The sequence below is a fragment of the Myotis yumanensis genome, unplaced genomic scaffold, assembly GCF_028538775.1.
Source record: "Myotis yumanensis isolate MYYU_CA2020_CCGP unplaced genomic scaffold, mMyoYum1.0.hap1 SCAF_2, whole genome shotgun sequence".
NCBI classification, from domain to species: domain Eukaryota; kingdom Metazoa; phylum Chordata; class Mammalia; order Chiroptera; family Vespertilionidae; genus Myotis; species Myotis yumanensis.
In genome coordinates, this window is record NW_027223753.1 from 120,465,404 (window position 1) to 121,618,836 (window position 1,153,433).

At 38.1% G+C, this 1,153,433-nt stretch overlaps 1 protein-coding gene and 4 pseudogenes across 7 annotated transcripts; 1 reads left to right on the forward strand and 4 right to left on the reverse strand.

The window, feature by feature from the left end:
* Window positions 1-5,568: 5,568 nt before the first annotated feature.
* On the reverse strand, window positions 5,569-77,436 carry LOC139002571 (phosphatidylinositol 3-kinase regulatory subunit beta pseudogene; annotated as a pseudogene).
* Window positions 77,437-105,542: 28,106 nt separating this feature from the next.
* Window positions 105,543-108,980, reverse strand: LOC139002070 (small ribosomal subunit protein eS4, X isoform-like; annotated as a pseudogene).
* Window positions 108,981-262,365: 153,385 nt separating this feature from the next.
* ROBO1 (roundabout guidance receptor 1) lies at window positions 262,366-832,271 on the reverse strand. 7 transcript variants are annotated; one of them, XM_070406016.1, is made up of 29 exons: window positions 832,004-832,271; window positions 621,218-621,544; window positions 415,889-416,046; window positions 385,328-385,448; window positions 384,838-384,976; window positions 381,237-381,364; window positions 354,148-354,272; window positions 351,410-351,581; window positions 340,653-340,858; window positions 336,499-336,580; window positions 336,156-336,324; window positions 335,902-336,068; window positions 328,550-328,671; window positions 327,671-327,902; window positions 326,637-326,758; window positions 322,898-323,069; window positions 318,992-319,189; window positions 314,724-314,750; window positions 313,302-313,344; window positions 306,855-307,009; window positions 301,510-301,680; window positions 299,441-299,548; window positions 295,609-295,753; window positions 291,901-292,149; window positions 283,367-283,773; window positions 279,996-280,148; window positions 271,607-271,915; window positions 265,633-265,829; window positions 262,366-264,061 (listed from the first exon to the last, which is right to left on the reverse strand). In XM_070406016.1, the coding sequence occupies exons 1-29, from the start codon at window positions 832,269-832,271 to the stop codon at window positions 264,047-264,049; spliced, it is 4,887 nt and encodes a 1,628-aa protein (XP_070262117.1). In that variant the 3' UTR covers window positions 262,366-264,046. The 7 variants fall into 7 exon arrangements, with proteins under 7 accessions (XP_070262117.1, XP_070262119.1, XP_070262115.1 ...); XM_070406014.1 differs by having other exon boundaries at window positions 262,367-264,061; window positions 301,510-301,845; XM_070406019.1 differs by lacking the exon at window positions 832,004-832,271 and adding an exon at window positions 707,504-708,187 and having other exon boundaries at window positions 262,367-264,061; window positions 301,510-301,845.
* LOC139004420 (cytochrome b5-like) lies at window positions 516,656-517,040 on the forward strand (annotated as a pseudogene).
* Window positions 639,577-640,301, reverse strand: LOC139004421 (large ribosomal subunit protein uL6 pseudogene; annotated as a pseudogene).
* Window positions 832,272-1,153,433: the final 321,162 nt, after the last annotated feature.

Below are 1,153,433 nucleotides of genomic sequence, written 5' to 3' on the forward strand. Positions count from 1 at the left end.
AGACTAAATTGTTTTCTAACTCTTTCTTTGCAGTAATCAAATGCTGAGCTGACGTCTCTTTTATGAAACCTCATCATGCCTACGTAGTTTATCTAACATTATGTACTGTGATTATTTCTGGTACTACTTGACTAGTACATTCCATAGCTGCAGCTTGTCAACTTGTTATATTTTTCCTAAAGAGGTGTGTTTGGGTTTATTTGTTTTTAACTTAATTCAAAATAAGCATGAATAAGCTTTACCTCCCTCTCCCCATCCCAAGCAGAAAGTGTGGAAGACCAGAGAGTAGAAGAATATTTTACTAAAGGATTTCCCCCCTCCCAAACTAATGATAAATAGCAGACTATGCCACTCCAAAATATACCTCTCTGGCATAAGAATTATTTTGAGCTTGATAAGAACAAAAATTCAACTGAGTAAATCTAAAGATCTACTTGGCTTTATTGAGTGGTTCATGAAATGGGCAGCATTCCTTCTAGAAAATAGAGAGGTGCTCTGAGAATTTGTACAAAATAGAAGGTCTTCATAGGCAAAGCCTGGGCAGGACAAGAAAATTATTAGCAAAAGAAAATAAAGGATTGTTTCAGGGGTCACCTTTCTTTGGGGGAAGGGCAGCAGAAATAGTCTTATCAAGCAGGTTATCTTACTAGCTTTGATCAGGAAATTTCAGGCTGATTGGTTTAAAATTTCATTCCTAGAGAGGCTGAAACTGCAATTAGGTTAGGTATTAAATCTTGGTGAGGCTGAACAAAAGTGACTCCATTTTTTAGCTTATTTTTTTTCTTTATAACAGCAGAATTTTTTGAGAAACTGCAGACATAGGAGAATCTGAAAACAGAATAAAAGTCACCCTTCTATAAGAGTAATTTGCATATAGAAAGATTGTTAGGGTCACCAAAGGAGGAACTCAAGAGGCCAAAAGGAATAAAGAATTATAAATTTAATATTACATCTGCAAGCAGAAGAGTTGAGACCAAAATGGCATCAGCAGGGCAGAGTAGGGGGAATGGGATACTTATGTCTCTTGTAAGGGCCAATCAGAACCTGTCCAACCAGGTGCAGGTGGGGGCCAGGTGAAGGCCATCCACTGGAAACTGGGTGAGGTGGTTTACTGGAAACTGAAGGCCATTAATCATGAGACCTATAATGAGAATAACAGAACAATTGCTGGGAGGGGCAAGAGCCTCAAGCAGAGCATAATGGAGTGCAAGAATGTACCAAACTAACATTCCAGCCTCTCTTGTTTTTTTTCTTGTAAGCTGAGGTTCCTATAAGCTGGGGTTCCTGCAAGCTGGGGTTGATGAAGGATGACTGTCTCATTTTTCTGTAGTTTTTTCATGCTTAGGTGGAGTATAGAAATGTCCCTAATTAGTTGATGATTGAGGGAGGGGATGATATCTAGTGTAGGTTTGGAATAGCATCATTTCCCCTATGGCTCTATTGGTAATTGCCTGAATGCAGTTTTTGAGGAAGGAGGAAAGGGCTATGAGGATGCAAAGGCCAAAGATGTGTGCTAGGAAGAGCATTATGAGGGATCCAACTAGAGATAAAAGCCAGGAGGTCCAGTTAAGATTCTGTAGCCAGGTGCCCCAAGATTCTAAAAGCTGATGTTGGGCTTTTGAGGCCCTATCAACTAGTGTTTGGCCCCATCCCTTACTATGCCAGACTGGTTGACTTAAAAACAGCATTCTTCCTCTAGGACTAGGCATAGCCCCCCTTTCTCAGCTATGAGGAGGTCCAGTCCTTGCCAATTTTGGAAGGTAACTGCTGCCAGTGAATCTAGCTGGTCCTGTACTGCAGCAATACTTTGGGCAATTTCCTCTAAGCTATCTGCAAGGTCTTTGGATCAGCTCTGACAGTAGGAAGGGGAGGTTGCCAGTCCCCCTGTCCCAGTGCCTAGGCCTGTAGCTATTTCTAGGCTGGCAAGAAGAGAAGGAGGGCAATACCCCTCCTGGTCTGAGAGTAAGTAGTGAGGAGGGCAATGTCTATTTTGAGGGTGAGATAGATTAGGGTGCAGGACCCAGTCCAGTTGGCTGGGAGACAGACATAGGTATTAGTGCCGCATAGAAAGAAGATTCCTTGATTTTCTAAGCAGAAAGTGTTCTTAGTGGTGAAGAGGTGAGTGACCTTGTTGTTTTCCTTTCCCCAAACAGAGAAAGTTCCAGCCAAGGTTGTTCCTGTAAGGGGCTGAAAAGGACCTTTGGGATTGACCTGTGTAGCCCTAGTAGTTGTATATATGTATATATACACACACACACTAGAGGCCTGATGCATGAAATTCGTGCAAGAGTAGGCCTTCCTTCCCCCAGCTGCTGGCACCAGCTTCCCTCTGACACCCAGTACCCAGGCTTGCTTCCCTCTGGCCCTGCCTTCATCCAGAAGGACATCCAGAATGACGTCCAGAAGGATGTCTGGTCTAATTAGCATATTACCCTTTTATTTTTTTTAATTTTTTTTTAATTAAATCTTTATTGTTCTGATTACATTTGTTCCTCTTTTTTTCCCATAACTCCCCTTCTCCCAGTTCCCGCCCCACCTTCCGCCGTCACTCCCCACCCACTGTCCTCATCAATAGTGCACGATTTTTGTCCATTCTCTTCCCGCATCTCCCATTCCCCTTTCCCCCCCCCCAAGAATAGTCAGTCCATTCCCCTTCTATGTCCCTGATTCATTGTAATCACCAGTTCATTCTGTACATCAGATTATTTATTCACTTGATTCTAGATTCACTTGTTGATAGATGCATGTTTGTTGTTCACAATTTGTATCTTTACCTTTTTCTTCTTCCTCTTCTTAAAGGAAACCTTTCAGCATTTCATATAATACTGGTTTAGTGGTGATGAAGTCCTTTAGCTTTTCCTTATCTGTGAAGCTCTTTATCTGACCTTCAATTCTGAATGATAGCTTTGCTGGATAAAGTAATCTTGGTTGTAGGTTCTTGGTATTCAGTACTTTGAATATTTCTTGCCATTCCCTTCTGGCCTGCAAAGTTTCTGTTGAGAAATCAGCTGACAGTCGTATGGGTATTCCCTTGTAGGTAATTGAGTCTCTTTCTCTTGCTGCTTTTAAGATTCTCTCTTTGTCTTTTGCTCTTGCCATTTTAATGATGATGTGTCTTGGTGTGGTCCTCTTTGGATTCCTTTTGTTTGGGGTTCTCTTCGCTTCTTGGACCTGTAAGTCCATTTCTTTCACCAGGTGGGGGAAGTTTTCTGCCATTATTTCTTCAAATAGGTTTTCAATATCTTGCTGTCTCTCATCTTCTGGCACCCCTATTATTCTGATATTAGTGTGCTTGAAGCTGTCCCAGAGGCTCCTTACACTATCTTCACACTTTCGGATTCTTTTTTCATTTTGCTTTTCCAGTTGGGTGTTTTTTGTCGAATCTTTGGTTTGATTCTTGTGCTCCTCTGGTCTGCTATTTGGTATAATATTCTTTATTTCAGTCCGTGTATGCTTACTTTCTAATTTCTTTATCGTAGCATCGAGGGTCTCATTAGTTTTCGTGAGGCTCTGCTCAAGTTTATAGCAAGCCCTCAAAATTGCGATTCTTAGCTCCATATCCTCCATTTCTGTCATGTTTTTTTGTCTCCGCATCTTTTATGCTTTCTTGGTGCACCTCCTTGTGGTCTTTGTGTGCAGTCTTGTTCTAGCCAAGCCTTAATTGTTGTAGTTAACACTAGAGGGATTTGACCACCAGGCCGACTGGCTGTAGGAATCAGCTGTGTGGAAAACGTCTGCCTTCTGGGGAGGCGCTAATCCAGCCTTTGCCTGAGGCGATCGGCAAATGGCTGTGCGCAAGGTTTTGGGTGGGGCGGGATCAACAGGGCGGGCGGAGGGAGCAGTTATGGCCGCTCTCAGACCCGTTCCCAGAGGCTCTGCTTCTCAGAACCCCGGCAGCCGCTGCAAACCTTGGAGAGAAAGCTGCCCTCAGGTTCCAACTGATGCTGGATAATCCCGCTTCTCCCGTTTGAGTCTGGGTCCCTAGAGACTCGCCCAGATCTGGAGACCAGAGTCTGAGACTCACTCCCGACCGAAAATGACAACCACGCCCTCAGCCACCAGCCCGCTTTCGCGCGCACCTCGGTACCTTTGTATTTTCCACACTGCGCCTCCTCTGAGCCTCGGTTTGCTGTTCTCTTTCCTTCTAGTTGTAGAGTCTCTCTTCAGCCAGCCTTCCTGTGGTTCTGGGTGATGTCCGTTCTGTCTTTTAGTTGTATTTTTGAACTGGTTGTTTGCGGCAGCGGTCTCTGGTGTTTACCTACGCCGCCATCTTGGTCTCCCTCCAATAATGCAGTTCTACCCTTTTATTTTTATAGATATTTCCTCTGTCTCCACCCAAAATTCAGAATGTGTGAGACCATGGGAGGGGAGTTGGCAGCAGTTAGATTGTAATTGGGAATTGCAACTCTGTCATGGGAAATAGCTAATGCAGGATAGAGGTTGACTTAAACAGAACTGAGAGGTATCAGTAGTTGGGAAGGTCACTGAGATAATGGGCCAGGCTGAGAATCAAACTGGTTTCAGAAAAGGTGCTGTTTGAGTGACAAAATAGTTATCCCAGTTGGAAGAAGGCTGAAGGCTTAGAGTAAAGTCGCATAAGTGTTGATCAAGCTGTCCTAAAACCTTTCCTGCAGGCAGTGTTCTATTGATGCAAAGAGGTGACTGATATACTAGGAAAGTGTTGGTTGTAACTGGTCCTAAGATGGGGACTTTGTTAGATGAATGTTCAGTTATGTTGTTTAAATATGACTGGAGTAACTGAAGTGCTCTTCCTGTGAGTGTTCCTCTTGTCATTTCTTGTCTGTGATTTGGAATTTATAAAGTTCATCGAGGTGCATGAGTTGGAACAGAGGCTCTCCATGTATCTTATAATAGAAGGATAGACTGGAGTTGGCCCATGTGTGTAAGGAGATGGGGGCTGCCATATAGCTAGTTGATGAGAGGGGAAAGCAGAGCCAGCTGTCCTGTGCAAAAGTGGGGTTGGTGGTATTGAGGAGGTGATGTTTTAGGTTGAGGGTTCTGGCAAAATAGTGAGGACTTAGAAGATGTTTAAGAGATATGGAATGGACCTGCATACACAATAAGAGGAGGAGAATGTTTGGGGGAAGGGGGCGGTCATTGTAGACTCTAACAACGATGGGTGTAATTCCAACAAGATGGTATAAGGTAATGGAACATTAAAAGCAAAAATGACGAGGGATATCACTAGGAATACTGTCAGCCAGAATAAAGGGTGAGAAAGGGCTTCCCAGACTAAATTCTAGTTAAGTTAATCCCCAGAGTTGACTTCTAGCCAAGAGGTTATTTGGTCCCAGGAAAAGTCTATGAAATATCCCTGAAGATAACAATCCCACAAGAAAGTCAGTAACTGTGTATCAGTACTAGAGACTTATTTGAGTAAGGATAGAATAAGATCATAGAATTGTTCTGTAGTAGGTTGTTGTTTAAGGAGGGGGCTGGCTGAGGTGGGGGCTGAGAGACAGGGACCAGCACAAACAGAACAGTGAGGGCAATTGGGGAAAACTAGCTCATAGGGGGTTAGGGTAAGGATCTGGGGCTCACGGTTCCTCAGGAATTTTTGTAAGTTTGAGACAAGTCGGTCTGAGGCTGATGCTCCAATACAAGCTCATTGGCAGTGGAGCCTGGGGTATGAGGACTTGCTTCAACTTGGAGGAGTGGACCCATGGTGGATAGCCCTGTAACCTGGCTGCTGTCAGAGTGCTCAGGAGTACCTGGTGTGGGCCTATCCACTTGGGCTTCAGTGTTCCTGTGCTGTAGGATGCCTGGAGGACTGTTCCTAAATCCTTGTGGCAGGATAGTCCAGGTTAGTTGCTGTGATATATTGGAATCAGGGTCTGTCCCTGTGAAAACAAATAGGTTTGGGGAGTCTTCTGCAAGGGAAATAGAGAAAAAGGCATTTTTGAGGTCTAGGATGGTGTAGTGGATGGTGGTAGCTGGGATCAAAGAGAGGAGGGTGTAAGGTTTGGGGACTACTGGATGTATGGGAAGGACAGCTTGGTTGATGATGCGAAGATCCTGGACTAGGTGATATGAGCTGTCTGCTTTGTAGACAGGAAGAATGGAGGTACTATAGGGAGAATTGGTGACCCTTAGGAGGCTGGACAATCAAAATCTGTTAATGATGGGCTGGAGGCCCTTCTGTCCTAATAGGATCGGATATTGAGGTTTGCAAGGGTCAGTATTAGGGTCTTTGAGATGAATGGAAATGGGTTGGCGATGGGTTGCAATAGAGGGGTGAAGATGTTAGGAGAAGGAGAAAGGTCAAAGCTGACAAGTGGGATAAAGGTCAAGGGAAATTAGGGTGATAGAGGCATGAAACTCGGAGAGAATATCCCTCCCTATGATGCAGGTTGGGCACTGAGGTAGAACTACAAAAGAGTGGATAAAGGGGGTGTCTAGTAGGATTCAGGTCAGAGGTGAGGTGGCTAATGGCTGTCAGACTGGTCCATCAACCCCCATAATAGAGACTGAGGAGGTGACAAGGGTCCCAGTGAATTCGGGAAGGGCAGAATAAGTGGCCCCAGTGTCACTTAAATGATCAGCTTACCTTCCACCACAATTATTACCCAAGGCTCTGTCCTGATGCTGTAAATCTGTGGGGACTTGTCAGGGCCTGGGCAGCTTTAGTCTTCTGTGGCCAGTCCTAGGAAGTCTGGGAGCTCCAAACTGAATCCAGAGAGTGGCTTTGCTGGACATCTGACCTGGAGGGGCCAGACTATAGTTTGATTTCCAGTGGCCTTCCCTTCCACACCTTGGGCAGGGGCCAGGTGGGGGTCTCCAATTTGGGCAGGACTTGGCCCAGTGTCCTTGTTGCTTTTGAAGCATGGGTCAGGAGGAAGCTTAGCCACTGACTTACCCTTGGAAGGAAGACTGGCACTTCATTTCAGGTTCATGAGAGCGGTGGCTAGGAGCTGGAAGGCCTCCTTCTGGGCCTCAGCCTTGGCCTGATTTGGCCTTTGTTTTTGGGTTTGGATCTCCTCATCTCTATTATTAAAAGCCAGGTTAGTGAGGTCTTTTTGAGTGGTTTGTGGGCTTGTGTCTATTTTTTTTTAAGTTTGCAGCCTATGTCATGGGCTTATTGGGATATAAAATGGGTGTTCAGAATAAGGGTTCTCTCTGGGGAGATGGGGTCCAAGGTGGTAAATTTCTGTGAGGCCTCCATGAGGTGGGAGAGGAAGAGAGCTGGGTTTTCATAAGGTCCCTGAGTGATTTAATTAAGTTTGTCATAGTTGACTGCCTTAAGGACAGTCTTTTTGAGTCCAGCAATGAGACAGGTTGTCATATGGCTATGGAGCTGGCACCCTGGAGAATTGACCTGATAGTCCCATCTTGGTCAGTTTGGGGGACTGTATCAGTGCCAACTGGGCTGGCTGCCATGTCCTGTCTCTGGAGGGCATTGGCATGGTCCTGAGCCTTTAGCCAAACATGCTCCTTCTCCTCTGGAGTGAGAGAGGAGGACAGGATGATGCCGGGGTTCTTGTTCCGGCATTAAGAAGGGTTCAGCAGTCTGGAAAAGGGGCTGGTGTAACTTAAGTAAGAGTCCAGAGACAAAATATAATTTTGAAAGGCATTTGGGGGTCAGAGGAACCTAGCTTAAGAAACTAAGATCTCCTCATCTCAGGACTCCATGCTTTTTATTAACACAAATTGTCCTGAAGTGAGGCAGAGATAAACACTTCAAAGGGTAGGGTTTCTATACAGAGTCCATTGTCAGATTGGAAGAATTAGCCTACAGCTGTTCAGGTGTTTGGCCAGTAGGAGGCAATAACATGTAGATTAAGATGCCCTGAGCTGTCTGGCAGCAAACAATCAATTTAATGCATTCTTTTCAGGTTTGGGGAAATGCCCTTCAGCCACTCCAGATGATTCAGCTCTGCTGTCATGCTTGAATTGGCTTCCAGCAGGAAGACATAGATTTCATGCCAGGTTAGGTCATAGGACTGGGTCAGATACTCAAATTCCTTAGTAAAGGTGGTGGGGTTGGTGGAAAAAGACCCAATATGCCTCTCAATCTGTGCGAAGTCGGACATGGAAAATAGGATATGTGCCTGGACAATACCTTTGGCCCTGGCTACCTCTTAGAGGGGGAGGACAGGGGCTGGAGGCTGGGATGTCCAGGAACAAGTAAGAGGGGGGCTTGGTAAGGAGGTTGAGGGGATGGATGAGGAGAGGGCAGTTGGAGGGGCATAAGGAGGTGGGTTCCAGGAACCTGGAGGGGAAGGGATAATTGAGTGATCAGAAGGGTCAAAGGGAGGGTCTGAAGGACCTGACAGTCAGGGAGGGAGGGATCAGAAGCCTCAGGGTGTAAAGGTATGGGGTTGGCAGAAGGGGGTTTTGAGTGGAGACGTAGGAGTTGCTAGGTAGAGCAGGTTTGACACAGAGAAGCACAATTACAAAGTGTGAAGAAGGCCTGGACATAGGGGATCTCTGACCACTTCCCATTGTGGTAACAGAAATTGTCTAAGTCCTGGAGAATGTGCAGAAGGCAGCCAATCAGTGATTCTCTCTCATCATTGATGTTTCTCTCTCTCTCTCTCCCTTTCCTTTCCTCTATGATATATATATATATATATATATATATATATATATATATATATATATATTAGAAAGTTCCATTCTCGGGCCAATGTAAATCATTGTCTAATTTATCTTATGGCCAGGCAGTATTACAATAGAAGATAAGGCGCTTTGGCCAGACCTCCATGAAAAGGCTGAGTGTGTTAAGATTATGAAGGAGACATTCCAGAGGAATGTTTGGGGGCGGGGGGGCAGAGAAAGAATTCACCACGGTGTAAATTGGGAAGAGGAGGTCAGCAACAAAGGGACACCTGGTGAGCTAGACTAGAGGGATAGCATCCCCACCTTCTAGTCTAATCCATGGAGAGAGGAGGACAGTCTAATCTATGTGGCAGGTGTCCCCTGAAATAAGGAAGACTGTGGGACCTGGTCCCAGGGCCAAGGTAGGACTGGAGAGGACTTCTGGCCTAGCACTAGGTCTTTTGTCTGATACAGCAAATCAGAAATCTGGAGGGGTGGTGATCCAATTGTCACTTACCAGAGATGAAATGAGCCAGTGTCCAGTGCCAGGTCAGCAATAGAAGGAGAGGTCCCCAATCTGGCATCCTTCTTGGCTGGTTCCAGAGGGCTTGTAAGGGAGGAAGGCCTAATTGAGGTCGGCAATCATGTCACCTGAGTAGGATTTGGAGGGAAGCCCAGGTCCAGTTGTCACTGCCTACTGCTCTCCAAGTAGCAAACTCAGGATGACCGAAGTCAGGGCAATGGCTCTCCTTCCCTGTGGAACCCTCCCGGGTTTGGGCACCAAATGTTAGGATTGCTGAAGAAGGAATGCACGAGGCCAAACAGGGTAAAGAATTATAATTTTATTACATCTTCTAGAATAAGGGCTGAGACTAAAATGGCATTAGCAGGGCAGAATAGGGCAAGTGGGATATTTATGTCTCTTGTAAGGGTCAGTCAGGGTAACCAGTTGGACCAGGTACAGGTGGGGGCCAGGTATAGGCAGTCCACTGGAAACTGGGTGAGGTGGTTTACTGGAAGCCAGAGGCCATTAATCATGAGACCTATCCTATATAATAAAAGTGTAATATGCAAATTGACCAAACAGTGGAATGACTGGTTGGTGGGGGTTGGAGCCAACAAGCAGGTGGCACCAGGACAGCCAAGGCATGTGCCAGCAGGCAGAGGAAGAGGATGGCAATCAGGGGGCAGTGGCGACCAATGGTGGTGGAGGGGCAATTGGGGGAGGGGGCAGGGCCAGCCTCTTGCTGGATGGCACCATCCCAATTGGCCTGCCCTGTCACCTTCCACAGAGAGAGGCCACTGGCAGCAGTGGCTGAGGCAGCTGGCTGGCTCCATCCCCTGATCAGCCCACCCGGTCGCCTCCTGCAGAGGGAGGCCAGACTGCGGCTTAGGCCTGCTCCCCATGAGCCTAAGTCATCAGTTGGACATCCCCTGAGAGCTCCTGGACTGTGAGATGGTGCAGGCTGGGCTAAGGGACCCCTCCCAAGTGCACAAATTTCCATGCACTGGGACTCTAGTAATGAGAATAACAGAATAATCACAGGGAGGGGTGAGAGCCCTAAGCAGAGCATGATGGGGTGCAAGAATGTGCCTAACAAAGATCTCTATATGTAAGGGCATCTTTCTCTTTGTTCCAAGTAATAAAGGATGACTAAATCATAAAAAATTTAATCAATGGAAAAGGCATCTACTTAAATCTAATAACAAACCTTGCTCTTATTTACTACTAGTGGCCCAGCGAACGAAATTCATGCGCAGGTATGGTCCCTAGGCCTGGCCTGTGACCAGGGCCATCTTTCCAAGCTGCCTGCAGCCAGCCCTGTCCCCCTCCCACACCCACTCCCAGTTCCCCATTCACCATCGGGTGATCGGTGCTTGACGGCTGGGGGAAGGGACCGAATGGTCAGCTGTTCCCACCTGCTTGCTGGCCATGGCCCTACAGCAGGTGGTCATCAGGCAATTGAAACCTGCCAGCTTGGGAAAGGGACCAAGAGCTGGTCAGTGCTCCTCATAGTGACTGGTCCAGCGGTCGTTCTGGTCGTTCTACCATTAGGGTTGATTTGCATATTACCCTTTTATTATATAGGATTATTATATAGGATGCTTCTCTTTTTTTTATAATATCCCATAACTGTACCCCAAACTTTCTTTTGTCCTTAGCTGAAGATGGGTTATAAAGTGATGGATTGATCCATCTGAGAGTTACTAATTTTCCTTGGGTATTATAAGGGTTCAGAAGTAGTCAACCCAAGATGTGTCTTTGTGCTATGCAGATTATTTTGAGCTAAAGGCAACATTAGCCATCAGCTCTGGAGAAATTTCTGCCCCCACCCCTAACTGCCCAGAATAATTTTAATCAGAGACCTTGCCTATAAAAGATAAACTTTTAGACATGTCAAGTCACACTTTTACTTGCTAAACATAGGTTCATCCTTCAATGACCCTTTGAAGCCTCAAGGAACTTTACCTTATCATAGCTCAGGACATCTTTTATACCTCCATCTCCCTTTTCTATATCTCAACGTCATATACATGTGGGGGTCGCTGTAGCTCCCATACATGTGTATGTACTAAATTTGGTTATTTTCTCTTGCTAATATGTCTGATGTCTATTTGATTATTAGATCAGCCAGAAGAACCTTGAGGGTAGAGGGAAGTTTGATCCTCCCCCATGTATCTCCCATGTATATCTGAGATTTATATGTTAATATATTTCTATTTTCTCTTGTTAATCTGTTTTTTTATTACAGGGGCCTCAGCCAATAACTCAGAAGGATAGAGGGAAAATTATTTTTCCTCCCCTATGTCCACATAAGAAAAATTCAAACCTGTAGAGAATTTTTATGAGTTTATTTGAGCCAAACTGATGACAATGACTGGGAAGGAAAAGCTCTACAGACTGAGAAAATGCTCCAGAAAATGGCCATTTTTTACCTTATACATTACAATCAAAAGAAAAGTTGTAAGTGGGTTACATGAAATCCATTGGTGATAGATTGGGGAGGTGAGAGTAAGCAAAGTGGTGGTGGGAGTGGGTTGGGGTAGGGTAGGGGGTGAAGGGTGGAACCTCTGGGATTGGATAAAAAGTAAAATTATAGACACATACTTCTTTTACATAGGTGGGTATAGGATAGTTAACAGTCAACAATGAACTTGATAACAGTGAGGGGGGTTGTGGTCTCTGTTCGGGTGTGGTGCCTGTTTTTTGAGGTGTCCTGAAAAAGGGGGAATTACTTTGTTATTGCAAAGGCATGTTTATCAGATTTGTTATCCTAGATGCAAAAATAAAAAGATATAGGATCAATTAAGGTGAATATTGACCTTTTTTAAAAAGAAAAAATACTGCCCTATGACATGACTATCTGCCATGAACTGCTTCTAGTCATTAAAAAAAAGTTTAATTTCAGGCTATGTAGTTACAATGCAGGCTTCCCCTGAGCTTGTCAGGTTTAGTGTGCTGCCCCTTTCTGTACATACCTACACTAATGCCTGGCAATTAACAGTCTTCTGCCAACCTAATGCCTTTATTGTTATATTTCAGGATATAAGAAGAAAAAAGAAGCAATTGGTTCAATGAAGCTTTTGCTGAAAAGAAATAAATATGAAAACATGTCAACCATCTATTAGGCTAAACCAATTGAATAGAAAGCTAAGAATGCCATCAAACAATATAATCAATGCCAAAGAGGGAACTTATTAAGGTTTTAGTTAATCTTCTGTTTAGCATTGTATTTATAGGACCTATTTCCTCTTTAAAGTAAAATGTATTTAAAATACTTGATACAGAGATTTAATAAATTTCCTAATAGTATTGGAAAATAAGTATTTCACCATTAAAGGGCTAACAAGATATAACACACATATCTTATTAAATAGACAAAAATATAGATAATTCACCACAAGTGAGAATGAGTAATAACAATTGTTATCAGAGAAATGCATGGATGGCCTTTCTCCATTGTTAGTGGGAGGGGGGTTCTTGGGGTACTGCTGGAATAAGCATTACTGGAGGCCCCCACAGGAGGATGAGATGTGATAGGGAGCTTTATTTGTATGGATTTATATCCCTGGGTTTGCAAACTCCCATTTCCTTTAAACCAGTTCTGGTAGATGTGTAGCTGGGATTCAGCTGAGCTAGAAGCAAAGCCAGTGACCAGAGTTTCCGTTCCATGGTGGAGCTGGGTCTGGTGTAGCATCAGGCTGGTCATGGTCCTTTAGTGCATTGTGTAGGGTCTACATGGCTATGAGCTATGTGGGTGAATTCAGGGGAGCACACGCCCTGCAACAAGAGAGCCAGGAGCCCAGTGTGCAAGAGACAGAACTCCTTTGTTTAGGAGTTTAAGTATCTCAGACTTTGCACCCTTGCAGTGGCCATATCTATCCTGGACAATGACCTGTTCCCACGTATGGCTGACATATCTTCCCTATGTCACCCAGACTTTACTGGGCATGCACATAATACGGGATTTTTGGACTGGACCCGGATTCTTTGTCTGCCGGAGTCGAAGAATGAATCCACAGACAGAAGGTGGTATAGCAAAGGTGGAGATTTATTGAAGAACAAGTACAGACTTCCATGTGGGGAGAGGGAAAGAGTCCCACCAAATGGACTCCAACATGGGGAGGGGGGAAAGGGTCCCACCGACTTCCGGTTTCCATGGTTTATAAAGGCTGCAGTTCCTGTGTCCTGATATCCCCTCTGATCGGTCAATATCTCCTTTTGAATTGGTTACTATAGTGACTCCTGAGCCCCTCCTCCCTCATTGTCCTCCTATTCCTTCTGGGCTTTCTTCCTTCTTTATTTTGTAAATATAGACCTTTTGGGCTACTTCCAGTTCCCTTGTCTTATGGAAATATACCTGTTGCTGCTTCCTTTCTTATGGAAATGTAACTGCACCTGGCTTCCTTATCTTATGGAAATGTACCTTCTCCCCATCTGTAGCCCTATGTTTTTTCCATGGACCCCAATTCTAAAAATTCCCTAAACCTGCCTATGTATCCCTAAAATTCCTGTTTCACCTATAAACTGCAGCTCCTTTTCTGTTCATTAATAATCAGGTGAGAGCAGTTAGCTTGAAATGCAGGCAAATAGGGCAGGGATCCAGCAGAAAACAAAGGCAGGTAGAACATAGACAGGGGCAGACACAGCAATTTGAACAAGCCTAATCACAGAAACCAACCAAGCAGAAATAATAAAATGTTTTGGGAACCCAAGAGAGGGCCTGCAGCAACAAGGTGTAGGTACATATAGAAACAGAGAAAGTTCAGGTCCATTGCTGGGCAAAAACAATAAGGGAATCAATCAGGTGGTGACACAGGTAGATATAGAGCAGGCTTATAACACAGATATACCACTAGAACAATTTGCTTTGCTGCAACCCATTTTGGGGGCCCCCTTTCCGCTGGGAAGTCTGAATCTGCTTGTAATAAATTTTCCATGCTTTTGCTTAAATATTCTGGTCCTCAGAGCTTATTCTTTGGCATTGATATGGGATTTTTGGACTGGAACACGTGGTGTTCCCCTGGGCAGGATGGTTCCTGTGCTCCATCGGACTCAAAAAAAGGTGGAAATTTATTGAAGAACAAGTACAGACTCCCACGTGGGGAGGGGAAAAGAGTCCCACCCAACCCCTTCTTCCACAGTTTATAAAGGCTACAAGTTCCTGTGTCCTGATTCCCTCTGATTGGCCACTATCTCTCTTTTGATTTGGTCAGGATGGCAACTCCTGAGCTCAAAGGTCAAATCTCACATGTGGGGCCCAACTCCCTCATTGTTCTCTGATTCCCTCTGGGCTATATGCCTCCTTCTTTATTTTATAAATATAGACCTTTTGCTACTCCATGTTTCCTTATCTTATGGAAATGTAACTGTTGCCTCTCCCTTGTCTTATGGAAATGTAGCTTCTCCCAGTCTGTAGCCCTGTGTTTTTTTCCAGGGACCTCTTTAATTTTTTAAAATTTTCTAAACCTGCCTATATCCCCCTAAATTTCCTATTTTAGTATCATGAGACATGACCCTAGGAAAAACGCTCCACTCACTTTTCCAGTTATCACAGGTTATTTGCAACAGTATCACAACAGCAACATTACCAGAAAATAATGACAAATCAGACTGTTAACATAAGAAACATTCAAACCTATAAAGAATTTTTGTGTGTTTATTGAAGCCAAACTGTTGACATTTGCCTGAAAGTAGAATCTCAACATATTGAGGTAATGCTCTGGAGAATGGCGGTTTTTCACCTTGTTTTATACATTACAATTAAAAGAGGAGACATAAGTGGGTTACATGAACTCCATTGTGCTGGGGTCCAATCCCAGCAGGTCCAGGGGTCCCCAAAGGTGTGGACGGAGTCGGCGAAGAAGGAATGACACGAAGACAGCCTTCAGTTGGTCAGCAGCCTAGTCAGGACCTATAGCCAGGAATTCCAGCCAAAGTTCTGGTCGGAGTTCTGGTCAGGAACTGATGAGGATCTGATGTTTATTGTCTTGTTACATCCGTATTTATACCAGCCGATTTTAATCCTGTCAATTTCTATTACAAGGTGTTTCTCATCTTCATTCCAGGGAGTAAAGACCATGTAGCTTAACTACCCGCCTGGCACTTAATTAAGGGGTTGTATCCCCTCCCTAACCTCAGGGAAAGATCCCCACCTGGGGAAACAACCTTTCTCGGAGAGGTGACCTTGGTTAAAACACATGGCGCTAAAGGGAGCAAACATATTAAAAACAGTATGCTACATACGCCAGGTCCACTGAAACACATGCTGTGCAGATGCCTCTTTCCTGCAGCGACTGCGTCAAGCAGCAAGGATGGACCGGCCTCCGGCACCATTGGTGATAGATTAGGAAGGCCAGAGAAAGGAAAATGGGGGAAGCTCTGAGATTGGATTCAAAAGACAAATGATAGACACATACATCTTTTTTCTTAGGTGGGTGCAGGACAGTTGACAATCAACAGTTAATGGATACCAAAAACAATGAGGGACTCTGTGGTAAGCCCCCTGGAGTTCTTTGTTGTGCCCTGAGGGGTCTGGGTTACCCTGACATTCCACAGTAGGTTATCTGTGATAAAAAAAAAAAAAAAGACAATAGGCTCAGTAAAGATTGAAGTTGATTTTTGTCAAGGAAGATACTGGCCTAGGACATGACTACCCACTATAAACTGTTCTTTAATTAAAAGCTTTTAATTTCAGACCATCCTTTGTGGTTACTTTAGGCTTCCAAGTTTATAAGGCCGCCACGAAGGCCTTCCCTAGTTAGTCAGGTTAGCATGTGGCCCCTTTTCATCCATAAGACTCACCTTAACAGTGTCTATAGAGGAGGAAACCCCTCCCCCCCCCCCCCCCCCCCCCACACACACACACCCTCCTCTGCCCCGACTATCCTAGGTTCAGTGGCAGGGAGTGCTGTGAATTAAACTGACAAAAACAAAAACAGACTAATAAGAGAAAAAATATATATATATTATTTCAAAGGGGGAAAGAATGTGAAGAAAAGTCTAGAGGAAGAAAAAGGGATTTGGAGTTTCTGGAGGAGAGTAATGGAAAGGTGGAAAACAAGTTTTGTTTAGCAAGGTTTCATATGCAGATTCACTGAATGTCTTCTCCATTGATAAGAGTTGTTAAGAACCATCCTATTCCGGCTAGGGAGAAAGAATCATCTCTACAAATGACAATGTCCTTTTTAATGTAAATTTTCTTTACAAAAATGAAACTTATGCTGTGCTTTTAGAACTTTTTCTTCATCTGCTGTTCCTCAATTGTCTTTGGCTCAAAATAATCCTATGTCAAAATGGCATGTTTTGGAGTTTTGTTATGCCCAGATTTCAGGATCCCCAAGAGGCCATCAGGGAGCCAGCCGAGTCTGATGCAAAAGCATAAGAGTCTTTATTCGAGCTAGCTCGGGCTCCCCGTCCACCACACTCGCCTACGCAGAGGCAGGGGGCAGAGAAAGCGAGCTTTGTGGGTAGAGGGGTTTATAGGGGCGTTGAAGTAAGGGGAGGAGAGAGGACTGTGGGCCCTGCCAATTGGCCAGGCACAAGTCAGTGTCTTGTTACACAGGATGTGGTCGTATCTATGGCGTGCACTTCCCTTGATTATCATTGGTTAGTTTAAAGAAATCCTAGGTGTGGCTAGCAGAGGCTTGGGCTTCGGGGAAGAAGCTCCTTGCTGAGCACATGGCTGCTGCCCAAAAATAGAGGGCAAGATGGAGGGCGTAGCCCTCACCCTTTCAGTGTCATATTCTGTTTTGTTTGTTTTACTTTTTTTAAAAAATATTTATTTCCAAGCCCTTTTTGTCTTATTACTGAAACAGGAATTTTGGGGAACATAGTCAGGCTTAGAGATTTTTTAGAATTAGGGTCCATGGAAAAGCATGGGGCTGCAGACTGGGAGAAGGTACATTTCCATAACACAAGGAAGCCAGGTGCTGTTACATCTCCATAAGACCAGGGAGCAGCAACAGTTGTATTTACATAAGACAAGGGAACTAGAAGTAGCCAGGAAAGGTCTATATTTACAAAATAAAGAGAAGGAAGCCGTTTATCCAGATGGAAAAAAAGAAAGCCCAGAGAAATGGAAGGAACGGGGAGAACCTCACACATAGAAGGGGAATATTGACCAATCAGAGGGGATATCAGGACACAGGAACTGCAGCCTTTATAAGCTGTAGAGAAAAGGGACTCAGTGGGACCATTTTCCCCCTCCTTACTTGGGAGTCAGTTCTTTGGGACTCTTCCCCTCTTCCCATGTGGGAGTCTGTACTTGTTCTTCAATAAATCTCCACCTTTGCTATACCACTTTCTGTCCGTGGATTCATTCTTTGATTCCAGTGGACAAAGAATCTGGGTTCCAGTCCAAAAATTAGGTATCATTACGATTAGCTGTGTTTCCTTCCTGTGGGGCAGGAAATAATATATCTTTTGTCCTCCACACTTCCAGGTTTTCTTGCTAGACCCCTGTAAATTAATCTGACAAAAGACAGATTAACTGGGAAAAAAATACAAATTCACTTAATACAAAGTTTTAAGTGACATAGAAGCCTTCATAAGGAAATGAAGACCCCCAGGAAACTGTTAAACCTGAGAGTGTATATAGTAGTGATACGGGATATTTGGACTCGAATGCGCGGTGTTCCCCTGGGCAGGATGGCTTCCCAGCTCTTTGTCCATCGGAGTCTAAGAATGAAACCACTGACGGAAGATGGCATAGCAAAGATAGCAAATGTGGAAATCTATTGAAGAACAAGCACAGACTCTCCCGTGGGAAGAGGGAAAGAATCCCACCGAGTTCCTTCCTCCCCCCACTCCCCCCACCCCCGTTTATAAAGGCTGTGCTTCGATATCCGCTCTGTTGGTTGCTATTCCCCTTTGATTTCGTCACTATAGTAACTCCTGACATGTGAGGCCCTCCTCCCTCATTGTTCTCTGGGCTCTTCTTCTTCCCTCTTAGAATGAGGGGCTGCCTTCCCTTTATTTTGTAAATGTGTATCTTTTGCTACTCCCAGTTCCCTTATCTTATGGAAATGTAACTGCTGTCTCTCCCGAGTCCCTGGTCTTATGAAATGTACCCTTTTGCAGCTCAGTAGCCATGTGCTTTTCCCATGGACCTCCTTAATTAAAAAAAGTCCCTAAACCTGCCTATTTCACCCAAAAAAGCCCTATTTCAGTAGGTTTGATAAAAAGTGGAAAGTTGTGGGGAAATGTAATAGGATAAGTATGAGCTTAGGGAAGTCAAATGGCTGTAAGCAGTTACACAGGCATGAGCAGAGCAAGGATGATGGGCCAGGGACAGAAGTGCATCAGGGTGGAAAGGCCCAGGTGCCCTGCAATGGACAATCAATAATAGAGTGGGACCTTGCCTTCAGGGAGACTTTCCCTCCCCTAGCATATGTTGGTCATGAGGTTTGGACTCCCTGACCTTTCCTCCCTAGAGATAACATCTATGGCTCCAGTTGTATTTCAGCTCCAGGCCCAGATAAACAACAAAGCCAGCCTTAGGACCAGCTGCATTGAATAATGACCCCTGGGCCAATCAATTAAGTGGGCCAATCAATCAGTGGAGACCACAACCCTAAATGGACAAAGCTACTGAATATTCTATTAAGATCTTTCCCTGGGACCTTCCCTAAAATCTCCACCCTTACAACCCTTAGGAAGGAGAACCTCCCTCCCAGGAGCATGCCTGTGCCTTTTCTTTCTTTCCTTTTCCCCTCTCATCACCCACCCCCTAACTGGGCACATTTCCATTAGCTTCCTCACTCCCAAGCTCCATAGGCACCTCCTTTACTTCCATAGCTTGTTTTCTAAGCCCATTTCTTCTAGGAATTATTTTTTCGACCTCTGTGATTTACCCAATAAATGTTCTCTTACATTTTGGGTCTTGCCCTGAATTCTTTCCTAGCATCCAAGTACTAGAATCCAAGTACCAAGGTTGCCAAACCCATGTTCGGTCTTACCCCACCGGTCAGACACCTGGTGCTGTTCCCACCATCTACAACAAAATGGAGGAAATCAGCAAGGCTCATTCATTGGGATTTCTCTATTGTCCTTCTGTCTTTGAAGGTAAGGATGCTCATGTCTTCTGGGTATAGAGAGAATATCTTTGAGTATTTTAATATTATAATTTGGTGACCAAATATCTAGACTTTTCTGCAATTTGATCTCTGGCCTTCCTTAAAATATTACCATACTTAGATAATTATTAATGGCAAAGGAAGCAAGGAGGGAGTCAGACCTCATTGAGCATACTCAGTTGGGAAACAGACAGTGTGCTTCATCAGAAAGCCACAGCTTCACACCACAGGGAATCACAGCATTGTTTCTTCAAGGGGATTAGTACCCCTTTCTTTCCTCCTCCAGCACCAGATTGTATGCTGTATGCAGGGGTGCCATGGGAGATAAGGACATGCACAATTAAGTCAAGATGGCACAAGGGGAGGTACTAAGCATAGAGGACTGTCAGTCTAACCTGGGAAAAAGATTGCTAGCCAGGAGGTAGACCCCAATGCAAGCCTGGGGAAACTTAGGAAGTTGACTCATTATTTTAAAAAAAAGGCTCTTGGTTATAATCCCAGGAGATTATTTTCTCCCTCTCCCTCCCCTGCCCCTCCCCCTCCCTCACCTGTTTAATGGCACACTGTCTCCCTTGGGAGCACATGACCATGTGGGTCTAGTGGCCACTTGGGGCCCACAGCAGACTGTGTGGGCTCCACAGGACTAAGCTTTAATATGAAGCAGGAACTCTGAACATCGGCTTTTATTTTGGTGCTGCTGAAAACACGATTGGACTTTTCCATGGTGGGATGGAGTGAGATGGGACATTGGCAGCTACAACAAATAAATCACCTTGTCACCACATCACAGTCTCCCCTGTATGGATCTTTGAAATGTTTTTCTCGTGATCCCATGGAAATGCCTAATTTCCAGCCACAGCAGAATGACTAAGCACTTCGGCAGTTTGAACTCTGACTCTGTCTCTGTGGTAAACTGCACTCCCTGCATTGTTCATTTAACCATAGGACTTGTTTTAGCAGTTTGTCTTGCAGGCTCCTGGGTAAATTGGGATGTTGGTCCATTCTTGTGATCTGGCCCCCTCAGCTTACCATGCCTATGACACCAACCATTGCCCAAGTCTCCTGATCCCACCTTCTGATCCTAAGTTAACTAAAACCTGAAAAGCCCCTTTTCCCAAGCCAGTAAAAAAAAGTGCAATATGTACTGTGGCTTTGCTTTCTTTATCAACCAATTTCCTTAAAGATCAGGTCTTGGTTGTTTTTTGTTTAAAAACTCTGTCCCAAGTCTCTCTTTGGAACATACTTTTGGTTTATGCCAAAGACTACATCTCCTTGGTTTGCAAACCATATATGAATAAAACTCTCTTTTGCCTCTCAAAAAAGTCTTCTGGGATTTTTGTTGACATCTCTTACATGAGAATCTTAAAACTACTTCAGGAAGAAAGGAGAGGTCAGGGGTCCTTCCTGCAACTGCTTCCAAGAAAATTCCTTCAGCTACACACATTCAGTATGCCACGGCACCATCCGTTGGTGTAACATGTTCTGAATCTCATCTTTTTTTTTTCTTTCCTTTTTTAATTTATTTCCTCTAAAAATTCTGTCACTATGCCAAGCCAATTTAGAGAAAGGGTTGTAAAAGTTTTACTTCCTCTCACTCTTTCTCACAGGTTCCCTGTGCCCTACCTAATAAATTTGAAGACAGTCATTAAGGGGGTCGCAAATTATTCCAATATTTTGCTGTTATTTTTCCTGTAGTTCTTTTCTTATGTGGAATCTCCTCAAACCCTTGTGCTTCCCAGTAAGAACAAAGCTTTATTTCAGTTATTTTAAAAAAGCATTCATTACAGAAACTCACATTTAGGCACTCTGGCACATAATTTTGTAAGTGGATTATACATTGATATGACTTATTAAAGAAATACATTTAATATTTAAATTTTCAATGAAAATAATGCTTATTTTTTAAAAAAATTTTAAAACATAAATCATTATTATTTATTACATAAATTTTAAATAAATATATTATATTCAACACATAACACATATTTTGATTTTATTAAATTAGGAATGGAAAATATATTTTATATATTAAAGCATTTATCTGTTGAATTTCCATAACTAAGGTTTTTACTTATCAGCAAAAATGTTCATTCTTATCTCCTGCTTTATCTTGCTAGTGGAGAGCAATGTTTGCCTGTACATGGCTACCCATCTACCTATCCTCAATTTACATTTCCTTTTTTTTGTTTTTAATTTATTTTTATAAATCTTTATTATTGAGAGTATTACAGATGTCCCTCTTTTTCCCTGCCATTGTCCATCTCCAGCCAGTTACCACCCATCCCAGGCCTTTGGACCTTATTTTCTGTGCCCATGGGTATGCATAGTTGCATATAAGAACTTTGTTTAATTTCTTCCCGCCCCCACCACCCCCTTCCCTCTGAGAATCATTAGTCTGTTCCATTTCCATGCCTCTGATTCTATTTTATTCACCAGTTTATTATATTCATTACATTTCTTATTCATTTATTTTGATTTTTAGATTCAATTGTTGATAGATATGTATTTATGGGCCTTTTTATTGTTCATATTTTTTATCTTTCTTTTTTCACTCTTCTTCTTCTTCCTCTTCTTAAAGAATACCCTTCAACATTTCATGTAATACTGGTTTGGTGGTGATGAACTCCTTTAGCTTTTTCTTGTCTGTGAAGCTCTTTATCTGCCCTTCAATTCTAAATGATAGCTTTACTGGGTAGAGTAATCTTGGTTGTAGGTCCTTGCTATTCATCACTTTGAATATTTCTTGCCACTCCCTTCTGGCCTGCATAGTTTTTGTTGAGAAATCAGTTGACAGTCATATGTGCCAGTGGTCTTGATCCAGCATCTAGAAGTGTTCAGGAATCTGGAGAGGGCGCTGTGTGTAGATTAAATAAGAGTCCAGAGACGAAACATAATTTTGGAAGGCATTATGGGGAGTCAGAGAAGACTTAGCTAAAGGAGCTAAATTCTCCTTGTCTCAGGACCCCTTGCTTTTTATTAACACAAATCATCCTAAGGCATACACTTCAAAGGGTAGGGTTAGGTATACAGAATCCATTGTCAGATTGGGGAAAAACTGCCTACAGCTGTTCAGGGATTTGGCCAGTAGGAGGCAATAACATGTACATTAAGATGCCCTCAGTTGTCTGGCAGCAAGGTATTATTTTATGCATCCTTTGAGGTTTGGGGAAATGCCCTCAGCCATCTCCAGATGATTCAGCCCTGCTGACATGCTGGAATTGGCTTCTGGTACATACAGGCACTCTCCTGTAGGTAACTAATTGTTTTCCTCTTGCTGCTTTTAAGATCCTCTCTTTGTCTTTAGCCCTTGGCATTTTAATTATGATGTATCTTGGTGTGATCTCTTTGACTTCCTCTTGTCTGGGATTCTCTGTGCTTCCTGGACTTGTAAGTCTATTTCTATCACCAGGTAGGGGAAGTTTTCTGTCATTATTTCTTCAAATAGGTTTCCAGTATCTTGCATTCCCATAATTTGGATGTTGGTACACTTGAAGTTGTCCCAGAGACTCCTTTCACTAACTTCATATTTTTGGATTCATTTTGCTCTTCTGATTAGGTGTTTTTTACTTCCTCATATTTCAAATCGCTGATTTGATTCTCAGAATCCTCTACTGTACTGTTGAACTCCATGTATATTATTCTTTATTTCAGTCAGTGTTTGCTTAATTTCTGACTGGTCCTTTTCCATCTTTTTGGCATTCTCACTAAGATCCTTGAAAGTATTACTAAATCCCTTTGAGATCTCAAGAAGATTCTTCAGTAACCTTACAACTGTGATTTTGAACTCTATATCCAGTAGTTTGCTTTCTTCCATTTCTTTCATTTGTGACATGTTTCTTTGTCTCTGCATTTTGGCTGCTTCCCTGTGTTTGTTTTTATATATTGGGTAGAGCTGCTATGTCTCCTTGAGTTTGTAGCCTGGCCTTGGGTAGTAGGTGTACTAGAGGGCCCAGTGGCTTAGCTTCCCCAGTCACCTGAGCTGGGAGCGCTGGGTGCACCCCTTTGTGGACTGTGTGCACAGTCTTGTTGTGCTTGAGACTTGATTGATGTTGGTGTCACTGGGAGGAATTGACCTCCAGGCCAATTGGCTGTGGGGACCAGCTGCAACCACAGTGAGAGAATTGCTGTGCATGAGACACCCCTGTGGAGCAGGACTTGCTTCAGTGGGCCTTTGGTGCTCACCAAGTCTGCCCCTTGAGTGTGTTGCTTATGGATGTGCAAAGTTGTAATCTGGTATGATCTGATGCTGACCAATGTGTCTCAGGAGGTGCAAAGTCAGCCACTGGCTAGGGCCACCTGGCAGGAGCTAGAGAGATATGCAGATTCCTCCTATTTGCATCAGGTTTGGAAGTATCCAGGCAAGGCCCAGCTACGAAGCAAGGCAGGCTGGTGCTAGTGCCAGGTTTTGGGCCTTTTATTGATAGATTTGGAGCTTCCTGACCCAGCTGTGGCTTGTTTGAGAAAATTTAGCAAAGTCTGAAGCCTTAGCAAGAACAGGCCAGTCATATGCAAAAGCTACTGTTCGGTGGGGCTGCAAATTGGATGGGGCAGAGTCTCAGGGAATAACCAGGGCAGAGCAAACAGAAATGGCTGCCAGTCAGCACTATGACTAGGGAGGTTCCAGCACAGGAACAATGACCCCTGCAAGCACCTCTGTCTGAGAGAAAGCCATCCCTCAGTTCCTGTGCTGATGCCAGACAATCCAGTTCCTCCTCGTATGTGTCTGGGTCCCCCAGAGCCTCAACCTGGTGCTGGAGCTCAGATGCAGTGGGACTGTGTAAGTTCAGTTCATGTGCTGGCCCTTTAAGAGGATCAGCTATGTCTCCAGCAGCCTCTGTGTCACTAAGCCCCAATCTCCAGTCGTTTTTATAGCCTGTAGTTATGGGAACTTTTCTTTCCAGCTCTGGGAGCCAGGATGGGGGTCTGGTTTGGGACTGAGGCCCCTTGCTCCTCATGGAGGGAGGCCTGCGCTGAGAAGATCTCCCAGACTAAAAAGGCAGCACATGTGGATGCCAGTCCAGCCTGGTCGGCACTTCTGCCCCTCCTACTGGTATCAGTGTTCTTTCTTCTTTACTTCTCTAGTTGTAGGATTTGCTTTCAGGCAGTTCTGGATGATGCTTGCTCTGTATTTTAGTTGTAATTTTGATGTGGTTGGGGGAGGCGGTGAGTACAGGCATTTAGCTACGCCAACATCTTGGTTCTCCTTTCACCTTCCTTTTTTAAACATTCATTGTCATGGTTTCAGGTAGCTTTTAATGTTTTTTCAGCCTCAACAAAAGTCAGCCCATACATAATCCTTATTGCATGGGCTCTTTCTATTATTCAAAAGAGCATGGGAGAAAGTAAAAAAGATATTACAGAGGTAATTAAAACATTTTCATTAACAAAACAAGTAAATCATTTTAAAATTACCCTTGTAATATTTTTCATTCCAATATAGTCTTAGAGCTTTAGCTAAGATTAGTGATACCACTGCTGATGACAATGCACCAGTATAAATCACACTGTGAGACACATTGAGTCCCACTGCTCTACCAAACAAACTAAATCACAACCTCAGCATGAGAGCCTGGCAGAATATTTTGAGAAATGCAGGTCACATTCTTGTCACTGCTTCCTCCTTTCTATTTCTCCACTCCCCATTCAACTGCAATCTAAGGTCTACTTCCAACACTTCACCAAAACTCTTTGGCTTAAAGTCTTAATTTACATTGCCAAACACAACAAGCATCTTATACACTAAATACAAAGTATATATCACTTTTTATACTATCGACCACTTATCCTCATGACTTCAGCTTCAATCTGAGTGTTCATGATTCCAAAATCTATAGTTCTAACTCAATTCCCTCTGTTGGCACTTAAAAAAAACTCATACATTTAATAAGCATTTACCGAACATTCACTATTTCTCGGACATCCCATAAGCTTCTTAGACTCTAATTAATCGTGTTTATTTTTTCTCCTTTTCTCACTCACCTCCCAAAACAACAACAACAAAAACCAGTAACAACAACAAAAATAAAAAACAAACATGGCAAAACAACACAATCCATCTTCCAACACAGAAACCTAGGGTAATTTTTCTTGGTTCCTTGCTCTTATTACCAAATACAATTGGCTATTAAATCATATATATTCTAACTTGTTAGTACTCTATAATCTATATATTTTCCTTATTTTCAATGCTCCAAATAATAAATTATATTTTTAAATTTCAAAATTTGAATAACAGAGAAATCAGGTGCTTATTCTGGTTTTGTGTGCTGTTGTTTTTAAAATTTTCCCAACTATTTTCTAACTAATCTCCAAAGGCTTAAGAATCATCTGCCTCCTATTCTTTCTAAACACAGTCACTGCATTAAACTCTTTAAAGCAGCGGTCGCCAACCTTTCGGACCTCATGGACCACCAGTGGTTCGCAGACCACCGGTTGGTGACTGCTGATATAAAGTCTCTCATTCCCAGATTTCTTGGTGGGATCATTTGTTTTTGTGATACATTAATATGTGTTTCATGAAAAAAATTAATATTTTTCTTCTTACATGTAAAGTATATGTGCTAGAAAACTACTATTATCATGTTTTAATTAATTTGGGGAAATGGCTTTCCAGTGTAGAAAACATTAGGAAATTGCATAGGAAATCATTTTAAGTATAAAATCTCTGCTCTGAAGGCCAAAGCAGCAATGTCTTATTAATTGTTATATATCACATTGCCTATTTGGTTATAACTGCTTATATTATGCATTTTAATATTTCAAAAATATTGATATTTAGAGTTTATATATATATATATATATATATATATATATATAAGCCCAGCGACTAGAATGGTGGAATAACCAGAATGACCAGAATGACTGGTAGCTATGACGCACACTGTGGCAGCCAACCAGCCTGATCCAGGCCCCAATCAACAACCCCCCACACCCTGAATGGCCCTGCCAATGATTGGCTCCCAACACCCTGATTGGGGGTGAAGCCAGCCAGCCAACCGCCTGTGGTCCCGCCCCTCTGCCAACCCAGCCTAATTGGCCCCTATCAGGGCGAGCTGGCCAGACCCCACCTGTGCATGAATTCGTGTACTGGGCCTCTAGGCTTATCTAATAAAAGAGAAACATGCAAATTGACCATACCTCCACTACACTCAGAAGCCATACCCACCAGGCATGCCCACCAGCCAATCAGGAGCAAGTATGCAAATAAACCCAACCAAGATGGCAGCATCCACAGAGCTGGAGTGAACAGGAGGCTTGGGTTGCCCCTGGTGATGGAGGAAGCCAAGCTTCCCGCCTGCCCTGGCTGGCTGCTCAAGACTACAAAGTTTCAATTATAGAAGACAAACAAATCTCAGATACCTGATTCCAGCCTCTGTGGCCTCCGCTCAAGGAGGGTCTGGAAGCCTGGGTTGCCTGGGGCCATGGCCAGCCTACAAACAGCCATAAGCCCCTCACCCAGGCTGGCTACTCCCTCATGAGTTGAGGGTCCCCGCTGGGGGCTTGACCAGCTTGCAAACAGCCATCAGCCCCTCACCCAGGCTGGGCACACCCTCATGGGGTTAGGGTTCCTGCTGGGGGGCTTGGCCAGCCTGCAATCAGCCATCAGCTCCTCACCCAGGCTGGCCAGGCACCCCAGCAGGGACCCCCAGGCTGAAGGGGGTGTGGCCAGCTTGAAACAGCCCTCAACCCCTCAACCAGGCTGGCCAGGCACCCCAGCAGGACCCGTCCTCCTGAAGGGGATGTGGCCAGCCTGTACACCGCCCTCAGTCCCTCACCCAGGCTGGCCAGGCACCCCAACGGGGACCCCCACCATGAAGGGGTGTGGCCAGCCTGCAAGCAGCCATCATCCCCTCATCCAGGCTGGCCAGGCACCCCAGTGGGGACCCCCACCCTGATCCAGGACACCTTTCAGGGCAAACCAGCCAGCTCCGACCCATGCACCAGGCCTCTACCCTATATAGTAAAAGGGTAATATGCCTCCCAGCACCGGGATCAGCATGACAGGGGGCAGCGCCCAAACCCCCTGTTTGCCCTGCAGCTCTGTGTGTGACAGGGGGTGGGGTCACAACCTCCCTATCTGCCCTGCTCTGTTCGTGACAGGGGAAGGTGCCCCAACCCCCTGATCAGCCCTGCTCTGTGCCTGATAGGGGGGAGCTCCCCAACCCCCTGATCACCCTGCAGCTCTGTGTGTGACAGGGTGCGGCGCCCCAACCCCCTGATCAGCCCTGCTCTGTGTGTGACGGGGTAGAGCCATAACCTCCCCATTTGCCCTGCCCTGAGTATGACAGTGGCGGCGCCCCAACCCCCTGATCGGCCCTACTCTGTGGGTGATAGAGGGTGGCGCCCCAACCCCCTGATCTGCCCTGCTCTGTGTGACAGGGGGCAGTGCCCCAACTCCCCCCCCCCCATCAGCCCTGCCCTGAGTGTGACAGTGGCGGCACCCCAAGCCCCTGATCCTCCCTGCTCTGTGGGTGATGGAGGGCGGTGCCCCAACTCCCCTATCGGCCCTGTACTGTGAGTGACAGGGGGGAGCTCCTCAACCCCCTGATTGGCCCTGCTCTGTGCGTGACAGGGGGTGGCGCCGCAACCTCCCCATTGACCCTGCCTTGAGTGTGACAGGGGGCAGTGCCTCAACCCCCCAATCGGCCCTACCCGGAGCGTGACTAGGGGTTGCATCTCAACCTCCCGATCCGCCCTGCTCTGTGCATGACAGGGGGCGGCACCCCAACTTCCCAATTGGCCCTGCTCTGAACCCCACCAGGGGCTGCACCTAGGGATTGGGCCTGCCCTCTGCCACCCGGGAGTGGGGCTAAGCCAGCAGGTCATTATCTCCCGAGTGGTCCCAGACTGCGAGAGGGCACAGGCTGGGCTGAGGGACCCCCTCCCCCCCACCCCCCGAGTGCACAAATTTTTGTGCACTGGGCCTCTAGTCCTATCTGATAATAGACAAATATGGTAATTAACCATACCTCTGCTATGCTTCCCATTGGCTAATCAGGGTGATATGCAGATTAACTGCCAACCAAGATGGCAGCAGGCAGCCACGCAGCTGAAGTGAACATGAGGCTTGGTTTCCCCGGCACTGGAGGAAGCCAAGGTTCCCTGCCTGCTGTGCCCGGCTCTGAGCCTGAAAGCAACAGCTCAGAAATGCAACTAGGTTTCAATTATAGAAGTGAAACAAACCCCAGATACCTGCTTTCAGACATCCCGGCATCAGAGCTGGAGTTGCAACAAAGTTTCAATTATAGAAGGTAAATAAATCCCAGAATGAAAAAGAAAAAGAAAAAAAGGAGAGACTGGAAGCTTCAGTTGCAGGCTTGGCCCACCTGAAAACTGCCCTCAGCCCCTCATCCAGGCTGGCCAGGCACCCCAGTGGGGACCCCTACCCTAAAGGGGGTGTGGCCAGCCTGAAAACAGCCATCAGCCCCTCACCCAGGCTGGCCAGGCACCCAAGCGGGACCCCCACCCTGATCCGGGACACCATTCAGGGCAAACCAGCCAGCCCCCACCCATGCACCAGGCCTCTATCCTATATAGTAAAAGGGTAATATGCAAACTGACCCTAACAGCAGAACGACTGAGAATGACTGGTCACTATGACACACACTGACCACCAGGGGCAGACGCTCAATGCAGGAGCTGCCCCCTGGTGGTCAGTGCCCTCCCACATGGAGGAGCTCTGCTCAGCCAGAAGCCAGGCTGATATCTGCCAGTACAGCGGTGGTGGTGGGAGCCTCTCCTGCCTCCTCAGCAGCACTAAGGATGTCTGACTGCAGCTTAGGTCTGCTCCCCGCTGGCAAGTGGACATCCCCCGAGGGCTGCCGGGCTGCCAGAGGAATTTCTGATTGCCAGCTTAGACCCAATCCCCTGGGGAGCAGGCCTCAGCCAGCAGATGGTCATCCCCTGAGGGGTCCCAGACTGTGAGAGGGCACAGGCCAGGCTGAGGGACCCCCCCCCACCCCCCAGTGCACAAATTTTTGTGCACCAGGCCTCTAGTTTTATATAAAATAAAATTTTTATTTCTCAGAGTAAATAATTAGTTCTAATGACCATTTTTTTGCTGCATGTATATTATCTCATATGTGGTTTTTCCTTCAATATGTTATTTTTAAATATTTCTATGAACAAATGAGTTTTTCAATATTGGCTAACAATATGGAATTCAAAGGTTCTTCATTCTTCGTTTGCCTTCTGGAATAGTTAGACTTTGCACAATTTCCGATTTCAATATTTCATTCTCTTCCCTTTTTGCCTGTGACATTCTCCCCACTTGGTACTCTTGGGTAGCATGATCGTTTAAGTCTAATTTGGTTTCAGTTCAAAAGCCAAAAGTCTCAAGAACTAACAAGAGCCAATATTTTAGTTCCAGTCAAAGTCCAAAGACCAGAAAAGAACAATGTTTCAACTTCTACAGTAAGGCAGAAATTCTCCCTTTACTCAGTCTTTTTGTTTTATTTATGTCTTAAATTGATTGGATGGGCCACCGGCATTAGGGAGCATAGCCTGCTTTACTCAGTCTACTGACTCAAATGTTAATCTCACCCTGAAAAACTCTCACAGACATACCTAGAATAATCTTTGTCCAAATAATGTTTGGCAAAATCTCCTGGCTTAGTCCAGCTGACATAAAATTATAACCATAACGCTAATTTTCAAAGGAGCTGAGATGAGATAAAGGGAAAATAACAAAAATAAATTAATTAAATAATAAATTACATTTTTACATTTCAAAAATTGAATAACAATTTAGCAACTTGAAATTTTACCCAAGATGAATTGGTCTCATTTTTGAGAAATCTCCAACAGCAGTTTTGTTTCTTTTAAATTATTAATTTTATTATTTCATTGATTCTATTTTAAGTATCTAGATTTGGGGAAAATATGTCTATCATATTATTGGTTGGTTATTGCTTAAGTTTCTATGAACATTTTCAAATACTGTATCCATTTTTCTCACATGCTACAAAATAAGAGAAACTCAAGTATGGCTAGAAGAGTTAAGGGTTATGTTTTTAGCACATAGTTGATGGCATGTGCCTGGTAAAATTCCAGTCTGCATTCCTAGACCAAACATTTGAACGTAAACTGTGTTATATTAATTCATCTCACAGAAGTCTTGCTCTCCACAAGGCACAATTTGTGGGTGTAGGTGTACTTGTTTATTGGCTGAGTATCCCTCTGAGATTCATGGGGCAAAGGTCATGTCTCTTTTGTTCATTTTCATATATCAAGCACCTGACACAGTCTCTGGCATGTAATAGGAACTCTGTAAATATTTGTTGAATGACCGAAAGAATAGGATGAATTATACATTGTCTAGGTGTCCTGACTCCTATTTCTCCCCAAGAGCAAAAAACATAAGGCAATAACAGCACATCTAACTCTAATTCATTTCAGCCATTTGATTTAGAGTTTAGACTGGCTTGCTTCTTGCTGTATAGATCCCAAAGCAACTTAAAATCTACCAAATAAGTGTTGTACATCAGGTACTGTAATATAAGATATAAGAACAAACATAAAGAAATCAAGCAAAAGAAACATGTAAGGAGGGAGTAATAGATCCTGACAATGTCTGCAAAATCTCATGATTCCTATTTAACATGGTCCTAGGAATGTCTTGCTTTCTAATTTGATTGAAGTGTAATGCTATCATCATTTGTGTTACTGCCCTGTTACCTGGAAGCAAACAAATATGCAACACTACAAATTGACTGGAAATAGAAATCTTCTCATTTTTTAATTGCATTTTTATGTTTAATTATATATATATATATATAAACTCACATATACTGAAAATTTAATAAATTGGTTTACTCTATAGTCTATAGGATGTTATTAGATGAATTATCTGACATAAAAATAATAAAATCAGGAATATCTGATTTTATAAAAATTATAAAAAGAGACAGGCAGCATGGACCAAACATAGAATTAGGACTTATGCAATCTCTGTTAAAAATCTTTTTCATTTGGTTGATCTTGGTTAATTTCTTATCTTCCCTGAATTTTCCTATTTCAAAATGGGGCTGTAAAAACATGTTGAAAACTGAAAAGTATACTTGTATGTGAATGTAACTATAATTACTGATCCCATTAACTGATTATTGTACATAGCTTTTAATTTAACCTGATTACTATAGATTTTTAAATGTTTTAATGTTTATTTTCTAAATAAAGAGGTGGGTGGGAAAAATTTAGAAGGTAATATTTTAAAAACTCATCTTAGACATTTTATATTAATAAAAGATCCAATTTGGATAAAGCAAGCAACACCACCATCCCTAAAAACATGTAGTATTTTTCAGAGTTTTTCTCATCTTTACCCAGAAGGCAAATAATGATAGCACTACTAGTAATAAACTAGATTATAAAACAAGTTCAACAGCATAGAGAGCAGGGCAGAGATAATATAATGTAATATAGAGGAACTAGGTCATTTTTTTTCTCTGCGTTTTTATAGAGCACTATGTAGCTCTCTAAGAGCTCTTAGAACATGCCAATTCCATTTTATGGCAATTATTATAAGATTATAATTATAATCTTTTACTGTGTACTATTAGGCAAGTGTCTGGACCTATGCAGAAAAAGAAAAGTTATATCTTTGGAGATAATCAGAAAAGGAAGTGGTTATCTTTATCCAAATTTCAATCAAGGAGTATTCTGTCCCTAGTGCATTATATTTCCAGTGCACAAAATAGCAACAGTTGTTCTATCGTGCCCACACATAATTAGTTATTTCCATCTTGAAATGCTGAGCAAGGTGACTTAGCTTCAAGGGTCACCTTCTATTCAAAAACCATCTTGGCTACATGTTTGCTAAAGCTATTAACTCACAGCAAACAAAGGCTGCACTCTTGTATAAATGTACAGAGCCTTGAAAAAGCTTTCAGTTTTGGAAAGTCACAATTGAGTTATTTGTATGGGTGTAAACATTCATCAAAGACCACCCATCTCTCTCCATAGCACAAGGCCAAACAGTTTAATGGTTGTTAAATCTGAGTAACAAGAATGTTATTAGCAGCTCTTGTGATTGTACTTCCTTTATTGTTTGCCAAAATGTGCTCAGAATTAACTAGGATGATTATTTAGATATGAGATTCTGATACACAGAATGGAAGTGACCCACTTTGAATAGAAGAAAGTGTAGAGATATTTGGCAAAGGCTAAAGAAGGCCCTTTTTCTCATCTGCACACTGCTCTATATAGTCATTAACCTTTTAATTCAGCATTAGATATGGCAGCCATTAATATGGAATTGTTTACTTTTCTGCAATCAAAGCAACAAATCCACCTATATTATCTTCCTTCTTTCCTTTTCTCACTGTAGTTACAACAGAGGAACTGTCCTTTTTTCTATGAAAGGCCAGAGTTTCCACCAAAGCTCTGGATCTCATCTCCCTTAGTTGTCACAAAATTAGCCATTCTTAACTAACCTATATAGAGCTTATTATCAGTGTCACAGGACTAACCAAAGTTGGCATTATTTTGCCTACGTGTCTTTTTTTCCCCCTGCCTAGAATTAAGCTTCATGAGGACAGAAACTGTCTCGATTACTCTTTCAATACGTTTTTCTGTGAATAGAGGCTAAAGATGGGTGAGATTCCTCTGTGTGTGTGTGTGTGTGTGTGTGTGTAGAGAGAGAGAGAGAGAGAGAGAGAGAGAGGGAGAGAGAGATATTCTTAAAGGGGATTGGGACGAGTGAAAAGCTATAAACAGAGAGTATTGCACAGTAGAATCATGTGTGGGTGTTATTAAAACTCTGTTTACACATAGTGACTCATTTCATCCTTACTTCAACCCCATTAGGTAGATTTGCTATATTTTTCATTTTACAGACAAGGAAAATGAGGCAGTGAGTATTTAAATGATTTGTCCAAGATTATATGCTAATAAGTGGCAGAGCTGAAATTCAAATCCAGCCTGTTTATTACTTTAGAATCCACACTCTCACTTACTAGTAATTGTGTTGGCTTTGACAGACTATTAGTTCTCTTTGACACCCACTTTTTTATTCTATTGCTTTTTAGTTGACATAGACACAGCTCTTGGACTTGGAATGCAGTAAGAAGTGGAACTTCAAAGCCAAGGGTTTGATAATAATATAACATTCAGATCTATATTATATTCATATCTATAGTCTTGATCCTGGCAATTCTGATAATTTTTTTGTTTGGGTCAGTTTTATAGGTTTTATAAAAGCTATACATGTTTGGGCCTGTTCTGTAATTTTTAGAGAAAAAAAATGATACTTAGAATGGCCTTGGCCTCTTCTTCACTTGTTATAAGTTGTAATTATCTTTTTAATAATTAGCAGGAAGAAGGGAAATCAGCTGTTGAAGGGTCTTCAGGCAGCAAGGAGATTCAGGCATTGTCTCCTGACAAAATAATTTTTACAGACATAGAGAAAATCCTTATAGGACCTCAATTTCAGATGAAAAAGAAATAGCCAGTCCAGACTGCTGTTAAATCTTGTGTTAGAACATCCTCATTGTTGCTTTGTCCTGAACACACAGACACACACACACACACACACACACAGCCTATTTGTGAAGCTCAAAAGCAAGGTTGAATATATCCTATTAGAATTTATGATGACAAATATCATGTGTGTTTCTATGTGTGAAATATATTTGAAGCAGAACTAGCAAACTAGTACAGAAGACACCTTATTCATCTTATTCAGTTAGATCTCCCACTTACTGGCTGTGTGATCTTTGGCACATTCCTTAAATTCTCAGTGTCTCAATTTCCTCATTTGCAGAAAGTAATAATGAGTATCTATTTATTCAATGTAGGACATAGTTAACATTCTAAATTTATACTGAATGAACAAAAGATTACATTTGATATTTCTTAAAAACACCACATACCAGACACATACACACACACACACACACACACACACACAGAGTTTGACCTTTCCAGATATGTCTTACTCTAACCAATTCTAAGTCTCTCCTTCTTTAAAGCATGTACTATCTTAGTAGCAGTTTTCTGAAAGCATGCTTAACATATTGCTTCTTCTTTACTCAACAACATATATTACCTTTTCCATCATCTACATCAAATCCCTTATATTCTACCTGTATTTTAAGATCCCCTCAAATTTGAGAATTACTCTATTTCATGATCTTTAATTCCCTTTTATGCAATTTGGTATTTTTACTTTCCTACCTATATAATGTTCTCACTATACCACTAACTTACCTCTATTTTCTTCTCAAATTTGTTCTGTAGAAATATTGGTCATGTTTCTACAACAGTTATTATTCTTTGTATAGACTAAGAGACAGGAGTTCCTTGTTTGCAACAGCAGTACCCACCACTGAGTAAGTGTAATGATCAGGGTACAGGATAATCCAGAGATTTAAAAAAATGAGACTCAACGTTGTGGAAAGTAGTTGGCAGTTTCTCAAAAATTAAGTTTAGAATTACCATACGACCCAGCAATTTCACTTCTAAGTATATACCCAATATAATTAAAAATAATTAAAAATAGATATTCAAACAAACACTTATACAGGAATGTCCATTGTAGCACTATTAATAATAGCAAAAACTTGAAAGACAACTCAAATGCCCACCAATGATGAAATGAATAAACACAATGCAGTACACACACACACACACACACACACACACACAAATGACTCATAAAAAAATGAAGTACATGCCATAATGTGGAGAAATCTCAAAAACATTATACTCAGTGAAAAAATTCAGACACAAAAGGTCATGTATGAAATATGTAGAATGGGTAAGCGAGGTGCTGATAAGCTGAAAGCAGATTGGTTGTTGCTGATTAAAATGTTTTGCAACTAGATAGAGGTAGTGGCTGCACATCAGTGTGTGCTAAATGCCACTGAATTGACACTTGAAAATGGTTCATTTTATTTTATGTAACTACAACCCCGCCCCCCCCCCCCCCCCCGAAAAAGGTATATCTGTCACTTAATACTTCTGAGATAGACAGGTGTTCAGGGCATGTAAGTGACTCAGTTTGATGAGGTGTTTCAAGATTATTCCTAAGATGCCATTCTCAGTGGTATTCTTGATATTTACTAATCTGCCTAGTTCAAGTTGATTGATTAACATCACTTTCTGTCCTAGCCTTCAAAAATGAGAAAATGAAAGCAGTAAAGGCGAAAGCTTTCTTCTTTGAAAGACATAACCAACACAGTTGCATACACACATCACTGCTGCTTGTATCTCAGTGACCGGAGCATAGTCCTACAGCCATAACAGCAAGGAAGACCAGGAAAAGTAATCTATGTTAGGCATCCATGCACCCCTTTAAAATTCAGGATATTTTATTACCAAAAGGAAGGAGAGAATGGATAATGGAAAACAATTAGCAGTTTCTGCAGCAGAGGGGATTGATAAATATTTTGCAACAAAGTAGAAGCTGATGCTTTCAGTTTAGAAAATAATAATCTAAAGTTATATAACCCTCAGATTTTATTTTGAATGCCATATTTATAGTGTAAGATTTCTTGTCAAGGCCATGACACATTTCAAAACTACTTCTCACTAGTATAGTACTATAACAGTAGAAAATTCCCTATTTCTCTCACACACAGAGAAAAGCCAAAGTTACATCTGTTGGTTGAAATAAGGGGTATAATCCACTTTCTAGATACTTTTATTAGTATAGAATATATCAGAATCTAAAGGCCAGTAATGTTTCCACATGAAATATGACTACTTGAGAATGTGTTTGCTGTTTCTCTTCAGTGACTCCAAAACCACCCAGAACCATCTCCAGAATCAGCTCCACAAGAAAAACAAACAAACAAAAAACAAGAGATAAAACATTAGAGCCCTTAGTGCCCCGATTTGATTTACAAGGTACAAATGCTGTGGATTTAGAACCAATCTCCTTTTTCTCACTTCCAATTAAATTTCTGATGTACTGGCCCCCTGATATTTGTTCATTCCAGGTTTATGGTTTTCATTTTTACATTTAAAGTTGAAAATGTATAAATATAATGGAAGCAATAAAAACCAAGGTATCCAGTTTTAGGAGCCAAACACAAGTTTGGATTTAGCCTTGACTTAAGGGCTTTTGATTGACATTTCCATTGCTAGAGTTCTCCCAAGTTATTTCAAGATCCAACTAAATTTCATTTTACCTTATCTGTAGGTTATCGTTCTTGCAAGAACCATATCATCCTGGCAGGATCTTGATTTAAGGCTTTAAAACTCAGCGTGGCTCAAAGAGCTTTTGCGAGGTCACAACAGGTAGGGTTGTTTGATAATACAAAACCTGAAGGTGGAATGCCATCCAGTGCAGGATCTCAGCAGTGGTGAGACATATCCCATGCTGCATACTTATTCACAATCAGGATGACTTTGAGGCTATCTGCTTCAGTTTTCTCTTACGGCCAATTTCAATATTTCTTCCAGGTATATACTTCTCTCTCTCTCTCTCTCTCTCTCTCTATCTCTTTCTCTCTCTCTTGTTTTAAGAGTATATATATACATATATATATATATATATACACATATATATGTGTATATATATATATATATGTATATATATGTATATATATATTATTTAATATTTAAAACCACTAGGTAAGAAAATAATTATTGATGTTGGCTTGTAGATATGAAAACTGAACTGAAATATCAAATTAATTAATCATCAAGCATTATACGCTCTCTTTTCATTTTTTTTAATTATCATTCAGACACTTATTGATGATCCTCTATATGACAGGAGGCCCTCTCTAAGTACTGGAGGCAAAACTTGTACGAAGTCTTTTAATTTTCTAGTTCACTGTTCTTTCCTGATGCTATTTTCCATATCTCAAATGCAGCTCAAAATTATTATTTAGGAAATTACTTTTTGTCTATTTTGTTCAGATATTAAAACAAGCCTTTTTACAAAGCAGAGTTTTAAATTTGCTTTTGTTTATTTTGTAATAGATATATTTTCTGTTAACATTTTTTGTGTATAGGTATTCTATAATCATTTTTTCAAATGTAAATGTTTATAAGACAAAAGTTTTGTCCATTGCTATATCAAATTATACTTAAAAATGCAAATAATATCTCTCTCCACTTGGTATTAGCCATTGAGTTCCAGTACAACCTTCTCCTTAAACCTACCAAAAATTCACCAGGAGAATTGAAGCATTCCTCTTCTGTGCAGTCAAGTCTGTTGCACACATTTTCTCCCCTTTGTAATGTTAGTTGTGTAATATACAATGAATCTCTTCCCAACCAGATTACAATGACATTAAAAGCAGGACCTGAAGCTTTTCTTTTTGTTTATCTTATAAAGTATCACATACCACCTACTGTGATACTGAGTAGACACTCAAGAAAAATTAATTGAGCTGTATTTGGAATTTTCTTCTTTATGCCAATGTATATTACTGGTGACTAGCTGTAATATCCTTTATTTCTTACAATGGATGCTTTCATCTACTATTTCTAAATACTGGCAGATTTGTAAATATATAACTCTGTCATTTTCTCTAACGGTAAAAAGTCAATTAAGATATATATATTTTGTCCTAACTGGTTTGGCTCAGTGGATAGAGCATCAGCCTGCGGACTCAAGGGTCCCAGGTTCGATTCCGGTCAAGGGCATGTACCTTGGTTGCGGGCACATCCCCAGTAGGGAGTGTGCAGGAGGCAGCTGATTGATATTTCTCTCTCATCAATGTTTCTAACTCTCTATCCCTCTCCCTTCCTCTCTGTAAAAAAAATCAATAAAATATATTTTTAAAAAAGATATCTATATTTTTCATTAAAGTAATTCAGGTAGTAATGAATTAAAGGGATTAAGAAATAGCAGTATGCACTTCTGACAAAATTTTACTGGTCTTCAATTTACTGACCTCAGGATAGGCCTATCAGAAAAGTCATTAGTACCAGGGTACCCTCTAAAGTTACATTTTCTTTATCACATTTCCCCCCCATCAGATAAGTTTTCTCCTGTGGAAAGTGGTGGTTTTCAGTGTGATAAATAATCCTATCTAATAAAAGAGAAACATGGTAATTAGCCGTACCTCCGCTACCCTTCTCATTGGCTAATCAGGGCGATATGCAAATTAACTGCCAGCCAAGATGGTGACCGACAGCCATGCAATGAAGCAAACAAGAAGGCTTGCTTGCTCCAGTGACTGCAGACTCCAACGTTCCCTGCCTGACTTGCTGGCCTCTCAGCTGCAACTCTAAGCAACTATGTTGCAAATATAGAAGCTAAACAAAACCCCAGACACCTGCTTTAGTCAGCCGGGCTTCAGCCAGCCAGACCGCAACATTGTATCAAATACAGAAGGTAAACAAAGGCCAGAAATCTGCTTTCAGCAGCCGAGGCCTCAGAGCTAAAGCTGGCCCAGAATAAAAAAGAAAAAAGAAAAAAGGAGCGGTTGGAAGCTTCAGTCACCCGCCAGCCTGAAAACGGCCCTCAGCCCCTAACCCAGACTGGCCAGGCACCCCAGTGGGGACCCCCACCCTGATCCAGGACACTCTTCAGGGCAAACCAGCCAGCCCCCACCCGTGCACCAGGCCTCTATTCTATATAGTAAAAGGGTAATATGCCTCCTGGCACTGGGATCAGCGTGACAGGAGGCAGGGCCCAAATCCCCTGATCACCCTGCGGCTCTGTGTGACAGGGGGCGGGGCCACAACCCCCTGATCGGCCCTGCTCTGTGTGTGACAGGGGGCGGTGCCCCAACTCCCCTATTGGTCCTACTCTGTGAGTGACAGGGGGGAGCTCCTCAACCCCCTGATGGGCCCTGCTCTGTGTGTGACAGAGGGGAGCTCCCCAACCCCCTGTTGGGCCCTGCTCTGTGCGTGACAGGGGGGAGCTCCCCAACCCCCTGATGGGCCCTGCTCTGTGTGTGACAGGGTACGGAGCCCCAACCCCCCTGATGGGCCCTGCTCTGTGCATGACAGGGGGCAGTGCCCCAATCCCCTGATCCGCCCTGCTCTGTGTGTGACAGGGGGCAGTGCCCCAACTCCCCTATTGACCCTACTCTGTGTGTGACAGGGGGCAGTGCCCCAACTCCCCTATTGGCCCTACTCTGTGAGTGACAGTGGGGAGCTCCTCAACCCCCTGATCAGCCCTGCTCTGTGTGTGACAGGGTACGGAGCCCCAACCCCCCTGATGGGCCCTGCTCTGTGCGTGACAGGGGGTGGCGCCGCAACTTCCCTATCGACCCTGCCTTGAGTGTGACTGTACCCTGAGCTGACTAGGGGTGGCATCGCAATCTCCCCTTCTGCCCTGCTCTGTGCATGACAGGGGGCAGCACCCCAACTCCCCAATCGGCCCTGCTCTGAGCCTGACCAGGGGCTGCACCTAGGGATTGGGCCTGCCCTCTGCCACCTAGGAGCAGGCCTAAGTCAGCAGGTCATTATCTCCTGAGGGGTCCCAGACTGCGAGAGGGCACAGGACAGGTTGAGGGACCCCCTCTCACCCCTGAGTGCACAAATTTTTGTGCACCGGGCCTCTAATATCATATATAAAAGCATCTAAAGGTATGCAACTTGGTCATCACCCTTTCAGAAAGTTCAGTGGAATAGAGAATTGAGAATATTCATGTAGAATTAATATGTGTGTAATATTTATAGACAACCGAATTTCTTGCATGCATGTAGACATGCCACTTACCTGTTTTTACAATAATATTGTATGGGGCATTTGTGCAAAATGTTCTCATTTACTTTCAGGATGGATGATGTTGTATTTTAAGCTATCTGTAATTCACATCCATATTAAAGGTTTCAAAACATTTTGTGAGAATTATGGCAATATTTCATAAAACACAAAGAAAAGTTAATCATATACAAAAACATTTGTAGGTTAAAAATTCATCGTACATTTTTGCTGTGTATCGTGTGCTGCATAGCATGGTGAATAAGAAAATACATTTGGAATCATATTGAACTTGAATCCAAATCATATTTAGAATTTACAAGTAGTGAGATTTGAGTTGATTTCATAAGCACTGTGGCTGCTGCTTTTTCATCTAATAATTGGAGATAATAAAATATACCTTATAAGATTATTGTGAAGATTAAATAAATTAACATATAGGTAAGCCACTTGGCACTTAAAGGGTATTCATAAAGGGGACAGATATTTATTTATTTATTTATTTATTTATTTATTTATTTTTAATCCTCACTCAAGGATATTTTACTATTTATTTTAGAGAGGGTGGAAGAGAGAGTGAAAAACGGAGAGAAATATCGATGTGAGAGAAACACAATTGGGCCAGGAAGGAGCCTGCAACCAAGATATGTGCCCTTGACTGGAATCGAACCTGGGGTCTGCAGGCCCATGCTCTATCCACTGAGCCAATTCGGCTAGGGCTAAATGCAGATATTTTTATATTTCTGATAAAGCATGGTCATTGTAGAGAGCCTAAAGTAATGTCTTTGATAATGGTATGTTTTAATCAGTGGTGGGATGGGTAATAAGTTATTTGTTATTAAAAAATCTTCTAGCCCGGCTGGTGTGGTTAAGTGGTTGAGCCTTGACCTATGAACCATGAGGTCATGGTTAGATTCTGGTGAGGCACATGCCCAAGTTGCAGGCTCAATTCCCAGTAGGGGGATGTGCAGGAGGCAACCAATATATATACTAGAGGCCCGATGCATGAAGATTTGTGCAAGAATAGGCCTTCCTTCCCCTGGCTGCCAGCATCAGCTTCCCTCCGGCACCTGGGACCCAGGCCTTAGCTCCAGGCCAGAGCTGGCCTCCCGCCTGCTCTGGCTCCATGACCGCTGCCCAGAGGCCAGCCCTCAGCAGCCTCCAGGGGCTTGTGGGAAGCCAAGCGTCCCACTCAAAGGAAGCCAAGCGTCCCACCAGCTCCAGCCGGTGCCGCCATCTTTGTGGCTATGGGCGTCTCCATCTTTGTCGTGGAATGATTGTTAATTTGAATATTACCTTTTTATTAGTATAGATTTTTTAAATGTTCTAAAGTTGAGAAATGTTTTTCTTTTTTATGTATACAAACAAATTTACAATTATAATCTACACTTATAATAATTTCATTCACTCTCATTTCAAAATGCTTGTATGAATAGCAGAGAAAGCTGAGAAGAGGGTGGTACATGGGCTTGTGTTGTGCTCAAGGAAAGCAATTGTAAAGTGACTACTGGCTAATGGGGACTGAGAGGAGGAATAAGCATATGAAGAAACAAGTCAAATATAGGAGGGGAATTCCTTTCCACTGATATGGGAAAGAAAAGGTAAGAATGGACATGAATGCTGATTAATAAATATTACATCATTATTTGACTCTTTACCCTCCTACCACATACCTAAAAATGCCACAATTTTGGACATATACCCTCAAGTATGGACATTATTTCATACTTTGGATCCAAAATTTTTATGCAACTTCTGGTGGGCATGAGCTAGATTGAGCCTCATGGATTTTTGTCTAGCCTGAATAGATTAAACAGCTACCCTATGCTTATACATGTACATTCTAGGTGCAGAGAGTCTTAAATATTTGTGTGGGTAAAATGAGTTGCTTATTATTTGCTAAGGAAAGTTTGTGTATTGACATAAATTACTCATGTTATCTTCAAAACAACAGATGGCAGAAGGAGCAAAGAGATGCAAAGAAAGAAGCAATCTAATTAAAGAAGGTTATTTTTTCAATAGCCCACTAATAGGCCTATTCCTTTCTAGGAAATTATAGTCCAGTGGAAGTGTTCTTCTCACACAGGAAATAGTCTGGGAATGCTTACCAATAGACATTTGAAAAGACAAAGAACACAGAGGAAAGATATCTTCAAGGAGAATGCAAGAGAATAATTTAAAAAAAGTGAATCTAAATACAGCAGTGGTTCTCAATGGGGGCAATTTTGTTCCTTTCTGTACACCTACCCTGCCCTGTGCCCTATGACAATGTCTGAAGACATATTTGTCACAACTAGAGTTGGGGTTGCTTCTGGCAGTTGGTCACTTGTAAAGTCCAGGGATGCTGCTAAATCCTACAGTGAATAGTCAAACCTCCTACCAAAAAGAATTATCCAGCCCCAAATGTCAATAGTGTTGAGCCTGAGAAACCATGAAATAAAACATGACAGTTGAATATAGTAGTTTTTTATTTGTAGCCTCAGCTGTTGAAAGCTCTCACTCCAGGCATCATTGTCTAGACTTAAGTCAATACTTTGTGTGTGCATGTGTGTGTGTGTGTGTGTGTGTGTGTGTGTGTAGATGGTATAAAGAAGAGAAAGAAGGCTATGAGCTTCGAGTCAGAGTGTGACATTAGGAAATAAAAAGATATTATTATTAAGGTACAACACACATGATTGAGATCATTTGTTTGAGCGCATATTATTTTTTTTGCTATTATTATTGTACCATGACCACAAACTGCCTATTTTGTAATCTCTAGAGAGCTTGCAAATGTGTATTTGGCTCTAAGGGCATTATCTATTGTCAATTATCTATTATTTCATTCACCTTTGTGAAGTTCTCTTTTCTTTTGCCCATCATAATGCTTTCTTTCTCACTATCTTTTTAAACTTTTCTTCTCAATCTTTTTGACTTGCATCTTTTTTATCTGTTTTTCTTCATCCAATTAAATAATATTTTTGTTACTTGGCAGAATATTTTGTATGATTTTCCTTTTTGGTTAAATATTTTCCTTTTCATTCTCACCCAAAGCACATACAAGCACATGCACACTTTTCTAAAAATTTAGTTCCGAGATTCACATTGTTATGCATGGGATAAACATTTTCCAGAATATGAGTCTGTCCTACTGCCTGAAAATGTTGCCAAGGCGAGGTAACTGAAACTAGGCTGAAACTAGGCCAATCAGAAGTTTTTCTGAAATTTTTTAGGACTGAAACTGATATTGAAAGTCTCCAGAATCATCATACTCACATGGATCAACAAAATGGAGAGAAAATAATAAAAGGTAGATAAGGGAGGGAGGGAAGGAGGGAGGGACAGAGGGAGGAATAGAGGGAGGGAGAGAGGGAGAGAGAGAGAGAATAGATATGTATGGAGGAATAGTTAAAAAATACCAAATAGAGATAAATATTCCTTATGATGTTTGAGTCACTGTCTTTAATTATCAATTTTCCTTCTGGTCCAGGCTTATACCTATCCCTGAATCTGTTAAGAAAACCCCATAACATTCTTTTTTGCATAATCAATTTTGAATCTAACTTATATGTTGTGGAACAGAATCACTTTTTTTAAAAAAATATTTTTTCTTTATGGATTTTTATAGAGAGAGGAAGGGAGAGGGATAGAGAGGTAGAAACATCGTTGAAAGAGAAATATCATCCATCAGCTGCGTCCTGCACATTTCCTACTGGGTATTGAACCCACAACCTGGGTATGTGCCCTGACCAGGAATCCAATGGGTGATCTCTCAGTTCCTGGGTGGGCGCTCAACAGAATCACTTTTAAGTCACTGCAAGACATGATTAGTAATAGAGCCATCCTTTTCTTTTGAGCTTTCCATTGTCCCTTATACATTGCCACCTTCACTTACACTTTTAGACCACTGTCAGGGTTTTTCTGAGCTATTGAAATGTCCTAACTGCTCTCCCTACCTAGCCTAAGCCTTTTAGTGTTTCTTTACCCACACCTTTCCCCTAAGCAATTTATTCTGCTCTGATGTTTTAAGTTATCTTGAGGAAGCACATTTCAAGCCAACTGATATCTGAGTACCTTCATATCATATTCAAACAATCATCATATTTCATCTGCTTTCTAAAAGTTCCTCTTCCTTCTATATTTCTATTTTAGGGCAATCTAACTTGCTCATTCTCCTAAGCCAGAAACTGGATCATCCTCAATCACTCCTTTCTTTTTCTTCTTCTTCTAAACATAAATAATACTTAGTGAAAATTTTCAAAATCAAACATTTTTAAATTCATAATGAAGAAAACTCCAAGTATCTAATAAAGACATGATTAGCCATCCTTTTCTTTTGAGCTCTTCATTGTCCCTTATACATTGCCACCTTCACTTACACTTTTAGACCACTGTCAGGGTTTTCCTGAGCTATTGAAATGTCCTAGCTGCTCTCCCTGTCTAGCCTAAGCTTTTAGTGTTTCCTTAATTAAGCCAAAAAAGTCATCTTTTTAATATTCAAATCTGATTATATCCATGCCCTGCTTAAAACCTCTATAATGGCCTACATCTACACTAATAAAAGAGAAACATGGTAATTAGCGTACGACCGCTACCTTTCCCATTGGCTAATCAGCATATACTTATGCAAATTAACTGTCAGCTAAGATGGCGGCCGGCAGCCAGGCAGCTGGAATCGAACATGAGGCTTGCTTGCTCCAGTGACTGCAGACTCCAACGTTCCCCACCGGACTTGCCGGCCTCTGAGCTGCAACTCTAAGAAACTTTGTAACAAATATAGAAGCTAAACAAAACCCCAGAAACCAGCTTTCAGCCAGCCGGGATCTCAGAGCTGGAGTTATACATTATTTCGATTATAGAACGCAATCAGCAGCGGAAGCCTCAGAGCTAGAGCCAGAGCTAAAGCTGGCCCAGAATAAAAAAAAAAAAGAAAAAAAGTGGCGGTTGGGAGCTTCAGCCAACAACTGCCAGCCTGAAAGCAGCTCTCAGCCCCTCACCCAGACTGGCCAGGCACCCCAGTGGGGACCCCCACCCTGAAGGGTGTGTGACCAGCTGCAAACAGCCATCATCCCCTCATCCAGGCTGGCCAGGCACCCCAGGGGGGACCCCCACCCTGATCCAGGACACCCTTCAGGGCAAACCAGCCAGCCCCCAGGCCTCTATCCTATATAGTAAAAGGGTAATATGCCTCCCAGCACCGGGATCAGCGGAGCCGCGAGGTTTCCTGGTACCGGATCAGCGTGACAGGGGGCAGCACCCAAACCCCCTGATCACCCTACAGCTCTGGGTGTGACGGGGCGGTGCCCCAACCCTCCCACCCCCACACACACAGGCCCTGCTCTGTGTGTGACAGGGTAGAGCCATAATCTCCCCATTGGCCCTGCCCTGAGTGTGACAGTGGTGGCGCCCCAACCCCCTGATCAGCCCTGCTCTGTGTGTGACAGGGGGCGGTGCCCTAACTCCCCTATCAACCCTACTCTGTGCGTGACAGGGAGGAGGTCCCCAACTCCCTGATGGGCCCTGCTCTGTGCGTGACAGGGTACAGAGCCCCAACCCCCCTGATGGGCCCTGCTCTGTGCATGACAGGGGGCAGCGCCCCAACCCCCTGATTGGCCCTGCTCTGTGCGTGACAAGGGGTGGCGCAGCAAGCTCCCCATCGACCCTGCCTTGAGTGTGACAGGGGGCAGTGCTCCAACCCCCCAATCGTCCCTACCTTGTGCGTGACTGAGTGTGGCATCGCAACCTCCCAATCCGCCCTGCTCTGTGCATGACAGGGGGCGGCGCCCCAACTCCCCAATCGGCCCTGCTCTGAGCCCGAACAGGGGCTGCACCTAGGGATTGGGCCTGCCCTCTGCCACCCAGGAGCAGGCCTAAGCCAGCAGGTCGTTATCTCCTGAGGGGTCCCAGACTGCGAAAGGGCACAGGCCGGGCTGAGGGACCCCCTTTCCCCCCGAGTGCACAAATTTTTGTGCACCGGGCCTCTAGTTTTTATATGTTCTTGAACATGCTGCATAAAGCATTTTGTGATCAGGTCTTAGCCTAAGTCTCCTGCCTCATCTCCTCCTACTTCAGTCATCCTACTCTACCACAATTCTGAACTTCCTTTGGTTCTTTAAATGCATCACGTCAGGTCACTAATCTCTGTATTTTTTAAAAATATATATTTTTATTGATTTCACAGAGGAAGAGAGAGGGAGAGAGATAGAAACATCAGTGATGAGAAAGAATCATTGATCAGCTACCTCCTGCACACCCTATCCTGGGAATTGAGCCCACAAACCTTGGCATTGTGCCCTGACCAGGAATTGAACTGTGACTTCCTGGTTCATGGGTCAATGCTAAACCACTGAGTGACACTGGCTGGGTTAATCTCTGTATTTTTCATATGCTATGTCTTTTGTCTGGATTGACCTTTATGATTTATCCTCAATCAACTTAGTCAGTACTTGCATCTTTCAAACCCATCCCCAATTTACTCCTATATAATAAAGAGGTGATATGCAAATTGACTGTCACACCTTCGCACAAGATGGCTTCCCCCATGTGGTCAAAGATGGCCAGTAGGGGAAGGCAGTTAGGGGCAACCAGGTCTGCAGGAAAGGGCAGTTGGGGGGGGGGGGCAGACTGGCAGGGGAGGATAGTTGAGGGGGGAGGCCAGGCCTGCAGGGGAGGGCAGTTAGGGACAACTAGGCCTGCAGGGGAGGGCAGTTGGGGGTAACCAGGCCAGCAGTGGAGGGCAGTTGGGGGTGACCAGGCCAGCAGGGAAGGGGAGTTGGGGGTGACCAGGCCAGCAGTGGAGGGCAGTTGGGGGTGACCAGGCCAGCAGGGAAGGGGAGTTGGGGGTGACCAGGCCTGCAGGGGAAGGCAGTTGGGGTGACCAGGGCTACAGGAAAGGGCAGTTGGGGGGGACCAAGCCTGCAGGGGTGGGCAGTTAGGGGCAACCAAGCCAGCAGATGAGGGCAGTTAGGGGTGCCCAGGCTTGCAGTGGAGGGCAGCTGGGGGCAACCAGGCCAGCAGGAAAAGGGAGTTGGGGTGACCAGGCATGCAGGGGAGGGCAGTTGGGGTGACCAGGCCTTCAGGGGAAGACAATTGGGGGGGTCAAGGCTGCAGAGGAGGGAAGTTGGAGGGGACCAGGCCTGCAGGGGTGCACAGTTGGGGGCAACCAGGCCTACAGGGGAAGGCAGTTGGGGGGCAACCAGGCCAGAAGGGGAGGGCAGTAGGGGATGACCAGGCCTACAGGGGAGGGAAGTTGGGGGTGACCAAGCCAGCAGGGGAGGGCAGTTGGGGGCAATTGTGGCAGCAGGGGAGCAGTTAGGCATTGATCAGGTTGGCAGTGGAGTGGTTAGGGGGTGATCAGGCTGGCAGGCAGAAGTGGTTAGGGGCAATCAGGAAGGCAGGCAGGCAAGCAGTTGGGGGCCAACAGTCCCAGATTGTGAGAGTGATGTCCAACTGCCAGTTTAGGGCCACTCCCTGTGGGAACGGCCCTAAACTGGCAGTCGGACATCTCCCGAGGGGTCACAGATTGGAGAGGGTGCAGGCTGGGCTGAGGGACACCCCCCTCCCCCGCCCAGTGCACAAATTTCATGCATCGGGCCTCTAGTATTAGGTATTATTGCTCTGTAATTGTCTGTTCTAAACCCTTCTCTCTCTCTCTCTCTCTCTCTCTCTCTCTCTCTCTCTCTCTCTCTCTCTTTCTCTTTCTCTCTCTCTTAGCATTATACATTTTCTCCCTGGGTTATTTCAACCAATTTTCATATCTTCAGTTGTTGATGACTTCCAAAGTGAGGGTTGATCCCTCCTTATGAACATCACACACATATATTCATTACAACTTGTATATAAAACAGCAGCTCAAGTTCATATTCCAAAAATGAAATTTTATTCTCCTTTAAATTGCTTCTTATCCAAGATCTCTGTTTGAGAAAATTGCACAACCATTTATGAAAGAAAGAAACCTGGAAATCATCCTTGACCCTTCCTTCTCCCTCATGTTCTGTATCATCCTCCAAGGTGCAGGACCGGGAAGGCACCCCAGCCAGCATGTTGGTATTGCCAGTGTTTACAACTTTCCCAATGCCATGGTCACCAATGTTGTTGCTAATATTGTTGCTGTCATTTAAATAGTGATCACTACCAATGCCATGCCCCAACTGTGCTGCTAACACCATTAGCACCAATGCTGCCAATGCCTATGTCTCACATCAATTATAAAGCAATAGCTCTTGGGGAGAGACCAAGATGGCTGCATAGGTAAACACCGGAGATTGCTGCCGCAAACAACCACTTCAAAAATACAACTAAAAGACGGAACGGACATCACCCAGAACCACAGGAAGGCTGGCTGAGGAGAGACTCTTCAACTAGAAGGAAAGAGAACAGCATACCGAGGCTCAGAGGAGGCGCAGTGTGGAAAATACAAAGGTACCGAGGTGCGCGCGCAAAGCGGGCTGGTGGCTGAGGGCGCGGTAGTCGTTTTCAATCAGGAGGGAGTCTCAGACTCTGAGCTCCAGATCCGGGCAAGTCTCTAGGGACTCAGACTCAAATGGGAGAGGCGGGATTGTCTGGCATCAGTTGGAACGTGAGGGCAGCTTTCTCTCCGAGGTTTGCAGCGATTGCTGGGGTTCTGAGAAGCAGAGCCTCTGGGAATGGGACTGAGAGCAGCCATAACTGCTCCCTCTGCCTGCCCTGTTGATCCCGTGCGACCCGCCCCGCCCAAGCCCCCCCACGCAGAGCCATTTGCTGGATAGCCTCAGGCAAAGGCTAGATTAGCACCTCTCCAGAGGACAGAAGTTTTCCCACAGCAGACACAGGTGATTCTCACAGCCAGTCGGCCTGGTGGTCAAATCCCTCTAATATTAACTACAACAATCAAGGCTTAACTAGAACAAGACTGCGCACAAAGACCACAAGGGGGTGCACCAAGAAAGCATAAAAAATGCGGAGACAAAAAACATGACAGAAATGGAGGATATGGAGCTAAAAAACGCAATTTTGAGGGCTTGCAATAATGTGCTACAAGCTGCCAATAAACTTGATGAGAGCCTCACGAAATCTAATGAGACCCTCATGAAATCTAATGAGACCCTCGATGCTGTGATAAAGAACCAACTGGAAATTAAGCATACACTGACTGAAATAAAGAATATTATACAGACACCCAATAGCAGACCAGAGGAGCGCAAGAATCAAGTCAAAGATTTGAAATGTGAAGAAGCGAAAAACACCCAACCGGAAAAGCAAAATGAAAAAAGAATCCGAAAGTGCGAAGATAGTGTAAGGAGCCTCTGGGACAGCTTCAAGCACACTAATATCAGAATTATTGGGGTGCCAGAAGATGAGAGACAGCAAGATATTGAAAACCTATTTGAAGAAATAATGGCAGAAAACTTCCCCCGCCTGGAGAAAGAAATGGACTTACAGGTCCAAGAAGCGCAGAGAACCCCAAACAAAAGGAATCCAAAGAGGACCACACCAAGACACATCATCATTAAAATGCCAAGAGCAAAAGACAAAGAGAGAATCTTAAAAGCAGCAAGAGAAAGAGGCTCAATTACCTACAAGGGAATATCCATACGACTGTCAGCTGATTTCTCAACAGAAACTTTGCAGGCCAGAAGGGAATGGCAAGAAATATTCAAAGTGCTGAATACCAAGAACCTACAACCAAGAGTACTTTATCCAGCAAAGCTATCATTCAGAATTGAAGGTCAGATAAAGAGCTTCACAGATAAGGAAAAGCTAAAGGAGTTCATCACCACTAAACCAGTATTATACGAAATGCTGAAAAGTATCCTTTAAGAAGAGGAAGAAGAAAAAGGTAAAGATACAAATTATGAACAACAAACATGCATCTATCAACAAGTGAATCTAAGAATCAAGTGAATAAATAATCTGATGTACAAAATGAACTGGTGATTATAATGAATCAGGGACATAGAAAGGGAATGGACTGACTATTCTTGTGGGGGAAAGGGGAGTGGGAGATGTGGGAAGAGACTGGACAAAAATCGTGCACCTATGGATGAGGACAGTGAGTGGGGAGTGAGGGCGGAGGGTGGGGCAGGAGCTGGGAGGAGGGGAGTTATGGGGGGGGAAAAAAAGGAGGAACAAATGTAATCTGAACAATAAAGATTTAATTTAAAAAAAATAAAAAATAAAAAAAATAAATAAAGCAATAGCTCTTCTAACGGCCACTTTTAAGTTTGTTTCAGCCCCCTAGCCTGAGGGTTCGTGTGGGACATACCCAGATCTAGCTATGTCATCATCTCTAGACACAAACATGCTCAGGAGCGTTCCTCTCTTTGGTGTTCAATATTTGCCAATAATCCTTCAACCAGTCTTGCCCTTCTTGACCCTCTTTTTCCCTAGGATGAATTTTTACTTTTCTAGGCAGCTTTTTTATTCTTCCTGTAAACATACCCCTGGCTGCTCTTCACCAGTCCTCCAAATTATGCCCTAACACATGTGAATCAGACAATAAATACACACTAGGCTCATGTAGTGACCACTGCACACAGATTAAGGGCTCAGTCCCACAAGACTGTCCCACTTCATATGCTAATTATGAGTCCCAGGCAGTAATCTGTACTCTGACCAAGTGGCTATAAACTGGGGGTCTTAACAACCCCCACTTCAGGTTTAATAATTTGTTATAATGACTCACAGAACTCAGGGAAACATTTTACTGATTTACATAAAGGGATATAACTCAGAAATGGTCAGATGGAAGAGATATTGGGGCATTTGTGTGGAGTGGGCATGTGTGGAGCATGCATATCCTCTCTGGACATGTCACATTTCCAGGATTTTCTCAACATGAAAGCTTACAAAGTCTTATTATTTATAAATATTTTCAGACTGCAATCTCTACACCCACCTCCCCTTTCTTAGAAGTCAGTAGCTGGACCTGAAAGTTCCAACTCTCCAATCACTTTTTCTTTCTACTGATCAGCCCCATCCTGAAGCTATCTAAGACACCTATCCTATGTCTTCACCTTTAGCATAAACTTAAGTGTGATCAAGAGAGGTTACTTATGAATAATAGAAGATACTCCTCTCACTCAGAAAATTCCAAGGATTCTGTGCCAAGATTTGGGGACAAAGTCCAAATATACATTTTTATTATACAATATCCTCATGTTCCTTTTTGGGTATGTTAGAAAATAACTTGATGTTATATCAAATTATATGATATGATAATTAAAATTATGTGATATGACAAAGATCATCTATAAAAGAACCTTAAAACCAGGTGAAATCTAATTCAAGTGAGAAGATATACTAGTCATTTGCATCAAAAAAAATACCATAGACATTAGAAAACATTCTTCTCTTTCTGTTTTCTTTGTTGTTTTTTAAAAGATATGTAGTTGCAATATCATCCAAATCTCCCAATGAAGCACAATAAAATGAATTCACTGAAAATAAATGTATATGCCACCATTTAATTAGTGCTATTTATTTGAGGTGATGTGGTCCTAGTGACATCATGATTACCCAGAGTGCTTATTAAACATGAAGATTCCCAGGGGCACTGGGAATTTTTCAGGTAATTCCAGGTAGTATGCCAGGTAATCAGGTGCACACAAAATTTAAAAGCTACTGATTGAAGGAACTGATAATAACAATATAGATTGTATGCTGGAAATACTTGGTACAGATTTAATTAAGTTACACTGAAAAAAATAAATTTAAATTAGCATTGAATAAAATATAAAATGCAACTGCTAGTCAAGAAGAATTTGGTTTGGTGATATTATTGCTTCTGTCCAATGTCATGCCTGTTCCTTTCCCTTGAATCAAGATTTTACTTTATGTGCCAGCTAAAACTTTTAATGACTGTAATAACTTTCTAGATATATTAGTCAAATGTTTAAATCATCTCTGGTTAAAACTGCATGAGGCAATCCAGATGAGATAAATGGATATTTATATTTAAGTATGTAATAGATAAAAGATTGTGAAAAGAAGTGCTTTGTTAATAACTTCCACCTTTGTTTTTTTAGAATATTCTTTGGTGTAAAATGTAGAATAGTAATTTTCTTTTTCTATGAAAGAAACCTATTTCATACAACCTTAACCAGCTTTCACTCTGTACAGTCTTCTCTCTTTTCACTGAAGCATTCTTTGTCCTATCTTCAGGTTTTAAACTTTAAAATGCTTAAGAAAATTTTTTTTAATCTTCCTTCTCATCGGAATACAGAACACTTACCTGACTCACACTTAGAGAGTATATGAATTACATATGCAAAAAAGGAATCAGTCCAGTGAAGCAACTCTTTTCCTTCTTTGTTGGATATCAGTGTAGGTTCTAATGAGCTCAACTTCCTGGGGAGCATTTTAATGGTTTTCCCAAACTCCCCTGATGACCATGTTTATGCTGTGTTGATACAGAATACAGGACTTGTGTAGCAATTAGCATTCAAATGGATCACTGATTTCCCTTTTACTGAGTGGGTTGTCTGCTTCCCGGCTCAGAAATGGAATCCAATGAGTTAGAGCTTGTAATAATCAAGATGTATTAACAATTCAAATCCTAAATTAAACAATACAAGAGAGAGTATGCAAAAGGGTAGCATTATCCATGTCACAAACTTGTTAAACCAACAAAAGGAGCAAAATAATAGAGAGGGCAAATTTTCATGGCTAATGGTCTATTAGCAAATGTGAGTAGCAAGAAAATAAAATGCTATATATAATTCAACATGATATTGAATAATGGAATATGGTGATATTTAGGTTTAAAATTTTGCGATGTCTTTAACCACTGTTTATATTGTTTCCTACATAGTCATTGATAAAATTCAAGCAAAAGAAAAATGAAGTTAAATTTCAGCGTGCCTCATTGATAAATATTTTAGGATATTTTGGAATATGAGAATCACAAGTGTTTTGCAATCTCCTTAAAATCTACCATAGCATCTAAAAACATCTAACATTTTATATGAGAATATTGTGAGTCATTGATCCCCTGCAAAATCTCATGAAATGCTTCTCCGTACAATCCTTAGAGAAATGTGTGTCTATTTATACAAGTAAGTAGTAATACTTTGCTTTTCATCATTAAATTGAAAAGATGGAACAAATAAAAGTGGGATGATTTTGCACTTCAAGTCTTTAACAAATAACACTTATATAATTCATATACATATTATTGGTCTAATTATAATTTTCCTTATTTCTTAGTCTATGTTCATACCGAATGGTTAAAAATTAATGAAGTAACAAAGAACTTGAATTGAAAAAATAAAGAAAGAAAACTAATTTTACCGAATATCTCTCTCAACACTTACAAAAAAATAAAAGGATAGCATCTCGGTGAGCAATAACTTACCAGATTTGCAAAAGAACAAAATAGTCATTATTATTCATATCTACAAATGAATGGGAAAGCAGAAAAAATTAAACTCACAGTATTTTATTTAAAGAAATATTTTTGCTACATTTATGCTCTACACAAATAGCATGAATATATTTTTAGCACAATTAACCAAATACCCTCGAGCCTACTTTTCTGCTCATGGCTTTAGGCTGGTTAATGTGAAACTTAATTTGTGCTAATCTTCTCAAGGTTAGTAAAGTGTGAAATATACTGTACATTGGATTTACCCAACTTACAGTAGCATTGAATCAATGTAAAGTTTTAGAAAGTAATGTGTTATAGTTTTTTAATAAAATAGAGACTGCAACTAAGAAGAGCTCTTAAAATAAAGGTAGGAATTACAGGATGACACTAAAGTTGCATTTACAAACTATTTATCTTAAAGCTGGAACTCGAGAGCTTTGGAGAAGTCACCTGAATGCGGCCCTTAACAAATGTTTGTTCTGTTTTCAGAACTATCTCATCTAGTAGTGAATAATAATGTAATTGTCTAGGTCCAGAGAAGCCAAAATTTGAAGTTTCTCTTCTGTATAGGAATTAACTTTCCCAATTATCTCAAGCTAAAAAAATATGAGTCCCCTTATATTTAGGGGACTCTGAAACCATTAAGTGGCCTAGTTAGTTACATACCTGGTCTAGTGACATACCTGATTCATCTAAAAAGCAGTAGTGGCATGTAAACAAGTTTTAAATGCACAGTAGTTGGTAAGAAAAATGGGTGTGGTATACAATTTGTATTCTGAACGCGCAAGGCTATTACACTGAAAGAAAATTCTACAAAACACTTAATGGATTAAACTTGAAAAGGAGTAATGATGTGAAAAAAATATATAGGAGAAGAAGCAAATTGCATGCAATAAGGCAGAAAATAAAATTCAGTGAGATTTAGGTTTATACAAACAGAGTTATCTCAAATATGCTGCAGTTTGCATTATTTTCTGTGAACTAATAACAAAGCTATAGAAATGTGCTAAGGGTTGAATAACTTAATCCTATAAAATTAAAGTACAAGTGTGTTTGCATGTGTATGTATCAATACCATTTAGCTACATGATATTGAAAGTCATATTCTAACCATACACCAGCATTTAAAAGAAATGAAAAGCAAAATAATTTAGGAATTCATTTTAAAAAATGATAGCAGCCCTATTAATCTCTAATGATCTAAATGTGGTTGGATAAAATATACAAAATTCTTTGAAATTTAAAGTTATATGCAATACAAGGGGCTATGACATATACTTTACATGGCAAAGGCAGAAAAAATAATGTATTGTGAAAGCAAATTTAGTCTTTTATATGACTATGAATACCCATTTGTGGGACAAATACACATGTTATTATTCCTTTATGAAGACGATAGTATGAAACCACTTTTATTATGATGAGTTATTCATTATGGAAGCTAGTCAAGCTGGAAATAGAAACATGGTGGAAAAAATGTCTTAGTCATATTTAGAATGGCTTTACTTAAAAGGGAAGAATTTAGAGAGGGAAAAAAAATTCACAGTTTAAATTTTCTTTTTCTTAAGGAAATTTTATCTCCTGATTTCAGAAAAGGCTTATATTTCAGATCCATTTTCTAACAGATGCAAACATTTCTCTATAATTTGTAGTATTGTAAATAACTTGTCTAGAGAAGATTTTGAATAACACACCACTGGTATCTTTTAAAATAGTCTGGAAAACACATCTAAGAATGTACGGTAGAGAACTTTCTATCAGGTGGGTGGAATAATTCTATTGATTAGAATTAGAAAAATAATGTACTACCTCAAGATAATCAATGCTTAACTATGGCTGTACTTTTGTTGTATTCATAATTATTCATGTATAATGAAACAGTTAACACCCTATTTATTTGTAAGTGTGTGGTAATCATGTAATTTTCTACCTTAATAAGTGACTTAAGTTTTCATATCACCAGTTACATGGGATTTTAGTGATCCATCTTTGCAGGACTAAGTCATATATATATTGCATCTTCTCAGGCATGATTCCAAATTTAAAAATGTTATAACTTATCTTTACCCATTCAAATTCTAATCTTTCTTCAGAAATTAGCACTGGGTTTCATTTTCTTTATGAGACATTTTAATATTTTTAGTCAACACTGATTTTTCTATTTCTGATCATCTAGATCACCTGATTTAAACATTTTTAAGACTTTTTATTATTTTTTAGAAATACTAGGAGAAAGTTTAGGGTCAAGTTTTGCAATATCATGGTAGAAAAATATATGCTCAAATAAGACTGGCAAACAAAAAGCTTTAAAAGAAAAAGAGACTTTTGATGGCATAAAACTTGTCAAAGGAGATCATAAAGTCAAAAGTCAAAAGGTAAACAAACTTAGGGGAATAATTTATAATGCAATTGCACAAGACTAAAATGAAATGTCAATAAATGTATGAAAAGATATCAAGCTGATTAAGAGTTGATGATTTACAAATGAAGTAACAATGAGATTAATAGTATGGCTACCAATCTCTATTTCCCTAACTTGACTAATTTTTTCTTCATAGCACTTAACATCATCTGACATATATTTGCTTTTTTACCTGTTAATTATTTGTGTTTCCCTCCTAGAATATAAGCTCCATTAAAACACACCATGTGTCTTTTGTTTACTGTTTTAATATAATACTTACAGCAGTTATGATATACAGGAGGAACAGAACAAATATGAATATAAATTATTACTTTATTCTCACCCACTGGTAAAATTGAAAAAAATAATAATTCTATCTATTGCTGACTAGAATGTGGGGGAAATAATAGTCTTCACATTGCTAAAAAAAAAAAGTGTGAATTAGTATAGTCATTTTGGAGAGCAATTTTATAATAGCTGTTAAAATGAGACACTAGATCTAGCTCCTGGATTTCTTTCCTAGAGAAATGAAAGCACTGGTATGTAAGGATGTCTAGAAAAGTCTGCATAATGCATCACTATTGCTAAGTACAAAATGCAGAAAGAAAGAAAAAGATGAATAGTAACCAACAGGGAAAAGGAGTACATTTCTGTACATTGATGTTATGGAACTTTTTGCTGACAAAAACAAACAAAAAATGAGTCTAAGCTTTTCTAGATGATTTGGAAGAATTTCTACTAATATTGGGTGTGTGTGGGGGGGGTGCGGACAGGAAAACAAGTCTATATCTTTCCTTTTTAAAATAAGAATGACCCCAAACTGTATTGTACCTACACATGTTTGTGTATGGCTACATGAGCCTGGGAGAAAAGCAAAGTCAGCAATATTTGTTAACATGGATTATGTATGAGGATCGTGATATGGGAAACTAAGGTAAGAATGAATAAGGGAGTGGCTGGCAAAATAAGAATAGATTTTTAAAAGAACATGCTAACAAAATCAACATTGATTCATTATTAAGTTGATATATTTATATCAAATTATACATGCAAATATATAGAAATGTAAAGTGTCTGAATGAAAAAAAAATCTCATAGAATACAAATGATCAGTAAATAAGATTTAAGAGGAAAAAAGTTACAAAAAATAATGTGAGAGGGGATGTCCAGGGAAGCAAACACACTCAGAACTCGCTATTGTCTATTATCTTTCATCAAAAATCCAGTTTCACATTTGAGCTGTAGGTTCCATCTTTAATTTTTTTTACTACAAGTATTTTTCCAAGTGGTATTCTAAGCATGGTGTTTCCATCTCCTCTCATCCAGCTTTCTGCAAACTCTTCTGCAATCTGAGAATCCCACGAATCTGCCCCTTCAAAGGCTCATCCTACTAGTCCACCTGCATCCTCCCCACAGTGAAACTTGCACCTCCCATGACTTCTGATGAGTTCCCTTGTGTTGCTTCCTTCTCACAATTCACATATTCTCAGTCACGTTTTCTAGTTTTCCTTCCTCCACACCTTACCTAGAGTTGTGTATGATCAATAGAAAATGTTTATTTATAAAAAGGAAAAGAGAATAGTAACTTTGTGAGGCAATAGCGATGTTAATTATTTTGATTGTGCTGACCATTTCACAGTATACACATATATCAAAACACCAAGGTGCACAGCTTAAACTGTATATATTAAAATGTCTGAATGAAAAAAAAATCTCATAGAAGACAAATGATCAGTAAATAAGATTTAAGAGGAAAAAAGTTACAAAAAAGAATGTGAGAGGGGATATCCAGGGAAGCAAACAATATACATATAACTTGTATGCATCAATTATACCTCAAAAAAGCTGATAAAAAGCAAGCATGTAGAAGCATTTGCTCTGAACTCTAAGGAAAGAGATACAGGTAAAAGGAGATTATACAACAAAAACAAGAAACACATACTTCAAATTTCAAGGCCAAAAACAAGTTTTCAGGAGCATTAATTGCAACCCTTTGCTTAAGAAAATGAATAGATCTTTTTTTCCTAAGGCTCAACATGAAGCTAAAAACTAGCTTGAAAAAAATGCAGATAGAGTAGTTTAACTAGCTTTTTGGTTTAGAAAAAGAGCTCTGAAAAAAGAATATTTTTTCATGGATCAGTAGAAGCAAAACACATAGTTCTAACGCATTTTGGAACAGAAGTTAGTGAAAACTAACAAAGAAAACTGTATCAGGACAATAGTAGTTAATGAGATTGAGGTAAGGAGGAAATGAAATTCTTCAACTTCCTTTATGTTTAGAATGGTATTTTGTATTGTCTGTACTATGTTATTATTGTAATTTAGCATTTAACTTAGGTAAAGAAAAATTATAGTAAGCAGTGCAGCTCCCCTTTTGATATGTGATGAAAAACTCAGTATTGCTTTCCTCTAATAAATATTTTAATGTCCAATCAATCTTCTGGAATTGGGAACTTGGCTTTATTTTGTTCTTAGCCCCAAATGTTTCACTTACCACCCCCTTTTTCTAGGCTCTCCTTCATTACCTAAATTAACATATTCCATTATTTATCTACTTATCTACAGCTTCAGATAATGCAGAATGAAGGCCAATGCTTTCACAGAAAGTCAAGATATTTGTTCTGAAATTATCCCTTAGTACTGCACAAGTAAATTTTTGGAGTTAAAAGTGAAGCGTAAAACAAAAGGTGAAGCAGTTTTCATATTGAACACTTTTGTTCTAGACTGTTTGCTTTACATTATTGGCCAATATGTGTGGATATTTTTTTGGAAAAAGCAACAACAAACAAGTTAAAGCATTTTTTTCGTAGCACAAATTCTGGTGCAGAACGAGGTATGGGCAGACATGACTGATTCATGGCCAACTTTGGAAACAGATGGTCTCAGAATAGCGTCCTATTCCCATACCAGGTGTTTGATGACTTCATGATGTTCCCCAGATGTTTAAATTCCTTCTGTTATATAACTTTACAAGAAGACACCCTGATCTTCTAAACATACCTAAACTCCCATGGTGCAATGAAATCACTCCATATTCTGTATCTTTTTCTCACTTTTTAAAGGTAACAACTGCTAATCTGACCAAGTAAGTCGTTTTAGACCAAAAGTCACTAAATCTATTTTTTGGAGCAAAGCAGAGTGCAGTTCTTTAACATGAATAAATATAAGCAATGCAGACCAGCTACCTGACCCTTCTCTCTACTAGCACCCATAACTTATGGCAAAGTGTTTTAACTTCATACAAGGTTTGGGTTGAACCTGCCTGAAGCCAGCTTCACTGGCATAGAATATTCTTTTCTCTCAATCTTTGCCCCTTGTTAATGGGTCCAAGATGATTGAAGATGGTGAAGGTATTGAAAACAATATCGCTGGTACAGACGCAGCACTCCCACGCTACAATCACATTTTAAAGAAGCAGTATATATAAGTAGTCTTTCATATGAAAGAAATTCTCAGAAATTCTGAGGATCGTGTGTGTGTGTGTGTGTGTGTGTGTGTGCGTGTGTGTGTCTCACTTTATTCAATCTTCAATTTATGTGGTGCAAGTCAATATCCTCTCCCAAATTGAGTATTCCAATTTGAAATGCCATAAATTTATTTGCACTATTTTTTATTGTCTAATAAGTGGCATTACCTCTGGTGGGGCATAGTTGTGTCAATGTATGAGCACTGGTTTTTAAGAGAAAGGCTCTACTATTTCCTTGAAGAAGATGAATATATTATGAATTTCAGTTAAATATTCTTTCATTACTCATTCTTAAGAGAATTTGAGATTATCATTCTTTATCCCTTCACAAGTTCTGTTGAGAATTGGAACTTGCTTAATTCATTTTGATTTTTGAGATTTTATTCTCAAAGCAGTTCAATGACAAGGAATAGACTGACTTCTTTTTCAATTTTAAGAATTTTTGGTCATTAAAACTATTTTTAGTTGAAGTTTAGAAGTATTGCAGATATAGGTTTCCTTTTGAAACATGGCTTTGAATGAAATGAGAGTCATAGAACCCATCCGTAGCATTATTTTATGCTCTCTCTTCTGTTTTAAGATTTCCAAAGAATTAATTAAAAGTTGATAGGATTGCCCCTTAAACCAATTATCCCTTTAGTATGAAATGCTGACTATACATTACTGAGTTTTCAAATAAGTTGAAAAAAATTTCAGTTAGGCAACAGCATTACCTTAATTTATAAACATTAACACAAAAAACATCTGACTGTTTAAACAATAACTCCACACTGTATTATCAGTATTATCTCTTTCTGCTGTTCATAAGTCTACCAGATACATCGCCAATCTATAATAACAGTGCACAATCATGCATATTTTCTCTGATATTGAATAGAGTGTTCCAGCTGATGTGTTTCTGAAATCTAGAGGCAGCATTTCACCAGATTTATACTGTGTTTCAATTTCTCAGTTGATGAACTTCCCTAACCTGTTTGTCTTTTCAATCTTGCAGTATGGAGGACTGATGGCTTCAGGGACTTTTGGCCTTTAACCTTTAAATCCATTTTCTTGTTATTGTATCATGACTGTCCCATTTTCCATATACACATTTAATTTTTTTCTTCCACATATATGCGCACACACACAAACAATATGAGATTAATAAAAGTTACAGGCAGTGATTGAAATTACTTGAATTGTAAGGATTTTGTTTTCATGCTATCAAAAAAAAAATCTTTGAAAAATAACAGCTAGTATTTGTATGCTCTTATCATGGCAAGTATTGTTGCTAAGAGTCTAACCGAAATCCCTTCATTAAGATGAGGAATTAAAGCTCGGAGATGTTGAGTAACTTTCTAGATTCAAATTCTGGCTGGAAAAATTCACTCTCCCTAGTAGATTTAAGTTACTCAACATCTCTGAGCTTTAACTCCTCATCTTTAAATGAAAGGCTTGAGTTTAGATTCTTAGCAACACTCCCAAGAACAATGGAAACAAACTCATGGATAAGAGCAGGCAGACAGCTCTGGTGGGGGGTGGCGGGGAATGTGGTGGCACTGAGTAAAAAAAGAGAGAGAGAGAGAGAGAGAGAGAGAGGGAATTCATGGACATAGACAATGGTGTGGTGATTGTGGGGGGTGGAGAGGAAGAGGACATAGAGGGGATAAATGGTGATGGAAAATAAAGTAAAATACCTCCAGATTCCAAGAATAATGAGAGGTCACTAAACCTAGTTTCTATAATAAAATGAAAATGTTTTGGCTCAATATAGATTGCTAAATTAGTGAATAATTGAAGTAAGAAATGAGCTCTCTCTACAGGCAATTCTCATTTTAGGAACAGATTTAATTATTTTTTAAAAAACCATTGACTTGCACATTTTAAAAAATATATTTTATTGATTTTTTACAGAGAGGAAGGGAGAGGGAGAGGGATAGAGAGTTAGAAACATCGATCAGCTGCCTCCTGCATACTCCCCTACTGGGGATGTGCCTGCAACTAAGGTACATGTCCTTGACCAGAATCGAACCTGGGACCCTTCAGTCTGCAGGCCGACACTCTATCCACTGAGCCATACCGGTAAGGGCAGATTTAATTCTTAATGTTCAGTAATAGCTCTACTATTTGAACCTCAAATTCATTTTCTCACAAAGGCTTCAGTGACCAGAGAAGATTATTGACCTCTCACTTAAACAACAGATCATTCTCTTTTTCCCTTATTTAAATTAAATTTATTAGGGTGACATTGGGTCATGTGATCACATAGGTTTCTGGTGTGGGTTTCTATGTTACAGATCTGCATATTGCACTATGTGCCCACCACTCAAGGTCAAATCTTCTCCCATCACTATATATTTAGATTGTTCTTAAATAATTTAATATCTCTATTAATAGTATGATATTGTTAATATCTTAACAATTGATATTTTAGAAAATATCACATTTTCAGTCTGCGACCTTACATTACAACTCCCTGAATACTGGCACATCACCTAGGTGATGTCTCATTCTCATTTGAGAATCAAAGTGATAGATCAGGGAAAGTCAAAGTAGCAAGAATATAACCTGATGAAAATTCAGTAAAAATGTTTCTATTTCCAGTCTTTATATAGTATTATGTATTAGCCTATACAATTGTTTGGGTATAATTTACTGGTTAATTCTTGTTTTTCCTTTTTAGTTTGTTCTTTGTAATTGATGGGTAAGGTGTTGTAATATTTCTTAGTAGTTCTATAAACCTTTCCGAAAATAAGTTGAGAAAACAAGAATAAAACTTGCCCCAATATGTCACTAAATATTCATAGTTCCTTATCTGCATAAAACGTCGCCATAAATCCAATAAATCTGCAAAATTTTGACAACAGCATGGTTGATTTTCATAAATACATTTTGTTTCCTAAAAATGGGCAGGAGAGGGGATATTGCCAAACTTTCCAGTTTGTCACATCCTAAATTTTTTCAATGTATATCTCCATTTTTAAACATTGGGGATTTTAAATATAATTTAGTTGTTTCTGGTATATTTAGCATTTTTTTTTGAGCCACCTGAGAATTGCATCGATGTGCTATTTCTGCACACTAATGAAAATGTCAAAGATCAGGCTTAAAAATGTTAAATAAAACTGAGCCAATCAGTCCCCTACTGTTGTTCATTTTGAGGCCAACTTTATTCAAAGACTGCTTTACTCCCTGTTGTTACTTCTTAGCTAAGCCTGTAATTGTCAGTAAACATTATCAAACAGGTTTTGGGATTGACACTGTGAAATATATGCTCTTGACTATGATCAAAAGTAACCATTCAAAAGCAGGATTAAGTCAAATATCATTAATTTGAACTGCTCACAAGAGGAGTGCTGCAAATCGCCCGACACCAAAGCACCCCATCACCCTCACAAATGTTCTCAGATGCCCTCAAGGATTTATTCTAGTCCATATTTCTGTGAAAACCACCAGGAATTTAACAAAAAATTTAAAAAAATTTTCCTAATTGAAAGGATAAGAAATATTTCTTTCAAAGATTTTATAAATTTAGGAAATCACACTGGTAGAGACCACTATTAACATCATATTTTCTTCCAAATAGATTTCATAAATTTGATATTGTAGCATATTTGAAATTTTGTGTTCATATCCTGATGTTTTTCACTTAACATATATACTGTGATATGATTTAAACATGTTTACCTTACATTTCCCAGAAGTAATTTCTCTAGTTAAATTTTAAGTCCACATTTCAATGTTAGTTTTTGTTATCTCTTACTTTTAATGATAAAACACTTGATCTGCCATTTTATTTTTATAGCAAAAAACAGACCGAGCAACTTCATGATACCCTTTCTTCTCTGTCTGGAATCCGATCTACCAAAATGGAGACTCACACTTGAGCCACATTCTCGGAACTCTCCTGGCTGCTCGCATGTTGATTCTCTTAGCCATCATTTTTTATCCTTTTGTCAATACTCTAAACTGTAAAAAGGATAGGCAGATGCAGTTATCAGAAAGAAAATATTACTGTCGTATCATCAAATATAAACATTGAACCAAGAGGGAATGCAAAATAATTGTTTGCTTTGGACATTAAGTCCCTCATCAGATCCTAACAAGGCATCTATTTTCACTATTATAATAACAACACCGGCTTCACTTTTTTTGCAAAGGCCCTCTTCTGTTAGCTGGGCCAAATGTGAGCCAGGGCCCCAGAATGCGCTTAACACCTCACCTCCCGAAATGAGGAGTGCTGAGGGAAAACTCCACCTTGCCAAGTTTCATTCAAAAGATAATGCCTGCCATGCACAACACCCTTCCCAGCCATAATGATATGAAGTTAATTAAGACACGGTCTTTGCCCTCAAGAAACTCACAGTCTGATGTGAGATAGAGATAAGTCCCTGGTTACATAATATCATGATAACAAATGAACAAGTAATACAATGGATGAGCCTAAAATCAGACTATGAGGTAAGAAACGGATTCCTGGAGGTGTCGTTTTAGCAACTAGGAATTAGTAAGATAAGCCATATGTATCCTTGTGTGTGTATATGTGTGTGGTTTGTATGCATGGGGACAAATTACACAGAATATTCCAGGAAGAATAGAGGTGAGTTTAGGGAAACAAAGGACTCATTATCCTAAGTAAATTAGGTGCTAGGGGAGGGGTATAAGATAAAAGAGGTAGACATACATTAGAAGAAGAAAAACTTTAAACCTCCCCCCAAGATGTATATCTGAAAGCTCTAAAGAGAAATTTAACAGTGTATAGAGGGAATGTTACATGTTTAAATTTATATTTCACCTGCAATATGGAAGATGAATTAGACAAAGGGAATATACTGGAGGCTGTAGACCATTTCATGGATTTTGATATACTAAGACTGCAGTGGTGGCAGTTGGGAGTGTTATGCCCAGATTCCAAGATCCCCAAAGAGCCGCCAGGGAGCTAGGTCAGATGCAAAAGCATAGAGCCTTTATTCAAGCTCGAGCTAGGTCCCTCCGCTCCACCAACGCAGCGGCAGTATGCGAAGAGCCCCGAGTTTCAAAAGAACAAAGGTTTTATAGGGCTAATCATTTGGGTGGGCTTAGGTGGGTGAAGTGGGCGACAGTGATTGGTCTGTTCCAGGTCAGGGTTTTATTCCAGGGTTTTAGAGCAGGGACTTACAGCACAAAAGGAAGGAGGTGGTCAGCATACTTTTGGCCTTAGGTTAGTTCCCCTTGTATTCCTATTGGCTGATTTAAGGGCGGGCTAGGCAACTGACACATTCTGTGGTTTTTCTCGGAAGAGGGGTCATGTCAGGGACACAGCTACACAAGATGGAGGAGTCAGTCCTGCTCTGCCCTTTCAGGAGCAAGACTGGTTCAGAGAGAAATTTAAGATTTTGAATCCTCAGTTCTACATCCTACATCCTGAATGTCTCAGCAAGCTGGAGAGATAGGTAACCACTTCCTTTTACTTAAGGTGCCTATTTCCCCGTATAATGAAGCTGAATTGAAACCACCTTATTCTAGTATCTTCACATGCAGTCACCAATTGCACTGATACACTCCTAATCGGAATGCTTTTAAGGACCATTGTTGAAAAAGAAAAATCAAAAGGCACAGTGAAGAAGTCACAGCAGGAGAAGGTGAACAATGTGTACATTGATGGTGGCCGTAGAAGGGGGGTAGGTCCATCATTTTACCCTAGTGTTGGTGGAGGCGGGGAGGCTGAAGCTACATCAAGCTACTCTCCCCTCCGGGGTCATCATTCCTCCATCAACAACCTGAGGCTGGGACCTTGACCCTTGTTCATTCTGCTGTATGGAGAGCTCTTGCTAGAGAGCAGAGACAGTTCTTGCATTGAAAAGACCAACCAACTGTCCTTTTCAAATTTCACTGCCCTCCACACAGCTCTGTCAGTAGAAAAGCAAATACCCCTCCCAGCAAAGCAAGGCCTGGAGCTCCTGGTTAGGTTGACATATTGGTGCTGAAATCAGATGGCTGGTAGAGGTGTAGTGCAGGAAGTACAAGAAACAGTCCAAGGAGTGGAATCTTGAAGAGAACAACATGAGAAGCTAAACTGAAGAAGCTGTAGAGTTATAAAGAATCTTAGTGGAAGATAGCAATCAGGGACACCAGAAAATGCACTAAAGTTCAAAGCCAGAGAATTTGGGGCTTTTAGAAAAATGTCCTGATTGGAAGAAATTACTGGAGATGATGCTTTATATAGGGAGCAGGAAGCCAACAAAACCACTAAAGGTTCCAAAGAAAATACCCATGATGAAGTGGAAAAGTCCCTCCATGTTCACTTTTCTCTATGTATCTGGGTGTTTGGCATGATAAATAGGAAATCCTCAGACAGCTGGCTGATTTTTCCCATATTCATCTCAATGTGAATTGTGATGCAGACAGGACTGAAATGTAACCAGTAGTTTATTCTTGATATTAAAAGAAATGTACTAGGAAAAATATCTGTATGCTTTCATCCAGGTGCTGGAATTATCATAAGCATTTGTGAGACCTCCTCTTGTCTCTGATGGATAGTATAAAGAAACAATCGACCTAGTTCGTGGGAACCTTATACACTTCTGGAGAGATGTAAAAATAACTTAAAAAATTAGCCCACAAGCTTGTGCTTCAAAAAATAGGACACACCATGGTTAGATTTGAATGAAAAATAAAAACAAATATTGTTAAGCAATGTCTACACAAAGCCACAAATCTCAAGAGTAGATACTTTTTTAAAAATGTCCTGAGTTGGGAAACTCAAGATGGGTTCCAACAGATTTGCTTTCTCAAGGTACCTTTAGACCTGGAGACAATCATAGGACAAAAACAGACCTTTTAAGAAGAATACTGATGGCCAAACACTCCCCTGTTCCAGACTCATAGTGCAAGATCATGAGTCCAAAAGGAAAATAATAGTACACAAGCACTTTGTCAAGAACTCACCATGGTCTGGCTCTTGCTCTTGTCATGTCTTGTCATATCACTCCTTAGCTCATCTTTATATCTTCTGAAAGACATAGCAATCCACAAAAACTCTTTGTTCATTTTATTTGCTCAGACCTTTATGCATGCCTGCATGTGTGCATGCACACACACACACACACACACACACACACACACACGAGCTTTGAACTCCAAAGCAGAACACAGCTCTACTGTTGCTATTTGTTTCTATTAAGAGTATAATCAAAATTTATCCAAGCATTTCAGACATTCTTCTAATTAAGATTTTGTAGCTTCTCTCAGTAATGTATTTGTTTCTTTCCTGACCTCTCAAGAGTATTTTTAAATGAAGGTTATTGTGATTATACTGTGAGAAAGCAACTTTCTTCTATTTCAGCCTTATTTATCCTACTCAGAGCCATTTCTAGGCTATTGTCCAAAATAGCCTCTAACCATCTAAGCTGTTCAATGAAGTGTATCAGAAAGCAATCTTTGAATTAGCTCTCAAAATATGTTCTCTTCCTTCATTTGAACATAGTTGCATGCCAATCAACAGCAAAGCAATTAAAATTCTGCCAGGATCAAAGAACGTGCCTTGCTACAGCCTTGCCAATCTATAAAAGCATTTCCTCATCTCTTTTTGTTAAGGCTCTGGTGATCTGCACTACAGAAATATCCAAGAATGTACTTATGCTTTTCATAATTCTTTATCTATTTCCAAATATATGTCAACAAATTTCTTATACATGCTGTCAGTTTCCAGTTTTCCCCACCTTAGGCTGCTCTGTTTGACATTTCCCCTCCTTTGCAAAGCACCTGTCTTTACTTCAGTATTCCTCCTTTCATCTTGGAGGTGCTTACATTTGACTTTAATATCTTCACTGAGGCTACACTGCTTGAGGACTCATCACGTCTTCTAGCTATTGTGCATATTAGTTTTCTTTATGTGTTCTTCTTTTGTTAATAAGATCATCTTTTTGCAGATTTTTTATGCAATCTATTGTATCCAAGCACACTCTGATATTAACTCCTTTGAATTAGTCAGAAAATACATTGCTGTGGGAGGCAGGCAATCTCTTTCTGGATTATTCTGTCATCTCATCAATAATTGAAAAGACCAGCTAAGTAATTTTCCATACTCTCTCCTAATCCTTTTGTTCCCCACTGAGTGCATTTGAGATGAACTCACACCATTTCACTCAAGAATTTTAAAGTTTTTGGGGTGTTCAGAGCACAGCTGTGACAGAATTATAAGAAGCAGACCAATCAATTTCTGTGAACCCCAAACTGTCTATAAATGTAAAAAGACATGGAGAATTGCTGCAATTAATATAAATAATTTAAGCAAAAACTATGTCAGCTAAAAAACCTAGGTAACTGAGGCAAACCTATGTTTTGGTTTAAATGATATAAGTGATTACCTACATTTAACATTTTACTTTGCATAAAATTATTGGACAGGGTCATGCATCTATAAAACCTTTATCTCTAATTATTATGATATTTTTGCTTTAAATGTAAAAATATGTGTGAGAAAATTTAAACAACTACTAGTTGAAATCTGGGAAATTCAGGTCTTATATTTAATCTTTTTCACTTTTTTCTATAGACATCATCTCATTTATGGAAGTGCCAAACCCTAATATTTTATTCTCTTCCACTTGTCCCTCAAATAGTTTCTTCTTAGAAGGTCAATATTTTAAAAATTATATTTCTCCAGAGAAGTTCCTTTGTCAAATCCATCCTGAACTTGTGACATTAGAAGTTCTCCATGGCTGCTTTCATTTCTTTAGAGGCTAAACGTAGTTTCTTGTCATGTCATGGATGACCCTTTCGTGGCCATTGGTTTTACAGAAAACATCAAACTGCTCAATAAGTGCCATATCTGACAGTACTCACAATTTTTAGAAAAACTTAGACTTTCCTTTAAAAAGCAACTATAGTATAGCTTACCTAGTATACTATATGTTTTTGTTAAAAATTTCATGATCATATCTTATTCTACAATGTACCATCAATATTTTTAAATTCTATTTTGAGATCAACCAAATAATTCCATTTTTTGGTGAATATTAATAACAAATATGGCATCAACTTTTTTTGTGTTTCATGAATTTCTTTTAAGATTTGTGTTTATTTTTTAATGATTTAATTAAAAGGCAGCAATAACTTTATACTATAGTATAAGATATTATCAAGTGAATTTTACTTTTTTTTGAATTTTACTTTTAAAATGAATCTTTAGATTTCACTGACCCAACAAAGAATATCCTATGACAATTGCAATGATTGACAGTCGGATACCTAAATCACTAATACATAGGACATCAAACATTTATTAAATTCCTCTCTATATAATGATACTATCCTAGATAATAAAAGGTTAATATGCAAATCGACCAAACAGCAGAACAACTGGTCACTGTGACTCACACTGACCACCAGGGTGCAGACGCTCAATGTAGGAGCTGCCCCCTGGAGGTCATTGCACTCCCACAGGGGTAGCACCGCTCAGCCAGAAGCTGGGCTCATGGCAGGCAAGTGCAGTGGCAGTGGCTGGAGCCTCTCCCACCTCTGAGGCAGTCGGATATACCCCGAGGGCTCCCAGACTGCAAGAGGGTGCAGGCCAGGCTGAGGGACAAATTTCGTGCACCAGGCCTCTAGTTAATAATAATTGAAGTTTTTTTTTTACCAGGTAATCATATGCTTGATATACACAATATGTGCTCCTATGATGGAGTCTGTTATTCCCTAATTTGTTTATTCATCCAGTCAACAGGGGTGAAGCAATCACTAGATTCCTCCACTGTTCTTTATGGAGGAGATACATGAACAGAGACCTAAACAGCAAAGGGGGCCAGCTGTGTAGTGATATGGAGTAGAGTGGGGACTATAAGAAGCAAAGAAAACATCTATATCATCTAATGTGAAGGCCATAAGACAGAAAGGAGTTATGTTTGAGGAACAGAAAGAAGACAAGTGTAGTTGAAGCATAATATTTCAGGAAAAAAAGTATGGCAAAAGAGATCAGAGTATAGGCCTTGTAGGCAATAGGAAGGAGTGTAAAGGAATGATACACTCTAAAATCTAGGTAGAGAATAGGGGAAACAACCCTTGTAGCAATATCAATCAAAATGCATTTACATATCTACTTGGTCTACTAGCACATATGTGAATGAAGTTTGAACAAGGTTATTTATCACAGCATATTAGCAAAATATTAAAAACAACTAAATTAGTATAGGAGGAAAAAAGAAAAGAAAACAGAAAATAAGTGAAATAATAATAATGAATTTATAATGTAGTGATAATGGATAAAGATATATAGAGAAAAAATAAAATGGAAAAAAATGAGAAGAAAGGGAAAAACAAAACAAGGAAAATTAATAACAATAAGAATAGGCAAAATTAGAATAGAATCAAAGGAAAGAGAGAAATTAGAGATATGCAAGAAAAGAGAAGAAAGAAAAAAGGGGGGGAAAAACAAACAACAACAATAAAAATATCCACTCACACACACAAACAAAACAACCAAAGCGCACACACACACACACACACACACACACATTCACTGAAAAACTTTTGGGTCTGCCACTTGGTGCGTCTTTCCTGGGCCCCCTGGAAGCTTCTCTGATGCAGGTCAATGTGGGTTACTCTCCCTTTCAGCCCTGGGCAACCTGATTGAGGTCCAAGGGGTTGAAGCCCCTAGTAATCTAGTGGGAAGGAACTCCTTAGCCCACAGGGTGAGTCTGCCTTGAGTCTCATGACTTGATTGTCCCTGTTCTAAGCTGTACTCCCTTCCCCCATGGAGCAGGGCTCTGCAGCGGTATCCTGGTCTTGGCCCGGTGGTTTGATCAGACTTGTGTTGGCGGTGGTGCCAGTAGCTTGTAGGAAAGTGGTGGGGGCAGGCCTTTCCTCTCCTTTTAGTGCCTCAGCTCTGTCCTGTTTGCTGGCATCTCCTCTCTGTCACCTACAGGGGCACAGATTTCCTCCCAGGGGTGCCCCCCTTGCCTCAGGTTGCTGTAGGTGAGGTCAGAAACAGCTGTTTTGCTGGTGGGCAAGAGGGGGACCTCCCCTGTATTCCAGGTGGGCATGATCTCCTTCCAGCCCCCTTTCTGCTCACCTGCATGAGTTTTTACAAGAAATAGAAAGCCCCCCAGATTCGATGTTAAATGTGTCCTTCAGATCCCACTGGTGTAGCTGACCCTGAGCTCCACTGAGTGGCCCTTCCCACTTTTCAAAGGAGCTTCCTAGGCTGCAGGATGGCGGGAGCTAGTGCTACTCTATCCAGGGACTTCAGCCCCAAGCTTCCACTGCTGCACCCACTCCGCAGTCTCCACAATAAGTGCCTTCAGGGCCTCCTCTCACAGGCCCAGGCCCTCCCATCTCACCTACAGATCTGTAGCCTCTTCAGTCTCCTCAGGTCTTCAGTTTAATAGGTCCAGGTCAGGGGTGGCTACATCTACCAGCAGGCCTTCAGTATGGTTCCTCTCCCCGAGCCCTGGTGGTGGAGCCAAGCAGCTGGGCTTTAGGGTGGCAGTGGCAGCATAGTAGCAGTGGCAGTGGTTGAGTACATGGCAGAGGCAAGAGCCCTGCCAGGTCAGTGGTGATCACACGGCACTGGCACAGTGTCCAGGCTGGGTCCTGTTGGGTGCACAGGTTCAGGCTGGGTGCGAGCCAGGCACACAGAAGAGCCAAAGGTGTCTGTTGCAGGCTTGCTGGCCTGCATTGTGACCTCTGTGGGCACATGGGGACTAGGGCGGAGTGAGTCCAGATGGTGGCGAGGCTTGATTCCTAGCCACTGCTGCTCTCCAAAGCCTCCTTCCAAGGAGAACACTGTAAAACTTTCAAGATGGCACAGTCTCAAGCCAGAGCCCAGCCAGGGGAGTGGCTGTGGTGGTAGCAGAGGCTCCTTGTGGTCTGAAGCCGTCAGCTGCAGACGTGTGGGATCTGGCTGCTGTTGCCTTAGGTGCAGGGCCAAGAGCTGTCTGTGGCAGGTGTGCTAGGGCTCTCTCTGCTGCTGCTGCTACTGTTTGCTTAAGTGCTTGGATTGAGGATTGTGTCCTTGGGCACCCACTGGGTCGGGACAGGGCTTCCCTTGGGTTCAGGTCCTGGGTATGGCTAGTCTGGGTGGTGGTGAGGTTGGGTGCCTAGCCACTGCTGCTCTGCCGCCTCCTCCCAAGGAGGACCTTGTAAACCCTTCAGGATGGCATTGTCTCCAAGCCAAAGCCCAGCAGGGGGAGGACCTGTGGCAGTAGCAGAGGCTCTTTGGCCAGCAGAACCCCCAACTGCCCACCCCCAAGTCTCTCTCTTCTCTCTCTCTCTCTCTCTCTCTCTCTCTCTCTCTCTCTCTCCCTCTCTCTCTCCCTCTCACTCCCTCACTTACTGACACTCTCTCACTCCAGTGCTGTCAACAGCCATGTTCTGAAAATTCCTGGGCCATTTCTGAAATGTTAATGTGACCCAGAACTCTGTCCATGGTCCTGTTTTTACTTTTATATTTTTCTTTTGAAAATCTTCCCTTTATCCATAGTTTCTACTATGTGTTTGTCCTCAGATGATTTTCAAATATATATTTTCCCAAACTCATCCTTGTATTTAGCTTCAGAATTCTTTGTCCAACTCCCTAATATGCTATAGACCAATCAAACTTAAGCTCACTTAAAATAATCACCATTAACTCACGTTCCAAAGTGAAAAATATTGGCTCATTTCAACCTTCCTAACAATTGAATCAATCACACAGCTAAGTATGTTAAGCCACATCTTTCTTTCAGGGTCTTTCCTCTCTCACCTGATGTATTATAGTAACTCCTGACTAGTCCTTGTTTACTTTATTTACTCCCCTTTTTTTACTTTATTTCATCCTGTAAACTTCTCCCAATGTTATCTTTCTTATATATTCTACTAGAAGGCCCATGCACAAAAATTTGTGCACTGGCAGGGAAGGGGGGGTCCCTCAGCCCAACCTGTGCCCTCTCACGGATCACGCTGCCACTCGCCCTGCCCACCCACCCAGCCCACGACATGGCAGGCCAGGATCTCGCCTTGGGCGGCGCAACGGGATCTGTCTGCAGTATGCAAATTAGCCACCATCTCTGTTGGTGGTTAACCGCCATCTTAGTTGGCAGTTAATTTGCATATTGCCCTGATTAGCCAATGGGAAGGGTAGTGAAATTACAGTTAATTACCATGTTTGTCTATAATTAGATAGGATATACTAAATAGGAATGCCTTGGACTGGCAGCCCAAATACTTCACAACTGACTTCCTTCCAGTTGGTCGCTCTTCTGGCCATGATGTTACACCCAGGGTTTTTATATAAGTAGACTAGAAGCCCAGTGCATGAAATTCATGTGTGTGTCTGGGGGGGGGATGTCACTCAGCCCGGCCTGCACCCTCTTGTAATCCGGGACCCCTTGGGGGATGTCCAACTGCCGGTTTAGTTGGACATCCCTCTTGCAATCCAGGACCGCTGGCTCCTAACTGCTTGCCTGCCTGCCTGCCTGATCGCCCCTAAACCCTCGTCTGCCTGCCTCATCACCCCTAACCACTCTGCCTGCCTGCATCATTGCCCCTAACTACTCTGCCTGCCTGACTGATCACCCCTAATCCCTCTGCCTGCCTGCCTGATCGCCCCTAATCACTCTGCCTGCCTGATCACCCCTAACCCCTATGCCTGCCTGCCTGATCACCCCTAACTGCTCACATGCCTGCCTGATCACCCCTAACTGCCTCTGCCTTGGCCCCTGCCACTGTGGCTTCGTCTGGAAGGATGTCCAGAAGGTCGTTCAGCTGTCTGGTCTAATTAGCATATTAAGCTTTTATTATAGACTAGAGGCCCGGTGCACAAAAATTTGTGCACTCGGGGGGAAAGGGGGGACCCTCAGCCCAGCCTGTGCCCTCTTGCAGTCTGGGACCCCTCAGGAGATAACGACCTGCTAGCTTAGGCCTGCTCCTGGGTGGCAGAGGGCAGGCCCAATCCCTAGGTGCAGCCCTTGGTCGGGCTCAGAGCAGGGCTGATTGGGGAGTTTGGGCGCCGCCCCCTGTCATGTACAGAGCAGGGCGGATTGGGAGGTTGCGATGCCACCTTCAGTCACGCTCAGGGTAGGGCCGAATGGGGAGGTTGCGGCGCCACCCCCTGTCACGCACAGAGCAGGGCCCATCAGGGGGGTTGGGGCTCAGTACCCTGTCACGCACAGAGCAGGGCCAATCAGGGGGTTGGGGAGCTCCCCCTTGTCATGCACAGAGCAGGGCCAATAGGGCAGTTAGGGCACCGCCCCCTGTCACACACAGAGCAGGGCCGATCAGGGTGTTGGGGCGCCGCCACTGTCACACTCAGGGCAGGGCCGATGGGGAGGTTATGGCTCTACCCTGTCACACACAGAGCAGGGCCTGTGTGGGGGCGGGGGGGGGGGGGTTGGGACGCTGCACCCTGTCACACACAGAGTCGCAGGGTGATCAGGGGGTTTGGGCGCTGCCCCCTATCACGCTGATCCGGTGCCAGGAGGCCTCGAGGCTCCGCTGATCCCGGTGCTGGGAGGCATATTACCCTTTTACAATATAGGATAGAGGCCTGGGGGCTAGCTGGTTTGCCCTGAAGGGTGTCCTGGATCAGGGTGGGGGTCCCCAATGGGATGCCTGGCCAGCCTGGATGAGGGGATGATGGCTGTTTGCAGCTGGTCACACACCCTTCAGGGTGGGGGTCCCCACTGGGGTGCCTGGCCAGTCTGGGTGAGGGGCTGAGGGCTGCTTTCAGGCTGGTGGTTGTTGACTGAAGCTCCCAACCGCTCCTTTTGTTTCTCTTTTTTTTATTTTATTCTGGGCCAGGTTTAACTCTGGCTCTAGCTCTGAGGCTTCCACTGGTTTGTTTGCGTTCTATAATCGAAACAATGTATAACTCTAGCTCTGAGATCCCAGGGTTTTGTTTAGCTTCTATATTTGTTACAAAGTTTCAAACTGCCAGCTCAGAGGCCAGCAGCACAGGCGGGGAACTTTGGAGTCCTCCTTCACTGCAGCAAGCAAGCCTCATGTTTGCTTCCAGCTGTCTGGCTGCCAGCCGCCATCTTGGCTGACAGTTAATTTGCATATACTCACTGATTAGCCTATGAAAAGGGTAGCAGTCGTACGCTAATTACCATGTTTCTCTTTTATTAATGTAGACTAGAGGCCCAGTGCACGAAATTCGTGTGTGACGGGGGTGGGTCCCTCAGCCCGGCCTGCATCCTCTCACAATCCGGGACATTCCTCTCGCAATCTGGGACTGCTGGCTCCTAACCACTCGCCTACCTGCCTGATCGCCCCTAATCGCTCTGCCTGCCTGTCTGATCACCCTTAACCGCTCACCTGGCTGCCTGATTTCACCCGTAAAACTCAAGCTTCTTCTTTTTTATTTTTAATGTTTATATTTCTTCTTTATTTTTTATTTTAAAAGTCAAGTTTCTTGAGAACATGAGGCATTTAACATTATTTCATATTCCTTACAGAGAGCTAAGCATGGTAAACACAGCAAATACTTAATATTTATGGGCTTTTATATAGTTTCCAGCCAGGAATGTTTTAATAGGCAGTCTCCAAAAACTTGAACTGGAAAACCTAAAAGCAGAGTGCTCTGATTTCAGGCATCAGGTGCTATTAGCAGGATATCTATCCCAACTAAACTCAAATTCTTAGCTCTCAACAGTCTGGACAAACTGCCCTTCATTGTCTCCAAAGTTTCTTATTAGTCACTATCTAATTTTCCTTTTTTTGAGTTCAATGTTTTATATCCACATCAGTATCAATATACCACACAAAACCCACCTGCCAGCCTAGCTGGGCAGGCAGGAGGGGAGTCCATGGCAGCATAGAAACCCGGGGTTCTTGTCCCAAAAGAGGAGAAAATGGGTTTACAGTCAAGGAAACAAAATCAGAACCCAACCATATCAAGGAGAAGCCTTGAAACTGCATTGAATAGAAGTGCTGTGGGCAGCAGTGCATCTCAGCTGGCCCAGCAGTACCTGCAGAAGCCTTGGTTCCTGGGAAGCCTGGGGTCAGATAGGGCCCAGCTCTTGAGGTTATTTTTAATAATTTTGCTTTTGTGGGAGGAGGGCTTCTGGGCAGCAGCTCCATATGGGGGTAACCGGTGCGGGTTTCACTTCAGGGTTTGGAGGGGAAGTTGGGTCTGTGGGGCAGGACCAGCTCCCCACCCCCCACCCCTGGCCCCCGCCCAACCCCAAATATCACAGCGGAGGTTCTTGAGAGTGGCCCAGTGCAGTTCCTTCCTGCCTTCTTCCTGCCCTGACCCCAGGTCTATGGCTTAAAAATCAGGGCACCAGGCTGGGGCTGAGCACCCCAGGGGCCTTTGTAAACATGGCAGGTATAGGCAGGGGGTGCTTGGGGGAACTGTAGGAACTGGTGGGGGCAGCCAGAGCCAGGGGTGGACAGTGCCCATGGGGAACGGGGGCATGGGATGGAGGAGGTATGCTCCTCTAACAGAGACTTAGAGGTACAGAGACTAAGAGACAGAGAGGACAGAAATGGGAATAGAAAGAGTGACAGGAAGAGAAAGACTCAGAGAAAGCAAGACAGAGATTGAGACAGAGAAAGATTCACAAAGAAGAGAGACAGGCAGATAGAAAGATGGAGTCCTGTTCTGCATGAGTCAGCGGGCTTTGGGGAGGGGAGGTGGGGGCTCGGGGCTCGCAGGGGATGTGCCATTGTGACAGTAAGCTTATCGTTGTGTTGCACGATGGAGGTGTGCTGGTAATGCAGCACCAGCTCCTTCAGAGACCAGTACAGGTTGTAGGGCTCCGCAAAACCCAAGCCAGTGGCCATGTGGTAGATGACACAGTATCGCTGTCCACCACCACAGAGCAGGCATAGCAGCCCCGCTGGCTGCTCTCACGGATGAGGAAGGTACCATCCCGCTTGCTGTTCAGCATTTCCTCAGTCTGCGTGCGGCTGATCTTGCCCACATACCAGGTTTGTTCCTCATGGTAGGGGAGGTCATCCTCATCCTCCATCAGTGCATACTCGTCTTCAGTCCCATTTGTGATTCCCAACCACTCGTTGATTTTCTTCTGCCGGGCACCTTTCTTGGTGAACCATACCAGGTACTGGTCTCGGATCTTGCACAGCTGCATGAGGTCTGGCTTCAGGCTATTCATGCACTTATCTTAGTTGTCCAAGGCCTGTGTCCGCAGCTCCTGTCCCAGCTTTGTGCGGCTCTCATGGATCTCTGCTATGCAAGATTTAAGCCGTTCTGAGTTCAGCAGGATTCTCTGCATCTCTTTTTCATTGCCCTCACGCCGGAAGTGCTCCAGATACTCCTTGCTGCACTTCTCTTGAGTCTGGCCCTGCTCTTTGAAGATCTTGATGGTTTCATTGAAGGCTTTGATTGTGGTGCGCTTCATCTACAGTTCCTGGGAGGTGCGTGTGTACTCCTCCTAGAGCTGGTCTTACTCGCGGCTCTTGTCCTCTGCTTCAAACCACGGTAACAAACACAACCTTTAATTCTGATCTTCCTCACCGCAAGGGAACATCAAACCTCAATAGAAATAAATTCTCGCTTGAAGTCACGTCCAAATACTGTGAGACTGAGGACGATAGGGCTGATTATGCACATGCGCAATAACAGGCTCACGTTCTAGCCATAGGTGCCCAGGCATCCTCCACAATCCCACAATCCTCTAGTCACATACTTCTGGTTTTTCTAGCTTCTCCTTAAACCGTGTTTCCTTCAGTCGTATTGCAAGTCCAGGGCCTCTAGTTGGAGAGAATTTTTCCTTTCTTTGACATTGATAGCTGTTTACTATTTGGAATCAGTGAAGTTTCAGGAGTACTGCCACTGGCATGAATATGTCGGTCCCAAGCACACTCATGAAACAACTGCCCATTCAGTCCACGACTGGCGCTGTCCTTGTTCACAATGAGAAAGGTACTGTGCTGAGCCGTTTTCCAATCGGATCTTCCTCTTCCTTCCCCAGCACACTCCAAACCTACCCCAGGCTGACCACCCCAACCCCACAGACCCTTAAGACCTCCCTTTCTATATCTTCCACGTTTCCCCATCAAACTTGCACCCTATCGCATTGCCTATGGGGGCCCTAACCACTCCCTGGGGGGCGGGGCCAGCCTGGGCGAGAGGCCGTGGTGTTTTTGTCTCTGGTCATTCAGGTCATTACAGTAGCTGACTCTTTATATATATATAGATAGATAGATACCATATTCTCATTTTTATTATTTTATATACTTCCTTTCCTTTTACAAAATCTCTTGTTGTTTCCCTTTAAATATTTCCACTACAGATCATGGAACAAAATAAATTGTTTTCTTAGTCTATGTGGTCCATACACTAACTTTTAATTAAATTCCAGCTCTTTCCCACATCATATAACTTCTATCAGTGCTTTCAAAGGTAGACTACTCCTTATCCCACACAGTGTACATTTGATTGAACAGATATGTGAAAATTCTTCTAGATTTCCAGAACTGTTTCCTCATTTCTGTGTAAAAATTCCTGCTTTTCTGCTCAATCTATACTTACCTTTGTCATCTCCTAAGGTTCTATTCATATCACCATCACACTCTCTGTTACCATCCATTCTCTTCATTTCAATTATCACTTATACGTTAATGGCTCTGAGTAGAAATCTAGCCCAGACTACATTCTATGTTACACATTCATATAGCAAATTGCTTCTTTCTTTCTAAGATTCACATCCATATCTGAATATACTAGTGAATATGTTAAATGAATATTTCCAATGCACTTTTATATCTATTTTTGTTGTATATTAATTTAATAAATATACTAAATGACTACAACATTCCATAAATTGTGCTTGTCACTATATATATGGTTATTAACAAATTAGATTTTAACCTGCCCTCCTGAAAGTTATAGTCTTCGTCTAAAATCAAACTTGACTTGAGGTGGTAAACACACTACCCTCTTCATTCAGCCTGTGGCCATCACTGGCCCACTGTAATGTTTCAACCTTGTAATTCAGCTCTCTTACTTTGTATATTGTACCAAGAAAATTCAATTCCTAACATACTAGAAAAATGATGTATCAAAATGCAAATATAATTGTACTGCTTATCTATTAAAAAAATTTTATTATTCATTTTTCACCAAAGAGTAAATGTCAACCTCTCTGACATGACATTAAAAGTCTTTCAAATCTGGCCCTTTTTACTCTCTGATCTTATCTCTTACCACTCTCTGTATTACAATTTACACTATGTTAATCATATGTGCACCATATTTAGTAAAGTTTCTAACTTTATATCTTTATAACTGTATTTTACCACATAGGTAACATCTCATCCCAACAATTCTGAATTCTCTGTGCATCAAAACACCATTCACATATCTCTATACCTATGCATATTCATAATAATACATTATATTGATCTCTGTGTATGTCTGTTGTCCCAATAGAAGCGATTAAAGACAGAGACTGCATTCAGTTCATTTTTGTATTCCTAGAAACTAGGGTGCTTACCATGACTGTTTAATAGATTACAGTTGAAGAAATGAGTAAATCAAGTGCCATTCATCTTTCATAATATTTTTTTAATTTTCTGTTATATTAATTCCTTGAGTACACAAACCATGGCCTATTTATCTTTATAATTCTGTTTCTTAGCACAGTGATTTATACATAATAGATAATTAGCAAGTGCTTGTTCCATGAAAAGTTGTGGATGAAAATCAAAAGCATTCCATGTGGCAAATATGACATGATATAGAATTTTTTTAAAAAAAGTCAGCACTGAGGGGGAAAAGTAAAACATTTGAAAAAGGCAAAAAGTCCTTATTGGAGATATTAATTATTAGAAGTCAGTATTTTATTATATTCTAAAAATAATTCTATTGTTCTTATTGTACTGAAGAAAGTTTAATAAGTCACAAGAATGTCTTCACCTAAACTAAAACTGAATATTGCTTTCAAATCAAATCCATTCACTATTGTTAATATGTATGCATCCACCATGACAAACAACAATAAAGTTAAAGACAAAATTTGTACTGACATTGATAAAAACTCATTGTAGCAACAGCAGACACTTACAAGCTGCTTGCTATGGAGAGCATCAGTGCTTATGGCTACAAGGAGTCTGAAACCCAGAAGTGTATTAACTGTCACAGTATTGACAAACATAATAGTGAGGTAATGAATCTCCTCCCTGACTTTTCCAAACAGTAGCCAGTGATTGTTAGGATTGCATTTCTGGTGACAAAACAATTTTTTAAAAAAATCTGGGATGTATTTGATAAAAGCAAAAGAGCAGTATTTTATTTATGATATTACTTTTTAAGCAAGCACTAAAGAATTCAAACAAACATTGAAAAGACACCACTTTATAAGTTTTAAATACTGTTAGATACAAGAAATATGTTGTAAACTATAAAGCAAACCAATGTATTTATTGGAAAACTGACTTGAGAGCTGAAGGAACTGAATTCTAAAACAGAATCTACCATTTTCTAGCTCTATTTACATTAAACAGATCCATTTATATTACTAAGCTTCTTTTTTCCCCTTGTATATAAAGAGTTGGGCAAATGATTTTCTCAATTATATTTCAAATCTCATATTTTATAATTTTATGAAAAGCCTGTGAAAACCTATATACCAGGTAATACCTTCTCATTTGGCTCCATGATATTTGAAAGGAGAGGATGAGAGGTAAAATGATGAGAGGAAAAGAAAAAAAATGAACTGCCATTATAAACCTTCTAAATAAAACATTTAGGAGAAACAAGATGGTGGCATAGGTGAACACTTAGACTCACTGTCTCCCACAACCACATCAAAATTACAACTAAAATACAGAACAACCATCATCCAGAACCACCTGAAAGCTGGATGAATGGAAGTCCTACAACTAGAGAAGTAAAGAAGAAAGCACATTAAGACTGGTAGGAAGGGACGCTACCCACATGTGCCACCGTTTTAAACATGAGGGAGATCATCTCTGTGGAGGCTGCCAAGGGGTCACAGCCCCAGGCTCTCAGAGCTTGGAAAAGAAGTCCCCGTAATTACAGGCTGCAAAACCCAGTGGGGATTGGAGCTCAGTGTCACAGAGGCTGCTGGAGACACTGCTCGTCCTTTTAAAGGGCTGGCACACGAAATGAATTTACAAGGTCCCACTTCCTCTGAGTTCCAGTGTCAGGGCAAGGCTCTAGGGGACCCAGACATATACAAGGAGTAACTGGATTGTCTGACATCAGGGCAGAAACTCGGGGGGCAGATGTCTCCCAGACAGAGGTGCTTGCAGGGGTCATTGTTCCTATGCTGGGTCCTCCCTGGGCACAGGCCTGATTGGCAGCCATTTATGTTTGCTTCACCCAAGTGATTCCTGAGACCTTGCCCCATCCAATTTTCAGCTCTCTCAACCTGTGGGCAGTAACTCTTGCATATGAATGGCCAGTCTTTACTCAGGCTTCAAACTTGCTAAAATCTCTCAAACAAGCTACAGCTGGGTCAGGGAGCTCCAAACCTATCAATAAAAGGCCCAAGACCTGGCACTAGCACAAGCCTGCCTTGCTTCACAGCTGGGCCTTGCCTGGGCACTTCCAAACCTGATACAAATAGGAGTAATCTGCAGATCTCTCTAGCTCCAGCCAGGTGGCCCCAGCCAGTAGCTGATTTTGCACCTCCCTGGAGACCCATTGGTCAGCATCAGATAATACCAGATTACAATTCTGCACATCCATAAGCAACACACTCAAGGGGCAGACTTGGTGAGCACCAAAGGCCCACTGAAGCAAGTCCTGCTCCATAGGGGTGTCTCATGCACAGCAGCTCTCGCACTGTGGTTGCAGCTGGTCCTCACAGCCAATTGGCCTGGAGGTCAATTCCTCCCAGTGACACCAACATCAATCAAGTCTCAAGCACAGCAAGACTGTGCACACAGTCCACAAAGGGGTGCACCTAGAGCTCCCAGCTCAGGTGACTGGGGAAGCTAAGCCACTAGGCCCTATAGTACACCTACTACACAAGGCCACTCTACAAACTCAAGGAGACATAGCAGCTCTACCCAATACATAGAAACAAACACAGGGAAGCAGCCAAAATGCAGAGACAAAGAAACATGTCACAAATGAAGGAAATGGAAGAAAGCAAACTACTGGATATAGAGTTCAAAACCAGGGTTATAAGGTTACTGAAGAATCTTCTTGAGATCTCCAAAAGATTTAGTGAGACTTTCAAGGATCTCAGTGAGAATGCCAAAAAGATGGAAAAGGACCAGTCAGAAATTAAGCAAACACTGACTGAAATAAAGAATAATATACAGGGAGTTCAACAGTACAGTAGAGGATTCTGAGAATCAAATCAGTGATTTGAAGTATGAGGAAGTAAAAAACACTTAATCAAAAGAGCAAAATGAATCCAAAAATATGAAGATAGTGAAAGGAGTCTCTGGGACAACTTCAAGCGTCCCAACATCCGAATTATAGGGGTGCCAGAAGAAGAGAGAGAGCAAGATATTGAAAACCTATTTGAAGAAATAATGACAGAAAACTTCCCCACCTGGTGAAAGAAATAGACTTACAAGTCCAGGAAGCACAGAGAACCCCAAACAAGAAGAAGTTAAAGAGACCACACCAAAACACATCCTAATTAAAATGCCAAGGGCTAAAGATAAAGAGAGGATCTTAAAAGCAGCGAGAGAAAAGCAATTAGTTATCTACAAGGAAGTACCCATATGACTGTCAGCTGATTTCTCAACAGAAACTACACCGGCCAGAAAATAGTGGCAAGTAATATTCAAAGTGATGAATAGCAAGGACCTACAACCAAGATTACTCTACCCAGCAAAACTATCATATAGAAGGTCAGATTAAGAGCTTCACATACAAGAAAAAAACTAAAGGAGTTCATCACCACCAAATTAACATTACATGAAATGTTGAAGGCTATTCTTTAAGGAGAGGAAGAAAAAAAATATTAAAAATATGAACAATAAAAAGGCAATAAACACATATCTATCAACAATTGAATCTAAAAATCAAAGTAAATGAACAAGAAATCTAATGAACAGAATACGCTGGTGAATAAAATGGAATCAGAGGTATGGAAATGGAACAGACTGAAGATTCTCAGAGGGAAGAAGGGTGGGAGCGAGAGAAGAGATTAAACAAAGATCTTATATGCATATATGCATAACCTATGGACACAGACAATAGGGTGGCGAAGGCCTGGTGTGGTGCAGGAACCAGGTCAAGGAGGGCAATTGGGTGAAAAAGAGGGATATCTGTAATACTCTCAACAATAAAGATTAAATAAATAAATACACACATAAAACATGTAAATAATAAAAGGTATTTTTTAAGCCCTTTATCACTGCAAGGAAATATCTGACCTTCATTACTTTCATTCCTGTGTGAATAAATAGGTAGCTTAGTCAAGAACTGTGGCTGTGACAAGTAGTAATGGACTTAGAGGGCAAATGTAGTGTGGCTACCATGAATACTGTAAAAAGCCTCAGAAAAAGAATGATGAATCCTGTCACCCTATTGTCTTTCAACCCTATGCTTTGTGTCAACCATACGCTAAGGAAGTTGGGTTTTATTCCAAGCATGATGAAGTGCTATTAAAGGGTTCTTCTTCTTTTTTTTTTTTAAATCCTCATCTGAGGATATGTTTTCATTGATTCTAGAAGGGGAGAGAAACATCGATGTGAGAAACATCTATCTGTACCTCATGTACATGCCCTGACCGAGAATCGAACCCGCAACCTGGATATGTGCTCTGACCAGGAATTGAACCTGCGACCCTTCAGTGCATGGGATGATGATCTAACCCACTGAGCCACACTGACCAAGGCTATTAAAGAGTTTTAAGCAGTAGTTTATGATTTCATTGTTTAAAAGATTGCTCTGATGTTGGGAGATAGGCTTGCATGGCTATGGAATGAAGTAGCTGAGATACTGCTGAAATGGGCCAGGTGAGAAGTGATAGTGGCTTAGAGTAGGGTAGTTTTAGTGAGATGAAAAGAAGAGGACTAATTCTGAATATATGTTTCAGGTAAAACATGCTGTTTATTATCTCAGTTTGTCCTAATGATCTCTCAAAGCTTTTCATTCTTCTTTGCTGTATCCTGAAGGCAGGAGGCTGAGCATGCTGACTGAGTCACCCATGCTTTCTTTCCAGTATTCTTCCAGCTGGGTTTGGCCAATGGGAGATGCCAGTAGGAAACTGGAAGGTGTGAAGGAACTTTGCATCCTCACACACTACTCATTTCCAGCTTCAGGCTTGAATCTCTGAGAATGCCTGCATTTCTTCAGGAGTGTGGTTTCTCCCATAAAGGCTCCACTCCACCTTCTCCGGTCTTCCTGATACTGATAACAGCCCTTTCTCCCTTTAGCCCCTGGACATTTATGGCTTCCTGTGGTTGTTAGTCCCTGATTGCCTCACCATTCCCTGTTTGTCCCATAATTCTTCTCACATCACTATAAGTAGTCCCTTTATTTATTTTTTTTATTTGAACACTTTTGGATGAATTCTGCTTCCTTTGGGGACCCTGAATAAAGGAACAGCTGGACTTGTTGATATGCCAGATGTGGGGAAGTGAGGAAAAAGCAGAGTCAAGGTCAACTCTCACATTTCAGGCTTAAGCAACTGGATGCATAATGGTTGCATTCAGTGCAGTGATGGAGGCTGGGACAAAAATGATTCATTTATGAAACCAATATGCCATCATACAACAGTGTATGTATCACTAATATGTGCCAGATGAATAGAGGAGGCTAGCAGCTGAGCACCATAGCGCTTAGGTTCATACTTAGTTTCAGAAGAAACCTAATATGAGTTGATATGATTACTATACCAAATGTTTCATATGTGTAATTTTATGTTTTTTTATATTATATTATTTTCATAGAATCCTAACAATATTAGAATTAAGCATTTGATGAAAACATAAAGCAAAATTTAATTGTAATTACATAAAGTTTAGAAAGACTTTTTTTCACATGATGTAAGTTAAAGGGAAGTGTAAAATTGTTGTCAAACACAAAGGTTGAAAAGGATAGACACATCTTTACTAAAAAGATATTTAGTTCAACAAGAATCCCATGAGTCCCTTGTATCTCCAAAATAATGACAAGCATCATTTCTAACTAAAATATTTATTAATACAACTACAGGTCTCTCTCTCTCTCTCTCTCTCTCTCTCTCTCTCCTTATACTTGTTTGTCTGATTTAGTCTGTTGAAACTATTCTATCAGCCCTAATATCTTAGACATTCATATTGAAAATGATCTAGATTTCTAACCTACACATTTAGCTAGTGATGTTTGGTATCATATTGTGACAATTAATATTTACATAAGCAGGGCTTACAGTATTATAGGAGAATAGTGGAAAAAAGTATGTATTAAAGAGCCTTAAAAAAGTTAACCTCCAAATATAAATTCCTATATTTTCATTGTTTTCTAAGCTTTCAATACAAAAGTTATCATCATCTTAACATCCAATCAGAAGCCCAGTCTAGCTGTGAAAGCCTGGAAATTGACTGAGAGCACTATATTATCCTGGAAAATGCTCAGTATATTTGGTAAACGCATGAAAATTGATGATGGCCATATCGCATCTACTCCTCTAACTCTGACCATCACATATAAGCAGAGAACCTAGATCAAGTACCACTCACCCCGACAGCTATCACCAGGTTTATTGTCAGCAGATTTCTGTATATAACAGGTTGTTTTGTCAGTTGAGTTATAAGTACTTGGGGTGAAAATCACCATAAATATTTGCTCAAGGCCTTGTTGAGGGCTTTTTTTATGGTCTATAAATACATCTAAAATTCTGTTATATTCAACAATAGTGGCCAGTGGCTACAGAATAAGTGGTATTTTGAGATCTTTTAAAACTTTACCTGGCAAGAAGTATTTGGCAGAGTAAATGTAAGAATATTTTTGTTTATTTTTTCTTCTGCTTTCTTCAAGATTTTTGAAAGCTTTAAACAAAATATATGTATAAATCTGCACATAAAATAGAATTCTTATAACTCAAACTCTTGTCTTGTTATTTGAGATCCCAGCTGGGTCAATAATGGTTCTGTAAGAAAAAACTTAATATTTTCCCAATTCACATCAAATAAACTAACAAGAGCAATGCCATCAGAAGCTTCACTTTTTTTGTTCTGCCCTTCAAATGTTGTGATTTTGCATGGGCTTTTCTGAGATGGTTAATGACAGGTGTGACTGGGAGAAGTAATTATAGGGAGTAACTGAAAGTTTAAGACCTTAGGGATGAAAGTGGATGATGTGAACATGAAAGTTTTAGTGATGAAGTCAACTTCTCACAGGCACAACATGCTCATGGAAATTTTGAAATAGAATAAAAGTCTAAAAAGTAAGTTTGAAATGGAAGAACATAATTTAATCATTAACCTTTTTACTATGGAGACTAATGGCATATCCTGTGTTGAAAACATTTGTGATTTGGAAAGCTAATTATTCAGATCCCTACAATTTTATGATATTTCATGTCTAAGCTTCTGGTACATTCTCATAGACTGTGAAATTTTCTCTGGTATTGAGGTTGTGCGGATGGTTGTTCACATTGTCTGGAAATTCTAAATGGAGCACTCAAATCATTTAATTTTATATCAGTTGTTCATAGGCATCAAATAAACTCACATGAAGAAGTCCAGAGTGACAAAAAGCAATTCCAAGCATCTATTGACTTTCTTCTTGGTTAGTCCTTTTACAGCACTGAAAATTTACCAAAATTGTAAACATCTGGAAGGCAAAAATCATATTTTATATACTGTATCTCAAATAGCATCTAGCTTTGTGCCTCATAAATAATAGCCTTAAAATGAATACATAGAATGACTCTGGTAGAGTCATAGAATCCTTGGAAGAAGATTTAAGAAGGAATTGAGGGGTGTATATCTGAGCATGAACTTTAGAAAAATGAGTTTAAATAATTTGAAAAACAAGTTTGCTTTATCTATTTTGAATTTGCCAAGGACAAGGCTACTTCTCACTTATTACTTTACTTAAAGTCATGAAAATAGGTATTCTTCCATACTAATCATTTTCCACTGATGCAAACTTAAAAAGAACATAAAACATCAAATTTATTTTTTCCCATTTCATAGCTAATGTTCAATCACTCTCGTTTATAAGTCTACCTGATTATTCTACTTCCTTCTGAATATCTGTTGTTTATGCCATCTGTATCTATCCATCCTACTCCTTGAATTAATAAATATAATTTCTCTGGAAACTGACATACTTTACATTTTTAATCAAAGTAGTTAGCTAATGTTTCACTTCTAGCTCCAAAAATAGAAAATGTGAATCAAGCCTTGCTAGGCAGTCCATCACATCCCCAGTCTCTCTAGTTCTTGGACGAAGTACTAGTATGTCATCAAATCCAAGCCAATGAAACATGTTTTTTGGAAATTGTTGGGGAAAATAACAGGCTGGACCCCAATGAATCAATTACTGCTGACACTACACAATGCATAATAAAAACAAACAAACAAGAAACAGGTTCTGATCACATTATTTGAACCCTGGTTCCAGCTGTGCCTGAAATTAGAGCTATTCTTATCTCTTTCAGTTTTATAAACCATACATTTCCTTTTCTTCATTTAATCTGAGCTAGATATTCTATAAATCAGAGCTGAAAGTATTCTGACATTGTCTTGCTCAAAGGTAGCATGGCATGTAGTCTATTTCTAGCCAATACCCACAAACAATGTCGACTGCAGACATGGCTCAATAGCTATGATTTTCTAAGTGAAGGATCTCCCAGAGTGAAGCTCCATTTGTCATGTTCCTTGTAAACAGAAGCTGGAGAGAAGGAAACTGCATGTAATTTATTAGATGTAGATGAAAAATAGCTCCTTTTCTTCAATGTTAATAATACTCATCTGTCCATTATCTTTTGCATAAGAAGTAGTAAGCAGTGATTGAATTGTTGGTGGTCACTAACAATAGTGATTTTAGAAGCTGTGGGCTTTCCAACAGAGTCAACTCATGAGCATTCAGTCAGAGGAGATTAAATCCACAGGACAGGATGTAGAGCAAGTCACCATCACCATCAACAGATGCCCATGACCAAGGATCATGTGTAACTCCAATAGGAGACATCTACACTAATAAAAGACAAACATGCAAATTGACTGTACCTTCACTATGCCTTAAGCCATGCCCACCAGCCAATCAGAGCGACTATATGCAAATTAACCCAACCAAGATGGAGGCTGGCAACCATGGAGCTGGAGCAAGCAGGAGGCTTGGTTGCTCCAGTGATGGAGGAAGCCAAGCTTCCCACCTGCCCTGGCTGGCTCTGAGCTCCACTCAAGGCAACAAACTTTCAATTATAGAAGATAAATAAACCCCAGATACCTGATTTCAGCTGGCCATGACCACAGAGCTGGAGCAAACAGGAGGTTTGGGTGGCCCCTGGCGATGGAGGAAGCCAAGCTTCCTGCCCACTCTGGCCGGCTCTGAGCTCCACTCAAGGCTAACAAAGTTTCAATTATAGAAGGTAAATAAATCACAGAATAAAAGGAAAAAGGAGAGGCTGGGAGCTTCCGTTGCCGGGGGGCTTGGCCAGCCTGAAAATGGCCCTCAGCCCCTCACCCAGGCTGGCCAGGCACCCAAGTGGGACCCCCACCCTGATCTGGGACACCCTTCATGGCAAACCAGCCACCCCCCACCCATGCACCAGGACTCTATCCTATATAATAAAAGGGTAATATGCAAACTGACCCTAACAGCAGAACAACTGGGAATGACTGGTCACTATGACACACACTGACCACCAGGGGGCAGACGCTCAATGCAGGAGCTGGCCCCTGGTGGTCAGTGCGCTCCCACAGGGGGAGCTCTGCTTATCCACAAGCCAGGCTGATGGTGGTAGTGGTGGGAGCCTCTCCCGCCTCCTCAGCAGCACTAAGGATGTCCAACTGCAGCTTAGGCCTGTTCCCCGCTGGCAAGTGGACATCCCCCGAGGGCTCCCGGGCTACCAGAGGGATGTCTGATTGCCAGCTTAGGCCCAATTCCCCAGAGAGTGGTCTTAAGCCAGTGGGTGGTCATCCCCCGAGGGGTCCCAGACTGTGAGAGGTCACAGGCCGGACTGAGGCAACACCCCCCTCCCCCGAGTGCACAAATTTTTATGCACTGGGCCTCTAGTTTATTAATATGCATTGTTGGATCAAGTGGAAAAGCAAAGCATGCTAAATTAAAATTTAGTCTATAAAGATTTCAGAAACCCACAAGTTTATATATTCCTCAACTTGAAGTTAAGACTTCACCTTTTCAAAGGGTTCTGATCAGAGACACTACTTCTTCAAGGCCTGCAATAAAAATTGAGGACAGAATCAATGTGTTAGCCCAGTTATGCTGCAGCGAAATGCAGCCAGTGGCAGATAATTCAAGGCATGAAGCACATTTTCATAGAACTAGAAGTTCTTTGTCTATGATAGCTACATATTGAAAGCAGAAATTAGACAACAAAGTAGAGGGTAGAACTAGCCTGTGGGTTTTAGAACTTAAAGCCAGGAGTTCCTAAAAGAGAGTTTGGTGATAATCAAGCTCAAGAACAAGATCATGCCAAAAAAAACCCCACAAATCTAAACAGTAAGTAAGACCAAAGCTAGATTTGAAGTTATAGAAAAGCAAGAGGAGCTACCAGGATGTACAAAGCTGGTAAGACAGAGCTGTGAATAGCAGATTCTTAAGACTCTTAAATATGGGTGCAGATAAAATTTTATGGAGATTTTGAGACAGCATCCATGCTCTGGGAGGAGCTAGCAAAGTTGTATGACTACTATTAGCTCTAGATTATTATTCTTTGGGGATTTGAATTAGAGTCACAGTAGTAGTTTATCTCATAGCTCTCCTATATATTTATTTAAAATTTAAGTATCCACCATGGTCCAGTCAGGATGGCAGTATAGGTAAACATGGTACTTGCCTCCTCCCACAGCCACATCAAAATTACAACTAAACTACAGAACAACTATCATTCAAAACCATCTGAAACCAGGCTGAATGGGAATCCCACAACTAGGAATTTAAAGAAGAAGCCACAACAAGACTGGTTGGAGGAGTGGAGAAAGAGAACAGGCTGGTCCTATGTGTAGTGGATAAAAATTGGGAGGGCTATCTCAGCTGTGCAGGTCCACCTGAAGGAGCAGCCCCACACCAGTCTCCTGAGTCCAGGGTTCCAGTGCCAGGAAGAGAAGTTCCCATAACTTCTCACTATAAAAACAAGATTGTGGCTGAGTGAGATAAAAGGCTACAAGAGTCCCAAGAATTCCTCTTAAAGGGCCTGACATTTACTTATTCAGATGCACCTCCTCTGAGCTCCAGTGCTGGGGTAGCAGCTCTAAAGGCACGAGGGACATAATGGGGAGGAAATGCATTGTCTCGCTTTAGGACAAAGGCTACAGGGGCAGCTTTCTCCCAGGCAGAAGTTCTAGCAAAGACCATTGTTCTTTTTCTGGGCCCTCCCTGTCCAGAGCTGGTAGGCAGGTGTCATATCTGGGTCTCCATCAATCTGACTAACAATTTTCACCTAGTCCTAGTGATTCCCTGAGACCCCTCTGCACCAAATGTTCAGGCACACCCAAGTTGTCTCCAGTGATTCTCCCATATCTTGGCTCTTGCTTAGGACTTCCCTAAAGTTTATCAAACAAGCAGCCTCAGCATGTCCCATACTTTTTGCTAAGTGGCCTCAGACTTGGTACTAGTGGCAGCTGGCCTTCGTTTGCAGCTTGGCCTCATCTAAGCACCTTCAAGCCCAGCATGAGTAGCAGCCATTGTCAGATACTTTGTAGCTCATGCAAGTTGGCCTGGGCCGAAATGGGTCCAGCTGAATTTGGCCTACACCTCCTGGGAGGCCCTAGAGCAGTGGTTCTCAACCTGTGGGTCGCGACCCCTTTGGGGGGTCGAACGACCCTTTCACAGGGGTCTCCTAAGACCATCGAAAAACACATATATAACTACATATTGTTTTTGTGATTAATCACTATGCTTTAATTATGTTCAATTTGTAACAATGAAATTAGGAGTCACCACAACATGAGGAACTGTATTAAAGGGTTGCGGAATTAAGAAGGTTGAGAACCACTGCCCTAGAGCCAGCATGCCTCGTAGACAGCTTCAGACCAAATGGAAGCACCATTCAACCATCTCCATAAGCAACATACTCAAGAAGCAAACTGAGTGTAAACCAGAATCTCAGTGAAGTAAGTTTTTCCTTGTACAGCTGCTTTTTCATGGTAGTCACAACCTTGCACAGCTGCTTCTCCATGGTAGTCACAATCAGTTCTCATAGCCTGTGGGTAATTCCTTCCCACTAAGGTGCTAACAGCAATCAAGGCTCACCTACAAAGGAGCCTATACAAACTTACATGGGGGCCACACAGTTTATTGAGAAGGCTAAGCCACTGGACTCTACAGTATACCTACTACATAAGGCCACTCTTCCAAGCTTGGGAGACATAGTAGCTATAAATAATATATAGAAACAAATGCAAGAAGTTAGAAAAAATAAGGAGGCAAAGAAACATATCCCAAATGAAAAAAAACACACAATAAAATTTCAGAAAAAGAACTAAACAAAATAGAGACAGTCAATCTATCAGATGCAGAGTTCAAAACACTGGTTATAAGGATGCTCATTGAACTTAGGGGAAGATAAGATGAACTTAATAAGAATTTCAACAAAGAGACAAGAAACATAAAAATGGAGATAGAAAACATTAAAAAAAGGTCAGAAACAAAGAATACATTAACTGGCCCTAGCCAGTTTGGCTCAGTGGATAGAGACTCAGCCTGCAGACTAAAGGGTCAAAGGTTTGATTGTGGTCAAGGGCATGTACCTCAGTTGCAGGCTTGTTCCCTGGCCCTAGTCGGGCATGTGTGGAGGCAATCAATCAATGTGTCTCCCACACATTGTTGTTTCTTTTCCTCTCTCTCTCACCCTCCCTCCACTCTCTCTAAAAAATCAATAGAAAAATATCCTCAGGTGAGAATTAACAAAAAAAGTGTACATTAACTAAAATGAAAAATACATTACAGGGAACCAACACTGTTGTCAATGAAGCAGAGGATCATCAGAGATTTGGAAGATAGGAAGCAGAAAATAAACAATTAAAACAACAAAAAGAAAAATGAATTTTAAAAAATGAGGATAGTATAAGAAGGCCCTGAGGCAATTTCAAGTGTACCAACATTTGCATCATAGGGGTGCCGAAGGAGAAAAGAGAGCAAGAAATTTCAAACGTATATGAAAAAATAATTCTGGAAAACTTTCCTAACCTGGTGAAGGAAATAGACGTAAAAGTCCAAGAGACACAGATAGCTCCAAACAAGATGAACCCAAAGAGGTCCACACCAAGACACATCATAATTAAAATGCAAAGGTTAAAGACAAAGAGAGAATCTTAAAAGTAGGAAAAGAAAATAATTTACTTATCTACAAGGGAGCACCCATAAGACTGTCAGCGGATTTCTTAACAAAAACTTCATAGGCCAGGAAGGATTACATTCAAAGTGATGAAAATGAGGGAGCTACAACCAAGATTACTCTAGCCAGAAAACTATCATTTAGAATAGAAGAACAGATAAAGATCTTCCCAGACAAGAAAAAGCTAAAGGAGTTTATCACCATCAAATCAGTATTACAAGAAATGTTAAAGGGCCTTTTTTAAGAAGAAGAAGGAAACGAAGAAGAAGAATAAGGAGGAAGAGGAGGAGGAAGAGGAGGAGAAGAATGAATAATAAAATTCCAATAAATAGATATCTATCAATAATTACATTAAATGCAAATGAATTAAATATTGCAATTAAAAGACATATGAGGCCATAGGCAGCCTGGCTCAGTAGTTAGAGCATCAGCCCTCAGGCTGAAGGGTCTTGAGTTCCATTCTAGTCAAGGGCACATACCTTGGTTGCAAGCTCAATCCCTGGCTCTGGGCAAGCATGTGCAGGAGGCAACTAATCAATGTGTCTCCCTCACATCAATGTTTATGTCTCTCTGTCTCTCCCCCTCCCTTACATTCTTTCTAAAAAATCAATGGGAAAAGATATCCTTGAGTGGGGATTAACAACAAAAAAGACATATGGAGGCTGCTGAATGAATAAAAAAATAAGACCCTTACATATGCTGTCTATATAAAGCTCATTTCAGATAGAAAGACACACCCAGACTGAATGTAAAGGTATGGAAAAGGATACTTTATAAAAATGGAAACAAAGCTGGGGTTGCAATACTTGTACCAGAAAAAAACACAAAGGCTATATAACAAGAGACAAAGAAGGACCCAGCACTTCCACTTCTGGGTATTTATCAGAAGAAACTTAAACACTATATTTGAAAGACATATACATCCATATGTTCATTGCATCATTATTTACAATAGCCAAAATATGGAAGTTACCTAAGTGTCTATGGATGGATGAATGGATGAAAAAGAAGTGGTGCATATATATGATGGAATATGACTCAGCCATAATAAAGAATGAAATATTGCCCTCTGCAGCAATATGAATGGACCTAGAGGGTATGGTGCTGACTGAAATAAGTCAGACAGAGGAAGACAAATGTCATATAATTTCACTTATATGTAAAAGCTAAACAATAAAATAAATAAACAACCAGAGCACAAATAGACTCATAAATACAGGAAACATTTTGATGGTGTCAGATTGGAGGGGAATGAGTGAAAAATGTGAAGGGATTAAGAAGTACAAATTGATAGTTACAGAATACTCATAGGAATGTCAAATATAGCATAGAAAATATAGTCAATAATATTGTAATAACTATGTATGATATCAGATGAGTACTAGATTTATTGGAGTGATCACTTAGTAAATTATATAATATCCAATTGCTGTATATCTGAAGCTAATATAATATTGAGTGTCAACTGTAATTTAAAAATAAAAAATATATATTTAAAGTAAAAAAAAAAAAAGGTGACTGGCCAAGATTTGCAAGCAATCAAGTGCCTATAAGTAGACAAGTAAATTTAAAAATATATATAAATAAATAAAATAAAAAGCGGTGGCACAGTTACACAATGGAATACTATGCAGCCATTAAAAAGAAAGACATCTTACCTTTGGGGACTACATGGGTGGACCCAGAGGGTATTACACTAAGTGAAATAAGACAATCAGAGAAAGACAAATACTGTGTGATTTCACTTATAATGTACTAGAGGACCAGTGCACGAAATCATGCACGGATGGGGTCCAGCCAGCCCAGCCCCAATCAGGGCAGATGGGGACTGGGTCTGTCGGGAGGAGGAGATGGTGGGAGGTTGGCTGGCCAGCCTGCCCAGATCGGGCCAATCAGGGCCCCAGATCAGGGCCGGGCTGGCTTGGGGAAGGGACTGCGGGTGATTGGCCAGCGGGACCTGCTCCCGATTGGAATTGGTGGTTCAACTGGGGGTGAGGCCAGCCATGGGGAGGGGTTGTGGGCAGAGGGCCGGCCAGCCCCACCCCCAAATGGGGTGGGTGGGGGGTGCTGATTGGGGGCCAGCAGCCTAAGGTAGGGGCCATGGGTTGTTGGCCGGCTAGCCCTGCCCCTGATTGGGGGGGGGGGGCGCGATCAGGAGTGGGGCTGGCTGGGGGAGGGGTTGTGGGCCTATCAAGGAGGTGGGGCCCATCAGGAGTGGGGCTGGCTGGGGGGAGGGGCTGTGGGCTGATCAGGGTGGTGGGGGCCCATTGGGTGCCTGCAGGAGGTTGTCTGGCCAGCCCCACCCCCTATTGGGGTGGGGTGTGTGATCAGCAGTGGGGCAGCTGGCAGGAGGGAGGGGGCGTTTGGTCAGCAGGCCCCACTCTTGATCGGGGTGGGAGAGTCCAATCAAGGGCAGGCCAGCAGGGGGGAGGGGCCGCAAGGTTGGCTGCCGGCCCCACCCCCTGATCGGGTCAGTTTGCTGGCTACAGTGGGCATCATTGCGACCGGTTGTTAGGTCGTTGTGGCCATTATGGTAGCTGCCTTTATATATATACTAGAGGCCCGGTGCACAAAAATTTGTGCACTCGGGGGGGAGAGGGGGGTTCCTCAGCCCAGCCTGTGCCCTCTCGAAGTCTGGAACCCCTCAGGAGATAACGAACTGCTGGCTTAGGCCTGCTCCCGGGTGGCAGAGGGCAGATCCAATCCTTAGGTGTAGCCGCTGGTCGGGCTCAGAGCAGGGCCGATTGGGGAGTTGGGACGACGCCCCCTGTCATGCACAGAGCAGGGCGGATCGGGAGGTTGCGATGCCACCCTCAGTCATGCTCAGGGTAGGGCCAATTGGGGGGTTGGGGCACCGCCCCCTGTCACACTCAAGGCAGGGTCGATGGGGAGGTTGCGGCGCCACCCCCTGTGACACACAGAGCAGGGCCAATCAGGGGGTTGGGGCGCTGCCCCCTGTGACACACAGAGTAGGGCCCATCAGGGGGGTTGGGGCTCTGTACCCTGTCACGCACAGAGGAGGGTCGATCAGGAGGTTGGGGAGCTCCCCCCTGTCATGCAGAGCAGGGCCCACCAGGGGGTTGGGGAGCTCCCCCCATCACTCACAGAGTAGGGCCGATAGGGGAGTTGGGGCACCGCCCCCTGCCACACACAGAGCAGGGCCAATCAGGGGGTTGGGGAGCTCCCCCCATCAGGCACAGAGCAGGGCTGATCAGGGGCTTGGGGCGCCTTCCCCTGTCATGAACAGAGCAGGGCGAATAGGGAGGTTGTGGCCCCGCCCCCTGTCACACACAGAGCCGCGGGGCGATCAGGGGGTTTGGGCACTGCCCCCTGTCACACTGATCCCGGTGCCGGGAGGCATATTACCCTTTTACTATATAGGATAGAGGTCTGGTGCACGGGTGGGGGCTGGCTGGTTTGCCCTGAAGGGTGTCCTGGATCAGGGTGGGGGTCCCCACTGGGGTGCCTGGCCACCCTGGATGAGGGGATGATGGCTCTTTGCAGCTGGTCACATCCCCTTCATGGTAGGGGTCCCCCACTGGGGTGCCTGGCCAGCCTGGATGAGGGGATGATGGCTGTTTGCAGCTGGTCACACACCCTTCTGGGTGGGGGTCCCCACTGGGGTGCCTGGCCAGTCTGGGTGAGGGGCTGAGGGCTATTTTCAGGCTGGCGGGTGACTGAAACTCCCAACCGCTCTTTTTTTTTCTTTTTCTTTTTTATTCTCGGCCAGCTTTAGCTCTGAGGCTTGGCTCCAGCTCTTAGGCCTCGGCTGCTGAAAGCAGGTATCTGGTTTGTTTGGGTTCTATAATTGAAACAATGTTGCGGTCCTGCTTGCTGAAGCCTGGCTAGCTGAAAGCAGGTTTCTGGGGTTTTGTTTAGCTTCTATATTTGTAACAATGTTTCAAACTGCAAGCTCAGAGGCCGGCAGCAGCAGGCGGGGAACGTTGTAGTCCTCCATCACTGAAGCAAGCAAGCCTCATGTTCGCTTCAAGCTGCCTGGCTGCTGGCCGCCATCTTGGCTGGCAGTTAATTTGCATATCGCCCTGATTACCCAATGGGAAGGGTAGCAGAGGTATGGCTAATTACCATGTTTCTCTTTTATTAGATAGGATATATAGATGTGGAATCTAATAAACAAAATAAACAAGCAAAACAAAAACAGAATCATAGTTCAGAGAACAGACTGACAGCTGTCAGAGGGAGGGAGTCAGAAGGCTGGTTATAAAAGGTGAAGAGATTAAGAAGTACAAATTAGTAGTTGCAAAATACCACAGAGATGTGGATTGCAGCATGAATAATAGAGTCAACAATATCAAGGCAATTGAATATGGACCAGGTGGGTGCTTGGGCCAGCAGGGGACCACTCTGTAGAGTGCATGGTTTTCCAGCCCCTTTGCTACACATCTGAAACTGGTGCAAAATGATTTGAATGAAACTGTGGTTGAAAAAAAAAATGTGAAGGGATTAAGAGGTACTAATTTGTACAGTAGGTCCTCACGTTATGTCGGAGATCTGTTCCTATGATTTTCGCCATAAGTCAGAACCCACCTACATAAGCACCTACATCACTCACATGGAGCACATACACAGCAGTAATGAAGTGAAACAATAAAAAAAAATTTAAAAGAAAGATAGCAATTCCTGACCTTTACTTGTGGTAAATAATAAAAAACATAAAGCACATATGTACATACATTGAAGTGATGGAACTTTTTTTTTTATAATGTAAATGGGAGGTGACAATGTAACCATGAAAAATGTATATCGAGTCTGACGTACCCAAGGACTGCCTGTAGTTGCAAAATAGTCATAGGGATGTAAAGTACAGCATAGGGAGCATAGTAAACTATCCTAATATACATAAAGAGCAAGGGTTTGTCACAACCGAAACATCCGATGGATGACCGAACAGCAGGCTAGGGTCCTGGCTGGTGCAGCAGGAGTCAGTCCTGGGTCCTGGCGGCCCGTGGCGGAAGTCAGTCCTGGGTCCTGGCCATGGGAGTTGGTCCTGGGTCCTGGCTGCCTGCAACATGGCAGTGGGAGGGAGCTGTGGGAACGGAGCCATTTTGCCATCAGACTCTTGGTCCCTACCCCCAGCCTGCAGCTCAATCTAACCAACAGGCTCCCTCCTCCCTCCTGTCTGGGTCCAGTGTGCAGATGAACCAGATTTGGGGCTGTCAGGACTCCAGCAGCATGCTGAAATCAGACTGGCCTCTTGGTCCCTCCCCCAGTTCCACAGGCCCAAAGAACCAGAGCCATGCTGCTATGGAACTGGACCCTATCCGAGGGGTCCTGGATTGTGAGAGCGTGCAGGCTTGGCTGAGAGATACCCCCCCCCCCCCAAGTGCATGAATTTTTGTGCACCAGGCCTCTAGTCTATATATATAAAAGCCTAAGTGACCCTTACAACCAAATGACCAGAACGACCAGAATGACTGGATGACCAGACGGTAACCGTGATGCGTACTGACCCAGATCTTACTGTTGGGGCCCTGACAGCCCCAAATCTGGTTCATCCGCATGCTGGACCCAGACAGAAGGGAGGAGGGAGCCTGATTCCTCAGGGAATCGGCTGTTGGTTAGCTTGCTTCTGGGGCCAACCTCCCCTGGTCCCTCCTCCCGGCAGGCCACCGCCCCCCACCCCCAATTGACCCTGATCACCTGCCAGGCTGAGGGACCCCACCCATGCACGAATTCGTGGACCAGGCCTCTAGTATTATAATAACTGTGTATGGTGCCAGTAAGTACTTGAAATATCAGGGGGAACACTTTGTAAAGTATATAATTGTCTAATGATACCATTGTAATCAACTAGTTATTAAAAATAGGAAAGGAAGAATGGGGAAGTCAGACATTATAAGCATATCATTTGGGCAACTTCACCAAGAAGCTGCAGTTTCATACTCTCCAGGGATCCAACAAAGAGGAAACGGATGCATTCCCAGTAAAATTGGGCTGACTAGAGAAGGTACTTGTCAACCAATTACACCTGGGGACAGAGATGCATTGTCAGAATGGGCATGGCCACTGCAAACTCACAAACATTTGGGAATACACAATCCCCTAAACAAAGGAGATCATTCCATTGGGTGCTTTTGGGACTTTTGTTGCTTGTGTGCTTCTGGCTCATCTTGGCTTCCTTGCATTTGTTCATATGACCCACAGCCATGGGGACACCACACAATGGGCTAATGGACTGCAGCTAGCCTGATGTTGTATTGTGCAATGCAAATAGAGAATGGAAACTCCGGACTCTGGCTCTGCTTTTAACTCTACTGAAACCCCAGTTATAATTCTTCTATGACTGGACTAAGGGAAATGGGACTTTAGAAACCCAGAGGTACAATTCCACAGAAATAAAGCTTTCTACTCTATCCCATCCTCCCATGAGGGCTTTCGGAAGTGCTTACTCCAGCAGTACCTCAAGAAGCTCACCCTCACAAGCAACTGGGGGAGACAAGGCACACTCCCCTCCAAAAACATAACCACCACACAGTACACCTGAAACTAATGCAAAATAATGTGGAATGCAGACTGTAATGGAAAAATAAAATTTAAAAAATAAGTGCATCTACAAGAAAAGTAGAAGTATGTGAAGAGATATGCTTCCTGCAAAATGAGCTCTCCAGCTATTCTCTGAAGGGTTAACAGTTTAGGAATAGCATACCATTGCTATTATATATTGCTTATTTTCCAGTGTTGTGATTGCTATCAGAAATATTTCATTTATGTCTCTTGTTCAGCAGTCCTTGGTGAAATGGAAAATAAGAGTAATAAAGTGGGGTTGTCACAAACCTAAAAAGTATTGAATTCAAAGGAGAATTTAGGATTCTGAGATAATTTTTTTCTACATTTTAATATTAAAATGTCCTTTTTTGTAAACTAATAAAAAGTAGTAGTTGCCGCCAAAATAGTCTTTGCTGTGAAAATAGAAGCTGATAACACTATATTGGTTTCCAACTCCTAGACACACACACACACACACACACACACACACACACACGACACACCTGTACTCTTACACATGTACACACACAACCTAACAAAAACATTGTAAAGATCAAGGTAACACAATGGTATAACAGAGAAAAGGGATTCATAACTGGGATATTGACTTATTCTATGTGAAGTTGGTAATTATGTTTTGAAGTAGAATTGCCAGTCATCTTGGAGGTCAGAAAAATTGTTTGAAACACATTCCTCCAAAGCAAGTGAAATAAATCTCCACCTATCCCCATATAATGACACAATATGTATTGAAACCAGTGTTGCATAAACAATATATTCAATTGGCAGGCTGTGAATATATTCACAAAGTTATTGATGACCTTTCATCATGATTTTCTAACTTTGTTTTGCTCTACCACTCCTGAGTTATAAGCTCATCAATAACACATTGAAAAATGGTATATATATAGAGTCGGTAAACAAATGATGTATATCTAGTTAGGCTAGCTGGTAGGCAGCAACATCTCTATAGACTACTTCTGACATAAATTTGCACGCCATGTTGAGCACCCTCTTTGTATAAATATTATTTCATCATCACATGTACTGGTTTTTTATTTTAAAGTATTTTTAAGGTATAATGATTTGAGAATGACAAAGTGAGCATAAAACCTATTAAATATATTTTCTGATACAATGAAATTTTATTTTCAATTATTAATTTTAACTAGTAAATGATATAAATGCAAAAATTAATAATTAAGAATATTTTTTTCTTTAGCCTGATATTTTTTATTCATGTAGATACAGCTCATGTACATTATATTTGTAATGTTCAATGATTTTATTATAAAAATTGGAAAAGTATATTTTAAGTTTGTTTTTTGAAATCTTGTAGTATTAGAAAATAGAAAAGTCAGAAAACTATGAGAGTATATCAAAAAATGGAAATGAGAATAAATCAATTTCTAATAACCAAATGTGGATCAAATTGAGCAGGATAAATACTGAAAATAAATATTAATTGTAATAGACTGTAACACTTAGAATAATATAGATAAATATAAATAAATATAAATAAAATAACACTTAGATAAATGTAAATATCCTTGAATTCAGTTGAAGTAAATAGATTATAAGTAGATAAATGATAGGTAGATAAGTAAATGAATGGATGGATGATTTGCTTCTTTACAGTAGAATTCTGATTAACAAGTGTAGCAAAAATGATGTAAATAGAAAATCACTATTTGGCAAACACATCATCAATAGTGATGATTTCAAGTTTGTGATTTAGAATCATCAGTAGATGCTAAAATTAGAGGGTTAAAGCATAATGAGAAACAAATATTTGCATTGGCCCAAGCATCTCATCACATAATACTTATTCATTATAATGGGGAAAATAACTTTAAGTCAGAGAAACCTGGTAGATGCCACCTTAACCAAGTGATCAAGGTTAATATACAGTAATTGGACTTACTGATATTAAGAACCATAAGATATGAAACAGTGAGAAGAGTAAACATCACTTCTTGAGGTATTATCGCCAAAAAATTATAGCATAATTTTCATCATGAAGAAATGTGTCAAATCTGAGGAGACTAAAGTGACATCTAAATGCAATACGTGACCTCCATATGATCTTGGACCATCAATAGAACATTTTTTGAGAAAATGGATTCAGATAAGGTCTGTAGATTAGTTAATAGTATTTTATCAATATTAATTTCCTGGTTTGGATAATTGTCCTATGTTTACATAAGATGTTAATATTTGGAAAAGCTGGGTGCACAAGAATTCTTTGTACTCTTTCTGTAAGTTTTGGTTAGTTGAATTCAAATTGTACATAAAATAACAAAAGGTATTTCCTACTTGCTTTGTAAATAAGTTTTAAAGAATATTAATGCAAAGTCCACAGGTTCTTCATAGGTGAGGATCTTGATACGAATTTAGAGGAAAGAATCGTCATGTTCAGCTGGGCATGCCAGACCTTGCCTATTGCCCAGCCTCTAAGGCAGTGGTTCTCAACCTTCCTAATGCCTCGACCCTTTAATACAGTTCCTCATGTTGTGGTGACCCCCAACCATAAAATTATTTCGTTGCTACTTCATAACTGTAATTTTGCTACTGATATGAATCATAATGTAAATATCTGGTATGCAGGATGTATTTTCATTGTTACAAATTGAACATAATTAAAGCATAGTGATTAATCACAAAAACAATATGTAATTATATATGTGTTTTCCGATGGCCTTAGGCAACCCCTGTGAAAGGGTCATTCGACCCCCAAAGGGGTCGCGACCCACAGGTTGAGAACCGCTGCTCTAAGGCCTTCTTACCTTAGCATTATCTGCAAATCCCCCCAGGCCACATCTTGAGAACCAAACCTTATTTTAGACAGTAGGTGGTAACTAAATGAGCACAGCCAGTTTTAGCAGCACAGCAATTAGACGGTTAGTTCTGTGCTGACCCTGCCCTCTTGTTTTAGGTATGAAAACCTTGTTCCACTAAACTCCAGGTGACCACTTCAATTCTTCAGTCCTTTTAGCACAACAGTCCTACCTTCCTCTTGCACTGCCATCTATTACTTACTGATAGATTTCCCTGATGCCAAATAGTTGCCAGCATGTTTGGGCAGACCTGGTCCCGCTCATATGCCATCACCTCTGCCACCTCCATCATCTCACATTAACCTTCACCACAAATCAGTTCCTGCCTACCATTCTATGTTATTTCTTTTCTACCTTACAACTTATGAATGCTTGCCTTACAACTTATGAGAATTTCCTGGAGCCTCATGTGCTTCGCCAGGTCATGCCTATCCCAGCAAGTAGGTTTGCTCTGGCTACTTAGTGCCCAGTCAAGTGTTACTGCCTGATTCCCTGCCTTCACATAGGTGCTGTGGCTCTTCTTACATGCAGAATGTGTCCCTAACAACCTAGATGTACAGCTCCCACAAGATGACAAAAACTCATCATGACTACTCATGAGGAGCCATTCTGGTAGTCAGTGGGAAGAAATTTTGTGATTTTACATTATTGGTTACAATCACACTACAAGACAAATAGCTGTTGTTAGTGAAACAAGATCTAGGATTAGATAATTGCCAATACAATCAGTACCAGGTGAGAGTCCTTCTCTTGTCATCAAAGAAAAATGTATTTTTCCATATACAAATTGTATTCAATGATGAATTTAACATTCTCTGTTTGGACTAACTGTTTATGAACAACTTGAACAGTAATTTGTATTTTTTCTAGATTATAGAATGTATGATGCACATAAACTCAACTGACTGCCCATTCCCTGCATCCCAGTATGACTTTGTTATTCTTTTTTTTTTAAGTAGGCATTTTGTTTTATTTTATGTTATTATTATTATTTTATTTGTTTTTTAATCTTTAATGTTGAGAGTATTACAGATGTCCCTCTTTCCCCCCCCATTACCCCCTTTCTGTTCCCATCCTGCCCCAGGCCTTCACAACCCTATTGTCTGTGTCCATAGGTAATGCATATATGCATATAGGATCTTTGGTTAATCTCTCCCCATCCCCCACCCCCTTCCCTCTGAGACTTTGTTGCTCTTTAGTAAGCAGTGTGTATGCAACAACTCTCATGAAAGGTTTGAGGGGTAGCATGTTGCTCAGAGATGCTCTAGTGAAATTTAGAGACTCAATTATTTGTTTTAGGCCTATTTTGGAAATGAGAAAATAAGAGCTTTTTCTTATCATAGATGTTTTATGAATGGTGAGAGCTTTGTGCTTGATGGTGAGAGCTTTGTGCTTGGCTGTATTTTTTTTTCTTATTTTTATACATAGATATTATTTTAATTTGACTTAATTTTATTCAGAGGTCAAAGGTCAATAATATGAGAGGCACTTTCACCTATGCTGCTACACTGTTCAATATATTAGCCACCAGCCATGTGTAACTATTTAAATTATAATTTAAACTAATTAAAATTAAATAAAGGTACAAATTAGAGTCCTTAGTTGCTCTAGCCATATTTCAAACACTCAGTAACCACATATGGCTAGAGGCTACCCCGTTGCCAGTGCATTTCCAAGACTGGTGCAGGTCTGCTGGACACCACTGCACAATCTAGAGCAGAAAGAACTCCAAGGAGTTTCTGATGGTGATATGTATGAAATATTTGAATTATGTCATGAAGAAATGGCTCAAAAGTCTTCAACAGCATCATAGTGAGAAGCAGACAAGGTTATAGAATGCCAAAAGCCCATTTTGTTTTTACTTAATAAAATATCCATGCCTTGTAAATTGAATTATGCTAAATTTCTATATAATGCCATATACTACTATGGAATGGTTTTCTCTGCAATGATATGAATCAAAGCAGATCTTTTACTAGAAGTTTTAAACATCCAATCACATTTTTCCCCTGATTCATTAGTACCCCACAGTAGCTTGGAAATATAAGGTACCTATCTTACAATATCATGGTATAACTTTTAATGCCCCATTTAGAAAAGTGTATCTAGATTTTGTTTCATATAAAATGTGTGTAGATCAATTTCCCAGTCTTTTCAAGTGTTGAATTCCATATACATTGAATTAAATCAGATATAAAAGTAATAGCTATAATAAAATACTATCTATTCATATGATCTTATCTGCAAAAAGAAAATTTATTTCACACACATAGTTTAAAATGTAAAACACATTGAAGATGAAAAGTAAAGCCATTAACATAAATGTAAAACTAAAAGAAATATTTTTATTTTTAAAATATATTTTATTGATTTTTCACAGAGAGGAAGGGAGAGGGATAGAGTTAGAAACATCAATCAGCTGCCTCCTGCACATCCTCCACCTGGGATGTGCCCGCAACCAAGGTACATGCCCTTGGCTGGAATTGAACCTGGGACCTTTCAGTCCACAGGCTGACGCTCTATCCACTGAGCCAAACCGGGTAGGTCATAAAAGAAATATTTTTAAATATACATATAGTCATGCCCTGGCTGTACTAGAGAAAAATCATTTTGGTTATATACCACTTCTCATCTACCTTTAGTTTTGCAAAACACATATGCCGGCCAATCTCTTGGGCTGAGAGTCACAGAGGTGAATAACATACAGAAATACCTGTTGAGAAGCTCAAAGTCTGAGAGAGACAGACAAAAGTGAAATGTTTAGCACAGTTTGTCTGTTCAGCAATGCTGGTATGCCATCTATGAAAGTCTGGTTAACATACAATCTAACAGTTAGCATTATTTTGACTAGCTGCAGTGTTCAAGTAATGCTAAGAATTGGTGAGTCATGCCTAATATGTCATGTCTCAACTGCAGTGCTCAATTGTTAAAGAGGAGAATGATGATAGCATTTTCATTGGCCTTGGCCTGTCTATAAGCTCTGGCTTCTAAAATTTCCAGTTGTATTTCTTTGTCATTGCAATTGTACTTTTCAAAATTTTATATTTTTAAAGGAGAATTTTTCAGATATTCTAACAGTCATTGCTCTTTGAATTCTTAACTATATTATTTATCTCATAGACAGTTCATTTAGTTGCTCATAAAGGTGGATCAGCCCCCCTCCCCAATTAACAATTTGGTCTTACTTTTTTATTTCAGAATATATTTGATAGATACATAATATACCATATGTTTAAATTTATTTTAAATATCCCACAATTTTATTTTTTTATATACTAAGGGCTTAATAATTAAGGAAATAGACTTGCAGTATGTCATGGTGCTATTAAACTGGACAAAGCTAGCTTGAATTAAATAAAAAGTCATATTAAAGAAATAAAATTTTTATGTTGTTATACAGATTCTAATATATATAATATTAATATATAATTCTTCTTACCTATAAAGTGTAGCATAATGCATTTAAATAATATTTAATAGTTCAGCACTGACTGGGTAGCTCAGTTGTTCCACAACTTAAAAAAATATTTTCACTTGTATTTTCAAAATCATCATTTTGGTTGACATATATGTTTCCCTGATTTGACTGTGAACTCCTTGAAAAAAAGATACATCTTTTTATTGTATCTTCGAATCCTCACTTTGAATCCTCAGCATATAATTTGATGCCTATAACATAGTAGCTGTATATAAAGTGTTCAATGAGAGAGAGAACAAAGGGGCAAATAATGTACAAATAAATATTAGGTTTCCCATTTCAATTCAGGGTCTATCATGAAAAGATATGGTTTCTGGAAGTAATATTTCACACTTTACCAATTCAAAAATTAGGAATAGTGAACAGCAAACCATCCAATAAATATGCCAACAAATGTCTTCATGAGAACATCACTTGGCCTGGTGGCTAGTGTGGATCAGTGGTTGAGCATCAACCCACAGGAGGTCATGGTTCAATTCCTGGTCAGGACACATGCCTAGGTTGTGGGCTCGATCCCCAGTAGGGGGCATGCAGGAGGCAGCCAATAAATGATTTTTTTGTCATTGCTGCTTCTATCTCTCTGAAATCAATGAAAACATATTTTAAAAACAAAAAATAAAAAAACACATCCTTTTGTTCCTAATTATTATTAATTCTGTGATTGCATTTGGTTAGGAGTTGGGGACAAAGCAGGCTGGTCAGGTAGATAGCAAGTGGCCTCCAGATAATTAAATAAACATACCCTTTATAGAAGTTCATTTGCATCTTATATACAGAATTTCTGTTTCCCTATTTTATTTTTTAATAGGCTTTATTTTTTAAAGTAATTTTACATTTACAGAAAAATTAAGATAGTACAGAGCTGTCATGTACCTGGCATCAGTTTCAGCAATTACTAACATCCTACAGTGGTATGCTGTATTTGTTACATTTCATAAACCAATATTAATACATTACCATTAACTAAAATCTGTATTTGCATTTTAATTACAATTACATAAAGTCAAAACAAAACTACTTAATTTGCCAGAAACCTACAAATTCAAATATATGCTGAAAATACATCAGAGTAATTGCCCATGCAGCTATGAGATAGGAAGTAAGAAATGTGACTAAAAGGGAATAAACAAATAAATGAAATAAGAGCTTTTCAGGAGCAGATAGCTGGTTACAAACTGAAAAGTACAATGAACTAACTCGGGTGTCTAAAAAAAAGAGGAGGTTGAAGTGAGAATGACTTTAGGGGAAAGGACTGTCATACTCATTTAGCTGTTAAGTCCCATAGGAAAAGGGAATGAAATTTAGGTTAGGAATTATTAGCATCTTAGTGGGAGTGTCCATTTTCCCCATCTTCCCCCCCCGCACCACCCCCATACTGCATTATCTTTAATTTAGTACAAAGACTCTTCTAATCATGTCACCTCAGCTCATTTCACCAACTGTTTGGCCGCCAGTCTCTTGTCACTCTCTTCAGCAATGGTGAGGCGAATACCCTTTCCACGGGGAAGGGAAATCCATGGTTTATTGCCTTTGCTGATAACAAAAATATTGGAGAGCCGGGTGGCAAAGCTATTGCCATTGGTATCTTTGACATGGACTACGTCAAAAGAACCAGGATGTTTCTCTCTGTTGGTGATCACACCAATTCTTCCCAGGTTGGCACCTCCGGTGATCATACACAGGTTACCTGTGTCAAACTTGATGAAATCGGCAATTTTGCCAGATTCCAAATCAATCTGAATGGTGTCGTTCACCTTGATGAGGGGATCAGGGTAGCGGATGGTATGAGCATCATGGGTCACCAGATGAGGGATTCCCTTTGTGCCCACAAAGATCTTCCGCATTTTGCACAGCTTGTACTTGGCCTCCTCAGGTGTTATACGATGAACAGCAAAGCGACCCTTGGTGTCATAGACCAGACGGAAATTCTCTCCTGTCTTATCAATGCTGTTGACATCCATAAAGGCAGCAAGGTAGGTTATATCGGTTCAGACTTTGCCATCCATCTTAATGAACCGCTGCATGCATGCTGGGGTCCAATCCCAGCAGGTCCAGGGGTCCCCAAAGGTGTGGACGGAGTCGGTGAAGAAGGAATGGCACGGGGACTGGGTTCAGTTCATCAGCATAGCGAGGTTCTCCCTCCAGGATCTCCAGGCAAGTTCTGGAGCCAGGTTCTGTCCAGGATCTTTTGCCATGTTCTCTCCCTTGGTTCTGTCTCTAGGTTCTGTTTCTAGGTTCTGTCTAGGATCTCCAGCCAAGTCCTGTCTCTAGGTTCTGTGTAGGATCTCCAGCAAGTCCTGTCTCTAGGTTCTGTGTAGGATCTCCAGCCAAGTCCTGTCTCTAGGCTCTGTCTCTAGGTTCTGTATAGGATCTCCAGCCTAGTCCTCCAGGATCTCCAGCGAGGTTCAGTCACCAGGTTCTTTAGCCAGGTTCTATCCAGGTTCTTTTGCCATGTTCTGTCTAGGTTCTCCAGTGAAGTTCTGTAGCCAGGTTCTGTCCAGGATCTTTTGCCATGTTCTCTGGCTAGGTTCTGGTTAGGGTCTGATGAGGATCTGATGAGGGTCTGATGAGGATCTGATGTTTATTGTCTTGTTACATCCGTATTTATACCAGCCGATTTTAATCCTGTCAATTTCTATTACAAAGGTTAGGGCGTTTCTTATCTCCATTCCAGGGAGTAAAGATTATGTAGCTTAACTACCCACCTGGCACTTAATAAAGGGGTTGTATCCCCTCCCTAACCTCAGGGAAAAATCCCCACCTGGGGAAACAACCTTTCTCGGAGAGGTGACCTTGGTTAAAACACATGGCGCTAAAGGGAGCAAACATATTAAGAACAGTATGCTATATACGCCAGGTCCATTGAAACATATGCTGTGCAGATGTTTCTTTCCTGCAGCGACTGAGTCAAGCAGCAAGGATGGACCGGCTCCCGGCAAATTCCCCCTTTTTTATTTTTTAAATGATGGCGCATGCAAATCAGCGGTCACCTCTCAGATTGGGCTGTTTAAGACTTGGAAGAAGACTGGCAAGCAATGACAACAAGCATAGCTATAAACATAGTGGATGAAGCGCACAAGGAGCCCCGTTCCTTAGGAGGTTGCCGGCCTCTTCAGTCAAGAGATTTCAGCTGTCCTCAAGTTGTTGGTTTGGTTGTCCTTGTTGGTCTGGCTAGCGGGCGGCATCACTGGCGACGGGCTTCCCGATGTGTCAGCGAGTGGAAGGGCTGCATCAAAGGGTCCATCAGGGCCGTGCTTGATGGTGGTGTCGGTGTCCAGGAGGAGTCAGCTGTGCCCTCTGGGTCGGCTGATATGGATGATACCGGGGAGAAGGAGGATGAGGAGGAGACGGAGGGTGGTGTGACATAAGGTCGGATTAGACGGTCTGGAATCCACACAGGTAAGTCTGCATCCTGTGGAAATATACAAGCATCTCCTCTCCCCCAGGTTAAAAGTACATCAGGTCCCTTCCAGGCTCCTGTAAGTAAGTCTTTCCATTTGACGAAATAGGTGAGTTTCTGCTAAATGAAAGTTTCTTGTGCTGATTTACTCAGAGTCCTCGAACTTGGCTGAGAGAGTAGCTTCCACTTCTTGCTTTTCTACCATCTGTTGGGCCTCAGTTGTTAACTTCTTCGGCTGACCCCATGTTGGCACCTCAGTCCCTTGCATAGCCTTTCTTCTTCCTCTTTTTTCTGAACGCTTCCATGCCTTGTAGTTCTTTTGCTTTCTTTTCTTTTTCTCTCTACTACCCTCCATCCTCCATAACAGCTGACCCAGAGAACACAGCTTGCTCCTCCTTGGACGCCGACGCCACCATCAAGCACGGCCCTGATGGACCCTTTGATGCAGCCCTTCAACTCGCTGACACATCGGGAAGCCCGTCACCAGTGATGCCACCCGCTAGCCAGATCAACAAAGACAATCAAACCAACAACTTGAGGACAGCTGAAATCTCTTGACTGAAGAGGCCGGCAACCTCCTAAGGAACGGGGCTCCTTGTGCGCTTCATCCACTATGTTTATAGCTATGCTTGTTGTCATTGCTTGCCAGTCTTCTTCCGAGTCTTAAACAGCCCAATCTGAGAGGTGGCCACTGATTTGCATGCGCTATCATTTAAAAAAAAAAAAAGGGGGAATTTGCCGGGAGCTGGTCCATCCTTGCTGCTTGACACAGTCGCTGCAGGAAAGAAACATCTGCACAGCATATGTTTCAAGGGACCTGGCATATATAGCATATTGTTCTTAATATGTTTGCTCTCTTTAGCGCCATGTGCTTTAACCAAGGTCACCTCTCCGAGAAAGGTTGTTTCCCCAGGTGGGGATCTTTCCCTGAGGTTAGGGAGGGGATACAACCCCTTAATTAAGTGCCAGGCGGGTAGTTAAGCTACATAATCTTTACTCCCTGGAATGGAGATAAGAAACGCCCTAACCTTTGTAATAGAAATTGACAGGATTAAAATCGGCTGGTATAAATACGGATGCAACTAGACAATAAACATCAGATCCTGATCAGTTCCTAACCAGAACTCCGACCAGAACTTTGGCTGGAGATCCTGGCTAGAGGTCCTGACTAGGCTGCTGATCAACTGAAGGCTGTCTTCGTGGCATTCCTTCTTCGCCGACTCCGTCCACACCTTTGGGGACCCCTGGACCCGCTGGGATTGGACCCCAGCACATGCAGATCTTCTTTACTTCATCTCCTGTTAGGGCATACTTAAGTCTGTTTCTTAGGAAAATGATGAGAGGGAGACATTCTCTCAGCTTGTGGGGACCGGTAGATGGACGAGGAGCAAATACTTGGGTCAGTTTATCCAGCATCCAATGCTTTGGAGCTGCTACACGCTTCAGGTGCTTCTTGGGACCACGAGCCATGGTTGTGCTAGGCACGGAAAGAGGACTCTCTTCTTGCTAGTAAACACGAAATGAAGTTTAAGAAAGTAGTCACCCGCTGCACCTCGGTCTCCAACACAATGGTGTCGCACGCAATGGTCTGTTTCCCTATTTTAAAAGGAGGGAAGGAATATTACTTAAAGACCGTACTGTTAGGAAGTTACTTTTTATCCTGTGAGTTTTCTCATCTACTCCAGTTCCATTGGTCACTTCCTCAACTTTTTCTACTGATGCTGTTCTTTCTGCTGCATAACCCATTTCCCTACGTTTGAAGGTTACCTTTCTTTCATTTCTCTTTAAAGTCAAAGACCCTTTTTTACTTCAATTTTGAACACCATCCTCAGTTGCTCATTTCTAAGATTTACTAAAAGAGTGTGTCCTCTGAAGACCAAGAGAATTGTATCTTCATATACAGATGCTAATGCATTAAACACAAAATTTAAAATGTAGTTTAAAGATTACTTTATCTTATTTCTGAGTTGTATGGCTTCCTTATTATTTATGTCCAGAATTGCATATGTCATACTCAAGCATAGATAGAGTGTGATTAAATTAATAGATTGAAGGAGGTGAGGAACTATGTCTTATTTCTTATTTTTAGAGTCCTCAATGTAGGTCATGAATATGCACACATTTAATCATAAATCCACTGCTTTCCAATTACTACCTTATGACCCTGAGGTATTATTTAACATCTACATGGTTTAGATGCTATGCTGAAAAATTGATATTAACTAGGGTAACCATATAATGTATTTTCCAAACAGAGACACTTTTGTGAATGGTAGATAATGCTAATAATAATTTTACTCTTGAAATACAGATATAAATTTGGGTTGTTCAAAAGAATACAGGACATATGGACATCCATGCTACTAATAATAGTAGGCAACATCAAGAGAGAAAACATGCAGACATATAACTTATAACTGTAGATGCTCAATAAATGTTAAATTATTGTTATTAATATATTCATATATTATTATTAACTTAGGAAAACACTTGGGCCATATTTGGTCAATACCAGGTATTACCTTACAAAGAAAATTAAACTATCTGGGGCATTGTAGTTGATATCTCACTTTTGCTTCTTTTACATTTTTTGGATAGCATATTTCCAAGTTAAACTAGTCGCACCATCAGTAAATTTTTGTAATCTGAATGAAATAAACAAAATACTTTGCTGAACTCACGTTTGCTTGGCAGAATTCAGTCCTCTGTAGAGATTTAGAAGGGCTGATCAATTTTTTGAATAAACTCTGTAGGATCATTTTGAAACTAGTCTTAACCTCTTGTTTTAAAGGCAGAATCATTTCAATTCCTCTAATTTCCATTGAGGAATTATGAAGACCTTCATAAGTATAACTTTTCAGCTCTTTCATTTATGCAGATCCCCAATGAATCCTACACAAAGTTTATTAAACTCCTTACGAAGCCTCATATTGGACACTGTTCTCTAAGAAAGCTATAATGTTGCGTATAGCAAGAGGATAACATTGAAATTCCTATATGCCAATTTGGCATTCTAGTAAAACATTCTTATGTGTAATTTAGCATTGTACTTGATTTATTACTTTCTACTGAAATAAACATAACCTCTGTTTCCTAGGAACTTAAAAAACAATAAAATACAGACTTCTTCAGGCCAGTACGATCTTTATGATGGTGTAGATATTAGACAAAGTTCCACAAGGACCAAGTTGGTGTTACTATACACAGTATATAGCAAGCTCCTAGCAGAGGACTTGACACATAATAGACTGCTAGTAAATATTTGCTGAATAGATGAATGAGTGTATGAACAAATGAAGATAAACATAGATGAGAGTATAGTAAATGTAGTGAGTCAAATATTATGTACAAATAAAACTATCAGATGCTGCCCAGCTGGCATGGCTCAGTGGTTAAGCATTGACCTATGAACCAGGAAGTCACAGTTCAATCCCCAGTGTGGGGCATGCAGGAGGCAGCTGGTCAATGATTCTCTTTCATCATTGATATTTCTATCTCTCTATCCCTTCCTCTTTGAAATCAATAATATATATATATATGTATATATATATATATATACACATACATATACATATATATATATAATCAGATGCTAGAATCTGTTTATTATTTACTCAGGAATATTTATTGAACACTACTTCTGCTAAATACTAAAAATACAAAAGAAAATTAAAATGCAGTCATTGTTAACTTATAAACATAGAAAAATACTATCAATTATATAAAATAATAGCTAACAATCCCAATGTAGAACACAAACAATAAAGTTTGTTCCATAAATGCAAACATGGTTTAACAATAAGAACTGTTTTCTTCATTACATTGTTAATTAAAAGGGAAAAATGTCATATGGTCATAAAAATAGATGACAAAAAGTATTTTGGTAACATCTAAATATTTCTGGCATTTGTGTTGACAAACTTGGAATAGAAAATATTCTTAACACAAGCAGTATAAATTAGGAATGATTATAGATATTATTATAAAAGGGTGAATCACTAGAGTCTCATTCAAGTCACAAACAAGTGCCTTGTATTGTTACCATTATTCTCCATTCTATAAGCTGTAAATTAAAAAAAGAAAAAATGGTAGAGATACTGTAAAGAAAGAGATAAAATGATAATGATTAACATATCTGCGTGTGTTTGTGTATGAAAAATTAAGCAAACATGTTCATCAAACTGTCAATGTGCTATCTTGAAAAGAGATAAAATTGCAGGAATGATAAATTGCAGCTTTCTCATGTTTCTGTTTACAGTTCTGTATTGGCATGATGGGGGTAGTTACAGCACTGAATATATAAATAGAGGCACATTCCCTGCCCTCTTGGATCTGCATGGAGGAAGAGAGACATAATTGCCTTGTGAAACCAAGCACAGTAGAAGTCCTTACACGGACTTTAAGAGAACAGAGGAGAAAGGAACCAATCCGGTTTCAGGGAAGACTTTGGAGAGGCACAGTGGTAAGAAGAAGAAAAAGTAAATACTTTCAAGGCAGTGAAAATAATGAGTGTGAGAAATTAAGGACTATAAAGACATAATTTATTCTGTGAGAGCAAATCTTTCCAAGCAGCTAAGAGCTTAGGGTGTAAGGGAAGAAGGAAATGGTGGGAACAGCATGTTGAGAAAGGGGGTTTTGACTAGATTCTAAAACTTGGTTATCATGTCAAGGAGATGAGGTTTAATTTCATAACAATGGTAACCATACATTTCATTCATGTATACCCAAATAAATTATTAAAATCTATTTACTCCTTATAATATGTATATGTATATTATACACTATTTATAATAATATAAAATAAAGGTTACGTTGTTGAAAAACTATACACCTGTTTTATATTTCTACATTGCCACCAAAAGAGTTTTACCTAATTGTTTAGCAGTTTCAAAAGATACATTTCTAGCCTGGTATATATTGTAAACCAAATGACAAAAGAATTTCTTTCAGTAAAACCCATCATTGCCCTTCCAGTGGGGCTCAGTGGTTGAGTGTTGACCAATGAACCAGAAGGTCAGGGTTCGATCCTCAGTAGGAGGCATGCAGGAGGCAGCCAATCAGTGATTCTCATCATTGATGTGTCTATACCTCTCTTCCTCTACCATCCTCTCTCTGTAATGAATAAAAACATATTAAAAAAACAAAACCATCATCTACATCAGAATTTCTATTGAAAAAAATAAATTACCTGGTTGAAATAAGATACAGCCCCCTTCAAAACTCTCAGAAGCTATGCATTCTTGAAATGTCCCTTTGTTTATAAGCCTGGAGATTTTGTACCTGGGGAATATGCAAAATACTATCCAGGATGGGTGAGGAAAATGGACAAGAATAATTGTGAAAGGAGTGTTAGGAAAGGAGGACCTGTGGACAGCAAAATTGTTCTCAGGAAGGTCTGTTTTAGGATAAAATGTATATGGAAATGTATTTCTTTAAAACAAACTATCTATGATCTCATATTACCTAGAAAGTCTTTCTGTAGCCAAGAGGGAAAAGGGTGTCAGTTTGTAAACCACTTTCATTGAGAAAAAAGAGTCATTTGTAAATTTGTATATTTATTTTTTTCTAGTAACTAATTTTTTTTTAAATTTTGTTTTATTGCTTAAAGTATTACAAAGAGTATTATATATGTCTCCTTTTTTTCTCCCCTTGACCTTCCCCTGGCCTCCCATACCCCCCAGTGTCTTGTATCCATTGGTTATGCTTATATGCATGCATTCAAGTCCTTAGGTTGATCCCTTACCATCCCACCCCACCCCCGCAACCCTCCCAGCCTTCCCGCTATAGTTTGACAGTCTGTTCGATGTTGCTCTGCTTCTGTATCTATTTTTGTTCATCAGTTTATAATGGTTTTAATTATCCATAAATGAGTGAGATCATGTGGTATTTTTCCTTCATTGACTGGCTTGTTTCACTTAGCATAATGCTCTCCAGTTCCATCCATGCTGTTGCAAATGGTAAGAGTTCCTTCTTTTTAACAGCAGCATAGTATTCCATCGTGTAGATGTACCACAGTTTGCTAATCCATTCATCTGCTGATGGGCACTTAGGCTGTTTCCAGATCCTAGCTATGGTAAATTGTGCTGCTTTGAACATAGGGATGCATATATCCTTTCTGATTGGTGTTTCTGTTTTCTTGGGATATATTCCTAGAAGTGGGATCACTGGGTCAAATGGGAGTTCCATTTTTAACTTTTTGAGGAAACTCCATACTGTCTTCCATAGTGGCTGCACCAGTCTGCATTCCCACCAGCAATACAGGAGTGTTCCTTTTTCTCCACATCCTCTCCAGCACTTGTCGTTTGTTGATTTGTTGATGATAGACATTCTGACAGGTGTGAGATGGTACCTCATTGTTGTTTTGATTTGCATTTCTCGGATGATTAGTGACTTTGAGCATGTTTTCATATGTCTCTTGGCTTTCTGAATGTCCTCTTTTGAAAAGTGTCTATTTAGGTCCTTTGCCCATTTTTTGATTGGATTGTTTATCTTCCTTTTGTTAAGTTGTATGAGTTCCCTATAAATGTTGGAGATTAAACCCTTATCAGTGATAACATTGGCAAATATGTTCTCCCATGCAATGGGCTTTCTTGTTGTTTTGTTGATGGTTTCTTTTGCTGTGCAGAAACTTTTTATTTTGATGTAGTCCCATTTGTTTATTTTCTCTTTAGTTTCCAATGCCCTAGTAGTTCTATCAGTGAAGAAATTGCTTCAGCATATGTCTGAGATTCTGTTGCCTTTGGATTCCTCTAGTATTTTTATGGTTTCCCATCTTACATTTAAGTCCTTTATCCATTTTGAGTTTATTTTTGTGTATGGTGTAAGATCTCTGGTGTTAGCAATAACAATTTTCTGATTACCTTACAGAGAGATACAGATAAATTTAATAATTAAATTTTCCATAGTTTTGAGGATCTGCAGGAGATCTCTTTATCATTTCAGCATACAACAGCTATTCTTCAGAACTATAATCTGCCTTTGTCTTTGAAATTTTGAATCATATAAATATTTGAGTTTTTCTCTTTGTAATGATTAATAAAAGGATTACAACCGAATTATTCATCACTAGAAAAAATAGTGCATGCATACTTTATGTAACTTTATCACTAGCTTTATCTTATCTTCTTATCCTCATTTTGCTTTAGTCCTCATGAATTTTTAACATTGAAAAAATATTTTGTAGAAAGAAATAATTGGTTAGGTAAATAAAATTATAATACATATAAAAGTGAAAATTTCTCTTCTATTCCCAACTCACCGGCCTCCTCCCCACAGTCAACCACTCTCACCAGTGTCTTGGGTATCTAGTGCATTCCTTTAAAGGTAATTTATACATTTCCAATTGTATATGCATTCTATATCACTTCACATAAATTACAGTTTAACCACTATTCTGTCTTTATTTCCAATTTGGGAAAATACAGTGTATATTTATATAGTACATTTGCATTCTCTCTTTTGTAATATCTTTTTGACATATTTTGATCTTCTTATTCTATTTTCCACATTTCTCAACTCCTCTGCCACATTAATAATCTGCTCATCTCTTTTCATTGCTTTCTGGGAAATTCTCTCAGCTCTCACTTTTTGTTCATTAATTAATTCTTCACCTGTGTCTAATTTGCTGTACAAGACCTCTATGAAATTGTTTAACTTTATTGACTATATTTTTCATTTCTAGAAATGATATTGGATTCTTTTGAAAATCTGCCCATTTTCCCATATTTAATAGATATAACATGCAAAAGGTCATCTCAATTATCATATATCCTTATTTAACTTAAATTTCATTGAACTAAAAAAAAAGTAGAAACTTCATAGGATTTGAACATATAATATTTGACATTTTAAGTTAACCTGAACCTGAGTTAGCATAAGAATCTAATAACAATTTCAAACATTTTAATATTGTTTCTACAAAAAAAAAAAATCTGTCAGTTATAGAGAAAGGAAAAAAAAGAATTTTTTCATTACTCATTGTTATGGCAGCAATTAGTCCATGGTGTGAGAAGTTGCTTTTTCATTCAGATGCTTGTTCTTTTTCCACCCCTTTATTTAAATAAGAGGTGAGAGTGAAATCATTGTAATTAACCTGGTTATTAACTGGTGACATAGGAAAGATATTTGCCAGTCAGTCACACCTGGGAACAGGTCATTAGCCAGAATGGGCGTGGCCACTGCAAGTGCTTGAAATCTGAGATAAATAAGCTCCTGAACAAAGGAGTTCCTCCTTTTGCTCTGTCTTGCTCTCTTGGGACTCTTGTTGCAGGGGGTATATTCTCACGAGCCTGTATTTTCCCACATGGCTCATGGCCATATGGACCACACATACTGGACTAATGGACTACAAATAGCCTGATGTTCTGACAGACTCAGCTCCACCATGGAATGGAAACTCTGGACACTGGCTTTGCTTTTAGCTCTACTAACTCCTCAGCTGATCTTTTCCAGGACTGGTTTAAAGGAAATGGGACTTTGAAAACCGAATGATGTTATTCCATGCAAATAAAGCTTTCTACTGAAGCATAGTAACCTCCATCTTGTATAAAAACTGCTGCTTGAAATTTTCTGCTATTGTTAGATAGTCCCTTGTTCTGTAATATCTGTCACTGTAAACTCTGTCATTTTTAGACAGTCTCTTATTCTGTAAAATGACTTTGTTTTTTAGCTCAAATAATAGAGAAGATAAAGTAAGCTGTCTGACCTTGCAAGTTAGCCATCTAATGTAAGGAGCTAATACTGATAATACTCCCATACTCTTATGCCAGGTATTTATTAGATATGATATATACTCAAGGTTACAAGCTGTCTGCAAAAATAACTTACACAAAGCTCTTTGTAAAGTCTGCAGAAGGTCCAGAAAAAACATATTTGGGAGACAAAGAACTGGAAGCATATAAATAGAGAAAGCTTCCTCCATGTTTTTGTTCAGAATTTGACAGAGATATTCTGCTCTGAGCCTACGCATAATAAAGACTCCTAATTAATTGGCTTGTTAAGGCATCTTGTATCTAACTCAATGATTTACCATACAATACTACCACATATCATCTTCCCGTGGAGGCTTCCAGAAGTTCTTATTCCAGTAAAGCCCCAAGAACCCATTCCCACTGGCAATCAAGAAGGGCAATCCATGCAATTCTCTGATAACAAGACCATAAGAAAATCATTCATGGATTTTTTTCACATTTATATGTCTTCTGTTGTATTTTTAATTCCTATGTTTACATTTCAATTTAAAGATCCTACCTTGTTATTTAAATGAGAATTAATTTATAGAAATAAATATACTTATTTTATAGTTTTATGTGACTTTTTAGAACTTAAATTCTCCTATTTCCCCATGTGCTCTATGATTTTGGATTACCACCTTATCTTCAGTGGGGATTTAAATGATATTTCTTGTTTAACCTGAGGTAAGACCATACCTTCAAAAGTAATTTTGCATTTGTGTTTTCCAGCTATTTACACATATCAACTACTTGGAATCACTTCTTATGTTAAAATAAGTTTAGAGAAATGTTTTCCTCAAAACTTTCTTTCTATACTCGCAGACATTTTTAATTTTTTTCTAACTCACATTTCACACAATGTACAGCCCTTCTGGGGTCCTGGTTTATGCAGAGGTCTTTGATTTCCCTCTTTAGTGCTGCAATACCTTGTTTCTTGTCCTCATTTTGGAAGTAAAACCAAAGTCAGTTGGTTCCCAAGACAATAATTCCTTTTTCTCACCATATACTGCTTACAACCAAGCGATTGAAGCATCAACTCCTGCATTTACACTCTGGTTTTTAATTTGCTGATTATTTTCTTTGTATTTGGCACCTAGACATTGCTTTCCTTTTATGTTTTCAAGATTAACAGGTATTCAAATGAAATTCTAGTGCTATTTTATCCAGAATCTCTATGCGTTTATATTGGTAGAATAGGGAAGTTATTTCATTCTACTATGGTGTTTTACATCCTGACTCTTCATACATGTTAACTCTTCCATATGAATTTTGCAATCAATTTGTCAGAAGTGTTTTTAATTCTATAGATTACTTATTGAATAATCTTAAGAGAATTGGGTAGAGGCAGTACATTGATCCCTAACAAAAATTTTCCCATGTTGCATTTTCCCATATTGTAAATTGAAACTTGGAAATAATTAAACTAACCATAAACCTATAATTAATACCACAGATCTTCATTTAAAAATAAATTGTTGATACTACCTTTAAATAGAAGCCCTACATTTTTCTCTTCACCAACATTCTTTCTTAGGTTTCCTGGTTCCTCAAAACAGCAGTGAACCTCATTTCTACTTTGAGGTTTGCCATGTAAATCATAGTAATGATGCCTGACCACTTAAATATGTGTTCTACAAAAAATGTTTAATTCCCAGTTTGCTTACTAGATTCCAAATTTAGGTTGGCCCATTTCTCATTAATTATTTCTAATCATTAAAACTAGAGTTTTAATTAATTCATTAGAAGATGTTCTATTTTAGTTCTGGCGTCACATTTTTTTGTGTGTCTGATAAAATTAACAATTAACTATTTTTATTTTCCAGATACTATATCTTTGTCTACATTTGTATTCCAATTTCCTTTGACCTAACTTGCTGCTTAAGCTATCCTTTTCTTAGCATTGTAAATATTTTCTAGTTATTTATGCACTGTCATGATCTGCTTTACTTCCCCTTTTGAAAATGTGGTCATTGCTATTTCAAAATTTTAGTGTTTTATTTCCACTTCTAGGTCTCCCAACTATCTCCTGTTTTGTTTTGTTTTTTCTCACCTGAGGATATTTTTCCATTGATTTTTTAGAGAGAGTGGAAGAGAGAGGGAAAGACAGAGATAAATATGGATGTGAGATAAACACATTGATTGGTTGCCTCCTGCACAAGCCCCAAGCAGGGCCTGGGCCAGGGAGGAGCCTGAAACAGAGGTAAGTGCCCTTGACCGGAATAGAACTGGACCTTTAGGTCTGCAGGCTGACGCTCTATGCACTGAGCCAAACCTGTCTGAGCTATTTCCTGCTTTTTATGTATGAATATGGGATATTTTATTCCTTCATGCTAAACTCAATTTTTTTACTCCCATATAAGGAACAGATCCTTATTTGATTCTTTTACTTACCACTAAATTCTGTGCCTCAACAATTAATAAATGCCCAAAAGAAAGTCATAATGTTGTATTCATGACAGGATTCATTAGAGAGCATTCATTATTATGTGCATTTATCTGGGCTGGATATCCAAAATAATTTGAGTCCTGATTTTAGAGACTTCTAGAACAAAATGGGAGCATGGATAATTTATAGATATGCAAATTTCTGCTAGTAAAATATTTTTTTCCAAGATTTTCTTAATATAAATAAAAATGGTAAGCAATTTCAGGTCAGGAGTCATGGTTTATACATATATTTTCCACATCACCAACTTCATTGACATAGTTACAATCACACTTTAATAATATTTTATTGAATTAAATTATATTAGAATTATCCCATCAGGCATTGCCCACATGCTCCAGGTCCCTGAATCCTTCACCTTAGGGGTGTTGAGCTCTTAGAAAGGTCAGTTCTAAGGTATTTTACATTTCTCTCTGGATCACCATAACATCTTTTGCAAATCTGAGACTGTTAAGAACTATCAGGAAAAAATTTCCTGAAATACTCCTGAGTAGCTAGAAGGTTATTTTCCCCCAATATGCCCAATATGTTGGACAAAAAAAATGTTTGACAAAGAAATCCAGATGAGTGATAATGTCTATAAATAACTCAATCTGGGGTCCCCAGTTCACACCAAAGTTCTTCTTTTTTAGTTATTTCTTTCCATTAAGTCAAAAGTCTTACTCTACTTTCAAAAACTTTAGTTAACATAACTTTGATTATGTTAACTAAAGTTTACATATAGAATCGCCTGGAGAGCTTTGAAATATAGATTGCTGGAGCCCATCCTCAGAGTTTCAGGTTCAGTAAATTCGGGTTGGAATTGAAAATTTGCATGTTTAACAGGTTCCAAAGTACTGCTGATGCTGCCGGTGCTGGTGGCACAAGTTGAAAACCGCTGTACTACACATGCATGAGTTTTTCAAATTTGATGTTTAAAATTCTTGAACCTCCCTAAATTAATTTATTTTATACTGCTGTACTTTTTATTTTAATATAACATCTAGGACCCCGTTATTCTAAGGTTAGCACTTTTTTTTCTTTCTCTTTTGAAAATACTCACTTATTTCTTAGCATTCCCTCCCCCCGCCCCCCCCGCCTTTTTTTCCACATTTTTGAGATGACTGGCCAGTGTTCATTATGAAACGGACCAAAGATGACTGTGGATCAGAGTTTGTATTACGCACTTATTTATTTATTTATCTCAGGTCTTCTTCCAAAAAGAGTTGAGACAGATCAAAACAAAGCTAATTAGACCACAAAGTTATTGACACCCGGGCCTGATTTCTTCAGCCCTTTGTTTGGGATGAGTCATCTTGGTCCTAATTACCTTCCCACAACTCAAGAAACCACACTAGCCAAGGCAAGAATCGTAGTGAGGATGGTGAGACAATCCCAGACTCTGGTCTCATTTACTGACACATTCCAATACACCCTCTTCAGAGTGCCTGGTTTTACTACACTTAGGGCTTCGGTCCGTCTGCTGCCTGCCTTGGAGCAGCTGCAATGTATTTACCGTCAATTGAGAAAGAAATCTATATTTATCCGGATGTGGAAGATGCTGAATTTCCCAACAATTGACAAATTAGTCTGCAAAGAGAAGGCATATAGAAATAGCCTACAGTATGCCATTATGTTGTGACATAAATTTATGGTCTCTTTCCTCAACTTATGCCAGAAGCAAATGAACAATGTTTCTGCAACATGAGTAATCTCTCATCTACATTAGTCTGCCTTCTTTTCTTTTCTCTCTTTGAGTTCTTAATAGTGATAAGGGAAAATCAGAACAACCATAGTGAAATTTATACTTTGAAATTTACATCAGCAATTAATAAAGTCTCCAAATGCTATTTGTTAAATTATTAATTTAATGGAAATTTGTTTATTCCATCTCTCTCCCTCTCTCTGTATATTTAAATGTATGTATGGGGGGGAAGGTATACATATGTATCTGTATAGTTCTTTCAACAATATACTATACATCTTAATATAAACTGATGAGGCTTTTTATATGTAGTCAAATTTTCACTGTAACTGTAAATAGATTTATGTCTCCAAATTTAATCATTTCTAATAAGGTGGTAGAGTCTAGCAATTAGGAACATAAATCAGAATTTCTTATATTAAAAACCAACCTTGTTCCTTGCTCTCTACATGATGTTTGATCAGATACTATCCTCTCACAACCTGCCTTTCCTTACTTTTAAACAAATATCAGACATGTGACCTTGTTTTAGGTATGAAATCCATATTATATACAAAGCCAGGAACATTGCATTTAATATTGCTGAATTTTAATAGGACTATTGTAGTAATTGCTGAGTATTAGTGATAGAATACAGATAGTAAAAATGTGATATTATTCAGTATATTAGTCAACCATCTTGGCATGAGCCCAGTGTAGTGCTGAAAAGGATCAACTCTTTGTAACAACTCACATACTCACCATATGAAATAAAAACTCATAAAATTTTAGATATTGCAGAGCTTTGTTCAATATATAAGTATGTTTATATATAACTACTCCTCCTCCCATGACCACACACTGTACTCTTCTTGACCATCTACTACTTCACAAATCATTTCTAAAGTTTATAAGAGCTGCTGAAGATCAGAGAGACTGGCCCAGTGGGTGCTCCTTGAACACTTAACTGAATAATGGAAGCGAGTTAAAGTCCTCACAAATCAATTATATATAGGAAAGGTCACACATTTTACTTTTCTTGTGCACAAATGTATTTAAATTGTCACTTCACAATTGGAGAAGAGAGCATTTCAGCATCCTAATGGTAGTCAATAGTCAATTTTTTTTCTGTCTGTGGCAAGACAGTTGCTAAATCTCAGAATAATTTATTGTCCATAAAATGTTTGAATATAGAAATGATCTTTATTTGTCTCTCTTGCTCTCCCTCTCTCTCTCTAAAATCAATCAACACATTTTTTAAATGTTTAGAAATGAGACATTCTCTAGAGAAACAGTTTATCTAACCCTTAGCAGAAGGATTATGTCTATATTTTGACACACTTTTGCAAGTGCTTTCAAATCTCAGACAAAGTTTACAGTAGTTCCTAACTTTGAAACATCTACCCTCTGTTGATTCAGCTCAGCATGAATTGATTATTCTCAAAGACCAAAACAAATTTCAGAAATTGGTATGCTATGTTTAGGCAACTCTAAAAAGTCAGTTTATTTTTATTCATATTTTAAAATATCTATGTTTATATTTTAAAACACATTTTATTTTTATTGATTAAATATAAATAAACTCCTCAAGTTATCTTATCAAAAATGTATGTGGAGGGAGAAAAATCTAAAAAATAAAAAGACCTTTCCAGCAGACTTAGCACTCAGAGCTTAGCCTCTAATGTCAGTCTCCAACACAAAAACCAAGGACTCCATGAAGACATGTCTGATCCTACAAGTGGGCAGGAAATGTACAAGAAGAACCCTGAGCATCTTATAGTTCCAGAAAGTAAAGAAGTTAAAGACAAAAACAAACAAACAAAAAACCCCACACAATAATGGGATACATAAAACGGATATATGTGCCAACTGGAAAAGCTACCCATGGCCAAACCTGGAAAAATTTCAGTGAAAGAAAGAAATAAAAACAGTTGGGGGTGACCAGGCCTGCAGGAGAGGGCAGTTGGTGGCGATTGGGCCAGCAGGGGAGGGCAGTTGGGGGTATTGGGCCTGCAGGGGAGCAGTTAGGTGTCAATCAGGCTGGCAGAGGAGTGGTTAGGGGGTGATCAGGCTGACAAGCAGAAACGGTTAGGAGCAGGCAGGCAGGCAGGCAAGCAGTTGGGAGCCAGCAGTCCTGGATTGTGAGAGGGATGTCTGACTGTTGGTTTAGGCCTGAATCGGGCCTAAACCAGCAGTTGGACATCCCCCAAAGGGTCCACATTGGAGAGGGTGCAGGCTGGGCTGAGGGACACCACCCCCCACCAGTGCACGAATTTCATGCACCAAGCCTCTAGTATTTCTATAAATCAAAATGTTCTCAAATAAAATGTTATTTTTAAAAGACTAATTTAAATTATATTTGAGCAATTTAATATGAATTTCATGAATTTCAAATTCAAGCAATTTTCATCAAAAGAAAAATTTTCTGTCATTTTCTAAAATCACACAATTATATAGTTTGATATCACTTACTTCCATATATAGACTCTGACATAATGATATTTAACAAATTATTTGAAGGTGGTATAATTAAGCAGAAATGGTGTGTGTGTGTGGGGGGGGGGGGGGGGGGGGGTACATTTTAGGTATCACAAATGAAATTGCAATTGATTTCCAGTAATTCTCCCCCTGGGCAGAGTTGGTTTTGCATTTGAAAATTGCTCTTAGAGGAAAACTAAAGCCAAAAACAGACCTGCTATCTTATAATTGATATTTTAATGGAGAGGTAACCCCTGAAAAATTACAATTAATTGAATTTTCTTTCTCCATTCTTTTTCTCAGCTACATTGAAGGTAAAGGTGAAAGTGTAAGTACTTCTATCTGGAGAACGTTTTAGGTAACAATTCATAATAATTATTTTAACAGCAAGAACCCTTGTCTATATTACTCATTTTCCTGGAGCAATTTCTCTCCATATTTGGCTTATACAATTAACTAAAATGATAGTGAGCATTATGCCTTTAAAACAAAACTAAATTAAATGGTAATGCAGTAATCCATCAATTACAATGGGGCTACTGATGGATCCAAATGGCTTAGTATGAAAATATTTTGTTGGATTAATAATATATTTAAAACTATGTACTCGCCATTACAGCAGGGACTAAAATACTGTTTTAGTTAATCTCTTGCTGTCAGTGCCTGGAAGTTTTTACAATCAAAAGGATTATTCTTTGCCCACACATAAAGATGGGTGACATTATTTGACAGTCCCATTTAAAATATCTGAAATTCCTGAGTAACAGTTACAGTAAATTGGGGATGGGGTGTCATTTGAATTTAACATCAGCTACCAAAATGACTATTTATGAGCAAATGTATTATGGTATTACATCCACATTCCTGTTTTTTTTTTTCCATTTTAGTTTTCATAAGAAGTACTTTCAATGATTTGTGTATATATGTAACAAAATTCTAATATTTCGAGTATAGCTCTATAAACATATAACAATAAAATTCTGGCCTTAAATACGCTTTAGCTTAACATCAACCCAAAATACCTACCCATGCACATATTACATTTCATCCGTAGATAAAATGGTTTTATTAACATTTCCCCATTTCAACTAAACAACGGTCATTTTCATCAGAATTCTTTTTATTAATTCTAAAAGGTAGCACAGCTCAGCAAATGCTAAATAACATCCCCTACAGCCTAGAATTCCCGGGAATATTCAAGGTCCTAAGTTGTTTTTAAAATATCTTTACTCCAGAATATTCAATACTTAAGGCCACATCTTATTAGCTCTGTTACATTTCCTGCAAAATTCACATGGTGATGCTTCAAATAGCAAACCATATGGTCTGCTCCACATTTAGAAGTTCTTTTTCATTTCCAGAGGAATTTCTCTACATCAAATATGAACAGAAATATCTGAATGTACTTATTGTCCAGGAAAAAAGGCAAATTTGTATTTCTTTGCCCCTTCTTAACAATAAGACTATGGAACATGGGTGGAGAGTCCGGAGGAGGGGGATAGACTTACCACTTCTTCCCATGGTTCCTGCCAGCCTTGCAGAGCCCCCTCACCCACAGGAATAGACAAGCTCTGGACAGCATGCTCATGTTTTTTGTTTTTCCCCAGTGAACTCCAATCATGGGTCACTTACAGTGAGATGAAAGAAAGACCTTTTCCTCCTTAATTGAAGAACACCAAAGGAGGAAAGGAGACACAAGAAAAATGACCACCATGGAAAGGAAGTTAAAATTATTTTATTGAACTGGCAGCATTGCTAGCCACCCAGTGTATGAAGTAATAACCATCAGTCACATTATCACACATGATTAATAATTATGAGTGATCCTCAGCTCCCCCACCATCCATCCATCAGCATCTCAAGGAGACATTATTCATACTGCTCTCAGCATGACTCTCTTCTGTGGCAAAGCTGTCAGTTCACCTTCCTGGTATCACAGGCTGCAAAATGCAGCATTGAAATCCATTAAGCTTGGTAGAGAGTGGGGCTATTTTTAAATAGTGCACATAGCTTTTTAAGAGACAGTGGCAAAATCAAGTAAATTGTAAATCCAAATTATTTTATTCTGAGGTGCACCTGAATTATCACACATGGATAAAATGTATCACCAAAGAACATAGTGAGAAAAAAATAAATTTTTTAAAATCTAAGTTTTTTCTTCTAAGCCCTCACAAAACACTCTTGCCTTTGTTGTAGTAAAATTTCATTTTTAGCAAAGTAGGGATTTAGGAATAGGTTTGCAGTTGTCCTGGGTGTTCAGGATGCAGCATTCTTTGATATTTAGGGAAATAGCAGCCTTTAATATTTGGTCAAATAATAACCCATAAGTTATGGGGTAATGATATTAGATTTCATTCTTACAATGCTTAAAGTTTCACAGTACTAAAAATATACTATCTGATTTGGAAGCTAGGTTTTATTTTTTCCCATTTTAAGTATGAGGAAAAAGAAGTTGAGAGATTATACTAGTATAACTAGAAAAGAGTGGGTTTGTACTAGATCTCAGATCTTGGCTATAAATTTTGAGTTATTTTCACTCCTTGATTTTTTTATGAACTGATAGAAGAAAAGCATTAATTTTCCATAATCTTTTTAAATTCAACAAAGAAATTTCTTCTGATTGTTCAGTATTTGCACATTGATTGAATTACTTAGGGAATGATCCAATTTTTTAAATCCTTCCTTTTATTTTATTTTATTTTATTTTATTTTATTAATTTCCATCCCATTTATCCCCCATATACCCTCTTCCACCTTCACCCACCCCTCCAACCCACAGTCACCATACTGTTGTTCATATCTATGAGTTCTTTATCTTTTTACCCAATTATTAAAGAAATACCCTATTCCATGATTAAAGATAGAGCAATGAAAGTAGAAAGACAATGAAGAACCCAGTTTCCTACCCCATGGCATGGACTTCTGCAAGTTTAAGGAAAGTACTATTATTCTGCTCTCAGCCTCTCCTGAGAAGCCCTGCTTCCTCCCAGAAGAACTGTCCAAGAGAATAGGTGGTCAAAATGAGGAGAAAAAAAAAGGTACATGAAGTTCTAAAAGCAAGTGCTTGCACATGTTGCATACAAAGACTTAAAATAAAATTCCCCTACTTGTTTTTTAAACCACTGTGAAGAGCCCAAGTCACAATTTGCTCACTCTTCCATTTGTCATCACTGTAGCTGTGGTAATGTTGTAGCACAATGCATTACTCATGAGTTTGTGGTGATGCTGGTGTAAACAAATTTACTATCCTGCCAATCCTATAAAAGTATAGCACATGTAATTATGGTAGTAGCTATACCATCTAGGTTTGAGTAAGTACACTCTATGATGTTTGGAAAATAATGAAACTGCCTAATGATGCATTTCTCAGAATATATCCTTGTTGTTAAGTGGCCTGTGACTGTAATTTTTGTGAATGTTGTAAGCTCATAATTGAGATTCATTTTCTTTTCATAAGGCTATTCAGTTTCTCCAGCACCATTTGTTGAAAAGACTATCCTTTCCACCATTGACTTAATTAACTTAGCACCTTTGTAAAAAATAAGACAACTGTATATGTGAGCAGTGGTATGATGGTAAATGTTTAACAACTGGCTCTCTGGAAAAGGAGGGTCCTGATCTGTAGTCTAATTTCCTGATATAAATACTTGCACATGGATGACTTCAAGCTACTGAAATTTTAACAAATGGCTCTGTGAGCTAGTATATACCAGCTCCAACAACTACTGTATGCAATGATTTATTTCTGAATTCTATTTTTCTTCTTCTTCTTCTTCTTCTTCTTCTTCTTCTTCTTCTTCTTCTTCTTCTTCTTCTTCTTCTTCTCCTCCTCCTCCTCCTCCTCCTCCTCCTTCTCCTCCTTCTCCTCCTTCTCCTCCTTCTCCTCCTTCTCCTCCTTCTCCTCCTTCTCCTCCTTCTCCTCCTTCTCCTCCTTCTCCTCCTCCTCCTCCTCCTCCTCCTCCTCCTCCTCCTCCTCCTCCTCCTCCTCCTCCTCCTCCTCCTCCTTCTTCTTCTTCTTCTTCTTCTTCTTCTTCTTCTTCTTCTTCTTCTTCTTCTTCTTCTTCTTCTCCTTCTTCTCCTTCTTCTCCTTCTTCTCCTTCTTCTCCTTCTTCTCCTTCTCCTTCTCCTTCTCCTTCTCCTTCTCCTTCTCCTTCTCCTTCTCCTCCTCCTCCTCCTCCTCCCTCCTCCTCCTCCTCCTCCTCCTCCTCCTCCTCCTCCTCCTCCTCCTCCTCCTCCTCCTCCTCCTCCTCCTCCTCCTCCTCCTCCTTCTTCTTCTTCTTCTTCTTCTTCTTCTTCTTCTTCTTCTTCTTCTTCTTCTTCTTGTCTGATGGCTGTGGCTAGGACTTCAAGTACTATGTTGAATAAGAGTGGTGAGAGTGGACATCCCTGTCTTGCTCCTTGTCTAAAGAGAAATAGTTTTAGTTTTTGCCCATTGAGTATAATGTCGGCTGTAGGTTTGTCATATAGGGCTTTTACTATGTTGAGGTATGATCCCTCTATTCCTACTTTGCTGAGAGTTTTTATCAAAAAAAGAGTGTTGGATTTTGTCAAATGCTTTTTCTGCATCAGTTGATATGAACATGTGATTTTTGTCTTGCAATCTGTTTATGTGATGTATCACATTTATTGATTTGCTAATAATATTGTACTAGCTTTGCATCCCTGAAATAAATCCCACTTGATCATGGTGTATGATCTTTTTAATATATTGCTGTATCCAATTTGCTAATATTTTGTTGAAGATTTTAGCATCTCTGTTCATCTGGAATATTGGCCTATAATTCTCTCTCTTTGTAGTGTTTTTATCTGGTTTTGGAATTAGGGTAATGCTGGCCTCACATAAAAAGCTTGGAAGTATAGCTTCCTCTTGAATTTTTTGGAATAGTTTGTGGAGGATAAGTGTTCTTTGAATGTTTGGTAAAACTCTGTTCTGAAGCCATCTGGAGCAGGGCTTTTGTTTGTTGAAAGTTTGTTCATTGCTGCTTCAATTTCATCAGTGAAAATAGCTATTCAAATTTTCTGATTCTTCCTGATTGAGTTATAGACAATTTTATTTTTTCAGGAATATGTTAATTCCATTCATGTTGTCCAGTTTGTTGGAATATAGTTGGTATGGTATTTTTTATGATCCTTTGTATTTCTGGGTTCACTTTTTACTTTGTCTCTTTCATTTCTGATTTTATTTGGGCCCTCTCTCTTTGTTATTTCTTGATGAGTCTGGCCAGAGTTTCATCAATCTTGTTTATCTTTTCAAACAACCAGCTCTTGGTTTTATTGATATTTTGTTTGTTTGTTTGTTTTCTCTAGTTTAGTCTCTGTCATTTATTTCCACTCTAATCTTTATTATTTTCTTCCTTCTACTTACTCTGGGATTTTCTTGTTGTTCTTTTTCTAATTCTTTAAGTTGTAGGGTTAGATATTTTCTGAAAAGTTGTTCTTGTTTTTAGAGGTAGGCCTGTAGTGCTATGAACTTTCCTCTCAGGACTGCTCTCACTGTGTCCCATAGATTTTGGTTATCAGGTGTTCATTTTCATTTGTTTCCAAGATGTTTTTTTTTTCTTCTTTGATCTGTTTGGTTACCCATTTATTGTTAAAAACATTGTATTTATCCTCTGTCTGTTTGAATATTTTTTAGTGCTTTTATTGTATTTGCTTTTTCATTTCATGTCATTGTGATCTGAGAAGATGCTTGATAAGATTTCAATCTTCTTAAACTTGTAGAGACTTATTTTGTGTCCTAGCATGTGGTCTATCATTGAAAATATCCCATGTGCACTTGAGAAGAATGTATATTCTGTAGCTTTGGGGTGAAATATTCTGTAAATGTCAATTAATTTTATCTGATCTGGTGTATCATTTAGGATAGCTGTTTCCTTGTTGATTTTTTGTTTAGAAGATCTATTCAGTGATGTCAGTGGGGTGTTAAAGTTCCCTATTATGATTGTATTGGTGGTGATGTCTTCCTTGGTATCCTCCAGAATTTTTTTATATATTTGGATGCTCCTGTTGAGTGCATATATGTTTACCAGTTATATCCTCTTGTTGTATTGATACCTTTACTACTATGAAGTGGCCTTCCTTATCTCTTATTATGGCCTTCACTTTGAGGTCTATTTTGTCAGATATGAGTATTGCTGCCCCAGGTGTTTTTTTTGTTTGTTTTGTTTTCATTTCAATTTGACTGGGAAATTTTTTTCCATCCCTTCACTTTCAGTCTGTGTGAGTCCTTTGTTCTGAGGTGGGTCTCTTGTAGACAGCATATATATGGGTCATGTTTTCTTATCCATTCGGCTACTCTATGTCTTTTGATTGGAGTATTTAAGCCATTTTCATTTAAGGTTATTATTAATAGGTACTTAATTATTGCCATTCTTATTCTTTATGCCTGTGCTCTTCTCTTTCTCTTTCTTATTCTTACACCAGTCCCTTTAGCATTTCTTGCAGTTTTGGTTTGGTTATACTAAACTCTTTTAGCTTCTTTTTGTCTGCAAAGCTCTTTATTTCACGATTAATTTTGAGTTATAGCCTTGTTGGAAAGAGTAATCTTGAGTTCAGTCCCTTGGTTTTCATTACCTTGAATATTTCATGCCATTCCCTTCTGGCCTGAAGTATTTCTATTGAGAAGTCAGTTGACACTCTAATGGTAGCTCCCTTGTAGGTAACTTTCTGTCTCTCTTTTACAGCCTTTAGGATTCTTTCTTTGTTTTAATTTTTGCCATTTTCATTAATATATGTATAAGTGGAGGTCTTTTAGGGTTCATCTTGTCTGGGACTCTGTGTTTCCTGGACTTGAGTAACTTTTTCTTTCACCAGGTTAGGGAGATGTTCTGCCATTATTTCTCCAAATATATTCTCTCTTTCTTTCTTGGATTCTTCTCTTTCTGGTACCCCCTATGATATGAGTGTTATTATGTTTCATGTTGCTCCAGAGCTCCCTTAAACTCTCCTACTGCTTTTTAATTTTTTTTCTATTTGCTGCTCTGAATGGGTGTTTTTTCCTACCTTGTCTTCTAATTCACTGATTCAGTCCTCAGCTTCTTCTAGTCTACTGATGAATCCTTCCAGGATATTCTTTATTTCAGCTATGTTGTTCCTCATTTCCAATTGATTCTTATTTATTCTTTCAATCTCTCTTTTCATGTTGGTGTAGCTGTCATTAAGTCACTTAATATCCTCATTAATTTCTTTATAATTCTTTTTGAGTTGCATTTTGTTCTCACTGAATTGTTTGAGCACCCTTATTACCATTACTTTGAATTCTTTTTTTTAATAAATCTCTATTGTTCAGATTATTACAGTTGTTCTTCTTTTCCCCCTCATAGCTCCCCTTCACCTGGTTCCTACCCCGCCCCATGCCCTTACCCGCCCACACTGTCTTCGTCCATAGGTGTAAAATTTTTGTCTAGTCTCTTCCTGTTCCCCCACATCCCCCCCCCCCCCCCCCGAGAATTGTCAGTCCACTTCCTTTCTATGCCCCTGATTCTATTATATTCACCAGTTTATTCTGTTCTTCAGATTTTTTATTCACTTAATTTTTAGATTCACTTGTTGATAGATATGTATTTGTTGTCACTTTGTTGTTTATAATTTTTATCTTTACCTTTTCTTCCTCTTCTTAGAGAATACCCTTCAGCATTTCATATAATACTGGTTTGGCGATGATGAACTCCTTTAGCTTTTTCTTGTCTGTGAAGCTCTTTATCTGACCTTCAATTCTAAATCATAGCTTTGGTGGGTAGAGTAATCTTGGTTGTAGGTTCTTGCTATTCATCACTTTGAATATTTCTTGCCACTCCCTTCTGGCCTGCATAGTTTCTGTAGAGAAATCAGTGGACAGTTGTATGGGTACTCCCTTGTAGGTAACTAACTGTTTTTCTCTTGCTGCTTTTAAGATTCTCTCTTTGTCTTTTACCCTTGGCATTTTAATTATGATGTGTCTTGGTCTGGTCCTCTTTAGATTCCTCTTGTTTGGGGTTCTCTGTGCTTCCTGGACTTGTAAGTCTATTTCTTTCACCAGGTAGGGGAAGTTTTCTGTCAATATTTCTTCAAATATGGTGTCAATATCTTGCTCTCTCTCTTCTTCTGGCACACCCATAATTTGGATGTTGGTACGCTTGAAATTGTCCCAGAGACTTCTTACACTATCTTCATATTTTTGGATTCTTTTTTCCTTTTGCTTTTCAGGTTGGGTGTTTTTTGCTTCTTTGTATTTCAAACCTTTGACTTGATTCTTGGGATCCTCTCGTCTGCTATGGGATCTCTGCATATTATTCTTTATTTCAGTCAGTGTATACTTAATTTCTAATTGGTCCTTTTTCATATCCTTCAGGGTCTCACTAAATTTCTTTGGAGGTTTCTAGAAGATTCTTGAGTAACCTTATAACCACCGTGGTTTTGAACTCTATATCAGTATTTTGCTTTCCTCTATTTCTTTCATTTGTGAGTAGTTTCTTTGTCTCTGCATTTTGGCTGCTTCCTTGTGTTTGTTTCTATGTACTGGGTAGCTGCTAAGTCTCCTTGAGTTGATAGAGTGGCCTTTGTGTGGTTGGTGTCCTATAAGGCCCAGCAGCTCAGTCCCTAGTCACCTGAGGTGGATGTTCTTGGTGCACCCCTTTGTGGGATGTTTGCACAGTCTTGTTGTAGTTAACCCTTGATTGCTGTTGGTATCACTGGGAGGAATTGACCACCAGGCCAATTGGCTGTGAGGACCAGCTGTGTCTACACTGGAAGATTTGTTGCACAGGAGACACCCTTTTGGGGCAGGACTTGCTTCAGTGGGGCTTTGGTGCTCACAGAGTCTTCCCCTTGAGTGTGTCTCTTATGGATGTAAAGAGTTGTAATCCATTATCAACTCCAAGGAGGTGCAAGGTCAGCCACTGTCTGGGGCCACCCAGCAGGAGCTTCAGAGACATCTGCAGATTCCTCCTCTTTGTATGGAGTTTGGAAGTGCCCAGACGAGGCCAGCTGTGACACAAGGCTGCTGCTGCTACCAGGTGTTAAGACTTCTTTTGGAACCTCTGGGGCTCTCTGACCCAGCTGCAGTTTGTTTTAGGCAAAAGGACAGGCAATTCATATGCAAAAGCCAATGTGCACAGTTTGAGTGGAGTTGTAAATTGGGAGGGGCGGGGTCTCTGGGAATCACCAGGGCAGAGCAAACAACAATGGCTTCCCTGAACTGAAGAAATCCCAGTTCTCCCCATCCCACGAATCCGTGTAGGAACAATGATTGCTTTGAGCACCTCTAAGAGTAAGCCACCCTCACATTCCTGTCCCAATGCCAGACAGTCCAGTTTCTCCCTGTATGTATTTGGGTCCCCCATAGTCTTGCCCATAACTGGAATTCAGGGCAAGCGGGAGCTTGTATCTCCCTCCTGTTTAAAGAACAGCACATCCAGGTGTGCTTTCCATGCCTCCGCACCTCTTACTGGTGTCAATGTGCTTTCTTCACCTCTCTAGTTGTAGAATTTCCACTCATCCAGCTTTCCCGCGGTTCTGGGTGGTAGTTGTTCTGCCATTTAGTTGTAATTTTGGTGTGGTTGTGAGAGGCAGCAAGTATATGTGATTACTTATGCTGCCATCTTGGTTTCTCCCCTACTTTGAATTCTTTATCTGACAATTTGCTTGCCTCCATTTCATTTAGTTCCATTTCTGGCAATTCCTCCTTTTCTTTCATTTTTTTCATTTCTCACCCAATTTTTTGCTGTCCATTTTTATTTGTTTCTATGTATTAGATCATACTGCTATTCCTCCCAGATTTTGTGTGGTGGTCTTATGTAGCAGGTGTTTTGTGGGACACAGTTGTGCAGTCTCTTTGATCTTGTTAGCTGGGGGCTTTAGGATAGCCCTTTACCTGTGTTATTTAGGTTCCCCTATTATAGTTGGGTCTTGAATTCATGGATGGACTCTCCCCTCTGACTAACTATGTGGCTCACCCTTGACCACATCTTGAAAGCTGTTATAGAAGTGCTGAAAAGGAACAAAATACAACCAAACAAAACACTAAAGGGAAGAAACAGAACAAAAATGTATATAAGCACCAACAAAAGAAACCACTAGAAAAGAGAGACTTAAGAGAAAGAAAAGAGAGCAATGATAGAAAATAAGAAAGAAAAAAAAATACAGGGAGAAAATAATGCAAAACAAACAAACAAAAAGCACAAATAAAAAACAAGAAAAGGAGGGAAGACTATGTACATGCAGAGCTGAAATAAAGAAGATAAGAATTAAGAATTAGAAGAATAGAGGAAGGAAAAAGGTTTAAAATAAAGGAGGAAGAAAAGAAATGAGAAAACAAGAAAAATTTTGAAAAGGAAAATAGAGGAGAAAGCAGATAGATCTAAAATAAGAAAAAGAAAAAAGATGAGAAAGCAGGAGAAAAGGAAAATAGAGGAAAAATGAATAATAAAAGAAATAAAAAAATTTGAGGAGGAAAATTAGATGTATGAACGAAACAACAGACTAGAATGAAAACAAATCAATAAAGCACATAGATAAAGAAGATAAATTAAAAAGGAAAAATAAATAAAGGAAAGACTCAAAAAGGAAAATAGAAAGAAAAGGGAGGAAAAAGTAGGAAAAAAAAGAAAAAAAATGAAGTGGTGTTTGTTTCAGCCAAGTTTAATGTCCAATGGGAGCTGGAGTTGGATCCCACTCTTCTGTTCTGTCTGCCATTTCTGGGCTTCCTGTTAGGTAGTTAGTTGCTAACCACTGTCGGGAATTGGCTTTTGGCTTTTGGCAACCTGCTTAAAGCTCCAAGTCATCCACTGATTCACCATTTGTGTCTGTCTCCACAAGACTTGGCTACAAGCAGGAGGGGCCAATCTGCCCTCTAAAGTAAGTTTGTTAGCAGCACAGGGCCCAAGGCTGAGTCAGCACACTTCCCCTGGTTCTCTGGGCTCCACCTTTGCCTGCCTTTGCCTGCTAGGCAGCTGTCAATCTTACTCACTCAATAGTCTGTTTCGAAAAGGGCTTTAGGTCGGGGAGGTGCTGTTTAGCTTTCAGGGAATGTGGTGGGTGTGTTTCCCTTTCCCAGAACTATTCCTCCGTGAGTGGCCCAGAATATTACTCTGCCCTTGCCTGGACAGAGATCCTTGTATGGAGACCAATGGGGTCAGCAGGAAACCGGGAGTTTTCATCAGTTCTCTCATATAAGGAAAATATCAGTCTGGTTTCCAGGATATTGGGGTGCACAGCCCCTCCCCCAATCCAGTCACTGTAATCTCCTTGAGATGGTTCAAACCCACAAGCTTGGCCACTGCTTTTGTTTCCTCTGAAAAGCTCAAAATGCAGGGTGTGGCATGCAGAGCATCTGAGACTGTAGCAGGCTGATCACCCAGGGTTTTTTCCCTTTTACCTGCTCTCTGGCGGGTTTGGAGTGGCTAGCTCCTCTCAGGAAAAATGGCCACTTTAGTTTTGGGACTACAACCAAATGCTCCTGGCTGCTGCTGTTCCGCCAAGTCTCCCCACAATGCTTCCCACCCAGCCTTTCCCCGGGCACCTAGAGTGCACATCTCCCTCCCTGCACCAAAGCCTTGGGTGAGTAGTTGCAAATGAAAACTCCTGGGCTCTGGGTATAGAGGGGAAAAAAGAAATACAAAAGTAAAAAATAAAACTGTCACTTTCTCTCCCACCAGCTCTGGTCTATAGGCTTCAGGCTCCACTGCAGCCAGCAGCCCTGCCACCTTTCCTGGCTGGATGCTATGGGGGCTGCGGGGTCTCAGCTCTGTTGCTCAAGGCTGTGGAGCCCAGCCAGGGCTCTGGCCCTCTACCTTCTGAGGGAACAGACTCTCCCGTAGTGGAGACTTCCCTCCTTCCTCTCGGCCCACTAACCTGCCACCACTGGAAGCTGGATCAGCTCCTCTCGCGACCTCGCCCTTCCTACCAATTTCCAGGTGTTTTGTGTCCTTCCTTGATTTGTCTCCTCAGTGGGACCTCACTTGGTAATTCCAGATAAATGTTCTCTAATTTAGTTATATTTCCAGTCTGGCCCTGGGACAAGGTGCATGACAAGTCTGCCTATTTCGCTGCCATTTTCTCTCTCTCTAGTGTACAATTTAATTTATCATTACTGTATTGGACAGAGCAATTTTAATTAAGTAATATATTACTAGAAAAATACTCTTCATGTTTAGTGAAAGTATCTAGATGAACTGCTTTCTGAATCAATAACAATGATTTTTTAAAAAATCACAATTTTAGATGTTGAAATGTCATTTGGTATGCTATATTGCATATATGTTTACTAATCAATTAAAAGAATGATATATTCATTCTTTTTAAAAATAGTTTATTGATTTTAGAGAGAGAGGAAGGGAAAAGAGAACCTGCAACTCTGACATGTACCCTGACTGGAATTGAACCAGCAACCTTTTGGTGCATGAGACAACACCCAACCAACTGAGCAACACCAGCCAGGATGGTGTCTTCATCATTTTAAACATCAGGGACAATTATCCTACTTTAAAAAATCATTTTCATAAGATGTTGAGATGCTTTGGATCAGTGAAACAGTTATAATATTCTGACTCATGAGTTAAGGCTTAAAGTGGACTTATATCTATGATCATAGGAGGATGCATGCATTTATTTTTTTATGAGAGCAACTAGTTGAGGGTTTTTTTTTGTCTTCCCTAGTTACTTCAATTATTTTTATGCAAATAATGAGTGTGATATGATAAATAATACCGTCTCTAATTAACTGTATCTTGAAGTAAAATATTGTGATAATTTTCTAAAGTTAAACTTGCTTCAAATATTGCAATTGGAATTTTTTCAGATGTAGAGTCTTATGGAATAGACTCCTTTTGAAGAATGTGTTTCCAGTTTATAATGCACTCTCATTTTTCCCCCAAGTGGCACTAAAAGCCACTTCCCTAACTCAGCAATGTGGTCTTGGCTGCCTTGATTGTTCTAAATGACCCTGAGGAACAGAGATGGGTCAGAAGTTGGAGGAGTTTCCAGAAAAACTCCAGTATGCTTTTTTGAAGAACAAGAGACAGAGAGCTGAATAGAAAATCAATTCAATATTGTGTACTTTAATGTGGGTCTGGTTGACATTATTGACGATACATTGACAGTTTCTCCATTGTGTGATCCCCGCTCCCACCTCCACCCCCACCCCGCCCCCACCCTGGCCCCAATATTATACATCTTCCCAAAGCAAGCACAGAGAAGACAGATATTTGATTTTCTTTTGGTCATTCCCATGAACATGACTATCATCCACAAACTCTTTGAAAACCAGTCATGTCATCACCTTAGCAATGTATATTATTGCCTTTCCTTTCCTAATATTACAACTTCAGTTCACACCCTCATAATATTCACTTTACTCTGACATTCTATCTTAATTGGTATCGTTTACTCTTCACTTACCTGCCCCTAATTTGTCTTCTGTGTAGCTTTGTCATCTTTTTAAAATCAAATCATTTACTTTATTCGCAATTAAAACCTATATTATATACCTACAGGAAAAAGTACACATCCATTAGTATGACATTGAAGACTCCTATCCAACAGACTGTTCTTTCTTCTCCCTATGCCTTTAATTCTAATGCTCACTCTACCTCGATTATCTTGATCTCCACTCTCAAATCTTGGCAAATAGCAGTGCACTACTTAAGACTCACTGATACCAGCTCCTTTGTCAGTGGTGTGTTTCCTGGCTACCTCCAACCTTTCCTTCTGTCAGGCAGTGGCCAACACTGTTCTTTCAGTCTCCCCTCATACTGAGCAAAACTTCTTGTGGCACTGCATTGTACTGACTTATTTACATGTTTTTTCCCAGCTAAATGGCTCCTTAAGTCTTAGAATTTGTGTTATACAACATTTGACTTTGAGTACCTAGCATATTATGTGACAGTGATAGAAACTCAAAGTTCTAAAGGATTCCTTAAACTGTGTAACAACAGGACAAAGGAATGTATTCAAATAATTTGAAGCCTATGACTCTGGAAAAGACACAGTGGGTTTGAAGTAATGTGGAAATTAAGAGATGATACTGACTTGAGGGGTAACACAAGTGCATTAAGGCATTCTGAGTGTGTGGACATAGAAACATTTTCAATTGAATAAGAGAGAGCTCCAAACCTCCTTTACTTCTGGCTCAGCACTGATGGTGTTGGACAGATAGAGAATGCAAGGTGTCCGAGGCAATCAGGAGGTCCAAAACAAAGGAGTTAGTAATAGAGTTGGGTGAATGCCTTTTTCTCTGAGACACTGGATATAACAAGAGGAGAAATGTTACCCCTTCCTCAATTTAAAAATCTCCCAGCTAATTATTAATTATTTAAACATGCTTAGTATAGATATAAATAGTCAAGATATTTTATGTATGCAGAAAATTTAATTTATATCATTTTTTTGGCCAAAAACATGCTTAAAATTTGAGAATTATTAGAGTCTACAGAATGAACAAAATTAATCCAATTTCCAATTATACTTTATAACATTTCATATATATATATTTAATCATTAAAGCTAATATAGAACCAAACAACTCCTTTTTTTTCAGAAGATGTTAATAGAAGTTCTGGCCAAAAATAGGACTCAGAGCTGAGCTATGATTAGGTAACTTCAGAACTCCCTAAGTCAGTGGTTCTCAACCTGTGGGTCGCGACCCCTTTGGCGGTCGAACGACCCTTTCACAGGGGTCGCCTAAGACCATCCTGCATATCAGATATTTACATTATGATTCATAACAGTAGCAACATTACAGTTATGAAGTAGCAACGAAAATAATTTTATGGATGGGTCACAACATGAGGAACTGTATTTAAAGGGCCAGAAGGTTGAGAACCACTGCTAAGTGATCTTTTATTTTACATTCTATCTATCATTAGGAAGCATCAGGCAAATAATTACAATTATTCATTTCTTTGATGTTTAATGCTTGTTGTTGGAAGTTAATCAAAATAAATTAATTTTCTGCTGTTCTTCTATTGAAAACCTAGTTTTTATGAAATGAGCCTGTTCTGTTATGGAGAGAACAATTTTGTTTTAAAGTATTTTGAAAAGTGCTGCTTGTTTTGCACCATAACATTGCCTTTTTTTCACTTGTATTGAAATGAGACAGAGAAAGAAACAGAGAGATCTATATGTATTTGAAAAGGCAATGTTTGTTCTTTTTGATTCAATTTTAAATGGAATTCTTTTCTTAATTTATCTTTCTGATAATTTGTTATTAGTGTACAGGGACACAACAGATTTCTGTATATTAATAAATACCTAGAAATAAATTTAAGCAAGAAGATAAAAGACCTGTATTCTGAAAACTATAAGACATTGAAGAAATAAATTAAAGAAGATACAAATAAATGGAAGCATATACCATTATTAAAATGTTCATACTACCCAAAGAAGTCTATAACTTTAATGCAATCCCTACCAAAATAGCAATGGAAATTTTCTCAAAACTAGAACAAATAATCCTAAAATTTATGTGGGACCATAAAAGACCCCTAAAAGCCAAAGCAATCTTAAAAGAGAAAAACAAAGTTGGAAGTATCATGTTACCTGATTTTAAAGTACACTACAAAGTTATAGAAATCAAAGCAGTATGATACTGGCACTAAAACAGGCACATAGATCAATGAATGGGACAGAATAGAAAGCCAAGAAATGAAACTACACTTATACAATCAATTAATCCTTGAAAATGAGGCAAAAATACACAATGGGAAAATGAAAGTCTTTTAAATAAATGGTTTTGGGAAACTGTTCAGATACATGCAGAAAAAGAAAAAAAGAAAACTGGAACACTTTCTTACACCATGTAAAAAGATAAACACAATGGATTAAAGATTTAAATGTAAGACCTGAAACTATAAAACTCCTAGAAGAAAATATGGCAGAAAACTCTGACATTGTGCTTGGCAATATTTATTGGACATGTTACCCCCAACAAAGGCAACAAAGGAAAAATAAACAAATGGGAATACATCAAACTAAAAAGCTTTTGTACAGAGAAAGAAACCATCAACAAAATGAAAAGACTACCACCCACTGAATGGCAAAAGATAATTCACAAATGATATGTTCAGTAAAGTGTTAATATCTAAAATATATTTTTAAAAACTCATATAACTCAGCATGATAAGAAATAAACAATCTGATTTAAAAATGGGTAAGGGGCCCTAGCTGGTTTGGCTCAGTGGATAGAGTGTTGACCTGTGGACTACAGGGTCCCGGGTTTGATTACAGTCAGGGGCACAAACCTTGATTTCAGGCTTGATCCCCAGCATGTGGGGTGTGTGTGGGAGGCAACCAATTGATGTGTCTCTCTCACATTGATGTTTCTCTCTCTGTGTCTCTCTCCTTCTCTTCCACTCATTCTAAAACTCAACGGGAAAATATCCTTGGGCGAGGATTACCAAAAATGGGTAGGAGGCATCAATAGACATTTTTCCAAAGACATATAGATGACCAACTGATACATGAAAAGATGCTCAAAGTCACTAATCATTAGGGAAATGCAAATCAAAACCACAATGAAGTATCACCTCACACCTGTCAGAATGGTTATTATTAAAGTCAACCAAAGAAAAGTGTTAATGAGGATGCGGAGAAAAGGGAAGCCTCATGCTTTATTGGTGGAATTGTAAATTGGTGCAGCCACTGTGGAAAACAGTATAAACACTCCTCCAAAAAATTAAAAATGCAACTACCATAAGACTTGGAAATTCCACTTCTGGTTACTTATCTGAAGAAAACAAAAACACCAATTCAAGATGATATATGCACCCCTATGTTTATCCCAGCATATTTACAATAGTCAAGATATGAAAGCCACCTAGATGTCCTTTGATAGATGAATGCATAAAGATGTGGTACATATACACAACGGAATGATACTCAGCAATAAAAACTAAATAAATTTTCCCACTTGTGGCAAGTTGGAGGGACCTAGAGAGTATTATGCTAAATGAAATGTCAGACAAGAAAAACAAATACTATATTCTCTCACTTATATGTGCAATCTATAAAAAACAAAACAAACAAAACAAAACAGAAGTAGATTCCTAAATAACAGAGAACAAACGAATGGTCACCAAAGGAGAGGGAGGTGGAGGAATTGGTAAAAAGGTAAAGGGTAATAAGTGGCACAAGCTTCCAGTTGTAAAACAAATAAGTCACGGGGATGTAATGTACAGCACAGGAAATATAGCCAATATTACTGTAATATCATTCCATGTTGAGATGGTTACTATACTTATGGTGATCACATTGCAAAGTATATGAATGTAAAAATGACCATGTTGTACTCCTTATACTAATATAATATTGTATGTCAACCACACTTTACTTTTTGAAAAAAGTGGAGACACTTGCAAATAACCAAAAAGGCGGAACTTTGAATGATAAAACCTAACTATATATCCTGGAGACAGAAGTCTAATAAGATGTAAGGCAAAATTTTTAATATAAAAAAATAAATGACACTGTGTGTCTTATGCAATAAAATTAAATCTAACTAAGACAAATATAAGAACATCAGTCTCTTCAGCTGTTCAGATGGATGCAAAGTGATTTTATATATTGCCATGCAAAATTCAATTAGCCTGCCTTGTTTTTGTATGCGCTTAAGGGCTTCAGAATTAAAGTTTAATCACTTCCAGATTTTAAGCATTTGTTTTCACATGCCATTTATTTTTTAAAACACACATTTTAGAATTATTTCACTGCTTTTCTAATAATTAACCTTCACATCAAGATCAGCTGTTTGACATGGTGGAGGAACACGGCTTTCAGAGTAAGAAAACCTGGCTCAGCTCTTGCTTTTGTTTATCATCAGCATGTCAGTTGGTTTATATGAAACACAAGTTCTTTATATTTAAAAAAATATGACAGAGTAGAAAAATGGTTGCAAGGTGGCAGAATGGTTGCAAGGTTTTTTAAGTGCATAGGATAACATAATGAATTAGCTTTGGAAGCTAGAAATTACTATAGACTTTAGTTATTATTGTCATTCCAGAAGCAAAAATTGCACAGAAAAGACAATGCGATAGTTGAAGACCAAACAATGAGCTTTGAATTCTGGTTCTACTTCCAGTTAGCCGCGGGCCTCTCAGCATTTGTGTCCTCAGTGAGGATGCTTGTAGTACTTATTTTATAGGTTCCTGCAAAAATCAGTTACTTATTTGTGACAGGACAGTCATTCCCTGAAGAACATCTTAGGACCTCTATGACTAGCCAGGACTCAGTTTTAGGAACAGTACAGCTAGGTGGAACTCAATTTGAAAGCCACATATTGAACTAATTTATCAAAACTATAACCGATTTTTTAAAGTTTAAAATTATTTTTAATAAAATATGAGAATGGTCCACCAACAATATAGTCTTACAAATAAAAGAGATGATTGTTGAAAATAAAATATTAAAAGTGCTCTATGTACATTTCAATAGATTTATTTCACTCTCTTTCGCCTGCACACACAAATACACACACAAACGTGCATGCATACGATTTATTGTTCCTATACGCTGCCAAAAGTGGCCTGCTCTGCTAAGGCAAAAGGCAGAGGCAGCCTATTGTAGTTTCAACATAATACCCTTGAGCCATTTCATTTTCACGGGTCTTTTAGATGCCGTCATGGGGGATTGCACAAGCCAGCCCAACATGCAGAGCTGTATGTGCTGCTGAAGTGCCCCTTTTGTTTCCTAATGTGTATGTCTATTGTCTCTTTTGCTTGTAGCATCCTCTCCCTGGCGCAAGTTCGCCATGTTCACTGGATAGCTTTAGGTCCACAGTGACATGTCAGCTGGTCCTATTTGTCTCATTAGTATGAATCTGAGCAGCATTCTTTAAAGGAATAGAAATAACAAAGTGTTAAAATACTGCTTTGACTATCTCTCTTTTCTGTTTACTTTCCACACACTCTCATAGTCTTTCGTGGCAGATGCTTTAAAATGATTTTTTTTGGTAATTGATGTTTGTAATAAATTAATACAATGCTATTATAACTATTGTTATGGCATCAAACATTGGTACTATCATCCCTATAATCACAAATACTAATGCTGAACTACATTAGCACAGATGGTATGTTTAACTAAATGTTAACACTACACTATCATTCCAAATCAGTAGCATAACTATGTTTTTCTGACCCTCAAAACATATGCCTTCATTTCATCTTTGATAACTGCTTAATAGAATTTGAAAATAGTTTGTCCTCCACTATTAAAATGCACATATCTGTGGAATATAAAATCATATGCATATTCACTTATTCCAGAACTGAGACAGCTGATCCCGTTGCTCTAATAAAAAGCACTAAGGACTTCTGTGAGCCCATCTAAGACAGTGTTCAAAAGGCCTAGACAGGGCCAGCAGGTAGGACATGTCCTGATGATGTGTCACTGAAGGGCCATGCCAGCATCTGCATTTTAAGAGAAAGCCAGAACAGAGCCAGAGAGAATTGTCTGAAATAAAGTCATGAAAATTAAAAGAAGAAAGTGAAGGGCAAACAAAGAAACAGAGTGGTTAGGGGTTAGGGCTTGGAGGGGAAATAGCTACCGAGCGCAGATGACTGAGATTGCTTTTATACCTGCATAGAGATAAACGGTGAGGCCTACTGGGAGCAAAGAAAAAAATGGGAAGCAGATAAATCTGGAAGAAAAAGTGTCCAAAATATATTACAAGAAAGTGGAAAGGTCAGAAAAAGAAATTTAGATGCCATAGCTAGAAGGTAACTTCATTTCCCAGGATTGCCCAGTGTCTCAGGCCCCACTGAAGATTTCCCAGTACTGCTTTGTCCTCTGACTTCTGGACCCCGGTCAAATGCAATGTCTTTTTTATTCCTCACCAGCCCCTAGCACCACCATCAGAAACCATGGGGCTTGAGTCTTAACCCAACATGTTCAAACAGCCCCGACACCCAACAAGATTGATTTGACTCTGTAGATCCATATACCAAAACAGCAAAGATGAAATAACCACTAACTGAGAAAGACTGAGACCTCTGTTACTCTGACATAAGTATCAAATTCTCTATAAAAATTGTATGAAATATTTCTATTATTCAGTCTGTCTTTAAAAAAGAACAAGAAAAACCCCTTTGTAGCTCTTGAGAAGGAAAATGCCAAAAATAAGTGGGTCAAAAAAAATCAAAGGGAAGCAAAAATATGTTTTTATTAATTTCAGAGAGAGGGGGAAGGTGAGGGAGACATATCAATGTTAGAGAGAAACTTTGATCAGTTGTCTCCCGCAAGCACTCCAAACAGGAACCAAACCCACAACCTGGGCGTGTGCCCTGACCGAAATCAAACCTGGGACTTTTCAGTGTGCAGGATGATGTTCGACCAACTCAGCCACCGGCGAGGGCAGAAAACTAGATTTTTAATATCTAGTCCTTCACAGATGTTGTTCCCAGAGGAACTCCCTGAGAAGCTACCTGCATACCAATCTTAAGTCTCAGAGAATGTTTCATTGGGAACCTGACAGGCAACAATTGGTCCCAAAAATAGTACCACGAAGCAAACACTAAAAGAGGATTTTGGTGATAAATCACCCACGTCCCCGCTATTATGAAGACATGTTCACTCAGGTGGAACACTGAGATTACCTGGCACGTAACATTATACACGATTAAAATTAAAATGATTAAAAGTTTCACCAGTAATGAACTGGGGATTGATACCAGTGGAAAGGAAAGGATTGTTTATTGTTGCCTCAGGTGTTTAAGAAGTGCTGGAAAGAAGAGGAATTATAAGAACAATGACCTTAGAGAATTATTTTTGGGGGTAATCAATGCACTGAATAAAAACATTAAAGATTGAGAGTGATTAATAACCAATTAAAGGCTAAGTGTGAAAGCCAGCAGAACTTCCTGGCAGGATAGAGAAACACTCATTTTTTGCAACCAGATGATTATTTTTCCTGCTTGGCACAGAGGACACTGTTAACCAAAATAATAAAGAGTGCTCTGGTGAGATGTGCACCAGAATCACCAAGAAACTCAGTTGCTGTGATCCTTCATAGGGCAAAACTAACCATATGAGATGCTTTTATAAAACTAGGCTCAAGCAGCTTGATGGGTCCTCAAAATTCTAGAAGCCAAGTGGTGTACTTAGTTGGAAAAGTCAGGTGTGTGCAATGATCTTAATGAGAGATAAGATTGCAGTGACAGTCATGGGGCCTGACCTTATTGCTATGGGATGATTAATAGGACTAAAGAAACCTAGGTTGCCAAATAAATGTTTGTTCAATTTGTACAAACATAGGAATTCATATATAGGTCAGAAGGCTAAGGGAAGCCTTCCCATTAAAAATTCATAGTCTTTTCCTAATATTCAGATCAGAGCATTTTTCAGACCAAGACTCACTGAATGAAACAGAGACTTTGTCCCCAAGAATGACCCTATATACAGTAGTTATTTTCCCAAACCTATTTTAAAGAGCAAGTAATGGTATTGGGGAAAGGGATATACTCATACATTTCAAAGACCATTGGACATAGAGTTTGTATCATTGCAGGTTGAATTCCCTAGAAAAAAAATTATGATAACATTTAATGTACAGTTTATTTAGGGTTACTGTATAAACCTGTGGGAATGAGAGTGAAGAAGCAAGAGTGTCAGAGTACAAGTTGAGTGTGGAGACAGCCCATTGACAGATTTGACCTACCCTACAAGGAGTTCTGGAACTAGAATAGCTCTTTAGAGTTGTCCTAAGTTGTGCTAATATGGTGGCGTCTTTATGCTCTCTCCTTAATGAGTCACTGGAAGTGCACCACCCTAAGAATGCTTATTAAAGGGGATCTGCATGACATTTTACCATGTCCACCATAGAGTCAACTCTGATACTTGGTAATGATCCCTCAAGTCCTTCCAAACCCAGCTAAAATATTCTATCTCCCAACGTAATGTTAAAATTGAAAAACAAAAAATGAGGAATAAAAAGAGGGATAAAGTAAAATATCAACTTATAGAAACAACCATCGAAGTATGTATGCATGTACTCATGGGTGTATTATGAAAAGTGGTGTAGTCTAAGGGTTCAATGGGACTGGGCAGGAACCCAATGTCTTTTCCAGTGCCAGTTTCACATCTCCTCTCTAAGCAATTCTGCCACTAATACCCCAGTATATAAAATTGGTATAATTGTGTCTGTCAGCTTATAACTACCAGCTTATTTTCATATCACAAAATAATCTGAGCTTAATGTCACTTTTTTAGTGTAATATCAAATATTGTAGCATATTTAAGTATAAGATTTTACTAGAAAATCATGCTCTGAGTCTCTCTGTGCTCAGGGATTTTTGCAAATTCACAGGAACCTAGTTCAGTTAAGTCTGTTATATATGACCAAGTCCATCTTAATTTTGCAGTATCTACAGCCTGTATTACATCTTTGACTTCTGTTTAGTTTCATAATTCACTTGAAATATGGTTATGAAATGAAAATCCATCCTGTAATATTCCAATACTAATTAAGTAATAGCCAGCTTCTTCTCCCAAGGATGTTTTTCACCACTGATTGATACATAGGTCTCTGACAGTAAAATGATTAAGCCCAAGATTTCGTCTCTCATTCATCCTTATGGGTAATTCATCAACAATCAGTGAAGTCTTGATTGCAACACTGAGAGTGGGCCTCTTGGTTATATTCATTGTGTATATTCCAAAATATAGATAAAATACAGTAAATAAGCCACGGGAATAAATAACGAAGTTTATATACAGTATTCTTTAGTTACCTTTCACCCAGTCCAGTAGCTTTTCAGTAGTATTTTATTAAAACTTATGGTAAGAAATTCAGTTTCCATTGCAACCCAATATGCATAATTGAAGCAGTATTTTGATGAAACTTATTCCTAGAATAATACATACAAAGCACTTTAATATTTTCATTTCTGTAGTTATGAAGTTAAAAAAAGTCCCTGTGACTTCTTAGTGAATTTCATCCTGTAGTTTGAAAATATCAAGCAAAGTTATGTAAAAGAAAGTTATAGACTGTGAAGGAAAATTTCAAAAACAAAGGAAAAACACTGAGTGGGAATTACTCACTGGAAGTGGGGATTACTAATGTTGAAAACTGTAATAAATAGTTCAACATTTTCTCAATGTTATAACTCCTTAAAAACTCAACATTATGTACATATACTTTTTAATATAACAATTATGTTTCAATTCCCCATAAGGTGAGGTACTATGCCAAATATTACATTTTACATTATTGTTAATATTTTCTAAAGTATTTGGTATTACCAATATTTATTTACTCTTGTTTACTCATACAAAAATTTGAAAATTGAAACATTAAATTTTTCTTTTTCATTTTGACTTGATATCTTTACTACTTGTAAGTATAGTTAATAAACCAGTTATAACAATATTTATTAAGAAACACTTAAATACTACTGAAAAGCTACTGGACTGGGTGAAAGGTAACTAAAGAATACTGTATATAAACGTTGTTATTTATTCCAGTGGCTTATTTACTGTATTCTATTCTGTTACTTAAGTGTTTCTTAAAAAACATTGTTAAAACATTGTTAATAGATACATCCTCAATGTTAATTAAGAAGGTTCCAACTTATAAAATATGTGATTGAAGAATGAATTGTCTTTGACTACACAAAATAATCCTTATGATACACATCTGAGAAAAAAGCTTATCAGTTTGTCTTATATAAATAAAGATATTTGAATAATAAATGGTTACATTTCATTTCATATAACTGATATTCTATTGTGAATATTTTAATTGAATATGAAATATTCATCTATCCTAGAGACAGTGTTCCACAAATAGGTTGGTATCATTACTGAAATTAAATAATATTATTTAATTAAAGATTTTTTTCTTTTATTGGGTGTAAATATAGAAATTAACCATATAACTATTTCCAAAAGAACCTAATTATAATCATGCAAACAGCTTACAACTAGCTGTAAATAACTTTCTTTTATTTAAATTCTTACAGTATCAAGCATTGTGTGTGTGTGCATGTGTGTGTGTATGTGTGTGTAATCACAGGATGAAAATTACCTAAGAAAGGTCAGAGCAAAAAAAAAAAAAATCAATTTTTATCAGCAGCTTCTTAACATTCATTTTAATTTAGATCAATCTTTTGAAAGCAAACTACTGTCTTATCCTCTGATTATGAGCCTTTTTTCCTTGGGTAGATTCTCTATAACTTTTATGACTTCATACCTTTCTATGGATTTGTTTTCCTTTCTTCATATCTTCATTTCACACTAGAATATTTCTCCAGGGTAACACCAGATTATCCAGATAAAACCTTATGAAAATTTAAATGATGTTTTAAGAATGGCTCACTTTAATTACTGAGGGAAAATCCAAGGTGCTATTTGACAGAAGTCCAGGTATTCATCTTTTTGCTTTTTCTGTTATAAAACTATTGAGTTATTTTTAAATGTAAAAAATATATATTAAGAAGTCAGCATTTGTACAAGTTTAGATGTACAAATCCCATTGAATATGAAATTATTAATTTCTATATGTACACTCAATAAAATTAAAATTCTTAAATACTATTATTTAATTTCAGTAATAATGCCAACCTATTTATTGAACACTTTCTCTGGGACAGGTGACTATTTCATATTTAAGCCAAGTCCATCTGAAAATTTGTGGTTTATGTAGAAAAGAGAAATCCCTAGGTGTAGAGTTTGTCATTTTTGTACAGAAATTTAAGAATACGTTTCCCTGCCGAGACCGGTTTGGCTCAGTGGATAGAGCGCCGGCCTGCGGACTGAAAGGTCCCAGGTTCGATTCCGGTCAGGGGCATGTATCTGGGTTGCGGGCACATCCCCAGTGGGGATGTGCAGGAGGCGGCTGATCGATGCTTCTCTCTCATCGATGTTTCTAACTCTCTCTATCTCTCTCCCTTCCTCTCTGTGAAAAATCAATAAAATATTAAAAAAAAAAATACGTTTCCCTTTAGCTGAGAATTTATTTAGAGTAAGATAAAGGATTTGAAGGTAGACTAACTTTTTAACAACAAGAAAGAATATATATATATATATATATATATATATATATATTTCAACCTGTATTCAAAAACAAAAAGAGAACATTAGAATATCCAAAAGCAACCCATTTATTTGGTACAACACTGAAAATGGTAAATATTATGTGAGCCTCCAGAAAAGATGTCACTATTCTTAGACAACATACTTAAATATACTTACAATATTATGTGTATTTTAAAATATGTATATGTATTTATATTAGCCTTCTCTATTTTGTTTTTGAAAGATTTATTGCTTATTAGTTCATAAGTTTCAGGTGCTTTCATATTTCAAAATATACATTTGTACTAAAGGTAAAAGCTGATAACCAAGGCGTAATTTCCTCTGGCTCTTAGGAGTAATGACTTTTGACCTTTGTATAACCTCTTACTCTCAAGACTTTCACATACACAAACATGGAGTCAACCTCTGTCATCAGTTCCTCACTCACAACTCCAAAGCTGATTGGGCCCTGAGCTGCTCAAACTGAGATTCCCCAGCGAGTCAATTAGAATTACATGACCACTGAGAGGGCAACATCTGGACATGGCATTTTTCCTAAGTTAGTGGCAGCTGGCTTTGCCCTAGTTCGTCCATATTGCTGTCACTACTCCTGACAAAGCATGAGGTAAGGTATTCAAGTAATTAAACTCGGTTTGGAGCTCACATTTGAAAAGCAAAGAAGCTATTTTTAAATTACTATAATTTAATTCACTAATTTCCCCCCTGTTAATTTATACAGACAAACCAATCTCAAAACTTCAATGAAAACTACTGAATTTAGTTAGATAAAAAAATTGCTTTGTCCATGTTAAAACATAAAAGTTTACTAATCCAGCAGAGACCAGCCTATGTTGCATAAAATCATTTGTGGCAACTCAACTTAGTTTTCCACACTATCAAGATTACTTTTGTCTGATTTAAGTTTAAAATTTATTTGTTTGGCATATAACTAATAGTTTAATTCCATTTAATAAAGTCTTTACATTTTATATATTTATTCAGAAATTCTTATGTTCTTTAGAGAGAGAAAGGGGAAGGGAGAGTGAGAGAGAGAGAGGCATTGATTTATGCATATGTTGTTGTTTTTCTTGTATGTGCCCTGACCAGGGACCAAACCCAAAACTTTGGCATATTGGAATGATGCTCTAACCAACTGAGCTACCTGACCAGGACAATTCAGAAATAATTTAACTATAAAAAAACTAAAGCATCCATGATTGAGGTAACTAAATTTTTTAGTTGGATATAAATATCCTATATAATAAAAGCATAATATGAAAATCGACCAAACGGCTGAACAGCAGAACAACCATCTGGATGACCATCTGGGACCATGCTATGACACCCACTGGTGCCAGGCCAGCCAAGGGGGGTGCGATGCAATTGGTCGGGGGCCCAGCCATTGCCCCATGATCACCCTGCAGAGGGAGGCCCAGGCCACCAATGACCAGCGGGCTGCAGCGGGTGGGTGGAGCCTCCCTCTGTGAGGGAAGCCCTTGTCCTCGATGATGGCAGCCTGAGGGAAGAAAGGCTTACTCTTGCACGAATTTCATGCATCGGGCCTCTAATATATATATATATATATATATATATATATATATATATATATATATAAATCTCCTCAACTTTATCTGTTGCAAATTCAGCTTTCAAAGATGGTGATCACAATGTGCACAAATATTAATCTCTTTCTTCATTCAAGTATCCCCTTTTTGCTGATACTTCCCTCATAATCCTTTTTAAAATTGCAATGCCTCGTCCCACTGCACTTCAAATGACCAGACTCCTCATTATTTCCTTTATTTCACTTACCATCATCTGACATGTTACATAGTTTTGCCTGTATATTGTCTGTCTCCTCCCATTAGAATGTAAACACAGTGTGGGCAAAGATCTTTCGGGTCTGTTCATTGGTACATCCTCAATGCCTAAAGCAGTGGCAGTAGAAGGTGCTCAATAAATATTTAATTGAATACATAAAAGATTCTCTTTTACAGAAAAGAATTTGCCTAAAATAAGGCATGCATGATTGATGAAACTGGTAATTAAAATTTAGCTCAATAACTCTCTTAGTAGGTAAGATGAAGTAAGCATATTTTACCCATTTTCTCCTAATGACTGCAGATATAAAATTTGTAAAGAATGCATGAAGCAGCCATTTGAAAACTCTGAAAAGTAAATAATAACAGGGAAATATCAGTAGAAGGGAATTAAAGTACCACCAAGTCATTAGTAAATATACCTTCCCCCCACCCCTCCCCTTCAACATCTTCAAGCTTGGACTCAAGGCAGCAAAAACAAACAAAATAAAAAACAGAAGTAGACATTGGCACTGAGAGAGCACTAAGAGAAGCTCTAGTACTGGCTTGATGCATGGAAAATGCATGTTATTTTCCAGTGTAGATATAACATTCACCATAATAAGTAATATCCTGGAGATGTAAAATAAACCTTGTCAGAGACAGCAGGAGCATTGTTCAGCACTGCTGCTCTGAGTTGCCTTAAGTTCATATATTCTTCTACATTCTTCCCAACTATGCCAGAGCTGGTTCCTTCTCGAACCCTGGGCACTGTACTAACTGTTGGGAACTTAAAGTTGAAGTTCTTCCTTTATCTTCTGCTTACTAGTTACAGGTGTCAGGTCCAAGCCCCTCTGCCTGGGACTGGATCTCCTAGGACACCGGGTCTTAGACGGAAGAGCCATGAGAAGTTGTGGGTGTATAAGAATGAATCAGTTTGGCTCAGTGGATGGAGCATCAGCCTGAGGACTGAAGGGTCCCAGGTTTGATTCTGGTCAGGGGCATGTGCCTTGGTTGCGGGCACATCCCTGGTGGGGGGTGTGCAGGAGGCAGCTGATCGATGTTTCTCTCTCATCGATGTGTCTAACTCTCTGTCCCTTTCCCTTCCTCTCTGTAGAAAAAGTCGATAAAAATGTTTAAAAAAAAAAGAATGAATCTTTATTACAGACGCCGGTGGCCATATAGCCATCAGACAAGACAATTCTTCATAGCAAAGTCCATACAGGCAGGCAGCCAGACACCGGCTGGTTAACATCTACATCTTTCCGACAAAGCAGCATCAGTCTCTGTACCCACAGCTATTATTGAGCACCTGCACACTGCCTCTAAACCAGCGGTTCTCAACCTGTGGGTCGCGACCCCTTTGGTGGTCGAACGACCCTTTCACAGGGGTCGCCTAAGGCCATCCTGCATATCAGATATTTACATTATGATTCATAACAGTAGCAACATTGCAGTTATGAAGTAGCAACGAAAATAATTTTATGGTTGGGTCACAACATGAGGAACTGTATTTAAAGGGCCAGAAGGTTGAGAACCACTGCGAGTCTAAACTCACCGCCTTACATAGTCGTGGCACAACCTTAGAGTTACAACCTCAGCAGCTTTTCTTGCCTCTCTGGCTCAGTAGCTTCTCCTGTCTCCCCTGCTCAGCACACTGGCTGGTTAACATGGTGGCTATATCTGAGCTCTCTATGAGCTCTTAGCCTTACATCATGGCAGTACCAACTCTCAGCTCAGTCTGAGCTCTCTAGCCTCTGCTCAAGCTCAGCTGTCTGCTCACTCTAGCAGACTCCTGGTCAGTAACCTGTATGTTACTCCAGAGACAAAGAAGGCTAGCTGCCAACAGTGACATCAATCATTTGGGTTACAGAAGGGCACAGTGTACTGTGTGTCCTTGCACCCTATCATCGTATCTTGGTCTTGGGCACCACATTTTGGCTCAAGCTCAGAGCTGCTTTGGCCATTCTGGTGTATTGACAACAAGGCCTCTGTGCTCCCATTGGCCTTGACTATCCAGGAACACTGGTGTGGTTCCCACAAACCTTAACACATTTAAAAGAACTTATGTCAAAGTATGGTCTTAAACCTTAAATGGAATTAAATTTGAAATCAATAACAAAAGATATAGAAAAAAAACCCTTAGAAATTAAAAAACATTAAATACCCATATGTAAAAAAGGAAGTCTCAAGGGAAATTAGAAAAGATTTTGAATTAAAAATGCAACACATCAAAATTTGTAAGGTGTGGCTAAAATAATGTGTACAGGAAAACTCTGTTTTTTAAAAAATCAAATGCTTATGTTACAAGAGAAAAATGTCTCAAATTAATAACCTAAGCTTCCACTTAAAAAAAAAAAACTAGAAAGAGACGGGGAAAATAAACCCAAAGCAAGCAAAAGAAAGGAAATAATATAGATAGAACAGAAAAAAATGAAGTAGGTGTCTGTATGATTCCATTTATACATCATTTTCAAAAGACACAGTGATGTTGAGCAGATCAGTAGTTGCCAGGGGTTATGGATGAGGAAGGGTATAAACCAGGAATAGTACAAGAGAGTCTTGTATGATAGAATTTTCCTGTATCCTGACTGAGGTGCCAGTTACCCAAATCTATACCTGTATTAAATTTCATAGAACTGTACACCAAAAAATATCAGTTTTGCTGTAAATGTAAAAAACAAATTTAAAAATAATATTTCTTTAAACACCCTTGTTCCTATATTCATTCTGTTTAAAAGAGGGTATAAGAAATTTATAAATGTAAAAATATGATGTTAATTTTATATTCAAATGCTGGCTTTCAAATAGCTAACTTTAGAACCTTTCTGCATCCTTTCACTCATTCTAAAGCAAGGGTAGCACCACTTGCACATAGGACTGTGATGAGCAATCCTGACATAAATGCACTCTATTGAATGGAATTTTACCTCCTGCTACTGCTCAAGAAACTGACTTATATCTTCCTAATTTATCAGAAAATTTATATTGAAATCATAGCCTAGAAAAGCTCACTTACATTTACTTTAGGGAACACACTTGTAATATTTTCAAAGAAAGTTACAATAAGGATGTTTTGCCAGTGTCTATCAATATATTTAAGAGATAACCACCCACTTTGAAGTTTGTATAGCCACAGGTGTGGCATAGATCAATAAAATATGCTTCTGCACCAGGAAGATGTGTAATCAGAAACAAATAGGTTCACATAGGTGGATTTTTTTGTCTGAGACATTATTTTGCACCACAATTATAGCAGCACAAGTCTTTTATTCATTTACTAGAGGCCCGGTGCACAAAAATTTGTGCACTCGGGGGGGAGGAGGGGTCCCTCAGCCCGGCCTGTGCCCTCTCACAGTCTGGGACCCCCGGGGGAGATAACGACCTGCTGGCTTAGGCCTGCTCCCGGGTGGCAGAGGGCAGGCCCAATCCCTAAGTGCAGCCCCTGGTCGGGCTCAGAGCAGGGCCGAATGGGGAGTTGGGGTGCCGCCCCCTGTCATGCACAGAGCAGGGAAGATTGGGAGGTTGCGATGGCACCCCTAGTCACGCTCAGGGTAGAGCCGATTGGGGGGTTTGGGTACCGCCCTCTGTCATACTCAAGGCAGGGTTGATGGGGAGGTTGCGGCACCACCCCCGTCACGCACAGAGCAGGGCCCATCAGGGGGGTTGGGGCTCCATACCCTGTCACTCACAGAGCAGGGTTGATCAGGGGGTTGGGGAGCTCCCCCTTGTCACTCACAGAGCAGGGCCAATCAGGGGGTTGAGGAGCTTCCCCCGTCACTCACAGAGTAGGGCCGATAGGGGAGCTGGGGCACCGCCCCCTGTCACACACAGAGCAGGGCGGATCAGGGGGTTGGGGCGCTGCACCCTGTCACATTCAGGGCAGGGCCAATGAGGAGGTTATGGCTCTACTCTGTCACACACAGAGCAGGGCCCATGGCGGGAGGGGGGGGGGGGTTGGGGCACCGCACCCTGTCACACACAGAGCAGGGCCGATCAGGGGGTTGGTGCGCCGCATCCTGTCACACACAGAGCCGCAGGGCAATCAGGGGATTGGGGAGCTCTCCCCTATCAGGCACAGAGCAGGGCTGATCAGGGGGTTGGGGCGCCTTCCCCTGTCACGAACAGAGCAGGGCGGATAGGGAGGTTGTGGCCCCGCCCCCTGTCACTCACAGAGCTGCAGGGCTATCAGGGGGTTTGGACGCTGCCCCCTGTCACGCTGATCCCGGTGCTGGGAGGCATATTACCCTTTTACTATATAGGATAGAGGCCTGGTACATGGGTAGGGGCTGGCTGGTTTGACCTGAAGCGTGTCCTGGATCAGGGTGTGGGTCCCCGTTGGGGTGCCTGGCCAGTCTGGGTGAGGGGCTGAGGGCTGTTTTCCTGAAGTGGGTGACTGAAGCTCCCAACTGCTCCTTTTTTTCTTTTTTTTTTTATTCTGGGCCAGCTTTAGCTCTGAGGCCTCCCTGCTAAAAACATCGATACAGTGTTGCGGTCCGGCTGGCTTTCAGTCTGGCTGGTTTCTGGGGTTTTGTTTAGCTTCTTATTTGCAACATAGTACATAGTTGCTTAGAGTTGCAGCTGAGAGGCTTGCAGCGGCAGGCGGGGAACGTTGGAGTTCACAGTCACTGGAGCAAGCAAGCCTCCCTGCTCGCTTCAGTGCACGGCTGCCGGCCGCCATCTTGGCTGACAGTTAATTTGCATGAGGATATGCTGATTAGCCAATGGGAAGGGTAGCGGTCGTACGCTAATTACCATGTTTCTCTTTTATTAGTGTAGATAATGTTACCATAGAACAAATCCTGACTCTCAATATTGCTTTTCGTAATTTTGCTTATCTATAGGTTCTATAAGATGTCTCTTCCTGAAAGTTCTAGGCACTTCCCTGATAGATATTTTTAAAATGGCAATAATAATGCCATACTTCAATATCCTCTCCTCATATTTTTCAATCCTATCCCAAGATTAAAAAAAAAAAAATCTCTGCCAGCAACCTTTTTAAAAAAGTGAAAATTTTTTGTTTCCTCAGATTCTCTATGAAGTTTTGGTTTCTTATTGCCCTTATTGGGTTCTTGGGTTATTGCCCTTATTGGGTTGTCAGGACCTCTCATTGCTTATCAACTAGAATCAATAATAACCTATATTTAGTGCATGGATGAATTCAACCTACCAAAAACCATATTGGTATTAAGTCTCTTTTATCAAAGTATTTTTATTATGTATATACCAGCATAAAATCCTAATTATATGTGTTGATTGAACTTTATAATTGATGTAGTTATATAAAACATTTTTTATTTTTCTTTAAAAACATGTTCAAAATTATTAATTCAAATATTTATTGAGCATGTACTATATGTCATTCACTATTATGTGTGCAATAGGTATAGTAGTGAGCAAAACAAAACATCTGTGTCCTCATAGAGCTTAGATCCTATGGCAAGGGCAAGGGATATATATATATATATATATATATATATATATATATATATATATGTAATTATTGTCCTGATGCATGGATTTGTGCACATTGAAAGTAAATTAATTAAAAGAAATATTTTAATATTGCTATTCACCCTTTATCAATAATAGAAATGTCAACCAAATTCACGATCAACAATGACAGATCGAAACACACAGGTGTGCGATTAGTGCCAGTGAGAGCTTTATATGTATCACACATGCACTAGTCAACTTAGCTTTATATATATATATATATATATATATATATATATATATATATATATATAAAAACAAACTTGCTTAATTAGACCTGCTTTCTGATTTAGCTAAACTTTTTCCAGCCCAGTGAACACCCCAACTTCTCTTTCAGGTAATTGTCAGCAGCACAGCAGTAAATATCAACACAAAGCAGATTATTATTGTAGTTCACACAGAGAGAAAAAAGGGTAAAATATTTAACTACAGCAGTGTTTGACTATATTCTGCACAGGGAGAAAATCTGAAGTCATTTTCAAGTTCCACCATTTCTTACTTCTTTTCAGTCGGGTCAAGTTTTTAAATTTTCTAAATCTCCATTGTCTTGCTAAGAAAATAGGATTCTACTGACTCTCCTATCTACCTACTCCAGGACTTCTGTGAGGATCAAATGAGATGAGGTATGGGAAAACATTTCACAGACATTTGGTTGAACTATAAAATGTTTGCACCTGGCTATAAAGCAAGTCATGTTCCTAGGCTGAAGAAACTCCAAGGAGGATAATCTCTAGGGAGAGGAAGCCAGGTGTTGCTATGTGACATCATTACCCGGTGACCACAGCGACCTTTTCAGGGCTGGGCTGGGCTGTGGGCTGTATTTTGCACCATAGGGTCTTGACAACATTGGCTGTGATTTGGTGGAGTGTTGCTCCGGGTTGGTGGTGGGTCCTGTGTCCCACTTGGGGGAAACCAAGTGTTGGTTTGTCAGTAACAGGTCTATGGTGCCATTAATTTTTTAACTAGAGGCCCAGTGCACAAAATTTGTCCAAGAGTAGGCTTTCCTTCCCCTGGCTGCTGGCACCGGCTTCCCTCTGGAACCTGGAACATGGGCTTCCCTTCAGCTGCCAGTAGCACCCAGTACCTGGGCTGCCCTCCAGCCATTGGTAGGCACCTGGGACCTGGGCTTCCCTCTGGCTGCTAGCAGGCACCCAGGACCCAGGCTTCCCTCACAGCCCTGGCTTCATCTGGAAGGACATCCGGAAGGACATCAGGTCTAATTAGGCTTTTACACTTTTATTATTATAGTCTGAGGCCCAGTGCATGAAATTCGTGCATGGGGGGGTCCCCTCAGCCCAGTCTGCACCCTCTCCAATCTGGGACCCCTCAGAGAATGTCCTACTGCCTCAGGATTGGGCCTAAACCGGCAGTCAGTCATCCCTCTCACAATCCGGGACCACTGGCTCCTAACTGCTCACCTGCTTGCCTGCCTGATCACCTCTACTGGGCCCCCTACCAGCCTGATCACTCCTGACCTCCTCTGCCTGCTGGCCTGCTCACCCACAACTGCACCCCCTGTCAACTGGTGACCCCCAACTGCACCCCCCTGCCAGGCTTGTTGCCCCTAACATCACCCCCACCAGCATGGTCACCCCTTACTGCCTCCCTCTGCTGGCCTGGTTGCCCCATGTAGCCTGCTTGTTCAGTCATTTGGTTGTCCCTCACTAACCCCCCCTGCCGGCCTGGTCACCCCACACAGCCTGTTCGGTCGTCTGTTCGGTCGTCTGTTCGGTTGTCTGTTCGGTTGCAATGGCTCCTGGCTCTTTACATATATATAGATGGCCAGTGTGCATCATGGCAGCTCCTGCATTGAGCGTCTTCCCCCTGCTGGTCAGTGCACATTATAGCTACTGGTCGGAGGAAAGAATGGACACTTAACCTTTTATATTCTAATACTAGATGCCTGGTGCACAGATTTGTGCACTGGTGGGGTCCCTCAGCCTGGCCTGCGGGAATCAGTGGACCTCCGCACCACCCCAGCCTGGCCTTACCCGCCAGCTCGTCGGGCTCCAGCCTGCTGTCTGTGTTGATCCTTCACAGCACAGCACAAAGTAATGCGCAATAGGCAATCAGCTGGGGAGGATCCCGAGCCCGGGCTGGACGCTATGCCCACCACTCGAGCTCGCAGGGGGAGTGTCTGTGGGAGAGGCTCTTGCTGCCGCAGCTGTGCTCACCAGCTGTGAGCCCGGTGTCTGGCACCCACCTGTCAGTTGAGCGGTGTTCCTGCTGTGGGAGTGCACTGACCACCAGGGGGCAGCTCCTGCATTGAGCACCTGCCCCTTGGTGGTCAGTGCGTGTCATAGCTACTGGCCGGTCTTCCGGTTGCTTAGGCTTTTATATATATACTAGGGGCCCGGTGCACAAAAATTTGTGCACTGGGGAGGGGGTTTCCTCAGCCCAGCTTGCCCCCTATCACATACTGGGAGCCCTAGGGGATGTCCTACTACCTGCTCCCTGCTCCCCTTGGGGAGCGGGCCTAAGCCACAGTCTGGCCTCCCTTTGTGGAAGGCGACCGGGCTGATCAGGGGAAGGCAACAGCCCCATCACCCCGCTGCTGCAGCCACTGCCAGTCACCGCAGCCACCAAGGTGTTTTCATCAACACAGACTCCAGTCCCTTTACCATGAAAAAATGACAACTTTCTTTAGGCATTTTCAAGAAGTGTCTTTCATAGGATATGACATTTCTTTCTTTCTTTATCCTCACCTGGGGATATGTTTCCATTGATTTTTAGAGAATGTGGAAAAGAAAGGGAAAGACAGAGAGAAACATCAAAGTGAGAGGAACACTTTGATTGGTTGCCTCCTGCATGAGCCCTGACCTGGGCCGGAGCCAGGGAGGAACGTGCAACCTAGGTACATGCCCTTGGTCAGAATTGAACCCAGAATCTGCGTTGGGCAGGCCGAGGCATTATCCACTGAGCCAAACTGGCTAGGACAGGATATGACATTTCTTAACCCTCCAGCAGCAGACCTTCATTTTTTTCTCCAGGAGTGTGGTAAAAAAAAACCCTAGATCACTTTTTGGACTCTTATTACCCAAGTTACTAAGAATATTACCAGTGGCATACAGAGAGCTTAACCAATCAGAGGTCAGAAAAGGTGTTTCCTCTGTAGTTCACACCAATTGCTGGTTTGGCCCCTGCCCAGGCCTAACGCCTCTGGCGAGTCATTAGCCCTGGGCCAGGGCACCCTCAGCTCCAAGCCACCGTGGCCATCAAGGATCGCTGGCTGGCTGCGCCCGGGTTCGGGCCGCCACCACCATCAAGGATCACTGGCTGGCTCCTTCCTGGCCCAGGCCTAAAGCCTCTGGCCCAGGCATTAGGCCTGGGCCGGGGCACCCCCAGGTCCCCGCCACCCCAGCCATCAACGATCCCTGGCTGGCTCCTCCCTGACACAGGCCTAAAGCCTCAGGCCGAGGTTTTAGGCCTGGGCATCTCCCCGCCGCGGAAGATCGCTGGCTGGCTCCTCCCCGGCCCAGGCCTAAAGCCTCTGCTCGAGGCTTTAGGCCTGGGCCGGGGCACCCCCAGCTCCCGCCGCAGCCGATCGCTGGCTGGCTGCTCCCTGACCCAGGCCTAAGCCTCAGGCTGAGGTTTTAGGCCTGGGCCAGGGCACCCCCAGCTCGCCGCCGCCGCCGCGAAAGATCGCTGGCTGGCTCCTCACCGCCCCAAGCCTAAAACCTCTGCTCGAGGCTTTAGGCCTGGGCCGGGGCACCCCCAGCTCCCGCCGCAGCTGATCCCTGGCTGGCTCCTCACCGCCCCAAGCCTAAAGCCGGCCACCATCTTGGCTGACAATTAATTTGCATAAGGATATGCTGATTAGCCAATGGGAAGGGTAGCGGTCGTACGCTAATTACCATGTTTCTCTTTTATTAGTGTAGATATAAAAACGCTGGATGCACCATGACCAGAGGCTCGACCAACCGAAGTCAGTTCTGCAGTCAGTGCTGGGTTGCCTTGGTGACCCAGCGCTGACTGCTGTGGCTGCAGGCACAGTGACCCAGCACTGACTGCTGAGGGTTCTGCAAATCAGGCCCAGAGAGAGGCCTGAAGAGAGAAGCAGGGTCTGATCCATAGCCTGTGTGGCAGCTGTTGATCATCACTTGTCTCTCTCTTTCTCTCCCTTCTGGGCCAGCAGCCACACCTCCATTTCTCTCCAGGCCTCCACCGGAGCTGCTGATCAGCCCCACCTTTCTGATCAGGCCCCATTGATAGGCCCAGAGCACTATCAGAACTGACCAGTCAGAACCAAATCTGGGTGAAGTGTGGGAGCCAATGGATGCCTAGGAGGCAGAGCTTTTGACACTGACTGGCATAGAAACTGCCTAATCAGAACCAAATTGGCAGGCAGAGGAAGGCAATTGAGGGCGAGATCAGGCCTGCAGAGGAGGGCAGTTGGGGGCATGACCAGGCCGGCAGGGGAGGGCAGTTAGTGGCAATCAAGCATGCAGGCAGAGGCAGTTAGGGGTGATCAGGCAGGCAGGCAGGCAGAGGTGTTAGGGGTGATCAGGCAGGCAGGCAGAGGCAGTTAGGGGTGACCAGGCAGGCAGGCAGGTGAGCGGTTAGGAGCCAGGGGTCCCCGATTGAAGAAAGTGCAGGCTGGGCTGAGGGAACCCCCTCTCCATGCACAAATTTTGTGCACCGGGCCTCTAGTATATAGATATTTGTTGTTGTTGTTGTTAATCCTCACCCAAGGATATTTTTCCATTGATTTTTAGAGAGAGTGGGAGGGAGAGGGAGAGACAGAGAGAAGCATTGATGTGAGAGAGCTACATCAATTGGTTGCCTCCTGCACACACCCCAAACAGGGTCAGGGAACCTGCAACCAAGGTATGTGCTCTTGAGTAGAATCAAACCCACGACTCTTAAGTCCATGGACTGATGCTCTATCCATTGAGCCAAAGCGGTTAGGGCAGTGGTCGGCAAACTGCAGCTTGCAAGCCACATGCAGCTCTTTGGTCCCTTGAGTGTGGCTCTTCCACAAAATACCACGTGCAGGCGTGCATGTACAGTGCGATTGAAACTTCGTGACCCATGCGCAGAAGTTGGTATTTTTTGGAAGAGCCACACTCAAAGGGCCAAAGAGTCGCATGTGGCTTGCGAGCCGCAGTTTGCCGACCACTGGGCTAGGGCAAGGGTTATATTTTAATGAATGAGTTAATTGTGTTGACAAAGATATTATATAAAAACCTGAAATTATGATGAGCTTTTGAAGATGGCCAGTCACTTAACACACCTTGCTAACTTTGTTAGTAAATTTTCCCTATTAAAACTCTGAAATTCATTTATTCATTGTTTTAACAAATACTTTTTTTAGACTTACTGTGTGTTCAAACATTCTGCCCAATCCTAAGTAAACAAAGCTGAGTAAATGAACAATGTCTTTTTCCCCCCAATAATAATGGCTCGAGAGAAAATATATGTTCAAAAATTTTTAAAAATTATAAGTAATTGTATTTGTTGAAATATTTCAATTTTTTAAAAAGTAATTGAAAATCTAAAAAATTAAAATTGTGACCTTATTAAATATCATATATACTAGAGGCCCGGTGGATGATTTTGTCCACTGGGAGGGTGTCCCTCAGCCCAACCTGAACCCTCTCCAATCTGGAACCCCTCAGGGGATGTCTGACTTCTGGTTTAGGCTGGATCCCACAGGGACATCCCTCTCACAATCCAGGACTACTGGCTCCCAACTGCTCACCTGCCTGCCTGCCTGATTGCCCTAACCACTTCTGCCTGCCAGTCTGATCACCCCCTAACCACTCCTCTGCCAGCCTGGTCAGCCCCAACTGCCCTCCCCTGCTGGCCCAATCACCCCTAACTGCCCTCCCCTGCTGGCCTGTTTGCCCCCAACTGCCCTCTCCTGCTGGCTATCTTGTGGTGGCCATTTTGTGATGACATTGGGGCAGCCATCTTGTGATGACATGGGCTTGGCCATCTTGTGACCACATGGGGGTGGCCATTTGTGAGGGCATGATGGTCAATTTGCATATTACCTCTTTATTATATAGGATGATATATATATATATATATATATATATATATATATACATAATGTATTTTTATGTATAACAGAAAATATATGCATATATGTTTACAGCCCATGGATTACTTTTATATGAATGTGGTGTCTCAGCTATTCACAAACAAACCCCACACCCCTTTCCCTAAACCCCTGTGCATCCATATGTACTACATATGGCAACAGTCATGCTAAGACAAACATTGGCAGTCATGGCACTTGTAAAGGAATTTCCAAAACAGTCTCTTGAGTAGACTTTTTCTAAAGGAAAGTAACAGAAATTTAAAGTTAAAAAGTCAGATTTTAATTTTTACGAAGACTTTGAAGTTGGACACAAAAAACATTTTTCACCTTAGTCCCATTAGCTGACACTATGTTCAGGAGATCAAAAGATTAGAACTTGTGAATTATCTATTTATACAGCTGTAAGTTTTAAATTAAATATACTTAAAAGTCAGAAAAAGGTCATAAAGATTCTGTATGGATTAAAAAGGTATATCATAACTTATTATAAGTTAACAAATTGTATATTCTTTCACGAAATAAGATGCAGCCGTTAAAAAGGAAACATAGCCCTGGCTGGTGCTCAGTGGTTAGAGCATTGGCCCCACAGACCAAAGGGTCAAGGGTTTGATTCCCAGTCAAGGGCATGTACCTAGTTGCAGGTTCCCCAGCCACAGTAGGGCATGTGAGGGAGGCAACTAATCGATGTGTTTCTCTCACATGGATGTTTCTCTCTCTCTCTCTCCCCCTTCTCCCTCCCTTCCACTCTCTCTAGAACTCAATGGAAAAAATATCCTCGGTGAGGATAAAAAAAAGGAAACATAGATTTGTATGTGCTGAAACATAAATATCTACAGGATATACAGAGTGGGGCAAAAGTTGTTGTTTTCATGGAAAATAATACAATAATTAATAAATAATAATACAAGAATAAACTGTTTCCCATACTCACAACTATAAACCTACTTTTACCTCACCCTGTATTAGTAAGTAAAAAAGGCAAACTGAAGAACAATATATATATGAACCACTATATTTCTCGTTATAGAGAGAGAAGCAAGAAAAATTTATAACTCTAATTTATAACTCACAAGAATAAGTTATAAAGACAGAAATCAATAAGGAGTGGAATTAATTATACAAGGCTTTGGGACATTAGTGGAGAGTTTAGGGTTAACAATAAGGACAAAATGAGGCACAGGAAGGTTTTAAAAAGAGATTGATATAATCTGATTAGACTTTTTAAAATACATTTTTTAATTGATTTCAGAGAGGAAGAGGGGAGAGAGAGATTGAAACATCAATGATGAGAGAATCATTGATCGACTGCCTTCCACACTCCCCCTACTGGGGATTGAGCCCACAACCCAGGCATGTGCCCTTGGCTGGAATTGAACCCAGGACCCTTCAGTCCACAGGCCAACGCTCTATCCACAAAGCCAAACCAGTTAGGGCCTGACTAGATTTTAAAAGAAAATTTTATGAATTTGACTCACGGGCAAGTTTGCAAAAGAGTAACTGGGTGTAGTCTCCTGCCTAAAAAAAAAAAGTCAGCATATATGAATCAACAGTTTCCAGACAATGGACATCAGTGAATAAAACACAGTGATCCCTGAGAAACAGGAATTGTTCAAATTTCACCCTATGATTGCCCTAGCTTGCCACCTCCAGAGGTTCCAGGCTATAGTGAAGAAGGGAAGGAAGGAAGAGCCAGGCAGATTCCTTGCATTGAGGAAATTAAGATGTGTATTTAGGGAGAACAAGGCAGCTAGAGTTTGCAGGACAAAGTACAATAATTTAACAATGGGGTACATTCTGAGGAATGTGTTATTAGGCAATTTTGTCCTCATGCAAACATTGTAGAGTACACTTAACACAAACCTAGAATGTATAAGCCTTTTACACACCTAGTCTATATGGTTTAGCCTATAGCTCCAAGGTTCCAAACTCATACATCATATTACTATATAAAATAGTGAGATTAAATTAAGCACAAGAAAAAATCACACAATCGAGACTTAGTAAACGAGATGTTATGAGGCTGCTGCTGGTGTAACATGACATATCTTTTACAACAAAATTTTTATATAAATAGAAAATGTACACTCTAAAATAATGATAAAAAGTATAGTACAGTAAATACATAAAACAGTAACATAGTTGTACATTATCATTTTCAAATATTATGTACTGTACATAATTGCATGTGCTCTATTGTTATATGATGGCAGCACAATAGGTTTGTTTATACCAGCATCACCACAAACCCTTGAATGCACTATGAGGTTACAATGGCTACAATGTCACTAGGTGATAGGAATTTTTCAGGTCCATTATAATCTTATGGGACCACCAGCATATATGCAGTCTGACATTAAACAATATGTCATTATGTAGTACCTGACTGCTGGGTACAAGAGGACTTCATATAAAAACAATCCCAGAGATTGGCGGAGTCCCTTTTCAGTTTTCAGCTACATATTGATCACTTATGCATGAGAAGAAACTATTCAAGTCTGGGGTAAAAGCAACCCCAAAACACAGAGGGAACAACGACCAGAGATCATACAGGGCTGTGAATAGTGGGAAAGCCACTGTCCACTCTAAAATAATTCATAATTCATGGAGCTGAGTATTCTAGGTCTTACCTTAAAAGTGGGGAAATTAACTTCATACTGATCACTGCTCTGGAAATGCCTAAAAGTAAAAAAAGCAAAATTTCAAAGGATGAAATTATTTCCTAGATAGTTAACTGCACTTTGAGCTCAAGAATAAAGGAATACAAAAATATCAATTCCCCAACAAAATACATTTCACCATGTCTTACATCTAATCAAATATTACCAAGCATTCAAGGAAGCAGGGAAATACAACACATAAAGAAAATAATCAATTATTCAAAACTGAGCCAGAAATGACACATGTGTAATAATTAGGAGACAGGGAAATTAGAAGTTACTATAATCAGATTTCATGTTCTCAAAGTTAGGAAGAGACACAGAATATATAAACAGCACTTATATAAAACTTCTAGAGATGAAAACTATGAAGTTTGATGTGAAAAAATGATGGACACAAATAATAACAATACAGACAAGTTGTAAGATTAATGAACTTGAACACATAACATTAGGAAATATGCAAAATAAAGCAAATAAAACAAAATTAAGTGCATCAGTCTCCTGTGAAACAACTGTAAGCATCCTAATATACATATAATTATAACCCATAATAAGAAGAAGACAGGAGGATAGACAAAATGTTTGAAGAAATAATTATTCCAAATTTGATGAAAACAATAAACCCACAATCCAAGAAGCTCAAGAAACCCCAATCACAAGAATGGGATTAAAAGCACAACAGGCACATCATAATCAAATTGATCAAAATCAATAATAAAGAGAAAATCATAAAAGTAGCAAAACAAAAAGACACATTGCACACATAGGAAAAAAGGAAGGACTATAGCTTTATCATTACAAATTATGTAAGCCCTAGCTAGTTTGGCTCAGTGGATAGAGTGTCAGCCTGCAGACTGAAGGGTCCCAGGTTCGATTCTGGTCAGGGGCACCTACCTTGGTTGCAGGCTCCTTCCCGTCCCGATGTGTTTCTCTCACATCAACATTTTTCTCTGTCTTTCCCTCTCTCTTCCACTCTCTCTAAAAACCACTCTCTGGAAAAATATCCTCAGTGAGGATTAAAAAACAAAACAAAAACCAAACAAAAAAGTATGTAAGCCAGAAGATAGTAGGGCAAAACCTTAAAGTACTAAAAACATATTGTCAGTCTAGAATTCTATACTCAGAAAAAATATCTTTCAAGAAGAGAGACCAAATAAATATAATCTTAAATGCAAAAAAGCTAAAACAATTCATTGTCAGCAGACAAATATAAGAAATATTAAAGGACATCCTCTGGCAGGAGGACAATTATCCCAGATGGAAATATGAATCTAATACAAAGGAATGAACAACTATGACATGATATCTTTGTGAATAAACACATAATATTTTTTCTTATTATTGAAATACCTTTAAACAATAACTGACTATAAACAAAATGTAACATAATGTGAAGATTATAACATCTATAAAACTAAAATTTTTTACAATGGAACAGATGTTGAGAGGGAAGAAATAGAAGTACGTTATTATAAAGTTCTTTTTTTGTTTATTTATTAATCTTCACCCAAGGATATTTTTTTTTCATAGATTTTAGAGAGAGTGGAAGGGAGAGAGAGAGGAGGAAGGGAGAGACAGAGAGAGAGAGAGAGTCAAAGAAAGAAACATCTATGTGAGATAGACACATCAATTGGTTGCCTTCTGTATATGCCCTGACCAGGCCGGGGATCAAACCTGCAAACCAAGTACGTACCCTTGACAGGGAATTGAAACCTGACCCTTTGGTGCATGGGCTGATGCTCTAACCACTGAACACATTGGTCAGGACAAAGTTCTCATATCTTATATGTAGTGACATCTATTCTGTGAAGAAATACTGTGAAAAGTTAAAGATACACATTACAAGTCAAGTAACAACCACCAAAATAGCAAAACAAAGAATTATAGCTAATACATTGACAAGGAGATACATTGAAATAATAAAATATATGCATTTCAAAAGAGAAAGAAATACAAGAGAATCCAGAAAAGGGGGGGGGGGGGGGGAACAAAATGGTAATGGAACAAATTAAAAGCAAACAGCAAAATAATAAATTTAAAAGCTAACCATATAAAAAATCACATTAAATGGACATGGTCTAAACACTGGATACCTTTGGGGATAATGGACAGGTTTAGTACCTGAACTGTGGTTGTGGTTTACACAGTGTACTTTTCTCTTCCCACGAGGACTCTATCAACGCCATTTTTATAAATAGAAGTTAGTATAAAGCTCCCCTTCTTGGATCCTATTATAAATGCAGTTTATTTTATAAAAATATACCACAATAAAGATGTTTTCTTTAAAAAAATAATACAGAAGGAACTATTAATGATAACTAACGAGGATATGGAAGTGGGAGCAGATATGACTAAAAAGATTTCTGCTGATCTTTTTTAGAATTTATCTTTCACTTTATACATTTGAAAATAAGTTATAAAATATATAATTTATAAAATGTTTAAACAGTACAGAAAAAGCAAAACAAATTAGTAGTATATCCATAATATAAAGGGCTGTATATTACCACATATATATAATAATCACTTATATAAAACAATCTCATTGTAAAAAATGTCCTTATAAATTAATAATTAAAGAAAAGCAACATTTAAAATAGACAAAGAACACAAAAAAAGCAATTTAGCAAGATAGAAGCAAATGGCCAACAAAATTAAGAGAAAATCACCCTGCTTTCTTCGCACTAAGAATGTATATTATGAAAATAGTGAGCTCTAGCTGGTTTGACACTGTGGATAGAGTGTCAGCCTAAGGACTGCAGGGTTCTGAGTTTTATTCTGATCAAGGGCACATACCTAGATTGCAGACTCTATCCCTGGCCCTGGTGAGGGTGAGTGTAGGAGGCAACCAATCTCACATCAATGTTTCTCTCTCTTCTTCCTTTTCCTTCCACTATCTCTAAAAATCAATGGAAAAATATCCTTGGGTGAGAATTACAAAACAAAACAGGACAAAACAAAACAAAACAAAAAAGAATTATTTAAAAATGAAAGTAGTGAAATAACTCCTTTAATCTATGAGATTGTCAAAGGCTTAAAAATAGATCATGTCCAGATACTAGGGAAAGAGTAAAATATATATAAAAACAATATAAACTTTTATAACAAAATTTAAATAAACGAACTGACAAATCAACTTCACTTCCAGGAATTTGTAGAAACTAATACAATAGCAATAAAATGTATACAATCCAAGTATTCATCAATAGAACTTGCGTAAATAAAATGCAATATTCCTCCATCCATAATATAGAACACTGCAAGTTGTTAAAAAAAGAAGGGTAGAACTAGGTCTCCATCTGTATACCCACAATCCTATATAATAAAAGAGTAATATGCAAATTGACCCTAACAGCAGAACGACCAGGAATGACCAGTCGCTATGACGTGCACTGACCACCAGGGGGCAGACGCTCAACACAGGAGCTGCCCCCTGGTGGTCAGTGCGCTTCCACAGGGGGAGTACTGTTCAGCCAGAAGCAGGCTCATGGCTGGCCAGCACAGTGGCAGTGGCAGGAGCCTCTCCTGCCTCTATGGCAGCACTAAGCCGTTAGTCAAACATCCCCCAAGGGCTCCCAGACTGCCAGAGGGATGTCTGTCTTACTGCCAACTTAGGCCCGATCCCCTGGGTGCGGGCCGAAGCTGGCAGGTGGACATCCCTTGAGGGGTCCCAGACTGCAAGAGGGTGAAGGCCAGGCTGAGGGACCCCCCCCCCTCCTCCCAAGTGCACAAATTTTTGTGCATTGGGCCTCTAGTATACTATAAATTTCCATTCCTAGTCAAGGTACATGCCCCAGTTGTGGGTTCAATCCTTATAGGGAGCATGCAGAAGGCAGCCAATCAATGACTCTCTCTCATCATTGATGTTTCTATCTCTCTCTCCTTTTTCCTTCCTCTCTGAAATCAATTTTATATATATCTACACTAATAAAAGAGAAACATGGTAATTAGCGTACGACCGCTACCCTTCCCATTGGTTAATCAGTGAATATATACAAAGTAACTGTCAGCCAAGATGGCGGCCGGCAGCCAGGCAGCTGATGCGAACAGGGAGGCCTGCTTCCTTCAGTGACAGAGGACTCCAACGTTCCCCGGCGGCCTCTGAGCTTCAGTTGGAAACATAGTAACATTTATAGAAGATAAACAAAAGCCCAGAAACCTCCTGTCAGTCAGCCGGGATCTCAGAGCTGGAGTCGCAACATTGTTTCGAATACAGAAAACAAAGGCCAGAAACCTGCTTTCAGCCGAGCCTCAGAGAGAAAGCCGGCTCTCAGCTCCAGTGACAGCCATAGAAGGTAAATAAATGCCAGAATAAAAAAAAAAGAAAAAAAGGAGAGGTTTGGAGCTTCAGTCGCCCGCCAGCCTGAAAACGGCCCTCAGCCCCTCACCCAGACTGGCCAGGCACCCCAGTGGGGACCCCCACCCTGAAGCAACAAGATGGCGGCTAATTTGCATACTGAAGGCAGGCGGCAGCAGGCAAGGCTGTCTGCGGTCTGGGACCCGGATCTGTGACCCTGCCGGGCGGGATCAGCGGAGCCGCGAGGCTCCCGGCACCGGGATCAGCGTGACAGGGGGCAGCACTCAAACCCCCTGATTGCCCTGCGGCTCTGTGTGTGACAGGGGGCAGCGCCCCCAAACCCCCCCCCACGGGCCCTGCTCTGTGGGTGATAGAGGGCGGCGCCCCAACCCCCCCCCACGGGCCCTGCTCTATGTGAGATGGGGTAGAGCCATACCTCCCCATCGGCCCTACCCTGAGTGTGACAGTGGAGGCGCCCCAACCCCCTGATCGGCCCTGCTCTGTGTGTGACAGGGTGTGGCGCCCCAACTCCCCCCCCCCCCCACGGACCCTGCTCTGTGTGTGACAGGGGGTGGTGCCCCAACTCCCCTATTGGCCCTACTCTGTGCGTGACAGGGGGCAGTGCCCCAACCCCCTGATCGGCCCTGCTCTGTGCGTGACAGGGGATGGCGCCGCAACCTCCCCATCGACCCTGCCTTGAGTGTGATGGGGCAGTGCCCCAACCCTCCAATTGGCCCTACCCTGAGCGTGACTAAGGGTGGCATCGCAACCTCCCCATCCGCCCTGCTCTGTGCATGACAGGGGGCGGTGCCCCAACTCCCCAATCGGCCCTGCTCTGAGCCCGACCAGGCGCTGCACCTAGGGATTGGGCCTGTCCTCTGCCACCCGGGAGCAGGCCTAAGCCAGCAGGTTGTTATCTCCTGAGGGGTCCCAGACTGCGAGAGGGCACAGGCCGGGCTGAGGGACCCCCTCTCCCCGCCCCCCCCCCCCCGAGTGCACAAATTTTTGTGCACCGGGCCTCTAGTATATATATATATATATATATATATATATATATATATATATATATTCAATTTTATATATATAAATGCTAGTTTCCTTACTTTTAATGCCAAGAGGATATCATTTAGTGTCATCATTAAGTCTAAATAATCAGGGTATTTCTTAAATATCTGAAGTACACCCAGGAAATGTCTGCACAGTACACTTGAACTTTCTGAGAATGCCATGCTTTAGAGATGAGACAAGGAAATCACTTTACAATGTAGCATTCTGATATTTCAGAAACTATATCTGGAAAATGGGATCCAAGAAGGGGGGCCTTACACTAAATTCTCTCTGTACAAATGGCATTGGGCAGAGTCCTCCCTCATGGGAGGAGAAATGGTACTGAATTCTCACAAACTGAATATGAATAAATGAGGTGCTAAAACTACACAAATATATAACAAAAAGCAAAAGAGTTTATTTTTTCCATGGGCATATGCCCTCTTCCTGCTGTCACCCACAAGCAGGCAGCACACACTGGTACAGGTGGTCCTTTATAATTGTGTCTGCATAATAAAATAACTGAGTCATTTTCTGATTGGTAAATAATATGCAATGTCAGTCTCTCCACACCATCTGTGTCACTCACCACCACAGTTTTTTGCAAAACTGCCAGCCGCACGAGCCCAGCACCTCACTGTTGGAGAAGTCATAGGAAGAAGTACTTGGCATCCTTGGCAAAGCTTAAATCTGTTCTCAGTATTGAACCTGACATATGCCTCAGAGCAGAACGTGTATGCTACCCTAATGATCTCTCCTGCTGTTTTATAATCAGAGACATAGATGGAGGGAGTGCTGCCATTTTTTCTCTTTGGCACTGGTCAGCCTCCTGGGCTCTCTTTTTGGCCAAAATATGCTTTCATATTTGGTAGAATTAATGTTTAGATTGCTAGCACAACTACCTCACTATTTCTATCACTATTTCCTAGATGTAAGATCATGCTTATTTCTAAATCCTTGCTCCAGCTTTCTCCAATTTAGGGATTTCTTGTCTATATCATTTGAAAGAAGAGTTGCTAACTGACAATTCAGACAGACTCCTTGAAGTCTGGAAGAGCCTGGCTGGTAGTTGCCTTGTCAAATTCTCTTTTCATCGAAGAAAAGGAGCCCCGAGTAAGGGTGCATATCTTGGCTTCATTCTCAAGACTTCTGGCATTGACAGAAGCTAAACATCAGAGCCGCAGCATGCACCATACAGTGAAAGTCCTGGAAACACTTCTTCCATCCCTCTTTTTTTGTTGTTTCCTTCCATATTATTTGCAATGAGCCATATCCATCTGGTGGTAGCCTCAGATCCAGGAGTAGTTAGATTTTGCCAAATCTCTTACATAAGGGCTTTCACTTTTATTTTTTGGTACAAAAAACAGTTTAAAGTGTTAATGTGCCTTAGAAGACCCCATGATTTCAGTAGAAAAAAGCTCCACAAATAAGTTAATTTAATAGAGGGGGAAAGAGTTTTAATCATAATTATTTTTCAATAATCTACATAGAATTAGCATGATTCTAAACTGTAGGTAGATTCCATAAGCAAGCACTACAGCTAAATAAAACTGATGATCTAGATCCAAGAAAATAAAAAAAAATTAAAGAAACAGGGGACACATATACACTCCCACAAATCTGATATAAATAAGCTTGCTTTAGGGGTCACTATTTACCTTTTTTTCGTGTGATAAGAGTAAATGTCATGATTATTATTTTAATCCATCTAATACTCAACATGATTTGAAGTGTGTTTTACTAAAAATAACTGTTAAAAAATAGAAACCATCATGACATTACTGTAAGAATACTATGTTTCTTATAAATATGGACTAATCTAACCAAAAGTAAGAAAATAAAATTAAAGCTGCAATTATAAAGTTAAAACAAAATGCACACAAAAGCTATAGCCCTCAGCTTTGTAAACATAAACTCAATACCACACTAGTTATAATTTACATTTTCCCATATAAGTCAGTAGAAATGATCTTTAGAAAGTATACACTCTAAATACAGAAACCATTAGGCTCACATTTCTATCAGGCCATGGGATGGTGTCCTTGACTATATGTTTTTATGAAAATCTAGCTCCTACATTCTTTTCCTTTCTCTAAATTGCTGGGATTTGTTGTTGTTGCTGCTGTTAGTTTGTGATTGTGGGTTTGTGCAGTAGCTTGCCCAGTGCCTGTCATTTAATGACCTGCTGTGATGATTCACTGAGTGTCAGCACTAACTTGCCCAGGTTCTAACTGTCTGCTTCTCTAGGGGAGCTCATTGGAGCTGCTCCTACTCCACTTCATACTCTCCTGCTGCTCTTGGCTCTTCAGGCAAGTACCTCCGGGCAAGGATTGTCTGAATTAAGGGTGTAATTAACCACAAAGTTTTAGTGCATGTGGATATAGCTCTTACAATACAGCAGTCTACAAGGGAAGATCAGGGCCTGTGCATCAACCCTGTGTGATACAAAGAGGTGAGTAAGAGCCATCAACAGAGAAAAGTGGGGAAAGTATTCCATTCCTCCGGTATCTACAATAGCAGGTGAGGTCATTAGCTCCCTCGGTACCTCTTTGAAACCTAAACAGGTACAGCAACTCACCATTAAGATCAATCCATTACTGAATTAGAAATACGATTGAATTTAGCAACAAATTTATGCCAACATTACTTCTAGCAGCAGTAGGTTTTCAGCAGCAGATTGGCACCGTGACAGGGTCCATAATTTTCACAGTATGTGTTTCATAATTTGTCATGCACACTCTGATTGCTAGGCATATTGGCAGAGTCCACAGTGCTCTCTAAATGTCACCAAACGCATTTGAGGATTTGTCATGCACGGTCTGAGCAAGTGACACAACACAGTGGAGTGGCCAGGTTCAGAGCTGATTTTTGCACTCACTGTAAGTGAGTGTGCTTGAGCTCAGCCACCGGTGATGAGGGCCAGGTGGGGGCCGCACAGCACTGCTCTCAGAGCGGCTGGTTTTTAATTCTGTGTCAAGTGATCATATGGATGCTGCCGGCAGAAAATACTATTACATGGCAGGTGCAACATACACAGCACAGAATTTCTGCCTGCTAATATTCTTTTCAAATCATTCTTTGCAGTGTAGTTTACATTTTCTTCATATAAACACAAAGAACATTTCACAAATTTGGAGTAATAAATAAAAGAGAGTAATAAATATAAATAGAAGGTGGAGAAAGCTATATTCAAGACATTACTAAGTTAATAGATAAAAAACAAAACAAAACAAACACCAAGATGTTTGCTGTATTTTACAGAAAGGTGGACCGGTGACGGGATCAAAGAACCCTGGGCTAGTTGTTGTTCACACCTGGTTCCTGTAGGAACAACTTCTGAGTTTAGGCAAACCATCCATCCTATTTTTGGCCTCAATAAATAAGGAGGTTGAATGAGAGCACCTCTAAGGGTGCTTTCAGGTATAAACATTCCATTGTTCTAAGAGAGAAGCTTGAGTGTATTAATATCTTCCAGTCATCTCCCCCATTTGCCTGCAATGACTGCATAATGCTTTCCCAGTGTTTGGTAAAAGCTTCAAGAGCTACATCTGCTGGAAGCTTTTAGCTGTCTAGGATTCCAGCCATTATCTTATCACTTTTAGTCACTGTCTTTTAAGAGAATAAAGGAAATTAGTCTTTTATATATTTGGGTTCCATGGATGCACCTGTTACTATGAAATCTGTTTGATGATAAATAACTCACATATGCTCAAGAGCGTTGTCTTGACATGTGCAGGGAGAGACCTTCACAGACATATGTTGTATAAAGCAGTAGATGTGACTTTGGATTGGCTCACAAATCAGCGTGAGCAGAGGAGTAAGTGAAGCCTAACAAAGACTGTTCGGCAGGGAAGGAAGCTGAGGATTTCACTAGGAAATTTTAAAAAATTTATACCTATTTACAATGCACAAAACACACAAATGTAAAAAGTATACTTGCATACACTGTTCGAAATATACATACACCTATTAGTCAAAGCTGTACTATATAAAAAGTCATGTGAAACATATGAAATTTATAATTTAAAAAAGTTCAGAATAGTAGAATAATTTGTTGTAGATCTGTAGCTGTACTGGTAAAAAGTATTATCTCTTCTGAAAAGACCACCAAAACTTTGTTTTTATTGAAAAGGTTGTTTCTGTGGTCAACTTGATTGGGGCAAGGGGAATCATCACTACTCTTTATCTCTAAGAAAAAGTTGTTTTTCCACTAAGCTTTTTATGTAGACAGTTTCCCACCATTCATACACACTACCAGCCTCTGCTGCAATCATGTGGCTGTTGAACCCTGTACTCAAATCTCATCATAGCACAAAACAGTAGCTGATGGTTCAATTAGGTCCTATTATTTTTTCCCTCTAGTGTGTGATGAAAATTGGGTATCTTACTTCTCAAATTTTGTTAGATTGATTCATATAACTGAGCCTATACTTAAATATAAATATAAATATATATATATATATATATATATATATATATATATATATAATTTCAGAGAGGAAGGGAGAGGGAGAGAGATAGAAACATCAATGATGAGAGAATCATTGATTGACTTCCTCCTGCATGCCCCATACTGGGGATCGAGCCCGCAACATGGACATGTGCCCTGAACAGAATCAAACCATGACCTCCTGGTTCATAGGTCGAGGCCTAACCACACCAACAGAATTGATCTTGCACCTTTTATTAATGAACTTTTAAAATTGATTTTTCCTGATAAAGAATCTGCAATTTACTACCATTCTCTTTTTAAATATTCTTTTAAAATTATATCACAAAGTAGAAGACTTTATAACTTTCATACAGACATAGATACTTTTTATCTGCAGGCAGTAAACTATCTGTAAATAATATTGACCTGAGTGTAGTAGTAAAAATAGGTTTAATATTTTTATGCAACAAATATCTAACCTAATCCCTTCTCTGAGGTACCATCCTCATAAAATATTTGTGAAGACACCATATAGATTCGTAACTCCTACTCGATTAGCCACACAAAGCCCTTATGTGAATGAAAATATTTTCATAATGCATTTATAAAAAATACTCATCTTCACTTCTGCCCTAAATGTGCATACACACGCACACACACACACACATACACACACTCACACGCACACATGCACACACACCTGTCTAAAATTAACAAATTAAGACGTTGAAGTATTTGCTTGATTTGAAATATTTTCTTTTAACTTTTTGCAATTTGCTCTATTCATGTTGCCTAGACAATGAACAAACAGAAATCAGAAATCAAAAATATTTTAAGTGCCCTAGCTGGTTTGGCTCAATATAGTAGCCACTGACCACCTGTGACTATAAAGCATTTGAATTGTGCCTGAAGCAAATGATGCACTGATTTTTTATTGTATTTAATTTAAATTTAAATAGCCACATGTGACTAATGGTTATGTTATTAGACAACACAGGTACCAATCAAGATATTTCCTTAACCCTCACCAATGATTTGTACAGGAATGGATATTTGGCACAATTTTGGTTATCAGCTACTAGAAAGACTCAGCCAGAAGGCTTCTGGCAAATGTATCCCTCTTTAAAAGGGTAAAGAAGAGAAAGACATTCTTCTCTCCTCTGGAGGTTGTGTGCTGATACAGTACTAAGAATTAGTATTGCTCTCCATCCATGAGGAGACAATCTTGAAGGCAAATCCTACAACTGAGAAGTTTCAATAAAAAAATAGGGAAATAATCTGAGTGCTTAAAAATCACACCTAAAATAGGCTCCTGTATGTTGGAATCTCTTTTTTTTTCTGGATTTGTGTGTATGAGATAATAAAGGAGTGCTTTTCCTTCACGAAACCCATACCATGGTTTGTAAGAAATATTTAGTTATTTAGTTGTATGCTTTTTGATCATCTATCCCCACACTAGCTTTTAGCCTCTGGACAACAGACATCAGGCATATGTGGCTCATCATTGCTTACCACATGTTTTGGTAGTATATGGGTGCTCAGCAAATAGATACTGACTTAATTAACTAGTTAACTAATTAATTATAAAGTAGTTCTGATCATAATTCTGCTTTTTTAAATGCTTCCATTTTTCTACATAGATTATAGGATAGTTTCAAAATTTCCTAGTCTTACCTATACAAAGGCACTCACTGTCTGGCCAGGCCTACCTTACAGCCTCTTCAATCTGAGATTTCCCGTAGCTTTATGAGCAGTCTCAGAAATCACTTACTCACCCTTCTCAGATTATCCAAGAATAACTCAAAGACATTTAGGAAGTGATTCTGCAGGCTGCTTAAGTAATTTGCATACAAATTATTTACTCACATGTGAGGGACTCATTCAAGGAAAAAAAAAAGATAAAGACAAGGTTAATAAGAGGGAAAGAGGAGATGGGGGTGCTGTATGTAACCAGGGAATAGTGAACTTGTTTATTTATATATTTTATTAAACTGATTATTTTGCAGCTAGCAAAGAGGACAGTGTGGAAATTATGTCCTTGACTAATCTAAGGCAGCGGTTCTCAACCTGTGGGTCGCGATCCCTTTGGCGGTGGAACGACCCTTTCACAGGGGTCGCCTAAGACCACCCTGAATATCAGATATTTACATTACGATTCATAACAGTAGCAACATTACAGTTATGAAGTAGCAACAAAAATAATTTTATGGTTGGGTCACAACATGAGGAACTGTATTTAAAGGGCCAGAAGGTTGTGACATTTATTAAATGTTTATTTAATAGACATTTTCATTTGCTGATGATTCTCTAAAAAGCCTTGAGAGTTTAGTTGTAGGAAAATACAAGAGGCTGACTCAATGTAGATGCCAGGGCCCTCCTGTCGACACCTCAACCTTAGTAAATCCAAGTTTCCATCATTTCTCTATCAGGAATTCTTAAGATTCATTCTTAATCTCTCTTTCTGTGGAGAAGACACACTTCTCTTTCTATATCTAGTACTTTTCAGCTGTAGATTTTGGATATTTCATAGCTGACCTCTAAAATCTCCATATCATCCTTCATATAATCATGCCCCACATAACCAAGGTCCAGTCAATGACGGACTGCACATACAACGATGGTGCCATAAGAAGCTAAAAAATTCCTAGTGCCTGGTGATGTTGTAATGCTACATGGTGGTCAGGTGTTTGTGGTGATGCTGGTGTGAACAAACCTACTGTGCTGCCAGTCATGTAAAAGTGTAGCACATACAATTATGTATAATATATAATAGTTGACCATGATAAACAACTATGTTACTGGTTTATGTATTTACTATACTATAATATTTGTCATTATTTTAGAGTATACTATTTCTACCTATAAAAAGAAAATTTTCTGTAAAACAGTATGCTGTGTTTCCCATACATCTCATGTTTACCATGTCTCTTGATTCCATCATTTTCTGTTGTGCTTTATTTAATTTTGTTTTGTTTTATACAGTAACATGCTGTACAGGCTTCTAGCTTAGGAACATTCCTGTACAGCATGTTATAGCCTAGCTGTGTTGTAGGCTATATATACCTTTGAGGCTTGTGTAAGTGTACCGTATGATGTTCACACAAGGACAAAATCAGCTAACAACACGTTGCTCAGAATGTAACCTGCCCTTAAGTGGTGCATGACAAAATTGCCTAACAATGCACTTCTCAGAATGCATCCCCATCATTAAGCAGCATGTGACTGTATTTCTTTTTATAATATACAACATGGTTCAACAAACATTTATTGAGCAACACTTAAAGTCTAGAATTCAGCTTAATGCTGGGATGCTACAGTAAACTAGGTGAATTCAGTCACTTACAACCTAGTGGTGGATAAACCCAATTTGAAAGGCAATTAAGAGTGAAAATAAGCCATAGTCTCACACTAGTACAATCTACTGGTAACAGCAGAGTTAGTGTAGTTAAGTACTGAGAAAAAACAATTAATAAGAAATTTTCAGTCTGGTCAAAATGTTCAGTCTGATAAGATCAGAAAGACTGTTCTGCTATTCAGTGAAAGCTAACTGCAGGGCTTAGGAAGTAGGTGAGCCTCCAACAAATAAGGTTGTTCTTCTTTTAGCCTGAGTTCCATGTAGAAAGAGAATCCATGATGACTTCAACAGGTTCTTGGATTTCAGCACAAAGCCTAACTTTTTTAAAATGATTTAAGAGAGAGAGAGAAAGGGAAGAGAGAGAGAGAAACATCAATTTATTGTTCCACTTATTTATGCAGTCAATGGTTGATTCTTATATGTTCCCTGACCCCGGATCGAACCCACAACTTTGGCCTATTTGGTGATGCTCTAACCAACTGACCTCCACAGCCAGAATGGCACAAAGCCTGCCTCTTAATAAGTGATGAGTTAAGTGATAATCTTTATTCTCCAAATATCCTTTACTACAAATTCTTGTAGGTGTAGGGCAAAAAGGATCTATCAGGTGCTGGAGAACCCTAAGTTGAGTTTCTGAGTCATTCAAAACTGTCTAGAAAGCACAAGTATTCTCAGAATTTATAGACTAAATATATCTCCCTCACAGCCATCCCATTTATGTTACTGCCCTCAATTTTTTTCTGTTGTTTTATTTCTAAAGTTTTTCTACCTCAAAGTTTGGGGTCACTGTCATAGGTGGTATTAATTATGCATAATTATTCATTTTATTCCTGACTTTATTATACTTCCTCATAGTTGGAATTTGCTTTGGCCACCTCAATGGCTTTGTTTGGGTTTGGTCACATGACTTTGGCCAATGGGACATGAGTATCCATGGACTTACAGGATTTTCAAGCAGGAACTTTAAATGTACTTTTGTGGTTTGGCTTTATCCTCTTGAGCTTCTGTCATTTGCTTTGAAAAACAACATGGCCCAGAGAGTGGCTGTTCCTTCTCTCTGAAGCCTGGGATGAAGGAGGGATGAAAGCCAGTGGTAACATAGAAACCCACACCTGAAAAATATGTTCATGTTGACCAATGTCACCCCAATAAATTTAATTAATAAATAAATAAAAATAAATTTATTAAAAGGCCTGTGAGCCTAACAGTGGCATAGTTAACCCACCATTCTCCTTAAACTTGTCTGACAAATACATATAAGGTGTCCAAAATAATGTATACAAGCACTTTTAATAATTATGAAGGCAGTTTTTATTAAAATACATTTCATTTTCAAAATTTAGCTATCAGCTTTTTAAGTGTGTATACATTTTTTGGGGACACCCTGTATTTGTTTTTACAACCATAAGACTTTGGAGTTGTTTATTGCTTCAACAAAAACTATTATAATTTTCCATTTTTAAAAATCTGCTAATCAAATTAAATAATTATTATGCTTCACTTAAGCCACTGTTTTTTCCTATAAATTTTACACATAATTTGGGCTGATTAGCAATACGCTTATTTTTTTTTTGTAAGTAGGCCTAATACAGTCTATTTTTTTTAAAAACAATCCAGTGTTTAAGGAGATAAATTTTTATGAGTCTTTTAGACAATGTTAAATTCCAGGCATATGATATTTGAGGTATTTAACAAATCACGATAAAACAATCACATTGCATTCTTAAGATGTATGCTTTCTATCGATTTCCTGCAAATAAGCACCTTCTAATGCCTAATACACCTTTCTCTGAGCCTAGTCTTAATCCTTCAAATCTTGAGATCAGTCATCTCCCTCCTAAACCTTCATAATTCCTCTCTAGGAAATCATGAAATTGACCATATAAACACTTTCCGCTTCCTTATCTCCCTTAACCCACAGAGAAAGGTAATATCTTTTAGGTGTTGACAAAGGTTGAAGTATTGAAATATTTGGGAAAATGTGATGACTCTGCAAAGAACACTCATCAAAATACCCATGAAACACAAACCTCCCTATAATTAGTCATCAGAAATAATAAATCGTCACCATGCATCAACCTTTACAGTCTCCGGCAGCACTGACCTGAAACATCGCCCATCCCCTGTAACTGCCAATCAAAGTGAGACAGCCCTGTCAGAGAGCTGAGCCAATACAGCAAGTGTGGAGACAGAATTGGCGGCACATTTAGTCACAGAAAATGCTCCAGAAAAGAGAGATCAAAATGTGGCAAAAGTTAGCCTAAAACCAACAGAAATGGCAACTTTTAAACACACTGTTGTGACCAGGTACTGATCTGAAGCGTCTGGGAAAAAATGGTCTACTTAGGAGGGGCCTGGGCATTGTTTTCCTTCCCTTTGGTTCCCTCAAATTCACTTTCATCTTCCATTATCCAATGTTCATGGGAATACTAGTGAGTACTTAAGAACTAAAGTTTAGCCATAAACAAACACACACAGTGTGAATGCAAATTTCCTCCCTTCTACTGGGACTTGAGGACCATTGCCCCCAGGCAGCTGTCCTGCTGGAAGAATGCAGCCTGCTGTGTCAGAGTAGGAGTTTACTTTGAAGTCTGACACCTCACCTCAAAAATCTCCAGCTCCCACTACCTGAGCCTCAGAATTAGTCATTAATTTGGTTGGGACAATCTGAAGTGCATATGAGCATTATTACATACGTGCTCCTTTGTCCTGGTTATTATGGTAATTTTAATGGAGAGCGGTTAACAGCAGGGATATTTAGGTTTGAATATTCTAATGATTCTTCCCAGGAACTGAAATAAGATTTAAAAGAAGCTAGATCTAAAACTGACAGTCCTGAGGGTGTACTAAATTTGACCTTGACTTATTTTGCAACCTAAGGCTAGTGACAAAAGCTTTCAATCTCTGTCAGGGAGATGCTATAAAATTTTGATGAGATGCTATTTTACAAAGATTCTGAGAAATTAACCCTTTATCTTTCCCAGATATTTGCCAATTAATCCCTAATACCCAGTCCCCATCCCAACTTTCAGAGTTTTACACACACACACACACACACACACACACGTGTTTAGGCCTGCCTTGGTTCCAAAACACAGAAGCCATACGGCAAGAATCTCTGAACCACATGGAATGGACCTCAGTCCTATATATTCTCTTAGCCTTTTTCCTTACAAGCAGACCGGATGAACCTAAGAACAACTCCATCCCCCACTCTCTGGTTAATTGATTAGGTCAGTGCTTCTGATGGCATCTACTTGGGTCAGAGAAGTAACATGACTTTGTGGTTAAGCTTAGGAGCTTGGAGCCTTCTGCTGGCGTACAATCCAAGCATGCTCATTCATGAGCTGTGACATTCTTTAGTTTCTGAACAGGTAAACTAATGGGAAGAATAAAAATAATGGAACCTACCTTTTGGGCTGCTAAGAGTCTTAAATAAATTAATATCTGGAAGATCACAGAATAATGCCCAGCATATGACAAGCTCTACATGTTTGTTAAAGAAATGCGGTGACCATGACTGTTAGCTCTGAATGGCAACTTCCCACTGGACACTAAAAGCTTCCTTTTACCTGGGACACTCCATGAGGCTTTTACTGATTTCAAGTTCATATTGCCTCTCTGAGTTCACTATAGATGTGGGCACAGTGCCTCACTTGCCTCTCTGTTTACTATACCTGAGTGTCTACCTTAATCCTTTGTTACACAACCAACAACATTGACATTACCTGGAAGCTTGTGAAAAATTCAGGATTTCAGACCCCACCTAAGACCTACTGACTAAGAACTAGAGTTTAGATGCTCACCCAGGTAACTGAGGTATATGTGAATTTGAGCAACACTGTCTTAGAACTTCTTTCCTAGTCCAGATCTCCACTGAGTGAGTCTAAATAGGCAATACAGCTCTTGCCGGCATGGTTCAGTAGTTAGAGCATTGGTCTGCTCAACCAAGGGTCTCAGGTTTGATTCTGGTCAAGGGCATATACCTGGTTTGCAGCTTCCATACCTGGGTTGTAGTTCGTGTCCCCACCCCGTTTGGGACATAAGCGGGAGACAACCAACCGATGTGTCTCTCTCATATTGATGTTTCTCTCTCTTTCTCCCTTCTCTCTCTGTCTCCCCCTCTCCTTCCTTTCCACTCCCTCTGAAAATCAATGGAAAAATATCCTTGGGTGAGAATTAAAAAAATAATAATAATAAAAAGGCAATGCCTATTTGTCACTAATAATATAATATCAAGTTTGAAAATAGTCCTGAGAAAATAATTAGAGCTCATATAACTTATAAAATGTGGCCATTCTCCTTTCTTGCATTCCAATATAAATTTTCTTGAGTGAAGAGGAGAGAAAGAAGTAGAGAAATAGCTTGCCTACTAAGAACTGAGGTTAAGCCTGAGGACATTCAAGATGATTTGTCGGAAATGAATGCTGCCCATTCCACATCTCTCTCTGAAGGGCAGTAGAAGGGTTAAGAGGTGCTATCCTTATGTATGAATATCAATCTCTAGATGTTACAAAGAGTATCATTATTCAAACCTGGTCATAAGAAATAGCACACTATTTATTTCCAAATGACATTTTCTACTCTTAAAATGGTTTCCTTCTCCCCCCAAAAATAACATAGGATTTACATGCTCATTTTTGAACGTTTTTAAGAATAAACACAAGAAAATATAAATATCACTTATATAAAAATAGATGTCAGATAAAACTTTATTAATATAATTATTCTGATGTAAATATACTCTGGTATCTATTTACATATATTTATATAAAGTAAATTCATGCTGCTTTGTTATAAACTACTTTAAGGATTTAATAATGATAAATGCTTGGTTATCTTTTTAATATAAAACCAAGGTGTTTTTATAAACTATGCTATACCTACAAAGGCTAAAGTCACCAAGCAAAGTATTAGAGAAAAAAACCACACAGACTATTTGCACATTAGAATGTGTTTATTAACAAGGAATATCTCCACATATTTCATTACTTTGTAATTCATCATCCTCAAGATAACAAGGGAATTGCAGTTACTGCTCAATATCAGACTAATAGAAAGTTTGACCACAGAAAAAAAATTACCTAAATTAAAAAATGACAAGACTAATTTGACTCTAGCTTCTAGTAAAATCCTATATAATAAAAGGCTAATATGCAAATAGACTGAATGGTGGAACAACCGAACAATCAAGCAACTGGTCGCTATGACATGAGCTGACCACCAGGGGGCACGCACAGAACATGGTGGGCATTGGCTGTGGTGGGAGGGTGGAGCAGGTGACCAGGGGCACCAGACCAAAGTGGGGCACTGGTCGCTGTCATGGGGGTTGGGGTCCTCTGGTGGTTACTCAGAATTCTTTGTTCCTGCACACTGTGGTCCCACCCTGCGCTTGCACCTTCTGCTGGTGCTGGCCCCACTCGCACTCACTATAGGCGCCCAGCGCAGGCCCCAATGGCTCAGCACTGTCAGCAGGTGCGAGTGGTGGCTGCCAGCCCCAATCGGCCCTGAGGGCTACTCCACCTCCCCCTGCTCCTGAGGGCTGATCAGGGCAGCAGCCACTGCTCACACCCACTGCTGGCGCTGGCCCTAATCTCTTTGCACCATCAGTAGGTGCGAGCGGGGCCCGCACTGTCAGTGTGTGGGAGTGGCAGCGGTGGGAGCAAGGCTGCCTACAGGAGAGCAGGGCTGCCCCGGACCACGGTGTGAGGGGCCAGGTGGGGGCATGGAGGATGGGCTGAGACCCTTCCCTGTGCCTACTACAGCCTCATAGCCCACAGTTCCTTTCAAGGTGCACAAATTCGTGCACTGGGCCCATAGTAAACAAATAAATGTATAATATAAAGAATGCCTTTCTCTCAAGCAGCAGTTTTGTGCACTAAATTCTACATTCTTTCCTGGAAAAATAGTTATGTTTGACTCACTAACCTGTAAGAGGCAGTATCAATAGAAAAAATGATGACAGGGCTATCATTGTAGTTTTAATATAGTATCCCAACAACTTGCTGCCAGGAAACTGTAATTCTTTTTAACGACAATAAATGTCCTGGTTGATCAACATGTCTTTCTTCCTTGGTCTACCATGTTGTTAATAGTAATTTCCCTGCACACTAAAAAGCAAACAAACAAAAAATCCTCCAGGCAACATAAACAAGGAATACTTAAAATCTCCTACAAATAGAAGTTTTAAGAGAAAATTATATCTGGATTGTGGAATTCAAAAGGTCAACAAAAATTCATCAGGTATGCAGTTTGTGCTGATTATTAGTTCTGCCAATTTTAATATGTTAGCTTAACTGTGGTCACAAGATAGCGACTACCCACCACGGTTTACCAACTGAGAAGGAACGCGCTGCAGGCCCATGCCTAAATCAATCCCAGGTGAAGAAAGGAGGCGTTCATAATTGGTGCATTTTAATGATGTTTCACTGCCTGGGCCTGTGTCACTGTTGCCCCATTTTCCACCCCACCAGAGCACTGAGCTCTGCTTAGGAGGTTGAATACACAAGATGAGGTATCTGTTAGGAAAGAGGGAAGGTTTTGAGTAGTTGTTGGAAGACAAGCAACTTTACATGTTGCTCAGATGCCCAGCCCTCCACATGGGAACAGAACACACTCTTCCTCAAACTGTTCATCTTCTGGACTAGGAAGTTTTTCACTCTGAAGCTGTGATCTGAACCAGGCTCGAGGAGGTACTGTGCCTGGGATACAAAGAGACCGCAGAACATTCACTTATTCATTTAACAATTGTTTATTGAACAATCATTGTGGCAGTTTCTGTAATAATGTCAGGGTTTTTAGCTTCGGGTATTTTGTGGCCTAATAGGAAAGACAGGTGTGGAAACAAATAAAGATTGTTTGCTTACCAACTATACATAATAATAAAATAATAATCGTAATGAATTACTAGAAATAATTAATAAATCATGGTTATCCAGTGTTTCCAATATTCCAGGAACTATTGTAAATACTTTACATATAATAACACATTTGAACCTTACAGTAATGCTATGAGATTGCAAGGAGCCAATTCTTTACAACAAATTTTTGTATATACACACATTCTATCAATTCTGTTTCTGTAGAGACAGCTGACTAGTACAAATAGCTAATATTTATTGAGCATCTATTATGTGACAAGTATTTTTCCAATTGCTTTACAGAGGTATTAATTACTTCATTTAATCCTCACAACTAAGAAGTGGCTAGTTAAATAACAGTTAAAGCCAGCTCTACTTTACAGAGGAAAAGGAGGCACTCCCCAATTAATTGGCCAAAATTCCACTTTTTGTGGCAAATTTGTTATGTAAACTCAGGCAATCTGATATTAGAGCCCATGCACATAATGACTGTTTCATCCCTTGCCAAAATACAGGGAATTAGAGGAGACATATTATCAAATCTCTCAAAAACGGACACTGGTCAAGTAGAACAATTTTCTTATTGCACTCAGGAAATGCCAATCTTGGAAATATATATTTATGTTGTTAATTAATAGGGAAAGGATGTTTTGTACTAAGACTGCAATCAGCCTCATTCAAGACTTTAAAGTTTAGAGCCTGAATGGAGTTGATTGCAGGCAAGACTCGATGCTCATCAGACAATCAAATCATTCCATTTTTCCTAGACATTTTCTTACTTAACTGAACCATAAGTGACATCTTCAGAACAGATGATATTTCATTTTTTTCCTCCTAGTTATGCCCAGTTGAGTCATTGTTGGCCAGCAAATGAGTCTCTACAACCTTGAAAAAGTCAATGACCTTATTGTAAGCTCTGACCTTGCTCGCAGCATCTTCCCTGTTGATTTGTTAGCTCTGAGTGTAGCATATTGTTTCAGTTGGGCACGGTCTTTGAAGCTCCACTTTTGCCACCACTCCCTCCCTAATGATTTCAAGCTGTTCAAAGAACAGCTTTGAACCACAGGCGGGAGCCAAATGTTTTATAGTAAAGCTGATCTAAAACAAGACTTAAATAAAGCTCGCTTTTAGGGAACTGAAGGGGGGTAGGATATGAATAAATGGACAGTACACGCTCCAGAATGTCCCCTTTGCTTGATCACTCAGAGACAGGTTTGTCTTTCATTATGTGTAGCGAGAAAAAACACACAGACTTCTGGAATTTATAAAAAGGCAATAATGTAATATTTGCTTTACTAAGATTTAAAAGCAGTGCACATGAGATTTTATAATATGCAAGCATTTTCAAGGCAACTAGGATGCCAGCAAAAGAATAAAACTATTTCTTTGTATTGATTTGTTTTTCTTTTGACTTAGGGAAGCCTAGAGGGCAATACACTTATTTCTTTAAAAGATGCAACATAATTGGAATTTAATTTGTGTAGATAGTCCCAAACAATTTGGGACAATAGGGATATCACTATCATATTACTTTTATTTAAAATACTACTAAAAAATAAATATTTACAGCAAATGCTTTCAAAACCGATATACTATTGCATAGATTTTGTTTCTTAGAACCTATCAATTAGGTTCAGATGTTATAGAACCATGGTTCTTCTATCAGCTCTGCAATCTGATTTCTTACACAGTTATCTGTAGTGATACATAACATTAGGCCTTGCATGTATTAGATAATAAATAATTATTTCCTGAATGAATGATGTTAGACAAAATAAAAACATACTTTTTTAAAGCCACAGGAAAACAGAAGGCTTTCCCATTAGAGGTATGTAAAATCAGAAGCAAGAAAAAAGAACACATTAAAAAAATAGCTAATGTTCATCATTAATCCCTACATGATGTGTCTGGGATTGGTAAGAATTACTTTTCTTTAGGTCCACAAATTCAATGTAGGGAAGGGCAGAGTAGAATTAGAGTGACTGAATCTCATGGGGAAACACACACACACACACACACACACACACATTTCCATAAAAGCAAAAAAGTAAAAGACGAAGGGAAGACATGAGAAGGAAGGCGAAGGCATGAATGAAAGGAGAAGCACACGGTGCCAGCAGTGGTGGCACATAGAGGGCATATCAGTTTCCTATTGCTCCTGTAATAAATGACTGCAAACTTAGCGGGTTCAAAAAAACAAAATGTATTACCTAATAGCTCTGGAGATGAGAAGTCTTAAGTGTGTATTACAAAGCTAAAGTCAAGGTACCAACAAGGCTGCATTCCTTCTGGAGGCTCCAGGGGAGTATCTGTTCTCTGCCCTTTTCAGTTTGTAGAGGCTGTCCATATTTTTGACACATGGTCCCACTTCATCTTCAAAGCCATCAGTGGGTTGGGTTTGTAACATAAGAATAAAAGTCAAGTGATATTTGTTGTTTGGAAAGACTCTCGAAGATCATCTGGTAGTAGCTGAAGTTAGTTCCAGAGGAAGAAGAAAGGGGATTGGGCACGTGGTTATTTCTATCTGTTTCATCTGTTTATTTTCTGTCTCTCCCCAGTAGAATATAATCTTCATGAGAGGTCTGGCATGGAATAAGTATACAATAAAAAGTGTGGGGATGAATGACTTGATGAGGACAAAGCTTTTTCTTTAGAGTCATAAAATAAGTAGAGGGAGACTAGATGTCTCCAGGTAGTCAGCTTCACCATATCATGAATGCTCGTCTGCAGTAGGAAAGAAAGAGACCAATGGACCAACAGAAGCTGAATAAAGAAATGAAGGGAGCCTGGCCAGTGTTGCTCAGTGGTCATGTGTCAGCCTATGAACCAGGAGATCATGGTTCGATTCCCAGTGAGGGCACATGCCCAGATTGTGGGCTCTGTCCCCAGTGGGAAACATATAGGAGGCAGCCAATCAATGATTCACTCTCTCATTATTAATGTTTCTCTCTCTCTCTCTCTCTCTCTCTCTCTCTCTCTCTCTCTGTTTCTCTCTTTCTCTCTCTCTCTCTCTTCCCCTTCCTCTCTGAAATCAATAAAAATTTATTTAAAAAAAAAGAATTGAAGTGAGTGGAAGATAACCTTGTTTAGATCCTAAATCTCAGTTTATCTGAAGTCAGCCAATTTTTTCAACTCCCAAATTAAATGTACCAGTAAGTTATATTTCATGATTAAGTTTGTTGAGTCGAGTTTCTGTCTTCTATAACAGAAAAACATCTGCCATGGCCCTACCAAATCTCTCTCTTTCCTGAAATTAACTGTAGTTTTCTGTTTCACTACTTTAAGAACACACAGAACCTTGTCAGTTAGAAATAAATGCAGCTTTTTCTTCTCTTGCACAATGCACTGGAAATTTTAAGAAAAGGGAAGGTCTAGGCTATTTTATTTTATCCTCATAGGATTTATTGAATGTCCTGAACCTCTATGAATGTGTTAATTTGCATGGTTGCTACTGCAATATATAATGGTGATTTAAAATGCGATAAGAAATGAGCCTAGATTGAATCCTGGTTCAGATTTCAGAAGAGAGACTGGATGGAATTAAATACCCAAGACTAGGTCTCTTAAACTTTAATTATGTGTCTTGGTGAAAACACCTGAATGTTTTCAGACCCTAACCAACCCTATCCTAGTTGTGACAATGCAAAACAAAAAAATCCAATCAGCTTAAATATTATTCTTAATAACGGTGCCCAATAAACATGATACTTTTTTAATCCCTCTGTAAATATGTCAGCACCTCAGCTTCTACTCTTTTTTTTTTTTCATCATTCCAGGCACCAAGGCCGATAAAACATTTGGAAGAAATGAATATGTTGTACACATAGAAAGATATACTGGATGCAGCTGAACAAAAGACTTGTAGTGCACCATTTTATTGAACTCTTATTTCATTTCAAAAGCTGAACGGAAAAGAGGACCACTGCAGATCTATCAAGGATGTGGGCTTTAATATTTACTTTAGTCATAAAGAGCAAGTGACATGATGAGGACTCACCAGCACAGTAGAAACTCAGGTTGTCAGTACCAGAAAATGAAATTTTTATTTATGGAAGTTTTAAGCTCTAGAAATGATATGTATTATTTTTCTGTTCCTGCTGATTTATAGATTAAATGAATTAGTAGTCACTAAGTTGCAGCTTCATATTTTTTCTCCTTAGAAACCAAGATTTAAAAAATGTCTAGGTAGAAGACTCAGAGAGCAGGCTGATAGCTCTTGGAGGAGGGGGGCTGGGGGCTGGAGAGATTAGGGAATAAAAAAGAGAAAGAACTCACTGATGCGGACAACAGTGTGCTTGGCGATTGCAGGGGAAGTAGGAGGTGTGTAGAAGTGGTGGAGGCATAAATGGTGATGGGAAAAATAAAGTAAAAAAGAGAAAAATGTTTAGGTGGAAAGTTTTTCAAGAGACAAGAGATAAACTGATTAAAATGCCTAAGCTTTCTTTAAAACAAAAGGACAGATTTACCATGAATGCAGACTTGCAGAGATATAGCTATTATGCTTTTGTTTTCCAGAAGATGGATAACATTAAATAATCCTTTCTCACATGTAATATGTAAAATAAATGTATTTTCTTTGGAAAAAATGGGATTCATTTTATGAGTCTCTTGAGTTTAAAACAATGTATCCAGGTTACAATGCCTATATTATCTCTATTTTTAAGTGAATATTCAAACTAAGTTATTAGGCACCCTGCTTAAATAAGGGAATAAGAAGCAAAGCACAATATATGCTTCCATTTTCTTATTTTGAAGTTCTTTTTATAAACCATCCTGATTTAATACCTGTTTGTACAAAATGAATATCTGAAACCAGTTTATTAAATACTGTATTTGCTATAAAAATACAAGAAAATACACTGAAAACAATTGTGTTTCTACTTATTCAAGTTATTAATTTCATCAGAAGTATTTGTTGATCTCCTTATCTAATATTTCTCAAAAAGTGCAATTATTATTAATTAATTTTTAGGGAGAGAGAGAAACATCAATGTGTTGTTCCACTTATTCATGCATTCACTGCTTGATTCTTATATGTGCCCTGAATCAGGATCAAACTTATAGCCTTGGCATATTGAAATGACACTCTACCCAACTGAGCTATCAGACCAGGGTTTCTTTCACTTAATTTATTAATGGGATAGTGGGGTAAAAGGTTTCTACTATATGCCAGGCACTGTTTAAAAAATTGGAGATTTGGTGATGAGTAATAGACACAGTTTTTTCCTTCATAGAGAACATTGATTAGAGGAGGTAGTAATAAATAATACATAAATAAACAATATAATTACCAGGTTTGTTTTGTTTTGTTTTGTTTTTGTTTGGTTATTAAGAACCTTTTATTCAGGAAACAAGTGATGATGATTTCATGGGGAGTGAGGTGTTTTATTTATTTATTTATTTATTTTTATTTATTTTTTTTTCTGTTCCATATATTTTTTTCTTTATTGATTAAGGCATTACATATGTGTCCTTATCCCCGCATTGTCCCCCCACACCACCTCCCATGCCCTCACCCCCCTGTTGTCTGTGTCCAACGGTCGTGCTTCTATGCATGCATACAAGTCCTTTGGTTGATCTCTCCCCCTTACCTCCAACCTCCCCTACCTTCCCTCTGAAGTTTGACGATCTGATCAATGCTTCTGTCTCTGGATCTGTTTGTGTTCATCAGTTTATGTTGTTCATTATATTCCACAAATGAGTGAGATCATGTGATAGTTATCTTTCTCTGACTGGCTTATTTCGCTTAGCATATGCTCTCCAGTTCCATCCAAGCTGTTGCAAATGGTAAGAACTCCTTCTTTTTTACTGCAGCATAATATTCCATTGTGAAGATGTACCACAGTTTTTTAATCCACTCATCTGCTGATGGGCACTTAGGCTGTTACCAAATCTTAGCTATGGTGAATTGTGATTCTATGAACATAGGGGTGCATATATCCTTTCTGATTGGTGTTTCTAGTTTCTTGGGATATATTCCTAGAAGTGGGATCACTGGGTCAAATGGGAGTTCCATTTTTAGTTTTTTGAGAAAACTCCATACTGTTCTCCACAGTGGCTGCACCAGTCTGCACTCCCACCAGCAGTGCATGAGGGTTCCTTTTTCTCCGCATCCTCGCTAGCACTTGTCATTTACCAGTTTTAATAATTTTCATGAAAGAAATGATCCAGGTGATATATAAGAAAATAATGGTTAGAGTGTAAATAATGTTAAATTGTATGAGGCTAGAGAGAGAAACTTTTTGAAAAGGTGACATTGAAGCTGACTCATGAAGAATAAAAGGTGGCCAGGCATCTGGTAAAGAGGTGGAAAAAATTTCAGTAGTTGGAACAGCAAGTGCAAAGGCTCTGAGGTGAAGAAAAGCTTGGCCAATTTCCAAAGCTTAAAGGATACTGGTGATGAGAGGACATCAGAAAGGTGGGCTTCACCAGATAACACCTGGTGGCTATGGCCTGAGTGTCTCTTTCTAAAATTCATGTGTTGAAAGCTAACCTTCAATGTAACAGTATTAAAATGTGGGGATTTGGGGAGGTGATTAAGTCATGAGGGCAGAGCCTGCACAGCATAAGGAATATAGTCAATATCATAATTATAGTGACAGCTGTTTATACTTACTGAAGCAATCATTTCCTAAGGTATACACATGTTAAATCACTATGTTTTATACCTAAAACTAATAAAATATGTCAACTATAGTTAAAAATTTAAATAAAAAAATTTTAAAAACTCTTCCCTGGCCAGTTTGGTCCAGCAGTAAGAGCATTGGCCCACAGACCAAAGGGTCATGGGTTCCGTTCCTAGTCAAGAGCAGGTACCTCAGTTGCGGTTAGATCCCCGGTCCTGGTGGGGGCACGTGAGGGAGACAACCAATGCATATGTCTCTCATTTCCAAGTTTTTCTCTCTCTCCTTCTGCCCCCCTCATCCCTCCCTTCCACTCTCTCTAAAAAAATCTATGGAGCCTGGCCAGAGTGACTCAGTGGTTGAGTGTCAACCTATGAGCCAGGAGGTCATGGTTCGATTCCCAGTCAGAGCACATGTCCAGGTTTTGGACTCACTCCCTAGTGCAGGGGCATATAGGAGTTAGCCAATCAATGAGAAATATTAATTCATATAAAATTTTCTAAACTTTGGAAAAGAACAGTGAGAGTCTGTGACTTTCTTGCCTGAAGCTGCTGCCATACTCCCTCAGCACAGATGATGCTGTAGCTCCAAAAGGGTAGGGCTGACCTAAAACCAGGAGGTTGCCTCTGAAGGGGCTAATTTGATTTGGATCAACCAGAGAAAAATCAAGGAGTCTTGTCAGCAAAGGAAGAAAACTTGGTAGTATATTAATGAGAACAACTCATAGCTCTTGAAGCTAAAGGTTTTGTACTTGGTTGAGATCAGTAGAAACCAGTGCTTTCATATAAATTTAACATGGAAATCCTGAAACTGAAAGAACTATAGAGGGGCTAGATAGGCTGTCCGCATATCCCTGGTGGACTGGAAGGCTGTATGCATATGCAGAGGAGACCTGAAAAATCCCAAACTCTCTACACAGTCTTGAGTGCCTGGGAATCTGTTCACATGCACAGGGAAGGCCTGGCGGTGGGGAGGGTGCAGAAAATCATGCTCTCCAGCCCACACACAGACTCATTGGCAGAAGACAGGAGTCAAAGTAGTTGAGCACAACCTCTGACTAAACTTTGGCTGGCTATGAAGACATGCAAATATGGAAGCTACCTCTATGAATCCAGACTAAGACATAAAATTAATAAAAACACCAAATGCTGGTGAGGACAGGAAGCAATAGGAACTCTCATTCCTTGCTGGTGGAAATTCAAAATGGGATAGCCATTTAGGAAGACAAATTGGCTGTTTTTATAAAACCAAACATACTCTTACCATACAATCCAGCAATTGTGCTCCTTGGTATTTATTCAAGGGAGTTGATACTTATGTTTACAAAAGCCTGCACATGAATATCTATAGCAACTTTATTAATAATTGCCAAAACTTGGAAATAACCAAGTCCTTTCGAAGGTAAATGGCTATATAATTTTTGCTTCCTCCAGACAATAGAATATTAATCAGTGTTAAAAAGAAATGAGCGATGAAGCCTCAAAAGGACATAGGGGAACCTTAAATGCATATTCTTAACTAAAAGAAGCCAGTCTGAAAAGATTATATACAGTATGACTCCAACTTTATGACATTCTGGAAAAGCTAAAATGATGGAGACAGTGAAAGGATCAGGGGTGGCCAGGAATTGTGGGTGGGAGGAGATTGATAGAGCACTTATTGCCTAGTGACAATGCAGTCATCATAAGATTGTAGAACAGTGCATTACTCAGGTGGTTGTGGTGATGCTGGTGTAAACAAGCCTACTGCCCTGCCAGTCATATAAAAGTGTACCACATACACCATGTACAGTATATAATACTTGATGATGACAATAAATGACTATATTATTTGTTCATGTATTTACTATACAATACTTTTTACCATTAATTTGGAGTGTACTCTTTCTACTTATAGAAAAATTTTGCTGTAAAATTGTATGCTGTGTTAGGAGGCAACAGCCTCATATATCTTATATTTTCCACATTTCTTGATTGCATCATTTTCTTTTGCCAGGTTTAAATCTCGTGTTGTTTCGTACAGTTATGTTTGCTATAAGCTTGTAGCCCAGGAACAATAGGCTATACCATATATGCTAGGTGTGTAGTAGGCTATACCATCTAGGTTTGTGTAAGTGCATTTTACGATGTTTGCACAATGATGAAAATTGCCTAAAGACACATTTCTGAAAACATATCCTTGTCATTAATTGGCACATGACTGTGTCTTATTTTCAAATTGATAAGCTGATCCTAAAATTGATATGGGAATCCATGCAATTTTAGAAGAATTAATTTTTGAAAAAGAACAAATTTGAAGCTCACACACCACACTTACAAAACTTACTAAAAAGCTATACCAATCAAGACTGGATAATAGTAGCATGAGGATAGACATATGTATCAGTAGAACAGAATTTAAAGACTAGGAATAAACACATTTATGTTCAATTTATTTCAACACAGGGCAGTTAAATGCAGAAAAGACAATTTATTTTTAAAAATCTAATTCTCCTCAGATTGTTGTTTGTTCTTTAAAGTTTAAAATTACTTTATATTTAAGCATGGTGTGAGATAATGAGGAGTCAGAAGCAGGTAGGCAGTTAGGGAGGGGCCCACGGGGAGAGAAATGTAAAGGGGAAATGAAGCTGAACTCTGCAGTCGTGAGCAGGAACCAGTTCATCAGCCACACTCTGTGTCATGTAAAATCCCAAGAACAAAGGGCCCTGGTCCTGGTCTGGGCACACAGGGAGGGGAAAATGAGCAGGAACTCTGAAGTTTAAAATGTATGGATCTTGCTAGGGCTGAATTTTTCAGACCAACCAATGCATAGTTAGCAGGGCACATATTAACCCCTAGACAAAGAAGCTTTGGCAGAAACCTGCTCAGGTGCCCTCCCTGCAGCAGGGAGCTCTTCTATAATAAAACTTTGCTTTTGCTCATCTCTTTGTCCGTGAACTCATTCTCCAATTTTGTGAGACAGGGAACTTGGACCGGCACAGAAAATTGGTATCAATAAGAGGCAGAGTTCATTTTTCCTCCTCACCTCATGCATAAATATTAAAACTCACTATATAATTATTTACAGTAAAAGAAAAAAACTATAAAACTTCTAGAAGAAAACTTAGGAGAAAATTTTGTGACTTCATGTTAGGCAAATATTTGTGAATATGACACCAAATGTATAACCTAAAGAGGAAAAAATGAAAAATATGGACTTCATCAAAATTAAGAAAATAAAGACAAGTCACAATCTATAAAAACTATTTAAAAATCACATATCTGATAAATGATTTGTATACAGACTTAACATTCAATAACATAAAAATATAGAAATTAATTTATAAATGAGCAAAATAATTAAATATACATTTCACCAAATGACATATATGAATGGCTAATAATCCCATGAAAAGATCCATAATATAATTACTCATTAATGAAATGAAAATTTTAAGCATAATAAGATACCACTACATATCTACTAGATTTGCTTCATTAGAAACAAAGAGAATTCATGAGGATGAAGGGAAATTGGATTCCTAGTGAGATTGCATATTCATGTAATAGAATATTATCCAGAAATAAAGATGAATGAAATAATGGTTCATGTAACAACATGGATGGATGTGATATAGTAGGCAGTTAGATAGGCATGAGCAGAGTACGACCAATAGGCCAGGTACTGAAGGTCACCAGGGCAGAAAGCTCCTGGAGAACAAGGACCTTGCCCTAGTATGTTGCTAGCCATGTGGTAGATGCCCTTAGAAACAAGGAGGGCCAGAGAATAGCCTCATACAACTACCATAGAAGTCTTTGCATGAACAATCCCTTAAACATTAAGCCCTCAGCACATCAAATAATCTTAGCACCAAAACCCAAGTATGTTGAGCACAGAGTCAAAGTTTTGGTCAAATTAGAGATAACATTTAGGCATCAGTTGTGTTTCAGCTCCAGGTCTAGAAAAGCAGCAAGGCCAGGTGAGGTAACACCATGGCTGACATCAGGACCAGCAACAATGATCAGTCAGTGGAGACCACGACCCTGAAAGGAAACACCTGGAAAGCTGATGAATATTTTGTTTAGCTTCTCCCCTGGGACCTACCCTAGGTCCCTGTTCTTGGAAATCAGATAAAGGCCCTCAAGTCAAAGGCCATGCCTTTCCTCCCCCTTGCCTTTGAGGCATGTACCTTGGCTTTCCTTCTCCTAAGCTCCAGGGGCCCTTCTTTTGCCTCTATAACTTCTTAGTCCATACACCCCAGCTGGCTCACTTATTCCACTGTCCACTTCTCCTAACCCTGTGACTTTCTAAAAACAAAAAACAAAACTAAAAAAAAAACCCAAAAAACTTTTAATTGTATTGCGTTCCTTGGCTCTAAATTCTTTTCTTAGCCAAATTCAAGGACTGAGATCTAACATCTGGTGCCATTTGTCTTTGACAGTCATGCCTCAAAAGCATTATGCTAAGTATATCCACTATTTTTTGTGTAATACATGTATTTAAACAACAAAATAAATAATTAAGTAAAAAAATTGCATATATGATGCTTGAAAACAGCAAAAAATGTGGGAGTGTTATGTGACTGACTGAAGTTTGGGAAATATGTATATTTTAATGTACCTGTCTTCAAGAGATTGTACAAAAATGAGCCATAGCCAGCTATTATCCTCTAGGTTTTGTCCCTTTCTTTTTTTTTTTTTTTTTTTTTAAATATATTTTATTGATTTTTTACAGAGAGGAAGGGAGAGAGATAGAGAGTTAGAAACATCGATGAGAGAGAAACATCGATCAGCTGCCTCCTGCACATCTCCTACTGGGGATGTGCCCGCAACCCAGGTACATGCCCTTGACCGGAATCGAACCCGGGACCGCAGGCCGACGCTCTATCCACTGAGCCAAACCGGTTTCGGCGGTTTTGTCCCTTTCTTACCAGCATACCAGTCACTTATAATGGAACATGGAATTCTTTGTTGCTAATCCTAAACACAATTTTACTCCAAAACTAGGCCCCCCTAAATCACTACTAATGTGCAATATTTGATGTGGAAGTAAAATCTATTTGTTACGCTTAATATAAATTTGCTTTTCAACACCATGGCTAAGAAAAAAATTAATGTAGAGATGTGGAAATGAAGGGCCCAGCAGAAAAATGGCTGACAGAGTAGTCTGCAGCTACCAGCCATAGGAAGTCAAAAGAGGTACAGTGAGGGTGCTGGATGTCCAAGGCAATAGTCTAGAAACAAAGCAGAAAAAAAGGCAAATCTGACATACATCTGACAATGTAGCTTTCCTGATTCCACTACCAAAAGCCATGCTGTTTTTCAGAGGATAAAGTCCAAATCCTTTAGCTGATATTTCAGGCTTTCATGATCGGACCATGGGCTATCTAACCAACCATTCATCTTCAACAGACACCCATATTACTTTTCTCTCATATTCAATTTCAGAACACTTGGCCATTTCACAACATTCTGTGTATGTTTCTGTTTCTGAGAGTTAACTCAGCATTTCTCTATGAAGAGTCCTGCTTCTGCTACTCTCTTACCACACTCCAATCTATTCTATTCTACCCCTAGAAAAGTCTGCTATTTACTCAAGGCTTATCCCAGACATGAGCCCACAGGAAACCCTCAGGTCATGTGCTAACTCCTCATTGTTTTTTTGTTGTTTGTGTGCTTTTTTTTTTTTTGTAACAGCTACTCATTTTATTATGACATAAAAATTCTCTACAGAAAAGGCACACCATTTCTTTTATTTCTCAGATTAAATTTTTATTGTTGAAAGTATTATATATGTCCCCCATTGATTACTCCTACCCCTGCTCCCCATCCCAGGCCTTCACCACCCTATTGTCTGTGTCCATGGGTTATCCATATATGCATACAAGTTCTTTGGTTGATCTCTTCCTATTCATCCATCATCCCCTGCCTTCCCTTTGAGATTCCACAGTTTGTTCTATTCTTCTATGTCTTTGGATCTATTTTGTTCATCAGTTTATTTGTTCATTAGATTCCACATATGAGTGAGATCATGTGATACTTGTCTATCTCTGACTGGCTTATTTCACTTAGCATAATACTCTCTGGTTCCCTCCATGCTGTCTCAAATGGTAAGAGATCCTTCTTTTTTATTGCTGCATAGGATTCCATGGTGTAAATGTACCATTGCTCTTTTATCCACTCATCTACTGATGGGCATTTGGGCTGTTTCCAGATCTTAGCTATTGTAAATTGTGCTGGTATGAACATAGGGATGTATATATTCTTTCTGATTCATGTTTCTGATTTCTTAGGATATTAGTATATTCCTAGAAGTGGGATCACTGGGTGAAATGGGAGTTCCATTTTTAATTTTTTGAGGAAACTCCATACTATTTTACACAGTCTGCATTCCCACCAGCAGTGTACTAGGGTTCCCTTTTCTCTACATCCTTTCCAGCATTTGTCATTTGTTGATTTGTTGATGGTAGTCATTCAGGCAGATATGAAGTTATACGTCATTGTCCTTTTAATTTGCATCTCACTAATGATCAGAGACTTTGAGCATTGTTTCGTGTGTCTCTTGACCATCTGAAGGTCTGCTTTGGAGAAGTGTCTATTTAGGTCCTTTGCCCATTTTTTATTTGGATTGTTTGTCTTTCTTTTGTTAAATTGTATGAGTTCCTTATATATTTTGGATATTAACCCTTCATCAGATGTATCATGACTAAATATGTTCTCCAATGCATTGGGCTCCCTTTACATTTTGTTGATGGTTTCTTTTGCTGTGCAGTTTTTTTTTTTAATGTATTCCCATTTGATTATTTTCTCCTTAGTTTCATTTGCTCTAGGAGATGTATGGGTAAACACATTGCTACAAGAGAGGTCTGAGATTTTGCTGCCTATGGTTTCTTCAAAGATTGTTCATGGTTTCATGACTTATATTTAAGTCTTTTATCCATTTTGAATATATTTGTGTGTATAGTGTAAGTTTGTGGTCTAGTTTCATTTTCTTGCATGTATCTGTCCAATTTTCCCAGCACCATTTATTGAAGAGACTGTTTTGACTCCACTATATGTTCTTGCATCCATTGTCAAATGTTAATTGAGCATAATGGTTTAGATTAATTTCTGGGGTCTCTGTTCTGTTCCTTTGATCTATATATGCCTGTTCTTGTGCCAGTACCAGGCTGTTTTGATTACAGTGGCTTTGTAGTATAACTTGATATCTGGTATTATGATCCCTCCAACTTTGTTTTTCTTTCTCAAGATTGCTGCAACGATTTGGGATCTTTTTTGGTTCCATATAAATTGTTGGAGTGTTTGTCCCAGATCTGTGAAATATGCCATTTGTTTGTTAATAGGGATTGCATTGAATCTGTAGATTGCTTTGGGTAGTATGGACATTTTATTGATGTTAATTCTACCAAACCATGAACACTTGTTTTTATCTTCCTCTATCTCTTTTTTTCAATGTCCTGTAGTTTTCTGAGCAGGGGTCGCTAACCAGTGGTCCCTGGACCACTGGCGGTCCATGAGGTCCGAAAGATTGGTGATTGCTGTTTCTGTGTACAAGTCTTTTACCTCCTTTTTTTTTTTTTTTTTTTTTTTTTAAATATATTTTATTGATTTTTTACAGAGAGGAAGGGAGAGGGACAGAGAGTTAGAAACATCGATGAGAGAGAAACATCGATCAGCTGCCTCCTGCACATCTCCCACTGGGGATGTGCCCGCACCCCAAGCACATGCCCTTGACCGGAATCGAACCCGGGACCTTTCAGTCCGCAGGCCGACGCTCTATCCACTGAGCCAAACCGGTTTTGGCGTCTTTTACCTCCTTGATTAAGTTTATTCATAAGTATCTTAATTGTTTTGTTGCAATGGTAAATGGGATTGCTTGTTTAGTTTCTCTTTCTGAGAATTCATTATTGGTGTATAAAAATTCCATTGATTTCTGGCTATTAATTTTGTATCCTGCTATATTGCCAAATTCATTTACTAAATCTAGTAGTTTTTTGGTGGAGTTTTTAGAGTTTTCTATTGACAATATCTTGTCATCTGCAAATAATGACAGTTTTACTTCTTCATTTCAATGCAGATGCTTTTCATGTTTTCTTCTTGTCTGAGCACTGTGGCTAGGACTTATTGAATAAGAGTAGTCAAAGCGGACAGTCCTGTCTTGTTCCTGTTCTTAGGGGAAATGGCTTTAGTTTTTGCCCATTGAGTATGATGTACACTGTGGGTTTGTCATATATGGCCTTTATAATATTGAGGTATGATTCCTATATTTGTACTTTGGTGAGAGTTTTTATCAAAAATCAGTTTTGGATGCCATCAAATGCCTTTTCTGCATCTATTGATATGATCATGTGATTTTGTCTCATGTTTATTGATTTGGGAATATTCTACCAGCTTTGCATCCATAGAATAAATCTATTTGGTCATGGTATATGACCTTTTTAATATATTGCTGGATTCAATTTGCTAATATTTTGTTGAGGATTTCTAGTTACATCAAGGATATTGGCCTGTAATTCTCGTTCTTTGTAGAGTCTTTATCTGATTTTGGAATTAGGATGATGCTGGCCTCATAAAAAGAGCTTGACATTGTTCTTTCCTCTTGGATTTTTTGGGATAGTCGGAGAAGTATAGGTGTTAGTTGTTCTTTGACTGTTTGGTAAAACTCCCCTGTGAAGCCATCTGGGCACGGTCTTTTGTTTGCTTGGAGTTTTTTGATTAGTGTTCTATTTCATCAGTTGCTATTGGCCTATGCAAGTTTTCTGAGTCTTTCTGATTCAGTTTTGGAAGATTGTATTTTTCTAGGAATTTATCCATTTCTTCCACATTGTCTAGTTTGTTGGCATAGAGTTGTTCATAGTATTTTTTACAATCCTTGTATTTCTGTGGTGTCAGTTGTTACTTCTAAGTTTTTGTTTCTGGTTTTATTTATTTGTGTCCTCTCTCTTTGTTTCTTGATGTGTCTGGTAAATAGTTCATCAATCTTTTTTTTAACTTTTTTAGCAACCATTATCTTTATTTCCATTTCCATTATCTTTATTATTTCCTTCTTTCCATTTACTCTGGGTTTTTCGTATTGTTCTTTTTCTAATTTCTTTTTAAGTTGTAGGGTTAAAAAGTTTATTATTAATTTTTGTTGTGTTTTTTGAGGTAGGCCTGTAGTGCTATGAACTTCCCTCTCAGAACTGCTTTTACTGTGTCCCATCAATTTTGGGTTGTGTGTTCATTTTCATTTGTTTCCAGGAAATTTTTGATTTCTTTCTTGATCTCAATGGTAACCTATTCATGATTTAATAATGTGTTACTTAGCCTTCATATATTTGAATGTTTTAAGTGTTTTTACAGTAGTTGATTTCTAATTTCATTCCATTGTGATCTAAGAAGATGCTTGATACAATTTCAATCTTCTTGAACTTGTAGAAACTTGTTTTGTGTCCTACCACATGGTCTATCTTTGAGTATGACTCATGTGCTCTTGAGAAGAATGTATATTCTGCAGCTTTGGGTGAAATGCCCTATAAATGTCAATTAAACCCATCCAATCTAGTGTGCCATTTAGTGTCACTGTTTCCTTGTTAATTTTTTGTCTGGAAAATCTATCCTGTGAAGTTAGTGGGGTATTAAAGTTCCTTACTAAGAATGTAGTCTTGTTGATCTTTCCCTTAAAGTCCTCTAGAAGTTTTTTCTATATTTAAATGCTCCTATATTGGGTGCAATATGTTTACCAGTGTTACGTCCTCTTGTTGTATTGAACCCTTTAGTATTATATAGTGACCTTTATTGTCTCTTGTGATGGCCTTCTTTTTGAAATCTATTTTGTCACACATGAGTATTGCCACCCAGCTTTATTTTCATTTCCATTTGCATAGAAAATTTTTTTCATCTCTTCACTCTCATCCTGTGTGAGTCTTGTTCTAAGCTGGGTCTCTTGTAGACAGCATATAATTGGTTCATTTTTTTATCGTTTCAGTTACACTATATCTTTTGATTGAAGCATATAATCCATTTACATTTATGGTTATTATTGACTAGAGGCCCGATGCATGAAATCTGTGTGTGTGGGGGGGGGGGGGGGCGGGGAGGGGGGCGCGTGTTCCTCAGCCCACTCTTCATCCTCGTGCAATCTTGGACTCCTCGCTCCTAACTGACCGCCTGCACCCTCCTAACCGCCTGCCTGCTCGCTCCTAATCGCACACCTGCTTGCTCCTTACTACCCGCTTGCTCGCTCCTTACCACCCACATGCTTGCTCCTTACCACTTGGCTCACTGCTCCTTAGCACTGATGAAGAGGCGGGAGAGGCTCCTGCCACCGCTACTGTGCTCCCAGCCATGAGCCCGGCTTCTGGCTAAGCTGTGCTCCCATTGTGGGAGCACACTGACCACCAAGGGGCAGCTCCTGCATTGAACGTCTACCCCCTGGTGGAAAGTGCACATCATAGTGACCAGTCCTTCTGGTTGTTCCGCCATAAGAGTTGCTGGGCTTTTATTATATAGACTAGAGGCCCGGTGCACAAAAATTTGTGCACTCAGGGAGGGGCGGGGTTCCCTCAGCCCGGCCTGTGCCCTCTCACAGTATGGGACCCCTCTGGAGATAACGACATGTGGCTTAGGCCTGCTCCCGGGGGGCAGAGGGCAGGCCCAATCCCTAGGTGCAGCCCCTGGTCGGGCTCAGAGCAGGGCTGATTGGGGAGTTGGGGCGCTGCCCCCTTCATGCACAGAGCAGGGCGGATTGGGAGGTTGCGATGCCACCCTCAGCCACGCTCAGGGTAGGGCTGATTGGGGGGGTTGGGGCACCGCCCCCTGTCACACTCAAGGCAGGGTCGATGGGGAGGTTGCGGCGCCACCCCCTGTCACACACAGAGCAGGCCCCATCAGGGGGTTGGGGCACTGCCCCCTGTCATACACAGAGCAGGGCCCATCAGGGGGGTTGGGGCACTGTACCCTGTCACACACAGAGCAGGATTGATCAGGGGGTTGGGGAGCTCCCCCCTGTCATGCACAGAGCAGGGCCCGTCAGGGGGGTTGGGGAGCTCCCCCCTGTCACTCACAGAGTAGGGCCGATAGGGGAGTTGGGGCAACGCCCCCTGTCACACACAGAGCAGGGTGGATCAGGGGGTTGGGGTGCCGCCACTCTCACACTCAGGGAAGGGCCGATGAAGAGGTTATGGCTCTACCCCATCACATACAGAGCAGGGCCCTTGGGGGGGGTGGGGGGGGAGTGCCGCACCCTGTCACACACAGAGCCGCAGGGCGATCAGGGGGTTGGGGCGCCTTCCCCTGTCATGCTGATCCCGGTGCTGGGAGGCATATTACCCTTTTACTATATAGGATAGAGGCCTGGTGCATGGGTGGGGGCTGGCTGGTTGGCCCTGAAGGGTGTCCTGGATCAGGGTGGGGGTCCCCACTGGGGTGCCTGGCCAGTCTGGCTGAGGGGCTGAGGGCTGTTTTTAGGCTGGTGGGTGACTGAAGTTCCCAACCGCTCCTTTTTTTCTTTTTCTTTTTTATTCTGGGCCAAGGCCTCTGCTGCTGAAAGCAGGTATCTGGTTTGTTTCGGTTCTACAATTGAAACACTGTATTATCTCCAGCTCTGAGATCCCGGTCGGCTGAAAGCTGGTTTCTGGGGTTTTGTTTAGCTTCTATATTTGTTACAATGTTTCAAACTACAAGCTCAGAGGCCGGCAGCGAAGGCGGGGAACGTTGGAGTCCTCCTTCACTGAAGCAAGCAAGCCTCATGTTTGCTTCCAGCTGCCTGGTTGCCGGCCACCATCTTGGCTGGCAGTTAATTTGCATATCGCCCTGATTAGCCAATGGGAAGGGTAGCGGCAGTACACTAATTACCATGTTTCTCTTTTATTAGATAGAACTAGAGGCCCGGTGCACAAAAATTTGTGCACTCGGGGGGGAGAGGGGGTCCCTCAGCCCATCCTGTGCCCTCTCGCAGTCTGGAACCCCTCGGGAGATAATGACCTGCTGGCTTAGGCCTGCTCCCAGGTGGCAGAGGGCAGGCCCAATCCCTAGCTGCAGTCCTTGGTCGGGCTCAGAGCAGGGCCGATTGGGGAGTTGGGGCGCTGCCCCCTGTCATGCACAGAGCAGGGTAGATCGGGAGGTTGTGATGCCATCCCCAGTCATGCTCAGGGTACAGCCGATTAGGGAGTTGGGGCACTGCCCCCTGTCACACTCAAGGCAGGGTCAATAGGGAAGTTGCGGCGCCACCCCCTGTCACACACAGAGCAGGGCCGATCAGGGGGTTGGGGCGCCGCATCCTGTCACACACAGAGCCACAGGGTGATCAAGGGGTTGGGGAGCTCCCCCCTATCAGGCACAGAGCAGGGCTGATCAGGTGGTTGAGGCACCTTCCCCTGTCATGAACAGAGCAGGGCGGATAGGGAGGTTGTGGCCCCACCCCCTGTCACTCACAGAGCCGCAGGGTGATCAGGGGGTTTGGGCGCTGCCCCCTGTCACGCTGATCCCGGTGCTGGGAGGCATATTACCCTTTTACTATATAGGATAGAGGCCTGGTGCATGGGTGGGGGCCGGCTGGTTTGCCCTGAAGGGTGTCCTGGATCAGGGTGGGGGTCCTGCTTGGGTGCCTGGCCAGTCTGGATGAGAGGCTGATGGCTGTTTGCAGCTGGTCACACCCCCTTCAGGGTGGGGGTCCCCACTGGGGTGCCTGGCCAGTCTGGGTCAGGGGCTGAGGGCTTTTTTCAGGCTGGAGGGTGACTGAAGCTCCCAACCGCTCCTTTTTTTCTTTTTCTTTTTATTCTGGGCCAGCTTTAGCTCTGAGGCTTGGCTTCAGCTCTGAGGCCTCAGCTGCTGAAAGCAGGTATCTGGTTTGTTTGAGTTCTATAATCGAAACACTGTTTCAACTCCAGCTCTGAGATCCTGGCTGGCTGAAAGCAGGTTTCTGGGGTTTTGTTTAGCTTCTATATTTGTAACAATGTTTCAAACTGCAAGCTCAGAGGCCAGCAGCGGCAGGTGGGGAATGTTGGCTTCCTCCGTCACTGAAGCAAGCAAGCCTCATGTTTGCTTCCAGCTGCCTGGCTGCCGGCTCCCATCTGCTGGCAGTTAATTTGCATATCGCCCTGATTAGCCAATGGGAAGGGTAGCAGAGGTATGGCTAATTACCATGTTTCTCTTTTATTAGATAGGATAGGTGCGTATTTAATTCTGAATGCCTATGTTTTTCTCTCTCTGTTTCTTCTGCTCATTACAGCAGTCCCTTTAGCATTTTGTACAGTGTTGGTTTGGTGGTAATAAACTTTTTTAGCCTTTTTCTTTCTTTTCTTTTTTTTTTTTGGTCTGGAAGCTCTTTATTTGACTGTCTATTTTGAATGATAACCTTGCTGGGTACAGTAATCTTGGTTTCAGATCCTTGCTTTTTATCCCCTTCAATACTTCATGGCATTCCCTTCTGGTCTGTAGAGTTTCTGATGAGAAATCAGCTGACAGCCTTATGGGAAGTTCTTTGTAGGTAAGAGTTTGCTTTTCTCTTGCTGCCTTTTAGATTCTCTTAATCTTTAATTTTTGGTATTTTAAGTATGATGTATCTGGGCTGTTTGGATTCTTCTTGCTTGGGACTCTCTGTGCCTCCTGGACTTTTGTGACTTTTTCCTTCACCAGGTAAGGAAGTTTTCTGCTATTATTTCTTCAAACACATTCTTGATCTTTTGCTCACTTTCTTCTTCTTCTGCACCCCTTTTTATGTGGATATTGTTACATTTCATGTTGTTCCACGGCTTCCTTAAGCTGTCCTGTTTTTTTAAATAGTTTTTTCTATTTGGTTCTCTGATTGAGTGATATTTTTCTACCCTGTCTTGTAATTCATTGATCTGATTCTTGGCTTCCCCTAATCTGCTGTGTATTCCTTCCACTGTAGTCTTTATTAGTGCTATGTAATTCTTCATAATTACCATAACTTTACTCATGCTGTTTAGCTTCTTTGCCATAATTATTATGAACTTTATGCTTGATAAATTTCTTATCTGCATTTAATTTAGCTCTTCTTGTGGAGATTTCTCTTGTTCTTTAATTTGGGATTTTTTTTTGTCTCCCCATTTTGCCTGCCTGTTTGGGTTGGTGAATTTGTATTTGGTGGATGTGCTATGCCTCCCCATCCCTAGTGTATGATAGTGTGAAATGCTATTTCTGACTAATTAGATTTGGCAAAGTCTCAAAGCCTCCAGAGTCCTACCTCTGCCTGCAGACTGATTGGATTCAGTCTTGAGTAATTCTCAGGCAATTGTCAAGATTTGGGTGAAGAGCTTTACCAACAAGGTGGGGCTATTGTTTGTGCCTGGAGACTAACTGTTATCTCAGTCTCTTAATGGGCCTCAGAAACTCCACATAGTGGTACAAGGGTTGTTGTTGTTGTTGTTGTTTTTTTTATCAGGGTGGGATAACTCTCTTCACCCAGGCAAAAGCTGCCTGGTAGGTAACGGTCTGTCTGAAGAAGATGTCCTCCACAGTCTGAGGGAATGAATCAGCAGAGGAAACCATGGTATCTGCCTTCTGAGCTCTACTGCCAGTGCCCCCAACCCTGGCTTTTGCTCACACAACTCCAGTCCACTCTGCCTGCTCTCTGCTGGAGCCAAGGTAAGTGGCTGCACCCAAAATTGTGTGCATTGGCCCTTTAATAGGGTGCCTACATTTCCATCTGTCTTTCCCTGCCAGACAACAACCCTGCTGCTTTTCACAGACAGATTCTATGTGGACACCTTTCTCAGTTCTGCTGCTCTTGGTCAGGGTGCTCAGGTTGGGGTTTAGACCCCAGAGTTCTTAGTGGCAACCCCCCACCTCTGAGATATCTCCCTGGAACTGGAACTGCTATCTGTGGGTTCCCAGCCAGCCCTTTCATGCCTCTGCCCTTCCTACCAGTCTCTTTTCGGCCTCCACTTTCCTTCCTTGGTTATCATGGTTCTCTCCAGCTAGTCTTCAGTTGATTATTCAGGATGGTATTTTTGTACTTTAGTTTTAATTCCAGTTTGGTCCTGCAAGAGTGTCAGTGTAGTATCTACTTAGTCTGCCACCATTTTTAATCCTCCATCTGCTCCCTCTTCTGACTTTTGTAGCAATTTGCTCATTCCTCTGGTTTGACAACTCTCATTTTGCATATGGTTATTCATTTGTTGGTTCCTAGCTCAGGGAACATGACTACCTCTAAATATCTAGAACCATTTACTGGTCATAGCACTAAGCATGCTTTTTAAATCAACATCTGTCACAGTTTCAACCAGGGACGACCTTATTTTGATAGTAAATGCTTTAATAATAATAAGGAATGATTCAAATTTTATAATATAAGTAGCTCTCCCCCACTTTCCACCCCCACTCCCACATCCATATAGGCTGTAATGTGCTTCACTAAGTGGCAGCATAAGACTTGGTCCATTGTAAGAAATCACAAGTGGGCCTGTCAACTTTTATGAATAATGAAAACATGCATAGGAAGATATCTGAAATATAACAGTGAACAGGACAGTCATTTCTCCATGTTAAGACAGAAGAAGAATTATATGAAAGGATAATTCCAGAAATAAATGAGGTAGTCATTCAATGAGGTTGATTAATAGATCTGGCAGATTGCAACATATTTACCAGTGTAGCAAGGTATCAAGCAACAGTGCAGGAAGTGAACTCTTTAATTTGACTTAGGTTTGATTAAGTTTTTTAATGACTAAGAATGGTTGTTTAGCATCAGAACTTATTTTGTTCTCTAAACCCATCTCCTTTTTCAATCTGTATTTACAGCATCCATAATAATTCGATGTAATGGGAAGTTTAAAGTGAGCACACTATATTACCCTTCATGGCAGAGCTTTTGCATTTGAATGTACCCCTGTGCGTTTTACTGCCTCATATGGAAGTCAGATACTCTCCTATTGTTATCAGAGAATTGCTGCATGGATTGTCTTTCTCTGTTGCTTGTGTGAGTGGGATTCTTGACATGAAGCTGGAATAAGCATTCCCAGGGGCATCCACAGGAGGATAAGATATGGCATAAAGCTTTATTTACATACCAGATTTCAAAAGTTCCATTTCCCTTAAACCAGTTCTGGAGGAGGTGCAGCTAGGGATGCAGCAGAGCTAAAAGCAAAGCCAGTGTCCATAAGTTCTGTTCCATGGTAGAGTTGAGTCCAGCACAGCATCATACTAGTTGCAGCCCATCAGTCCAGTGTGTGTCAGGTCCACATTGCCATGAGCCATGTTGGCAAAGGCAGGAGTATGAGAGCATACCCCCTCCAACAAGAGTCCCAAGAGAGCAAGAGAGATCAAGAGAGGGACCCTTTGTTCAGGAACTTATGTATCTCAGATTTCCTGCTCTTGCAGTGGCCATGCCCATCTTGGCCAATGACCTGATCCCAGGTGAGACTGACAAGTAATCATCTTCCCTATGTCACCTAGACCTCCCTGGGCATGTCTACAATATTTGGCCTTCCCTTTGTTCCTTTCCAGTTAATTAATAACTGAGTTAAGTACAAGGATATAATTCTACACTGACAAAAAAGGAACTTCTGGTAATGTTACAAAGGAGAAATAGAAAGAGTTCCATTTTCTTGTAACTGCTTCCTGCTGTTGAGGGGCGTAGATATGCCCATCCCAAGGGTCAGAGGTTCACCCAGTCTGACAGAGTAAGGGGGAAGCAAACAGGGAAAGGAGTCTTTGCAGGGAAGAGGAATTCTATGAAGTCCATGTCAGGCTGGTGTCCCTGGGAGGTGACATGAGTGATGTTCAGAAGGATGACACATTGAATAAGCTGGTATCCTTGTTGTATTTTAGAAATTGCAAATTGACAAGAAGGTTAAAAAGCACAGTTCAAAAGTGAGGAGACTTATAATATCTAAAGGTCTAGTAAGAGGTAAAAATCCTTGTGATAAAGGGAAAGATTAACTTACAGTGTCCCCAATTAGGTTGGAGAAGTGGCTTCCCTGAAAGCAGATGTGCTGCATCTGTCTGAAGCCCTTTAGTCCACCATAATGAATCTAAATTAAGCTAAAGGAAATATTCCAAGATTTCCCCCATGAGAAACTGGGCCTTTCTGACCTATTTGGGCAGAAAAGGGAAAGCAGATTCAAATGAAGCTGGTATACCATCCATGTTTCATTGACTCAACCGTAAGTCCAGACTGCTGAGTCTCATTTCAGGAAACAGTTATGCATATGACTTCTATAGTGAGGCCTATATTGTGTGTATAAGCAATCAGGTAAGCAAGGTCATAGGCATACATTCTATGAAAACAGAAGCAAACAAAACATAAAGATTACTGCATGAATCAAATCATAAACCAGTTGTAGAGATTTTAAAATGCAAGGCTTTTGTTAGAATAAAAGCAAATAGTGACATTCTGAAAGATTGTCTGTAGTTAGAACATCTCTGGTGATTTATCAGGTGCTGAGGTCTGTAGAGCATATACAGACACAGCCTTAAAAACAAAACTTTGAAGACAATTAATTGCACTGGAGTTCAATACCCTCAATTGGTCATTGTGGTTTTCACTGAAACATTTTTTTTCTTCCTAAGACTACTCTTAATATTAAAGAGACTGTATTAAGTCCAGTTTTAGTTTGGCTTGATTATTTGCATAAACACAATAAGAGCAGTAATGATTAAATTCATTGTATAGACGTCCTCAAATTTGCTTTGCTAGAATTGCTTTCATTCATAAGGACTCTTTAGATTGACCTTTTGTCAGCAGTCAGCCCCTCAGGGCAGAGAAGGCAAGGCTACGGTTACTATCAGATTGTACCCAGAACACCTGTAGGTTTGGATCAAGTCCTTGAAATCCTCAGAGGTGTCATGAAGTTCATTTCCTGCCATCTTTCAGGAAAGCAATCTTTTTTCCTTCCCTCTAAAGATTGTCATGAACCACATGAGCAGGCCATTTTTGCAGGTGGCTTTAAAAAAACCCACAACTTTATTGTTGAAAGCATTACATATGTCCCCTTTTTTCTCCCATTGACCTCTTCCAGCCCAACCCCGCATCCCCTACCCCAGGCCTTCACCATACTATTGTCTGTGTCCATGGGTTATGCATATATGCATACAAGTTCTTTGGTAGATCTCTTCTCACCCACCTACCCTCCCTGACCTTGCAGGAAGCTTTTGATTGGCTTTATCAGCTTGAGACTCAGTCTCAATTCTTTAAGGCTTTCTGGTGACATTCACAATCTAGACATGTCTCTCTTAGACATGGCATTCCAGAAGAAGTCTTAGTCAATAAGACCACATAGTTTAGAACTGGTCTTATTGGATTTATACAAAAAAATGCATTGCCATGACTCATTAAGAACTGCCAAATTATGAAGAGACTAGAGGCCTGGTGCACGAAATTTGTTCACGGGGGTGGAGGTGGGGTTTGTGTGTGTGTCCCTCAGCCCAGCCTGCACCCTCTCCAAACTGGGACCCCTTGAGGGATGTCCGACTGCCCATTTAGGCCTGATCCCAGTGGCTCCCAACCGCTCGCCTGCCTGCCTGCCTGATTGCCCCTAACTGCTTCTGCCTGCCAGCCTGATCACCCCCTAACCACTCCCCTGCCAGTGTGACCTACGCCTAACTGTTCTCCTGCCGGCCTGATTGCCCCTAACTGCTCTTCCTTCCTGGCCTGGTCCCCCCAACTGCCCTCCCCTGCAGGCCTGGTCACCCCCAACTGCCCTCCCCTGCCGGCCATCTCGTGTCCACATGGAGGCGGCCATCTTGTGTGTTGGAGTGATGGTCAATTTGCATATTACTCTTTTATTAGACAGGATAAGGTAGAGAGAAAAAGCTAAAAGTGAGTAATTAGTATTCCCTAGATAGGCAAATACATTTCATAACTTTTAGAAACACTGGCTTCTTTATTGGCAAAAACACTGACATTTCAAGAGATATGCTTCCATGGAGACAAGTATACAGTAAAATTCACTGATATAGCAACTCACAGGTGAACTGAATTAAATTGATTGATTAGCTTAGGTAGCTTAGGCTTAGATAAGATCTATTTCTCAGAATCTGTGTTCCAATAGATGACTCAGATAAGATTACTTCAGACCAGATATTAGCATTACAAAGGCAGACAGTTCCTTTTGACCAAACCAGAATAAAATTTCATGTCAGAGTGGGCATTCTCAGGAATGGAAATTGCATTACTGTTGATCTTAGGGAGAAAAAAACTAAAAGTTGAGGGAGGCATTACTGCTGTCTATCCTCCTGATTTTCCAGCCTAAGCCTCCTGGGGGAATTTACCTGCCCTCGCACTCTGAGTCCCTTCCTATCCCCAAGATAGAGACTCTCCCTGCAACAGTAATACAATTTTCCAGCTGTGGGGCCTTAGCTCCAATGGAAGCTTCTGATGGCCTCTGACCTTACTAGAGGCTTTTACCCCTGTGTCTGCCTTGGGTCTTTTAAGTTGCTCCTAACAGCCTTGGTCCCTTAAGAGCCTAGGTAGCCTGAGACAATTTCCCTTAAGGAAGGAATGAGCATTTTCTGTTAGTTTGATTGGATAGAATTTAATGCCCTGGGTTTGGGTTTATATTCTATTTCCAATCACTTTCCAAGATTAGGTAACAAAAACCTTCCATTTCTCTGAGCACCTGTACATTTGAAGCTTTTTTCTATTAGCTATACCTGTGGGAAAAGCATTAATTGACAGGACATAATATTTGTATGAATTTAATAATCATTAGATTAAAAACACTTGCAGCAGTTTAACCCCATTGTCTTTTTATAACTTATCAGAGGCCCAGGGCATGAATTCATGCATGGGTGGGGTCTGGCCAGCCAGGCTCCAATCCCAATCGGGGCAGATCGGGGCAGGCCTGTTGGGAGGAAGAGACAGAGGGAAGTTGGCCGGCTGCTGGCCTGCTGGCCCACCCTGGTCGGGGCCAATCAGGGGCTGCAGGTGATTGGCTGGTGGGCCCCGCCCCCGATTGGGGTGGGGGCCAACTGGAGGTGGGGCTGGCCATGGGGAAGGGCTGTGGGTGGTGGGCCCCACCCTAATTAGTGTGGGGGGGACAGTGGGGGGGACAGCTGGCTGGGGGCAGGGCTGAGAGCCAACCAGGGTGGTGGGGGCTGATCAGGGGTGGGGCTGGATGTGGGAAGGGGCTGTAGGTGTGGGCCAGTTCCACCCCTGAATGGGGTAGGAGGACCGATGCGTCGGGGGGGGGGGGGGGGGGGGAGGGGGCGCGGGGGGCAGGCAGTGCCCTGGGGGAGGTGCCATGGGTGGTTGGCCTGCTGACCCTGCCCCCAATCAGAGTAGGGGAACTGATAGGGGGTGGAGCTGGCTGGGGAGAGTGGCCATGGGCCAATCAGGGTATTGGGGGCCCATCAGGGGGGATGGGCCACAGGCGGTTGGCTGGCTGCCCTGCCCCTTATCTGGGTGGGGGGGCTGATCTGGGGTTGGGCTAGGCAGGGGGAGGGGCTGCAGGAGGTTGGCTGGCCACCCCACCCCTTATCTGGGTGGGGGGGGCAATCAGGGGTGGGGCCAGCTGGGGGGAGGGGCTGTGGGCCAATTGGGGTGGGGTGGGCCAACTGGGGGGTGGCCGGCCCGGGAGAGAGCTGTGGGGGGGGGGGAGGGGGGAGTTGGCCTGCCACCCTACCCCCGATTGGGGTGGGAGAGGCCAATCAGGGGCGAGGCTGGCAGGGGAGAGGGGCCGGGAGAGGTTGGCTGGTGGCCCCACCCCCTCTATTGGGCCAGTTCGCTGGTCGCATTGGTGTCACAGCGACCCTTTGTTCTGGTCACTGGCTTTTTACATAAATAGATGTCCCAAGTAAGATGGTCACCAGGGGTGGGACTTCCACCTCTAAGCAAGATGGTTGCCAGGGTGGCTTCCATCCTGGCAACAATGTCCCTCTCAAGCAACCTGGTGAAATAGTAACATTGTGTTTCCTACCCTCAGCAACCAGCCCAGAGAGGGCAGGGCCATCCCAGCTGGTAGAATCGGTTTACCAGGGAACTGCATTTCCTGCCGACTCTCCCCCCTTCCCCAGCATATATCCAGGAGGTCCTATGCCCCAGCCCTGCCAGGTTGTGGGGGAAGGGGAATATTCCTAGGCAGCCTCCTGGGGGAATCTCAGTTGCTTGCAAGCATGCCATCCCAGTGAAGGGAGGGGTGAGGGAGGTAGATTCCTCATCCTGTGTACCACAGGGTTGGGGGTGGAGCTCCTGGGCACCTTGGCTTGGAGCTGCACTGGTCTGTGAGCCACCTTAATTCCTAGGCTAGGGGGTGGGGTTTGGTGGCCCCACTTGGGCCTAAGCAGTCTGGGGGCACTTGGGGTTTCAAGTCCCCTGAGTAAATTTTAAGGCAGTAAAGAGTGCACTGGCAGTCATTTGCCTATTGCCCTGGGGTTTTCCCAAGCTGCAGTCTGAGTCGTGCAGGGTGGGAACAGGGAGAATATAAACCCTTTGACATGCAGGCCACAGCAGAGAGGTGGGGAGTTTTGCAAATGAGAAAGAGATCTGGGGAGTGCTAGGTGCAAGCTCTGTGGCTACAGGGGACTCTGTGCCTCCCCAGGACTTAAAGAAGGTGGGAGCCAGTGATCACTCCAGAGCAGGGGTCCTCAAACTACAGCCCGCGGGCCACATGCAAATACAAATATTGTATTTGTTCCCGTTTTGTTTTTTTAATTCAAAATAAGATATGTGCACTGTGCATAGGAATTTGTTCATAGGTTTTTTTTTAAAACTATAGTCCGGCCCTCCAACGGTCTGAGGGACAGTGAACTGGCCCCCTGTTTAAAAAGTTTGAGGACCCCTGCTCCAGAGCCTCTGGAGCCATCTGTGAAGGCCTCTTCTGTAGCAGTCCCCTTCCAGCCCACACCATGGGCTTCTGTGTGCCTGGCTGGGCACATTTGAACCGGCAATGCCAGAGGCAGTGCAGGGCTGAGACAAGGAAATGGACCAGGACAAGAAAGAGAGAGATAAATGAGTGACAAAACCCCCAGTATAGAGAGGGGGAGGTTTTATCTCACCAGAATCCAGGGAATCCAGGCCAGGTTTTCATCCTTCCCTGCAGGCCAGATAGGGGCGGGAGCTGCTCCAGTTTAGCCTTTCCAGGGCTGGTCAGGAGGCTGCAAGAGGATATGTTCCACAAGTCCATTCTCTCTGTGCATCCCTTCATGGTTGCCATTATGTTATCAGAGAACTGGCAATTGTCCGTTGCTAATGGGAGTGAGGTTCATTTCTGGAGGCCCCCACAGGAGGATGAGATGTGGTAGAAAGCTTTATTTGCATAGAGTTGCATTCTTGGTTTTCAAAAACATCCTATTTCCCTTAAGCCAGTCCTGGAAGATGTGCAGCTGGGGATCCAGCAGAGCTAAACTCAAAGCCAGTGTCCAGAGGAGTCGAGTCCAGCACAACATCAGACTAGTTGCAATCCATCAGTCCAATGTGTGCGGGGTCCACGTGGCCATGAGCCATGTGGGCGAATGCAGGAGCCTGAGAGCACAGCTCTTGCAGCAAGAGTCCCAAGAGAGCAGGAGTGAGAACCCCTATGTTCAAGAGCTTATGTGTCTCAGATTTCCTGCCTTTACAGTGGCTATGCCCACCTTAGCCAATGACCATCTTTCAGGTGTGACTGACAGGTAATCTTCCCTTTGTCACCTAGACCTCACTGGGAATGCCTATAATATTCAGCCTTCCCTTTGTTTCTTTCCAGTTAATTAAAAACTGGGTTAAATACAACAATACCATGATGACCTATATCACCATGAAGACATTTGTAAAATTCAGAATAAATTTTTGTTTGAGGTTTTACTGATCTAGGATTACTTTTTTTAAAAAAGATATGTTGTTATTGATTTCAGACAGAGAGAGGTAGAAACATCAATGATGAGAGAGAATTATGCCTCCTGCATGCCCCCTACTGGGGATCGTGCCTGCAACCTGGGCATGTGCCCTGACTGGAAATTGAACTGTGACCATTGAGCCACACTAGCCAGGCTAAGATTAAAGGCCATTTCAAATCATCATTTGGTCTCATAAATAACAACTTCCCTTCCTAAAATTAAGCAGACTAAGCAGCACATTCCATACTGTGATCTGCACTGGCTAGTCATTTGCTCTGTGTGCATTTCCAAAGTGATACACTATTTTAATGAATGTAACCATATATTGTTAGAACTCTGTCCTACTCTGCCTGAGGTTCCTGCTACATTTCTCACGAAAAAAGTAAAAGAGTAATTTCCAAAGTTGGTGTATGTCAAGACAGTCCTACTATCTTGAGACAAATAAACCTATTTTGTTTCTCCTTTTCTTGTGTATGGTACATATTTGGGGGAATCATAGGGCCTTAAAATCTAATACAAGAATATAGGTAGAACGTAATATCAGAGTAATTGTTCAAAAATCTAAAGCAGTTGTTACTTTTTAATTCATTTATTGTAACTGAGGCTGAATAATAATGTTGGGAAATGATTAGAAAGGCCATTATACCAAAAATACCAGAAAATATATTGCTTATATGACTGAATAATACAACCAATGAATAATGATCACTTATCTTTCCTACAAGCCCTGGTTCCTGTAGAATATATATATATATATATATATATATATATATATATATATATCCATGTGTGAAAATGTAACCAGGGACACAAGGTAAAAATAGAATACACTAAAATACACTCCTGAGACTTGATTTTAGCATTTATGAAAAGCCCTGAAAAATCTTTTTCTATGCAGTAAAATTACTTAAAGAGAAGCATAACTGATTAGCCTCCTTTGGGAGATTCTAAACTTTAATTTTTTTTTTTTATTTTGTACTCTTCTAGTTTCTCCTGTTTCACCTACAATAATCACTTCATAAAGAGCTAAAATTACAAAATCATAAAGAGCTCAGAAGATAAAAGTGGATATTTGTCACTTCCCACTGTGCATTTGAAACTGTTAATCCAAATTGAACTGTGTGGAACATTCAAGAAACTGAGGCCTGCCCTCTTCCTTCCTGCCATGATGATAGAGTGCTTTAATGATGACCACAGGTAAGTGCTGTCACTTGTTTTCATTTTATCAACCAAACAAATCTTGGAGGGTCAAGACCAGATAATGTTATGAATTACCAGTATGACGAAGATGAGGGATTTACAATCTGTGGCCTTTGAGCCAAATCTAGTCACCCACCTTTTTTGTATGGCCTGAAAACTAAGAATGTTTTTTACATTTTAAACTGGTAGCCATGTAATCAAAAGAATATTATTTTATGACATGCAAATTATATAATATTTACATTTTCTTTTCCATAAATGATGTGTTTTAGAATACAGCCTCACAAATTTGTTTGTGTATTAGATATGACTGATTTTTTTCAATATGGTGGGAGAGTTGAGTTCTTACAACAGAGAACTTGTGGGCTTCAAGCTGAAAATAGTTATCACATGGCCAGTTATGGACTGAAGTGTGTTTCCCTAAATTCAAATGTTAAAGCCCTAACCCCTAATGTGACTGTATTTGGAGATAGGGACTTTAAGGAGGTAATTTAGGTTAAATGATGCCTTGGAGGGAGGGGTCTTAATGCAATCAAACTGGTATCCTTGTAAGAAGAGAGAGAGAGAGACACTGAGAGTTTGAGTACACAGAGGAAAGGCCATGTGAGGACAAAGCAAAGAGGTGGCCATGTGCAAGCCAAGAAGAGGAGAGACTAAACATATAGGCACCTTGATGTTAAACTTCCAACCTGCACAGCTGTGAGAAAACGAATTTCTGTTGTTTAAACCCCACAGGATGTGGTATTTTGTTATGCTACTCCAGCAGACTAATACAGGGCCCTGTACAAAATATTTATCAATGCCTAATCAAGATGGAAGCCACAAAACTTTAAATTACAATCCGAAGGCCTGAGGAACTCATGATATTTATCTGTTACCTTACAACAAAAAAGGGGAAACCTAAAACATACAATTCACACAGAAAAAAAAAAAGGATGAATACAAGGAAAGTTCCTTTCTCTTGGCACTTCATTATGGAAATAGCAAGTTTGGGATGGAGGAGCTTCTGTGATTAGGCATCTGAAGTCTAATTTAACCCCTCTTTCCATGTCTCTCTTGTTTATGCCCTGCAAATGTGTGTGTGTGTGTGTATGTGTGTGTGTGTGTGTGAACTAGAGATTTGTTTGGTGGTTTTTATTGCAAACATGATAGGCAATCTTCTGAGTAGGAGATTTCTATTGTTCCCTCAATTATTTTGCTGCTGCTTATCTTTAAAAACTTCATTCATGTTTGAATAATTTTTGGTTCTAATTTTTTTGGTTATGTTTAATTTTTTAAGAAATCAAAATTGAATTTCAGATGGTTTCATTTTGTTGTTAACCAGATGTAATATTTTCTCCTTTCCTCAAAAAATTCACATCTGTGCCAGGAAGACACGGTAATGTATCTCAGAGCTGGTTGATAACAAATCCAATCAAAGCTAAGAATCTCACACTCAGAAACTAACAAAAGTTGTGAGAGCTAAATTGGCCACCAATGCCTAAAGTCAAACAAAATGTGTCCTATTCCAAAATGATGGTTTGTTATCACAAACAGAAGCTTATGTAGAAATGCCCTCTCCCACACCCTTTAGATTTTATCAAGTCTATGCTGAGAAGGAGACTTGGCTTAACTAACTGGCCCCAAATCACACAGCTATTAAGTAGCCAACTCAATGCTAGGACTCTAGTGTCCTATAGTTCAAGGTTTTTTTATTATACTACTAGAGGCCAGGTGCAAAGATTCTTGGACCAGTGGTGTTCCTCGCCTGGCCTGTGCCCTCTCGCAATCCGGGACCCCTTGGGGGATGTCAGACTGCCTGTTTTATCCCAATCCCCACAGGCCAGGCCGATGGACCTCACTGGTGCATGCCTCTAGTATGCATATAAGATCTTTGGTTAATCTCTTCCTCCCCTCTCCCCTCCCTGCTTCCCTCTGAGATTCATCAGCCTGTTCCATGTTTCCATGCCTGTGTGTTGAGTGTCTGCCTCCTGGTGGTCAGTGTGCATCATAGCTACCGGTCGAACGGTTGAACTGTTGAATGTTTATATATATATATATATATATATATATATATATATATATATATATCTTATGTTTTAGCAGTTAGCTGAGTAATGCCAGCAGGGTACTAATCTATGTCATTTATGAAAAGTTTCAAGAAATGAAGTCCTGTAACTATATTGATGGAATTTTGTGCCAGTATAAAATATAGATGACTTAACAGATTCACAGGTAACATTTTTGAAGATTTCTGTGAATCATATCATTGCAATAGCTTTATCATTGTTCTGACAGTTTATCTTCACTTCCTCTTAGTATATTTATTTATTTTCTAGTACATAGTAGGGCTAACAAGTAATTTACATAATGTGGTTTTCCAAGATACTCATGTAGGTGTGCATTACTTTCCTGTGGCTGACCAAAACAAATAACCACCAATTGGGTGGTTTAAAACAACATAAATTAATTCTCTCACAGTTCTGAAGAAAAGTTAAAAATCAAGATGTAGGCAGGACCACACATTCTCTGTAGGCTCTAGAGCAGTGGTTCTCAACCTTGGCTGCACAGTAGGATCACCTGGGAATCTTTTTAAAATCCTGATTTCTGGGCCTCATCCTCCGGAAATTTTGTTTCTTTGTTATGGGGTGAGACCACAACATTAGTAACAAAGAAACAGAATTTCCGGAGGATGAGGCCCAGAAATCAGGATTTTAAAAAGATTCCCAGGTGATCCTACTGTGCAGCCAAGGTTGAGAACCACTGTTCTAGGATAACTTTCCTTGCCTCTTCCAGCCTCCAGTGTCTGTCCTAGCATTCCCGGCGGTTCCTTGGGTTGGGATCACAATACTCCAATCTCTGCCCCTATCTTCTCATCACAGTCTCCTCTCATGTCTGTCGGATCTCCCCTTCGTGTCTCCACTTGTCATTGGATTAAGGACCCACCCATATAATTCAGGAAAATATTTTCATCTCAAAATCCTTAATTATATCTGCAAAGACCTTTTTTCCAAGTAAGTTTAATATTCACAGGTTCAGAACATGGACAAATCTCTTTGGAGACCACCATTCAACTCACTACAAGGTGTTTATCATAGCATGATTTTGTCTTTAATCAATTGTCATCTTGGGGGTAAAAGACAAATCTGTTTGTCAGACTGATTACAAATAAATATTTGGAGGAGGGGCATGAGGAAAAAAAGCAAATCCAAATAAAATGTATCAAAATATAATTATTTGGTTCTAAATCCTGAGTTATTGTGTAGTGTGGATTTATGAAAATGATTAAAACAAAAAGAAACAGCTAATAAACCATTGATGAGAACCAAGTGATGTGTTGATTAGGGGCAAATTGAAAGAAACCTATTTGATAGCTTGTGAAACTCTAGGAATGTGTTTGCATAGGAAAGTTAATGTACTTCCCATGAATAGTGAACATTTGTAAGACCTATTGAATCTCTCTCTCTCTCTCTCTCTCTCTCTCCCTCTCTCTCTCTCTCTCTCAGATTTTGAAGAAAGCAAGCTCCTCCTACTTTGATCGTACTATTATTAAAACTGACACTAAAGTTGAATCTTTCTCTCCAAAGAAATGTACAAAGGCTTTGAGTAAAATTTTAAATTTTGGAAGGACTACCTAAAAGTTAGTTCATTATTATCAAGCTTCAGTTTGACATCTATATAATGTAGACTATAATAATGAAGCTACTAACAATAATAATTATGATGATTATAAATATTGGCTTTTTAGAGCTTTTTAGGCCTAAATGAAATGATCTATAGAGAATATTTATCCTGTGTTAACAAAAGAATGCTCCATAACTGTTGACATTATTATTGTTATTATTATTGTCACCATTATTATTATAACTGAGATCTATATAAGCTAATATATATATATATATAATATATATATATATATACACACACGCACCACACACACACACACACACTGAGTGGCCAGATTATTATGACCACCTGACGTTTGCAGGCAAATTAGCTATAATTTCGAGCTGAAGTTACTAGAGGGCCAGACAATTATAAATAGGGAAGCAGATTGTTTACCATGACAGTAGAAGTGATTTTTTTCTGAAGATATGGGTAAACAACGTGATTTAACAGCCTTTGAACATGGTATATATAAACACTGAGTGGCCAGATTATTATGACCACCTGACATTTGTAGGCAAATTAGCCATACACTGCATTGCATGGGATATGGAAACCAAAGGCCTGTTTGAAACTTTGCTGTCTGCAGTTACCAAGATAAAACGTCTCCAATTCGCACAGGAACACACGGTTGGACAGTCGAGCATTGAAAAAAAGTCATGTGGTCCCATGAATCACGTTTCCAGTTGCATCATGCAGATGGCAGAGTGAGAATTTGGAGGAAACAGCATGAAAGCATGCACCCCACATGCATGAGTACACCCTTCAAGCTGGGCAGTGTTATGGTTTGGGGCCTGTTTCATGTTTTCCTGGCATGATTTTGGCCCTTTAATTCATGTGGGACAACGTCTGAATAGCACAACATACCTAAGTATCATTGCTGATCAAGTTCATCCTATCATGTTGATGGTGTATCCCAATGGAGATGGCTTCTTCCAACAAGACAATGCGCCATGCCACAGTGCTCGTATTGTGCAGGAGTACTTTCAAGGACATGAGGGAGACTTTATCTTGCTTAGGTGGCCCCCATAATCACAAGATCTCAATCCAATTGAGCATTTGTGGGACAAAGTTAAAAGAGCCACCAGGCAGCTTTTTCCACAACCATCAAATCTCACAGAACTGGACAGTGCTATTCATCAGGCATGGTGTCAGATTCCTTGCATCACCTTTCAACATCTCGTGGAGTCAATGCCAAGAAGAATCGCCACAGCATTGAAGGCAAAAGGTGGCCCAACGAAGTACTGATGGGGTGGTCATAATAATCTGGCCACTTAATATATATATATATATATATATATATATATATATATATATATACTAGAGGCCCGGTGCACAAAAATTTGTGCACTCGGGGCGGGGGGGGGGGGGGTCCCCCAGCCGGGCCTGTGCCCTCTCGAAGTCTGGGACCCCTCGGGAGATAACGACCTGCTGGCTTAGGCCTGCTCCCGGGTGGCAGAGGGCAGACCCAATTCCTAAGTGCAGCCCCTGATCAGGCTCAGAGCAGGGACAATTGGGGAGTTGGGGCGCCACCCCATCATGCACAGAGCAGGGCGGATCGGGAGGTTGCAATGCCACCCTCAGTCACGCTCAGGGTAGGGCCAATTGGGGGGTTGGGGCACCGCCCCCTGTCACACTCAAGGCAGGGTCGATGGGGAGGTGGTGGCACCACCCCCTGTCACGCACAGAGCAGGGCCCATCAGGGTTATTGGGGCTCCATACCCTGTCACGCACAGAGCAGGGCTGATCAGGGGGTTGAGGAGCTCCCCCCTGTCACTCACAGAGTAGGGCCGATAGGGGAGTTGGGGCACCGCCCCCTGTCACACACAGAGCAGGGCAGATCAGGGGGTTGGGGCGCTGCACCCTGTCACACTCAGGGCAGGGCCAATGGGGAGGTTATGGCTCTACCCTGTCACACACAGAGCAAGGCCTGTGGAGGGGGGTTGGGGCGCCACCCTCTATCACCCACAGAGCAGGACCGATCAGGGGGTTGGGGCGCCGCCACTGTCACACTCGGGGCAGGGCTGATGGAGAGGTTATGGCTCTACCCTGTCACACACAGAGCAGGGCGGATCAGGGGCTTGGTGCGCTGCACCCTGTCAAACACAGAGCCGCAGGGCAATCAGGGGTTTTGGGCGCTGCCCCCTGTCACGCTGATCCCGGTGCTGGGAGGCATATTACCCTTTTACTATATAGGATAGAGGCCTGGTGCATGGGTGGGGGCTGGCTGGTTTTCCCTGAAGGGTGTCCTGGATCAGGGTGGGGGTCCCCACTGGGGTGCCTGGCCAGTCTGGGTGAGGGGCTGAGGGCTGTTTTCCGGAAGCGAGTGACTGAAGCTTCCAACCTTGTTTTCTTTTTTTTTTTTTATTCTGGGCCAGCTTTAGCTCTGAGGCCTCGCAGCTGAAAACATCGATACAATGTTGCTAAAGCCCGGCTGACTGAAAGCCGGTTTCTGGGCTTTTGTTTAGCTTCTTATTTGCAACATAGTACATAGTTGCTTAGAGTTGCAACTGAGAGGCCGGAAAGTGAGGCGGGAACGTTGGAATCCGTAGTCACTGAAGCAAGCGAGCCTCATGTTCGCTTCCAGCTGCCTGGCTGCCGGCCGCCATCTTGGCTGACAGTTAATTTGCATATACTCACTGATTAGCCAATGAAAAGGGTAGCGGTCGTACGCTAATTACCATGTTTCTCTTTTATTAGTGTAGATATATATATATATATATCCCACCTTCAAAGGCTGTTAAATCGCGTTGTTTACCCATATCTTCAGAAAAAAATCACTTCTACTGTTGTGGTAAACAACATGCTTCCCTATTTATAATGGTCTGGCCCTCTAGCAACTTCAGTGTGAAATTATAGCTAATTTGCCTACAAACGTCAGGTGGTCATAATAATCTGGCCACTCAGTGTGTCTATATATATATATTTAATATTTCAGCACTCCATTTAATTAGAGGGCAGACGTTCAGCAAATTCACAACCTTTAGAACAAGGTTCTTAACCTTAAGTACACATTCTGTCAGCTGAAAATCCAGACCTATGCCCAGACTCCACCCCCAGAGTTTCAGGTTTATCTGTTTGGGGATATGACCCTTTTTCCCCCTGTCCTCTTCCTCTATTTTTCTACAAGTTCTTCATGTGCTTTTAATATGTAATCAGAATTTAGACCCACAGCTTTAAAGTCTTTCCATATAAAGCATGTTTCACAGACTATCTCCTAGGAGCCAACCAGAAAAGCAGAACCTTGAGGCTTACCCTAGACCAGCGGTTCTCAACCTGTGGGTCATGACCCCTTTGGTGGTCGAACGACCCTTTCACAGGGGTCACCTAAGACCATCCTGCATATCAGATATTTACATTACGATTCATAACAGTAGCAACATTACAGTTATGAAGTAGCAATGAAAATAATTTTATGGTTGGGTCACAACATGAGGAACTGTATTTAAAGGGCCAGAAGGTTGAGAACCACTGCCCTACACCTCCTAAATCAGAATTTATATTTTAACAAGGTTCCCACATGACTTACCTGTACATTTAAGTTTGAGAAATACTGCCTTAAAGCAGTGGAACCCCAGCCTTCTATGTTCCTGCCCTGAAAACCTTTAGCTACACTCTGCTATTGACATATGTTTTAGCAGCTTGATTTATGTACCTAATACACTTTAATTATCTTTTAAAACAATTAATTGTATCTTTAATGAAATAACAGACATTCAGAAAATATCAGAAAGGTGTTTTACAGTACACATTTTCAGTAACTTCATCCTAACTGTAGAGTTATTCAATAAAGTTCCAATGTATGCACAAGTTGATTATATCTCAAAGAATTTAATTCAACAGAGCTTGAAGAGGAAGAAGCCCTTGAGAAAGAAACCATAAATCAGTAAAGTCAAATGCAATAAGCTGGTAGTATGATGCAAGTAGAAGAATAATTGTAAGCACATTTAATAAGTAGATTAAACACAAGGAGGAAATTGTTAAGGCATTCTTAATGATTCATGTTGATGGAATGCCTGACTAACAAAGCAAATAATTAATCAGAGACAAGGGGCAATTAATGTTTGTGATTTGTGGCATGGAGTCGGAGGTCTAGTAAGAAAGAAAAGGGGAATTGCCTCATGAAGGAAAGAATGACAGAAAAAAGATATGGAATGAATATGATTGTTTTCCTTAAAACAAACAAAAAAATTGGTGGGCTGCAGAAAATCTCTAGGTCAAAATAACCTATTGCTAGCCATGAAACACAAGATAATTATTTAGAATTATCTGGTTGCCACAATAAATGAATACAAGGCATGGGAAACGTTATAAAAGGTCTGCAATTACAGTACAGCATTTGTAACATTTATCTGGCTCTCCATTGGTTGAGGCATGGACTGAGTTCTGCTCAGACACTGGTGGAATAGCTATGATCAGCTTGAAAGACTTTCCCTATATGTACTTTCATTTATTATTTTCTAAATGTCCTCTCCTAGAATTGTGCATTTTACATGCACATATATTATACAAATACATTTAATTATGCTCCTGTTCTATTGAGATAAACCTAAATTTAAATATATATATGAATTGTCAATGTCAGAACTGTAGAGACTTTTTATAAGTTTATTTGAACCAAACTGACAACACTGCTGTGAAGCAAGTTCTCAAATGATCCTGAAACTGACAATTGTGCAGTTTCTTTGATACAGCTGGAATTCAGGAGGGAATGTACGAGAGGTTACATGAAGGTTGGAGAAAACGAGGCAGGCATTGGATTACAGGATAGTTAACGAGATTATGTGCTCTCTTGAGGGTGGTTACACTTGAAGGGGGCTGAAAAAGAAGCATTTCAAATGCATAAAAACAATGAACAGGGTTTGCTTAAATAAAAGTTAAAACTTTTACTAAAGAAGTTATATGCCTGTGGTGTGACTACCCACCATAACCTATCGGGTTGGGAATTTATGATCAGATCACCTGTGATGTTACATTAGGTTAGATTTATTATAATGCCCCCTTTTCAGTCACAGAATTTTGACAGAAATCAGAAAATAATATACAAATTCCATCATTTTTTCAAAAATCAATGGGCCCTTTATGATAGATGATCTCCTAACTGTTGAGCTACCATTCCATAAAAGAAAAATTCTGCCACATTTCTGCAGCAACTTCTTTCCCTGGATTAGAAATTTTGGGGTCAGATTTAGCTGAAGAGTGGAGATAGATGCACAGTGAGAGTATCAAGAACTATGCTTGTCTCCCTGGACATTTCTTTTCTCTTTTTTTTAGACATGATCCTGGGAAGGAAGTGTGAATTTTTGTTTTGTTTTAATTATTTTACTTAAGCTCCAATTTCACTGGGATTCAAATATGTTCCATTGTTCTCTCCCAAAACTTAGGAAAAAAATGTCCTGTTCTAACTTCCCCCATCATCAACCAGGGCAACATGGCCTACACCATCCCCTATTTTTACACTTTCTTTTTGAGAGTTTAAACTGCTCCACAATGTTGCTGCCCCAATACATTTTATGTGGCCTAGTGGCCTGCAGGGGACTTAAAGTGACACAAGTACCTCCGGGAGTGTATGCCCTAGTCAGTGGTTCTCAACCTTCCCAATGCCGCGACCCTTTAATACAGTTCCTCATGTTGTGGCGACCCCCAACCATAAAATTATTTTCGTTGCTACTTCATAACAGTAATTTTGCTACTGTTATGAATCGTAATGTAAATATCTGATATGCTATATGTGTTTTCCGATGGTTTCGACCCACAGGTTGAGAACCGCTGAGGCCTAGATAATAACTAAGGTAAGTTCCTGATATGACTCCTTAACCACTCTTGTGATAAGCATTCTCCCCACCTCCAAGGGCCTTCCCCTTGTATAACACTTAGATAAGATTCCCCCCCAAAAGTTTACCAAAATGCAGCTCTTTTTTATTTGAAGTAACCAACCAGCCTTAGCCTAGGAACTCCAAAGTACTGTATCCAAGGACTTTTTTTCCTCCCCCTTGCTTAAAGCCCCCCTCTCTCTGCCTACACCTTATCTTAACTTGCCCATGTGACCCCTCAAGGCACACTGTGTACCTGTGCCAGGACCCATGAGTAAAAAACTTCTGTATTTCACTTTCCTTTCAGTCTTTGTTGAAACTCGGCCCACCATCCCATGCTGACACCCAGGGGTGTTACTTAACATAGGTTATTTTAACAAAATCACACTACTTTATGCAATTTTAATAATCACCATGTTCTACACATCATTTTTTTTAATACAGTTTTGTCCATTGAACATGTGCTTAAGAAAGATCTAAATCACATAGAAATATTGAGAATGTCTAGCTTGTCCTTCTGTGTTCCGTCTCTGTCCTATAAACAGATGCCAAAAACATTCTTCAGATTTCAACTATTTCTTACAATCAAATTAACCACCTTTCTCTCTTAATTTGTTATAGTAAATTCTGTATCATTCCTGAAAATCTTATGATGAAGTCCAGTTCAAATATTACAATATTATGGTATCTATGTACTAGTGATTAATTTTTCTAGATCCTGGCCCCCCCCAAAAAAATTGTACTCTCAACACTGCTTCCATAATACTATGAATGTATCTATTGTTGTATGAATCACTGTATTATCAGTGTTTGTTTATATGTCTGTGTCTACCACTAAACTAAGAACTCTTTGAAGGCTAAGGAACAGTCTTAGGCATCTCTAAGTTCCCACAACCCAGACCACTTCCTGGCAAGTTATCCAGTTCAAAAGAACTATTGAATGATTAGGCAAAGCTGACTGAGAGCATATATTAGTAGTGCTTTCCTGAGATAAATATTATTCAATGCTAATAAACATTTGTCTAGCACATTAGAAGACCTCACATATAACCTATAAAATTTGTATCATCATCATAGAACTGTGCAGCTAATGCAGCACTCATAGTTTTTGAAAAGACTCAAAAAGATTTCTTAAGGTCACCATGTTAATCAGTGGTGAGTCAGAGCTTGTTATTATGTCTTTATCCTTTGTTTAATCCTGTTCTCTATAATCCCCTTTACTCTAGTAAACAACACATCCTCTTAAGAAGATTTATAAAATTTCTTTACCAATTTTGTAGTATTTCTGTGAAGCATTTGCCCTTGAATGTTATACATAGTCATTGCAAATTGTTCCTTGTACATTATATATGAGTCCATTTTTTTTTCAAATGAAATTCTTTGCAGGAAGAGGAGCACAAAGCTCTTCCTATTGGAATTTTTTTTATTGGAAAGAAAGGCGATTTGGACAGAGTGACCGATAAAATGAAATACCCACCTTCAGAGCAAATGAGATTTTAGAATACAAGGTTGGGGTTCTTAAACAGTTATAAGATCAAATGGTCAAGAAAAAGAATATGAAAGGAAAGGTCTAGATAGAACAAGGTAGGGATGTGAATACTTATCTCAGCTGTGGGAAATTCAGAATATTTTTAGATGAAAGATGGGAAGCAAGAGAATGCATTGGAAAAATTTTTTCTGTACTTTGTTTTCAGGGAAACCACAACCTTCAGGGTAACTTGCCTTCCTTCCTCATTCTTAGATCATATGTTGAATCCACCCAAAGCTCCAGGACGGCCTCAGACAACTGATACTAAGCTAATTGATGCTTTGCATGCTTTTGCTAAAGTGACTGGTTCAGAGATTGACACATGACCCAAATTGGAACAATAAGATCAACGAGAGCCAACAATGAGACTTTTGTGTGAGCAATCAGAGTGGTGGACATTCCTTTGAAGCATTCTGAGTTAAAATGATATAAATTAAAGTGGACAGGTAGTACTACAAGGAGTCTTAGAAATGGGCCAAACTTGGGAAAGCAGAACTGAAAAATGGGGATATCTTTGAAGCCTTGGTTCGAAAAGCCCAAACATACCGAATTTGGACTATGAAGTTAAATGGATCTCCTATTTATTATTATTACTGTCAGGTTGCATTTTCTGATAGTTTTAATTAAAATGACATAATCAATATGCCCTGAGATAAGAGTAATCCTTCTGGATTGTGTATTGATAGAGATGGACTAAGTAAAACTTGGGGAAATGGATAGGCATGATATCAGAAAGTTAGGCTTGAATTTTTACATAAAATTACATGAGTCATGTATGAAAATAATCTTAGGATGGTGCTAATAATAAGTACCAGGGTTCTAATAACAGGAATTTAATAAATGTTAGTTCTCTTCTCTTTCATAAAATATGCCCCCTTAATTAACTAGAAGCACTTAATGATAAAGTAAAGGAAGGCCTTTCCGCATGCTCTTATCACATCCATTTACTTAATGAATGACCTGGCTGATCTAAGGCAGAGCTTTCCAACTGGGACACACCATTTGCTGTGAATGTGTTACAGGTGAGGTGAAAGAGTGCTCATTTTAGTCCTTGAGGTGTGTTTTAGTTAAGATATTGTTGGAACTTGTAATAAGACCCAACATTCATTGGTGTTTTATGTATGTACATAAAGCACATTAGTAGTTTATTTCTTGCTTATGTAACAGTTGAAAGCTAATGTTTCTGGTCAGCAGAATGCTTTTCTCCATGGTGTCATTTAGCCACCAAAGCTCTCCTTAGGGCATGAGCCACTAGCCTGTTCTTTCCAGCTATTAACAGACATACCCATTTCCCCAGCTGCACATAGTATGATCTTTTGTGCATGCCGTAATGTAAAGAAGTTTGACAAGCATCAGTCTAACACACCACTCATTGGGACCCATGACTTTCTTTTTCTTTGCTTGATGGTCCTCAATCCTCTAATTCCTCCAGGTACAAAATAATTGTGGATTAGGCTCAACTCCATTTATGGCACTTCATTCTGTTCCTTTTACCATTTGGGTTAACATGCTACCACTTTAGTTCTTTCTGTCTTCAATGTGTCTCTGTCCATTAACTAGCCCATGCTTACCCATTTCCTTTTATCTTTAACTTTCAGGACCCTGACCTTCTCCACCAAAGTGCATTGCCATTCATGTCATCATGGGAACTCACAGCCTCTTGAAAAGCAAATCAATGGTAGTGATGCAATTTGTCAGATACAAAAGAGAAAAATTACCAATCCAAGTTTAATGTCAAAATCTACTCATTTTTTTTAACATTAAGCAATTATGTTGGAAGGAATAGATAAAACACATAGATACCTTTATAGAAGTCTCTCCTATAAAAATTAATTAATTATTTGAAAATTCTACTCTTTATCCCATTTCCCTTTTTCTGTGTATCTTCAAGCACATCACACTTCTAAATATTTCCTTTATGCAGAAGAATGGACATGTAACATATTCTATTGTGTGTATTAGCTAAGCTAGCTACCTCCCTATAACATACACTTATAATTCCTGCGACTAAACACACTATAGAAGATTATTTTTTGTTCATATATAGTCCAATGTTTTGTGTTTCTTGTTATGAGAGGAGGCGTCATCTTCACACAATCATTTCATCCATGGATTCAGGCCTCAGGTATTGGATCATCTTCAACATTTCACTTCCAAGATCATTCTGAACATCACTATCCAACAGGCAGCCAAGGGAAGAGCATGGATGATCTCACAGAGGAAGTTTTGCAGGCCAGGCATGGAAGGAACACATATCACTTCTTTTCTTCTTCCACTGGCCCAAATCCAGTCCCTTCACAACACCTAACTGCAGAGGAGGCTGGAAATGTGGTTTGGTTGTGGAAATGGGTTTGGTGTACAACTAGTAAACTTTCTACATTATGACAGTTGGCCTTTATTTTAACTAAAAATTTTATCCTGGCCATTGGTCTTGCCTAGCCTATTAAATTCAGGCTTCAGATTATTCACCTCAATATCAATTCCTACCTCAATTTTAACAAAGTAATTTCTCATTGTACCCAGAAAAAGTCCTTTCTTTTTAGTTAAATTAATTTATTTTCTGTTATTATTCTTTACATAGATCTTTTCAATTCATTCCATCTGGATATACTTCATTCATGTTTTATCAACCTCTACTCCCCACATCCACATCCTTGAAAACATGACTCAAAATTAAGTTTTCTAGAAGATTTTTCAAGTATTCATCCTGAAAGCTGTATCTTTGACCACAGTCATATATATGGCCCACAGTAATATATAAATTTCCTCTCTCCTTTCTCTCATAATATCTCTGGGAGCCTGGGGAAGGGTAGGTGTTAGGGATGTAAACTCATAAACAAGTTATAAAATCTGTTTTGCAGCTGAAGGTGAAGTCCTTCATTAACACTCGTCTGGTGGCATCTTATTTTCTTCATCCAATGGCTATAAACTTCTTCATAAGCTAATGCTATAGCTAGTCCTAGCCTATCAAAAAGTCTGGGTTATTAATTAATCTTTCTGTGGATCTGCTCATAATTCTATTTTCCAATTTATATTATTTAGAATAGGTAGAAACTTTGGAGAAAAAAATAAGTCACAAAGTTTTTAAATGCATTGAAAAATCTAAAAAAACCTTTTTATTGCCATATTAAAGTACTCAAGAATCTATATATCCTTTTAATAAAAGCCTAATATGCAAATCAACCAAATGGCCAAACGACTGGTGGAACGACGGATCGCTATGATGTGCACTGACCACCAGGGGGCAGATACTCAATGCAGAAGCTGCCCCCAGCCCCCAGGCCAGCCAAGGCGGGTGCCAGTGGGGGCCGCCTTCCCCTCCCCCCCCCCCCCCCCGATTGCCCTGCTGGTTGCCCTGCAGAGGGAAGCAACCAGTTGTGGGGGGGGGGGGGGGCAGGGCTGGCCAACAAGTGGCTGGCAGCAGGGGTCAGGGCCGGCAAGCAGGCAGCACCAGGTCAGCTGAGGCGGATTCCAGTGGGGCCCCCCCTATTGCCCCACCGGTTGCCCCACAGATCGGCCCTGATTGCTGGCCAGGCCTAAGGACCCTACCTGCTGGGGTCCAATCCCAGCGGGTCCAGGGGTCCCCAAAGGTGTGGATGGAGTCGGCGAAGAAGGAAGGACATGGAGACAGCGTTCAGTCCATCAGCATAGCCATGTTCTCTAGCAAGGTTCTCTCTCCAAGTTGTATGTCCATGTTCTCTCGCTAGGTTCTCCAGCCAGGTTCTAGCCCGGATCTCCAGTCAGGTTCTGTCGCTAGGTTCTATCCAGGTTCTGTTGCCATGTTCTGTCTAGGTTCTCCAGTGAAGTTCTGTAGCCAGGTTCTGTCCAGGATCTTTTGCCATGTTCTCTCGCTAGGTTCTGTCTCTAGGTTCTGTCTAGGATCTCCAGCCAAGTCCTGTCTCTTGGTTCTCTCTCTAGGTTCTCTGTCTCCTGTTGTCTTGTTACATCTGTATTTATACCAGTTGATTCCAATCCTATCAATCTCTATTCCAAAGGTTAGGGCGTTTCTTATCTCCATTCCAGGGAGTAAAGATTATGTAGCTTAAGTGTGATTGTTTGTAGTTAAAGTGATTAACTACCCGCCTGGCACTTAGTTAAGGGGTTTTATCCCCTCCCTAACTTCAGGGAAAAATCCCTACCTGGGGAAACAACCTTTCTTGGAGAGGTGACCTTGGTTAAAACACATAGCACCAAGAAGGTGAACAAACATATTAAGAACAGTATGCCATATATGCCAGGTCCCTTGAAACAGCAAGGATGGACCGGCTCCTGGCACCTACCCATGCATGAATTTCTTGCACCAGCCTCTAGTATTACATAAATGAGTACACACTTGTACACATATTAATTGTTTGAAAGACATATCTGAGATACCTCTTTAAAGGTATTTATTTTAATTTTTGGTTATCTGTTTTTTACTTTTTTAAACTAGTTTACCCAGAAGAAATGTTAATATTATTTTTTTACATATTCTAAAATCTAATTCTGTAAAATTATGGTCTATGTTAGAGAACCTATGTGTGAATGTAAATAGAAAATGAATAAAACATAAGATTATACTTAGTAAAAAAGCAAAGTTTAAACATGCCAAAATAACAAAAATGAAGCTTTACTAGTGCAACTAACTTCTTCAGAGAACCATAGGGATTTTGTGGTACTAATTTCTCCCTTTAAATTATAATTTTTCAGGTAAAAATATTTTCAGTATCATACACATGAATTAGGGGTACTTTTTTTAGTCATGCAATATATTTCCCTGTTCCAAATAAAAATGTTGCAAAACTCTTCCATCAGATTGAATTTTCTGATGTAAATCTCAAGTTCCAATCTATCACCTCAAGATTGAGCCCCATGTTTACCACCTTCAATTAAAATGAATGCCTGTGATAGGATTTTCTCTGTGGTTGTCTTGGAACTCAACAGCCTTCTTAAAGAAGAGGCAGCCGCTCCTCCCCAGGATAGTGGGGAAGAACAGGGCAAAAACTATAGCTGACTGTCCCAGCAGCTGGATTTAGTTGTGATCACCACACTGGGTCCTAAAACAAGCTTATGTTAAACACATTTTTCTTTCTCCTACCGAGGGGAATCATCATCCTATTTCCCATTAGAATTGATACACAGAATGGCAAGCTCGGACTCCCTCATTGCAGGTTCTTCTCCTATGAAGTTTAAAGGATAAAATTCTTGGACTAAACGATTTTAGGTGAAAAAGTGGAATTTTATTGCAAGCATATACAAACTACCCCAAGGGAAACTCCACTGGGGAGGGGTCCCCAAGTGGAGAAAACCTGATCTGTCTGGGAAAAACCTAGTCCCATGAGTCTCTGTCTATGGGTTTATAAATGCTGGTAGCTTTTCATCTCTTCATGACCCTTCCTAATTGGACCTTTCCTTATTTTATGTCCCCCATGCTTTCCTAACTGGTCACTTTCCCCTGTTTCCCTGTATGGTATCAATTTCAAAGTTTCAAAGCTCACCCGGTGCCCCTCTCTTCTGCTTATCTTGTAACATTATTGTAAACTGGCAGCTTGGAGCTATCTCTGCCCATCATGTATGCATTCCTATCCCTTGGACCCCCTTTCCCTAATCTGCCTCTCCTTTCTTTAAAATCCTTTCAGAATCACCTGAGAAAACACTTATAATGCTGAATCTCAGGGCTCTGTAAAGCCCAGGTATACATAATATCCCCAGCTCACTGCCTGACTCAGAGCCCCCCAAGGTCCTAACAGAGCAGCCTGCCCTTGCTGTCCTCTCTGCAGAGTGGCCCTCTCAAAGCTCATTTAATTCACTTATCCTCAAAGCTCTTTAGGCCAAAATGATTTAAAGCTATGAAGCAATTTTCTTAACAAGTCACCCCTAAAATTGTCTTATTTTCAATTTTCTGAGTGTGACTAGAAAATGGGCCAGACATGCCCTGGCATTGTCTCCCCCCGCCCTCTCCCGCCCTATGGTCCTTCCCTGGCTGGCCAACCTCCTGTGTCCCTCCCTGGCTCTGATCGCGCATCGGTGGGGTCCCTTGGCCTAGCCTGCACCCTCTTGTAACCTGGGACCCCTCAGGCAATGTCAGAGAGCTGGTTTCAGTCAAATCCCACAGGCCAGGCTGAGGGACCCCACTGGTGCACAAATTCGTGCAACAGGCCTCTAATATTAAATACATTTTTATGCTTTCTTCTTGTTTATCAATCTTTGTTAGAGCAGACCCAGTTGAGAACTTAGAAGGTTAGAAAAAAATATTGTTTTCTGACCCAACAGGATTTTATGATACTAATTTTTTCAATCCTCTATTTTTCCATAAAGTAGATACTATTGTCCCCATTTTCCAGAATAAAAACAAAAACAAACAAACAAACAAACAAACAAAAGCAAAGAGGCATTCAGGCATGCAAGGCTGGTTCAACATTCAAAAACCAATTAATGTAATCCATCACATCAAGGGAAAGAGCATTTGACAAACTCTAACACTCATAATTTAAAAAAACTCTCAGTAATCTAGGAATAAGGAGAAACTTTTTTTTGATTTGACAAAGAACAACTACAAAAATAACTACAACTAATATCATACTTAATGTCAAGAAACATTTTCCCACTAAGGCCACATACGAAGCAAGTATATCTCATTTTGTTATCCGTGGGGAGCTCTCCGTGTCCTCACCTGTTGCCACAGGATACGGGTTACTTGCGATGTCACAAGGAAAAATAATTTTCTGAGATTCACACAGGAGAATGAGTAGCACTCATTTGTGTGGAGTTAAATACCTGAATTTCCAAGGTCCCATTTCCCTTCATCCTGCCAAGGAAGAAGTCCCATTTTGCTTTTAGCAGACCTAAGATTAAAGCTGTTGCCCTGAGTTTGTATTCTATGTCTTCACAGTCCAATCCAGGATCAGGCTGGCTTTGTGTTTCTAGCTGCATCCATCAGTCCGTTGTATGTGGGTGTGCATAGCCATGGGTCATGTGTCCTATAGCTACACATGGCTAAGGAGGGAACATGGGCAAATGCAAGAGAGTGGAGGGATGATACTACCTGCTTTACTATAAAGCTCCAGTAATCAAGACAATGTGGCATTGGTGAAAGAATAAGCAAATAGATCAATGGAATAGAATGGAGAGCTCATAAATAGACCCACATAAATATTAACTGATCTTTGATAATGAAGTAAATGCAATTCATTGGAGCAAATGGTGTTAGAGCAACTGGACATCCACATGCAAAAAAAAAAAAAAAATCTAGACACTGACCTCAGGCCCCTTACAAATATTTACTCAAAATTGAGAACAGACAGAAATGTAAAATGCAAAACTAGAACTCCTAGAATATAACGTATAAGAAAATCTAGATGACTTCATATATGGTGCTGACTAAACATGTTTACTCTTCAAAAGATACTGTCAAGAGAATGGGAAGTAAAAACAGACTGGGCCAACATTGCAAAAGACACATCTGATAGAGGACTTTTATCCAAACTAAAGATCTGTAACAACTCAACAATAAGAAAATAAACAACCTGAATTTTAAAAAATGGACCAAAGATATTAAAAGGCACCTCATGGAAGAAGATAAATAGATGGAAAATAAACATATAAAAAGTTGCTCACTATCAAATGTCACCACAGAAATTTGATTTCAGATAAAAAACACATGAGATCACACTGCCTGGCTTCTTGTTGATTTTGACCCTTAGGTATGTTACTTCAGTATGGAGTTAAACAAGACCAGTCATGAAGTGGTTTAGACATGTTACCAAAGGTAAAGAGTCTAATCATAATTCACAACAAAAAGGTCTGTGAATTACTGTGAGTGGTGGTAATCTGGCGTGGACTCTGGTGTGTTTTAGTTTTTCTAAATTAAAAATTCAACAGACTTATATCTTGAAGAATATGGAACCCCCCAAAATCAACCTAAAAGTACCTACATGAGGGTGATAAGAGAAGGAAGATCAGGTAAAGAATAGAGGAAGTCTTTGGGACAAATATAGCAGCCCCCCCACATTACAATGTAGAATATGAGGAAACATGGAGAATCACATGCATTCATTCATTTCAAATAGCTCCTCTCAGTCTGGGTTCAGTGGCTCTGTTCTACATATTTTCAGTGATAAGCTAAGTAAAATATTTTCTTTTTCTGTCAATTTGGTGTTTGGAAATGATCCTATTTGGCACCATCTCCTATGAAATAAAGACAGGACTAAACAAGCTTTCTAGAGAAATTAGTTGACCTTGGCAGAGTACTGGGTTTGCAATATCAGCTGCTTATGGGTCTATGGTGTAATGATTAACATTTGGCTTCTTGTTCTTTCCTTTATCACAGTACTTTTTAGCCTTCGATCACCTTTGTGTTTCACCCACTGACCTTTAGTTCCACAAATTATTCACACACTCCATTTGGGTTTTCTATTCATCTTTGTCATCCATTGTTCCTTCTTTCCACTAGCTAACATTCATTGAAATATTCAGTAATTTAGGATGACACTCTAAAATGTAATGCTTTCCCAGGATCATTTTTTTTTTGTCACAAAAGTCCATAAGGATAACATTAAAATTTGCCACAAACCACCTGGTCATAAATCTTGTTTTTAGATCTACCATGCTCAAAGTTAATATTAAAACTGTGTGGAACCCATTATCACTATAGGAAGTATTTTGAGGTCAAAAGAAATTGATTTTTAAAAAGTTCTAGAAGTATTAAATGTTGTGATAAGAGACTATAAAGGATAAAGGATAACAGATAAAAATTAATTAAATAACGGGATATCATTGCTGTTTGACTTAAACAGAGATAACGTTAATTATTTGTTTGAAAAATTAGTTCTAGGAAGACACTCTGAACAGTTTAGCCATAGGCTCGGCCATACCATGAATTCTTTTAAAAGTATTTCATACATTTTAAACATCAAACAATATATCAGATACCATGTTAGTTATTTTATCAAATTAATACTCTGTAGCAGCGGTTCTCAACCTGTGGGTCGCGAACAATGAAAATACATCCTGCATATCAGATATTTACATTACGATTCATAACAGTAGCAAAATTACAGTTATGAAATAGCAACGAAAATAATTTTATGGTTGGGGGTCACCACAACATGAGGAACTGTATTAAAGGGTCGCGGCATTAGGAAGGTTGAGAACCACTGTTATGTAGTCATGTAGTATATTTTATCATTACACACTTTACACAAAAGAAATCAAATAATAAACCCAACTCCCACAATGGAATCTGGGTATCAGAGATCACATGAACCTCCCATTCCCATTACTCCACATTGCCTCCCTTAGCTAAATAGTACCTACATCAGAATATCTTGTAGCTGAACTAGAATTTTTTAATATTGTTCTCTTTAAACTTATTTTTTACATAATGGTACTGAAAAACTTGTATTTTATTATATCTTTTCCCTATATTTTATTCCAGTGATTAAGTGTACAATGTTCTGATACTTGAATGATGTTCCAGGGCCATAAAAACAACAAAATGCAGTACTTTACTCATACTCACCCCTACCCATCCAAGTCCCACTATAGTTGTTTTTTTAAATTAATGTCCATATTTTAAATTATATGTTTATACATTTTTACCTTTCAAAATTGAAACATTTATTTTGCCTTATGAATAGGAGAGTTTAGTTCTCTCACATCCACCACTTCCTAACCATACACACTTCTTTCTCCATTCATTTTCTGTTTAGATGAAACTTTTAAATGAATAATTTATTTCAACAATGGCCATATTGTTCATATGAGATATAGTAAACTAGAACATTCTGTTTTCTTATACAATTTTTATATAGTTTTACTGTAATTAATGGTTATTAATGATGACGACATTTTCTATTTTTTAAAGTTTTCTGTGTATATATTATTGTGCAGTATGTTGTAAACTGTTGGTTTCTCTCTGAGATAATATAGGTTCCATATTTCTTACATGTGCACAATCGGCTCTCATCTGCTTTCTGGGTTTACAGAGCTGCTTGAGATCTGTTGTTGGCCTTTGTCTCTCCCCTATCCTTTGCCCTGTGGAAATGTATAGGTAGATAGATACCTACATATATGTTTCCTATCCATTTTACTTTTATTTTGGTGGGGATTTATGGGGAGGTTAGGGATAAATGTGTGTTAAAGCAGCCTTCTTTAATCACAAGTCCAGTATACCCTGAAATTATCTTTAGCACATGATTTAGCAAACAGTACAGCAGCAGCCAGTGTTTTCTTATATGATAATTTGTTTTTACAACATGGATCAGGGAACTTCACCATTTTTTTTTTTAGATCTACATTTGTGGTGAGCACACCACATTTTGAAGAGTAGCCACTTTATAAATAATTGTTGGCAATCAATGCAGCAATCAACCGATTGATTCTGCCATTCTTTGAATCTGAAAGAAAGATAATGAGACGGCTGGTAGTAGAAAATGTCCTTCTTAATTAATTAAGTACAGTTTTAAAGTTTTTCTTTTAAAAATTATAGTTCTTAACATTTACATTGTATACATTTTTTTTTCATTTTTAAATTAAATCTTTATTGTTGAAAGTATTATATATGTCCCCTTTTTTTCACCATTGACCCCTTTTAGCTCACTCCTGTTTCCCACTCTGGGCCTTCACAACCCTATTGTTTGTGTCTATGGTTTATGCATATACGTATACAAGTTCTTTGGTTTATTTCTTCTAAGCCACATATCCACCTTCATCTTCCCTCAGAGATTCCGCAGTCTGTTCCATGCTTCTATGTCTCTGGATCTACTTTGTTCATCGGTTGATTTTGTTCATTAGATTCCACATATGAGTGAGATCATGTGATACTTGTCTTTCTCTGACTGGCTTATTTGCTTACCATGACTCTCCAGGACCTCTCAAAGGTTAAGATATACTTCTTTTTTACTGCTGTTTAGTGTAACATGGTATAAATGCACTACTACTTTTTTTATCCACTCATCTACTATGGGCACTGGGGCTGTTTCCAGATATTAGCTATTGTAAATTAGCTGCTATGAACATAGGGGTGCATACTTTCTTTCTAATTGGTGTCCCAGTTCTCTTAGGATATATTTCAGAAGTGAGATCACTGGGGCAAATGGAAGTTCCATATTTAATTTTTTGAGGAAACTCCATAATATTTTCCATAATGGCTTCACCAATCTGCATTTCCACCAGGATTCCCTTTTTTCCACATCCATAGCACTTGTCATTTGTTGATTTGTTGATGATAGCCATGCTGACAGGTATAAGGTGATAGTTCATTGTCATTTTAATTTGAATCTCTCTGGTGATCAGTGACTTTGAGGATTTTTAAAAATATGTCTCTTGGCCATCTAAAGGTCTGCTTTGGAGAAGTGTCTATATAGGTCCTTTGCCCATTTTTTAATTGGATTATTTGTCTTATTTTCTTAAGTTGTATGAGTTCCTTATATATTTTGGATATTAACCCTTTATCAGATGTATCATTGCCAAATATGTCCTCCCATGTAGTGGGCTCCCTTTTTATTTTATTGATGGTTCTTTTGGTGTGCAGAAGTTTTTTTACTTTGATGTAGTCTGATGTGTTTATATTCTCCTTAGTCTCTCTTACTGTAGAAGATATATCTGTAAACATATTGTTACATAAGATGTCTGAGATTTTGCTGCCTATGATTTCTTCTAAAAATTTTATGGTTTCATGACTTACATTTAAGCCTTTTATCCATTTTGAGTTTATTCTTATACTGTGTAAGTTGGTGGTCTAGTTTCATTTTTTTGCATGTATCTGTCCAATTTTCCCAACACCACTTATTGAAGAGATAGTTTTGACTCCACTGTATGTTCCTGAGTCCTTTGTCAAGTACTAATTGAGCTTAACGGTTTGGGTCAATTTCTGAGATCTCTGTTCTCTTCCTTTGATCTATATGCCTGTTCTTGTGCCAGTACCAGGCTGTTTTGATTACAGTGGCTTTGCAGTATAACTTGATATCTGGTATTGTGATTCCTCCAACTTTGTTCTTCTTTCTCAAGATTTCTGCAGCTATTTGGGGTCTTTTTTGGTTCCATATATATTGCTGGAATGTTTGTTCTAGATCTATGAAATATGCCATTGGTTTGTTAATAGTGATTGCATTGAACCTATACATTGCTTTGAGCAGTACGGACATTTTAATGATGTTAATTCTACCAATCCATGAACACAGTATATTCTTCCACTTGCTTTTATCTTTCTCTATCTCTTTTTTCAATATCCTGTAGTTTTCCAAGTACAAGTCTTTTACCTCCTTGGTTAAGTTTATTCATAAGTATCTTAATTTTTTCTGTTGTAATGGTATATGGCAGTGGTCAGCAAACTGTGGCTCCTGAGCCACATGTGGCTCTTTGGCCCCTTGAGTGTGGCCACGAAGTTTCAATCGCACTGTACGTGCACGCCCGCACGTGGTATTTTGTGGAAGAGCCACACTCAAGGGGCCACACAGTTTGCCGACCACTGGTATATGGGATTGTTTGTTTAGTTTTTTTTTCTGAGAATTCATTATTGATATATAAAAAATGCCATCAATTTCTGGGTATTAATTTTGTATCCTGCTATATTGCCATATTCATTTACTAAATCTAGTAGTTTTTTGGTTCAGTCTTTAAGGTTTTCTATCATGTCATCTGTGAATAATGACAGTTTTACTTGCTCCTTTCCAATGTGGATGCCTTTCATGTTTTCTTCATGTCTGATCACTATGGGTAGGACTTCTTGAATAAGAGTGGTGAAAGTGGACATCCCTGTCTTGTGCCTGTTCTTAGGGGAAATTGTTTTAGGTTTTGCCCATTGAGTATGATGAATGCTGTATGTTTGTTATATATGGTCTTAATTATGTTGAGATATGATCCTTCTATTCCAACGAGGTGAGAATTTTCATCAAAAATGGGTGTTGGATTTTGTCAGATGCTTTTTCTGCATCTATTGATGTGATCATGTGACTTTTTGTCTTTCAATTTGTTTATGTGATGTATCACATTTATTGATTTGCAAATATTATACCAGCCTTGCATCCTTGGAATAAATCCCCTGTGGTCTTAGTGTATGATCTTTTTAATATATTGCTGGATCAAATTTGCTGATATTTTGTTAAAGATTTTCATATCTATGGTCATCAGGGATATTGACCTGTAGTTCTTTCTTTGTAGTGTCTTTATCTGGTTATGGAATTAGGATAATGCTGACCTCATAAAAGAAGCTTGAGGGTGTTTCTTCCTCTTGGATTTTTTTGGAATAGTTTCAGGAGTATAGGTGTTAGTTCTTCTTTGAATGTTTGGTAAAATTCCCCTGTGAAGCCATCTGAACCAGGACTTTTGTTTTCTGGGAGTCTGTTTTAATACTACTTCCATTTCCTCAATTGTTATTGGCCTAATCAGGTTTTCTAATTCTTCCTGATTCAGTTTTGGGATTGTATTTTTCTAGAAATTTGTCCATTTCATCCACATTTTCCTGCTTGTTGGCATATAGTTGACGTAATATTTTCTTAGAATCCTTTGTATTTCTGTGGTGTCAGTTATTCACTGCTTCTGTTTCTGATTTTATTTATTTGGGTCCTCTCTCTTTGTTTCTTGATGAGTCTGGATAATGGTTCATAAATCTTATTTATCTTTTCAAACAACCAACTCTTGGTTTTATTGATCTTTTTATTTTTGCCTCTATGTCATTAATTTCTGCTCTAAAATTTATTATTTCCTTCTTTCTACTTACTTTGGGCTTTTCTTGCTGTTGTCTCTCTAATTCTTTAAGTTGTAGGGTTGAATAGTTTATTATTAATTTTTCTCGTTTTATGAGGTAGACCTCTGGTGCTATGAACTTCCCTCTCAGGACTGATTTTGCTGTGTCCAATTGATTTGGGGTTATTGTGTGTTCATTTCCATTTGTTTCCAGGAAGTTTTTTATTTCTTTCTGGATCTCATTGGTAACCCATTCATTGTTTACTAACATGCTATTTATCCTCCATGTGTTTCAATATTTTTGTGTTTTTACTGTAGTTGAGTTCTAATTTTATTCCATTGTGATCTGAGAAGATGCTCGATATGATTTCGATCTTCATGAACTTGTAGAAACTTGTTTTGTGTCCTAACATGTGGTCTATCTTTGAGAATGTCCCATGTGCTCTTAATAAGAATATATTCTGCAGCTTTGGAGTGAAATGTTCTATAAAAGTCAATCAAATCCACCTGGTCCAGTGTGTCATTTAGAATCTCAGTTTCCTTGTTAATTTTTTGTCTGGAAGATCTACCCTGTGAAGTCAGTAGGATGCTAAAGTCCCCTACTATGACTGTATTGCTGTTGATTTCTCCCTGAAAGCCTTCTAGAAGATTTTTTACATAGTTAGATTCTCCTATATTGTATATATATAGAAATATATATATATATATTTACCAAGGTTATATCCTCTTGTTGGATAGATCCCTTTAGTGACCTTTGTTGTCTCTTGTGATGGCCTTTATTTATTTATTTATTTAATTATTTTATTGATTTCAGAGAGGAAGGGAAAGGGAGAGAGAGAGAGAAACATCATTAATGAGAGAGAATCATAGATCGGCTCCCCTGTGCACACCCCACCCTTGGGATTGAGCCCACCCCCCCGGGCATGCACCCTGACCAGGAATCAAACCTTGATTTCCCGGTTCACAGGCTGATGCTCAACCACTGATCCACATAGGCTAGGCATAATGGCCTTCATTTTAAAGTCTATTTTGTCAGATATGAAGATTGCTTTTCTTTTTTTCCTGTTTTCAGTTTTCTAGACGATTTCCTTCCATTTCTTCACTCTCATCTGTGTGAATCTTTTGTTCTGCTCTGTGTCTCTTGTAGAGAGCATATAATTTAGTCATGTTTTTGTATCCACTCAGGTACCCTATGTCTTTTGTTTGGAGCATTTAGTTCATTTACATTTAAGGTTATTACTAATAGGTACTTATTTATTGCCATTTAATTCTGTATGCTTATGTTTCTCTCTCTATTTCTTCTCATTCCAGCAATCCCTTTAGCACTCCTTGCACTGCTGGCTTGGTGGTAATAATCTCCATTCGCCTTTGTTGTTTGGGAAGCTCTTTATTTGCCATCTATTTTGAATGATAGCCTTGCTGGATATAGTAATCTTGGATTCAGATTCTTGCTTTTTATTACCTTGAGTACTTCACTTCATTCCCTTCTGGCTTGTAGAGTTTATGATGACAAATCAGCTGACAGCCTTATTGGAAGTTCTTTTTAGGTAACAAATTGCTTTTCTCTTGTGCCTTTAAGATTCTCTCCTTGTCTTTAATTTTTCATATTTTAATTATGATGTGTCTGGGCATGGTCCTGTTTGGGTTCTTCTTGTTTGGGACTCTCTGTGCCTCCTAGACTTGTGTGACTTTTCCCTTTACCCTGTTAGGCAAGTTTTCTGCCATTATTTCTTCAAACATGTTCACTATTTCTTACTTACTTTCTTCCCCTTCTGGTACACCTATTATGAGAATATTTTTACATTTCATGTTGTCCCACAACTCCCTTAAGGTGTTCTCCTGTTTAGACCCCAGAGTTCTCCGTGGGAACCGTGCCCACCCCCTCCCCCAAAGCTGAAATATCCTGCCAGAACCTCAGCTGCTGTCTGTGGGAGTCCAGCCACCTGTTTTACACCTCCACCTTTCCTTCCAGACTCTATATGGTCTCCACTTTCCTTCCTTGTTTATTAGGGTTCTCTCCAGCTAGTGTTCAGTTGATTTTTCTGGGTTATTTTTCTGTATTTTAGTTGTATTTCCAGTTTGGTCCTGGGAGAGTGTCAGTGTAGCTTCCACTTATGCTACCTGCCATATTTTCAAAATAAACTTGAGATTTTAAAATGCTTCGTAAGAAAGTATATTGTAAAAAGAATTTCCATTTTTGTAACATTAAGTAACTAAGCTTATTTGATTTTTAGCCAACTTGCCACTGAGTCAAGTTTCAGCAGGATGAATTATTCTGCCATTCAGTAAAATTGTTGGCAATTATGTTAAAGGAGAACAGGAAGGATTAAATAAAAATTTCTTTACAATTTTTATTTTGAAGTAACAGGGCCAGCTTTTATAAGAAGCAAGTCTGAAAGAACTTCATTTTGTATCAATATATGAAGCTTAAATCACAACTTGATTATAAAACTTAATTCTCATGTTTAGAAAAAATATTTCTCCCCAAATACAGAGAAAGGGGTTGCATCTTGGAGGAAGCAAGATGGCGGCGATATAGGCAGACGCGTCCCAGGTCTTGTCCCGGAGCAAACGGAGTAAGCAGCTGAAACTAATAACACCCACCCCGAATTGGCAAATTTACTCAGCTGGTGAGACGGCTTGCAGCCTGGAAGGGCAGACCTCCCCTGGAAAGGTTAAAAACCAGGGATCTGGGCAGGAAAGTTTGCCAGACCTGAGCCCAGAGGGTCGGAGGGAGACCGCATGGCAGACAGCCGCGTCTCTTGGGACAGACACAGACCCTGACCAGGGTAAGGAGTTCCGCGGGTTTGCTGGCGCCAGGAGATTTGAGATTTGGATTTTGTGATTGCGGAGAACTGAGACTAAAGGGGGCATCCTGAGGAACTGATCAGACCGTGCAGTGCCCATAAGAGAGGAGCGTTTCCCAGACCATGCAGTGCTGGTAAGAGGAGCGTTTCCCAGACCGGTAAGAGGAGCGTTTCCGCGGCCGGCCGGCGTTTGTCTGTTTCTTTGTTTTCACTGAACCCTGCTCATAGGACAGTTCGGATACAGACACTCACCTGTGCTGAAGAGAGGGTGAAGGTGCAGACGAGGGGAATCTGGGGAGAGGCTGAGGAAAGAGGGGGAGCCGGAGGAGGTGGCAGCGAATTGAGTGCTGAGACCCCCCTGGGCCCAGGACTGGGGCAGCCATTCCTCCAGAGGGTGGAATTCCTCCCCCCAGCCCCCCAGGCAAGGAGCACAGCCACACCCAGATTCCACCCTGTATGAGATAAAGGACTAAAACAAGCTGATTAGTCCCTGGGAGTTACCAGGGTCTGGCCTATAGCGGGATTTTCAGTCCCACCAACAACACAGAGCAGGGTAAGGATTAAAAAAGGATAGAGAAGCTGTATAGCCTCAGAGGCCAACCCCAAAACACTGCCACCCAGAGGTTGAGCCACAAACTGACTCTTAGGGGAATACAAATTAAGGCAGACTGGATCACAAATACGGCCTGCTTTAAAATCAGGACTGTGATTTACAACACGGAGGAACAGTGTATTGCAGGCAACACTCTCCTAAATACCTGGCAGGACCAAGGCGAACCAGGCTGAAGAGTAGAAGAACCGAAAGACCATCACTACTGCAAATTTTTTCTTTTTAATTTTTTCACCTTTTTACTAAGAAACCAATTTTTTTTTCTCTTTTTCTTCTTTTTCCATCACCTGATTTTACCCTTTCAATTACCACATTTTTATTTTTAACCAGTATTATTACTCCTACCATTTTACCATTTTTTAAAGTGCCATTTTATTTTCTCTTTATTTTCTTTTGGGATTAGTGTTCTCCATTCTATTTTCATCGTTCCTTTAGCATTAATTTTCCCTATCTCAATTCCACCTCTTTGCTAAAACCCTCTTCCTTACTTTTCCCCTTTTGGTGTCCTGTTTCTCTTACCCTATTCCTGCTCCAGACCTTCCCAATTCCCTCTTTTTACCCCCTGTCTAATTCCACCCTACTTATATATCCTATTTCCAATCTACTGCTCTAAATCCTTATACACCTATTCTTTATCCTTCTTCACTTTCCAACCATTTTTTTTCTCTCTTATCTTTCTATTGTTTTCTTGATTGTTGAATATATTGGGCTTTTTTTTTTTTTTTTTTTTTTTTTTTTTTTTTTTTAAATTTGTTTGTTTGTTTTGTTTTGTGTTTTTTCTTCTTTTTTAGGACTGGTTGTGAGGTTGTTTTTCTTTTTCTTTTTCTTTTTCTTTTTTTTTTCTGCTGGTTTTTCCCTTCCCTCCCCCACCCCACCCCAGCTATTTTTGTGCTTCTGTTTTCCCTTACCCCTCTGGATATTATTGGTGGTTTGTAGTTTGCATTCATCTCCAGGGATCTGTTGCTGGAATTTGTTGAGATTAGTGGCAGTTCTATTGGAGTTTGCTCCTCATACGGGGAGGCTCTTCCCCACTTCTACTTCATTCTCTTTTTTCGCTCTCTTTTTTCCCCCCTCTTTTTTCCCAATTCTATTTTTGCACTCCTTTTTTGTTTGTTTTTTTCTTATTTTTCTTTTCTGTTCTCTCTTTTATCTTCTTCTCTTCTTTCTCCCTTATCCCCTAATTCTCTTAATTCGGTTGGTCACCTTTATTTGGAGTTATTAATATTGTGAATATACTTGTGTTCAGTGCCTGGTATGTTGTGCCTTGCTCTGTTGTATTTTGTGCCTTTAAATCAACGCAGCAGATCCAAGCAACAGCAGCCCCCTGATCACCGCAGCCTCCTGATCACCACAGCCTCCTGATCACCACACCCTCTGTCTGTGGAACAGCAACTGTACGTGAAGCCTCCCCCGACCAGCCAGAAGAGCCAACACAGCTGTGAACAACACCCACCAGAGGAGCTGCTGCCAACTGGAAAGCAGCTGCTACCGCAACCGTCTGAGCAGCAACCACAACCCAAGGAGCCCCTGCCACCCAGGGAGCAGCCACTGAACACCTCAACATCTACATATGTCAGCGAGATCAAACATGGGTAGGCAAAGAAACCCCCAAAGGAAAGAAAAGGAGGACTCGCCAGAAAAGCAGCTAAGTGAGACAGAGATATGCAACATGACGGAAAAAGAATTCAGAATAAGGTTCCTAGAGTACATGCACCACATGTTCAAGAAGCAAGAAGAAACAGATGAAAAACTCAACTACTTATGCAAGAAGCTAGAAGAAACAGATGAAAAAATCAACAACTTAAGTAAGTCCCAAGAAGAAATGAAGAGTGACATAGCTTCAATAAAAAACTCCATTGAAAGTATCAACAGTAGACTGGGAGAAGCGGAGGACCGAATTAGTGAATTAGAAGACAAGGAAGCAAAACACACTCAAACTGTACGGCAAATGGAGAAAAAAATTAAAAGACAGGAGGAGAGCCTAAGGGAGCTTTGGGACAACATGAAACGAAACAACATACGAATAATAGGGGTGCCAGAACAACAGAAAGATGAACATGGATTAGAAAACCTATTCGAAGAAATAATATCAGAAAACTTCCCTGAGGTGGGGAAGAAAAAAGTCACACAAGCCCAGAGAGTCCCAAACAAGGTGAACCCGAAAAGACCCACACCAAGACACATCATAATTACCATGGCAAATGTTCAGGATAAAGAGAGAATCTTACAGGCTGCAAGAGAGAGACGGAAAGTAACATACAAGGGATCTCCCATTAGATTATCAAATGATTTCTCAACAGAAACACATCAGGCCAGAAAAGAATGGACGGAAATCTACAAAGTGATGCAAAGCAAAGGACTGAATCCAAGAATACTCTATCCAGCAAGGCTATCATTCAAAATTGAAGGGGAAATAAGAAGCTTCACAGACAAAAAAGGGCTAAGGGAGTTTATCACCACCAAGCCAGCCATGCAAGAAATGCTAAAGGGACTGGTGTAAAAAGAAGAAATATCAAGCTCAGAAAGAAAACAGCCACACACACACACACAAAAAGAAATGGCTACAAACAAATACCTTTCAATAATAACTTTAAATGTAAATGGACTAAATGCTCCAACCAAAAGACATCGAGTGGCTGAATGGATAAAAAAACATGACCCATACATCTGCTGTCTACAAGAGACCCACCTCATTAGAAGGGACTCACACAGACTGAAAGTGAAGGGATGGAAAAATATCTTTCACGCAAATGGAAAGGAAAAGAAAGCTGGGGTAGCAATACTTATATCTGACAAAGTACATCTCAAAGTGAAGGCCATAACCAGAGATAAGGAAGGCCACTTCATAATACTAAAGGGATCAATACAACAAGAAGATATAACCCTGGTAAACATATATGCACCCAATGCAGGAGCACCCACATACATAAGAAAACTTCTGGAAGATATCAGGGGAGAGATCGACAACAATACAATCATAGTAGGGGACTTTAATACACCACTGACATCACTGGATAAATCCGCTAGACAAAAACTCAGCAAAGAAACAGCAATCCTAAATGACTCACTAGATCAGATGGACTTAATTGACATCTTCAGAACACTTCACCCCACAGCTGCGGAATATACATTCCTCTCAGGTGCTCATGGGACATATTCAAAAATAGACCACATATTGGGTCACAAGCAAAGTCTCCACAAATTCAAGAAGATTGAAATCATAAAAAGCTTCTTCACAGACCACGATGGCATAATGTTAGAAATAAACTACAATAAAAACAACCCAAAATACTCAAACACTTGGAAGCTGAATAGCATGTTATTAAATATTGATTGGGTTACCGATGACATCAAAGAAGAAATTAAAAACATCCTGGACACTAATGACAATGAAAACACAACAATCCAAAACCTCTGGGACACAATGAAAGCAGTCCTGAGAGGGAAGTTTATAGCTCTACAGGCCTATCTCAAAAAACAAGAAAAAATGGTAGTCAATCATCTAACTCTACAACTCAAAGAATTAGAAAGAGAGCAACAAGATAACCCCAGAGTGAGCAGAAGGAAGGAGATAATAAAGATTAGAGCAGAAATCAATGAAATAGAGACCAAAAAAACAATACAGAAAATCAATGAAACCAAGAGCTGGTTCTTTGAAAGGATAAACAAGATTGACAAACCCCTAGCCAGGCTCACCAAGAAGCAAAGAGAGAGGTCCCAAATAAACCAAATCAGAAATGATAGAGGCGAAATAACAACAGACCCCACAGAAATACAAATGATTGTTAAACAATACTACGAGCAACTCTACTCCAACAAACTGGACAACCTGGAGGAAATGGACAAATTCCTAGAAAAATACAACATTCCAAAACTCAATCAGGAAGAATCTAAAAACCTCAATAGGCCAATAACTATGGAAGAAATTGAAGCAGTCATCAGAAAGCTTCCAGCAAACAAAAGCCCAGGGCCAGACGGCTTCACAGGGGAGTTCTACCAAACATTCAAAGAAGAACTAAAACCTACCCTCCTCAGACTACTACAAAAAATTCAAGAGGAAGGAATGCTTCCAAGCTCATTCTATGAAGCCAGCATCACCCTAATACCAAAACCAGGTAAAGACATCACAATGAAAGAGAATTACAGGCCAATATCCCTCATGAACATAGATGCCAAAATCCTCAACAAAATCTTAGCAAATCGGATCCAGCAGTACATCAGAAGGATCATACACCATGACCAAGTAGGATTCATCCCAGAGATGCAAGGATGGTACAACATCCGTAAATCAATAAATGTGATACATCACATAAACAAATTAAAAGAAAAAAACCACATGGTCATATCAATTGATGCAGAAAAAGCATTCGACAAAATCCAACACCCATTTTTGACAAATACAGAGAAAGGTATTAGGAGTGAGTTACTATATAAAATTTCTATATTTATCTTTTTGTAGAAATACAGGCTCTCATTCACTTATTTCACTTATCTATATATGTAAAAGCCTAAGTGACCAAACGAATGACCAGAACGACCAGAACAACCAGTCACTATGATGCGCACTGAGCACCAGGGGGCAGACACTCAATGCAGGAGCTACCCCCTGGTGCTCAGTGCGCTCCCACAGTGGGAGTGCCGCTCAGCTCACCAATCCATCCCGGTGGCCCACCAGCCTAGTGGCAGCCACTCACACCCTCAGTAGTCCTGCAGATCCAATCTCTGGAGAACGGGGCAGGCACTGACAGACCAGCACCACTGGCATGATCCTGACAGCATTACCAGCCTCCTGGAAGTTGGTTTCAAGCACAGTGGCTGCTTCCCCTCCCTAGATGCTCTGCAAGGAAGAAATAATATAAAAGGGGCCTCCAGGTGGCTCCTGACAACCAGCGCAAATGTCAGTGGGACAGATCCAGATCCTGGGCTGGTAAGCACCTGCTCGGAGGGGCGATTGCTTCCTGGCCTCCACCCCCCATCTGGACCCCACCCATGCACAAATTCATGCACTGGGCTTCTAGCTCTATAATATTATGGCTCTAGTTAAAAGAATTTTAGAATATAAGAATGAAGGAAAAGTAGAAATCTTAATAAAAATTCTTTTTTTTACCTTTTAATTGCTGAGGATTATTTTATAATATAATTTTATTTTTTATGGTTTTAGACTCATCACCCTAAAATGTATTCCTAGTAAATCTAGTAAACTGAACTCTTCTTTAAAAAATATAGATTTTTTTTTATTGATTTCAGAGAGGAAAGGACAGGAAGAGAGAGATAGAAACATCAATGATGAAAGAGAATCATTGATTGGCTGTCTCCTGTGGGGATCCAACCCACAACCAGGGCATGTGCTCTCATCAGGAAACAAACCATGACCTCCTGGTTCATAGGTAGACACTCAATCACTGATCCACACCAGCTGGGGCATAAATTGCCTCTTACAGGTTGGCCACAAAATGAAAGGTAACTCCTTCCCTCTATCTGGAGTTTCTTACTTAAGCAACATCTACACTAATAAAAGACAAAGATGCTAATTGACCGTACCTTTGCTATGCTCAAGCCACGCCCACCAGCCAATCAGAGCTACTATATGCAAATTAACCCAACCAAGATGGCTGCCGGAAGCCACGGAGTTGGAGCAAGCAGGAGGCTTGGTTGCCCCGGCGATAGAGGAAGCCAAGCTTCCTGCCTGCTCTGGCCTGCTGTGGCCTCCGCAAAAGGCAACAAAGTTTCAATTATAGAAGCTAAATAAATCCCAGATACCTGCTGCTTCCAGCCAGCCTCCACTGGGAGCTTGGGTGGCTGGGGGCTGTGGCCAGCCTGCAAACAGCCATCAGCCCCTCACCCAGGCTGGCCAGGGACCCAGCAGGACCCTCCACCCTGAAGGGGATGTGGCAAGACCCTCCACCCTGAAGGGGATGTGGCAAGCCTGAAAACAGCCATCAGCTCCTCACCCAGGCTGACCAGGAACCCCAGCAGGCACCCCCACCCTGAAGGGCCTGTGGCCAGCCTGCAAACAGCCATCAGCCCCTCACCTAAGATGGCCACACCCTCATGTGAGGGTCTCCACTGGGGGCCTTGGCCATCCTGCAAACAGCCATCAGCCCTTCACCCAGACTGGCCAGGCACCCCAGAAGTACCCCCCACCCTGAAAGGGCTGTGGCCAGCCTGAAAATGGCCCCCAGCCCCTCACTCAGGCTGGCCAGGCACCCCAGCGGGACCCCCATCCTGATCCGGGACACCCTTCATGGCAAACCAGCCGGCCCCTACCCATGCACCAGGCCTCTATCCTATATAATAAAAGGGTAATATGCAAATTGACCCTAACAGCAGAGAGACTGGGAATCACTGGTCACTATGACACACACTGACCATCAGGGGGCAGACGCTCAATGCAGGAGCTGCCCCCTGGTGGTCAGTGTGCTCCCACAGGGGGAGCTCTGCTCAGCCACAAGACAGGCTGATGGCTGTCAGTACAGTGGTGGTGGTGGGAGCCTCTCCTGCTTCCTCAGCAGTGCTAAGGATGTCTGACTGCAGCTAGGCCTGTTCCCCGCTAGCAAGTGGACACCCCCTGAGGGCTCCCAGGCTGCCAGAGGGATGTCTGACTGCCAGCTTAGGCCCAATCCCATGGGGAGCAGGCCTAAGCCAGCAGGTGGTCATTCCCTTAGGGGTTCCAGACTGTGAGAGGGCACAGGCTGGGCTGAGGGACCCTCCCAAGTGCACAAATTTTTGTGCACCGTGCCTCTAGTTACTAATATCAGGCTGACATGTTTCCAAATATTGAGAGAAAGAGATAATTGGAATCACCTATCATCTTCTTTGCCCACAATCATATTAAAATTAAAAATGATTTACTTTCAAAAGTGGATGAGAGTTAACTAAGTTCAAGAGAAGTGCAGTTCTTCTAAATACTTGAAATGTGGAATATTGTAATTTTTAAGAGACTGAGAATATTTTAAGCAAAAGGCCCTGTATAGAGTAGCATTTGAAAGTGTGAGCCATGTAGACAGAAGGTCTTGCTGCAAATCCTCTTTCTGCTACAACCTATTGCTGTGACCTAGAACAACACTGAACCCCCCTACATCTCTCTCCCCATTTACAACATAAACTAAATTGTGCCAAGCTCATAGGATTGTTGGTGGGATTAAACAATTATACATCTGATTAAACAAGAATACATATGATTAAACAAGAATACATATGAAACAACATTCTGTCTAAAACCTAATAACTACTGAAGAAATGTTAATTATCACACTTAACAGTTCACTTATTAATTCAAAAGTACTTTTTGAATGCCTTCTATATGCTTCACAGTCACTGTTCCAGGTGTTGTGGATATAGTACTGTTAAATTAATTAAACAAGGAGGCCATTAGACTGAGGTGGCTGTAATGCCAGGGTGACTAGTGTAGCAAACCAAAACCTAAGTCTGTAAGTCACAGACAGCCAACTAGGGTTTCACAAAAAAAGGTAAATGTTTGAGCCATAGGCAAAAAATAATTTCCTTTCTTTATTTTCTGCAAAAAGGTGTGGGTGTGGGTGTGGGTGTGGGTGTGGGTGTGGGTGTGGGTGTGAGTGTGAGTGAGGTGCAATTTTAAATAGGGTGTTTACAAAGGTCTTATTTAGAAAACTAAGACTTGAAGTAAGGGAGTGGGTTACAAAGATGGTTAGAAGAATGTATCAAGCTCAGGGAATGTCCATGCAAATATCCAGACGTGGGAGTTTACCAGATTTATTTTGGAGCAGCAAGGAGGCCATACAATTAGAGGCCAATTGTAATAAATAGAGGTAAGGGGGAAGAGGGCTCAGGTTGCGTGCTTTCCATGACTGGTGAGAAGCCAGGGAAGCTTTGAAGGGGAGAAAAGATCAAAATTATTCTAAAAGGATCATTCTTGCTGCTGTACTGAAGACACCTGTTCCCTCTCATTAGAAGGTCATGAGAGTTCTTTGGTGTGGACCAAAGACATTATCGACAAAAGTCTAATGACAGAGGAAAATAGGACTGTGGGAATTTGGGAAATCTGGGCTGGAGATGTTAGTTCAATCACTAAAGGTTATTGACAGTGAACTATTTTTAGGTCAACATGTTACTAATTCTGGAAACTCCATGGAATCCCGTAAAAAACAAACAAACCACTAACATGACCTATTTTCTTGACAATGAACGTAACAATGTTTCTTGTTCGGGGCAGGCTCCTAGAAAGTCGACATTGACATGGGCTTCTGGTGCAGAACCCTGGGACTCAGTTAAATTTCTGCTAAGCTCTAATGTCACAGCAACCCAAATTCATCATTATATTCTGAAATTAGAAAATAAAATCAGGTGGCAGAGAACTTGAATGAGAGCTTGTCTGATAATCCCTGGTGCTGTCAGCTTTGGCCACTTACTACCACCCATCCGCAGTCATCCTCCTCTTTCCCCTCTGCCTTCATTTGATGTTGTAGTGAAGATTATACTTTAAAATATACTAAAAAAAATTGCCCTAACCGGTTTGGCTCAGTGGATGGAGCGTCGGCCTGCGGACTGAAAGGTCCCAGGTTCGATTCTGGTCAAGGGCATGTACCTTGGTTGTGGGCATATCCCAAGTAGGAGGTGTGCAGGAGGCAGCTGATCGATGTTTCTAACTCTCTGTCCCTCTCCCTTCCTCTCTGTGAAAAATCAATAAAATATATTTAAAAAAAATAAAATATACTAAAAAATGCATTATAAACCGCAAAATTCCATAAAATTGTAAAGAGGCAGGGAAATATGTTATAATATTTTAATTTATATTTTCCCTATTAAGCCTTTATTCCCACAAAGGGAATGAAAAGTTAGTACATTGTTTTATTCCTGTTTCCATTAATTTTCCTTGCCTTGGTGAAACTACAAATAAGGAATAAACAAAAAGATTAAAAGTAGGAAGAGAAAGCAAGAACAATAATTATTGTTATGACCTAAGTGAATGATTTTGGTCTTGATTATTAGCAGAAGAGCTGTTGCATGGATTTCAGAATTTTATTCACAAACCTCTATAGCTTCTCTAGCACATGCAATCACAGGGAAGGACCCTCACAGTTCTGTTTTATGAAGTAAAACCTGAGAACCAATGACTTGATGTGAATGTTAGGAGCAGCAGATGTACTGAATGATGTACTACTAGGATCATTAAAGGTGATACTAGACAAACGTACAGTACAAGGGTTTTGTTTATCATCATCTTATTTCAAAAACATCATTCTTCCCTCTCAATACATATGTTAATGCTTAAATGCCTGGCAACTCCTTTTAATTCCAGATCTTTTTTTCTGCTTCCAAGCTTATGGATTTCCTACTCACTAAAGACATTTAAGCAGTCCCAGTTATATACTGCTATGTAACAAACCACCTTGAACATACTGGCATTAGGTAACATCAATTTTATTATACTCATGGATTATTGGGGTCAGAAATTCAAAGTACAGCTGGGAGGGTTTGTCTCAGGATGTCTTCACAGCTGCTCTATAAAATCTGGGAATTTGTGAGTGGCTCGGGTGATTCAAATGGCTGAGGTTTGGAATCATCAGCTGGGCTCAGCTGTAACTGGTGACCTACACAAGACATTTGTAGGTGGCTAGGCTTTTTACAGCATAGCAATTGAATTCCAAGAGCCAGCTTCTGCAGAGCAAATGTTCCAAGAACCAAGAGGGAGCTGTGTGGACTTTAATGACATACCCTCAAAAATCAATAACCTTACTTTATTGGTCGAAGCAGTCAAAATCTTACAGTAATTCAAAGGATGTGAGTCATAGACTTTGCCTCCTGATGAGAGGAGTATCATAGAATTTGTAGTCATTTTTTAAAATCACCACATAAATTATGTATAAAGGCTAAAGAGAGAGCACGAACTAATTGCTAAATGTATGAGTAAGAATGTGTTGGGTGTGTTCCATTATTCATTCTCTTTAACAAACAGTCCACGCACTTCAGGGCTAATATCACTACACTCCGGTGGCACCTGAGAAGTCTAAGGGAATCCAGGGTTAAGCCACATGGTACATGATATTGATCTGGGCACAGGATTGGTCCTAGAGGGAGCATTGTTACACATGCTGGGATTACTGGGATGCATTTTTGGAGAGTATTGAATTTTCTTGCCTTTGTCTCTTGGCCTCTGGATATTATCATGTGTGGCTTTAAGCTTCATCTGTTACAGCCATCTTGGTAACAGCTGGAGAAAAAAAGCAACATGTGGAGCAAAGCAGAGCAAAGAGATGCACAGACAAATGGAGTTGGAGCCTTAATTGAAGCATGTCGGCTCAGAGCCCTATTGTTGTACTTTTTTCAATGATATTATGCCATAATTTATTTTTATTGCATTGCCACATTGAGTTGAATTTTGTGTGTTTTATGTATATAACTTGTGTTTAGAAGCATCATTACAGATACTCTGTCTATATGAAAGAGAGAAATTAAATGAACAAAACAATTTAATCCCAAATCCTCTTAACATTTTAATCAGTTAATCCTTTCATAATTTTTTATTGATTCTTTAAATGTGTGTGATTCTAAAATTATTTTAATTGAAGATTGATGGAAACTGGTCCAAAACAAAACAAACAAACAAAACAACCCAAATAATCCAAATCACAGTTCTCAAACATAATTCTGAATTGGTTGCCTAAATGTATTCAATCTGCATTTTGTAAGTAGAGTAGAATTTTGAGAAAAAACTAAACTTTATATTTTATAAATGAATGGGTGACTTCCTTTCAGCCTCATAACCCAGACAAAACATTTTTTCAATCCCCATTTAGAGTTTCAACAAGCTCCTTTATTGTCATGAATTATAGTATGAATATTTGTGCCCTCCCCAAATTTATATGTTGAAACCTAACCCTCCATGTATTGGTACTAAGAGGGGAACCTTTTGGAAATGATTAAGTCATAAGGGTGGAGCCTTATGAATGGGATTAGTGTCTTATAAAAAAGACATCAGCAACCTCCCTTTTCTCGTCAGACATATGAAGATACAGCGAAAAGATGGCTGAATGTGAGCCAGGAAGCAGGCTCTCACCATAGACCTAATCTGCAGGTGCTAGTTCTTAGAATTCCTAGCTTCTAGAACTGTGAGAAAGAAATTTCTTTTGCTTATAAGCCACTCAGTTCAGATATTTTTGTTATAGCAGCCTGGACTAATTTGAACACCATGTAAATACTTCTATCCCTGATTCACACTCTGTTGTGCTTGTGTCTGCCTTCCATTACATTGTGAGCCTTCTGGAGTTCATTCCTTTCTTTTTCTTCAAACATAGTAGATGCTCAGTAGACTGCTGAATTAATAAATGAATGCCTAGATTCAAATCAGGTTAGGGAAACAAAATAAACATTTAAAAGTAACAATCAAAATCTTTTGATTACCTTATAGAGGGTGACTTTTTTTTTCTAGTCCAGTAGTTATATTTTTGTCATCATATTATATAGCAGGATAAGAAATTAAGTTTATTCAAAATGATCATTTAATTATGCATACTTGAAACACGTGAGGCTTAATTAACAATGGTTGATAGTAAATCATCCAGATAAAATATATTAGCTTCTGAATATATGCTAATCCCATGCGTAGGTAGATTATCAATCTAAGTAATTTATTATTTTTCTTGATTTCTTTTTCCCCAAAGTATTCAAGCATTCAAAATGGTAAGATATTACTTATTATAAATGTCTTAGCCCATTCGAAAGAGACAGATTTTTTTTTTAAAAAAATGTTAAAACCTCTCCAAAAGAGTCCTCTTTCCGATAGAGAGGCAGAAGTGGGAGCAAAGAGATGGCTAGGTTAGGCAAAGCAACTAAAAATTCTGACTTAAAAGGCTATGTTCTATGTCCTTGAGCAACTTCTCAAGTCCTTCTGATAAAAAAAATGTACATATTCTTGGAAGGGTAAATTGTCTTTAAAGCAATATGTTAAATTCCTTTAATATTGGGAGTGTTAATATGGTATTCCATATATACACATACACACACACATACATACTCACAAACACAGGTATGTGATTATGTGATGGAAATGATCATTTATATTTTTTATTTTTAAAAATTATCCTTGGAAACCTAAACAATATATTAAGATTTATATATTAATTAAAGATAGTGGAGCTTTAAAAATATTTGGTGGTAGCCGCACCTTTAGCACCCATCCATCTTCCCTATTTCCAACACAGACACCTTTTGTTATTTTCCATTTCAGTTATAATTAATTTAAGAAAGGGAGTTGGGTATTGTTTGTAAATTTTATTAACTGGGATCTCATTCCCAAGAGGTAGTTTTAATTTCTAAAAAGAGCACTAGATTTGAAGCTGGATTCATATCTACACTCTGTTTATATCTCCTTATGGATATTTCAGCAAATTTCTTAGTCTTTCAAAATCTTGGTTGCCTTATCTGTCAAAAGGAATTAAACCTATACATTTCAAACCAATTTTGGTTAAACTTCAATGGGATACAGATTTAAATCATAGAAGGTACACAGTAAATTACTCATTGTTTTCTGTTATTTATTCATAATTTACTTCCTATGGTATACCCCATGGTAGCTCTTTCAAATGCTTTTCATTCTCCAAGCCTTCACTGACATGTTGCATAATTTTGTCTTGTAGGTTTGAAAACAGAAGTTAAATAAAAAAGCACTAACAACTGATTTTTTAAAAAATTCTAAAGACATTAAATATTATGACTAGTGGCTAAATCTCAGGAACACATGTAAATGCTCACTGTTACACACAAAATGAAGAGGCACTTTAAAGATGATTCGCACAAAATCTTTACAGAGAACATGTAGAAGAGCTTGCGTATATAATAGCTAAACTCTCAAATTGTGAAAAGCATACAGTAGTCTATTAAATAGGCATTCCATATAAAAACTCAGTTTTTTTTATTAGATAGGTTTTAAAATCCGCCTTTTTCCTATGCTTCAGGGCTTGCCTACTGTGACAGCCAGAGAAAATACTTCTGCAGGGCCCTTGCTTATATAAACAGCCTTAGTCAGGCACATCAGCACCATTTTGACAACACAAACTCACTCAATTTTATGAAAGAAATGTGCCAGCCAGTGTGAGCAATTCACTAACCAGGCTGCCCTCCTGGAACCAGGTGGCCAGCTCAGGGCCCCCCGAGATTCCCGCAGACACTAGTCTGCATTCTGGAGCTCCTTGAGTACCAACTTCACATCGGTCCTGGCACTAGGCCCTGACAGCACTGCTGGCCCTGGGCAGAATGAGGCGCCTGGAGGAGGATTTAAAACGTTTGAAGAAGGCACTCCAAAGTGCAGGAGATTCCGAAGATGCAGGGCAGGCACGGAAGTCCTAGTTGTTCAGGTTGCTTTTGTTACTTCCTGCAGCAGAGCAGGTTACAGGGGTCACTTAAGAGGCATCAAAAGCTCTGCTTTACTTAAAGTTGGAGAGCTCAGAGCTTTTCCCAAATGGAAGAAGAATTTCTAAAAGCTTAAAATCTAACTTCAGCCTTCATAAGTGGAGTTACTGATTATGTCAAGGATCTGAATAAAAAAATGTACCACATGTATGTAAATATTTTGAGTCCAATTTATTTAAGGCAATGGGTTTGCATAAGTGTTACGATATTTCATTAAATGTAAGATTTCTTTTACTATAACGGCTTTATGTGCCACTGTGAAAATGCTTCCAATCCTAGTTAGGATACAATACAATGCATCAATGATAGTTTTATGGGAGACATAAATGGGTTACATAATCCTCAACTTTGAAATTTCTTTTATGTTATTATGTGAGATTTGGTGATTTTGCTTTCATTATTTGGTGTGTGTGTGTGTGTGTGTGTGTGTGTTATAAGGCACAACTTTAATTACTGTGGATCATTTTCTTTCTTTGCTTAGGTACCATAAAATGCATTGTTTTGACAGAAAATGCACAATTTTGGTTATCCTAACAATCCAACTCATGTCTTACTGCTGTTTCCATACCTTTTCTCTTTTGGTGTTTCAATACTAATCGTGTAAACATTTTCAAAATATGTTAAATGGCAGTGAAACTGAACACCCATAGTACCAACAATTGATAATTGATAAGAAATCCACCAATTTGCAAATAATATGAAAACCCATGTTGAAATTCATACATGCACAACATGAAAGAAAATGTACCCTAAATTTGGAGAAGGGTTGTTTGACTTTGATAGCAGGTTAAAACATTTCACAATAATCCTGCTCGTAGCATATGGCTTTGAGGACTCTGTTGTGGCAGACAGTTCCCTTTGAGCCCAGGCTCACCTCATCTTTGCGTTTTCCCATCTCAAACACCTGCCATACGCATGTCCACTTTCGGCCTCCAGGTCTGCTACTCTCACTTGGTTGCTCACTAGTGCTTGGAAGATAAACCACTCCCTTCTCCCACTCCACCCTTGCCCACTAGCAACCTGCAACCAATGAGGAACCAGGAGCAAACTAACAATGTTCTAGGCACCTGTCACCTGTCCTTCAGTGAAGGAGGCATTCTGCATGCTTCTCGGAGGAGCCAGTGAGTCGTCTCTGGAGGCATCTTTACCTACTGCGAAGGACCTGTGATGATAGCTTTCCTCATTCCCCTGCTACTCCTACACCCATTTCCTGGAATTACCTCCAAAATTAACTGCACCCAAGTCTTTGTCTAAGACTCTGCCTCTGGGGAACCATAGACAAAACCAAGTCACTGTTTTACCCTCATCAGATTCTTTTGGGGGAAATGTAAATTATCAAAGTATATTTTTTATTAATTGCAAATGACAAAGATTCAGATTTCATGTAGCTCTGAAGGACAGTGATTTTTTTTTTTTAGTTTGAAGAAAAAGGTGCTATGACTAGCTCAATAGATGTACTAATGTCATGCATGGATTGTCATATGGAAAGTTAACAAACTTAGCAATCATATCATATTTACATTTCTTCCACAGGTGTTCTTTACAGTTTCTTTGTTGTCCTGATGATTCCATTATTAATGAGGTAAATGAAGTTTGGCACATGCTCACTCTGTATCAGACGTGTTTTTTTAACAACAGGCAATGAACACTACATCAGGACCACTGCATGGCTGAAAAATACTTCTGACTATAAGATTCTTTCCGCTTTCATTTACAAACTGCAATAAAATTGCATTTGTTTTGTTGGGGTAATGGTTTTCAATTTTTTTAAACATAAAATTACCTGAGATTGTTTCCAAAATGTAAATTAAGCCTTGTCTATTGGGACTCTGATTCAGAAAGATTGGACAAGAATCAGGAATCAACATTTATAACCAGAAGACAAATATCCATAGATATCACTTTGAGAAACTGGTTTAGTGCCTCTGGAGAAAAAGTGTCGTTGAAAAAAAATTTTTAAATACCTGTGTGAAGATTAATAAATAGAAACCTCATTTAATGGGTGAAAAAATGTGAAGGTATTAAGAATCACAAATTGGTAGTTACAAAATAGTCACAAGGATGTAAATTATATGAAATACAGTCAATATCGTGATAACTATGTATATTCCAGTTGTGTGTTAGATTTATTAGGGTGATCACTTCATAAGTTCTATAAATGTCGAAACACTGGGTTGTACACCCGAAACTAATAAAATAGTGTACATCAACTGTAATAAAAAATAAAACATATTCTTTTTAAAAGAAACCTCTTTTAAATTGGAATTGGGAGTGCCTGTAGGGAGAGCTCTTGCAACCTACCACTTATCATCAATTACACTATAGAGCAGTGGTTCTCATTCGTGGGTCGCGACCTTTTTGGGGGTTGAACGACCCTTCCACAGAGGTCGCCTAAGACCATCGGAAAACGCATATATAATTACATATTGTTTTTGTGATTAATCACTATGCTTTAATTATGTTCAATTTGTAACAATGAAATTAGGGGTCACCACAACATGAGGAACTGTATTAAAGGGTCGAAGCAGCCCTAACCGGTTTGGCTCAGCGGATAGAGCGTCGGCCTGTGGACTCAAGGGGCCCAGGTTCGATTTCGATCAAGGGCATGTACCTTGGTCGCAGGCACATCTCCAGTAGGGAGTGTGCAGGAGCCAGCTGATTGATGTTTCTCTCTCATTGATGTTTCTAACTCTCTATCCATCTCCCTTCCTCTCTGTGAAAAATCAATAAAATATATTTAAAAAAAAAAAGGGGGTCATGGCATTAGGAAGGTTGAGAACCACTGCTATAGAGGAAAGGATATTCTTCTCAACTCCAGCAAAAAGATGCTTTTCTATTCTACAATTTCTGCAGGAAGAAGAGTTTCTCCTCCCTCAGCCACCACTCTGCCAATGAAAGGCTGTTACAGTTCAGCCAATGAAAAGCCACTACACTTCAAACTCCCAGTCTCTCCCAAAGGATTATTTGTTTACAACAGCCCCTCTGAACACCCCCTTTCTTCTATATAAGCACATTCCTTTCCTTTGTTCTCCGGACGTGCTTGTGGTTCACCATTAAAAAGCATGTCCCAAATTGCAACTCTTTGTTTTTCTCAAATAAACTCATTTTGCTAGTGAAATACCTGGCTAATTTGGGGCATCTGGCTAGTTTAAGGTCAACACCGGTTTATTGTCTTCTCTCTCACTAGCATTCAAAATGGAATAAGGGAAAGAGAGAGAAATACAAAGAATTTAACTTTCTAAACTACTTTAATAGCACTCTAAATACTAATCAATCAGTGTCATTTATGAATGATAAGAAATTTTGGTGATAAAGGATTTTATCTACCTTTTGAAAAGTAAACCAGTATTTGCTTTCTCATGCAACCTTTGAAATAAATATCTAAAAACGGTACAGGATTTGATTAAAGTCAATTTATTAATTCAAAATAATTTTACATATTTGTATTCCTAATGTGAGCATCTTTTATTTTTAAGCTCAAGATGTCTAATTTCTTACATTCTATTCCCATGTATTACACATTTTTTATAAGTGTGTAGCAATTTCTTTAAACCATTACATTCAGAACTTTACAGCTGACACATAAGTGTTAGGCAAACTGTTCAATTTTGCCAGTGTTGGCATCTGTCTTTGTCATGTTATTTGAATAGTTCATGTTTTGTCTTTTTATAAAAATGAGGGAGTAACAAAAATAAAAATGCTGATAAAAATTATATGCTTAGGGTAGAGATGGTCGTCATTTGGGGTGTTACAGACAAAATGTGGTCTTAGTGAGAGGACACTGGATTTTGCAGGTGGAGTATGTTCACATATGAAAAAACAAACTTCAGCATTGGTACCACATAAAGCTGAGCCTAGGGATCCAAACCTGGAAGGTCCTTAAGGTTCTTGGTTGAGAGTATTGCTACAGACTCTTTTTCTAAAAAAAAAAGTCAATGTCCATATTTTTTTAGAGAAAACGTCCCTAAAACTAAAGTGATCTTTACACTCTATGTTCAATGTTTAGCTTAGTCTGCTGCCGAATCCATTTTTCAACATTTAAATTTCTCTGTTAAATTCTCTTAAAATATGCTGAGAAAACTATCATTTGAGATAACTAGATTAGAAAAGTTGTTTTTAAAAATTAACCTGTTTTATTGTTTTTAAAAATCATATGCTTTTGTAACAAGATCATATTTTGAAATATTAAGATGTTGCACCTGTTATAACTATTTGCTGCTATCCCTCCTCTTCAGGCAACTGAGAGGGCTTTTCTATAAATACTGCCCTCAGATGGTTACCAGACAAATGAAAAGGGATGGTTACTACAGAAAACCAATTCAACACTTCTTTTGGGTTTCAAAATAGGTTTTTGAAATTGTAGCAGAATGAAGGCTCAGTTGCAAGAGTTAAGGTATTGCAAACCAAAGACTGGAAAGTAAGAAAAATGCCCATTTTTGTATTGCTTTCTACCTCCTTTCTTTCCCTGTCTCTCTCCCCCCTTCTCCATCTCACTGGGAAGAATTAAATGTAAGGTTGGGGATTTAAATACGGTGAGTGTGTCACTGAGGTTTGATTCTTGTGTCCCCTCACCTTCTCATCAAGTATGGGGATCTAAAAGTATAGCAACCTATTCAGCACTTTCCATTTCAACACCAAGGGAGCCGTGAGTATTACCCAATAAATATTGAGCATGTACCATCTACTTCATATATATCAACTTATTTAGTTCCAACAACCTTGAAAGGTATGTGTCATCATCATCATCATCATCATCATCATCATTTAAAAACTGTAGAAGCAGCAACCATCCTCTCCCACAACTCAAACACAGCCCAAATGTGACAAGCAGTTTAGAAGACAGAGGTTTCTTGTGACGTCCTGAGGAAGGGCCCCACACCCAAGTCTCCAGAGCACCAGCAAGGCACAGGAGAGCCTACAAAACTCCCATGCCCACTTCTCACACCCAACACATCTAAGGGCTCAGAAGTATCAAGAGAGGATCAAAGGATAATAAGGGACATTGGAGTTGGGGAGAGGAGGGTGCAGAATAAATATTCTAACCAAGGGGGACCATTGGAAACTTGGACAATAACCATAATGCCAGAAGCTCCTACCACCTGTACCCCACAGCTGATGTAGACAGCAACATGTGAAAAGGGAAGTGAGGGGAAAACAGACTATGTCAGAAATGACCAAGAAAGTCAGATATGACACTAAGCCCAGTTACTGAGATGTCAAGTGACATACTTGCACACCTGAATGGTAAAATATGTTTTAAAAGTGCCATATCACCACCCATTGTACGGCCCTCAGGAATTCACAAGCAAAAAACAAACAAAAACAGCAAGAATTTATTCTATGATTAGGTATTTCACAATGACTTTTACTCACCAGAAATGGAACCACCCCATCCTTGTACCACACTTATTCTTTGACTTAAAGAAAAAACAACCCCTTTGCAAGTTTTTGGGAACAAACTATGTGTGCAGTGAGTATAATATGTGTACAATAATTTCAGTCCATGAATACAATATCTTGTATTGTTTGGGAGGTTTACAGAGTCCATGTCATAAACATTAATGCACTAAATCATGACAATAGCTCCATGAGGTAGGTATTATTAAATTTACAGGTGAAGTACCTGAGACTTAGAGGTCACGTGACATGTCCAAGGAAACATAGCTTATGACAAAACAGGCTCAAAGCCAGCCCCTCTGATGTACATAATTTTTATGCATAACACATACTATAAATAAAGAGAGAGAATAACTTATATATGTTCAACTCATCAAGGGAAACAGAAAAATTAGGTCATTAAACATGTCCCATGAATTTTTTGCTTGAAATACTTGAAAGCTGAGTTTTTTTACTGATAGGTCTGTTCATTTCTAAGTAAATGCTGGTGATTACTTCATTCTTGTGAAATTATATTTCAGATTAAATCTCCCTTTAAAAAATTTTCCTAGATTTTCAAATTGTGATCAACACAAAAATTGTCTATGTATATGTCATAGGAAAAAAATGTTCACTAGGTTCTATTGCTCTTGGCACTTCCAAGACATGATGCCCATCTCCAGCACCCAAAGCTGAATACTTGAATAGGCTGACTTAAATGAACAACAATGTGTTAAGTATTGCATTGTAAAATGTCACATGAATTTGTAACAAGAAAGCAGATAGTTACTGATAAATATTTTGTAGTTATATAATTTACTTGTTGACAGGACACAAATGGCTCAAACTTTACAAATCTGATTTATCGTAGTCAAATCCTATTTCAGAAATAGGTTAACTGAAATTCAGATACACCTACATAAATATTTCAAAACAACCTTAATAGTAAAACCTTCCTCTCTGATCAAATGACTTTTAGGTTTTCATTTATCTTACATCTTTAATTTCAGTGGAGAAAAGGAGCATTTTTCCTTACTATAAAAAAACAAAAACCTGGTTGTTCATAAAACAAAATGTTTAACGATCTGATAATATAGTAGTGAAATGTTAAGACAGCACACCTTGTGATTAAATGGAATAATTTGATCACACAATGAAAAAAAAGAAATCAACACAAGAAAGAATGATGTATTTGAGAACATTTTTAATAAATAATGTGACAAAATTACTTTTTTGATTACTGGATTTTCAGTATGCAAAATTATGGCTAAAAATAAGAGGCTTCTTACATGAACATAATGAAAACATTAATCACATGGATTGTTCCCTTAGTACTGCACACCCTTTCTATGTAACTTTTCAATTATCTAAGTGAACACATTTAGTTTTTGGTGAATACCAGCTTTTTTTTTTTTTTTTTTTTTTTTTTTTTTGTGGCTCCGTTTTGTTTGGCTTTGTTTTCCAGTGGGTCAGGCCTGATACCTGTGTAGAAATAAGTGTACATTTTTTTCTTCAAATAGCACCAATTACAAAGTCAATAAAATTTGTATAATGACAAAAAAGGACCATACAGTCAGAGGGCATCATTTGGCAAATCAAAGCACATAATGCCTCTATTTGAGCTTATAAGGAAATCTTGTAAGTTTTAACATTGGCCACAACAAACTTAAATCTCTTTTTCCTTAAGTCCAGGAAAAGTAAGAACCACTGGGTTTATGGCCCACAATAAAGTACGCACGTTACTTCACCATCTGTCATCATTCAAATATTCCAAATACAAACATAGAGCATTAACAAAACAGGTTAAAAACGCTTCTCAACATTTTTTTTTCAATAAGACAAAAAGGTTAATAGTTACAATGGTTTACAAATAAAGTTTAGTGATTGTGCTTTTAAAACCAAAAAAAAAAAAAAAGTTTAAAAAACAGTGCATTACAAAAACAAAAATCAGACTTCCTTAAGTGGCACTTCTGAAAGTTGAACTGACACTACCAGAAGAAATTTAGGCCAGTTAAGATAGCGATGTTCTTATTCAATTGGTCATTAAAAACATCCATTTGTTTGTAATATGCAGTTTTAATTGGTTTTTAATTGAAAAATAGAGTAAGGTTTTTGCTAGGCTTACTTATGACTATGACTAGACAACCAGAGATCCAACTGGCTTCCCCCTACTTATCGAAAGGACGAACATTTCCAATAAGAATATACTTCAGTGATTGAAATGAAGTGAAAAAAAAAGTATCACCAGGGGTTGCAAAGAGAATATATTTACAATGTTTCTACCCCATTCAAATTAATTGTGGTTATTCTGCATTTGCTATATTTTTATTTTCTCCCAGGAAAGGGTGGTATGAAAGACTGATTTTAAAATCACGTGACAATGAAGTATGTTTTAATTTGCATTAGCAGTTGGTTATAGAAAGATTATATCTTCAGAGCCCTTGGCATGAGGTTGATTAATCAATTTTGTATCTTTGATCAATATTTTGCTATAAATTGGCTTGGTATATAAGCAGTGCAATGCCATTATCTCAGGGGCAAAATGCAGAAGAACTATTCTGTTCCTTTCTGCTGACTGATGACGGAAGCAAGAATTCAAATACTTCCCTTGCTGGAAGTAAGTGTAATGGTTTGTTCCAACAGTGAGAGGACTAGGGTGGTTCCTCATAGAGATAGGGATCAAACAACAACAAGAAAACCCCAGTAAAATTTTTAAAAATGGTATTCCAGTAAGAGGACAATTTGTACACTCTGATTGCACTGAACATTTTATCTGGCGTCATGTGTCATCAGACATGAGGCATCTTGAGTGACAGTTTTCACATTAGATCTCGCAAGCCTCTCTGGTTGTCTTCAGCTTTCAGTTTCCTGTAAGAGATAAGTTCTTTTTAAGTTTGAAAATAAATCTTAGAGTATTATATTTACATGGTTTTATTCTTATGGTTTTTGTTTTTCATTCTTTCACTAGCATACATTGGAAAGAGTTCATGGCAACCGATTCATTTGTCAACTTTAATTGGTTTTGAAAGCAAATCCAATAGTTCTGTAACAAGTACCAACTGCGTTCCACACAGTGTCTCTGTGTTGCGGGTGTGGTGCTGGGGAGAGAGGAGCAGTAGTAGGCTGAGTTCTCTACTCCTCCTATCCCAACTTAGCATTATAGCTAAACTTTTACTGTTTTTAAATATTGGAGTCATCTATATACTCATCTATATTCATCCCACAAAAGGGCTCTTCTTTAAAAAACAAAAAAACAACACAACACTTGAATAGCAACTTCTATAACAGTATTTGCAGGAGGAAAGTATTCTTATTCTAAACCTCAAAATCCAACTACATTGTGCATGATGAGAAATTTAATCAAATATAATTACTTATAATTTTAATCTTGTATTATTTGAAGTTACAGTTTAACACTCCTTTAACAATATACTTGTGATTAAATATACAGTTGACCCTTGAGCAACATGGGTATGAGCTGTGTGGGTCTATCTATACACAGATTTTTTTTCAATAAATACTGTATAGGTATTTTCTCATCCTTATGATTTTCTTAATAACATTTTATTTTCTCCAGCTTAATTTACTCTAAAAGTCTAACTTATAATATATATGGCATACAAAATATGAGTTAATTGACCGTCCATGCTATTGGTAAGGCTTCCAGTCAACAATAGGCTATTAGTAGCTAAGTTTTGAGGGGATCAAAAGTTACACATGAATTTGTTCACTGCATGGGCAGGAGGGTTCGAAGTCCCTAATTGCCCCGTTGTTCAAGGGTCAACTATATCTGCAAAAAAAAAAAAAAAAAAAAAAAAAAAATTTGTCCTCAACTTGCTTTCTTATGAAATGGAGGAAACACAATCTTAAAATGGGAGGTGATTTTAAATATTATAAGATTGCCAACTCTGTTTGATACCTTTTTATAGATTCCAACAAAAAAACTCAAGAAATGTTCTCTTCCACATGGAAAAGTCAGTGTCAGGACTGTAGGTGAAAAATATAGGGTCAAATCAGCTGGATTGACCCCAGTGATCACTAGGGTGGTAGATAACACAGGCAGAATACCCTCACTCACATCATATAACTGTCAATTACTGGGTTTTTATAACTTACTACAATACTATGAATTATAATTATTTTTAGATCAATAGTTCTTATTTCCTAAGAACATGCTTGCCATGTAAATTTCTTATCTGAATGAATACCTGTAGATGAATGTGAACACTAGATCTACAAGGAAACTATTATTACCATTTAAAACTTTAGAATGCATTTCAAGAAAATAATTATTTTTTTCAGAATTACAGTTTCTGGCATCACTGATATTAGGGTTTGTGATAAAAAATAACATTTCTATAGACTGATAGATGCTCCTGACTTTAAGGCTGATATAATAACTAGTCTAATGTTGAGAGATGAAAAAAAGTTATAGATACCTCTAATTCTTCATTATTATCTCCTCCTCTTTCATATCCTCCAAGAACTTGCATTTCTGCAATATTTCTTCGACCTACATTTGCTTGTTCTCTTTGTCTGCTTCCTGATCCCCTTGATGACATTGAGCTTGAAGAACTAGGATCTCTGGGATTATTGGATGTCGGAAAAGTAGGTCTACAGTAAGGTAGAATATCCTCTGTGTAATGAAATATGACAAGTGCATATGAAAATCATTGTACATCTTTGTTCTATAATGTATCACTCATGTCTATAATTCTGAAGGGGGAAGCATCAATGTTTTTGAGGACTAACTAAAAACATTTTATAACAATAACAAATAAGTCAGCACCGGATTTTGTAAATGAAAATAACAAATCTTGCTGTTTTCTTAGTAGGGGTTGGATTCCACTCAAAAGCTCTTGTCCACCTCAAAATCACTTGAGAACAACATCTTTAAAGAAGTAAACCAAACCTGGAGTCAAATTTGGTTTCCAGTTCTATATTTCACCATGTGATCTCGGGTTGTTTCAGGCTTTAGTTTTCATTTTTCTAAAAATACCCTCAGGAGCTTTTAGTATTCATTTGAAAACAGAAGAGACAGTAAAATACCTATGTAAACTCTGAAGAATTATTCTAGGGCACTTAATAGAAACAACGCCCAGTCTCCTCTAACTTCAAAAAACAAGCCACTCCAGATAAATATCACATGATCTCACTCATTTGTGGACTATAATGAACAACATAAACTGATGAACAAAAACAGATCCAGAGACAGAGAAGCATTGATCAGACCGTCAAATCTCAGAGGGAAGGTAGGGGAGGGTGGGGGTAAGGGGGAGAGATTAACCAAAAGACTTGTATGCATGCATATAAGCCTAACCAATGGACACAGACAACAGGGGAGTGAGGGCATGAGTGGCGGGGGGGGGGGGGGGGGGGCGCAATGGGGGGATAAGGACACATATGTAATACCTTAATCAATAAAGAAATTAAAAAAAACAAAGAAACCCCAAACAAGTCACTCCAGTTAACTGACGTCTCCTGAATGTCTATCTCCATACTCCTTTAAATCTGTTTCTAGTTCTGTTGATGCATCCTCCAACCGCTCACTTAGCTCCAAAGCCTGTCCACTCTACCCTTTGGACACCAAACACATAAAAAAACAACAACTCTTCTACATGTAGTTTTGTTTTCCTTCCCCAAGTACTTCCTCTGTTGACCACATGGTATGAATGAAATCTGGTTTCCACCGAAGTTCTCTCCACAGAAAGGAGGATGGCTTGCCTGTAGCTCACTAACACCAGCTCTAACTCATTGTATAAAAACATTCTCTTCTGGTGAAAGCCAAACCATATCCTTATGGAGCCTGTTTAGGCTCCTTAATGCCACCTTTCTCCTTCCATTCTATTCATCACAGCTTTCACTCCCGAAACAGACTTCTGACTCACTAAGGTTTCACAGTCCATGAGGACCACTTCTTCTGCAACTTAACTTCATAGAACTTGGTCTCCTATAACCTTCACCTTTTGTCCCTAGCAACCTCTTTACCTCTATTGACTTTAGTTTTTGACAAACTACAATATGATAAAAGCCTTCTCTTGCTAAAAATTTTCCCCTTAAGCTTGTGTGCTACATCAATTAATACCTCTTTCGTCATTGCTCAGCAAAGCTTCTTGAAAAGTAACTTGAACTCTATTGGTAGATGCAATTCCCATTCACTCTGTATTCCAGGGAAATCTACTCATGCCCACATTACTACAATGAAACAGAAAAGTCACTGTTGACTTTGATAATGCTAACCATGCTTCATTCTTCTCTGGCCTTAATCTGGAAACCACTATCAATTTAAACATTACTACTCTCTTAGCTTATGGTCCTCCTTCCTTCTTGGCCAGACTTCTGTGGGTTTTTCTTATGCAGTGCCTCTTCCATATTGATGCCCTGCAGATTTCTACTTTTAGCCCAGTGTTTGTTCATATACATATTCCCACTCTGGATGATTTCATCCATTCTCACAGACTATAACCTCTTCTGTAATATAACTGTCATGAGAGTGGGTATTTTTATCTGATTTTGTACTGATATACTATCAGCTTGACATATGACAGGTCTTCAATAAGTAGTTTTGAGTGAACAGGTGAGTGGCTTTAACTACTATTTATTATGATGAATCATTCATTTATATTTCCAACCTGTGAACTATGCTCTGAATTTTAGGCTCCTACAGCCAGGTCAATTGAACATTTCCTCTTGAGTGTCCCTCAGACTCAACACATCCAACATTAATTTCATCATGCTCACTCCCCTGAGATTTATTCTTCCTCTGTGTTCTCAAGCTTAGCTAATAACATCACTAATCATTAAGACATCAAAAACAACAAAAAAATGGAATTATTTTAGACTTTTTCTCTTCCTTCCAATAACCTTAAATGGACAATTCCACACATTCCAGCTTATAACAAGTGAGGCTGATTTTGAACTCTAAAAAGTATCTTGAATTTTCTCTTTCAATGATCCCTGTTCTGATAGCCTGGTTTATATTCTCTACATCTCCTGTCCAGGAATTGTAAATATCTCTTAACAAGTCTCTGCCCTTTGAGTTATTCCCTTCTAAACCATTTTCATTAAGCCACCATTTTCTTACAAGAACTGCAGGATCTCTATGACTTAAGCAAGCTTACATTTACCTCAAGAGTTTCACCTTTACTATCTAGTGGTACTGAATTTCTTATAGTCTCCTCAATGTACCTCAAAGCTTTTCTCTCTTTTTTTTATATTTTCTTTTACCCAAGGATGAGTTTTTATTGATTTTAGAGAGAGGGAGGAAGGGAGAGAGAGATGTGAGAGAGGCATATTGATTGGCTGTCCTGACCTGGGATTGAACCCACAACCCAGGTATGAGCCCTGACTGGGAATTAAATCTGCAACCTTTTGGCATACAGGATTATGCTCCAACCAACTGAGCCACCTTGCCAGAGCTGTACCTCAAAGCTTTTCATGCTGACTTTCTCTGCCTGAATACTCTATCCACTCTTCTCACCCAAGCTAAATTTCACCCATCCTGAACACTCAGCTATGTATCATTTCTACCAGGAAAGATCAAGAAGTTTTTCTTTACACTTCCCAAAAGATTGGGATAATTGTCCCCTCTCTGGACTATCAAGCATCATGACACCATGAACATTATACCAATTATGAATATATCTGTGAATCTATAGATAACCTGTCTCCCTCTCTGATTATAAGATCCCTGAAGTCAAGGTTCATGCTTATATATAAATTTCAGGACTAGTATGATGTTTAATAACACAGTTGATGTTTGATATAGGTAAAAATAAATTGAACCAATTGAGTAAATGTCCGCCAAAAGACCAGACATTCTACTCCCTTTAATTAAAAACAATCATTTGTTACACATCTAACTCAGGGTGCTTCTTTCATTATAAATAATTATAGCAATGCATAGAAATATTAATTTAACGACACACAGAGGTCTATGGTTCAAATAAGACTTTGGGAAAGCAAGACATATAAAATAGAAACTGGTCATATATAACAGTGTTTTCCATGGAAAAAGGCTTCCTTATTTGTAGAGTGATTGTTCAAGTGTTCTTTCATTAGAAATATTTTTACAAGATAGAGGACAACTTAATTGAATTTGTGAAGATTGATAAAAATAACTTAGTCCTTTGTTCTAATTCTGCATACACCAAGATCTTTCTGGGTTTATAAAATTATTTCCTGAAGAAAGCCAACTACGTGGGAGGGAGCTTGTTTATGAGCAGCAAATTGGTCCATACTTTCAGGAAAGATACAAATCTAATAATTTAGAGCATGATATTTCGTTTATGAATCATAACTTGGAGTATAGTTACCATAAGTCAAAAATTCAGATAATCTTTGGCTTAACTGATAAAAAAAGTTAAGTGTTTTAAACTGATATTGTGGTGATGTCACCAAGTACTCTGTGAACATGTAGTAGAGACATCTGTCTGAAATGCACAGCTTTGCTCAGCACTTCACTGCCAAGTCTGGCCCTAGGTCAAGAGTTCAGGTTTCTGTCACAGAACAAAGTGAAACTGTCCTCCATATGGAAGGAAGTTGCTAACGGCCCAGTGCCCATAAAAAACAGAACAACAGATTGATGTCTGATCTTACCAAAATATATCTATTAAAAGAGAGCAGTAAAGTGCCCTTTTAAGCTTTTTGAGATTCATTTCCCTATCACTTTTTCCTGACTCCTTCATCAATAACCTTCCTTTTCTTGTATCTCTTCCTCTAAAATGTTTTTTTCTTCTTAGTCTATAATAATGTTCACATACCTTTCCCTAAAACATTCTCACAGATTCTGCCTTCCTGCCAAACCCTTTCCCCACCTTTTTTTCTCTCCCCAACCTTCTAAAAAGAGCCTGTGCTCACCATCTCCCTTCCACAATTTCCATTCACTTTCACACCCCTGCAGTCTGTGTTTTATTCTGACTACTTCACTGAAAATAGTTCTTCTGAATGTCACACATAAACAACATGTTGCAAAATCTTTGTATTCTCCCCTACCTAAACCGTGGGCCACCATTCACATTCCACTTTTATTTTTGTGGCATTTCATATTTCTTCCTATCTTAAAATTTCCTCCTCCATTCTTTCTAGGATATTATTCTCTCTAGTTTGGATACCTTATCTATTTTATATCTGAGTGGGTCCTTCTCAGTTTGCATCATAGAATTTTGTTCCTGTGCCTACTCTTTAAATATGATCATCCCTGACTACTGGTGTGCACATTCTCACAGAGTATATTGTACCCATCTCTTTCCAACTTCACATCCATTTCATATAAGTAGCTTGAAACCAGCCTTTTTGGAAGTAATTACACAAAAGAAGGATATGGCTACAAATTAGGGTTTTGCTTTGTTTTCCTCCTAGAAAATCGATTACTATACATTAACTAGTATGTCGCTGTTGATAATGTGGCCTCTGTAATTCATGCAATTTTTACCTTTGTAATAGTTCTCACATCCTCTCTCTAGTTGTAACCTTTCTCCCGATCTTTAAACTTAGTTCTCTAAAGTCTTATTGATTTTTTTCCATATCTGTATTCTTGACAGCATCTTACTCTATTCAAAACTGAAATTTTTTCCCCATCACATCTCTGATTTTCCCTGTTTTGTCTAAATTGCTTAACACAATTATGTTCCACTAATCTTACAGGCCATCTAATTAACACTTGAGTAACTTTTTTTCCCCACTCCATTATTTTATTTTAGTTTTCTATATTCAATTAGTCACCAAGTCCTATGGGGCCTATCTCTGAAATACCTATGTAGGCTGTTCTCTCCTCTTTATTGCACAACTGATTTAACTCAATACTTTCATAATTTATATCTAGAGTATTTTCAATTTTCTGATATTTTCATTTACCTGATTCTAGTCTCTTCCTTAACTATAACATGCTGCCAGTTATTTTTCTAAAATACAAATCTGATTATATATTTTATTACTCAACATTATTTGCTGGCTCACTGCTGCTTATATTATATATCCCAAACTCTTTAGCATAGTATTCCTGGCCTTCTCACCTGGCCCAGCCACCTTTCTAGTTTTATCTTTTGCCATGTGTCTCTGGCCCCAATATCCTATTCTCCAGGCAAACTGGAAAGGAGTGCTCACTAAACATTCAATTTCACACTTCTATAATTTTTTCTACCTATTTCCTTTACTTGCTCTTCCCTTCTCCCTATTTAATCTGTGGAAATCATGTTTTCTTTTTTTGAAATACAACTCAAGTGGCATCTAAGGAAGTCTTGTATAATGTATTGGAATGAATTGTTAAAAATTATTTGGGTATATGCATATCTCCTCCATTAGAGAGCAAATTTCTAAATCTTACTGCTTTTCATATGGCCCTGGAGAACCTAACAGCATACCTTGCAAATATGTGTTCAATCTATATATGTTTGGTGCTTAAATAATCAGTACCTTGGATGAGATGAGTCTTTGCTGGTGGAAGGTCCCGTTTTGCTGCCTTGTTTCCGCGTCCTTTCCCATCATTTTGCTGTTCCTGTGCTTCTCTGGGTTCACCTGGATTTGTTCGCATTTCAGCAACTTGTCTTCCATCCAATACTTCCCTCCCCTTATAATTGCCTCCTTTTCTATCCGATGATCTGTCTGTTCTTGCTTCTATACAGGGAAGTTTTGGCACCATGACAGGTCGTACTTCCAGCTGTGCCTTGGATTGGACAGTGGGTGACTTTATAGCAGGTGGTGGCACAGGAGGAGGTGGAAGATCTAAAAAGAAATGTTTAAATACTGTAAAAGTCTGCCATTTATAAAATAAACAAATATTAGAAATATCATTGGAATTACATTCATCTGGGACTAGAACGATTGAAGGCAACCAAGGAATAAGAAGACCAATGATTTTAATGTACTTTTTATGTAGCACAGAAATATTGATTCACAGAGCTGAGGCTTATAGATTATCTAGTCTTAGGGTAGCTAATATAGGCATAAATGCTGTAATATCCCCAACCTCCCAACCACTACAGATCTTCCTAATTGATTTCAGCATAATGTTGCTGATTCCAAATACATACCCTTAGTCCTTCAGACAACCACTTCAAATTGATTGAAGTTGGCACTTGAGTTGAGGCGTATTTGCTATCTCTAATCTAGCCTAAATCCTTTCTTATTTTGAACAGGGAAACTCAACAACATGGATGTTAAATTATTTTCCAACCTCAAAGGTAGATGTGACCAGAACCAGGACTAATGTCCGCAGATTCTTAATTTCTGGCTCAGTGTTCTTTATACTGTTTCATTCTATCACATATTTATAATCCACCATTCATTGATAGGAATCTCTTAACTTTGTATATGCAACCATAGGTTTTAAATCAAATAATCACTGGAATAAATATAGAATAATTTCATCTATCTATCTATCTATCTATCTATCTATCTATCTATCATCTATCTATAGTTATAGCTATATGTTAATGTTATATATAATAGAACATTATATATAATTCAATTTCTTATATTATAAATACAATTAAAAGATACTTAAGTATAAAATTTGAAATTTAGAAAATTTATTTAAGTGGTATTATTTTTTTAAATAACTCTTATGTATACTCTAGGGAGGAGAAATATGTATCCTTATGATAGTTGGTAAGTTAGAAGAATATGAAGAGATTATAGTTTTAGGTTTTTTTGGCTGTTATGTAGATGATGGATTTTGAATCCAGTAGACTATTAGGTTGTTCATAATAGTTCATAAAAATAATAACAGGGGATAGAACTATATTAGTGGCTATTCAGATGGCTGTTCAGATGTCTTTGACAGAGATTAAGGAAGAAAAGTCAATATTATTTAATAATCAACCAAATACAGTAGGAAAGGGAAAGGAAAGAACCTATAAAACTTTTAGGTTTTTTGTCATAGTTGACTAGGTAGATGAGAGAACAATCACTGAAGATAAATAATGCAGGGATGAGGAAGCGGTGTTTTATGAAGAAACACTGTAAATTCAATTTCATTTTATTTTATTACTAGTGACCTGGTGTACAGATTTGTGTACATTGAAAGGAAATTATTAGAAGGTGGCCAGAGGGGTGGGACTGGGTGAGATGGGCCAGACACACCCTGGAGCCAACCTCCCGAGGTCCCTCCCCAGCGTCGCAGAGTGAGCGGGGTCCCTCCAGCAGGTGGGGTCCCTTGGTCTGGCCTGCACGGGTCGGGCAGAAACCGGCTCTCCCACATTCCCCCAGGGGTCCTGGAGTGCAAGAGGGCACTCTGCAAAGTTGCTGTCATACAGGATGTGGAACACAAATGCAAGTGTGCAGTAAACCAGATTCAGGGCTGACAGTGCCCCAGCAACAACATAACCCATGGCTGAAGGTGAAATCACGTGGCCCCACAAGGAATCGGGCTCCCTCCTCTCTGGTTTCAGGGTGCGTCACCTGAGAACTGCTGCTGCCAAGTCACTGCAGCTTGGCAGCTGCTGTGTTGAGCATCTGCCCCCAGGTGGTCAGTGTGCATCATAGCAACTGGTCGGATGGTTGGACACAGCATATTAGCCATATATACACACACACATACATATACATATATATTATTATTTTAAAAAAATATTTTTTATTGATTTCAGAGAGGAAGGAAGAGGGAGAGAGAGAGAGAAACATCAATGATGAGAGAGAATCATTGATTGGTCACCTGCTGCATGCCCCCCACTGGGGATTGAGCCTGCAACCCAGGCATGTGCCCTGACCGGGAATTGAACCATTGACCTCCTGGTTCATAGGTCGATGCTCAACCACTGAGCCATGCCGGCCGGAATGTATGTTCAATTTTAGAAAAGTGAGTAGGAGAAACCTTTGAAGTACACAGATAGAGATATCCAATAAAATCTGAATTTCAAGAAAGGCCAAAACCAGAGATACAGAGATTTGGGAATTATCAGCATAGTTATGTTCTTTCTTAATTCATGACTTTAGAAATGGTATTTTTTTTAATAAGCATAACCAATGGATGCAGACACCAGGGGGGTGAAGGCATGAATGTGAGTGGGGTCGGGGGCAATAGGGGATAAGGCCACACATGTAATACCTTAATCAGTAAAGAAAGAAAATAAAAGAAATGGTAATGTTTTTACATTTAGATATTTAATGTCTATGTGATAGAATAAATCAACTAAAACATTTATAAAACATCTATTAAATGTTTAGTATTATAATATTAACTATAAAATTTTAAACAAAAAATACATATTTACGTGGTAAAAAATTTTAAAGTTTGTAAGATCTTAAAAGTATGACCCCCTCAAACCTCCCAACCTCCATTTCAAACACTCAATATGATTATGCAGAAATGATGTTTGACTAGTTTTTTTATAGATCATTCCAGAAATTATTTATTCACATAAAATGGGAATAAACAAGTCAAATAACATCAGGGAGCACCTTTCACTTCTGAAACTATGGGATTATATACAACACAGTGGATGTCTGCCCACTGATCAAAAGTACCAAAATCAAATACACAGCCTTTCTTTCTTATTAATATCAACAGAATTGTACCTCTTTTAGCTAATTGTGTAGTTGTATACATTTCCCTATATGTACATACAGCTGTATTTCTTCTTTTTAAAGTTCATATAATGCTCTATTTAATGAATATATCATTATTTATTTTGTCAATCCCTACAGAGAAATATTTAGGTTGTTTCCGGATATTTTAGTATTACTGACAATGATCTACTGACTATCATTTACATATACCAGCATGAGAAGCTATTGAATATTAAAATTTTGTATTGAAAATTCTTAATAGCAAATTAAGGGTCCAAGGAAGCATCAATTTTAACCTAGTGTTTCTCATTCTTATATTATTTAAAAATAAATTAATCCTTATTTTGTCCCGTAGGTAGGTTTAAATTTTTTTGAAATTAATTTTCTTTTGCTATTATGTGCTAAAGCTAAGACATTCAAAATCATTGTAATGGTCTTTGAAAACAAAAAAAAACTTGAAGTACCATCTTATTACCAGTTGTTTTACTCAGGAATCCATTATTAAAACTTTTATTTACATTTTTGTTGTTGTTAGTTTTCATGGCTCACCATGTTCTTTTTTTCATATAGAATAGCCTCAAAGTTTCATCTAAAACAGTGGCCAAAGTACAGCCAACAGCACTAATTTTCCCCAGATTCTAGAAATTCGAATGATTTTAGTTTTACAACATATATTGCCATTGTCACTAGTGCATGACTTTCCTCCTCTACTACTTAAAAAATAAATTTAAAAATAATACTTAAAAAGATGTAATATCATGAAAGCACCTGCCACATCTGCTACTTGTTTGTTAAAAATAACTAGAAAGAGAGTGTTCAAAGAAGGATGATACCACATTGCTTAAAGCCAAGAAACCCAACACCACAGAGTCCTGAAGTTCAGACTGAAACTGTAAGTTGAAATGGGAAGAGGGGAAAAGTCTAATTCTGAGCACATCAGGAAGCACAGGGAAGAGTGCCTACAGTCTCATTTCTATACTGTCTGCTTCTATACACTTAAACTGGATTGCAAGCAGATTATCAGGAAACTGAGGACTGCCAGTATTTTCAAGTCAAAAAATGACTGGGCTTAATAGATATTAAAACTGATGGTAATGTATGACTCTCAAGACAAAATCTATTACAAGATGCTTTATATAGGTGCTATCTATAAAAAAGGTAAAAAAAAAAAAAGAGAGAGAGAGAGAGAATCAGAGAACCCAATGGTTATTTTAAAAGTTCTAACTTCCTGTATATAATTGCTACTGTATCTAATTGATAATTATAGGGATATGCAGGGAGTTTTTATTTCTTATATAAGCAGATTACCAAATAAATTATTTTTAGGTGTTATAAAATAATTAGAATCAAATCAGAGATTATCATAGTACAAATAATTCTGTATTTGATATAGTGATAAATAGTACTTTCATCCAATTCATACCACTAATAGCTCAAATTGGATTTAACAAATGGATCATGAACCTGTTATATTTATGTCTAGGCTCTTTATATAAAGAAGTAAAAACTATTCTTTACACAAGACTCTCCAAATACCAGTATAATGCATGCAAAGTAGTATGTAGGAGCATGTGCATGCAGACAATTCTACTGCATTAACTTGCTAAGGAGACCAGCACTCTATTTACTTAACTGCCTAAAGTCCCAAGACCTTGTAATTAATGATAAATCAAGTCAAAATAATGTCATTCCAAAGAGGGTGGTGAATTTATAATTTATGAAAAGTAGGGCTAGAGAAATAATGTAGATTTGGTTTTTAAATCAAGTATGCAAATGCATTGGAAAGGGTTGAAAGAGGGGGTGGGAAGAATCTATTAGAAAGTCCTAGAAATGCACTTATGCTTGGTTTTAACTTGATAGGATGCTGACTGATAAATATTCATATATTTTCATCCTACCCTTCATCTGGATGAAACTTGTAAGTGGCAAATTTGAAATAAATAGTTAGATTATGCCTGTTACTGTGACTATAGCGTGGAGCACTTGGCTTTGCACTGGGTTCTTCCTAGGTGCTATGAGCAAGATATGGTCACAGTGTCACCAATCAGGGGCTAGAGCGTTGTTATGGGCTAAATTGTGTCTCCTCAAAATTCCTATGTTGAAGTCCTCACCTCCGTACCTCCTAATGAAACTATTTGGATTTAAGGTCTTGAAAGAGGTAATGAAAGTAAAAGGAGATCCTTAGGTGGGCACTATTCCACTCTGACTGGTTTCCTTATAAGAAGATGCTAGGACACATACATACATTGAGGAAAGAAAAAGTAAAGACATAGGGAGAAGATGGTCATCTCCACGCCAAAAAGAGAGACCTCAGAAACAAACCCTGCCAACACCTTGATCCTGGACTTTTAGCCTCCAGAGCTGTGAGGAAATAAATTTCTGTTGGTTAAGCCATCTAGTTTATGGTACTTTGTTATGGCAGTCCCAGAAAACTAAGGCTAAGAGTCCAAGAGAGCTTACTGAAAAAATCATTAAAAATTACTCTTCATCATTGCAGACATAGCCACACTTTATCCTTCTTTATGTAGTTTACAAAAATTCTGCAAAAAATTTATAATTTAAACAAAATTTTCTAAGTAAAGATGTTACAGTCTCAAGACTGATATATCATTTTCTGGAAAGAGTTCACATAAAAAGTCTATTGACAATAATCAAACTCATCCATCATAGTTAATGTATATTTAATTATTAAAAAGCAAAAATTAAAAAAACATACCCTCCATGTTTTGCTAATAGATTTAATCCAGATTTTAACAATTGGTAGCTCTTTCAATTAAATCCTCCTCCCCTTTCTCTCTTTTAAAAAAATATATTTTTGTTCATTTCAGAGAGGAACGGAGAGGGAGAGACAAACATCAATGATGAGAGAGAATCATTGATGGGCTTCCTCACGAAAACCCTCCACTGGGGACCGGAGCTCACAACCCAGGCATGTGCCCTGACTGGGAATCGAACTGTGACCTCCTGGTTCCTAGGTCAACACCCAAACACTGAGCCACACTGGCTAGCCCACCCCCCTCTTTTTTTTTTTTTTTAACAATTGTACAAACTGTGTCTGTCATTGAGTTTCTTCATGAAATAGTCTGAGCATTTTTTCAGAAAGTGCAGTATAGTAATTTGATAAAATAATTTCCGAGAAAATTACTTTTGTTTCAATGTCCATTGTTTCAATAACCACTGTTATCAGGAATATGTGCATTTCTTCTATTTGGTGCATTAAGAAGAATATGCATTTACATAATTTTAGTCAATCAATATGCATTATGTGGTATATATAAAATAACACATAGTTTTGTTATTTTTCTCTTTACCAAATTAGAAAGCATCCAGAATTCAATTTAAGACTTGTTAGGACAATAAACATAACTAAAAAATACTTGATTATCAAAATGCTGAAAGGAAGTGAAAGGTAAAATTTAAAAAGTAGCTTTAGTCATATATCCATTTTGTCTGTTTTTGTGACTTTGAAAAAATAAATATCGACTTCTACATTATTATATATACTATGATAATTTTACATAATCACTTTAAGAAATAAACAATTAGAAATCCAAAAATATTTCAAATTAACTTTTTGGCTTTACAAATATTTAAATTATTTCATTGTTATTTATTTCTAAAATAGACTTGAAAAAACTTGGGTGCTTCATTGTTCAGTTTAATAGTTATTATTCTGGGATTAGTAAGAATTTAAATTTAATTATTAAATATGCTGAAATAAGTACTACAGAATGTGGGACAATACATATAGATCACAATTTTCAAGCACAGTGCAACTTATAACTATAAATTTATGCTATGCCCTTTAAGTTGGCATTACATTATTTAAAGTATTTTTAAAAACCATCACTCAATGCCAGAAGCCTCTCAAACAAGTATAAATAAGAGGCAGAAAGAGCTACACACAGCTCTAGGCCAGATTTCCTCCCTTATGAATTCAACTTGGATGTGTTTACATCAAGGTTTGATGCTTGACCCAATTTTCAGTTAGGGGCATCTCTCTTCTAGGTAATAAAACTAATACAACAGCTATAAAACTTGGAAAATGCCATTAAAGGAGTCCCATAAATGTAAAAGTGCTGATAGAGTTTGGCGATTTATACCTAGTGCTGTCCCTTCACAGAGGCAAACATGCACAAAGCCACTGTAATAACCCTTCAAAAATCAGATAATATTCTGGCAGCACAGCTTTACTGACAAAAGAGTCCTGGGCAGCAGCCAGGAGGCCCAGGTGTGCCAGGTCCTGCCAGTATTTAATGCAGCCTAATATCAGATAGATGCCAGTGAGAGAAAATACTCTGAGTAAAATAGAGATAATAGCATGGACAGCCACTCATTGCAAAATTACTTGTGCTCATCATGCTGTGAGCTTTGTATTAAATTTTTCTGTCAAGTGGCAGGAATCACAGGGAGAAGTGCCTCAGAAAACCCTGCTTGTAACCTTGGATAAATATCTATAATATTAGGCTTTCATATGATAATGGCAAATGATGCCCTTTTGAAAAATTGCTGACTGGTAATGAAAGTCCTAATCAGATTTCGGTGGGAGAGGACCGGGAGGTAGGGAATGCCGCCTGTGACACCCTTCTTCCCCCGCCCCTTCAGCAAATTTAGCAAACTTGACAAGATGGGTGAGTCTGCGAGAATTTATCTTACATGAATTTCCAACAAAGCCCTTGGGGTTGTTTTAGAAAACGAGAAGGTGGCAGTTTAATAAACGCTGGGCCACCTGAGGCACTTTCATTAAAGACGTTTTTTAGACAACATCCCAATGTTTGCATTATTCTCCTGAGCTCCCTTGTGAATACAAGCCTTAACTCTTCATCGAGAGTCGGTACTGTATGTAAAGGCATGAAGAAAGATGATTCGCTTTGCCTCTTGGTGTACAACCTAACTGTTGATAACACTAGAGTTAGAATAAATATTCATGAGTTAATTGTCTTCTATTTGAATGCAAAATTCCACATGGGGGAAAAATGAGAAAATGTGGAAGATTTATCAATGAATCTGATGAAATTTTATACTATACCATTATTTCAACTACATTGATGTTTACTTGTTTGATAGCTTTAAAAAATATTAAAAGTATCCGTTGTTTATCAACTTATTAGAAAACTGCAAGGACCAGAGAGGCCTGACAAGATACAGAAGTCGGCCATTCCTATAACTATTATAAGGCTTACTGAGAATGAATGCTTAATGTAATTTCTAATGTCAGTAGATGTGTTTTCTAGTCATGAAGAGCCGGATAAATGTGCGAGATTCATAGATGTTTTCATCATTTCAATGGACTTACCATCTGTGTAGGCTTCTCTGCGCAGATGTCCTGGCTGGTGTTTTGGTTTCTTGGCTGGCCTGGCCTTCTGCATCACAGCGGTGCTCATGTTGCTGTCCGTAGAAACAGGACTTGTGGGCCGAGGGCACTGGGATGCATGGAAGTGTCGGCGGCCTGAGAAAAATACATCAGAGCCAAGCTCATCAATAAATTGTAATAATAATAATCATGAAAACTAGAAAGATCCCAAACTTTTAAAAAGCTTTAGTAAACAATTTTAGCAAATAATAAGATTTCTGACACTCTGCTTGCACTGTCCATTGGGAAAAATACTTAAAGGGCATTTTCAGGCTGTTTTTTCCCCCCCTCAGTACTTTTAACCTATTAAATATTTTTTTTATTAAAGAAAAAACATTCCAATTATTTTTTGCAACAAACTGCACTAAAATTATTGCTAAATATATACTAATTAAAATTTTCATAAAACACTCAATGTTGCTTTCTCAAGGAATAGACAGAGTCCTTAAGAAATTCATGTACTCAGAATGAACAATACTAATTAAATCTTCTATTTTAATTAAATATGTTTGTTATTCTTTGAAGGTAGATTCCCAATATCTTAATATATTCTCCAGTATCTTCTCTTAAAGGGGCCTGGTATAAAGCTAACTCAAATATTTAGACCTACCCAAAATACTCACACCTCTTTTTTATTACAAGATAGAAACTTGCAGGTTCTGGATACTTCAAATGACCTCACCTGAGACTTTTATTTTTCTCAGTAGTGGCAGAGGTGGGTTTTGATTATAAGTATACCTCAGAGATACTGCAAGTTTCATTCCAGGCCACCAGAATTAAGCAAGCATCACAATAAAAGGAGTTGTAATCTTTTTGCTGGTGGCGGGCCTTGCCTTCAGTTTGTAAAACACACATCAGTGAAGAGCAGCAATACATGGAACCACAATAAAATGAGGTATGTCTTTATTTGGTTTTGGAGAGACAATATTCACAATCAGATCAGGTGCAGGTGAGTGCTCTCATAGTCTCTGGCTGTCTTACAGAGATGTTGCATTACAGTGGCACCGCACACACATTTAATCCATCATGGCAATGAACATCTATTGGCCCTGTACTTGACCCTCACTATTTTGGTTTCTAGAAATTTCAAAGACACAAATCCAGAACTTTTTGTTGTACCACAAGAAACTTCCAACAGACCTAAACATGTTTTTGACTATAAATAGGAGAATCCACATATAGTGAAATCAACATATTTAAAGGTGCTAAATGAAGCATATAAATAAGACATGAATGCGGCCAAGTGAGAAGCAATGTGATAGGATCATTCATTCACATTAACTTAAGTCATATGATATGCAGCACCCTTTCATGAGAAGAACATTTTAATAGGCAGATACCAGTGCACGTTTAGTTCATTAAAATTATGAGCCAAACTAAAATCAGGAGTGCTACTAAATTACGATAAGATATTATACCAAACTCTCTTTAGCTATGGTGGAGACTATTACAATTAAAGTTACATATCCATGAAAAGAGAGAATCAGGTCTGAGAGTAAACCCATTATTTATTCTATTATATAAGGCCATCTACTGCTATAGATTCTAAGGCATAAGGTCTTTTCAACTTGAATATGAGGAATTTTTAACGTATTTCTATGTTTCATTGATTTAATGAACTGAAACACACCCTTAATGCAATCTGAAAGCAGTAGTTTGAGATGTTTAATTTTATTTTTTATAGAAGATTAAAAATAAGGAGAAACAAATGTTACATATGAAATTAGAATGTTATATCTGTATTAGAAAAGATAGGCAGGTTTGCCTCTTATTACATTGAGCAGTTACTGGGATGGGGGGAGGAATTTTGTTTGCATATAAACCTGAAATAAATATACATTCTACTAGAATAGGTTGAAAGATATTAGACATGTTTTTTGCGACATATTTTTGATAAATAATATATAGAAATAACTTTGTGATGTTAGTTAAATTTTCTTTGAATATATTCTACACTGATAAAAATTAATGACCAATTTAATATATGAAGAGAACATGAAAAATTCCCAATGCAAAGTAAAACAAAAGATAGCAATTCTTGATTTGTTGTGATAGTCTTTTTCTTTCTTGTTGACCACATTATTTTACTCTTGACTACCAGAAATATACACACAATATGTATATGAGCGTGTATATGTATATATCCCATTCTATTAAAAAATCACGTGATAAATGTATGATTTAAATTATTTTAGTAACTATTTACTTTTTAAACAGGGTCAGGAGTAGGAGATAAACAAAAATGGGTTAAAACATCAGAATGGATATATGGTTATTAAAAACAGGCTACTGGCAATGAAAAGGAAATTATATATAGAAAAATATATATGACTAGAGGCCCGGTGCACGTAATTCGTGCATGGGGGGCGGGGGGAGAGTCCCTCAGCCCGGCCTGCACCTTCTTGCAATCTGGGACCCCTCGGGGAATGTCTGAATGTCCTGTGGTAATCAGACATCCATCTTGCATTCCGGGACCGCTGGCTCCTAACCGGTGGCCTTCTTGCCTACCTGATCACCCCTAACCACTCTGCCTGCCTTCATCATCACCCCTAACCACTCGCCTGCCTGCCTGCCTGATCGCCCCTAACCGCACTGCCTGCCTGCCTGATCACCTCTAACCACCTCTGCTTCAGCCCCACCACCGCGGCTTCATCCAGAAGGACGAACGGAATTACTTCCGGAAGGTCATTCAGCTGTCCAGTCTAATTAGCATATTACGCTTTTATTATTATAGATTGCTTGGTTTAACTTGAAAATTATTAGATTAACAATATTTATTTTATGTATGGAGCATATTTATGCTTGGAAATGTATGTCTATTACAAACATCTTTATATCTGTCCAATTAAATTAATATTCTAATTGAGAATGAAGAAAATGGGGGTGAAAGAGAAATAGCCCCATCTCCAATGGTCCCTCCTGGATATTAATCTAGTTCTCTTAGGGGATTTCAAATTAAATGGGATAAGAATTTTTTGATGACTTTTGACACCTTAATAAAACCCCTATAATACAAACCTCATTTAATTATCTATATGCCTAAATAAATAAAATATATATTTGTTATGACTATCTTAAAAATAATAACTTCCAAGGTAGCTTCACTCACATTATATATGATTTATTTAATGGGAAAAACAATATTTAAAAATCCTTGTCAAGAGAAAGAATCGAGCTAGGTCATATTCTTGGACCTTCACTTCCTTAGGCAGAAAAAAAGAGAAGCGTAGTGAGAGGGCATTTCCACAGGACATTCCAGGAGATGCCCAGCCCCTGATATATACACGTTGGTTGGTGAGAAGGGTGTGGCTTACCCGCGGCGTCCTGCATTTGACGTCGTGCCACTTTCAGACCAGCATACTCTGCAGCTGCCGCCACCGCCTGGGCGAAGTCAGCATCGGTGAAAAAAGAGCCGTCAGAAGAGCTGACACTGGAGCGCCCGCTGGAAATGTTGTCCTCCTCTGAGGCTGAGCCCCAGCCATTGATCATGGACCCGGTGACGGAGCTCTCCAGGTCGCCAACACTGGAGGCCGGGGTCTGCTCCAGCCCACGCAACAAAAGCCTTCTGGTCTGCATCTTCGCCACTTCCATGTCGGCTTCGTCTTCTTCCTCTTCTGGCGCATCCGTATCCATATCTGAGACCAGGGGGCCTGAAATGTAGCCGTAGGTGTGCGGTGGGGAAATGGGCCGTGGCGGTGGCAGGGGGCTCACAGGCTGCCGTCTGCAGGAAGACAAACAGGTATGGCTCAGCTCCCAAAAGGATATATTAACCAAGAAACTCACAAGTATACCCATTTAATCTTTGCTTCTGTGGATCTAATTTGTTCGGAAAACAACAACAACTGGAAATCAGAGTATGTCTAAGTTTTGAGTTGTAAGAAATTTACCTCAAAACCAGTCATTTTTAACCAAGCTGGACTATTTTTAGTTTTTTTCCTTTTTTTTAAATCCTCATCTGAAGATATGTTTTTATTGATTTTAAAGAGAGAGGAAGGGAGATGGAAAGAGAGAAACATCGATTGGTTGCCTACACACTCTGCAGACCAGGGATCAAACCCACAACCTGGGTATATGCCCTGACCTGGAATCGAACCCGCAACCTTTCGGTGTACAGGACAATGCTCCAACCAAATGAGCCACACTAGCCAGGGCCAAGCTGGATGACATTTTGATTAAAGTTTAATATAAATACACTCAGCTATCTATAAGTCTCCTCAGGCTTTAGCATATGGTTAGGTTCAATTAAAAAAGGGGAAGTAGTACTTATTTTGACATTGATGTCTGTGTGTTTTTCCTAAAGCATACTGGATAATTATTGGTAGCTTATTATTACCAAAAACAACAGACATCAGTCCTGAAGCAGACTATTCCATAAACATATAAACATGTTCCTCTCCCTTTCTTTCATTGCCACCCCTATCATTTTAGGTAGACCAATTCATTTTGACCATAGACAGTAGAATTTTTTAGGATTAAAAATTTATACATTCAGCATATGGCATAATTTCCTTTAGATTTTATTCTATTTTTTAAAAAGGCTATGAGCTTGGCCAGTGGGGCTCAGTGGTTGAGCGTCGACCTATGAACCAGAAGGTCACAGTTCAATTCCCAGTCAGGGCACATGCCTAGGTTGAGGGCTCTACCCCCAATGGGGGGTGTGCAGGAGGCAGTCGATCTATGCTTCTCTCTCACCACTGATGTTTCTATCTCGCTCTCTCTTTCCCTTCCTCTCTGAAATCAATAAAAATATATTTTTAAAAAATAAACAAGAAACATGTATTAAAAAAATAGAAAGTATACAAACTACAAAATAAGGTCTAATCAAAACCTAACAAAGGGACCTACTAGAGAGAGAAAAAGGGAAGTCCAATATAGAACAGTTTTTAAGATGGGATGGCAATTGTTCAAAGAAAAATGTTTTGAGCTTTTTATCCCAATGAAGTGAGATACTTCTACAAATTTGTTTTATTAACACCAATGTAAAAGCACTAACAATAAAGGATTATTAAAATACTATAATTAACTTATTTATTGAGCACCTACTTTGTAACTAAGTATATTTTACAATGTTAACTCATTTAATTTTCACGACAACTTGCCAAACTACTTCTTTTATTATCATTTTATAGATGAGGATACTAAAACTCAGAGGAATTAAGGACCTTGACAAAGTTTCCACAACTAGTATGTATCAAATTTTAAATTTAATCCCACATTTCATTCCCAGGTCATGAACATCTTCTAGGAATGATATTACATATATATGGACATATAACACATATATTTACATAGATAGACATATATGTAATTATATATACACTTTTTATATATAGACTTAGAGTTATTAAATATAATGTGTTGTTTTTTATTTGTGGGTGGTTTCTAATGTATCTGTGTGTGGCACTAGAAGAAAATTAAATGAGCTAAAGTTGAAGTTATTTAAAAGATTAAAATGGATAATAGTTTCAATATGGAGTGTGTTATACACTTAGGAGGAAAACCTTTGTTTAATTTAAATTGCAATAAAATGCCATCCTTACATGTTAATTTACAGTTTTCTGTCAGCATGCACAGCCAAATACCACAAGAAACCTCTTTTATAAAAGACATATAAGACTTTTAGCACAAAAGGGACTATTTTGACCACCAATAAAACAATGTAGAAGAGCCAACTTCACTATGAAACGATGCCAGCATTGTTGTATTTGGGTAATTCACATTCTGTAGAGTGAAAACAGCTTCATGTTAAACAAGGACTGGCTTTTAACTATTACCACCCTGTGCAAATCATCTGTAAATAAGGCAAATCATCTGTAAATAAGGCATGATAAACATGTACAGTTTGAAATATGTAATATATTCTATTTGAAAACAAAAAGCCATTTCAGGATGCTGCACTCAAGTGGGACTTGCCACAAATGACCCTCAACCCTCTAGATCACCCCTCCCCCCAGGGGTTTCGATGTCTCTGAAATAATGTACAATATAGACTGTGGATCAAACACTCTAGGCTCCTGCAAAAATAATGCCTTCATAAATATGTGTAAGAAAAGAAGGAGACAATGACATTGATTTCTGAAAGCAGGTGTTTATATAGTTTACCACATACCATTTACCAGGTATAGGACAAAGGGGGAAATGCATACCTTTAAGGCTTTTTTTCTGAAACTGTTGTTGCTTCAATACTTTGTATAATAAACCATTACCTGGTTTGTAAATAGATATGATATTTAATTTGCTGTTACCTTCATACATTTTCCCTTGCAAATGTATCATATTCCATTTGCCCATATTACTAAAATATCTCTCCCTCCCTCTCCCTTCCTCTCTAAAATCAAAGCAGCACAATTTACAATAGCTAAGATTTGGAAACAGCTAAGTGCCCATCAGCAGATGAGTGGATTAGAAAACTATGGTACATCTACACAATGGAATACTATGCTGCTGTAAAAAAAGAAAGAACTCTTACCCTTTACAACAGCATGGATGAACCTGGAGAGCATTATGCTAAGTGAAATAAGCCAGTCCGAGAAAGATAAGTATCACATGAGCTCACTCATTTGTGGAATATAATGAACAACATAAGCTGACGAATAAAAATGGATCCAGAGAAACAGAAGCATCAAACAGACCGTCATCAAACCTCAGAGGGAAGGCAGGGGAAGGTGGGTAAGAGATCAACCAAAGGACTTGTATGCATGCATATAAGTATAACCAATGAACACAAACAGTAGGGTGTGAGGGCCTGTGATGGGGGGGCGGGAGCAGGCAGGGAGAGGTCAATGGGGGGAAAAGGAGACATATGTAATATTTCAACAATAAAGAATTTAAAAGGGGGGGGGGAGATTTTAGTTCTAGACTCCTGAATCCTGTGGCTTCTCTGACCAATGAATGTGGCAGAAGTGAGACAATGTTAGAAATTCAGCTAAATAGATATGTTCCTTGCCTGGATGGGCTTGCAGCCAGTGGAGGAGACAAACAATTAATTAAATATGCAATGATAATGCAGTATTCATGAATCTCCATGACAGAGGTTGTTTAGGGTATTGTGGGAACACATAGAATTGGTCCCATCTCAGAGGTGGGACATCAGAGAAATACTCTGTGGAGAGTATCTGCCACTTAATCTTAGGTCTAAAGGATACACAAGTGTTAGCTCCAAAAAAGAGAGGGGATAATGTGTTCCAGGAAGATGGCACAGCATGAGGAAAGACCTCAAGGTGGATGAGAATACTGGCCATTCCAGGAAGTGCAAGAAACAGAGTGAAGGCAACCAACGGGAACAGTGAGGAGGGAGTGGCAATGAATAAGGATGAGAAGGCACACAGGTCAGATCACAAAGGGCTGTGATTGCCATGTTAAGGAATCTTGCTTTTACTCTTAGGGAAATGGAGAGCTACTGAGAGATTTAAGCAATAGAGAGACTTGATCAGTGTTGCATTTTAGAAAATACCTCTGCAAAGTCTGCAGCAGGAAGATTCGTTTGAGGAAGGGAAGGGGCAGGGCTAGGCAACAAGCCACTTACAGATCATTACAGAGATACAGGCAAGAGACAATGGTTGTCAGAAGCAGGAAAGTGCCTCCATCACTGGAGATACATGTATCGCTCTGATTGACATTTAAGTACTAAAAATCTATCATAATGAGAACTTGGAATAAGGGTCTGATGCTCTAGGATGAAATCTGTAGAGAAATAGCATGTAATTTTAATGAGTGCATCAGCAGAGGAGTGGCAGGTGATGGGAAACAGAAGTCATCTACTGAGGGGCAGGTATCCAGAGAGGTCACGCCTTTGAGAAGAGACCTTAGAGTGAACTAGATGCGGGAATTACAGCATTGTACTAGTATATAGCATTGGAGAGGTAGCCCGACTTAGCTGTCCAACATTAAGAAACTTTAAATAAGTTACAGTGCACATTTGTTTAAACTGCATATCTAAATAAAAAGTTATTACATGGAATAATACACTGTTCACTGAAAAAAGTAGCTTATAAAATAATGGCATATCACAAAATCAAACCAATGAGTATGTAGAAAAATGAAAAACAAAACAACTCGTTACTGAGATCTTAACAGTGATTATTTTTGACTACATAGATCATTAGTATTTTTATTTTTTATAGCTTTATTTTCAAAAATTTCTATGGTAACCATGTAGATTATAGCTTCATCATAAAAGAATGGTAATAGTATTTTTAATAGGCTTTCATCTACTTCTTATTAGTGTCCGTGTTATTTCCAGCAACAATCCTGGAAATAAATTCCTTAATACCTTTCTAGACTAAAAATCATACTCTTTTTTTTAAAGGCTGAATTTAGTCAAACAGAATTTTGAGTGAATTTCTCAATTACACATGTCCACATGGAGTTCATACGAGTATTCATCCTCCTAAAACAACAGGGGTAGGTCAACTCCAAATTCTCCTGTAGTATCAGATTCCATTAATCAAATAGTTACTGAAGAAAGCTTTGTGGAACTTAACGACAGGAATAAAACATTAGATCTTCTGTCAAAGAGCTTTTAACTTAAACAGGGAAACAGAGATACAAATAGCAAATGCTAATGCAACCTGGAATCTGATTAGTGTGATAGCAGAGCTGTGAACAGACCATTGTAAGAATAAAGAAAAGGACTGGTTCATTCTGCCAGGCAATCAGAGAAAGGTTTCACAGAGAGGTACATTTAAAAAGGGCTTAGAAAGATGAGAAGTGCTTGCCAGGCAATCAAAGAAACAGCATGTGCAAGACATATGCTCATAGTGAGGACACTAAGCAAGTTGACCATTTGGTAATGGCCACGTGAGGCAAAAGTGGCCTGTCCCTCCTGCTAGCTCCAGAGCAGCCCTCTGTGGGCCGGGGAGTGGCATTGCTCACCTGGATGTTGGTGAGTTTAAGACAAATTAAAGGAATTTCAAACAGGCTAGTTAGAAAAGTGTATATGTGCAGGAATGGGAAGGGTGGAAGGAAGTAAAGGGGGAAGGATTGTGAAAAGCTTTGAATACTGGGCTGAACAATAAGACTTAGCTCTGAATGAGGAGTAATGTTACTAGATCTGTGTGCAAAGGAAGACGTGGAGCGTGGACAATAAAAGGGGAGAGAGAAGAAAAGTGAAGTTAGTTCAAAGATATGACAGTGTTTCAAAGGATATATATGTAGACTGAGGGTCTGGCCTAGCCTCTGTAAGAATGTTAACAAAGGAACAAAATTAAGATAAATTTTGGAGTAGAACTGAAGGGACTGGCCACTAATTTAATTTGAGGAATGGTAAGAAGACAGCAGAAAAAAAGTAAACAGTGGGATAATTAAGCTGATTTAAAAATGAAGTGTGTGTGTGTGTGTGTGTGTGTGTGTGTGTGTGATTTTGCGATTTTGGCTATTCCTCTGGCTATTTTTAATGTGTTGGCCAGATAAATAAGGATTGACAATTCTAAATAAGATAGTCATAAAAGAGGAGAAAAAACACATTTAAAATATTAAATGCAAGGAAAAATATTTGGTTTTGGACACGTGCAGTCGGAGATGTCCAAGTGAAAACATCACAGTGTTCACTAATATTGTGATAGGTTTACTACTAGAATTAGTGGAGCAATCACAGTGTAAGGTATAGAAATGTCGAATCACTATATTGTACACGTGAAACTAATATAACCAACCTGGCTGGCCTGGCTCAGTGGTTGAGCATCGACCTATGAACCAGGAGGTCACAGTTCAAATCCTACTCAGGGCACATGTCTGGATTACAGGCTTAATCCCCAGTAGGGGGTGTGCAGAAGGTAGCATATCAATGATTATCTCTCATCACCTAGGTTTCTATCTTTCTCTTCCTCTCTGAACTCAATAGAATATATTAAAAAAGGAAACTAATATAACCAATAGAATATTATGTAGCAACTATACTTAATTAAATAATTAGAAAACAAAACAAGGAAGAAAAAAATATCACAGTGGTGCTCAATAAGAAGAGCTAGGCTGGCTAAATACAGTTGAAGCCATCAGAATGTAAGTAATAGTTGAAACTAGTGATGGGGTGATAACATAAGGGTAAGGGCAGTAGGGAACTTATATTTGTTGGATAGTTACCCTGCTTCAGATACTTCACATACATAAAACTGCCATCACTGAAGAAAGCTTAAGTTTGATAGCGTTTGAGAAGCCTTTGACAAAGGCTTCAGTGGTTCTCAACCTGTGGGTCGTGACCCCTTTGGTGGTCGAACGACCCTTTCACAGGGGTTGCCTAAGACCATCCTGCATATCAGATATTTACATTACGATTCATAACAGTAGCAACATTACAGTTATGAAGTAGCAACGGAAATAATTTTATGGTTGGGTCACAACATGAGGAACTGTATTTAAAGGGCCAGAAGGTTGAGAACCACTGCTTTAGATTGATCATTAGGAGGTTACTTTCAGTAGACTGATGGCAGCAGAATGCAATGGGCTGAGTATGAATACGATTGGGAAGACAGAATTAATTACACAATCCTAAAGTATAGAAGGGAAGAAGAGCATGATAACTGGAAGTGGTTAACAATGAAGACAAAGATGGATTGGATAAAGAGGAAGAGGCTGAGAAGTCAAGATAGATGAAGGGAAACCAATTTTGTAGTGTTTTGAACGAGGTGGAGAGAATGACATAAGGGACAGAAAGAAAGAAGCTTGCTAAGAAGATATTGGGTATCAATGGTAACACAAGGGAACGGTGAGGAAAGGTAATTGGAGAGAAGGAAAGAAGAATACGCTGGTATTTCAGAGCTAAAAACATCTACTAGCCTCTCATTTGTTTTGAATAAGAGAGGCAGAGATGGTTTGTGACCTTAATAAGGAAAAGAGATGCCTTATTTGTTCTCAATTTTCATAAAGTTCCATGGGTTAATAATATTAAATTTAAATTTATGACAATCCAGCTTCCCCTTTTTTCACATAGCAGAGGGTTTAGCTACTTCTTCTATTTTAGCAAATATATTATTTGAATTTGATAATAACCTCTTACTAATAGAATAGTTCATAAACATTGCAAGTTCTGTTTCAATTGACAAAATTCAAGCAGCATAAGCTAGAACTTGTTATTCATTCAAGAACATTGAAGGGAGATCTTCTGAGGGAAATAATATACTCAGTTTCAAATGACATTAGGCATATAGGAAGCAATATATGTATAATATACTGTGTCAAGGGCAATAAAATAATACAACAAAATCATCAACACTAGGAGAAGAACTCAGATGATGCAGTAACAGCTTTTATGTGGTAGAAATGTCAAGTGAAGTATTTGTATATAATGGAAATGTATTGGTTTGCAATGTTGAATATATTGGTTTAAAAAAGTCTAACACATACATGCACAAATTACTTAGTAACCAGGACAAAAAAATGACTCCAACTTAATGTCAACACAAAATGAATATACCAAACTCATTCTCCTGCAACATTAGGAAACAAATCATCCTGTAGACTTAATTTAAAAAGACAGGAGAAAATCTATTTTCCACAGACCAAATGCATAAGGAAAACTAAGATACAAAAACAGCCACCGTCTATAAAATATTACAAGATTAGTAAGCCATAAATTTACTACATATTCTCCATGTGTTTATAAATGCAATTATCATAAGTGGGTTAGTATTGATGCACATTATTTTATGGTTGCAAGTTCACTGGGATCAATTAATTTAATGTTCTGGTCAACAATATTACTTGATATGTTAATTACCAGGGCTTCCTGAGTGATGATACTGGAAAAAAGGCTCACGTGACATGAAAATAACTTCACGTAATAGCATTCTATAAACGCTTCTTAGGAGTGGAAATTGCGTGATATGAGCAAAGAAAGCTAGTGAGCACGCACCTCCTGTCGGGCTGGTGCTGCATGTGGCCAGTCTCCTCAGGGCAGTCCTGTAGCATGGGCTGGAGCTCCTCTTGTGGAGATGGGGTCAGGGTGGCCGTGGACTGGTGGCTGTAAGACACAGCGGCCGGAGAAGATGCTGCTCCTCGGATGGGGGGAGTGGGGCCTCGTTCATCTTCCTCCTCTTCTAGTTCGTTTTGTTGTAAATACATCCTCGCTGGTGGCACTGGACATGGCATTTCTTGGTCATAGCTAAAACAGATTATAAGGATACTTAGAATTACTTCAGGTTATTCAAATAAACTAACGGAGTATCTGCCTTGAATTGTTTCTTCAATCTGAATGTTCTGGGCCACATTAAGGAGGTATTGTTAAAAAAATGGTGAACCATCACATAGGTTTGTGAATTGCTATACATACATTATATAATATATATTATATATGTAACATATAAGAGCTTTTCTTTGAGAGACTATAATTTACATTGGCCTATTATAGGCCCTGAGAAGTCATGCAATAAAAGAAAAATCTATTTAATGTAGCTGAACTTAGGACTTCTAAAATGTGTCTGATATTTTCTTTCCCTCCTATTCAACATGATCTCTAAAGGACAACTCAAGGATGGTCTTGCATGTGACCACAAAATGATATGCTAAACTCTCAAAAAAATACTCTTGAAAATTCTTTGAAAGGGAAATATATTAGAGATCAACTTATTTAATCCAAAACAACTAATTTTTCCACTAAAATTATAATTGCTCACTCCTTTAGTTGAGCACAAAATGAAGTCGTTGGATTGTATTTAGAATAATGAAAGAAAAAACACAATAAATAAAATATTAACCAATAAAATACCCACTATTCTTCTCATAGAGAATGTAGAAGCTCTAGAATGGATCTGAAAAGAATTCATGCCTTTCGCTTGTCTCCTGCCCAGTGCATATGGTTGTTGATTAGAATGGTAGTGATTTACTGCATTATACGAACTGTGCTCTTGTTACTCCTTTCTCTAGTTCATTTTTCACCACCTGCCTTGTTTCCCTGAACTCAGGAAAGTTGAGGTTCATGTAACATTATTTTTTTGTATCTTCTTTTACTTTACTAATCCCACTAAGATGTTTCCTGTGTGAACAAATAATACTAGAAATCTTGCAGTCTCTTTAAATTATTTATCTCTCTTCTATCTCAAAGTATCCCCAGTTCATCTCTAGTCTATCTCTAAAAATTCCTTAGAAGCTATACCTCTTTTTAAATCTGCTGTATGTGCTACTGCAATAACTTTTTAATCCATCTCTTGGCCTCCAGTCAATCTTTCTTCATCCTCACATTGCTTCCCAAATTACTTTATTATAAGACACATCACTCCCTGGTCATTCATTTGCCCTGAAGTAATAAATGACTCTCATTGTCTAGAGAATAAAATATAAGTGCATACAAGACATTCAAGCATTTGCATATCTGGCTTACATTTGCCTTCCCAGCTTCCTTTCACTCCCTACAATGTGTTTCTTGTTAGTTCTCCAGGAGTCCACATTGCTGTGTGGTCCTCATGTCCACAATACCCTTCTCTTGATTGAGAACCTTCTCATTTGTCAAGGACAAGAACAAAAGCCAGAAGCCCTGGAAACCTCATTCTTCCCAGTTAGCCTCAGTTGGAGCACAGAGGTGTCTACTTTTGTTTTGTTACTATATCCACTTATTTCATTTCAGTTCTTTTTTTTTTTTTTGAGGACTAAAATACAAATTAATGTCATTATCATGGTCTAGAAAATGAATATTTAAAAGTACAGTCAAACATCATTATTTGCAGATGCCATATCTGCAAATTTGCCTACTCACTAAAATTTATCTGTAACCCCAAAGTCAATACTTGTGGCTCGTTCACAATCAGTCAACAGACGTGTGCCAGGAGATAAAAGAGAAGAGTCACCTGATGAGCATATCACTAGCAGAGTGCAAACAAGGTGACACTCTGCCTCCTCGTTTCTGTGATCATACTGTAAGTAGGTGTCATTTTCATATTGTGCTCTCTGTATTTGCTTTATATTGGTGACTGCCCTGTTTAAAATGGCCCCAAGTGTATTACTTAAATACTGGCTAGTGTTCCTAAGGATAAAAAAACTGGGATGTGTCTTAATGAAAAAATATATTAGATGACCTTTTTTTAGGAATGACTTATAGTGCTGTTGGCTGTAAGTTCAATGTTAATGAATCAAACATATATACTATATATGATGTCTTTAAACAAAAACACACATATAACAATAAGTTGTTTAGGTTTGGATCATTTAACAAAAATGTGAGCAGAGTCTTGCAGGAATCTAATGCTGCATTTGCCCTGGGAACAATGGGTCAGTATTCTATAATTAAGTAATTGGAAAATAAAACTACAGAGACTTTATTTCCAGAAGAGTTGGAACTATAAAACTGGTATGTGTGTGTGTGCAATGAAAGAACAATGCACTTCTATGATAGTCACTAAAAAGAATGCGTTTTCAGGTAGATTCTGTAGGGTTTCTTTGGGTTGTTGTTAATTCCCTACGTCCAGTGAGTTCTCCTCTACTGATCGGATTAGTGAAGCAGCTGCTTTGTTTTGTTGGGAGGTACCATGTCCAGTTTGACAGAATCTGAAGTGTGGATGAAGTACACAAATTTTCTAACTGCTGCCATATGTAATATTCACATTTGTTAAATCCTTGTGAGAGACAATTCAGTCAAGTTTAAATTTCCATAGTTTTCAGCATAATGTGATATAATAACAGAGAGTTTTCAGGATGCTGTGGGTAAGACACAAATCCACATAATTACTTTATGAAAATTCAGAAATGTACAATAAAAGTTCTGATATTTGAAAACCTGAAATCATATACGTATATCCTATCTAATAAAGAGGGAGTATGCTAATTGACCCTCACACCGTCGCAAAGATGACAGCGCCCACAGCCAATAAGAAGGGAATATGCTAATTGACTGCTCACCCTCAAAGATGGCGGCACCCACAGCCAATAAGGAGGGAATATGCTAATTGACTGCACTCCCTCAAAGATGGCAGTGCCCAGTCCCCTCAGCCCCCCAGCCGCCCAGGGCCAGCCCAAGGCACAGGCAAGACTTGGTTGTTGGCTGCCCAGCGCCCAGAGCCGTCCAAGGCTCAGGTAACCAGGGCCAGACGAGGCTTGCGCTGCCAGCAGTGGCAGCACAGAGGTGTGATGGGGGCGTCGCCTTCCCCTGATCACCGGGTCACCTCCCACCACTGAGGGCTCCCGGACTGTGACAGGGGGCAGGCCGGGCTGAGGGACACCCCCCTCCAGAGCCTGAATTTTCATGCACCAGGCCTCTAATATTATAATAATAGATATGTGATATCATTATATATTCATGCCTATATATATAAATTGTATGTATATAATATAAAATGTATAAGTAAATTGTGTATATATATATATATATATATATATATATATGTTTGTGTTTATATTTATGATTCATGATTCTTAGCTCCAAAAGAAGTTTCCAAAGCTCAAGTTCCTTTTTTTGGCAGCACTAAAGAGGGTTTATAAGTCCTGCTGACCTATCGTGATACAGTTTTATTCAGAGACAAGTGCTTTTGGACTTTAGGAATCAGTCTCGCCTTGGTGATCTAGTTTAACAATTACTTAATATGGGCTTAAGAAGTCACATATTCCACTTACATCCATCTGAAATCCCTCTTACCTTTCATCCACAGAAATACTGAACTCTTCGCTGTTGCTAAGAGGAGGAGGATGCGCCGGGGGAGGAGGAAGCAGATCTGCCCAGTTCATGCCGCCTTGTTTTGGTACTTTGGGTGTCCGTGCCCCTTTCTTGTGCCCTTGACTCCCTTGAAAACAAATGAAATTCAGTCTTTTATTTCTGGCCTCTAAAATTTTTCCGTTGTCTATGGGTTAATTATTTTCTGTAAATAGGATCTTATTATAATTCATATATATAGAGAAAAACACACTTTTCTTCATTAATTTTGAACAGAACTGTACAACAGAAGATGTACAATTTAACTGCAAAATAAATAGCAAAAAAGCAATAAAACCATAAATGAATTTTATAAGTCATATCATTAATAGCAATCTTCTTACAGCAATTAATTGCACTATGGATTATCATCTAAAACAAATGAGCTGTAGACATACTTTCTGAAATTCCTTTTTAATATTTAATTACTGGAACTTTAAATACAATATGATACAGATACAATCTATTAATGTTCCACTGTTGCACTAAATCACTGAATATATATAATTTGTACTTGCCCATTGAAATGTTTTAGGCACAATAGAATTACTAGTTTTTGTCAGAAAAGCAGGTGCAGATGAAAATAATTGCTGGAAGAACTAATATAACTAACAACAAAAGAAGCATAAAATTATTTTTAAAAAGGGAGAGAAGTATATTTAGCCATTGTTTCTATAAATTTATGGCTTGGAGTAAAATGATATTTCTTGCACATTCTTAGAAATTGGAAATAGCCCAATTATTCATGTACCCAGGTGTTCATATTTTAGATTTGGCATATTCTTTAAACATAGGTAGCTGAACATTTTAGAGTATTCATTTTAAAATAACTTGGGTCAAAATTTATTTTGAGATAATATGGTCTTTATCCTCTCCCTCCAATATGATGCATTTTAGATTCTTATATAAATTATAGACAATGATCCTATAATTATTTTTCACACATGATCCCTCAAATTCTGTCAATTGTGTTGATCTTAATTTTTAAAACCCCTTTGAAACAGCTCCAAGTTACATGGGGTCTGAAACAGGTCATATGAGCCTCATTTATTTATTTATTTATTTTGTCACCTGGGAATTTTCAGTCAAATCTCAGTGTTTGTTAAGCCAGCCATTCTTGCACTGGTATGTTACTGCACCAAGTATGGGCCCAGAGACAGGCTATCACTAATAAATTATGATTGTCTCCATTCTTTCCTCCTGCCCTCACTTGGCCTGTGTTGGAATGGCTGAGCACGTACTGTGGAGTTGACTATACCCAAAGCTTTCCTCTTGATTTACTGGCACATATCTACTTTAAGAACTCCATCCGTGTCCTCAGACCTAACATCACAACAAAAATCTCTCCTACACTTTATTTGCTTGCTTTCTTCTCTCCCCTAATTATCACCAGATTTGACATTTTTTTATCTATTCATTGAATATTCACAGAATACCTAGTAATAAATAGCTGCAGAACATCAGGATCTAGACATTGAAGCTGAGGGATAGAGAAAGTCATTTGAATATTAACAACCCAGAATTATATTTTCCCCATATACACTAATAAAAGAGAAAGATGCAAATTGACAGTATCTTCATGACGCCCACCAGCCAATCAGGAGTGAATATGCAAATTAACCCAACAAAGATAGTGGGTTAATTTGCATACACCGGCGCCAAGTGGCTGGGGGCGTCGCCATCACAATGGCAATGACGCAGGCATTCTACACCGCCCCAGCCGCTCTGGGCCTCTGGGCAGTGTGGGAAGGCAGAAAGGCAGCTCCGGCCGGAGCAAAGGCGGTGCCGGCAGCCAGGGGAAGGAAGGCCCATTCTTGCACGAATCTTCATGCATTGGACCTCTAGTTAAGTTATGATTTTTTAAATGGCTAAGAATTCAAAGATGAAATGGCATGAGATATCAATATTAACATTTTTTCTATGGTTTTCACAAGAGTAGATCTTTGAAGAATTTCTGTCAATTCAGGGTTTACTTACTTTAAAAAAAGTAATTTGATAAGATTTTAATTTTTAAAAAAATCAACACATGGTAGAATAAAAATAGATATAAAAAATAAAGAGCTATTTCTCAGCTTCTTTAATTCAAATAGGAGAACACAGACTAGAAAATACCCAATCTCCATATCTTAATCAAGGAAATATGGGAAAATGCAAATACAATCTACACTAATAAAAGAGAAACATGCAAATTGGTGTCACTCCACTACATCCACCAGCCAATCAGAGCGACTATGTAAATTAACTCAACAAAGATGGTGGTTAATTTGCATACTCAGGCGCTGAGCGAAGACTGAAGACTGAAGACTGAAGTGGCCATAGCAGAGAAGCCAAGCCTCACTGTGGCCGGAGGGGAGAAGCCAAGCCTCACTGCGGCCGGAGGGGAGAAGCCTAGCTTTGAGGCTTGGCTTCTCCACTGCAGCTGGACCAAAGGCCTGGGTCCCGCGTGCCAGAGGAAAACTGGTGCCAGCAGCCAGGGGAAGGAAGGCTTATTGCGCAAATCTTCATGCAACAAGCTTCTAGTCTATATATATAAAAGCCTTAGCAACTGTCATGGCGGAACAACCAGAACAACCAGTTGCTATGACGTGCACTGAGCAGACAGGCAGGCGAGCCTTTAGGAACAAGCAGGAAGGCAGGTGAGTGGTTGGGGGTGAGCCGTCCCAAATTGTGAGAGGGATGTCTGACTACAGGGATCGGGCCTAAACTGGCAGTCAGACATCCCCCGAGGGGTCCCAGATTGCGAGAGGGTGCAGGCCAGGCTGAGGGTCCCTCACACCATGCACAAATTTCATGCACTGGGCGTCTAGTATTCATTATAAAAGAGAGGTAGAGACACTTGTCTAAAAGCACCTAGCAACAATTTTAGTCCAGATGTTTGGAGGTGATATTTCTACCCTGTCCTGGGGAAACATAATAGAGTCAAGATCAATTGGTTGTGTTCTCATTGTGGTGTGACTTGCCACATGTTACTTCTAATAATGAACTGCCTTTAATTAGAAAAACAAAACTTAAGTACTAGCAAGCTCCCATCTGCAGGCTCTATCAGGAAAACAGCTGGCAAACAGCTGCAACAGCATAAAGACCACAGAGAAGAGGCCTGAATGTGATTTCTGAGGTACTTGCAGACTTAAGTTGGGAGGTTGCTTAATGAGGTTTTACAGCAATAATTGAAGGAGTAGAGAGTTTACAAACTGAGGCAGGTTCCTATTGAACCTAGATCTCACAATATTGTTGCTGAGGCTTTTGATTCTCAAGTGTCAAAATTTTATGTGCCTTCAAATGGTAACATTTAGCAGATCAACTATATGTGCAAAATTTTTTAAATTATATTTTGGCTTGGAATTGGTGAAGGTGTAACAGCCTTTAAAGACTACTTCATGCTTCTGGCTTTATGAAAGCTCCCCAACAAGGAGGAAAATAAGATCCTCAATCTTTGTTAGCAAATAGAACATAAAATGGTTTTGTGAATGGAGAGTCCTTCAAATTACAGAGACAAGACCCATATTTGAAAGATTAAAATTATGTGCATATAAGCATAACCAATGGACACAAGACACTGGGGGGTAGGGGAGGCCGGGGGAAGGTCAAGGGGGAAAAAAAAGACATATGTAATACTCTTCATAATACTTTAAGCAATAAAACAAAATTTAAAAAAATTATATGACGTTAAAGACATGTCATATATGCACTTCAGTTCATTAGCATTCAATTCATAATCTTAGAATGCAACATCTTTTGAAAAGAACTGCTGACTTTCTCTTTCATTTCCCTTACTTACCAGATGTACTACTGCCCCGGTCGGAACTATTGTAGGATCCTCCTGTATTCTGGTCATATGATTGGTTGTATGGGATAGTTGGAGGAATTGTGTCATTTGCTCGATAATCTAGACATTTTGGATGAAAAAAATTAAACATTTATTTTCTTTTTGGTGCCTCAATCATTTACCAACAATTAGGCTTTTTAAACCATCATGTTGATCACTTGCTAAGACATGTGTAAATGTTCCAGAGGAAAAGTCAAGAAAAATTAAAGACCTTTAAACATGTATCCTTTAAGATTTATAAGGAGATTTGACTTGGGGTGGTAAACACACGATACAATATACAGATAATGCACTGTAGAATTGTATGCCTGGAACCTTATTTATTAACCAATGTCACCCCAATAAATTCAATTTAAAATATTTTTTAAAAATGATTTACAAAATACAAATTCTTTGCATCATTTTTTTCCATGAATTAGACTAAACACAGATGTGAACAAATCCTATGAGAGACTCTTTCTTCTCTTTAAATTCTTTGTAAATCAAGTTGGACAGAAATCAGATTTTCTTAACTTCTTACCTTTATAAATATAGTAACAAAATCATTTAAACAATAAGAAATCAGGAAATACCATGTCTTTAAATCATAAAAAATAAGTAAAATAAAAAATAAAACTTGTCAGCAAGATTATATCTAATAAAAATATATCCATGATAAGAAAGCAAAGTATTTCAATCTGCCACCAAGGCAAAGGGAAAAGTCCAAATGATAAACTCACCACTGGAATGTAATGAGTAATAATCTGTCAGTCTAGTTGCATGCCAGGGTCTTTATTATAGTTTCACATACCAAGTCTGTTTACAAGCAGTCTAAACAATAAATCAGAGTTCTGAAATATTTGTACAGAGGGCTGTCAAACCTTTCCACAGTCCACAGTAAAGCCATGTACTATAGAGGAATACTGTAACAATAGTTTGAATCCTCACTGCAAACTCTACGATTGCAGAACAGTCTTATTCATCTTTGTCAGCCTTTGCCATGAACTTGTGCAAGAGTCTTAAGAAATATTTATTGAATTGGGTTATTATGCCAATCAAGTGTTTTCTTAAACTTAGAAAAAAGCAAAATGCGAATTATTAAATTAGAACATATAACACTAACTTAATCAAACGAAATAGTAGGTTTAAGCTGTTGTGTAATCTCTAACTGTAATCTGTTTTATTTTTTAAAAAAGAAGTCCCAACTCAAGGCTAAAGAAAATAAGTCTATATCTCTAATTATCTACAATAAAATGTATCTTTTACCTGGACATTTATACAAAATTGCCTGATCTATTCAAATAAAAGCAATCATCTTTTTTTATGACATAACTTTACAAATCATGTTATTAAAGCTGTAGCCTGAAGGACTACAAAGAAATCAAATACCAGTCTCTTCAAGCTCACACATATTACAATAGAGAAACATTCCCCTCTGGCCATAAAATACCATTCTGCTGCGACAAGTTAACACTAAACTCAATTTATTTTAGGTTCTATCCTGACAGACTTCAATCAGGTCAACCAAAGAAACTTAGGTTCTACAATCATACAGTAACCGCATGAGGTGAGAGAGAGACAGCAAACTGAACCACTTCTCCAGTTCAATTTAATTATTTTTCTTCAGTTTGATATAAAAGTGCCATTCATTTATATGACCATATAGAAGCAATTATCTTCCATCCTTGACTGGGAAAATGGAATAGTCTATTTATTTAAAATGTGAGGTATTGTGACGGTTGTACATCTGCCTTATGAATAAAAGATCGTCTGTCCTAAGCAATCCCTCACCTACGATTAAATTTAAATTAATCTCAAAACCATTTGAAAATACTTATATTTATTTTAAAATCAATTTCCAAGGTTATTGTTGTGCTAATTAACTCTTTGACACTGGACGTTTTGAAACCAAAGAAATAAGAATACTTTAGTGACAAAGGAAAGGGTTCGCTTGCTAGTGCCGGATGAGTTTCGGCACATAGGGCAGAAGGGTTAAGGGTACCGATACAGAAAAGAATGGGAATGAAGGCAAAGCTCTTCACCTTTGTTCAATTTGTTTTGCTCCATGATGTTATACTGAATTGGTGCCATTTCTTGTTTCTGCTGCCCGGGCGGCTTCCAGTGCTTCTCGCCGGAGTCCCCACTGCCATTGTTCATATTGTTGCTGAGGTTTGACTGGATGAGCTGGGTGGTGGCATAAGGAGTGGGCTGCCCTGATGGATTGACAAAACGCCCATCCTTCAGATTTGGGCTATTGAAGGTTTTCATCTCATTGATTTTGTTACTAAGGTCCACATCACCATAAACAGTTGACTCAGGGAGCATCAGATTTGTTTGTTTGTTATCCAGTTGGTTGTTATAATTTGCTATACAATCAGCTATGTGCAACGAAGAGGAAAAGGAAAAAGTCATTCTCCATGGTTATTCGTTTTAAATTTCTTTGTAAGTAGCTTTGCGAGTCACAGTAAAATTGTTATGTAAAGAACAAATAGGCTCACATAAGATAGAAGGAAAGGGCCAAGTATTTACATGTACTTTCTAAAGAAAATAATTAAAATTTGAAGAAATAAGAGAGGACACACGGAATTTATGTAGAGGGTAAATAATTTTGAACTTCTGCTACTAGTGCTATATAGTAAATAATTTTCCCAATTTAAGATAACTTTTCTTTAACAACCCTATTAAGAGAAATACTACCAAAATAATACATACATGAATATCTTTATGTGTCAAATTAAAATTTTCTAGTCTGTAGTGATTGAACTACTTGAAGCTACTGGTTAGCTATTGAAGCAATAGAACAAAGTGTATAAGTTCAGAATCCAAACAAAGAAAAAACAATGTTGCCCCCCCCCCCCCAATCAAAGAACATGAGATTTAAGTATTTTAGAAAGTACCTCTGCTCAAAAGATATGAGGAACAGAGGAGTGATAGTACATAGTGCTCAGGAAATTTTATTATTCTCCTGCTCATGTAGGATAATCACTGTCAGGGAAAGATGCTAATTATTTTTTCATGGTTTTACAAAGTTGGAGGGACCACAATACCAGATATTAAGTTATACTACAAAGCTACTGTAATCAAAACAGCCTGGTACTGGCACAAGAATAGGAAGAGAGATTAATGGGACAGAACACAGATCCCAAGAATGACAATATTGATGGCAAAAGGAATCATAAGTAACTGGGGTAATTTAATAAAATAAAATATGAAATAATATCTATTATGTCTATTATCTCAATTTCCCTTTAATTTTTCCTTCATTGAAATATTTGAGAATGAAATAACAGATATATTTATATAGAAATATTTAAAGACTGCTGTTAAAATATTTATAAAGTAGGAGAAAGTCAAATCATAATTTAAATTTAAAATTTTTTTAAAAATTAGTGAAGCTACAATGATAAAAATACCATTATGTTATTCATGCAGTTCCTAGTGGCACCAATATTAACAGGTCACCTTGAAGATTGGATATCTTAAAAAATGATAAATGAACATGGTTGATATTAAAGATGTAAACTTAAATATGATCTTAAGAAAAATTGCAACTCCCCTATATACTAAGTTCGATTACTTGTCATTTCAATAATAAATGATCAGGGAGCAGAAATATTTTATTCATCTGGCCTTTAGCAATTCTAATTTCTAGGTATTAACTTTTGTTGAATAGTCTTTAAGAAATATTATTAAAGGCCACACAGATATGGCAACATCATTTCTCTTCACCAGTCTTTCTAAGTGAGTGCTAGGTCTTTCTGAGATGAAGGACATGTTCTGTTCTGCATTGTGAATACAGTAGCCACTAGCCACATGTGGCAACTGAGCACTTGATTGTGGCTGGTAAGAATGAAGAACTTTAGCAAATCTGATCCAGAAATATATTAGATCATACACCATGACCAAATGGGATTTATTCCAGGGATGCAAGGCTGGTACAATATTTGCAAATCAATAACCGTGATACATCACAAAAACAAATTAAAAGACAAAAATCACATGATCGTACCAATAGATGCAGAAAAAGCATTGGACAAAATCCAACACCTATTTTTGATAAATACTCTCAGCAAAGTGGAAATAGAGGGATCATACCTCAACATAATAAAAGCCATATATGACAAACCTACAGCCAACATAATACTCAATGAGCAAAAACTAAAACAATTTCCCCTAAGAACAAAAACAAGACAGGGATGTCTGCTTTCACCACTCTTATTCAACATAGTACTGGAAGTCCTAGTCACAGTGATCAGACAAGAAGAAAACATAAAAGGCATCCAAACTGGAAAGGAGGACGTAAAACTCTCATTATCCGCAGATGACATGATATTGTACATAGAAAACCCTAAAGACTCCATAAAAAAAAACAAAACAAACAAACAAACAAAAAAAAACACCTACTAGATTTAATAAAGGAATTTGGCAATGTAGCAGGATACAAAACTAATACCCAGTAATCGATGGCATTTCATAGACCAATAATGAATTCTCAGAAAGAGAAACTAAATAATCTCATTTATGATAGCAACAAAAAGATTAAGATACTTAGGAATAAATTTAACAGAGGAGGCAAAAGATTTATACTCAGAAAGCCACAGGACATTGAAAAAAGAGATAGAGGAAGATATAAACAAATGGAAGAATATAACAGTTCGTGGATTGATAGAATTAACATCATTAAAATGTCCATACTACCCAAAGCAGTCTATAGATTCAATGCAATCCCTATTAAAGAACCAATGGCATATTTCACAGGTATGGAGCAAAAATTTATATGGAACAAAAAAAGATCCTGAATAGCCATAGCAATCTGGAAAAAGAATAAAGTTGGAGGGATAACAATACCAGATATCAAGTTATAGTACAAAGCCACTGTAATCAAAACAACCTGGTACTGGCACAGGAAGAGGCATATAGATCATTAGAACAGAACAGAGACCCCAGAAATTGACCCAAGCCATTATGCTCAATTAATATTTGACAAAGAAGGCAAGAGCAATCTCTTCAATAAATGGTGCTGGGAAAATTAGACAGTTATGTGCAAAAAATTGAAACTAGACCACCAACTTACACTATACACAAAAATTAAATCAAAATGTATAAAAGATTAAAATGTAGGATGTGAAACCATAAAAATCTTAAAAAAAAAACCATAGGCAGACAAATCTTAGACATCTCTCATAGCAATATGTATTCAGATTCATCTCCTAGGGCAAAGGAAACTAAGAGGAAAATAAATAAATGAGAATACATCAAAATAAGAAGCTTCTGCACAGCAAAAGAAATAATCAACAAAATGAAAAGGGAGCCCACTGTATGGGAGAACATGTTTTCCAATGATACATCTGATAAAGGGTTAATATCCAAAATATATAAAGAACTCATACAACTTAACAAAAGAAAGACAAACAATCCAATTAAAAAATGGGCAAATGACCTACATAGATACTCCTCCAAAGCAGACCTTCAGATGGCCAAGAGACATATGAAAAAATGCTCAAAGTCATTGGTCCTCAGAAAGATGCAAATTAAAAGGACAATGAGGTATCACCTCATATCTGTCAGAATGGCTACCATCAACAAGTCAAAAATGAGAAGTGCTGGCGAGGATGTGGAGAAAAGGGAACCTTAGTACACTGCTGGGGGTAATGCAGACTGGTGCAGCCATTATGGAAACATTATGGAGTTTCCTCAAAAAATAAAAAATGGAATTACCATTTGACCCAGTGATCTGACTTCTAGGAATATATCCTAAGAAACCAGAAACACCAATCAGAAAGAATATATGCACCCTTATGTTCATAGCAGCACAATTTACCATAGCTAAGATCTGGAAACAGCCCAAGTGCCCATCAGTAGATGAGTGGACAAAAAAAGCTGTGGTACATTTATACCATGGAATACTATGCAGCAGTAAAAAAGAAAGGATCTCTTACCCTTTGAGACAGCATAGAGAGACCTGGAGAGTATTATGCTAAGTTAAATAAGCCAGTCAGAGAAAGACTAGTATCACATGATATGTGGAATCTAATGAACAAAAAAAATGATGAACAAAATAGACCCAGAGACATAGAAGTATGGATCAGACGGTTGAACCTCAGAGGGAAGGCTGGGGTGGGTAGTGGGTGGGTGGGAAGAGATCAACCAAATAACTTGTATGCATATATGCATAACCCATTGGCACAGACAATAGGGTGGTGGAGGCCTGGGGTGGGGTGCGGGGGCAGGCTATAAGGAGTCAATGGAGAAAAAAGGGACATACATAATACTTTCAACAATAAATATGAAAAAAAATAGAATTCTTCATTTTAAATTATATTTTTAAAATTTAAATAGCCACCTATAGCCAGAGGCTACCATATTGGACAACACAACTCTACATATTAATTTAAATGACTATTATAATTTTTTTTCTCATATAGAGCTCAGCATGGTCTTCCTTTTATAATTATGTGACCATCTGCCTGAAGGACAACTAGCATATGCACCTTTGGAGAACATGGACTTGGGTCACCGGGTTATGTTACATTCCTATCCATATCTATTGGGAGTTCTTTCCAGGTCAGAGTTATAGATTACACTACGATTGCTCTTTATATAACATATATACCATCTTTACTTAAATGCCATGTTCTGTTTCCCTGTTCTTAATTCAATGGGTTATGAATTATTTTACTTCTGTAGTCATATCTTCTGATTCTTTACGATTCTTTTAATATTCACATATTGTGAACGTTGAGGTTTTTTAAAATGAAAATAATTTATAATTTTTTGTTTAACCCTTCAAATTTCACGTACTACACATTCATATTTTAGCATGACATTTTAGCAAAGTATTTTACTTGCATAAATTTCTGAACCAAGAACGTACAATACAAAATAAAAGATGAATACACATCTGCAAAAGATATATATTTCTTATGTCACCAGGATTTACTTCTATACTATAAAAATGTGAATTTAAATTTCAGTTAATTAAACATTTTTATTATTGTTACATAGTTGTTATTATTACTGCTATTAAGAATTTGGTTCTCTCAAACTATAGATTTATTCACATTTTGATGTTTTATTCCCAAAATGTTGAAAATAATTAATTACCATTAAAAATTATAACTGCAAACATTTTTATGAAGGTGAAAACTTTTAGATAATTTCATTTGTCCTAATTTGATTCCTATTCTGGAGTTTATATTCTCCATACTCCCATCAAACACTGGGAATCATTCTTGTGGGAGAATAAACTGTGAAGATGTAGGGATGGAAAAAGTAAATAGGCCAGACAGCTAAACCATACTCAGAATTTCACGAAAATGTTGATCAAGTTTTCCCTCCCAATGTAGGGAGGGAAAGAAATTTATCAAGATGTCTCTGGGTCTCTAACCTGGGCGACTGTAGGTGGTGAGGTTGCTGTCGCTGTTCCCACTGCCTGCTGTACAGCAATTGATGGAGCAGTCATTGTGATTGTTACCAGTGTTAGGCCACGTGTCTGCCAGCCAGGGCTGGGCGGCAGGTTCACTGATGTTGAGAAGTCCCGGCCTAAAGCAAAAAAATATATTAAGCAAATGTTATATAAATAGCAAATAATATTTCTAATTCAGATTTGAATGAATGATTTATTTCATTACTATCACAAATAATTTGGTCAACTATACTGAATGACATTATTATTCCTTTTATTTTACAGACAAGGCAACTGTAATGTAATATTCTGTGATGCACCTCAGTTTATATAACCATAACTTTGAAAACTGGCAATGCTCTACTCCATCTTTAGTCACTGACTAAAATCAAACATGAAATTTAAAAATATAGAGACATGTATTTTTTAGTGTTTTAGTAGCTTAAAGAATTCCATAGTTAAGATGGTTTGCATTTTCTCATTTTTGACCCCTTAAAAAGTCATGATTCTTCCCACAACTTGATTTGAAAAATGGAACAAGCATCTTCACTTAGACAATGGATCCTGCACAGTAAGAACATTTGCATATTTTTTTCACGACAGTGTTTCAGAAATAGTGAGTCTGGGGTCTGTGACATTTCGCAGAGAGCCCATCAATGTTCCAGTGCACAGTTCTTTAAGCTTGCCAACATTTTCTGATGGGGACTATGTGAAACGCACAAATCCCTATATCAACAAAGGAAAGCTATTGAATTAAACCTGGGAAAACAAAGATGTCCACTATAAGAAATATCAGTGTTCTTTTTCTTCTTTGGCACAACAGATGTTAATCCTCTTTCATTATGTGTTGGGAATGCAAAGCACAGCAGCAATTATTAATGGGAGCCCTGGACCAACAGGGCCAGAGATGCAAACTGGAGCCCCCGAAAGGCATTCATGACGTCCTTTTCCCAACACTGTCAGTGTTTGCTAACTCAGCAGAGGTGATGATGCAGATGTGCTGTCAGACCCACAATAAACAGACTGGGACTACAAATTCTGCAAAGATGTTCTTCATGGTTTCATTTTCTTTGTTTCAGTGCAATAAACATGCTTCTCATTTACCTGGGAAGCAAGAACCTGACATCCCACTCTCCATGGTTCCTATGCTGACACAGTGACTTGAGAAAAATTATTATGCAAATGATCATTTGAGGAATAATTCACTTTATTTATTTATTTAATTTTATTTTTAATCCTCAACACAGGATATTTTTTTCATTGATTTTTTTTTTTAGAGAGAGTAGAAAAATCGATGTGAGAGAAACACATTGATTGGTTGCCTCCTGCATGCACCCCGACCAGGGCCCAGGCCAGGGAGGAGCCTGCAACTGAGGTACGTGCCCTTGACCCGTTGAACCCGGGACCCTTTGGTCTGCAGACTGACGCTCTACCCACTGAGCAAAACTGGCTAGGGTGAGAATAATTCACTTTAAATGAAGTATAAGGATTTAGCATTTATATATCTATCCATATGTAAATATATATGTATATATATATATAATAAAAATGAATATTTTTATCTCTTTGCTTACAATGTGTGAGGCATTGTTCTGAGGTCTTGACATGTATCAACTCATTTAATCTCACAAATTTTCTACATGGAAGTCACTATTACTCAAACTTTACAGATGAGGAAACTGAGACTCCTGAGACAGGTGAAGAATTTTGTATTTGGTTATACAAAGTGAGGGAACAGCAAAGCTGGGGTGCAAACCCAAGTAGTCTGGCTCTAAAATCTACATTTTAATCTAGAATATTATAAACACATATATTGGAGAGTGCTGAAATTTCTTCAAGCCCTCATATCTAATCTAATAATAGACAAACAGGGTAATTGACCATACCTTCGCTACACCTCCCATTGGCTAATCAGCAAGATATGCAAATTAACTGCCAACAAAGATGGCGGTTAATTTGCATACGCACGCTGAAGGCTGCTCTGGCCAGAGCAAAGGCCTGGGTGCCAGGTGCCGGGGGAAAACCGGTGCTTGCAACCAGGGGAAGGGAAGGCCTATTGCAATAATTTTTTTGTGCAACAGGCCTCTAGTATTCTTAATAAAAGAAAGAGTGAGGAAAATGTCTGAAGTCTTGAAATTCATAGTAAAGCTGTTAAAACTGAGCAAACTTACTATAAAAATTATTGATAAAAACATGCTTTGAAGAGCAATGTTGCTGAACTGTAGAAAGTTAAAACATTTAAATGCAAGCTGTTTCACAGATATCTGGGGCCTTTGAAATAAATGTTAGTTATAGAAATTCTGCATCCATTAATCTTTTGCTTTCCTTATTTTATTTTCTCTTGAACTTAAACCATGTGTGTTATCACTGGAGAAGTTATTAAAAATAAATCTCTATATTTGGCACAGTAGAGATATAACAGGATGTTTAAAGTATGGGTCAAGTGGAAATTTTCCACAGTCTGTTTTACATTTTTCAAAAGGAATAGACAATATTTTTATGCTACTCTGATTCCCTCAGAACAAAACTTTCAAGTTAATGTTTTGATATCATCATAGGCTGAAAGCACTCTTCATATGTATGGATGATTTCCAATGGGAAGTAGGATTAACAACTCACATCCTAGTTTTCAGTTTAGACTTGCGTTTGGAATGCTAATTATTTAGGAAAGAAGGTTAACTGTGCTTATTAGCTCATAATGAATCTGAAAATGCCATGTGCGTATTTCAGAGGTCTTTGAGGAAGTCAAGGTCATATGCAGCTACTCTGATAAGGGTGTTACGGGGTCTTTTTAAACTAATAATCTCACAGGCTATCTTTATGCATTTAAGATGGTCTAGTGTGCATAAAACAGAGCTAGCAACCCAGCAATAAGAAGTGAAGCAGAAGCAAACCCAATGCCAGTTATAGGAATTAATATGTGCCTGAAATGTTAGCATATAATAGATTGCCATACAATGTTAATTTGTTATATTTTCATGCTAACATTTCTGAGTTTTGCCTATTTCTTCCTTGTTTTCAAAAAGACAGTATTTATCAGGAAAAGGAAGACACAAGGGCCTACAAAAAACAAAACAAATTTATCATACAATTTATATTAGGGGGATAAATTTGTGTCATAAAGGAAAAGAGAACAAATGAACTTAAGTAACCAGGTGGCAGTTACCTTTAATTTCTCTGCTCCTTTTACTCCAAGTATGCCAATCGTTCACCAAAATCAAAACAAAACAAAACAAATACCTACTTGTACTCATAAACCACAAAATAAAATACTACATGGTTCAGGTGCTGGAGAAAATGTTGAAGGAGCCCAGTGGTAAGAGTTGCTTTAGACTGTCTCCTCTTTCCATTGATAACATGAAAGACTTTTGAAGCCACAAAGAAGGGAAAGACAGATCTAAGAGTGGCCAATATTTTAAAGAGAAGCAAGCCTGAACTCAACTCCCATAGCAAAAAATAAATTAAAAAAAAATTTTTTTTAAAGTGGGATTGGCATTTTCCACCTGGTTAGCCTGACTTCCCAACTCCTTTTTTTTAGACTTTGTTTGCTTTTTCCTGGTTTATGCTGTGGGTTGGTCTTAAGTAGGTTTTTTTGTTTGTTTTTTGTTTTTTTGAAGAGGTGACTGGGATGTTTGAGGTAAGGAAAGCAAATGAATAGGAACAGTTACTTAATCTTTCCAATATATTCCCCTGAGTTACATCACAAGTCTTCTTTTTCAAGCTGAGAAGAGGTCTCTTTACTTACCACAATCCTCATTCACCCTTCTCTGGGAAGAGCTAAATTTACAATATTGAAAACTGGAAGTGATTTTTAGCTAAACCTTCTCCTTTATGGGAGGGAAATGTCCAGCACCCCAAATTTTCTTTAAAGTTGACTGAACTTAGGTCTTCTGACATTCATTTTTTTCAATAACTCACACATCCCTTCCCCTTTTAGATAGTTTTTGATGATTATCTTTCAAAGATCAATAATACTTCAGCCACTGAGAGACATGATCATATGCATTTCAAAATATTCTGGCTCCAAAAGGGCAAAGGGAATTCACATGAAATAGTCCAAGTTGAGACAGATGAAAGCAGGACTGCTGAGAGCTTTTGTAATAGATTAGGCAAGAAAGAACAAGTGTTTGAAGGGAAACAAAATAGTGATAGTAAAGGGGGTAAAACTTAGGCTCAACAAAAAGCAGTAACGGATTCAGGGAAGAGCATGACTGGAACATTTTGACTTAGGTGTCACTAAGCAGATGAGGTAGGAGGTTCAGTGAGGGCTCATGGAGTCTGAGATGCCTGAGGGAAGCAGGGATTAAGGAATGGACATGAAAGAAATGAGTGCAGGAGTTTGGTTCACTCCTCATTCTCTTACCATACTGGGTCTTAGACACACACACATACACACATACACACACACACACACACACACTCAAAGTGGCTAGAAAGTAAGACCTCTTCCTAATGTCCTCCTGATCTCTCTTATGCTGTTCTATTTTTCCCATATCACTCAACTGCTAATATTATAAAGTTGATTTTTTAAATGTTTATTATTTATCTTCTATCTCCCTCACTAAACGTAGGTTTATGCAGACAGAAATTTTTACTGACTTTGTTCACTGATATATCTCAAGCAACTAGAACAGTGCCAAGTTACATGTTGGGTAGTCAATAAATATGTTTGATTAATAAATAAATTTAAAATTGTGTGTATGTATACACAAAACTGTCATTTTGAGTGCTGACTCTAATATACCTATTTAGCTGCTCTCTCTGTAACATTTCAGCATCTTTTATCATTTCATGGGGTATAAAGATGATTTCTATTTGGTACTTGAAATAAACCGGTTTTACTGTTATTCTATTTTTTAGATTTAAAAGGTTAATTTTGCATGGTTATTGGTGAGCTTTCCAAATAGAAAAATATTCCAGGAACTTTGTAAATTTTCAGCCCTTCCACATAAACTAGCATTTGATACCTATGGGCTCCTGTCATTATTCTGATTTGATAAGTTGGTCTATTTAGGTTTTTAATTCCTTTTCAGCAGAAACCAAACTTATACTGTGCATGTGTGTGTGTGTGTGTGTGTCGCATGTACTCCTCTGTGCCTGTGCTCATGCAGGGGCTAGTGCAGAGAATATAGAAGCTGCTCAATAAGCACTTTAATATGCTTTGATTAATGAGAAAACTGAAGTCTGGAGTCATAAATATACACAGATAGAGAGGTGGTTTATAGTCAGGCATTCCAGATTTACTCACGAGAGAATGTTCTTATGCCAGAGGCTGTTTCATGAATGTCTGGGCTATGATTTAGATGGAAATCCCCTGGACGCAAAAACATGCCCTGTTTTAATTCCTGAATCAAGTGGATTTATTCCTTAAGAAGACCTCCCCAGCTTTTGGATCTTCCAGCGGCTGGCTTTGTTTCACAGGTATGCAAACAGGAAGCTGCAGCAGTACCTAGTAGTGCTTGTTGCTGTATTTGTACTGCATTGGTTAAAGGTTATCAACATTTCCATTTAAATCACTTTGTCATATACTAATTCAGTGATTTTGTATCAGACATACGTTCCTCGATTTCAGGAGCAATATCTTACTCATTTTTGTCCTTTCCAGGAGCAGTCACATTACCCATCTGTACAGAGCATGGCAACCAATAAATTAATTAAACTTGAATCATAAAATGGTTTTTGTTGGAAGATTTTTTTTTTTACACCTTAAGCAAGATGTCAGTTTTTGAAAAAGAAATAATCTTATTGTAGAAAATTCTGAAGTATGGCTCATATAACTTATATATTATTTCATCCCCTTTAAGCCACTTCTCACCTCAATTTGCAATTTCCCTGTGAATATATTAAAGTTCACTGAATAATAACAAAAAAATCATAAACATAGGATTGAGGTTCATTTTTATTATAGAAAAGAAAGCTCTGTGTTAATAAGCTACCTAGGTTTCTTCTTTTATTTCACCATATTTCCCTGCAATATGGACAGCTGAACTAGGCTGAATTCATAACAAGAACAAAAAACAAACATAACCTACAACTTATGAGCAAATGCTGTTATCAGCAGGTTTTAAATGAACACTTTTTGTTTGATAGTATCTGTTAACTAGTTATATTTCTTAATCTTCATAAATGCCGTCACTTGATTACTATAAGTCCTTTTAATCATCTGCTAAATCAGCAAGTCTGTCTTTCCTGGTTCAAGTTCTCCCTCTGGTGGTCACTGACTTTGATGCAACAGCTCTAATTAGGAACTGCATTTGTGTGTAAACAAGCTGGTGTCACAACACAGAGGAGTGGAGTATTTCTGAAAGATTTGAACAAATTTCACCTTTAACTTAAATCTTTTAAGCAAAGATAGTGATGTCATCAAGGAAGAGAAGAAGAAATATCTGGAATTCCCCTTAAAATCTACAAAACAAGCAAGATATTTACCTCCCTCCACTGCTCACAGCTTCGCCTCCTCTCTGATAAGTTACTAGGATGTTACCAAAAAAAAAAAGAAATAAAAATTAATAGACATGTTTATATTTGTATATCAAAAGCTAGTACATTTATGAGCATCTTTCTAAAATGTAATGCATTCTCCCTTTCTACTTAGAAACAACACAAAAATCATCACAGGAATTAGCAGATTTCTGATTCAAGTAGTATTTTTTTAAACATTGTATAGAATTAAATAAAGTTATTCTTATCAAAGTATCCACAAGGTTGAGAAGTAAGCAAAAGAAAATGTCAGTACACTCTTATTAAATACCTCTGTCATACATTTGTACAGTTGAATTCCCATAGATTTATATTTTCATTTTATTATTATATCATATCATTTTATAAATTTAAGTAAAATCTTAAATTGAGGGGGAAATCCCTATTAGACTATTTCCCCAGAAGTATGAGTAACAGTAAGACAAAGAGAAATGTTTAAATAACCCTTCTCTCTCTCCACACACAAAGATGTATATAGGCCACACTGTGACTATCAATTAATGCAATGTTTTCCTTATTGTGGCTTTCATCAGGAATGTATATATAGCAAACATATATTTTAATGCCCTTGAAAGCATTCTCAGCTTAATAAAGTATGGGCATAAAAATCTAGCCACAACAAAACAAGATTTGCACATAGGCAAATGGTTAAGGAGATTAGCTTTTCTATAACTACAGACACATTTTCTAAGAAGAAATGTGTTTCTAAAAGCTGCCAAATTCTGCTACTTAGAAGAACTCCAAACTGGGAGTCTGCAGAGGAGAGATAACTGCTTCCAGTGATTACAATAACTGGATTAGCAACGAGGAGGCAAGGCTCCAGGTACATCTCTCACTGGAGGTGATGTGAGAGTGGAGGACCCACTTTGAAAGAAACAGAAGAGAACAGAACATCAGGATTCTGACTTAGGGAAAATGAAGTTTTATCTTCAGGTGTGCTGGCTATTTTGGTTACCTTCAAGAATGTTGATTCTATGGACAGAGAATTGAAAGGGAGAGACATTTTTGTTGGAAAACCTGAAAGCTTAAGTTAAGGAAAAAATGTACTGCCAAGTATGAAATCATCAATAAGATCATTAACGTGTTAAATCATGCCGAGGGTAGCTACAGTGTGTCTATCTAATGAAACACATGCATACAAGGCTGATGTGCAGTGTGCAATATGAATAAATAACTGCATGAAAGGCATGAAAAGCAACACCAACCATTTCTGCTTCAAAGGCATGCCTGACATGAGTAAATGAAGTATTATATTCCATTTAAGCCCTCTCCCCCAACTTCCTGCAGAAAATGAAATAAAAACTGAAACACAATAGTACAACACATGCTGAACTAACAAAGGAAAGGAGGAGGGTAAGTGCAAATATATACCTGTTGGTGTGAAGGTAAAAGACGGGACTGAAAATCAAAACAAAATATAAACCAGTTATTAAGCTGAAGAGAGAAAGGGAACATATCACATTAGTATAAATCAAGCAGACAGCTGAACATAAGACAAATGTAAATAACTAAGCCAGCAGCTCTGACATTCTGATATATGAACAAAACAGAATCTGAGGTTAAAGAGAGAACTTGTCTCTGCAGGTACCATTTTGAAGTGTCTGACATTCTAGTACGGAGGGGAATTGTGCTGGGTTAGCCTGTGAATGACCCTGCATTTGGTAACAGATTCAGCTCATGGCTTTAGTACAAACAGGACCCCTCTACTATAAATCATTTCCAAACAGTGGATGATGGATTCTTAAACAAGCATGATGGGGGTCTCGCTTCAACCTTATCTAGAAATCTGAAAGTAAATGCTTATTAAAGCGGACTAATAGGCTCTTAAGTATTCATCATTAAGAGACAGAGACAAAGATTGAGGGGAAAAGAGAGAAAGAAAGCACGGAAGGAAGGAAGGAAGGAAGGAAGGAAGGAAGGAAGGAAGGAAGGAAGGAAGGAAGGGAGGGAGGGAGGGAGGGAGGGAGGAAAAGGAAGGATGGAAGACAAAGAATAGAAGAAAGGAAGAACTGGAATAAAGAGAACCATAAAATTGAACTATTTCAATGCCAAGTAATGCCTGACGCCTTATTATATAAACAGTGTAAAGCTACATTTTTATCATAGAAATTTGTGAATGGACAGAAGAAATGGGGAGTTTTAAACTTTAATTTTCCTATTTTAGTTTGTGTTTAGAAGCTTTCTAGGAGTAAGCTGAGCAATTTTTTTAATGCCACACTCTGGAAGCTAAACAATGGAATAACACCTCTCTGAAAACCTTCGCTCTCTGCAGCTATAAATCTTAATCTAATCAATAATGCCTGGAATGGAGCTGCAGACCTCAAAAGTAGCAGCCTTGCCTCCCCCATTTTCCTATCGTCTCCCATTCCTCGGTGTCAGGTTACACTATTGCTATTTCCAGGATATTTCATGGAGGATGACTTATTTCTAAGCTCTTCACACTGCCCTGGTGAGGAAAGCAAGGACATCTATCTTACTCCATGAAGACTAAAGTTTGCTTTTACGCAACCCTTAAACACACAAACTATAATATTGGTTAGCTATTGTGGATTAAAAAGCTGCCAAAAATGTATTTTCCACTTCACATTGGAACATCTCCAAACAATTGACTTTAGGATTAGAGCATGTGGGGAAGCAAACTGGAATGCTACACCTTTACAGCTGTCACTTCTTACCAAATCACTCTATCTCTGGGCATACTAGAAAGAATGAAAACAAAAATCTCAATGCTATGGACCCAGTTTATACACTGGCCTTCGTCTGCAGCATGACAACCCCTGTTTTAAGAATCTATTGTTTTCTTTAAGATGGGTCTTGTCAGAGAGTCAATGTAATTCAGCTACAATAAAAAATACAGAGCCATAGTAACAAGTCTCCATTAAAAAAAAAAAGGTACATTAGAAAGTAAAGCTATTCAAGCAAGAATAGAGTGCCTGAACATTAATTTTCTATCACAAGGACATAGGGAAAATATGAAAGGTCCTTGTCAGTATGCCTAGCTAACTGCTAGCCCTGGTTTAAGGAATTGAAGAAGAGATGAAAAGAGGTTGGTCTATAAGTGAACTTTTAACAGCATATACACCAAAGAACAACTTAATTCTCAAAGCTTCCAATAATATAGTACATTCTGTTTGCCCAGTGATGGCACAATATGAATGTGGACGGGGTACTGAGTGTTACAGCAGAGGAAATGCCTACAGATAAATGTATGTGTGGTGTGGAAGGGGGCAGGGTGGGGGGAGAGAGCTCCCTATTCCCAGTCACACTCTGAATTGATGGTTTATAAGCCAATAGGCTCTTTTACATTTATTTCTTTAAAATACTTCACTTCCTTTTTTTGTATAATTACTGGCATTGTTTCTGACATAGATAGTTTAAGATTTCAGGAGGCACCTTTTTTTAATTGCATAGAAATAGAATTATGAAAAAGTGCCGACAAGGCAAAATGAAGAAAGCAGAATCAAATGCTCACCAATTACATTTGTAATTATGTTCTACGAGTTCTGCTAGTTAAAAGGACAATGACATTAGTTTAATAGGTTTTGCAGAAAGAGCATATAGGCGTTTGCCAGCATGCATAAAGAACATTAGTACAGGAAAAGAAACATTTCAGGAAGAAAGCTTTTCATGTCACATATTTAGATTTCAAGACAATACAAAACATTAAATTGCTGTAACTACACAGCTATAGCACTCTATTGCAATAAGAAATACAGGATTCCTGGAGAATTCAAGAGACTCTACATCTATATGTTAATTAGTCACTTTTCCTCATTCAAATCAGATATTATCTCTTCCCCTCCCCCCTAACACTCTACTCTGCTCTTTCCAGGCTCCACAACACAGACACTGCAAACCCTTCTCTGCATTGTTTTCAGTCGCAGGCTTTTTATGGTAACACCTGATATTGTTCTACTTTGTATAGAAATGAGCACCAGTGCTCCTTGTGTTTACATCTAAGCCAGCGGTTCTCAACCTGTGGGTCGCGACCCCTTTGGCTGTCAAACGACCCTTTCACAGGGGTCGCCTAAGACCATCCTGCATATCAGATATTTACATTATGATTCATAACAGTAGCAACATTACAGTTATGAAGTAGCAACGAAAATAATTTTATGGTTGGGTCACAACATGAGGAACTGTATTTAAAGGGCCAGAAGGTTGAGAACCACTGAATTCTAAGCTCTCATTTTCCATTTCACAAGAAGGGATACTGACATTTTGCTTCATCTCTAGAGTGCATACATATCTAGAAAACATTTGGGCATGGTAATGCCATGGCAAAGGTATGTACATGATGATTGCTGTGCAGCCCCAGGCAAGACGCACGTTGATTCATTTTACAGGGTGGGTGATGAATTCCGTGCTGACTCTTTCTTGCCAAGCCCCTCTGTGACGGGCAGTACAAACATGCAAGGCTGCTCTTCAGACTGTTTATAAGTGTATAGGGACATTCTAACTGGCACTGCAAATTCTTACTTTGCCATTTAATGGGTCAGAGAAATGACTTGGCCAACACATGTAGGAAATGGTCACTTAGGAAATATGCACACCTTTTATTTTATTTTTTTAAGGTTGGTGATGGTAGGGGAAGGAATGTGTCTTTGATAATTCTCTTTAAATTTGCATTGCGGCAAAGCAAAAGTGTTGTCTTAAATTAAGCAAAGGCCCTTAACCTAGGGTGAATGTACTATTTGTCATCCAAACCAGGGCCATTTTGAGAGCAACAGGAGCACTATAAAAATTTAGTTGGACTAAAGACATAAATTGGGACCATCCCCTGAGAACTGGGCCCTGGATCATCTCAGCCATGGCCTGTGTCTGATGCCCAGAACTAATGAATATATTTGGGAGTGGGGGAGAATTATACATCCGCAGTGTTATCAAATCTCCTCAGAGAATAAAACGTAAGTTATCAATCTGCAGAATTTAAGGATATGTGGCAAAGGTGTCTGTGCCACATATTTGGTTCATCCACAAAATTATAAATAATAGCAGACAAGTAAACTTTATCTTCTAAAACTGTAAACATATTTGTAACAAAATCACCCTCACTAATTAACAGCATATGCACAGTCAAATCTGCAACTTTAAATATAACAATGAAAAAGTACCACACCTCCTCTCGCTGCAACCTGAAGGACCTCATTCAGTCACATATTTCATAGTCACAAGAAATGACTATTTTATAAATAATCAGAAACAACCATAAAAATAATGATTTTACAAGTAACCTCTTCAGCTTCACAAAGGCAACAATGCCACCTTAAAGCTGTGTGAGACAGTTCAAAGCTTGTATTTATAACTTCTGTGGCAAGGAGATTAAAAAGTTTCCTTGAGAATATAAAGCAAAAATGTCATTCCCTAAGAGAACCAGGGGATGGGCGAACACCCAGGCAGACCTACCTGGGAGAAATACATTTTACGGGAACTGGGCCTGGAACTGATTAGTCCTATATGTAGCATTGCTACTCAAAGGAGTTAACATGAGAAGTCATGATAAAATAAAAGCACTATTGAAAATCCTTATGTATTAAAATGATTTAATAAGTATATATACATACATAATTTGCATTCACATATTAAGACAAGAGTTATGTCAACATAGTAAAATATAAAAAACTTAGGAAAGCTAGTACCTTTCCTGATACCCGCGTAGGTACTGGTCAGCCCATTTCTCTTCTTGCGGTGCCGATAGAGCCAGATGCTGAAGACCATGAGGATGACCCAGCAGGCCGCCCCGAGGCCTGCGATGAACGCCGGCTGCTTCACCACGTCCGAGATCTGCTGAGCGAGGCTCACCTGGTCCTCTGGTGACACGGGGTTGCCATGAGAATCTGAAAAGCCATCTTCAGATTAATTTGGGTTTAAAACTCAATAAGATAATGAACTCATAAATTATATAACATAAAACTGCCATCATTATTTTGTTAATTTTTGGACAATAGCTTCCATTTCTTAATTTGCAACACCAGCGTTGTTAGTTAAAATAGTTTGTGAGATTTTCAGCAAAACTATATTCGTTTTATTTATTTTAATTCAAAACAAATATGATATAATTTTATGGAATTTATTTTAAAGCAAAGGCAATGGCACACAATTTCCATTTTTTTTACTCCAGAAAACTCTGTAGCTCATTGCTTATATTAAGTTTCACAGGAAAGTGCTGAGGTTAACACAAAAGTACAATAGTAAAAAATGAAATACTCTACTGTAAGTATACAAATAAGGGGTCCCCGATAAGTAAGTATAAGAAAGATATACTTTCTCAGACTTCCATAGAAACCCTCAATTATATGTTCTAAAAAAGGTAAGTACATTTTATTACCTGTATAAGGTAGATATTGAAAAAAAAATACATGCTGTGTCTTCCATCTCTCCCATCACCACCCACACACCCCACCTGCACCCCACACAGACTATATTCTGATTCTTAACTGTCTTAGAAACACATTATTTGAACCTATGTTCAGAAGGGCCTATAAAATTCAGGATTATTAAAAAGCAATGATAAATGAAGATAATGCTACCATGAACAAACTATAAATAATTTTTCTTTTGAAATAATAACCACCACAAGGAACACTAAATATGGACAAGAATGATCATGTGTTACAAAACAAATAGGCTTATGTTTTCTGACAGCTATTTTGATTAAAAAAATTAAAAATTGATGGAATTTATGGCTATTAAAATTTACTTATTTTCTATTTATGTTTAAACCTACTAAGATATTAATTTTTCCAGCCCACCATTTCATCGTCACACAGAGCCGTCCGGAATTCTACAGAAAACTGGAAGCTGTTGCTCTGTCATCAAAGCAATGCCCTACTCTGCTGGCACCGACTGCGGCCAGGCTGGAGGACGGCCAGTGGGCAGCGTTCCCACTCTGTCTGCAGTGTGAATGTTCTTCCCCGACAACATCTGGAGAAGCAAGAAGGTGTTTGCCCACTTCTTTACGATGGGGCTTTCTTATGACTGTTATATCATCTGACTCTGAAAATCTTCTGCTATTACAACGTGCTTTAAAATAGAAACATTGGTTCCATCCCCCAATTTTTTTTTTGTTCAGAAAAATAATTGGTATAACTCATCATACCTGAGTAACATTTCTCAAACAGAAAAATAAATCCTACAGATTACCTTTCCTTATTACATGATACTGCATTCCAATCTGACACAGTCGGAAAAAGCAGCAGCATTCAATGGGTAAGAAAAACAGCCTTTGGAAAATAGCAGCGGCTTCTATGTAAAATGGCTAAATTGCTACTTACATGTGTGTGTGTGTGTGTGTGTGTGTGTGTGTGGTTTTTATTGATTTATTTTTCTCTCTTGAACAGAATTTCAGATTTTATTCTATGGAGGGTCAAGGCTGAAAAACCTATTTTCACAAGCAGTTACCTGCCTTCAACTGTTTGTTGACTGAAAGTTTTATTTCATGTTCCAGACTCTTTTATCTATGGTTACCTTAAGAGCACTTCATCTTCTGAAAGTTAGCCAAGCAGACCTATTCTTTTATTCCTAACACACCCTTTGTGTTTGCTGGGCTTGTGAATTCCATGGCTATTGGTGCAAGGTTAAGGTGGGAGGCTGTGGGTTTAATGGAGACAGTCAGGAGAGGTTTCACACAAGCAGCCAGATGGGCTTAACAGAATACAATGCAGCGTGACTAGTGGATTAAAACAGCCCATCTACCTCTCAGGCTTTGCCTCACGGCAGCTGAGGCTATACTGAGATATGGAAAAAACCTGGAGCACATTTATGATTTCAAGCAAACCATTTGTCCCATAAATCCTATGATTTAAATCGTAAAACTAAAATTCCAATTCATCTTTGAAAACCCAGGACTATAAGTCATATGTTATCAAAATAGGTAAATGACATCAACAATAGGGTTATCACAATGTAACTCATAAATTCAATTTTAATAAGTTAATACTGATATTTCACAAACTTGGGCAACAGTTTGAGTAAAAAAAAGTCCATATTTAAATTGTTTTCCCTCATATCTTATATAACACTGTAATTTTGCAATAAATGAACCAGAAATAAATCATGAAGCTATTTTCACATAAAAGTTTTATATATCAGCACTGTTTTCAAATGCACAAAGTATAAAAGGTAATCCAAAAAGCAAATGCTGGCCCATGGTTGTGGCAGACAGCAAGCTATCCATTAAGGGTGTGAGTGGGACTCCCATAGACTGGAGTTGTTGAGAGGTAGTTCCCTAGCCAGTGACTTCTTTCTGTGATGTGCCCATTCATCTATTTGGTATCACACGGCTGAGTTCTGGGCAGGAGCCATGGGCACCATCTCCAGACCTGCACCATTAAACCGTCCCACAAACTGTGTTTCAATACTTCCTTTCTGCTCACCCAGGATCAACCTTGGAAGCCTCCTCAGCCATGTATGTTTGGAACGGAGTCGCTCCCCACAGCCTTTGGACTGCAGGTGGACTTCATTGTGTTATGCAACCAGAATTCTGCAAGTGTGTCTGTTACAGCAGCTAGCACCGTCTTAACAATGGAACATAAATAAATTTCCAAAGCAAATGGAAAGTTCCTTATGTTCAGCATTTAAGTTTATTCAAAGCCAAATGTTTCTTAATTTTGTTGAGAAATAATTTCTAGGGTACATCGACATTATCAACATGCAAAAATACTATGTACTTATTTGTTAAGTATAAAGATTCATATATCTGATTCTTTTTCATAATTTAGCAACTGACAAAATATTACTAATGCCTAACTTCTGATCTGGAACAATCTAACACAAAGTTGACATATACGTCTCAGCATCTTTCACAAATTAAATGTCGCCTCTTAATATCTGACCCTCTCCTCTTCCCTTTCCATTTGCAATAGTATTTTGTGGCTGTTTTTGATGTTTGTTTTAAGTTATATTGGTAACCACTTCCTAATTTGTATCTTATTCCATGCCGCATTTTCTATAGTGAATTTTTGTAATGAAGGATTTTGTCAGTTTTTTTCCTATTCATCTTTTAAAGCATGCACTTAACTTGATAAATAATTAGCATATAAACATATTTAAATGTACTCTGGCATCTCAATCTACATTTTCTTATAAGAAGCAACCATAATTTTAAATAGACGAAAATGGTAAATATAAATTGCATAATGCTATAAACTTCTAATACCTAGTATAAGCTTTACATGGAAGTTTGTTTTATTTTAATCCAAACAATTGCAATTTTCATGTGTCTTGTTCACTGAGGTAACTTTGGTGCTCAATTATATTTTTTGACTAGATGAGAAAATTTAATAGGACAGGATTAGGATCATACTGAATACTGACAGTGTTTTGCTTGGAAAATCATTTAATGTGCACTTGGATAAATTTAAGGTTAGTTGTCCTATGTATTAAATCTAACACCATCATATTGTAGCTGCATTGCCACAATCCACATTCTATTCAACTTACAATGGTGGCTCCCCTACATAAAAATAAATAAATAGGTAAAAAGAAGAAGAGGCCAAAGGGAAGAGTGATATATGCTATCAACCTGAATCTGCGCCAGCACTTACCTAGTTGGATAAACTGCGGCTCGCTCTTCACCCCCGGCCCAGCCCCAGTGCTGGCTGCCACCTCCACACTGTACCGGATCCCGGGGACCAGCGAGGGAATGACCACAGAAAATGTGGAACCATCCACCGTCTTGTTTATATGGTAACGAGTTTCATTTCCCAAACACCAAACCTGTCAGAAGAACACAATGAGTGTTAATCTAGCAAATTCTTTAAGTTAATGCAAAGATCAACATAGTATTGTGGTTTTAGATCTAGTCAGATTTCAGATCTATCGTGAACCTAATTCGGGGAGTTTCCAAAGTCTATTTTGCCTAGGATCTAGTTCTCAAAAGACTCTTCTGGGAAAACCTAGTGTTAGTAGAATCTTCAAGACCTCTTGAAACTTTCTCAAATACATTGTTTTTCCTTTTTCCTTTAAGCATTTTTAAAAATATTTTTATTGTTGAAAGAATTACATATATATCCTCCTCTTCCCCTCCCTCATAGATCCCTTCTAGCACGTCCCCATCACCCAACCCAGGCCTTCACCACCCTATTGTCTGTGTCCATGGGTTATGCTTATACGCATACAAGTTCATTGGTTGATCTCTCCCCACCCACCCCACCCACCCCACCCACCCCCACCTTCTCTCTAAGATTCGGCAGTCTGTCCCATGCTTCCGTATCTCTGTATCTATTTTTTTCATCAGTTTATTTTGTTCATTAGAGTCCACATCATGTGATAAGGTGAATCTATACATTTTTGCTTGAAGACACTAGTTGCTATTATAACATGTTTTTTTTATAAACAAGAAATCATTTGCAAAGGAAAATAAGTTCCTAGCAAAAAGCAAAAAGCTGTGCACATCTCGATAAAGAACAATAACTAATCTACCACCAAGCAGCATTTGCACTCCTACTGTGGGCTAGGTGTGATACTAGATTACCAGGTATCACAAAATAAAGATGAGGAAGAAACTCCAAATCTAGCACTTTACTTCAACAGTTCTCTGGGATAAAATTACCTGGAGCTATCACCTTTTCCAAATAACCAAAACCAAGAAGCAGTGATTTAAAAAGAGACAGAGCTTACCTTACATAAATATGGTTATTAAAATATAACTAGTCCTGGCTGGGTTGCTCAGTTGGTTGAGCATTGTCCTGTATACCAAAAGGTTGAGGGTTCAATCCCAGGTTGGGGCATGCATGGGAAGCAACTGATTGATGTTTCTCTCTCTCTCCCTCTCTTAAATCAATAAAAACATATCCCCATGTGAGGAATTTATATATACTGAATATAAGAAGAATCATCCCAGGATTTTATTCAGCCTATGATATGTTGAACTATTAACAATGGGAGAAAATTAGCACACTGATCTTGTAGTTAATGTGAATATTAATTAGTCTTTGATAAAATATTAGATTATAAAGAATAACATCTGACATAAAAGAAAAATGTTCTTATAAGAAAATTATTATATATCTCATTAACTTTGATAACGGCATTTGTTATAGGAAATTATTTTCAGGAAATAAAGATTTCTGCTCTACATTATAATTCTTAATTTAAATTTCACACTAAAGGATTATTTATTCATAGGGTAATCTTTGGCAATGTCCAAAGATCTGGGTGTGGTGCATGACAGTACTTGAACTCAGTTTCCATAAGGAAATGATCTAGGAAGTAGTAAAACATGCCCTATGTTATTTATGAAGCAAGATGTGGGATTAGCTTCAAGTATGCTATTGTCTAATAGGAAATGGGATTTAAAATAAATATAAGCATATCAGTGTCCTCTATCATGAGGGCAATAACCTTTACTTTATCTTTGAAAGTTAATATTATTTTAATATAGCTTCAATGCATAACACCAGCAAATGGTCAGATTCTATACCAGGATCTGACCATTTGGAAATAAAGAGTCCTTTGTGATTTTTTTCCCCCCAATTACATTACGCAGCTGAACCAAAGCCACAGACCGATTTTGTACCAGTCAATCAGGTTCAGAAAGGCATTTTATTATTTTAAATTGACCGTGAAGTTAAGTGAAATCCACTCTTTCGAATTTCTTCAGGAGAGAAATGAGTTCTGACTCTTAGGGGAAAATGCCTACATTACACAATTTTGCTGCAGAGCTGAGACATCACCTCATTTTAAATCCTTAAAAACCTTCATAACTGTTTATTTTTCTGGAATGAACTGTAGAATCCTGACACTCCCGGTATTAAAATAACCTTGAAACTCACAAGAAGGCACTTGAAACTGTCGAGACTTTTACGTTTTAATGATTCAATTACCCTAGAAGATCTAATTTAAAATATTTAAGAAATCACTTGCCAAAAAAGAAGTTCCTTGCAAAAAGTCTTGAGAAAGAACAACTTATCTATCATCATCCAGCATTTGCATTTATGTATTTAAGTATTTTAAATACTTTGAGAAAGTTTCCCTTTTAAACGTGTGCACAAATTTTCAGTTTATATATTTTTTAAATAATTTAAAAATAAAATATTATACCTAAAATTAAGCTCAGTATATATGGTTATTGTGAAAATCATTTGCTACTCCAAAGAAAATTTATTGTCTTTATTTGGGCCTTAACCAAGAGCACACAGCATAAACACTCAGAAAGATCTACCAAGATATATATGAAAGGGCCCTATTACGTAGACCTACTAAATCAGAATTTCTGAGCATGGTAGACAGGCATCTATATTTAAAAAATAAGCTACAGTGATTCAGATGTTAGCATGTAATTACCTGTATAAGGTAAATGTGTTTACCTTCTTAACATCAGTTTCATTTCAATAGATACAGTATAAAATATTTAGATATGAAATAATCTACTAGTAATTAGAAAAATACTCAGGCATCATAGAAATTTTAAGCAGGATCTAGAGAAATAGATTTTTTCCACTAAAAATGTGTTTATATAAGTGTTGAAAAAATACACATAATATCTTTTCTATTGTGATTGTCTTGCTTCTAATTCATTTATCTTAACTCATTTAACTATCCCATAATACAAAACAAATTCATTGATAGTATAAATGCCATGTCCCTAACTTAGTTTTTATTCTTTCTTGGTATGCTTAATATATATTTGCACAAAATGATTCTATATAAAACTCTCTAAATGCAATAAGTAGAGAGGATGACTTCACAGGTAAAAATAATTATTCATAATCATTAGATTAAATCCCTTAACACTATATCACATTAAAAAAATTCATTTAAACATACAGAAATTTATATTTGAATTTCCTCTGAGACATGAAATATTGCTTAGAAACTAATGTTTATAGATAAAAATGATTTTCATGTACAGTAAATAATTTTTATCTTATCTCTAAAGTTCTAAAATTTCAAGCATACATACTAAAAAAAAAATAAGAACATATTTGATAGAATGTGACTCATAGCCAATTCTATAGGGTAACCTATACAACATATATTTAAGTTATTTTTAGGGCAAAAAAATTAGCATTTCATTCGTTTTTTATGTGGTATTACATCAACCTAAATATAATGAGATGAAGTAGATTCTCTCTTTTAAATTAATGTTTTTCAAATAGTTTAAGAATTAGTATTCCACAATTACTGAATAAACAGGAAAATGTTTTTAAACAATTTTTACATACTGCTATTCAGACCAGCAGATGGCGCCAAATATCCATGCACAATGTAACCAAGGTTTCTTTTTCTTTTCTTTGTAGGGGAAGAGGGATGTCCATCAGTAAATTACTATATAGGGATTACCTTGTACTCTTGGACCATTCCATTTTGAGTGTCTTCTGGAGGAGGCTGCCAACTAACAAGAATTGCAGTTCCATTTCCATCATTCTTTGATACAGTTACACTTTGAGGTGGGGCACTGGGTGCTATTAAATTGTTTCAAAAAGTGAATATATTATCAGTGGCATTAGAGGACATTAAAAGCAGGCACTTGAAATGTACAAATAATAACTATATAAAATTTATATCAATATATGCATATGTTTTAAAGAGGCATCTCATCCCAAACTAAGTATTTCTCAATATTACTAACACATTGTTACTGTGAATGTTTCATAACCAACATTACAGAGATTATCTCCACAAAAATTCCAAGGGAAATCCCTATTTCTTTTATCCTGCTACCTTAGTCTCATGTTCTCTAATAAAGAGTTTAAAAAGTATGAAGATGAATGCGTCATCCATAATATTAACTATATTCCATCATTTATATATTCAAAGTAATAAAGACATTTTAGGGAATGTTCTGGAGAATAGTTGTGACATGTAACCTTTGACCTTTATTTAAATATTAACTTTTAATTTCCAGTTATAGGGTGGCCAATCATACTGGTTTGTCTAGAACTGAAGGGTTTCCAGGGACATGAGTCATAAGTATAAAATGCTAACCCTGGAAAGTCCTGGGCAAACCAAGACATTACTCACCTTATTTACAAGTCATTACTCAAGATAACATTTAATAAATGAATAGAAAATAATGCAAAGGCAAGCAAATTGAAAACATTTCCATCTTTAAATGTGAATTTTATTTCTGAATGATTAAATATATCTATATACGATATTAAGCAATACAATGTTCCAAATTTGCACATTTTTCTATAAGCCTCTACTAAAGCAATTTATAGTAGTTCTAATGAAACAAATTCTATTAGCAAAATATGATGTTCAATATAAAAAGTTAATGTCACTATTAACATAAAAAATTTTCAATCGTGTTAATAAAAGCCTAACAAATGTACTGTGCAATACATAGAAATCACACACTTCATTATACTTGCCTTCTTCCAGGGTTTTGGCAAATTTAATTTCACTGTCTGCTCCTTGAAATTCATTAAAAAAAGGACGAGCCTTAATTTCATAGTTGACTCCCTTTTTGAGATCAGGGATAACCACACTATTTTTGGTTGGCGTTCTCACGTCAAACACTAACCACTCTGACTCCCCATGGGTGGCTCCAGATGGCCGATAAAGAATTTTATATCCCTGAATATACTGAGACTGTTGGTCCACCTATTAAAATGACAAATAAAAACGTAATCATTAATATCTTTCTGTTGGTTTATTAGAAAATTATGAAAATTAAGTGTAAAAAATATAAAAAATTATATTGGACTTCATTCTGTGGTCTTCAAATTTACACAAAGCAGAATACTAAAAACAGAGCATTACTTTTGTAATGTATTTCATTTTTCACCTTAATAAATAAATTAGGTATTAATTTTGATGCTTCATGCAGAAATGTAAGTCATTAAAGAACTTCTGTGACAATATCTGAAAAGATGTCTCTCAGTGTTAGGGGAGACGAAGAAAAACGTGTTTATCCACTTTCTAATTTTTAAAGCCTAATTAATGCTTAATGTGGAACTATTTATAAGTGAAAAACGTGATCATCCTATCACAAGTTTTATCTTCATGATTAATACTCTGTGTCTTCCCTCTAAGACTGGTAAAGTCCATTATTGCAGCATAATAGATAATACACACAAAAATAAACTTTTCTCTGTTTAAAGCCAGTCTACAGATACCATCATAAAAAGATTACATTATAAAGTTAATGGTGGAGTGAGCAACAGATGTTTTTTTCACATAATAATTTCCCAGAGGTCACCTGCATATTAAAACCGTGACCAAATACTGTAACAACGATGACGACTCACTGTCCAGTGAACTTCGATTGAAGAGGAAGAGAGGATGGTTGGGTTGTGGAGGTGCAGTACAACATCTCCCAGTTCCCTCTGGACCTGCTTGTGATCCACCCCCTGACTTGTTGGGGGAACATCTGCAAAAACCCAAGAATACTGTGTCAGATCTTACACAATGTTACTGACTTGAGGGAAAACTCGGCAAAACGATCCTCTCATTCATTTCAACTCTCAGAAAAGAAGAATCATTGTGACTGGGAAGCCAACCTGTGATACAGAATAAAATAGGAAAAAAGTGACCTTTTTATTAGGAGGATAGGGAGGTATATAGATGATGTACATGTAGATGATAGATATAGATATAGATATAGATATAGATATAGATATAGATATAGATATAGATATAGATATAGGTAGGCAAAAATAATAGTGGCAAGCAACAGTATTTCAGAGCTCCTCTTACCAGGTAATGCTTGTTTTCTCTGAAATTGAGCAGCCTAGTTAGTGCAATCTCTACTTAGTTTGTTATAAACTTCTGTAGTGACCCTAACTATGAAAGAAAGAAAGAGCCTGAAATTGCAACTATGGGTGGGTAATGTAAAGAATGGAGATAATAAGCGAAAGCAAGCACAAAAAAGAAGTCAGACACCTTACATCTTGTAAGAAGAACCTGGATGTCTCCCAAATTAGGTGATTAAGTTAGTGGCTATGATGGGGGAATACAGAAGCCACCAGTAAAACAGGATAGGATAGGATAGGATAGGATAGGATAGGATAGGATAGGATGGGATGGGATGGGATGGGATGGGATGGGATGGGATGGGATGGGATGGGATGGGATGGGATGGGATGGGATGGGATAGAATAGAATAGAATAGAATAGAATAGAATAGAATAGGGTAGAACAGAACAGAACAGAACAGAATAGAATAGAATAGAATAGAATAGAATAGAATAGAATAGAATAGAATAGGGTAGAACAGAATAGGGTAGAATAGAGTAGAGTAGCGCAAATCTGATGAAAAAAGGTACTTATGTTTCATTGATGATGGTTTGGTTTAGTTTAATTATAGTGCCACTGCAAAGAAGGTTTAACAACAAGTTTTTAATCTGAAGTACACCAACATTTTAGAAAGGAGACCGAGAACAGAGTAAAAAATAGTGTTCATTTATGCTGCATTTTTTCCCAACAAGAAAGGATTGTTGTTTTTTTAATCTTTATTGTTGAAAGTATTAACATATGTCCCTTTTTTCCCCCCATTGACCTCTTCTAGCCCACCTCCTCCCTCCCCATCCCAGGCCTTCACCACCCTATTGCCAGTGTCCATGGGTTATGCATATATGCATACAGGTTCTTCGGTTGATCTCTTCCTACCCACCAACCCTCCCCTGCCTTCCCTCTAAGATTCAACAGTCCGTTCGATGCTTCTATGTCTCTGGATCTATTTTGTGCATTAGATTCCACATATGAGTGAGATCATGTGATACTTGTATCTCTCTGACTGGCTTATTTCCCTAAGCATAATACTGTCCAGGTCCATCCATGCTGTTGCAAATGGTCAGAGGGTTTTTTTTTCTTTTTTATTGCTGCATAATATTCCATTGTGTAAATGTACCACTGTCTTTCTATCCACTCATCTGCTGAAGGGCACTTGGGCTGTTTCCAAATCTTAGTTATTGTAAATTATGCTGCTATGAACATAGGGATGCATGTATTCTTTCTGATTGGTGTTTCTGGTTTCTTAGAATATATTTCTAGAAGTGGGATCACCGGATCAAATGGGAGTTCCATTTTTAATTTTTTGAGGAAACTCTATATTGTTTTCCACAGTGGCTGCACCAGTCTGCATTCCCACCAGCAGTGAACTAGGGTTCCTTTTTCTCCACATCCTCGCCAGCACTTGTCCTTTGTTGATTTGTTGATTATAGCCATTCTGACAGGTGTGAGATGGTACCTCAGTGTCCTTTTAATTTGCATCTCTCGGATGATTAGTGACTGAGCGTTTTTTCATGTGTCTCTTGACCTTCGGTCTGTCCCCTTTGGAGAAGTGTCTACTTAGGTCATTTGCCCATTTTTTAATTGGGTTGTTAGTCTCCCTTTGGTTAAGTTGTATGAGTTCCCTGTATATTTTGGAAATTAACCCCTTATTGGATGTATCATTAGCAAATATGTTTTCTCATGCAGTGGGCTTTCTTGTCATTTTGTTGATGATTTCTTTTGTTGTGAAGAAGTTTTTTTTATTTTGATTTAGTCTTATTTATATATTTTCTCTTTTGTTTCCTTTGCCCTGGGAAATGTATCCATAAACATATTGCTATGTGAGATGTCTGAGATTTTGATGCCTGTGGTTTCTCCTAAGATTTTTATGGTTTCACGTCTTACAGTTTAAATCTTTTATCCATTTTGAGTTTACTCTTGCGTATGGTGTAAGTTGGTGGTCTAGTTTCATTTTTTTGCATTTATCTGTCCAATTTTCCCAACACCACTTATTGAAGAGACTGTCTTGACTCCATTGCATGCTCTTGCTTCCTTTGTCAAGTATTAATTGAGCAAAATGGCTTGAAGAAAAGATTTTGTTAAATTTAATAAAGTTATTATTAAATAAAAATAGCCATTTCTATAGAGATGTTCTAAATATAGATGTTTTGCTTAGTTTATCATAGCTAAAGAGGACACTGGTGAAAAAGAGGAGAAAATAAAATTTTGTTTTGCATCCAGAATTCTCCAGAGAATATTGTATGTGGCACATATATTCTAGATTAATTGCCATCCATAAACAACAGACACAAGCATTTTAGTTTTCTGAAAGATTAAATACTTTCAAAGAGCTTACTGTATAGATGGCAAAAACATGAATTGAAAACGAGGCTGGTGAGTATCTTTGATGGAGTCCAGGGAAGACAGGCAGATGGGAGAGAAGACCGACCACGCGCTGTCCAACACTCTGATAAATAATACCCTGAATAAATGGTCCTTCCCACCATGGAAAACAGTATGGAGGTTCCTCAAAAAATTAAAAAATGGAACTCCCATTTGACCCTGTGATTCCACTTCAAGGAATACATCTTAAGAGGCCCGGAATACCAATCAGAAAGAATATATGTACCCTATGTTCATAGCAGCAAATTTACTGGGACCATAAATTTAGAAAAATAACTGAGATGATTTTTGTTTTTCATACTTTATCCTTTCATAGAATACCTTTGGCTAATGCGGGCCCTCAGGCTACCTATGATCACAGCCTATAGATAGAAAGCACTTGGTTGTCAGCTTTCCATCTCAGGCATATTTCATTCTCTACTGTCTCATTTGCTCCTGTAATGTCAGCTCTCTCCGATCTCCAGGGTAAGACTAAATTACTTGGAATAAGACAGACTAGGGCTTGCATCCCAACTCAACAACTTTACAGCTATCTACCACTGCGAAGATTTTTGGACTTCACATATCTTCTTCACACGTTAAGGTGATGTTGATGAGCCGCTTCTGAGGACTGCATTTGGTAAGGCATGTAAAGTCCTTTCTTTGAAGGCAGGTATCTCTACATACAGAGTGTGCTCATTAAACATTGGTTGAGTTAAAATGATTTAGTGTATGGGAAAGACACACATTATTTCAACATCTGAACATATTCTCCCATATGTAAGCTCCATTCTCAGGGACCTTCTACCTTTTAGGAAGTTTCTTTAAACAGGTACATAAACCCTTTTTAAAGGGTTTAAATACTGTGATTTAATTGCAATCTTCAATTTCTCTAGTTTGAGATAAACTTGTCAATTAATACCTTCTTGGAAATAACTAAATTCCTTGGCCTAGTGTAACCATTTTGACAACAGCAGTTTAGAATATTATTTTAGAAAATTTCCTAATAGAGAAAAATGGAAAATATTCCCTAATAAGGTAATATTGAAAAGTTCACAAATTGGTCCTTTATTGTTCTTGTTCTCCTCTGCCACCTGGAAGAAATATATTGTAAATGGTCCTTCCCAATATTCAGAATTACAGTTGGAGGAAATCTCCAATGTGATTCTATCCAACTCCTTCCCCCAAATGGGAACATACACACTCTCTGAGGGGACAGTATTCAGGCCCACTTCGTCGTGTGTAGTTAAGGTCTCTTATCATCTCTACCATACCTATTCTGCACATTTGGTGTTCGTGTACATACTCCTTACAAAATAAGGGTCACAAATACTGTGTGGACAGGATGTGCAGATGAAGAATAGCAGAAACAGTGGCAACAACTACCCTCACCGGAACAATGACCGCCACCACCCCTACTTGCCAGCTACTCATCTCATCTTCCTTGTGTTACCAAATTTTGTCTTTGGGAAGATATTTTGATTACCCTGTGGATGTGGCTGTAACTCCAACTGTGACAAAGGTCTACCTGACTCCTAACTGGAAAGCGTGCCCTCTATTTTTGCAGCTCTTACTTTTGACCAGCTCATTCATGGGAATAACATTTTTGCAGAAATGGTTACAGAAATTATGTTTGCTCCTATGAATTAATTTTCAACGTCTTTTCTGAATTCACTGTAACCTTGGCTCTTACCTTCCTGCTTACATGTTCTGTACCCCCAGTTATAGTTTTCCTTGTTCTTCCCCTGATTCCTGCTATAGAAAATATTAGTGTGGCCCTCAGCTGGGCTTCATTGTATCTCAAAAGCAGTCTGAGAATTACACAATGAAATCTTGCCCAATTTTACTCCCAACTCATTGGTCCTGTTTTGTTGTCTGAAGTTAGAATAAGCATATCTTTTTCACATGATAATCTCTTTAAATGTAATGAAAAAAAACATCATGCCTTCTCTAACTTTATAATCTTGAGGGTTAAATCCAAGATGCTTGGATTTCTTTTCAAATATGTGATTTTTACCCTTCATGCAGACTCACCAACAATCCTCTGTCCTCCTCTTAAAAGTCTACCTGAAAATGCGGTGCTCAAAAAGGAACACTTACTCCATTCGTGATCTGACCTGCTCAGACTGAAAGGGGAGATTACTTGATCCAGACATAATTCTGCTAATGCCAGTTAAGACTACATTTATTCATTTGGCGACTACATCACTCAGTTGGCTCAGATAGGTGTTTTAATTCACTTCAAACACTGAAGTTGGCCTGTCCCCCGCCACCCTCTCACATACTCACAAGAACTCCCTTTAAGTTCCAAGTCCTCAGCCTGTCCGTCCACAGCTAGTTTTTAAAATCTAAAGTCAAGCACCAGACTTTTAAATTTGCTCCACTGATTTCCATCTTGTTAGTGCTGGCCCATCACTGAAGTCTGCCAACATATATTTAACTCTGATTCTCTAATTCAGCACACTAGCTAGCTTTCTCATTTTTATGATATTTGTATATTTTATTAACTTATTTTCTTTTTAGTCCATACAGTGAAAGAAATACAAATCCAATTACAAAGTCTAATGGCAAAATAAAATAAAAGTCTGAGTTTTGTATAACCATACATTGATTTGTGGATTTAATCCTTGTTTAATCCTGTGGCGTAGGTATTTTTAGCCTCATTATATAGAAGAGGAAACTGAAGGTCAGGACTAACTTGCACAGGGCCATGTAGCTGGTAGGTTAAAGAACTGAGACTAAAAGTTCTTTGATTTCAAAATTATATGCCTGTTTTGCTATATGTCTAGTCCACCTCTTGACATAGCTATTCATGTACAAAGGTATGTTGATTAACATTTAAAAAAACATATTCAGATAAATGTTAACTATATACTTACATTAAAGATAATGTATTACAAAATTATTCATATGCATTGTCAATCAAAACTCCATGTGGCGTTTGTTAGGTAGAGACCACTGTACTGGGGTCAGAACTAGGAACTCACTGTACAGCTGCATAGTTTCTACATGCTTTACAACTGCACATCTAACACTGAAAACCTCAAAGTGCCTTTAGGCAGCTCTGAGAATATGAAAGCTCTTGTTGAGGTGACTCATGATAGCAAATAGAGGCATCTGGTTGTGTTGAATTCACACAGCAAGAGGCAGACGTGGGCATGTTCTACAACTTGGTTTGCTTTCACTGTGAATTCTGAAACAGAAAGTCCTTCCAAAAAGATAGTTTATATACTCAGTGGAGAAGAGCAAACATGCAGCATGCTGGCAGACCCTCTCCCAAACCAGGAAAAAAAGCAGTTGAAGTGTTTCAGTAATTTTGTGTACCGCTTGTTTCTATCACTATAACTAAGTTATAGAGACATTATGATTCCTCTGAATGTTGATAAAAGAATTTAGAGACATTATGATTCCTCTGAATGTTGATAAAAGAATTTTGCATTTCTAGTCACTATAATCTAAAAGTATCCTTCTTTGTTAATATAAGAGCAATCATATTTTAATTGCAATGATAGTATGTTCCAAAAAAGGTACAGGATGATTTACATTCATCTCTTTTATTAATACATAAATTTACTCTTATTAAAGTATTAAAATAATAAGGTGAGCAAGAAGGGGACTAGGAGATAATGTGACCATTGAAAACTAAAAAATAATTTCTATTCATAGGAGACAATAAACAACAGTGTGTCCAGAAAGCTGGGGCACATTTACACAATGGAATACTACTTGACCATAAAAAGGAAGAAAATTTTACCATTTGGGACTGCATGGATGGACCTGAGAACATTATGCTAAGTGAAATAAGGCAGTCAGAGAAAGACAAGTACCATATGACTTTACTCATATTTGGAATCTGATGAACAAACTGAACTGACAAGGAAAATAGAGGCAGAATCATAGAGAGAAGGCAGACAACTCTCAGGGGGCTATAAAGGGATTGAGCAAAAAATTTTTTAAAAAAAGAAAAACTTCATGGACATGGACAGCAGTGTGGTGGTTGGGGGTGTTGGTGGGGGTGGAGGTAGAAGGGGGCATAGAGGGGATAAATGGTGATGGAAAAAAAATAAAGGGAAATGCAAACAAACAAACAAACAAAAAATCAGTTAAGCTTATCTTTCAAATATCTCTTAAATTTGCATCATTTGCAGGAAGGATCACTTGTAAAATTTACTCAATTTTAAATACAAGTATTATAAGATTAATATTTTATATTCACATATAACATTTTTTACTCAATTTTGTGAATTGAATACAATATTTTTGTCTCATTAGATTTGTAATTTATAAGATCAGAAATATTTCTGTTATTAATTTTATTTTGAAGTGCTTTGTCCAGAAAATAATAGTTTGCAAATATTGTGTTTGTGTGTTAAAAGTTAATTGAGCAACATGGACAACAGAACTATGTTAAATACCCAGTCCTAGCATGTAGTACAAATGATGTACCTGTATTATCATAACATCTAAAGAAAAGTAGGTGTCACAGGGTGAGTAAATCGACACGTACCTTGTGTTTTCACTGGATCTGATATCTGGCTTGGATCACTAATTCCATATGCATTAGCTGCCCTCACAAGGAAAAGGTAAATTGCATTAGGTTTGAGTCCTTTAATTGCAAATGTTTCTGTTTTCACATTCTCTGCTACAGTCTGCCAACTGCTACCAGATGCATGGCTAAGGAGAGAGACATGAGTTAGAACTTACATATTTAATGGTAACTCACAAGAAAGAACAACCAAGAAACATCATATTTCACTCTACCTGAAGGCTTCTAGAATATAAGATGTCGGAGTTGCACCTGAATTCAAGTTTGGTTGCCATGACAATGTTACTGTATTTCTGCTGACATCTATAACTTCAGGTTTGGAGGGGGCACTAGGGATTAAATTTGGGTCAGTGGGTCTTGGAGGCTGAACTGGAACTCCAAATTCTAACAAAGCGGAAAAAGACAAAAGATGTTTGCACATGTACAGATAAGTACATAAACAAATGTAGATAACCTATCCACCCACCTAGGCATCGGAACATCTACTTTATCTATTTACCAATTAGTAAAGAACTGCATCTGAAGCTTTATTTTAAGGTAAAACAGTATCTAATTTACCTTGGACTTCAATGTAAGCACTCCATGTTGCTTCACCACTGGGGGTGGTTGCGATGCAGGTGTACCGGCCAGTGTCACCCAGCTGCGAAGACAGATGACAATACATATTTGGAACAATCAAGAGCTCAGTGGGCTGGAAAAGCAATTATAAGGTTTGTGTACGGCCCATGAATATGAATCACTGCATTAAAATTCACTAACCAAAAACTACCTCTTAATTGATTATATTTTTATTGAATGTGAAGGAAAATATTGCAGACATAATATATTTTATACTAGAGGCCCGTTGCACAAAAATTTGTGCACTCGGGGGGGGGAAGGGGGGGTCTCTCAGCCCGGCCTGTGCCCTCTCGCAGTCTGGGACCCCTCGGGAGATAACTACCTGCTGGCTTAGGCCTGTTCCTGGGTGGCAGAGAGCAGGCCCAATCCCTAGGTGCAGCCCCTGGTTGGGCTCAGAGCAGGGCTGATTGGGGAGTTGGGGCGCTGCCCCCTGTCATGCACAGAGCAGGGCAGATTGGGAGGTTGCGATGCCACCCTCAGTCATGCTCAGGGTAGGGCCGATTGGAGGATTGGGGCACCGCCCCCTGTCACACTCAAGGCAAGGTCGATGGGGAGGTTGTGGTGCCACCCGCTGTCATGCACAGAGCAGGGTCAATCAGGGGGTTGGGGCGGTGCCCCCTGTCACGCACAGAGCAGGGCCCATCAGGGGGGTTGGGGCTCTGTACCCTGTCACGCACAGAGCAGGGCCCATCAGGGGGTTGGGCGCTGCCCCCTGTCACGCACAGAGCAGGGCCCATCAGGGGGGTTGGGGCTCGGTACCCTGTCATGCACAGAGCGGGGCCCATCAGGGGGTTGGGCGCTGCCCCCTGTCATACACAGAGCAGGGCCCATCAGGGGGTTGGGGAGCTACCCCATGTCATGCACAGAGCAGGGCCCATCAGGGGGTTGGGGAGCTCCCCCCTGTCACGCACAGAGCAGGGCCAATGGGGAGGTTATGGCTCTACCCCATCACACACAGAGCAGGGCCCGTCGGGGGGGGGGGGGGGGTTGGGGCACTGCCCTCTATCACCCACAGAGCAGGGCCAATCAGGGGGTTGGGGCGCCGCCACTGTCACACTCAGGGCAGGGCCGATGGGGAGGTTATGGCTCTACTCTGTCACACACAGAGCAGGGCCTGTGGCGGGGGGGTGGGGAGGAGGTTGGGGCGCCGCACCCTGTCACACACAGAGCAGGGCCGATCAGGGGGTTGGGACGCCGCACCCTGTCACACACAGAGTCACAGGGCGATCAGGGGCTTTGGGCACTGCACCCTGTCATGCTGATCCGGTGCCAGGAAGCCTCTTGGCTCCGCTGATCCCGGTGCTGGGAAGCATATTACCCTTTTACTATATAGGATAGAGGCCTGGGGGCCGGCTGGTTTGCCCTGAAGGGTGTCCTGGATCAGGGTGGGGGTCCCCACTGGGGTGCCTGGCCAGCCTGGATGAGGGGATGATGGCTGTTTGCAGCTGGTCACACACCCTTCAGGGTGGGGGTCCCCACTGGGGTGCCTGGCCAGTCTGGGTGAGGGGCTGAGGGCTGCCTTCAGATTGGCGATTGACTGAAGCTCCCAACCACTCCTTTTTTTCTTTTTCTTTTTTTATTCTGGGCCAGCTTTAGCTCTGGCTCTAACTCTGAGGCCTCGGCTGCTGAAAGCTGGTATCTGGTTTGTTTGCTGTTCTATAATCGAAACAATGTATAACTCTAGCTCTGAGATCCTAGCGGCTGAAAGCTGGTTTCTGGGGTTTTGTTTAGCTTCCATATTTGTTACAGAGTTTCAAACTGCCAGCTCAGAGGCTGGCAAGGCAGGCGGGGAACGTTGGAGTCCTCCTTCACTGAAGCAAGCAAGCCTCACGTCCGCTTCCAGCTGCCTGGCTGCGGGCTGCCATCTTGGCTGACAGTTAATTTGCATATACTCACTGATTAGCCAATGAAAAGGGTAGCAGTTGTACGCTAATTACCATGTTTCTCTTTTATTAGTGTAGATAGTTATTCTGGTTATATAATAAAAAGTAATTAATTAAGTTAATATTTTTTACAGTGACAATAAATAACTCAAAGGGTTAATCTTGATCACTAAATCATATCTTTACTAGAGGCCCGATCATGAAATTTGTGCAAGAGTAGGCCTTCCTTCCCCCGGCTGCTGGCACCGGCTTCCCTCTGGCACCTGGCATCCGGGCTTCCCTCACAGCCCTGGCTTCATCTGGAAGGTCTGGAAGGACATCCGAAAGGACATCTGGTCTAATTAGCATATTATGCTTTTATTATTATAGACTAGAGGCCCGGTGCACAAAATTCGTGCACGAGGGGGGGGCGGTCCCTCAGCCTGGGCTGCATCCTCTCCAATTCGGGACACCTCAGGGTATTTCCAAGTGCTGGTTTAGGCCTGAACCCTGTGGGATTGGGCCTAAACTGGCAGTCGGACATCCCTCTCACAATCCGGGACCACTGGCTCCTAACCGCCCACATGCCTGCCTGCCTGGTCGCCTCTAGTTGCCTCTGCCTGCTGGCCTGATGACCCTAACTGCTCCCTCCTGGCCTGATCGCCCCCTAGCTGCTTTCCCCTGCCAGTCCGATCACCCTAACTGCTCTCCCCTGCTGGCCTGATTGCCCCTAACTGCATCTGCCTCAGCACTCTCCACCGTGGCTTTGTCTGGAGGACGTCTGGAAGATGTCTGGTCTAATTAGCATATTACCCTTTTATTAGTATAGATATTTAGTAAGTCACATAATGAGGCTGATGAAGTTTAGTCAATTACTATTATTTCCTATTTTATCAGAGTTACAATTATATTGATACTTGAGATAAACAGATATTTATGAAAAAAGGAAGGATATAAAATGAGTTGTTCTTATTTACTCCTTTCCCACATTTTAAAAACCTATAATTTAAGACAGTTTAATAAGTGTGAAGCCAAACCCTAGCTGAATGAATACTCTCTCTCCCTTCTGAAGACTGAATGCTGGAATACAGCTCACATGTTTGACTTTAAATTTCTCAACAGCATGATGCACACACATGCCTCTGCTTATTGTAATTACCTTATCTTCAGGTAATGTTTGATAAAGCAAGAATTTTGTCATCTTGCTCTGGCGATTACAATAACAAACTCACAATATTTTTCACAAAGAAGTACAACATATTCACTTTTGGAGCACATAAAATGAACTGTTAATGCAGGTCTAAAACTCCAAAGAAGCCACCCACAGTAGGCAATAAAGCAATTGAAATTTATGTTTATTTCTGACTAGGCTAATCTTTCATATGCCTCATGAACTTGTCTGAACTTGACCTAAAAGAAAAATCAAAACAACACAGCCCTGAAAGAACAGGTATGGATGTAATGCCCTGGGAAAGTAAATCCTTAAATAGTTCCCACAAACCTGTGGGCTTTTCACCATTTAGCATTCTGATTTAAATGTACACATTGCTTTATTGTTTCTGTTTGCATATATAGCATTCTGTAATTGCAAAATGCTAAACCAAATACTTAAAACAGGAGAACTGTTCAAGTACGTTGCATGTAAAATGGTACTGGAAAGTATCTTTGAAAAAATGCTTTATGCCCTAGCCGGTTTGGCTCAGTGGATAGAGCATCGGCCTGTGGACTGAAAGGTCCCGGGTTCAATTCTAGCCAAGGGCATGTACCTTGGTTGTGGGCACATCCCCATAGGAGGTGTGCAGGAGGCAGCTGATTGATGTTTCTCTCCCATCGATGTTTCTAACTCTCTATCCCTCTCCCTTCCTCTCTATAAAAAATAAATAAAATATATTTTTTTAAAAATGCTTTATGGAATGAATGACTGCTTCATACCATGACTTAGAGAGTATTTTTCTCCCACAAATTCTCATCTATTTTCCTCAATAAGTCTCAAAAATATTTTTTCTCCTCCTTCTAAAACCTTAAATTACTTGCCATGGGCTAAATTATGAGTCAAATCATGTTAAATACACACAGTGGAATGTCTGAAAGAATAAAGCATCTAATTTAAAGTATATTAATACTGTTATTTGGCATTTCATTAACTCTAAAACTTGAGACTTCAACACTAGTTGCTGGAGGCAAAAATAAAGTGAAACAAAATGGGAAGCCCAGGTTGTCATTTCAAGTTACCTTCGCATATCGGATCTGCAGAACTCCAGTCTCGAGCTGTTTAATTCGAGAATCTTGAGTTGAAACAAGAACCCCATCCTTTCTCCACAGAATTGTGGGCACTGGACTGCCTGTGGCCACACAGCTGAGCACTAAGGTACCATCCACTGCTACCGTCTGATTCACAGGACCTTGTCGAATGACAGGGGGAGGTCGGTCTGCAATCACTGCCGGAAGAAACAACAGGAAATATATTTCTGCAACTGGAAGCAATTTTCTAACCATGGAAGCAACAGCAGTTGCTCTAGGCTTTGAAACAAGTAATTAAACAAGTAATTAAAGTAGGAGATATGCATTATTCAGAATGCATTTATATGATGCACTGATTCAGAATATTAAAATAAGATAAAATGTATTCCTTTCAAATGACCAACTGACTTAGTTTGCCACATTGTTAAGGTTCCTACTTAACTTAAGAGTTCAGGGATTAAATAAGGATTGTGGGTAGTGAAGTAGATGTACAGTGGTGAGAAGTGGAATGCTGTACTTTTAAAAATTTAAAATATGTAAAAACTAAAGATAACAATAACAAAACATTTACAAAAAAAAAAAACTTATGAGAGAAATTTTCATAAATGAACCAAAGCCAACTTGATATTTGATCATTGTTCTGTGTCACACAGAAAAAAATGCTTGTATCATACCAGCATATTTGACAGTTTTGGATTTAAAAAGGTGTTTGGTTTTTCATAATTTATAAATCAATACGGTTGAGCTTCTTTCATATTGGAATTCTTTCTATTAAAATAACATGTGGGTAAAAATTTCCCAGTCCTCATGAAATCAGAGAAACTAGAAAACTTCCCAACTATATTGTTGGTAGGCTAATCCAAAAACATAACTCAAGCTGATGTTCTGTCCTAGGCAATATCAAATTTCCATATTGAGATTATAGGAATGGGAAAACACTTTTGCCAATTCTATTATTTCAATAGTTTTCCCCTGACCTAAGCAATTTAGGTGAAATGGAATAGATATTTTTAAATAAACAAAGAATTAAAAATAGTTTAATTAAATTTGTCCTTATTAAGCTTTAAAATTCTAAATATTAGTTTAAAAATTGTAAAAGTTACAAATATACAGAAGACAATTTTACAAAATTGCCTGAGTAGTGGAAACTGGTTTCCAGAATAACTATATTTTGGATGCAACAATTTGTAAAGCTGGATGTGTCATGTTCCAAGTTTTCTGAACCAAAGATTTTCACAAGCTGGGGTCATACTTCAATTTGTTCTTCATTTATCACGCAATCATTACTAGTTTTGTGCATTCAAACCGAGAAAAACAAGAAATCACAGGAGTGAAGCCAGCAACTGTGCATTTTTACTCCATCCTTCCAATCCCCTTTCCTCTTAGGTTGCTAGTGTGAAATTTGTTAATGCCAGTGGTGGTGGATTAGAAGCTGGAGTTTAAAACTTGGCAGGAGTGTTTCTGATAGTTCAGGGATGAAAAATACAAGCCAATAATGCCTCTACTTAGAATGATTTAACCTTTTCTACTTTATCTGTTGAGATTGGCTAAAGTCAAATCAGAGCCCCCTCCTGAAAAGTATGAAAAAAGAATGAATGTGTTTTATTGCATTTGGATTTTATAAGATTCTGTCAAATGTGTTCTATTGATTATAAGAATACGTGAATATTATTTCCAGGCATTAATTAAATTTGTAACAGAGCACTTCTTTATAACTGATTAGAATTAATCAGTTATGGAGTGGATTATGTTGGGTAGTCTTGTTAAATTTAGAAACAATCCAATGATTAAGTCAATATTCCATATCTTTACAGTACTTTGATATTTGCATATTTAACATCCACACCCCCTTACCCCATCCCAATACAGTTTAATGATGCTATTTCTGTGTCATTTATTTTTTCCTGGTTTGCATTGGGCAGTTTACAAAAATAAAGGAAGAAAAGAGGAGTAGGGTCCATTATCAGTTCTACCATCTGTCATATGCCTTTGGGCAAGTTCCTAAAATTCTCAAAGCCTCCGTGTTTTTTGTTTGTTTGTTTTAAATCTGTAAATATATATATATAGCCAGAGACCATAATGCCATCATGACCATAACACATCCTAATGACCAGTTGCTATGACACACACTATGGCCAGTGAACGGGCTTGATCCGGGCTGCATTGCCCCAACACCCTGAAGAGGGCAGGGCCAGCCGGCCAACCACCTTGGCTGGCAGAAATCTGGGGTCTGGGGACCTTGGAGTTGCTAGGTCTCAGTCTCAAGCAGCTGCGCAGGCCAAGCTCTCCTTTGGCAGAAGTGGACCTGGGATCAGGGTGCTGGAGTTGGGGATGGGGTGGGGAGGCTTTCCTGGTGGCCACAGCAGTCCTTGCGGGCCATGCACAGCACCTGTGCATCTGGCCCCAGTTGGAACAGCGAAGGAATAGGGGCCGTGAGGCGCGGGGGGGCAGCAGCACACCCCGCACCAGCAGGTGGGTCATAATGTGCAGTGAGGCACTGGGCCGCAGACGTGAGGGGAAGCAAGCCAGGAGGGCAAGGCCCCGTGCCAGACAGAGCCCTTGTGTTGTGGGTGGGGAAGGAGCTGGAAATCCTAATCCTGGTGGGGTGGGCAGGGCTGCAGCCCTGTGCCTTTTCGGCCTTGGCCTTGGAATTCAGAGGTCAGCCCCACTTCAAGAGAGAGGACGTAGCAGAAAGTAGCAAGGTTACAGGAGGGATAGGAAATGTGGCCATCTTTGGGAAACACAGCTGCCACAGTCTTCAGTAACTATGAACAGATAATCTTTGGTCTTGGTTCTACAGAAGAGGAAGCTGAGACTCAAAGAAGGGAGCCTTCCGCAACACCTCACCCACTTCTCAGACCTGACCCTGTGCAGCATTGTTTTTGTTGAAAGTAGAGGATCCAAAATGTTTTTATATCTTTGTTATTTTAGGCAGAAAAGAATTTAGCACAGGGAATTGGTGTTTGGGAAATCATCGGAAAGCTGGAGGAGGGGGTATTAGGCTGGGCCCCCAAGAAAGACTCCCTGCCCAGCAGGAGGAGCTGCCCCCTCAGCCACAAATGAATTCTAGGACACTCTGGCACAGCTGTGACCCAGGGATCAGGAAACTGCTGCCCCCGCAAGTGCCCTCCAGCTCCCACAAAACAGGTCACTGGACACTGCCTCTGCCACAACTGCTTGTGCACAGCCTGGATTCTGCTGCAGAAAACCTTCACATCTCTGCAAAAATGATCACCAGCAGCAAACAGCTCAAACTGCAGGAAGATGCCTCTGCCCCACTTCTGCCTCCAAATATTGTGCAAGCGCATCCAATCAGCAGAAAGGAATTCATATCCAGAAACCTAGCTGCAAAGGAGTTTGAGCAACTTCAGACTTTTGTCTAGGAGTGAGATCTTGCCAATACCTCATGTGCCTGGTATTGATAAAAATGGGGCCCAGCTGGTGGGGCTCAGTGGTTGAGCATCGATCTATGAGCCAGGAGGTCATGATATGATTCCTGGTCAAATTTCGGGCTTGATCCTCAGTAGGGGCATGCAGGAGGCAGCTGATCAATGATTCTCATCATTGATGTTTCTATCTATATCTCCTTCTTCCTTCCTCTGAAATCATTTTTTTTTAAGTGGGGTCATGTTGTATCTATGTGTTATTAAGAGTTTTTCACTTCATAGATCACTAATGTCTTTCCTGTTAAAACTATACTTAGAGAATATTATTTACTTATTATTCATTTTAATTGATCTCAGAGAGACGAAGGGAGAGAGAGAGAAACATTGTTCTGTTGTTTCCTGCACTCACTGGACTGGGTAATGAATCTGCAACCTGAGCATGTGCCCTGACTGGCAATCAATTCACCACTTTCTGGTGTATGTGATGATGCTATGCTGGTACCCTCACCCCAAATTCCAGCCTCCAGAACTGTGAGAAAAATACATGTCTGTTATTTAAGCCACATAAATTTATGATATTTTGTTATGGCTGTCTGAGTGACTAATCTATACTAATAAAATGGTAATATGCTAATTAGACCAGGTGAACCAGACATCTTCCAGTCATCCTTCTGGACAAAGCCATGGTGGTGGGGGCCAAGGCAGAGACAGTTAGGGGCAATCAGGCCAGCAGGGGAGAGCAGTTAGGGGCAATCAGACAAGCAGACAGGTGAGCAGTTAGGAGCCAGCAGTCCCAGATTGTGAGAGGGATTGGGCCCTGTGGCATCAGGCCTAAACTGGCAGTCAGACATTCCCCCAAGGGGTCCCAGATTGGAGAGGGTGCAGGCCAGGCTGAGGGACCTCCCCCCCATGCACGAATTTCATGCACCGGGCCTCTAGTATAATAATATTTGAGAATAATAATACTTGTTCTAACCATCTCAGAGGATAGCTATGAAGATTTAAATGGACTAGATGTGAAAGTGCTTTGCTAATTGCAGAAAGCTAGCCATATATGAATTGTCATTACCACTAAACTTGTTTGTAAAAAAAAAGAATATGCAAATCAGAGCTAAATGCATTCAATTAAGCAATTTCACATTTTTGATAGAAAAAAAATGAAACATTTTGCTGTTGTCACAGATTAGAATAAAATACTGATGAAATGTTTAAATTTACTCAAAGAAAGAGGGCAGTCCATTTATGAATCAAAACTAACTTTAGGATTCATGAGATAAACCTCAAATTATGGTTCTAATATTTTCACATTAAGATTATTAGAATGAATTATCAGGTTGATACAATAGAAAGTTTAAAAGAACAGAAATAACTTTAACAATGTGAGAAGTACATAGACTTTGGAGTTAGAAGATGAAGCTCTGTAACAGGAAAAAAATGCCTTATCTGTGTTACCCAATACAGAAGCAAGAGTTCAAATGGCTACTGAGTACCTGAGTATGGCTTAGTGTGATTGAAGACCTGGGTGTGTAATTTTATTTCATTTTAATCAATTTAAATTCCAATTTAAACAGCCTCACATGGCAAGTGGCTACCATTTGGACAGTGCAAAATGTTGTGTTAAGTCTCAGTTCTGTTGCTTGTTATCTGTATGATGTGGGCATACCTTTTCTCGCCCTCCTTTTCCTCATCTGTAAAATGAGATGGTGTCACATTTGAACTTGTTGATATGTGAGAAGTCCTTAGCCTAGTGTACACCACAAAGGAAGCACTGAATAACTGCAACTTTTTATTATCAGTAGAGTGACAACAGCGGTGGCATAAGCAGTGTGACAGGTGGTGTAACACTGTCACAGCAGAGTTTATAAAAGTTTGCCTGTCTTTTCCCCACATTCAATGAAAAATTTAAAGACCCTAAAAAATGAGGGCATAACACTGGATTAGTATTTTCTCACCTCAAAAATAATGATCATGAAGACAATGTCAATACATACAAATATATCTATAAAATATTTTAAGTGGAAAATAATACAAAATAACAAGCAAACACTGATTGGTTTAAATATGAAAAGTTCACATTTATACACTAAAAAAATATCAGTTCTAGTATGTCACAGTTGCTATCAGTTTGCAAAAATATCTCACAAATCCATAACTTAGGCTGTAAAGAAATTATGCCATTTAGGAATTGGGGAACTGAAACTTTGAAAGTTCAAGTGATTTGTCCAAATCAAATATTAACTGGCAAATCTCACTTTTTTGAAAATTAAAGTTAACCCACTTTCCACTGTGTATTAATATCTTTTGAGTGTTAAATGCAAATGATTTTAAATTACTTGCATAATTTAATACCTACTATATTTTCTTATATTCTAGTAATAAAGAGAAGAAATATTTCAATTAAATTGGTGATATGAATTTCTATTTTACTGAGTCAAATGCTAGTTGTGGTAGGACACACGTTCAGAGAAAGCAACAGCTCAAGGGCAGCGGTTACTCCATTTTCTGCGCCTTATGTTTTACTCTGCCGTTGCCTTTGTGTTTTGCAAACAGTAAATAAATAAATTCAAAAAGCTAAAGTCAAATTGTATTCAGAAATTATTCTGTCTACTAGCCTATGCTCTTGACTTGACTTGGTAAAGTATAAATACTGATATTACCAGCACTCAAGATAATTATAGCTTACCTATGAAGAATGAGTCCATAGTTAGAGGTTGTTTGTACAAAATCAATGAACTCCAAAATAAGAAAACAAAACTAAAAATACAGTATCACTATGGCAAACACAAAATCACCTTATATCTTTCCAGAGATTGTAAGAAGAAACAAGAGTGGTAGGAGTGAATTCTTACAAGGGATAAACCACAAATCCACAAATTTAGAGTTTTTGTTTTTGCTTTAGTTTAGCAAAAGTTGCTATCTCTGATCTATTTTCACTAATATAAGAATTCATGATATTGCCACACCAGATGGCACATATAAAGCTTTGCTTTCAAATTATTAATTATGAGACTAATGAGAGATACTTAAAACTATGTTACCATAATTTTCTTTGGCCTTTTTTCATGTATACCTGTATATGAAAATTGCTTTATAGAGTTGAAATTATAAATGTATGTGCAATTCTATGTTCTATTTTTTCCTGCATACTGATTATATTGATTATTGACAAATTCATTGCATGGTCTTCAAATCATCATTTAATATCTGTAATTAATGTAAGAAATTAAAAAAAAACTTTTCAGGTTATTCTCACTTATCTGAGCCAGTATGTCTATATAAGGCTATCCTATCTAATAATAGAGAAACATGGTAATTAACCATACCTTTGACACGCTTCCCATTGGCTAATCAGGGCGATATGCAAATTAACTGCCAACCAAGATGGCGGCCGGCAGCCAGGCAGCTAAAGCGAACAGGAGGCTTGCTTGCTCCAGTGATGGAGGAAGCCAAGGTTCCCCGTCTGCCGCTGCTGGCCTCTGAGCTGCACTCTAAGAAACAATGTTGCAATTATAGAAGCTAAACAAACTCTAGAAACCTGCTTTCAGCTAGCCGGGCCTCAGAGCTGGGGCTGCAACAGTGTTTCAATTATAGAAGCCAAACAAGCCCCAGATACCTGCTTTCAGCAGCCGAGGTCTCAGATCTGGATCCGAGCCTCAGAGCTAAAGCCGGCTCTCAGCTCCAGTGACAGCCATAAGAAAGTAAATAAATCCCAGAATAAAAAAAAAAAAAAGAAAAAAAGGAGAGGTTGGGAGCTTCAGTCACCCGCCAGCCTGAAAACGGCCCTCAGCCCCTCACCCAGGCTGGCCAGGCACCCCAGTGGGGACCCACACCCTGATCCGGGACACCCTTTAGGGCAAACCAGCCGGCCACCACCCATGCACCAGGCCTCTATCCTATATAGTAAAAGGGTAATATGCAAACTGACCCTAACAGCAGAACAACTGGGAATGACTGGTCACTAGGACACACACTGACCACCAGGGGCAGACACTCAATGCAGAAGCTGCCCTCTGGTGGTCAGGGTGCTCTCACATGGGAGGAGCTCTGCTCAGCCACAAGCCAGGCTGATGGCTTCCAGTACAGCGGTGGTGGGGGGAGCCTCTCCTGCTTCCTCAGCAGCACTAAGGATGTCCGACTGCAGTTTAGGCCTGCTCCCCGCTGGCAAGTGGATATCCCCCGAGGGCTACTGGGCTGACAGAGGGATGTCTGATTGCCATCTTAGGCCCAATCCCCCGGGGAGCGGGCCTAAGCCAGCAGGTGGTCATCCCCTGAGGGGTCCCAGATTGAGAGAGGGCACAGGCTGGGCTGAGGGACCCTCCCTCTCCACCAAGTGCACAAATTTTTGTGCACCGGGCCTCTATTAATATATATAAAAGGCTATATGCTAAGTGTTCCACTGGTTGCTATGACACGCACTGACCACCAGGGGGCAGACGCTCAACGCAGGTGCTACTGAGCTGCAGTGACTTGGCAGCAGTGGTTCTGGTGTGATGCACCCCGAAACCAGAGAGGAAGGAGCCTGATTCCTCATGAGGTCACGCAATTCCACCTTCAGCCGTGGATTATGTTGTTGCTGGGACACTGTCAGCCACGAATCTGGTTTACTGAACACTTGCATGTTGCATTTGTGACATCCTGTATGACAGCAACTTTGCTCCTGAGGGACAAGGCTGGCCTAAGTCACCCTGAGCGTTCATGGCAGGCCCAGCATCCCAGCAGGAGAAGCAGAATGACTCTGGTGCTACCTGGACCTGGCTCTAATCCCAGTTCCACCATTTAAGCTGGAAGATTGGTCCCTGAGCCTCAGTTTCCTCACCTGGGAAATTAGCCTTGGGGGACCTGTGGGAGCAGAGTGTGCAGTGTCTGGCCCTGGCCATGGGTCCTACCCTAATATTTCACCTGCTGCCATTTCCTCCTGCAACACCCCCAGCCTAAGACAGAAAGCTGGCCTAGAGAGAAGGTGGCTCTGGTCAGGGCACTGGCACTGCAGGTGTGGTGTATGACCTCGGGAATCTCTCTCTTCTGGCCTCAGCTACCCGTCTATAACTGAGGTTTGCAGAGTGCCCTCTCACATTCCAGGACACTGAAGGGGATGTCGGAGAGCCAGTTTTGGCCTGATCCCCGCAGGCCAGGCTGAGGGACCCCACCTGCTGAAGGGACCCTGTTCACTTCACAGAAGCCTGGGAGGGACCACCGGAGGTTGGCCCCAGGGCATGTTCAGCCCTTCTCTTGCAGTCCTTCCAGCCGGCCACTTTCTAATTAATTTCCTTTCAATGTGCACGAATCCGTGTACCGCGTCACTAGTATATAATATGTATCATGGACAGTGGTAGGAGTTCAGTCTTTTAACTGACCAACCTAATTTTGAATCTGACTTAACCAATAGTAGGTATTTCTTTCTTTCTTCTTTGTTTCTTCCATTCATGCCAAAAATATTTACTCAATCTCTATCATGTGTCAGACTTTAGAGGTTACTGGGAATATATTTAACTTAATTAAGTAGACATGGGCCCTGCTCTCAAGGAACTTATTGTCTAATGAAGATTTCAGGAAAATAAGTAGGGAAAGTATAGAATTCGATAGATGATAGAAAGATAGATAGATAGATAGATAGATAGATAGATAGACAGACAGACAGACAGATAGATAGATAGATAGATAGATAGATAGATGATAGCAGCAGTGAGGACATCATACCCATACTTGGGGAGTTAAGGAATGCTTTTTGAAGGATCTAAAATTTCAAGTCAGTAGAAACAGCATGCACATAAGTGTTAAAACAAAGGAAAAACATAGCAAACACAATAAAACTGGGGCATGTGAGCAACTCAATATCCACAGATAAGCCTGCAAAGGTGAAATCATGAATTGTAAAACATATTAAAGAATATAAACTTTACCCTGAGTGTACTGGGAAACAAAATAATAAAATTAAGGTATTCAAATTATTTCAGAATCATTTTCAATTTCAGAAGGATATCTATAAAATTCTAACTACTTATTGATAAAATAGTAAATACTTTTCCCTTGAAGTTAGGATTAAAAGAATATATCTACTATCACCAATCCTACTAATTATATTGGTGGTCACACACCATGCACAAGTAAAATAAATAAAAGGTATAAAATAGATAAATATTGGAAAAAAGTAAAATTGATTTTCTTAATAGTTGACACATTTTGTTCATAGACATTTCAAAATAATCTACCTATAAACAATTAGAAATAATGAGTGGATTTAGTAAAGTTGCTGGATACAGACTCAATATACAAAGTCAACTGTACATCTTACTTTAAACAATAGCATAATGAAATTTAATGTCTATATCTGCAATCACACAAAAAGTCATAAAACATCATAGGTATAAATGTGTCAAAATATGTGCAAGATGTCCATCCTATAATATAAAACATTGTTGAGAGATTTAAAGATCTAAATAAATTGAGAGATATAAATGGAATATGCCATTCCTCTAATTTAAAAGACTCAGATTATTAAAATGTTAATTTCCCTTAAGTTGTTCCATAATTTAAGTGGGATGAAAATTATTTAAAACTCAGATTTTTTTGTTTGTTTGATATGTGTGTGTATATGGAGAGAAATTCAAAAGTTGTTTTTAAAGCTTATGGGAAAATGCAGAGGACCTCTAATAGCCAGCCCAAAACAAGAAAACTAAGTTGGAGACTTACACTACCAGTTTGTAAACGTACTATAAAGCTACATTTATGCCATATATATGCTGGCATAAAGTGATGAACGGAACAGAATAGAGAGAATAGAAGTAGGCCACACATTGATGCTCATTTGAATTATGATTAAGACCCCACTGTGATTCAGTGGGGAAAGGACAGTCTTTTATTATATAGGATTACCCACCTAATAGTTTGGAGGTTATTTCCATCACTGTGTCACTGTAATGTATTTGCCATTAATTGATCATGTTTAGGGAAGTTATAGACAGGACAAAAATCACATCACTTAAGAAAAAAATATTCATTATCATGAGTTGTGAGTTGAATTTTTCAATAATTCACTTATCTCTTTAACTTGGAGGAAAGAGAAAGGATGGATTAAAAGAGATTTTTAAAAATGTATATTTTTCCCAAAACTTGGCAACATTCCTATGTAAAGCTATTCAGTACAATATTTTCTGTGCACAACTGCCATGCTTTTATGAATCTGACAATGCTAGAAATTTACATTAAGGATAATTTTAGACTTAACCATTGTATTAATATCCTCTTTAGCTTTACACCAACATTGCTGTAAGGATACAAAATTGAAAATAAATACTTTTACTGGCACTCCCATTAGACCCTAAGCAAAACTTGGACATTTTGAAATAAAATGCTCTACTTTACCATCGGTAACTTCCAAATATGCTTTTGTGATGATACTTCCGGCAACATTTAAAGTCTGGCAGATATAATAACCAACATCAGATCGCTGGACATTAGTAATAGTGAGGTCACCAGTCTGGGAGACTGAAAAACGGCTGGATGACTGTGGTGGTTGATATGAAAACAGTAGATTCTAGAACCCAGAATTTTGGGGAGGGGGGGAAGAATAACCATAGGTTAATTGCTGGGTTCCAATAATTTGCGCATATATATATATATATATATATATATATACATGTATATATATATATATAATTTATAGATATATACACAAACACACACACCACATACATATATATACACAAGTAAGCTAAATATTCTTTTATCACATGCTCATATATATAGATGTGCACATACATAAACACACAAATACATGAAGTTTAATGATCTAACCTTAAAAAGGATTATTAAAAATTCTAAATATTGATATATGCTTTTATAATTATCAGTTTCCAACAATACTAGATATAAGAGGATATTAGGTATCATTAGAGTTAAAAGTTTTACATACTCAACCAAGGCAGAGTCAAAAGCTATTTCATATATATATGACTATTAGGATTATAAACACAGTTTTTTATTATATAAACAAAATGAAAATTTAAGCATATTCTGACAAGTAAAGTTCAAGAACATTATGTTAGCACCATAACAATATCTCTGCTAGCCTTCCATTATAAAAGTTCAGTAGCCTCTATAAAATTGTTAATAATTTCTTTTTTATCTTGCTAAGTGGTGACACATAATGAGTGTAAGAATTCATAATGGCACTTTATTTCTGCAAAGTTATCATAAACACAAAAGAGACAAAATGTGGTGTTATCTTTATGGTACAAATTTCTACTATGAATTGAAACATAATGTTTGTCAGAGGGAGTGTCTATTTTATGCAAAATAACATATGTTATTGTTTTTCTCATGAAATAAAATATATCAACATTTCTTCTAACAAAAGGAAGTTACTCCTTTTTCAAAGTTCAGTTGCCTTTTAATATACATAAATTCATAGAGACTTAGCTACTATTCGATGATATATCTCCAATAACAAAAAAATTTCTTAAAAGTAAGTTCCATCGCCCTGGCTGGTGTGGCTCAGTTGGTTGAGTGTCATCCCATACACCAAAGGGTTGTTGGTTCAATTCCAAGTCAGGGCACATGCCTGAGCTGCAGGTTCAGTCCCCAGTAGGGGGAATATGTGAGGCAGCCAATTAATGTTTCACTCACATTATTGTTTCTCTTTCTTCCTCCCTCCCCCTTCCTCTTTCAAAAAATCAATAAAAAAGTAAATTGTATCATTAAACAAAACAAAACCAAATCAAAATTATTTTGAAATTTGATGTCAAGTTTACGTATCTTAAGGAATAATTTCTTTACATAATTAAATGAATTGCTTAAATGTTACTTTATTAAGAACTTCTAGTGGAAGTTCTAGAAGGAACTAGTGGATTTACCAATATTGCTACACAAATTTTCTTATATAATACACTTCCAGTTCTTTCTGTTGTACTAAAATATTTTGTTTTTACTTGTCTGTCAGCAAATTTAGTCTTTTGAGGCCTAATGGAATGTGTTAGAATCAACCAAGTTACTAGAACTCGAATGATGTCCTACTTACCATAATCAAGTTAATATTTGCTTACCAAAGGACAATGGTAAACTTGATGTTACTGCCTACAGAAGATTACTGAGTACATTGAGGAAACTACTTATATGATATTTATTAGCACAGTATAAGCAAGACCATGAAACAACACACCCATGTGTGATTTAAGGAAACAATGAAAGAGGTTAGGAATATATATATATGCATTAAAAATGAATGAGAACCCTTCTTTTACAAGTATCAGAAACAAAAGAGAAAAAGTTCCCTTTATTGAAGAAGGCAAGTTATTAAGAGATAAGAATAAAAGACTTCTATTTTAAAAACTATTTTATTTTAAAGTTTCCTATTATTTTAAAAGTGAAATTGTTTCAAAATTTCCTTTTCATTAAGCTGAAGTCCAACAGTTAACTTAGAGTCTGTAAGGGCATACATCTCTATATCATAGTTTCAGGGTATATAGAAAATTATGGTTTATGAAATGTTTAGATAGTATGATTTGATAGTAAATGTTGATCACATAGGATCATTTTGAAAGAATTAGAATATACTGAGCTATATTTAGCATGATATCTATGTTAAAGAAAATTCCATATTGTCTGATAAAATTTTAATGGATCCATAAAATAAGTGAACAAGACACTTCTAATTGCTGGTGCTTTCATAGGTATTGCACTAAATAATTGTCACCTCTGTTTTAAATGTGTATAAATATAATTTAACATATAATTATAGATATTTGCATAATATAAATTATAACTAATTATGTTGAGAAGAATATTTTTTAATGTTGCTGAATTGGAAATAAAAGTAAGTTTTATATAATAAAACAATTACTATTCTATATACCACCCTGTGTATCAGGCAGGAAAATTGCTTTGAGAATTAAAACAATGAAGAAAATTTTGTCTTCTCTCTCAATGTAAAAATTTCTATGACACTGAGATTTCACAATTTCTTACGGTGACAGCTATATGACTAAATAATATATTATACATATATATATATATATATATATATATATATATACACACATATTTATACATATATACGCCTGGCTCCTATTTTTGCTGATTGAAATAATAGACCAAAACCATACCTGACTCCCCTCTCTCCTCCAAAAAATAGCTGGTTGAGGATTTCCGGTTGCTTCACACTGAAAAGTTACAGTTCGCCCCAAGGCCACAACCTGGTCACGGGGCTTCACAACGAAATGCGGCGGTTCTAAAGGAGATGAAAGAAATCACACTGAATTAAAAGCATGTAGTTATTGTCTTAATTGAGAAATCTGCTGATATCCCAACTGCTGTTGTTATCTTATACAACTTGTTAAGTACTGTAGTCCATAATGTGCAAATTTTCATCCTTAATTCAATTGATGCTTAATTGTAGTATATTTATAGAATGGAATAGGGTTGTTTTGTGAAGAGGTGTTGGTGTTTTCTTATTTTTATTACCTGACCTTCAAAGGTTAACCTCCAAATTAAAGAGAGTTCTTGAGCTACAATTTGACCCCTTACATTAATTCTAAGTAATCCTGAAATTTGATTGAATAACTATCTTTTCTCATTTAGAGTTGCTTAAAGGTGAATGGACTGTAATCATACACACAAGAACCTCCTGATGTAGGCAGGTCCTAAGATTACATTAACTCAAAAGCTCCTGAAATGCTACCATGCAAATTATAACCCTTTAAAATCCTTAGTCCAATTACTTGAATAGAAATGCATTTAAAGCAATAGTAGAGTCCAATGCCTCCTTCATTTACATAGGCAAGGGCATGTTCAAACAGAATATATATGGAAATGAGGGCAAATTTGAAACATCTGCTCATCTTGACACTATAAATACTGCCAGCTTTGTCCAAACTGTTTGATTTATACAGACTTAAATGGCCACTTCATCCAGCAGTAAATAGACTGTCAGAAAATTGTCTCAGTTACATCGAGACCAATGGCAGCTGAAAACATTAGGTGTGCTGATGGAGTCACTCCTGGGGGGTGGGGGAATGCTTGTTTGGGCTGTGCTCTATGCTTGGAAAAATGTGCACTGAATGTAAGTCTTTCTACCTTCTGTTTACACTTTTCACATTCATTTCTTATCAACTGTCTGAAACACCTAACTGTTCTCCTCTCGTCTCAGTTCAAATTGAAGGGAATGCTTCCAGCCAGGCATTTGACAGTTTATACAGGACAGGGTTCTCCTAATCCACTTTTTCAGACTGTTTCATTGTTTCTAACATTTTCCTTAAAAGTCCTTTTAGTTACTTACGTCAGTCACTTAGGTTACCTCTATAAAAATGATATTCAGATTATTTCTACTCTGAATATGCTTCCACTCGGCTCACAAGAACATTATTTGTTAATGAAGGTGAAGATTTGAAAGGATCTTTTTCTCTAGCTGAATATTCCTGGTCAGTTAATCTAAGATACACACACACACAAACGTTTATAATATATTTCATGTATAAATTATATATATATTAATTGAAATAACTCTTCAGGAAAAGAAATATGTAAAAGAACTAAACTGAAGATAACATGATTGCAAAACTGAAGGAAGCAATTACATCTCCTAACTTCTTCTATACTCCCTTTTTATTTTTAATTGAGGTTTAGTAGAAATTATACCATTTGACTAGAAAATTATAGGAGAGCTGAAAAATCAGGCCAAATGCCTTCAAAGGTTTTGTAACTTATAGGGAAGAAAATACGAAGTTAGGAGATATAGTTTAGGTTCAATTTGGTAACGCTAAAGTTCTAGCTTATAATTTTTTTAAAACTCTGATTGTAATTGAATGGTTTACTCATGAATTTAGCAAACACTATCATTATCCAGGTATAATAACATGGACATCATCGCTTGGGGATTTTCCTCCATACACATCATTCATACAGGAGCATTGGATTCCTTCCTTAAGGGTTGGAGTGATTAATTGATGTAGATATCAGAGTAAAACTGAAAGGACTGACTGGATAATAAACCAAAGCCAGAAGAGACTTTAATTTGTTTCAATAAAAAACACCAAATTATTAATTAAGTGAATGGGAGAATATAACTTTCCAATATGCAGGGAATTTGGGTAGGAAAATATAAATATTTTAACCATTTAGACAAGTAAAAACTTCGGGTGGTCTTTTTCCTATTTTCAGAAGCATGTTTAATAATGTGTGCCAGAATCCACGTTTCTTTCATAAAATGCCAGCTCTCCTCCAACCTCAAAGACCTACTTGGGAACAAGGGATGCAAACCCTTATGCTAACTACATTTTCCTGCAGCAATCCTTCCACACAGGATACTCAACTGGAAATGAATTTACTACATTTAAAGGTATATTGTTGAGCCAACATCAACAGTGATATCAGCCACAAGATATGTCTTAGAAATATAACAAAAAATGTACAGGGGTTGGCAAGAATAGGTTTACAGTTAGTACATGAAACACAGTTTAATCTTATGTTATTATGTATTAATTATTGTATTATTTTCCATTCAACTATAAACCTACTTTTGCCCACCCCTGTATGGTAAATAGCAGATGTAAATATATCTCTAATTCATTTAAAAACGATTTAAATGAATTAAATACACCTATCAATCCATCTTAATCACCTATCCATTTAGATTGAGAAGGACTTTCATAATATGCTTCTACTTGATGTTTACAATAAAATGTTAAAATATTTTTCAAGGCTATAACATTTAAACTTGCTATAATTAAAAATAAATAATCATGGTACTAATGTTACATATGGTCAGTGTTGAAAATTTAGAAAATTAGACAAGCAAAGAAAAGAAGAAAAGCAACCTGTAATTCAACCATGCAAACTGGACCATATTGTATTCACATGCAATATCATTTTAATGACTCTTTAATAATCCATATACAAGTTACCTTAAATTATTTAACCAATCCATTAGTTTTAAATTTGGATTGTTTTCAATTTTCACTATTAAAAATAGTGGTAAGATTAACATCTTCTCAATTATATTCAAAATTATTTCAACTCACACTTTCTCTAATAGGGCATTTTTCTTGGAAACCTCACAAACACCGAGCATTAACATCTCAGCCAAACTGAACTTGGGATCTCCTCTTATTTAGCATTTTTATGTCAATTTCATTAAGCACTTATTTTCATATCACCTTGTTGTTGAGATCCTTTTTGTTGTAGATTGTGTTCTACGCTTATCTTTTTCATTTCTAAGAACTATTTATAGACTAAGATTTTATCTACTTCTCAGATATATGGCAGAGAGCTTTACATTTTGTTAAATCTTTTTAACCTGGTTAGGTGTTATTGTTATTCTATCAATAATATTATATAATATAGATTATATAATACGTAATATATAAATATGCAACTCCATTCTTATCCTGTACTTTTGTCTTTATTTTTTATGTTTAAGTTTTAATCATCTATATCTTTGTATATAAAGTTGTTTAGAGAAAGCTATTTTTTTTCAAATAGCCTATTATTATATCACCATTATTGAACAATCCAATCTATATGTATTAATATGAAGTGACACCTTTATAATATCTGTGCAGCTTTTTAACTGAAAGAAAAGATAGGAGATATTTTTAGGGTCAAAATTATTTTCTGGCATAACACTTAGCATATGCATACAAAATTCTCCAAAAATGGCATTCCTGTACCCCTTTAAAGAGTGAATGGGCCTTCCCCAATGTACTGACCATGACAGTATTTAGGAACCTAATGACTATTTATATGAGAACAAATGTTTATCAAAGCAAACTTTAATAAATTTTGGACATAACATATAGTTATTCCTTGCACAAAATGAAGTCAATCTGACACATAGATATGAAAATGAATGCAAACAACTTGAACTGCAAGGTTATTCACCAATAGGACTTTTAATTACCATTATTGAACACAGTTATAAAATCTCAGATAGGTAAACATGAATACGTAAACATGTTTTGAACAAAAAAGTCCAAATTGTTTCCTGGGCACCTATTTTGGTTTGTTTATCTTATGAGATATAAATTGAAACATTAAGTCAACCAAGATACAGACTATCACGTATTTTATCACTCATAAGAGAAAAAAATAAAAGGACTCAGATCACACATCATTCAATAAGACATAAAGTTAGCAACCCATTACCTTTACTCTTTGTCAGTTACCCATACTTCCTGCAGACTTTATTCTGTGCAGTCTGTCTTTGTGGCCAATGACAAGTGAAACATGGAGGCTGATTGGTTGAAGGACATGGAAGGGTATGGATGGAAAGGGGAAGAGAAGTTCCAGTCACAGTGACACGATGATTAGAAGATGGCCAATAAAATGTCAACTTACCAGACACAACTAAAACGAAAAAAAGAAAACATGGAATAAATAAAAATAAAGAAACAGAACGAAACAGAAAAAGTAATAAGATTTGACTTAACAATGATCTTTCTTTTAAAATAAAATAAAGAACACATTAATATTTGAATGCATGGTTCATACTGTCCATGAATGAGTATATTTTGTTAGCATTTTAAGTATAATCATGAATAATTTAAGAAAATTAGAAATGAATATTAAAATCTCTTCAATGATTAGATGACAGAGCTACAGTGGATGACAGCTATAAAATTATAAAACACTTTTCAATGACTTTACATTTTTTTACTAGATGAAAGGATTAGATAACTATATGTTTAAAGAGGGCTTTTTTTTAAAAAAAAAACACTATAAATAATAATTGATAATGTTATGTAGATTAGATATCAAACATCTTAATCAAAGATAAAGAAGCATTAAATTCTATAACTCCACCATCAGATTATTTTGTAAAGGTTTATGCTGCTAATAATATTATATTAAACTGTGCTTCTCATACTTGAATTAGCATACATAATTATCCTAAGGCCTGTTTAAAATACAGATTATGATTCTATAGGTCAGGAGTGTGGCCTGAAATTTTGTGTTTCTAAAAATCACCCGGATGCTGTTGGCCCATGATCACAGGTTGAGTATAAAGGCTATTAAGAGGCCTTACATTTAAATTATTGCATACTTTTAATTGAGAAGACATAAAAAATGTGAACACATTATGAAAACACAGAAAATTTTATAACACTATCTAATAAAGTCATAATCATATTATCTGTTTTCAATGATGAATCATCAGGAATTTTAACATATCAATTAATACATATTTTAAATACTGGAAAATGATTGTTTTGTTTCATTCTTTTAGAAGCAATGGCAATTCCTACTGTCAAATGTAGAACTTTTTCACAAAAGCCCAGTAGACAACCACAATACATTTTATTCAGATAAGTAATTCCCATTTCAGCAAGTTCAAATTAAAGACTCTTAATATACATTCCTGTAGTTTAAGTAAATGAACTATGCTAAGCACTGCTGCAGTGAAATGATAAAGTTTTAAAAGAGACAAAAGTTCTTACCTATTGTTACCACATATACAAAACTTAAAGGTAACTCAGAAACACATTTTAACTCACACTTTACCTTTAATGTGAATTAAATAACTTGTCTTTATTTTTTACTTGAAAGAAAAATACTTTAAGCATACTTTTTCATTCACTTAGGCAAGAAAAGGGAAAATATTTCTCATTTACTCAAGCATAATGTTTATAATAGAATCACCTATGCTATCCAGATTTGAAAACACAAAGTAAAGCAGACTTGGTTACACTTCTTGAAACCTCAAAAATGATGTCTGTTAAATGACAGGAAGGAATTCTTGGAAACTATGAGAGAGAACCTGACAAACTGTAGCACAGGATTTTGCTTTAAAAAGCCTCTAAAAGTTGCAGAATCATATTTTTGGGTGATTTGTGAAAATATATTTGATCTAATTATACTTTTACAAATCAAGCTTATTTAAAATTGAGATATATGAGGGATGATTCCTAAATGTTTTCTAGTATATTTTCAGTAATTTAAAATTCCTTAAACATTTCAAAAATATCCAACATGTTGGAAATAAGAAAGTTACTGGAAGGCAGCTCATTTAAAATTAAATAAGTGCCTTTTCCTTGCGCATAGGTTTTACCAGCAATTAAGTCATAGGTGTTGAATCTTTTATTAATTAAAATCCAATGTGTTTAAGAATTTGCCTGACTGGCATGGCTCAGTGGTTGAGCATTGAGATATGAACCAGGAGGTCACAGTTGGATTCCAAGTCAGGGCACATGCCCAGGTTGCAGGCTCAATCCCCAGTGTGGAGCATGCAGCAGGCAGTTGATCAATGATTCTCATCATTGATGTTTCTATCTTTCTCCCCATCTCCCTTCCTCTCTGGAATATATATATATATATATATATATATATATATATATATATGATTTCAAGACAATCATTTGCATATCGTGTCAATGACAATAATTGGAAAATATTTCATAGTCTCTTAAGGACACTAAAAGTTACCGAAGAACAACATCTAACATAGAAGCTTCTGAAATATAAGTTTTTGAAAGGACTCTATGCTGAATAATCATTTTAACTTTTAGCAACCATTATTTTCAGGAAATGATTCCTCTTATCCAAATGAAAACCTGTCACAATTTAATCCCCTTTTCATTTGTTCTAGTTTCAGTAAACAAATAAATGCATCAATATTCTCCACATAAAATCCTTTTAGTCATTTGAAGGAAATTGTCATCCCAAACTGTCTTTTCTAAAAACTAATGGTAGAACTGTCTTTAAATTTTTCTCCTTGTTCTCTCAAGGATTTTCTTTCCATACAGAGTGGGGAACTTCTCTACAATAGTTAATGCCCATTATTGTCCAGTTAGGTATGTCCAGAAACAATCAGAGAAAAGGAAGAGTCACTTGATTCCTGTTCCTTCATTATATACTAACTATAGTCCCAGTGCATGAAAATTGTGCACGTGGGAGGGGGGTGTCCCTCAGCCTGACCTGCACCCTCTCACAGTCCAGGAACCATCAAGGGAAGTCCAACTGATGGTGTAGGCCCACTCCCTATGGGAAGCAGGCCGAAGGTGGCAGTCGGACATCCTTAGTGCCTGACTCGGGGCTTCTGACTGAGCTGCGCTTCCCCTGTGGAGGTGCACTGACCACCAAGGGGCATCTCCTGCATTGAGCGTCTGCCCCTTGGTGGTCAGTGAGCATCATAGTGACTGGTAGTTCCACTGTTTGGTCGATTTGCATATTAGCCTTTTATTATATAGGACTAGAGGCCCGGTGCACAAAAATTTGTGCACTGTGGGGGGGGGGGGCCCTCAGGCTGGTCTGTGCCCTCTCACAGTCTGGGAACCCTGGGGGGATGACCACCTGCTGGCTTAGGTCCGCTCTCTGGGGGATTAGGCCTAAGCTGGCAATCAGACATCCCTCTGGCAGCCCGGGAGCCCTCGGGGGATGTCCACTTGCCAGCAGGGAGCAGGCCTAAGCTGTAGTCAGACATCCTTAGCGCTGCTGAGGAGGCGGGAGAGGCTCCCACCATCACCGCTCTACTGGCAGCCGTCAGCCTAGCTTGTGGCTGAGCAAAGCTCCCCATGTGGGAGCACCCTGACCACCAGAGGGCAGCTCCTGCATTGAGCGTCTGGCCCCTGGTGGTCAGTGTGTGTCATAGTGACCAGTCATTCCCAGTCATTCTGCTGTTAGGGTCAGTTTGCATATTACCATTTTATTATATAGGATAGAGGCCTGGTGCACGGAGGCGGCTGGCTGGTTTGCCCTGAAGGGTGTCCCAGATCAGGGTGGGGGTCCTGCTGGGGTGCCTGGCCAGCCTGGGTGAGGGGCTGATGGCTGTTTGCAGCTGGTCACACCCCCTTCAGGGTGGGGGGGTCCCCACTGGGGTGCCTGGCCAGTCTGGGTGAGGAACTGAGGGCCGTTTTCAGGCTGGCCAAGCCCCCCGGCGACAGAAGCTCCCAGCCTCTCCTTTATTTCTTCTTTTTTTTAAAATTCTGGGATTTATTTACCTTCTATAATTGAAAGTTTGTAGCCTTGAGAGGAGCTCAGAGCTGGCCAGGGCGGGTGGGAGGGAAGCCTCCTGCTCACTCCAGCTCCGTGGCCACGGCCGGCTGAAAGCAGGTATCTGGGGTTTATTTATCTTCTATAATTAAAACTTTGTTGCTTGGAGTGGAGCTCAGAGCCGGCTGCAGCAGGCGGGAAGTTGGCTTCCTCCATCATTGGGGCAACCAAGCCTCCTGCTTGCTCCAGCTCCGTGGCTGCCGGCCGCCATCTTGGTTGGGTTAATTTGCATAAAGTCAATCTGACTGGCTGGTGGGTGTGGCTTAAGGCGTAGTGAAGATATGGTCAATTTGCATGTTTGTCTTTTATTAGTGTAGATGTTTGTGATTTATGGGTGGCTTTTCTCTTATCCTTGTAACTCTTCTCAAAAACATTTCTTTCTGCTTTAAAGGCTGAGGACACCTCTATTCCAACTCCCTTTTCCCCCACAGAAGGAGGAAAAGTCTGTTTATCTCTAATCTATACTAGTAAAAGGATAATATGCTAATTAGGCCAGGAGACCTTCTGGAAGACCTTCCGGACAAAGCCATGGTGGCAGGGGTGAGGCAGAGGCTGTTAGGGGCGATCAGGCCAGGAGGGGAGGGGAATTGGGGGTGATCAGGCTGGCAAGGGGGGCAGTTGGGGGTGAGCAGGCCATCAGGGGGGCAGTTGGGGGCAAGCAGGCCAATGGGGGGCAGTTGGGGGTGATCAGGCTGGCAGGGGGTGCAGTTGGGGCCGAGTAGGTCAGCTACGGGAAGTTGGGGGCGAGAAGGCCGGCAGGGGGGAGGTTGGGGGTGTGCTGGCCAGCAGGCGGAGTGGTTATGGGTGATCAGGCAGGCAGGCAGGTGAGTGGTTAGGAGTCAGAAGTCCCAGATTGCGAGAGGGTTGTCCGACTGCCGGTTTAGGCCTGATACCTGTGGGACATCCCCCAAGGGGTCCCACATTGGAGAGGGTGCACCGCCCCCTGCACAAATTGCGTGTACCGGGCCACTAGTAAAACAATAAAACTCAAAAAGGTTAGTGCTGGAAGTGACCTTACAACTTATCAGTCTACCCTATCGTTTTTGCAGGAGAAACAGAGAACCTAACTTGTTAAATAACTTTCTCAAGGTCACAGATGACTAACCAAAGACTGCATTCCAGGCCACTTGACTAAATCCAAGTCTCTATACAAATGTTTCAACTGGTTAATCCATTCAGGGAGAACTACATATGCAATAGAACACAAAATATAGTTGATTTTACATTTAAATTGTCATAAACTGTTTAACCTAAAGTCATCACTACTTACATATAAAAACTATTTTTAAATTCTTTGTGATATTAAAAACCTTTTAAGAATATTTAGCTATTGTTTAAAAAGACATAGAAAACTAATAGGTGGGAAGAACACAGACTTAAAGCCTCTTGAAAAGTTCCCCTTTTGATGAAATAAGAACATATATATATATATATATATATTTCTAGGATGTAAAGTACAGCCTAGGGCAGTGATGGTGAACCTATGACATGCGTGTCAGAGGTGACACACGAACTCATTTTTTTGGTTGATTTTTCTTTGTTAAATAGCATTTAAATATATAAAATAAATATCAAAAATATAAGTCTTTGTTTTACTATCGTTGCAAATATCTAAAAAATTCTAAATGTGACACGGCACCAGAGTTAAGTTAGGGTTTTTCAAAATGCTGACACACCAAGCTCAAAAGGTTTGCCATCACTGATTTATATAAGACATAAGTTATATGACTATAAAACTTTTTTTTGCATCTAAAAGAAAAAAAGGATAACTTTCATTAAAGACAGTTAGAAATAATACAAATATTATATACTTGACTAATAGAGTTTTTTTCCCAAACAACTGTTGAAAAGTTTGGGAGAATTTAGCCTTTCTCTCTCTCTCTCAAATATATATATATATATATCTTGTATAAAAGACTTTCTCTTTTGAATATTACAAGTTATTTAATTATTTTGAAATCTTCTTTCTAAGAATATACACTGTTCAGACAATAATCTTTAGTTATAAATAGGATAAACTAAGAGAGAAAGGAGTTAAAATGGAATGAAGAAAGAGAGCAAGGAAGAAAAGAAGGGAGGGAGGGGGCAGGGAGAAAGAAAAGACTCATTTTTTTTTCTGTTTGTAATATTTGGGAGACAGAATTCGGTCAGATTATAAATGTTTGAAAAAATTATTCAGAAGCTGGAAGAAGAGACATTTTTTGGTCTGAGAAAATAAATTAGCTGGATAGATACTTGAGTCTTCAAATCAGGTCTATAAATACAAGGAGCAGCCAGTCTTGATAACTACTTAGGCCAGACAAGAAGATAATGGGCCTAAATAATAGCACGAATTACTTAGGCAAAGTATAGAAAAGAAGCAGTTAACAGTAAAGGTCAGTGAACCATGGATTGGTTGCCAACTGTGATGTCTCCAGAGGTCTTTAAAAATGGGATTTATATCCACTTGGCAACAACAGCTTAGCTATATCCCCATCTGGTAAAGGAATAGAGCAGTTGACTCAAAGAGCTTTCTATGCTATGATTTTAAGAGTTTGGAAATTCAGAGTCAGAGGAGGAGAATGGATATATATCCCTCTGCTCCCAATGTTTTCCCATGATTATTTATATACAAATGCATATTCTACAAGGAAATGCCCTCAAAAATATTCTTTTTAGTTAATATGACATTATGCTGATGAAGTACTTTATACATATAGCTCATATGATAAATTCAGCAGATAACAAATATTTCAGTAAAGTAAAATATTTGCATAATTGGCACAACATTATGACTAAGGTTGTGGTGTTTCTACATTGAGAACTAAATTTTGGAAGGTTAATGGCAATTTGAGTTTATACTTACAAGTTATACAAAATGTTGAGATTTTTCACTGTTGGCTTTGGCAATACAATTATTTTAAAATGTAATGACAAAATATATATGGGTCATGTTTTCTCAATGGGCAAAAACTAAAACCATTTCCTCTAACAATAGGAAAAACAGGGATATCTGCTTTCACCGCTCTTATTCAACATAGTACTGGAAATCCTAGCCATAGCAATCAGACAAGAAGAAAAAATAAGAGGCATCCCAATTGGAAAGAAGGAAGTAAAACAGTCATTATTTGCAGATGACACGGTATTGTACAAAGAAAACCGTAAAGACTCTGCCAAAAACAATTACTAGATTTAATAAATGAATCTGGCAATGTAGCAGGATATAAAATTAACAGTCAGAAATTGATGGCATTTTTATACACCAATAACAAACTCTCAGAAAAAAATGAAAAAAACAATCCCATTCACCATTACATCAAAAAATTAAGATACTTAAGAATACACTTATCTCCTGGATTTATCATATGAGCTATGTGTTTGAAGTACTTCATCAGCTTAAGGTAATACTACCTAAAAGGAGGTAAAAGACCTGTACTTGGAAAACTATAGGATGTTGAAAACAGAGATAGAAGAAGAAATAAACAAGTGGAAGAATATACCATGTTCATGGATTGGTAGAATGAACATCATTAAATTGTCCATACTATCCAAAACAATCTATAGATTCAATGCAATCCCCATTAAAATACCAAAGGCATATCTCAGAGATCTAGAACAAGCATTCCAAAAATTTATATGGAACAACAACAACAAAAAGACCCCGAATAACTGCAGCAATCTTAAGAAAAAAGAACAAAGTTGGAGGGAATCACAATACCAGATATCAAGTTATACTACAAAGCCACTGTAATCAAAACAGCCTGGTACTGGCACAAGAACAGGCATATAGATCAATGGAACAGGACAGAGAACCCAGAAATTAACCCAAGCCATTACGCTCAATTAATATTTGACAAAGGAGGCAAGAGCATACAATGAAGTCAAGACAGTCTCTTCAACAAATGGTGTTAGGAAAATTGGACAGATATGTGCAAAAAAAAAAAAAATGAAACTAGACCACCAACTTATAACACATACAAGAATAAATTCAAAATGGATAAAAGACTTAAATGTAGAACACAAAACCACAAAGATCTTAGAAGAAACCATAAGTAGCAAAATCTCAGACATCTTTCATTGCAATATGTTTACAGATACATCTCCTACAGCAAAGGAAACTAAGGAGAAAATAAGTAAATGGGACTACATCAAAATAAAATGTTTCTGTACAGCAAAAGAAATCATCAACAAAACGAAAAGAGAGCCCACTGCATGGGAAAACATATTTGCCAATGATACAATTGATAAAGGTGTAATATCAAAAATATATAAGGAACTCATATAACTTAACAAAAGGAAGACAATTCAATTAAAAAATGGGCAAAGGACCAAAATAGACACCTCTCCAAAAGTAACAGACTGAAGGCCAAGAGACATGAAAATGCTCAGTCACTATATCATTGGAGAAAATCAAATTAAAACCTCAATGAGATATCATCTCACACCTGTCAGAATGGCTATCATCAACAAATTAACAAATGGTGAGTGATGGCGAGGATGTGGAGAAAATGGAACCTTAGTACACTGCAGGTGGGAATGCAGACTGGTGCAGCAACTGTACGGAGTTTCCTCAAAAAATTAAAAATGGAACTCCCATTTGACCTAGTGATCACACTTCTAGGAATATATCCCAAGAAACCAGAAACACCAATCAGAAAGGATATATGCACCCCTATGTTCATAAGGGGTCCACCATAATTATGTTCACCATAATTTACAGTAGCTATGACTTGGAAACAGCCCAGGTGCCCATCAGCAGATGAGTGGATAAAAAAGCTGTGGATCATTTACACAATGGAATACTATTTGGCAATAAAAAAGAAAGACCTCTTACCATTCGCAACAGCATGGAGGACCTGGAGAGTATTATGCTAAGGGAAATAAGCCAGTCAGAGAAAGACAAGTTTGACATCATCTCACTCATATGTGGAATCTAGTGAACAAAATAAACCGATGAACAAAATAGATTCAGAGACATAGAAGCATGGAACAGACTGGAATTTCAGAAGGAAGAGGGGGCTGGGTGGGGATTGATTTACCTGGAACTTACATGAATATGTGCACAGCCCATGGACACAGACAAAAGAGTGGTAAAGGCCTGGAAGGGGCGGGGGCAGGGTAGAGGGGGTCAATGGGGAAAAAAAACACACACACAAAGGGCATTTGTAATACATTCAACAATAAAGATAGATTTAAAAAATGTAATGACAAGAGCTGTGCACATTATTTGTGTCTAAAATAATTTAAGTATTCTAAATTCCTAAGAGGACTCTATAGAAGATTTCACAGTTAAGTAAATTATCTATGTTTGTAAAAACCCATCCTACCAGTAAGTATCAGAGATCAGCAGTTTTCTTGAATGGGCTACAATTGAAATCTCCTTGACACAGGAATTCTTCTGCTAGTTCATAGATATTAGTTTCCATTATTAGTAGCTAAATAATAAGGAATCCTTAAATTGATGTGACTTTTTTTTTATCATTTTCATATATTTTTGAATAGCAGAACTCAATTAACAATATGACAGAATTGCTATGTAAACATCACATTCCAGAAGAATGTGAATAGAGTAAAAGTAGTTAAGTTACACGATTTGGGGGTGGGAGGATGAAACACATTTTTATTAAAATAGAGGAACACTTAAATTTTCAAGCAATGAAGCTATCTACATTTGAACTGACAAAAACTCAGTCACTGTTAAGCTAGAGCAATTATATTCATACATACTGATGAATGATAACATCTCTAATAATTAAAAACCTTTAGAATATTTGAATACTAAGATATGATTTCTTTTTTGGGAAAAGATTAAGTTTAACATAAAAGCCTGTCATTCTGTCTTTCACCTTTTTAGACATAAAAATAGAGCAATTAAGATGGCATTTTTAGAATTTATTTAATGGATCTATAAAATACTATGAACTTTTCTCCTCCATTCAAATCTTAGATTATTCTGTAGATCGATAGTTCTGGAGATAATTCTGGTTGTTACAACTGAAGGGGTGGTGCTACTAGCATCTAGTGGACAGAGGCCAGGGATGCTGATAAGTATCCCACAATGCACAAGAAGGCTCCCTCAATAAAGGGTGACCCAGCCCATAATATCAATAGTGCCAGGACTGAGAAACCTCACTGTAGATGATCTATTCAGCCAAAGGTTTAACAGAACACTAACAAATAATAATTCCCCCAAAGATTTAAGAAGTGCCCTGCACAATATCGGCATATCATCGGTACTCAGAAAAAGTTAATATTCTTCCTCTTTTATGTCAGCTCCTAAAAATGTGTCTGTACCAAAAGCAGTTAGTAAATGGTGCAACTTAACTGTTTACCTACTAAAGATAATAAAACACAACTATCTAGCAGTCTATGACAATTTGTCTGCCACCTGACAGAATTTCAGGATCATAATTCGAATGGTAATATTACCTAAATCAATTTAGAAAGTCAGAAACCTATATCTTTTCTCTCCCTCCTCCTTGAGATACACAATCCATTATAAAATTCCATAGCTTTTATTTTCTAACTACATAGGATGATACATATTAATTAATTAGATTTAGTCTGGTAATCATTTTGCAATATATACAAATATCGAATCGTTATGTTGTATACCTGAAATTAATATAATGTTCTATGTCAATGTAATTATTTAAATGCATGACTCATAATTTAATATATTAAATTAACATAGATACATAGTTATTCAGCTAATATATGAACAATTTTCAAACATAAAAAGAATTTGGGGAGGAAATGACTCATGCAATATTTTATTTTCTCAGAGAAAAGCAATGTCAAATAGCCAATATCATCTCTAAAAAATGATGTGATGCAACCTTTTAGGAACAACCACAATAAATGTCAAATATATGTAGTCAGAAATCAAAATATATGTTCACAGTTTGCTATGTCGTATAAAGACATATCTGACCTCAATTTTCTCACCTATAAAACTTGCCAAAGTAAATGATTTGTAAGCGTCATACATGTATAACATTCAAGATCTCAACACTGCAGTACAGAAATTATATAATTTAACATTAATTTCCAAGAAAACTAAATCAGGCCAATTTATTTATTATCAATTATATTTAGTAATTTAGTACATTTGGGAAAAGCACAAGAGCACACCTCATCTCTTTATTAATGCCCTAAAAAGAAGACTGTTTGAAATCACTATTCCACCATCCACAAAGATAACTTTTTAAAGAATATCATATATTTTTAAATATGTTTTTATTGGTTTTGGAGAGAGGGAGAGAGAGAGAGACAGAAACATCATTGAAAGAGAATCATCAATTGGCTGCCTCCTGCATGCCCCCTACTGTGGGAATTGAGCCCACAACCCTGGCATGTGCCCTGACAAGGAATTGAACCATGACCTACTGGTTTTTGGGTCGATGATCAACCACTGAGCCATACCAGCTGGGCAGGCATATCATATTTTTAAAATTACTGAAATAAGGCTCAGAGGATGCCAGCTTCTGCATAATTGTGAAGTACTCTAATAATGACCCTGATGCTTGGTATGCTGGAAGGATTTGTGAATCTACTGGAATAAGTACTGTTTAGCATAATTATTACTGTCTTGTATACCTATAAAATATTTAAAATAATTAAAAAATCAATACATATGGATACATAAAAAGTCAAATTTTCAATTATCTTTCATCCTTAATTTATGTAGGGTTCCCCATAGGAAGAAATGTATCCTGAATGGCAAATAGTCAGCTTTACCAAAAATTTGCTTTATGATAATTTGCTTTACGATTATTCTCTTTTAAACAATGAATTATCTCAATCACTATGTCCTAACAATTTTACATAAAATAGAATATAGTAATGTGAAATAAGGTAGAATTAATTATTTTTACATTAAGTTATACACAACATTACAAAATAATTCTAAGTTATGTGAGATTAAGTTATGTTAGCAATGAATATAATGTTTTAAAATGAGCTACTTGTCAATGTCTAGAGGGAAAAAAACAATTTACTTTTCTAAATTTCATCCTCATACTGAGTATTCAGATTGTACAGACACACACCACTCAATTACATATTTCTATTTCCACATCGATGCAGTTATTTGAGCATGTAGGTTGCTAAAGACAGTTGCTAAGTCATATATCTATAGCATTGGCCCCAGAAAGCCTTATCCTCTGTTATGTAGATGAATAAATCACAGTAAAGCTTAGAAAATAATGGAAGGCCCATGGCGTGCTATTTACTGGTGTGGAGCAGTGTCATTATTTGTCACAGAGTCATCTTATGTATCAATTATTTCCTGTAGCTGACTGCTCTACTTTTTTCTTCAAGCACTTGCTTGGCACACACATTAAGAGAGTGCTTCAAATTCTCTGTAGGAAGGCCATGTGGTGAATGCCTTTCCTTTGAATAATTTTTAAGATTTACATCAGTTTGTTTGAAATAACTGAAAGCAACCAAAAACCTTTATGAGTGAATGAAAGAAATCTAAGATAATGTCACATCTTCAACAGTCATTAGGGCTAAAACGGCTATTTCTGAAAGGCTATAAGAACACAAGAAGTTCTTTACTTTGTCCTTCCTACAGAAAAAGAAAAAGAAAAAGAAAAGAATCATAGGCCATAATGCTGCTGAGTCTCAATCAAATCAAATAGCATAAAAAACCAGCAGGAGTGGAGCTCAGCATCCTATTTACGCCCCTGGATCAGAACAGTTAGGAGAGGGAGCCATTCTCACAAATCATTCTCTTGTTAAATTCTGCAGTGGGACTTCATTAAAGCTCTTGGCTGATGGCATTTCACTCTCAGCCTGCTCACAAAGAGCTCAGCTTGGCAACACTGATTCTTTAAAAGTCTCCACACACACACTGTCTCCTTGGGTTTTCTTTTTACAACCACAAATCTTTTTCTCCTCAGCCCTTCAAATCACCTACTGATTTTTTTTAAATCATTATTTAAACTAGAAGATAAACAACTGCAGCAACAATAACAACAAAAAAATCACAAAAAATCTACTACAACAAATTCTATAAGGGAGGTTTTTTGAATAAGACTCTTGAGTTTAGCATTAAAAGTTGCAGTAAAGGGATGAACAAAATAGGTCCAGAGGCATGGATGCATGGAACAGAATGAGAGATCTGAGGGGAGGGTGGGGGCTGGGAAAAGATTAACCAAAGAACATATATGCATATATGCATAGCCCATGGACATAGACAATAGAGTGGGGAAGGCCTGGGGGGTGGGGCGGGGGCTGGGTATAGGAGGGCAACGGGGGAATGGAAGGCATCTGTAATATTGTCAATAATCAAAACAAAGTAGCAATACATATACCAGGAGGTAGCACATAAATATAACACTGTGATACATAAACATACATTATAATTATATATGAATATAATTACATATAAAATTATATATATATCCCCAACCTCCAAAGCACTATTTACTATAGCACCACGGGCCTCTGTAGATTATAGCCACATGTCATGAAGAATCATTCCCCAAAGAACCAGTCTACTCCATCTTGTCAGAATCTGGCACAAATGTCACATACATATCAAGGTTCTTAAAGTATTCTAGTAAAGCTTTTGGGGACTTACAATATGTGTTTCATCAAAATGCTGATGAACTCACAGTTCTTAAGCAGGACCTTGCATTGTAGTAAACCTAACTTGAACCTGCAAAAAGGCCCCTTGACACAGTTAGTTTTGGCTTTGACTCAAATAGCCACATTAATAGTCAGAAACAATGAACTATTATACTGTCAGCTTTTCCGAAATCAGCAATTCAAGGAAACTGTTCCAACAAATGATTTAAACAAAGTCTACATCAAAGAAAGGAAACTCAGAACTGAAAGCCCAGCTTTTTCTCTCGTTACTTCTTTTATGCCTAGATATCACACAAGCTCTAAAAAGTCATATGACTCTTACGCAAAGATCTCATATGCTGATAGGAAGCTGAACATAGCAAGCCCTATGTATAGAAACCATAAATTTATAAAACGTGCCTTCTTTCCCCCATAGTTTGTTTTTGAATGCAGGTTTATTAAATTTTATCTCCTACTACTGGCAATGGAAGTCACAGCAATCTATATTTATATTCTGCAACAGTTATTTAGTGACCCATGTGGTTTGGTTATCTTCACAGTTGTTACTTCACATCTTAGGAAACGGTCAAAGGCACAGACACATATTTATTTTCATGGATTATGCCTTCGGATCCATTTTCAAGACTATTAAAGTTTTAAGTTATATGGAAGGTATTACTGGGGGCCATCTATCCAAATTATTTTTATCTCCAATTAATTCAATTGTTCCAATATATGAATTATATTTATTCAAGGAGCAGGGAAGGGATTCAATATAATTGATTCTATCAGGAAATTTACCAGCAGTGAACATACCAGGAGGGATATTAATTATGTTTAGAGGTTAAAGAAAATCATGTTAATTATGGACCTGTTTAACAACAAAAAAACCTTCATTATTTGGGTCTCAAATGCATATGTATGTATGTGCATCATGTAAACATAATCAACACAAACAAAAGTATTTTTAACTAAATACAGAGTTCATGTAATATAGTTGAGTTATCTGTTGTCTGAGGCAACTAGAATAACCATCTACCACAGTTGCAGAAGCCTTGATAGTCGTGGCTTATTGAAAAGTATTCATTGTATGTATGCCTATGCAAAATACTGTGGGAGATGCACACATAACCCAGGCCCTAGTCCTTTTCTACAGCTAGCGATAAGAGCACTGAAGGCACATGAAGTCCTCATTCCGACACATACAAAGAAGCACGCTGAAGTGACCTCCTCTGTCTTTCTATCATCATTGCTTCTACTTTTATTAAGCATTTCAATGCTTCAAATAATGTGCTAAAAATGTCATATTTAGTAGCTCATTTAATCCTCAAAACAAACTTATAAGTTAGACATTTTCACACATTTTACTGTTGAGAAAACTGAAAACCAGAAATTAAATAACTAGACATTCAGCATTTAAATCCAATTATGTCTGCCAGAAAAGACTGTGCTATTGATTTGGTTTTACAGAATGTTTGCTAAAAGCAGCCACAGGGGGGAAAAAAAAAAAAGATTTCTCTTTTAAAACACTTTCCAAAGAAATATTGAGGAGTAATTTTCAAAGTTAGATCTCAATATCAAAGAGACACAGAAATAATCTTTGCAGAAAAATGAAACAATTACCAAACTCTACATTAATAAGCTAAAAAAAAAATTAAATCTTCCCTGGCCAGGTGCTCAGTTTGTTGGGCCATCATCCAGTATACCAAAGAGAGGTTGCGGATTCAATCCTCAGCGGGTACCAATTGATGTTTCCGTCTCATCTCTCTCTCTCTCTCTCTCTCTCTCTCTCTCCCTCTCCCACCCCCCCCCCCCCCGCCTTCCTCCCTCTATCCCTCCCTCCATTCCTTCCTTCCAGTCAAGTGAGGCAGACATTAAAATTCAGTAAAGGTGGCAATAGTATCCGATGGGTACATGAATGGAGCAATTCCTAACATGCATTGGTGTGGGGACTGTCTGCAAAGCTTCTTGAAGGATTCTTACTTGATCTGAGTCCAAGGATAAGAATAAGTAGCAAGTAGAAGAGGGGCCAAGGCATTTTAGACCAACATAAGGAAAAGCCCAGAGGTAAGCTACATAACATGTGCATGAAAATATGTAAACAATATAGTGATCCTAGGCTGAAGGGAGGCCCCTTGACACAGTTAGTTTTGGCTTTGACTCGAATAACCACATTAACCGTCAGAAACAATGAGAGAAGAGGTCAGCAGCAGAGTGCTATCAAGCATTTTGGATGTTATCCTGGAGAGATGGGAAAATGAGAACTTTTTTGGATAAAATTAATGTAACTAGATTTATGTTTTAGGCAGATAAACATGTTGTGTGGAGAATGGAGTCCATGTGCCAAGATGGAGGAAAGGAACTGGTTAGAGGTTAACCATTCACTGTTAGAGAGAGGATAGAGGCCTGCATTAAAGCAATAATAAGAAATAAGTGAGTAAAGGTTGGCCCCGCATTACCCAAGCTATTTACTGACGAACATCTGCAGTTACACTGCCTTCAACTGCATGTAGAACATGAGACACTTGAGCTCTGATGCCTCGTCTCCTCCCATTTTCACTGCATCGCTATTATTTCCTGAGAATAAACAATCACATTCTGAGTTAGTAGAAACTTAAAAGCTTAGCCGGACCCCTGATAGCTGCTTCTTGCTTCACTGAAAGTTCTAACTGCTGTGCAATCCCCAGTTTATTGACATCTCATAGGAGTCAATAATATACTTCAGTCCCCAAGTTATTTCAGCAAAGCTTCTTGTATGAAGCATGAGGTTCTCTTGCAGCAAGGAGAAAGGCTCTAGAAAACATCCCATTAGTAAAAGAAGTCAGCCAAAAGACAGAAGGAGTCTTTTTTCCTACCACAGTGCCTCTCTGGTCTCGTGTCAATCTCAGACTCTAAGGCTCAGCCTTCCAGAAGCTGTCAGTGGCTAATCAGCCCCAATGACGAAGGCTCTGTCCCTTCACTGTACAGTAGACATAAATACTGATGGGAAAATAACAACTCTCCAGACAGAAGACAATGCACTTTCTTTGGGTCATTCATTGGAACATTCCTTATTGTATGTCTACAATATCATTTAAAGAGATAGTGACATCCTCATGATATCATATTTTGTAATTTTAGAATTAAAACAGGTGATGACATTGAGAGAATGGAGCAATATCACATCAAGAGAAGAAAGATGAAGCACTTAGGAGAAAAGAGCTGGGATTGCACAAAATCCTATTTGTCTAGGAACAGAGAATCACCTGGTTCAGAGATGCTTGGCATCTGCCTTTTCTTTTAACAGAGCAGTTGCTGAAAGGGCATAAAAGCAACTGTTTCTTGAGCTACAAAGAATCACTGGTCCCTGTGAGAGGCCTGCAGAGCAGTGCAGTGGGGTGTGGAGTAAGATCTGAATGTCCAGCTTCCAGTGTCTGACTGGCCCAGCACTCGGGGCTACAGGGCAACGGGAGGACTAATGTCTTTTAGTTTCTATTGAAAGAGAGAGAGACACAAATGGGATCAGGTTTTCTTAGTGTTTCAACACAGCGGAGATAACATGTGATTGCCTGGGAAGTGACTGGGGTATGGAAGTCCGTTTTCAGTTTGGTTTCCTGTGACAGGCATGTGGAGGGAACATGATCACTCTGGTGAGAGAGAGACACAAATTTACTCTGGAAATGAAATTTTAACAGTAATAAGAGCTGCTTTATCTGTAAAATTGCAAAGGGAATGGAAGGATTAATAATGCCATCTAGTTTGCCTTGTTTAAGCAGTGAGTATCACTGAAGCAAAGCGGCACAGGAATTCTCAGAGACAGACGGCAAACTTGGAAATGGGAGAAATGTAGAGTTTCAACTGTATGTGGCCTTATCATCTATGTTTCTTTTGGGATGTCACTCCTCAAAAATGAAATTATTTAAAATGCTATCAAAATGATTGTCATAATAAAGAATAATTACTAGTTTAAAGGATTTGTTACCAATACTATAGTAAATAAAATTAATTTTCTTCCTATATTTTTCTTTTAATTATTTTGAACCTACATCTATTATGCTTTTCTTAAAGGCTACCGGCAGCCAAAGAAAAAACAAAACAAAACACAAAAAACCCGCACAAAAAAACCCACTCACCTTTTAAATTAACCATGAATTTGGTTAAAAAGTAAAAATAAAAACAAGTAACAAATTTAAGTGGGCTGTCATGTAATTCCAAGAAGAACCCCAAGGCCCACGTGGCAAGCATATAATAGAGGTCTAGTAGGTTTCGATTAAGATAGTAAAATATAAAACAAACCTGCTACAATTCTTGGAACACCAAGCAGAGGCATAAATTTTAAGTGTTAGTGGCACACTGTTTAAAAACCTGGCAGGGCACCTCTATGCATCTATTTTGTTCTGGTTAGATTTTATATTTTATAGGCATGTCACAACCTATAAAATGGTTATAAATACCACAGTCTATATCTTTTCTGTACGAGATGGAGCCTTATGCAATATGAAACACTAGTTCAGAGGATAATTCTTTCCTACCAAGACAGAGCCAGCAATCCCAACACTTGTCAAAATGAGACATTAAAGTGCAAATATTACAATGAAATAAAGCAAAACTGAGGTGACATGTCTTTACAAAGATGTCTGATTCTGTTTGTGTATTTTAACTTCACCGAGAGAATTCTTGAGGAGGTGGGTAGATATTATATCTATGGAGGAAAAATCAGGATACACTCTAAGTATAAATACAACAGCACTGATGGTTTAAAATTATAGGTAATAAACCTTTGACTTTTCCAGGAAATAACAGAACATAATATGCAGGTTAAATGAATTTTCTGATTAGCAGGGATTTAAGCAGAAAGACTTTCTCTGTTGTAATTATTCTGAACAGCATTACTTCACCATTTTTTATTGGTCATGTAACAGACATTATTTTTTAATAGGTCAAGTTACTGCACAGCCTCTGAGTCTCCTCTGACAGTTTCAACGACACACCAAAATTGACATGAGAATTAAAGGAATCTGGATGTTCCTTTTATTGACTAAACATTAACAGAGGTCTGGATGCATATATTTTAAATCAGAAGCTTCCTAATAGTATCAAATATTACCAAAATTTACCTTTTTTCATCTTCTACATTATAAATAATTAATATTTTTATTTTATTCAGTGGCTTTTGGATTCTGCCTCCCAAGAAAAAGTAATCCAAACAATGCTATGTGAGATACGTATGTGGTATAGGTTTTAGGGGTGAAGTGACTTGCTGTTAATGGGATGTGACCTCATATTTTACTGACAGCTGAATTGTAGCTTCCAAGTAGTCATGAAGGAGAAGAGCAGTTTTTGAGGATATCTGCTCCTGGATAATCTTACTAGTCCCAAAACTAATTACCAGGAAACACCCCTAATTTATAGAAAGATAACCTGAAATGCTGAGAATCCAAACAATTAGAAAACAGTCACTCTTTAGAGTTAAGAGAACCAGAATAGGGATCAAATATCTGCTGCTGAACATTTTTCTATAACAATAACACTGCATTGCACATAAAATGTAATTGTTTTTATTCATTTCTGTTCCCAATGGTCATAAGTTTCATTATTTTATATAATTATCTTGCAAAACATCAGCATAAATCTAGCACGAGTTTTGATGGCACTAACAAAATCCAACACATTTACTATAAAATCTACTAAGGTGTTTTTTAATGAAAATGTAATATTTTATATTAGAAAAGTGTTAGTTAATGTTATATAATAAATGATCATTGCTATATTCTCATTTAATATTTCTCAGTTACAATAGCAAAGAAAAATAATCTGTCTAGAGTTATATGAACATTACTATTTTCCTTACAAAATAACCAATAATTATTAAAATTAAGCAATAAAGCTATCAATAATAACACTAATCCTATATATAATAAAAGCCTAATATGCAAATTGTTCGACCAGGAGTTTGGCCACTCGCTATGACATGTGCTGACCACCAGGGGGCAGCACAGATAATGGCGGGCACTGGCAGCAGGCAGCAGTAGAGGCGCTGCCAGCCTTGATGGGCCCCAAGGAGAGTGGGACCGTGGAGGGATGGTGGAGCAGGTGAGTGGGCAGTGCCAGGCCATGGAGGGGTGCCAGGTGGGGCTGCAGGGCTGTGAGGCTGGGGGCGAGAGCTGGGGCCCGATCCCCGCAGGCCACCCCGAGGGACCCCACCTGTGCACTAATTCATGGATTGAGCCTCTAGTATGAATATGATCCTCTTTATAAAACTCTGTAACAGATATGTTAACATTTTTACATATATATTTTAATTTAATCCTTATAACAATGCTGTGAAGTCGCATTACTATACTCATTCTATGCATGGGGAAACTGGGGCTCAGGAAGTTTAAATCACCTTTTGTAGGTCACACAGTTGGTAAACGACATGACAGCAGATTCAACTAAATTCTGTCTGACTCCAATGTCTATGGCCCTTGGTTGCACACTTCTCTGTAACACACTTTGAAACTAATTCCCAAACTCTAAAGAAATGTTTTAACGCCCTTTATTCTTGCTATTAGTTCATCAGATAACTCTTCGATCCAGGGATTCATAAACTTGCTTATCTAAAAAATAATTTAAAATGTCTGCACACCATTTCAGATTTTCTAAATCAGGTGCTCCAGAAGCAGGCGGATAATCTGTGTATTTAACAAGCTTCAGATGAGTTTAGTATTTAAGTTCAGATAACAAACTTCAGGTGTGTTTAGGAAACTCTGCCTAGTCCTAGGTTTTACTTTGCTCCCTTTTAAACACAGACCACCAGGCAGCTATCATAGATACCATCTATTCAATTTGACCCAAATGAACCTACTGTTGGTCCTCAGGATCAGAGTCCCCAGAAACTGCTTGGATTTCCTATAGAATATTCCTATATCCCTGGGATAGTTCTACCACTCAAGTAGAAGGTTCAAGTCCATAGTCATTTCACTTGTAACAAGTACTTATTAGATAAAGTGCCCACTAGATTCTCAGTACCATGCTAAGCATTGTGAATAGTATACAAGTATAAAAACCAAGAAAATACTTAGAATTAAAGAAGAACTATTTAAGGCAGGCATATTTTAAGAAAATATATGAAGGTAGTCTCCAGAAAAGCAGAACTGAGATACCAAGAAAAAAAGGAAATAAAAAGGGAAGTAAGTCTCAAATTAAGTTATTTATTTTTAAGATTTCCCCATTGATTCTTAGAAAGAAAGAAAGGAAGGGGGAGAGAAAGAGAGAGAGAGAGAGAGAGAGAGAGAGAAAGAGAGAAACATTGATATGAGAGGGAAACACTGATTTGCTGCCTCGCCCTGGACTGGGGATAGAGTTAGTCCATACACTGAATGACACCAACTGAGCCACACAGGCTAGGGCTCAAATTAAGTTATTTTTTAAATGTTGGAACTAATCACGTCTTTACTAAGGGTGAAAATCACAGTCACTTTTATTTAAGAGGTTTTTTTTCCCCTATACTTTCTATCTGGAAGACAGGGTTTTGTTGTCCAACATATTCATTGTATGAGAAGTGAGGGAAAGGAAGATTATTTATAATCCCATACTGATTCCAATAGTCCTTTCTAAAAATGAACCACAAATAAAACACAGACATCAAAAGCTACACTACTGAATTTCTTATTATAATTGTTTCCTGCTATCAAATTCATTTCTGATTAGTTTCCTTTGTAGTACCTAGTATATTTCTATTATCACTCTGAAATGAAGGAAAAGAAGATATAACTTCTCAAGTTTCCTTTAAAAAGTTTCCTGATTCTCCCCTCCTCCATCCTTAGTTACCTTTTACAGTTGCGAATCATATTGCTTTCTTTGATGTGTTGTGTACATTATTCTAGCTGTTAAAGATATGTTAACAGTGCTGTTAATATGCATATTTTAATATTTGAATCAATTACCTTCTTAACAATATACAACTCTGTCATAAGTTTATAGAAAACTCAATGCAGTTGAAATAATAAAATTCCTAAAATAGTTTCTGGATTTGATCATTTGTAACCAATTTCCATTGAAATGCAAGCTTAGGGAGCAAAAATTCCATATGGAAAACTTAAGGCTGAATTAGCTTTGAAATTGAGTTTAAAATTGCAGGAAAAAAACTATTTTGATTTCAATGTCTACTGTAGACACAGCAGAATGGCTATTATTTATAAAAGCATCATGCTCCCAAGGTAAAGGACTTTAAAACATAAGTGAAACACTACATCTCTCTGAGTAATGTGATAGACAATCAACCTTCCTGTCACAATTGCCTGGAGATAGACACACCTGTTCATGCCTTATATTCATCCTGGGCTACTTTCACTTCCTCTGGGGGACTTTTGAACTTGGATTTGACATCTCTTAAATTTATGCTTTCTCTAAATGTAAAGGGGTTTCTTTTTTTACAGTTTTAGCCTTACATGGAGTTCAAGTCTAACTTAGATTAAAGAGAAGTAGTCTAGGTCTTAGAAATTCAATGTTTGCTCTTGATCTATTCTTTTTTTCTCTTTTGTTTTTATGAGGTTCAGCTAAAAACCCCAAAGTGGGACATAATAGCTTTAAAGACAGGAAGGAAATAGTCTTTATTCTTTTTTTAAACTGTAAAAAGCCTCCAAGGCTCTTTTGTAAAAAGCCCACAGTAGAAGCACTCCCTCAAAAGCCACCTTTTTCTTCATAATAGCCTTAGAGGAGACAGTGCTCAGAAGAGATGACAGCACCAAGTGCAGCTGATGTCAGACCAAGAAACAAGCTAAGTGGTTTATGGCCAAGATCCCTGATTACTCTATGTACTTATCGAAATAGGGAAGTTTTTTCACCAACAAAATGTTTTTTAAAGGTCATTGTCTCTCAAATGCAACAATAACCAACTTGTCCACTCTAAAATGGAAAAAAATGAGAACAATTCTCAGATGAGACAGAGTGAGAAATAATCCTATGACATCATGGAGAAAGGAGAAAAGGGATTATGAGAATGAAAAACATCTGGATTATGATATAAACGTGACAGAATCATTTCTGCACATCAGTTTAAGATAAGACATTGACATTCAAAAACTTATAGCCATAGAATATAATTATAAATCATAATAAATCACACCAAATAATAAATCTTTATCAAAATTAGCAGAGTACAAATGCAATTAATTCACAAATATTTATTGAGCATTGTTAGATCACAGGCAGTGTGTGCACAAAAATATACTACAAAAGTCCCTACACGTGGATGACCTTACATTCTTGAGGGGAACTGAATCCTCTCATTTTTGTGTTCCACGCTATACAGATCCTTGAAAGTGCATGACCTGAAGGAATGGGCGATTTGCTTGCATGCACAGGTTTTGGTAACAGCTGTCATTTAATTAAGAGATTAGAAGGGCTCTATGGTTGAAGACCCAGAGATTACAGTACATTCTCCTCCTTTACTTGACCAAGACAGAACGCTTCCTAATTTTGAAAATTTAATTTAATTTATTTTAACAAATGCATATAGACTTCCCATGAGCAAAATAACAATTTCCTTAAAATGTTTGAAGTAAAATATTTCTAGCACCACTTAAAGCCTATATTTAATATATAGTACTTTATTAAATGGTGTTTTCTTTAAGTATTAACATTATGTTTCAGATAATAAAACAACCACAGCCAACTGTTCCCCAAGCCTTACCTTGGACAGTCAAAGTAGCTGATGCTTCAGCTTTTCCAACCATATTTTCTGCAACACAAGTATATGACCCCATGTCACCAGCCATCACCTTTCGGATTTTCAAGGTATGATCATCTCTGATTTCATATCTAGTGACAGAACAAAAGAAAGCACAATTAAGTGACCTTCTATTTAAAGATCTCATCATTACAAATAACATATATCTAGGCATCAAATCACACATAACATTCGCTTCAGGAAATTTTAAACAATAGTTAAAATACACCATTCCTCTAAGTAAGCACACATAGAGAAAAGAGCTTGTTTTTATTTATATTTTAAATGTTTTTATTGACTTCAGAAAGAGGACAGGAGAGGAGGAGAGAGATAGAAACATCAATGATGAGAGAGAATCATCACTTGGCTTCCTCCTGCACAGTCCCTACTGGGGATTGAGCCTGCAACCTGGTCATGTGTCCTGACTGGGAATCAAACCGTGACCTCCTGGTTCATGGGTAGATGCTCAACCACTGAGCAACACTAGCCAGGCGAAAAGAGCTTGTTTTTAAATTTATGTGGGCTAAAATACTGAACTACTTTTCAAAAAAATATTTTTTTAAAAAGATGGAAATACATTGTTTGTTCCCTCAAGCTACTGTACTCATACTAAAATTAAAAGATAGTGACCAATTTATATATGCCAGATGTAATTTATAGATTTTTATCTTTTAAAATTCTTATAACCATTGTATGAAGTATTATGCTCATTTCCATTGTGCAGATGAGAAAAGAAAGCGAGGCAGCAGGGGCAAGGTGACCTGGTTGGTGTTGGTCTCAGCTAGTTTAGCAGCAGAGTTGATAACTGAACTCAGTCTCATTCTAGATGTCATTTGCCTTGCCTCATTTTCCTTCCCATTAAATGTTGGGTTTCCCTTAAAGTTTCACTTTAACCCTCTTTCACTCCACATAATATCCCTGAGTTATATTATCTACTATAGTTTATATATTCATTAACCACCCAAATATTTCCAAGTCTTATTTTATCTAAGCTCCAAATTCATAATCCCTGCTGATTAATAATTACACATCATATCACACAGGCACCTAATATTTTCTGTCACATAAACAAATTCCTTTTCCTAACACAATCTACCCATCTTCCTTCACCAGTTCCCTATAACTAACAAATCATCCAATTCATCAATTGAGTTTCAGAAATTTCTTGCCACTATGGACCCCTATCTCTCTCTCATCTCCCCATTCAGGCAATTTACATCACTTACAGGGACAACAACAATGGTGACCCTGATACTAGTATCTCTATCTCCTCACATACATGTAATATCCATAGTCCAAAAAAGCTATTCTCTCTAAAAAGTAATCCTGTTCATAGTGTTCTTCTTGGGTCATCATTGTGCATGTAATATGATTCAAAATTCTTTAGTCTATTAATACAAGCCTCTGATAATCTGGCTTCAGTACTGGTTGTACCGGTTAATAATGTGGATTTTGTAATCAAAGAAAACACGATAATTTCAAGAGAAACATCAAAAGTGCGTTATTCAAAGTAATGTCCATCGCTAGCTACACATTTCAACCATATTTCAGGTAATTTGTGGATACTGTCCCAATAGAACTTTCCTTGTTTTAGGCAAACCATTCAGAGACCCAATTTTCCACTTCTTCATACGTTTTGAAGTGCTGCTCAGAAAGTGCGTGTGTCATCTATCGGAACAAGTGGTAATCTGAAGGAGCAAGGTCTGGTGAATACGGCAGGTGGGTTAATACTTCCCAGGCAAGATCTTTTAATGTGTCTTTTACTGGTTTTGAAGTATGTGATGGTGCATTATCACGAAGCAAAATTACTTTGCTGTGTCTTCTGGCACATTCTGGTCATTTCAAGATCAAAGCGTGGTTCAGATTGATTATTTGTTGTTGGTGGTGATCAGTATTAACAGTTTCACCTGGTTTTAGAAGCTCATAATACACCGAAGCGATTTGGCCTTGCAGTCGGTGTTGATGGTTGACCGGGATCAGCCCATGATTTTGTGCGTTTGGGATTCTCAAAATAAATCCACTTTTCATTGCCAGTCACAATTGAATGCAAACAAGACTTTCTTTCATGCCGCTGAAGCAACATTTTATTGATGACTTTTCAGTTTTCCATTTGTCTTTCGTTCAGTTGATGTAGCACCCATTTTCCTTCCTTTAAAATCTTTCCCATTGCTTGTAAATGATCGGAAATTGTTTGCTGAGCAACGTTTAATCTTTCTGCAAGTTGTTTTTGAGTTTGACATGCATCTTCATCCAATAATACTTGTAATTGTTGGTTTTCAAACTTTTTTGGTTGACCTGGACGTACTTTGTCTTTCACATTAAAATCATCACTTTTAACACGTTTAAACCAGGGTTCAGAAGTATCTTGAGATGTAGCATGTTCACCATAAGCTTCCCGAAGTATTCAGCAGCATTTTTCTTCAAAATAATGAACTAAGACTTCCCACAAATGCTCTTTTTTTGGCACAAAATTCGACATTTTTAATCATAAAAATATCTATGATGTTAACACCTTCAGCAAATTTGACATATGAAGTTTTGAAACTTGCTGTCAATACAACAAAATAGCATACATATCAAATTGCATATATATCAACATATGTGCAACTTCATCTATTCAAAAAAATCCGCATTATTAACTGCTACACCTACTATTTCTAACCTAATATCCCTTAACTTCCTGCCACATGCCCTATGCCATAGCCATTCTAAACTTCCCACCATTCAGAACATGTAATGTTCTTTCTTAGCTTTGCATGTCTGTTGTGATGTCTCATCCTGGAATACTCTTCTCCTCTTTCGTGCTTATCAAATTTATATAATTGCTTACATGTCACTTCCCTTTCAGAAGTCTCTTCTAATTTACTGTTCCTAAATGTCTGCCTTTATGGGACCAAAGGGTTTGCTGGGTTATTCTGATTCTATCCAGACATGCTTCCTTCTGTGAGCTCTTGAGAGCAGAAAGTATGTTGAAACCACTACTCTAACCCCAAACGTAGCAGGGGGTTCTCTATTGTAAGAATAGACACACTGGCAACCAAAGCCTAAAAGCAATTCCTGAAAGCTTCATTTTGTTGCCTCATTCCTTAAGGCTATGAGCCTATCGCTGCTCCTAGCCAATTTCAGGACTTGACAGATACCAGGAAATCCTGACCTCTTCTTCTGTTCCCTGGTGATGCTGTAGCTAAGAAAAAGGAAGCCTGATTTTTAATTGGTTCGCAGCTATATTATTAATGCTGTACCTCCCTTCCTTACCCGACCAACTCCCATACAAGAAATGAGTATTAACTATGGTCTGGTTGAACAGAAGAGAAACCTGTGTAAGGAATATTGCATTTTAGAAGAGTTCTCCGGGCAGCCAGGGTCATGACTGTACAGTTTTTGTCTGCAATCCTCAGAGAAAGTATGGCAGCCTCCTTATTCTAATGATCTCTAGTACTGTGTCTCACCCTGGGTCCAGAAGTCTGGAGTCAAAGATTCTAATGACACGCATGTAAATCATGTTCTGATGAACACCGGAGACTGTCGGAGTAGGCTAATGACATCATTACAGTCTGATCTCTACCTGGATTTGGGCAGTTCCCCGTCATCTTTCCTCCACCGCACTGTAGGCACAGGGTCACCTCGGGCCTCGCATTTAAACTCCGCGCTGTCATCCACAGTGATTGCCAAGTTACTGGGTCTCTTCACAAATGATGGTCTCTCTAAAATTAGAAAAAGCCTTCTCAAAAAAAGAAATATAAACTAAGAACTATTTTATATGTTTAGTCAGAACAGACTTATAATTTAAAATCTTATTTCAAAATTTTTTACATATAGTTTCCTACTCCTCAAAGCTCCTCCTCAGGTTTAGTGTTTCCCCTAGTTTTGCCCCCTTGTCTTGCCTATGATGTCTTGGGCAGCATGCTTTGCTGACTCCTTCTCTCCTCTTCCCACCCCCACAAGGTTGGTTAAGCTTCTTAAGAAAGGTCATTTCTTTCTCCCTTGTATAAAGATACTAAATAATACTGAGGGAGAAGCTTCACAGGGGGCCGATGAAATAGGATCCCACTTACCTAACACGGTCAGCTCCGCCACTTCACTCTCGCGTTCCCCAACCATGTTGGTGCCGACACACACATACTTTCCAGCATCACTCTTGCGGGTGTAAGTAATCATGAGTTTTCCTCCTCGTATCTTTAAAAAAAGTGTCACATGCATACAGTTAAAATCACTTTATCTATGTTTACGTGACAGAGGTTGTCCTAAGTGAAGTCTACTGCCTAAGCACACAAGCAAAGCTTAATTATATAAAAAAAGCCAGTGTGTAGTATTTGTTATAGTTATAGTAGTAACTTTAAATAGAACTTATTCCAAAGGTACATTACAGAAGAGGCAAAACATTTCTACTTGCCTACATTTCTTGTGAAGTTATTATAGTCAATATAAGTAGAAATTTGTATTTATGAACAGGCCAAATTCTTTTCATATTATGTAGTTAAATGAAAACAAAAAAATGTATGAATAATTTAGTTAGGAAAAATGGAAATTCCTAGTATCTTCTGACTATAATTAATATGGAAATGAATATTAGCTATATATGATTTTAAGAAAGCATATTCTAGTATTATAAGATGTGGAAATAAAAATGTCTCTAATTATTCAATTTGCCAAAATTGCTTTGAAGGGATATTTCTTAATTGCCAAAACATTACAGAACCTGACATCCTAAAAAAACAAAGAAATTGCTGCTGCCCAAGCAGTTTCTTGGGGACTCAGGAGGTGAAGGCTGAAGAGATACCAATAAATCATCTGGAAAGTCATTCTGGTACACTCTTGAACATTTAATTATTTGAAGAAGAATTCATTACAAATGTAAGCAGATTTCCAGTACAATAAGTAGGCTGAAGCTAACCATGAATGAAGATTGGGATGAGGAAACTGAACTATTTTTACTTAATTTAATATCTTTTTGGTGGGGAGCTGCATTTCAATTACCCATGAATATCTCTAATGCTCTGAACCTGAGAAAGGTTTTATCAGAGATAACTTCCAAATGTTTACTCATAGAGGTTTTGACCTTAGAGTTATTCTGTGTTGTGTATCAATTAAACAAAGAAGGGAAGAAATAAAGACAGAAAAAAGAAAATGCTGGAGGTGGTAGGAAACCATTCAGACAGAATTATTTCTCATCATGCACTAGGAGTCTATTGAAACTACTACTTTACTATTTTGGAATACCTAAAATACCTTATTTCAACCCAAATTAGAAATTATGTATTGGACAAAACAATATTAACAGAGTTATTTTAATTCCTGTGGCTTTAGAACTTGAAATTGTTTTCAGTCATGTTTCTTAGAAAATGATCACAAGTTCCTAAGTACCATTATAAAAACCACCAAAGGACCTTCCTCTGCATTTTTTTTTCATGACTCTGTTCTGCATTCAGAGAGTAATGCCTGCATATAGTAGTCTATCAAAACATTTTTGTTTAATGCCACCTGCTTTTTATAGACAAAATCTAGTCTGGTATGGAATGAAACATTTCTATAAAGGTTTGTAGCAACTAATGGGATGTGACCTCATATTTTACTGACAACTATATCTTTTCTCACTTGGGCATCATCTCCTTAAAAGGTCTCAAAGTGAGATTCTTAAAAGTATACCCAGCTTTAAGGCTATTGGGTTTCAAAAAGTTGCTTTTGTGTGATATATCATTAAAATGTTGGTCTTTAGTATAAATCTACTATGAGACTGTGAGGGGAAAGTGTTATAATTCATTTATCACTTAAGGAATGAGCAGCTCAGAAAAGTATAACTCTCCTTCCACATGCCTCCCCTCTGCCCACCAACACAATATGTTTTAATTATGCCTTCAACTGTCAGACTTCCTCCCTGACTGTGAACTCTGAGGCAGAGAAGCATGTCTGATTCCTCTTTATTGCCCTGGGACCTGTCACAATGACGAGTAAATATTTGTGAAAGGAAAACGACTTGCCCAATGTCACGCAGGACGTTGGAAGGGAGCTAAGATCGTACTCAAGATATGTGATTTTGGCTATATGAGATGCACAAGAAACGACAAGAAACGCACAGCCCCAGAGCTCACAATTTGAATTGAATGAACTTTGAGTTCTTGAGGTACAGAAAATTTAAGTACAAAACATCAGGATCTTTCTAAGAAGATTCATTGTAATCTTTCACCATGTATATATTTTGAAAAACTCACAAAAACATTTCTAAAATCTTGAGGGAAAAAAATCATTCCAGAAAAAAGATAACAAACTCGATTATTTATTTTATTATATTTTTAATTTCTATAAGAGTTTAGTTAAGCCAACTGACCACATGCTTGAAAGCAAAATCCAGAGAATGACAATTTTGCAGTTGCTTTTATTTTTATTTTATGGTGGTTTTCTTTAACTTATCTTTATTGTTCAAAGTGTCACAGATGTCACCTTTTGTTCCTCATTGACCCCCTCTACCTCACTCCTGCTCCCCACCCTAGGCCTTCAATACACTATTGACTGTGTTCATGGGTTATCCTATTTAATAAAAGAGAAACATGGTTATTAACCGTAACTTCGGTACCCTTCCCATTGGCTAATCAGGGTGATATGCAAATTAACTGCCAACCAAGATGGCTGCCGGCAGCCAGGCAGCTGAAGTGAACAGGGAGGCTTGCTTGCTCCAGTGACGGAGGAAGCCAAGGTTCCTTGCCTGCCTTGCCGGCCTCTGAACTGCTCTCTAAGAAACATTGTTGCAAATATAGAAGCTAAACAAAACTCCAGAAACCTGCTTTCAGCTGTCAGAGCTGGAGCGAGCAGGATCGAAACAGTGTTACAATTATAGAACCCAAACAAACCCAGATCCCTGCTTTCAGCAGCCGAGGCCTCAAGCTGGAGCCGAGCCTCAGAGCTAAAGCCGGCTCTCAGCTCCAGTGACAGCCATAGAAGGTAAATAAATCCCAGAATAAAAAAAAAGAAAGAAAAAAGGAGAGGTTGGGAGCTTCAGTCGCCCGCTAGCCTGAAAACGGCCCTCAGTCACTCACCCAGACTGGCCAGGCACCCCAGTGGGGACCCCCACCCTTAAGTGGGTGTGACCAGTGGCAAACGGCCATCAGCCCCTCACCCAGGCTGGCCAGGCACCCCAGTGGGAACCCCCACCCTGAAGGGGGTGTGATCAGCGGCAAACAGCCATCATCCCCTCATCCAGGCTGGCCAGGCACCCAAGTGGGACCCCTACCCTGATCCAGGACACCCTTCAGGGCAAACCAGCCAGCCCCCACCCGTGCACCAGGCCTCTATCCTATATAGTAAAAGGGTAATATGCCTCCCAGCACCGGGATCAGCAGAGCTGCGAGGCCTCCCAAACCCAGGATCAGAGGAGCCGTGAGGCCTCCCGAACCCAGGATCAGAGGAGCCGCGAGGCCTCACTGCCCCGGTGTCAGGCGGAGCTGTGAGGCCTCCGAGCACTGAGATCAGCGGAGCCTCGAGGCCTCCTGGCCCCTGGAGCAGCATGACAGGGGGCAGCGCCCAAACCCCCTGATCGCCCTGTGGCTCTGTGTGTGACAGGGGGTGGGGCCACAACCTCCCTATCTGCCCTGCTCTGTTCCTGACAGGGGAAGGCGCCCCAACCCCCTGATCGTCCCTGCTCTGTGCCTGATAGGGGGGAGCTCCCCAACCCTCTGATTGGCCCTGCTCTGTGTGTGACAGGGGAAGGCGCCCCAACTGCCCCCCACGGGCCCTGCTCTGTGTGTGACGGGGTAGAGCCGCAACCTCCCCATCGGCCCTGCCATGAGTGTGACAGCAGTGGCGCCCCAACCCCCTGATCGGCCCTGCTCTGTGGGTGACAGGGGGCGGCCCCCCAACCCCCTGATCCTCCCTGCTCTGTGTGTGACAGGGGGCGGTGCCCCAACTCCCCTATCGGCCCTACTCTGTGTGTGACAGGGGGGAGCTCCCCAACCCCCTGATCGACCCTACTCTGTGCATGACAGGGTACGGAGCCCCAACCCCACTAATGGGCCCTGCTCTGTGCGTGACAGGGGGCAGCACCCCAACCCCCTGATCGGCCCTGCTCTGTGCATGACAGGGGGCGGCGCCACAACCTCCCCATCAACACTGCCTTGAATGTGACAGGGGGCGGCACCCCAACCCCCCAATCGGCCCTATCCTGAGCGCGACTGGGGGAGGTATTGCAACCTCCCGATCCGCCCTGCTCTGTGCATGACAGGGGGCAGCGCCCCAACTCCCCAATCGGCTCTGCTCTGAGCCCAACCAGGGGCTGCATCTAGGGATTAGGCCTGCCCTCTGCCACCCGGAGGCAGGCCTAAGCCAGGAGGTCGTTATCTCCCGAGAGGTCCCAGACTGTGAGAGGGCACAAGTGGAGCTGAGGGACACCCCCCCTCGCCAGTGCACAAATTTTTGTGCACCGGGCCTCTAGTCCTATGTAATAAAGAGGTAATATGCAAATTGCCCGACATGCCCTCACACAAGATGGCTGCCACAAGATGGCTGGCAAGAGAGGGCAGTTGTGGGCAACCAGGCCTGCAGGGGATGGCAGTTAGGGGCGACCAGGCCAGCAGGGGATGGCAGTTAGGGGCAACCGGGCTGGCAGGGGAGGACAGTTAGGGGGACCAAGCCTGCAGGGGAGCAGTTAGGCATCAATCAGGCTGACAGGGGAGTGGTTAGGGGATGATCAGGCAGGCAGGCAGAAGCAGTTAGGGGCAGGCAGACAGGCAGGCAGGTGAACGGTTGGGAGCCAGCAGTCCCAGATTGTGAGAGGGATGTCCACAGGGATTGTGCCTAAACTGGCAGTCGGACATCCCCCAGGGGTCCCAGATTGGAGAGGGTGCAAGCTGGGCTGAGGAAACCCCCCCCTGCCAGTGCATGAATTTCATGCACCAGGCCTCTAATATATATATATATATATATATATATATATATATTAATAGGTTAATCTCTCCCACCCCATTCCCAATTATGTTCTTGATATGGAAGTTAAGTGATCTGAGATGTCCTGCATGCTCCTTTTTTGGTTAACTAACTTTGGACAGAACATTGAGCCTCCTCAATACCTCAGAATCGAATCTAAATTTCCTTGCTTATTTAGGTGGTCAGTTCATTTCTGAAGTGATTGCACATTAATAAATAAGAACTTTATCAAAGTAAAAGAAAATAAATGCTTTATTATTTTCTAAAAGTTAAGTCAATGAATCTATCTACAATAAAATATAAGGCTTTAAGAATAATTTTAAAATATATTCAAATACCTAGAATGAGTGAAAGAAAGATAAAATATAAATAATTTTCAACAATACAGATTTATTTTTATAGCTTCAGTGTAACATAGTACTAATTTATTTTATAAATCTTAAGTACTTGGGGATGTAGAGTTTTAAATCATCTTGCTTAAGCACATGTGGGACACCAATTAATATTATATATTACAGCTCACTGCTGTTATACTTTGAAAGAATCTGTATAAATGGAGAAGGGGAATTTAGTTACCAAGAGTTATGAGGAGACAGCCAGGAGATTCTCAGTCATGGTAAAATTCCTGTGCTGAGATGAATGGGAGGAAACAATAACTGAGGTGAACTAAAAGTTCAAAGACAGCTATTAAGTCCTAAATAGTGTGTTGTACACACCCTATTACCATTGCCCCAACTATATATTATACTTGGTTCAATCTTGGAAACATTTTCGAACTCAATCTATCAGGAGACTTATGCTTTGGGAACGCATAGCTATATTTTTGTTTTCAGTATAAATAAATTGTTATTGTTTCATGTAAATTTAGTTTACAGACTTCTTTGTTAAATCACATCTACTGTTCAAATTAAAAGTAACTCATCAGGCATTGTACAAAATATTTTCTCTGTACATTTAAGTAAACAAACTCTAATAGCATGAGCCAGCATGACAATTTTTTTCTACATGATTTTTTTTTTTTTAAATGAATCAGGGGTATCTTGAGAAGTTTTTTTTTTCCCCATAGCATCATGGTATGATTAAAAGCAAACATTTGTCACAACTGTGTACATTTATATATAAGTTGTACATGAATGAGAAAAATAAAATAACTAATTTAGTTTTGAAAAAAATTAAACTTAGAAAATATTTTTAGTATGAAAAATACATTTTTTTTGTCTTGTAAACCAGCATAGATATTAATCATCATGTCTAAATGAAGTCAACTAAATTGCACCTTTGTTTTTCTACTCAAGCTATTTTTCACCAACATTATCTAGGTTCAAACCAAATTCAAAATCTAAATATATGCCAAAAATTATTTTAAAGATTTTTAAATCCCAGATAATCTTTCAAATTGATCAAAAATAGATACAATCACGTAGCAAAACAAAGTGAGCATGGGCCCTGGAGTCAGATGCCTTGTATTATACTTTAGGTAAGTATTAGCTTCTCTGTACCTCTGTTTTCTATCTTTAAAATGGAGATACTATCAATACATATTTCCAAGGATGTTATGAGGATTACATGAGATTAATCATCTAAAGCGCTTAGAAAAATGTCTGCACATTATTATTATAATTATTAATTTAATAATTTAAGAGATATTTGCTTAATGAAAATAATACTTTTGTTCGCTATATCCAGAAGCTTTTCATTAAAGTTATTACTAACAAACACATTTCCATAGGTTTTTGTCAGAAAAATGTGTATTTAAATCAAGAGAGCAAAACTTTAAAAACATGTAATTCTGAAGCTAAATATGTTTCTCTTATTTCCCCCAAAAGCATGACTGGCCAGGCCAGTTGTGGCTTAGTGGGTGAGCCTTGGCCCAGGAACCAGGAGGTCAGGGTTCAATTCTGAGTCAGGGCACATGCCTGGGTTGTTGGTCCATGCCCAGCAGGGAGCATGCAGGAGGCAACTGATCAATGATTCTCATCGATGTTCCTATCTCTCTATCCCTCTCCCTAAGATCAATAAAAATTATAACAAAAACTTAAAAAATATAAAAAAATAGTGATTCTTTGGGGAAAATGACCCTCCCTCTCCCAGGAAAGTTTTGGCAATTATATTTTCTGTTGTCACTACTGGGAAGAGGTAAGTATTGACACTTGGTACAGGACAGGGAGGCTACTAAATAGCCTACATTGCACTGAGGAGTCCATCACAATGAAGAATTATCACACCCAAAATGTAAATAAACCCAAGGCTGAAAAACTTTGTCCTAAAGACGTGGCTCTCTAGCCTAAGAATAAATGCTGGATTAAAATGAGGAAAGGAAGGAGGGGTTAAATTTAAATAACAGAATAAGTGTTTACTAGAGAACTCGTTGTCTAGACTGCCCAGATTGGTATAATTACCTGCATACAACTTCAACCTCATCAATAAGACACTTTCTTATAAAATGGTATATTCCACTATATACTCACTGGCAATAATGGCTAAGGATCCCAAAGTAGATGTTACAGCTTAAGTGGAAGACTAAACAGTGTCAACAAACCTGGAAAAAATTTATAGTCCCAGAGATGACAGAGGCAGAATTTAACAAAAGTGGTAGAAAAAATAAATATGGCAGAGAAATAAATTTTAAAAAATGAATGAAAACGAGTTTTAATTTTTATAAATTCAAATTGATTTGGCTTTATGCCAATGGCTAAATTGAATCAAAGCTAACCAAAAGCCATAATTCTATTGTCTACAGTCACAAATGTGGACTACATGGTGGCTTGTTCTTTTCAATAAAGAAAAGAACAGAAAAACATAGTACCATAATCCTGATCAAATGTAACATACCAGCTTTCAAGAAGTAGATACTACAAAAATTACATTCTATGTTGAGTTATATAAAAATACTGATTGTAAAGGGTGGCTTCATACATTCTAAATCTTAGTGCCTCCTCTGTAAAGCAAAATTTGATATTTCCCCTTTTTACATAGAAAAGAAAAATACGTTTAACACATACAAAACACTACAAATGTAAAAACAGCACTATTTAAAACAAGCTAAGAAATATTTCTTGGCAGGTCTCTTCCTGCAGCTGGGTTTGACAGCCAAATTGTAAACCTATCAAAAACGAGTTTGTATAATGAACAGACACAGTGTTAAACACTGCACTGCAGCCACACTGCTTCAATTAACATAATCCCGGTCGTGGAGAAGCAGAATTTGTTAAGCCTTCAGACAATATGCTGGCATCTAGCTTATGTCAAAAATCCAAAGCAGAGGTTCTACTTTCTCACTAGCATAAACACCTTACCAGCCCACAGTGGTAACCACATTAGAAGCCACATTTCCATAAGCTCTAGACAGTGCTCGAAGGGGGGCCTCAGCTATCTACATACTTGATAAAAACAAAACAAAAAAAGATCTCAGTGGTCCTGCTCCTTTTGAGGAAGGAGACAAGGAGGAGAAAGGAGGAAAAAGTGGTAAAATTTTTAAAGTTTCAAACAACTGTACACTTTATTTTCCCCTCCCCCCAACCTGAAAATAGGTATGGAATACCTCAATGTATTTGATATATATAGGATTCTTATATGTTAGCATTTCCATTTAAAAACTTATAAATGATTATTTTCCTTAGGGGTAAAAAGTATTCTCTCATTCTCTCTTACTTAAAGGCTTTTCTGAAGCAGTTGAAAATCTCTTTCCAGATACTTTCATCTCCTTTACTGAGTTGTTTCCTCAGTAACAAGATAATGCAGAAAAATTAGGTATAAGATGTAGCTTTTCAACCCAAAATGAAGAGAATCATTTTATATTTCTGGTAGGCATTAAAAAAGTACAATCAGAATTCTTATTTCCAGAATAAAGAAATAAAACTTATTTTTCTTTGCACACAAACAAGCATGCCTTCTTTGCAACAGTAAATTAGGTAAGCTTTTTGTCTGCTTGTTCTATGGAGTATGCAGTTTACACTGCAATCAGTACTTAAAATCAGAAATAAAGATGAACTTCAAATGAACTCCTTGGTGTGTCTTCATTTCTACCCTAAAGCAAGTCAGATGATTTGCAGTATCTGTTACACAGGATTTTTTTTCAGGAATCACCCCCACAATGCTATCCATACACCTCTAGGTTAACATACTAAACCACTGGGGCTAATTAACTAGTTTGGCTACACAAAATCTTTTCTGCTTTTAATTACATTAACCTAATGTGACTTGAATTCAGCAGACCAAAAACGAAACCACTAATTATATTAAGGACTTCAAAGATGATTTCAAATTGCCAGCCACCAAACTGTCATATAATTTATCTCATTCCTTTAATAGATTTTTGCATTCAAAAATCTGAGTTCCTTACTAGAAATACTATTTTTTAATTTTATAATTTTTTATTGATTTCAAAGAGGAAGGAAAAGGGAGAGAGCTAGACAACCTTCAATGAGGAGAGAGAATCATTGATTGGCTGCCTCCTGCATGCCCCACACTGGAGATCAAGCCTGCAACCCAGGCATGTGCCCTGACCGGGAATCAAACTGTGACCTGCAGGTCATAGGTCGACACTTAACCAGTGAGCCATGCTGCCGGGGCAAAATACTATTTTTAAAAAACACCATAACAATGAATTAAAAGAATACTGATTTAGAATGCTAAAGGAGAAATATATTTAAATAAATATATATATGACACAGTGTCATCATACAAATTTTTACAAGATTAAAGGCTCAGAAATATTCATTTACAATAACACTGTTTGATAAACAGAGTTAACATGATGAGTAATATTTTTAGAGTATCAGGGTTTAGAAATTATTTTTTCTTCTGAAACACTTGATTATTTACCACTGTTTTCTACTATTTTGCAAAGTAAATGAGATGAGAGGTTTGGAATTACAGCCTAGTGTATCATCTTTAAACAACTCACTAGTAAGTCTTTTGGCCAGAATATCTCTTCAGAACGATTCTGTCAATTCTGCTGGATCTTTGACCTACAGAACAGCTATCAAGCTGTTGTAAACAGCAGGAGAAGTGCTTCCCATGGGTTTAAGACTTCCTAATGACAATGAGATGCAGGTACCCAGATGGCCCGTCACAGCCCCCAGACATTCTCCTTGTTGAAATAAACTGCAGGACAGTTTTCGATGGTCCCTAAGGACTCCTTTCAAAAGAGACATGCAAAGAAGAGTCACAATAACAGCTTTTATTTCTTTAAACTTATAGCGTGAATTCAACAACAACAATAAACCAAAAAAGAAAGTTATTTGAGCAGAGAGAGAAAGTTGGAACAATACCCATTCCTTTACAACCTGGCTGCAAGAATATCAATCTTCAATGTAAACAAATCAGATTAAAGCATACCTTCTAACATACACCATAGTATCTTTTAAAACAATCATGCTTTATTGCATTCTAAATTAAGCAAAATCATGGGGGGAGTGTAATTATATTGTATAAATGATAGACAAAGGATTGAATAAAATACACATCTCATAGCAATTTAAAAATATATAACCAAGTAAAACAGAATTCATATAATTCAAACCTTACACAATAGCAAAGAAATTACAGTCTCTCTTATTTGCCAATATTTCTAGCTCACACCTTCAGGTAAGTAATTCAATATGGATACTTAACAGAGAAGCCATGTCTAGAATAAAATAATTTCATGTTTTTAGTAATTATGGTTTAATATCACGAGATACTTTATATTTCTGAATCACACATTCATAATTTTGTTGTTGTTTCACTCTTTGGAACCTAAATTTTTTAAAAATATATTTTTATTGATTTCAGAGAGGAAGGAAAAGGGAGAGAGAGAGAGAGAAACATCAATGATGAGAGAGAATCATTGATTGGCTGTCTCCTGCAAGCCCCATACTGGAGATAAAACCCACAATCCAGACAGGCCTTAAATTTTAATGTAGTTGGTAATTAGAGATTCAAATTTTTGACAAATCTTCATTATAAAAAATCATTGATATAAAACAATTTATATCTATTACTCTAGTACCATTTTAGAACCACTTTCAAAAAATAATTTTTATTTATTCTATTTATTTGTACTAATCTTGTCACACAAAAATATTTTTTTAAAAAATAATACCATGCCCTAGCCGGGTAGGTCAGTTGGTTACAATGTTTTTCCAATACACCAAGGAAGGTTGCTGCATGTTTGATCCCAGGTCAGGGAACATACAAGAATCAACCAATGAATGCATAACTAAGTGGAACAACAAATCGATGTTTTTCTGTCTCTCTCTCTCCCTAAAAATCCATAAATAAAATTTAAAAAAAAATGATACAGGTATCCATTACCTAAGGATTTTATGCTTAAGTCTCAAACATAAGTTTTATTTAGGATAAATATATAAACAATAAACCAAAGTCAGGCAAATCACCTTTCTTCTTCCTGGATAACAAAGTTTATTATTCTTTCTACTTTTCATAAAGGCTACTATCACAATGAATTTTTTGAAAAATTGTCACCTCTCCCTATTGTTATTTCATTCTGATTCACAGAGACCTTAAATTGAGAGAGATGGAAGTGGAGGAGGAGGAGAAAGAAGAGGAAGAGGAGGGAGGGGGAATAAATTATTTTAACTATTATTCACTCATTCTTTTGATTAGATATTATCTGCCTTCATGCTGCCCATCCAAAGGCTTAGGCAAAGCTGCCATGCACTTATGACTAGCTCCGTGTGGACTTGTGACACAAACTGAGCAGCTGTACCCCAAAGGATTAAACTAAGAAAAACAGATTCTATGCTAATATTTACATTTTTTAACTATAGATTTAAAAATTATATTGATTCAGTAAGATTTCAATCACATTGTAAAGAGTTTTCACTGGGTGTTACTAATTCATTTAATTTGTCCATCCTTATGCAAAGCTCATTTCCTCTTTTAGAGCATACTTAAAGTGTAAATAATGTTCTTGGAATTTGCAAAAATAACACCTTATATAACAAAAGAGTTTTGGGGTAATACATATTCATTGTAAAGAAAATATGAAAATGACAAACTGAAAGCAATTAAATGACCATTCTACATTTTTCTTGGTGACACTGAAAGAAGTGGCATTACAAGAAGACAACCATTACTTGTTATAGATCTTTCAACTGTCCTCTTAGGAGTGGAATTGACAGAAAGAAATAGGCCATTAAGATCTCTCCAATGGTGTCCCATATTTGCTTGGGCTCCATGCATACAAGAGAACATGATCCAATTTCATTTGTTTGCTGGCACCCTTTACAAAACCATTTAAAAACCAACATGATTTCAGCCAGGAGTTTAAACACACTTGATCATCAGAGAGAAGCAACAAGAGACTTAAGCAGAAATAGCAATTATCCCAGTGGGAACACATGGCTTTGTACACAGCTTGGTGAGCTGCCAGCTGAGAACGTGGGCCTGGGAGAATTGCTGCCTAGGACTATGGCTGCTGCCTTTCTCTGTTATTTCTAGTTCTCCTACAAAACTTTGCATTTGTTCCTTATAGCAACTTGTAAATTGGTAGTTGGCTGTTTGCTGCTGCAGAAGCACATCTAGGATAATCTGATTATAGACTACATGGGGAGGAGCTGTGTTGCTAATTGCAGGTAAGCGGGAGCCACCCTACAGAGAGACATAGTAAAGTTAAAGGGAGAGGATGATTTTCTCTGTGGAACTATATATTACCACCTTTCTATCTAGTTTATATCACCAGAAGACCTTTTCATGAATCCTACTTTTAGCAAAGGAATAAAAGAAAGAAGAAACACAGTCTCCTTAAAACACGCCTATTTTGCTTAAGTGTGGCTCAATGTCCATAGGAAGACATGGATTTGGCATTTTCTCCTGAACACCCATTTTGTGGAGCCAGTCAGGGTTATGTAGCCTAAAGCAATCAACCCAGAAAGCCCTCTTTATCGTATTCCAAACCAGGAGCAGAGCCTGAGTGCTGGTAAAATGGAGAGCAGACAAAACAGTGAAGGCTTTCTGCTGATTCCCCAGGTGTCTGGTTCCCAAAGTCATTAAGATCAGAACCCAAAAGTGCATCCTATAAAAGGAAGGCAACATAAAGAATGGTTTTGGAAGGAAATAGCCTTTGCTATCTAGCTCCTCAAAGTAAGAATGTTGATTGCTCTTTATCTCTGTAAAAATTCTGGGTATAACATGGTAGTACTCTGCATGCATATGAAAACTTAATTTAACTCATAGCTATTAAAGTTAATGTATTAGTTCCTTCACAGGTCTCATGAAACAATGTCCTGCTGTTTTAAAGGTAAAAGCAAAGTCTTATGGGCAATTTTCATTTCCTACAAAACTAGGTTTGCTTTTTATCACCTCCTCCAACCATCTGGCTATAATTCTGAATTTACATACAGTCACTGTTAGGACAGCCTGAAATAAAAACCTACGGAGGAATTATGACTATACTCAAGAAATAAAGATGATAAATGCTCATAGTATTTGAAGGGGAGAAAAGCTCATTTTCAAACACTTGGCTCTTTGGAGTTACAAGTACACCAGCTGAAAATACTTTCCAAACAGTAAATCCCTTTTTCTCTCCACGGATTTTTATGTTTAGTTCTTCTCTATAATTTTGGTCCAGTGTGAGAATTTCTCTCACTACCAAATGCCTTGCTAAGTTAATACCTTTTCCAGACACTGTATAATTTGTTATTCTTGAAATTTAAATTCACTTATATTCTGAAGAAGACATATAACCAAGACAGACAAAGTCAAATCAAGGTTGAGTATGCAAGAGATTTATAGATTCAGAATGAATTTATGGAAATCAAGTAAGGAAATTAAGAAAGGATAATTACTTTATGGAAGCATTTTTAATTTGCAAAAAATCAATAAAACATTTAATACCACTTATTACGATTCTATACAAGTAAGAGTAGATACAAATTGAAGTAAACATTCATTCCCAATCTTCGCTATTTTAATTCCTAAGAATCAAAGGAGTGGAAGAAGAAACTTAATTGATTAATCAGAGTCAAGGCTCATCAGACCAGGGTCAGAGACAATATCCATATGACCAGTTGCTCACTAGCTCAGTTATTTGGTAAATGTGTGCTTCGTTTCATAAGGGATGACACACAATAAGATAGAGATAAAACATCCCTCTTCCCACCACTTCAATATATCTACATACTTCCTAAGAGCAAGCAAGTAGGATAATTTATACATGAGAAAGAGAATACAATCTTGGGAAGAAAAATTTGTGCTAGAGCTTTAAACAAACTCTTTTTGGGTTACATTAAACTTCAGAATTATCCACATGCATTTCCCAGTATTTCCTAAGAACTCACGATTAAATCATGGACAAAAAACAAATAAAAGTAAGTGCAGCCCTGTCTAAATGGCTCAGTTGGTTGAGCATTGTCCTGTGCATTGAAAGGTTGCTGGTTCTATTCCCAGTCAGGCCACATACCTGGGTCACAGGATCAATCCCCAGGAGCAAATGGAAGGGTCAATGCTGTTCTCCCTCTCGCTCTCGCTCTCGCTCTCGCTCCTCCCTAGTATGTCCTCAGGTGAGGTTTTTAAAAATGTACCCTGCTGCCTTATTTCTATAGTTACCTGTGAAAATTTTTATTTGAAATAGTCTTTCTCAGTCATAGTGGTTCAGTATTTTTAATTCCTCTAGCCTTAAGTCTGTGAGTTATATTGTTTGAGCTTTCAGTTGAAAATCAGAATTTCATGAGTCCCAGGTTGCTTGCATACAAACCTAATTAGGAGGTTCCAGGATTAAGTGGTGGAAAATATTCTGAGGGAAGTCATGTCAATCAGTGGAAAAATTAAGGAACAAGATAAAGTCAATTAAAAAGAAAGCTTGATCTTATGTTCTTGCCTTTCTTCTGCATAGAATATAAATTTTATGATGGCAAAGAACTTGTCATATCTAATATGTAGCACAACACTGACAGAAGGCACACTAAGATTTTTTAAGGTTTGAGAAACTAGATACAATGTATGGGATTCTTTCATTTCAGTCATTATCTCTTCAGAAAAAGGCTTGATATTTTATAATTTGTTAGGAGTATACTATTTTATATTTCCTTGTAGAAGACAAATTCAAATTCTGATAACTTCATGCCAAATTAAAAAATACATTTAAATTAAATTATCTAATGTTTTCAACAGAAGTTTTAAAGGACATAACAATTGCAAAACATTAAACAATCTGTCCTAAGTGTAAAATGCATTTGATAGTTTTCACCATAAACAGATAAAAATATGTCAATGAATCTGTGGTAAATTTCATAAATGTACTAACATTTAAACACAATGTGGAGGACTATTGTTTTCATTAGTGAAAAGCACTCTGCATCAACTTGTGCCTTATAAATGACATGGCTGCACATGCCATCTTTCACTTTTATAAATCCCACAAGGAGAGAGGTAGCTTCCTATTCTGGAATGAGAAAGCTAAGGCTCAGAGAATATCAGAAACTTGCACCAGATCACTTAGTAAATGGACTGGCACTCCTTTTATATAGACCCGAAGTAAAGCTTATATATAGAACTAACTTTTGCATAGAAAACTGGAGCTCATATTTTCTTTGCTTCCTTCTTCACAAACTACAAATTAGCAATATCTTGTGAATGTATAGCTACTGAGCCCAGACCCAAGGCTTAGGGAAGAAATAGGCGCTGTTGGTGAACCTCCCCTGAGGTTACTGATGGCTCTCCTTCCATCCCCGGGACTTAAGCCTGGCTGATTTGGACATCCAACCTAATTGCTATTGTCCATCCAGAGGGGGTAAAATGTGCAAGTTTACACTTCCCACCTGCATGTTATTTTTAGGAGAAATGTAGTTAGGTAAATTCTTACATTAGTTCCTATACAGAGGAATGACTCTTCCCATATAAACATGTGCTTATTATCATGGCATGTTTAAAATTTACACAGAATATTTATAAGCTTCCCTAATAAAAATGTGGAGATCTTTTATATGAGCATGATGCAGAGGGCGATATGGTGATGTGATACATCTAGGTAAGAGACCAGTGACTCTGTGAATGTTAAAAGGCAGAGAAGTAAGAAATAATGGATTCCTTGGTAAATTATACTTTATCCACTCAAGGAGACACATTTCCATTATTTTCAACCAGTATTATATAGATCAAGTTCAAGTGCTCTTAAAATCTTCCCATATAAGAAGATGCTGCTAAAGGTGCCTTCAGCATAAGCCTGTTTCTTGTGTGATCAGCCTTTAGCTTTGTGATCACCTAGACTTGTAGGATTTAAGAAGAGAAAACTGGTGCCATCTGTTAGTAATTTTGTTAATGCACAGCAGATTATTTTACAAGTGTACAATTTATCATATCAAATTCTTTGGGTTTAAAAAGATAAAAATTGAAATGGTCAGATGTTACCAATACTACCAATTAGTACTTTAAAGCAACTAGCTTTTAAACAAAATACAGAATCTGCCGCCTTAGATTAGACAAGACATCACCCTCAGCATAAGATTTGGGATTATTCTTTTCAAAAGCATCTAAAGAAAGTGACAATATGGACAAGATGAAGAGATAAAGTCCATCTTACCCAATTGTAAATAATGGAATGAAAATGCCACCCCGCTTCAACGTGCTCAGATTTAAAATAACTTAAAATTTAAAGGCTGAAAATCATTTCTTTGATTTTTGCATTTGGGGCCATGTTTTAAGGAAAGAATGCCTTGCACAATCAAGTGCATTTTTGAATCTATGTGTTTTTTTTTTAAGATTACCATTCATTCTGCCTGTGGTAGACAGAAAAAATATCTGGGCCATTACGAGCAAACACAAAAATTACAAGCAATTTGAAAAGTAAACTTTTTAAAAACAGAGAATTTACCAAAAATATTTTGATATCATTTTCTCAGATATTTTCTAAATTACAGGTAAAATTTATAAGCAATGTTTTAAGATAAATTTTAAAACTATATCTTTAGAGAAACATTTCATCTGTAATTAATTGAACACTTAAATAAACTGGTTAGAATGCCATCCTTGAAATCACAAAAGATTGTACCTTTAATTTGGCAAACTACTTTAACCTATAATTAAACAAAGTGTTCCCAAACAGTAGTAAAATTCCACTAGTCCTTGGCAAGTTGGTTAAATTTAATGGCCTAAACAAGTAAACCAAATTGCTTGGAAAGTGAAGAAACACAGCTGCTTAAAGAACACATATTATAAGGAAAAAAAAATAGGTGAAAATAATATTTGTAAGTGTGCTTTCTATGTCAGAATCTGAAACTAATCTGAAATTCCTGCAGGCTTTGGCATATGACCACATTTGTTCCTTTTCTAGTTATAATACTTCGGTTGGTATACTGTATTGATAATTTGAATTATGAGGTACCGCTTTTTTGGTTGATTACTCAAATTTCTGAGACTTTCAACTTTCTGGAAGTCTGCTGACTGAAGGATCATGGATCTTAAACAGCAGCATACATAGACATCAGGTTTTGGCTCAGTGAATTTCAGGAGCTGGTGGGATTCCACATGGAAGGCAGCTTAGGCAGATCTGCTAGGCATTCCTCTATAGTCTATAGTGTAATGTTGCTTTGGCTGAATCTAGCATTTTGGTGGGACTAGATTTGAGGGAATATATTCAAAACTGTTTTAGAGAAAATTTACTTGGTAAAATAAAAATCAGAAGGCCAGAATCAACTCAAAAGATTTAAGACTACTGACAATTAATAGACAACACAAAACAGAATAAAACACCAACATTGTACTTTACCAAAACTTTATAAGATTATTCTGATGTTTTACATATATTAGGACTTTTACTCATACTGAAGTTTTTTACATTACTTAGAGAAAACTTGAAAATTTTTTAGTATATTGTTTCCTAAAGTGCCAAAAATTGTTTGGTGAACTAGAAAAGATTTAGCCTTATCTCTGCATCCAAACATTCTTGCACCATCTCTGCAATACTTGAATCAGTTTACAGTTTACAGAGTTGTAAGGACTTTAGTAGGAATTGCAACTAGGTGTATCAAGGAATCCAGGCAAAAATGGGCATGCAGACTAAAATTATAAAGATCCTTAAAGGTATACACTGAGTGGCCAGATTATTATGACCACCTGACGTTTGTAGGCAAATTAGCCATACACGGCATTGTATGGAATATGGAAGACAAAGGCCTGTTCGAACACCTTTGCTGTCTGCAGTTACCAAGATAAAACGTCTCCAATTCGCACAGGAACACAAGGATTGGACAGTTGAGCATTGGAAAAAAGTCATGTAGTCCGATGAATCACGTTTCCAGTTGCATCATGCAGATGGCAGAGTAAGAATTTGGCAGAAACAGCATGAACGCATGTACCCCACATGCATAAGTACAACCCTTCAAGCTGGTGGGGGCAGTGTTATGGTTTGGGGCATGTTTTCCTGGCATGATTTGGGCCCTTTAATTCGTGTGGAACAACGTCTGAATAGCACAACATACCTAAGTATCATTGCTGATCAAGTTCATCCTATCGTGTTGATGGCATATCCCAATGGAGATGGCTTCTTCCAACAAGACAATGCGCCATGCCACGGTGCTCATATTGTGCAGGAGTGGTTTCAAGAACATGAGGGAGACTTTACCTTGCTTAGGTGGCCCCCACAATCACCAGATCTCAATACAATCGAGCATTTGTGGGACGAAGTTAAAAGAGCCATCAGGCAGCTGGTTCCACAGCCATCAAATCTCGCAGAACTGGACAGTGCTATTCATCAGGCATGGTGTCAGATTCCTTACATCACCTTTCAACATCTCGTGGAGTCAATGCCAAGAAGAACCGCCACAGTATGGAAGGCAAAAGGTGGCCCAACAAAGTACTGATGGGGTGGTCATAATAATCTGGCCACTCACATTCAAATATATCCCACGTTCAAAGGCTGTTAAATCATGTTGTTTACCCATATCTTCAGAAAAAAATCACTTCTACTGTTGGGGTAAACAACCTGCTTCCCTATTTATAATGTACACTTATATGGTCTTTTCATTTATTTGGGACAGTTGAAATTTTTATCACATAAACAGTTTCCTATTTTCCTTTTCCATTATTGTTTTGATGACTAAATATATCCAGAGTTCAGGCAGGTATACAAATAACAATCAGAACCAGAACACCCAGTACTTAATGAGTGTAGAGTGTGCTACCATTTACAATGACAGTTAACATGTATTTCTCACTGGATCCCCACAATGAAACCATGAGCCGATATAGGGATTATCAGACAATTCATCTCACAAATGGAAACAATGGAATTTTCAGAGATCAAAATGTCCATAAGGTCATGAATTTAATAGATATTGAAATCTGAAGTTATAATGTGATCTTATAGTACCTAGGATTCTAATTTATTCTACTAATCCAGAATAAACATTTAATATGTTTCCATCATAAAATTTTCAAATAAGGAGGCTAGGCCATAAATTTACTTTTTAACTCAATTCTACAGTCCTGTGATTAGATTATAGATTTATACCGATTTAACTTAAATTTAAATAATGATTAACATTTTTATTTCTTAAAAATGCTAACATAAATAGTGTGTATTACTTCATGTAAGATGGACAAAAAAAATCTGGTTCACTACATCAGTTTCCTTTGACCTTTGTACAACAGAACTACATATTTATTTTGCAGAAACACAAATTTAACTTCTCAGGGAAAAGGGGCTCTATGACATCAGCTGCATTAAGTATGTTCATTTCCTCTAGGGGAGGAGAGAGGAAAAGGAAGCAGCAGGCAGTGAACAATGAAAGAAATTGGAAAACCAGAGGAAACCACTAATCGAAGGAAGGGAGGAAGAGCAGATGGCTTAGGAAGGAGACATGTGGGAATTTTGGTGGAAGGAAGCCATTGGCAAGGAGAGGACTGAATGCCAAATTTTCGAAGGATCTGGAGGACACTGGGGATTTGGGTGGGATGTGAATCAGCTGCTATTTACCTAAATATCTCACTAACAAGGGAAATCAAAGAAACCTATAAAGACACGCAGGAAACAGAAAAGTACTGGAATAAGAACTGATGACATGTCGCATTTTAACAATTGTACCTCTTTAGCATGGGAATAGGAAGTGTTAAATTATTTTTTTATATACAACTGAATTTTTCTCCTAGTTTCACTATGATTTTCTCATCCTTAACTTGCTTATGACAGAAATTACATACTTAAAACTGTTCTACTTATTTTAACTACTTTTTACTTACCTTGTATGAATGTGATTTCTCATTCACATATAAAGCAATTCCTTTAAGCTATCCAGGCTTAGGGTGACCAACTGTCCCAGTTTTCCCAAACCCAGGGTTTTTCCCAGAACTAAGGATTTTCAGTGCTAACACAGGGCAGTTCCCAGCAAAGCAGGATGGCTGATCATCCCATCTAAGTAAAAACCTAAAGAAAAAGCTACTAAATATGCTGGCTCATCATGTTAAAGCACATTAATGCTGTAAAATTTTTGCACACATCTCAAAGAATAAATTAAATCTTAATACACTTACATGATAAGTAGGTGATATTGACAATGACATGTTTTCTGGTTGGACTATGGTTTTGAGAGAAATAACTTATAATAAAATTATTTTCCCATCACCAAATTATTCTTTTCAATTAAGTAAACGAAAAACAAAATCTGTTAAGACACAAAATATTTGTAGCATGCTCTGTTGAGGACAGGTAGGAAAAACAATAAAAAAATTCAAGACACAGCTTATAACAAGGAATAACACAAGTCATTAAAAAATGCTTATGTCACAAAGCCACATACATAGAGGATAAATAAAGCATATAAGAATTTCCAACATGAAAAGATGAATGTCTTTTAAGCTCTGCTATCTAAAATACTAAAATAAAATTATCTATATATATAAAAGCCTAAGTGACTGTCCAACCGGTAGCAAGGATGCACACTGACCACCAGGAGGCATGTACTCTGACTGTCAGCTATGATGTGCACTGACCATCAGGGGACAGACGCTCAACACAGGAGCTGCCAAGCTATGGTGATTTGCAGCTTTGGTTCTCGAGTGACACACCCGGAACCAGAGAGGAGGGAGCCCGATTTGGGGGTGCATCACCTGAGAACCACCCTCTCGCAATCCGGGACCCCTCAGGGGATGTCAGAGAGCCGGTTGTGGCCCAATACCTGCACGCCAGGCCAATGGACCCCACTGGTGCACGAATTCGTGCACGAGGCTTCTAGTACATGATAAATGACACTCAAAGTTTATTATGAAGAAAATAACTCTAAAATTTGAGAACGAAGTTCAGATAGATCTCACTATTTACATTGTATTGTTACTGTGTTAGTGTTTGTTTTGTGTGTTTTTTTAAGATGTTTTTATTTGTTCCAGAGAGGAAGGGAGAGTGAGATAGAAACATCAATATGAGAGAGAATCATAGATTGGCTGCCTCTTGCAAGCCCCACACTGGCGATCGAGCCCAGAAGCCAGGCATGTGCCCTGACCAGAAATTGAACTGTGACCTCCTGGAATCGAACCATGACCTCCTGGTTCATGGGTCAACGCTGATCCACTGAGCCATGTCAGCTGGGCACTGTGTTAGTTTTTAGCTATATTTTACTGTATCTATATAAAATTGCCAAGCCACTACATCAATAATGTTGTTTTTTTTTTACTGATTTTAGAGAGTGAGAGAGAAAAAGAGAGGAAGGGAAAGTGAGAGACAGAGAGAGTGAGAAACTTCAATTTGTTGTTCCAATTGTTCATGCATTCATTGGTTCTTTTTTTTACTAGCAGCTTTCATTTCATTTTATTTTTAATCTTTATTGTTGAAAGTATTACACAGGTCCTCCTTTTCTCCCCATTAACTTCTCTCAGCCTGCTCCCTCTCCAACCCCCAATCCCTTACTAGCCCACTGTCTGTGTCTACAGGTTATGCATATATGCATACGAGTTCATTGGTTGATCTCTTCCCACCCACCATCCCCTCCCTTCCCTCTGAGGTCCAACAGTCTGTTCATGTCTCTGGTTCTTGTATGTGCCCTGACCAGGGATCAAACCCACAACCTTGCTGCATCAGGACAATAATCTAACCAACTGAACTACCCAGCCAGGGCCAATAATATTTTCTTTAACTCACTTTCCCATTATTATACAATTTCTCTTAATTCCTTAATTTTTCAGCAATAACTTTTGAAATGTGTACAACTGATAATATTAAACCTGGCTAATCTGCAATTTGGATACATAACATTCAGTTGATTAACTGATTTATAAAATCCTCGCCGAAACCGGTTTGGCTCAGTGGAATTATAAAATCCTTTTTAATATAAATCCTCTTTCCCTAAATGCCACACGGTGACCAATTATCATCCTCTCTAGATAATCTTTTAATGTATTTTAATGTAAGATTTCTAGAGTCCATAATAAATAATTTTAGTTTATCTGAACTATAATCGTTGGTCAAACTTGACCATTTCTATGCCATCTTTTGTGAAATTACTAAACTTCAAATTTTATAGATCTTTTATATGTTACACTTTTCACTACTGGACATGATATGGACTAATTCTCAAATATGCCAAACTTAGTTTAAAGACCACCATACCGCCACTGTATGAACTGAAGTATCCAGACCCTTGTAAACTTAAAGATAATGTTTCACAGTGGGAACTAAGAGTTCCTGTCATTCTGATTTAAAATTTGCATTGGTAGCAAATCAGAGTCCCTATGTGTGTAGCAAAATCTATAGGACTCTGTAAGAAATGTGATCAGGGAACAAAAGCCAGTTGCCCCCATAATTGTCCCTCCAATTTGGAGTTAACCACTACATTAGTGAAATTTTAGCATTTCTCTGACAGAGTTGTTGTCAGAATTAAGTGGGTCAATATATATAAAGTGCTTAGAATAGGATCTGGTGCATAGTAAGTGCTACATTAAGTGTTCACTATCATCAATCACCATCATCCCACCATCATTGTCGTCAGTTGTCATCATCATAATCATCATCATCATCACCTTCTTCTTTATCTTTTCCAGAAGACTGAATTGACTGATATAAGTGTGCCATAATGGAAAAAAAATGGCTTATTGAGTTTTGACACATTTGCTTGAAAAATCTCAAAAAAAAATGGAGTAGTTATTTTTCTACTTGTTTTCATGGTAGACTTAAGCAGAAGAGCTTGCAACATTTCATAAACATTTACAGCATATTTACTATGTTCCAGGTATTGAAAAATTACTATTTGTTTCTATACATATATATTCATATTCTATACATATATATATATTCATTTACTAATCCAAATCAAAAGGCCTAATTGCTAGCCATAAATCATCAGATCTCATATATAAATACATACAACTATGATTTGTTTTATTAAATTACTAGAGGCCTGGTGCACAAAAATTTGTGCACTCGGTGGGGGGGTCCCCCAGCCCGGCCTGTGCCCTCTCGCAGTCTGGGACCCCTCGGGAGATAACGACCTGCTGGCTTACGCCTGCTCCCGAGTGGCAGAGGGCACGCCCAATCCCTAGGTGCAGCCTCTGGTCAGGCTCAGAGCAGGGCCGATTGGGGAGTTGGGGCTCCACCCCTTCATGCACAGAGCAGGGCGGATCAGGAGGTTGCGATGCCACCCTCAGTCACGCTCAGGGTAGGGCCGATTGGGGGGTTGGGGCACCGCCCCGTCACACTCAAGGCAGGGTCGATGGGGAGGTTGGGGCGCCACCCCCTGTCACGCACAGAGCAGGGCCCATCAGGGGGTTGGGGCGCTGCCCCCTGTCACTCACAGAGCAGGGCCAATCAGGGGGTTGGGGCACTGCTCCCTGTCACTCACAGAGCAGGGCCCATCAGGGGGTTGGGGCACTGCTCCCTGTCACTCACAGAGCAGGGCCCATCAGGGGGGTTGGGGCTCCGTACCCTGTCACACACAGAGCAGGGTCGATCAGGGGGTTGGGGAGCTCCCCCCTGTCACGCACAGAGTAGGGCCGATAGGGGAGCTGGGGCACCGCCCCCTGTCACACACAGAGCAGGGAGGATCAGGGGGTTGGGGCGACTGACCCTGTCACACTCAGGGCAGGGCCAATGGGGAGGTTATGGCTCTACCCTGTCACACACAGAGCAGGGCCCGTGGTCGGGGGGAGGGGTTGGGGTGCCGCACCCTGTCGCACACAGAGCAGGGCTGATCAGGGGGTTGGTGAGCTGCACCCTGTCACACACAGAGCCACAGGGCAATCAGGGGATTGGGGAGCTCCCCCCTATCAGGCACAGAGCAGGGCTGATCAGGGGTTTGGGGCGCCTTCCCCTGTCATGAACAGAGCAGGGCGGATAGAGAGGTTGTGGCCCCGCCCCCTGTCACACACAGAGCCGCAGGGCGATCAGGGGGTTGGGGAGCTCCCCCCTGTCACACACAGAGCCGCAGGGCAATCAGGGGATTGGGGAGATCCCCCCTATCAGGCACAGAGCAGGGCTGATCAGGGGTTTTGGGCGCTGCCCCCTGTCACGCTGATCCCGGTGCCGGGAGCCTTGCTGCTCCACTGATCCCGGTGCTGGGAGGCATATTACCCTTTTACTATATAGGATAGAGGCCTGGTGCATGGGTAGTGGCTGGCTGGTTTGCCCTGAAGGGTGTCCTGGATCAGGGTGGGGGTCCCCACTGGGGTGCCTGGCCAATCTGGGTGAGGGGCTGAGGGCTGTTTTCAGGCTGGCGGGTGACTAAAGCTCCCAACCGCTTCTTTTTTTCTTTTTTCTTTTTTTTTATTCTGGGCCAGCTTTAGCTCTGAGGCCTCGCTGCTGAAAACATCGATACAAAGTTGCGGTCTGGCTGGCTGAAGCCCGGCTGAATGAAAGCCAGTTTCTGGGGTTTTGTTTAGCTTCTTATTTGCAACATAGTACATAGTTGCTTAGAGTTTCAGCTGAGAGGCCGGCAAGTCAGGCGGGGAACGTTGGAGTTCACTGTCACTGGGGCAAGCAAGCCTCCCTGCTCGCTTCAGTGCATGGCTGCCGGCTGCCATCTTGGTTGACAGTTAATTTCCATAAGGGTATGCTGATTAGCCAATGGGAAGGGTAGCGGTTGTACACTAATTAGCATGTTTCTCTTTTATTAGTGTAGATGGTATCAATCTGCTCTCCTAATTTATGTTGATGTAAACCATATAGTTGCTATTGTTTTAGGTACTATTGGATAGCTTAATATTTTAAGTTAGGAATACATTTGGTCTTATGCTTATAATAAGTAATTAAACAAGTTTTATTTATAAATTATTCTCTATGAGAAGATGGCTATATTTCCTTCCATCTCTATGCATGCCATTCCTGTAGGATGTTCATCTCAGAGACCCAGTAGAAAGCTTTGGGAAACTGATGCCTCAGACTTTGTGCAATTGTGAGTGATTCCAAAAATGGTGCTGATTTATAACACACTTAACTTTCCACTAAGGTCACAATATTAAAATATCCCAGGTCAACAAATACTAGTATAAAGTAAGTGGCAAATTTGAAAATAAATTTAACACCTTTTTACAATGTTTTGGCATCAGCAACTTTCTCTTCCTTCATTACCAATGACTATTCATTCCATTCAGAAATCCAAAAATCATACTGAAACTTTTATTGGGCCTTTTTGGGTCTACCTGTCAGGTTTTATTCAACATAATCCTTTTACATGATTAAGGCCTTTTATAGTATAGGAAAGTATTTGTGATGTCAACTTTCAACTGTATTTAACTTTCTCATTAATTCAAGGACAATGTTAGGTTTTATTTTTGAACATGAAAATTTCTTTCAGTATCTGGTATTACTAGTAATTTTCTTCTCAATAGCCTCATTTTGACAACCTTACAAAATAAGATCAGTACAATATTTCCAAAATGTAATGTAATAAAATAAGTATATCACTTTTGTAAGGTATATCTGAATATTCTGTATAAAAAAAGAAGTCTTTGGTCCTCTGATACATCTTTATGAGAAAATTTTGTTTATTAGTAATAATGGTTATGACTGTCTCAGACATCTGAAGTAAATCTATTTGATCCAGCCTGCCAGTTAAGCAAACTACTTCTAACTCTAAATATAAATACTTACATTTAGAAAAAAGACAAACATCATCTAAGGCCTCCTTCAAATTATTCTCAGAAATATGTGCCAGCAGAGTTCTAAAAGATTCTTCTTCAGGTAAAAAATAAGAAAATGCTATTTATATATCCCTCGTTTGTAATCATCATAGATCTAAAATTTGGCTCAGAATCCAGGTCAATGTTTAAAAAAATGACTTAACATCAAAAAATACAGGTGCAGCTACAATTCAATTACACATTTTCCCTTTTTTGTAGGGTGTGTCTTTGTTCTCACAGCTGGGAGAGTCATACTTTAAATTTTCAACAAAGAAAGCCACCACATTAAAGAACTCTAGAAATTCCTATAACCAAAACTGTAGCAATAACCATGCAATCTTCACTTGCCTTTCATAAGGATATTATGGACTTTAATCTCCTGTTCGTCTGTACTCAACACATTTGGCAAAGTACGCGAACAATAAAAATGAAAACAATCATTTGAAAGCAAACCTTAGGAAAGAAGGCTCACATAAAATATCTAATAACTAACATCTCTTAAGAATTTACTTTCAATTAAAAAAATGAAAATAATATTGGGTATTCTGTTTCTATTTTAAGTGTTTGCTTTGATTAGTTTTAATTTTGCCCAAAGGAAGAAAATAAAACAAAAACAATTACGATCTAAATAAACTGTCTTTTTAAACCCAAACTGCTGATTTTTGATCTATTAATTTCCCTGCATATATAAATGTGCATTTTACCTCTAGTGTTTTATCAGTTTAACAGTCATAATTTACACAAAACACACAGATGGTCTTAGAAATAGTAAAAGTTTCAGATGTTACAACTTCCTAGCATATGGAACACTATTGTGAATCATCATTTTGGAATCATTTAAATGATTTTAAAATTATTTAGACATTAACATCTTGGCATCATTTCATAGTCATAGGTTATATTGCAATTTTAAATTGTTTTATTCCTGATTGGTGGCGGTTCTTATAATATTGACTCTAAAACGACTAATATGTGGAGGAACTGGTACTGGTGTCGACAGGATAGCACCCTCTAGACCAGGGGTGGGCAAACTTTTTGACTCGAGGGCCACAATGGGTTCTTAAACTGGACCGGAGGGCCGGAACAAAAGCATGGATGGAGTGTTTGTGTGAACTAATATAAATTCAAAGTAAACATCATTACATAAAAGGGGAAGGTCTTTTTTTTTTTTAGTTTTATTCATTTCAAATGGGCCGTAGTTTGCCCACGGCTGCTCTAGACAGGAAAGACAAATGAAGATCCTATAGTAATTTAATCATTAATGCACAAATCTTAACATTTATTCAAATTCAGTATATGATACAAAAAGATATCTCAAGATTTTTTATTTTAATAAAATTTACTAGAGTGGTTTTAAACTGTTAACGTCACAAAAATGCAGATACAAAATAAAACACACACACCCAAACCAAAAGCTTTCTGGTGAATTCCATTCTCCCATTTTTCAATAATATGTACATGCTGATGATTCCCATATTCCTCAAAATGAGCTACATTAGTCTGTGGTAAGAACTACTCTGTGACTTAATACAAGAAAGATTTATTTCTCATTCATTCTACATGTCCATCATGGGGAGCCAGATGTGGAGTGGAAAGTTCTGGGACACATGACTCTGGGGCCCAGGCTCTTTGGGTGGCCTTCCTGTTGTAGCTTCACTACCTGGAACATGTGGACTCCTTGGAGGCCACATGGAAAAGAGCGTGCTGGAGGCTCCCTCACTAGTATTTAATATCTTTAATTTCCACTCACAGCCCATGAAGCTGAACTAGTCAGAGTGGTCTGCCCTACAGCGAGGAAGCTGGGAAGCGAAGGCTTTCATCTGCCCAGAAGGAGGGGAGGATTGCACAGCAATAAGTACTCGTTATATTCACCACAACACAATTTTTTCTGCAGCCTCAACCTCAACTCTGAATTTCTGACTCATGTTTCCACTGCCTATTTGACAGTTGTGGATATCTAATAAGAACTTCAAAATTACAATGTCTGAAACTGAGCTCTTGATAACTTCTACCCTGAATCTTCTTTTTCTATAATTAACGACATTTCAGTTAACAGCATCTCTATCTTTTCTGCTGCTTGGACCAATGCCTAAAGGTAATCCTTGATTCTTCTCTTTTTCTAACAAGCCACGTTCAATCTGTTAGCAGATTCTGACAGCTGTTGCTTCACAGCAGATCCAGGCTCTAACCACTGCTCTCCCTCCCCTCCTACAGACTAATCCAAACCACCATTTCCTTTTTGCGGAGATTACGGAAAATGCTCCCAACTTGTCTCCCTACTTCTGCCATTACCACCCTTCCATGGATCCTGCTAAAACCCCTCGATGCTTTATACGTCTCTTGGGAAAAAGCCAAACTATTTGCAAGGACTGTAAGGTACTACGCAGTCTGGCTTGTTGTTATCCCTGATGCCATCTGCTCCAAATCTCAACTTTCCTCAATCCACACCATCCGCTTTGCTCCTTTTTTAATGTTAGGTATGCCCTGCAATAGGATCTTTAACCTTATAGTCTGTTCTACTTAGAACACTTTCCCAGATACCTGGAAAGTTCCCTCCCTCAATTTTTTTACTTGTCTTTAGGTGAAGCATTCTCTGGTCATCCTATTAAACACTGAGATTCTTCCCAATCCTATCTGTCTAGCCCTGCACTGCTTTATTGTTTATAGAACTTACTATAGCCTAATGTACCATATGTTATACCATCTACTTTCGTTTTATCTGAATACTCAGTCACAGAATATAAACTCCAGAAGGGCACTCATTGAGAGCTGTTCAATGCTGCATCGCCAATGCTGACATTTTTATTTTATTTTATTTTATTGATTTTTTTAGAGAGAGAGAAGAAGGGAGAGGGAGAGAGAGATAGAAACATCAATGATGAGAAACATCATCAATCAGCTGCCTCCTGCACGCCCCCAACAGGGGATCGAGCCCACAACCTGGGCATGTGCCCTGACCAGGAAATAAACCAGTGGCCTCTTGGTTCCTGGCTCAATGCTCAACCGCTGAGCCACACCTGCTGGGTGCCAATGCAGAAATCTTTAACATTAATTTGTATTAAACACAAATTGGTCACCAGGAAAGACATGAGGGAGAAAGATAATGGTTTTAGTGTGTATGAATCATTAGGTCAGAGAAATGAGTTATAGGCAATTATCATTAAATGACTTAAAATATTTTTTTCAAGAAAAATATTATCTTGATCATGCATACATCTAAAGGAATCTGTTAACAGTAATAAAAGAAACATTTGTTCCATTCCCCTGTGCTCTTGACTTCATTTCCCAAAACCAATGTTTCCACATAGTTCACTTTTAGAACTATAAAAGAACGATTAAAAGTAGAGCTAGGCTATTCTTACCCCAATTCCTCAAATTATAAAAACCCTTTGAGATATTCATTTTTATTCAGTTCAATACAGGAAAAACACTTGATATTCTTTCAAGGTCCCTAAAACTTTGTCTCCCATAAACACCTCTACCTTCTTCACTACTTAATTCTCATGCTAATCTGTAAATAAGTAGTGCAAGCATTTATTAGGAATATGTGGTCTCTGTTATAACCTTGTTCTTCTACAAGTATAGCACACAGATTCTCCAGAGTAACTTGACCAATGACTTCACAATGGACAGAGAGTGTGTGCAGAACAAAGAAAATGCCAAGGAGAAATACTGTACAATCATAGGGTCAACAAGAGCTTGGTTATTCAGGTGGCTTAGTAAATACCTTTCACAATACAAAAATGCAAAGAAAAAGTAGTCGCAGAGAATCACTGATGGCCAGAGGAAAATGTATCATTACTTACTACAGATCTATTCTGCTTATATCACAATAGAATTTTAAATCCAATAATCTAGTCACATGATTTTATTTTGGGACTGAGTAAATCCATCACTAGGCATCATTTAGATGAGATTTTATTGTTCAGAAACAATATTGAACTATTCTATAGAACAGAACAGCAATTTAAAAAGCAGAAACGGAAAAAATCCTGAAGTGACTTTTAGAAGGCCTACTGGAAACATACTCTATGAATGACCTGATATTTTTAAAAATAACTTTTATTGTAACACATGGAAATTTGATATACCCTGAGTTATGATAATAATTAAGTCATACATAAAACTATGTATTAGTTAACTTTTAGACATTACCACATAAATTATATTTTTCTTTTACTAATCTTCAAGCTAAGTGACATGCATTTTCCTCACTTATTTTCATGTTATTACAGGGAGAATTAAAATATACTTATTTTAAAATAAAAATAAAAATGGGAGATATTGCAACCTTTTATTTTAAAAAATCAAACAATGCCGAAACCGGTTTGGCTCAGTGGATAGAGCGTCGGCCTGTGGACTGAAAGGTCCCAGGTTCGATTCCGGTCAAGGGCATGTACCTGGGTTGCGGGCACATCCCCAGTAGGGGGTGTGCAGGAGGCAGCTGATCGATGTTTCTCTCTCATCGATGTTTCTAACTCTCTATCTCTCTCCCTTCCTCTCTGTATAAAAAAGCAATAAAATATTTTAAAAAAATAAAATAAAATAAAAATAAAAATAAAAAATCAAACAAAAAAAAAACTTCACTTTTCTCTTTTTCTTTGGTGGAGATATATACAGCGAACTCTGGAGGTGACCCCACTGCTGAACGCGGTACTCACAGTTATCCTTTCATCTTTGTCGTCCAGTGGAGAGCCATCTTTCTTCCAAGAAATGGTGGGCTCAGGATGGCCTCGTGGCGGCTGGCACTCCATCACTGCGGGCTCCCCCACTGCCACCATGACATCGGAGGGATTTTGTCTGAAGTCATCCCGTAGTACTGCAGGGACAAGAGTAACTCATTATAGGCAATAGTAGATATACAGTCCTTATCACTGCAGTTCAGCAAAAGAGACATTTATTATAATAAACTATTACAGATAGCTATCTCCGTGCATCTTGGAGAATCTATACCTACTTACAAACATATGCAATTTAATGGAGATCTCAGAGCTTACGCATACACAGCAGGGGCAGTTGGATATTCTTCATAGGCCAATGTGAAAGAGTATTTTGCTGTTTAGTTCCCTCACAGTTTGGATTTGGCTTATTGTTAACTTGCTTTCTTCTCTGACTGCATTTTCTCACCCATGTGCTAATGAATACAACAGAATCTTCCTTTTACTTACATAACACATTAGGATGATGCTTCCTATTATTAAATGAATTACATACACATGTAAATCAAAATATTAAAAGGAAAAATAAATATATTTCCAAATATTCATTTAATTGAAATATTTTAAAACTATCTCAAATTAATGTATAATATATCATCTTTACAATTTAAATACGCTCAATATAACAACTTTAGACATATTTACAAAGTGAGCACCTTCAAAATACTGTGTTTTTTTCTGTTAGCACTGAGTGAGGGCAAGTATTAGAAGGTAACAATGATGATAATTGTACTGCTACCAACAATATCACTTTATATGTTCTGTATTTAATGGTTTTGAGTGTGTGTGTTTTTTTTGGGGGGGGGGTGTAAATATTATTTCATTTAATTCTTAAATCTGTTCAGGGTGAGAGACATTATTAACCCTATTTACATTATTAACCCTATATTTTAGAGGAGGAAACGATTTATTACTGGACTACTAATGTAATATTAACATACATAAAGTTAGCAGTATTATTCACTTAGTATCTGTTGGAATAAAATGTGGAAAATAAACCAAATATGCATTTCAAAAATAGTTCTCAGAATAAAGTTGTCCTGTGTATCTTATTAACATAAAGAAGTCATGCCCTGGCTGGGTGGCTCAGTTGGTGGGAGCATTATCACATACACTAAAAAGTTGTGGGTTCGATTCCAGGTCAGGGCACGTACCTGGCATGCAGGTTCCAGTCCCAGGCGGGGCATGTATGGGAGGCAGCAACCGATGGATGTTTCTCTCTCACATTTATGTTCTCTCTCTCCCTTCCCTTCCTCTCTCTAAACATATCCTCAGGTGAGGATTAAACAAAAATAAAATAATAATAATTAAATTAAATTAATCATGAATGATTTGGCATCAGTTAATATCATACCATAACTCTGTTGTTTACTAGGTAGGCAATCTTGAACACAACCTCTCCCTATTTACAAAGCAGGCAGGGAGATACATACCTCAATACAAAGTCTAAACATGTTAGTACCTTTCTCCTACTCCATTATTCCCCAGTGTACAATAAAATCTAAATAATTTTAGTAATCTAATTTGAGGTAGTACTTAAAATGTTTGTTACTATGTTAAATGCACAGATTTGAAGTGATGCATTTTAAAATCTACTAAAATCTGCCGAAATCGGTTTGGCTCAGTGGATAGAGCATCGGCCCGGCGGACCGAAAGGTCCCAGGTTCGATTCCGGTCAAGGGCATGTACCTGGGTTGCAGGCACGTCCCCAGTAGGGGATGTGCAGGAGGCAGCTGATCGATGTTTCTCTCTCATCGATGTTTCTAACTCTCTATCTCTCTCCCTTCCTCTCTGTGGAAAATCAATAAAATATATTTAAAAAATAAAAAAAAAATAAAATAAAATCTACTAAAATCTATTAAATTGAATATTTGATACTATAATTTTGTACTGGAATGGGTGTCTTTCCACCCAATGAAAGTATTTTAAAAATACTTTCATGGAAAATGTACAATACTGTGAAAAACTTGTGCTGAAACTGTTATTTCAAAAGTCACTTAAACTTTGGTTTCAAAACCTCGAACAAACTTAGAGGCTGACAAAATTGTATATTTTTCTCTTGGAATTCTCTACTTTTCCATCCTCTATACCAACTAAGTGTGTGCATAATCTGATTAAGCCTTAGCATCCACTCAGACAAAAGCACTTTTGTCATATATTGAGAAAACTTGGGTACACTATGACCATGTGAACACTGGGAAAGTACTACTTCAAAGAGATGGCTTATGTTCTCGTTTTTGGAAAGAAAAGTAAAAGGAAGAACAGAAAATATGACTGTACCACACTAGTAATTCTAACTTCAATGCTGAACATTATTAATAAAATACATAGACACAAAGGTAAACCTAGTTGAACTGCTGTTACCACGTAATAAAAAAAAAGAGTAGGAAGACTTTCACTATTTATAAATTTATATTACAATTAGATGTTACAAATGCACCACAAATAAAACGTAAGGTTTATACAAAAAGCAAATGGACTGAATTTTACAGTGTGTGTCTTTGCTGTATCACATTATTAACCTAAGATATCACCATTGAAAAATTTTAAGGCCTTTGAAAAATACAAAAGTAAAATACTTTTCAAGTAAAAATAAATAATTTGCACAATGTTTCTACCTGATAAAATTAAAACCAATGGTAAAACTATGTCTTCTTTACAAATTGAGATTAGATCTCAAATAAACCAATGAATAATAAAATGTCTTTCAAAAATATCAAAGGTCTAAGTCAGATAAATCAAAATTTCTTTTCAATTTACTGTTATTTGAGTTTTTCAGTATATAATGAAAAGCTAACAAAATGTAATCCATTAAAGATTGTTGCTTAGATAACGTTCATGTAATTATTTTTGCAGCTGTAAAGCATAAAACTCTAGTATTGCCTATGGCTAAAGGCAACCCTGCATACAATTGTGAATTTAAGATTTTTTTTCCCTTTTCTATAAAAGCAACCTTTCTCCTTAAACTTGTCCTGAACATATTTGGGGAAAAACAGTATGTGTCACATTATAAAATGATATGAACTTTTAGTTAAATTACCCAATTTTCTTAATTAATGTGTGTATTTAAGTAATTAAAAATTGAATTCATCCCGGCTGAAGTGGCTCGGTGGTTGAGCCTTAGCCTATGAACCAGAAGGTCACGGTTCCATTCCTGGTCAGAGCACATGCCCAGGTTGTGAGCTTGATCCCCAGTGGGGGGCGTACAGGAGGCAGCCCATCATTGATTCTCTCTCATCAATGATGTGTTTATCTCTCTCTCCCTCTTCCCTTCTCTCTGAAATCAATAAAAATATATTTTTTGAAAACTGAATTCAAATGATTGGCAGCAGCTTGGCAGAAAGACCAGTGAAATCTGTAAGTATTCTTAAATATGGACCCTTTTTGGAAAAATGCCTCTCCTTTTCTTCTCTAACATCCCTACTAATCAAAGCATATATTATGCTAGTATGAAATTGTATGAATAGCATGAAATTCTAAAATTTGGAACTCACTTTTGAAATAAGGATTTAATATAATTTGAAACAGAGCAAATAACATCTATAATGTGTCCAAGTAGATACCGCCTAAAATGGTGATAAAACAAACCATAGTTCACTCTAATATTGCTTCCATATTTATGTAATTGTTTCATATTTACAGGTTTTACATGTAATTTGGCTCAACCATTTCCTAATGTTTTTTATTCTGTTAAATTAGAAGAAGCATAATAAGCTTCAATGAATCTTTTAATTTTCTGGGAGCTTTTTTTAAAAAAAATATTTTTTTCTTGATTTCAGGAAGCTGCCTCCCACACACTCCCCACTGTGGATTGAGCCCACAAGCCGGGCATATGCCCTCACCCAGAATCAAACCATGACCTCCTGGTTCATAGTTTGAGGCTCAACCACTGAGCACACTAGCCGGGCTCCTGGAAGCTTTTGTCTAAAAAATTGGTCAATTGTCCTGGCTAGTGTGGCTCAGTGGTTGGAAGGTAGCCCTGTAACCGAATAGTTGCAGGTTTGATTGCAGGTCAGGGAACATTCTAGGTTTCGGTTTTGATCTAGGGGAGGACCATGTGCAGGTGGAGGCAACCAATCAATGATGTTTCTCTCCTTCCCCCCTTTCTCTCTTTCAAATCAATAAAAACATATCCTCAGTGAGGACTAAAAAAAATTTAAAAATTAAAAAATATTAAAAATTGGTAATAAAAATTATCATTTGAAACAAAACATATAATCATTTGTGTTTCTAAAAAGTGAAATATAAATTTAATACAATTCTCAGAATATGTAAATGTGTTTGCAGAAAAGGATTCTAAAATTCAGTGGCGACTTTGAAATTTATTTGGGTAATATTGAGAAGACAGGAGGCAAAGTTAAAAAATGTTAAAGACAGATTATTTCAAGTATAATGGAGACTTTAATGTTTGTAACAGTCTTTAAAAACACTATGAAAAGTTTTAGAACTGAATGAAATATAAGGTTATTAAACAGGTAGAGGTCTTTGACAACATCTAATCCATCCCAAGAAATAGAGGCAACTGAGTTCCAAGAAACATTATTAGATTGTGTTATTTGTCAGGAAGAGACCAAAAGAACATGTAGATATCCTGATTTGTAATGAATTGCTTCTATATATATATATATATATATATATATATATATATGCACACACACACACATGTCACCATTTTAGCATATAATTCATTGTATTTCCAACAAATCCACTCCATTATTGCAGAAGGCTCAGTATTCTGTGGATGTACCTCAGTGCACTACAGTCTCCTAATTACTCAATATTGATAAGGCTCAAGTGTTTCTAAAATTAATTTTGTTCCCTAATCATGTGGTGAACATCTGTAACTACAATGCTTTCGACTTCATGAAACACAGAATCTCAATGCAGTCAGGGGCCAGAGGGATATTTCCAAACTTTTTCTTTTGGAAATTAAGAATCTCAGGCTCCTCAGAGGGCAGTGGAGCACACTGCATAAGTAATAATGATAGTAATGTTAACAATATGATAAAAATGTTAGCAATGGCCAATGTTTATTGAACCTCTACTACGTACAGAACCATGCCAAGCATCTACTCACTTAGTCCAAATCACAGGTTATGATAAAGTGAGTTTATTCATTTCATTTTATGGATGAAGAATTTGTAAATATTTAGCAGGAGAGCTAGACCACAGATCTCCAGTCCACCAAGGACTCCTGTCTACAAATGTAGCCACCTATCTGGTCTTAACAAGACAATGTTCACAATTGTAAATAGATGATATAATTTATGTATCAGCCTCTTCCCACTGGGAAAGTTCAGTGAGAAATTTCCATTCTGATGGTCAACTGCCTAACTCTGAACACAGTCTGCATTCTTGTGCTTCCCCAGATTTTTCCACATATGGAAGAGGCCACTTCAAACTTTCATGGGCATGTTAAGAATTACAACTCATCATTCTGATAATGTATGTCATGCTAATTCTTCTCAAAGATTCTACTTTATTTCAGCAACAAAATGACTAAAAATTTTGCACAATAATAAGTGTTTTAATTAAATACAGGCATTTTAATTACTAGCAAGTATCTGGGAAAAACAAGAAGAAGATCAGATGCCAGTGATGGCGAACCTATGACACGCGTGTCAGAGGTGACACGCAAACTCATTTTTTTGGTTGATTTTTCTTTGTTAAATGGCATTTAAATATATAAAATAAATATCAAAAATATAAATCTTTGTTTTACTATGGTTGCAAATATCAAAAAATTTCTATATGTGACACGGCACCAGAGTTAAGTTAGGGTTTTTCAAAAAAAACTGACACGCCGAGCTCAAAAGGTTTGCCATCACTGTGCAGTACTGAATTTTTATTTATTTTTCTACTAAAAGACTACTTTGTCCATGAAAACTTGCAGCAAATAATAATAAACTGCCAACTTGGAAAAGAAAAAATCAATGAGATTCTTTAAAAATAGGGTATATTATAGGAAAGAAATAAATGAAATATATTCCCAAGACAAAGAAACTTTAGAGATACTCAGTAACAGCTTAACTTTGTTACAATGGGCCACTTTAATGACTTTCAAAATTATTAATCACTTACTTAGTCTTTAGTTTTGAGTAGAAAATTACTCACATCTATGACATTGAATGCCCTTGCTGACATAAATAGATGCTATCTAATTTCAAAACGACTACCATCCTTTCATTTAATACATCTGTACTGAGCATGTACTTTGTGCCTGGGATCATGCTACAACTTTGTTGTCTTCCCTGAAATGAAATTTATATAAATTCTGACATCTGTCAAGTAATAATCTTTACCCTATCACAAGATGGCAATATAGCAGGGTTTTATTGCAAGTTGTTTTGTATTAAGTTTTGGGAGCAAGATAAAAAAGTGTGTCATAGAGGCTTTTATAACTATTGACATTCCTACATTGTAAGCTCACAGCATTATCCAGAAGACCAAAGTGTTATCTGGGGTACAAATGTGTTCAAATTCTTTACCATTTCTTAAAACATAATAATAACTTCAAACTTTTAAAAACATTACGACCAAAAGGGTGATTACACAGAAATACACCTTAACTTGTTGAAGAGGCAAACTAAAATGATATGTAAAATAACATTTCATCAGGTATTCTCCTCTTATACCATCATCATCTAAAGCTAAGGAATTTGATTTTTAAAACGGTGCATGCAAACATCAATTCTGTATAAAGTTAGTAATTAACCATGACCATTTCTTAAATATACATATTTACTTTTTAAAAACTGATACAATATATCTATAAATGCTCTTCAATAATTATGTCATCTCTACTTATGCTTTTTATAGCATGCAACTTTATTTTTAAACATTAAATTATGCTGCGGTTAAGATCTTAGGAGAAAATATGCTAGCAGAAGCACTCATTACTAGAGCTTTGAAGATGTCACAAACCTCCTATGCCCTACCCTAGGAAAGTAGTACTTTTTTCTTTAAAAATATTATACATTCTGAAAAGTTATATATTATAGAAGGATGTCAGACATCAGTCAACAGGAACATGAATAAATAGTGTAGAACATCGCAAATAGAGGGAGAAACTATTGCCAGAATAAAAGTAATTAGCAATAATTTATTTGCTGGCTTTCAAAATAACATATACACTCCATTCCTGGTCTTTTAATGGTTAGAATTACCTCCAGATTGTGTCCAAGCTTAAACCACATTCCCATTTTACAGAAACATTAACACCATAAGGGCACTTCCAATGAAAAGCCCTCTTGGCTATCTGCAGTCAGTTTTCGTTTCATAATTTCACTTCCGGAATCAGCAACACTTGTATAAGATACTGCTAAGTGTTCATTACAATGGTACTAAGTCATCAAGACAAAGACAAAGTAAGCTTGGCATACTAGATTTCAGTTATAATCTGTAATGTATCCCAGAGAAAGGTGTATGTCAATAAAGATCAACATATATATAGTTAATAGTCAGCAGACTTGAAGTCTGGGAGATCATAAAAAATGTACTGCCAAAGTAAGTTGAGTTGCTCACATCATATGTTCTAACTTAAAGATGTTAGTAGCTTAATACATGTTTGTATTATACATACTTTAAACTATAAATTAAATAAATTTATTAATGAAAAAGTGCAGCATTCATAAAACACCATTTTATGTTACTATTTAGGAGTAAAAAAAACAGTAGTTTAAGAATCACAACACACATCCTTCCACTATGCTGTGATTTTAATAGATACATTCCCAATGACTCAGTTATTTCCATTCAAAACAGAATGTTTTACACTATATCTTGTTAGGGTTATTATGAAGACTAATTATTTAGTGTTTGTACAGGACTTGCCATTTATATGGAGCATTACATCTGCAAAGAAGTATTACTATTAGTCACTGTGAGGAATTGCCAAATTTCTCAGCTGCCAGTACAAATGGAAAGGAGGACAAAGAATGGCATTGACGAGGGTTTCCAAGTGCCAGAGCAAAAGTCACACTTGGGAGTAGCCTGGCAGGTTAAAAAAAACACAGACAGATGAGGCTATCTGAGACAGGGTCCCTGGTTGGGGCAAGACAGACATGTGCTCTTTTACAAAATATAATCTTCTGCTTAGCGCCCTGAATCAAGAGAGTCCTTTATCAAAGGGATATACTTATTAATTTGTTGTCTGGCTTTTTGTATTATAATGCCAGCTCCATGAGAGCATGGTCTTTGCCTTGATCACTCTACATATCCTGCATCCAGAACAATGCCCAAGACATAGCCAATGTTTATAATACACCTTCTGTGTGCTAGGTATTATATATGGGACAGTACTAAAACTGGCATGAATCCTATACTCACAGTGCTCAGTGCAAAGGGGAATAAACAGACAATACTCAGTCCCACATGTTAATATACAACTATAATTGCAATGTGTGCCCTGAGGAAATGCAGAGGATGTGTGTGAGAAACTAAGGAAGAACATTCTTTAGACTGACGGTGAAGGAATGCTAAGGATAACAGCTAAGCTGAAGCCTGACACAGTAAAACTTGTCCTAGAAAAGTGCACTGCAGGCAGAGGAAATCACTCAGGTTGAAGAAAAACATGGTACAGTAAAAATGGAATTGAAAAGACTTGAACCCTGTGTAGTGGGACAGGTTGACAGCCTTACAACAGGAGGTTGGCAGGGGTAAGGGGCCAGATCTGCTGGACACAGCAGCCATGATCAAGGGTCACCTTTAATTTTAATTCCCATAGGAAGCCACTTCAGTGGCTATTAAGCACAGCTGTCTCAGGATGGAATTATCATATTTAAATATTCATTATAGTTGTTCTTTGAATGAAATGGAAAAGAGACACAAGAATGGAAGTGAAGAGTCCAATTAGGCTACTGCAGTAATTAAAGGGAAACTGATCAGGATTTCATACTGTTACGATGACACGATTTGGGGCAGAGACAGAGTAGACGTGTGTGTTGGAGTTAAAATCAAAATGATGTCTTGAAAGGATGAATTGACAAAAAGAAAGATGTCAATAATGATACCCAGGTTTTTCGGTGTGTTGCTGTTTTTTTTAATTTGAGTAATTGAACATGGTATTTTTGAGGTATAGGAGGGTAGATAGACAATATACAAATGAACCCTCCCAGAAAGAATAATAGGAAAACATATATATGGCATAATTTGAGAGTATAAGGATACTATGAAAACCATTTTATTGATAAAAATATGGTTTCAAATTCTGCCCCTTAGTATTTAACCTGTTTAGACATTATACTACTATATTCCAAATCTTAATTGCTAACTGATTACCTTTGATCAGTTAGTCTGCATTATATTTTTAGGATGACAAATTTTATTTAGTTTGATGCACATCAGATAATTTTAACTGATTGAAAAATTAAAAAACTAATACATTTTTATTATATAAAAACAAATATGATTAATGGGTATGTGTGATTAAATAAATTTATTAATGAAAAAGTACAGCATTTGGGACAGTACTAAAACTGGCGCGTGCGCGCGCGCGCGCACACACACTCACACACACACACACACACAGTAGGTCCTCGGGTTACATCGGAGATACGTTCCTACAGTGCAACGTAACACGATTTTTTCCATAAGTCGGAACCCACCTACATAAGCACCTACGTCACAGACATGGAGCACATACATACACAGCAGTAATGAAGTGAAACAGTAAAAAAATTTAAAAGAAAGATAACAATTCCTGACCTTTACTTGTGGTAAATAAATAATAAAAAAAACATAAAGCACATATGTACATACGTTGAAATGACGGAACTTTTTTTTTAATATAAATAAATGGGAGATGGCGACGTAAGCACAAAAGGATGTATATTGAGTCCAACGTAACCCGAGGACTGTCTGTATATGGCCACTAATAACTTACCAGCAAATTATAATAAAAATTCACTCAGTCATTGAGTTTGGACAATAAAAACAACTCAAAACATTATAGGGTATTTCTCAGGACTGTCATGGATTAAGCTGAGACTACTATTTAAGTGTAAGAAAATCAATGACATGTTAAATGCCATTACATAATTAAAATAATCAGAGGGTTCACATTGTCAGAGGTTTTCGAACTCTAAAGCATAATCACATTCCCTGGAAAATGCTGGATCACATAATTCATAAGAATTTATTCATTCAGTAAAAGCATTAGGTATTGTGTTAGGAGGTGGTGGCTAATAAGATAAATAAGACAGATCTTAAAGGACTTATTTCAGGGTGTGTTGATGTTTGTGGGTGTGTGTGTGTTTGTCCCTTTTTTCCCATTTGTCACAGAGTGCTTTGTAATCAATTAAAATTTTAGACAAAAGTTTAAGATACAAAATAGATAAAAAGCAATACTGTTTCACTTCCCCACGTGGGGCTGTCCTGCAGAAATATTAAATACAAAGGAAAGTTTAAATAAATTTCCCTAGCTCCTAAAGCTTTATTCTATGCAGCTAGTAATTGATAAATTGGGATTTGGAACTGAAGTCAGCGGGATACCAAAGCCTGCACTTTCAGTACTGAACTCCATTGGCCCCTAGAAGAGAGATTGTCAGACCTGAGCATCTCCTTGGCGGTGCATAAAACAACTTCACTGTGGTACATTTTAAAATACACTTGTAACAAGAGAGTAAGAAGCTAGGAAAATTACTGGGCAAGCAGAATAGTGGAACTAAGACAAGTAAATTAAACAAGGTCAAACAGTTTGGGCAGCTTGCAGCCAGTTTCAGCAAGACTTTTATCTTCCCCAACCAAGGACACTTGAGAGCAAATGGCTAATGCCTCCCCTCCCTAACCAGAGAATACATAGCTTAAATAACCATGGAACTGCTAAGGCGGGAAGAAGGGGGAAGGACACTAGGGGATTTTATCTCACTCACTAAACAAAAAAAAAGTCAGGCATCTTAAGACTTGCCAAGATAAGCAGGTGTATGTACAAACATCCCAAGAAAAGCCACAACAGCCCTGACCGGTTTGGCTCAGTGGATAGAGCATCGGCCTGGGGACTCAGGGGTCCCAGGTTCGATTCCACTCAAGGGCATGTACCTTGGTTGCGGGCATATACCCAGTTGGGAGTGTGCAGAAGGCAGCTGATCGATGTTTCTCTCTCATCGATGTTTCTAACTCTCTATCCCTCTCTCTTCCTCTCTGTAAAGAATCAATAAAATATATTAAAAAAAAAAAAAAAGAAAAGAAAAGCCACAACAAAGTAAAATCTAGTCAGTGCCCAAGATATCTGGCAGAGGAACCTTGAAACCTGCAGACAGAAAAGTATAAAAACCCTTGAACTTGCACCAGGATCACACTCAGATTAGGTGAGAGCCCATCTGCACTTCATGCCAGATGTATTTTGATAAATTTGCTTGCCTTGCTTCTTCCTGTTTTTCTTTTTTGCTTTTATTTATATTTTTAAATTTAATTTATTCCACCACCTTTTATCCTTTCTCTGCCATCTACAACCTCCACCCTTCCTCCTTCACCTCCCGAAATCACCACATTGCTGTTCACAAGTTCTTACTCTCATTTTTTCTCTTTTTGCTCAATCCCTTCCTTCTTAGCCCCAACCCTTCTATCCCTAAGCTGTCTATCTGCTCTCCATCTATTTGGCTTGGTAGTTCAGTTTCTTCATTAAATTCCACATATGAGTGAAATCATATGGTATTTGTCTTTCTCTGACTGACTTGTTTCACTTAGCATAATGTTCTCCAGGTCGCAAAGTTTAAAATTTTCTTTCTTTTTACAGCAGAGTAGTATTGTATTGTGTAAGTGTACCACAACTTTTTATCCAATCATCTACTGATGGACACTTGGGCTGCTTCCATATTTGGGTTATTGTAAATAATGCTGCCATGAACATAGGGGTACATATATTCTTTTAAATTAGTATTTTGGGTTTCTTTGGATAAATTCCCAGAAGAGGCATCACTGGTTCATAAGGCAATTTCATTTTTAATTTTTTTGAGGTAACTCCATGCTGTTTTACACAGTGGCTGTACCAATCTGCATGCCCACCAACAGTGCACAACGGTTCCCTTTTCTCCACATCCACACCAACACTCCTTGTTTGTTGATTTATTGATGATAGCAATTCTGACAGGTGTGAGGTGATATCCCTTTGTGGTTTTAATTTGCATTTCTCTGATTGAGTGACACTGAGCATCCTTTCATATGTCTGTTGACCATCTGTATATCTCTTTGAAAAACTGTTAATTCAGAACTTTTGCCCATTTCTTAATTGGATTTTTTTTTGGTGTTGAGTTTTATAAGTTATTTATAAATTTTGGATATTAACCCTTATCAGATGTATCATTAGCAAATACATTCTCCTGTTCTGTAGTTTATCTTCTCATTTTGTTGATGGTTTCCTTTGCTATGCAAAAAACTCTTTAGTTTGATGTAGTCCCCTTTTTAATTTTTTATTTTGTTTCCCTTGCCTGAGGAGATATATCAGAAAAATATATATTTCTAAGGGAAATGTCAGAGATTTTCTTCTAGGATTTTTTATGGTTTAGAGTCTAACTTTTAAGTCTTTATTCCATTTTGAGTTTATCCTGTATGCAGTGTAAGAAGGTGGTCTAATTTCATTTTTTGCATGTATATTGTCTAATAAATTTGCTTTACTACAATGCTGCTGTCTGTCACTCCTTTGAATTCTATCCTACAAGACTGACAAAAAAACAGCTCTGGTGTTTCTGGTGCCTATAACCATCACAGCTTTCACCATCACATGAAACTGATATGTGGAGGAGTTCTGAATCCCTCAAATTTAAAATAATGCCTTAATATAGGCCTATATCTCCTGACCGGTTTGGCTCAGTGGATAGAGTCGGCCTGTGGACTGAAGGGTCCCAGGTTCGATTCCGGTCAAGGGCATGTACCTTGGTTGCGGACACATCCCAGTGGGGAGTGTGCAGGAGGCAGCTGATCGATGTTTCTCTCTCATCGATGTTTCTAACTCTCTATCCCTCTCCCTTCCTCTCTGTAAAAAATCAATAAAATATATTTTTTTAAAAATAGGCCTATATTACTTTAGTTCATCAATTTTCAACCAGTGTGCTGTAAATAAATAAATAAATAAATTTAAACATGCAATATCTGACTATTTAGCCAGGGGCACTGACCTCTTTCCCCTTAGATTATCAAATTTTAAAAAAAAAGTGAAAATGGCCAACTCAACAATAGTCATCTGGTATGAATGAAAAAAAAATTATTTGTTTTGTCAGATCACACAAAAAAATATTTTGATGTGTCAAAGAATCTTAGTAATTACTTTATGTGTGCAATGAGATGAAAAAGATTGCAAATCATTGCTATAACTTATAAAATCATACATTATATAATCTAAGTACAAACTCCCCACTTGCACCCCCAATTGCAAATGAGCACTTGAAGCCAATAACTAAAGGATTCAAGGTTGTACAATCAGTTACCAGACATAGTAGGAATAGCTCTTGAAATAATTGTTTTCATAAACACATAATTTAGAAGTGCCTAGAAAGACTTGAATGTTCTCTAATTAAAATACTTGCTGGGGGGAAAAAAGGTGGTTGGAAAAAATATACATCAGGTGTTTCTTTACCCTCTCAAGCTCAAGATGCCAGCAGCTGAACAGGACAAGGGCTCAAGGGCTCAAGGGCTAAAAGGAGTTTACATGCTTTATGGGGAGTCTAATGGTAACAGTCTCAAGGGAGGAAAATCCTCACAGTTTAAAATGATCTCATTAAAACCTCCCTGGCAATTGGAAAGGGCCAGAGAAAATTGCTATTGGATTCATAATAATAATGTAAAAAAATATTCTCACTAATGTACCTTTGTGCAGCATAAGATGGTCAATTATGCCTGGCTGACTTGGCTTAATGGTTGAGAGTCGACCTATGAATCAGGAGGTCACAGTTCGATTCCTGGTAAGGGTATATGCCTGGGTTGCGGCCTTCTCTTGTGGGGCATGCAGGAGGCAGCCAATCCATTAATGATTCCCTCTCATCATTGATGTTTGTATCTCCCTCTCCCTTCCTCTCTGAAATCAATAAAAAATGTATATATACATATTTTTTTAAAAGGATGATCAATTATAACATTCCCCCCACCAACTGAAAAGAATATTTAAGTGATAGGAAAAAGTAAGTCTAAATAGCACAGGAGAAATGCTACCAAGGCCTGACTAACGGTATTAGGGATTAAATTAATACAAAAGCAAATTGTTTTATAACCTTATTTATGACCCTATCTTTGCCAGTAACACTGTTTATGCAATATAAAATTTATGCCTCTTCAGGAAGTATTAGAATCAAAAGAAAAAAATACTGCACAAGATAAAACAATAAAAATGTTTTATCAAAAATATTAATATTTAATTATAAATCATTGCTGAGTGTTATTTGTGCGTTTCTATTTTTATATCAGATAATGGAAATGGAAACTGATTACAAATAGAGGCTGATTCCATGCTACAAAAAGCACATCTCCCACAGCTCTACACCTGTACCTCAACGTTATTTCAGCCGAGTTTACTGTATGCAAAACACCTTGACTCAGCAAGCCAGCCAGTGAGGCAATGATAAGAAATTCTGGCCAAAGTTGACTCCTAAAGGCAACAACTAAAGAATACTTTATACTTATTATTTTATAAGATCATTAACTCTTTTAGATATTAAAAATATTTCATGTGCTGCTGGCTAATTATACCAGAGAAGGCCTTATCCGTTGGTCCTCACAAGCCTTTTACTGGTGTCCCCTCCAATAATTTGAAAGACCATGTTCTTTTCTCTTACTAAAATTTTATGTGGTTGCAAAATTAAAAGTATCTGGCATATCATAAACATTAAATTCAAAATAAAATGGTTGTTCCCCTTCTAAGTACATCTGATGAATAAAGTCCACCATTAAGTTGATGCCCACCAAGGTCCATTTAAATATATGTGTAAGTAAACTCTTTTTTAAGTTGTAAATGTTGTTATTCATTTTTCTCTTTGAACTTGTATTTACAATTCCCACTCAAGATTATCCTTATGAACTATGATTTTATGCTTGAAAGGTTTACTGTTGCTCTTTGTTGATCAGCCTATACTGTTTTTAGCTTTGAAATAAGGAACCTAAAACTGAAGATCCTAATGACTTTGATTAAATTTTGTTTAAGCCTTGGCCAGTGTGGTTCAGTTAGCTGAGCACTGTCCTGTGCACCAAAAGGTGGTAGGTCTCATCCCGGGTAGATGTTTCTCTCACATGGATAGTTTCTCTCTCCCTAAAATCAAGTTTTAAAAAATATGTAGTTTCAAATCCTGGCTCTAGAAATAATCAATCTCTCTCTCTCTCTCTCTCTCTCTCTCTCTCTCTCTCTCTCTCTCTCTCCCTCTCCCTTCCAAGTCTTTTCCTCAGATAAACAGCAACCCCTCAGTCAGCAGAGGACAGGAGCCCAAGCCTGACAAGGTCTGGACCTCTGGCAGGCTAGAGATAACATCTTGACCTAAGTTATGTTTCAGCTCCTGAGCCCTAAGGAGGAACCACCGCCTTTGGTACTTTCCCATGAGACTTGGCAGAGGGACTCTGGAATAGACCTCAGAGCTGTCCTCAAGACCTGAAGAGATGTTTTATTATTCTTACCTCCCCATTGAGCAATCAGCTTCCAGTACATGCCTGAACCCCCAACCCATGGTGCTTTGTGATTCTGCCCTATAGAATCTGGAACCTCTAGGCCATCAAGGAGTTTGGGCTTCTGAGCATCAGCTTCCCATTCTCCTGGGTGGTGCCATTCATTATAAAATAGCATCTTTCTCCACTGCAATTCTTCCTCTCTAGTGTTTGGTTCCCCCAGCTCTGGGCAAATGACCTCTTTCTGTTCCATAAAAAACTGTGGAACTGCTCCTATATTTGAGGTTTTTATACTTCTGCAGTTGCAGCATAAATATTCTGGATATCTAAAAAGTATGAATTTTGTTTATAAAGTGAAGGAAAGGTAAATAAGAAAGGAGATGGGACAGGGGAATCCCACAGCAAGTATATCTTCAGGCCCACCAGCTTTAGAAGTGATATATAGTAAGTGAGAATCTGAAAACTGCAAAGGAACAATGAATGCTCCCATACACCTTGGAAATGGACAGGCATTCTGGTTTGAAGACCACTGTCCTAAATAAAGCCCCCACTCCCATGAATCTGGTCATCAGCTTGAAGAATTTAGCAACTCATTCTGCCATTCAGCCAATGTAAAAAGCACTATAGAACCTCATAAATGAACACGAATTTAATTGGCTTAAATTAAATTTGTTAAATTTCATAAATTTAACCTGATTATTCTATGTTTTATATTATTGATTGTAAAACTGAAAGAAAAATAATCCACACCAAATATAACTACTAACCTTATTGAGTTCAGTAAACTGTCTAAGGCCCAATGGAACAAAGTATAATCTTAAATAATCAAAACAGAATCAAATAAGCAAAAATGCAGTCTAATGAGTAAAAAGAGCCAAATGCTTTCTCTGGAGATTTTAAGATCTCTGCTTATAATGAGGAACAAATGGCTCTTGGTACCAGGTTAGCTACCAGTTTTTTTTGTGTTGTTTTTTTTTTAAATCCCACAACCAACTTAAAACAACTATAAAATCATTAGCAACTTCAAAAACTTAAATAAATACAAAGAATCCTCTGAGTTTCTCTACAATGCTGTCAACCCTTGAATTATTTTTCTTTTTAACAGATCCCCTTTGGACCTGCAACATTTCTTGTAAATTCGACAAATATATAAGGTTTTGTTTTTCCATAAGGAGCACCTGGAACTCCTAATTTTTTCACTATTTTTTAGATCTTTTTTATTTTCTAGGTGCAGAACTTGTTACTATTTTTATTGACCAAGTAGTTTAGAACTAGTCAATTAAGTCTCTGATTATCATAAAGTTCTTGTCAACATTTTAAATATTTTGATAAACCTGTTTGTTAAATATTTGCTGTGTTCTTTGACATAAATGAAATACAAGTTCCCTCTCGTTATCTATACTTCTTTAAGTATTGGAACAAAAACTAAAAAGACAACTTTAGCTATGAATATTTAATAATATATACTTTATCAACTATAGAAAGGGCATATAAAAATTGTTACAGTGTAACATCTAAGTTGCAATTAATGATAATTCATTTTGAAAAAAAGAAACACACTTAGTGACATTATAATTTCAAAAGCCTCAGTAATGTTTGATACTTAGAATCAGTATTATTTAAACTTCCTATGGAGAAAACTAAGTATTTTTCACATTGTGAATTGTAGGATTTTTAAAGTAAATTTGATGCTAAGTTAATTTTGTGTTTCTGTCTTTAATCATGTATAATTGACTTAAAAAGCTTAATTCCATTAAAAATCTACAAAACTGAAATTTATGTTTATTTTCAAAATGAGGATAGTTACTTTATCAGTAATAAGGAAGGTTATATTTTCCTGTTAAAGAAGTTATAAAATATTTTTCTACATATAAATATGCTTTCTTGACTCTTTAGGATATATCTTTAGGTAAGTAGCAAAAGGACTCACTTTATTTTTAATTAACAATGACCTGCAATTTAATAGAAATGAAGTTCTGAACTTAAAGTCATCATGAAACAATGAGCAAAAACTTGAGTCATATAAAGGGTTATTTTTTATTTATTTGTTTAAGTCTTTATTGTTGAAAGTATTACATATATCCTCCTTTTTCCCTCATTGACCTCCCCTAGCCCACCCCCCTCCCACACCCCTGGCGATCACCAACCTTGAATCCTTGGAAAAAATACCACTTGGTCATGGTGTATGATCTTTTTAATATATTGCTCGATCTGATTTGCTAATATTTTGCTGAGGATTTTAGTATCTGTGTTCATCAGGGATATTGTCCAGTAATTCTCTTTCTTTGTAGTGTCTTTATCTGGTTTTGGAATTAGGATAATTCTGGCCTCATAAAAAGAGCTTGGGCCCTAGCTAGTTTGGCTCACTAGATATAGCATAAGCCTGGGGACTAAAGGGTCCCCAGTCCAATTGCAGTCAAGGGCAAATGCCAGGGTTGTGGGCTCAATCCCCAGTAGGAGGTGTATAGGAGGCAGCTTGTCAATGATTCTCTCTCATCATTGAGTTTCTATCTCTCACTCCCTCTTCTCTTCCTCTTTGAAATCAATAAAAATCTATATATATAAAAGCCAAGTGACCAGAACACAAAACAACCGGAACGACCAGTCGCTATGATGCACACTGCAGTGGCCAATCGGCCTGTTCAGGGCCCCAATCAGCCACCACAACTGCTGTGGCCCCTCCCCCCGGCCAGCCCCGCCCCCGATCACCCCCCAATCTGGGGCAAGGCCGGCCAGATGACCGTGGCCCCCAGCCTACTGGGCCGGCTGGACCATACCCATGCACAAATTCATGCACCAGGCCTCTAGTATGTATATATATTTAATAGAGCTTGGAAGTGTTCCTTCTTTTTTGGGTTTTTTTGGAATAGTTTGAAGAGTATAGGTGTTAGATGTTCTTTGAATGTTTGGTAAAACTCCCTTGTGAATCCTCTGGACCAGGACCTTTGTTTGCTGGGATCTTTTTGATTACTGCTTCTATTTCCTCAATTGTTATTGGCCTATACAGGTTTTTTCATTCTTTCTGATTCAGTTTTGGGAGATTGTATTTTTCTAGGAATTTGTCCATTTCATCCACATTTTCCAGCTTGTTGGCATATAGTGGTTCATAGCAGTTCCTTACAATCCTTTGTATTTCTGTGGTATCAGTGGTTATTTCTCAGCTTATGTTTCTCATTTTATTTATCTTGGTTCTCTCTCTTTGTTTCTTGATGAGTCTGGCTAACGGTCCTTTAATCTTATTATCCTTTCAAAGAACCAGCTCTTGGTTTCATTGATTTTTTTTTTTTTTTTTTTTAGTCTTTGTCATTTATTTCTGTACTAATGTTTTTTATTATTTCCTTCCTTCCTCTTACTCTTGGCTTTTCTTGTTCTCCAATTTTTTAAGTTGTAGGATTTAATAGTTAATTATTAATTTTTCTTGTTTTTTTGAGGTAGGCCGATAGTGCTACGAACTTCCCTCTCAGGACTCCTTTTGCTGTATCCCAGAGATTTGGGGTTGTTGTGTGTTCATCTTCATTTGTTTCCAGGAAGTTTTTTATTTCTTTCTTGATCTCATTGGTAACCCATTCATTGTTTAATAACATGCCATGTAGCCTTTATATGTTTGAATGTTTTTGAATGTTTTTACTGTAGTTGATATCTAATTTCACTCCATTATGATTTGAGAGATGCTTGATATGATTTCAATCTTCTTGAACTTATAGAGACTTCTTTTGTGCCCTAACATGTGGTCTATCTTGGTGAATGATCCATGTGCATTTGAGAAGAATGTATATTTTGCTTTGTGATGAAATGTTCTATAAATGTCAAATAAATCCATCTCATCCAGTGTGTCCTATAGAGACACTATTTCCTTTTTAAATTTTTGTCTGGAAAATCTATCCAGGGAAGTCAGTGGGGTGTTAACATCCCCTATTATGACTGTACTAGAGGCCTGGTGCACAAAATTTGTGCACTCAAGGGGGTCCCTCAGCCCAGCCTGTGCCCTCTCACAGTCCAGGAGCCCTCAGGGATTGTCCAACTGATGGCTTAGGGGAGCAGGCCTAAGCTGGCAGTCAGACCACGGAGGCGGGAGAGGCTCCCACCACCGCCACTGCACTCACCAGCCATGAGCCCAGCTCAGGGCTTCTGGCTGAGCGGCGCTCCCCCTGTGGGAGTTCACTGACCACCAGGGGTCACCTCCTGCTTCGATCGTCTGCCCCCTGGTGGTCAGTGCAAATCATAGGGACCGGTCATGCTGCTGTTCGGTCTATTTGCATATTAGCCTTTTATTATATAAGATTGCTGTTGATCTCTTCCTTAAAGTCCTCTGGACATTTTTTATACATTTAAGTGCTCCTATCTTGGGTGCATTTGTTTACCAGGGTTTTATCCTCCTGGTGGAGGCACGAGAGAGATAAAAGGTAGGCAGCCTAATTTTCTCTATGATCTTATTTTATATGTTTATCTTTTTGAATAATGGAATGTTTCAGTTAGAAGAAACTAAGAGATCTTTTTAGTCGAAGTCTCCTTCATTTTACAGATGGGAAAACTGAGTTCAGCAAGGCTAAGTAATTTGTAATTATTTATTGACAGCTAGAACAGAATCCAAAGATAACAAAGAGCTTTTAAGTTAAAATAAAGAGAGAGAGAGAGAGAGAGAGAGAGAGGGAGAGAGAGAGAGAGATGAAATTGAGCATATTTCTGTAACTGCTCTAACTGGGGCTTTTTCTTTGAAAAAGAAATCTATTTAAAGTTAAATAGAAAGTCCTTGTAAATGACAAGATTTCTTCAAGATGGTTCACTGGAGAGGGGCTGTTTAAGTCATAGATTTCCCCCTATGCCAGCCCCAAAAACCCAATTCTTAGAAAGAAATTATATTAATATACTAAATAATATCACTGTATTAAGCATTGACTATTTCTATTCCTGTAACAGCCATTTAAATTTGATACTACATCTGTTAGTTTACTTTCAGTTTTGAAAACCATTCAAGCTTAGGAATTTCATTCTCAGACTCATGAATTTAGGTTGAAGAAAATGTCATCATAATCTCTGCCTGTCTCAGAGATATAAGGCCTCTACTGATAAAATAAATGGCTCATTCTGTCATTGTGACAGCTATAACAAGTGACAGCTCTCTTAAGACTGAATACTTATTTTAGTAGAAATAGTAAAAAAAAAATAATAGTAATTGGATGGTTTAGGTGATTTTTCTTTAAAAATAAGAAAAGACTTAATATACCAAGAAAAGTATAGTTGTAATTTGATTCCAATCTTAACCCCTCATCAATGAATCAATGTATACTTTATATTTTTTCCAATGTGTATTTTAGACCAGTGTTTCTATCATTGATATTTATATAAAACAAGGAACTCCACGGTTTAAAGAGGAGCATTTCCCGATTAATATTGATATGAAAATTTCAGACCTTCCTTCCAGGTATGTACATGGAGGTCATTGTGGGATATTGTTGTTACCTACTCTAAGCCTTGAAGGGAAGGCAAATGATTTAAATGTGGAAATGAGTCAAATCAAAAATTTTGATTACATATAGAAGATACAATAAACTTCACAACGGGGTTACAATAACTATTTAAACGTAATTTTTTAAAATTTAGAAACATTAGCCTGACCAGAGTGACTCAGTTGGTTGAGTGTCATCCTGTGCACCAAAAGGTTGCTGGTTTGATCCTGGTCAGGCACATCCAGAAAGCTACCAATTGATGTTGCTCTCTCTCTTTCTCTCTTCCCCCCTCTCTCCAGTAACAATTTAAAAAATTAGGAACATTAAATTTATTATGAAAATAAGTTTGCATTTGATCAAAAGTACTTCTAATTCTACATATATTCATCTCAGTTTTACAAATAATAAACTAAAATTATTTTTAAATGTAGAAAAAGCCACTTCATGAAGACGGTTCTTTTTACTAAGGGAAAGAATAGGAGAAAAATGTCTTAAGTTATCCAGGTAAAGGTAAATAACATACATTTTTAGATTACTATAGTAAGCATTTATTTCTATCACAGTATCACACTAATAAGGTAGTCATGGGAATGGTGTATAGTGTAAGATATAAGCGAGCCAAGGAGATCTAGGCTCATTTTATCATGTACTATAATAGAGGGCAAAGCTAGTTAAACAGATGGCACTCAGGATTTCTCAATGAATTCAGCATCTGTGTGTACATGTTGTATAAATGCCAATTAAAATCTGTCCGACTAAATTTACATCCCTTGCTGATAGAAAGTAAGCCAATCTTGCTGGCTCAGGATCAAGGTTAAACTTAATCAACTGCTGAACTTGCAGCAAGTTGCTTTTGACTGTGCAGAAATTCCCATTGAAATAATAAAAACAGAACTCTTATTGATTTTTATTTACTTACCTTCATAACTCACTTCTAAAGCCTTGGATAAGAGCTCAAAGGGAAAAGTTATTATCTGTATGGCTTGGCCTACTACACTTTTAATCACATGTCTAACAAATACCTCTTTGATTAAAATGTCTGCCTGAATAAATTTTTCTGTCCCCTCTTTGCAACTTCCTAGTTGAGATAATTTTGTTTTAAAATCATTGTTTCAAAATGAACTAAAAGATAAAAATACATGTAGCAAGCAGTCTATCATTTATATAGGAAAAAACAGGTATTTATTCACTCTACTTATATTTATTTCTTAAAATTATGCATTTAAGCTGTTATCTAAAAGTGTGATTGCCGGGCCAGCTCTTTGAGCTCTTATCCAAGGCTTTAGAAGTGAGTTATGAAGGTAAGTAAATAAAAATCAATAAGAGTTCTGTTTTTATTATTTCAATGGGAATTTCTGCACAGTCAAAAGCAACTTGCTGCAAGTTCAGCAGTTGATTAAGTTTAACCTTGATCCTGAGCCGTATGAAGCAGGAGATCATGGTTCAATTCCTGGTCAGGGCATATGCCCAGGTTGTGGGCTCCATCCCCAATGTGGGACATGCAGGAGGCAGCTGATCAATGATTCTCTCTTATCATTGACTAGAAGCCCAGTGCACGGATTCATGCACTGGTAGGGTCCCCAGGCCTGGCCTACGCCCTCTTGCAACCCTTGACTCCTTGGGGGATGTCAGAGAGCAGATTTCAGCCCAATCCTCGCAGGCCAGACCGAGGGACCCCACTAGTGCACAAATCCATGTAGTGGGCCTCTATAAGATCTTTGGTTAATCTCTTCCCGCCCTCCCCACTCTCCCCTTCCCTCTAAGATTTATCAGTCTGTTCCATGTTTCCATGCCTGTGGTTTCAGCTCCTGCATTGAGCCCTTGCCCCCTAGTGGTCAGTGCGTGTCATAGTCAGCCAGTCAGCCAGTTGCTTAGGCTTTTACATATATAGATATTTCTCTTGCTCTCTCTTACTCTCCTTTCCTCTCTAAAATCAATAAAAATATATTTTTAAAAAGTGATGAAAAAATCCATTATCATAAATATACTTAGATTTTGATATTTAAACTTCTCACAGAAACATATGTTTGTAAAATAAAATGGTTAAAGAAGGAGTTTACGGTGTTACTATTCTATGATTTTCTGACATAACAGATTTAGACAGAAAAAAAAGTCATGATGGGTAGGCTTATACCACACTCAGTGTGTGTAGCAGACAAGCCCCAAAACTCATCATTTTTTTTTTATCAGTTATATCTTCCTCCCTCTACTCACCCTTACTAAACTGTATCTGGAACATAGTAGGTACACAACAATGCTGGATGCTGAATATCTCTATAACACAGTTCAGGATACACTACCCCAAAATATAGCACTTTGATATTAAGCTGAGGAATTTGAGAAATAGTAGCCAGTTTCTCTGACCTTGCCCTTCACCCCTGAAACAAGTCACAAGACCCTCATGTGAGGGGTGTCCTCCCTGGTCCTGGAGGAAAGGAACATCATCATCTCTATAGATGAAGGGCCACCAGGAGGAATCAGAACAAACAGGCCTTCCCTCCTCTCTCCTCTCCTGTTTACTGTTCTCACTTCATACGCTTCATTCTATCATGGTTTTCCAAGACTTTCCACACTTCACTAACCTAGTATAAACATGCTCAGATTTAACTGCTCTTTTGGTTCTTCATTTTCTGATGATGTCTCCCATGTCATATAAAACTTATATTAAATTAATCTGTCTTTTGTCAATCTAATTTATAGGGACCCAGCTGGAGAACCTAGATGGGTAGTAAGAAAAAGAATGTTCCACTCCTACACACATCTTATTAGTTTTAGGACTGAATTGATTTAATATTGGGTCTCATTTCCATCTTGGTATATTCACTAAGCTTCAACATCTTCTTTAGCTCTGCATACCTGGGTTCCATATTGCTTCTTTCACAGGAAGGAGAGACAAAGATGTTTTAGAATGAACAAAATAGCTCTGGCTGGTTTTGCTCAGAGGTTAGAGTTTTGGCCCTAACAGACTGAAGGGGATTTCCAGTCAAGGGCATGTACCTTGGTTGCAAGTTCATCAGCCCCTGTGGGGACACATGTGGGATCCAACCAATGAAAGTATCTCTATCACATCGACGTTTCTCTCACCAACTCCCCCCGCCCCCACTCCTCCCTCCCTTCTACTCTCTCTAGAAATCCATGGAAAAAATATCCTTGGATGAGGATTAAAAATTAATTAATTAATTAAATGAAAGCAATAAATAGAATGAACAAAATAATCTAGTTAACCCCTAAAACCTTGCAGGTGTGGTAATTTTTATGTTCATTTTCTAAATTAATAAGTTTGCCCAAGGAATTGTAGCTAGTACAATTATGATAGGGTGGCCTAGCCTAGGTATATGATATTGCACAGCCAAGTTTTTTCCATTTATCCACTCACTATCACTTACTTCAGCTCTGATGCTACACCTGGTCATGAAAGCTACAACAACAGAAATTGCACAATTTAAATATCCCTACCATCTTTACTGTTTTCAAGGATCACGGTGATCCTTTAAGCAAGGCTTAAATAGATAACTTTTTAAATGTTTTATTCTTTATTGTAACAAAGATACTTGCTGCCGAAACCGGTTTGGCTCAGTGGATAGAGCGTCGGCCTGCGGACTGAAAGGTCCCAGGTTCGATTCCGGTCAAGGGCATGTACTTGGGTTGCGGGCACATCCCCAGTGGGAGATGTGCAGGAGGCAGCTGATCGATGTTTCTCTCTCATCGATGTTTCTAACTCTCTATCTCTCTCCCTTCCTCTCTGTGAAAAATCAATAAAATATATTAAAAAAAAAAAAAGATACTTGCTAACACATTCTTTAATGGGAAATCTTAGTCTATCACTGGAAAGTATCTGAGGAAACTCACTTTAACTTCTGTATCCTGATAAACATTAGTTTTTATAAAATAAATAGGAAAATAAATATGCAGTTCAAATTTCATCATTTGCTCAACAGAAGTTTAAAAACAGTAATAATTAATGTCAATAGTTGCTAAAATGACTAAAATAACTCTATTTACTATGTGAAGGTAAAAAGATTCAGAATAAACCTATTTGCTAAGTATGAATGATGTAAGAATGTATTAAGTATTTTCCATTTTAAAAAATTCTGCCAAATATACATTTAGTCAATATCCACTGGTTATTTAAGTTTTATAAGACAAATTATAAAACTTAAACTTTACTTAAAATTTTCATTAATTGAAGAGTGGATTTTTTTCAGTTTTCCTATGTTTAGTATGTGATATTTCTGATTCTTATGTGTTCTATGATTTGAAGAAATGCATTTATATGTACATATCCCTTTGCACAGAATGCCAGTTTGTTCCCATCATGAAACAAATCTGATTAATTGGTAAACTATCCAATAAAATTTTATCTTTTAGTCAGCTTAACCTAACAGTTTTTTCCACTAAATTACCCAGATGAACACAAATCTTGGACAATTATGTCCTCCTAGCTCATGTGAGTAGTTACTAGGGTGGAAAATTGCATCAAGTATGAAGGTGCAGATGTTCATTTTCAGATGACCAGACAAAATGGGGGGGAGGGGTCTGTTCTTTTCCACACTGAATTTTACTTACATAATACATTTTGCTCTATTTATACTTTTCTATTAGAAACACCTCTTTATATTTCTGAAATATAAGCAAAGTAATTAAAATAAAACGAGACAGGTGAGACTATTAAATCATGCATTAGAGTACTTGAGTTATTTTCTTTGAGTTAGCACTTTACTCCACATCCAATAATGCAGTCACCACTCTGTACAAAGAGGCAAAGTTACAGCATCTGGCCCCATATATGAGCAAAGATTGTTCTTCAACTTCCCAAGAACAAGACACACACTATCCCAGCTTTAAAGTGCTCAGGCTTTTCTCTTGAATAAGCTTGCCTTGTTTCCTTTGGTGTTCTTTCATGCTACTTCACTATACTTTAGTATTCTGGCCCTAGTTTTGCTGTTGTTCACTGCAGAACCAGTTTTGGCCTTACTTTAAAAAGTGTTTTGTTTTGTTTTGTTTTGTTTTTCTCAGCTGCCTTGGCTATGCATTAGCCAGTTTCAGTGGGCAAGGCTGGTTCCACAGTTTTCAGTGGTTGAGAACTTAGCATCTGTTTCATAGGACTGAGGGAGTAGCTAAGTACAGAACCAGCATTTCTGTAGGCTTGCCGTTTATGCACAATTCTACCCTTCTGAACTTAAAACACTAATGGGGTCAAAATCTTATCCTATGGTTACATGTAATATTTCATTACACTATATACATGTTATACCCATTTATTTGTATCATCTCTATTCCCTACCCATCTAGGGTCACAAGAAATCCTTAGTCCATAGCACCTAAAGTAGCATCAAAGACATAGTAGATGCTCAATAAATATTGTTCAATGAATGACTGAAGGAATGACCTTGCATTACCCATCAGGGACTCCACCTTGTGAAGGAATCCTTTAACAGAGTTTCAATGAGGAATTCACCCTTGGTGGCCTTTAAAGATAATTATACAAGCAAATAAACCTATGGTTACTACTGGCAAAAATACACTCACCAGCCAACATGGTATTCCCCCCCCCTACAAATCTACACTAATAAAAGAGAAACATGGTAATTAGCATACGACCGCTACCCTTTTCATTGGCTAATCAGTGAGTATATGCAAATTAACTGTCAGCCAAGATGGCGGCCGGCAGCCAGGCAGCTGGAAGCGAGCATGAAGCTTGCTTGCTGCAGTGAAGGAGGACTCCAACATTCCCCGCCTGCGCTGCCGGCCTCTGAGCTACAACTCTAAGCAACTATGTACTATGTTGCAAACATAGAAGATAAACAAAACCCCAGAAACCGGCTTTCAGTCAGCCGGGCTTTAGCAACATTGTATCGATGTTTTCAGCAGCCAGGCCTCAGACCTAAGCTGGCCCAGAATGAAAAAAAAAAAAAGAAAGACAACAAGGAGCGGTTGGAAGCTTCAGTCACTCGCTTCGGGAAAACAGCCCTCAGCCCCTCACCCAGACTGGCCAGGCACCCCAGTGGGGACCCCCACCCTGATCCAGGACACCCTTCAGGGCAAACCAGCCGGCTCCCACCCGTGCACCAGGCCTCTATTCTATATAGTAAAAGGGTAATATGCCTCCCAGCACTGGGATCAGCATGACAGGGGGTAGCGCCCAAACCCCCTGATCGCCCTGTGGCTCTGTGTGTGACAGGGGGGAGTTCCCCAACCCCCTGATCCGCCCTGCTGTGTGTGTGACAGGGGGTGGTGCCCCAACTCCCCTATCGGCCCTACTCTGTGAGTGACAGCGGGGAGCTCCTCAACCCCCGGATGGGCCCTGCTCTGTGCGTGACGGGGGGAGCTCCTCAACCCCCTGATCAGCCCTGCTCTGTGCATGACAGGGTACGGAGCCCCAACACCCCTGATGGGTCCTGCTCTGTGCATGACAGGGGGTGGCACTGAAACCTCCCCATTGACCCTGCCTTGAGTGTGACAGGGGGCGGTGCCCCAACCCCCCAATTGGCCCTACCCTGAGCGTGACTGAGGGTGGCATCGCAACCTCCCGATCCGCCCTGCTCTGTGCATGATGGGGTGGCGCCCCAACTCCCCAATCGGCCCTGTTCTGAGCCCGACCAGGGGCTGCACCTAGGGATTGGGCCTGCCCTCTGCCACCCGGGAGCAGGCCTAAGCCAGCAGGTCGTTATATCCCGAGGGGTCCCAGACTGCGAGAGGGCACAGGCCGGGCTGGCCCCCCCTCCCCCCGAGTGCACAAATTTTTGTGCACCAGGCCTCTAGTCTATATAATAAAAGCCTAAGCTACCATTATGGCGGAACGACCAGAACAACCAGTTGCTATGATACACATTGACCACTAGGGGGCAGACGCTCAATGCAGGAGCTGCCCCCTGGTATCAGTGTGCTCCCACAGGGGGAGCACTGCTCAGCGAGAAGCCGGGCTCACAGCTGGCAAGCGCAGCGGCAGTGGTGGGAGCCTCTCCAGCCTCCTCTCCGCGGCAGCACTAAGGAGTAGCAAACCAAGTGGTAAGGAGCAAAGGGTCCTGGACTGTGAGAGGAATGTCCGATTGCCGGCTTAGGGGGAGTGGGCCTAAGCTGGCAGTTGGACATCTGGTCACTCTGGTCAGATATCTGGGCCCCACACCCAGAGATTCGGAAATAAGTGTGGTAGGATGCAGCCCGGTGTTTCCACTATAGAGCCAAACTTGGGAACCACTCTTCTAAACCCACAATATCTGAAATAAGTGTGCAGCATTCCAGGTCTACATAAAGCAATCCATTGGTATGGGAGAGTAAAATCATTCTATTGATATGTATCTTTAATCCTTAAACTGTTAAATAAATTTCATATGATATTTTAAAATATACCTAATACTTTAGCACCAGTATACAATAGTACACAGTAAGTAAATTTATAAAAACTGTAGTGTACTTGCAAATATTTTTTACTAAAGAGGCATGTGAAAATTAAAAAGTTTGAAAATTTCTGCTATAAACTTTGTAGATCATCCTCTCTCAATTCACCTGTCTGCACATTGGTGTCCTTTCACCCTGCCTCCCCATCTCACTGGGCCATGTAATTATCCCACTGTAGTTATTTTCTGAAACATAAAATATGATCCTGTCACTCCCTTGCTTTAAAATCTTTATTGACTCCAAATTCTTTATTGATTGCCTCATTTAACTTCAAGTTGATCTTTTATCTAAGTAACCTATATATAAAAAACACACAAGTTAAATACTTAATATGGCTTACAAGTGCCCCCACAGTGTCTCTTCAAGCTCCACAGCCTCACTTCTCACCTCTCCATCCTCACATCCAATGCTGCAATATTTTCTCTGTTATATACATATATGCATGTCCCTTTGCACACTTGATTTCCTCAGTCTACAACAGGTTTTTCCTTCCTTTCCACCTCATAAACCTCTGTTTAATATGCAAAAGACAGCTTAAACAGTTCTGTTCTAAAAGATTCTAGGATTTCTCAAGACAGTATTAAGTAAATGTTTACTGGAGTATTTATCACACTATACTACAACCACTATCATGCATTTCTGTTAGCTCCTATTAAATATTGAGATCCTCAAAGACTAAAATTGACTGCTTCATCTTAATATTTTCTCAATATTTTGCACTGAGATAAGTATCCCCTGGTGGCTTTACGTGTACCTACTGAATCAACTCATTCAGTTTTTCAATAAATATTTTAATTGTTCACTATATGCCAGGAATTATAAATATATAAGAATGAAAAATTATTCTGCCTAAATAAAATAAATAATGAATTTGAAAAATGAATGTTTGTTATAAGTAAAATCACAAAAAAATAGCCTTCGCTAAAACAAACCAATAAAAAAATCAATTCTGTTTTCTTCCCCATAATAGGAATTCACTATTTTTTTTTTTCAATTACAGTTTACGTTCAATAATATTCTGTATTAGTTTCAGTGTACAGCATAGTGGTTAGATAACCATACATAGCTATTACATTATTATTGATTATAATAGGAATTCACTATTAATAAAAGCTCTTCACAGCTACTGCACAATGATAAATTATTTTCATAATAGCAATTTTGAGGAAATTCAAGATTCTAAAGTGTTATCTTTATCCAAGATTAAATTATGTCTATTACACTTTTTGTTTTTACTGCATTTTGGGATATTCTAACTGCAGGAAAAATTCAGACTTAAAGGAATAACAGTGTGAGAAGAATAAATCCATCACTTTATATATGGAAAAACAGATTAATAACAGTAAAATGCCTGTCCTTTTATCATGCAACTAGTTAATAACTAAAGTGCTGGTATCATATCTCCTAAGATTGCACTCCTTAGATCAACCAAATGACTTCTCTCTGGTGAACCAGTATATCTGGTCCCAGACTAAATCATGCTGAATTATAGCTTGCTGTTCAAAAACAGAACATTATTATGAATAAAACATTGTTCTCTCATTGTAACTTGAGAAATATAAAACATTATTATGGCTCTATGAAATATTAAGTGGTTTTGAACTAACTCAGGTTTTTAAGCATCAAAAACAAGAGTGGGGGAGGCAGCCAATTAGTTTTTCTCTCTAATCATTGATATTTCTATCTCTCTCTCCCTCTCCCTTCCTCTCTGAAATCAATAAAATATTTTTTAAAAACACACACAATAAAACAAGAGTGATTGCTAGAGAATGGTACCTAATTAAACAGAAAGATATTTCATATAATAGGTTTATAATTCTTTAAAAATGCTAGCATATGTAAGCATTATCAGTATATAACAACTGTAACCAAAACATTAATGATCAGTCATACAGAGATTGAGAGTTGTAGCTTAGGTTAGCTGAGTTTGAGCGTGGATTCAGGGTCCAAACACCTACTTACTACTGACTGCCTCAATTTCCTAATTATAGAATAAGAAGAGAAATAGTAATTATTCATTGTTATAACTAAATGAGATACCCATATAAAGCCCCCAAATCATTGATGGCACATTTCAAAACATTAAAGAAAGCTTAGCCATACTTATATTTATTACCAAACACAAAGAACCAGAATAGACAAATGATGAAGAGCACAGGCATTAAGTTCAGACAGGCAACAAGTCAATTTCTGGTTTAAAATGTTTAGCTATATGAACTAAAAAAATAATACTGTCTAATTATACAAGGCATAATAACTATATATATATATATATATATGTGAATTAATAAATGATAATGACAATGAATAAAACTGACCTGGAAATTTCTCACGATCAAGTTAAAAATGAATAAGGAACAAAATATGTATTGTATGTGTACAAAGAGTACCAGCAAAAAATTCTTATAAAAGTTATTTTATACAGATTACAATTAAAACTGAATATTAAATTAGCTTTATGCCTTAATTCCTTATCAAGTGACTCTGATGCCATTAGCCACTGGAGATGATCAGGGTTACTTAGTCAATAATTTAGGGAAGTTTTATTGTCTTTGGCTTCACTTTCTCATCTACAATGTGAGCATATTCACCTAGATAATTATTAAATTTCATTCCCACTCTATAATGTTTCAAAAGTTACTACAGCAGGGTCACCAGGCACAACGGCACAGGTGACTCAAAGCACAGGTACACCCAGCAAAGATAGAGAATGGGTCTGGGATGTGGCTTGAACTCCACTTGCCAAGTTGTGCTCAGGGTATGAACTGCCTAGAGAAGGAGTGTTTTGCATATATTGCAAAGGTACAAAATATTAAATTATAATCTATATTATAAAAGGCCAGTGGCCATAATGCTGTAACGACCAAATGACTGGTCACCAGAAGGTGCACTGATGGGTCTTTCGGGGCGGCAGGGGGCGGGGTCTTGCGCAATTTCACACGCTAGGCCTCTAGTCCTATAATAAAATGTTTGAGGTACATTATAAACACATTCTAATGAACTCACTCTTATGGGTTTATTTCTCATTCTTTAATCTGTTTAAAACAATTAACAAACTGTTCTACATTTCTTTATTTCTTAATTATTAAACATTTAATTTTCTTTAATTTCTGTATTTACCCCCATTCAAACTGAAAATAGTGCAATAATGCCACAATCACCTGTGAAATGGTGTCCTTGCTTGTGAAGCTCCAAATTCTCATAAACTTTCTTCCTTCCCCTATAAATGTACTGCCATTTATCCTTTTACTATCACTCCCCTCCCCTCAAAACACTGCAGAGTGTGTTGCTTATTTTTTTTTACTGTCTTTGCTTTCTTCTTATTCCTCCTATTCCTCAGACAGACCTGTTTTGTGTACTTGCCAATTACACAAATCTTACAAATTCTGCCTATGATTCAATTCCTCCTTACTTCACAATAACTAAGGAAATTACTTTCTCCCTCCCTTTTTTATTTTTACAATCTGGCTTAAGATAAACCTGATTCTGATTATTCCATGGATTTCTTAGCCCTAGTAATTTCCACATCCGTCCACCTCACGGTTTCATTGTAGCAGAATAATGTTAACAGTGTAGATTTATCCTCTGTGTACCTGCACTCATTTAGCTTTGTCCACAAAGCCTAATGAGTATATAAATGCCCTTTTCAAATCACAGATCTTTTATTTTGCTTCCTTCTTACCTCACCACAACTCACACAGGCAGTAGGCCAAAGAGGGCTGTTGGGTTTCAACAACTATATCAAAATCAGAATCAATATTTTCTTAAAGTGCCAATAAAAACAGATAGTTCTTATTATAAAACCCTTATTCCAGCAAATGTGCATAAATTAAATGAATGTGAACTACATTTATTTTGAAAATACACAAAATCGGCAAAGAGAAACAGATAAGAGCTCAAGACCTACTAGTATAGCCAGACTTCCTGATATGAAATTGGTTCCAATATTTACTACTTACTTTGTTCTGTTTGACTTCTCTTATCCTTCAGCTAAGGATAACTTATCCTTCTCCTCTTTTGAAAAGTAGGGTTAATATAATAGTGTTTATCCCATAAGTTTGACGGCATATATCTTTAAAAAGTGACATTTTTATGGCCACTTATTTAATGTGATTAAGTTTAATATGGTGCAGTAAATATCAGGAAAATATATTTATGAAACTGTTTTATAAAACAAGATTCAGTTAATTTCAATAATTATTTATTGATACTATTTTTAAAATTATCATTGAGTGCTTAGTATGTGTTAGGCCCATTGGGATCGGGCCTAAACGGGCTGTCGGACATCCCACTCACAATCCAGGACTGCTGGCTCCCAACTGCTTGCCTGCCTGATTGCCCCTCACTGCTTCTGCCTGCCACCCTAACCACTCCCCTGCCGGCCCAATTGCCCCTAACTGCCCTCCCCTGCCAGATTGGTCATCCCCAACTACCCTCCCCTGCCAGCCTGGTCACCCCAAAACTACCCTTCCCTGCCAGCCTGGTTGGCCCCAACTGCCCTCCCCTGTAGGCCTGATTGCCCCCAACTGCCCTCCTTTTCAGGCCTGGTCCCACCCATCTGCCCTCCTCTGCCAGCCATCTTGTCCCCACATGGGGGCGGCCATCTTGTATGTTGGAGTGATGGTCAATTTGTATATTACCTCTTTATTAGATTACTAGAGGCCTGGTGCACAAAAATTTGTGCACTCGGGGAGGGGGGGTGTCCCTCAGCCTGGCTTGTGCCCTCTCGCAGTCTGGGACCCCTCGGAGGATGTCCACCTGCTGGTTTAGGTCCACTCCCTGGGAATTGGGCCTAAGCTGGCAGTCAGACATCCCTCTGGCAGCCCGGGAGCCCTCGGGGGATGTCCACTTGCCAGCAGGGAGCAGGCCTAAGCTGCAGTAGGACATCCTTACCGCTGCTGAGAAGGTAGGAGAGGCTCCCACCACCACTGCTGTACTGGGAGCCATCAGCCTGGCTTGTGGCTGAGCAGAGCTCCCCCTGTGGGAGCGCACTGACCACCAGGGGGAAGCTCCTGCATTGAGCATCTGCCCCCTGGTGGTCAGTGTGTGTCATAGTGACCAGTCATTCCCAGTTGTTCTGCTGTTAGGGTCAGTTTGCATATTACCCTTTTATTATATAGGATAGAGGCCTGGTGCATGGGTGGGGGCTGGCTGGTTTGCCCTGAAGGGTGTCCCGGATCAGGGTGGGGGTCCTCACTGGGGTGCCTGGCCAGCCTGGGTGAGGGGCTGATGGCTGTTTTCAGGCTGGCCGCACCCCCTTTAGGGTGGAGGGTCCCCACTGGGGTGCCTGGCCAGTCTGGGTGAGGGGCTGAGGGCCGTTTTCAGGCTGACCAACCCCTCCCCCCCGGCGACGGAAGCTCCCAGCCTCTCCTTTTTTTCTTTTTTTTATTATTCTGGGGTTTATTTACCTTCTATAATTGAAACTTTGTTGCCTTCAGTGGAGCTCAGAGCCATCCGGGAAGCTCGGCTTCCTCCATCACTGGAGCAACCAAGCCTCCTGCTCGCTCAAGCTCTGTAGCTGCCGGCCGCCATCTTGGTTGGGTTAATTTGCATATAGTTGCTCTGATTGGCTGGTGGACATGGCTTAAGGTGTAGCGAAGGTATGGTCAATTTGCATGTTTGTCTTTTATTAGGTTAGATTAGATAGGATTCGATCCTCATGACATCACTGTGAGGTAGGTATTATTATCTTATTATTGTACAAATGTGAGAGCCAAGTCTTAGAGAAGTTAAGGAACTAAATCAAAGTCACAGAGTTAATAAGTGAACAAACCAGGATTTGAAATTAATTAGGCTTATGTAATTCCAGGGCTAGAATCCTAAATTAGTGGCTCTTAAACTTCAGCCTATGATCAGAACCACCTAGATGGCTGGATCAAATACAGACTGGGACCCATGCGGAGGGCTTTTGATGGAGTCACTCCTAGAGGAGGACCTAAGAATCTGATCTCTAAGAAGCTCCCAGGTGACACAGATGCTGCATCCACAGAACCAGGCTTTGAGAATCAGTGGCCTAACTTATTAAACATGATGGTTTGTTTAATTAAGTAACATATAATAAACTCATTAGCACTCCTATAGGCATACACCAGTATTTTAAGTTTGTTCTAATAAGACTATTCATAATGTTATCTTTTTTGATCTAGCATCTAAAAATTAACTATATAAATTGAAATTAAAGATAGCAAGTACATCGATGACTCCTTGGAATAGAACATACATAAAATAATATTTAATATAGTCAAAACCAAATACCATTTATTTAGTTGAAGTATTTCAGAATTTTTTAAATAATCTCATATGATTTTTGGAAGGAATATGTTACTGATTTATTAAAGGGAATGAGTTCATCCAAGGTACATAATAACCATAACTACTTTTACTTTGATGGGGTTGATTTTTGTCTGTTGATTCATAGTAAAAATCTGATTTAATACAAGTTGTTACTTATATGTGGGTTTCATCTACAATATTCACATGTACTGATTTTAGGACAAGTTTAAAAAATAGACTTCAAAAGGTCACTCTTAGAACCTGGAATATCCAGTGTTGCTAATTAAAATAATTAGATTTCTGATATCCAAATTCAGCTTCCACTTTTAGTCCAATTATATTGCATAGTTTTTAAGAAGCATTTACTACATTAATTTCTTCTGAAAACAGTACTGTCCCAGTTACTTACAATTGGAAATAACTCAAAATTATCTTATTGTTTACTATTTTTGGTTTTGTGCTTTTGTTTAAAACAAAAAAGCAATGGAAGTCTTGAGTACATCTGGTTCTACAATTATAAAATATTAGGGTTTATTCAAATTGGCAAAACTGACATAGCTAAACAAACCCTAAATTATCAGACATTAAACAATAATTGAAGAATTAGAAAAATAAATCTCTAAGCTACTCTATAATTTCATCATTATATAAATATATTACAGTTAGAATTAGACAAGATTTCACACTATAAAATTTTAATGTCATAACTAATTATAATATTTAGGAGAATAGGAAAAGAACTTACAGGGAAAGAACTATGAATGGACTCATTTCACTAACATAATATGGACTGGGCCCAAATACCAAGATATGAAAATCAGTATTGTCATCCAAAATAATAAACTTACTTAATAAGTTTAAATAAAGTGCTAAATTTGTTTCTAATGAGTGGTGATCAATCTTGGCAAACTAGACCACACATAAACAAAATTCAACAAGTCCTCACTGGCTTTGTGTTCCAGGGGACTGAAATGAATAAGAGCAAGAAAATCACTTTTAATGATGAAAATAAAGGTAGAAATTAAAGCTAAGATATTGATAATAGAATTCTCATTTCAAAAGCATTAATTTGGGCTTCAACTTTTGGCTCAAATTTGCCAATGATATTAGGGTTCAAATATGAGCTAATCTTTTAATGAATAATAATGAGTAGTTTTCCATAATCTCTCAGCATCATGGAATAAAGAAGCAATGGATTCATTGTCACTAACGATTTGTGCTGACATTTTAAGCAGACTAGATAACATTTCACATATAAGTAAAAACAAAGCACACCTTTAAAACATAAATTATAGGTGTCATTATATAGTATCAAAAATTCTCCACCATCTATTTTTACTACATCCTTTGGGAAATTACACATGGCTTGCCCTTTATCTTCAACACTTTCACACTCTTCATACCCTCTTGTCTTAAATAAAATCTAGTTAACCTGAGAGAACACTGGAAGGCTTTCACTCAGTCATCTTTCTAATGCTAGGAAGGAGTGCTAACATTTCCTTTTGAGCTCTCTGAGACTTTTAGTTCATTAATTTTATACTCTCAAGGAAAAAGCTTTCCCTCCCACTTTACAGCTCAAGCAATCCATTCAGGAAACTAGATACCTATTGCTTCTCATCATACTTTTAACCACCCCATCTGTTGTACCAGGAGTTGGACAACCCAGTCACATATATACTCCCCATACCTTCCCAAATTTTATCAATAGCCTGTTCTAGCTCAGCAGCTAGCTAGACAAATGACACATGCAAAAGTCCTAGCTTTTTGTTAAACTTTTATAATTATCTTAATCTCCACTCCATTGCAGCCTGTCCTCCAATGTCCACAAACCATAAACGTTGAATAGACTGAAGGCAGTTTGAACTTTAAAAGATAAGTTATTAAACTTATGACAGACAATCTTTTTCCAGTTTATTTCTCTCTTTATACCTCGTGTCAGGACACTAAAAGCTATCAAAACATCCAGATCATAGATGCCACTCCAACTCTTTTCTTTCTTTTCATATTATTCCTCTCCTAGATTTATAGTTTCTCCTATTCAGATTAGAATTCATGGTCCATTGCCTTAACTATTTCAATCAGCAAGGACATTCAGCTCCAAATTGCCAATGTTCCCTGCTGTATTGAATCAATCCACAAGGAAAGAGTATTAGCAAACCAAACAGAAAGTCCTGCAGTAAGGAAACTCCAGTACTAGACCATTCTCCATTCAGCACTGTCCTTGAGCATGCAGGTTCCTTCATCTTCACATTCTCCAATAGTCACCTTTGCATTTACTTCCCCATTATCATTGAAAGATGGCTGCTGTAATTTTAGGTTGCATAAGTAGAAATGATACAAAAGGGATGCCATCTCAACCGTTTAAAGTAGTGTCATCAGACATTTCTTTCTATTTCATTATTGAAAAATGGGTCAACCTCCATTTTTGTGACCAATTTTGTTAAGAAAATGGGATTTACCCTAGAGCCAGTGAGAGGACTGTCTTTCCCAAAGTTCTCTGGTGGAAGGACAGACACACCAAATCAAAACTGAAGGTCTGTCAGCAAGATTGAAGGGCAGAAATGCTGGCCAATACATAGCCAGCAGGGCCTGCTCTCTACTTCCTTGCCAGTACTATTCCCCCGGAAAGCGCCGCTTTCTTCTTACATTCCTTCATTACAGGCACACTTCTGTATTAAGCACAAGATCAGAAGAATCATGATAATATTAATAGTTGTTTATGATACTACCTTGTAGATTGATATTAAAAATATATTTAAATGCTAATTTATCTAATAAGAAGAGCAACATAGCACAGAAGAGTCCTTTGCTTCAAATAAAAAATATATATATAAACCTCCACAATCACAACTCAAGACCTGACTCTGATATTTATGCTTTGGGAAAACCACCAACTTTAAAAACCAATGATGAACAGTGGATTTGTCCTAATTCCAATAGAGTTTAAACTTCAAGGCCCTTCGCTGACACAAGCTCCATCAACAGCCTTGAACATCCATTCTTGTACTGAATCATTTTTGTTAACAAAGACTCTGAAAATTTCATGAGCTTCACACTCCTAAAATTCTGAATCTGCCTCTGCTATGTCAACCTTTTGTACTCATGTGTTATTGAGCATGTCACTAACCTCTTTATCCATCCATTTCCTTATCCTCAAAATTGGTTTAATAGAAGGAGCCCTATCTTGCTTGCAAAACTGTGATGAGGATCAGAAATACATACATAAAAGTTTTATGTAGCTGCATTCTATGCAATTGTTATAATCATCAATATACAGTGTTCTCTTGTGGCTGTAATTTCCACCTAGAGGCTGCTGGTGCATCTGCTCCTGCCAGCTTGTCTCCAGGATACTACAAGAGCTAAGCTCTAAATGAGCTGAGCCATCCCTGATTGCTGTCCTGAATGCCCCTTCAGCTGCAGGTGTGCCCCAGCTATCTATTGTGACGTTGCATTGCTTCAGGGTGTGCTACAGGGGATCTTCACAGGGTTTCATCTGCTGGCCATGTGCTCAACTTCCCTCCAGCCCGGGGGAGTTGACTTTCATGTAGAATGTTTTCAACTTCTCAGGATTGCATGAGTCCTGGGACCTGGCTGTGGAAAATATGCCCTACCATCTGCTGTAAAGCCTGGTACTAGGAGATACTGATAGAATTTGTCTCATAATTGAATGTGGTGATGGTAGGTGTCATTTCCATAAACAAGACTAGACAGCACAATAGCTGCAGAGGTTAACTTTGGTTTGGAATGTGTTTCTTTGTTTTCATCATTCTGTCATTCTTGCAAATGTTACGAGTTTTAAAATACGATTTTATCCACTTATGTGGCATTATTAAATAGAGAGCTGCTGAAGTAGCAAAATTCGGTAACAAGCAATTTTACAAGTAATTATGCAGTCATGGATTCAGTGCATCCAAGTGCTGCCAGGGCTGAATGGACAATAACAAGAGGAAAGCTGTCAGGCAGTTCGGGTATGAGCAGCCTATGTTTCAAAAAGAAGGGAATATTCTTATCCTGGTCATCACTACAGCACTGATGAGTACAATCACATAAACTGGGGATTCCACCAAAGACAGGTCCTAAAGTGGCCTCATTCCCTCCTCAACATTTTGTATCAATTAAAACAAATCAAAATCAATATTACATATCTTTACCATTTATTGAGCATTTACTCTATGACTTGCTTTGCTGAGTTCTTATTGTATATGAACACGCTTAATCCTTGAAACAATCTTATGAAATAAAGTAATTATATTAATATTTTATATGAGAAAAACAGAGGCTTATAGGTGGCAAGTTTAACTTAGTTATTAGTGTTAGTAACTCATGGAGGTAGAATTTAAATGCTAGTTCATCAGAGTCTAAAACTTCATTTTAATTCATTGCTTTTTTAGCCATGAGTGCATAATGAAAACTCCTACGGAGTTTAAAAGAAAAAAAAGATACTCATGCCTATCAAAGTTACTACCTATATACTATCTTGGGATTGGAACCTGGTTCCTGCATTTAAAAAAAAATTCTATAGGTAATTTTGATGAACACTTTAATTGAAACCCTCAGATTATATTTAGAATTACTAAAACTAATCATTGATGGTGTGTAGGAGGAAATACACTTGCTAACTGTGGTGTCTAACTGCAAATAGAAGATTCACTGATCTTTTTTTTTTTCTGTTCAAGTATGGCAGATCAAGTTCTCCCCCTGTTCTGTGTGACAAACAAATCATTAATAGTAATTGGTTTAATTACTTACCCCTACTAAGAACATCAGAGTATGTGAACATGTTTGTGGCAAAGATATACTGTATTTTATTTTATTAAAATTTTTTAAAATATGTTTTTATATATTTCAGAGAGGAAGGGAGAGGGATAGAGAGCTGGAAACATAAATTATGACAGAGAATTATATATTTAGGTCCTTTGCCCATTTTTTGATTGGATTGTTTATCTTCCTTTTGTTAAGTTGTATGAGTTCTCTGCAAATGTTGGAGATTAAACCCTTATAGGAGATAACACTGGCAAATATGTTCTCTCATACAGTGGGCTTTCTTCATTAAAATGTCCATACTAACCAAAGCAATCTATAGATTCAATGCACTCCCCATTAAAATAAAAATGGCATATTTCAGACCTAGAATGAACTCTCCAAAAACTCATCTGGAATAAAAAAGACCCCGAATAGCTGCAGAAATCCTGAAAAAGAAGAACAAAGTTGGAAGTATCCCAATACCAGATATAAAGCTATATTACAAAGCTACTGTTCTCAAAACTGCCTGGTACTGGCACAAGAACAGACATATAGACCAATGGAACAGAACAGAGAACCCAGAAATCTACCCAAAGCACTATGCTCAATTAATATTTGACAAAGGAGGCAAGAGCATACAATGAAGTCAAGACAGTCTCTTCAATAAATGGTGTTGGGAAAATTGGACAGATACATGCAAAAAAATGAAACTAGACCACCAACTTACACTAAACTCAAAATGGATAAAGGACTTAAACATAAGATGGGAAACCATAAAAATCTTAGAGGAATCCACAGGCAGCAAAATCTCAGACATATGCCAAAGCAATATCTTTACTGATACAGCTCCTAGGGCAATGGAAACTAAAGAGAAAATAAACAAATGGGACTACATAAAAATAAAAGACTTCTGCACAGCAAAGGAAGTCATCACCAAAACAAGAAATCTATTTCTTAATGAAAATAATAAACTCTTTTCTAACATATTCTCAAGGACCAAAATTGTTGCTTTCCCCTCCTGTAACAGAAATGTGTAACTTCTTGGCTTAATGAACATGGTTTTTGATAGAAAACTTGAATACTTCATAGCCTTCATAAATAGTTTTGCATATTTAAATAACACCAAGACAGGGAACCACACACCATCTTTATTACAATATCCCATAAAATATTATGAGAAGATAGAAAATGCTAAGGTCACTTCCTTCAAGCAGCACACATATTTGGTGGGAGACACAAATATAAACATGAGCGTGATTTATAATCCTATCTAATAATAGACAAACATGGTAATTAACCATACCTCCGCCACGCTTCCCATTGGCTAATCAGGGCAATATGCAAATTAACTGCCAAGCAAGATGGCGGCCGGCAGCCAGGCAGCTGAAGTGAACAGGGAGGCTTGCTTGCTCCAGTGACGGAGGAAGCCAAGGTTCCCTGCCTGCCTTGCCAGCCTCTGAGCTGCTGTTGAAGAGCAACCTCTTTAAATGCACTGATGGAGGCTAAATAAAATCTGAACTTCAAATCCATGGAATAAATTTTGACACATAAGTGGTCTACATTTAAATCCCACCTTCACCACATATTAGCAATGCAATCTTAAGTTACACTACTCCTTCTATCTATTCATCATTACCAAATGCGGATGATAATGATAGTAGCTACCTCGTGTGGTGGAAATGAGTATTAAATGAAATAATTAAGGTAATATGTTTGAGATAATGCTTGCCACCTGGCAGATATTCAGATGTTGGCCATTTATCATTATTTCTCTAATTATTAGAGCAGAGCACACCAAAATAATAAGAAATACGTTCCTACAGATGAAGGGAGGAGACATTAGTATTATTCACCATCTGGCTAAAATACATGACTAATGAGAGTCTGAAAATTCAGTAACAGAACTCTATATTGAATTAATGTACACACACTGTGTGTACATACACTGTGTATACATGCACACACACACACACACACACACACACGTTCACGCTTAATTTATAATGTAACAAACTACTACCAAACAGAGAACATGAATATCTCAAGCCAATTTACCTAAGAGCTACTTTACTCATCCTCATTTTAATGTTCCATAGGCATCTCAAACTAACTGTATCCAAATCTCTACTTCTAATCTTTACCACCCTCCTCCTCATCTAGTCCTCCAATCTTCCACTAATTTTATTGTACTAAATATTGCTCCTCTTCTAATCTACTGTCTGGTCCCCTCAATCTACTACCAAATCCTGTCAATTTTAATTCTGATCAACTCTCCATTTGTCCACTCTGCTGAAGCTCCACAGATGCTCGTAGCTCCATTCTTTCTCCTGACTGGCTTACAGCAACTACCTCCTTATAGCTCCAAAGTGTGCCCTCTAAGTTCTCCTCGCTGCTACAGGAGCATGCCATCTAAATGCATATTTGAAAAATATCACTACCTTGTTAAAATCTAAATGACTTTTCATTTCATTTAGAAGAGAGTCCAATGTCTACAACAGGGGGTGGGGAACGTTCGGCCCGTGGATGGTATAAGGCCCATGAAATCACTTGGTCTGGCCCTGCCAAGACATTTAGGGGTGAGTTAATTAAATGTTTGACTAAATATAGCAGGCTAATTTTTAGGTTGGCAATTCTGTATGGCCCGTGAATGTTGTTATAAATATCCAAATGGCCCTTGGCAGAAAATAGGTTCCCCACTCTTGATCTACAGCATAGTTTATAATTGATACAGTGACCTTTCTTATTACAATCTAATCTTTCATTTTTCCATCCCTTATCCTGTCCAACCAACTGAACTACTTTTCACCTCATGTGATCCTTTTGCTTAGCTTGCTAGCTCTTACTACTATTCCCCTCCACAGCCCTGGCAGCATTCCCCTTGAAGGATTCCCTCCCTCTCTAAAAGTCTGGGACAGGTACCCCTTCTATGCTATATACTCTGGAATCAGCCAGGATCCTCCTACCTAAATTTACATCCCATAACTGTAACATGTTTAAATGAGGCTCCCAAAGACCAAAACTTTCAGAAGTTAGGGACATGGTCATTGTTCATTGGTAAATTCATAATTCCTAGTCCAGTGTCAATTAAATACAAATGCAAAAATAAGTATAATTGGGGTTATACTTTATAGTGTTTTCATTCAACAGTATTGGTTCAGTTATTTTCAATAAATCCATCTATTATCTTTAGTTTAAAACTCCATATTGCTATCGCTTCCTGGCCTTTTGGCTAAGATCAAGTGTAAAAACTCATATTGCTATAAATATATACATTGAATGGGAGGGCTTATAGCCTACTGTAATTAGAGTTCTGCTACCCAACACTGTTATAATGGAGCAGTACTACCCCTTATAACCCTACACTGACCAGCCATATTTCAGTCTGTTTCTGAACCTTCATTACCCAAATGCAATATTGAGTATGTCCCCAAAAGAAGATGTAATTAATCAGGAATAACTAGAAGTCACTCTTCAGCCACTTTTCAAAAAGCAGGTATTTGGAGGCAGGGAGGAAGAACAGTAATGATAATAGTAATTAAGTAACCTAATGAAATGTTAAATTCTATACCCAAAAGGATCAAGTTCTTTTTAACCAATTTCTCCCAAAGACCACCATTATGACAAATTAGAAACATAATCTTGAAAATACAGGGCAGGTCAAAAGTAGGCTTACAGTTGTTCTTTTGGAAAATGACACAATCCTATATAATAAAAGCTTAGGTGGCATCACGCGGCATCGTCACAAGATGGCCGCCGCATTGTCGTCACAAGATGACCAGCACAAGTTGGCTGCCACAAGATGGTCACCACAAGATGGCCGGCAGGGGAGGGCAGTTGGGGGCAATCAGGCTGGCAGGGGAGGGCAGTTGGGGGTGATCAGGCCAGCAGGGGAAGGCAGTTGGGGTGATCAGGCCAGCAGGGGAGTAGTTAGACGTCAATCAGGCCGGCAGGGGAGCAGTAGGGGGTGACCAGGCTGGCATAATATGATGAAACAGAAAATAGCAATATAATATGTTATCAGGTATTATGATTTTTTAGTCTTTCTTTCTCAAAAATCGGTTAGGGGCAAACAGGCAGGCAGGCTGGCGAGCGGTAAGGAGCCAGCAGTATCGGATTCTGAGAGGGATGTCCGACTGCCAGTTTAGGCCTGATCCAAGGGGTCCCAGATTGGAGAGGGTGCAGGCTGGGCTGAGGGACCAGGCCTCAAGTATATATAGTAATGAAAAATGAAATCCTTTTGAAATCACACAATACCTGGCATGAGATAACAAGCATGACCTCTGCATATATTATGACTCTTCTTCATGATATGATGAAACAGAAAATAGCAATATAAAATGTTATCAGGTATTATGATTTTTTAGTCTTTCTTTCTCAAAAAAAAACCATTAAATAATCTAAGTGAACCATAACTTTCTAGATATATGTATGTGTTATTTTCCTTACATTTTACATATCACATGGAATTTAGTAAAAGAAGATATATGTTATTTAGAAAACATTGTATGAAATCAAGGCAAGTACAAGTGAATGCAGTTTTTCAAGTATAGACTATTGTATATTATCATTTCAGTAACTGTTATTTTTCTTGAATGGCTAATTAGTAGGCACTGCATATAACATTTTCACTAACATATCATATAAGCATGTTAGAGCAGATGCAACAATTACACAAAATTACTAGGTAGTATGCATAGATGCTATCAAAATTTTTGATTGACTCATACTTTATTTACTCTGCATTTAGTTACCAAAGCCACAAGCTTAATAGTTCACTTTATAAAAACAAAGTTAGGCAAGCTGAATGCAAAGAAGAAATATATGTGAACTCATTTTTAACTTGTAGATGCATGCATGCACACACATCTTTTTATTATCAGCATGCTCCCAAATTAAAATTGTTACCACATGCTAAGTAAACTTTTTCAGATGTTCAACAAAGGAGATCAAAAAAGATTTCATCATATTTTTTTAGATCTCTGACCAGTCAAACATAGGAACACAGACATGTCAAAACATCAAGTAATTCAAAGGTACAACAATTTGGAAATTTTCAGTTCAGTGAAACTCATGAAGAGTAGTTTAGTGTATTTTCATACTTTCCTTACTGACGTCTTACAGGTGAAGCTATTCGTGGAAACTTATTTAGTAGTTATTTGGAGTTAAGACTCGAATGGGGACTGAGATGAAGTATAGAACACAGCTAAGTTGAAAATGCAGGTTCAGCTTTCCAGGAAGAGGGAAAATCACAAAAACAAGGCATGCTGGTGAAAAGGAACATGTTATATTTGGGGCCATGAGAAAACCAGCGTGGATGATTTTTCTACTAAAGTTATGATAGTGATGAAGGGATAGATTAATATCACACAGAGGGGTCTAATGACCATTCTAGGAATTCTGTTTGCCAACCCCAAATTTTCAGTTTTTGTAGTTAGGAGGAATATAATGGATGTGTGAAATCTATTCTCTAGTGGATAAAAACCAAATCAATTTTATTCTTTGTTCCATTCTTAACCTTAAACATCCAGAGCAGTAACTGAGTTTCGATCTACTTCTTTATCCAAACATTTCTACTCTCTTTTAAAAATTGAGTTATTTTATTCTACAATTTTTGAATGCTTATGTGTCTTTGTCTAGTCTAGTACCTAAATTCTTGTCTTCCTTTAGCTAATCTTCTGGATTTCCTCTACCCTCAGCAGCCATGATTGGATTACCATTTTCCACATGCAAGCTTCTTTTGGGATAATCCTTTACCAGCCTGGACCCGCACCTTGGCAGGCTCTCCTGATGCCATACACTGCTTGCCTATTCAACAGTACTTTGGGTCACTTGCACAGTTTCAACCTTGCTTTCAGCTCAAGGATTCACCCTTTTATTCCTTTCCCCTGATGAGCCTCTCAGGGCCCTGGTCACCTTAGCCTGACAAATATTGTGCCAATTCATTCCAGTACTTTCCCAGAGCACCTCACTGTCTCCTCTTTTGTAATTGGTTCTAAAGTAGGAACTCTGCACAGATGTTTTGCTAACAATAGAAGTATGTTGTTAATGTTCCCAAAGGATTTTATAGTGGCATTCCTAATAGCTGGCATTAACAGTTCTCATTTATCCTCATAGTGGAGTATATTTTGTTTATTTTGCTATTCAAATATATCTTAAAATACTGCAAAATTTCTGGGACAAAAATTGATTTAGAAAGCAGCCCAGAAACAAGTAACAAAATGATAGCTAATTCATTTGCCAAAATCGGTTCAGTAGTAAGCAATGAAACCATGCTAATTTGGGGATTCTTTATTAAATTCTTAAAAGGCATTCGCCTAAATATAAAATGGAAGAAATGTAATAAACAATTTTAATGTGTATGCTCAAGAAAATCAATTTGCAATGAAGTTGCAATGAAAAGGGCTCCCTGAAAGTCATCAGCTTTCAGTCTTAGAACAAATGACTTACCCTTATGTTGTAATACTAAACATATTATTAATCTCACATGAAGATGATATGATAAAGGCTTTTTAAAAAAAATGAATTCAGCCCTGGCCAGTGTGGCTCAGTTGGTTGGAGCATTGTCCCATGCACTGATGGGTCTAAGATTCCATTTCCTGTCATGGCACATAACTGGGGTGCAGGTTTGATCCTGGTTAGGGTGTGTATGGGAGGCAACAGATCAAGGTTTCTCTCTCACATGGATGTTTCACTCTCTCCCCCTTCCCCTCCTCTCTCCCTAATGTCAATAAAAAATTTTAAAATGAAATTTAATCTATAAATTAAAAGTTGAGGGGAATCTAATTAAAAAAACACACAAACTATTTCATGACTCGAACATCCTCTTTGCTTCATCACAGACTGAATGCATCAGCACTACAGTTTGGTGAGTATAAAGTACATTATATTACTCAATTGAACACAAACTTAGAGCATGCACCATTGTTAGATACGGTATGGCTAATAATAAGCAATTCACATGAGGTTTAGGACTAATAAGTTATAAATCCAGAAGATACTATTAAAGGAAATTAGTGACTTTCCCAATCTGTTTTGTAAAAGGAATTGGAATTTATAATTGCTATGGAAATAATTCTGATTGACATGAATTAATGTTTAATATTTCCTTTGTTTTTGTGTTCAGGACAGATTCAGTTATGACTTTTCCAATACTCTAACATTAAAATAGGCTATATTCTATGAATCATTTTAATCTTGAACCTATTATCATATCAGATACATTCAACGTATCCATATACAAAAGTTTATAATAAAAACATTTAGATATCAAAAGTCTAAAATTGCAATGCTATCTTCTATATTAATTCTCTTTTAATTAGGTCACTAACAAAATGCATAAATGCTGAATTTTAGTTACAAATATTTAAATAGGAGAAAAATTCCTGTAAACGTGTTACGTAAAATATAAATACCAGCTTTGGGTCAAGAAACAAGCCAGAGAAGGTAAATGCAGTACCCACATTTTCCCTCAACCACATAAAAATTACAACTACAGAACAACTATCATTCTCAACTGCTTGAAATATAATTTAATGGAAGTCCTACAACTAGGGAATTAAAAAAGAAGTCACATTGAGACTGTTAGGAAGCTTAGAGACAAGCAATAGGCTGGTTCCCCCAACCACTCAGGAGAGATATCTCAGCTGCAGAGGTCCCCATACTTCTGGCTGTAAAAATCAGTAGGGATTGTGGTGGAGTGAGACGGAGGGCTATTGGAGTTCCAGGCATTCATCTTTTTTTAAAATATATTTTTATTGATTTCAGAGAGGAAGGGACAGGGAGATAAACACATCAATGATGAGAGAGAATCATTGACTGGCCGCCTTCTGCATGCCCCCTCCGGGGGATCAAGCCCACAACCTGAACATGTGCCCTGACCAGGAATCGAGCAATGACTTCCTGGTTCATAGGTCAACACTCAACCACTGAGCCACACTGGCCAGGCTCAGGCATTTATATTAAAGGGCCTGCACACAGACTTACTTAGACTTGCTCCCTCTGAGATTCAGCACTGGGGCAGTAGCCTGTTCTATGAGGAACACACAGAGAGGAACTTAATTGTTTGGCATCAGGGTGAGAGCTGGAAGGGCAGTTTTCTCCCAGTCAGAAGTGCCAAACTGGCAAACACTGTTCACTCCTCCCTAGTGATTCCCGGAGGTGCTGACCCACTCAACTTGCAGGCCTACCCAAGCTGTTTCCAGTGGCTTTTCTATAAGAATGGCCTTTCCTAAAATCTCTCAAACAAGCAACATCTAATCTCAGTATTCCCTATACCTCTTGCTAAGTGGCCTCAGGCCCAACACTAGCAGGAAGCAGTATTAGTTCACAGCTTGGCCTTTCCTGGTCACCTCTCAGCCCAGCACAAATATCAGCCAGCTGCAGATTGTTTTGTTGCTCATGCATGGTGGCCCTAGGAAGAACTCAGAAAGTGGCTGAAATTGACCTGCAGCTCCCAGGAAGCCCCAGAGCCAGTACATCCAGTGGACAACTTCAGACCACATCAAAACACCACCAACTACCTCTACAAGCCACAATTCAAGGGGCAAATTAGGAAGGCTCCAGAGTCCCACTGAAGTAAGTCCTGCCCTGTGGGGCAGGCCATGAGTACCTGATCCTCCATAGTAGTCCCAGGTTATCCTCTCAGATGATAGGCCTGTGGGTAAATCCCTACCACTTGTGTGCCAAAAGCAAGTAAGACTCAACTACAACAGGAGGGTGTACACAACCCACATAGGGGTGGGGGCAGTTTCACTCCTGGAGGGCCCAGCTTGGGTAAATGGGAGGCTATGCCACTAGATGTTACAGGACACCTAATACATTAGACCACTCTACCAAGCCCGAGAGATGTAGCAGCTCTTCCTAGTACACAGAAACAAACACAAGGAGGCTACCAAAATGAGAGGACAAAGAAATGTATCCCATATAAAAGAACAGAAAAACACTCTAGAAAAAGAACTAAACAAAATGGACACAATCAATCTACTAGAAGCACAGTTGAAAACACTGGTTATAAGGATGCTTAATGAACTTAGTGGAGAGTAGATGAACTTAGTGAGAACTTTAACAGAATTTAAAAGGACATGGAAACCATAAAAAACAATCAGTCAGAAATGAAGGATATACTAAATGAAATGAAGAATAATTTACAGGGAATCAACAGTAAAGAATATGAAGCCTAGAATCAAATCAGTAATCTATATATATAAAAGTGTAATATGCAAATCAACTGGTCAGGGGAACAACCGGTTGCTATGATATGCACTGACCACCAAAGGGCAGAGGCTCAACGCAGGAACTTCCCCCAGCCCGTAGGCCCCCATCACCCAAATGGGACCTGCTGTCCAACCTCTTGGCCCTTCCCCCCTGGCTGGCAGTCTCCAATAGCCTGATGGGGAACATGGAATTAGGAGTAGGTGGCAACGAACGCAGGCAGCACCAGGCCAAGGCCCCGACCCCAACAGTTGCCCCACACACAGAGGGTGACTGGAGGTGGGGGGCAGGGCCAGTGAGCGGGTGGGAATGGCCAACCTCTTGGTTCCTACCCTCGGCCGGCAGACTCCAATCGCCCGATGGGGAACGGGGAACTGGGGGTGGGTGGCAGTGGACACAAGTCCCACAAACAGAGGGGGGCCAGTGGCAGCAGCGGTGGGGGGTGGGGCGGGGCGGGGCTGGCTGCTGGCAGCTGGGAAAGATCAGCCCTGATCACCATGCACCAGGCCTCTATTCATCAATAAAGTGCAACATATTAGATCAGATGCTACATGTATTATATACTTTTCCCTGAAGAAGGCCAGGGATGCAACACAGACACTCTTCCATGGTGTCAGTCTGAGTCTCATCAGAAAAACGGACCCACCATAAGTATAACAAAAACAACACATTTTGCCATAACCGGTTTGGCTCAGTGGATAGAGCGTCGACCTGCGGACTGAAAGGTCCCAGGTTTGATTCCGGTCAAGGGCATGTACCTTGGTTGCGGGCACATCTCCAGTAGGAGGTGTGCAGGAGGCAGCTGAATGATGTTTCTCTCTCATCGATGTTTCTAGATCTCTATCTCTCTCCCTTCCTCTCTGTGAAAAATCAATAAAATATTTTTTTTAAAAAAAGAAACAACACATTTCCTAAGGGAATTAGGATTTACACACATGCCAGAGCTGGGGGAGTGGGCATAGAAGGAAGGAGGATCAGAGAAGCGGTCACTAAACATTTCAGCCCCGAATGCTGGAACCGATAGAGAAGCCTGAGCTCATGGGAAATCTAAGATGCCACTAAAATGACATTCAGTCACCAATGTGAGAATTCGAGGAGCACTGCAGACAGCCACTGTGAGAACAATGGATCCTGCTTTGCTTCACTGTCCAAAGCTCCTGCAAGTTCCTCTCATTGGAAAGCTGCCGAGAAAGGGATCCTCGGAAACAAAGTTCCCAGCAGTGGATGGGAATGGTACTGGTGCCAAGTTGACAACAAACAGTCCTGCACGCTGTCCCCAAGGTGGCATTAATCACATAATCACAGGGATGTGTATACCAGCATGTGCAGAGTGGTGTGAGAGTTTCAGCCACCTGGCAGGTATGGAAGGCTTCCCCTGGGAATGTACAACTGGGCTGGGGTCAGATGGAAGGGACAAGGTCATCAAGAGACCCTAAACACAATGTCACATTTATCTCTCTGTCCCACCACCACAGGAGGCCCTTCTTCCTTCTGGCATGGTTCAAGGAAAGATATGTCCAGGTCTCCCCAACAGCCCGAGGAAAGGTATATTGCTCTGTGGACAAAGGGCTAACCCAGTTTTAAAAAATTCTGACCTCTGGAGTAATAAGTAGAAGCCCCAAGCCAAGCCAGGCCTGGGGTCTTCACCGTTAGGTGCACACCGGGACCATCTGGGGCACTGAGCTGACCTGGCCCTGGGTCCCTCCCCTTCCAGTGCTGCAGCAAATGGGTGAAAAATTGTATCATTAAACTCTCTGATGTTCTCCTGTCTAGTTGAACCTGTGAAATTTCCTAAGGTTCTCCAACCTCTAAAAATTCAATTTTCCATGTAATGCATGGTGACATGTCAATAAATCATGTTATAAAATAAATGCACAGATTCTTTTGTGCAGGAGCAAGTGAGGAATAACCTTTTGTAATCTACATAATAAAAGCCTAAGCGACCATTATGGCGGAACCACAGAAACCAGGTTGCTATGATGCACACTGGCCACCAGGGGCAGACGCTCAACGCAGGAGCTGCCCCCTGGTGGTCAGTGTGCTCCAACAGGGGTAGTGGACACTCAGCCAGAAGCCGGGCTCATAGCTGGTGAGCGCAGTGGCAGTGGTGGGAGCCTCTCCTGCCTCTGTGGCAGCACTAAGGAGCAGTGAGCCAAGTGGTAAGGAGTGAGTAGGCGGGTGGTAAGGAGTGAGGGATCCCAGATTGAAAGAGGATGTCTGACTGCTGGCTTAGGCCCGATCCCTAAGCCAGCAAACGAATATCCCCTGAGGGGTCCCAGACTGCGAGACGGTGCAGGCCAGGCTGAGGTAACTCCGCCCCCAGTGCACGAACTTCGTGCACCAGGCCTCTAGTTTAGACTATAAGGAAACACAGGACAATCAGAAGATCAAAAGGAATAAAATAATTTTTTAAAAAATTAGAATAGTGTTAAGTAAGGAGCCTTTGGAAAACCTTCAAGTGTACCAACATTCGAATCATGGGGGTCCCAGAAGAAGAAGAGAGATAGCGAGAAATTGAAAACCTATTTGACCCAAATAATGACAGAAAACTTTCCTAATCTGATTAAGGAAATAGACATCCAAGTCAAGAAGCATAGAGAGTCCCAAACAAGACAAACCTAAAAAGGCCCACACCAAGACACATCTTCATTAAAAGCAAGAGAATAGCAGTTAGTTATCTACAAGGGAGCTCCCATAAGACAATTAGTTGATTTCTAACAGAAACTTTGAAGGCCAGAAGGGATTGGCAAGAAATACCATATTCAAAGTGATGAAAAGCAAGGACCTATAACCAAGATTGCTCTACCTCCTCTAACCAGCAAAGCTATCATTTAGAATTGAAAGTTAGAGAAAGAGCTTCCCAGAGAAGAAAAAGCTAATGGAGTTAATTACCATTAAAACCAGTATTACTGGAAATGATAAAGAATTTTTTTTTTTTTTCAGAAAAAGAAGGGGAAAAAAAAGAACAAAAACATGAACAATAAAATGGCCATAAATACTTACCTATCAATAATAGAATCTAAACAACAAAATAAACAATCAGAATAGAAACAGTCTCATACAAAGAACATTTTGATGGTTGCCAGATGGGAGGGGCATTTGGTAGGATGAGTGGAAAAAGTGACAGGATTAGGAAGTACAAATTGGTAGTCACAGAATAATCATGGTGTTGTGAAGTACAGTATAGGGAATATAGTAAACAATATTTTAATACCTATGCATGTCATCAGATTGGTATGAGATTTATTAGGATGGCCACTTAGTTATATAATGTTTAATCACTGGGGCATACACCTGAAAGTAGAATAATATTATATGATAACTGTAACTTTAAAATTATAAAAATTATTTGAAAATATATAGATTACAAAAATACCTAAAACAGAAATGCAAAACAAGTGACTAGTTGTAGATAATTAGATAACATATCTGGAAGTAATTTGTGTTATAAATATAATATAGGATGCTTTCTATAAGTTACTTCACTAACAAATGACTATTTTAACTAATTTATACGTCTCCATACAAATATAGCAAATGGGAATGAAATTGGCTTAAAAATGAAATGCTTCTAAATAATTTAAAAACAGAAATATTCAGGCAACATTTGGTGATACATTTACACATGTGATATATATGACATGACGAAACCAGGAAAATAAATGCTTCCTGTGGGTTTTTGAAGTGTTTTTTAGTGTTTGATGTCACCGTTGTAATGAATGTATTCACTTTTTATTGTGATTACATTAGACTACACTTAGAAAACATTTTCCCATGTTCATCATTCTCCCTAAAGAGGTCTCATAAATGTCAGGACCATCCAAACAGAAGGCAGCTTTTCGGGTCATTATTTCCATTACTTTGAAATAGAGATCAGATGATTCAGCAGACTAAGAAGTTACACTATGAAGAGAAGTTCCTGAGAGCCAGAGCAGTTTTACAGGCACTCAGGGGTGGATCAGCTCGACTCAAAAATTTTTCTTTGTTACATAATTTCTTTAGTTAATTTTCTATAAAAGTACACTTTCCATATTCTATCTGCTTCTGAAGAATGTATGGTTTATGGGTGAACATCCCTGCAATGGTATACAGACAGTCCTCAGGTTATGTCAGACTCGACATACGTCATTTCGTGGTTACGTCGCCATCTCCCATTTATTTATAAAAAAAGTTCCGTCATTTCGACATATGTACATATGAGCTTTGTGTTTTTTATTATTGATTTACCACAAGTAAAGGTTAGGAATTGTTATCTTTCTTTTAAATTTTTTTTACTGTTTCACTTCATTATTGCTATGTATGTGCTCTATGTGAGTGACATAGGTGCTTCCCACTTACGGAGAAAATCATGTTACATCGCACCATAGGAAAGGATTTCTGACGTAACCCGAGGACCTACTGTATCATCATTTGTGATACTAGTTGAAAGAATATAAAAACAATGAGCTTTTCATGATATACCATTCAAATTAATAAATACACAGAAATTACATGTCAAGATCTTCAGTATATGAATAAGCACACCGTGAAATCCTTCTTAATCACTGGAATATTTCTTTACTAAGTTAAAGCAAGAATACTCCAAATGTATAACTAAGATATGTCAAAAAATTGGCGAGGTTCCTCAAATGATCTGGTAAAAAACAACAAAACACTAGATCTAAATTCAGACATATACCTGCTTTATCTTTATTAAACCTACTTAGTTAAGTTTAACATAACCAATAAGTGATTTCAATCATGTAGAAGACTTTTAGGTAAAGGATGCTATAGAAAATAACCCAGGGAAATATCATCATTGACACCATTGGCAGCAGCAGCAACATCACCAATAAGACTTACACTTTAAAGCATTCTACAATGTGCTTTAAAATTTATTCTTTCCTTTTAAAATTATAATCTATATATATAGAAGCCTAAGCAACTGAACAACCAAATGACCAAATGACCAAACAACCAGTCAACTGGTTGCTATGACACGCCCTGACCACCAGGGGACAGATGCTCAATGCAGAAGCTGCCCCCTGGTGATCAGTGCGCTCCCACAGCCAACCTCCCATGGCTGGCCAATCTTCTGCAGTCCTCCCCCCACCCCAGCCAGTCGGCCCCCATTGGTCCTGATCAGGGCGGCCGGCCAACCTCCTGCAGCCCCTCCTCCCAGCTGGCCAACCTTCTGTGGTCCCTCCACCCAGCCAGCCTGCCTTGATCGCCCTGATCAGGGCAGCCAGCCAACCTCCTGTGGCCCCTCCCCCTGGCCGGCCAACCTCCCATACCCCTGCCAGCCCTGATCACCAGCCAGGCTGAGGGACCCCACCCGTGCATGAATTCGTGCACTGAGCCTCTAGTGCCTCTATAAGTAGGCTGACAATATAGATGTTTTTATTTTGTAGATACAAAAAATTTAAAGATAGAAAGGTATATAAGCTTTTCTTGATGACTTGACCAAGGAAACATAGCTAGTAAGTATTCTGAATAAATACTGCCTGAAATAAAGGCTTACTTTACTTCATATTAGAAAGTATTTAGCCCTACCTGGTTTGACTCAGTGGATAGAGCATAGGCCTGCAGACTGAAAGGTCCCAAGTTCGATTCCGGTCAAGGGCATGTACCTTGGTTGTGGGCACATCCCCAGTAGGGGGTGTGCAGGAGGCAGCTGATCGATGTTTCTCTCTCATCGATGTTCCTAACTCTCTATCCCTCTCCCTTCCTGTCTGTAAAAAATCAATAAAATATATTTTTTTTAAAAAGAAAGTATATCAAACCTACATTTAAAAATAATGAGTCATCTCTGATCTATGCAGTCATCCAATTCAAATAGAAGAAATTGTGCCATTTTGTAAAAAGAGCAGGGCCTTGAGCATCAGCCACATGTGGGTTCAAAGTCCCACTTCATTTACTAGCTGTATTTCTTCGGTAAACTAATTAACCTGCTTGACCTTAAACTACCTCATCTGCATACTGAAAATAATGCCTCTCTTTCCCTCCATCACAGGGTTACTATACAAATTAAATGAGATATATATGACAAGGGCTCAGTGCAAAGACTATAATATATATACCATGTGCACACAAACACAAAAATAATTATTTCTTTCCTTTCTGATGCTAAGCTAAAGAGAAAATTTTATGGTCCCTGTACTTGAGGAAATGTTCATTCTTGAAGAAAAAAAATTTAAAATAAAAAACACACTGAAAAAATATGATATATTATAAAAATGAGGAATCAATTACATTCATTATAGAATATAAGACCAGAGAGACATAAAGTGATCTGGATTACTCACTTTCTACTAGGTATTTCCTGCTAATAATTCTAGTTCCAGTATAAGTAGTCTTTTACTCTTCTTCCACATACACTATTTTTCAGAGGCCACTATATCTGGCCTTCTTTTTTAGATACTTCCATGAATAACAATAAATTCATAAAAACTTCTTCCCCATTTTTGCTCTGTAAGCTAAGAAAGGGTTACTGTTAGCAGCATAGTGATGGTACAGGAATAGATCAGCCAATGGACTTAACTCTGGCTTAGGAAACTAACAACACACATGCAGCTTATTTTGCAGAAAACCAAAAGGAATAAGGAGAAATTGGGCTACTGGGACTTCCAATAAAGAAAAGTCTTAGCACTGTATCTTGAGAGTGATCACTCGCCTATTAAATGTGCATGCATTTTTCAAAATATTTGAAATTGTGCAATGACACTGTGTGTTGCAAGATGTGCTTAGAAGATTTTTTTCTCTCCACAAAAACCATATGCACCTAAAATAAACCCTGCATGTCTTCTGTACCATAAAGTTTCTTGTCTTTTAGAGTGTACAAAATCATTCTCCTTCGAAGCCCGTATTTTGCAGATTTCACTGAAATCAATAAACAACCACCACGAATCAGTACTTGGAAATACTCTTTCAAAACTAATGATACTAACTCATCTTTTCATATAAATGATTGCAATTAGGTTTGATAAATATGTTGGACTATTATGAGGAGACCTTTGCTTATTTTCTAAGAGTTCCACTATTAATTCTGTCCTAAATCTGAGAATTAATAAAAATGGAATATTAAGCAATGATTTAATTATTTCTCTCAAAGACATATTAGATTTTATTCTTATATTAAAAATTAAGCTAAGCGAGTCTTGTTTCTAAAGCATTTTAGCTTAGGTTTCTTCTTCCACTGAAACATCTTCTATGTATACAACATAATTGAGGAAAACCACAACAGTTGTTTTTCACCAGTGGGAATGTTTCAAAAACTATTACATCCAAGTTGCTTTCTTTTGTTCTACTATTATTTTCCTGGCAAAAAAAAAAAGTCTTTTATTAAACCCACTGCTCCTCTCAATCATTTCCTCCAACCTTTTTTTTTTTTCACTCTGAAAAAAAAATCGTTCCGGGGAAGTTTGTTGTTGTTTTTTCATTGATGAATGGTCTGGAATCTAGCAATTGGATGGGAAATTATCTGTTCCTTGACTCAACTCACTGTAGCAAAAGCAAGAGAGAAAATACTCAAGGTTTGGGGAAAAAATTTCCTCTGGACATATTCCATTGGTTTGTGGCACAACTGCTGTACATCTATTAAGAGTTCCAAAGTCTATTGGTTGGACTCATGTGCTTTAGTCATTTCTCTTTTAAGCTCAGCACTTCTTGCTCTTGTAAGAGCTCCTCCAAGGCTCAGTTTCAAAAACCACTCTTGGTCACAAGAGCTCCGTCTGCTTGTTCCTTTATACATCTTCCTGTTTGTGCCTGTTTATTAAATGCCCTTTTCCGAGTAGCCATTGACTGCTGGCACTCATACAAGATTAATAATGATTCACTTGATCTTCAAATGCTTGGAAAGAATGAGTGTTGGTCCTATGCTCTTTCTACCACTTGAAAGTCTGTCAGCCCAATTAACACATTCTCACTCATGCACTACTAGGGCTTTTTGTGGGAAAGTCTCTACCAAATTAAGAAAAATTTAAAATGTATGTATGCTTTTTTTTCCTTTCCAAATATTTGCACTTTCAAATCTTGAGAAATATATTTGCTGGAAGATTTCTTGTGACTAATTTTATTTCCTTCCCACGTTTGTTTCTTAATGACAACAAAGCACATGAGAAAATAACTAAAAAACATGGAATTATAAATACCTTCTTAAAGTGTGCATTTAAATTACTTATACAAAAATCATTGTCAGTTAAACACATTTAACACCACTTATATGCTGGTCCTAAGGGCCCTCTGTAATAAACATTCTTCTCATAAAAATAACAAACACAAACAAAAAAACACCTATATGATTATTTAATCTACTAATGGTAAATAAATATTTATTTAATTCTAAACTTGGTCTTAAAATTTCCATTGCTTAGTTCTTTTTATAAGCACAATAGCATCTAAATATAATTACAATTTAGAGTTGAAGAATGAATAATTTTAATAACATTATTTACTGGATCTATTTTTAGAGTAACTGACTGAGTCTATTAAAGAAATATATACTAATTAGATGATAAGTAAATTTTCATAGATACCACTTAACACTATCAAAATATTTTTAATTCATAGTGTTTTAAACCTAAAGCTGTGGTCCCTGTATTTTGAAATATATCCTGAGGTATCTTTTGATCTATTAATAAGTATATTATATTATAAATTAAAGGATAAAATATATACATGCTGTATAGTATAATCCAGTGATGGCGAACCTATGACGCATGTCAGAGGTGACACGCAAACTCATTTTTTTGGTTGATTTTTCTTTGTTAAATGGCATTTAAATATATAAAATAAATATCAAAAATATACATCTTTGTTTTACTATGGTTGCAAATATCAAAAAATTTCTATGTGACACGGCACCAGAGTTAAGTTAGGGTTTTTCAAAATGCTGACACGCCGAGCTCAAAAGGTTCGCCATCACTGGTATAATCCATCTATTTTAGCCAGTGGTATATTTGTAATTATTATATAGCTTGTTAATAATGTAATAAATAAAATTTTTCACAAGAAATTTAAAAAATATTATTTGCTATCTTTAGTTTTAGAGTTATTTATAGCTGACCCTAATCCTAACCAACACAGCACTTGATTCAGTGAAGGTATCAGTGAAGGTTCCGAGAAGGAAGTGGTGTCTAATTTGAGAAATGACAGGTGAGGGGAGAGGATTGGGGTAAGTGGTGAAAGTGTTTCATGATGAGGAAGTGAGAGGTGCAAAATGGTAAGACAGAGCATGGCCTGCTGTGTACTAAAGAATATTTGGAAATACAGTTAGTGTTTGTGGAAGTGGAGAGTGTAGACGTGAGATGAGACTGTAGATACAAATAAAGGACATAGTGTAGGACTTATAAGCCATATGAAGAAGTCTGAAGTTTATATTTTAGAAATTGGGACACCCCTACAGTTTGTCTTCTGTTTTGTTTTAAGCGGGGTAGTTACAGAACCAGATCTGCTTTGCAGAAAGATTATTTGGGCAGAAGATATCTAGAAGGCACTCCAATGACACTGGTATCCTTGTACAATGAAAAACTTATAAAAGCCCACAGCATGGAAAATAAATTTAAATAAATAATTTTATACTAAAACATGTGGGTTTAATATTATAAATCTCTGTTTAATATATTTTTGTTTTAAAATTACTTTTTAAATTATTTTTATTTTTTATTATTGACACTATTACAGTTGTCCCCCATTTTTCCCTTCCTTTACCCACCTCTGCCCAGGCCCCTATCCCCCTGCCTCTGGCCATCACCACACTGTTGTCTGTATCCACTGGCTATGCATATGTTCTTTGGCTAATCCCTTCACCTTCTTTCACGCAGTCCCCTAAAATGGCTTTTTTAAAAAATTTTTTATTGTTGAAAGTATTGTAGATGTCTCCTTTATCTTTTAATTAGCCATTTACATGTGCATGAGTTGTTAGCTGGGATTCCTGTATATGGTATCTTTACAGACCAAAATAATATTAATTGTTAATTTATATAGTATTTTATAGGTACAGAAGCCATTCAAATACTTGCTAAACGATTTGGATCTTCTAGAATAGGGCAACAAAGGATTTTTTAAGGAGAAGGTCTTTCTACCTGGATTAAGGAACAGTGGAAAATTAACAAGACAATGTAATTCTTTTCCAAGAGTTTCTCAAAGAGCAATCTATAAGACGGTATGTACAAACAGTGGTAGAGTGCAGGATTCTGTAATATAAAGGAAAAAATGGAAATTATATTCATTTGGCTATTTTTCTCATAAGAAAAGAATTTATAGTTTAAACATCTTCTTAGAGAAAACAAATGACATTTCCCCTATTTTTGAACTTTTGTTTCTTATTATAAGCTGTTTTTCTGAAGAAACTAAAAAGCTCTATGTCATGAGGAATAATATAGAAAACTGGCTTTCAGAGCAAAAGGAGTTTTCATCCCATGGGCAAAATGAGGCTTTGCTATTATTTTCCCTTATAGTAAAAATGTTGTCATAATTCATTGAAACTAATATGCCATCAACTACAAAACTGACCCTGATTTCAGGGTTGTTAAATGGGAATTAAAGAGATAGTACTGCAAGTGATGAAAAACATAAAAGTGACAAAAAAGGGGAAATTACTATGGAACTTTCTTACATTCCTAGCAAAATCAAAGCAATATTGAAGATAATAAAGAGTTTTTGTATAAAAATAAAATCTTATAAGAACATGTGGTGGCATCCTTTTACGATCTAATTTAAACATTTGTATGCATATATATTGTGTGTGTGCGTGTGTGTGTATGTGTGTGTGTGTGTGTGTGTGTGTAAGTAAGGACTGAAGTTCCAAAGGGAAACTAAACCAGGGAAGGAAGAGGAGAAAAGAACAGGGCACTGAATAGCTGGCATGCCATACTACAAAATGGAAATGAATTGAGTAATATTAATATACAAGAAAGATTTGCTAAAACTTTGCAACACATTAAGATTTGTCATTACAGTTCTGTCACACAACAGTGATAGAACAATGAATCATAATACTTTCAAAATGCAGAACCCAAAGCTTGTTCATTTTCCTCGTGAAGGTCTTGAGTTTATCTACACTAATAAAAGAGAAAGATGCAAATTTACCATACCTTCACAATGCCCACCAGCCAATCAGGAGTGTGTATGCAAATTAACCCAACAAAGATGGCGGGTTAATTTGCATACGCAGGTGCCCAGCGGCCGGGGGCGGGATGCTTGTGTCATCGCCATGGTGATGACGCGGGTGTTCCACACTGCCCCCAGCTGCTCTGGGCCTCAGGGCAGCGTGGGAAGGTGGAAAGGTGGCTCTGGGTGGAGCAAAGGCGGTGCTGGTAGCCAGGGGAAGGAAGGCCCATTCTTGCACAAATCTTTATGCATCAGGCCTCTAGTTAAGTAATACTAGATACATATATTATAACTAGAGGCCCGGTGCATGAAAATTTATGCACTGGAGTGGGTGTCCCTCAGCCCGGCCTGCCCCTTCTCACAGTCCAGGAGCCCTCAAGGGCGGGAGGTGACCTGGTGATCAGGGGAAGGCGATGCTCCCATCACACCTCTGCTGCTGCCACTGCCAGCAGCGCAGGCCTCGGCCGGCCCTGGTTATCTGAGACTCGGGTGGCCCTGGGTGGCTGGGCAGCCAACATCTGAGGCTTGCCTGCACCACGGGCCAGCCCTGGATGGCTGGGGGGCTGAAAGGACTGAGGGACTCCGGAGGCAGGGGGCCCGGCCTTGCCATGTGCCTGCCGCCCCGGCAGGGCTGAGGGGACTGGGTGCCGCCATCTTGTGGCTGTGGGCGCTGCCATCTTTGAGGGCGTGGCAGTCAATTAGCATATCCCCTCCTTATTGGCTGTGGGCCTGCCATCTTTGTGATGGCATGAGGGTCAATTAGCATATTTCCTCTTTATTAGATAGGATAAGGACGAGAAAATTTGTTGTACAAAATAAGTTATTTCATAGGCTATTATATGGTTTTCATCTCCACAAAACTCAGAAAATCCTTTTCTAGACCAATGCTGGGTTTAAACTATCCCAAATTAGTGCTGTAATGGATATGTTAAATGTCATACCTAGCTAAAGCCAACATCATTGAAATCATAATGCATAATTAAAGTAAAAAGATTTTTAATTAAATTATACTAATAATCAAAACAGAGAGGTGTAAATGCCATAGCCTCAATGGCTAAAAATATATTGTTAAAAAATCCTGATCTTAAAAACGGGTTTCATAATTCAGTACTCATGTTCCAGCAACTGTCCCAGGTTGGAGAGAGATGCAGGAATATTTGGATCTAAAAATGAAAGACATATGGTCTTGATTGCCTCTTGCAGCTACATTAAGAGTTCAGTGTAAAGAAAAGCTTTCCAAACGCCAGCTTGCAAACTAGGTTTTTATGTGAAACTCTAATAAAACAGCAGCAGATGTTTCTATGCTATTAATTTGTTTGGGACATTTTGGGTGGGTTCATTCCAAATCAACTGCTATCTCTTGTCCAACAACTGCAGCTCTCAGTTCTTTTTTACACACAGAGAAAGGGGAAAAGGATGCTTCTCCTTTGGAATAGATATTGTACCAATTTGCTGTATTAGTGGGAAAGTGCCAGTACTTGTTTTGTTTTTTCTGAAGGCCTTTAGAAACTGATAGAAAGTGCATTTATTTATTTTAATTTTATTTTTACAATTGGGGTCAGGGGTGATCAGTCAAGGAATTGCTGATGTAAAAATGAAGTGCATACTCTTGGTGAGTAAACATATTGAGTAACAGCATGGGTTATATTTTAAAGACTAATCAAACAAATCTTGATTGATAGACATTCTAACCTGCTTATATTTAGGTGGATGATTGACCGATTTAGTCTGGGGCTGATTTACATGACAAAAACATCATTAGCTAACTCTCAAATATCAGAGTCATTTCACTTCCATTGCTCTTCCCCAAACCCTGCAATCCATTCTTGCTGCCCCAGAGATATTGAAATCATCATTCACTAGATGTAAACATATCTCCGCGTGATTTTTAGTAGAACAATGAATGTGTTTTACTTCGGAGAGAAATAATGTTTTAAATATTTATGTTGTTCTTTAACTTAGTCATTTCCCCAATTAGGTATTAATCAATTTTTCCTAGCAAAGTGGGAGGGAACAACAGGTCCAATTGATTCTGGGGAGGCCAATGGGTTCATACCTATCCAACTATCCTCTGTCAATGTGCAGTGCACTTTATCCGAAATTATGTTTTCTGGCTGGTAATACTGAGAATATGCTCTTAAAAATCACTCTTGGTCCATACAGATTATTAATACCTTTCAAAATTATACAGAAATCCTTAATGAGATTCAAATGGAAGCCCTAAAGCCTATTTATGAAATTACTCAGGCTGCTAGCTAAAGTGCCAAAATAATTTGGATTTCAGTTTTGTTTCTAAAACAAATGTAATAAAGTATCGTTAACAAATTCAACTAAAGTTGGTTCATGTTCAAAAAGTCTGCACTTTCTAGTGTAATTAGAGACAAAAAAGTTTTAAAGCCCTAATGGAATTTTCAATAATTCCTTCCTTAATTGGGAACCATTTGCTACTTGGGAGTATTTCCATGATATAAGAGCCAACTAAGAAAGCAAAGTACCTTACAAGACTTTCTCAACATGAATCTAGAGATCTTTTGACATTATTGCTGATCTTCCTGCCCACAGAAACAGCTAAATCCCACAATTTTCTCAATTGCTCTAAGAACAGAATCCATGTTTCTGTTTGATGAATACCTTTATAATCTGACTACTCTCCTGCTCACCTGTCCACTTCACCTACTGCCACTCTTAACCTCCCTGCCCCTCTTATTCCAGGCCAACTGAGCTAATTTCAGTTCCTAAACTAGTCATTATCTCTTTAGTTTAGATGCTATTATATTATTTTCTACATCCTAAATTCTTTAACAGTTAATTACTATATATTCTATCAGTCTCAACGTTGATTTTTTTCACATATAAATTTTTCCTAATTCATTTCTTCCTACAGCATCTACCTGCCCATCACTGTCTTCCTAACATAACATAAGGAAAATCTCATTTCTATGTGTCCACCTGGAACAAGACAGCCCTTACCTTTGTGAAAGCAGAATACATTACACCTGTCAGTTTCACCCAAGCTCCTTCATAATAGGAACTGTTTCATGTTACCATGAAATCCTCCTTTCCTACATGGCACTTGAATTTTAGAAGCTGTGTGATAATATGCTTGGAATTGAATACTCTTAGTAACTCCACATCACCAGCAAAGAATTTGTTATGTAGAGGCCATGTGCCTGCATTTCTTGAATCTGCTAATTCTGCTAAATAAAAAATGGATCTTCTAAACTTAGTTTCAAACTCAGTCTCTTCTCTGAACTCTCTCTTCCCTTTAGTCCTTCTATTAAACCATGCTTCTCCCATACTCACCCCTGACTCAAAAACTCTCCAATTTTCCCATCTCAGAGTAAAAGCCAAAATTGTTATAATGGTCTACAAGACCCTGCCTACCATTTGCTCATCCATTACCTCTCTCACTTCTTTTAATACACTTCCAACTTATTCACTCTGTCCCAGCCTTTGAAATAAACTAAAATAAATACACTAAAATCCCGGCCTTATTGTTTATAATTGCACTATTGCAATTATTCACATGATAGAATTAAAAACTAAGAATAAAATACAAATAGATTATACCTAATGTCTAAAAGTACTTTTATTTATTCTTGCAGTTTTACCAAAATTGATAGACGAGTTCTAGTAAATTTTTTTCTTTAGATCTTAGAAAAATATAAACTATAAACTGTTCCAAATTCTTTAACAAAACTAACACACACAGCTATTTTGTTAGTCATTATATGATCTAATCTTTGGAAAGATAAAACTACATTATAACCAAATTTCAAATAATCAGAAAGCAAATAGGTTTGTTTGCTTTTTTACCAAATATTACCCATTTAGAATCTTTAAACACACACACTGCTTTGGTAACAAAATGAATATAGAAAATCTTCAAAGTCATAAACTTTAAAATTCACATTGTATACAGGCAAAAGGCTCATGTTTATGAAACATCTTTCAAGTTTAAATCATTTCTTGAAATTGCTATTATTTAAAAGCGACAAGTATGTGTATAAACATATAAGTATTTATGTATCTTTATTCACCTGGATATAAAATAAATATGTATGCCCCAACTTATAGTGAATTTATTTTTATGCAGAAGCATCGGTATGTTGGACTCCCAGTTAACCAGAAATCAGTTAAAACAAATCCTTAGAAAAATTCCATTTAATCAAAATATACTTTTGTTGACCATGTTTTAAAAACAGTTATATTTTATGCCATGCACACCTGTGTATTTATTTTCAAGGTGGATCGGTGACCTGGACACCGCAGCCTTACCTAGAACCCAGTCTTAATAACCACTCTATACTAGTTCCCTGTAGCACTGGTCTAAGGCTACTGACATTCATTTCTGCTTTCACCTTTTTCAAATAAGTAGTTGTTACTTACTGAATGTCCTTCACAAGCAATGCTTATTTGAGTCCTAGTTCTAAGCTCTAAATTATTAACTATACTAGAGGCCCAGTGCACGAAATTCTGCACTATGTTTTTTTTGGGGGGGGGGTGTCCTTCAGCCCGGCCTGTGCCCTCTCACAGTCAGGGAGCCCCGTGATGGATCACTCCTGCAGAGGGAGGCCCAGGCTATCTGCCACAGCGCTGCCAAGTGGGTAGCCTGGGCCTACCTCTTTGGGGCAATCGATCACAGGGCTCTGCCATCGATTGCCCCAAAGAGGTAGGCCCTGCCCACTGGCCGGGGCTCCAGGATGGATCGCCCCCGCAGAGGGAGGCTCCACCCACCTGTCACAGCCCACGGGTTGGTGGCCTGGGCCTCTCTCTACAGGGCGATCATGGGGCAATGGCCAGACCCTGACCAATCGCATGGCACCCGCCTTGGCTGGCCTGATGCCAGTGGGTGTCATAACGTGGTCATCTGGAAGGTCGTCCAGACGGTTGTTCTGCTGTTGAGTTGTTCAGTCAATTTGCATATTACACTTTTATTATTATAGATGGGTGTTGTATTGTTAGGCTGGATCCACAGTAGAGAGATTCATTTGATGATTCATTAATTTTTATATTTAAGTAAGTGTTTTATACTACTCAGAACCTAGACCCATTAGCTTGCCAGGCTATTCACTTAAGTGTATGTCAATTTTTTTCTTGGAAAATTGCAAGTGTATGCTTCTGAGGCAAATGTTTAAAATAGGGTACAGGAAGCTTAAAGCAAGGCTATTCCACTACTAATAGACCTTTCTCTTTTTTTTAATCTTTATTGTTGAAAGTATTACATATGTCCCTCTTTTTCCCTCCACTGACCTCTCCTAGCCTGCCCGCTGTCCCACATTCCACACCCCAGGCCTTCACCACCCTATTGACTGTGTCCATGGATTATGCGTATATGCATACAAGTTCACTGGTTGATCTCTTCCCACCCACCCTGCCCTGCCTTCTCTCTGAGGTTTGACAGTCTGTTAGATGCTTCTATGTCTCTGGGTTGTTTTTTGTTCATCATTTTGTTGTTCATTAGATTCCACATATGAGTGAGATCATGTGATACTTATCTTTCTCTGACTGGTTTATTTCACTTAACAATAATGCTCTCCAGGTCCATCCATGCTGTTGCAAATGGTAAGAGTTCTTTCTTTTTTATAGCAGTGTAGTATTCCATTGTGATAACAGACCTTTTCTACTCTTAATCAGCTAGTGGAAAATATGACTTTAAGACTTTTTCTTACATTATTTCTGAGGACAGACATGAGGAGAAAAGTGATTTATAACTCATAAAATATAAGAGATCATGTCAAACTGCTAATGATCCAGAAATTCAAGGTTGGTTTAGTATTAGAAAATGTATACATGAATTCACTACATAAATAAATAAGGTATGAAAAACACATATGCCATGCTCAACAGATCCAGAAAATTTATTTCATACAATTTGAAATTCACTCATAAAAAAACACTCAGAAAATTCAGAAGGTACATGTGGAAAGTTTAGAGCAAATATTATATTTAATAGGGAAATATTAGAAGCAGTCCCTTTGAATCAGGAATAAGAAAGGAAAGCTTGGTATCACTGTTCCCATTCAATCTGGTTCTAGAAATCCTAAAAAATAAAGTTAGCAAAAGTCACGCCAAGAATTCCTACCTTAATGTCGCTACAGTCATAGTATCAATTATCATTGTTCCACTACCATGGTTTCTAAGTGGAACCCTGTAACTAGGACCCATAACAATGATAAAAAGATAGGAGCCAGGGTGGACATCTCAGATTGACATGGGTGAGCCTATCTGCTGTTGAAATGTTTTTCAGATCACATTTCAATGTCTTGATTAATTCAGCATTGGAGGAAATAGACCCCAGTGTTCAATTAAAATACAGCTAAGCAAAAGCTGTGCACAAAATTTCCAAACAAAACCATTTCAAGGGCCAGAGCAGGTGAGTCCAACTGCAATATGTTGAGTATTCTTTCTTATCTCTACTTCCTCAATCTAGGTCTAGGATGGTCCAGGTAAGCCAGCATTAGGCCAGATGGTTGTCCATGTAGAGAGAGTCAATATAAGGCTTGATTGAATCACAGAGGCCCCACGCTGGCCAGACACTCAGCTTGAATGTAGGTGGCAGACTGTACCATGGAGTTTAGGAGGCCCGGGCTCTGTGGGGTGTGAGGCAGAGGTGACCTAGGTTCCTAAGATTGCTGCAAGTGTCAACCTCCCTCAATCCCCTTAGAGGCTAAAATTATCAATGACAGTTTGTGGAGGTTATGCTCCTGCCACCATCATGGCAGCTCAGGATGCCTGGTCTTAGATCCAGGACAGGGGCCTGCTATTCTGAACAATGGAAGACAGTGTCCCCGAGCCCAGTGGAAGTAGAGGCCATTAGTGCCTTGGAGACCCAAGCAGTGGTGAGAGGACCTAGGTTCCCACACCCACCTTTCAAGCCTTTAAGTACTGCTAGGAATATGGCTGTGGGTGCTGAGGGCGAATGAGCTTGAGCAGTTTGTACATGTTTCTTAACCATTTGTGGTGCAGCTCCCAAGAAGGGCCTGCTCAACACTTTGGCCACTTTTCAGTTGGGCTATTTGTCCCCTCCTGCACACATGTGGGACACTCAAATAGATGCTAATAGTGTGTCACATGTGTTGTGAAGACCTCTTCATTCCTGTCATATGTTTTATGGTGTGTTTTTTATGTACTATGGATCCTAATTTTAATGTCAAATTTAGTGATCTTTTTCTTTATAATTAGTGCTGTTTTTCTCTTATTCAATTACCCCAAAATTACAAAACTTTGTTCCTATATTACTTTTTTGTGGGAGGGATGGGGGTGCTCATCTTTTTCAAATTTTATTTTTCAATTACAGTCTACTTTCAATATTATTTTGTATTAGTTTCAGGTGTATAGCATAGTGGTTAGGCAATCATATACTTTACAAAGTGATCCCCTCGATATTTCCAGTGGCACCATAAGTTATTACAATATTATTGACTATATATTCCTATATTGTTTTATAGTTTTTTCTTTTAACATTTAGAACTTTAATCTGTCTGAAACTTATGTCTTTGTAGAAGGTGGAATAAGTCTACCTTTATTTCTTTTCCCTATAGCAATAACCTATCCTCATAGCACTTTTTACTAAAAAATATCATCTTTCTTCCCAAACTGTAATATCAGCTGTAAATCAAGTTGCATTTGTCTTTGGGTCTGACTCTGGGCTCTCAGCCTGCTGTTGATCTATTCACCTATCCAGGCACCAATCTTCATTACTACAGCCTTAGAGGGAATTTTTATATCTAATAAAGCAAGGCCTCCTACCTAATTCTTATTCTTAGACTTGTCTTAGTTATTTTTGGTTTCTTGCCCTTACATAAAAATTTTTATATCAGCTTGTCAGTCAGACACACACACACACACACACACACACACACACACCTATTTGATGAGATTTTTATTGTAATTGAAAGAAAAAGAGAAAACAGAATCCCTTCTCAAAAGGTAAAATGATTCCCAGCTAAGATCCACCATGATTACTTATTGCCTAATAGGATAGAAGTTTAACAACTTTTTATTCATTCCACTCTTTCATCTCTGTAACAAATCTTTATAATGTAGCCAGGTTGCTGGAATGAAATCGAAAGAGTACAATCTAATGGAAATACAGTGATTCAATTTTAAACTAAATAATTTTAGAGTTAGCTTCCATTCAACAAATTATTTGCTGTATTATTTTAGTGCATGCATTATTTGTATGATGAAAGGCAAATTCCTTAAAGATAGAGAACAATTTGCTCAGTCCAATTAAACACTTCAGTACTTATATTTTACCCAGTTGTCTTAAATGTTTTTTCAATTTTTTTAGGCTATATAGGTCATGCACAACAAAGAGTTAATTTTTTTATGTTTAATCATTCATCTTTACAATAATCGTATAAGCTAGATACATTATCTTTACTTTTATAGCTACAGAAACTGAATCTTAGAGAGGTTAAATAACATGCCCAAGGAAAAACGCCCAAGAAATAGCAGGACCTGGATTGAAACCCAAGTTTTTCTAACTCTAAAGTAGGCTGAATAAATGTTTGTAATATGTATAAAAATGGCTGTAGAACTCATATTTACAAGACACCAATGTGGATGTACTGCAAGTGATTAAAGATGTATGATGTTAATTGAGTTTTATTTACTTAAATCATTCATTGTTGATAGCTCAAGTCTACACAAGACCTTGTGATTCCTACTCTGGAATTATTCCATTTAGCTGTGGCTAGATCTACACATTTTTTCTCTTGCCAAGAACCTCAGCCAGTCCAGGAAGCCTCACATACTGATCTATAACTAGATTTAAACTTCTGCAAACAACTGCTTAACAGACTGTCTTTCATATCATTCAAACCAGAAGTCCAGTGGCAATATGCCACCACAACTTCTTTCTAATTTGGTAGCTATAAAATTTGCTCTAGCTTCATTTCTCTCTCTCTCTCTCTCTCTCTCTCTCTCTCTCTCTCTCTCACACACACACACACACACACACACACACGTATAATCTAAACTGCTCTGTGATCTTTCTTGACTTAAAATATGTTTCAAATTACAGTAAAACTTCTTTGGTCCACTAAACACACACACACACACACACACACACACACACACACACACACACACCTCAGCCTGGCCAGTGTTACTCAGTGGTTACAGTGCTGGCCCTCAGGTTTGATTTCAGCTCAAGGGCATGTACCTGGGTTGCAGGTTTGATTCCAGGCCCTGGTTGGGGCATGTGCAGGAGACAACCAATCAACGTGTCTTTCTCATTCCCCTTCCCTCCCTTCCACTCTCTCTAAAATAGAAAGCAATAGAAAAAAATTATCCTTGGGTGAGGATTAACAAAAAAACTCAGTAGAGTTAGCTACTTTTCCCTTTTTTGTACAAAGTATGTAAAGCAAGTTTAACCTTTTAAAATGAAAATGTCAATATACAGCGGAAACTTCAAATTATATGAAAGAATAGATAACTGCTAATATCTGCATTTGATGGTGTTTCAGCTTCACCCTATGACAGTAGTTCTCAACCTTGGCTGCACATTAGAATCACCTGGGAGTCTTTTTAAAATCCTGATTTCTGGGCTTCATCCTCCGGAAATTCTGTTTCTTTGTTATGGGGTGGGGCCACAATATTAGTAACTAAGAAACATAATTTCCAGAGGATGAGGCCCAGAAATCAGGATTTTAAAAAGATTCCCAGGTGATTCTAATGTGCAGCCAAGGTTGAGAACCACTGCCCAATGACATATCATCCATAAAGTCATTTTACTTGTTCATATGTGCCTATTCTTAAAACTTTATTTTTTTCTCTAAATTGGCAGCTTTTCACATACAATAGGTTTTAGGTACCAGACTATAAACTCCACAGTTAATACTGTTTATGAGTTAATTGTCAACAGAGTCATAATAACATGCCCCACCCATTTCAAATAGGTATTTGAATTTGGCCCACAGAAATGAGGTTGCAAGATAATTTGATTCAGTTAAATTTTACATGATTCAGTTTCTTTCAAACTTTTGCAGACATCTGTGGCTACTTCAATACTCCAGGAACCTAGGTTCCTGCCCCTTGTTCCAGAAGCAGATCCTGTGACAACGTTTTGAGTGCCATCATGTTTAAGGGAGAGGGGATACAGACATAGATAAAAGGAAGCCAACACAGAGTGTATTCAAGAGCAGATAGAGAGCCCTTGTACACAATGGTCAGTCCCATTGGGTCCCTCCAGGGCAGTGTGTGGAACACCCCTCAGTTATCCCATCAGAGAAAAAAGCTGAGGTACAATTATGCATCAAATCCTGTCAGGGGAAACAAAATGAAACAAATGCCTAGAGTTGATTGAGGGCTACTTCCAGACATGCCAATTCCCAGAGTACCTACATGCACAGCCCAGCATGGGGCCCGAGGAAGAGTCACAGGTATATGCCGAAGGACATCACTGGCATGTACAGAAGCAGTGAGTACAAAGGGGGTGTGGTGAACCTGTAACATCTACTATAACGCCCGAAACTGCATAAGGAGAAAATCTAGGATTGTTTCTCTGTTCCTGGTTCTGTTGCTGCCCTGAATCAAGGAAAAATGCTTCAAGTACCTTCTGTGCACAAACTCTATAATGGGCATTTAGAGAAAAGCAAAGGGGTCCAGGACAGGCTCTGCCACCTCAGGAGCAGTGGTGAGCTGTGCGATCTGGAGGAAAACCCGCACTCTAGGAACTAGGTTTTAAATTCTTCAAGAAGACCATGGGCAGATGGCCTGTTACATATTCCACCACACCTATCACAATACAAGTTTGCTCCTGAAGAATCACATTTCCATTGGTTAAAAAGTATTTCTGCCTTCCTTATTCGGCTCCAGTTTAATAAGTCTATGCAAAAGGAGGCCAGGGGAAAAGGAAACAAATCAAAGGAGAGGCGTCCATGTTGTTGTTTACGCTTACGAAACATGTAATATATTCCAGTGGTTGAAAGTTAATGTTTACCAATTTGGTAGAATGCGCTTTGTCCCTGCACAATAGTCCATTTGTTAACAGTGACATATTTATCTGGCCTTTCCTGGTCCTAGGAAAAAATTATGTCAATTTTCCCTTAGATTGCCTTCCTATTCTGTCACACAAATTATTTCATGAAACATGAATCCAAATGCTCTGTTCTTTTTCAATTTCCTTTCACCACAAATTCCAGAGTTCTGCATTTCATGGCTTTTCAGTAACAATTCAGTCTTTTTATTCTAATAGCAAAACACAATACTGCTGTCTTTAATCAAGCAACTTTTGACATGTCTTCAATAGTAAAGATTCAGGCTTTTGTGTTAAAAGAAAACTTTTAAAGATAATTACAGTGATTTAAAATATGATTTTGCTGATGCATTCTCCACTCTAGGATCCTCATGCCTACATTTCCCATCCTTTTGCTGCCACCCTTTTGCTCCTTATTTTTCAATGCAACACAATTACTACATATACAGAGAACGTCCTGTCTTAAAGATTTCTCATTAGACAAGCAAATATTTATAACATACTGAAGTATCTAGAAATTTTAAGATAACAATATCCTATGTCTTTGCTAAGATCTAATACTAGACAAACATCCTCATGAAGTAATTCAAAGCAAACAAATTAACAAACTATAAAATCATCCATATAAAATTAAGTGTCAGAAAGAATGTTGTTCCCTTTAAGTCATCATCCAGGCAATACAAGTCTGCAAAATGATGGGGTCTATAAAGGCCTCTGAGGTCTGGCCCTGCCTACATTTCCAACCCAAACTCACATCATCTTCCTTAGTCTGAATATGAATAGCTCTTTCCTGCCTCTAAAATTTTAAACATCTACCTGGAACACTCAGCTCCAGTCATTTACCTGCCTAATCTATAGGCATCCTCTATGTCTCAGATATCTTTAACCTCCACAGAGACTTTCCCACTGACCTCTAAATAGAAAGTAGATCCTACCAGCATTGTCTCTCAGATTATTCCTTCTTTCCCTCATAAGCTTAGTCACAATACGCATGCACGCGGGTCTTATTGATGGCATGTGTGGCTATGAGACCAGGAAGCATTTCTATTTTTTGCATTATCAGGTACCCATCATCTATCACACTTAGTGACTCCCCAATTAACATTCATCAATTAAATGGATAAATGAATAACAAATTTTACTCAAAACTTTGGCATACAGATCTGCATATTTATTATTCATTGAGATTAATGAGAGACATGACTTGCTGATTCCTTGAGGCTGCATTACACTAGCTTTTCAGGAGCACAAACTAGAATTTATTGGCTTTAGTTTCCTTATTCCTAGAACAGGGTTTGGCATACTGTAGGAACAGAAAAAGGTTGTAGCATTAAGTAAATCAATGAGCATATGATAGTTTCCAAATTTTCGCATTAGTCAGTGGCAGGGAGTATATCATATTATCAGTGCTCTTTATCTTCCAGTCTCTAAAAACATTACATTTGATTTTGAAATTTCTTTTACTGTTTGATTAAATAAAGTCAATATAAAATATCGAGTTAGGATGGATTCATTGTTTGTGGTTTTTTGCACTACTCAAAGCAGATTGTAAAACTCTTCTGGATTTCGGACAAAATATATTTGTTAAGCTAAATGTCAAATGTTGGCTTAAGATACTACTTGGAACTATCATTTATAATAACAGAAGCCAGGATGTGATAGAAGCCAGGATATAATAGTAAGTTATGAGAAAACAAGCTTGGAATCAAATAAACCTACAGTCAAATCCTAATTTAGCTACCTGAAAAATACATGACTTTGGGAAAATTATGTAAGACTCCCTAGCAGTGGTTCTCAACCTTCCTAATGCTGCGACCCTTTAATACAGTTCCTCATGTTGTGGTGACCCCCAACCATAAAATTATTTTTGTTGCTACTTCATAACTGTAATTTTGCTACTGTTATGAATCGTAATGTAAATATCTGATATGCAGGATGTATTTTCACTGTTCATGACCCACAGGTTGAGAACCGCTGTGCCTAAAGGAAGACTCCTTTTCATAAATCACTTAATAGGGATAATTGTACTCATATTTTTGTAGAGATTGGAAGAGCCTAAATTAAACAAGTAATGTGATGGTGCACATACACATGCAATTAGTAACTTCCTAATACAGGATAGCTATACTAATACAAATTATATTATTAATTATTATTTTGTTGGGATATGTGTTTAAATTCCCTAATCTATTATTAAGTCCCCTTTACTTCTGTTTATGCACCTACTGTCTGACACTTGTTCCACCTCAGAAATTAGTTTCTATTCCTTCACAAAGTTATTTCTTTTATCAAAATTCTGCATTTGGCTTTTTTCACTCTCTTAACATTTCTTTCTGAATAACCCTTTTTTATCAATAAAACCCAAGTTGATCCCATTTAAGGCTATCATTCTTACAAGACAATGGTTTCTTCAAATACATACATAACTAATTTGTTACAAATAGCTGTCTTTAATACAGGTAAATATTTTCTAAATAGCAGACTCATGTAGTTTGCATTCATACTTAGAGAGGCAGTTCCAATACTATAAAACTGCTAGCCTAATAGGAAGAACAAGAGTATGCAAAGAAAGCCAAACCAGTTTGATGCATCAGGAAATATGCCCTGTAGCAAATGGGTCTCTGGCCAGATGATATTACTCATCAAATGAGACCTGATTTAGAATAGCTGAAGTCAAAAAGGAAAGAGTGTCCTCAAGCAATACATGTGAACAGCGCAGCTGATGACAAGTTGACCAAAATTTTTCTCAGTAGAGGCACTAGAAATGTCCTAGCCCCAACCAAATTCTATTCTAAGACAGCCAAGTATGTCTTTCTTCAAAGAGAAGCATTCATAAAGACTTGCGCCATCAGTTATCTAGAAAGCAAAGAGAGCATCAAAATACATTGTCAGCTGTTGATTCTTTTCTGTCCCTTAAATCAAATCATTGTGAACAAAGAGACTGGGTACATGTACCCCTAGAAAGTGTCATTGTTCAACATAAGATGTTTAACAGAGACCCTACACTATAAAATGTATTATGTACATGTCAGCCCTGTTTCTAATTCAAAGGACTGTAGCATCATGTAAATCCAATTTGGATATCAACTGCAAAAGTGATATTCTCTCTGGGACAATCATCTCATATAAAATGTGCTGATACTGTTCAATTTCAGTGCCTTAATTAAATATGTCATATCCCAAGGATTTTTATTAAATAGAAGGAGTGATGAGAAATGAGGTTTCCACAAAGATCACATTGCTGTAGCTGTTATTGGAAATAAACATTCTACATTACAAAATGCCTACCATCTTGGACATCAAAAAATCTCAGAATCAGCATACCCATGTGGCTGTTTGTAGTACAGTCACATAGCTGTAACATTTTCTATTTTCCCTCATCAGTTCCCAGTCAGCTGTAATTCATTAAGAAGTTGTTCAAGCCAAATTAAATTTTCCAGAAACTGCATCATCTGACATAAAGGAACTCTGCTTTGGTAATAGAGTCAGAAAAGACCAGCTAGTTTTTAAGCATTACTCCTTTAATCTCATGTAATCCTGCAACACATACACAATGCACATTATATTTTTCTACAATAATCAGTGCACACGAGCACATTATTGCTTCAAGCAACTTTGTGATTATTGAACAATATAAAATGTCTTTCTAAAAATGGTTTTAGCTGTAATTTGCCTCATTTTGAAACAATAATATGCTAAGATTTTTGGAATGAAATTAACAATTTTTGAGAAAAGCTGGTTGTTTATATGCCCTTTCAACATCTATGGAAAAACCTGAGTTTGCTAGAGACTGGTCAGAGAGGCATAAACATGTGCTTAGTGTTAAATCTGAGAGATGGTTGTATAAGAAGTTCATCTTTCACCACAATTCTACTGGAATCAATGTAAGAGATGAAGTTGAGAATGGAGACCATATGAAATCTGTACTTCTTGGACACCGACATGTTCCACTGAATTATTTCAAGTGCTACTAAAGGAATAAAGATATATAGAGTGGCTCTAGTTCTCCAATTCCTATTACCATCAAAGCAGTTCTGTTATAGTCCTCAACTTTGACGTATTCCTCTCTCATACAACCTATGCATTCACACATTATATCGTGACATCCTCAAACTGTTCTTTGTATTGTGAGAACCTTCAACTGAAGTAATGATATGGTGACACAACCTGATAGCTGGCATTTTAAACTTGGCAGTTATTGCCATGTTTTTCTGGACAGTAATTTTCTCTATATTTATATGATTATGTGTGTGTGTATATACTAACACATAATCTTACTCTTATTTTGTAAAAATAAAGAAGAAATAAAAATAATAAAATGCTGACATTAGTAATAAGCATTGGCCTCAAGTATAATATAATTATAAATCTAAACTGGGCATATAGAAAGGGTTCATTTTAATTTCAACTGAATACTTCAATGGAAATGTTTCACTTGGGTAGGAAAATATGAAATAAAGGGACATGTATGAATTGTAAGAAAATATTGTCAAATATTATGTTAAACAGTAAGATATAATTATAAATTACATGTTTTAGCTTTTTTTTGGACTGGAACTTCTTGCCTTACTATATGTAAGACTATTCATTTTTTTTCCATTGAGGGGGTTGTCTAATGTTCTACACCATAATATTCTATTTCTGAGGCATCAAATGTTACCAATGACATATCTTTTCCAATATCCTGAAGTAATAATTAAGAAATCTAAAGTCCAGAAAGTTAAAGAGACTAATCTAAGAGATTATTATAAGCTCACGAAGCAGGTATCAGTGGACTTTCTACTACTTCTCAATCTATAACTGTGAATCATGTCCTTCTAGTGCAGGGGTGGGCAAACTTTTTGACTCGAGGGCCACAATGGGTTCTTAAACTGGACCGGAGGGCCGGAACAAAAGCATGGATGGAGTGTTTGTGTGAACTAATATAAATTCAAAGTAAACATCATTACATAAAAGGGTACGGACTTTTTTTTTTTTTTTTTTTTTAGTTTTATTCATTTCAAATGGGCCGGATCCGGCCCGTAGGCCATAGTTTGCCCATGGCTGTTCTAGTGTGTAGGGTTCTCGAAAGAAACAAAACTGGTATGTGCTATGTGGTGTGGTGTGTGTAAGGAGAGAGAGAGAGAGAGAGAGAGAGATTGAGATTTTAAAGGAACTGGTTCATGCAATTGTGGGGGCTGCAACTCTGAAATCTGTGAGGGGGTGGCAGGCTGGAACCAGGCAAGAGCTGATGTCGCAGCTAAAGTCCAAGCAGTCTGGAGGAAGATTTCCTTTCTCAGGGCACCTCAGTCTTTTTCTCTCAAGGCTTTACAACTGATTTGATAAGATACACCCACAATATGGAGGGAAATCTGACTTACTAAAAGTCTACTAATTTCAATGTTAATCTCCTTTAAAAATTACCTTCACAGTAACATCTAGAGTGACGTTTGACCAAATATGTGGGGACCATGGCATAACCAAATTGGCTCATAAAATTAACCATCAAATGGTGCTAAAATATTCAATTTATGAAATAAATAAAACCAGATGCTATCAACATTCTGATATACAAATAGCCAAGGGTTTAAATAAAACCGAAAGTCTGTAGCTAGATTATTTTGCTTCCTATCCAGAGAAAGTTAAGCATAGAAAGTTGGCAGGTGGGCTAGCTTATCCAGTAGCTAAAAAATCTGCTTGAAATATAAATTTTACTCATTCTTTTCAGCATAAAATTAATTTTCTCCAAGTTGATTTTCATTGATGTTACATTTTTCAGGTTCATGTTATGAATATTTAGTCTTCCAGAATGTAATTTTATCTTTTCTAAAAAGCCAATTTTTTAGCAAGCTCCAGAGAATTTCCAATAGGGCAAAAGGTGGTCAGTGGAACAGTTTGCCTGCTAGAATATATTAATTTATTACTGTAGCATTCATTTGAAAATGTTTGTTTAATGACCTAGGAAAACGTTGCATAGATCCAAGAATAAGAACAATAATTTACTGGCAGACAAGTTTCATGCTACCATACTAACCCTAAAATAAATGATTCCATCATGTACACATGGGGAGGAAAAGATAGGTACATGAATTTAATTACAAATAAATTACAATTTTATTTAAATCCTAAAATACAGTTCCACATGACTTTAATCACTGGGGGTATATAAAAAATCATAGAATATAGCAATTTTAAAGGCATCTCAGAATATTTCTAAACTATGCTCCTCATTTTCCTAATGAGCAAACTATTGCCCTTGACAAAGGTCAAACAGCTTGTTAGGCATGAACCATGTCAGAAAACTTGGTGTCTTGTGTTTTTTTCCACTATAATAGGTGGTTTCCCAGTGGGAAAGCTCTTTATCCAAGATTACATTAATCAAGTTTGTAGAACTACCTAGTAACAAGCACGCAATCTGGTAATTTACCTACTAGCTAACTATAAAAAAAGAACTATCATATATTCTCAAAACAAGCTTTTTTAATGAGAAAAATAATGTGAAATATTTCTCATGGAAACACTAGGTCATGAAACAGCATTAAGGAAACTTCAGTTACATAAGAACCAGGTGGCATGTAAGGAATCATTCACCAGGAAAGAATGAATATTCTAGTGTTTTTTAAGTAGTATAATGAAACTATACATTTAGCTTCCAGGTACAATATGCTGAATAACAAATTTGCAATTATATTGTATAATTCCCTTTTAAACAAACCTAAAAGAAAACTTAGAACTGTATCTGAAATAGAGTGTGCCCTCAATAAATACTTGATAGGGTTGGAAAAGGTTTTATAGTATAGTTATAATAACACTAGTCATTTTCAAAAGCAAATGTAATTCTTAACATATCTGGATAAACAAACATACGTTCCCTCCCTACAAGTAGCATCATCAAAATCTAAGTGGACAAGTCAGGATTAATTCTGTTACCATGGTCTTTCATCTTTTTGTGTGTCTAGTCCATTTTTTGTGCCCTCAAAACATCTATATAGCAGGTAATAAGAGTTAGTGTTTACATGCTCCCCCAACATGAAGAGAGATCCGAGATAACATGAATATGGCCATGTCATCAAGAGCTAATGATTTTCCTAAGTGGCCCTTAGATTTGGGCCTGTTTTCACCCTTTAAAAAGACCATAAGGCTCCCTCTTGAGATAAGAAGAGGGCTGCAGATAAGAACAGTTCTAACTTCCCCTGAGAGGGAGAGATTCCACTTAAAAGTTGATTGTGTAACTTGTGTCTATGTATAAATAAGGGCCAGGTAATTACTTGCATTACATATTCATGATGGAAATATTAGTTGTCATTATCGGAATGTTTGAATGTCCTTTTCCTGGGTGTGTAAGAATCATAAAAAATAGTAACTTTAAAGTAAAAAATTAATTGAGCAGCATGAATAAACACAAAGTTAGGGGTAGATTTTACAGTTTTCTCTCCAATTTTCATAGACATGGTCTGGATGTATAAAATAAAGGTGACACAAATCCAAATGTAGACTTGTTTAATCATCAGCCAATCTCCATTAAAAGTCTAAAAAACAAGTCCACCCATGGTGCAGGCAAGACTCAATCAGACATCCAGTTCTATTTTTCTTTCTATGTAGGTCTCATTTATCACTTGGTCCTTGTTAAATGATTAAAATGTCTGTCCCTACATTTCTCAGCCTCAGATTATAACAGAACAATAACCCACTACAATATCTGAGGACTTCACTCCTGGTACTGCTTGTCAACCTGCCATTGCTGACACTGCTATGCTACGTCATGACTTCAACATGTATGTTGCATATCGTTATGATGGGAGAAACCTTGGAGATCATAATCCATACTTTCAGATTAAAAATGGAAGGCTTTGGCCAGGTGGCTTAGTTGGTTGGAGCTTTGTCCCATATACCGAAAGGTTGCTGGATCCATTCCTGATCAGGTCACATACCTGGGCTGTGGGTTTGATCCCTGGTCGGAGTGGGTACAAGAGACAGCCGATTAATACCTATATGTCTGTCTCTCTCTTTCAAAAAAAATCAATAAAATATATTCTTGGGTGAAGATTTAAAAAATAAATAAATAAGAAGTAGGCCCAGAAAGAATGACTTACTCAATCTCTCTTTTAATTAAAAAGGGCAACAGGAATAGAACCTGGTTCTCAGGAATTTCTGGCAGACAATTTCAGAATATAAATCTAAAAATATATTTTGAATGTGGCTGGAATATTTACTGATTGATGCCACCCTACGACTCCTTCTGTGGCGCACCTGGATTCTAATTTTAAAGCCATATTCATTGACAAAGTGCTTCCTAGACACATGGGCAAATCTGATTACAAACAACAGTAATGACTTCTACCACGTTGGTGACATAAATACCAAAGCTAAGGCATCTTATAAATGGTATTAAAAGTTATTCTATAAATATTGAGATAGATGGATGAAAACATTTTGCAAATAAGTTTTTTTAATATTTATTTTAATGTGAACTGCATGTAAAAGAGGAAATAAATGACTATCTCTATTCTATTTCTCAGTATTTCCTATAATATTTTTAAATAGTTAAAAAATACACTACACAAATGTTCAATTGTGCACAGTATATAGAGCAGATAGCAGATTATTCTACCCAACAGAAAGTGACTACTAGGCAGTATTTTATTTTTTAAGTAGTTTTGTTATATATATAATTGATGTACAAAGAAACTGACCATGTTTAATATACATGATTTGATAACTTTGGGCACCTGCAAACACCCATGAAATCATTACCACAATCAAGTAATAATCACATCCATCACTTTCAAAAGTTTCTTCCTGCCCCTTTGGTGTTGTTTTCTTGTGGTAAGAACACTTAACATGAAATCTACCCTTTTAATAAATTTTTAAGTATGACATACTGAGTTGTTAACTATAGGCCCTATATTGTACAACAGATTTCTAGAACTTCCTCTCATCTTGTATGACTGAAACTTTACACCTGATGAACAACTCCACACTTGCTCCTCTCCCCCAGTACCTGACAATCACCATTCTATAGAACTCTGTTCCAATAAGTGTGACTATGTTAGATACTTCATGTAAGTAGAATCATGCAATATTTGTCATTCAGTGCCTGGCTTATTTCACTTAACATAATGTTCTCCAGAAACTCACCACTCAGAATCACTCTCTAAACATGTGTCGTGTGTCTGGGGATAAGTGAGGCAGGTGATGACAAAAGAAACTGGTAAACTATTGATAATGCTTGGTTGTGGATACATGGAAGTTAATTATACTATTTTTCTGCCTTTGAGGTTGTTATACATTTTCAAAAAAATTTAATAATCACTCAGTAAACCTCATCCATCCTTCCATTCAGTTGAAATAGATTCTTTTTCCCCCCCATTCAATAGCTCATAGATAATCCAACATTAGATACTTCTTAAATTTATGGTCTCACTCAGTAACCTCTCTCCACAGTCCTTTTTTCTCTCTAAACTTAAAATATTTTCTTTGATTTATCCTTTGTTCTTTTGTGTAAACACAGATATTTATGCAGGTGCATAAATGCCCCACCTTTAAAGCAGATTTAAGCCAAAATTACTCAGCAACAGAGACCTCAGTTTATCTTGCTCCTTCTCCTTTATTCAAAGGAGGGCGAACCTCATGGATTATCTAACATCTGGCTTCTAAATAGTGATTTTGAGGATAAATGATTCAGTCATGCTTTCATCCTCTCATTTATTCAACTAATGTTTGTTGAGTATGAAGTAAATGCTAACATTGTGCCAGGTACACAAAGAAAAATAGGACACAATTTATATCTTTTTCACCCAATTTTTCACCCAATATAGGTAGCAAGTCAATAATGGATTCTTTAATATTCTTGAAGCAGAAAAGAGGGATACCTAAGGTAATTAGATGAACTGGAAGGTTAGGTAGGGAAAACATCTTGCGGAAGTACTTTATGAGGATAGTAGTAAAAAATAAATACACAGATGGCAAGAGGCACTGTAGGTATAGAGCATAATCCAAAGAAAAGCATAAAACAAACAAGGTAGTGTATTTCGAGAACTATTAACAGTTAACTTTTAGTACAGCATGAGGTGAGAAGCACGGGATGGCTGGAGATCTAGCAGGAGCAAGATAACAAAGAGCTTCATATCACATGTTAAGGATCTTGGACTTTATCCTGTTGGTAATTAGAAACCAAATGTTTAAGCAAGTAAATGATGTGATCAGATTTCATTCTAGATAGATCATGGTGGCCACTCTAGGCAGGATTGATTTCAAAGGGATATCAGTGAAAGCGTTGTTATAATAGTCCAGATGAAAGAGCATAAGGGCTTAATGTAGGGCAGTAAAAAATAAGAATAAAGAAATGGGTGAAAATTGTTTTAAAAGTTAATTTATAAATTAAGCAGTGTTTCATATCTAATTAGATGTGGGGAATGAGACAGGAGTTCAGTGAGGGAAAAGCATAGGATTACTATTAATTGAGTGTGGGGTTTTTTTTTAGTTTAGTTTACCAGGTAAAATGGTTGTGCTAATAAATAATAAAGAAAATACTAGAGGAAAAAAAGCTAACCAATTATACAGATTATTTCAGTTAGAGATTTTTAAATTTTTTTTTTTTCTCAGCAGTGGTTCTCAACCTTCTGGCTCTTTAAATACAGTTCCTCATGTTGTGATCCAACCATAAAATTATTTTCATTGCTACTTCATAACTGTAATGTTGCTACTGTTATGAATCATAATGTAAATATCTGATATGCAGAATGGTCTTAGGCGACCCCTGTGAAAGGGCCGTTTGACCGCCAAAGGGGTCGGGACCCACAGATTGAGAACCGCTGGATTAAGGTATTACATATGTGTCCTTATTCCCTCATTGCCCCCACCCCTCGCTCGTGCCCTCAACCCCTCAGTGTCTGTGTCCATTGGTTATGCTTATATGCCTGTATATAAGTCCTTTGGTTGATTTCTCCCCTTTCCCCCACCCTCCCCTGCCTTCCCTCTGAGGTTTGAAGGTCTGATTGATGCTTCTCTTCTTAGTATTGTTTTGTGTAATAAGACCTAGTACTAGGCCTGGTGTACAGAAAATGTCCCATACACACTACTTATGATGTAGGAATTTATGGTGAATAAGCAGAAAATGACCATAGGCAGTTGGCTGCAAAACTTTTGAGAGAATTTGGAAAGGTCTGAAAGAAGATTCGGAAGTCAGCTTTATATTTGATATTATGATCCTAAATAAGCTAAACCAGGAAGAGTATGTAAAAATATCTATAATAATAAAAGGGTAACATGCTAATTAGACAAGACATCCTTCTGGACGTCATTCTGGACATCCTTCCAGACAAAGCTGGGGCCGGAGCAAAGCCCAGATCCTGGGTGCCTGCTGATGGCCAGAGGGAAGCCGCCCAGGTCCCGGGTGCCTGCCAGCAGCCAGAGGGAAGCAGCCCAGGTCCAGGGTTCCTGCTGGCAGCTGGCCAGAGTGAAGTGGGGTCCCGGGTGCTGGAGGAAAGCCGGTGCCGGCAGCCGGGGGAAGGAAGGCCTACTCTTGCACGAATTTTGTGCATTGAGTCTCTAGTAAACACATAAAGAAAAACAAAATAACAACAAAACAGCAGGGTAAGTTCAGATCTTTGGCAAACACCAATTCTGAAGAAGCAGAGAGAAGGAACAGGAAGCTAATATCAGAGGATGAAATGTCATGGAATCTAAGGAAATAATATTACAAAAATGCAAAATAAAGTGGTGAGATCCATTAAGATGACTGAAATACGATCACTTATATGCTTGTATATAGGAGAACATTAGTGAGCTAATTAAGAAGAGTCACAATGAAGTGATGGTGATGGAAACCAGATTATAGCAGTTTCACTGACAATGGAAGGTTAATAACTGGAAATAGTTACGGTAAACCAAACTTTCAAAATGTCTTAATAAGAGAAGAGAGAGTGTGGGGAGAATGGGGCGAGAACAGATTGCAGGATTGAGAGATATCTTTCATTGCGGAGGTAGTGATTCTGAAAGTGCAAGGCTGGGGTATATCTATAGAAGACATTTAACAGGAAATGAGAGTTTGAAGTGGCAGAGGAAAGGAATAACTTGACAGAGTTGAGGACCAGAGGAAGGAGAAGATGAAACTGTGTAAGGAAGGCAAACGAATGTAGAAAAGGACACAAATATAAAGTGAGTTTTTCATATTTGATTATTTGAAGTATACCTCCAATACTTCCACAGTCATATCATTAGCTCCAATTTGTATTATCTTCATTATCAAGGTATTAAACTATTTAATAATCAAAATTATTAATAAGTAGACAAGTTAATTTCTTTGAAAAATATAAACCAAGTATTAAAAGGCAAAATTATTAAATCTATTCATATTGTTCCTTATCAAGCCTTGAATGACTACCCATGAACTGTCAAACTGAGCTAATCTAAGGGACTGACCTGGTTTACAACTGAAGTAGCTAAATTTTTTTAAGTCATTATCGGACTTGATATTTTAAAACCTGCCCTGAAAATATTTTGAAGAGTTATATTCCAAGAATATTATAATCATTTTATAATAAACTGTTAGTACAGAGTAATTTCCCTCTCCCATATTAATTATGGAAATATGTATATTTTTTTCTAAAATGTAAATGTTTGTATACATAATGCCATGAATTAAAAAGCCAACTAAAGCTTTAAAAACAATACAGTGAACTTATTTACTAGTGAGATGTAACCGCTTTCAGACTGATTATTTATGAGACTGATTATTTAAGAAGATAATCAATGCCATTTCTGTATTAAACAGATGTTTTCATCATCCAACTTTTTCATATTAATCATACAGAGGAGCTTCCATTAGAATCATCCCCTCAAGTCCCAGATTTCAAGGAACTGAAATAATTTTTTCTTCTGAGTAAACTCGCTACAAATTATGTATTTAAAAATATTATCCAAATTTTGTTTTACTTTGTTTTTCTAGATGAAACAAAAAGCAATCAATAGAAATGCAAATTATCTCAAGAAAACACCAAGATTAGTATTTGGTAGTAAAGGAACAGAAAAGTGCTCAGAGATGAGATTTATAACTTGGCAGACAGGAGACCTGAACGAGGCATTTTTAAAAGAGAGTGATTTCGTGCCGTAGGTTTGTAAGAAACATTAATGCCTCCAAATGAAAACAACACTAAGAAACTGCTATGACACAGTGGCCTATATTCTTCACATTACAATACTGCCTGCTAAATTTCCTACAGGGAGCACTTAAAATTGCATTACAGAACGGTAATTTTTTGGCAAAAATCCTACTGTGAATCCTACACCCATAGTTTTATGCAGATGATATGTCTAAGAAATTATATAAACTTACAAATTATAAATTCCCACATTTAAGCTACTGGGCAATGTACATCCATTGTATTTCTAAGTGCTATATCAATCTTCTACATCTCGGTATATCAGACAGGCAAAATAAATATTTTTAAAGGCATAGTCATATATTCAGATTTTACATGAAAACTAATCCCATTTTAGAAAAGTATGATTCTAATTATAATCTAAGCATGGCATTTTCCATATCGTGCCCCCATATCTTTTTTAAGCACTTAAAGGGAAAATTTTTAGTTAGTTCACCTATTTTTGTCTTGGGTAAAATCATTCTAATTGAGTTAGACTCAATTTACTTTAGATAAATTAGTGGTGTAGGGTCAAAAAATAAACTATATAATTGTGCAAACAATGTTTCCTAAACCAATTGATAACTTTTACCCTATCAAATATCAATGGAATATGTTTATGATAGATGTTTTTATAAACCAATGCTTGGAAATACCTGTATTTCCCTATTTGACTAGTAAAAGAGAAGTTTCATTCTTTTTCAAAGCTTTTGCAAAATCTCTTATGAAATTTACCATTTAGGAATTCTTTTTGAAAGAATAAAAAACACTCATGTTTAACAGATTCAATTGAAAACTAACACACAATTATTGACAATAATAATAATAACCTATTGCTGAGGTTAAGCCAAGAAAACGCAGAATAATCATTTGCTGATTAAAAGTGCACATTAAGCTCTTTAATGGGATGAGCAGGCCTGCATGATCATAAGGGAAAGAGACATACTCCTCAAAAGCTTTCTTTCTCTCATAAAATTTAGTTATAAAAATGTCTCTTTTTTATGTAAGAAAGAGACTGAAATATTTCAAAATAACAATATTTAAATTTCAGGGCTCAAATCTAATAACTTCTAAGATCCTTTTCTTTTACATCAAAAAAAAAAAAAAAAAAAAAAAAAAGGAAAGAGCATAAGCATCATTTGTGAGTCACAGAACAACAGAAAAGGAAGTCAAAATGGCATCCATACAACTCCCTGTCAAAATACTGAAGAATATATCCATCAGATTAGGTTCCAAATGAACACATGATTATTCTATCAGAAAAAAATGAGAAATTAAAATAATACAAAATAGATACTTTAAAGGAATTAAAATTGACAAATGACTTGACATAGATGTAAATAAATGACATGAAACAATTACTCAAAATAAATGTGGGTTTATCAAAGTTCAATTAAAAAACACTTATTATGATTTGTTACATTTGGTTATAATGTTGGCTATATCCAACTCCTAGTTTGAATACTGAAGCTCAGGTAAAGAAAAAATATTGGTATTTTTATTGAATTAGTAGACAAATATATAAGAAAAATCCTATATAATAAAGCAGTAATATGCAAATTGACCATCACTCCAACACACAAGATAGCCACCCCCATGTGGACACAAGATAGCCAACAGGGGAGGGCAGTTGTGGGCGATCAGGTAGCAGGGGAGGACAGTTGGGAGGAACCAGGCCTGCAAGGGAGGGCAGTTGGGGCAATCAGGCCTGCAGGGGAGGACAGTTGGGGGGGACCCAGGCCTGCAGGGGACAGCAGTTGGAGGGGACGAGGCCTGCAGGGGAGAGCAGTTAGGGGCGACTAGGCCGGCACAGGAGGGAAGTTAGGGGTGACTGGGCTGGCAGGGGAGGCAGGTGGGAGCAACCAGGCCTGCAAGGGAGGGCAACTGGGGGGGAACCAGGCCTGCAGGGGTGGGCAGTTGTGGGGGAACCAGGCCAGCAGGGGAGGGCAGTTGGGGGGGACCAGGCCTGTAGGGGAGGGCAGTTGGGGGCGACCAGGCCAGCGGGGGGGGGGGGGCAGTTAGGGGTGACCAGGCCAGCAGGGGAGAACAGTTAGGGGCAATCAGGCTGGCAGGGGAGCAGTTAGGCATCAATCAGGCTGGCAGGGGAGTGGTTATGGGGTGATCGGGCTGGCAGGCAGAAGCAGTTAGGGGCAATCAGGCAGGCAGGCAGGCAAGCGGTTGGGAGCCAGCAGTCCTGTATTGTGAGAGAGGGATGTCCGACTGCCCACTGGGATTGGGCCTAAACAGGCAGTTGGACATCCCTCAAGGGATCCCAGATTGGAGAGGGTGCAGGCTGGGCTGAGGGACACACACACACACACACACACCGTGCACAAAGTTCGTGCACCGGGCCTCTAGTGTCCTTAGTAATAAAGAATCTGCCTAAAAATTATTTTTATGACACTGCCAAGCAATGGGAGTTTTTGTTGCATATATATTCTAGTTAATAGAATATTGCTGAGAATTAAAACAAAGAGTTACCTAATATAATTTCAAATGGATGTGTTCTATATATTAAATCAATAGCTAACATCATAATTAACAGTGAGGCAGTATTATTAAGTTCAGAAAAAATTGGTATCAATTATTATTTTACTAGAAGCCCAGTGCCTGAAATTCGTGCACAGGGAGGGGGGAGGGTCCCTCAGCCCGGCCTGTGCCCTCAGGGGATGTCCGACTTCCAGTTTAGGTCTGATCCCCAGGATTGGGCCTAAACCAGCAGTCAGACATCACTCTCGCAATCCGGGACGCTGCATGCACCAGTGACCATACTTTTCATACAGGTGAAAGGCATCTTGCTATTGTATGGGCAGCTACATTTTTTTGCCCTAATTATACATAACATGATCCTTCTGAGGCAGTAGTACCATTTTCCCCATCTTATAGGTGGAAAAACTGAAACAGAGAGAAGTTAAGTAATTGGCTTTGTCACACCATTATAAGTGTCAGAATCAGGGCTGACCACAAAATGTGCAAGCCAGAGTCCATGAATGTCATCACTGTGTCACCCTGTTTTTTCAGTGTTCGAGTAGCCTTGCCAGGTTTTAATTTTTAAATCTAAGAGACTGTTCCCAATATATAGGGTAGGATTCCTGGCCAAGCCAGCAATCAGGGCTGATCTGTGGGGCAATCAGGGCACTCCCCACCCCTGCTGGTACCCACCTTGGCTGGCGGCCGGGTGCCCCCACTGGCCAGCCCCACCCCCTGCCACCGCTGGTTGCCTCCCTCTCGGGGGCAGACGCTCAACGCAAGAACTACCCCCAGTCAGGGACAGCTCCTGCATTGAGTGTCTGACCCCTGGTAGTCAGTACATGTCATAGCGACTGGTTGTTCTGCCGTTTGGTTGATTTGCATATTAGGGTTTTATTATATAGGATGTTCTTCTGAATGTGCTACCCAATGCAATTAAATAGGAAAGAGCTCTAACCAGTTTGGCTCAGTGGATAGAGTGTCGGCCTGCAGACTGAAGGGTCCCAGGTTTGGTTCCAGTCAAGGTCATGTACCTTGGTTGCAGGCACATCCCCAGTAGGGAGTGTGTAGGAGGCAGCTGATCGATGTTTCTCTCTCATCGATGTTTCTAACTCTCTATCCCTCTCTCTTCCTCTCTGTAAAAAGTCAATAAAATATATTTTAAAAATAAGATGGGAGAAAACAAGATGGTGGCATAGGTTAATGCCGGAGTTTGCTGCCTCGAACAACCACTTCAAAAATACAACTAAAAGACGGAACGGACATCATCCAGAACCACAGGAAGGCTGGCTGAGTGGAAGTTCTACAACTAGGAGGAACCGAGACTCAGAGGAGGCGCAGTGCTGAAGTAAAATACTAAGGTGCGGAGTGTGTGTGGCGCGGGCTGGTGGGTGAGGGCGCAGTTGTCTGTTTCAATCCGGAGGGAGCCTCAGACTCTGAGCTCCAGATCCGGGTGAGTCTCTAGGGACCCAGACTCAAACGGGAGAAGCGGGACTGTCTGGCTTCGGTCCCTCTGAGGTTTGCAGCGGTTGCTGAGACAGAGAGGCAGAGCCCCCTGGGCACTGACTGAGAGCGCCATAACTGCTCCCTCCTCTGCCCTGTTGATCCCGTGGGACCCGCCCCGCCCAAGCCCTGCACAGAGCCATTTGCCGGATAGCCTCAGGCAAAGGCTAGATTAGCACCTCCCTAGAGGACAGAAGTTCTCCCATTGCAGACACAGCTGATTCTCACAGCCAGGTGGCCTGGAGGTCAAGTAGTAATTACCTACAATAATCAAGGCTTGACTACAACAAGACTGCTCACAGAGACCACAAGGGGGTGCACCAAGAGTGTCTACCGCAGGTAATTAGGACACTTAACACGGAAAGCCACTCTATCGACACAGCGAAGCATAAAAAAAATGCCAAGACAAAGAAACAGGCCACAAAGGACAGAACTGGAGGAAAGCAGGCTACTGGATATAGAATTCAAAACCACACTTTTGAGGTCTCTCAAGAGGCTTCTAGAGTCTGTCGATAAACTTGATGAGATGCACAGGAAATCTAATGAGACCCTCGATGGTGTGATAAAGGACCAACTAGAAAGTAAGCATACACTGACTGAAATAAAGAATATTATACAGACTCCCAACAGCAGACCAGAGGAGCGCAAGAATCAAGTTAAAGATTTGAAATGCGAGGAAGCAAAAAGCACCCAACCGGAAAAGCAAAATGAAAAAAGAATCCGAAAGTGCAAAGATAGTGTAAGGAGCCTCTGGGACAGCTTCAAGCGTACCAACATCCGAATTATAGAGGTGCCAGAAGATGAGAGAGAGCAAGATATTGAAAACCTATTTGAAGAAATAATGACAGAAAACTTCCCCTATTTGGTGAAAAAAATAGGCTTAGAAGTCCAAGAAGCGCAGAGAACCCCAAACAAAAGGAATCCAAAGAGGACCACACCAAGACACATCATCATTAAAATGCCAAGAGCAAAAGACAAAGAGAGAATCTTAAAAGCAGCAAGAGAAAGAAACTCAGTTACCTACAAGGGAATACCCATACGACTGTCAGCTGATTTCTCAACAGAAACTTTGTAGGCCAGAAGGGAGTGGCAAGAAATATTCAAAGTGATGAATAACAAGAACCTACAACCAAGAGTACTTTATCCAGCAAAGCTATCATTCAGAATTGAAGGTCAGATAAAGAGTTTCACAGATAAGGAAAAGCTAAAGGAGTTCATCACCACCAAACCATTATTATATGAAATGCTGAAAGGTATCCTTTAAGAAGAGGAAGAAGAAAAAGGTAAAGATACAAATTATGAACAACAAATACGCATCTATCAACAAGTGAATCTAAGAATCAAGTGAATAAATAATCTGATGAACAGAATGAACTGGTGTTTATAATAGAATCAGAGACATAGAAAGGGAATGGACTGACTATGCTTTGGGGGGAAAGGGGTGTGGGAGATGCGGGAAGAGACTGGACAAAAATCATGCACCTATGGATGAGGACAGTGGGTGGGGAGTGAGGGCGGAGGGTGGGGTGGGAGCTGGAAGGAGGGGAGTTATGAGGAGAAAAAGAGGAACAAATGTAATAATCTGAACAATAAAGATTTAATTATTAAAATAAATAAATAAATAAAAAATAAAGACATGGCTTGTGGGCCCTGGCGCTGTCTCCTCATCAGGGAGCAGCATTCCACCGAGACCCAGAAAAAATAAAATAAAATAAAATAAAAAATAAAAAAATAATAATAAAAAAAATAAAAATAAAACAAAATAAATAGGAAAGAATATCGCAAGTAGAGATATTGATAAATAAATAGCAGAACTAGCATTTTTATGATATGCACACTTATGTGGCAACCTAAAAAAATCCGTTTACAATTTATAAGAATATATAAGAAAGTGTTCAAGCTGAATAATAAAAGTGTTTTCCTTTCCTATGTATCACCAGCAAGAATACAAACAAAATAATTCTTTATAACCTCAAAAACATAAAACATAGAAAAATAATAAAAAATGTGCAGGACCAATTATGAAGCAAAACACACGCATGCTTTCATATGTGCCCAAACACATGCACACAATTAAAGAACATCAAATATCAGACAACTAGATGGAAGAACACATGCCATGCTATATAATGAAATAATTTCTGATTAAGAGATAGTAAATCTCTAACTATTGATCAAATGTTATCTACTTAAATCCCAATTTTGCTAATATGCCTTAACATTTTTAGCATTGGACTTTTATCTTTATAGACTATGTTGAAATTTTAAATGATTTCAAGATTATTAATAGTGCTGAACACATTTATACACATAAAGGAGCCTACTCTGCATAAATTCAGAGAATACAATAACATCTTGAGTTTAATTAAAAGTTTTTAAAGTTTAATTCAGATTGGTAAAAAAGTTACAAGGTAACCTTTTTATGCCCTCTTTTCATTGATTCTATAAATGGCTATTATGAAAGAAACTACCAAAAAAAGCTGTCCATCATCATTAAAGGTCATGTTACAGTGATCACAATCTATGTGTGCTTAAGGATCAATACAGGACCAACAGTCTTGTTCAACTCTCTTACTTCTGGATTGCTATTTGATGGGACCACTTGCAAAATCAATCACTATTTTCAATTATTCTACTTACATATTTTTTTTAAAGTGGCCTAAAAGAGAAGGGGCAAGCTTATTCCCCATCTCACACTCCCCACCATAAGACATTTCTGGCCCTCCCTTGACTAAATCTACATTTTAAATGTTTCTTTCTAGGGGCTAATGCAATGCTTTTCAATTATTTCAAACCATGTCCTTGGTTGATAAACAAACAAACAAAAAACCTTTCTCCAGAGGTCTAAAGACATTTTCTTTGTAGGTTTATCTTTTTTTCTGAAATCTACCCTCAATTGAGAATCAAAGCCCAAGTCCTATTGATCTGAGTTGCTTAATTCTTCAGAAGATATTAAAGAGTTAGCAGTTAGGATTCATGGCATTTCATTTCACAGTTGTCCAACATTCAAAACAGAAGTTTGGTTGCTAGCATTTGATCACCTGATCGTCTTATCTGTATGCGTGCATGCATGCCTCTGTGTGTGTGTGTGTGTGTGTGTGTGCACATGCGTGCCTGCTTGCCATCTGTATGAAATCAGTGGCCTTCCCTAGCCCAGGAACTTGTGTTGGTTTATACTGCATATTCTTTTTTTCAATAACATCTGTCAGTAACATTAATGGAGTATCACAAGTAATATTTATTAGGATAGAAAAGCATAAACAATAATATTTGTTGAATAAACAATTATTTTTAAACTAATTTTATAAAAACATTATGAAAACCCCTTCATTAGAAACAAATTCATGTTTATTGTAGTGACAATAATTTTATCACCTTCAATCATGTCTATTTAAAAAGAATTTTTATAGACTGAAAATCTTTTTCTTGTCACTGTGTAAGTAGACTGTGTATTACTCACTATGTATGAAAACCATTTCTTCCCTGGAATCACTTGTCTGCTCTCCTTTGAACAATCGCCGGCCCTTAGATCACATGCATTGGCAACAAAAGCACAATATGCCACCTCCTCTGCCGCCTCCAAGGCCATCTGCAGCTAAAATCACTTTGAATGAATCACTCCCATGAATCATCTGTTTACATTTATTAAGATAACAGAGAACAAATGATAACAAGAAAGTGCATTAGCTAAATGATGAATATTTTACCAGAAGCCACACAAGGTATCAATGAAATGTCAGAAAGGCAATATGGGACTATGTCTTACCTATCAAAAGTTATGTCCAAAATAAATGGACTTTGGGCAGCATGGCCAATGCTTTCATTTTGGCTGTCTTCATGATCAAAGCAAATCACTGCATGATGGATTCAGCTGTTTCAATCACAATGAGGACCAAAATGAATGGATTAGATGTTCAGCTGTCCTGATCATCCAAAAGAAATAGAGTCTCAGAGTTTAAAAAACAAACAGAAAATGTTGCTGTGATCTGGTGATATTTCAAAGTGACAAAAATTATACCTTCAAATGGAGCAAATAGTCCATAGATTACAACCAATGTTCAAGTTATATTCACCGTCTATCAAATTACCTGAATCTGTATTTCATAATGGCAACGTGATGGTATAAAAAAATCACTACCATTTACTGGAGACTTTCTGTATGCCACCAATTAGTCTCAGTGATTCGTAAGTGTTCATTCATTCATTTCTCACAATAATCCTCTGATCTGAGTACTGTTACTACCCATGCCTTTTTTAAAATGTTTTTTATTGATTTTAGAGAGAGAAATATCAGTGTGAGAGAAACCTCAATCAGTTTCTCTCTCGCATGCACTCCCACCATCAGGGAATAAACCCACAACTTGGCTATATGCCCTGACTGGGAATCGAACCCATGATCTATCGGTGCACAGGACGACACCCAACCAACTGAACCACATGGGCCAGGGCATTACCCACATCTTAAAAATGAGAAAACCAAGGTATGAGGTCACACTTGCACAAAGTCATGCAGCTAATAATTATGCAAAATTGCATAGGTAGTAATTGAGTCACTCTACTGTCAAGCCTCAATCCCTTCATCCTATGGTTAAAACACTTAGTTGAATTAAATACTGAACCACAAATTAATGTCCATTTCTACTTATACTGATGTAAGTGTAAGAATAAGTCTTTTAATTCTAATAATTAAATTATGAAAAGTGCATAAAATATTGTAGTTCATTCTTTATGATGCAAATAAGGCAATATCCTGATACAATAACATACACTAATAACACAAAATCAGATTCAGATTATCTAAGATATTAATGATAAGGGGTCATAGGTGAACCCACATCACAGTAAAACTAAACTATATTCAATTATCAGAGCATACATAAACCACAGAAAAGGCATAGGAGAAATCTGGCATTCATTCATCTCACCAGCAGGCCTTAAAATTACCTTCTTATTGCTAGATTCTTTGGGCTTCAAGGAGAATCAGTCAAGTGCTGGGGCTGGGTCCTAGGGGAAACATAAAGGAACCACCCCCTTTCTCAATCAGAACAAGTACGAGGGCTCTGCAGTGCGCTGCCCGTAATTAACCAGCGAGGCAGTATGATGCTCAGAACTGCTAACACTTGCTTCAATCCAATTACCTGATTCTGACCATAAATGGAGTGGAAGTAATGAAGGGAGAACTAATTTATACCTGTGGAGTATGGAAGGCCTTTCTAACAATGTCACAAACGTCAGAACCATAAAAATAAAAAAAAAATCAATAAATTCAATTACTTAACCCAATTTTCTGTGCAGCAAAAACCACCATGAACAAAAATCAAAACAAAAATGACAAACTGAAAAGACTTGCATTCCCTATGACATATTACAGACAATAGCCAATTTCCCTAATATATAAAGAACTCAGATAAATAAATATGAAAAAGACTAGCAAGAGAAACATGGAAACCTATATGACCAAACTATATTCCCATAAACATAAAAAAAAATATAAATGATTCCTAAATACATGAAATAATACTCTACTTTACTCATAATAAGTGCAATGTAAATTGAAATTATACTGACACAGGGAAAAATTCAACAAGAAAAAATATTTTATGCTATTAGTGAAGATTTTGGAGAAATGGCGATCTTGCCTTACTGGTGAGAAAATAATTTTCTATAACCAATAGAAAAAAAAATGTGGCGATATCTAAAACTTACAGATACATATACTTTTTGAAATGATGATATCTGTAGGAATTTATCTTACTGATAATTTTTCACACTTATAAAATGACATTTGTACAGGATTATTATAGAGTGTTTGCCACAGTAAAGAGTTTGGAAAAGAAGTTTATTAAGAAGAAACTAAATAAAGTATACTCTATTTACACAATTGAGTACTCCACCTATAATATAATAAAGAATAAGAAAGTTGCTTACCTATTAATATCAATATATATATAATATGCTGCCTTTTGTATGATAAGCATGCACTTACTTTAATATGCTTAAAATGATCTCTGGAAGGATTCCTCCAGAACAAGTAATTTGGAGGGTTTCTATGGAGGAGAACTAAGAGGTAGGAATACTTTTACTACAGATACTTTAAAAAAGTTTTTGAATATTGAACTATGTGAATGTCAACTATTTAAACAATTAAATTTAAAATAATGATTTGGTTTCAGAGTCAAAAATCAGTGCTTCATTCACTGATTAGGAGATTGAGACTTGCCTTGCATGGGGCCAAATATAAATTCATGATTCCACTTTCAGCAATGCTGTCCATCTTAACAGAAAAATTGTTGAGAGATGAAACATAGATAGATATATAAATAGACAGATATATGGTAGATAGATAGATAGATAGATATAGATATACATACATACCCACACACACATACACATGTATATTTGATCCAACATTCTTGTTTTATATACCCGAACTCTCCAAAAGCTCTTTGATGTCACATTATTTAGCTATACTTGTACAGAAAAGAGCATTTTAGCATCACCCAGGACAAATAGGTACTAAGGAAACATGTCTCAGAGAAAACATTTTTTTAATAATAACACATTTCTCCAAAAGTTGTAATAAAAGCTATGTCATGATCTGAAAAAATATGAAACAATATAAAATGAAAGCTAAATTTCATTCATTTTAATAGACAGGTCTGTAGCAAAAAGTAATTTCAGGAACTAAAGTTCAACAGGGAATCTCTTTGCAGGAAATAAAATATATAGTTAGCAGAGTTATTATCAGGTAATAGCTATTATAATAAATTACACCCTCAATTAACTTAATGAAAGCATATGAAACATGTTGAATGAAAGTTGAAATCCTGATTCCACATTTATTTCATTAAACTACCTTTAGCTTATTTGTAAACCAGAATATGTAGTTTATCTATGTGTGTGTGGCAAATAGCACCAAGAAGACTATATGAGCTTCACTGAAATCTCTCTGTGCTAATACCAGTATTTTGAAAAAGAAAATGTGATCATTCCATTTAGATGCATTGTACTTGTTTAAATTGCTGTTTGTGTTCCCTTCCCATTGCTTAGTGAACATTTTAAAGTTCACTTTGTCCCCCACTCAGCTACTATGAAGGAAAGGCTTATCTGACATGCTTTCCTAGGAAAGTTAAAGTGAATTTAGCTAGGATCAAACTAAACTCAGGCCTTCATCTCAGGCCTTTCCTCCTAAGAGATTTTTGGACTTAATAAGGATTTTTTGACCTTTAGCTATTCACAGTTTTGTGTGTTTTTTCCCCCACCTTCTTTTTCTGGATTATCCAACTGTTTAATATATTCCCACAGACTCTCTTGGCCTTTCAAAGTTTAAAGGGCTTTTAGAAAAGAAGTTTGTGATACACCATAATTTTACAGGAACAAATAAAAGGTCAAAGGACCCAAGCCCAGAGATGACAAGATAGTTTACTGGCAAATCAATACCAGGCTTTGTGTTAACCATGACGAAAGATTTATGAGCAAAGGGCAAATCGTTTAGAGGGGTCAGGGAAAGCTTGTGCTTGGGCAAGAGTGTCCTCTTTGCTCTTTTCTCTCACATGAAAACCCGCCTGTCTTGTATCACAGTTCTCCGTATAAGTATCACAAAATACGAGTTTAAAGTAAGACTCTAATATTTAAAGTATTTTAAATGCAAGTTTTTCCCATGTATTTTGAAGGAATTCAAGAAAACATACACTCAGTGAATAATATGAAAGTTAGGATGGTCTTCTGGTTTAATAATTAATGAATCCAGCTTCCATGTGGGTATGGGCAATGCCTTAAAATTCCTCCAAACCAGTCTCTGGAAAACGGAGGGTGCAGGGTTAAGTGCACCACCAAATAAGAGTGTGTACTTTTTGTGTGTGTGTGACATTTTTACAGATGTTCCGTAGTTCCACCCAGACTACCCCTCACCACCACCTTCACCACTCTGTTTGTCGTCTGTGTCTATGAGCTATGCATATATGCATAATGTTCTCTGTCTAATCTCTTCCTCAATACTGTTTTAAAAGATATATCTACATGTAAAGTAATTCTGTTAAAATAAAATAATACTTGATTAAACATAAGTTACACTTGGAAGAGTTTTGAACAGAAAAAAATGGGCAAATTGGATTTGGTTAGACTTCTGAAACTCTACCTAAGGATTTATCCTATATAATAAAAAGCTAATATGCTAATTAGACCAAACAGCAGAATGACCATCCGGACAACCTTCCAGACAAAGCAGGGGCTGCGAGGGCCGAGGCAGGCAGGGCTGCGAGGGCCGAGCCCCTTGCATGAATTTCGTGCATCGGGCCTCTAGTTTCAAAATAATTTTGTAGTATATATGCATACTTGCACTGTCTAAATGGTAACCACTATCTATGAGAATTAACTACTACAAATTAAAATGTGCTGTAAGTATAAAATTCACATGGATTATGAAAACTTAGCATGGAAAAATAATGTAGATCTCATTAATAATTTTTATATTAATTATACCTTAAAATGCTAGTATTTTGGCCGAAACCGGTTTGGCTCAGTGGATAGAGCGTTGGCCTGCGGACTCAAGGGTCCTAGGTTCGATTCCAGTCAAGGGCATGTACCTGGGTTGCGGGCACATCCCCAGTAGATGTGCAGGAGGCAGCTGATCGATGTTTCTCTCTCATCGATGTTTCTGACTCTCTATCTCTCTCCCTTCCTCTCTGTGAAAAATCAATAAAATATATTTTTTTTAAAATGCTAGTATTTTGGATATTAAATATATTAATGATATTCATTTTACCTTTCTCTTGTTTTTAATGTGGCTACTATAAAACTTAAAATTACATGTCGCTCACATTTATACCTTACATTATATTTCCATTATCCTTTATGTGTGTATCCTTCAGTATGTGTAATATATTTGCATGTGTAGATACATATACAAATATACATATATACATATTTCTAAAGAAAAAAAATGTTTACTGGAAAAGAATTGACTACCTGATAGAAAATACTTTCATGAAGCATGTAGAATTTTGTTAAAGAAGGCCACTCTAAATACTACATAAACAAATGCTGGCTTTGAATGGCACAGGTTCAAGAATAGGTCACTAGAAGCTACGCATAATGCCCACAATGTCAGGGGAGCCTCCAGAGGGGAAAGTGATAGCATGTCTACATGGTTTAATCCCCCGGTAGCACAGGCAGTCGCTCGGGAAGACTGCAATAAGCTGCCTTTCCAGATAAGGTAATACAAGTGATTAAGAAGAAAAGCTTTAAAATCCATGCAGTAAATCACTAAAAAAAAAACAATGTGTTCAGAATTGTTAAGGCGAGTGAATTATTTTTGCTGGGCTGTGGATAGTGTGCTCTACGCGGCTGGTTTGTAAAGGTGGCCCTTGGAGACTCTGAAATATTGGAATTTGGCTTATTTTTATATAACATCAACTAGGCTTTTAAATTAGCCCCAAAGATGTCTTTTCCTCTACCAACGCCCGAGGATGAGACTTCTTCCTGCCACTAAACACTGGGGAGACAGTAAGAAAGATATAAATGTAAAATCCAATTTGTAATCTTGTTTGTGATTTCAAACAAGCTGCATCAAGGAGTCCTCTTTAGTTAAGTCACCACAAAGTCAGAACAAGTGAGGTTTGGAGTGACAACCGCCTACATGAAGGAAGTCTAGACAGATCTGAAAACTAAAAGCTTTTCTTCTTGTCCAGACTTGGAGGGGGGTACATGTCAAATTTCACTAAAATGACCTTTAAATGCATAGCTCATCAGTCATGTTTATTGCCTTGATGATTTAATATAACAAATTGTTATGAAAAGGCATGCAAATTTGATCCTGCCCACCCCCAAGTAAACCAAGTCCAGTCTGAAATGTGAAAGTAGCTGATGCCATTTTCATTTTGATAATGGCATCTTTTTGCATGATCTTTCAGATAAGAAAAAAGTAAAGTCTTTAAACCTATAGAAAATGATACTTTATAAACAGAATTTTGGAAAATATAATATTTGATTCATAGATTCCACAATTATGAGATCATTTTAAAGATTCCAATTCTTGACTTTTGTTCCTTTTTTTTTAATTGGTCTATCTAGACAAGCCTACACTATGCTCATCGTGTGGTTAAATACCATGCATTGACTCCTGACATTATGCTGTTATTACCTTAAAATGGAAACATTCATTTAAAAGTATATAAGTGGTGTACTTTTAAAGAACCTTTCTGTGGTTTTCCAAAAGCATTCCAAAGAGGTTACTTACACTGCTTTGAAACTGGTTTGAGTTATGGGAAGGCCATAGCCTCAGCCCAGCAGCTGAGACAGCAAAGGAGATGAAAGTTTTTAGCTTGAGATCCAAGGGGAAACACAGCTGCTACAGCTGGCCTGCTCAGATCTCCACACTTAGTGCAGTGATGGAGAAGGCGATAATGCTGCGTCTCAGCTTGAAAAGTGCATTAATAAAAACAATCCTCAAACAGAACAGGAAAATCGATTAATCATATCTAGGCTCCAGGCTGAAAAATGAAATGAGTAAGAAAAGAGAGAGAGAGAGAGAAGGGGAAATCCTCTTAGATTTTTAGAGATATCCCTCTTGAGACATTATCTTGACTAAAAGACATCATAGAGGATGGAATATAACTTCTTAAGAAACCAAGTTTTACCTTGGACAGGTACTTCTAAAGAGTTTCAAATTACTTTAATAGAAAATTGCAGTTTGGCAAATGTGTATCTTCCATAACAGGTGCCAGAAATGTCTCAGGCTATAGTGTGTTTCCTTTTAATAGTTATGCTGCAGAACTCACGTGTCAAGCTGGTAGATCTTAGAGATGAATTGTGTCAACATGTGAAGTACCTGAAGCTGTACCTCAAAATAATTGTCCCAGGAAGACAAACATGCTTCCACGGAGCTGTCAGAGAAGCTACGGCAAAATATCTAGATAGGGCACTTTTCCAAAATAATTATAAATATCAGAAAAAAATGTAAGATTCCTCTTCTCATATTAATAACACCTTCCTCCCAAGGACTTCAAAGTTCTAAACAGTCATTATCTTATTAACCTTAACAACCCAGTTAGGCAAGCAAAAGTGGTATTATTATACTCATTATTACACCTATTTTAAAGATAAGGGCCCTGCCTTGGTAAGGGCATGAAACTTCTCTAAGGCCACACATTAACTTAAAGAGGAAAATAAAATTAGGCCAATTTATTTTGGTCTAGAAGTTCTTCACTGTTCATTAGCAGTGAATTGTGCTTTTAAGTAAAAAAAAAAAAAAAAGAGTTAATTGAATGCATTACACTTTATTTGTGAATATATATAATTGTTTTGTTTGTGTAACAACAATATATTTGGAAAAAAGGGCAACCTGAAAAAATTATAAAGATTACCAGACAATTAAGCAGCCTTTTGATTTTTTTCATTTTTATTTGTCAAAAAAACAACAGAAAACCAAGTTGTGCATTTTGAATACTAAGAACGTTGTTAGTTTTCTGCAAATGAACTATAGCACCATAGAGGACATGAGAAATATTCTCTCTGATTTTATGTTCTCTCAATAATCACATAAATGTGTGAGTCTAGCTGGCCTATTAGTGGTTTTAAATGAAAAAGAGAGATTTATTTATTTCATTTCTTTATCCCAACTGTAAACATACACAATTTTAAAGAGTTATCACATAATGTCAGCAGAAAATATTTCCATTCACTCAATCATTCATTCAACTACATTTGTTCTAGGTCCTGAGGATAAAGCAGTGAACAAAGACGATGGGGTCCTTGCCCTCATGATGATGAGTGCTAAGTAGAAAAACTGAAGTAGGGTTAAGGTTTCAGAGAGTATAGGGTAGCGGTGCGGGTTGCTCTGTTATACAGATTATCAGGGAAGTCTGTCTTCATGAATTTGGGCAGAACTGACAAAAAGGAAATATGAGAGTTAACCAAGTTGGCCTCTGGGGACAGGACTGTCCAGGCTGAAGATGTCCTGAGAGCCTGGAGAAAAGAGAGCTTAGCATGAAAATCAAGGTTCGAGGGAGGCTAAGGAAAATGTCAGTTGTATAGTACTTGTGAAGACCTTGACATTAACACAAAGTGACTGAAAACCTCCAAGAGTTTAGAGCAGAACTTGAAGTGGTTTCTATTTTAAATGGATCACTCTAGCTGCCATGAGAAGAAGTAGGGGTGTGGGAATTGAACAGAAATGGAAGCAGGAGCCCACTCAGATGGTGGCTGCAAAATTCAGGTAAAGACAACAGTGGCTCAGTCAGCCACCATCATGGTGATGGTAAAACAGGACACATGTGAAGGAGGGGACGACAGGATTTGCTGCTGGCCTGGATGAGGTGTACAAAGGAAGAGAGAAGTCAAGGATGACTTTATGGCACATAACTTGAGCAATTAGAAGGTAGAATTTCTATTTACAGAGCTGGGAAGGCTGGGAGTGAGGCAGTCTCTAGGTGTTTGTTTTGGACAAAGTAAGCTGAGTGTCTTTTAGATCTTCCAGTATGAGGGTTGAGTCAGCAGTTCAGTGGAGTTCAGTGCAGCAATGCTCTACAATTACATAGCTTTAAGAGATCTTAACCAACTCCCTTCACTTGTAAGAATGCATAGGAAATGTTCCCGCAAACACATGTTCATTAGAAGCTTTGGCAGAATCCAAGGTCTCTTGAATTCCAGTTTATCCCTTACGTCAGTATATCATGTTATATTAAAACTATATGTGAAAAATGGCCCATTTTTAAAGGACCTTTACCTTCTGTGGCACTAGTCGCCCTACCCCAGGCGCTAGGCCAGACATGGAGAATGCAGAGGCCATGGCTCATTGAGATGCACTGTGCCCTCGCCGCTCCCCACCCCCGGCTGGGCTGGTGTCTGCAAAGCCTGAAGCTCACCGCCTTCAGAAAGGGCTGAGCCTTCAGCCATGGCCATCAAGTACTACACCCTGGAGAAGCTCCAGAAGCACAACCACAGCAAGGGCACCTGGCTGATCCTGCACCACAAGATGTATGATTTGACCAGATTTTTGGAGGAGTTTCCTGGTGGGAAAGAAGTCTTACTGAAACCAGCTGGAGGTGATGCTACTGAAAACTTTGAGGGTGCCAGGCACTCTACAGATGCTAGAGGATTGTCCAAAACATATATTATTGGGGAGCCACACCTAGATGACAGATCAAAGATAACCAAGCCTTTGGAAACTCTTATTATACTGTTGACGCTCATCCCAGCTAGGGGACATACTGGGTGATCCCAGCCATCTCAGCACTGGCATGGCCCTGATGTGTTGCCTCTATACGACAGACAACTAAACACATACTAGAAGCCAATGAAAGAAAAAACTGCTTTGGATCAGGAAGAAAGAGGCCAGTGTTAACTATTTTGACAGACAGAAACCTTCACCTGTAATTTTAATATACCTGTTTCCCTTTCCACCTATGTTAGGAACAAAACAAACCAAAAAGAACTGTTTTGTTTTCCATACTCTTGAACTTTCTCAGCGTGCCTTTTTGTTCATCAACTTTATTTCAACGTTCCATGACTACATACTTTATTTACTGTAGGCATTATCTTTTAAAAACGCATCCGGCTTTTCAAACATCTAATCTAATAAAAGAGAAACATGCAAATTGACCGTACCTTCACTACGCCCCAAGCCACGCCCGCCAGCCAATCAGAGAGACTATATGCAAATTAACCCAACCAAGATGGCGGCCGGCAGCCACAGAGCTGGAGCAAGCAGGAGGCTTGGTTGCCCCGGCGATGGAGGAAGCCAAGCTTCCCACCTGCCCTGGCTGGCTGTGGCCTCAGCTAAAGGCAACAAAGTTTCAATTATAGAAGACAAATTAATCCCAGATACCTGCTTCCAGCCAGCCTCCACTGGGAGCTTGAGTGGCAGGGGGCCGTGGCCAGCCTGCAAACAGCCATCAGCCGCTCACCCAGGATGGCCACACCCTCATGGGGTGAGGGTACCCACTGGGGGGCTTGGCCAGCCTGCAAACAGCCATCAGCCCCTCACCAGGACTGGCCAGGCTCCCCAGCAGGACCCCCCACCCTGAAGGGGGTGTGGCCAGTCTGAAAACGGCCCTCAGCCCCTCACCCAGGCTGGCCAGGCACCCCAGTGGGACCCACCCTGATCCGGGACACCCTTCAGGGCAAACCAGCCAGCCCCCACCCATGCACCAGGCATCTATCCTATATAATAAAAGGGTAATATGCAAATTGACCCTAACAGAAGAACTACTGGGAATCACTGGTCACGATGACACACACTGACCATCAGGGGGCAGACTCTCAATGCAGGAGCTGTCCCCTGGTGGTAGTGTGCTACCACAGGGGTAGCTCTGCTCAGCCACAAGCCAGGCTGACAGCTGCCAGCACAACAGTGATGGCAGGAGCCTCTCCCACCTCCTCAGCAGCACTAAGGATGTCTGACTGCAGCTTATGCCTGGTCCCCGCTGGCAAGTGGACATCCTCCAAGGGCTCCTGGGCGGCTAGAGGGTTGTCTGACTGCCAGCTTAGATGTGATCCCCTGGGGAGAGGGCCTAAGCCAGCAGGTGGACATCCCCTGAGAGGTTTCAGACTGCGAGAGGGCACAGGCCGAGCTGAGGGACCCCACCCCCCAAGTGCACAAATTTTTGTGCACCGGGCCTCTAATCTATATATAAAAAAGGCTAAGTGACCATCCGACTGTCCCACCATCCCACCATCTGACTGGCCGGTACATATGAAGCGCACTGACCACCAGGGGGCAGATGCTCAACGTAGGAGCTGCCAAGCTGCGGTGACTTGGCAGCGGCAGTTCTCAGGTGACACACACCAGAACCAGAGAGGAAGGAGCCCGATTCCTCACAGGGCCAAGCAATTCCACCTTTGGCCACTGGTTATGTTGTTGTTGGCCCTGAATCTGGTTTCCTTTCAATGTGCACAAATCTATGCACTGGGCCACTAGTAAAATAACAACAACAACAACAATAATAATAATAAAGCACCTTCAAGGAAAGACTGCACTTCAAATCTTTGGCCTAGTGGAAGTTATTTTATTTTACTCTCTTTTGAGAGTGCTCAAAGCAAAAGTTAGTATCTTTTGGATGGTTTGGAGTTATTATCGGAATACCAACAAATACATGAAGTAGAAAACTAATATCCCAGAGTGTTACTTATGTATAATTTAAAAAATAATTTAAATCTCTCATAAAAATCTTCTTTTCAAGCCAATGTCAGTGTACTTTCCAAGAGCAGGTACATAAGTTGTAAGAGAAAAAGGACTTGAGCAGAGGTTCAAAGCATCCTTCTATGAGTAACACCTACACTTTATCATTTAATTCCTGGTTTACAAATAACTTTAAGACAGATGAGGCTTACAGATCTTTAAGTAGGCCCTTCATGTTCTTGTTTTCAATCACTCTCATATATCATAATAGACCTGCAAACAGAAACACCACACACACACACACACACACACACACACACTTTTTAATTTCCCTTTCAAGTAACATTGGGCATCGACTTTGGCTGAAAAATTATAATTTCAAATATGGGTTGATAATCTTTATTTCAAAGTATGACAATATATTTTTGAAACAGAAGCTTCAATATCAATCTATACTTTAATATATATTAGTAAAGTTTAATGTTAAATGTGAAACCAGGTAAGTTTAATGAAAAAAGTTTGAAGAGGTATGAAGCAGTCAGACTGAAGGTAATGGCTATAACACAAGAAAAAAGTAACAAAATATGAGCTCATTCTTTCTCAACTCTTGCTGCTGCACAGGAATTCAAGTCATAAGAAGAATATTGAAGCATATATGTGATACAGAACAAAACAAAATCTTCCTGGATTTAGGGAACCAAGAGGGTGTCAGGAAGTCCTATGTGGAGAAGGGCAATGAGAAGAAGAACAGTGCAAGTAATGAGCCAACAGCAGGAAAGGAAGACATAAGCAATGATGGCAGCACAGCACACAGGTTTCAGGTAGAAGTGCTGTTTCTTAGGATCGGGCAGTAAATCATATCTCTTATTTCCTCCATGTAGCTCTTTCTTTTTGTCCTGCTTATTGTTCAATATAAACTATTAGGTACACAATACAATCACAAAAGATTCTAAAAGCTTAACATAGAATGTGTCTGCCTCTGCAAAATCCATTTCTGGCCTGGAAAACACCTCACTGAGGGATAACAAACTGTATTACCGTTTACTCTTTCATAGAGGCCCGGTGCACAGATAGGGTCCCTAGGCCTGGCCAGCAATCAGGGCCAATCAGGGCCTTCTGGCTGCCGGCCAGCCAGGGCCTCCCTTCCCTGGCCGCAGGCTGCCGGCAAGGGCATTCCTTTGTTCCATGCCACCCCCTGGTGTTAAGCGCATGTCATAGTGAGCAATGGAACTCCCGGTCTCCTGGTCGAACTCCCAAAGGGACAATTTGCATATTAGGCATATATATATATATATATATATATATATATATATATATATATTTCAAATCATTTTTTAAAAACATTAAAATTATGTTTTAAAAATGCATGTCAGATAGCTTAATTATGATATCATCAAGAAAGTCTAATTGTCATTTGTTCTAGAAATAAGAGAATAACGACTGGAATTTGGGTAAGTCAGGGACCTTAAGGTCTCCTGATCACAAACTGTACATCAGTATTATAAACCATGATTGATTAATCTCAACAATGTAAAATATGAAAGCTATAAAAAGTTAATAGAATTATTTAAAAACAAAACATAGATAACATTTTTAAGAACGTAAGGCAGCCTTGTTGAGATTTCAAATGAAGAATTAATTCTCTTCATTTACTCCACAATAATGCATAGACCATCAACCAACACACTGATTTTTTAATTAAAAAATACTAAATATTTAGTAATTTTTAGCATAATATACTGAATATATTATAAGCCACAATTATAAGGTGCTTATGCTACTTATCAATAAGGTTATGAATAATAATCTCTCCATATACTATAAATTTAAACAACACATTAAACAATGTGTATAGTTTCCCAGAAATTTTAACCATGTTTTAATTTAGAATTAGTTCCTAGGAAATGAAACGTAACTTCTAGTATGCATTCATTTTTAATGGTTTCTATCAATCCCTAAAGCCATTTAAGATTCTCATTTAGCATTATAGAACATTTATAATTAACCACAGCAATTTAATACATGTTAAGTAGAAGTGCAAAAATGATTTGTGGGAAGGAGTACTTTAAACCTCTGAAATATATCTGATGTCAATTAAGCAAGAATCTTTATAATTATAACATTTATCTTCGGTATGATAATGTCAATTCTACTTTCTGGAATATGACAACTCTTATTAAATAATACTTTTAGTGACTAGCAATTCAGATAATATTAAAGTGTCATGAACCAAAAATTAGGGGTAAAGTGTGGTTGGCATTATGATTTTATTCTTCGTGATTGTAATTTTTTATTAAAAATACCAATGCTTGCCCATTGTGCAATTCTTTGTCATCACTATTCTATGCCCTGCTATTTTAGGAATGAGAAGGAAAGTGTCTACAAATGAGACAAGGGAGTGAGGCCAGGATCAAATCACAAAAGATTATGGATAATAGGCTAAGAAATTTTGATTTTACTATGCAGGCAATAAGGACCCTTTGAAAGGATTTTAGGAAGGAAGTGAGAAGATTGTATTTGCGTATCAAATATATATTTTACAATGGTAATGTAGAAAACAATTTAAAAAGGATGGGTGACTATAAACAAAGGCACAGTTAAGAAACGACAAGTAGTGATGATGGATTGTGAGGTATTAGGTCAATAGATTCTATTCATGATGGCCACTGAGTGAGAATAGGATAGGAAAAAAGAAAGGGAGATAAAAAACACTTGGCCAACTGTATTCATTGAGACAAGAAATAAAAAAGGAACAAGATTTGAAGGAATAATAAATTCAATTTCAGAAATATTTTTGCACTGATTGTAGAACGTTCAAGTGAAGATGATAGTAGGCATTTGGCACATTTGTATCTGCACTTTAGAATGGTGTGCTGGGAATCATCAGTTACATGAGTGGTTGAAGAGCTGGGAAGGGGAGAGAAGCAGAATGGAAAGGAAAGAGTGGAGGGGAAATGACAGGAGGAAAGGAGTGGAAAGGGAGGAGAGGGAGGAAGTTAAGTAAAAATTGCATGCACTGAAAACAAGGAAAGTAGGGAACATCGCATACACACTCACACACACATACACACACACATATATATAGTATGTGAGTAAATTGTGTGGATATATCCTATAATATAATAAAAGGCTAATATGCAAATCAACCAAACGGGGAATGACCAGTCGCTATGATGTCACTGACCACCAGGGGGCAGACGCTCAATGCAGGAGCTGCCCCCTGGTGGTCAGTGCACTCCCACAGGGGGAGTGCTGTTCATCCAGAAGCTGAGCTCAGGGCTGGTGAGCATAGCAGCAGTGGTTGGAGCCTCTCCTGCCTCTGTGGCAGCACGAAGGATGTCTGACTGACAGCTTAGACCTGCTCCCCAAGGGGAACAAGCCTAAGCCATCATCTGGACATCCCCAGAGGGCTCCCGGACTGCGAGAGGGCGCAGACCAGCCTGAGGGCACCCCTTCCCCCAAGTGCACAAATGTCATGCACCGGGCCTCTAGTGCATATATATATGTATGTATGTATATATACACATATATAAAATCCCTTTCATATTACATATAAATATAACATATATAATATCCCTGTCATGGTTAATTTTATATATCAACGTGGCTAGGCAATGGTACATAGTTGTTTAGTAAAATATCAATCTAGATGTTACTATACATATACTTTTAGATGTGATTAACAGTTAAATTAGTACACTTTAAGTAAAGCAGAATACTAGCCATAGTATGGATGGGCTTCATCCAATCAGTAGAATAATTTAAGAGAAAAGCTGAGAAGCGCAGGCAAACAGCATGTGCCTGCACGTGCACGTGCGCACGCACGCATACACACACAGAGCAAAAAGGAATTCTGTCTCCAGACTGTTTTGGACTCAAGACTAAAATATCAACTCTTCGCTGGGCCTCCAGCCTGTGGGCATGTCTTATAGATTTTCAAACCTGCCAGCCACAATAATCATGTTAGCCAATTCCTTAAAATAATTATTTCTCAACAATACCCTTTTGTTTATATATAATTATACTAGAGGCCCAGTGCACAAAAATTTGTGCACTCAGGGGGCGGGGGGAGGGGGGTCTCCCAGCCAGGCCTGTGCCCTCTTGCAGTCTGGGGCCCCTCGGGAGATAACGACCTGCTGGCTTAGGCCTGCTCCCGGGTGGCAGAGGGCAGGCCCAATCCCTAAGTGCAGCCCCTGGTCAGGCTCAGAGCAGGGCCGATCAGGGGGTTGAGGAGCTCCCCCCTGTCACTCACAGAGTAGGGCCGATAGGGGAGTTGGGGCACCGCCCCCTGTCACACACAGAGCAGGGCAGATCAGGTGGTTGGGGCGCTGCACCCTGTCACACTCAGGGCAGGGCCAATGGGGAGGTTATGGCTCTACCCTGTCACACACAGAGCAAGGCCCATGGAGGGGGGTTGGGGCGCCACCCTCTATCACCCATAGAGCAGGGCCGATCAGGGGTTGGGGTGCCACCACTGTCACACTCGGGGCAGGGCCGATGAAGAGGTTATGGCTCTACCCAGTCACACACAGAGCAGGGCCTGTGGGGGGGGGGGGGGGGGTTGGGGCGCCGCACCCTGTCACACACAGAGCCGCAGGGCAATCAGGGGATTGGGGAGCTCCCCCCTATCAGGCACAGAGCAGGGCTGATCAGGGGGTTGGGGAGCCTTCCCCTGTCACGAACAGAGCAGGGCGGATAGGGAGGTTGTGGCCCCGCCCCCTGTCACACACAGAGCCGCAGGGCGACCAGGGGGTTTGGGCGCTGCCCCCTGTCACGCTGATCCTGGTGCCGGGAGCCTCGCTGCTCCTCTGATCCCGGTGCTGGGAGGCATATTATCCTTTTACTTTATAGAATAGAGGCCTGGTGCATGGGTAGGGGCTGGCTGGTTTGTCCTGAAGGGTGTCCTGGATCAGAGTGGGGGTCCCCACTGGGGTGCCTGGCCAGTCTGGGTGAGGGGCTGAGGGCTGTTTTCCGGCTGGCGAGTGACTAAAGCTTCCAACCACTCCTTGTTTTCTTTTCTTTTTTTTTTTTTTTTTTTTATTCTGGGCCAGCTTTAGCTCTGAGGCCTCGCCACTGAAAACATCGATACAATGTTTTGGTCCAGCTGGATTTCAGTCCAGCTGGTTTCTGGGGTTTTGTTTACCTTCTTATTTGCAACATAGTACATAGTTGCTTAGAGTTGCAGCTGAGAGGCTGGCAAGTCAGGCGGGGAACGATGGAGTCCTCAGCAAGCAAGCCTCATGCTCGCTTCAGTGCCTGGCTGCCGGCCGCCATCTTGGCTGACAGTTAATTTGCATATACTCACTGATTAGCCAATGAAAAGGGTAGCGGTTGTACGCTAATTACCATGTTTCTCTTTTATTAGTGTACATATATCTCTTAGTAATATATATCCTAGTAATTCTTTTTCTCTGGAGGGATGTCACTAATGTAATCACTTCATAGTCACGGGATATATTTTTGTGTTACAACATCTATAAGCCAAATGAGAAGAGTGGCTCTCTATATGTGGCAGGATTATAGATGAATTCCTCTTTATTCTTTATTCATTTCTGTATCTATGATTTTTCTTGGAAGAGCATACACCAGTTTTACTTTTATACCCAGATATAAGCAATGAATTCTCTTAACTAAAAATAAAAATTAGAAATGCACTTTACAACTCTAAGTAAATATTTTAAGGCAACTATTAAAATTTTTCCAAGGTTGCATACATGTTGGAAATTGTATACAATTTTAATGTAGGGGCTTGTTTAATAAAAATACAGTGAAGATTATAGATTCTTTTCTCATATTTCAACTAACTTCTATAGTTTGACAAAATATTAAACATTTTTAAATGCCTTTGTCAAATGGAAAATATATTTTCCAGGGCATCAACATCTGTTTACACTCTGATAAAATGATATAGCATATCTAAAAAAGAAGGTTTTTAACTAGAAAGAATGGAAACTGATCAGCAAAAGAACAGACAAAAAGAGGGCCATAAAACAGAAGATAGTTTGGGATTAAACATCCAACCGCTGTCCATCGAGCATGGTGCCAATACATAAAACTATGATTTATCTAGTCCAGAGAACACATAGAGCCCCACGTGTGAAGATGATATCCTTAGGTTTATTAAGCCTGATGTCACTAAACCTTTGAATCATACCTTGAACACTTTCTCTGATTTCTGCTCACCCAGCAGCACCCCAAAGTGAATATGTCTTGTTAATAGGACCATTGAGAAAATATTTGGTGTTTGAAGAAAATAAGTGTTCAAATTAGCATTCTGGTGTATGTCTCCCTGAGCTTGACTAATGTGAGTCTACTCTAAGAAATAGATCTACTCTTGGAGTACTGACAAACCAAGTTTCCGAGCCTGCAATGTCAAGTAGAACCTGGGCAACCATAAATTCACCAAGGCAAATTTGCTAATGCTGCCACGTGAGAGAATTGCTTGTGTAGCTAATTTGCCTTAAATAAGTGGCATGCCTCTGCATTGCCAGGCAATGTGAGTTTTTTCATTAATGTTTTACACCATAATTACTCAAATTATATGGTACCTGAAAGTTAAAATGGCTCAGATAACTATGCTTTCCATATTATGTCTATAATATTCTCTTCTCTGGCTTCAGGCAGTATAATTGCTACTACAACTAGCATTGCTTTAAGCTAAACTTTTAAAACTAGGCCACTGACAAGAATACAATAAGGAAGAAAAGTATATATACTTTAATTGATTTCAGAGAGGAAGGGAGAGGGAGAGACAGATAGAAACATCAATGATGAGAGAGAGTCATTGATCAGCTGCCTCCTGCACACACCCCACTGGGAATCAACCCTGCAACCCAGGCCTGTGCCCCTAACCTAAATCTAACCCAGAACCCTTCAATCTGCAGGCAGATGCTCTATCCACTGAGCCCACACCAGCTAGGGCAAACAAAAGTGTATTTTAAATATCATTAAGGAGAACAAATATTTCTATTTAAACAAACATCCTAATATGAACAAAGAACTACTGCAAAAGAAATTCAAAGTATCACAAACTGCTCACCCACTCAATATAAAATGATGAGAACGTAGCAGAATCCTTTTTTCCCTTTTTAAATACTAAGGGAAATGAAACTTAGAAACTTCACCCAGATCAAAAATTACTTTTACATGTTGTTTTTATTATTTCAAGAAGGGAAAACATTTAAAAGTTAAAATATAGCTAGTTCCCAGGGAATATTCAGAAATGATTCACTACCAGAACTTTTTTTTAAAATTTCATGGGTAGCAAATTACATTTTAAGAAGAAGACCTATTTTTTAAACAATCTATATAATGGTTGGAATTCCTCTATGGTTTTGAACATTAGAAATGGGTTTTGAACAGGAAATCTGGATTACCATTTCCAGAAGTTATTGTAAATGTTTTATATGAAAAATAAAAAATTTACCTAAACTTGAGAAGTATATTTAACCAATATTAAATATCACACCCTAGCAAAAAAACAAAAAACAAAAAACAAACAGTATAAAACAATCCAGGGGGAAAGGCCAAGAACAAACACATAAACAAAGTGAATAAACATGTCACCAGGAGAATATAGAAGCCATATAAAGCCAAATAACTTTCCTATGCTTATTACAAGGATGTCATCTTGGGAGATAAAATATAGTATCATAAATATAAAGGTCACTGAATTTTTCAAGGTAATCCAAACATTGTAAGGGCATGCAGTTAATTCTCCCAACAGTTAGTGTAGACCCAATGATTGTAAGAGCAAGAGCCCCAGCTATGTCTCATAAAGTTTATATCTTACCTATGTGCCCTGACCTTTAGGTATAGGCCAACTTAATAAAGTAAAGTAAATTATCCAATCTCCTTTGATATATTTTATGTTTAGTGCACACTGGAAAATTAGCATTTAATTTGTTTTTAAAAATTAAATTTCATACAATTAAATGAATACTTTGCACTTAACCAAAATATATTTTACATTTTGGATCATCAGTGGAATCTATAAAAGATGACAGACATTTGAAAATTATCACCATAGTTTTCTCTAGTTCTAAAGAGTCACTTCTAAATTCAATCTTTGATTTTTTTTAATCCCATCTGAAATTATGTTTTTTACTTTTTCAAACAATGATTATAACATTAACTAAAGGCTAATTAAATTTGAAAGTGAAATTTTAAACAATTGTATTCATACCTGTGATACCACTGTAATTAAAGTAGTTATTAATAACAGGAAAGGAGCAAAGGAGAGGCCAAATATTATAGACATATGTCATTTGGGCAGCTTCACTAGGAAGCTAAAGCTATACCCTCCCCAGGGAGCCACAGGGATAGTCCCCACAGATTGCTGGAGGAATTGGCTGGGCAGGGAGAAGAACAGACACATGCCCAGTAAAGTTGGGGTAACATAGGGAAGGTGCTTGCTGTCAGTCACACCTGGGAACAGGCCATTGACCAGAATGGGCATGGCCACTGAAAGGTGTGAAATTTGGGATATTTAATCCCCTGAACAAAAGAATTCACTTTCTTGTTGCTCTTGTGCTCTTGTTTCCTCTTTTGCTCTTGGGACTCTATTGCTGGGGCATACTCTCCTGTATTTGCCCACATGGACCCCACCCATAATGGACTAATGGACTGCTGCTAGCCTGATGCTGACCTGTTTCCAACTCAGAAAGGAAACTCTGGACACTGGCTTTGCTTTTAGCTCCACTGAAAGCCCAGTACACTTCTTCTATGACTGGAGTGGTACTTTGGAAACCCAGAGATATATTTCCTCGCAAATAAAAATCACTCATCCTTCTGTGTGAGTCTCAAAAAAAAAATTTTTTTTTCCTCAAGATATATATAATAAGGACCCAACCCCAGCACTCAGTGGGGAAAAGGACACAAGCTCACTAATAAGAGCTTGGGTGATAAATATTATTTATGATATTTATTCACACAATGTTCATACTTTTAAAATCTGTTTTTCAAGGCCTCAAATAGGTCGTATAATCATTAAGTAACAAATTTGTGGAAATGAATGTGACAAGTACTGAGAATGTATACATAAAAAAGATTGTAGCTGCATAGGCAAGCTCCATGTTTTATCTATTAGACATGGGTAAATATAAGAAAATGTGTTCTGCAACTGTAGTAGGTTACTCAACAGATTTAAAAAACCTTAAACATTTAAATTTTGAAAATTTAACTTTTTAAATTTTAGGCAATTAACCATAAAAGGTCAACTTGAGAGTTAAACAAGTCCATTGATTCCTGAGTATGACCTGATGTTTTGAAATGGGCCCTTTTTGTACAATAGCCCCTGAGAAGTCAGCTCTAGACATTCTTATGAACTTAAAGAGGTTAAGGCAGTGGTTCTCAAAGTGCTGTTTCTAGACTAGGAGCATCAACATCACTTGGGAACATTTTAGAAATGCAAAACCTTAGCCCTATCCCAGATCTGCCGAACCAGGAACCCCAGGGGGTGTGGTCAGCAATCTTTGTTTTTCAAGCCCTTCAGGTGATGTTGTATGCTAAAATTTAGAATAACATGCGAGTTGAGGAAATTTGCATAAGGTTACACATCCATAATCAATGAAACTAAAGGGAAACCAAGTAGGTATGCTCTTTTAAAACCCAAGCTTTAAGCCAGTACCTTACATATGGCCTTCAGTTAAAGGAGACCCTTTCTGTTTCAATTCCATATTTCTTTCTAAACTGTGTTACATTAAGCAAAGATAGTGTACTGAACAAAATGGAAGCTTTGATGTTACAGAATCTTACAATGCCTCAAGGTCAGTATTCTGAAAAATGTTCAACTGTCATGTAAAACACAGGAAACATTCCACAAGTATTGCCAAGATTTGAGATTGAAATATTTGATTCCTCCAGCTCCTAGCTGTTGATCTGGCCAGACTAACTCTCCACCCCACATTTCTCAGGCTACAAACAGGCCTTTATTAAACAGGGAGGGCAGCCTGTTAGGACTGGCACTCTGATAAGGATGGGTGACTTAATGTTGGAAGGAAGAACTGGGAACATTCATCCTCTTACAGGATACACGAGAGGAAAGCAGGAGCAAGGATACAGGCCCCACACCTCTAAAACGGTTCCCTCGTTCACCATGTCAGTCACCCAGACCCTCCCGCACCAGGATTAAAAGCAGACTTTTGATGAACTATGCCATCACCTCAACTGCCACAGATCCGTCCTGACAGTGTGACCAAATGGTGCCAGTCTGAGTCCCAGTAGCTGCAGATCCTTAAGCGGCACCTGGAATAGGCGTGGGTGAGTGACCAAAGCACTTTGATTAAAGGAACCCACAGGTATGGTCCGTTTTAAAAGCCGAGTTTCCTACAACTTAACTAGTAATGAAGAGGCTCGCAAAGAGTGGCCATTATTATCTCAGAACACAGTCTGGGTGCTGCTTTTAAAAAGCCCAAACTTTTCCTTTTCCTCAGCATGCATGAAGGACTCATTCTTTCAACCACCACCTGTTGAACTCCGGTTCTGTGCCATGAGGGGTTTCAGGTGGGTTGTAGGGAGGCAGGGAGACTAGTGACAGACCGCTGAGGTGGTGCCGGAGAAAGTAACACACGTCAGCATGGTCCTAGGAGACACAGAGAGCAGTATTAGCTGGAGTCAAAGTGTGTTTGGAAGTAGAGTCTTACTGGTGGATTAAATGTAAGGGCAGAGAGTTTGAAGTGTAGGTTTCAAAAGAAGTACAATTACTGGTGATGATAAGATCTTATATGGGACCAAGAAAATGTAGAAGAAAAAGATCATTGCAGATAGGGAGGTCAGGGAACTAAATGGACAAAGTGTACAGTAGAATGGGTCATCAGATCTTGAGATCTTCAAGATGGTGACAGACATCAGGTTAGAAAGAAAAACAATAAATAAGGGGTTAACATTATTACTGCATAAAGGAGAGGAGCTGGGGGGTCTCAGTATACGATAGCAATGAGGAAGGTAGAGTTTGCTTCAATGGACTTCAAAAAATCAGGGATTTTGGAAAAGAAGGAAAGAGAAATAATATTTTTTGTTACCTCATGCTGTGTTTTGAATGGAAAAATGTGGAGCACCACTGCTTTAAGAACCTAATGATATCCCTAGTCATTCTGGTCTAACTGTGGTTAGACTTTCTTCCTGGTTCAGAGAATCAGGTGATGGATTTCTTTCCCCCTAAAGCAGCGGTTCTCAACCTGTGGGTCGCGACCCCTTTGGCAGTTGAACAACCCTTTCACAGGGGTCACCTAAGACCATCCTCCATATCAGATATTTACATTACGATTCATAACAGTAGCAACATTACAGTTATGAAGTAGCAACGAAAATAATTTTATGGTTGGGTCACAACATGAGGAACTGTATTTAAAGGGCCAGAAGGTTGAGAACCACTGCCCTAAAGGATCTTTACCAGACACTAAGAGAGATGAACAAAACAAAATAATAATAGTAATAAATGCACAGAAATGAATAAGCTTAAAGAAGATTCCTGAACATAAGTTACTTGAAGCACAGACTGAATTGGCTGGAACCAGGACCAAGCATTCTGCTCTGATTAATTTCCCTCACCAAGATCCCAGGAGGCTTGCATGCCAGATCGGAAGGCTTCAACTAAGCTCAACTCCAGGTAGCTTTCTAGTCCTAGCCAGGACTTTCCAGGTACTGGCTCTCAAGGTGGTCTCTTTGGCTATCATCTATGGCTTGAAGGTCCTCTCTTCCAGCAAATGCTGCCTCTTCCTGGAGGAGGCACTTTCCCACCTAGCCCCAAACTCCTCCAGTGTCTGTTCTTCTGCCCCGACTTATCTATATGATAAAAGCCTAAGCAACCATTATGGTAAAACAACCAGAACAACTGGTCACTATGATGTGCACTGACCACCAGTGGGCAGATGCTCAACACAGGAGCTACCCCTGGTGATCAGTGCGCTCCCACAGGGGGAGTGCCACTCAGCTAGTAGCTGGACTCATGGCTGGAGAGTGCAGTTGCAGTGGTGGGAGCCTCTCCCGCCTCCACAGCAGCACTAAGGAGCAGTGAGCCCAGCGGTAAGGAGAGAGAAGTCCTGGACTGCAAGAGGAATGTCCAACTGCAGGCTTGGGCCTGATCCCTGCAGGGAATGGGCCTAAGCTAGCAGGCAGACATCCCCCAAGGGCTCCCAGACTGTGAGAGGACTTGGGCCAGGCTGAGGCACCCCCCCCCCCAACCAGTGCACAAATTTTGTGCACCTGGCCTGTAGTTAAGATATAATTGACAAATAAAAACTCTAAGATTTTTAAAGTGTACATGATGATGATTTCATATATGTATATATGATGACAGAATTCCCCCCATCTAGTTAATGAGCACATCCATCATCTCACATATTTATGTTGTATTTTTTGTTTTTGTGAAAACATTTAGTCTCTAAGCAAATATCAAATTATATAACACAGTGTTATTACCTACAGTCACTATGTTTTCCATTAGATACTCAGACCTTATTGACTGGAGGAAACAGAGAGGTTGATAAATTGGAACAAACTTTCCTGCTCTAGTTTTGAAGCCCCCAGGTGGAAGACACCAGTTGCACCTGAACTGAGTTTACCAATTAAATTTCTGCTTCCTCCTCCTCACATATGGATTATTCAAGTCTCATCAGGAGTTTGTGGGTTTCCTTTTCTTCAGTTTTTATCCAATGACCTTACCCACTCTTCTGCCTATCATATTAATGATGATGAATTTCCAATACATATTTCTGGCCCAAAACTCTACGATTTCCTTCTCAAATTGCATGAGGACATTAAATGTATAAATCCAAACTCATTATCTTCTCACTCAGAAACGCTATTCTTCTTCCCATCTCCTTTATCTTTGGAAAATGACGTCAACTCCCTCAGTTTCCAAGGCAAGAAAATGTCATAGCTGAACCAAGCACTTACCTTTAATCCCTCATTCAATCAGTTTTTCAACCTAATAACTGCATAACTTCTGCCATTTCTGCTAGCACTTTCCTGCCTTCTGATTCCCCTCTCCCCCTGGCGTGCGCGCGCGCGCACACACATACACACACACAGACACACACACCCTACTAACAGGTCCTCACACTCGGACACATCCTTCCACACTAGACTTTAACTTTCTAAAACATGACTTTTAGTCTATTACATCCTGCAGTCTAAAAGCTTCAATGACTCATTATAGAATAAAGTTCTAACTTCTGACATGGTTATACAAAGTCCCATTTCCATTACAAATGGTCATGAACCCTAGGCCTGGGCTACATCCTAGATACAGCATGTCTTTGCTTTTTTGTCTTGTCATCTCTAAGACAACAACAACAACAACAACAACTTTCCCGTATTTATCCTTCAGGATATACTTCAAAAGCTGCTGCTGCAGAAAAGCTCTCCTTGATCTATTTTCTCTCCATGAAAAACTGTGATTTCTTTTGTGTCCCAAACACTGTTTTGTGGCTCTCTTGAGCCCCTTATATCTAAGTATGAGAACATAGATTTCATTTCCAACTAGACTCTAAGTTTCTTAGACATCCTAGGATATTTAATATAAGCTGTTGGACAAGTGAAAGGGGAGAACAGGAAAAGCTTCCCTAAGGCTTTAACATTTTAGAATATTTGGATTTAGAATAACCCAGTGGGGTAGACACAATAGCTCTCCAAAGTTATCCATGACTAATTCCTAAAATCTGTAAATATATTACCTTGCCTGGCAAAGGGACATTGCAGGTATAATTGAGGCCATACATCTTAAGATAGGAAAAGTATATAGTAGTTCCCCTTTATCTGTGGGGGATATATTCCAAGACCCCCAGTGAATGCCTGAAACTGAAGATAGCTATGAATCCTATATAAATTATGTTGTATGTATTTTTCTATACATATATATCTATGATAAAGTTTAATTTATATACAGTGGGGCCTTGACTTACGAGTGTCCCGACTAACGAGTTTTTTGAGATACCAGCTGTCTCTCGGTGATTTTTTGCATTGAGTTGACAGAGTAATTTGAGTTAACGAGCTCCTTAACGAGCTCGGTCTCGGGACGAATTAAATTCGTAAGTCAAGGCCCCACTGTATTAGGCACAGTACAATATTAGCAACTAATAATAAAATAGAAAGATTATATCAATACACTGTCATCAAAGTATTTTTCTCGGCTCAAATTATCTTCTTGTATGGCACACACTCTTATGACGAAGATGTGAGATGATTCACTGCCTACAGATGAGATGAAGCGAGGTGGATGACTTAGGCACTCTGAAGGAGCCTTCGGCTACTACTGACCTGGCAATAAGGGTTACTTGAACACAAGCACTGTGATAGCACAACAGTTGATCTGAGAGCCTAGAGGGCTACTAAGTGACTAATGGACAGGGAGCCCACACAGAATGAACATACTGGACAAAGGGATGATTCATGTCCTAAGCAAGATGGCACAATTCAACTCAAGATTTTATCACTCTAGTGAGAATGGTGCACAATTTAAAACATATGAATTGTTTATTTCTGGAATTTTCCATTTAATATTTTCAGACCACAGTTGACAATGGGTAACTGAATTTCAGAAAGAGAAACCTCAGTTAAGGAAGGACTACCATACTTGATTATCTGGGTGGGTCAAATCTAATCATAGGAGCCCTTAAATGCAGAGAATGTTGTCTGTCGGTATCAGAGAGATGCAACAGAACTCATGGAGGCTCTACTCATGAGAGGATCTTAGGCAGCTCCTGCTGGATGGGCCACCAGAAAAGCAAGAGAAGGAATAAAGGTGACCTCTAGGAGCAAAGACCAGCTTCTGACTCCCAGGCAGCAAATTAACAGGGACCTCATTCCCTCTACCACAACCACAAGGCACTGAACTTGGCCAACAACCCAAATGAGCCTGGAAGTGAGTTCTTCAGGACCTTCAGTAAGGAACAGAGCCCTAACCAACACCTTCATTCCAGGTTGTAGGACCCGACTCATCTTTCTGACCTGGATAACCATTGTTAATAATGTGTGAAACAGCGTGTATCATTTTAAGCTGCCTGATTGCGGTTATTTTCAAGGTAGCAACAGGAAATGAATATAACAAATGTCCAGCAGCAGCTTTGTCAAGGATCTGAGAGTGAGACTATGTGATTAGTCTTTGAAGTCACTTACTTGTACACCTGGAAAACCTGACTAAATTTAAATAAGTAAAAATATTGTTTAAACAGCTTCTAAATATGGTCCCCAGCTTCCTTCCTCCTCTGAACATACTTGAGAGATATACAGACTGCTCAGCAATGATCAGAGGATAGTGTTTGGTGGAGAATGTTTATACCAGAGTGTGGGAAATCATGTCCTCTTGGAATTGTAATACACTGCTTTTCCAAAATTCCTTCTAACCCTCCTCTAGACCTGCTAGTTAGGAAGCACTGATTTGGAAATGTCAAGGACCAACCTTGTTCTTTAAAGACATTGGCTTAATGAAACCTAAGGTAATCTTAATCTTCTGAAAACTGGATCTTTAAACTGTCTCTAAAAGATCCAGTTTTCAGAAGAAATAACTAACCAGGTCTATACTAGGTTAATATCAATAAAAGCAACATAATACTTATGGAAAAGTATTTACTGAACATTTACTCTGAACCAGGAAATGTCCCACATGGCATATCTCATTTAATTCTTTCAAAGAACCTAGAAAGTAGTACAGATTATAATTACCTAATCTTCTCAACATGTAATGATCCATTTGGAACTGTAAGAGCATCTAACATCCACTAGAACCCTCTGATATTTTATATTTTATAAAGACCATAATGGAACTTTTTACTACAAACCTTTAGACTTTTTAGGACTAAGTGCAAAAAGCAGCAGCCAATCAGGAAATATGCAAACTATGTGTGAGGAAACCGTGTGAATGCAGAATAAGAGGCAATGGCAAGGCAGCAAGGGAGGCCACCACAAAGGGACTGTCAACTATAGCCTGGTGTCATTGACAGGTAGGCAATGTCAGGAGTGGGGAGTATCGGGGATCTGAAGAGGCAGTCTCCCTACCACCGGGACAATATTTCCTCTCAGTGACTGCAGGAGTAAGGCCAAAAATTACACTTGTTTTATAGTTTCTTTATTTCAGGGGATTCTTTGGATCTGAAATTTCATATGCTTGGTTTCAATCCACCATGTTCTTTTAGTTAAATTTCAGCTGCTTTCAGTTAGTAGGCTAGGGACATATGCCAAAATAGTATACCCAAATGTAGTCATCATTGCACTGCATGCTGTTTCTGGACCAACTACTGGGAGTTGAAAGAATGAAGGATGGGAGGGTCTTTCAACCATCAAGATCATTTGGCAAGTGCTAGCTAGACAAATGTCTCATCTGGGATAGGAAGGAAGAATCCATGGCATATTGATTCAGCTGAGAAGAACATAACTTTTAATGTTCTGTAATTAAAATTTATTGTATGACAACCTGTTGACGCTACAGTGCTAAGAGATTACTGCTATCATAACAGTATAAGGTCCTTCCGATAGTCTCCTTGCTACATTCTGTGCTACTCATGTAGTTCACAAATTCACTGACTATCTCTCATTTGGGAACAAATTCACTATCTCTCATTTAGGAACATAATTAGATCATCAGAAGGAATATGGTACCTTGCTGTCTTCCAAACTAAGCTAAGCCATCTGATTTGTCCCACTCTCCTAAAAACAAGCAAACAAAACAAACAACTGGCTTCATGGCTTATGAAGCAATGTCATTTACCTTTTCCTGAACCCTTTCTTTGCCTTGGATGATCAGTTCCCTAGCTCTCAGCCAAAAGAAATAATCCTGGCATCCACAGTATTTATTAAAGTGAAAACAAATTAATTGCCCAGTGTAAGCAATGTAATTTGAGGGGATTCAGATATAAATACAGATGGCACATCCCCTGGGAGGAATATGCAGAAAGACCCTATACTTTGGTAATTTTAATAAACTTTTAAGCAAGGTTATATTCATGCAAAAATATATTTTTCAGAAACCAAAGTAATAAGGAAGATATTACATTTTACACAGCAATGCTTACTGTTCAAAATTGATTAATTCCTTAACTATTAAATTAATTATATAGAAGCTAAATTAACCTCAAAATTCTTTTTCAATATTAGTTTGAGTAAATAGATGTATTTTGAATAAAATGTACCACTTTAGGATTTAATAGTTTAGCAAAATTATCTTAAAAGTCTCATCTTAATTTTTAACATTTATAGGAAATATCTTTTTTGTATATTTTTAGAAAACATTATACCTCAAATTTTACTCTCTGAGTAAATAAGGAAAAAAAACCAAGATTTTTTAAGGGGGGAACAAAATAAAATGATAAGAGACATAAAAATAAACTTCACTACCACATGATGTTAACTATAAGATCCTTATGATTATAAATGGTAAAAAAAGAAATTAAGATGGGGTTTTATTTTCTCATCTGATAAATATTCCTATTTAAACACTATGTTTTTGTAATAGATTACAATCTCTTTACTGTAACAGACTGCCAATGTTTTATATTAGCATTCATTCATTTTAGAATATATTATCTGAGCTATATCAGTGATGCTACACTTGTGCTTTGCATCGCTTATGGTGAACTGCTTAGATTAGTACATGTGTCTGCACATTTCACTTATGAATTTGAACTGGATTAATCAAGCAGTTTCCTTTGTGCAGTACTTAGGGGAAAACAAATCATTGAAACAAAATGTACAAACAATGAAAAATAACAACCTGCTATCAAATTGCTATAAATGTAATATCAGCACTGCTATGGTGAAAATGCTACAGTTTTTTATCACCACTGTATTCTTTTCTCTTTGAGGTTAAATAAAGCTGATGTTCTGTTTTTTTTTGTTTTGTTTTTAAATATATTTTATTGATTTTTTTACAGAGAGGAAGGGAGAAGGACAGAGAGTCAGAAACATCGATGAGAGAGAAACATAGATCAGCTGCCTCCTGCACATCTCCTACTGGGGATGTGCCCGCAACCCAGGTACATGCCCTTCACCGGAATCAAACCTGGGACCTTTCAGTCCGCAGGTCGACGCTCTATCCACTGAGCCAAACCGGTTTTGGCTGATGTTCTGTTTTTAATCCAAAAGGGACACACACAAACTTAACTGCCTAATGAATCATCTTTTTACCATACATATCACATAGCATCTTGCATAATACAGAGCTATGGATGTGTGCGCATTTCTGAGATGAATATCTGAACACCTTTCACGTCAGAAAGAGTGTCTTATGCTTGTCCTCTTCATCAGAATCTAGAACAGTGCTCTGCACAGAGAAGACATTCTAAAAATATGTATTGGATTTATGTGTTCCAAAGTTATGGAAACTGTAATTGTTGTTTTCACAAGAACAGAAGGCAGAACGGTAAATTTTTTGTTGAATTTCATTATGGTTTTAGATACAGCAGTTACTCTGGTTACAACATGCCATGTATTATAATCCTTATGGCTTGCAAGCAAGTAATACCAGTTATTATCCGGATCAATTCTATTTTCTCAGGAAGACCTCCATTTTTCTCAATTATTTCAAATAGATCTGTAGTTACTAGTTTCTTAGATCTCCAAAATGACTCCCATACTGAAGAATAGGAACATCTGTGAAAAACTTCGACACAGGAACATGTGTATGATATTCTTCCTGCTTAACATTTCTATGGACCTTCATAACTTTGCACATCACACGCTAACCTCACTCATTATGTCTAGCCCTATGTTGTTTGCTCCACTGGCCACTCATCTGGTCAGCATTTTACATGTAACAGAAAAGCCCAAATGTTTCCCCATTGTCCCCATTAGAATGTTTCCCTAAATTTCCCAACTCACTCAAGACAAGGTATAATAAAAGTTGCCATGAAAAGAGAATCATTTAATATGCTTCATAAATAAAACAACTATGAGTTAATTTAAACACAAATTTAAAGCCTTCTCACTGGACAATAAGGTATGTGAGTTAAATGTATTTGTGTAAATATATAATCTCAGGTTTGCATCTCCTAGGTTGAATACAAACTACCCAATACAAATTTATTCTGAAGATCATAGAATTAAAGTTTTTCAATAGAAGATTATTTTAAGGGTAAGATTTTGGGGAAATGGTTCTACTGTGAAAAATAGAAACTCAATATTAATTCTGATTTTTAAAGGAAATTAGCAAGTCACACCAAATTAAATTTGTTTGTGGTTTGATAGGAAAAATGACAATATTCCTTGCTTGACAAGCTAACATTTCAATATAAAATATATTTAGCTTTACATTCAAATGTTGAACATGATTTTCAAATAGAAGATGTAGACACAGACCTTTAAATATCTATTTTTATATATATATATATATATATATATATATATATATATATGTCTGTATACATCAAGGTGGCTTCAACAAAATTCAATCATAACAAAAATAATTCTTGGAAATGCTATTTTATGTTCACTAAACAGGCCCAAATATTACCCAATTTGAAACATAAACACATTTCAACTGTATCTTCTTTGCATTGTTTTTATATGAATTTTTTTCATGTTCATTAAAATTATAATTCTCATAATTAAATTTAGAAATAGGAAAAAAGGACAGAAAAGTATCATAAAATTATTTTAAATACAAACATTTGCCAAAAAACTATAGAAAAGTTTAAAAAATATTTTCCATTTATTAATAACAATGTTTGCATGTGTGAAAAAAGAGGAAAAAATACATAGAGGGTAGCATTTTCTACAGGTGTTCCTTTGACCACCTCTGCCCAAAGAGGGTGGCTGCACCTAAAATAAGGCAAGAAAGACAGGGACTGCTAAATCTTAAAATCCAACTTATGGATTATAGAACCCCGCTTTACACCCCCGCCCCACCATACCATTTCCTTGGATATACACATACTGTCTTTCATAAAGAAACATCTTACATAGACATACAGAATATGTTTTTCAATGGTGCACTGTTGAGGTGTAAGCTCACATAGCAATCCAGATGACTAAAAATATATTTGGGTAAAAAAAAAATAAAAATAAAAATAAAAAAAATAAAATAAATAAAAAAAAAAATATATTTGGGAACCTGAGAACTCTTCATACAGTTTATTAAATATTCATCTTATAATTCCTGTTTTGCCCTGGTGAACATACTCTTAATGTACATAGTTTTTAAATTGTGGTGTATAATGATACACAGCTTTGTTTATACTGCATCTCTTGGGACAAGTGGGATGATGGAAAACAAAAAAATATATAGTCTATAATACTGTACCATAAAAGAACTCTACTGGTATCAAAATGTGATCCTACACATAGCATCAATCTGCACAGGAAGGTTTCATGCTATACAGAGATATCGTTTGCACTTCAGTTACCAGCAGCCAAGAATGTGATTACAATAAGGAGACAAAATTGCCCACTATGTTGCAGTTCCTGTTGGAAATATTTGGTCTTTCATTGATTTTGACAAATTGGGACATTATTTCCATTAAAGTTTCTGTTTATCCTAGAGAATAATTCAGTACCTCATTAAGAAAATTCCTTTGCTCTTAACTTGAATATTTCAAGGGATGGTTCCTTTACCACAAACCAAAGCAATCAGTTCCATTCCTGTGCATTCTTTTCTTTTCTTTAGATTATTGTTCCATGAAGCTACTTTGTCAGGAAACTGGAAAATTGCCTTCTTCACTTATAGTACCTTAGATGCATTTGTAGCCTTATGATTATATCTCTCTTATCCCCATGGGATAGGAGCAAAATGCTAGCAGTCTAAGGATACAGGAAATTGAAATTTTGTCACCTGCGGAGGATGAAGAAAGTGTTTGATTTTTTCCCCCTTCAATGTAAAGAAAGGATCTCTCTTGTGAGTGAAAGAAAATTACCTTCCCTTCAGTAAGACACATCTGGAAATATTCTTAACAATAGTCTCGCAGAATGACTAAGAAAGCTGATACCAATGTTTTTGTGATTTATTACAAGAATGCAGTAGAGTCTTTATGGGATGTTTTCTTTTACTCAGCTATTTGCTTGGGAATCATGATGCAACTGATAGCCAGAAACAGAAATTTTTCTTCACTGACGGGCATTTTGCTGCGGGAATTTACACGCTGCATCAAAATAGAGTTGAAACCAAAATAGCCCCATGGGTTCCTCAGACTTCCAGAAATGCCTTCTAGCTTGTTTTAAAAATGAAATAAATTGGCTACAAATTTTCTTCAAGATCCCTTATCTTGTTATTCATCAAATCTCCAACATAATATTTCCTGCCATCTACTAAGATCTCATGCTCTGCAGGCAGAAAATGAGACTACAGCAGAGAAACCCAATTTGCTTTAGAATTGACACTAACACCAGAACCTCTGTCTATTCTTGTCTTAAAAGCTTGTTAGACTCCGGATGGGGAGGAAAGTTTCCGTGCTGACAGAGTCGTAGCATATCAAAAGTAAATTATCAGTTCAGAGAAAGATGATTTTGTTCAATGAGACAATTCTTACTCTCTCGCTCAGGCGACAGCATTCCTGGCTAATTACTCAATTACAACTATATAAGGTATGCGGAGAGAATCAAGGCCGCAAGGAAAGGAGGCCATGGAGCCACCAGGACCTGATAGATTATATTCCTGTTCCAGTAATGCACCAGAAGAACCAGAGCACAGCAGAAGAGGATTACAATAGGCATTGCAGCAGACTCACTAATAAGGTTACTGCCAAATTTTATAGAGGATGTGACTACAAACCTGAGGGACCTTAAAGACAAAAGAAAATTTAAAAGTCAAGGTCTGGGCTGGAATTCAGAAAGAAAAACCAAGTACTCCAAAAGCGGACAATATCATCCAATGCAATGCTAAATAGAAATAGAGTGAATATAATGTGTGGTTTAAAATATTATTGTCTTTTCTTTATATAATGGCAATATCTTTTAGACAAAAAGGTCTACTACTAGAATTTTACAATTTAATCTATAATTTAAGGCACTATCCAAAGGTAACAGAAAAATTATGATTGCTTTTGATTGTTAAAGTCCTCACACTAAAATTCAGGATAAAATAAACATAGGAAAATTGAGCCTTATATAACACTAAAGCAGGAAGGGAATTATGCACTCAAGCACAAGATAAAAAGGAAAAAATACACTTGGTACATCACAGCTGTCTTCCATTACATATAATTATCCATTCTCAGTCTGAGCTAGGGAACAAAAGCTTAGAAAGAACAATGGGTATGCGGATGTCAAAAGGTAATACCTCTCTTCAACTATGTAGCCTTTTATTTCTTTTTTTTTTAAAGAAGTTCAGGTAGAACCTGTTTTTGTATTAGAAACTTTATTAGCAAGCTTTAAATGTTAAAATATCAATCAAGAATGAATTTTACCTATCAAACAGTAAATTATAAAGGCATTTCTGTTTTAGAGTAAAATAATAATTTTATTGAAAATAAGCATATGCTTTACTTAAAATAAGACTTTCTTTTTAGAGAGAGATCAAAGGGCAGCCTGCTGCACGCCCCCTACTGGGGATCAGGCCCACAACCTGTGCATATGCCCTGATTGGGGAATTGAACCAGCAAGGGCTCTGTCTATGGGGCCAAACTCAACTAACAGAGCCACACCAGCTAGAGTGAGCATGGCAATTTTTTTTAAAAAGAAACTTCTCTGTTGTAACAAATAATTCAACTATTTAACTATTCTAATCAAATGATATAATCTTTTAAAAGCTATCTCAATAATGTTATAACTAAAATATTTGAATCAATTTGTCTCTTTAATTGTTCAACTTAACACAGTAATTAAACTTGTATATAACATATTTGAGGTTGAATCTCTCCATTTAAATCAACATTTCTTGTGTTAATAAAGGTTTCAAAATTTTATATTTGCTTCCCATCCATAGCTTTACACAAGAAAGTTGGTGTTTCACATCTGCTACAGTTAAATAATGTAATGAGGAGTAACTTCAATATATAGGTCACTAACACTTGGTCATTCTTTCAAATAGCTTTCTATAGCTATTTAAGATAAGATGATACAATGGCAACTGACAACAAACAAAAAGTTGTGTAAAATATGAATCATGAATTTAAAGCAAAGAAACGCCTTTATTTTTTAATGGGTATTTTATTATTCACTGTATTCACAGTTTAGTTCTTATTTAATCTGCACCAACACTGTGTGCCACTTCGCTTCTGTTGGGGTTTGTTGGTTTGGTTTGCTTTAGCAGGCCTGACCAACTCCATCTATTTGCCTGCAGGTGACAGAATGCTGTAATGAAAATAATTTAACAGTAGGTCCAAAGGTTGATGACATCATAGTTTCTTCTGATGCTCAATGACACTTTCAAGTTCCCAGACTCTCATTTTAGTTCCACATATAAGTGCCATGTTTGTCCCTTGTGATCAAAAGATTACTCCTGTGGTATAAGCCTCTCATCCTCACACAGTGTTATCTTTAGAAAGACAGAAGTGGTTGGGACTAAAAGGCTTTCCTTTGTACTGCCTTGCAGGGGAGGAATTATTCTTATACCACAATGTCCTCAAAAGGAAAAGTAGGTGGGAATAAAGGAGCTTTCTCTTGTACTGCCTTACAGTGAGGAAATGTTTCCTTGCGCACCAGGGCAAAATGTCTTTTCAAACCTCTGGAGGCGTGGCTAGGACCTTCACCAATGGCAGGGGGAACAGTTGGCTGGGCCTGTCCGTACCCATCCTCTCGGGTGTGGCACATGGCTTCCCAGGTAACATCAAGATACTCTTGGTAAGAAAAATCACTGGACAGAGAAAATTGCGAAGGGTCACAAGTGTCCACCAATCTTGGGACCTGGGCCTCCACTTACTAGTTACATGACTTTGAGAAAGTTTCCTTTTCTTTCTAAACTTCAGTTTCCTCACCTATAAAATAGGAATAAAAAGAGTAACACAAAAGGGACATAATATGTGTAAAACAGTAGGTATGATGCCTGGAACATAGAAAGCACTCAGGAAATGCCATTTCTTGTTAGCTGCCGTGGTGCTATCAAAAATACAAAGTATAGAATTGCTTATGTTAAGAAAAGCCGCCTTTCCTTGTTTTCTTCTAAGAGTAACCTTTTGAAAGGAAAAAAAAGACATATAAAGATAGTGGGTGATACCCATATGAGTGAATGCTTGGCGAGGAGGCAAGGGCAGTATGTGAAAGTCAGTGGCATAAAGCCTAGTTTATTTTTGTGACATTAGATTTGATTCCAACCTCTGAGTATTGATGATTAGGAAAGTTTGTGTTTTTTCCTGTCAGTCTGTTTCATCTTTATGATATAATTTAAACACACTGAGATTTAGGTTTTCATCTTTTCTTATAATTCATTAAAATATTTTTAAGAAAAAAGGAGCTTTTTGTTTCAAATTTCAAATGGCATCACTTGATTTCACTAAAGTATGATTTTTTTTCATTCATAGTACTACTTATTTCAACAGTTACATGTATTTCACTATGCATCCGATTATTTAAAAGTTGCTACTTTATCGTATTTTTCTCCCTTGTATTAGTGAGTCTATTTTTTTCTAATTTTACTTTTATAACATGTGAAAGAAAGCAATCAAATCTGTGTGATTCTACTGTTCTTTCATAGAACTAGGAAAGACATTCTTTGTGTTATAGCTTTTACAGCAAAGAGAGAATTTGTAGAGCTCATTTTCGGTGTTTGTTTTATTTAAGTAATTGACTACTTAAATATTTGGGTCTGAAACAGATCTATTTAGGAATTTCTATATCCATCTACCTTAAAGTGAAATGAATCCATCTGTTGTAATAACATCATGCTCCTGATAGTTGATTGCATTAAAAATAGAATGAAAGAAAACTACCTCCATTTGCTTTTAATTCATGACTTATCCATTTTGGACACAAGAGCCCTTCTCTGTCACTTGCTATGTTATCAACAATATGAGACTTAGCATTGAGTCTAGATTTCTCCAGATCATATTTTATTGCAACTATTTATAAGATGTGAGCATAAGTTGCCTATCATTTCATTCTTTTATGAGACTTGCGACTACATATACTTGAACCTATGGAATTTTCTGACTTTCCATAACTATTCATTTCTGTGACTGCTTGTCCTGACTAACCCCCTCAAACCCCTGTCCCCTCCTCCACAGCCCCCCCCACCCCCCCCCTCCCCGCCAACCACCACCAAACCTGACTGATGTTCCAGTTACAGTAAGTAGAACCACTGCGGGGGAGACACTGACAACTTTCCCAGAAAGACCTCTGGGCTTTGATAAGGAAGTAACTCCAAACTATGCTGAATTAGGGGGAGGCACAATATCTGAATTGATAAATCTTGTCTGGATTTCCCAGCTCTGCTCTTGTTTCAACTTCCTGTGCTGCAATCTGAATCTCTTCTGGAATCCTAGAGGACTGCAAAAGGACAAAAGAAAATTCTTTGATTGTTATAAGGTTTATGACCTTCCCTTTCATGTTTGACAGTTGAGAAGGATTCATTTCTTTCCTAACAATTAGTAACTGCCTTTGAGACACCAACATTACATTAAACAAAAATACCGAAGAACAACTTCTGCTTAGTTAGGAATCTAAAATTATATACATTTGGGGTAGAAGAGGGAAAGTGGGCATTGAAAAGCAGGCTAGTTTCCAAGTTATACGCTCACATGATCATTAAGCTCCCCAGGCAAATCAAGGCATTTATTTGTCCTTTCAAAAGTTTTATATAATTTAATAGCCCAAATATAAGAATTTCAGAAATTCTCATGATATTAATAACTGCACAAATACTGTTTATCACTTCAGAAACTCTTCTGTGAATAAATATTTAAAATCTGAAGTATTGAGGAACATTTGGAGAGAAAGTGACTTTATAAGATTCACAACTTTAGAATCCATGTTAAAATTAGAAAATTAACATTAAAAAATATCTATACTTCAAACTTAGGAGAAATGGATCACTATTTGTTGAGGAGCAGGAAAACACTGGAGTGGATAATGTTTTTCCCTTTATATATTTTATGGAATAAATATTAAGAAAACTAATATCCTATTACATTTACTTTAAAATCCTTTTTCTCCCCCAAACAGTCTTAATGGGACAGATTGAAAACCCCCCTCTATCTATTGAAGTGCTATGCTTAAGTCCCAATCGGTCATCCTCTCCGTATCCTCCTACCCGCTTTAGGCTCTCCAAAGGAAATCAGGTAGCTCTGTCAGTCAAAGGGGATTTATCGTGCTACTGTACTTAGATCTCCCTCTGGAGATATCCAATTTTGCCCTATCTCTTCCTTCCAAAGGAAAATAGATGAGCTGGCTAAACTGTTAGATCTGACTTCTGGATTCTCCCCAGACTTCTGTCCATGAACTGAAACCCTAGCTGAAACAACATCAAAGACACGAATTCCAATTTTTTTCCAGAGTGACAGTCTATACCAGTGTTTTATTACCTGTCAGATACTTGGGACTAAGGAAATTTATTCTTATATATGAGTAAATTATAAATAGGATATTAAATTGGAAAATATTCCTACAAAATAGATATTTCTAATATTTGAGTCATGCAGAGGGTCCAACATAGACTTAAGCTAAAGGAACATTTTTTTCAAAAATATAAACTTATTATTATATATATTCCTGAGAAAAGATTAGGAAGTTGTTTTTATAAATGCTCTGTAGGAAAAGGAGGAAAGTCGAAGGGTTTATAAATATTCTTTTTGTGTATTCATTTGTTTTCAGGTGACTTCAATGGGCCATACCCTATGCTAGATATTTTGTATTTCAATTACCTCATTGAATTCAATTATCTCATCTATACTAATATAGACATCTTTATTTCAGTTTTACAGAGGAGGAATCTAAGCATTTGGGAATCAAATAATTTATCCAAGGTACTATAGTTTGCATCAAATTTAATCTGTCTCTATAACTCATACTCCATTATACCGATATCCCTTTGGAAATGTAGATAGAAAGAGACTATTCTGATATATAACTTCCATTACTAACTTTACAGTACTAGCAGTAGGTGTAATCTATAAGGGCTAAGAGAATGGGCAAAGAATTCTTTAAAAAACTTATGCCATATATTTTCAATTATCCAGTATTTCCTGGTTTATATTTGCTTTATTATTAATAATATAATAAAGCTAGAAAAACAGTTAAGTAGGAAAACTGAAGTACAGGATTTCATAATATAAGAAATTAAACTAACAAATTAGTTAATTTTACTATTAGATACCATCAAACATTATAAGTGACTAGAAGCCCAGTGCAAGAAAATTTGTGCACTTGCGGGGGGGTGGGAAGGGGGGGGGGCAGTGGTCCCTCAGCCTGCCTGCGCCCTTTCACAGTCTGGGATCCCTCAGGGGATGTCCGACTGACGGGCCTAAACCAGAGTCTGGTCTCCCTCTGTGGGAGGCGACCAGGCGGGCCGATCAGGGGACGGCGCCAGCAGGCGAGCGGACGGCCCCACCCCTGCAATCGCCCCTCCGCTGCCGCTGGTCACTGCTGCCATCCCCTCCCGCTGGCGCACCTTGGCTGGCCTGACATTGCCTGCTCGAAGGCCCCACCCCCGCTGAAACAGTTGTTCTGCAGTTCAGTCAATTTGCATATTATGCTTTTATTATATAGGACTGTATCATGATAGATAAAAATTTCAGCTAAAAAAAAGTAGATTGTTGTCTCAAATTATTTAAAATTATTTAACATAACCTGTTGTCACTTCAACAAGTTACATTAAGCTAAATACATCTATTCTACTAAAATACACCTTTGATCAAAACAAATAATTCTACACCTACCAGCTGTATTATTGACTCAAAATAACAGATTAGATCTTCAACATATATTTACAAAACAGGAATTTAAAATGTAGGAGGTGTGTAGAACCGCACTGAAGTGCTGAACAAAGTATCATAACTTACACAATTGATGATTGTTAGAATCATAAGCTCATTTTATCCAATGTGGGAAAAATCAAGAAAATTCATGGGACAATGATAAAATGCCAAATCTTGGAAATGAAAAGTTTCATTTTTAAAGTTTTTAAAATCAGAATCAGTTGAGTCTTCAATTGGCAGACAAATGATCTCGGAGCCATTTCAGAGTTATTATTAAATGATTCATTTAAATAATAAATGGACTAAGATTTATTAGAAAGAGAAAATAATTATCACAAGGAATCAATTGATTTATTCTAAATAAGCCATGCCACCTTCCAGGTTTTCTGGACTGGTGATTCAGGAAAATGCGATAGAAATCAAATGACATCACATTTTTATGAAAAATACGGGGACAGAAAAATAAACTTGAAAGCAAAAGCACAAAATGCTAGAATGAAAAGCAACAGTTAGTCAAAACTGAGTAATCAATAAAAGATGATAATATATTCCAAGGATGAGAGAGGGTATCTCTTCAGAGTACAAAATTCACTATTTCCATTTTTTTGAAAAGCATCATCTAATAAGTTAGATAGTAATATATATAAAGTAATCAATAATAAAGATACATTTATATCACAATAGGTTGATGATAAACACAATTAAAATAAAGTGAAGAAATAAACCTTAAAGGCATTAAGATTATAGAGTCATATAAATGACATAATATTTCATAACATAAGAAATTAAACTAACAAGAAATTAAAATGTAGGAGGTGTGTAGAACCGCACTGAAGTGCTGAACAAAGTATCATAACTTACATTATTAGTTAATTTTAAAATTAGTTAAAATTATTAGTTAATTTTACTTGGTAGGTTAATTGCTAGGTTTGATAAAAAATAAAATCTAACCGCTAAAGAGATTTGGTTTCACTGATTACTAACAATAAAGCTAGGATAGAAAAATAAAAAACAAAAATGCATGCATTCTGAATAGTTACAGAAATATTTTCAAAACATCCACAGTCCAAAATAGAGTAAAGAAAAGGGTATGTTACCAATTGAGAGACTATCAGAATTCAGGCCAAGTGTTCTGGCCATTTCCAAACATCAGAACAGTCAAGCGATTTAGTTTTAGGAAGACAATATGTTACAGAGGGAATCATGAAAATCTCTCCCAAATGGAGATTAAAAGAGAAATCAAAGGGAAAAACATCAAACCCTTACCTATCACAAGCTAGGAACTAACTCAGAGGAGAGGAGCTATTAATAAATGCTTCACATATATAATCTTTGCAATTTAAATTCTTCTTTAGTGGTAGATTTTGTCACAAGAAATCAATCACCATTTATCAAAAGAACAATATATTAACATACTAAGTACAGGCCAGAGCATGGCAAATGAAGATTTGACAATAAAGAATTCAGTATTGGGGTACAAGACTTACTCACATTATAAATACAACAAAATGACTAGACAGAACAAAGTGCCAGGATGAAAAGCAAAGGTTAGTGAAAACTGAGTAATCAATAGAAGACGATAATGTATTCCAAGGATGAGAGGGGGTATTTCTTGAAAGTACAAAACTCACTATTTCATGTTTTGAAAAATACCATCTAATAAATTAGATAGTAATATATGTAAAGTAATCAATAATAATTATACATTTATATCACAATAGGTTGATGATGTCTTAAATTCTTATGAGGATCAAGTTACCTGATTATATTATAGATTTTTCTGTGTTTATGTAGATTGTTATATAGTCAATTAACAAGCTCAGATAAGTGTGTGCATTCTATATTATGCCATTGAGGCATAATAATGGTAATAAGAAAACAGCATTTGGCTTTCAGATACTTTTGTTGCACACACAATGTATTCTCATTTACACAATTGATGATTGTTAGAATCATAAGTTCATTTTATCCAATGTGGAAAAAATTAAACTCATGCAAAAAAAATACATGCAAATTACAGATTTTAAATGAATAGAAAGTAAAAAACCTTTTAAATAAGCCAATCACTAATACAAAGGTTTGATTATCTCCATTCAAGATCAATATGGAAAACATGGTAAAGAACCTACTAGAGTGTATCTTTTTAATTTTTCTTAATTTTTTTCAATCCTCACCTGAGGATATGTTTCTATTGTGTGTTTTTTTGTTTTGTTTGTGTGTGTGTGTGGTTTTGGTTTTATTTTAGAGGGAGAGGAGGGGAGGGGCGGGGAGGAGAAGGGAGGGGAGGGAAAGGGAAGGGAGGGGAGGGGAGGGGAGGGAAGGGGAGGGAAGGGGAGGGGAGGGGAGGGGAGGAGAGAGAAGTGTTGATAGATAAGAAATATCCGTTGCCTCCATTCACATCCTGTCTGGGGGATGGAACCTACAACCTGGGCATGTGCCCTGACCAGAAATCAAACCCACAACCTTTTGATGATGCCCAACCAACTGAGTTACACTGACCAGAGCTAGTGAGTAGTCTTAAAGTACATATACTGTGATATTTCACACATACTGTGAAAACTCTGCTGTCTCACACTTCAAATACTTTTGTTCAAACCAACTGCAATAATATATAAAGACTCTGAATCAAAGAAGTAACTTTAAAATCCCATCATTTTTTATTTTCTATTTGCACTACTGAGAAACTTTATTCATGTATATGATACCATTTGGGATTCACTTGGTGTATTTACATCACTTTTATAGAGTCCACTTAATTCTGCCAAATGGTGTCAATGCCAATTCTTATACCTCCAAGGAGGATGTAAGCTCCACGAGTGCAAGGATTTTTATCCATTGGTTCACTGCTGGCTCCAAGGGTCTACAACAATGTCTAGTATATATTAGCCACTAAATACAATTTACTAAATGCAAATAATAAACTCAATAAAATTGATGATGCCGAAACCGGTTTGGCTCAGTGGATAGAGCATCGGCCTGCGGACTGGAAGGTCCCGGGTTCGGTTCCGGTCAAGGGCATGTACCTGGGTTGCGGGCACATCCCCAGTGGGGGATGTGCAGGAGGCAGCTGATCGATGTTTCTCTCTCATCGATGTTTCTAGCTCTCTATCTCTCTCCCTTCCTCTCTGTAAAAAATCAATAAAATATATTTTAAAAAAAAATTGATGATATTGACATTTTATAACATTAGTCTTGAAAATTTGCAGTATACTTATAGTCTGTACCTTTTAAAGTACAGTACATGTTAAAAAAAAAACAGAAGAAATAATTTATTGTGGAAAATTTTAAGACCTTCAAGAATACATCTATTGAGAACAAGAAATACTGATACAAAATTAAAATTTCCATGTGAAAGAAAATGATAAAAATAATAGCATAACAATATGAAGTCAATGAAAACTGATATTCATTAGAAGAATTCATTGTTATAAAATACTGAAAAGCATGAAAACATCACTAAAATAAATCTAAATAAAAGAAAAAACAGTTACATTAGCATAGGCTAAATCTGTAAATAAAAAAATAAAATAAGGTATATTTCATTAAGAATTTAAAATAATTCTGGTATATATAAAAATATTGATCTAACTTTTTAAATAGTTTAAAGTAAAATAAGCAATCTTGCACACTTGATTTCAATATCTCTCAAACCATTCCTAAATATTTGTTAACAGAGTTAAAATAGTCCTTGAATACAAAGTAAAGCTACCTGCTTTTCATTCATACAATGGAATATTATGCAACCTTTAAAAGTAAAGAACCTTTATGTGCTACATTCTTAAAAACCAAGGTAAAAACAGTGTATATGAAGGCAAATTTATCTGAATATTTTCGCATTTTGTACCAGATTGAAAATTTACATCTAATCAGAATTTAAAATTACGAAATGATTATCTCCACACTGGGAACACAGCCTGTGTTTGTACAGGCTTCTGGCTTCTGACAGAATCCTAAATCACATACATGCTGAATGCATATCCTCATACCACTTCATCAACTTTCACTAAAGATTTCTTTAGATTCAGGGCCATTTTTCTCAATGAAAAAATGTTATTATTTCAGGAATTTTCTTGTTTAGAACACCAAGAAGCAGACAATACTTTAATGCTAAGTTGTCCAGGCGTAGTTATAGTCCAATTTACTCTCAAACCCATCTTTGAGCCCAGGATTCAAACTCAAGTTTCAGCAAAACTCCAATGTCTAAATGCCATGGACCTTGGAAGAACACATAAGTTGGAAAATGGGTTATTTTAGAGTATTGCACAGTAGACACCTGTATTTTAAACTACTTTGGAAATCATCAGCCAAAATATAACTGACAAGTTACATTCTTAATGATAACATAGTATTATACAGGGTGGGGCAAAAGTAGGTGTACAGTTGTGAGTCAGTGAAACACAGTATTAATTCTTATATTATTATTTATTAATTGTTGCATTATTTTCCATATGAACAACTGTAAACATACTTTTTCCCACTCTGTATTTAAGCTAAAGACAATATGTGGAGCCAAATTTTATCTATCTATCTATCCACATATTTATTTTCAAAAGCCTTAATAAATGTACTAGAAAATTCATATGGTGTTCTATACACCAAAATTTGAATTTTACCTTTTATAATCCATGTAAAAATGCCTGCCTTCCTACATATGTACAGATGACAAAAGATAAAAAATATTTTACTTATAAAACAAAATTTTGAAGCTCATAGTGGCCATTTTTTAAACATGAAGAGAAAATAGTCACTGTATTTGCATCAAAAGATTATTGCTCCTATTGGAAATTGTCCATTATCTTGTCCCTATAGTTGTTTATTCGTCCCTTAATTTACTAGGGTCCACTCACCTTCTGCCAAAAATATTTTAAACTACACTAAATTACAAGCAGGATAGAAGATGCATGAGAAAAACTTTCATTTTCCCCAACAAACTATCCCAAAACTTTTAAAGGCATATACTTGATCTGTATTGGCACTTGTATGAGAGGGAGTGTGTATGGGTCAACACATATATCATGTCTACAGGCTGGCTGAATAAAATGGCATCATCTATTTATATAAATTCCATATATCTTTCCACCCATTGTCTGACCTATATAGGAGGTTAAGCAAATATACGCAAAACTCAAGTCACATGTTTTCATCTTATAAAAATTCATGAACATCATTACCACATGCTTTCATTCATTAAAAAAAATGCTAAACACCATCTGTGCACAATAGTCTAATTAGGGGATTAGAAACACAGACACTTTTCTGGCCCACATGTTCAAGCACATACCCCCTCACCCCTGACCATTTCAGAAAATAAATAAAAATGAACTATAAAAATATAGTCCAAAAGCATCCAGCTGGATTTAGCGTTGGCTACCAGAGTTAACTGACTCCAGAGAATTTAGCGGTCTAGAAGTCCCTTTGGAAAATGACACTTTTTCCCCCCTTGGTGAGCATGCCTGCCCCAGCATAAGCCTTAGGATAAACTTGGCATTGTATGAATAAAGTTTTAATAAGTTCAAGTAGCATTTTACAGAAAAGTGGTATTTACATTCAGCAACATACTGTAGGAATCAATTTTTCTGGATTTGGTACTTACCGTAGAAAAATCAAATTCTAAATCTTTCTAAAAGAAATTATCTATAATTATGCAAGAGTGATGTATAATATACAGTATGACTCTATACAATATTCACAATAGAACTTATAATAACTATTCAAGCTTCATGTTAACCTTGGGGTCTATGAATTATAAAAGCTCAATTGATAACACGAGTTCAAATAGAAAAGTCAAGACACAGGACTGCTCTTCTTCCTTATCCTAAATTCTAGTAATAATATTTGTGTTAGAAGATTTTTAAACCCTAATGATCATATAATCTAATTCAAGGTCAATCCTACAGTCCTACCAGCTAGGATCAGAAGATTAAACCCAACACAGCTGTTTAAGGTTTCAACAATTAAATGCATTCGGGGCGGGGGGAAGCAGTGAAAAAAAAAAAAGTTTGTTGTATTCTATAACCAGAAAAGAAAAGTACACTTTGTAGATTTAAAAGGTTTTCACCTTGGAAAATGCAGGTGATGGATAAGAACAAACTCATTATCACTTATCAAAAAGGGTACTTTTATGTCCTCTCCACAGAGCATAACGCTAAAAAGATAAAAACATGGTAGTAATAATAATCATATAATAGTAAATAATAATCACTGAATCACTAATTGAGCCCTAACCGGTTTGGCTCAGTGGATAGAGTGTCGGCCTGAAGATTGAAGGGTCCTGGGTTCGATTCCAGTCAAGGGCATGTACCTTGGTTGCGGGCACATCCCCAGTAGGGGGTGTGCAGGAGGCAGCTGATCTATGTTTCTCTCTCATCGATGTTTCTGACTCTCTGTCCTTCTCCCTTCCTCTCTGTAAAAAATCAATAAAATATATATTTTTTAAAAAGAATCACTAATTGACAGAAATAAGTAAATCAGCAACGCCACCTAAATTGTTACAAATGTTAAAAAACACTTTTTACCTTTAAATTAAAATACAGTATCAACAAATATGCAGATTAAGTGGCACCACAACCAGGTCATTGCTCTTTTAATCATCTAGCATCTTGAGCTCCACATTTCCATCTATCTTCCTATTTCTATTTCAATCCATAAAGGAGTAGCCAATCTTGTATAAAAAAAAAAAAAAGCTTTTTATGTCTCAGTTTCATAAGACAGATCCATGTTCATTTGGAAATAAGTTCAAGTATTTTCAGTCCAAACCAGCTATATAACTAGGACTATTCAAGTAAAATTAGGTCTGCACAGATTCTCCAGAGAGAGAAAAAGTCCCAATTTAAACATAGCTTATGAAATCTGGAATTATATGCTATTCTTTTAGTGGTCAGACTCTGTAGTTATTGACTAGTGTATTCTCTTTGGATTCTAGGCCATTTCTCATGAATATTGGCTGTTGCAACAATTTCATATTGTCAACAGATGCTGGGACACTGCTTATTCAGCTCAGGAGTGCTTGCCAGTGGAGGCTCATTGCTTCAGGCAGAAACAAATTAATCCCAGCAGAGATGAGTTTTATTTGTTTCTCTAATAGTGGCAAGAAATATTGATGAGAGGATTCTGATCTGTACTAAGGGCAAGAGACTGCTGGAGATCTCACCATCTCCTTTTAGCATATCCAAGTCGGTGGGAATACTAGGGAGCCCCTTTCAGCCTTCATTACCTGTAGGCCCTTCATCTCAGACTCTTCTTTTCACAACAAACATGGCATACAGCTCTTTGTTCTCCCTATATTTATAGTGGAAAGAATTAGCCTTGTGTACGGATGTATTTATATCTGGAACTAAAAATTTTTGAAGAGAATAAAAAATGCCACTAAAAACTGTAAACAGCAACAACTAAAAGCATTTTTCTTTCATTGTCTAATTTTGCAAAGTATGATTATTTTTAGACACTTGGTATTTTATGTAAGTACTCTGCCTTCCTGAATTGCACTGTGATGAGCTAATTTTCTAAATGGAGGCACTATTTTCTGTAGTCTTCTCTTGCTTATTATTGCAAATCCTTCCTCTCCAGGAATAAAAACTGGCAGATTTTACTAACAAATGCATCAGGGTCATGGCCTAGTAGAGCAAACACTCATAGTAAAGATATAGGCAAGGATGAAAAGAGAAATACTTCCCACTTGCTTAATAAGAATTCCTTTTAAATTAGCTAATAGACATCCAACAAGATAGTTGTTCAATTTTATAAATAAGAGTTACAAATGTAATATTTTTAATGGGCACGATATTAATAGATCAAATGGAAATAAACACACAAACAGAACTTATGGATTTTAACTTTTCAGTTATTGTTAGATGAGTAGGAGATAAGTAACATAGTTATTTGGGGAGTAAATTTAATGTCGTTAGATTTAATGTTTATGGACCTTTCAGTCTTGCTTTTTCATATATTTAAAAATAATGGTATGTAGAAAAATGAATATTAGACATTTCTTATCCTTGATTTTATAATTCCCAAGCCCTAAATATTATAGTTTAAATTATGGCAATCTTTTAAAGTTAAAACTGTTATAGAGATGACTATACTTGGAGAAAGAGAATGCTAGAGTAGTGGTCAGTTGCTAGAGTCCTAAGATTTATTCTCAGTTTCTTTTTTTAAAAAATATATTTTTATTGATTTTTTTACAGAGAGGAAGGGAGAGGGAGAGTTAGAAACATCGATGAGAGAGAAACATCAACCAGCTGCCTCTTGCACACCTCCCACCGGGGATGTGCCCGCAACCAAGGTATATGCCCTTGACCGGAATTGAACCTGGGACCCTTCAGTCTGTAGGCCGACGCTCTATCCACTGAGCCAAACCGGTTTTGGCTATTCCCAGTTTCTTGATTTAAAAAGGTAAATTTGTGGAGAAACCAATATATGAAAAAAGGTCCCTGAACAACAGAAAAGTAGCAAATAATTTTTGAGTGAAACAATGAAAGCTGAATTACACACGCATCTCCTTTCCAAAGGCCATGTGAACACCCTGCATGTTCAAATCACCACTGTGTCCTGCCTTCCCTTATGTTTCATTTCTCATCTTCTAGATCTCACCCTGTATTACGTCCAAACCCAACAAGCTGTTTTGAGCTGACATTTCCAACATACGGCTATCATGGTGAAATATCTTCCAAATGTTTCTTCTCGACCACATCTTTCTGTCACCTCAGAGATCACACACACTATCTTCTTTCCATGATTTCCAACATCTACCACTCAATTGTTAATATACATCCTCTCCCTCTGTTATTTCCTTCCCTCCCTCAGGATCTCTTTAGCTATCACTTTAATTCATCTATTTAATTAATTCATTTATTTTTGTCAAAAATGTGGAGAAGCTGCCCTGGTTAGGTTACTCAATGGTTAGAGTACTGGCCTGCACACCAGAGGAACTGGTTCCATTCCCTGTCAAGGGCACATAACTGGGTTGCAGGTCAATCCCCAACTCCTCATCAGGGTGAGTGTGGGAGGCAACCAATCTGTGTCTGTCACATCATGTCTCTCTCTCCTCTCTAAAAAAAAGATATGGCAAAACTACCCAGTCTCTTTACCCTATGAAGTAACCCATCTGTTTCCCCACCCTTTTCTTTCACCTGTTCTCCTTCTCCACAGCCAAAGCCTTCAAATAAGCCATTGTTTTCAGTCCCAATATCTTAGATATTTGTCCTCAAGTTTTTAATTTTCTGCTTTCCCTTGGTTTTAAAAAACAAGAACCTAGGTTGCATGATGGACTTTATTATATCAACAGGACATAATGGCATTTGGCCATGATTTCCAGGTGCTCTTTTATAGCAACAATCACTTCTTTGATTACAGCTATGTATCTTCCAACCTAAGATTTTGAAATAATGATAATTTTCTGTCCTATTCTACTGCATTCTACTGCATTGTTGATTTGTTAATAGACAGCAAATTTTATTATAGTATATGCTTTTGGGGGTTTACTCAAGAACCCAGCCATCATTCTCTCCCATCTAGTGTCTGACATTTCTTAGAGTCACAGCTTTTAAATCTGAAAAAGACTTCAGAGAATAAAGTTTTTATTTTATGAATGAGGGGTCAGAAAATCCCAAAGAGAACCAGATGGCCCAACATTTCACAGCAAAGCTAGGACAGGGAGATTACACTACTTGTAGGAAATCAGAGCCTGATTAAAAAAGGTAGTTTAGAATTGCGGATGGGTGGAGTGAGAAGAATAGACCCATACAGGGATGCGCAAAAGTAGGATTACGATTGTGAGTATATGGAACACAAGTTTATCCTTATATTATTATTGACTAGAGGCCCGGTGCACGAAACACGTGTACAGAGAAAGGGGTCACTCAGCCCCGCCTGCATCCTCTCGCAATCCGGGACCCCTCAGGGGATGTCCGACTGCCGGTTTAGGACCAATATCCCTGCGGGATAGGGCCTAAACCAGCAGTCAGACATCCCTCTCGCAATCCAGGACCTCTGGTTCCTAACCGCTCGCCTGCCTGCCTGATCGCCCATAACTGCTCACCTGCCTGCCTGATAGTCCCTAACCACTTGCCAGCCTGCCTGATCACCCCTAACTGCTCGCCTGCCTGCCTGATTGCCCCTAACCGCTCACCTGCCTGCCTAATCACTCCTAACCACTTGCCTACCTGCCTGAACATCCCTAACCGCCTCTGCCTGCCTGCCTGACCACCCCTAACTGCCTCTGCCTTGGCCCCTGCCACTGCGGCTTCATCCAGAAGGACATCCGGAATGACATCTGAAAGGTCATTCAGCTGTCCAGTCTAATTAGGATATTATGCTTTTATTATTATAGATTAACTACTGTATTATTTATTTGTATTATGACTGCAAACCTACTTATGCCCACCCCTGTATATATGAATCTCAAAAAGACAACTGGAATATAGAAAAACACACAAAATAATACATATTATATGATTCTATGTATATAAATGTAAAATACCATCAAAATATTAATATAATATTAATATTAACATAATATTAATATTAATATAACTAATACATGATGTTAGAAGTCCACATAGTGGCTTTGTGGGAGAGAAGGGAGAAGGCAAAGGCTGCCTCCAAGGAGATTCTGGGTTGCTAATAAAGTCCTATTGTTGATACTCATAGGTGTTACAGGGAAGGCCTAATTTTTTTATAATTTATCTAATTGTAGTCTTATGATTTTATATCTGAAATTTCTGTATGCTTTATCTTAATTAAATTTGTATTTTATAAAACAGTCATTAATTAAGTAAGTAAGCATTTTTACCATGCTATTAGATCATTGTACAATTTCTGGTACTAAAGGAAACAGTAATGTGAATGTAATAAAATAAAGTCAGATCTCATAGAAAAAGGGATTGCTGAGAGTCAAGAAAAGAGAAAACAGTGAGGCATGATGACAACAGGTTTGCTTAAGAATGACATGAATTTTGGAGTCAACCGAGTTTTAGCTCAAAAATTTGCTCCATGACATCTTAGTTTAGAATGTGCCTGTTAAAATGAGCTTTTGAGAGGAAGGACTCAGTAAAATTCATTACTGGACTTCAATCAACATTAGTTCTCTTGTCCCTGTAGCACTTTAGAAAGTTACATGCAAACATGTACAAAAAAGTAATCAACTTAAGCACTAAGGATAGAGAAGAGTTACAAAATTTAAGACGTCCCAGAAATAACAACTGAGCAGGAACTTATAGCACGAGCTGAACGCAACCACAATGCAGGGAATAGCATACATTTCAGAAAAGCAAAAGCATACACAAAGATATCAAGCTATTCACACCCAGGAACACTCAGTGTTCTTTGTGGGCAAGTGTGGAGGAGAAGAGTGCAGAGTTGCAAAAAAGAGAAGCTGTTCGGGTATATTTAAACCAGGTTGTGAAGGGCCTTGGATGCAAATACAGGAGTGTGTTTTGCTTGGTTTGGTTTTATCCTATAATTATGGGGTAGAAAATAAATATCAGGCTCACCTGGTTCCTTGAGATGTGAAAAACATCAGATCAAACCTCCCTTCCAAATCCTTGGAGGCTCAAATACCTCAAGTTTTATGCCAAATCACTGCATGCTGCTTGTGCACCTGTGATTTCTGTTTCACACTGCATCATCAAAGATGAAACTGAGACCCTTCCCAGGTTTTCACAACCTCAACAACAACAAATAATCCTTTCCAGAAAGCAGTCATTACCTTGGTCCTCTTGTCGAAGGAGTGGGAATATCATGAGGAGATTGCTCTGCACAAATGCATAAAACTTCAAGTTTAACATTAGATATTTTATTTCTTTTTAAAAATGTCATCTCACAACAAAGGGAATTTGGGACCAGAGGATTTCCTTCCTGTTCGCCCTTTTTAAAATGTAGTTTTGACCAAATAAGTGTCTTTAACAAAATTAACCATCAAAAATTGCTTCTCTTGCCCTGACCGGTTTGGCTCAGTGGATAGAGCGTCGGCCTGCAGACTGAAGGGTCCCAGGTTCGATTCCGGTCAAGGGCATGTACCTTGGTTGCAGGCACATCCCCAGTAGGGGGTGTGCAGGAGGCAGCTGATCGATGTTTCTCTCTCATCGATGTTTCTAACTCTCTATCCCTCTCCCTTCCTCTCTGTGAAAAATCAATAAAATATATTTTAAAAATTGCTTCTCTCAATAATATTATATTTGATTAATCACAATATCCCACTCCTGAGATTAAAGAGAATTTTAATGTCAACAATTTATTACTAGTAAGTTGTTGATTTACAATTTTTATAGGTGTGAAAGATTCTATCATTTAGTTTGGTCATGGTGGGAAATTTTTTTTAATTGATTTGTAGAGACAGAGGAAAGAAGAGAGGGAGAGAAGGAAAGAGAGGGAAACATTGATGAGAGAGAAACATGAAGAGATTGCCTCCTGTATGTGCCCTGACCAGGGATCGAACCTGCAACCCTTTGTTATATGGGACGATGCTCCAACCAACTGAGCCACCCAGCTAGGGCTCATGTGGGAAATGTAACTATGCTATACTCTATAACAGACAATAATTGCTAGCCTTTTGTGGTAACAGATGTGAAGTATCCAATGATAATATTTTTAAAACAAGTCTTATTTCAAATATTTCTTTTCTTGCTCAAATATAACATGCCATTTTTATAATGTCAGTCTAGTTAGAATTAAGCAACCAGTTCAACCCTAAAATGAACAGTGTCAGCAAACAACAAGATTATAGAAGTCCTTTCTCTACCTTGAAACAGTACTTTTTACATTTCATAAAGCCCTCTGGGTTGCTTTCTTGTCTTGACTTCAAAGAGATATATAAGCTTAGATCAATTTTGCAGTGGCATACAGCGTGATGAGAAACGAGCTGAGTTCTCTTTTATTCACGGAGAACAAGCTTCCCAAAATGCTAAGAACTGTACAAGTTTTAGAAAAATTCTCTTTAGTGGTACCATAAAATAGCTAGCTATTACATTAAGATTGATTTAAGACCCATAAATCTTTTGAAAAAATAACTGTTCACCCTGATTTGATGTTTCTGTGTGTTACAGCCGATATAACCAGCCTGTAAATAACGGGTCCTTAAAAGTGCAACAGGCAGCCTCTTTGATGACAAGATGATGCATTCTGTGCCTGCGAACGCAGCCTCTCTCAAAAACAACGTTGGGGTCTATGTCTCCAGATAACAGAGAGCAGGTTTCTAAGAAAAAGATCTGACACTGATGTTGTGATTTCAAGAGTTAAACTATTAGCAAGCTTTTAGATGTGATCATAAATGAATTCAATATCAAAATAAAATGTTAATTCTTCTAGCGTTAAATATTTTTGCTTTCCCTGTTCTATATTTACATAAGACATTTTTTTTCAAAATGTGCCAGTTTGTGTTCATTTCATAAATTTCAAAAAGAATTAAAGATGAGTCAGGACAGCACATTTTTTCACAGATGCTGGCGCAGCACAGCAAGGGAACACTAGAGGCTACAGCATTCTTTCTTTCCAAATTAAATTATATTTCCCAGTTTACTGTACTGAAAACACTAAAATTAAACTAACTCCACCAACTTGACTTCCTTAGAGAGCCATGACTAGGAAGAAAGCGCACATCTGCATGAGGTACATTCACACAGACGTGATTCTAATTGGAGTGGACACAGTCTTCAAGTGATTGATGCCCATATGATGTTTCTTCCAAGTGAGGCAGAAATGTTAGAAGTCAGCAATTTGGCGGGAACAGAGACTGCCATGTATATTGCCAGATGGGCAGTTTGACAATCTGGGGTTTTGATCCCTGCTTGGGAACTGTGTGTTCATAAGTAGCATAAGCCCCGTTTGAATTCAAGAAACTAGAAAATAACTCCAAGGAAAAAGATGAGTAGGAAAAGTCATTTAGAAAAAAACACACGATATATTTAGAAATGTGCAAAGCTTAAAAATTACAATACAGGATCTAAAAGAAGACTAGACTGAAAAAATAATATTTTAATAAAAATACAAGTTTCCAAATTAATGATACTAAAGTATCAATCACTTATTCTTGCATTTCCTTCTGGCTGATGGCTCCCTAATACTGTCAAATTTTACTCAAATCTCACTCGCTCAATGGTCTGTCCCATAACTATTCTAAGTTAAACTCCATCCCTTCATTGCACTCCCCATCTCACATTTTAACCCTATATTTTTCTCTATAACACTATCACCATCTAACATGCTATATATTTTACTTATTATCTTAATGTTCCACTGTGTCCACTAAAATGTAAGTAATGTAAGAACAGAAAGGACCTCCAAAATCTGCATATAATCTCCCCTCAAATACTTGAGTGACCCATGAACTGCACATGTGCAGTGGAGATGCCAGAGATCCCAATGGGGAGTCTCAGCTGGAAGGTGAAAAGAGTTGAGACTAACATGGGGATGATGGAGTGAAATAATGCCAAGTTACAAGGGCCACATCTTATGCATAAATCTCCTAAGGCATAAGGGATTTATCTCAAACTGAGTATAAAATCAAAAGAAGATCCATAATAAGGAAAAGTATAACAAAACCACCACAAAGTTTAAGGAGTCAGGATATAATTTTTATACTGGAATAAAAATTAACACCCTTATAGAAAAGAAAAAAGAATTCAAGTCTCTCCACTGTGTAATTCAAAATGTCTTATATACTATCAAAATTTCTAGACATGTAACTAATATACAGGAATATTCTGATGAAGAAAGAATAAATCTATAGAAACAGACCCCAACATATATCCAATATTGAACTTAGCAGACACAGGTTTTAAGTAGCTAATGAAAGTAAGTATAGTGACTTAATGGAAAAGATGGTCATAATAATCAATCAGATGGAGATATTAAGCAGATAAGTAAAAAATATAAAAGAAAATAAAACTCTATGACTAAAAATAAATAAAATCTGAAATAAAATTCACTGCATGAGCTTAACAGCAGATTAGAGATGGCAAAGGAAGGGTTAGTGAACCTAAAAGTTGGTCTGAAGCTATTATTCAATTAAGAAACAGAAAGAAAAATGATCTGAAGTAAAATGAGCAGAGCCTCATGGACAGGTGAGACAATCCGGAATGGCCTAATATGTATGTAAATAAAAATAGGCAGAGAAATATTCCATGGAAAAAAATGACAACATTTCCCTAGGGTAGGAAAAAAATAATATAAATATAAATATAAATATAAATATATTCTCCAGGAAACTTTACAAACCTCAGCATGATAAATGGAAGGAAAGACACACTTGAACACATCATAGTCAAACTTCTAAAAAACATTAAAGAGAATGCCTTGAAAGAAACAAGAGGAAAAAAAAGAAGTAGAGATAAATTATATCTAATTTCTCCTTTGAATCAATAAAAGCCAGGAGTCACTGAGATTGTTAGAGTGCTGAAAAGTCAAAATGGAGCAAAAAAAACTTTTAAAAACTCCATAGAATTCTATACCCAGTGAATATATCCTCTAAAAATGAAGGTGAAATAAGGTCACATTAAGACAAAAGCTGAGAGAATTTACTGCCAAGAGAACCGTACCACAGAAACTCCAAATGAACTTCTTTGGGCTGAAAAAAATGTAATAACAGATGGAAACCTTAAACTACAAAGAAATGAAAAGCAGTAGAAATGGTATATATGTAGATAAATTAAAAGCAATTTTTGCTCTCTCATAATTTCTTTTAAAATTAATTTTTAAAGTAAAGATTTAATATATTATAGAGTTTAAAACATGTTAATATAAAGTATACGACAATATTACACAAAGAATAGTGGAAGTAAACAAAATTAAGCTGGTGCAAAATTCTTACATTTTACTTAAAGTAGCACAATATTAATATCATGTGGACAATTTTGATTTAAGTCTGCATATATTTATAGCTAGCACAATATAGGAATAAAAGACAATAGAGGAATTAAAATGAAATACTAATGTATAGTTGACACATATGTATTATATCAGAAGATAGGAAAGAAGGTATAGAAGGGCAAAGTAACTTGGGAAAAAGAAAAACTGAATGACAAATTAATAGACTGTGGGAGCAAGGTCTGATTCTTGGAGTACTTACTGCTAAATCCTACTTATAGCACTAATTGTGAGAGCAAGTTCCTCCTTGCACCCTGCTTGCTGTATATTGTTGGAAGCACTCAATGCTCCATCCTGCCTACTGGTCCAATTGTGGGAGCACGGGTCCTGATCCTGCTCCACTACAACTGTCAGGGTCTGAGCTCCTCTGCCAGGGGCTGGACCTTCTTGAATGACAGGTGATAGACAGAGAAGGCATGAGAGGTTGTAGGTGTATGAGAGAGTCTTTGTTGTAGAAGCGAGTGGCCATGTAGGCATTGCTAACAAGGAGCCATTAGACAAAATAGTCCTTTCAAAGCAAAGTCCCATACAACAGTTAGCCGCACACCAGCTAGGTAACAATACGTATTTCCCACAAAATAGCAGCAGCCTCTGTACTCACAACTATTATCTGAGCAGCTGCACGCTGCCTCTAGACCTACAGCCTCACGTAGCAGTGGTAGCTGCGCCCACTCTCTGCAGCTTTAGTAACATATTTCAATACGACTTAGACAAAAGAGGCTTTCTGCCAAATAGTGACATCAATCATTTGGGTTATAGAAGGGCATGCTTGCACAGGGTGTCATGCGATTGCTGCTTCCTTGCACCTATGTATAGTTCTTGGACATCCTGATTAAGATTCCCACGTTCAGAGTGGCCTTGAACATCTGGTATATTCTGAATAGGGCCTTCACTCTCTAATTGGCCTTGAGTATTCAGCGTATTCTGGCTTGGTTCCCGCATAGACCCAAACCCAACCATATCAATAACTGCATTAAATGTAAACAAAAATTTGATTTAATAGACATGGATAATATTAATAATTATACTAGTAATATTAGAATAAAATTTAGAAAGCTATACTACCAGCTTTGAGAGATACACTGTAAATACACATGTAGGTAAAAAGTATATAAATGGAAAAAATAAATACCATGCAAACAGTAAATATAATAAAGCTAGTATGATTGTATTAATACCAGACACTGTAGAATTCAGAATAAAGAATTGAGGAATGGAGGGATATTTCACAATGAGAAGAGTCAATAACAATCTTAATTTGTACGTTACTAGTAAAAGAGATTGACAATACATTAAAAATTAACAAAGGCAAATGGAGAAATCAACTAACCTACAATTATAGTTGAAGGTTTTTAAATCCTCTCTAGTAACTGATAGAAAAACTTCATATTGTTAAGATGTCTATTCTGCACAAAGCAAGCTATAAATTAAATATAATCCTAAGAAAAATCTAAACAGGCTTTTTTCTTCTATAGGCATTAACAAAAGTTACTCTGAAATTTTTGAAAATGCAAAGAACATAGAGTAGTCATAATAATAGAAAAATAATATGATGGAAGAAATAATTTTATAATTTTAACAAGTTAATGACATATTAATCAAGGAAGTTTGGTATATTTGTTTCTGACATAACCAACTACAAATGGATTAATGGAAGAGAAGAGAAAATCTGGAAATAGACCCATATATAGATATAGATATAGATAGATATAGATATAGATGTAGATATAGATATAGATATACACACACACAATCGATTTCTACAAAAGTGTGAAGGCAATTAATTTGGGATAGAAAAGTATCTTCATGAAATCATGCTGGATCTACAAGATAAACATACAAAAAGAAACTTTGCCCCTACTTCACACTTCACAAAAATCAATTTTATATGCATCATTGACTGAAACAGAAAAGGTAAAATAACAAACCTTTTGGAAGAAAATACAAGCAATATATCCATGACCTTAGATTAGGCAGATTTTTGGGGGGGCAGGGGGGAGACAAAAGGGCACTAAACATTTTTTTTTCATAAGTTGAACTTCATCAAAATAAAAACCTATTGCTCCTTCACATATTCTACAAATTCTATCTAATAAAAGACAAAAAGGGTAATTAACCGTACCTCCACTATGATTCCCATTGGCTAATCAGGACAATATGCAAATTAACTGCCAACAAAGATGGCAGCCAGCAGCCACACAGCTGAAGCGAACATGAGACTTGCTTGCTCTAGTGATGGAGGAAGCCAAGGTTCCCTGCCTGCCGCGGCCCGGCTCTGAGCCCGAAAGCAACAATGTTTCAATTATAGAAGCTAAACAAACCCCAGATACCTGCTTTCAGCCGGCCGCGGCCTCGGAGCTGGGAGCCCCAGTGTCTGGAACAATGTTTCAATTATAGAAGGTAAATAAATCCCAGGGAAAAAAAGAAAAGAAAAAAAGGAGAGGCTGGGAGCTTCAGTCCCGGCCAGCCTGAAAATGGCCCTCAGCCACTCACCCAGACTGGCCAGGCACCCCATTGGGAACCCCAACCCTGAAGGGGGTGTGACCAGCTGCAAACAGCCATCAGCCCTTCACCCAGGCTGGCCAGGCACCCAAGCGGGACCCCCACCCTGATCCAGGACACCCTTCAGGGCAAACCAGCCGGCCACCACCCGTGCACCAAGCCTCTATCCTATATAGTAAAAGGGTAATATGCAAACTGACCCTAACAGCAGAATGACTGGGAATGACTGGTCACTATGACACACACTGACCATCAGGGGGCAGACGCTCAATGCAGGAGCTGCCCTCTGGTGGTCAGGGCGCTCCCACATGGGGGAGCTCTGCTCAGCCACAAGCCAGGCTGATGGCTGCCAGTATAGCGGTGGTGGTGGGAGCCTCTCCTGCCTCCTCAGCAGCGCTAAGGATGTCTGACTGAAGCTTAGGTCTGCTCCCCGCTGGCAAGTGGACATCCCCCGAGGGCTGTCGGGCTGCCAGAGGGATGTCTGACTGCCATCTAGGGCCCAATCCCCCAGGGAGCAGGCCTAAGCCAGCAGGTGGTCATCCCCCAAGGGGTCCCAGATTGCAAGAGGGCACAGGCCGGGCTGAGGGACCCCCCTCCCCCGAGTGCACAAATTTGTGTGCATGAGCCTCTAGTCAATTATAAAAAGACAAACAGACACCCTTAATGGCCAAAAGACTTAGACAGACAATTCACAAAAGAAGATATATGAATGGCCAATAAACACATGAAAAGAAGTTCAACATCATGAGGCATCAAGGAAATCCAAATTAAACTAGAATGCCAACAATAAAAAGATGATGACAGTGAAGATGGTGAGGATGTTTAGCAGCTAGAACACTCTTACACTGATGATGGGAGTATAAAATGATAAATCAAGTCACAAAACTTATGTTTCTCTTATAGCGTTAAACATACACTTATCATACAACCCAGCAAGTCCACTCCAAACTGTTTAACAAAAGAAAGAAAAACATATGTCCATAAAAATGCTTGCATAATAATCATAATAGCCCCATACTGGAAACAATCCAGGTGTCCATTAAGAGGAGAATGGATAGACAAATTGTGATATAATGACAATATTAAATATAAACCTAATTCCTCCCAAGATTTAAAAAAAAAAATAATTTCTAATTGTTCAGTAGTAGCACAGGATACTTACTCTATATGCAGATATATCATTGTAGAAATAAGGCTAGAATTCATTGAAATTTAACACAAATCCATGCACTATAAAGCTCACAATATTTCTGAGTCACAAAAATAATAAAGATATAAGGAAAATGGTTTACTTTCCTTTAAAATATATGAATATTGCACTTCCAATGAAGTTCATAGTATACCATTTGGGCCACCCCCAGCTTAAACTGTTGCATCTTTAGTACATGAGAATAAAATGATGTATCAGGAAATATACTGGAAACTTGACAATAATATTTGCTTGGTTTTTGGAACTTTGGACAGATCTATTATTTTAGGGAATAAGTAAACAAGATTAAGCTAAAAGAATAAATATAGCATGTTGCATTAAAGTAACGTTATTATTTGAAATAACTTAATTCTGTTTTTTAAATTGCATGGAGTACATTCATGATACTTAAGGCCTATTAAAATGAAAATTTGAGAATATAAACCAGTAAAATAGTTCTCCAATTTCAAATAAAGTATAAAGATAGCGGTACTTCACTGAAATTAACTGCTTTGTAGCAAGGAAGGAAAACTCAAAGATCTGAACATCTCAGGTAAGAGCTATAGGGGGGAAATGATCAGAGTCCCCAATTAAAAATCAATGTGGTTGAGGACTACTAGAAACTAGAAAACACATACATAGAATGAGTGTGTACAGTGTTGTGTTTTCATCATAACATACACCTGACAAGCCACAGAATGATCAGCACATGGAGTTCAAGAAACACTGGCAAATAAAAAGAATGAGTGAATTTAACGAAAATAAAGTTATCATTTGAGACAGGATAAGAAAATCAGTTCATTACTGATTCTTATGGAGGTTGACACCTCCACATAAACGTGTTACAGATCATGCCTTGGTAAAGAAAAAAAAAGGTCAGTTTGATAATTTAGTTTGAGATAGACTAATGGTTAGAATGTGGACCCTGGAAGAAGGACAGATCCAGTATGAGAAGACTGGCCCTGACATTGGCCAGATAAGCATGTGGCAAGCTATGTATTCTCTCTGAGCCCCATCCAAAATGGAGTATGCTACATTATATTATGTGAAATAGTAGGTGTATCAGTTAATAATGTGAATTTTTTTCAATAGGTAGAGTTACACATATGTTGATATATATATGAGATTTGATATGTATACTGTTTTGTTGTATTGACAGCAAGCTTCAAAACTTCATATGTCAAATTCGCTGATGGTGTTAATATCATAAATATTTTACGATTAAAAATATCTAATATCGTGCCAAAAATGAGCATTTGCGGGAAGTTTTAATTCATTACTGTATTTTGAAGAAAAGTGCTGCTGAATACTTCGGGAAGTTTATGGTTAACATGCTACTTCTCAGGATACTTGTGAACGCTGGTTTAAACGATTTAAAAGTGATGATTTTTATGTGAAAGACAAAGAACGTCCTGGTCAACCAAAAAAGTTTGAAGACCAACAATTACAAGTATTATTGGATGAAGATGTGTGTCAAACTCAAAAACAACTTGCAGAAAGATTAAATGTTGCTCAGCAAACAATTTCCGATCGTTTACAAGCAATGGGAAAGATTTTAAAGGAAGGAAAATGGGTGCCACATCCACTGAACGAAAGACAAATGGAAAACCGAAAAGTCATCAGTAAAATGTTGCTTCAACAGCACGAAAGAAAGTCTTTTTTGCATCCAATTGTAACTGGCGATGAAAAGTGGATTTATTTTGAGAATCCCAAACGCACAAAATCATGGGCTGATCCAGGTCAACCATCAACACCGACTGCAAGGCCAAATCGCTTCGGAAAGAAGACAATGCTCTGCATTTGATGGGATCAGGAAGGTGTGGTGTATTATGAGCTTCTAAAACCAGGTGAAACCGTTAATACTGATCCCTACCCACAACCAATAATCAATTTGAACCATGCTTTGATCATGAAACGACCAGAATGGGCCAGAAGACATGGCAAAGTAATTTTGCTTCATGATGACGCACCATCACACACTTCAAAACCAGTTAAAGACACATTAAAAGATATTGCCTGGGAAGTATTAACCCACCCGCCGTATTCACCAGACCTTGCTCCTTCAGATTACCACTTGTTCTGATCAATGGCACACACACTTTCTGAGCAGCACTTCAAAACGTAGAAGTAGAAAACTGGGTCTCTGAATGGTTTGCCTCAAAACAAGAAAAGTTCTATTGGAATGGTATCCACAAATTACCTGAAAGATGGGGGAAATGCGTAGCTAGCAATGGACATTACTTTGCATACAGCACTTTTGATGTTTCTCTTGAAATTATTGTGCCTTCTTTGATTACAAAATCCACCATTATTAACCGGTACACCTAGTAAGTAGGAATCTATATAAAGTGTTTAGCACAGTTAGTAGTAATAGTAATAGCTCAAGAAATGTTATCATCAGCATCAGCATCATCATTGCTATTATTCTGAGTACCAAATTGAAGGAGTACAAAATCTCACTTTAAATCAAGTTAAACAGCTACAATATTTTCAGTGGGTGGACCATTGGAAAAAATACATAATGTTTTTGAATAGCTCAGTTTTCTTAATTGTTATGTATAAATGGACCATTTATTTCAGGCCATTCCTAGTTTACACATCTGAGTTTCCTTATATCCCTTTACATGTAAATGGGTGTAAAATCAACTACCTAGTCATAGAAATCTCCTTTCCCAATCCACTCTCAAAAGAGAAGTTTACTCTCAAATTTATACTTCATCAGTTCTACCACTATTGTCCTTTGTTTTCCCCCATTAGTTCACCAGATTTTATGAAAAGGACACCTCATTCTGACATAAGCAAAGAATGTCTGCCCATCTATCCCCACCCCCATCCCACTCATGCCCATTGCCACTTACACCATTGGGAGATGTGCTCTGACATCTCAAGTAACAATTCTCAATGCATTTCTCAACGAATCACTAATGGGCCTCAGGCACAGTCTGTTTGTTAATATATATCCCACGCCTCATGTATAAATACTATTTATAAATTATAGATAATTTTCTGGGACAGGTTAACGAATTAACCACCATAAGTTTTAGTGAGAAAATAATTTCAATGTTAAAACAATGTATTATCATTTGAGAATAAATCTTTCCTCTATGAATGAAGAATTACCTATTTTTTCCTATTTCATAGAAGCAAACACTTTTGACATTACAAAAATTGACTTCCCAAAAATTTTATTTTATGACAGATTTTTTCCTCCAGTATCTGGTATTAGAAACTTATCTCTTGAAAGAGAGAAACCAGTAGATCATAAATTGGTGTACAAAAGACCACAAAAACCGGTCTCTTCTTCACTGCTCACGGATTCTTAACTTTGGCATACTTACTTTCCTTAGCTTTCCTATTCATAAAGAGAAGAGAATAGATCTCCTTAAAAAAAAAAAAACTTCTGGTAGGATTTCTGGGATACTTGGAGATAAGGATTTGCCGTAAATGTTGCATCTGTTCAACACTGAGCTGAATCGCAACTTCTTTGCCTTTAAAAAAGTAGAGTTTGTTTACCTATAAAACCCAAAGTTCAAATTAAAAGAACATATGATTACAAAAAAACAAAAAGAAACTTACATTAATATTTCCCTCAGCCAACACCTCATTCATTTTCAAAGATAATTTGATAACAACAAAAATTCAAAACTTTGAAAAATAAGTAAATTTGCAATTTATGTGTCATCATTATTACCATTATACATATAGTTTGACCTAATTTTTAAATAAATGAAAAAACACTCACCCTAACTGGTTTGGCTCAGTGGATACAGCATCAGCCTGCGGACTGAAAGGTCCCAGGTTTGATTCCAGTCAAGGGCATGTACCTTGGTTTGGGCACATCCCCAGTAGGAGGTGTGCAGGAGGCAGCTGATCGATGTTTCTCTGTCATCGATGTTTCTAACTCTCTATACCTCTCCCTTCCTCTCTGTTAAAAAATCAATAGAAATATAGTTTAAAAAAGAAAAAATACTCAGTTACATTCTAAAAATAATACCAATAAAACCAATACTAAATCCTCTTCAATGTTCTCCTAATATTTGTTTACTCTTCTAATAAATTATAAAAATTATTTAGATATTAAGTAAAGAGAAATTGAGCTGCATTTTGCAATCAAAATTGTGTGTAATTTTTAGCTGCCAGTGGACATTCAATATTTATGAACAACTGTTAAAATAGAAAATGGGTTTCCTCGCATATCAATTAAAAGAAGAAAGGTAACAGAGGCAATAAAGAGAAAAGATAAAGCTATCATGAAATTTTTGTCTGAAAAATACCTGTCAACTACTAGAAGAAAAATCAGGTTAAAGAAAAAGAATAATATAGCAGAAGCAAATTATCATTAAAATCCACCAAAATTTTGAAAATCAGAAGCCTTGCTGGTTCTGACTATTGTGGCTGCCATATGTGCCTGCAGGAATCCCCAAAGACAGGAATGGAGTCTTTCAAACCTCTGGTTATGCCCCCATCTTAGGCCCACCTCAGGCAGCAGAAAGGTTCTGTTAATCAATTAGCTGAGGTCCAAGCTGAGCCAGAAAGTGAAGACTGCAAGAAGAGAGGCTGGAGCCCAGGAACAAAGCTATCCATTGCAGTGGGTGAGCTTTTCTTGTGCATATGCGCACAGGCCATTGTTACACTCTTGAAGAATCACATTAATCAATGTTCCGAGGCTGCACCTCCGAAATAGAGAGCTGGCTGATCATCAGTGATTTATTACAGAGCCCAACATGCATCTGTCATGAAACAAGTTGGTAGTTTGGAAGCTGCCACTGGAGGGGGAAGGAGAGGTTTGGAGTGAGGGGTGCTAATACAGACACAAATCAGTTTCCTTTAGCAGTCAGAATAATACTCCTGTTGACAATTAAGGTGAGACTTTAAACTTGAAAAAGAAGAGGAGGGGAGGGGAAGTGGAAGGGGAGGGGAGGGGAGGGGAGGGGAGGGGAGGGGAGGGGAGGGGAGGGGAGGGGAGAAGTCCAAGGTGGGGAGGGTTGTAATCAATGAAAGAGGACTTCCTTGTTTTACAGAATGTTTGAAGCTTTTAAATTGAATTCTTGCTTATGAAACATTTTTTAATGCTCTCATTGGAAGGAAAATCATATATATCCACTGTTTAACTCGGTGACACAATTATAAAACCCAATATAAAATAAAATATAAATTTGAAAATAAGTCATGTTGCACTAATTGAATATTCCCTTGTTTAACTGAATGACCGGAAATATAACCAAGTCAGTTGAAAAGCCATGGTTTTCTTGGGAGAAAAAACATTTGTGCTTTAGCAAGATTTGGCATTATCATTACAGAAGTTCATCGGGGTAACTTCATTTGAGCAGAAAACAGTGAGTGGTTGTGCTATGGTGGCTATTTTAATTGTAACATAATTTATTGAACCAAAAACCAGTTTTTAAAAGTAAAAATAACACCTTTTAAGACAAAAATCTGGGTACATTTGATATGTTTTAAATGACTTATTTGGTAACAGGAGTGCATTTTTCTGAATCGGGACCCTCCTAGAAAATAAGATCTGACTTTTGTCATATACTTAGGAGCAATCCTCAAAATTTCAAAGATGGGAAGAATGAATGTTTAACTAATCCTGTTAGATAAAAGTAATTATTCATCACTGTTCACTTATCTTCAAGTACTCAAGACATCAAAACCTTCAGAGACTTAAGACTATAAGAAACAGCTGCTTTTGGCCAATTATGTTCTGGACTGTCAAGATTCATAATACTCAAAACAGTTCCTTCTCCCTATTAAAACATGGGAAATTATTCAAATAGGTATGCTCATTGTACCAGGAATTTTGACTTGATTTAAAATAAAGAATCTACCCGAAGAGGATTATATTCTTCTTTCTTTTTAGTTTCTTCAGCTGTAAAAAGTCATAATAATACTAAATGACAGAGTTGTTCTGTGTTGTCCAATAAATGTTAGCATTTATTTAAATTTTAAAATATATTAATGTTATTTTTCAATTACCTTTTACATTCCTATTATTTTGTATTGATCAATGTAATAATTTCATCAATACTTTATAAATTCTTTCCTAGTCAATTTATTATACTTATCCATCTTGTAATTAAATAAGAAGGTGGGTGGAAGAGGCAAGGAAGAGGAATTCCTGGGGATTAAATTACCTGCTAGGTACACCAACAGTCCCAACAATGAACCCATCTGCCTACACAAAAGTAATTCTTAGTTGACAACTGGATGGAGTCAGACTTGGACTCGTATTAGTTGTGTGTGCAGACGATGATGCAGGCACATATTCCCACAAACACATTAGGTTCTGCTATGTATAACCTATAGATTTGTTTCTGTTAGAAAACAATTTGGTGTAGTTGTGAAAGTGACCATATCTCACCCTTCATATTATATACCTTGAAGGTCTGGACTAGTGATTTTAAAACCTGGTTGAACAGAATCACCTAGTATCTCTCAAAAATTCCATGTTCAAGTCACACCTCAATCCTAGTAATTCAGAATCTCTGAAGGGGAACACAAGCATAAGGTGATTCCAGGGTACAGATCAGCCTGGGAACTCTAAATGTATCAAAAAAATATCCAAGCAGGTAGCCTGGGGATAGCCCCTGTGTATCTTTGTATATCTCAAGTAGTTAGCACATTTGTCATTTGGTTAATTTTGTTCATTGGTTCAAAAAACTGTTCAATTAAAATCTTACTTTAATATTATTTGCGTGAGAACATGTGGTGCACTTGTGTTAATTTGAAAGCACCTGGAGAGCCAAGAACAAATTTTTAATTTTCAGTGGTTTATTATACAGCACTATAATATTTATTTAAAGCTGATATATTTTAATAATAAATCTGTACAATGAATCAACATTTATGACATTTTTTTCAATAAAATTGGTAACTCAATTCACCTAAGAAACAAGAAGGGAACATTATGGCCATTGTTAAAATTTTTAAAGTAGTAACGCACTAATAGATGCTCATTTCTGAGTGGGAACAGAAAGATGACATAACGAGATGTTCAGATTGTTGACATGGATATACCAAACGCTTGTCAATGTACAACTCACATAGTGAATGGTAGAACTCACATGTGACATATTTTAGTTAATAAACAAAACTGCAAACAACAGACAGTGCTTATGTTATACTTTATTTACAAATTATATATCTCCCAAAGTGATTTTTCTATTTTTTAATAAATGCCACTCACATCTGTTTTCAGTTACTTTGTAAACAGAAGAAGGAAATCCTAGGTTGAAATGGGCACATACCGGGTACTGGCAGAGAGAGAACAGAAGTCCAGAGGCAGTAACTGTAGCATGTCACACACACACACACACACACACACACAAATAAATAAATAATTCCCAGCATTATCCACGATCCAATACATTTGTTCTTTTCTCTCTCTTTCATTTGATTTATTCCCAATGTTCTGTGCCAGGACTAGTACTCCAATGTTCACCAAATTCTGCAGTCATTAACTGGCTCAATTTAAAGCAGTAATATCTTTTTGTTCTACACTGATCATAGAATAAACATTGTACCATGTTTTTCTTTCTTTTTATTAAAGGATAAAGGAATTAGAGCAGCGGTTCTCAACCTGTGAGTCGCGACCCCTTTGGGGGTCGAACGACCCTTTCACAGGGGTCGCCTAAGACCATCGGAAAACACAAATATAATTACATATTGTTTTTGTGATTAATCACTATGCTTTAATTATGTTCATTTTGTAACAATGAAAATACATCCTGCATATCAGATATTTACATTACGATTCATAACAGTAGCAAAATTACAGTTATGAAGTAGCAACAAAAATAATTTTATGGTTGGGGGTCACCACAACATGAGGAACTGTATTAAAGGGTCGCAGCATTGAAGGTTGAGAACCACTGAATTAGAGGCTGAGGGAAAACTTAAATAGATGAGTGCATTTTCTGAAGATGGAAATCCAAGCTCCTGTTAAAATGTCATGATATGTGACTTCATATACCTGGGATCCATTAAAATCGTGGGTACCTGTCATTGCAAAGGAGACAAACTATAAAAGCCTTAAGTAACTTATAGAAGTGATTATTATCTAATGGTAATATGTTTTTAAATCATGGTGAATAGTTATTTATGTGCTCTTCGCTATTCAGTAGGAGGATGCACATAGTGAGTGGACTTTAGTTTTGGTTTATATACTCCTGTTTTGTATTAGACGATATCTAGAAACTGGGAAGACTGGGGCTCTTTTACTCTCTGAACATAAAATTCTCAGACTTTTCTATAAATAAAAAAGCAAAGACTTAAAAATAAATATATGCAAAGACTGATACTAAACATTATGCCTTCATTTAGATAGCAAAAGAAATGTAAATGACAGCATGTATTTACAGATTTTTAACCACTATTTCTCTTTTTTTTTTTTTTGCCTATGTATTTCAAACTTGATTGTTTACTTAAAACACAGCCTTCAGAAAAGCACACATCCTAGAGAATAAAGTCAACTTGTAAAAATGTGTCAATTGGTTCCAGTTGGAATTTGAACAATCAGATAAATGTAGATAATTATGAATTATATTAGTAAATGAATTGCTTTCAACAGCATCGGTTGCTTTAGGACTTTTTGTCTACACACACAGCCCGGAGCACTGCAGTTGCTCTCTGGGTACCAGGCAGGAAAGCCTCTGGGACTCTGGATGTGTGCAGCTATTCTTCCTGGGCTTGGGCAGTAAGAAACATGATCTGTGCCCCAGGAAGGACTCTGAAACCAGAAGACATGGTAATTTAAGGCTCAGCCACAAGAAAACAGAAAGTTCAGTTACACATACTCACACTTCTCTAAGATAGAATCAATACCAACATATTCACAAGTAGTTATTAAATTGATATTTAATTTGGTTCACCAACTAAATTCTTTATGAATTTAAGATTATTTCACATTTTCTATTATTTCAATGCCTATATAAGCATAGAATGTAAACAAGAAATCATTGCTAAATATTAAATTCTCAAAAATACATGTATAAAATTATGGGTCTTAAATTATTAAATCAGACATTCCAAATACTTTGTTAGCCTAACAATATAAACTTTTAAAGTTCTTAATCTGTAAATCTGATAGAAGAACTTGCATGACATTCTTCATGAAAATGTTGGTTGCCAAATTAATTATAATTTTTATTAATAAATGCAGTGATATTTTAAAATTAAATTATGTTAAACATTTTAAAGTTTTCCTGGATTTAATTACACAAAACAACAACTTCAGGAATAACAGTTTCTATTCTCTTATCTTTGCCTACATACTTGCTTTAAAAAGGAGTGTATCTGAATGAATATTTAGGCATACAGATGTTCACCTATGATTTTTGAGCGCTGAAAATGAAATGTCTCCAAATTGATTTCTATATTTCTTTAAAAACAAAAAATATGTTGAGTTAGAGAGTATATTAACTATATCCCAATATAAAATAAAAATATTACTTTTTCTTCAAAATAAACTTCATGTTCCATGGAAAGAACAGAAATCGGAAGCAAATACTTTTATAATATTATTTTGACATAAGTTACAAAAAAAGATACAATAGAAAATAAAATGTAACAGCTTTATTCATCTCATCTATCTCTTTCTCATTATCCATCCATGGAGACATTAACTGCCTCACTACAGAGAGAGAAATTGCTTGTTCATTTATTGCGAGGATCTTTTTCTGAGAAGTGGCAATTTGCATCCTCATGAGCAATGTATGGCAATGTCTCATCTGGTCCAACGTAGTATGCAATTTTGCACACAATGTCACGCTGACCTGCAGTAACTAGGATATATTGCTTGCATAAGAAATATAATGGGGAGGGGAAGTATCCACATTCATGTCTTCCAGCCCACAATTTCATTATGCCAACAACACAGCAGATGCCACACCTGCAAATATTAGGAACTTAATTAACCAATAAAATATCATCAGGGATTTTCATGCAGCCAACAAAAATAATAATGTAAAGTTCCCTCAGATTAGAGACAGTAAAGTTGCCTACAACTCTTTAACATTTACAATGATTAAGATTTAATAATGGATGGGAGTATGCCCTGAAGAAATTTTACTTTAAGATATAGTAAATATAAAAGAGAAACAATGTAAAATATTAAAACTCACTACTAATTATAGATAATTTCTGGTATCTAGTACGGATTTTTTGAAATAATGCCATTTACTTTAAAATGCTCTCTGAAATTGTCAAAAAGCTTTTAAAATTATTTTTGACTAAAATCAAGAGGGAAATATGATTACAATGGGAGTAATGTATCTTTCGCTAACAGCAATGATTTAAATCTGTGAAAAGTGAGGTCTGACAGACATAAATTGGCTCCTGTCTTTCGATATTTAGAAGATGCATTAGCGCTCTTGTCTTGACAGAATACAGTATTCCATAGGTAGACAGACCCCATCAAATGTCTTCACTAATAACTTTCATGATTGCCCATTTTTCTATTACAAGTGGCCACTTTTCCCATTGTTTTCTTTCTGTCATTTAGTGCCTGGGAGTGGGGGGAGGTTCTTTATAGTTACCTTCAGAAAATCACACTTTATTTTCTTATACTGGACTCCAAGTCCATCTCACAATTCAAGAATCCTTAATAAACACCAGCCTAATCAAACCCAGGCAATCACTTAACCCCACCAATCCATGAGCACTTGATATTTTCAAATATTTAATGATTTTCAAAGCTGGGAAAAATATTTTCTATGCTCTATGAAATAAATATTTAGAATATTATCAAAAGCCTTAAATAAATGAACTAAAATGTATACTAGTGTTTGCAATATGTGGTGAAGCAGAACTATATTTAAATACGCAAATATTTCAAATCAAGGAATTATTTTGAGCTCTATTTAGATCGAAGACTTTCGTTATCCATACTACTGTCTCCATAGAGAATAAATCCCTTTGTAATTTGCAAAGATTAGGTGAGATTTCTGGGAATGAAACTGAGGATCACATTTTATGTAACAAAATTTTCATTTTGTGTTTTCTTAAGGCAAATTAATACAAAATTTCTGTTGAAAGGAAAAAGTTAAAACATTTATTTATTTTAAAGACACATTTTGTCATACTGTCCTAAAATTCCAAGCTTTACAGTTTCCTTTCTCAGTGTAGATTTGTTTTAACTTCTAAGTCAGCGAAAAATGTCATTATGACAAAATAGAAAAAGCTTTTGAAAATTGCTTGTTTATATATTTCAAAAACTACTCTCATATGTAAGAGGTAGCCATAATGTAATGGGGTAAACAGAAAAATAACTCTCTTCCAATATACACAAATAACTAAGTAAAATTCATAAATTTAATTAATGTTTGCTGCTTGTATTAATATAATCCTCAATGAGGTACATTTTTTGGATCCTCTTTTACAACTTCAAATGCCACACGCACCATAAACATTATGATTTTTCAATTTGGCCAACTGAAAGTGTTAGGTGCTAAACAAATACTTTCTCCACAGTTAGTCTAATTTACTTTTGGGAGCTTTGTTGCACAACACACCCATGCACAACACCTGCCTTCCAGCTTAACTTCAAAGGCATATTTCATATAAAAGCATTTGAGAGGAGACAAAAATGACACCACACGTGTTTTAGTCTCCATTAGAAAGGAAATATAAAATAAGCAAATTTAGATTCAGTTTCTTTAAAGAACACTAAGGCAATTTTTAAGTTTATAAATATGACTTGGCAGGAGATTTGTGCTTGGAAATCTTAGAAAGACCATATAATTCTTTTTAAAAATTGAATAGAAGAGAATAGGCCATACTGCCTTGGTTCAAATTCAGGCTCTGCAATTTATCAAGTAAGTATTTAACTTACTTGAGGCAGTAACTGTAGCATGTCAGAGGCAGTAAAAAATAGCCTTTCTTATATCTCTCCTGATAGGGATCATTCCGAGGGTACTTTCCTCATCTATAAAATGGGGGGGCCTGACAATGAGTGCTCAGTAAATATCAGGTGATGTGAGTATAATTATATCTGTTAGATGGCTAGTTATTAGATGAGTAATTATTATTATTAGTGGGTATATAGATATTATGTAGACATACAGACATGTATGGGTGCTTATATATATATGTGTGTATCTCAAAACAAAAGTAAGAATCAGTTTGGCAGTTTTAAATTCACTGTCTAAAAATGTGTAAGTGCTGAAATTCATTAAATAAAAATACTGAATCAAACATATAGCGTGTCCCTCCAAAATGTATACACACACTTTAAATAATTATAAAGGTAGTGTTTATTAAAATACATTTACTTTTCAAAAGTGAGATATCGACTGAACAGTGTGTATACATTTTGGGGACACCCTTTATAATCCATTTGATGAACTATTATGTACTATGACACTAATTCACTGTAAATATGCACCACAGCTAGTGCATCAGGAGCTTATTACACTGAAACCAAATTTTAATTCTATTCTGGCTCTTAAAACTATCCCTGGGAAAGTTGTACTGAGATTAAAAAAAAGTCCCCAAACATCAATATCTCATTCTTTACCCAAACTATACTTAGTATATCCCCTAGGTATTGGGACTAATAGGCCCTCTAAGTAGTGCAGAATGCCATGCTCTTAGTAAATGTTGGAGCAAGTTGGAAAATAACAGTCACCCAATAGCACTTGTATGTGTACATATTCACACACACACAGACCCACAAACCTATACACACAAGTGCATGCTGTTGCTTTTCTCATATTAGAACTAAGCAAAACAATGGACCACAACAATTAATAGAGGAATTTATATGTTATGTAAATATGATTAACCTTATTCAACAATTCATTCTCTTAATTATTGAATTAATAAAATTGACTCTTATCTGTGTCTCAAGTTTGTTTTCAATGGGCCCATATCCATTTATTTCCATTGAGAAATCACTTACTATGGTATAAATAATAGTCATTTTTTTAAATCAAAGGTGTTTTTTTTATTGATTGATTATTTTAGAGAGCGAGGAAGGAAGAGAGATAAACATTGTTTTGTTATGTTCCACTTATTTATGCATTGACTGGTTGATTCTTATATCTCTCCTGCTAGGGGATCAAACCTACAACCTTGGTATATTGGGATGATGCTCTAACCAAGTAAGTGGCCCAGCCAGGGCTAATAAAAAAGTCATTTTTACTGGTGATCTTATCCTATCTAATAATAGACAAACATGGTAATTGACCATACCTTTGCTGTGCCTCCCATTGGCTAATCAGTGTGATATGCAAATTAACCACCAACAAAGATGGCGGCTAATTTGCATACTGCAGGCAGGGCGGGACAGCACAGCCACCACTGCGATAGCCGCCATCCAGGCCCTCGTGTGCGACCCCAGAAGCCGCTGGCCTGCCGCCAGTGATCGGATCTGATCCCGGCCACAGGCCGGCCCCAGAAGCCCCAGAAGCCGCCCAGAAGCCGGTGATCGGGGGGAGATGGGGGTCCCCTGCCCAGGCCTGACACCTCTGGCAGAGGTGTCAGGCCTGGGCAAGGGGCTGATCCAGTGATCGGAGGGTGATTGAGGTCAATGCCTCTGGCCGAGGCATCAGGCCTGGGAGGAGGGGCTGAGCCGGCCATCAGAGGGAGATGGGGGTCCCCTACCCAGGCCTGAAGCCTGGGCCAGAGGCGTCAGGCCTGGGTGGGGGGCAGAGCCAGCAATCAGAGGGAGATGGGGCACCTAAGGTGCCCTGCCCAGGCCTGACACTTCCCTTAGTAACTTGGGTAATAAGAATCCAAAAAGGTAATCTAGGGTTTTTCACCACACTCCTGGAGAAAAAAAGGAAGGTCTGCTGCTGGAGGGCTAAGAAATGCCATATCCTGCCCTAGCTGGTTTGGCTCAGTGGGAAATGCCTCGGCCTGCCCACCACAGGGTCTGGGTTCAATTCTGACCAAGGGCATGTACCTAGGTTGCAGGCTCCTCCCTGGCCAGGGCCCAGGTCAGGGCTCATGCAGGAGGCAACCGATCAAAGTGTTCCTCCCACTTTGATGTTTCTCTCTGTCTTTCCCTTTCTCTTCCACATTCTCTAAAAATCAATGGAAACATATCCTCAGGTGAGGATAAATAATAATAAAGAAATTATTATTATATGAAAGACACATCTTGAAAATGCCTAAAGAAAGTTGTCATTTTTTCATGGTGATGGGACTGGAGTCTGTGTTGATGAAAAAACCTTGCTGGCTGCAGTAACTGGCAGTGGCTGCAGCAGCGGGGTGATGGGGCTGGTGCCTTCCCCTGATCAGCCCGGTCACCTCCCACAAAGGTAGGCCAGACTGCGGCTTAGGCCCGCTCCGCAAGGGAAGCAGGGAGCGGGCCTAAGCCGTCACTAGGACATCCCCTAAGGGCTCCAGGTATGTGAGAGGGGGCAGGTTGGGCTGAGGGACACCCCCCCCCGCAGTGCACGAATTTTGTGCACCAGGCCCCTAGTCCTATATAATAAAGGGCTAATATGCAAATCAACCGAATGGCAGAACGAATGGTTGCTATGAATCGCTCAATGCAGGAGCTGCCCCCTGGTGGTCAGTGCACTCCCACAGGGGGAGCACCGCTCAGCCAGAGCCCTGAGTGGGATCATGGTTAGCAAGTGCAGTGACAGTGGCAGGAGCCTCTCCCAGCTCTGCAGCAGCACTAAGGATGTCCCACTGCTGGCGGGAAGCGGGCCTAAGCCGTTAGTTGGACATCCCCAAACTACGAGAGGGTGCAAGCTGGGCTGAGGGACCTCACCCCGACCCCGAGTGCATGAATTTCGTGCACCGGGCCTCTAGTTTCTATATAATTCCCTAAGTTGCTTCTGCCATATTTAAAAGTCATTTAAGCATAGGAAGGTACCGAAAAAAGAATACGAGTTTCTGTTTAAAATAAAAATATTAAATTATGAGAGCTTAAACTTCATCATTAACTGTGAATTACCTTGATTTTAGTAGTTCTTCCTAAGGTGACCTAAGAGGCCATATTATTTCCCCTGAAAATGACCAGGTAGCCACTACATAAATGCTCTGGTTTCTGCCTTCACACACCATACCTTTGGAATCTAAAACAACACTGGGATATTTAAACTCCAGGAGAAGTGTGAAGGGAGGAAGACATTGAGGGGGAGGGAGGAAAAGGGAAAGGGAAAGGGAGAAGGAGGGGGAGAGTGGGGGAGGAGAGAGAGAGAGAGAGAGAGAGAGAGAGAGAGAGAGAGAGAAAGAGAGAAGAGATCTCAAGCATTAAAACTCTGTTGTTGCTAGCAAACACTAAACAAAATGACAGCTGAGTATACCTTGGGGAGGAGGGGCATGAATATGAAAAATGCACTTTAAATGTGTTATAATATTCAGAATAAATCTTCAAGAGAAGTAATATCACTGATGGTTAGATGAAGGGATGGAACCTTGCTGAAGTAAAGGTAACTTGCCAATACTCACTCACACAATCAGTAAGTGCTGCGGGCAGGATCTGGGCCTGACTACCTCTGATGACTTCAAAGCCAGTGCTTTTAGTGCTATGATAGATTGCCTTCTACAGCTGAAGGCATGACTGCCAGCATGAGGCTTGAGGGTCGAACTATTTCATCATAGCAGTCAACAAAATTCCAATCAAAGTACAAACACGGTATGAATGTGGAGGGGAGGGTTTGTGTTTTTTTTCTTATTTCTCTGTTTTGTCTTATATGTATATATTATTTAGGTATCACTAACAAGAAATATCTTATTCCTGAGTCTTGAGGTTCTCCCTGCCATCTTAGGTTTGTTCTGACAATTATAAACAGACCAGCTGTCCAACATCTCCCATAAAATAGCTCCTAATTCACACTGAATCGTTCGCACTAAACTCCCCTCTCTTGTCTTCTTTAAAAAGCATATGTCACAGCTGCCCTTCAGCTAGGCTCAAGTAGTGCCTCATCTGTGAGCCATCTCAATGGACAACTAACATTTTGAAGTGCACACAAAGTGGGACCACTAGTGCCTTACTGTTAATTAAAACCATCCTGACAGTCACTGACTTGGCCTTTATGATGCAGCTTCCCTCCGTGTTTGCAGAGTTGAGTCAACACTTCTGCACCTGTAGGCTGGCTCATGATGAATCAAATGTGAAAACTCAAGTGATCCTTAAAAAACACACGGGCTGGACTCCTTTTTCCTAAGATAAGCAATTCTCATTTATATGTGTACATTCAGTCTAGTATTTCGAACATCGTTATTATTGCTAACAAAGCTGTTCCCAAATAATTTTGGTGTCAGGAGCCTTTTACAATCCTAAAAATTACTGAGGACCCCAAAGTGCTTTTATTTAAGGGGAACTGTACCTATAGATATAATTATTTCAGAAATTAAAATGGAGAAAAATTTAAAATATTTATTAATATACTTTAAAATAAAAATTAATCCTATCACATAACAGCATAAATGCCAATTTTATTTAAAAATTATATTTTCCAGACAAATAAATTTAGTGACAAGAATAGCAATGTTTTATAATTTTGCAGATTTTTTAAAAATGTCTGGTTCAAGAAGTATACAGCTGGATTCTTCTATCTACTAGGCATTCAGTCTGTTGCAATATATTACCTTATGAAATATATGGAGAAAATTCAGCCACACAACAACATCTAGTTTGAAATGGGAGGAGTATTTAAACAGCCTTTCCAGATAATTGTGAGTATTCTTCTTTCATACAACACCAACACTCAACATATGGTACTTTCTTAAAGGTTAGTGGCAATGTGGAATCTAAAACCACATCAATGAACTTTCTGCAATCTCTTGTGTTAAAATCCATTGTTTTATCTGGAAATTTGAAAGGATGTTTTACCCATGCATGATTCTAACCTTGTGGGTTCCCTGACAGGACCTCTGGAAACTCTGAGAATCATTCATGCAAAATAGCTCTCAAAGCAGCTCTCAAATGGCCCTAGCTAGTTTTGCTCAGTGGATAGAGCGTCAGCCTGTGGACTGAGGGGTTCCAGGTTCGATTTCGGTCAAGGGCACATGCCAGGGTTGCAGGCTCTATCCCCAGTAGTGGGTGTGCAGGAGGCAGCCAATCAATGATTCTCTCTCATCATTGATGTCTCTCTCTCTCTCTCTCTCTCTCTCTCTCTCTCCCCCTCTCTGAAATTAAAAAAAAAATTTTTTAAAAAAAACAGTATGAATGAATGAATCTAGCACAGTGACAAAGGAAGATGCAGTGACTGTACAAAGACCTTTATACAAGGGTTTGAGATACTGACTAGCTCATTCTAGCACTGTATGTTCAGCATTGTAAATGAGCAAAGAGGTCTGTCCTGGACATGCGGCCTTGCAAACTTAGTTCAGAGAGTCAAGTCAGTTCAACTATGACCTCCATTTGCTCCCTTGGGCAGACTAACCTTTTGCAGTGAACAAGCTATCTAACTGAATGTGGCAGTCCTGACTATATTGACATACCAGGGATGACAATTCACAGACATTAGAAAACATAGAAGACCTGTGAATCTCAGAGGGAAGGGGGAGGAGGACAGGAAGAGATTAATCAAAGAACTTATATGCATATATGCATAACCCGTGGACACAGAAAATAGTGTGGTAGGCCTATTGGGGGGAGGGGGGCAGCTGGAGGGGGTCAAAGGGCAGAAAAAGGGGGATATATGTAATACTTTGAACAACTTTGAACAATAAAGATTTTTTTTCTTTTAAATAAAGCAAACATAGAAGAAAAAATGTGTTCTGCAAGCCATAACATTCTGATAGAGTTGATGCTATTTCCCAGTTCTTACTTCACTTTCTGGAGTACTGGAGTATATTCATGACAACTTTGACAGTTAAAAGTTTATGGTCAGTAGAAATAATATCAGATCCCATGCTTTCATTTCATGGCATGTATTATCAGGAGGGAAAAGTAGGTAATAAAAAACATTATAACAAGGAGAATTAATTTTTAAATCTTAATATTAAGAGGTGTGTTTTTTAAAGTAGACAATTCCCTTAAGTTGAAAAAGATAAAAATTTCTAAGCATTTGGACTTTGTTTAATAAACAACTTGCATGCCACTCAAAGAAAGTGCTATTTAATAAAAATATAATGAAATAAGAAATAGTAAAATATATAAAAACTGAAATTGTTTAAAACTTTATCTTTAAAATTTGATGAGATAACTAATTTTAGCTGGTCTTCATCAACTAAACAATGTATCAGTGAAGAAAGATATTCAACCAAAATCAGATTCTATCACTTGCTCTTTTAATTATTACACCATGCTGCAACCATTGTCAAATTCAGAACGATCTCTTACTCAATTTATTTGTATGCAGTTATAATGTAAATCTGATTTTTACCAACATAGCCTACCATCAAGAAAACTCACTACTTCCTACTATATCTGGTGACTGGAGGGCACAATTCCAAAACTAAGGTAATTGCTAAACATCCATGTCTTTTAGAAACTTGTGCTATGTAGTAAATATGCAATTTTTCAAAATACAGGGTTTATAAGTGTTGACTCATATATACTGGAGATTACCATAAGACTAAGCAACCATTTAAACTTAATATATTAAAAGCTAGTTATAAGTAGAAAAATTAGTATATTTGGTAGTAATCGTGATTCTTTTGCCTTTACCATTACCTAAGTTCATGATGTGTGAACCTCTCCCCTTAGGAAAGACAGATACTATTGCAACCCTTATGCCATTAGTAAACATTAGTTTTCTACTACACCAAGCTGCTACCAGCATTGGAAAAACTGTACTGTAGCAGCAGGAAGGACAGTGTTTACTCCCTGGATAAAAAGCATGCATGAGCTGTACTGAGCATTAGGTGGCCGCACTCTAGAAGTGCTAAACTGCCCTTCTAATGAAGTTGTTTAGTCAGCCTTCAACATAGATACAATAAAAATGCAAAATGCATTCCATAACCTACTGTAAAAAGTCAATTTTAGAGTTTTACTGAAAATGGGCACTAAAAGCACTTAGAGTGAGTAAAATATATGAGCATGAAGCTTAAAACAATTTAAATATTTCCTTTTAATTACAAAAATTATTAGAGTTACAGGTACACAGGCAGAAGGAAAATCTGATTATGGTCCGTGCTTCTTCTAAAAATAGTGACGATGGAGTGTGCACTTTAGAACAGGAAAACAGTGTTTAAGGGTTCACTGATAGCCCTGTGAGAGTCTAACTCCAGTTGGCCCAGATATATTAAAATATAAAACGCATCATTTTTTAAGTAGAAAGCTACAATTCGCATTAAACTTTGAAATTAGAATAAAAATGGTCATATATGTAAATAGAATCGTTTTTATTGAACAGAAAGGATTAAGTTAGACGTTTTATGTTGTGTAAAAAGCACCTACTTACTTGGTTCAGAAAGGAAAATATAGCCAATGTGAATACTATCCTGTTAAAGGATACGAGTCTTGGCTAAGAGTTTCAGGCACAAAGCTTATTCCTCTAGAGCAGTGGTTCAATTACCAAAAAAAAAAAAAAAAAAATGATTTGACAATAAAGGAATAAAATTACTTAACCCCGAAACTTTCCCATTTAAGATAAAGTCAGATGCCAATAGTTGCATTTCGTGAAGACATTAAGAAAATATGGGTATCAAATAAAGAACATCTTAATTTTGAGAGAACACATTACAAAATTTACAACTCTAAATGAATGGCTTTCAAAACATAAGAGAATCAATGTACTATATGATCTGGCAATTCCATTTCTTAGTATTTATCTGGAAAATTAAACACCCTAATTAAAAAAGATAGGTACACCCCCATGTTCACTGCAGCACTATTTTTAATAGCCAAAATACAGAAACAACCTAAGTGTCCATTGACGGATGAATGAATAAAGAAAATATATATTACATAATAGTATATTATTCAACCAAAGGAAAGGAAATTCTGCCATTTGCTACAGCAGGGATGGATCTTGAGGGCATTTATCCTAAGTGAAACTAGACAGAGAAAGACAAACATGATCTTACTAATAAGTGAACTAATACAATGTTATATGTCTATTATATTTAAAAAAAGACAATCAATGGTGTGTATATGCTTATTAACATATGTTTAGTGTCCTGCATGGTCCTACAGAATACTGTTTGTTGCACCACTGAAATTTCAAGCCACTTTATACATTTCAAAGGTGTGACATACTTATCTTTCACATGCATAATGTGAAAATGCCAGGAAGTGTTCATATGTGTGCACATGTGTATTTAAGTTTATATAACTTTCTTTTTTTAATTTATCTTTATTTGCGAAAGGATTACAGATGTCCCCTTTTTTTTCTCCCATTGACCCCCTCAACTCCGCATCAACACCCCCTTCTCACCCTCACACTGCCCCCTTCCCACTAGATTTGTCAGTCTGCTCCATGCTTCCATGTCTCCGGAGCTAATTTGTTTGTCAGTTTATTTGTTCATTAGATTCCACATATAACTGATATAGTGTGATACCTGTCTTTCTCTGACTGGTCTATAACTTTCTTTTTATTCTTCAGTTAAACATGATTTTAAATCTTACCTAGGTTCACCTAAAAGGACTGGAAATTTTATAGGGTTCATCCCAAAGAAGAATGGGATGTTTTACTCCTTCCAACCCACTAATATCAAAACTCCCATTTGACCCTGTAATCCCACTTCTAGGAATATAGTCCAAGAAATCAGAAAGAAAATATGCACCCTTATGTCTATAGCAGCACAATTTACAATAGCTAAGATTTGGAAACAGCCTAAGTGCCTATCAGCAGATGAGTGGATTAAAAAACTGTGGTACATCTATACAATGGAATACTACGCTGCTGTAAAAAAGAAAGATATCATCATTCGCAACAGCATGGATGGACCTGGAGAGCATTATGCTAAGCGAAATAAGACAGTTGGAAAAAATATAAATATCACATGATCTCACTAATTTGTGGAATATAATGAACAACATAAACTGATGAACAAAAATAGAACTAGAGACATAGAAGCATTGAACAGACTGACAAATCTCAGAGAGAAGTAGGGGGTTGGGGGGGGGGGGGCGGGTAAGAGATCAACCAAAGAACTTGTATGCATGCACATAAGCAAAACCAATGGACACAGACAGTAGGGGGGTGAGGGCATGTGCTGGGGGGTGGGAGTGGCTGGGGAGAGGTCAATGGGGGGACAGGGAGACATACGTAACACTTTAAACAATGAAGAATTTAATTTTTAAAAATCCCACTGTGGATGAAGAAGATTAGGATGAGAAAAATGGGGAGAATGGAGAACTGCCAAAAGGAAAGAAAGTCAGTGGCTTCCATAAACACTGTTCCCAAATCAACCAAGCAAATAGTTTTACAATGGTTTGCTCATATGCTAGGGCACATATTGTAGGTATTCATCTGGGTAATTTCCCCAACACATTAGATATAGTATTTTTGAAAGGTTTAACTAATTGAAATATGCTAAAAGTAATGTATTTTATACAGCAGAGATTCTCAAGGTGTGTTCTCTGAATCAGCTGCCTCAGCAACAGCTGGGAATTTGTTAGGAATATAAATATTAGGCCCAATTCCAGACCTGCCAAATTAGAATATGTGGTAGTGGGGCCAAGAAATCAAGGTTTATCAAATCATTCAGGTGATTCTAATACAAACAAATGTTTGAGAACTGCTGTTCCAGACACTAAGAAAACCAAGCTTGGGGTATCACACACTGAGGAGAAACTTAGGTCAAAGAGATCATTCACCCTGTCACTGCACTAAATGTCAGCTATTCCAAAAATGTGAAAGTAAAAGAAGTTCACAATTAGACAACATGGAACCACAGACATGAAAGTCATTTAGGGAAACAATGGATAATTAGATCCATACTTACAGAAGCTCTGAAATCCAATCTATGGCCAGTAATTGTTGATTGCACAGCTGTAATTTTGAAGTCTACTTTTGTAGGGCATAGTTACAGATTTTTTATAAAATCTACACTAATAAAAGAGAAACATGCTAATTAGCATACGACCGCTACCCTTCCCATTGGCTAATCAGCATATCCTTATGCAAATTAACTGTCAGCCAAAATGGCGACCGGCAGCCATGCACTGAAGCGAACAGGGAGGCTTGCTTGCTCCAGTGACTGCGGACTCCAACGTTCCCCACCTAACTTGCCGGCCTCTCAGCTGCAACTCTAAGCAACTATGTACTATGTTGCAAATATAGAAGCTAAACAAAACCCCTGAAACCGGCTTTCAGTTAGCCAGGCTTCAGCCAGCCTGACCGCAACATTGTATCAATGTTTTCAGCAGTGAGGACTCAGAGCTAAAGCTGGCCCAGAATAAAAAAGAAAAAAAGAAAAAAAGGAGTGGTTGGGAGCTTCAGTCACCCGCCAGCCTGAAAACGGCCCTCAGCCCCTCACCCAGACTGGCCAGGCACCCCAGTGGGGACCCTCACCCTGATCCAGGACACCCTTCAGGGCAAACCAGCTGGCCCCCACCCATGCACCAGGCCTCTATTCTATATTGTAAAAGGGTAATATGCCTCCCAGCACCGGGATCAGCGGAGCAGTGAGGCCTCCCGGCACCGGGATCAGCGTGACAGGGGGCAGCGCCCAAACCCCCTGATCGCCCTGCGGTTCTGTGTGTGACAGGGGGCGGGGCCACAACCTCCCTATCCGCCCTGCTCTGTTCGTGACAGGAGAAGGCGCCCCAACTCCCCAATCAGCCCTGCTCTGAGCCTGACCAGGGGCTGCACCTAGGGATTGGGCGTGCCCTCTGCCACCCAGGAACAGGCCTAAGCCAGCAGGTCATTATCTCCCAAGGGGTCCCAGACTGCGAGAGGGCACAGGCCAGGCTGGGGGCCCCCCCCACCGAGTGCACAAATTTTTGTGCACCGGGCCTCTAGTCTATTTATATAAAAACCCTGGGTGTATCACCCATCAGGACCGAGGCTCGACCAACTGAAAGGAAGTCAGTCCTTCAGGGGTCGCCTTGGCAACGGCTGCACCCTCCCCGAGCTGTTTCCGATAGGGCGAGGTTTGAGGGAGGAACCCGCCCTCGGAGTGTGGAAGCATACCTTTATAAAGTTTTAATATATTATATTAGAGGTCGTGGTGGTATGATTTTACCCATAGCGTCTACAGGAATTGCTACAAATTTACTTCTTGGTGGAAGAACCTTTCATTCCCAATATAAATCACCAATTCCATTAAATGAAAGTTCAATTTCTAGACTCGATATAAACAGTGAAGTTGCTAAAACTATTAAAAAGGCCCAACTACTCATTATTGATTAATGCACCATGGCATCCAGTCATGCTATAAACACCATAGACAGATTACTAAGAGAAATTATGAATTTGAACGTTGAATTTGGTGGGAAAGTTCTCCTTCTTGGAGGGGATTTTCAACAATGTCTCAGTATTGTACTGCATGCTATGTGATCGGCCATAGTACAAACGAGTTTAAAGTACTGCAATGTTTGGGGATGTTTCAAAAAGTTGTTTCTTACAACAAATATGAGATCAGAGGATTCTGCTTATAGTGAATGGTTAGTAAAACTTGGAGATGGCAAACTTGATATCAGTTTTCATTTAGGAATGAATATTATTGAAATCCCCTGTGAAATGATTTGTAATGGATCTATTATTGAAACTACCTTTGGAAATAGTATATCTATAGATAATATTAAAAATATATCTAAACATGCAATTCTTTGTCCAAAAAATGAGCACATTCAAAAATTAAATAAAGAAATTTTGGATATACTCGATGGAGATTTTCACACCTATTTGAGTGATGATTCCATTGATTCAACAGATGATGCTGAAAAGAAAAAATTTCCCATCAAATTTCTTAATAGTATTACTCCTTCAGGAATGCCCTGTCATAAATTAAAATTGAAAGTGGGTGCAATCATCATGCTATTGAGAAATCTTAATAGTAAATGGGGTCTTTGTAATGGTACCAGATTTATTATTAAAAGATTATGACCTAACATTATCAAAGCTGAAGTATTAACAGGATCTGCAGAGGGAGAGGTTGTTCTGATTCCAAGAATTGATTTGTCCCCATCTGACACTGGCCTCCCATTTAAATTAATTCAACAACAGTTTCCCGTGATGCCAGCATTTGCGATGACTATTAATAAATCACAAAGACAAACTCTAGAAGAGTAGGAATATTCCTACCTTAACTCATTTTTGCACATGGCCAGTTATATGTTGCTTTCTGTCGAGTTTGAAGAGCATGTGACGTTACAGTTAAAGTTCTAAATAGTTCATCACAAGGGAAATTAGTCAAGCACTCTGAAAGGGTTTTCACTCTTAATGTGGTGTACAGGGAGATATTAGACTAAGTTCAATCACTTTAGCAGTCATTGTATGCATCACTGTTGTTTTCATATCATGTTTTTGTTGGTTTTATATCATGCCTCTGTTGTTGTTATATCCTATTGTTACTGTTTATGTATTAATAAATTTATATATTATTTTCATATACATTTTACTAATTTTCTTTCATCTCTCACATTTCTATTATAGAGAAAGGGCAAATAGCAATATTAAAATATTTCCTCTAATTAATTCCCTTTTAATGTGCATGAATATCATGCACTGGGCCACTAGTGTATGTATAAGAGCGTAAGCCAGGAGATTTTTTAAATTGAAATTAAGTGGTTAAATAAAAGTCAGGGCATTCATTTGTTGATAAGCAAGAATTTAATGCATGAGCTCCACTCCTAGCTTATTTCATTTATAGTTATTTTGTGACTAGCATTACCCTTTTTAGTAATGGAGACTGTATTAGTGATATTGACTGTGCAATACTGAGTCAGAGAGATGGAAATAATGTCCAAGGTGCTACTGAAAACTGCTGATCATGATCTTACTAAGAAATGAGTAGGAGTGTCATGCACTAGCAGCCTGACCTTTACCCTGAACTTGCCTTTGGGGAATTTTAAGATGAACTAAATTGATATGGCCACTGCAACTAAACACTCTGTCAAAATTTGTACATTGGAATCTGAAATGGCCTGTAAGCTACATAGAACTATAGTTTTCAATATACGTAAAATCCAACACTTTTGGTTTCTTTCACACTCCCTATATAAAGCAAACAAAAAAATTAAACATTTTTCAAGCATATTCTGAGAGATTTTCTATTCTGAGTCTAATATATATTATGTCTTGAGGGTGGGAGCTGTGTGGAGGGGGTCAATGGGTGAAAAAAGAGGGATATCTTTAATATTTTTCAACAAAAAAGATAAATTAAATATATAAGAAATGAAAAAGATAAATGGTTTTAAAAAATAATTTAACAAACATAACTTGATGGTGTGAGCTAATCATTTACCCTAGTAACTTCATAATTTTGGATAATATACAACATAGGAAAGAGAGCTCTCTTACCTAGTTCAAAAGAAAAATACTTTATAGGGCATCCTACTTACAGAAAACTTGTATTTTACATTTAAAAAACAAATTGAACCTTACTTTCTTCCATCAAAACTACGTTTGTTTTTATGCCTGGCCCATGAGATGCTTTTTTTACTAGACAGAAAGACAGAATGATTTTTAAACATCAATGTATGTTTTAAATTATACCAATAAGCAACATATCAGCTGTGAGGTGAGACTACATTGAAAAAGACTGCTTTGGCTTACGGAAAATAGCAGCTGTCTCCACTCTGAGAAGATGGATTACCACCTGTCCTGTTATCTTCCATACACAATGCAAGGCACGCTGGTCATTTTAACCAGGATAACTGTACCCATATGTTCTTTAATTCTGGTCTGCATGCTGCCTACCATTAAATATTCCTAATGGATCATTGTAAATAGGAGATTAGCATGGAAGACAGGGTGTTTAAGCAGAGTCTAAGCCTCTGTTTTATGAAACCTCATTTGTTGTTCTTAAAACCTTGCACAAGCTACAATATTTGAGATATTATCATCAATTTCAGGTAACTAGTAAGACATCCAAGTGTAAATAGACAACAGTGAGGCTTATGTTTTTTAAAGGCATAATAAGTTCAGGCTATATGTGACAATAAATTAGGCTTAGGTTGTCAGAAATGCATTAACCTTTAAAATGATAGCATACATAATTTGAAATAAATAAATAATTTTGCTAGAAAATATCTCCTTTCCCCATCACTTACAAAAAAACTCACTATTGAATGTACTTGGCACTGGCCAGGTAGCTAAGTTGGTTAGAGCATTGTTCCCATACACCAAGGTTGTGGGGGTTGAATCCCCCATTAGGGCATATATGAAACAAAAAAAATAGTATGTGAAAAGCAGCTCTGACTTTTAAATCTGATAGCTGAAGTAAATATTATTTGTATGTTTTAAAAATGTGTATTTAATATTATGTCAGTTCCTTTACTAAGTCTTCAAGCAACAAATGGGGACAGATAAATAAATGTGCATTTTTATTATGGAATAAATAGAATTAATATAATGTACTTCATTATTATATACACTTATGTATTTGGCCAGCCTAATACATACCCAAGAGTATGTAAATAGACAATACTGAGTTCTGTTTTGGTGAATGTGGAGATAGCTCAACTATGAAATCAAACACAAAGTTGTGGTTCTGTTATGCTTACATTATGTGCTATAGTCAACTAAGCAATAGACCAACCAACAGGTCACCAGTAGCTGGTCTGTCCAGTGTTCAGTGTTTAAAACCTGAAGTCAATAGGACTTAATCCAAAAGATTAACTAGTAAATGCAAAAATAATTTATAAAAACAGAGTAAATTTACAATTCAATTGTTTCACCTCAGATTAGCTAGAAAGAGAAAATAATCTCAAATATAATCTCCCCATTGTAAATAGAAAATATGGTTCTCTCCGAGGAAAATAATAGACTGATACTTGCAGATGTGTGTATCTCATACTGTTGGGTTCGGATTTATATTAGTCAAACATTTTATTTCTTTCCAACTTGTGAAATGTTAGAATTCCTGATTAAATTTTGAAATAAAAAGAATAGAGAGAAGCAAGTAGAGATTAAAGAAACACATTACAAAAGTTTTCTTGATTTACAAAACTTTCCTTACAGGAAAGCAGAAAGCTATTGTAATGGTCAAAGACAGAGCCTTTTATGTGTGTGCAGATGGGAAGGACTTCTAGAGAGGGTCATATTTCCTTAGGCTACAGACCAAGAAAACTTAACTGCCCCTGGCATAGAGTTTTATGGTGAGAACAATTCATTCATTGAGCACTAAGATTCAGTAATCAAATTATGAGGACAAGGGTGTGATTTTCATCTTGTCTAAGTATAAGTGACTACCAATTCAAAAGAAACAAATGGCAATAAGAAAATGCAGTCTCCAATGGGGCTAGGATTTTTAAATGCTTGGTCCCTTATTTCTTCACTTTTTAAATTTCATTTTTTATAATTCATTGACCATATAATAAGCCAGAAATATATACTGTGTTTGACAATTTCCAACATTTTTATTACACATTTTTTAAATCTCTTCAAAAATCACAATGGTTAAAATTTAAAACTAAGTTGCATCAAAATTTGAAAAAAACATAATATTTAAAAGTACAAAAATTTTAAAAGTTTAAAAATTTGCCAAACATCCTATAATACAAAAAAAATTTTATGGAAATTTAATGGTAGTAGTTACTTTTTTTTTTTTCAAATACTATTTCACTCAGTGCACATAATGAGCTTTGTTGGAAAGTTTAATATTAGAATGCCCTTAAGAGCCAGATGGAGCCCTGGACAGGTGGCTCAGTTGGTTGGAGTGTTGTCCTGTACACCTAAAGGTTGTAGGGTGCATTACCAGTCAGAGCACATACCTAGTCTTTGGGTTCAATCCCTGGAAGATAACCAATTGCTATTTCTCTCTCACATTGATGTTTCTCTCACCTTTCCTCTTTCTCTAAAATCAATAAAAACCCTATCCTCTTGTGAGGGTTAAAAAAGAAGAAGAAGAAGAGTCAGATGGAGAAGTTGTGCATATTTAATATTTACCCTTTGTGCAATTAACATACCTTTTGTACTCCAAGGACCACCACCCACTATAACTATTTCCCTGACACTACTCCAAATCTCAATGAATGTTCGTAAGAATCACTAATATGAAATGAATGTCTGTATTAGTTGTAACTTGCTTGTTTTTTGCACATCAGCCTTGAACATAGATGCTATGGTTTATAATGTGGCATTTAATTTTACTAATTCAAACTTACCTAAGATCTTAGGTAAAAAAAAAAAATTGATATTTAAGATAAGACAATTAAAATATGGTAATATTCATGGGGAAAAAAGCTGATCAATCATCTGTACTATGTGAAAGTACCTTCTCTTAAAAAATCAGCACAGAAAAGTTACAAATGTGCCTATTATCTTTATTGGATGTTTGGTTGAAACAGCAAGATAAACAAAACCAGCCACAAAATGAGAGAAAAGGAAGGATATGGAAAACAGAGGACCCACTATCACACATGGTATGATAAAAATGCAACACTACCATCTCTCTCACAAAGTCAAAAGTAGCCTTTGCACTTTGGCTCCCTGGAAACACAGTGTACAAATCTATGGCATAGACGGTAGTTAAAATTTAGACTTATTCAAGGTTATAAAGGTATCAACTAATAAGAAAAACCTAGAATTTTCTAAAAGATATTCACAATTCTAAAAATATTTCAAAATTTGGGAGACAAAAAGAAAAATTAGCACTAGGAGTTCCTGATTTGATTTTAAGCTGCTTCTGTCAAAGACTCCACTATTTTTATATTAAATTTCTATTTAAAATTAACTTCATAATTCTCCATGCTTATTTCCAAACAAAATCACAATGAAAAAATGTATCAGATTAGTATCTGTTTCTATCTGGTACAACATATTTCCAGTATTTCCATAAATAACTGACTATTTTTCCTTCCCACTCCTTTATGTATTTTATTTATAACAATTTAAACATTTTTCTATAGTATAACACTTATTGAGGCATGAGACTTAATTATTAAATTGAGATTATATCCAAAATATGTTTTAAGTTTTGTACCATGATTTGTACAAAAATCAAATAGATGTACGTTTTCATTCTTTTTCCAAAGCGGTATTTTCTAAATAAAAAATGAAATTAACCTATAACAATATTGTTTATCTAATGAAATTTGAAGATTTGTCTTATAACAGTTTTGACTTTTAATTGTTTCTATAGTAACTGGATTTACAATTTACAATCTAGTTTCCAATAATGGAAAGCTTCCACTATTAACTTATTATATAAATACTAGTGGCCCGGTGCACGAAATTTGTGCACAAGGGAGGGGGTGTTCCTCAGCCTGGCCTGTACCTTCTCCAATCTGGGACCCCCTCGAAGGATGTCCTACTGCTGGTTTACAGGGATCGGGCCTAAACCGGCAGTTGGACATCCCTCTCGCAATTCGGGACTGCTGGCTCCTAACCACTCACCTGCCTGCCTGCCTGCCTGATTGCCCCTAACCACTCTTCCTGCCAGCCTGCTTGCCCCCAACTGCCCCCCGCCGCAGGCCTGCTTACCCCCAAATGCCCCCCCAGCCAGCCTGATCACCCCCAACTGCCCCCCCTGCTGGCCTGCTCACCCTACTTTCCCTCCCCACTGGCCTGCTTGCCCCCAACTGGCCCCCCTGCTGGCCTGCTCACTCCAAACTGCCCCCCCCGCTGTCCTGATCACCTCCAACTGACCCCCACTGATGTCCTGCTTGCCCCCAACTGGCCCCCCTGCTGGTCTGCTTACCCCCAATGGCCCCGCCCCCCACCAGCCTGATCACCCAACTGCCCTCCCCTCTTGGCCTCTAATCGCCTCTACCTCAGCCCCGCCACCGTGGCTTTGTCCAGAAGAACGACCAGAAGATCTCCTGGAAGGTCTCCCAGTCTAATTAGCATATTACCCTTTTATTAATATAGATACCTCAAGTGGAAGAATGACTTCAGCATTAGCAAACCAGTTAATGAAATGAAAAACCAGTTTGAAATGAAAAATTTTCACTAAAAGTTCTGAGGCTGTATCATTAAATATTCTTTTCCTAAGTAATAATGATTAATCTCAGTATAGTCAGAATTTCTCTTATAATTATCTATTTTTAAAATAAATCAGGAAACTTTTATACCAACAAGGATGTTACCACTTGAAAAATAATAAGTACTTATAAAATGAGAAAAGATTAAGCTAAATTACATAAAGTTAGGCTGTTTATTTTGCCTTTAATGCCCTATCTATGTATAGCATTATAAAAGCTTAAGTGACCACTATGACCAGAATGATCGAACGACCAGACGCTGTGACATGCACTGACCACCAGGGGGCAGACGCTCAATGCAGGAGCTGCCCCCTGGTGGTCAGTGTGCTCCCATAGCAGGAGCGCCACTCAGCCAGAAGTCAAGTGGCAGCAAACACAGCAGGCCGGGATGAGCGGCACCATGGCACCCGGCCCCAGCTCAGTCTCCTCCCCGGCCGCCTGCCGCTTAAGCACTGCTATATCCCTTGGGGGATATTGGACTGCTGGTTTCAGCCTGACCTCCACAGGCCGGGCCAAAACCAGCAGTCCGATATCCCCCAAGGGATCCCGGATTGTGAGAGGTGCAGGCCAGTCTGAGGGACCCCACCCGTGTATGAATCTGTGCACCGGGCCTCTAGTTAAATATAAATGTATTTGCTAAGGATTATAAATTAACTTACTTTATATCTAGAAATATGACAAATTTGATAAAACCTGAATTTGCATCATCATTCTTCAACTGCAGTAAGAAAAAAAGAAAGAATATTTACAGAAAGACAAACTCCAGCCTCATTAAGTCCTTAGTCATCTTTTAGACAGGCCTTGGCAAAAACTCAGATCATGTCCCAGTAAGATAATTCTCTAGGGACATATCATTCACTCAGCTTTGAAGAATTTATCTTAGAGAGATTCATCTCGCCAATTAACAATTCTAATTCAAAGAATGCAAACAAGTAAGCAAAAGGGAAATAACTGGGTTGTTGTTTTTTAAAACCCCAACTCTCAGCTTCCATTCAGAAAATATCTTCCTTCTTTTTATTCTTCCCTATGTGAGTTCTAATTTAGAACAGAGCCTAAATTGTTATATTTCTTTAAGTACATAACAGTGCTGTGCCACACACAGGCTTTCAGCACACATTATCTGATGTTGAATAATACTTGATAAGTGAAATATTAAAGTGTGATGTTGTAAGCACCAAAGCCTGGTGGCACTAGATTTTTAATCAACTATTAAATTAATATATATGATAAATTTTATGGAAAATTTATAAAACAATTCTAATTTATTCCTTCTCCTATGATATAACATTAAATGTGTTTATGACAATTATATCTACAAATGGAAAAGAAATCAGAGTGAAAACTCCATTTTAGAAAGAGATAGAAATATGTAAATATTTTGGAATACCAATGGTCCATAAGAGAGGCAGAGTATTAAATGTGATGAGAGAAATGTGTGAAAACCAGTCATAATATAAGAGCAACTTAGAAAAATTATTTATCAGAAAATGTTCTAATGTGAAAAAAAACAGTAACTTGTGTTCAACTTAAAAAACTAAAATTAGTATAAATTTTAGAGAACTATTTGATGCTTTTAACAATTAAAAATGAATCATGATCTTTTATTTGGCAAATTTGGAATTTTGATTCATGTCAATTTGCAGCAATCTTTCTTAACTCAGTGTTTGCTTGCTCTTTAGGGTATAAAAAAATCACCAGGTAGTCTGTTTTATTTCTTTTGTAGGGCAGCCAAAAGAAATAAAACATTGGCTCTATTAGATTCTGGCTTTCTTTCTTGAACTTTCCAAGTTCAGACTAGTACATTAATTGTTATTGGTCTTTTCAGCTGCCTTCCAAGGTGCCAGAAAGTGTACCTGTGAAGCTGAATACAATGCATCTGTCGTCTTTCATACTTTTAGGAAATCTTATGTAGAAAGGAATGCTCAGGGATACCAATAGTTTATTACCATAAAACAATCTGATATGAAAATATGAGGCATCTAGCAATTTTTCTAATCTGGGTGTGTTTGTTTACCTAATTCTCCACCACATGTTTATGCAACCAATTTAATGATCATTTCTTGTGATCTTTCTGGAACAAAGAAACATCACCACGTTGACATGATTTTTCATATGCTTACAAATACTTTACCAATTTTAGTTAAAAGGTGAATGCTACATGGATAACATGTTATCTCTAAAACTACCATATCTAAGTGAATTATGACTACTGCCCTCAGACATATAATATGTCATTCAATACTATCAATTTGTGTTTGATGTTCTCAGTGGCTATTTTATCTGACCCTCAGGAAATCATGGTCACCTGAGCTTCAAACAGCCCCAGCCCAAAGTGAGTGCTCAAAAATGGAGCTTCGGCGGAGCCTCTGAACAAGGGAATTCACACATCGTCTAGGTCAGATAGTGCAAGGCCAGACTGAAACACTGGGACATTCACATCACTGACTCTTACAAGCCAGAGAAGTGTGACTCTCATTTTTTAATTTGAAGAATCAAGTGTTGAATTCGAAAACATAAAACAAGATTAAGTGTAAATTAAGTAGAATCCAAGCAAATGGCCCCAACAGAAAGGTGAACATGTCACAAGAACAACCTGATCAATACAAGAGAAAGGGAAACTGTGTGTTCACATTGTTAAGCCAGTTGAAGCCTTACTGCTTCCCAGCTGTGTACTTAGTGGATTGCCTTGTCAATATCTAGACTTTAAAAGATTACCTAGGCCATGTCAGAAGATTTCAAGTATTGATTGCTCCTGAACATACCAGTCATTTTCTTTCAAGGGGTCATATTAGGAATGTTTTCTTTACTCAAAGCCACTCTGTCTTATATCAGACAGTTGTAAGAAAGTTGAAGAAAGTTAATATAGGTTAAATTTCTTAGACATTATTAGAGAACTATAAAGACAAAAAAGGGAACAAACACCAACTATCAATGTACCTCCTTCTTTAGCTCATCCCAAATGGTACTGGAGGAGTTTATTTTTGAATATTCTAATCCCATGATAGCTCAATTTGTCAGTAATGCACAGCTATCAAACCCACAGCTTAATCCTACAAGTAAAATGTATAGTCTTGAACCAATTGACTGTGGCAGGATAAAAATGTGAGATTTTTCACATGTGAAATGGAACTGCATATAAAATAACACTAACATTTGACTGGTTCTTATCTACGGTTGAGTGCAGATTAGGAAAACAAATAGAAAATATAAATTGAAAATTTTCTAATTTAGAACCTATTGACTACCATGTTAACAGTTATTTTTACCAAAAGAAGCAAAATAGATCATGCTTTGTCATTATTTTGTGAGAAGGTAATTGTCTAGCATACAAAATGAATTTGTCTTAAATTTCACTTTTATTGATTAAGAATCCCTCATGATTAAGGAGTCTTATTAAGTATGAGAAGCAAAATAACATAGGAATTATGAGCATGGGCAAAATAATTTAAACTACCTGAAAGTGAGATAATAATACTTATTTAATTGAGTTTTTGTGAGGATTAAGTAAATTTATACATGTAACCAGTGTCTGGCACATCTGGTTTACAGTCAGAAGTATTGGTTATTATTACAATTAATAGGGCCTTTCACCTCAACTTCTTCCTCAACTTTAAAACACTTAGCTTGCATTCTACAATAAAGTTTTATTGAGGGCTAATTTATTCCACTGTATTAAGTATAAAATAGAAATAAATTAGTTATGCTAGCTTGAATATTAAAATTCTTCCTTTGGGTCTGCTCAGAATTTGAGTGGTGGTGCTTCATGTATATAAACACAATTTCCATAGCTAAGTACTCTCTCTACGGTGCTTAAAAAGATTCCAAACAGCCAGGAATGAACTCAAGCCGTTTAATTAGCCACTTATGTCTGACATATGAACAGTTTTTGTAAACACTGAGTGTAATACAGGTTATTTTAGAATGATTCTCTGTAGTACAATAAATATCCCAAATGGAATGTCTCTGAAATAATGATTTTGTTCTCAAAATTAGTCCACCACTTAAAAACTCTGAATTTTAGGAAGGTAACAATTATAAAAAAGAAAAGTTTAGAGGTTGCAAAATACAAATGGGTATATTTGCATACAGTATTTTTAACAGTTCGTCAGAACAAAAACACACTTTTAAACAGGAAACAAACTCTGGCATAAGCAGTTAAATTTCTCAGTCGACTATTACATAAAGGAAAGACACAGCATATATTAAAGAGCAATAAAAAAGAGCTATAGCCATCTAATGAATTAATTATATAAAAGACACCTAGGTTTCTATGGGATGGAGGGCATGTAAGGCTAGTCAACAGAAAAAATGCTGTGAGAATATAATCTAAAACCAAAGCTAAAGTGTCCTTCAAAAAGAAAGACCATACTGTAACCTCTTTCAGGAATGGCTCCTGTTCCCCTATCACCAAGCAGGAATGTCTGGGAAAATCATGGAGGAATGCACCTCCTGGACGCAGGCTTCATCCTTGCCACGGATAGTCATGACCTACACTCACTCACCACTTAGCCCAGACATGCCAGTCCACCTCACCATGCTAGAAAATGCTCAAAAACATTAACAAAATACATTAATTCACATAGAAAAATGGTTAATTTTCAAGAAAACATCATAGAAAAGCATAAAAGAAAGGACATAAACATGGTCATCAGAGCTAATTAAATGGTCTCTCTCTCTCTCTCTCTCTCTTTCTCCCTCCCTCCCTCTCCTTTCTTTCTCTCTTCTCTCTCTACTTATTTTTATAGAATCACTGCCTGACTCTCGGGTACTAAGATGTCATTGATAACTTAATAAAGTTAACCTCCTCTTATCTATACAGTGCTTGTCTCTGACCCTTCCAAATTCCTTTCCAATAGTTATCAATTATGTAATTATTATATTAGATTATATTAGATAGCAAACAGCACTGCCTCTGTGTAGGTAAGAAAATGAAGTCACAGAGGTGAAGAGTCATTAACAGGTAATTAGGAAAGGCCTCGTAATCAGTTCCAAGTGCTAAACATACAGAACAATCATTCACCAAATATTCTAGAGACTCGGTCCCAGTCCTCATGGAGCTGACATTGCTGGAAGGGAAATCAATGGGAAACACTTAGGGGTCTCAGGCCTGTTTTGCTATTTATTTGTTGGTTGGTTTAATTGTTTGCAAGTAATTTACTTTCAAAACAGAAAAGGACTATGATCCCCGCCTCCTCAGGGGCTGTATACAGAATTGTACGTTAGCTTTGGACAGATTCCAGATAATTAAGCTGAATTGCAGAACAAGCTTTGAGAGATAATCTAGAGTAGCCTCCTTTGTATAAAATCTAAAGCCTATTAGGGTGTATAAAATAATGAGATTGGGAAGGAGACAGTACTCCTTGTTCAGGAAGAAGTTATTCCTTTCTCAAGGCACCACCCCACTCATCAACTCTAGGTCCTTTGACCTTCACCTGCATGGGCATCAGTAGCTCAACCGCTTTCATCATGAACTGACTGCCTAAGCACCTGAGACATCTGAACGAAGAGGTGGAAATAAGTCTCTTGAAGTAGGGACTTAACCTGTGGAATTAATGACCTATGTTTTCAAACTGACACATATTTCATTTCAAACAGTTACATGTTCTATATGTAACATTACAGTGAAATTACCTGAACGCCTTGGGTGGAAGTGGTATTTCAAAATTTAAACAATTCCATTAGTGAGCCAAAGGAAGAAATTATATGTATATACACATGCACAGATGCATACATATACACGTATTATAAAATATTATTTTATGGATCTGAAGAAATGGCACTTTTGAATAATAAAACAGTGAGTTTTCTTATATACATTTAGCATCCTAAAATGTAACACAGTTACATGTAAATTTGAATCTGTAAAATAATTTCAAATTAAATATTAATCAAAGGTACAATTATACCAAATCAATTTCATTCATTGTCATTTTAAAGAGTAAAGTCAAACTAAAGTATAAATTATTTTTAATTTAAAAATCTATAACTCTCAGTTAATTATAGTAGTAATTGTAGCATTTCTTGGTTAGGTGGAGGGAGGCGATTTCCTTTGTTCATATCTAACCTATCGAAAATTTCATAAATAAATCGTATGTTTCAACCCTATTTTTAAAAATCTAGAGAAAATTTGAAGCTGACACTCTTTAAAACATTAAAAAAATTTTTTTAACTATAACTGAATCTGTACAGCACATAAAATATTTTCAAAACTTGCATGTGTGTTTCGGGGGCAGGGAAGCACTAACTGTTGTAGCTTATAAAAGGGTTATCATCAGTACAGCTTAGTCAATCAAAAGAAGTAGTTACCAGCCCTGTCCAGTGTGGCTCAGTTGGATGGAGTGAGATTCCATACACTGAAAGGTCATGGGTTATATTCCAGGTCAGGGCACATACCCAGGTTGCAGGTCCGATCCTGGGCAGGAGGCAACCAATCAATGTTTCACACTCATATCAATTTTTCGCTCTCTCCCTCTCCCTTCCTCTTTCTCTAAAATCAATGGGAAAAAAAAGTCGTAACCAATGTTAAAGACTATGCCCTTCTAGTGTATGAATTTTATGTCTTACATCAATCAAAAGCAGAAAAAAATATGCTAGCATATTCAAATACTTAAGAATTTAAACATTAAAATGTTTATCCTATATTTATATTAAATATTTATATTTTAAAATATTCATATTAAAATTTTACAGCAAAATGTTAATTTTTACATTTAACACTGTAAGAGAAAAATAAGAAGTCTAAATTTTTGGAAGCATTCTTTGTGGTCATGTACTTGATTTGTGCTCAAGCAATGTATGTTACATTATTAAACATTGGGATATAATTTTACACTACACATTTAAATATAATTGTTAATGAAAAGTTTGTTACATTAGGTTATCTAACAACTTAGAGGGAAACATGATGCTTATTTCTACTGATGTATATCCCTACATATTTATTTTTGAATATTCATGCAAAATATTTGCTTTTTACCATAAATTCTAAAATTTGATTTAATTTTATTAGAGTTGCTTATGGAGAAAAATTATTTGATGCTAACAGGAAAAGAAAAACGCAGCATAAAGCACACCAGGCAGGAAATTATCAATATTTTGTGCAGTATCTCTTTTCAACTGGAAAAACAAACTGCCAAGTTGTAAAATAGCATCTTCTAATATAAAAAAAAAAACACTTTTTTTCTCCATTGCTATTGATTGGAGGGGATCACTTTTACTTACAGAAATTCAATAACACACCTTAGTGACTTGTTCTAGCTACTACAGGTTATACAACAGTGTTTAGAATTAAGTGGGAAATACAGACAAGTAAACTAATTACAACACAGGAATTATATACTACTAGAGGCCCAGTGCACGAATTCATGCACCAGGGGGTCCCTCGGCCAGACCGATCAAAACCGGCTCTCCGACATCCCCCTGAGGGGTCCCAGATTGCGAGAGGGCACCGGCAAAACTGAGGGACCCCACCAGTGCACAATCGGGGCAGGGAGTGACATAAGAGGTTGACCAGCCAGGGAGGGATCATGGAAAGGCTCCAGGGCATTCCAGCCCATCTCACTCAGTCCCGATCCACCAGACCCCAGCAATAAGCTAACCTACCGGTCAACTGTCTGCCCCCTAGTCAGACAGTCCATGTCATAGCGAGCGGTTGAGCGGCCTTAGTATATTATTAGCATATTACACTTTGGTTGAACATCGGACCAGTTGACCGGACACTTAGCATATTAGACTTTTATTATATAAGACTAGAGGCCCGATGCACAAAATTCATGCAAGGGGCTTGACCCCTTCCTGCCATGGCAGCCGCCTGTGCCTTGGCCCCCACCGCCGCAGCTTTGTCCAGAAGGTCATCCAGAAGGATGTCTGGTCTATTTAGCTTATTATGCTTTTTTTATTATAGATTATTATAGATGATGAATATAGGGTGGTGTGAGCAAGATTAACCTTGACTTGTGACGGGGCTAGGAGTGAAAGGTATAGAAAAGGAGGCTTGGAGGAAGTAATGGCTCCGCTGAGCTATGAAATAATGCTTAAACAGTTTTTCCAGCTCAATAGGATAGGGGTACAGGGGTAGGAGAGCATGAGTTCTAGGCCAGAATGCCAGACTCACACAGATTCTTACAAGTCATTTTAAAGATTTTAGAGTTTAGGAGCAATTGAAAATCTCTGAGTGAGCAATCAAAGAGACACCACATTTTTACTTGCAAAAAAAGTATTACAATTATCTAAGTAAGAAATAATGGTGATACTAATGAGAAGAATAGCAAGGGGGATGGAGATAAGTAGAAAATTCTAAAGCTATTCAAAAAAAAAAAAAAAATCAGCAAGACCTGATGATCAACTGGTGTGAAGAGATGAAAAGAGAAGAGCAAAGTATCAATTTCAGATTTCTGGTCTGCAGGGCTAGATGGATAGTAGTACCATTTTCCTCGTTAGGAAATAATAGAGGAAAGGCAGGAATGGAGAAGAAAGATGAGTCTCATTGTGCACATTTGAGCTGGAGGTCTTACACATGGAGCACAGTTTAGAGATCTAGCCTAGAGAACGAGAACAGGAAGCAATGAGGACAACACTGGTAACTGAATACAGCAAGGCAGGCACACCACAGAGAAAACAGAGAACAAACCCTCCAGGAATGTGAACATCTCAGCTACCGCCAAGAAACACTCAGCCAGATAAATAAGAAGGAAATCAATAGCATCTATGTGGTAGGCCTTGTTACTTGTCTATGAAATATCCATTCTCTGTTCTTTTCAAGAAAATACTAATTTTTGTTTGGAGAAGAAAAGCACATTTGAAACAAAGAGTGGCCATATAACATAGTTCTACCCAGTGAGTTATAATAGGATTCTACTAGGTGGGATTCCCAGGATACTTATAGCTTTCCTGATATAAAAAAAAAATAGGCTGCTGATTTTTTATATTCATCCTTCTAGTACAGCACAGAAAAGTGATACTAAGAGGTGCAGCAGTCACCTTGCAACCCTTGGGAGGAAAGCCACATTCTAAGGTGGGCAGAGCAGAAAACAGAAGGGAGTTGGATCTTGATGGATTCTTGGAGCCAGCATACTTTTGTTGTATAGTCTTCATCCATAATCAAATTTAAACCTATGTATGTGGTTACATTGCCTGACTTTGGTTATGTACAGTAGGATGCAATCCTAGTCTAGCTGGGCACCATGAATTTCTGAGCAAGAGAATATTTCACCAAGAAGGTCAACTGTGTCACATACTTGCAAGAGGTAAGTTATATCCATTATAGAAAGCAAAGTTTAGAAATGTCAAGGCCATTATGACTAATGGGATATTAGTGAGAGAGAAGAGTAAGTCACACAGGGTGCTAAGCACCTCTTTGCAAGGTTTGGTAAAGAAGCATATTTGAATTGCCTATGTGTGGAAACTTGAATGGATTGAATTAAATCCCTGTTTTAGCCTTCAACATACTGATGTAAGAGAAGAAAACTTCCCTGGGAGAAAAAAAAAATGGAAATAGAATAGTATATTATATTCTTACTCTTATGTTCTTAAAACAAATGAACCATAAAGATTACCACACACCTGAACCTAGTGCAGCTACTTATGTAATTGTATGTCCACCCGCTGATACAAAATATTAATGTTTAATCAAAATATTTTCTGAGAAAACAATTTTTTTCCAAAAAAAAATGTGGGCAGTTTATATAAGTGTTCGAATCACAGTAATTTGGATCCCCTACTCATGTTTTGTATTATTCATTATTTTAAAAGCTCTGAAGTCTTACCAAAAAAAGACTATTTTAACATAAAGTTTGTGTATATAGATGCATTTTCAAATTATTTTAACAGTTCATAGAACCAATTCACTGCAACATATTTTAAGAAAGTCCATAATGAAATACTTAAATGCTAACCATGCCAACAACAATAGCTTTATAAACCTACAAAAATGTATTTATCATAAAAGATAGCTATGTACTGATATATGAAGAATACCTATCATTTCACAAATATTTAAGTGGATTTTAAATCCACTTGTATATGAGAAGCTGACTGGCTCTGGGAATAGAAATGTAACCCTATATGGCATTAGTTTGCCAGCCTTCATCTTACGAAATGAAGAGCTATTCTTTGGGACCTTATAAATTGAAGGAGTAAACCTAAAAATATGCTGAGCACAGTAAATGGCATATGGTACACCAGCTACTACTTACAGAGTGCTTTGTTGGCCAGGCAGAGTTCTAAGTGTATATATATATAAATATAAATTTATCTAATCCTCCCCAAACCTCTATAAGGTAAATACAATTAATATCCTCATTTTACAGGTGAGGGAACTGAAGCATAGAGAGGTTAAGTAAATTCACCAAGACCACAGAGCTATGCTAAATGAACATTTATTGAGTTTGTTGTTAACAAATTTTGTTTTAACTTAATGACTGACTAATTGTAACTAACTATGAAGAGTTTTACAATGTACTCCACAGCCATGGTACTGATTTTAGAGTACCCATTATACTAAAACAACCCAAATTCTTCTTGGTGTAGGTCATAAAAATGCATTGATGTTCACCTGGGATTGATGATTAAAATTTTGAGGGAGGCTTAAGAATTATAACCAACTAAGTCCAGAAAAAAATTTTCATGGCAGAATATACAGAAACCTAAGTGGTAAATACTTTTTAACAAGAGAAAAGAAAGAAAGAGAAAGGAAAATGTTTAGAAATTAACTTCATTGCCTACCAATGTTGTAGTCTGATTACAGAACTGAGGTTCTTCAAGTTTTCAGTTTTGGTGACATAGACAAAAAATGAGAACAGCAGAGGGAAAGGCAACTGTCAGTATGTTCTCTATCCACCAGCCATAAAAATATTTATCCACTCCTGTGGAATTCTGGCTCATTGCTACTTTCTTTCCTGAGGTCATTCCCAAAGGAAAATACGCTATAATCATTTTTTCCAAGAATTACCTAAAGCAAGATTGAACAAGATTGCAACCTGCCCTACACTTCCATTGTAGAACAAAGAAAAACCACGGGGGTTCCCTCTGACAAGAGCTGAGTTATAATATCAAAATGCTCTCAATGTCCTTCTACCTACGTCAAGCACAGGCTGGAAACCCATTTTCTGGTAACTACTGTGATAAGAATCTGATCAAACGTAACTGAAAGCGACTCAATCTGGAAAAAGCACAGTATTAGCCAGTAAAGAGATACAGGGAGATAGAGCGATTGAGACAGAATCTAACTCCTTTGGAGGGGGGAGTCCTTTCCCATGTTCTTTTTTAAGTTTCTGGCTCTTATTCTAAGTTTTACTCCATGATTTAATGAATAAGATTTAAAATGTCCCCACTCAGGCATACTAAATAACTTGGTCATGAACTTTTATTTCTCCTGACAAGTGTAAAATGTCATACTCGCTATTAAAACTTCAATTTAAACCTTGGGTTAAATACGACACAATCTAAGATGCTACTAACGCTACAATTTCTACCTCAGATACTAAGAGACTGAAGTTAGAAACTGTTTTATTATATTCAGAAACTGAAATTAGACATCAGGTGTACATTATTAAAAATTAGGCCCACTTAATGATCTTCAAACATGAGCTCCTATATTTTTAAAGATAGGCTTTTCCCTTTGTGCTTAGCATGTAAAATGAAATACTTATGCTGTAGCATAGGGTTGAAGTAAATTAAAGTTATAACTGTGCTAACATATAGGCTGATGCCTATAAAGGATATTGATGGGGGAGGCTGGATAATCTTTTGCTCTGAAGCTCTTAATGCAACAAATGATCTTCAGATAATTTAAACTAAAAGTCAGAGGAATAGATCAAATGACTTCCAAATGACCCTTTTCTTTTTATTAAAAAAAAAAAAAAAAAAAAAAAAAACACTAGTTTTTCTTTGGTTTCCATTACAGAAAATATAAAGTATAAGAATTTAGCATTTCACTTTTGGATTAGGTTAAGTAATTACAGACTTCCACGAATTAATTTAAAACACCCAAGATGATTTCATGCTTTACTTTCTTTGATAAACACTGGTGTGGATATTAATACAGGTTTGAGTGCACTATTCTCTGTTTAACATCCCACTAGAGGCAAACATTCCTCTACAGGAAACAATTTCTTCTTCCTTTTCCATCCGGGCAAATGCATTTCCCTACTCTTTGAAAGTTCATCCCTATCATAAAAGCACACACACAAACCCACCCTACACATCCACTCAGCACGCCCATTCTTTCTGTGTCCCTGCTGTGCTTTTCTTTCTGTCGGTTGCTCTATCTCCATTTCTGCCCCTGATTTTTGTCTCTCCAGTCTCTCTCCCTCTACACTCTCTCCTGCCCCGACTCCTCAGTGTTTCAGAAGTCCAGGACAATTCACTTAAAATCATGTGTTAATCTGCTTCTCTTAAAAAAACAAAACACCACATTGGGCTCACATTCCAAAATGTGTTTGGCTCTAAGCCAGGGGTGGGCAAACTTTTTGACTCGAGGGCCACAATGGGTTCTTAAACTGGACCGGAGGGCCAGAACAAAAGCATGGATGGAGTGTTTGTGTGAACTAATATAAATTCAAAGTAAACATCATTACATAAAAGGGTACGGTCTTTTTTTTTTTTTTTTAGTTTTATTCATTCTGGCCCACGGGCTGTAGTTTGCCCACGGCTGCTCTAAGCAGTGGTTCTCAACCTTCTGGCCCTTTAAATACAGTTCCTCATGTTGTGACCCAACCATAAAATTATTTTCGTTGCTACTTCATAACTGTAATGTTGCTACTCTTATGATTCGTAATGTAAATATCTGATATGCAGGATGGTCTTAGGCGACCCCTGTGAAAGGGTTGTTCGACCGCCAAAGGGATCGCGACCCACAGGTTGAGAACCGCTGTGTTTAAGGCATGAGCAGGAATTTGTGACCACCAGTTTAGAACACTGTACACCTGTGTTTCTCAAACTTGAATTTGCATATGAGTCACACTGGAATATTGTTAAAACACAGGTTTTGATTCAGTTGGTCTGAAGTGGAGCCCAACATTCAACATCTCTAATTTGCTTCCAGGTGATTCCAATGCTGCTGTCCATATTTTGAATAAGAGCCTCCATTTGCTGCCTGTGGTAGACCCAGTCCTTCCCACAGCTAAAATTGTCTCCCGCACAGCGCTAGATACAACATTACCATTTCCAAGAATACAGCATGGATTTCTTCTCTTGCTTACCCCCATCTTGTCTAGTTATTGCAGTATCTAGATTTCCAGTCTTTATATCTTATTTTGACTAAGCTTTCATCAAAAAATTCATTTCATCAACTACAGACCAAAACCAAGACTATAATGAGAAATTGGAAACATACAAGCTGTAATTTCCCTTTATTTTTAGTTAAATTTACTTCATTAAATATAAATCCAGTAGCTGACAACAGCTTTAGATATATAGATTACTGCCAAAGCACAAGAATGCAAATAATTCTGCTTTACTTAATACTTATTTTGTGTAATGTTTACCCCTAGCCAGAAAGGAAGAAAGTAAAGATGAATAAGTCCTGTTTTGCATATGTAAAATTTCTCTAGGGAACTTCAGAAAACCACTTTGTTTCCATATCAGTCAGGGAGTTTAAACCCTTATTTTCCTACTAGCTAGTCATTAGGGTCATAAACACAGGTTGATGTTTCCCAGAGGGGAGGGAGGTCACTACACTTATAGAGCTAGTTCTACACTTATCAGAACCTAAAAGAAACTCACTTGGGTTTTTGTGAGCTTACTACCAGAAGTAAGGTACATTTCTTGAGTAAGGTTATCCTCAGAAGAGAAACTTAAATATCCCAGAACCTGGGTGGGTGGGTGACATACTCCTGGGAAACAGTACCTGATGACTACATTCTAAGTCCTGTGCTTTCAAATGAGTGTTTGAGATCACATGAACTGATTTTACCAAGGGGTTGTATGGGAAACGAGTGAAAAGGGTAGACTGTTCTGGGAAGGGGCATTATGATGTTCATCACATATGAAATAAAAGCCCCCCAAGTCACGTTACTCATTTCATTTACAATGTGCCAGGACTGATGCTAGGCGCGTGGGTCACAGAATGGTTGCAGAGATCCTTGAGCTGACTGTGAGGGACTGACCAGTGGAACAGGAAGAGCCATTCCAGGCTGAAGGGACAGAGGAAAGTGCCATTTCTTGGGACCATGATGGGCTGGAGTATTCTGAACTACTCTTAGCCATTCAAAGTTAAGATAACTTAATACAAACTCTCAATCCCACTTGCATGGTCATAGACTTGACCTTGACTTTACTATCTCTTACAAAATCTCAACTTTTATTGTCTCACCCTCCAAAATTAAGCCAATCTTCAAATCTAATCCTCGTTTTTTTCTTCAGAATTTTTACTAATACTTGCTTCACAGTAGCACCATCCCATACTTGGAATACTGCCATAGCTTCTTAATTAGTTTTGTCCAATCTTTCTGCAACTCATTCGATACTCATGCAGTACTCAAGTATCACATGAGTGACATTTTAAAATGCAAATCGGATCATGGCATCTCCACCACTGCCTGAAACTTTCTGTAGCTCTCACTGCACTAAATGTCCAGTCCAACATCATTAACCTGGTTGTGGGCCTCTCAATGATCTAGGCCTCAACTATTTCTCTTGCTGTTTTCCTTACTCATGTTCATCATTTTTCATTTTCCAAAATACGCCCAAGTCTTTTATTTTCTCAGGGCCTTTTAGATGCACTGTTCTTTTTGACTGAAATGCTTTTTCTTTTATTCAGTACCTTGGTAATGTCCACACATATTTCAGCTCTGAACTTAACCCTGATCCATCCTGGTACTTGTCATAATTTTTAACCATAAAGTCACTGCTTACTATTTTCTACCATCACCCCTCTCCCCACTATACTTTAAGTTCCTTGAAGAAATAAACTTATTTCTTTTTTGTTCACCACTGACTAGCTAGAACTGAGCAGAAAGCCTAGAAAGAGTTACTTAGGAAAAACTACCGAGTTTTTTGGATAAGCTATATCTTGGTATTCATAATTTAATTTAATTTAATTTAATCTGGCATTCTAAAATCATTTTTAATGCCCACATTGTGTAACAAAGAGACAGAAAAACATTTGTGCTCCCAAAACATTCAACAGCACTTTATTCTAACCTGACACAAAAATGTTGACATTGATCATTAATGACAGCCTAAGTTAATTTATATTGTATTAATTAAAATTAATTATACAAGAAGTTTTCGGTATCTTTTATTAAACTTGTCACTGAAGCAAAAGTTTTAAAATAAATTCCAATGGTTCTCAAGTTACTCTGTGTATGTATAAAGACTTCTAGCATTTAATCACAAGTACATTAGAAGGATTAAAAGAAGCAGTGATATAATGATAAGATCTGAGAGATAACCAGATCCACCTTGTTATATTATTTTTTTAAGATAGTACTGTTGATATGAGGAGAAACTGCCAAGAATTCCACATAAATAACTAAACACTGAATTGATTCTCTGGAAGCCTCAAGGGACTTTATATCTAAGTATCTATGAGTGTTGAAACAATCATCTTAGTACTTGTCAGCATGTATGAACATCAACAACTTTTTGAGATAAAAAGGTGTGGCTCATGAGACTGGTAATGGAATATGTAACCTTTAACCCCAAAGTCACTGAATGGAACCTGGACCAGGATGGTGTATCTAGTAATAGTCAACAGACAGAAACTATTTTGTAGCATCTATTACAGATAGCACACTTTTCCATTTAGTCTTTATGCCATAGCTAGGTGTTCCACATTTCCAATATCTTTTTTTGGGGGGGAGGGGGGAATATAGGAAGAAAAGAAAAAGAATATTAAAATGGTTTTCCCTAGAAAACATAGAGAAATGTTAGGATATCTAGAAGGCTATTCACCAAAATTTTAACAGCAGTTAATTCTAGGTAATGAGCCCTAACCGGTTTGGCTCAGTGGATAGAGCGTCGGCCTGCGGACCCAAGGGTCCCAGGTTTGAGCCTGTACCTTGGTTGCGGGCACATCCCCAATAGGGAGTGTGCAGGAGGCAGCTGATCGATGTTTCTCTCTCATTGATCTTTCTAACTCTCTATCCCTCTCCCTTCCTCTCGGTGAAAAATCAATAAAATATATTTTTTTTAAAAATTCTAGGTAATGAGGTCACAAGAGCATGCATGTATTTTAAAAGTGATTTATAGTGAGCACATATTAGTTCTATAATCAGAAGTAAAGTTTTTCAAAGTTATGTAAAAACTAGAGGCCCGGTGCACAAATTCATGCAGGGGTGAGGCCCCTCTGGGTGGCCTGAGGGGATCCAGCTGAAACCCGCAGTCCAATGCCACCTGCAGCTCCTACCTGCCTCTCCTCCTCATCCCAGCCCCACTGCTTTTGCACAATCAGTCCCAATTGGAAGAGGCTCACACTGCCACAGCAGCGCTCACCAGCCATAAGCCCTGCATCTGGCGCCCTCCTGAGGGGCATGGCCTGCGGGATCGGGCTGAAACCAGCCCTCCAACATCCCCCCCAGGGGTCCTGGATTGCCAGAGGGCACAGGCCAGGCAGAGGGACCCCAGCAGTGCAAGATCGTGCCGGGGAGGGACCCCAGGAGGGCTCTAGGGCGTGTCTGGCCCATCTTGCTCAGTCCTGATCTGCCAGACCCTAGTAACAAGCTAACCTACCGGTTGGAGCATCTATTCCCTGATGGTCAGTGCATGTCATAGCAACATGTCAACCGGTGACTATCTGCCCCCTGGTAGTCGGTGCACATCATAGGGAGTGGTTGAGCAGCCTTAGCATAACATTAGCACATTACACTTTGATTGGTTGAACAGTTGATCGGTCACTGGACGACCGGACACTTAGCATATTAGGCTTTATTATATAGGATAATCTCTATAAGCTTATTAATCATCTTCCTTAACCTGTGATTAAGAATAAAGAAAAGAAAGTGCATAATGTGTCCCTGACTCTAAGATCTTTCCACAATTTGCTTAATATTAATATGTAACAGTTATGTAAAATGAAGGAAAAACTATAAAAGTTTGCCTAGTTAAGAAGTCAACTAAAGCCCTGGCCAGGTGGTTCAGTTGGTTGGAGGGTCATCCCATACACCAAAAGGGTGTGAGTTTAATTTCCATCAGGGCACATGCCTGGTATCCAGACTTGATCCTTTGTCAGGGTCCATAAAGAAGCAACAGATAGCGTTGGTGGTATAGTGGTGAGCATAGCTGCCTTCCAAGAAGCAACAGATTGATGTTTCTCTCTCTCCCCCTTTACTCTCTCTCTAAAATCAATAAAAAAAATTCTCAGGTGAGGATTTAAAAAAAAATTTTAAAAAGGTCATATCTTGAGTCTATAATTTAATTGTTTAACTAAGAATAGTTTTAAGATAGGATATGTCCTGTTAGCTTTCATGAGTGAATAGCACATTGTCTGACACAGCCATCTCCTCTAACACCCACATTCAAATGGTCAGCAAACTTTGTCCTTTTCTGCCAAAATACCCACTGAAACTCAAACCTTCCCTTTATGCCCTTCATCACTACCATCTCTCACAAGGATTATGGAATATGGGTTTTTGCTTTTTATTTCATATTAAATACTCTTTAGAAAGACAGAACAAAAAAAATTAAAAAGAATCTTTGTGTGATTTCAAAAGAAAATGACAGCTTTCTTCTTCCTTCTTGATAGGGTATCCAATGGATACTGCTCTGACTTTTCCAACAAATACAAAATCCGCACCACATTTGCCTGAAGACATAATGTAATTAAAATCTGGCATTTGGATGCCACAAGTGGTCTGATGGACTTATTACTTACATCCTTGTGTTATTCTTGTAAGCAGGCAGCAACGAAAGAATATATTCTGATCAATAGTAAAAACCCAAGGTTTTAGTAAATATACTTGTCACAAAACTTAGCAATATTGATTCTTTATGCAAGTGAATAAATATATAAATTTCAAAGAAATTGAATGTTATCCCAACTGCAAAAAGTTTTATTTTTATTTGTTTTTAAACAAAAAATGATTTAAATCAATACTATTTGCATATCCTGTGTTAGCAATGAGGATCCAAAGGTAAATTTCTCATACCATTGATTTCAATTCAAGATGGAATTTCAGATATTCAACACATGCTTTACTTAGCCAGAAATTAATTTAAGAAAATTTAATTACTGAAGCATTATGTTTAAATGTTGGTATTATAACACACATAACTTCAAATTGATAATGAACTGACTCCATTTTTGAAGTCAGAAGTATCTGATCCCATCTGTATAAATAATCCTTGTATCTGACCATACTGGAGCTAAAGAAGAAAAAGTAGTGAAAACAACAGCATCAATAATTAGATTTATGATTTATAATTATGTGCCAGTCCTCTGCTATGCACTTCATATGCATTATTTCAATCATGAACTAATTTTGGAACAAAGAATCAGTGCATTTTAGAATATAAATGTACAATAAAGTGAAAAGACTTTGTAAAGTCATAAAATTACATGAACCTTTAAATTTTTTCCTTTAAATATGAAAACAAAAATAAGATATAAAAAATGTTTTAAAATCTGGTTAATGCACTTGAAATGACAAGTTTTTTTAAAAAGATAAAACAAATTAAATAGAGGAAGCAAGGAATATTTTAGAGATGCAATATAAAACATTCAATTTCAAAGATAAAATGTCTATCAGGGAACAACGTGTGTGTGTGTGTGTGTGTGTGATTGCACATGTACATACATATGCAATCAATTAATATTTCATAATATAATGGCATATTCTATTTCCACCTGCTTATTTGAACCATTTTATCTCTAGGGATAATCCTTACCTCCATCTCCCATGGTCTAGATTTTGAAAATATATTCTATTGTACCTAGGTACATACATGACTTAGCACACATGGTCACTTAACTTTCTCATTTCACCCAAATGAGAAAAAATATATAATTCAAATTTGAAATCACTTTGAGGAGCATCATATATTAATAACAACAAAAGATCATAATGTATTGAAATCTGTGGGAAAATATTACTTCAAAATACAAACATTCATCTCAAAGTAATTATTATTATAAAACATGCCAGTTAGTAAAATGTGAGGTAACTTAATCTTTGATTAATTGGGGAAATTTTTTTTTTCAAGAAAGACAGTTCTTCTGTAATTTTGCTGCTAAGACAGCCAGCAGATGTCTACCTCGCCTGAAGAGAATTTATCTTCCTCAGGAGACAACAGCTTAAACAGGAAACAAATAGCCATATGCTGACTGTGCACTGCTTAGCAGATGACGTAGAGAGCCATATTCCACAGTGGAAAGCACAAGGGTTAAGGTTCAAATTAATTTTTCTTAAAATTCAATTCAATTACCCAAGATCATATTACTTATTAAATATAAGTTGTGTCAAAGAACGGTGCCTGACATAAAATAGATTTCTAAATTTTATAATCAGTAATGTTGGGTATGAGAGAATAGATCCATAAATGATTTCCATTTAGTAGACTCTCAAATAGACCTAATACAAAACAAACAAAAAAATTTACTTGCATGACATGGTAAAAGCTGGATTTGAAACTGAATTATATAGTGAGGTTTCATAAGTCTTAGTTACAGCAATATTTTCTAAATGTTCCAATTCAATGTCCCCACCAAGATATATCATTCTTGGTTTAGACAGATAAATAATCATTAGAAAATAAATTTTAAAAATGTATCTGTAAACAGAAATTATTTTCCTTTACAAATACAAACTTCCAAAAATTTCAGGTAGAAACTTTAGGTTAATAACTACTATATATTTCTTAGCATTCTAATATTTAGACTTTATAATTTGGTGAATCCAGTTAACTGCATCAAAACTGAGTTTTCAAGAACAAGGACTACAGCTTTTACCAGTTGGCAAGGATCAGCACCAAAAGGTAAGGCCAGTACTGTGTCTAACCTGGTTATAATTGGGATTCAAATAAAAATAAAAAATCCTAATAATGATCAATAAATACAATTCTTTTGGTGCATTACTTAAACTTAAGTAAATATTATTACAATATACAAGATTATAATGTCTATACAGAAACAAAGGTAGTAAATGACATCCATATCATTTTTTTTTAATGTTTGAGAGATTGACAATTGTTAGGAACCAAGAAATCCAGCTGTTGTTACAGCTGTAAAACTTGGTTTAAAGGCAAATAAAACACAGATACATGTTTTTAAAAGAATTACCTATAACCGCACTGTAAAAGTTGCCTCAAGACACTTTTGTTAATGCTATTATTTTGGGCTACAGCTTCACCAAGAAATTTGATGCAATCTTTGCCTTCCTGTGTCTGAGCCTTTGAGAGAATAAGGATAGTTCTCACTGAACTTCTGATACGTAAGCTAAGGAAATCTTTAAAAAAGTGGGAACATTCTCCAGGAAAAAAAAATGTTTTTAAAATATAACAGTACTTTATAGATTTAACCTACATTAAATATGATCCATGTTTCTTTGCCCCCCCTCCCGAACATATCAGTTAGTTATGTAACATACGAAATCTTCTGATTTGAGGATGCAAACACATTTAAAAATGGTGAATGAACAGCAACCACTGCCTAAAATAAATAACTGAAGTACATATGAATTTAATTACTACATATCTATTTATATTATATTGAAGCATGAATTTACTAAATAATAGTTTCTAAATTTTTTAAATACACAAAACACATTTTAACTCAAAGGACTTATTTTTTTCCACATAGCTATGTCCAAATAATATAATGTATCCAAAAAACGTGCCTTTACTTATTATAATTACATCAGTATAAAACTATTGAAAACAAACACTATTGTGTTTTTTTAAGATTTTAAGTAACTATTATTATCACTAATAAGGATCCTTATTATTAAACTATCCTTATTAATATCAAGCTATATTTGATAAATATACAATTTTCCCTTTTCATGTATAAGAATTATTGCTGAAGATGAACTTACAGTATTTTTTAAATTTATCTTTATTGTCACAAGTATTACAGATGTTCCCTACCCCACCCCCCCCAATTTACTCAGTAAATTATAATATTCTTTTTTCTCTGGAGCTTGAAAACAATTTGGATGTATAATGAGATATATCACACTAAAATATGTGAATTATGCAGTATTAAGAAACTACATATTGAGGAGGGACCATATTAAGATGGCAGCGTAGATAAAAGCCTGTACTCACCGCCTCCCACACCACATCAAAATTATAACTAGAATACAGAACAACCATCATTCAGAACTGCCTGAAATCTGGCTGAATGGAAGTCCTACAACTAGAGAAGTAAAGAAAAAAGTACATTGAGACTGGTAGGAGGGGCAGAGGCAAAGAACCGCTGGCCCACCACCCATGTGTGCAGAGTTTTTTTAATTGGGAGGAAGATCATTTCTGCAGAGGCCGCCCATAAGGAGCAAGGGGTCACAGCCCCACACCAGACCCACAGCCCAGGGTTCCAGAGCTTGGAAGAGAAGTCCCCATAACTTCGGGCTGTAAAAGCCAGAGGGACACAGAGGCTGATGGAGTCCCAGCCTGTTTTTCTTAAAGGGCCGGCACACGAACTTACAGTCGTGCTTCTTCTCAGCTCCAGTGCCAGGTGGTGGCTTTGGGGATCCCAGGAACATATGAGGAGGAACTGGATTGTCTGGCATCGGGGCAAGAACTCGGAGATAACTTTTTCACAGACAGAGGTACTCACAAGGGTCATTATACCTGTGCTGGGACCTCCCCCCATTGCAGAGCTAACTGGCAGCCATATATGAATTTCCATCAGCATTGCCCACAATGTTCTCTCCACCCTGGTGATTCTCTGAGACCCCTCCCCATCCAAACTGCAGCCCCATAGGAAAATCTGCTTTTCCATATGAATGGCTTGTCCTGGCTCAGGCTCCAGACTTTGCTAAAAATCTCTTAAATAAGCAGCAGGTAGAGTCAGCATGCCCCAAACCTATCCAAAAGTGGCCCAAGCCTCGGCACTAACACCAGCCTGCCTTGCTTCACAGCTGGGCCTCGCCTGAGTACTCTCTACCCCAATATAAGTAGCAGCCATCTACAGATCTCTCTTTAGCTCCTGTCGGGTGGCCCCAAGCAGTTGCTGACTTTGCACCTCCTGGGAGGCCCTAGAGCCAGTGCACTTGGTAGACAGCCTCAGAACATACCAGATAACAGCTCTACGTATCCACAAATGATACACAAAAGGGGCAGACTAAGTGAGCACCAAAGCTCCTCTGAAGCAAGTCCTGCTCCATAGGGGTGTCTCCTGCACAGTAGTTCTTCCATTGTAGACACAGCCAGTCCTCAAAGCCAACTGGCCTGGAGGTCAATTCCTCCCAGTGACACCAACAGGGAGTGGCAAGAAATACTCAAAGTGATGAACAGCAAGGACCTACAACCAAGATTACTCTACCCAGCAGAACTATCATTTAGAATTGAAGGCCATATAAAGAGCTTCATAGACAAGATAAAGCTAAAGGAGTTCATCACCACCAAACCAGTACTACATGAAATGTTGAAGGGCACTGTTTAAGAAAAGGAAAAGGAAGAGGAAGAGAAAGAGGAAGGAGGAGGAGGAGGAGGTGGAGAAGGAGGAGGAAAATATGAACAATAAAATAGAAATAAATACCTATCTATCAACAATTGAATCTAAAAATCAAAATAAATGAACAAGAAACCTAATGAACAAAATAAACCGATGAATAAAATAGAATCAGAGGCATGGAAACATGGAACAGACTGACGAATCTCAGATGGAAGGGGAGTGGGATTGGCAGGAAGAGATTAACCAAAGATCTTATATGCATGTATGCATTACCTATGGACACAGACAATAGGTGGTGAAGGCCTGGGGTGGGCGAAATCTGATAGAGGGGGAAAATGGGGGAGGGGGGGGCATTTGTAATACTCTCAACAAAAAAGACTTTTTTAAAAAAAATAAAACTACATATTTAAATATTTTACAGATAAAAGTTACAGAATGACCTTTTGTCCACTCTCAATTCCATATTATATTTGATGATTAAGATTGGAAGAGTTTCTCCATAATTAATTCTCAAGGTAATAGAATGTCTAGTTTAGCAAGAGAAGTTTAACTGGAAACTTAGTGTGTGTTTTTTAAATATCGACACAAAAACCAGATTAGAGGAAAGTCAGTACTGTAAATCCCAGTGCATTAAGGCTATCTTGATCATCTGAGATAAAACTAGAGGTTTTTTAAAAAGGAAGAACTAGGGGGTGAGCACTTAGACCTTCTATTAATGTTTATAACCTTCCTTTTCTTAATTCTGACAACCATAGGATACAAGTAGAATAGGAACTAGCACAGAAACAGGAGATAACCTAGAATATTTCTGTTGGTACAGGCCTCATTTATAAGGAATTATAATTCCGAGAATAAATAATCACTGTTTTTCCCTCCTGATCTTCTGTTTCTTACCTTCCAAATGTAGGAGTTGGCTTAGGTTATGCACATTTTTCTTGATTCTTTAAATGTATTCTCAAATGTTAACTAAATGTATTTCTACAGGAAATAATTATCCTTAAATATAAATGTGTCAAGAGTTTAAAAGATGCTCATCTCATAACTTTGAAAGATGATTTTATCAAAACAGTCCTTTTGTAAGTTGCACCTTTAAACTTCTTTTGCTTGCTTTAAATTTAAAATTGGGTTTAAAAAAACAAAAGAACAATAACTTTCTGTTGTAATTATAGATTTTATTCATCTCACTGATTTAGTTCTATAAACTAAACTGAGAATCAAGGCAATATGAGAAAATATAATTTCATCATCAATTAACTGTGAATAGAGAAATATAAACCTGGGTTTTAAGTAAATGTTTTTAAAAATGTGATTGGCTGGCTCTGAGATAGATTTAAATTTACTTTAATTTTTTTTTATCTCTCTAAATTTTATGCTCAGATCTGACATCTTTGGCATTGTCCCAATTTAAGTACTACTTGGTTTTGTGAGTGTGATCAAATCATCTAAATTTCCAGGGGCTGATTCCACATTAATAACATGATTGAGTTAAAATAATCTGTCTCTAAATTCTTTTCTACGTCTATAATTGTATAGTTATCTGATTTTATATATTCAAATTCTAGTTGAAGGCTGGAGACAATGTTGGATATTATGAAAACTGATTATGTAATTAAGATATTGAATGCAAATTATAAGAAGATGTCAATCATCATTTACATATATATAGTTATATATAGTTTCCCATATAATTATATATAAGCCTACAATAAATTAGATCTAAATTTCATTTGTCTCTCTAATACATGTAAATTCTCAATTTCTGCCATGTATACATATACACAGTGGGATTTTTCAAAGGAATGCAACTTTCTGGCTACCTCTTAAATGTTTATTGAAAACAAGAGAAGCCCAATTCTTATCCAAATATAATACATATCTAGACTCTAGAAATAAATATTTAATCAGCAGTCAACAAATTCTTCTTATGGTGATTTCAGATGAGCTGCCTTTGGTATTTGTATAAAGAAACTGAACTACTGAGGTTTACATGCACTCCCAGGTTGCACTACAGTAGCTAAGATAATAAAATATGAGGCATATATATCTCTGGATATAGCTTACCAAAAAGTATAATAGATTTCTAAGAATTAGAAATTGTTTAAAATCATACTTTACAATGCCAGTTGAAAGCATTTCTCTTAATGAAAACAAATTAAAAATATCCCACACTATTCTTTTTTAAAAAACATACTTATATTAAATATATTTAAAAGTAACAATGAAGGGGGATGAATTAATTTCAGTGCAAATGGTCAACAGAAAACAGCTCCAAATCAAAAAAAGTAAAATATTTCACCAAACATGTATAAATCCAAATTAAGCTTGAATAACAGCTAGAATGAGAAATACTATAGTAAATTCAGATTAAAGAGTGGATTGTATTCATATGCAAAGCTAGAGATTTTCCTGCAGTAAAGCCTGTGATACAGGTTTGATTTTTGTTATTGCCCTTATCAAGGGAAATGATCCCGCTCTGCCATCCCCCCAAGAAACACAGAAAGCCCCTTTTACTTACTAGCTACCTCCAGCGATGCATTGTGGCTCACAGCCTCTCCGAGGTAATTCCTTGCTACACAGATGTAGACCCCTTCATCTGGCCTACTTTTTCGTCCATGTACAATTCGTAAGAAAAATAAAGATCCACTTGGCAACAACATGCGGTGTGAGCGAGGGTCATCTTTGTCTGTCTCCACTCTCTCCCCACCTTTGTACCATTCAATAGTCGGTGTGGGGCGGCCCTCAGCTTTACAGTTCAAAGTTGCAGGTTCTCCTTTTGAGACAATTAGGTCTGAAGGGTGTTCAACAATGCGCGGTGGAAAATCTTCCTGACGAAGACGGGAGCCTGCAGAAGAAATGACAAAATAGTTTCATATTATCACTTGAAAACAATAAAGGTCTTATTACCAAAGACTAGGCATTAACACTGTTGTTTAAACACTGCGTACTATTGACCCACTCGTCCTGCCCTCTTCACTAACTAATCCTTCTGGTGTCCACCTTGACACCTTCCAATTCCTGACTCTTTTAGACCCTCCATTTAGAAAGTGCTCTTGCTTAAACTTTGCCCATACGAATACTGCCTGCTCTCCAAATCTCTTGTCCACAAATCCTCTCAGAACCCATCACCCTGTCTGTCTGTACCATTTATGTGCCTGCTTTTGCAGAGGAGTGTGTTAGAGAATTGTTGAGTATTACAAAAATTGGCATGACTTCTTAGAATTTCCTTTTTAACTCACATCAATCAGCACTTAAAACATATGCTATATACTAATGAGCATTTATATTCAAATATATGGTGAAACTTTTTATAGAAACTTTTCTATCTTTCTAATAAATTAAGTTCATTGCTCTCCAATAACTATGTTGAGATTTTAATAGACTTCAAAGATGAAATGTTAAATAATTGAGTTTAAATAATTAAATATAATATTAAATGCTAAAGGATATTGGGTGAGGGGCTACATTCTAGATCCCATGCATTACTAAATGAAATCCTGATAATATGTGCCATTTAAATATTTTGTGTCTATAACTTACTTTGTCAATGAGATTATAATATCTAAAACAGGGATTAAGTTTCACATTTTTAATACTCCTACCTAATTGCTACCATAGATAGATTTAATGGGTTAATTTCTTAGAGATTTATCAAATTTAAAAACCCAACTTAATTTAGTTGTGCTCCAAACCTATTCTCATCTAATGTTCCAATCTCAATGAAAAATGAAAATAAAGAAAATATTCTTCCTTGAAACCTCCCTTCCTGTCACCTCATCTTCCCCCAAATTTCTCAAATCAATCTACTAATCTCCATCTCTACAGTCAACTACCATCCCAGATCAAGCTCCTATCAATCCCCACAAGGATTTAGGAAAGCTCTTAAATAGCTTTACTTCAATGTAGCCATGAAGGCTTTGAAATGTAAATACAATCTGGGTCCTCCACTATTTCAATGGCTCTTAAAATAAACCCATTGCTCTTAAGATAAAGTCCTTAAAAAGACCAACAAGAGCCAGACTGTTCATTCCCTATCTAGCTTTCCAGACTCTTCCTGTTCCATCCCTTTCTCTGCTTTCTTTGCCCCAATCTTCTGTTAGCTCCACAAATATTTTGAGCTTTTGCGTTCCACAGAGTCTGCCTGCCACAGGGTCTGAGCTTAAAATGATCTTCCCCTAGTTTATATGCACTTTCCTTTCAAATCCCTGAGCTCCCTGATCTTTACAACAATTAAAGGCTCCTTTTATAAACCTAAATAACACTACATAGCTATCCTTGGTAAGAATGATCAGAATTACAGCTTTAAATACTATGCCTTTTGCATCACTCTGTAAGATCTGTGGGTCTGATTCTGCTCAATTGCTTCTTGTACACTTGGCAGAGTGCTGAGCATACTACAGACAATCAATATGTATGTGTTGAATGAATAAAAAATGAATGAAGTGCTGACAGGAAAAGACCTATTTGAATGGAATGTTCTTAAGCTTAATAACTGTGCATTCTATAAAGAGACTTAAGAGATTTTACTTTAATAATCGTAACCAATATGCATACTATTTAACTTTCAGTAGACTATAAGTCCTACATGGGCTTATTTATATCTCTAATTTCTTACTACTGCAATTAGCATTTTTATTAGTGAAATAAATACATAATTGATAAAAGATCTATTATTTGCTTACATCTACCAGGAATATATATATATATATTCAAAAATTGACAAATAGCTTTAGCTTTGTGCATGAAATACTGCATAAGTTCTTTAAATGAAACCAAGCTCTAGAAGAGGATAAAATAAATAAGCAACATGAGAAAAAAATATAACTTAGAAAGTCATACTCTCTCAAAAAGGTTATATTCAAGTCAAATTCAATTCAAATTAGATTTTAAATTATTCAATTATAAGTGCTATAAAACTTCAAAATATAAAGCATTATAATAAAGTACTGGCTACTGCTTTGACTGTAATTATGAAAGGTGGATATTAATTAGTATTAACTGCTGAGGTAAGATATATTCAATTTAAGCAAATTTTATTTTTAGGGTTTTTGTTTGTTTTTTCATCTTCACCATACGATATTTTTCCATAGATTTTTAGAGAGAGTGGAAGGGAGGGGGAGAGACAGAGAGAGAGAAACATCCATCTGAGAGAGACACATCAATTGGTTGCCTCCCGCACTAACCAGACCTGGAGCCCGAGATCAAGCCTGCAACCCAGGTACATGCCCTTGACCAGAATCCAACCCCGGATCCTTTAGTCCAAGGGCCAACGCTCTATCCACTGAGCCAAACTTGCAAGAGCAGCAAAAAAATTTTTTTTTCTATTCTTCAAGTCCATTTCAGATAGGAAATAAGGGTGCATAGGTTGCTATGAAAACACAAAGAAAGGACACTTAAGACTACCTGAGCAAGACAGAGAAGGCATCCTGAGACATGAAACTTGAGCCTCAGAAAAAGAATCAGGAAGAAAAGAAAGGAGATAATTTCATTTAAAGGCACAGCAACAAAAGAATATGGTACATTTGTTAACTCAGACCTGCAGGTAGGTTAGTATGGCCTCAGTGTAAGGTTCATGTCAAAGATTAGAAAGCATGTGCCTCAAGAAGTAGCTAGAAGCAATGATGTAATGGGATTTGCACACCAAGCCAAAGTTCTGGAACCAACTGAAGGCAATGAGGATCACATGCTCAAGTTTGATTTTAAAATGCTCACTATTGGTAGAATGAAACTTGTACCTTAGCAGGATAGGCTAGGAAGGGATTAGTTAGGACACTTTTACACTCTTCAAGCAATAAATTCCAAAACTTGGAATTGGATATTGACAGACAGAGGGGAAAATAAAGGGAAGAATCTAGAGATATTTAGTCACAACATCAGGATCTATTCACTGGCAATGTGTGGGGAATGAAAATAAAAAATGCACAGGATGGAAAAGCAGGGGGCAGGAAGGTTTCAAGTTTCTGATCTGAGCAATAGGTGAAGGGTAGTCCCAAAGAGGGTAGAGAGTCGAAAAGTGGGGCTTGGTAAGAAGAAGAACAAGTGATGATTTATTCAGCATGAGACATGAAGCATCTGAAGTACTTCTAGAATATTTCAATGGAGATGACAAGTTGCCAATTGAATATCCAAATCTGACATCAGAAAAGTAATCTCAGCTGTAACTGTAGAAGAGAATCAAGCTGGAGACTGAAACCATGGGAGAGAATAAAACCATCTAGGGAGATTGTATAGAGGAAGTAACAGCCAATTATAGAACCTGGAGATCACCCAGACTCCACTAAGTGCAGGGGAGCTCACGTCTCAATGCCTAATCTACAGTCACACACAGCTGGACCACAGCCAGGACTTTTGGGAATTAACTCAGGCCCAAGTTTTCACCGTGATTTTTGTAAAGCAGCACTCAGTAGAAGAGTTTCAGCAATAAAGGCTAAATTCTATTCCAATAAAGGCTAAATTTTCCAAAATGCTCTTTGAAATATTCTTTCCTCAGATTGTTAATAGGTATTGCTCAAAAAAAGAGTTGCGGTTATCAGGGTCTATATAGTCTAGCTAATACACATTATAATTAGCCAAAAGACAGGTATAATCAAACTAGGTTAGCCATTGAACTCTTTTTATGTTTATAGGACATCCCCACTGACCCTTGCTTCTAAAGAATATACCTAAAAAAAAAAAAAAAAATACACCTTGTTACCATCCAATAATCTGAAGAGAATGAATAGGGTTAGCAAAAAATGAATTATTTGCCTGTAGAACTAATAACTTTACAAATCATAACAACACAAAAATAGAAATCTCACATTTCTCATAAGGTTTAACCTTCAGGAAAGAAACTTTCTCGTTCCTGAGTGATATTTATGAGTGGCTAGTCAACCTCAATAATAAAAATTATAAATGGCAGTCATCATCACTATGAAATCTCTAATAATTTTTATTTATTATCAAGTCTAAGCAGGAAAAAATGAAATAAGAAAACGAATATTAATTATCCATTATCTCCTTTAACACTATAACATCTTTATAGGGTAGGTGTTGCTATATCTGGTGTCCATATAAGAGAACTGAGACTCTCAGCGATCATATAGCTGGAAGGTGGCAGTGCTGGATTTAATCCTAGTGAAATTCAAAACCCTTGTTTTTTCCAGCTATTTCATAAATACTGCCAGCATTAATATCTACACTAATAAAAGAGAAACATGGTAATTGGCGTACGAACGCTACCCTTTTCATTGGCTAATCAGTGAGTATATGCAAATTAACTGTCAGCCAAGATGGCGGCCGGCAGCCAGGCAGCTGGAAGTGAACATGAGGCTTGCTTGCTGCAGTGAAGGAGGACTCCAACTTCCCCACCTCACTTTCCGGCCTCTCAGTTGCAACTCTAAGCAACTATGTACTATGTTGCAAACATAGAAGATAAACAAAAGCCCAGAAACCAGCTTTCAGTCAGCGGGCTTTAGCAACATTGTATCGATGTTTTCAGCAGCCAGGCCTCAGAGCTAAAGCTGGCCCAGAATAAAAAAAAAAAAAAAAGAAAACAAGGAGCGGTTGGAAGCTTCAGTCACTCGCTTCCGGAAAACAGCCCTCAGACCCTCACCCAGACTGGCCAGGCACCCCAGTGGGGACTCCCACCCTGATCCAGGACACCCTTCAGGGCAAACCAGCCGGCTCCCACCCGTGCACCAGGCCTCTATCCTATATAGTAAAAGGGTAATATGCCTCCCGGCACCAGGATCAGCGTGACAGGGGGCGGCGCCCAAACCCCCTGATCGCCCTGCGGCTCTGTGGGTGACAGGGGGCGGGGCCACAACCTCCCTATCTGCCCTGCTCTGTGCCTGATAGGGGGGAGCTCCCCAATCCCCTGATTGCCCTGCAGCTCTGTGTTTGACAGGGTGCAGCACACAAACCCCCCTCCCCCCCCAACGGGCCCTGCTCTGTGTGTGACAGGGTAGAACCATAACCTCTCCATTGGCCCTGCCCTGAGTGTGACAGTGGCGGCGCCTCAACCCCCTGATCGGCCCTGCTCTGTGGGTGATAGAGGGTGGCGCCCCAACCCCCCTCCACGGGCCTTGCTCTGTGTGTGACAGGGTAGAGCCATAACCTCCCCATTGGCCCTGCCCTGAGTGTGACAGGGTGCAGTGCCCCAACCCCCTGATCCGCCCTGCTCTGTGACAGGGGGCGGTGCCCCAACTCCCCTATCGGCACTACTCTGTGAGTGACAGCGGGGAGCTCCTCAACCCCCTGCTGGGCCCTGCTCTGTGCGTGACAGGGTACAGAGCCCCAACCCCCTGATCGGCCCTGCTCTGTGCGTGACAGGGGACAGCACCCCAACCCCCTGATGGGCCCTGCTCTGTGTGTGACAGGGGACAGCACCCCAACCCCCTGATGGGCCCTGCTCTGTGTGTGACAGGGGACAGCACCCCAACCCCCTGATGGGCCCTGCTCTGTGCGTGACAGGGGGTGGCGTCGCAACCTCCCCATCGACCCTACCTTGAGTGTGACAGGGGGCGGTGCCCCAACTCCCCAATCGGCCCTGCTCTGAGCCTGACCAGGGGCTGCACCTAGGGATTGGGCCTGCCCTCTGCCACCCGGGAGCAGGCCTAAGCCAGCAGGTCGTTATCTCCCGAGGGGTCCCAAACTTCGAGAGGGCACAGGCCGGGCTGGGAGACCCCCCCCACCCCCCGGCCCCAAGTGCACAAATTTTTGTGCACCGGGCCTCTAGTCTTAAAATATATCAAGAAACATGCTTTGTCCATTCTTGTTTCAAACAATGGAAGTGTTAAGTCTGATTACTTATTTTTTAAATCTACACTAATAAAAGAGAAACATGATAATTGGCGTACGACCGCTACCCTTTTCATTGGCTAATAAGTGAGTATATGCAAATTAGCTGTCAGCCAAGATGGCGGCCAGCAGCCAGGCAGCTGGAAGCGAACATAAGGCTTGCTTGCTGCAGACTCCAACGTTCCCCGCTTGCCTTGCCGGCCTCTGAGCCGGCAGTTTGAAACATTCTAACAAATATAGAAGCTAAACAAACGGCCAGGATCTCAGAGCTGAAGTTATACATTGTTTCGATTATAGAATGGCAAACAAACCAGCGGAAGCCTCAGAGCTAGAGCCAGAGCTAAAGCTGGCCCAGAATAAAAAAAGAAAAAGAAAAAAAGGAGCGGTTGGGAGCTTCAGTTAATCACCAGCCATAAGGCAGCCCTCAGCCCCTCACCCTGACTGGCCAGGCACCCCAGTGGGGCCCCCCACCCTGAAGGGTGTGTGACCAGCTGCAAACAGCCATCATCCCCTCATCCAGGCTGGCCAGGCACCCCAGTGGGGACCCCCACCCTGATCCAGGACGCCCTTTAGGGCAAACCAGCCGGCCCCCAGGCCTCTATCCTATATAGTAAAAGGGTAATATGCCTCCCAGCACTGGGATCAGCGTGACAGGGGGCAGCGCCCAAACCCCCTGATCGCCCTGCGGCTCTGTGTGTGACAGGGTGCGGGGCCACAACCTCCCTATATGCTCTGCTCTGTTCGTGACAGGGGAAGGTGCCCCAACCCCCTGATCAGCCCTGCTCTGTGCCTGATAGGGGGGAGCTCCCCAATCCCGATTGCCCTGCGGCTCTGTGTGTGACAGGGTGCGGTGCCCCAACCCCCCCCCCCCCCCCCACAGGCCCTGCTCTGTGTGTGACTGGGTAGAGCCATAACCTCTCCATCGGCCCTGCCCTGAGTGTGACAGTGGCGGCGCCCCAACCCCCTGATCCGCCCTGCTCTGTGTGTGACAGGGGGCGGTGCTCCAGTTCCCCTATCGGCCCTACTCTGTGAGTGACAGGGGGGAGCTCCCCAACCCCCTTATCAACCCTGCTCTGTGTGTGACAGGGGGGAGCTCCCCAACCCCTTGATGGGCCCTGCTCTGTGAGTGACAGGGGGCAGCGCCCCAACCCCCTGATGGGCCCTGCTGTGTGCATGACATGGGGGAGCTCCCCAACCCTCTGATGGGCCCTGCTCTGTGTGTGACAGGGTACGGAGCCCCAACCCCCCTGATGGGCCCTGCTCTGTGAGTGACAGGGGGCAGCGCCCCAACCCCCTGATTGGCCCTGCTCTGTGCATGACAGGGGGTGGCGCTGCAACCTCCCCATCGACCCTGCCTTGAGTGTGACAGGGGGCGGTGCCCCAACCCCCTAATCGGCCCTACCCTGAGCGTGACTGAGGGTGGCATCGCAACCTCCCAATCCGCCCTGCTCTGAGCCTGACCAGGGGCTGCACCTAGGGATTGGGCCTGCCCTCTGCCACCCGGGAGCAGGCCTAAGCCAGCAGGTCGTTATCTTCAGAGGGGTCCCAGACTGCGCGAGGGCACAGGCCGGGCTGGGGGACCCGCCCCCCCTCCAGTGCACAAATTTTTGTGCACCGGGCCTCTAGTGTAGTAATAAAAACAAGAAGCAATCCTGATGGCAACTGCTGTTTTTTTCCCATGCATGCATAGAATATCTACCGGTAAATCAATTGATTTCATTGTCTATTAACTCAATAAAGACCTTCATGATAAATAAATGAGGATATAAATTTTCCCTATACTGTGTCATCTTTTCTAAATACAATCTTGCATTTTTTATTAAACCTATATAATTAAAACCCTAATATGCAAATAGACCGAATGGTGGAACAACAAAAACAACCGGTCACTATGACATGCGCTGACCACCAAGGGGTGCGCGCGGAACATGGCGGGTGTCTGCCGCAGTGGGATGGTGGAGCAGGTGAGTAAGGGTGCCAGACCAAGGTGGGGCACTGGTCGCTGCCATCGGGGCGAGGCTCTGGTGGTTACTGAAAATTCTTTACTCCTGCACGCTACTGGTGCTTGCACTTGCTGCCAGTGCCAGCCCTGCTCGCCCCTGAGGGCTTCTCTACCTCCCCCTGCTCCTGAGGGGTGATCGGGGCAGCAGCCGCTGCTCACACCCACTGACAGCGCTGGAACCGCTCACACCTGCTGCTGGCACCGGCCTCAATCACTCCATGCGTGGGAACGGCGACAGGAGCAGGGCTGCTGGCAGACCGGGGACCAGGGGCTATGGTGGGAGTGGCGGGGTGGGGGTGCAGAGGGTGAGCTGAGACCCCATCCCTGTGCCCACCACAGCCTCGCAGCCCACAGTTCCTTTCAAGGTGCATGAATTTGTGCACTGGGCCCCTAGTATTCTTATATTATCAGTTTTTAACATTCATAGAATGTCAATTCCTATACACTGTGTGCATAACTAAAATTCAATATCACTGGTTCCCAAAATTTTTTCACCAACATTTTCTAATGGAAAAAATTACCCAACTTCTATCAATAACCATGACTCACTTTCTCAGAAGACTTTGAGGGAGTTACAGGAGGACCCAATGGGGAAGAGCAAATATGAATCTCAGAAGAGAGTAGATGAAAGACTCTTACGTGATTTCAATCTTCTTCCCTAGAAGAGGTGTCCACCTCACTGTCACAAACCTCCCCAGTATATTACTGGCTCATTATTCATAAAATGTATTCTCTCTTCAATCATCAGTTCTGAGTTCCTACAAGCCACCTGACAACCACCATTCTGATTATCCTAATTTGGATATTTTTCAATGTAATAATATATAAGGTTTATACTAAACTTGGCAAAACCAACTTCTAGGTCTCAACTATACTCTGCATAGGAATCTTAAGAAAGGATAAAAGAAGAAAGGGACTGATGGCATGAGTTTTTAGCAAAAACTACGATGATAATATCAGCTGCCCTTGGCAAGAATCCTGGTAGGACCTTGGGAATATAACAGGATTGACCTCAGGCAAGGCCAGCATCAGGGAAAAGTACATGGCAGGATTCCTTCAACAACTGCCCATTTGGAAGATAAAATATAAATACCAGTGACTGAAATAACTAAATATTTACACAACCACAGCTGGAAAAAGATATACACATAAGTGCTAAGTATTTCAAAGAAATATATCAAAGTCACTTGAGATTTATGATGAGGAAACCAAACTCCTAGTTGGATTGTAAACTGTTCCCCCTTTAAGACATCACATTTACAGAAATACAAGCAAGTAACCATGTACAATTCTGATCATGTTAACATTCTCTTGAGGTATGTAAAACACTTATACGTATATAATTTTATTCTTTTTTCACATATATAATTTTATTCTTTTTTCCAGCATGGCAATAACATTTACCTCAGGGTTTTGTTTATTTATGTTTTCAAGTCTGTTTCTTCATAGTAGATTGAGTTAAACTGTATTTATTTTATTAACAAAGTCTTGTTTTGATACAAATTTCTTTTTCATATTCTTTGGTGGGTAGCATTAAAATGATTAAAATGTGCATTTATATCATATACAAAACACCTTGCAGTAAAAAAAAATGTTATGAAATTGCTAGAAGCACAAGAGAAACAGGTTCAGTGAGTAGCTGACAGATGCACAATAAATATTAATAGAGAATTTGGTGACATTTGTCCAAGGTAGGGGGTGGGAGTATATATATTTGCCTTGACAACATACCTATATTTGTAAAAGAATACCTATATTCTTAACAGAGTACTGCCTCTTAAACCTTCTTATATAAACCTCATTTACTTTTTAAGGAGTAGATAGCCTCCAATTATTAACATAACTCCAATTGTGGGCAATAATTCTATAATTTTCCTGTCAGAATTTTATCCTACAAAGAAATATTTATTAAAAATAAGAAGAGAGCACCCATTAATTACTCATTGTGTAGAGAGTAGACTTAAATGTCCTCTACTGAGTTATACAAACTTCCCAATGCTCACACCTCCCACTGGAATAAGTATGAAAACAGATCATAGTCTACACAAAAACTAGGTGGTTTCACTGGAAATTATATGGAAAAAAAAAAAATACAAGAGAAACAGAATGCATTAAGATAGCAACATGATGCCAGCACCAATTTGGCTCAGTGGATTGAGCGTCGGCCTGCGGACTGAAAGGTCCCAGGTTCAATTCCGGTCAAGGGCATGTACCTTGGTTGCGGGCACATCCCCAGTGGGGGGTGTGCAGGAGGCAGCTGATCAATGTTTCTCTCTCATCAATGTTTCTCACTCTCTATCCCTCTCCCTTCCTCTCTGTAAAAAATCAATAAAATACATTTAAAAAAAAAAAAAAGATAGCAACATGATGATGCTTCATGCCATTTTCCTTTTATTATAATTTGACCTAATGATTGGATGGGGGAGTGTTTGGGCCAAAATTTAGAATGATGTTAATAATTAACTGAGTGCCATGGGCAGTATTTGTTATCACCTAAAATGACTACCAAAATAGAGTGAACAGACTTCTAGGAGTGAATTCCCTGGTGTTTTTGTAATATGCCTATAGAATCTATAATAATAAAAGCATAATATGCTAATTAGACCTGACAGCCAAATGACCTTCCAGACATCATTCCAGACATCCTTCCAGATGAAGCTGCAGTGGCGGGGGCCTAGGCAGAGGCAGTTAGGGGCGATCAAGCAGGCAGGCGATTGGTTAGGGGCAATCAGGCAAGCAGGCAGAGGTGGTGAGGGGTGATCAGGCAGGCAGGCAAGCAGTTAGGGGCAAACAGGCAGGCAGGCAGGCAGGCAGAGTGGTTAGGTGCAATCAGGAAGGCAGACGAGCAGTTAGGAGCCAGCGGTCCCGGATTGCAAGAGAGGTGTCCGACTGCCTGCAGGATCAGGCTTAAACTGGCAGTCGGACATCCCCCGAGGAGTCCCAGATTGCAAGAGGGTGCAGGCCGGGCTGAGGAACCAACCCCCCCCCCCCCCCCATGCACGATTTTCATGCACCAGGCTTTTAGTTTGTTATAATATGGCTGTATTCCCAGAGATATGAGAAAGACTGACTGACAGTAACATAAGTTAAATTTTAGATACAATATTGCTTGCCCTCCTCCACCATTTTTAATAACATCAACTCTAAGTAGAAGAGACTTCTGTCTGGAGACCCAAATATTGCAGAAGCTACCAGGGTATTAACTGCAGGAACTGCCTGAGCTTACTCCAATCAGGCAGGATTTCACTCTAAACGAAAATGAAAGGGACAGGAGGGTTGAAGTTGGTTAGCTGAGTTCATGCTTCTATTTTCCCTTTAGTAAAATTTCAATTAACATTGAAATATGAGTACTTTTACTGTCTGTAAACTGCCAAACAAAAAGATTTAAAACCGAAGGACTTGTATGCATGCATATAAGCATAACCAATGGACACAAGACACTGGGGGGGGAGGGGAGGGTAGAGGAGGCCGGGGGAATGTTAAGGACAGGAAAAAAAAGGAAGAAAATAAATAAATAAATAAATAAATTTAAAAAAAATAAAAAAAGATTTATATATCTTAAAATATATCTCTCACTTGCCTCTCCATCGGTTTACTTCTATATTGTATTAAGAATAGTGCTAAGCATTGACAACACAAAGAAATCTATACTAATAAAAGGGCAACATGCTAATTAGACCAGACACCTTCCGGAGAAAGCTACAGTGGTGGGGGCCAAGGCAGAGGCCGTTAGGGGCGATCAGACCGGCAGGGGAGGGCATTTAGGGGCGATCAGGCCAGCAGGGGAGGGCAGTTAGGGAGCAATCAGACCGGCAGGGGAGGGCAGTTAGAGGCGATCAGGCCAGCATGGGAGGGCAGTTAGAGGGTGATCAGGCTGACAGGGAAGATGTTAGAGGGTGATCAGGCCAGCAGGCAGAGGTGGTTAGGGGCAATCTGGCAGGCACGGGAGCAGTTAGGGGCATCAGGCCGGCAGGCAGAGGCAGTTAGGGGCGATCAAGCAGGCAGGCAGGCGAGCTGTTAGGAGCCAGAGGTCCCAGATTGTGAGAGGGATGTCCCCCAAGGAGTCCCGGAACTGAAGAGGGTTCAGGCTGGACTGAGGAACATCATCCCCCTCCGTGCACAAATTTCGTGCACCGGGCCTCTAGTATAAAATAAAATTCCTGACCTTCATAGCCTACAATTCATCGTGGAAGACAGAAATATTAACAAGGATAATATTGAAAAATAAGAGCCATACAAAGATAGGCAGTAGTAGAAGAAACTGATTTCTGGAAGGAAGGAAAAGCATAGGCCAAAAACAGAAAGAAAAAACGTGAAGTAATGTAGCATTTTGTGGGGAAAGTTTATTAAATCTAGGGAATGGATTCAAGTTGCCTTGGTTCAAATCTAAGCTTTACTATTGTTAGCTGTGTGAACTTGAACGTGAGTTTCTTCATGTGTAAAAGGAGTATAAAAATGGTATCTCTACTTTATAGGTTAGCATAATCCCTGATGCATAACATAATATTACATTGTTTCATGGTTGGAACCATTAATGTATTATGTGGAAGTTAATGTAAGCACTATTGTTTGATTTTATGACTCTCCCCCCCATGCTCTCCAGAAATTACATTACAGTTCTTATTATTTACTAGAGGCCCAATGCATGAAAATTCATGCAAGCTTCCTTCCCCCGGTTGCCGGCACTTGCTTCCCTCTGGCACCTGGGACCCGGGCTTCCCTCCGGCTGCCAACAGACACCAGGGACCTGGGTGGCTTCCCTCCAGCCCCGGCTTCGTCTGGAAGGATGTCCAGTCTAATTAGCATATTACCCCTTTATTATTATAGATGGAGAATCAATTATTTTTTCTCTAAATTTTTAAGAAAAGTTGCAAATTAAGCCAGTCTCCCGTTTTAGTTGAGAATTTAACTCAAAATAATTTTTTTATTTACACTGTAAAACATCTTTCATAATACATGAAAAATAAAACAAAACTAGAGTACTGTACCCAGCCAAGTTATTGGTTCTAAGAATCATTAGCGGTTGACTCTCGCTAAAGCCAGCTAAAGCAAGCATCTGTTCCTTGTGGAAAGATCCCATATAGATCCATTGACTAGATATGTGACTTTCAAAGTTTAAAAGACACATGAATACTTTTTAAATATTACTGAGAGTAGAAAAGTATTATCTTTTTCTTCCTTTTCATTATAAATAAGAAATCGTAGGGTGGCCAGAATATAGATGAAGTTTGTAGTTGCGCCGAATGACACACCAAGTCAACTCTGTAAATACATCAAGGTTATAAAAATTCACAAATAACACTACATTTACTAATGCTTATCTGAATAAACAAAAATGTTCAGGTATGATAATATAATAGCTTATTTCAGATTTTACGGCCATTTTCCAAAAACAAAGAATTTTGGATAGCATCTTGTACTGTGAAAAATAGTATTTGGGTGGTCCTGTGAATTTTGTTATTGCGATGGAAATATAGTTCCTCCCAACACTGGATTTCCAACATATTAGGACAAATGATATGGCATTGCAAACAATGTTAATCCACACTACATTTCTTTATATATAATATGGAATAGAAGATAGTTATACATTTGAGCCGATTAGAACCTCAATATAGAGAACATGAGCAGACTTCCTTATTGAAATGGAACTCAAAAACACTCCTATAACTGTATAAAATAAACCTTGCTTAATAAATTTCCTCTGTCCTGAATTTAAATTTCTGAAGGGAAATCGTGATTCTAAAATTAATCTTACTTTTTATTTAAAATAAGTATTTAAGTCAATTCTTTCTCTAAAGAGTTGCATTGGATGTTCACAGAATCTCTATATCATAGATATAATTAACTAAATCAAAAGCCTAAAATCAATTAAAGCACTAAAAATAAAGCTTTCAACTTTACTTTTTGAATTAGGTAGTCATACCTGAGACATATTTTAAAAAACCTATGACTCTAGGTGTCTGCAAGTTGGAGTATGGAACAACAATTTGAAGGATAGCTGTCTAAGGACATTTACACTTTTGGAAAACAAAATACCTAAAACAGCCTTTTAAAGGATTAGGGAGAAATCCCTAAAGGAATGCAGTCACTGTCACTCATTTTTTAAACTCAGTCGGTACTTCTGACATGAATGAGAATTTCTAAAGAAACTCGTTTACACATTAGTCAACTGTCATCTTTACCTCCCTTGTATCTTCCCCATTTCTCTCTCATTGTATCTCTAATTTAGTTATTCCAGATCCTAAGAAGCACCTTGACAAAGGATGCTGAGAGACACATTCTAATCCTGTGACATACAAGATATGGAGACTTAAAGGGAATTCCAAATATTAACTTAAAATCTATTCAGCAATCTTTATTTTCTAAAGGTGTAAGTACATAATTCATCAGTCAAACAAAGCTATATGTATTAGAACCAAAAGCAGAAAATCTACCATAAATAAAATGTTAACATATACAATTTTTGATGCAAAGATTAAAAAAAAGTTATCCTAATTTGAAAGCATTTTTTCCCTTTTTCATACCCTGAGTTGAAAATTGTTGCTCTCTCTCTCTCTCTATTACTTTTTTTTGGGGGGGAGGGGGGGGGGCGGCGCGGGGGACAGGTAAGTTTGTACTTTTCCTTTTTCTTTTGAAATAGAGGTGTGGTATTATTTTTTTCCTGAGATTTTTTTTAAACTGTGTTGATATGATGCCTATATCCATTTAATATTTTGTTATTTTAATGCAACTTTAAAAGGAAAACATTAAACTTTGAATCATTATTTTGATGGTGGTTTAATTAATTTTGAAAGGCAAGGGCCATATTGTCAATTTTGTTTAGAAAGCATTTATAATATTGAAATAGTAGTGTTTAGTCACACTTAATTTAGACAACAACTGAAATATTTCACCATCTCCAATGCTTATAACATCACCTAGAACTCAGCAGGTACTCAATAAACATTTGTTGAATAAATGAACAGATAATGGAAAAAGAAAATGAAGGAAAGAACTGAGATAGCAGTGTAGTTAAATGCCTGTACTCGCCACCTCCCACAACATCAAAATTACAACTAAATACAGAACAACCATCATTCAAAACTGCCTGGAATCTGGCTGAATGGAAGTCCTACAACTAGAGAAGAAGAAAGGACATTGAGACCGGTAGGAAGGGTGGAGGTGAGGAACAGGCTGGTCCGACATCCATGCATGCCATTTTTGTAATTGGGAGGGAGATCATCTCTGCAGAGGCCACCTGTGAGAAGCAAGGGGTCCCACACACCAAACCCCCAGCCCAGGGTCCCAGAGCTGGGAAGAGAAGTCCCCATAAATTCGGGCTGTAATAACCAGTGAGGATTGAGGCTGAGTGACATGGAGGTTGCTGGAGACTCAGGTGTTCCTTTAAAGGGCTGGGTCAGGAACTTACAAGGTCCCACTTACTCTGAGCTCCAGTGCCAGGAGGCATTGTGGGACCCAGACACATACGGGGAGGAACTGGATTGTCTGGCATTGGGGCAGGAACTCAGAGGCAGCTTTCTATCAGACAGAGGTGCTTGCAGGGGTCACTGTTCCCGTGTTGGGAAATCCCCAGTAGCAGGGCTAACTGGCAACCATATCTGAGTTTCCATCATCATGGTCCCTACTGTTTGCTCTGCCATGATGAAACTGCACCCCATCAAATCTGCAGTCCCATTCAACCTATTTGCAGCAGCTTTTCCATATGAATGGCCTGTCTTGTTCAGGCTTCAGACTTTGCTAAAAAATTTCTCAAGCAAGCTACAACTGATGAGAGCATGCCCCATACCTATGGACAAAAGGCCCAAGATCCCAGTACTAACACCACCCTGCTTTGCTTCATAGCTGGGCCTCACCTGGGCACCTCCAAGCCCAATACTAATAGCTCCTGCTGAGTGTCCCCAGGCAGTGGCTGACTTTGCACCTCCCTGGGGGCCCTAGTCCCAATGCACCCAGTAGAGAGCTTCAGACCATAGCAGATTACAACTCTACACATCCACAAGTGTCACACTCAAGGGGCAGACTCAGTGAGCAAGAAAGCCACACTGAAGCAAGTCCTGCTCCAGAGGAGTGTTTTCTCAACAGCAGCTCTCCCACTGTAGACACAGCAGGTCTTCACAGCCAATTGACCTGGAGGTCAATTCCTGCAAGAGACATCAACAGCAATCAAGGCTGTGCACACAGTCCACACAGGGGCTCACCTAGAGTGCCCAGCTCAGGTGACTGGGGAGGCTGAGCCACTGGGCCCTACAGGACACCTACTACACAAGACCACTGTTACCAATTCCAGAAGACATAGCAGCTCTACCTGATATATAGAAACAAACACAGGGAAGCAGCCAAAATGTGGAGACAAAGAAACATGTCACAAATGAAAGAAATGGAACCAAGCAAACTACTGGACAGAGTTCAAAACCATCTTGTACGGTTATTCAAGGATCTTCATGAAAGATTAAAGGGACTTAATGAGACTTTCAAGGATCTTAGTGAGGATGTCAAAGACATGAAAGGGGACCAGTCAGAAAGTACGCATACACTAACTGAAATAAAGACTAATTTACAGGGATTCAACAGTAGAGTAGAACAGTCTGAAAATCAAATCAACCAGTTGGAATATGAGGAAGCAAATAACATCCAATCAGAAGAGCAAAAAGAAAAAGAATCCAAAAATATCAAGATAGCTTAAAGAACCTCTGGGACAACTTCAAGCATACCAACATTCACATTATGGGGGTGCCTATAAGAAGAGAGAGAGCAAGATATTGAAAACCTATTTGAAGAAGTAATGACAGAAAACTTCCCCTACCTGGTGAAAGAAATAGACTTACAAGTCCAGAAAACGCAGAGAACATCAAACAAAAGGAATCCAAAGTGGACCACACCAAGACACATCATAATTAAAATGCCAAGAGCAAAAGACAAAGAGAGAATCTTAAAAGCAGCGAGAGAAAAGCAGTTAGTTACCTACAAGGGAGTGCCCATATGACTGTCTGCTGATTTCTCAACAGAAACTTTGCAGGCCAGAAAGGAGTGGCAAGAAATATTCAAAGTGATGAATAGCAAGGACCTACAAGCAAGATTACTATACCCAACAAAGCTATCATTTAGAATTGAAGGTCAGATAAAGAGTTTCACAGACAAGAAAAAGCTAAAAGAGTTCATCACCAGCAAAGCACTATTACATGAAATGTTTAAGAGGAAGAAGAAGAAGGGGGAAAAAAAGGTTAAATAATACAACAAAATGGCAATAAATACATATCTATCAATAATTGAATATCAGGATAAATGAATAAGAAATCTAATGAACAAAATAATCTGGTGAATAAAATAGAATCAGAAGCATGGATATATGGAACAGACCGAGGAATATCAGAGGGAAGGGGGTTGGGAGTGGGAAGAGATTAACCAAAAATCTCACCTATGGACAGAGACAGTAGGATGGTGAAGACGTGGGGAGGGGTGGGAACTGGATGGAGGGAAGCAATGGGAGGAAAAAAGAGGACATCTGTAATACTCTTGACAATAAAGATTTTAAAAATAATAATAATAAATGTCAACAACAACAGCAAATAAAGAAAAAGAAAAGAAAATGAAGGGAGAAATTATTTAAAACCAACATCCACACTGGAGGCTGTTGGAGAGAATGTAAGGGCATCCTTCTTCTGGGAAGGAGACAGCCAAGGTGGAAAGAAGGTCTGAAGTCACCACCTCTCTGAAGCCATTTGGAGATTTAAAAACTTGGTCCATAAAAGAAGGGAGCTCAATTTACAGTAATTCCAATGACATGGAAACCTATACACATTATCATGAGTGTTGGAGACACAAGGATTAACAGAGATAAGCTGCACAATTCCAGCAGAAGAGACAGACTGAGAGAAAGAGACCTAGAAAATGAATTAAAAAAATCTTAAGAGTGTTTATTTCCTAAGAACTGTTGAAAATGCAGTTTTTGTTTCCTTTTCTCTAAGTTTCTCTAGTTTCTAGGTATTTCATAATGTTCTAATATTATTTTCATAATAAAATATTTTAGAAGTGTGAAAGCCAGAAAAATTGTTTTTATTTCAATACATGGCTTTTATTACATCTTTAAAATATCACAAATAAAACTGAGGAATCTTCCGCATCCTGCTGTTTTTGTAGCTGGACAACTTCGATCTTAATCCATCAGCCTGTTGAAGTGTTCCATTTTTCCAAAATGTGTATGCTGTCCACAAATTTTCTGACATCCTTGTTTTTAACTATTGTGGCTTGCTGAATCAAAGCAACTGAATTTGCTACAAGTTCAATGTAATTTCCTTCAAGAATTAACTAACCTTTCTGGGCTTGAGATACTGTATCGTCTACGCCTGACCTCATCCAAACCCTGTGGATGTATTTTTAGGCCAAGAAATTTCTGATTTCAACAAGAGAACCATTCTCCTGAATAATGAGGTTGATGGGGAAGTGAGTGTACACAGACCTCATCTTATAAGGGAAGCACAGTGTAACAGCTTGATCATGTTCTGTACATGACTGCAAATGGTGTGAATGGTAGCCAGTTCCCTTCTATTTCCCACCATTTGTCAATCCTGAGCCTCCTCTTTTTCTTTCCAAGGATTCTGAGTTCTACACTGATGTGATTAAAGTCCATCGGCAGGGCGCCTCTGGGGCCCTTCACAATAATATACCTCACTTCAGATTGATGTTGACATTTTCTGGGATGTGGACAGTCTGACTGCTTGAGAATGGTCTTCATCCTCACAATATATGTGGCAAAAAAAGTCAAACACAAATTTTTGGAAAATGAAATTAAACTTTTGCTAACTTCTTTAGCATTCATATCTTCACTCAACAAATATGTACTAAGTACTCACACTGCACTAGGCCTGTCTGTGCCAGTTACAGGTGATATAAGAGTGCAAACAACAAACAAAAAAATAAAACCTGTCTCTTTTTAAATGCTGAGGTTTTTTTAGTTATTACAGTAAAGATGCAAAGTTAATGTGAATGATACACAAGCAACACGGTGTGCACTTAAACAATGTATATGCACTTACATACCTCTTAGACAACATTACACTTTTTTGTGGGCACATATAAGCAATCAGTGAATAAATAAAAAGAAATTGTGTATGCAAACTGCATGCAACATAGCTAGAATTAGTGGAAGCTAATATACTGCACAAACCATAGAATGAGCAGAAGCAATTGTCTTCTAGCAAAATAAATTTTCCTGGAAAGGTGGAAAATCTGTATGAGAATAAATGAATAGAGGCCACAAACCCTGAGGCTCATAGCTGCTCAGTCATGCCCTGTGTAATCACTAGGAGTTCAAAGACAGGATGGATTTAAAACGATTAACAGGTATAATTGCTTCTTCTCTTTAGGAAGCAAATAGACCTAATTATTTTACCTATCTTCAATACCATTACAAGGTAATTTCTGGCCTATGTTGCCAAGGAAAAATATTTTTTTAAACCTTAAGTTATTTTTCCCTTCACAGTTCAGCAATCTGAAACTTTCTATTTATAAAAAATTAAGCCCAAAATAAATGATCAAAATACACTTTTCAAACTCAGTGAAACTCAGCCTATAATAACTGGTAGAATATCTTAACATAATGGGTATTTCTTCAGCATTCTGTTTACAGTAAAACAAGATCTGAGATGGAAAGAAATGAGATATAAGATTATAGTCTTTTTTGTTTAATTAATTTTAGAAATATATATAATATGGTCATTTAAAAAGTAAGAGTAATTTTCTTTTAAAATAAGAATTTTATTTACATGTTCGCATAAAACTGCATGCTGGTGTTTTCAGAGGCTAATATAGACTCATCAAAATTGTCTCCGAAAATATATGCATGTGCATGTCAAAATGGAATAAGGACACATTCAGTAATACAACTTTCAAAAACATGTTTTAATATTAAACATAATGAAAGTATTTCTAAGTAGAAATTATTTTATTTTTCTGCTTTAGAAAAAACAGGAATGAGGTCAAATGTGTAGATAATCGGTCCCTAATCTATTTGGTCATACTCTTGGGGTATAAGGACTTGTACCTTACAAGTACACAGTGTGATTTTATACACAATTAACGTTTGAAAACCACTGAATTAGAGATTGAACTTATTGTGATACACATTTCCTATATTATTGAGCATTCTGAAATTTTACTATTTTTTAATAGTTCAACTACTACGATTAATACAAGCAAATAGTTAGGTAGCACTTACTATACATGGCACACTTTTCTTTTCTTTTTTAAATATATTTTGAATCCAGAGAGGAAGGGAGAGGGAGAGAGAGGCAAAAAAAACATCAATGATGAAAAAGAATCATTGAACGGCTGCCTCCTGCATGCCCTACACTGGGGACTGAGCTGCAAGCAGGCATGTGCCCTGACCTGGAATCGAATCATGATCTCCTGGTTCATAGGTTGATTCACAACCATGTGCACAACCACTGAGCCATGCCGGGCAGGCTACATGACACACTTTTCTAAGTGTTTTAAACACATTAACTAATTTCATTATTAAAAAATAGGTGCAATGTTATTATTAACCCAGTTTTACAGATAAGAAATTTGAAAGATAGCAAAGAGAGGTAATTCATCTGAGGTCACACAGCTGATATACGATAGATGTGAGCCATGGTCTTAGGTCATTTTGCTCCAAAGTGTATGTTTATAACTATCTGAAGTTCTAAACTGTCTCTCTACTTAAGTTTTAACAGAACTATAACAGTATTCAATATGACCATGTAGAAAAAGATTAAATATATATATATGGCTAACTTTTATATGAAATGACTAGAGGCCTGATGCACAAAGATTCGTGCAAGAATGGGCCTTCCTTCCCCTGGCTGCTAGCACCGCCTTTGCTCTGGCCAGAGCCGCCTTTCCACCTTCACTCCGGCCCGGAGCCGCCTTTCGGCCTTCCCACACTGCCCAGAGGCCAGGAGCAGCTGGGGCGGTAAGGAACACCTGTGTTGTCACCATGGCAACGACGCAAGCATCCCGCCCCCAGCCAATCGGCGCCTGTGTATGCAAATTAACCCCGTCTTGTTGGGTTAATTTGCATACTCACTCCTGATTGGCTGGTGGGCGTCACAAAGGTATGGTCTATTTGCAGCTTTCTCTTTTATTGGTGTAGATTACGTTAGATGTGCACAACTAAAATGAAATTATACAAGTAAAATAATAAATAATGATAAAGAAAATACTTGAGGAATTAATTATTTTTACTGGTTATTCTCTTCATATGCTTTTCACTTGGCAAACTATAAGCAGACCATTACTTCTAGTGTTTTGTTTGTTTTCACTTCACTCTAACCATGGCAATGCACTATATGTTTGCGTGCATAGCCAGTGCAGCTTAGGCCAGTTTCCAGAGTTCCCATTTTCTTATAATAATTTTGAGGCATAATGTGCAAAAGACCATCTTAAATGCCATCTACAACAAATTCCCTCTCTCTAAGTAATTCCCATCAAACACATATATATAAGCAACACTTCTGTGACCTTCGAGATTAAAGATGTTTACCCCTCTTTGCAAAACTGACACCCCAAAAAAGAGTGCAAAAGCTCTACAGAACTACAAGAATTGCAGATTTTGCATGTGAAAAATAGTTTGAAAAATCAAAGATGAATCAATATTCTTCTGAAGCATAAAATACACCGCAGCTGGCCAAGATTAAACTGCCACCTTGTATAACTTACAGAATCATTACTTGGTTTGACTTAGTTCTTCATAGTTACTTAGGCCTATTAATGTTTTTAAGAGTTCATAAAAGCAAATGGTGTTTTCTCAAAGCAACCAAGACTTTTATAATTATATCATTAGTTTTAAAAGTCAAATAGAGCAATAGCTAAAACATATTTATGTTTCAATTCATTAGCTGTGTTAATTCTCACAATTCTCAAAATGTTCTGAGTAGGCACTATTATTATCCATAATTTGTTGGTGAGGAAACTGAGGCACAGAAATTAAGGCACAGAAACTAGTCCAAGATTTTAAAGGTATAAGTGATGGAACAAAGATTCATATCCCCGCAGCCCTTTCCAGAATTTGGACAATTTGCCACTAAAAAAAGCATGCTGTAAAACAGTAAAATTTTTAAACAATTTAGCTCGCATAGAATAAACTTTATAGACCACAGGTTTTCTTTTTATCTTTCAAAATACTGTAAAAAATACTAAAAAAAATATTTTGGTCCTACATGGCAGGTGGAGGAGAGAAGGTAGTGGATTCATGTCAGCATATTCAGGCTCTTTGTTCCTAGGCCCATCATCCTCTACCTCTCCATCCACAGTTGCTGGGTCAGTTTCCTCATCCATAAAATGAGGTTAATATAGCATGTTAAAGCTGGAATAAGAACAGATAAATTTGTCAACCCTCACATTTTCCAAACAAAGGAAGACTAATCAACAGATTGAAAATACTTGATTGGAGTTGACAACAAAAATCCCTTATAGCCAGAACCAGGACAGGACCTAGTTCTTTTGAATCCCATAAACAGGTTAGAAGTAAAATCTTTTGTAAAAGAGACTAAAGAAGAGGTATCCTCAGTCTTTTCAGGGTGTGCTTCAAAGTGACTAGAAATTCTTCAAAGTGAATGCAAATTTCCTTGAGCATGCATGGAGATATAAAAATGACAGTCTTAGAAAAGGTTCTAATCTTCACAATAAATACATGGATAATCAGCTTTACTATTTTAGATGAATTTTTTAAAAGCTCAGAGGGGTAAATACTTGAACAATTATCTCCCAAATAATACACAGAGAGGTATTTGTATATATCATAGTTATACAATATCATATAATATTGTACAATGTCTCCCAATAACTCATAGAGAGCTAAGAATCAAACTCAAAGCTATGAACTCCAGAGCCTGTATCCCTTTCTTTCTTTTTTTAAAATATATTTTTATTGATTTCAGAGAGGAAGGGAGAGGGAGCGATAGAAACATTAATGATGAGAGAAAATCATTGATCAACTGCCTCCTGCACGCCCCTTACTGGGGATCGAGCCCACAACCTGGGAATGTGCCCTTGACCGGAATCGAACCTGCCCAACATTCTATCCACTGAGCCAAACCGGCTAGGGCCTGCATCCCTTTCTTGGCATTGACATGCAACACTGCTTCTCTGCCTTCTCATTCTAAATCTTTTACACCTACTCTTCACTTGATGCTGGACTCAGCACAGGCTGAATGAAGTAATACCTGTTATTTTTATTCCCTCACCCAAGCAGGAAATTCAAGTTATTTTCTGTTAAGTATTTTAGCAGATATCAATATTATCAAGAATGGGAACAACAGTACCTGACACTAAGTTCTGCATCCTTAGCATCTTCCAGGCATTTATTGGGAATAGTGAAGATGTGATCTCCTTGTACCTCACATATACAATTACCTTTTAACATTGGTGAACTAACCCTACCCTTCAAATACTTATAATCCAGTTGTTCAGGACTTAGAAAGATTAGAGTTTTCAAACTGGGAAGGATTACATATGTTCAGAGTTGAAGAAGTATGTGAATATACTGTAAATGCTAAAGGAGTAATAAGAACCAAAAATTAAGTGGAGTGGCAGATTGGTTTCTCAGAGAAGAGGTTTTGGTAGGATGTGGAGGATTGGATATGATTGGCTTGGTCAAAGGTTCTTTGTCCATGAAGTTATTTTGAGTTTTGTGTTTATGAATATACTAGAGACCCGAGGCATGAAATTCCTTCAAGAATACGCCTTCCTTCCCCCAGTTGCCGGTAACAGCTTCTCTCTGGCATCCGGGACCCAGGCTTCCCTCCAGCACCCAGGCTGCAGGCACCCGGGACCCGGGCTTCCCTCGCCACCCGGCTTCGTCCAGAACGTCATCCAGAAGGATGTCCAGTCTAATTAGCACATTACGCTTTTATTATTATAGATTATTATTATAGATTTGCATTTTTATAGAAAGAAGATCTATAAAAAAAAGACCATCATTTCTTGAAAATGGGCATTAATGCAAATATTTAAAATAAATAACAACATAGCAGGTTATCAGTTTCCTAGGGTTGCCATAAAAAAGTATCACAAACAGAGTAGCTTTAATGACTGAAATGTGTTGTCTCAGAGTTCTGGAGACTAGAGGTCCGAGGTGAAGCCATCAGTGTTAGTTTCTGCTGAGGGCTGTGAAGGATAATCTCTTCTAGACTCTGTCCTACTTCTGGTGCTTTACTGAAAGTTCTTTGCTTCTGCTGCATCACTCACCCCAAAATGCCTTTATCTTCACTTGGCATTCTCCCCATGTCTCTGTGTTTGCATCCAAATTTCCTCTTTTATAAGGATACAGACATATTAGATTAAGGTCTACCCTAATGATTTCACCATAACTTGCTCATCACCAAAGACCCTATCTCCAAATAATGTCACATTCACAGATACAGCAGGGGGGCGGGCGGTGTTTATGACTTCTACAACTTTTTGTGGGACACAATTCAACCCATCACCATGGGGGGAAAAAAGCAGAGATGAGGGGAAAGGATGTTTCAGTGAGGTACTGAGGAAAGGAAAAGAGAATGATGTAGCACCAAGGAGCCCAGCATGATTCCTACAGAGGCTTCAGTCTAAGACTAGTGCAAAACAGGAGTTTAAATGAGTGCTTTCGCCAAACAGCAAAGATCTAAATATGTCCGAGAAAGGCTTTGGATTATGGCCTACTAGCAACCAAGAAATTCTTAAAAGATTTTGTGGAGTAAAATAACATGATGAAAATATTGTTTAGGAGATCAGAGTGCTAGACAGGATGAAGAGCAGTGGAGGGAGACCAGGGACTGAAGGGATAATCACTCCATAATACAGGAGTGAGGCAACAAACGTAATGAAAATGAAATAAAAACTCAGGAAGCATTATGAAGAATGCATATAACTCAGTCCAACAACTCTAAGGTTTGGGATCTCAGCAACAACAAAAAAGCCAGCTTAGGGCTGCTTTTGTTTTAAATTTGTGTTTGACTTTGAAGAAAAAAAAAAGCCAACACTGTAAATTTCAGATTTTTCATAGATTAAATGATTTATATTTTTTAAAAACTAACTTGAATCTCCACAGATGATATTAAAAAATAGTGAAGACTTTCTTTCCATTCCATTTTGTATTTCAAGAATTATATGTTTCAAATCATAATCTAGTATTATACTAGAGGCCCAGTGCACGAAAATTCGTTCACTCAGGGGGGTCTCTCAGCCCAGCCTGCATACTCTCACAATCCGGGACTACTCGGGTAGGGTCCAGTCCCATCACAGCATGCCCAGGGGGAGGGACCAAGATTCCCAGATTACAGCATGGCTTTGGTTCCCCAGAGCCTGCGGGCGGGGGGAGGGACCCAGAGGCCAGTCCAATGGCAGCATGGCTCCGTTCCCACAGCTCCCTCCCACCGCCGCACAACTGACTCCCACTGTGGGTGGCCAGGACCCAGGACTGACTCCTGCTGCGGGCGGCTGGGACCCAGGCTGATTCCTGCCGTGCAGGCCAGGACTCTAGTCTGGTGTTCGGTAGTCCATTCAGATTTTTAGGTCATGACAGACCCTGGCTCTTTATATATTAGGAAGTTTTCCTAAGATAATTTCACTCGATAATTTATAAATTATAAGCAATACTAGGGGCCCAGTGCACGAATTCGTGCACCTTGAAAGGAACTGTGGGCCGCGAGGCTGCAGTGGGCACAGGGATGGGTCTCGGCCCACCCTCAGCGCCCCCATCCATCCCCTCCTGCCACAGCCCTAGTTGCCCTGTCTGCCAGTGGCCCCGCTCCCCCTGCCACCACTCCCATGCTCTGACAGCACTGGCCCTGCTTGCACTCGCTGAAGGTGCAGAGCGACTGGGGCCAGCACCATCAGCAGGTGCAAGCAGAGCCAGTGTCGTCAGTGGGTGTGAGCAGTGGCTGCTGCCCTGATAGCCCCTCAGGAGCAGGGGGGAGGTGGAGAAGCCCTCAGGGGCGATCAGGGATGGCAGCTGCTGCATGCACCCACTGACGGCGTCAAGCAATCAGGACCAGTGCCAGGCACCAGTAGCAGGTGCAAGTGGGGCTGTTGCCAGCAGCAAGTGTGAGAGGTGGCTGCCAGCCCCAATTGCCCCTCAGGAGCAGGGGGAGGTAGACAAGCCCTGACGGGCGATCGCGGCCAGCAGCCACCACTTGCACGCACTGACAGCACCAAGCGATAGGGGCTGGTGCCGGGGGCCACTAGCAGGTACAAGTGGCAGCTCTGGCTCCAACAGTGGGTGCCAGCAGGGCCAGCAGCAGGTGTGAGCGCTGGGCGGGACCGCGGTGCACAGGAGCAAAGAATTTTCAGTAACCACCAGAGACAGCGACTGGTGCCCCACCTTGGCCTGGAGCCCCTGCTCACCTGCTCCACCATCCCACCACGGCTGATGCCCACCATGTTCCATGCTCTGCCGCCTGCTGCTGATGCCCGCTATGTTCCATGTGCACCCCCTGGTGGTCAGTGCATGTCATAGCAACCGGTTCTGTTTGGTTGTTCTGCCATTCGGTCTATTTGCATATTAGGGTTTCATATATATAGATATTCAGGAAAATGCCATCAAACTAACATAGCTACACTTAAGACCTAATGCTAAATTCTGTGCACGTTTTATACAGAAATTCTTGATAAAAGGTGCAAACTTCTTGTTATTAAATCAACGGGATGAAATGTACAGCATGGTGACTATAGTTAGTAATATTATATTGCTTATTTGAAAGTTTGAAAGTCACTGAGAGTAAACTTAAAATTCTCATTTCCCAACGAAATTGTAAGGGGATAGGGGAATAGGGGGTACTAATATATATGGTGATAGGAGATTTGACTTTGGGTGGTGGGCACATGGAACAATATACAGATCTTGTAACATAGGAACCCACACCTAAATCTATATGTTCATTCTGACCAATGTCACCCCAATAAATTTAATAAAAAATTTTGTAAATCTATATAATGACAGATGTTATCTAGACTTATTATGTTGACCCTTATGCAATATATACAAATATTGAATCATTATCCTTTATATCTGAAACTAGAAATAGAAACTCTTTTTTTTTAATAAATGCTAGTAAGTTCTTTTAATTCTTACAATGCCTGTTGCATTTGGCCATATGTATATATTTTTGGCCATTTTTTTTTAATTTTTTTATTGATTAAGGTATTACAAATGTGTCTTTATCCCCCATTGTCCCCTCATCCCCCCAGTCTTGCCCTCACCTCACCCCCTGTTGTCTGTGTCCATTGCTTATGCTTTATGCATGCACACAAGTCCTTTGGTCGATCTCTCCCCCTTACCCCCACCCTCCCCTACTTTCCCTCTGAGGTTTGAGAATCTGATCAATGCTTCTCTGTCTCTAGATCTGATATAAACACTTTTGATGATACAGACAATAAGCTGCCATCATGTAGTAATATAAGGACAAGTCCTGAAGGTTATTAAGACCACTTAGCTTCAAATTTGTAGATCAATTCTAAACCTGTTTTATGAAGTGATAAAATATTGAGGTCACTCCTACTTATTTGAGCACAGTAAGAACTGTCCTTTATGGGAAATTTTTTTACTGGGAAAAATACCATGTACATTAAAAGAGTTTTCAGATTACCATTTCAAGTACAAGTCAAAGCTATCTAAATAATTATCTTCTGTAAGCATATTTATTCTTTTCAAATGAACAAAAGAGTAAATATGGAATTTTTTATTTAATTAGAATTACGTTTTTACATGAAAGCTACTTTTGTAAAGAAAATGTCTGCTTCTACTTAAAGAAAGGGACAAAATTTTTAAAAGCTATAGTGGGGCAAAATTTCATTATTCTTACATTCAAATACACTATATTCCAAGAGAAGTTTCTGCAATGATAACTGAAACATTCTATGTGCTCTCTCACACACAGTAAGCCTCTAGCCACAGGAAGCATTTGAGCATTTAAAACTTAACTTTTATTAATTTTATTTTCATCAATTTCATTCAATAGTCACATGCAACTGGTGGCTACAGTAATAAACTACTGATAAGTTAAAATAAATGCAAAGAGGAAAATCAAAACCTTTACAAATGGTTTTTAAACACTGCTACACATCACAATGAACACAGTAATTCATATCCACAGATCTTCACTCCTGGGGAACATCAAGGTGAATAAGAGAGGTGGGATTTTGTTAGAAATTCAGATGTCAGGAACTCCCACTTCTGATCCACTGAATCAAGTCTTTTTTAAAAATAGTCTATGTTTAACAAGCACCAGAAGTAATTAAGATGCACATTAAAGTTTGAGAACACCTGATCTATTTTTGTTTTCATTACAAAGTTCATTCACCATCCTATATAATAAAAGGTTAATATGCAAATAGACCAAACAGCAGAATGACCAGTCGCTATGATGCGCACTGGCCACCAAGGGGCAGACACTCAATGCAGGAGCTACCCCCTGGTGGTCAGTGCACTCCCACAGGGGGAGCGCCACTCAGCCAGAAGCCAGGCTCATGGCTGGCGAGCGCAACAGCGGTGGCGGGAGCCTCTCCTGCCTCTGCAGCAGCGCTAAGGATGTCTGACTGCCACCTAAGCCATCAGTCAGACATCCCCCAAGGGCTCCTGGACTGTGAGAGGGCGCAGGCTGGGCTGAAGGCATGAATTTCGTGCACCAGGCCTCTAGTCTATAATAATAAAAGATTAATATGCTAATTAGACCAGTAGTCCTTCCGGATGTTATTCCAGACATCCTTTAGGACAAAGCCGGGTCCGGAGGGAAGCCAGCCTGGGTCCTGGGTTCCTGCATATGGCCGGAGGGAAGCCAGCCCGGGTCCTGGATGCCTAAGGGAAGCCGGAGGGAAGCCAGCCCGGGTCCTGGGCGCATAAGGGTGGCCGGAGGGAAGCCAGACCAGGTCCCAGTGACAGAGGGTAGCTTGTGCCAGCAGCGGGGGGAAGGAAGGCCTACTCACACACGAATTTCGTGCATTGGGCCTCTAGTCCTATATAAAAGGCTGATATGCAAATCGACCAAACAGCGGAATGATCGGTCACTGTGACACACACTGACCACCAGAGGGCAGACACTCAACACAGGAGCTGCCCTTTGGTGGTCAGTGCGCTCCCACAGCGGGAGCTCCTCTCAGCCAGAAGCCCTGAGTTGGGCTCAGGGCTGGCAAGCACAGCAGCAGCAGCAGGAGCCTCCCCCGCCTCCGTGGCAGCACTAAGGATGTCCAACTACTGTTGTTCAGACATCCCCAAGGGCTCTGGGACTGCAAGAGGGGGCAGGTCGTGCACCGGGCCTCTAGTACTACCATAACAGAAAATGTAAATTTGTACTGTTTTTAACTATTGAGATCTAGTAATAAAACTCATTGCTTTCATATAAATAACATTGACCCCTCTTAACTAATTTTTTAGAGTTCCAACTGTTTAGAGATGACTACAGAATAAATTGTTTCAAATTCTAAAATACCACTAACCATCAACTAATTTCCCTGGAAAAATCCTACATTTCATCAGATCTGTCTCTTGGTAGGTCCTATAGTGAATAAAGTATCTGCCTTGATTATTACAAACAATTCTTTTTTTTTTTATTCTACGAAAATATCAAAAAATTGTCTGGAAGTTTTAGTGTTATCTCATTCAAAAGGCCTTATGATTTCATTTGAGAGCAAACCACTTTTTAAAAAATACATTTTTATTTATTTCAGAGGAAGGGAAAGGGAGAGAGAGATAGAAACATCAATGATGAGAGTCATTGATCAGCCACCTCCTGCACGCCACACACTAGGGATTGAGCCTGCAACCCTGGCATGTGCCCTGACCAGAATCGAACCATGACCTCCTGGTTCATAGGTCGATGCTCAACCACTGAGCCATCCAGGCTGGGTGAGGGTAAACCACTTTGATATGACTACCACATAAGGACCTCAGAGAATACCATCAAAATACTCAGGTGAAAGTTTCAGGAGTCATAAAATGAAACGCATAATGCTTTCTGGTAACTGAAGAAATATATTTTGAATAAAATATTTATTTTTAAAATAACAAAATAAACTCTTTTGACCTTTTAAAATAGTAATTATGTTAGTAGAAAGAAACTAAATGATCAAATTTGGCAAACTTCAGTTTTATTTCTTTTTTTAAGAGCTATTTGTTGGTCTATTCAACAATATCAAGTTTACATTATATGAGGTACAATGCATTTTTCTTATCTGACATATGTTTCATCACATGATATGCCAATAAATTTTAGATTACGTTTCATTACTGGTTGAGGCATCAATTTTCAACTGGCATGCCACGAGAATTTTTAAAACGTGCAATACCTGATTATGTAGATTTTCAAATTTTAAAAAATGGCAACAGCCCACACAATAGCTGTCAGTGTGAATAAATCAAAATTATACCTTTTTTTCTTTTGCTGCAGAATTTTAGTAATTAGTTATGTGTACTATGAGATGAAAAAATTTGAAAATTGCTGGATTAAGGTAAATAAAAATGAACTTTATGATAGGAATAACGAGGTGCCAGGGCTTTATGTATTTCATCTTAATGAATATCCTGGACATTCTTATATATAACATTTATAGATGAAGAAAGGATGGTTCAGGCTGGTTCGTCTGAGTTCTAATTTTCTGTAAATTACTTGAGCCTTTCTGACCCTGGAATGAGTTGAAATCATCTGAATTTTGTGAAGCCAAGCTACACAGTGGTGGCTGCCCAAAACTTACCTGCATCAAGCACTACTCTATAAATTAAACAACTATTGTTATACTCACAAATGTACTTTCTCAAATGTGAGAAGATATTGTTGTGACTGATAAAATATAACTTTTTCTTTAAAACAGTAACTGAATTTCTAGCAGTTTCGTTTCCCCAAGTCAATTGCTACTAAAATAAGTGCTATCATTATGGAAGCGCAGATGTTAAAATGAGGTTTCTGCATTTCTAAAGAAAGAGGAGAATCTGTTTAGCATAGCATTACAGGTCTAAAAGAAGGAAAATACCTAACTTAACTGTCCTTCCCCCAGAAACTATTTTGAATTACGTATCAGTTATATTGCTAATTACTTGGCACAGAATGTTGGAAACATGATAGCTGAGTAAGGTTGGCCATAACATATTTTATCCTGACTTTAGATCAGGGTATTTGAAAATGCCTTTAATAGCAGTAGAATCAACTCTACGTGGAGCTCCCTTCCTGGGCCTTCTCAGTCAATCTTGGGAGCCCTATCACTGCAGCAGCATACTCAGTGGTGCATGTGCTGCACCGAAGGAGCAGCCCTTCTGATGTGTCTGGCAGCATCATGTGTGCACATTTAAGCCCACACATTTCCTAAAGTTTGTCTTTCAAAAAACCCAACACCAAACATATGTAAAGGATTATCTTATTTAAAAATCATATGAACACAAACTTCATTTTCCATTGCACATAAAATTAAAAATAAACAACAGCCCAAGTATCTGGTGTTTGTAGACAGGGCTAAATTAAAATTATTAATCATTGTGAAAAATTCATAGTTATGAGTGCATCACATTTCATACAAAAACAAGAAGATAGCTAACTATGCTTATTTAAAACTTCTAAATTTTAAAATGCAATCTTTTAGATATATAGAGTAAAGGGAAGGGCCTGTAAATGGTTATAAGGTCACTTTATATTTTAGAGCATATTTTATTTCTCAAAACGGGGAATACTGTTAAGATACAAAGAATAAGTAAAGGTAAAGGAAAAGAGAAATAGTAAACTATACACTAACTACCTCAATGAAATATTTATCTTTTTACACTCACTTAAACTATATAAGTAATGCTTGAAAGTTCAGCATCAATTGCTTTGAGGACCTGGTAATAACTATCTGCTCCACAGATTAAATAATTTAGGAAAAATTATTAGACCCAATGCCTCAACATATTTGGCAGCACACAATCTAATAGTTCTTTGCTGCCAGCTCTAGGTAGGAAAATCCCAGGGGAGGATTCCAGTTGTCCCATATTAAGTCATTTGTACATTTCTGGACCAGTAATTAGTGTCACCAGCCTGGGGCCTGTGTCACCACTGTGGTCTAGGAATGGAGCCTTTTACTTGAAGGGTGGAGGAAAAACATGCTGGCCAAGGACTCCCACACTCTCATAGAAAACTGCCGGCCATGGACAATTAATATGTAGCTGAAGAAAGGTTCTATGCCCTGACTGGTTTGGCTCAGTGGATAGAGCTTCAGCCTGCGGACTGAAGGGTCCCAGGTTCGATTCCGGCCAAGGGCACATGCCTGGGTTGTGGGCTCAGTCCCCGGTGGGGGGCGTGCGGGAGGCAGCCAATCAATGATTCTCTCATCATTGATGTTTCTGTCTCTCTATCCCTCCCCCTTCCTCTCTAAAATCAATAAAAATATATTTTAAAAAAAAGAAAAGAAAAAGTTCTATTTGTTACTTAACAATTAGAGGGAATAGCCCTAACCGGTTTGGCTCAGTGGATAGAGCATCGGCCTGTGGACTGAAGGGTCCCAGGTTCGATTCTGGTCAAGGGCATGTACCTTGGTTGTGGGCACATCCCCAGTAGGGGACGTGCAGGAGGCAGCTGATCGATGTTTCTCTCTCATCGATGTTTCTAACTCTCTATCCCTCTCCCTTCCTCTCTGTAAAAAATCAATAAAAAATATAAAAAAAAAAAATTAGAGGGAATGAATGATTTTCCTAATTACTGAAAGATATTCAATTATGAATGAAATTAGGAATGCCACCTAGTTCTTATAGCTTTGACTAGAACCATGTATGTTGTTTATTTTTAATTTATAATGTTATTAGCATAATAATTACATCATATAATTCTCCAAATATAAGATTTTTAAGCTACTTAAGGTAAACATGCCTATCTATTCTACATATTCACTTAAGAGAAATGTCACAAATATGCTATGTAGTGTTGACTTGGTTTTCAAAGCACAAATGTTGAATGAACTGTCCTGTTCATATAGTAGACCCTCAAAGATATGCTTTCGATAATACTTGGAAACTATTCATGACTTTCTTTAATATTAGTAATTTAACTATGTCTGCAAGCAAGAGATATGCCTATAAAGAAAAAAAAAATGAAACAGCCACACAATAAGCAGAAGAGAGAAAACCAAAAAATACTAATGGCATTTAGTTACTTGTTCCATTTGTCCCTTAAGTCTAATCCCATCAAGAGTCCATCAATCTTCCTTTTGTTATTGAACGGGTTTCTTTCACTTGCAATCAAGTAGTCCTAATCTACCAATTTCCCTATATTAAAACCAGCTTTTCTGCCCCTGGACTGTGTCATTATGGAAACCTTACTAGGAACTTTACACTATCACCTCCCCACTTCTCCAAATGCCTACAAGTTTCTATTTACCTCCTTTTCTTCTGTGATGCCTTGCCAGACCAGTACAATCCATGCCCTCCTTATTAACAAAAAAACAAACAAAAAAACTATGATATGTCATCTTGTCATCTATAACTAATATTCAAACTATTATTATCTAACCTTTCACACGAGTACATCTTTTTCTCTAATTAAATTATTAACCATTTAAAATGAAAGCTATTGGTGGCAAGAATGTCTGGTCTGTTGGTTTGACAAAAGTTCTGGCTGAGAGAATTCAGAGCCAAGGCTCAAACTATTAAGAGAAAGTTTATTTAGCAAGTCACAGAGGAAGAAAAAGTGAGTAGAAGGAAAGGGCTGAGGAACAATTTATAGAAACAAAAGAAGGGCCCTGGAAGCTTAGGGGAGAGAGAGGTAAAGGGAATGCACCTGGTAGGGAGAGGCAGGAAGAAGGGAAAGGGCCTGGGCATGCTCCCAGGAGGGAGAGCGCACTGGGTCCTCCCTCTTTTGTAGGTATCTGGAGGTCTCAGGGGAGAATCTCACTACACTATTCACCGACTTTCCAGGTGTGTCCTTGCAGGGTCTCCACTGATTGGCCAGTGCCAGGGCAGGGGGTCATTAGCCAATGCAGCTGGTCCTAATGTCAGTCAAGGCATTGGTTGTCTACTTTCGCTGCTTTTCTGGGCCTGCACTGATACACAATTGAGGCCTAGATGTACTTGATGAGGGTCAGATCCTCATTGCCCCGGGGGCTTAATGCTTAAGGGCTATTCTCTGGCTCCCTTGTTCTCTCCCCCTCTACGGGGGTCTAACCCCCATGACCAGCCACATGACAGGAGAGAAAAGGTCAGTGGAGAGTCCAAACCACATGGCCAGTGATATGAAAGGTCAGAGGGTCTAAACCACTTGACTAGTGATGTTTTTCCAGTTTCGCCCATTGCTAGGCAGCCGGGGCTTTCCACCCTGGTGACCCTCTGTACCTGGCCTTGTCCTTGCTCTGTTCATGACTGTCTTTCTACTACAAAAGCCATCTTAAACTTACTTGTAGTCATCACAGGGTTATATATGCTTCCAAGCATACATATAAAATATCTGAGGTGAACATGAAGTGCAATCAAACATAGTTTCTTTTAAAATGTTTCACAAAGAGTGTTTACTGTCTATTATATTTTCCTCCTGAAATATATAATCAGCATTGTACTACTTAGGTCTAAAAGAAACTTATAAACTGAAGAGATGAGCTATCTAGATGAAACCGTAACTATTCACCAAACCAAAAGTTTTTTCATGCTAGAGTATTTTGGAATTGATATTTCTAAGAAACATGGAACCATTTACAAAATATTTTGTATAAAACAAGTCAAACATCAATTATTTCTCCCAAACATTATAGGCATCATATATTATATTTATGTCATGGTTCAATGTATTAATTTCTATTAATGTATCATTAAAGCCACAGCACTCAACTCTCTTGAAACAGAGCATTAAATGAATGTTTAAACACTAGGAAAAAAAAGAATATAAAGACTGAAAAAAAGGAAGAGAGAGAGAAGGGAAGAAAGGGAAATTCCAATATGATTCACAACTTTAGACTCAGGAAATTAAAAAAAAAAAAAAAGATTTCTTTCCTGATGGAATGTGTTTCTACTGAAAACTAAACCAAAAGTCATGGTAGCGGCTGTGGATTCTTTAGACAGATGGTGTCAACAGACCAGTCGATTAGTCAGCTTGGCAAGGCAAGAAGGATAGATAGTTTTACAAAATGCCACCAAACACAATATATGAAAAATAGAAAGAGGCTTGAATTTGTACTCTGATACTTGATCCTGGTTACTGCATGGTTTGTAAAATAGGCTACTCTTGTCACCAGCAGTTTAGAGTTTCCTCATTAGATTTTCATAGAAATGGCTCTCAGAACACAAAGGCAAATCCCCGAAGGGACAGCTGGGTTTAACAGGTGAAGAGATCGCATCTAATGGTTTTCCTAGCAAAGCCCCACTGCCGATTTCCTTTCTTATTTTTCACCTAATGCATACTAACAACATATATCCCTATTTTCAAGGTATATCATTTGAGAATTTAGTCATAACTTAAGATAAACAAATATTGTATGCAAAATAAAAGTCCCTATTGCATACACAATAATTTATTTTTTTGTTGCTCAAGGTAAATTTTATATTAGATTATATTTCATCAAGTTAAAATTAGTTTTCAATAATTCATTGCCAAGAGCCTAAGATCATGTCTACTAATGTCACCAAATTAAATCAGATCCAGAAAGTTCAATTTGATTAGTAATTTTCCCTGGTGAGTATAGGCCCCTTCTAATGTAAATTAGAATTTTCATTAATGTAGCAATGAGACCTTGCAGAGAAAAGAGCTGGTTTGAAAATCAAGGCAGCTGGTTCTGCTTCTAAAAAGCAAGGTATCTAGGACAAGTCTCTTGAACTCAGCTCACCTTTACATAATTATCTACAAGATAAATATACTGTAGTTAATTATATTTAAATTAAATCTCTTCCAGGCCAGCTCTGATAGTAAAAGACAATTAAATACATATTTGGGTTTCTTTGGAGTGTATCATACACAAAAATTTGAAAGATGATCTCATCTTTTCATGGCACTATATGTAAGGGGAACTTGATCAGGTAAAAATAATAACTTTGGACCAATTTTATTTGTGTTTTCATAAAGACAAAGCCAGTTTTATGGGCAGTTAGACAAACATGAGCAGAGCAAGGTCTATGGACCAGGTACAGAAACTCACTAGGAAAGAAATCCCCCGATGCCTAGCAAGGGGCAAAACTGGGAAAACAAGAATCTTACCCCAGGGTGACCTATTCTCCCCTAGCCTATCATTGGTCATTCAGTTTGAACACCTAGTCTTTCTTATTGCTGATCATGCAGTTTAGACCCCCTGGCCTTTTCCTCCCTAAAGATAACATCTAGGCCTCAGTTGTATTTCAGCTCCAGGCCCAAAATAGCAGCAAAACCAGACAAGTGATTCCATAGCTGCTTCAGGACCAGCTGCATTGACTAATGACCCGCTGCCCTGGCACCAATTGATCAGTGGAGACCACAGCCCTGAAAGAACACACCTGGAAAGCTGATGAATATTCTATTGAGACCCTCTCCTGAAACCTCCTCTAAGATTTCCACCTGCCAGAGAGATAAATATGCTCAGGATGAATGATCCAGTGGGTACTCTCCCCCAGTGGAGCACACCAGGGCCATTCCCTTCCCCCTTCTTCCCTCTAAAGGACCTCAGGAGACTTGCAAACAGGAGAGCAATGGGCAGCAGCAGCTCATCCCAGGCTAACCCCTTAAATCTGTCTCCAAAGCCCCCTTTTCTTTGAATTCTCAATGATCCAAAGCAGCCCAGCCCATTACTTCTTCTATACATCTTCCTTGTTTCACTGTCATAAGTATATTTTTTTGTTGCTATCATTGACCTAATACCCTTTGGCTTAGTGCTGTGTAGGCCTTCCCTTTGGATATCCCCATCCTTCTTCTCCTTTTCTTTAGATAAATTCAGTGTTTCTTTAGTTACCATTTTAACCTTTCAGCCAGCATGCTATCCTGTCCACTTCAGTAAGACTGTTGAGGGATCAATGGATAACGAGACTGAGATTTGTACTTTAGAAAGCCAATTTTGCCCTTTATCGAGTTATGTCAGGTTAGGCCATAATATGACACAAAAATAAGCCTACAATTTAATGTTTCTTTTAAAGCTAAAACCTGTAGATCACCTATTTCTAGCCAGCAAAATTGGGCTCAAGGAAAAACAGAATTGTTGAAGATGTGATTGATTATATGAACACAGAAATAAACTTGTCAAATTTTTCCATATCCCAAGGTATTCAGCAACAAACATAAAAGGCAACTAAGTGGTGAACATAATTATCTCTATATATAAAAGCCAAGCAACCGCAACGCCAGAACGACCAGAACAACCGGTCACTATGACGTGCACTGAGGTGGCCAACCAGCCGAATTGAGGACCAATCAGCCCCCCCAAACCGCCTGCGGCCCCTCCACCCAGCTGACCCCACTCCCAACCACCCCCTCACCCCAATTGGGGGCGGGGCCAGCCAACCTCCCACGGCTCCCCCCCAGCCAGCCTGGCCCCAATAGGGCCTGATCAGGAGTGGGGGCAGGGTTGGTGGCCAACCTCCTGCATCCCCTCCCCCATACCGCTCCCACCCCCGATCGGCCCCATTGGGGCAGACCAGCCAGACCCCACCCATACACGATTTCGTGCACCGGGCCTCTAGTGTTTCTATATCCATGTGACATCTCAGACCATTTCTCCCTAATGCTCAACTTTGATCCTGAAAACTCTACCTGCCTTAAGGCAGAATAAAGATTATTATTCAATTATTACAGTTCTTAAAATGCATTACATAAAAATAACACAGGCCAGCCTAATTTCCTTCTTTTGTTTTGTTTTGTTCTTTTGTATTTTCTTAATCCCAAATTTAATCAGAATTGGTTCTTCATACCAGGGTATGATTTGGATTAAGTATTAAAGAGAAGAAAAGACTCTATGTAGATTAAAATCAAACATTGGAGAACCAAGATGGTGGCATAAGGTATACACTGTACATGCTGCCCCCTACAACCACACCAAATCTACAACTAAAAGACAAAACGGCTATCATCCAGCCACGGGAAAGCTGACTGAGTGGAAGATCTACAACTAGAAGGAAAGAAAAAAGCGCATTGAGACTGGGTAGGAGGTGCGGAGGCGCCAAGAGCAGAGGTACAGAGGTGCTTGAAATGGGCTGGCAACTGGGTGCACTGTTTTTTTTTTTTTCAATTGGAAGGGAGATACAAGCTCCCGACTGCTCTGAACTCCAGTTTCCAGCCAGACTCTGGGGACACAGACTCCTACAGGGAGAAACTGGACTGTCTGGCATTGGATCGGAAAGCAAGGGTGGCTTTCTCACAGAACTGCTCACAGACATCATTGTTACTGTGGGGGTGCGGGACTTGGGGACTCACAGATGCAGAGACCTGGAGACACAGAGACACGGAGACTCGGAGTCGGCTGACTGACAGCCATAGCTATTTGCTCCACCCTGGTGATTCCCTGAGACCCCACCCCACCCAATTTACAACCACTCCCAAGTTGTGCACAGCTACTTTTGCATATGAATCGCCTGTCCTTTCGCAGCCTAACCTAACAAACTACAGCTGGGTCAGAGAGCTCCAAATCTTCCAAACCCCAAACAAAGAGGAGAAATCTGCAGATCTTGCTGTAGCTCCTGCTGGGTGGACTCAGGCAGTGGCTGACTTTGCACCTCCTTGGAAATCCAAGAGCCAATGTACCCAGAGGTCAGAGTGAGAACATCCAAATTACAACTCCTCACATCCATAAGTGACACACTCAAGCGGCACACTCAGTGAGTACCAAAGCCCCATTAAAGCAAGTCCTGCCTCATAAGGGTGTCTCCAGCACAGCAGCTCTCCCACTCTAGTCGCGGCTGGTCCCCACAGCCAATTGGCCTGGAGGTCAATTCCTCCCAGTGATACCAAATGCAATCAGGGCTTAAATACAATAAGACTATGCATCCATCCCACAAAGGGGTGCACCAAGAGTGTCCACCTCAGGTGATTGGGGAGGCTGAGCCACTGGGCCCGATAGGACACCTACCACATAAAGCCACTCTATCAACACAGGGAAGCAGCCAAAATGCAGAGACAAAGAAACATGTTACGAATGAAAGAAATGGAGGAAAGCAAACTACTGGATATAGAGTTCAAAACGACATTTATAAGGTTACTCAAGAATCTTCTACAAACTTAGTGAGACCTTCAAGGATCTTAATGAGAATGCCGAAAAAAATGGAAAAGGGCCAGTCAGAAATTAAGCATACACTGTCTGAAATAAAGAATAATATACAGAAATTCAACAGTAGACTAGAGGATCCCAAGAATCAAATCAAAGATTTGAAATACGAGGAAGCAAAAAACATTCATCCGGAAAAGCAAAAAGAAAAAAGAATTCAAAAATATGAAGATAGTGTAAGGAGACTCTGGGACAACTTCAAGTGTACCAACATCCGAATTATGAGTGTGCCTATAAGAAGAGAGAGAGCAAGATATTGAAAACCTATTTGAAGAAATAATGACAGAAAACTTCCCCTACCTGGTCAAAGAAATAGACTTACAAGTCCAGGAAGCACAGAGAAGCCCAAATAAGAGGAATCCAAAGAGGACCACACCAAGACACATCATAATTTAAATGCCAAGGGCAAAAGACAAAGAGAGAATCTTAAAAGCAGCAAGAGAAAAACAGTTAGTTACCTACAAGGGAGTACGACTGTCAGCTGATTTCTCAACAAACTACGCAGGCCAGAAGGGAATGGCAAGAAATATTCAAAGTGATGAATAGCAAGAACCTACAACCAAGATTACTCTACCCAGCAAAGCTATAATTTAGAATTGAAGGTCAGATAAAGAGCTTCACAGACAAGAAAAAGCTAAAGGAGTTCATCACCACCAAACCAGGATTATATGAAATGCTGAAGGGTATTCTTTAAGAAAAGGAAGAAGAAGAAAAAGGTAAAGATAAAAATTATGAACAACAAAGTGACAACAAATACATATCTATCAACAAGTGAACCTAAAAATTAAGTCAATAAAAAAAACTGATGAATAGAGAATAAACTGGTGAATATAATAGAAGCAGGGGCATAGGAAGGGAGTGGACTGACAATTCTCGGGGGGGAAGGGGGTGTGAAGGGTGCGGGAAAAAATCTTACACCTATGGATGAGGACAGTGGTGGGGGGGTACGGGCATGGGGTGGGGTGGGTACCGGGTGGAGGGGAGCTATGGGGGGGAAAAAGAGGAACATCTGTAATAATCAGAACAATAAAGATTTATTTTTAAAAAAAGACTCTATGTAATATGCACATTGCAATTACTCCAGCAAGGTATAGGGCAGTGATGGCGAACCTTTTGAGCTCGGCGTGTCAGCATTTTGAGAAACCCTAACTTAACTCTGGTGCCATGTCACATATAAAAAATTTTTTATATTTGCAACCATAGTAAAACAAAGATTTATATTTTTGATATTTATTTTATATATTTAAATGCCATTTAACAAAGAAAAATCAACCAAAAAAATGAGTTCACGTGTCACCTCTGACACGCATGTCATAGGTTCACCATCACTGGTATAGGGTAACAAAATCAAGAGCAGAGGTTTAAGGCAGAGTGCTGAGAAATAACAGTGGCATCAGAAAAATGGATCTCCATTCTATACCATGCAATTTGAACTCAGTGTGGCACTGAAACTCAAAGTGGAGACATGAAGGAACACCTGAGGACAGAAGAAAAAGTGAGCGGAAAGAGCCACCCAATCATGCAGTTTCATTAGAAATACAATGTCCACCCTGCCTGGAATGTGACCTTGGGCTGCCTCTACTCCTTCTGAGAACCCCTTGTGCCCACCCAGATGATCAGGAGCTGGTGGACATAACCCTGACTGACAGATCCCTCCAGATTCTGGTATTCTGTCTATCAGAATTGACATGCAGGCTACTCTTCCTAACAGGGCTTCCTGCTTAAGGCACATGACAGCAAAATTCCTACCTTCATCTCACCCCCAAATCTCTCATCAATTGTAACCAAACTCTTGGTCCTTTTCTATCTCTCCTCCTCATATCAGCATTTGCCAAATTTTAGTTATACCAAATGCTGACTCTATATTTTCATCTAAATGAATTTCATCTAACTAAATTTATATATTTTACTTTCATACAGCTATTTGTGTTGAAAGCCTTTCTTCGCTTACTATAGTCAACTGAAAATCTATTCTTGCAATGAAGGAGAATTAAGAATGAGTTCAGCAATCAAAGCACACAGGGTAATCCTATGTATAAGAGAATGAGAACAACAGAGTAATTTTCTCCAAAATTTACTATTTGGCCACAATATGAGGTTTCATTATAAATTTTGTGAATTACAGAATATCTAAGATAAATCTATTACATTTTAACTATGAAAATATGAATATTTTCTAACACCAAATGTATTTTACCCTTAAGTTTCTTCATGAATTGGAGATTCAACTAGAGCTTTAAGACAAAAGAACTATTATGAAACTACTTCTTTTATCTTCTAAAATGACTCTGGCCATTTAAGCTGAATATTCCCAACTGTCTAGAGCAGTGGTTCTCAACCTTGGCTGCACATTAGAATCACCTGGGAATCTTTTTAAAATCCTGATTTCTGGGCCTCATCCTCCGGAAATTGTTTCTTTGTTATGGGGTGGGGCCACAACATTAGTAACAAAGAAACAGAATTTCCGGAGGATGAAGCCAAGAAATCAGGATTTTAAAAAGATTCCCAGGTGATTCTAATGTGCAGCCAAGGTTGAGAACCACTGGTCTATACGATGAATTCCAAACCACCTATCCTGTCAATTAAAAACTTCCACAGCCTGACCTCAACCTACCTTTTTAAACCACAATTCTGACAATTCCCCTCAGATCTAGAAAAGTCAGATTACTCAAACATATTTTGTTCTTTATTCACACATTTCCCTCTTCCTAAAATTCCCCTTTCTTTTTTCTACCTCCCTCTCCTCTCCATTTTCTCTTCTCTGGCATGTATCATTAATTTAAAGTATTGTACTTACTTCAGCATGAAACAATTTCTCCCTGCAAATTTTTGAATCATTTTTCTTTGTCTTTTAGAATAATAAAATGCATATATTTTTAAACTACAGTTTTCACTCAGTCTGCCCTGCAAACTCCTTGAGGACAGGGACAGAAATTGTGACATTTCCTTATTCTAACCAGGGCATCTAGCAGAGGACATTGATTCAAGCAGTCAACCAGTAGTGGCCTGGAACCACATCAGCACTATCTCTGCAATATGCCCATCTATAATATTTTAATATCTATAGAGTAGTGTAAGCTGTTCCAATGTACGTAAATGAATAAAAATAAATTATAAGAGCCATCTAAATAGGAAGGACAGAATTATATTGCCAATTATTTTTAAACATTACCAATATAGTAGACATAAACTACATAAATACAAATCCCACATATGTTTTTCCAGAATCTTAAATTACTTCTGCTGTACTTTCCTGAATGGAAGTCTCAATCTAGTTCTACAGATTTCAAAAATTATCAACCACATTAATTAAATCTGATATCTTGCATATTTATAAAAGACATTTATGTTTACAGATAGAAAACCAATAAAAATATATGCTTCCATCTAGTGGCCAATTCAATCAACCAAGGTGGAGGGGGAAGAATGGATAAGTGAAATCTGTATGAAACTCCCAGTCTCATCTCAGACAAATAACCCTAATCTCTCTTTCGAACCAAAGTTGCTAGACCAGGTGTTTTCAGTTTTCACTGCTTCAATACACTACTGTGTTATGTTTGTTGAAATGCTGAGAAATTATAGCAAAAATACTAATAATAGTAATGGCAACAACCAGTTTGAGATTCCTTATAAACACCAGGCACCACACATGGCATTACACATATTGTACTAGGCAGTTAGAATGAGATCAAGGACAATGGGCCAGGTATAGAAGGTCGCCAGGGCAGAAAGCCCAGGTGCCTAGCAATGAGCAAAACTGGGAAAACAAGGGAGGACCTCACCCCCAGGGTAATAACCTTTGCTCCCTGGTCTTGTGGCTTAAATCCCCTGACCTCCCATATGGCTAGTCCTGTGGTTCAGTGGATCTCCTGACCTTTCATATCACTGGTTATGCCGTTTGGGCCCTCCCCTGTCCTTTTCTCCCCAGGCACATGGCTAGTCAGAAACAAGGGGCTGGCAAATAGTCTCATATGACTCCTATACCAGCCCTTGCAGGACCACTCCCTTAAGCATTAAGCCCTCAGGACAACGAAGTTCTGACCTGCATCAAATAATTATAGAAACAAAGCTTTGGGTCTCTTGGCCACAGAGACAGAGATAACACCTAGGCTTCAGTTGTGTTTCAGCTCCAAGCCCAGAGAAGCCACAAAACCAGATGGAGCAATGCTGTGGCTGACATCAGGACCAGCTGCAATGACTAATGACACCTTCCCCTAGCACCAACCAATCGGTGGAAATCCGGACCCTGAAGGACACATCTGGAAAGCTGATACTCTATTGAGATCCTCTCCTGAGACGTTGCCTAAAATTCCCCACCTTTAGGAAGCAGATAAAACTCCTCCAGATAAAGGAAGCCAGTGTGAGCTCCTTCTGGAACATGCCCATGCCTTTCTTCCCACTTTCTCTGCTTTTATTCTCCTAGGCTCTAAGGGTCCCAGTGAGACTTATAAGCAGCTCATCCTGGGCTAACCCCCTGAACCTGTCTCCAAGGACCCCCTTTGCTCTGACTTTTCAATAGCAAGCAGCAGCCCCACCTTGGCTCACTTTTGTCACTGTAACTTTTACTTCTCAGTGAGTCCATGCTGCCCTTTGTGGCTCACTTTTTTCCTATAACATTTCTAGGGAGCCAAAGCAGGGCACCACCTAGGATCTCTCCCCTCACTTTTTCTATCTTAAGCTTGTCCATTGTTTCCTTGTCTCCAGCTTTAATAAACATACACTCACTCACCTGCACTCCTATTATGCAATCTTTCCTAGGCAAAGTCAGAACCCAAACATTACCGGCCCACCTAAGGCAGACCCATTCTGGGCCCAGTCCCTTTCCAGTGACAATATTATTCCATAACTAACAACCTACTTAATAAAAGAGATAGCATCCTCATTGTAAAGGTCGAGAACCTGAAACTCAAAGATGAGAAGTACCATCCTTAACGTTCCGTACTAGCTAATAGCGAAGGGCTTCTCACCCGGGTCTAGTTCTGTTGGTTCCAGAGCCTGTGCTCTTTCCATAATATTCTGCAGGATTAAAAGGAAGCATGTAAGAGAGAAGGAAAGAGCTGATGATTCCCAAATAGATTTTTTCCACTCAGTAATTCAAGTCTGACTGCACTTAAGCTGAAAGATTTAATTTCAAAGTTCTACAGAATGTATTCCTCTCCACCTCCTTTCCAGATGAGGTCAAAGGCAGCTCCAACCTATTCTCTAACTATTTACAGACTTCTTATCAACATTAGCACCCTTCAAGTTCTGACATCTCTCTTCAGGCCAGAAGTACTTATTTAATCAACAAGTACAGCTTGAAGAACATCAGGCTCTTACTCTCGGTTAAGTAATTAAAAACGGAAAAACATCACCAAGTGCCTAATATATGCAAGCATTAATTGGTTCCGTTGGTGAATGTTTCCCCAGACTGCGTTTGTTTCCTATGGAAGGTTCTGTGTTCCTGCCCATGCCTCACAGCTTTCAGGGTTTTCTAATTAGTGCTTTCCTAATCCCATTCAGAAAATGGGGGCAAGTTTTTGCTATTCCCCTTCCATAAATGGGTGGCACTGAGATTAGGTCAAGCCAGCTCAGCCTACAATAGCATCCTTAATCAGCCAATGTGAAATAAAATGAGGCAAAAACCCTGGCTTTTATCTCACACAGTCTTTGGAGCTAATTAAAATGCACAAGCTCTTCCTCCCTTTACAACCCTGCTGTTCTATACACTAATAAGCCAACAAAAGGTGCTGAAAGCAATGGGCTGAATAATTGTTGAAATTTACAGTTCCTTAAAGGCAACTGTTAAAGGATTTTGTCTCTCTAGCAATGTAGATCCCATTCCGATAAAGTATCACTAAGGAAGATTTCCTCTCACACTTATATTAAGAATCAGAGATTTGGGGAGGGTTAGGAGCCTATAAATTGATGACTGTTTTTGTTGACATTGTTTTAACTTATTTGGCTTTCAACCCACTTTACTAACCAAAGAGTTAAAACAAACCATATTCTTTGACTGAAACCTGCCCCCAGAGTACCCTGGGCCGCTGCTGTTTTAAAAGGCTATGAAAACCCAGGGGCATAATAAGCAAAAAGATAGGAGGGGGAAGTGGAATAAGACAGGGTACAGGCAAAAAGAAAGTGAACACACACACACACACACACACACACACACACACACCCCACCGCATACATCCAGTCATCTACTTGGGCTCATACTCTTCCTAGTCATTTTACCCACCAAAAATAAATCCTTAAATTAATAATCAACCTTCATAAAACTAGCTTCTAAAATAGAGTAAGCTTTTGATCTTACTCTTTCCCTGCCTCAGGGTATTCCTTTATGTTTATTAAAATGCACACTGAACATGTTAGAAGTAAAACAATAATTTCCTACCCTTTAATACATGCACAAGTATATAATTTAGGGAACATTTGCCAAGGAAAAGCACATGATCCAAACACATATACTGAATTAAATTCACATTATAATTATATTTAAAAATCAATACATTAAGAATTCAACAGGTTCAAAGATGCGTATTAACCCAAAACGGTAATTATAAGAAAGTGACCTGCCTCTCTAAGACTGGGCAAAATGTAAGCTGTCTGGACAGAGGGTGAAGATTATAATCACCACCTCCTGCCCACACACACACACACACACACACACCAAAAATATGGGCACAATGAACTTACATGTTTCCATCGAAGCTTGGCACAATGCCATAATAACATGAAACTTCAGGAGCCACCAACTACTTTTTTGAAGTTACAGAAAAAACTCTAAAACCTCTAAAAATATAAACATATAAGGATCATTTATAAAGCATTATTTTCCAGTAAAGGAACATTCCCTTTGTCTTCACCACAGGTTCGTGCATGTACAATCACTATTTCTCTGCGGCCTGGTGTTCATTTAGAGCAAACAAACACCATAACAATAACTACTAGTGTCACAGCACTGGAAACTGGCTGAAAGAAATGCAGTAAAGTCTCTCCTCAGTTTCCCCTTCTGTTTAGCTATGTGTTAATTCTATAAGCCTCCTCCAAACACTTCAGTCCACAGGAATGTGTAAGAATTACACCCCTGGTAAATATAGCTGTAAATCACCCATTAAGAAAGATAATATTAAATAAAAATATATAATAATTGGGAGCAATTAGTGAGTTTAAAATATATATTACTTTAAAACTATAAACCACTACTGACATCCCAAACTATCATTACCTTCTAAATCATCAGAGTAAGATAATAATGACACATAAAACATAGCATATGTTTTGTATGTATTAACTTATCCAATCCTTTCAGCCACCACATGAAATAGATATTATTGTTTTATCCATTATAGATATGAGAAAGCTCATGAACACAAGGAATTTTAGAAATTAAAATTTCCCAAGCTCATATAGCTGGTAATTAGGCAATGAGTTTGTGCACTTAATCATTATACCATTCCATATAATTAAATAAATGATAGTATATTGTAGTACATTTTATTCTATATAACAGCAATAGTTTCACATTTGTCCAGTTAGAGACTATAATAAGCACCTCACACACATTATCTCATTTAAATCTCTCAGTAATCAGGAGGCAGGTTTATTATCATCTCCCTCCTTAGTGACTGCTGAGATGCACCCCCACCACAGTCTCACTAAGCAATTGCTTTGTGATGAAGGCATTTAGGCCTAGATCAAATGCTGAACTTTTTTTCTTTTAATTGTGGTAAAAACACTTAACATAAAATGTACCATCTTAATCATTCTTACATTTAAGTTTCAAAAAAGTACATTCAGATTTTTCTGAAACAGATATCCAGAAATTTTCATCTTGCAAAACTGAACAACTCCCCTTTTCTCCTATCCCTAAAGCACTCAGATACTAAGCATGTTTGTATCATTATAAACAGCTGTAAAGATACATACTCCTACACACAAATGACAGCAACTAGATTAAATTTTTTTCTTAAAATTATAATCTCTCAAAATTATAAAAATAGAAAAAATGCTGACTTAAAAACATTTATATGGCAAGAGTTGAGCATTTTTATCAAGTGCCAAGTGTGAGCTCAATGGCTGTTGTTTTTGTAGTTTTTACATTTACAGATAAGAACACAGTTGCCCCTGGGAAGGGATTTATTATGCTAATCACAGTTATCAGAATGAAATGACTGGAAATTTGAAATTAAAAAGTAGCACCTAAAGAGCAAATTTACACCCTTTCTTTTCACCTCATCCCTTCATATACATATCTTCTGGCCAATTTCCTAAAGGAAACAAAGAAACAATGTTAAATGACCACTTACACTGTCTTTCCCCCTCAGTTGCTCAAATACAAACACAGAGAATTCTTGGAAGACTTTTACAGCATCTCTTTCTCAATCCCAGAGATCGAGACACTTGATACTAATTTAAAAAAAAATTGTATTCATATTGCCACAAGATCCTAATTAATACTCAAACTCAATGTAATAAAAAGATAGATTAGTCAATCAGAACTCATAATGGTTTTTTTTTCAATGAATGAATCATACTTGGCATTGTAGAGAATAACATAGGAAATTACTAAAAGTTAAGCAACAAAAGCCACTGTTTCTGTAACACAGAGGAACATAAGAGGCTCAGTGAAGAAAAAGAAAGATGTAAATACTTGTGACCAATCTCAACTATAAATACAATTATTGGAGTATTTAAATAATTGAGAAGCTGACAGTCTTAGGTTAAATTGGAAGGCAGATGGAGTAGGGGTAAGGGTGTTATAAAACTGGGAAGACTACTGAAAGTGAGAAAGCCAAGGTTTTAAGAACAAAATTTTAAGGGCAATTGGCTCAAGTTGATACAAACTATTTGTAATCTGGAGTTGGCAAATTCAAGGTGAAAGACATAAATAAACATATAGTTAGGAGAATCCATGATATGCATGCATGCTATCCATGCATAACAACAAAAAATTAATGACAATCCCAGTAATATAAATAAATTAAATATCAAAGCTTTGTGCCAGACACTGTGCTATGCTTTATTAATATTTCATTTTCTTTTTTCCAATAATCTCATGTGTGAACTGTGACAATGTTGACAACAATGATTTTACAGATCAAAGTGGAACTAGGGATGGATACCAAGGCGATGAGTTGAAGCACTGACTCTGAGCCAGAGCTATTTGCCATTATTTTATACTGATGTAGGAGATGCAGAAAAACAGGAGTCACTGCAAACTCACCTTCCCCAAACTACAGCTGCTGTGATACAGAAGGTAAATGAAAAAAGGGAGGTCAGAGGAAGAGAAGTAAGTCAAGGGGCTGTTTCAATAAACATCAGGTTCACAATAAAATGTGAGAGGTGTACAAACAAAAGGTCAGTAATGACCATGTTCAAAAAATACTATAAATGAATTACAAAACCCATAAACGTTTTTTAGTGCCATCTACGGCCAACTTTTGGGGGGGGGGAGATTTAATTGACATATAATTGTGTAAATTTAAGGCACTACACAATGTGTTGATTCAATACATTTATATATTGTACTATGATTACCATCTTGCGTTAGCTACCACCTATATCATGTCACATAATTATTTCGTTTTTGTGATTAGAACAATTAAGATCTATTCTCTTAGCAGCTTTGAAGTATATGATACAGTACTGGTGACAATACTCACGATGCTGTGCATTCAACCTGCAGAACTACCCAGTTGCAAGTTTGTACCCTGAAACAAGACCTCCCAACTTCACCGAACCCCTCATCCCCAAGCCCTGGTAGCAACCATTGTCTAAGAGCCCATATAAGTGATATCACATCCTTTTTGTCTTTCTCATCCTTTAAGTGTGAATTAGACTATGCAGATAACTACACCAATCTTGGTCCCCAAAAAGTGGAAGTATTAGTATTAAAGGCAATGTTTTAAGGTGTCAAGGTTGAATGGGGAAGATAAATAATTTATCTTCCACCAGGGTTTCTCAAACAGCCACACTGACATTTTGAACAGGATTGCTCTTTGTTGTGAGAAGTGGTCTGTATTATAGGATGTTTAGCATCACCCTTTGCTAGATGTTGGTATCCAGTTGTAACAACCCAAACTGCCAATTGTCAGGGTGAAAGGGCGAGGGCTATGCCCTCCATCTTGCCTGTATCCTCCATGTTGGGGCCACGTGAGGCCTTCTTCCCGGAAGCCCAGGCCTCTGCAGGCCACGCCCGGGATTTTAAACTAACCAATGACAATCAAGGGAAGTGCGCGCCATAGATATGACCACATCCTGTGTAACAGGACCCGGCTTGCGCCTGGCCAATCGGCAGAGCACAGTCCTTTCTCCTCCTCTTACTCCGACCCCCCCTATATAATTGGTCTCTGGGCAGGGTTCGGGCGCTCAGCCATTTGGTTTGCCTTGATGTCGGTGAGCCTGGTGGATGGGGAGCCCAAGCTAGCTTGAATACAGATTCTTATGCTTTTGCATCGAATTGGCTCCCTGATGTGGTTTCTTGGGAATCTTGAAATCTGGGCATCACAAGGGACAACCATCTTAGACATTTTTAAAGTTTTTTTGTCTTGTTTATTTTGTTTATTGTTATTATAAATTATTATTTGTATGGAGTATTCAAAATAATATTTGCAGATAGTAATAAAGGTGGGATTTCTAACAAAGTCTGGGAAATCTGTGCTGCTAAGAATTTGTGCAAAGTCTGCCTATTCAAATATCAGCGCTCCTAGTCAAATTCAAGTTATAGGATACTGCAAACTATAACCATAGGAGAAGGAGGAGCAGCAGAGAGCCCAGTACTAAGCCGTAAATGGGTAGCATGAAGATAATGATCATGAAAAAGACATCAGCAAAAAATGGCGATCAGAGGGGGAGTTCACAGAAAGGACCAAGAAAACAAGAACCCTGATAATGATGCTGTTTTGAGCCAAAAGGAAATGATCTCAGGGAAAGGGCTGTAGAAAGAGCATTTCAAGCCATCACCTCACCATTTGGTGCTCTGGAGCCGCCCTTAATTACCACCAGGAAACAAAAGAGTTAATGCATATTCTAACATGCTTGGGTTGCTAGCAATTACTATCAACATAGGTTATACTGCCCATGGCAGCATTCAATGAAAAAATAAAGAATAAAACCCAGTCCTTCTGAGTTGTGGGTAATAACCAGTCAACCATGCTGGCCAAATCCTGCCTCTCGAATCTCTGACAGAGGTCTTCAATGACAACTATTCATGGGTCCCAAGCTGATCAAATGCAGGCAACAGTGATGGTTCAGCACTACTTGCCTTTCCTGAAGGAACAGAAAATGTTTCCCAACCATCAGTCTGGTGACAAACTACACTGCTTCTGTTAGACTTTTAATGGAGTGTCCTTCATATGTCCCATCAGAGAAAACATTTCATCTGAACACAGGTATGGAAGGCTGCTATGTGTTCAGCTGCAACCCTGGTCTTCTGGAATATATGCACGCTTGGTTCTGAATAACAGGGAATAAGGAAGAAAAAAGAAAGCTTTCCCCTCCATTCTAAATACCGCTTGGTCTCCTTTCAGTCAAAGCCACTAATTATGCCAGGCGAGCTGAATGATGAGTAGTGGTTTTGTGATCCCAACTATTGTTCAGGAGAGCTGAGATCACCAATGCATTTTCCTAGGTATAGAGAACTTGAAGGGAAAAGTCTGAGTACTTATTATCTCTTTGTTTTCTTAAACAGTGCCTATTTACAAACTTTTCACTAGTGAGTAAAAACATTTACTGGCAATAAAAAACAGCAGTGTTTCAGAATGTTAATGAACCTCTTCCCCAAAACATGACAAAGTGCTCTGACTGGGAGGAAAAAACTGCTTCCTTTCTTGTTTCTTGACACAAATACAGAGTAAGGATATAGGAAGAAAAGAGGATGAAAATTAGAAGTAGTATATATATTTTCTTGGAGCTAGCTATACTGCAAAATTAAGTAACTGCACCCCACCTTTAAAAAACCCAAATGAAATAAATAAAAACAACGTATACAGCAGAGTGGGGAGAGGGGACTCTTACCCCTCACGGAATTATACGGGCAGTAAAATACAGGGAATCAGAATGAGGAAAATATAACAACTGGGTAATAAAACTTTCGGCCTCTGAGGTGGACCTGTGATCACCCCTTTGGGTCAATGTTTGTTTTCTACAAAGTGGATGTGATCCTGTTAAAACATTTATAGTTTTAAAACACTTTCATTATCTCTGGGTCTTGCCTTCATAAAACTCCTTAAGGCAAGAGTCATGCTATAAAGATGTTATATATTTTAAGTCACCAAGTGCCTAGAACTGAAACCAAAGATAAATAATAAATAATTGATGAACAAAACAACAAGTGAACTCACTTATTATCTATATACCTTGTATATTCTCTTAATCACATCTAATGAGTAAATAGATAGCTTAATGTTTTCTTTAGCATCTAGGATACTAAAATGAATCTTGGGGAAAAGTTGTGATTGTACACAGAATTGTCCAAATGCTCTTTCCTCTTAAAAGTGAAATTTAAATCTTGCTGCTCATGTATTTTTCTCATACATTTATAATTTATTTCTATGTTCACTATTAGTCAGGGTGTTCATATCAATTGGACAACTTTCTATGAAGGAAAATGTGTTTACGACAAGACTGGCAGAAAATTCTAGCTAGTCCAATTTTGGGGAACTTTCACTTCAATTAGCATGAATGGAAAAAGAATGAGGCCTGCTCTAACTTCCACAATGTAATCCTGAAGTCTCCGATTTTTGTGGTCTAATATTTTCCTTATTAGACACACCAGATGACTAGCATCATTGAGAGAAACCTTTTATCTCCACCTGCTGGAAGCATGAAACATAACTGGGCCCAAGATAATTATTGACATATTCAGAAAGAAAAAATATTTACTCAAATCAGATTTAATATCACCCCTTTTAAACTGTATCCTATGGTACATTATTTCTGGACCTGAATTGATTCACAACCATAAGACTCTTTGTTTTGGGACTGTTTCAAGGTTTATTCTTCTTGTCTATTTCTTTCAAACTTTTAAAGTTGGCCATTACATTTCATCAAAATTGTCAAGCAATTATTTTACAAAGAAAATGATGGAAACCATTAATACTTGGATAATAATGAAATTATGGTCCTTAGGAGAGACATTGGTATAGAAAGACCATGCATGTATCACATATCTTGAGTTAGGAGGAATGTGACGTCCATTGCTTATTATATACAAAGAAAAATGATGCTGAGAATAAAGCCTTAAAAATAAGACATTCGCCAGAACCGGTTTGGCTCAGTAGATAGAGCGTCGGTCTGCGGACTGAAAGGTCCCAGGTTCGATTCCAGTCAAGGGCATGTACCTGGGTTGCGGGCACATCCCCAGTGGGAGGTGTGCAGGAGGCAGCTGATCGATGTTTCTCTCTCATCGATGTTTCTAACTATCTATCTCTCTCCCTTCCTCTCTGTAAAAAATGAATAAAATATATTTTTAAAAAAATAAGACATTAACTGTTTTTTACAAAGAAAAAGAGCCTTCTCCTGGGGTAAACAAAAACAAAAAACCTCCTTTTATTTAGGCTATAACACTGAGTTTTAGCTGCCTTGGGGTGTATAGAAACAGAAAACAGCTGCCTGAGTTCATCTTCTGTTGTATAAAGTAACAGTCACTGTTGATTATTCACTAACTTCCTAAGAAAAAAAATCTATTTTTCTAAAAAACCTTTAGTGCTCTTTCAGATTGTTTAACTATAAGTGAATATAATAGATAATTTAGTAGAAGTCTAAGAGTTCTGTGCAAAGCGAAAATAAATATATATATATATGTAATATGCAAATCAACTGGATGGTGAAACAACCGGTCGCTATGACATGCACTGACAACCAGGGGGCAGACGCTCAACGCAGGAGCTGCCCCCAGCCTGCAGGCCCCAATCACTTGATTGGGGCCTGCGGGGCCAACCTCTCTGGGTCCCTACCCCTGGCCAGCAGGCTCCAATCACCCGATGGGGAACAAGAAACTGGGGATGGGAGGTGGCAGACGTGGGCGGTGCCTGGCCAGGGTAGGTGTGAGCGAGTGCCCCCCCCCCCCCCATCATCCCGCCAGGTCGCCCCACACACAAGGGCAACCTGCAGAAGACCAAAAATGGGAGACTTCCGGCAGCCGGGGAAGATTGGCCCTTGATCACAGGCCAGGCCTAGGGACTCTACCCGTGCACGAATTGTATAAAGAGTATTAAAACAAAGCATTTGCCTTTTGGCTTGATGATATTTAATGATAACAATAATCATTGTAGAAAAACAGGAAAGAAAAGAAAGGAGAAATCATCTGCCAACATTGGATAGTTCCTTTTAAACTAAATACTTTAAGTACTTTTTAAGAAAGTTTCCTAAGAAAATATTTAATATACTAGAATTTTCCCTTTAATATTCCTTCAATCATTGTTGATTGGCATTATGCCATTTTGCCAATTTGATCATATTGAATCCTTGAGACTAGAGAGAGAAACCATCTTCAGCAAATATTTCAGAATTTTCTAAATTGGGCACTTCCTCCAGCATTTCCACAGAACAGTAGAAAATCCCACACTATGCCCTAACCGGTTTGGCTCAGTGAATAGAGCATCGGCCTGCGGACTCAAGGGTCCCAGGTTCGATTCTGGTCAAGGGCATGTACCTTGGTTGCGGGCACATACCCAGTAGGGAGTGTGCAGAAGGCAGCTGATCGATGATTCTCTCTCATTGATGTTTCTAACTCTCTATCCCTCTCCCTTCCTCTCTGTAAAAAATCAATAAAATATGTTAAAAGAAAAGAAAATCCCACACCAGCATATATTTAAATTAACCTGGGTCAGTTTCCTAAGATGTCAGTTTTCTTCTTTAGCTAATTATAAGTAAAAGTGAAAATAAGTCATCACAGTATCACTAATATGCTACTAATAACAGAGCAATGAGACTGCATTTATATTTCCAATATGTACTTACTGAATGATTATCACTTACAAGTGCTATATCTGACACAGCAGAATCATTAGCAATAAAGGTAAATTTACAGTAGTTCACTCTAGAACCAGTAGGTATGTATATTTTTTCTCAAAATTCACTGTCAGTTTTTGTCCTTTAATTAAACAGGACTTGATTAAATATTAATACACAAAGAAGTTATATATCACATTAACTAGCACTCCATAGAGTTCCATACGTATTGGTTGAATGAATGAAAGAACAGGAAGATAAGTTAATCCTGAACTTAACTATTTATAAATTAATCTATCTGATTAAGCTTGATGAAATAAAATGTTGCACATACAGTTAAAATATATACACTTTGAATTGCTTTTGCAATAGTAATCAGTTTGTGCTTGTTCCGTTTAGGTGTCTAATAAATCCCTGTGGAAATATTAGCACTATATTACAACCAACTGTGTTATTATTACAAGTAATAATCTACATTTAAAATCTAAATATGCATTATATTATTCATGGTATTAGAAGTTGATTAAAATGGCTTGTCAGGCTGCGTGTGCCTCCATTCTTTAAGCAACCACTGACATAAAAGCATAAAATTTCTGAGGTGGGGTAGAGGATGGGTGTCACCAATGAACAAAATATATTAATACATTTCTGAAGGGAAGAAAGTAGGAGTGTTTCAGGAATTTGAAGTTTAAAAGCTATACTAAGTAGGTTCTGGAAAAGGTAGAAGTCTTCAGAGGCGGCCCTTGGAAATCAAGACCCCCATCTGCAGGGAGATTAATGAAAGGTCTGTATAAGGGCAACTCTTTCCGCGTTACCCCTCCTTCCCATGCAGGCATAATCAAGCAGCTGGCATTTACCTCCAGCAAAAAAAGCTGACCCTTACACGGCGGAACTCAACAACCTGCCCTGTGAAATCAGGCGTAAGCCTTACAGTGACTGATCCTACAGTCTGAGAGCAGCCTTCCTACTTGATTGATGCCCCTAAAGCAAAGGCTCACTTTCTTTTACCTCACACAGAACTCCCAGTGAGATTTCCAAGTGAGAATCAGTTGTAACTAGGAGGACTTTTATTAACTATACAGTCCCATCTACAAGAGTTACCAGACATCTGAGAAAAGTCGCAGAATGAGATGAAAGGGCCAATATTACAAAAAACTAAAAATTGACCCCAGAGGAAGTGAAGATAATGCAAGCATCATTGATAAAAAAATAAAATGAAAACCTGGAGGGGAGAACATAAACTCTTATTTCTGAATACATTCAGAAATATTCAGGAAGTTATTACATCTGCAAAACAAGAAAATAATTCTATGAAAATGAAATAATCAAAGGATAATAGCATGTTCATGGAGATTAAAATAAGGACTAAATTTAAAATTATGGCTAAAATTAAAATGAAAACTGCCCAGCAAGCTTATAGAGAAAACGGTCCAGATTGGAACTGAGGAGGGCCAAAATTTCGCCACCCCAAGATATGTCTTTTGGGGATTTAAGGTGGGTATTAAGAAGCAAAAGACTCAGCTAAAACTTTAGCCCTCCTGCCTTACCTGCCTAAAGGAATTCAGGAAGGGAACCTTAGCACATATGAATTAAATGTGGCAGACAGAAAGCATAATCTATTTGTTTAACTTTCTTCTCTGTCCAATTGTTTCTGGGTGGCCCAGCAATAATTTATTTACCATATGTTTGTTCTTTCTATTTACCTGTATATCATCTACTTTCCTTTTGAAATTCCAGAGCCCACTTCCTTCTACTTTGTACAAAATGGCATAAAAACCCTATGTATCCAAAGCATATTCAGATCTCATATCTTATGGCATCCCCAAATGTACATTCTTAATAAATTCTGCACATTGTCTCCTGTTAATCATTCTCTGTTGATTGGATTGTTAGCCCAGCTAGAAGAACTTAGAAGGTGGGAGGAAAATTATTTTTGAATACAATAACAGAACACTCTAGGAGAGTACTTTCCGCTAATGGGTGTAAGTTATAATAAATTTATTTGACAAAGAATGGAGTTGGCATAATCCTTCCTAATGACCCTTATATTATCAGGTATCTACCTCTCACCAACATATCTCAGGGGAAGGTGATCCCAAATCCAGGTCCAGCTGCTTAAGCCAACCTCCACATGTCACATCCCTGGTACATTTATTGGTCCAAATTTGGTATTTTTTTGAAGATGGCTCAATCAGACTGAAGAACTTATTAAGCTGAAGGAGAAGTTCCTCTCACTACTGTTGTAATTAAAGTAAGGATCCATAATTACTACCAGCAGCCATGTTGCCTCAACTAGAGGAGTAGTGCTAAGATGAAGGGGAACATGGGACAGCAGAGTTGAGAGGCAGTGAGAACATAGGTTGGATGACATCTCTGAGCAGCTATGTCCCTAGTTTTCTACTCATATTACATAATAAATGTACTTATTGCTCAAAGCAGCGTGAATCAAGGTTTGTTGTGACTTGCCAGCAAAAGCTGTATAACTTCAGGGTCACTACTTAAGTGGAATACAAATACCCTTAGAATTGTGCCCTGGGTCAACTCCGCCTAGAATGTTAAAGTCAAGACCAGGGCAGGCACAAGAAACTCATTTGATCTCAATCACAGTCTTTAAAAAATATGTGATGACAAATTGATCTTAAAGCTAGAAGACATCCAATTAGTTCAAGCATCTCTGTGTATATCCAGTGCTACCCAGAGCAACAAAAATCCTTGTTCAAGGAAAGCTCTTAAATAGATCAGATTCTTTTATTTTACCAGAAACTAAAGCAGCTGTGAGGACCAAAGAACATGCCAAGATTTGTGCTGTAGATTGAGAGTACATATATCCTGCTTGTCACAGAGTGGGACAAAAGCTAGATAATACTTTATCTAAGTATTAGGACTTTCTCAGTGCTTCTGTGCTAATCTCCAGCATCACAGAACCCAACTAAATTTAAATCAGTAATGTCATCAGGAAATCATCTCTGACCACAGGAGGACTATACTCAAGCCAAATAAAGTAAAATTACTTCATGTTCTTGAATCAGGCAACATGTGTATGTATAAAAACATTAATTTCACAAAGTAAGATGCTCACAAGTGCATGTATAAGCACATAGACGAGTATGCACACATACACACAAAATCTTTGATTTAACACGCATATGCAAATCCTTACTAAATTTTATTTTAAGGAGACTTTTTTTTCTCCTTCATAATTGTAAATTCCTTGAATTTCAGTCCACTTTAGACAGCAACACAAGGTCTAAAAATCTGTCCTTACTCCTATTTTTATTAAAGTTGAGGAAAGAGCATAATATGCTTATATACATAGTTGAACCCAGTCAAATCAGTCCTGAGACTTATTAGTGCATGAAGCTGTTGACACAAGGCTCAGTGCAAGGCCCTGACCTTTGCACTTCCACCATGACCTCAGGGAGGAGACCTGCTCATCTCACCCCAACCTTCACAACTGGAATGATGTCAGATCAGGCTGCTGTATTTTAAAGTATCTGTTAGCTCAAATGAAAGCTATTTACTTTGCCTGTTATTGTTAATTCCTCTCAGTTTTCATTCCAGGACCTCCAAACAGTCAAATCTACTCTATTTCTGTAAAAACAAAATATACCCTAAATCCTTCAAAGTTTACAGCTGAAATCTGTACAGCCAAAATGTTTTTAAGTAAAAAGAGTGTTAAGTATTAAGACAAAAGACTGGCTAACTTATTAGATATCAGGACTTTTTAAATGTTTAGAATATTAAATTATCATTTCCAGCAATTACCTTAAGTTCCACGAGAGCAGTTTCAAAATCTCTAGTCATTTAGGTGAAAGTTGTATACAAAAGCATCCAACTTTATTCCCCCCTGCCTTTAAGGTTGATTTTGATTATAAACACAGCTTTAAAAGGAAGCTTTAGGCCTTCTAAATCCCATTCCTGGGTCATAGTAAGCAACCTCTGCCCTCAAACTCCATTCTTTACTGAAATCCAGTCTCCAAGTTTTGAATCCAACCAGTGAAAAGGAAAAGACCATATCAAATTACTCAAAGTATTTAAAGGAACTGAGAGAAATGGAAACATTTGGGGGAGGTGGGCCTATTAAAAACAGCCAGTGGAGAGAAAAGGGCAATTTTCCCCTGTAAGACTGTGCTGGTGTATTTTATTGTGCTAAGTTGCCTTCTTTGAATAAAAGATAGTAAATGTGTTGATACCATTTGTTAGGGTAGTCTTATCTCAACAAAGGGTAGGCATTCAGGGTCTAAAGTTTCTGAATCTCAGCAACATTAAACAGGGCTTTAAAAAGAACTTTCCATTTGAAATACAGAATAAATGGATTCACACGGCACGGATTTTATTGTAGACCAACCTAATTTTCACATTTCCCTCTCCATAACAAGCAAGTCGTTTACTCTCTGCACCCTAATGGAAAGAAAACAAGGGTTTCTTTGTTTGTGTACATTAACTCCATGCTGTAAAAGTCATTCAGTCAAGCTTCACTATACTTTCACCTTTAAACCTTAACCTGACTTGTAACAATATTTGTAGCGTCTAAAATTACACTGGTTGAACCCAGACGGAGTTAATCACCCTTCACTGTCTCAGTGAAAAGTATAATGACCTACCATTTAATGTGAAGCCATTAAAATGCTAGAAGGAGCAGGAATTCAGATCGCGTGTTTATAAATACCTCGCAGACATGAATCCATACATTCAAACCACCAGGACAGTTTTCATATGGCACTCGTTTAGAGCACCAGATGTAAAGGAATGACTGCTGTACACTCAGAGCCAGAAGTGTCCATTCTGCTGTCTTATGTGGGGCACCGTATACTTTTCATACTGACACAAATTAATTCTAATAAGTTCCATCTGTAACTAAACAAAGGAAATTCAAATCAAAGTGGGTAATTAATGATAATCTTTCCTTTCCCTAACTACTGTTGCTTCCCCCACCTGACAAATCCATCACCAAGATCATTCATTTCTACCTGCAAGGGCTAATCCAAATCCTTGCATCAGAACTGCTCTGTAGACCAAATTCAGAGGGCCCATTCTCATCACCCTTGGGGCCTACGCTCCAGGGCTGGTCACATCAGCAAGAATCATGCACCTGAAAAGGAGCAACACAGACCCGAGACCACTTCTCTCCATCTCCCTGGCACTACCCCAAATCAAGCCACCATCAACCCCTGTCTGTAGCATCCTCCTAATTGTCCCTCCATTTTCTCTCCTGCCTCTATAACCCATTCCTCCAGAGCATGCTAGTAACCTTTCCATGTTTAAAGCAGATCACAGTACTCTTGAGCTTAATAGGACCTAAATTCACTTGAAATAAAAATAAAAATAAATCCTTACTAGGCCCTTCAAGTCCCTAAATTAGAGAGTGAAAAGTAACTTTTAGTAATTAACATGGCAACTCTGGCTGGGCAATATGGGTAGAGAGAACCAGGAAATCAGGCTGTAGGGGGGCTACCTGAAGGGGTAGCCTCAACCCAGTGCCCAGTGACAGCTTCCAAATGCAAGGGAGAGTCTGAAGTTATCAGACCATTTAATTTTTCAAGAGAAGCTAGAAATCTGGATTTTTATGTGAAATCTCAATTTTTAAATGTTGCCTAAAAATTTTTAAACAAAATAAAATAAACCACCTCTGCCAATTGGCACAGGAGGCTGTTAAGTGATGACATTTTACAACCATATCCCCGCTATCGCCATACTTGGCCAAACTGTTCCTTCTGTTCCTCTAATTAGCCAAGCTTTTCCTACATCAAAACCTTAGCACTTCTTCCTCATGGTTTCCTACATTCATCCTTGTCCCTTCAATCTCAGCTCAAGTGTCTCCTCTTCAAATTTTTCTCTGACTATTTTATCTAAAGCAAATCCTCCCCACAAGTGATTACCCCATCTCCCTTGATTTTTCTTAAAGTATATCATTTTCATGGAAGAGGATTTGACCAGTTCACACTGGTATATTTAGTCTGTAAGCAATAGCTTTTCTGATGTATTAATAAAACACACTTCAATAGAAATCAATACAAAAAACGCTGAACTGAGCCAGTGAGACAAACACACACACAACTTTCAAGATTCATTCCTTCATAAAATCATATTGGCCGACTAATTGGTCACTGCTTGATCTCTAAATATCTACAATTTTCTTTACAAGAATACAGAAAAATACTATTTGTGTGCACACAGATACATATTATATATATATATATATAGAGAGAGAGAGAGAGAGAGAGACATATATATGTATATATCTCTATATACATATGTATATGTATATATATGCACATGCATGTTTATATGTGTATGATTTCCATAGAAACAGGTTAACAGGCAGATAGACATTAAGGGGTAGCTCAATGTAATTCTACCAGATGGGCTCTTTTGATGAGTATCTTCATGTAGATGTAAGGCAGTGGTTCCCAACTAGAGGCATTTTTTTAGCTTAAGAGGCCTGGCAATGTCTGGAGACATTTTCCCCTGTCACAACTGGGAGGATGCTATCGGCATCTAGTGATACAGGCCACGGAGGCTACTAAACATCCTATGAGGCACAGGAAAGCCTCCATAAAAAAGAATATTATGACTCACAATGGCATTAGTGCCAAGCTGAAAAAACCCTGATGTAGGGTTTTCTCTTTCCCTCACTCCAACTTTGTCAAAAAAAAGTAATAGCCACTCCACAGTTTGTTTGGGGGGAGGTAGGGGATAATTTTAAATTTGGTTCTCAACATCGGCGTAATTTTTTAAAAAGTATTGATTGTTACACCAATTAGAAAGAATAAATGCACCCCTATATTCATAGCAGCACAATTTACAATAGCTAAGATTTGGAAACAGCCTAAGTGCCCATCAGCAGATGAGTGGATTAAAAAACTGTAGGGCAGTGAGGGCATGTGCTGGGTGGTGGGAGTGGCTGGGGAGAGGTCAATGGGGGGAAAAGGAGATTTTTGTAATACTTTAAACAATAAAGAATTTAAATTTAAAAAAAAAAAGACCTGTAGCACATATACACAATGGAATACTACACTGTTTTAAAAAAGAAAGAACTCTTACCATTTGCAACAGCATGGATGGACCTGGAGAGCATTATGCTAAGCGAAATAAGCCAGTCAGAGAAAGATAAGTATCACATGATCTCACTCCTATGTGGAATATAATGAGCAACATAATCTGATGAACAAAAATAGATCCAGAGATAGAAGCATTGATCAGACCGTCAAACCTCACAGGGAAGGCAGGGGAGGGTGGGTGTGTGGGAGGGAGGGAGAGTGAGGATAAGAGATCAACCAAAGGCCTTAACCGGTTTGGCTCAGTGGATAGAGCGTCGGCCTGCGGACTCAAGGGTCCCGGGTTCGATTCTGGCCAGGGGCATGTGCCTTGGTTGCGGGCACATCCCCAGTAGGGGGTGTGCAGGAGGCAGCTGCAGCTGCAGCTGATCAATGTTTCTCTCTCATCCATGTTTCTAACTCTATTCCTCTCCCTTCCTCTCTGTAAAAAATCAATAAAATATATTTAAAAAAAAAAAAAGATCAACCAAAGAACTTGTATGCATATAAGCATAACCAATGGACACAGTCAATAGTGGGGTGAAGGCCTAGGCTGGGGGGTAGGGGCGGGCTGGGAGAGGACAATGGGGAGATAAAGGGGACATACTTTCAACAATAAGAATTTTAAGAAAACAGGTACAGAATAGTCATGGGGATGTAAAGTACAGCATAGGAAATGTTGTCAATAATATTATAATAGCTATATATATTGTGTTAGATCAGGGGTGGGCAAACTTTTTGAATCGAGGGCCACAATGGGTTCTTAAACTGGACCGGAGGGCCGGAACAAAAGCATGGATGGAGTGTTTGTGTGAACTAATATAAATTCAAAGTAAACATCATTACATAAAAGGGTACGGTCTTTTTTTTTTTTTTAGTTTTATTCATTTCAAACACGGCCCACGGGCCGTAGTTTGCCCACGGCTGTGTTAGATGGTACTAGATTTATCAGGATGATCACTTTGTAAGTTATATAAATGTCCAATCACTGAGTTGTGCACCTGTAACTATACTATACCTCAACTCTAATAAAAAATTTAAAAATATTTTTTAAAAAGTATTGTTTCCTCTGACATAGAGCATGTAAGTTGCATAAAGGACCAGAATAAAGCCTTTGTTGTTGTTTTTATTTTTATTTCCACTCAGTACAGTGCCTGGTCTTTTCAAAGCCTTTAATAAGTGAATAAATTACTCTAGTAGCAGTAGATTATTATTTTATGCTTCACATTGGCTATGTCTTTAATCGTTCACCCCAGTAAATGAAACACTCCGGTTGAATTACAAGACACTGCTTTGGGTCTTAGGCATATATATATATAGGTCAGGAAGAAATCCTCCTTGCCCTCAATTGATTCAAAATCTGACAATGGAAACAAACAAAAAGCCCTACACAATATAATTCATGTAGTCTTACAGTAGAGGTGTGCACGGACTCCTACAGCAGCAGAGAAGGGCCAATTCACCTAGACTTGAAGAACTGGGAGATGGGGTAGAGGGGATGGAAGTCCAAAATGCCCTCCTAGACACAATGCCTGACCTGCCTCAGATGTGCTGAGGACTAACCAGGCAGAGGGGCAGGAGGAAGAAACAGCCCTTTGAAAGATGAGTCTTGAGAATTCGGAAAGAGAAAGTATGTTAGCATAGCAGGGTAAGTGGGTGGCTGCTTTGAAAATGAGAAGAGGCACACATATTGGGGCCCTAATAGGTGGACATAATGAATTTCTGTCGTAGTAGACATTGGGCCAGGCCTCTTTGTTTCCTCCCCACTCTGAGATTCTGTGAGCCTATAATTTCTTCATTCAATTACCTCATTTATAGGCCTGCCCTTAAACATCTTTCTTCATAACTGCTTTTGTCACACTTGTTTCCAGGAAGTCTTTCTGAACCTGTATAGCATGAATTAACACTTTAATTTCAAAATGAGAAAGCTTGTAATTACAAAGAGCCAGTCTTACCTAAGATCACACATCAGTGCTCAGGCAACCTGGGGTCCTTTGGACGAGGATTTTGTCTGAATAATTTTATATTTTCAGTGTTTATCCCAGATAACTTTATATAGTGATTACTCAGCAAATATTTGTGAAACCAAATTATAACCTGAATCTACTCCAGACCCCATAATTTTTATAAATCAATAGTGCATATTAAAATTGTAATTTTTCATTACATGTACTTTTCTTTTTTTCTTTTTTTTTTAAATCCCTACTCAAGGACAGGCTTAGAGAGAGGACAGAAGAGAGTGAGGGAGAGACAGAGAAAGAGAAACACCAATGTGAGAGAGAAACATTAATCAGTTCCCTTCCATATGCTTCCTGACTGGGGATTAACCCTGCAACCCAGGTATGTGCCCTCAGTAGGAATCGAACCAGCAACCATTAGGTCAGTGGTTCTCAACCTTCTGGCCCTTTAAATACAGTTCCTCATGTTGTGACCCAACCATAAAATTATTTTCGTTGCTACTTCATAACTGTAATGTTGCTACTGTTATGAATCGTAATGTAAATATCTGATATGCAGGATGGTCTTAGGCGACCCCTTTGAAAGGGTCATTTGACCGCCAAAGGGGTCGCAACCCACAGGTTGAGAACCACTGCATTAGGCGCACCAGACAATTCAACCAACCAAGCCACTCTGGCTAGGCTTCTTCTTTTCTTAATGTTAACTTTGTCTATTCAACAAATGTTACTGAGCTCCCACTATGTGCTAAGTGTGTGGCAACTATTGGAGGTACTTAGTTCTATAAAACAGCCATGGATCATTCCTCACAGAGATGTGAAACTATTGTAAAGATCAGGACATAAATAATCCTGAAGCTGAGAATGTGTTTTGAATAAGAGTACACAGTGCTAGCCTAGTGATTGAGTGTCAACCTATGAACCCGGAGGTCATGGGTTCAATTCCCACCCAGGGCATATGCCCGGATTGTGGGCTTGATCCTTAGAGTGGATCAAGCCTGCATGCTTGATGTTTCTATCTCTCTCTCCGATCCTCTCTGGAATCAATAAAAAAAATCTATTTTTAAGAGTACACAGTGCCTGTAAGTGCATCCATGAGTAAGGAAGGTATGTGCCCTGATGGAAAATCAAACCAGCAGTGACAAGCATATTGAGACTTAATACAAATAACAATAAAGGTGGATGTGCCACAGGCAATCCAGTAGCAACATTACAAAACAGACTGCTCCTTTGGCCATGAAACCAAAAGCCTACACCTCTCCCTGCCCTCTTCAAAGTTCTTCTGATATTAGCATTGCTAATTAGCACTTAATTAGCATTAGTACCAGTACTCCAATATTCAGTTGCTTTCCCAGAAAATGTACTCATATGAAGAGATAAAATAAAGTGATATTTATAATCTACATGTGTGTTAAGGTTTAAAAGAGTTCTATATGTAAATGTGAGGTACTGTGAAATTCAAATGATGTCTTTATTGATAACCTAAGAAGTACTGTATTTACAATTTGTCCTATCAATATGTGGTAGGCAGTTACACAGACATGGGCTGAGCAAGGATTATAGGCCAGTACAGAAGGTCACCAGGAAAAGCTCTAGATGCCTAGCAACAGGCATTGTAGGGTGGGACCTCACCCCCAGGAGGACCTTTCTTCCCCTAGCATATAGCTGGTCATGCTGTTTGGACCCCTAACCTTTAGGTCCCTAGAGATAGCATCTAGGCCTCAGTTGTATTTCAGCTCCAGGCCCAGAAAAGCAGTAAAAGCAGATAAGCAAGGTCATGGCTGATCTCAGCACAAGCTGCATGGCACTGACCAATCAATCAGTGGAGACCTAGACACTGAAAAGAACACACCTGGACAGCTGCTTAATATCCTATTGAGATCTTCCCCTGGGACCTCCCGTAAAATCTCCACCCTTAAAACCCTTAGAATGGAGGGCCCAGTGCACTCTCTCCCTGGAGCAAGCCCCAGCCTTTCCTTTTCTCCGCCCCCCTCCCCACCCCCACCAGGCTTCCTCACTCCCAAGCTCCTAGGGCACTTCCTTTGCTTCAATAACTTGTTTCCTCCTCCCATTTCTTCTATCAATTACTTCTTCCGCTGCTGTGATTTGCCAAATAAATGTTTTCTTATACTCTGAGTCTTGGCTCTGAATTCTTTCCTAGCCAGAACTCAAGTACCAAGGTTGCTGAACCCAGGTGGGGCCTGACTCCACTGGTCTAACACCTGGTGTTGTTCCTGCCACCTACAACAAATAGGCAGTTTTATATCATCTTACTAAACACACACACACACACACACACACACACACACACACACTAGGTCTCAGCAACTTAGTATTGGTTTGAACCCTGAGTTCATTTCTATATCACCTTTTTGGACTTCAAACTTATACTTATTGAATATTTTTTATGAGGAAAATAATGCCTTTTTCACCATTTAATCTCAAAACTCTTTGAGGTAGATATTACTAGTACCCCCAATTTACAGATGAGGCAACTAAGGCCTAGAAAAATATGAGTAATATAATCAAGTTCACTCAGTTCACTGATGTGATAACTATATTTTCTTATTTTCTGCATTCTTAATGCTCTGGCATATGGAGCTCTCTGACAAAGAAACTGCCTCTCCTGGGCCAGCCACTTCCTAGATAGAGATGGCAAACATTTGCCCTAGAGCGCTCTCTTCAAAACAAATCAACCCATCCAAAGCCCATTCACTGACTACCCTCCACCATCAGGCACTTACACTCCAGGGGGCAATATTTCTTTGTCCTAATCACCCAGGCTCTGGACAACTAGGGACCATCCCCGAGACCACACCTCGCTGGATTTATTGAAACTATCCAATCCTAAACCTGCTCAGCTTGCACACCTTGCCTCAAGTTTTCTGTCCCATAAAAACTACAACAAAGGATTTTGCCCAAGCTTTCCTCCCCTCTTTCTGTCTCCCAACCCACCCCAAGCAGACCCTGAGGCCTCCCATGTGGCCCTGCATGGTATCCTGTGCGCCTGTCTCTTGGGATCTGTAGGAACTTCTTCCTTCACAACAGTCATTCCCCTGTCTGTCCCCTGCATGTCTTACCACACCTGATTACCACAAATCCTGGGTACATATCACAACTGCAAGTGATGTGCCAAGATTAGAGAGGACAGACAGACACACAGAATGGGATAAGTATTGATTAAGTGAATGAATTACTTTAGGTGCTGAAATTTTACCCACCCTGTAATTTTTTTAAATGACACTGAATCTCCCAATGCCAGTGACTCATCTAAAACTCCAGTTCATGCTGAAACCGGTTTGGCTCAGTGGATAGAGCGTCGGCCTGCGGACTGAAAGGTCCCAGGTTCGATTCCGGTCAAGGGCATGTACCTGGGTTGCGGGCACATCCCCAGTAGGAGCTGTGTAGGAGGCAGCTGATCGATGTTTCTCTCTCATCGATGTTTCTAACTCTCTATCTCTCTCCCTTTCTCTCTGTAAAAAATCAATAAAATATATTTTTAAAAAAATAAAAATAAAAAAATAAAAATAAAACTCCAGTTCTTCTAACACAGTATTAAAGCTCTAATTTGGTTTTTGGTTTCTTGAAGAAAAGATTTAAATAATAAAAAGGGGAGCTGGATACATTGTTTTGGATTCAGAAACCATATTTAAAGTGTGAAGTTTGTTACTAGTAAATCTCTACCTTCCCTTCGAATTTACCCAGATTAGCCTAATTCTTCTCCATTCTTGACACTTTGCAATATTTGTCCCCACCCCACCCCACACTCCAAATGAAAATTTCCATACCCTAATGCTAAAGAGCTGAACTTCAAGTAAAAGATCTATAATCTGATTAACATAATTCACAGTAAATTGCAAATCTCTTAATCCTCTTAAGAGTATTCCTTTTTTTCTTTTTTTTTCTTTTTTTTTTTTTGGTAGGGGAGCAACCTGATATAGTACTAATTGTCGGTATTTTTGTACAGCATAAACAATATATTTTGCTTTATAGAAATAGAAGTGGCTATCACATTGGCATGGCAATCTGCCCAGAAATCTGTTTCCAACCTGTCAAATTAACCCTAAATTTTCTCTTAACAGCATTCACACTTCTTTTGATTTAGTTTGTTTATTTTTTTGTTGCTGTTGTCATTTTTGTTTTTCAATCTCTGGTAAGCGGTCTTAAAGTTTGGATTCTCTGTAGGGTTATTTTTCCCTTTGTGGCTGATAAATCAAGGCCTATACCAAGCAATTATCATAAAAACTAGTTTCTTTTTTTAAAAAAAAGTCTTGATAAAGACTACCAATCAGAAAAACAATGATAAAAACAACATAACAACACTTACATAAATACTAAACGTATCAAACATGTTTTAAACATTTCACATATTTTTTAACATTCACAGCAACCCTATGAGATAGGTACCAAAATTATTTCCATTTTACTTATAAGGAAATGGAAAACTGAAATAACCTATTAAAGTGAAATGGATGGTTATCAGTGAAGTCAGATTTCACACGCAGGTGTTTGAACTCTGAAGCCCATTACCTACAATCACTACTCTCCACTGTAGCATTTTCAGCTGTTTTCAACTCATGGCATACATACACTAATTATTAACATTCTACACACACCGAAAAATATATTCTTTGCTGATCTGAAAAAAAGGTATAATTTTGATTCATTCACATGGGATGGATATTGTTGTATTGGCTGTTGTCATTTTTTTTTTAATCCTCACCGGAGTATATGTTTTCATTAATTTTAGAGAGAGAGAAAAGGAGAGGAAGAGAGAGAGAGGAACTTCAACATAGAGAGAAACATTGATCTGTTGTCTCCCATGCCCACTCCAACCAGGGACCAAACCCGAAACCTGGGCATGTTCTCTCACCTGGAATCAAACCCACAATCTTTTGGTGCACGGAATGATGCTCCGACCAACTGAGCCACACCAGTCAGGTTGTTGTCAATTTTTTACTTGACAATCTAAGGGAAAAGAGGTCAGTGCCCCTGACAAAATACTCAGGTATTGCATATTTTAAAATTTGGAGGACACGCCTATTGAAAATTGCTGCTCTACTGAAAGACACACTGACCAGGAAAACCTTATAGACAGATAACCCAGCTCATTGTGTTGTTCCTAGGTTAAAAACAACAGAATTTAAATTCTGGAAGTGGGCCAAATACCAGCTGTTTCAATTCCTACATAGTAATGATTAAAAAAAAAAAAAAAAAAAAAACCTAGCTCATGCATGGCATGGTAAAAAGCTACACGGTAGCAATTTCAAAGCCAGCAGCAACCACCATGTTTGAAGCCTAGTCATTTTTTCCCCTCATCCTACTACAGAATACAGAAAAATCACAGGGAAATCTACGAACTCCAAGCCAAGGTAGACTTCCAAAGTCCTATTTGATCCATTTTGTAGGCTCTAGTAAAAAAGAAAGAGGAAAACATAACTATTGAACACCCCATTCATAATTATTTCAAAATTTGGTGCTTTACAATAATTTCTACCACAAGCTGTCCCAAGACTTTTGCTTTAAAAAAACAAACAAACAAACAAAAAACAAAACAGGATAGATTATCATATTTGGCAATTATGGGTTTTTTCTTCTTTCCATTTTTCATTTGTTTCTAAAAGGATACAAATTTACCCAAGTATATGAGGAAGTATAATCCCTTATATAACTCCAGTCAAACAAAATAAAGAAATCCATGTACTGAATCACTTCTTAATTCACCAAATGAGCTATGTGCTGATTGTACAGTCTGAAAGGAGACGTAGGTAAGCAAATGCAGCACAGCATGACTATGGGTAAGGTCACAGTTATACAATGCTAAGGAAACACGTAGGAAGTACATCAATTCTACAGTGGGTGGTTGGAAGGGGCAGCTAAGGTTTTCTGGCGGAGGAGATACCTGAATAGATTCATTAGGCCAAACAGGAATTAGTATGAAAAATAGGGAAGGAAAAAGGAGAGAAAGAAATGGGGCTAGACAGTTTTCCCAAACAAAAGTAGCATTCAGTAAAATTTAGAGCACTTAGCAGCATTTAGAAAAACCAGAGTGTTATTGGAGGATATTGGAAGTTGGTTCAAGGCAGGGAACCCTAATTAGGCAGGTGTGCAATATAATCAAATCAGTAATACCACTACATCCAAACATGAAGTACTTGCCAAAATAAACTGATGAAAAAAATGGATCCAGAGACACAGAAGCATGGGACAGACTGTGGAATGTCAGAGGGAAGGCAGGGGTGGGTGTGTGGATGGAAAGAGATCAACCAATGAACTTATATGCATATATGCATAACCCATGGACACAGACAATAATGTGGTGAAGGCCTAGGGCTGGGAGGGAGGGCGGTCAATGCGGAAAAAAGGGAACATCGGTAATACTTTCAACAATAAAGGTAAGTTTAAAAAACAGAAATAAAATAAATCATACGTAATGTTTCTATGGTTCACAAAGAAGGAAGAGTCTTTCCATGGAAGGGAATGGAGAGTAGAAATAGTTATGGTCCCAGGGACAATAAAGATCAACATAGGCAAATTAGCTACTAAGTCCTCATTCTCTTAAAGGCTGCAGTTATCAACAACAGAAATAATTTCAAAATAAACATGGAAATGATGGCTGCCCTTTCAAGTGCTGAAAAATCCACTATTATTGCCAAGCTATTTTGTCAGAACATCAGATAATGCTCATGTTGAGACATGCCTCCCGTGGACAATGAAATGTTGGTGATGGTTTCCAGCTTCAAATGAATCATCTCTCCTTGCTCAGGGCACATTACTGCTCCTGACCTCTTCCCTTGCCCGTGCCTTGACCTTCTTCCACTCAGACATTATTCCCTGCCTCATGCCTGTGAGCATCTCATATTATTTGTGAGCTATGGCTCCAGAATTTAGCATGAGGAAGGCCCCACTGATAGATGTCTAACATGAGAAATGCTCCTAATGATCCCCAGTGGGACTGCCATCCTCCTCCAGTAGGATGAGACGTTCAAAGACAAAAAGAAATTCTATGCACTTTATAGTGAGAGATAATGAATAGACATTTCTACACATACGTGTGTTTTACTTTGATTTAGCAAGAAATGACCAGTTTTGCTTATTTTAAGAGAGTTAACAGAAGTTTCTTCATACTGTTAGCTTTGCAATATAACTTGAACACCTGAGTAAATTATACCATTTCTATGTTGCTTAAAGAAATCCTCCAAATGTTATTTTAGAAATGTTTATGAATTATGCACAAGATTTCCTCACAGAAATGCTAGATTTGCTCTTGAAAACTGTGCATAAATCAATATTTTGTAAATTAAATAATATTTCTCACTGACAAATTATTTCAGAGATGCTTTATTTTCATTACTGGTTAATATTCAATTGGCCGTGATTACTGACCCTTCAGATTAAGCTTCTTTCTTGATAATATTTGTGAAATAGCTAATGATCTATAAACAAATAATAAACAAATAAGGGAAACTGGATATTACAAAAGATCCTGCAATAAATTCTTGCAGAAGTAAGGGTTTCTTTGCAATTCAACCACATCCTCACTTTTCTTTATTTATATTTCCTCAGATTTCCTTAATGTATTTTCTCAGCCAGCAATTTATCTGCAGCACAGTGGTGTGCCTCTTAATAGCAATCAGTAAACCTTCAGTAAACTGTCTTTGTTAATAATTTCTCTTCTTATTCAAGAATATATTTATTTATTCAGTTCATCAGGGACTCTTAGCTCATCAACCGGCTTGTGGCTTTGTTTTCTTTGTTTGTTAGCTTTGGGACAAAAGAATCAACATAAACAGTCAAATGATCAGTTTTTGCCTGGCTCAACAAATATAATTTGTAAAATGTAAATAGCTCCCAATAAAGGCAGAAGCTTTAGGTTAAATAAATAAGCCATTATCCTACTGTGTTGTTACTAGTTAAATACAGTAGATGGCCAAACATCAGAAAAAGTAAAAGCTTCTAAAATGTTAGAGATACAGAAAGTGAGGAGATACTGATGTATTTCGAGTAGGAATGAGCAGCAACAGATAGGTCAGTCCTCTGTGGGATGCACAGTGTAATGCTACAGCCACTAAATAGTTACCTCGATGCCACCTTTGGCTTATTATTATTGTTGCTGTTATTGTTATTTTAGATTCAATTGCTCCTATGTATCAGTTGGGAGATTTTACTTAAAAATACGGATTTATTCCTTCTCTTGAAAACTCTGAAAGTCTGTCTATATTGGGCCCATATTTCTCCATGGCAGCATCCACTCAGCCAAACTATTATAGCTCCTTCCTTATACACCATTTCTGTTTTCAACCATTATAAAATCTTATCAGAGGAGAAAATCAGATTCTCACAAATTCTATTTTGTTTATCTTCCCTGCCAAGAATTATGACTTTAAGGGCAGTTCTAAGATGGAAAATTAAGGTGGAAAGATAATTACCTATTTTCTTACCAAAATACATAAAGAATTCATACAACTCAACAAAAGAAGACAAACAATCCAATTTAAAAAATGGACAACAGACCTGACTAGACACTTCTCCAAGAGAACATACAGATGTCCAATAGACATAAAAAAAAAATGGTCAATGCCATCTAATCATCATAGAGATGCAAATTAAAACTACAGTGAGGTAAAAAGGCTAGAGGACAACAAAGATGGCGGCATAGGTAAACACCTGAACTTGCTGCCGTGCACAACCACATTAAAACTACAACTAAAAGACAAAACGAATATCATCCAGAACCATGGGAAGGCTGACTGAGTGGAAATTCTACAACTGGAAGGAAAGAGAAAAGCACATTGGAGCGGATAGGATGTGCAGAGGTGCGGAAGTGCAGAGGTATGGAGGTGCTCGAAAGGGGCTGGCAGCTGGGTACGCTGTTGTCTTTTTCAATCGGGAGGGAGATACAAGATCCCGACTGCTCTGAACTCCAGTTCCAGGTGAGAATCTGGGGACCCAGACTCATAAGGAGAGAAACTGGACTGTCTGGCATCGGGCAGGAACGTGAGGGCAGCTTTCTCTCAGAGGTGCTTGTAGCAGTCATTGTTCCTGCACGGGGCCGCGAGACACAGAGACCCAGGGACCTATCATGGCAGGGCTGACAGGAAACCATTGCTGTTTGCTCTGCCTTGGTGACTCCCTGAGACCCCGCCCCACCCAATTTACAACCCCACCCAAGCTGTGCACAGAGGCTTTTGCATACGAATGGTCTGGCCTTTCTCTGCCTAAAAACCTGTCAAACTGCAGCTGGGTCAGAGAACCCCAGAGCTTCCAAAAGAAGGCCTAAGGCTTGTCAGCAGTCTGCATCGCTTCACAGCTGGGCCTCATCTGGGCACCTCCAAACCCCAAACAAAGAGGAGGAATCTGCAGATCTCTCTGTAGCTCCTGCTGGGTGGCCTCAGGCAGTGGCTGACTTTGCACCTCCTTGAAGGTCCAAGAGCTAATGTACCCAGAGGTCAGAGTGAGAACATCCAAATTACAACTCTTCACATCCATAAGAGACACACTCACGGGGCAGACTCAGTGAGCACCAAAGCCTCACTGAAGCAAGTCCTGCCCCATAAGGGTGTCTCCAACACAGAAGTGCTCCCATTGTAGACACAACTGGTCCTCACAGACAATTGGCCTGGAGGTCAATTCCACCCAGTGATACCAACAGCAATCAAAGCTTAACTACAACAAGACTGTGCACACAGCCCACGAAGGGGTGCACCAAGAGTGTCCACCTCAGGTAATTAGGGAGGCTGAGCCACTAGGCCCAATAGGACATCTAGCACACAAAGCCACTCTATCAACACAGGGAAGCAGCCAAAATGTGGAGACAAAGAAACAGGTCACAAATGAAAGAAATGGAGGAAAGCAAACTACTGGATATAGAGTTCAAAAGCACAGTTATAAGGTTTTTCAAGAATCTTCTAGAAACCTCCAAGAAATATAGTGAGACCCTCAAGGATATGAATAAGGACCAATTAGAAAATAAGTATACACTGACTGAAATAAAGAATAATATACAGAGATCCAACAGCAGACTAGAGGATCCCAAGAATCAAGTCAAAGATTTGAAATACGAAGACGTAAAAAATACCCAACTGAAAAAGCAAAAGGAAAAAAGAATCCAAAAATATGAAGATAGTGTAAGGAGCCTCTGGGACAACTTCAAGAGTACCAATATCCGAATTATGGGGGTGCCTATAAGAAGAGAGAGAGCAAGATATTGAAAACCTATTTGAAGAAATAATGACAGAAAACTTCCCCTAACTGGTGAAAGAAATAGACTTACAAGTCCAGGAAGCACAGAGAACCCCAAACAAAAGGAATCCAAAGAGGACTACACCAAGACACATCATAATTAAAATGTCAAGAGCAAAAGACAAAGAGAGAATCTTAAAAGCAGCAAGAGAAAAACAGTTAGTTACCTAAAAGGGAGTACCCATATGACTGTCAGCTGATTTCCCAACAGAAGTTTTGCAGGCCAGAAGGGAATGGCAAAAAATATTCAAAGTGATGAATAGCAAGAACCTACAGCCAAGATTACTCTACCCAGCAAAGCTATCATTTAGAATTGAAGGTCAGAGAAAGAGCTTCACAGATAAGACAAAGCTAAAGGTGTTCATCACCGCCAAACCAGTATTATATGAAATGCTGAAGGGTATTCTTTAAGAAGAGGAAGAAGAAGAAAAAGGTAAAGATAAAAATTATGAACAACAAAGTGACAACAAATACATACCTATCAACAAGTGAATCTAAAAATGAAGTGAATAAAAAATCTGATGAACAGAATAAACTGGTGAATAGAACAGAATCAGGGGCATAGAAAGGGAGTGGACTGACAATTCTCAGGGGGAAAGGGGTGTGAGGGTGCGGGAAGAGACTGGACAAAAATCGTACCTATGGACAAGGATAGTGGGAGGGGGATAAGGGCAGGGGGTCGGGTGGGAACTGGGTGGAGGGGAGCTATGGGGGGAAAAAGAGGAACAACTGTAATAATCTGAACAATACAGATTTATTTAAAAAACTACAAAAAACTACAGTGAGGTACCACCTCACACCTGTCAGAATGGCTACCATCAATAAGTCAACAAACAACAAGTGCTGGTGAGGATGTGGAGAAAAGGAAATCCTAGTACACTGTTAGTGCAAATGTAGACTGGTGCAGCCACTGTGGAAAACAGTATGGAGTTTCCTCAAAAAATTAAAAATAGAACTGCCATTTGACCCAGCCATCCCACTTCTGGGGATATATCCTAAGAATCCTGAATACCAATCAGCAAGAATATATGCACCCCTATGTTCACAGCAGCACAATTTACAATAGCTAATATCTGGTACTGACACAAGAACAGCCCAAGTGCCCATCAGCGGATGAGTGGATAAAAAAGTGTGGTAAATTTACACAATGGAATACTATGAGGCTGGAAAAAAGAAGGATCTCTTACCCTTTGAAACAGCATGAATGGACCTGGAAATCAATATGCTGAGAGAAATAAGCCAGTCAAAGCAAGACAAATATCACATGATCTCACTTATAAGTGGAATATAATGAACAAAATAAACTGAATAATGAAATAGGTCCAAAGATGTGGATGGATGGAACATATCTCAGAGGGAAGGGGGGGATTAACCAAAGAATGTATATGCATATATGCATAACCCATGGACACAGACAATAGTGTGGTGAAGGCCCAGAGTGAGGCAGGGTTTGGGTAGAGGGGACATCTGTAATACTGTCAAAGTTATCTACATTTTTAACTAAAAAAGGAAATATATTCCTCAAACTTCATGTTACACTTCAGAGTACTGACAATATTGATGTTAAAACAGTAACAACAAAGCAACATAACAAAGGAAAATGACTATGATATGAGGAAAACTGGAAGAAAATGGGGATCTGATGTCTGTAGAATCAAAGATTCAGAAAGAACTTAATAACTGGCTTCAAATACTGAAACAGTTTCATGTAGAGACTACACTAGGTTTACGATGGTAGCTTTGGAATGTAAAATCCAACCTCAGTAGGACAGTAGATAGAATTGATTCTCAATTGAATATGAGAAGAAATTGTTTAAAAACTGTAAATGGAATCTTCTATACTATGAGATGGTTTCTGGCACTGAAAGCAGTGGGGGTAGGATAAAAAGTACATGTTCGGGGTACTTAGAGAGGGTAGCAGCACGGAGAGACAATGTTCTAAGGTATTGTCCAAATGACTCTGAGAGGGTAAGATCAATACAGGCACTCTCCATTTTACAAAAGTTTGCTTTATGCCGCTTCACTTTTACTAAAGAATTGCATGTGTACCTGTTTCCACTAATGGAAAGATATTTGAAGATAATTTTCTCTTTTATGAAAAAAAGGCAAAAGTAGCATTGAGCATTTGCTTTACAGCAAGCTATTATGAAGGCATCACACAACCCCAGCATTAGGAGTGGTCCTGCCCAGCTCCTTCCCTGGGAACTGCACTCAGAATCTCAGAAACAAGCCATCATGGCTATGAACTGTGGCTGTGGGCATCTGTGCTTTATCTCCATTTATTTTGTGCATCCCAGCAATGTTACCTCAATATTTTTTTAAATACATGTTTTTATTGATTTGAGAGAGCAAGGAAAGGAGAGGGGGAGAGGGAGAAGCATCGACGTGAGAGAGAAACATTGATTGGCTGCCTCCTGCACGCTCCCTACTGGAATGGAGCATGCACAACCTGGGCATGTGCCCTGGCCGGAATAGAACTGGTGACCCTTAGACACATGGGACGATACTCAACCAACTGAACCACACCAGCCAGAGCCACCCCAATAAATTTAGTAACATTAAAAAGCTATTTTGTGCATCTGTTGGTAAGATGTGCCCTAAAGTAATTGCTTCTTCCCTTTTGCAGCTTACGAAAGCTTTCATAGGAACACTCTACTTTTGGGTAGTAAGGGAAACCGGTAATATACATAGTATTATATCTAAGCATATTTATCTGTATACTGCTACCCATATCAGAGAAAATGCCAAAGAAAAAGTCCTAATCTCTTAAGAATTAGGTCATTATGTTTACATTTATTTTACATAACCTTTTCTCCATTTGGTGGGAGCTTCTTATGGTCTAACATAGGAACCCACAGCAGTCATGCACACCTCTAGTAAATTACCTATAAGGCAATCAACTGTTTACCATAAATTCCTTAAAGGCAAAGAATAAGCTTTGTAAAAATACTTTGTTGCCTGGTAAAACTGATTAAATGAATGAAAACAAATGAATGCAAACAAAGAATGAATGCAATTATTAAATAATGTTCTCTACAATATAGCAATGTTATAAGTGAAAATCTATATATAACCCATTGTAAAACCTACTTCTTCAAAAAGAGATTATGTCAGTTTTTCACATCACCACTCTGGGATGCACCTTTCAAATACTTCTCCTTGCCCCACAAAATACTCCATTCTTTCTCTCAGTAGTCTTTAGGAACCTACTCGTTCTAGGAAGATTTCCCTGACAAAGTAAATCACCTTGATCTATCAGTTTCCAAAATGCAATTCTCACTTCTCCCATCATATCAAACATCTTTCTTTCATATAGTGCCAACAATTCAATAATGTGATTCAACACTCACTTTCTGGTCTATATCGTGTATTAAAATCTCTTACAGCCTCGCCGGTGTGAGCACCCTCCCACAAACCAGGAGGTCACAGTTTGATTCCTGGTTAGGGCACATGCCCCGGTTGTGGACTTGATCCCCAGTAGGGGACATGCAAGAGGCAGCCTATGGGTGATTCTCTCTCATCTTTGATGTTTCTATCTCTCCCTCTCTCTGACATGAATAAAAACATATTTTAAAAAATCTTAAACATTATCAGGTATGCCTGAAATACTCTTTTAAAGTAGACACTAGCAACAAAAGTTGACAGCTGATTAATAACTTTTAATTTTTATCAAGATTGATAGGTGATAGTTTACTGAGGAATAAAATGTTATTCGGTTCCACCAATAATAAACAAGTAGCATTGTCAAACACAAATAAACAACAAAATGCACAGAAATAAATTTATTATGAAATGTATTTTAAGACAAAGAGTAAAAGCCTTAAGGCTAAGACCCCAGGTCTGATATAAAGGAGGGTTTTAAATATGATACTGAGATGATTAGTGGTACAGAGTATGGATCTGGGAAAGCTTCCATCTTCCATGAGCCTTATGCAAACTAATAACCTATGGAAATACAGACAAGAATATAAATGCACCCTCCATCTATACATATGGAAATAACTTTGGAGAGTCACAGAGTTCAGCTGAGAAACCCATACCTAAGAAATTATAAAACAATCTTACTCAGACAGATATATTTAAAAGAGTAGAAAAGCAAAAGAATAACACTTTAAAAGCTAACTACATTACTTCTGAAAGGGTGCTGATTGCAGTACTGTTTTTGATAGTTATTACAGACTCTGGCAGGTTTCATTCACAGGGATCATGTTAACCAATGCTACATTCTTTGCTTTCTATAAAATGTGTCATCTGAGAAGGACACACCTTTAAAGGAACAGTAGTCACAGGTTCTAACCAGGCTGCTGCTTGATGTTTTTATTATCTGTAGCACCTTATTTTAAACAAGCCATCTACTTTCAAACTCAAAAACCGAACATTAAACACAGTTCCTTAGAGAAGTTCGATCCCAGTGATAGTATGTTCTGTACAAGGAAATTTCTATTAACTTACACAGTTGAGCTATCATAAAACTTACTTGGTTCTTACTATCTCAAAGTTACTCTACAACCTGAACAGCACTGAATTCCACTAAACCATGTGAAGAGGCTGGACCTAAGGATTCTGTGTTTTATGATGTGTAATACCAGGGCACACTCTTTTTTGTGGGTTATTGTGTGACAGGCAGAAGAGAGGAACAGATAATCAGATATACCAGAAAAATCTAACAGCTAAAAAGGAATTAACAAAGCTTGGCAGCACAAGCTAGTTCCCTCATAAAAAAAGCCTCCTAGCCTTGGTATCCACACATTTATACTATTTCATCTACAATGGTCTTCCTTTAAAGGACCAATGTAATATGTCTGTATAATGGTGAGGAGCAAAAATTCTGGGATCAGGTGGGCTGTTTTCAAATTCTCACTCCACCCAAATAGCTAACTAACTCTAGGCAAGGAATTTAACTTTTCTGAAACTCACTTTCCATGTTGGTAAACAAGGACAAGAGCAGTGCATTAATTCCTAAAGTGGTATTAGATAAGGCACGTTCGTACTTTGCCAGGTAGATAGTCATAAATTTAGGTTTTGTAATTACTATTGTTAGAGGTATTATTATTATGGATTCATAGTCCTTCAGATTCAGTGGGGTTGGGCCTATACTGTATCATTTCATCATATAATGAATCACTTGATTTTTCCTCATTTATTATATAAAAATATATGTATTAAATATTATGTATATATTTTATATTATTCATATTGTAAATATATTTAGCATATATATTTATAACCATGCTTTTAAAACATTATGTTAAATATGTCAAATTTAAAATGGTGAAAGGGTAACTCTGAATATAAGGCTGCAGGAAATGATGGGCTCCTAGGATTAAATGACCCTTAATAGGGAAAAAGACCAAATACTGCAATGAATTCTCTTTCCTGTCCCGCCATATTGACTCTAAATAAACACTATCCTTATGATGCTTCTATTCCATCCTAATTCATCGAGATTAATAGCAACTAACTTGCAAGCAAATGTTCACCCTCTCTGCATAGGATCCAAGTGAAGGCCCTGCCTCTCTCTTACTTTCCTTCTGCATGTTTAGGTTTTGAAAAGTTCATTAAAATTTAAGCAAGTTCTAGTTCCAAACTTGACACCAGATTGCTAAGACTTTCACCTCCCTTCAAAAAGGAGGGAGAAAAACAGATGAGTTTATCTTTCACAGCCTGTACAAGCCAGTTTACTTTATAGGGACAACTTGCTAATTGAACAGTCTGCAGACACTGCAATTACTTCCCAAACCAGGCAACTAAAGTAGTTTAAAGCTATCCAGAGGTGTATCGTTAACACGTACAAATGTGCTTTAACTCACTTTGATATATAGATGAGCAAGCACCATTTCAGTGAAGTTTCAGAGTAATAAAGGCGGCCTTTAAATCCAGGCTGAGTAAACAAAATCAGCTTTAGATCTGTGAAACTAAGAAGTGTACACTTATATTTCCTTCATACAGGAAAGGAATTGTAGGCAGACACTTTTAGCCAAACTAAAAGTTAGTATATCATCAGTGGGGGACGAGGGGGATCACGTTAAAACAGAAGATATAACAGAGTAGGCAGGTTATGTAAGTTTGTAGATCTCATTAGCACCATATGATGACAAGTGAACCAGCAACAGACATGTGGTCTGATTCACTTATTCTTTGGCCCCATTTTCCTTTCAAACTCTACCTGGAATGGTGAATGACATAAAAGGGCCTCGGTCATGTTAGTGGAGAGAAACGAAAACCCGGCCTCTATTTTCTCTTCTGCTAACAACCAGAAATGAGCTTACCAAGTTGAAGTAGTTTTTTTTTTTCCATAATGGTGCATAAATTATGACCATATATATCATGCTAAAAAAGATTTTATGGTCATATAAACACTTGTAATGCTCACTGAGATTTTAAGTTAAATTGAGAGAAAACATACACCTAAAATGATTTTTAAAGTACTAAATGGTCCACTATAACAATTTTATTATCCCTAACATACTACTTACTGTTCCTCACATTAAAAGAAGAATCTACAGAACAATGGGGATACAAAGTGGGTCTCTATTCTCAAGCAGAACTTCTTGCAAATAATTTTAGGGGTAAATTCCGAGGATTACATGCTCCTTTTGTGGCTGACTATGGACAAGATGTCCCTGGTCCCAGGTCAGATACAGAGGAGCTGAACACAGGTACAGGTGACCCATACTTTGAACTTGGTACTTTCTGAAATTTAATCAAGAACATTTCAGATAGTGTAACCATGAGCTGCTACAGTTGGAGGAGCTTTAAAAATAGGTTTGCCGGGCGCTAGCCGGTTTGGCTCAGTGGATAAAGCGTCAACTTGAGGACTGAAGGATCCTGGGTTCGATTCCGGTCAAGGGCACATGCCTGGGTTGTGGGCTCGATCCCAGTGTGGGGCATACAGAAGGCAGCCAATCAATGATTCTTTCTCATCATTGATGTTTCTATCTCTCTCTCCCTCTCCCTTCCTCTCTGAAATCAATAAAAATATGTAAAGAAAAAATTTTTTTAAATAGGTTTTCCAGTAAAGAATAACACAATCTAAAAAAATAGAGCACCAGAATACACTGCATTATTAGGAATGAAAGCCTACTACTCCCTACATCCAAATCAATCAGCTGACACAAAGTGAAAATATCCCCACTTAACGCAGAACTACACTGTTCTGTTGGCATTTGCTTGTATCCATTGATGGTGTTTTTAATGCTTCATTTAAGTGTCAAACTGGGTGACAGGCATTAATTCTATTGATGATTTAGCATCAAACGTTTTAGATCCAAAAATGTTTCTCCAATTGTTTACCTGCTATACACTATCCCTGCTATACAATCAAATAAACTAATTAAGTAAAATGAACAGATATTATTTTTCTGGCCCTAAGCCATGGACAGCTGTGAATACCACAGAGGCATTTCTTCCCTGCAATGTAGTCAGAAAGATATGCACAGTCATGCAGCTCAAAATATTGTTTTATGTGTGGAACAACATTGTCATAAGATGTTTGGAAGCCAAGTAAAATCACAGAAGAGAGGGGATTTGTAGCAGACTGTTTTGGCTGAAGGAAAATGAGACAGCTCTCCCATGAAGCAAGCAACATGACACCTTCCAGTGTGAGAAATAGCCTTTGGATGGTTAGAGAGCAAGAGGAAAAGGCAAAGACGTGGAGATCAAAGCTCTCTCCCTGTACACTACAGATAATCTTTTTTCTTCCTCTTCAACAGCAACACCGAGGAAAGGCTGAAGGTGGTGGGAGAAGGAGAATAGGAAACCATGCTAATCCAGAATTGTAAAGAAAGGAGCTGGCCTTTTGATCTCCACAGGATGGCAACTTTATTGGCTATGCCTAAGCAGTTTCCAACCAGCTGATCAACCAGGTATTAACTAACACTCAACTCTTCCATGATCAGTAACCATGAAGGGAGTCATCTGTGAACAGCAGTCAAGCAGAAGGCTCATCTACTACCAAATGACCGCCAGCCCATATCCAACCCAGAGGGGAAGAGCAACCCAGGGGAAATGATTGTCTCTCCTTGATGAGTACCAGTTATTTGCCTTGGGTCTTAGAGCAAAATCTTTCCTCAAGGGGGCATGAGAATGGCACTCATTTTCCAGAATACAACTTGGAATTTCTGCGCACCTGCATCACTGTTTTGACTTCTGTTCAATCACTGCTTTTAAAAGCATGCCAGGAAATGCAGAGTCGATAAAGGCTGAACAGGAGTAGGCTGGGTGTAATGAATTAATTGTGTTGTCTAGTGATCTCAAGTTTTACAGACCAGCTACTTTCTGATAGGAAGAGGAATGCTTTCCTTTCAAAATTGTAAGTGCTCAAACCATGTCTTTTTAGGTGGATTTTTTGGGACAAGTTTCAAAATAAAAAATGACTGAACCACAAGTTTTCTGATTTAAATTCTTCATCTCTCTTTTTTAACGACAGAAGTGCATGGTAGTGAAGAGTTTTAGAATCAACTTTATTCAAATCCATGCTCCTCCACATCTCCTAACTCTCCATGATGTACTTCCCACAACCATAAAATAAGGGTAGGGTAATAATTTTACTAATAACAGCACCTATGTCATAGGATTCTCATAAACATTACGATAATGGTAAATGTTCAATAAATTATGATCCTACTTTCATAGCAATAGTAGGAGTTATTGTCATAAAGTTTCTTATAGGACCCCAGAGATCAAAATCAATCTCATTTTTTAATTTCCTTCTTTTACTTTGATTAGTCTGTTCTAAGCAAAGATGTTATGATATGGAAGATAAAAGGTAAGTACTTAGTTTTTACTCCTCTATACATTGAGGTAGTCAATATTCTAAAGTTTTATTAAATGTAGCTTTAAAAAACTAGTCTATGAATTCATTAAAGATTTAAACATTTCAAAATGTATTTTTTTTTAAAAAAAGCAAAATGTCTACTTTATATAGTTGTTAAGTACAGAGTATATACGCTGACATCAAATTTTCAGAAGTCCATTTTTCAGGGATGTTTTTCAAGCTGTGTGTGGTCAGAGGGTACACTTGGATTTTGGCTGCTCTACTTCCACTCCACCTCTTCCTATATTTTTAAACTAGCTAAATTCTGGATCTATTTCTGGTTTCACTCCTCCTCCCCTGCCCACCCCCCCCCCCCCCCCCCCGCCCCGCCTTTCTTTCTACCAAATTTTTAATTTATTCTGAAGATGACCTTAGGCCTAATTTTTAATTGAATAACAATTTTTATTTCCTTATGTTTTCATATAAGAAGTAAAGCTTGCAAGGCAGTTATACTTTTATTTTAAGAAGTAATCATTTTTTCAAGGGGCTGGAAATTAGGATAAGCATCACCTTGGCATCCTTTGTTAACACAGAAGATGACAGGTGAAGACAAGTATTTATGATCTCCACTGGTAAACTGTCATTCTGTTTCCTCCCAATCTTATTCCAGTTGCCCAGTATTTTTCATGATAGATATCTGCTCAATGTAAAATATATAAACAAGCAAACAACTGCCATGTGTTAGAGGACCTTTAATCAAGATATAAGAATATTTTCAGTGCTGTCATAGTATTCAGGTAAGTATATTTAAAAGCCAGAAGTTTATAAAGATAATAATAAGAAATGATTAGAATTATCAAAAAATCTTGCCAGAGAGGGAGAGAGAGAAAGGAGGGAGAAAAGAAGGAAGAGGGAAGTAAAAGAGATAAATGACCCAGGTAAGTGGCTCCTATAGTGCAACTTTTCTAAAAATGTCCCTCTTCAAAAAACAAAGAAAATCTGCCCTCTAAAAGAAAAAGAAAGGAAAAAAAGATAGCACAAATGAATTTCCACTTTACTTGAAAGTCAGTTCTCACTTTAAATTTGAATTGAAATTCAATCACTTTGTCACTTAAAAGCAAGTTTGAGCAACTGGAGTTGAGGAGAGGAAGTCTATGAAGGAACCACTTCCTGAGACATCACACAGGTTTTTTTTTTAGTGCTATCCACCCTGCTCCCTTCACCAGAAGCCTAGCTATCCATAGAAAAGAACTCAGATATACAAACTCACTAAAAAAATTCACCTTAAAAATGAATTTTTAAAGAAATACCTAATTTTCTTCAAAATTTTAGTTTCCTAGAGTAAAAAGTTATATATTATAGCATTTGGTTAATGAAAGAAAGGCACCACAAAGCAAACATATACTCTTAAACATAGAATTTGATGTTAAGTACGACATCAACGCATCAAAATGAAGTTTATAATCTGTTTGAAGAAAACTATAGGACTTTGTTAAGTTGGCATCCATGATAAAAAGAAAGAAAAAAGAACTGACAACCAATAGATGCTTTTACAGGTTAAATCTTGTTGAAGGTACCTTACCCCCAGTGCGCTTTGATTTATTTAAGCTCACCACATTTCTCTTAAATACACTCCATTAACAAGCGATAGACTGTGATCTTACGCTTGAGGCAATACATGAAACACAATCTTTCAAGAACTTCATTCATTCTCTGACCAGGTGTCTTGAGCACGCCCAAATCTACTCCTCTGAGTTCTGTGAAGTTTTATTCAAATCAACAGTGTGGCTTTAGAATAGCACACTGCCATGAAATCACCCCAGCAGCCTAATAATTTGGCCTCTCAAGTTCAGATTCACAGCATGAGTCTAAGTCATCAGGGGAATGATTAAGAGCTTCAGGTTAAATATGAGAGAGCACTTCTGACCTGCAACCTGGCCAAAGAAGAAGATAAGCACACCTATAGGAAAAACCTTAGGTTTATTAAAAATCATCAGTGGCTTAAATGGAGAATTAAATGAGAAAAACAAGGCCAGAAATCAGTTCAGGTCTAAGATGACAAATGCCTCATCTATTTAAATTACAAATCCCAGATACTAACTACGAATCAAATTATTAAATCTGAAAGGACAGTACGCCCCCTCCCCAGACATTTTTCCAAGTAAAGACAGAATGTGCAGAGGAAAGCAACCAGCTTTCAGTAATAAATACCCTCCCTATTAGTGTGACTCTATCTTTAATCTACAGCCATGATAAAATGTCCCAACATATACAAACTCAGCTCAAACAGTGACTAATGACCATTAATCCCCCTATCTTCAGTAATCTGCCCCTCCAGTCATTTGTCACACTGACACTTCACTTTACACACGTGAATAAACTTTAACTGAGAAGGTGAATCAACAAAAATCTCAAAGGTATCTGAAGCTGTAAATTAAACTAAGGGGAGACACAGCAAAGAGAGACAAATAGAGAGATCAGATCTTAATGTTTTTGATTTGCATGCATGGCCAGTCTTGGGGGTGGGGAACTATTCAATCATTCAGATCTGCAAACTAAGAAAAAAAGCAAAAAGCTACATTACAGAAAGGAGAAGTTGGAAGTAAGAAGAGGTGACCCTAAGAGTTGGTTTAATCTATTGATCCATCCACCATAACACAGATCAAATATCGGAGGCTGGAACTTCAGTATTCTGTTTTCCTCAATTTAATGAACTTCTTATTTAGTTTAGTTGCAAATGTTCCTGGGCTGAAATTATTTTAGGAGTTTATTTGCTATTATTTAGCTGATGCATTTTTCTTTCTCATATTTCATTAACTTAAGTAAAATCCTCAGTCAAAATATAAACCATAGCCATGGACCATAAAAAGCTCAAACCAACCTTTTAAAACTATTTCATAATCAAGCTAATTGAGTGACTTTAACCGATAGGCCCTGATGCAACTTGAAGCTCAGTATTCCACTATACAAATTCCCTGAGGTGCAGTGTGTGTGTGTGTGCGTGTGTGTGTTTTAGGGCCTGAAATCAGATCCTTGATTGAAACCAGAATCTACCAAAAGGAAAGAAAGAAAAGTTGAGTCGTGACTCTGTTCAACCACAGTAAAAGTTTCTTAGGGAGTGTAAAAAAACTATATGTAAGTGTAGATACAGTGTCTTCTCCTATGTCAGAAGGATCCCATTGCAGCATCCTTCCAACACCTCATCTGGGGAGTTTCAGTACTATTTAATTAATCCCCCAAATCCTAAATCCAACCTTCTGTTTTCCTTTGCCAATGAAAATTCCCAGGCAATTAACTAACTGTTCCCTTTCAGATACTTGCAACCGCCTGTTTTCCTTCTAAACCCAGCCAGGCAGAGTGGCTAGTTTATATCCTACCGTAGGAAGGAGTTATTTCCTGAAGTTTCTACAGAATCAGATTTAATTACAGACTTTAGTTACATAAAACAACTACTAATAACCCCTTGTGCTCGGAGGAGGAGGGGCGAATTGGAGGACCAGGTTCAGGAATCCAGGCGGGTCTCCGAGCCACAAGATTACCCCGGCGCACACCACCCTCCCCAAAGGAAGCAGCCCAGGGATGAAACTCACTTAGGCTCATCCTGGAGGCCCTCGCTCACCGCCAACTGCTGCCTCCTCCTACCCTTGAGCTCAGACCTGCGTTTGCCAAGTGACCTGGGCGTGCCCTGAACTTGGCAAAAGGACGAAGTCTACAATGAGGCTGGGGGGTTTGGGGGGATAGGGGTAAAGGGACGACGCAAAGTAAGAACTAGAAACCATTTTGCCTGAAAGTCTTGCAGGGACCAAGCTCCTCTGGCCCTAGAAAGGAGAGGTCGCAGAAATGCAGTTCGGGGTTTGATTTGCGAAGTGGAGAAGGGGCGTGCAAGAGGGATGCAGGGTGAAGAAAGAAGACGCGAGGTTACCTGAACAGAGACATATTAATCCAAAGAGGTAAAAGTGAGCAGGCTCCGCGATCATTGTCCTCGGGTGGATCCTGCATACAGTCTCATGCCAAGAGGAGGGTGTAGAAATGGGGTCCCCGAATTTATGAAGCCACACCACACACACTACACACAAAGGCTTAATATAAGCAACGTGGGTCAATCCGCCAGGAGTTTTCAGGGGAATTACTCGTCGACCTTTCCGGACGCTGGTCAATATCGCAGAGCACTTTGCAGACTAAGAATTCCAAGGTTTGCCTTCTCTGGCTCCAAGGTTTCCGAGGAAGCTCGGCCACTTCCAAGGACCAACCAAAGCCAACAACAAAGAGCCGAAGCAGAGGAGCAGCGGTGCGGTTTCCTGCCTGCACGCGCTGGCGGAGCCACCCGGCGTGCGCCCCCACACTGTGCGCCTAGCGCCGCGGCGAGGGCAGGCGCGGCGGCAGCAAAGTTGGGGTGTGAGAATGAATCAGGGGAGGCCAAAAAGTGCTTCTCCGTCCACAGGCGAGCCCAGTCAACAGCTGACCATTCCCGGCGAAGGCAGGCAAGACAACGGCGGCAGCTCGGGAAGACGGGCTTGGGGTGCCAGGGGTGTGCCTGGGTGACTCCAAGCGCCGGGAGCGAACGAGGGGGCGGTGCGGCGACAGCGGCTGCCTGGGCGGGCCCTTGTTCCCATCACTTGGGTGATACGGGGGGCACCGGGGACAGCAGCAGGTCCGCGGACACACGCATGCCTCCCTCGCGCCTCCGGCCCGGAGCCGCGCTCACCATCGCCCCAGCCCCTCGCCCACAGGGGCGCGCGCGCGAGGCACCCCGAACTCTCCGCGCTGGGACGCCGGAGCGCAAACTTTCTGAGGGTGGCTCCCCGCAACCTGGCACGTGGAAGTGGCAGAGAGGCAGTTCCCGAACCTCCCCGAGGCGGCGAGACTGGCGAGGAGGATGCTGCTGCGGTGGGAGCAAGGCCGCGGCGACTCAGCGGAGCTCCGCCGGGATCAGCCGCGTCTGAAGTTTCTACTCTCACGCTGCCTCTTCTCTGGCTCAATTGCTAGTGGGTTTCCCCTAGCGTCCCCGCGGCTCCCAGTTTCCTCCCTCTCCTCCCCAACCCGGGAACACTTAAAGGGGCCGCGCGGTACTTCCCAGCCTTCACTCTGTCCTGTCTGGCAAGTTCTGGTCATTAATATTTCATCCACACACCAGAGGTGCCCGACTGCGCCCTCAGGTGAGAATAAAACCGCTCAGGATCAGAAATCCAAGCGAATGGGAACTTGTCTGGTTCCTCTCGCCAACCCTAGCTCCCCTGCACCTTTCTCCAAATGGAACCTCCCAGCCAAAGACTTCAAAAATCCTCCTGGTCCAGCTTAACCTCTTCCTTACCGCTTCCTGGAGTTGGGAAAACTCTACCCCTCACCCTTCCCCATTACCATTTTAAAAAAATCAAATTTAGGCAAACGAGCTGTTTGGAGAGGAGATTATCTAGAATAACGATTTTCAACTAGTGTGCCTTAAGAATTTTTAAAACATTCAATACCTGACTTTTCCCCTTAGATTACCCCCCCCCCCCACACACACACACACACACAAAAGACAACAGGCAACACAACAATAGCCATCTGGTGTGAATTAATAAAAATGATACCTATTTTTGTCATATTGGCAAAAAATATATATTTCTTGGTGTGCCACAGAATTTAGAAATTAGTTTATGTGTGCCTTAACATGAAAAGGGTTGAAAATCGCTGACCTAGATAATAAGTGGACACTCTATTACAATGATCACGTGTTGGAAAATATTTTATATTTCAGAGAGAGAGGGAGGGAGGGAGAGAGAGGGGAGAGAAATGTCAATTTCCTGCCCACTTATATATGCATTAATTGGTTGATTCCTGCATGTGCCCAGACCAGACGGGGATGGAAGCGCAACCTTGCCCTATCTGGAGGATGCTGTAACCAACTGAGCTTCCCGGCCAGGAAAGTTGAAGCTGTTGCCTTCCAATTCCAAGGCGCAGGGTGCGCTAGGCGGTCTTTTCCTTGCGTCTCACTGGAGAGCCTCTCCTTCAATGTCAGCGACGCTGTGCAGGTATTAGAATGTTCACCATGGGGCCCTGGCTGGGTGGCTCAGTAAGCATCAAATACACCAACAGGTTGCTGGTTGGATTCCTGTCAGGAACTAGGTTGCAGGTTCCACCCCACGTTGGAACACTCAGGGAACATACTGATGGATGTTTCTCTCTCACATTGATGTTTCTCTCTCTCCTTTTCTCTCTCCCTCTCTCTAAAATAAAATAAAATCCTCAGGTGATTATTAAAATAATAATACTAGAATGTTAACAAGGGCAAATTAATTAAGGAAGAGGGACAAATGCAAAAGCATCCTTGACTAACCCAGAGTTTATTAAAAGAGAAGCAATTCAGCATTTTAACACCAAAGGGGGTGGGCTTTGACAGCCCATATACCCACCCTGAAACCCCAACCTCCCAGCATTAGCCCTGTTACCACACCAAAGTTCTGTGTTCTCTTCTGAGAAATAGGGACTCGCGAGATATTAGCAAAATATGAACAAATCACACCCAAAGCAAAACAAACCTAACACATCTGATGGGCATTCTTGCATTCATTCATTTTTCTGTCTTGCTATTCAATAAGACACTGTATGTAAAACACCTGAAATATAGTGAGTGTACTATAAAGGATAAATATTGGTATTTAGAACTATTTTTAATAAATTATTATCTACAAAGTTATGTACAATCACTTCAAAATGATTATTTGCTATCGATCAGGATATACTAGGACCTGCTCACAGTGGTTGTGTCTGGAGAGGAGAAATTCATGACAGATAGAGAGTCTGGGGTGGATTTACTCTTCTATTTTTTTTTAAGTGAACACATGCATTGCCTAACAAAAGATAATCGTTTAAAGTAAATTGTGCACTCATTTTGGTTGCTACTGGTACAACAGCTGACCTCGGAATAGCATTTTTGTAGAAAGAAATATCTGGCTAATAGTACCTATCTCTGAAAGTGAAGGATAGTTTAATCCTGAGAAAGCTGACTGAAAATTCAGTAAACATGCTGGAGATAAGATATCAAAGGCTCCAGCAAAAATCCAGCAATAAAAAAAAAAAAACAAGAATGTGCAGTAAATGCTGAAAAACATTTTTAAAACATCCAATACCTGACTCTTTTCCCTTAGATGGGCAAGTAAAAAAATGGCAACAGCCAACACAACAATAGCCATCTGGTGTGGATTAATAAAAATGATACCTATTTTTGTCATATTGGCAAAAAATACAATGTTTGGTGTGCCACAGAATTTTAGTAATTAGTTTATGTGTGCCATCACATGAAAAAGGTTGAAAATCACTGATCTAGAACATATCTAGATCATAAATGGGCACTCTATTATAATGAGAACTTTCTTTTAAATATTATATATTTCAGAGAGAGAGGAAGGGGCATTTGTTTGGTTTTGGAAAAAAGGTTATTTAGTGAGAAACATAGGCTGGTATCTTTTTTGTTGGGATAAGATGTGGTTTTAAGAGAGAGATCTTCAAATACTCATATGATGTGAGTGCATTTAAAATAAAGATTTTCAGCTTTAACTAAGTAAAGGAAGTATATATATATATATGTGTGTGTATATATATATATATATATATATATATATATATATATATATGTTTTATTGCCTTTTTACCGAGAGGAAGGGAGAGGGATAGAGAGTTAGAAACTTTGATGAGAGAGAAACATCGATCAGCTGCCTCCTGCACATCTCCCACCGGGGTTGTGCCCGCAACCAAGGTACATGCCCTTGACGGGAATCAAACCCGGGACCTTTCATTCCACAGGCTGACGCTCTATCCACTGAGCCAAACCAGTTAGGGCAGGAAGTATATTTTTAAATATAAAGTAGAATCTCTGGAAGGATGCATACTTCCAAAGAAGGTCTATCCACTGGTTTCCCAAAGTTTGCTAAGATTTCTCAAGGTCTCCGATGCATATACGTGAATCCTTTCTTCTTTCCCTGCCTCATCCAAAGCGTGCTTTTGTGTCCATTACATCAGTAAAAGTGGCATATGAAGACATTTGTATTCAGAAGATATTAGAGATCTATATTAAGTGAAACTCAATGTACCTGAGAACTTCCTTTGACTCACTCTCTTACCCATGCAAACAACCACTTAATAAACATTATCTCTGTGCAAGAAACAGTAAAGGGCTCTATAGGGGCATGATGTGAACAGAAATCCATTCACCAGGACCCCAGAGCTCATACTTTAAGAAGCTACACACACACAATGGAATACTATGCTGCTGTAAAAAGAAAGGAACTCCTACCATTTGCAGCAACATGGATGGACCTGGAGAGCATTATGCTAAGCGAAATAAGTCAGTTGGAGAAAGATAAATATCCCATGATCTCACTCATTTGTGGAATATAATGAACAACATAAACTGATGAACAAAAACAGATCCAGAGACAGAGAAGCATTGATCAGACTTTCAAACCTCAGAGGGAAGGCAGGGGAATGTGGGGGTAAAAGGGAAAGATCAACCAAAGGACTTGTATACATGCATATAAGCATAACCAATGGACACAGACACTGGGGGGTGGTGAGGGCACAAGCGGGAGGGTAGGGGGGCTAATGGGAGGATAAGGACACATATGTAATACCTTAATAAAGAAAAATAAAATAAATAAATAAAATAAATAAAATAAAAAGAAGCTACACAAGTTCCAAAGTGGAACCTACCTGACAAAGTAAAAACAGAGTGTCATTGGGGTTAAGTGACAGCTGGAGATGGATAATCATAGCAACTCTCCCATTTTTCCTACTGAACATTAAGTTATGTGGGAGAATACATGAAATACTCAATGTATCTGAGTATATGTGCAAATGTGAGTGTGCACACATGATATGGCACCTGCACATGCCAGGTATTCAGGAAAGTGCAAAAGAACTTTGACTCATTCAGGCTGGCTGGTTAGAAGACAAAGAGCAAGGTGAGGAGACAGTATCTTAATTTGCACTCAGAAACCCTATCCTGATCAGCTGGTCTGAAGAAGTCATCATGGATTCTAAAGTTCCATTTAGAGAATTATTATTTTTTAATATATATTTTTATTGATTTCAGAGAGGGAGAGGGAGAGATAGAAACATCAATGATGAGAGAGAATCATTGATCAGCTGCCTCTTGCACACCCCCTACTGGGGATTGAGCCTGCAACCCAGGCATATGCCCTTGACCAGAATGGAACCCGGGACCCTTCAGTCCACAGGTTAAGGCTCTATCCACTGAGCCAAACTAGCTAGGGCCATTTAGAGAATTCTGATCTCATTTGGAGCTAATGAAATTTAGGATCCCTAAAACGTCTTTTTGAGAATTTTGAGGAAACATGAAAATAGCACATCAGAGTAGTCCTGTGAATAGGGGCTTCTCTGACAGCAAAAATTCTGCAGCAGTAGGAACTCTTGGGTGGGTCTGATATGATTTTATCTTTCATAAGGTTACTCAGGAAATAACAAAACTCCCAGGGTCTCTGCAGGGATTCCAGATATCACTTCTCAGATCAGGAAGAGCAGAGAGTTCCTAAGGAAACTAAAACCAGAAGTTTCTCTCTGTTCCCCTCTTAGGAAGAAGCTCTAGAATCAGGGAGCCTGGGATGCATGCCGGAAGTTGCCAGAGATCTGCTGAGAAGCAGCATGATACAGAGTACACAGAGGCTGTGCTGCGTTCTCCAAAATGCATTGCCCTGCTCCCCGGCACAACAGCTAGCTTAGCAATTTGTACACAAAATTGCTGAGCAATCTGTGCAATTTTTGGTTTCTAAGTTAATGAACTGGGCTGAATATTTGAATAATTTAATATTTGAATATTTTCTAAGTTTGTATATATAAGAAAAGACTCATTTTAGAAAATAACCTAAAGTAACCCTCATGAAAAGAAAATAAACTCATATCTGTTGGAACATCTACTGTGTTTTCAGAAGTCTTGTCCCTTTAGTAAATATTAAAGGGACATACTGATATTGTAGTAATACCATGTTGATATTGTGCTAATATCTTTAAACTCCCACTCCTGATAATTAAGAATTTTCATTTTTCCTCACTAAAACTCTTACGGTAGTTACCTGAGGAAAAACTTATTTTTATTCAAATAAGCAATACAGTATTACTGATTCTAGTTGTCATATGTGACAGCATCAAGTCACATGTAATAAATCACATATAGTAGGATCTAGATTTTTACATGCAATAGGAGTTAAAGAAGAAATAAATGATTTAGGGTTAGAGCAGTAAAACAAAAATGAAAGAAAATAATTATAGGTAGGGTTTTAAAATATGTGTAACTTTATTACTATTCATGAAAGTGAATAAAGTTTACTATGATGACACTTTCTTCTAAATGTACGTAGGCCATTTTTGAAAATTTTAAATATATTTTTATTGAATTCAGAGAGGGATAAAGAGATAGAAACATCAATGATGACAGAGAGAATCACTGATGGGCTGCCTCCTGCACACCCCACCCTGGGGGTTGAGCCTGCACCCTGGACCTGTGCCCTGATGAGGAATCAAACTGTGACCTCCTGTTTTGTGGGTGGATGTTCAAACTTTGAAGCACACCAGCTGGGCATATGGCCTTTTTTAACAGCATTACTTTTGTTTGTTTCCTTCTCTGCCTTTTAGAATAGGGAGTTACTAGTATGTGCCCCAAGCCAGGAACCACAGAAAGGAGATTTCATGGGTTGTCTTGTCTTACTAAAATAAAGACTCAGGCATTGTCACCTGAGCCCATGTTGTTGTTGTTCTTTCCCAATTGATTTGAGAGAGAGAAGAAGGGAGAGAGAGATCGATTTGTTGTTCCACTTATTTATGCATTCATTGATTGATTCTTGTATGTGCCCTGACCACTCAATGGAACTCACAACCTTATTGTATCGGGATTATGCTCTTACCAACTGAGCACCTGGCCAGGGCTGAGTCCATTTTTTAAAAAATATATTTTTATTGATTTCAGAGAGGAAAGGAGAGGGAGAGAGAGATAGAAACATCAATGATGAGAGAGAATTATTGATTGGCTGCCTCCTGCATACCCCACACTGGGGACCGAGCTTGCAACCAGGGCATGTGCCCTTGGCTAGAATCGAACCCTGGACCCTTCAGTCCGCAGGCCAACGCTCTACCCACTGAGCCAAACAGGCTAGGGCGAGTCTGTGTTTTTAATACAGGAAAGGATGAGAACGAACCCCATTGGCCTCACTTAATCATGTGTTCCATTCTGCCTAACAGTCCCTAATGATCACTAAAATATATAAATTATGATATACTCAAGTTTTCTGTGAATTACTGTGACTGTGGTTGCCTTTTAGCATCTCAGTATCTGGGGGAGATTGTCAATGTTCTAAAACTAACTGCTATATTGCAAAGTCCTTCTGACAGAGCATTAGCAACAAAGGTTTCTCTAAAATTTACTCCTCTAAAATTTTACCAGAGTTTTTGAAGATAAATACTAGTAAAAGGGCACCAGGAAGTAGGACTGATTGAGGGCACTGTTTTGGACCCTTCACAAACATGGTTCTCACCATGATCATGTGAGGTGGTATTTTTTTAAATTTAGAGATGAGGTTGAGAGAGCAAATTGTTACTCAGTTTAGATGTCCAGGAGCCATGGATATTATATTTGAGCCCAGCTTCAAATATATGCTTTTGGCTTGGAACCAAGGCATATGGGGGAAAGTTCCATGGTAGGACAGGCTTTCGAGACACTGGATTCAGCACAGTTAAGCATTTCCCAAAGGCTTACAGGCATCTGAGCATTGTGAGTCCCCAGGGGAAGATTATTTTGAGAAGCCCGATTCTTTAGTAAACATGGCCCATTTTGTGCCATGCTACTGTGATAGTAGTCTCTCCACTCATTCACACCTGGAGATTAAGATCTTTAGCTTCCCTTGAATAACCGCATATGGTTCTTACTTGGGAGAAAATGTATTTGTCTTGAAATAATCAATGCAGCATTCCATACTAAGAAAGAATGTAAAGTGAAGTAACTACATGTCTAGGCTTTTCTTCCTAGAATAGCCAGAGAGATCCTCTGCTCAAAACACTCCAATAGTTTTCCATCTTACTTAGAGTAAGAACCACTGTTTCCAGAAGTCTGCAAGGCCTCACATGAGCTGGTCTCCCATCCTTTCCAACAGCATCTCCTCTTCCATTACCTGCCTGTACTCACTTTGCTTCACCACAACCACTTGTTTGCTATTCCCAGAATGTTATCAGGTAGCCTCAGAGATGTTTACTTTCTTAGGCTGGAATACTTACCCAACAATTTTCAAACCTACTCGCTTTCCTCTTTCATGTTTTAATAAAATCAAACCTCACAGAGTTTTTTTCCTCACCACCCACTTAAAAATTGCATCCTTACACAATACTTCCCACATCCCTTTCATGCTTTATGTTTCCGTTTTTTCCCCTCCAAAGCACATATTCCCACCTAATATTTTCTTATTTATTATTATTGACCGCCCCCTTTCTTTTAGAATGTTACATAAGTCAGGGATTCTTGACTATTTTATTCACTCTTGTATTCACAGCATCCAAAACAGTGTCTGGTACCAGGTAGGCATTCTAGTGCTTGTTGAATGAATGAGTGAATGAATGAATAAATGAGTCACTTCATTGTCTATTAAAATATCTTTTGGGAAAATGCTTCTTCAACAAACCTATTTCTATAGTTCTAAAGTATATTTTCTGTAATATATAGTTCAATCATTTTACCCACTTCAACTAACAGAGAACTAATAGTCATTGTCACACATAGACTTCAATAACATGAAAGCCAAATTTCTGACTAAATGAGCATGTGCTTATTTGGGTCAGGTTATTTGGGAGCAAAGTGGTTGGAACCTACGTCAAAAGTACATACAATTCAATCCAACCAGCATAGTTCAGTGGTTGAGTGTCAACCTATGAACCAGGAGGTCACAGTTTGACTCCCAGTAAGGGCACGTGCCCGGGTTGCAAGCTCAAGCCCCACTGGAGGGAGTGAAGGAGGCAGCCGATCAATGATCCTTTCTCATCATTGATGTTTCTATCTCTCTCTCTCTCTCCCTTCCTCTTTCATATTAAAAAAAGTATATACAGTTCATATTAGAAGCTATTTTCATCTTCAAGATTAACTTTTCATACGTGAGAAATCTGAAGTCTAAAGACACTGACTCTCCCCAGGACATGCCTTTTGTTAGTGCTATACTCAAAACTAGAAGCTAGTCCTCTAAATCACTTAGAGATCTCTTTCTGTCAGAGCAGGTTAATCATTGATTCTTGATCAAGAAATCTATATTTAAAAAATTTTAATCATTAGATATGTTACAGTAGTTATTATACTAACTAGACATATTATATTATTACTATACTAGAGGCCCAATGCACAAAATTCATGCAAGGGGCTCAGCCCTCGGAGCCCCGGCTGCCTCGGCCGGCCCTCGTAGCCCAGGCTTCGTCCAGAAGGTTGTCTGGATGGTCATTCTGCTCTTCAGTCTAATTATCATATTAGCTCTTTATTATATAGAACTAGAAACCTGTTGCATGAAGATTCGTGCAATAGGCCTTCCTTCCCCTGGCTGCCAGCACCGGTTTTCCTCCAGCACCCAGGACCTAGGCCTTTGGTCTGGCCGCAGCGGAGAAGCCAAGCCTCTTCAGTCTTCAGTCTTCAGTCTTCAGTCTTCACTCTGGCCAGAGCCTTCAGTCTTCGCTCCATGCCTGCGTATGCAAATTAGCCGCCATCTTTGTTGGGTTAATTTTCATAGCCACTCTATTGGCTGGTGGGCATAGTGGAGTGACACCAATTTGCATGTTTCTCTTTTATTAGTGTAGATTATGTATTGAGTTTTACATATTTCTAACTTATCTTCAGTAATATTGGAATTGTGTTTTTTTGTTTAGTTTTGTTTCTTTACCTCCACTTCTTATTAGAATAAAAATAATAAGAGCCAACATTCACATAGCCTTAGGTGCTAGAGGTACACTGCTCCAAGTATTTTATATATTCTAACTCATTTAAATCCTCAGAAACACATTATTAGACCAGCTACTGTTATTATTCCATTTTGTGCATAAGGATATGGAGGACATTCCGCTAATACAAGGCTGAACACTGATTTGAAAGTTGGCTGCCTGGATCTTACTCCTACACCAGACTGCCACGTGCAAATTAGAGTTGATGATCAAAGTAATGCCATTCTAAGAGGCTAATGGGGGGAAGGGGGATCTTATGTAATACTTTCAACAATAAAGATTAAAAAAATAATTTAAAAATAAATAAAGTAATGTCATTTTTACAGATTCAGTTCTAGCTAGAAAAAACTATTGATATGCAAGTTTTGTTTTGTTTGTTTAAAAATCTACTTTCATTTCCCAGAGTAAATATAAGAAAATGGCTGAAGTACATGCATCTGTAGTTCTTCTTCCATATGGAATTTATGTCCAAAATATTCAAAGGGGATTTATGTTTCTCTTAACTCTGATAAGAAGGCATAGACAAGTATATAATACATGTTTGTTCAGATATTCAGAGTATATCAGAAAACATAAAGATGCATATGCATATTTATATCCTACTATAGAATTTTTCTGTCTTTTGGTTTTTCCTTTAGGTATACCTGAAACCAAGTATATACTATTCCAGGGGTCCTCAAACTTTTTAAACAGGGGGCCAGTTCACTGTCCCTCAGACCATTGGAGGGCCGGACTATAGTTTAAAAAAAACAACTATGAACAAATTCTTATGCACACTGCACATATCTTATTTTGAAGTAAAAAAACAAAATGGGAACAAATACAATATTTGTATTTGCATGTGGCCCGCGGGCTGTAGTTTGAGGACCCTGTACTATTCTATCATAAATTAAAATTCTGTTAAATTGAGGTCATGGTTAACAGCTGCACAGTGAATGACATACTCTATAGGCTTACAATTTAAACACAAACAATTTTGTAATTTACATTAAGTTTAACCAGAGACCCGGTGCCTGAATTCATGGATGGGTGGGGTCCACAGGAGGTTGGCCGGCCAGCCGGCCAGGCCCCCAATTGGGCCAGTTGGCTGGCTTCAGTGTATGTCATAGTGACCGGTTGTTCCAGTTGTTCCAGTTGCTTGGCTTTTATATATATAGAATACTGCAGATGTGTTTTATAAAACTGTTTAATGTTTTTGGGTTTTAATTACTTTTTAAAAATTCTTTCAAGAAATATTTGCAGGATTGAGGTATATATGTTGGTGTTTATTTTAATCGGTTCAAAAAGAAGTATTATGTTGATTTGAAAAGCATATTGAAATTCTATTAGAATTTCCTATTTTAAGGTTATTTTCTGGGTCAGTAACTAAAAAGGAGGCCTAAATATTTACTGTTTTACTAACTTTAGTAAAAGAGTATCCAACTTTATCATAAATGATAAGAATAATAACATTACTAATAAAGATTTATTAAATTATAGTATTATATACCATATTGAAAGTTTTATGTTATGTATTTTATAGACTTCAGCATTTGAAGAGCTAACTTGGAGCTTTGGGATTTTGTAGCTTCCTAGTGTGACTGAGGACCAGGATTCTAAATATGAGGTGCTCGTTCTTGTGGATATATACTGAATCCATATCCTACAACTGTCACTGAGAAACAAACTGCTGTTGAAAATTGACATGACATGTTAACTTACTGTCTTAACAAGGATAATTATATATTTTCCCAAGAGTTTAATCACCTCCTCTTTAGTATCCTGGCCACATTCCAAAAGAAATCATCCAATTCCATTATTCTAACTAAAAGTCTTTGTTGATTTGATCTAATCTCATCTTCTCAATTTCCTATCTAAAGCTGCTTTATTACACCTAGAAAGTGGTATTTCACTGGTGCAGTACATATCTTGTTCATTTATGTGTCATATAAGTATCTTTGAAACAAAATAGATGTTTGCTGAAGCCAGTAAAACAACCTATCAACAAAAACATCATAACAATTATTCTATTTATTCAAATATTTCTAAACATTACCTTTTATTTATAATGTTTCAATTACAAAGTAAAAAAATGTTTTTAATAAATTTAGCATGGAGGTGTTTTATCACAAATATTCTTAGAATACATCCTTAAAGCAATGTGATTTATGTCCCTATATTCAGAAGCTAATTGGTTTTAATGAAACTTTTTCTCAAAATGTAGTATTGATATATTTTTAGAACATTTGTAAAATGCAAAAATAAAATAAAAATCACAATAATTTTCTCATAACATGCTATCAACATTGTATTGTATATCCTTTTCTTTTTTCTTTACCTTTTAGCTCACTCTATATATAAAAGTCTAATATGCTAAGTGTTAGACCATTCGACCATTCAACCAGTAGCTATGACATGCACTGACCACCAGGAGGCAGATGCTCAACAAAAAGACATGGAAACATGGAACAGGCTGATGAATCTCAGAGGGAAGCGGGGAGGGAGGAAGGCGGGAAGAGATTAACCAAAGATCTAATATGCATACTAGAGGCCCGGTGCACAGATTTGTGCACCAGTGGGGTCCCTTGGCCTGGCCTGTGGGCATTGGGCCAAAACCAGTTTTCTGACATCTCCCAAGGGTTCCCAGATTGCAAGAGGGCACAGGCCAGGCCAAGTGACCACACTGGTGCATAAATCCGTTCACCAGACTTCTAGTATGCATATAAGATATTTGGTTAATCTCTTCCCTCCCTTCCCCCTCCCCGCTTCCCTCTGAGATTCATCATCCTGTCCCATGTTTCCATGCCTGTGCATTGAATGTCTGCCTCCTGGTGGTCAGTGCGTGTCATAGCTACCGGTCGAACGGTCGAATGGTCAGACACTTAGCATATTAGCCTTATATATATATATAGATACTCTAAAAACTGCAGTGTGACCTACATATTCACTCAATAATATGTTATAAAATTTTTCCATGTCATAAAATCTTTTTCAACACCATTATTAAAAGAGTGAAAAAGAATTTTATAACATGATTGTACTAAAGTATATGTAATCTCTAATTGTTACATATTTAAATTATTTCCAGTTGCCACTAAGGTTCATGGAATCTGATGTTTTAAAAAGCACATTAGGATGCTGTCTTGCCAATTAGATTGTCAGTAAGTTTCATTTTAATCACAGATATATTATTGAAAGAATACAATATCCCACGATTTAAGTTACTCAACTGTTTGGAGTTGCCATGCAGATTGTTTGTTTGAATGATTTTAGAACCAACATATAGAAAAGTTAAAAATCATAGACAACAGTGAAGAACTATTAGACAATTTTTAACACCTGAAATTTTCACTTTTCCCCAGTGGGTTTATCATTTGCTTATTCAAGGAGTGCGGGGGTGGGAGGGATTGTTTTCATTACAACTGATTAATAAATAAAAATGTTTGTATTTCACAAGTATGCTAGAATTCCACAGGTCTTGTATTTCACACCAGAAAGTAAACTCTTTTAGTAAGGGCAATAAATCAGGATATAAGGCTTTTCCTAAACAAATACTTGCGGGAAAAAGTATAAACTCAAACACAACTCATTATTTTTCTAATTGCTCTTTTCAGTTGAGAGTATATAATGTTCATAGTTTGATTATCATAATTATTGGCAGTGAATATAATGTGACCATACCTAAATACACTAGTCTAAATAGGAATCAACTTAGATATATGTATATCCTGGTGTATCCAAATAATATTTTGGTTAACATCACCTATATTTTTATCTTCATCTAAATTCCACATGCGGCTTATTGTACAATAGGACTTTGAAAAAATTAAATTAAAATTACTTTTCTGATGAAATATGAGCAATAAAGTTAGAAAATTTAAAGAAAGGGTATCAATTCTTAAATTGGATGCTTTAGAGATTGACAATGTAATATCATTTCTTGAGGATAATAATTTTATCACTTTTAAAAAGTTATTTTTATCTGGATAATGCATCTGTTTAAATCATTATGATTTTTTGTTAACTCCATTCAGTTCATAAAATGTATAGAACACTTGAAAAAGTATAATTAATGAACCAGATTATCCACTACAATAGGTTTTTCTGATCTGGTCACTTTAATGTTTCACAATCATATAAGAAATATTTTAAAAGGTGATCATGAATATAGAAATATTTTTTAGACATGTTTATACATTCTAGAACATCATTAAATGCATTTTCCAGGTGGAAACTATGTTATTAAGGGACAAGAACACAGACTGAAGAATTTGCCTTAGAGCCCAGACTTCCTCTGGGTAACTCCTACTCATCCTTTAAGTATGAGATGAAAGTCTCTCAGAAAAATCTTCCCATAGCTGCCATTTCCCACCCTTCCTAATAGGTCAAGTGTATCTGTGAAATGTTCTCAGAGAAATTTCTACTATTTCTCCATGGCACTGGTAACAAATAAGTGCTGTGAAAATATATCCTTTAAGCCTGCCTATTCTGTAAGTCTTTTAAACTTTTCAGGGGTGGTAATGATTTCTGACTTGTTCACCTATGCTAATTTTAGCTCTTATCAAAGTACATTGAACATGATTGTGTGCTTATAATTCTGTATAGTATACTAAATTTTGAGAAATACTTAGCTAGACTAGGAAGAGGAAAAAAAAAAAAGTCTGTATGCAGATATCTGGACATTCTTGCCTTTTGCATTTAACCTAATTATCCCATTCCTAAAGAAAAAATGGGCAATTGCTTGAAGGTTTGCTCAGTTTCAGAGCTCTCCGTTGGGGTCATTTCATTCTTTTCCCTGACCCAGAGCATATTGGGCGATGTCTAGCGTCATCTGTGGTTGTCACAACTTGGGAAAGGAAGGGAGAAGGTGCTACTGCGTCTAGTGTATAAAGGCAAGGGACACTGTTAAATATCTTACATTATACAGCCAGCCCACTCAATAAAGAATAATCTGGTTAATATATACTAATAGTGCCAAGATTGAGAACCTCTAGTCTAACTTTAAAACTTTTATTTATTTTATGTTTTAAATTTCTTTATTGATTAAGGTATTACATGTGTGTCCTTATCCCCCCATTTCCCCCCACCGCCCCCCCCACGCATGTCCTCACCCCCCTGTTGTCTGTGTCCATTGGTTAGGCTTATATGCATGCATACAAGTTCTTTGGTTGATCTCTCCCCTTTACCCCCACTTATTCTTGTGAGGATTAAATATGATAGCTGGGAGGTCCAGAGATACAGTCTCTGGCCTTATGATAGGGATATGTATTGAATAAAGTAACTTTCTAATACATAATAAGGTGTACCCCTCCCCCCAAAAACCAAACTTTCCAATCAATTTAACCTTGAGGAAAATAGTACTTTGTCTTTCAATTTGATTTTTTATCAAGCTGTTCTTCACATTTCATGTTATGTAAATAATCCTCACAGTCTTAGAGAAGTAGATTTCATTACTCTAACATAAAATTATTTTTTAAAAAATATTTAGTATAATAATATAATAAACTGAGCTTAAAACCTGAAGCTTAGTATAAGTACTAGGAAACTATTTATTTAAAAATGATAAATAAGATAGAAGCATTCTGCTAGCTCAAAGATGATTCATTTTTTATCCTGCCACTATGAAATGGGTAAAAGGATCTTTTGATAAAAACTTTTCACAACTATTGGTTATTTGTAGTTTTTGAATTCCCTTCAAAGACTGGATAACATTTCCATTAGGATATTTCTTAGTTTATGCATGTTCCTTGAATAGTTTTAGATTGTAAATTCACAATAGTAACAGCAAATCATCAAAAACATAATAAAATTTTAAGGTATACATACACATCCATATTTTGGTTAAAGTGAAGTTGATAGGAGGTTTCTTTATATTTTATTTTGTATCTTTGTCTAAGAAGGACAATGCCTTCTCTATAAAATGTTTCAATTGGTTGAGGGTGTTTAGTATACAATGCTCTGTTGCCCTCTGCTGGCTAGTAAATGATAAATAAAAACTTCCCATCTACTTCTCAACCAGGGGCCTTAGGAAACTAAGTGTGGAAAATAAAGACAGAATTCAAAATAAGGAAGCTATATATTTGAATTCCAGGAGGGAAAAAAAGAATTTCTAAAACATTCTTATTGTTTCAAAAACTCCCTAAAATTTTTCTTGTTTTAAATTAGCTTCTGTATTAACCGAATAGTTTGATAATTTTATATAACCCTAAACATTCTCATTAATTCAAGAAAATACACATTATTTCATTATTGAAAGTGATTGTTGAAACATTCATAGTTGTGTGGGAATTTTGGGGATTTACCAACAACATATGTATGATGTGCTGGTTGTTGGCACATTTGTGGAATATTTTTATGGTATTATGATATATGTACAATGAGTATCTTTTTTAAAAAAATAAATAATGTTTATCTAGTTTAAAAATACTCTCAACATATTTTTAGTAAAAGTGTAAATAATAGCTGGACATTAAAGTTCTTTACAATTAAGCAAGTGATTTATTTTGAGCATTTAATTCTTTTAACACATTCTTTATATGCTATTTGCATCTCACTAAGGAAAAAATAACATTGGTGTATAATGACGCATAAATTCTTTAATAAAAATAACAGTGCCCAAGCCCCAAGGAACATAAAGTGCATACACTGATGCGTTTCCCTGGTTTCATTTTAGCACTGCACTCTGCTTTAACGCCTGATTACATTTATTTCAAAAACATTTCTAAAGACCAACCTTAGCATCCATGGCTGGAGATGCAGATTTGATTATTAAGGGGGACTGGCTGGTTTTTCTAAAACATACTTGGAGTTAAGAGTTTTTTAAAAAGCTGTTGCTGTTTGTTCAAAATGGTGGCTAGTATTTTGAATCTGGGATTTATTTTATATTTTCAGTAGTTTCAGCTACAGTATAAATTGAAATAATGTGGTTTTCATTTCTCTGAGTATACTTCTTTGGAGCACTTATAAAACTTGGGTCATGGTTCTTTGAAACAGGCTTTATTCCAGGAGCTTTGCTTTCCCATTTTATCCTCAGAACTAGTGTCTGTTATGAAACAAGAGGATAATTTCTCCCATGGCTTCCCTGCCAAAGCGATAGTCAGTACTTTCAAAATTTTCTGGAGCAAATCCTGTTTCATAACTTACTCTAACTACCTCGGTTCTAGAATGTTTTCACATGTCCAACTTTCCAAGAACCTATTTTCAGTGCAATCTGTAAGTCACTTGACATCTTTGGTTCTCCATACACAGAGAAAAAAGCTTCATCCTAAAAAGTATAATTATAACAAAAGGAGGGACAATAATTTTTTTACTTTCCAATTCACAAGTGATTTACAAAAGATGGATTTTATAGCTTTTTCATTTAACCTTCGTGAAAACACCAGAAAGAATTATTATTATTATTATTATTATTTTACAATTTCCATCTTAAGACTCAGGAACATAGGAAAAGAGGAGACTTGTCCAAATTCACCCAGGATGGCCTGTAAACCAAAAGCCAAGTTTGCCTAACTCCAAGTTTCTGGTCTTTCTGTGATACCTCACAGCTTCTAAGGGGGAAACAAAGCTGAGAATCCATCTGTCTCAGTATCTTAAAATGATCATGCCATTTGATCCAGTAACTGCAACTCTTAGAAGCTAAGGAAATATTCCACACATAGTAAAAGATGTCCATGAAAAAATTAATTAAAATAATGCAGGGGTATGGGGAAAAAAAAAGCTAGAAAAAGGCTAAATTTGTAATAAAAAATAATGAATAAAGAAATAAATTGTGGTATGCCATTTAATAGAATATTAGAGTCATTAAAAGTATAGTTATGAGTTATTTGAAAAGTTATGAGTTGCTTAGGATAAAATTGGCAAACAAAATATTGTATATTATGTCATTAAATTGGTAAAGACAGGTTTATAGGTACTGAAAGAGAAAGGTTTTCTGTATGTTTTTGTGCAAAGAAAGTTATGAAATTATAATATATACTAGAGGCCCAGTGCATGAAATCATGCATGGGTGCAGTCCCTAGGCCTGGCCAGAGATCAAGGTGGGAGCCTCTGGCGTGGAAGGGGAGGTTCCAGCTGACCTCTGGGCCCTGGGCAGCACTTGGACCCCTAGGCCCCCCATGCGCCCCCTCCACCTGAGTAATGGCACCTGAGTCCCCACGTGGAGATGCGGTGAGCATGGCTGGACACCCCAGGCTGGGGCGCAGCGTGGGCCTCTGGGCTGCCCAGCAGCATCGCACGGAAGCCGGGTGGACAGCGCACTCTCTCCCAGCCTGCCTTGCAGACCTGCTCCTGCTCGAACCCATGGGGAGCCCAAAGGGGCCCCAGCGTTCCCAGAGGCTGCGGCCCAGGCTCACCTGGAAGAGGCCGAGTGGGTGCGGGTGGGGCTCCTCGTGGGCGCCCTGCACCTGAGTGCGGGGGCTTCCCCAGCACACGAGACCTGGGGCCCCAGGGGAGGTTAGCAGGGGGAGTGAGAGCAAGCTCTGCAGACAACCCGCATTCTCATGGCACCTTCGTCCCTGTCATCCCTGCCCCCAGGTAGCCAGCGAGAGGTTGCAGTCCCCAGCCTTGGTGCCATGGGAGGTTGGTCGCTGCCACCCACCCCCAGTTCCCCATCCTGCCCTGGGGCCCAGCCCCGATTGGGCGATCAGGGCCTGCAGGCCGCTGGTCACCATCTGCAGGGCGATAGGCCAGAGCTGGGCCCCCTGCCTGGCTCTCTCAGCGTCTGGGAGCTGTGTGGTGGCCCCGCACCCCTCTCTCCCTGCCACTGCTGGTCGCAGTCTGCAGGGCAATTGGCAGGGTGATTGGGTCCCCACTGGCACCTGCCTTTGGCCTGGTGCCACCTGCTCACCTACTCCACCATCCCACCACAGTCCCACACTTGTTGGTGGTCATGGGGGTCAGCAGTGCCTCCACTGCTGCCCACTGACAACACCTCATCACTGACGCCCGCCATGTTCTGCACCGCCCCCTGGTGGTCAGTGCATGTCATAGCAAGAGTTGAACTCCCAGTCAAACTCCCAGTTGAGGGGACAATTTGCATATTAGGCTTTTATTATATAGGATTCTATGATAATACATTTTGAAAAAATAATATATACGGCCTAGTCTCTGTAAAAAATTGTGTAATATATAACCTGTTGATGACCTAGGGGATCAAAACAATAAGGGAATTTAAGTGTATATATTTTATAACATTTAAATTACATAAGATGTGTTACTTGCAGAGTTGTGAAAAGGATAAGATAGATATAATACTTACAGTATAATAATAGCTATGTTGAAATACACCAAAATAACAATAGTTAATATTTTAGGGAGAATAATATAAATTTATTTTTTTAATTTAAAATGTTTTCAGTATTTTTATATTTGTTTTAATGAAAACAATATAAAATAAGCATTATAAAATAATCAAAGCTGTTTCCAACTCTTAAGTGCCTTCTTCCTATTTCTCTATCTTGTGGATTTTATGAAAAGTACTGTTTTACTGTGCTGTTTTTGGAGTAGTTAGTAAGTTCTCCTGATAACAGCCTTGGGTTGGTACATTACTCTTATAAAAATAATTTACTTACCAAATTTCTTGTAAATGTTAAAATTGTATACCAGACTGACTAAGTTATTGTGGATGTTCATTAAGAAATAAGGATAAGCCCTAACCAGTTTGACTCAGTGAATAGAACATCAGCCTACGGACTCAAGGGTCCCAGGTTCGATTCTGGTCAAGGGCATGTACCTTGGTTGCGGGCAGATCCCCAGTAGGGGGTGTGCAGGATGCAGGTGAGCAATGTTTCTCTCTCATCGATGTCTCTAACTCTCTATCCCTCTCCCTTCCTCTCTGTAAAAAACAAATAAAATAAAATCAAAGAAATAAGGATAAAAATATTTCTGTAGTATTCTATTAATTTAAAATTCATCAATTTTCAAATGCCATAACCTGAAATTTAGCTTTTGTTGAACAACTTAAATAACACAAATAAAACTGCCATATGCATTTATCTAAGGAACCTCAGAGTTTTCAGGCATCTCAAAAACTTTAGAGATACCTGTTGACTTATAATAAATAGATACTTTTTAAAAAAGTATCTTTTATGAATTTTAAAACACATTCTCATTAAAATTAATGAAACAGTAGTTTCTTTCCCCTGGAACACCAGCATAATATTTATAAATTGTGACTAATTTTAATTTAGGTCACCAACTTAATCTAAATTAATAGAAATTTCCTATAAGAACCAGTACAATTTAATCTCTTCATGTTTCTGAGATAATTTCTAAATATTTATGAAAAATAAAAATGTTATTTTTTTTCTTTCTCTCTCTTCTCTTTCTCCATTTTTCTTCATTATAAGCACACAGATAAATAATTGCTATGCAATCAATATATTTCGACTTTTATTTGGGAAATTTTACCTTGAATAAAAAATTATGGATGTGAATTTATTTTTTTATTTTATTTTTTCCCTTTTCACTTGACAACCACTCCTTCTGGCTCTCTACAGCAAAAACAGCTAAGCATGGACTTGCTATAATTGCAACATCACATCAAGCAGGGTTGAATGTATACTGTCTTTCATGTATAAACATTTTTAAAATATCATGCCCAAATATATACTCTGGTTTTCCAAGGAATCTTTATATGTATGGATAAAACAAGCATTTTTTTTTTTTTTTTTAGTTTTTAACTACTGCAGTAGCTGATCTTGTGCAAGTAAAACAAACAAAAAAACCCCTTAAATAATTTAAAAACATTTATGAAGAAAATATTAATCAGATAAGGATGTCAGTGTGTTATTAAAGAATACAAGTGTAACAAAATTAGCAGTTTCCTTTATTATTCCTTTCTGAAAAAAATGACATTGACTGGGGATTTTATAATGGCCCAAAGGAAAGAAGGCCTCCGTGTGCCTCAAATTTGATATTTTAAGTTAAAGTCAGCTGTTAAGAATTACTGAATTATCCAGGGCAGAATCTTGGGTATGGCTCATGTTACAGTATGCTGAATATGAAAAGTTGGACACAAAAGGGGTGAAGACTTTTCAGTGATTAAAAAGGCCTGTGGGATTGAAGTTTTAGATTCCAGAGCAGCACATCAAGAAGAATGTTGCAGATTCTTGACTTCTCACAGCAAATAGTGACTCTAAATCAAGAAAGTGTTTCTTTAAAAACATTAAAATGGCTCTAAAGGGTATATAAATTTCTCTCATTTCTCTTGGCAACAAATATTAAATCTGATGGGTGAAATAAAATATATAACAAAGTTAACAAATTGAATGAACCTAGATTTCAATCTAGCCAGAAAGTAAGGTGGATATAGTTGGTTATTTCACTTATATTTCTCGTTTAATATATTTTGAAACATTTATCAATGCTTTAAGAATTAATTTAATTAACTTTTATTGAGTTTTTTAAACATTCTAGGCATTCTGTGAGGTACAGTGACAATCTCAAGGGTTTCTCTTTTCTGTGTGTATATTGCAAATTTTCTGTAGCTTTATTACTTAGATTTCAATAAATTTCTATTTCATTTCATGTTTATTCTCCTCTGAAACATTCTTCCTCATAAATGCAACTGACATCTAATTAAACATGATCTGATAGTGGATACCTGAGGATAGGTAGGCATTTAAGAGGGTAACCTTCAAATCAATATTATAATGTGATTCCATTGTTCACCCAAACAAAATATTATTCTTCATGCCAGAAGGAATAAATATTCAAAAATATGTTATGAAATTTGTGTATTGCAAAGAGATTTTTATATTTACCAAACAAATTGTTTAGAATTTATGCTGATACATATAGGCTGTTTTTAATGTGCACTAATGTATGAGGATGAGTGTATATATGCATTTAACCCCAAGAAAAATTAATGTCTGCAGTAAAACCTTGATTTTTTTATTGGTAAAGGATATCATAAAAGTTTATGAAGCCCTAACCAGTTTGGCTCAGTGGATAGAGCGTTGGCCTGTGGACTGAAAGGTCCCCGGTTCGATTCAGGTCAAGGGCATGTACCTTGGTTGCGGGCACATCCCCAGTGGGGGGTGTGCAGGAGGCAGCTGATCGATGTTTCTCTCTCATTGATGTTTCTAACTCTCTATCCCTCTCCCTTCCTCTCTGTAAAAAATCAATAAAATATATTTAAAAAAAGTTTATGAAGATATTCAAAGTAAATTGGACATATATATATATTTTACACTCTTGTTCATGTTAGAATTTAACTTTTAATTGAGGAAGTTGACTGTGAAGAGGAACTAAACATTTTTACTGTCCCATTAATGTTTTATTTCTTATTGGGTAAAGAGTGATAGTTCTTTTAAACACAGTTCTTTGGAGAAATAAAGGTAGTTGTAAGTTCAATTATCTATATATATATATATAAAAGACTAATATGCAAAGTGTCCTCTCGGGAGTTCGAACGAGAGACTGGGAGTTTGATTGTTCACTATGATGTGCGCTGACTACCAGGGGGTGGAGTGGAATGAAGGAAGGCCCCAGCCAGCAGCTGGAAGGAAGGCCCCAGTTGGCCCTGATCGCCAGCCAGGCCTAGGGACCCTACTGGTGCATGAAATTCATGCACCAGGCCTCTAGTCTCTCTATAATCCTTTCAGTATGATCCAAGACAGATTTTTTAAGAAGCTCAATCAGCTAAGCTTTAAGCTTCTTTGAACCAAGAAAGCTGAATGAGAGTGCTGTTTTAGATCTTATAATTCTCAACAGTTTTACAGCTATTTGTAATAAAATAATGTGAGAAAGTTACACATTAGAATCTAAATCAAAGTATAGAGCATCTACAGTTAAGTTTAGTAGAGACTCATCTCTATTATACAGTGATTTAGGCAACAGAATTGAAAGAACACATTTGGCATACGCTCAGGGAACCTTGAACCTATGTGTGGCCCTTTCTTACACAGGATACACTCTTGTGATGATGGTGCTCTGCCCATAGCTATTGCAGAATTGTGAATTATTTTTCCAGTAATTTGGTCTACATTTTTAATCTTGCAGATAGTTAACCCTTTGGCTCTTGCACTATCATCTTTATATACGACATTCAGCAGAAATTAGTAAGAGTAACTGTGGAAACCAAGAACTCACACTCTTGCTTCCCAGAAATAAATGTCTTAGATAACTTTTCTGTATGCGTTTTTCCCACTCAAAAGGTGAAGTCAACTTTTACTTGTATACTTTCTGATCTTGGTTTTCTTTTCTCTAACCTCATGTCACTACTAAATTGAATACCCAGTTGGACTTTAAGATTCAGTAAAGAGCCATCTATAAATTATTAAAACTAGAAGCCGAGCTCAATTAAAAAAAAATAACTGTCCCTGTAAAGAGTGTCATCACACTGGCTATTAAAAATTAAATTAAAATGACTTTCCCCATGTCACATGTGATCATAGGTCGAATCCTACATCCTACTCTCAAGTCCAGACTTTCTGAGGCAAAGTAGAAAGACTCACAAGCAAATATTCAGATGGAGAGCAGAAATGGCTGTATTCTCTTAAGCCCCCAAAATCACAGAGAGCAGCCCCCACCCAGAGGCTGTGCCCTTCCCGCCTTGCTGAGGAAAAGCATCCATCTGCTAGTGGATTTATCAAATATACAAAGACAACTGCTAAAACAGCAAGTTTGCTGGGTGGGAAGAAAAGTAATTAAAGATTTTGTTAGATACTGGCCCAGAACTGGTGCACAGGAATAGTTTTGACCTGATGTTATGTATATTTTGGTAAGGGTAAGGTGGAAAGATTTTAAAGTGAATTCTCTTTAATATCGATTAAAAAATAGAAATGATTGTTCTACTTAGAGTAGCACTGCAGGTCCTTTCTTTCTTTCTTTTTACTTCTTTTTGGAATCCAATTCTCTACAGTTTCCTGGGGAATGTATCTAATTCTAAAAAAAGCCCTTTATTTTTCCTGTGAAATTCAGCCGTGGAGCTGAAGTGTTACATAATTTTAGAATTGAATTATAAGTCTGTGTTATCTGTGGGTTAGGAGATTAGGGAGTGTTATACTACCTCCCAGGGAGGAAAAGCTGGGCAATGAACACAGCTGTGGCTTTAGATTGAGATGGATATGGGTTTAAAATTCTGGCCATCTATTTAAGGACTATGTGACCATAGGAAGCTTTCTTATTTCACTTTCCATTCCCTCATCCATAGAATGAGGATAATAATAGCTTTCTTTCATGATTGCTGTGAGCATGAAATGAGAGACTCAATACATATAAAATATCTTATTATAGTAGATGCACAATAAATAGCCATCATAATCATTATATGGTTGTTGTTTTTTAAAAAATATTTTAAATAGCTTTAATCTATTTGGCTCAATGGATAGAGCACTCACCTGCAGATTGGAGGGTCCCGGGTTTGATTCCAGTCAAGGGCACATGTCTGGGTTGCTGGCTCAATCCCCAGTATCAGGCCTGCAGGAGGCAGCCAATCAATGATTCTCTCTCATCATTGATGTTTCTCTCTCTCTGTCCCTCTCCCTTACTCTCTGAAATCAATAAAAATATATTTTAAAAATATTTTAAATAGATTTTTAGAGAGAGGAAGGGAGAGGGAGAGAGAGAGAGAAACATTGGTGTGAGAAGGAAACATTGATTAGCTGCCCCATGCACACCCCTCACTGGGATCTAGCCCACAACCCAGGCATGTTCTTTGTCTAGAAATCAAATCCACTACCTGGTTAGGCACATGATGATGCCTAACCAAGCAAGTCACACTGGCCAGGGCACATGGTTATTTTTATGACCTATGGATACTTTGACTCAGTGGTTCTCAACCTGTGGGTCGCGACCCCTGAAAATACATCCTGCATATCAGATATTTACATTACGATTCATAGCAGTAGCAAAATTACAGTTATGAAGTAGCAACAAAAATAATTTTATGGTTGGGGGTCACCACAACATGAGGAACTGTATTAAAGAGTCGTGGCATTAGGAAGGTTGAGAGTTTAAGTAATATATTGACATTAATAATAAGTTGTAATCAACCACAGAAATATAAATTTTGTTTTTTCTGATTTAGACTCACAAACGACTTGCATTTAGAAACAGACTTCCTGAGTACTCCAAGAGGTACTAAAGATGGCAACCAAAACATGATAAGAGGTAAGGATTCTCCTCAATCTTTCTCTGTAATCTTCAGCAAGTCTTGTTTCAAGTCTTGTCTGCATTATTGGGGGATGTACCTGACATCAATAGTGTGCAGATCAAATGAGATAATAGGTCAAAATGTGCTTTTGGGAGATTTAACATTTAAAAAAATGTTAAGTCATCATTCATTTTTCAGATAATTATATCATTTAATGAGTATAATATCACAAAAATTACTAAATGATCACTGACTTATGAGTAACTCAGCTATTGATACCAGTTCAATAAATACAAGATGTAACCTTTAAGAATGAATGGCCTTAAAAACTAAATGAATAATTTACTAAAAAGGATGTAAGTGCTTATCTGTGAAATAGATAAAATCAAAGGTCTGTTTATCTCCAAAACAAAAACACAGGTCTCATTTTATTGTTGCTTTTCCAATATGAACATAGCAATTCTTTAACTATTACTTATGTCACATAGCTTTCCATGGTTTTCTCTCTTGGCACAATATATATTTAATACTTATTCATTGTTGTGTTACCCTTTGATGTGGACATAGAACACCCTAAAATTATGCTAGTTTTTAGTTTTGATTTTGCCATTTCAATAGTTAACTGCATTTCCTAGCTCCTGATAGCATGCATCAGAGTCATCTTTCTCAACATAAAGCATTCAATTATGTGATACTTCCCTTTAAACTTCTATATCTCTCTAATTGCTTACAAGAAACATTCCAGACACTTTAGAATGGCCCAAAAGGCTCCTCACAGTCCAGCTCACTCCTTGACCTTTTCCCTCATTTGGCTTCCTCATTAGCTTTGGCAGAACTATCTCATAAACTGAATGTTCTCATGCACCACCAGCACCATCCTGGAGATGTCTTTATTACGGATTTTCTCTCAATTTCTTGTTGAGCTTTGAATACTAGCTTAGATGCCACTTCTTCCATCAGTATTCTCATACCTCTAGGAAGAATGGTTCTGTTTGGAGAAGTCAGGATTTTATATTCTCTTTCCCCCTTTATCCACTCATCTACTTTGCACTATTTATATTTCTGTATTTCTTTATCTCTGCTTTTGGTTGTTTTTGTGAGTCTTTTTTTTCTCTGTAAAGTAAAGCCTTGAAGCACCTAGACATAGTCTTGCTCATCTTTGTAGCCCCCAAATTTGGTTATTTCATCCACCTCAACTTAGAGACATAAATATTTGTGAGCCATTGCTTATATCTTAAAGTTGAAAAAGCAACCCTAAAACTAATTAATAGTTCTAGGCTGTAGAAACATCCATGTTTTACATATCCCATAGGCTCTTCTTCACTTATCTATGTATATCAAATGAATGGATATATTTTTGAATGATTTTTTTCTTCTCATACTTCTGATGCCAATGCAGGCAAAGAGTGAAAAATACAAATTAAAACTGGAATTTAGCTAGAATAAAAACATGCAGAATCAACCGTTTATGTGAGAATGCCAATCAGAATGCTGTTTTCTAACAGCTTTTATGAACTTCTACCAGATGCCCACATTGAAGGACAGCTTGGCTCAATTCTGCAAGGACAGATCTGCTTTTTCCACCGGAGATGCTCTAGATGGGTTCATATGGTTGTCCCACATGGGCAGCCTTTAGCATTTTACTTTCTGAAACAGGAGGGTAGAGTGCTATCAACCTGCTTGCAGTCTCTGAGCAAATGTTGCACATGCCACTACCCTCTGAATGGGACTAGGAATGGGAGGTCCCATCAAGGCCCAAGTTTTCAGGACATAGTCATGATCATTGTGGTGGTAGAAGTGAATAAAGGCCTAGTTTTGTTTTCAGTTCTTTATTCATATCAGCGTCCAAAGGAGTAAACAACCCTGACAAGATGGGACTGGAGTACATTCCCTTTCTCTTTAGCTCTGTCTAGTAACACTCCAGGAAGGCAACATTCACACACTGAGATCTTGAAATACTTTGGACTCATCTTTACATTATTTCCCAAATTACACAAAAGGATGATAGTTACCACTTATTAAGTACTTCTTTTATGCAAGTACCAGACACACATACACATAGGCCCAGCCATATATGTAAATGCACACACATAGACACATTTATTTATTTATTCATTTGTTTATTCAACAATATTTTGAGCAGCTAAAGTATGCCAGGTAATATTCTATACACATATATATCTCATACCCATATCAATTTGATATTTACAGCATTCTAACATTTTTATCCTTTTAAAGATGAAAAATTGAGACAAGAAGTTGGGGTGCAGAAAGGTAAATACTTTGATTCTAGTCAAAGAACAAAGGCTGCTTTTAAATTCATATATGCCATAAATTCTTACTCTTTATAATTCCCAAGATCACTAAATGAAATAATAGTTAACCCTTGTAATTTCTAGAAGTCAAACATATAGTAAGCCATTGGTATTGATGTCCTGAATCTAACAATGGATTGCATCAGATTTCTAAAAAGTAATTCTGCAAAGAGTTTCAGGCATACATTTTTTTTTACCAGTTGAGTTGCTTGATAAAAACTTTCTACGTGTGAAAGTGAGGAGTTTGTCATTGAATCTCTAGGCAAATATGCATTAAGATAATAACATCTCTATTGTGTGATTTAAATAAGAAATGCTTTTTAAAATGTACAAATCAACACATATTTTAGATGCACCAGGAGAATGCTACTGAAATAAATTCTATAATAAAATCTGAATTTATGATAATTGCTTCTGAAGTTTCTTTTTATTGTTAAATCTAGTTTTTTTTCCCTACTGGGTTTTCCTATTATTTTAATACACAAATTTAGACAATAAAGTTGTAATTTATTTAACCTTTAATTTTGTATCCATAATAGAAAAGCTGACAGATGTAATTCTTATACTTCTTTTAGTTTCTGTCTTAAGACCTTTATACAAAGAGATCCAAAAAATTATGCTACATAACACTTTCCACAAATATAATAAACGCAACTTCCTAATGCCCAGGAAGACTGTCAGCAAGATACACTAGATGCAACACATCAAATGTATGCAAGAGATATATACTTGGAGATTTGTGAATATTATCCTAATGGATTACAAAAATACATCACAGAAAATAAAAGAAAGACTATAATAAGCTGCTTTAACATAAATTCCATTTCCCCAATGGTTTGAAGCTTTAAGCTTTTTGAATTTGCTATTTTCAGGAACAGAAATCATGTGGATCTTAATAACTTTTTAATTTCTAAAAAATTCTCTTTGGAAAATGATCCATCTGTTTATTGAAACAATCCTTTGCAAAGCCAAGGAGGTCACTTCAGGTCAAAACCCATATCTAAGTTGGTTTAAGCTTAGGGTAACCTAAATAGTGTGTCAAATTGGACTACTACATATATAAAATGACTTCATATATTTTTTTTTCAAAACTCTTCTCAAATTCTACATTCTTTGTGAATAAATGGTTTGAATGGTAAGATCTGGGAGGAAAAATCTATTGGAATGCAGAAGTGCATTTAACATTTGTTTATATTTCCACATCATTATGCTAGATTTAAGCTGTCAAACTAAGTTGATAACAAATGTTAAGTATAGAAATGTATACAGCAACCAGCCTACTGCCAAATCAGGCAACAAAGAACTCTTTTAAGAGGGTTACAAATTCCAAAGTTAAATGCAAGGTAATATTTTCAGAGCAAGGTTTGCTTTTTTTAAAAATCTCTAATGGAAAGATTTCTTTAAAATGGCTTGCTCTTGCACAGCAAAACAAGATGGATACATTTTGTAGTGGAGTTCTGCATAATGATTCACCTAAAAAAATCTCTACAAATTAGATTATTGCATGGCTGAATTAAAAGTTACCTTGAAAAATAATACTTGCCATAAAGCATAGATTTTTTTTTTAAAAAAGCTTAACTTTCTACAACTTCATGTGGAGAAAGTCATCTGCATCTTGTTTCCACTTGCTCAACAAATGTCTTCAGATGGAAGGTATATGTGAAACTATCTTATTTCTAGCTTGTTAGGATTGTATTTCTATCATTTACTTTAATAGCCAAAGAAAAAACAATTACATTTATTAAAGATTATATTACATGACCAATATTTTAGAAAATACAAACATGTGTTTAGTACTTCCACACAAAATATTTATAATTTGGTTTCAGAGAATTATTCATCAATTTATAATGTAAAAATATGAAAATAAATATGTGTCATGAAAGCTCAGTGAGCTACTTGATGGAAGGGCCTTACATTGTTATATCTGGTGTCAATACTTATTTGTGGCTGTGAACATGGAATTTGGAGAAAATGGGGGGAGGGGGAGTCCATAATAAAAGGGTTTTTAATCCCAAAATTGATTTGCTGCCTAAATGAGGACATAATTACGTCTCAGTTTCCTTTTATGCAAATTGAGGATAGCAACTTTTGTATGTGTTAAATGCTGCTGAGTTGGCTCTAACTCTTGGGGACTCTGAATGAGCAATGTCCAGACTGTCCTGTCCTCAACAGCCCTGCTCAGTGGCTGTAGACTATGCCTTCTATATGGAGTCAATCCGTCTCATAGTGAGTCTTCCTCTTTTCCTGCTGCCTTCTCCACTTAATCCACACTTAATAAATAAAGAAAATTATATGTATATATTGCAATCCTTTTTAAACATATGTAATTGCTACTTCCCACCACCTACAACTATTTCCACATGTCACATTAGCCTCTCTAAATAATAGTTCTTTAATGAGAAGTGCTATAGAAAAAAATGATTTGAATACATGAAATGAAGGAGATGCCAAGATGAAAAAAAAAACAACAATAGTTTTTTTTTAAAAAAGTTGGAAGTACTATAAAGCAACTCAGGAAAGATAAATATGAAAATAATTTTTGTATTTTTCTTAACTTTCATCATTATAATGAGGAAAAAAGTGAAAGACATTAACTTTTAGCATAAACAGTGGTAGTTAATAACTGCATATTTAAGTTTTCCCAGAAAAAAATGAAAGTGAAAATAGGAGGGCTTAGTGATCTGTTACCATTAAGTTTAAAATTTTACATTAACACAACCTTCTACAAAAACTTTCAGTTTAAACTCACGCCTTAAAAAAAAATAAACTCACTCCTTTGCTTGTAGTAGATTTAACAATACTATAGATATAAGTATAGGTGACATACATATAAATGTGAAATGCAATGAAAAGAACAACCCTATATAAATGACTAAATATAGATAATTAACAGTTATTTAAAATCTTACATTTTGAAATGGCTTATTTGCTTCCTAGTTTGCAGCTCTTAAGTTATTTTGAGAGAAAAAATCTATTTGTAAGGGGCTAGATGGTGCTCTACAAATATATAAACAAAGTACATTCTTTTATATAAGAACTAGAGGCCTGATGCACAAAATTCATGCAAGAGTAGGCCTTCCTTCCCCTGGCTGCCAGTACCAGTTTCCATCTGGCACCCGGGACCCAGGCTGCCTTCCCTCCAGCTGCCCACAGGCACCTGGGACCAGGGCTTCCCTCCAGTCCCGGCTTCATTCAGAAGGACATCTGGAATGATGTCTGGTCTAATTAGCATATTACCCTTTTATTATTATAGATATGTATTTGAGCCTCATAAACTAGTCTGTGTGGTGAATGAAGCTAATATTTGTCAAGCTTCCCCAATTTCTCCAAATAATTCTTTATCAATATGGTAGGAACAAAAGTTTTCAGTTGTCTAGAGGTTTTTAACACAGAGGCCCCTGAATTTTGATGATGAAAAAATATGTATCTGTTTTAATTAACCACTAACTGAAAGTTGATATTTTTTTCAATTATGAATGTGCATAATGTGGTAGACTCTCCAAGATGGCCCTCAGTGATGCTCCACCTGATACCTATGGCTATGTAAATTCTCTTCAGTACAGGCTGGATCTAGTGATTTGTTTCCAACAAATAGAAGACAGTACAAGTAAAATTAATGGGATGTTACTTTTGAGATTAGGCTTCAGAAAGACTGTGTTTTCCATCTGGAGTATCAACCCTTGTCTCTCACTTGTAACCAAATACCTGGTTTTGGTACCTGGAAGTAGGGAGCTGCCCTTTCAGATACTTAAAAATGTGAAGGTAGCGTTGGAACTAGGCAGTGGTTAGAGGTGGGAATGATGGTGAAGAGCATGATAGAGAACACCCCGGTTGCCTTGCATGAACTGTAAGTAGAATTCCCAACTATGAGGATGCTACTAATGGGGTCTCATAAAGAAGTGGGAAACATGTCATTGAAAACTGGAGAAAGGAAGAGTCTTTCTTATGCACTGGCAGAACATAACAAAACTAAAATATGCTTAATAAATAGAGATTTCCAAGCAAAGTGTTAAAGGTACTACTTTTGTTCTTGCTGCATATAACAAAAATGTGAAAGGAAAAGAATAAATTTAAGGAAAACTGTTTTTAAAAAGTTCCAGGACTTTTAAAACTTTTCAGCCTCTTGAGATGGCAGATGATGAAAAGATCAGATCCAGGGCTCTGCCAGGAAAATGTGGTCTAGAGATAAATCCTATTTTATTTTGAAACAGGAATTTTAGGGGAACATAGGCAGGTTTAGGGAATTTTTAGAATTGGGGTCCATGGAAAAAAAACATAGGGCTACAGACTGGGAGAAGGTACATTTCCATAAGACAAGGAAGTCAGGTGCAGTTACATTTTCATAAGATAAGGGAGCAGCAACAGGTATATTTCCGTAAGACAAGGGAACTAGAAGTAGCCAAAAAAGATCTATATTTACAAAAAGAGAAGGAAGAAAGCCCAGAAGGAATAGGAGGACAATGAGGGAGGAGGCCTCAGGAGTCACTATAGTAACCAAATCAAAAGGGAATATTGACCAATCAGAGGGGATATCAGGGCACAGGAACTACAGCCTTTATAAACCATGGAAACAGGAAATAGGTGGGACTCTTTCCCTCTCCCCACGTGGGAGTCTGTACTTGTTCTTCAAAAAATCTCCACCTTTGCTATACTACCCTCTGTCCATGGATTCATTCTTTGACTCTGGTGGAAAAAGAATCTAGGTTCCAGTCCAAAAACTCCGTATCAATTTTATGTTTTAAAAATAAAACTTTATTTTTAAGCATTCTCTTCAATTCTGACTGTAACTGACACTGGGTCTTTCATAAATATATACCTTAGAACCCTCCCAAATCACTATTGTTTTCTCTTCTCCCTCTCGGACTGTTTGGCCTAATGGTACGTAGGTATTGCATCATCATGCTTCCAGTTTATTTATTCTTCCAAATGAAACCCTCACTTTCATTATCAGGTCTTTATTCTGCTTACCATGCCATCCTGTGGAAGTTATCTACTTATCTCTGGTTATGAATTCTCTTGCTTTAAAAATTTTCATATCTGATTTATCTCAACCATTCACTTACAAGTCTGGACCTTGCCATTCCCAAACACTGTAACTTCAATATAAATGTTTCCTTCTCTCACCACCTTCCTGTTGTTTCAATTTTCTTCCTCAGTTGCCCTAATATTTCCTTGAGACCACCTGAAATTACAACCTATTACTCTGCTCTCCAAATAATTTTTACTATTCCTCTCTCAACTGAAGAACTTTCTCCCCTTTCTGTTTCATGTTTCTGCACTATAGTAATTTCCCTGATTATTTTCTTGTTCCAAACTCTTTATCTCATTCCTCTGGTAAGAATCAACTTCTGGTTACATTTTATTCTCAGTCCCCTGTCCACCAATCAGATATCCTGCTGCAGGGAGATAATTTACTGATGACCCTACCTGCTGTAATTTGCACATGTATCACCGAGTTTGCAGCAAAAACAAGATTTCCACAAGTTGTTCTCAGTCAATGCTGAGAATAGTGGCAACACTAATGCAGGGCTTCTCTGATGAATGAGTTTTATCCTGTCCAAAACATTTCTGAAGGGCACTGCAGTCTGAGAACCTTCTTATCCCACGTCCTTTCTTGCCCTCATTCATTCAAAGGGACTGATCTGTATCATTGTCTGAAAACTCCCACCACATATTCTGGTATCCTCTGCTTTTCCTCTAACAGATATTTCCTCTAACCCCTCGCATATCTAATCCTGTCTTGATCTTTGATTCCCAAGGGAACCTAAACTAACACAACTGGCATCCATGCAGCTTAGTGGGGCCAGAGAAATATATACAACCATGCTGACTGCCTATACTTTAGACTCATGATCACTAACGTTAAGTGGCTTGTTAGCACTTTTATATGACCAAACTTTATTTTCCTCTCTCTTCATACCTCCACAATCTCTTCCTTTCATTCTCACACTATAAAGATGTCTTGATTTTTACTTCATTAAGATAACAAATAAAAATAGAAGAAAGCTTTCACAAATATCTACCAACCCATGTATAATGCGATTCCATCGGGGTCATATACTCTGTTTTTGTTCCTGACCATGGATGAATTCTCCATGGTCCTAGCCAAAGACAAGACCTCCACTTGTCCTATACACTAGTGGTCAGAAAATTTTTTCTGTGAAGAGCAAGACAGTAAATATTTAAGACACTGTAGGCCATGTGGACTCTGCTGCAACTACTCAACTCTGCCATTGAACCATGAAAATAGAAATACATAAACATACAGGTATAGCTGTGTTCCCATAAACTTTATTTACAAAAGCAAGTGGTGAGCTAGATTTGGCCTAAGAGCTATAATTTGCTGACCCATACTCTACCCTTATTCTGACCCCCTAATCCCATTCCCCTTTGGTCAGGAACATAGCTTCCAGCTATATTTTATTTCTTTCTTTCCCTTTCTTCCTTCTTCGCTCCCTCCCTCTTCTTCTGTTTCTCTCTGGCCCCCTCTTCCTTTTTCATCTTTTTTTCCCCCCCAAAATAAACTGTATAATTCTCATCACAGAAACTTTCCTTATATATCTGTATAAGTATATTCTGACTTTCCTTGTACTACACTGAGAGTTTCCTTCTCAGTTTCATATGTCATTTTCTACTCATATTTCTGATTGTTAATTACTGTATATCTCCATGGTTTTAATTCAACTGAATAGGTCTCTCTAATTTTGTTCTTGTCCTTTACCTTTCTAGATTTTTATTCTCTAGACAAACAGCCAGAATGACCATTTAAAAAATAAATAAAAATATGCAATTTCTCAAACAAAACCCTACTGGGTTACTCATTCAAAGTAAAAGCCAAATTTCTTACAATGTATCTAGCTCCAGATACATCTCATATTCTCATCTCCCCATACTATAATACTCAATACTCACTTCACAACAGAAGCACTGGTCTCCATTCTTTTCCTCAAATACATAACGTATTTCTCCACCTTAGGAGTAAAAGCCTAAAGAAAGTTAGGGAAGTGAAAAATATGACAGCTAGAAAGAAGAAAGAATGGAAATTCCAAGTATTAAGAAAGGTACACTAGCAAAGTTTTCTGTGGCCATATAGAGCTAATGTGACATATTGGAAACTTGAGAAATTCCAAATGAACAGCTGCTTTCCTCATGAGATATTTACTGAGTCCCATGGAACTTACCTGATATTTGCTAAGTTAGTGGGCTAGTATGAAAGCTTCTAAAAGATATAATTATTTAAATAAAAACTAAAATAGAAGAAACACAAGAGTGAATAAACACAATAATGCCTTAACAGATATAGAAGAAAATGCAGTGATGTGTGTGTAATATGGGGCCAGGTTAAAAAGTATTATGTAATACTAGAGGCCCAGTGCACAAATTTGTGCATGGGTGGGGTTTGGCAGGCCCTGCCCCAATTGGGGTGGATCGGGGCTGGGCCTGTCGGGAGGAGGAGATGGTGGGAGGTTGGCCGGCTGGCCTGCCCTGATTAGGGTCTGATCAGGGCCAGGCTGGCTGAGGGAAGGGGCCACAGGCAATTGGCAGGAGGGCCCCACCCCCGGTTGGGGTTGGGGGGCCGATTGGGGGTGGGCTGGCCATGGGGAGGGGCTGTGGGTGGTGGGCTGGCCACCCCCATCCCCAAATTGGGTGGAGGTTGCTGATTGGGGGTCAGTGGCCTTGGGGGAAGAGCCATGGGTGGTTGGCCAGCCAGCCCTGATCGGGATGGGGGGGCTGATCTGGGGTAGTGTCGGGTAGGGTGAGGGGCTGCAGATTGGCCGGCTGACCCTGCCCCCTATTGGGGTAAGGGGGTGAGATCAGTGGCAGGGCTAGCTTGGGGGAAGAGCTGCAGGCTGATCAGAGTGGTGGGGGCCATTAGGGGGTGGAACCAGCCAGAGGGAGGGGCTGTGGGAGGTTGGATGGCCAGCCCCGCCCTCTATTGGGGTGGGGGGTGCGATCAGGGGTGGGAAAGCTTAGGGGAGGGGCTGCGGGCCTATTGTGTTGTGGTGGGCTGATCAGGGGCAGGGCTGGCTGGGGGGAAGGGAGGGGACATTTGGCAGGCCCTGCTCTTGCTCTGGGTGGGAGAGTTTGGCCCCACTCTTGATTGGGGTGAGAGAGTCTGATCAGGGGCAGGCCGGCAGGGGGGAGGGGCAGCGAAGTTGGCAGGCTGGGCCCACTCTCTGATTGGGCCGGTTCACTGTCTACAGTAGGCATCATAGCAACTGTTTTTTTTTTTACGGTCGTTATGGCCATTATGGTTGCTGGCTTTTTATATATATATAGAGAGAGAGATTATCATTTCCTGTGTCCTTGAGAACCAAGATACTCAATGTGGATACTAATATAAGAAACTTCTATATTAGCTGTAATATAGAAGAGAGTGAGTAAAAACCCTGGATATGTCTTTGCTCTGCCACTGCAAATGCCTAGAAAGAAATGGCAAATGAAAAAGCACCTCTAGACCCAAGCTATTGTCTAGAAAACCCTTCCTCATTAAAGCAAATCAAGGCTTTTTGAAAAAAGGCTGATTCAAGGTCTAGGGCAGGAAATGTGCAAGATGAATCATGAACATATCAGCATACCAGAAGCAAGGGTTGAAAGAATAAATAAGAATCAATTGGAAATGAAAAATGACAGCTGAAATAAAGAACATCTTGGAAAGATTCAACAGAAAACTAGAAGAAGCTGAGGACCAAATCAGTGATATAGAAGCCAACGTAGAAATAAACATCCATTCAGAGCAGCAAATGGAAAACAACAACAACAACAAACAAATTTAAAGCAGGAGGAGAGTTTAAGGGAGGTTTGGTACAACATGAAAGTAACAACATTCACATCTTAGGAGTATCAGAAGGAGAAGACTCCAAGGAAGTAACAGAGGACCAGTTTGGAGAAATAATGGGAGAAAATTTCCCTAACCTGGTGAAGGAAAATGTCACTCAAGTTCAGGAAACACAAAATCCCATCCAAGATGAACCCTAAAAGACCCACACCAAGGCACATAATAATTATAAAGGCAAACATTAAAGACAAAGAAATAATTTTAAAGGCTGCAAGAGAGAGACAGAAAGTTACCTACAAGGGAGTTCCCATTAGACTGTCAGTTGATTTTTGAATAGGAATACTTCAGGCCAGAAGGGAGTGGCAGGAAGTATACAGAGTAATGAAAACCAAGGGAATGAACCCAAAGACTACTCTAGGCAGCAAAGTTATCATTCAAAATCAAAGGTGAAATAAAGAGCTTCACAGACAAAAAAAAAAGCTAAAATAATTTATCACCACCAAACCAGCACTTTAAGAAATGCTAAAGGGACTTGTGTAAGAAGAAGAAATAGAGAGAAATATAAGAACACAGGCATAAAGAGTAAGAAAGGCAACAAATAAGTACCTATTAATAATAACCTTAAATGTAAATGGCTTGAATGCTCCAATCAAAAGACATAGAATAACTGAATGGATAAAAAACATGACCCACATATTTGCTGTGTATTACCACAGAATGAAAGAAGAGGGATAGAAAAAAAATTTCCCCCTTAAATGAAAATGAGAGAAGAAAAAGTTGGGGTAGCAATACTTATATTTGACAAAATAAACTTCAAAGTGAAGGCTATAAAAAGAGACAACAAAGGCCACTTCATAATACTAAAGGGATCAATCCAATAAGAGGGTATAACTCTGATAAACATATTTGCACCCAATACAGAAGTACTCAAATACATTAAAAAAAAAAAACGAAAAAAAAAACTTCTGGAGGATTTAAAAGGAGAGATGGACAGCAATATAATCATTTTAGGGGACCACTGACCTCACTGGATAGATCTTGTAGACAAAAAAAAAATCAACAAGGAAACAGTGATACTAAATGACACAATAGATCAGATGGAAGTAATTGACATTTGCAGAACACTTCACCACAAAGCTACAGAATATACATTCTTCTCAAGTGCACATGGGACATTTTCAAATACAGACTACAAGTTAGGACACAAACTAAGTCTCTACAAGTTCAAGAAGATTGAAATCATATTAAGCATCTTCTCAGATCACAATGGCATGAAATTAAAAATCAACTATAATAGAAACACTCACAAACATTCAAACACATGGAGGCTAAATAGCATGTTATTAAACAGCTAGAGGCCCGGTGCACAAAATTTGTGCACTCGGTGGTGGGTGGGGTGCGTCCCTCAGCCCGGCCTGCGCCCATTTGCAGTCCAGGACCCCTTGGTGGATATCCACCTGTTGACTTAGGTCCACTCCCCGGGGGATCAGGCTTACGCTTGCAGTCAGACATCCTTCTGGCAGCCAGGGAGCCCTCGGGGGATGTCTGACTAAAGGCTTAGGCCCCCAAGGGATCGGGCCTAAACTGTTAGTTAGACATTCTTAGTGCTGCCATGGAGGTGGGAGAGGCTCCTGCCACCACCTCCGCACTGGCCAGCCATGAGCCAGCTTCTGGCTGAGTGGCACTACTCCTTGGTCTGACCTAAACCCTAGAGATTAGTACTTCATTTTACAACTTTTTCTCTGTTTATAGGCAGCAGCAAACTCAGACCACACAGTTGGGTGTGCGCCTGGGCCCTCCCGCCCTCCAATCGCCATGGGGATCTCTCCGCGCAGGCCAGCCAGCAACCCCGGCCCCAGTGGGGTCCGGGGTTGCCACCTGGCCTGCGCCCCTGCCCTCCCGCCCTCCGATCGCCATGGGGATCGCTCTGTGCAGGCCAGGCCGCAACCCCGGCCCCTGGGGTCAGGTTTGCTGCCCGGCTTTCCAATGGCGATAACCGGCTGGTGGGTGGGGAAAGGCGGCCTTTGCCTACCCCCTAGCTCTTGCCTGCTGCCTGGGTTGCCGATCACCATTCTTCAGTCCTTCCCCTTTTGCCTCCCATCATTGGGCGTATGCAAATTAGCCGCCATCTTAGTTGGCAGTTGATTTGCATAAGGATATGCTGATTAGCCAATGGGAAGGGTAGGGGTCGTACGCTAATTACCATGTTTCTCTTTTATTAGTGTAGATGAATGGGTTACCAAAGAGATCAAGAAAGAAATCAAAACCTTCCTGGAAACAAATGAAAATGAACACACAACCCAAAATCTATGGGACATAGTGAAAGCAGTCCTGAGAGGTAAGTTCATGGCACTACAGGCCTACCTCAAAAAAAAACACAAGAAAAATTAATAATAAACTGTGGGGACCCTGTTTAGAGAGCACCAGCTGATCAAGGCCGCCCTGAGCCTGAGAATCATTTTCAGACTCTGAGCCTGGGAACCCTTATCAGCCTCTGAGCCTGGGAATCCTAACTAAATTGCACAGAAATGCCTTTCTGTAACAAATGCTGATGGCAAAGTGCCTCTTTTTTAGAGTTTGTTTGAGCATGTATATAAGCTGTTACTGACCAGCTAGAGAGAGAGCTGAGCAGAGCAGAGGCTAGAGAGAGCTCAGAGAAGAAAGGCGGTAGCCACAGAGAATGTAGCTCCTATATGTGCAGGGGAGGCTAGAGAGCTCAGACGGAGCTGAGAGGTGGTACTGCTATGATGTAAGGCTAAGAGCTCATAGGGAGCTCAGATATAGCCACCATGTTCACCAGCCAGTGTGCTGGGAGAGTGAAGCTCAGAGGTAGTTACTATGTGAGGCCACAGAGACTAGCCAGTGTGCTGGGCAGGGGAGACAGGAGAAGCTACCGAGCCAGAGAGGTTGAAGAAGCTGTTGAGGTTGTAGCTCTAAGGGAGAGCTCAGGTGCCACTACTATGTAAGATAGTGAGTTTAGAGGTAGCGTGGGTCTGCTCAGATAATAGCTGTGGGTACAGAGACTAAAGCTGTTTTGCAGAAAACATATGCATTTACCAGCCAAAGTATGGCTGCCTGCCTGTATGGACTTTGCTGTTTTGCCTGTATAGGACTGTTGTACCATTGGCTTCTGCAATAAAGACTCATTCTTATATACCCACAACTTCTCATGGCTTCTCCATCTGCCCTGTCACAGAGAATTTACCTGTGTCTCTGACACTTGGCACCACCAGCAGGATGGGAAACTGAGGCCTGAGGATCTGGAAGATGTGCAGGTTGGACTAAGTTCCCAACAGTTAGTACAGTGGGCAGGGTTTGAGGAAGAACAAGCCCTGGCCTAGTCGGGAAGAATTTAGAAGAATATATGAACTCAGAATAACTCAGAGCAGCAGTGCTGAGCAGTGCTCCTGCTGACTCTGACATAAACTATTTAACCCTACAACTTAAAGAATTAGAGAACAATAAGAAAAGCCCAAAATAGGAGGAAGGAAATAATGAAGATTACAGCAGAAATATCACATAGAGACTAAAAAACAATACAAAAATTTAGTGAAACCAAGAGTTGGTTCTTTGAAAAGATAAATAAGATTGATGAATCTTTAGCCAGACTTATCAAGAAACAAATAGAGAGGACCCAAATGAACAAAATCAGAAATGAAAGAGGCAAAGTAACAACTGACCTCACAGAAATACAAAGGGTTGTAAAAAAAAATACTATGAAAAAGTATATTCTAAGAGGCTGAACAATGTGGAGGGAATGGAAAAATTCCTAAAGAAACACAATCTTCCAAAACTCAACCAGGAAGAATCAGAAAAATTGAATAGGCCCATAACTACTGATGGAATTGAAGCAGTAATAAAACTCCCAACAAATAAAAGCTCTGCTCTAGATAGCTTCAGAGGGGAGTTTTACCAAATCTTTAAAGAAGAACTAACACCTATACTTTTCAAACTATTCCAAATGATCCAAATAGAAGGAACATTTCCAAGCTCTTTTTTACCAGGCTCAGGTTAGCCTAATTCCTAACCAGATAAAGACACTACAAAGAAAGAGAATTATAGGACAATATCCTGGTGAATATAGATGCTAAAATTCTCAACAAAATATTAGCAAATCAGATCCAGCAATAAATTAAAAAGATCATACACCATGACCAAATGGGATTTATTCTAGGGACACAAGGCTGGTATAATATTAGCAAATCAATAAATGTGACACATCATACAAACAAATTAAAATACAAAAATCATATTATCATATCAATAGATGCAAAAAAAGCATTTGACAAAATCTAACACCCTTTTTTGATAAAAACTCTCAGCAAAGTGGGAATAGAGGGATCATACTTCACACAATAAAGGCCATATATGACAAACTTACAGCCAGTAATGGGCAAAAACTAAAGCCATTTCCCCTAATAAGAGGAACAAGGCAGGAATGTGCACTTTCATCCCTCTTATTCAGTATAGTACTGGAAGTACTAGCCTCAGCAACCAGAAAAGAAGAAAAAATAAAAGGCATCCAAGTTGGAAAGGAGGAAGTAATCTTCTCATTATTCAGATGACATGATACTGTACACAGAAAACCCTAAAGACTACACCAAAAAATTACTAAATTTAATAAATGAATTTGGCAATGTAGCAGGATACAAAATTAACACCCAGAAGTTGATGGCTTTTTTATTCACTAATAATGAACTCTCAGCAACAGAGACTAAACAAACCATCCCATTTACCATGGCAACAACAAAAAAATTAAGATACTTAGAAATAAACTTAACCAAGGAGGTAAAAGACCTGTACTCAGAAAACTGTAGGACATTAAAAAAGAGATAGAAGAAGATATAAACAAGTAGAAGAAAATACAGTGTTCATGGATTGGTAGAATCAACATCATTAAAATGTCCATACTACCTAAAGCAATCTGTAAATTCAATGCAATCCCTATTAAAATACCAACAACATATTTTGCAGATCTAGAACAAACACTCCCAAATTTAAATGGAACAAAAAAAGACCCCCAGTAGCTACAGCCATCTTAAGAAAGTAGAACAAAGTTGGAAGGATCACAATACTAGATAAGTTATACTACAAAGCCACTCTTCAAAACAGGCACAAGAACAGGCATATAGATCAATGGACCCTAGAAATTGACCCAAACCATTACTCTCAATTAATATTTGACAAAAGAGGCAAGAGCATACAGTGGAGTTAAGATAGTCTCTTCAATAAATGGTGTTGGGAAAATTGGACAGATACATGCAAAAAAATGAAACTATACCACCAATTACACCATACATAAGAATAAACTCAAAATCGATAAAAGACTTAAATTTAAGTTGTGAAACCATAAAAATCTTAGAAGAAACTAGGGGCACCAACATCGCAGACATCTCTCATAGCAATATGTTTGCGGATACATCTCCTAGGGCAAAGGGATCTTGGTAGAAAATAAACAAATGGGATTACATCAAAATAAAAAATTTCTGCACAGCAAAAGAAACCATCAACAAAGTGAAGAGAGCCCACTGCATGGGAGAAAATATTTGCCAATGATATATCCGATAAGGGGTTAATTTCCAAAATATACAGGGAACTCATACAACTTAACAAAAGGAAGACAAGCAATCCAATTTAAAAACGGGCAAAAGAACTAAATAGACACTTCTCCAAAAGAGACATACAGAAGGCCAAAATACATATGCAAAAATGCTCAAAGTCACTGGTCATCAGAGAAATGAAAATTAAAATGACAGTGAGGTATCACCACACACCTGTCAGAATGGCTACCATCAATATATCAAAAAACAGTAAGTGCTGGCAAGGATGTGGACAAAAGGGAACCCTAGTACACTGCTGGTGGGAATGCAGACTGGTGCAGCCACTGTTGAAAACAGTATGGAATTTTCTTTAAAAATTAAAAATGGAACTTCCATTTGACCCAGTGATCCCATTTCTAGGAATGTATCCTAAGAAAACTGAAACACCAATCAGAAAAAATATATGAATTCCTATGTTCATAGCAGTGTTATTTACAATAACTAAGATATGGAAACAGCCCAAGTGTCCATCAGGAGATGAGTGGATAAAAAGACTGTGGTACATTTATACAATGGAATACTATGCAGTGGTGAAAAAGAAGGAAATCTTACCATTTGCAACAGTATGCATGGAGCTGGAGAGTATTATGATAAGCAAAATAAGCCAGTCAGAGAAAGATAAGTATCACATGATCTCACTCATATGTGGAATCTAATGAACAAAGTAAACGGATGAACAAAATAGATCCAGAGACTAGAAGCAAGGAACAGACTGATGAATTACAGAGGAACAGTGAGTATAGAAGGGAGAGATTATCCGGGGAACTTGTATGCATATATGCATATCCCATGGACACAGACAATTGTATGGCAAAGACTTGGGAGGGGCGGGTCAATGTGGGAAGAAAAGGGCATCTGTAATACTTTCAACAATAAAGATAAATTTTAAAAAAATAAGGAAAGATTTATAATGAATTGACACTCCTCAAATATGTTTAAATTTATGAACTCGTAATTTTATTTAAAATGTCTAGTTGGTCACCCTCTCAGGATGACTGTGAATCAATTCATTTTCTTACAAACCTATTAGGTAAAAGGAAAGGATCTAGTGTTTATCCTGTTTTTCCTATATGAATGCTATCACTGGATAGCCAAATGATAAATGATGATTAAATTATTCTAGCCAGTAAGTTAAAATTATAAATCTGCTTAGAATATTATCATTTTGCAAATTCTAAGGAATTAATAGATCTAGGCAGCTAACATTAATAAAGAGTGAAACACAGACATTACGTGCCTTCTGTTTACAAAACTGTAGACTTATCAGTGGATATAATCTGACTTTGAACAATATACTGGATTTAGCTGCCAATTTACAGAAAATGTGGAGTTCAGAGGCACATATAGAACCACATATGGGAAAGTCTGCAGGTCAAGTGTCTTGGGTTCCTCAACAGATAAGTTGTAAGAAAGCAAATGGATGAAAGAAAACCTGTATATTTATTGATCCCTAAAAGACACATTCTGTTAAAAATAATAACACAAAGCCCTGGCTGGTGTGGCTCTATTGGTTGAGCACCATTCCATGCACCAAAAGGTCTCTGGTTCTGGGCACATACCAAGGTTGCAGGCTCCATCCCCAGCAGGGAGCATGCAGGAGGCAGAGAATAGATGTTTCTCCCTCACATCAATTTTTCTGTTTCTCTCTCCCCCTCCCTTCTTCTCTCTGTAAAATCAATAAAAACATAATAAAATAATACCACTAAACTAAAGTGTTTAAAGATGCAAATTTGTGTGATAAATCATAAAGAAAAACAGGGAAGATTATTATAAAAAATAAAATACTGGGCTATTTTGGGCTGGAATAAGGGATTTGTGACTTGCATGGGACACACATAGCGAGGCTTCTAAGGTAACTGGCAACATGCTAATTCTTGGCATGGGTTACACGATGGTCTACTGTAATTATTCACTAAACTATGCATTTGTTTGCTTTAGTTTTGTGTATTATTGTTTTATTTTACAAAAAAACAGGCTAAAATGCTAGTCTGGTACTTTTAATCAAGTTGCTGATGATAAGTTTTATTGCCATGGTATTAAAAAAACAAATGTGCCCATAAGCATAATTATCAAAATATTCCTTTATAACATAAAGAAATGTTTCTCAGAGTAAACTATATTGTCTGATTTTTATCAGTGAAGAATTCAAGCAGGAGGTTCCCACTTACCATCCTTCATCTCTTTGTTCTTTTTACCATAATAATGAGCTCACAGAAGCCACTTGAAACTCACAGATCACATTTGAAGATGTATCATTTAAGAAGATATAAGACAGAGATAATATTTTAGAGGAAGCCCACACATGCCTATAAAACTTGGCATCATTCTCAGCAGATACCTGATTATTAGGCTGGAATATGTTTAAAGGTGCAGCTTTGCTGCAATATTGGACAAGTGAAGGTGGAATTGAAGCAAGGTAAAAACAGTAAGGGTTTTTAACAACTATAAAGCCTTATGATTTCTTTAATATTTCCAGGAAGCACATAAAAGGTTTCCAGATCTGACTAGATACTATTAAAGAAATAATTGTGTCTTTCTTACTGTGAATCACAAGTCTTTTAAATGTGTCTATTTTTTTCTGGAGGACACAAAAGACAGGACAATAAAATTATTTTTAATTTCAAATGCTCTATGACACTATACTGTTTTTCCAATTACAAAGATATGTATCATGGTTTTAAGGAGTCAGCAAAACATATAATACTTGTATAAGAAAATGATTATTGTGCTGCAAATAGTTCCCTTAATGAGTGTTAAATTCTTTATAGAAACTGTATTAAGACAAATAAAACTCAATCACCAAAGTAACATAAGATTACTTTTCTATTTGGTGAATTTCCCACAGGGAGATTTAAAATTTTATAATTTAAAGATACTTCTAAGGAGGTAGTCTTCATGAAATGTGTTTCATAATTATTGCATGGAGTAGTAAATTTGTACTAAATCGGAAGACAGAAGGGCTGTGGTAAAATTCTAATCCTGTCAGTTATAAGTTCTTTGACTTTGGGCAACTGATTCAACTTGATTGAATCTCAGATCACTTCCTACAAAATAAAAGGGATGAATGACAAATTCTAAGGTCCTTCCCAGCACCAGTATTCTCAAGTTAAACAGCACTGATTTATTTTCAATTTCTTTGGTGAATGAAATAAATTTTGTAAAGACTGTATGATAGTTACAATACCTCTATTAATTATCTATTGCTGTGCAACATATTACTCTAAAACTTAGAAAACAAACATTTATTATCTTACATAATTTTTGAGGGTCAGGAATCTGGAAGTGGTGTAGTTGACTGGTTCTGTTAGGGTCTTTCATGAACTTGTGGTCAAGATGTTGGCTGGGGCTTCAGTTGTTGGAAGCTTGTCTGGTGTGGGATGATCCATCTAAGTTCATTTACATGGTTGTGGGCAGCCCTCCATTCCACACTAGCTGCTGATCAAAGGCTATGGCCTCTTACCTCATAGGCCACCCTGTACAGCTGCTCACAACATGACAGCCAACTTCCCCCAGAGTGAGTGATCCAAGACAGAGAGAATGTGTGTGTGTGTGTGTGTGTGTGTGTGTGTGTAAGTATGCAAGATTGAAAATAGTCATTCATAAGCTAATACATAAAGTAACATACCACCACTTCTGGCATATGCTATTAACTACATGGACCATCCATGATACAATGTGGGAGGGTATGAATAATATGTGTTGATCACTGGAGGTAATCTTGGAGGCTAGATATCAAAGTGCCTAAACAAAATATATAAAGACCAGATTCCTCTCCTCCAACCCTCCTGCTCAGTTAGACAAACCTCTCACACAGTGAGTGATATGGCCTTATGAACATTGCTGAAACATAGGGTTCTTATCTGTATTCCTGTTGACATAGGAAAACATCTTTATTTTTTAAAGTATCTTATCTCCTTTTTCCTCAGTTTTACTATAAGTTAATGAAATGTGGTTATGAAATGTATCTTTATCTTCGCTCTTATATAGCTTGTTATTTCACTAAAACTTCATATTCTCCCCTTATAAAGTTCCCCCAGATCGTTTATTTCTTGCATAGTTTAATTTTATGGATGGTCTTAAATCTAGTCCTTCATCCATGATTATGCCTTTTCAATGAACCTTTCTTTATCTCACCTTTTCCATTTACTCTCTAACCTTCCAGTAAGAATATAAATTTTCTTCATTGTCTTAACTCTTTAAACTTTTGCATTCTAACATTCCCAATCATTGTTCTGAAATGGCCAATCACCGTATTTACCTGACCTAATGACTATTCAGAACTTCCTCAACTTCTAAAATATTTAACATTGCCAGCTACACTTCCTAAAACTTCGTCTTCCTATTATCATGTATTCTTTCTCTTCACCCTAAATTTTTAATATCCATAGGCTCTTTGCATTTAGATTCCTTTATTTCCCTATTTTTTCATTTAATAAATATCATCTTAATATAGCCAAGACCAATGATTACTTGTGACCCTTTTCAGATACTAAAATTCTGTTAAATTTACTAAAGAATATGTCTGAATTTATAACTAATATTCCAAATTTAACAGATTCAGGTATACCCATATCTCCATTTAGCACATGCAGACAGGGTTTTTATTTTCTGTTAATAATAATTTCATTCCTCAAATTATACAAACTCCAGATATTAAAATATCTATCTATCTATCTATCTATCTGTCTGTCTGTCTGTCTATCTATCTATCTATCTATCTATTTATCATCATCATCATCATCATCATCATCATCTATCTATCATCTATCTATCATCTTCTATCATCTATCATCTATCTATCTTTTTCCTCCCCTGTGGGCTGTTAATTTTGACTGTGTAACATTTAACATTTTCATGTAATAGAATTAATCTCATCCTCTTCTTTCTCAACTCTCTAATTCTCTACTGACCATTTGGGACCTTCCCTCCATGGTCTTCAACTTCTTTCTCATCATCTTTTCCCTCAGAGTGTTTGCTATTTACAACCTTTTAATCTCAGATTAAGACTAAAATTCTTGACAATTTCAACAAAGTCAAAATTTGGCCTATGTACTACATAAATTTCATCACAAGCTGCTCTTTTTTAAGAGAGGCAATAAGTGATTACAAAACAGACGCTCACTCCAGACTGTATTTGGATTTAAATATCGTTCTGCAAATTAGTATTCACTTTGAGAGAATCTCCTAACCTTTCCCTGCCTCAGTTTCCTAATATGTAAAAAATATCTGATAATACTGGTAGCTACATACTGAATTAATTATTGTATTAGAGTAGCTCCTGGGAAACAATAACTGTAGTAGTCGTTATTACTACTTGAACATATAACTGCAATATTATGTTTTATTTTATATTCTTTTTTCTCCATTCATTTTCTGATCTTTTTTCATCATGCTTCTTTACTACCCCCACCTTTTTCCTCAAACAGTTTTGAAGTTATTCATGCTATTAATATTTATTTATTGGTTATCCTATTTCTATTTATTTATTTTCCATGTTACTCATTTTCCATATTACTATTATCAAACATGTTATCACTGCTCTGGTTTTACCAACCTCAATGATTTGTTGTTATTTTTTTAAAGTAATTTTTTTCCTCTTTATTGATTAAGGTATTACATATGTGTCCTTATTTCTTGTTGTTGTTTTTATTGTTATTATTTGAAATATTTATTTGGATACACCAATATTACCCACTTTATTTCGTTTTTTTTAAAAAATTAAATCTTGCCAAAACCGGTTTGGCTCAGTGGATAGAGCGTCGGCCTGCGGACTGAAGGGTCCCAGGTTCGATTCCGGTCAAGGGCATGTACCTGGGTTGCGGGCACATCCCCAGTAGGAGATGTGCAGGAGGCAGCTGATCGATGTTTCTCTCTCATCGATGTTTCTAGCTCTCTATCTCTCTCTCTTCCTCTCTTTAAAAAATCAATAAAATATATTTAAAAAAAAATAAATAAAAATTAAATCTTTATTGTTCAGATTACATTTGTTCCTCTTTCCCCCCCCCCCCTTAACTCCCCTCCTCCCAGTTCCCTCCCCACCCTCCGCCCTCACTCCCCACCCACTGTCCTCATCCATAGGTGCACGATTTTTGTCCAGTCTCTTCCCGCATCTCCCACTCCCCTTTCCCCCCCCAAGAATAGTCTGTCCATTCACTTTCTATGTCCCTGATTCATTATAATCACCAGTTCATTCTGTACATCAGATTATTTATTCACTTGATTCTTAGATTCACTTGTTGATAGATGCATGTTTGTTGTTCACAATTTGTATCTTTACCTTTTTCTTCTTCCTCTTCTTAAAGGATACCTTTCAGCATTTCGTATAATACTGGTTTAGTGGTGATGAACTCCTTTAGCTTTTCCTTATCTGTGAAGCTCTTTATCTGACCTTCAATTCTGAATGATAGTTTTGCTGGATAAAGTACTCTTGGTTGTAGGTTCTTGGTATTCATCACTTTGAATATTTCTTGCCATTCCCTTCTGGCCTGCAAAGTTTCTGTTGAGAAATCAGCTGACAGTCGTATGGGTACTCCCTTGTAGGTAATTGAGTCTCTTTCTCTTGCTGCTTTTAAGATTCTCTCTTTGTCTTTTGCTCTTGGCATTTTAATTATGATGTGTCTTGGTGTGGTCCTCTTTGGATTCCTTTTGTTTGGGGTTCTCTGTGCTTCTTGGACCTGTAAGTCCATTTCTTTCACCAGGTGGGGGAAGTTTTCTGCCATTATTTCTTCAAATAGGTTTTCAATATCTTACTGTCTCTCATCTTCTGGCACCCCAATAATTCTGATATTAGTGCGCTTGAAGCTGTCCCAGAGGCTCCTTACACTATCTTCGTATTTTCGGATTCTTTTTTCATTTTGCTTTTCCGGTTGGGTGTTTTTTGCTTCTTCGAATTTCAAATCTTTGGCTTGATTCTTGCGCTCCTCTGGTCTGCTGTTGGGTATAATATTCTTTATTTCAGTCAATGTATGCTTAATTTCTAGTTTCTTTATCGTAGCATCGAGGGTCTCATTAGTTTTTGTGAGGTTCTCCTCAAGTTTATTGCAAGCCCTCAAAATTGCGTTTTTTAGCTCCATATCCTCCATTTCTGTCAGGGAGGAGCCTGCAACCGAGGTACATGCTCTTGACTGGAATCGAACCTGGGACCCTTTGGTCTGCAGGTTGACACTCTATCCACCGAGCCAAACCGGCTTGGGCTCAGCTACCATCTTTTTAAAAATTGCTTTTCAGATGTCTCTTTCATCTACCTTAGTCATATGTTTTATATGGTCATCCTTATCTAAAGCCTTCTTATTTCTCTGTTATATGTAGTTGAACTCTAGTTTTTGTGCAATAAGCTGGAAAAATAATTTCAGTTTACTGCTTCAGTTATCTCTAATCTGCTGTTTAATACATCGATAAAGTTTTTTATGTTATTTACTGTATTTGTCATAACTAAGAGTTTGATTTGATTGTTTTTACTTATTTGATTTGATGGTTACTTATTCACATTTTGTTCTTTCTTTTTTACCATTTTGGTTTTATTCTTTAATTTTTATATATCTATATAGTTTCTGTATGTCTTTCTGGTAATTTCTCTCTTTTTTTTCAATCTCTATGATAATCGCAGATAAAGTCATAGTCTCTGGGTTATTTCTTTAGCTCTGGTACTACAGGTGCTCCAACATCCATGACTTCAGAACCCCTGTCATGATGTTTCATTTCACTGAGTGAGTTTTACATTTTAAATGGTGACTTCTTTTCAGTGGGTGTCCTATATATTCTTAATTATGGGAGCTTGCTCACTGAGTTTAAAATACATATTCCATGAATTTTATGGTAATTTCTAGACATGTTATTTGTATCTTATGTAAGGTAAATTTGTTATCTCTTTTAAACACACACACACACACACACACACACACACACACACACCCCCTGTGACTATTTACTTCACCATTGTATTCTAAACAGTACAGATATTAATGCATAGTATATAACTTTTGGTAAATATTTACTAGTGGATGCACTGATGTCCCATAATTACTTAATTAAATAAAGTGCTGCAGCAATGTCTGACCTACCTTCTCCTCTACAAAATATCCTGTGTTTTGCAATCCCATGTCTTACTAAAGATGTTAATTCCCTCCATCTTGGCAAACTAAAACCATGTCTTTTAATGGTTCTTTCCATTGACATATTTTTCATGAAGATTTTGTTAAATTTAAATATGCTAGCTCTTACTCCAAGATGGTGATGGAGTAAGTGGAAGCTACACTGACACTCTCCCAGGGCCAAAATGGAAATAAAACTAAAACACAGAAAAACTACCCTGAAAAATCAACTGAAGACTAGCTGGAGAGAACCCTGATAACCAAGGATGCAAAGTGGAGACCACATAGAGACTGGTAGTGCAGAGGCTCCAAAGGTCTGGCCAGGCCCCCACAGACAGCAGCTGAAGTTTCTAAGGGCTGTCTTAGCTGTGGAGAGTTCCCACTGAGAACTTTGGGGTCTAAACCCCAAGCTGGGCTCCCCAGCCGAGAGCACCAGAACTGAGAAAAGTGCCCACATAACACCTGGCTTTGAAAAGCATCAAGGTTGCTGTCTGCTGGTGAGAGACATCTGGAAATGCAGTAATTCTCTTAAAGGACTACTGTATAAAATTTCATGTGCCACTCTCCTTGGGCTCCAGCAGAAGGAAGGCAGAGTGGACTGGAGCTCTGTGAGCAGAAGCCAGGATTGTGGGCTCTGGTGTTGGCGCTTGGAGGGCAGCCACCCTGCTTTCTTGTGCTGAGTCATTCCTTCACATTGCAGAGGAAATCTTCCTCCAGAGGACCTTTGTTACCCAGGTGCTTTTTGCCTGGGGGAAAGGCAGTTTCCCCACCCTATTGGAAGACTTCTCACCCAACCCTGTGGTCAATAGCCCTAGGCTTATCAAGTCTGAGTGTCAATGGGACTGTAGGCAGAGGTGGTTTCTGGAGGCTTTGAGTCTTCACCTGATCTAATACTGGGCCCGGTGCTAGGAAAAGCAGACCCTGGTGCACATCTTGGTCCTTTCCAAAGGCCCCCAACCCCAGCAGAGGGAGCCACAAGCTGTGGATTGCTGATAGCATCAAACAGGGTACTCAGGGCCAGTCAGAAACAGCGCCTGACACTGTACTTCACAAGAGATTGGGAAATATAGAAGGTCTACCTAATACATAGACCAAACTGAAACAGGCAGCCAAAATGGGGAGACAAACAGCAAACAAACAAACAAAACAAGCCCCAAACGAAAGAACAAGAGAATTCTCCAGAAGACGAGCTAAATGAAATGCAGATAAGAAATTTATCAGACATAGAATTCAGAATAATGATGGAAAAGATGCTCAACAGCATGAGAAAACAAAGGGTAATCATGAAGAATGACATAGTATGACATAACACTAATAAAGAACACAGTGGAAGGAATACACAACAGATTAGAGGAAGCTGAGAATCAGATCAGTGAATTAGAAGAGAAAGTAGGGAAAAATCACTCAATCAAAGAACCAAAAAGAAAAAAAAACAATAAGAAACAACAACACACCACAGTAAGACAGCTTAAGGGAGCTGTGGGACAACATGGAAACATAACAATATTCACATCTTAGAAGGACGGAAGAGGAAGAAAGTGAGAAAGGAAAGAGAACATATTTCAAGAACTAGTGGCAGGAAACTTCCCTAACCTGATGAAGGAAAAAGTCACACAGTTGAGGAGGCACAGAGATCCTAAGCAAGAAGAACCCAAACAGGTCCATGCCAAGACATATCATAATTAAAATGCCAAAAATTAAAGACAAAGAGAGAATCTTAAAGGCAGCAATATAAAAGCAATTTGGTACATACAAAGAAGCTCCCATAAAGTTGTCAGCTGATTTCTCATCAGAAACTCTACAGGCTAGAAGGGAATGGCATGAAGTATTCAAGATAATGAAAAGAAAGGATCTGAGACTAAGATTACTATATCCAACAAGGCTATCATTCAAAATTGATGCTGAAATAAGGAGCTTATCAGGCAAAAAAAGGCTAAAAGAATTTATCATCACCAAACCAGCACTTCAAGAAATGCTAAAGTGATTGCTATAATGAGAAAAAGAAATATATATATATATATATATATATATATATATATATATAGAGAGAGAGAGAGAGAGAGAGAGAGAGAAAGGCATAAAGAATTAAAATGGCACTAAATAAGTCCCTATCTATATATATAAAGGGCTAATATGCAAAGTATCCCCTCAGGAGTTGAACTGGGAGACTGGGAGTTTGATTGCTCACTACGATATATGCTGACCATCAGGGGGCTGCACAGAATGAATGAAAGCCCTGGTCGGCAGCCGGCAGCTGAGGAAGGGAGGCCCCTGTTGGCAGCCGGAAGAAAGGCCCTGGCCAGCAGTCGGAAAGCCCTGATCAGCCCTGATCGCTGGCCAGGCCTAGGGAACCTAACTGTGCACGAATTTTGTGCACCGGGTCTCTAGTCAATAATAACCTTAAATGTAAATGAATTAAATGCTCCAAACAAAAGACATACGGTACCTGAATGGATAAGAAAATATGACCTAATTATATGGGTCTACAAGAGCCCTACCTCAGAACAAAAGACTCACACAGGATAAGAAGAAAGGAATGGAAAAAAATTTCCATGCACATGGAATAGAAAATAAAGCTTGTATATCAATACTCATATTTGATAAAAATGAAGGCAATCACAAGAGGCAACAAAGGTCACCACATATTACTAAAGGGATTGATCCAACAAGAGGATATAGTCCTGGTAAACATATGCTCCAATGTAGGACCATCTAAATATATTAAAAAAAAAAAGTCTTGAGAATTTTAAAGGAGAGATAGACAGCACTACAATCATATTAGGGGACTTCAATACCCTATTTACTTTACTGGGTAGATCTTGTAGACAAAAAATCAATAAGGAAACAGCTATCCTAAATGATATAATAGATCAGATGGAATTAGTTGACATTTGCAGAACATTTCACCCCAAAGCTACAGAATATACATTCTCCTCAATTGCATATAGGACATTTTCAAAGATAGTCTACATGTTAGGACACAAACTAAGTCTCTACAAGTTCAAGAAGATTGAAATCAAATCAAGCATCTTCTCAGATCACAATGGCGTGAAATTAGAAATCAACTATAATAAAAACACAAACTTTCAAACACGTGGAGGCTAAATAGCATGTTATTAAACAATGAATGAGTTACCAAAGAGATCAAGAAAGAAATCAAAATCTTCCTGGAAAAAAAATGAAAATGAGCACACAACAATCCAAAATCTACAAGACACAGTGAAAGTAGTCCTAAGAGGAAAGTTCATAGCACTATAGGCTTACCTCAAAAAATATAGAAAAATTCTAATAAACTATCTAACCCTACAACTTAAAGAATTAGAAAGATAATAACAGAAAAAAATCCCAGAATAAGTAGAAGGAAGGAAATAATAGAGATCAGAGAGCAAATAAATTACATGGAGACTAAAAAAAAACAATATAAGAGATCAACAAAACCAAGAGCTAGTTTTTGAAAAGATAAACAAGATTGATGAACTTTTAGCCAGACTCACCAAGAAACAGAGGGGACCCAAATAAATAAAGTCAGGAATGAAACTGGTGAAGTGACAACTGACAGCACAGAAATACAAAGGATTGTAAGCAAATACTATGAACAACTATATGCCAACAAGCTAGACAATGTGGAGGAAATGGACACATTCCTAAAAAACTACAAACTTCCAAAACTCAACCAGGAAGAATAAGAAAACCCCAGCCAAAGCCGGTTTGGCTTGGTGGATAGAGCGTCGGCCTGCTGACTGAAAGGTCCCAGGTTCGATTCCGGTCAAGGGCATGTACCTGGGTTGCGGGCACATCCCCAGTGGGGGATGTGCAGGAGGCAGCTGATCGATGTTTCTCTCTCATCGATGTTTCTAACTCTCTATCTCTCTCCCTTCCTCTCTGTAAAAAATCAATAAAATATATTTTAAAAAAGAAAACCTGAATAGGCCAATATAACTGATGAAATATAAGCAGTAATAATAAAATCTCCCAGAAAACAAAAGCCCTAGTCTGGAAGGCTTCACAGAGGCATTTTACCAAACCTTCAAAGGACAACTAACACCTATACTCCCCAAACCAGTCCAAAAAATCCAAGAGAAGGGAACACTTCCAAACTCTTTTTGTGAGGCCAGCATTATCCTAATTCCAAAACCAGATAAAGACCCTACAAAGAAGGAGACCTACAGGCCAATATCCCTGATGAACACAGATGTTAAAATCATCAATAAAATATTAGCAAGTCAGATCCAGCAATATATAAAAGGATCATACACCATGACCAAGAGGGATTTATTCCAGGGATGCAAGACTGATACAATATTTGCAAATCAATAAATGCGATACATCACATATTAGTAAACAAATTAAAATGCCAAAATCACATGATCGTATCAATAGATGCAGAAAAAGCATTTGACAAAATCCAACACCCATTTTTGATAAAAATTCTCAGAAAAGAGGAAATAGAGAGATCATGTCTCAACATAATAAAGGCTATATATGACAAACCTACAGCCAACATCATACTGAAAGGACAAAAACTTAAAGCATTTCCCCTAAGAAGAGGAACAAGACAGGAATGTCCGTTTTCACCCCTCTTATTCAACATAGAACTGGAAGTCCTAGCCACAGTGATTAGACAAAAAGAAGAAGTTGCCCTAACCAGTTTGGCTCAGTGGATAGAGCGTCGGCCTGCGGACTCAAGGGTCCCAGGTTCGATTCCAGTCAAGGGCATGTAGCTTGGTTGTGGGCACATACCCAGTAGGGAGTGTGCAAGAAGCAGCTGATCGATGTTTCTCTCTCATCGATGTTTCTAACTCTCTATCCCTCTCCCTTACTCTGTAAAAAATCAATAAAATATATTTTTTTTTTTAAAAAGAAGAAATAAGAGGTGTCCAAATTGGAAAGGAGGAGATAAAACAGACATTATTCACAGATGACATGATATTTATTGTATACAGAAAACATTAAAGACTGCACCAAAAAACTATTAGATTTAATAAATGAATTTGGCAATGTAGCAGGATACAAAATTAATAACCCAGAAATTGATGGCATGTTTATACATTAATAATGAACTCTCAAAAAGAGAAACTAAACAATCTCATTTACCATTGCAATAAAAAATTAAGATACCACCCAAAGCAATCTACAGATTCAATACAATGTCTGCTAAAATACCAATGGCGTATTTCACAGATCTACCACAAACACTCCCAAAATTTAAACAGAACCAGAAGATCCCAAATAGTTGCAGCAACCTTGCGAAAGAACAAAGTTGGAGGGATCACAATATCTGATATCAAGTTATACTACAAAGCCACTGTACTCAAAACAGCCTGGTACTGGCACAAGAGCAGGCATAAAGATCAATGGAACAGAACAGAGATCCTAGAAATTGACCCTCACCATTATGCTCAATTAATATTTGACAAATGAGGCAAGAACATACAATGGAGTCAAGACAGTTTCTTCAATAATGGTGTTAGGAAAATCGGACAGGTTCATGCAAAAAAATGAAACTAGACCACCAACTTACACCATATACAAGAATGAATTCAAAATAGATAAAAGACTTAAATGTAAGTTGTAAAATCATAAAAATCTTAGAAGAAACCATAGCAGCAAAATTTCAGACATCTCTCATAGCAATATGTTTACAAATACATCTCCTAGGGCAAAGGAAATAAGTAGAAAATGAATAAATGGGAGTGTGTCAAAATAAAAAGCTTCTGCATAGCAAAAGAAACCATCAACAAAGTGAAAAGGGAGCCCACTGCCTAGGAGAAAATATTTGCTAAAGGTACATCTCATAAGGGGTTAATTTCCAAAATATACAGGGAACTCATACAAATTAACAAAAGGAAGATAAATAATCCAATTTAATATTGGGCAAAGGACCTAAATAGACAAAGGGGACATACAGAAGGCCAAAAGACATATGCAAAAATGTTCAATGTCACTGATCAAATTAAAATGACAGGTTTCACCTCATACCTGTCAGAATGGCTATCATCAACAAATCAACAAATGACAAGTGCTGATGAGGAGGTGGAGAAATGAATCCTAGTACACTGCTGGTGGGAATGCAGACTTGTGCAGCCATTATGAAAAACAGTATGGAATTTCCTCAAAAAATTAAAAATGGAATTCCCATTTGACACAGTGATCCCACTTCCAGGAATATATCCTAAGAGACCTGGGACACCAATCAAAAGAAATATATATATACTAGAGGACCGGTGCACAAAAATTTGTGCACTCAGGGGTGGGGGGTGGGGGGCCCTCAGCCCGGCCTGTGCCCTCTCGCAGTCTGTGACCCCTCAGGGGATGACCACCTGCTGGCTTAGGCCTGCTCCCCGGGGGGATTTGGCCTAAGATGGCAATCAGACATTCCTCTGGCAGCCCAGCAGCCCTCAGGGGATGTCCACTTGCCAGTGGGGAGCAGACCTAAGCTGTAGTCGGACATCCTTAGTGCTGCTGAGGAGGCAGGAGAGGCTCCCACCACCACTGCTGTACTGGCAGCCATCAGCCTGGCTTGTGGCTGAGCAGAGCTCCTCCCATGTGAGAGTGCCCTGACCACCAGAGGGCAGCTCCTGCATTGAGCGTCTGCCCCCTGGTGGTCAGTGTGTGTCATAGTGACCAGTCATTCCCAGTCCTTCTGCTGTTAAGGTCAGTTTGCATATTACCCTTTTACTATATAGGATGGAGGCCGGGTGCACGGGTGGGGCCGGCTGGTTTGCCCTGAAGGGTGTCCCGGATCAGGGTGGGGGTCCCGCTGGGGTGCCTGGCCAGCCTGGGTGAGGGGCTGATGGCTGTTTGCAGCTGGTCACACCCCCTTCAGGGTGGGGGTCCCCACTGGGGTGCCTGGCCAGTCTGGGTGAGGGGCTGAGGGCCATTTTCAGGCTGGCGGGTGACTGAAGCTCCCAACCTCTCCTTTTTTTCTTTTTTTTTTTTATTCTGGGATTTATTTACCTTCTATGGCTGTCACTGGAGCTGAGAGCCAGCTTTTGCTCTGAGGCTCAGCTCCAGCTCTGAGACCTCGGCTGCTGAAAGAAGGTATCTGGGTTTGTTTGGCTTCTGTAATTGAAACATTGTTGCAGCTCCAGCTCTGAGGCCTGGCTGGCTGAGAGCAGGTTTCTGGGGTTTGTTTAGCTTCTATAATTGCAACATTGTTTCTTAGAGTGCAGCTTAGAGGCCGGCAGCGGCAGGCGGGGAACCTTGGCTTTCTCCATCACTGGAGCAAGCAAGCCTCCTGTTCGCTTCAGCTGCCTGGCTCCCGGCCGCCATCTTGGTTGGCAGTTAATTTGCATATCGCCCTGATTAGCCAATGGGAGCATGTCGTAGGTATGGTTAATTACTATGTTTGTCTATTATTAGATAGGATATATGGCCCAGTGCACAAAATTTGTGCACTGGGGTGTGGGGGTTCCCTCAGCCCAGCCTGCCCCTCTCACAGTCTGGGAGCCCTCAGTGGATGTCCTACTGATGGCCACAGTCTGGCAGCAGAGGCTCGGAGCAGGCATCCCGTGTGTGTGTGTGTGTGTGTGTGTGTATGTGTCTGCTGGGGCCTGCCCCCAGCCACGCCAGAGGCTCGGAGCATGCACTGTGTGTGTTTGTGTGTGAGTGTGTGAGTGTGTGTCCCCGCTTGGGGCCTGCCCCCAGCTGCGTAGGAGGCTCAGAGCAGGTGCCCCGTGTGTGTGTGTGTGTGTGTGTGTGTGTGTGTCTGCTGGGGTCCTGCCCCCAGCCACACCATGGAGGCTTGGAGCAGGCGCCCCTCTGTGTTGATCTCTCAGGCTCCTGGCCTCCACTGTGTGTTGTTCTCTCCCTTGAGCTTTGGCCAGGGTGGGGTGCTGCCTGCAGGCCACACTTTCCTGCTCATGGATCACCGGATCACCATGGTGACCCAGGAGCAGGCCCTCCTGGGTGTTGCTTGCTGGGGGCTGCCTGCAGGCACACCTTTCCTGCTCATGGATCGCTGCAGCAATCTGCAAGCAAGCCCTGCTGGGGGATGCCTGCAGGCTGTGCTTTCCTATGCGGGGATCGCCATGGCAACCCAGGAGCAGGCCCTCCTGGGAGGCCCGGATGGTGGTGGGGCGGGTGGTGGATCGCTGCTGTCCCGCCCCGTGGCCCTGGGTCGCACAGGGAGGCCTGGATGGTGGCAGGGTTGGCAGCAGATAGCACTTTCCCTCCCCGCCTGCAGTATGCAAATTTAACAGCCATCTTTGTTGGGTTAATTTGCATACTCTTCTGATTGGCTAATGGGTGCAGCGAAGGTATGGTCAATTAGCATCTTTGTCTTTTATTAGTGTAGAGATATATATACCCCTATGTTCATAGAAGCACAATTTACAATAGCTAAGATCTGGAAATTGCCTAAATGCCCATCAGTAGATAAGTGGATAAAAAAAGCTGTGGTATAGTTACACCATGGAATACTATGCAGCAGTAAAAAAGAAGAATCTCTTACTGTTTGAGACAACATGGAGGGACTTGGAGAGTATTAGGCTAAGTGAAATAAGCCAGTCAGTGAAAGACAAGTGTCATATGATCTCACTCATATGTGGAATCTAATGAACAAAATAAACTGGTGAACAAAATAGATCCAGAGACATGGAAGCATGGAACAGACTGTAGAATCTCAGAGGGAAAGTAAAGTTGGGTGCGTGGGTGGGAAGAGACTAGTCAAAGAACTTGTATGCATAAATGCACAACCAACGGACACAGACAATAGAATGGTGAAGGCCTTGCCTGGGGTGGGGAGCGGGGTGGTCTAGAAGGGGTCAATGGGGAAAAATGAGACATATGTAATACTTCCAACAATAATGATTTAATTACAAATAAATATATACATTTTCTTCAGGAATATACTAATTTTTCATTTTGATACATTCAGAGCTATAGACTGACTGTGTGTGGTCCTCCAAATTCACATGTTGGAATCCTAAGCCCCACTGTGAGAATATTAGAAATTGGGGCCATTGAGAGGTAATTAGGTCATGAGGACAAAACCCTTATGAATGGGATTAGTGACTTCATAAAAGCTAACCAAAGAGCTGCCTTGTCTTTTCTACCATGGGAGTACACGGGGAGAAGGTGGCTGTTTATGAATCAGGAAACTTACTCTCAAAGACACTGAATCATTTGGTGTCTTTATATTAGACTTTCCCAACTCTAGAACAATGTGAAATACATTTGTTGTTTATAAACCACCCGTCTATTGTATTCTGTTACAGCAACCTTAATGGACTAAGATATTTTGATTTTAATTATCTCTGGTCTCTGAATTTCATAAAACTTTTGGGACATAATTAGTTAAAAAGCTCTTACTATGACACTTTGACATACTTATCTTAGATATGTCATAGAAACTCTTTTGCATTGGCTCAACTTGTTGACGAAGGGAAGAGTTAAGCCAAAGTATATGTGCATTTGGTGTTCATAATTTTTTTTTAAAAGTCATTTCTAGTCAACATTTAAAAACAAATACGTTGGAAATAATATGGCCACAATTGGCCCACATTTCTTCTTTGGACTGTTGGTAAGAACTGAGTTGCAGTTGCACTGTTTAGATGGTTCATGTTCAATCAAGTATGCCACTGTTTTAGACATTTTGTTTTAGACTTTGTCAATTTCACTCAGTTATATTTTTGCCTGGCTCCTGTAAATATTTAAAGTTTTGGGATATGGATGTGAAGCATTCGTCATAGCTCAGTGTTGCCAAGTACTGTTGGCTTGAGCCACAGGATAAAATTTTTATGTACTGATATCCATTTGAAATCAGTTTATTAGGAATAAAAGAATTAATAAACATTGTTATAAATACAATAAGCTATATTTAACTGAATTATACTGCTAACCTTTTTTTTTCTATTTTCTCCTATGAAAACATGCAGTTATTATTAAAGAAACACTTGATTTTACACATACATTCAAGTTAACTATAATGCAAGATTTGCCTAAATGTGCCTTGGATATTACCAGATGAATTTGTTAATTCAGTGAATTCTATGTACTACAACCAAATTTGATGAATTCATAAAGAAGGATGAAGCTTGTGATAAGAAGTGAATGCTGATCAATTGATTACATTACTGCACAGTCTATTAAAACCTGACAAAATAATGAACCTAAAATACTGCTGCAGTAGTCATCTAAATAATGGAATTGGGGTAACTGGGCAGCAATATAACACTCAGATTCTAAACAAGTTATCTGATTATTAGTTCTGTTTGAAGAAAAAAGAGCTCAATTAGTTTTAGGGTAAATTTAAAATTATTAATGCTTACATTCATAGTATCTTCTATTTAATTAAAAGCAATGTTATAAAAATAAGTGTATAAGATATTATAAAATGCTAAACATTATTTTTTTAGTGTTAAATTTCCTAGTTGGATGGGGCTATATGTTTATAGGGGCTAGACCATAGAAATGTTGCTGAGACTCGGAACTGTGGGAAAGCTCTAAATGGATACATGAGACATCAAGAATAATAACACATGAAATCTTAAAATCCCAGTCTCAGAACCTCTATAGATGCATTTTCTAATTATTTGGAGATGTGTCCTTAGGGCAGTGACATAGGGGTCCTTCATCTACCATGCAAACTTTGATACAGGATGAGGTTATAAACACAACTGAAAGAACATGATAATATTCAGGAAGAATATAGATTTAAAAAACTATATGATCTCAGTTCATGCTACCACTGTCTGGAGAGCTCTATAGAAGGGAGAGCAAAGAGTGCAGTCCTAAGCATTCAAAAACAGTGTTCACTTTATGTAGTCTAACCACGTTTGGGCACATTCATTCTTTTAATGCTTTGCAAAGGAAGATCAACCCAAAATGAGAGGAAGACAGTGAATATGACAATATGTTTGCTCCCTGGTTAGATCATGATGATGCTCAACAAGGGCCTGCTGCAGGTGCCATTTTGCCATGGAGCTCTTTCCTTTCTGAGAAGGATACTTCTTAGAGACAAGGGAGCAATAAACATAAGGATAATGTGAATATTTCTATTCTCTGAAGTAGATCAAAGTGTTATGTGAAAATATCGCCACAAAAATAGAGCTATATTTCTAGAGATTCTTATTAGTTTAGAAATATTCAAAAAGTTCTACAATTTTCTTTTCCTCATACTTTGAACAACTTACAAATCAAGCACCTTGGAGTTGAGGGAGTTTTCTGTCGCATCTAGCTACCATCTTTAGCCTATTTCAAATTATCTTGGTTCTCAACACGGATATTGATAAATAAAAATCATATACAATTAGAAAAGGTGATTCCATGTACATAAATGCTTTTCTAAATATAGTTTAGCAAGTTAAGCTTAGTTTATGAACTTGAAAACATATGTTGTTTTATTTTAAGTTGACATGGAAAAAAACACACACTTTTCCATTTTGCTCATTACCCACTGCAAAGGTCTGCTAGTCCAAATAAAAATAAGAGTGTTTTCTGTTATAAGGATACAAGAAATCAATAGTTTAAAAAACATTCTTTTCTATTTTATTTAGTATATTGTGTTAAAATTAAAAATGCATATGATAAAATAGATTTTTTTTATCCTTCAAATATCAGGTAGACATTGCTAACATAGAAGAACTATTCACAGAAATTTCTGTAACATTTTAAGAGTTCATTGGTAATCAAGGAAGAAGTTACTCTGGATTGACATGATTCCTCATCATGTTTTTTTAATTTATATTTTAATAAGATTCCCTGTCAACTTTACATTTGGTAGCATGGCCATATTTAAAACCATCATGCCATGTCCAATATTCATACAGCAAAAATTTGCTCTGGTGAAAAGCTAAAAATGTAACAAGGGTTCACTGTTATATGCTAACATTTAGAGCTCTGACATGAGCTAATAGTTCCACGCGTAAGTATGCCTTTGAAGGAAAATAAACTTTAATAATTCCATAAATATGGGCATACTAGTATTAAAGGGAAGGGTAAAATGTTTACATGTAAAGCGGTAATACAATATGTGTTTTTAAAATTTGTGATAAGGTACATAAAATTACTCAAAGAGGAATGGCTGAGGCAGTTTTCTGGTGTCATAGAAGCTAATAGGAGTTTGTGGCAGCACAGGAGGACGGAAACGGCAGTGCCACAGGTAGGAGTGGAGGGGACGTTCTAGGGCATATAGACTCTGTATCTAAAAGACATTTCAGATAAATATGAAAAACAATTTCAGAGTCAAGAAAGAGCTCTGAAAGAATCCTAAAGCTATGGAGAAATAGAAATTGGTATCTTAACTCCATTGTGTTTCACTATGCATCACAGTATTTAGAACAAGGCAAAAACGTTTGTTTCATTGATTGTCTTACAGTGTTAAGAATGTAAATGCATAATACTAGAAATGGAGAGGGAGATTTGGACAACTGATATTTGAGATTTATATCCAAGGAGAGGTAGCACAGTAAAGGTTAAAACCTGGGACTTTAGAACTGGATGGTCAGTGGCCAAAACTGCCATTCACTAGCTATGTGGACTTGAATAAGATAACCTCTTTGTGCTTTAGTTTCCCATCTGTAAAAACTGGATAACAACAACACCTATCTGATTGGGCTGTTATAAGGAATAAACAATTTAATACATATAAAGTGCTTAGAATTATGAATGGACTATACAAGCATGTAACTAAACAAATAAGTAAATGAAGGGTCACATATAGTATGTGCAAATTATTTGTTATTTTACTTAATCTATTATTTTACATATAATTTACCAAGCTACCATTAAATGCAAACCATTTTACTCATGACAGGAAGAAAAAAAAGACTTAAAAATAATAAAAAAACAATTTTTTCCACATGAATGTAAAACTTAGCAGTGTATTAGTTGTCTTCATTAATTATATCAGAGTGGGGAAAGTCAAATTTGTAATGAAAATACTATATAAATTGGCAAATTCCACATCTAAAAGAGTAATTACCCCATGGAACATCGGTAATATGGTGTGATATTTAATGCCATATCTTTTCATAAATGGAGTCAAAGGATATATTAAATGAGTGGAAGAAGAACTACACATATGGCATCTACTGGAGTAATGCCAATACTATGTGTTGCATTAGATGGAAAAATAAAAGCAAAAATGGTCCTCATTTCTAGAAAGATGAATTTGTTAAATATATAAAAGAAGAATCGAGCAGCTAAGAATCTCCGAGAAACCAAGATGGCGGCATAGGTAAACACCAGAGATTGTTGCCTCGCACAACCACTTCAAAAAAATACAACTAAAAGATGGAACGGACAACATCCAGAACCACAGGAAGGCTGGCTGAGTAGAAATTCTACAACAAGAAGGAAAGAGAAAAGCATACCGAGACTCAGAGGAGGCGCAGTGCGGAGGTGAAATACTAAGGTGCGGAGGTGCGTGTGGAGCGGGCTGGCGGCTGAGGGCGCAGTTGTCCTTTTCAATCGGGAGGGAGTCTCAGGCTCTGAGCTCCAGTTCCGGGCGAGTCTCTAGGGACCCAGACTCAAACTGGAGAAGCCGGACTGTCTGGCATCGGTCAGAACCCTAGGGCAGCTTTCTCTCCAAGGGGCTTGCAGCGATTAATGGGACACTGAGAAGCAGAGTCTCTGAGGGCAAGACTGAGAGCAGCCATAATTGCTAACCCTGCCCCATTGATCCCTTGGGACCTGCCCCGCCCAAGCCCTGCAGGGAGACTTTTGCTGGGTAGCCTCAGGCAAAGGCTAGATTAGCACCTCCCTAGAGATCCAGAAGCCAGGAAGTCCAGAGGTCAGAGTGGGACCATCTAGTTTGCAGCTCTGTGGAACCACAAAAGACACACTCAGGGGGCAGACTCAGTGAGCACCAAAGCCCCATTGAAGCAAGTCTAGCCCCAGAGGGGTGTCTCCAGCACAGAAGTTCTCCCACTGCAGAAACAGCTGATTCTCACAGCCAATTGGCCTGGAGGTCAATTCCGCCCAGTGATAACTACAACAATCAAGGCTTAATTACAACAAGACTGTGCACAAAGCCCACAAGGGGGTGCACCAAGAGTGTCTTCCTCAGGTAATTAGGACACTTAGCACAGAAAGGCACTCTATCGACACAGCGAAGCATAAAAAATGCTGAGACAAAGAAACAGGACACAAAGGACAGAATTGGAGGAAAGCAAACTGTAGGATATAGAGTTCAAAACCACACTTTTAAGGTCTTTAAAGAACTGTCTAGAAGCCGCCGATAAATGTAGTGAGATCTTCAAGAAGACTGGTGAGACTGCCAATGTTGTGATAAAGAACCAACTAGAAATTAAGTATACACTGACTGAAATAAAGAATATTATACAGACTCCCAACAGCAGACCAGAGGATCGCAAGAATCAAGTCAAAGATTTGAAATACGAAGAAGCAAAGAAACACCCAACCGGAAAAGCAAAATGAAAAAAGAATCCAAAAATACGAAGATAGTGTAAGGATCCTCTGGGACAGCTTCAAGCGTACCAACATCCGAATTATAGGGGTACCAGAAGATGAGAGAGAGCAAGATATTGAAAACCTATTTGAAGAAATAATGACAGAAAACTTCCCCTACCTGGTGAAAGAAATAGACTTACAAGTCCAGGAAGCGCAGAGAACCCCAAACAAAAGGAATCCAAAGAGGACCACAACAAGACACATCATAATTAAAATGCCAAGAGCAAAAGACAAAGAGAGAATCCTAAAAGCAGCAAGAGAAAGAAAATCAGTTACCTACAAGGGAGTACCGATACCACTGTCAGCTGATTTCTCAACAGAAACTTTGTAGGCCAGAAGGGAGTGGCAAGAAATATTCAAAGTGATGAATAACAAGAACCTACAACCAAGACTACTTTACCCAGCAAAGCTATCATTCAGAAGTGAAGGCCAGATAAAGAGCTTCACAGATAAGGAAAAGCTAAAGGAGTTCATCACCACCAAACCAGTATTATATGAAATGCTGAAAGGTATCCTTTAAGAAGAGGAAGAAGAAGAAAAAGGTAAAGATACAAATTATGAACAACAAATATGCATCTATCAACAAATGAATCTAAAAATTAAGTGAATAAATAATCTGATGAACAGTATGAACTGGTGATTGTAATAGAATCAGGGACATAGAATGGGAATGGACTGACTATTCTTGGGGGAGGGGGGAAAGGGTGTGGGGGGTGAGGGGAGAGATTGGACAATAATCGCGCACCTATGGATTAGGACAGTGGGTGGGGAGTGAGGGCGGTGGGTGGGGTGGGAACTGGGTGGAGGGAAGTTATGGTGGGTAAAAAGAGTAACTAATGTAATAATCTGAACAATAAAGATTTAATTTAAAAAAAAAGAAAAAAAAAGAATCTTCACACTAGAATAGACTGCAATTAAGGGACAGTAACTTCTTTGTTATGAGACATTCAAGCAGAGTTTGAAGGACTTTTATTAGATAATATTGTAGAGAGAAATATCTACATAGAGTTCTGGAATAGATTATTTTTAATGTTATTCGTAAGCCAGGATTCTAAAAATTGTATGAAGATAGAAAAATAATTACCAAAATAAAATCAGAAGGTAGAGGATTATGATATAATGCATTTAGTTAAAACTCACAAGAAAGGGACTAAAATAAAGTAAAATAGAGTTTTGTGACTTTCTGTCATAACTGGCTTGTATTATATACTTGTGATACACCAACATATTGGATCTAAACATATGAACTCTAAATGCATATGAGTGTTAGCATATTAACTTCTCAATTTAAAATGTTAATTGAATGTGAATAAAGTATTGAGGTGTTACTGAATTGTAAAAACTACTCTTGCGCATAAGTAGGACTGTTCAGTGTTTGTGGGTGGAACCTTGTTGTGGTTACAACATGCACTCTCCTTTAAATAAAATTAAAATATACAGCAGATATTTTTTGCCAATCTGAACATTCTAAGGGCTTCAGTACTTGAGTTTGAAAACCTTATTCTGGATGATTAACAACAAAAGCTAGAATTGCACATGGATTTTACACATCCCAACCAACAGAGGGCAATGGGATGTCCCACCATGTACTACTGCCCCTAGAGTTTCAAGGCATAATAGTCCCTGTAGTCAATTATTACATGGTACATTAGGAAACATGGGACACTCAAAAGTAGGAGTAAAAATATAAGGTAAATATCATCTCAAATAAATAATAGTGTACACTTGTAAAACTAGTCTCTATCTATCTATCTATCTATCTATCTATCTATCTATCTATAAAATCCTAAGTGACCTAACAACCGCATGACTGAATGACCGAATGACCGAATGACTGAATGACATGTCAACCGGTCACTATGATGTGTGCTGACCACCAGGGGACAGAGGCTCAATGCAGGAGCTGCCCCCTGGTGGTCAGTGCTCTCCTACATCCAACCTCCCTCAGCCAGCCAACCTCCCGAGGCCCCTCCCCCCAGCTGGCCCACCCCGATCGGCCCCAGGCCCTGATCAGGGCAGAAGACACCCCCAATTAGCCCCGATCACTGACCAGGCAAAGGGACCTCACCCACGTATGAATTCGTGCACCAGGCCTCCAGTTAGCTTATAAAGCTTTCCTATACATCATCATATTTAATCTTAAGAGAAATCCTGGATAGTAGACAGAGTTGATTCATTATTTTAAAGAATATATATGTTTTTAATCTGTGAAGTTAAATTCAAGATCAACTATTTAATATAAAACATAAGTAGATCTAAAATCTAGGTGTTTTCATCTCTACTTCACATTTCCTCTTACTCTTTGTCATTTTGTCTTTTCATATTTTGTTGAGTTTACACATTCATCAAACTGCAAACTCACTGAGTTAGAAATAATTTTAGAAATCATGGGTAGAAACACACAATATATAACCTAAATAAAACTGTGATCTCACATTATTACATGGGTTGAGATTGTATATACATTAAATTAATATTGGGTAGAAAAAATGAGAAAATGACATTTGACCTGTAGGTTACTGATAATGACCTACTGTGTCAAATATCACAATACTGAAGCACATAATAAAAGTATTTATTACAAATACTTTGATCTTATCCATACTTTTAAAAAGTCACATTTTCTTTAGGAATCCTAGTACACTGCTGGAGGGAATGCAGACTAGTGCAGCCACTGTAGAAAACAGATGGAATTTCCTCAAAAAATTAAAAATGGAACTGCCATTTGATCCAGTAAGCCCACTTCTAGGAATACATCCTAAGAAATCCAAAACACCAATCAGAAAGAATACATGCACCCCTATGTTTATAGCAGTACAATTTACAATTGCTAAGATCTGGAAACAGCCAAAGTGCCCATCAGTAGACGAGTGGATAAAAAAGCTGTGGTACATTTATACCATGGAATACTATGGGACTGTAAAAAAGAACTATCTGTTACTCTTTGAGACAGTATTGGAGGGACCTTGAGAGTATGATGCTAAGTGGAATAAGCCAGTCAGAAAAAGATAAGTATCACATGATGTCACTCATATGTGGAATCTAATGAACAAAATAAACTGAACAAAATGGATCCAGAGACATAGAAACAGGCTGTGGAATCTCAGAGGGAAGGAGGAGATGGGAAGAAATCAACCAAATAACTTATATGCTTACTAGAGGCCTGATATATGAAATTCGTGCAAGAGTAGGCTTTCCTTCCCCCAGCTGCTGGCACTGGCTTCCCTCTGCCACCCGGGACCTGGGCTTCCCTTCAGCTGCTGGCAGGCACCTGGGATCTGAGCTTCCCTCTGGCTACCAGCAGACACCAAGGACCCGGCTTCCCTCAAGCTGTTGGCAGGCACCCAGGACCCGGGTTTCCCTTGTAGCCCCAGCTTCATCTGGAAGGTCATCTGGAAGGAAGTCCAGAAGGATGCTCGTTCTAATTAGCATATTAGACCACTCTACTGTCAATTTAGAAAGCGATTAAACAAGCACTGTGTGTATGATAGGGCAAATGGAGAAAAATGCTCCTCAATAATTCTCTATGGAGCTGCATATTTTCAATGAAATGTATTCAATTTCCACTTGTTGTTTTGTGATCTGGTGTTTAAATTTAACATCACCAAAAATTTAACCTAAATTTCTATCAAGTGCCTAAATTAATCTTAATGTAATTTTGCAAAGATATTCATATCAATAAGGTGGCAGTATATTTTTCAAGGCACCAGAGTTTAAAACATGGCCAAAACTGTAAGTTAGAGTCTATTACTTGAATTCAATGATCACAAGGTAAGTTTCATAATGTCCATGTAAACACATTATGGAAAACCTACCCAGGAACAGGCCTGGTTATGATTATTTTTAATGATGTGGTCACGGTGTCAGGTGTCAAATCATAGATAAATTAGAACATGAACATAAGATGATCATATCAGTGATAAGCTCATAAAAGTGCCACAAAGCTGACATTATGTGCTTGCTTAAAATGGAAAACAAATTAGAAATTGTGGGTGTTTCACACATATTGTTAAAATCATCACGTAGAAAACCATTCCTAAGGAAAATTTATTTTCAAGAAGCTTTTTTCATTTTTCCCCTAGCTTTTTATTTCTTAATATTAATGTTGATTAGGCTACTTTACCATGTTATTGTATTGTAGTGAGAAATTGAGAGCTAGCTTCTCACGTTTTTCAGGAAAATATGTGTTTTAGCCATTCACATGATAAAGCATCTTGTTGCAGTTACTCAAAGTTTAAATATTCTAACATATATGCTACAAAATCTAAAAAGAATGACATCATATTTTTTCAATTAAAAAAGATAGAATATTTCTTAGTTCCGAATGTGATTTCTTGAAATTTTAAATCCTGCCTTAAATTATATATGTTTAAATCAGGTTTAAAGACTAAGCATAAAAATATATAGCAATGGACACTAGATATGAAAAACAACATTTGCATAAAGTATTACTGCTGTTAATGCCTATTGCAACATGTTTGATCCTTCTATGAAATGAGTAAGTGCTATGTAAACACCCGGAAAGGTCACAGTGATGCTGACTCATACAGCTTTCATGTTTTCAAGGTGGCGTATTGCTTTAGATGAAAAATCCTCTGACCCAAATAAGTACAGTTTCATCCCAGTTGGTTAGAGCAATGAAGGATGTATGTTTATTTAAATATTTCATTTTTTCTTAACCTTTTCTAGAATATTGACCATGAACCCACAGTTTACCTTGGGATGTATTTTAATGTACCACCTCCAAAGAGCAAAGCTTCCTCATATGGCAAATTAAACCAAGGGCCCCAGTTTGGTGCATGCATCGAAATCTCAAGCTTGAAGACACTTCACCTTACACGAACACTTTAAAAACAGGACAATTGAAGATTTCTATCATAAAAAATCAATTTATAGAGTCCCAGAAGTCTTACAAAAAACTCACGCACCTCTTATAATTAGATAGGCACACGTTACTCTGTAATATGGCTGTTAAAGTACACATTTTTCCTGATAGAATTTTTTTTCTCTTGCTTTTCTTAATTTGTATTCTTGTGACAAATTAGGCTCCTAAAGATATTGGTGTGGGCTTCTCCAGACCTCCCTTCCATGCTAAGATGCTGCCATTGCATTTGTACAATAGGCCAGTGATTTGGTGGGCATCGTGTCTTTTGAAAAAATTCCCACACTCAGATGGCTGTCAATGGTGGTGCCAGTGAACCATTATGCAAAGCCCCCCAAATACTTTGTAAACTCAAATCTTTGAGCACAATAGTAAAGTTCAGTGCTGGAAAGAGATAGTGTACTGAATACACAATGCAAAGCTTTGTCTGATTGGGGCTTCTGTTAGGGAGAAGGCTACTTAATCTCCTCATTTGCCCTGGGGATTCTAACTGTTTTAATGTGTCCTTTTTGAAAGTCTGTGAACTGTAGAATATATGCTGGTAACAACTTTCTTTGGGGCTTTCCTCCGAAAAGCCCAAGCTGCCAACACAAGAAAGCTGACACAGTGGTGCTGGCAAACACAAAGGAGACCTTCAACTGTTGGTGCAAACTGCCTGGCTGAAGTTTCAAGCCATGCCTTGAAGAAGGAGCTGGTTCCATGGCTCATTTGATAGAAATCTAGTTTGTGTGACAGTGTGGAAAGGATAGTTTCTTCATGACATTGGGAAAGAATGGGAAAATTTGATGTAACATCAAGAAAATGTGTGTCACATAAAATACTATAAAGGATAAAATATATTACTGTTAAAAACAAGACCTTAATACTATATTAACAACTACCTCATTTATATTGATCATTTATTCTTGTTAAAGCTATTTTAAGGGTCTATTAATGTTTTCTTAAATGAGAAGTTTTGGTAAAATGTGAATTTTATTTTTCTATTATTATTCAATATTATATGTATACAAAAAAAAACATTCAGTAGAAAGCTAACCTCAATGTAACTTAGTTACAATTCAAAGGTAATTACTTTGCAATATATAAATGTATCAAATAAATAGTTTATCTTAATGTATAATTTAAATTTTTAATGTTATGTGTCAGTTATATCTCAGAGGAGGGAAACTAATTGGAAGGTATTTAAGTAACTATATTTAAAATATTACCTCCTCTTTTATAAAATGATTTATCTCATTCGAGAAGATATTAAAAAGAAATTCCACAGCTAAGATATCTAATTGTTCTTATGATTTAAGAACAATTTTCTATTTGGAGATTTACTAAATTTAAATGAGCTGATCCACCAAAATACTGTACTGCAAATTTTTAAGAAAAGCCACATATTGTCCAAAGGAGATCTTTTTCTACTTATGCATTTATAATATTCATTAAAGTTTAAACAAATCATAAGTATAAGTGAGTGGAAAGTAGAAACCTAAAGAGTGAAGAAGGAAAGTTGTATTTTTACAAGCATAACACCTAGTGAATTTTGTAATATTGGACGCATTATAAATTCACTATATGATAATCAAATTGATGAAGATGAGTTTTCTTAAAACAAAGAGAGTATCTTACAGAGTGTTAGATTAATGCACAAAGCTGAAACCACATGCAGAAATGTTCATGGTGGACACAAGAAAAGGGTCCTGAGCCTCATAATGTGATTCTAAATCCCAAATCCCAGCTCATTCCGGTAGATATTCCTCTTAGTTGACTTCTTGCCTGCCCAAAGGATGTCACTCTCAGCTGGCCCCAAACACTTTCTCACTTCTATCCCTCTTTGCCACTGCGCACTTGCTTGTGTGTTCTGGAGAGAGGTATGCTCTTGGAATGAAATCTCCTGTATCTCATGAAATGTATTATTCTACTGTCATACAGTTGACATTTGATAAGGCCATCAGGAATACTTTGTATACAAATTGGGGAAATGCCTCTAGCTTACTCTGATTTAAAAAATTGTTTATCTGTAAACAGTGACTGCAGAAGAATTGTAAATGGACATGTAAAAAATAAAAGGGTTTAAGATATTTGGTGCTTAGGCAGAAAGCAGAATTGTTACAAGGTAAATGATATTTTCTAATGTTTTCAATTGTGGTGGTTTGTGAGTAATTATGAGTAATTTGTTGTTGTACCATCTATTTATCAATTGACCAATAGTGAATTCTACTTTTATTTATCTACAGATTACCTTTTTTTTCTACTTAGAAGATATGCAAATAAGCTGGTTAGGAAGCAGTTTATATATGAAAGGATAGCAATCTGGAACCAAACAAAACTGAACATTTAACTACACTTTGTTTTAGCACCATGTACAAACCAGCCAATTTCATTCTTCATGATCACCATATCTCCCCTGTGAGGTAAGTATCCAATTTTATTCTTAACTAAAAATTTTCTCATTGGGAAATGGTAGGAACTGTGGCCCAAACCAGCTTAACCTCGATGTTCTAATACATTCCACATGGGTCACTCAGTGGCAAAGAGAGTCTGTGCAACTGAAATATCCTTTAATTCACAAATATTACTTAATTCAATGGGAAAAAAAAGTTCTCTCAAGCTTTTTATCTGGAGCAACAGGTATCTCTGGAGAGTCCACTAAATGAAGATTTTCATGAAGGAAATTTCAATTCTGGTTCTCGGCTAAACTCTGGGAATTTGTTTTATTACTACAGAAGAGAAATTTGCTGCCATAATAGTTCCCCATCTTATTTTAATTTCCACATTAATATAAAGAATTTCAGTGCTTTTCACTTTGGAAGCCTGAACTCTAAAACATGATTAACTTAATTGCATTAGCAGACTCCAGAAGCAAAACCTGCTAACTTTAACATTTCTAGATTATTATGAGGTGGTCAAGTTTATTGTCTGAAAGCACAAACAGTTGCTGGTTTCACATTCTGACTTTACCATATCTTAGTTGTGTGACAATGGGCAAGTCATTTAATCTTTGTTTCAATTTCCTCATCTATAAAATAACAAAAAAAGAGAAAACTTATCAGGTTATTGTGAATGCTTACATTAGCTAATGTTTAGTAAGTGCTTTCTATGTGCAGAAATTTTTCTAAATTCTTTCTTCATATTGTTACAGCAGAATTATGAAGTAGGTTCTATTATAGTTTAGTTATATCACCAAATTTCCCCAGAGGTATACAATTATTAAATTGTGGAGCCCAGGGATTTGGATTCTGGAATCCATGCTCTTAACGACTCAATCAGACTCTACATACAAAACGTGTCAAGCTCCCAGGACAGTGTCTATACATAACAGGACTCAATAAGAAATTCTGATTAAATAGGTCTGAGAAGCCCTCACTCCTGCTGAGATGAGAAAGGAAATGGACATATTATCTTAATTTATTTTCTCATAAGAGAAACAGTCAAAATGGAACACTATAAAATAACACATTAATGTAAATTTAATAAAATTATGCCCTTAATATAACAAATACTAATTTATTTATAGTAAATAATATCAGGTGCCAATATTTTAAATATTTATTTAGAAATTATTTTTCAGCTATATTTTTTTGCATGGAAATGGGAGGTACTGTTTTAGAAAAATACCCCAGTTTTTCCAAGAGTGAAACCATAAAAACGTGTAATTTAACCTCCCAAATTCCACATTCTACTTGCTTTATATTTAATCCACTCATCTGCTGATGGGCACTTAGGCTGTTTCCAAATCTTAGCTATAGTAAATTGTGCTGCTATGAACACAGGGGTCTATATGTCCATTCTGATTGGTGTTTCTAGTTTCTTGGGATATATACCTAGAAGTGGGATCACTGGGTCAAATGGGAGTTCCATTTTTAGTTTTTGAGGAAACTCCATACTGTTCTCCACAGTGGCTGCACCAGTCTGCATTCCCTCCTTTTTCTCCGCATCCTCGCCAGTACTTGTCGTTTGTTGATTTGTTGATGATAACCATTCTGACAGGTGTGAGACAGTACTGCATTGTCATTTTGATTTGCATCTCTCAGATGATTAGTGACTTTGAGCATGCTTTCATATGTCTCTTGGCCTTCCTTATGTCCTCTTTCGAAAAGTATCTATTTAGGTCCATTGGCCATTGTTTGATTGGGTTGTTTATCTTTCTTTTATTAAGCTGTATGAGTTCCCAGTAAATGTTGGAGATTAAACACTTATTGGTGATAACATTGGCAAATATGTTCTCCCATGCAGTGGGCTTTCTTGTTGTTTTGTTGATGGTTTCTTTTTCTGTACAGAAGCTTTTTATTTTGCTGTAGTTCCATTTGTTTATTTTCTCTTTAGTTTCCATTGCCCTAGGAGCTGTATTGGTGAAGATATTGCTTTGGCATATGTCTGAGATTTTGCTGCCTGTGGATTCCTCTAATATTTTTATGGTTTCCTGTCTTATGTTTAAATCCTCTATCCATTTTGAGTTTATTTTTGTGTATGGTTCAAGTTGGTGGTGTAGTTTCATTTTTTGCATGTATTTGTACAATTTCCCAACACCATTTATTGAAGAGACTGTCGAGACTCCATTGTATATTCTTGCCTCCTTTGTCAAATATTAATTGAACATACTTGCTTTATATTTAAATAAAACTAGCACTTGAATAATTGAAATAACATAATTCAAATCCTTAGACTAAAGATCTCTTTATTTATCTAATTTTTGATGAATATGAACACTTCTATTTAAGGTATTTACCCTGATATAATCTTTGCAAGGTATCTTAATCCACAAACATTTAGAAACACTAATTTACATGATTGGAACAGGATCAGTCATGCTAATTTAATTTATGTTGTTTGGGCAGAGTTACGTTTTAGTCTCATGTAGTTTTATGAAAGAGACCTGATATAAAATTCATTTTAAAGGACTGATGGGACAGTATTGGCAGTGTGAAAGCAAAAAATTTCAGGCAAGATTTCACAAGCAGGATCAAAGTAAGAACACAGAGAGGAGTTCTCCCTGATATGAGACTCTAACACATGAGAGAGCAATGAATTTTGAGAGTTCTGAGAGAGACTAGAAACTTTGTGCAAATAGCACTAAAACATTGAATGCCACATTTTTCTTGATTCAGAGGATGATGAGAATTCTGCTTTTAGTGATTAATAAGTAGCAAAATGTAACAATTTTTATCATGTGAAAGGAGACAAAAGAAACTGTACTTAACCAAATGCTAAGAAAGTACACAAGAAGATAAAAGTGCATATCTGTGTAGCTTATTCATGGTAAATGGCTTCATTACTATAAATTTCAACAAATTGATTAATTAATGGAGAATATAGTTTATCATATCTATAACCAAGGCCATGTCTATATTTTAACTAATGTGATGAAAAAGAAAACTTTCATAATGTTTATATTCATTAATTAATGCATTTATTATACAAACAACTTGTAAGAGCATATTATCAGCCAGCTAACCTGCTAGACTTTGGGAGTACAAAGATCAATAGAATATCTTTGTAGCCCTTTAGTAGCACACAATTATGTAATGAACAAATGGACTTGCTCTTGTCTAAGTTATTATGTGGAATTTTATCCAGGTCCCAGGACAATGATTTTACAGCCAAAGAAATCCTTCAAAGCTTTCTAGGGACAAAGAATCAAAGGTAGTGATTCTAACGTGCCCAACCATAATGGGTGGTGCCCCCAGGACAGTTCTGCAGGATACAATTTTTATTTAACTGAAAGTCTTTTCAGCATTTTCTTTCAGTGCATTCCACTAAGAAAACTGAACTCCTCCAGAAAGCATTAAATTGCCTAAAAAAATGTTAATTTGTCCTTTTGGGATCCTAGTAATGAAATTTAATGGCACTATTTCCTGAATTTTCCAGATATTCTGTGATGTGTCTGTTAAGATTTCTAAATAGGGCTCTTGTTGTCTCTTTCTAGTCTAATAGGAGCTTCTATTGAAAGGTATAAAAAATTCTCAAAACATATATATACATACATATATATGTATATATATATATGGTCAAGTAATGCACGCACAGACACATATAGATGATAGATAGATACAGAGAGAAAAAGACAAGGAATAAATATTATTAAACCATTTTTTAGGTGAAAAACAAGAACCCAAATTGATTAGGTGAAGGTGGGGAAATAGGGAGAGATTAACTGGGAAACTTATATGCATACTAGAGGCCCAGTGCCTGGGATTCACGCACTGGTGGGGGGTGTGGCCTGTGGGGATCAGCCCACTGTGGGAGTGCCTCTCATCCAGGTCAGCTGAGGGGCTGTGGACCAGTCCTCTGAGCGGCTGCTCCCTGGTCCAGAATCTTCCGTGGAGCCAGAGCACTCACTTCTCCAGGGGACCCAGTCGGGGCTGAGCCCAGGGACAATAGCACTGAGAGGCGGCAGAGTAGGCCTCAGTCCCACAGCGGCCAGGAACCCACCTCCCAGCCTCCAGGGTCAGCTCTGTGAACCTGGCAGCAACAATGCTGTGTGGCCTGCAGGCATCCAGAGTAGGAGGCAGGGAGCGAGGAGGAGGAGCCTGGGGCAAGAAGGTGACAATAGCAACTCGGGTTCCTGCCCATTGGCCTGGGGTTCACAGTGGGAGCAACCACTCATCCCGGTTAGCTGAGCGGTGCTCCCACTGTGGTAGCTCACTGACCACCAGGGGGCAGTTCCTGTGTTGAGGGTCTACCTCCCTGGTGATCAGTGTGCGTCATAGCAACTGGTTGACTGGTCGTTTTGGTCATTCCACCATTCGGTCACTGGGCTTTTATTATATAGGACTAGAGGCCCGGTGCACAAAAATTTGTGCACTCAGGGGGGTCCCTCAGCCTGGCCTGTGCCCTCTCGCAGTCTGGGACCCCTCGGGAGATGTCCACCTGCTGGCTTAGGCCCACTCCCTGGGGGACTGGGCCTAAGCTGGCACTCAGACATCCCTCTGGCAGCCCGGGACCCCTCGGGGGATGTCCACTTGCCAGCAGGGAGCAGGCCTAAGCTGCAGTTGGACATCCTTAGTGCAGCTGAGAAAGTGGGAGAGGCTCCCACCACCACCGCTGTACTGGCAGCTGGCAGCCTGGCTTGTGGCTGAGCAGAGCACCCCTGTGGGAGCACACTGACCACCAGGGGGCAGCTCCTGCATTGAGCATCTGCCCCCTGGTGGTCAGTGTGTGTCATAGTCACCAGTCATTCCCAGTCGTTCTGCTGTTAGGGTCAATTTGCATATTGCCCTTTTAGTATATAGGATAGAGGCCTGGTGCATGGGTGGGGACTGGCTGGTGTGCCCTGAAAGGTGTCCCGGATCAGGGTGGGGGTCCCTGCTGGGGTGCCTGGCCAGCCTGGGTGAGGGCCATTTTCAGGCTGGCCACACCCCCTTCAGGGTGGGGGGTACTGCTGGGGTGCCTGGCCAGCCTGGGTGAGTGGCTGATGGCTGTTTGCAGGCTGGCCAAGCCCCCCAGTGGGGACCCTCAACCCATGAGGGTGTGGCCATCCTGGGTGAGGGGCTGATGGCTGTTTGCAGACTGGCCACAGCCCCCAGCCACCCAAGCTCCCAGTGGAGGCGGGCTGGAAGCAGGTATCTGGGATTTATTTATCTTGTATAATTGAAACTTTTTTGCCTTGAGTGAAGACTACAATGCCAGGGAAAGCGGGAAGCTTGGCTTCCTCCATCGCCGGGGCAACCAAGCCTCCTGCTTGCTCCAGCTCCATGGCTGCCGGCCGCCATCTTGGTTAGGTTAATTTGCATAGAGTCACTCTGATTGGCTGGTGGGTGTGGCTTGTGGGCATGGCTTTGAGTGTAGTGGAGGTATAGTCAATTTGCATGTTTCTCTCTTATTAGATGAGATATGCATAGCCCACAGGCATAGTAATAGTGTAGTGAAGTCCTGGGAGGGGTGGGTAGAGGTGGAGGGGAGTCAATGGGAAAAAAGGGAGACATCAGTAATACTTTCAACAATAAAGAAAAAAATTAAAAAAAAGAACCCAAAATAGATTGATAAAACACACACACTAATTTAAAAAGCAGATCAGTGATTATGGTTTACTCTTTCAACATAATGGATAAACTTGAAATGTGTTAAAGTAGACATTTCAAGTTGGGGTTTGATAATACCTCTTTTCAAAGTTTTAACCATTTTAATAATTAGTTATAAAATACGGAAAAGGGTAAATTAATATAAAATTATATATTTAGAAGCTTGTGTTTTCTTTTAAAAAAACAAGCATTTACATCATGAATGAGCAATTATAGTGTTAACATCAACAGATTGTTAGTAGAAGGCAAATTTTACATTTATGCTATAGTGCAAGAAATTGATTAATCTGATCTTCTATAAAATCTTGAAATATTTTCAGGGAATAGTACATTATCTATAGGAATGCTTCACAAAAGAGGCTGCTAAGGCTGTTGATGGAAAAGAAAACTGCTCTTTACACAGCTTTATATGCAGACTAGAGGGTATCCACTAGAGGGCGATCATTCGGAAATGCAGTGACATTTTCCCATATACTAGTAAAAAGCAAGAGGTGGAAACCTCGTTTCCATTAAATCAGCCTTCTCCTCTTTCTAGCTAATATATGTCATTTTACAAATTATAATGTTTTCATATAAACCTATAATGCATTGGCATAATATAAATAGTACGGTTTCTAGTTTGATTCCTTTTAGTTACTGTAACCTTGTTAAAAACTTTTAATTATATAGAAGTATGTTTCCAAATCTTTAGTGATGTGATTATTAAAATATAATAATCCTAAGCAATTATTTTTCCCAAAATAAGTGACATGAATTACTTCAGCATACTCATCTTCTTTCCTTCCTTCTTTCCTTCCTTCCTTCCTTCCTTCCTTCCTTCCTTCCTCTCCCTTCCTGCCCTCCTTTCTTTCCTTTCTTTGTTTCTTTTTCCTAATTATCAATTGAAGATGGATGCTAAAATAAGCTGTTAATTTTTCAAATTTAAATGACTAATGGGGAAAAATAGGTGCAAATTTACAGAAACTTTTATAGAAAACTGTACCTTTTGTTAAAGAGAGAAAAAAAAAATGTGATACAGAAAGTTTGAGTAACCCAACTCATTTTAATCAACCCAGACAGTATTGATAACTATGTTTATCAACTGTTGAAATACTTCTTTCTAAAGACTTGTTAATTAAGTGGACATTTTTGTGATTTCCTGGTACTAAGGGTATCCACATTTACATATGTCTAAAAGATATTTATTGTGATTGTTGGTGGGAGTTCAGTGATTCTGGAAAGGAAAAAGATTCTGTCTGTCGCCTTCTGTCATGGCTAACAATAGCATCACAATACTGAACTCAACTAGTGTTCATGACCGTTGTGTTCAATTTCACACTAAATTTGGTTTCTTTCTCACAAGGCAAGACTTTAATTCTGCTGATTATTCAGTATGGGAAAGAATTCTTTCATTAGAATATCTGTTGTATGATCCATGTATAACAGAATGACGTTTTAAAATGATTTAGAATTATTCATTATAAACATCCACTATCTTGTTAAATTAGATGAGATTGATTTTTTTCTCATAAAATTCATGCAAAGTTTAAGCTACTGTCTTAAGTCCTCACTGCATTGTAAATTTGGTTAGAGAAAATATCATAATGTAGAATAACTTAAAGAAAGCTTATTTTCTCTAATAAGCCATGTTGAAGCTAAATTGTAGTTTTTTGAGTTTACAATATTAAAAATATACAAATTTTTACCAATGTTGTGAAAATAATACAAAATTAAATAGTATATCCTGGGTTCTTATATCTAATTACTTTTTAAAATAAATACAGTGAGCACATTATAGAGTCACAGGAAAGGTAAGATGCATGCCTTTCACTCCAATTAACTTGGTATACTTAACAACAAAAAGGTCTTTCTTTTGTCATCAGCAGAATCCTCAATATTCTGAGCAAAGTTAGTGATGTTTAGTGGATGTAAGTTTTATCTTCATTCCTTTGTAGAGAAAAATTATCTGGCTTATAATAATAACCAATTGTTAATGAAAAACTAATCATACTGTAGGTTTCTTATTTTTAGGAATGCTTGTGATAGAAAACTAATATCTTGATTTCCTTTTATTATGTATGTGTTTGTGTGTGTGCAATATATTTTACTCAATAAAATAAAGGAGAACAAAATTGAGAAGTCAATTTGGCAAGATCATCTGAAAAAATTAGAGGGAGAGAATTTAACATATGAACATGTATTTTCCAAAATAAAATTCTAGCAAATTATTTATTCTTTTTTGGAGGGGAGTTGATTTGATTTTTTTTAATATATGTAGTTTCTTTTATAAAAGGTAAACTGTACTAATTTCCAGTTAGCAAAAAAACATATAGAGTGGGGCAAAAGTAAGTTTATAGGTGTGAGTATGTGAAACAATGTTTATTTCTTATATAATTATTTATTAATTATTGTTTTATTTTACATACAAAAAAACTATACACTTATTTTTGCCCCACCCTGTATATCCTGATAATAAAATTTAAACCTCTTCTAAATTACCTTTAAAATTTTCCCACAAATTGTTATTTAAATTATGTACCCAATACTTATTCATATAGAAAATTCAAATAGAGAAAAGTATAAGACATAAAAAAAAGTTTATCTTGAAAATTCCTAAACCTAGTGATCACCACTGTGAGCACTAGATGATTAGATACTTATCTTACTCTTATTATGTCTAGAAAAGTGACACTCTTTCCATGTCAATGAGTAAAAATATATGCCATCGTGACTAATCTGTTGTGCTAATATACCATTATTTATTTTTAAATTTATCTTTATTGTTTAAAGTATTACCATCATTATTTAACTGTATCCTCACACATGAGGCACAAACCATGTGAGTTTGTAGGAAGAGCATTCTGGGCAAAGGGACCTGCGGGTATTGAGGCTCTCAGGTGGGATTATTTTGGGAGTGTTTGAGAGACCTTAGAAATTTCAGGTGACATCCTGACTGAACAAAGGAAGTAATAATATTAGAAATCAGAAAGAGAGAATAGAATGCATCAGATAAACATTCTGTAAGTCTTGTGCTGCAAGTGTGATGAGAAGCCACAGGAGAAAAAAAGTGATCTAACCTGACTTAGGTTTGTTTGCTGGGTTGAAAATAAACTGTGGGATGGTAAATAGACAAAAGGTAAAGTAAAAGGGAAAATAGACAAAAGGTAACTGTAATGACCTACATGAGAGAGCTGATGCCTTGGATTACTATGGCAGAGATAGGAAAAGTATTTAAATTCTAAACTAGGAACAAGAAAGGGATGCCTACTCTTACCATTCTTATTCAAAATAGCACTGGAAGACCTAGTGACAGCAATCATACAAGAAAAAGATATACAAGGCATCCAAATGGGAAAGAAAGAAGTAAAACTGTCATTATTTGCAGATGCCATTATACTGTATATACAGAACCATTAAGACTCCACAAAAAAACTACTAAAACTAATAAATTAGTAAAGTAATAGGATACAAAGTAAATTGGTTGCATTTTTATACACTAATAATGAATTATCATCAAGGGAAATTCAGAAAACAATCTCATTTATAATTGCATCTAAAAACACACACACAACTGGAAATTAATTTAACTAAGGAGGTAAAAAACCTGTGCTTAGAAAATTATAAGGCACAGAAAGAAAGAAATCAAAGAAGATACCAATAAATGGAAGCATATACCATGTTCATGGATAGGAATAATTAACACCATTAAAATGTTCATACTTAACCAAAACCATATGCAGATTCAACACAATTCCTATCAAAATAGCAATGGTGTATTTAACAGAACTAGAACAAATAATCCAAATATTTGTATGGAACCACAAACAACCCGAAGACCCTCAGCAATATTGAGAAAGAAGAATGAATTTGAAACTATCACGCTATCTGATATCAAACTATACTACATGGCCATAGTAATCCAAACAGCACGGTGTTGACATAAAAGAAGACACACAGATCAGCAGAACAGACAGAAAGGCCAGATAAAAATCCACACCTATATGGTCAATTAATATTTGAAAAAGGATGCAAGAGAATACAATGGGGTAAAAAGTGCCTAGTCAATAAATGGTGCTGGAAAAATAAGACAAATACCTGCAAAAAATTGAAACTAGTCTGCCTTCTTGCATCATATACAAGAATAAACTCAAAATGGATTAAAGGTTTAAATGTAAGACTCAAACTACAAAAATCCTAGAAGATAACATAGGCAGTAAAATCTCTGACATTTCTCTTACCAATATTTTTTCTGATATATCTCTTTGGGTAAGAGAAACAAAAGGAAAACTAAACAAATTGGACTACATCAAATCAAAAGATTTTGCATAGCAAAGGAAACCATTAACAAAATGAAAAGATAATCTACTAAATAAGAGAACATATTTGCCAATGATACATTGATAAGGGGTTCATATCCAAAATGTATAAATTCATACTACTCAACAGCAAAAAACCCCAAACAATTCAATTAAAAAGGGGATAAAGTACCTGAATAAACACTTTTCCAAAGAGGACATACAGACGGCCAATAGAGGAAAAAATCATACTTTCCTGCTCCATGGAAATTTGGCTTGACCATCTGATTTGCTTTGGCCAATAAATGTAAATGGAAGTGGGATGGGCCGCTTCTGGGCAATAGCTTAAAAGGCAGAATGCATGTCAGTCAATTCTCTTCTTCCTCTGTCATAATGACTAGTTGCTCCATTAGCCTGGGTCCTGAAGTGCGAAGAACCAACTTGATATATATGAGGAATAAACAACCCTGTTATAAGCTACAGAGATTTTGGGGTTGTTTATTACTGAAGCATATCCCAATACTTTCTGAATAATGTACATTACTTTAAAAAGAATGAAGTCAGAAAAATTGTCATATGAAAGTTCAAGTAAGGTAAAGAAAATTACAAGTTTATAAATTTGAGTTATCAAGCTACACCATCCAGAGGGGGAAAAAAAATAATGATATCGCTGAAAGCATTACTTTAAGTGCTAAGGACAGACAAGCCACTTTTATTTTTATCAACTTTATGAAAAATACTTAGCTTTAAATAGTAATGTTCTCTAAAGAAATGTTTACCACAGAATTTGTTAAACTATGGATCTGGTTTTGGGAGGAAAGTAGGGGATGCATTCGAGACTTAGCAAATATAAAGAAATGGATGTAGTCAAGAGATTTCCAAATGACTCTTTGGGACGGGTTACTATAGATCAGCATATTTCATTCGTTTATTTATTTAGTCAACAAATATGAAGTATGTACCACAAAAGAGTTATTCTGTGATACACATTGAGGTAGTCAATGAAGAATGATCATATCTACTCCCTACAACTTCATGGAACTCACAGTCAAGTGAGTTTCATGAAAAATTGACATAAACATTTTAAAGTTCAAAGTGCAAAATTTCAATATGTCTTTTGTTTTATAAATGTAGTGATTCTTGTGAAATATGTTTAAATATCTGACACTCCTTCCTTCAGTAGGTGGTGCTTAATATTCTTTCCCTTGATATTGAGCTGGACTAGTGACGTGCTGATTATAAATAGAATACAGAGGAAGTGACGGTATATGACTTCAGAGGCTAGGGGTCTAAAATACATTGTGGCTTCCCTCTTGCTCTATCTCTTTCAGATCATTCACTGCAGGAAAAACCAGTTGCCAAGTTGTGAAATACTCATGAAGTCTTATAAAGTTCCATGTGGCCAGGAACGGAGGCCTCTAGTCAACAGCCCTGTGAGTGAGCCATCTTGGAAGACAATCCTCCAGCCCCAATCAAGCTTTCAGGTGACTGAAGCCACCACTGACATCTTGATAGCAACATCATGTGAAACCCTGAGCCAGAACTGTCCTGTTAGGTCTCCCTATATACCTACTCTCAGAAACTGTAAGATAATAAGATTTGTTTGCTTTCTCTTCTTTTATTGTTGACAATATTATGGATGTCCCCCATTTTCCTACCCTTTGCCCCCTTCCACCCAATCCACACTCCACTATACTGCTGTTGTCCATGGACTATACATATATGTGTATAAGTTATTTGGTTAATCTCTTCTGGTCCCCACTATTCCCTCCCCACTGACAGCTGTCAGTCTGTTCCATGCATCCATGTCTCTGGGCCTATTTTGTTTGTCAGCTTATTTTGTACATTAAATTCCATATATAAGTGAGATCACTTGATATTTGTCTTTCTCTGACTGGCTTATTCCACTTAGCATAATATTCTCCAGATTTATCATGCTGTCTCAAAGGTAAGAGATCCTTCTTTTTAACTGCTGTATAGTATACCATTTTGTAAATGTACCACAGCTTTTTTATCCATTCATCTATTGATGGGCACTTGGTCTGTTTCCAATAATGTTGCTATGAACATAGGGGTGCATATATTCTTTTAGATTGGTGTTTCAGGATTCTTGGGATATATTCTCAGAAGTGGGATCGCTGGGTCAAACAGCAGTTCCATTTTTAATTTTGGGGAGATACTACATACTATTTTCCACAGTGGCTGCACCACAGTATTTTATTTTTAATTTCAGATAGAGGAAAGCAGAGAAAGAGATAGAAAGATCAATTAGATTGAGCTCACAACCCAGGCATGTGCCCTGACTGGGAATGGAACTGTGATCTCCTGGTTCATAGGTTGACTCTCAACCACTGAGTCACATCATCTGGCTTTTATTTAAGCATCTAAGTTTTGGGGTAATTTGTTGTACAGCAATAGGTAAGTAATACACTTATCTATTAATTAATATCTCTTTCTCTCTCCTGTACACATAGCATTACTACAAACATGATTCAATTAATTTCCTAGTCTTTCAAAGATTTTCACATAACATATAAACATTCTTTTCAGTTTTGCATACTTTCCAAAATAAACTAAAGACTCATTTTAAAATAATTTGCACTTTAATTAACTCTAAAATAAATAATTTTCTATTTAAGCAAACAAAGAGGTTTCAGAACTTAACTTATTCTAAGTGCTTCAAATAATATTATTTTCAAGGAAAGCCATCTCAACTTAATTGAGAAAATGCTAATTTAGTAAAATGATATATATATTTTTTTAGAATATTGTTGACTGGAAAAATATAATTAACACTTTGGCACCATAATAGAAAATGTGAATTTCTGCTTTGACTGAAGAAATTAGCTGGAGAGGTATGTCTAATACTAATTATGTGCATTTATAATTATGTCCACCTAGCATATGTTTAGTGGGAATAACTTGGTCTTGGAACTAGAAAAAGCTGGATTTGAATCTAGATGATCTGCCATGTTTTGTGTATCAGTCAAGTTGTTAAATTGCTTCTTTTTTATACTGATCTCTTTTAAGTCTTCACAAAGCCTGAAAAATTACATGGAACACATGTAAATCTCTGCCCTATTCACATCCTCAGAATAACTTTACTTAGAAGCTTGAATGGAGGTCTATTGATGACTTTAGAAGGTCTGTAGAAGCCACTGAAACCATAGGCACCTGGCTATGCATATTTTCCTAGGACGTGGTGAGTTCATGAGATCATCTGGTTTTCAAAAAACAACAACAACAACATTAAATACAATGCATAGAAAGGACCTTTCCAGCTTATGCAAGTGTTGTTCGTGGTATCCTAAGGATCTATGGAGATATGTCATGATCAGCCCCTCTTATTTGATGAGCAAAGGAAAAGACAAGGTAAGGCTGAGCATGCAGAATCTTGAGTCTTTAGAGAAAATATTTTCTCTCTCTAATATATTACATATATTATATTAGAGAGATAATATACATATCTACACTAATAAAAGAGAAACATGCAAATTGGTGTCACTCCACTATGCCCACCAGCTAATCAGAGTGACTATGCAAATTAACCCAACAAAGATGGTGGATAATTTGCATATGCAGGCTCAGAGCGAAGACTGAAGGCTCTGGCCCGACTGAAGACTGAAGACTGAAGACTGAAGAGGCTTGGCTTCTCCCCTGTGGCCGGACCAAAGGCCTGGTCCCGGGTGCCAGAAGAAAACCGGTGCCAGCAGCGAGGGGAAGGAAGGCCTATTGTGCGAATATCTTTGTGCAATGGGCCTCTAGTTTATATATAAATATCTATAATATATTAGAGAGAAATGCATACATACAATGTCTATAGATTCTATTACATTTTGAAAATGAAATGTATTTTAATCATTGCCTTTATAATTATTCAAAGCGTGTATACATTTGTTTGGGACACCACATATATATGGCTCCATTTAATGATTGTTTTCATTGCTAAAAATAATTTCAACACAACCATCTATAGTATATGACTATGTAGGATTCTCTGTAGAATTCGCCTTAAAGTTCTGAAGAGTGTATCAGTTTTTTAAAATGGTATCTACATGGACTTTTATGATTAGATGGTTACCTCCAAAATAAGATCTGTTGTCATTGCCTGTAGAAGGCCTTTAACATGCCTTGGAAAAACAGCTGTTACAAGTATAACCTTGGCTTAGAAAATAACCAAAATAAAAACAACTTACTGAATTGACAAAGGATTCCCTGATCTGGCAAAATTCACTGAAGTAATCTTATGGTTGACTCTTACCTCTTGTTTATTATTATTATTATTATTATTTATTTATTTTTAAAAATTCTAACCCAAGGACATGCTTTTATTGATTTTAGAGAGAGATGAAGGGAAAGGGATGGGGAAGCGAAAGAAAAAGAGAAAGAGAGAAAGAGAGAAACATCAATGTGAGAGTGAAACAGATGGGTTGACTCTCATCTGTACTCATACCAGGAATTGAACCCACAACCTTTCTGTGTATGGGATGATGCTCCAACCAACTGAGTCAAACTGACCAGGAGTCCTTTTATTTATGGACTAGAGGACCGAATTTCGTGCATGGGGGCGGGGTGTGTCCTCAGCCCAGCCTGCACCCTCTCCAATCTGGGACCCCTTGAGGGATGTCCGACTGCCCATTTAGGCAGTCAAACATCCCTCTCACAATCCAGGACTGCTGGCTTCCAACCACTCGCCTGCCTGCCTGCCTGATTGCCCCTAACTGCTTCTGCCTGCCAGTCTGATCACCCCCTAACCACTCCCCTGCCAGCCCAATCAATGCCTAACTGCCCTCCCCTGCAGGCCTGGTCCTCCCCAACTGCCCTCTCCTGAAGGTCTTGTCCTCCCCAACTGCCCTTCTCTGCTGGCCCAGTCACCCCTAACTTCCCTCCCCTGCAGGCCTTGTCCCCCCCAACTGCCCTCCTCTGCTGGCCATCTTGTGGCAGCCATCCTGTCAACATGGGGGCGGCCATCTTTGACCACATGGGGGTGGCCATTTTGTGTGTTGGAGTGATGGTCAATTTGCATATCACCTCTTTATTATATAGCATATCTTAGTATTCAGTTCAATGCTCACTACATTCTGATTTCTGAAACCTCCCTGGAATTATTCTTACTACTTTCTGTGTGAATAAACTTAAATGACCATGTGTAGGCTCATGAGTGGATTGAAATCAACGACTCTTTTTCAGAGCCTCACTCTGTAGATATCTGAACTAGTTGTTTCCATAATATCTCCATGTTCCCACTGCCATTCTTAAGTTTGGTTTGTATTTTCAGTGGAAAAGAAGAGATTGTCTTTGAAGATACTACATCATCTATTGCTTCATTCTACCTATTCTTATCAGTGCTTACAGTCCAGGCAATCTTAAGGCTTTGGGGAAGGGTAAACATTGTCTCTCCTTAAAAGAAAATTGAACAGTTTTGTTTTAAACGTTTTATTTAGACAATCTGGAAAATATCAAAGGCCAGAATGGGAAAGTAACACCTTTTGCAAGAAAAAAAGATGAGGTTTGTGTTTGACATTGTAGAATGCAAAGGACTTAGAGCCATTGCAAGAATGGAAGAAGGCATGGGATTCAGATTGCTTTGTTTCCTTATTTCTTTTCAAAATACAACTTAGATATAGAAATATTTCATTTCAGTTCTAAATATAAAGGTTAGTTTTCCATTATGAGCCTTTGAAAACTTACCTTAATAAATCTTACCTTAAAAGGCTAAAATATGGATGTAATAGACATTAGTAAGAAGATAGACACAACCAACAATAAAAACATGGCATAATATAGAAATCTGCTGTCAGAGTTTACATAAGGGCAGATTTATAACATAGTAGTATATACAGTCTCATAAGAATTTTAAAAAGTGAGGCAAAACTTCAACTAGGTAATTTGTCAATTACTTATTTATTTTTAGACAGAAACATTGCACCTATAAATTATGGGCATTATTTGAGTAGAAAATCTGGATTCTTCATGGTTTTCCAGTTTCAAAAACTATTTCTGATTCAGAAAATGAAACTAGAGTGCTGGCTTTTTTCAGTAGAGGTAAAAGCATGCTTTGTTTCAAATAATGTAATTCATGAAAAACAAAATAAGAAAATGCTCAACAAATAGCTTTGAAATAATTGTGTGACTCATGGAGCTTTGCTTATGGGAAACTAACCTATTTCCACTTTTAATTTTAGCAGTGTATAATTAAATTGATTGTCAAGTCAGTTTAGAACTACTTCTTAGAGATAAAAGACCAGTGTGTTAATCCACTAATGTATACATTTAATACTAATCAAGAGATTAATGAGTGTTTCAGTATTTTATATAAAAGCATTGCCTGAAAACTGAGATAAAACACTATTAAACAAGAATGTACCTTTATATCTACTCCCAATTTCTATTTAGACATTTTCTGTCTCATAGCCTTCTAAATTCTTAATATTATATTACATGTTATTATATAGCAACCACTTTTAGAAAAGATAAATAACCAGAATTCTGATTTTTCTTGATTCTGATCACTCTGTGAAATAAATGGTAGTTCTAATCTACTTGAGACTATTATAAAAGAGTGTTTTTGCTGTTTCCAAGTAGGAATTCCTAATAAAGCATGATAAATTAACTTGTGCACTATCCAGAGAGCAGAAACCAGTTGCCTTCCCCTCAGTATACTTAGAATAGTTAGTAACTATAGAGAGGTGAGGACAATAAAGTTAGAAAAAAATGGTTTGATGCCTGAGAACTAAAAAGAATGTCTCTTCATTCTCATATTCTTTGTGATGACACAGATGAGATTTATGGGCTGAGGAATGACCCATATGTCAGCTCACTTTCTAATCTTATAGGCTCCTACAATTGTGGACAGGGAAATATGTAAATTCCTTACTTCTTGAACTTCTGTTGAACTGGGGTTCCTGATGTGGCTTTATTAGAAACAGTAATCCCTGTATAGAATTTTAATAGCTAGACAGTGTATTATATTCTAAGAAAAATTTTAGGAGCAATACTTGTAACACTGAGTTCTCATTGCCATTGTCTCATTGTGACCATGCAGATGACATGATATATTAGGCATGCTGAAAAAAAAACCCATGATATTGACATATGGGAGGAATATTCTCAAGGGCTACCCAGAGGTCTGTCTCAGTATAGATTATATACCCTTAAAGCAAAACACACATGGTCCTGGCCTATGCCTGTTAAGCATTTACTAAATCTAGATGACAAAGGTTACACACAGTGGGAATAAATTTCTAAACTATGTAGCACGATTATATATAAGAAACAGATGAGATATTTTATGTGGCCTTAGAACAGATTACACAGTGTTTCATATAACTGTTAATATACATACATATATAGTAAATCAGAAAAATAGTACATTTATGGGAATAACTTTCTTTTCAGAAGGCCATAGAAATATCCATTGACTTCCTTTTTAATTAACTAATTAATATTTTTCATATTTATTTATCTTCATTTTAGACTTTTTCCATATTGTCACTGTCCAAAATGGCAACCACAAATGGACAAATATACAATAGGTCTGATTTCACAATTTTCTGCCTCCATAAAAGTGCCTTTAATAATCACTGTGAAATATCCCCATGATAATGGACACCAAATATATTACATTTGCTCTGTGTTGATGATTATGTATCACAGGAAAAGAATGAATAAATTTTCTTATAATATGTGGCTAATTTTCCTATTGGTATGACAGAAAGTAAACACAAACACAATTCTTGCTTTCTCTTCCAAGCATTAACCTTTTTCTCAACTTAATTTTAAAAAGATTATTTAATGTTTACATTAAAAAATACTCATTCCTGTCCAGCAGGCATGCTTAGTTGTTGAGTGTTGACCTATGAACCAGGAGATCATGGTTTGATTCCTGGTGGGGGTGCATGCCCAGGATGGGGGCTCAATCTCCAGTGTGGGGCATGCAGGAAGCAGCTGATTGATGATGTTTCTCTCCTCATTGAGGTTTCTCTCTCTCCCTCTCCCTTCCCCTCTGAAATAAGAAATATATATATTTAAAAAATATTCATTCCACAAATACTAAGGAAACATATTTTCTGTCTCTAACTATTTTTTGTTCTTCTCAAGATACACTTGCACTTTTTTTGCTTTATATTTTGCTAAAGGAAACACTCAGCACCAAACACTGTACTTATTGGCCACACTAAAAATGTTTAAGACCTAGCCTTATCCCAGAGGTTCAACAATCTAGAAAATGGAAAATAGACAAATCGATAAATTAATGATTTTGTGATCAATGTTATAAACAAAAAATATCTAAGTGCTTGTAGAAGGCAAAACAAGATCATCTTTTGGAGCAAGTTGGGGAAAGTCTCAGAGGAGGTGACATTGACATAGACTTGTAGGAAAAAGTCATGTTAGATAAGAAACCAGAAGGAGAAAAGGGACAGAGGTTTAAAAATGTATAATTGAGTTTCTGCCTTGGTTTCTTGCTTGGGAAAAGTTAAAAACTTTGGATTTGTATACGTCATCTTAATATAATTACTTTTTAAGAAGATGAATATATTTTTATCATTTAAAAATGAGAATTAATAATTTTTATAATCAGAGATTATGAACATAATTCATAAGATGAAATTTTGTGATTTAATGAAGATAATATTAGAGTATGATTTGGCAGACTGGAGTTTGACTTAATTGTTTGTATACATATCAATTGGGCAATTATCATACTGACACTCAATTACTACCATCATATATAAAGACACTATTGAAGATCTTTTTATTAGGTATCATATATTCTGAGAGGGAGAAATGACTCAGTTGTATGTGTTCTTGCTCCTTGCAGAGGACAGGAAGTGAGTTAGAAAGATATATATATATCTATATCTATATCTATATCTATATCTATATCTATATATATATATATATATATATATATATATATATATATAAATTTGGTGGCAGGTAGACTAGACCCTATACTAGATTCCATGCTGGTAGATTGCTGTATGAATTCCAGGTAAATGAGGGAAAAATACCATGAATTTAAAAAGCCTTATACATGGAAACAACCTAAGTGTCCATTAATAGATGAATGGATAAAGAAGACATGTGGTGTGTGCACACAGACACACATAGAGAATATTATTCTGCCATAAAAAGGAGGAGATTCAACCATTTTGACAACACAGATGGACATTGAGGGCATTATCCTATATGAAATAAATTAAGCAAGAAAACAAATATTGTATGATCTCAATTCTATGTATAATCTAAAAACAAAAAAACCAAACTCATAGGAAATCAGATTTGTTGTTATCACAAACAATTGAGAGGTATGGTGATGGGGAATTGGATGAATGTGGTTAAAGGTCTAAACTTCCGGTTGTAAGATAAATAAGTACTAAGAATGTAATGTACAATGTAACTATAGTTAACACTGCCATATGATATATGGAAATCATTAATAGTGTAAACCCTAAGAGTTCTCATTAATTTTTTTTCTTTTGGCATTTACCTGAGATGATGAATGTTAGCTAAACTTGTGGTAATCTTTCATACTATATGTAAGTCAAGTCATTATGCTGTATAACTTTAAGTTTACATGGTGTTGTATGTCAATTATATCTCAATAAAACTGGGGGGGGGGATAGAATGCAAATAAAAACACCTTTACAGGCTGACAGTTGTCAGGTGGGGGTGTGTGTGGCTGGGTTGGGAGGGGTGAACAGATTGAGCAAAAAAGAAAAAAAAATGAGGAAAAACTCATGGACATGGACAACAGTGTGATGATTGTGGGAGGTAGGAAAGGTGGAGGGTGGAGGGAGGTGGAGGAGGGTATAATGGGGATAAATGGTGATGTAGGGAAACTTGATTTGGGGTGAACACACAAATGCAGTGTACAGATGATGTGTTGTAGAATTGTGCACCTGAAATCTATATAATTTTATTAACCAGTGTCACATCAATAAATGCAATTAAAAGGAAAAAATTAAAAAGTTCTAAAAGGAAAGATGAATGTGTGGCCAAGACAAAATTTACTCCATGTTATAAAGCTTTGCTTGTTACAATATTGAGAAACAGGCAACTACATTAAGGAAGTACAGAAATTGAATACCACCACCACACACATTTGGGCACCATCATTGTTTTTAACCTGAAGGTAATGGAAAATAACTAACATTTATCAAATGTCTACTAACTGCTAAGTAGTGCAATGAATACTTTAAAAATAAGATTTCAGTTAACTCGTATACTTTTTTGAGATAGTTATCTTCCAGTTTCCTAGAGAAGTTGAGCAATTTTCCCAGTGCTGTTCATTGGCAGTATAATCAATTGAAACAGAGATCTGTCTCTCCCAGATCTTATTTTTTTCCCCCTAGACAATATTCCTCTTTTCTTCCACACTAATTCCGTCCGTTTGGAAAGAAGATTGAATAGCTTAGGAAGCTGAATTTAAGAACATAACTGGCCCAAGAGCATGAGGATCAATAAAGAACTACAAACAGTGGGCTAATCTCCTTTCAAGGATCCATGGTATGAATTCACATGAACCTATCTAAATTAAACCTGATTTTTTGCTCAGTAAGCTTAAATAATTTGTTAAGCTACAAATAAGAAGTGTTCACTAAGTCTTCAAACATCTATTTGAAACCATGTTCTGGGGATTGTGGGCTTTTGTGGTCATCTGATCCTTATGTATTCTAGGAAGGTTTGCAATAAAGATATTTCCTAGATTTAAACAGAAGGTCACTTTGAAGGGAAGACTTCTAGATAAGACTATTGTTTGAACTCTTAATTAGCAGATGGGTCCTTTTGAAAAGAAGCTCCAGGCACCGCTGTTTTATTCTTGAAAGCAAGCGAGATTTCTTCCAGGATAATCTATAATTTACAGGATTTTGAAAGCTAGTTGGATAAACTGAAGGTTTAGTACCTATGGCAGAGAGGGGGTAGTCCTTTTTTTCTAATCAGGCACCATGCCAAGGTAGCAGATGGTCAGAGGTATATATTGAAGGTGCCTGTGTGTTATGCAGATAGAGTGGCTTCCAAGGGTAATGGAAGAAACAGCTTTACCATGATTGGAGACAGGAGCTCATTTTTAAAACACAGACATAACTACTCTGGCACCTGAGAAGGCTTTGGAGGATTGAGATCAATACAGCACAAGAGAAAAATGCCTAATGACATTCATGAGTTAAAAGACAAATTTGGTGTCCAAGCCATGTTTGGGAACAAATGTAGCAACAAATGGACTTTGCCTAATCCCAAGGGTAGACAGTGAAAACTCTATTAGCAATTCATGATTTGGTGTCCATGTCATTATGTGCCACTGTAAACAAAAATTTTAATTTGTAAAAATGAAGCTGTATAACGATAATTTGAGGAAGTTACTGAACAAGAGCTGATTAGCTTTAACTGAATTAATAATGAGTCGGCCACCTGCCTGGTGGTTGTCTCTCTGCCCAGACTCTGAGTTCCTCTCTGTTTCTTGCCCTGGAGCTCCATGTTATTCCACTTGCTTCTGCTTAAGGCTCTGATCAGAGTTATTTAGGATTTTGCTCTTGGCAGAGCTCCACTTATTTAAGAATCACAAGATTCTGAAAGGAGAGAAATAGCTTCAGTATGTGTGTATTTTTAAGTTGGATATCTGTAAAGAATGTAACATCAAGAATGGTAAATATCCCCATAACATTGTCTTGGCTGTACAAACGCAAAAATTAATTAGGAAATTGAATTTAGAAGGATTTCTGGGTAACATTCACTTACTTGAATCTAAACATTTTAGGAGAATGCAGGTAGTGTGTTAGATGGAAGTTTTAAAGCATGATCAGACAAAATGTCAATAAATGCAAATGAGTTTGTAAAAAAAGTTGCATGTGAACCAATATATTGCTCAGCTCACAGAGTTTGCAATTAATCGAAGCTGATCTCATTATACGCTAGGGGACATAGAGCTTTGACCTGCCAAACTTCAACACCATTACTGAATCATTTTCAGTACTAATGATGATTAGTATTTGTGTGTGCATTTTATATATATATTCCAACTGTCTATAAAATAGATAATATATTAGTAGTTACTCCTTAGGAATTTATACTATTCATATGATCTAATCTAATAATAGACAAACATGGTAATTGACCATACCTCTGCTACGCTTCCCATGGGCTAATCAGCAGGATATGCAAATTAACCCAACCAAGATGGCGGCCGGCAGCCATGCAGCTAAAGAGAGCAGGAGGCTTGCTTGCTCCAGTGATGGAGGAAGCCAAGCTTCCTCCCTGCTGTGGCCAGGCTCTGAGCTCCACTCTAAGCAACAAAGTTGCAATTATAGAAGCTAAACAAACCCCAGATACCTGCTTCAGCAGGCCCTGGCCTCGGAGCTGGAGCGGCAACAAAGTTTCAATTATAGAAGGTAAATAAATCCCAGAATAAAAAAAAAAGAAAAAAAGGAGAGGCTGGGAGCTTCCGTTGCCAGCTTGGCCAGCCTGAAAATACCCATCAGCCCCTCATCCAGGCTGGCCAGGCACCCCGGTGGGGACCCCCACCCTGAAGGGGGTGTTACTAGCTGCAAACAGCCATCAGCCCCTCACCCAGGTTATCCAGGCACCCCAGAGGGACCCCCACCCTGATCCGGGACTCCCTTCAAGGCAAACCAGCCGGCCCCCACCAGGGCACCAGGCCTCTATCCTATATAGTAAAAGGGTAATATGCAAACTGACCCTAACAGCAGAAAGACTGGGAATCACTGGTCACTATGACACACACTGACCACCAGGGGGCAGGTGCTCAATGCAGGAGCTGCCCTCTGGTAGTCAGTGAGCTCCCACATGGAGGAGCTCTGCTCAGCCACAAGCCAGGCTGATGGCTGCCAATACAGCGGTGATGGTGGGAGCCTCTCCTGCCTCCTCAGCAACGCTAAGGATGTCCGACTGCAGCTTAGGTCTGCTCCCCACGGGCAAGTGGACATCCCCTGAGGGCTGCCGGGCTGCCAGAGAGATGTCTGATTGCCAGCTTAGGCCCAATCCCCCGAGGAGCAGGCCTAAGCCAGCAGGTGGTCATCCCCCAAAGGCCCCAGACTGCAAGAGGGCACAGGCTGGGCTGAGGGACCTCCCCCCCCCAGTGCACAAATTTTTGTGCACCGGGCCTCTAGTAGTATATAATATCAATTAAAAATAGATACCATTTTCAGATGCAAAGCATGAAAATTTTAAAACATAATTTTCTTCTCTCTTAATTATTTTAAAACCTACCAATCTTCAGCTAAGACAATGTGTTTTACCTAAAGCCTGAAAAATAAGGTGGGGACTTCTATCAGTGTCAGAACTTATGTGATGTTACCATAACTGAAACCATCAGCAGGAAGCTTTAATAGTTCAAGATTTTCAATCATAAACATAGAATCAAGCTGATTAAATATTATAAATTGAAGCCATAAAACACATAGACAAGGCAAAGATATTATTTATCCCTTCTAGGAAGTAATCACTAGATATGCCAAACATTCTGCTTGCCAATTCTTATGAATCACTTTTATTTGTATAACTTTTAAGATTAAAATATAAATTATTGTCCTAACCGGTTTGGCTCAGTGGATAGAGTGTTGACCTGCGGACTGAGGGTCCCAGGTTCGATTCCGGTCAAGGGCATGTACCTTGGTTGTGAGCACATCCCCAGTAGGGGGTGTGCAGGAGGCAGCTGATCCATGTTTCTCTCTCACCGATGTTTCTAACTCTCTATCCCTCTCCCTTTCTCTCTGTAAAAAATCAAGAAAATATATTAAAAAATGAATAAATTATTGGAAATATAGCAGTTACAAATTTGTGGCAATGGTTGGTTGACAAATATAATAAAATAAATGAGTTGGCAAGTCTCCAGCAAATGTTTTCTAGGTTCACTTTGATACAGCTTTGCTATCCTTGGGACTTATTACTGAACAAATTTTACTAACAGAGATGTGTGTATCCAAAGAGACAAGCACATAAAAGTTATTTGTGCTATTTTGCACTTGATAAATTATTAAAATTGTTTAATTATTTATGATGAGTACTATTTTCAGGTTGTTTTCCAAGAAGCTTTTTATGATTCTTCTAATTAAGAATGGTTAACTCTATCTGTGTATAAAATAGTAGCTCTAACCCTAGTGGCCTGGGATAAAAGCTTACATGTATTTGATGATAAAACAACAGGAAAACTCTAAAGTAAATTATCAAAGAAGTTGTCCTAATCTGATTAAAAACCAGAAGAGAGATAGTGAAACATTAAGTCAAACAAATTACTTGATATGCAGTGAAAGCAATGCACATGGTTGATTGAATTCAACTGAAAACTAGCAAATCTAATTATATTAGGGCATAATTTGCATATACTAGTAGCAATTTATTCAACTGAGCAATGTTAAGCCTTCATGCTTAAGTATACATACTTTAAATTCAACACTAAAAAAGAGAAAAATAAGACATAGCTAAAAAATGAATATGAATTAATGCTGACAAACAGGGATGAGCTACAAGTAAATTCATAAATAGAACTAATAACCTGGTCTTAGGTCAATTTTTTTTGCTATTGACTGAGGCTTGGTGACTCCTAAGAGACAGACTTGCCACATACTTGGGAAATCAAGCACATTACCTCCAGTTGAAAGGCAGTAATTACTGTAATAAACGACGGCTGACCTTAATTTAAACAAATGGATGCTTTTTGTTGAGTAAGCCGTTTAAAAGTGCAAATAGTCCTATGACTTTGCTAATGTTCTTCAATCTTTATACATTTACATTGATATGCACCAAAAATACCTAATAAATCAGAATGGATTTTATTATTAATGGTATGAAATATCCAGAATTATTAAATATAAATTCTATCACTTTATAACATCTGAAGTCTCACAAAAAAGCCATCTAAGAAGAATATATCTCTCTATATATACACATATATACTGTGTATACAAATTATATAATTAAAAATGACATTTAGTAATTGGGAGGATTAGACTTTCTCTGACTTTGACTATCATTGAAGCAAATTATTTACTGGTTTTAACTAAGGCATTCTGCCTTAAGTAAAGACAATGAAGAACATGAAAAAATCAATTTCACTTTAATTTAACAAGCATTACATTTGCTCAGGAGTTCACAATGGTTGCAAGCCTCAGACCCTGGCTTAACAAGGAGGAAGGGTGTGGCCTGAACACTGTACAAAAGCAGCATTCTCTGCCCTTCTGGCACATTGGAATCAGCCAGTAGAGATTTTAAAATCAAATAGCAGTGTTTGTGCTCCATCACTGAGGGCTCTGATTTATTGGCTTGGAGCAGGTCCTGGCTATAGAATCTTCGATCAAGAGTCACTCTTCTGAAAAGAAGACTAAAACTGGGTGCGGGTTTAATGTCACGATTTTGTGGAATTCAGGATTCTCATTGAGGAATTCTGACTCTTTCATTGTCTGGTAATTGACAGATAATGGAATAGGCAATTAAAAAAGGTATTTTGAGCCAGTGCTCCTCAAGTGATAAAATGGATTTTGTAGAAACCAGTTTATAGAAAATTAGGCTATTTCCACAAATAATAAGTAATGACATAATAATACTTGAATTTTTATTTTTTTCAAATTGTTTTTCACTGATAAATTCAGTATTTGTACTGGATATTATTAAAATAAAATAATTGGGTTATTGCCAAAACCGGTTTGGCTCAGTGGATAGAGCGTTGGCCTGCGGACTGAAAGGTCCCGGGTTCAATTCCGGTCAAGGGCATGTACCTGGGTTGCGGGCACATCCCCCGTGGGAGATGTGCAGGAGGCAGCTGGTCGATGTTTCTCTCCCATCGATGTTTCTAACTATCTATCTCTCTCCCTTCCTCTCTGTAAAAAATCAATAAAATATATTTAAAAAATAAAAATAAAAAAAATAAAAAAATAATTGGGTTATTGTAATGTTGTATAAAATATCTGTTTCTTAACAAGAGCAGAAACCTGGTTTAGTACCTTCTGATTATTTTCTATTTTATCAGTAATTATATTATTAACATTTCTTGAATATCCATGATGCATCAGTCACTTTTTCAGTGATAAGCCTACATGATCATCCTTTAAACCTCACAGTCATATAAATTAGGTACTATTCACATTATCCTGAACCTTAGAGAGGTCTCTTAGCTCAAGGTCACATTATTAGGTTGTCAATTAATATAGACAGAATACTTGCTCTTGGATGGAATGACTTACAGAGACAGTCTTGCCCTTGTCCTATCAAATCTGAATAACTACTACAAAATCATATCAATGAAATCAGTGTAGTATTGGTATAAAAAGAGATAGATAGATTAATATAATTGAACAGTGAGCTTAGGGGCAGGCCCATGCATATATTGGGATGTGATCTATGAAAAGTTGCTATCAATGGAGAAAGTGCAGATGACTTTGGTAGATGGTATGGAGAAAACGAATTTATTATATGTAGAAAAATAAAACACCACATAAAGAGTGGCCAAACATACATTAAAAACTCAAATGTGAACCCAGACAGCTTGGCTCAGTGATTGAGGTCATGGTTGATTCCAGGTTAGGGGGCTTGATCCCCAGTGTGGGGCATGCAAGAGGCAACCAATCAATGATTTTCTCTCATCATTGATGTTTCTCTCTTTCTTCCTCTCTGAAATAAAAAAATATATTAAAAAATGTTTAAATAACCAAAAAAACCCCTAAAATGTGAAAGGAAAATGATGTTAATAGAAAAAATGTAAGAGATTTTGTGACTAATTCAAAAGCATAACCATAAGACAAAATATGATGGTATGATATACATGAAAATGAAGGATTTCTGTTTAAGACACCATACAGAAAGAAAACAGATAAACGACTAAAGGGTGCCGTGACCTGCATGGCTAGGGTTCAGGATCTGAAGGAGGGGCCAACGCACAAATGGAAATGCTAAACAAGAAATATGAATTTAGGAGAAACCAAGATGGTGGCATAGGTAAACACCTGAAATTGCTGCCTCACACAACCACTTCAAAAATACAACTAAAAGACAAAACGGACATCATCCAGAACCACAGGAAGGCTGGCTGAGTAGAAAGTCTACAACTAGAAGGAAAGAGAAAACCACACTGAGACTCAGAGGAGGTGCGGAAGTAAAGTGCACAGGTACGGAGGCGCACATGGAAAGGGCTGGCAACTGAGGATGCGGTTGTCTTTTTCAATAATGAGGGAGTCTCAAGCGCCCAACTGCTCTGAACTCCAGTTCCAGGTGAGTTTCTGGGGACCCAGACTCATACGGGCAGAAACTGGACTGTCTGGCATTGGTCGGAACTCGAGGGCAGCTTCCTCTCAGAGTGCTTGCCGTTATTACCGCAAGGACACTGAGACCTGGGGGCCTCTTAGGGCAGGACTGAGGATCAGCCATAGCTGTTTGCTCCGCCCTGTGGATTCCCTGAGACCCCGTCTCACCCAAGCGGTGCACAGAGGCTTTTGCATATGAATGATGTGGCCCTTTGCAATCTAAACTTACCTAACAAACTGCAGCTGGGTCAGAGAGACCCAGAACATCCAAAAGAAGGCCCAAGGTCCCACAGCAGCTTGCATTGCTTCACAGCTGGGCCTCATCTGGGCACCTCCAAACCCCAAACAAAGGAGAGGAATCTGCATATCTCTCTGTAGCTCCTGCTGGGTAGCATCAGGAAGAGGCTAAATTAGCACCTCCTTAGAGATCCAAGAGCCAGTGTACCCAGTGGTCAGAGTGGGACCATCCAGATTACAACTCCTCAGATCCATAAGGGACACACTCAGGGGGCAGACAGAGTGAGCACCAAAGCCCCACTGAAGCAAGTCTTGCCCCATAAGGGTGTCTCCAGCACAGAAGTTCTCCCAAAGCTGATTCTCACAGCAAATTGGCCTAGAGGTCAATTCCTCCCAGTGATACCAACAACAATCAAGGCTTAACTACAACAAGACTGTGCACACAGCTCACAAAGGGGTGAACCAAGAGTGTCCACCTCAGGTAATTGGGGAGGCTGAGCCACTAGGCCCTATAGGACACCTAGCACAGAAAGCCACTCTATCAACACAGGGAAGCATAAAAATTGCGGAGAGAAAGAAACATGTCACAAATATCAGAAATGGAGGAAAGCAAATTACTGAATATAGAGTTCAAAACCACAGTTATAAGGTTTTTCAAGAATTTTCTAGAAACTGCTGATAAATTTAGTGAGACCCTCAATAAGTCTAGTGAGACCCTCAAGGATATGAAAAAGGACCAACTAGAAATTAAGCATACACTGACTGAAATAAAGAATATTATTTAGAGATCCAACGGCAGACTAGAGGATTGCAAGAATCAAATCAAAAAATTGAAATACAAAGAAGCAAAAAAACAACCAACTGGAAAAGCAAAAAGAAAAAGTAATCCAAAAATATGAAGATAGTGTAAGAAGCCTTTAGGACAACTTCAAGAGTACCAACATCCGAATTATGGGGGTGCCAGAAGAAGAGAGAGAGCAAGATATTGAAAACCTATTTGAAGAAATAATGACAGAAAACTTCCCCTACCTGGTGAAATAAATAGACTTACAAGTCCAGGAAGCACAGAGAACCCCAAACAAAAGGAATCCAAAGAGGACCACACCAAGACACATCATAATTAAAACGCCAAGAGCAAAAGACAAAGAGAGAATCCTAAAAGCAGCAAGAGAAAAACAGTTAGTTACCTATAAGGGAGTACCCATATGACTGTCAGCTGATTTCTCAATAGAAACTATGCAGGCCAGAAGGGAGTGGCAAGAAACATTCAAAGTGATGAATAGCAAGAACCTAAAGCCAAGATTACTTTACCCAGCAAAGCTATCATTCAGAATTGAAGGTCAGATAAAGAGCTTCACAGATAAGAAAAAGCTAAAGGAGTTTACCACCACCAAACCAGTATTATATGAAATGCTGTAAGGTATCCTTTAAGAAGAGGAAGAAGAACCCCAAACTGGCTTATCTCAGTGGATAGAGCATTGGCCTGTGGACTGAAGGGTCCCAGGTTCGATTCCGGCCAAGAGCACATGCCTGGGTTGCGGGCTCCATCCCCAGTGTGGGGTGTGCAGGAGGAAGCCAATCAATGATCCTCTCTCATCATTGATGTTTCTATCTCTCTCCTTCTCCCTTCCTCTCTGAAATCAATAAAGAAATATATTTAAAAAAAAAGGAGAGGAAGAAGAAAAAGGTAAAGATAAAAATTGTGAACAACAAATACATATCTATCAACAAGTGAATCTAAAAATCAAGTGAATAAAAAATCTGATGAACAGAATAAACTGGTGAATATAATAAAATCAGGGGCATAGAAAGGGAGTGGACTGACAATTCTCAGGGGGAAAGGGGTGTGGGGGTGTGGGAAGAGACTGGGAAAAAATCGTACGCCTATGGATGAGGACAGTTGAGGGGGTGGGGTGGTAACCGGGTGGAGGGGAGCTATGGGGGAAACAAAAGAGGAACAACTGTAATAATCTGAACAATAAAGATTTAATTTAAAAAATATTGAATTTAGAAGGCATGGGGGTCCAGGTGGAGACCTTTTTTCTATGAAGAGGCACACTGAAACCTGGCCTTATTCGCTTTTTATTCAGTTTTAGATACACATCTTGCCCTCAGTAAAGCACAGCAAACAGGTAGCAGACAGAACATCTCTAAGGTCAGTAAAGATCAGTAAGGTCCAGGAAACATTTACTTTGAGGCTCTTAGGTCAGGAAATTGCTTTGAGCCACTGCTATCTCAACAAAAACAATGGTGCTTGGCATTAGTCCTGCTAACACCCAAGGTCCATCGGCCTTCCTTCCATGTTCCTTGGTGCACTCTAATGATAGTATTGGCAGTGGGTGGCTTCCGGCAAAAGGGAAAATATATTTAAAATATGTAAAATCAACAAAGAACAAAAAAGACAATGACTACAAGAAAAAAATAAGCAATGTAAATAACCAATCATTATACAGAAGAAGAATCTCAAAAGACCATTGCATACAAAGTGATACTGCAACTCATTAGTAACCTGATAAATAAAAATTAAGTGATATAATATGGTATACACCTGATAGATTGGCAACCTCATGAATTATTGGTAGGAGGGTAGAGCATTGCAGCCATTCTGGAGAACAATCTGGCAAGTCCAGTTTACTTCTGGGTGAAAAATGAGCAAGTATTCTTAGATCCAATTTGAATTTCACATTTTATCTTATAATTTTCACTAGTGACCCGGTGCACAAAATTCGTGCATATTAAGAGGGAATTAATTAGAGGAAATATTTTAATATTGCTATTTGCCCTTTCTCTATAATAGAAGTGTCAGAGATTAAGGAACATTAGTAAAATGTATATGAAAATCTTCCTCCTGTCAGAGTCTGGGGCATGCCACAGACAGCAGAATCAAGTCCCCGCCCACCCATGTGCGCCTTGAAATCGCACAAAACACAGACCTGGCCGGCCCCACCCCCATTGGGCTAGATCCAGACCCAGCTGAGCCCACCCCTGTCAAGCCCTGCTGGGTGGGGGGTGCAGCCTCAGGTCACCTGGCCCAGTTCCAGGGCGGGGTACATGGCCTGAGGTCCCCTGGCCTGGGCCAGGGTGGAGGGCGTGCCTTGAAGACCCCTGTCAAACCCCACGGGCAGGGGCGCAGCCTGAGGTCCCCCGTCAAGCCCTGCTGAGCAGGGGGTGTGCCCTGAAGTCCCTTGTTAAGCCCCACATGGCGGGGGGCATGGCCTCAGGTCCCATGGCCTGGTGCTGGGGTGGGGGGTATGGCCTGAGGTCCCCTGTCAAGCCCTACCAGGCGCGAGTATAGCTTCAGATCCCCTGCCCTGGCTCAGTGCCACACAGCCTCAGGTCCCTGCTGATTGCTTGTTAAGGCTCGTTACAGGAACTCAATCTCTGCTGTGGGCACAGCCATCTTTTGTTACCGGAATCCCGCTTCTGTTGTGGGCACAGCCATTTGTTATGGCATGATGGTCAATTTGCATATTCCCTCTTTATTAGATAGGATGCACACTATGAGTAGCAATAGAGAAAGAAATCATGCTCCCCAAATTATATTAATATTGGTAGTATTAGATTATTTCTATTATATGAATTGTTTTGTCCAGTTTGGAAATAAAAATTGTGGAAGAAAGATGACAATGCATTGAAAAAATTCTCCATTTAATATGTATGTTGTGGAAAGGGTACACCACAAAGTTACATACCATTAGCCTGAAAGATGTCAACCAATCTCAGTAATATTGGTTATGGTGATCAGTAGGTACTTATGAAACGCCTGCTGTATAGATGGCTCTGGGAAACATGCATTTTTATAGACTGGGTTGTTTCTGCAAGTTGCTGAGGGCCTCTAGAGATCTTAGTTTGGATTCTAATTCTTACTTATTTTGTTCCTGTTAGATCACAATTTCATATATGAAAAGTTCTTGGTTATCCTGAAAAATCTCATAAGTTATAGAATAAAATTGCTATTTGTATAGATGGACACCTTGCTTAAAAGCAACTTCACGCCCTAGACGGTTTGGTTCAGGGGATAGAGCATTGGCCTACCGATTGAAGGGTCCCAGGTTTGATTCCTGTCAAGAGCACATACTGGGGTTGTGGGCTCGATCTCTTGTAAGGGGTGTGCAGGAGGCAGCCAGTCAATGATTCTCTCTCATCATTGATGTTTCTATCTCTCCTTCTCCCTTCCTCTTTCTGAAATCAATAGAAATATATTTTTAAAAATGCAGCTTCACTAGCTGAAAAAAGTATTGTTCTAACAAGGTCATATGTGCATATATACATAACCCATGGACACAGACATGGGGAAGGCCTGAGGTGGGACAGGGTTGGGTGGATGGGGCCAAAAAGGGAGAAAATGGGAGGTATTGGTAATGCCAGCAACAACTAAATAAATAAATAAATAAATAAATAAATAAATAGAACCTGCCATATGAAGGAGAAAATATTACCTCTGTTTTGCTAATTAAGAGGTTTCTAAAAACCTATACAGAGATTGACCATATTACTATTTATGAACTCCCTCTGGGAAACATACACCTATATAATTTTTATTAGAATCTGCAAGTGCAGCTCATTTTTATTATTGTGATGTCACTGTCTCAGGGTTTTATTAAATTTCCAAGATTTTTAATGAACATTAATTGCTTCTAATAGTTTTCCTTCAGTACAATAACATTTCCTGAAAAAAAAAAGACAAATAATTCTATTTTGATAATACTTATAACTGGATTTTTAATTAACAATTTACTCATATAGTGTATGAATTTAAATAAACAATTGACTGTTTAGGTACATTCATAATCTTAGAAAATGAATTATTTTTTTGCAAATACCTAAATCCTCATTCAATTTTAATTAGCGTAGTTCTGAGTAAATACCAGTATAAATTACACTGTACATTATTAAAACTTATATGATTTTTAAAATAGAAAAATTATGTTATAAATAGTAGGTCTGGATTAAAAATATTATTTAAGTTAAAATATAATATATATATATATACACCAAAACATCAGGATGATAAGTAGCAAGCACTAATTATCCTCATATTCATTATGAGTGCCCAAGTACTGTGTTTGTACAGGGAGGTGAATGTTGTTCTACCAGGAATACATTCACTAACAAAGTCATCAGTTATAAATGTATCCCCTCAAATATCCCTCCCTACTTAAGTCTAGCACCTATCCCACTATTGAGTCAGTCTTTTGTCTCAGCTAGTCCAATAATCCAAAGCAAACACAACATATATCTTTTGTAAGTCAGAACTGCAAAGCTTACCACAGATATAGGATCTCACAAAAGAAAAGATTTCCATGAAAGTGCTGTTGGAGAATTGCTTGTATTTCATAAGAAAACATTGACAATGAGATTTTTCAGAGTAAGACCAGTTTAAGGTTGAGGATGAGGAAATCCATAAGTATGATGAGATGGATTATACACACTAAATATGATAATTTTGGTAAAATCAAATGTGAAATGATGGATTTCCTATCCTGTCATCATACCATGTTTATCAGAGAAGTTGTGTCAAATTTAATGCTTGATTCGTTATGAGTCAGAGCAGAGCTGCAAATGTAAAATACTTGTTATGGAATATAATATAAATTATTATTTCTAAGTTGTAGTTTATCTTTTCAAAGTCCTAATTACTTTTTCAATTTTAATAAGATTCTGCACTTGCCTTTTGTGTGTGTAAAGTCTTCTTAAGTGCATTTTTCTCATTGTGTCTACAGGTGGAAAACGAGAACTGCTTGAATATTAAAAATGTTGGGTGTTATTTTATTTTTACTTTGTGTTTTATTTTCTAAATAATCTGTATTGAGAGAGTATCTATATATATAAAAGGCTAATATGCAAAGTGTCCCCTCAGGAGTTTGACCAGGAGAATGGGAGTTCAATCACTCGCTATGATGTGTGCTGACCACCAGGGGGTGGCATGGAACATGGCGGGTGACCAGCGGTGGTGGCAGCGTGCTGAGGGAGCAAGGGAAGGAGAAGACGGGGGGGGGGGGGGGGGGGGCCGGGGGAGTGCCACTGCATGGGTGGCGAGGGAAGGAGGAGGTGGGGAGGTGGGAAGGCGGGGAACCTGATCAGCTCTGATCGCCAGCCAGGCCTAGGGACCCTACCCGGGCACGGATTTTGTGCACCAGGCTTCTAGTTAGTATATAAACATTAAGACTTCAATATAAGTAATTTTTAGAAATTGGTTGACACTCTTGAATTGCTTAAATAAATGAAACTTAATTTACATATTGTAGTACAATGTGTACTTTTATATGTGACTAGAGGCCTGGTGCATGAATTCATGCACTGCTGGGGTGTGGCCGGCCCACCCAGATGGGGGCTGATTGAGCCAGGCCAGCAGGGGCAGGGGACATGGGAGGTTGGCTGGCTGGCCCAGTCCCTGATCGGGCTGGTTGGCCGGGTCACAGTGGGTGTCATAGCGACCGGTCGTTCTGGTTGTTCTGGTGTTCTGGTTGATGGCTTTATATATATATAGATTTCTTTTTAAAATTATCATTTGGCTTAAATAAAGATTCAAAACAATTTTAAGTTCAGAGAATAAAATTTTCCCTTGAATTTGACGAAAAACAAATTGTTTTAGTTGCAGTAGAATACAGGAGTCTATGTAAAAGGCAAAGTAACTTATTTCTAATCAAATATTTTATAATGCTAGATCAATATCAAAAATGCATCCTTATTTAATGTTCTGTTTAAGTAATCCCTGACACTGTTTTTATTTTATTTGGTTAATTGTGATAATTGCCTGCAGAGCAAATTTAAGTGAATATGGTGAGAATGTTAAAAAACAATCATTGGTTTTTATCAATTATCTTTTTTCTCTTTGGTGCATAGAAAATACTCAAAGATACATCTATATAGATGTCTAATTTGTGTAAGGAAGAATAAGTAATGGAAAGTTTTAGCTACTTACATAAAAAATGCAGTTAAGTAATAGAAAGGTGGCCTTATTTTTACTTTTTCTCAGCATTGCACTGTTTAATCAGTCACTTTTCTACAGCAATAACAAAATCCTAACATCCATTCAGCAACTTTTACAGACTTAATACGGCCATTCTAACATTTTCACTTGAGTTAAGGTCTAGAGAAATTTATTGGATTATAATAAGATGGTAATCACAGAATTTGTTTTCAGAAGCTTCTCTTTATCCCATTTTACTTATTATAAAGATAATATAGTAATTAATTATTGAGTACAATTCTGAATTTCTCCTTATACAAGTTTTCTTTTTGTATAACTACTATCATTACTTAAAACTTAAGAATGAAATTGATAAAATATAAATAAGTTAAAACTAAATGTACAATAACATAAAAAGCTGTGGTGAATGAGGGTGCTGTGTCTCTGGTTAGAGTAACATCTTGGTTAAATTGTGAATAGTTTCTCTTTAGAAGTTTTTCACGAATTAGTGTTTCTATGGCAAACCCCTGTTCTAGAAATGGTAATTTCATAAAAGACTTGTGTGTCTCCACTGGTTCTTTTTAAATTAAAAGCATCTAAATTGCATTTGAAAAAACACGATGAACAAACATACTTACTCATAATAAATGATCATGTGCTGTATGTATTAAAGTATAAATTGAATAATTGAATGACATAGTATTTTACATAGGTCTTCATATGCCTTATGTTAAGGTACATGCTAGTGCCTCTTATGTTGTTTCATTTTCTTTCTTTTTTAAAATAGGGCATCTGTTTCTAAATTAGGTGTTTAAAAACTGAGGTCATATATAACCTGAATGGACATTAACATCCCAACACATCAATAGTATATTCTATAAGATTTAAGTCTTGGACAGCAGTTCTTTTCTTCTTTGTGTTGGTTTTATTTTAACACTGCTCTGTTGACTTAGGGTGCTTTTTCAAAATTCTATTGTATGTAATTTAAAAAATGTATATGCTAGCATAAAACATATGAAAAAGTATGCTGTATTATGTAATAAAATTTAATAGAACCACAATAATTCTTTAACATAATGTTAATTTCTTAAGATTCTTTAATCTCAAATTAGGAAATATTTCACACATAAAAATCTACACAAATAAAATAGACATTCACACATCATATAAATAATAATTATATTTTGCCATATTTGTATTACATCTTCTTTTTAAATAGAAACAAAAATTTTAGTTATTTTCATAACTGTACACTACTCCTTTTCTAATCCTCACCTTCCCAAAGATAACAAGCACCTTGAAGTGGGTGAAATCTTTCCCATGAGTGTTTTCATATTTTTACTGCGTATGTATTGCTTATCTCATCTGTAAAGTTAAAGTATTATACTTAAGAAATTGATACATCATTATTATTAGTTTTTAAAATTTTTCTTAGAACTAACTGAATAGCACTAATATTAAAATCAACGAGGCTGCTGCCGAGACTTAAATCTTTAAAATTGATTTTGGGGGAATAAAGCGCCTTTATGCAACAGTTATTATGAAGTGTTCCATTTTTGTCATGACCTTTGTTTCCCACTTGTATAATCATTTATACCAAAATTCATTAGCCTGCTCCTGAGGAGAAGCATTGAAAGCCATATAAGTAACCATGGGTTAATTGGATAACTGTGGTAATTTGAAAGCTTATACATGCTGACTTTGCAACTATTAATAATACATGAAGCTTACTACAGATAACCCCTCCCTCCGTATGGGAAGCAACTGAGCATGGAGGCTGGATTCTTGGGATTTGATACTTGTGGCAAGTCAAAAAAATTGATGTTAATCTTTCTCTGACCTAGTTTACTCATCTATAGAATGGAGATAATAAAACCCTGACTGCAAGGTTGTCATAAGAATTATATGAAATAATGTCAAATAAACAGTGCTAAGTGCCCACTAGATGTAAGTTGTCACAGCGAATGTAAACTGGGTACATTTTACATTTTCCGAAATAATAACGTTATTAGCTCACTGACAGACTTGAAGCCCAAAATAGAAAGCATTTTCATTTCCATGTTGCCTCTTGCTATCCTGTTTCTTGATTAAGTGAGACATAACAGCTTCTCTGATGAATTCATGGGCTGATATATCCCATGGATTATATTATGAGGCCTAGCTTCTCTTCTCCTTCCAATGATTTTGCAAGCCCCCAATTGCCTGTATTAGATCCCTTTCTTATTAAAATAGCTAGAGTTATTTATGATTTCTTCAACTCTATGCAGTGGACACTACCTGTGAGCCACGGGACCTCTAGGATGAGAATCTGGAATTTGTTAATTCACTTGCTTGATTTAAAGTGAGTGAAATCTGCATGCAGTTTGGAAATGAGACCCTAGCTATTTGTTGTGTAAAGTGACAAAACGGTGCCATGATGTATCACCTGTGGTCATGGATAATGGAGTGCCAATTGAGGTAAAGCTTTGGTGGTCTGAAGGGCTCCTGCAGTAGGTTATTATGACATTAATAAAGAATATAAGAACTCCGTGGGTGGGCCGCCTGCTGCTGGTTGCACTGAGTCACTTAGAGACGTGATATACCCTGTATTTTACATTCTTGGCTCAAGGCACATTCAGGGGCACAGAGACTCTCTTTTGACTGATACTGGTAGTCCCAGAGCTATTGTAGTTGATCATATGAGCCAACAATGCGAATTGGGGCATCTTGTGTAAAGATTCAGAGCACTGACCAGGGAAAATTCAGAAATCTGAAAACTGGAATGGAATATGTGGATGGGCTCAGATCAGCCTGAACACTCGAGTCCCCCCAATTTCACTGATCATTCTTTGACAGAAGGTAGAGTTCATTCTTCCCATCAGATGATGCTAGAACTGCCTTGAGGCAGTTATCATGTTAAAGGATACCCATTTGCCTCACAACCTCTCTATTACTCCTAATCACCTCCAGAGCAAAGATGACATTCATATCTCAAAATGTCATAGCTACAATACCGAACCCAGGAAGACAAGGCTTAATAGATTTTGCCAATTCATATCAATAGAAACCTGGGGAGTATCTATGCCTATGATTTTAAATGAGCTAGACCAGGAAAGAACAAAAGTGAATTAAAAGTGGCTGTATTTATTATGATTGGATTTAACAGAGATTCTGGAATCAAAGGGCTAGTTTGAGCAGCTGGAAGTAAATGGTTCTAGCTATGTCGGTATTGACAGAAACAGACTCAAATTACATTTTAGTAAGAAAAGTTTAGATGCCAGAAATTTTCTGGCACAATGGAGAGGGAGGAATTCATGTGGCTATCAAGCATTTGACATGTGGCTAGTCTAAATCAAGATGTTCTTCAATATAAAACAGTGCAAAAAAGTGCAGTGTCTCAGTAATAGTTTTTATATTGATTGCATATTGAAATAATACCTTGTCTATATTAGGTTAAACAAAATATATTTCATAAACAATTTACTATGTTTTAAAATATGACTCCTAGAAAATTTAAAAGTACTGTATACTTGCTTTTGGGCATACATTTATATTTTTATTAGGCAGTGATGACTTAGAGGGATGCAAATGTTTGAGTGGATTTATCATTTGTGACATACTTACCCACTCTCCAACTTTATCTCCTGAAAGTTGAAGGTCAATCTCTTCAACAAGGCATTCAGTACTACACTCAAAAGAGGAGTGTCTTTTAAGGAGGATGTATCCTTAAAAAGCATTTTAGCATTTGTTCTCTGTAGGCTAGGGATGAAGTTAGGAAGCATTGCCATTGTAATTAGCCCCTAATTTCAGCATGGACAACCGGTCATGGAGTGGCCAAGACCAAATGGTAACAGTTAACTACCAGAGACAAAGTGAGCATGGTTTTTACAGTAGTCAATGATTTCCCAAGGATATTTTGCTGTGATTTACAGGTCACACATAACTCCCTAGGATTGAAATTCTTGTGAAGTTACCAAAGTGTAATTAAGTTGTAGTGTGTGTGTGTGTGTGTGTGTGTGTGTGTGTGTGTGTGTGTTTATGGTGAAAATGTCTGACTTGAGTTAGACAGTCATGGTCCCACCCAATTGCTAGATCATAAGCCCTTGTTCAGTGCAGAGGCTGGAAGCCCCATCAGTGAAGAAGAGACCAGGTAGTTGTGGAAAAGGGCCATGTGATACCATCATATTTATGTACCATAACTTTATTTCTGCATTTCCCTAAAGGAAGTCTGCTTATCAAGATGTCTGATTAGAAGCAAGGGAAATGCAGAATATTTTATATTGCTAATACTTAAAGATCAGGAATACTACTGTGTTTCATCGGTAAAATGATAGTTTTATCTTAAGTACTTCTGTCACTGTGCCTGGAAACCCATCTTGTGTCAATCTTCCCAGTTGTTGAATACATAGTTGCATCAACAATTGACAGAAGAACACATTGTCTCCATGACCAACTGAACAAGCACTTTTTTTAACAATAGAAAACTCTTAGACTAGTCACTCTACATAAAGCTAAAAAAATCATATGAATACCATATCTCTGGGAAAACATGAGTTAATCAGTGCCAATTTCTAGGACTTGGAACATGCAGTGGGTGTTTGTCTTTATCTTATCTCCATTAAACTTACCTCTTTGGCCTGTGCAGAAGAGAGATAGATCTTGGAGAATGGCAATGATTACTGTAAACTTAATCAGGTGTAGATTTAAATGTTAAAGATTCTTCCAGATATTGTCTCCTTACTAGAGAGAAAATCAACAGAGATCCTGCATATGACAGAAGCAGCTACTGCTCTGGAAAGTGCATTCTTTTCATTCCAGTAAACAAATGATACCAGAATGATCTTGCATTCATTTGGTAGGTATGGCGGTAGATAATTACTATCTTACCTAAGGGCTATATCACCTCTCCATCTTTGTTCCTATGGGATTTTATCTTATTGCCAAGTCAACATTCTGGTCCACTAGATTGTTGAAAGCATGCTCATAGATTTCGGTGAGCACTAAGCAGCTGTTACTTTATATGCATCTTTAAGGCATAACCATTGAGAGGATGGGAGATAAATCCCATACAAATTTAGGGATATGCCTAAATTTGGGAGAGTCCAGTCACGTCATATATTCTTGCCAAAATGAAAGATAAGTGACTGCTCCTTCACCTACATTTTTCATCGATTTGTCTGCTTGTTGGGTATCTTTGGATAATGGAGGAAACATACCTCATTTGGATGAGCTATTTCTTCCTAATTACCGACTTGTGCAACCACGGGATGTGATATGGTGTTTCTGGCAATTCTGATATGATCACAGCATAGACCACATAGGGCGTTAGAGAAAAGCAATGACCTCTCTGGAAAAAAGTTAATCTTTTAAAATCCAGTTTCTATCTTGTAATTTCAGTCTTGAAATGATTGAACTTCTAATCCAAGGAACCTAAATTCCTCCCCAAATCACACAACCATCATGAACTTGGGAATGCTTGACTATTATAAAGTTGGTTTGCTCAGCAGCATACCACATCAAGTGGAATTGGCATGGGGAAAGCTAGATTAAGCTCAAGCAGGCACTCAAAGCAGAAACATGCTGTATGTGCAGGTAGCTCCCATTCACAATGTATCTATTCCTGCTACATTGCCACCTCTCCCTCAATCTGTAAGTATGGTCACCTGGGGTGTTTCTTACAATCAGTCCACACGGGGAAGAACTAAGCCTGATATGCATTTAGTTTTCTGCATGATATGTTGGTGTTGGTTGGAAGTGGACTATTGCTCCATTATAGCCCATACAGGACTCCCAAGAAGGACAGTACAGAAAGTAAATCTTTATTGAGGAAAGAATTTTTAATGGTACAACTGGTTTTCCACTTTATCTGGAAGGAGAGATAGCCAGAGGCATGGACCTAGATTGATTCAGGAATAATAACTAGAGAGGTTGGATGACTTTGGGGGGTGTTAGAAGGGAGACTAACTAATATTATTTCCTCCCCACTATGTTTCTGCCAGCCATACCATTTGAGCAATTACTGTATGTCTTCAGTCTATATCAGGTTATTATGCATAGCATGACTTTTGAACAAAAAATTATTTTTCAGCAATGAATTGAAGAGAAGGACTGACTATAGATTTCTATAACAGTGAAATGATCAACTTCATATTCAGTATATTCAGTTATGGAGACATTGGGTGCCTTATAAAGGTCAGTTTCATTTCTCAAGGAAGAAGTATATGTTTTGAATCATTGATGAATGTACTGTTTCTTGCATTGCTAGTCTAATAGTCATTGGTGCTTTTCTCCAAGCCTTTCTAAGTTCTCCCTCCTCCAAACACCATGGTGGGATTGTACTTCCCTACTCTGCTGAAGTTAGGTCTGTCTGTGACTTTCTTTGGATAAATAGAAAGAACAGAAGTGATTTCTACACAGAAGCTTTTAAAGCCAGCTCATGATTGTTATTGCTATTGCAATAGTAAATGCCTATGTCAAGATGGCATATCTGTTAGCCTCAGGAACCTGAAGGCCTATGTTGATCAGAGTCCCCTACCATGCAAAGCCTTAAAAACTCATAATTTGTGTGTTTGTTCCCTTGGAACACATCTGCTGCCATAGAAATTTTGTCTTTTCTTGTTACCACAGTATAACCTACTATAGAACCCACCTATAGCTGTGGTACCAACTTGTAGTTGCTTCAACAGTTTTGTTAGACATGAGCAGAGCAAGGATGATGGGCCAGGCATAGTAACTCACCAAGGAAGAAAGCCCTGGATGCCTAGCAAGGGGAAAATCTGGAAAAACAAGAACCTCACCCCCAGGGTAACCTATCCTCCTCTAGCAAATCACTGGTCATGTGGTTTAGAGCCCTGATCTTTCATACCACTGGCCAGGTGGCTTAGATCCCCCTGACCTTTTCCTCCCTAAAGATAACATTTAAGCCTCAGTTGTATTTCAGCTCCAGGCCCACAAAAGCCTCAAAAGCAGTTAAGTGACACCATGACTGCCTCAGGACCAACTACATTTACTAATGACCCCCTGCCTTGGAACTGACCAATCAGTGGAGACCCCAACCCTAAAAGAACACACCTGAAAAGCTGGTGAATATTCTACTGAGACCCTCCCCTGAGACCTCCCCTAAGATTTTTACCAGCAAGAGAGATAAATATACTCAGGATGAAGGATCCAGTGCATGCTCTCCCTCAAAAGAGCACACCTGTACCATTCCTCTACAGGCGTGTATACCCCAATCTCTAAGAGATCCCACGAGACTTACAACCAGAGGAGCAATGGCCAGTGGCAGCTTATCCCGGGCTAACCCCCTGAACCCTTTCCAAGGCCCCTTTTTCTCTGACTTTCCAGTGAGCTAAAGCAACCCAGCATAGGCTTTCCTGTTGCTTCTTCTAGGCCCTTCCTTGATTCACTCGCCTAAGTATATATTTGCTGTGGTCAATGCATTCCTGCTTGCTTTACTTTCATTATCATTGACCTTAAAATATTTTCTGTGTCGAAAAGAAGAATCGAGGTCCCAGCCAGTAGCCCCAGTTGATAACAGTTTCTTCGCAGCAATGTAAAATGATAGTAAAATGTTTTACTTTTGTAACAAATGCGTATGTACCAATTGCATAGCCCTCAAGTATTTACTTTTTGAGATAAACTGAAGTTGAACTGATGTCCATGTTGTGAAAAAATTTCTATAAAAATGAACGTAAGAAGAAAAAAAATAACCATTGCTAAAATTTTCTCTAAATATTAGAGATTACAAATAGTTAATTATCTTTTAGTTTCCAAAACATTAGTGAACTGCCAAATATAATTTCTTTTTTATAAATTAGGAAGGCTAAAACAACAAAAAACTGGGCTTATAGGGTAAAGGGTGTTGGGAGTGGGGCTGGGTGACATTCAGCTGGCCATTTGAGGCCCAGGCTTTCCATCCTAGAACCCTGGCTCCATTTGTCTGTAATCCTGAGGAGAACCTTCCATCCCCTGTAATGATAAACACTGCTGTGACTTGAAGCCTAGACTGGCCATATTCTGGCACTATGCCATGAGTGAACTGATTCCACCCATCCCTGCTGAGATCCCTAAAGCTATTCAGAGCTTTAAAAAAATAGTTAATAGTGCTCAAACTCCTAGCTTCCAACAGCTCACAGTTAAGGAAGCTCTGCTGAGTGGTTTGGCGGCCACTGAGGAGTGGATGTGGTTTTATGTCGGCGAGATCACAGGCTAGCCTGGCATCACTGGCATAATGTTTGAAGACCAATCTTTAACATCTGTTCCTTTTTTGTTTATTATTTGAATGTTCTTGGACCATGAGTATTCAGAATGGTATTTGAATTTAAAAAATGTCAAAATCCCTGTTTTCTAAATCGAACACTGCATGAAAAGGTCACAATTTCTCTTGATATTAAGTTAGATTGTCTTCTGCTTTAATAACATTAATACACCTCTAAATGCATGTGTTTGCTCAACCTGAAAATGGAAATATCTGTGAACATACCAACCTGGTACATATATTTATGAGGATAACATTTTTTACTTTGAAGGTTAGAATTTTATTTCCAGAAAAGTCAGGGGAAAGGCCTTGAGAAAACTAGAACTTGCTACAGTAGGAGAAATACTGTAGCAACTTCTAGTATGAACTTGAGTTAAATCATGTCAGTAGTTAAATAATAAAATTTGTATGGTCAGAGAAAGTCCTTTTTGACCACATCTATGTCTGTAAATGTTGGCATTTTTGGTGGTAGTCTAAATATGTATCTTTGTCTTTTTAAAAAATATCCTCACTCGAGGATATGTTTATTGATTTTAAGAAAGAGAGGAAGGGAGAGGGAGAGAGAGAGAGAAACATCCATGTGAGAGAGAAATATCTATAAGTTGCTTCCCATACACCCTGACTTTGGATGGAACCTAGGTATATGCCCTATTGGGAATTGAGCCTGCAATCTTTTTGGTTTATGGGATGAAGCTCCAATCAACTGAGGCACCTAGCTGTGTTCTTTGTGACATCTTTAATGCCAAGGCAGTGAATGAGAGCCATGACCTATATTTTATTCTAATTTTGATATTGTATTATTACTAGTCAATCTAGTTTTATTATTTTTAGAAACTACTTTCGTTAAAAATAAAATACCCTATGGATATTTAAATAGGGTTATAACTTAGCATTACCCATGTATCTAAAAAGTATATTATGTCCTAAATTAAATAAAAGTGATGAATATTTAAAAATAAATGGGAGGATACTTTTCATCGAACCACAGAAGGGATCTAAAGTAGTGCAGGAATTTTTCATTTACAAAGTGTTCATGAAAAATTCTAGAAATATAATGACTGTTAATAATATAAAGACAACACAAAACTTACTTAATTTTTTAAATAATTGAGATAAACTGATTTAAATTGTTCTTCATAGAATACCATTGTCATTAAAGTTCAACTTACTTTTTAATGCTCAAATCCAGGTGAAGCTTCCATATCTCATATCCCTGAAACTTCAGGAAGACAGAATTAGGCATGTCTACTCCCTATTTTTTAATTATTATGAAAACTAGAGGCCCGGTGCACAAAATTCATGCACTGTGGGGGGGGGGGGGGCGGATCCGTCAGTCCAGCCTGTGCCCCCTCACAGTCTGGGAACCCCATGATAGATTGCCGTAAAGAGGTAGGCCCTGCCCACCCGGCTGGGGTTCCACAATGGATTGCCCATGCAGAGGGAGGCCCTGCCCACCCGCCGCAGGCCTCTGGTGGGTGGCCTGGGCCTCCCTCTTTGGGGCGATCATGAAGCTCCCGAATTGATCGATCACCTCGCCAGCCAGTGGCCTGGGCCTTCCTCTGCAGGGTGATCATGGAGTGATGACTGGGCCCCTGACCAATCGCATTGCACCCGCCTTGGCTGGCCTGGTGCCAGTGGGTGTCATAGCATGGTCATCCAGATGGTCGTTCTGTGGTTTGGTCATTCGGTCGATTTGCATATTATGCTTTCATTATTATAGAGATGAAAACTTTTTTCATTTTTTCTCGATTCAAGGAGAAAGACTTTTGGAGTATTACATATAAATTCAACCAATTTTCCCAGTTTTCTGTCTCATCTGCTTCCTTTCATATTTTTATAGAATTGGCAGAGTTGCTGAATAACTGAGGTAATTTAAAACAAAAAACAAATTTTACAGCTTTACAACATAAATAAATATCTTTCTTTTAACAATTGATGAGGAACCCATTTGGTTAAATCAATGTTAGGTTATGGTTTTATTCCCAATATTGGTCTATACAAGTAGAAATGGTTATTTTTAGAAATGTTTATTAATTTTTTATTAAGCACAAATTAATGATGCACAGACTGGCAAAGAGCAAGTTAATGAGGGGCCACCAGATATGATGATCCAAAGAGGAGCCATGTCTGGTATTGATTTTAATACAGTTTAGACTCTGTATACCTTCATATACCTAGTACAATACTTTCCCCAAGTAGTCACTCAGTATCTAAATTTTATTTAGCAAGTGAATGATTATCCAGATATTACATGGAGAGTAGAATAGATATTTTGTATAAACTTAAATTAGTATATTATTTTCTGGAGACAAATATAAAGTATTTATACATGTATGTAACCATTAAAGTGAAGTGTTAATTTTATTTTGTTCTGCAGTTTATTTTACTACATTTTCTCATTTCCTGGCAATTCTGTGAGACATTTTAAGTTGAAAATGCACTAAAATTGCAGAAGGGAAGGCTTGAAAATAGAAAATGTAATGCCATTAATTACTGCAACATACTAAATCTAGGTATACGGTTTTTCCCTCTTTTTCAAACAAAGTAATGCTTTTTAAAAGCATCAAGCAAGCCCACCCTCCCCTGCAAAAAAGTACTAAAAATGAATTTAGGAGATACAATTCTAATTGTTTTGACTGCTAAATATCTGCACTATCTTGGTTAAATCATGATAGCTTTATGAGTCTGGGTTTCCTCACCTGTAAATAGATGAATTTTGTGTGGATTTTTAACACTATCTATCTATTGGGAGCTGCAGATGAATAACAGAAAAAGCATTTGCCTAGAGTCAGAAATATTACCTTGAAATTTTGATTTATGGACGTAATTTGGGCATCAGATAATTTTTTAAAAGCTCAGAAATTTAACATATAATAAACAAATACAAAAAATTTCTAAAAGCATTGGTAAATAGAAAGTAGGAAAGAAAATATAAGAGACTTAATTAATCAATTTAAGAGGTCAATTTTTCTGACTAATAGTAATTCCAAAGGAGAGCAGAGGAAAGAGATGGGGCATTATAAAAAGAAAAATAAAGGTCAATAGGTATATGAAAAGATATCCAACTTTATTAGCTATTAGAGAAATGTAAATAAAAAATACAATGAGATATCACCTCATACCTGTTAGAATGCTTATCTATAATAATAAATGCATAATATGCTAATTAGACTGGACAGCAGAACGACCTTCCAGACATCCTTCCGGACGACCTTCTGGACAAAGCTGGGGCTGCAAGGCTGCTGCGGCTGGTGCGGCTGCAAGGGCCAAGCCCTTTGCATGAATTTCATGTATCAGGCCTCTAGTTATCAATAAGAGAAGTATGACAAGTGTTGGAGAAGTTGTGGGGAAAAGGAACTCTTATTCACAGCTGGTGAATGTAAACTGGTATAGCCCCTATGGAAAACAGTACGGAGGGTCCTCAAAAAATTAGGTAGAGAGTTACCATATGACCTAGCAATCCCTCTTCTGAGTATCTACCCCCAAAACTTGAAAACATTTACTTGAAAAGATATATGCATCTCTATGTTCATTGCAGCATTTTCATGTTGACCAAGACATGGAAAAACTCAACTGTCCTTTGACAGATGATTGGATAAAGAAGATGTGGTACATATACACAATGGAATACTACTCAGCTATAAGAAAAGATAAAATAGTGCCTTTTGTGACAACATAGATGGATCTTGAGAATATCATGCTAAGCAAAATAATTCAAACATAAAAAGTCAAGAGCCATATGATTTCACTCTTATGTGGGATATAAAACTGAAATCAACAAATAAACGAACAAGAGAAAAAACAAAAACTCATATTCACAGACAACAGTATGGCAGTTAACAAAGAGAAGGGGGGTGGGGAGATATTAAGTGGTAAAGGGGGTCAAATATATGGTGAGGGAAGAATATTTGACTTTGGATAGTGGGCACATAATGCAATATACAGATCATCTATACTAATAAAAGCTTAGGTCAGGGGTGGGCAAACTTTTTGACTCGAGGGCCACAATGGGTTCTTAAACTGGACCGGAGGGCCGGAACAAAAGCATGGATGGAGTGTTTGTGTGAACTAATATAAATTCAAAGTAAACATCATTACATAAAAGGGTATGGTCTTTTTTTTTTTTTTAGTTTTATTCATTTCAAATGGGCCGGATCTGGCCCGCAGGCTGTAGTTTGCCCACGGCTGGCCTAGGTGGTCCTCATGCCCTTGCACGTGATGTCGTCACAAGATGGCCCCCACAAGATGGCCACGCACACAGTGGAGGCGGGGCCCAGCGGCTGCTCTGCATGGTGAGGCCTGGGGTCCTGTGGCTCCGGGTGGCATGGAGGAGGCCAGTCCCAGTGTCTCCACCACCTCGCACGGAGGAGGCAGGTTCCGGAGGAGGAGGTGGGTCACGGCAGGGGAAGGCAGTTGGGGGTGATTGGGCCAGCAGGGGAGGGCAGTTGTGAGTGATCAGGCTGGTAGGAGAGCAGTTAGGAATCAATCAAGCTGGCAGGGGAGTGGTTAGAGGGTGATCTGGTTGGCAGGCAGAAGCAGTTAGGGACAATCAGGCAGACAGGCAGGCAAGAGGTTAGGAGCCAGCGGTCTTGGATTGTGAGGGGGATGTTTGACTGCTGGTTTAGGCCTGATCCCTGAGGAGTCCCTGATTGGAGAGGGTACAGGCTGGACTGAGGGACATCCTTCCCCCCACCCCAAGTGCATGAATTTTGTACACCAGACCTCTAGTATATAAGAATCAACCAAAGAATGACACCCCTCACCTCCCCCCCCCCCCCCCCCGTGCACAAATTTCGTGCACAGGGCCTCTGGTCTATTATATAATTTTGCACTTGCAACCTATATAATTTTATTAAGCAGTGTCACCCAAATAAATTTAATTTAAAATTTCCTATAATGGAAATAAATAATTCTGCAATCTGAAAAGTCCCATCTAGTACCCAGCATAATGAAGGAAAACAAACAATAAGACAAGATGGATAATCCACTACAAAGCACATCATAGTAACTCTGTTTCTGATATTTTCAAAGTTGTATTATGAAGTGCTTTGTGGAGAGTAGGCTTCTCTTAACAAGAGAATAAACTGGGAAAGAGGAAATAATTAGATCTAGGAAATAGGAGACCTAAGGTAAATAAGTGATGAAAAAAAAGGCCCACATCTAGAGAGAAACAGTTCAGTTTGGGACAAACACATGGAGAGTTTTAGGAGAGAGATATCTGTAATATTCGATATGATTAAGTATTTAGGAGGTTAAAATGAAATTAACTCTAGAAAATAAACACTCTGTACAAAGAAGGAAATGCTATTATAGTATACTGCTTGGTCTTACAGTAGACTCACCTAGAAAACTTACTTAGTCATACCAATAAAAACCTCGCCTGTTAATTTAACTAAGGATGTGATGGTGAAAGAATCGGAAAAAAAATATTTACTATATGTGTTTAAAACTGAAAAATCAATAACTATTTGTAGATGCATTTGATTGAAAAATATAAAAGAAATTACTAGAAGAAGAGTCTAGAAGAGTAAGAAAAAAGGTTGTTTAAGGGAAAAGGTTCAAGAATAGGAAGGTGAAGTAGGGACCTTCTTTATTCTGTTGAAAGCTTTTGGCAATATTTGACTTAAAATACATGTGCATTAGTCATTGTGATAATAATGAATCTTGGATAAGAATGAGCAGAGACCTAAAATATTGGTGACCAGAACTGGGCTGTTGTATACAAGGAGTACGGCTAGCTTATTTACATTTTAAACACATGTTAAAATGTAGCTCATAGCTACAACCGCTTTTAAATTAAAAACTCTGTGAAGTTAGAAAATGTTGGACTATTTATCATCTACGATGTTGAAACTGACATCAGGCACTGCCATTATTAACAACAGCACCTTCTGAGTGGTTTTTTAATGAGGATTAAATGAGTTACTGAATGTAAGGTGTTTAGAAAACTTCATTGCATTCATAAAGTGATAATGAATACTAGATATTAGTATCAATAGATAATTTAAAAATGGGCTTTCTGTTTTATTTTAATTATGAAGCTATTCAATTAATCAATGTCACCATCAATTAACAGTTACCAGTTGAGATTTCAAAACATGAGGCAAATTTCAGTTTGGGGGTTGCTATCTCTCTCCCAAGGGCAAACATACTATTTTATCCAGAATATTTGTTTTATAAGAGTATTTTGTTTCCTTCTAAACAAAATTATATTCAAACTATTTGGAGGTAGTATTAATTTTTAACAGACTCCATAATCCCCACTTAAAATGATTCTGGAATTTCTAGACTAGATTTTTACTTGAACTTACAGATGTCTCTGATAGTTGTTTGGTGTTAAAGTGTTTAAGTCTCCATTTAGCTATTCTTCCAATATGCTATTGTAAATATAAGATATGAATCCTTAAGACAGAACAGTGAAGTTGAGACATATTTTCTTACAGAAATGGGAACAAGGAATATATTTTAGACATTACAAATCAAATTTACAGACTTTTCTGGTGCTCAGAAAATGAAATAAAGTTAATTTATTTTCTAATTAATAATTGATGTTCTCTAATAAAGACTTAAAATGTTATTAAGTTGTTATTAGCTCCCATTTATTTCCCAAATTTTTATGTATTAACAAACTTCTCTTTAAATTTTGTGTCACTATCTAAAACTCTGCATGGATTGTGTATGTATGTCAGACATTTTATATATTTTTAGACATATTACTTAATTTCTTCATATTTGTAAAAGACCATATGCACTTCCAGAAGTCAATAGATAATGTACCATTTTCAAAAACTCCTTTAAAAAACATTGATTATTACATATTTGACCTCTTTAGGATGTGTGTCTGACCCCACAGAGTGCTGATTTAAAACCTCATCTTACTTGTTCGTGCAATAAAGACTATGTAGTGTGAACTGTTAAATAATTCCCAATATTTATGACACGCTTGGATAAACAGGAAATGGGTTACTTTCCTGTAAATAATGGACAAGTCCACTTTAATAACACACCACAGTGGCACCTTAGAAATTGCTCATTGATTGGAAGGAGAGAGACCAAAATGTTTTCAAATTTTACATGGCTTTATAGTATTGTAGCTGTAGATGGTAAGAAGAAAAGGAATTGCTATAGGCTTCTATCCTGAACTCTATAATATGCCCCCCCCCCTTGGGCCTCTCAATTAAATCTTTTAAACAATTAAGATAAGTAGGGTATATGCTTAAAGAAGCAAAGGTTATCAATAAGAGTTGATCATTTGTTGAATAGATCATTAATAAAAAATAAATTCATGTGTATGATATGAGATCCATGGATTCTAGTTTGATGTGTCAATTTGAGAGTGACATTTCCAAAAGTGGTTGAGTAGCAGAGCAGATGCTGTAGTGACAAATTAGCTTGCAGTGAAAATTATACTCTTTGGAGTGACCAAAAAAAGGAGAATTGGAGATGTGTAAATGTGAATTTTAGTGGACTGGTGATCTTCTTTTGGACTGTTTCATGTTCCCCAAAATATATTTTCCAGAATTGTAGGTTCTTCCGGGAAGTTTACTAATTTATATATATATAAATATAAGAGGGAGAAAGAAAAGTCTCACAAATCAGCTCAATTAAATGAAGCAACATGTACTAAAAAAAAATCCAGTATCTATAATTTGCACAGTCATTTTGAGATGTTGCATAAAACATGTAGACCTCACCAACAATACATGATCTATTTACTTTTTTACCTTTCATGGAAATTAATCTTGCAACTAACTCATATCAATGATTTATTTGGCAACTGCTTTGTATATTCTCTAAGGTGCTTTATATTTACATTTTATTTCTAACAATGTTCTTGCTGCTATATCTGGAGATACTAAACTCTAGACAGATCTGATAGACAATTTACATTAAATATGTAAAAATGTTCCTGAGCTGATAGGCCATCTCACTTCCCTCTAAACCAGTGGTTCTCAACCTTGGCTGCACATTAGAATCACCTGGGAATCTTTTTTAAATCCTGATTTCTGGGCCTCATCCTCCGGAAATTCTGTTTCTTTGTTACTAATGTTGTGGCCTCATCCCATAACAAAGAAACAGAATTTCCGGAGGGTGAGGCCCAGAAATCAGGATTTTAAAAAGATTCCCAGGTGATTCTAATGTGCAGCCAAGGTTGAGAACCACTGCTCTAAACCAAATTGCCTCTTGTATAATACAAGGACTCTATCAACTCAATTACATGTGATCACAGTAAATTCTCTCTCACACACACACTTGTACACAGGCACACAAAAGAAAGAAATTTGCTGATAGGTCCAAGTAATTCTTTATACGAGTATTTCCACTTCAGAGCTGAGATCTTCCTTTATAGTTGTTATCAAGCAGACAAAAAACATTTTCCTAATTAAATTTTTTATTACTTCCAATGGAGTTTTTAATGAACAAAGAAATAGTCAATGTGCAAATGAAAGAGACAAATAGCATGCCTAATTCATAGAGTAGAACAGAGATTCCTGAATAAACAAGAATTTACTGGAACAAAATAGAATACATTTTCTTAGGTAATAGGGTGTTATAGTTTCAGGAATAAAACTGTTTGGAAGATTGCTTTTCAGTCACTTTGCATTAAATGTGCTGTTTTAATTAGTTTCCTTATAGAATATAAAGATACTTTTATCAGTTTATTAACTTGTTTTAATTCATCTAATAATATGTTTAATGGCAGAAGTCTGACTACTAATTAACTTGAAGGAGAAAAAGAAATATGAATAAAATATTCAAAAATTGGTACATTTAATCTTAAATGCATTGTTTTGTTTTGTTTTTAAGTTCTCTTAATTCAATGCTCCAACATGATTTATGTGTTGGTTACATGTAATTTTCAGAAAATCCATAAAAGACAAAGAGCAAATGCTATTAGTATATCTAAACAATGTAGTTGTTTGGACTGTGTGAGCACGGGGGAATAGAACAGGGATGCACTGGTGAATGAGGAGACCCAGGAGAGAGAACAAGACCTCGATTTCCTCTTTTCACAAATACGAACTTTCTTTGTATTTACAGTATTAAGAAATAACATTTACAATTCTGGTTCTAGCTAAGTTCCTACCAACTCCACCATCTCACCATCTATGGGCTTTGGTTTGTTAACCCTTTAATCTTAGTTCTTAGGTTGAAAGATAGGAGTAAAATGAGAATAAGATACCTATAACACTAAAATAAATGTAATAAATATTACAGTTGCTTATAAAGGTGTTATTAATTTTATTACATATTCCAAATATTTAAAACCCAAAATTATGTAGATGAGGGGAGATATTGTTGAAAATTCTATCTATGAAGACAGTGACGATGCTTCTAAAGTAAAGTACCAATTTATTACTTTATACAAAATGAAACATGTCTATTGAATTATTCTCTGTTTAACACAGTCATCTGTAAGATTGAAATGATACAGAAGAGTTCTCCATTATCTCTATTTCCAGTTACCTCAACACAAACACACACACACACACACACACACACACACACAGCCTTCACAGCCCACAACTAGAAAAGTTTGTGGAGAACTGTGCCAGTAAGAACTAATAAAGAGAAAATAATAAACACCTGCTAATACTATAAGACCATCTCACATCATTATCTAATATAATGGGTTATAAGTGATGTATTTATTTTTTGCTTTTATCTGAAGTTTTAGTCAAATTGCCTCTGAGTTAGGTGTGTAACATGCAATTATACTTATAACTATACTTACAAATTCTATATGAAACATTTACATATGTCAGGGACATCATTTTTAAACATTCATAATATCAATCATTTCCAACAATTCAATTAGTTAATTCGTTACTTTTATGCTGGTGTAAGCATGCATCAATTTAAGGAGTTTGTGGATGAGGTAACAATAAGCCATGTAAACACAATCCTGAGGTAGAAGTTGATCGTTACGATTTGCATCACACTTATTAAGAGTTTGTTTTCTGCTGTTTATAAGACTATAAGACCAAAAAATACAGATTATTAAACAACCCAATTATTTGCAAGTAGTCTCTTGTTTCTTTTGGTGGCAATTTATTTAAATATTAAATCTCCAAGAAAATATTATCCTTCTAAACATATTAGCAATATCAAAGTTTCAGGCTAATAAACATTCATTAATATCAAAAGTAGACAACAAGGATGCATGCAGTTTTCATGTCAAATTTCTCTCCCCGCAAAATGTTTACTTTAGCAAAATGACCTGCCCGCTAAAGAATGAAGTCCAGGAAATGAGGACAAGTTGTAGGGCTGTTAGCTGGAAGGGGGTTATGCGATAATTTTATACAGGTGGTTGATGATTGATGGAAGTGGAGGGATTTCATGAGGAATGGCAGTTAGTATTTGGGAAGGAAACACTCTACCTGTGTAGCCCAGCGAATTGTCATCGTTATCAGAGGTGGGGTTTGGCGTCCCGTTGTCGGTGCCCCTCTCTAGGTCTTCAGGGTCTGTCAGAAACAACATCAGAGCTGCTGATGGGGTCACAGTAGTAACAGTGGTTGCCATTTCGATCACAGCATGTCCAGACACAAGTAAATCCACATGTGACAGCAAAACACACAAGGACAGCACACAGCACACATCCTCCACGCCCCTCCTGCGGCACACTGAGCTGTGCGAAGGTCTCAGCATCCTGGCTTACAGTGACTGCTTCTTCATTTCCCTAATTCTTTGCTCTGCCTGCACCTTTGCTGCACTTCAAAGCTGGGAAGGGCTCGGACTGCCCTCTGTGAGGCCGCCAGCGCGGACTGAGGCAGCATATGGAAGAGGGAGAGGGCAGGGTGGCTGAATGCGAGCATTGCTAATTTCCCACCTTATTGTTAATCAAAGCTATTGACTGTGATCACTCCCCATCATCGCTTCATCTCTTGCCAATTACAGACTCAAGGGACTGTACCTCATATGGGTGGAGGGAGGCTGGGGGGGAAATAGGGTCTTGTCAGATAGGAGGGCGAATGATTAAAATGTCATACTTTTCCTGAGCAACATGAAGAAAGTGGAGCAGCATCACCGCTTTCAGCGAGCAACATTTGTCATCTTAAAGGACTGAGATACATTTACTGAAAAGCATGCCATAGCATAACACTCCTAACTTTGCACATTGCGGCTTGAATATCTAAAACCATTCCACATTGTTGAGATTCTACATTACAATCATCCAGATTAGTATTTTCATCCATCTATTGTGATTTTTCTTGAGTGAAAGAATTGATTTTTGTTTTTCAAATTGCACATTCATTTTCCGAGGCAGACTGTTAGAGCTGAGGCTAAGCCTAGCAAGACCGGCGCTCCGCTACCCAGCAGCTGAGCAGCAGTACAGAACTGCAGGGAGAAGCCCGGCCACACCACTAGGAATTCCACTTGTGCTCAGTCACTCTAGGCATCACACCTACCCGTGTCCGATAAATATGAGCGCAGACGCCGCTCCATTGCTGATGAGCCGACAGACACAAGTGTGTGCCTCCTGAATCGAATATCACAGAATCATAGGTCATTCAAGTGGTGGTGCGCTGCAGCCTCTTTGTCACCTTAAATAGCACCTATAGAGGATTTCTCCTCCGAGGGAGGCAGCTAGTGCACGCAGGGAATGCCCCTTAAGAAACATCACAGGATCACAGGGGTCATTCATTTTGTGTCCCTTCCCTTTCCTTTCCTTTCCTTTCCTTTCCTTTCCTTTCCTTTCCTTTCCTTTCCTTTCCTTTCCTTTCCTTTCCTTTCCTTGCTTTCTTCTCTTTTCTAGGCTGACACATTTTGTCTTAGACACAGCTCTTTAAATTTCTTTTAGAAATGATTTAGGGATGACAAGACATTTTAGAGAAGCTCAAACGTCTAACATCAGTCTACTTCCTGGGTTTTGTATGTAGCATGCTTCTTCACTTGATCTCACTGCCTTCCTCTCCCACCCAGGTGTCATATAATTACCCTGATGTGGCTAAGATGGAGAGGAAAGAAAGAAAACATTCGGATCTGTGAAGACTAAAGGGGAAAGTGCCATTATTGCTTTGGTCATCCTTGCCTTGCCAGAGATGGATGTTGTCATTTTCTCCTTAAAATCAACTCTTGAAATGAGTGGGTTATCAGGGAAATGGTCTACTTTCTACCCCTCCAGACTGTTAACTGATTTGTATGCACAAGTTGTTTAGGTCAGAGTTTTAATCACATCAACGGGAGAGAAAGGAAAACTGGCATTTCTGTGTATTTTGAGGCAGTATTAGCCCAAAGTTCTGCCACAAAGTAAGTAACCTTCTCATGCAAGCTTACTGAATGAAAGAGGTTGATGGAGGAAGGTAAGTGAAAGGTGCTGGTTCAAATGGATCAAAGGGCATCTAAAGGGACCTTTCCTGTTTACCCACGATCTTGTTTTAAAACATACAGCATGGAGGGACCTGGAGAGTATTATGCTAAGCCAGTCAGAGAAAGATAAGTATCACATGATCTCACTCATATGTGGATTCTAATAAACAAAATAAACTGATGAACAAAATAGATCCAGAGACATAGAAGCATGATGGGACAGACTGTGGAATCCCAAAGAGAAGGGGGCAGTAGGTGGGTGGAAAGAGATCAACCAAAGAACATATATGAATATGCATAACCCAAGGACACAGGCAATGGGGTGGTGAAGCCAGGGGCAGGGGCGGGGGTGGGCTAGCAGGAATCAATGGGGAAAAAAGGAGGACATATGTAATACTTTCAACAATAAAGATTAAAAAAACTGAAAAACAATGTGTTTAGGGTCACCTTAATTTTAGACTATTTTTTCTTAGTAACAAATATACCACTTCAAATGAAATATTACTTTCAATTTATGAGGAATGCTTCACTTAACGTTGATATCCACATTTTTAACCACTCTTAAAAATACAATAAAAATCCATCCGAATCCGCAGCACAAGCTATATCAGCTTGTCTACAGAATGCCTCCAGACTTGGTGATAGGCCTGTGCATTTTTGTTATTGAGCCCTCCCTGAGAATGAGGATATTATCACAACAGCATGGAGATGAGGAAAGGAAGTTCACTAACATTTGAAAGGAGATATCTAAATCTATTTAAAGTAGATTTTCACTTATGTCTAACATCCTAAGTAGTTTCTAATTTTGCTTTCTGTTCCTACCCAGCACCCTTCTGACCCCTTCTTAGTCTCAGGAAAGGATAGACTTTGCCTTAATCAATGAATCTTACCATCTTACAGTGCATTCTATGTACCTTGTACTGCTTTTAATTAGTAATATGCTGGACCTACAGGAAACAAAAGGTCCCATTTTTACTAACTTCAGTCATTTTTTCTTCCCCCTCCTTCCTGTCAAAAGATAATTATAGCAGGGACAATCACCTGACACACTGCAATAAGCTGGAGAACTAAGTCAAAGACAGTCCAAAATACAATTATTTAAAGTTTTTGTTAAATAGCATTGCTTGTTAGTGTCATAGAATGGAGCATAATGTGACAAGAGGTTATTAAGTGCTTACAATGCCTACAGGAGGTGTTCTTATGTTCCAAGTGTGTTTTAGGGCTGCCCAGGCCTGAGCTGATGTATGTGTGGCTGTAATGGATAAAAGCCACCGTCTCATCTGGAAGTGCACTGGCGCGGGGGCACTGAGTTCTGTGTGCCTGCGGCCCAGTTAGACTGGGCATTCCAGGGGGTCAGGTGCTCTACCTCTTTCCAATGGATTTATAGCATTGGACATGCTTACATAGATCCTTTTGCCTGTAGGATAATAAGAGATGGTAACCAAAAATGCAGCTCTCCATCTGAAACAATTTGGAAATACAATTGCATTTGTATTATAGTCAGAAAAATACTTGATATACATTAATTCAAATGCTGTTGTACTCTCTGTCTCCATGAAAGCATATAAAACATGTCTTGAATCATTAAATCATAAATATTCTGGTTTCTAAACATGTCAGCTGGACTCTCACAACAACCTTCTATCAGATACACTGATTCCTCCGAATTTAGTGGCCATTGCCTTCGCTGCTTTTTAAGGCACCCAATGTCAATTTTATAATTGCCCTCCATTTTACGTTAGGTTTTTTGAAAAGCTGTTTCTTAGATTCTAATCAGAGGGGCCACACAGAACTAATATCTCACCTATGAAGGCCCTTCCCTCCCAACACTCTTTGAATGCTTGTCTTTCTTTCATAGGACTCCAGACTTCTTCCTCTTGTTCAACAACTTCTCTGTAGAAATCTTCATTGAAGCTCATGACTTCAACTATTTTTAATAAAATGATGCAACTTTCACATTTCTTAGATGCTCTACTTACAACCAGATTTTATCTCCGCTGCTTAGTAAGCTTCGTGTGGATTCCCAGAAACCTCATACCTTCTCTCACTAAATACTGAATTCATAATTTTCTCCTTTAACCTATCCCTCTCCTATATCCCCTAGAAGTTAAGAAAGTCATTACTGTTACATTTTTAATAGTTTACAATTCAGTAAAATGTTAGTGTCTGGGATTAAAACTGCATTCTGGCTATAGGCTTATTGTTTATAGTAGATTTTGCTACTTGGTTTTATTTTTAATTTTTGGAGGAGGTTGTATTCCAAGGATAAACCTATAGTATATAAGATAGTAATATAATATGACTATATATATATATATATATGTATATATATATATAGCCATATAATATACATGTCATTTATATATGACATGTAGTAGGCCATCTTCTAATGGCCATTTACAGATTTAATATTAGCAACAACAATGACAAAAAAGAATAAAGTTCCATAGTTCTTTTTAATAGAAAGTATGTCTTTCAGAAAAGTTTATCTTTAAATATAATAATTAATGAAAGGTGATGCAACTTTCTTTAATGGTAAATTAAATGGTAAATTTGAAATTTGTTAATGTGTATAATACTAATTTTACTGAGTGTTCCTTATGCCAAAATATAATGGAAATTTTGAATTACAAGAATCATTACATTGCAATCCCTATAAAATCATTCATTTTGACAAGAATTATCAATTGATATTAAATCTATTAGGTGAAAAATTGTAGGCAACAGCATATTTCATAGTGCTAGAATATCACTCCAGAACTTATTCACTAACTTCGAAGGGGAAAATGTACTTTTATAATAGCCTAGAGGCCCAGTGCATGAAATTCATGCCTAGCCTGTGCCCTCTCACAGTGCCGGAGCCTCACGATCAATCTCCCCAAAGAGGTAGGCCCTGCCCACCCACCAGAGGCTCCTCGATGGATTGCCTCACCTCTCGGAGCCGCTGGACCCGCCTCTGCACCACGCACGCAGCGTCAAGTCCCCGCCCACCCGGACGCACCCGCTGTGCATGCAGCCTCCTGGTGATGGATTGTTACGGTGTGAGGGCATCACAGCATGAGGGCGTGATGACCACATAGGCTTTTATTAGTATAGATACATCTGGCAGTCTCTGCTTGAACTCAGTAATCAAACTCAGTATCATCAATAGTGTGAAGACAATTGTGTAATACAATATACAATATCACCTATGAAGCATTCATACTAACAATTCTTGCCTTGCATCCAAACAAGTTTTAACACCCAGTTTAAAATCTACAGAAAATAAATGTGTGCTTAGGATACACATGCAAAATAATTAAGGGGTGGATTATCTTTAACTTACTTTCAAATGTTCCAAAAAGTATATTGAAAGAAGAACTAAAGCAAATATGCACAATATTGAGAATTGCTCAATCTATTATGAAAAACACTCAAAAAAGTTTAAAGGGCCGAAACCGGTTTGGCTCGGTGGATGGAGCGTCGGCCTGCGGACTGAAAGGTCCCTGGTTCGATTCCGGTCAAGGGCATGTACCTGGGTTGCGGGCACATCCCCGGTAGGAGATGTGCAGGAGGCAGCTGATCGATGTTTCTCTCCCATTGATGTTTCTAACTCTCTCTCTCCCTTCCTCTCTGTAAAAAATCAATAAAATATATTTAAAAAAAAGTTTAAAGGATAGTGGATGAAGTCTGGGTGGTCTAAAGGTTTCCCTATAATGTGCAGCTGAAATTTAAGAAATAATGTTTCTTTTCACTGGTGAAATGATTAAAATAGGTAGTATTATTTTTGTAGCATGAAGACTCATATTTCACTCCCCTTCAACTTATATTTCTCTAAATGGTTCATCATATTATGGAGCCAGTGTTGCATTGTGGAAAAGTAGAAGCCTGAGAGAAAAAAGTAAGTTGCTTAAATTGCTTCACTCATTTAATTTTAATTGGTTTGATATTCACAGCTCAAAACATTTGAGTTTTCATCTTTATCCTTCCTTTCTGTCATATTCAGTTATATAAATATATGTTAAAAAGAACAGCTTCTTAATTTTTCCCTGCTGTAATGTGTCAAACTGGTTTCTTTATAGATTTGCATTATCACTGTACAGGACTTTGACATTAATTGACATTTTGGAGATGACCATTAATAAAAGATTAGGGGAAGCAAATGAATATAAACTACTATCAATATGAGAATTGTGTTCTACAAATTGGATCAATTCTCATTGATTCTTTCCTACTAATCAAGAGGAAGGCATGGAATGGGTACTTTAAATGGAGTACTGAGAACATTTAATTAGAAACCCAGGCAATGAATTAAAAATTAAGTACAAAAACTATGTTTGTGAAGCTTTAAATTTGTGTCTCAACCTACAAGATCAAATTAAAGTGAAATTCAAATTTCCTCTTTAATCAGGTACAGTTAAAATAACTGTGGAAGTTACATTATTATTTGCCCCATTCTTTCAACTGGGAATAAGGGAAGAAATAAGAGTTATGTTATTGAGATGTGGAGAGAAAAAAATAAGAAAAAAATCAGTACATGTTTTAAGATAGTATATACTTTACAAAATCCAGAGAATGAAACAGAAAAATTCATTTACAATGAGGACTAAATAACATTTTCAGAAACTGACATGCTATAGAATATTGAATATATGCATCAAGTTCTAAAATTGTGCTACAAAATGTTAATGAAACCTATTTTTTAAAAGCAGCAATATGGTAACTGAAAATAATGTGTTACACCCATCCCCAATTTTGCCATTATAAGGAAAATCAAGGTTGCTTCCTTATGTTTGTTTCAAAGATAAAAGAACTGTGATTATAATGATTGAACAAACTGAAATAACCTCCATGACAGAGTAGGTAATTGTAACTAACCTGAGATGCCAGGATTGCATTAAGTGAAAAAGTAGATTTCATACAAGGATCTCAAAATATGATAGTGCTTTTCCTGTTTTCTGGTTTAGGCAATTAGCTAACTGAATGAATCAAATATAAAGAAAGCAAAGTAAAAATTATACTGATTATAATCACAACTAATATTTCCATAACGTTTTAGTTTATTTAATATAAAATACACCATTCTGTATGTATATACATATTTTTCTTGCATAGCTCTTACAGTCATCACCATGATCATGATTATGACTCACGTCATCAATGTTCTCATTTTAGAGATGTTGAAACTAAAGCTCAGAGAATGTCTTTGTCCTCTCTCATGACATTTTTAAGTAGTGTATTTGGAATTTGATTCCAAATGATTTCTGACTCCAAAGCACCTTATCTTTTCATTATACCCCATGGCTTCTCTTTAGTCATCAATCTAATTCTAGGAACTGGATGGAATTTCAGTAGTATATAAGCGATGAGACACCAGATAGTGATTATTTTCCAGTCACTGAACAATAAGATTGGATAATTTCACAAATCTATTTCTCAGTTCCATTACGCATATCACCAGGGCTTCCTCACTGTCTTCTTTTATAGATAAGATGAAAATAAAGTAGTTGATAAGGTGATTGCTAATGTTTAAGCAAGAAAAACACAATAAAATATTATTAAAATAGAGGCTTATTATTAATTAAGGCTTTACCCACATATTTTCAAGTATGTAAACTTGAGGATGGAACTATTGACTCAATAAAGTCAAGATAATAAGTAATAATAATAATATAATAAATTCAGATTTTTTTTGATAATTTCCTTTTTATCATTCTTCAACAACAAAGTTTTGCTTTTTCCTATAAGCTTAAGGAGGCCTCAAACAGGGTCATGCTTTACTCATCTTGATATACTTAACCTTAGCACAGTACTAAGAACAGAGTAGGTAATCAATATATTTTTGTTGGCTGATTGGATGAAACACCAAACATACTTTTACTGGAATCAAAAGCTCAAGATGAAGATACCTATTCCCAATGCATGAATGCTAATTATTTCCTTATTTACTTTGTCATATACTTATCTATTTAAAATAATAATTTATAATCACCATAAGTCTAATTCAAAACTGCATTTTGGGAGATTGTTATTGCTGATAGAAATAATATCTTTCTCCCTCCCTCACTCCCCATGTAAATATATGCTCTAGGAACTAGAGTAAGTTTTCCTTCTCTCATGTTAAAATGAATTATTTTAAAATATTCTTGTTGGAAGAAAATAAAATAGTGTTAATTCTTAAAACTGAAAGAAGTGGCAATATGAATAAACAAGGGAGGCATTTAAATATTGCCATAGAGGTGGACTGAATGTTGTTTCTAAGAACTCATTCTGATTTGAATAATTTTGGGTATAGATATGTAGTCATAAATAAACGGGTATCCTTATCTGAACAAATGAAATTCTTTTTTTCTGAGAGGGTGCGCTTGAAACTAAAGTGATATAATACACATTTAGAATCATTAGTTGGTTTGCAAATGCCACATTCTAATTTTGAATTTGCAAAAATGCTATAATTCTGTAAAAAAGGGAATAATAACTACATGAAAATTCTCAGTACGATTTTGTGTGAGCTAATTTGGTGTATATCCAGTTACACCAGTCTGGTGAAATCTGATTAAATAATAGAGACCTAACACACATTTAAGCAAAAACACCAAAGTCAAAGATATATAAATATAACTGTTCCATTCACATAAAACACACTACTGAATGTTAAGGAGGTAAATACATTCATGGATAAGCCTGAGAATTAGAAGAATACAAATGTCACAGAAGAAGCTTTTGATTCATTTAAATTCAACTTACTTTGACAAAACAAGATAAAGTGCCTTCTATATGGAAATCATTCTATTGATGGAGAAATGGTTATAATTTTAAAACCATTTGTTTCCGAATCTCTTCTAGTGGAAACACTGACAAAGTGGAGCTCTTAAAGTAATTGGGAAAATTATGCTTCATCGTGACAATATGTTTTTTTCTTTGATGTCTGAATGTTTGGTTTAAGAAAGTCATGGAGCTTTTTGTAAAAATAATAAGTGATGACTATTCCTTTATATAATTAGAAACTAAGCCAATTGTCCAGGTGAATTCTGCATTTATTCAAAATGCTCAAATCAAATCCTCAGTAACATCTGCTGCTACAGATTCGTTGGTGGTAGGAGTTTAATCTGCAGAGATTTACTCCTTTGAACTTCATTTGTGAGAATTAATTTCTGATCCACTTTACTAGTATTTCTGATCTTTCTGTTGAGTTTTTGTTGTTGTTGTTTGTTATTCTCCCCACCCACTTTGCCCTGGTATTCAAGTCTTCCTCTTATTGTGCTTAGCATCTGCTACTGTTCCACTCTTTTCCAGTCAAAGCATAAGGTAACTTCAACACAGGCTAATTAAATGGTGCTTGAAGTTAGTTAACAGGTGGTGGTCCCAGCTGCCCTAGTTGTATAAACAGATACATCTGGCATCTTAAGGGGCAGAAATGGCAATAGTAATACCTGAATGAATGGAGTGCTCTTTCCATAGCATTAATTGGGAATCAGGAAGAAATACAGCCTTTTTTTATAGAGGAGAAATTTGGTTTTGGGGTATAGTGATCACATTTGAGATTTTGAATAAAAAGTCAGAATTTCTTATCATTTAAGCTGTGCTCTTTCTCATCATAGAATGTTTAAATTGATTACCACTTTTTCCAAGTATGTCAATAAAGCATGTATCCAATCAGTGCTGCTAGTTAATATGTTGAATGATATTTAAGAAAGATACACATAATTATTAAATTTAGTCAAAATATAAAATAATTTACTTAGCATTTTGGATTTACTACAACTAAGTATATATTATTATTTATTTTGATAAACAATATAGTGTAGCATTTAGGAACCACTAAACTGGCCAAGTTCTTTTATCTTGTCTTTGTCTCACTTTCTCCATTTATAAAATGTGAAATAAGATAATCTATTTAATAGAAGTGTCATAGAAGCAAATATTTGTGAAGACCTTGTTGAACACCTAATAAGGAGTCAGGAAATGTTAGCTATTATTATAATTAATCCAAATTAGAAATCAATTTAAAAAGGATCATTTAACAATTCTTAAGGATAAACTCCCTATGTGTTTTCTTCTTGAAATGAAAAATGAAATATTCTTTCTCTAAGTGCCAATCCAGAGGTTATATAGGGGATAAAATGAATAAGGGACCAGTTAAAATTGAAGAGAAAATTGGATTTTGCAATTTTGTTTTTCTCTAGCCATGTTTATCATGTCTTTCCGTTGTATTTCTTCAGTACACATTTTCATAGAATACCCACCAAATGGGTCAGAAACTATTTCCACGTGGACTGCATTTCATACTTATGGCAGACTCCTTGAACTGTAGACTTTATTTTGCCTAATTGTCTGGTTGCTTTGTGCTGACAAGGATGAATTCACTTAATTTTATTTCTTGTGGGAAAACAACACTTGATATTGAATTTACAGACTTCCTTACTCTTAAGAAAAAGCTATTTCCCCCTTGCCCAGTGCTGTTTCAACCTCTTCCCCAGATCACTTGGTCAGTGCCATCCCCACCCCTACCCCCACACCCCCTCGCCTTCCCCAGCTGTTCTGTGACCAGGCAGCCGTCCACCTGCGGCCTTTGCGGGCAGCTCTGAGGCTGCATTCACTCAACTGCTAAAGGGACAAATTTCCTCCATAGTCTCTTCATTGTCTGCTTTTTCTAACCACAGTCACGGTTTTTGTGCTCTTCATCCTAATTGTGCTTTTGATTATTGGGGTCATTTTGTGCCTTCAGCTTTCCCAGAGGTCACAGAGATTAGCTGTGTCCAATCGAGGCTCAGAGAGAGTGGAGGCTTATCCCATTCATTCACCTCCATTGATTTCCCCTCAGTGTGAGAGTGGCTAGGGTGGTTACTTTTCCCTTTTTGTACTCCCATTTGACAATTTCCTTGCAGCTCTATCCCACTTCTCCTTGGAGGAAAGTTGTCTGTAGAGATGGTTGTGGCACTGAAGCAAATCTAGGAAGAAAGCAGGGAAAGGACCAAAGTAGGGCCCTGCCGATGGAATTAGTTTTTTCCTCTATTGTTTCAGTGCACTTAGCTCACAGCCATTCAACGTTTCCATTTTATAATGTCAAGCTGCAATTTAACAGCAGTCCTTTTCTTAGCTATTCGTCAGAGTGTAATCAATTGCACACACATATTTCATATATAATTACATATATACTACCAACTATAATTATAAATACTATAATAACATAGGTACTATGTGTTTTTTTCTCTGTTTTACTTTGCTGATTCTGACTTTGTGTTTTTCACGCACTGCCATTACAGTATTAGAATATTCTGATTTGCATTTGTGGTTTTAATGGGAAACTCTGCCAGCCTTTATTCTCACAAGTATGTTTCACTTACTAATGTGGTTCCAAAAGAGACATTCTTATTGTAAATTAATGGAAATTCTTGAAACCTAAGACAAAAAAAGTAGTTATTTTTAAGAAATGTGCATATGTGTGTGCATGTAAAGGGAGTGTGGGAATCCTGAACAATAAACCTTCTAAATAACCCCAAATTCTATAAAGGGCATTAGGTTGATTATAGCATTATTCATATTCAAGTGATAGTGGGAACCTTTTATTATGTAAAATATTTTCTAGGCACCTAAGTTCTTGGCTCTAAAAGAAGTCCATTCCTTACCAATGGTCAACAGTTTAAAACACGGTAGGACGCAGTCCTCACTAGATTTTCCTTCTGGTTGAAACTCAAGTGACTACTGGGTTTCTATTTGGTGAAATTACCTGTTTGGCTCAGAAGAAAGATGTGAAGAATTATGATTTGTTCATTAAATCATATTGCCTCATAAGTAGAAATGATTTTCAGAAACTATACTGCACATTTACATTCAGATTAGAAGATATTGTACCAATTAATTTTCTCCTTCTGCAATCCCTGCTTTATAATTCGTAATACATTTATTTGTATATGAAGAAATACGCTCATTGGTAGATTCAGTGGCTTTGCAATATTTCTCTCAAATAACCTTTTCAAGTTTCATTCTTAAAACTTTTCATCAGGGTTTGGAGGGGAGACAGCCTAGTTGGCCAGCAAATATAAGACTTGTTTTCAATGATGCAGCTTCTATTTGGATACTTTTGGTCAGCACATGTATGGGGCATAGATGGAAAGCTTAATATAGCAACTAATAATCTTTCCATTGGGCTTGTGATCATTTTTTAATAGAAGCCAGATTTTTTTAAGAAACTCATTTTCCTGCAAAATGGGAAAAGGAGCTGAAGTATACAGATATGGAGTAAAAATATGATGAGTTTTATATAGCCAGAATTATGGTAACTATGCATGAATATTTTAGGGAAATATAGAAATAATAAATAAATAATTCTTGCTAATGGAGAAAAGGAAAAATAACTAGAGGAAAATCTCTGTAGTCTGTAATCTGCAACATTTGGCATTTGAAAATGCCCTGAGGCTTCACCATAAACCTTCAAACCATAATAAGAGTCAGAAATAGCCCTAGGATTAACAATTTATATTTAACAAGTGGATGGCCAGTTTCACATTCGTAGTAAATTAATGTAAGTGAATCAAACATCTAAGAAGATGTGCCTTAATTCTTATATTTTGTGGGGATAAGACTAAAGTATTTATCACTAAATTTTATTTGGGGAATGTGTATTTCAATGCTTAAAAATAATTATAAATTTATAAATATTACCTAATACCTGATAACCAGCAAAGATAAATCTTCCATCTATTATTAATTACTTACTTACATATAATTTTGTAGCTCTTACTTACATATAATTTCAGGGAGTGGGGGCAACGAGTGTCTTTAACTGTAATAATTCTGGCAAAGACAAGTAGGTATAAACCTTTACAGTGAATGAGAAAACACACAAAATGAAAACTGTGCCAAAGTATTTATACAATGTAGCAATTGACTGTCCATTATAAAAATGATAACAGTGTATTGTATTTCACAGAGAATAAAGATATTGTCAAACTTCCCATCGATCACACATGTACTTTATATATAAAAGCCTAAGCAACCAAACCACCGGTTTACCATCCCTATGATGCACACTGACCACCAGGGGACAGACGCTCAACACACAGGATGGAGCTCCCTCCTGTCTGGATCAGGCCTGCGGGGATTGGCTGAAACCAGCTATTCGACATCTCCCAAGGGGTCCCGGATTTCAAAAGGGTGCTGGCCAAGCTGGGGGACTCCACCAGTGCATGAATCCGTGCACTGGGCCTCTAGTGTTATATATTTTTCGTGCAAAAATATTGTACTCAGAAGGCCAGTACTTCATAACAAAAGTCATTGTGAATCTTATTGTAAAAACTTGGAACTCTACTGGCTTTGCTGGTAGAATTTGAGAAACTTGGAGGCTTTAAATTTATATTCATTAGATATTTAAGTTAAGCTCTTTATTTTGAGATACTTTTTATGTTCACATGCAGTTTTAAGGAATAATGTAGGAATATCATTGTACCTTTTACCTACATTTCCCTCTTGGTAATTATACCATTGTAATAACCTGGTTATTATTTAATAGGAAAGGAGTGAAAGGGGAGACCAAAAGATATAGACGTGCCATTTACACAGCTTTGCCAAAAAGCTACACTTACCATTCTCAAGTCTATTCCCTGCCTATTGATGGGGGAAGGGAATAGAAGAAGGCAGTTTAGACACAAGCCCAGTAAAGTCTGAGTGACATGGGAGACTAATGGCCTGTCAATCACACCTGAAAAGGAGTCAGTAGCCAGGATGGGCATGGCCACTGCAGGCTCAAGAGAAATCTAAATATATAAACTTCTAAACAAAGGAGCAACTTTCTTCTCGGCTCCTTTGGGACTCCTGCTGCAGGGGGCGGCACTCCATGTGCGCACATGGCACATGGCCATGATGGACTGCACACATGGACTAATGGACTTTAATCTGGCCTGAATGCTGAACCACACCCGCCTGCAATGGAACAGAAACTCTGGACCCTGGCCCTCTTTCTGGCTCTGCCGAATTCCCAGCTGCCCCTCTTCCAGAACTGGCGGGGGAAATGGAACATTACAACCCGAGAAATGTAACCCTAAGGCTATAAAATCTTCTACCACCTCTCAGCCTCCTGTAGGGGCTTCTGAAAATTATTAATTTGGCTGATCCCCAAGAACCCCACAAACAATAGAGAGTCCCCACTTGTGTACCCCTTTGGCATCAGAAACATCTTGGGAAACTATTGTACAATGTCACAAACAGGATGCTGAGATTAACATAGGCAAGATAAAAAGCATTTCCATCACTATAGAATCCTTTAGGTTGCCCTTTTATAGCCACACCCACCTTCCTCCTGCCCATGCCCTCCTTATCCACTAACCTGTTCTCCATACCTGTAATTTTATCATTTTGAGAATGTTCTGTAAATAAAATAATACAGTATGTAACGTTTTGAGAATGGCTTTTCAATCAGCATTATTCTCTAAAGATTCATCCAGGTTTTCCTGTGTATCAAGAGCTTATTCCTTTTATCTAACCTATAGTTTAACCACTGACCAGTTTATGTATATCTTGGCTGTTTCCAGTTTTTGTCTATGAAGGACAACACTGTTATATACAATTGTATATGAGTTTTAGTGTAAACATAATTTTCATTTCTCTGGGATAAATGTTCAGGAAGGAAACTGCTGAGGCATATGGTAACTGACATTTAGATTTTCAAGAAACCACCAAATTTATTTCCAGTGTGGCTGCACAATCAGTGAACCAGTTTTGAAAGGCATGTATGTATTCACATGAAAGAAATGTATTTGTGGCATCAGGATTAAATTTCTGAGAGCTCTTTTCTTCCATCCTTCTGCCTCCCCTCCCCTCCACTCCCCTTCCTTCCTTTCTTTCCTTCTCTTTCTTTCCCTTCCCTATAGTTTTTTCTCTCCTTCCTTCCTTCCTTCCTTCCTTCCTTCCTTCCTTCCTTCCTTCCTTCCTTCCTTCCTTCCTTCCTCCCCTCCCTCTCCACTCCCTTCCTTTTCTACTTTCGTTCCTTTCATCTTATCTGTGTGTGGAATTTTGATAGAAGGAATGACTATGTGAACCTAATCTGAAATCAAGTAAGATCAGTAATATTACAGCTTTGTAGATCCTTTAAACAGATTGAAACTTAGTTTTATAGACTTTAAAACATTCAATGTCATCTTCTTATATTAAAGGAAAATATATAATTGATATTAGGAAGGAAGAAAATGCAGAATAATCTTTGGGTTCCCTTTTTTCTATTGATAAGGACAAGCTACCAATAGATAACCAAAGCTAAAAATGAGCTGTTGCTCTGGCTGGGTGGCTTAGTTGGTTGGAGCATCTTCTTCTGCACCAAAACATTGCAGGTTCATTCCCAGTCAGGGCACATACCTAGATTTTGGGTTTGATTCCGGTTGGGGTAAGAACAGGAGACAACCCATAGATGTTTCTCATACCCATGTCTCTCTCTCTCTCTAAAATCAATAAACATATCCTCAAGTGAGGATTACAAAATTAATCATTAAAATTATAGGTAGAGGTGAGGGGGTAAAAGATCAGCTAAAGGACTTGTATGCATGCATATGAGCATAACCAATGGACACAGACAGTAGGGGGGTGAGGGCATGTGCTGGGGGGTGGAGGTGGCAGGGGAGAGGTCAATGGGGGAAAAAGAAGACTTACATAATACTTTAAACAATAAAGAATTTTTAAAAAGAAGTAAATTAACATGAGACAAATTAACAAGAAAAAATTATAGGTAAAGTTACATTGACAAGGAGAATAACAAGAATCTTAGGTAATTGACTATAAAAGTGAACGTAAGAGCAATAGATAGTCTTCAAAAATAGGTAAAAATCATTTATAATCTCAAAATTTTATACATATGGAATGGAAAGTTGAAGAAAAATTCTGATTCCAGAAAAAAAATCATTCTCTTAAAAAATCTGTACTGTCTTACATTTTTAACATGAAAAGTATAGGGAAATGGAGAATTACTTATAACAAAGTCATTTGAAATAAATGTATCTACCATACTTAAAAAAATCTTGTTGTAAGATTTTATAACAAACTAATGTCCATTAATACATGGATTGTCAAGCCACTACAGCAAAAGATAATGTTAGAACAAAAATATTGCCCGGTGTGGCTCAGTGGTTGAACATTGACCTATAAACTAAGAGGTCATGGTTCTATTCCCAGTAGGGGCTTATGCCCAGGTTGTGGGCTTGATCCCCAGTGTGGGGTATGCAGGAGGCAGCCTATCAATGATTCTCTTTCATCATTGATGTTTCTCTCTCCTTCTCCCTCTCTGAAATCAATATATATATATATATATATATATATATATATATATATATATTTATATATATATATATATATATATATATTTTAAAAGTTGCCAAGTGACCTGTTCAATTTATGAGAAAGTCATTGAAAGAATATTGATGGGGGTCAGACAGGGGATTGTCCTGAATTTAAACTACAACCTTTTATTCTATGAAGTCTGACAGCTTGGAAGACAAAGTTCAGAACACGCTGGCATTATCTCCCTAACAGCTTGAGGAAATAAAATAAAGCAAAGAAAAATAAATTAAAGGAAAATGAAATGAAATAAAATAATTATCCTCATAGTGTTTTTTGAATGAAATGCACAATGACAGAGATAAAAATATGTGGATTATTCTACTATTGATGATGCAATTAAAGATCACATAACTGGTAAGAGATTATACTTGGTATTTTGTGCTCAATTTCTTAAACCTTTGAGAATACTTCAGGTGGATAATTTCATATTAAAGATAAAGGAAGAAGAAAAAGGCTTGTTAAATAAATTGTTTCAAAATTTTCTAGACTATTTTCATCTATAAAATAATAAACAATTATTACAAACATCAAATGAAAGCCTGTGCTTAATTAAAAAGCAATCTTAAATGCACAAAGGTAGTAATGTCACAGAGCTTGGAAGGCCCACCTGTCATCAGTCACCTTTCAAGACTAGCCTGACAATGGATATTTAGGGTATCAGGGGAGGTCCAAGAGAGATAAATATGGAAAAGAAAAAACACAAGAACTTTAAGTAAAAGAAATGGACCGTAAAAATAGAACCCATTAATGTATGAACTATATTGATTTATTGTCATTTTTGTGAACATAATTTCACATGTTTTTCATTATTTTACATTTGTAAAGCTCATTATGAAATATATGGAAACACAGTATATGTACATGAGATATCCTGGACACATATATGAGCTATCCTGGTTGTATGATGTATGGAGCTAACCTATCAGCAGAAAGTATAAGATTTATTTTTCATTGCCTTTTTTTACATTGCTATTCAGAGCTTTACAGAATTAAATGTATGCTACTTTATATCATTAGAATCAAAATTGGAAACACAAAAAAGTATAAAGAATATTGAAAAAGAAAGAAAATATTGGAATAAATAGATTAAAATGCCCAGTATCAAGTATTTAAAAAAGTTAATGTATATCTTAGTGTATTCTGATTATTTAAGGAGAGAAGAGTGAATAAGGAGACCTTGAAATCAGAGAAAGACAGATTTTCTTTTGGTAAAAGGAAATGGTAAAATGTTTTTCAATAATCACTTTACTTATGTATTGACATAGTATAATGAGTATTTTTAAAATGTAGAAAGAAAATGTAGGAATTAGTTTGGAAAAGAAATGCAAATAAATGTTTACACACACACAGACAGATGGAATAAAAGTGTCTCTGATAAAGATTAGATAGCTGCATAGTAGAAATGTTCTAAATTTACTTTTTAAGTAGCAAGTAAAAATAACATTAAAAACTTGGGTTTAAATTTAAACATTTTCCTTTTTCAGAGGGGGATCTCTATACCATCTGTCAGGTAGCCACTTAAATTGCAGGCAGTCGATATAATAATTGGTGCAGATATGGTTTAAAAGCTGATTTTACTTTATCTTGTATTCCTAGTTATGATTGCCTAAGATAAATACTTTGCTAAATCACAAATTTTGGAAAATATTTTCTGTTTGGCAGAAATCAAGATATATTGACTGTGAAACTGGATATTTTTTTCATTGACAAAGAAACATGAATAAACTAAGCAGGTTAGCTTTCTTTTTAGTAAATTAATCACTTTTAAGAGATCAAAATTGGTAAAGATAAGATATCCAATATTATATTTAGGTGATGTTCATGTTCAGCTCTATTTTATAAGTAGCTGAAATTAGTTGCTTAGAATTTGAGTTAAATAATTCCATACTTGAAATGACTTTGGGAAATTGGGTATTAGGGGGACCAGCCAGCACCATTCAATTAAGTGGTCCTTGAACAGAAAGTGCTTTCCTTTGAACAGGGGGAAAAGAGTTTGATCACATTTAAGCTAATCTATCATTTATCATACCCAGTGGGTGAGGTAGTTAATGACTCTATTGATTCTTTTTGGTGATTATAGTTTTATATATAACATTTAACCAATGTGAAGCTGAATATGGGATTTATTTTCCATTTGTTATTGATGCTCTTAAATTATCTTTATCTCTGTAGACATTGATTTTAAAAGATAACTTCAGAAGGGCTTAGACTGTATTTTAATTTTCAGATTTCCTTTTTTAGGTATTTTTCCACACTTATAGTTATCTTCAGAGCTCCCTTTACTTTTATTAGGAAGAAAAAAAAACAATAAAACATTTCCAACAATGTTAGTCACAGATGTTTCAGAAATAGCTTTTTTTCCCTTTGTTTCTCTTTTTTCTCATCTGCCTCTGTTATATCTCCACTGTTCATTTATGCAGTACATTGCAATTTTTCTTTGATTCTTACCTCTTCTTTGAGGGTCACACAGGCCATTTCTAGAAAGCTATTTGTCTTTATACAAAAAGACAAAGAAATAAACGGAAGTACAGTAGACATGCAGAAGCTGCAAATGTGATCAAACAGCACCACAAAGGTGAAGGGAATGCATAGTTATGATAAAAGGCTGTTTAAAAAATTAAAAGTAAAATAAGACCAGCAATCAGATAAATCTGGGAGCAGGGAAAGGTCTAAAACAGCATGGCATGGGAAGAACAAAACAAAACAAAATAAGTTAGGCATTATAAGAGAAGTAGACAAAGCTCACTGCTGAGTTACACTCAATGGCCCACTTTAGCTAATGTATATGCTTTCTATTTGTGAATATTCATGTATATGTTTAATGGATTAGTAAATCTAAAGTAAGGTAGTTAATCCTTGAAGCTGCCTGAAATCACCATTAAATAAAATATGTCAAGAACCCCAACAATACCAGAAAAATCAATTTTTAACACTGAATCCCATTCCTAGGGAGCATTTACTGAAATGTTGAATTGTTAAGATACATTATCTAATAGGAATGGTTGGTTAGAGTTGATGGAGAGTGTTGATACTACCAGTAATTAAAATTCATACATGGCATGAACATGACTTTAGAGAGAAGTTGCTCAGAACAGCAAATGTGGTGTGCTGGGAGTCTCATAAACTGATTCCAAGAAAGCCAAGGCTTCACATCTGTTCCCAACTCCATATTCATGTCAGCATGTTGACATCCTCTGTGGTGGGACTATTTAACCGTGAAAATCAGCAAACGCTGTAAGTCACGGCCTTTCCCTCAGAGAGCCAGTTGTTAAACAATCACCAGCAGACCATTGCCTATGGAAGATTATATCACATGTTTATTACAAACTCCAGCCTCAGTGGGAATCCAAGAAAACTAGTTACAAATTTCCCTTATTCACCAATATCCCACTTGAGAAAGGCAGGGTCTAAGTACACTTTATTATTTAATAGAAGAAAAAAATATATTTTTATTTTACTTTTATTTATTCACTAGGGGCTAAGTGCACGAATTTGTGTACCTTGAAAGGAACTGTGGACTGTGAGGTTGCAGTGGGCACAAGGGCAGGTCTTGGCCCACCTGGCCCCTGTCTCTGTGGCTCCTGTCTGCCAGCAGCCCTGCTCCTGCTGCCTCTGCTCCTACATGCTGATGGCACCGGCCCTGCTCGTACCCGATTGGGGCCAGTGCCAGCAGTGGGTGCGAGCAGGGCTGGCACCATCAGTAGGTGTAAGTGGCAGCTGCTGCCCTGATTGCCCCTCAGGAGCAGGGGGGGAGATGGAGAAGCCCTCAGGGGCAATCAGGGCCTGCTGATGGCACCAAACAATCAGGACTGGCTCCCGGTGCCAGCAGCTGGTGTGAGTGGCGGCTCCAGCACCAGCAGCAGGTGTGAGCGGGGCCATCACCAGCAGCGGGTGTGAGAGGCGGCCGCCAGACCCAATTGCCCCTCAGGAAGAGGGGGAGGTGGAGAAGTCCCGAGGGGCAATCAGGGCCAGCAGCCACCGCTTGCACCTGCTGACAGTGCCAAGCGATTGGGTCCGGTGCTGGGTGCCGAAAGCGTGTGTGTGTGTGTGTGTGTGTGTGTGTGTGTGTGTGTGTGAGCGAGGCCGGCATTGGCAGCAGGTGCTAGTGCTGGGGTGGGATAGTGGCACGTGGGAGCAAAGAATTTTCAGTAACCACCAGAGGCTTGCCCCAATGACAGTGACCGGTGCCCCACCTTGGTCTGGCACCCCTGCTCACCTGCTCCACCATACCTCCATTGCCAATGCCTGCCATGTTCTGTGCTCTGCCACTTGCTGCCGACACCCACCATGTTCCATGCGCGCCCCCTGGTGGTCAGCGCACATCATGGGGACCATTGCTCGGTTGTTGGTTCTTCCACCATTTGGTCTATTTGCATATTAACCTTTTATTATATAGGCTAGAGGCCCAGTACACAAAATTTGTTCATGGGATGGGGTGGGGGGGTGGGGTCCCTTAGCCTGACCTACACCCTCTCCAATCCGGGACCCCTCGGGGAATGTCCGACTGCCAGTTAAACCGGCAGTCAGACATCTCTCTTGCAATCCAGGACCGCTGGCTCCTAACTGCTCACCTGCCTGCCTGACTGATCCCCCTAACTGCTTGCCCCTGCTGGCCTGATCGCCCTAACTGCTCTCTCCTGCAGGCCTGATGCCCATAACTACTCCCCTGCTGGCCTGATCACCCCTAACTGCCTCTGCCTCAACCCCGCCACCGTGGCTTTGTCCGGAAGATGTCTGGTCTAATTAGCATATTTCCCTTTTATTAGTATAGATTCTGTTCTGTTCAGATTTAATTGCTCTTTTGTTCCTCTCTAGGTAAGTATTTTCTTCCCTCTTTCAAGACTTTTTTATCTTTAATTTTCAGTAGTTTGAATACAAAATATCTAGGTGTATTGTGTTTTTTTTTGTTGTTTGTTTTTTCCTGCTTGCTATTTTCTGAGCTTTCTAAATCTGTGGTTTGATGTCTGATATTAACAATTTTGAAGAAATTCTCAGTCATAATTGCTTCAAATATTACTCCTGTTCTTTGTTTCCTTCTCGTGGTACTTTTACAACTTTTGAAGTTTTCCCACAATTTTGGGGCATTCTGTTCTGTATTTTTCATTTTTATCTTTGCTTTTCAGTTTTGGAAGTTTACATTATCATATGCTCAAGCATAGATATTCTTTCTTCAGCTATATTTAGTTTGTTGATAACTCTATTGAAAGGCATTCTTCATTTCTGTTACAGTGTTTTTGATCTTTAGCATTTCTTTCAAATATTTTTCTGCTTACCTTATCCATCTTTTTTTTCATGTTTGTTCTTTATCTATTAGAGCCCTTAGCATATTAATTATACTTGTTTTAAATTCCAAATCTAATAATTCCAACATGCCTGGCATATCTGATTCTGGTTTTGATGCTTGTTAAGTCTCTTCAAACTGTATTTTGCCTTTTAGTGTACCTTATAATTTTTTGTTAAAATGAGGTTTGATGTACTGAGTGAAAGGAACTATAGTAAATAAGCCTTCAGTAATATGGTGATAAGATGTCGGGGAGAGGAAGCATTCTATAGTCAGGAGATGAAGTCTCAGTCTTTTGGTGAACCTGTGCCCTGACTGCGGACTTTACCAGTATTTCTCAGTTTTCCATCTTTCCCCCCTGAGCTGGGACAAATGTCTAGAGGGGCTATAGTTGGGTATTAGTTTAGACTCTGACAAAACACAAAGAATACAGGCTCTGTTCAAATAGTTTTTCCTGTGGACAGGCCTTGCTGAAATAACAGAATACTCTGAGTTACTTCACAGTGGTTTCCTTTCTCTTCCCTGTGTTGGAAGCCAAGAGGATTTTTCTCTGATATTTACTATAGGAACCTGGTTGGGCTTCTGGAGGTTAATCTAACTATATTGTGGGGACTCCCTCATGAATAGCTCCCCCTGGAGTTTTTAAGACTCAGACCTGTCCTCACTGAGCCTCCAGCAACTTGTCAATTACAGTTCAGGTCTGCCTACTCTGTTGTGGGTTTTTGAGGAGGAACCACTGGGTTCTGCTCATGGGTTTCTGATCCAGTAAGCTGGAATTCTCTGTCTCTGGCAGTCTTTCCAATTTGGGGGGCAGCAGTTTGACCTGTGACCTCACTCCTTTGATAGATGTAAGAAGAGTGTTGATTTTCATGTTGTTCAGGTTTTTAGTTATTGTTAACATGAAGTGTTGACCTCTAAACTCTTTACATGCTGAACCAGAAACTGTAATTCTAGCCTTTTTCTTTCAATGTGATACACGCTGAACGTGAAGCAACACTTTGCCTGTATGTGTATTTTGAATTTTTTAGGTAAACTTATATAGTGCATTATTTTCAGATATATGTAATAAATCCAATATTAGTATTTCAAGTCCATATCACGGCAGCTAAGAAACACATATAGGAGTGTTCTGTTGTTAATATTTAAGAAATATAACTTGTAAGTTATAAAAGTAAATATCTTTAGTCATAGGATATTTAAGAGCATATAAGCAATTAAAAATATTGGTACTCAATGCTTAAACATTACAAAGCTTGTAAGGGAAAAAAAGCAAACTAAAAGTTAAAAGCAAATTATAAACTTTTGCATTAGATCTCAAAAAACCCTATAGATTCACATAAATATTTGCTGCATCTACTTTGATTTCTAATTCATTTCTCAAGCTCACCAGGCCCACAAAAGGGAATCTTGATTTCCATGCCCACCACTAATGTAGGTGTACCTGTCAGCTCTTACATCTGCTACCTATCTCACAAGCCAAAAGTTTGCCTACAGTCACCATCTTCCTCCAAGCTCATCCTGCCTCTGTCACCTGGACCACTGCAGTCACCTCCTAATAAATCTCCCTGATTTTATGCTGATTACTCTAAATCTGATCTCTGGAAACCAATCAGAGTGATTAGCTACAAATAAAAATAGACTGAATTATCCACTTAAAACTGTTAATGACTTTTCTTAATATTTAAAATTAAATGAGAGTCCCATAACCGGGCCTGCACCACCCTCGGTAGTTTTGAAAGCACAATTTGCGCCAGTCTTTCTATTATTCACATTGGACTTTCTTCTCACACAGCGAGCTTAGCTCATCTTTACCTCTGCAGACAGAAACTTCAATGTCTGGAACTTGCTATTCCTGTCTTTGATGAACTGTCTCCAGACCTTAGGTCTTAGCACAAATGTCGTTGCAACACAAAGTTCTTGCCTATTCAGTAATGATAAGCTTGGTCTACACTTACTTTACTCACATCTATATATTTTGTTTTGTTTTGTTCTTTTTGGGGGGAGGGTTAGCACATTTTATTATCTGAAATTTCCTGGTATATTTATTTGAATACATATTGAGTGTTGTTTCACTCCATTGGAATATAAACTTCATGAGAACAGGTCTTCTAGAACAGTTTTTAATATATTGTATAATAGATGGCCAACAAATATTTTTAGTGATATGCAACTGTATTAGTTGTGAAATGAATAAACAAATAGCATAGATAAGTAAATCTTGAAATGGAATTAGTAAGATTCTTGATATTCCATGACACCCATTGGCACTTATTTATAAACTAGAGGCCCGGGGCATGAAATCTGTGCACTGGCGGGGGTGGGGGTGGGGGTGGGGGTGGGGGTGGGGTTTCCCTCAGCCCAGCCTGCACCCTCTCCAATATGGGACCCCTCAGGGGATGTCCGACTGCCAGTTAAACCAGCAGTCAGACATCCCTCTCGCAATCCGGGACCACTGGCTCCTAACAGCTCGCCTGCCTGCCTGATCGCCCCTAACCGTCTCTGCCTGCTGGCCTGATGCCCCTAACCGCCTCTGCCTGCCAGCCTGATCACCTCTAACTACCCTCCCCTGCAGGCCTGATCGCCCCGAACTGCCCTCCACTGCTGGCTTGATCATCCCAACAGCCTCTACCTCAGCCCCTGCCACCGTGGTTTTATCCGAAAGGACATCTGGAAGATGTCTGGTCTAATTAGCATATTACCCTTTTATTAGTATAGATAATCTCTATTAGAGTTAATGAGCCAGGAAGAAACAAACTACAATTTTAAGGTGGCCATAGAGGTGGCTGCAATAGAGGGGCTGTGTTCCAAGTAACTTTCTCTGGAACCCAGAGGTCAATTATCTGAGGCAGGCTGCCGATGGATAGATAAACTGTGATTTTATCATCTTTTTCTAAGTGGTATTGTGGCCCTTAAAGACAAGGGCCTCTTTTAATGAGTAAAAAGGCATGAAAAGTTCATTTTTTTCTTACATGATAATGTTAGAGCATTTCTTTCTGAAAATGCCAGGATCTTTTTTTTTTAATAATTTTTATTTCTTGAAGTATTACAAAGAGTATTACATATGTCTCCTTTTTCCCCCCCTTGACATTCCCCCGGCCCCTATCCCCCATTGTCTTGTGTCCATTGGTTATTCTTATATGCATGCATATAAGTCCTTCGGTTGATCTCTTAATCCCCCCAAACCCTCCCCAGGCTTCCCACTGTAGTTTGACAGTCTGTTCAATGTTGCTCTGCCTCTGCATCTACCCCTGTTCATCAGTCTATACTGGTCCCCATTATCTGTCCCAACCTCACTGGAGCAGTCCCAACCTCTCTGGGGCCGTCTCAGCCTCACTGGGGCTATTTCAACCTCACCGGGGTCGTCCCTACCACACAGGGGCCATTTCAACCTAACCAGGGCCGTCCCGACCTCACTGGGGCCGTTTCAGCCTCACCGGGTCCATCCTGACCTCACCGGGGCCGTTTCAACCTAACCGGGGCCGTCCCGACCTCACCAGGGCCGTTTCAACCTAACCGGGGCCGTCCCGACCTCACCAGGGCCGTTTCAACCTCACCGGGTCCGTCCTGACCTCACCAGGGCCGTTTCAACCTAACCGGGGCCGTCCCGACCTCACCAGGGCCGTTTCAACCTCACTGGGGCCGTCCCGACCTCACCGGGGCCATCCCGACCTCACCGGGGCCATCCCGACCTCACCGGGGCCGTCCCGACCTCACCGGGGCCATCCCGACCTCACCGTATGCCAGGATCTTAAAGCACACCGAAGAAGCCCCTAGGATGCTGACCTTTAGGCAGTGGCTTACATGGAGCCTCCGTCAGTTCTCAGAGCCCCTGTCCCCAGGACTGAGCTGGGGCTCAGGCAGCAGAGATCTGCTGCAGGTGGCGCAGCTGTCCCCGGCCTCCGAAGTAGACACTTTCCTCCAGGGTTAGCACAAACATATGGCTATTTCTTAAACAGTATACAGTATTTCAAAGAGGAAGAGAGTAGCTCAAACTGAGGAAACACCAAATTGTTTCCTAAATTACTGTAGAGAAAGGCAAGGAGTCCTCGCCTCCCCCACAATTATCTAAAATAGGAATAGCGCAAAACACCTGTATCCTGTCAGACAATTTGAAGTAGAGATTTGTGGGGCAAATCATACTGAATTTGTATATTTCTACATTTCTCTCTATTACCTCCTACTTTCCATGTGTTTTGTTTTTTTTAAACCTGGACTATCATTCCTGGAATCTCAGTCTTTAAAAAATTTTCAGCAGCATACTAGTACTTTTTAGTCTAGTGTATTTCTTTTTTATGTAAATACTTAAACTGGTTTATTTTGTTAATAGTTTGATGGTTTCTAATTAAAATAAAAATATTGAAGTTTTGATATATTTTAGTCATTGTGCTAAGGAATATAGTTAATATAAATTTGAGTGAAACATAGTCTCAAACTATGTTTTGAACCAAACCAGCCAAGATTCATGATATTCTTGAAGGTCTAAGAATATATCAAAGTGCCAAACACAATGTAAACCAAAATAAAGTCAGAGCTTTAGTTGCACTAAAATAAAGAATACACGCAAGCTTTGATTCTATCATAGTAGGAAAGAGGACTAATGGGAAAGAAAACTGAGAAAGATAAGAAGCAAGGAAACAAATGTAGAAGTATAGAGTGTGGGGAAAGAGAAGAGGGCTGATGTGGTGAAGGAATATGAGTTGATTCCACTGTACTTCTACTTTAAAATAAAAATAAAAAAAGATGGCCACCATTTTTAGTTGAACTGTTGAGAGAAGGAAAATAACACCACTTTACGTATCTTTGTCACACACAAGGAAAAGTGTGTTTATCATATCTGTATTATATAATAGTTATTCATTTATTCATTCTTTCATGTGACAAATATTTATTGGACTTCTATTATAGGCTAATTATGCAGAATAAAATTTTTAAAAAATCAAGTTGATGTTTTTAGCCTAATGCATTGTAAGTCAGATGGGGGCAATCAGACAAGAAACCCAAAAGGGGAAAGTAGAAGATAAGTACACATTGTGTTAGAAATAAGACATTTAGACAATTGTGTAACAAGGAATGAATTTGGTGGTGGGGGCAGGGGCAGGGCATACAGGCTTTTTCTGAGACAGTGATATTTAAGCTGAGATCGGCAGGATGGGGAAAGTGAAGACAAAGCGTGTACAAAGGTCTTGAGTTGGAAAAGCCTTGGGTGCTTTCAAGGGTCTAGAAGACAAAAACAAAACAGTAGCACATTTTGGAGAGTGAATAAGGGTCAAGTCTGGTGGGGGCCAGATGATTTAGGTCTGCATAGACCTCTGCTAAAGTCCAGGTTGTCTTCTAAGTGTACTGGAGGGCATCCAATGGGACGCAATCCAATTTATGTTTTAAAATAGTAACCTCTCTGCCATGTGGAGGAGGGATGCTTGTGCTTTGGGTTTGGGTGGGTGTTAGTAGTGATGCATATTTTTGTAATCCACATCTTACAGAGTTGGATGGAAATCAACACTTAGAAAAAAGGACAATTTAAGCTCAAGACATCCTCTTAGTTAGTAGGACCAACCACATGGCATCAGGTAGCTAATGCTCCATCATTTCCCCTTATCTTTACCAGAGCCCTGCTGGTGTGGCTCAGTGGTTGAGCATCAGCCTATGAACCAAGAGGTCACTGTTATGTTCCATTCCCGGTCTGGGCACATGCCAGGGTTGCAGGCTTAATCCCCAGTAGGGGGCATGTGGGAGGCAGACAATGGATAATTATCTCTCACCATTGATGTTTATCTCTCCCTTTCCCTTCCTCTCTGAAATAAATAAAAATATATTTTAAAAATAAAACTTTACCAATAGCAATAATATTAACAAATAATTTTGTTCCATGCTAACTCTGGGTATGAGTTAGAGCAAGTTGAATGCAAGCTCCAAGTATGTCTTATATTCCTTGAACATTGGAATTAAAGTAATATTTCAACAATTGCTTCACAAAGAAGGTAATTTACCAGGGATGCACAGAAAATAATTGGTAAATTTTCAATTTCCATTTTTATTTTCTGAATCCTGAGTTTGCATAAGAGAAAGGAGAGCACTATGTCATATTTAACGTATTAATCTAAAGTTTTGTAGCAGGAAATGGCAAAGGAATAATTTGACAACTAAAGAATATTTAGTTCCTTCTCTAGAAATCTGCTTGTCTGCTTAATAGTATGATTTTGTTTTGATAACTCTTTATATACTCATTTGTTTGAATAAATTAAATTAAATAATATATTATTTATAACCCATAACTAATATTACTATATTATTTTTTATAATACATAATCCTATATAATAAAAGCCTAATATGCGTGCGAGTTGTCCCCTGGGGCGGTCATTTGACCGGGAGACTGTAGTTCGACCAGTCACTATGACATGCACTGACCACCAGGGGGCATCATGGAACATGGCAGGCATTGGCAACGCAGTGCTTGCAGCGGGTGCCAGTGGGGGCGCTGCCAGCCCCAATGGGCCTTAATGAGAGTGGGACCGCAGCGGGATGGTGGAGCAGGTGAGCAGGTGGTGCCAGGCCAAGGTAGGTGCGAGCAGGGGCCTACATGCTGTCCAGCTCCCAGAGGTCAGCTGGGACCTACCCTTCCACACCAGGCACTTGCGCTTCGGTCACTGGCCAGGCCTAGGGACTGCAGCCATGCACGAATTTCATGCACTGGGCCTCTAGTATATTATATAAATATACAAAACTAAGTTTTAATTTATATATTATCATATTTTATCCTTATATATTCTATGTGGTAGCAATATAAATTTTTTTTTTTTGGTCCAATTTACTCCTTCGGAAGCACTCTCATTGAGCCAGGTGATATATTGAAGGGCATAATTAAATATCTACTCAGAGAGGCCACTCTAAATAATACTCACCAGTCATTCCTTATTTCACAGTATTTATTGCCATATGAAATTATTTTGACTTTAACAATTTTTTTTTTCTGTTTCCCTCATTAAAATTTAAGGCCAATGAGATGGGTACTTTAATTGTCTTGTTTCCTAGTATCTCAAGCTTGTTTGATACATAGTGCATTGAGTAAACATTTGTTGAATAAATACTGCTTTAAAGTATGTAATACTGACCAAAAATGGCAAACTTGGACTAGAATGACATTCTTTAGAATCTTGTTTAATGCTTATTTTATCACTCTGTGTCATCATCTCAGATATCAGTCAGTTTAGATCATGTAAAAACATGAAATGGCATTTTGCATTTCAAAAGCAATTTTCAGATAGATAAATTTTTATTTCAAATTGATCACAGTTACACATCTTGGCAACAAAAGTTTGTTTTTTCCTTTGTTTTTCCAGATTGCATTTCATGTGAAGGAGATGAGGTCAGTCACCACCATCACTTGAGACTGATCAAAGCATGAAGTATTGCATAAAACAACTCACATTTAACCTCTGTCAGTGAAGAAGTAACGAAAAATTCATGAATTCTTAAAATATTGTCCCTTAATGCAGATTTCAGCCTTTTTCTGTTTTCAGCATTAATTCACATGGGCATCTTTTCCATAGGCAGTTTTATTTTTCCTAAACAATTTCCAAAATTCAATTCCTATTGAATTTTGTGGAGGAAAAAAAAAAGATAATTTTAAAATAACATACTCCTTATTAATCCTGTAACTAGGCTAAGTAATGTTCAGAAAATAAATCCCATTTTAGTTTTTCAAAAGTAAGCTTTTCAAAGTAAATTCCTTGAACATTTATGTTGGTCTGAAAGGTGTTTTGCCTACAACAATTGAAATTTGCAATCAGTGTCTTTAGCCCAAAGGGAAATAAGAGGAAAAATATAACAACCACCTCCCATTTTTATCTGTCCTCCATTTTCTGTGTTTGATTCTGTGACAGCTGCTCCAAAGGCAAGGCTGAAAACAGACCCATGTGCAGCTCTGCCTGGGTGTACACATGAGTGCATCTCAAAGGACACTTGGACTCCCATTGCCAGTGATGAATGTGGTTCCCAAACAAAGATAGGAGACCACATCTTCAACACCACATAGCATCAGGGCACTGTGCACAGTGCAGAAGGCAGATTTTAAAAAATGAGTTTTTTTCCACTTGCTTTGTTGCCTGCATTGTCACAAAGAGAAGAAAATAGAACATCTTTTTCTGTAGAAGGATGATAAGCAGTCTGCATAAAAGTTGATGCATGTATTTGGGAGGTAAAATAAATTTTCCTGCATTAAAATACATTTACTTCTTTGAATTAAAATAAACAATAAGCAAATACTAAAACACTAAATGTCAAGTATATTAATATCTACAAAGGAAAAGTTTTTTCAAAGATAAGAATTTTTCTCTTTGCCTAAGAGTACTTAGTGAACCAATTATTTTCTTCAAATCTTATATGAATACTAGAGGCCTGGTGCACAAAATCTGTGCATGGGGGGGGGGGTCCCCTCAGCCAAGCCTGCACCCTTTCCAATCTGGGACCCCTTGGGGAATGTCCAACTTCTGGTTTAGGCCTGATCCTGGGGCTCGAGTCTAAACCGGCAGTCAGACATCCCTCTCACAATCCTGAACCACTGGCTCCTGATCACTCACCTGCCTGCCAGCCTGGTCCCCCCAACTGCCCTCCCTGCTGGCCTGGTCACCCCCAACTCCCTCCCCCCCCTCCAGCCTGGTCATCCCTCACTGCCCTCCCGCCAGCCTGGTTGCCCCATGCAGCCTGCTGTTCAGTTGTTTGGTCATCCCTCACTAACCCCCCTGCCGGCCTGGTCGTAGGCAGCCATCTTGTGAGGGTGTCTTTATTATATAGGACTAGAAGCCTGATGCACGAAATTCTTGCAAGGGGCTCAGCCCCCGCCACCATGGTGGTTGCCTCTGCCTCAGCTTCGTCCCGAAGGATGTCTAGAAGGACGTCTGGTCTAATTAGCATATTACACTTTTATTATATAGGATACCTATCTGGGATTGCCCTTTTGTCTTTCCCAATTAATAGAAATGCTAGGGAAGGCCATTCTCTCTTTTCTGCTACCGCTGAGTGTGTAGTACCATGTGCAAGGGCTGCGCCTAGCACTGTGTCTGCATTATCTCATTTACTCCTCATTTAACCCTAAAAGGCAGGCCCAGATGTTACTGCCATTGTGGGAGTGAAGAAACAGAGGCAAACTATCAAGGTTGTGCAATTAGAAAGTGGCAGAGTTGGAACTTGAACCAGAGTCTACGGTCCTAACCAAATTGCCTTACAAAAAATTAACATGACTCAGGTGTTCATCACTTCCCATCTTGATTCCAACTCTTTCACCATAATCTACCTTTCACTCTGCTTCTAAAATTAACAAGTGCACAGATAATTTGTTTCTTATCTTACAATCCTGAATGTTTCCAAAAATAATTTTCAATTTCTCAGGCATGTCTGAAGGGACCTGGATCTTTTGGCTATAGCAACATTACTAGACGGTCACTGGTAGCTCAGTACTAGCTATCCCTACTTACCATTTTCCAATGAACCACACACATTTGGCTTTTGACCCATGCTAGTCACATTTTACTCAACGTGTCTATCATCCTGTGTCCCTGACAGAATTCTATTCATCCTGCCTGGCTATCCCTTTGTACTTCCTTTCCTAACCTCCACATGGCATTGATCTCTTCATAGCCAACCTAAATCAGGCTGCATCTACAGCTACTGTAAACATAATGCATTAGATTATAAACTTTAGGAAATGTAAATATCCATTGGCTGTAAATTCTTCAAGTACAGAAACCTCTTATTCTGGTAACCCTTTCATTTTTTCATATTGTTACCTAATAAGTGACCAATACATATTTATTTACTATAGAAATAGAAATAGCATTCTATTTGAATATATAATTATATAGAAAAATTATTTTTGTAAACGTTCACTTTAGTTAGTACAGTTTAGCTTTAGTATTATTTCTTTATCTGGCAGTAACTCAATTTGTTTGTGGAGTAAATAAGTCATTTATCAAATCAGAAAACATTCTAATTGCCCCTTGAGCAATATTTTAAGAAGGGATAGTCTGGGAAAAAAATATAATTAAAAAACATAGGGTAAGAATATGAATAGAAAAGGTATATAAAACTAGAGGCCCAGTGCATGAATTTTTGCACCAGTGGGGTCCCTTGGCCTGGCCTGTGCCCTCTTGCAATCCCAGACCCCTCGGGGGATGTCGGACTGCCAGTTTCGGTCTAATCCCTGCAGGCCAGGCCAAGGGGCCCCACTGGTGCATGAATCTGTGCACTGGGCCTCTAGTATGCATATAAGATCTTTGGTTAATCTCTTCCTGCCCTTCCCTCCCCCACTTCCCTCTGAGATTCATCAGTCTGTTTGATGTTTTCATGCCTGTGCATTGAACCTCTGCCCCCTGGTGGTCAGTGGCTTCATAGCTATCAGTCGAATGGTCGAAAGGTCACTTAAGCTTTTATACATATAGATTATAGGTTAAAATTATATAATTTATTTCTATAGTTAAGTAGGAAAGTAGACTCAAATGCATAGTTACACGTAAGTTTCAGAAATTAAAAAGGAAACTGAACTATGGAGGTTGCTGAACAGTCTACTGATTTGGATATCTATAGACTTCTTTACTTTCTAAGCTTCTTACGATCATAAAGTTCTAGCAGTACCACAATCACCTTCTTAGGAACAGAAAGTATTATCTGGTTATGGATTTGTGTAAAGAGCACGCTTTAGACTTTGGTTCTGATCATTCTCATGGGGAGATGAGCACTGTGTCTGCAGAACGCATTCATTTTCATTGTCATCTTTTAAAACTGTGTGCATATTTTTATGTTCACACGTGGGCCTGCTTTTTTCTCTCTCTTTGTTTATTTTGGTGTTGTTTTTAAGTTAAGAATAGTCTTTTGAGGAATTTTTTTTTATCTTTTCCCCTGGATTTTCTCTGCGATGATTTGGTGAACACATATAATTTTTCATGGTCCACTTTCATTGACAGGCTTGCCACTAGGCACAGGGTTCTGTGCAGCACATCATGGTTTATTGATGAGCAGTGGGGACCGAAGCAGAGTAGTGGAAGCTTGTGCACCAGTTACAGACCCTGGTTTAGAAACCAACTGGGCATTCAGTAATGAGACTGTGGTATTCTTTCAGGACTCATCGCAGGCCAGATATCTGTCTAAGGATGAGTTTAAAGGAAAAAAATCAAATAACTGTATAGTTCAAGTAGCTTGTGCCATCAGCAGTAAAACCCTAGCATTATTTCTTTATCACATTTTTAGTTATTTTTTTTTAAGTTTAGGATGGAACTAAGAGTAAACTAGGTTCTTGATCAAGAATTATGTTTATGATTTAAAAAGATATGAATTTATTTTTGCCAGAATAATTTGTTTTAAGAAGTAGTTCTGCTTATTTGAAAAGTAATATATGCATATGGTAAAATCTTTTTAAAAATCAAACATTATATGTAAATAATATGGGTAACCACAGATATAATGACCACTGCTTGCAACTCCATTCAGAAATACTCTATGTTCATTTATTTTTTAAATCCAGTAAGTAGAGATAAGCACAGTTTCGATATTTTATTTGTTTTCTCTTTAACAATACCTTATGGATGATGCTTCCTCTCAGCCCACATAAATTCATTGCATTTATTTTCATAAAGGCACCTTATATGGCTAGCACAGTTTATTTAATGGATCCTTGTTTTTCTAGTTAATAGACAATGCTAGAAAGAACTTGTTTGTACATAAGTAGTTTTGCAAATATGTGGAGTATATTTGTAGTTTAATTCCAAAAAAGTAAAGCCCAAGTCAAATTATATATATGTCTTTCACAAGACTACCAAGATATATGACAGCATGCTATCCCAATAATTTTGACAATACCACCAAGATTTAGTCACATTGTAGTTGAAAAAGGTATCTCATTGATGTTGTAATTTTGTTGATTATGAGTAAAATTGAGCAATTTTCTGTGTTTTCCTATGATCTTCCTATTCATGTAGTTTGTAAAATGTTCCTCTGAATTTTTGTTATTCATTTATATATTAATAATGAAATCTATCTGATAGTGTTACAGTCCTTACATATAATATTATGTAACATGTGTGTTATTATTTTCTGTAATAATATGCTACAAATATTTTTTCAAATTTCTTTTGTATTTTCTTAACACTATTTTTGTAGATATTTTTATTTCTTGTATTGTAATACATCTTCGTAATTTTCTTAATACTTCTGAGTTTTTTGTCTTTCTCAGAAATACAATCCCTACTCCAAGTTATTAGCTATTCTCGTATGTTTCTTCTAGATCTTTTACTGTTTTCATTGATGTTGTTTGAGTTTTGGTCCACTTCAAATGGATTTTGTAATAAGGAGTGAATTAAGCATCAGCTTTATATTTTTCAAGAAATTTAAAACCTGGTCTAGCACCCGTGTTTCAAATGTTAGCTCCTATTGCATGATTCTGGTCATTTATGAACCAACTCCATTCTGTACTTACACTGTGCTTAATATGTGGTTTTGCTGCCAATTTTTATTTACACATACCAATTTCTTCTGGTATTCTACCATATGAGGCTGCTGTTTTGGCTGTAAATATTTAACAGAAAGTATCCTCCACATTTAAAATTTTTTTATCCATCCATATATTAAAAATAGTTATTACATATAGGTTATGTGCCATTCACTTATTTGAAATGAATATCAAGGCATCATTGAATGTCTAAATTGAAGTTTAAAATATGAACTATTTTTGGAAGAAATGATATCCCCCACATCATTCATTACAATTGGTATTATTATAAAAGACAAACTAGAGTATTGGCATATTTGGTTTAGTAACAGACGTTGCAGTTTTATTCTCCAAGATTTAACACATCGTAGCTACACAACCCTAGTCAGCCACATGATCTCCATGCACCCTAAGTGACTGTTGAATTGAAAAAAACTCATAGTCTACCTCATGGGATTGTTGCCAGGACCACATGCAATAATGTGCATTTAATTTCCACTAGAATAATTTCTACTATAATAATTTCAAATGATCTTAGAATGATTCTAAATTCTGTGGCCTATCTCATTAAGTTTAAAACATCAGTAGGGGTCTTATATGAGAATCTTTATGTAGCCATTATTATCCAAGTTTAATTGTGCTCTGGAGGAATTTAGGCATCAGGACCACTTTTAATTTTTCCAGTTACTTAAATAGTACAGGTGTCTGCTAGATATGCTGGTATAATTATAAATGTTTAAATTCATATCTAACAGTTGAAGGGAATCACAATTAATGCCTACAGCTGAAAGGGTAAAGTTATAAAAGTGTCTGGGCCGACTAATTGTGTAAGATTTACTATTGCACTGATTGCTACCTGGCAAATTGATATTCTTGGTATTCAATCCATTTCAAATCCTGCAATGAACTTAAAAAAACTCCTGCTAACCTGTTAGTTTCTTCTATCCATGTCTTCTATTTACTACAAGAATCCCAGTGCACGAAATTTGTGTACTGGAGAGGGGGGGGTCCCTCAGCCGGCCTATGCCCTTTCGCAGTCCGGGACCCCTCGCTCCTTACCGCCTGCCTGCTTGCTGCTCCTTAGCGCTGCCACGGAGGCGGGAGAGGCTCCTGCCACCACTACTATGTTCACCAGCCATGAGTCTGGCTTCTGGCTGAGCGATGCTCCCACGTGGGAGGGCACTGACCACCAGGGGGCGGCTCCTGCATTGAGCGTCTGCCCCCTGGTGGTCAGTGCGCATCATAGCGACTGGTCATCTGGTTGTTATGCTGTAGGCTGTCACTTAGGCTTTTATTATATAGATAAGGATGCTTATGTTCATGAGTCCAGAGATGGGCACACTATTCCAGTCTGGACGTTAGCTTTGCATTTCTTGGCCGTGGTGAGTGGTTCACAGATGGATATGTCACCAATAAAAGCCATGAATCATGGTGAGGCTTTTACTGACTTTTCTGGAAAAGAAATGATGTCTTGCTGCACTAGAATCTGAGTGGATATAAGGGGATATATCTACTCTGGCAACTCTTTAATATCTGAGAGAAAACACAGCACATAGGATGTAAAGAGATCAGGAGTGACCTATTTCTGAATACAGTTTTTAGTCCAGAATCTAGCAATATGTGACACAAAAATTTTTTCCTTTTTAGCTTAGAGTACTTTAGGCCATTTTTAGTTACAGAATTTCATGAAAAATTTAAGGTTACTTAGCAACATTGTATATTAAACCATGATAATCAGTTACATAATATGAGTATCTTCTATCTTGTACATTAACGGTATTATTCTGTGTGGTTTTTTTTTTTTTCAAATTAAAGAAATGTATACGTAAGTTCCAGCTTGAATATCAGACATTATGTTTATCTTATAAAATTTCCTAATCAAGATACAATATATCAATGACAATTTTAATTATTATCTTAGGCTTTAAAATTATCAAAGATTTTCATAGGAAAACAATAATTATTAGCTCATAAATTTCTCATTGTATATGCTAGTGTCTTCATATAAAACAGTTCAGAAGCTCCCTGTCAGCTAAGGGCATATTGTAGATCCTGTGAACATTTCAGGAACATTTTCAGGAGTAGATTGTAATGAGAGATAAACACACAAAATTTAAAGTTGACACCCTAGCATTTTGCTAAATTTTACTACTCTATTATGTCATGCAAATAGTTGCCCACATAAACTATTGTTACTTTCAGAAACCTCATGTAATCACACTAAAATAATAGTGTGGGTCCATATGATGATCAGTGAGAAATACCTAAAGAATGATCACCAAGACATACTTCAAACAGAAGGAAAACAGAGAAAACTTGATAATATCAAAATTTCTAAGCAGCTTCATAGTATTTATTAATGGCTGGTCATTGAGAATGAGCCTCTCTCTCTCTCTCTCTCTCTCTCTCTCTCTCTCTCTCTCTCTCTCTTTCTCTCTATCACACACACACACACACCTACTAAGTAACATCTAATGATCTAATGTACTTTAAGCCATTTTTACTGTTTATCAAAGAAGTTAAATGAAAATACCCATAAATGTACTTTGCTCATGAGATTATTCTCCAAGTTCAAGAATTATGTATCATTCTGATAGATATGTGTTACTTTTAACCTCATTAGAATGACAAAGTCAAAGTAATTTTTAGTAATCAAAATGTGAAAGTGGCATGAAACCATGATAAGGAAAGCCAGCTGAGGAGCCTGCTACAAAACAATACCATGAATAATTGCTCTTTAATTATGCAAATTTAACAAATGGCAGAAGGGTGGCTATATTTCTTGACTAAGGCTGCCTGCCAAACCAACAATCTGGCATAAAATGTAGAAAGGAGCCACTATCTGATCCCAACTGGTACATGTCCTTCCACATTGCCAAATATTTTTGTGGAAGAAAGAAATCTGTTGATTTTCTAAAACAAGTTAACTGTATGTTTTTGGTGTGAGTAAATATGTCCAAGAGCATTATTAACAAAGTTTTCTTAAACACATAATTAAAATTTTAAATCAAAAGTTTAAAGACACCAGAAAAAAAGCAGCATATACACCCATATGGAGGATGCATTTGCTGGGTAGTTCTGTGTGAAAATAATATCTGCATATAGATAAAGGGTTTTGCAAGAAAAAATAATTAAAAACATAAATATGAGTTGTCTTTTAATATGTCATTTAAAGAATCAAACTACACAAGAAATAAATTATTGTATGTTTCATTTGTATACCATAATTTTGTCATATATCTTAGGATACTTAAACAAATTGGTACTTTAAAATTCAGGTATTCAGGTATTTGTACTGGGACTCTATAATCCAGTCATCACTTTCTTCCTGGCCTCTGATTACAGTGGCCTACATTGCTCCCAGGCTTCCTGGTCCTAACCAACACCCCCTCCCCCCCCACACACACACCAGGCATCTGCTGCTCTCGAGAGAGAATGGAAAGTAACTGTGTGGAATCCAAGAGCCTGCAACTTTAAATTGGTAGATTTGTCCTCCGGTGAACAACATTTAGACATATTTTCTAATACATTCATTATGGAGGTGACTTTAGTGGAGGAAAAATACATTTTTTGTATAATTTCTTTCTTTCCTTCCCTTAAATTTATTTTACTACTGTTTTGAATGAGGAAGAGAAGTGGCATGTCAGTAAAATTTGCTAGTGAAATGTGTCTCTCAGTGTATTCTAGTAATAGGCATGGGAGTCATCTCCTGCTCTGTAGGCAGCAAAATTTGAAAGGAGTTTCCTTATCATTTCCTAGAATATCAGACTCCACACATGGTGCCAGTAAAAAGATGTTTCAATAGTTTAGGGAAAATTCCTGAACAGCTTGGAATTAAATAGCATACAAAAATTGCCACAAGGCTGGCCAGCGTGGCTTAGTGGTGGAGCTTTAACCTATGAAATAAGGAGGTCACAGTTAGATTCCAGGTCAGGGCACATGCCCAGATTGCAGGCTCCCTCCCCAGTGGGGAATATGTAGGAGGCAGCTGGATCAATGATTCTTTCTCATCATTGATGTTTCTATCTCTCTCACTCTCTCTCCCATCCTCTCTGAAATCAACAAAAATTTTATTTTTTTAAGAAGTTGCCAAGAATTGAAGAACAGGAGGAAAGAAGAATAAGAGACAAGAATGTGTGGTAGTAATGGTTTAGAATTAGACCGAAAGATCAATTAAGGTAGAAGTTGTAGTAGGAAATGTGGATTGAGGTATGTCTTTCACTGATGTTTTTACCTCCATATTAACATGTTCATATAAACATTCTCTACTTGAAATAAGGTTATCACAGGTGAAATGAATGAAATACATATGTGTGTTTTTCCTTTATATGCATGTTATTATGCTTCAAATATCAATCAATTACCTATCAATCCTAAATCCCAGGATACACAGTAGTAACATGTTAGGGTTTTATAAATTTCTGCAGTTAAAGACTTTATTCATTCACAATAGGATTAGCCCAGAAGAGTTTTTGTCTCAATGAAACATTGTTTTACTGAAAAGTTATTCATATTTTGCTTATTTAAATGTGATCAGACATATATCCTTAATAACAAACATGAGATTCTGAAAATAGAGAGAAAGCTGGCCACTACAGGCCATGTACATCATCAAACACTGGGATAAAATTGAATACGACCCTGATTTCTGGAGCAAGCATTTAAACAATATGTTTAAATGGATAATTCCAAGCTCTTTTAAAAGATTTTTGTATCAGTTACCTTGTTTTCTGGGACTTGTATTTTGAAAGGGACTCACTCAGTTTTGACACAAAGTAAATATTTCTCTACTTAAAAGTGCTACTCACTTTGTGTAGTTCAGACTGATAAATGAATGTCACCATAAAGCTTATTTTTACATCCCCCGACTCTCAATCTTAAAGAAATTTTGAATGCACAATTTTTAGAAGTTCACATTTTAGAAATGGCATTATCCTGTAATGACGTTGTTCATTATATTGTAGAATTATACCACCAAAATCCAGCCTTGGAATTCAAACAATTCTTAGAAGGCACTGTGTGATACTGTTTTATGAAGGGATATCATGGTGAAATTCTCCAATGATACTATTTGATATTTACAATTGTCCAAGAGTGAGGAAAAGAAAACAAAACCAATGAATCTCCAACACTACATAGTATAGATTATTTAAAAAGGCAGCTATTAATATTAATGTATTCAAAATTCTTTTACAAATTCAACAAAAGAGTCTGCATGGACTCTAATATCTGCAGAAAACATCAAGTAGTAAAACATTACAGTAGTAATATGGGGTTTCAAAAGTACATAGCAGTCTCTTTAGAAGGAAATCCACCAGAGCACACATGTTTGATAGACATTTAGAGCGGAGGTTCATGTTATCTGACATCAGGTGCCCAATCTTGCCATCATATGATCAATGCAAAATCAAACTGCCATCTATAATGTAACCTCCTCCACCATCACAATTATCCTGGTCCAGTCTACCATTATCACTTGCCTGCATTCAATACCTTTAATTGCTTTTTCCCTTTACAGTCTTGCTCTCTTATAGTCCTCTTCCAAAACAACACTCTTGATGATTCCATTAAAATATATCAGGTCATTCTTCTGTTCTGCTAGAACCATCAAATGAATCCTTCTTTATTTCAGAATTAAAGACACAGTTCTTACAGTGGCCTACAAAGACATTTACAAGCTAGCCTCAAAATACCTCTCTAATCTCATTCTCTATCCCCTTGTTCCCCAAATACCTACTTGTTTTCTTACTGTTTCTCAGAAACTGTTTCCTTTGTTAAAACACTTTCTGCAGAAAGCTTACTTTCTTGAATCCTTTAACTTTTTGCTCAACTATTACCTTTACTAATCCCATTTAGAATTGCAATACACCTTATCACATCCCATCCCTCTTACCCTGATCAAATTTTGTTTTCATGGCATATATGACATTCTATATTGCTTTAAAAGCTAACTTGTGTGTGCCTTGTTTATTTTAGATTACTCCCTCTCCTCATGATAATAATTTATGTTCTGTAAGGACAGAGGTTCTTGACGATTTTATTTTTTAATGAATGCTTCCCTAGAGCCTCGAACAGTTCCTGGCACATAAAAAAAAATGCTCAATAAGTATTTGTCATTCAAATAACCTCATAATTCATGTAACACTGAAGCCCAGTAACTTTATGATATCTAGCGTGTTTTGACTTCAAGATCTAACTCTGCTTCCCTGTGGACAGCAGCTTCCATCCTTGCACAAGACCCAGTCTGCTCTCCTGGTGGCTTGTCCTACAAATTTCAAACTTGCCTAGCCAGCCCCATAACCCTACAAACCAATTCCTTGCAATAACTATCTCAGTGTATACCTTCTACTGGTTCTGCTTATTTTGTTGAACCCTGACTGATATACCTTCTAGTGCCCGAAAGTATTGTGGGACTTGGTGGAAATCATAAGGGCACAGCAAATTCCACACTAAATCTGTGCTTGAAACCAATCCTTTTCTGTTAGAAATAAGTAAAAATTGGAGAATCTTGCCCTTGAGTGAATTCTGCCCAGTTGATTGTGATGGCATTGCAGAGGTTGAATATTCAGAATCCATCAGGTGATTTCATTTGGAATTTTTATTCCCTTAGAATTATCTCCTGAATTTATAGGTTTATGATTTTATTTTTTAAATATATTTTTATTGATTTTTTACAGAGAGGAAGGGATAGAGAGTTAGAAACATTGATGAGAGAGAGAGACATCGATCAGCTGCTTCCTGCACACCCCCTACTGGGGATGTGCCAACAACCAAGGTACATGCCCTTGACTGGAATCAAACCTGGGACCCCTGAGGCTTCCGCTGCTGAAAGCAGGTATCTGGTTTGTTTGCGTTCTATAATCGAAACAATGTATAACTACAGCTCTGAGATTCCGGCCGGCTGAAAGCTGGTTTCTGGGGTTTTGTTTAGCTTCTATATTTGTTACAATGTTTCTTAGAGTTGCAGCTCAGAGGCTGGCAAGTCAGGCAGGGAACGTTGGAGTCTGCAGTCACTGGAGCAAGCAAGCCTCATGTTCGCTTCCAGCTGCCTGGCTGCCGGCTGCCATCTTGGCTGACAGTTAATTTGCATAAGGATATGCTGATTAGCCAATGGGAAGGGTAGCGGTCGTACGCTAATTACCATGTTTCTCTTTTATTAGTGTAGACTAGAGGCCCGGTCCACAAAATTTGTGCGCTTGTGTGGGGGGGGCCAGGCTGTGCCCTCTCGCAGTCTGGGACCCCTCGGAGGATGACCACCTGCTGGCTTAGGCCTGCTCCCCTAGGGATTGGGCCTAAGATGGCAATCAGACATCTCTCTGGCTGCCTGGCAGCCCTTGGGGGATGTCCACTTGCCAGAGGGGAGCAGAACTAAGCTGCAGTCGGACATCCTTAGCGCTGCTGAGGAGGCAGGAGAGGCTCCCACCACCATCGCTGTGCTGGCAGCCATCAGCCTGGCTTGTGACTGAGCAGAGCTCCTCCATGTGGGAGCACACTGACCACCAGAGGGCAGCTCCTGCATTGAGCGTCTGCTCCCTGGTGGTCAGTGTGTGTCATGGTGACCAGTCATTCCCAGTCTTTCTGCTGTTAGGGTCAGTTTGCATATTACCCTTTTATTATATAGGATAGAGGCCTGGTGCATGGGTGGGAGCCAGCTTTTTTGCCCTGAAGGGTGTCCCGGATCAGGGTGGGTGTCCTGCTGGGGTGCCTGGCCAGTCTGGGTGAGGGGCTGAGGGCCCTTTTCAGGCTGGCTGGGGACTGTAGCTCCCAGCCTCTCCTTTTCTTCTTCTTCTTTTTTTTTTATTCTGGGATTTATTTACCTTCTATAATTGAAACTTTGTTTCCATCACTGGAGCTGAGAGCCGGCTCCTGCTCGCTCCAGCTCTGTGGCCATGACCTGCTGAAAGCAAGTATCTGGGGTTTGTTTAGCTTCTATAATTGAAACTTTGTTGCTTTTGGAGCTCAGATCTGGGCTGCGGCAGGTGGAGCAAGCAAGCCTCCTGCTCGCTTCAGCTGCGTGGTTGCTGGCTGCCATCTTGGTTGGGTTAATTTGCATATTGCGCTGATTAGCCAATGGGAGGCGTAGCTAAGGTACAGTCAATTACCATGTTTGTCTATTATTAGATAGGACTAGAGGCCTGGTGCATAAAATTTGTGCATGGGGGGGTTCCCTCAGCCCAGCCTGCACCCTCTTCAATCTGAGATCCCTGAGGGATGTCCAACTACCGGTTTAGGCCCAATCCCACAGTCGGACATCCCTCTCGCAATCTAGGACCACTGGCTCCAAACTGCTCACCTGCCTGCCTGATCACCCCTAACTGCCTCTGCCTACCAGCCTGATTGCCCCCAACTGCCTTCCTCTGCCAACCTGATTACCCCTAACCGCCTCTGCCTTGGCCCCTGCCACCATTGTTTTGTCTGGAAGAATGTCCAGATGGATGTCTGGTCTAATTAGCATATTACCCTTTTATTAGTATAGATAGACTAGAGACCTGGTGCACAAAATTCGTGCACTCGGGGGGGGGGGGGATCCCTCAGTCTGGCCTGTGCCCTCTCACAGTTCGGGAGCACTGCGATCAATCATCCCAAAGAGGTAAGCCTTGCCCAACCAGTCGAGGCTCCACAATGGATCGCCCCTGCAGAAGGAGGCCCCGCCCACCCACCATAGTGCTGCTGGGGGGGTAGCCTGGGCCTCTCTTTGGTGTGATTGTGGAGCCCCCCGATTGATTGATCCCCCTGCTGGCCAGCAGCCTGGGCCTCCCCATGAAGGGCCATCATGGGGTGATGGCAGGGGCCCCCTGACCAATCGCATAGCACCTGCCTTGGCTGGCCTGGCATAGTGTGTCTCATAGCGTGGTCGTCCAGGAGGTCATCGGATGGTCGTTCTGCTGTTTGGTTGTTCAGTCGATTTGCACTTTTATTATTATAGATAATGAACACTCACTGTTTCTCTAGACTTTCTATTCTCAGAAATCTTTATGAGGGATTAAAGGGAAAAAAAGATATTGGAATACTATGAACCTCAAACTAAAGGAACTCCTTTACTTTCTTAACATGGCTTCACCCCCAAAGAGTCAAATGCATACCCATTTTATCTCTCTCCATTGATCCTCAAGACCACTGCTGTGGCCAGTTCATTTTACTGTCTCCAAAACTCCTAGGTTCTACAGCCACTAATTTATTTATGTTGTTCATCCTTTGTAGAAATCTCCCCCCCCCCCTCCAATGTTTGAAGATCAGTTTCTATGTGTCCAAATCTTTTTTGATATTTATAGATCAAATTCTACATTAAGGAGCTTTCTTCCTCCTTCCATCTCTCTCTTTTCCCCTTCCTTCCTTCCTTCCTTCCTTCCTTCCTTCCTTCCTTCCTTCCTTCCTTCCTTCCTTCCTTCCTTCCTTTCTTTCTTCCTCCCTTCCTTCCTTCCTTCCTTCCTTCCTTCCTTCCTTCCTTCCTTCCTTCCTTTCTTTCTTTCTTTCTTTTTTTTTCCTTTCTTTCTTTCTTCCTTCCTTCTTTTCCTTCCTTCCTTCTTTTCCTTCCTTCCTTCCTTCCTTCCTTCCTTCCTTCCTTCCTTCCTTCCTTCCTTCCTTCCTTTCTTTCTTTCTTTCTTCCTTTCTTTCTTTCTTCCTTCCTTCTTTTCCTTCCTTCCTTCCTTCCTTCCTTCCTTCCTTCCTTCCTTCCTTCCTTCCTTCCTTCCTTCCTTTTCTGTATTTCAATATTGGCTCAGAGTTCCCTGTGTTTCAAGCACTATGCTAGGAGATGAGGATATAAAAGTGAGTAATACAACTAGATTTTGGTTTTCAAGGGAGATTATTTTAAGAAAATGTATTGTAATTATTTATACTAATAATTAATCATAGGTGTTTGGAAATTATGCAAGGAGAACATTTGAAAGGGGAGTCATGAGGGAACGCTTCAATGCAGAAGCTGCAACTTAATGGTAAGTTAGTTAAGCAAAGCCTGAAGGATGAAGGGAAAGAAGACCATGGTAGCACTGAAAATAATGATTTGGGTAGGGGCAATAAGGGTTGAAGATTGCAAAATGAGAAGGAGAATGGAGCTATCCAAGGATTGATTTAAGACCAGTGTAGCTGCAGTCCAGGTAACCAGCTGGACAACAACGTAACGTGCATTGGCTATTAATTATTTGGATCACCTAAAGAGTACTTACTAGTGTCAAACATTTGGATTCAAAACCTTGTTGTATAATAGAAATATAATGCATTCATTTTGTAGATCTCCAAACAGTCCAAAGATTCCATACAAGACTCTAAGGTGGAAATGTAGGGATTTTGTCATTTATTTTTCTTGCTTGCCCACAGGCACTTTTAGACAGTAAGCACTTGTTGAGATTACTCTACAGGAGTTCACTTTAATCCCATTCAGCCTTACTCATTTTGTTTATAGAAATGGACCTGCACATACACAGGTTTTTAATATGATATAAATGAAACATTTTCAAATGAAATCCAGATACCAGAATAATTACTTGAACTACTTGATTTCAGTCAATGCAAAAGATAGCCCTCTTCCATGATAGTCTAAATGAAACCTGGAGTAATCCCCTGATGTAAGTATTATAATCACATCATTTAGTGTAGGCAAATTTTGTAATGTAATCACATACAAAATGATTTAGCTCTGGGATTACTACTTTAGGACCAGAGTGAATGTTAGGAAGGAAGGTGAGAAATAAACAACTTAAATGCATTTTTCTACCTCCATTTACATTTCATAAGTTTTAGAAGTCTTAATGTGAAAAGCATAAGCAAAGAGGTTGTCTTATATTTATTGCTTATACAAAAATAAAGATGGGGCATATAAAACTCTGAATTTAGGGAAAATTATATAAACATTTGAACATTAATATTCTTCGTAGGTTTAACTTATATACAGGTAAAATCGATGGTTTAAAAATCCCAGATTTTAATGGCCAGTGAGAGTGGGAGGGAAAGAGTGTGTGTGATCTTTAATAAGAAAGGAAACAGTATGTGCAATTACTGAGTCTTAGCAACTGCATATCCTAGAGTACAGCTCTTTCATCAAATATTCTCACTAGATTAGAGTTCAGGTCCATTGTGCCAATCAAGAGTAAGGGACAAATGGAGCCTTTAAGCTTTCATTCTAGGGCCTCATTTACCTACTAATTACTGATGAAATCATTATAAGCCTCCATCAGTTAACACACCAGTCATTCCTGTTAACACGTGAATGCTGTCAGAGGCCATGATGTGCTATTTAGGTTGCTATTTATCTGCAAATTTAAATATGTTTTCAGTTCAGTTAACAATCAAAGGTTACTCTTCTCTTCTTAAAATAATCCTACTAAAGGAAACACACCAACATCAATCCATGTAATCTGCCAATATGACCATTACTCAGGTATTTAAAAAGTGTGTTTGTTAATATTTTGCATTTTTATTAGGAAAATATCTGAAATATTCAGGTTGCTTTGTCCCTAAATTAAAAATCAGTATTATCTTTGTATAGTAAACTAAATTCAACTTATTCTTTGTGTCTAAACTGACTAAGGCAATGCAAATTTTTTGATTTGCTGAAGATTTACTTACAGGAAAAAAAAGTTACATCACAAGTTCTTTTGGACACAAATGTTATTAACAGTGAATTTAACAAGTTACTTTTTCTTTCATAGGAATTTAAATGCATATGAAATAAGACTGTCAATAGAGTCAAAGAAGGCTAAGAGACAAATACATTTAGGAAGTAAATGGAATTGACTTTTAATCAATTTTTATGCTGGGTACTTGTGTCAGTCTAAAATAATTTTTTTATACTTGTGTTCTTTTATTTTTAACAAATTAATTTATCTTACATATAACTTTCCTTTATTCAGAAATATTTTATATATTTTATATCATGCAGTTGTGTGCTGGATCCAGATGCACTAGTTCACAAGAGCTAATTCAGACATTTTCAAGAATTTTATGAGCTAGTTAACAAAATACATTATTTAACAGATAACTAAAAATTAACTTATATACATTTACAATTAAATATGTTTTAAAAAAGCTGATTGATACTGAAAACTCACTTTTCTTAATTATTTTACTACAGTCATGACCTTCATGCTATTTACATATACTTGACCTGTATGGTACAAATGCTACATAATTGTGTGCTACTGAGCAACTCTTCTCAACTTTATATTCAGTGTTATCACATTAATAGCTTGAAACTGAACATGGTACAAATATTTATGCCAAGGAAATTGAAAAAATACACATCAGGGCTTACCTTATTGTTTTGTTGATTGTCTTGACTTAAGAAAGTGATAAAGAAAATGTTAACAATGCAGCTTAAACTTAAAAATGTGTCAAAAACCATTATATTTTAAATAGCACACACAGAAAAATATAAAGTATTTTTCCATTATTCAATAATCTATTAACTATTTCAGCAAACAAGTCATTAACATTATTGATGAACGAGTGAAGTTCTGACATAGATCTTTATTGTTTCACTTTCCTAATTGTTAGTTTAAATGAAAGTATCAACCAACAGTCATGTCAGAACAGGAAATGCAGCCATAGGTTGCTTAGAATACAAAAGTTAGAGAAAAATCAATAAAAATGTTCTGAGAATCAACTGACTATATAAAATCTAAAATAAAATAGCCTATATAATAAAGATGTAATATGCAAATTAACCCTCATACCCTCACAAAGATGGCTGCCTATGACCAGGCTGTCAGGTTGGTTAGTGAAGGACAACCAAACAATTGAACTGCAGGCTGCGTGAAGCGACCAAGCCAGCAGGGAGGGTTAGTGAGGGGCGACCAAACGACTGAACAGCAGACTGCATGAGGTGACCAGGCCAGCAGGGGGGCTATGAGGGGTGAATAGGCTGGCAGTATGGGGGCAGTTGGGGGCAACCAGGCTGGCAGAGGGGGCAGTTAGGGGCAACCAGGCTGGCGGGGTGGTGCAGTTGGGGGTGACCTGGCTGGTGGGGGGGCAGTTGGGGGCAATTAGGCTTTTAGGGGGGCAGTGAGGGGTGACTAGGCTGGTGGGGGGCAGTTGGGGTGACCAGGTTGGCAGGAGGAGCAGTTAAGGACAACCAGGCCAACAGAGGGGGGCAGTTGGGGGTGACCAGGCCAGCAGGGGGGCAGTTATAGGTAATCAGGCTGGCACACAGATGCAGTTAAGGGTGACCTGGCCAACAGCGGGGGGCAGTTAGGGGCAACCAGGCAACCAGTGGGGGCAGTTAGGGGAGATCAAGCCGGCAAGCAGAGGCAGTTAGGGGTGACCATGCCGGGGGGGGGGGGGTGGCAGTTAGGGGCAACCAGGCAGGCAGGCAGGTGAGCTATTAGGAACCAGTGGTCCAGGATTGTGAGAGGGATGTCTGACTGTGGTTTAGGTCCAAGGGGTCCTGGATTGGAGAGGGTGCAGGCTGGGCTGAGGTGATAACTCCCTTGCACAAATTTTGTGCACCAGGCCTCTAGTGTAATATATATTATTACATATAAAATATGTGCCCTATATCCTTATATCAGCAGTACACACACACACACACACACACACACACACACACCTTTTCTCTGGAAAGTCCATTGTTAAAACATCCTATCTAATAAAGAGGGATTATATTAATTGACCCTCACGCCATCACAAAGATGGCAGCACCCACAGCCAATAAGGAGGGAATATGCTAATTGACTGCCCTGCCTTCAAAGATGGCAGTGCCCACAGCCACAAGATGGCGGTGCCCAGTCCTCTCAGCCCCGCCAGGGCAGCCTTGCCATGCACCTGCCTCTGGAGTCCCCCAGGCCCCACAGCCCCCCAGCTGCCCAGGGCTGGCCCGAGACACAGGCAAGCCTTGGATGGCAGCTGCCCAGCCTCCCAGGGATGCCTGAGGCTCAGGTAACCAGGGCAATCTGAGGCTTGCACTGCCGGCAGTGGCAGCAGCAGAGGTGTGATGGGGCGTCGCCTTCCCCTGATCGCCGGGTCGCCTCCTGCCCCTGAGGGCTCCCAGACTATGAGAGGGGGCAGGCTGGGATGGGACCCCCCCCCCTCCAGTGCATGAATTTTCATTCACTGGGCCTCTAGTTAAAAATATATGTATAATATACAACAAGAGACAATATATAAATGAACAATATGTGCTTAAGTAAAGCAAAAGAAGAAGTGTAAAAATGGAGCCAGAAGTGAGACTTGTAACTAGAACAAGAACAAAAATGATCAAATCTTACTAAGTTTCTGTGAGTAGCTGAAATTTGCTCTCAACACCCTTGTAGCCACTGAAAAATAAGACCCAATTAACTCATAACATTTATTAGATGAAAGCATATTGATCACTTAGGAGAAATAATTATTTTTTATTCTACATGTATTTGTAGGGGCTTATGTCAAATTCTGATCATTGAAGGTTATTATAAATAACTAGAGGCCTGGTGCATGAAATTTGTGCATGAGTAGGGTCCGTAGGCCTGCCCGGTGATCAGAGCTGATCGGGGCCTTCTGGCTCCCGGCGGGGGCCTGCCTTCCAGCTGCAGGCCAGGGCTTTCCTTTGTTCTGTGCTGTCCCCTGGTGGTCAGCGCATGTCATAGAGAGCAACTGAACTCCTGGTCTCCTGGTCGAACTCCTGAGGGGACACTTTGCATATTAGCCTATATATATATATATATACATACATACATATACATACACATATATATACCCATATATATACATATACATATATATACATATACATATATACATATACATATATATACACATATATATACATATACATATATATACATATACATATATGTGCGTGTGTGTATATGTGTATATGTATATATATATATATATATATATATATATATGTAATTTAAGTAGCAAAACGAATAAACAAACAATAGAAATAATCATTTTCTATATCTAAAAGTGAAACATTGGTTTTCTTTTAACTAAATCACTTCATTAACTAAAATGTCCTGAAACTCTGTAATAGTCCCTTGAGAAGATAGCACCCCTAGAAAAGTGCTCTTCATGGACCCCATTCTCCAACCCACCTATAGGGACCTCCCCAGGTATGTCTAACAGGAAAGGGTTGATTACAAAGTTATTTGAAGGTAGGGTCATCACAGACTGTCCTCATTTTTGTTAATTTGGAGCAATCCCAGACTTTACATACTATTCTGTTAAAAATAAGATACACAACTGCATTTCTCTGAGTTATAAATGTGTATTCCATTATTTTAACTTTTCAAATTCTAAAATATATATTTCCAACAATCCCTCCCAATTCATCTACTCTGTGAGTTGTATTACTCATCACACAGAAATGCTTACCATTTGTGGATACTTAAATGCCTTTTATTTTGCTTATGTCAGTTACTCTTTGAATCTGAGTGAAAGAACTTTCTACCCTTATTAGAATTGAAGAATTTATGTTTATCCTTCAAGTCTTAGTAACTTTTTAGTCTCTGTTTCTAAAAGATGCTTCTTGTGTATCTATTTTTAAGTATTTTGTTAAGATCAGTAATTCAGCTGTTTTCATATCTACCTCTGTGGAACTGAAGGCTCTTAGAGGTGAAATCTGTGTCTTTGTAATGAACATTAAGCACTAAGGGCAGAAGTCTCTATGTGGATCAGATACTGAGTTCACAAATGAATGCCAATTGCACATTGATATGCAATGATTGATGAAGACAATCACCAACTTTATAATTATTATTAGAATTTTATTTCATAACCTATAATTAAGAGTCTATGATAATGGCATAGACAAATAGCAACACTTGGATTCATCTTCCTCAATATGATAACAATTGATAATTACACTTGCTAAGAAAACCAGAATTTAAAATAGCTTATTTCCCAACTTAGGACAAAACATTTTTCTATAAAAATTTTAAACTGCTCACTTCTAAAGGCTATAATTTCAGGTAAAAGCTAGATATTAATGATCATATTATTAAAACCAGGGTAGAAAATGGCTATATTTTATGAGGAAATTAAATATCATTTACATTTTTTCATTTAACTTTATAGTGTCTGTCATTAATTACCAACATTAACTTTTTATTTTAAAGAAAAAAAATTTAAGGTAATATTAATTTACCATTGGCTGAATGCATTATTTTAGGCTTCTCTCTCATTCTCCAGTGGTTTTGGTCATTTTTATTTTAAAAATACAAAATAGAAGTATTATGGCTTTTGTTAATGTTTTTATACTCACTTTTTTATGTTAATCAATCTAACATCTCATTCTAGTAATTCTTAATCAGTTATTGAGTTACATAAATTTATGTAATTTACTTGGATCAAATTATTGTTCTTCTTTCCAAATAAGGAAAACCTTCTCTCAAGTTTATTGGGCCACATTACCCACAAACATAAGCTCATGCTGCTTAAAATGCTTGTTCATTACAATTCTAATTAAAATAAGCAGAAAGTAATTATCCTGTAGTAAACTTAATAGAATTTATTTTATGACTTTCTTCTAGGTGACTGCAGATATTTTTCTAAGACATATTCTTCATATCTAATCATGAGACAAGAATCATTTTTAGCCATAATGATTAATGAAGGCAACCAATAATCTTATGAACATTATTGGCATATGATTCCTATTCCTTCCTATTGGTTCCTCAAAAACACAGATAAAATAATACAATGCTAAGTATGTATTATATGAATTATATCACTCCATTTAAAAGATGAAAATTCTGATCTTATAAAATAATAAACAAAGGGATGTCTGGCAATGTTTTGGTGATCTTCTTTCCCTTCCTACACCTTCATACTCAGTCCCTTGAAGGCTAAATTAATCCACTGGCTGCATTGGGTTGGGGTCACTCTGGTTTATATCTAAGGAACAGTAAAAAAAACAGAACTGAGCCAGATATCCAAACCCAAGGGACCTCTAGCTGCCTAAAGACATCCAGGCTTTGGGTTGTCAAGGAATTGGGTTATCCTGAAATTTGAGGTTTTATTCAAATAACACATTTTTGCAAAGCACACATATCTTTTGCCTTAATGTTTCCCAATGCATATTTATATCACTCCATATGTCCAAAAATAAAGCTAAAGAAGGTGTCTGATTTCTGTTTAAGGTAATCACTTTAAAAAAAGGTTATCTATTTTGGTAAACTTTCTAAATAATATTAAGAAAATATGTAATGTTTTGCCAACAAAATCATCCACAGTACTAAACTGTTCCAATTATTTTTAAAAAACAATTTTTTGGATTAAGCATATTTTAACCATTATTTTATTTCTCCATATTCAGAATGCTACAATATCTGTTTTAGGATTTACATAGAAACTATATTTTATTTTCTATAATATAACCTAAAATCTTGTCATTAATAAATATAAACCTCATATTCTGTAAAACATATTAGTTCATACTGCCCCTTATAACTTATTCAGTTAGTTAACTCATATTTAAATGTCTCTGGGCTTCAGAGAATTAGGGAACAATAACCTATATTCTTGGGGAAAATATAGGTTTTATTATATCATTAGAGGGGAGAATTTAGAAAAGTTTGAATTAGAGACTATGGATTTTTAATTTAAAAAACAATTAGTTCTACAAAATCTCAGTTTTTGTGCAAAAATTTCCATTTCCCTATTACTATCCTAGTAATTCCTAGCATTTTTAAGCAGGGTACTGGACAGAAAGGACTTATATTCTCCTTTCAATCCATCAGAATAATAAACTGAGGTCACAATGACAGTAAGTATACAAGGTTGTGTCAACTAAATTTACTTTTCTAAGGTCAGATATACATTTAACCCTTCTTGATATTTTTAAGCCTACAACTATTGATCTTTATTCACTGCTCATTTTTGGAACAAGGATGCTTTGCTGACAGTGTATTGCCTCAATGGAACACTCTTCCAGCACAGACCAGTCCCGTTCCTAATAACCTTCTCCTCCCTACAAGGTCAAGGGGCTGGGGTGTATAGCATGGGCGGACCCTTTACTCCAACAATTCCCCTGCCCCCTCCACTCCTGTCACTCATGTGGTCCCATTCCACACCTCCTCCTCTTGAGAAGGCCACAGATAATGATTTCCTAACATTGACTGACGGACCACATTACAGAGCTTTTTTATCCTACACTCCAAAAAAATCTGAGAGACCTGGGGAGGTAAGAACGGCTTTGATTACTGAAGCTATTTCTTTTATATAAGTTGAGCATGGCTCTTGAGAGTACTCCCCAAGTTACTCAGGGATGTGGTTCAAACCCTTGCCCCTCTTGGTTTTCTCGGAAGTATTTCTGGTTTCTACTGCCAGAGGTTCTCTCTGAACTACGCTTTTATACTCTTCACAATGTGATGCTCTTTCAAGATTATATTTAAATATGATTCTATTTTATTTTAGTTCGGATATCACTTGTAATATAAGTAATGGTAGCTCTAATTTTTTTCAGAAATAAAATTCTTTTTGAAAAAATATTAAGTAAAATACATTTGCCTTACTGTACACAAAATCATGGGGCTAATTAGAAGCCCCCTTTTACCTGCAAGGGCAATGAGTATTTTCTTTTAGAAAAACATATTCTTACCAAAATTAGAAAGGAATATCAATTTTATATTAATTTTTGGCAATTTGAATTTAGTTACCTATCTATCGATATATCTGTTTTTTAAAGGCAAACATTGGCAAACATTGGCGGTAAAAGATGCATACTCAATAAAACTCTACATTCTATTTATTCCCTTTTTAAGAGTTTTACTCTATTTATATAGAATATGAAAATCTAATGATTGAAACTAATTTTCAAGAGTAATATTTTTAGAGAATCTGAAGTAGGTTTGAAAAAGAGCAGTAAATTAAAAAATTATTGGTGATTTAAGAATTTATTCTGAAGAAGCATTGTCAAGAAATTAATTGTTATGTTTCTACAAATTCCCTCAATGTGCATAAACATCCACATAATGAAATAGGAATTAATGCTGGGGGCTTTTTATTCTCATTTTATTAACATGCCCATTTTAGAAAAAAAAAAAAAAAAGCAAACACTGGTGAAAGATGTGGCTTTTGAATGAAAAAGAGGGAAAAAAACCTCTATAGTTCACAGATGGCTGTCAGAAGAAAATGAAGCATGAGTCTGCTGTGGGAATCAAACATGAGTGTGAAATCCGAACAGAAAGGCACAGAGCAGAAGGCAACATTTCAAAAGGCATTTGGCATCAAGTGGCATTGTGAGGGTTAATTTACTGCCAGGAGCTTCTGGGCCTTTCATTCTTCACAGACACACAATAGACATATCCCCAAAGTGCCCATCATAATCACAGATGCTGGGGGATTAATGCTAAGATGAAAGCTTCATGAATATTAAAAATATCAAAACTGCTAATGATGTAGCAGAGTTTGAAATAACTAATTCAATCTCAAAATCTAAGAGTATGGCACGCAGGCAGTAGTAAGACACTGTCTTTTAAAAACTGATTAAAATCTACTCAATTTGTAGCAGAAAGAGGCTTATGCATATTAGGACTTGAATTGGCTGCCAAACTTTACAAATTGCACAGACTAATTACCATAATTAGGCCTTGGATTGAAGAAGAAAATTCCATTTATCTCAGGCTGACTCAGTAGAACTTCAACAAAGAAAGCAGGGACATCAGATGGACTATTCCCTCAAATGATATTCCAAAGCCCACTACAACAAACAAACAAACAAACAAAAAAACAAGCAAAAGAGGCCTCATCCTCTTAAAAACAAGAATAGTACCACTCAGGGTAAAATGGAATTGAAGACTTGTTCAATATTGTAAAAGCTAGTTTAAATAAATTTAATTTTAAATTATTTTTAAATTTAAAACTATTTTTTTTAAATGTGAATTTCTTAGTTTAAAAGACATAATTATAAGATACATATGCATATAATGAATACATTTTCTTAATTTGAATTTTGTTTTTTGTTGAGATATAATTGACATATCACATACTACTTGCAGGTGTACAATATGATTCTATATATGTATATATTGTGAAATTATCACTACAATAAGTAGTTAACACCCATCACCACACAAAGTTACGCTTTTTCCTCTTTTGTGATGAGAACTTTTAAGATGTAGGTCTTTGAACTTTCAAATATATAATAATATGTTATTAACTATATTCACTATGCTGTACACTACAACCCAATATTTAATTATTTTATAACTGAAACTTAGTACCTTTTCACCACTTTAACCAATACAGTTGATAAAAAATTAAAGTGCATTATAACATAACATTGGCTTAACAAATAGTTCTGTATGATTTAGAATTTAGTTAGTATAGTTTCTGATAAGAATAAAGATACAATAACTTCCTAAATGTTTTATCTATCCATTATTATGGACATCAGGATTAGTAGAAGTAAATCAGTTTAGACCATATTACAGTTTGTTTATTCTTTAGCTTTCTTAAATCATTTGCAAAAAAGCCATGCCAGCAGGTTATTTCCATGTGTCGCCTAATCTAAAGTCAGTTTATCAGTGAATTAGAGAACTTCAGAAAATGTAATCATGAAAGTTGACATCATCTTTATTGGAATACAGTTGCTATTTTTATGAATATTTTTGAAGCTAATTTTTGACACTGAATAAAGTATCTCAAACAGTTACATCTTATTATGGAAAATACTATGAGCAAACTGTTTTTAATCAGTGTTGAACATTTGGTTTATACTTTGAAATGAATTGATTATGAGTTAAAATCATTTGCAATTTTAGTTTATAGATTGTGGCTTATAGATCTTTTAAAAACTGCTGCACTGTAATTTTATTGGTTTTCACATGGAAATGCTTTTTGGTGTGCTTTATCCTATATTTCAACAAATTTTTAAAATTATGGTAACCAAAGTATTAACTTGCCTCCTTTTATCCAACCAGTGTCCTTTAGTTTTATTTTTTCTACTGTCCCTACTCTTGTCTCCCATTAATTTATTTTTCAGAGTAATTTAGGATACAAATATGATCATGCTATTTAACTTCCCACCTCAATTACTGGCTTTCAGAATGAAGCCCCAATTCCTCAGTACAGAACCCAAGGACATCATAACCTCTCAATCTTCATTTCTTGCTAATATTTCTTCCTTCTTTTTTTCCCTCCCTCTCTCTCCCTGCCCCTTCCTTCTGTTCCTCTTCATTCCTTTCACTCTTTCTTTCTTCCTTCCTTCCTTCCTTCCTTCCTTCCTTCCTTCCTTCCTTCCTTCCTTCCTTCCTTTCTTTCTTTCTTTCTTTCTTTCTTTCTTTCTTTCTTTCTTTCTTTCTTTCTTTTCCTTCCTTCCTTCCTTCCTTCCTTCCTTCCTTCCTTCCTTCCTTCCTTCCTTCCTTTCCATTTCTTCTTCTCCTCCTCCTCCTTCTTCTTCTTCTTCCTCCTCCTCCTCCTCCTCTTCCTCTTCTTCTTCTTCCTCTTCTTCTTCTCCTCCTCTCTCTCTCTCCCCCACCCATTATGTTTTTTTGAGCACCTATATTTTAGGCATTGAAATACCAACTGAGGATAAATATCAAACAAAAGAAATGACTCTCAGGGACATTTAAAATAGTGGCGGAGTAAGTACAAGCTCACAGACATGCTCTCAGGACTAAACTGGAATTACAACTAAAATACAAAAAAAAAAAGCCCAAAAACCAAACCAAAACAAAAAACCCCACAACAAAACAAACTCATCCTGAATAATCAACTGAAGACTAGCTAGAAAGAACCCTGATAATCAAGGACACAGAGTGGAGACTGCATAGAGACTGGTAGGAAGGGTAGGAGCATGAAAGGGCTGGCTGAGCTCCCACAGACAGCAGCTGAAGTTCTGGAGAGATATATCAGCTGGGAGGGGTTGTCACAGAGAACTCTGGGGTCTAATACCCAAGCTGGACCCCCCAGTAAATAGCACAAGAACTGAGAAAGGTTCCCACATAACATCTGGTTGTGAAAAACAACAGAATTGCTGTCTGCCAGGGAGAGACAGGAACCCTCTTAAAGGGCTAATGCACAACATTTTGAGTTTAGCCACTCACTTTGGGCTAAGGCAGAGGGACAGCAGAGTGGACTGGAGCTGTATAAACATTAGCTAGGGTTGAGGGATATTCGGGTAGAGCTCATAAGGTAGACACCCTGGTTTCTTGTGCTGAGTCAATCCCTCATGCTGAGGAGGTCATCTTTCTCAGGCAAACTTTTACTATCATGTGGTCTTTGCTTGGGGGAAGACAGTTGACCCACCCTATTGAAAAATCTCTTCCCCACACTCTGGAGTTTCTGAGGCCCATTAAGAGACTGAGAATAATAATAATTAGCCTCCAGGCAGAAGCAATTGCTCCATCCTTTTGGAAGAACACTCACCCCACCTGTGGACAATTGCTTGAGGATACGCCAGACTGAATCCAAGCAGTCTGCAGGCAGAGGTGGATCTCTGGAGGCTTTGAGTCTTTGCCTGATCTAATTAGTCAGAAACAGCAGTTTGTGTCCCTGCCACAGACATCATCCTAGACTGCTCAGTGAGGCAAAAGCCAGCGGGCTCCTAAATGCCTCCAGCTGACACCTATGGTGCCAGCTCCACGGGGGAAGGGAGTACAGCTCTGAACAGGGTCAATCAAGGTGTGAGACTGAAGGCAGATTCAGTGGGCTAAGGAGTCCCCGACCACTGCACTACTAGGAATTCAACCTCTCAGACCACATTTAGGTTGCCCAGGGCCAGAAAGGGATAGTAACTCACATTCACCTGCACTAGAGATGTTCCCAGGAGGCCCAGTATAGACATACCAAAGAACCAGATTCAACAACACTAGAGAAAAAAACAGAAAACCCCACAAATAGTGGACCCAAAGCAGCTGTATAACAACTGGAAGCAAGTTGGAGGAGAGATCTCTCCCACAAATGGGACATCAACTATCAAGTCCTAATTATAACAAAAAAGCCAAAACAATGCACACAAGGGCCATTCCTAGAGCATCCAGCTCAGGTGGACAAAGAAACTATACCACTGGACCCCTCAAGACACTTTCTACATAAAGCCATCCCACAAAGACTGGGAGCATAGCAGTTCTATCTAATACATAGAAGCAAATAAAAAGAGATAGCTAAAATGGGGAGACAAGAAATAACTTCCAAATGAGAGAAAAGAAAAAGTTTCCAGAAAAAATAAAGCTAAATGAAATGGAGGCAAGCAACCCACCAGACATAGAGCTCAAAGCAATGGTTATAAAGATATTTAAGAAACTTAGTGCAAATTACAACAGCATGAAAAAAGAAATAGAAGCCATGAACAAAAACCAGACAAAAATGAAGAAATATATATCAGACACCAAGAACACACTGAAGGTATTAAAAGTAGATTAAGTGAAGCAGAGGATCAAATCAGCAATTTGGAAGACAAGGTAGAAATAAATACCCAAATAGAGCAGCAAATAGAAAAAAAAGAATTAAAAAGCAAAAACATAGCTTAGGGAGCTCTGGGACACATGAAATGTAACAACATCCACATTATAGGAATACCAGAAGGGGAAGAGGGTGATCAAGGAACCAAGAACCCATTTAAACAAATAATGACAGAAAACTTCCCCAACCTGATGAAGGAAAATATCACACAAGTCAGGAGGCAAAGAGATTCCCAATAAAATGAACCCAAAGAGACCCATACCTAGATACATTATAATTGAAATGGCAAATATTAAAGACAAAGAAAGAATCTTAAAGGCATCAAGGGAGAGATGGACAATTACCTACAAAGGAGTTCCCATTAGAATATCAAGTGACTTCACAATAGAAACACTGCAGGGCAGAAGGGAGTGGCATGAAGTACTCAAAGTAATGAAAAGCAAGGGCTTAAATCTAAGACTACTGTATCTAGCCAAACTATTATTTAAAATTGAAATAAAAAGCTGTCCAGATAAAAAATGGTTAAAGGAGTACATTACCACCAAACCAGCAATGTAAGAAATGTTAAAGGATTGCTTTAAAGAGAAGAAAAGGAGAGAGAGAGAGAGAATCATAGGCATAAAGAAAATAAAAATGACAATAAACAAATACCTTTCAATAATAACCTTAAATATAAATGAATTAAATGCTTCAGTCAAAAGACATAGGATGACTAAATGGATAAGAAAATGTGACCCATATATATGTGTCTATAAGAGACCAATCTCAGAACAAAAGATACACACAGACTGAGAGTGAAGGGATGGAAAAATATTCCATGCAAATAGAAAAGAAAGAAAAGCTGGAGTAGAAACACTCATATCAGACAAAATAGACTTCAAAACAAAGGCCATAACAAGAGAAAAAGAAGGCCACTTCATAATACTAAAGGGAATGATTCAATAAGATCATATAGCTCTTGTAAACATATATGCACCCAACATAGGAGCACCTAAGTACATTTAAAAAAAATTCTTAAAGGACTTTAATGGAGAGATAGAAAGCAATATAGTCATAGTAGGGGACTTTAACACCTTGCTGACATCAATGGATAGATCTTTCAGATAAAAAATTAATGAGGAAACAGAGGCCTTAAATGATACACTAGATCAGATGTATCTAACCAATATTTACAAGCCATTGTACCCCAAACCTCAACTGTACATGGAACATTCTCAAAAATAGATCACATGTTAGGATGCAAAACAAGTCTATACAAATTCAATAAGATTGATATAATACAAAGCATCTTCTTGGATCACAATGGCATGAAGTTAGAATAGCATGTTATTAAACAATGAATGGATTACCAATGAGATCAAGAAAGAAACCAAAACATCCCGAAAAACAAATGAAAATGAACACACAACCACCTAAAACCTATGGAACATGGTGAAAGCAATCCTGAGAGGGAAGTTCATAGCACTACAGGCTTATTTCAAGAAACAAGAAAAAATACTAATAAACCATCTAAGCCTACAACTAAATGAATTAGAAAGAGAACAGCAAGAAAAGCCCACAGAAACTAGAAGGAAGAAAATAATAAAGATTAGAATAGAAATAAATGACACAGAGACAAAAAACAAAACAAAACAAAACAAAAAACAAACAAGCAAACAAACAATACAAAAAAACAATACAAAAGATCAATAATCCAAGAACTGGTTCTTTGAAAATGTAAACAAGATTGACTCATCAAGAAACAAAGAGAGAAGACCCAAATAAATAAAATCAGGAATGAAACTGGTGAAGTGACAACTTACACCCCAGAAATGCAAAGGATTGTAAGCAAATACTATGAACAACTATATGTGAACAAACTGAACAACCTGGGCAAAATGAACAAATTCCCAGAAACATACAATCTTCCAAAACTCAATCAGAAAGAATCAGAAAACCTGAGTAGGCCAATAACAACTGATGAAATAGAAGCAGTAATTTAAAAACTTCCAGCAAAAAAATTCGTGGACTGGATGTATTTACAGGTGAATTTTACCAAATAGTCAAAGAAAAAGTAACATCTATCCCCCTCAAACTACTCCAAAAAATTCAAGAGGAAGGAACACTTCTAAGCTCTTTTTTACAAAGCCAGCATTATCCTAATTCCAAAACCAGATAAAGAAACTACAAAGAAAGAAAATTACAGGCCAGTATCCCTGATGAACACAGATGCTAAAATCCTCAACAAAATATTAGCAAATCAAAATCCAGCAATATATTAAAAAGATCATACACTATATCAAGTGGGATTTATTCCAGGGATGCAAGGTTGGTACAATGTTCACAAATAAATAAATGTGATACATCACATAAACAAATTGAAAGATAAAAACCACATGATCATATCAATAGATGTAGAAAAATCATTTGACAAAATATAGCACCATTTAGAGGGATCAGACCTCATTATAATAAAGGCCATATATTGCAAACCTATAGCCAACAAAATACTCAACTGGAAAAAAACTAAAAGTGTTTCCCTGAAGAACAGGCATAAGACAGGGATGTCTGCTTTCACCACTCTTATTCAACATAGCACTGGAAGTCCTACCCACATCAATCAGACAATAAGAAATAAAAGCATTCAAATTGGAAAGGAAAAAGTAAAATTGTCATTATTCACAGATGACATGATATTGTAGATAGAAAACCCTAAAGACTTCACTAGGAGACTATTAGACTTAATGAATGAATTTGGCAAGGTAGCAGGATACAAAATCAACATCCACAAATAAATGGCATTTTTATACACCAATAATGAACACTCAGAAAGAGAAACAAAAAGCATTCCCATTTACCATTGCAACAACAATAACAAAAACGATACCTAGGAATAAACTTAACTAAGGAGGTAAAAGACCTATACTTGCAAAATTATAGGACATTGAAAAAATAGAGGAAGATAAAAACAAATGGAAGCATATGCCAAGTTCATGGATTGGAAGAATTAAAATCATTAAAATGTCTATACTACCCAAAGTAATCTACAGATTCAATGCAATCTCTATTAAAATACCAATGGCATGCTTCACAAAGCTAGAACAAATACTCTAAAACTTTATATGGAACCATAAAAGACCCCAAATAGCTGCAGCAATCTTGAGAAAGAAGAATGAAGTAGGAGGGGTCACAATACCGGATATCAAAGTATACTACAAAGCCACTGTACTCAAAAGAGCCACTGGCACAAGAATAAGCATATAGACCAATGGATCAGAACAGAGACCCCAGAAATTGACCCATCCCATTACCTTCAATTAACATTTGACAAAGGAGGCAAGAAGACACAATGGAGTAAAGATAGTCTCTTCAACAAATGGTGCAGGGAAACTGGAAAGACACATGCAAAAAGATTAAACTAGACCACCAACTTACACCATACACAAGAATAAACTCAAGATGAATAAAATACTTAAATGAAAGCATGAAACCATAAAATTTTTAGAGGAGAACATCTTACCTAATAATAGACAAACATGTAAATTGACTGTACCTTTGCTACACTAACCAGCCAATCAGGAGAGTACGCAAATTAACCTAACAAAGTTGGCGGTTAATTTGCATATGTAGGCTCCAAGCGGTGGAGCGAAGCCTGACGGCCCCGGGGCTGTGGAGCAGAGAAAGCCTCACAGCTCCAGGGCCAGCTCCGGCTGAAGCCTGGCCAGAGTGAAGAAGCCCGGCTAGAGTGAAGGCCTGGTTGCCAGGTGCCGGAGGAAAACTGGTGCCAGTAGCCAGGGGAAAGGAAGGCCTATTGCATGAATCTCTTCATGCAACAGGCCTCTAGTAGGCAATAAAATCTCAGACATCTCTTGTAGCAATATGTTTACAGATACATCTCCTAGGGCAAAGGAAACTAAGGGGGAAATAAACAAATGGGACTACATCAAAAGAAAAAGTTTCTGCACAGCAAAAGAAACCACCATCAAAATGAAAAGGGAACCCACTTAATGGGAGAACATATTTGCCAATGATATATTTGATTAGGAGTTAATTTCCAAAATATATAAAGCACTCATACAACTCAACAAAAGGAAGACAAACAATGCAATTAAAAAATGGGCAGAAGACCTGAATAGATACTTTTCCAAGAGGACATACAAATGGTCAAGAGCCACATATAAAAATGCTCAAAGTCACTAATCATCAGAGAAATGCAAATTAAAACCACAATGAGATATCTCCTCACCTCTGTCAGAATGGCTATCCTCAACAAACAATACATGCTGGAGAGGATGTGCAGAAAAGGGAACACTAGTTCACTGCTGGTGGAGGAATACAGATTGCTGGAGACACTGTGCAAAACAGTATGTAGTTTCCTCAAAAAGTTAAAAATGGAACTTCTGTTTGACCCAGTGATCCCACTTCTGGAAATATATCCTAGAAACCCCAAAACACCAATCAGAAAGACTATATGCACCCTTATATTCATAGCAGTGTTGTTTATAATAGCTAATATTTGGAAACAGCCCAAGTGCCCATCAATAGATGAATGGATAAAAAGCTGTGGGACTTTACACTATGAAATATGCAGCTATAAAAAAGAGGGATTTCTTATCCTGTAGGACAGCATGGATGGACTTGGAAAATATTATGCTAAGTGAAATAAGCCAAACTGAGAAAGTCAAATATCACATGATCTCACTTATTTGTGGAATCCAATGAACAAAAATGAATTGAGCCCTAACCAGTTTAGCTCAGTGGATAGAGCGTCAGCCTGTGGACTCAAGGGTCCCAGGTTCAATTCCGGTCAAGGTGGTTGCGGGCACATCCCCAGTGGGGAGTGTGCAGGAGGCAGCTGATCGATGTTTCTCTCTCATTGATGTTCCTGACTCTCTATCCCTCTCCCTTCTTCTCTGTAAAAATCAATAAAATATATTAAAAACATGAATTGACCAACAAAATAAGACCCGAAGTATGGAGTCATGAAATAGACTGACATACCTTGATGTGGAGTTGGGCGTATAAGAGATAAACCAAAGAGCTTATATACTTAAATGCATAGCCCATGGACCTGGACAATAGGGTGGTAAATTCCTGGAGGCGGGGAGAAGGAAGGGGAAAAGGGGAGATATCTGTAATACTATCAACAATAAAATTATATTTTAAAAAAGAAATGGCTTTCTATCTTAGTGAAGATTACAATTTAAGTGTATGAAAAATAAAATTAAAAAAATATTTCTCTCTCTTTTTCCCCTCTAACCACCACTACTACCCCACACAGGTGCAGACACATAGGTAGCTTTCCACTTTCCAACTGCAAGCAGAGAGGTATAAGTGTAGTGGCTATGATTGCAGCTTCAGGATCTTTGTTCAAATGCTATCTCCAGCACTTAGGAAAAATGGAAATTTGGGCAATTTCCCCACCATACCTATATACCACATTTTGAAGTGTTACTATGAGGATTACATAAATCAATACAGTCTGACACACAATGAGTGTAGCTACTATTGTTAGTGTAGTCGGCATAACAAAGGAAGACAATTATGATGGCCTGTGACTGGTGAGGGGTCCAACTCAGCGTTAGGAGTGGATAGAGGTTCTCTGAGGAAGTACTAAGTACTGAGCTGATTTCTGAAGATGAACAGGTGAAGGGAGTGCGGAGAGACGGTGTTTTCCATTTAGAAAGAAATTTGCAGTGGAGACCCTGAGGGGTCCAGCTGCCCAGAGCGTCTGGTGGCCTGAGAGAAAGCTAGTGAGGCAACAGCACAGAGGAAGCCGTGATAAACGAGGCAGCCATTTTGACTTGTATTTGTACAAGTGCTGTAGTTGTGGATTACTTCTAAATGTCCCAGCCAATATTAAATTCCCTGGCCCCGTGTCTGTCACAATGTTTCCCAACGTCAGTTTACTTGCCCTTCAGAACATAAACGTAGCATTCCCTTTGGGAGCCTCCTCCTGGATCCCACTCTCCTAGTACCCTTCTCCTCCCTGTGCTGTATCTGGTGCTTCTGCCTTGTAACCCACGCCAGGGCCTTCACCACTTGCAGTTCCACTTGTGTGTTCCTGCCTGGGAGTTGGCTGTTTAATTTTTTTAGTTTCATCAGAGGATAAGTTTTGGGGTTTTTTTTGTTTGTTTTTTGTTTTTTTTGTTTTTTGAGAGAGAGAGGAAGGGGAAGAAGAGAAACATTGATTGGTTGTCTCCCACAGGCACCCTCATCGGGGATTGAACCCTAAACATTTTGGTGTATGGGAGGATGCTCCAATCAACCGAGCCACCTGGCCAGGTCTGAGCACACACTTTTGCCTCTTTTATTTTTGGATGCACATTGGCCTGGCACCAATCAGACCTAAAATAAAACAGCTACCAAAGGGTAAAGATTTGACAAGTGAGTAAAATCTATACTTTCAGAACATACTCTAAATGTAAAGACTGCAGTCTAAATAGCAAATTGAAAGGATATTTCCCAAAATTCGGGGGTGGGGTGGAGTTGCATCGAAACTTACCTTTTCTATGAAATGAAGGATTTCCTGGTGCATAGTGTCAACTCTCGTTATAAACACTTATAACTCTTTTATTTTAAAATGCAAGACATAATTGGAAATCCCACTATGGATTTTTAAAAAATAAGGGGTAAGATAAATTTCAGATAAATTTCATATTTCTCTTAAATTTAGAGTAAATATAAAAATTTTATCTCTACACTTATAGTACTCAGAAAAACAGTTTAGAATTAATAAAAAATTTAAAGAACTAATTATATTCATTTAAAATATATCTTGAAAATACCTATTGAAAATAAAAGTTAATTACACATTTTTTCCTATAATGCTAAGATATATTAAATTTTTGTCTATATTTATTTTTACTTTCTTCTCCCACTAGCCCTTAAATTACTAAATCACTGTTGCTATTCATTACTAATATCATGTGACTCTAAAAACAAGCATAGTAATGAGCTTAGTAACTATAAATTGAAGGGGATAATGGCTCTTCAATATCTAAGCACTGCCCTTCCCTCTACTTTATTCCCATTCCTTATTTACTGTTTAGGGCAGTGGTCGGCAAACCAGGGCTCGCGAGCCACATGTGGCTCTTTGGCCCTGTGGTATGGGCCACGAAGTTTCAATCGCACTGTACGTACGCGCCCGCACGTGGTATTTTGTGGAAGAGCCACACTCAAGGGGCCAGTTTGCCGACCACTGGTCTAGGGCCTGATGCCTTTTGCATGGCTAGAGTTTCACAGCTGATCATCACTGACTGCTAAATCCCAGAGGCCAGAAATGCCCCTTTCCTCTTAACATGTCTCACATGAGCCTAAGTACAAAGGGCAGTGGCAAAAACCCCCACAAAACACCATCCTGTCAGTGATTCTACCCTATAAAGCCAAATGAAATATTACACTCTCCTAAATAGTGTTTACATTACTGTGAAAAAAATCCAGTCTATGCCACATAATTACACTAGAGGCCTGGTGCACAAAATTCTTGCACAGGGGAGAGGGGTCCCTCAACCCGGTCTGCACCCTCTTGCAATCCGGGACCCCTCAGGGGATGTCCGACTGCCAGTTTAGGTGCTATCTCTGCGGGCCTAAACCGACAGTCAGACATCCCTCTCGCAATCCAGAACTGCTGGCTCCTAACCACTCGCCTGCCTGCCTGATCGCCCCTAACTGCCTCTGCCTGCCTGCCTGATTGCCCCTAAGCACTCGCCTGTCTGCCTGATCGCCCCTAGCCACTTGCCTGCATGCCTGATCACCTCTAACCACTCTGCCTGCCTACCTGATCACCCCTAAGTGCTCTGTCTGCCTGCCTGCCTGATTGTCTCTAACCACCTCTGCCTTGGCCCCCGCTGCCACGTCTTAGTCTGGAAGGACATCTGGAATGATGTCTGGAAGGTTGTTTGGCTGTCCAGTCTAATTAGCATATTACATTTTTATTATTTTATTACGCTGGGGCACAGGTGTGATTGTGTGTGTGTGCACACGTGTATGTGTATGAGTGTGTGTGTGTGTGTCTGCACACACATGTGTGCACCTGTCTGGGTGAGAGAGTGGTAGCTGATAAGGCTGAAAATATACTTTAGAATCAGGGGTATAAAAGAGGGAAAATCCTAAAGAAGATAAAAGTAGAAGCAGGCATTCTCAACAGGGGTTGAATGAAAAATCCAATTCCTAAAAGAGAAAAATATTGAAGTGACTATTTTCCCATTTTCACAAGGATAGGGCATAAGTAGCACCAATTCAGATACAAAGCAGAGAGGTTGATTTATTACCCACAGTGACTGCCTTAATGATGTAGGGCTTAGTGAACTCTGTTTCACAAGGCCGAGACTGTGAAGATAATGAAGCTGAAGCTTAGGGTCCCTCACTCCCACAGACTCCTCCCAAAGTCAGGCAAGGGGCCCCAGCAATACCACCACATGGTCCTGTGCTAAAACATGACTTTTAACTTTAATCCATCAAAGCACATTCTGTTTTATTATTTTTATTTCTTTTCAAAGTAAAGTTCTGCACATTTTATAATCTTTATGTTCAATAAAAACTAGAGCCATCATGAAAATCAGTGAGGTAGAGTATTTTAGACTTATAGGAGTCTGGGGCTTCCTATGAAACAAATGAAGGCTGCGACTCTGGCAGTAGATGTATGGACATACAGGTTGAGGGCATCTTATTTGCAGAGAGCATGACTCTCTACCATAGTTCAGTGGAATGCGTGGCAAATGTAGCTGGATAGGAACATAGAGTGAGATTGATAAATTCTGGTAAGAGCCCAAAGGGTAGGGAAGTCAGAAATGGATGAGTGTCTTTGCTAAGAAACTTTCTCCAGTTGTAGTGGGCAGCAGTAGCACAAGACATAAGAGAACTGAATTGCTGTGTGATTGTTGAGAGCTGCTGGGTTAAGGATGGGTAGAATGAGAAGGGACTTGTTTAAGATAATGCAGCTGGCTAGGGACTGAGCCAGCACTGGGTCCTGTTTCACTCCCTGAGCATTCCAGGCACTGAAAGGGACCCTTAGTTAAATTGATGGCGATGATTACCTGTAAGTATGAGGTTATTCCAGTTTTTGGAGATTTAACATTTGAAAATTTTCTGAATTTGTGTTGTCAATGAAGCAAAAACAACAAAAAACCCCCAGAGGGATTGATCCATGATTTAAGAAGAACAAGGAGGGACAATTTTGGCTTATTTTCTCTCTGTGATTTCCCTGTTTGTTTGTTTTTTAAAATTTATATTTAAAAAATTTTAAATTTTAAATTACAGTTGACATACAATATTTTCTTAGTTTCAGGTATACAACCCCATTAGTAGACATTTATTTAACTTACAAAATGATCTCCTGATAAATCTAGAACCCATCTGACACCACGTATATTCATTAATATATTATTGACTATATTCCCTATAATGTACTTTACATCCCCATGACTATTCTGTCCCTACCAATTTGTACTTCTTAATCCCTTCATTTTTTTCTTCCATCAAAATATTCTCTGTGTCTATGAGTATATTTGTGTTCTACCTATTGGTTCATTTTGTTTTTAGATTCCACATATAAGGGAAATCATCTGCCATTTGTCTCTATCTGACTTCTTTCATTCAGCACAATACCCTCTATGTTCATCCATGTAGTTGCAGATAGCAAGATTTCATTCTTTCTTATGGCCAAATCACTTCCATTTTACAGGAAGTGGCGAAAGTAATTTTATAGTTGTTTGTATGGGAAATAATACACTAATTAATAAATAATAATACCAGAATAAACTCTGTGTTTCACATACTCACAACTGTAAACCTACTTTTGTCCCAACCTGTATATATGCATCACTTCTTCTTTATCCATTCATCTATTGATGGACACTTAGGTTGCTTCCACATCTTGACTATCTTATATAATGCTTATATAAACATATGGATGTATACAACCTTTTGATTTAGTGTTTTGGATTTTTTAAATAAATACCCAAAAGTGGAGTTGCTAAATCCTTCTTTGTTTTAAAGTCTATCTTGTCTGATATAAGTATTGCTACACCAGATTTTTTTTTTTTTTGGTTATTTCTATTTTCAATAAATATTTTTTTTCATTCTCTTGCTTTCAATATGTGTGTGTCTTTCAATCTGAAGTGAGTCTCTTGTAGACAGCATTTGTAAGGGTCTTCTTTTGTTGTCTATTCAGTCTCTGTATGTCTTTTGATTGGAGCATTTAATCCATTTTCATTTAAAGTAATTGTTAATAGATATGCATTTATTATCATTCTATTATTCATATATTTTTTTTTATTTTTCCTCTTCTTTTTCTTCTTAAAGAAGATCCTTCACCATTTCTTATAAAACTGGTTTGGTGGTGAAGAACTCTTTTAACTTTTTCTTATCTGGGAAGCTACTTATCTGTCCTTTGATTTTAAATGATAGCTTTGTTGGATAGAGTAATATTGGTTGTAGGTCCTTGCTTTTCATCACTTTGAATGATTCTTACCAGTCCCTTCTGGCCTACAAAGTTTCTATTGATAAATCAGCTGACAGTCTTATGGTTTATTTTCTATCTGTGATTTCCCTGTTTTATTTTAAATTTATATTTAAAAAGTTTAAATTACAGTTGACATACAATATTTTCTTAGTTTCAAGTATACAACTCTGCATCTAGTAAATTGTTTAACTCCATTTCATTTAGTTCTTTTTCTGGAGTTTTGTTCTGTTCTTTCATTTAGGACATGTTTCTTTCATTTGGGTAATGTGTCTTTTCATTTTGGCTTACTCTCTGTGTTTATTTCTATGTATTATGTAGAGCTATTACATTTCCTGGTCTTGATAGAATGGCCTTATGCAGTAGGTAGGGGACCAGGGGCCATGGCTGGAGGGGCCAGGCAGGGGCGTGGAGGATGGGCCGAGACCCGCCCCTGTGCCCACTGCAGCCTCCCAGCCCACAGTTCCTTTCAAGGTGAACAAATTCATGCACTGGGCCCCTAGTGTATATATAATGGACATGCATCTTTCTCAATAACTAGGAAGACTGACTGTTAGAATGCTAAGCCCATGTCTTCCAAATTGCAATGCAATTTTTTTACTCTCCTTTTATTGATAAGGAGGGTAGTTGGATATAACATTTACATTAATTCAGCTCATAAAACTTATGTTTAATTCCCACCAGTCAAGGTCTTTTGAGCATCAGTGTTGTCTTATATTTTCTAAAGGCTTTTGAAAGTCATAAAGTCAAATTAAGTTTTAAGTCCTGATAACTTTATTGCCTAAAAACAAAGCAGCACCAATTCTTCTTCTTCAGTTGGCAAGGATCTAAGCAAAGCAAAATTTATTCTACCAGGATCTTACCAGAGGGAGGAAGAGAAGAGGGAGAGACGGAGAGAGAGAATATCTAATTATTTTTTTGTGTGTGTGAGTGGGTAAAAGGGAAAAATATTAAATATTAAGAATTGCATTTTTGGCTGAAAAAAGAGAATCCAGTGTCATTTAATTTCTTATTTAAAATTGTGCTAGAAAACTAACATTTCCTTTATATGCTCAAATAAGCAAGAAAATCATGAGAGCTCAAAGAGAACAAGGGTCATGATGTCAGTCACTTGATAAGACTAGGGAGAAAAGCCAGGAACCAACATCTGGTATTTTTGTATCACAAAGTCTATTGCATGGATACCTGAAAATACCTATAGCTGATATAAATGGAACAGAGAGAACAGATAACTTCATCAAAGGAGAAACTCCAACACACTGAAACTCTTTGTAATACTGGTTGCCGGGCAATCAAGATTCTGTGGGGAATTTGCACACATCCTTTTCAATGGGGTGCTATTTTGAAGTACAATGTAACATCATGCATTTTCTAAGAGGATATAGTGTGATTATGAGAGAAACCTTCAAATATTAAAAACACTTCTATACTATAGAAAGCAGCTCAGCCTAAATTTACAGCAAAATAACAACTGAGGGTAACTGATTGGTAGCCTAGGGGATGAGTTATGTTTTCTAATCTGACTATGGGGCAAGTGCATTATTCATATATACTTTAAAAGTTTTTTTTAAAATATATTTTATTGATTTTTCACAGAGAGGAAGGGAGAGAGATAGAGAGTTAGAAACATCGATGAGAGAGAAACATCGATCAGCTGCCTCCTGCACATCTCCCACTGGGGATGTGCCCGCAACCCAGGTACATGTCCTTGACCGGAATCGAACCCGGGACCTTTCAGTCCGCAGGCCGACGCTCTATCCACTGAGCCAAACCAATTTTGGCATACTTTAAAAGTTTTTAAAAATGTGAACATTTTTGCTATGTAAACTTGAAATTTTTACATATAAATCTGACACTCACTAACACTATCCTAGGAAAAAGGTTGTGTGATCATTTAATAGTCATATTTTTATTGTTATTCTTATAGGAAACATTAGCAGGATTCTTTTTTGTCGTTGCTTTTGGCTTTTGATGCATTACAAGGTAAAGTATTCCTATAAAAAAAAAAAAAACAACTGCTCATCAGTTGTCATCTTGCTTTGTTACTGACTAGGATATAATCAGATTTGTAGGAAAAACACATCAGGACCTTAGGCAGTTCCTAGAGAGGTTGATTTGATGGGATATTAAAACATCTGTTGTCAATAACCACAAGCTTTTTTGGCACTACAGCCAATGCAAACTTGTTATTCAATGGTTATTAATATGACAGTTAATGCTTTGGTATGCTTCAAATTAAAGAAAATGCATCACTTAAATTCTGTAACCATTTTGTTTCCCCAGAGTTTGGCTCTTTAATATTTGTTGGTCTTACCCAATCACCAGTCATGTCAAGGGGAAAAATAAGTGTATTGGCAGGATTCAGGGAAAGATATACACGTATGACTTCTTAAATGCCCCAAATAAGAAAGGATTAGGCTACACATTATTCAAAAAATATTCCACCGATTGTTAGTGCTCAGCTCTTTGCTCACATTAGCACCCTTAATCAACCTCTTTTCCAAGGACAATAATCCTATCAACAGAATCTTGAAATGTAGGTCATTCTGGGTTTTGGAAAGAGAGCTCTGCTCTTACTTAAGAGGATATATAGATTTCCAGTGTTACAGACACCAATGTGCTGCCATGCGAACTGTTACAGTACATTCAGAGAAGTTTATAGAGTATTGTCTCACAACCTACAGTTGCTTGTGTTTAGAGACACAAGAAGGTATTGCTCAGAGAGAGAGAGATTACCTCTGGGCGAAAAGCTCCTATTTCTCTTAGTGTGGACAGTGAAGTGGAGTCAGGCCAGGACTTACGGTAGGTGAGTCAGCTTGAATCTTTCTTCCAAAATGACCCTTACTGTATCAGGTTTGAATTCATGGGAAAGGGGTTCTGTTCTAAAGATGTTGTTTTAAGGAAAAACTTCTTTCTCCCAGAAAAGTTCCCAGACAGACTCAGAGCACTGGAAATGACTCGTGAAAGGTGAGGGGAACTGCTGGAGCCCTTAGCTCTAAATGTCCCTCTAAGAGTTCTCTATCATCATCTCCTTCAATGGAAGGTTTCCAGGCTTCACAAGCCAGATTCACCATCAGCACAATCCACAGCACCTCACAGTGTACCCCGAGCAACAGCAGGGTCCCTTTCCCTCTTTCTTATAAAAGTGGACGAGCATAGATTTGAGAGTCAGCAGGACTCCTACTTTTCCATATTCTGGCTGTGTGTGCACTTTGGTAGGCTACACAACTTCAACAAAACAGTTTCCTTCTTGGTAGAATGTGGTTAATAATGATTTCTATTTCATAGTGTTATTGAAAAATCACAATACCTGCCAGACCAGAGGAAGCACTCATACAACAGTGTTAACTAGACAATTAAAGTTGTAACAAGAACCTTTAATCTGAATTAGGCAACAATAAGAAGGGAAGACCACTGGGCTCCATATTTTTCTTGATTCTATATCTCCAGGTGACTTGGGGCTTTATGCTGATGACAATAATTTATTTTTTCTAGGACCATTTACTTTTATAAGGAGACTAGTGGCCTGGTGCATGAAATTCGTGCAAGGGGGGGAAGAGGTTCCTTCAGCCCAGTCTGCACCCTCTCCAATTGGGGACCCCTTGGGAGATGTCCGACTGCAATCTGGAACCACTGGCTTCTAACTGCTCACCTGCCTGCCTGCCTGATCGCCCCTAACTGCCTCTGTCTGCCTGATCTCCCCTAACCTCTCTGCCTGCTTGCCTGATCTCACCCCCAACTGCCCTCCCCTGCCAGCCTGATCTCACCCCCCAATGGTCCTCCCCTGCCAGCCTGATCTCACTCCTAACTGCTCTCCCCTACTGGCCTGATGGCCCCTAACTGCCCCTGCCTACCTGATAGACCCTAACTGCCCTACCCTGTCGGCCTGATCTCACCTCCAAAAACCCTCCCCTGCCAGCCTGATTGCCCCTAACTGCCTCTGCCTCAACCCCGACCACCATGGCTTTGTCTGGAAGGAAGTCAGATGCCCAGAAGATGGCCAGTCTACCCAGTCTAATTAGCATATTACCCTTTTATTAGTATAGATAGGTTATATAGATAGGATTGCTTAAATAGGGGGTTGAAATTTGAATAACTCTTTTTCAGCAGGAGGAGATGCTCTTGGCAGACAGAAATACATAATCCCTATATCTGGACTGATAGCCAGCCACATGCACCATACTGCCAATCCCATCATTAAAAAATTGAACCACTTTCTTACACCTTAAGCCAAACAGCTGTTGCCCTTAAAACCCTTCCTCACCCCGCACCTTAGGTTCTGCCTTCACAGTTCACCCAGATTAGGTTCTGATTGGTTGGTTTCAATGCCAGTTAGTGTCAAAAGCTCCACCTCCTAGGAAGCCATTGGCTCCTCACACTTCACCCAGATTTGGTTCTGATTCGTCAGTTTCTATGCCAGTCAGCATCAAAATCTTCGCCTCCTAGGCAGCCATTGGCTCACCCAGATTTGGTACTGATTGGTTGGTTTCTATGCCAGTTAGGGTCTATGGGCCTATTTCCAGGCCTGATCAGAGAGGCAGGGCTGATCAGAAGTCCCAGGGAGGCCCTGAGAGAAATTGAGGTGTGGCTGCTGGCCAAGCCTGGAGAGAAAGATAGAGACAAGTGTTGATCAATAGCTGCCATGGAGGCTATGGATCAAACCCCGCTTCTCTCTGCAGGCCTCTCTCCAGGCCTGATCTGCAGCCCCCTGGGCAGTCAGTGCTGGGCCGCCATGCCCACGGCAACCCAGCACTGACTGCAGGACTGACTCTGGTGGGTCGAGCCTTCAGTCATTTTGGACTTTACGAACCCTGAGTTTTTATATATTAGGATGATTGTGGATGCTATACATTAAATAAAAGGAATGATTCTAAAGATGGAATATTAACCAGTAATATGCCTTATGTAGCACTATGAATATGAAATAGAATTCAAACATCATATATAAGCATTTTATATTTAGATATATATTATACTTATGTAAATATTTTATACAAAATGTATGTACAATATTTAAGTTCTTTGTCACCAGACTTTATGAATAGTTTTCACCTGAGCCCCAAATTTCACTAAAAATTACTTAGAGTAAAAACCATTACTTAAGATAGAGAGTCTTGAAAGATTACAGCTCAAAAGGAATATTATAATTTAACTGCCACAAACATTATATTAAAATTGTGGGCCAACCAAGGGTCAAAGAGATTGAGTGACCTATACTCAAGTTGATCCAAATATGTAATGAGAATTTTGTACCATTATCCTCTAGCCCAAGCTCTATATTCTTTCCTAATACAAATCTTGGGCTAGAGCATAATGCTATGCAAGATGATTGTATGCATTTTTTTTACATATGTGGACATAGTGCTTTTCATTACACATGTTTGATATTTAACTGTTTTCTACTGAATTAATATTGTTCTCTCTCTGATTTATCCTGTGCTTTCAGAAAAGCCCCTTGTAATATTTTTTCAGCCAAATCTCTTCTCCACATCCTTACTAATATGTCTGTTGTACCTGCAATTTAGGTCACCCTAGCCCCACCACTGCATCTCATCCTTATGTTCACTTTGCTAAGCATTGGTTGTGTTCACACATTCATCTGGTTGTCTTATAGACAAATGGCAGGATTGAACTATCCCACCCTTCAAGTCAAGTGTGAACAGCTCAGCTAATTTGCATTCAAGGAAATGTGAGTGGTGGATTTTAGAGTTAGCACCTGATTCATCACCTCCCTTCTTACTGTTTGCAATAGTCATGGACATATATTGAGATGAGGTCTCCATCATCATGGGTTTCTGAGTGACAACAATGAGCACAGCTCCTTTATAACTCCAAGTAGGACAAGTGTGAAATCAATGACCCTATGTTGCCACTTATTAGGACATATTGCGTGGTAGTAAAAATAATAATAGGAGATAATAAATGAAGAGATTTTTCTCTGCCAAATGTATAACAGGGAGAGTAAAGGAGAGCTATGATTTCTCATAGAAAACTTCATTGCAGAAATGGATTGCAATCTAGGCTCTGACATGTATATAAAATGGGGGAGTACAAAAGCATAAATGCCTTCTGATGTGACTGGAGGGATGGAGGTTCTCCTCAGCATCTCACAATTCCCTTCAGTCTAGAAGAGTTACAAAGGTGTCCAGTCATTTCAATATCCTTTACTAGTAGCTCTGTGCATGAAACCGTGCACCAGTAGGTTGCTGCAGCCCTCTTGTAGCTCTCTGCCCACTGCCTACCCTCCTATAGCTCCCCTCCATCCCCCTTCATAGCTGGTTGCCCTGCCCTCTCCTGTAGCTCTCCGCTTCCCACTTGCTGGCTGCCCTGCCCTGTCCTATAGCTCTCTGCTGCCCGCTTGTAGCCAGTAGGTCACTGCCTCCCTCCTGTAGCTCTCCACCTGCTGACCCACCCTCCTGTAGCTCCCTCAACCCCCTCCCCCCTCCTCTCCTCATAACTTGCTGCCTTGCCCCATCCTGTAGCTCTCTGCAGCCTGCTTGTACCTCACTGACGCACCCTCCAGCTGATCCGTGATCTGGCCATGAAGTGCTTGGTCATTATGCCTCAGGATGTAACGGCTAATTAGCATATTCCTCTCTTATTATATAGTATTTTAAACCTCTATCAAACACCAACACTGGTAGGAGATAATGTATTACTGTGCTTCAGAGAGGTGAGAAGTGATATATGGAACTGTCTCTTTTGTTCCAAATAACCATCTGGAAGAGATCCTGAAGAAGACTTTCTAGACAGTCTAAATTTCTTCACATACCAAAGATTCTGCCATCTTCTCTTTGTACGCTATATTAGTCTGTTTTCCCTGGAGCTGTATGGATTACAGTCATATGAAAATTTCTTAAATAATTTTTGATAGTGAGAATCACTCTCTAAAATATGATTATCTGTAATTAAATATTTTCTCAATCAACTACCATCACATTTTAAATACAGTCCTGAGAAAAATTTTGGTTTAACACTGAATAATTCAGCCACTTGAAGAGGAGCCACTGAAATGCAAAGTGTTGGCAGAACTCATTCCAACACAAGATCCAAAAGCAACCCAGAAAACAGATGGCCTCGGGATTAGCAAACTCTGCCAGTTTTCTGGGACACATTTAAATCTGGATAGTACATAATCTGATGTGTAAAGTAAAAATCTGACTCCAGGCCCAACTGTAGGCAAATTCCATAAAAAAAAATTAAAACTCATTCTGCTATATCTGCAGAAACAAACCTGCATGTATTTTAAGCTATTCTCATGCACACTGTTTAACTCAATTCAGTTCATGTTATTTTTGTAATGGAGTGAAAGGAAAACTGAGAAGGCAAGGCACCCAATTTATAACACTGGTTCTACTACTAATTCCTGTGTGATCTCAGGCTAGTCACTGCTCTTGTCTGAGCTAAAAGGTCCACCAAATGTTAACTTTCTATGAGTGTGCTAAATCTTTGATAAATGGAGAATTTATCTTCTTATTCTAACACTGGGTTGAGAATGCCTACAAACTACAATGGAAACCAGTGGGTCCTAAATTTTTACTGGTCTGTTAACAGGTGTGGATGAAGAATAATAAAAAGTAAAAACAAACAAGTAATAAAAAATAGCTTTTAGCTTCTTAGAGACATTTTTACTGTTTTATAATTAACTAGAGGCCTGATGAACGAAATTTGTGCAAGAGTAGGCCTCCCATCCCCTGGCTGCCAGCACTGGCTTCCCTGTGGCACCGGAGACCTGGGCTTCCCTCGCAGCCCTGGCTTCATCCAGAAGGTCACCTGGAAGGACGTCCAGTCTAATTAGCATATTATACTTTTATTATTATAGATTTGCAATAGTTTTGTATATACGCATATTAAAGTATATGTTTGAATTCTTAATGTAGACAAATAAGGTTGTTGCTTCTTTAATTTACTACATAAAAACAAAAATTGGCATATTTTGGGGGGTACAGGATACATTTTTATTTTGCAACTACAATACTAACATAATTATCATAGAAAAATAAAAGGCTACAGAAAATAAAAGTATTTTATTGCCATCCTTGTATATATTTACCTGGAGTCTTTAAGATATGTATGTACCCTGAGCGGGTACATGCACCTCTACTATGTCGAGGTTATATATTTTGCATGTGCACACACACACACACACACACACACCATTTTTCTGTTGGTAAAAAATTAAATTTTTTCTTTCATTTAATTTGAAACTTGCCTTTTCTTTTAATACACTCTTTTATTGAACCAACAAATTGCATAAAAACTGAACTTATATTTTTGCTAATATTTTCAAGTCCTGTGCTGCATAAAAGCAGAGATATTATCCAGCTTGTCCTCCATTGTATTCTTTAAACTCATTAAAACCATAGTCATTTAATCAAAAAAATTTACTAAATAAATATAGGAAAGTAAGAAATTGAAAAATGCACTTATAACTCAGACATTTGTCAAAATTAGGAATAGAGTTTTACAGAGGTGCTTTAAAGCCACTGAATGTCTCAATTGTGCTTTGACTGATATGATTCCTGTAAGTGTATCCAATATAGAAAATAATGAAGGCAAGACACCCACCCAGGTGTCAGTACGGGATTATAACTTTCCTCAAATAAAAGAAATATAAATATGAAATAAGAATTAAAGTAAGTAGGACAGAAAAAACAAGAAAATTAGACCATCTTCTGTGAGTTTATATTACACTACCGCTCCAAGCAAAGATGTTAATGTGTGTGTATGTGTGTGCGCGTGCACACAAATGTCTGCGTTTCTGCCTGGCTAGTATCAAACCCAAATATTAAAACAAAAATCTCAGTCTTCAATTTAAGGAATATTTACCTAGGTTTTCAAAATAAAAGTAAATATCTTAGGCCACTAAATCTGTACATTCGGTATAAAAATATTACATCATGAAATGCTGTCAAAATAAAATGGCAGTTTGATGTACTAAGCAGTTTTCTGTATTGCTTCAGGAGAATGATAAGAAAAGTAATATGGTGCATTGATACTTATAACCTATTGAAACTTGAAATCTAAATTTTCAGCTCAATTTGAGATCTTAGTTTAAGATAAATAATTTTAAAGAAAAGTAAAACAGCAACTCCCCCCCCAACCCCCCCCAGAAGAGCAAATACATGGTGTAAAAGTTGGTGAAAGAAGCATGGACTTGAGAATGTAACGGGAAAATAGATTTATGGAATACACTAAAGAAATTTACAATAACCCTTTACAACTTAATTATACTAAAGATAAAATTAGAGCTACATTTTCCCCTATGAAACAGCTTCAATTTATAAATAGTGTTACAGAATTTTATGTATCCCGTGATAGATTTACTTGCAATACATTTTCCATAATGAAATGTTTTAAATAATTCTCTCTTTTTGTTTTACTTTTTTAAAAAAATGTATTTTAAGCTATTCTCAGAGTATTACAGATGTCCTATTTTCCCCCATTGTCCCCTTCTAGCCTGCCCCACCTTTGCCCCAGGCCTTCACTGCACTATTATCTGTGTCCATAATGACTCTCTATTTAAAAAAGCCAGAAAGACTTCTAATGTATCCTAAAACAATACTACTAGTAATATAATATTTTAACTAAAATTTACTCTGCACTTATACATTATTTAGGAATCCATTCTAAACTCCACTTGGAATTCTAGAAAAGCCTGTCTTTATGCAACAGAAATAAGGATGCTGTAATGCAAAGCTGTCCAGTAGAACTTTGATGTTGACATAAGTGTCTTATAAGACTCACTTGTGCCTGGCTATTGAGCACTTGGAATGTGGTTAGTGGCTACCCATATTGGACAGCACATGGATAACTCATGTTTTTAAAGCTTTGTTACAAACTGCATGTTGGAGAGTAGGGTAGAGGGGTAGATGAGTCTCATTGGCTCACCATGGTGATGAGATCACTAGTAGGCTTTTAGGCCACTTACAAACTCACTGTTCATGATCAGATCATTACTGTCACACCAGTTCCCTTTCTGTCCTGAATTCTCCTTTTCCCACCACTGAAGAAGACCTACTCTACCTTCAGGATCCATCTCAAATGTTTCCTTGGAATGTTCCACTTGACTAAATTTGAGGTATCAAAATTAGATCCTTGCCTCAAGGAGTTTATAATAGAGATAGAATTAGACATAGACATAGATATAAATATATAAATACTTCCCCCTTTTCAATCTGTAATCTGCTGGTAGATATTTTAAAGGACTTACTCCTAAGGTTATAAAGTGAGCTATACATATGAAACCCTATAAGAAAGAATGCAAAACTCCATGTCTGCTAAGAATAATTTAAAATATGTAAAAAATTCTAATTAAATGTTGGTTAATTTTCCTTTTTGAATACAAACAACTCTCTGAGTAAATCATCTTATTTTTACCTAACTGGACTGAAAATTTAGTATATTAAAAATGTTTGCCTTACCACACTTTCATTCTTTTCTAGGTTTATATTATTAATTCTTCTGAAATTTAATATAATTTATTGAATTTATCCTTGTAGATTGAATAGGTGTTATCTGTGGAGTGAAGAAGATCTGAATACATACTGTTTCAATGTCAGCTATACTATGACATCAAGGTTAGAGTGTACACAGGACTGGGACATAAGGGAGAAATGTGATTACCCATTGCAAGATGGTTTACAAGCTTCTAACACTCCTTGTATTATTTATATGATATTTCACTTATGAGAACAAATTTTCAGTAGGTAATTAACTATGTGAAATCCACACTAAGGATTCAGATAATAAAATATTAACATAAACCATAAATTATTAATATGGCATGCATATTATGTGAGTGAGTTCTGAGAATAAGGATATGTATTTACTAATTTCCCTTGGATATTAATGTGCAAAAGAACAACCAGCTCTAACCTTGCTTCACATAGGCCTACCTCCTGGGAGGAATTTGATTAATGGGAGCAGTTATGAAAGGTATTATGCTTTGATTAATGTACTTTAATATTCCTAAAAAAATCAAAGGGGATCATTTTTGCACATTCAACAATAAAATGATTAAATTCCCTGAAATGTCTCATTCTCCTAGTCTTGGTGCAAACATTTCTGTAATTATAACCTGGGAGAAGAATTTACATTTGAGTAAAGCTTCACTAGTTGGTAACTACATTATTTTTAAATAGGTTTCAATAATATAATATGTCATTTTGTAGAACGATGCCTTTATTAAACAAAACAAAGAACAGTTTCAATATCTCTAGCAGGAGAGCATATTTAATTGTAATTATTTCATATTTCCCCTCTGTCCCTATCTTTATGTCAGTAGGCTGGTATTGCACTCTCTCTGGAGTTGATTTGACTCTTGAAAAATTATTTGTCCAAAAGTTAAGCTTAAGAAGATGTTCTCATTGTCCAAAACCAATTTTCTCAATTCTGCCAGTCAACTTTACCCTACTATATGGCTTGGATTGCATTTTCCCTCTGATGAACCGATCAAAAAACGTGTTCCACTGCTCACTAATTATGCTCACTTGTTTATTTAATAGATATTAATTGAGTCCATATTATATGCCAGAAACAATAAGTGTTGGTGTATAGTAGTTTGAGGAAAAGAATGATAGGATTAATTTAGATTGGTGAGGGGTTTATTATAGAAGACTATTCTAAGGAAATGATGTATGAGCTGAGATACAAAAAAAGACGAAGGCCTACTCAGAAGTTATACAGCAAATTTGATGCTAATGTATCTTTAATAATGAACTCAGATTATTTTCCATTATAGTTTATTTATTAATGTATGCCTTTCCTATATAAAAATATAAAAATATATAAAAAGAGATATTACTAATTTTTTAAATTTCTGGAATATTAAGCATATTAATTAATTAACCTGTACATTCATGTAGTTATTCATTAAATAAAAGTTTATTGAGCACCTGTTATGTGCTAGAGAATAAATAAAGCATAGTTGACTTAAGGACTTAATGATGAAAAGTCATAGACTTTACCTGCAGAAATTTCTGCATGTGTATACATACATGTATATGTGTACAATGCTTGTGGACATCATGCATTTGTACTACATGTGCATACAAATCTACTTATATATGTATTCAACTACAGCAGTATAAGCCAGCTGTAATAAGAGTATTCAGTGGAATAAGAATGCATTGTGGAAAAAGGTGACTAGACCATTCTGACAGACTGCTGAAGTTTTCTCAGAAAAGGTGGCATCTAGCTAGTTAGTGCTAAAAGAATGAGGAAGATTTTTATCAGTTGGAGAAAAGGGAAACGAAAGATGGAGTAAGAGGAAAGCCATTCCTGGAAGATAAATCCAACACACACTCACACACACACACACACACACACACACACACAAAAGCATAGTAACAAAGGAGTGAGTGGTTTGGAATAAAGAATTTTAACTGCATAGAGGTCATACAGAGTTTGTCCTCAGACTTGCTAGTGACTTAATGTTAAGTGATCAGAACAGTTATCTGATTTTTAATTTCATGGATTAAGAGAAAATGGGATAGGAAGGAAGTCTTCTAAGACTCACAACACAAATGAATAAGGATTTGAGATTTGCTAACAACTTGCTTTTTAACTTGTTTCTCTATAGTTTTTAATAGCACCTCTGGGACACTGACAACACCCATGGCAACTTATTAGTGTTTCCAGGTTAACTCTCCTTGTTTTACGAGTGCTGTTGAATATACAAATATGTGAAATCCAGGTCTAGGAAAGATTTCAGTCCATTTCTGATATTTCAATGCTTCATATAGGTCTCTTGTCTCTCTGGGTTTGAGTTAGATTATACCATTATTTTTTAAAGATACTTTGGTGTCTTTAGTATGGCATATATAGTTTGTGACTATAACTTTACTTCAGTTGTGCTGCTTTTTCATATTTCTGTATGATGCACTAGTAAACACATACTTATCTTTCTCTTAGAGATGCTGTGGTAATAAAGAAGAATGGGGAATGAATGAATGAAATAGTCCTTGAATGGCTGGTAAGAGAGTAAGGCACTAATACAGGTTGTTGTCTGTTGCTCTCGACTAATTAGATTTAAAGCACTCAAATATCTAAACATCTCTAACTTTTGAGGATTTATACTTTATCCTTTTTAGGTTTTTTTTTACTTAGCAGAAGGCTTAAGACAGTTCATGGAGCAAAAAAGCTAAAGTAGCCACTTAAAACCAGTTGTAATTTTAAACCGATATGTCTGCTCTGATGTCTGGGGAAATTGACTCCTTCTCCTTAACAATGTTGAGATGGTTTAAAGTGTAATTTTAGAAATTATCTTTCATGAAGATTAACATATTACTTCACCTTCTTCAGTGTGTTCATCATGATTTATCTCTGTCTGAGTGATTCAATATTCATTTTGTATTTGGATCAAGGGTGGTATACCTTTAAAAGCTAATTACCATTTTTATTTATATTCTTTCTTCCTTGGAGCCAATGTACTTAAAATTTCCATGAGATACATAAAATTTTAGAATGTGAGTATAAATTTAATGACACATTTTCCCCATTTGTGTCTTAAGGATTGAATTGCTGCACTTTAATGTCACAAGTGTAAAATTTTAGTTAAAATTCAGCTACTTGTTTGACTTACATAATTTTTTTTTTTTGCGGGGGCAAAAGGAAATGAGATCTTGTTGATTAATGCACAAAGTGACGGTGACTGATGCAAAATTATCTGTATTTCTTTCAACTCTAAGAATTTTTTATTAAATATGAGTGGTTATTTTGATTGTAGAGATGGGGCAAAATGTAAGTATAGTGTGAACACAAATATCAAAGGAGAAAGATAAACAGTAAGGAGGACTGTCAATGCTGTAGCTGTAGGGAGACAAAACACAGAGCCATTTATATGAAGGGAAGCAGAGAAATAATCATGTAAAGGGTCAATGCAGGTGAAGTAAGGAGTGAAAAGTCTGTAATGAGTGAAAACAGAAAAGGATTAGTCATCATTCTGATTCAGGGCAGCCTTGTGGTCAGTGATGTTTTGTGCTGAGGAAGATGAGGACCGGTGAGTTAAACTCATATGAAAATGACTCACATGATGTACATATCTCATTATGTAAAAATTTGTTTATGGAAAAGAGGTTTTGTTTTCATTAACTATTGATAGAAAACAATTAGTGATATTAGAAAACTCCTATTTAAGCATTTTAAAAATAATTATAAACTTCTTGGTACCTTAATTTTGCTATCTCTAGATGAATTAGCCAATGGGATTAAAGGCATAACAAAGAAAGATGAAATGTTACATATTGTAATAAGAGAGCACAGCCTGCACCGTGTTACCAACATGTGCCGATGAAGTTGAAATTTTAGAGTAGAAGTGAGCAAAGAGTTTTCTAGAAAGAACACATGAGCAAGAGTTGTGGATGTGCAATGCTTGGCCAGGGAATTGCAAATAACATAATATAGCATGAAAAGTCCAATAACCATGAGATAACCAAACAACTATGTTCCTCCTATTTTCAAACATGTCAAACAAAGAGGGAAATATATTTTGACAGAACTGCTTCAAAAAGTTTCAAAAATACGTTGGTATTTAAAGGTAAATCCTTAGCTTTCTGGAAAATGATAATACTTGGCATTTTATGAAGCACTTTTATGTGCTTGTTTTTTGTTAATGTATGTCTTTGCTACATAAAACAGATCCTGTGCTGAAGGATCTAGATAGACGAAATTTTCTTGTAAATGAAAACAAACTGAGCTAACGCTGGGCCCCATAGGAAATACATTGCATTGAATTTTTGTCCAAGTCCTGCACTATCAGTATGGCCACAGAGGATGTATATATGACATGCCCAGTTAACATCAGGAAAGGCATTTGACAGAACTGCATTATGTCACCATATCTGTGATATATGTAGTCTGTGATAGTGAAACAGAATTTAAATGGAAGAAACTGAATGTCACCATTTTGTCTCGAAGAGTAACTTGCAAAGTGCACATAGGGAACATGATAAAAATTTTAAAGCCTTGTTTATTAAAAAGAAAGATGATAGCCTGTTTTAGTGGGGGTGGGGATTGGGAGTGGGAATAGATTAACCAAAGAAATTATATGCAAATATGCATAATCCATGGACACAGACAATAGTGTGGTGAAGTCCTGGGTGGGGCAGGTACAGGTTAGAGGGGGTCAATGGGGGAAAAAAAGGGACATCTGTAATCCTTTCAACAATAAAGATAAACTTTAAAAAATTGTATTAATGCTACAATAATTTGTAACAGCCACAAATTAATGTAGCATTAATATTAATGTTAATATTGTAATGACATTATACTCATATGAATAATAAAACTATTTTAAAAGGTGACTATTAAATTATGTAAAATGTTTGGCGTTCCATATAAATGAAAATTACTGAGAAAAGTCTGCAAGATTACTCTACATATGAGTGATGTATTGATTAATTAAATGTCTGTTTTCCTCTAAATTTTAAAATACTAATTCAAAAAAGATTGCACTTTGCAAAGAGCATTTTACATACTATTTTAATGTAATGGCCAGCATGTACTATAAAAAAGAAAATAATATCATCATTAGTAAACTAATCCTCTGTTCTAATTTCTATAAGGCAGACATCTAGTCACATATATATTTGACCAAGTATTTTGCATTTCTTTTTTGTTTTGCATTATCTTCACAATTAAACAAACATAGATCCTATGTTACCCACCAATATTAATTCTCTTAATCACTAAAACAAACTGTTTTTTTTTAGAGAGGGCAGAGGAGAGAGAGAGAGAAAAACACCTAGGTATGTGCCTGACAGGAATTGAACCAAAGAACTTCCAGTGCATGGGAGGATGCTCCAACCAACTGAGCCACACTGGCCAGGGTTAAATCATACAGTTAAGGGCTTACTTTGTCTTGTGTATCTCCAGGAGGGTGAGGCAGCAAAGGTATAAATGTTTTGACATAGGAATGAGCTTGGTGGATTGAGAAACAGAAGGAAGGAAATACTGACTGTAGGAATTAATGAATGAATAATGAAATGATCATATTCTAGTGCATTGGTGTATGTCTTGGAAAGCCAAGGAAAATATTTAAAAATGAAGGTATTTATTTCAAATGGAACATAAAAATCATGTAATATTACAGTAATCTGCAATCAAACTTTGCTGTCACTTCTGCATCTTAATTAGATTTCCTATATTACCAATTACCTACCAATGCTCAAGCTGTTAAATGTTTTAATTCTTATGGAATATTTCACGGAAGTATTTGATGCTGCTGATTCCTCCCTCCATGAAAATTTTCTTCCCAAGGTTGCATCAATGGTACTAAAAGTTTCTCCTTTCTTCTCTGGCTACAGCTTTAGAGTTCTTCTTTCTTGGTTCATATTGTAAACGTTAATGCAATTCAATGTTCCAACCTCAGCTTTCCTCTCTCATGCCACATAGCCCTTGTACAATCCCACACAATCCGATGGTTTTAATTACCCTCAATATGTTGCCCTATAGATTAAATGCACGACAATTTATTGAAATCTAGATAGATTTCTCTAATCATCTAGTGGACAGTTACACTTGAATAATGTTGAGAGCATCTCAAGTTAAACATATGCAAAATTGAATATATATATATATATTGAATATACATATCTATACTAATAAAAGGGTAATATGCTAATTAGACCGGGAGACCTTCTGGACATCTTTCCAGACAAAGCCATGGTGGCAGGGCCAAGGCAGAGGCGATTAGGGGTGATCAGACCTGCAGTTGGGGTGAGCTGGACAGCAGGGGGGGCAGTTGGGGGCGATCAGGCCGGCAGGGTGGGGCAGTTGGGGGTGAGCAGGCCAGCGGGGGGGGGGGGGCAGTTAGGGGTGATCAGGCTGGCAGGCAGAGTGGTTAGGGGCGATCAAGGAGGCAGGCAGGTGAGCAGTTAGGAGCCAGTGGTCCTGGATTGCGAGAGGGATGTCTGACTGCCGGTTTAGGCCCGATCCCACCAGAATTGGGCCTAAACAGGCAGTCAGACAACCCCAAGGGGTTCCAGATTGGAGAGGGTGCAGGCCAGGCTGAGAGACACCCTCTCCTGTGCATGGATTTCATGCACCAGCCACTAATATATATATATATATATATATATATATATATATATATATACTCTCCAAAGCTGTTTTTTCTCCTATATTTCAGAGATCACTGATTCATTTCTTTGTATTGTTCCCCAAATACAGTCACTTATGAATTTCTGTCCTCTACCTAGAACACCTATTCTTTATTTATGCTCTCTATCCCTATCCTTAATAGCCAACCTCAAGACAATATCATCATAGTCCTGTGTTGTGGACTGAATGCTTGAGTGCTCCCCCCCCAAATTCATAAATTGAGCCCTAACTACCAATGCAATGTTTTTGTAGGTGAGGCCTTTGGGTAATAATTAGGCTTAGATGAAGTTATGAGGATGAATCCTCCTAGTGGTATCAGTGCCTTGTACATGAGGAAGAGACATCAGAGCATTCTCTCTCCTATGAGAGGATATAACAAGAAGATATGGTTCACTTGAAAGCCAGAAAGTGAGACCTCAGTGGAACCCAACTATCCTGGCACTCTGGCTTTGGACTTCACAACCTCCAGAATAGTGAGAAATAAAACTCTGTAGTTTAAGCCACCCAAGAGAAACATAGAATGGGAGAGAGACACATTGATTGGTTGCCTCCTGCCTGCTCCCAACCAGGGGAGTGCGGAGCAAGGGGCTGGAGCCTGCAACCGAGGTACATGCCCGTGATTGGGAATCAAACCTAAGATCATTTGGTCCTTGGATCGATGCTCTAACCACTGAGAAAAATCAACCAGGGCTGCATTTATAGTTTTACCAGTAAAGGCAATATGGTTATAAGATTTAATACAAATGAAACAATAGCAAACACTTTTATAGTCCTTATCTACACCATATATCCTTTTAAAGACTATCAATTTATTAACCTCATTTAATCCTCATAAAGTCCTACAGAGGTGGGATTACAAATGCTATTTAAGAATGGGAAAATTAAGGCACATAGGGGCTGCGAAAGTCGTGCAAGTTCACACAGTGAGAAAGCCGCTTAGGCAGAGTTTTCTTATTTGTACTCTGACCCACTTCAGGGCTTTGGCATCAACCAAACCAAGTTTTAAAGGCCAATTTATCTCTACTCAGTGGTAACATTGGAGAAATTAGTAATAAACTCTGTTCCCATTTTTTTCAACTGAAAAGACATTATAATTACATTTTCAGAGGACTGTTGTGAGGAGAACTTGAGATAATGTTCTTAAGTACAGGTCACATTAGTTAGCACCCAATAAATATTCATAAGTACTAGGTATCATTACTGTTGTCATGATGGTAACATCATTATTCCTTTAAATTCTCTGGTTGAGTAGGGTATTTAACACCTATGGAACTTTACAAATGCTCTCCCCCTTGCCAATAATTTTCATTTTTTCCTTTTTATCAATTTAATTTTCATCAACTTCCTTCTTTTGCATGGTAACTCTTCTTTGTTCTCAGATCTCAGTCTAGTCATCACTTATTTATTCTGAGAAACCATTTATGATTCCTCAAGTCTGGGACAGTAGCTCTCTACATTAATAGAATCATGTGTTATTCACATTTACTCTCCTTTACTATAAATACCTGTTTTTTATTCTTTGCCTGAATTCCCAATTACTAAAAGGTGTGTGTGTGTGTGTGTGTGTGTTGGGGGCGGGGTTGTTGTTTGTTTGTTTGTTTTTAGGATTGCTTCTTGTTTCACTCTAGTTTTTGAAAACTGTTTGAAATACAATAGTTCTGGTAAATATTTTATATGGGATAAATGTAGAATGTGGAATAAATAAATTACTTGGAGTGACCTACCTTAGAGATTACCTTTTATTTTTTATTTCAGAGAGGAAGGGAGAGGAAGAGAGAAATAGAAACACCAATGATGAGAGAGAATCATTGATTAGCTGCCTCCTGCATGACCCCTACGGGGGATCGAGCCTCCAACCAGGCCGTGTGCCATTGACCGGAATCAAACCAGGAACCTTTCAGTCTGCAGGCTGACGCTCTATCTACTGGGCCAAACCAGCTAGGGCGAGACTACCTTTAAACTGTCCTGCATTTTACACATTTGACTAAAAATAATCTAATGGAGTCTAAAAGAATCTAAAATGGATTCGAAACAAAAATTCACAGAGGTTAGCAATGAATTAAAAAATTCACTTTTGATCTTTATATTATTACTTCCATGGCCATCAGAGGAGCATGGACAAGCTGCCCAAGAACTATCAGGGAAATTATATCAATCTACATGAAAAATAAAAAAGAAGAAAGAGATAGCAACATCAAAGTCTATTCCATAAAAAGTAGGAGAAACCCTTCAAAGAGTTGTTATACTCCCAAAATATAGATCTACCATGGCCCACACACTTTCAAGCTTTTAATATATATTTTTTGTTTTCTTTTAGTCTGACTGATTAAACTAAAAATGAAATATGTAGTAGAATATTTAAGAAGCAATTTTAAATGTCACAATTTATTTTCAGTTCCTTAAGCCTTTATTAATCTTGGTTTCCAAAGCCCTTTCCTTCATTCACAAGCTATGAAATTTCCTTTAAGACTTGTTTAATGGTAGCATCAAGTTAGTTCTCCATGTAATAGGATTGGCTGTTTCTATGTGCTAAGGACTTCCTTCCATCCTCTGATCCAGCTGCCTGGCCTTGTGCACTTCTCATTTCTACTCTCTATTGCCTCAGTTCCTCAAGGGGGGAAAATATCTGCCTACCTCCTAGAGGTGTTGCAAGGATTAATAAATTGCAAAGCACACTGAACAATCTGGATAAAATATCCTCTGACAGACTGAAGCATTACCATGACCACAGTATCACTTCCAGATGCTGCAGCTCCAAGGACAAGAGAGCAGGTCTGGAAATCTCATCCAAGCCTCCCACATGGAGGGTTATTGCCAGGCCAAAGACTTACATTTTGATATTTAAATTATCAGTGGTTTTATATCAAAGCCATCTTGCTGAGAGAGATTTTGTCTGGACACATAAAGCGCCTGAATTGGCACAACAAAAGGCAACAGCCCTGAATCATTAAGACTTTCTAACCACAAGCAACACTATTCCCAGGAAAGGGTTTATCTCGATTAGAAATCAAAGAGAACTTCCCTTTCCGTTTAAACAGATAACTCAAAATTACAAATGGCCAGTTTCAGGAGACTGGCTCTGCATGCAGTTAAATGGGTCACAAATTCCTTGAAATCTGAGAAGTCTCATTGAAGGGATATTGAAGTTGGGTTAGGGCTCCCAAGTGAATCTTAGCAGGAGTTTTGTCTGGAAATCTTGATTTTAGATGTGAGCAGACTTATTGTTTCAAGGAATTCAATTTAACCCAAATATAGAAACGTATATGGTAAATGCCTTGAATATCAGTGAAGTTGGTGAATCCCAAAATATGTGGTTCCCTTATATCTGCACCTCAGTGTCTGTAACAGTTCAGCTTTGGTTGTTGTTGAATCGGGTTTTATTGGACCACAAGTGCAGAGAGTTGGTGCAATCATACCTCATTGTCACTGGCACAATACATCATTGGAAGTGTGAAGCCCATCTTTTGTTTGGCTTATTGGTTTCTTTTCTTTCTGTTTATTTGTTTATTTACTTATATCCATTCCCCAGTCCCCTTTGTCATATCCCTCTCCTCACCTAGGCATGTGTTTAATGGGTATCCTTTTATTTTAATGTGCTCTCATAAAATATTGATATTATATGCATATATTTTAATAAACAAATAATATATGATATAAATGTTTTCCTTATTCTTTTTAATTCAACATTACGTTTTAAAAATCTATTCCTATTGCTGTATGGATATCTAGTAGTTGCTAATAACTCTTGTATAGTATTTTTATGCTGTTTTTTAAAATATATATGCCCTGCATCCTTTACCTACTTATCTCCCAGTGATAGGCACTTAGATGGACTCTTGCTAGCACAAATAATACCATGAAGAACATTCCTATGTGTGTCCCAACATAGCATGCATGCAAATTCTCCAGGATATGTTTCGTGGTGGGTTGTGGAGACTTATAGGTATGTGGACTTAATTGGATTAAAACTGCCCCACAAATTGCTTTTCAGGATCACTGCACCATTCTACACTCTGCAGGAGGTTTCCTATTTCCCCCATACTCCTTCCAACACTTGGCATTATCTGGCTTCTTAAATTTTGCTAATCTCATGGGTATAAAGTGATATATAATTGTTGTTTTAATTAGCACATCTCTAATTCCTAATGGGTTTGAGGATATTTCATCTTTGTTAGTCATTTGGGTTTTCTACACTGCAAATTGCTTTTTTATAACTTTGCCCATATTTTTCTTGTAGTCCCTGCCCTTTTGTCTTTTCTAAGTTGGAGAAATTACTTTTCTATTGTAGATATAAATACCTTGTGGCTTTTTGACTTTCTACGTGTGCCTATGTGCAGTCTTTCATCTGTCTCTTAACTTCCCCCATGGATTCCTTCCCCGAACAGAAACTTTAGGCTACAGTAATTGTTTTCAAACAGCAGATAGACTCATTAGATAAGAAAATAGAAGGACTTATGTTTGCAGATGACTCTTCTCTGGGACATACCTTCAGGAGTGTATATATCATTTAAAGAGGGAAATGAAAGTATGACAGGTTGACAATTATCTTAAAGATGGCTGAGATGATTTTGTCTTTTTAGGTAATAAAAATCGAAGTTAGTGCCAAATTATACTGCTATTCACTGGATAGAACATTTAAATAAAATATTAATAATTAGCCAAATACAAATATCCATCTAACTTAGAGAATGACTTTTATAAATCAAATATTTTCAGTAATTAATGAAAAGAACTAAAATACTTTTAGAAAAATTTTCAGTATGAATACCCTTGCTTACATATTCAAAATGAAGTAAAATGGCACATACACACACAATCAATGAGATTTTACATTTTGAGAACTTATGAAAATTAATATTTCACCCCATAAAAATTCTGCATGAAAACATTATTTTTATGCCACGCTCTCTATCCATCATAAAGAATTTAAAGAACAAAATTCCATAGAAAAAAATTCTGATGAGAATATTGAGTAAGATTTTCATGAGGAGACACAGAATTCTGTTTTTAACATTCATTAAGCTTTAATGTGACCTAAAGTCAAGATTTTCAAGCACTGACCATAGATCCTCAGGTGAATGTACTATTAATTTGTTGCCTGAAAGGATGGTGGGCTTTTTGACACTATTTAATGAAAGAACTTTATTTTAATTAAATCTATTGGGGTAACTGGTTAATAACATTACATAATTTTCAGGTGCATATGATTCTTGATTGACATCTGGGTACCGTGTTGTGTGTTCCCCACCTGAGGTCTAGTTTCCTGCTGTTACCATATGTATGACCTTCCTCTCCCCCGGAAAAGTTTTCAATTTACATTGGTCTCTTCAAGTTTTATGATTATAGATGAATCTAGATGATAGAAAGTAGACACTTCATTCATCAATAACTTCTGTTTGTCACAGACCATTGCCATCGTATCAGGAGCCAGCATTTTGTAGAAGCATTTGTAAACAGGGCCTCAAAATGCTGCCTTCAATTGCTGTCCCTCAAAGTCCTGTCTGCTTCTTAATTTACCCACCATTGTGACAATATACTGTCAGTTTCTTAAAGTTCAGTCTCCTCTGTCTTATGTTTCTCCAAATCCAGCACAATATAAAAGGGCTTTTCCTCTTAATATATTCCAGATTGTTGTATCCCTGTGGCCATAGACTCTGTAATCTGTTTTGGACTGTATTGGTGAGAAGCAGACATTTTAGAAATAAAAGAACCAATGTCATATTTGTAAAACTTTTACCTCACTTCTATATTTTTAAAAAGTTTCTTGGTTGCTATTATTTCTTTCCACCTTTGTGTTGTTACTCCACCCATCAAAGATGCATCTTTGATCAGTAATTCACTTGCTCTACCCCCTACATTCTGTGCATTGTGGGTAAAGCTATGAACCTGCCCTGACCAGACAGCATGAAACATGAGACTAAGTAGTTCTTTTACACTAACCAGTTAGACCAGACATCCAACTAGCCCTATTCTGATTCTATATTCATTCTATTACCTTCAGGTTATCAATTTTCATTTTGGAAATGTCACATGAAAAGATGATATATAAGACTCAATTGTGTCCTCTCATTATCCCCTGACAGTTAGTTTTTGTTAAAAATTAAAACATCATTCAATTTTTTTTCTTTGGCTAATTTCTTAAAATCACATTTGAGTCCAGTGAAAAAGTTGGATTCAGTCTTGAACTCTGAGAAGACAACAATTTACTAACACTTGTATGCTTGCATCACTAGCTAATTGATACCATATATGACAGCTATCTTGTTAAGATATGGTGACCAAAAATCAAAACACACTAAACATGCTTATTTTATCCACAGTTTTCCACAGTAACTGGCAGGAAGGTTTTGGATGCAGATCTATTTGCCAAAGTTCTTCATGCTTCTCAATGCATATGCTAATGGTACACACAGGAACACTTGACTAGCTTTCCCTGAGAGAATCAGAAAATACTGCATAGAAATATCTTATTTTTCACCTATTCTTTGAAAGACCAGAGAAGTTGGTCAGAAAAAATAAATACCTCAGGGAGAATGGAAATTTTAAAGGACATGGAAAGTTTGGGAAATTGTAAAAAGTTAAATGTGAGTGAGGGTCTAGAGAAAAGGGGGAGATATAGTCCTGAATTGTAGGCTGTGGCCAGATCAATGAATTTGTATATCAAGCTAAGGCATCTAAACTTAATCCAGTATTCAATAAGAAGCAGAAGGCAGAGAAGATAACACTTAAATTTGTTATTATTTTACAACATTACATAACCATGGTGAGGATGAGTTGGAGGAGAAGAACTGGAGGTAGCACCATCAACTGAGAAGACGCAGCAAAGATTAGCATCATGGATGCTGGCCTGGATTACAGTTTGGCAGTAGGCCTAAAAAAAGGTCAGAATTCAAATCCGTTTCCTTGGTAGGCACAACTGTTAATTTATAATCATAGAGTCAGCAATTTTCAAGATGGAATGAAAGTTAGAGATGATCAGGCCCCAAGTGATTTGGTTAGGGAATTGTGAAGATAAAACTCTAAGCCCAGCAAATTTCACTTATTTACATTAATAAAAGACAAAGATGCTAATTGACTGTACCTTCGCTATGCCCACCAACCAATCAGAAGAGTATGCAAATTAACCCAACAAAGATGGCGGTTAATTTGCATACACAGGTGCCCAGTGAAGTCTGAAGACAGTGTAGAAGGAAGCCAAGCACTGCAGAAGGGAGCCAAGCAGCGAAGAAGGGAACGGATTGGAGGTAGCAGAGACGGGAGCAGAGCTTAGGCAGTGGACACGGGAGGGAGTGAAGTGGCAGAGAAGGGAGGGAGCCGAAGGCGAAGCAGCGAAGGGAGGGAGCGAGGCAGTGGAGAAGGAGCGAAGCCTGCCTCGGTGGACTTCGCTCCCTTCTCTGCTTCGCTCCGGTCTCAGGAAGCCCTATTCTTGCAGGAATCTTCCTGCAATGGGCCTTTAGTAAACTATAAGACCTTGGTTTGGATAATTAACTTCTCCACGTGTTCATTTCATCACTAATAACCTAAAGGTAATAATATATACTTTTCCAATGCATGGGAAATGCCTAAATTGGGCCTGAATAAAATGGTGCTAAATAAATATTACCATTGCTAAATGATTCCATATTTAGTCAATACTTACAGTACACCATACTCCTTTTCTTCTAGACACAGCTCTAAATTTGCCTCAAAAATTACTACTTTTGCATTCTCTTGGCATCTATTTGGCAGGGTGCTGCCTGTTCAAGAGTAGACATTATGCATTATATTCCCCCAAAATCAACAATCAATCTGAATCCTGATTGATTCAGAGCTGAATACAAGACACTTTTTAGACCAAGTGAAATCTACAAGACTCAATTCTTTTTTTTTTTTTATTGCTTAAAGCATTACAAAGGGTATTACATATGTGTCCTTTTTTTCCCCCCCGCCCTTGACAATACCCCGGCTTCCCCTACCCCCCAGTGTCTTATGTCCATTGGTTATGCTCATATGCATGCATACAAGCCCTTCAGTTGATCTCTTAACCCCCTCTCTCCTGCCCCCCAACCCTCCCCGGCCTTCCCGCTGCAGTTTGACAATCTGTGTGAGGCAGCTCTGCCTCTGTATCTATTATTGTTCAAAAGTTTATAATGGTCTCTATTATCCATGAATGAGTGAGATCATGTGGTATTTTTCCTTCATTGACTGGCTTATTTCACTTAGCATAATGCTCTCCAGCTCCATCCATGCCATTGCAAATGGTAAGAGTACCTTCTTTCTTACAGCAGCATAGTATTCCATTGTGTAGATGTACCACAGTTTTCTAATCTATTCATCTACTGATGGGCATTTAGGCTGTTTCCAGATCTTAGCTATGGTGAATTGTGCTGCTATGAACATATAGGTGCATATATCCTTTCTGATTGGTGTTTCTGGTTTCTTGGGATAAATTCCTAGAAGTGGGATCACAGGGTCAAATGGGAGTTCCATTTCCAGTTTTTTGAGGAAACTCCATACTGTCTTCCACAGTGGCTGCACCAGTCTACATTCCCACCAGCAGTGCACAAGTGTTCCTTTTTCTCCACATCCTCTCCAGCACTTGTTGTTTGTTGATTTGTTGATGATAGCCATTCTGACAGGTGTGAGATGGTACCTCATTGTTGTTTTGATTTGCATTTCTGGGATGATTAGTGACTTTGAGCATGTTTTCATATGTCTCTTGGCTTTCTGAATGTCCTCTTTTGAAAGGTGTCTATTTAGATCCTTTGCCCATTTTTTGATTGGATTGTTTATCTTCTTTTTCTTAAGTTGTAAGAGTTCCCTATAAATTTTGGAGATTAGGCCCTTATCAGATATGACGTTGGCAAATATGTTTTCCCACGCAGTGGGTTTTCTTGTTTTGTTGATGGTTTCTTTTGTTGTGCAGAAGCTTTTTATTTTGATGTAGTCCCATTTGTTCATTTTCTCTTTAGTTTCAACTGCTCTAGGAGCTGTATCAGTGAAGAAATTGCTTTGGCATATAAGACTCAATTCTCAGACATTGTTCGGTGATGTCAGGGAGTGGGTGTGAGAATGGTATGTAGTTGCCATCTTCCCAGCATGAAATGAGAGCTCCTTTGATAAAGTGGAAAGAAGTAAATTGTGTCCTTGTGACAAGTATGATGTAGACCCCAACCTGCAGCCAGACATAAGGATGATTTCCCAAGTATGTGAACTAATAAGTTACATTTTGAATTATGCTCATTTAGATTGTATTTTATGTTACTTGCAACTTAACGAGGCATAAACAAAACAGTATCAAAAGGAAAAATAAATTCTAACTTTTAACTTTCACTAAGAAATAGTTAAAATAAATTTGAATCTCTAGGGGAAAAAATGACACTGAAGATACATTACCAGAATCTCTGTAGGAAAAAATAGTCTCTCCAGGAGGGTTGTATAAATAAATTAGTTTTGAGGAAATAATTTAATTTAACTATGTTATAAAACTATTTTAGAGATAATTCCAATAGCTATATATTAAAGAATACTTGATTTATAAAATATGTTACAATCTGGAGCCAAAGGAAATCAGGCAATTATATTTCTCAAAATGACACTCCTACATGAGTTCGATTTACAAAAACATGAAGGTTTAAAGTACATTTATGTAAACTGCATTTGCATGGTGATATTCAATTACATTGAATCAAAATCACTTTTAACTTTACACTATTGCATTACATTTAAATCTGACTTAAAGCAACTGAAGTATGAGAAAAAAATTAAATTTCTTATAAGTATAGAATCCTGAGACAAATAGCTATTTTAATTAGAAGAAATAAGCTGTCTTTTGTATATCAGGTGAAAAGAAAAAATATCCCATTTTCCAAAATCATTAGTAAATGACTTTTTACAATCTCATAAAACAGTGCTTATTACTTCTCAAACTCTTTTGAAGGAGGTCAAACATGATCAACCAGTCTATAAATTCTTCCAAGATAATCTTTCCAGAAAGACAAGCCTTATGCCCTTAATCATCTTAACATCATCAACCCTTGTCTACTTTCTGGTCATAATTGATTGAACTGGAGCAAGGTGTATTGCTAAAATTGGATGGTTCATAATCTCCCTTCTGAAAATTTGGAATTTTGGTACTGAGAGGCCAGGTCCAACAGACGACCATGAGTGCTTGATTTTTTAAGTTGAATAGAATCCAATCTGGTGTTAGGCACCAGGAAAGCCAATGCCACCTCCTTCTTTTTTTGTTAAACCATATTTAGTTGAATTAGCTGATTTGTTTTATGCTTCTTGCACCAAGAAAATCATCAGGGCTTCCAAAAGAATCCACATAATTTCTTTTAATGGAAATTATTATAAGTTGCATTGGTAACCTATAACACTGAACAAAATTGACTTTAGTTCTGTGTATTTTTAATATATAAATCATTAGAAATCAGCCCAGCTGGTGTGGCTCAGTAGTTGAACATAGACCTATGAACCAGGAGGTCACAGTTTGATTCCCTGTCAGGGCACATGCTTGGGTTATGGGCTTGATCCCCAGTGTGGTGCAAGCGGGAGGCAGCTTATCAATGATTTTTTCTTATTATTGATGTTTCTCTCTTTCTCTTCCTCTTCCTTCCTCTCTGAAATCAATAAAAATATATTAAAAATAAATAAATCAGACATAATTTGATATATTTATGGCATTTGGGGGCTTGAGCATACTTTGATATCAACTAATTAAATTATATAAATTATCTATTATTCCTTCAATTATTCAAGAGGAATAACTTGTAAGAACCATAAGTAAAAGAAATTAACCAACAAAAATTAATTTGAAAAAAACTAAACTATCTTAATGTCAGATAATAATTGATGATAAATAATCTAAGTTTACTATCCATGCATAAATTATGTAATATTTTTAGAATAGAAACATTATTATCCATGATATTTGGAAGCATTTCTCAAGCCTCTGAACACTGCTTGTACCATCTCTCAGCCTTCTTCTCTCCAGGATGTAGAACTTGGAATTGCAGGCATAGTTTAAGACTAGGTTACCTGTCCTCTCCACTCCTAACTTCTATTATGATTTACCTCACTTGATATTAGTCACCAGCCAAATTTCATTTTGCCCTCTTTTTTGCTTCCCTGCATTTCTTTCTTTCTTGCAGGAGGTGTTTATTTAATACTTATTGTGCCACAAGGTATATATGAACACACTGGTGAACAAGCTGTGGGTACTGCCAGAAAGAGCCTTTTTGGCAGAGTCAGATAATCAAAGAGGCGTATTCAATAAGGTTGGATAAGATTGAAAATAAGAAAATTTAGGGCTCATTGGAAAGCACTGAACTCAGGAGGGACTATAAGAAGGCTTCCTGTAGAAGGAGGTAGACTTAAAAGAGGAAGAGAGAGAGAGAGATGCTTCTATACAAGGCCCAGAGCAAAAGAGAATTCATGAAGCAAAGCTTTTCAATAGGGTTAGTGTGTGTGTGTGTGTGTGTGTGTGTGTGTGTGTGTGTGTGTGTGTGTGTGTGTTTTGTAGGAGGGGCTTAGTGTTGGTTAAAGTGGAGGGGGGAGAGGCGGAGGATGGGGGAGAGATAAGGTTTGAGAGCCAGGCCTAGGCATCTCAGAAATGGCTTTGCATGCCTTACTAAGGAGTATCTGCCATGCTTAGAAGGTGAGGAAAAGTCACTAAAGGGTATTCAATAAGGGAGTCATAACAAAGTCAATTCACTGGTTATGTGGGGAAGGAAGGGGTTCAAATTGCCCCACTTTTTATATATTCTTCTTTTAAGGTACACTGTATCTTTAAGTCTTCTTTGGTAATGTAATTGAAGAAGTACAATTTTCACAGGAAATCTCACTGTAGCAACCCCCTTTACATAGAGAAAGGGAAGACTCGGAGGTTAAATGACATACAACAAATAACTCAACAAGTTAGCATGAGAGACGGGGCGAAAGCACAGCCTTTCAATCCTAGATGAGAACTAATAAGCTACGGTTATTTTTTACACTTGGTATTTAAAAACTAAAAATTACCTATTATCAATTTTTGTTATCTCAAATTGCCATATTAGATAATGTATGCAATGTAATTAGAAAGGAGTTATATTTGTGTATTCAACCATTGGTTTTCAAACATAAAATAGAAAAAGATGTAGACAGCAGGTCTAAATCAAACATCTTGACATTATCTCTGGTCACTGTAATTTCACGTAAAAGCTTTTAAATGTGTTATCTCTGTAATTAATTGTACTTCCATATCTAGAAAATAAACATAGACTATCAAAACAGAAAACAGTATGTCAAACTATATTTAACTGGAGACTCTAACTGAAGAAAATTTGAACATCATGATTAATAATAGAAAACATAGGAAAAAGTTATTCTGTTAGGGAGGTTGTACTTAATACTAAAATTAATAACTTAAGAATATCATTTGTTGTTGCTTTGCTTTGTGGTAGAGAAATTTGTTTTTGTTATTTCTGAAAAATAAGAGAAAGTCAAACAAGGTGTGTAAGTCAAGAAGTACTAGAAAGCTCTATTGTTATTTTGTGTGGCTGTTACTTTTCAAAAATCAGAGTCCAATATATGAATAGTCTAGGTGGTCGACTGGGTAGAATATAATTATATTCTTTGTAATGTAATGAAAATTAGTTTTATATTGAAAAGAAACATAATTTAAAACACATGTTCTATATGGGGAAGGGCCAGTCAAAACTCAGAGTTGGGAGCGATGAGCCCTTATAGTGCTTGGAAAGCCCACTTTACGCTACAGCAGAGTGGGGAACCTGAGGCATTTTCTCTGGGATCCTATTAGGAAGGGAAACACTGATTCCTTTGTAGACACAATCTGGGCATCTGCAGCTTTCTAAAGGAGGAATGCCTATGGGGTGGAGGTGCCAGGTGAGGAAATGAGATGGGAAGACACTGTTAAAAATAACTTTCTCAAAGGCATTTTGAGTTGCTTCAGAAAGCTCCCAAGCTATTCTGTTTGGTTCTGGATCATTATCAGCTGCTTCCCTTTCTGGCTTGACTGATCAAAAGCACAAAATACTTAGTTTCAACTACATCACACTCTTTTCCACATATGCAAAAGTATAGATTTATGTGTGCATGTAAGTAGATATCTGACAATACAGGCTTGAGTTAAGGAATAATTTGGAAATGCTTTTCTGAAAATCTGAAATCAAGCTGACTAACTTTTTGTGTGTGAATCATAATGAAATATTTAAAGCATTGACTATGAAAAATATCCTAAAATTGGATAGAGAGAATGATCATGGTTATAGGTGCAGGAGGCTTTTGGTAATAACCTGTATATATCACAATATGCAGAAAAATGAAACCTAGTAATATTATCTATAAGTACTAGCAAACTGATAAAAGCTGAATGTCATGAGTTTCAGTAAATATTACAGAGGGGATTAAAATTGTTCCTACTACATCTGAATGATACACAAAAATAATACTTAAAACATACTACATCTTTTTTTAAATATATATTTTTGTGCCATTTTTTTATTGATTTAGAGAGAAAAGGAGAGGGACAGAGATATAAACATCAATGATAAGAGAGAATCATTGATCAGCTGCCTCCTGCACACCCCACACCCGAGATCAAGTCTGCAACCCGGGCATGTGCCCTGACCAGGAATTGAACCATGACCTCCTGGTTCATAGGTCGATGCTTAACCACTGAGCCATGCCAGCTGGGCTCTACATTTTTTTAAAAACATTATTATTAAAGAAGACATTGTCCATAGGGGTTCAAAGTCCCTTATGGAGAAATCATAGTGATGTGTTTATTCCTTTATAGAGCTTAGGGAGAAGTTTGTCTCTACCTGGTGAGCATGTTAATGAAACTCACAGCGTTTAAGTTCATAATTACACTGCTCCTAGCTTAACTTCATGCTCAGTAGCCACAATTACCTTAGCCTACATTTTGGTTCTCATAGCTGGATTTCACCACATCCTCCTTTCTTTAAGTATCTTAACTCAATTTCAGAGCTCCTGGTTGTTGTTGTTGTTGTTGTTGTTGTTGTTGGTGGTGGTGGTAGTGGTGGTGGTGATGTGTGTGTGTATGTGTGTGTTTAATGTTCATGTTAATTTGAGCCCTTTTATTCTGAATCTTTTCAAATTCACTTGGGAAGTAAGTGGGATATAAAAAAACATTCTAAACAAATAGAGGTTTCACAATACATTTCACAGCATTTCCAAGATCAGCCTCAAGTATGACTCAGCACTTCTGTAAGTTTTTAATATACTGTGCACATGTGGTATAAAACTCAGTGCTGAAAAAAAGAAGGCTGGAAAAGCATTACCACCAACATGTTTTATTGATGTAAAACTAAGCTGAATAGGTCAGGTTTAAACATGTTTATTAAATTCAACCTTGCCTAATAAATCTAAACCTATCTTGAAATTCACAACCAGCCCGTAAATTGTGTGCCAAGTCAAGAAATAACAACTTTGAACTCACTTTTATTTTATAAAATAATGTTTTAAACTCACAACACATAAAAACACAAATATAAAGTTTGTCTGGTTTCTTACCTGCCCCCTTCTATAACTGAACCAGAGCTGATTAACTCACCTTATACCTGCCTTCCAGGGTATGATTTTTACTTTACTTTATTTTATATATATGTTGAAAAATACATAGTATATGTATATGTACTTATATTACATTATATTATATCCTCATTGAGTCAACAACTTTCTGTGGTATTTTAAGAACTTATTTTCTCTCACCTTTTCCAAGTAACCATCGTTAAGAGCTACTACTTATTCAGGGCTTATTATGCTTTAGAAACTGCATTAAACATTTTATCACCTTCACATGTCATACTTTCACCACTAAAAACTGTGAGGTTGGTATTCTTATTAAATTCACTTCATGGATGAATAACCTGAAGCTTGGAGTGGTTTCATAACTTCCCTAAGGCCATACATCTACAATGTGTGAGAACAGGGTTCCAAATCCAGGACTTGCAGATGAGTGCATTCTGGCTACCACTATTCTGTCCCATCTTGTTAAATCCTTAAAAAAAGATCCCTTAAAGATGTTTGTAAAAGCTGAAGTCAACAGCAACCCAAATTATATGATGACACATCAGTGAACAAATTTATATTTTTATTTGAACTTATAATTGCATCTGAGTTGTAAAATATAAATAGTTAGTACCCCTATTTTTAGGCTAAATGTTTAAGAGGTTCAGTGTCAAAGTCATGATTCAATTGTCAAAATTAGTAATTTCCTCTTCTATTGTTTTATCACAAATGACCCCTTTGCTGATGTTTAATTTGTATGTTGTCTCCAATCACTTTGAAAGTAGAAATAATCCTATATAATAAAAGCATAGTATGCAAATTGTTCCCTTTACTGGGAGTTCATTCGTGAGTTCGACCAGGGGGTGGGGCTGGCCATGGGAAGGGAGGGAGTACCTTGCCAGCAGCCTGCAGCTGCTAGGGACACTACCAGTGCATGCATTTCGTGCACTGGGCCTCTAGTATGTCATAAATAAGTCAAATTATGTTAAATTAGATCAATCAGTTAGCTGCAAACATCTGTCATGGCATAAAAGAAAGCTTTACATTTTTTCTGATGCCTCAAGAAAACTCGGGATTAATTCTTTGTGAGGAATTAATCTTGCTCTCTCTCCTCTTCTCCCTTTCTTCCCTCCCTCTCCCCCTCCCTCTCTCTCCCTCTTTCTAGACAGCAGTTTCTGTAGCAATCACCATTTTAATATTTCTCCATCCCAATTCCTCTCCCATTTGTAAACTTTTTTTGCTCAGTAAAAACTTAGTAAGAGGAAACAAAATAGCAACTTTAGATTTATCACAGGGTCAATTTGAGTCGCTGGTTGTGTTTCAGGTTAAGACCTTGTCAAATAGTCATTACTGTTGTAGGGAATAATTTGGTTCAAATATTTTCAATCTACTCACACATGTGCAGTAAACAGTAATAGAAAAATTGTAACAGTAATAGAAGAAATTGATAAGGAAAAGGGAAGTGTAGGAGAAAGAATCACCAATATGGAAAGGTCCTCCTGTTTTTCACTTCTCAATAGCCAAATGTTAGGCTACATAACACAGTGATTAAAATGTATAATGTAGACTCTCCTTTGCTCTGTGACTTTGATCAAGTTACTTAACTTCCTTTTTCTAATCTGGACAATGGGAAAAATGAAATTACCAACCCTAGAAAAATATAGGAAGATTTCAAAGTGCTAAAGCATATAACATATTTAGTATAATGCCTGACACAAAGAAATGTTCAACAAATGTTAACTTATGGAAAAGAAAAAAACAACAATGTTGGAGGTGATTCAAATATGCAAAGAGGCACTGAAGTCCAAACCTAGTGCTTTTATTTTTGGCTACAGTTTCTGTAATTGCCATGTAATTATTTTTGCAGTTTAGTAGTATAGTATTTACTTTGAGATTAATAGTCTCTTCCCTCACCTAACTGACTTGAACCCATCTCCAAGATAAAGGGCACTTGGTTGATGAATACTATATATGTGTCCTGTTACTCCAACATAGCAATCTTTGAACTGCTATGTCTAAAATTCCATATCTTAGAAAATGATGATAGATTGTGTAAAAAGCTTTGTCAAATACATACTCCCTCTCCTAAATGCATGTGTATCTTCTTTCTTGTAGGCCTGGGCAGGTGATATTTAATTAGTAGATCACTGGATGCTAATGAGTCAGGGAAAAACCACAGTATCCGTGAACAATCTGAGTCCTGCTGGGCACAAGACATATTAGCTCTGCGGGTCACGTGCACTTCTGCCAAAATAGCCATGTCTCCATATTAAATCAATTCTCTTTCATTATGTGTGGAAGGAGACTATATGCAATAGGCTTCCTTTTTACTGACAGTCACTTCCCACGTGTGGGAGACTATGGACCTCCATCAGCAGCAGCCGTCTCCCTTCTATATTACTCATTTGCTGAGGACACACCCCACATGAAAGCAGACATCAACAAATAATTGGGGGAAGTATTTTGCAATATATCTTCCCTCTCTGCCTTCCCCCTTCTAACAAAGAATTTACATGTAAATACACGGAGCTAAGGCAGACACTAACTTGCCTAAATTAGATGACAGTCAGTCCCTGAGGATCAGCAAACATTCTCCAGGACACCAAGGATTACGGTCCTTTTTCTTAACCACCTGACAGGACAAAGGACTGTTTGCATAATAGACCTACAGTCTCAGTCCACCCATTTACTTGCATAGAAATTAAAGTTTGATTGGAGAGCACGTGTGCCTGCTCACTGTATGTACAGAAGACTTTCCTTCTTTTTCCCTGTTTGGGCGACACATTAAAATATGTCCCCTTGGACAGCTCCATTTGCATTTACTCCATAACTGGAATGTCATCAATAGCAGGCATTACTGATTCTTATATCTTTATGTCACATATCTACATATAAGAACATTCTATTAAAGAAACAAAATACTCATACTTTTTAAGAAGAAAAGTACTATTTTAATGTTAGGGGAAAAAATAAAATACATACCAATGAGTCACTAGAAATTCAGAAAATAATATTTTGTGCCAGCACCTATCCTTGGAAAGTTAATAGTAACTGTGATTTTTAATGATTTTTCTCTTTTTTCCCACTTTATCAGACAGAGAACATCATAAATTTTCTCTTACGTGTTTGATAATTTTATGATTTTTAAATTAATTTTGACACATGTGATCAAATAGATTTTGAGAGTAAACTTGTATTTTAAATATTAGACAACTTACTCTATAAACTCAATTAGCAAGCTAATTACTAGAATGGAAATGATTCATATCTGTCTGGGGTAATTTAGGTCACAGATATGTTTCAAGGCCAGGAAGAGGGATGCCATATTTCAAAAATTTAAAAATGTCTGATTCTGTGCTTCATTCTATTCTCTTACAGTAATATAAAGTATGCATACATGATTTATTCTTAAATTTCCATACACACTTTAGGTGTTTTATTTAAAGAAGTAATGTTGCAAATCTAAAATAAAATTAAGCACATTATTTTACTGCAGGACTATTGATTCGAATGGTGGGGAATGTTACACAGAATTGTTACAATTTATTTGACAAAAGAATCTCGCCCCCACCCATGGTGTATATCCAAAGACTAACATTTTATAGTCTCTGTTAATAAACCCATATTATAAATTGGAATTTTGCATTCATTCTACTAAGTAATAACACTGCTACTTTTTCTGAAGTTTCACTGAAGCTCTTTTCTCAATAAGTACCTGTATTCAAAGTAATTACCCACCACTTTACTATGAAGAGTTAGTAAAAAGAAACTAAGAGTTTAAAAGCAACTCCCCTTTAAATAATAAAGAATTTTTTAAAAATAAAAGCAACTCCCCGTTATATTCAGCTGGAATGAGGTGAAACTGCATTTACCGTTCTGAAAGAGGATCACTGGTAGTAGCCCACCTTGGATTGAAAAAGCTACTGAAAAGATACTTTCAAAGGGAGCTGTATCTATTAGCTTCACCCTGTGTTTTTTGAGAAATCCTTACAATACACCAATGCTAACCACATTAGCCAGTAATAACCACAAATTTTAGCTAATAAATTATTAATGTAGTGTAGACTGCTAGTCTGCAGAGAACACTTTATCCAATCTTCTCATTCTCTTCATTACCACTCCAAATAGTCTGATTAACTGTCAGTTACATACATAATTCTTGTTATAGTTTGTTTATTGCTTTTCAGCAACTCAGTAATCCTAGTGGATGAAAATATTTTTCATTTGTCACAGTGACACATGCTATAAAGTAAAATTATGAACAGCTGCAAGATTTCCTAGGCTGATATAAGACAGCATATATAGTTTTCAAGATTCCACCTGATTTTTAAACTTCCCACTTAACTAAAATTAACTACAGGATTAGACTTTGGTTTCAGACATGCTTTTATTTAAGAGGACTACAATTTCAGAAAAAAAAATCAGTAAATTTGACATTTTTACAAATTCCTTCTAAGGAACTTGTCCTCTAACACATTCTTAGATCAGCCTTTTCTAACTCATGGCTCTCAAAGAGTTCTTAATTATTGCCTGTTGGCCCAGCTCAGGCACTGTTTTCATCAGCTGCCTCTGGTCTGGTGTCTTGTGTAGTGATTCCATTGCTTTACCCTTGGAATGTTCCTGAATTTTAACATTCTTGCTTGAGCCATGGATCATCACTACAGAAGTAGCCACGTGGATGAAACATGAGCAAAGTCCATTTAAAAAATAGTTTTGGTGTTTGTTTTTTTTTTAGAGTGGTAGGGGATCTTATTTTCATCTGAGCTGAGACATTTAAAGTTTAAATGTTTCTATTATTTTAGGTTGTTCGTAGTTTTGTATTTAAAGAAAAATTATCTCACATAAATATATTATTAAACAATCACATATGATGGGCTTCCAAATAAAATCAACTTTAAATAATGGCAAATGACCCATGCTTCTATGGGTAGCAAGTTATGCGTTGGCAGTAATAAAAAATCATTTAAAATTTTATTATACATAAGATAGTTCCAAAAACTGGACATGAGAAATTGTAAGAAATCTCTTTATTTGTAAAGATTATGTAAATAAAAGACAATAGGCCTGGCTGGTGTGGTTCAGTGGTTGAGCTTCAACCATGAACCAAGAGGCCACTGGTTTGATTCCCAGTCAGGGCACATGCCCGAGTTGCTGGCTCTGTCCCCAGTAGGGGGTGTGAAGGAGGCAGTCAATCAATATCTTTTTCTTTCTATCCTTCTCCCTTCCTCTCTCTCTAAAATCAGTAAAAACACATTAAAAATAAGGAATAAAAATGAGCATTTTTTCTGCTTTCTGGTAAAAGCAGAAAAAAATGTTCATTACATACTGCAATTTTCTTATATAGACAATTTAATTTCATTCCGTGCAACTTTCCCTGGTGAATGTAAACTGGCATTCAACATCATGATATAGTTCTCAAATATGCTTTTTTGTTCTGCATGATGAGTGATACAATCCAACATTTACCAAATGACAAATTTCCAATATAAATCCTATTTACTACTGTCCTTTGAGAAAACCGAAGTTCTGTCAACAATGGGCTGGAATCCCCATATGGAAAGAATTGGCTGTGGAAGCATATGCTCCCTCAACTGTCCCACCACTTCCTGCCTCCCTACATCCAGGGACAGCACCTGCCCGCACCCTGCAGGCACCCGTGTCTGCAGCTCTTACCAACTATAATAAATATATTCTTTTGTATAGAGTCCAAAATGCATCACTTGTATATTGAATATTATTTTATTGCAAGGAGGGAGATGATAAATTTATAGTACATGATTAAATATCCATTTTCTAACATGATTCCAAATAAATTATTCACAAAAGTGTTCCAGAATATCAGGATAAAATTAACTACACTATATTAGTTTTTAAGAGTTAAAAGGTTTTCATAATAATAATGACTCTTTCATTTATTGATTTTTATTTTATTATTATTATTTTTAATACCCATTGAGGACATGGATAGAGAGAGGAAGGGGGAGATGAGAGAGAGAGAGAGAGAGAGAGAGAGAGAGAGAGAGAGAGAGAGAGAGAGAAATATCTAAGTGAGAGAGAAATATTGATCTGCTGCTTCCCTTAAGCACCCCAATCAGGAATCAAACCTCTGACCTTTTGGTGTACTGGGTGATGCTCGAACCAACTGAGCCACCTGGCCAGGGCTAAATCTTTTATTTTTAGAATGTAACGGACAAGGGGACTCTTTTCTCTCCAAGGTGATCGTGTTCTGATTTTGCTAAAAGAAATGTACTATTACCTTTCAAATTTACACAGATACTCCTATTTATTTCTGTCAGTGAAAAGGCCCAAATCCATTTCATTTGATGCTATAGATATTGGGAACAAGGGATGTTATTCATTTATAGAACAAAAATATCTAATTGTATAGGGCATATTAGATGGAATAATGTCTAAATTTCCCAAGTGAGGATTATTGGCCCAACTTAGAATCCATGAACTCTAATTATTGAGCAGTTTTGCTGAGGATATTGTTTTGACAGAGCAGGGCAGGTTGCTTCTCCCCAGGCTATTTAGTTTTCTGAGTCTAATCATCAGGTAGCCCTTCTCCGTTTTTTCGGGTGGTTTATTGGAGCTTTCAAGGATTGATTTCTGTGCAGTTGAACAGGAAAGCTAGGACTCAGATCAGAAATGGTTATTCAGTAACTTGTATCAGAGCCTAATTGTGGCTTAATAAAAACACCTTTGAAGTCAAATGACCCGAGGGTCATTCCCATTCTATAGCTGTGTAATCTTGAGCAAGTTTCTTACCCTCTCTGAACTCTATTTCCTAACTCCAAAGCTCTATCCACTTCTTTCCTCAAACTTTCTGATGAGTTAGTTCTAAAATTGAATTTAGTTAAGGTTTAGAATTTCCAACATTATATAAAAACAAGGCAGGAAAGCTTGGATTTTTGTTTAGCATTACATTTCCCTTAAAACATTTCAATGTTGACTTAACCTACTATATTTGAAGATGCCTGGGCATTTCTGGATCAAGGGGCAAATAAAAATCTGCTCTTATTTTTCAATTTTTTTTGGGGGGGCGAGTAGTGGGGAGGTGTTAGGTTTTGCCTGTTAAATGGGTATACACATTTACATAAAGACCAAATAAGGTTGATACCATTGTAGCCATTCATAGAAACATATGCCGAGTGAAATCTAACAATTATTATATTATAGCTACATAAAAAAAGTAAATGAAAGCATGCAAGGGCTCTTTAACGGTCATGTTAACTTATACCACGTAGCTGTGAATCTTTAGCTATCCCTGATCCCATTGTGTATGCTAACAGGATTAGCTAGTATTAGTTCCCCATCCACAAGAAGTGTAATATGCAGTGTGACCTGCAAATCTCCCCTGGGATTCAAAAGGGCTAAGTTGAGCCATGCTTGATTTCAAAGCAATTCTCAGCACAATTATCTGCTTGACCTGCAAGATGAACAAGCACATCATTTAATTAATTGCCAAGCTCTTGTAACAGTGCTGTTCATTTTTCTAGTAATCGAATGATGATATGCCCTTGCTGATTCTTATGGGAAGCACCAGAATTGCACATGAACTGGTCTGATGGCCACCTTCCGCATTGCCATCAGACATTACTCTCAATCTTGACATGAACGATGCTTTTATAGGAGTCCCATAAAAGCACCCAAAAGATAGGATTAACAGCAGCTATTTCCTTACAGCAGTGATAAGTATTTTTTGATCACTTAAAGTCATAATGCAAAAATATTTCCTTACCCATTTATTTATGAGAAACAAATGTAAGCCATTTACCATTTTAAAGGCTGGTCATATCTAAGGTGTCAATGACTAATCCAGAAAGGACAGAACTGTTAATTTAAATCTTGCAATGAAATTATTCTAATGTAAAAACTCCAATCTATTATTGTACATATTTATTCTATGTCTTCATTAGAAATTTAATTTATGGACAAACAAATGAAGGAGCAATAGCCGGGCAGAGCAAGAAGAAAAACCAATCCCCAAAGTATTTGGCTATAGAATTTGCTTTTTGGGTACTACTCTTTCATCTCTCTCCTGTTTCCCATTTTCTCTTTCTTCTCCTCCTTCTTCTCCCCTCCCTCCCTCCTCCTTCTCCTCTTTCTTCTCCTTCTCCCTTTTCTTTCCCTCCCTCATTTTCTTCATGTTTGTGTGTCTGTTTGCCATCTTTAGTGTCTGTTGTGTATTCAACAATAAGATCAGATTCTAAAACATAATAAATAAGCAAAAGCCAATGAGTTTAAGAGTTAAAATATCCATTTCTATTTCTACTTTATTGTGATTTTATTACTAATCACCTGAATATCCTGATACAGCATAAAAAGATGAAGTCAGTGACAGTGTGTGAGAGCAGTGTTTAAGCCAATGGTAACAAAATGTATTTCTGATTGCAATGTTGTGTGTGTGTGTTTGTGTGTGTGTGTGTGTGTGTGTGTGTGTGCATTCTCCCTGAGAAGCTGATTGCCCAGCTATGTGACATGGAGTACCATTAGGCTCTGATATGTCTTTAAAGGAAAACAAGAATGAAGGCTTTATTAAATAAATAATGATAAAAAGTAGATTTTCCTTTCCTCCTTGTATGAAATTTTTTTCAGGTAAAACTAGGTAACTGAAAAATATTTTCAAATGGTTGCCTCAGATTTTCTTCACTATGGTTAGGATTTCTTAAAGCAGCATTGACATTTGTGTTGGATAATTCTTTGTTGTAGGGCCATGACCTGTGAATGCAGAGTGTTTAGCATCGTTCCTGACCTCTACCCACCAGATGCCAGTAGCAAATCCCCACTCCTTCCGACCCCAGTTATAACGATCCAAAAATGCCTCCGGGCATTACCAAATGTCCCCTGGGGAAGTGGGGGCAAAATCAATGCCCCTTGAGAATCACAGCTTCACACTAATACACTGAAATGAGAAACTTTGGCCAGCTCCCCACATTCTCAACACACACACAAAGGCAATTATGAAAGGGAAAGCATGCTTTCTCTTCCAGGGAGAGCAAGCAGTAATGTCCTCCAGACAAGGATATAATGGGTGCATGGGGGGAGTAATACATAGCTCCAAGTGTATTGTATACATCATCATTTTAAATCATTCCCAGAATGTGGGTACCCCTGGGATGGGGAAAAGGGGGAACCCGGGTCAGTAATGGAAGAAAATACACTTTTTTATAAAATTATATGATATTTTTGACACTGATGAGAAGCAGACCCAGGTTCTAACTCAGAATGAGCCCATCCAAAGGGGACGCACTGTCACATTTAATGCATCTGTTTAACATACTCACATTGCTTGCTTAACTAGTCTAAATTAGTCAATTATTTTTCTTAAATTACCTAGTTTTATGGGTCCTAGTTCAAAGCTTAGTGTCTGCGTGAATTCACATAATTTTTAAAAGGTATAATTGAACTCAAAAGTGGCTTTTTCATTTCCCAAAAAATAACAAATAATTTGTCACCATACTACTTTACTTCTAACCCAATAAAAAAGTTTAACTGAGGGGAAGAAAAAATAAATTTCCTTACATTATAATTCTTTGAAGCAACATTTTTTAAGCTAGAGTGAAAAACTATAAGGGGTTATTAACAATGCAAGTAAAGGTTAATAAATCGTATAATTATTCTAAAATTAATAGATCTTAAAATTGTTCTAATTAATCCAATTTTTACAATTCTTACGATTTTCTATACTTATAATCAAATGTTAATTTAATGATATATTTTCATAGAAATAAGATGGTATCTCTCTGAGATTAGAACACTGGGTAGTTATTATTGCTGTTCAGGTATATAAAATTGTATCCGCTACCTCCAGCTCTGCGTTGTTAAAATCATCTTGTTTCTGAAATGGAAGCTGCCAATACCTGTAGGGCATCAGCAGTGCAGGAAATAGTTCTTAAATGGACAGTTGGCGTTTACACAGGGTATATTGTGCCTTGCCTCCCGCACAAATTCTTTCTTTCTACTCTATAGTCATCCTTTTGGTGTGATTCCTATTTCTCTTCTCGCCCATCGTAATCATCATGTTATTTTCTAGTTATTGTTGCTTTTCTCCCGTTTCTCAGGGAAAACCAAAACATGCTGCATCTGTGATATTGAAAAATAATAGTGTCTCTTATCAAATATGTGAACTTGCCAATTAATTAACTTCCTGAAGTCACAGTTTTTCATGTGAAAGTGAAGTTGCCTCAGAGAATTAGTGTATTTTTAGTCACAAAGTAGACTCCCCATGAAGAGTAAATTTCTTCTTTACAGGCTGAGCAAAGTAAGTCCCCACTTGAGAGAAGGGTATTTTACCACCCATAAAACGAAACATTGAGGAAATCCAACATAACAAAAATGGCTTCCATTATAAATTTAGGGTCAAGTATAATTTACTGTGGGTCCTAATTCTCTCCTTTCTATCACTTTTGTCTCTTAAAATGATTGCATCTATGAATTGTTAAAAAAAATCTTAAAAAAAGAGTATAAGGACCTATTTCCATATTTTTAATATCAACATAATCTCTAGATTTTCTAAAAATTTGTTGGCTACTAAGATTTGTGTTTCTAAAAACCATATGATTATATTTCATATTTGAATGGAATCACCATAATATGTATGATGTTACAAAATGTGTATGTCTGATGAATATTTTAAAATATTCAAGCTACAGTATTTTGTATAAAATGAGAATTGTTTATAAATCAGATAGGATTTTCTAAGCCTTGGAAGCTGTGTCTGTCAGCTAGATTTTCATTCTGAAATTCATTTTGTCACAGCTATTTTCTATCAACAAACCATTACAGGAATTAATGACCAAACCATTCAGAAATATTTTATACAAATGGTATAAATTGAGCCTAAGATCTCCTGTGGGTACTGAAAGGAAAAGGGACAACGATTTCGAAAGCGAAATTATCTGTTTCATACTTGCCTCCTGACCTTCCTGCTCAATTTTTCTCAAAAGCAAACTTTTTGAAACTGTAAATTCAATTCCCTTAGATAGCACACACTTAGAAACCAGGAAGCAAGGGACACAAAAGGAACAGCAAATGCCAGAGGATCAGAGAACATTTACCAGAACCATGTAAAAAATATATTTCTAAAACATCTGAATTATATCTTTAAAAAGTCTAGGTTTCCTTCCTCTTTTTAAAAAACACTTTCTTTAACCTGTAGTCCTTGTTGATGAACAGCAATATCTATCTTACTTCAGAAAAAGCAGGAAGGAAATTGTCCAGCTGCATTCTCAGTCTCTCCATATGCAAATATACAGAATCTGATCTATCTCCTGGTAATTGAGACCCAAAGGCAGCCATAGGATCACTCTGGGACCAATTCCTTCTCCTGAATGGCTTCAGTGAGTGCGAATATGCATGAACATCAGCAGGCCAAGTGACTGATGACTCGGTACTCATCCATATTTATCTTCCAGGATGGGACAGGCATCCTATTGATTCGCACAGGTCATTACACAACATGTTAACAATCCAGTGCCATCCAGTTCACAAGGAAATTTGAAATTAGTGATGGATCTTCTCACAGGTCTATGGTTAGGGCACAAGATGGGTAGTCAGACATTACTCTACGTTGACATCACCACACTCTCCCCTCATTTAACAGTTCATCTTACACAGAAGACTCCAAAAGATGGGCAATGTAAAGCTTGTCTAGTTAAAGGAAGATTTTAAGAAAGTTTGTTCATATAGCCAATATATTCTTGTTAGAAAATCATTTCTAAAAAAATTATATGCATATATATATATATATATATGTATATGCATGTATATACATATATATATATCATTCCTTCACACATATATGCATATGCACACACATGCACAGAAACTTACAATATAAAATAATGTTGAGATATTTACTACTTAGAAGAGAGATGTTTATTAAAAGTGTTCTAAAAATGACCTTTTGTTTTAAGACAAATATATGTATATGTGTATCTTACATGTATATACTCATATGCATAAAAGGAGAGTTTTACTAAGGCCATTTAAAAAGAAAAACAAACAAAACAAAGATAAAAACCAAATCCAGATTTAAAAAATCAATTTAAAAATTCAGATTAGTCACTGATCATCAGTTTTGAAAGTCTCACTCAGTACACACAGGAAAAAAAAGTCTTAACCATTTTATAAAAAGTTTTAAAAATGCCAAAGTATGTCTTACATTTAGCCAAGTAAATTCTTAAATGCTCTTCAAGAGTAATGTGTCACAGGGAAACAGAGCCCTACTTTCTTCCATCATTCTCTTGCTTTCGAAGTTTGTGCAGCTTGATTTTGCAGTTGCAGAAACTGGCAGTTCATCTAAGCCCAGGCCTGACATGCCCTGAGGCGCTCAGCTGCAAAGTCCGCCTCATGCAGGGGAATAGCACTGTGCTTTATTTGGTTTGAAAATTAAACCAAAAGGAGACTAGTCCGTGGACTATTTGATAGGGAACGGAATTCTCAAATGACATTAAAATCATCCTGCAATCTGGAGATGACTGAAATAAAGAGGCGACTTTAAAATGCTCACAGTACAATTTATTCATCCACAGTGTGCTTGTACCCTATAACCCTGGAGGGCCCCATATTTATCCCAACAATGTATTCATTGATCCAAATATTTGTGTAACTTCTTTTTTGAAATTGTACTTAACCCCCTTTGCATTCCTATACCTCTTCATTCATGTATGCACAAACTTGTTCATTCAGAAATTATTTAGTGAAATCTACCATCTTCCAGATATGGTGACAGCTGCTAGTGTCAGTTGTGAACAAAAGGAATGGACCAATCACCTGCCTGTAGAAAGTGCTAAAGATGAAATAAAGCTGGGAAGGACAATGTGGAGGGCTTGGGTGGGAAGAAGGGCTTTCTGTGGAAATCTCTGTGGCAAGGGTGTCATTTGAGCAAAGCTCTAAAGGTAGTGAGGAATTTAGCCATGTAGCTATCTTAGAAAATTCCAGAAGAAGGGACAGCATGTACAAAACTGTTCTTTATAGCATTTTTAAGGTAAATTTGAATGTGGAAATACACATGAAATGTAGTAATTCTTTTTTGGGTAATAAAAATATTTTCCTGCTGTATACCTTAAACTTATACAGGGCTATATGTCAATTACATCTGAATAAAACTGGAAAAAGTTCCTGAAACATACACACACAGTCATACACATATACACGCATAACTTAGAGTTTTGTTATGCAGTGATTGCCAATTGCTGGATTCCAGTTTTCATCAGTGCCTAGAAGCCCTCCCTGACAAAAATCCTATGATTCTCCATACTTTCGATCACTTGAGCTGCATGTTTAATACCAATACATACTTCTAAATTAGCAGATTCTAATTTACTGTCACTTCCTTGCCTTAACTGAACCTTGGTTCACCTCTGGAGACACCAGTACACTGGCATCATTGTCCAGCACTTTCTATTTGCTAGTACTAGCAGATATATCATAGGTTGGCTATGGTTTGGGTCCTCTACACTCCCCATTCCAAACCATTACTTCCTTACCTTCATGTTAAAAGCAAAACAAAACAAAACAAATTTAAAAACTTCTTTCTGCTTCTAGTAGACCACGGCCTCCACCTCTTAGTTCCTGCCGTCTGCAGACTCTCTCCTGCTGCCCTTTGTTAAATTCTCTGGCAATGGTAGCCAGACTTCCCTGCTTTCAACATGTATGTACCCTGATCTCTCAGGTCTTTGATCCCCTTGTTGCTGGACAGGTTCTCCCATTCTCCCTCTCAGACACACTCTCTCATTGTCACAGGCAGGTCCTTGGCATCATTGCATTTCTATCACCTGAGATGGAGCCACATCTAAAATCAAACATTCAAGCACTGCCTTCTCTTCTTTCAGTTTGCTTGTGAGACAACTGATATTTTGATCTCATCAAAGCCTCCATTGCCTGCTTCACTTTGTTCAAACCACTATTTCTACCTTTCATTCACTTCCCTTAATATTTAACATAGATTCCCTCACCCTTCATTTCAGTAATTCTATTAGAACATCCAAACTCTTTTGTTTTTTATTAAAGCTGCCTTGCAAAAACACAATTCTACACAAATTACCAACTTTTTCCAGTTTGTTCATGAACAGCCACTTACATACTGCTAAGAAATGTCCCACAACAGGACAGACACTTTCAGAATAAATTATGATTTCCAAACCCGAGAGGCCCTTAACACTGTCCACTGGATGGAGAGATCATGTCCCACTTTTCTGAGCAACACTCCAGTCATCTTTGAGCTCCTGACAGTATGTTTCCATTTGGATTCTCACTCTTTATAAATGACCCCAGTTAACAGCTCAAAATGAAAAAAAATATTTTTATAGGGACTCTTTCGATCTTTGGCTTCCAAATCTACACATCCTGGGACATCTGTGCTTCTCCTTTTCTTCTTTCCTCTTGAGCTCCATCTAAGGCCAATCCTAGATCTTTGACCTTTAATCATAATCCTTTGCCATCTTCTCAAAGAACTTCCACTTTCTAGTATCTTTTCATACTTCTATGTATTCAGCATACCTTCTCAACTCATTTCTTTCCTGTTCAAGTTAAACTAGTTCTAATAGCTTTAAAAAATAAAAAGGAAAGTAGGACACAAACCTCTCTCAATTCCAAAAAAACCTACTGGTACCATTTATGCTGTTTCTTCAAAGTCACTATTTAAAACACTTGTCTTTGATTAATTTTCCTCACTATCACTTCCCTGTGACCTCTCAGTCCAAGCTGACTTCTACACTCATCACTCCACAGTGAAAGTTATGGATAAAGTCACCAGACCTGGGGTGATTCCAAAGTCAGTGCATTTTCCAACACTTTTTTACCCTCTTGGCAACTTTTTTGTTGTTGTTGCTAATCCTTAACCTAGGATATTTTTCCATTGATTTTTTTTAAGAGAGAGTGGAAGGGAGAGGAAGAGACAGAAAAAGAGAGAGAGAGAGAGAGAGAGAGAGAGAGAGAGAGAGAGAGATGTGTGTGAGAGACACATGGGTTGGTTGCCTTCAACAGAAGACCAGGGCCGGAGATTGAGCTTGCAACTGAGGTGTACCATCAGGCATTGAATCTGGGAGTCTTCAGTCTGCAGGCTGGTGCTCTATCCACTGAGCCAAATCAGCTAGGGCCCTCTTGGAAACTTTTGACAATGTTGAATATTTATTAATTCTTTCAAATACTCTTTTCTAGCCTTTTGTGATGCACTCTCTCTGATTGCTGTTTTACTCCAAGCTCCTTTGCAATGTAACCATCCTTCATCAATTCCTTTTTTGGGGGGCATTATTCAGGCTATGTCATGGACTCTATTTTCTTCACTCTCTCTAGAGTCATGCTAATTAACTTCTGTTTCATTCAGTATTTCTACTATCACCTATATGCAGGTAATGACAAAATCTGTTTTTTTCTATCTTAACCCTCCTCAATGATTTTTCGATATGTATATATATTACAGTATCACTATCCAAATATCTAAGAAGTGACTATATCCCAACCGAACTTTTGACCTTCTCTCTCATAACCTGGTGGTCTACCTTATTAGGTTAGCTCAGTGAATGACATCAATAAGCCAGTTATATAAGTTATATAAAGCTTAGGACTCTGCCCTCCAGTTTACCTCTCAGTTCATTTTGTCACAAAATCTTGTCAATTTAATGTCCCTAATTACCCTCAAATTCATCCGCTTCTCTCTATCTCCACTGCCAGCAGTTTAGTTTAAGCTACCATTACCTTAATTAACTATTTGATCTTCCAGGGTAAATTTTATATGTTCAATTTTGCTAATAGCAAAAAACCCCACACACAAGCAAATCAATATATAATAGGTAGATAGTTTTAATTAACTAATTAATTAATTAATTAATTCATTTTACACATAGTGTCATTTTTGCCAGAGTACCTTGAGAAATATAGGAACTTTCTTCTACAGAGTTTGACACTTACATTTAGTGGAAAACTGGAAATGTGTACAATAACTATTCTATTTATGCTTATCCTTGGAAGTTCATAATAAGTATAGCTTCAATTATTTTGATTACCTCCTTAAGATACCTACTAAATTTTTCATAGACCTTCCCTTCATGTTAAATTTTTCCTTCAGATCTGTTTTTTTCACAACCACCACTTAATTATTTATTTGTAAGAAAAGCCTCAGTTTCACTCTATTCTTAAGAATATCAATTATAAACAAGCCTAGAGATACATGAAAATTAAATGTAATGCCTGATCCCAGACTGGATTCTATACTATTAAAAATGTTATATAGGACATTATTGGGTCAGTTGAAAAATTGAAATATGAATCAAAGGAAAGTAGTTGTATCCATAGAGATGTTACTGAAGTTAAGAACTCCTCTATGATTATGTAAGAAAATATTCCTAATCTTAAGAAATACAAATTGAAGTGTAAAAAATAAAAGTAAGTTAAAATATTAATACATAAATAAGGTTATAGCTATTCTCTGTGATATACTTTGTACTCTTCTTATATTATTCTTAATTTTAAGAAGCTTAAAAATTCCTCAGTCCCATATCCAGGGAAAAACAAAACAAACAAACAAAAAACATGAGCTCTCAAACCTTTTAGCTGTGTGGTTTTATTGTGCTTCAGTTTCCTCAGCTAGAAAATGTACCTTCCTTCATGAAGTTGTTGTGTAGATTAAATTTCATTAAGGGTGTAGTGTGCTTAGAATAGATCTTGATACATAATAAACATACATTTACTATGTTAATTGTCAGTAATGTTATTATTATTAACTACTGTGCTTTCAAACCTTAAAGAAAATTAGAATTATAATTAATATCAAATGCTTTCTTGATATTACTCCATATGTATGGGATTCCTTTAACCTGATATTGCAGAGTCTATAATTGTTTTGTCGATAGAAATCATAATTGATGTGCAAAACTCATTTATTGAAACTTAAAAATTTGAAATCGGTTGTTGTAGAATTTTGTATTAAACTTCACTTCTACAGAAGGTAGAAAAAGAGTGGTATTAACTCATAGAAACTCTTTGTGCATCTGTATGTGTTTATATGTGCAAACAAGCATGTATGCAAAGGTGTGGGAAGAAAAGGAGAAGGAAGAGAAAAAAGAAGTAGAAAAATAAGAAGGAAAATAAGAGAAAAGATTGGGAAGGTGTAGAAAAGAGAAATAAATAGCTCAACTCAGCTGCAAAAAACACAATTTTTGCATATAGTTATAATTATTTCTATTTTATCATGCATTATTTAAGGTTCCCCAAATGCAGAAAAGATTAAGGGCCATTCCAAACCATGTGTAACATCAATACCTCTGACAGTTTTGTGATTAATGTAAATGTGAAGTATCCTGTACTTGTGGTAAGGACAATAATCAAGATGAGAAGCCATTTGAGGGTGTTTTTTTTTTTTTTTTTTTTTTTTCTTTTATTTTCCTCTTAAAGTATTACAAAGGGTATTACATAAGTATCCTTTTCCCCCCCCCCCCCCGCCCTTGACAAACCACTACCCTCCCTTACCCCCCAGTGTCTTATGTCCATTAGTTATGCTTATATGCATGCATACAAGTCCTTCGGTTGATCTCTTACTCCCCTCCCTCCTGCCCCCCAACTCTCTCTGGCCTTCCCACTGCAGTTTGACAATCAGTTTGAGGCAGCTCTGCCTCTGTATCTATTATTGTTCAAAAGTTTGTAATGGTCTTTATTATCCATGAATGAGTGAGATCATGTGGTATTTTTCCTTCATTGACTGGCTTGTTTCACTTAGCATAATGCTCTCCAGTTCCATCCATGATGTTGCAAATGGTAGGAGTTCCTTCTTTTTAACAGCAGCATAGTATTCCATCGTGTAGATGTACCACAGTTTTCTAATCCATTCATCTACTGATGGGCACTTAGGCTGTTTCCAGATCTTAGCTATGGTGAATTGTGCTGCTATGAACATCTGGGTGCATATATCCTTTCTGATAGGTGTTTCTGGTTTCTTGGGATATATTCCTAGTAGTGGGATCACAGGGTCAAATGGGAGTTCCATTTCCAATTTTTTGAGGAACCTCCATACTGCCTTCCATAGTGGCTGCACCAGTCTGCATTCCCACCAGCAGTGCACAAGTGTTCCTTTTTCTCCACATCCTCTCCAGCACTTGTCGTTTGTTGATTTGTTGATGATGGCCATTCTGACAGGTGTGAGATGGTACCTCATTGTTGTTTTGATTTGCATCTCTCGGATGATTAGTGACTTTGAGCATGTTTTCATATGTCTCTTGGCTTTCTGAATGTCCTCTTTTGAAAGGTGTCTATTTAGATCCTTTGCCCATTTTTTGATTGGATTGTTTATCTTCTTTTTGTTAAGTTGTATGAGTTCCCTATAAATTTTGGAGATTAAGCCCTTATCCGATATGACGTTGGCAAATATGTTTTCCCACGAGGTGGGTTTTCTTGTTGTTTTGTTGATGGTTTCTTTTGCTGTGCAGAAGCTTTTTATTTTGATGTAGTCCCATTTGTTCAGTTTCTCTTTAGTTTCAACTGCCCTAGGAGCTGTATCAGTGAAGAAATTGTTTTGGCATATGTCTGAGATTTTGTTGCCTTTGTATTCTTCTAGAATTTTTATGGTTTCCTGTCGTACATTTAAGTCCTTTATCCATTTTGAGTTTATTCTTGTGTATGGTGTAAGTTGGTGGTCTAGTTTCATTTTCTTGCATATGTCTGTCCAATTTTCCCAACACCATTTATTGAAGAGACTATCTTGGCTCCATTGTATGTTCATGCCTCCTTTGTCAAAAATTAATTGAGCATATTGGTTCGGGCTAATTTCTGGACTCTCTATTCTATTCCACTGATCTATATGTCTGTTCTTGTGCCAGTACCAGGCAGTTTTGAGAACAGTGGCTTTGTAATACAGCTTGATATCTGGCATTGAGATCCCACCTACTTTGTTCTTTCTCAGGATCGTTGCAGCTATTCGGGGTCTTTTTTTATTCCAGATGAATTTTTGGAGAGTTCGTTCTAGATCTTTGAAGAAGGCCATTGGTATTTTAATGGGAAGTGCGTTGAATGTATAGATTGCTTTGGGTAGTATGGACATTTTAATGATGTTGATTCTACCAATCCAAGAACATGGTATGTTCTTCCATCTGTTTATGTCTTCCTCTATCTCTTTTTTCAACGTCCTGTAGTTTTCTGAGTAGAGGTCTTTAACCTCTTTAGTTAAGTTTATTCCTAGGTATCTTAATTTTTTTGGTGCGATGGTAAATGGGATTGTTTTTCTGATCTCCCTTTCTGAAAGTTCACTGTTGGTGTATAGAAATGCCTCAGATTTCTTGGGGTTAATTTTGTATCCTGCTACATTGCCAAATTCATGTATTAAGTCTAGTAGCTTTTTGATGGAGTCTCTAGGGTTTTGTATGTATAATATCATGTCATCTGCAAATAAGGACAGTTTTACTTCCTCTTTTCCAATTTGGATGCCTTTTATTCCTTCTTCTTGCCTAATTGCAATGGCTAATACTTCCAGTACTATGTTGAACAGGAGTGGTGAGAGTGGGCATCCCTGTCTTGTTCCTGTTCTTAGGGGAAATGGTGTTAGTTTTTGTCCATTGAGTATGATGTTGGCAGTGGGCCTGTCATATATGGCTTTTATTATGTTGAGGTATGATCCTTCTATTCCCACCTTTCTGAGAGTTTTTATCAAAAATGGGTGTTGGATTTTGTCGAATGCTTTTTCTGCATCAATTGATATGACCATGTGGTTTTTTTCTTTTAATTTGTTTATGTGATGTATCACATTTATTGATTTACGGATGTTGTACCATCCTTGCATCTCTGGGATGAATCCTACTTGGTCATGGTGTATGATCCTTCTGATGTACTGCTGGATCCGATTTGCTAAGATTTTGTTGAGGATTTTGGCATCTATGTTCATGAGGGATATTGGCCTGTAATTCTCTTTCATTGTGATGTCTTTACCTGGTTTTGGTATTAGGGTGATGCTGGCTTCATAGAATGAGCTTGGAAGCGTTCCTTCCTCTTGAATTTTTTGTAGTAGTCTGAGGAGGGTAGGTTTTAGTTCTTCCTTGAATGTTTGGTAGAACTCCCCTGTGAAGCCGTCTGGCCCTGGGCTTTTGTTTGCTGGAAGCTTTCTGATGACTGCTTCAATTTCTTCCATAGTTATTGGCCTATTGAGGTTTTTAGATTCTTCCTGATTGAGTTTTGGAATGTTGTATTTTTCTAGGAATTTGTCCATTTCCTCCAGGTTGTCCAGTTTGTTGGAGTAGAGTTGCTCGTAGTATTGTTTAACAATCATTTGTATTTCTGTGGGGTCTGTTGTTATTTCGCCTCTATCATTTCTGATTTGGTTTATTTGGGACCTCTCTCTTTGCTTCTTGGTGAGCCTGGCTAGGGGTTTGTCAATCTTGTTTATCCTTTCAAAGAACCAGCTCTTGGTTTCATTGATTTTCTGTATTGTTTTTTTGGTCTCTATTTCATTGATTTCTGCTCTAATCTTTATTATCTCCTTCCTTCTGCTCACTCTGGGGTTTTCTTGTTGCTCTCTTTCTAATTCTTTGAGTTGTAGAGTTAGATGATTGACTACCATTTTTTCTTGTTTTTTGAGATAGGCCTGTAGAGCTATAAACTTCCCTCTCAGGACTGCTTTCATTGTGTCCCAGAGGTTTTGGATTGTTGTGTTTTCATTGTCATTAGTGTCCAGGATGTTTTTAATTTCTTCTTTGATGTCATCGGTAACCCAATCAATATTTAATAACATGCTATTCAGCTTCCAAGTGTTTGAGTATTTTGGGTTGTTTTTATTGTAGTTTATTTCTAACATTATGCCATCGTGGTCTGTGAAGAAGCTTTTTATGATTTCAATCTTCTTGAATTTGTGGAGACTTTGCTTGTGACCCAATATGTGGTCTATTTTTGAATATGTCCCATGAGCACCTGAGAGGAATGTATATTCCGCAGCTGTGGGGTGAAGTGTTCTGAAGATGTCAATTAAGTCCATCTGATCTAGTGAGTCATTTAGGATTGCTGTTTCTTTGCTGAGTTTTTGTCTAGCGGATTTATCCAGTGATGTCAGTGGTGTATTAAAGTCCCCTACTATGATTGTATTGTTGTCGATCTCTCCCCTGATATCTTCCAGAAGTTTTCTTATGTATGTGGGTGCTCCTGCATTGGGTGCATATATGTTTACCAGGGTTATATCTTCTTGTTGTATTGATCCCTTTAGTATTATGAAGTGGCCTTCCTTATCTCTGGTTATGGCCTTCACTTTGAGATGTACTTTGTCAGATATAAGTATTGCTACCCCAGCTTTCTTTTCCTTTCCATTTGCATGAAAGATATTTTTCCATCCCTTCACTTTCAGTCTGTGTGAGTCCCTTCTAATGAGGTGGGTCTCTTGTAGACAGCAGATGTATGGGTCATGTTTTTTTATCCATTCAGCCACTCGATGTCTTTTGGTTGGAGCATTTAGTCCATTTACATTTAAAGTTATTATTGAAAGGTATTTGTTTGTAGCCATTTCTTTTTGTGTGTGTGTGTGTGGCTGTTTTCTTTCTGAGCTTGATATTTCTTCTTTTTACACCAGTCCCTTTAGCATTTCTTGCATGGCTGGCTTGGTGGTGATAAACTCCCTTAGCCCTTTTTTGTCTGTGAAGCTTCTTATTTCCCCTTCAATTTTGAATGATAGCCTTGCTGGATAGAGTATTCTTGGATTCAGTCCTTTGCTTTGCATCACTTTGTAGATTTCCGTCCATTCTTTTCTGGCCTGATGTGTTTCTGTTGAGAAATCATTTGATAATCTAATGGGAGATCCCTTGTATGTTACTTTCCGTCTCTCTCTTGCAGCCTGTAAGATTCTCTCTTTATCCTGAACATTTGCCATGGTAATTATGATGTGTCTTGGTGTGGGTCTTTTCGGGTTCACCTTGTTTGGGACTCTCTGGGCTTGTGTGACTTTTTTCTTCCCCACCTCAGGGAAGTTTTCTGATATTATTTCTTCGAATAGGTTTTCTAATCCATGTTCATCTTTCTGTTGTTCTGGCACCCCTATTATTCGTATGTTGTTTCGTTTCATGTTGTCCCAAAGCTCCCTTAGGCTCTCCTCCTGTCTTTTAATTTTTTTCTCCATTTGCCGTACAGTTTGAGTGTGTTTTGCTTCCTTGTCTTCTAATTCACTAATTTGGTCCTCCGCTTCTCCCAGTCTACTGTTGATACTTTCAATGGAGTTTTTTATTGAAGCTATGTCACTCTTCATTTCTTCTTGGGACTTACTTAAGTTGTTGATTTTTTCATCTGTTTCTTCTAGCTTCTTGCATAAGTAGTTGAGTTTTTCATCTGTTTCTTCTTGCTTCTTGAACATGTGGTGCATGTACTCTAGGAACCTTATTCTGAATTCTTTTTCCGTCATGTTGCATATCTCTGTCTCACTTAGCTGCTTTTCTGGCGAGTCCTCCTTTTCTTTCCTTTGGGGGTTTCTTTGCCTACCCATGTTTGATCTCGCTGACATATGTAGATGTTGAGGTGTTCAGTGGCTGCTCCCTGGGTGGCAGGGGCTCCTTGGGTTGTGGTTGCTGCTCAGACGGTTGCGGTAGCAGCTGCTTTCCAGTTGGCAGCAGCTCCTCTGGTGGGTGTTGTTCACAGCTGTGTTGGCTCTTCTGGCTGGTGGGGGGAGGCTTCACGTACAGTTGCTGTTCCACAGACAGAGGGTGTGGTGATCAGGAGGCTGTGGTGATCAGGAGGCTGCGGTGATCAGGGGGCTGCTGTTGCTTGGATCTGCTGCGTTGATTTAAAGGCACAAAATACAACAGAGCAAGGCACAACGTACCAGGCACTGAACACAAGTATATTCACAATATTAATAACTCCAAATAAAGGTGACCAACCGAATTAAGAGAATTAGGGGATAAGGGAGAAAGAAGAGAAGAAGATAAAAGAGAGAACAGAAAAGAAAAATAAGAAAAAAACAAACAAAAAAGGAGTGCAAAAATAGAATTGGGAAAAAAGAGGGGGGAAAAAAGAGAGCGAAAAAAGAGAATGAAGTAGAAGTGGGGAAGAGACTCCCCGTATGAGGAGCAAACTCCAATAGAACTGCCACTAATCTCAACAAATTCCAGCAACAGATCCCTGGAGATGAATGCAAACTACAAACCACCAATAATATCCAGAGGGGTAAGGGAAAACAGAAGCACAAAAATAGCTGGGGTGGGGTGGGGGAGGGAAGGGAAAAACCAGCAGAAAAAAAAAAGAAAAAGAAAAAGAAAAAGAAAAACAACCTCACAACCAGTCCTAAAAAAGAAGAAAAAACACAAAACAAAACAAACAAACAAATTTAAAAAAAAAAAAAAAAAAAAAAAAAAAAGCCCAATATATTCAACAATCAAGAAAACAATAGAAAGATAAGAGAGAAAAAAAAATGGTTGGAAAGTGAAGAAGGATAAAGAATAGGTGTATAAGGATTTAGAGCAGTAGATTGGAAATAGGATATATAAGTAGGGTGGAATTAGACAGGGGGTAAAAAGAGGGAATTGGGAAGGTCTGGAGCAGGAATAGGGTAAGAGAAACAGGACACCAAAAGGGGAAAAGTAAGGAAGAGGGTTTTAGCAAAGAGGTGGAATTGAGATAGGGAAAATTAATGCTAAAGGAACGATGAAAATACAATGGAGAACACTAATCCCAAAAGAAAATAAAGAGAAAATAAAATGGCACTTTAAAAAATGGTAAAATGGTAGGAGTAATAATACTGGTTAAAAATAAAAATGTGGTAATTGAAAGGGTAAAATCAGGTGATGGAAAAAGAAGAAAAAGAGAAAAAAAAATTGGTTTCTTAGTAAAAAGGTGAAAAAATTAAAAAGAAAAAGAAAAAGAAAAAATTTGCAGTAGTGATGGTCTTTCGGTTCTTCTACTCTTCAGCCTTGTTCGCCTTGGTCCTGCCAGGTATTTAGGAGAGTGTTGCCTGCAATACACTGTTCCTCCGTGTTGTAAATCACAGTCCTGATTTTAAAGCAGGCCGTATTTGTGATCCAGTCTGCCTTAATTTGTATTCCCCTAAGAGTCAGTTTGTGGCTCAACCTCTGGGTGGCAGTGTTTTTGGGTTGGCCTCTGAGGCTATACAGCTTCTCTATCCTTTTTTAATCCTTACCCTGCTCTGTGTTGTTGGTGGGACTGAAAATCCCTCTATAGGCCAGACCCTGGTAACTCCCAGGGACTAATCAGCTTGTTTTAGTCCTTTATCTCATACAGGGTGGAATCTGGGTGTGGCTGTGCTCCTTGCCTGGGGGGCTGGGGGGAGGAATTCCACCCTCTGGAGGAATGGCTGCCCCAGTCCTGGGCCCAGGGGGGTCTCAGCACTCAATTCGCTGCCACCTCCTCCGGCTCCCCCTCTTTCCTCAGCCTCTCCCCAGATTCCCCTCGTCTGCACCTTCACCCTCTCTTCAGCACAGGTGAGTGTCTGTATCCGAACTGTCCTATGAGCAGGGTTCAGTGAAAACAAAGAAACAGACAAACGCCGGCCGGCCGCGGAAACGCTCCTCTTACCGGTCTGGGAAACGCTCCTCTTACCAGCACTGCATGGTCTGGGAAACGCTCCTCTCTTATGGGCACTGCACGGTCTGATCAGTTCCTCAGGATGCCCCCTTTAGTCTCAGTTCTCCGCAATCACAAAATCCAAATCTCAAATCTCCTGGCGCCAGCAAACCCGCGGAACTCCTTACCCTGGTCAGGGTCTGTGTCTGTCCCAAGAGACGCGGCTGTCTGCCATGCGGTCTCCCTCCGACCCTCTGGGCTCAGGTCTGGCAAACTTTCCTGCCCAGATCCCTGGTTTTTAACCTTTCCAGGGGAGGTCTGCCCTTCCAGGCTGCAAGCCGTCTCACCAGCTGAGTAAATTTGCCAATTCGGGGTGGGTGTTATTAGTTTCAGCTGCTTACTCCGTTTGCTCCGGGACAAGACCTGGGACGCGTCTGCCTATATCGCCGCCATCTTGCTTCCTCCCATTTGAGGGTGTTTTGGGAAGAATCAAACTATGGGATCTGATGAGGTCTGACTTTGATGTACTTAAAATTTAGTGCAAGAGATCAGTATTCCTTCCAGTTGTCAGGGTGTTTTTGTTTGTTGGTTGGTACATTTTTTGCCTGCTTATGTGTAAAGGCCAATGCTTCCATGGGCACTAATGGCTGCAAATATCTCTCCAAATTTGGTTAATGTCTACAGATGCATTTTATTCTTCCTCATGCAATTTACATAGTTTACTAACACATAAAACTCATGCTAAATATGGAGAAAATCTTTAACCTCAGATTTCTCAGACTACACATCTTTTCAAAGATCAGTTTTGTCAAATAGCAAATCATAAAACTTGCAAGGCATTGAGCACATGTAGTAGTTATTGATAATTAGAAGATATTAGACTAATTCTCAATTATATTAACTAATTTTATTTTCAGGGAAAGAACTAGTTAATCTAGTGGACTTCTGGTCAAGGTACAGACATAGCTAAATGTGGTACTTGCCTCCTTCCACAACCACATCAAAATTACAACTAAACTACAGAACAACCATCATTCAGAACCAACTGAAACTTAGCTGAATTGAAGTCCTACAAATAGGGATTTAAAGAAGAAGCCACATCAAGACTGTAGGAAGAGCAGAGACAAGGAAGGATGGGTCCCGCATCCATGTGTGTTGGATAAAAATCAGGAGGGATATCTCAGCTGTGGAGATCTCTCCTGTGGAACTAGGTGTCTCACCCCTACACCAGGCCCCCTAGCTCAAGGTTCTAATGCTGGGAAGAGAAATCCTCATAACTTCTGGCAGAGGTTGCTAGAGTCCCAGGTAGTTCCTCTTAAAGGGCCCACACACAGACTTACTTGGACTCATTCCCTCTGAGCTCTAGCACAAAGGCAGCAGCTTGAAAGGAACAAGAAATATAAGGGGAGGAACTGGATTGTTTGGCATCAGGGCAAGTCCTGGAAGGGCAGCTTTATCCCAGACAGAGTGCTGGCAGAGGCCAATGTTCCTTTTCTGAGCCCTTCCCCACAGAACCAGCAGACAGTTGCTATATCTGAGTCTCCATTACCCTGGTTCACACTGTTCACCCCACCAGGGTGATTCCCTGAGACCTTGCCCCACCCAGCTTTAGGGCCTACCCCAAGCTGTTTCTAGTGGCTTTACCATAAAAATGGCCTCTGTTGGCTCATGCTTCAGATTTTCCTAAAATCTATCAAATAAGCAGCATCTGATTTCTTTGAATCATATATCTCTTGATAAGTGGCCCCAGGCTTGGTTCCCAGCTTTGCCTGGCCTAGGTACCTCCAAACCCAGCACAGGAGAGCTATCTGCTGATTACTTTGTAGCTTATGCTTGGTGGCCCTGGGAAAAACACAGGCAGTGGCTGACCTAGGCCTGCACCTCTCAGGAGGCCCCAGAACCAGTGCACCTAGTGGACAGCTTCAGACCACATCGAAGCACAACCACCTAACCACCTCCACAAGCAACACACTCAAGGCGTGGACTCAGTGGGTACTAGATCCAAGCAGAAGTAAGTCTTCTTTTGTGTCATGGGCCCCTGTTTTGTGTCATGGGATCCTCCAAGGTGATTGGTGATCAGTGGTCACAGCAGTTCATCAGCCTGAGAAAATGGCATTAATGTGTCAATAGCAGTGAAGATGCAATCACAACAGAAGAGTGTAAAGCCCACATTGGGGGCGCACCTCAAGTGCACAGCTTGGGTGGTCAGGGGGGCTGTACCACTGGACCCTACAGGACACCTACTACATCAGGCCACCCTATCAAACTGAGGAGACATAGAAGCTCTACCTATCACATAGAAACAAACACAGCGAGACAGCCAAAATGAGGAGACAAAGACACATGACCCAAATGAAAGAAAAGAACCAAACTCCAGAAAAAAGAACTAAACAAAATGGAGACAAAAAATCTACTAGATGCGGAGCTCAAAACACTGATTATAAGGATGTTCAATGAACTTAGTGAGGACCTCAACAGCATAAAAAAGAGCCAGTCAGAAGTGACTGATGTACTAACTTAAATACAGAATAATTTACGGGGAATCAATAGTAGAGTAGGTGAAGCCAAGAATCAAATAATAGATTTGGAACATAAGGAAGCATAAAACACTCAATCAGAACAGCAAAAAGAAAATGAATAATAATAATAATAAAAACAACCATAAGGATAGTGTAAGGAGCCTCTGAGACAACTTCAAACATACCAACATTGGCATCATGGGAGTGTGGGAAGGAGAAGAGAGCAAGCCGAAGACATTGAAAACCTATTTGAAAAAATAAGTACAGAAAACTTCCCTAACTTGGTATAGGAAACAGGCATACAAGCCCAGGAAGCACAGAGATCCCAAACAAGATGAACCCAAAGAGGCCCAACCAAGACACATCATAATTAAAATGTAAAAGGTTAAAGACAAGCAGAGAATCTTAAAAGCAGCAAGAGAATCTTAAAAGCAGTTAGTTACCTACAAGGGAGCTCCCATAGACTGTCAGCTGATTTCTTGAAAGAAACTTTGCAGGTCAGAATGTAGTGGCAAGAAATATCCAAAGTGATGAAAAGCAAGAACCTACAACCAAGATTACTCTATCCCACAAAGCTATCATATAGAATTCATGGACATGTAAAGAGCTTCCCAGACAAAAAAAAAAGCTCATGGAGTTCATCACCACCAAACCAGTGTTATATGAAATGTTAAAGGTTCTTAAAGAAGAAAAAGAAAAAGAAGAAAAATAAGAACAAGGAAAAGAAAATATGAGCAATAAAATGGCAATAAATACCTATCTGTCAACAATTGAATCTTCAAATAAAATGAACAAGCAAAATAGAAACAGACTAATAGCTATAGAGAACTTTTTGTTGGTTGCCAGATGGGAGGGGAGTTGGGGGTGGACAAAAAAGGTAAAGTGATTAGGAATAAAAATTGGTTGTTATAGGATGTAAAGAACAGCATAGGGAATATAGTCAATAATAGTATAATAACTAGGTGTGGTGCAGATGGGTATGGGATTTATTGGGGTGATTACTTATTAAATTATTTAATATCTGATCACTGGGTTGTACACCTGAAACTAATAAAATGATGTATGTAAACTGTAATTGAAAATAAAATAAGAATGACAAAATATCTGTTTAGAGATTCTTCCCAGTAAACTGCAAAGCCAATGCAATCCTTTAGTCTTTTACATTATTTTAAAATCAATAGGGATAGTGTAGTTGGCATTATATATATATATATATATTTCTAATAATTTATTTAAAATGAAGATACCTAAATAGCCATAAAAATGTTTATAATTCATTATATAAAAAATATATATTTTCTGTGTATAAATTGAAACTTACATTTAACTTTCTTCCTAAACACAAGTCTTGATTTTATTGCATTATAAGGAATGAAGTGTGTGATTTAAATAATTCCAAATGCAAGTACTAAGTGCTTATTTCTTCAGTGAACAATAATTCTTTAACTAACAGTCCTAAATAAATTAGACTAACTGACTGCCATGAAGGATAATCATTAATCATATGACTGCCATCAAGAAAGCCTAAAATTGTGTCAATTTCAGAAAAAGTTACATGGATTTCACAAGTGCCCTCAAAAATTAAGATTTTGGTCTATTTTTAACATAAATTAAATAGCTTGGTGCTTGCTTATCTTTAACAAATGTCTTCCAATGTATAAAAATATGATAAACATAAAAGTAAATTTTAGTCTCTTATTTTTGTATAAATTTTAGATTATATATTTACTAGAGGCCTGGTGCACAAAATTCATGCACTATGGGGGGGGGGGGGCGGGAGTCCCTCAGCCCAGTTTGCACCCTCTTGAAATCCAGGACATCCCTCTCGCAATCCGGGACCGCTGGCTCCTAACCCCTCACCTGCCTGCCTGCCTGATCACCCCTAACCCCTCTGCCTGCCTGCCTGATGCCCCTAACCACCTCTGCCTCAGCCCCCACTGTGGTGGCTTTGTTAGGAAGGAGGTCTGGAATGACATTTGGAAGATTGTTCGTCTGTCTGGTCTAATTAGCATATTACACTTTTATTATTATTGTAGATTCAAAATACCTGATGTCCTTAATTCTCAAGTCAAAATTTTCTTTATGAAAGATATTTCTGAAAAATAACAGAGCTTTTAAATTTAAAAAACATATATATTTGCCAAAATGAGCTTCTATTTCATTTTACCTTATATTAAAGTGTCATAAGCAAAAGAATATTACAATTCTAGGCTTTCTGGCAACTAATCTTAATTTGAATATTTACCATCATTTCCAGTGTTTTACAGAGAACATCCTCAAATTCAATGAAGCTACATGTCATTTCCCCACTCCCCTTTGATCCCGCACACCTCCACTCTGCACATGAGTCTATGTGTAACTTTCAGGCTATCCAAATTTATCCACAATCTTTAATAACCTGGTAAAGCCCAATCCATCAATGAAGGTTTTCTAGGGTTTTAAAGCTTTATCTTTCTTTCAGTGAATTCTAATAGAATATACCATATTGAAACATGGTTTTGAATTTTAAAAGAAAGTTTAAATATTGTCCTGTCTTCTATTTTTGGTCTTTTATTTCATCTCTGGTAGATTACTGCAGCAAGAACTCTAGTTTTCTCACACCTCCCTCCATCCATTTCCTTGCATTGTTCCTTCACATATTGACTCTGAACTTGGCTCTGCAAATTGCTTAGGCCAATGGAATAATGGCAAATGTAAAGTTAGTAGAGACTAGAAAAATGCTTCCACTTTGGGTCTTGCCTTCTAAGCTGCCCTAGGAACTCTGTTCCCATTATGTGGATAAGTCTAAGTGCGCCAGTTTAAGGATAAGGACACAAAAGGAGAGAGGCTTCTGCCTTCTCAGCCATCCAAGACCTACCAACCAAGGCCATCAGAAACTAGCTTGCCTCTGCTGACCCGAAAACTCATCGATGACACTGGAGTGATGTCAGGAGAGGTCAACTGGACCCCACCTAGATCATTGGCAGCACCCAGCTCACATTTCCATCTTGCGGAATCATGAGCCAAATAAAAGGCTGTTGCTTCAAGTCACTGTTTTAAGCTGTTATACAGCAATCGGTAACTGATTTATTGTCCCAAGTAAATATTAAACTTCAGTGGGGCAGAAATTATGTCTTTTTTCACTCTCCTTAATGTAAGAAGTACAAAAGACTTTCTTTCAGTCATTACTCATGTTATATGCCCTTTCTCCCACTGATTAAAAAGTTGATAAAAAAGAAAGTTAAGTCAACCATCTAGATCAGTGGTTCTCAACCTTCCTAATGCAGTGACCCTTTAATACAGTTCCTCATGTTGTGGTGACTCCCAATTTCATTGTTACAAATTGAACATAATTAAAGCATAGTGATTAATCACAAAAACAATATGTAATTATATATGTGTTTTTCGATGGTCTTAGGTGACCCCTGTGAAAGGGTTGTTCGACCCCCAAAGGGGTCGCGACCCTCAGGTTGAGAACCGCTGTTCTAGATGTTAAACACACACACACACACACACACACACACTCAAAATGTTCAGGCAATTTCCTAATACACAGTATAAAAATATAAGATCAAGACATGAGACATAATGAAATACAGTGATCCAACCAAAAGATCTAATATTTGACTAACAAAATATTTTTTTTTTACATAGAAGAGAAAAAACGTAGGGGAAAAAATCAACAAATGTTCTAGAAGTAACACTAGACTTCTAATAGGTTGAAAGGTTGAAAGGGCCAACCAAATGCCTCACAGGATTAAAGAAAAAACACAAAATTTCAAACCTATTCTAGAGAACCATAAAAGACCCTAAAAACATCTGCAGAGGGTGAAAAAGTTTACTTACAATAAAAAGATAAGTTAGCTATGCATCAACAAACTTAATGCCAGAAAATAATGGAGCAATGACTTCAAATTTATTAGGGAAATAATTTTGAGTCTAGACTTGAGATATAGTCAATGCACCAATCAAATGTGATGAAGATTGTAAGATAAATGAGAACTCAGAAAGTTTACACTCCTCTCACTCTTTTGCAAAAAATTACTGGAGGGTACAATACAGAAAAATAAGCAAATAAGAAACAGGAAACCATAAGTGGAACATATTAGTGATACATTTGTAATGATAAACTCTAAGGATGGTTTAGATGCCATAGGGAACAATATATTTAGCAAAAGAGGAAAGTCCTTAGGTAGTATGTCTCTATGACACAGTAAGTTTCAGTAAAACATATAATAAAGAAAAAAAAGAAGATGAAGTAATAGAATGAAAAAGTGGTAATATCTTAAGTTTTTTTCTGAATTACTGTATTTATTTTTATAATTAAAAAAAGAAAAAGAAATAATTAAAGCAGAATAGAAAGGAAGAAAGACAAAATGAAAGAAAAAGAGAAGGAAAATCAGAAATCTGAAATTTAAAATATATATAAAATGCCTGACTAAAATAATAAAGCATATAAAGCCACAGAAGGGGATTTGATTTCTATCTGTAGGTGAAATGTAAAAATGGCATAATGTGAACTATAGACAAGGAAATGTAATTACAGCACAATTGACTTTGTTTTAAACAATGTTTAGAAAGAATCTATACTTAAAATAGGATAATATGCAAATTGGACAGGATGCCATCATGTAACGACTGATCAGCAGCCTGCACTCACTTCAGGCTCGCGGGCTGGGACTTGCAGTGTCGAGGACAGGGGAGGGGACTTGCGCGGCCCAGGACATGAGGCTGCCTCCCAGCCCAGCGCCCGGCTGGGGATATGAGGCTGCCTCATTGGCTCCTCATGTGAAAGGTGAGCTTGGATCCTCATTCTTATTCAGTGTAGTGGAGCGTGAGAATTGGTTTATAGGATTCAGTCCCACTTGGGGAAATGTTACTACAGGCTGAGAGTGGATGTAAAATGGGGATCATATTTATTCGCTCACAGGCTTACTATAGAACAGACAGAGTCACCATCCTCACAGAATTCAGGATGCCCCACCTAGAATGTGCAAACCTAGAATGAAAAGTCAGCAACACCCCACATGGCCAAGAACTAGAAACTGCCCTTTGAAAGGAGCGTATGCAACAAAACTGTGAGTCCCCGGAGGCCGAAGAGGAAAGCTGTCCTTGTGGTTAATTTAAGAGTTTAAGGTGCAAAACTGGCATCAGAAAGTAGTGGCATAACACCGAGGCCATGCAGTCATGTGGCAACACTGAGACCGTGGGACCCCTGGGACAAGTGGTTTCCGATGCCGTGGGAAACCCTTGCCCCCACCCCAGCCTCTGGGTGCCGGTTACAGATGACCACGTGGGCAGGGACGAGGGCTCCAGGACTGCAGTGGCGGGGTGAGGGAACAGAGGACCTCCTCCCATAAAGTCTCCCCCAGCCATTCAGCATCAGGCTGTGTGGCATGTGCCCACTGATGGCGTCACCAGGTGACATCACTTAGAGGAGCTGCTCAGGTGGTTTCCCTGAAGAGGGGCATGCGCCAGCTCAGAGGCGAGGAGGTACAGGCTTGGTGGCCACATGACTCCCCACAGTCCCTGCAGCGTGGCCGGAGCTGAAGCTGCAGGTCCGTCTGGCTGTCACGGGGCTTGGACAGTGCGGTGGCCCCAGTGCTGGTGAAGAGTGCTGGGCGCCTGAATCCGGGGAGCCGCCCAGACCCACAGCCCTTCCCAGCTATACAGCTCCCCTCCTGCATCCTTCACCAAACCCGGGTCTGACCCTCATCCTCCCCACCAGACTGCAGGGGCCCAACATCCCAAATGATGACCTTTGACTGCACGCCTTCACCCTAACATTTAAGTCTCAGAACCTAACACCTCCCTTAAGCCCCTCACCTCTGATCTAACCTTTAACAGGAACCATTGCCAACCACATCTGGTCCAGCACCACTCTCCCCCATGTAGCCCCCCACCTTCCTCCACGGAAGCTGCTATTGCTTCCCATGAACTTAAACGAAATAGGATTAATCAAAGAAGAATATGTCCGAGCAAAGACTTTGAACTAAAGAAGAAATAAAGTAACTAATATACATGAGAAAAGTTAACCTCAAAGGTAATCAAGTAATTGCAAAGGAAAGATACCTGGAACATTTAAAAAATCACAATATTCAGTACTGGAGAGGGTGTGATGAAACAGACACCTGATGGCAGTGCTCGGAGTATAGGGGACAGCATTTCTGGAGACAGTTTGACAGGATGTAGCAAATATTCAGGCTCCTGGGCTGGATGATTACATTCCCAGGAGTATGGGAATGTAATCACACTTAATAATCAAAAAGTTGGGCCAGATATCATCATAATAATAAAAGGCTAATATGCAAATGGTCATCATGCCATGACACCATTACGACCAAACAGCAGGAGGCTGTGTGCAGGGTAGGTGCGGGTGGGCGGGGACTGGCAGCTTCAGTGGGTGGGGACTTGTGCCAGCCAGGGACGTGAGGCTACCTCCAAGCCTGGCCCTTGGCCGGGGATATGAGGCTGCCTCCCCACCCAGCACCGGGCCGGGGGACATGAATGGCAATATTAAAATATTTCCTCTAATTAATTCTCATTTAATGTGCACAAATTTCATGCACCGGGCCGCTAGTCCTATATAATAAAAGGCTAATATACAAATAGACCAAATGGCAGAACAACCGAACAACTGGTTGCTATGATGTGCTCTGACCACCATGGGGTGCACGCACAGAACATGGCAGGCATCCACGTGCCATGGTCCCTCCCGGTGCTCACATCTGCTGCTGGTGCTGGCCCCAATCACTTGGCGCTGTCAGTGGGTGTGAGTGGCAGCTGCCGGCCCCAATCTCTCCTCAGTGTTTCTCCACCTCCCCCTGCTCCTGAGGGGCAATCAGAACCAGCAGCTGCCTCTCGCACCTGCTGCCAGTGTCCAGCACCAGTCCCAGTCACTTGGCGCCATCAGTGGGTGCAAGTGGGACCGGCGCCTTCGGCGTGTGCGAACGGCAACAGCGGGTGTGGGGCTGCTGGCAGAGAGGGGACCTGGGGCCAAGGTGGGAGGGGCCGGGCAGGGGCATGAAGGATGGGCCAAGACCCGCCCCTGTGGCAACCACAGCCTTGAGGCTCACAGTTCCTTTCAAGGTGCACGAATTCATGCACTGGTCACCTAGTAATAATATAAACACTAAATAGTTTTTAAATTTTAAATACAACCTACAGATAAACATAGACAATAATTATGGCAAAAGTAAAAATATATCTGGCCCAGAGGTCGAGAGATGGACCTGAATAAGGGTCAAAAGGTAAGTTGTAGTTTCAAATGCAGAGGACCCAAGTTCTTGACTTTGTCTTCCTGGAGGTATCCTCCCTTCTCTCAGGGAAGCTATGTCCATTGAAACGAATTCAGGTGTAGTACTCCCACAAACAAGCAAGGTTACAGGATATGATATCAAATCCACCTACCTGTAACCTTACCACATTATCTTTTGCTCTAATTGCTAGTTTAAATATAAACCCAAATAAAGAAAATTTGAACAAAATGCAAGTCCTCATTCTCAACTATCTTTGAACCATGATTAGAATTTAGGTTGGACCTACCTCAAATAAATACAAATAGTGTGGTAATTACACTGACATTAAAGGAAAAGTTAAATGAGAAATTAGAATATGTGAGAAAAAAAACCTATTGTCTTTTTGAACAGTAGTTCATATTGATAAAATTAGTCACCACAGCACTTTTTTTTTTTAGAACTAAGATACTAATCATCTTGAAAGATTAAAAGAAAAAAGAGGAAATAGCTTTGGTTGCATTTGGGTAATGATATTGGGGGTGAAGAAAAATAAGACATAGTATTTTCACAAAAGTTATTTTGTAATTATAGAGGGTGCTGTGGTGTATTGTAAAGATTCCGTCTTCAGTTGTGGTCAGTGTGGCTCAGTTGGTTGAGTGTCAGTCATCCCATGCACCAGGAGGTCGCCCATTCATTTTAGGTCAGGGCATATCCAGGGGTTGTGGGCTTAAGCCTCAGTGTGTGTGTGTGGGGGGGGGGGGGCGGGGGGGGGTGGTGCAGGAGACAGCAGATGGATATTTTTTCCTCTCTCTCCCTTTCCCTTCTTCTTTCTCTAAAACCAATCAAAACATATTTTAAAAACTTCTTTAGCTTGTCTATTAAAAAAAGAAAAAAAGAATAGACACCCCAGCTACTGGAATGTTGGCAGAAAGAGTTGTCAGCTTAGTTTCAATGAAAGATGTGACCTTGACTGAAAAGACACCATATCCAAGGTCACCCCCTTTCTCTATGGTTGGCCTGCAGCAAATGAATGGTCAATTTAGGTTCCTTTACCCAGATAATGGGAATAAGCTTAAAGGCTCTCCATACTTACAGTTCCCTGTAGAATCATCTGTGGTTTCTGTTTCAACTGCATCCCAGTTCAGCTTCTCCTCTATCTAATCATGTTTCCTTTTCTCACCAATGCCCCCACATTCTCATTGTTGATCTTGACAGCACTACCTAATTTCTCTTGTGTAGAGAAATCCCCAACAACTTCCCAGAACCCAATATTTAAAACTAATTTTTTATATTAGTGTGCTAAAAATACAAAAATGTGTTAAGGTAATGCCTTAAAATTATTATGATGGCCAAATTAAATTATAAACCTAGTACACTATATACAAGTAAGGATTAGTATTAATAAATATAGTGATTATAATATGGTATATCTCATGATATTATTGTAGACATTCATTTATGAACTAAAAATACCACAAATAGGTCTGTTTGAGTGATGTATCATATTACTATAAAATAAAATTTAATCAGTTCCTATAACAAATCATAATTAAGAATAAAATAATTTAAACTGATAGGTACTGTTAGAATTTCAAAATGGTGGTGAAGTAAGTAGAAGCTACACTGAAACATTCCCAGGACCAAACTGGAATTCCAACTAAATTTCAGAAAAACAATCCAGAATAATCAACTAAAGACTAGCTGGAGAGGACCCTGATAACCAAGGACAGAAAGTGGAGACCACATAGAGAATGATAGGAAGTGTGGAGGTGTGAAAGGGCTGGCTGGGCTTCCAAGGACAGCAGCTGAAGTTCTGGAGAGATATTTCACCTGTGGGGGTCCCACTGAGAACTCTGGGGTCTAAACCCAAAGCTGGGGTCCCCAGCCCAGAGCACCAGAACTGAGAAAGGTGTCCACATAATATCTGGCTGTGAAAAGCAGCAGGACTGCTGTATGCTAGTGAGAGACTGCTGGAAATGCAGGCACTCTCTTAAAGGGCCAATGCATAAAATTTCATGTATAGTCACTCACCTTGGGCTCTGGCAGAGGGAGGAAAGAGTGGGCTGGAGCTGAGTGAGAATAAACCAGGGTTGGAGGCTCTGGGTTAGACCTCAAAAGGCAATAATTCCAGTTTCCTGTGCTGAGTTATTCCCTCATGCTGAGGAGGACATCTTTCTCCTTTGGACCTTTGCTAATCAGGCAGCTTTGGCCTAGGGGAAAGGCAGTTGTCCCACCCTTTTGGAAAGCACATTGCCCCCACCCTGTGCAGTTTATGAGGCGGATTAAGAGACTTAGAATAATGATCAGCTTTCAGGCAGATGCAATTGCCCCATCTTGTTGGAAAATATTTCACCCCACCCTGTGGCCAATAGCCTGAGTATAATCAGAACTGAATATAATCAAGCTGCAGGCAGAGACAGGTCTCTGGAGGCTTTGAGTCATTGCCTGAGCTAATTTGGGGCCTGGAGCTAGGAAAAGCAGATTGTGCTGCATAGCCCCTGACAGTGTCCTGCACTAGAGATTGGGAGGTGTAGTAGATCTACCTAATACATAGACACAAGCCAAATATGCAGCTGAAATGGGGAGACAAAAAAACAAGTCCCAGAAATAAAGAAAAAGAGAATTCTCTAGAAACAGAGATAAATGAAATGGAGAAAAGAAAGTTATCAGACAAAGTTCAGAATAATCATGGCAAAGATGCTCAACAGCCTGAGAAAAGATATAGTAACTATGAAGAATTACAAAGCACTAATAAAGAACACAGTGGAAGGAATAGACAGCAGATTAGGGGAAGCTGATGATTGGATTGGTGAATTAGAAGACAGGATAGAAAATATCACTCAGTCAGAGAACCAAAAAGAAAAAAACTATTTAAAAACTGGAGGACAGCTTAAGGGAGCTATATGACAAGACAAAACGTAACAATATTCTCATAATATGAGAGCCAGAAGGGGATGAAAGTAACCAAGGGATAGAGAATGTGTTTTAAGAAATAATGGCAGAAAACTTTCCTAAACTAGTAAAGGGAAAAGTCACACAAGTCAGGAGGCACAGAGAGCCCCAAGCAAGAAGAAGCCAAACAGACTCACCACACCCAGAAACATCATAATTGAAATGCCAAAAACTAAAGAGAAAGAGGATCTTAAAGGCAGCAGGAGAAAAACAATTTTTTACCTACAAAGGAGCTCCCATAAGGCTGTCAGCTGATTTCTTATCAGAAACTCTACAGGCCGGAAAGGACATGAAGTATTGAAGGTAATGAAAAGTGAAGCTCTGAAACCAAGATTAATATATTCAGCAAGGCTATCATTCAAAATAGATGGTGAAACAAATTTCCCAGACAAAAAAAAAAGGCTAAAGGAATTTATCACCACCAAGCAAACACTGCAAGAAATGCTAAAGGAGCTGCTGTAATGTGAAGAAGAAATATATATAAAGAGAAACATAGACATAAAGAATTAAAATGGCAATAAATAATTACCTATCAATATTAACCTTCGATGTAAATGGATTAAACTCTCCAATCAAAAGACATAGGGCAGCTGAAAGGATATAAAACATGACCCAAATATATGCTGTCTACAAGAAACCTACCTCAAAACAAAAGACTCACACAGGTTGAGAGTGAAGGCATGGGGGAAAAAATCCCATGCAAATGGAAACAAACAAAATAAAGCTGGGTTAGCAATACTCACATCTGACAAAATAGACTATAAATGAAGGCCATCACAAGAGACAAGAAAGGTCACTACATAATACTAAATGGATCAATGCAACAAGAGGATATAACCCTGGTAAACATATATGCACCCAATTTAGGAGTTCCTGAATATATATAAAAAACCTTCTGGGGGACTTTAAGTGAGAGATTGACAGCAATATAGTTATAGTATGGAACTGAACACTCCACTGACTTCAATGGATATATTTTCCAGACAAAATTTAACAAGGATTCAGTGACTCTAAATGACAGACTGGATCAGATGGACTTAATTGAAATTTATAGAACATTTCACCCCAAAGCTGCAGAATATACATTCTTCTCAAGTGCACATGGGTCATTCCCAAAGACAGACCACATGTTAGGACACAAAACAAGTTTCATTTCTATAAGTTCAACAAGATTGAAATCATATCAAGCATCTTCTCAGATCATATTGGAATGAAATTAGAAATTTTCTACAGTAAAAACACTCAAAGAAATTCAAACAAATGGAGCTAAAAGCATGTTATTAAACAATGAATGGATTACCAATGAGATCAAGAAAGAAAACAAAAGCTTCCTGGAAACTAATGAAAATGAACACACAATAGCCCCAAATCTCTGGGACACAGCAAAAGCAGTCCTGAGAGGGAAGTTCATAGTACAGCAGGCCAATCTAAAAAAAAAAAAAGAGAGAGAGAGAGAGGAATTAATAAAATATTTAACCTTACAATTTAAGGAATTAGAAAAAGATCAATAAGAAAAGCCCAGAGTAAATAGAAGGAAGGAAAGAATAAAGATTAGAGAAAAAATAGATGACATAGAGACTTAAAAAAAATAATACAAAAGATCAATGAAACCTAGAACTGGTTCTTTAAAAAAGATAAACAACATTGATGAACCCTTAGCCAGATGCATTAAGAAACAAAAGAGAGGTTCCAGATAAATAAAATCTGAAATGAAAGTGGCAAATTAACAACTGACAATGTGGATGAAATGGACAAATTCCTAGAAAAATGTAATCTCCCAAAACTGAATCAGGAAGAATTAGAAAACCTGAATAGGCCAACAACAACTGATGAAATAGAAGCATATATCAAAAAAAGCTATGAGGAAACAAAAGCTCTGGTCTGGATGGCTTCACAGGGAAGTTTTACCAAACATGCAAAGAAGAACTAACACCTCCCTCCTAAAACTGTTCTAAAAAATCCAAGAGTAAGGACCACTTCCAAGCTCTTTTTATGAGGCCAGCATTATCCAAAAACCAGATAAAGACACTACAAAGAAAGAAAATTATAGGTGAATATCCCCAATGAACATAGATGCTAAAATCCTCAACAAAATATTAGCAAATGGGATCCAGATATATATTAAAAGTATCATACACCAAAAACAACAATGAGGTACCATTTCACACCTGTCAGAATGGCTATCATCAACAAATCAACAAACAGACAAGTGCTGGTGAGAATGTGGAGAAAAAGGAATCCTTGTAACACTGCTGGTGGGAATGCAGACTGGTGCAGCCACTGTGGAGAACAGTATGGAGTTTCCTCAAAAAGTTAAAAATGGAACTCCCATTTGACCCAGTAATCCCACTTCTAAGACTATATCCCAAGAAACCAGAAACACCAGTCAGAAAGGATATATGCACCCCTATGTTCATAGCAGCACAATTTACAATAGCTAAGATTTGGAAACAGCCTAAGTGCCTATCAGCAGATGAGTGGATTAAAAAACTGTGGTATATCTACACAATTGAGTACTACACTGCTATAAAAAAGAAGGAACTTTTACCATTTGCAACAGCATGGATGGAACTGCAGAGCATTATGCTAAGCAAAATAAGCCAGTCGGAGAAAGATAAATATCACATGATCTCACTCATATGTGGGATATAATGAACAACATAAACTGATGAACAAAAATAGATCCAGAGACTAGGTAACACTGAACAGACCTTCCAACTTCAGAGAGAAGGCAGGGGAGGGGGAGTGCTTTAGAGATCAAACAAAGGACTTGTATGCATGCATATTAGCATACCCAATGGAAAGAGACACTGAGACTGTGGGGGCTTTTCCTGGGTGGTGGAGTGGCCAGGGGGAGTCAATTGGGTAAAAAAGAGACATATGTAATACTTTAAACAATAAAAAACCCCATACATCATGACCAAGTGGGATTTATTCCAGGAATGCAAGACTGGTAGAGTATTCGCAAATCAACAAATTTTTACATCACATAAACAAACTGAAGGACAAAAATCACATGATCACTCAGCTGGTGTGGCTCAGTGGTTGAGTACTGATCTATGAACCAGGAGATCATAGTTTGATTCCAGGTCAGGGAACATGCCTGGTTTGCTAGCTCGATCCTCAGTGTGGGGCATGTGGGAGGCAGCCAATCAATGATTTTCTCTCATCATTGATGTTTCTACTTCTCTCTCCCTCTTCCTTCCTCTCTGAAATCAATAAAGATATATTTTTAAAAATCACATGACCAGCCCTAGCTGGTTTGGCTCAGTGGATAGAGTATCAGCCTGTAGACCAAAGGGTCCCAGGTTTGATTCCGGTCAAGGGCATGTACCTTGGTTGCAGTTCCTTCCTGGCCTGGGCCCTGGTCAGGGCTCATGCAGGAGGCAACCAATCAATGTGTTTCTCTCACACATAGATGTTTCTCTCTGTCTTTCCCTCTCTCTTCCACTCTCTCTAAAAATCAATGGAAAATTATCCTCGGTGAGGATTAACAGCAACAACAAAAATAAATAAATAAATAAAATTTAAAAAAATCATATGATCATATCAATGGACACAGAAAAAGAATTTGACAAAATCTAACACCCATTTTTGATAAAAACTCTCAGCAAAGTGGGAATATAGGGGTCATGTCTCAACATAATAAAGGCCATATATGAAAAACCTACAGCCAATATCATACTCAAAGGGCAAAAACTATCACCATTTCCCCTAACAACAGGAACAAAACTGGGATGTCTTCTTTCACTACTCTTATTCACCATAGTACTGGAAGTCCTAGCTACAGTGACCAGACAAGAAGAAGAAATAAAAGGCATTCAAATTGGAAAGGAGGAAGTAAAACTCTCATTATTAAGAGATGACATGATATTATATACAGTACACCCTAAGACTCCACCAAAAAACTACTAGATTTCATATTATAACACACATGACAACACTAATATATAGGTTCACCTTCCCTTCATTCCCTGTCTAGTACCCTAGAGCAGTGGTCAGCAAACTCATTAGTCAACAGAGCCAAATATCAACAGTACAGCGATTGAAATTTCTTTTGAGAGCCAAATTTTTTTAACTTAAACTATATAGGTAGGTACATTGTTATTAACTTAATTAGGGTACTCCTAAACTGGCCTTTGCTAAAAACGTCCTCAATCTGATTGAGGTACGTTCGCTGAGGTCGACCCCTTCCAACTCTCACATACACACTCGTCTTGTATACTTGTTTCAGATAGACGAGTGTGGATGGGAGAGTTGGAAGGGGTCGACCTCAGCGAACGTACCTCAAAACAATGTACCTCCCCCGCGCTGCGTCTCCCATCGCCCCACTGACCGACACCCCCCACTTCTTCTAACGCCACTTCTTCAAAATAGACTTGCCCAGGCCGAAAACCGACTTCTGCGCATGGGCCACGAAGTTTCAAGAGCCACACTCAAGGGGCCAAAGAGCCGCATGTGGCTCGTGAGCCGCGGTTTGCCAACCACTGCCAGAGAGTATTAAATCTTCCTAATTTCCAACATTGAGACAAATTAGCTCTGTTGATCTATTTGCTGCCACTACTCTAGTCCAAAATCATACATTCAAGCCTGAATTCCTTTTGATAGTTTAACTTTTCTTTCTAACAGATACTTTCTTAGAGATATGTGAGGTGGGGGTTGGGGAAAGACTGACAGCTTTATAAAATTTAATTCATTTAATTAAATAGGTAATTATGACTTCAGTAGTTTATTGAATATAATAACCAGGTCAGCTAATTTCCATTGTATTCCTAATGACTATTTTCAATATTGCAGATTCTCCTCTAACCTCTAATATACCACTGCCACAACTTTTTCTGTTTTGTCTTATAGCTGAGGATGGAGGCTCCAATTCACAGAGAAAATACATGGCACCCTATCAATTCCTGACTTCAAACCTATCAGCATGCTCTGACATCCTCCAATCCATCCTTTTACCCTTCTGCCCGCTATAAGAGAAAAATTATCCCCCTCAGCCCTCCTACTCCAAGGCTGTGCTCTGGACCTCTGCTGCTTCTCTTTTAAGTTGTTGACACTATTTCAGATATTTCCATTCCTCACCCCCGTTGACCCCTGCACCCAGTCCTCTCAACCCCTTCCCTCTGGACATCACCACACTATTGTTTGTGTCTATAGATTATGCATATATGTTCTTTGGCTAATTCCTTTACCTTTTTTCATCCAGTTCTCCCACCCCACCTCTGCTTCTTAGCTTCCTTAGGTTCTTAGATTTTTTGGTCATTTGATTATCCACTCTCTTTGCTTTGCTCTACCTCCCCTTCAATGCTGAGCCAATTCTGGTAGCATATGAACACATTTGAGACATTTCTATCCTTGAAAAAATAAACATAAAATAAACCACACAGATTATCTCCATTTACTCCCTCTGCTCACCCTCTTCACATCCTACCTCCCTTTACAAATTATGGCAATCCAGCTTCAGTCCCAACATTTTCATGACACACTGTTTGCAGTCACCAGTGGCTTCCTGATGCTAAATTCCAAATATTCATTTTCCTTCTGGATATACCTGGAACTCCCAATGGCTTCAACCCACATATGCAAATTAAGATCTTATAAGAATAACTTTTTTTTTTGACTGCCAACAAATTAAAATCCATTTGAACAAGAAATATCTGAATGAGTACATAACCTACTATTGGGCTTTTAGATATTATTTGATGAAATTACTCTTTAGAATCCTAAGTTAAATGTGTATTGTGCCCTCTGAACAATGAATCACGAGATTTGTGGTATTTGTGTAGACTAAAAGAAAGAGAAAGCACATGGCCCTGTGACATGCAATCTAAAAAAATAGTAACAAGGAGAGAATAGAACAATGTATGTTTTAAAAAATATTTTAATTTAGATAAAGATAGTGAGCAGGTCAGATTCAATTTGCTGGCTGACATTGCAAGTTAAATGAAAACAGATGAGGAAAGAATATTGGATAGATATTCAACATTTACTACAGTAAGAATGGCATTCCTTGGCATAAACTTGCTTATTAAAAATATCATAAGTTTAAGCACACTCAAAGAATGATAAAAGAGAGACTATAAAACAACATAGATTACTAATACTATAATTATTCTCAATAGGAATAAGCAAACAGGGCAAATTAAATATGTGGATGTTATTTTTGGTAATAAAATTTTTGAAAATTTACTAAAAATTAAGAGACATCCTGGAGAAAACAGAGACATTGAGAAGCTAAAGACCCAGGGGAAAAATGATTATGCTTGATGAAAATGACTTTTAGTTTCAACTACAGAAATTGCTGAAAATTTCAGTCAATTTCTACAGTAATCATTCTATCTGAATCACATACTTTACTTTTTGCCAAATAAAGCAGAAAAACTAACTCTTCAAGAGTCTGTTGCTGCATTCAGTACACAAGAAATAAAAGTAAGAAAAATGTTATCAACCAAAGTGCTTGGATCCAAAAAATTCCAGTAATAGCAGCACCATGATCAAATTTACTTGATTACAACAAAAGCAGCCCACTCAGGAGCTGATATTGTAAAGACACTGCCACATGTTGTAAAACAGAGAACATTATCAAGAGTTCATACCAAGAATGCAGTGTGGCCTTCTGCCAAGCATGACCTACATGAATCATGCCATTAGGCCTTGGCACAATACACGCTCTGATTCCTCATGCTTTTTACCTTGCTCAGGCTTCCCTGTGGCTTCAGCAAATAAAATTTGGTCTATGTCTGAAAGCATTAACATCAAGTGAAGAAACAAAGTACAAAGCCATGTTAAAATAAATTTAGTTAGTAAATTTTCAATTATCTTTGATTATTATCTAACTTAAAAATAGAATATAGAAAAAATTTCTGAACTAAGCAAGTTCTGTAAAATGCACTCAATCATTAGCTAAACCATGAAATTGTAGATGTACAATATAAAGGGTACTGAAAACATGACCTACAGTTCACCCTGCCTCCAAAGTCCTGAATTTTTAAATGAAAATTCCATATATTCAAAATGTCTGGAAATGTAATACCCTTCATAAGACTGCCAAAGTAGTTTCTCAAGTCCTGTCCTCGCAAGGTCTTTTCTAGTCTGGCTCCCCAATCTCACCCAAGGCAAAGTGGACAACTCTTTGATATGGATTCAATGTCCTCTGACACTCTGGCTTTATGACCTGGGAAATTACTTACTGTCTTTAAATTCCCTTTTCTAATTTATAAAGTGGGCATAGTCATAAATTTTGCTTGAGCATTAAATAAAGTAATAAATAGGAAGACTTCACCCAACTGCCTGACATAGTGTAAGTACTTAATAGAGTGAGCTACTATAATGCTATACTGATGACCAAGGCAAAAACCTAGGGATCACTCTTGACTCCTCCCTTTTTTCAAGTCCTGATTAGGTATAATTGGTCTCTAAGTCTCACTAATTTTAAATTCTTGTTATCTCTAAAAGTTATTTCCTCTTTCCCTGCCCAGTATCTCTGATTTGCTTTATTTTTTGTTGTCTGGCTAATAAACTATCTCAATTGTCTCCCAGTCTCTGGTTTCAAGGCCATTATTCCTAATCTAGTTTCCATAGTGTAGTTTAGTCTTATAGATGTTTTAGTAATACAGAAATCAGCTCATATCACTTCCCTTGAAGAAAAACCATAAAATCTCTAACACAGCACAAGAGCCTTTCGAGATCAGGCTACTGCATGGTTTCCATTCTAATTTCTCACCTCTTTCTTTTTAGCACTATACAAACCAATAATATTTTTTTAAATAAGTCTTTATTGTTCATATTATTAAAGTTCCTCTTTTTTTCTCCCCATAAATTCCCTCCACCCAGTTCCCACCCCATCCCCTGCCATTACCTCCCCCCATTGTCCTCATCCATAAGTGTTTGATTTTTGTCCAATCTCTTCCCGCACCCCACACCCTCTTCCCCCGGAGAATTGTCAGTCCACTCCCTTTCTATGCCCCTGATTCTATTACATTCAGCAATTTATTCTGTTCATCATATTTTTTATTCACTTGATTTTTAGATTCACTTGTTGATAGATATGTATTTGTTGTCACTTTGTTGTTCATAATTTTTATCTTTACCTTTTTCTTCTTCTTCCTCTTCTTAAATAATACCCTTTAGCATTTCATGTAATACTGGTTTGGCAGTGATGAACCCCTTTAGCTTTTTCTTATCTGTGAAGCTCTTTATCTGACCTTCAGTTCTAAATGATAGCTTTGCTGGGTAGAGTAATCTTGATTGTAGATTCTTGCTATTCATCACTTTGAATATTTCTTGCCACTCCCTTCTGGCCTGCATGGTTTCTGTTGAGAAATCAGCTGACAGTCATATGGGTACCCCCTTGTAGGTAACTGTTTTTCTCTTGCTGCTTTTAAAATTCTCTCTTTGTTTTTTGCCCTTGGCATTTTAATTATGATATGTCTTGGTGTGGTCCTCTTTGGATTCCTTTTGTTTGGGGTTCTCTGTGCTTCTTGGACTTGTAAGTCTATTTCTTTGGCCAGGTAGGGGAAGTTTTCTGTCATTATTTCTTCAAATAGGTTTTCAATATCTTGCTCTCTGTCTTTTTCTGGCACCTCCATAATTCAGATATTGGTATGCTTAAAATTGTCCCAGAGGCTCCTTACACTATCTTCATATTTTTGGATTATTTTTTCTTTTTGCTTTCTGGTTGGATGTTCTTTGATTCTTCGCATTTCAAATCTTTGACTTGATTCTTGGGATCCTCTAGTCTGCTGTTGGATCTCTGTATATTATTCTTTATTTCAGTCAGTGTATGCTTAATTTCTAATTGGTCCTTTTTCATATCCTTGAGGGTCTCACTAAATTTCTCAGAGGTTTCTAGAAGATTCTTGAGTAACCTTATAACCATGCTTTTGAACTCTATATCCAGTAGTTTGCTTTCCTCCATTTCTTTCATTTGTGACATGTTTCTTTGTCTCTGCATTTTGGCTGTTTCCCTGTGTTGATAGAGTGGCTTTGTGTGCTAGGTGTACTATAGGGCCCAGTTGCTCAGTCTCCCCATTCACCTGAGGTGGACGCTCTTGGTGCACCCCTTTGTGGGCTGTGTGCACAGTCTTGTTGTAGTTAAGCCTTGATTGCTGTTGGTATTACTGGGAGGAATTGACTTCTAGACCAATTGGCTGTGAGGACCAGTTGTGTCTACAATGGGAGAACTTCTGTGCTGGAAACACTCTTATGGGGCAGGACTTGCTTCAGTGGGGCTTTGGTGCTCACTGAGTCTGCCCTCTGAGTGTGTCTCTTATGGATCTGAAGAGTTGTAATCTGGTGTGGTCTCACTCTGACCACTGGGTACACGGGCTCTTAGATCTCCAAGGAGGTGCAAAGTCAGCCACTGCCTGAGGCCACCCAGCAGGAGCTACAGAGAGATTTTCAGATTTCTTCTCTTTGTTTGGGGTTTGAAGGTGCCCAGTTGAGGTGCAGCTGTGAAGCAATGTAGGCTGCTGAGGAGCCTTAGGCCTTCTTTTGGAAGCTCTGGGGTTCCTTGACCCAGCTACAGTTTATTAGGTTTTAGGTTGCAAAAGGCCAGGTCATTCCTATGCAAAAGCCTCTGCTCACAGCTTGGGTGGGGTTGTAAATTGGTTGGGGCAGGGTCTGAGGGATTCACGGGGCAGTGCAAACAACAATGGTTGCCCGTCGGCCCTGCCCCGATAGGTCCCTGGGTCTCTGTGTTCTGCGGCCCCATGCAGGAACAATGAATACTGCGATCACTTCTGAGAGAAAGCCGCCCTCATGTTCTGGCCTGATGCCAGTTAGTCCAGTTTCCCTCCGTATGAGTCTGGGTCCCAGAGTCTCTCCTAGAACTGGAGTTCAGAGCAGTCAGGAGTTTGTATCTCCCTCCCGATTGAAAAAGACCACAGTGTACCCAGTTGCCAGCCTGTTTTGGGTGCTCCATACCTCCACTCTTCTGTACCTCTGCACCTCCTATCCTTCTAGTTGTTGGACTTCCACTCAGCCAGCCTTCCCATGGTTCTGGATGATCTCCGTTTTGTGTTTTAGTTATAGTTTTTATGTGGTTGTGTGAGGCAGCAAGTTCAGGTGTTTACCTATGCTGGCATCTTGGTTCCTCCCCAAACCAATAGTATTGATATATGCTCAAATCTCAATTAAGAAAGACTATGTTAAGCATTGAAACCTGTTTGGACTTTTAGTTTATTCGTGCTAAATTTTTGTTTTTTTTCCTTAATATTTTGTGTTCTTCCTGTTTTGTTTGTTTGTTCATTTTTGGATAGGTAGAAAGAGAACTATAAAGCCAAGCTTTTTACTGTAAATAGTCATGGCAAAGAATGTCTTTACCTCTGAAAATATTTGTATTGCTACCACTTGTAGGGACATAACTTCTTTTTTTTATTTAAAAAATATAAATTTAATTTTTTTTACTTTTAACCCAAATATATTAGAATTCTACAAACTAATCAACTTATCTGCCAAATGAGAGAAACATTCTCATTAATTTATAAGGGCACTTCATTTTTTACTTAAATTTGTTTCTTCTAAGCTTAATCTTCCAACAGACATCTCCTCAATGACCTCATTGTTTTAAAACACAAAATGAAATCAAAATCATTTTCTAAGAGCCATATCTCTCATTGCTATACATGTTCAAAAGACTATGCCATAAACTTTCTAGATGGCTCTGTAAATATAGTGTCAAGAATGTTTTGATCACTAGAAATGCCACTAGAGAAGATGGTTCCTTCCAAGGGGATATGATCATTGGAATATCTATCTTCCTGTATGTGGGTTTTGGCTTTTCATTCATTCATTTATTCATTCAACACCTCATTAGTTAAGAAAATGAAATTATAAATTATTTTTATCATTTATATTCAAAAGGGAAAAATTTTTACTTAATTTTTGCAATCTATGAAGTTGGGATAATAATAACCCTCCTTGCCCTAGCCGGTTTGGCTCAGTGGATAGAGCATTGGCCTGTGGACCAAAGGGTCCTGGGTTCTATTCCCGTCAGGGGCACATGCCAACGTGCAGGAGGCAGCCGGTCAATGATTCCTTCTCATCATTGATGTTTCTATCTCTCTCTTCCTCTTCCTTCTTCTCTGAAAGCAATAAAAAAATATATATAAAAATAATAACCCTCCTCAAAGTGATGTGGTGAAATTAAATAAGTCAATACATTAACATGAATATAACTATCCCTGGTAAGTAATCAATTCTCATGAAAGCTTAGTTATTACTATTATTACATAATCAACAATAGAATTTTAATATATGCTTAGCCTGCAATACTGAACTGTGGAACTCACCTTATTGATTTTTTTTAAATATGTTTTTACTAGAGGCCCGATGCATGAAATTCATGCAAGAGTAGGCCTTCCTTCCCCTGCCAGCCGGCACCGGCTTCCCTCTGGCACCCAGGACCCAGGCTTTCCTTGCAGCCCCGGCTTCGTCTGGAAGGACAGAAGGACGTCCGGGAGGATGTCCACTCTAATTAGCATATTATGCTTTTATTATTATAGATTGATTTCAGGTAGAGGAAGGAAGAGGGAGATGAAACATCAATGAAAAGAGATAATCATTGATAGGCTGCCTCCTGCATGCCCCTTACTGGGGATGGAGCCCAAAACCCAGGCATGTGCCTTGACCAGGAATCAAATTGTGACCACTTGGTTCATGGGTCAACCACTGAGCAACACTAGTCAGGCTAAATTCACCTTAGTAATAATCAGCATTTATGGAGGATGTGATTCACATGTATTTTCCCAGAAGATTTAGCATGATGGCACTTTGGAAATAATTTGAAAGGCAAATAATTATGTAAATCCCACGTAAAATTCCTTTTGACTAAAAATATTTTTTAGGGACTGCTAGCTGCCCCCTAATATCTTATTTCTCCTTCATTCTTTTGGTAATAACTCTTATGAGTTCTAGCTTTTGTTTTCTTTTTCATAAAAAATAAATTTCATAGACTGCCTTGAGCTAGTTGTGAAATGAAAACACATTTGGGGACTCGGATGTGAAATGAAATGGTGTGCAAACTCTGTGTGGTGACCTTAAAGAGAGGATACCCTCTCCCTTCTTTTTACCTTTATGGGACTGGGATGTGGACATGTTGGTGGGAGTGGGAACAGCCATTTTAAAACAAGATATGAACATTCTGTGTTGAGAATGGCAGAGGAAAACGATTACAGGAGCCTGTGAAACCACAGGCATATATTGTTTATACTCAGATTATTACATGAACAAAAATGAATTTCTCACTTATTTAAGCCAGCACTATATGTATTATGGTATGGTAGTTATGTATTTTCTACTTAAAATTCCAATGTTTAACACTACTTCAAAATAATGTATGCACCCCTATGTTCATTGCAGCATAATTTACAATAGTCGAGACATAGAAGCAACCCAAGTGCCCATTGGTAGATGAGTGGATAAAAAAAGCTGTGGTATATTACACAATGGAATACTACTCAGCCATGCAAAAGAATGAAATCTTACCATGTATGATAGCAAGGATGGACCTAGAGGTATTATGGGTAAGTAAAAAAATAGTCAGACAGAAAAAGACAAATACCATATGATTTCATCTTATATGGGATCCAAAGTACAATATAAAGAAACGAACAAAGTAGAAATAGAGTTATAGATAAAGAGAACAGACTGATGGTTGCCAGATGGGAGGGAGATGGGTGAAAAAGCTGAAGGGATTAAGAAATACAAATTGGTAGTTACAGCATAGTCACAGGGATGTAAAGTACAGCACAGAAATATAATCAATAATATTGTAATAACTATGTATGGTGCCAGGTGGGTACTTGAAATATCAGGGGATCACTTTGTATATGGTTATCTAACAACTATTCTGTATATGTGAACCTAATACAAAATAATACTGAAGGTAAAATGTAGTTGAAAAATTAAATTTAAAAAAGATAATAGCACAGAAAGGTGTGTTACCTAACTATAAAATTTTCATCCTGTCCACATAAACATGGTAGAATAGTGTTTGTTTGTTTTAATTGAGTGTTTTAAAATAGTATCCATTAATGTCTATCCAGTTATTTTTTACTTTATTTAAATATGTAGTTTCAAATGTATGTTTTCTTCTTGTGTATAATATTAATTTAGCCATGATGAAAAAAATATTCTTATGAGTATCAATTTCAACTTTTAAAATGTAAATTAATGATAGATATTATTTAAAAACAAATTAAAATACTTATTTTTTAAATTATTTAAAAATCAGACATCCAGGAATGCAGATATTTTAAAAGTGAAGGGTACTTTTATTGCTACCTTCCCTAAGTGCAAAACACTGGTGTATCTAAATGACAATTCCAAAAGGGCCTGACATTTCATGAGTGAGTGTGGGTTTGATGGTTAAGAAATTCATAACATTTATTTTAGAATTCAATAAATACAATATGCACTTGCCATGAGACAAATAGAACACAGGATGAATGGATAGTATGTATCCTTCCCTATGAAGAAACAGGAGCTCAGGAAAGCTACCCCCACATGCAGAAATTTTATGTACAGGAAGGCAGGTGCTAACACACAAGGTGCTGCAGTGGCACCATGAAGATAGTGATGAATTATTCTTTTAACCTCAACAGAATCACAAACTTAATTGTTTATCACATTGACTAAATATCATTTTTATTTGATATACTTTTCAATTTTTACTGTTTATCTTAAGTTGGTTTAGAAGAGATAGTTCCTATGAAAGAAAAAAAATGTTCAATCACTCCAGTGCTCTCATAATACTGCTTGCTAATTTATGCATCGAGTATCTACAATATCCCAGGCACTTAACACTATTTCTTTTACCAATAACCCCATGAGTCAGGTGTTACTATCATTGACATTTTATGAATAAGAAGTATTCGAGAAAATATTTTAAACCCATAGGTTTTATCAGACTCCATTGCCCATGTTCTTTCTATTATGTCATCTTCTATTTTGGTTTGTTTCCTTATTACACCAGGATAATATGGGCTCACGTAGGTTAACTGTTTCCCCCTGCCCCTCTCTGACTGTTAGCTTCTCAGTGCAGGGAACCATAAATTACTCACATAGGCACTCAATAAATTTTATATAATGAAAGAATAAATGAAATACATGTGATAAAGAAAATTGCACTCAGATAATCCTTGAAAAGAAAGGATGCCTTTGCAAATATAATCCATCTTTTAGCCATGTACTTAAACATAAATACCCTCAGGTTGATCTTTTAAATATTGTCTTTAGAAAAAACTTTCAGCCTACAGGTTTCCTGCAATAGTCTCCATTTCTTCCTAAATTTATCATGCTTTGCATTTGTGAAAAAGAGTTGTCAAATACGTTTTTCATTTTAATTTATTGGGGTAACATTGGTTAGTAACATTATATAAGTTTCAGGTGTACAACTTTATAATACATCATCTATATACTCCATTGTGTGCTCACCACCCAAAATCTAGTCTCCTCCTGTCACCATATTTGACGCCCTCCCCAAATATGTTTTTCATAAAACATTTTCTGAGATGGCATTGTGTAGCTACACCCACAAGTTCTACAGATAGGAGACAGGCAAGTTTAGATCAAACAATGGAAAGAATTTAGTATCTATGATCTAATTTTATATATGAAACTAAGCATTTCAAGTTTGACCTTAAAGTGATTCTCTTACTTTATTTCTGTATTTGAACAAAACATTATGTATACATATATTGCTCTCTCTATATATTAAAATTTTTTCAATATCATGGGTTGTTTTCAGTTTTTACTTGATTACAAATTGTTTCATTTTCCCCTTTATTCTTCTTTTAAGATATAAGGGCATTTTGAAACTAGAATGTTAACAGCTGCAATAACCTGGTTATGAGAAGTCATAAGTGGCATGAGAGAATATCAAGAGATTTGCTCATCAAGTGAATTTCAAATTAACTACCATACATAATTAAAATATCTGATTTTTGATTCACTGCTTAAATGTTTAAAATACAAGAAAATACATAGAGTCATAACATACATATTTTTAACCATGGGATCTATTTAAGATTGCTTTCAAAAGATCATATATTCTGTTATTCTTCAGTAAGAAAATTAGATTTTAAATTCATTCATCTGGACAGAATAAATTTTCTCTTTTTATTAACTCCAGATCCTCTTTTATACTGAATTTCAAACAAAATATTTTCACATGGAAAACTACTGGGAGACATCTACATATTCTTTTGAATCCATACTTCATATAGGACTTGTAATGGATCCTTTACAATTACACTGGGGTTATGTGGATGTGGCCAGAAACTGCACAGTCAGACGTTTGTGTCCTTCCTTGTGTTAATGTATATGTCCATCCACACGAGTGTTGGAACCTTGTAGCTAACTTAGAATCTGATTTGATTAGGTAACTTGCTGGCTGGCTTTGAGGTCTTTCCAAATATAGGGCCAGGGGACTTGGGGGAGTAAGAACCCTGAGAAAGACATTACACAGAAAAATTAAGTAGAAAAATGGGTCATGACTATAGCACAGAAGAAAATGAAAAGAGAAAGAGCAAAGATACAATGTGGAAGGTAAAATGAAACAGAGTAATTAGGAAAATTGCCAGTTCCTTTCACTGGAGACCTTGGGGGAAATGCTTTATCATGGGTAATGACAAGCAACCTACACAGAGTCAGAAAACTAAATGTGAAAGGCTTATCCTAAATTGACTGAAACAATAATAAAAGAATCTTACATTTTATTACTGAGCAATATGTTCACTTAGGAACACACACCAACTCACAGAACTGTAATTATGTTAGGGATCACATCTCATAGAGGTTTTTCCTTGAGGGCGGGGTTTGGCAGAAGCTCTGACTCATTTGCCCCAAAGTTAAGTGCGGCACAATGACCCGTTATTAATAAAATGTTTAATAAAACTGTCTCTCTGGTATCAGATATTTAAAGTATTTACAGCATATTCTTTTTTTAAAAAAATATTTTTAAACTGACTTTGAGAGAGAGAGAGGAAGATAGAGGGAGAGAGAGGGAAGCACCGATGTGAGAGCGGGACATTGATCATCTGACTCTTGCAAGCCCCTATCAGGGACTGAGCCCTCAATTAGGCAGGTGCCTTGACCAGGAATTGAACCCAGTCTGGCAACCTTTCAGTGCAAGGGACAATGCCCAACCAACTGAGTCACACCGGCCAGGGATGTGTATTATATTCTTTTAAAATTAATGATTAACGTTACTGAAATGAATTTGAATGTATAGATGCAGTATTTTATTTTGGATGTCCTATAATTTTAACTTTGTAAAGAAAATTTTATGAGCAATAATATAGCTAAAACATGGCTTATATTTGCCACGTCATCTCTATACTACACCATTTGGTTTTCACAATAACCATATTAGGTAAGCACTAATATTACCCTCAATTTAAAGATAAGAAAACTGAGGCAGAGTGACATCCATGGTTCATTACTTGTGTAACTAGTAACGGAACTCAAGCAGTCTTGCTTTTGTGTCCAAATAATAACAGACATAATCCCTGCATTTGCAAACCCTGTTTTTATGGCGAAGAATGTTGAAGAGAGTCTTGCTGCTCCTGATGCATCATTTGGCTGGAAAACCTGCTCTAACTTATTTCTACTAATGACGTCTCCATTGTTGTAATCACACAGCAGCCTCATCTCCACGTCCCTTCCTCACTATGGTGTGCTGCGCAGCTCTGGAGTCACTGGCCTCTGTGCAAATCCTGGCCTTGCTCCTGATTATCTGTGTGACTCTAGCTGGCGATTATGTCCTCTCAGCCTCATTTCTTCATCATTTGTACAATTGAGTCAATAACAATATCTCGTATATAACTAGATCCAAGAGAGTGTTAGTACAAATGAACCAGTTAGTGCACATAAAGCGCTTGGAACAGTCACGCAGCAAGCACTACATCAATGCCAGTCGCTGTAATGATCACTGTTGAATCATCTCAGTCTCATTTCCTCTAATGCTCTGCAGACCTTACATCCTTACTGTTGCATAAAACTTTAAAGAAAACCAATAAGTTTAGTTTAGTGTTTAGAAGAAACAGGATAGATACAGTGGGGAAAAACAAACACAGATAGAACTTTTCAAATACTGTAAGATAAGTGTGACATATTTTTCTCTATCTAAACAAAGTTAAATTGTTCCAAGGTGCACATACCACAAATATTCAACTTAAAAAAAACCCCGCAACTTTAGATTGTCCTGACAGCCAAACCCATACCCGATTCATCAATAGCAGCTTATTAACGTTATCCCTTTCAGATGACTTGAAAGGTTTAAACAACAGAAGAAATAAAAAGCCAGTTTACTTGGAACAGTGAAATGTAGGGCTTGGCAGCCATTGCTCTTACGAAGGTATCCGGGGAGGTACATTTACTAAAAAAAAACCTCTGTTTAAAAACACAAAATAAACTATTCTTAAAGGCAGTGAGAGAAGGAAAAGCAATAACAGAATCTCCCCAACTTTCTTTGCTATTTTGAGCTTTGCTGACAACAGAAGCTTTTCAGCTGCTGATCATAAATAGCTGAAAATCTTATTTTAAGCTTTAGTCTGCAACAACAAAAAAATAGTCAATATTCTCTGCAACAAAGCTCACAGGCACCTTGGAATGTCTGTGAGCTGCAAGACATACTCCTCAAATAATATACGATGGCGTGGAATCAATGAGAAAATAATTTGTACACCAAATGCAAGTGGACACGGTAATGAGGCAGAAGGACTTATTTAAACTGGAAAGCCCCAGACACAGAATAAATAAGCAGCTTGGCAGTGGAGACTGGGGCAGGACATGAGTGCATGTGGATCTGGGAATGTGCTTCCCTGCCGGAAATCATTCAATTATCAAAATTCTTTCCCCCTGAGACTTACAAACAGAAATCTTGGCTTGAGCTCAAATATTAAACATTAATGATGTTCTCCTGATGTTTAAAGAAGAGAGGAAAATCTGTGGTCTACGTTAGTTGTTAAAGAAGCAGTTGTGAGGAAACTTTGGATAGATATTGCCATCAGCTTCCAGCTTTATTTTTTCAGTAAGAAGCATTTCTAGTCCTCTTATTTCTACTTTGAGATAAATGATCCCTTGTTTACATTTATGATGGCTTAGTAGATTTACTCAATCATTTAATAAATATTTAGTGGACGCCTACTGTGTTGCAGACATCGTGAAATATTTTCGGTTGTAAAGAAAAATTCTTGGGTGATAGAATATATGCCTACGAGAGATACAATTTTAGAGCAGAAGACAGTGCTATAATTGCAATTTTCAGTAAGAAACGTGGAAAAATCAAACAAAAGGCTGATAGAAAGGCTAACAGTAATGCTTTATGTAGTGTAGACATGTGGTGGGGCGTTTGGATTTTATTATAAGCCTGGCAGGGAATCATTGAAAGGTTTTAAAAAGAGGGAGACTGTAGCCCCATATGCAAAAATCACTTTGGCTACTGATTGAAGATGTGCAGTAGAGGTGAAAGCAGGAAGACCAGTTTGCAAAGATCTAGGCAAAACCATGAGGTTGTTTGTTTAAGGAGATGGCAAAAAGAGTGAGATGAAACCTGAACTTCAAGCAATAATTTGGAAAGTCAATGGGACTTGCTGCAGAGGCGCTGGGTGTGGAGACTGAGGGAAGGCAGAGAGCTCGGATGACTCCTAGATTTCTAGTTTGCATAACTGAGTCTACACTATTTTGTTTTGTTTTGTGTTTACACTAAAACCTTAAACCTTATTCATTTTATAACTGAGAGAGCTATAGCATTTTATTCTGTTTCCTGAAGGGTTGTAAGATTTTAAATTGGATCTAGATAGGGAGAAAGAGGAAGAAACATCATTTCATTTTAAACATTTTATCTTAGACTCTGATGAAGAGTGGAGAAAGTAAGTATGTTTATATGTATATGAAATAATATTAGGAATCCACCCTTTACTTGGTCTTCCTTTCTTTCTATCAGAACTTGTTTTGTTGTGGTTGCAATGTTTTCAACCTAAATAAAATATAGCCAACTTAAAGTAAACTACTGTTATTGCTCTTAAAGTTTATTTCTTGCCGGGACCGGTTTGGCTCAGTGGATGGAGCGTCAGCCTGCGGACTGAGGGGTCCCGGGTTCGATTCCGGTCGGGGGCATGTGCCTGGGTTGCGGGCACATCCCCAGTGGGAGATGTGCAGGAGGCAGCTGGTCGATGTTTCTCTCTCATTGATGTTTCTGGCTCTCTGTCTCTCTCCCTTCCTCTCTGTAAAGAATCAATAAAATATATTTAAAAAAAAAAAGTTTATTTCTTTATGCATTTTTTGCCTATTTATGTATTTGTTTTTAAAAAACAAAATTCAAAACCACGGCAGTTGAATTATGTAGATCAACAAGTTAGGCAATAACATTTTGTGTTAGAACCACATGTGTTCCCAAAATTCAAAATTTCTTGAGAAAATCTCAAAGTGATTATAAAGAAACAAGAACATTTTGTGAAATGGTGACTATATTGTATATTGCCTCTCATAATGTATATTTGGATGTGCAATGAATATTAGGATTTTGTAGCTTATTTGGTAACAAATATTTCATTAGTGCATGGCCACTTCTTTGAAATAATTATATATGAAATAATTATGCAACTTTGTGTGTGTACTGTCTTAGACAGTATTCCCCAAAACTATCTCTTACTGGATCTGTGAATTTGATCTTATTTGGATATAGGTTCTTGCATATGGAGTCAAGTTATGATTAGGTCAGGTTGAATTAGGGTAGATGTCCTTATGACTGCTGTTCTTATAGGAAGGGGAGGGTGTGGGCACATACACAAAACACACAGAGGAGAGGGGCATGTGAAGATGAAGGCAGAGACCGTATGTAAGCTAACCAAGAATTGCCTGCAACCATCTGAAGCCAGAAAGGCAAGGAAGGATTCTTCCGGAGAGCCTGGAGAAGCACGCCCTTGCTGACACCTTCACTTTGAACTTTTTGCCTCCTAAAGTGTGTGAAAAAAAAAAAATTCTGTTGTTCTTAAGCCACATAATTTATGGCAATTTGTTATGGCAGCTCAGGAAAATGATACAGCTTGTAGCAATAATTTAAATTAGCCCCCAACATTTATTCAATAATCATTATGTGTATCAGGTATTGTGTTAAGTGAAAGTTTATTAAATGAGAAATTTCTTATCAAGATCATATTCATATAATAAATTCAGCCCAAAATGGCTGTCTTCCTTAAAATTTTTTTTAAAATATATTTTATTGATTTTTTACAGAGAGGAAGGGAGAGAGATAGAGAGTTAGAAACATCGATGAGAGAGAAACATCGATCAGCTGCCTTCTGCACATCTCCTACTGGGGATGTGCCCGCAACCCAGGTACATGCCCTTGACCGGAATCGAACCTGGGACCTTTCAGTCCGCAGGCCGACGCTCTATCCACTGAGCCAAACCGGTTTCGGCCTTCCTTAAAATTTTTATAAAATTTTATAAATCACTAATTAGACCCTGTGAAGAAGTATATACTCACCCATACACAAGCATCCCCAAAGAGATAGCTTACATTAAACCATATTCCTGGTCTATCAAACCTACTGGACCATGAAACTGGCCGGCAGCACTCGGCTGAACTTATAAGTGTGACCTAACTTATGTCAGACACTGGGAATTGAGCATATACCACATACTTGCTAAACAACAAAGTAGTCACGGTTGTCTATACACTGCAGAAATATGCATAGCATTTGTTTCAATCTATGAAGTACCAACATAGCCATTAAATGCAAAGAAATAGATGACCAGTATGTAGACCAAAAAAAAATTGGTTAACTAAATTTTCTAAATGTTTTAATAATCCACAGTGTCAGAGTCCAAAGTCAGACAGAGTCAGAGAGATGTTTGTATGGCAACATGGTCCCTAACAGGCTCCAGATGTGTTATTAGAGGACCCCGAGGAAAGCTCCCAATAGTTTGGGCATTAAGAGGAACCCTATGCTAAGGTAAACATCCTCTGGAATGAATAAAAGGCTATTCTTTGCACTCACAAGAGCGTATTTTAGTTCTTACAATACTAAGAATGTGTTCCAATTCATCACCTAACATTTTAGAAATAATGGCATTGAAGAAGGGGGAGGGAGCTGTTGGGGCCAGGTCACTTGCTGAACTCCTGCCTACTTTTAGTTTGGTGACAGAATAATGGATGCTTCTTATGTTCCCTCAGTTTAATGTGGCCTCCAGTGCTTGCAGGAACTCTTTGACACCAGTTAGAACAAGGATAAACAAAACCAACATTAACAGTTATAGGCACAAGACAAACAGAAGTCTAAATTGAGCTGGCTTTGGGGCTAGGTCTTCATAAAATATGCAACTCCTGCAAGTGGCACATCTTAACAAAGAAGAGAAAATGTAGAGATAGGGGATAACATAGACTCCAAGACTCACAGCTTCCCCCACTCTTCCATAATTATGGGCATTCTGACTATAACTGAGTAGCTCTCATGTGTAAGCCATACTGATTTTTTTTCAAGAGAGTAAAGCCAAGTGTGACTGTATAATAATTCTGGTTCTGCCACTTGTCTCATTATTTGGTTTGGGTTGCAATGTGGTTTAACCTCCCTGCAATTCAATTTTCTAGTGTGCCTTTTAAGGAATAGTTTTCCACCTGGCAAGAAATCTCTGAGGACTACTTCTTATTTTATTTATTAATTTTCTGGAATGCTTTTCTTGACTCTAAAATGATATCCATCCCTGGAAAATCATTCCAATATATGCTCAGATCAGCTATATCTGAAATTAATGTGGAATGGATTATTGTTGAAACATCTGACCATTTAATTATACCTTTGTTCACAAGACATGAGATCAATATCTCTGATATGAGCAATATTATTATTTTTTCATTTTATACACTTACTATCAGCCCACGTGAGCCCTAACTACTACTTTGCATAATAGGAACTTAAGTGTCTGTCTCTCTGGCTTTTTTCATTTGAATTAGTTATTTAAGCTTTTCAGTGTGTTTGGTAGACCTAAATTTATATTTACTTCCTCCAATCCTTGACTAACATCTTTTCTCCCCACAAAAAGGAGACACACACACACACACACACACACACACACACACACACACACACTATCACACTATCACACTGTTATCATTGTTGCTCTAGCACAAATGAATGACGGAAACAAGACAGGAACTAACAGAGATGACATTTGGTTTAGTAAACGGGGAGAATCAATCAGGAGAGACACTCATTATTCTGACATAAAATATAGTATCATCATATGAACACATACAGTGATAAACTGGGAGAAAGAATGCTTAATGTGTAACACCAGGTCTCTCATTAACTACTAGGAGGAGGAGAAGGAGGAGGAGGAGGAGGAGGAGAAGAAGGAGGAGGAGGAGGAACCTTGGGAAACTCTGCTTCGCTATTGGAACTCCTCTCCTCAGATGTCAGCATTTCTCATTAACAAGTTAGTCCATATAAGCCAAAATTAAAGAACATTTTTCCCATGGTGCTCCCCAGTGCTCAGAGCCACACCTAGAATAATCTAGTAACTTCATAAATGTTTGTAGAATCAGAGAATTGAGTGAATGAACTTTAGTTTCTTCATCTGCAAATAGACATTAGAAAGTTTATACACAAGGGTTGTTACAATGATAAAATGACATATGCAAAAACACCTAAAACAATAACTGGCCTATGGTTAGTAAATATAATTTCAATATATTCTTTTAAATAAATAAAAACTAAAAAAGAAAAATACCATCTGTATTCGTTAGGCAAGACCACCATCTATATTATATACCAAAACGAGGAAATCAGACTAATTGAAATTGTGTGTCCATCATCCACATAAAACCAGGATGGAAAAACAAGTTTCTCCTTTTCATATCCCCAAGGGCAGTTTAGTCTTAACACAGAATGGTGTTGTTCCTCTTATAGTTGAATTTACTGCTTAGCTAAGTACTTTTCTGAATCAACATGCAATGGCAGCATTAGGCAATCTATTTGGATTGTCAATAATGTAATATTCATGTAAGCAAAAATTCAACATTCTAATCATCAGTGTCACTATGTTGTCCCACTTTAGTAGAAACAAATGACTTCTGAAAGTATGGGCATTTACACACACACACACACACACACACACAATCTTTTGTAGTGATAGTATAAGAAGGAAGATTACAGTAGTCAGAATTTAGGTCCATACACTGCATAATGTCCAATATTAATCACTCATCAGTCACCACCACGACCCCAACTGACAGCAGGAAGAAGTACATGAAGAGAATTACTTCCCCATAGGTGAGGTAACATCTGCCTCAAAGCTGGGTTATGATGGAGTCCTGACCATCTCCTCAGCAATGTGCATCTGCTCATGTGGAATCTAGCAGAGCATGCAGTCTAGCCTGAGGGCTCTTTCAAGACTTGCAGTGCATAAGTTGGAAACGATTGTAATAAATTCAAGCACACCAGTAATTTGAATTGAGTAAAGACTTCTAAGGGCACAATTTATGCACAATTTCCATCCCAATGTTTTTTGTTTTTTTGTTTTTCTTTTTAGCTCCAAGAATCATGATGATAGCAAACATTTAAAAATGTTTTTTTTTCCATTCACACCTTTAAATAATGACTTTCTGGATTTTCTTTTGAAACTTTGTATAAAAGCAGCACAATACTTTCTAATTAGGAATAAGGCCTCTTTCCACACAGCCTGCAGACACATGGCATATATGCTCATTACTGACTTCACATTTTTAAGTGTTTTCATTAGAAAAGGCTTGAAGATATAATGAATGAAAACAGCCTGATCATCTTAATACAGTTGATTAAAACCAAGGGGGACTAGTTACAGGTTAGAATTAATAAACTTAATACATTATGTGATTGAAAGGAGTGGATCCTCAATGAAATAAGAATAAGAAGAAATAAAAATATCAATAACATTTATTCACATATGAGATATAACTTTTATTAATAAGAAAAATAAGTCAGTAAAAACCTCTATATATAAAAGCCTAAGCAACCGTTCGACCATTTGACCATTCGACTGGTAGCTATGATGTGCACTGACCACGAGGGGGCAGATGCTCAAAGCACAGGCATGGAAACATGGAACAGATTGATGAATCTCAGAGGAAAGGGGGGAGGGGGGAGGATGGGCAGAGATTAATCAAAGATCTTATATGCATACTAGAGGCTTGGTGCACAGATTTGTACACCAGTAGGGTTTCTCAGCCTCGCCTGCGGGGATAGGGATGAAACCAGCAGCCCAACATCCCCGGATGGGTCCTGGATTGTGCCAGGCCTCTAGTTAAGAAAATAATATACAGGACCGTGCACTCACTAAATTTGTGAACACACCTGCATTTATGTTAAGAGATTTGACGAACTCATAAGACTTTAATTTGTAAAATGTCTTACAATGTAAAAAGTACTTTATATGTACTCATTTCTGTGACTTTTATTCTTATGACAACCCTGTGAGGAAGGTAGCATAGATGTTAGTATCTTAATTTTAAAACAGGAAATAGACAAGTCCCATTTTTAATAAGCATTACAGCTTATTCTGACGCAGGAGCTCAAGATGTACCTTGCTCCCCGTGGTGATATTCTAAATGTAATCAGAACTTACCTTAGTCACCTCTCAGTCTCCATATTTTAACTTGAAGCTTGGTACTTGATATTTAATAATTTTATTTAAATTACTAATGAACCTAGAAACAATGTTACTTGTAGGCAAAATTGTTTATTTTTAATAGATTATCAAATATATACTTATCACATATACTGTCTAAGGCCTACCACATATATGTCACTTTCCAGAAAATAAGTTTGAGATCATAAGCTTTTTTTATGTTCAGTAAACCCTGTGGGAGAATAATTCATTAATAAACAAATGTTTAAAGTGAGGTGAAAGAAATTCAGTTTATTTAAGCATATTTTTAGACTGTTAGTCTGAGAATTTTGGCAACTGGTGAAGTAAGGTACAAACTTGATTTTTTACTCATAATTGATTTTGATTCAATCCAGCATGTGACAAAAAAAGGAGGAATGTATTGTACTTTCAAGGGGGAGGATCTTTAAAGGCCTTCTTGCTTGCTAAAAATATTAAGTGGAAGACAAAAGTACAAATTGAATTTGAGTCTCTGGGACAGAAATGGAGCAAATTAGCAGATCTTGAAATAATCATATAAACCAGAACAGCCACTCTTTTAGCCTGAAAATTGGACTGCAAAAAATCCCTAGTCTGTGCCCCTCCATTATGGACATCCTCCACCTTCTGGCCCAACTTGGTTAGTCTGCATAAGATAACCCTTTTATTTACTGCAGCTCGCAGTTTACACAAGTTGTCCACATCCCATTTGCTCATTTGATCCTATAATCACCTGGAAAAGGAACATTGTCTTTATTTTATTTTTTTTAAAAAAGAGGGAGAGAACCAAGATGGTGGCATAAAGGTATAAACCTGTATGTGCTGCTCCCCACAACCACATTAAAACTACAACTAAAAGACAAAACAGCTATCATCCAGAACCATGGGAAAGCTGGCAGAGTGGAAGTTCTACAACTAGAAGGAAAGAAAAAAGCGCATTGAGACTGGGTAGGAGGTGCAGAGGTGCCAAGAGCAGAGGTACGGAGGTGAGCGTGAGGCGGGCTGCACCGGGGTGCATGGTTTTTTTCAATCGGAAGGGGATACAATCGAATGCACTGAACTCATTTATGGCAAGACTCTGGGGACACAGACTCTTATGGGGAGAAACTGGACTGTCTTGCAGCGGGTCAGAAAGTGAGGGTGGTTTTCTCGCAGAGCTGCTTGCAGGGATCATTGTTACTGTTGGGGCATGGGACCTGGGGACTCGGGGATGCAGAGATGCAGAGACACGGAGATGCGAGGAGTCACAGAGATGGCTGACGGCAGCCATTGCTGTTCGCTCTGCCCTGGTGATTCTCTGAGACCCCGCCCCACGCAATTTACATCCCCACCGAAGCAGGGCAAAGGAACCACCTGCCCTTTTGCAGCCTAACCTAACAAACTGCAGCCGAGTCAGAGAGCTCCAAAACTTCCAAACCCCAAACAAAGAGGAGAAATCTGCTGATATCGCTGTGGCTCCTGTTGGGTTGACTCACACAGTGGTTGACTTGGAGATCCAGGAGCCAGGGTAGTCCTGGTCAGATACCAGATTTCAACTCCTCACATCCATAAGGGACACACTCAAGAGGCAGACTCAGTGAGCACCAAAGCCCCACTGAAGCAAGTCCTACCCCATAAGGGTGTCTCCAGCACAGCAGTTCTTCCACTATAGACACAGCGGGTCCTCGCAGTCAGCCAAAATGTGGAAACAAAGAAACATGTCACAAATGAAAGAAATGGAGGAAAGCAAACTAATGGAGGACATAGAGTTCAAAACCACGGTTATATGGTTACTCAAGAATCTTCTACAAACCTCCGAGGAACTTAGTGAAACCTTCAAAGATTTTAATGATAATGCCAAAAAAAAAAAAAAAATGGAAAAGGATCAGTCAGAAATTAAACATACACTGACTGAAATTAAGAATAATATACAGAGATACAACAGCAGACTAGAGGATCCCAAGAATTAAGTCAAATATTTGAAATATGAGAAAGCAAAAAACACCCATCCTGAAAAGCAAAAAGAAAAAAGACTACAGAAATATGAAGATAGTGTAAGGAGCCTCTGGGACAACTTCAAACGTACCAATATCCAAATTATAGGGGTGCCAGAAGAAGAGAGAGAGCAAGATATTGAAAACCTGCCCTAGCCAGTTTGGCTCACTGGATAGAGCATCGGCCTGGGGACTGAAGAGTCCCGGGTTTGCTTCCGGTCAAGGGCATGTACCTTGGTTGCAGGCACATCCCCAGTAGGGGTTGTGCAGGAGGCAGCTGATTGATGCTTCTCTCTCATCGATGTTTCTAACTCTCTATCCCTCTCCCTTCCTCTCTGTAAAAAAATCAATAAAATATATTAAAAAAAAAGATATTGAAAACCTATTTGAAGAAATAATGACAGAAAACTTTCCCTACCTGGTGAAAGAAATAGACTTACAAGTCCAGGAAGCAAAGAGAACCCCAACTAAGAGGAATCCAAAGAGGACCACATCAAGACACATCATAATTAAAATGCCAAGGGCTAAAGACAAGGAGAGAATCTTAAAAGCAGCAAGAGAAAAACAGTTAGTTACCTACAAGGGAGGAACCATATGACTGTCAGCTGATTTCTCAACAGAAACTATGCAGGCCAGAGGGAGTGGCAAGAAATATTCAAAGTGATGAATAGCAAGAACCTACAACCAAGATTACTCTACCCAGCAAAGCTATCATGTAGAACTGAAGGTCAGATAAAGAGCTTCACAGACAAGAAAAAGCTAAAGGAGTTCATCACCACCAAACCAGGATAATATGAAATGCTGAAGGATATTCTTTAAGAAGAGGAAGAAGAAGAAAAAGGTAAAGATAAAAATTATGAACTAAATTTATAATTTAGTAGAATATATATAAAAATTATGAGTATATTTTAGTTAAATTGTTTTATTGAAAATGTTCATCAGATATCATAATTAGGGTTGCAGATAATTCAATATGACATTTTAAGTGAAACTGTGGCTGTTTCTATCATAATTTAAAGTTCTCTATAATTTTTTGTCACAAAGTGACAAAAAATACATATCTATCAACAAGTGAATCTAAAAATTAAGTCAGAATAAACTGGTGAATATAATAGAAGCAGGGGCATAGAAAGGGAGTGGACTGACAATTTTCGGGGGGAAGGGGTGTGGGGGGTGCGGGAAGATATTGGACAAAAATCTTACACCTATGGATGAGGACAGTGGCGGGGGGTAAGGGCATGGGGTGGGGTGGGTCAACTACTAACTTTGTTCTATTGTGAATAGTATTAGTAAAATTATAGAGAACTTTAAATTATGATAGAAACAGCCACAGTTTCACTTAAAATGTCATATTGAATTATCTGCAACCCTAATTATGATATCTGATGAACATTTTCAATAAAACAATTTAACTAAAATATACTCATAATTTTTATATATATTCTACTAAATTATAAATGAACTCTAATAAATTCTATATTTAGTTTAATATTAATTTTATCTTACAGAAAATAAGAGAAGTGATAAAAACTAAACTATATTCATAACACTTGTAAATCCCAAACCCCCAAATTACTTTTAAACAACAAATGCAAGTGATATTAATAAAGAAGAGTTTTCCTTTAGAGAAAAGACTGGTAAATTTTGAACCAATTTATTTGTTGTACAGTTGATTTTAAGGATTACCTGACTTTCAAGGAATATAGTATTTTTTGTATATGTTACTTGCAAATTTGGCTACATTTCAAACTAAAGAACATATAAATGTGAATATATCTTTACATATTCTATTTTCATATCCTATAGATTTGATGCAGAAACATTGATTCTGTTTTGCTTCTAAAAAAACTAAATAAGTTGTATATGCTCAATTTAATGATTTTTAAACATGTGAGTAATAAAGAAAAGGTGTTTTTCTTCCATCATGAATTTTATGGTCATTTTCTTGGGAACTGGTATTAAATCTACTCTTTTTCAATAGTTCCCATCTCCTCCACTCTCCACCAAATGTATTTTGTGTTGTCTGAACTAATTTGCTTGTACAATTGGTCAGGCTTCCTGGTATTAAAAATTTTGTAATTAATTATAAAAGATATATCTAAACCTCTTTTGTATAGACACAGGAGATATGGTATTTGATATGAAAGTGAATTCAATATAAATCAATTGAGGCACTACATAATTTCATCACTATGTAACTGAATGAAGAAGAAATACTTTTACTGAGTTTGAAAATAGAAATCAGCTTCTATTTTCTAAGAGTTGTTTCCAATTTTAATCTACCTAATAAACTTAATGCTACTCAAAATAATAAAAGAGCTTTCTGGACAAATGTAGAGGTTGTTCTTTTATCTAAAGTACTCCTTGGAGGCAAAATTAATTAAGAATCGTCTTTGATTATATGAGTCTATGCAGCTCTAAACAGAATGTTTCCTTGGTTCTAGTCAAATAGTGTCATAGGTAAATGTAGTACTCAGAACCTCCCACATCCACATCAAAATTGCAACAAAATTGCAGTTATCAATCATAACTGCCTGAAATCTAACAGAACAGAAATCCTACACCAAAGAAGAAACTATATCAGGACTGGTAGGAGGGGTGGACACTCAAATGGCAGTTAAAAATCAGGAGAGATATCTTGGCTGTGGATCTCCCCACTTAAGAGTGAGAAGTCCCTATCCCACATCAGAACCTGCAGCCTAGGGGTTCTGGTGCTGGGAAAAGAAGTCCCCATAACTTCTGGTTATGAAATCCACCAGGCATTATGGTTGAGTGAGACAGAGGGCTCTGAAGTCCCAAATTTTTCTCTTAAAAGACCTACATGCAGACTTTGACTCACTTGCTCTGAGTGCCAGCACTAGGGAAGCAGCTCCGAAAGGGACCAGGGACATACAGGGAGGAACAAAATTGGCATCAGGACAAGAGCTGAAGGGGCAGCCTTCTCCCAGACAGAAGTGCTGGCAGAGGCCATTGTTCCTTTTTTTGAGCCCTTCCCCACAGAGCCAGTATGTGAACACCATATCTGAGTCTCTATCCACCTGGCTAATACTGTGATCCCAACCTTGGGGATTCCCTGAGACTCAATGCCACCCAACTTGTGCACCCAACCCAAGCCATTTCCAATGGCTTTTCCATACAAATGGCCTCTCTTGCCTCAGGTCTCAGATTTTTATAAAATCTCTCAAACAGGCAGCAACTGGCTTCTGTATACTCAGTACCTCTGGCTAGTGCCCCAAGCCTGGCACTGGAGGCAGCCAGCCTTGGTTGGCAGCTTGGCCTCTCCTGGGAAACTCCAAATCCAGCTCAAGTAGCAGCTATTTGCAGATTGCTCTGTAGCTTGTGCTGGGTGGACCCTTGCAGGATACAGGTGCCAGCTAGCCTTACACTCAAGAGCCAGTGCACCCATTGGACAGTTGTAGACTACACTGGATTACCATCCTACCATATCCACAAGCTATATACTCAAGGGGTAGACTCCAAAGGCACTAAAGACCCATTGAAGCAGGTCCTGTTTTGTAGGGTTGGCACCTACACAGCAGCTCCTTTTCTGTAGTTGCAGCTGGTCCTTATGGACAATTGGCCTGGTTGTCAATCCCTCCCATTGACATACCGACAGCAATCAAGGCTCAACTACAACAGGTAAGTCAACACAACCCATATGGGGCACACCTACAGTGCCAAGCTTGGGTGACTTGAGAGGTTGTGCCACTGGGCCCTCTAGGATACCTACTAATAAGGCCACTTTACCAAGTCCATCAGCTTTACCTAATATATAGAAACAAACACAGGGAAGCAGTCAAAATGAGACAAAGAACCAGGTCCCCAGTGAAAGAATAGGAGATATCTCAAGAAAAATAAGTAAATGAAATGAAGGCAAGCCAACTAACAGATAGAGTTCAAATAATAGTTATAAAGATGCTCAAGGAACTTAGTGAGGACTTCAACAGCATAAAAAATGGCATAGAAACCGTAAAAAAAGAACCAGTCAGAAATGAAGGATATACTAACAGAAATGAAGAATATAGTACAAGGAATTAACAGTAGAGTAGATGAATCCAAGAAGCAAATCAGTGATGTACAATTTAGGAGGCAGAAAGTACCCAAACAGAACAGCAAAAAGAAAAAAATAATCCAAAAAATGAGGCTAGTTTAAGGAGCCCTTAGGATGACTTAAAACATACTAACACTCACATTATAGGGGTGCCAGATGGAAAAGAGAAAGAGAAAAAAAAAACTGAAAAACTATTTGAAAAAAAATAATGACAGAAAACTTCCATAACCTGATGAAGGAAATAAACACACAAATCCAGCAAGCACAGAGTCCCAAACAAGATGAACTCAAAAAGGTCAACACCAAGACACATCATAATTAAAATGCCGAAGGTAAAGACAAAGAGAGAATCTTAAAAGCAGCAGGAGAAAAGCAGTTAGTTACCTACATGGGAGCTCCCATAAGACTGTCAGCTGATTTCTTAACAGAAACTTTGCAGGTCAGAAGTGATAGGCACGAAATATTCAAAGTGATGAAAAGCAAGAACCTATAACCAAGTTTCCTCATCCCAGCAGAGCTATCATTTAGAATTGAAGGATAGATAAAGGCTTCCCAGACAAGAAAAAGCTAAGAGTTCATCACCACCAAACCAGTATTATATGAAATGTTAAAAATGTTTAAAAAGGAGAAGAAGAAGAAGAAAGATCAAAATATTCATAATAAATGGCCTAAAAAAATGCAATCTTACTATTTGAGACAGCAGGGATGGATCTAAAGGATATTATACATAATGAAATATGTTAGTCAGAGAAAGAGAAATACCATAAGATTTTACTTATATCTATATAATAAAAGCCTAAGTGACTGTTACGGTGGAATGACAGAACAACAGGTTTCTATGATGCACACTGACCACCAGGGGGCAGATGCTCAATGCAGGAGCTGCACCCTGGTGGTCAGTGTGTTCCCACAGGGGGAACTCCACTCAGCCAGAAGTCGGGCTCACAGCTGGCGAGTGCAGCGGTGGTGGAGAGAGCCTCTCCTGCCTCTGTGACAGCACTAAGGAGCAGTGAGCCGAGTGGGTGGTAAGGAGTGAGGGGTCCTGGACTGTGAGAGGGATGCCCACCTGCTGGCTTAGGCCCAATCCCCAGGCCGCAGACTGGCTGAGGGACCCCCTCCCCCAGTGCATGGATTTCGTGCACCAGGCCTCCAGTGTGAAATATAAAAAAACAATACAAACAAAGAAACAAAACAGAAACAGACTCATTAATATAGAGAACAAACTGATGGTTCACAGAAGGAGGGGTGTTGGGGGACTAGGAGAAAAGATAAAGGGTTTGGAAGTGCAAATTGGTAGTTACAAAATAGTCATGGGAATGTAAAGTACAGCATTGGAAATACAGTCAATAATCTATATATATAAAAAGCCAGCAACTGTAATGGCCATAGCGACTGTAATGACCGATCACTATGATGCCCACTATAGCCAGGGAATGGGCCTGATCAGGGGGTGGGGCCTGTCGGCCAACCTCATGGCCCCTCCCCCCTGCCAGCCTGCCCCTGATCAGACTCTCCCATCCCAATCAAGAGCGGGGCCAGCCAAACGTCCCCTCCTATCCCCCCAGCTGGCCCGCCCCTGATTGCAATCCTCCACCCCAATAGGGGGCGAGACTGGGAAACCAACCTCCTGCAGCCCCTCCCCCTGGCCGCCCTACCCCTGATCATACCCGTCACCCTAATAGGGGGCAGGATTGCACGTTCAAATATATCTCACCTTCAAAGACTGTTAAATCTCATTGTTTACACATATCTTCAGAAAAAAAATCACTTCTACTGATGTGGTAAACAACCTGCTTCCCTATTTATAATGGTCTGGCCCTCTAGCAACTTCAGCGCGAAATTATAGCTAATTTGCCTACAAATGTCAGGTGGTCATAATAATCTGGCCACTCAGTGTATATACTTTACATGTAAATTTTAAAATAAAATAAAAAAGCATTGACAGACTATAATATACGGTATAAAGTCATTTGTTAAATTTGGAATTCTATGCTATGCTCTGACAAATTTCATTTATTTTGTTTCAAAAACTCCTGACAGCTCTTGAGCGTTCCCAAGAGGTTTGAGATGTGGTAATCCCTAATATTGGATGAAATGAACTACCCTCAATATCCAAACTGAACCAGAAATATTTAATGGTGATTGAAAAGATTATAAGGTTATACAGCTTTAGAAACTATTTCTAATTAAATTCCAAGATTTTAAATAGACATCCAACATTGTTGAACCATCTTTTTTCGTTTTCTAAAATGATTGCTTTCACACAGTTTAATACCATTTATTTCATATCTTCTCTTTCTTCAGTTTTTCTACAGCTACTTTCAATCTAAAATTTGGAACATAGTTTTTAACTTTTAAAAGAAATAGAAGCCATCAATTTGAGAATACCTTTATTATCTTGCAAAGAAATCCACTAACCTATGTTCTCCATCCCCCCCCCCCCATTTTTTTTCCTGTTACAACAAAAGAAAGATGCTGCCTGATAATTAAGACCAACCCCTTCATACACACTGTAGAGTCAATTCTTCTTGCTTTCACAAAGACTTTGCTTTTCTGGTATTTTACTCTGTCTCCTCCATCATCAGTCCTCCTATTTCCCATCATCTTCCTTGAATATTTTGTTACTTCTCATTTTTTTTTTCATTTTCTTCCATTCCTTCCTTCTATCTAAAACATTACAAATAATGTAAAAACATTCTCTAACAGCTAATGGCAAATAATAGATAACTGTATCACTATATATATATATATATATATATATATATATATATATATATAATTGAGGTATCTAGGTCAGTGCTTAACAAATTGTAGTTATTACTTACTTATACATTCCATTCTCATTCATGCATTTAACAAATTATTTTGGGGAATCTATTAGATGTCAAGTACAATGTGAACAATGTAGGCAAATGTCTGCTATAATGAAGTTTAATATCTGGAAGAAAAGGAGAAATATATAAGATCACATAAAACAATTATTTATAAATGTTTTAACTTCCATGAAGGAAAATAATAGGATATTATAAGTGATAAATAGGGAAATATTTACACTAGTTAAGGGAAGAGTTTTTAGTCAGTTGTTATTTTGTGATATTAATAAATATACAATAAAATAATATTATTCAGTCAAATGTTCTACTGAAATGGAGTAACCAATATATAATAGTTTTTATAATGCAGATATTACCATATAGAAAAACTCATACCTTTTAAAATAATCATGTTACATATCCATATTTTGTTTGTTTGTTTTGTCATTTTATTTAAAATAATTTGAGGTCATTTGTTCTGTATAATTTTAATGTATTTTAAAGTTTCTGGATTTGAAGATGGTGGCATAGGTAAATGCCTGTATTTACTGCCTCCCACAACCACATCAAAATTACAACTAAAATACTGAACAACCATCATCTAGAACCACTGGAAAGCTGGCTGAATGGAAGTCCTACAACTAGAGAAGTAAGAAGAAAGCACACTGAGACTGGTAGGAGATGCGGAGATGGGAAATGGGCTGGTCTGGCACCCATGTGTGCTGCTTTTTTAATCTGGAAGGAGATGGTCTCTGAGGAGGCTGCCAGGAGTAACAAGGGATCCTAGTCCCACACCAGACCCCCAGCCTAGGGTCCCAGAGCTGGGAAAAGAAGTAACTACAGGTTGTAAAAACCAGTTTGGATTGGGGCTCAGTGACACAGAGGCTGCTGGAGACCCAGCAGTTCCTCTTAAAAGGCCAGCACCACAAACTGAATTTACAAGGTCCTGCTTCCTCTGAGCTCCAGCACCAGGGCTAGGCTCTAGGGAACAGACACATATGAGGAGGAACTGGATTTTCTGGCATTGGGGCAAGAACTTGGGGGTGGCTTTCTCCCAGATGGAGGTGCTCACAGAGATCATTGTTCCTATACTGGGACCTCCCGGACCACAGGGCAGACTAGTGGCCATTTCTGTTTTCTCTGCCTTGGTGATTCCCTAAGACCCTGCCACATCCAATTTGCAACCTTATCCAAGCTGTGTACAGCAGCTTTTGCATATGAATGGCTTGCCCTTGCTCAGGCTAAATTATCTCAAACAAGCTGCAGCTGGGTCAGGAAGCCCCAAACCTATCAATAAAAGGCCCAAGATCTGGCACTAGCACCAGCCTGCCTTGCTTCATAGCTGGGCCTCATCTGGGCACTTCCAAACCCGATTCAAAGAGGAGAGTCTGGAGATATCTCTATAACTCCTGCTGGGTGGTCCTAGGCAGTGGCTGACTTTCCACTTCCCTGGATACCCAAGAGCCAGGGTACCCAGTCATCAGTGTGAGCCCATACCAGATTACAACTCTTCATAACCATAAGCAACACAGTCAAGGGATAACCCAGTGAGCTCCAAAGACTCACTGAAGCAAGTTCTGCTCCATAGGGGTGTCTCCTGCACAGAAGCTCTCCCACTGTAGTCACAGCTGGTCTTCACAGCCAATTGGCCTGGAGGTCAATTCCCTCCAGTGACACCAACAGCAATCAAGTCGCAACTACAACAAGACTGTGCTCACAGCCCACAAAGGGATGCACCTAGAGCTCCCAGTTCAGGTGACTGGAGAGGCTGAGCCAGTGGGCCTTATAGAACACCTACTACTCAAAGCCACTCTACCAACTCAAGAAGATGTAGCAGCTCTACCCACTACATAGAAAAAACACAACAAAAAAACACCACAGGGAAGCAGCCAAAATATGGAGACAAAGAAACATGTCACAAATGAAAGAAGTGGAAGAAAACAAACTACTGAATAGAGAGTTCAAAACCATGGTTATAAAGTTACTCAAGAATCTTCTAGAAACCTCAAAAAAAAAAATTGAAAAGGACAAGTCAGAAATTAAGCATACAACAATGGAAATAAAGAATAATTTACTAACTGAAATAAAGAATAATTCAACAGTAGAGTAGAGGATTATAAGAATCAAATCAATGATTTGGAATATGAGGAAAAAAAACACCCTATCAAAAGAACAAAAAGAAGAATGAATAAAAAAATATGAAGATAGAGTAAGAAGCCTCTGAGACAACTTTAAGCCTACCAACATTCACATTATGGGGGTGCCAGAAGGAGAAGAGAGAGAGAAAGAGCAAGATATTGAAAACCCATTTGAAAAAATAATGACAGAAAACTACCCCTACCTGGTGAAAGAAATAGACTTACAAGTCCAGGAAGCACAGAGAGCCCCAAACAAGTGGAACCCAAAGAGACCTAAACCAAAATACATCATAATTAAAATGCTAAGGGCTAAATACAGAGAATCTTAAAAGCAGCAAGAGAAAAGCAGTTAGTTACCTACAAGTGAATGCCCATATGACTATCATCTGATTTCTCAACAGAAACTATGCAGGCAAGAAGGGAGTGGCAGGAAATATTCAAAGTGATGAATAGCAAGGACCTACAACCAAGATTACACTACCTAGCAAAGCTATCATTTAGAATTAAAGGTCAGATAAAGAGCTTCACAGACAAGAAAAACCTAAAGGAGTTCACCACCATCAAACCAGTAATATATGAGATGTTGAAGGGTATTCTTTAAGAAGAGGAAGAAGGAGAGAAAAAGATAAAAAATATGAACAACAAAATGGCAACTAACACATATCTATCAACAATTGAATCTAAAAATCAAAATAAACAAATAAAAAAAAATCTAATGAACAGAATAAATTGGTGAATAAAATAGAATCAAAGGTATGGAAATGGAACAGACCGATGATTCTCAGAGGGAAGGAGAGTGGGGGGCGGGAAAAGATTAAACAAAGATCTTATATGCATATATGCGTAACCTATGGACACAGACTATAGGTGGTGAAGGCCTGGGGCAAGGCATGAACCAGGTGGAGGGGGGTAATGGGAGGGAAAAGAGAGACATCTGTAATGTTTCTGCACAGCAAAAGCAACCATCAATAAAACAACAAGAAAGCCCACTGCATGGAAGAACATATTTGCCAATGATATTTCAGATAAGGGTATAATCTCCAAAATTTATAGAGAACTCATAAAATTTAACAAAAGGAAGGTAAACAATCCCATCAAAAAATGGGCAAAAAACCTAAATAGACACTTTTCGAAAGAGGACATACAGAAGGCCAAGAGACACATGAAAACATGCTCAAAGTCTCTAATCATCCAAGAGATGCAAATCAAGACAACAGTGTTGTACCATCTCACACCTGTCAGAATGGCTATCATCAACAAATTAACAAATGACAAGTGCTGGTGAGGATGTGGCAAAAAAGGAACCCTTTTGCACTGCTGGTGGGAATGAGGACTGGTGCAGCTACTGTGGAGAACAGTATGGAGTTTCCTCAAAAAGTTAAAAATGGAACTCCCATTTGACTCAATAATCACACTTCTAGGAATATATCCCAAGAAACCAGAAACACCAATCAGAAAGGATATATATACCCCTATGTTCATAGCAGCACAATTTAAAATAGCTAAGATTTGGAAACAGCCTAAGTGCCTATCAGCAGATGAGTGGACTAAAAACTGTGGTACATCTACACATGGAATACTACACTGCTATAAAAAAGAAGGAACTTTTACCATTTGCAACAGCATGGATGGAACTGGAGAACATTATGCTAAGCAAAATAAGCCAGTTGGAGAAAAATAAATATCACATGATCTCACTCATATGTGGGATATAAGGATCAACAGAAACTGATGAACAAATATAGATCCAGAGAAAAGGGACAGGGGAGGGAGGGGGGTGGTTAGAGATCAACCAAAGGACTTGTATGCATACATATTAGCATAACCAATGGATGCAGATATTGAGGCACTGGAGGCCTGCCTTCAGGGGTGGAAGTGGCTTGGGGGGGAGTCAATCAAGGAAAAAGGAGACATATGTAATACTTTAAACAAAAAAAAAACAAAAAAACTTATGGCACATATTACTAAATGTTAACATTGTGAAATGAACTTTTAAGAATAAAAGCAACAAAATTTGCAATAGAACTAATCTATGACATAAGAGCAAAGCATAAAAAAATCATGTTAAAAATTGAGTAACAAATATTAGTAATGAGAACATAAAATTTTACTTTTTTATCCTGGTATAGACTTTTGAAAGTTAATGCCACTATAAATCAATACATTAATCGATAAAATATTATATGCATGTGTATATAAATAAATCTTGTGTTTCTTTTCTTGGAAGTTTACCACACACCTCTGTTTCTTTCAATAAATATTTTTAATATGATAAATCATTTACTAGTAAGTTGCATGTCAGTCAGAATAAAATCCAGTGACAGCTCATGTAATTTCTATCTGTAATAGTTTTGGTTAAGGTGTTTTAATGAAAGGATATGTAATTGTGTAAAGGTTGAAACAATAGCAAAATGGAATGGAAGGTCTGATCAAAATCTATTTGATAATGTAAAAATTATGAATACTCAAAGTGTTAAGCCACTAAGATGTGAGCCCCAACCTGCAGGAAATGGAAAATATCCTATGTAGCTATCAAACATTGACATGTGAACCCATTTTCTTCTCTGTGGGTGGTGACTGCTGTGGCTGCTTCAAGAATCCCAAACATTTCATAGTGTATGAGAACACCATGATGCATTTAAGCATAGACTTCACTTTCTAGTCCAAGAATCGCTTTTTCATAAATGATACTGGGTACTAACAGAAATCTTAAAGCACACTGTTATCTGATATAAAATAAATTAATCCTCAAACACTGAATAGGCTGCTTTGATTGGTGTCCAATGACAATGGATGGTTACATCTGCATGAAGTCATAACTAACTGGTTTCATAGCCTTCTATTTGAAAAGGTACCCAATCCACTTCATACTAATCAAAGAGGATATAAAATTCACACTTATTTTTTTAAATATATTTTATTGATTATTTTTTTTACAGAGAGGAAAGGAGAGGGATACAGAGTTAGAAACATCGATGAGAGAGAAACATCGATCAGCTGCCTCCTGCACACCCCCCAGTGGGGATGTGCCCGCAACCAAGGTACATGCCCTTGACCAGAATCAAACCTGGGACCTTTCAGTCTGCAGGCCGACACTCTATCCACTGAGCCAAACCGGTTAGGGCAAAATTCACACTTATTTAGCTCAGCATTCTGACATTTAAAAATCCTTTTCAAACACTGACATGATGAATTTAGAAGTTTGCTCTCCCACATTGTGTAGAGAAAAAACCCCCACACTTTTAATGTATTTTGAAGTTTCTCCCCAAATTCTCCCTTTCACTTATGCTTTTGTTCTTTATTTAGTTCTTCTTGATGTTGGTAGAGAAAGATGAGAACTTTTAAACAACACTATCTGATATGGCAGCCAATGTCCATATGTCTACTTAAATACAAATTTATGAAAATAAAATAAAATTTAAATATCAGTTTCTCAGTTGCACAGCCATATTTCAAGAGCTTGAAAGCTACAATAAAACATTTCTATAATCATAAATGTTTTAGAAGACTCTACTGTTCTACAAGGCTAAGTATAAAACAAAAATATATAGTAAGACTGTATTCTTTGCTATTTAGTGTTAAGTCCAGCCTGAATGACTCTCCGTTTTTGTTAGTACTCTGATCTAATCTTTCCATTCCATTCTTAGAATTGAACCCATTCTAGAACAGAACTCCAGAGTGGCTTCTAAAAATAAAGTCATCTATTGAGTAGAATATAGATGACCGATACACATGTGAAAAGTTGCTCAAGGTCACTAATTATCAGAGAGATGCAAATCAAAACCACATGAGAAATCACTTTACAACTCTTAGAATGACTATCATCAACAAATCAACAAACAAGTGGTGGTGAGGATGTAGAGAAAAGAGAACCCTCATGCACTGTTAGTGGGAATGTAGATTGGTGCAGCCACTATGGAAAACAGTATGGAGTTTCCTCAAAATATTAAAAGTAGAACTGCCTTATGACCCAGCAATTCCAATTCTGGAAATATTTCTGAAGAAATCTGAAACATTAATTTGAAAGAATATATGCATCCCTAAGTTCATTGCAGCATTATTTACAATAACCAAGATTTGGAAGCAATCCAGGTGCCCATCAGTAGATGAGTGCATAAAACAGCTGTGGTATTTTTACACAATGCAATAGTACTTGGTTATATAAGAGAAGGAAATCTTACCTTTTGCGACAGCATAGATGGACTTAGAGGGAATTATTCTAAGTGAAGTTAAGTCAGACAGAAAGACAAATATCATATGATTTCACTTATATGTGGACTATAATGAACAAGATAAACAAACACAGTAGAAACACACTCATTGATACAGAGAACAGACTGTCAGCTGTCAGAAAGAAGGGATTTGCGGGTGGAAAAGGTGAAAGAATTAAGCAGTACAAATTGGTAGTTACAGAGCAGCCACAGAGAAGTAGATTAAAGCATAGGGACTATGGAACTAGGTGGGTACTTGAAATAGCGGGGGTCCAATCTGTAAAGGACATAATTTTCTATCCATTTTGCTGTACATTTGAAACTAATACCAAATAATATTGAATGTAAACTGTAATTAAAAAATAAAGTGATATGGATCTAGCCAAGCTGATTCTCTTGGTTTTCAGAGATTTAAAAATTGTTTTAAGTCTTGTGACACTTTCCTACCTTACTCAGTGGCCAATGTGCTATGAAGGTCGTGAAATAGTAGGAGGTGACTAAAGTGGTCTAGGCTAATGGACGATAGTGGGAATCCTAGGTTTAAATCCATCTTTGTTTTTTACCACTCCACTACTGAATTGCTAAAAACTTTCCTCAAAAGACCCATATCACTTATGAACACTGCAGGGAAATCAATCTATTTAAAGTTTTTATTTATTACTTGTTATGGCCATAATGAAAAATATCAAGCTGACTATATTTAACATGACTTTAAAAAGTTTCTGTCACTTGTCTGCTTTTCAGATGCCTTAAGTATTGTGCCCAATTCATAGCAACTCCTGTAACTTCATTACTTTTCCACAACTGCTTGTTATTTTGTTTATGATTTTCAATTTGCTCTAACTTTGACAATTTCTTATTTGGCATGATGTAAGAATACTAAAATTAGTGAAACAAAATCAGATGAAAGTCAACCAGTCATTTAGGGATTTAAGCAAATTGTAAGAGTCATTCATCATGCTTGGGAAAATCAGATTTCAACTTAAATTAGGAGAATGGCATATTTCTAATCACTCACTGTCTATGATCTCGAAAGAAAAACAATCAGAAAAACCCATTGCAAAGTTCTCTTGCAACTGATTGTGTGCAAAGAATAATAATCACAGCTACAGTATGGCAAAGCTCCTTTCTGGTGCTTTTGAGTTCTGAAAGAAATGTTATCCTTCACTTAATTGAAAATCAGCCATAAAACAAATCTTATTGTGCTCATGTTCTTTTGATACTTCAAAATTCATACACACCAAGAAATCTTGATTTAAGAAAAAAAAAACCCTACTACAACACCAACATTTTATTCTGTAAGTTCGAAGTTGCATTAAAGGATATTTAAGATCCCCAGCTATTTTTAACCTCAAAACTGAAAACATTTGCATTTAGGTATTTGGAGATGTTCTGCCTTGTCTGTGCCTCTTGATGAGGATATTAATAGGATGGTTTGGTCACATCAACCTTGTTTATAGTTTTTTTTAAGTTTTTTTTTTTAAATCATAATTTTATTGATTTTAGAGAGGAAGGGAGAAGGGAAGATAGCTAGAAACATCAATGATGAGAGAGAATCAATGATGACAGAGAACCATTGATTGGCAGCATCCTGCATGCCCCACACTGGGTATTGAATCTGCAACCCGGGCATATGCCCTGACTGGGAATTGAACTTTGACCTCCTGGTTCATAGGTTGATGCTCAACCACTGAGCCACGCTGGTTGGGCCTTGTTTATAGTTTTGAGTTGTATAGCTTCACTTCTTCTACACATTATCTTGGTTTCAAATTTACCTTTTGGTCTCAAGCTCATATGCTTTTTTTGTTTCCATTCACTACAGTGTTTCCCGGCTTGCTTTGGCTACTTGAATTCATCTCCTTTCGGTGACATCAAGGAATCACATAACCAAACTATTCCCCAACCTCTTGGTCCCCAACCTTTCATCACTCAGGTTGGCCCACACTCACCTGCACCAGTCTTATCCCAACCATCCTTGCAGGGGAAATTCACTGATTGACAAGGGTTCTGAGTATAGGAAAAACCAATACTATTCTGATTCCAAAATTCCTGAATTAACTGTCTGCTCACATAAATGTCTGCTGTATTATTTTTGGACATTTTATGTATTTCAAATATGTCATAATAAAAAATGTGGTACAGCATTAACCCTTATCTTTATAGATATGAACCATGAAATCTTTTCTAGTCTTTTTTTTTTGAACACTGAATACCTTCAGGAGAATTGCATTTATTTACTAATACCCTAGACAGTCCATGGGAGATGAATGTTTCTTCCAACTAGAGAAAGCAGATGTGTGCAAAAAGAGCCTCACATCTACAATTAACCTCAATATGTGTATTTGTAGTATTTAAATTTTCTGGGCTTCATATTTATTCAGAGGGGGATATGATATTAAACTATTAAAGGAACTAACATAAGAAGATACACTAGATTATATTTTTCCTATATTATATCAATGTCTTCTTCATCTTAATACTTCGTGTTCAGCATAGTACCTATCTCAGAGAAAGCCTAATATCTTAATGAATGAATGAGATTTACTTTACTTCTAACATATCACTACTTTGCTTCTTTCCTCTTAATTTCCTTTGTGTAATATGGTCACACAAAAGAATTAACATTGCTTTTTGCTATTTGGAGACAAAGGGAAGAAATATGTGTAGAGCTAGTAACCCAATTTAGTTGCTGGAATGACTTCACTGGTGAGGATTTGTGTCAGTAAGGGAATGGCTCTGAGAACATGGCTTCCTCAAGCATTTATTAGGGTCCAGTCTTTGTACCCCTCCAGTTTATTAAAGGTGAGCTTCAAGATTTTTCTGAAAATTTAAAATGTGTCTGTGAAATCTCAAAGGAACACATGGAAGCTAAAAATGTAATTAGCACTGTATTTTAACAAAATTTGAGACTGTCCTTCCCTGAGATACTGTGGAATATGAGCTGCAGATGTGTTTACTCTGGCAACAGACTCAAGGTCGAAACAACTCCTATAAACAGAGGGTGAAAGAGCCATTTCCACCCTAAAATCCTGTATTCCATCTCTCACGTTACTTTACAAATGAGTGTTTCAGGGCACTACTGGGGTGTTTACAGAGTTATATTAAGTGATACAGATACAAATATACCCAAATTGTTTCCTAAAAGAGTAATTATACAAAATGGCTTGCAGTAAAGATAGCCTGTGAAGAAACACATTCACCAGGGTACAGAGTGTCTGATGTCACAAACATAATGATCGGGTAGTGCACTTTTTATTTTGATTCCCCGTACATTAATAACCATCAACAGGACATGAATAATACATGAGAGCCATTGGTATACTTCAGGAATTTGGGTAGGTTATAACACAATGTTTTCACATGCAAACACAAGATTTCATGGAGTTTAAAAGTTGTGAAAAGTGTTTTTCTCTTTTATTTTCTAAGAGGACTTTACAACATTAAAATATGGTATGATCATACAGTTTTAATACTAATAACTATGGGATGTTTAATTGGTACATCTGGGAAAATATGACTTTATCTTTAAGAAAAGTGTTAAAAATTCAAAATGAATGAATGAATGAATGCATAAATAAGATGAATTAGTGTGGTGGTCCAGTAATGACTAAGCAAAACTTAAGAAGCCCACTGCTGGAAGGAGGGCAGGCAGGTTTCTGTGCTCAGCTTCTCTTGAATTGTTGCCATGAAGGAAGGAAGGCTGATGCTATCAGATCCTTCCATACGGCAAGAGAATCCAGAAATCAAAATTTTCACTTGAAATCTTCTAATTGTAAAATTCCTGCCTTTTTCCTGTCTATAAATGTTTCAGGCGAAACAAAGTCCATCTGCCAGCCATATTCAGCCACAGAGCTGTCAATGTAGGGGCGCTGTTTAAGCCAGTCAGTTTGAGCCATTTGCACTGTAGTGGACTGGGATCTGTGTACATAAACCTCCCTGGGCCACAGTGCGGCCAGAGAATGCTTTTTGGCTGGACAAGGACTTAAAAGATAATCATATTTATTTTAGGGAGTTATTATTTAACTTAACATGAAAGAAATAATAACATTTAACAGCAAATAGCTACTATCTTTCACCTAAAAGTATTTACCGCTACTAGCTACTATTGTAATATGACTTTACATTAACATTTAAAATGGCTATGGAAATGGAATTTTAGATCCAGAAGAAATACTATTATTATGCATAGCCAATTAACTGGCTAACTTAATTAATTAGTAGATAATAGAAAAATAAGCTGAAATATATGTGTTTTCAAAACAAATTACTCAGCTGTAGTGGGTTGGATTCTTTACTTCACCTCATCTTTGAAAAAAATTCAACATGGCTAAACAAACTATTGCCACAACTTATTATTAAGAAGTAAATACGTGACCAAATCCATGCAGGTTATTCTTACTTTGAAGGTCTCTCACTGTCCCCTCATTTGATCATTATCACTGGTTCTCCATCAAGTGATTCAACAGTGGGAATAGCTTCTTTTTCGTGTTGATGACATTGTGGCTGGCTTTGATACAGAATTGACTAAACAAACTAGCCCAACTGGTGGCAGAAGCTCTTTGCCATATTAAAATGGTTTACATAAATTTTCCAAATGGAAAACATTCAAAAGAAAACTGCAGGTCGTGACATTTACTTCTTAAAGGTGTATTGCTCAATTTCCCTCTTCCTACAATGGCTCATCCCTCTTTCCTGCCAGACAAACTCCTATTGATATTTCAAGTTACTGATTGAAAGCCTTTCTTCACTCTCAGAGAGAACAAGTCGTATCTTCCTCAGTGAGGGTGAGGACAGGATGCTATGTTTATTTGTGTGTATGTATGTATGTGTATTCTTTTATGAGTCTCTCACTAGTTTCACTGGGGCCTGAAAAGGTTTATGGATTATAAGATTCTCAGCATTTAAAATAACATCTGGTGCATTGGAATTGCTAAATTAATATTTGCCAAATGAATGAGTGATTGAATAAATAACAACTACAACTAAGCCTCTAATTATCAAGCTTTTAAAATTAATCAATTTATTTTTCAATATATTTTAAAATATGGATTCTGTAATAAATTATGAAATAAAAATTATAACCTAGAAACTTACTTAATATATAATACAGAAACATGAGTATAAATTAGTTTGTGTGTTTCTATACCCTTATAACCTAAAATTAAGATGTTAAGCAATATAAGAACAAACATAGGATCATATGTATTTTTTTAAAGGGCAGGTATTACCACATTCAAAAAATATTTACTGAGCACCTCTACTGTACTAGGCACTTTAAAATGTGCTGTAGAAAGGAAGAGAAAAGTGCTGAAAACATAAAAATGAATCATTACAATATATAACAGTAAAGACAGATCCTTGGAATATATAGGATCTTTGCATCCAATACTCACTAGCTAATGAGAAAGACATTGAGAATCATGAGTGTAATTCTGTGATTACTTAGTGATTATGCAGAATCTACATCCACACATTAACAACTCAGTCACTTAAGGCAGCATACAAATCAGTAGAAAAGTCCTTGCTATCTTCTTTCAAGATGCTTAGGATAAACAGAGAAATACAACGAGCTACAGCTGTTTGGGGGAAGGGCACATGGTTTAAACTAGGATTAATGCAGAAATGGAGAGTTGAGATTTTCTTATACCTAACATTACAGTCACTGTCCTTTCATGTTAATCTAAGTTTTGAATTTCTGTCTCAGGCAGCATTCCAATTAGTAAAAACAATATGCCAAACAATAGATTTTAAGTACTAAATCTCTAATATTAAGTGCTCTTTTCTAAAATAATTTTAAGGCAATAGGTAGATTCTTAGTTTCTGTGTTTAAAAGCTCAACTGAGTGCTATTGCACATGTTATATTGAAGTAGAACTACTTTGATTAAAGTAAAATATAAGACTTCTCTTTTGGGGCTAACATAGAAGTTATAAGAAATTCATTAAAGGCACTATATACATTTGAAAATTAAAATGTATCTCTATTTTGTGGACATATTTTTTTCAAGTCACATATTGGGCATACATTTTAACCTTTTTCAAATTAGGATAAATTTTTAAAAACACAATAAGTGAAGTGACTGAAAAATAACATAAGCCAGGAAAGAAAGAAACATTCTATGGAACATAGGCAAGCTTGCCTTGTAATGTTCTATGCTTAATACATTATTGTTAATTTAATCTAGGACTGGTGAGGCCTAATTTTATTTTCTTTAGTCAGTAACATCAGTAATATTTCTAATTATCATCTTACACTGCTTTGTTGCCTATGATGCTCATAGTACTATAACTGGATTTGTTCAACTTTCTACAGTTGAGAGGAAAGTTATTGCAAGCATTCCTTTAGGTGTGTAACTTCATTTAATCATAAGACCCTGTATTAATATGGAAATACAAAGGTGAACAAAAGTGTTTTCAAGGAGTTAACAGAGGAACAGACAGGTGCATTAAGTAAATAAAACAAAACCCACCACCAGTGAAATGTAGTATATGCCAAGAAAAAATAATCACAGTGTGCTATGTGGAATAGACACTTAACCCAACATAGTTATTTAGGGAGGACTTTCTGTGGGTGATGACATCTTAACTAAGTTTTGAAGGTAGTCTAAAGGTGAAGAAGAAAGGAAAAGGGCATTCAAGATAAAAGGTACAGAGGAAACAAGTTGTGTCTGAGCACCAAAAATAGAACCGTCACACCCAGTTGTTCATTCAATCATGACTTTTTGTACCAGTGACTGATCTAAGTGAATGAGAGATAAGAGGCTGTTCTCACAGAACTTTCATGGTGGGAAATTGTAAGAACAATGTCCAGAAATGATGTGATGAGAGCCTGGACAGGAGAAGTGACAGTAGAAGTGGTAGATATGAAATGAATTTGAAAAATATTTAGGAGCCCAAATTCATAGACCTCTTGACTGGTTGGGTCTGTGGGACAAAGGAGAATGAACCATCTAAGAGGCTTCTGGCCTGGAGAATTAGGTAGATGTTTTACTATTAAGTGAGATTTGGCCTAAGAAAGATGAGGTCAATTTTAGATACATTGGTTTTTGCTGTCCTTCAAGAGGACATGGACTACAGGCAAAGAGTTATATAATTTAGTTAGCAAGAGGAAAAACCATGGGTAAATTCAAACTTTTTGCACTATAGCCAATGGTCTTCCATAATTTAAAACTACAGAGAGTATCCCTGAGCAAATGGGGATATCATTGAAGAATGGAGAATAGTCAACTAATAATTAAATTTAAAAAATGTAGTTATACACATGTGATACAATCTAGATTGATAGAATATTTGAGTATTATTTTTAAAGGGAAACTAATACACAATTCTACAAGAAAGAAACAGAAATAATTTATTGAAAATTGGAAATCTTGAACATGTTCCTGTTTGTACTTATGCAAATTTGGTGCTTTGTTTGACTATATACCAAGGTAACTCTAAACAATCCTTTATACCCAATTAACAGGTACATCACTCAATTATCACATCGGTAATTCTCTTTCAGATTTTAAATTTTATATTTCCTTTAATGTATCTCAAGAATCTTTATGTTTTACCTATTTCTGTCTCAAAGTCCTCATGATATTGATTAAATAAAACAATATAGTTCAGTATATTAAATGTTTTCAGGCTTGATCCAATTACCTTAGGGATATGAAGAAGGTTCAGGTTTTACAGTTTAAGAAGTTTCAGGATTGCCTTTTTAAAAAAATTCTCTTCTGTATTTCCATTCAATCTGCTAATTCTGGGTAGTCATTCTCACTTTCAAAGAATGGGTATCCAGCAGGATGCACAGTTATCCCCGAGTTATGTAAGAGGAATTCTGGCCCTGTCCAGTGTAGCTCAGTTGGTTGAGTATAGTATCATGCACAGAGAGGTCACCTGTTCAGATCAATTCCCTGTCAGGGCCTGGGTTGCAGGTTGGATCCCCAGTAGGGGTTGTACAGGACAGCCAATCTATGATTCTCTCTCTTTCTCCCTCTCCCTTCCTCTCTCTCTCTAAAATGAATACAAACATTTTTTTTTTTTTTAAAGGAGACATTCTGATCTGGAGTTCCAGAATGGTGGTAGGGTTTTTCATGTGATACATCCATCAGTATGTATACACACATACACACACATTTCGGGTCAAATTTAGAATAAATATTTCTCTTGAATTTATCCAATTTATAGCTCTCAATCTGTAAAGGTTCTTTGTTTTCTGGTTTGTGATGAACTGAAGACCTAACAATAATGGAAGAGGAAGAAGAATCTAAATAAATATTTAACATTTGCGTCCATTTCTCCTTTAATTATTGCTTTGAAGTTATATGACAACATAAAGTATTTCTAAAATTATCCTTTAAAAGACCATAGGTTAATTACAGAGAAATTCTTCTTTTTTATTGAAAGAATCAACATAGTTAAAATGGCAATATTACCCAAAGTAAGATACAGATTTAATGCAATCCCCATCAAAATCCCAATGACATTTTTTAAAGAAATAGAAAAAAATTCAGATTTGTTTGAGACCACAAAAGACCCCAAATAGCCAAAGCAATCCTGAGGAAAAAGAATGAAGCCAGAGGTATCACACTACCTGACTTTAAATTATTCTACAGAACTGCGATAACCCAAACACCTTGATATTGGCAGGAAAATAGACACATAGACCAATGAAAAAGAATTGAGAGCCCAGATATAAAACTACATGTATATGAGCAAGTAATTTTTGACAAAGGAGCCAGCCAAAAACATACAATGGAGAAAAGAAAGCCTCTTTAAAAATGGTGCTGGGAAAGTTGAAAAGCAGCATGTAAAATAATGGAACTAGATTACAGTTTACTCCCAAGTACAAAAATCAATTCAAAATGGATCAATGATCTACTTATAAGATCTGAAAGAATAAATTACATAGAAGAAAATGTAGGTACCAAATTTATAAACCTTGGTTGTAAAGAGCATTTTATAAATGTGACCCCAAAGGCAAGGTAAGTAAAATAAAAAATAAATGAATGGGACTGTATAAAGCTAAAAAGCTTCTGCATAGCAAAAGACACTGACATCAAAACAAAAAGGCAGACAACTGAATGGGAGATGCTATTTGAAAACAACAGCTCTGATAAGCATTAATATTTAAAATACATAACAAACTCACACAGCTTAACACCAACCAAACAACCATCCAATTAAAAAATGGGCAGAGGACCTGAAGAGATACCTCTCCCAAAAAGACATACAAAAGACCAACAGAGATAAGAAAAGATGCTCAACCTCACTAGCTATTAGGGAAATGCAAATCAAAACTATAATGAGATACCACCTCACACATGTTAGAACGGCTATTATCAACAAGACCAGTAATAACAAGTGTTGGAGAGGTTGGGATAAAGGAACACTCATTCACTGCTGGTGGGAATGTAAACTGATACAGCCTCTGTGGAAAACAGTATGGCAGTTTCGCTAAAAATGAAGAATATAATTACTATATGACCCAGCAATTCCTCATCTGGGTATCTAACAAAAAAACTCGAAAGCATTTACTCACAAAGATATATGTACCCCTATGTTCACTGCAGCATTATTCACAGTGGCCAAGACATGGAGACAACCAGTGTCTTTTGACAGAGGATAAAATAAAGATGTGGTAAATATATACTATGGAATACTACTCAGCCACAAGAAAAGATAAAATACTGCCATTTGTGACAACATAGATGGACCTTAAGAATATTATCTAAGCAAAATAAGTCAGAAGAAAAAGCTAAGAAGCATATGATTTCACTCTATATGGGATATAAAACTGAAACTCATAGACACAGACAACAGTATAGTGGTTACCAGCGGGAAGGTGGTGGGAGAGTAATAAAAGGTAAAAGGGACCAATAAATAAATATATCAAAATGTAACATAGTTACTCTTTGAGGTAAAATGAGAAAATAATAGTGGTCTAGTTTTTAAAGTATAATTTTGATTTAGAATTGCCATGAAAATCAACATCAAGCTAAGTGTAAAATTTAAAAAAAACTAGGAAACAGTTTAGCTATACCTAGAATAATGTTTATATTTGATTGAAGTGAGATTATGTATAAAGCAAATGTAATAATACTATTATTGATTAATTACCTAAGTTAATGAATATACTTATAATAGAAATAAGTAATAAAAAGTTAAAATTTTATCAAGGGAATAAAATACAACTTCTAAATTAATTTAACTATTAATTAATTAAAAGTATTAATTAATTTTAAACATTTAGAAAAGTGAGAATATAAGGCTGAAAAACTTTATTCTCATATTTTATAACACAAGTTTCATGCTATTCTCAAGTTTTACATTTTTCATGCCTACTTATTTATGTTTATAAAGCTAGTTTCATTACTTCATTTGATTTTAGATAATTACATTAGATAATGTTGAATAATTTAACATATTGAAAATTGTATTTTAACATTCCCAGTGATTTGAACACGTGTTCAAAAGCATTAATTTAAAAATCTATGTGTGGCTAATTGATTAAAGCTATTTAAAGGTAATATTTTAACTATTAAAAAAAAACAGCAAGGAGGAGAAGAGTTATTAAATCTCACACTCACTTGACTTAAAATCTATAGCCCCCATGGAAGAATGTAAAATTGTGGAAAGCAAACTAACCTTTGCAGTATTTTTCTTAACATATTGCCTGCACCTGTATATAATTCTAATTCCCCAAAGCACTACCAAATAGGTTAAAGGTTGTAGAGTTACTTCACACAGAATAGTCCTTGAAACCCAGAACATTAGTGTCTCATTTTAACCACGAATTCAATCAATGCCTAAAATTAGCAATGCAAGGAATGTTATCTGGCCCATCATGGCCATGTCTTGTCTGATACCTAGAGGCATGAAAGAGGTCTTGATCATGGGTCCATTCAGGGAATTTGTGCAATAAAACAGGAAGCAGGGCCAAGGAGACATATCAAAGGCTGAGATTTTTCCTTAGCTCTGCAGACTATTGTGAAATTTATCCTGAGGGACAGGATACAGGAAATTGGGTAGTATTTTGCAAAGACCATTACAGCCTTTTGTCTCTCAATAACACATATGAGGGCTAGACATTTAAGAAATCAGAAAATATAAACTGAATATACTATCTCTTGAGAGAAATAGGTAAATGTGCTTAAACTTCATTATTCAAAATGGTTTACACTTAAGATATTAACTTTAAAAAATGTAATTTTATGAAATAAAAACACTGAAAGGCAGACAAGATGAAGGAAAAGAAACAAAATGGAAAAATATGACAATGGGAGAAAAAATATGCCAATTTTATTTGCATTATTTGGGAATGATTCTGGCAAGTGAAACACATAAATTTGTAAGTCATCAATACTGTAGCATAAAGCTAAATGCCTCAAAAATATAAGCAAGAGAAACAAATATGAAAGGTGAATAAACAAAAAAACATGCCAAAATTCATGTTCCTTACTTTCCAGTGATACCTTTTTCTGAATGTCTGGTCATTTTTCTCTAGTTGATTTACATTTTGAAGAATAGTTCATAGAGAAAGAGTTATAGTCAATTCCCCCCTGTATTAAATACCATACAGAAGCAGAGGAAAGTCAGGTTCAACAGCAAAAGACTCATAGTTAAACCCCGTTGCCTCCTATGTACTCTAATCTCAACTACTTATCTGCATTTAAACTACTAAGTAAGTTTTCTTCTGGGTCTGTGGGACAACGAGATGGAAGTATGAGAAATAAATGGATTTTAAACTCTTAAGAGGCATTTCCAAAAATGTTATAACATATTAAAATATATATTATGAATAATATATATGTATTTATTTATGTATATATACATATATGTATATGTATACACACATATGTAACTGACCCTTGATCAGCATAAAGGTTAGAGGTGCCGACTCCAGAGTGGTCAGATATAACTTTTGACTGCCCCAAAACTTAACTACTATTAGGCTAAAATTGACCAAATATTTACTGATAACAGTTGTTGAACACATATTTTATGTGTTATTTGTATTATATATTGTACAGAAAATAATATGTTATTAAGAAAAACATAAGGAAGAGAAAATAAATGTATAGTCCTGTACATAGTATTGAACAATCCCCATAGAAGTGGACTCATATAGCTTAAATCCATGTTGACCAAGTTTCAACTATATGTATAAAAATATAATGTTTATGGTGTATACATATATATGTAATGTTTGCAGTGTAATAAGAATAATAATACCAGAGTCCATACCTGAAAAGAAAATAATTTGAGTTGATCTTGATTTTATAAATTCCAGATAAACACAGGATTTCATTATATGGTATATTATTTTTCAAATCCACATAACTTTTATTTATTTGTTTATTTATTTATTTATTTTTATTTTTATTTAAATACTAGTGTCCCAGTGCATGGATTTGTGCACATTGAAAGGAAATTAATTAGAAGAAATATTTTAATATCGCTATTCGCCCTTTCTCTATAATAGAAGTGTCAACCAAATTCACACTTGACAATGGCAGATTGAAACACATGTGTATATATAAATATATATATATATAAATATATATAAATATAAATATATATATAAAATATATATATATATATATATATATATATATATATATATATATATTTGCTTAATTAGACCTGCTTTCTGATTTACCTAAACTTTTTCCAGCCCGGTGAAGTACCCCAACTTCTCTTTCAGGTAACTGTGAGCAACATAGCAGTAAATATCAACACAAAGCAGATTATTATTGTAGATCACACAGGGAGAACAAAGGGTAAAATATTTAACTGTAGCAGTGTTTGACTATATTCTGCACAGTGAGAAAATCTGAATTCATTTTCAAGGTTCACCATTTCTTACTTCTTTGCAGTTGGGTCAAGTTTTTAAACTTTCTAATTCTCCATTTTCTAGCTAATGAAAAGAAAATAGGATTCTATCGAGTCTCCTATCTACCTACTCCAGGACTTTTATGAGGATCAAATGAGATGAGGCACATGAAAAAGCTTCACAAACATTTGGTTAAATTGTAAAATGTTTGCACCTGGCAATAAAGCAAGTCATGTTCCTGGGCTGAAGAAACTCCAAGGAGGCTAGTTGCTAGGGGAAAGCTGAGTGTTGGTTTGTCAACACCAGGTCTATGGTGGTGTTTATTTTTAAATGGCCAGTGCGTCATGGCAGCTCCTGCATTGAGCATCTGCCCCCTGGTGGTCAGTGTGCATCATAGCTACCAGTCAGATGGACACTTAGCCTTTTATATATATAGATAGTTTTATTGATTTCAGGGAGGTAGGGAGAGGGAGAGAGAGATAGAAACATCAATGATGAGAGAATCATTGATCAGCTGCCTCCTGCAGGCCCTACATTGGGGATCAAATCTGCAACCCAAACATGTGCCCTGGCCGTGATATCGAACCTGTTACCTCCTGGTTCATAGGTCAACACTCAACCACTGAGCCAGGCAGGCTGGGAAAATTCACATAACTTTTAAAGGTGGGTATAACCGTTACCCGTTTGGCTCAGTGGATAGAGCAGTAATGGCAAACCTTTTGAGTTCGGCGTGTCAGCATTTTGAAAAACCCTAACTTAACTCTGGTGCCATGTCACATATATAAATTTTTTGATATTTGCAACCATAGTAAAACAAAGACATATTTTTGATATTTATTTTATATATTTAAATGCCATTTACCAAAGAAAAATCAACCAAAAAAAAGATGAGTTCGCATGTCAGAGGTTCGCCATCACTGGATAGAGCATCAGCCTGCGGACTGAAGGGTCCCAGGTTTGATTCCGGTCAAGGGCATGTACCTTGGTTGCGGGCACATCCCCAGTGGGAGGTGTGCAGGAGGCAGCTGATCGATGTTTCTCTCTCATCGATGTTTCTAACTCTCTATTCCTCTCCCTTTCTCTCTGTAAAAAATCAATAAAATATATTAAAAAATAAAGATGGGTATAAACAATCTTATATAAAGTTCACACAATGAACACAAGACATGTTACCTTTCTAAACATTTCCCCACCATCCTTTGCATTCAGGTAGTGATATCACTGTCCATATATGTCCTTTCACATGCCAATTTTGGAAAGATTTCCAGAGCACAATGAGTCACCTGTTCTCATAAAAATTTAGGAGAATGACATCATAAAATGGTAAGACTAAATTCTTCCAGTTATTGAAAAGGATACATAATAGACTAGTTCAACATCTGAATTAAATTATATACATAAAAATTTCTAGGTTTGGAAATATTTTGAACTCATGTAGTTTTGCTCTTCATTGCAGATTGATTCTCTCTCCTGTGTCTAAGATGCTGACATTCAATCTGATAGCATAATCAATTCATCTCTCTGCTTTGGCCTTTGCCTGAGTAGCAAGAATAGTGTGAATCACAGATGGCATGTGAGGCAAAGTCCCTAGTTGTCCCCAGAAATGGAAACTGTAATTCTCTTTTGACTTCTATAACTGTGTAGCCACAAATAGATGAAGGAATTGAAAAATGCTATAACAGACACACTGAAAGAACATACTAGTCATTTTCATTTTCATCCACAAGCCTGTTTACAGAACCTAGAGAAATGAGAAACACAATGACTAAATGTTATCCCTATCTTTCATGGTTCCTCTTCTTTAAATATTATGAGAGTGACACCACCAAATTTCACATTAACATACCTTATTCCAGTGTTTAAAACCCATAGTCCTGATCATTTCCCTTCTTTTCCTATTTCTGTCCACCCCACTAGTTTTTATTTCTGCCCTTCTCACTCTATTGTACATGCTGAATTTAAAAGAAAGGGAAAGTAAATTAAACATACTAATATTTGATTTTTATATAAATGTTTCTATTTGGTTAACTTGAAGTGTAACTCCCAGGGCAGTGACTTTTATGTCTCTTTGCAGTCATTCTTGTCTCTTTTGTATATAGTAATACTTAATATATTGGTGATTTAAATTAAATTCAGATGGACATAAATGAGAACATCTTGGTCAGTCAATATGAAACAAAAGAACACCCAAATGTCTGTGTTTTTTTGTGTGTACATGTAAGATGATATAACTTAAATAGTAACTTTCTTTAATATTCAGTCAACTCTATATGGCACATTGAATTAATTTGTTTTTAAGACTTCTAAGTATTTTTCTATTGAAACTAAAAAATCCCATCTTCCTTAATTTTCAAACTTTGCACCTGATAATAATAGGAAGGAAAAAACCCCCACACCATTTCCTTTTCTAGTGAAAGGTTTAAAACTCCTAAAAGTACATTCCCCTGATACTTGTAATTTACTATTATTACTCTACTTCTGAAACTAAGGAAATCCTTTTGAATGACCTCAGTTTTTATTCTTTTGGAATGACCTGCTTTGACAAGCTGCTATAATTCCTAAAGTTAGGTTTAAAGATAATACTTACAACGGTAAAGCATAAGTCACAAGTTACAGCGACTAAAGGAAAAAACAACATTACTTTTCAACATTTAGCATTCTGACTTCAGCATATTTAAAACTTGTGCTTTCTTTTGATGTGTGTGTGTTGCTGTGTGTTTGTGTTTTCCTAATTGCAGACTTGAGTGCAGAGTTTGCCCAGTTGCAGTTTTGGATAGCAATCTGGAAATGTTTGAAATCAAGGAGGCCAGATGCAGAAATGCTGCAGAACAATCAATCTTTCCTTACTTTCAAAACCTCTGTTATTGGACCAGCTTCTTTTAGTATTCTACAGCTGCCGAGTAAAATGACCTTCACCCTCTGTTCCAATATATATTACTATTATTAACATTGAGTATTTTATTTCTCCTCACCTGTTATTGTCCTTTTACACCTCCACATTTTTTTCCAATTTCTACCCATTTTAGGTAGCACTTAAAGTGTGCAGAACCCAAGTCAAAAGCATCTGTGTTACTCTCATTTGTATAGTAGAAGCATTTACAACACCAAAAGGAAATGGTTTATAGTCTTTTTACACTTTTGGAAATAATAATAAATTTTGATAAGCACATTTGAAATTGTAAATCAAATAAGAACATGTGGCTTTTTATGAAATGCAAATTAGGACCCTCTGACTCTCAGTGTGTTTTGCTCCATATGTAGAGATCATAAAGATTTCAGGAGAAAGAGTAGTTTAAAAAAATCTACAATGTCTAATCTAAGTCCACATGACATGACTTTTCTAGAAATCCAAAACTTCCCTGCAATGTAAGTAGCTCCTATGGTAGAAGTGGAAAGATACATTAAATATGATCTTCCTTATTAAAATAATAATCCTATCTATCCTATCTAATAAAAGACAAAAAGGGTAATTAACCATACTCCGCTACACTTCCCATTGGCTAATCAGGGCGATATGCAAATTAACTGCCAACAAAGATGGCGGCCAGCAGCCATGCAGCTGAAGCCAGCATGAGGCTTGCTTACACCAGTGATGGAGGAAGCCAAGGTTCCCCACCTGCCGGGGCCCGGCTCTGAGCTCTGAAAGCAACAATGTTTCAATTATAGAAGCTAAATAAACCCCAGATACCTGCTTTTAGCCGGCCCCAGTCTCAGAGCTGGGAGCACCAGTGACGGGAACAATGTTTCAATTATAGAAGGTAAATAAATCCCAGAAAAAAAAAAAGAAAAAAAGGAGAGGCTGTGAGCTTCAGTCCCAGCCAGCCTGAAAACGGCCCTCAACCCCTCATCCAGGCTGGCCAGGCACCCCAGTGAGGACCCCCATCCTGAAGGGGGTGTGACCAGCTGCAAACAGCCATCAGCCCCTCACCCAGGCTGGCCAGGCACCCAAGCAGGACCCCCACCCTGAACCGGGACACCCTTCAAGGCAAACTAGCCGGCCCCCACCCGCGCACCAGGCCTCTATCCTATATAGTAAAAGGGTAATATGCAAACTGACCCTAACAGCAGAAAGACTGAGAATGACTGGTCACTATGACACATACTGACCACTAGGGGGCAGATGCTCAATGCAGGAGCTGCCCTCTGGTGGTCAGTGCACTCCCACATGGGGGAGCTCTGCTCAGCCACAAGCCAGGCTGACAGCTGCCAGTACAGCGGTGGTGGTGGGAGCCTCTCTTGCTTCCTCAGCAGCACTAAGGATGTCTGACTACAGCTTAGGCCTGCTCCCAGCTGGCAAGTGGACATCCTCCGAGGGCTGCCAGAGGGACGTCTGACTGCCATCTTAGGCCCAATCCCTTGGGGAGCAGGCCTAAGCCAGCAGGTGGTCATCCCCCGAGGGGTCCCAGACTGCGAAGGGCACAGGCTGGGCTGAGGGACCCCCCCCCCCCCCTACCGAGTGCACAAATGTGCACCGGGCCTCTAGTAAAAAATAAAAATGACACACTCTTTGGTAATAGCATCACTTGTCACAACATCAAGACTACATGGTTGAGCAGATACCTTCATTTTTTATGCTTTGGTTTGAAATTTAATGAAGGCCATAATGATTAGCATTAAACCAGCAGCATAGTGTACTACTAGCCAGAGTATGGTGTGTGTGTGTGTGTGTGTGTGTATGCACAGGAGCATGGGAGGGGGTAGGGAGAGAGAGAGAGAGAAAGAGGAAGAGAGAGAGAGAGATGAAATCAGATTTGTTTTGAGTGTTTCTTCAGTGGAAAGCATCTTCAGACCAATGATTGATCATTGTTAATTTTCCTGTAGGTGAAAAGTTTTACCACTTTCAGTCTCACTTGACATTCAGGCCCAGTTGTAGCCCCTCCCACCCAGGAAGATAGAAGCTTGGATTTGATCTGAATGTTATGCTGGGATGCTAACCACATTGGGATCATGCTCAACAGCTGAGCTGCCTGCTTTATCTTTTAACTTTCAATTCTCCTGGTTAAAATAATATAAATATTATTGAGGGCAGAAATAACACACAAGGAATAATTATTGTGACTGCAGGGAGAAAATTTCCAGAACTATAGCTTATAATAAATCTACAATTACATAAGCTTAGACTTTTGTTTTATGATGTGTTAACCAAATAACATAGTTTGATGGTGTGAAAATGCTTCCTATAACCAAAGAGCATTGTAATAACCAGTCTGTCATGTTCTCATAGGCTGAGATTTCATTTTCCACCAATGCCCACCCATGAAGATAGATGCTGTTTAAACAGGTAAATGGCCCATCTGGCAGCACACAGTAACAACAAGACCCAAAAAATTTGTCCTCAAAATTCTAGTAGAATATTCAGCCATACCATTTTCTCCTGTGTTCCCTTGTTCCACTTACAACTGCTGTATTGGCCTCTGCTATACTGTGGTCTTATTACGAAGGACACAGATGTTGCTTCAAACTTAATCTCTAATGTGCTAAGACCTTGTCTGCTATTTCCTTAACATCATATCTGTTAATCTCAATGGTATTACTTTACTATAGGAGGCAGCCTTTTCTCACTAACCCATTTATTTCAGGGCCAAACATACTTATTCAGTCTTGAGGTCCTTCCACATATATTAGTATTCAGGCTTTCCCTAGAATGTTATATTAATCTTACCATTAACTAAAACCTGCTTCTATTCAAAGAACACCCAGTCCTATAGCCTTCTTAAAGAAAGAGTAATTAATTTTCTACATTCCTTGATTCTTGGGACTGGAAGGGAGGGTTCATATTCCATTTGTTCTAAGCTTTTACTTCTAGAACCATAATTTTCTACCTTTTGCAAAGACATTATTTTTTTTCTAAAGCACATCCTACCCAGTTAAACCACTTTTACCCATGCTATCATTTGATTCTCATCCAGTCATTCCCACATTAACAAAATATATTGAGCTATTCTATTTATTTACTACTAGAGGCCCGATGCACAAAATTCATGCAAGAGTAGGCCTTCCTTCCCTTCCTCCTCCCCGCTGCCGGCACCAGCTTCCCTCTGGCACCCAGAACACGGGCTTCCTTGCAGCCCTGGTTTCATCTGGAAGGTCGTCCAGAAGGATGTCCAGAAGGATGTCTGGTCTAATTAGCATATTACTCTTTTATTATTATAAATCATTATCCCAAGGGATTTCAATCCATGTGGAAAATCTATCCATGACCCTGGCCTCGGAATTCCCAAATTATGAGTCTAAACCAAATTGGAAGGTTATCATCAGACATAATTCCATCTTATCTAAATTCTGTGACCTCAATATACTGCCTTATTATTTCATATTAATTACTAATTTTGTCCACAATAAAAATAACTCCTACCTGCTCAAAATTCCCCCAAATCCTTAGTTTCAAAATTTAACTGACTAAACACTACCTAGAAATCCTTTGAATTTTTCTCTTTTGCTTCCTTTTTAGTTTCCCATGATATAAACCTTTACCATGTTGCATCTTACAGGCACTTATTCATAGTAAACTGGGATTTCACAATATCAGCCTAATTCTACCTACCTCTCTACAACCCTCAGCGATATTTTCCAGCTTCCATTATGACTTCTTAAATATGCCAGACACCCTTCCCTTCAGTGCCTGGTAACCCCAAACCCATCTTCCACCATCCACCTTAAGCCATCCCTTTATGTCTTCTATGGCTCTCTCATTACAAGGATTTGATACTTTTTCAACAAAGTGTTACAATGCTTCTCAGAGATGGTAACTTCATCACCAATTATGTATTTTCCCACACCCTGCCCCCTCAGTATCCCCCAGTGTTGGGTAAGCCCTCAATGGCAGGACTATATTGATCACACTTGTATCTATTGTCTAGCATAGTATCAGGCTTATTGTAGCTTATAAACACATTATTGCTACATAAAAACTTGTGAATTCTGGTCACTTTTAGACAGATTATTACAAACTTTCAGGAAAATTGCTATAAGTTACAATTAATTAGACTCTTGGAATTATACATATTCCTGTGATAGTTCACTGCAAATGACAGTAATATTTCCAAGGGAAGCAAGAAATCTAATCACTTATGCCAAGCATTTCGAGGAAGAGCAAGGTATTTACCCACTGTGCAAAGCTGATTTTGGACAATTAAGCATAGCTGATTTTGAGTTCTTATTTTCTTGGATTCAGAAATGTATAAACAATAAGTTGTAATATTTAAACTGAAATTCACAATTATGATATAAGACAAGGGTTGAGATGATTTGAGATCAGATAACTCAGATGTTTGGAAAATTATTTTACTCATAGTAAAGCCCCTTAGACTCCTATGCACACTGACTTCCATCACTCTACATTTAAACTCCTATATACTTGTCCTGGAGCCCCAGGGAAACATGATGATAGAGGCATGAGAAGTGAAGGGATTTTAGACTCCTGAGGGGCATTTCCAAAAAACTGTAAACATTGACTCATTGGAATGACCTTATGCCATCAATTGCTGAACCAAGGCTTCATGTGTGGATTTCACTTGCCCAGTACTGGCAGGGCCTATGGGATGCTTAGAAAGCAGAAGTTATAGAGATTTCCAACTGAAAACGACTTAGCTAATTTTAAAGGAATTCAAGGAGACTAGTTTAGTTCCAGGCCATATTTCCACTTGCAGTTTAAGTTATACAAAAAGAGATCATGGATTATGGGGGTCAGATCAGTCTCTTTCGAGAGAGGCTTTAATTTCTGAGGGGAAATCAGATACTAATGATAAGTACTGTGGAACACTGATGTTGAATTAGAGCCATATATGCCATAGTCTTTTTTGGCTTGGCATCATTCACCACTTTTTGTAGCTACTCCAAAAGGTGTTCCAACTGTAAAACACTACATACTCTTTGGGGTACATTTACTTTATGAAAACTAGCTTTTAAAGCCACGTGTTTCCAAAAGAAAAACTGAAAATGTTATGCTACCATTGTCCTTTAAGGGAAAATAAGTCTTAGGGCTCACGAAATCCCACAGTCTAATTCTCAATCCTACTTTGGCTTTAAAAACTTTGCTGTTGTTTCTTTATTTTTAAATAAAGGACGTGGTTGGTGTTCAGATGAAACTCTTGCATTTACTTCTTTCCTCTGGAAAACTAAGCAGATAGCCTAATTATACATTTTTTAGGAACTGCATAAAGTATAAACATTCAAAATAAACTGTTGGAAATATTCACTTGAACTCAATTTCCTTTTAAGCAGTCCAGTTGAGCCCAGTGCTCTTCAATGGGTCATTTGTTATGTCAACTCACTATAGAGTACATCAAAGGGACTTGCCACTAATTGATTACATTTCTCTACCACCATGATTCACAGTGCTATAGGGACAATTACATAACTGTTTGACTTTTGCAAAACTGTGAGTTTAAGTAAACACAGTCCTTTGTTATTATGATCTCTAATGTGCATGTGCACAGTAAATATCATAGTATGTAACTAGAGCTTGCTACATTGTCTCTGACTTGTGACTCAAAAAAATCCCTCTTTTGTGGCAACTGGAGTTCTGGGGAACAGCTGCTGATCTCAACACTGAAATTAAAAACATTTGAGTTGTTTTGATTTATGTTAGCTCCCATGGGAAGAGAGAAATGAAAAATGGGTGCTTCATGTAAACAAAATACCACTTCTCCAAGCTGTATAAAGAAATTATTCTAAATATCCTGACATTTTTCCTTTGCTGAACTATGGTGAAGACCCCATTACCATGCCGTTAGAAGGGAGGATGACTAACACTATCCTAATAAACCAACTGCTAGGATTTTCTTGTAATCAGCAGTGTACTGGAGGTGCAGCTTTATCATCCCATTTCTGACGTCCATGTCTGTGCCATGTCGCATGATGCTGGAGTAGGATGCAACCAGCAATGAAGACCATTGACGTGATATACTCTCAGGAAAGCCTAAGAAAATCAGCTTCTCTCTTCAATAGGTGCTCTCAAGAGAAAATCCAGTATCTCAAATTCGAATATTTCACTGTATGTGAAATCATTTGTACAGGGATTAGTGAAACAGAGAAATATTGTTCTCATACTAATAATTGTTTAAATTCACTGAAGTAGACTTCCTTGATGTGGATATATTTTTTAAAATGTCAGTTTACTTTATATACATCTTGGTGAAAAGAGCAGGTCCTTTTATGATTCAAATTCTCTTAGGATCTTGGGAAAACAGATCAAGAGCCACCTATAACCACACCAGCTGGCGTGATTGATTGGCAACACACGAACAAAAAGCCTTTGGGTTTAAAGGTACATTTCCCTGCTCCCCAAACTACCTCATTCTACACTCCTTATTTGATGGGACTTTTTCTTCCTTTTAAAAAAAAATGGTCCCTGACCTTGGTGCGATTGTGAAGGATCAAGCACATTATAAATGATACTATGCCTCTCCTCAGGAAGCAGGGCGAAAGAGTCAGAATTTCTCAGTAGTCCATGTTGTCAATTTCTCTATTTTATGGTCCCTTTGAAAAGGCTGAACCATTCTTTTTAGCAAATAGTAATGAAATATTACTTTACATGTAAGTAGTATTTGTTTTATTTGGGGATGTTCTGAAACCGAATGCCAGCTTGTCCTTAAACTTCCTCTAAAATAGTTTTTCTTAACTAAAAATATAGTTGACTTTAAAATGGCTAGTCAAAAAAATGTGGGGTTTTTTGGTTTCTTTTAATAGGTTAGAAGTATGTAAACCAAGTTTTAAATAATTTATAATAGATATTACAAGTGCAAGTTCTTTATTAAAGCAGATATTAAAAATAAATTTAATAAAAAGGAAGATAAGTTGGATTTTGATTATACTGCTGAAGGAATTCTACTTATTGAATAATCTATAAAGGATTTTATAAAAATCTTCCACTTTTAACTCCTGAAAAAGGAAATTGCAGGTTAAATCCTGTTGCTGCCAAAATATCTGAGTGCTATAAGATTTAACCATAATCAGCATAATGGGAACCTAATGGTTATGAGGATATAAACAGTTCCTTTGAGCTCATTGTATTGAGAATACTTCTACTTGTATATCAAACAGAGTTACTAAATACATACAAAGACACTGGCTCCTTTCTGTTGGCACAATTGAACTTTCCATTTCTGGGCATTATGACTATATAGTATATTTGGGGCAACAGAGCTGCATTCTTTTCATCACTAAATTTATACCATCAGGTATCCTGAAGCTTAGATCATATTAGCAGAGATCAGTCTTCCTACTCCCAATTTCTTTAGATAAAATGGAATTTAGAGAAAAGAGCATGAGCTTGGAATTACAGAGACATAGTTTGCATTCTCACTGCAACCTTGACTATAGTCTCATGTTCCATAAATTACTTAATTCTCTGGGCCCCAAATTCCTAGTCAAGAAAGAGGATTAATATGTGGCTTAATGGGAGTTATGAAGATATGTAAAGCACTTAACTGAGTTCCTGGCCCATGGTGAAGATGTGTGATTATTATTTCTTATAGAACTAAATCCTACATAATATAATATAGGCTTTTCCAAAGGCATAAATAAATTTTAAAAATTAATACTGTTACCATTGTCTGCTTGATACGATTTGAAAATAACATAATTAAAACTATAAAGTGTTTGCCAACAAATATACTCACTTTTGGAGGAAATATTATACTTAAGATAAAATAATAATTTTTAATTGGACCAAATTAACATGAGAAAATACAGTTTTGTTGTTTTTTTTAACACATGTAAATGAATTCTTGCCAACTCAATGGAATCCATCCAAAAATTAAGGAGGCTTTAGAATTGTAAGTAACAGCAGTGAGCAAAGACTGAAAATCAAAGTTTTAAACATCAAGTACTGCAGAAAACATAAAAAGACTCTAAAAATTCAACATTAGATCTAAAAGGTCTATTAAATTCTCATAAAAACTTTTTAAATTTTAGCATATTAATTATATAAGAAAGAAAATGGAATCAAAGTAATGTTTATAAGGATTAAATGAGGATTTTATTTAAAATAAATGAATGTTATTCAAAGATTACATAGTGAGTATTGTGAAATGTGACTGAGTGTACACATTTTCAAACTATACATTGTCTGTGGTCTATAGAGGCACTTTCTGCCAGAAGGCTTATGCTTATCCTTTACTTCAAGTACGTCCTTTATGCGAAAAACTTCCTGTATTTGTAGTCATTTAAAATTCTAGGCCTAAAGGTAAATACCTGTTTGCGGTTTTTCAGCTGCAGGACTTTTGTACTGTGAGTTGATATTTGCCCTCGGCATGTTTCATTAGCTCACTTAAAACAATCATATGCATTCCAAAGGGTGGAAACATGTAATAAACTTTCCAAAACACCAATAAAAAATCAAAGCATTATTTCCAGGAGTGGAAATATATAATAAATGTTTCAAAACCACAAGGAAAAAGGATTTTTTGACCCTTCCCTTCAAAAGCAGAGAACTGTTCTTTATTCATATTAAATAAAGGCATACCTACAGAAAATTAGAAATGGGAAATATTGCGCTATGGAGCTGACCCTAGAAACAAACGTTTGGGAAAGTAAAAGGATTTCTACTTCATAAATCTAACATAGCAGGATCCTCATACATATAAGCAGGCTATTACAGAACATAAAATGGTAACTCTTTTCACTGCATGAGTTCTGCCCCCTCCCCCACCAGTTATAATGTTGTCTTTGTATAAGCTACATTCCACAATACTTTAATCAGGAGATAAGTAAAATGCTTAATGAGAACAGATACACCACACAGGGTTTATTTTTGGGCAAAGTAAAATGAAGGGGCCAGACAAAATTCCAGGAACTGAATGTTAGTACAGGAACTATATACGCCATACACATGTCCGCGTAATCTAATCAACCTCTGCTCTCCTTTCCATACACAACTCTGCTTCCTTCTGAGCATTTCCACCTGATATGGTTCATTAAGTCAAAATAAAGCCATGAGAGTTGAGAATGGTATTCTCTGCAATTTATACTCTGCTTTTGAGCACAACTATGAAAAAAAGTCCAGATGTTTTAAAATACTGGGCTATGATATTTATTTCTATCTGGTTCATGCTGCACTTTAGAGCTTGACATAAAGTAAGTGGAGTCTAAAAAATATTTTTCTAATTGTGCTGGATCCTTAATTCTCTCATTTGGTGCTCTATTAGTATTGTACACTTTCTGTTTACTAAATTATAATCAGTTGCCAATAGTCAATTTGGCTGTCCTTCCCCTTTAAATTCAATTTGTCTGAACTGATACAATAAACAAGTATTTATTTAGACATGAAAAAACACATTCATTTAAAACTAGTAATATTAGAATAAAAGTAACTAAAGAGTTTTCCTGTATTATTTTAAGTTTAATTTTTATCTATAACATTGCAATTTTGTACAAAATGAAAATTAAAATAATTTATTACACAGAAAATATTAATATAACCTATGGCTGCCTAAATTGGTATCACATGGAGAAATAACAAGGTAACTTGGAAAATGAGTATGGGCGATTAAATGTGGTGTTGACTTTGATTTGCAATTCTCCTTTTATATGAACTATAGAGAAAAATTAAACCCAATCATGGACATGCTTTCCTATCCATCACCACCCAAAGTTCTTTTGTGTCCCTTTGTATTCCTTTTCTCCCATCTCTTGTCCCGTCCCCATACCAAACAACCATTAATCTATCTTCATTATACATTAATTTACATTTCCTAGAATGTTATATATGTTAAATTATGTAATGTAAAATCATTCCTTTTCTAGCTTCTTTTACTGAGCACAATAATTTTTAAAAATTCATCTATGCATTAGTGTGTATCTCCTAATTATAGAAAATATAATTCCTTTGCCAAGTGTGAAAAAAAAATTACCCAGGAAAGGATATAGTTCAATTGAACTGAAAGTTAAGAATAGGGCAGGTAAAGAAAAATAAAGCTACCATCACATGTTCTAAAGAGAGTCACACAATGCTTCTCAAATATTCAGCAAACGTTTCTTGATAGCCCTCGGTTTTCATTTTTTAAAGGTCTCACTTGTTTTAAACAATAAAATTAAACTTTAGGTATAAAAGTCAGTTGATAATGTAAAGTATTAAATAGATGCAAGGGAGTATTAGTTAATTAAAACAAAAAAAGCTGGAATCATTCATCAGAGTCTACTTTTTCTGTGATGATTTTATTCTACCATGAATGTTTTAATATCAAATAAGTTACTGCTTAGTGACTGGAATAATTTCAGAATGTATTTAACTTAGAATGGGTGATAAAGGTATATGTGCATCACAAAAAAATGAGGACTCGGACAGCAATCCTACCTTTCATTTAAAATGACAAGGTAGGTTTATTAATGTACAACTATATACTATAAACTGCACATACAGTGTATACTTTAATAAGTTTTGACATATATGTATACAACCTCACCATCAAGATAATGAACATATCCATCACCACCCAAACAAAATTCTTTCATGTCCCTCTGTATCCCCTTTCTCCCATCTCTTGTCCCTTCCCCGTCCCAAACAACCACCAATCTATTTTCACCACCAATCTATTTTCATTTCATAGAATGTTATATAAATTAAATTATGTAATATACAATCATTACTTTTCTACTTTCTTTTACTCAGCAGAATAATTTTTAAGAGCCATCTATAATTTAGTATGTATCAAGAGGTCATTCCTCTAAACTTCTTAGTGTTCCATTGTACGAATATACCACCTTGAATCCATTCTTGTGTTGATGTACATTTGAGTTGTTTTGATATTTGGATTATTATAGTTAAAGCTGCAGTGAACATTCATGTACTTGTCTGTATGTGGATGGACATATGCTTTAATCTCTTTTGGGTAAATAGGAGTAGAATCATATAGTAGCAAATATTTCACTTTTTATAAAATTGCCAAAATTTTAAAGTTTTAAAAGTTACCATCCCTCTCTGCCCTCCCCCCTGACTACCCTCCCACCCCAGCCAAGAAGTGTAAAAACGTTTCATTTCTTCCACATCCTAGCCAATACCTGGTACGATCAGTGATTTTAGGTTTGGTCATTTTATTATGTGTGTATCTACCTTAATTTTTCTTCAACATTTCAAAGTCTCAGTGACAGTGTTCATTCAACAACAAATCCTAACTCACACTTTGAGGCAGGTTGAAGTGTAACACTTCCTTTATGTTTAAGAATTGGGCCTCCGGCCGGGCATGGCTCAGTGGTTGAGCATCAACCTATAAACCAGGAGGTCACGGTTTGATTCCTGGTCAGGACACATGCCCAGGCAGTCAATCAATGATCCTCTCTCATCATTGATGTTTCTCTCTTCTGCTCCCTTCCTCTCTGAAATCAATAAAAAGATATATATTTTAAAAAAAAGAATTGGAAAAGAGAAGTCTTGCATTTGAAAAAAAATAGACATGGTAGAAAATCTTTTCAGAGGTGTAACTCAACAAATAAAAGTAATTTGTATTACTGTTTTAAAACTCAGAGACTTGCAAGGCACTTCATCCCTTTTAATATACAGTATGCAATTCTGGGAGATGAAGGCTATTTTTATTGGAAACAAAAAAGGAAGACATGGCTGAGAAAGGTTAAACTTCCCAAAGTTTCAGTGATAATGATGGAAGAGTATAACCAAATTGTCCTATTAATGTTGGCATGAGAATAAGAACATGAGAAAAAAAGGAAATTATGCACTATCAGCTTGTAAGAAATAGAAATAATTTCTTTGTGTTTTTTAAAAATATATTTTATTGATTTTTTACAGAGAGGAAGGGAGAGGAATAGAGAGTTAGAAACATTGATGAGAGAGAAACATCGATCAGCTGCCTCCTGCACACCCACTACTGCACACCTGCAACCAAGGTATATGCCCTCGACCAGAATCGAACCTAGGACCCTTCAGTCCTCAGGCCGACGCTCTATCCACTGAGCCAAACCGGTTAGGGAAGAAATAATTTCTTTATATGTTACAATTTTAAATGTATATTGATGAAGGTTTAGAAAATGGAAAACTCTTAAGGTAGTAGCTGGAAGTGAGTGTTAAAATGATAATCAATTTTGCAGAGTATTTAATCTCCAAAAGGCTACTGAAACAAATATGTAGATGCTTAAAATAAGTAACAAGATATAAATCTGAGATAGTTTTTCTGAGAGGAATGAGCAAGCTGATAGTTATTGCATAAATCATTTTAATAGCAAAAAATAAAAATAAAGAAACACAAAAAATAATGCAGTATGTTATGTATTTGTAATGTCTTTTTGGAATATCTTTTACTAATCCAGCCTTTTTAAACCTATGGTTTTTAAATGAGTCTTTTATGACAGTTGTAAAAGTTCCAATATACATTCTTGACCCAATGTAGTATTGCGAGAATGAGGTGGTAAGTAAACAAAATATATAAAACTGGCCTTAAGCTTCAGAAACTCAGATTTCTATCTAGCAAGCATCACTTTTTGAGCTTTTTCCTGCTCAAGATAGCAATATACAGTATTCTTGTATTCCCAGGACAATCACAGTATTCAAAAATGTATTTCATCTCTGTGAGAAGGTAGTTTGAAATTCTTGAAAGAGGCTTCCCAAAGGAATGGAAAACTAATTAAATAGTAAAGCCATTTGCATTTACTAGATCAAATTAAAGGATAAAATGGAAGCTTGATTGCAAACATAATTTTTCAATTGAAATGTATAAAGAATATGTTCACATTTGCTTGCACTGTTGGGCCAGACAATTAGTCAAATGGTCCAGTTAGTCAATTGTTTTTGTTTTCTCCAATATAGAAAATAAAAACTACAAAGAAAATTTCAGAGCCAAAGAAAGAAACTTCATTCCCTCCGTTCTCAGTTCTTCAGGAAAAAGGAGAGCGTGAGGTCAGGGAAACTCAGAATTTGAAGAAGGGCTTGCAAAAGTCATTCCCCAGCCTCCCCGAGACATTTCCTGTTGGAGAGATGGGGAGCATCGATCAGCCCGTGTTATCTGAGCCAATCTGTTTACCTCAGATTGTAAATCACCTCAGTGTATCCAAGCCCTGGACCCCTCTGAGATGTCCAGTTCAACCTATAGATGTTATCCACTTACAGGCCTTTTTTTTTAGGTGAAATAAAAACCCTATGCATTTCAGAAAAAAAGAAAAAGTGTTTACACAACCAAATGATTTCACATCTGGTGAAATTCAAGCTGCCATTCTGTAAAAACAACTCTAAAATAGTGCAATGCCTTTTAAAATATCACTGGGATATACTCTGAGACAAATTGTACATTTCAAAATTTGAATGGATGGCTTAATTCCTTAACACTTCTTTCATTCATTTCTCTGATAAACCCAAAATTATTAAAACTAATTAACATTATAAAATACTATCTCACATGTTGTAGTGTTTATTAGAAGTTTTGATAATTATTTCAAAGATGTATTCACAGAAGATGGGAAACTCTGATAATATATCAAGCAGATAGCTGGAAAGCCAACAAATAGTAGAAATACAATAGATCTGTCTGTTAACTTGGGTTACTTGCATTAGGAACCTTTCTTACTGAATTGATTTACTTTGGAAGGAATGTTTAGCTGATATGAACAGCATCACAGTAACAAAATAACAAACCCAAAACATAAACTTATGTTAACAATACATGTTCATCTATACCAGAAAAACCTTAAATTTGAAAGCAATAAGGCTGATTTAAATTCACTTTATTTTATCCTCTTAATAACAATGAGTATCCTGTTTATAGGTTAAATGTTTTTAGAATCTGTGGCCAATTTCACACCTATAAATTCCCAGAAGCTGACTGCTACATGGAGGAAACCATCTCTATATTGGGTTACAAGAGCAACACATGTTGTCTCCTTAAATGTATTACATTTTTTTAGTATAAGTACTTGTAACAATTTCCCCCAAAATGGATGCACTAATTACTTGGCCAAGTAGAAACTGCATAATTTTTTGTTTGTAATGTAAAATTTCAATTTTAGGGAAAATAAAAATTCAAAGGATGAATAAAAGCCAATGAATGCAGTCACTCCATACTTTAAAGAACTTAGATTAAGGACTACATCTGGAACAAAAATGAAATCATTCGGGCATTAGAAACCAGCACATTTATTTGTGTGAAACTGTTTAATTTTTGGTCTTTAAAGCTCAAATTTAATTTTCAGGATTGACCACCAAAGCAAACATTGGTTTTATAAGTCCTTTCCTGCACGCATCCATTCATTTGTTCACTTATGCAACCAATTCAACTGAGTACTACTATGTGCCCAGTATTGTGTGAGTTAGTGTGGAAATGGCAGGAGCAAAACAAAGTCCCTTTGCTCATGGAAGGAAACAGACATTGGGATGATAAACTATTATATGTCATACGGTGAAAAGTCCTATTAAAAAATGAAAGCAGGATCGGGCAAAGTCGTGGTAGAGAGGTCCTCTCTGATGACATGAGACTCGAAAGCAGACCTGAGAGCAGGGAGGAAGCAAGCATTGTATTTGACCTTGAATCTGTGTTTGGCATTTTGGATTAAACTGCAAACTAGTAAGATGGCGAATAATAAAATGACATCTCATAGATAGTTGGTGTTATCTTGAAACTTTCATTAGGATTGCTATATAACAGTCAAATCCAACCACAGCATATAGGAAGAACGAAAAAACATCCAAGGTTGGCTGTTAGTACTTCATTTAGGAAAGAATGAATCTTTAGTCTAAGTAGATATCTTTAGGAGATATTGATGGATATGCAGCTAACACTTGTCCACAGGAACACTGCCCCATCTCTAAGTTGGTGAGTCAATAGTAAAATAACAAAAATAAAACAAAAAATCCGTCATGTTATTAAGTAGTGGACAGAGTGATTTTAAGAATCACCTGAAGGTTTGTAAAGGAGAAAATTGAGATCCATTTAAGCTGTTTGTCTGTATGTGGGGCAGGGAGGAGAAGGGGGCGCTACAGGGCTAAATGGCTGTGATAAACTTAAAAACTGAGTCATATTATAAAAATATTAAATAATTTAAAAAATAAGCAACATGAATAAGAGAAAGTCCTAATAGCGAACTTTGTTGCAATCTGTATTAGACAAAGATAATTTTAAAATGTTATATGAGATTTATTAGACGATAATTTGGACATACCTCCCCCATATTCTAGAAATCAGGAGCATGTAATGAAACATATCGTTCTGAGAAAATTGCCCAAACATTTTTTGTCTGTGTATAACAGCCACAACATAATAACAGCTATAAAATAAAGACAATCTCTAAATCTAAGACTTAGAAACAACTCTGGATCATATGCAGACAGATGCGAATTTAAATTGTGTTCCTTTGAACCATGTTTAGCTGTTGTGCTACCTCCTTAATGTTTTCGCAGAACTGTCTAACTGAGGATTCACAATCTCATAAGGTGCACACCAGGACCCAAACAGACCTCTTCCTAGGCCCTGAGTAGGAAAGGTTTTGTATCACTTCCATGTTTTCAATTAGATCCTAATTATAACATGCCTCATTTAAAGCTAGAGGAATCCCTACCCTGTCAACACTACTGACCATAACATGTCCGTCTTAATTAGATCTGATTAGTTCTGGGCCCAGCTCACATTGTGTACCCTGACTCGGTTAAAAGCTGCTCATCTGTTGGCAGCTGCTGGTATGGAAGAACCTAATTCATCATGCTGCAAGAGAGCCTGTTCCCTCACCTTCCTCCCCGGGGATTCTGTGTCTTTGATATCCCAAAGTTCCATGGGATGAGCCAAATCATACACCTCACTTATCACTGAGGTATGCTGAACTGGAAAGGAAACCTCAGCTGCTCAGGGGCTACTCCTGGAAACACTGAGAGCTTGTCCTGCTCTCCCAGTCAATGTGATTCTATGTGGCCATTTTAAGTGGTCAGTTTTCCAGAGGTGGAGTTACTCACCCAGGCAGTCTTTGAAGTCTGTACTAATTGGAGACTCTGAAATGATAATTGTTATGTATTTTCTGAGAGCTCATTTCAAATAAAACCTGTAAGTATTATAACTTTCATTGAAATGAAAAAAAAAGTAAAGCTCTTGAGCACAGTGTATGGTGATGTTGATGGGGTTTTCTCTCTTTTGACAGTTTCTATTTGTTTACAGAAGCACCAGATGAAAAGGTCTATATTGATTTTTTTTCTTTATTTGATACAAAAAGCTTGTTTCATGACTAATAGCTCACAAGGCATCGGTACATCCTTATTTTCTCTGCATTGTATCTGGGCAGCGTTGTGATAATGGTTGAATTAATACTGGGCATTGCCATCTTTATTTATGGTTAATGGGGTTTATTTAGTTGCAAGCAAAGATGATGTAGATCTAATCTACTGATCTTCAGTAACAATATAGTAACACATATTATGGACTTGATCTATGTTAGATTCAGTTTGTGTTTTTCATATTTATATATTCACTTAATCAACAACACAATTCTATATTACAGAATTTAACAATATTGAGTACATAACATAATTTTAAAATGAGCAAATACATAGAATGTGGGTTTTAAATAAATTGCCTGAACACCAGTTATAGTATTACAAGGTAGGATTTGAATCTCATTCTACCATAATGGGCCTTAGATAAGATTTGTTTACCTTGGAACTTAGATTTCTAGGGATAGAAAAAAATGAGTTTTTCTCATTTATATTAGGATTAATGTGTTAAATAGAAAGTGTCACTGCATCTTTGGCTTCATTTTATACCCACCACCTTCTTGCCCATTAAGCTACAGCTTTCTTTTGATTTCTCACACATATCAAGTGCATGCCAACCTAAGAGCTGTTGCCCTAGCTGTTCCCTCTGTGTGGTGAGCTGTTACCTTGAATATTTACAGGACAATCTTCTCTGTCACATATTATCACTAATCTCAGTTTACATCTCACTTCTTCAAACTGGCTTTCTCTCACCTACTTGCCCCAAATAGCATCTCCCCACTCATTAATTTCTCACATTATCCTCTACATTTTTTGTTGTTTATCACAGCTAACACTATCTATGATTTTTATTTACTCCTGCTATGGAGTCAGATAAGGTCCATGAAAGCAGAATGTTATTGATTTTGCTCACGATTATACCCCCTGAATTTGCAAAGGTATTTGGCACAGGTAGACTCAATAAATACTTGGTATATATGGAATCAGATAAACCATTAAAAGCTTACAAGAGGAAATATGAAGAATTCTAGCCAAATAATCATTTATCCTCAGGAAAAGCAGCCAGACTCCATAGTCAGTAAATTTGGGTTAATTCAATGAGTTCCAGCATATTCACAATGAGAAGTAGGGACCCAATCTCTAACTCTGCTCCTATTCTTGAGATCTAGTCCCAAATTTACAACCAAAATTAAATATGTGTTTCTCAATCCCATTTCTCTGAGCCTGCCTTCTTTCCTGTCCCAATGACTTCCTTCCATCCCCCAACTCCCAGGTCTTCCCTAGCACCACTGCTGATCATCAACACCAGATTAGCATAGAAATTTCATGGTATTTATTTTGATGTGACTGCTAGTCAGATTGTCTGAATTTCATACTCTTTGTTCATCTTCCCCTACCCAATATTACATATTATTACATTCCAGGACTTCATAGTTGACCCACTTTCATTTTCACATAGAGGAAAACAAGTTTCAAACCTAATTTTATCTCCCTGGCCCTTTAAATACACTCTTCCCCACAACTCCAGACCCCCTTCAAACTTGATTTAGAAAATGTTAGCTTACTGTACACTTTATTTTCAAACTATTTTTCAATTTCATCCACTACTTACTATTTCCATTCACAAACTAATGTTCAAGCAGTCATCATTGCCCACTTGGGCTAATGCACCATCCTTCCCAACATTATGCTCTATGTCAATGGTGATCTCCAGAATGAGTCTTCCCTGACCTCCATATTTAGATGTAGATCCTGGATCATGAACCATTTCAATTTGCTTCCATGTTTTATTTATTTTACTAAATGATTTCCACCAGGGATTATATATTTTGTACATTAGTACACTTGATTATTGTTTATCTTCCTAATGGAGTTCCTTGAGATTAATTCCAGTACCCAGAGCAGCTACTGACAGATAATAATTGTTCAGATATTATTTTTGAGTAAATATATAAATGAGAGATATTATATTCAAAATTGTAATTCTTCTTCAAAGCTAAGATACTATACTTAGACCAAGGTCCTTCGTGTAAATAGACCTATCCCAGCCTTAATCAGTTTGGCTCAGTGGATAGAGTGTCAGCCTGCGGACTGAAGGGTCCCAGGTTCGATTCCGGTCAAGGGCATGTACCTTGGTTGCAGGCACATCCCCAGTTGGGGGTGTTCAGGAGGCAGCTGATCGATGTTTCTCTCTCATTGATGTTTCTAACTCTCTATCCCTCTCCCTTCCTCTCTGTAAAAAATCAATAAAAAATATATTTAAAATAAAATAGACCTATCCCAATGAAATTTGAACCAAACTATCAATAAATCCTTTAGGCATCGTCAGGCCTCTCTGAACTTGGAATAGGAGTAATCTAATCTAATAAAAGACAAACATGCAAATTGACCGTACCTTCGCTATGCCTTATGCCATGCCCACCAGCCATTCAGAGAAACTGTATGCAAATTAACCCAACCAAGATGGTGGCCGGCAGCCACAGAGCTGGAGCAAGGAGGAGGCTTGCTTGCTCCAGTGATGGAGGAAGCCAGCCTGCCGCTGGCTCTCAGCTCCACTCAAAAGCAACAAAGTTGCAATTATAGAAGGTAAATAAATCCCAGAATAAAAAATTAAAAAAAAGGAAAAAAAGGAGAGGCTGGGAGCTTCCATTGCTGATGGGCTTGGCCAGCCTGAAAACGGCCCTCAGCCCCTCACCCAGACTGGCCAGGCACCCCAGTGCGGACCCCCACCCTGAAGGGGGTGTGGTCAGCCTGAAAACAGCCATCAGCCCCTCACCCTGATCCAGGACACCCTTCAGGGCAAACCAGCCAGCCCCCACCTGTGCACCAGGCCTCTATCCTATATAATAAAAGGGTAATATGCAAACTGACCCTAACAGCAGAAAGACTGGGAATGATTGGTCACTATGACACATACTGACCACCAGGGGGCAGATGCTCAATGCAGGAGCTTCCCCCTGGTGGTCAGTGTGCTCCCACAGGGGGAGCTCTGCTCATCCACAAGCCAGGCTGATGGCTGCCAGTACAACGGTGGTGGTGGGAGCCTCTCCCGCCTCCTCAGCAGCGCTATGATGTCCGACTGTAGCTTAGGCTTGCTCCCCGCTGGCAAGTGGACATCCTCCAAGGGCTCCCGGGTTGCCTGAGGTATGTCTGATTGCCAGCTTAGGCCCAAGCCCCTGGGGAGAGGGCTTAAGCTAGCAGGTGGTCATTCCCCAAGGGGTTCCAGACTGCGAGAGGGCACAGGCCAGGCTGAGGGACTGCCGCCCCCCCGAGTGCACAATTTTTGTGCACCAGGCCTCTAGACTTATCTAATAAAAGAGAAACATGCAAATTGACCATACCTCTGCTATACTCACAAGCCACGCCCACCAGCCAAATCCACCAGCCAATCAGGAGCGAGTATGCAAATAAATGCAACCAAGATGGCAGTGGCCGAAAAGCTGAAGCAAACAGGAGGCTTGGGTTGCCCCTGGCGATGGAGGAAGCCAAGCTTCCTGTCTGCCCTGGCCGGCTGTGGGCTCCACTCAAGGCTACAAAGTTTCAATTATAGAAGGTAAATAAATCCCAGATACCTGTTCTAGCCACTGTGGCCTCTGCTCAAGGAGGGTCTGGGAGCCTGTGTTGCGCCGGGCCGTGGCCAGCCTGCAAGCAGACATCAGCCCCTCACCCAAGCCGGCCATACCCCCCAGTGGGGTCTCACATTCTGAAAGGGGTGTGGCCTGCCTGAAAACAGTTCTCAGCCCCTCACTCAGGCTGGCTACACCCTCATGGGATAGGGTCCCCGTTGGGGGACTTGGCCAGCCTGCAAACAGCCCTCAGCCCCTCACCCAGGCTGGCCACACACCCCCAGTGGGGACCCTCACCCTATGGGGGTGTGGCTGGCTTGAAAACCACCACAGGCCCCTCGCCCAGGCCGCCCCACGCCCCAAGGGAACCCCCACTCTGATCCGGGACACCCTTCAGGGCAAACCAGCCGGCCCCCACCCATGCACCAGGCCTCTATCTATACTAATAAAAGGGTAATATGCTAATTAGACTGGGAGACATTTCTGGAGACTTTCCAGATGTTCTTCTGGACAAAGCCATGGTGGCGGGGCCGAGGTAGAGCCAGTTAGAGGCCAAGAGGTCAGGGAAGCTCTAGCTGGTTTGGCTCAGTGGATAGAACATCGGCCTGTGGACTGAAGGGTCCCAGGTTCGATTCCAGCCAAGGGGACCTGCCTGGGTTGTGGGCTCGATCCCCCATGGGGGGTATGCAGGAGGCAACCGATTGATGTTTCTCTCTCATCATCGATGTTTCTATCTCTCTCTCCCTCTTCCTTCCTCTCTGAAATCAATAAAGAAATGTTTTTTTTAAAAAAAGAGGGGAGGGCAGTTATGGATCAGATTGGTGGGAGGCAGGGCCGTTGGGGGTAAGCAGACAAGCAGGGGGGCCATTTGGGGGCAAGCAGGCCATCAGTGGGGGTCAGTTGGAGGTGATCAAGACAGAGGGGGGGGCGGTTTGGAGTGAGCAGGCCATCAGGGGGGCATTTGGAGGCAAGCAGGCTGGCGGCGGGGGGCAGTTAGAGGTGAGCAGGCCGGCAGCAGAGTGGTTAGGGGAAATCAGGCAGGCAGGTGAGCGGTTAGGAGTCAGCAGTCCTGGATTGCGAGAGGGATGTCCGACTGACGGTTTAGGCCCGATTCCTGTAAACCAGCAGTAGGACATCCTTTGAGAGGTCCCAGATTGGAGAGGGTGCAAGACGAGCTGAGGAACACCCCCTACCCTGTGCACTTATTTCGTGCACCGGGCCACTAGTTTACATTATATTGAGGCAGGGAAGGTTAATTTGGTCCCAGCTTCACAATCCACATATTTGTAAAATTATATTCATTAATTCTTTCACTCATTAACTAACATGATTTATAATTCTGCTAAGTGGAATACTAAAAAGAATCACATAGAGTGTTAATATCTTTTGGGTGTGATAATCTCTATTTAATTTCAGCAGATTAGATATTAAAACTTATACATACATACATAAAAAAGATGAAAGAAGTCATTCAAAAAGACCAGTTTTGTCATTTATATTCTAAAAAAATACTGTTTAATTTTCAAAATTATGATAAGATCATACAAAATTTTGCTGTATGCCAAGTGTAGGAGTTGAAAAAAGTTATAAAATTAAACAGTTAATAATATTACATTTTTTTTAAAAAAAATGAAGCGTGGAACAGACTGATGATTCTCAGAGGAAAGGTGAAGGTGGGAATAGATCAACCAAAGAACTAATATGCCTATATCCATAACCCATGGACACAGACAACAGTGTGGTGAAGGACTGACATGGGAGGGGAGTGGGCTGGGGAGGGCCAGTGAGATAAAAAGGTGGACATTTGAAATACTTTCAACAATAACGATAAATTTAAAAAATATATTAACAAGAAATAGATTTTAATACTGTGTATGCCTCTTCACTAGGAAATCTGACAAGGGCTCAGATTCAGAAGCACAAACCTGTTTCACAAATGTTTATCCCTACTTTAGTGTGCCACCTCCAGTGCAAGCAAGACCAATGGATTGTCTACAGTAAAGGGATTTCTCTTATGAAGCCAAGAAAATTGTATTCTTACTTTCAGGGCTTTTGGGAGCTATCCTGTAAAACTTTTAAAATCCCCTTCTTTGGAGTTCAAATAGAAAAGACTGGCAGGTTCTAGTATTTCCTAATGTCTGATCACCCCATAAACGGAATGATTAGACACTACTAATCTTCCAGAGAGGATGATATATATGCAGAGAGATAGAATTATATGGTTATTATGTAGATGAGACCATCCTCTCTTTTTGCCCCATTAAACTAAATTCTGACTCCCCAGTTCACACACAGATGGGAGATAGGCCCCTGAGAAAACTCGTTTCACTGTTGCTAAGTTATTATCCAGTTAAATAAAGCTAGATGAGTAAGAAAGATTTGTTAAAAAATGCTTTTATGGTATATCATCCACAACATAAATTGTGTCATACAGCAACTATTTAAGTTTACTTCAGAAATCTAGATACTTGAGGATGAGAAATGAAGATAAATGCAAAAAGACCCGAGGCAACAAAGTAGTTTTAATCTTAGTAGATTAAATTCACAGGCATTATTTGTAAAATTGAAATAAGATTCAGCCCAAACTTTAGGTGTTGGGCTGATACATTAGAAAGTTTGAAGCTTTGTTGTTTTATGTAATTTTAAGAATGTGGATTGTCCTATAACTCCCTGATTCTATCCAAGACTTCCATAAAAAGCTTAAAATTGGAGCCATATTATCAATACTTGAATTTCCCCCCTCAGATATACATTTTCTATTTTACTTTTAATATGGATGATGAATTTTCAATTTAAAAACCTGATGTGAGCTTCCCTAAATTCTGCTAATTTATCTTTGACTAGAGCAGGGGTGTGCAAACTTTTTGACTCAAGGGCCACAATGGGCTCTTAAACTGGACCGGAGGGCCGGAACAAAAGCATGGATGGAGTGTTTGTGTGAACTAATATAAATTCAAAGTAAACATCATTACATAAAAGGGTACGGTCTTTTTTTTTTTTTTTTTAGTTTTATTCATTTCAAACGGGCCGGATCCGGCCCGCGGGCCGTAGTTTGCCCACGGCTGGACTAGAGGCTCCATGCACAAATTCACACACAGGTGGGGTCCCTCAGGGTGACCTGCGGAGATCGGGCCCCAGCCCGCGTCCCCAGCCTTGCAGCCCCGCAGCCCAACCTGGCACCCCACCTTGGCCTGGTGCTGCCCCCTCATCTGCTCCACCATCCTGCCTGTGGGGTGATTGACTGGGGCCAGGCCCTCCACCCGGCTCCCGCAGCTCCTGGGGAGCCGGGTGGCAATCCTGCCCCTTGCCATGCTCCGCGCCACCCCCTGGTGGTCAGTGCACTTCACAGTGAGTGGTTGAACTCCTGATCGAATGACTGCCCAAGGGGACAATTTGCATATTAGACTTTTATTATACTACTAGAGGCCCAGTGCACGAATTCATGCATTGGTGGGATCCCTCTGGGTAGCCTGCAGTGAGAGGGCCAAAACCCTCAGTCCAATGCCTCCTGCAGCTCCTACCTGCCGCTCCTGCTCATCCTGGTCCCACTGTGCCTGCCGCGGGCTCACGCCCAATCAGTCCCTATCAGGAGAGGCTCATGCTGCTGCAGCAGCACTCACCAGCCATGAGCCCTGCATCTGGCACCCTCCCAAGAAGAGTGGCCTTTGGGATTGGGCTGAAACCGGCTCTCTGACATCTCCTGAGGGGTCCCAGATTGTGAGAGGGTGCAGGCCAGGCTAAAGGACCTCACCGGTGCATGATCAGGCCTGGGAGGGACTGTGGGAGGGCTCCAAGGTGTGATCAGCCCATCTCACTCAGTCCTGATCTGCTGGACCCCATTAGCAAGCTAACCTACCAGTCAGAGTACCTGCCCCCTGGTGGTCAGTGCACATCATAGCGAGTAGTTGAGCAGCCTTAGCATATCATTAGCATATTATGCTTTGATTGGTTGTTTGGTTGTTCTGCCATTGGTCTATTTGCATATTACCCTTTTATTTTATAGGGTATAATAAAACCCTAATATGCAAATCAACCAAATGGTGGAATGACCAGTTGCTATGACATGCACTGACCATCAGGGTGCAAATGCTTAATGCAGAATCTGCCCTCTGGTGGTCAGTGCACTCCCACAGGGGGAGTGCCACTCAGCCAGAAGCCGGGCTCACAGCTGGTGAGTGCAGCGGTGGTGGCAGGAGCCTCTCCTGCCTACACAGGGAAGGCGTCTGAGTCGGCAATCCAACATCCCCTGAGGGGTCCTGGACTACAAGAGAGCGCAAGCCGGGCTGAGGAACCCCCACCCTAAGTGCACGAATATCGTGCACCAGGCCTCTAGAATAGGATAAATAATCATTGTGCAACGTAAGTTGTCATGTACTCTTCTCTGTCACATACTCTTGTAGGTGCTGTTAGCAGAGCATAGAAAAACCCCCCACCTCATAAAGATTACATTGTTGTAGAAGCAACAGTAACACACAAGATGAAGAAAATATATAGTTTGTGAGATAGTGATAAATGTTAAGGTAAACATAAAATTAAACAGGACAGAAGTTAGTAAATGCAATTTTAGGGAGGATGACTAAGGATATGCTCACTGAGAAGATGTCTGAATGTAGAGGAGAACAGAGAGATAATAGCTGGCAGATCATAAAGGCCCTTATGGGTATTGTTAAGGTCTTGGGAATATATTTTACTCTGGGAATGACAGAATGTTGTGTTTTTGAACAAAATAATGACCTGAAGTGACACACATTAAACACGATATTCCAGACTGCTGAGTTGAGAATATATTGAAAAGGTAAGGATGGAAGCAGGAGATCATGTTGTAGGCTGAGGGGATAAACCAGGCAAGAGATTATAATAACGCCAATTCTGACCGCAGTAGTGGCAGTAGTGAAAATGTTCAAAATCTGGCTATCTTTTGAAGGTGGAGGGGATAGGATTTTCTGATAGATATGGTGTGTAGTATGAGGGACAGGGAACCCCACCTCATGTTTCCTTGGTCACATCTTTTCATTTGAGATGCCTAATTCTTCCCTCTGGGCATAATTTTCCAAGATCTTAAGTTCTATATTAGTTAGAGAAACAGAACCAATAGGATATCTATCTATCATCTATCTATCATCATCTATCTATCTCTCAAGACATAGGTTCTCTCTCTCTCTCTCTCTTATACATATTTAAGTCTGCAGGCTGGCTGGCCACTGTAGAACCAAGAACAGCAGGCATCCCAGATGGAAGGCTGTTTGGCAGGAGAATTTTCTATTACAGGAGGGTCAGCATTATGTGCTATTCAAGCCTTCAACTAATTAGATGAGGCCCACCCACATTAGGAAGCACATCTACTTTACTCAATGTATCAAAGCAAATGTTAATTTCATCCAGAAAAATATCTCAAAGATATACCCAGAATAACAATTGACTAAGTATCCATTTAAAATTGACATAAAATCTACAGTCACACCAGCTTTTAAGTGCTTCCCTTCCTTTCTTTCTCCTTCTCCCTGCCCGCCCCTCCCCCCCCCACCTCTGCCTTGCTCACTTTCTTCTTTCTTTCATTCTTTCAGTTAGGGTATATCAAGTGTTTTTTGTTATTCTTTCTTTTATAGAGTAATCTCCATTTATTATGGATTTATATAAGTGTCTTCTGAAGCTATTGAAAAGGGAAAATAATGAGATCACAATTTAGTTACATTTCCCTAGACAACTCACAATATTGCAAGAAGATGGTATTTAGCTCAGAAGTTTTGAGAGTTTTATGGGCTTTCATGTGGGAAAGAAGGTTTTAGTTACTGTATTAATAAAATGTCTGAGCTAAATAGTAATAAGAAGGACCAACTGTGTGAAAAAATCAGTCTAAGTAAAATATAATGTAGAATTAAAATAAATTAAGTGAAGGAAAGTAATGTGTTTCATATATTGAGATCACTTAAGTAATTCTTATCTGTATACAATCTACTATGCAATATATGTGATTTTCCTGTAGTCAGTTATAATAAAGCTTTGTATTAGACGAATGTTACTTGTTTTTTTCTTTTCTGGGCACAGTGAGAAAGAGACAATAGGCATGAAACTGACAATTCTTGCATGAAAATAAATACCTAGAGAAATGTATAGTCATATGAAATGTTATGTATATATGTAACATGAATTATACAATTATATTATATATTGTATTATAAAATTATTATAATAAAATTTTAAAAGGTGTACCTCCTCTTCATAGGTACATTCAAATTTGGAAATAAAGTTCCCCTTATAGTGTAAAGTTCCCCTTACACACTCTCTCTTAATATATTTATACATGATATATATGTGATATACTGTATATACACACATCAACACGTGCACGCACACACACACACACACACACACACACATATATATGTAGGCATGTATATGAGACTGATCATACTCTATTCCTAAATGCCATGATTAGTTTAATCAATAGACTTAGGATTCAGACCAACTGTAGTCTGCCAAAAATTTTTCCAAGTCAATACAATAGAATAATAGTTCTCTTTTATTGTAGATTAACAGCTGTAAAGTTACAGTTCTGTAATTGCTATATGAAGAAAGAAAAAATTAGGAAAACATTTAAAAAGTAGGCTCAAGAGTGCTCAAAAGATAGGCAATGGTTTCAAACTTTGGTAGATATAAAGGTAGCAAAGAATGGAGAGGAAGACAGAGAAAGTGGTGGAAGAAGAGTGTGCAGTCCCCCTTAAGAGAGATTTTGCTTCCTGATTAATCTGCATATAAAATCTGCCCTGATCTTTTCAGTTACCTGCAAATGCTTAAGCAAGAACTGAATATGTATTTCCTGACCCTATTTAATGAAATTTGAATGGGGTCTCTGCCATTAATACCTTAAACTATGCAAATATTTTATTTCAATAATTATTTAATTAGATGATATATCTAAGCAAATTACAAATCCCAAAATAAGTAGTCAACTTCTAACACAACAATGGATTTTAAAATAGAGCTCATTGATAAATATGCATATATATATATTTTTCTACCATTCTAGGAATATGTTTGTTTTATCTAGAGTCATTATACATATATACACACACTTATAAACCCACACAAACATATATAGTTATAATCCCCTCTTCAAGCCAAGGAAACACAAATGTAAGCCACATATATGTATTTAAATTTTCTACAAGAGAAAAAATAAACAGGTAAAATTACTTGTAATAGTATATAAATATACAAAATAACATCCCAACATAAAATCAATACACAATTATTATGGAATATTTTGTGTCTTTGAAAACCAGTATGTATTTTACATCTATAGCATTTCTGAATGGGTTTAATAGACTCATTAAGAAATCGTATTGGTTCTGTTTCTCTAACTAATATAGTACTTAAGAGCTTATGTAGCTGGGGGCAACCACATTGGACAGCACAGGTCTGAATATGTGGTTTAGTTCTGCTCAATATACTTTCTTAACAGAAATAAAGAAAAAAGTTGGGCTAAAAATAGCTTTTGAATACATCTGAAAATCTTAGTTTTTCATCTGGAAATATGGGCTTAGCAGAATAGCTGGGCTTAACGAACCAGGTTCCACATTTATTAAGTCAGTTCAACTAATAAGCTTCTTGTAATACTGCTGAGAAATATTGGGCATAAATTAAAAATTAGGTGGCTTAAGGGCAAAATAAATATTTCCCCAAAGTTTATTTTCATTTAAATTAAAGTGAAAACTGTATCTAAAGGTGGATATGGTTGCAGACATGGAACTTCTTCATACAAAAATATTAAAAAAGAACTTGTACAGATATATGCATAACCCATGGACACTGACAATAGGGTGGTGAAAGCCTGGGCTGGGGTAAGGAGGCAGGGGCAGACTAGAAGAGGGAATTAGGGGGACATATGTAATACTATCAAGAATAAAAATTAAAAAGAAAACACAAAAAATCCAACTTAAATATGTCAAAATGCTGAATATTATACTCTGAGATTTCCTCTTTCTGTTATGTTAATTATTGCTGACATGAAATTCACAGTATAGTAAAAGAAAAACAAATGCCGACCATAAAACTTAACCTGTAAGCACTTGAATAAAGGGTTAATAAGTTATCACATGTTGAAATCTGCTGTTTTCTCTATATAGTATTTTTAATCATCCCAACAAACGAATAAGTAGGTATTACTATTCTCCATTTTCTATATGACAAATTGAGTCTTAGAGATACTAAATATCTTGTTTATGGTCAAGGGCTAGTAAGATATATAAGGAGCATAGACCTTTAATATGTTTTCATCTTTAGAACAGTTAATCCATTTCATAGAGAGCCATTGGTAATGTTTTAAGTAAAATATTATTATGTTCATATATCTTTACTATAATATATTAATATATATTTTAATTTTTAGTAATATATTAAAGCAGAGGTTCTACTTTGGGCAATGCTTTATTAGAAGATGAAACCATTGTTTTTGTCTTACTTCATTGTGGATATATATAATGAAATTTTGAATGAATCTGAGATAAGAAACCTACATTTAATGTTAGCTACTTTCATACTTGTTCTATTTTATATTTAAAATAACAGCAAGATTGATGTTAACATTCCTGCTGTATGGATGAAAAATCCAAGGCTTAGGAAGGTTCTTGTTCATGGTGGAAACAGATTTTTTCCATGTCAGTCTGGCTGCACATCCATGTTCTTTCCATGACACTATCCTAAGTTGAGGAAACTTTTAATATCATACAAATAAGGAAATGTATAATGGGGCAAGAGGAGAGGCAGTATACTGTTCTCTTTTTTTAAATTAAAAAAGTTATTTTAAATTGTTTTCAAGGTCATAATAGCATGCTTCCAAATAAAGAATATAAAATTAGATATATGGCATAAGTTTCTATTTAAGGTGTTTTATAACAATACTTCAAACTAGAAAGTATAGACATTCATCACCATTAAAAAAAAATTAAACCTTTAAATATTTACTTTCTGTCATAATAAGGGTTAACTTAAATTCTTTCATTAATTCAATTAATTATTCATCAGATATTTTTGAAGTATATTATGCATTCTGGGTACTGAAGATATGATGGCTATCACACAATAAAGGGTTGCCCCACATAAAACTTGTGTTCTGTAGACAAATTCTATATAATAAAAGGGTAATATGCAAATGACCGAACAGTGGAAGGACAGGTCGCTATGATGCGCACTGACCACCAGGGGGTAGACGCTCAACACAGGAGCTGCCCCCTGGAGGTCAGTGTGCTCCCATAGGGGGAGCACTGCTCAGCCACAAGCCAGGCTGACTGCTGGTGAGCACAGCAGCCTGCCACCAGCAGCACTAAGGATGTCCAACTGCAGCTTAGGCTCTGGGGAACAGGCCTAAGCCGTCAGTCGGACATCCCCCGAGGGTTCCTGCACTTCAAAAGGGTGCAGGCTGGGCTGAGGAACACCCCCCCCCCCCTCCCTCCAGTGCACGAATACTGTGCACAGGGCCTGTAGTAACATTTAATTGGATTTTGATGACTTTCAACTTTATGCAAAATTGCTCACATGATTATCCAGGTAAAATATAAGCTACATCGTTTAAAGTTCCTTAAATTTGCTATGTCATACATTTTTGGGATTTTGACGCTGGGAACTAAAATCTCCATGTAGAAACTATTATAGGAATAAAAGTAGATAAAGGTGTTGATTAAGCTAAACTTAAGTATTACTCTTCAATAAAATATGTGACTGCTTGTTAAATTCTAGTCTCCAAAGCAGGAACGTTTACAACCTTTTCTTTTGCCAATTGCAGATGCAAAATAAGTAATGCCCATTTTCATTCTTCTGTTACTGGTCAATTTGTAAAGTTAATTAAAGTAAGCACTGCATAAAGGCAGCTTTTAAAATTTTGTTCAATTACGTTTATTTTCAAAACTATTTTGTATCTTTGAGTTCAAAACTGACTAAAATTGTAAGATTTTGCTAATGTACTTTACTAGAGGTGTATTTAAATTTTGAAAGTATCCATAATGTTCCTATGAGTTTAGATTCTCTTTTAAATGATCTAAATGATCTGTAATAATAGTAGTTAACATATATTGAACACTAACTCTAAACCAGGCACCGTTCCAAATATTTTACACTTACTATCTTTTGTGCTCTTATTGGCTTTCTTTTATTTGTGATAGTATTAACATTTATTAGAATGAATTGTGTTTATATATACCAGAGGATTCTATGATGTGTATAAAATTATATCATGCACTAGGCACTTAATGCACATCGGTTCCTTTTCTTCTCACATATTTATTCCAAAAATTACAGACTGCACTTCAGCAAGAACTGCAGGAGGATAAGGTCTGAGGTTTCCTCTTTTGAAAGCAATACTCTATTATTGCAGCCTAGACTGGTATGAACCCCATAGCAAGTAAGTTTGGAGACAAGGAACATTCTTTCAACTTAAAGTGAAGTTATATTTCCTCAAGTATTACTGTTTCCTGTTTCACAAGCGGGTCAATGCAGAAAAAGAAGGGCTGGATACTTGGGATGCTCTCTTTGAGAGCCATGGACCCATATTCATGAACAAATACAAGCCAAACCCACAGTGTGAGTATAATATGGCATACTGACTACATTCACTATTATGCATTCTTATTAGTTAAGGTCAATGGTTTCAAACTTTAATAGGCCTCAGAAACACCAGGTTTTTTAATCCAACCTCCAGAATTTCTGATTCAGTATGATTGATTTAGGGTCTTAGTATTTGCATTTTTGAAAAGTTCCAAGATGCTAGCAATGCTGTTGGTCCAGGAACTATAATCTGAGGATCACTGATTTAGATAATGTGCATAAAATTTGGATTAATAGCTGCTGGGGCTGTGTTTCACTTGAATAGAACATGCTATCAATCTGACTTCACCCAGAAAATTGGGCCTCTCTGTGTGGGCACATGAATACCAAGTATTGTACTAGGGACTATGGAAAAGCAATGACATGTAGATGGAGAATAAACATAAACCCAAACTGAAATCTACAGGCTTAAATCAGTGTGTTAAATTCCATGAATATCCTGAGAATTGTGGAAGCATGCATGAGAGACAGCAGCCCACTCTGGAAGGTCAAGGAAGGTGTCAAGAATGACAGGTAACTGGAAATGAGCCTTGGAGATTGTAGGATAAGTAGGTCTTGATTGCATAGACTAGAAAAAAGACCATAAACTTAAATACTGTTTCTGATGAATATCTGCATTAGCTAGCAAAGAAAAGTAGGTCAGAGGCTGTAAATGGGATAATCAGAAAAGCCACTTTCACCACTAGAAAATACAGCTCTCATTGCATTCCCTGTTTTTGACAGCAGGCAAATAATAGTGAACATTTAGCCCCACGTTGGTCCATTTGCCTGTTGGATATCTCTGTGCACTGTGTATTTTTTTAATTCACATTACTTTAGATAGAGATAGACATATAAGTATTCAAGAAGTCTTTCATGAATGTCGAAAAGGAAAAAGATATAAAAATTATACCATTTAATATAATTCTTGTGTTATAACAATTCCTAAAGCAACTATAAAACAAGCAAATATTATTATCTATGCATTTCAAATCTGTATCAATTTCTTTTTCCTTTAAATGTATTCAAACTCTGATAAGTAAGATGTGTGGGAAAGATTTGGTCACTCTGCTTTAGGATGTCCTTCAGTTATAACTTCAAAAGTATATTGTGTTTGTCAGATATCTAATGTTCTACCTACATTCCTATAAGCTTTACATTCTAGTGATCATAAAGGTGATATAGCTTGTCATTTTTTTGAGGTGGTATATCTATACTAATTTCTAATTAAAATGATTAATTAAACATATCATTAGTTTATTAAGCACTGGTTTCCACAGATAACTACCTATGTATGCATCTGCTCATGCATACATTTACTAATAATATCATTAATTCTAAAGTCAAAGCACAAATGAGACTGTTAAGTATCATTTGTAAAGAGTGGCACAAAATCATACATAAGATTGAGACTATGCTATGGTCAATCAATATAAAACTATCATTTGCGTTTATAAGCTGCCATATCTTTGATATGGTAGAAAACAGAAATACTTTCTTAACAACTGATTTTAGAATCAACCTGTAGGAAACTCAAACTTTTTTTTTCTATTAGGAAAGCCCAGATAGAACTACAATAGTCAGTTAGGGTTGCATAGTAGAGGTCAAGTTTAAAATTATGCATTTTCCTTAACCAAGAAGTACAGATGTATGTCTCTCAGTAGTGTTAATCTGTTTATTGCTTTGGTAAATACTCAACAATTTGTTCAACTACCATAATTCTTCTGAAAACACAAGTCCTTAAAACAACTGCACATGTGAAACAAGTGCAGCATTATAAATTATTTTTTATTTTATTTATTGATTTTTAGAGAAAGACAGAAAAGGGTGAAGGAAACAGGGAGAGAGAGAGAGGAGAGAGAGAGAGAGAGAGAGAGAGAGAGAAGAGAGAGAGAGAGAGAGAGAGAGAGAGAGAGAGAGAGAGACATAAATTTGTTGTTCCACTTATTTATGAATTCTTTGGTTGCTTCTTGTATGTACCTCCATGAGAGATCAAACCTGTGACCTTGGTGTATTGGGATAACACTCTAACTTAACTGAGCCACCTGACCAAGACCAAGAAATTATTATTATTTATTATTATTATTATTATTATTTCAGAGAGGAAGGGAGAGGGAGAGAGATAGAAACATCAATGATGAGAAAGCATCATTGATCAGCTGCCTTCTGCACGCCCTTTACTGGGGATTGAGCCTGCAATCCGGCATGTGCCCTTAACCCGAATGGAACTTGGGACCCTTCAGTCCACAGGCTGATGCTCTATCCACTGAGCTAAACCAGCTAGGGCAAGAACTTATTTTTTAACTGTAAATTTTAACATATGCTACCCAAATAATTGAACCGGTAAAGAATACAAATGATACCTGAATTAAAAAAATTGACTGAAAACCAGAAGACCCTTGCTTTCTTGGCTTCACACTGGCCATCAAGCTTTAGGTGAAGAACAACTTTGACATTTACCCAATATAATAATGCTTGTCCTGCAACCTCACAGAGATTAATGTGGAGAGACTTTAATAGTCTAGTTTAATGAATATTTATTTAGCATCTATTACCTCTGGGTACTGGAAAGTCAACAACAAATCAGAGAGATGGATAGAAAACTCTGATAGAGTGAATAGATTAAAAAAAACCCTCAATATATATCAGGGGTCCTCAAACATTTTAAACAGGGGGCCAGTTCACTGTCCCTCAAACCGTTGGAGGGCCGGACTATAGTTTAAAAAAAAACTATGAACAAATTCCTATGCACACTGCACATATCTTATTTTGAAGTAAAAAAACAAAACTTAAAAAAAAAATGGCTTTCCTAACTTCAAAAAAAAGGCCCTACTAACTGCAAAATAACAAAAAAAATAGACCTCCTAACTTAAAAAAAAAAATCCTAACTCGTTCTTACCTCAGTCCTCAGGCAGCAGCAGGCTCTGCACAAGCAAGCTCGTGACTCGTTTGATCACACCGGAGACTGAGAGGAGGAGTCCAGAGACAGAGAGAAGGAGCGGAGTCGGAGAGTGCGGTGCACATTCCACACGTGCGCACTGCGGGCCTGGGACGAGTTGGCTGCTAAGCAACAGGCGGGCAAAAACACCAGGCGGCCGGATCAATGTTTTCAGCGGGCCCCATGTGGCCCGAGGGCCGTAGTTTGAGGACCCGTGATATATACGAATAAATGACTGCAGAAAGTGATTCAGCCTATATGATCTCACAGCACAGGACATGTAAGCAGGAAAGGAGAGGAGTAGCTACTTTAGATGCTGGGAGGGAAAAGCAGCCTCTTTGAAACCTGAATGATGCGATTTCTGTGGGAAGATTCCCCATCTGGGGGGACATATACAGAAGACTAAAGGTGGGTTCTGAGTGTGGGGAAGAGAGAAAGATGGCCGGATGGCCAGGACACAGAGAACAGCACCAGGGAAGGACAGAGTGGAAGTCAGGATCATGCCTGTGCAGCACCACGTAGCGTGAGATAAATCATGCGAATTTCAACCTTTGTTCAATGGGAAATTCCTGGTGGATGAAGCAAGGAGGTCTATATTTTGATTTATGCTTGGAAAATATTAAGTTTGGCTTCCATGCAGAAAATGGCTCTCAGGAAGACAGCACTGATAGGGAGGTCAGAGAGGCAAGTATCACAGACTTCAGGGTGAGAAGGAGGGTCGCTTTGATAGGTGCGGCAGGCAGCAGAGGAGAGAGTAAAAAGTGGACAGATTGAGAGCACGTTTATGAGAAACAACTGATGAGGCCACTGTTCCTGATTGCTCCTCAGAGCTCTATGTGAATCAAATGAGAATGCATGTAAATTCTGAAAATCTATGCACCTAATTATTATTATTATTACTAGAGGTCTGGTGCACAAAATTTGTGCATGGGGGGGGGGGGGTCCCTTCAGCCCAGCCTGCACCGTCTCCAATCTGGGACCCCTCGGGGATGTCCGACTGCCGGTTTAGGGCCAATCCCACAGGGCCTAAATCGGCAGTTGGACATCCCTCTCATAATCTGGGACCACTGGCTCCTAACTGCTCACCTGCCTGTCTGCCTGATCACCCCCAACTGCCCCCCCCCCCCCTTAGGCCTGGTCATCCCTACCTCCCCCGACCCTGCCGGCCTGGTTGCCCCACACAGTCTGCTGTTCAATCATTTGGTTGTCCCTCACTAACCCCCCTGCCGGCCTGGGTGCCCCACGCAGCCCACTGCTCAGTCATTTGGTCTTCCCTCACGAACCCCCCTGCTGGCTTGGTCACCCCATGCAGCCTGCTGCTCCGTCGTTTGGTCAGCCCTCACTAACCCCCTGCCGGCCTGGTCACCTCATGCAGCCTGTTTGGTCATCCGTTCTGTTGTTTCGGTTGTGACAGTTGCTTAGGCTTTTATATATAGAGATTATTATTATTTTTATTGCCTTGAATATATATATAAAACTAATTTATTCTTGAATGTACAAAATGGGACATTGTAATATTTAAATTTTTTTCTAGGCCCACAGGGTTCTCTATACGAAATTCTTAGAATGCAGCATGAAAATCCTGGTTTGGTACATTCAACAGGATTCCTCCAATGATCACACATAGTAATCCCACACATTATTTTATTTCATTCTCTACCCCTTAAAAAAAAAAGCCTCAGGCAGTACACTTTGGAAAAGGTAAAAAAGGTATAAATAAAATTATTATACTATATAAGAGTTTTTCTAAAAAGATACAACAATATCCTCTCACTATCAAAGAGTATTTTCTGGATTTGTGCTAGGGAGTTAGACAGCCATGAGCAGATCAAGGAAGATGAGCCAGGTACAGAAGGTCACCTGGGCAGAAACCACCTGTGCCTAGCAACAGGCAAAACTGGGAAAACAAGGAACTTACCCCCAGGGTAACCTTTCCTCCCTTAGCATATCACTGGTCATGCAGTTTAGACCCTCTGACCTTTCATGTCCTAGTCATGCAGTCCAGACCCTCCCCTGACCTTTCCTCCTCTGGCATGTTTCTAGTCATGTGTGTTAGATACCCTTAGAGGGAGAATGAACAAGGGAGGCAGAGAACAGCCTTTAAGCATTAGGTCCCCCAGGACAAGGCATCAAATCCATCTAGGCTCAGTTATGTTACAGCTCCAGGCCTAGAAAACCAGCAAAACCAGACAAGTGACAACACAGCTGACATCAGGACCAGATGCAATGACCAATGACCCCCTGCCCTGGAGACCACAACTCTGAAAGGACACACCTGGAAATATGATGAATATTCTACTGGGATCCTCCCCTGAAACCTCCAGGTAAACACCCTGGGGACAGAGACCCCATTGCTGCTCTCTCTACGGAGCTCAAAAGCACCTTCCCCTACCCGCTTCCCCCAGGCGTGTTCTCCTTGTCTCTCTATTTCTTCTGAGCTCGAAGGGCCCTTATTTTACCGTTGTAACTTGATTCCTGAGCCCATTTCTTCTATGAATTACTTCTTTTACCTTTGTGACTTTCTAAATAAACTTTCTTTTATAGTTCGAGTCTTGACTCTGAATTCTTTCCAAGCCAGGACTCAAGTAACAAGGTTGCTGAACCCAGGTCTGGTCTGACTCCACCAGTCTAACACCTGGTGTTCTTTTGCTGCCAACAGATTAAAACAGTTATATAAATATTGACATAATGAAAGGGAATTTGAAGGAGTTTCAAATGTTTGTAAATTTAAGCATAAAGGGAAATTAAGAAGTAACTGTGATAGAACCTAAAGAGAAAAATCAATATAATCGTCAGGTCTCTTGAGGCTTGGGAAGTGGGCAATTTTTCTTTTTATGGAGAACAAATATTACTTATTTATTTGAAATTCTTTTTAAAATAAAAGTAAAATTATTTGTCCTTTTTAAATTATTGTATGATTTTATGATGCCAAAAATCTCTATATTATCCTACCTCTCCAAGAAAAATTCAACAAAATTATTTTAAAATATATATATTTTTATTGATTTCAGAGAGGAAGGGAGAGGGAGTGAGAGATAGAAACACCAATGATGAGAGAAAATCATTGATTGGCTGCCTCCTGCACACCCCTCACTGGGGATTGAGCCCACAACCTGGGCTTTTGCCCTTGACCAGAATCAAACTCGGGACTCTTCAGTCTGCAGGCCAATGCTCTAGCTATTGAGCCAAACTGGCTAGGGATCAAGAAAATAATCCTATGTGTGTAGTGTGATTCGGTGTGAAGAGTGTTGACTCTGGGTCATCACTTTTTCGGTTCAAATTCAAGCTCTGCCATTTACTATCTTATGTGACTTCCAGCAATTCACTAACCTCTCTGAGCCTCCCATTCTTTCTTAATGAAGAGGTGCATTGTGATGCTAAAATGAGTTCATTTATATATAATACTTAACATATAATTAGCATTAAAAGCTAGAAGCAAATTTATATTATAGATAAATGAAAAAGTGCAACAGGTAGGCACTCTAAGAAAGAAATTATAGTCACCAGAAGTATAGAGGGTGACTTTGTAGAAACACTAACATTTCAGGACTTTAGTTTTATTTGAAAAATTATCACATATTTCATTCTAGGAGAAATACTACAAATAGGCTAAATAAAATAGAAGTGCCCGACATGGTTATCATGAATTTTAAAATGTAAATAAATATATAATGTATTACAGAAATATAAAAATGTGTTTTAATGATTGAATATTTGTTCAGGAAAATACAAACTAAAATATAAATTTCTTCCTGTTCAAAAAATGACTTTAAGTAGGGTATACATTTTGGAGAAGACATACCAAATATTCATTACAAAATAGCTAATGAACTTGGACTGTTTTATTTCATTTGAAATATAGAGCTCCTGAGTTACTCCTATTTATCATCATACTATATATATGGTATAGTATCAAATCATACAAATCATACAAATCATACAAATATATATCACAGACATTAATCAGGATTTTATAACTGAAGATGGATTCAAAATAAGTTTTCAAAATATGGCTAGAGAACAGGTAAAATATATATATTGCCCTCTCTTGTGGAACTAAATCACCATTTGCTACTTTTTTCATGTGTCCAGCAATACATTTCATAGTCAAAGGTAAAGGAAGTAGAATTCACATTTTCCATTCTTTAGTCCTCACCAATCTTTAGCTAAGGGCTCATTCTTTGGGAATGATTCATGTGACAACCAAAAACCAACAGACAAAATCTGCTTCTTTTCAATTCCTGCCAACAATGCAACAATGGAAATAGCACAACTCAGCATGAAACAGAGAATCATGCATCTGATTGTATTTTCATTTGCTTTGGTGAACTTGAGTGACTTAAATTTTCTATAGTAGACATATGTTCTGTTAGATCATTTGCACAATTGAGAGCCTTTAACCAAATGCATTTAATGAAAAATTTGTAAAGCATGTAAAATAGAATTTATTGGTTAAATATGTTGCCCTATTCTGCCTCAAAACCAGTAGATTAATTATCACAATCTCTCTTTTATAAAGTGAAAGCTATATTATGAATTATCTTAGATCAAAGGCCTTAGCACCGGTTTTACTTGAAGTACAAATGTCTCACAAAAGTAGCGTACTTACATGAATACAATAGGCTACTTCTGGGATATGCTATAATTCATATTGTCAACTTTTAAAAATGATATTTATAAAGTACATTTGGCAGCTCTGGTAAGAAAATTCATTTTTAAAAAAACCCTTGTTTTTCCTACTTGTCAATCTCAAACACAGGAACAATTTATATGCTTAAGACAAAAAATATTTTAAATCAGCTTATCATAATGTTTCAAAAATATTGGCAGGGTGTTTTAATCAAAGTAATACTGAAGAGTTGTACTGAGGCAGAATTTTAAAACAAAACTTTTGAAATTCATAAAATTCTATGTAATAATACAGTTTTATGATCAATGATCCTAAAAATATGGCAAGATTATGGTTTTTAGGGACAGCAGGACACATAAAAGTAGTCCAATAGAATTTCCTTCTTTTATGAGAGTCTCCTTTCTAACAGGTGGTTTACAGGTTCTTGAAGAACTCATTTCTTAAGGATAAAAAAATCTGTTTTTATATTTTTTCATTATTCTGACTCCTTCTTTGCATTTTGTCAAAAGCTGCTTGCTATTCGTTCCAGTTCTGTCTTCCAGACCATAAAATAATCTGTCTGCTCTCTCTCCCACATGGTCAAACTTGAAAAAAAAAATAGAGTTATTCTTTCCACACTAAAGCTTTTTCTTATCTAGGTCAAATACCCCCAGTTCCCTTAACTATTTCTCAAGTTACTAGGTATCTGAAAGTTTACTCTCTCCTATTTGTACTCATCAAGGTATTCCTCTCATTATGTGTGGCTCAGAATGAATTAAATGTTCAATTGTGGTTTATAATTTCCCTTAACAAGAAAAAGCCAGAAGACCTGGGTCCTGGAATGACAATACAAATTTTCAGTTGGGAATCTATTTCTTCTTGCAAAATAGAAATACTAGTTTCTTATTCCTCAAAATATGTCAGCTCTACTAGTACACAAAATTGTGGTATCAAACATAAAATAAATATAATTGATAGTGCTGTGAATATTGTAAAAGTGTGAAAGTGTGTTGTAAGTATTTATTATTTTCCACATTCCCTTAAAGATTAGTCTTTTTCTTTATTATATCTGGCTGAATATCCACTTTTAAAAAAAAAATAGTTTTATTGATTTCAGAGAGGAAGGGAGAGGGAGAGAGAGATGGAAACATCAATGATGAGAGAGAATCATTGATTGGCTGCCTCCTGCATACCCCCTATTGGATGGAGCCCGTAACCCCGGGCATGTGCCCTCGACTGGAATCGAACCTGGGACCCTTTGGTCCACAGGCAGACGCTCTATCCACCGAGCCAAACCAGCTAGGGTGAATATCTACTTTTTACTCAGGAACTTTTGTCACATGAGATATAATAATCCTAATTATTATTTAGTGTCTAATAAGTCCTAAAAACCATATTGGCGCTTGACCTATAATATTTTATGTAACTGATATGACTTTTGTGGAAGTAGTACAATCAACTCTATTTTATATATTAGGAAATTCCAATCCTGTACTTATGCAAGATCATATATATGTTCTTTTTCAATTTCCCTTATTGATTTTAGATCACTATTATCTGGTCGAATGGAATTTAAAGTTTCTTGAACACACCTCATTATTTGTTCAAAATAATTAAGCAAAATTTTAGTAAGTTTATATATTTTTTCTTATAAATTATATTTACATGTCATGTTCTAATACATATATATATATATATATATATATATATATATACACACACACACATATCAGTTATATATACTTAGTAGAATTAGAAAGTAAAAGGATGATTTATATTTAACTGGAAATTCTAAAATTTTCTCAATGGGATATCCTGTTTGTCTGCAGATTATAGACAACATGCTTTAAAACATCCCTACTATTTATTGCTCCAACAGGAGTTGGAAAACCAAGGCCCAAAGGCCAAATCTGGTTCACAGCCTATTTTTGTACAATCCATGAACTTGTAATGATTTTTATATTGTCAAGTGGTTGAAAAAAATCCAAAAAAATAATATTCTTTTCAATACATAAAAATATGATGAAATTCAAATTTCATTGTTTATAAAGTTTTATTGGAACACAGCCCCACTCATTTTCTGCCTATATCTGTGTCTGTGCTTTGTCTATGACTACTTTCATGCTATAATTACAGAGATGATTGCTTGTAACAAAAATTGTATGGCTCACCAAGCTTAAGTATTTACTACATGTCATTTAAAAGAAAAAGCGTGTGACCCCTGCTACAGACCAATGAAATCTTACTTGTATCAGAAGGATGGAGACACTCTATGGAAATACAACCTTGTGTAGTTAGGGCACTGAATCAGAGTATGAGACTCAGGGTACATTGCTGGTTCTGCCTCTCACTACTTGCCCCTTGGAAATGATCTTCAATTTCTGGTCCTTCAGTTCTGCGTTTGTAAAATGATGACACTGCACTGAATTAGCCCACTATGCTCCAAAGCCTTTCAGTTTTATCCTTCTAAAATGTGCCACACATATACAAATACATCTAATATGTATGCACCACAATTAGAACCAGACATATATGGTTCAAAGAGTCTTTCTAGACTTGCTTAGATAACTAACTATAGTAATAATAAAAATAAATCTTAGCATTGTTAAAACAGTAGGAATCATTTAGTGTAAGGCTAAGAAATGTATTTTCAAATTTTTATGCTTGAAAGAACAGAACTGCAATTTAGAAAAACGAATGCTTCAACATAAATAAATTATGAACTCCAAAACCATAAAAATGTAAATCTAAATTTAATGAGAAATTAAATACCCTAGACTTTACCGTTAAATCAACAATTTCATCTTGATACTATAAAGTTTATTTCACCTTTCAGAAAGTCTCATAATAAAATTTTTTCCAAAGTTCTCTAGGTTGTATCTAGCTCTGTTTTACCCACATAGTTTTGTCTTACTCTGAAAAATAATTAAGATTAAAGGAATTACATAAGCAAGTACAGTACAGAATGTAATACTAAAAGCAAGTCATTTATAAGACTGCTGATTTTTTCAATAAATACAAATAAATTCCTTGTCTTTTTAAGAAGTAGGTGTGCAAATTTCAACTTTCTGAAAGTTTGGATTAATTTATTAATAGTAACCACATATATTGTAGACTTTCTGCTAGAAAGCATGTAATGGTGATTAAGAAATGTTTCACCCGAAGCAGTTACAGCTTGTAAAAGTATTACAGGAAAAGAATGCCAAATAACAGAGGTAGATTTTCCAGATGCCTAGGAAATCCCCGTTCTGTGTGAATCTAAATAAATTCTTCTAGGACAATAGTTTAGCAGTTTCTCTCCTGCCTTATAGTTGCTGTCTAACAAAGTTTGTTGGTGAAAATGAGGGAGCATAGCATTCTCAGACACTGAGATGTGACTCTATTTGTGTAGTGTCCTAATTTCAGAAGAAAAAAAACTGCATGCAGGTTCTAACAAGCACGAACATACTTAAAAACACAAGGAGGCAGATATTTAATGCCAGACTTGTCTCAGAAAACTGAGGTGTGCAATTGCAACATGTATATGAAGTATCAAAAATGAATCTTCAAAACAAGTATACCAATGCACTAAAGAGTTTATATCACAAACACAAATATTCTGATCTTGCTGTTGGACAATTCATTGCTTGCCATCAAACAAAAGAACAGGGAACGATGAGATGAGAGGGTTGGTGCTATTCCCGACTTCTACAGTGAAAGCTCTTCCACTAGACTACTGAGCACATGACTTCATCGTGGATCTCTATCTCTTTTCCAATTCTGTGTCCCCAGCCTCTAGCAGCATGACTGGCTGTTGACTAAACAAGGGCTGCATTGGGTACTGCTACATTAGACTCAAATAGTCTGCAACTCTACATTAGGTCAGTGTTTGAAAAATGACCGTATTCACCATATTGCCTTAAAAGTTATTTCCTGGTGACAAAGTAAGGTCCTGCTTAAGTTAATTAATTCCTAAAAAATTTCTGAGTATCAATCATTTGCAAGGAGTTTTTCTAGGCACAGGGGAAAAAGCAATGAATTTTACTGGGAGAGGACAGGGCATAAATAAAAATTAAAATGTCAATGCAATGTAGATGATGGACTTTGGGTAATAATAATGTGCCAATTAGGTTCATCAGTTGTAACCAATGTACTACTCCACTGTGTGATGTTAATAAGAGGGGAGACTGTACATGTAGGTGGACAGGAGGTATACGAAAACTTTCTGCACTTTTCACTCTATTTTGCTATGAAGTTAAAAATTCCTTGAAACTCGATTGAAATGTATTGTTAGGTTATATGTTATACTAAAGAAAAAGAAAATGATAAGGTGAATAGAAAATATTAGGGGATATTTAAACGGTATATGATAATCACAAAAATTAGCTTGAAAGTTTTTATATACAGATTAGTGGCCTGGTGCATGAAATTCATGCACGGGGGGGGGGGGGGGTCCCTCAGCCCAGCCTGCACCCTCTCCAATTGGGGACCCCTTGGGGAATGTCCAACCGCAATCTGGAACTGCTGGCTTCTAATCGCTCACCTGCCTGCCTGCCTGATTGCCCCTAACTGCCTCTGCCTGCCTGCCTTATTGCCCCAACCTCTTTGTCTGCCTGCCTGATTGCCCCTAACTGCCTCTGCCTGCCTGTCTGATCATCCCTAACTGCCCTCCCCTGTCGGCCTGATTGCCCCTAACTGCCTCTGCCTGCCTGTCTGATCACCCCCAACTGCCCTCCCCTGCCAGCCTGATTGCCCCTAACTGCCTCTGCCTCGGCCCCCACCACCATGGCTTTGTCTGGAAGGAAATCGGATGTCTGGAAGATGGCTGTTCAACATGGTCTAATTAGCATATTACCCTTTTAGTAGAATAAATAGATTATATAGGATAGGATTGCTTAAATGGGGGGAGGAGGCTTTTTCAGCAGGAGGAGATGCTCTTGGCACACAAAAATGCATAATCCCTATATCTGGACTGATAGCCAGCCATATGCACTATACTGCCAAACCCATCATTAAAAAATTGAACTGCTTTCTTACACCTTACACCAAACAGCTGTTGCCCTTAAAACCCCTCCTCAGCCCCCACCTTAGGTTCTGCCTTTGCAGTTCACCCAAATTAGGTTCTGATTGGTCAGTTTCTATGCCAGTCAGCATCTCTGGGCCTATCTCTGGGCCTGATCAGAGAGGTGGGGTGCCGGAAGCCGGTCCATCCTTGCTGCTTGACACAGTCGTTGCAGGAAAAAAACATCTGCACAGCATATGTTTCAATGGACCTGGCGTATATAGCATACTGTTCTTAATCTGTTTGCTCCCCTTAGCGCCATGTGTTTTAACCAAGGTCACCTCTCCCAGAAAGGTTGTTTCCCCAGGTGGAGATTTTTCCCTGAGGTTAGGGAGGAGATACAACCCCTTAATTAAGTGCCAGGCGGGTAGTTAAGCTACATAATTTTTACTCCCTGGAATGGAGATAAGAAACGCCCTAACCTTTGTAATAGAAATTGACAGTATTAAAATCAGCTGGTATAAATATGGATGTAACAAGACAATAAACATCAGATCCTCATCAGCTCCTAACCAGAACTCCGACCAGAGCTTTGGCTGGAGATCCTGGCTAGAGGTCCTGACTAGGCTGCTGATCAACTGAAGGCTGTCTTCGTGGCATTCCTTCTTCGCTGACTCCGTCCACACCTTTGGGGACCCCTGGACCCACTGGGATTGGACCCCAGCAGTGGGGCTTATCAGCAGTCCCTGCTTAGTTCTGGAGAGAAATGGAGGCGCAGCTGCTGGCCAGGCTGGGAGAGAAAGAGAGAGGCAAGTGTTGATCAACAGCTGCCATGGAGGCTATGGATCAGACCCTGCTTCTTACTGCAGACCTCTCTCCGGACCTGATCCGCAGCCCCCTTGGCAGTCAGTGCTGGGTTGCTATGGCAACCCAGCACTGACTGCTTCTGGTGGGTCAAGCCTTTGGTCATTTTGGACGTTGTGGACCCTGGGTTTTATTTATTAGGATGATTCTTACTTAACAATGGGGCTACAGCCTAATAAATCCATGCTAAATAAAAAATGTCATAAGTTGAAAATGCATTTAATACCCCTGACATACTGAACATTATAACTTAGCCTAGCCTACCTTAAACATGCTCAGAAAACTGACATTAGTCTTTAGTTAGGCAATTATCTTGAGTTTCACCTCAAAAGTAATTAAAAACTAATAAAAATTTCATTGTATACTGCACATGTAAAGGTCAAAATGAATTGTAATGATTGACTTGGATTGTTTTCAATATCTTAAAATTTAAAATTCATTCATTCATTTTCTCTACCTAATTTAAAATGTTAGTAATTGCTTGATGTTTATTATTTGTTGATTTTGAATTTTAAGTAATCTTAAACCAATGGAGCAGCAAATTTACTTATGAAATCCAATCATGAATTAAACAGATGACTCCCTTTAAATATTGCATTTAATTTGCTTTTGCCTTTGTCAAACACAACCAGTCATATTTTAAAAATGGGGTTACTTTATTCTCAAGAACAATATATGGAAAATTGCCAGTTTCTTTCGTGAAACTGCCCATTTGCTTGCTGCCGTATCACTTTACCACACAGACTATATCACTCTACACAATGTATGTGCCCATTTCTAACTTTCCTGCCAGAAAATTGTGTCACCTATTTACCAGATTTGGAGTCAACTGTATAATTCCAAGGTGTGCTTTAGTTTTTAGGTTAAAGTAATTCAATAAACATGCTAAAGATCTTCAGTGAGTGAAGTATTAGGACTAGAATTATGTGAATACAAAATTAAAAAAACAAAAAACTAGTCTGTCTTCTTTCTAGGAAACCTACTATCTTTCTCTGTTGGTCTAGTTACATATATGTCGGCTTCATACAGAATGCTATTACCCAGAACAGTCTAGACCAATTTTTCCTTGAAAGTAATCATGGTATTACCTACATTGACCCACACAGGACAAAATTCATGTAAAGTTCTTGGCTCTATAAATAGCAGTCATTTTTAATGATCTTATGGAGAAATTAAAATAAACTAGACAAGATTAAGCAATTCAGAAATCTATAAAATCGTGAGACAAAACTTAAATAAATATTCTATCTTAAGTTGGTTATTTTAGGAAGCAGTAAATAATTTAGTAAAGTTGTCACTGTTTACATAATTTGCACAGCACTCTTTGGGCATTATCTCTTTAGGATAAGCGTTCCAAAAATCTTAGTATTATCTCTATAGGCACACCTTATTTTTGCCCACAATTGGTGTTATACTGCTTGATTATTCAATTTATTTACAATTTCATCTTACTGATATCTCTTGGATTTTGGTGAAAGTTATATTCACCATCAGAAATAAAAAATAAAAAACAAAATATACAAGGGTAACAAGTAATTTCCATCTTACTAAATTCACATTTTAATTTTTAATTCTTGAATCTTTCCCTTCTCTTAATATGTTTTCTTCATTTGGATCCTAAGATATTTGTCTCACCTGCCTTTCTTTCTACATCTCTGTTGACTCTTTTTCAGTCATGTTTGCAGGTAGTTTTTCAACTTCTAAACATCTTTGTCCTCTTCTCTTTTCTATCTCTACCCTTACTAGTTCATGACTTCCTCTGATCTCATGAGTTTAAATACCAAGTAAATGTTTTCAAATGGTTCTCAAATTTCTATTCAGATTTCTCACCTGAACTTCACACTCTGGCATGCAATGGTCAAGTTGCTGTATCCATTTGCACATCTCGTAGTCATCGCAGTCTCAACATGGTCAAAAACTGAACTCTTTCTGAATTGCAGCCTTTCTAATCTCAGTAACAGGAAACTCTTCTTCATCTTGTTCAGGCCCACATTTTTGAAATAAACTTTGACTCAATTTTTCTCTTACTGTACATACAAGCCTCCAATTTAACAGCAAATATTACTGATTATATCTTGAAAATCTGTCCAGATTCTCAACATTTCCCACTCTTTCCATTGATACTACCCTGACCTGAGGCAAAGCTTCACAGCTGGTTTACTGCACTAGCCTCTCACTGTTCTCTCTGCTTCCATCCTTGCTCCACTGCCAACTCCTTACAATACAGCAGAAAGACGGATCATATTTAAACCTGAGACGGTTCATAATACTCTTCTGCGCCCAATGTCCCTGAAGGTAAAACCCAAAGTCCTGGCAGTGGACTATAAGGCCCTACTTGATCTTCCAAACTTCCCCCTCACTCGATCTTGTCCAGGCACCCTGGCCTCGTGCTTTTCCACAAACACTCCATGCACACACCTGTGTGCCACGAAAGCTTTGCACTTGCTGTTGAACACATGGCTCACTCCCTCTCCGTTTGCATGCATGTGCTCATTTGTCTACTTCCTGAGTCATCCTGTATTACTCCTAATCCTACCCCCCCTGAAGACACTCCCTATGTCTCTTCCCAGATTTATTTTTCTCCTTAACACTTGCAACATCTGACACACTAAATACGTTATTTTTTACTTTTGTATTGTCTATATTCTCCCACTTAAATGTTAAGCTTCATGAGTCCAAGATTTTCATCTGCTTGTTCCTTGATTTATCCTCCATACACACCAGTGCTCAACTCCTAGAAAGCACTCAAAAATATGTTATAGAAGTGAATAAATAAATACAGGCTTGCAACTCATGTAGTTATTTAAAGAACATATGTTGATTCCTGTTTTGTGTCTTTACCACTCCAGTTTCTGTAGGCCTGGTGTATTTCTTGTTTTGGACTGACTTTAAATTCTACTCCAGTGACTTTGATCTTATAATTTAATGACAGGCCCATCTAATTCCAACTCTACACATTCTTGTTTCTAGATTCCCTGCGTCTAGGTCCCACCCACTTGGCAGGTGAGACCTGTTTGCTCTGCTGACCTTGCCTGAAGTCACTTGCTATCCCGCCATCCAGTGTCTGTCACTTGAGTTTCTCTGCGTTAATTTATGCCAGTTTGGCTGGAGTTTTTCAAATCTCCTGAAGGGATTTGTCTCTCTTGCGTTTAGATACACCCAGAAATACAGTATCTGCCTCACTCTCAAAGACATGTCTGATTCCATGTCTCTGCCCTTTCCAGGCTGCTTCAGACTGTTGTGATTGTCCCTAGTCATGTTTCAAGATCCAAGTATGCAGAGTGCCTGACTCTTGCTTTTGTGATCTTTCACCTTCTGAGGTACAAGCCATTTCAGGTGAGCTTGGATCTTGGCTTGAATGAGGGGAGATAAACTTTGGGAGCTCAAAAGTTCACGTTAGCAGGAAAAGGAAAATGTGGTACCTTTTGCTGGGTTCAGGGGGATGTGTCTGAGTTGTAGACCATTCTAATAGTCCGGCGTACCCCTTGAGTGGGCACCTAATAATAGCACGCCTTGGCTCTCCTTGATTAGAAATGCAAATATTTTGTTTGATTTTAAAGACTAGGTCTTGTGAGAAAAATGTAGGTAAAAACAATTTTTGTAAAATCTGTAAAATGCTACAATTGAAGTTGTAAGCTTAAACAAGCAAGCAATAACCTGGTATTTCCGGGGGAATTCTAGAGTTTCACATGGCTGATAGAGATTGAATATGGGGAAGTGATTAGAGGTAATATGAGTCTGGCAGATGTGATTAGGCAATATATAGATAGAGAAACCAGAATGGCTTCCCAAAATTTTATAGGATGCATAAATTCCTTAGTAATATAAATTCAATTAAAAATTACAATGTGATATCACATTGCACTCATTTGGAGATGGGTATGATCAAGTGTTGGTAAAGCATGGAAAACCACGAACTCTCATGAATTCCTAATGCATCGAGCCATCTGGAAATATATCTGGTGGTACTGAATGAATTAAGTATGCATGTTGCATGTCATTGGAATGGAATCTCTGATAGAAGTGTTTTGCTACACAGGCTCAGAGAATGACTGCTTTGAAGTGGCCTACAGTTCCTTGCATGTGGGAGCTACTTCTATAAAATAATAAAACTAATATCCATGCACCACCAAAATTGCTCCTGGGAAGAATTTAGTTTTTTAAATAGGCAACTGAGCTTTGCTTTTTTGTCTTGTTTCCATCTGGCATTGTACTTTGCCACCACATTCATTTTGCACCTTAGCAATTCCTATCTTATTTTTCTCCATCCACTTATTCTTACTGGTTCTCTATCTTTTATTGTCTCATTGTAGTATTTACTCCAACTACTAGACTTATGCTATGCATTTAGTCCATTTATTTTTAATATTTTGTTTCACATACTTTACCATTAGAGTTTAGGTTAATTTTTTGGTTGCAGTAATTCTTTGTTTTCATAAGTCAATTGGAAAAAAAACACATATCCCTACTTTATAATATGAGAGGCTTCTTCTGTTATTTCTATCCAGTATGTTAATTTTGATTCCCTCAACACCACAATTAGGTGGAAACTTTAATCAGGAAAATTTTCCTGAAGTAGGTTAGTTGGGAAGAAATGTTTATTATGTGTTGGGGGAAATAAAAAAGGAGGGCCTTCTAACTAATGAGAAACTCAAAGGCATGCGGATAAGTAGCATGGAAGAATGGAAAGTTGGCTGGATTTAGCTAGAGGGGAGAGTCAGTCTGTACTGAGAAAAGATAAAATTAGAGAGGTACAAAAGTGCCAGTTGACAGAGGACCTTGAATTATAGGCCAAGAGTTTAGACTTGATATAGTAGGAGTAGCTGATTCTTGAGCAGGAAGGTGATGTGATAAAAATGGCATTTGCAGAAGATTACTTTGGCAGTTTACAAAGGAACAATTGTAGCAAAAAGAGACTGGAATTAGGATCACCAGCAAAGGAGCTACTGTAACCCTTGAGTGAATAGAATAGGCTGAAGTCATTGAAAAGGGGAGAAAATTATGAATATATCAGTCACTATGAAGCAAGAGATTTCAATGCTTGGCTCCTAGATCATCTATTTCAGAATTGCCTGGGACATATGTTAAACATTTATTTTCCTGTACTACACACCAAACTCTTTAATGTCATGCTTTCAGGTGAGGACTGGGAATGAGCATTTTAACAAGTTCTCTGTGATTTTTTTCGCATGCAAGTTTGAGGAGTTCTTCTTGGAGGGAGAATTAAGAGAATATTTTGACTATACTTGAGAGTGAAGGAGGGAAGAAAAGAGTACAATGATTACATGGCAGCCAGGCTCAGAAAGAGTGTTTAATAGAAAAATATTTGCTAGATCTTATATTTTAAAGTAATTTCAGGTTCAGAGTAAAATTGAGCAACAGGTATAGAGAGTTCCCATGTACCCTCTGCCTCCCCCACATGCACAGACCTCCCTTGTTCTCAACATCCCTCGCTGGGATGGTTCACTTGTTAACTGATGAACCTACGTTGACATGTCTTTATCACCCAGAGTCCACAGTTTATATTAGAGCTTACTCTTAGTGTTGTACATTCTGTCAATAAAAAGTTTATAATGACATGTATCCACCATTATAGTACAACACAGAGTAGTTTCACTGCCCTAAAAGTCCTCTGTAATCTTTCTATTAATCCATTCCTCCCCCTGAACTCCTAGCAACCTCTGATTCTTTTACTGTCTGCATAGTCTTGCCCTTTCCAGAATATCATATAGTTTCAATCATGCACTATGTAGCCTTTTTGGACATGCTTCTTTCACTTTGTAATGCACATTTACGTTTCCTCCATGTATTTCCATTACTTGGTAGCTCATTTCTTTTAGGTGGTGAATACTATTCTGTTATCTGAATATACCATAATTTATTTATCCATTCACCTACTGAAGGGCATCTTGGCTGCTTCTATATTTTGGCAATTATGAATAAAGCTGCTATAAACATCTGCATGCAAGTTTTTGTTTAGACATATGTTTTCAACTCCTTTGGATAAATACAAAGAGCATGATTGATGGATCATATGGTAAGAGTATGTTTCGTTGTTTAAGAAACTGCCAAGCTGTCCTCTAAAGTGGCTGTACTAGTTTGCATCCCCACCAGCAATGAATGAAAATAGAAATTTGAAATAAACTGAGCAACTATGATAGAATAGATGCTAAAGTGTGTTGCAGCATGTTCGAATCAAAATGAAGATAAATAAATTCATAAAAGTACCCTTGATACAATGAGAAAATTAGTGAGCAGTCTTTATTAAACACAATCATTTGGAAAACATTGCACTGGATGAAATTTTAACCATTAATTGCTGGATGCTGCTTTACATAAAAAAATAGACCATCCAAGACCTAGGTGTCCCCAATTTTAAGTGAAGACAGAAGAAAATTCATTAGACTAGGAAGAGTGGCAAACAAAAATGTAGAAGATAACTTATGACTGACATATGAGAAAACCTAGGAAGGAGAAATATTTAAAATGATTAAAATAGAGAGGAGGGATTTGTCAGGTGTACACTTTATGAGATCCTTGGATTTCATGTCACAAGACATAGTAGTTTCTTTCCCAAACTTGACTTGGGACAGACATAGCTTGGTGCCCTTATAAAAACCTCAGACTTCCAGGTTGCAATCCAGACCGAAGTCAGAGTATCCTGGATAAAAGTGCAGAGACTGGTATTTGGCAGGTTTCTCGGGTGATTTTTATGATTGCTCAGAGGCTGATTATTTCCTTTGGAGATTCATAATTCTCAGCCCACAGAGGGATGATGGTGTATGTTGAGATAATACAGATTTAAAACATAGACTTGTTTCAGGCATAGCTCACTGACATTACATAAAGCGCAGACAGAAGTACTTTCCTAGATTGAAATAGAGCACGGGTTCTCGGTGCAAGGTGATTTTGTCCCCTAGGGGGCATGTGGTAACATCTGGAGATAATTTTGAATGTTACAAACTGGGGTAGAGGGTAGTTCTATTCACATCTTTTGGGTGCAGACCAGTGACTCTGTTAAACATGGTACAATGCAAAGGATGGCCCTCACCTTCCAACAGCAAAGAATTATTGGCCCACCATGTTGGTAGTTGTAAGACTGATAAACCATAAAATAAAGAACAATAACAGTTAAATGCAACATATACATCTAGTTTGGATTACAACTTAAAATTAAAAAAATAACAGTGGCTGCAGCAATAAAAGACATCCTCAGTACAGTGTGGGAAACTTGTGCATGGGTAGTTAGTGTATAATACAGAATTATTATTTTTCTAAGGTGTCATGTTATAGTTATGAAAATGAATGCTTTTTTTGATATGCATGCCATAGTCTGAACCTAGTTACAATTGAGAAAACAAACAAAAAAAGCAATGTACATGCATGTGCATATATATCTCGGGAGAGCCACAGCATACATGTGATAAAATACTAATTATTTTTAATATAGGAATGGGTACATAAATATTTATTTATTATTCTTTCATCTTTCAGTATGTTTGAAATTTGTGCATTAAAAAGTTGTGGAAAGTGCCATTATAAGTTTTTTTAATAATATATGCTTTATATTTGGACAGACTGGTAAATGAGACTTGGTTGGATGCTGAAATTGTCTCGAGTGCCATCTTTATACAGCACTAGGTCATTTCCACTGCTCCTTGCTTTTAGTTTTTTGAAGTTTCTGAGATGTGTTTGCTGACAGAGCAACGGTTAGGCATTTGACATGTTACTCAATGAAGAATCCGACATCTCTGACCAGTCTTTTATTTCACTTATTTCTTTCATCTAAATGGCTTTTGCTGGGGATGGAGTGGGGGGCATGAGATTCCAGACTGCCTCACTGGAGGGAATCTTTCACCTCCACATCTCCACTGTCCAGACCAATTACCTGTGTGAGAAACTGCTCCATAGCTTTCAAAACTTCTCCCTTTAGGCACAGAAAACAGGAAAAGAGCTGGATATCCACACTGTTTTGCTTTACTCCAACTATCTAAACCCTACCACAGCCACTTTCTTAATCATGATGTGATAACTTGAGTGACCGCATTCCTGCTGTGGAGAAGCTGTAATCGCTCTTGCTCTCTTACTTACCCTGCCATACATTCCAGGGCAATCAACAATTTTGCTGAAGTAGGTCTTTCAGCTTTGGACAGTTTATAAATTGTTGCAACGTTTACTCAATATACTCTCTCTGAACATCTAAAAATATTTTTCAGGGTTTTATAGTACCTTGCATAATAAGGGGTGCTCTTAGTTACTTGAGGGTTTAATAGAGCACAAGTTTGAAATATTGTATTTTCTACAACTGGTCAACATATTTAAATATTGCTGATAGGAGGAATGTATATGAAATTAAGTCAAGAAAACATTATGAAAAGAGTCTAATTAAAATAAGTTTCATGTAAATCAAATTCTGGGTAAACAGTTGCAGGCATACAAATTCACTAAATATACTTTCTTGCCTCTGATTTAAATAGTTACATATTGGTTATTATTTATAGTCATAGATACATATTTTCAGCTGATTTTTTAGTTACAATGAGAATCAAATACATTTTTACAAAATAGGGCTGGTGCCTTAAGTGGCTTCTGATAATGACAGATGATGGATATGTTATATTTTTCAGAACAGAACTAAGGATGCTCTTTTCTCATACTTTCAACCTTTCTGAGGTCTGAAACCCAGGTGGGCTGGTTTCTATGTTGGGATTGATTTCTAATTACGTATTCTAATATATGTATTATGATGTCAAACATTATCTGTCTTAAACAGGCAAGCTGACTCTTGACTTTAATCTGTATTACATTTATAAGAATCTGAAGGTCTTTATTAATTCTTTAAAAAATCCCTATATACATAAAATGTCTGAACACATATGCTGAGCACAGTAGTCTAACTGAATACTTATTAAGTGAATATTTTCAGACTTTAATATTTTCTGTGTAGGGATGAAGCCACTTCTCAGAAGTGTTACAATGTTATATTAGCATCAACTTTCCAAGTTAAGTTAGACTCTTCCAATGAAATTTCCCAAATTAAAAAGATTCCAATGCGAAGCCCTATTTCATTAGGAGAGCTTCACAAATATATTTACCATCTTAGATCACTGAGGTGTATACTTTTTAAATTGATTATTTTGCAAAATTATACATATTCTAAAATCTAATGCACATATATTACACTAATGATTATTTTAAGTAATTAGTAGTAAAAAGCTGAGTTATACTTTTTATAGTTAGAGTTGAAATATTTTTCTAATCAATATTTCATTTGATGCTACAATAATCATGACAATTTAAATTGCAGATAGTCAAAATATTCACTTTAATTTTACATTTTCTTGGAGTTCATAATAAGATAATACGATAAAAAGGGTGACAAAATACTATGTAGTGTTTTATAGCAAACCTATGTGTGTGAATACATAGACAGACAGACAAACAGAAGTCTGAAAAGAAATATACTCAAAGTTTTAACAGCATTTATACCCAGAGATTGATAATACAGAGGAAATGGGGACAGGTTGTAATTTTACAGCAACATACATTAAATAGTAATGTGTATAAGTGTGCCTTCCAAAGCCAATGAACACTTAAATTGCTTGATATTAGGATTCTAAAAAGAACCTAAACGTCTTAAAATGCCAGTGTATTTGTTGGGTGAAAGATATTTCTGATAGCAGTCAAGGTCAAGTATTAGCTTGCATACAGCACAACCTAAGTCATCCTCTCAAGGCAATGCACCAAATATGATCATGTGATCAGTAAATCAATGACTCTGTCACTGTTAACTAAAGGATTTAACTTGCAACCTAGTTCTTGGCCAGGTTGCCACAAAAGTGACATCAGACAAATCAAACAATTTCAGTATTTTCAGCCACAAACAATAAATGGCAATGTAGTGACACTGGCAAAAACATCTTGGAAATCTTGTAGAGGAGATAGGATCAGAGAATACATGGCAAACAGGTGAGCTGATGGCAAGCCACTGCAGACAGGAGCAGAAAAACTGTTTTAAAGTCTTGTTAAAGTGTAACAACAATCATAGCATATTACATTTAAATATGAGCAAAAAATGTAGTTTGCCCACTTACCTGAGCATACTAATCAAAAATAAAGAGCTTCATTTTGGACAACAGTACTGAATGAACCATAGGTCTCAAAACCAAAGATTGCAGTTTACTGTGTATAGAAGATGCTCCTTCATGGACTCAGGTGGGATAGAGTGCAGACTATTATTATTGGTACATTGAAATGCACATAGGTAATAACACAATTATTACAAACATCTTTGATCATGGCCAAAGAGTCAATAAATTGTGTTAATATTAAAATACATGCATTTATTTGTACCTGTTAAATGTGAGGTGTTATTCTATGGTTACAAGTAGAAATAAGGTAAGAATTTTCTTCCAAAATTTCAACCTTTTCGAGGGAGAGTGGGACATATTGAAAATACCATGTCATAATATAGGTGTGTACAAAGAGATTTGGAGGCAGAAGATTGAGAAGTCATATGTGACGTCATATTTGCACTAGATTTTGAATTACAGTTTTCTCTGTCCAGTGACAATTTTCTCAAGCAGGCATTTCCTGAGGCTGTATGGCACATTTCTCAGCAAAAGTTACCAGTGAATCAAATATTTTAAATACTTTAGATACTGCATATGTGTAAGGCAAAGCTAATGTTTGTAAGCTTCTGCCTATTTCCAAGGAACAGAACACAGGTGATTTAGGATTAGAATTTCAACTTCTTTCCAAAACAGGCCTGGCTATTATTCAATGATAATTCAATTTAAAACCCAAAAGTTCAATTTGAAAAGTAATATTGAGTCTAAGTAGCAACACTACATTGCTTTAATGACATTCAAACAACATACTATAGTATGATAGCTGGCTAACAATTTAGTCAAATCTGTGTTTCTGTCCTGATTGCTCAGGATTTCAAATTCTGACTATACTTGAGAAAATAACTTTGAAAAATCTTTTCAAAAGAAAGTAAAATGTCTGATATTTTAGCAAAATATTTTACAAATTATGAATTTATTACATTTATGATTTAGATCTAAAAATGTATACGAAGATCACATGGATGTGAATGTGTGCTCATACTCAGGAGGACACTGAGACTCATAGAGCATTTCAACAGCACAGCCAAGAGACATGGCAATAGCTAAATGTTTATTGAGGTTCAGCACTTCAATAATAGTCAGAAACCTCATTATTACACTTTTAATAATGGATAGTAAACTAGTAAAAACATCAACAAAGAAATAGAAGACTTGAATAGCATTTGAAACCAATGAACCTAACACATCTATAAAATATTCCACTAAAAATCAGAAGACTACATATTCTTCTCAAGTGTACATTGAACAGTCCCTAGGATACTTTATATGTTAGGGCATAAAACAAACCTCATTAAATGTAAAAGAATGGAAATAATATATGTTTGCTATCATAGTAGAATAAAATTAGAAAACAATAACAGAAATTTGGAAAACTCACAAATATGAGGAATTATACAAAATGCTCCTAAACTAAGCAGTCAAGGAAGAGATCACCAGAAAAAGTTAAAAATACTTTGAGAGGAATAGAAATGAAGACACAACATTCAAAAAGTTATGGGACACAGCTAAAGTAGTGCTTAGAAGAAAATTTATAGCTATAAATACCTAAACAGAAAAAGAACATCTCACATTAATGACCTGCCATTCTACATAAGACACTGGAAAAGAAGAGCAAAGCAAACTAAAGCAAGCAGAATGAAGGAAATAATAAAGATTAAAGTGGAATGTATTAAAATAGAGAAGATAAAAAAGAAAATAAATAAAAGCAAAAGATTATTCTTTAAAAAGATCAACACAATCTACAGGCCTTTATGTAGACTGACCAAAAAGGGAGGGAGGGAGGAAAGGTGAGAGGAAGGGAGGGAGGGAGGGATTACTAGAATAAGAGATGTGAAAGAGGATAGTGCCACCAACTTTTCTGAAATAAAAAGCATTGTAAAGAAATACTATGAACAATTATAATCAATATAGTAAATAACTTAGATGAAATGGGCAAATATTTATAAAGACACACTATTAAAATTGACTCAAGAAGAAACAGGAAACAGATTTATGATAAGTGATTAAATTAGTAATCAAAAAATACCCAAAGAAAAGACCAAACCGAGATTCTGGCTTCACTAGTGAATTCTACAAGACATTTAATAAAAAATTAATAACAAATCTTCAAAAATTCTTGTGAGAAACCAAAGAAGAGGGTGACTTCCTAATTCATTCTATGAGGTCTATATAACCCTGATAACCCAAACTAGATTAAGACATCATAAGAAAAGTGAACCACAGATGAATACATCTTGTGAATGTAGATGCAAAAATCTTCAACAAATTATAGCAAATCGAATTCAGCAACATATATACAAAACTTATGCACTATGACCAAATGGAATTTATACTAGGAATGTAAAATTGGTTTAGCATACAAAAAATACTTAATACACCATATCAATAGAATAGAAACCATAATTAATACATCACATCAATAGAATAGAAGCCAAAACCATACCATATTCAGCTTTATAGATACAGAAAAACACATTTTAAAGGTCCTCTGCTCTCTCCACTTTGATTCAATATCATGCTGGATGTTCTAGCCAGGACATTTAGGCAAGAAAAAAAAATCAAAGACATCCAAATGAAAGGAGGAAATACAATGATCATATTCATAATTGCTATGCTGTATATAGAATATCCTAAGAAATCCACTAATAATTATTAGAGCTGATTGAGTTCAATAAGGTTGCAGAGTAAAGGAATAATGCACAAAAAAAATCAATTCCAGTTCTGTAAAATTACAATGAACAACCCAAAAATGAATGAAGAAAATAATTCAATTTACATAAAAAATAAATTGTATAGAAATACATTTAACAAAAGGAATGTAAAACTTATACTCTGAAAACTACAAAACATTGTTAAAAGAAATGAAAAAAGGCTAAACGAATTAAAAAATAGCTTTTGTTCATGGATCTAAAGATCTAATATTGTTAAGATGACAATATTCCCCAAATTGATCTACAGATTCAATGCAAACTCTACTAGAACCCCAGCTGACTTCCCTATAACCAAGCTAATTTAAAAATTCATATGGATTACATGGAACTAAAAGTAATTAAAATAATATTGTAAAAGAACAAATTTAGAAGCTTCATATTTCTCAATTTTGAAACTTATTCTAAAGCAACAGTAATCGTGAAAGTCTAGGACTGACATAAATTAGATAGAATTGAGAGGTCAGAAATAAATCTGTGTGTCTATGATCACCTGACTGTCAACAATGGTACCAAGACCATTCAACAAGGAAGTAATAATTCTTTTCAGCAAATGGTCCTGGGACACTGTGCATTCTTGCCAAATAATTAAATTGTATCATTATCTCACAGTATATACAGTCTACAAAAATTAACTTAAAATCAATCAAAGACCCAAATGTAAGAGTTGAAACTATAAGAATCTTAGAAGAAATATAAGAATGAATCTACATCACCTCAGAATTTACTATGGATTCTTAGGTATAACACCAAAAGTATGAGCAACAATAGGAAAAAGGATAAATAGGACTTCATAAAAATTTAAAATATTTGTGTTTCGAAGGACATTGTCAAGAAAGCAAAAATGCAACCCAAAGATTGTGAGAAAATATTTGCAAATCATATATCTAATCTAGGACTTATATTTAAAATATACAACACTATTTAGAACACAATAATAGACGCAATTATAGATACAATAATAGCCCAATTAGTTAGTAGTAAAAGAATCTGAACAGACATTGTTTCAAAGAGAATATACAACCCCATAGTCATCAAGGAGCTGCCAATCTGAACCACAATGTGTTACCAATTCATATATCCAGGGTGGCTATAATAAAAGGTAGAGTTGATGAGGATTTGAAAAAATTGGATCCCTCATACATTGCTACTGAGAATGTAAAATGGTAGGCACTTTGGAAAACACTGTGGCAATTCCTCAAAATGTTAAATATATAGTATTATTTGACACAACAATTTCTAAACTGAGAGAAATAAAAACATATGTCCACAGAAAAATTGGTTGCAAATGTCCATTGTTGCCTTATTTGCAATTGATCAAAGGCAGAAACAACACAAATATTAATCAATTGATGAATGAATAAATCCAATGAATAGAATGTTATTTGGCCATAAAAAGACACAAAGTATGGATACATGCTACAACATTAAAAACGTGCTAAGTGAAAAAACTTAGTCACAAAAACCTGTATGTTCTATTATTACATTTATATGGTACACTTCAAACCTATATAATTTTATCAGCCAATGTCAATCCAATAAATTTAATATATATATATATATATATTTTAAAATCCAGAATAGGCAGTTCTATGGAGACAGAAAGTTGATTAGTGATTGTTTAGGGCTGGTAGGATTGAAGGGTAGATGGGCAATAGCTTAAAAATACAGGATTTTTTTGAACTGATGAAAATGTTCTAAAATTAGCTGTCGTGAAAGTTGTACATGAGTATTCTAAAAATGATTACATTATGTACTTCAAATGGGTGAATTTTCAAGGTACGTAAATTGTACCTCAAAAATATCTTTGAAAAAACAAGATTTGAGGCCTCCATCAGACAAGTAAAAGTTGTGGTTAAATAAAAGGACTTGTATGCATGCATATAAGCCAAACCAATGGACATGGACAACAGGGGGATGAGAGCATGAGTGTGTGTGTGTGGGGGGGGGGAGGAGGATGGGGATTTAATGGGAGGGATGAGGACACATTTGTAATACCTTAACTAATAAAGAATTAAAAAAAATAATTTTGCTTTACAGTTATATATTGCCTCATGATTTTCAAATATATTATCTCATTTGATCTTAGAGACAACCATGAGAAAAAACATTAAACTCCATAGTAGTTCAGGGATCCAGCAATAATCACTCAATGCAGGGGTTTACCGGGAAAAAATTAACGATATACAAGCACGCTAACCTATTGTGCCACTGGAGATGGAAGATTTCACTTTGGGTGGTAGGCACCCACTGCAATAAACAGATGATGTATCATAGCAATGCACACTTGAAGCCTTATAATCTTATTAACCAATATCAGCCCAATACATTCAATTTAAAAATCAATAATGTAAATTGATATTCTTTTAAATGTTAAAATCTCATTTAGACAATTTTTAATTGTCTATATAGCTAATAGTAATTAAGCAGTCAATAGGTTTCTGGCTATGTTCCTCAGTTTAAAAGTCTTTCTTTTTATTTGTTTGTTTGATTTAGAAAAATGATGAAGAGAAAGCCAACATGATATTTTACTTTTGCAAAATAAAATTTTTGGTTCCTTTAAGTTACTAATCATTTTAAGATAACACTTCCCATAATTCTTTCCTTATAAGATTTTTAGCAACTATTTATTTTATCCCTTTCAATACAATTATGAAATATGATGTCTATTTTATTGGATCTTGTTTTTCTCAATGGAAGACAAAACTATCTAAAAGCTAACGAGCTCTCCAAATATTATTTCTAATGAACGGGATCTGCTTAAAAAAAAAAAAACTTGTGGAAACTAAAAGGAGGGTATGATGTGTCCTTTGCATACATGTCTGTACTAGATCGCATTGCCGGGAATATGATTTAAGTAGAGCGTGTACAACCCGTTTTTCTGGTAATTGCAAACCAAGGCATTTGTTTTCGCAACTGGAAAAAGCTACTGCCATTTTAAGCATTTTTCTGGCCCTGCTGAGTTAAGTCTATGACACCAAAATCCCAACAAAGGTAATTTCAAACAAAGCATCCTGCTGCTATCTATTCCTTTTGCTGAGTTTCTTCCTTGTGAACTGCAGGACTACTGACTAAAAGGGAAGCCTCTCTCCACACTGTCAGGCTTACTTTCCTTTAGAGCACAGGCCTCCATAATACTCTAATCATGCCAGGAAGTCATAGAGAACAAAAAGGAATTTCTGCACAATGTAGAAAAATTATTCTTGGCTTTTCTGTCTCTCCTCTTTCTTTACTACTTAATTCATCAGCTAAAAATGATTCATGCATCCTTATTTCTTACACACTTTACAGATTAATTTCACACACAGAATATAACTATTATGCTTAGTGGGGGGAACCAAAGCTAGTTTTAAATTAGTCGGTCTTAACTTTTAAAATTGTGCACATGGATAACCTTAACACTTTTTAGTAATACAGGCAGTTTGTTTGGTGACAAACTGTTTTCCCAAAAGTGTCTATCCATAATAAAAGTGTGAGACCAGAGCAAAAATACATGGAAACATTGAAGCTAATTGAATGTATTGTTTTTTATGTTCAGACTGTAACATTCACTATTCTCCAAATGCTTTGTCAACAGTAGATATGAAGTACTATTCTGAGTCCTTGAGATAAATTGCTAGTGGGAGAAACAGACAAATTGTTATGTGGGAAATGCTCCAATAGATACCTGATTACAGTAGAAGTAATGAGAAAGGAAATTAAATCCTGACTACTTAAATCTGAAAGGATTAATTTCATGAAGAAGGATATACACAAAAACATATATGTGCACATAAGCTCACAGAAAGAATTTCCAAGTATGGGCAACCAAACTCGGGGTAGTCATGTAACTGCTTACTGTGTCACAAAATGATGGGAGGTTCAATATGGTTGCAACAGATGATTTTTACCTGCTCAGTCCCTTAATTCAAATGAGTGGCTATAACAGTGCTGGGTCAAAACTCAGAGGATTTTCCTATATCCAGCTGAATAATTTCAATTTACTCAATCAATAAGAAGTCAATAGGAAGGTAATATAAATTTTAATCAGAGGGTAATGATGGCAGAGGATGTACTAGAAGATAGGTTCCAAAGGAATAGAAAATAAGTTATTACAATAGTCTAGGCACTGCACGACTAGCGTTGATGCTGCTACTTCTATTACTACTAGTATTACTATTACTACTGCTACCACTGCTATTGGATAATATTTATTGAGCACTTACCATATGCCAAGGACTCCTCTAAACTTTTAACATGTACATTTACACTTATCGCTCACCACAGAATGATAAGGGACAATTAGAACTTCTTATTTTCCCCATTCTTTTATGCATTTTGTATTTGCCACACGATTTCATCTAGATATCCAGCTTCTTGCCTTGCCTTCTTCATCTTAGCTCAATCAACTTCCTCCTTGCCTTTTCTGTTCTGCCTCCTAAAGATTTACTGTCCTCACCGATCTCACATCAGTATCCTCCATTACTTTGAATCCTTAACATTTTATTGGAGCTTCCCAGAATTCCAGTCTGAGATCCATGCTGTGGCCCACATGTCTGTTCTGCAGTTATACAGTTGAGTACTCTGGACAATATCCCTCAGATATGCTGACTGGCACAATAACGGCTCAAGGTTTCCCATCATAGCAGGGCTTTCAGCACCACTGACTGACCTTTAAAGATCTGTCATCAGCTTTGCCTTTTGCTTCCTTGCTTGTCGATTTTGACACATTTGCTACAGTCCACGAATCATCTACTCAAACAGGTAACAGTCATCGCTGTAACCGCGGGAAATTACTAAACCTAATCATGCTGCTCCTCTGCTTAAAGCTTTTTAGAAGTAGTAGTAGTAGAAGTGATGATGCTAATAGATCTAGTCTAGAGATATAAATTTTGGAGTCATTAGCATACAGATTTTACTGAAAACTATGTGAGTGGAATCACCATTTTCATAAATGTTTTTTTAATTTTCATAAAGACTAGCCATAAATAGGAATTTCATAAATACTACCCATCAGAGTAGTATCTCATAGCTTCATTTCTATGCTTTAAATTTAAGAACTTGGAAATTCAGTTTCCCATGCATACACCATTTGCAGTATTTAATTTTTTAATAATAAAGAAGAGACATTATTATTTCCAAGAAATTTTCACAAAATGGATTCATGGCCTCAAATTTACATCATTGTTAGACAAAATTCATTAATAGACTAAGTTTCAACATGAAGACCAACTCTTTTCGACAAAATTCATTAATAGACTAAGTTTCAACATGAAGACCAACTCTTTTCAAAATACCTAAGATGCTTTGATGAAAGTATAAACATCCCCCTCTTACTACTCACCTTATTTTCATTGTACGGCTTTTCAACAGTAAATGTACACTCCATGGGATTTGATCTTTCTCAGAAAAATAAGATTCAAATATTAACAAATATCTGACATTGTATATCTGTAAGGAAGCTTATGATTCAGTGTCACACAAATTTTTAACCTCAAGTGTCACTGTTTCTGCTTCTACATTTATGTTCTTGTATATATCAATATCTGAATTTGTCTCTATTTCTCTAATTCAGAAATATACTAGTAAATGTGCTAGTTTGTGGTTTGCCTTTATATTAGCAAAGAAAATCAATGACCAGAAGAGGTTCTCAGAGGATTCAGGACAGGTTCATTAGGCCAAACAGAAAACTAGAATTTCCCTGAGGTAATAGTTCAATTCCTCTATAGTTGAACTATGGTTTCAGGCCATTTTTTTTTTTTAAATTAATGAAAAGGTTCTTTGTTCCTGAGCACTTTCAATTTTGGCTAAAAGGAAGTAATTTATTTTGTTGTATATTCATATGAACTGGGCTTCAGGAAGCAGTGATATGATAGGTCAGTGAAACTTCTAGATTGATTAATTTTTCTCTTTATCTTCGCTTCTGCAGGAGTTGGTTTTTATCATCACCAGTAAAGGGGCCAGAATACTACTTAGAAAGAATGAGGAATTTTACCCTAGATGTTCAAGAAAATTTTTTAAGAATAACACGTTCAAAAATACAAAACATGCTCTACTTCTTTTGTATTTTTGCTTGACTGTAACAGTGAGAGCACACACCTGAATGATGTTACTTTGGATTTTTGACGGGGATGACAACACTGTTCAGGACCTACCCTGTTTTTACTCCAAAAGGCTTATATATCTACTTAAGGGCAAAACGTTCTGTACCTCATGAGCAACTGCAATATGTGTTTCATGTCTGAGACTTAATGGAAACGCCTCAGGTATTAAGCTAAAAAGTGAATTATTATGTCAATTAAAAACATTAATTGAGGTAATTACAAGAAGATCATAGTTTATATAGATTTTAGTTATAATTTATATCATTATCTTCAGTTATAAAGAAAGAAATAATGAAGCTGTTTATATAATGTGTTTACCTCGCTGAAAATCGCAACTGCGGAGAAGCTGCACACTAACACTCAAAGAACCAATTTGACCTGGATTTGCCACAGATCCAGTGTTAAGCTAATGAATGCCCCGAGGACAGGGTGGTTTGGATAGAATACCAGGCTTCTAAACACACAAACATTGCCAAATCAGATGCCTTAATTTTGACTTGGTTTGAAATGACTCTCCTCTAAGTATAATTGCTAACCTCTAACACTATGCTCTCCTGGTGTGGAGCCGGAAGGTATTGCTGCATGAAATCTGGTTCTGACTTTCTTAAACTAAATATGTAGAGTCAAATTTCATCTATTGATCACTGCAAGGAAGGAGTAAAAGATGAAATAAAGGAAGCAGACAGTATTCTACATGTACATTTTCAGTTTCTTCTTTGCATTCCCAGAAGAAATATAAGCAAAACTAGCTTGCTGGTGTGTTTTTTGGTGGTTTTGAGTCTTAGTTAGGAGCACAATCTCTGGAGCAAACTTCTGGCTTCCTCACTTACACAGCTGCATGACCTTGGTCATGTTAGCTATTCTCTTAGCCTCAGTTTTTTTAATCTATAAAATGAAAATCTGAAAATAATACTACCTACCTTATAGACATGTTACAAGGATTAAATGTTCTAATAGTTGTGAAACACAAAGTGTTTGTGTTTGACATACAATGAGCATTATGTAAATGCCAGCTATTATTATTGGTAAAGGGAAATGTTGTATAATTCAGTGTAACTGTTAGTCATCAGAGGTCCAAAGGAACTACCAAGGTCAGAGGAAACATTCCACTTGAGAACAATCTCCAGCTCCTCTTCGGCTTTGGGACTGATGTCCCAAGGGATCATAACTGGTTATTACTGAGATCGTTTAAAGACAATAGTGCTCTATGATTGGGGAAGCTCTCTTTCATTTGTTGATTCCCCAGAAAATACTTTTTGTTCTGATAAATCTGTCTTGAGATTTCAACGCTTGTATTGGAATCCAAGGTGTGTCTGGGTTTGCTTTAGTTATATTTTCCCACTATAGAACTCTCACTATGCATTTAATAAAACTTGCATATTCGAGACTCTTTTTTTTTTTTTGCATTTCTAAAAAGGAGACAAACTCCAGAAATGTAGGAATTTAAATGAAATATTTCCTTTCTCAAACTTGATGTATAATTTTTAGAGTGGAATAGCAGTCTCCTTCCTGAATGTGGAAAGACACAAATCCTATTAAGAAAAGGCTAATATGCAAATCAACCGAACCACCGAATAACTGGTCACTGTGATGCACACTGACCACCACCAGGGGAAAGATGCTTAATGCAGGAGCTGCCCCCTGGTAGTCAGTGCACTCCCACAGGGGGAGCGCCGCTCAGCCAGAAGCCAGGCTCACAGCTGGCGAGTGTCGCGGCACTGGCAGGAGCCTCTCCTGCCTCCACTGCAGCGCTGATGTCCCACTGCCTGTTTAGGCCCATTCCCCACAGGGAGTGGGCCTAAGCCTGCAGTCGGACATCCCCGAGGGCTCCTAGACTGTGAGAAGGTGCAGGCCGGGCTGAGGGAACCCCCCTTGAGTGCACAAATTTTGTGCACAGAGCCACTAGTGAGTACATAAAATTCTACCCATTCACACATTTTGCCATTACAAATCAGTAAAATATTGCATGATTTCACATGTATTTTATTGCCTTCAGACCTTTTTTGCCATGTAAATTCAAAATATTTCAAGTTTAGACAATACATCACAGCTTGACATCAAGTGAGAAGCTTTTTTCCCTCTACAAATATGTAGCTATAAATCAATGAATTGCTATTAAAATGTGTTCCTTCAGAGATCAGTCATATCATGTCCTTCGTGTTACTGTAAGATTACCTCTTTATTTATCTGTGCTGCTAAGTTATTATAAAAGTGCTTGCAGTGAGTGAACATTTTGCTTGCCTAGTCAGCATCTTAAACTAGATTAATCTTCTAGCAACACTTAATGGAAACTAAATCACACATCAGCATCTTATAACAATATGATGATGAAACAGTAAGTGAATCACCCAATTAACTTTTTGATAAACAAAAACATATTTTTCATCTATAATTTACAAAGTCAAAATAAGCCTTTATAATTTATGTCCGTCTGATTTTTAACTATGAATAAATTTTGGAAAATAAACATCATGAAATGCATTTTGTATACACAGTAAAAAAAATACTGCTTAATTCAATTATTGGATAAGATTCCAAAGTGATACAATATTTGATATCATATCACATGCAATGTTTCAATTTAAAAATAATCAATAGTCAATCATTAAAACTACATAGCTAGAAATTCATACACATGCCAAAATTAAAGTTGGTTCATTTTCTGTCTGTATGTGAATTATTTCCAAAATATTTCTTTCTGTTACTGGATTGGTGGTTTATGTCCTCCTTTCACGGGTTCTAATTACCAAATTGTTATGATCCTGATGAATCAAATGTTGTCTTTAATTCTAAATGCCAGATTTGCTCATTTTTTGCTCACTTACTGAACAAATGATGAAAACCATTATCCAAGCCTTGTTAATTTGGCATAGTCTAGAATTTCCTATTTTTATTATTATAAACATATTAGGCTTATAAGAAAATCTTAAAGAAAAAAATTGCAACCAACATAGTAAATTTCTGATTAAAAGCTTTATGGTGCTAGGACTAAAAATACCAAACTATACTGGTCATGGCTTTTTGTTCTCAATAAGCTTACAATCCAATTGGGGACTCCACAGCTATATATAAAGGATGTAAATAACACTGTAAAGTAGCCTGATAGTCCTAGAGACCTAAAAACAGTAGGAATGCTGGCCTTCAGAGTAAGTAGATTGTAGGTCTGTGGGAGGGAGGATAATCTATAGTCAGGATTTCTAGTGTTAGTGATACTTGTGCTGAATTTGAAAGGAGAGGGTAACTTTAAGAAAAATATAATAAAGAAAGAAAATTTTAGGTAGAGGATATTGTGAAATACTCTTTGAACTCTATGGTAGTAGCACCCAAGACAATAGTATGAGAGATTATAATATATGTGCCCTGAAAACTTTTTGGATGGAATTCAAACATTTCTAACTTCAAGATTCATTAAGGTTTAATTACTAAGTGCTTCTTTGAAAAATAGTCTAGTTATAGTCTTAATTAAATGAAATTGGCCCCATGTCTCAATGATTATATCAAAATATAAATCCTTTATACATAAAATACATGTAATATTTTAATTTTCATAAATGGGAATTCTGAATAAAACTTAAATGACAATAAACAAAAGAAAGGACATGAAATAAATTTTTGACAATCCATAAATAAATTTTCTATGTGAGCAATTTCTTATTGACTCCAGAAACTTGTAAAATGATTTATGAAGAATTTGTGTTGTTTTAAAAATTGTTACTATACTTTCCCTACCCTTCTCTTTATAAATTTTATTTCATGTGACTCTCACCCAAGGTTGGACAAAAGTAAAAATAAATATAGCAGAAATAAGGTAAATAAACAAACATAAGTATCGCAAAAATAATATAAATTTACAGCTTATTAATATACAGAACAGCTATATTTTTGCAACAGTAATTATAATCCTATCCAATAAAGAGGTAATATGCAAATTGACCATCACTCCAACACAAGATGGCTACCCCCATGTGGACACAAGATGGCCGGCAGGGGAGGGCAATTGTGGGCGATCAGGCCTGCAGGGGAGGGCAGTTGGGGAGGGGCACCAGGCTGGCAGGGGAGGGCAGTTAGGAGCAATCAGGCCGACAGGGGAGCAGTTAGACGTTGATCAGACTAGCAGGGAAGTGGTTAGGGGGTGATCAGGCTGGTAGGCAGAAGGGTTAGGGGCAATCAGGCAGGCAAGCAGGCGAGCATTTGGGAGCCAGCAGTCCTGGATTGTGAGAGGGATGTCCAACTGCCTGTTTAGGCCCGATCCTGGTGGGATTGGGATTGGGCCTAAACAGGCAGTCGGACATCCCTTGAGGGGTCCCAGATTGAAGAGGGTGCAGGCTGGGCTGAGGGACACACACACAACCCCCCATGCATAAATTTCATGCACCAGGCCTCTAGTAATCTATAATAATAAAAGCATAATATGCTAATTAGACCAGACATCCTTCTGGACGTCATTCTGGATGAAGCTGGGGCCGTGAGGGAAGCCCGGGTCCCGGGTGTCAGAGGGAAGCCAGTGCTGGCAGGCAGGGGAGGGAAGACCTACTCTTGCATGAATTTCATGCATCGGGCCTCTAGTAATAATAATAATAATAATAATAATAATAGATCTCACCTATTGAGGGCCAAGTTTCAGTCATTTTAAATGGGTTAGCACTTTTATTCCTTAGGACAACCTCATGTGTAAGGTGGATACTATTGTCACCATTGTAAAGTTAAGAAACCTGAGGCATAGCACCATAAGTTACTTGCTTTAGGTCACAGAATTAGTAAGTGCAAATGCTGGAGTGAGCAGGATCCAGCTTCCTCAGTGTTGACCATGGTGCAGGGTGTTTTAATTAAATAAGATGATGCTCTTGAATCAAAACCTTCTCTTTGAGGACCAGTAGCTCTCCTATCTGGCTGCACAGAAGAGCAGTCACTAAAGCCTTTAACCAGTTGCCATGCTCACACCCAACAGTTTCTGATACAACGGATAGATCTGTGTTGGATTTGTGTTTCTGTAATTTTAAAATCACCACAGGTAATTCTGAGGTACACTTCTGGAGTTGTAAACCTCGATGGAGATTCTTTGTTAGTCTGCAGCCTTCTGGCATCTAATGGACATATCATATCCTAATATGATTTAATTATAAGTAAATTAATTTACTGTATTGCATCTGCACTCTCCATTAGTCCGCATAAGGGCAGATTACAGTTGAATGAACTGAGACAAATATTTCCAATATTTCTTTCAATATACTTTACAATAAATTTTAATTTTGAGGAGATAAAATGTCTCATTTTGAAATAAAATAATTTTCTTACTATGCATCTTAGTATTAGCTAAAAATGAACTTCTTATCCTAGCCAGTTTTGCTCAGTGGATAGAACAGGCCTGCGGACCAAAGGGTCCCAGGTTCCAGTCCTGTCAAGGGTATGTACCTTGGTTGCAGGCTCCTCTCTGGCAGAACCCTGGTCAGGACTATTGCAGGAGGCAACCAATTGATGTTTCTCTCACATTGATGTTTCTCTCTGTCTTTCCCTCTCTTCCACTCTTCCTAAAAATCAATGGAAAAATATCCTCCAGTGAGGATTAAAAACAATAACAAAAAATGAACTTCCTGTCTAAAAATTAATCTAGATTGAACCAGAGTATGTTAAACATGACACAAGAAAACATGACACTTTTACTATGAGATTTGTTATAAGTCACTAAAAGAGAAAAAGAAAACACTTTCTCAAAAAAGAAGTCGATGGCCAAATTTGCATAACTAGTCCTATTAAGTAACTTAAAACTCCCAGAATAATGACAACTTAAAATCAGGAAAAAGGAATGAGTAACTTTTAGAAAAGATACTAATAAGCATTGATAAGGCCGAAAATTTTAAAATTCAATCTTGCTTCTGAAGGCAGATCAGTGCCATCTAGTGGCAGAACTAGTTAACAACTTTTCTGATCAAGTAAGTAGAGGTTGCCTGTGATAGATACATCTACATGATTTGTATACATAGGTATGAATTTTAAAATGTACATTTACTTCCTTAAAGAGATTTACTTCAATACATAACAATGAAATAAATGTACAATTATTACACTAAAATAAAAGCTTAATATTTAACAATTTAGTAAGGAATTATGTGTATCTAAGAAATAGATAACATCTGAAAGATATAAGAACATAGGTTTAATGGACAAATGAGACCTCACATTGGGAAAGAATAATAAAATATTTGTTTAATAGTGGACTGAAGTATGTTTTCTATGTCAATTTTGTACTCAAGATTATTATAAATAGGATGACTAACAATTCACAGTGAAGGAAGACTTTTTCTGTTTCTTTATAGAATGGATTAGGCAAAAATTGGGGGAAATTCCAGAATATGCTATTTAAGATGGAGAAGAGGAGAGGTCACTGGACAACATACTTGATAACCATAAGATTTTATGAAAAGTTATATGATTTCTCTCACTGTGGGTTTTGAATAATAAGATTTTAAAAATCCCCCTGGAAATGTTCATGAACTGTCTTACCTTTATGGAAAAGGAATGGGCTGGATGAAATTAAGTTTCCTTTCAAGCTTTAATTGTATTAAAAGCCAAGCATCCTCTCTTATAATACATCTTTTTGGTTTTGAGATATTATGACTGTTTGACCCAGCTGAAGTACTGCCTTTTATTAGTCCTTTTCCTGAGACTCCAATTAACTTTACAAAATTTCTATTCAGGGAGAAAAAATCCAGGCAAAGGATTAATTTAGCTAACAATGCTGTAATATATAAATCTCTGTAGGAGCTTTTTCTGACCTATTCCAGGGACTCTGCCAACTCAAATGCTGGGATGATAAAAGAGTCCTCATAGCCCAGGAGATAAGGGGAAAAAAGAAAAATCCATCACATCAGACTCAATTGCTCTTAGAGGAATTCAAAAGAATCCAAAATAGTCTTAATGTCTAAAAATGCCACATTTTCTACCTAAGACTAGGATCCAAAAGGGCACAGAAGGTTGACTTATCAGTGATGTAATTTTCTCAGCCTGATGGGGAAGGCTTTTATATGTTCCCAAGGAGCTATCAAAAAAGGGGAAAGCATTCCTGTTCTCAGCCACTCAGAGGAAACCATGTGGGCATGTTAAACACAGAGGTATGAATGAGACCTGGCCTGCAGCTCCCCCCACCCCCACTCCAATTTGAGTCATGATGACTATTCTTGACCAGCCTCTGAAATGCAGAGACAGCTGGAATTCTTTTCTTTTCTGCATTTGACTTAAAACATTTTCTCTTCAGTTTGGCACTTTGTTCCTTCCTGGATTTGTATTAGCATGACTATGAAATATGAAGAAAGAAAGAACTGTGATGCTAAATTTAAGTTTTTTTTTTAATTCTCTCACTGATGATACCAATGGTTTTATAGCTCTTAAGCCATTTTTAATGGACTATCCTCTAATTACAGATCATGTATTAGGTACAAATGAGAATTATATGGTTACGATTACTCAACAAATTTTACCTGGAAGACCATATAATTAAATAGTATGTAATTAAATCATGACTGCTAACACTTTGCAATGAAATATCACTGAGTCCAAGGCCTAGACAGAGACACACAGGCACATGTATGAAATATATGCACACACATGTCCACATGTGAACACTTATGCACATATAAACACACTTACATGCACACACAGATATATTTACTCATATGTTCCTTTTTTGTGTTGACTTACAAGTTGAAAGCCATAATATCAAGTACACTATAAGCTAATAATCATTTCAGTGAACATTTGTCCAAAAGCAATTTTTACCATACAGAACGTGGTCCAAATTCTGAACGATTAGACTATGATAAAGGCTAAAAATAGAGTTTATGTTCACTTTAAATATGGTGAATTATTAAATTCTAGGAAATAGAACTTCTAAGTTATTGACAATTATATATATTTTTGTCATAATTCAATTATGTATTCTCTATGTTTCAATGATGGTCTGGCAATAGTTTTGGTTTTATCATTTAAACTTTATCATTACTTTTGAGAAATATCTCCATTTAATTAAATAATTAATTACTCTTCCTTTATGCTATTCACATGTATTTTTCATATTCTGATTTCTTCCCCTTTTCTCTGATTTCAGCTTTTTGTACTTATTTTTGACTAATCTCTTATTCTTTTTTTTTTTTAAATATATTTTATTGACTTTTTACAGAGAGGAAGGGAGAGAGATAGAGAGTTAGAAACATCGATGAGAGAGAAACATCGATCAGCCGCCTCCTGCACATCCCCTACTGGGAATGTGCCCGCAACCCAGGTACATGCCCTTGACCGGAATCGAACCTGGAACCCTTTAGTCCACAGGCCGACGCTCTATCCACTGAGCCAAACCGGTTTTGGCTAATCTTTTATTCTTTAGCTTCTCCCTATCTTCCTGTCTAACGGGCAACATGAAACAGCTGTGATCACAAATTGCAGGGATTAATCAATCAATTTAGCCATTAAATGATTTTGGTCCTACACTATACTTTTTCCTCTTTTTACATAAAATACTTTTATTATAAAAAAAGGTATTGCCATCAAAACTCATACAAAACATTTTTACAGCTATTCATGTTAATCATATGTCAGAAAACCTAACTTCAATGTGTTTAATAAACATGTGTACTTCCAGAATGTATATTTCTTTTATAAGGAATTGAATGTGATATCTGATACAATTCTGAAAGTCATGAGAGTAAATTTTCATAGAAATAGTACCCTTTGAGATCTATCTTACTTCCTGGTACCTGGGGAAGGGGATCATCTTCCATTCTGGCTGAGTTTTCAAATTACAGGTTCAGTCATTCTTCATTATAACTATGGCCTCCTTCCTGTTTCACTCAATTCCCAAATATTTCCAGTCCTTAGAATCATTTACTTCTATCTTATCTATTGGCCACTTCCTTGCTTCACACTTCCTTTCCTTTTGTGAAAAAAGGCCAAGGCTCATCCATGACCACCACCACCCTTTACCAGTACAGTGGGGCCTTCACTTACAAGTGTCCTGACTAACGAGTTTTTCGAGATACGAGCCATCTCTCGGCTGATTTTTTGCTTTGAGTTGTGAGCTAAAATTCGGGTTATGAGCCAGCTTCAGATACCCCACCGCTAGTTGGCACAGCGAACGTCACAGTGAACGCCACAACATCAGCCCAGCATCATGTGTCTCACTCATTCACTGTTGATTTGACATACGAGTAATTTGAGTTATGAGCTCCGTCACAGAAAGAATTAAACTCGTAAGTCAAGGCCCCACTGTCTTCTCTTTTAAAATATTAAATTTATTGGGGTGACATTGGTTAATGGGCTTATATAGGTTTCAGGTGTGGGTTTCTATGTCACAAGATCTGCATATTGCACTGTGTGCCCACCTCCCAATCTTCTGTCTCCATATATTAGGCACCATTCACCCTACCACTCCCTTCCCTCTGGCAACCACCAAACTGATGTCTGTGTTCACAAATTTCACTTTTATATCTCACCAGTGTATTCTTAATATCTTTTCTCACTTGCTTGGAAAAAACTATAACCCTGTATCACTGTAACCTATGGCCTTCATACCTGAACATCCACAATAAATTCATTGTCAACAGCATTAATGTGGCCCTGAATGAGGACAAGCAAATGCAGTTCTGTAGTGCTCCTTTCCTATACCTCGAGGTGAAAACTTCGCACCATTGCCACTCAGCCTGAAGTCCTGGCTCCTTCATTTCTTGGTTCTATCATAACAGACCTTTAGTTTTATAAAAAAAAAGAAAAGAAAAGAAAAAAAAATAGAAGCTGTCGCATGAAAGTGCCACCAACTACCTTCACTGATTCCATCTTAATTTTTATCTCTCCCTTCTATTAAAATGGTATTGATTTTCTTTTCTTTTAGGGTAACAACATTATGCAAAATGATCGTAATCTGTGTCTTCTACCTCTATTTCTCCACTGGCTTACATCTACTCCAGACTTCTTGGGACCCAGACTTTTGATTATACAGGTGGGAAAAAGTAGGTCTACAGTTGCATTGTAGAATTCTTTTGAGTTAATAAAGCTATTGTTACAATCATAACCTGCATATCTTTTTCCCTATGAACAACTGTAAACCTGTGCCCACCCCTGTATGCTCTCATCCTCTTATGTTTAATTCTATCTGTAGAAAAGCTGCTCACGCTGAATGCAGGTAGACAGACCTGGTGTTCTTCACAGTCTTATTGTTGAGTAGCCAAGCAATAATGGGTAAGATATTTAACATCTCTAAAGCTCAGTTTCCTTAACTGTACAATGGGAATATAACAGCAGATACCTCACATTAATGGAGTAATAAACCAATGAGAATAATGGATAAGGTAAAAATCTGGTATAAAAGCTTTTGGTAAAGTTTTGCTACCATTACATCTTCCACTAGGATTCAAATAAACCTGTGCCATTGGGGGTGTGGGAGGACAGCAGACTGCCTTAAGCTCAACACCCCTTTTCTATTTCTATCTGATTTCACTCTTCTAACTCACTATGAACCTTCTTAAAAGAAGTGCTCTCCCCACTTCACCTCTGTCTGACTTGCCTCTCAGCCTACCCCCTCTGGCCTGGACACCATCACTCCACTGCAAGTCCTCATAAAAGTCACCAACATCAGCCTCTGGTTTAAAGACCCTTATCTCTTGGTAAGACTTAACAATGTTGGGCAAGCCCTGCTTGCTTGTCTCCTCTCTTGGCCCTCTTGGACTCTGCTCCCTAAAGAATGCCCAGCACTCAGCTGGCACATGTGCACATAGTGGCCACTGATAAATGTGTGTTGCATGACTTAACAACCAGCACATGAATGCAGGCTACAGGGTCAATTTCACCATTGATTTCTTTGGCCTTCAGTCTTCTAGATGGACACTTCACTTAAGAAACAGCTGAAGTCTTGAATTCCTTCTAAGGCAGTTAATGTCACCTGAGATTCCTGGGAAGAGACTACATAAACCCACATTAGTCTTTTAAGAATACTCTACTAGTATATTTAGAAAGTCCTAGAAACAGAGGGAAGCCCTTAAGTTTACATTATGTAGCTTTCAAAGCTGTTGTACTTGGTCAGAAATAGGAAACAAATGGTGAGGCTCATTTCCATGAAGGCTCAGATTACACTATTTTGTAAAGTTTAAAATTTGCCCATCATTATCCATAAATTACAGCTATACATTATAATTATATAACTACATTTCTTGTTAAACATCTAAATTATGTCACTTCATCAATTTACAGGAATTATGTGATTAGGTGTAATTATTCTAAGTAGCTGAACACAAAAAAATCTTACATGCAGGAAGTGTTGCATACAGTATGTTAATTTTTTTGTTCTCTGTCTCTTTATTTCCTGTCTTTGGTCTCTATCACAAGGTGATGAAGGCTGGCTCAGTTTAAATGGAATAAGGGAATTTCCAGCTTTCAGGTGACCTCAGCTCAGGGGCCAGCTTCATCCACTCTCTCTTTATAGTAAGCACATTTCCTGGCAACTAGTACAGTTAAAGTCCCTGAAGCTTATAATTAGTAAGATCAACTGCGATGATTCTGACTCTGATACTTTGTACTGCTAGAGGGTCCAGCAAATTTATGTAAGACTGAGAGTTGGAAGTTTATCTTCAGATTTCTCTGCTTTGGACACTTGCCAGACTGTTGTCTATTCCCCTTTCAGTGAAGAGGAAGTACTGTGCAGTGGTTAAGCACATTAAAGGCAGGTGTCTGGTTAAATTAATTATTTCCTAAAATGCGTGACACTGAACAGTCTTTCAACTTCTTGACTACTTTGTTTCTCCATCTATAAAATATGGATGATGATAAGGAACAATAACTGGGGGTAATAATAGCACCTCCTATTGTAGAGCTGAGCACATAGTAAGTACATACTACTTATTCAAGTCTCAGATTGAATATCCCTTCCCCTGATCAACACATTCCACTCTTCCCGCAGTTTGCAAATGAGTAGTATGTGCTTATTAGTTTAATACTAGTGGCTCGGTGCATGAAATTCATGCACCTTAAAAGGGAATTAATTAGAGGAAATATTGTAATATTGCTATTTGCCCTTTCTCTATAATAGAAGTGTGAGAGATGAAAGGAAATTAGTAAAATGTATATGAAAATAATACATTTATTAATAAATAAACAGAAACAAAAGGATATAACAAAAACAGAGGCATGATATAAAAACAACAAAAACATAATATTAACACAAAAACATGATATGAAAACAACAGTGATGCAAACAATGACTGATAAAGGGATAAACTTATTCTAATATCTCCCTGTACACCACATTAAGAGTGAAAACACTTTCAGAGTGCTTGACTAATTTCCCTTGTGATGAAGTATTTAGAACTTTAACTTTAATGTCACATGTTCTTTGAACTCGAGAGAAAGCAACATATAACTGACCATGTGCAAAAACAGGTTCATGTAGGAATATTCCTACTCTGTCTAGAGTTTGTCTTTGTTATTTATTAATAGTCATCGTAAGTGCTGACATCACGGGAAACTGTCGTCAAATCAATTTAAATGGGAGGCCAGTGTCAGATGGGGACAAATCAATTCTGGGAATCAGAACAACCTCTCCCTTTGCAGATCCTGTTAATACTTCAGTTTTGATAATGTTATGTCATAATCTTTTGATAATAAATCTGGTACTATTACAAAGACCCCATTTACGATTAAGATTTCTCAATAGCATGATGATTGCACCCACTTTCAATTTTAATTTTTGACATGGCATTCCCCGAAGGAGTAATACTATTAAGAAATTTGATGGGGAGGAACCCTTCACGTCTTCTGCCCTCCCCCCTCCCATTCCCAGTCCCCCACTCCCTTCCTGGAAAAAAAAAGAATTTGATGGGAAAATTTTCCTTTTCAGCATCATCTGTTGAATCAATGGAATCACCACTAAAATATGTGTGAAAATCTCCATCGAGTATATCCAAAATTTCTTCATTTAATTTTTGAATGTGCTCATTTTTTGGACAAAGAATTGCATGTTTATATATCTCCACTGATAAAAGACAAAGATGCTAATTGACTGTACCTTCACTGTGCCCACCAGCCAATCAGAAGAGTATACAAATTAACCCAACAAAGATGCGGTTAATTTGCATACACAGGCACCCAGCGAAGACTGAAGACAGTGTAGAAGGAAGCCACGCACTGCAGAAGGGAGCCAAGCAGCAGAGAAGGGAACGTATCGGAGGTATCAGAGATGTGAGTGGAGCTGAGGCAGCGGACACGGGAGGGAGCAAAGCAAAGGACACAGGAGGGAGCCGAGGCGGCAGAGAAGGGAGGGAGCCAAGGCAGTGGAGAAGGGAGCGAAGCCCGCCTCGGTGGACTTCGCTCCCTTCTCTGCTTCGCTTGGGTCTCAGGAAGCCCTATTCTTGCAGGAATAGGCCAGAGGAAGCCCTATTCTTTCAGGAATCTTCCTGCAATGGGCCTCTAGTATTTTTAATGTTATCTATAGATATACTATTTCCAAAGGTAGCTTCAATCATAGATCCATTACAAATCATTTCACAGGGGATTTCAATAATATCCATTCCTAAATGAAAACTGCTATCAAGTTTGCCATCTCCAAGTTTTACTAACCATCCACTATAAGCAGAATCCTCTGATTTCATATTTGTTGTAAGAGACAACTTTCTGAAACATCCCCAAACACTACAGTACTATAAACTCATTTGTACTATGGCCGATCGCATAGCATGCAGTACAATACTGAGACATTGTCAAAAATCCCCACCAAGAAGGAGAACTTTCCCACAAAATACAACATTCAAGTTCATAATTTCTCTTAGTAATCTGTCTATGGTGTTTATAGCATGACTGGATGCCATGGTGCATTCATCAATAATGAGAAGTTGGGCCTTTTTAATCATTTTAGGAACTTCACTGTTTATATCAAGTCTAGAAATTAAAGTTTCATTTAATGGAATTGGTAATTTATATTGGGAATGAAAGGTTCTTCCACTGAGAAGTAAATTTGCAGCAATTTGTTTGGACGCTGTGGGTAAAACAGTACCACCACGACCTCTAATATAATGTCTTAAAACTTTATAAAGATATGCCTCCACGCTCTGAGGGCAGGTTCCTGCCTCAAACCTCGCCCTTACCAGAAACAGCTAGGGGAGGGTGCAGCCGTTGCCAAGGTGACCTCTGCAGGACTGACTTCCTTCCCGTTAGTTGAGCCTCTGATGTGACGGGGGTTACACCCAGGGTTTTTATATAAATATATAGCTCTCTTTTATGAAAGAAAACAGGGATCGTACTTGCTTTGTACTAGACCACTGCTAGCACATAGAGAACTTAGAATAGATTGATGAATAAAAGATGAATGATACAAACCTCCTTTCTTTTCTGTACTTTTCTCTTTGCCTTTACCCACAAGCAGAGTCAATGTGTTTTTAATGTTACCTGATAAACTCATTCATACTAAAGTCCTAAAGACTCTCTCCAGGATCTTAAGAGAGACATTATGGAAAATAACTTTTCAAAAGTGTTTGCAATCTATTATGAAAGTGATAAATTCTATTACTATCATTTGCACATTAAAAGATAATACATTGTGTTGCAATCGATGGAAACAGAAAATCAGTAGTCTCCATGACCTGCCCAAGGGTCAGAGACAGAGTTTTCTGGGATCTCAGAGCTCCCACAAAGCAACCTCCTAAACTTCTGCCAGGTGTGAGGCTATTATGCCTGAGAACCGGCTTGCCCTAACCACAGGAACTTGTTCTGTTGCTGCAAACATCCACTTCACTTTCTCCCACAGGCACCGCTGCAGCGTGTCTCATTCTGCCCTCCTCCCCCACAGCTGGCTCTAATTTTAGTGTGGTTTAAACTACCTGTTCTGACTTTGGCGATTTCAACCCATGTCCACTGTTTTTGTTCCTCACTCATCCAGAAAGAAATTAAATACAGGCAGGTCTTGCTTTTCAGCACTTAGATAACCCCAAGGAGACTAAAATATTGCTTGATTTTTTTTTTACCTTACAAAAGGTTTATTTTTTCAAGAGGACTCATAGTAGTAATTACTTAATACCTCCACCTGTGTTTTTAAATGCTATTTAAATAATACATGTTTAATTTATAAAAAAAGTTTGGAATAACACCTTCAAATCCCTATGAAGTCATATCATAACATCCAGAGAAGTGAGCTTTCACAACTCTCAATAGTGTGGGGAAATGAGGAAATCTTGTTTTATGTACGTGTCACCCAAATTAACACACCTTCAACCAACCAACAAGTCAATGTAAAGACACAGGAGATCCACAAATCTCAATTCAGGAAGATACTGTCTTTTTTTTTTCTTTCTCTGCTTTAAAAGACAGCAAGCTGTAGAAAATCTGTAAATCCTTAGGCACATAGAAATCTAAATTCCCCATGCAGAAAGAGTATAATATGAGAAAACCAATAAGTTCCATGTGTGAAATCCCTTTGGCCCACTTACTCAAGCAATTCCCTCACACATTTTCAGAGAAGTCAGCTCATAGCACTTACTGACCACCAAACTTCTAGTCTGAGTATAATTCTCAATATATTCCAATACAGAGAAAACCCCAGGATATGGCAACCAAAATCTACAGAGAAAAAGAAATATAACCAGACATGGCTTCTTCCCTTTCCTGACTCTCCCTGCTCTGACGTCATATAATGCTCAGAAAGGGAGTGCCTATAATTCTTCCCTTTGATTTCACAAGTACCAGGAGAACACGCCTATTTTCCATTTGCTACCTTGTTGTGCCATCTGTGGGTCAGTGAGCAAATTTCTCAGAAAAGTTCTTATTAAACTGTTAGATTTTGTTTAACCAATAAGTGACTATTTTCAAAATCCCATACTTCTTGCAAATTTTAAAGAGGGCTTTTTTATCTTTGGTGGTGGGATCTTAAATCAATGTGTGGAGTGACCAGGAGGTCTATTTCTAATAGTATGCCATTGTAGAAAGGCCATTGTAATATACAAAAATTATGCTATTTATATTCCTTACATTTGTTCAGGTGAAATTAAAATCTTACCAAAAATAACTCACTAAATTGGTAATTATACAAAGTTTTGTATGTTGTTGCTAAATTGGAACATTAGATAAAAATACAGGCAAAATATAAATTAAAAATACAAGAGGAAATTTTCAACACTGATAGAATGGGGAGAAGATCCTGCCATGCTTAGTTTTATGAGCACGTGAAAGCTCATATTCTATATTTTTCATATTTACATTTAAGATGAGGAAAATATTTTTAAAATCCTATTCATAGGTTAAATTGCATCTTTGAATAGTAATTAACTTTTATGAGGTATTTTTCATAAATTGTTTCATTTTCTCTATGTAACAGTCCTAAACATGAGTAAGACAATTAGAATATAACTGATATATTTTTTTCTGATATGGAAACAGAAACTTGATGGGCTCAATAAAATGGCAACCTTGGGATTTATATCCAAGTCTTTCCAATGTACTATAATAATTACTTCTTATCTTCTTTATTCCTTAACAGAGTATTATGATTTATATTAAATAAAAATAAATATTTAATCAACTTGCAACATATGTCTTCTGGAAATGTATTTGAATATCTATTTCCAAGAAGATATAATTTGAAGTTTCAAATGAATATAAGCCAATGTATATTTAAAGAATTGAGAGACATATAAAAGTAATTAAGGTATCTATTCTGTAAATATATTCCATTTATCCAGTAGATAGAAAATGATGCATGAGAGAAACTAAGTAGATAAGGAAAGTTAGGTTATTCATATTAAATATAAATCTGGCTTAGGGAATTTTGAATTCATAGAAAGTTACAGAACACCAAAATACAAATGCACATATAAAACATATATATGTTGAGGAATATGGGGTGTAAGGGGTAATGCATAAACACTGAGGACTGAGAAAGTACAACAGGGAAAATTAATGACTTTTCAGGTTTTTATGAACTGAATGCTTGTGTTCCCTCCAAATTTATATGTTGAACCAAAACCCTCAATGGCTGTATTTGGAGATGGAGCCTCTAAGGAAGTAATTAAGGTGAAATGAGGTCAGATGGGAGGGGCCCTCATCAAGTGGGGTTAGTGTCCTTATATAAAGTAATAGCAGAGAGCTTGCTTTCTGTCTGCCTCCTGCTTGTACTCAAAGAGGAGGTTATGTAAGCATACAGCAAGAGTGTGAGCATCTGCAAGTCAAAAAGAGACCTATTGTCAGAAATCAAATTTGCTAGCACTTTGATCTTGGACCTCCCAGCCCCCAGAACTATAAGAAAAATAAATATTTGTTGATTAAGCCATCTAGTCAGTGGTATTTTGTTATAGCAGTTTGAATTGACTAAAGCAGAAGCTGAAATTATGATTAAAACTAAGGTTTATTTTTTTAACAGACAGATAAATCCTAACTCCTTCATTAAAAAAAAAATCAGACAACTGTCCAATATTTGTAACTAGCAAGAAACAAAGCCTCTGATGTCTGTTTCAATTTGCTTCAAGCCTAAAGTATTGCATTTCATTGTTAAAATATGAAAAGTTTTTGCTCCTATATGTAAGCTGTGTGTATCTTAACTGGGTCCCCTGACTACACTTTATTCTTTTATTTTATCTTGCTTCTGACCCAGAATATATGTAGCAGATGATCTGTGGATTATTATCTCTTTTACAACACTTAGAAGACTGTCTTATTAATTCTGAACAGCTTAACAAGAAGGGAGAAACACATCACAAATATTTCTGTTGTCATATTTTACAAGCGTGATTAGTCAGGGGAGCTATATCATTGTGTAGTCTACAGATACACACAGAATGACTACAATTCTACAGAGAAAAATAAATATATTGTGAAATATTGAGCCACTGAAATTCTTCCATTTCCCTAAAATTATGGCTTTGTATTTGATCTTCAGTATTTACAATAGGGTAGCTTCTAGTTTAATTGACAAAAATCTTCTGAAATGAATTTCTTAAGGGCAATTTATTCCAGACCCTGAATCTTCCTTGGCTATAAAGCCAAGAGGGACCATAGTCTTCAAATTATATTTTAGTTCAATAAAAGCTCCCAAATGCAAAATTCAGCATTCTGGTCCACTATATGCATTTAAATCATTCTTTGGGAAACTTAAAATCTATAAACCAATCAACTAATTATCCTTATCTATTTATGTTATTTTCTCTTCTGCATCACTTCCATCTGTGGGTTTAATTGGCTTTTTATCTCATATTGACTATTTAATAGGACCATCATTCTTATTTTTATTTAGTAATTATATAATACTACAGGCCTGGTGCACGAAATTCATGCACGGGGGTCGGGGGTGTCCCTCAGCCTGGCCTGCTCCCTCTCCAGTCCAGGACCCCTGCAGGATTGGGCCTAAACAGGCAGTTGAACATCCCTCTGCAATCCGGGACCACTGGCCCATAACCACTTGCCTGTCTGCCTGCCTGATGGCCCCTAACCACCTCTGCCTGTTGCCCTGATGCCCCTAACTGCTCCCCTGCTGGTCTGATTTCCCCTAACCACCCCTGCATGCCGGCCTGATAGCCCCCTAACTGCTCCCCTGCCAGCCTGATCGCTCCTAACTGCCCTCCCCTCCTGACCTGATTGCCCCTAAAACTGCTCCCTTGCAGGTATGATCGCCCCTAACTGCTCTCCCCCTAACTGCTCTCCCCTGCCAGCCTAATTGCCCCTAACCACCTCTGCCTCAGCCCCTGCCATTGTGGCTTTGTCTGGAAGAACTTCTGGAAGATGTCTGGTCTAATTAGCATATTACCCTTTTATTAGTATAGACATTTATTATAAGCAAAAGTAAGTCTCAGTTAACTATTGAAGAACTACATAGAACATTAATGGAAATAAAAGGGCTTTTAAAAAGCCCTTTAAATGGAACAAATGAAAAAGTATCAGTAATCGAGACTCAGGTAAAATTCCGAATTGTTCTTTCATTGCATAGAGGCTGATGTTTCAGCTGAACTTAGCAATTCCAATAATAGATTCTCATATGTTAGTTTCTTGTGAAATACATAAACGAGTATCTTAATTGTTTTTGTTTGAATATAATTCATTTTTTAAATACTCTGCTTATTGGAAATCATATAAAAACTACACAGTCTGCCCTGGCCAGTGTTGCTCAGTGGTTAGAGTATTGGCCCTTACACTGAAGAGGCACCGGTTTGATTCCCAGTCAATGGAGGGTGGGTATCTGGGTTGTGGGTTTGCTCCTTATGCCCGGTTGGGGTGGATGTGGGATGCAACCAATCAATGTGTTTCTCTCACATCTATGTTTCTCTCTCTCTCATTCCCCCTCTCCCTCCCTTCCAGTATCTCTGAAAAAACAATGGAAAAAGTATCCTCAAGTGAGGATTAATAAGAAAAAAACCCACCCCCTCACACACAAAAACCCCAACCCCCCTCCAAAACAAAAGAACTACACAGTCCTTCTTACTTCCCATTCCTCTGCATTGCATGTGATACTTGTACACCTAGCTAATAAGGAATGGTTAACAGAGGCCAGCATTATGACTAGGCACTCATGATGCTTGTCTTCAGAAGTTTTCTGCCTTAAGCTTGTTCTTTCATGTGTTTTATGGATGCTCAAAGTTCCATAATTTAAATGCACTCATTCGCTCTAAGTTAAAATGAAAATATGTGATGTATAGTATTTTAAACCTAGTAAGAATTAAATTTAATAGTTCCTTTTTAAACTTATGTTTAATTGAAGAGAGCACTGGGATGGATGAAGAGGTTATCTCCAATGAAATCAAGGACAGGTGACCAAGATCTAAGATAATCTTTGCCTATTACTCCCATCTTAAATTATCTAATGGCAGAAACACCTACAAGCAACAACAGCACTGTTTGAGGGAAATAAAAATATATAATTAGATCATTAAGCAAAATACATTACAGAGCTCTAGAATGCTAAGATAATTAAGAAGTCAGCCTCCTGAGAAAGGCATGTTTTTCAACCAACTACATAGAATTGATGTCTGCTTATTGTATTTGTGGCCTTTTATAAATATATTCTTTTCATCTTTATGTGGTGACAGCCATAATTTAATAAGAAGAGGAAAAATACACACCTTTTTCAAATAAATGTCAAACCATGTTTAAAGATGTTATTTAATCTGTTGCCAGGGTATTAAAAAGTTCATTATTCTGACACCTAAAGTGTTCTGGCAGAAATTAAAAATTTAACAGCCTTTTCTCCAGTAATTTATTGTTGGAATATAGTGTTGTACAAATAATCCAACCCTGCCAAATATCTTTGAGGAACAGCAATGGTATTTAGATAGTGTTTCTACTTAAACAATTATTCTAATGCAAAATGATGTTTAGTAGTAGTTGGGGACCTAACTGAGCAATGAGCAGAAAAACCATTGCAGAACCACTTTCCATTAATCTAACTGCACCTCCTTTATTTTAAAGTATTACCACCTACTTTACTTCTAACCAATTTATTAGATGTAGTTTCTGCCCAACACACACACTTGTCTTCCTTATTATACTAATTCCATATATTATTTTGACCCTAGTTTCACTTAGTAATTCATCAGAATTTGCACTGATGAAGAAAGGCGGACATTAAGAACAGCTTAGCACTGTTCTCTTGATAATGTGCAGTATGTCTCTCTTCAGAGCCCACCAGCATATGTTTTGTGTGTTCCAGCAACCTTTGCTATTCTCTTAATTTCCCATTGAGTGATGGGTTCTTGCTAGCACATAAGGGAAGGTAAGTCTGAACAACATTTAGAAAATTTAAGATTTTCCTGGCCAGTGTTGCTCAGTGGTTGAGCATCAACCCATGAACCAGGGGATTGTGGTTTGATTACTGGTCAGGGTACATTCCGGGTTTGTGGTGGGCTTGATCCCCAGTATGAGGCTTGTAGGAGGCAGCGATGGGTGATTTTCTCTCATCTTTGGCTGTGTTCCATGCTGATGCCCCTAGCAGGCTTGCTGTCCTAGCAGCGCTTTCTACTCAGCACTCATACCACCTCCATTCCACCCCATCAAACCTACTGTTTCTGTGCTTTAATACTCAAGATGTTGCTCTGTGTTAATCTTAAAATATAAATTCACTTTATGAGGTGAGGAATCCAGGACTACTTCTGAGGATATATTTGCTATTCTCATTTGCACAAGAGTGTTCCAAAGTTTATTCTAAAACACTTATTAATAAGGCATTTTATCCAACTATTCTAATCTCTTTCTCTGTAGAATTATAGTATTTACAGAAGTTAGTCAGATGCTATCTTTGGAGAGCTCTTCTATTATTCTCCTATTTTTAATTGGATACATTAAGTTTTTATTTTTATGTCTTTATATTTCATATGCTCAGAGGAGAAGTAAGCATTTTTCAGAGATGACTATTTGTAATAGGCATTTGCATCTTCCACACAAAGTACCATGACTATTGGTGCATAATATAAAGAAGAGAGCATGGAGCGGGAATGCCTGACCTCTAGTTCCAGCTCTGTCTCTTCTTGTACAACTTGAACCCTGAGCTTCCGTGTCCTCATCTACAAAGTGAATTTAATAATGCCTCCCTGCCTACCTCCCTACCAAATGATGAGAACAAAAGAATCCCAAATGTTTCTCATGTGCTTTGAAGACATTATATCCACATAAAAATAATTAATATAGAGGATTCCCACAAATAATTTAAATTTAGAAGGCCAGTCCCTGATGAACTCTCTTCATATGTTTTCTATAGATTATTTCTACACCATGCACATACAAGTACTTCGCAACTCATGTACCATCAGAACAGCATCAACTCTTAAAAAATAGAACTGGACAGGACTTTATATAATCTAAGCCAACCCTTTATAGATGGGAAAATTAATGTATGAAAAGAGTAAAAATTTCTTTCAAGACAAGACACTGATTAATGACTGTTATTGCTCTCAATTACCTTCTCACATTCTCTCTTGATAGAATAACACATCTACATTTTTGCCATGGCTTCATGGAAAACCCTTGAGCTTGGCCATGTGGCTTTCTTTTGCTGATGGGATATTAGTAGACATGACATAAGCAGAGAATTAAAAAGTGAATCTAAGGTTTGAGATATTTGCTGCTGTAATATCTCTGAGCCCAGTGTGTCCCAGGTTGGCATTGTCCCTTGGAATCAGACCCAGCAAGAAAGGATGTGGAGTAGATCTGACCCTATCCACTGTCTGCTACCAAACCTAGAGGGTATTTCAATTAATACTTACCTTTAATTGTTATTTACAATGTAATCTAAAAATCTCAATGCTATATTTCTGGAGCCTATTATGATAATTCAGACTTGTAGACTCAATAATATGACTGAGAACAACACGATGTCTTCTAAGCTAACAATATAAAATGAAGCTATGCTTGTATTAATATTTATTAAATATCTAACACACTCATAGAAATCAAGACCAATGATATGTGCATTATATCATAGGTTTTCAAAGTATCGTCCCAGACCAGCAACATCAGTATGACCTCAATCTTACTATAAATATAAAATCTTGATGCCCACATCAGGCCGAGTGAGTTCAGAAACCTTAGGGGTGGGCCCAGTAATATGGTTTTACAAGTCTACATGTGTTTCTGATGTATGCTCAAGTTTAAGAAACAATGGTTATGCAATCATTTACTTAATCATTACTTTACTAAAACAAAATGATGTGAACATCTGTTCCATTATAAATCATGACCAGTACCAAAATAGTTTCTCAACTCCCTTTATGTCCTCTAGATCCTGTTCCCATTTTTCAATCGCATCCTGTTACCTCCATTTATCATGTGATCTATATTCATTGAGAACAAAGAGGAGTCCCTTTCCTTACAGGTCTTTCATTCAGTGTATTGCTTTCTCTGTACCTACCTTTCATTCCTTTCAACTATAGGAAAGGATTGCCATATATCTTTCTAAGGCTACATTCTTCCCAAGTATATACAATCTATAAGAGTTGTTCATATGGTTCATATGGTTCATATTTCTTTCCCTTCTTCTATCCCTTCTTATTTTTAAGTGTATAATATAAAAATTATGGTGAAATCTGCTATTATTCCACTATTAAGTGATTAGCACTCATTGCTTCAATATTTTACCATATGGTCAAAATTCCTTTCTATTTAATGTCTATCCTTATCACTTTCATGGAATTTTATAAAATATCATGAGGTTCTTGGAAAATTTTTTAGCAATTTGCAGTTTGCATTTTGTTAAGCTTTCCTCAAGCAATTTTATCTCTTTGAAATTGTCCTCACATAATCTAGCATAATCTAACATATTGTGTGACTTGCAGCGTGAGTCCATTGATGGCCCAAAGAATGGCCTCCTTGTATCCTGTCCTATGCTATGTGAGTTTGTAGCTTTTTTCTATCAACAGGTGAAGTCTATTATCCCCCCTTAAATCTGGGCTGGCCTTTGACTCTCCCATTGGCCAATAAAATCCAACAGTGTGCCAGTTGAGAGTGAAGGCCTTAAGAGGTCTTTAGTACTTCTGCTCCTTCTCTCTTGAAATGCTGTCCCTACCATGATAGCAAGCCCAAAATAGCCTGCCTGAGAAAGGGGCCATATGGAATGGAGTCAAATTATCTAGCTGAGCCCTCACTAGACTAGCCAGTCTTCAGTTGACTTTTCAGTTGATGTAGATGCATGAGTGAGCCCAGCTGAGTTCCAGTAAGTGTGACCTAGATCAGTAGAGACACCCAGGAGACTCCAGACTTTTGTGACATAATACGTTTTTATTGTTGTAAGCCATACATTTGGGGGTTATTTGTGATGCAACAATAATTAACTGATATAACAATAAAACATTTTTCAATAGCATAATTCTTGGTTCTAGTTGTTACTATCATTGTTTCTCTCCCCTTGTTAACCCTGCCAGCATATCCTACAGGAGCCATTTCTATATATCAACTTTAGCTCTAGTATTCCCTAATCTCTGACCATATGGGATGGAATTGCATTTAAATCATAATGAGGGTTGCCCTAACCGGTTTGGCTCAGTGGATAGAGCGTCCGCCTGCAGACTGAAGGGTCCCAGGTTCTATTCTGGTCAAGGGCATGTACCTTGGTTGTGGGCACATCCCCAGTAGGGAGTGTGCAGGAGGCAGCTGATCGATGCACTCATCAATGTTTCTAACTTTCTATTCGTCTCCCCTCCTCCCTGTAGAAAATCAATAAAATATATTTAAAAAATTTAAAAAAATCATAATGAGGGTCAATAACAGGACAAAATGCAAAATTGTGTAGCATCAAATCATTATTTAAGTCTTTTTTGCCTACAATGTACAGAACTCATGGTTTTATACATTATATACATATATAATTTGAAATCTATATTTTAACATGTATGCATAAATACATAATTATATTCATAGCACATCATCAAGAGTACATTTGACAAATGTAATTTTGTACATCTCCTCAAATTTAATGTGTTAATATGGAACTCACCTTTTCTCCATATGACCTACTAGTAGTTCCTTCTATCCCTACAGCCATGTTTTTCTAGTGCTTCACAATCATTTTTAATCTTTAGTTCATCTGTTATGTTTTCTTTAGATATCTTTAATATCCATTTCTACTCCCACCAGTTTGTTCCAACTCTTACCACATCACAGGTGAATTACTGAACCATTCATCAGACATGAAGGTAGAGCTTGATCATCAAACCAGATCTGACATAAAGTTGAAGAAATAGGCAGCATTTTGAATGATATGATCAGGATGCTATACCCTATCCTGTGTCCATCAACATTGAAATGTTGGAGTAATGGATGGGAACTATCAAAATAAACTTTACCAGGAATATATCTGAAAAGCAGTGTACTAAATTCCAATAACCCTACTGTACAATTGAGAATTGAAAACATCTGATAAGAATAAATAACTAGAGGTAGAAATTGTGATAAAGGTATACCTAAGAAAAAAAATCAATGGACTCATTTGGCTAAGAAAGATTTGTCTATGGAAGTATTTGAAACATAAATTTTGAAATATGTGGTATGACCAGATTTTCAAAGGTTTTGAATGCAGGGCTAAAGATGTTGGACAGAGTTATAACAGGTGCTATTAAGTAAACAAGTTTCTTTTGAAGTAATTTGATAGTATCTAACACAGACTTAAGGTATAAGGAAGGATTTAATGTTTCATATGGTAGATATATGAAAACTTAAGTTAAAAAGGCTGGTACTTTCCCAACATTTTCTATCAGACATGTGACCATTGCAACAAGTTTCTCCACAGTCTCAATTTACATTCTTAAGTTTCTTGGTCAATAACTTGTCTTTCTTAATATACAATGTCTGTTTTCCTAAAACAATAATATCTAATTTCTGTTTTATCTCATTATATAACCTCTAGTCTCAATTCCTTGTAATCAACTAACTCTTAGCTGATAAGGTGTATAGGTGCTCACATATATATTTAGATGCTGGCATTTTTCAGTGGCCCTTGGTATTCAGCTGTTTTCTCTTACACAGAATCAATCTCCTAAGAAAGAGGAAGGAGAAACAGCTCTATGAAGTATTCATGTAACATTAGACACCAAGGACAATTGAAAGAGCTGATGCTAATAAACTATGGAATATGTAGTTCACATTTTAAAAGAGGAGTCCTCAATAAGCTGTAGGGGAGAAAAGGATTACCTATTAGCATTCAAAAAGAGCTTTCTATTATACAAACCTTTATGTGTAGGTTAATTGCCTGCCAAGATTTCCTTTTAAATCAAAGTTAAAGTAGGCAAGCTCAATGCCACACAATGAAATGTCATTATTTTTTAGTATCTCGAATGCTACATATATGGCTTTTATACTGATTTTACCCCACAGGGGAGTTGTAAGTTTGTTTGTTTGTTTATTTATTCATTCATTCATTCATTTATTTATATTTTATCATTGAAAGGTTGGTAATACAGTGAGAAAAAAATTCATTGATTTACTGCGTTTAAAAATGTGAGAATAAATGACTTTATCAACATTTCTTTTCCGAATTGAAATATAACAAGTGGCTTTGAACTGTTAAAAACTAAGTAAAAAAAGAGCTTGTAAGCTCAGTTTTATTGTGATTACTAATTTAAGGATGGTATATTATAAACATGACATGACAGTCTCATCTCTTTGTTCCTTTAAGTTCTGCTTTTCTTTAGGAGTTGGAATGAAGCCACATTTTTTGCTCTTCTCTTCCTTGGCCAAACATTTTCTGAAAGGAAACCTTTTTTAGTCGATTAACCTACAGCAAATCTGTATAAAAATTGTAACCACCACAGCTTCCATGCTCCTTTCACAACCCATGTATTCAGTTAACCCAGTCTCACTCTGCTTTCACCCCAGTAATTCCCCCTTCTTTCATTTGTTAAGTTTCATTAAATAAGTTGCCAGTACAGAGACTAGGCCAGTCACTTAGCTATCCTTTCAACTGTATCACTATTTTTTGTGATTTACAATGTAGAAGCTTAGTAGTCAGTCTTTTTTTTCTAAAGATTAGACAATATACCAAAGTAATAGTTTGTGCCTTATTTATTTAGCTCGTTTTTTTTTTAAATTTTCACAACTATTCACAGTTTAGAGATAACCACTTTTTTTCATAATAGATGGGCTAGAACATATGCAATTCATCAAAACATCCATTTTAAAACAAGCTATTGAGAGCAATCAACTAATATCCAAAAGAAAATATTGGTGGGTTTGCTTAAAATTTATTAATATTCCAGAGTTATAAAAATATTATACTTTTATTATTTTGATTTTAAACTTAATACTATTTCTATAACCCATGATCAGTTTGCATGTGTTACCCTTCAGCTTTGCCACATTTTGTCTTCTAAGTTAAAAATGATACTTTTAAAAAAATCAGCATTCAAGTCGAAAACACAATCATCAAAATTATTTCTGAAATATTATGTCTTAAAATACATAGGAAAAACAAACATAGCATGTATATCAAACCAAATATGAACAGCCATGAAGGCAATATATAAATAATCATTCATCTGCTAGATGATCATGTTATGGAAACAAACACAATTACATAAAAATTGGAAATAAATAAGAAATTAAAAGAGAGTATGTAAATTTGAGAAAATCCAATTCTTCACTAAATAGGGAAGATTTTTAAAATTACTGTATCATGAGATAAATGAGTTTATCACTGAACAATAAAATTGAGTTTGATTTTATTCACTTATTTTTATTTTTCAATTACAGTTGCTATATAATATTATATTAGATTTAAGTCTACAGCATAGTGGTTAGATAATCATTACTTTACAAAGTAACCCTCTCCCCTGATAGTCTAGCACTATAAATCCTATATAATAAAAGGTTGATATGCAAATAGACTGAACGATGGAACAATTAGAACAACCAAACAACTGGTCGCTATGATGTGTGCTGACCACCAGTGGGCATGTGCGGAACATGGTGGGTGTTGACCGCGGATGGATAGTGGAGCGGGTGAGTGGGGGTGCCAGACCAAGGCAGGGCACCAGTTGCTGCCATCAGGACGAGCCTCTGGTGGTTACTGAAAATTCTTTGCTCCTGCGCTGTGGTCCTGCCTGGTGCTCGCACCTGCTGCTGGCACTGGCCCTGTTTGCTCCCTCAGTCAGAGCCAGAGCTGTTGCTCACACCTGCTGCCTGTGCCCGGTGCCAGTTTCGATCACTCAGCGCCATCAGCAGATGCGAGAGCCGGCTGCCGGCCCTGATTGCCCCTGAGGGCTTCTCCACCTTCCTCCGATCCTGAGGAGTGATTGGGGCAGCAGCCACCACTTGCACCACTGACGTTGCTGAACCAGCTCCCACCTGCTGCTGGCACCAGCCTAAATCTCTCAGCGCTGTCAGTGGGTGCGAGCTGGGCTGGCATCATCAGCAAGTGGGAGTGGTGGCAGCGGGATCCGAGCTGCTGGAAGATAGAGAACTGAGGGCCACAGCGGGAGGGGCCGGGCGGGGCTGCGGGGCTGTGGAGGATAGGCCAAGACCCGCCACTATGCCTACTGCAGCATCATGACCCACAGTTCTTTCTATGGTGCATGAATTCTTGCACTGGGCCCCTAGTATTTATTATAATATTGACTATATTCCCTACGCTGTACTTTACATCCCCATGACTATTTTGTAATTGCCAATTTGTGCTTTTAAATTATTTCACCATTTTCAACCCCCCAAGTTCCCCTCCCATGTGAAAACCTTCAAAATGTTCTCTGTACTTGTGAGTTTGTTTCTGTTTTGTTTATTAGTTTATTTTGTTTTTTAGATTCCACATGTAAGTTAAAATATATGATATTTGTTTTGAGTTATATTTTAAACTAGAAGCCCAGTGCATGATGCGGGGGGGTGCATGAAATTTCGTGCAAGGAGCCTCTTGCAGTCTGGGACCCCTTGTTCCTTACCACCCGCCTGCAGCGGAGGCGGGAGAGGCTCCTGCCCCTGACACTGCACTCACCAGCCGTGAGCCCAGCTTCTGACTGAATGGCTCTCCCCCTGTGGGACCACACTGAACACCAGAGGGCAGCTCCTACATTGAGCGTCTGCCCCCTGGTGGTCAGTGCACATCATAGTGACCAGTCATTCTGCCATTCAGTCAATTTGCATACAGGGTTTTATTATATAGGATGCTTCCTTTTTTTTGTTGATCCTCACTTGAGGATATTTTTTCCATTGCTTTTCAGAGAAAGTGAAAGGAAGGATGGGAGTGGGGGAGAGAGAAAGAAGCATCAGTGTGAGAGAGACACATCAAATGGTTGTCTACTGCACCAGTGGAGGGAAACCGCAACCCAGACGCCTGCCCTTGACTGGGGATCAAACCCATGACCCTTCTGTGTGCGCAGGCCAATGCTCTACCTACTGAATATACTGGCCAGGGCTGCATGCTTCCTTTTAATGCTTGCTTGCCTAATGACTTTTAGCAAGTCAAATATGATGTTAAGACATAAATCTTACATTAAACTATATTTATGTTTTGGTTATGGAACATTAAACACAATTATTTTAAGTATCTATGGGTATATTCATGATTGCATGAAAGTAAGCACTAGAATCTATTAAATTAAGAATAAGATAGTCTCATAATATTCCTACTTAAGAAGAGAAGACATGCCCTGGCTGGTTTGGCTCAGTGGATAGAGCATCGGCCTGCAGACTCAAAGGTCCCGGGTTCAATTCTGGTTAGGGGCATGTGCCTGGTTGTGGGTATATCTCCAGTGGGGGGTGTGCAGGAGGCAGCTGATCGATGTCTCTCTCTCATCGATGTTTCTAACTCTCTATCCCTCTCCCTTCCTCTCTGTAAAAAAACAATAAAATATATTTAAAAAAAAGAAGAGAAGACATGAGGCTCAGTCTCATGTTACTTAGGAAACTGTCCAATATGTAAAGTTCTGTACATTCTCCTGCTTTTTACATAGGGACAGTGAAACAGAAAGTGCTGTATGAAATATCACTGACAGAATATTTTCATTTTGATGATCCTGAAAGATTTACAATAATGCTGTTCTGAAAACTAAAGTTAGCTACTGTAAAATGAAGTGTGCCACAAAAAGTTTTGCTTGTCTCTAGTTATATATTCAGAAAGACTCATTCCTACTATCATTGAGAATAATTTTTACTCTTTAGGACTTTGAACATTTGTGTTTCTTAAATTTTGGATCTTGAAGGTGAGTTGGAATTAAAAAGAAAAAGAAACCCAATGCTTACTTCGCCAATATTAGATGGTTTCAATTATTTTAAAGCTTTCTGTATGTATCTAATCCTGAATCCTCTGTCGTCTCTGTTCAAGTATTGTCCCAAATGTTTAGAAATTACTTTGTTTAGGGATGCAAATGTAAGAAGTTTATGAACATAGTGCCTGGATCTAAAGAGTATAGGAACTGGTATGTTGATGAAGATAAACTCTTGCTAAACAGGATTTTAAAAAATAAATCAGTATCATCACTGTAATATTACACTGCTAAACAAAATCTCTCCATGCCTCCATGGACTATCTCTCCACAGGACCAGCTAATCCAAAAGGCGACACACAGCCTGCGGGGCTGAAGTGTGGAACCTGAGACTCCAGTGCAATAAGCATCTGTGAAACTGTAACTTCTGATGAAGCACTCCTGGGCCGGATGATGGACTTCTGTGAGAGAAAGAATCTCCCATGGTCCTACAAATCTGTTGCTACCTGGCAGAACATGGAACTAAAAAAAATGACTTAACTGGCAGAATCACTCCTAAAAGGGAAAAAAAAAACCAGATATAAAATATACCAGTAAAGAAACAGAAAATATCAATGGATAGTATGTCCAGAAACACAAATCTTGAGTGCACATACAACTACAGAGAACAACTCAAGTGCTCTTTACAAATTAAACATTAAATCATATCTTAGTAAGAACATTGAACAGGGCATGATATTAAATTCAATGTGGATTTCTTGCTTCTGACAGTCTTTGGAAAATAATTCAAGATTGTGGAATAATCGTTATACTGTTCCTCAACATATTGGAAAACAAATCCTAGTATCAAAATTCCTGTTGCCCTGCAAAATAGCAGACATTTGTCTGTAGCAATATATTTACTCACACAACTCCTAGGGCAATAGAAACAAAGGAGAAAACAAACAAATGGGACTACATCAAAATAAAAAGCTTCTGCACAGCAAAAGAAGCCATCAACAAAACAACAAGAAAGCCCACTGAATGGGAGAACATGTCTGCCAATGTTATATCCAATAAGGGTTTAATCTCCAAAATTAATAGGGAACTCATTCAACTTAACAAAAGGAAGATAAACAATCCAATCAAAAAATTGGCAAAGGACCTAAAATAGACACTTTTTGAAAGAGGACATACAGAAGGCCAAGAGACATATGAAAATATGCCCAAAGTCACTAATCATCTGATAGATGCAAATCAAAACAATAAGGTACCATCTCACACCTGTCAGAATGGCTATCATCAACAAATTGACAAACGACAAGTGCTGGAGAGGATGCGGAGAAAAAGGAACCCTCTTGCATTGCTGGTGGGAATGCAGACTGGTGCAGCCACTGTGGAAAACAGTATGGAGTTTCCTCAAAAAATTAAAAATGGAACTTCCATTTGACCCAGTAGTACAACTTTTAGGTATATATCCCAAGAAAATAGAAACACCTGTGGGAAACTGATATAGGGTTAAGCCTCGGACTGGCCTGCTGGCAAAGTCACAAACAAGTCCTAGCTTAGAGGGCACAGTCCTCTTAGCATAATTAGGCTTGACCTTATAAAACTCCCTAGATCTTATCTGGGAAAGCTAATGGGATGAGGAAGTGCAGGAAGTGTAACCATGGTCAAAACAAGTGAAACTCACAAGAACTGTGTAACTATGGTAACCACTACCTTGTTTACCTCTCACTATAAAAGCTTGGTGAGGCCTGAGCACAGGGGAAGTCCTTCTCCCTGAGTTGGACTTGATCGCCTGGTCCCCCATATTCCCAAATTATCTTGTGTCTTTTCTATTTCATTTGTGTGCGGCTCCACTTCCAGACCCGAACCCTGAACCACGCAGGACGTGGAGGGAAACACGACAACACCAATCAGAAAGGACATCTGCACCCCTATGTTCATAGCAGCACAAATTACCATAGCGAAGATTTGGAAACAGCCTAAGTGCCCATCAGCAGATGAGTGGACTAGAAAACTGGTACATCTACACAATGTAATACTATGCAGCTGTAGAAAGAAGGAATTTTTTACCATTGCAACAACATTGATGGAACTGGAGAGCCTTATGCTAAGTGAAATAAGCTAGTCAAAGAAAGATAAATATCACATGATCTCATTCATTTGTGGAATCTAATGAACATCATAAACTGATGAACAAGAATAGATACAGAGACAAAGAAGCATTAAATAGACTGTCAAACTACAGTGGGAAGGCAGGGAAGGTTGGGGGGTTAAGAGATCAACTGAAGGACTTGTAATGCATATAAGGATAACCAATGGACACAGACATGGGGGGGAGGGGTGAAGACATGTGCCGGGAGGTAGGGGAGGCTGGGGGGTGGTCAATGGGGAAAAATGTAGACATATGTACCGCCATTTTTAATACTTCAAACAATAAAACAAGCAAACAAACACTTAAATAAATAAATGTATAATCACACACACAAAAAAAATTCCTGCTGCCCTAACTGTACAGTAATAGATTTTACCTAAGATTGTTTTTCACCTGAGCTACCTGAGAATGTTTTGCTTAGAAACAAACACAGCATGTGAGGGTGTGTGAATTACAATAAAAAATACATGAAAACTACTGTGAATATCAGTTTTTACAGAATTCCAGTCTTTTGTTCACCTACTGATTCATTTATCCAAATAATTTTTATTTTTACATAAACACACTGAATGCCAATGGATATTTTTTAAATGTGAAGAGAAAAGAAAATAAATTATTCTCATATACTAGTCATATTGAGATTGCTCTATTCATGAATGAGAGAAGGGATTGCAAATACTATGGTAAAACTCTCACTAATTTGAAATCATGGAGGTCTTACTATCAATCAATACACTAGGTCAATAATGAGTTCTCAGTCAGACCATATTCTTTGTAAGTTATGTTAAACATGAGGGAGTGAGAGACAGATGCGGGTTGCTCTCACACTGTGGTGGCAACATTCACATAGAAACATAACATGAATCTTAACACAGGCACAGGAGAGGGCAGCCCAATCAGGAGATGGGGGGCAATATTCCACATACATACTCTCTGTACTAAGATAAAGAGATGAGAGTCATGTCACAGTAGATTTTGAAGTTAAAACAAAGGACTTTGAGCATAAATCCACAGTGCAGCATCGTATGCATACCATACAGAGTATGAAAGGTAGATGCTTTGGGATGTGAAAATTAATGATAAGCCTATTTTATTCTTTATTGTGTATCAAAAAGACAAGGAAAATTAAGCTTTGCTCTTACTGTACATATTTACACCGACTCCTTCAGCCAGCCCTGTGTCATAATGGCCACTTGTCACATATGAGAAGGCACATTTTTTGAGAAGAACAGAGCAGTAATTTTGCAGTGCACATGGGGTGACAAGTGGAGCCCTTCTTCATCTACTTGCTTTTAGCACATTGGGAACTATTTTATAGTTTAGATGCACCAGGGAAGGAAATGTGAGATTATCCCATTTGGTTTTAATTAAATCAGAGCTCATGACATGAGCAGAGCATGAAAGGATCCCTGCAAAGAAACCAGTGATTGATGATAATGCAAATATATGTAAACCAGAAAATGACAGAGGAAACAATAGTAAAGTAACTTTTTCTACTACGCTTTAAAGTCTTCATCTTTTAGTGAAATCAATGGCTCTCTAAAAAGCAAAAAATATTGTGTTCAGACTATTTAAAAGATTTTTGAAACTCCATACTGTTTTCCACAGTGGATGCACCAGTCTGCATTCCCACCAGCAGTACACAAGGGTTCCTTTTTCTCCACATCCTCACTCATTTGACCCAGTAATTCAACTTCTAGGAATATATCCCAAGAAATCAGAAACACCAATCAGAAAAGACAAAGATATATGCATCTCTATGTTCATAGCAGCACAATTTATAATAGCTAAAATTTTGAAACAGCCTAAGTGCCCATTAGCAGTGAATGGATTAAAAAACTTTGGTACATCTGTACAATGGAATACTAAGCTGCTATAAAAAGGAAAGAACTCTTACTATTTGGAACAGAATGGGTGAACCTGGAGAGTATTATGCGAAATAAAATAAGCCAGTAGGAGAAAGAAAAATATCACATGATTTCACTCATTTGTGAAACATAATGAACAACATAGACTGATGAACAAAAATAGATCAGGAGTCAAAGAAGCATCAAACAGACCATCAAAATTCAGAGGGAAGGAAGAGGAGGGTTAGGGAAGTAAGAGATCAGCCAAAGGACTTATATTCATGCATATAAGCATAACCATTGGACACAGATACTAGGGGGTGGGGGCATGTGCTAGGGGGTGGGGGCATTTGTTAGGGGGTGGGGGTGGTCAATGGGGGAAAAAAAGAGACATATGTAATACTATATGTAATACTTTAAACAATAAAGAATTTAAAAAAGATTTTGGAGTTCAAACAAACAAAAAAAATGAAGGATGGAAGAAAAAGAAAGGGAGGATGGAAAGAAAGGAGAGAGATAGAAAACTAGACTTAGAGTTATAAAATTTAGAGTTCCACATAAGATAAAATTTATAAGCAAGTCACAATAAGAGATCATTTAAAGAAAGATTATAGACAAGAGAAAACAATTTCCAAACCCAGGAGTCACTTCAACAGTTAGAGACCAGGAAAAGAAGAAGAAATATTAAAAGGAGACTGAAAGAGAGTAGCTGAGGAGGTAGGAGAACTTGGTGTGTGTGATGTCCTAGAAGCCAAGAGAAATATATATTTTGTGGGTTGAACAACTCTAGAATGATGCTAAGAAGCATGGGGAAGACGAGAAGAAAGTAGTGACTATTGTTTTTAACAATGTGTAGATGGATATTTTAGTAAGAGAGTTTCCATGGAGTACTTAATGTGAGTGCTAACCTGAATATGATGAGTGATCGTAATAAGCAGGGGCTAGGGAAGCAGAAACAACTCTTAAAACTTTTGCTGAATAGGGCAGAATGGAAGGAGACATCATTCTGCAGGATTATTTTAAAAGTTGGAGGACCCTAGAGCATGAAAAGAATGGTATATTTGAAATAGAGATATTAATGATGGCAAAAAGAAAAATACAGCAGAAAATATATCTCATTTAGGTGTGAGATGGTCAGTCTAGAGCAGTGGTTGGCAAACTCATTAGTCAACAGGGCCAAATATCAACAGTACAATGATTGAAATTTCTTTTGAAAGCCAATTTTTTAAACTTAAACTATATAGGTAGGTACATTGTTGTTAACTTAATTAGGGTACTCCTTAGGCTTAGGAAGAGCCACACTCAAGGGGCCAAAGAACCGCATGTGGCTCGCGAGCCGCAGTTTGCCAACCACTGGTCTAGAGAAATAGTAGTCTAGAGCAATACTTTCAATGAAAACAAAGGTATTTTTATACTAAAAAGGAGGGCATAAAATATGGGTAAAATATAGATACAGTTTGGTATCTATATGGATATAGGTTAGTAGATTTGGCAATGGCAAGATGAACTTAATTACTACTATTAGTTTTCATTTTCAGTGAGTAGGAGAGTGTATTATTGGTGTGTACATATCTGGGGAATAAGAGAGAAGAGAGTGTGAGTGGGAGAAGTCAAACCCAAGAGGAAAATGCAGAAGGGCTAGTGGCCAATATTTCAGTATGTGTTTACCCTACTCACAAAGCAATACTTTGGGTTTGGGTATGTTCAAGGAGTGAATGCAAGGGTGATAACTGGACAGCTGTGTTGTGAAGACCTGAAATAGGGCATGTTCAAAGATGGAGAAGGGGGAAGAATGCTTTAACAACACCCCAATACACTGTTTTAACAGCACAGCATAGCCTCTAATAAATGATTAAAAATAGCACCAGCAGACACTGACATAGGTCCTATGTTGGTGTTTGCATAGGATCCACAACTATATACACTTATTGTTATTTTTTAGGTTCAAGTTGAATTCCTTTTGCAGGGTAATAAATAGTACAAACCATGATGATTCAGTAACTGATGGCTCCTAGCCCAATTATAAAGTGAGGGACAATATATGTTTTGGCCATATAGTAACAGAGATATATATCCTTACAGTCATAAAATACAAGTGAGAATCACTAAGAATTATTGTAATTGCTTTTATATACTTAAATATCATATTTTCAAATAGTTTCATCAGCTTGGATTGAAATTGTTATGACAGGATGAAAGATAAATTAATATTAAATAAAACTGTGGTTTCCATAGGCAAATTAATAAGTATCAATTTTTTCCTTAATCAGTATCCAAAATTTTTAAAATCTATTTTTATTGATTTCAGAGAGGGAGAGAGAGGGAGATAGAGGGAAAAATATCAATGATGAGAGAATCATTGATCGGTTGTGTCCTACACGCCCCACCCTGGGGATCGAGCCTGCAACCCGGGCATATGCCCTGACCAGGAATTGAACCGTGATCTCCTGGTTTATAGGTCAATGCTCAGCCACTGAGCCACACCAATTGCGTTATATCCAAAGTGTTAAGCATCCCCAATTGGTGTGTCCAGATCTGAAGCTGTGTCCTATTTTAAGGACGAATCACCACAAAGCAATCAAGAGCACTGAACCAGAAGCCCAGATTTATTTTGTTCAGAAATCTCCCAGAAATGGGAAAATCAAAGTAGAGCCAAAGAAAGTGGTCCATTTAACACTTATCACTCAAGGATTTGATCCTGAGAAAGTGTCAGGAAAGCAATCTCAAGATGAACATGCAAACCTCCAGGCACAGCCCCGCCAATACTCAAAATGGGTAACCTAATCTGCCCCTCACTGCTTTGCCATAATCAGCTGGACAAACAGATTTTCTTAAAAGAAAACATTTTGTGTATAAGTGTTTTACTGGAACAATAAGGCTTGAAGAACAAGTGACTTTTAATAACAATAATTACCAGTTTTGGAGAGAATGCTATAAGTCACATAATTACAAGGTCAGATGAATCAGTCATGCTTCTAAACTTCTCTTGACAGCACTCCAAGAGAAAGACTTTAAAGAAGGAATGATAGGCATGACATATAGGCTTTAGGCATGCGATTATTTGAACAGGTTTTAACTTCAGGAAGAACAATATTCTAAAAGTGGGTGGCATTGTTTTATAAGAAACAATGATATTTCTGGTTATTAAATGTGAAAATACACTTCTACTGCACAACTAAATAAAATATTTCATATGAAACCCAAATCCTAGGACACATTACACATCTCAATTAATATTTTCATGTGGTTTTGCCCTCAAGCAACAAAAGGGCCTTTGTTTTCTATAAACACAGATAATATATCATCAAACAAAATAATGAAACAACCTAAGCAAATATTTAGAATTATTTTTTAAAAGTTACAACCGGAAGACACATTAGAGATCACTTGGCTCAAACTTCTCATTTTACAAACAAGAACATTGAGACAGAAAAATTAAATGATTTGCCCAAGGTCACAAATCATGGGCAGCTGTCAGCATCAGGCTGAACCTAGTCAAATCTGAAAGTCTCTTCCTTTCCCTTTGAAACATAATCTGTTCCACTCTTAAATGGACCGTTTCTCCTTCCCACCCATTCACTGTCTACCTATGACAAATCACTCTCAGCCTTTCTTCTCTGTTCAGGAATCCTCAGGTTACTACCATGTTGGGCCTGTCTTCCAAACTTGTCCATATATCATCTGGTCGTAGGGAGAATAAATATGTCTTTCCAATGCCCTTGAGCCAACCTGATAGAGTAAAGTGGAAATTGAGGAATGCCTATCTGTTTTATAGAAGTCACTCTAGTTTTTCTACTTTGAGGAGTACATGGGAGTTGGGAAAATGAATTTTTATAATCACTTTATGAAGAAACTCTCACTCTGATAACTGAAAGGGATGGTGAGAAATGTGGGCCCAGTCTCTTAACGGTTATGTGTTGGTTACTATGATTGGATGAGAAAATTGCTAACACTCAGCGGTTAGAAGAATAAGCTCTAAATAGACTGGCTTGAATCTCAGTTCCACTTTGTACTAGCACTGATCTCGGCATGTTGTTCAAGCACTTTCTGCTTCAGCTTCCACCTCTGAAAAACTGAGGATTTATAATAGTATCTCTTACATCAGGGCAGTTTGAGGATTGCATGGGAATACCTATGTGAAGTGCTTAGAATAAAAATGAGCATATAGTAAAAGCTAAACATTGGACTATTACTATGTCTATGAGTATTTTTCAAGTCCTCAGTCTGTTGTTATCCTGTTAAAATATGCTTCTTCTGTGTCATTCAACTGAAACTGCCTTCACGAAAATCACTACTGACCAACTAAATGACAAATTCAGTAGCACATGCTTAGTAATTATTCTGTACCAACCCTCCTCATCACTGGATACTTCACCTCTCTGAGCTTCTTCAAATTCTCTCATCTTTTTAAAAAATATATTTTTATTGATTTCAGAGAGGAAGGGAGATGGAAAGTTAAAAAGATATATAAATGATGAGAGAGAATCATTGATTGTCTGCTTCCTGCAACCTCCACTGGAGATTGAGCCTGCAACCCAGGCATGTGTCCCTAACTGGAATCGAACCTGGGACTCTTCAGTCTGCAGGCCGATGCTCTATCCACTGAGCAAAACCAGCCAGGGCCAAATTCTCTCATCTTTTGAAACTCTCAACTTTGGTTTCCGTGAACCTCACTATGCTTATAACTTTATATATTAGACCATTATTCTTTTCGTTGTGTACCTATTTTAAATGGTGTCATTTATCTCAAAGCTAGCTACCATTCCCAATATGTGAGGGACTCTGATATATATTTAAATAATTTACCTAACTCTAGAGATACAGACCTAATTTCAAACTGCATGCTGTATAGTTTTATTTTAATGTATGGGATCAAAAATAAGAACTCATTAAATTTCCCTGCAATTAACTTACCCTGCATTTCTTATCTTTAGAAATTTTATCTCTATCTACACCATTGAAATTCTCAAAGCCTTCTTCTATTCTTACTAGAGGCCCAGTGCACGAATTTGAGCACCAGAGGGTCCCTAGGCCTGGCCTGCGGGATTGGGCTGAAACTGGCTCTCAGACATCCCCCGAGGAGTCCCAGGTTGCGAGAGAGCACAGGCCAGGCCAAGGGACCCCACTGGTGCACAATCTGGGCCAGGGAGGATTCAGGAGGTTGGCCAGCCAGGGAGAGATTATGGGAGGGTTCAGTCCCCATCAGCCAGAACCCAGCAGCAAACTAACCTACCAGTCTGAGCGTCTGCCCCCTGGTGGTCAGTGCATGTTATAGTGAGTGGTTGAATGGCCTTAGCATATAATTAGCATATTACGCTTTGATTGGTTAAATGGCTGACCTGACGAACAGACACTTCGCATATTAGGCTTTTATTATATAGGATTTCCAGCAGGCTTTGAATGACAATTTATCTCTTTTTATTTGAGACAGTTCAGCTTATAACTGTCATTTCATCTCCATTATTAATAGAAATCTCTTTCACTCTCAAAAGTGTCCCAGTGTAGATGCTAATTTACATGATTATCCTAATCATGTTGGGCATCCAGTCTACTTCATAAGCATCATCAGATTTTTGATGCTTCTTCCCATCCTCTGTAATGTAGGCTTCCATTTTTTTCTTTCTGGATGCTATCAAAAGTCTCTGTAAATATCATTGTTTCTGATAATTACATTATCCATATGGCTACTACAATGATCTTTCTAAAAATAAGTCTAGTATAGTTATTCCCCTTTATATTGATTTTCATTCTATCTCAGTTTCCTACAACAAAAAGTCCAACAGCCTCATTAATTATTTTTCATTTGTTTATCTCCCTCCCCTGCTTCATTGGATTCCAAGACAGGCTATGTACTAGAGGTTTTAGATTAGATAATACATATTAAATAAAGAATATATATAGTAAATAGAGGCCCGGTGCACAAAATTTGTGTACTTGGGTGGTTGGGGGTGGTCCCTCAGTCTGGCTTGCACCCTCTCGCAGTCCAAGAACCCTCACAGGGAGCATATCTAAGCTGTCAGTTAGACATCCTTAGCACTGCTGCGGAGGCGGGAGAGGCTCCCCCACCACTGCCGCGCACTCTCCAGCTGTGAACCCAGCTCAGGGCTTCAGGCTAAGTGGTGCTCCCCTGTGGGAGCACACTGACCACCAGGGGGCAGCTCCTGTGTTGAGCATTTGCCCCCAGTGGTCAGTGAACATCATAGCAACCGGTCATTCTGCCGTTCGGTTGATTTGCACATTAACTTTTTATTATATAGGATTCCTTTCTACAACAATTCCTACAGAATCAATGCTGGCAGACTGATAAAATACTACACATCAGTCACTGAGAGAGATAATGTACATTCCTGCCTGCCTTACAGGGCTATTGTACAATTCAAATGCAGCAATATATGTGTATATAAAGATATGAATGTGTATATATATACAAAAACATACAAATATACACTTTCATAATTTACATGCATGCACATGTTCACAAATTGGCTTTAGGGGGTTATCGATTAGGCACTTATACATGAATTAGCTTGAACTATAGGATATAGTCTTTTTAAATTAAGGTTAGTTGCATATAAACAGTTTCTTATGGTTCTTCCTAATAGCAAATTGGGGCTGGGTAAGAACATTTAAATAATCTTATTCACAAATTAGGACAACTTGTGTATACTTCAAAATGAAAATCTAAGAGAATTTTATTTTATGGAAAAAGAAATTAATACTATAATATTTAACTGGGTATACATAATAGGGTAACATAATCTTTATTACATCTTTTTTTAAAGAATTTTATTTTATTGTCAAAAATTATATCTAGGCCATAGCTGGCTTGGTTCAGTGGATAGAGTATAGGCCTGAAGACTGAAGGGTCCTGAGTTCAATTCCAGTCAAGGGCATGTACCTCAGTTGCAGGCTCCTCCATAACCTGGGACCTAGTTGGGCTCATGCAGGAGGCAATCAATTGCTGTGTTTCTCTCACATAAATATTTCTCTCTGTCTTTTCCTCTCTCTTCCACTCTCCCTAAAAATAAATGGAAAAAAATTCTATATAATAAAGAGGGAATATGCTAATTGACCCTCACACTGTAGCAAAGATGGCAGCACCTGCAGCCAATAAGGAGGGAATATGCTAATGACCGCCACACCCTCAAAGATGGTGGCGCCCACAACCACAAGATGGTGGCGCCCAGTCTGCTCAGCCTGGCTTTGCTGTGTGCATGCCTCCGGAGTCCCCCACTCCTCTCAGGCCCCTGCCCCCAGGGCTGGCCTGAGGTGCAGGAAAGCTTCGGATGGCAGCTGCCCAGCCACCCAGGGCTGCCCGAGGCTCAGGTAACCAGGGCTGGCCAAGGCTTGCTCTGCCAGCAGTGGCAGCAGTAGAGGTGTGATGGGGGCATCACCTTCTCCTGATCGCCAGGTCACCTCCAGACCCTGAGGGCTCCTGGACTGTGAGAGGGGTCAGGCCCAGCTGAGGGACCCCTCTTCCAGTGCATGAATTTTCATGCACTGGGCCTCTAGTATGTAGAAAAGCTTGTCTATCCCAAATAAATATTGGTGTGCTGGAGGCAGCATGCACAAGCTTCCTAGATATTATTGTTATATTTATAGTAATTTTGTGAACAGATTGTGTTACATAGGTAGTTGGAATTGGCCAAGGTGGGAATATTTAAACCATGGAAATCAATGAACAATACAAATAAGCCCCCAATTTCCACCTAGTGCTTCTTTATGCTATCATGTTAACATTGTTGTTCATTTCTTCTATTATATACACATTTATTAGTCTTTAGACAAATTGTTGTATAAGGTCTTTTAAAATAAATAATATTGTAATTTGAAATTTTATCTATACTTCAGCAAATAATCTGAAACATTCTATTACATGCTAATGTTTCATGAAGTAAAGTAGAATCATTTCAAAGATAATAATTTGACAATCATTTTCACATTAGCAGTTAATAAATTTTGTTGAATGTTTAGTTGATAAAGCCATCAATATATGAAAATGTTTGGCTGAAGGAGATCTAAACAGTCAACAAATAGTATAAGCCCTTTATTTTATAAATGAAGAAACAGAGGTAAATGACTTAAAATAGTAATTTGCTTATTTGGAATAATTATTAGAAAATAATAGATAATTTAATTTATCTCCATAACCAAATATATATTTGCAGTGGATTTAGTAGTACTTTTAGAACAGAATCACTGACACTATCTTGATCCTATAGGACATTTACTATACAATGAAATGTATAGACACAAGTGAATATTACAACTGACACTACCAAGACTTTGAGCTTTGAAAAGAGAAATTATAGAATGACTATATATATATATATATATATATATATATGTATATATATAGTAATAAAAATTATTAAATTCAATCATAAATTCTGATGACTGGACTTTTTCTTTTTAGTGATTGTATTAACCTTATGTAATGTCTAGTGTAAAGGGTTTAATGATTTATTTATACTGAAATTTAAAATATTTTGATTTATTTATACTGAAATTTAAAATATTTTAGATAACAAATACAGACACATAATTGTATATCACACTGAGCCTAATAATATTTGTATTTTTCAGAGGGTAGGATCATCTCACTGAAACCACTCGTGGCTGAAGAGTGTCTGCACTCACTGGCAGTGTCTGCTGTGAATACTATATTACTCTGTCAGGGTCAGGAAGGTACGACGACTTTTAAGGGGTGGAAACGTTGAGGTTGAGGAGAATGATCAGAGGACATCTATAATTATGTTATTATTCACAAAATATTTCTATTTAAGAGAACAGTTTTGAAATTTATTTTAAAATAACCCTTTCTATGTGATTTTTACTCCCCTGATAATTCTACTTTTAAAAAAATTTATCTTTATCCCGGCTGGTGTGGCTAAGTAGATTGAGTGTCCTCCCATGGACCAAGATGTCCTGGGTTTGAATCCCAGTCAGAGCGCATGCCCAGATTGGGGCTTGGTCCCCAGTAAGGGGCGTACAGGAAGCAGTCAATAAATGATTATCTCTCATTATTGATGTTTCTCTCTCTCTCCCTCTCCCATCCTCTCTGAAATCAATAAAAATACATTTTGAAAAATTATCTTTTGTTGAAAGTATTACAGATGTCCCCTTTCCCCCCAATTGACTCCCTTCACTCCACTCTCAGCCACTCTCCAAGACTTCACCCCACTATTATCTCTGTCCATGGATTATCCACTTTTGAGATCAAGCCATGTCACTCTAAAGACTCTAAGATACACAGCTTCTCCAGCTTACTACATGTAGTACCAGTTATCATGCAGTGTGGTTACATGTATTTTCATCATTGAGTTTTAGAGAAAAAAAACACACCATAAAATTATAAGCTATAGTACAGTTGAAGCTCAATTATCTACTATAGCTAAATATAGTGTGTGATTATAGACAAGTCATTTAAACTTTAATAGTTCAGTTACCACTATGAAAATGGGGAAGATAATTACACATATCCATATGATTATTATGTTGACAAATAGATGACCTATGATTGCAGCTCTTTATGAACTGTAATATACCAAGTAAACCCTACTGATGCTTTGAGGGAAAAAAAAGAATTATATCAACATCAATGTTTTGGCAGATTAAAATAATTTTGAAATATATTTTTATAATACACATGGCTACTATTTTTTAAATATATTTTATTGATTTTTTTGTCAGCAGTTTTATCCCATCTTTAATTAATACCGTTTTATCCCATAAAACTGCTGACAAAAAAAATCAAGAGAGGAAGGGAGAGGGATAGAGCGTTAGAAACATTGATGAGAGAGAAACATCTATCAGCTGCCTCCTGCACACTCCCTACAGGGTATGTGCCCACAACCAAGGTACATGCCCTTGACTGGAATTGAACCTGAGACCCTTCAGTCCTCAGGTCAATGCTCTATTCACTGAGCCAAATCAGTTAGGGCACCTGCTATTGTATGTGGTTATACATATAAAAAGGAAAAATGAACAAGATTAGAACTTCTCTAGATAAAAGTTATAACTGCATATGGCAAGTTTGAATAAAAATTAAGCAATTAATAAATATAAAAATAAGAGATTTTGCTTTTCAATTCATTATATCAATATACACAATACCATTCAAAGGTAGAGTTGTTGCACCAACCTTTTATGTAAAGAGAGAAAATTTTATTATAGGTCTTAACCTGGAATCAATTATTTAATTTATTACAAGGAGTTGCAGTAAAATAAACTCAACCTTCCTAAAAATGTATTAGAATGTCAAATCTTCAGAAGAACTGAATCATTCTAGTTTAATAGATCAAAATAATTTTGTATAATAATTCAATGGATTAATAATATAGTTCAAAATTTAGTCTATGAAGAATTTCTCAAACATTTCCATCTGGCCAAAACCGGTTTTGCTCAGTGGATAGAGCATGGGCCTGCGGACTGAAGGGTCCCAGGTTTGATTCCGGTCAAGGGCATGTACCTTGGTTGCGGGCACATCCCCAGTGGGAGATGTGCAGGAGGCAGCTGATCGATGTTTCTCTCTCATCGATGTTTCTAACTCTCTATCTCTCTCCCTTCCTCTCTGTAAAAAATCAATAAAATATATTTTTAAAAAAACACACATTTCCATCTGTGCAGCCTTTTGAAATGTTATAGTAACTCTGAAATGTTACATAAAATGATCCATAATGACACTTTTGAGTACAAGATAGGTTGAAATGATATTACCTTCTCTCTTCCTCTCCCTTCCAACTAAAGATAAAGGGTAAACATTTTTAACATTGTTTAGGAATGCTATTTGAATTGACTTTGACATGATGGTCAAAGGATGCAATAAAATCACCCAGGGTCATTTTATTTGCAGTGAATGTACAAGAGGATTGGATGTGTCCATGGTGAGAGATGAGAGGAGCCTGCAAGATGGGATAAAACTGCTGACAAAATTGGAAAATCTATGAAATCTGTATCTATATATGATAAGAAAACAATTAAGTGGACAGAAGGCATTGCAGTGAAGAAAATAATAGAAGATAAGGCAATATTTTCAAGAAGAGGGGAACAAAGGATGTAGGGGGAGGAGAATTTGTAGGTTAAAAAAATGATATTTTAAATTCATAAACCTAACACAAAGGACAAAGGAACAGCATCTAAACTAGAATATAATGCACTCTCTATTCAATTAAATTTGGGGATAAATAAAGGAAAATTTAAAAATAAGCACATATTGGTTCTAAAATATTAGCTTTATATTAGAGGGCTGACAAAAAGAAATACATATGCAGAAATACCTAAAAATTAATACAATTTTTTCAAATATAACATTTACTATAGTTGTTATATAAAGTCTAAAGATGTGAAGGAGGAAATAAAAGAAATCTTACAATTTCAACCACTGTGAACATCTACATATATTTCCTCCCACTATTTCTAGCTTAAGCATAGGCATATATTTTTATTTATATATTGGACTAGTGGCCTGGTGCATGAAATTTGTGCACAAGTGGGGTGGGGAGTTTGTCCCTCAGCCTGGCCTGCACCCTCACCAATCTGGGACTCCTCAGGGGATGTCTGACTGCCAGTTTAGGCCCGATCTCTGTGGGAGATCGGGACCACTGGCTCCTAACCGCTCACCTGCCTGCTTGTCTGATCACCCCTAACCACTCTGCCTGCCGACCTGATGGCCCACAACTGCCCTCCCTTCCAGCCTGATCACTCCCAATTGCCCTCCACTGCCAGTCTGATCTCCCCTACTGCTCCCGCCCCTGCCGGCCTGCTTCCCCCCAACTGCCCCCCCCCCCCCGTCAGCCTGCTTGCCCCCAACTGCCCATGGGTACCCTCACAGGTAACAGGTGCTGATTAGGGGAGGAGGGCATGATTGTTTCCTGGGACTGTAGCTATGGAAGCTTTGCAGAGGGTTCCACAGGCCTCGGAAGGGGCTGGATCTGGCCAGGAGCCCTGAAGTGGTGGTCATCCTTGGAGGCACTGGTGGGGGGCAAGGAGTTAGGAGGGCACTAGGGGGGCGGCGAGGCCAAAGGGGGAGTAACTGTCAAACCTTCCTGCTTGGCACCATTCTTTAAATTGTATGTGGCTTTTTCCCAGCTATACCTGCTCAGGGCGGGGCTCCGATCACCTGGAGCGGGGTGGGGGCCAGGCCAGGGCAGAGCCAGGTGGGCTAGGAGGGAGGGAGGGAGGGTTTAGCCATGGCCCCAGCGAGGTTCAGTGGGCTTCAGCTGTGGAGACGGCGCTGCTGCTGTCGGGGGTGGGGGAGAGGGTCTGACCCTGGGGGCCACTCAGGCCTGACTCTACTGGGTTCTGGAGTTGTAGGGAGGAGAGGCGAACCTGGCCCCAGTGGAGGGGGCCCAGCTGCGGCAGGCTGAGGGGCCCTGGGTGCATCAGAAGCACTGACAGGTGGCTGCCAGCTTGCTGTTGTTGTGGGCGCCCCTGGTGGGGGTGGCAGGGGAAGAGATCGGTAGTCGGAGGTGTGTGCTGCAGCTACCCCCGAGGCTGGGTCTTCTCCCCATCTGGTCACCTCCCCTTCTCCCCAGGGTGTGGGGGCTGGGGTAGGGTGTCTGACCGTCCCCCTGGGGGTGAGAGGGCTGGGGTAGGGTGTCCGTCCATTCCCCCTGGGGGTGAGGGGGCTGGGGTAGGGTGTCCGTCCATTCCCCCTGGGGGTGAGGGGGCTGGGGTAGGGTGTCCGTCCATTCCCCCTGGGGGTGAGGGGGCTGGGGTAGGGTGTCTGTCCATTCCCCTGGGGGTGAGGGGGCTGGGGTAGGGTGTCCGACTGTCCCCCTGGGGGTGAGGGGGCTGAAATAGGGTGTCCATGCAGGGGGATTGGGAGAGCTCCCCATGGCCACTTCCTCTTCCTTCTTTGCAGTCTGGGCTGCTGTCAGGCGCCCTCCTCAGAACCCTGGGAACTTGGCTCCGGCTGGCCGCCCGCGCTGTGTGCGCATCAATATGCAAATAGGTCGTTATGGGGACACAGTAATGGCAATTAGCATATTACTTCTTTATATGTATAGATATTACACTAAACAAATTTTCACATCCTATCATTTTTACATAGCATCATAATATGACTTTTTCTGGCATTGTTAAGAAAAAAGAAACCTTATTAAACATCACTTTATTTTCTGTAGGGCTAAATTTCAGAATTATGTTCAAATTTATTTAACCAATCTTCTATCACTGGACATTATTAGTTCATCTGTCATTTATCAAAAATAGTAATGAGTTACCAAAGAGGAAAAATATATCTATAACTAAAAATTTATCTAATGAAATAGTAATTTATTCAAATTTATTGTATAAGAATACATCTAATCTATACAATCTTAGGAGCATTTTGAAAGTCTTAAAGTCTTTACATATTTGTTGTGTTTGCTAAAATTATTAGTTAATTAACTCTAAAGACTATGGCTAAATTTGCAGTCTAGAAGCTAGACACATTCATCAGCCACCTTTGGCAATGATCAATACCTTTTTACAGATGGTAAACATTTTGCCATTTGTGGTCCTAGCAAACCTTTCCAGGATACTTTATTTCAGGAGAAACATCTGAAAGGGATCAGCACATTGGATAAGCAAGAGCCACAAATAAATGACTTTAATAAGTGATCAGACATATTCTAATAGAAATAAATATCTTCACTTATTCAAGAAACAAAATTAACAATTTCAAGCTTAAATTCAAAATAAGCAACCAGAAAGTAAGCAGGCAATCAATAGTCAGACTAATTAACTGTGACTCATCAATTAGTAAGCCTGGTTTATTGTGTATTTGTATAGTCAATAAAAGCAAATAATCAGAGAGTATGGAAGCCTATCACCAGCCAAATGATAATGATAAAACTTGAACCAAGAACTCTCTAGTTAAATCCTGGCTCTAAGACACTTTGTGTCTTTGGACTGTGTTACCTAACCTCTCAATGCCTTATATTCCTCACCTGTTAAATTGGAAAAAACCCCTGGTTTACTGAGAAAGTTAAATAAATTAAAATAGACTAAGTATTTTGCACCATGGTGAAGAATGAGCACTTAGAGTTAAAAAAATCATACATTGTTAGCATCTAGTGATTAATAGTTAAAAGAGAAATAATTTTTACACCCGTTTATAATATTAGCATTTAATTGCTATTATCCACCACCAAATTTCTATCTCATAGTGCTAGAAGGAGATTTATGTAAAACTAGGGGCCCAGTGCATGAATTCATGCACCTTGAAAGGAACTGTGGGCTGCAAGCCTGCAGTGGGCACAGGGGCCCATCCTCCGCACCCATCCTCTGCACTCCCTCCCAGCCCTTCCCACCATAGCCTCTGGTCCCCTGTCTGCTGGAAGCCCTGCTCCCGCTGCCGTTCCCACACTCCCACACGCTGATGGTGCCAGCCCCTATCGCTCCATGTCGTCAGCAAAATAAAGTGCAATCTTCCCTCCTCTCACAGGTAGTCATGTAATAAGCATTACTATGGACAACCAGCATAGCTGCTACGCTCATATCATTAAAAACAGAACGTTTTCGTACACAAATTTTCAGTGGGATTTTTGAATTTTTCATGTGGGAAAAGTGCCCCGAGCATTGCAGGATGTATAGCATCTCTGGGTTCCTCCCAGCAAATGTTGGTGGCAGTGCCTCTTCAGTAACTGCAACAGCCACATACCTCTGCAGATCTCCAAATCATCCCTAAGACCATGCTCCTCATTTTTAAATTTTTATTGTCTCACAACCAAGAAGCCTTTTAGACATTTTTATCTTAAAGGTGCTCCCTCAAAGAAATGTCAATAGCACTGATACAATGTGCTTTATACATATAAAAGTATGGTATTTTCACCTCATATGATTACGTTTTCTCCGTCTGGGGAGTGAAAACTTCCACACAGAGAATGAGAGGACTAAACCACCCCCAGTGAGACCATAGCTGATGCTAAAGAAGAGAGCAGACCATGGTTCCAGACATTGCCAGGCCTGCCTGCTGGGGTCTTCTGAGCAGTAACACATTCCCAGACCTGGGGCTGTGTGTGCTCCAGCTCCACTGAGACAGCAGTCAATAGAGAAATGGGAGATGTTTAAGTTTGTGCACATACATAACCAGAGTGGTTCTATAAATGTGTCAGATCATTTCATTCTTTACTCAAACCTCTCCAGTGGCTTCCTTCACATTCCATGTGGATCAAAATCTCAAAGGCTTACATCCTATCTAATAAAGAGGGAATATGCTAATTGACCCTCATGCCATTGCAAAAGATGGTGGTGCCCACAGCTAAAAAGGAGGCAATATGCTAATTGACTGCCCTGCTCTCAAAGATGACGGCACCCACAGCCACAAGTTGGGTGGCAGGGAAAGGCAGTTGTGAGTGATCAAGTCAGCAGGAGAGGACAGTTAGGAGCAACCAGGCCTGCAGGGGAGGGCAGTTGGGGGAGACTGGGCTGGCAGGGGAGTGGTTAGGGGGTGATCAGGCTGGCAGGCAGAAGTGATTAGGGGCAATCGGGCAGGCAGGCAGGCGAGCGGTTGGGAGCCAGCGATCCTGGATTGTGAGAGGGATGTCCGACTGCTGGTTATTCTTTATTCAATTTATGTCAATTCAGTGAGTATCATTTTGGCACAATAGGCCATTGGGAAGAAAAGGGTGAATGAAATAGACATTTTGGCTTCAAGGAATTTATAATTCAATAGGGGAAATACCTCATGTGCATGAAATAGGCTCAATATACGAGGCATAAAGTGATGAGTTACACCACTATTAGGTGCAGAACCAAATTATGGGTGTCAAATTAGGCCCACAGGGATCGAGCCTAAACTGGCAGTCAGACATCCCCCGAGGGGTCCCAGATTGGAGAGGGTGCAAGCTGGGCTGAGGCACATCCCCCCTCCAGTGCACAAATTTCATGCACCAGGCCTCTAGTTGGACTATAAAGCCCCACATGAACTGCCCACTTCCCCAACCTCCTTCTGACCCCTGAACCAAATGACTGCTGAGCACACGCCCATGAACAGGCTAAGCACATTCTTAATATCCAACGCTTTGCCTTTACTATACCCACGTTAGAAACACTCTCCCCTCTGATAGGAGCTGAGCTTATTAGCTTACTTCTCCCAGGCCTGTTAATTTATTCTAGTGAATATATACTGATTAAACCTATATTTTAAAACTAAAGTTGATTATTTATATTCTAGTATGTACAGATTTATTTATGGGGACTGCCAGAATACTTTTAAACTAAAAATGACCACATATCTGACACTCTATAAAATTTCCTTAAAAACATCAAGATTGTTTTTAATAGAAAAAAGAAAGCCAAACCTGATGCTTTCAGGTTGACGGAGAGTATGGGCTCCTTGCATTGAGCATAAATGGAAGGCGTTTCATGCTTTTTCACATGCATGTATTTTCATTTTCTATTTATATAACATTACATAAATGGGACTATAAAATATACTGGCATTGTTCTTTATTCTTAACATTCTGACATGCCTTTTACAGGTGTTTTCCAAACATGATCCAAGCATGACATTAAGACCTGAGTTGTGCTTATTCTCTCACACAAGACCCTTGTCTGCCAAGCAGAACTCATAATGCTTAGGTTTATTGGGCACACATTTACCCCGATTTTGTATTTAATTACTTATTCAGAAAGCTTGCTGATTAGTTCTCCAAATTATGTCACCAAATGTAAATTCATTTCCAAATACAGTAAATGTGAGTTCTCAGCCAAACTGTTAAATTAGAAAAATATCTCAATCCATTAAAATAAATTCAATAGTTTGCATTATTTCCTATAAATATAAATCAAAGTGTTAAAATATTTCCAAGTTTTTCTATCAATTTCCTGAGTCACTATAAAAAAATACATCTTTTTAACTACCCCCCCCCCGCCCCCGCCCCCCACACACACACTTAACAAATGATCATTCAGGGAAATATGTTGCATTATATTTGGCAGAAATCTGACAAATAGTTGTATATTAACCTCAGAAACTATCTTTACATTTGAGGTTCTTTTTATGTGAGAATTATTTTCCTCCTCCTCCTCCTCCTCCCAACACACTAAACATGTTCACTTCTACTTTGAAAGCTTCACTTTACAAACCTCAAGGCAAACATTCGTAATAAGAATAATTTTCAGATTTTTTCCTAAGTATTGTTAACAAGTTAGTATTTACAATGAGAACTTGATTACTAGAATGTCATATGTGATTTTATAGGATAGGTTTCATATTGGGAAACATGTGTACTCTAAATAATGTATATTCTAAATGAATGCTTTTTCAAATATATGTATTACATTAGATAGAGATATAAAAACAGGATTTTGACTAGTTGGCTAAATGGTACCTAAATGTGTAAATGGATGGGCTTTATTAAGTCAGTCAGTGACTTGGTAAAGGTAATTCTAAGATGCCCTCTTAGTTTCCTTCAAGTTTTATAGGCCTATTCATCTTGCAATAAATAATTGTAATTTTAGAAGTGTCATTTGACAAAAGGAAGTAAATAGCATCATCACTATTTACTATTTGCTGAATATTTATTGACTTCTTGGCAGAGCACAGATATATACAAACATATGTAACATATAACAGAGAAAATCCAAAATTTGACTTTCTAGTCAAAAGTTAATCACTTGACACCCTGGCCAGGTGGTTTGATTGGTTGAAGCATAGCCCTGTGTATGGAAAATTTGCAGGTTCAATCCTTGGTTGGGGTGTGCTCAGGAGGGAGCCAATTTCTCTCTCTCTCTCTCTCTCTCTCTCTCCAATCAATTAAAAAAATACCCTTGGATGAGGATTTATAAAAAAAAACTTCTAAACAAAAGAAAAGTTAATCACTTGAAAATTATTGTTTTTTAATATTCTGGCTACTTTCTAAGAATTATTGATTTTTAAAAAGTAGTCCAATTTCCCCAAGTTTGCTGTGTGTGGAATGGCTTGTCTGTTCATTCATTCATTAATTGATTATTTATTTATTTATTTATTTATGACCACTCTTTAAAATGTATTGATAAATTTGATTTTAATATAAAAATGCTAGTTAAAATTTACAGGCTAACAATGTAATAATTGATATTAATTTTCTGCATTTTCCTGACTGAAGCACTCAAAGTTTTCTAAGATCAGATATTACCAAATGTGAATTGGGCCTGCTTTTTTCATCATAAAAATGTTTAGAAATAGAAGAAACAAAAGTTAGTCTTTTGGTAAATGGCTAATGTTCTATATTTGAACATTTTAGATGATGAAAAGGAAGGAATAGAATCCCTTAAGTTTGAGGCATTTTAGTTAAGTTCCTGATAGAATTTAAGTGACTTTAATACTCATACACATTCTATGTATATTTGTAAACAAATATATATGCCCATCATGAATCAGTGATGAGTGCAGATATATATATATATATTATTGTTTAGTCCCCAATTTCTTGTCCTTAAAGGTTGCCAAAAATTCTCTTGGAATTATAGACCCTATAATTCCTTCACAGCTATCTTTATGTTAAATTCTTCCATTGCATGCAGTGCTCTGGGTTCTGTTCCAGCCAAGCAACATGCTCTCAGGAAACAGCTCCCTTTCTATTGGTAAATGATACAGAAATATATGTGCAATGAATAGCCATTTTTGTGAAGAAAAATTAAATATTAATAATCACAACACCATTAATATTATAATTACCAGTTTTTGAACTTTTATATGCCAACAGTATATGGTCAGTGTGGTTCATTTTCACAACTTGTACGAGAAAACAGATTTTTCTTGACTTAGCAGCTTAAAGAAAAAGACTAAGCAGTTAAGTCAGTTCATACCAACTGACATTGAGGTGGAAAGATTGGAATTGGACCTTGGTATGTCTGTCTCCAGGGTACCTGCTCTTTTAGACTCCATAAGATATAACTATATTGAAACATATTTGAGACATCCTAACTGTTTTCCTCTAAATTAAATTTGGGGTCAGGTTGGCCATCATTTTAATTTAAATTAATCACTACTTTTCATGGGGAAATAATTTTGAAGATCATTTTCATGATGACTTCATTTATTGAAGAGATGTTTTTGGCAGTGACTGATGAAAATGTTGGCGGGGCTTATAGCCTTCTTACCCATAAACCTTGTTCGGGTTCTGAGGGTATTCTATGATTTAACCATTACATGCTTCAGGTTAATAGGCTTCCAAAATGTTTTCAAATTATCGCTCACTCTCCCTCAGTCCACTTATAACTTGTACAGTTTTACATCACAAAAGAACCTCCATTTCTTCTCTATGATTAGAAAAAAAAACCTTTACAACAAGGCTAGACATTTTAATGCTAATAATTTTGTGGGTTCTTCTCTTCATGATAAATATGAGAGATGAAACAAGTCAATCCTACTTTTGATCCAGCTCATCATTTATTTACATTAATTAACCACACCACACAGATGCACAGTGTGAAAAGCTTAATGGCAAGAGTTTTCTACGGATTTATAGAAAAAGATTACTATGTTGGCAGGGATTTTTGACCAGTTCCAGCAGTTACACATTCATCACCACATTTCCTTAGGCACACTGGTCTACTGCACGGCACTGTCCAAAACTAACTAAGCTCTAGCACGTAAATTTTGTTTAACACTTCTGTAACCTAAGAACAATTTCAAATGGAAAATAATAGGTGGTTTCTAGGAAGGGCTAGTGAACATAAAATTTTGAACTTGTCTCTTTTTCAAAATAACAAGTTTTCAAAGACATTCAGTTCTTAGGTGTGGTTTTACTATACCCGTGGGCTATTTTTTATGAGTTCAGATCTCTAATTTTAAAATCAAAGCCAATTGGAAAATAGTAGTCAATTGAAAGAAATGTGACATGGCCAGATTTGTTGGTTCACATCTGTACTATTAGATGAAAAAAAAAATCTGTTATACAACCCTTTTCTTTCAGTCTTTTTCAAATTAATGAGTAAATTAGTTATAACCAAAATATTGTATTTGAAATCAATATAGAGGAGATATTTAAAATCATCATGTTGGAATCATTTAGGGTCATTTCTCTGTTTCAAATGCTGGGATGAATCCTGGATTTAGCAAATCTGAGGTTATCGACAATCATCCTCTTCACCCCATTAAATTACTCACCTTTTATGATACCTGACACATTTAATTTCTAGGACTTTTACCAAAGTGGAATCAGAGTTGTTGCTTTTTTTGAAATCCTGCTTCTCCAGATCTTTAACCTTTCAAAGTGGAATAGTCTGAGAGGGGATTACCTGAGAAATTGCTTTTCTATTCGTGTGGGTGACAGCTGAGTTCAGCTGTCTGCTTAAGCATTTAAGGAACAGCTGAGTGCTTTCTCTTGGTCCTCAGATTTGAGAGTAAGGGAACTTGAGGCAACAAAGTTACCCTGAAATGTATATGATCAAGACATTTACTTTCCTTTCATCTGCTTCAGCTTTACATTGTTGACCTTTGTGGCACAGCTATGGGCAAAATTATCTTTTATAACCTGTCTTCTCTGCATATGGGTGGATATGGTAACAGAGCTATATCCACCACAATCTTTTGCTAGGTAGTCAGTGTGATACGAAACACAAAATTGGTAAGGTCGGAATGGAAGTTTCAGTCTTACAAACATCACTAACCGTAAAGCCCTTATCTGTCACCTGGAGTGTGTATTCATTCTGAGACAACAGGCATAGCAATCTGGAGAAACGGAATGAAACAAAGTTGCTTTTATGTTGTTCCCTTGTCCTAGAGTTCCTCAGGTGAAGATAAAATGATGTTGTGGCCACTACCGAAGGCGGCTCATTTTCTGCCACCAGTTAAGCTTGGTTTTGTGAACTATCAGGTATTTGATCAAATAGGAAGGGACAGAGGCATAACAGGCCTGTGTTGCTGCATTAATGATTTCATTGTCTACAAAGCATACACTTACTATGAATGTGTAATAAGATTAGCGTACAATAAAATCATTGGTATTTCTAAAAATATTATTTTAATAAATGTTAAATGGCATCAGATTAAATGAAAATGAAGTGACAAAATAGACATGTGTGGTCAATTTTATTTAATTTCAGTTCTTTTCTTGCTATATTTATTTAAAAAGTATCTCTGGAACTTTCTTGTATTAAAAATAATAATTCAAATAGTTTAATTGATTTTTGTTACCTAGAGTTTGAATGGAAAGTGCCTACTTTGTCCCATTGAACTTATTTTTAATTAATTAATTAATTTCAGCTAAATTTACAGAAAATTAGTGATAGAAAATACATTAGTTTTTTTAATATTACACTACAAATGATCATGCTACATTATATTGATCCCTATGAAAAGAAGTTTGGTACAGTTTCCAGAGTTTCACTATAGCATGTTGTATATCTTTAAAGTATCATGATATAAAAATAATGCTCCTGTGTTCTATGCACTTTGTTAAAGGAGGGCCTGGGATTTCTACTCTGACTGCAACTGGTAGTTCAAATGGCTGCAGAGGAGGACCTGTTCTACAAAGGACACAATGTCCACTGCATATTCAGGTCTCCAGTCCTGCCTTTTTATCTTTAAGGAAGCACACTATGCTCTTTCTCTAATAGGGCTCAGCCACCCCTGTGGCTGCTCATAAATCCTATCAGCTCCTCCGGTTTCCAAGTTGTTTTGCACTGCACTGTGGATGTCAACTGTTTTAGTGTATTTTAGATACTAATCTTTGCCTCTAGGTAACTAACTACTTATACTTTACTTCACCATAAATCTATTGATTTTTGGTATCAACCTCATTATCTGATCAACATTGCAAGAATATTTTCTTACAGGGTATAAAAAAGAACAAGAAATAGTAAATATGTTTCTGGCATATTTTTATGTTGTAGATTACAGCTGTACATAATTTTAACTTATTGAACATGGTATTTCTTTATAAATAGTATTCTCAAAAATTCATAATATGGGAAGAGTTGGGAAAGATTAGAAGAAATAAAGAGTAAATGGTGAAACACTATTTTCAATAAAAAAGTTTTAAGTCTATTCAAATGGCTTTTAGTATTACAAAACTAAAATTGAAAGAAGAGTTAAAATTGTTTTGCAGTATTAAGCTGTTGGGATTGTGCAGTGTAAGGATATTGTTAATAAAGTGACAAAGATAAAACAAAATTGGAGAATAGCAAGGGATGCTATGTGTTTGTAAAAAGATTTTTAAATTTTATTTTAAAAGATTTCAGGGCATCTCTGAAAGATCTGCATTGTATAATAATATTTCAGAAATTTTCTACAAGAAATACTTGACCTGCAGTCAGTGACCGAAAACAGTAGCAGGTGATTAAAAATAACTGGAGGGATTTCATTTGAAAATGTTGAGATGAGGGGTTAAATGTAAAATATCAAAATAAGAAATGCATTGTGTTATATTTGTGGGGATTTTTTTTTCCAGAGGACATAAGTTTGACAATGTTAAAGGGAAGTTGCAGAGTGTGTGTGTGTGTGTGTGTGTGTGTGTGTGTGTCTGGCAGTCGTAATGGTGGATGGGACAGTTTAAGCCTAAAATATTTTAGCCACAGCAAATTATTCCTGGAAATGTGTTTTAGGTTTACAATTTAAGGGCAAGAATACAGTTCACATTTGGAGCATTTTAAAAAGGTCCTGGGAATTTTCTGATTAGTTTAGAGTTTTAATAATGTGATCCAGCTCTTTTTATCCTTACACATAGCTTTTTATTTCATTATAGTTTTGTAGAATTCAATCAGCAAATTTGAGAGAGAGAGAGATAGAAACATGGACTCATAAACACATTTTTTAAAATTTGAAATTACAAGAAAGAAAAGACTATGTGGATATTTATCCCCCTCATGTAGTCACTCAGAGGTGCCAGTAAATGGCTGGTATTCAAAAATTCACAATTTTGAGACTTTATTTTGTTGAAAAGACTCTATGAACTTCATTTTCTTATAATATATTAAAATTCTGCCAATATAAACTTTGGGGAAGAAATCAGTGATACAAACTTATGACATTTATTGCTTTCATTTTGACTTGTGTGAATATGCAGAACAGATATTATTTATTTAGTAAAATTGTCTCTAAGTCATTATTGCATTCTTGATTTCATTCTTACAGTGATCTTATTTCTGTATCCTTCCCTGTCTAAATTTCAGAGCACTTGGTTTAGGCTCCTTCCCTAGCATAGCCCACAACTGGAGTTCTTTATTTTTGTTTTGTTTCAGTTTCTATATGGTTTGTTTAGAATAAAGTATCAATAATTCTTCATTCATAAATATTTTGCAAGATAATAAGGTAAGAAGGTATCTATATATATAAAAAGCCAGTATCCGGAACTCCAGAACGGTCGTAACGACCAGAACTTCCAGTTGCTATGATGTCCACTGTGGCTGGCAAACCTCCTGTGGCCCCTCCCCCCTGCTGGCCTGGCCCCAATCAGCCCCCATTGGGGCAGGCCAGCTGGATCCCACCTGTGCACAAATTCATGCACTGGGCCTCTAGTTTATTATAAGGTTCAATTTACTGTTAAAATGTTATCATCTACTTTAAAAACTGAGGAAGATAATTAGAAACATATTTTATAAACCAAAAGCAAGTAAGCATTAAAGTATATACATCATTAACTATTGATATACAGTAAAATTATTGCACATTTATTACCAATATTCTCTTTTGTTTTCCTTGTCATATTATTGTGGAGTTTCTGTAAACTATAGTTATTTTTTTTCTTTAAAAACTATCTGATGAATTAATCTAAAGGATCAAATATACATATATGTTATGTTTACCATACAGGATTTTTGTTGGGTGATATGACTGCTTTTAAATAAAAAACAAACAAACAAACAAAAACACTTAATGTTTACTTTTTTAAGTAAAATGAGAGAAGCCTCAAAAGTATTAAAAAATATAGAGATTACATATAATCAAAATACCCAATGAAAACTTTTCTTAGTTTGGAGTATTTTCTTTTAGATTTCTTTTTTAATCCTCACCCATGGATATGCTTATTGATTTTGGGGAGGGAAAGAAGGAGAGAAAGAAAGAGAAAGAGAGAAACATTGATGTGAGAGAGAACATCAATTGGTTAACTTTCTTACGTGCCCTGACCAGGGATTGAACACACAACATTTTTGATGTACTGGATGACTCTTCAACCAACTGAGCCACCTGTACAGGACTGGAGTATTTTGCTTAATTGAATTTCCCTTCATACATTATTCAATCAATCAATATTCATTAAATAAATATATTTTCCATGAACTTTGCTAAGCTGAGGAAAGAAACACTAACAAGAGAGTTAGAAAGTTCTTGCCTTCATGGGGCTTATAGTCTATTAGTGGAGCAATAAATATATAAACAAAATGATTCAGTTATATAACATGCAGTGTTTCTTAATCTGATAAGGTCTTTATGAGTTTTTTGTCATATAATATATGTTTGCAAAAGATTAGGTTTCACAGGATCTACTCTACTTACTTTCTATCTAGAGCTCTTATCTTGATTTTATCACAGCCATCTATATAATAAAATCCTAAGCGATCATTAGGACAGAACGCCAGAACAACCGGTTGCTATGATGTGCACTGACCACCAGAAGGCAGACACTCAATGCAGGAGCTGCCCCCTGGTGGTCAGTGCACTCTCATAGAGGGAGCGCTGCTCAGCTAGAACCTGGGCTCATGGCTGTTGAGCACAGCATCAGAGGCTGGAGCCTCTTCTGCCTCCACAGCAGCACTGAGGAGCAGTGGGCTGAGCAGTAAGGAGCAGCAAGCAGGCAGATGGTAAGGAGCGATGGGTCCCAGACTGCAAGAAGGATGTCCAACTGCTGGCTTAAGTTGGCAGGAGGACATTCTCCGATGAGTCCTGGACTGTGAGAGGGTGCAGACCAGGCTGAGGAAACCCCCCCACACCCGTGCATGAATTTCATGCACCAGGCCTCTAGTTTTAAATATATTATAAACCCCTCAAATCAATAGAAAATTGACTATCCCTCTAAATATATTATGCAAACTCCCCCAAAGGATATGTATGTATTAAGTTGAATACAAGCTCTCTTTCACAATTTACTCATTGTTGGGAATCAATTGATCTATATCCCTTAATTAGGAATTTTCTTAATTGAGAAATATTCTGTGAATTGTCTCTGCTCTTATCATTCAAACTCTTCAGTGCAAAGGTGAGCTTGGATTACTCAATTTGTGTTTCCAATTAGTTTATTTGAAAAATAAAGGGTTTGGGCCTAGCCAGTTTGGCTCAGTGGCTGGAGTTTCAGTCTGGGGACCGAAGGGTCTGGGTTTGATTCTGGTCAAGGGCACATGCCTGGGTTGAGGGCTCGATCCCCAGTAGGGTGCATGCAGGAGGCAGCTGATCAATGATTCTCTCTCATTATTGATATTTCTAATACTCTTTCCCTCTACCTTCCTCTCTGAAATAAATAAAAAATATATTTTAACAAAAAAAAGTAAAGAGTTGGAACACAAGAGTTTAAGATTTCATATTAGCCCCTACCCTGCTGTTTAATGATCACAATAGAAAACATTATTGCTCAGTCTCCTCTTGTGGAGTCAAATAATTTATAAACAGAAATATTTTCCTTTATATTAATAGTGATAATTTTTCCTATAATTCCATCCATCTTCCCACATCTCATCCCCATTTTTTTTCCAACATTCTTTCCTTGAAAAAATATATATTTTAAAAGTTGGAAATTTTCAAATTGCTCCTTTAAAAGTACTTATTTGTGTCCAACCAGAAGAAGACTTTGGGAATGCCTACATATATTTTGAGGCTATTGACTTAAAAAACTGACCCAAAACTGATTTGGGAAGTGGGTGTGGGGTGGGGTTTTTATAGTCAGATTGTTCTCTGAGAAGCTTTAGGTACTGCAAAGAACATGGAATTAGATGTCTAAATATTTTTATTATAAAGCTATGTCTGTAAATTAATTGGGTGGACAAATTTATAAGGTTAGACAACCAAAACGTTTAACAAATGTTATGGACAGGAGTGATTTAAGTCCAAAGTGTGGAGCAAAAGTGATGAACCTTGGACTTTGGGCGGGATTGAATTCCTACTTCAGTGTTCTCCAGTAAGAATGCAAAATTCAGATTTTATGGTTTCACCTTAGTACACTCAGGAACAACATCAGGACGATGTGCATGTCCAGAGAAGAGAAGGTCAATAAGATCAATCAATTATTATTTCTGGACAGTATAGCAATCAGGGCTTAGGTATGCTTTTCCTGACTCACAAGAAGAAAGAAGGAGAGACTAAAGGAAAAAGAAAAAAAAAGAAACAGAAAGATAAAAGGCCAGTAGTAATTGATGACTGAAAAATTCAGCTGGAAGCTGAGCAAGTTAAATCGATAACTTTTCCAGCATGTGTGGCATCCAGTCCCCATTGAGTTACCCATCAGAGTGTTCCGACTCCCACTCAGGCCAATCGGAACCATGAATGGGTCAAAGCCATGATTAAAGTGGAAGTCATAAGCTTAGCAAGCATTTCCATGTTTACTTTGAATCTTAACCTAAACTGGAGGAAGTTCCAGTAAAATGGATTTATTGATGTGCCTCTTCCTAGCCTTCCACAACATTTGAAAAGAAGCATCCACTTCCTCCGAGTCCTGGGTCCATTTACATATTTTAAAAGAGATACAGGGAAGACAATGTTTTTACTTCTAAACTTGGAGAAGAGAGCTGCATCTACACTGAAACTTTATACACACACACACACACACACACACCCATGTGCACGTGCATACACACATGCACACACACACGTGTGCAGGACCCTTCCACCTGTGGTGCTGATGGTCTAGTCAAGGGAGAACAGACAGTGGCTAGGTCTGATCAATTAGCTCAGAGGAAAACACATCGCAAAACCACTTACTTCTCCTGTCATGGTACCAGAAGCGAATTCAGTTGTATAACTAAAATATTAGTTTAAATATTTTATGGCTTAAATACATAAACACATCTAATAGTGAAATTGTGGAGATCTTGCATTTCCATAGAAAAAGAATAAAGAATAAAAGATAATGTCTCTAAAGAGTAAAGTTTTTATCAACCTGCAACTCCCAATTATTAAGCATCAACTCTTAAGTTATTCAAACCAGAATTCCTAAACATTGGCTATTTTAATTTTTTTCTTGTTACCTCAGTACAAAATACCTGATATGAGAATCTTTTTTAAAACTTAGCTATCATTTGAATATCATCAAATGTCAGCAACATATTCGAACTTTATGCAGAAGAGGTAATATTAACTTACATACTTGGTCTTTGGCCCTACCTTCTCCAAGTCTTCAGGATCTCAGGAACTGTAAGAGTTAACTAGAGAAGCCAAGCAAAAGTCTTGCAATAAAATCCAGAACAGTACTGCAGATGTGTGGAGCCTACAGAAGGTGGAGCCCAATTATTCTGCATGCATATTTAATGTATAAATTTATTTTAAGTCTTAAAACAACCTCTTAGAATTGCTGTAAAATGCAAAGCTAGGCAGACGTTGCATTCCTAAATATAAAGAAGAAGGAAAGAAATGCACCGAGATTTAAAAATCCTGGTTACTCACGATTCTTTTCACCTCTCCACCTTGACCCAGCTTTCATTCTGCCCGAGACACCCGCAGGAGAAGTTATTTCTGCCATTGAGAGCAGCAGCATCAGCAACAGCACAGCCATGCCAGGTAAAAATAACCTCTGTGAGTGCTGTCACAGACGAACCTGAAGGCTTGCACTGGGTTAGAAACCTGGAGCCAATCCTGTCATTTTATTCAGCAGAAATGCAAAAATGCTGTTTCCCCCATAAATTTTTAAAAAGCAGGTAGCTTCTCATCAGACTTTTTATTTGAATTATGCAGGGAATGTTAAAAACATTGAAAGGGAAGTAAAACCTTCCTTTAGACATAAGCAAAATGTCAGGAGAGATAAGCTGACAATTTTCTCTAGTTTTTTCTGCAGCTCCCAGTTCCTAACCTGCTCCTGCCAACTCTCACTTCTTCCAAATGTTGGTCAACATTTTTCATAACACGATAACAGGAAAGAGCTGAGATTTCAGCATTTCCCACCTACACATTCTGTACCACAGATTATAGTACTTGACGAACCAGGATATTTAATTTGGGCATTGCAAACACACCTCATTTCAAACAGAGGTGGTTGCTGAGGAGAGGGAAAAACACTTGTCTCAAAGCTCTAATGTCTTAGAGAAGGGATTAGATATATAAATATCTGCTGCTAAGATGATAAAAATATCTCTGGGAAAAGGAGTGGTAAACAATCATGTTTCTTACTTAACTTGTACTATGCAATTTTTACATTTAGAGAATAATGTAAAAAAGACAATCTGCCACAAATATCCCAAATCCATGAAGCAGACAAAATCTGATGTACATGCACATTCAAGGATCGTCTGCATTTCACTGTAAACATGTTTGCTTTGTAAAGACATGTTGGTATATTCCATCTCTCCTTTCTCTTGCAGAATGATTTTTATCACCTCAGGAGCTGAGCAGACTTTTTTTTAGTAAATTAGACCTCTCTGTTTTACAATTATTTCCTAGGAGCAAATCACAATATTGTCTGGATTATTTTGAAACTACCCTTAAAGACATAAGAAGTTTGCCTTCACTTTAGGATCAAATTTCTATTTTTAATAATAAAAATTATTGTATTCTTCTAAGAATAATACAGAACAATAACATGCATGCAGTTGTTTTCACAAGCATATAAAGCTATTTTAGGATACTGCCAAACACATAATGATATTCTACAACCTAACCTAACTATAGTTAAATAGTTCACACAGCTGACAAAACATATTTCTAAAACCACGTACCTGAGAATGTATTGTTTACTGTTAGTGCATCAGGGGAGAGAGAAAGAGGAGAAAGGTCTACAGCATCCAAGCGATAACACAAATTTGTTGAAACAGGCTGGGTGGAAGGCACAAGGGGGAGATGGGGATTGTGGCCATGAGCTGAGAAAGCCCTGTGAAAGGTGGCAGCTGACACGCAACTTCAGTTGGATGTTGCCAGCTGGATTGCAGATTCTGGGTTGCCAGATGTTTTAAAATTTTGAAAAGAAGCTAGAAATTTAGATTATTATAAGGAATCTCCTCATCCTTTAAGAAAACGCACCACAATTCTAAACTTCTCACATAATCATATAAGGCAGACCATTCTGTATCTGGTTCCAAGTTAAATTATCCAGACTCTTTGATCCAAGATATATTCCTTGAATGCCTACAATCAGATATATTATTAATGACAAATATCCCTGATATAAGCTTATACTTTAAAGAGAAAGACATATTTAAACAACTAATATTTCAGGTGATATGATCAATGCATTGAAAATCCATATGGAATTTTTGTGGAATCACAGAAGAGAAAATATCTTGGTATCAGGGGGCATTAACCAAAATTTTATCTCAAAATCTAGCCATACTGGGAAACTTCTCCCCTCTCAAAAGAGCATGAGCGTCCAGACTGTTGAGTCTTTGCACATATTATTATCTTTCTGCTTGAAAAGCCTTTTTCCCATTTGTACCTTATACAATTCTATTAATAATGTTTAATAATTTAACAGAAGTTTATCTTCTCAGAGTTTTCCAGGCATAATTATATATTTTTTCATGGCTTGTTCATCTGGGAGTAGATAACTCAGCACATTATTTTAAAGTATATATATATACTTTAAAACATATATGTATATATATCTATATCTATATCTATATCTATATCTATATCTATATCTATATATATATATATATATAAATGTGTGTGTGTGTGTGTGTGTGTGTTCAACACAGGTGTATAGGTGTTTATAAGTCTAACTCTATAATGTTTTCTTATATCCCTAAACTCAGTAGTAATTGCCATACATAAAAGAAAATCATCAAAAGTTTGTTTGCCGTATATTTGCCTATGTTATGGATATTGGTTTTTGTTGGTAAATTTAAAAATTAAAATATGACTCTTTAAAACAACCAGGATAGCTTCTTTCATTCTCTGCCTGTGTTCTTATTTACATGCTGTCCTTTGTTTTCCTTTGCCATTATGTTACAAGATGTGAAAGGATAAATAGGAAATCCTAGTTACATTCAAAGACCAACTTCCAAATATGCAAACCTGAAACATAAAGGCATTGAAAATTATCAGCAGATGGGCTTTGTCTGCTTTAACATTCTGAATTGGTCCAAAGCCAGTTATTTGGCAGTAATTTCACATGTCCACAGCTATTTCAACTTAAAGCCTTTAAAAAGGCAAAGTGCACGTCTGCACCTTCTTTTTCTTCTTGCTCCAAGCACTCCTTCCACTTGGCTGTGCAAACTCCCTCTGCTCTAAAACAAAGGAATGTGGTAATCTCATTCTTCCTGGGTGAAATTGATCAGTACCTCCATGTCCACTAACTTAATAAATAAATTCTAACTCACAGAAGATAATGGAAGCAGTGAAAATCTCCTGTCATTTACTCAGTCAACAAATGTTTTCTGAACATCCAGCATTTGCCAGGCACTAATCTAATTACTAAGAATTATGATGAATCAGTAGATGTGGTTGCTGCCCTCATAGAAATGATATTCGAGGGAGGAGAAATAGACACCATATAATAAAACCCTACCATTAGATACATACTTTAAATTGCATATGCAATGAAGTAAAAGGGAAGATTTTAAAAGATTTTAAGAAGGAAACTTAATATAAAGGTTCTTTGAGTAAGCAAACCATAAGCACTTACAAGACAAGTGGGGAAAGCAAAAAATAGGTTGAAAAAGACAGAATGCTTGTGAGAAATTTCTCAGGCACAGAAGAGCTTGGCAAATGTTAGGAGGAAAGAACGGCCAGAGAGAGAGGAAGTGAGCTTTTAAGTCTGGGCCCTGGAAGCTACGTTAAGGATTCTGAACTGTTTCTAAGGTTTTAAGAAGGAATAGATTGTTGCATTGACAGATTAATCTTCCAGTAGAAAGAATAAGCTGGAGGGTGTCAAAATAGAAGGAGGAAAATTAGGAGACCATCTTTTTATTTAAATGACAATTTATACCAACAGTGATAGAAATAAAAGAAAAATGAATAGAAAGTGAATACATTAGTAACATTCTGGAAGCAGAGTCAACAAGATCGGCTGACCAATTGCACATAGATGGTGAGGAAGAAGGGGTCCCAAGGTTGCCACAAGGGGTCTGGGATGAACATCTTGGGGTGGAGCTATCTAAGCTGATTGGAGGGTCAGGATGAAGAGAAGGGTGACCAGCAGTTTTGGGAACTTATGTTCTTTCCTTAAATAACTTTCCAAAATATCACCAACCAGTAATCAAAACAGTAATGTATACATACTCACAATAATTATTTAATTGGATGAATAAATCAGCAAGAAAATAAAGAGAACTGTTTTATGCAAATAACATTAACAACAGTTTTTAAATTGGACTCATAGGTATAAAAAATAGGCTACTAGGAGGCCTGAAATTTTTTAGTAACTATATGAGACTGATAAATACATAGATTTATAGAGGGATAGATAGGAGGAGAGTGGGGGAGAGAGAGAGAGAGAGGGAGAGAGAGAGAAAGAGAGAGAGAGAGAGAAAAAGAGAGAGAGAGGCTGTATATTAGGTGCTAAACAGTTATTAGACATAGCCATTACAAGAAACTCATGATTCCATTGTTCAGACAGCAAACAAACTTAGGACTATAACTAAAAATACAAATAAATCAGGGTATAAATAATTAAAGAAAAAAAAGCAGTGCTAAAATATGTGGGAAATGGATTACATTTCAAGGATGAGAAGTTCTGAGCTAAGCAGACTAAAATTAAATGTTGGTCAGGGACAAAGGATGACTAGTATCAGAATATTCACTGCAGGAGCACAAGATGAGGGAAGAGACCTGGATTTGCATTTGCAAGGCCAGAGGAAGAAGCCCACCACTATTATACATAGAAAGGAAGGTACAGTCTTGGTAAATTGGTAGATCCTCATGTTTCATTAGACAGACAAGATGATCTCTTTGTTCTCTAGTGAATCAGCACCCAGCAGCTTCACAGCTTTCCCACCCCTGAGCATCACAAGTTCCACCCTCCAAAGGATGAGAAGTCATTTTTTTTCAAGTGGATTCTAAGGTTGTGTCTGTATAAAAGAACTACAATCTTCACTAATAAAAGACAAATATGCAAATTGACGGTACCATCACTATGCCTTAAGTCATGCCCATCAGCCAATCAGTGCAACTATATGCAAATTAACCCAACCAAGATGGCAGCTGGCAGTCATGGAGCTGGAGCAAGCAGGAGGCTTGGTTGCCCCAATGATGGAGGAAGCCAAGCTTCCCGCTTGCCATGGCGGGCTCTGAGCTCCACTCAAAGCAACACATTTTCAATTATAGAAGGTAAATAAATCCCAGATACCTGCTTTCAGCTGGCCATGGCCACGGAGCTGGAGCCAGCAGGAGGCTTCCCTCCTGCCTGCCCTGGCTGGCTCTGAGCTCCTCTCAAGGCTACAAAGTTTCAATTATAGAAGGTAAATAAATCCCAGAATAAAAAAGAAAAAAGAAAAAAAGGAGAGGCTGGCAGCTTCCATCACTGGGAGGGCTTGGCCAGCCTGAAAACGGCCCTCAGCCCCTCACCTAGACTGGCAAGGCACCCACAGTGGGGACCCCCCACCCTAAAGAGGGTGCAGCCAACCTGAAAACAGCCATCAGCCCCTCACCCAGGCTGGCCAGGCACCCCAGCGGGACCCCCACCCTGATCCAGGACACCCTTTAGGGCAAACCAGCCGGCCCCCACCCGTGTACCAGGCCTCTAACCTTTATAATAAGAGGGTAATATGCAAATTGACCCTAACAGCAGAACGACTGGGAACGACTGGTCACTATGACACACACTGACCACCAGGGGGCAGACGCTCAATACAGGAGAGGCACACTGGTGGTCAGTGCGCTCCCACAGGGGGAGCTCTGCTCAGCCACAAGCCAGGCTGATGGCTGCCAGTACAGCAGTGGTGGTGGGAGCCTCTCCCGCCTCCTCAGCAGTGCTAAGGATGTCTGACTGCAGCTTAGGCCTGCTCCCCGCTGGCAAGTGGACATCCCCTGAGAGCTCCTGGACTGCCAGAGGTATGTCTGACTGC

Coding starts and splice junctions, on each gene's coding strand:
- ROBO1 (XM_070406014.1), bottom strand. CDS start 832,271: ATGCTGAGACCTTCGCACAGCTCAGTGTGCCGCAGGAGGGGCGTGGAG. Junction 313,345..314,723: donor TTTTACCTTCACACCAACAG/GTATATATTTGC, acceptor GTAACATCCTAG/TAACTTATCAGAGAGGAGGC. Junction 295,754..299,440: donor CCGGGGCAGTAGTACATCTG/GTAAGTAAGGGA, acceptor TTTGTTTTCAAG/GGAGTCAAGGGCACAAGAAA.